This window comes from Spermophilus citellus (assembly GCF_964194105.1).
Source record: "Spermophilus citellus genome assembly, chromosome: 4".
Lineage (NCBI taxonomy): Eukaryota > Metazoa > Chordata > Mammalia > Rodentia > Sciuridae > Spermophilus > Spermophilus citellus.
The window spans coordinates 104,756,621-105,910,053 of record NC_138185.1 but is presented as its reverse complement, the minus strand read 5'-3'; the positions used below and the strand labels follow the sequence as shown (position 1 = coordinate 105,910,053).

The window sequence follows — 1,153,433 nt, the reverse complement described above, 5'->3', positions numbered from 1 at the left end:
TGGCAGAGGGTAGAGAGGGCCTGGGAGCCCGCTGTGCCAAGACCTGTTGTGGTACCCCTGGCAGACCTGCAGACAGCACCCCCCGCCCAGGAGAGAGCAGAAACCTGCTGCAGAGCCATGACCTGCAGGGACAGAGGGACCAGAGACAGGGGCCCCTGGGAGGGACACCACCGGCTCCACCCGGTAGCCACCCCTAGGAAGGATGTCTCTAATTCACAGGGGACCAGCAGGGGCTGCCCCAGGTCCCTGCCGGGAGGAGCTCCTCATGCAGTGGTGTGCAGACCAGAGCCAGGGGGTGGGGGTGGCAGGAAGGGGTGATATTTGTCAGTAAAGAGAAAGGGGATGCTCGGTGTTGGGTTTGGGGGTGGTGACAGATGTCGGGCCAGGAATGCCAAGAGCTTGCCCAGCCCCAAGATCCAAGAAGTTACAGGAAAGGCTAGGCCAATGTGGGGAAGGTGGGGCGGATGGGGAAGGGAGAGAGTGGTGACACCCAGGGAACGACCTGACAAGGCTCCGGAGACCTGGGGAGTGTGGATTAGAAATGCCCCGAGCAACAGGATTGGTAGGGGACGGGGAGAGGGGCCTGGGGAGCTGAGCGGGCCATGGTCCCTGCTTGCAGGGGTTCCGGGAGCCTGCAGGAACTTACAGGGGATCCCATTTCCATTTCAGAGTGGGTTCTGTGGTTCCAACGTGGAGGTTGGATTGGAGACACCATGAGACCCACTGAAGCATCTAGACAGAGATGGGGTTCAAGAGTGGAGCAAAACATGGGTGCAGAGCAAGGCCACTGGAACTACTTCCTGAGCCGGGAGGCAGGAGCCAGGTTCTAGCTGGGGTGGCTCAGGGGGGTGCTGTCAGCTGGGAACTGAGACAGAGGGCAGAACCTGGGGTCAGGCAGATCCGAAGGGAGGGGAGACGATGGGCCGGGCTTGGGCATGCGCATCTGAGCACTTGGGGCTCCACTCAGACACATCTGCCAGAGGTAGTAGAGCAGGTGAAATCTGGGCCTTCTTGTCCTGAAGCCCTGGCTTCCTCTTGTCACTGGTCTGTGCTGCCTTCTCACCCTACCCTCTGCCCTCAGCTCTGCCAGCCCCTCTCTGCCTCCTCCATGTTCCCAAATAGAAAGCCCTGGACAAGAGGCCAGTAGGAAGGATTCTGCCAAGGGGAGTTATTTTTATGAAGTGCCCAGATATTTTTTAAAAATAGGCAAAGCCCATGAGGTTGCATGCCTTCTAGGGTCTCACTAATTCAAGGAATGGGGGCACAGACCAGTCTGGCTGGCCCAAATATTTGCCGCGTTGCTGGGTAACCGTCAATGGGCCCTGCGAGCTGACATGTGCAGAACGGAGGACTTGGAAGGAAATCCACACTCCAGCCCAGGGCCTGAGACCAGAACCATGGGGTGGAGCACCCCAAATATCTCTTGAGAGGGCGGCTCAGATCCTCAGGAAGCTGCCCCCTAGGAGACCAATGTGCGATGGGATTAGTGGCTTCCTGGGGAGACCCAAGTGGCTGCTTGAGCCAGATCAAAAATGAGCCTCCTTGTGGCCCCAGCTGTGATACAGATTCCGGGAGGCCAGCTCCCTGTTCCAAACTGGGGCCTATGCTCCCTCTCCCCACCTCTTGCCCTGGGCATCTGCCCTGGTCACCCACAAGGGAATATCAGCTGTCTCTGTGAGGGTTAGACCCTATGTCTGACCTATATCCAGGGAGAACCTGAGGCAGGAAGAGGCACAGAGAGGGACACCACACACAGTAAAGTGGACAGCCACACACACAGGCACACCTCTGGTCAGTGGCCTACCAGAAAAGCCACCGTTAAAGCAGCTTTTCATTTTGAAGACAGCCATCATGGGTAGAAAGTTCCAGAATCTGGGCTTGGCTCTTCCCTTCCAAGAAGGCTGTGGGAGAGAACACTAGTCTGTGCCAGGCTGGGGTGACCCTGTATGGACTTCTTTTCTTCCCTGGGAGCCTGGGAGGCCCCCAAAGGAGGGATCGATGCCCAAAGTCTGGGATAAAGTGCAAAATCGGGGCCTCTGTGTATCCGCAGGCACAGGGGGAATGGGCAGAGGGCAGGAGCAGAGCCCAGCTCCACCCTGTGTGAACTCCTCCAGCTGGTGGGACCAGCATGCTTTGCTTCTCTGAACCTATTTCCCCCTCTGTAAAACCAGCCCTGCAGGGGACCATGGAGAGTGGTCATGGAGCTACTGGTGGGCACAGCAGGTGAGGTAGTTGTCCCCTTTCCCTGTCCAGATGGTCCCTGCTCTGAAAGATGCATGCCCTGTTTCTTCTGACCTCCCTGCCTCTGCTCCACCTCCCTCCTTCCTTTCTCCTCTTCCTGCTAACCACCCCCACCAGTAATGATGATGATGTCCAGCCTGAGCAGCTGCCCTCCACCCACCTCCCCCACTCAGCAAAGGGCCCTGTCTCTCCCTCCTCCTCCATCTTCCTTGACACATTCTGTGCACCCAGGTCTTTGGGGGCTGCAGACTCCTGGTTTCCCCTGCTCCTTTCTGGTAGTGAGAAAGGACTTAGAGGACATTTGCTCAAGGCCTGTCTTTTACAATCTTGTTTGTTCCTCCCATACTTCTGGCAGCAGGGAGCACAGTTGCTCCTCTACCCATTGTACAGATGGTGGGACTGAGGCACAGAGAGGAAGGGGCACAGTATAATGTAAAGATTCAAGGGTGTGGGGTTCAAATTCCTCTGCTGTCTGCTAGTTGCACCGCCTTGAGCGACTTGCTTAGGCTGTCTGGTTCTCAGGCTTCTGGTTTGTAAACCACCAGGGAGGCAGCAGACAATGATCACCCTACCTCTCCTGTGGAGTGGTTGGGAACTGATGATAAAGCACTGAGGCCCACGCCTGGTGGTCAGAGCACTTGGTACGTGTTGGCCTTTCCCTGGGACAGAGTCCACAGGAGAGGGAGAGCCCACGGTGCCAGCCCCCAGACAGAATCGGCAGGCTCTGTGCCAGGCGGGCAGCACCAGAGTGGGCAGGAGCAGGAGCTGCGGGCGGCCACAGCCTCCATGCCGGCTGGACAGGCAAGGACCTGAGAGAGCAGGGAAAGTGCTGAGCTGTCCTGGGCAGAGGCGGAGGGCAGACTCAGCAGTTCCAGCCTGGGTGGGTGGGCTGGGGGCTGGAGGGATTGGGTTAAAATGGGGGCTTTTTTTTAAATCTGCAATTCCCTAGCTTTAAAGGGCCAGGCCTTGCTCCGCATTCATGGGAAGGAAATTCAGGGCCTTTCCTGCCTCCCTCCTTTCAGAGTTCAGTGACAGTCTCCCAGGTGGACCCCGCGGTCCTTTCTGCTCATCGTCTTTGTTTCTCAGAGGTCAGGTGATTCAGGGCCCTGCAGTGAAGGGGGTTTACGGTATCACACCCCACTTAGTGCCCAGGTTCCTATGGGCTGGCTTCCAGTCCTGCCCCAGCCTTCCCCCCAGGATCGGAAGGAAGCCCCCATTGCCAGAGGCCTCCTCCCCGTTCCCTGTCCTCTGAGAAGGTTTCTCAATTTCTCCCAAGAAATCTCCACCTTCTCAATTCTGGTAGGGGGGCTAACTCTGTCTTTGTCTCAGGGTGGACATGTGACCTGGGCCTGGTCAACATGACCCAAAATGAACCCACAAGACTACATTCTGGTCTTTAAGCTGGGGCTGCCGGAAGGAGCTCTGGTTCTTCTGGACTTGTACAAGTAGGATATAATGCTGGAGCTTCCAGGCACCACGACAGAGGGTGAACCAGTTTAAGCTATCCCCCCCACCCCGAGGAGAGCAGAACAAAGAGACAGTGACCTCATGATAGCCCTTGAGCCTCTAGATCCAGTTGTACCTGAAGTTCATAGATCTCAGTTGCATTAGACAGTACCCTCTCTTTTGTTCTCCTTTTTTCTTTGGATGTTACAGGGGATCAAACCCAGGGTTTTGCACATGCTAAGCAATGCTCTACTAAACTCTACCCCCAGCCTCTTTTTCTCTTTTGCTGAAGCCATTTGAAGTTGAGTCAGTGTCACTCAGACCTGGAAGAGTCTTAACTAACCCAAGAATAATAAAAATGTTGAGAGGGCAGGGACAGAGTCCTGCATGGACAGAGTATTCCAGGAGCCAGCTCCCTTGGGGACAGCTGCAGTCAATCATAGTCTGTGCCCTGTCTTCTCAAGCCTCAGGGGCACCATCCCAACCATCAAGGGCAAAGCCTCCTTGCAACCCAGACACACCTCACCTCCTTGTGCTCTGTCAGGAAGGAGGATTTGGTCACCTGGGCCTGACCCACTCTTGAACTTAGCGTGGAGCCTGCTCAGGGCCCCCGCCCCTCCTTTGTGAAGGCCTTTCAGAGGGTTGGGCTGGGACCAGTGTCAGGCTCACCGGCAACTCCACTCGACAGCTGCAGCGAGGCTTTCTCCAGGGACCCAAGAACCGTCGAGACCCATCCTCCAGCCCCAGGAAGGTGGGCAGCAGCCACAGGATCTGACAGGCCGGACACGCAGAAAAGGGAAGCAGGAGGGGGAGTGGGCAGGAGAAGAAAGGGCTACTTCAAAGCTCATAAAATCAGAGAGAATTGGACTGCCCAAGAGGAGCTCTGACTGCTTCCTAAATTATGCAGATTTGTGCAAATATTATGCAAATTAGCCACACAAAGGTGGCAGGGGCACTTGCTGACAGCCTGGCTCTGGAGCCTTCTCATCAGTCAGCCTCAGTCTCATCTGGGGAGTGGAGGAGCTGTTGCTTCTTGGGTAGCCAGAAGGGAGGGACAAGGTCTGCCCTATTTCCACCTCCTGCTCACTTGACCTCTGGGAGGCTCCCCACCATGTCAGGCCCTCTGGCTTCTGTCCTGGGTGGCCAGCTCAGAGATGGCCACTGACAGCTGGGCCTTTCTGGCCGTCTGGCCAACTATCCCTTCCCACTGTACAGATGAGGAAGTAGAGGCACAGACCTCTTGAGGATCTGTTGGTTGACTCGTTCTGAGACAACCACCCATCACCTCCCAGGGCAGCTGGCCTTCCATAGGGTCCAAATAGCCATCCACATACTTCCTACCCCAACCCAGGCCCTGGGGATTGCTGTTAAACCCATCCCTGTATCTAGAATTCTACCATTTGTGCCCTGGGTCTTCAGGGTGGGGTCAGTCGTGATACAGCTTGGGACTAAAAGCAAGCAAATTCTGCCCCTAAGTGTGTGCACGGGAGCCTGGGTCACCACGAAGTGTAACGTCCAAGCTGGACCCCTTTGTGCTCAGAAAGGTGGCACCTCCTCTGAGCTAATTCTAGCCCTGGTGCTCTAAGCCCCATGCCTGGGCAGCCCCCTGGACCACCCAGCCTTCCTTTGCATATTATCCCCATCCTTCAGTCACAATGATGGACATAGAACCAAAATGGCCCATCTTCTCTGAGCATTTGCTTTGTGCCAGCCACCATTAGAAACACTGGCATCCTCAGCACTGCCCTCTGGGTTGGAATTTCTTATTACTTCCATATAGACAAGAGGACCACAGAGCAGAGCTGTGCTGTCCATGTTGGGAGCCTCCCCTCATCAAGGATGTTTCCAAGGCCTGTTCGTAATAGCGAAACCCCGGAAACAATCCTTGGAAAGGACCAAGGACTCACCTTTTGTAAGAAATATGTTAAAGCAATATTTAAAAAAACATGAAGATTTGTTTTTAAAGAATACATATCTAGGGCTGGAGTTGTAGCCCAGCAGTAGAGTGCTTTCCTAGCACGTGCGAGACCCTGGGTTGGATCCTCAGCACCACATAAAAATAAGTAGATAAAATAAAGGCATTGTGTGCAACTACAACTAAAAAATACATATTAAAAAAAAGAATACATGTCTACATACAACACAGAAAGATCCCCTCAACTTATGAGAAACACAAATTCCAGAACAAGATATATCAAGTAGGATCCTGAGCCTCAGGATGTAGCTCGCCTAGCACAATCAAGGGCCCGGGTTCAAGCTACAACACTGAAAAAAAAAGTCTAAAAGGATCCTATTTATGTTATTAAATGGTGCATATCTGTGATCCCAGTGGCTCAGGAGGCTGAGGCAGGAGGATCACAAGTTCAAAGCCAATGTCAGCAATTTATTGAGGTCCTAAGCAATTTAGTGAGACCTTGTCTCTAAATAAAATATTAAGAAAAAAAAAGGCTGGGATGTGGCTCAGTGGTTTAGTGCCCCTGGGTTCAATTCCTGATACCAAAAGAGGAAAAAAAAAAACCACCAGTTGTGCCCGTGAGGCTATTTTGTATGTTAGCATAATATGTGGGAGATTGTGCAAAATATATATCAAACTGTTGGTGATGGGAGAGAAGGAGGTGTATTGTTGGGGTTTGGGAGGTGAAAATGTACTCATGGATTACTTGAATCCATGTGAGAATGTTTTTAAGATCATGAGATCTCGATCTCTCTCTCTCTCTCTCTCTCTCTCTCTCTCTCTCACACACACACACACACACACACACACACACACACCACAGACACTTCCAAAGACTGGGCAGAGCAAGAAGGGCCCAGAGCACAGCTCCCCTGGTGCTGGGGCCCCCCTGCCTGGCTTCTCCCGGCGGCTCCCTGGCTCACCCCATCATAGCCAAGCTTATTAGTGCTCCCCGCCGCCCTGGTGCTGACCTCGGGGTTGTGGAACCGTCAGCTTGGTTTTCACAACCGTCCATCAGTTGTCCTCTGTGGCCATCCCTCACCCCTGGTCAGATTCGAATCTCATCAACTGCGTAACAGCTGCTCCCTTGGGCCGCAGTAACAACCATGTGCCAGGGACAAGTTGGGAGGAGGCCCAGGCACCCAGGCTCTCAGGCCACAACCCCCCTAGATGTCAGGGAAACAGCATCTTCTCCGAGTAACAGCCATGAATTTGCAATATTCTGAGGAAGGAGTCTGAGTCCAAGCCCTGCCCTGGATCTGGGCATATGGCCGGCAGAGAGGGGAGGAAGGGCAGAACTAGCCCAGCACTTTGGAGCCCCAGATAGAAAGCCTTGGAGGTTCCCCTGGGGCAACAAGCAGTAATGGAGCTCTGTGATTGGCTGCAGATCTGAGGTTCAGGGAGGGTGACCAAGATTCAGATTGGCCCAAGGCCCCAGAGTGGGTCTGTGTGGAATTTCTGCCTGGCCCCAAGATCTCAACCTCGCCCTGAGGTTTGACTTCTCTGTCCTTCCAGCCAGCTTTTTTTTTTTATATTTATTTTTTAGTTGTAGGTGGACAAAATATCTTTATTTCATTTTATGTGGTGCTGAGGATGGAACCCAGTGCCTCACATGTGCAAGGAGAGCACCCTACCTCTGAGCCACAACCCCAGCCCCTTCTTGGCCAGCTTGAACAGCAGAAAAGTTGAGAGCCACCAGCAAGAAACTGACAGGACAGCAGCAGCCAGGCCCAGGGCCAGGGGCACGTTGGGAGTATGTGCATCTCAATGGTGGCCTAGGGTAAATACAGACCTTCTGGCTAGTAAGACCAAATCCCATGAGGATACAACTCCAGACTGAGAAAGTTCACCTGTGTTTCATAAATACTGGAAAGTATCTGATTCATTATCGTCCTATGATGGCTGCAGCCTTGGGAAAGGCGGGGCACTCACCGCCACACCACGAGAGCCCCAGCCCCAGGTCATTCAGTAATCCATTCAGAAGCTGTCTGTGTTTGTCTTTGCTTCTGACAGCAAAAGCAAGCCTGCAAGAACTCACAAGGGCTTGCAGTATCCGGGGCTGGGGCAGGATGCGGAGACCAGAGAGACTTCTCCTTCTACACTGGGTTATCTTTTTAGACTTTTGACACATGTAAATATATGCCCTTTTCAAAATAATAAATAAAATTTATAACTGCTCCTAAGGCCACCACCTTCCTAGTCTGGTTTTAAACACAGTAGGAAAATTAGTACACTTGGGCCCTGTCTGGGGGCAATCAGCTGAGAGCAGAGGCGACCCAGTTGTCCACACCAAGTTTTGTACCAGCTTTTGGCTTGTGATTATTGATGTGTGTCTCCCTGCAGACCTGTGAGTGCTGGGAGGCCAAGTTCAGATGAGTGAAGGTGTGGGGGAGAGCCTGACCCACTAAAGATGTGGAGCAATGATAGGTCATCAGCGTGCACCAGGGACAACAGCATTCTAGGGTGGCTTCCTGCCACGGTGCCCCTGCATTTCTTGCCATGCCCTCACCATGCCCCTCGGGTAGTCTTGGGTGGCAAGGGTTGCTTGCCTCCGTCTCTGTGGCAGATTGTAGAAGTGACAGGTCCTCAGGGGCCACTAGTCCAAAGCCCCTCCATTTTATGGGTGAATAAACTGAAAGGAGGGACTTGTCCTGCCTCAAAGGGCATGTCAGTGGCAGGGCTGGGCTGGGCCCCAGATGCATTTGGGGGGTCTAAGCCAAACTTCATTCTACAGTGGACCCAAGCCCTCCCTCTCCTGGGTATCTTTGGCGATGAGGAGGTTAGTGGCCTGCAGCACCCCGGCCAGAGCTCTGCCAAGAGGCCAGGAGGCTGGAACCAGACTCTGTCCAGGGTCCTTAGCCCTAGCAAGGTGCTGGTGAAGAACACGGCGCTCTCAGTAGTCTCGGGCCAGCCTGGGCGCCTGCTCCAAAGCACCAGCAGCTTCTGCTCCGCAGGTCCTGGGACCCTTGGGCCTCTGCCCCACCATAGCCCAGCTTCTCATCACTGCCATGTGTGGCAACTCCCAGGGACCTGCTGATGACAACAAGCAGAGCCTCTGCCTCTTCCAGGGCAGCTGGGCTTCCATCTGAGGTCTCCAGTCTGAGGGTCAGCTGGTGACTGCAGTCCAGCAGCAGGAGCATGAGGACAGAGGTGTGCTGCACCCAGGCCCTGGTGCCTGTACCTTATATGCATGTGCCCACTTGTGTGCAAACCTGTGTAGCACACAATGAATATGCATGTTTGCTATGTCTTAAATGTGCCCAGATATGCACAGGAATGGAAAAAAACATGTCCTCCAACATCCACAGAGGGACAAGCAGGCGCAGAGGAACTTGAGGCTAGAGGGGGCTCAGCCCTCCCAGGGTCCCTGAGTCTTCAGACAGGGAGCCCAGCCCAGGCAGAGTGGGCTCTGGCAAGCCCAGGCCTCCAGCTTCCCAGCTCAGCCCTGGCCCAGGTTTTTCAAGAGGGGAGCAAAAGGCAGAGAAGATCTGGCATCCCTAACTCTAGCAAAGGATCCAGTCCACGCTCCCCTGCTTTGTGGTGTGACCAGCGGCCCAGCATCAGGACCCATCAGGACACTATACTGTGCTAATTAGTTCCTGCGGCCCAGTCCTGCCTGGCAGATATACGAGGGCCCCTTTGTGCCCTGGCCCAACTCCATGGCCCCCTTCCCTGTGCTCCCAGCCCACCACCCTCTTTCTCTGCCCCTCTCCTGCTTCTGCCATGTCGACCTTCAGCTCTCCATCTCTGCGGTGGGCTCCATGAGTCCCCCTGGGCTCCAGCTGAAGGGGGGGTGCCCCCACCCACACAAAAACCTCCCAGGCCACACAGAGTCTTGATGTTGAGCAGACCCCAGGATCGCAAGTTCAACGCCAACCTCAGCAACCCAACAAGGCCCTAAGCAACTCAAAGAGACCCTGCTTCTAAATAAAATATTTTTAAAGGGGCTGGGGGTGTGGTTCAGTGGTTAAGTGCCCCTGGATTCAATCCCTGGTACCAAAAAAAAAAAAATTAAAAATCAAGAGACAACAGCAGCAGCTGCAGCAGCATATCTACCCAGGGATGGAAAGGGACTGACACTTGACATTCCTTGTTCAGCCTCTCAACCAGCTGTGCTTGGAACTTATATTCTTATTTTTTTAGCAATGGTGCAGAGGGGCATTTGGCACAGAAGGTCTGAGCTGGGAGTCCCACATGTCCACACACTTTCTCTCTAGACAACTGTGTCTATTCTCGTGACCTCAAAAGCCCCGTGTGCCTCAGACACACCTCCCAAACCTGCCCCTCCTGTACTCACTCCCACCTTAGAGATACATCTGTCCATCGCTTCTTTGACTACTTCTAGCTCATCCCAAGATCTAAGTCCTGTCTTCCTTTCAGAGCTTTCTCAATCCTCCCGTTCCCCCTGTCCACATTGCTACTCTCCTCTCTGAAGCCGCTGTCTCCCTCCAGGATGCTGCAGCCTCCCCTACTGCTCCCACCCGCTCCTACTCCTCTAAGCTCCTCCCAGCCAAGCAGGGAGATCTCTCAAAAGCATAAGTGAGATCTAACTCCACCCCTGCCCCTTCCTTTGGATCTCATCATCCTTTCCCACTTCCAAGGTGGTCTACAGCACTTGGGAGTCTCTCCAGGCCAGTTCATACTATACCACCAAGCTCCCCTGCCTGCCTGCCTCAGGACCTTTGCTGTGTTATTCCCTCCATTGGAATACCCCCTGCTCTGCACCAGCCAACTCACACCTTGAACCTGAACTCAGAAAGGCCTTCCTCTCCCCCAAGAGATCTTTCTTAAACCCCCAATCTGATGTCCCCTCTTTTCTTTTCCATTCTATGTTGCTCTTTTCCTTCTAGAGCCCTTCTCCTAACTTATATTTATTTTTATATTTTAATATATATATATTTAATATATATTTTATATTTATATATATTTATTCTTATATTTATTTTTCTAATATCTGTCTCTTGTACCAGATATTAGTCCTGATAAAGAACCAATGTCTTCATTTTGACCATTGGAACACAGTGCCTGGCACAAAGTAGTCGCTCAAGGAATGAATGAATGAGTTGGATATGGTGACACATGGCTGTAGTCCCAGCCACTTAGGAGGCTAAGAGAGGAGGAACATAAGCTGGAGCCCAGCCTGGGCAACACAGTGAGATCCTGTCCAAAATAAAAGATTCAAAGGGCTGGGGATATAGCTCAGTGGTACAGTGCTTGCCTAGCATGCCCAAAGCCCTGGGTTCCGTCCCCAGTACAACCACCACCACAAAGAGAAAAAGAAGAAAGAAAAAGAAATGAATGAATGAATGACGCTGAGCTGGCAGGTAGAGGGCCCTCAGCTGGAGAGAGGAGGACGTGGACGTTCCACAGAGAAAGGGAATCAGCACAGGGAGGTCTCCCAAGACAAGGACGCTGGCCCAGCCTCTCCTGGCTCCAGGTTGGAGGGGCTGGGCGGGGGGGGGGGGGGGGGGGGCCCTCTGGCAGCCCTGGGGCAGCGGGGTCACCCCGAGGGCGGGGAGGCCTGCTCTGGGCTCATCTGCGTGGCCCGTGCACCTGGGTGGAGAGTGGACGGGGGCGCGGGACGGGAGTCCTCCTTGGTGCTGTGGATTTGTATTCCTGCCGACTTTTATTTCAGGCCTTGTTTATTTCTCTTTAAAACGTGGCTGCTATGCCAAGAGTCGTCCCCGAATTAGCTGCGACTGTGTAATTTTACAGCCATTACCGGGCATTTCTGTGACTTGGGTAATAACGAGGGGACGCAAACAAACAGCGGCAAAGGCAGTTAGCAGAGGCCTAGCTCGGGGTCCTGGGGTCCAAGGGGACGAGTCCCAGCCCTTCCCCGTGTCCCGCCCCAGTCACCTCAGGCCCAGCGCCAGGCCCCAGGGTCTCAGAGCCCAGCCCTGAGGTCCCCTCTCATCCCCTCCTCTGTCCCAGTAAGCAGGCCCAATCCCAGAGGCCCAGTCCCGCCCCGCAACTAGCCCTTCATCCCCCTCCACAAAGGCAAACAAAGGCCCGGCCTAATTATATGATATTTCCCTTCTCTGGTGGCTAATGGCACCGGAGCGTGTGTGACATTTTGCTCTCTTTCCTCTATTATTCTTGCTTATTATCTGCGGCTGCCGGAGGCTCTGGGCTGAGGCTAACACTGATGCCCACTCTACCCTCTCCCTCCTCCTCTTGGGTTCTGGCTCTCCACTCTCCCTGGCGTCCCCTCCTTCATTTCTCAAGAAGGACAAAGTTTGACCCTGAAGGGAAACAGGGCCAGTGGAGGGCTGGGCGGGGTGGGGCCTGCCTTGGGCTTCTGAGGTGGATGGGCCTCCCTCCGGTCAGCTGCAGCCTCACAGATCCTCTGATATGTCCCTCCCTGTTCCCTCTGGGCCTCAGTTTCCCTATATCTGTACCATGAGGAGGCGGGACTTGATTCCCTAAGGTTCTTTCTGCTTTCATTTTGAAGGTCAATACCTAAAGCGCTGTGCAGTGGTGACAGAGCCAATGCAGGGATATGTGGGGGGACAGTTCAGGGTGCTGGCCTTTCGAGCACGAGGGGGTAGCCTTGGGCCAGGAGGAGAGGCAGAGCCAGGGAGCCAGGGCTGAGGAGAAAAGCTCAAGAATCCACGTGGGGGCAGTTGTCTCAGTTTCAGCAAGTACAGTCACAGAAAACACCAATTTTTTTTCCAAGTAATCTTCATTTTTCCAAAAAATTATAAGAGTAAAACCCATCAAACAGCCTCTTTTCTCCCCTAGAGGCAGCCCCTGAGAATAGTTTGCTGTGTACTGCTGCCAATTTTTGCCAAGGGGTATCTTCTATATATTCTTACACACAGACTTTTTTAAAAAACAAAATGGGGTCGTGGCATACAAATCGATCAGCCACTTTCTTTTTCCCTCACCAATGTATTGTGGACATCTTCCAGGTCAGTACGTACAGATCGATCTCGTTTTTTAATGGCCGTGGGGTGTTCCCCGTCACTGCCGTCCCGCCACTGAAACCTCCGAGGCTGAATCGACGTACATCTGGGCTACCTCCAGTTTGGGGCTGTAGCAGTTTTTTGGAACTATAAATAATGGTCCCTGACAAGCCCCAAAGCTTCGAATCTTTAAACAGGTATTTATTCTGCTCACAGTCTGCAATTTGGCTGGGTGGATTTCCAGGTGGGCTCTCGCAGGTCTGTGGTCAGCTGGAGGCCTGGCGGGGGGCTGATGGTCTCTGATGGCCTTGCCTGGGATGACTCAATGCTTGTCCACGTGGTGGTAGCAGGTTTCCCAGAGAGCAAGTGGAAGCATAAAAAGACTCAGTCTACACTTGAAGCTGGTACTTGATTACTTGTTCCACCTCTCACTGGCCACTCACTGGCCAGAGCAACTAGGACACCATGAGTCCAGAGTTGAGGGGTGGAGAAACTCATTCCTTTCTTTTAAATTTTGATTTTTTGGTACAGAGACGCTTAACCACTGAGCCACATCCCCAGTTCTTTTTATTTTGAGACTGGGTCTCCTTAAGTTGCTTAGGGCTTCGATAAGTTGCTGAGTCTGGCCTTGAACTTGCCTTCCTCCTGCCTCAGCCTCCCAAATTGCTGGGATTACAGGTGTGCACCACCATGCCCAGCCTGATGCCGCCTCTTGATGGACTAAGCTGCAAAATGCCTTAGGAGATGTGGTGAATTGGGGCCACTCATCTGCCAATGAGGCTGTGACCTACAATCCTGAGATGAACACTTTTGTACCTACTTCTCTCCCTGCTATCAGGCTGGCATTTCTACAAGTGTCAAGGGGGCACTACCTGGGATGCCACAGCTCTTGCATTTTTGAAGAAGGGTGCTATTGACCACAAAATCATCCCTCAAAAGTTTGCATCAGTGTTCACATCTATTGACTTTCAAAACAAAAATTGAAGGAGGGATGGAAGAATCTTTGCAGAGCCTTCCTATCTCACAGAGCGTCCTTCCAGGATCTGTTCCAGACACTTGCCAACCAACCTCAGAAGTTCAGGAAAGAAAAAACGGTGATGATCAGTGAAGAAGACCCAGAGAGCCTGACTCCCAGTTCAACTCTCTCCTGCCTTGGCCCCCAATAGCCTGGTCTTTCCCAGCCTCAAGCCTTTTGTTCAGGTCTTTGTTCCTGTTGAGGTCATTTCTCTGTAGTCCTGAGGAAAGGGTCCAGCATCATTCTTTTGTATGTGGCTGTCCAGATGTCCCAGTCTCATGTATCAAAAAGACTTTTCTTTCCCCCATTGAGTTGTCTTGGCTCTCCTTTTGAAAATTAATTGACCATAAATGAGAAGGTTTATTTTTGAATTCTCATTTCTATTCCATTGATCCATGTCTGTCTTCATGCCAGTACTACACTGTCTTGATTACTGTAGCTTTGTAGTAGGTTTTGAAATCCAGAAGTCGGAGCCTGCCAACTTTGTTGTTTTTCAAGATTATTTTGACCACTCTGGGTCCCTTAAATGGACTTTAAGTTTTAAGTTCATAGTAAAATTGGGCAGAAGCCCAGAGTTCCCATAGGATCCCTACCCACACACACAACCTCCCCTACCATCAACATCCCAGCCCGACTGGTACATTGGTTACAATCCGTGAACCTACATCGACACATCATTATCATCCAAAGTCCATAGTTCACATTAAGGTCTCACTCTTGGTATTTATTGTTCCTTCTGTGAGTTTTGACAAATGACCATCATAGTATCATATGGAATATTTTCAATGTCCTAAAAATCCTCTGTGTTCCATCTCTTCTTCCCCATAACCCCTGTCAAGCTCTGACTGTGTAGTTTGCCTTTGTCAGAATAATGTTATGTAGTTGGAATCATTTTACACAGCCTTTTCAGACTGGCATTTTCTACTTAGTAAAATGCATTTAATGTTCCTGCATATCTTCTCATGACTTCATCGCTCTCTCTCTCTCTCTCTCTCTCTCTCTCTCTCTCTCTCTCTCTTTTTTTTTTTTTTTTTTGGTGCTGGGGATTGAATCCAGCCTTGTGAATGTGAGACAAGCACTCTACCAACTGAACAATATCCCTAGCCCCTCACTTCTTTTTAGTACTGAGAAATATGCCATTGTCTGGGTGTGCTACAGTTTATATCCATTCCCCTATTGAAAGGTATCTTAGTGGGGCTGGGATGTGGCTCAAGCAGTAGCGCACTCACCTGGCATGCGCCAGGCGCTGGGTTCGATCCTCAACACCACATAAAAATAAAATAAAGATGTTGTGTCCACCGAAAACTAAAAAATAAATATTAAAAAATTCTCTCTCTCTCTCTCTCTCTCTCTCTCTCTCTCTCTCTCTCTCTCTCTCTCTCTCTCTTTCTCTCTCTCAAAAAAAAAAAAGAAAAAAGAAAGGTATCATAGTTATCTACAAGTTTGGGCATTTATGGAAAAAGCTACTATAAACATCCACACATAGGTTTTTGTATGAACACAAATTTCCAATTCATTTGGATAAGTGGCCAGGAGCCCTAGGGCTAGATAGTACGGTAAGAGTATATTTACTTTTGAAGAAAATCAAACCATCTTCCAAAGTGGCTGTACCATTTTGCATTTCTTCCAGCAGTCCCTGACATTTTCATAAAAATTTTAGGCTCCTCTTATCAGTTTCTTCAAAAGGCCATCTGAGATTTTGCTAGAGATTGTATTGAATCTGTAAATCAATTGAAGGAGTATCGAATGCTTAAATTATTAAGCGTTGTCTCCCAATCCATGAATATGGGATGTCTTTCTGTTTATTTCAATCTTCTTTAATTTCTTTTAGAATGTTTTGTAGTTTCCAGGGAAAGCTTACATTTATTCTTAAGGATTGTGTTCTTTTTGAGCCATTATAAATGGAATCATTTTCTTAATTTTATTGTTCAATGCCAGTGTAGAGAAATACAATTCATCTTTTGCATGTTGATCTTATTCCTCATGCTCTTGATTATTTAGTCCAAAGTTTCCCAAGCATATCTGACCAGAGGAACTCTTGCTTTAAGTAACATTGATTAATATCCCTCAGAACTAATATTCTAACCATCCAGCCTTACACAACTCCCTATACTACTTCCAGTGATCCACGTGGTCACATGCATTCAAGCTCTCTCTGTTCCTGCTGCACCCCTACAGGAAATGTCCTCCCCACCTAGACTGCTTGGAAACTGTCTGTGCCCACTCGAGTCTCCCTGCTCTGTGCCTCTTTCTCTGATGCCCACCTCTTCTCTCCACCCTTGGACCACCACTTCATCTGCTGGTTTTTCCTCTCTCTTTATTCATCTGTGTCCCTCTTAGGGCAGGCTGTGAAGACCTTAAGTGCCAGGCTCAGAGCAGGCAGCTCGGATATTTGTGACATGAAGCATTGACTGAAGGACTGACAAGAGGGGAGGGTGGGTACTGAACCCCTGTCTGCTCCTGACCCTCCTATCTCTCTGCCTCTCTCTGCCTCCTGTGTCCCTTGCTTTCCTGGCTTGTTCTTGGTCCACAGACTCCATGCAGGGCCTAACATAGTCCTGGATCAGGCTCTGCCCAGGACCAAGCCTCTAGTCACCCTTTGGCCTGGTAACTCCTGTCCTTCCAGTCACCCTTGGCTCTAGCCAGAAGAGGGAGCTTATTGGAAGGGCTCAGGGCTTGCTCTCCCATTGCCAGCAAAGTGGCTGACCTGGGAGTTTGGATCTATCCTTCTTTGTCTCTCTAGCCTGCTTTTGCTCATTGTCTGCCAATGTCTAGAGGACAGATAGGGCATGGCAAAGTGCCCCACATGTCTATCAGACTGAGATAACATTCAGTGAGCACCAGAGATAGAAGCCCCAAGACACAGGGGACAGGTGATGTGCTGATCATATGCCTAGTATGCAACTGTCGTGAGGTTGACATGCTTCTTGAGCTGGTTTGGGAACCAAGCTGGGGAGGTCACCAGGCCATCTCCGTCCAGGCCAGCCTCCTCCCACCCCTTCCACATCTTCCTTCTCCTTCGGGGGCCCTTCCCTTAGAGCCTGCGCCCATGAGCTACACCTGCTCCACACACATCCCCTCAGTCCTGCCTTTCCATGAGTTCTCAGAAGACAGAGCTGGGTTTCTAGTAGCCTCTCCTGGATCCTGGTCTCCTTGCAGGACACACTCGAACATTCAGTTCCATTGGGGTATACAGCAAATGACAAGAGACACTTTTAGTATAACACTGTGCACCAGATAGCAGTGTCTTTATGCTCATCCATCTCATTTTATCCTCACAATCATATGGACTTAGTGTGGTTATTATCCTCATTTTGCAGAAGAATAAATGGAATCTCAGCCCTTGGGAGAATCTTGCTAAGATCTCACAGGCATGATTTGCCTCTGTATGCACTGCACTGCCTTAGGACAGCCCATTTCAGCCCCAGAATGCAATGGAAGGATTGATCTTGGGAAGCACTGGAGGAGAGATTGAAGGATTAGTTGAGTGAGATGACCTAAGTTCCCTTATCTTGAACCCTTAAGATCCTGGCCCATAGTAAATTCTCAATAAATATTGACCAGTGAGTCAGGTGCAGTGGTGCATGCCAGTAATCCCAGTGGTTTGGGAGACTGAGGCTGGAGGGTCACGAGTTCAAAGTCAGCCTCAGGAATGGCCAGGTGCTAAGCAACTCAGTGAAACCCTGTCTCTAAATAAAATACAAAACAGGGCTGGGGATGTGGCTCAGCGGTCAAGTGCCCCTGAGTTCAATTCCCGGTACCCCCCACCCAAAAAAATACTGACCAGTGAACAGCAACAGGAACAAAACCAGAGGGGGCCTGAGGCTATGGTCCCAAGCCCACAATTGAGACATGGTGCCAGTGGTATGGAGATGGTGCACTGGCCCATGGTGGTGGTGCCCTTGCTGGCCTTATGGGGCACCTAGGCTGCTTCCCCAGTCCTGCACATCAGAGGAGCCCCCGGCCAGCCAGCCAGGGAGTTCCGTAGCCTGGAGCTGGGCTCCTATCTCCCTGCGCTCCTTGGGAGAGAGGCGCTATCAGAAAACGCTGCTTTGAAAGCCCTGATTGTCAAATGTGTTCCCATCAAAAGGGCGGAAAGGCAGGCTGCCCCCAGCCTGCTTCACCCTGGCAGGCTCGGCTGGCTCCCCACGATGACTGGCGGGTGTGTATTTTAAAATATCTAAATGCAGCTGAAAATAAAAATTATTTACGCTCCCCAGCCAAGCTGGCAGCGTTTTAAAGCGCGCGCTGACTGTGCCTCTCCCTCCGCCTCTCCCTCGCTGATAAAGGGCCGTAAACAAGGCTGACACGTTCCTAATAACCTTTTTCTTCCTCTCCTTCCTCCCTCTCCTGGGCTCCCGGCTTAGCCTCTCACTCACATGCTATGAGGGATAATTTTTTTATTATTCTGCCATTAGCAGAGAACGGAGAGTTTGATGGTGGGAATAAAAGGTCCAATCGTTCAGAAAGAGAGGGCCAAGAAACAAGCAGGCAACTTTTATTTTTTTCACGTCAGCAGGGACTGCTGGGGTGTCACCCTACAGGGCCCCAAATTTATCTTCCCATATCTCTAATATTCCACCTCCTGCGCCTCCATTTCATTTCCCAAAGGGGTCAGGGTCAAGTCCCATGGGGAAGGGGGACTGAGTTTTCCCACCAGATTCCTGATGGAAGGTGGCGTGGATATTCTCTGGACATGGAGTAGGGGCCCCACGTGGCCTGGCCCCCGCTCGTGAGCAGGTATGGGTGCTGCCCTCGGCAAGCTTCTGTTGCTATGAAGAGGAGGCCAGCAGGGGTCTTTGGAACAGCTTTGATTGAGGACGCATGGGGGAGAGGCCGAGCAGAGCCTTGGAGGAGCTGAAGGTGACAAGATGGGAGTCCCAGGAGCATGCCCCAAAGCACTGCAGAGGTGAGCGGCCCGGGATCCACAGACCTCCACAGCAGAACCGTGGCACTAGGGCAGGGGAGTGGGGGGCTGCGGGGGCCACAGGAGACCAGGCCTTCCAGGGGGTGTGGGAGAAGGGAATGAGGCACCTGCTCCATACAAAGGTCCTTTCCAGGGAGCCTGGATGAAGAAACCTGTGGCTTTTGGGGCCCGTGGAGCTACAACTAGACCTAGAGCCACACCTCCTGGTCCTAGAACTGGGGCCACAGGCCACACCCTTTTCTCTAGCTAAGTGACTGGCCAGGACATTTCTCTTCCCGTGGGGACAAAATCCTCCTCTGCAGCCACCCTAACTCACTGCCTCCGGCACTCCAGAGCACCGCAGGTACTGCTGGAGACTTGGCTGGGTCCCCCAAGTGCGCCCTCTCCAGGGAATGGCAGCAGAGTGGAGGGGGCTGACCTCCCCACTGGAGGAAGCCAGGCCTCACCTCAAACAGGGGTGTCCTTAGGCAGGACACCCAGGCCACACTGCCCTCACAGTGCCGAAGAACATGGGCCCCAGAGAGGAGGGGCAAGGAGAGGGTCCTGGCCCTCACCACGCGGCTCCAGAGGCACTGCCCGCTCTGTGTTCATCAGCACAGTCTCCAGCAAATGACAGGAACAGGACTGGGGAAGGGGCACTTTTGCCAATTCTTACAGAGTCACCTGAACACCTAGAGGTGGAACGTGGGCAAGCCGGGCGGGGAAGCTGGGGAGCGAGGAGAAGTGGGTCCCGAGAAGCCAGGGGCCACAAGAGGAGCATGCCCTCTCTTCTGGGGTTGGGGACAGGCCCCGCACATAGCACTCGTGCTCCCAAGACACAGTGAGGCTCCCAGCCCAGGTGACGCGGGGCGTGGTGAGAGGTGGCCAGCGGGCATGGGGCCTGCTCTGCTCTATCTCCTTCAGAACACAGCTGTCGCACCTTGGCCAGACCTGTCACCCCCAGTACACAGTAGCCCTGCTGGCTTCTGGGTACTGGGAAGTGGCCAGCCGTTGACCCCTGTCTGGACCCGATCCCAGTGCAGCTGCCCATTCCCCTTTGCAGATGAAGACCCCAGAGGTGAGTCTGGTTTCACAGCCCATGGGAGGTACAGGACGTGACATCGGTGATGGGCTTTCTCCTTCTGAGGGTGGCCACAGAACGGGAGCAGACTCCATCCCCCTTGCCCCTCCTACCCTCGCTGTACAACATCCTTTCTTCTCACCATCAAAGGGACATCTGTCTCTCTGTGGGAGGGAGACCAGCATCCTGGGAACACACTCTGGGCTTTGATGTCCAGCTCAGCCAACTTGGCCAGGCCAGCAGCAGCCCCTCCACCCCTTGCCGCTGCCGAGGGCTGCTGCTCTGCTGTCCTCTGAGCATCCTCCCTGCGTCTCCTCTGTGCCTCTGCCCAGCTCTGCTCTCTCTGTGGCCCTGGTCCCTTGAACCAGCTTGGCCAGGAAGCTCACCCCCTGCCCTTGATCTGGATGGGGGTCCAGGGGTTCTGTCCTTGGGCTCCCACTCCCCGGGGACTGACTCTGCCCCTGCCTGAGACCCCTCAAGACCCACTGTCCCATCGTCTGCCTGTGTCCCATCCCATGTGGGTGCATGTATGTGTCTCTCTGTTCCCCAACCTGCAGGAGGAAGACCCCAGGTCAGGGCCTGAAGTCCCCCCCCCCGCCCCTCCACTTGGACTCCTTTGCTTCCTTGTTGTGTCCCTGGCAGAGCAGGCCAGGGCCAGCTTCAGTGAGTGAGCAATGGCTGCTGGGCACTGAGGAAGTCACAGAAGCAGGTGGGGAGAGGAACTCTGGAGCCCAGAGGAGCCCTGGGAGCTGGGAGCACAATGGGGCAGAACCCAAGAGAGCTGTGGTCACCCTGCTCCTCAGTCCAGGCCCATGCTCATCCCCAGAGGGGGTGGCTGGCCTGCCAGGGCAGCAGGACAAGATGGGGAGGGTGAGCTGGCCTTCTGCCTCGCTCCCATCATCCTCTCTCCCCCAGCAGGCCGTGTGCATTGCTAGCAGAGGGGCGGGAGGAGACAGGCGGTTCCTTGAAGGGCAGGAGGCCCCGGGAGGATGGGCCTGACCTCCCCAAGATGTGCCTGGGGCCTGCTCCACTCTGAGTTAGCGGATGGGAGACCTCCCCGGTGGGTGTCAGTCACTCCCTGAGCCTCTCTCCCCAGGCTCTCTGTTGCCCTCTCTGAGCAGTGGGACCAGGGTTCTGAGGGGTCTGGGATGGGGACAGATGTGAAGGGATGGAGGCCGCCCCAGTGGCCTACGCTCTGGAGATTTCAGGCTTCATTGAGAGACGTGGGCATCCAGAGGGAGGGAGGTGGTGCACCCAGATTCTCAGCAGGACCCGTCTAGGCAGGATGATGCTCTCCTGCTCTCCCAAGAGAGACTGGCCCAGGTCGGGGACAGTGTGAAGTCTCTTTCTGAACATGTCTACACTGACTGTAGGCTGTAGGGACCCAGGGGACAAGTCCAGGATCAAGAATGTCAGGCAGCTGGGTAAGGTGGCTCACACCTGTAATCCCAGCAGCTCGGAAATCTGAGGCAGGAGAAGGAAGAGTTCAAAGCCAGCCTCAGCAACTTAGCCAGACCCTAAGCAGCTCAGGGAAACCCTGTCTCTAAATCAAATACAAAAAATGGCTGGAGATGTGGCTCCGTGGTTAAACTCCCCTGGGTTCAATCCCTGGTACGAAAAAAAAAGTGCCAGACAAAGAGCATTGGTGTTTATAGGCACACGGATACAGAAGCCTCTCGCACACCCCTGCACACCCCTGCACATGCCTGCACAGGATTGGACAATTCACAGAAGCTTGTTGGTACGTACACACCTCATATGTATGTGCACACTTGTTAGACACACATGATCATAGACACAAGCACACCTGGGCACATATTGAACACTCATATTTGCATACCACACACTTACCACTCACACAACCTTGGCCTGCCCACCCCAGGCACAGCTCACACCTCCTTCCTTTTGTCCACAAACCCCTCACCATCGTGGTCCTAATGCAGAGAGAACCCTCCACTCCTCCTCCACTGTGCTCATAACTTTCCTGACTCAGCCACGTCCCTCCGCTCAGAGCCCAGCCACATGCATCAAGAAAGCACAGCCCGGGCTGGGGATGTGGCTCAAGTGGTAGCGCGCTCGCCTGGCATGCGTGCGGCCCGGGTTCGATCCTCAGCACCACATACAAACAAAGATGTTGTGTCCGCCGAGAACTAAAATAAATAAATATTAAAAAAAAATCCTCTCTCTCTCTCTCTCCCCCTCTATCACTCTCTCTTAAAAAAAAAAAAAAGAAAAAGAAAGCACAGCCCCAGCCTCCCATGCTGACTCCTCCCTTTTAAGTCTGAGGACCGCAGTGCACAGGGACGGTAAGAAGCAGGGAGATGAGCAGACTGCTCTCCCATTTTACAGATGGGGCCCTCGAGGATCCAACAGAGCAGGACGGGCCTTTTGTGTCTGCTCTTCCTAGGCCAGCCTCTTTCTGCTGAAGGGGACACCCAGAAGCTCCACTTCTAGCTGGGTGAGGGCCAGGCCCCTTCCAGAGTGAAGCAGCAGGACACAACCCCGTCTGCTACTGGTCTTGGTGGATGAAGAGGATCAGGGAAAGTGGTGATGGTGGCCAGTTCCTTCTGGAGGAGACACTGACCAGAGCAAAGGCGAGGACTGGGAATGTGCAGGTGCCAGTGACAATAGCGAGCCCTCGACCAGGCACACCGAGGAACGGAGGGAGACGGGCCTGGCAGGGGGGCCCGGGCTTGAGCCTGAAGGGACCTGGAGCCAGCCCGAGGCCTTGTGCTGTGGCAGGAGCCCCTCCTGGCCTGCCGACAGCCTTGACCTCCACAAGACCATCTGTGAGAGAACTTGCCGCCTCAAACTGAGAGCCAAGATGGGGAGGAGTCTGTCCAGCGCAGGGCGCGGCCCAGAGGGCACTGCTCCTGAAGGGCACAGGCCAGGCCCTGTCTGGGCCCCGAGGCTGCCCTGCAGGGGAGGCCCTCCTAGCCCACCCTCAGATGGGTGGTACTCTGGAGCCACGATGCTCCTGCTCAAGGACATCTTTATATCATAGGACTTTATTATTTGAGGAGTGGTCACTACACCCCCACAATTCACTTTTCCCATTGGTTAACGTGACTTAGGAGGGTCCCAGCTGTGAGTCCCAGGGAGGCAGCAGCTCCTGTTTTCTGGGTTGGGCTTAGATCTATTGAGGACCAAGGTTCAGGGGCAGGCTGAGGGCATTGCCCTCCTGGACCCTCCTTAGTTGAAATCTCTGGGGGGATCTAGAGGTCGAAGGTTAAACCATTTTAAAGAGCAGGTTGGTCAAGGATGCCTGGGGGACTCCAGGTTTTATGCGTTTTATAGCTTGTGTATCAATCTTTTGTTATTATTGCCGATGTTCTATTTGTTCCAAGTAAATATCTGACATCGTCCAGGGCAGAGGATTTGGCTGATGAAATGCTCCACACAGTGTCTTCCCCTGAATAGGCCTGAGATGCTGGCACTGTCACAGAGCACACAGCACACGTTGTGCGTAGATATGCATGCATGAGCTCGAGGTGAGGCAGGACGGTTCCTTGCTGCCTGCTCTGGGCCCCAGGAGAGAAAGAAGGCCCAAGAGACAGACCAAAAGGACCTCACCTGTCCCAAGCGGCTTGGGAGCAGGTAAGGGAAGATGGTAGGGGATGGGGACAATGCGCAGGGCTGTGCCCAGGCCAGTCAGAGCCTTAGAGGCTACAGGCCTCTGCAGAATCCTGAACAGAGGAATGTGGGTGCATCTTTGGGGGACCAGAATAGACCCCGGATGATCTCATGCCCTCCATGGGCCTTGGGCTCTTCTGAGAACCAAGGCAGGCATCAGTGAGCCTCGGGGGTTCCACCCTGGAGGCCCCCAGTCCCTGCAACCCAGGCTTGGCAGCCTCAGTGGGTCTCCCTCAAGACTAGGCGCTCCTGGGGCTGAGAAGGGGCCTCTCTCGCAGACAGGTGCTGGGGAGGCCCCGCCTGGCTGGACAGTGAATGGGCCAGGAGGCCATAAATCCCGGTTCAGGAGACCAGCCCCGCCTGGCTCCGCAAGGGCACTTAATTTAAACCACTGCTGTCACAACAGCTTTGTGGCCTACTCGCCTGGGCCTGTGGGATTTATGGCCCCAGAGAGACCATCTCGTTCCTCAGGCCCTGGCTGAAGGCCCAGCCCCACCCAGCCATTGCCAGGCCGGGTCCCAGCAGAAGCCCTGCCCCTGAGGGTGTCCCACTGAGAGCAGCCCCTCCACCCTTCCCAGGGCCCCCGGGCCTCCACACCACTGGTAAACATGTCCTCGCTGCTGACAGGGCATGGGGAGGGTCTCTGAGATGGGACACTAATGTGCCTCTGCCAGGCTTCTACGTGGGATGTGCTGGGGCTTCCTCTCTCTCTCCTTCTGAGCGAGTGGGCCAGCCTCCTGCCCTGTCCTGCCTCTCATTCCTAAAGGACCTCCTCCTCGGGAGGCCGCGGCAGACCCTGCTCACACCAGGTCAGGGTGCACCGCGGGCCTGGGTCCCAGAGCTGCCTCCTTCCACAACCAGTTCTGCCAGGGCTGGTAATCAGGCTGGATTACCTGAGTAATCCTCCCTGCCCCAGGGCTCCATGCCTGCTTCTAAATGAGGAATGATGATGTCTCCTGACCTTGGGGCCAAAGCAGAGTGAGGGGGAGTACTGACACTTTACTCAGGTCTCCTAAAAATCACAGGAACTCTCCAAGGCCTCCCCTGCCCATAGAGTGAATGACTTCCTACCACCTGCTGTGCCCCTTACAACCACCAGGAGTCATAGGACAAGTCCACCGCAGGGCTTCTATTCAGAACCAGGCAAGATTGAATTTGAATCCACATCCCTTGTTGTATGTCCTTGGGCAAGATGCTCAGCCTCTCTGAGCCCATTTTTCCATTTTTGAAGTGGTGACATATAGGACGGATGGAAGGATTCTTTGAGGTGAGAACCTAAAGCATCTGACCCAGAGGCTGACTCATCATAGGTGCTCAGGAACACTGAAGTTTGGTGGAATCACTGGGGCTCCTTCCCAGGGGAGGGCCGCCGAGAGCAGGTGAAAGCAGCTGAGCCTCATCCCCTTCCCTCCTGTGACATGTCTGGCAGGATGGGCATTGCACTGCTTTCTAGGGGCAGAAACTGGGTAGGCTGGGGCTGCTCCACGTTCTGGCCCAGGTCCTGGAGGCCTCCGGAAAGGCCATCCCCCCCCCCCTTATTGTCTCTCCTCTCCCAAGTCCAGCAGCTGGGTCAGGCCCGCTGGCCTGAATGCCTGGGCTGACTCAAAAGAGGCCTGCTGACGCCGCCAAGCCCCCCCCCCCCCCAGGTCCTCCAGGCCACAGTCCCAGTTGACCCAAGACTAAGACCTGAGTCAGCGAAGTGGGCGGAGTCAAGGCCCAGAGCCTTCTCCTCAGGCCCGAGACCCAGGCCAGCTGGTCTTGCCTGCTGCACGGACACCTGCCTCTCCCGACAGAGGGGGGTCCTCTGGGGTAGGACCTAGGATCTCTCAGAGCCAGCTAGCCACCTGCCAGTTGGATCACGCCTTGAACCCCTGACCCTGCAGGCCCAGCCCTGGGCAGTCTGCTAAGGAGCCAGGGAAGGAGCCCATGGTCTCTCTCCTGGACCTGGGAACAGCAGGGGGATCTGGGCCAGAGTCGGGGCTGGAGGACCCAGAGGGTAAGCACCAGAGATGGCTTCCTGGTAAAGGAAGAAAAATCTGTGGGTGTAGAGGAGCAAGGACCTGGGGGTTGGAGGGAAGTCAGGCATTCTTCATGAGGAGCCGCCCACTGAGGGAGCAAAATGTATTGGCCCATTTCACAGATGAGGCCAGTAGAGTCTAGAAGGGGCAAGAAGTATACTTAAGGGGCCAGTCATGGTAGCTCATGCCTGTAATCCCAGCAGCTGGGGAGGCTGAGGCTGGAGGATCACAGGTTCAAGGCCAGCCTCAGCAACTTAGTGAGACTGTAAGCAACCTAGAGAGACCCTGTTTCTAAAAAAAAAAAAAAAAAAAAAAAAAGGGCTGGGATGTCGCTCAGTAGTCAGGCGCCCCTGGGTACAACCCCTGCAACCCCTGGCACCAAAAGAAGAAGAAAATGACAATGACTTAAGGGGCTGGTGATCTGAAGCATAGCTGGAGCCACATCTTTGGGACCAGCAGTGTTCAGGCTAAGGAGGGGGTGATGGGAGCCAGGGGTGGGGGGGAGCAGAAAGGAGGCCTCAAAGCCCCAGGCGGGAGGAGTTTGTCTTTGCCCTTCCCTGGCCCTTCACATAGCGGGGGACCGGGAAGCCTTGGGGAAGACTTTGGGGTCACAGAAGGGCCCCCGTAGGTGGTGATGTCTCCTCAAGGCCCGGCCTCCACCCCCCGCAGCTCTGGGAGGCTGGGGAGGAGGGGCCGCCCCAGACCCTCTAATAGATTCCTCTTTGATCATGTTTTTGTGACCTTTGTAAAAGGCAATTTAAATTCTAATTGTCCTGTGAGTACCAAAGGAATCAATTAGAGACAAGAGCCGCTAATTGTGCGGGGGAGGGGGGGGGCAGGAGGTGCAGTGAGGAACAGGCGCCCCACGCCCCAGCGCCCGCCTGGAGCCTCCAATCCGTCTCTCCTCCCTAATCTGGGATGGAGGTTGCCAGGGTCCTCCCCGCCCAGGCAGGCTCCCGAGGCCAGGGCACAGGGCTAAGGGGACCACGGTCCCTGGCCCCACAGGCCACACCTGCCCGAGGCCCACCTGGAGCCCGAGGAAGCCATGGCCACCCCTGCAGCAGCATCTCCTGCACCCCCTCTGCTGCCCCTGCCCTCCCTCTTGGGGCTGTGGCTGTCCCTCCCCGCCAGTGGCCCCTGAGGAGGCAGGCAGCCTCACCTCACACAGGACAGGCACACACTGGGCACATCCTCACGGCAGGGCCGGCTGCACGGTGGACTCGCTCTTTATTCCTGGTGTTTAGAGCTGGGCTGGGGACGGCAGATGGTGCTCCTTGCTCTGCTCTTCCTTGCAGGGGTCCTGCGTGGCTCAGAGGGACAGTGGTCATGAGCAGGGTGCCTCAGTCTGGCCTTCAAGGCCACTGTCAAGGCCCTCGCCCATTCCCGGGCCTGGGCCCCCTTAGCCAGGCAGCACCCCTGGTCCCTAGGTCCCTGGGGCTCAGTCATAGCTCTGCTCACAGAAAAGATCAGGCCTCAAAAAAGCCTCAGGCCTCTCCACTTGAACTGTTCCTGAGCCTCAGAAGTCTCTCTTTGGTGTGGATGATAATAGGTTATAACATGTCATTCTCTCTAATTTTTTGTTACCAGGGATTAAACTCAGGGGCACTCGACCATTGAGCCTCATCCCCAGCCCTATTTTGTACTTTATTTAGAGACAGGGTCTCACTGAGTTGCTTAGCACCTTTCCCTTGCTGAGGCTGCCTTTGAATTTGCAGTCCTCCTGCCTTAGCCTCCTGAGCCGCTGGGATTACAGGCATGTGCCACCGTGTCCGGCAACATGTCATTCTCTTGTGAGGATGAAATGACATAATATATGTAAAGTCCCCGGAGTAGGGTTTGGTACACAGTCAGCACTCAATAAATGCTATTCATCACAAACATCCATCATCCCCTCCATGAGTCCATCTCACCTACTTTCCCCCAACACTACATACGAAGCATGCGTTAGGATCGTCCCTCCACAGTCTCTCCACAGACAAGCGCCCCCCAAGAGCAGGAATGTAAAGCTTGCCCCATGACCCAGGACAAAATAGACACCAATTAATTGTCGTTATTCTGTACTGATTCCCTACAGCCTGAATGCAGGCCTCCCTGGGCTCTTCACACAGGGTCAGCCACGTATGCATCCCTGAGCAAAGCAATAGCAACACCTCACCTGGCTCAGTCACTCACTCAGGACACTCCAGGGAGGAGAAAGGGGAATGGGAACAAGAAGGCCTTACCTCAGAACCTCTAGCTGCAGAGCCAAGGAAAACCTGCTCCCATGGCCTGTGGCCAGGACCAGGGCTCAGTATGTAGCCAGGAACAGGGCTCAATATGTAGCCAGGAACAGGGCTCAGAGTATGACCAGGGTCAGGGCTCAGTATGTAACCAGAACTAGGCTTAGTGTGTAAACCAGCTCAAAACTCAATCTGTTACCAAGGTTGGGATTTAGCTCCGAGTCTGATCCTCAATCTCCTTCTTTTCCTATTTGACAAGCAGGCATGTGGCCTGACTCTCAGATTTTTCCAGGCAGACAAGTACGTATTGTTGAGTTTGAATGCCATAACTTCCTCTCTCCCATATCCTCCTGGTTATCTGAAAGGTGTTTTTGTTTTGGTTTGGTTTGTTCTTTTTGTACCAGGGATTGAACCCAGGGGTGTTTAACCACTGAGCCACATCCCCAGCCTGAGTTGCTGAGGCTGACTTTGAACCTGCAGACCTCCTGCCTCAGCCTCCCAGGCCTCCAGGATTACACACGTGTGTGCCACTGCACCCAGCTCGATGTGTGTTTGACCAGAAGAACATCTTGGCTGCTGGTGTGAAGGTGCTGCCGGGATCCTTGCAGCACTTATGACCCATGTCCTGAGAGCAGGGCCACCAGCTGGCTGTGGCAATGTGGACCAATCATCTGCCTTCCTCAGGCCCCCCTTTCTCCTGAAAGCCCCTGGAGACACCTCACCGTCAACCTTACATGATGCACACTCCCTGAAAGCCTGGTCCTCCCTGATGTCATCAGGATCAGCCAAAGGTCCTTGGTGGGCACTGGCCTGGACCTCCTTGGGAAATCAACCTGAATGTTTTCTCTCTGAGATTTAAGCTGCCACCTCGCAGCCCCCGTCTCCACCATAGCCCTGTCCATCATGCTCCCAACTGCAACCAGAGTGGCTGTTCTAGTGTGAATCTGGCCATGTCACTTCCCAACTGGACCTACATGGAGCTCAGGGAAGAAGACTGAGCAGCCCTCTGGGCTCCTGTGCTTTGCAACCGTGAGGGAGGGGGCTCTCCAGCAGAGTGGAGGCCCTGTGAAGACAGAGGGGTCGAAGCCCAACCCTTAGACTCTTTTTGGGTTTTTTGGTACCAAGGATTGAACCCAGGGGTGCTTAACCACTGAGCCACTGCCCCAGCCCTTTTTTAATATCTTACTTAGAGACAGGGTCTTGCTGAGTTGGTAGGACCTTGGTAGATTGCTGAGGCTGGCTTTGAACTTGCGATCCTCCTACTTCAGCCTCCTGTTCCTGTCGCTGGGATCACAGGCATGTGCCACCAGGCAGGCTCCAACACTTAGATTCTTAAGGGAGTGAGGGGAGACACCTGCAAAGGAAAGTGAGGCATGAAGGGAAAACCAGCAGCCAGTGCATATCATTGAAGCTGCAGGAAAACAAGAGAAGAGGCCAGTTCGCTCCCTCACTGGGTTTGGCAACTTGGAAGTTGCTGGTGACCTCAGTGAGGCTAGTGATCTCAGGAACAAAGGAGAGGGTAGGAAATCAGAGACGGGCAGTGAAGGCAAACAGCTCTTTCAAGAAGCAGAACTGGGACAAGACTAGCCATGGCAGAGCAGCGGGGGAGCAGAGGTCAAGGCCCAAGCACCCTCAGCCTGGGTGCTGTCCCACACCTGGACCACTGTCCCCACCCTACCTCTCCACACCTGGTTCCCAACACTTGCCCTTTAAGACTAGTGCTGGGGGAGGTGGGAGGGCCGGATATAAAATAGATGGTCAGAGGAGAGAGGTCCAGAGGCAGTCCAGACTAGTTCAAGGTCAACCAAACCAGCTCAAGGTCATCCATAGCCAGCCAGTTCCAGGGCAGGGATGCAGGTCTCCCAGCTCCTGCTCCCCTGTTCCCCATCTTTGGGTTGGTAGCCTTTGCTTCCCGGGCCTCAGGAGGAAGGGGGAGGCAGGAGGGAGCGGGAGGGGTGGAGGACGGAGGCTCCTTAGGCTGTGAGGAGCCGAGCAGGCTCTAACAGGGAGGCACTGTTCATTCAGCCAGGGTGCCATCAAGGTCCAGAGCTGGGAATCCGTGACAGTTCCAGGTCCCAGACCTGCCCCCACCTTGCCAAGCAATGCGGGGCACTTCCCTGTCATATTGAAGCTTCTGAGCCCCCATTTGTGACCAGAGGAAGGTAAACCAGCTGCCCCGAGGGCCTTCCTGCCACTTCTCTGAGAGGTGAGAGGCAGGGTCCTCCGCTGCTTCTCGGGAGCCAGGGCAGGGCCGGAGCCCGGGAGCGGGAGCGAGGCTGCGCCACGTCCTGGCCCTACTGTCTTGTGTGGAGGACACGAGGACACGGCTGTGAAATGTAAGTAAAACCCAGGGCTAATTTCCTCGGTCAGAAGGAAGAGGCACCTCGGCGTTTTCAAACCCTAATTAAAGCCGCTCGGGCAGCGTAACACCAAAATCAGCTCCAAGATCAATATTGCTATTCATTTAGAAGTGTAACGAGGTTAGAGAGGTGAGCAAAGGAAATAATTAACTCATTTGCAGCCTTTTTAAACAGAAACAGTCATTTTAATCTCCAGGGTAATTAGCTATGCTCTGTCCATCAATCATGACGGTGGCCATTATTTTAAATATTTGATTCATCAAGGAAGGAGGGGTCACAGCACCCCGCCTAGCCCCCAACACTGGCCCCAGTTCTTGAATGGCACCTGGGCGGGCATGGGGAGCACCTCTCTCAGGGGCATTCTAGGCCAGCACCCACCCAGAGGGACTGATGGGAGGGGCTGGCCACATAGGCGTCCCCAGGTGGGCAGGTCTGCAGGTACAGGAACAATTCTCTCTTCAAGCTTGGATCCTGCGAGATGACAGGCCCTGCCTTAGACTTGGAAGCCTTAGGGACCTGGAACAGAATGTGCCAGGCGCTACTGATAACTTGCTAAGACCCGGCCACCTTCTCTGTCAGTCCTAGGTCGTGTTGGATGCCGGCGGAATTAGACAGTTCACTGGTTCCAAGTGCCCAGGGGCCTCCGGCCACTGGAGGGCAGCAGAACCCCAGGGACCCCTGAGCCCAAGGGCTGGGCTGTCCAGAAGAGGGCGGCGGCTGAGCCGGAGCTGTGCCCTTTGGAAAAGGCTCAGCTGCTCCTGATGGGAAGTCTCCTCCGGCACCACCTCTGAGGCTGACTCCAGCCCATAGGCAGATAGCAATTGCTGTCCCCATTTAGCAGATGAAAATTGAGGCCTCTGAGAGGGTCAGGACCTCCCCAGTCCTCATGACCCGTGCTCAGCCCTTATTCCAGGTTGCCATGGCTCAGTCCTGAGACTTAAAGAGGGGACATTGTGGCAGGAGGAGGACAAAGGTGACCCAACTGTCCTCTGCCATGTCCAACTGCCCAAACTTTGTCATCCTCACCAGACAAAAGGATCCCCCAAACCAATGGCCCATCCCCTCACATTCCAGATGGGAAAACTGAGGCTCATGGAGAGACAGACTATTGCTCTACGGATCTTCTCATTATTTTGTAAGCACAGAATTTCTGACCTAAGGACCTTCTGATACATTAGGAGGAAACCTTGTAAACAGATGGTGAACACTGAGTGGGCTGGGAGAGCTGCAAGACAGGTCAGGGCAGGGGCCAGGGAGCCCAGCAGAGGAACACACACTGGGCAATTAGGGCAGGCTTCCTGGAGGAGGGGGCCTCAGCTGAATCACAACAAAAGGCAGAGAAGAGCATTTCCGACAGGAGGAGGCACAGAGAAGAGGGCAAGGAGGCCAAGGGGGTAGGAATTGGGCATGGGGGACCACAGGCCATGGCAGGAGACTGGAACGGGAAAAGGGACAGGCTTGGAGGGTGGTCATGAGCTTGAGCTGAGGGGTCCAGAAGTTGAACCTAAGAGTGTTGCAGCATGGGGCGTCACTGCCCTGCTGAGCCCCCATCTGTCTGCTCTGAAGCAGCTGCCCCCAGCACCAGTAGACACGCCCTCTGAGGTCAGTGATGTCACTGTACCATCCTTAGTGCTGTCCTCCTTTCTCGGGCCAGGTGAGGAACGTCTGGGCTGGCAGAGGTTGGGAGAAGGTCCGGGGAGTTCTGGGCACAGGGAAAGGAGAGAGGATGAGAGGGACCGCCAGGTCAGCCATCAGCTGACCCTCACAGCCCTCCTTTTCAAGACTGGCTGGGTCAGGGCAGCCGGTCCTCTCTGCCCTGTGCCAGAACAGCACCGAAGACTCTTCTTGTATGCCTCCAGCTCTGGGGAGCTCACCCCTCAAACAGCTGTCATGGGGAGAAGTTCCCGTGGCTGTTGAGTGCCCTCTGTTCTCTGTAGTCACTGGGTCTGTCCCTGGGATCCCCCGAGAGCCTGCTTCAGAGTCTTCCTGGGCCATCCCTTGGGCCTGCGGGACTGGATCTGCTGGGCAGGAAAGAGAACAAGACGGTCAGTCACTGAGGAGCAACCCAGAAAGGCCAGGGAGCTTGGGTGGGTGGCCCAGCTGGCACAGAGTTTGTGGGGAGCCTTCTGATCCTCCAGATTGAGGGAGGGAAGGAAGGATGGCAAAAGGGAAGCAGAAGGAGGAAGAAGAGGAGGAGGGAGGAGGATCCTGCTCAGGCCAGGAGCTCGGTTGCTAGGGGCAACGGCATTGCATTCCAAGGAGGAACCAGATGCTGAGGAGGGCGTCGGGAGGACCGATGGGAGCTGGGACCAGACTACAGATCTACAGACCAGGGCTCCGAGGGCTTGGGGTGGGGGTGCCAGGCAGTCAGGACCTCAGGAGGCCAGCGTGTTTGTGGAGCCTGGCAGGCGTTCTGCGGTGGCGGTGCTGACCCCAGGGCCCAGAGGCAGGCATTAAGAGTGGGAGAAGGGGCGGAGGGCTGGCCAGCCACATTTGTAAGCTTCCCACAGCCGCTCTCAGGGCTACAATTTGTCTGGGACTCCAGAGTTCAAGCAGATGGGAGGCTGGGGCTGGGGCAGGGCTGAGGAGGAATGCTTAATCCAGCACCGGTGGTCACACCCAGGCCTCCTGGAGCCCTGCTGGATCACCAGCCTGCACTCCCCACCTTCCTGCCTGGATCCTGGGGAAGAACAGGCAGTTGCAGAAAAAATACAAGCTGAAAAGACTGGGGTCCTCTGGGGCTTTGGATCACTCCCAGCCCCTTTGAGATCATTTTCTGTGTCTATAAAGTGGTAAAATAACCTTGTCCTTGGATATACTTATCAACAGTTAAGTCTATACACATGTGAGGGTCCCTGGTCAAGATAATAAAAATAAAGGAGAAAAAAAATGATAAAAGGAAGGGCAGTTCCATTCACTTTGCATTTACTCTGCACCAGGAGGGATCTGTGCTCCCATTTTCCAGATCAGCAAAACTGAGGCTTAGAGAGTTCTGGGAACTAAACAGAAAACTCCAAAGTCCTCCTCACCTCTTGAAGTTGCTCCCACCAAGACCTCCCTGAGGTTGCCCTGGGGTGGGGGGTAACCCCCCCAGACCCAAACTCCAAGGTTGAAGCCTCCTCCCCAAACTCCCCAAATCCCCAACTCCATCCCCCCTTTCAAAGCATCCCCCACTACTCAACAGACTCAGCCTCCTCAGCCTAACCAGTCAGCCAGGTAGTCATCCCTCCCCATCCCAGCATTTAAGTCCCCACCCCGTATCCTGTCGTCCTTGTCCCTGACACATGCCCACAGCTGGCCTGCTTGCTTCCTGCCCGTTCCAGCTACTATTATTATACTGTCAGAAGTGCAGCCCCACCCCAAATGTACTGGCCTAAATCAGTGACCATTCCACTATACTCATGGATTCTAGAGGCCAGACAATTGGACAGGACACAAGGAGCCTGCTGCACAGTGTGGGTGGTGGGGCTCGATGTCTGGAGTCAAGAACCATCCAGAAAGCCCAGCGCAGTGGTGCATGCCCGTAATCCCAACTGCTCCGGAGGCTGAGGCAGGAGGCTCCAGCCTCAACTGGATTTCCAGTTGAAATCAGCCTCAGCAACTTAGTGAGGCCCCAAGCAATCTAGCAAGACCAAGTCTCTAAATACAATATTAAAAGGTCTGGGCAGGTGGCTCAGTGGTTAAGCACCCCTGGGTTCAATCCAAGTAACAACAAAAAGTATCCAGAGGCTGGCTCATTCAGACCTGGCAGTTGATGCTGCTGTGGGTGGGAGCCAGGCCAGGGCACACATGCACACCACCCATGCCTGAGGTGGCCCCCTCAGGGCATGGTGGTCAGTTTGATAGGACACCTTACATGTTGGCTTAAGGCTGCAAGGGTGTCTAGATGGGGTAGAAACTGCATTCCATCTTATGACCCAGAAGTCCTAGTTGTCATCTCTGCCAAAGTCTATTGGCCAACGCAGTCACGGCCCATCCAGACCCACCTCTAGGAGCAGGGCCCAGGTCACACTGCAGGAGAGCCTGTGGGGCAAGAGAGACTGCTGTGTCCCTTTTTGGAAAACACAAGCCTCCCTGTTGCCTTCATTGCTATGATGAAAGCCCTGCCCACCCCCTTCCCTGAGCCCTGTGCCCTCCTGCCCGACACTGCCCTGTCTCCTGCAGAATCCTTGCCAGATGCAGAGCTACAGCTTCCACACCCAGGGACCAAGGAACGAACCTCAACCCCATGTGTGATGCCTCCCAAGGAACCCCTGGCTCCCTCCCCCTTCCTTGGGACACTGCCTTCCCCAGCTTCTTCTCTCTGGGTCACTACCTCATCTGGGCTTCCCAGGGCCCCAGCAACCTCTGGATTACTCTCTGGAGACTTGTACCCCACCTACTTGCTGGTGACCACGCAGTCAGTAGTTCCAGCCCAACACTCCCATAGGACTCACTCACTCGAGGGCTCTCCATCTCCTCTTCCACGGGCCTGTCCCACCCCCCTTCACTCTCCTCCTCCTCTGGGGCAGCTCTGGTCACCCTGGCACTCAAGCCAGAGGCCCTCTCTCCAGCGCCCAGCCAACCCACTCCAGGTCCTCTGGGCTCACCCGAGGCCAGCCCTCCCCCTGCCTCTGCTCTCCCTGGGGCTGCCGCCTCCCGGCGGCTCTCCTCCCAGCCATCCCCGAGCTCTGCCTCACCTGGAAGCCTGACCTTGCCTCTCCCCTGAAACCCTTCCAAGACTCCCTCGTTCAGCACAAAACCCCAGCTCCTGCCAACACATGCAGAGGCTCTGGCTGCCATTTGAGCTCTTCCCTCCTGTCTGGCTTCATTTATCACTGTCCCCCTCCTCACACCTGTGCTCAGGGAGCAGGATGCCTCTCTCTTTCAGAGCCTTCCTAAGCTGCTCCCTGGAAAGGACCACTTATCAGGGCCCTTGCCCACAGAAAGTCTGTTCACCTTCTTAGCACTGTCCCTAGACTTTTCTGTGACAATGGAGATGTCCATGTCCTGTCTCTCATAAAGGACATGGTAGCCACAGCCCGCTTGAAATGTGGCCAGTGTGGCTGAAGAACTGACTTGCAATTTTTTTTCAATTAATTTAAATGTAAATGGCCACATGTGGCTAGTGGTCACTGTTTCTGGTAGTGCAGCTCCAACGTCCATCTCTTCCTGGAAGCCCTGCCTGACCCTCCACACCTGGCCAGATGTCTCTTTTCTATGTTCCCAGGGTGCTGTGGTCTGTAAGGTGTTTATTTATGGTTTCTCATAACTGGCCTGAATTCTTTTGGGGCCATCTCTCTTTCTTTTTGCTTTCTTTTTTCTTGTTGGGCCCTGGGCATAAACCCAGGGGCACTTAACCACTGAGCAATATCCCCAGCCCATTTTATTTTTTATTTTGAGACGAGGTCTCATCAAGTAGCTTAGAGCCTTGCTAAATTGCTGAGGCTGATCTTGAACTTGCAAACCTCCCGCCTCTGTCTCCCAAATCACTGGGATTCCAGGCATGTGCCACTGCGCCTGGCCTAGGGGCCACCTCCTATTCCTCCCGGTGTCACCAATTCCAGGCCTTAGTGAGTGCTCAATAGCTACACAAGGTGAGTGAATATTCTGAACCTAGATCTAGGCATGAACTGGACTTCCCATGAGGACCAAATCCCAAACGGTTCTGCTGAAGATCTGAGTAACCGTGTGTTCATACACACATGTCCGCGAGCTCACCCGTGCAGGCCCCTACCCCGCTGGGGCCGGTTGTCTCACACACATGCTGGCGCCCCGGACTGGACAGGAAGCGCGCCTCTGAATTGGCCTTTATGAACATCAAACCCTGTTTCATTCTTGTTTCTAAGATGCTTCATCTGCATTGCAGATGAATCTCCAGGGAATTTACAAAGAGATGCTTCCAATCCTCTGCCGTGGACCACCTGCCCACTCCGCTCCATGGTCCACAAAGTAGCCCTTGCAAGTACGAGGGAAATCTGCCCTTTTATTATTATTTTTTTTAATTTTTTTGGTACGGGGGTTGAAGCCAGGCCACTTTGCCATGGGGTCACATCCCCAACCTTTTTTTTTTTTTCCATTTTGAGACTGGGTCTTGCTAAATCGCTGAGGCTGGCTTTGAACTTGTGATTCTCCTGCCTCAGCCTCCCAAACCACTGAGATTACAGGCGTGCACCTCGGCGTCCAGATCATTTCTTGTTTTTTGATGTTCTTGCTCAGGTTTTGATAGCGAGTGTCCTTCAGATGAGGTCTCAGGCTTGTTTTTCCCCACACATCTCCTCCCCCCTCTTCTCCTGCCCTGGCTCCCCCATTTCTGCTGGAACATGGTTATCCACCACCCCCAATCTGGGACAGTCCTGCCAGAAGGGTGAGCTTCTGGGGCTGGAAAGAGGAAGAAGGCATGGATCTTGCCCTCAAGGAGTTTCGGCAGGAGAGAGCTAGTTGTCATTCTGTCCTCTCCTTAATCCCCTACAATGTCCTTACCAAGCAGAACCCTGGAGTTCCCCGCTCTGGACAAGTTCTCAGAGGCCTGATGTCATTCCCACTGCACAGTCAGGGAGACCGAGGTCTGGGGAATGGACTGGACTCGCCACAACAGAACAGGGCAGAGGGCCCTCAAGCCCCCATCCTCAGTCTGGGGTTCTGGATATCATGTCCCCCCACCCCCTGCACCCCACCTGCCTTTCCTCCACCAGGCTGCCGTACCAGGGGCTCCTTGATTCCCCCTGGTATGGACTGGTGACTGGCTGCCCTCGGCTATGGTCCTCTTATTTAAGAAGTAATGGGATCACCCCTTGGCAAGGCAGTCCACGGCTCCCCCACAGGATCACAGTCATTGCGCAGCCAGTCAGCAGTCACCTCGATGACTGCCATTGTGTTGAGTCCTTAAAATGGCATCATCCAATGAACGCGTCAAGACCTTGCAGCTTGCAGTGGGACCCCACAGCGGACTGAGAGCAGGCCCCTGCGCAGAGGCAGAACCAGGGTGCCAGGTGTATGACTGAGCCTGAAGCTTCCAGAAAACTGAGGGGATAGGCTGGGGAGAGGGCAGAGAGCGGAGACCCTCTTTCCCCAAACAGCTCCCCTGACTTGGTCCCCACATTAGCCCTCCCCTTCCTGGCCCAGCCTCCCTTTGATCATGCATGCCAGCTGACGCTCACAAGCACCCAAAGAAAGGAGCCAGTGTCTTCATTTCTTTTTTTTTTTTTTATATTTCTTTTAGTTGTCGATGGTCACACTACCTTCATTTTATTTTTATGTAGTGCTGAGGCTCGAATCCAGTGCCTTCCACATACGAGGTGAGCGCTTCACCACTGAGCTGCAATCCCAGTCCCTCTTCATTTGTTTTAATAATGAGGATGTTGGAAACGCGCTTTCCAGCCCCTGCCAGACATCAGGAAGTGGTCTCCCAGCACCCAGACCCAAGTCATACACACGCTCTCTCACGTATACACAGTGGGCCTTGGGAAAAGTTTCCATGCCAATCAAACTTGGGAAGTGTGCTCTAGTATGTCCCCTACGTGGTAGTTTCCAAAACTGGTTAGCATTTAAAGGCTAAAGCATTTGGGGAGTCCTGCAAGAAGAACTCTGCTTAACCTGGCATTTCCCAAGCTTATGTGACCGTATTCTTTTTTAGGATGACCTTTGGCTCTCTCAGAAATTACTTCTTGCCTGCTGGTAGGAGGGATCCAACCACTGCAACCTAAGCATATCTGGAGATCATCAGCCCAGGGTGGCTCCACCATGTCACCAATATCCCAAACTCTTCCTTTCTTTAGAACTCATCTCAGCGTTGCTGTCTAGCTCAGGTCACCTCACGGTCCAAAATGGCTCCATCCTGTCTGCATTCCGGGCAAGAAGCAAGAAGTGGGTGAGTGGGAAGATCCCGTGCTCTCTGCCTCTCTATTACGGAACTTTCCCAGAAATCCTCTCCAGTTCCTTTGTCCACATGTCCTTGGCCACCTGGCTGTATGGGAAACTGGGAAACAAAAATCTAGTCTTTTAGGTGGAATAGGAAAAAGCAGAGAGTGAGGACTAGGTAGATAAGGGCAGCCTGGGTCACTGCTTCTTTATATTGTTCTATATAGAACTGTTGGAATCAGGAAGGGCTGGACTCAACCCCTATTTACAGACTGTGTGGCCTTGGATAAGCTGCTCTCCCCCACCCCTAGTACTAAGTGGGGACTGAAACCAGATGTGCAGTCGTGCCACTGAGCTACATCCCTGGCCCTTTGTATTTTGAGACAGGGCCTCACTAAGTAGCTTAGAACCTCACTAAGTTGCTGAGGCTGGCTTAGAACTTGTGATCCTCTTGAGTGGCTGGGATTACAGGTGTGGGCCACTGTACCTGGTTTAGATATGCATCTTAGCCTCTCTGAGTCACTGTTCTTGCCTTTAAATAGTGATATGGCGAGGACCAAATTAGATAAAATATGTGCTAGCAGTTTAGAAATTGTAAAATGATATAAAATGAAAGGTCTTCTTACTTTAATTTATTCCTCTAAATAGCCCTTTGAAACAGGCAGGGCAATACCTATTACTAGTACTTTTAACTAAAAAAGAAACCGAGGCTTAGAATTGACTTGTCTGATGATGAAATCTGTGTCCTTTTTTTTTTTTTTTTTTTTTTTTTTGTGTGTGTGTGTGTGTGTGGTGCTGGGGACTGAACCCAGGGCCCTGTGGAGGCCAGCACTCTACCAACCCAGCTACACCCCCAGCCCTGGGTCCTGTTTTTGTGCACAGAATGAAACTTGACCCAGCCTGAGCCTGAGCCCTGAGTCTTGATCCGGGCCTGAGTTTAAGTTCTGACCTGAGTTTAGACTGAACCCTGATGCTGTTTAGAGAGGGAACTTTTATTTTCCCCTCCTGCCAATCTAAGCCCTGATCTTGGGCTCTGACCTCTAATAAACACAGAGGCCCTCTTGAACCATCCAGCAGCCCCAAAAGGTGTGCGCTGGGCTCCATGAGGGTGTGGGAGGTGATGCTGATCCCCAGGCCTGAAGCACTGTCCTCCCAGGGGAGGGAGCTTCCTCCCATATCTCCACCATTCATCCAGACCTTGCAAAATAGGGGAGACAACAAGCCCAGTCTGTAGACCCCGGGAGAAAGAGGCAAGTGGGCGCCGGAGAAGCAGGAGGTGCACCTGGCCTGCTTCCCCCTAGTAATTTTCCCAGCCCAGACAGCTGTAATGGGGAAGGTATTGAAATTTAAATCAGAGCCCGGCCTAACCTCTCTGCCTTCTCCGTGGCTCGCCTGCCACCGCTGCTGCCTGTAATCTCAGGCTGGCTATCTCCTCCTGGGGAGAACGACAAACCGACTCGGGAAAGTGATAAATTTTCAATTTTATTTTAAAATATACCAGATGGGAGATTTTATTGGAGCCATAAATATGTCAAGAGCAATGTTGGTGTGCGATGGGCGATGCCCCCTCCTCGGGGCCTCTCTCCCTGTTTAGAAATTCCATCAGATTCTTAATAAGAGGCTCCCGTTCGTCGGCAGCAAAATAGTCTCTATATTAAAGCAATTGAATTTCCATTTGCCAGACATCTTGTGCTTTAAGCTTCCAGGTTCCAGGGGTGTGGGGTTGCTAAGCCGATTCTAAATGAACCTAAACTAATAACCGACAGCACGCTGGGGGCCGTGAGGGAGTGGGAGGGGGAGGCGGAACCAGAGGGGAACGGGAAGGGAACGAAAAGGGAAGGCGCCACCAATCGAGGACATCGGGGCGGGGAAAGGAGGGGCCACCCTCTCTCCTCCTCCGGCTGCCAGCCTGGGGTGACAATTCTGCAAATGACTGAAGAGCCAACCCTCTCCATGCACAACAGGGAAACTGAGGCTGGGCCACGTGGGCCATCTCCTTTTGTTCCCACCTTCATGGATTTGACATGGGCTGTGCCCCAGCCCTGGTATTTGCCTCATTTCACACCGGCCAACCTCCCCTTGCCCCCAGCATCCTTCTATCAAGTCTTTCTTTGCTCCCCTAAAGATCTCTTTGACTCCACGTTGGCATCCCGAACAGGAGAATGAGTGAGATCACAGGTTCAAGGACATCAGAGATGAGATGATTAGAGGTTAGGGAAAGTGAGGCCCAGAGAGAGAGAGAGAGAGAGCAGGGAACATAATTCTAGAACAATCCAGGGGGGATGCCTGTCTACAACCTGCCTACTCAGCCTGCCTGGGAAACTTCAGCAGGGTCTCTGTGGCGCTTGCCTGGGTTTGGCACAATGTCCAGGGTGTGGCAGGTAGCACCTCAGCCAGAACAGCACCCGAGAGTGATCCTGCCCTCACTGAGCCGCTCTCTAAAATGGCCTGATCTTGGGCTCTGACCACTAAAAAACATAGAGGCTCTCTTGAACCATTCAGCAGCCCCATAAAGTGTCCACTGGGTTCCACAAGGGTGTGTGGGGGTGATGCTGATCCCCAGGTATACACTTCTAAATACCAAGAAGCAGCAAAAATAATGCTTATACCCCCAAATATGAGAGCTTAATGGAGATAATTCACAAATATTGTTTGGCAATATGCTGGCTTCCCTTAAGTGTTCCAAAAATGTTACCAATTACTCCTTTGTTATCATGATTGATTTGACCTCCCTGGATGCCTCCAGTGGATGCCATATCATCTCCCCACGGGTCTGTGTCTCCAGGTCATCTGACCTAGGATTGGGTAGACAGCCACTGATTGGTTCAAAGAGTTGAGGGTTTTCCATCCATTAGATCAACATAGGGGAACTATGTTGATGCAAGCAGAGTAGATAAACCCTAGTTTTCACTTCCTTGCTTTGTGGGTTCCATGACCTCTCTGAGCCTCAGTTTCCTCATGTGTGAAATAGGTGAATAATCCTTTCCCTGCCTTTCTTTTGGGACTATCCCATGAACCAGATCTGGAGAATCCATCCATTGTTTTTTGTTTTCTTTTAATGCTGAGGAGTAAACCCAGGGCCCCACACATGCTAGGTAAGTGCTCTGTCACCGAGCTACATCCCCAGATCTTTTTTTTTTTTTTAATTTTTGGCCATACTGAAAAATGAACCCAGGGGTGCTTTACCATTGAGATACATCACTAGCCATTTTTTAGAGTCTCACTACGTTGTTGAGAGTCTCCCTAAGTTTCTGAGACTGGCCTTAAACTTGAAATCCTCTGGCCTCAGCCACCCAAGAAGCTGGGATTACAGGTGTGTTACCATGTGCTGCAGAGTACACCTTTCACTCTCTCTGTCTCTTTGGCAATGGGGATCTAACCCTGGGGGTGGGGCACTTTACCTTTGAGGCACTTTCCCAGCCTTTTTTTTTTTTTTCTAATTTTTGAGACAGAGTCTCACTACGTTGCTGAGGACTCCTCTGAGTTGCTGAGTTTTGGCTCAAACTTTACATCCTCCTGTCTCAACCTCCCAAGTCCTGGGGATTATGGTGGGTGAGCCACTGTGCCGAGCTGTGGACATTCTTAAACTGTCCTCCCAATCTTGCTAACCTGGGTCTTTCCCAGTGACTCGGTGGAAGACAGCGTTCACCATCTGTCCCTGCCCCAACCTCCTCCAACCCAATTGTGAAAGTCCGAGGAGCTGAATCGAGTGTCCCACGGACAAGGTCAGGGCAGCGAGCACCTGGTTTCACCTGGGATCTGGCGGTGAGATCTGATCGCGCAGCGGGATGGTTCAAGCAACAGGGCTCAAGGCCAGCCCCAGCCTGTGGCACCACCAGACCACGACCACCACATCACCGGTTCCTGGGGGGTGGTACTTCCAGCCTCCCGACGTGGACAGGTGCTTTTCTTCCATTGATTTCATCCTCTTCTTCCAGGGTTTCCAGGCCCTAAAGTCGGGGAGAACCAGGAGCACAGGCCTCTACCCACTGTCTGCCCCCCTTACCTGCTGGGGAGAAGGTGCGGGAGGGGGTGTGGCCTCTGTTGGACCTTCAGGGAGACCAAGGGCAGGATGGGAAGCTTCCTGGGGCACAGGGAATTGTGTCCCCAATGCCAGATGCACTGCTGGTACTCGGTGAAGGGCGACTGGGGACTGTCACCCTTGGACCAGCTCTCATCTCTCTCTGGAGCCAGCGTCCACCCTGCTGGCCTCCAAGATCTCTGCCAGCTCTGCTGTCCTCCGCTTCTGGGTGAACTCTGTCCTGCTTCCTCCGGGAGGAGGGGTGAAGGTTGTTCCTTCCTGTTGACCCAGCAACGTCGGAACCTGGCAAACCTTTCTAGAAAGGCTCACCAGGCCCCAGGTGCCACCTGCTTGAGGGGCTGAGTCTGCTTTGTTGCCCATTTCAGAGATGGAGAAAGAGGCTCAGGGAGGTCCCATGAGCATGGACGTCACAGCCAGCAGGTGTGGGCCAGATGGGGCAGAGAGCAGCAGGTGGGCCCTGTGGGCGGCACCTGCCCAGCCCTTTCCCAGAAACCACCTTCTGCAGTCCTTGGGGGGGTGGCGCTGGCAAGTCAAGGCTTCGAGAGCTGGGGACTTCCCATAAGCCACACTGAAGGACAGAACAGACACAAGGCTCTAATCTCTATCTTCCAACACTCCCTTCCTTGGTCCCTAAACAAAGTTTCTATTCTGTGCTTTGGGAAGTGGTGGCCTCCACCCATCTATCTTATAGGTACTTACTGAGCACTGTGTAGTGCTGGGGAAAGATTCAGTGGAGCCAAGCAAACAAAAGTCCCTGCTCTTCTAGTGGATGAGGAAGAGAAAACAACACAAATAAATTTGTCACAAAGTGTCAGAGGGGGATAAATCTGTGGACACAACAAAGCAGGCTCCTGAGGATGGGGGGTGGGCCAAAGGAGGCAGTTTAAAGTGGAGTGTTCAGGGCAGGCCTCTGGGAGTCGTGAAAGCTGAGCAGAGACTTGAAGGAACCTGGACCTAGGGAGAGCACAGGGTCACCAGTGCAAAGGCCCTGGGGTGATGGTGGGCCCTGTGCTTCTTGTGCTTGAGGACAGTGTGGGGGTCTGAGTGACTATAGTAGAGTGAGCCGGGGTTGTGGGAGGCCGTGAGGTGGGAAGGGCCACGGGAATCATGTATGAAGGCTATGGCGTAACAATTGCCATTGGAAAGTGGGCCTCCTTGGGTTAATCTGAAGGTCTCTCAGATGATGGCATTTTTGGGTCCTCACAGCTCCACAGCTGGGACCCGGTGAGATTGGGGTGGGGGTGGGGCACCTAGCCCTCTTCCCTTCTCCACATCTGCCCACCCCAGGCTGCCCTTTCCCCCAGCTCACCAGGCAGTGGAATGGAGGAGGAAGGTCAGGGAGGCCAGAGCCTTCCCCGACTGGGAGCTCTCTGGCTGCAAGTCACTGCGGGTTTTGAAGCTGCCAGGCCGCAGGGGAGCTAAAACCCATTAGCAGGCAGACAACGGCCTGGGGAGACCTCCAAAGCCACCTCCACGAAGCCTGCAGCTAGGTTTGTGTGGGATTTAGTAAAGGCCAGGAGCCGGGCCCTAACCAGCCCCCAGGCCTGGCCCTGCCCTGCCCCAGGCCCCTCTCTGGAGGAAACTCAGGCCCAGGGAGGACTTGTCTCTGGCCACACAGAAGTTCAAGGCCCAAGCCCTGGCAATCCCCAGACGGGAGACGCTTTCTGTGCCCAGCCCCAGGGCGGCTGCCTCTTGCAGCCCAGAGGCAACACTGATTTGGGTGGAGTGGGCCGGTGATAGGACAGCCCCTGCCACTGAGTTCTAGGACCGAGGTCTTAACTTTCCTGTGTTCTAGTTCTTATGTATGTCACATCAGAATGATTGCATTTTTTCTGTGAAGATGTCACCAAAAGACCACAGCTTTTGTAAAGGTAAAATTTCTAAGCTGATTCTAAGCTGCAAAAGTCTGAGTTAAAGTGTAAAAGACCGGGCATTGTAAAGTCTCTGAATGGCGAGGCCTGGGCTAAAAAGTAAAAGACAAGGCATTGTTACAACTCCTCTGCTACCCCCGGAACCTGTAATCTCTGTAGCTGTTAGGACAATACCTGAACTGCCCAGTAAATATTTCTTCTGGTCCCCTGGTTGTTCAATAGCTAAGGGCTCCAAGTAGCACGGCACGTAAGCATCTAGGCTCCAAAACCAATCAGTTTAAATGTGTACCCCGCTTAGGAATGACCAATCACCCCTGCCCAGACTGTTCCCGCCAAAGAATGGACTAATCATGTCTCAGAGTTGTTGTTCAATTTTCCCGCACCTCATGATGATTTGTTCTGATGCATGCAAAGCCCCCCCACCCCCCGCCCTCTCCAAAAAGTGTACTTAAGCTCTGCTTGACCTCTGCTCTGGGCTCTGGGCTGCTCTATCTTCCTGAGTGAGCCTGGAACCTCAGCATGCTGAATTAATAAATCCCCTTTTGCCAATTGCATGGAGCCAGTCTCTTGTGTGGTCTCTTTCTCCGACGCTCCGCTGGACCCTTACACTTTGTCCCTTCACAGGGAGGAGCCCAGCCAGGCTCGGACACTGCAGGGAGTTCTGGAGCCAGAATTCCAGGGTTCCCATCACGGCTCTGCTGCTTACCAGCTGTGTTGCCTTGGGTAAGTAACTTAACTTCTCTGTATCTCATTTCCCCATCCGCAACATGGGTTGATAATAACCCTCTTTCTCAGGGTTGCTGTGAAGATGCAGTGAGTTCACCTACCTAAAGTACTTAGTGCCTGGCCAGGGTAGGTGTGACCTCTGCTGCGCGGGTTGATCACGCACAACTGAAGAGGGAGTCATTCAGAAACCTAAGGTGCAGATGACACCGTCCCTGTCCTCTTTGGCCTTCCTTCCGCTGCCAGCCCAGGGGTGGGAAGCTGCCAGGCAGCCCCTCAGGCCTGGACCCCCAGGGCAGACCCCTACCCCTCTCTTGCCGTGCAGGGCCTTGTTCCTGAACTGAGTCTGCCTGCCCTCCCACCCATTGATCGGAGGAGGCAGCCGACCAGACGGGGTGCTTTTAACAGCTTTTAAATGTGATGGAGCTCAGCAAGCTCAAGAGTGGAGGCCTGTGGGGGGAGGGAGGACTTCAAGGTCAGCCAGCAGCAGCTTGACCTTGAAGCTGTCCCCTTCCCGGAAACTGCCTGGGGGCTGCTGAGACTGGGACCAAGAGAAGCCTTTCTCTCTCCTGTCAAGGAAGCCCTGGGGGCCTGAGCTGAGGAGACGGATTGAAAAAAAATTAAAAATCACGAAGAGGCGTTAAATGGATTAAAGAGGCAGGTGGCCAGAGGGGACGAGGGGCAGAGCCGTGCCAGACAGCAGCAGCAGAGACCTTCTCCTCCAAGAAGCTGCAAATTGGCTTCTCCTTCCTCGTCACTCGCCAAAACAGTCCCCGGAGCAGACAAGCTGGGAAGATAAACGACTTCGCTCCATCCTGGCTCCCTCTCCCAGGATCCTCAGCAGGACAGCTCTGCTTCCTTTGTCCTGCAGATTAATAAGAAGCAAGGGCGGCTCCAAGAGAGGGCCCCAACACCAGCTCCCCAACCCAGAGCAGGGCAGCCAAGTGGCGGGGAACAGCGCGGACCTTACACATGGGCCACCGGTCAGGCAGCCCCACCCAACACTCCTTAGACGGGACAAGAATGACCCGGGGTAGCCTGGTGTGGTGGCACATGCCTGCAATCACAGCGGCTCATGAGGCTGAGGCAGAAGGATTACAGGTTCAAAGCCAGCCTCAGCAATTTAGTGAGGCTGTAAGCAACCTAGTGAGACCCTGTCAACAAAAAAAAAAAAAAAAAAAAAAGGCTGGGAATGTGGCTCAGTGGTAAGTCCAAGGAGAGCTCAGCACCTTCACTGCTCCCCTGGGCCCTACCACAGCCCTGAGTGGCAGCTGGCTCCTGTGGGCAAGATGGCTCTTCTGTCTCTTTCCAGTGGCTGCTGGGGTGGGTGGATGGCCACCGTGTGCTGAGGCCTGGCAGCTCACACAGTGGTTCTACTCCCATGATCCTCTGCAACTAGGAAACCGAAGCCCAGGGAGCAGCATGGCCTTCCTAGCCTGCTCAGCTGGTAGGTGGGGAACTGGAGTTCACGTCTGAATTCTGGCTCCAGACTTGGGCACAGCAGAGCCTACGCTGGGAGAAGTGTTATGGGGCAGCCCAGCCACCAAGGGGACCCTAGGGAGAGCAAGAGCAGTGGGCGGCCCCTTCCCAACTTCTCTTCTGCCCAGAACCTGGGCTGTGGCCAGGGTGCAGTGGAGAAGGCCAGGCCCCTTCCAGCACACATTCCCTGCCCCAGCTCCGAGAAGTCATGGGAAACACTGGGCTCAGGGTGTCCCCGGAGTCCACCCACCCCAGCAAGGCCCATGGGGATGAGGGGATTCCAGACCCATTGACAGAGCCCTGAGCTGGGAACCAGGCCTACCCTGCCATGAGCCAGGCGAGGGCCCTGGACAAGTCCCTGTCCCTCTCTTAGTTTCCACATCTGTGAGGTAGGAGGTTAGGCATCAGAACTAAACGGTTCCTCTAGCTCACGCCCTGGAGGACCTGGCCACCCACTCACTCCAGGTAGCTGGGGAAGCCAGAGCTGAGCTGTGGCCCTCAGCGTGGGAATCCCAGGACCTGGGCTGCTGAATTCCAAACTTCCTGCCGCACAGCCCAGACTTTCCCACAGGACGGCCCAGCCCCCAGAACAGCCCCTGCTGTTCCCACTGCAGCCCTCCAAGGGGAAACCGCAATGCGTGTAGAAGCCAGGCAGAAAGTAAACATGTCCCCAGGACCTCGAGGCCCTGGGCCCAGCCTGGGGCAGCCCTGGGGAAGGCAGCTCTGACCAGAGCAGATTCCTGCCGAGCCTGTCTGGACGGGCCGGAGGCCCAAGGGACCAGCCAGCGCTCCCTGCACTGCTGCTCAGATCTGAGAAAATGCTCTGCTTCCTGCTAAGAAGAGCCAGGAGACGGGGGATGGCTGCCTGGGCACCAGGAGATGGGGCCATCTTGTTCTGGTCTTGTCCTCCCGCAGGTTTGCCCTATCTCCTGGGCCTCAGGGTTCCCACCTTGACATGCCCACAGGGCGTCAGCTGCTTTCTAAGGTCCTTTCCAAGTGCTGAGAGTCTGACCCTAGAACATGCCCAAGGCAGCAAGCAGGCTCAGGAACAAGAGCTGGGAAGGGAGACCAGGTCTAACAGGAAGGACTGCGGGGGGTGGGGGGGGGTGGGGGGGTGGGGGGGGTGTTGCTGCTTTAGTCCTGGCCTCCCCTCCCCCTCCACATACTGTCTTACAGCTGAAGAGAGGGAGGCTTCTCCAAGCCAGAGCTGGACAGCAAGGCCAAATGGCTTCGGATTCTGAGCCCAGGGCCTTGATAAGGCCCAGGCAGCCGCAGCAAGTGCAGGCCAGGCTGGAGTGGGACACCATGGCGTGGGGCACCATGGCATGGGCCACTCCTTCCTGGCCCTCTTCTCCCTCCCCACCCCATGCTTTCCCCAGGACCCAAGCAGCAGCCTTCTGGCAGGTGGAGAGGAAGCAAGTGTGGTGGGGGACCAGGGACACGCAGACCTGCAGGACAGGTTCCTCTCTTCCTCTGCCCTCTTTATGATGTCCTCTGCCCAAAGATGCAGGTTTCTTTTTCTTTTTGAGGGGTGGGAGGGTACCAGGGATTTGACTCAGGGGCACTTCAACCACTGAGCCACATCCCCAGCCCTATTTTGTGTTTTATTTAGAGACAGGGTCTCACTGAGTTTCTTAGGGCCTCACTTTTGCTGAGGCTGGCTTTGAACTCGCAATCCTCCTGCCTCTGCCTCCCAAGCCACCGGGATAACAGGGGTGTGCCACCGCGCCTGGCAGGTCCTTATTTCTACTCTCCTTGAAGTGGGTTCCTTGTCATCTGCACCCACATGCTGTACTCTGAGAAGAGGAGTGAAGGCCTCTCTCCCATGGTACCATGTTCCCCCCACAACTCAAATCCCCACGGCTGGGCTCCATGGCACCCATGCCTTCTACCCCTGCTCTCTCTGGGTACAGGGCTTGGACACATGTCCCCAAGAATGGTCAAGGGTCAATCATACCTCAGACAGATCCAGGCCACCCCATCCCTCAATCCAGGCCGCTCCCCCGAAGGACTGTAAAATCATCCCGCTTCTCCTGTAGCAAAATATCCTCTGTGGACATCAATGACACATGTTCCCCTCTAAAAAGGCTCCTGGGAAGGGTTTCACCTCAGGCTCCCCCTCAGCAGGACCCTTTGGGGTTCAGAGACAGAAGAAAAAGACACCGCAGCATGTGGACAGGATGGACCCCTGCCACTTGCCAGGTTCCCTTGGAAAACTCCAGGACCTAGCCTCCTCTTTGCTGTTGACTTCTGTGTGGTTGCAAGATGCGCCTTCTCTGAGATCACACACCTGTCTGAGCCTAGGCGTGGACTGATCTTCCGTGGGCTGTGGGATCTCCCCCCACCCACCACCACTGCAGCTGGGGCTGATGACTCCCTGGCATCTCCTCCTGCCCACCACCCCTCCCCACAGCCTGTAGCACCCCTTGGCTCCAAGGGCAAAGGCCCAGGAATCAAGGCCTACAGCAGCCCACACGGACACACGGACACAAGACCACACTGCCACAGGACTCTAGTGGAGAGCTCTTCTCTCCGCTGGGCAGGCTAAAGCCTTAATTCCTTTACACAAAGCCCACAGAATCCCTCCTCCGGGCAAGGAGGTTGGGGCGACAATTGGCTTATTCCACTCATCCAGGGAGGCCCGCTCCCTCAAGGACCCATACCCCCCTCACTGCACAGAGTGAGCCACCAGCTCACTCAGCCCGCACACATGTCCCCAGCTACCCCACCCCGAAGCTTCAGGAACCCCTGAGATCCAGAGGTAGGGAGACTTCGTGGTCCTCCCTGCCCCCTCCCAGATAAACTGCTGGCTGGGACAGGCAGGTCTGGGCTGCCAGGTTCCCATGTTGATTTGATGTCACTGATCCCAGGGAGGACACTATGACTGCTAAGGAGGACACCGAGGGAACGAGAGAGAGAGGACACCACTCAGGATATGATAGAACAGGGGTGGAGGGCATTTCTCTGCATTCCCTTCACTTGATTTCCAGAGGCCTACCAGGGCCCCTCCTGGCCAGAAGAAAGATGGGGGGAAATTTCCCTCCAAAAAAATGTCAGAGCAGTGGGAGCCAGGGTCCCCTCAGAAGAAGAGGCAGTTAGTGGTGGAACCAGAGTCAGGACGCTTTGCTGGCACCCACAAAAGCTCATGGCTCTGTGCCCACCCATGTGTGTGTGCACGGAGGCCAAGGACAGAGCTGGTGTCTCTAGGGGAGGCAGGTAGGGGCACGAGAACAGGACCACTCGGACTTGTCAACCACAAGCCACCTCATTCTGAATAACCTCAAATTGAAAGCAACCCTGGTGTCACCGACAGGTGCCTGGATACTCTGCAGTGAGGGACTGCAGAGTGGATGTCCTCGGGATGACCCAGGTGCCCATCCCCCATGTGGAAGGTAAGATACAGGCAAAAGTGAGTATGAAGTGTGTTCTGGAAGAGGAACAAGTGGGCCTAATGAGAAGGGCTGGGGGGTGATGTAGGACAGTGGAGAGTAGGGAAGACGCCCCCCTGCCCCAGGTAGCAGCCCGGGTGTAGACAGGGAGATGGGCAGCCCTGCCATGCTCCTGGAATGAATGGATGAGGGTGGATGGGACTAGGTCACCAAGGGTCTGGAAGTGACTGATGGGGGTTTCATCCTGGGTGTTGGCCCCTGGGGCTCATGAGAGGGTGGGTACAAGAGCACGATCATCCAGACTGATTCCAGATGCTCACCTGGGAAGGCCGAGTCTCCCCACCTGGCTTCCACCATTTGAACTCCCTTCCTTAGGGATCCAAAGACTATTCCCCTCCAAGAGACCTTCCCAAAGTGAGAACTCTGTGTGCAGCTCAAACCTTGATGGTTCTAGATCCTCACAGAGACCTGAAACTCCAAGGCGAGGGGCTAGATGGGTATTGGGGCAGGCGCAGGGATGGGCCATAAGCGGGTAGTGTTTAGCATCTGCTGTGTCCGACACCACACTAAGTGTTCTATGTGCACTGATTTGTTTTCTGTTTGTGACGACTCTGTGAGGGAGGTATCATTTTCATTTTGTAGGGGAAGAGACTAAGGTTTGTGCAGACTGATTTGTTCAAACGGCAAGTGAGTCTGAACAGCAAGCCTGCACCTTTCCTGTTGCCCCAGGCCGTGTGTGTGAAGTGTCTCCAGGACAGGACGGCCTAGTGGGGGCCCAGCACTCTTCTTGGCCCTTCTCCTGTGACCCTAAGGCTCCCAATGCCTCCCCCATGGAACTGCCCCTGTGGGTCCCTTCTGGAGTTTCCAGACAGAAGCTGCAGGATTGCAGGTACTTTTCAAAGTACCCCAGAAGCCAGGCATGGTGGTGCACACCTGCAATCCCATCAGCTTGGGAGAGACTGAGGCAGGAGGATCTCAAGTTCAAGGCCAGTCTGGGAAAATCAGTGAGAACTCACCTCAAAGTAAAACAAAAATGGCTGGGGATGTAGCTGAGTGGTAGGGCACTTGTCTAGCATGTGCAAGGCCCTGGGTTTGATCCCCAGCGTTGAAAAAACAAACAAACAAAAACACTCTAGGACTTCACGAAGGCTGCTAACAAATTCTCGCAGGACCTCTGTAAGCACCTCTGCTCCCTGACACCTGTTACCCAGAGCTGGTGTTCCTCAGAGCTCCACCACTGCCCTCTCCTCACCAGCTCTTTCTGCCTCACCCACAACCCTGACCCCAAAGCTAGCCAAGTTTCTTCTCCAAACTCTGCCTCAGGTTTCTCAAACGGTGGCCCTAGGAAATGCAAACCCATTCTGCCTGGCCTGCGGCAGTTACAGAGTTCTGGAAATCAGCAGATTTCCAGAGTAAGTCAGGAGGGAGTTCACTTCCTGACCATTTTGGAAGCTTAGAATGTTCACTTAGAATGTGTGCCCTTTTTTTTTTTTTTAAACAAGGGATTGAATCCAGGGGCACTTAACCACTGAGCCACACCCCAGCCTTTGTTTGTATTTTATTTAGAGACAGGGTCTCCCTCAGTTACTAAGTGCTCACTAAGTTACTGAGGCTGGCTTTGAACTCTTGGTCCTCTTGCTTCATCCTCCCAAGCAGCTGAGATTACAGGCGTGCACCACCATGCCTGGCACATGCCCTCTTTTGTATATATACTTCAATTTAACAATTTTTTTTTTTTTTTAAATTAACAGATTCCAGGTCAAAATCTCCATTTCCACCTTCTGTTGAGCACTTTGGAGGCCTGTACTGCTGGTCCTTCTTTCTAACCCAGCTTTGGTGAGCAGCTGCCTGGTTGCATTTGGACACAGTCTCCCTGACTCTCATACTCACTGGTCACCCCCCTCTTTGGGGTGCCTTCCTGGCCCCTAGTTACAGGCATTCCAGCCAGTTCTCTTTGCTTTCTCCAAGCGTTTTCTTCCTACTACCTCCTCTGCTGTCCTCCAAACTCCTCCCCGCCCAGGATCCCAGTCCCAGAGAATTCATCACAGTGCCCGGATCATCCAAGGCAAGACCTGGGGTCTCTGGGACTCCTGCCTCCCAGACCTACAGTTCACCACCAGCCTATGGATTCTGCACATCTGCCCACTGCACTCCACCACCACCACCACCATGCTGGGCCGAGCCACGTAATCGCAGGCTAGCACACCGCAGCCTCATTCCTGGTCTGTCTGCCTCCATCCCTGCCCCTCCGACTTGTGGAACCCTCTGTAAAATGCAATGTGATTATGTCACTTCCTGCTTTGACCCCTTCGATGACTTTCCATTTTTAGCGGAGGAAAAATCCAAATTCCTTACAAGGAAAAAAATAAAAACTCCTTACAAGGCCCTGGGACCAGGTCAGCCTCCCTCCCCAGACTCCTCACCTCCCCTGATCCTCTCTCCAGCCCCTGTACTCTGACCTTTTATCAGTTCATTCAGCTCTGCCTTCCACGCCTCTTGGCTTTTGTAAACAGGTGCTGTGACTTTTACACAGCAGGCTGGCCCATCTCCCGTGCGGCTTGATTGATTTCACAAACGTAAACCTCCCTGTCACCACTACTCAGACTGAGACGGAGAACCCACCAGACCTTTGGGTCTGCTTTATTTTTCCTTCTGGCCATGCCCAGCCTTTATTCCTTAAATCCACTGCACCATAAGTTTTACTACACGTTTGTCCTTTTCCTGACCCACCTATAAATGAAACCACACAGTGTATGTTCTTTTGTGTTCAATTTTTTTTTCACTTGAGATTACGTCTTTAAAATTAATCCACAGGGTTGAATATATTAATGATTTGTTCAGTCTCATTGCTGCCTACTGTTGGTGGGCATTTGAGTAGTATTATGGACTGAATTGTGTCCCCTCACAATTTGTAGAATTTAGTTAGTTTTTTTTTTTTTTTTTTTTTTTTGTACTGAGGATTGAACCCAGGAGCACTTAACCACTGAGCCACATCCCCAGCCCTTTTTTTGTATTTTATTTTTAGAGACAGGGACTGAGTTACTTAGGGCCTCAGTAAGTTGCTGGGGCTGGCTTTGAACTGCGGTCCTCTTGCCTCAGCCTCCCGAGCACTGGGATTCCAGGTGTGCACCACTGCGCCCGGCTAGAAAGAAGCTTTAACCCCCATCTGACTGTGTTTGAAGACAGGGCATTCAAGGGGGCAGTGAAGGTGAAATAGGTCCTGGGAGTGGGGCCCTATCCCAATAGCTCTGGTGCCCTTATAAGAAGAGGAAAAGGCACAAGAGTGTGAGCAGAGTAGGGACCTGTGAGGACACGTGAGAAGCTAGCCATGTCCCAGAAGGAAAAGAGGCCTCATTAGAAACCAATCTGGCCACCACCTTGACCTTGGACTTCTGGCCTCCAGAGCTGTGAGAACGTGAAGTCTGCTGTCTAAGCCACCGTCTGTGGCATTCTGTGGAGGTCCCTGAGCAGACTGATACAGGAGACCACGACAAGTAAAGTTGCTATAAGTATTCTTCTCCATGACTTTTGGTGGACATTAGCACTTATTCCTGTTGGATATGTCCCCAGGAGTGGGTCACAGGAGAGAGGTATTGATAGAAGGAGACAGAGTTATTTTTATTATTTTTTTTATGGCACCAAAGATTGAGCCCAGGATTTCACACCTTCTAGGTAAGTGCTCTACCACTAAGCTACCTCCCCAACCCTTTTTATTTTTTGTTTTGAGACAGGGTCTCACTGAGTTGCCCAGGCTGGCCTCTAACTTGTGATCCTCCTGCCTTAGCCTCCTGAGTGACTGGGCTTCAGGTGTGTGCCACCATGCCAGAGAGAGGGAGTTGTTTTTATCTGAACCACTTGAGGGTAAAAAAAGCAGCGACACTATCCCACAAAACCACACATTACAACCAATGAAATCAGGACACTATGTTCCGAACATCTAATCCACACACACCATTCCAGTTTCACCATAATGTCCTTTATATCGGAAGGGTCAGAAAGTCAGGCATGGTGCTGCATGCCTGTAATCCCAGTGACTCTGGAGGCTGAGGCAGGAGGATGTCAAATTCAAGGTCAGCCTCAGCAATTTAGCAAGACCCTGTCTCAGAATGAAAAATCAAGGGCTGGAGATGTAGCTCAGTGTTAGAACACTCCTGGGTTCAATCCCCAGTACCACAAGCAAGAGAGAGAGAGAGAGAGAGAGAGAGAGAGAGAGAGAGAGAGAGAGAGAGAAGGAAAAGAGGAAGAGGGGAGAAAAAGAGAAAGAGAAGAAAAGATCCAGTTCCTGATCACCTGTTCAGTTAGCCGTCGAGTCTTTTCAGCTGCCTGTAGTCCAGGAGGATCCATGGATCTTTACTTTCAAGCCTTGACCCTTGTAAAGCTTACAGGCTGATTATTCTGTAGAATTCCCCTCCATGTGGGTTTATCTGATCCTACACGCTGGGGGAGGAGCGTAAGGGAGTGACTCTGGGTCCTCATTGCATCCTATCAGGTTATATGTGTGAATTTTCCCCACCACCATGATACTCACTCTTATCCTTCGGTTTAGATGGGGTATACCAGGTTTCACTACTGCTGATAATTGAGCATATTGTACTCTTTAATTTATAAGTAATTAATAAATACCTTGTAAGGAGAGAGTTTGAGGCTGTGTCTCAGTATCCTGTGCCTCATCCAGCTCTCACCTAACAAGCCTGAGCAGCCATTAATGATTTTTGCCTGAATCAGATATTTCTATGACAATTGCAAAAATCTGATTTTTCTAATTCCATTATTCTGTTCACATTTATTAGTTCACGTTGTTCTCTAAGTAAGAGCTTTTACTTCTGTTTATTCACTTACTTGGAAGGATATTGACTCATAAATCATTATTTATTTTGATGCTCAAATGGTCCCAGATTTGATCACTGGGAGCCCCATTCAGATTGGCTCTTGTGTCTTTTTCTTAGTTTTAAATTTTTAGTTTTTAAAGTCATAAAATACACATAACATAAAATTTACCATCTTAATCATGTTAGCGTCTAGTTCAGTGGCGTTAAGGACATTGACATTGTAGTGTAGACACCACCACCATTCATCTCCAGAACGCTTCATCTTGAAAACTTGACATCTCTGTGTCCGTTCAACAATGATTCTCTCTCCCCTCTCCCCAGGTCCTGGTCTGTGAATCTGACTACTCTAGGTTTGTCGTATAAGTGGGATCACACAGTGCTTGTCCCCTTTCGACCATCTTCTTTCACTTTGCATAAGTTCATCCATGTTGTAGCATGTGTTAGAATTTCTTTCCTTTTCAGGGCACCTGGCATTGTATTGTATGTCTATACCATATTTTGCTTATCCGTTCATCCATCCTTGATGGGGACACTTGAGTTGCTTCCACAATTTGTCTATTGCCCAGGGACGCCCACCAGGCCACCAGGAGCTGGCCCACGCAGGGTCTGCACCTCCAAGGAGGAGCTACTGCTGGAGCTACTGGAAGTGGCGGGAAGTGGCCATGCTGCCCTGGATCCATCCAGCATTTGAACCCTGTCCAGCGACTGTGGACCTGGTAGGATCTTGCAAGATGCTGGGGCCTCAGTCTCTCTCAACTTGCTAGTGGGACCCAGATGGGTCTACCCTAGGAAGTCAGGCTGCAAATTGGAGGAGATTCATAATTGCAGATGCTCTTAGCTAAGTACAGCCTCCTGGCTCCCAGTGCATTTAAGCTACACTTTATAAGTCCAAATAGTTTTTGAGGTTTCCCTTTTATCCCGGCCACTGGATTATGAAAGGGTTTTCTGGCTACTGTGATGTCCAGCCCCCTCTCTACTACCAAGAACACCTGGGAGGGAGAGGAGCCTCTCTGTACCCAAGAGGCCCTGGCTTAGGTTTTGATCATTTCTGGGTAGCCAGGCCGACTCAGCCAAGCCTCCCTCACGGCCCAGGAGTTCTTGGGCATGAGCGTCACCGAGGCCTGCCATGAGCAGGGTCTTTGGTGGGGAGGGCATTTGGAAGGACCTTGACCATCAGTGAACTCATAGGTCATCTATGGTTACACAGCTGTGCCCACAGCAGAAGGCAGGTGCCCAGGACACTGAGAGATGCCTTGGCTTGTCTGAGGCTGACCACTGTGATGGACAGGGAAGGTGAGGATGATGGAGAATCCTTGGAGAAATCTTCCTGACAGGCAGGCAGGGTTTCCAGCAGGCTTCTGGGGTGCTTTTGGGTTTGAGAGGCCCAAAGCTCAGGAACTTTGTGTAGTTTTTACTATGGTTTGAATCTGAAATGTCCTCTGAATACTCATGTGCTAAAGGCTTGGTCCCCAAGGCAGCTGTGTCCAGAGGGCACTTTGAGGGGTGATGGGCTCAGGAGGGCCCTGGCAATGGAGTAATCCATCAATGGAGTTAGAGCTTCACAGGCTCTTTGGGAGATGGCGAAACTTGCAGAAGTGGGGGCTAGTTGGGGAAATAGGTTACTGGGAGTGTGCCCTCGAAGGGTATATTTTGTCTCTGGCTCCTTTATCTCTTTCCTTGCTTCCAGCCATCATGAGATGAGCAGTTTTCCTCCACCATATGCTTCCGCCATTATGGACTGTCTCCCCAGAAAGTAAAACACCACTGGTCTAGGTGGTCGCGGACTGAACCCCCAAAACCATGAGCCACAATAAAAATTTTCTCCTCTAAGTTGATTTATCACAACGGCAGGAAATTGACTGACACATTCTTTAAAACAAAATTATGAGTACAAAATTAGGCAACAGGACTTTGGAAGAGCTCCTAAAACTCAGCTTTCCTAGCTAACTCCGACAGCTCCTCATTCCATCCACCATCCTCACCCAGAGACTCAGGCTTCCACTCCTCAGGGAGACTTCAGAGCTGGGCTGAGGACTGTCCTCTCTCCTTGGAGCAAGTAATTCTGCTTACTTTTTTCTTTCCCCTTCTAGAACTTTTTTTTGTTGTTGTTGTTACTGGGGATTGAACCTAGGGATACTCTACCGCTAAGCCACATCCCAACCCTTTTTATTTTTTATTTTGAGACAGGATCTCACTAAGTTACTCAGACTGGCCTCCAACTTATAATCCTCCTGCCTCAGTCTCCAGGGTTGCTGGGTTATAGGCATGCGCCAAAGTGCCCAACCTTTCTAGAGCTCTGAAGGGCAATCTTTCTACCTGTCTCTGAAATAAATCAAGCCTATTCAGCATTAGTAGGACAAATAGAAGAAAAGAAGGGAGGGATGAGATTGTTTAAGGCAAAGAGATAATAAACTTTATTTATGAGGCTGCTAGTGTGAATTATGTTCTAATAATTCCAACAATCCATCCTCCTAGTTTATAGAAAGGGAAACTGAGGCTAACGGAGGGGAATTGTTTACTTGAGTTCCCCAGTTGGGAGGTGAAGGAGCCACAATGTTCTTTTCCCTGTGTGGACCATGGAGAGGTGGTGGGTGTCAGACAGGAAGGGGAGCCGGTGAAATTGCATCCTACCAGAGAGAACCCTGGGGAGAACCCATGTGCCTCTGTGAGAAGAGAGTTCCTGGGGCTTCAGGCCAGAAGGGGGAGAGGCAGGTGTGAGACGTGTACTCAACAAAGAAACAAGATGAGAAGAAGCCAATGGAAGCCAGTCAGGGACCCCACATCAACACCTCTCTTAGAAAAAACATGAGGTCAACTGGGTGTGGTGGCCCATGCCTGTAATCCCCAGTGACTTGGGAGTCTGAGGCAGGAGGATCTTAAATTTGAGGTCAGCCTCAGCAACAGAGTAAAACCCTGTCTTGGGGAAAGCTAAATGAAGACCTCAGCTATAAAATGGGGAGACAACCGAGCTTCCACGGATTCCATCTCTTGGGACTCCTTCTTCCTCCGGGAGAAGTCTTTTCTGCTATCCTTTAATAAACTTCTATTTTCCACTCTGAAAAAAAAAAACCTGTCTCAAAAATAAAAAATAAAAAAGGCTTTGGATGTCATCAGTGGTAAAGTGCTAGGTTCAATTCCTAGTGACCAAAAAAAAAAAAAAAAAAAAAAAAAGAAGCCCAAGCCACAGACCCTGTAGCTCTGTGGTGACTGAGGTCAATCCAGTTCTGAGTGGCTGCCATGTGTGCCTGGGTTGGGTGCTGGGGACCCTCAGGGTGATTCCTACCCTGGGAAGCTGGAACTAACTACGGTCACGCTCAGAAGTGAAGGTGACCACTGAGCACCATTGCCGTTCCTCAGCTCCCGGTTGTCCTGACAAGGATCTCAACTTCATCAAGCCAACAAGCACAGCCTTGTGCACTTTACCAAGTGCATCTGTACTCGTGATCATGTCCAGGGAGGAAGGTGAAAGGGCAGCACCCTCTCATCTTGCACAGGGCCCTGCAGATCCTGCAGATAGAAGGTTTGAAGTGTGTCTTCACTGACAAGAGCCAGGAAGCCAGAGGCAGCAGCTACTCCCTGAGGTCCCCCTGTGAGCCAGGGCTGGTCAGGGACAAAGAGACCTTACTTTAGTGGTCCTCAGCCTGGACGAGAAGAAGGTACCCTTCATGTACCACGTGCAAATCCAAATATAGAGTCAGTCCTGAACCCAGTCGAAGGGGAGGAAGTCCCGCAAGGTTCTGTGTTTTTCCATTATGACTCTGATCGTAGAAGTTTCTCCCGAGCTTCTCCTGCGGGTGTGCCCTGCATGGCTGGTGCCAGAACACTTACTCAGCCTGACCAGTTGAAGGAAGATCCAGGCGTGGACCTAGCCAACGCCATCTCATTCCTCTCTGACTCCGTTTGCATTTTAAGTTTTTTCCTTCTGAGCCACTTTGTTTTGCGGTTACCTTGGATTCCAGGAACAGGCTTGGTTGATAGCATCTTTATGACAAGGAACCAAGACTACCCCCAAGCAATGGGCAAGCCTCACAGAAGGGACCACCCATGATGAGATGTCCCCCCCATCACTAGGACAGAACCGAGGCTGCCCTGCTATAGCAATCTGCTCACGTTGGGAGCCGAATTGGCCCTCAAGCGATGATGACTCTCCTGGAGCTTCACAGTCCTGAGATAATGACCAACCAGACCAGGATTCCACACTGCTAGCATGCAAAGCCCCGCCACAAAAGCCCCAACCCTTGCCTTTGTTTTTTTTTTTTTTTAAACCTCAAAGTTTCCATCAGTCACTTGGAAGACAGCTCTTTAACACTGTACCCCAACATCTGCTCCTCCTGCTGTGACCGAGCTGATTCAAGCTCCTCTCCCACCCTTCCCCTGCTCTTCTCTTTGATTTGCATATGGGACAAATGGCTGAGCCTGGTCTCTTGGGCCCCCAGGGCGGGGGGGGGGGGGGGGGTTCTTCCTGGCTCATCCAGTCCTGTCTCAGTGTCACCACCTCTTATGGAATCCAGTGGGGACTCCTGGGTACAAGGTCTCAGAGGTGCAGAAAGACCCCCAGTGGTGGGGTTTGGCAGGCCTCGCTTGAAATAGGACACCACCAGCCACCCACACTGGATCAGCCACTTAGACTTCTGGGCCTGAGGTTTCTGAATACATGGGCTCACAGTAGCCGTTTCGTGGGGACACAGGGCACAGGGCTGGGCATGAGGGGAAATGAAGTCAGGCAGGCAAGGGCCTCACGGGAGATCTGGTGCGCAGCGGGTGACAGGGATACCTGCTGCCTGCAGAGAGCAAACAGCCTAGCTTTTTGCTGTGTGACAGAACCCCACTGGCCTCTCAGTCCTAGGAGCTGCCCCTCCCCTCCTGGCCTCACTGGGGGGATTAGTCAGGAAGTGTTTACAATGGCTTATTGTTACTAGAGTAAGACAAAAATAGCTTGGGACTGGGGACTGGCAGGGTGGGGCAGGAGCTCGGTGCATTACTCACTTTCCTAGGGAACCTTTTTTTTGGTACCAGAGATTGAACCCAAGGGTGCTGAGCCACATCCCCAGGCCTTTATATATTTTTAATATTTTATTTACAGGCAGGGTCTCCCTGAGTTGCTTAGGGCCTCACTAAGTTGCTGAGGCTGGCTTTGAACTCCTGCCTCAGCTTCTAGAGCTGCTGGGATTACAGACGTGTGCGCCACCCTTTCTGGGGAGGGAAACAGACTCAGAGGTGCGCTTGGGGTGGGCCACCCAAAGGCAAAGCCTCCTGACCTACACCCAGCATGCCCCCCTGTGTCCCTTCTTTATTTCCCCAGGCCTTTCCCCCACCCTCACCCCTTCACTCCGGGTAGCCCTTCCCTGGTACCTGCCCCTCTCTGTTGGTCGGTCCGGCTGCCAGATCCACTGTCTGCACCCCCAGAACAGGAAGTGCCTGGACATTTATCCCCTATGGTAGGGAGTAAGGAGGTGTAAGTACCCCAGTCCTCTTGCCCCTGACTGGGACAACTGTTAATTGTCCCTGGGCTCTTGGTGTATTAGGCCAAAGCCACCCCATGTGTGAGTTTGTTGGATGCCACAGCCTTGCTTGGCTTCTTTATTTTTGCTTCCTTGTCCTACCTCCCCCGCCCCTTTTTGTTTTCTTTTTTGGTACCGGGGATTGAACTCAGGGGCACTCAACCACTGAGCCACGTCCCCAGCCCCATTTTGTATTTTATTTAGAGAAGGGTCTCTCTGAGTTGCTTAGGGCCACACCATTGCTAAGGCTGGCTTTGAACTTGCAATCCTCCTGTCTCAGCCTCCTGAGCCAAGCCACTGGGATCACAGGCGTGTGCCACCAAGCCCGGCCTCCACTTTCCTTTGCTTTTGCTGACTTGTCCCTTTAGCTTCCTCATAAGTGACTCAGTCTGCTACAGGGGAAGCCAGCCCTGGGACCAGGCACAGTGAGAGGAGGCATGTGAGAGAGCTCTGGCTTCTGGAAGGTGCTGGGGGGTGTGTGCCCATGTGGGTCTCTTACAGTGGAAAGCGGGTGGGGAGGAGAATGGAAGGGGCTTGTATTAGCCAGGGTTCTCCAGGAAACAGGACCGGTAGGAGATCATAAATGCACAGAGATATTTATTATAAAGAATTGGCTCACAGATTTAAAAGGTCAAAAAGTCCAGAGCAAGAGAGCTGATGGTATAAGTGCCAGCCTGAGTCTGAGGAAAAGAGACCATTATCCCAGGTGGAGGACAGTCAGCTGGAGAGACAGTGTTCTCCAGCTTGACCCTGGAGCCTGTTCAGGCCCTCAACTGGTTGGACCGGGCCCACCCACCCTGAGCAGGGCCACCTGGTTTACTGAGTTCATGACGCAAGCGTTAACCTCATCCAGAAACCCTCCCAGGTACACCCAGAGATAAAGTTGAACAAAACAGCTGGGCAGCCTGCATCCCCTCCAGGGAATACTTACAATTAGCCATCACCGGCCTTGGTGGCCTTGCTCTCCTCTGCAGCGCTGGGGGCAGAAGTGGGATTGCCCCCACCCCACAAGTGTGAAAATCTGACGGGCCGGTGGGAGCCCTTTCTTCTGGAATCTGTGGCTTCCTTTCCTGCACCACCACTTGGAGCTAGGGAAGAATAAACTATGCTTTAGGTGCTTGCCAACAAAGGCAAAGTGGCTGAGTATCAGTAATGAATAGCACAGACCTGGAGAGCAGCGAATGCTCCCAGCACCGGGCCCTGCAGAGATCAGAAAGCTGCGATGCTGCGGCCACTGAACACAGAATGGGCTGCTGCGGGGGGAGTCAGGGGAGGCCACGGCTCAGCCTCCACCACCAGCCAGCATCAGCTGCAAGGAGGCCAGAGTGGAGGCAGAGTCATCAGGGGCTGCTCATTAAAGACTCCACCACCCAAAGGTGGGACCATGGCCCTCTCTGTTCTTCTCCAGCTCTTCCCAAAGAGGAGTTAGGTTGGAGCCGGTGGGGAGTGGGGAAGGTTGCCAGATAAAAAACAGTGAAGCCACAGCTCAGGTGAGCAACAAGTAACTATTTATATATTTGTTTACATGGTGACAGGGATTGAATCCGGGGTGCTTTTCCACTGAGCTTCACCCTCAGCCCTTTTACTTTATTTTGAGACAGGATCTTGCTAAATTGTTTAGGGCCTCACTAAGTTACTGAAACTGGCTTCAAACTTTTGATCCTCCTGCCTCAGCCTCGAATAGCCGGGATTCCAGGCATGCACCACTGTGCTGGGCCTACAAATGACTTCAGCATAGCATGTGTAAAAATTGTATAGTATGTACTTATACTAAAATATTATTTGCTTGTTTATTGGAAATTCAAATTTAACTTGGTGTCTTGTATTAATATATTATTAATTTTTTTCTAACTCTATCAATGCTAGGTTGGGGACAGGACCCCACATGGGAGAAACTAAGGAGGTTTACCTGATCCTGCAGACTTTAATGACAAGATCCTGCTCCTAGCTCCTGAGAGGCTGCCCTGGAATATTGTATTTGGAAATAACAACTATATGATCTGCTCAAAAAGAGAGTGGTGGGCTGGGGATTTAGCTCAGTGGTAGAGAGCTTGCCTGGCACGCATGGGAGACCCTGGGTGTGATTCTCCAGCACCGCACTGGGTGGGGGGTGGGGAGAAAGAAAGGAAAAGGAAAAGAGAGGGAGATGTGGGACGTGGGAACAGAAGGGGTGAAGCACAGCCCTGGGATGGAGCCCCCTGGGTTTACCATACTGCCCAGACATGACCTTGGGCGTCCGTTGCTCCATCTAACTGGGCATCTGGTGACTGAGCCACCCTGACAGCCTGTGGACCGCAGAAGATGTCCAGGGGAAGGTACTTCTGGGCAGTCACTGGCTCCAGGAACCTTCTCCCCAGCAGCACTTCACCTTGGCCCTGGAAGGTTCTTCCTGCTTCAGCCTTGTCAATGAGGGTGGACTCTCGGAGTGGACATCCTACTTGGGCTTTGCTGGCCAGAACCTGCAGCCATCTGGAGCACAGCCAGGATGGGGAGGGCACCCCTCTTCACTGTTCACCTGAGAAACCAGGCCCCGGGAGAGGAAGGCAGCTGGTGAGGGCCAGTCCCAGCCTCCAGGACCAGGCAGGGCTCAGCTGTCTGCAAGCCTCAGAGAGTCAACTCACATACACGGTGTCGGGCGCCCCAGTACACTTCAAGCCCACAGCACCCAGCAGAGATGTCCTGGCCCCTGTTGCTTCATTGCCTCTCACAGGAGACACAGGAGACTTGGGGGACTACAGAAATTTGCCTGCAGCTGACAAGTGACAGGGCCCGGTGTGTAAGTCCAGGTCCCCCCCTGCAAGTTTGCCACTTTCCCTTCCCCTTCCCTTGTTTGTAATGCCCAGTTCCCTGCTGCCCCAAGACCTTCCAGACTCTCCCACAAAAGCCTTTCTTGCCCCTCTAGTGCCCTTCCAGAGCTGCACCTCACTGCCCACCCACCTTCCGCCCCACGACCCTGGCATTTGGACAACACTCTACAGTGTACAAAGCGTCCACAGTACACTATGTCATGCTGATTTCCCCAACTGGCCCCAGCAAGGAGCACCTGTGCCTCTTGGGCAATTACCCTGGAGAGGCCAGAAGGCGCACCCGTGTGCAAGGAGTTCCTTGCAAAATGTCAGACTGTTCCAAGCAAACAGAAACGGGCCCAGAGCCAGCTCAGCTGTGGCAGGAGGATCCGGGAATTAAGGCCTCCCAGGCTGCAGCTTCAACTCTCTCTCTCTTTGCCAGCCTCATCCCCCTTCCCAGCACCTGCAGGGAAGAACGCCCTGTTCATTAGCCACCCCTGGAGCTGCAGACCAGGAGCCCAGCTGCCTTGCCTCATTTCTCCAGCCCTAGGTTGCCACTAGGCTAGGTGTGCGGGCCCCCTGGCTCCCTCTGGTTCCCTCAGGGCCTCAAACCTATGCAGACGTCTACTTATGTGTGCTCCAAAGAACCTCTGCTGAGGCCAGCAGGACAGACCTCAGTTTCTCCTTTTCAAGCTTCTTCTAGATTCCCAGACACCCACATTCCCAGAGAGGAAGTGGTTTTCGTGAAGTCTTGGTTCAGAGGGCACTGGACTTTGAGTTCAAAGACCTGACATCAGACCTCACTTCTGCTACATTTGAGCTGTGTGCTTGGCAGGGCTGCTGTATACAGCTGCACAGGTTGTACACTCCCTGACAAGCAAAGTGGGGTCCAGAGATCATCAGCATCCACATCATATAGGAGCTTGTTAGAAATACAGAATCCTGGGCCCTACCCCAGGGCGACTAAATCAAAATCTGCTTTTAACAAGATCTCCAGTGAGTCAAACATCAAAATCTGAGAATCATGGCTATATTATGGTCCTAGGGAGCATCTCACACACACTGATATGACACCTCTGGAGTCCCGTGACACGCTGTCCCTGCTTGGGCAAGTCGCTTCTCCTCTTTGAGTCTCATTTTCCTATCTGCCAAATGGAGATAATAATGCCTGTCCTCCAGGGTTGCTGGGCTGCTTAAGTAAGGAACAGGCATAAGAGGGCCTCTTGAGAGGCTGCTATTGAAGGGGGGCCGGTTGGGGTTCACAAGGCTGCTTCTCCTGGGAGGTGAGCTTGGAGATTTTCATTGCCCTGAGGAAAACACAATCCTTAGATTTTGGAGCTGAGGAGGATTTCAGGGGCTCCTCTGCTCAAGCAGTATCCAGTTTTCACTTGACAATTTTACAGATGATGAAATGGAGGAAGGACAGGTGCAATAGCCAAACCGATGCCAGTGTCTGAGCTGGCACCAGAGCCTGGGGCTTGCTCCACCTCATTGCCCCCCAGGAGCCCGGGCATTCTCCTAAAGCTGCCCTCGAAACTCCATGCCTTGTCTTCGTAGCACCTCATGGTGCTCAGCTGGGGGAAACTTGGGTGAAATATGCCTTTTCCTTAAAAGAGAGTACCTAAGTGAATACAGTAGGGAGACAGCTCTCAGACTTAAATAGGGGAAATGGCAGAAAAGAGGAGCCCATTCAGAAAGAGTTTATTGACATCTACTTTCTAAGTATTCATGATGTAGGCCTTCCCTGGGCCCGGGATACAAGCCACCATCCTTCTCCTCATGTTGCTCCCAATCGGGACAAGACACATGACATATGCCTCAGAAAAGGCCCTGGGTGGTTAAGTCACCACCATTAGTTATTACTAAGGAGGAGAAACCATTGGATGGAGCAGGGATGGAAGATTCTAGAAGAGGCTGGGTTGGTAAGGCCTGAAGTGAGTAGAATTCAGACAGACAGAGGAACAGAGATCAATTTGTATAAAACTGGAAGTTTGTAAGGTATGTTTAGGGGACAGGGAGCTGGCTTAGAGCAGGGGTTAGTAAAGTTTTTTTTTTTTTTTTAATAGAAAGCCAAAGAGTCAATATTTTTGGCTCTGAAGGTTGTAAGTTCTGGGCTCAACTACTCAGCTCTGCCCTTGCAATATGAAAGCACAGGTGGGTTATTAGTAAACAAACAAGTGTGGTTTTGTTCCATACAACTTTATTTTATAGAAACGGAAATGTGAATTTCATCGTAGTTTTTTTTTTTTTTTTTTTGATGTGTGGACTGGGGATTGAACCTGGGGCACTTTCCCACTGAGTTTACCCGCCCCAATCTGGCCTGGAACTTGCAATCCTTCTGGCTCAGCCTCCCGGGTAGCTGGGGTTACACGCGTTTGCCACTGTGCCCAGCATGTATCATTTTCATATGTCACAACATATTATTCTTCTTTTGGTATGTTTTCAATTATTAAAACATATAAGAAACAGTCTTTGCTCATGGGCTGTATAAAAATATACCATGAGCCAGATTTGGACCAGTCTGTCCATTTCTGATCTAGGGCTGAGATGAAAGCTGGGACTGATGAGATGGGCTTGGGCCAAACCTCCAAACCTGCTGAGCATCAAATATTAGCTTAAAGAATCTGTTCTTTTTCCAAGCCCAAGTCAGACGCTGGAATCCACGATATTTGGACATTCCTGGATTGCGCCTCTCTGCCAGGACACTTTCTTCTTCTTCCAAGAGAGTGGCTGCCAAGTTCCCAGGAAGAGGACCCATGATCACGATTGTGTCTTTTGCTAAAGGGAAGGACCAAGAGAGGAAAGGCTTTCGGGGCAAAGCAGAGACAGTCAATTGTTAGGCTTTTAAGCCTGAAACCTAAGTAGCATCTAAGTCAAGCAGGTCATTAAATATTTGAATCTAGAGCTGAGAGCTGAAGGTGGAGGCAGTGTTTTAAACTGTAGGGAACAGGCTGGTCATTGAGGAGAAAGGAGCCCAGGACAAGCCTGAGGCATTTCATTTCCGAAAGTCACATGCGGGATGGAAAGAGGTCAAGAGGCAGAGAATACAACAGGCTGTGGAGCCAGGAGAGGCTCACAGAAGAAGGGGGGCAGCTGTGCTCCATGTTGCTGAGAGTAGGAGGGTTAGGGCAAGAGAGGGCTGGGGGGCCTAGTAACATAAGAGGCCTCTGGTGACTTTGCCAAGAGCAGCTTCAATGGGGATGTGGGTATAGAAGTCAGAGAGAACAGACGTCGTCAGCAGCAATTCAGAGACATCTAACCCTTGCAAGATGGTTGAAGTAAGCATTCATCATAGGGAGGGATGAAGGATTGAACTAAACAAACTTCTACTGCATGCCTGCTGGATCCCAGGCATGTTGCCAGGCTCCCAGGATACAGGGACAGCACAGAGAAAGGCCCGGATAGCCATGCTTCAATACAATCAGCACAAAATAGGCACGAATAAAATAACAAGGGGCGTTGGCAAAGGGAGGTTGGAGTCATGGGTTCTGGTTTGGGGGATCAGGAGAAGTATCACAGGGTAGATGCTGTCTGACCTGGTGCTTGCAGACAAAGGACGGAAAAGGGACAAAAAAAAGTCTTGTGACCCATGGAAAGAGGATTGCAAAGACAAAGATATGAAAGAAAAGGGAAAGATTGGGAAATAGTGAGTGGCCAGATGTGGCCTGATTGGTGGTGTTGGAGATGGGCCACGGGGGAGTGAAAGGAGATGCATTTGGGGAGATAAGCCACCCATGTTGGAATAGGCCTCTGTACCTTGTTAAAGAGGGTAAAGTTTAAGATTGGGCGGGGGGGGGGGGTGGTATAAAGAAAATAACCTTGGTCTACCTGGTATGTGTCCGGTACTGAACTTACTACTTTAAAGACTTTGAACATGGGTTTTGCAATATAAGACAGAGCTGAGTTCAAATCTCAATTCTGAAAGGTATGTTTGCCACATAACCTTTGGTCTTTAAACCTAGCTAAGTCTCAGTTTCATCCACAAAATGGGACAATTCTTATCCTATAGAAATTTCCCAGGGCTTAAATGAGATAATAGAAGTAAAGGCAGGACTGAGGATTGAACCCAGGGGCATTTTACCACTGAGCTACATCCCCAGCTCTTTTTACTTTGAGACAGGTTCTCACTAAGTTGCCGAGGTTGAGCTTGGACTTCTGATCCTCCTGCCTCAGTCTCCTGAGTAGCTGGGATTGCAGGTGTGCGCCACCATACCCAATTGCAGTGAAGTTCTTACTAAGCTGGTGGATACTGGAGAAGATACGGGCTTGGGGAGAATATGTATTTAATTTTAAATGAATTAAGTTGAGGATTCTGCAGGACACCAGATGGTGAAGACCTGAGGGAGCTGGAAATAGAGATCAGGAACTCCAGAGAAGGAGGGGCTGGGCGGGGTTTAGATCTGGGCCATCTACATGCAGGAAGCAAAGCTAGCTCCAGAAGATCACGTGGGTCCAGTTGATGTTTGAGCAGTAGGGATGCAGGAAGGTCCTCAAGGTCCCAAAGAATCAGGTGTTTAGATCAGATGGGAATAATGGAAGACATTGTTCACACAGACGGTATAATTTACTACATGTATTTTTTTTTTTTTTTTTTGGTACCAGGGACTGAACAGCATGTATTTTCCTTCTTTTGGTTGAGTTTCGAAGATTTAGAGTTCAAAGAGACCATCTAGTTGTTTATGTATTCAGCACCTTGTAGGGTCAGGCCCTTAGGGTAGAACACCAACTAAGAAAGGTGAATCTGGGTGCAGTGGCACATGTCTGTAATCTCAGGGACTCAGGAGTCCGAGGCAGTAGGATCACAAGTTCCAGATCAGCCTCCGCAATTTAGCAAGGCCCTAAGCAACTTAGTGAAACCCTGTCTCAAAATAAAAAGAACCGGGGATATAGTTTAGTAGCAAAGTGTTCCTGGGTTCAATCCCCAGTAGTACCCCACCCCCCTCTAAAAAATTAGCTGAAATAATGGAGATAGAAGATCACAAAAGTGCCATGAAGACCCAGTCTCATTAGTGGCCTTTACAGTGCAGCTCAAATCTGTGAGTCTCTGGTGGACAGACAGGTTGTAGGAGGTTTAATGGCTTCTGAGGTGATGCAGAAGTGGCCCAGCTGGGAATCAGAGGATGAGTGTCTTTATAGACTCCAGTGGGGTGTTTCTCCATCACAAGATTGTCATGTGTCAGCAGCATTTCTAGGTAGTGAGGCGGATTAGAAATCTCCATTTAATAATGAGAATGAGCTTCTAAAAGATCTGCCCCAGGCCACACCAATGCTAACAGGCCCAGAAAGCTGGGTGCACCCCAGAATTCCCAGTTGCCACCCCACATAGGCCTCCTTTGGCTGCCTGAGCTAGAGGAACGCTGCTGGCAGAGCCAGAGGGGTCTGGGGATTTCGGACCACGGGGGTGGGCAGGGGGAGAGGGGAACAGCACTTGAGTTTCAAGTTGCTAGTTTTGCAGAGTGTAAAATTACGGCACCAGTCCCCTAGAATAAACAGAGTTAACACCCCATTAAATACAATGGACTTTCACCGTTCACCCCAGACGTGCCTAGATTGAAACGAGCTGAGCGGGAGCTGGTCCGTGAGTAAAATGTATCACACCCGCGCTGCCTCGCGCTTCCAAAAAAGAAAAACCCAGCGCAGGGAGGAGAAAGCGCCAGCAGCGGCTCTGCAGGCTGGGGCTGGAGGATCCGGTAATGAAGTCTTTCTGGAAGGTAAGAAGGGGCCGCGTGCCGCGTGTGCTATTTTTAAACATGCTGGAGCAGCACAAGTATTCCTGCCCCTGCACTTTCTCCCGCAGAGGAGGGGCTCCGGGGATCACAGCCAGGAATTTAGATGCTATTTATTGTATTTCCTTTTATCAGTCAAATGATTTTCCTATTTCCCACCTAGATAAAGATCTTCCGCTCACAGCTCCAGCCTGTTGACCTTGTCAGGACTGCTCTGCAGTCTGGAAATTGGTCCCAGAGAGAGAAGGGCATTGTTGTTAAAGGGCTGTTGGGTGGATTGGGCTTTCTCATCTCCCAGCAGAGAGGAGATCGGTTTACCAAAAAGAAATAAATAAATAGAACGGAAACCTTCCCCAAACACAAAAATGGATTGTTTTAGGCTTCGTTTTCTTGCAAAACTGAAAGGTTGTGGAAGAATGGGTTCGCTGCCCCCCCCCCTCACCCCCCAACCTGGCCTTTCACCAGCATGCACCCGCTTCTGGTGAAGACACACACACACACACACACACACACACACACACACACACTCCTGCAGCAGCAAGCCCAGCCCGACTGCTGTGGAGCTGCTGTCTTGGCAGTCAGCAGGGCAGAGGGGGTGGCAGCTGGGTCTTAGCTTGTAAACTGAGCCAATATCTGGGTTGTGCCAGCTCTTGAGGCCCCTGGGAGATGCCAGCATGCCTGAATGGGAGCAGCTGCAGCTTCCACTCAGCTGGAAGCCTCCGAGCAGCCAGGCCTCTAGAAACTGCCTTCCAGGCCAGGGCGTGGCGCGGGGCTGCCTGTCAACCCTGAGTATAGGGTTGCTCTTCTTGGGCAAGCTGCCCCCATTGTCTCACCTTGCTGGGGCCCACTGGCCGGGTTCCTGAGGAGGAGACAGCGCCACTGCTCCCCACCTTCTTGGACCCCGGCCCAGCAGATTGTACGGAAGTTTGGGGTTTTAATGTAAACCCTCATCATTTCTGGCTCGTTCACAGCCACAAAACATCAAGAGCCAGCTAGATGGAGGGGAACCAGTCCTGTGCAAGCTCAGGGTGTGAACAGCAAGGAGCTCCAGGCCTCCTCCACGGAGCTGGGTTGGCTGTGGATTTTAACAGAGCTCCTGGCTTTCCAGAACCCCTGGGGTTCTTTCCTACTGCTGAGGAGCTTCCTGGCCAGGACAGCAGAGGGCGCTGGCTCTCCTGACAGCACTGTCCCAGGCTTCTCTGCCACATCTGGAAAGGAGCTCTACCACTCCCTTAGAGAAATACAGAAATACCGGCCGGGGATCTGTCTGTGCGATGCATTGGCATGCGAGAGAGCATGCATACCCATCAAGAGCTCCACTTTCTCCTGAGTTAGATTTCCCCCTCAAGAGCACTTGTGGAATGTGGGGAACTTGCCTTGCCAAGGCAGTCAGCACATCTGAGTCTTGGACTTGGTTGGGCCTGGGTGGAATGCTTGGAGGGACCACCTCTGCTCTGAAGCCTTTGCCCTCCCCTCCCACGTGGAGAGGGGAGAAAAACAGGAGAAGGAGACCTCCCAGATTTTTTTCCCCAGGGGAAGAAAACTAAAATGTTTGGTTCTGACCTTCTGGGGCCTCCTGAAGAAAGCAAATGCCCCACATTTCCTTAACAAACAAAGATATAATTCCAAGAAAGCATCTTCCTAAATTACAAGTGATTAGAAATGCCAAAGCAACACGCACATGGAGATGGGGGAAGGGAGAAACTGGACGGAGGAGCACCGAGCTGGAGCCAGCCAAAGGCCCTGGTTGCTATTCTGAGACTGCTCCCCAGACTTCCAAAAGCTGCATGCATTTAAATGTCCACATTTCCCTGCAGAAGCCAGCAATCTGTACTTCCCTTGGCCAAACAACACATCAGTCTAATATGGTGTGGGAGAAATATGTTACATTCTTTTATGAACAGAATGTTAACATCACCCAGAATCAATATTTATATCCAAGAACACAATGAACTGGCTTGTTTTGTACTGCATGGGTTTAAGACAGGGACATTTGGAGGGAGACGGGAGGTCCCCTCCTCCTAACCAGAAAGGCAGACCCATGGCCAACAAGCTGAGGCTCAGGCATTCTGAAAGATTTCTGCCTGGGAGACCATGCTCTATTCCTGTCCTGCCCCTCCAATCCTCTGACCTTGGGATTGCAAGAGGAAGCTGGTGCAGCAATCAAGGCAGGAGTTGGTGGTAAGATTCAGGACATGAGGCAGCATCCTGTTGGCAGGTCAGCCGCCCCAAGCCTTTCCACATATCAAAGTAAGAGCTGAGAGGACATCACACAAATTCTTGAATGAGGGAGAGACATCCGAAGGCTAAAAGAAAGTAGGTTGATCAACATGACACTTTTTTCATGCTGGTGATATTTCCTCGCCAGGCGATTACCCTCACCTGAAGCCACCATTCTGAGAGGTGGAAGCTGAGAGCTCCTTGCCTCTGAACGCCTCAGGTTCCTCCAGAAGCTTTGGGGGCACACCATCAAGCTCTCTTGTTTGTTTGTTACTTGATGCTGTATTTTACTTTTCTGTCTTTGGAAGCTATTGGTCCTGCAGTGTGGGGCTGGCTGCTTGCTCCTTACATGTAAAATCCTTACCTAATCACAAAACAAAAACCTCTCCCAGAAGGTTTGATGTTTGACTGCAACAGAGCATCTAAAAACATGAGCCTCCTTGTCAACTGGCGGACACAACTGGGGCCTGGTTTTGCAGAGCAAGCATGCCCACTTCAGTTTCAGATCAGATCAGATCAGAAGGTTACGCTTTCAACAGTAGCACTTGTCTCTCATTAAATGCCTGGAGCTCATTATGGCATATCCTGCAAAAAATGTCTTTACTGCCTTAATGGACATGATCTTTAGAAAAGATCTTTCAGCTTATGTATAAGATCAAGTCATGATTAATCTTGGCCCTGTTTAGCTGCAGGTCAAGTTTTCAGGCTGCAGTGAAACCCCTCCTTGTGCATGATCACAATTTATAATTTTCTGTAATCTCTACCCTTTCCTCTATGTTGTTAGCATGTTTTAGTTGCTGCAATGCACTTGGTCTGTCCTGTATTTTCATCCAGTTCTCAGTCACATTTATTATGAAATCAGCCAAGATAAGCAGGGATTGCTTCACTGGAAGGAATGTCTAGCATCTTTACAGATGTAAAGCTTCCCCCTGCAGAATTCTGTGCAGGAAACCTATGTTAGTAAATGCTCTGAACAACTGTAGAGATGCCATCTGATTTAAACCGAGAGAAAAGTTGCACCTGGTCCAGATGTGGTTCTGGTATCAAGGGCAGGACGAATTGTCGAGGTTGGCAGTAAAGCAAAGGATAAGACAGTGAACTGTTGGTACAAGTTGATGGGGTCTGACTGCCTGCAAAGCCATGCTAGGAAACAACAACAAAAAAACCTTCTTTGGAATTTTTGGTAAATGTCATCCTACGTCTAGACCTAGCTTTTAAGTTCTCAATTGTCAGATTGTCAATAAAAAATACTTACTCATACTTATACCCCTGCATCTCAAATGAGCCTGCCTGCCACAGTGATCTCTGATTTGGGTCACTCCTACCCTGTCTGCCCCTTCCAGGCCTCACAGTTCCTCCACAGTTGCTCTCTCCCTCCCTCCCACCTGCAGCCTCCCCACCTCCCTCTTCTTTATCTTGTTCATTCTTCCAAGGGGGCTTTACCCCCACCCCACCCCCCTTTCTCCTTTACCACTGCAGCCTCAGTCCAGGCCAATGCCACCTCTAGCGGGACACAGCCACAGCACCACTACCTCCCTATTTCCGTGTCTGCTCCCTACCATCTGCTCTTTGCAGAGTAGCTAGAAGAATTTTCTTATTTTTTATTTTTTTTGTGGCGTTGGGCCTGGAACTCAGGGCCTCACACATGCTGGGCAAATGCTCTACCACTTGAGCTACATCCCTGGCCCGCAATAATTTTTTTTTTTTTTTTTTTAAAGAGAGTGAGAGAGAGAAAGAGAGAGAATTTTTAATATTTATTTTTAGTTCTCGGCGGACACAACATCTTTGTTGGTATGTGGTGCTGAGGATTGAACCCGGGCCGCACGCATGCCAGGCGAGCGCGCTACCGCTTGAGCCACATCCCCAGCCCCCCCGCAAGAATTTTTTAAAGCTATAAATTGGATTATATCACTTCCCTTCTTGAAAGCGTCAACAGTTTCCACCTGTACTCAAAACATCCCAAATCCTGAGGATGGGATGACCTTGCAGTCTTAGGCCTACCCACCTCTTCCCACTTTTCGCCCACCTCTCTGTTCTAGCTCCCCTGTTTTCCTTTCCTTTCAGCTCCTCTAAAGCACCGAGGAAAGCTGACCTTCACCTTCTTTCCCTGATCCCCCCTGAGCGTGGCTTCCTCAGAGGGCTCCCTATCTCCGGCCAACATGCTCCTTGAACAGCACCACTGCTTTCCTGCCTGCAGCCCAGGTGGGGATATGATGTCCGCTTCCGTTTGTTAGACCCTTTTCTTCCACTAGAGAGTAAGCGCCATGACAGCATGGCCATGTCCGCTTTGTTGTGTTCCCCATGCCTGCCAAAGAGGGGGGTCAATAGCAGCTGTACAAATTCGGGACACCAGGCTGTGTCTGAGGAGAGTTGCCTGAAGGTTTAATGATGGCTTACTGCTTCGGCTGGATGTTACCACAGGTCCCTGTAGAGGGATTTCCATCCGGGGGGCCAGGAGGGACCAAGACAAACTCTGCTCTGTTCCCGCCACAGGTCTTCTTCTTAGTTTTTTTTTTTTTTTTTCCTGGCACAGGGGATTGAACTCAGGGGTATTTGACCACTGAGCCACACCCCCAGCACTTTTAGAGACAGGGTCTCACTGAGTTGCTTAGCACCTTGCCCTTGCTGAGGCTGGCTTTGAACTCATGATCCTCCTGCCTCAGCCTCCCAGGCCTCTGGGATTACAGACATGCACAACCATGCCTGGCTATTGTCCTATTTTATCAATCTCCTATCCAGTGTCTCCTCCCTGCCTTGAATTCAAGAGCACTGACCCTGGGGACCACAAGCATGGATAGGAAAGTTACATCTTGATTTTCATAAACCTGGACCTGAAAAGTTGCATTTCCTTTGATGATAAATGTTGCCAACAAATCCCAATAGTATCAGTGGGAATTTTGGGCTTTGCCATTAATAGAATAACAGGTATTTTCATACCACATTACAGCGATGTTGAAATATCACTTATGATCATTAGTACGTTAAAATTATGATCACTATTGTTGTCTAGATTATGTTATTTAATGTTTTTTTTAAAGAAGCACAAATATGTCTATATAACACTTTTTTTTTTGGTGCTGGAGATTGAACCCAGGGGTACTTTACTACTGAGCCACATTCCCCATCCCTTTTTATGTTTTATCTTGAGATGAGGTCTCATGAAGTTGCCTAGGGTCTTGCTAAATTGCTGAGTCTGGCCTTGAACTTGCAATCATCTTGCCTCAAATCACTGAGATTACAGGTGTGCGTCACTGTACCTGGCTGTACTGCATTTTTATTACTTTTGGTAACTATATTTCAACATAGTGGACTTGCTTTGTAACTTTATTTGTGTTTTAAGTACTTAAAAACATTGGGGGGGGGGCGTTGGGGTTGTGGCTCAGTAGTAGAGCAATTGCCTAGCACTGGTGAGGCACCGGATTCTATCCCCAGCACCACATAAAAATAAATAAGTAAAGGTATTGTGTCCATCTACAACTAAAAAATGTTAAAACAACAACAACAACAACAAAACAAAACAAAAAACACTATTGTGGGCTGGGGATGTGACCCAGTGATAGAGCACTTGCCTAGCATATGTGAGACCCTGGGTTCAATCCTTACTACTGCAAAAAACCCAAATCAAACCAAAACAAAAAAACTTCTTAGAAGGACCCACAGGCCTCACTAGATTACCAAAGGTATTCATGGCAGAAAAAAATATTAATAACCTCTAGTGTAGTTTTTTTTTTTTTTTTAAATCTCATGTTACTGTCTTGCAAAACCAGCCTTGGTGACTACAAAATAAAAGCTAAATCCTTCAGCATGGCATTCAAGGCCCCTTTACAATCCTTTTTCAAAACACCTCACTAATGGGCTGGGGCTATATCTTAGCAGCAGGGTGCTTGCTTAGCATGTGTGAGGCACTGGGCTCTATCCTCAGCACCACATAAAAGTAAACATATAGGGGCTGGGGATGTGGCTCAAGCCTGGCATGCGTGCGGCCCGGGTTCGATCCTCAGCACCACATACAAACAAAGATGTTGTGTTTGCCGATAACTAAAAAATAAATATTAAAAAAAAATTTCTCTCTCTCTCTCTCTCTAAAAACAAAAAGTAAACATATAAAATAAAGGCATTCTGTCCAACAACAACTACTAAATAAATAAAAATAAAACACACATACACACACACACACAAAAGAAAGAAAGAAAGAAAAGAAAAAAGAAAAACACCTCACTGCCTTTATTTTTAATCCATCCCTTGGATATAACCTGTGTCCCAGTCACAATTATTGAGAATACACCAACAAGGCATTCATATTTCCAGGTCTATTTCTAGCTTCTTTTAAAGAACTATTCTTGTTCTAGGGCCCAGCTCAAAATGTTATCCTGCTAAAGCCTTCTTTTGACCTCTGCCAAACACAACCACTGAATTTTTCCCTCTGTTCTCCAGAACATTTTGCTTACAGCTGTTTGACTGCTTATCAGACTCAATTATAGTTAGATTTTGTATCTATTTTTTGTTATATTGTGAGCTCACTGAGGAGAGGGACTTCCTCAAATTTATACCTCAAAGGTAGCAAATACATGGAAATGCCTGAATGAATGAATATATCTAAAATATTCTCCTGAGGGATGAGTAAAATCCAAAATGACCCATCAGTCTGTCCTTAGGAATAGGAACTTCTTTTGATAAATATAAGTTCACTTAAAGAATTCACCAGCCCCCAAGAAAAATGGAATGTTTTCATCTCGCATTCTGCTGTCTGGCCTCAGCTGCCTTGAAGAAGGCAAAAGCCCCTTAGCAGCAGCCCGTTTGCTGAGATGAGAAACCTCTTGGCTGTATCACTGATGTCTTCTCACATTACCCTTCTTTGAATGATGCCAAATATATTTGCAGCCAGTCTCCTCTAAGCAGACACTTTCCATTACTTATCCCAGGATTTTTGAGCCATCAGGTTATGGTATGATTTTTATATCCTACAACATTCAGCTGCTTTTTGCCACTCTTAAACAAATGCAGATGCAAGGCTTCAAAACTTCTTTTCCTAAGGAGCTTGCAAAATTAAAAAGGAGACTGTTCTTTAATTTCATAGTTCAATGAGCAGCTTGAGTAACTGGGTCTATGCGTGTGCGCAGGCGCTGATCATGGAAGGAATGTTAGCAAATACTGACCTCAAGTTAGAATCTCGTGGAACCACGGGACTTAAGAGCTGAAAGGAATTTTTTTGAACTGATAGCAGAGAGATTGAAGTGTGTTCCCCAGGGGCTAATCCTCTGGTGGAATCTCAAATTTAGCCAGTCCAAAATGGAATTCTTGATCTGTTCTGCATATTTTGTCCTTAAGTATCTGCTCTCTCAAGCAGTGGCACCTCTAGCCACTGCCCAGCTGCTCAAGCCAAAAAGTAGGAGCCATTTTTTTTCTCCCCCCAGTTTCTTGTGGTGTTGGGGATTGAACCCAGGGCCTTACACATGCCAGGCAAGTGCTCTACCACTGAGCTACAGCCCCAGCAGGAATCATTTAAAAAAAAAATTTTTCATTGGGCGAGGCACAGTGGTGCACGCCTGTAATCCTAGTGGCTTGGGAGGCTGAGACAGGAGGATCATGAGTTCAAAGCTAGCCTCAACAATGGTGAGGGGCTAAGCAACTCAGTGAGACTCTGTCTCTAAATACAATACAAAATAGGGCTGGGGATGTGTCTCAGTGGTTGAGTGCCCCTGAGTTCAATCCCCAGTACCCAAAACAAAACATTTTTGTTAGTGCATTATAATTATACATAACAGTGGAATTCATTATCAGCTAGAATCATTCAAAATTCCTTTTCTTTTGTTCTCTACATCCAGTGCTTTAGCAACTTCTGTCCATTGTATTTCCAAAACCTACCCTGAATCCAGCTCCTCTTCTCTACCCCCACTGCCACTGCTCTAGGCTAAGCTGCTGCCACTTCCTACTGGGTTTCTGCACCAACCTTCTGACCAGTCTCCCAATTCTTCTCTTGCCTCTCTGCAGCAAGGGATCCTTTAAAACTACAAATCCGATCTTGTCACTGGTGTAGAGCCCTCTGCACGACACACTTACAGGAAACTTCAAGCTCTTTGTCATCTTAATGGGCTCCACGCAATTTGCGCATCTTGCAGCTCCAAGTTGCGTTTCCTCCCATGCACTAGGCTCTAGCCTCTCCAACTCTTTCCTTTTCCTTGGAATTCCAGAGCTATTTCCTGTCTTGGGACTGTGGGCTTCCTGTTCCTTTGGCCTCTCACGGGACTGGCTTTGTCCAATCGACCTGGTCCTTCTTTGAAAGATACTTTTTCTTTCTTGGTACTGGGGATTGAACAACTGAGGGGCACTTGCCCACTGAGCCCCATCCCCAGCCCTGTTTTGTATTTTAGAGACACAGCCTCACTGAGTTGCTTAGCACCTCGCTTTTGCTGACACCAGCTTTGAACTCAACGGTCCTCCTGTCTCAGCCTTGAAAGATACTTTTTCAAAAATGCCTTTCCTGGACCCTAGCTTGTACCATTCCATCTTGGTAAGTGGCTGAAGTGAGTATGTTAGGTCATTTTTTAACCCTCTCTTTTCCCCCAGCAGGATACAAACTCCCTGGACCTAGAACAGTTCCTGATACAGAGAGAAGTTCAACACATATTGTTGGACGAATACATCTAATTCCAGCTCTCAAAGCCACCACACTAGGCTGTTGCTGTCAACTCCTACCAAAGTCACCAGACACCTCCAAGACAGCGCAGTTACAGTGGCGTGGAATAGAATAATCTGGGGCTGAATCCTTCTCTACCTGTTTCTAATTGTATAACTGTGTAAGTTACTTATCATCTCTGACTCTTTATTCAAAGTGGGTATAGTAATCCTACTCTGTAAAGTTATAGGAATTAAATGACATAATTTGTATAAAAAGCAGAACAGAGTGCTTCACCTACAGGGTGTGTCTAATTGTTTCTTTCATTCCTGAGTCTTGCATAAACTGTAAATTTATATTTATGTGTTTTCTACTCTTATGCATTTTCCATGGATTCACTGATTTAACCACCTAAGAACTCTGCAGTTGGGGTAGGTGCTAGAATATTTGCCTAGCATGTGCCAGGTCCTGGGTTGAGCAGGAAGTATCTATGAACTTTACTGACAAACAATCTCTCAATATCCCCATCTCCACAATATAAATTTTGCTTATATTGCAAAAAAAGTATTTATTAGTTAAGTTACTAATCCCCCAAGACTCTGATCTACTCCCTTTTGAACTTATAGATAAACCCTCTAGTGTCAGGCAAGATACAAGCAATTCTTTCACTCCTTAAAATTTTTTTTTTTTTTTTAGAGAGTGAGAGGAGAGAGAGGAGAGAGAGAGAGAGAGAGAGAGAGAAATTTTTTTTTTTTAATATTTATTTTTTAGTTCTCGGCGGACACAACATCTTTGTTGGTATGTGGTGCTGAGGATCGAACCCGGGCCGCACGCATGCCAGGCGAGCGCGCTACCGCTTGAGCCACATCCCCAGCCCCTTAAAATTTTTTTACCTGAGGATGGGAACATAGCTCAGGGTTAGTACACTTGTCTAGCATAGTCATGGCCCTGGGTTTGATCCCTGGTATGCAACACACACAATTCAAAAAAACTAACCACACAAAAAACCCTTTATTAAAACTCTTAATACAAGCAAGAATAGCTGGGCACCCAGGTGTGGTGGTGTGCACCTATGATCTTAGCCACTCAAGAGGCTGAGGCAGGAGGATCCTGAGCTCAGAGCCAGCCTTAGTAATTTAGCGACAAGGCAACTTGGTAAGACCCTGTCTCTGTCTCAAAAAAACAAACAAACAAACAAACAAACAAAAAAAAAAACATATATGTAATCCCACTGATTTGGGAGGTTGAGGCAGGAGGAGCTCAAGTTCCAGGCTGAGGCCAGCCTGGGCAACTTAGTGAGACTCTGCCTCAAAATAAAATTAAAAAAAAAATCAAAAACAAAACAAAAAAACACTAGGGGTATAGCTCAGTGGTAAAGTACCTCTGCGTTCAATCCCCAGTAAATGGGAGGGGTGTGGATGTGGGAGGACTCAGTTTAAGAACTATTTATGTACTTCCTATTTTTCCTATTGGACTATCAGAAACCATGTTTTACAAACACTTTTTTATAGTCCAAATAGTGCAACTGTTTAGTTCTGGCTCTTCAGTGTTGGTGGGATTGTTGCAGATACAAATAAGGGAACCCCTAGCCTTGTAACCATTGGACCTTCCCACTGACCTAGTGTTGCTGGTGATTACAAAAGTCCTGTCTAGAAAATTGGCATTGCCTGATCTTAATTTTTCAGTGCTATGCCTACACTCTAGTAGCTCCTTCTTTCTGTTTTTGCTGGGCTTAGAGACTGTACGTTTCTATATCTGCTGAAAGTTTCTCTCTGAAGGCACATATTCCCATTCCAGTTGAATGAATAGACATTAACATTTTCGCTGGATCTTTCCTGACTGAGTCCCCACCCCTTTTATGAGCTAGTGTATGAGCCGGTGTTTATATCTACAGATATTGTAAAGTATGTATTTGAGCGCAGGCTACGTGTCAAAGGTAAATAAATAAAACAAAGAAAAAGCCCATCTTGGAACTCTCAATTGCAAGGCAGGAAATTCTTTCAGAGAGCAGGAAGTAGCTATGAACTTTACTGCCAAACAATCTCTCAATATCCCCACCTTAGGGAAAGATTATCCTGGTGTTGTTTTAATCCAGCAGATGCAGAACAGTTAGAGAAAGGGCACAAACAACTGGAGGAAGTATTACCACCTGTTTGTGTTGACTTTTACCAAACAAGCCTGGCTGCCAGCTGTTGACCGATAGGGGAGGAGCTAAGGTAGGAACAGGAAATGCCAACTCAGGCCCCCAAGCTAGTTTTTTTGGGTTTCTTTTTCAACATCCAGAAAACAAGGAAGTGGTCATTTTCAGATGGCCAAGAGGCAAAGGAAAGGTAATACATTCTGTTAACTAATATGGTGGGGCTGGGCTTAATGGAGTCAAATGAGTTGTAAAAGTATATTCATTTCCACCTGCTCCCTTACTAAAACTTGTGTATTACTATATATTATCAGTAATGTCCACACAAGGATGACATTTTTCAGTCTCCCCTACAGCTAGCTACAGTCATGTGACTGAGTTTTGGCCAAATTAAGTGAAAGTGTTGATTATGATTTCTAGGAAGAGTCCTGGAACTAATCTAGGCCTGCCCGTTTTGTCCTTGCCTTGTCTTCATGCTGCCAGGAATTTCAAAGTGATGGCTACTGGCCAAGGGGCTATTTTGGACCATGAGGTGACCTTGAGAAAAACCATGTTATAGTGCCAACGGGAGCCTCCACACTAGTCTTGGACTGGTGTGGACATTTCTCTGAGAGAGATCTGCTTCTTATTTAAGCTAATGCTTATTTGGGGTTTTGTTAAATGTGGTCGAACCGAAATCATAACTCTGATATGCTGATCATTCTTGGCATCACATAAAAAACACTTCCAATCTTCTGAAGCGCGGTGACTTCTGCTGCCTAATTCTATCCCTCCAACAATACTGGAGGAGAGCTGGGGCAAGTGTTCTGGGGCAAGATGGAGTTGAAACAAAAGAGAGACTTGTTCAATGCCAGATGACAGGCTACCTGGAGAACAGTAGGCCCTGGAAACCAGGTTGCCTTCCCTTGAAGATTGTAAAAGCGTGGTAGAAATAGGTAACAAACATCTTTTAAAAATATTTTGAATGGCTAAGTAGCGGTTATTTAAAAAAAAAAACAAAAAACAAAACAAGCATTTAAGCACAACTTACCCCTTCTGTCAAAAGATCTCCTCAAGGGGACTTCAGAGTCACTGACTTAAAAGGCTCCTTCAAGTCGCCTCCAGAATGCTACTGCCACATTAAAATGAATTAGAACTCATTGTATTGTTATAACATACATTCAAAGAACTGAAATCTCAAACAGGTGAAGACACATTTTGAATAAGCAATTAGTAAAATAAATGTGTTACTGTTTTCAAAGCCTAATAGTTGTGATGAATGTAGGGTTGACAAAGGCTTTAAGAGGAAAAAGCAGAGGCAGGTCTTCTTTTTTCATTACAATGCAAGTAAAACTGGATCAGGTGGATTCGACATAGAAAAGTTTTAATGAGACAAATGTCAAGCAAGCATATCAACTTCTTAAAAAACAAAATCTAAAAGTTTAATTACAAAAACACTTGTACAGAAAACTTGGCATTTCAACAGTTCCAAACACATATACACAATATTTTTTTCTAAAATTTGTCAGAAAGAAAACAATCTTTTCTCCCTTTCCCCAGCTGCTGCTTGTGTTTTAATAAAAGGAAGGAAGTTAATTGGAAACACTGATAGGCAACAGCTTATTTCTTGAGAACATGAAGTGCAGTAACCTCTTCAGATTTATTAGGGAACATGACTTAGGTCTTGCGCCAGGGTATAACTTCCCCTCCACCTGCTTGGTGAGTGCAGAGGAGAGGTTCTGTGGCAGCTGAGTCCCAGTCACACCTATTGGGTGTGGGGCTCCTGGGAGAGCCCTCATTTGGGAAGCAAGCTGCAGCGTCTGCACCGATGACTGGGTACTGCGGGCTCTGGTGAGCTCATGTACATGTCTGGTCACTGTGAGGTGTCCAGCTAGGGTCAGGGATGACCTCTGGACCAAGTTACAGCCTTTCATGGTCATAAAAACAGTACTACTGAAGCTGCACAAAACTTCACAGGAAGGAGAAACAGCAACACTAGGAGGAAGGAAAAAAGGACAGAAAGCATTTGGCAGGCGGCAGACACAAACTTCCTGAACCAGTTTGGACAACCTTCTGCCACGGACAATGAGTTCTGGCTTAGATGTAGCAGGCAAGAAATCTAAGAGAAGTGGCAAAAACAGCAGATGAGAGCAGGGACGGTGGAAAATACAGAGAGGCAGGAGACTTGGCTGGCTTTATAGCAATAGATAAGAAAGGGGTCTTATTCTAAAAAATTGCCACATGGCGGTGTGTGGGCTTCAGTGCATGGAAATTTGATGTGTGTCCACATAAGAAATTTTAAAAAGAAGATTTTTGTTATTGTTTTTGCTGTTGTTTTCCTTTGGACTAAGAAAGAACAAAGAGGGAGAACGCAGGGCTGAGAGGACAGGATGGTGCAGCTACGAGACACGACGGGGTTTCTGGCTTGCACCCTGGCTTGTCAGCATGTTATGAGAGGGGCCACGCGTCCATCCACCTGCCTTTGGTGGTGGGGTGCCTAGACAATGGGCTCAGCATGCTCTGCTTTGGTTCCAAAGATCTCAGCTGCCACCTTAGCCTTGTGCTCTAGAGCATAAAGAAAAGAAAGAAACAAAGAAAAAAAAGACCCTGAGGAGAGAATCAGAACCCTCTTCACTTCTGCCGTTAAAAAACAAAAATCCCTTACTAAGTAGAGGGAGGAAGGGAAGGCTGACTTTTCCACCTAGATTTGGCAGTTAATGGCTACTGAAGGAAGACAAAGGGCATGAGAATTCCTCCGTGTCCATTCAGTCAGCACAAGAGACCATTCCCAAAGCCTCTCCTACCTATCTACATCCAAGGATCTGATTACCTAAAAAAGCAGGGATTCCCACAATTTTCACTGAGGATCAACTTTGGACATTCTTTCAATACCAAATGAGAACTACTCCTTTCCTTTGTGTTTACCAATGACCTTTTCCTTGGCAAAAAAGCTCCGAAAGACACTGCCAACAGACGAGACAGAAGAGCCTTGCTGAGGCTGGGACTCGGCTTCTGTGCAGGAGCAATGCTCAGAGAGCAGCGGGCGGCAGGAGGAGAGCCATTCTCCTTCAGGGCTGCAGTCGCAGAGCCTGCTGAGGGCGGGCACCCACGGAGCACCGTGTGGGGGCAGGAAACACAGCCTGGCTCCACAGGGCACTGTCAACAAGAAGCTCCTTTCTTTGGAGTCACAGCAGGGCAACGATGGGAGAAGACTGGGCCCATCCAATGAGAGAAAGTCTCCTTCAGAGCCCCACTGAGTAGTGAGGCCCAGAGGTCAGAAAATGGAGATGTACAGCTTGGTGGGGGTGAAGGGAAGCAAAAATCACCCCCAAAGGCATTAAAAAAAAGTGACAGCTAGGTAAGAAAAGTGGAGCTCCACTGATAAAAGGGTCCAATCAGAATGGCAGCAATAGGCAGTCTTCCTTCTGCTGCAGAAGATGTCAGCTTCAGGGTCACCTAGTCAGCAGAATATATGCAGAGTTGCTTTAGCAGAAATGGAAATGATAGGGAGCTGAAGACTTGGGAGAGTGGCTGCACACTTTCAAAGCATCACTGGAGGGTGATTCCACAGGAAGTTCACACACATGTGCCTTTTGCTGCTCCCTCATGCAGCTTCTTGGGGTGAAGGTATTTCACTCACTGACAGTTCTTTCCCAAGTAAAGGGATCTGCAGTCCTTTCTGCTCCAACTCAGTTCAAAAATCCATGGATGGCTTCTCATTCCGCACAAGTAAAAATGCTTACAAGAACAAGTTGGGAGCTCTAAAACCTATATACTGTGGGGGAATACCAAAAAGGAAAGACAGATTAGAAGGGGTTAGGGTTAATGGATTTAAAAAACGCTCTATTTTATTTTCATAAGGGTTAAGGAGTATGTAAATTAAAGAGCTAGGGACTGGAGATATAGCTCAGTTGGTAGAGTACTTTCCTTGCAAGCATAAGGCCCTGGGTTCAATCCCCAGCACCAAAGGGGGGAAAAAAAAAAAAAGAAAAGAAAGAGCTAGTAAAGCTGCAAGCAGACATCCTCATTGAGATGTTTCTGTCAACATTTCAATGAGAAGCATGGTCCTGCTCCAGTTCAGCAACAATGGGAGGTAGCAAATAAGCAGCTGAACACAGAAAAGTAACTATCAGGACTGATAAGGGGAATTAGGACCCCACTTTAGTCCAATCAAAACCAAGTTTCCTCAGTATAAACCTGAGGATATCTGCTTGTGTAGGAATGTGTTGTGCACAAATAATGAATAAATATTTTTATATTGATAAAAATGTAATCATATATGAAAGATTGTTTTTTTTTGGGGTCAATCCTCAGTCAAATATATATCAATTGAGCAACACATAATTTTTTGATTTTTTGTTTTGTACTAGGGATTGAACTCAGGGGCACTCAACCACTGAGGCTCATCCCTAGCCCTATTTTGTATTTTTATTTAGAGACAGTGTCTCACTGTGTTGCTTAGCATCTTGCTTTTGCTGAGGCTGGTTTTGAACTCTTGATCCTCCTGCCTCAACCTCCCCAGCCACTGGTATTACAGGCGTGTGCTACTGCACTTGGCTTGCAAAACAGATTTAGAGCTTATGTAAAGTGGTCACCTCTCAACTTAAAATCACCCATGACTTCCTCCTGTTTCCACTGGTGACTGGGTACCAGTGAGCCCTAAGAAAGGTGAAAGCTGAGGAAATTCTTTCATTATATACCTACAAAAATATTTTTTTAAATGGGCTGGTCAGAATTTTATTAAATCATAATTGATGGAGTATAATACTTTTCCTTAATGCTCTACTGTAAGAATTTTTAGTACTTTTGCCCTACTCCAACAGTGCCTCCTTATTATAGCAATATTTTAGAAGCCCCACTGAATGAGAAGACTTGAGCTGTGTTCTTGTCCTGGTTTTTGTGCTCTTCTACCCAGTAGTTTCAGGCATGTCATCTCATCTCTTTGGGATTCAGTTTCTTTATAAAGTGCTGGATTTCTAAAGGTCCTTCCAGCTCTGATAGGCTCCTCTAAAACTTGCAGACCATTAGCTTTGCTTCACTCAATGGTTCCCGACAGTGGAATGAAACCTTTGCCAAGCTCATGTCAGAGTAATTAATTGCACCATGAGTGCTGGGGACATCAGGCCTAGCTGTCTGTACATATTTGTATAATGAAGCCAAGCTAGTATTAATCACACTCTTTATAATTGTTTCATTTGACAGTTTGGGGGGTGTGGGGAAATATCTATTAGTTATGTTTGCATTGTTAGATTTTAAGAATCTGTAGTAAATATAACAGTTTACATTTTCAGGTAATTTTTCAAGACAAAATATTTGTATGTCACCAGGCATGGTGGCACATCTGCCTGTAATCCTAGCTACCTCAGAGTCTGAGTTAGGAGGATTGCAACTTGGAGGCTAGCCTCAGCAACCTAAGCGTGACCTTGTCTCAAAATTGAGTGCTTGCCTAGCATACGTGAAGTGCTGGATTCAATCCCCAATACTGCAAAATAATGTCTTTAAAAAAAATTGTACATTAAAATCAAGGACGATGGTAATAATCTACAGTTTTCAAAGACACTTCAGAGAACTTGTACTCCAGCTATATTCTTAAGATGGATAGAGTGTTAGGAGAATCTGAATGGTAAAATGGTAAAATGGTCAAAATAGAAAACCACTCTTGGCTTCATTCTTGCATTCATTGCCCTCTACCTAGGTGAGGCGACACCATGTTATCAATTACTATTTTCTTTCACAATCTCTCATGCTGTTTCTCTCAGCTCTCTCTTTTCAAGCTTACAAGAGTGCTAATTGAAAACACTGTGTGAAAATGAGAAGGATGATGAGCTCCTGAAAATCCCAGGCCTAGATTTACAAGCTGTTTCTTTCATAAGCAGCAGCAGTAATGCCACTTCTTTATTCTGCAGGGAGTCCAACTGTCTCTTAGAAGTACAGTCCGTTCCATCTGGCTACTCACTAGAAGGATGGTAATCCTTTCCCCATATGAGCCTGGTACAAGCTAAAATAATAATGAATTGTCTTGCACAGTTGCCATCCAAGGGCATGACCAAGAAGGATAAAGACTTCTACCTTTGTCTCTGCTGGCAGACGTTGCCTCATTAGATAAAGAATCATGGGTTTTATTTGTTCTTATGCATGTTGCTCAAAATCCAAACAAAGCCAGAATGTAAATTATGTATATGAGGGTGCCCCCATTCCTGCAGGACAAATAAAGATTCAAACCCATGATGCTTCTAAGGAGCATCCTGGCACTGACTTGTTTTCATTTTTGGCCATCTTGCTGTACGGTCCAATCCTTAAGATTTCCACATTTTTTATATGTCCACAGGCATGGAACAATTTTGTCAATAGACCTTAGGGCTGATAATTTTAGGGATGGCACACTAAAAGGGAAACTCTCTCTAGGAATTTGAATGAATAAGTACTAATTTCATTTAACACAAGTTATGACGACTTACCATTATTACCAAAAAGTTTGCTTGGGTGAGTTCGTTCTGAGAACGCAGTTATTTTCTCCTTTAAAAAATGCAACACTACTAGTCATTTGTTGAATATATTTTTTAAAAGCTTATTTTCTCTCTTGTCTCTTTTTGCTTATTAAGTATAATTTTTTCAATCTTTTAAAATCAAGGCATTCACATTCACTGTACAGTTAGTTCACATCAGCATTTAACATAATGAGTGGTGAATGAGAATGCTTTTTACGTATGTAGGCTCATATAATACAGTTTCTCACTGACTACTTACAAATTATCATTAATATTTTTCAGTGAGAAGAAAGATTAACAATTAAGTGATATTTATTTTGTTCTGAGAGCTACTTTGGGAATGATTTCTTCTAAGTTTCTCACCAGTCTTCAAGATCCTTTAGAAACTAATACCTAAGAATAAATGGCAGGAGGATCCCAAGTTCAAAGCAGCCTCAGCAATTTAGCAAGACACTGTTTCAAAATAAAGAATTTAAAGGGCTAGGGATGGCTCAGTGGTAAAGTGCCGTGCCCCTGGGTTCAGATTCTAGTACTGTTAAAAAAACAAGCAAAAAAAGCCAAAACGAAACAAAACCATCCAAGAAAGAATAAGTTGTATACCCAGAACTGAAGTCCAATCACAAAGTCATGTTTTTTCCTTGAATTATTCCGAGGCATGCATGAGAAAAAACTGTTTTGATTTAATTTTCTAATATAATTTAGAAAGACTTTTAGCAACCATGCAACAGGAACCTAAATCAAGTTTGTATCTCATTCATTCAATATAATACACTTTTAGTAGCACCAATAAAGTCTGATGACATCTTATTTTTGATGATGTGCTGGCATATGAGTCTTATCAGCAAGCACTCACCAGTCCCTAACGATCGAGCCTGTTCACAACTTCTCGAACTGTGGCTATGAAGTTTTCATTGTCCTGGGGATTAGCTAAGATAATACTGTGCAGTCTGTTCATGTATGAGTCAATGGTGTCCACTGTTGGTGTCTCTCCACTTCCTGAAGTGAGACAAGAAGAGAAAGAATAAGAAAATCTTTCCAATTCAGTTCAGCTACAAAACATTTAAGGGACTCCACAGAAAAACAAACTGTGACTCTAATGTGGCCTGCTCCACAGGCAGATTTTAATTCTATAGGTGAGACTTGTAGACTTCAAAGAAATGAAGTAAATCCACATACTCTAAATGAACAGACAGGCTATATACTACAGTATGTATGAGTACTCAGCTGTATATAACAAAAAGAGACTCCATTAACTTTCTGTTGTGACTTTCCTCAAAATGAAAGAGTATATAAAAAATACCAGTGCTTGTTTCTTTTTCCTTCCCATTTTATACACACACACACACACACACACACACACACACACACCCCTACAAGGCAAGCAAATATACCTAAGAGAAAGTGCTCTCTTCAACATTTACTACTGCTTCCATGTTTTGAATATCAATTTAAGTTTAACAGAAAGGAAAATAGTTTATATTAAAACAAAACAAAACAAAAAAGGACAAAAATTTAAATGATCAGAGAACCTGAAATTTTGGATGATTTTAGCCAATGTTGACATTCTATTACATAACTCACAGAAAATCCTGAGGAGGGAAAATATCTTATTTTATTCATTTTCGCTTTGGGGGAGATTTCAATCTCCCCATACAAATACAAACATAAAGAGCAACCTCCCAACCCGGCTCTAGGTAGGGTGCAATTACCAGGTAAGGGCATGCTGGCAAAGCTGCTGGTCAACACCTGCCGCAGGGTCTCCAGGTGCTGCTGCAGGACTGTGTTGCGGCTCCTCTCCTGGATCACATCCACCTCCAGCTTCTCCACCGCTGTGCGCATGCTCTCCACGTGTTTTTGCAGGGCTGCATTCCTCTCCTCAAACTCCATGTTGGATTTACGAAGCTGGCGGAGCTCTGCCTCCCGAGCTGAGGACACCCCCCACACCAGAACACATGCAGCACAAGAAGGAGTCTCCGAGGAGTCCCAATGACTCTTTATAAAGAAGTTCTGCTTAGCTGTCTCTCATTAGCTACCCCCATCTCATCTCCCTATTCTCATTACAGCGCTCCAGATAGCAATTCAGCACTGAAACGCCTGGTTCCCCAGAGCTATTTTAATTCTTAAAGCTGTACATTCTGTACATAAGACTGCAACAAACAGTGGCAATTCCTTGAATTTTTTGTTTGTTTGTTTGTTTGTAGATTTGGCTTTTTAAAATTGTGCAATGAGAAACCGGAGGGGCTTTGCAGGGGGATCCTGGGAGATTGGCCAAGCACAGCTGTGGGTACCCATCTGTACTGCAATGGGATCAGCTTTGTAATCACTTACTTTATATTTTGGACTCCCAACTAAGCTTTCACTGGTGCAGGCTACACATCTAAAAGCAACTGCATTAGTGATTTACATTAATTTCTTTGGATCCAGAGACCAAAGAAGCTTTGACAACACTGACCCAGCTCTCTTTCACTGGTCTTTGAGTAACTACCTCTACTATGGGGAGAAAGAAGAACAGTTATTCTTCCAGACTAGTCCTAAGGAGAGCTACCACCATCACTGATTTTGAGCAATGAACTCCTCCTGAGAACTAAAACCCCTGTCAAACCCGAGGGACACAAAAAACACTGCAGTAATCACCTTTGCTGTGGTTCAGGAATTCCTCTGTAAATATAGGAATGTCAAAAACAGACCGTTCCTTTACCTCTGTTTCTTTCTGTGAATCAAGAATAAAAGTTAATTCTTAAACAGAAGCTAAATTAAATAATAGTGCCTGAGGCACAATGATCATGTCTTCCTTAAAGAAATAGGGTGAAAGGGAATCAGTCCAGATGAGCCTGTAAGGGAAATGCATTCACCTTTTCATTAGAATCAAACTTACAGAGCTCAAGCTGGTTAAGTACTCAGTTCTCTCAGGTGCTATGCAATGAGAAACCCTAAAACGAACTACATGTATTTCTCTAATAAGAGAATTTAGAAGCCATTTGTGTTTTGAATAGTCAACTGTATATAGTTGTGAGAGTGGCTGAGGCAGGGATTGAGAAAAGGTGTTTTTCAGTCCTGTCTCTTGGTTATGCATCTAAAATGCTGAGACAGGACTGTGCAATCCAAATTTGCAGAGTGGACAGCAAGAATTCTGAACAGAGATCTTCCAAGCCACAAGCAATAATAATGGTACTCCACTGGTACTTCTATGTACTTCCAGTGGGGTAGTCTATCTTTGAGGCTCTTGTAGCCTTTCTTCAGACACAGGAAAAACAAATGAAGAAAACCAAGAAGAAAACCAAGAAATAATCAGGCTCTACAAATGAGAGTTAAGAATTGTGTGGGATACAAAAGAATAACAAAGTCTAACATTAATTCACCAATAAACCATTAAAAGTCTCACAAAACCACACAAAATATATTCAACAATGACAAGATGGTTTGGCTGATATTTCTGCAAAGAATTTAAAGTTCAAAGTATAATGAATATAAGTCTTAAGTGTCTTGGCATAGTGTTCAAAATCTTGTACAACGTAAGAATGATAAAGGGAACAGCAGGGAACAAGTACTGATGAAATTATTAGTGAAACTGAAGACTCCAAAACTTTATAACATGAAAACCAGTAAACAATACTTAGAAATGGTCCTATATAAACATGTTTAAAGCTAGAGACTGAATGTATCTTTTCTCTTATTGTTACCACTAGCTTTTGTGTTTGAACTCCAAGACACTTTGTGCCCAAGCAATTAGGAGCCTCTGAGGGAATCCCAACAGCCAGGCTCTGGTTTCACAGTGGTGTCTGCTTAGGAAGCGGGGCAAGAGGCATGGCCTGCCTGGCAGTGGCAGGACGTCAAGGTAGATATTTAAGATGGAAATATGCTAAACTATGTATTTACTTGAGAAACATTTCAGGGAACTTAATTTTACCCTTTTTTCTTTCTAATGAAAGAAAGCAAAGTTTCCTAGAGTAATTTAAAAATAACAAATTATCCTTGAAAGCCCCAAGTTTCAACTTGTAAAGCTCTACCTCAAGCCAGTTCCTAGTGGATTTCAAAAAGAACTAATGTATGGACAAGAAAGGCTGGTTCCAGAAGTGATCTTAGACACATTTCCCAGTGGCTTTCTCTCCATTCTGCTGGATTACTTAACACTTTAACTCTTACTGGGTTGCTGCAGGAAAGCAGGAAATTTTGGACACACAATCCCAACATGCACAAGGTATAACATCAAGCACAAGTCCACAAGTGACTCAGGATAAGTGTTATGACTTTAATCATCCTACCTTTTTCAGTCTCCTATTTAACTGCACATCCATATATGAGATCAGTTTTTTCAGTGATTGCCAGTCAGAGGGGTAAGTGTGGGTGCCTGGCTCCCATTTTCACAGTACAAAGATCCCTCTCCAAGGTCTCAACTCCCTCAGACTGGTAGTTTTGTTCTTTTCTTTGCTAGAGCAATCCAAGCGAAGCTAATGATGTAAGGGCAAAGGACAGCACCACATAGGTGCATTAACACACTGCCCCTTGGTACAGATTCTTAGAGTGCAAAATCAGAAACATTAAAGCAATTAAATGAAACTGTTCAGTGTCTGAATGCAACAGAGAAATTCTACTTAATGGAAGAGTGGTAATAAAAACCATCAGCACTCTTCCATTACAGAGTGCATTACTCGGCATGGAGAGGATCCTCCTGGGGGCTTGGATATACTTAAGCAGCTCCAAGGATCGCTCGAGGGATTAAAATCATAAGGATTTGATTACCTCCTCATTGAAAGGGTCTAATTTGTTCAGGCTGAGTGTCATTTTGTCATTTCTCATAAATTAAAGGAGAAACAAAATTATTGTTTCTATCTTAGTCTTCACATGAGATGCAGACACATTCTTGAGGATAATGCTAGTTGACTCGTGGGTCTAGTGGGTTGACTTTTGATTTGACAGAAGCATGAATATCTTCAATTCAGTTTTCATTCTATATATTGAGTGGAGGGTAAGAGAACAGAGGCCCTTTTGAACTGAACCTATTTTGCTGTAATCTAGGCTCAGGGCCAGAATTTCAGAGTCTGATATGCTTCTCTTAAGTGTCCTTTACTTTGGGAACACTTTTAATATTGTGTACCAGGCTGAAGTGCCCCACTGCTATGCAGAATGGCTTTCAGATCATTCTGACTTTAGTTCTTATATGCATTCTCTAGTACCTGGCTAGGTAACAACATCTGAAGATCCAAGTTCTGTTTAGAAATACAAAAGGTTGGCCAGGTGCAGTGGTACATGTTTGCTCAGTGGTGCCTCTGCTCAGGAGGCAGAGGCAGGAGGAGCACAAGTTCAAGGCTAGCCTGGTGAGTGAGCCCTGTCTCAAAATAAAATAAAAAGGGCTGGGGATGTGGCTCAGTGGTAAAGCACTTGCCTAGCATGTGCTAGCCCTGGGTTCAATCCTTAGTAATGAAAAGAAAAAAAGACAGACAATAAGTTTCTTTATTATACATAAACCAAATAATTTGTCTTCACTAGCAACAAATTTTGCCAACACCTCAGGCAACCAGGCCCATTTTTACTTTCAACACCGTATTTTTTCTGTGTAGCATGGCATGTGCTGCCAAGAGTGATAGACTGTTACATAGAAGGCCTGGGTTTCAGCCATACCTCTGCCTCTAATTTAGTTCAGTAAGTCATTCTTCGTAAGTTCTTTCCTATCTTAGGCAAGCCACTTCTCTCACAGCTAAAATACACTGGTCAGTTGAGAAGATCTCTGAGGTCTTACCATTCCAAGATGAGCCTGAAGACTATTCTATTTCTCATTTTGCTCCTCATAAGATAAGGTAAATGTGTATGAATTCAGAATCTATGTTGTAGGCACTTTACAAGACATTTTCTCTTTTATGAACTTATAGCTCTGCTCAAAACATCTCCCATCCCCCAAACTGTGGTTACCTTTAAGACTAATTCCATTTTTCTTTTCAATGGGACCTTTGTGGCTGCTTTTTATCCATAGTGCTTTCTCATTTTTCTAAACTTCTGCCACACTAAGAAGTAATATGGAAGAAGCTGGGTGTGGTGGCATACATCTCTAATCCCAGTTACTTGGGAGACTGAGGTAGGAGGACTGCAAGTTCAAGGCTAGCCTAGGCAACTTAGCCAAATTCTGTCCTAAAATAAAATGAGAAAGGAGCTAGGGGTGGAGTGCAGTGGTAGAACACTTGCCTTGCATGTATAAGGCTCTGAGTTCAATACACACACACACACACACACAGACACACACAGACACACACAAATACACACACACACACACACACACACACACAAGTGACTTGTAAGTAGCATCCTACAAGTAATTTTTAAAAATTGTTTTTAAAAACTTTTAAACACAAAGGACATTTATGTTTAAAACAGTTTTAAAAATTTCAAACCAGTTCTTTTACATTCAAATCAATCAAAAATTACCCGATTTAAGAAATATATTATTCAATTGAAAAATTAAACTGATAAAGTGGGGAACATTAATTGGGTCAAAAACCTATGAGATGCTTATCACTTTTTCTGGTAATGAGAATTAAATTCATGGCCTTGCAGACACTAGGCAACTGTTCTAATACTGATCTATATCCCTACAGCTTTTATTTTTAGTTTATTTTGAGACAGGATCTCTTTTAAGTTGCCCAGGCTGGCCTTGAACTGTGATACTCCTGCCTCAGCCTCTCTAGCAGCTGGGATTATGAGCATGCGCCACCTTGCCTGGCTGAGACCATTATCCTGATATGGGCACAGCAATAGACAGGCATATATAACCTATTGCTGGTTCTCCCCCTACCTACCTTTTCTTTCTTTTTAAACTTTACTTTAATAAGTATCTGATCCTCAAATAGGAAAAAAAAAATCACATAAATCATAGAAATCAGAAACATTCGTATCATACAATGTATTTTAATAAAAAACTTTACTTCTCAAATCATCAGCAGCAGCTTCTCCAATGGATTGAATTTACTACATCTTTTTGACTGTGCCTAAATGGCACATACAATTTGGCCAGGAAAACCCCAGGCTGATGGAATGAGTTAGTGACTGATTAGAAAATGTGAGACCTATTGTTTCAAATTACTGTCCAAATTCTTTTTTGTAATCATTAAGGACAGAGATGCAACATAGTAAGGGAAAAAAGGAGAAAGGATATTCATGACATTGGTGAGTGGACATACAAATGAAGGAAAAGAGAAATAAATACTAATTATACAAGTGCTGATAATTGAATAATGTTGCAAAATTTTTCTTATCATCAGTTAAAATACAAAGTATACAAACTTTTTCAAGCAAAAATATTCATAACACTTCACGTAAATGAGAGCACAGAGATCTTATATATAACTATTCAAGTAGGATTTATGTGAAGAGTAAAATGCTAATATTTATTATGTTTCCTACTTTATAATTCATGAATAGTAATACTTCTATTTGTTTTGTGAATCTGAATCTTTTCTGCATGTTTTGAAGGTTACCAAGATCAAATTAGGTACAAGAACTACAACCTCAAGATAAATAATTTTTTTTAATATGTATTTTTTAGTTTTTGATGGACCCTTATTTTATTTATTTACTTATATGTGGTGCTGAGAATTGAACTGAGTGCCTCACACATGCTAGGCAAATGCTCTACCACTGAGCCACAACCCCAGTCCCAAGATAAATAAGTTTTTAATTTGAAGAAATAATTTTCTTAATTTAGTAAACATCAAAATATCTGTAAAAGAGTATATAAGCAGGATGTAGAGACACACAGCTGTAATCCCAGTAACTAAGGAGGCTGATGCAGTAGGATTACAAGTTCAAGGCCAGGCTCAGCAATTTAGTGAAGCCCTAAAAGACTTAGTGAGACCATGACTCAAAAATAAAAATAAAAAAGGCTGAGGATGTGGCTCAGTGATAAAGTGCCTTTGGGTTCAATTCCCAGTACTCAAAAAACAAAACAAAACAAAACAAACAAATAAACAAACAAAAACCTATAAAAGAGTACAAGAAAACTCTTTTTCAAATTCCCATTGTTATTTCAAGTAAACTTTGAGTTCTTATGTAAAAATCAGTAAGTATTTTTGGACAGGCTCCATGCCAGGGCTTCATGTTATGTGGTACAGAGCTGGATACAAAGACGGAAACTAGACCTCAGAGAATTCTACCCTCAGAGAGATCCTGATCCTGAGTGAATAAGAGAAGTAAGAGCCTCAACAGAGGGTCAGAGCAGCCAGAGCATAAGAGACATACTGAGAGCAGTGGGGGTTAAAGGAAGTGGGAGGAAATGGAAGCAAACTAGGGGTTTGAAAGATGACTAGAAGCCTGTCTCATAGAAAAAGAGGGGGCGAGTGGGGAGGTGAAGAACTGTGTGAGGGAGGGAAAGTATTCTCATCAATGAAATAAGAAGAGTAGGGGCTGGGGATGTGGCTCAAGCGGTAGCGCGCTCGCCTGGCATGCGTGTGGCCCGGGTTCGATCCTCAGCACCACATACCAACAAAGATGTTGTGTCCGCCGAGAACTAAAAAAAAATAAATATTTAAAAATTCTCTCTCTCTCCTCTCTCACTCTCTCTTAAAAAAAAAAAAAAAAAAAAAAAAAAAAAAAAAAAAAAAAGAAGAGTACAGGCCTGAGGCAGAGCAGGGCAGGGCACCTAGAGGGCAGTGAGTAGGAAATGGAGATTAGGTATCTAGAAGTTGGAACTTAATTACAGAAAACCCTGAATGTGGAGTACGAATGTGATCTGGAAGCAACAAGGAGTCACTGAACATTTTAAAGCATGAAATTACCATGGATTTTATTTTCTTATAGCCATATATATTTAAAGCATATACACAGCATGGTCATCACACACAGGCTTAAATCTTGTACATTCAGAGGAACATAGGCCTGAATTCTATGGATGAGGTTGAACTGAATGAAAATTAAGAGACCTTTCATAAAAACAGTATGAATGAGATGAGGGAACAGGAAAGAAAGTATAGGAATTGAGCTACTGTCAGTTGTGTTCCATCGACATTGTAGTTAAATAGTTCATCTCAGCTGGGCATGGTGGCACATGCCTGTAATTCCAGTGTCTCAGGAGGCTGAGGCAGGAGGATTGTGAATTCAAAGCCATCCTCAGCAATTTCGTGTGGCCCTAAGCAACTCAGAGACCCTATCTCGAAATAAAATATAAAAAAGGGCTGGGGATATGGCTCAGTGGTTGAGTACCCCAGGTTCAATCATTTGTACCAAAAAAAAAAAAAAAAAGTTCATCTTAACCAAATGCTGGATTACCTAAACAACATCCTGAGAGTGAGATTATGATATTTTGTGATGATAAACTATGATCAGTTCAGACCCTTCATCTGGTACTCATTTCTATATCTCACTCTGAATTCCAGCCATCTTTGGCATTTAAAGTCAATAAAATTCTCAGACCACAGGAATGAATTGGGACTAGTGGGTGTAGTTCAAAGGCAGACTGAAAACCTAAGTGTCTGCCATATGCTAAGAACCTCTGCGCTAAAGCAACTAACCCAATGTGAATCCTGGGAGAGGAAACACCCTGCTATTGATTAAAAAAAAAAAAATCCCAAAAGCATTTCAAAGAACAACATTATTATAAATATATGCATGATATATAGACAGAAGGCTATTTACCTCATGATCATGAGTGGCCTGTCGGGCTGCATCTAAAAATATGAAAGAAAAGGAAAACATTAAGTCAAAAAACGAAAATAGTAACAAAACCCAGGCATATAACTGTGCCAAACTACAAAAACCTACCTGTATATGTAACTCTCACAACATACAATATTTTCCCTCGTGGCTTTATTAATAAGTTAGTCAACAAAGATTAAAGAGAACCCAATACTTACAGAGCACACAGACATAAGAGAACAACAGATACAGTTCTTATGCTTGAAGAGAATAAGGTGGGAGGGTAGGCAGGAAACACATACCAAAGGCTGTTTGTATAACACTATGGTTTTGGCAAGCAAAATGCCTGAACGTGGAGAAGATGCAATGACTGAGGCATGACAGACTAGTTGTGGGTGGTGCTTCTTTGGCAGCATTTCCTGAAGAAGGGGAACTTGAAGCAATACTTACAAGGGTGTGATGAACAATTTTAACAGAGAATAAATAACCATGAAATCGGGGATTTTGTCCATTTTATTAACTACTTCATTATTAACAGCTAGAAGAGAGCCTAGTGTTTAATAGAAGGTGCTTAACAATTTTTTTTTTTTCCAATGCTAGGGATTGAACCCAGAGGTGCTCTACCACTGAGCTATATCCACAGCACTTTTTCCATTTCATCTTGAGACAGAGTCTCACTAAGTTGCTGAGGCTGGACTCAAACTTGAGATCCTACTGTCTCAGCCTCCCAAGTTACTGGGATTACAGGAGTACACCACCACACATGGCTTCAATAAATATTTTCTGAATGCATGCATGCAGACATGAAAAAAATGAATGAATGAATAAATGAATAGGATCACTGAAGGCTGGAAGAGATGGCACATGAAAGGTTTAGAAGTGTCAGAGCAAGTCAGCTATATAGTTTAGTAGACAGACTTATTTAGAGACAGAAAAATACCTATAATGAGAATTAGGAAAAGAAGGGCAGGCATTAATATTGGTCTTGGTGCACAAGCCAAATTGTTGATGCCAGATATGGAAATTTGATAGAAATTTCTAAATGAGAGCAAAGTGATTTTAATAAAATTCAAAGATAATACTTGTTAGTTAATATAGGATAAAAAAGAAATAATGGAAATATCCTTTATATTTGTCACTTCTAAAAAATATTTATTTTTTAGAAGTAGTTGGACACAATACCTTTATTTATTTATTTATATTTATGTGGTGCTGAGGATTGAACCCAAGGCCTTGCACGTGTTAGATGAGCGCTCTACCGCTGAGCCACAACCCCAGCCCTATTTGTCACTCTTAACATTTGGTTTTATGACATTATGCCATGCATGACCAACTGCAAATGAACTTGGTTCTGGTACCGATACCTTGCCTGTGAGATTTGCCTTTCTGACGGTCCTGAGTTTTTCTACTGAAGACCTTGTAGGCTTCTGTCTTCTGATATTGCTCCAGTTCCTTCATGTAACGCTCCTTATCTCTGTCTGCTTCATCAAGGTAGCGCTAGGAAAGAAATGTGGAGTTAAATTTAAGAAACTGAGAGATTATTTAGGTAAAATATCAACAATAACTTTGAAGAAAACAGGACAATTATAATATAGAAAAGAGTATTCAGAAAAGATGGTTTAAGGGAAAATCAAGAAATAGAATACAATCTCAATTATAAAAAGAAATGAGTGATTCTCACTTTCTAGAACATTTATTACCTTTTCTAGTTTAACGAAGATAAGTTCTATTGAGATCACACTCATAAAAAATTCACAAATGATTACAGTTATTCCTCTAACCTCACAGAAAGAACTCCACATGGCCTCTAGAATCCACATAGGCACACTTAGCCTTCCCAGGGGAGGGAAAGGAATATTACTTTGTTTCTCTATCCCCAACTCAATTTGAGGGAATGATCTCATACATCAATTGGTTTTTTAAGAGCTACAAGAGTAGAGCACTAAAGCCAGAAACAAAGAACATAAAAAGAATGACCTCATCCTATGTGCCTAAAAATGGACTACTTTGAAAGAGCCTGCATCTACATGCTTTGATTGTTTTATGCTATTAATTATTTAAACAAAGTTCATTGACTTACTAGGACTATTTTTAATGCCTTTGTCCTCTTCATTCATCAAAATAGGTATAAGAAAGTATAAAGATATTGCTTCTAAGTGAACTCAAACCAGAATGAGAGAAATTATGTTAAAAACCTTGTTACACAGGCTGGGCACAGTGACACAAGTCTGTCATCCCAGCAACTATGGAGGCTGAGGCAGGAGGATCATGAGTGAGAAGCCAACCTCAGCAACTTAGTGAGACCTTGTCTTAAAATAAAAAATAAAAAGGGCTGGGGATGTGACTCAGCAGTCAAGCACTCCTGAGCCCAAACCCACTATCAAACTACCCCCAAACTTCCCCCACTAAAAACCCAAACAAGCTAGGCGCAGTGGCGCATACCTGTAATCCAAATAGCTTGGGAGGCTGAGGTAGGAGGATCATGAGTTCAAAGCCAACCTTGGCAATTTAGTGAGGCCCTAGCAATTCAGCAAGACCCTGTCTCTAAATAAAATATAAAAAAGGTCTGGGGATGAGGCTCAGTGGTTGAGCACCAAAACAAAAACAAAAACAAAACCCCAAACTTTATTCCACCTAAGCGTTAGATGAAGAAGATATTCAACTGGCCAAATCTAGGACAATTTAAACACAAAAATAATTAAGTACAGTAAAAAGTTATAAACCATTAGAAGAAAAGAAATTATAGCATTAATAAAAGATATAACACGTGGGCTGGAGTTGTGTCTCAGTGGTAGAGCACTTGCCTAGCATGTGTGAGGCCCTGGGTTCGAACCTCATCACCACATATAAATAAATAAAATAAAGGTATTGTGTCCAATTACAACTAAAAATAAATATTTTAAAAAAGATATAATACAACTTAAGTATTACCATACCAATAGTAACCAGATAACAAAAAAAAAAAAAAAAAAAAAAAAAAAAAGGAAGGGGGGAGGAGGAGGGCTCTTGCTTAGATTAGAAAACTGAAATCCAACTCCTAAATATGGGGGAGTGTTAGAGCTAAAAAATTATCATTTTGCAACTATAATGATAAAGAATAGATTAGGCAAAAACCATCAATGGATGCTAGATCCAGGGGAAATTATGATGTGGTAGAGGCAGTTTACATGTTCTTCTTCTTTTTTTTTTTTTTTAGTTTACATATTCTTAAATGTCTCCTGGTTGTGGCTCAGTGGTAGAGCGCTTGCCCAGCATGTACAAGGTGCTGGGTTTGATCCTCAGCACCACATAACATAGATAAATCAAATAAAGTTATTGTGTCCGACTACAAATAAAAAATATTTAAAGAAAAAAATGTCTCTTGTAGACTACTTATTTAATCATAAGAGAGAATTTTAAAATTTCCCAGGTAAACAAAATTAATATTACTAATGAGGAACAAAAGGATACTGTGTGCTTCTATCTTCTATCCAATGGTACAACACTACCTATGCAGTATGCTGACCAAGAAGGCACAGCTGCAATCTAACCACAAAGAAACATCAGACAAACACAAAATGAGGAATGTTCTGTTAAAAGTAAAAACAACAAAACAGAAGGAGCTGGTGGTGTGGGAAGACAGAAGGATTATATTCTTAAAAAATATCAAATTTATAAAAGACAAAGCAAGTTTGTGGAAATAACTCCTTTTAAAGGAAGCTAAAGCGAGCTGGTTAAAGACAAAACTGAACCTTAGACCAGAACCTGTACTGGAGAGGAAACTTATAAAGGAACAATGTTACCTCAACACATGGATATAGATTAAGTGCTGTATTACTATAAAATTATGAAGTTGGTAACTATACTATAGTTATATAAGAGACTGTCTCTATCCTTAGGAAATACACACTGAGCTAATCAGGAATAGAGGGACACAATGTATGTAGCTTACCTTCAAATGATTCAGAAAAAAATTGTGTATATATGTGGGTGTGCACATGTGCAAGAGAAAGAGAGACTGGATATGTGCAAGCATGAGTCTGTATGCAAATGAAGAAGTAGGACAAACTGTGTTACTAATAGGTGAAGCTCCATGAAGGGTATTTGGATGTGATCTGTACTGTTTTTATGCTTATAACTTTCTGTGCACTTGAAATTATTTTCAAATGAAAAAGTTAATAAAACGAAACTAAACAAACACAAAACCCTTGTCCTACACAAGTAGGTTATCCCCAGAGATAACTCTTATGTTTGCTTTTTGTTTAAATGCTTCTGTATTATCTGAAAAAAATTTTAAACAATGAGCATGCATTAATTTTGAAATAAAGAAAAAGAAAAAAGAAGAAAACAACCAAGCATATTCAGCCCATGGTCCCATTGTTTTGTAAAGCCAAATCAATGGCTGATATAAACTGCTTTCTATCATAAATACAGAGCTTCAAGTTGCAACTTAATCTGATTTCAGAAAATTTCTAAATTCAATTAATTTTTTAATTTGGTTTTAATCTATATGAAATTCATTTTAAAGAGTGCAAGTCATAAAAGAGTTTAAGACATAAAAGAAATATAGATCTTTCAGATTCTGGGAAGGGTGGGAACTTTTAACCCAAAGTCAATTCTACAATCACTATCATTACTCTGCTTTAGTGACACTTCACCCAGCTCATGGCTATCTTATCCTTAATTCCCCTCCAATCTCTTTAACAAATGGATTTGTTTCATTTTGGCAATGATTAGTTTCTGTCTTAGAGAAGAGAGAATTCAAGTAGCTCTTGCTTTATTTTCCATAGTAGGTTACATTTGCTGGAATACTGGTTAAATTTACTTAAGCAGTAAAATCTTTTTCCTAAACAAAATTCTTATGTGAATTGCATAATTTTATAAAATGATTTTTTTTTCTCATTTAATTCATAACTTTTCATTTAACTCAGTCGAATAAATTACATTGATAGATTTCTTAATTTCTCAATATTGAACCTCTTTTCAAAATAATCTTATATGAACTCTCAGCAAATAAATCAAATATAAGTGGAACTACTTTGGTTAATGGGAGTCCTAGAGTTCTTTCTGCTCATACCCCTGTAACAATCCTTGTTGTAGTTTAAAAATCACTGTGCTAGAGAAAAGAGTTATAAAGGACCCTGTTATTGTGGTCTCCTAGGTGCTGTGACAACACTGAAAAATCAACTGTCTAATCCTCTTTGTTCTTCTGACAGAAGTTATTTTTGAGATATAATCAAGTGCAAGCAAAGGATCAGGAGTAAGAACAATTACCTGTTTTTCCTCAGGAGGGAGTTTACTCCATTCATTCCCTAACATCCTTGTGATTTCTGGAAATGGGACCTCTGGTCTCTTTGCTCGAAGCTGTTCTCGACGCTCATTCATGAACCGAACATATCCTGTAAGGGGGGATTTGGGTGCATTGCTGTCTCGAAGAGGTTTCTTCCTCTTTCTCCCTTTGGACCAACCTCCTCGTTTACTTCTTTGCTATAAAACAAAGAAAAAAAAACCAAAAAAAAAAAACAAAAAAAACAAAAAAACCAAAGACCAAACAACAACGATCACCCCAAAGAACCCAACAATAATAACAATAACAATAACAACAAAACAAACAAAGAAAATAGGACAAGAGTTGCAGTTTTCTGTGAATAGGCCCTGGGTATTTAAAGCTTTCCAGATGTGTCTCAGGACAAATGACTGTAATGTTGATTAAATAAGAAGGGATTCCAGATGGGTCACTTGCAGACCTTTTGAGGCACCACAATACAAACATCACAATAAAGGCCTATTTTTGTTCTAATTCTAAAAGATGAGAATAATGGGTGCCATGATCTTGCTAGTTTTGGCCTTCATATATACTTAACAAGTTCCGAGTCTGACAAGAGAATATTCCTGTTCCCCTTCAGTACTGGGGACTGAATCCAAGGTGCTTTATCAATGAACTACATTCCTAGCCTTTTTAAAAATTCTTTAATTTTAAGACAAGGTCTCACTAAATTTCCCAGGCTGGCCTAGAATTTGCATTCTCCTGCCTTAGTTCTTCCAAGTTACTGGGATTATAGCCATGTACCGCGGTACCCAGCTACAGGGGAATATTCTAAATACATATGCACAGTAGCATATACAGCACTGTGCCAGAGAGACAAACAATGTCACAGATCAGAAAAAAATGCTGTCATATGCAAAGGGCAAAAGGAGAGAGAAGCTGTACACAGGGATTAATAATAATTCATGCAGTTGTTTTCCACTGATACTAATCAAAAAGTTTCTTTTCCACCGCAAAGAGCATTAGATTTTTTAATTAATATCTAGGTCTTGAAAAATTTCAATATGTATAATATACCCTAAAATGAAGACTGTTCTTTAACTTGATGATTTGATCCTTAAGATGTATATTTTATGAAGCCAGAGGTCTTTATATATTGAATTTTTAGTTAACTTGGAGACTAAATCACCTTTGAAAAAGAAAAAAAAAAGGGATTGCAGTATTACTGATGTTTTACCATGGGCATTTTTACTTGGCCTTTTAAAGGAGAATTAAGGTACATCCAGTTTTTTGCTTCATAATTTAACATACACAGGACCTATCAGTTAATAATGTTTTATGGATAAAAGATTTTATATATAATTTAGCTGCAATACTTTTATTTATTTATTTATTTTTATTTTTTAAGTTGTAAATGGACATAATATCTTTATTTATTTATTTTTATGTGCTGCTGAGGATCGAACCCAGTGCCTCACGTGTGCAAGGCAAGTGCTCTACCACTGAGCCACAACCCCAACCCACTGCTATACTTTTATTTTATTTGTTTTTATGTGGTGCTGGGGATTAAACCCAGTGCCTCACACTTGCTAGGCAAGCGATCTACCAATGAGCCACAACCCTGGCAGATATAAGAATTTTTTTATTTCAAGAAGAGAAAGATAAACAAAAAGGGACAAAAAAATCTAAGTATTAATTAATTATAATTTGTACTCCTCCAAATATATAAATGTGGTTCAATAATTCCCAATTTGAAAAATGTCTTTTGGTATTATTTATTTTATTTAAAATAAACCTGGTAGTATTAAAGCTAAGAGGGCTGGACATGTAGTTCATTTGTAAAGCATGTGCTCAACATGACCAAGGCTTTGGGCTCAATCCCCAACACTACACACACATACATATGCACATGCATAAATAGATAACTGAAGCTGCTACGATTTTAAAGTTGTTTAAAAACTCATTATAACCTTTAAGAATGCCAAAAGTCAGAGCTGGGGTTATGGCTCAGTGGTAGAACATTTGCCTAGCATGTATGAGGCACTGGGTTTGATTCTCGGCATGGCATATAAATAAATGAATAAAATAAAGGTCTATTAACAATTAAAAAATATTAAAAAAAAGAATGCCAAAGTTAGTTGGGTATGATAGCGTATGCCTGTAATTTCAGCTACTCCAGAGGTTGAGGCAGGAGGATCACAAGTTCAAGGCAAGTATGGGCAACTAAGTCAGACCCTGTCTTAAAATAAAAAAATGAAAAGGGCTGGGGATGTAGCTCAGAGGTAGAATACCCCTGGGCTCAATCCCAGAAATGCAAGGAAAAAAAATGCCAACAGAATAGATGAAAAAAATCAGCTCTTTTAAAGTAATAATATAGCAAAAATCAATGATGGTACCCTTTCCCAGCTAAAAAAAAGAAGAGTACTTTAAAACAATGTAGCTTGGTTCAGTGACATGCATCTGTAATCTCAGAACTCAAGAGGCTGAAGCAGGAGGATCCTTGAGCTTAGGAATTTGAGATCAGCCTGGGCAATACAGCAATAAAAACACAACAAAAAAACCTCCTACACAATGTCATTTGTAAGGCACACGGAAAGTCCAAGCCCATATGGAACCTTCATGTGAAAACAGAAAAAGGCGGTTCATATGGGATGGTAAAGTTGGTGATGATATAAAAATATCTAGGCACATAAGGCTCCATGATGCAGCACTTGGTGAGCAGAAGGGTTCTGGACAAGGGCATGTGGTCTTCTCATTAATTACTTATTTAATTAAGTAATTCACTCATCTAAGAAGTATTTGTTGATTTTGTTTGTGGTAATGGGGACTGACCCCAAAGCCTTGCACACGCTAGGCAAGCACTCTACTACTTAGCTACATCCCCAGCCCCAATAAGCATTTGTTGAGTAGTCTAATATGAAGTAGCTTTAATTTCTTACTTTCTTTTTTTCTTTTTTTGGTATCGGAGATCGAATCCAGGGGTACTCAATCACTGAGCCACATCCCCAGCCTTTTTAAAAATATTTAATTTTAAGAAAAGGTCTTGCTAAGTTGCTTAGGGCCTTGCTAAGTTGCTGAGGCTGGTTTTGAACTCACGATCCTCCTGCCTTAACCTCCCAAGCTGCTGAGCATACACAGCTACACCCAGCTATAATTTCTTAAGTTAGGGGAAAAAAACAGTCTGTCATTAAAGTCTTTAACCTGGTTCTGAAACAAGAAATATACAATCGAAAATTCTGCAGGTATCATCTCAAGAAGGTAAGAAGCCAGATGATGAACACCTCAATCAACACCTTCTTTGCTGACTGCTTCTTTGGAAGTTTCAGAGGACAGTGACAGGAGACCTCGGCTTACCTCATCTTCATGCCTCTGTTCATTGCCATCTGCAGCGTTTGAAGACTCATTCTGAAGCAACTGACCTTGGGACAGATCCTCTACAAATTCTGGATTGTTGGTGGATGATGTAGCTCCACTGCCATAAGGAACCTCTGGGTGTGTTAATCTGAATAACAGGCAGAAGTGCAAAAGTTCAGGCTCAACAGCATCAAAAACTTTTATTTACCAAGGCTCAAGATAAATTTTCCTGCCAGCAAAGCACATGCCAGTACTTGAATTCATTCCTCCACTACAATCTGGTAAATGTAAACAATGTCTCCATAGAAGTTACAGAACATTTGAAAAAATGTTTTATTTAGTGTTTGACTGAATCGTGACTGCTCCACAAAGACTTCTACCAAAACCAGATACAATCTATCACCTCCAAAAAATAACCACTCCTCTCTATATATACTTGTTTTAGCTCTGAGGCTGCAACAGAGTCTGAGTTTTATATACTACCTTTCATGTATCTCTGATATGAAGGGGAAACATTATTCATGGGTAAGCTGAATAGACTTGGGAGTTGTGGAGGCAGTTTGCCCCCATCGCAAAAGAGAGATTTCTGAAAGGGCATAAGAAATAACTCTATGGTACATAACATAGGCTATTTCTTCTTGGATTATAGTATTTGTTAATAACCAGAACATCCAAGAAAAATATTAAGTTCACTAAAATCAAGTATAAATGTTTTGTTTTGAGGTAATGAAGACTGAATTCTTCAGGGTCTTATATATACCAGGCAAGTGCTCTACCACTGAACTACATCCCTAGTTCAAGTATAAATATAAATGAATCAGGTAGACATACATTTTTGTTCCTACTTATCTATTCCAGATGAGTTACCAAACCAAGTTTCATCCTTATGAGAAGTGGACAAAGAAGGTATAAATGATGGTGAAGACTGATTTATTCTATCACATGTGGTAAAGGAATGAAAGAAAAAGTGGGCAACATGTGCTAGGGAGTCCTCTGTGTCTCCACCCAGAGGCCCTTTACCACTGAGCTACATCCCCAACCCTCCCACCCTGCTTTTTTCAAGACAGGATCTTGCTAAGTTGTCCAGGCTAGCCTTAAACTTGGAACCCTCCTGCCTCAGCCTCCTGCTTATTAATTTATAAGACTTGGGAAGGTTCAGAGGGGCAGGAAGAAGGGCAACAGACAGAATAGCTAAAGCAATCCTTAACAAGAAAAGTGATGCAGGAAGTAACACAACACCAGACCTTAAACTATACTACAGAGGTACAGTAACAAAAACAGCATGGTATTGGCACAAAAAGACATGAAGACCAATGGTTCTGAAGAGAAGACAAAGACACATACCCACAAAAATACAATTATCTTATACTAGACAAAGGCACCATAAACATACATTGAAGAAAATATAGTGTCTTCAACAAATGGTGCTATAGTAGAATGAAATTGATTTCCTATCTCTCATCCATTATCAGAGTGGGCATGGGAAGAATGGAGGAACTTTGGATAGGGCAAAGGAGAGGGAGGGGAAGGGAAAAGGTATGGGAGCTGGAAAGATGGTGGAATGAGATGGACATCATTACCCTAGGTACGTGTATGAAGACACAAATGGTATGACTCTATTTTGTGTTCACCAGAGAAATGAAAAATTGTGCTCCCTTTGTGTATTATGAATAGAAATGCATTCTTCTGTCATGTATAACAAGTTAGAACAAATAAATAAAAAAAAATTACAAAAATTAAAATAGCCAAGCTATGGAACCAAACTACGTGCCCTTCAATGGATAAAGAAATTGTGGTATATATACACAAGGGAGTATTCCATAAAGAAGAATGAAATTATGGAATTTGCTGGTAAATGGATGGAACTTGAGAATATCATGCTAAGCGAAATAAGCCAATCCCAAAAAAACAAAGGCCAAATGTTCTCTCTGATATGTGGATGGTAACCCACAACAAGGAAAGGTGGGAAGGGAAGAATAGAAGTCCATTGGTTAGACAAAGGGGAATGAAGAGAAGGGAATGGGAAAAGGAATAGGAAGGATAGTAGAATTAATCAAACATGACTTTCCTAAACTTGTATTTGAATATAAGACCAGGGTAACTCTATAGCATGTACAACCACAAGAATAGGATCCTAATTAGAATAAGTTATACTCCATGTATGTATGTTATGCCAAAACACATTATACTGTCATGTATACCTAAAAAGAACAAATAAAATTAAAAAAGAAGGGCAATAGAGTGATATTCAGTTATTATTCTGAAAGAATGCATACTCCATAGGGTTGTTATAAGCAAAAACTATAAGTACCAAAACAGAGGTTTGTAAAAAATGTCACAGAAGCACAGTAGTGGGTACGATAAATTTTAGGAGGAGGTATTAAGAAGGATTTCACCAAAGAGATCTTAAAAGATGAATAGGTATTCATTAGGTAAAGAACATCATCCCAGGCCGAAAGAACAGGGTGCATCAAAAGAAAGGAAGACGTAGCAGGACGATGTGTAACAGACAAAGTAAGAGATGGAGGCAGGAGAGAAAGCTAAGGGGTGGAATGGAGAGAAATTAATGATTGATTGAATTTAAATATCGAGGAAAAATAAGAGTCACAGGAAATTTGTTTATAATTTTCTTTTACTTGTTCTAATTAGTTGTAGAGTCGAAGGTAATTTTGAGGTTTCTAAATTGGTGATTATGTACTTACCATGAACCAAGGAAAGAACAGTATGTGTGTGTGTGTGTGTGTGTGTGTGTTTGTGAGAGAGAGCGAGAGAGAGAGAGAGAGAGAGAGAGAGAGAGAGAGAAAGAGAGAGAGAGAGAGTGCACCAGCCCAGAAAATGGCAAGTTTGAAGTGCCTGTAACATAATTTAAGTGGAAATGTCCCACAGACACATGGAAAGAAGTCCTGAGAGACAGAATTGAAGAAAAGGCATGAGAGAGAGGCCTTTGCCCACAGAAATAACAGGCAGTGCTAGATGTTAGAGGGGTTAGAAAAGCTGGGAAAGATATGATATTTACCAAAAATATTGTTACTTGTGTGCATATGAATAGGTAACAGTGAATCTCACTATTATGTATAATTATAACGCATCAATAAAAATATGGAAAAAAAGACTAAAAAAAGCTGAGAAAGGAGACTGCAGAGGGTATTAAAAGAGAATGAGAACATGATTGCAGGGGACAAGGCAGGAAGACTTTTAAGAAGAAAAGATGTTAACCAAGTAAAAAGCTGCAGATGTCAAATAGGATAAGCTAAAAAGATTCTGCTACATTTGAAGATTTAAAGGTCTCTGGCAATTTTAGGGAGTAAGTTTTAGTGGAATTGGAATAAATACCAGATTAGAGTGGACACAGAAATTAATGAAAGCAGATGCAGTCTTTTTTTTTTTTTAAGAGAGAGTGAGAGAGGAGAGAGAGAGAGAGAGAATTTTTAATATTTATTTTTTCGTTCTCGGCGGACACAACATCTTTGTTTGTATGTGGTGCTGAGGACCGAACCCGGGCCGCACGCATGCCAGGCGAGCGCGCTACCGCTGAGCCACATCCCCAGCCCCCAGATGCAGTCTTAATTGAAAATGAAAGAAGTCACTTTCCTGACCCTTCTAGGAAACACAGTAGATGATTTAAGGCAGGAGGTTCCTGGATTTTTGAGGTCCTTTAAAAAGAGAATATGTAAAAGAATCTGTGAAACCAATGCCAATCATGTTCTCTGAAATGAAGTGCCACCAGAGATCCAGTTTGATCTCGGTGGCATTATTTTCCAAACATTTCAATCATTTTGGATGTCTCAGGCAACTTGTTCTTTCACTGTCATTTTCATTTGAACTATGACATCAATTTTCAAGCTATTATATTTTGTACATTCTTCTTTTAGTAAAATATGACAATAAGGTTTGGGAAGGAGTTACCCTGACTGAAGTGGACAGGAATCAGAAGAAAGTGTTCAAAGATGTCCAAAGCCTTTTTTACCATGAATGAAATACCTGTGTTCTTAGTGACAGCCAACATACAACCTTCTGTTTAGGCCCTTGATCTCATATTCTCCTGTCTAACCAGGGACAGCATTTTTGGCAATTCTGTACTCTCTGGCATCATCAATTCTTTCTTCTCTATAGGAACAGCCTAATCAGTAGACAAGTGTGATATTATTACTTTTATCTTAAAATAAAGCAAAATGAAACAAAACAGAAATACTTTCTCTGCATCACCTCTAAAGGCCTTCCTTTTCTCCTTTTCTGTGCGGCAGAACTCCTGGAAAGACCTGTTTCTACCTCCTCCACTGTCTTCCATTCTCTTAAACCCATTCCAAGGGAGATAAGAACTTGTAACTCTTGTGTAGGCCACCAATGACCACGCTAAATCTAAAGTCATTTTTCAGACCTCACCTTATCCAACCTACCAGAAGCATCTGACACACTAGATCTCTTCCTCTCCCTTTTTACTCATTTTACTTGTTTTTCAGGCCCCCACTTGCCTCTGGTTTTATTGCTACCTCTACAACTACTCACTTTGGCCTTCACTAACTCTTACTTTTCTGCCTGTCTTCTAAATGCTGGAGTCTCGCAGGGCTCAGGTTTTCAAGATTTTTTTCTCTTTTCTAACTGCTGAGTGCTCATTTTTTGGGTGATCTCATCTAGTCTCAAGGCTTTAAATATTAGCTATATGCTGATGATCCTAAGTTTGTCTTTCTGGCTTAAACCTCTCCTAACTTCAGAACCTGGTATTAATCAAACTTCCTGTTTGAAAACAAAAACAAAAAACTTCCTATTTGACATCTCTGTGGTTTGTTTTGTTCTTTCTTTTCTTTCTTTTGTACTGGGGACTGAACCAAGGGTACTTAAGCACAAAACCATATCTCCAGCTTGTTTTTATATTTTTATTTTGGGAAAGGACCTCATTAAGTTGCCTAGGGCCTTGCTAAATTGCTAAGGTTGGCTTTGAACTTGTGATCCTCCTGCCTCAGCCTCCTGAACTCACAGGGATTTTTATTTTGAGGCAGGGTCTCATGAAGATGCCCACGTTGGCCTCAAACTTGTGATTTTTTGCCTCAGTCTTCCGAGTTGCTGGGATCACAGGCATGCATCACTGTGCCCAGCTAGTTATCTAATAAGCACCTCAAATTTAAAATTCCCAAAACTGAGCTTCTATACTTCTTCACTACCTGTTCAGTTTACTCATCTAAATTAATGGCAACTCCATCCCTCCTGTTGGTTAGGCCAAAACACTGAAATTGCTTTTGCTTTTTCTCCCTCCTCACATCGCTCATCTGGTTTTTCAGGTAAATCCTGTTTGGCTGGTCTTCAAAAATACATTGAGATGGGCTGAGGTTGTGGTTCAGTGGTACAGTGCTCACCTAGCACATGTGAGGCACTGGGTTCAATCCTCAGCATAAAATAAATAAATAAAATAAAGGTATACATATATGGAGTATAACTTATAAAAAAATACGTCTAGAATTTTCTACTTCTCGTCACCCCCATTCCCAATGTTTTAAAAACACACTCTAATGAGTATGCCCCCAATCTCCCACCAAAAATAATCTTGTCAAAATCACAAGTGATCTTCACCTGAATTGATTTCAAGAGCCTCCTAACTAGTCTCCTTGGTCCAGCCCCACTGCTCCTTTCACTATTCTCAATACAACAGTCAGAGGGATCCTACTGGAAATTAGCCAGATCACATTACTCTGCTCAAAACCCTTCATGTTTTGCCATCTCACTCAGAGTAAAAATTAAAGTGTTTATTCTGCCCATCTGAAATCCTACTTAATCTAGACTCTCGTTCCTTAAAGCATGGGCCTCATATTAGCAGCTCTGGCATTACCTTGGAGCTTATAAGAAGTGTACTCTGGGGCTGGGGTTGTGGCTCAGTGGTAGAGCGCTTACCTCATGTGTGTGAGGCACTGAGTTCCATCCTCAGCACCACATAAAAATAAAAAAATGAAAAGATAAAAATATTGTGTTCATCTACAGCTAAAAATATTAAAACAACAACAACAACAACAACAACAACAACAGCTATTTTTTGGCCTAACTCAGGCTTTCTAAATCAGAATCTGCACTTTGATAAGATCTCTAGGCAATTCATGTGTACATTAAAGAAGCACCTATGTAGTCCCTTACAGCACCTCTCCCTGGTACACTCCACTCTAGCCACACTGGCCTCCTGGCGATCTACAAGGCAGAAATATCCTTATCTCAGGGCTTTTGCACCAACTGCTCCCTCTAGAAAAATCTTCCTTAGCCAACTGCATGCTAGTTACATTATTTTCTGTCATTACGTTATTTCACATCATTATTCAAGTCACTTTCTCATAAAAATTTTTTTTTTAGTTGTAGATGAACACAATACCTTTATTTTATTTTTATGTGGTGCTGAGGATCGAACCCAGTGCCTCACGCATGCCAGACAAGTGGTCTACCACTGAGCCACAGTCTCAGACCTCATTATGTTTTTTGACCAGTATGTCTAAAACTATACCCCCAAACCCTTCTGATCTCTCTTCACCACTTTACTTCTTAATCCAAAGTTCTTATCAATGTAGCATGTATTTACTTATTTATCCTGTTTAGTGTTTGACATCCCCAGTAGAATTTAAGCTCTAAGAGGTTAGCTAGGATTTTTTTTGTCTGTTTTGATCACTGCTTTAGATATAATACCTGGAATATTGCCACATGGATACTATGAAAATCTTTTTTTTTTTTTTTCCTTTTGGTAATGGGGATTGAACCCAGGGTGTTTTACCACTGAGCTCCATCCCCAGTCTTTTTTATTTTTTCTTTTGAGACAGGGTCTCAGTAGGTTGCTGAACTTGTAATCCTCCATTTGCAGGTGTGCGACTGGCATTCTGAAAAACATTTATCGAAGGCTTTAGTAACTATGCTGCCTTCAGAAAAGTTTTGGAGAACAGTTTCATTTGAGAATCGAGGTCAGAAGGCAGATATTAATGAGGTGAGAAATGAACATGAGGGAAAGAAACAATTACAGAGTGTAGTCTATTTTTAAAAGTGTTCTAAAGAATATTAAAATAATTTATCTTAGGAATTAACCAGCACTTCAATCTATTAGTTATATTTTCTCCTTGGCAAATAACTTCTAAATATCTAGAAAAGATCAAATTCAAGTGAAACAGAGACTTTTTAAGGGAAGAGATGAACTGCTCCTAATAATTCTTTTCTATATTCTTTTATTTATTTGTCCAAAGATCCCACAGATGGGGTGGCAGGTAGGGACAAAAAGGGCACAAGTCAGCTAAAGCTCCTAAGATCTTGAATAAAGAACCACAGTAAGGGCTGGGGCTGTAGCTCAGTGATACAGAGCTGTCCAGCATGCATGAGGCCCCACGTTCAATGCCCAGCACGACAACAAACAAACAAGAAAACCAAAACATTTAAAAAGCTGACCTCTGAGAAAAAATCATTTTAATAACTGCAGCAATTTGGACACAAAATGAATTTGTTTTTCAGAGCTAGCTCTGTGGCAGGTGTTTCCTTAATGGTGACCATGTAATTTTCTTAACAGTAGTCATAGTCGGTCTATATATTGCTGTTATCAGTTCATAGGAACCAGAGTTCTGAGAAAGACACATGAAAGCAAGTTTACAATGGGTCTCGCTCTATTTGAAAAACACAACAAATGCACCTTCTATTCTTATTATACAAAACTGCCTCTTTAGCATCTCATACTTTGTCAGAAGCTTTGTATTGAAGTCTACACAGAGGCCCAATGTCCCAAAGCAGCTGCTCACCCAGTTGTAGCCAGATCATTACTCTCCTTTGAGCCATCTTCATCTGCAAAAAGGGGCGGCAGGGTGGAACTAGTCATCAAGCTTTCCATCTTCCTGAAAGAAAGAATCAAAAAATAATTAATGGCTTAATTACTTCCAGTTCAAGTTTTTTAAAAAATATATATTTTTAACTGTAGTTGGACACAATTCATTTATTTTATTTTTATGTGGTGCTGAGGATCGAACCTAGTGCCTCACGTGTGCTAGGCAAGCACTCTGCCACTGAGCTACAGCCCTGGTCCCCCAGTTCAAGTTCTACTAATTTAGGAGCCAGGCTTAACTTAACACATCAGCTGCAGAACAGACATGGACCTAGATATTCATTTTCCTGACTTGGACACATCAATTTAAAGTCCATGGTTAGGAACTTATTTTAACTCTGGTCTTATCAACTGACCAGACTAAAAATAAGTTTGATTTTAACTGGGACTTGGTTTGGAAAATTCCTTTTTATTCATCCAGGGTATCTTCAAAAATACTCTTCATTTCCTGCCGAAACTGTTAAGCAGAGTAACTCAAAAGCACTGTAACACTGAGCAAGGTATTTAACCTCTTTTGAGCTCCAATTTCACCATCTTAGACACAGATAAAATTGCTGACTTAACCTACAGGGTTGTTGAGAGGGATTAAACTGAAAGTGCTTCATAAGAGAAAGGCTAAGATAGTAAGTGCTTTGAGTATTATCATATAAAGAAAAGTATTGTCATTACAGTATTACCAGTTATCAGTCCCACATGAATCATGCTTAGATTAAATGGTGACAAATGGAGCCCTCCAAAAGGAAATAATGCAAAGGAAGTGGAGGATGGAAGGCATACTGATGTGGTTCTGAGTCAAAGAAACCACACTTCCAGGTCAAAAATATGTTCCACTTCACTATCATAACCATCAGCAGAAATAGCATGCACCTGGGTATAGGAAACAGCTAAGCTTAATTGAAGAAAACAAATAAATCACAAGAACCTGAGGTTATCAGACAGAAAGGATAAAAGGACAAAGTGACAAAGAGAGTAATTTCATTTAGCATATCACTACAAAGAATTTTTTTTTTCCTTTCAAGGCTCACCACCAAGGACTTCACCCAACAAAGCTAAAAGCAGCAGCTTCCCATTCATCATGAAAGTGATATTCAAACAAAACATTCAATAGTGACCCCAAATACCAACCCCTTAAGTGGAACTGCAAACCACTCAAGAAAGAAAGGGCCTCCATCAACTGGTAGAATTGAGAAGCAAATTATAAGAATTCATTTAGGAGCTCCCTCAGCAGTTCTTTCAGGTGCTGCTGCTCGGGAGACCTAGTGAAACAGCAATTAAAGGAAAGCACAGCAACCACAGCTGAGCTAGGCTTCCTCTGGCTCTGGGAAATACTAAGAAAATGCAGACAACAACAATACCATGTTCTCAACAATTTCCAGTTGAGTGGTTTATCTCTCAAATGCTAATACTGATGCTTTACTTCTTTTTCTTATTCATTTTCACTTCTAAATTTATTTTTTAACAGACCGCTCCATAAATAGCTTACCAGCTTAATGTGACAAAAAAGCATCTCAGTATATATCATACCCATTACAGTGGGTAAAACCTGGAAGACAGAGAGGAACTTCCCATTCAGTCACAGAACAGGGCATTGAAGCCATGTGCAGGCAGTGTTTATAAGCAGAATAGCTCCAACACCACCACAGAATTCTGTTCTATTGTGTTATTTAGAATGATTCCCACTCTAATGTACTCGAATTTTAATTCATAATTTACAAGACAGATGAGAGCTCAGGCTTTCAGAGCTGCTAACGTTATCTTATCCAAGTGCCAATGTTCATTTTACCAAAGAAAACTATCAATTCCTGCACTCTTCTTGAATATCCATCTAAGTTCCTAAATAAATCTCTGTCTATACCTTAAAAACAAACAAACAAACAAAAAACTAGTAATTTGATATCACAGAGCCTAATTGTAGTGGGCAATCATTTGAAGAGCCAGGTACAGAACCCCAAATCTTAAAAGGGCTCCGTTCACTGGTTTCTTTCTAAAAGTGTCCCTGGAAGTCCCTGGCTTTTCAAGAACCTCAAGATTCTGCATTTGAAGCTCTTGGCATTGCTCCCACATCTCCAAACTAGACATATTATCTGGTGGGAGACAAATAAAGTGTCTTTTCATTCACTATGCCAACATGACCCTTTTAAGAATGTTCCCCAGATATCTTCAGTCATTTTTGAAATGTGGAGAGGCAGCTGGACAACACAACCTTAACCTTAACAACATATAAACAGATCATATAAACAAAGGAAGTTCAGAGAACACATATTTCTTTCTCCCGCCCCTCTCTCTTAAGTTTGTTTTACTCAACCCATATGGCTTCAGATATTTTCTCAGTGTTTCTGAGTAGTCAGACCCTTAAGAAATGAGTAATAAAGTGGGTGGAAGGTGAGGGGGCCAAGAACAACAAAAGAAGGAAATGAAGAAAAGTCCAGTGAAACCCAAAGGCCTCTGAACTTAGTCTAATAAGTTGGAAAATAAAATGATTCCCAAGAATATGGCACAGATCCTGCAAGAATGTGCTTTCATTTGGTCCGTGAGGGGGTGATTCAAACTGAATCATGACTATCAAGCCATTGAATGCCAAAAGCCATTCAAGTGCAGCATCTGGGCCTGATAATGTCCCAGTACAGAGGTCAAACTGAACTTTGAAATCCTAAGCAAAGCATTTAAGAAATGCAATGAATGCCGCTCCAAAAGAGGAAAGAAGAGAAATCTGTACAAAGGCAAAACAATATGCAACTCTGCTTCTCCACTGCGGTTTACATAGTAGGTCTATCATGCAGATGTTTCCTTGCAGAGCGAACTTACCAGTGAAGCTTCAAAAACAGTATAACTCAGGGGCTTATACTCTGAATCAACTTGGAAAACCAAAGATTCCCTATAGCACTGATTACTCAAAAAAAGAGAGATGTATAACAAAAATGTTTTAATAATGATTACAAAAATTACAGTGAGAATTCTACCAAGCTTAATTATTGACGATGAACACATTCTATCTCTGGGGAGCCAAATCATAATTAGAATATTACTTTGATATTTGGGGCCAGAACAAAGAAAATTATGTGGAGTTTGAGGAATTTTCCTCAACTAAAATTGTTTCAGAAGCTCTTCCTGTCAGTCTGATCTCACCAACGAGACCATGTCACTCCAAATGTGCTGGACAGTGCTGGAAGCATGATTTGTACTTCTGTTTTCTGGAGCTGGCTCTTCTCACGCCCTCTCCTCCCTTTCCTCTCCACTTCAATAGATCCTCTCATGAGATGCCTTATGATTCTTCCCTAAAAATCCCCTCCCCAATCAGACAAGAGTTGAGAGGAAGAATTTTGCCCTTCTCATTTTCCATACTTCACTCCTTATGGGCAAAAGCCCTAAATCCTTTAAAAATCAGGTCATTTGGCTCAACCTCAAATTAAAAAATCCTGGACCATTTCTATCATTTCAGCTCTCTTAATTTCTCCTATTACAAATGACCTTCTCCTCACTGACCCTTGATTTTCTCTTCTCTGTTCAGCTGGGATTTCATGGCTACATTTCAAACGTTCTTTTGCCAACACTTTTTTTTGGTGGTACTGGGGACAAGTTGCCTAATGTGGCCTTGAGTTTAAAATCCTCCTGCCTCAACCAACTGAGCAGTGGGGATTAGAGGTATGTTCCACTGGGCCTAGCTTGCCAACCTCTTTAATTCCCTTGCCTTGATCTTTTTCTGTACACCAGATGTAAAACAACATGAAATTTTGGCTTAAGATGGAGAAGGAAAATGACCAAATAAAAGGTGCTACTATAAATTTATAGTATCTAACTACAACTAGGTCTTCAATCTTCTCAGCAATCTTTCTATATATTCTTAGGATATTTCCTAACTTCCACTTCATCGCTGTCAATGTTACAACCCAGTTCAAACATAATTCACCTAAAAGTCCCCAACCTAGCCCCTTCCTCCCTTCCTCCCTTCCTTCCTTCCTTGTACTGGGGATTGAACTCAGGGGTACTTGACCACTGAGACACATCCCCAGCCCCATTATGAATTTTATTTAGAGACAGGGTCTCATTGAGTTGCTTAGCGCCTCCCTTTTGCTGAGGCTGGCTTTCAACTCTTGATCCTCTTGCCTCAGCCTCTTGAGCCACTGGGATTACAGGCATGCACCACCACACCCGGTCCAGCCTCATCTTTTAATATTCCCTATTCCAAATAACACCAAATGGCACAGTCCATCCTCCACATCTATAGGTGGCTCCACAAGTGCAGATTCAATCAACTGCAGATTGAAAATATTTGTAAAAAAACTGCCTCTGTACTTAACATGTACAATCTTCTTTCAGTGTCATTAGACCCTAAACAATACAGTGTAACTATCTACATAAGATTTATACTGTACTAAGTATTATAAGTAATATAGAGATGATTTAGAGTGTATGGGAGGAGGTGTGTAGGTTACAGGCAATACCATACCATTTTATAAAAGGCACTTGAGCATTTCCAGATTTTGGTATGGGAGTGGGGTCCTGTACTTAATTCCCTAGGGATATCAATGAATGACTATCATAAAATTTACAATTGTCAAGTATCTGGTTTACTTATTTTTATTATATTTATAAGATTGTATAATCACAACTATAGTTTTCGAATATCTCTATCACCCCAAAAAAGAAACCCAATACTCACCAGCAGTTTCCAGTCTCTCTCTTTCTAACCCTGCACAACTACTAATCTATTCTCTGCCTTTATGTTTTTACCTGTTATAGACATTTCATGTGCAGTAAGTGAAATCATACAATATGTGGCCTTTTTTTTTGTCCAGTTACTTTCATTTAGCATACAGATTTCAAGGTTAGCAATGTGTCAGTATTTCATTCCTTTTTATAGCTGAATAATATCCATTGTATGGCTATAATACATTTTGTTTACTCATTCATCAGTTGATAGACTTGGGTTGTTTCTACTTTTTGGGCTACTGTGAACACTGCTGCTTGTGAACATCCACGTGTAAGTTTTTATATGGATATGTTTTCATTTCTCTTGGGTATATACCAAGGAGTAGAGTTGCTGGAACATATAGTAAATTCATTTTAATATTCTGAGGAACAGTTGAACTGTTTTCCAGAACATCTGCACCATTTTACATTCCTACTAGCAATGTATTGTGATTCCAATTTCTTCATATCCTCACCACACTTGATTACAGCCATCCTACTACATGTAAAGTGGGATCTCATTGTGATTTGGGTTTGTATTTCTCTAATGGGCAATGTTGTTGAGCATCTTTTTATAAGCATATTGGCCATTTGTATAGTGTATCTTCTTTGGAGAACTGTCCACTCAAACACTTTACTCAGTTTTATATTGAGTTAATTGTATATTTGTTGACTAACACTAGACCATTTGGGCTGACATTAGACCATTATCAGATATATTATTTGCAAATACTTTCTTTCCTTTTCTGGGCTATCTTTTCACTTTCTTGATAGTGTCTTATGAAGCATAAAGGCTTTTCATTTTAAATCCCCGTTTCAAAATAAAAATAAAAAAGGACCAGGGTTGTAGCTCAGTACTACAGTGACCCTGGGTTCAATGCCCAGTCCCTCAAAAACAAAAACAGGGGCCAGGGTTGTGGCTCAGTGGTAGAGCACTTTCTTAGCACGTGTGAGGCATTGGGTTTGATCTTCAGCACCACACAGAAATGGATAAAAAAAATGAAGGTATTCTGTTCATCTACAACTAAAATAATACTAAAAAAACAAAAACAAAACCACTGCTTAATGCATGGCTATGAAGATTTAATCCTATGTATTCCTCTAAGAGTTTTATAATTTTTTAAAACATTTATTTTGGTTATTTATTTTTATATGGTGCTGAGGATCGAACCCAGGACCTCACACATGCTAGGCGGAGCGCTCTACTGCTGAGCCACAACCCCAGCCTCAAGAGTTTTATAATTTTAGCTCTAATTTTTATGTCTTTGATCTACTTTGAATCAATTTTCATATATGATGTACAATAGGAGTCCATTTTCATTCTTTTGCATATAAATTATTAGGTTGTTCCATCATCATTTGTTGAAAGATGATTTTTCCCTCATTAAATTGTCTTGACAAACCTAAATTGCTTTCTACTTAAAAAGATACTTCATTCTCTCACTTCCACACCTCACAGCTGCTATTTGGTGTCTGCCATTTGAAATACTTTAGTATCCCAATTCCTTCTGTCCTGGTTAATTACTGACTCTTCTTCCATGTCTCACCTTAGATGAGCTTTCTTTCAGTATGTTTTCTTGGATCAATCAAGAATGAATTAGATAAGCCTTTTATGCACTCCCAGAGAATCCTGTTCTGAATCCCCATCATAACATCTGACTCACTGTCAGAGGCAGAGCCTTGTTTACCTTTAAATTCCCCTTAGCCTAGTTTTGAACATATCATCGTTATATGTTAAATATATATTTGACGCACAATACGGAAAGACTTTGCTTAAAAGTTCTTTATCCCTCAACTGAAGGAAGCTCCTCAGTTACTCAATTATTGATCCTGCTGTTTCATTTTCCAAAGTTGTTGGGATTACAAGAAGGTGTCGCAATGCCCAGCAGCCCCTTAGTGTATTTTCTAAGTGTGTTCTCTACAGGTTTTCTTCTTTATTACTTGTAAGGACTGGGACTGTCTTAAAAATGAAGTTAATCCTTATGTCAACTATAATGAACATGGTTGATTAGTATAAATTCTGTACTGGAAATTTCAAGTTTCCATTTATGCTAGATACCCATGACTAAGCATTTCTCCACCTCCCTGTTTTTTTCTTTTTGGTACCAGGGATTGAACCCAGGAATAGTGTTTAACTACTGAGCCACAACCCCAACCCTTTTTATTTTTTATTTTGAGACAGGGTCTTGCTAAATTGCTGAGGCTGGTTTTGAACTTGTGATCCTTTTGCCTCAGCCTCCTGAGTTGTTGGAATTACAGGCATGCACCACCATGCCCAGCTATATCTAAGCATTTCTTTTTATCATTTTTGATCAAAATTTACTTAAGTGACTTCAAGCTCTCAACTATTAAACAAAGGAAAACCTTGTCTGCTTATTCATTCACTCAAATAATTATTGAACATCAACCAAATGCCAAGTACTGTTGTAGAACTTGGGAATTAAATACAAGTAATATATTGTCCATATGAAACTGGACAATATATATATATATATATATATGAATATATATATATATATATATATATATATATATATATATGAAACTGGAAGTACAATGTACTTCCAGTAGTTGAAACTCTTCTCCTTCCCAAAACACAAAGAAACAATCAGGGTGTAGCTCTGTAGCAGAGCACTTAGCTGTGTAAGGTCCTAGGTTGATTGCCAGCATTGCAAAACAAAAAAACAATGGAGTCACTTGAACAACTCTTATTCTAGGGATTTAGTGAAAAAAGTAAACAATATGCAAGAATATATGGACAACGTAAGCAAGAATAAAAGAAGTGCTAGAGGAAAAAAAACACTGTAATAGAAATGAAGAATGATTCTGAAGGGCATTTTGATAGGCAAATGAAGATGCAGTCATTGGTAGGTGAGATGGCAAGTCAAAACATGGCTGTGGAAGACTGAGGACTCCTCTTTAGGCAAATCAGTAGCACCTCATATCCCAGAAGATTCAGATTTTCTTGTAGCGAAGGCGGGATTCTTCTATCCAATTTGTTCCTCCTTCCACCCAGGTGAAAAAGCAATGACAAATCACTGCAAGCGTACACGTCATAAGCAAAACACAGAATTCATGGCCAAGCAAAAAAGGAAAAGAAGCAGAAAGAGGCTGGAGAAAGAAGCTCTAGGTGATTGGGGGAAAGGGGAAAGAATTCATTAGAAATTTGTTTAGGGTCCAGTTGATTTGTATATTCTTGTTATCACTTAATTTGTAATTTTGTTTCAGAAGCAAATATTCATGTTGTACAAATTTCTGATTGCCCTTGATGTAGAAAGACTGATGGGGAAAGTATGGGTTTGCTTTTATAGTAAATCATCAGGCATGGAGAAATGTCTTTTAGAAGTGTTAAAATATTTATTTTAGGTTTTCTTCTTTATTACTTGTAAGGACTGGGACTGTCTTAAAAATGAAGTCAATCCTTATAATGAACATTATAGTTTCTACTGTATATTTAAAATACAAAACAAACAAACAAAAAACACACAACAAAAAACAAACAAACAACAATAACAAAACAAAAAAACAGGACTGTGCAATATTTCAAATGTGAGGGAAAAATAAAAACTGAAATTCTGCACCCTGCAAAATTACCTTTCAAAAATGAAGAAGAAACACTTTTATCAGACAAAAAAAAAAAAAAAAAAAAAAATCAGGCAATTTATTATCAATAGCTTTGACTTACAAGCAGGGTCAAAGTTCTTCAAAGAAAAGCAAAATGATATAATTCAGAATCTCTAGGCTTATGTAAGAAAATAACATCAGAGAATGAACAAAAAGGTAAAATTAATAATTCTTATTCTTTATTAATCTAGTAGATAAGTTTGTTCAAAACAATAATAATAGAAAAATGTATTTGAATGTGTGTATATGTACCACTCATAAGTGAAATGAATGTCAGTTACAACACAAGGAAGGAGTATTTTGTTATGAATATTTTGTTATTATGAGGTATCTGCATTTCCTGTGATGTGGTATACTGTTATGGGAAAGAGGATTTGGATTAGGTATAAGTGTATATTGCAAACTCAAGCAAAACCACTAAAACAGTATAAAAGGAAGTATAACTGATATAGTAAGAAGGGAGAGTAAATGGAATATAAATTGCACAAAAGGAAAGCCAGGTGCAATGGCATATGCCTGTAATTCTAGCTACTGGGGAGGCCAAGGCAGGAGGGTCCCAAGCCTGAGGCCAGCTTCAGCAACTCAGCAAGACCTGGTTTCAAAATAAGAAATAAAAAAGGGCTGAGAGTGGCTGGGGTTGTGGCTTAGTGGTAGAGCGCTTGCCTGCATGTGTGAGGCAGTGGGTTTGATCCTCAGCAGCACATAAAAAATAAACAAATAAAATAAAGGTCTTTTTACAACTAAAAGGGGGGGAAAAAAACAGGACTGAGGATATAGGTAAGTTATGGTAGTGAGCTCCTGGATTCAATCTCTAGTACCACAAAAAAGGAAAAGAAAGTAAGGAAAAAAAAACCCCACAAAAGGCAGAAAAAGTATGAAAGATAAAAATATGAACAAAAAATAAGAGAAATAATACAAAATTGCAGCAAATAGGGCAGATATTAATCCAACTATACCAATCATCACCTTAAGTATCAATGGTCTAAATACATCAATTAAAATAAAGAGATTGTCAAAGTGCATAAAAAACCAAGTCCCAACTCCATGTCATCTAAAAAGAAAACCACTTTAAGTATAAAGACATACACAAAAGTAAAAGGGTATACAAAGATATACCACACTAATACCAATGAAAAGAAAGTGGAAGTAACTATACTAATTTCAGACAAAAACCTGTATTCTCAAGAGGACGAGAAAATAAGTCACATTATTGGGAGAAAATATTTGCAAAAGACACATCTGATAAAGGGCCAATTTAAAAAATGGATCAAAGACCTGAATAAACAGACCATCAAAGATATTAAGATAGAAAATAAGCATATAAAATGATGTTCAATAGACGTTAATAAGTACTTGCTAATTAAAACAAAATTAGCTACCACTACAAACCTATTAGAAATGCCCAAATCCCAAACACTTCATTCCCAAATGCTGGCAAAGATACACAGTGTGTTAGCTAGCTTTGTATTATTGTGACCAAGATACCTGACAAGAACAACTTAGCGGAGGGAGTTTATCTTGGGTTCATGGTTTCAGAGGTTTCAGTCCATGACTGGCCAACTCCATTGCTCTGGGCCCTAGTGAGGCCAAACACAATGGTAGAGGGCAAGGTGGAAGAAGGCTACTCAGCTCACTAAAGAAGCAAGAAGAGCCAAGGGCAAGCGACACACATAACCCTTAAAGGCATGCCCCAGCTGACCTCTTCTTCCAGCCACGCCCCACCTGCCTGTGTTACCACCCAGTTGCTCCATTTAAATTATTAACCCATCAATGAATAAATCCATGATTAGGTCACAGCTCTCATAATCTAATCTTCCATCTCTGAACATTCCTGCATTAAAAGAGGAGCTTTTGAGGGATATCTCATATTCAAATTGTAACATGGAGCAACAACTCACTCACCTTCTTTGCTAATGGGAACAGTCACTATAAAATATGCAGTTTGGTATTTCTTAGAAAACTAACCATAGCCTTATCATATGATTCAGTAATTGTACTCTTTGGTGTTTATCGAAACAAACTGAGAACTTATGTCACATAAAAACCTGTACATGGATGTTTACAGTGATTTTATTCATAATTGCCAAGATTTGTATACAACCAAGATGTCCTTCAATAGGGAGTGAATAAACCATGGAACAGCCACACAATAGAATTATTCAGTGATAATAAAATACATGAACATTCAAGTCATGAAAAGACATGGATGAAACTTAAAATGCATATTATTAAATGAAGGAAGCCAATCTGAAAAGGCTATATATATTATATGAATCTACCTATCTGACATCCTGATATACAGAGAGCAAAATGATTAGCGATTGTCAGGGTTTACTGTGGAGAGCACAGAAGATTTTTAGGGCAGAAGAACTATCTGGAAGGATAATACAATGGAGGACATATGTCATCATGTTTGTTAAAACTAATAAAATGTAAAATACCAAAGGGAACCCTAAAATATTGTATGGTGATACTGTGTCCATGTGGGCTCACTGATTTGAACAAATGTACCATTCTGGTACATTTTGTTGATAGCTGGGGAGGCTGTGCTTTGTGTGGAGAGAGGGAATATATGGGACTTCTGTATCTGCCCCTCCTTCCCTGTGAGCCTAAAGATGCTTTAAAAAAATACACACTGTGTTATGTATTTAATAGACTATGATTATTTAATCTATTTTAACATTAAACTGGTATAAACAGGTTTGGGCATAAATACAACTGACTTCAATATGCATACAAATTTAAGTGGAGGAAGTGAAAGCACAAAGCTTGCTAGAGCGTGTCTACCAGCTGTGAACATTTAGCTAAGAACATTCAGCAGGCTGTGGGCCCTCGTCAATATGTTTTACAGTGGGAATGAGAACACTGGCTAATCCCACCAGGCAGTTAATTGGAGTTCAGTTAAGTGAAATTCAGTTAATAACTTTTTCACTACAGGGTTTTATATAGGAGATAAGAGGGAAAAAGATGAGAGGTATTCTGGAAGTAAGTATTTACTTTTTGGGGGAGAGTTGGGAGAAGGGGAGACGGTTAATATAATAAAGCTCTTGAACTGAGGATTTAAGAGATGGGCATAAGGAGGTCTGTTTGGCTGGAGGCTAGGTGGAGTGGGCAGAAAATATAGCTCTTTATTCTTAGAGTTTAGAGCTCAGGCTCCTAGAACTATGACTATTACTGATTTTTTAAAAATATTGGTAGGATAGCCTAGGAACTATAGGGAAACTGATTAATTCATTCAACAAATATTTATTGTGTCTCTATCATTCTAGGCATTTTCTAGGCACTGAGGATACATCAGTGATTAAAACAGGAAAAATCCCTGCCCTTACAGGGGTCACAAGTACACAGGGACAGACATATAAAAACAACAAATAAAATGAATAATAATACATAGCGACAAGTACTAAGAAAAAAACTATAGCAGGGAAAAGAGGACAGAAAGAGTTCAAGGGAAGGAAGTGTCTGTAATTTTATATACAGAGGTCAAGAAAAGCTTCAACGAAGTCATCTTTTGGGGAAAGAGTTAAAGGAGATTCAAGAGGGAACCATGCATAGATGTGGGGAGACAGCAAGCAGTCTAGCAAGTGGGATGCAGACAACTAATACCAAGGACTGTGGTTGGTGTGATTCAATGAGCTGGCAAATGTGGTTGGATTGAGCTAGTCTAAGAGTTAACTGGGGTACAGACTATGGAAGGCTCTGTAGGTTTTGGAAAGGATTTTGGCATTTACCCTGAGATGAGAAGCTACTAGGAAGTTTTGAGTAGATGAAGCATGAGATCTAACATTTAAAAAAAATATTTATTTTTTAGTTGCAGTTGGACACAAGACCTTTATTTTGTTTGTTTATATGTGGTGCTGAGGATTGAACCCAGGGCCTCGCACATGCTAGGTGAGCGCTTGACCGCTGAGTCACAACCCCAACCTGGGATCTAACATTTTTATAGGATTACTGCAGTTGTTCTTTTGAGAACAGACTGAGAGGTGGAGAGGGAAAAAGGTAAAAGTGTGGAGATCATGTGGGAAGTTTCAGCAATGATCCAGCTGAAAGTGAATAATAGCTCAGACCAGGGTGGTCATAGTGGAGGTGGTGAGAAGTGGTCAGATTCTTGACATTCTGAAGGGAGAGTCAATTTCTAAGTTTAAAGTAACTGAACAAAATTAAGGAATAAAATCTGTTAAATGAGCTGGGTGCGGTGGCGTATGCCTGTAATCACAGCAGCTCGGAAAGCTGAGGCAGGAGAATTGTGAGTTCAAAGCCAGACTCAGCAAAAGGAAGACGCTAAGCAACTCAGAGACCCTGTTTCTAAATAAAATACAAAATGGGGGCTGGGGATGTGGCCCAGTGGTTGCGTGCCCCTGAGTTCAATCCTTGGTACCATTAAAAAAAAAAAAAAAAAAGTTAAATGAGGCCTTCAAATGCATTTAGCTGCTTTCTTATTACCTGATTAGTGATAATAAAGGTTGGGTTCTACCGAAAACATACTACTTGTAATCTTTTTGAAGCTAAATATAGTGAATTTTTTTTTGCCCATAAAAGACATAATTAAAAATTCAGCCTCCACCTAATGCAAATGCCTAAAGACTTTACATTTCAGTAACATTTAAAAAAAAATCACCTTTACAATGTAATCAAGATTGTGCTTTGTGTCAAGTTGTAGCTTGCTGCTTTTCTTTACAATCTCTTTGGTTGGGAGACATTATTATTCTCAAAAAACAAGCAGGAAGAGGAAGAGGACAGAGTTAGAAACAAACATAAATCTTCTATCTTTGTATGATGTTTTTGAAGTTTTAAAAACTTTTGAATCACATTTCCTTAAAAATCATAGGATTACTAGATCATCAAAAGAAACTGCAATGGGCTAGGGATATAGCTCAGTTGGTAGGGGGCTTGTCTTGTATGCACAAGGCCCTGGGTTCAATCTCCAGCATCACAACAAACAAACAAACCTGCAAGCTGCATGTGGTGGCACACACCAATAATCGTACTATTTGGGAGGTTGAAGCAAGAGGATTATAAGCCTGGGCAATTTTGGAAGACCTTGTCTCAAATAAATAAATAAATAAATAAAGGCAAGAATGTAAGCTCAGTGGTAAGGTGTCCTGGGTTCCATCTCCTCTACTGCGACCAGGGCTAGGGAGAAGCAGAGTTAGATTTCATTCCAGACAGCTGGATCACTGTATATGCCTTTCTCCCGCCTCAATGACCCGATAGAGACGTGTTATTATTAGAACACAAAATGTGCTGTGAAGAATAAAACTCCACAAACCAAAGTATCTAGAAACAAACAGTATTTTGTATCAGCTTTTTGTATGTCACTGTGATAACATAGGGAAAATAAAAAACACTTTCTTTTGCCAAAGTAAAATTTGTTGTTATAAGTAGGGTGTGTCTTTTGGGGTCATAGTCCATTTATCTGGCTGTTTCATGGTGCCTGTTGGTCCCTGCACAGACTATCTAAGCACTGCTTTTATTATTAGTAAACAAGGAGATTAATACCCAAGTAAGACAACTGAACCAGCACCAGAACTAAGAGTTAAAATAATCCAATAAAACTTGGCATTATTTCCTAGCATAGAGTACTTTCCCAATTTCCTGGGACATTGGAGTAGTATAAAGCAGTATAAAGATGGGTGTGTATAAGAGGAAACCAGTATAAACATATTCCCTCTAGGAGGTCATATGATATATGAAAAGGCATTTTCAATGACATTTAATTTTATATTTGGAAAAAGGAACCAAGCTTATATTAACATACAAAGTATAAAAAGCTCATGTTCTTTTTTCTATTTTTTAGTTTTAGATGGACACAATACCTTAATCTTATTTCTTTATGTGGTGCTGAGGATCGAACTTGGTGCCTCATATGTGTGCTAGGCGAGTGTTCCACCACTGAATCACAACCACAGCTCCAAAAGTTCATATTCTTGCTGGGCACGATGGCACGTGCCTGTAATCCCAGCTACTCAGGAGGTTGAGGCAGGGCTGCAGGTTCTAGGCTAGCCTCGCCAATTTGGTGAGATGATGTTTCAAAATAAAAAAGGAAAATGGTTGGGGATGTAGCTCAGTGGTAAATTCCCAGTACCAAAAAAAAGTTAATGTTCTTGTTTGGTGAAGATATATGTTTTCCGCTCTCTTCTTGGTGAATCTCATAGAGGGTTTATCAGAATAATTCAAGAATAATTTGTTTATCAAGAGGGGACACGAGTTTAAAAAATCTGAAAAACAATGACTTTCAGAGTTTATTAAATGCCACTGTGTTAGGTATCAAAGATAGAGATTTAAAAACAGCTACAACAAGAAACCCTTGTCCTTTTATAGTTCATAATCTAGTCAGAAACAGATGGACAAACAGCTAAAAACAACATGGAAAGGTGATAATGGCTGATGTATAGTTAGGTATATGTTTACTTATTTAAGTACATGAGAAAAATAGGGATGAGAGATAGATGAATGAGTGAGGTAAACAGCTAAGATAATTTCTAATTATCATAATAAATTCAGAGATGCACTACAGAACTGAGGGAAGCAGAAAACAACAGCTGAGTAAACACCTGAGAAGGAACACTTAGTTCAGAGTACTTAAATGTTTGGAAATCCAGCCTCATGCCAAGGCATGTAGCTCCCAGGTAGGCATGATTCAAGGATGGAGTCCGAAGAAGGCAATATATCAGAAAGAAGCAACAAAAGCCGGGCGTGGTGGCGCATGCCTGTAATCCCAACGGCTCAGGAGGCTGAGACAGAAGGATGGTGAGTTCAAAGCCAGCCTCAGCAATGGTGAAGTGCTAAGCAGCTCAATAAGACTCTGTCTCTAAATAAAATACAAAATAGGTCTGGGGGTGTGGCTCAGTTGTTGAATGTTCCTGAGCTCAATCTCCAGTACCAAAAAAAAAAAAAAAGAAGCAACAGAGGTCCTAATATCCAGAGGCAAAATATAAAAAATTAACAATTTTTAGAATTAGTTAACAATTCTAAGGCCAGGTCCTTATTGGCACAAGGCATATTGCCCCTCTTTCTTCTTACATTTTTTTACACTGCTTTCTCTAGCTCAAATCTGCAGCTGTGAAACAACACTGAAAAGGAGGAAATAATATTCTTTTCTTTTATAGGCCAATAAATCCTAAATCTTTACCTTCTCAAGAGCCAATGAAGTAAAGAATGACATGTTTGGGCTGGGGTTGTGGCTCAGCTTGCCTAGCATGAATGAGGCACTGGGTTCGATCCTCAGCACCACAAAAAAAAAAACAAAATAATGTGTCCATCTAAAACCAAAGATACATAAATAAATATTTAAAAAAAATGACATGTTTGAAAAGGAAAAGCAAAAAGCAAAGAACATTTATAAAAACTATACTGTAATAAGATGGGCCCAGTGGTATACGCCTATAATCCCAGTGACTTGAGAGGTTGAGGCAGGAGGATCACAAGTTTGAGTCCAGCCTGTGTATCTTAGCAAAAACCTGTCTCAAAATAAAAAGTAAAAAGAAAAGGCAGCAGAATACAACAGACATGAGTATGTCAATATGTAAATCAGTGGAAGTGTAACTGATGTGACTCTGCAATCTGTATACGGGGTAAAAATGGGAGTTCATAACCCACTTGAATCAAAGTGTGAAATATGATATATCAAGAACTATGTAATGTTTTGAACAACCAATAAAAAAATTAAAAAAAAAAAAAGAGCTGGGGGATGAAGCTCAGAGGTAGAACACTCCACAGTATCACAAATAAGTAAATAAATAACTACTAAACTATAATAAAAGAAAATGAGTCATATCAAAGTGTTCTTAATTTCCATCAGCTGATTTACAAATTAAATTCTCTTTAAAAGAAAAAAGAATACTGGATGTTAGAGAAATTTCCTCAGCTAGAAGTTGAAGACAAAAAGAAAACTTTCATTACAGGGTGGCAAAGCAGTTAGTTGTCATCACTACTGTGAACAATAAAATGAAATTTAGGGTTTTCCCAACAAAAAAATAGGCACAACTGGAATGTGCTTAACAACTTAAACTTAAAAAAATTTAAAAACTAAGAACTCTATTTTGCTTCTGAATTCTTTTTTTTTTAAGAGAGAGAGAGAGAGAGAGGGAGAGAGAGAGCGAGAGAGAACTTTTTAAATATTTATTGTTTAGTTTTCGGCGGACACAGCATCTTTATTTTTTTTATTTGTATGTGGTGCTGAGGATCGAACCCAGAGCCCCGAGCATGCCAGGTGAGCGCGCTACCGCTTGAGCCACATCCCCAGACCTTGCTTCTGAATTCTAAAGTTGATAATCCTTGGGACTTCAGAAAGCTACCAAATAATCATAAAATTCGAACTTGACATATTTAAAACTCTTGAAGACCAGTTTCCTAGGAACATGTCTCGTCTAATAACAGATTCAACATAAGGCTTCAACTATCACACAGAGCTCACTACCTTAATGAGAACAAGTGGTTGGATGTAGTAACCTCTCTAATGTATAAACTTCTGATTTTGTTTCTCTCATTTCTAGGTCAAACAACAAAAAGTTTAAAACCATTTTAATTGTAACTCACAGGAGAGTAATCAGACTAATTAAATCATTTCAAGATTCTTGGGGCTGGGGTTGTGGCTCAATGGTAGAGCGCTTGCCTAGCATGTGTGAGGCACTGGGTTCAATTCTCAGCACCATGTAAACAAATTAAATAAACAAAATGAAATTATTAAAAAAAAGATTATTGATGTTTTGTGTATTTACCGAAATCTGAATTTTCAGAGTTGCCTACTGCTGTTCAAAGGTTCCTCTTGGTCCAATAGGCAGGACTAGGTCTCAGGGAATAAGAATTTGCAGAAAGAACCAGGTGCAATGGCAGACACCTATAATTCTAGCCACTCAGGAAGCTGAGGCAAGAGGATCGCCAGTCTTAGCAAATTGTCAATAAGACTCTGACTCAAAATAAAGGTTTGGGGATATAGTTCAGAGGTCAAGTGCCCTTGGGTTCAATACCCAGTAACTGAGGGGGAAAAATTGCAGAGGACTTGTTCTGCACTTATTTCCAAACTAAATGTACCCACTTGCCTGTGTTAGCAAGTACGTTCGTCATGAAAAGAAATCTACTACAGACCAACTAGAGACTTTCTAGGATTTTCTGCTTTCCCAACCCTCATATGCAAAATGTGACTAATATCTACTCTATTTACCTCAAAATGGCATTTGAGGATCAAATGTTAATTCCTTACATGCTCTGCAAACAAAACCAAAAGTGACTTTGTTAACTGGCACAAAATTTCCAGTGAAGTATTTATGAAAGAACATATTACACAGATTATAAGTATATTAAAAGAATGAATACATAAGGAAAAAAATTGGAAGGAAAAACACCAAAATGTTCAGAGTAGGCATGTTAGGATGGAAGAATTATGACTATTTATCTTCCAATATTTCATTTAGCTTCCCAACTTTCAGTAATACAGTTATGTTACTTTAAACAAAGTGGAAAGTACCATCAAGAACCGTAGACTTTTATTCTTTTATTTTTATCATTTATTTATTTGTAGTACTGGGGGTTGAACCCAGGAGGACTCAACCACTGAGTTATATCTCCAGCCCTTTAAAAAAATAATTTACTAAGTTGCTGAGGTTGGCCTTGAACTTTTCAATCTTCCTGCTTCTGTGTCCCAAGGAGCTGGCATGCACCACTTGGCCAGGCTAGAGAATCAGACTTTTTGAAATTAAATCTTAATTTCATATACAATAAAGAAATATATTTCTTTTTAAAAAATATGATTACACATGGAGATCAGTTTTTGTTATCTAGATCTCCCTCTCTAGGAAAAAAAACACCTATGTAATAGTTTTTAGCTTATTCTTGAAAGCTTTAGTGATGAATTTCTAGTTTGTGTCTTTTCTCCTCTCTACAGAATTAGCTCTACAAGGCAGAGAAGTAAACACATCTAGCAGGAAAAGTATGAAGGTACAGTCATATTTTCTATTAAAAACTCACTTAAATTTGCATTCAATTTCATAAAGCAGTATTTATTTTACAACAAAAATTAATGTGTTAAATTATAGGAGGTTAGGAAATGACAGGTTAAGTTCACCTTCTGACAGGCAACTGATAAAAAAAATTTTGATACTGAGGGTTTGAAAAAGTGCTACTTCATATTTCTTTCTCACTAACAACAGAACAAGAAATTCCTATTCTTGGCTAGAAATATATGGCTAAGTCAATTTATATCCTGTTAATTTACATTACATAAAAATACACAAAAATTATCATAGAAAAATCCCATTTAATTATGGGAAAACAGACTATGACAATGAGTTTGGCATTTCTTTACAAGGTTTAATTTTGAAAATTACAATATACCTGAGGTTGACAAATGTAAATTTTTATGTAACTGTTAGGAAAAGTAATACTTTTTTAAATAAACAAATAATTGTTTTAGTTTTTGCTAGAATAACTTCAGATAAATCTCTAGTGCAATATAATTAATTCATCACTAGTTCCACTGTCATCTCTTTGCCTTCAGAAATTTGACTCCAAGTTGCTTTACATGAAAAAGAAAAGTTATGTTACTGTTAAGTCCATCATTACAATGCTTTTTACACAAGCACCTTCTCTGGAGTCATTTATTCTTTTTTTTTTTTAAATTAATATATATATTTTACTTGTAGATGGACACACCACCTTTATTTTACTTATAATTTTTTTTAGTTGTAGATGAACACAATATCTTTATTTATTTACATGTGGTGCTGAGAATTGAACCCAGTGCCTCACATATGCAAGGCAAGTGCTCCACCATGAGCCACACCCCTTATTTATTTTTATGCTGAGCATTGAACTCAGTGTCTCACATGTGCTAGGCAAGTGTTCTACCTTGGAGCTACAACCCTAGCCTGGAAGTCATTTTTTCTTGCTACAAAGTTTCTCCAAATATCTAACTTGGCTCTGGGTGTTTAGTAACATTAGGATATTTAAAAGACAAAATTGATTAATTCAATCAAGATTAAGCAATGTGAACTCTGAGGAAAAAAGTGTCACTGCAGTTTTCTACAACAAATTCACTCAAAATTTAGTAAAGAGGGAAAAAAAAGCACTTCAACTCTACGAGTTGTTTCAAGAGGTAATCCCTGTAAATGAAGTGGATAGTGTACAACACAGTAAAAACTTATTAACAATAATGATAGCTGGAGTAGGAGTACACATTTATCCTTTTCTAAGTACCAAGCTTATATAAGAGTTTTACATATATTATTCTATTTAATGCTCACAACCACCATATTAGGTACTAACCACTACTACTATAGTGGCTATTTTATGATGAACAAACTGATCCACAGAATGGTTAAGTAACTTACTTGCCCATGTTTACTGTGATAGTCATTATGGCTGTTGATGAATATTTTTAGTTCTCCTTTCAGGTAGATAGTAGAACTCTACTTCCTTACTGCCTCTGAGCTTAGGAAAGAACTATGTAACTCACATGATCAATGAATGTAAATGATATATGATTCTTCTGGTTAGAAAAATCTGAGCCTTAAGCAACTGCCATTTCCCTAGTACAATGATCGTGCAAGTATGTATTACGATGGAGTTTATGTCAGCCAGGTTGCCTAAGTGAACAAAATACCAAAGCTCCTATATCCACATAAGCAGTATGTTAATAATGATGATGATGATGATGATGGAGGAGGAGGAGCAAGAGGAGGAGGAAAAAGAAAAGTTACTGAAACTTTGTGGTTTATTATCAGTTTATTACCAGAGCAAAACCCCATCCCATCCTCACTGGTACCTTCACAGTTAATAAATTTCATATTTAACATCATGGCTATCTATATACCTATGACAGCTGAGATCCCTTTTCAGCTCCTAAAATCCCAGAATTCTATATTTTTATTAAGTACATGTTTATTTCATTTGCCTTGTTCTCTACACCTCTGAACTTGACTATTTTTTTTTTTTTTTGTACCAATGATTTACTCATGGGCACTTAACCACTGAGCCACATCCCAGCCCCTGTTTGTATTTTATTTAGACAAGGTCATGTTGAGTTGCTTAGAGCCTTGCTAGGTTGCTGAGGCTGGCTTTGAACTTGAAGTCTTCCTGCCTCAGTCTTCTGAGCCTCTGGGATTAGAGGTGTGTACCACCATACCCAGCCTGAATTTTACTCTTTCAACCAAAGCAGTCTAAAGTTATGCTTCAACTCGAGTAGGTTACTAGCTTGTAGAATTATACTCAAAATCGGAATTTTAAAGATGTATCAATATTTACAGTATACAGCTGGTCACATGTGTATGCTTATTAGAGCAAGAAGAGAGATCTCTCAGGGCTTAACATGCTGGAATATGAGAGTTTTCCAAAAAGGAGAACTAGCTCATTTGGATTTGGAGAATGCTTATTTCCATTAAGTGCGTAGACTGGGAAGATAGGAAGTGTATCTCTTAGATTAAAAAGTAAATTAAGTCAGCGGTAATTATTTTGACTGCAACATAGGGAATTAGGATGAACACATGGAAGCACTGGTTATGCCTAAAGAATGAATCATAATGGACTTCATGAGCAAACAGAAAAGCACTTCCCTAACCTCAAGCTGCCAAATAAAGAATTCATGGAATTGTGTATTGTAAGGCATTCAAAAGTCTCTATGGAGTCAAAGTTTAGTAGTTAAATATAAAAGCAGAATTAGAGTTTCACACTAAAGATGTGTGTTCTAGTAGCACTTGGGCCTTCAGTTTAGAAAGCCAAATCCTAACAGTTTGCCCATACTATCATTTCATGAGAGCCCAAAGCTGCTACAACCTCATAATCTTACTGCTTTTTTCTTTATTAGACTAAAACGATAAATGTGTCTAAATTAACTCAAGATTATTGGCAACATGAATTATATGACGTAAATCTTGACTCCAAATGTAAAATATATTCATTTTATAACTGTGACAAAGTTTTGAGGAGGAATATACACTAAGAATGAGAAGAAACATTTGCTTTTGGTAGTGCTTTATTGTAAGCTAAGAGAGACATTTTTGTATGCCTACGTTCTCCAAGAGAAAAGGTGCCATGAAACTGATGGTTCCAAGGAGCTGGCATACAAATATGGACCAAAAAATTACCTGAGGGCAATGAAGACTGAACCAGGGAATTCAACTTAAGAGCTGAATCATCACCAGACTCAGAAAATCAAGGGTTGATCATATGTGAAGGCTAGAGTAAAATATGTGAAAAAAGGAGTTTGGGGCAGGGGTCAGATATCATAAAGATACAGGGGAAGACTAGTGGAGTAGAAGAATGAGAGGAAGGGAGGAAGGATGGGAAAGGGGAGGAAATATGGAATAAATTTAACAAAATCATACTATATGCATCTATAAATACACCAAAGGGAATTTCTTTATATGTAGAAAGTATCAATAAAAAATAAATAGGCTGGGGGCTGAAGTCGTGGCTCAGTGGTAGAGTGCTTGCCTGGCATGTGTGAGGCCCTGGGTTCAATCCTCAGCATTGCATATAAATAAAGAAAGAAAGTGAGAAAGAATGATTTATTGAAAACTAAAAAAAATATAAAAAAAAAATAGAATGGGGTTGGGGCTCAGAGGTAGAGCACTTGCCTAGCATGTGTGAGGCGCTGGGTTCGATTATAAACACTGCATATAAATAAATGAATAAAATAAAGGTTCACTGACAACTAAAAAAATATTAAAAAAATAAATAGAAAAATGAATGAAAGAAAAATCAGTAGAGGAAGAATAGGAAGGGGGAGGTAAAGAGGGGCAATGGGGACTGAAATGAAATTCGTTGCATGTATGATTTTGTCAAAACGTACCCTACTACTATGTAGAACTATAATGCTCTAATAAAAAAAAAAGAAAAGAAAAAGAGTTGAATTATTAGCAATACTGAACTGAAAGATTATACTGCTCAATGATCTACTGATTTACAAACCTAAAATTGAAATGTGGGAGGATATCCTACTAAATTTATTAAGCACCTGACATCAAACCTTAATACTTTTCTCAATTCCCTCAGAGCTACTGGTCCTTTCATTCATTTACTACTCCACACTTCAACTCTAGTATCAGAAATCTTGTCACTTTGTGCTGTGATTTCTTATGTACACAGCTGTCTTCTCCACAGAAGCCACCATGCTCTAACTGACCTTCTAGCTTCTTCAAGAACTTTGGTTCTCTTGCTATCATTTTAATGTCTTGCAACAACGATTGTTCCTTTTTCTTTCAGATGTAAATAAGCTCTGGTTCTAAAATGGAACAAAAACAAACAGTAAAAATAAAACCCTCCAGTAATTTCTATCTTCCAGAATTCTAGTAATTGCCCATTCACTTACTTATTCCTTATACTGGCAACCAAGCTACTTGAAAAGTTACTCCAGTCACCACTGCTACTCAATCTGAGACCTACGTACTCTGGCTTCTATCTCTAATTCACTCTTGGGGTTGTTCATAGATACCAGTAATCTCTAAAATGCTAATTTTAATCAATACTTTAAAAAAAATTTAATTTTTAAAAAAATTTTGGTGCTGGGAATTGAACCTAGGGGCTTTACCACTGAGCTCACCCCTAGCCCTTTTAATTTTTACTTTGAGACAGGGATCACCAAGTGGCTTAGGGCATTGCTAAATTGCTGAGGCTGTCCTTGAACCTGCAATCCTTCTGCTTCAGCTTTCCAAATCACTGGGATTATAGGCATGCACAACCACATCTGGCCTCAATAGACATTTTTTAAATCTTTACTGTCTGGTTTCTAATTGACATCTGAAGCTGTAAAGGACTCTTCTTCAAGTGCTTCACCTGCTGTTTCCTGTACACCATGCTCTTCTTTTCCCTCTATTCCTTTAGCCATTCCTTCAGGCTTTGCCCTCCTCTCTCTCTGATCTCCTAGTGAGCTCTCTCAGTCCCAATGTTTGATAACCATTTATACTGATGACATCTAAACCCATCTCTTTTGAATTCTTGGCCTATATTTCAAAGGACTAAAATAATTATCCCTCTTGGAGTGTCACAGGCAATCCACACTTCACACATAAAAACACCGAATTCATATTCTTTTCTTCAAAATCTGTTCCGTTTCCCATGTTCTCCAGGTCAGCTGAGGTTACTCTACCCTATCCACTCAGGCTAAACCCCCGAGAGAGTCCTGATTTCCAACACTTCCCCTATCCTTCCCATCATACTCAATCCCTTACCACGCCCATTTGGTTCTCTTTCTCTTCTGTTGTCATTATTACTGTCACAGTTAAAGTATTTTTTTTTAACCCTGATTAACAGCCTCCTACTGTCCTTCCTGCCTCAAGTGTTTCCACCCAGTTGCACAGTAATCATTCTAAACTACAATGATAACTATGGATAATATTCCTTGTTTAAAATCATTCCAGAGGTTATCCACTACCTTCATGTAAATTTTACTTTTTTCTTTTTAAAGTTCTCTGTTTAAAAGAAAAAAAATTATTCTTATTTTGAATGTTTTACAAGAAGGATAGCATTTTATCATTCAAATAAATGATCAAACATGGTCTCATAATAGTGAATGACTACTTTAAACTAGTTTTGGGATCAGGTCAAAAGGAATCTTGACATGTTTAAATGAAACAACATGAAAAGTTTAAAGCAATATAGTAAAAATAATTAAATATTCTCATGCTACATTCACATCTTCCATACCCTTTATTTGTTCTCAAATGAAACATTATACAAACTTACCCCTTTGGGAAGTAAGATTCAGCTGACATGCTAATAAGACTGATATGAATATAATAATAAAATGCAGCCCTGACCTCCACTTCTCTTTAACAAAAGAACAATAAAATAAATCAACTAGCTTATGTCCAGGAAATAACCCAGATATTAAGAACAGAGATGGAATAAATGACTATCATTAGATTTATGGCTCAATTTACATAAATACTTATAATGGAGTTTTACTCTAAAATTTCAAAATAGGAACATTACCTTCCACAGAATCATATTAAATACATGTTTCAGGTCTTCAAATTAGCAGGTTATCAGATAGAGTTATTTTTGGTCTTTCTCATAACCTCTTAATTACAGTATCTATCTTCTTTCCTGCAATACATTTGTTACAATCAATTCTAAGACCTCTTGAAAGTGAATGCCACTCAGTACTATTATACATGCATTACCAAGAAAGGTATGAAAGCTGTAAAACCAACTGAGATCCCATGATGCTAGTTATGCTTCAATCTTCCTTCCACTGACTCTCAAAACATGTCAGTGCTACTGTAGTAAAGTGGGTTATAAGTTTTAGGTGATGTGATTCACTTGAAAGACAAAGAGAACAGAGTATACAGAAAGACTATTATAGGTTATAGCACAGTACCTTTGGAGCAGCAGCTACATTTTATCTTTATTATGAATAATTTTAAACTATTCAGGCAGCAAACATGAAGCCCAGCTAAGAGCTGCATACAGCAGGTTAAACACAGACATTCTCTGTCTATAAGAGACAATAGTTTGAAAAAAATTTTTTTAAAATTAACAATCTAAGTGTGTGGAAAGACGAAAAGCTCTCAAAAATCATTACACTATACTCACTGATTTCTAAAATAGTTCATAAAGTAATATTCTATTTAATTACAAATCCACTTACTCTATTTGAAAAATAATATTGTGAATTTCACATCTTTGAACTCAAGCATCCTAGTGGATCATGATCAACTCTTAATTAACAGTATATTATCCTCGATATAAAGTGACTGTTATTTTACCATTCGTTAGACATTTGCTGTTTTTAAATAACAAGGATGGAATTATACCAATTCCCCCCTAGTCTTCCACCTAGCTCTCTGGCAGTAGCAATATTCACCTACAGGGCTGCACTCTAGGGTGGGACGTAAACAGAGTTCAGTTCCAATCCTATGCATCAGAATCATTTCCTTACATGACAGACAATTATGTTACAATCAAAAACTGAGTTGCAATTTATATTGTGATAAGGTTTTACTTATTTTGGTAAACATTAAACTCTTTTTTTTTTTTTTTTGGTACCAGGGATTGAACCAACGGTTGTTTGATCACTGAGCCACATTACCAGCCATTTTATTTTTTATTTTCAGACAGGTTCTCACTAAGTCCTTAGGGCCCCAATAAGCAGCTAACATTGGCTTTGAACTTGGCAATCCTTCTGCATCAGCCTTCTGAGCTGCTGGGATTATAGGCATTGCACCTGGCAAAACATTGAACTCTTTACATACAGAAGGAAATACAAATTTACTGATGTGGACATAGGTATAGATAGGCTATAAAATATATTTTTATATAAAATCTTGGCTAGTGATGGTGCTGCTAGACAAAATGGTTAAAATAAATAGGACACATAATAAATAAAGGCTGAAAGCTAGAAAGATGAAGTTGACCCAAGTCTTTCTCTGCACATTATCCTCAGTATCATGTATTGTTAGTGAAAGATTTTAATTAAACACTAGGAAGAAGAAATCCAGCAATTAGATGGCTAGCTGCTGACACTATTACTGGCAAAATAAAGCTGCTCTTTCCCCTTCTTAGAAATAAACACAAAAACTGTTGTACTACATTTATTTAATATAGTTCCTAAATTGGCAATTAGCTTGAAAAGACTATTTTTTTTAATACTGGGAATTGAACCCAGGGGTGTTCTAACACTCACCTACATCCCCAGCCCTTGTAATATTTTGAGACAGGGTCTTGTTAAGTTGCTGAAGCTGGCCCCAAACTTGCAATCCTCCTGTCTCAGCCTCCTGAGTTGCTGGGATTATGGGCGTGTACCACTGTGCCTGGCGAGACTGTTTTTAAATATGGCAGAGTTTTCTGTATTTACATTTCCCTTAGTCTCTCTACAACCCAAATGTACCATATTTATATAATACTATTATGGAAATAACTTCAATATTCCTCATATTCTTTCACAAACTCTAGAGTTGGTAATCTATATTTTAAAATTCAAAAGAGCCCTTGGCAGCTACCAGAAGATTATGAAATTCCAAAACTTATTTAGTCATACCCTGCAGCAGACATTTATAAAATCTTATGAGCTTCAGGTTTTATTGACCCAAGAATAGTTATAAATCTCTGGTAAAATTGCAAATATCAACAAATAGATGAAGTTTTAAAAATCATTTCACTCAGAATAACAATCTTGCTAAAGGTAGAGGAGATAATATTAAAGTTAGAAAGTTGGCCTTTTCTAAGTTTTCAAAATTTTCATTTTTCTTATTCTACCCCCTTCCCCACCATGACCTTGAATCTGATAATATGCATATAAATGTTCATCATGTTTTTTCAACTTACAATAAGTTTTTGAGTATCCAGACGTTAGGAATAAACAATAACACCTCATTTGCTGTACATTAATTGTTTTAAGAAATACAATAAATTTCTAAAACATCTCCTCTTGAAATGAAACTTACCTGGTCTAAAACTGGTACTGAACTGGCATTTTTTTCATGAGGTTTGCAAAATGCTAGTAGCCTAAAAGCTGTTTCAAACTACTGGACTTATAATTTTCTACTGCAATACAATTAATCATCTCATTTTCCTGATATCAGCTTTAAAAATTTTAAATTAAAAACTCTGAGCCACAGCCCCAGTTCCTTTTTTCAATTTTATTTATTTATTTATTGGTACTGGGGATTGAACCCATTGAACTTTATCCCCAATGCTTTTTAAATTTTGCACTTTGAGTCAAATTTGTAATTCTTCTGCCTCAGCTTCCCAAGTTGCTAGGATTATAGATATATGCCACCATGCTTGACTCCCAGTCTTCTTTATTTCTTAAAATTTTTTTGAAGCTGGGGATTGAACCCAGAGTCCCATCCCTTTTAATTTCTTATTTTGAGACAGAGTCACACTATGTTGCTTATGGCCTTGCTAAATTGCTGAGGCTGACCTTGAATTTTCTTTTTTTTTTTCATCTATTTTTTTAAATTTTTTTTTATTGGTTGTTCATAACATTACAAAGCTCTTGACATATCATATTTCATACATTAGATTGAAGTGGGTTATGAACCCCCAATTTTACCCCAAATGCAGATTGCAGAATCACGTCGGTTACACATCCACAATTTTACATAATGCCCTATTAGTAATTGTTGTATTCTGCTACCTTTCCTATCCCCTACTATCCCCCCTCCCCTCCCCTCCCATCTTCTCTCTCTACCCCATCTACTGTAATTCATTTCTCTCCTTGTTTATTTTCCCATTCCCCTCACAACCTCTTATATGTAATTTTGTATAGCAATGAGGGTCTCCCTTCATTTCCATGCAATTTCCCTTTTCTCTCCCTTTCCCTCCCATCTCATGTCTCTGTTTAATGTTAATCTTTTCTTCCTACTCTTCCTCCCTGCTCTGTTCATAGTTGCTCTCATTATATCAAAGAAGACATTTGGTATTTACTGAATGATCAGTGGGTTACACATGACCTTGAACTTTCAATCCTCCTGCCTCAGTCTCCTGAGTATCTGGGATTACAGGTGGTGCCACTATGCCCAGCTCTTGTTTTTATTTTGAGACAGGATCTCACTAAGGGTCTCCCTAAATTGCTAAGGTTGGCCTTCAAACTTGTGATCCGCCTGCCTCAGCCTCCCAAGTTGCTAGGATTATAGGTGTACTACTGGGTCCAGCTGAAAAGGCAAAATATCTTGTAATATCAAATCATAATTGTATCTTATAAAACATAGACAAAAGACATTAGCATATGAAATATGTGTGTTTTTTTGCCTTATTCTCATTAAAAGACATGTTATATACTAATTATGACAACATGGCTTTTTATTTTAAAATAGCTAATAATATTTACACAAATAATACTGTCATTCTCAATAGTGAGCCAATTCAATTAGACTGCCTTTATTTTGAAGGGCCCTAATTTTTTTTTTTTAAACTGGATTTAGAAAAAAAAAATCACTTAGCCAACATACCACTGAGAACTCTCTGCTTGTAGTTTTCAAGAGTTTCAATCTAAGAAATGTGGGCAAGTGTATTCCTCTGTGGGGGCTTAAAATCTGCCCACACCACAGTTTAGCTGAGCACTGAAAAGTTGGCTAATCATCAAAAACTGTCTCCAGGAATTACAATGATTACTTAGGGCCTTTTTCAGAGAGCAATTTTGAAAAGGAACAAATCAAAGGAAATAAGCAATCCCTCCATGCTCAGGGTACAGGACACACTTATGAAACAGTTCCCAATCTATAGTTTACTAAAGGTGGTATATATATTTTCTCATTCACGTATTTTCTCTATACCAGATACACCACTGAGACACCAGCAATACAACAGTGAACAGTCTCTGCCCTCATGAAAATTACAATATGAGGGGAGAGACATTAAGTCAATATACTAATACGCAAACTTTAAAACTGTGAAAAACTCTATGAAGGAAAAGAAAGCTATCCTTACAGTGGGAAATGTCATTTAGACTGGGGCCTCCCTGAAGTGTCATGTAAACTGAGCTGAATGTTCAGTAGATGTATTCCATGCAGAGAAACAAGCTTATCAGGCCCTGAAGAGGGAGGAATTAGGTGCTCTGGAGGGAGCAGGCTGGACAAAAACCAGAGGAGAGGAGAGCAGCAACCAGAGTCAGGAACCAAGTCCTGCAGATGTGGACCTAGGTTACAGTCTGGATTTCCCCCAAATATAAATCTTTGAGGAATTTCAAGGAAGGGCAGTATGTAACACTTATGCTTTTTAAAGAATTATTCTGACTTCTCTGTAACAAATGGATGTGTAAGAATGGGTAAGACTTCAGTAGAAAAACCAGCTGGGAAGCTATAGCAGTAGCTCACCATAGCATGAAGGTGGCTTAGGGCAGAATAAAGATATAGCAAAGAGAATGGATTTAATATATTTAGGAGATAGAATCAATAAATCTTCCTGTGGTTGGGATCAATAAATCAATGAATCTTTCTGTGTTTAAAAGATATTAGTAAGAGGTCTCAAAAATGATCCAGAGACATTTTAATTCCTTATCTGAGATGGCATCTTATTATGTTGCCCAGGCTAGAGAGGAACTCCCAAGCTCAAGTGATCCTCCCACCTCAATCTCCCAAGTGTTTGGGACTACAGGTGCACACCCCAGGAAATTGGGAAATTAGGAGATTGAGATGGTAGAATTAGGAGGGACAAAACCCCTAAGGGTTTAGTATATGTTTTAAGTCATTTTAAAATGACTTTTTGAAGATAAAGTAACAAGTTGGAAGCTAAATACAGGTGCTCAGAAGAGAAGCCTCGGATAGAGACAAGAGTTTAGGAGTTTTCAGCAAAGTATGGCAGGTTGTACTTGAAATAAATGTAAGGCACACATCAAAGCCTACCAACTAAGAAAAGTCCAGGACCAGACTGATTCTCAGCTGAGTTCCACAAGACCCTCAAAGAAGAATTAACACCAATACTCCTCAAATTATTCCATAAAATAGAAAAGGAAGAAACCCTTCCAAACTCATTCTATGAAGTTTGTATCACCCTGATACCAAAACCAGACAAAGACACATCAAGGAAAGAAAACTTCAGACCAATATCCTTGATGAACAGAGATGCAAAAACTTTCAATAAACTTCTGGCAAACATATGAAAAATATTAAAAAGATAGTGCACTATAATCAAGTGGGGTACATCCCAGGAATGCAAGTTTGGCTCAACATACATAAATCAATAAATGTAATTTATCACATCAACAGATTTAAAGACAAGAAATTATAGGATCATCTCATAGATGCAGAAAGAGCATTTGACACAATACAGCATCGCTTCATTTCATAACACTAGAAAAACAGGATAGTAGGAACATACCTTAACATTGTAAAAGCTGTCTATGCTAAACCCAAGGCCAACATCATTCTAAATGGAGAAAAACTGAAAGCATTTCCTCTAAAAACTGGAACAAGACTTTTATTCAACATCATCCTTGAAACTCTAGCAAGAAAAATTAAAGGGATACAAATAGGAAAAGAAGAACTTAAATTATCCCTATTTGCTGATGACATGATTCTATATTTAGAAGACCCCCCCAAAAAAAAAATTCCAGCAGAAAACTTCTAGAACTTATAAATGTATTCAGCAAAGTAGCAGGATATAAAATTAACATCCATAAATCAATCGTGTTCCTATACACCAGTGATATAAAGGAGAAATTAGGAAAACTACCCCATTCACAATAGCCTCAAAAATAAAATATTTGAGAATCAATATAACAAAAGAGGTGAAAGAACTCTACAATGAAAACTACAGAACACTAAAGAAAGAAATTGAAGGGCTAGGGCTGTGGCTCAGTGGTAGAGTGTTTGCCTGGCATGCCTGAGGCACTGGGTTCGATCCTAGGCACCACATAAAAATTAAAAAGAATAAAGGTACTGTGTTCAACTGCAACTAAAAAAATATATATTTTTTTAAAAAGAAAGAAATTAAAAAGACCTTAGAAGATGGAACGATCTCCCATGTTCTTGGATAGGCAGAATTAACACTGTCAAAACGGTGATACTACCAAAAGCACTATACGGATTTAATGCAATTCCTATTAAAATCCCAATGACATTCTTCATAGAAATAAGAAAAGCGATCATGAAATTCATTTGGAAAAATAAGAAACCCAGAATAGCCAAAGCAATTCTCAGCAAGAAAAGTGAAGCAGGAGGCATCACAATACCAGATCTTAAATTATACTACAGAGCTATAATAACAAAAATGGCATGGTATTGGCACCAAACAGACATGTAAACCAATGGTACAGAATGGAAGACACAGAGACAAACACACATAAATATAGTTATCTCATACGAGAAAGGGTGCCAAAAACATATATTGGAGAAAAAATACCCTCTTCAACAAATGGTACTGGGAAAACTGGAAGTCCATATGTAGCAAAATGAAATTAAACTCTTTATCTCTCACCCTGCACAAAACTCAATTCAAAGTGGATCAAGGACCTAGGAATTAGAACAGAGACCCTGTGCTTGCTAGAAAAAAAGTAGGTCCAAATCTACATCATGTTGGCTTAGGAACCAACTTCCTCAAAAAGACTCATAAAGCATAAAGCGCAAAAAGTAAAATCACTAATCAACACTGGGTGGAATCAAACTAAAAAGCTTCTTCACTGCAAAAAATAAACAAACAAACAAAAAACAAGAATGTCTACAGAATGGGAGAAAATCTTTGCCACCTGCACCTCAGAGTGTTAAATCTCCAGGATATACAAAGAACTCAAAACACTTAAAAAAAAAAAAAACCACAAATAACCCCATCAGTAAAAGGTCTAAGGAACTGAACATGCAGTTCACAGAAGAAACATGATCGATAGATGAAAAAATGTTCACCATCTCTAGCAATTGGAGAAATGCAAATTAAAACTACACTGAGATTTCATTTCAATCCAGTCAGAATGGTAATAATCAAGAATACAAGCAACAATAAATGTTGGTGAGGATGTGGGGAAAAAGGCACACTCATACACTGCTGGTGGGACTGCAAACTGGTGCAACTAGTCTGAATAGCCAAAGTAATCCTCAGCAAGAAAAGTGAAGCAGGAGGCATCACAATACCAGACCTTAAACTATACTATAGAGCTAAAATAACAAAAATGGCATGGTATTGGCACCAAACAGACATGTAAACCAATGGAGATTCCTCAGAAAACTTGAAATGGAGCCACCATTTGACCCAGTTATCCAACTTTTCGGCATATACTCAAAGGACTTAAAATCGGCATAGAATAGTGACTCAGCCACATCAATGTTTATAGCTAAACACAATAGCTAAACTATGGAATCAACCTAGTGCCCTTCAACAGATGAATGCATAAAGAAAATGTGGCATATACACCAAGTGGAATATTACTCAGCCATAAAGAAGAATGAAATTATGGTGTTTGCTGGTAAATAGATGGAACTGGAGAATATCATGCTAAGTGAACTAAGCCAATCCCAAAGAACCAAAGACTGAATGTTTTCAGATTGTGAATGCTAATTCACAATAAGGAGGGGGGGGTGCAGTTAGGGAAGAAGAGAGGTACTTTGGATTAGACAAAGAGGAATGAAGGGAAGGGATGGGAAATGGGAATAGGAAAGACAGTAAAATGAATCTGACATTATCCTATGTGCATATATGATTACATGACCAATGTAATTCTACATGTACAACTAGAAGAATGAGAAGTCATACTCCATATGTGTATAATGTCAAAATATGTTCTATTATCATGTATAACTAATAAGAACAAAAAATGTAAGGAATAACCTAGGGGGAGAATTAAGAAATTAAATTAAGAAAAGAGGGTTGTGTCCCAAGGGACTTGACCATGAGAAGATGAATAGAGATGAGTGCAAAGGTGACCCAGAAGACATGAACAGAGGTAGGCAGAAAACCAGGAGTGAGGGGTGTCAAAAGAGTATGATTGGAGGCGGGGGACAGGGCAGGAGAAGAAAAGATACACTTAAATGTTGCTGAAAGATTAAATAAGAATGTGAAAGGTGCTCATGTTTGTTGACACCATGGAAGTTTAGTGATCTAGCAAGAGCCCTTTTGTTGAAGTGGTGGAGGGAGCACCCTACCAACTACCTGGTTTATGTGTAGGGGATATACAGAGAAATAAGAGTCTTAAAAGTTTTCTGTAGAACATGAAGTTTAAGTAAACTTAAATATAAAACAAAATTATTAATATAGTTGGAGGACTTTTCGCAAAACATACATATTTGTATCATCTATAGCTGCACAAGAATAAACAGAATATTACCATAAACTACAAGTCGCTTACCTTTTGTCCCCTTCCATTCATTATCTTCGTAAAAGTAATCACTATGATATCTAACACTATAGATTTGTTTTGCTTATTTTGAACTTTATTTGAATAGTATGTACTTTATTCATACCTAGCTTTTTTTGTTCAATATTATACTTCATGGTCCTCCGTGATGTTAAAGGAAGTATTTGTTAACTCATTCTACTTTGGTGGACAAGTGGGTTAAGAGTAATGCTCCCAGGTGTGGTAGCCCAAGACTGTGATCCCAGTTATTTGGGAGGCTGAGGCAAGAGGACCAAAAATTCAAGGCCAGCCTGCGTAACTTAGTGAGATCCTGTCTCAAAATAAAACAAAGACTGCTGGAGATATAGCTTGGTGGTAGAGTGCTTGCCTAGCATGCCCAAGGCCCCATGTTTAATCTCATTACCACCACCAAAAAAAATTTTTTTTTTAAATAAAAACGTTTTAGTTTTTGGTGGACACAACATCTTTATTTTTTTATTTTTATGTGGTGCTGAGGACAAAACCCAGTGCCCCTTGCATGCTAGGCAAGCGCGATACAGCTTGAGCCACATCCCCAGCCCCCCCCCCCCAAATTTACAATAATGCCATTGTGAACTTTTGTTTATTCTGTAGAGATTCCATTTGGTGGTCTACCCAGGAATAGTAGGTTAGCAGATATCTGTAACCTAAAACTAATAGCCAAACAAATGTCTACAATGGCTGAAACAGTTTTACATACCTGCCAGGAGCATGACTTTCAGCTGTGCCACATCATCAATACTTGGTATTACCCATCTTTTTAATTTTAGCTACTTTAGTGGGTATGTAATGGTATCTCATTATGGTTTTAATTTACCTTTATCTGATACAAATATGATCACTGTAAGCCTTTGGATAGTTTCTCTTGTGAAATGCCTATTCAAGTATTTTGTTATTTTTGAGTTTGATTATGTAAGACCATGAAGATGTTTCCCAGTTTCTCCCTAAATATTTATTTTATCTTTCACATTTAGATCTATAATCCAACTGGAACTAATTTTTATATATGTTGTAAGGCAGAGGTCAAGATTCATACCAACCCAGTGACCCAGCACCATTTATTGAAAATACTATTGTTTCAAATCAAATAATTACACACACAACACACACACACACACACACACACACACACACACAATTTCTGTACTCTCTATTGTGTTTCAAGACCTGTGTCTCCTTCTGCCAATATCACCGTATAACTATGATATCTTTATAATGAATCCTATTATTTGATAATGAAAGTACTTCAACTTTGTTCTTTTTCCAAGACTGTCTTGATCTTTCTCAGTCCTTTACATGTTCATGTGAATTATAGAATCAGTCTGTTAGTTCTTCTTGGCAAGTGAGCCCAGGACTTCATGCAAGCTTGGGAGGCATTCTACCACTGAGTATATTCTCAGTCTTTAAGTTTGACTTCAAAGAATTCTATTATAGGGCTGGGATGTAGAACTTGGCTTATAATTTTATTTTCTACTGTTTTTGTTGCTTATATGTAGGTTTATAATTTACTTTATATAATGACACTATAACAAGTGATTTTGTTAAATTCACCAATTAATTTTAATAATTTGTCTGCAGATTATTTTATATTTTTACATTCCCAGGCAATATACTTAGGTTCAAAAAGAGATGGCCTCTAAATATCTTCTCTCAAAACATCAACATCAGGTTTCAGCATTAATGCTTTGCTGATTGCATAAAACAAGTTATATCCTACAGAAAACTTTGAGTTCACTCACCTGTGAAGTCATACATGCCTGGTTTTCTTTATAGATAAAAATTTAAATAATGGATTCACTTTATAGAACATGTAAAAACAGTATCCTAGCCAGGTGCAAGGGTGCAGGCCCATAATCCCAGTGACTTGGGGGGCTGAGGCAGGAGGATTTTAAGTCTGATGCCAGCCTCAGTGACTTAGTGAGACTCCTTCTCAAAATAAAATTAAAAAAAGGACTGGGGGTATAACTCAGTGGTAGAGTTGCAACCAAACTGGTGCAACAACTATGAAAAGCAATATGGAGATTCCTCAGAAAACTTGGAATGGAATCACCACTTGACCCAGTTATCCCATTCCTCGGTTTATACCTAAAGGATTTAAAATCAGTATACTACAGTGATGCAGCCACATCAGTGTTTATAGCAGATCAATTCACGATAGCTAACCTATGGAATCAACGTAAGTACGCTTCAACAGAAGGGTACGCTAGGAAGGCATTCTACCACTGAGTATATCCTATGTATACCACTATTTCTTTATTCATTTATATTCTACCACTGAGTATGAATGAATAAAGAAATTGTGATATATTTACACAATGGAATATTACTCAGCCATAAAGAAGAAATTATAATGGTGTATTAAGAACTGTAATGCAAAAATAAACAAATAAATAAATAAATAAAAGAAATTAAGGTATGTGCCAATAAATGGATGGAACTTGAGAATATCATGCTAAGTGAAATAAGCCAATTCCCCAAATCCAAAGGCCAAATGTTTTCTCTGATATGGGGATGCTAACATACAATAAGGGGGGTGGAGAGGGAAGAAAAGAAGTTCACTGGGGAATGAAGGGAAGGGGGAAATGGGCATAGGAAGGACAGTAGAATGAATCAAACATAACTTTCCTATGTTCATATATGAGTATAGGACCAGTGAAACTCCACAGCATGTACAACCACAAGAATGGGAAGATATACTCCATGTATGTATGTCAAAATACATCCTACTGTCACAGATATCTAAAGAAAGAACAAATAAAAAAGTATACACATTTTATAAATGTTTTCAAATAGCTAATTTTTGGTTTTTAAAAATATTTCATACATTTGTTTTCTATGTCACCGATTTCTACTTTTTATTACTTCCTTACTTACTTTGGGTTTAATTTGCTAGTTCTTTTCCAAATCTGAGAAATATATTAGATCACTAATTTTTTACTTTTTTCTTTTCTAACATACTCATTTAAGGCTGTAAATTTCCTAGAAAGAATAGCTTTAACTGATTCATACATTATTTGAGATGCTGTATTTTCATTATCAACTATAAATGTATGCATTTCCTAACTTCTGCTCTCCTCCAATTACATGTATGCTAGATTTTTTTCATCATTTCTCTCTGGATCTCTCTAACAAATTTTATATTGCTGCTATAGCCAATTATTTAAGATTACTGGTTTATAGCATGCAAATTAATTTTATTATGTTATAGACTCTGTGAAGAAAATAACTTGAAAGGAAAAAAGTTTAGAAAAAGAAATCATATGTTACAAAACAACATTTCTTTTCTTTCTTTCTTTCTTTTTTTTCTTTTTTTTTTTTTTTTTGGTGGTACTGGGTACTGAACCCAGTAGCAGAATGTTTTTAAAATTTTTATTTATTTTTTATATTTTAGTTGTTGATAGACTTTTATTTTACTCATTTACTTATATGCAGTGCTGAGAACCAAACTAAGGGCCACACACATGCTAGGCAAGTTCTCTACCACTGAGCCCCAGACCCAGCCCTTATTTTATTTTTAGAAAGGGTCTCACTAAATTGTCTGGGCAGGCTTCAAATTTATAATTCCATCTCAGCTTCCAGACAGTTGGGATTACAGGTGTGTCACTGTACCCACCTAAGAAAAATGGATTCTTTCTTTCTTTCTTTCTTTTTTTTAAAGAGAGAGAGAGAGAGAGAATTTTAATATTTATTTTTTAGTTCTCGGCGGACACAACATCTTTGTTGGTATGTGGTGCTGAGGATCGAACCCGGGCCGCACGCATGCCAGGCGAGTGCGCTACCGCCTGAGTCACATCCCCAGCCCAGAAAAATGGTTTCTTAGTGCTGTCTTTTTCCAGGATCTTGGCCTATAAGTCCCTGCTACCTGGGGAAACACTAAATTTCAATTTTTCTCTACCCATGTCCATGAGACTAATGGCTTTTCTGCTTCTAGCAGAAACCCTCTAAATTTGACAAGTTATTTAACACAGGTATTTAAGTATTCTGAGTTTCAGTTTTTTTCTATGTAAAGTGAAAAATAACATTATCTAGAAACGTTCTTGTGAGAATGTGAAGATTAACAGAGATGACTATAAGATGCCTGATAACAAAAAGCAATTAATGAGGGCTTACCATGTGCCAGACCCTTTACACAGATCTAAAATTTTAATGTAGATATAGTTATTATTCCCTATTTCATTTTCAAAATCATACTAGTAAGTAATGAAGTTAGAATGTATCTGTAGAACATTATAATAATAATTATCATTATTATTTATTTGTTCTGGGGATAGAACCCAAGGCTTTTTTTTTTAACCACTGAGTTCATTTTTTATAAAATATTAGAAATATTTTAAAATACCTTTATTTTGTTTATTTTTATGTGGTGCTGAGGATCAAACCCAGTGACTCACACATGGTAGGCAAGTGCTCTACCACTGAGCCATGACCCCAGCCCCCATAAGGTCCATTTTTTATTTAAAAAATAAATAATTTTTTTTGAGACAGGTTTTCACTATGTTGCTGAGGGTCTTGCTAAATTGCTAAGGCTGGCCTCATGAGAATTTAGGATCCCCCTGTCTCAGCTTCCTGAGTCACTGAGATTACAGCTGTGTGCTACTGTGCCTGACTACAGCATTCTTTCTCTTTTTTTTGGCTAGGGATTGAACCCAGGGGTGCTTAACCATTGAGCCACATCCCAGCCATTTTTAATATCTTATTTAGAGACAGGATCTTGCTGAATTGCTTAGGGACTAAACTGCTGAAGCTCATGATCCTCCTGACTCAGCCTATAATTTGGATTATAGGCATGCACCACCCTGCCCAGAGATTATTTCTTAATAACTATTCAATACTATTTCTATAACACTTTTAGTATACAATCAATCAACAAATATATGAAAAAATGCTCATCATCTCTAGCAATCAGAGAAATGCAAATCAAAACTACTCTAAGATATCATCTTACTCCAGTCAGAATGGCGACTATTATGAAGACAAACAAAAACAATTGTTGGTGAGGATGTGGGGAAAAAGGCACACTCATATATTGCTGGTGGGACTGCAAATTGGTGCAGTCAATTTAGAAAGCAGTATGGAGATTCCTTGGAAATCTGGGAATGGAATCATCATTTGACCCAGCTATTCCTCTTCTCGGACTAAACCCAAAGGACTTAAAAAAAGCATAGTATACTACAGGGACACAGCCACAAATGTTTGTACAGCACAATTCACAATAGCTAAACTGTGGAAACAACCTAGATGTCCTTCAGTGGATGAATGGATTAAAAAATGTGGCATATATACACAATGGAATATTACTCAGCATTAAAAAAGAACAAAATCATGGCATATGCAGGTAAATGGATGGCATTGGAGAAGATAATGCTAAATAAAGTTAGCCAATCCCCCCAAAACAAATGCCGAATGTTTTCTCTGATATGAGGAGGTTGACTCATAGTGGGGTAGGGAGGGAGAGCATGGAAGGATTAGATTAATTCTAGATAGGGAAGAGGGGTGGGAAGGAAAGAGAGGGGGCAGGGGATTAGCAAGGATGGTGGAATGTGATGGACACCATTATACAAAGTACATGTATGAAGACACAAATTGGTATCAACATACTTTGTGCACAGAGATATGAAAAATTGTGGTATATATGTGAATTAAGATTGTAATGCAAAAAAACCCAAAGTACATGTATAAAGGCATAAATTGGTGTGAACATACTTATACACAGAGATATGAAAAATTGTGCTGTTGTGTTTTTATAAAACAAATAAAATCAGTAAAAGATAAAAAAACTATTCAATACTGTTTCTATAATACTTTTAGTATTGTTCCTGACAGCAATAAGTGCTCAGTGAATGCCATGTTATACAGCAAATACAAATGATCCATATTTTCTATTTTGTGTTCCTCTATATCATCCTCTTTTTTTAACTTATTTCTTCATTTTTGCAAAAACATTCTTATAACATCTTTGATGCATTTTAAAGGAATCAATGGTGAAAATGAATGTCTAATAGCCCACTGAATAGACTGGTAATAATGTACTTAAACATTGTCCCATCATTGGTTATTTAGAAGGTTTCAAGTTTTTAGACAGTGTAGATGTCAGTGATATTAACATTGTCTTTAGCCATCTTCCATACTTGAAGTATTTCCCCAGAATAAAGTCCTGTAAGTGGAATTAATGGCTCAAGAATATGAACATTTTATTACTGTTGACTCATCAGTTGTATTGTTTCCCAAATTAGTTGCAGTAATTGGGATACTACCAGCAACAAAAATGAAAGGTATGTATCAAGATCATAGAAAGTAAAGCTACAGAGTAAAGGAATGAAGGCTGTGTGGAGATGGGAAAGAAAAATATGGAGTAGGATACTATTTTTTAGTGAAGGAGTACTAGTTCCATTTAAAGGGGAAGGGATGGAAGAAGAGAACTGGGTTTACTGAACATTTAGATGCTCAAATACACACAAGTCTACATCATTATCTTTCAAGCAAAGTGTTTCTATGATAGTTATTGTTTTCATTTAGTTCAATCAATTTAGTAAAATGTATTAGGAGGATGAGGCCTATGTTCTAGTGCTCATTCAGTCACATATTTGGGCTCTGATTGCTTTATCTATAAATTGGGATTATATTTTAATCTAAAGTCATAATTAGAACATGATATCTTTTGTTTCATATTTCTGATATTAAATTTGTGTTTGAAGAAGGTAATACTTGAATTAAGGAATCTCTTGCTATCACATTCCATATGCTTTCAATATCTAGCTTGTGATATAGACGTGCATTGCTGAATGACAGGATCCATTCTGAGAAATGTGTCATCGGGTGTTTTGTCGCTGTACAAACATCATACTGGGTACTTTCGTGAACATAGATGTAAGACCAACTATACTCATATGCTATATGGTATGTACCATTGTAAATGCAGTCCTTAGCGACTGAAATGTTATGTGGCATGATACTCTACCATATTGTTATCATATTAGATCTGAAGTTACTATTTTATTACTTTGTGACACTTAGTACCAAGCCATTTATCTGCCCATTCTACAGTCAGAAATATCACTCTTAGCCAGGTGCAGGGGTGCACACCTGTAATCCCACGGTTCAGGAGGTTGAGGTAAGAGGATTGCAAGTTCAAAGCCAGCCCCAGCAATGGCGAGGTGCTAAGCAACTCAGTGAGACCCTGTCTCTAATAAAATACAAAATAGAGGGCTGGGGTTGTAGCTCAGTGGTAGAGCGCTTGTCTAGCAACTGTGAGGCACTGGGTTTGATCTACACATAAAAATAAAATAAAGATATTGTGTCCACCTTCAACTAAAAAAAAAAAATCAAAAAAATACAAAATAGGGCTGAGGATGTGGCTCAGTGGTTGAGTGACCCTGAGTTCAATCCCTGGTAACCAAAAACAAAAACAAAAACAAAACAAAAGAGAAATATCACTCTTTATACTCAACAAAAGTTGCTTTTACACCACTTCTTTCCTTCCTCTTTCCCCTTTGCTCTCATTATAGACCTTGGGGCAGTATACCTGATTATCAGGGAAAAATAGAGAAAGCCTCAAAAACGTGGGCTTAACTCTACCAAGATCTTCCTCTCCATGCACTAGAGCCTCCCAGTGAAAATAAAATCAATCAATAAAAACCAAGAACCAGGCTGGGTTTGTGACTCAATGGTAGAGCACTTGTTTAGCATGTGTGTGGCACTGGGTCTGATTCTCAGCACCACATATAAACAAATAAATAAAATAAAGATCAACAACTTAAAAAATATTAAAAACCAACCAAACAAACGAAAAACCAAGAACCATCTCTGTTAAATACTCCATTATATAAGTAGATAAGTCTAGAGTTTATTTGTTCAAGTTATATTCTAGATATTGTTTTCCCAATTTCCATTATCCCTCAGTAAATTTAGTTGTGATACTGAAGGATCATAAATTAAGAGAGTCATCAATGGCCTCAAAGGATCTGCATATCAAATATTTCACTTGCAACTTTGGGCAAGTGACTTAATTTCTCTAAGCTTCAATTTTCTTATATGCAAAATGCCAAATTATTAGATTTAAGATAACATGTGGGGGGCTGTGGGTGTAGCTCAGAGGTAGAGGGCTTGCCTGGCATGCACGAAGCTCTGGGTTCAATCCCCAGCACTGGAAGGAAAAAAAAAAAAGATAACACATGGAAGCCCCTAGCATATTACTAACCAAAAGGGAATTGGAATTACAGTTAAATGTGATTCAAATGTGAATGTCATTTAGAAAATAAGGAAAGTACCACTGAGAAGATTAAAATTAGGGGATGGTTTGATTTCTAAGGTTTTCATAAATCTATACATTTTGAAAAGTCATTCTAGTTGGGGGAAGCAAATATAAAGGCTTTGCATTCATTCATGTTCCCACAGATGCAGGTTATTGTATGGAAACACATGTTAAAAACAGGTACCAAAGTTAAAAATGATTTTATGCCTATTCAGTTACTCAAGAAATGTTGCTGTAAAGTTGTGGTGAAAACAACATATTGTTGTTGGTGTCATAAAAAATCCGAACAACCTTTTAGGAAAAAATAGGTATTTTTATTATTACATAGGTATACTTATTATACTTATTATATTTATTTATATTTCATAGGTATATTTATATTATATAGGTATATTTAGTATTGAGAACTATAACATGCCCAGACCTTTGAACCAAAAGTCCTACTCATGACTATCCTAAGAACATAATTCAAATAAGGAAAAGAGTTATAGTTTTATTTAATAGTGCCTGGCACATAAAAGGCACTTAAGTATTTCTTCAAATGAATATTTTATTTATGCTAACTTTTCCAAATCACTGCTCTTGGTTCTTTTCCATTAAGATTTATCTATTTCAATCATCTGGGTATGGTTTTAGAATCAGAATATCTTTGTCTAGTATCTCTGTTCTCCTATCTTCTCTAGTATATTTTATGATAATTTCACCCTCTGAAGTCACTTGACCTTTATACAGAAATTCAACAGCCTTTATACCACATCCTTGACCTAATGAAGAAGAAATCGAGCCAGTTAATTCCACTTACACAAGAGCCTGAGGTAGGAGGATTGGGAGTTCAGAGTGGGGCAATATCCTGAGATCTCACGGAAGGAAGAAAGGAAGGGAGGAGAGGGAGGAAGGATAGGTAGATGTCCTTGTTCAGAAGATGTCCTTGTTCAGTGGTGTTAACACCCTCATAGTCTAACCATTCACCTTACTGCCTGCTTCCTTAAGACAAAGGATAGTTGTAAGCTATCTTCATATCCATCTTTAATATGCCTCTAGCCCTATACTTAACCATTTCTACTTCCCTCTAGAAGATGAGAAAGAATTATCACTCCCTTGCTTTCACATCTCTGCTTCCTTCCAGTCCCATCCAAAATTCTTCACTATTAAAGTCTCTGTTTTTTAGAAAAATTTAATATCTGTGTATAGTACATGGGTTTTTAGAATACCAGTATTCAAGTTTGTGCAACCATCACTGCTATGTAATTCTAGAATAATTTTAACCTCCGGAAGGAACCTCCTATCCACTTAGCAGTCACTCCCTGTGCCTGTATGGATCTGCTTATTCTAGACATATCATATAAATGGGATGATACATAAAGCAATTCATTGTGTCTATTTTCTTTCACTGTAAAGTTTTTGAGCTTCATCCATGTTAATATAGCATCATCACTATTTTATTCCTTTTTATCACTGAATAATATTCCAGTGACTAGCCATATTATTTTTGTTTATTCATTCATCAACTGATGGATATGTGAGTTTGAATTTTCTTTGCCTATTCTGAAAAATGCTGCTACAAACATATGCATACAGGTTTTTGTTGTGAACATGTTCAATTCTCTTAGATATATAACTAGGAATGAAAATACAGATATCCAATTACTTGATATCAAAATCTATTTGGGGGGCTGGGGATGTGGCTCAAGCGGTAGCGCGCTCGCCTGGCGTGCGTGTGGCCCGGGTTCGATCCTCAGCACCACATACCAACTACCAACCGAGAACTAAAAAATAAATATTAAAAATTCTCTCTCTCTCTCACTTCTCTCTCACTCTCTCTTTAAAAAAAAATCTATTTGGGGGGGCTAGGGTTGTGGCTCAGTGTTATAATGCTCGTCTGGCATGTGTGAGGCACTAGGTTTGATCCTCAGCACCACATAAATAAATAAAATAAAGGTATTGTGTCCATCTACAACAACAACAACAACAAAATAAATAAATAAGAAAAAATTTATTTGATTTCTGAGGTAGATAGTTGGGGATGTCTCTCAGAATACAAACAACTCCGTACCGATCTCCCCATCCCACCCTTAGTCAAACATCTGACTCTTCAAAGTTTACATGTTAGTTAAAACTCTTATTTCAAATAAACTGAAGACAAGGATCAGCTGTCATAGTTCTGATCACAGAGCAGGTGTTGAATAGATGAATACCAACATTAACACCTTAGAATGTTCACAAAGGAGAAAAGGAGGACTTGGTCACTCTTCCATTCTCCAGGTATTTGAGTGTCTATTTTAGGCTGGCCATTGTGCTTGATCCTGAACATAAATGTGGTGGACGTAAGTTCTTTATTAGCTTCATCATCCCAAGTGCGAGTTCAACTCCACAAATATTTGCTGAATGCCTATGTTGTGAATGGAATTGTGCCAGGAGTGACAGTAGATCCAGAGAATAATAAGATAGTCTGCAACTTATATGGGAAGAAATAATATCTACATATAATAATAACAACAACAAAAATAAACAACAGGAGCACTGGATATTAAATACAGTAAGAAAGGTACAAAATGCTCTAGAGGATTGAAGGATGGAATATGAGATTTGTCAGAGTGGAAAGAGGCCCAATATCGGAAAATATTTCTTGAAGGTGGTACTTGAGAAAGAGCTTCAAATGTGGCATTTTGATAGATGGGGATTTCCAGAAAAAGAAGTATTTCAGGCAGAGGATAATACGAGCAAAGATAGACAGACAGACTGGGTATAGTACAGCATTGTTTTTTTTTTTTTTTTTCAGAGATCATCCAATTTGCAATGTTTAGAGGGTAAATAAAGATATGGTCATAGTATAAAAGGGCTTGTATTTAAGAAAATGAGTTGAAAGTCTTCCTGTAACAATTCAAATTATTTTAGTGATGGCTTTTTTCTTGAAACTTTTCTATTATGTATATTTTCTAAACTAATCATTGGAAATTAATGCTTTCTTCTTCCCACAGGAAACAAACAAAATCTTGACAACTAGGTGAACATGCTGATAGAAGGAGAACCCAGAGCTGATAGAAGGAGAATCCAGACTCTCAATGAGCCTAACAATGTATTTCATGTTTTTGGAATAAATAAGGCTTCAATGACATGGGGGAAGGGCCTGGGGAGGTAGCTCAGTGGTAAAAGTGCTTACCTAGCATGCTCAAGGCCCCAGATTTAATCCCCAATACTGCAAAAGGAGGAGGAAAACAAACAAACAAAAACACCCCCCAAAAAACCATCAGAAAAGTGGGCAAATCCCAATAGCCAGAATAGCCAAAGTAAGAGTAAGGGTAAAATAATAGCATTTATTAACTTCCTAGCATTTGAATTGAACCAGGTGATTTACATATTTTTGTTTTACCACCCTCCCCCCATTTAAATTTAGGTAAACTGAGGCCCAGGGAGATTAAGTAAATTGCTTAAAGTTACCACGCTAGTAAAATGTAAAAACCAGTTTTGAATCTAGGCCTGCCCGATTCCCTATTTTCCCCACTGTTCACTCTTACTTGTTTATATAGTACAAGGGAAACTAGAATCATGATGCATGTGTCAATGAAAGGGCTGAATCCTTAACCCAGGAGTTTATATGGTCTGGAGAAAAATTGGGCTGAAATATTCCAAGCTAGGTTTAAAATGACTTAGAGACTGAGATCAAAAATCAAATTCATAGATGCACTTTTTTCTTTTGGGTACCAGGGATTGAATTCAGGGGCACTCGACCACTGAGCCACATCCCCAGCCCTATTTTGTATTTTATTTAGAGACAGGGTCTCACTGAGTTGCTTAGTGCCTTGCTTTTCCTGAGGCTGGCTTTGAACTTATGATCCTCCTGCCTCAAGCTCCTGAGCTGCTGGGATTACAGGTGTGCACCACCATGCTAGACCACGGCTGCAGTTTTTTAAAATTCTTTTTTCCTTTTATTATTTTTCCAGTTGTCAATGGGCCTTTATTTTATTTATTTATATGCGATGCTGAGAAACAAACCCAGGGCCTCAAACGCGCTACGCAAGCGTTCTACCACTGAGCTGTAACAGTGGCATCTTGATCCAAGATGAACAATGATTTCAAAATAGATCTCATTTAGGAATAGTGAGGGAACAAAATTCTAGTTTTGACTTGTAAACTACCAGGAAACAAACTCCAAAAGAATATGGATATTTGTCTGTAAAATTGTATTTGAGTCCCAGTAACAGTGACTGGCACACAGTAGGCACTCAATTTTTGTTGAAATAATGAAAAGTCATGGATGGGAATTCTCATTTGCATACCCTTGAAATCCTTGAAATAAAGGGGGCAGAGCAATAAGTTTAAAAACCATTTAATGCTGAGTGAGGTGGTGCACACCCGAGGGAGGAGGAATATAAGTTTGAGGGCAAACTTAGCAAGACCCTGGCTGAAATAAAAAATAAAAAGAGCTGGGGTTGTAGCAGAGTGGTAAAATGCCTCTGGGTTCAATTCCTAGTGTGGCACAGGGGTGGGGGTAGGGAGAAACATTAAGATTGTTAAGATACTCCCTTTAACTCTCTCAACTCCATGGCCCAAACAAAAAACTAATTGTTACCAAAACATCAAGTGAGAAAGCAGTAAGATGTAAAATACTAGTGTGATTTTACAGAGTAGGCAGACAGAACAATGAGAAGACACTTTTGTATTATGTATAAGTTCTCTGCAGATAATCAAATTTCAGTGAGATGGAATCTAGAGTTTAAGACTTCTAACTGCTCTCAACAGTGTATCCAATGACTGCTTTTGGAAAAGACAATGGTTATCTAATCTAAGTGCCCTAAAAAATATCAATAATTTCTTTATTATAGATGAGAAGTCACAGAATGAAAATCTCTAATTCATTAACTCAAAGAAATAACAGAGTATACTTACAAAAATCTTTATTTCTCTGATTTGACACTATGTTTCTAAGGGAAGGTGCAATGAAAATGCTGCAAAGGACAGTAAGAAACAACAACACACCTTTGGAAGACAGCAAGCCTCTTCACAGAAACACCTTTGTAAAAAGAATACATGTGGGTTCCATAGACTTTCCCTATTTTTCACAAGCTTTTCTAATATTTCTTCTTTGAAGAACCCATGAGTAACTGTCACTTATCACAAAACATCTTCTTCCAGATATGTACTTTATATATTGCTTTCTTCTTAACATTTAGTACTTCAAGCCACTCAAGTCTTTCAGCTGCAGCAATTTTTCTTTTTTCTATTCTACTGCATTTCTTCCATGGAAAATCATGAGAACCAATTTAATAAACTCCTTTGCTTTCTAAAGACATTTCCAAAAGGCAGTACTAGAGCATCTCAATCAATATTTTAACATCATTTTCTCTTTTTCATTTAGTTCTACAATCTTTCCACACTTCAACAATTCTGATTATTATAGTTTAATTTGTCAGGGTGACTATGTTTTCTTCTATATTACACTAATATAGAAGACAGTGAATAATTTCTAATGAATCAATACATACTAGGGGCAGTCTACACACCTCTAACCATCTTTTAGTAATAACAGACTTTATTTTGCCTTGCCTTTTCAATCACTGCAGCAATTGTGTGGTCTTTCAAAAGATACTTGATTTTAGGGCCTCAGATGTATTTTTTTTTAAAAATTTTAAATTATATGGACACATTGCCTTTATTTATTTATCTTTATGTGGTGCTGAGGATTGAACCCAGTGCCTCACACATGCAGGACTAGCGCTCTATCATTGAGCCACACCCCAGCCCTTCAGACCTATTTTTTAAAAATATTTATTTTTTAGTGGTAGGTGGACACACAATATCTTTATTTCATTTTTACATGATGCTGAGGATCGAACCCAGTGCCTCACGCGTGCTAGGTGAGTGCTCTACCACTAAGCCACAACACCACAATAGTCCTTTCAGATCTATTTTTAAAAAACAAAGCCATATATATAGGAATTGAACTCAGGGCCTCCTGTGCTAAGCAAGTGCTCAATCAATGAGCTAAAACCCTATCCTTTACTATTTTTTGTTTAATTAATTTTTTTGTGGTACCGGGGATTAAACCCAAGGGTGTTCTAACACTAAGCTATTACATCTCCAGCACTCCACTTCCCTTTGAGATGGCATCTGCCTAAACTGATCAGGCTGGTCTCAAACTTGTAATCTTCCTTTCAGAGCATCCCAAGTAGCTGGGATTAAAGGTGTGTGCTACTTACTATACCTGGTATTCTGAGCCTATCAAACTGACTTTAAAAAAAGTCTGTGGGTTAAAATATTTTAATTTTCACATTTAATTTAAAACATTTCCTAACCAACTCCAAACCAAATAACTTTTTAAAAGAACTAGAATTCAAATAATTGCAATATTTGTGGTTACTGTGTAACAATCCCAAAGGAAAAAAAAAAACACATTGGCCTTATTATTTTTAAAAATCTTGAAAGGCATTACAGTTCTAGGTTTTCTTCACAGATGTCCTAAAATACCAAAGAAGTGCTGTAATTTCACAAAGCAAGCTCCAAAAAGACTGGTACCTTCCAGTACATACATCAAGTATTGGTACTTGACAAGAGAAGTCAAGGAATCAAAATTGTTGAGTGTTCATTACCACCTCCTATATAGTTTATTATACACAATAGAGAATATAGGCAAATAGTTTTTTATTATTCATCTTTTATCTTTTGTGAGCCATTCTCTCCTTAAAATGTAAGCTGAGGTCATGACCATTTCAACATGCTTTAAAATTGCAAAGAATAGGTATCATTTCTTAAATCAGTGCCAACTTTTTTTAAATTACAAAGGGAAAACTGTATTAAAATACAACTTTCACAGCAGCTACATTAAAACTACATTTTTTTTTTTTTTTGTACTGGGGATTGAACCCAGGGACACTTAGACACTGAGCCACATCCCCAGTCCTTTTAATATTTTATTTGGAGACAGGGTCTCACCAAGTTGTTCAGGGCCTCACTAAGTTGTTGAGGCTGGCTTTGAACTTGTGATCCTTTTGCCTCAGTTTCCTGAGTCCTTGGGATTTCAGGAGAGTCATCACACTGGCTCAAAGAATTTTTAAGGCTGAGGAAGTTGTTCCCAGGCACAGGGCAAAACCTGTAGCCCCAAATCAACAGGTCTAAGAACGAAAGATACCAATTATGTCAATTTAAGTAACATCAAATTTGAGTACTTCAGTATACTTCCCCCCTGCTAAAATGAAAATGTCCCATACTGTGAGATATTCAGTTCTTTGGTAAACCTCCTTCAAGGAATATATACGGAGTTTCTGTTGCATGGTTATGGCAGAGAACACTGTATCTCACTCAGTCAAGGTTGAACTTGAGTAGGGAAGCAGGGGTGGGCAATGCATGAGTCACACAAAAGCGTATGTCCATCGGGTAACAGAATTTTAACAAGGGGTTTCGAATTCTTTGAAGAAACTTGTTAGGAAGGTAATTTTCCATCTTACAAGTGGAAACCAAACATAAAAATTCTGCCTGGAGGCTGATGATCAGCACAACTTGGTGTCATAATCTAACTTTGACATAACACACAATCCCAAAGCTCTAAAATAACATCTCTGCAAATAATACCAAGCACCACCTTTCCAGGCCCTCACCAGCACGGGAAGTGGGTTGGACACCCCTAAACCACCATCCTACTCTCACAGGAAGTGTTATGTTCCCCCTCCCCCATGACAGCATTCCTCCCCTCCCCCAACCGGAAGTAAGGCGCCCCCATTCTGTTAACCTCAAAACAAGACAAACCAATAACAGCAGCAAAAGCGGGATGATCGTCAAGGGGCGAAGGACATCTCGACTGTGGCCACCCCCAAGCTCGCCTTGCTTACTGACCTGCTGATGATAGGGGCAGGCAGGGGCCTGGGGCCTAATGAAAGTCCCTTGCACAGAGGACAATTCCCTCAGCCCCTCTCAATCGCCTTCACTCTTCGCACTCCGTCGTTTCACAGCTTGACAGAAATTCCTCCGCAGCACTTTATTTTGTCATCCTTTATTTCTCTTTACCTAATCGCTTAAAAACCGCCTTATAGGTAACGTCTCCTAACGTGGTAACACTTAAAATTGCTCCGGTAAGGAGAAAAGTGAAATATTATTCCTGATACCTTCAGAAAAATGAAGGGATTATTTTGTCCCAGTGCGGCGAAAGCCTACGTAATTACGTAAGGTGAGACTCGCGGAGCTTCATGGGAAATGAAGTTTTTTTATTAATAGGTAGTGGGCATTAAACTGGTAATTACTGTGTACTGGAGTCCTTGAAATCACATAGTCTCTATTAGACGACTTGGTGAGCTAGGGGGATCCGACACCCCAATGGGTTAAAACTTCGTTGCCCTTTTTCTTTACCATTTAATTGAACCCAAATTTCCTGTCACGCGTCTCAAGGTCCCAGTCGTCCTGCCTCCTTTCTTTGGCCACACCTTCCTCAGCCAATCAGGCGCCCGGTTCGTCTCGTCCTGGGAGGTTGGAACGCAGAGGGGCAGGGCCTCGAGGCGACTCCTCCCACGAGACTGAGGAGAGAATTGGGAGCGAGTTGGACCCGCGTGCGCGTGCGCGTGCGCGTGCTCGCTCCTTGAGGAGCGCCGCGGCAAGGGTGCGCGCGGCGGGGTGGCGCGCGGGGCTGGGAGGAGCGGGCAGGCTGGTGGGCTGGTCGGGCGGCAAGCGGCCGGGAGCGCGCGGTGGACTCGGCGGCGGCGAGTAGTTAGTTAGTTGTTGTTAGTCAGTGTCAGTTGCTCGGAGGCGACGGTCGCGATCACCAGGAAGGGGACGGGACAGGCGGCAATGGTGGTCACCGCAGCGGCGTGTGCGACCCTCAGGTAACGGGGGCAGGGCTGCCCGCGTCCCCTTGGTTTCCTTCTCCTCACGCTCGGGTTGGTGGGGTCGGGGTCGCTGCGGGGTGAGGGTGCTGATCTGGGGGAATTCAGGGAGGGCGGCGCCGTGGGGGCTCCGGAGGCCGGTGCGTCCTGCCGGGCGCGGGCTCTCAAGACCCGGCCACCCCCGCGCCCCGCCGGCGCCGCGCGTCCCCTCGCGCCCCCCGCCGTCCCAGCCCCCTCCCTTAGCTGTGGCGGCTGCGGCCCCGGTAGCGCGGCGCCCCCCAGAGGAGGGAAAGTTGGGACCTGGTGACGGACGCCCCCGGGCGCGGCTGGGAAGCTGCCGGGAAAGTGAAGCCTGGAGGAGCTGGATTCGGTGAGGCTGGAGCAGGAAGAGCTTCTCTAGCTCCTGCGAAGTCTACACCATCATCCCGCTCCCAAACCCGGGAGGATCCGGCTTAGCCTCGCCAGCAGCGTCAGGACCTGGTGGCTTTCTGTCTGCTCACTTCACGCTGTAGCTGGTGAGCCCCTTTCATGAAGGCTTGCTGAGAGAGGGTTCAGTGGTTCGGTTGGTCAGTTTGTTTCTTCTTTGCCCTTCGACTCATTGGTTCATGCAACTTTTCTCCTTCAAAGAGGACTTGCTGTCTGAACCGCGTCCATCCCGTTTCCCTTTCCCTATTCTGTGCACCATCGGTCCGAGTGCTTGATTTTGTTTTTTCCTTCTTTGCCTCCTTTGACTAAAGACTGCTGACAGCAACAGGAGAGAGAGGCTCCCTCCCTTTAAATGTTACTTCTGCAATCCTTGTTTTGGGAGAACCAAGTTTAGGAAGCAGAGCTGTGGAATGGAGTTATTGGAAGACTGGCGTTGAAAGGATAGTGATGAGTTAGAGGAAAACTATGATTTCATCTTTATTGGCCTTACTATAGAAAACTGAATAGATTTTTCTTCTGCCTTTATTGAATGTGGCAAGATTATATGTTGAATTAAATACTCGGAGGCTTACATAAAAGTCTATTTTTAGGTCGTTGGGTTATGTACGTGAACAGCTTTTCACCTGAATTGGTATTGCTTTGAGGATTCTGTTTTGGGGCCTACCTACAGATTTTTGTTCAGCCACAGCATTCTTCCCCCCCCCCCCCATAAACGAAGTGATGTAGTAATAGGTATAGCTCTCTGCAGTGCGAAAGTGAAAAAAATGTCAATTATCCACAAGGGTAAAACTTTCCAAGAGCAATCTTGGATACTCATTTCATGATGGCTTCTACTTTAATCTCAGTGCATTTCTAGATTGCTCACTTCACTGACTACCCTAATTACTTACCAGAGTGCTTGGCAATTCTTCTCTTTGGTGGCTCATTTAGTAAACTATAACGGCAGGTATGGTACATTTTCTTTTGGCTTCAAAGATGGAAGTTAATAGCTTCAGCACAGAGATTAACAGTTAATAATGGAAAGAGAACTCATACCATTGCTAGTTAGTTTTGGCTATGACCAATTCACAAACTATGTGAAAAAACAAACATCCCCTTCCCATGGATGTCAAAGGGGAAGAGGAGAAAATATTTTATCATGTCTTTGTTTTGGAGATTAACATGACTATAAAATGGTGGGGGAGAAATGTCAGATTATTTTCTTTAAAGCTTTTTGATGCATGGTCTTCCTCCTCCCAACTCCCCATTTAGGGGCTGACATTTATGTTTGGCTGGTTTCCAGGGTTGGAAGAGAAGTGTTTTGGTGAAAGGAAAAGATAAGATTGCTTTGAACTATTATGATACTATTACTATTTTGCCCAGTGATAGTGCAGAGAAATTTCCAGGATGATGTTTGTACCCCATTAACATTCTGTCAGAATTCATTTTTAAGAGCCTAGCCTGAGGCCCATAAAGAAATAATACCACTTCATAACTGTTTCCTAACAATCACATTAAAAAGTGTGTTCCTGAAATGCATTATATGTGTAGTCATATAAACATTTATCTTTGTACATTTATGGTAATGTAAATATTTAAGTCTAAGAGCTTAAAAACTTTTATTTGCTTATTTGCATACATGCTTTTCAACATCTAGCAGTGCCAACCATATTTGCCAAATAAGCATCAGCCATAAATTCATGCTTTGGCACATTTCATATAATATAACTCTTCTAAATTGCTCCATGGTGAAGCATCATGAGATTAGCATTTGCTTCATGAGAGAGATTTGTTGTTTTTAACTGTAATGATGTGCTGTTTAAATGGAACAGGTGTTGGGCTCTAGCTGTTTGTGTTGAAACCTGCCAAATCATAGTTTTTTGTTGGATGGGTTGCTAAACAATTTAGGAATCAAACTGTGGCTCCTGGCATGCTGACTGTGGGTTCAAGGCTCTATATCACTGTTGCAAATTCTTAGTTTCACTGTTAAGAGGCAGGTGTGTGTGATGAGCTTTGTCATTTGCTGATTTCTTTAGTAGGATTCCTACTTCTTACACCCCATGCCCCAGTCCTTTTATTACTAGATCTCCTGGTAGGTTTTAGATTCCTTCCCTGCTGGTTGGTTTTCCTTGGAGAACTAGAAATTCTGTTAACTCCCAGGTTAGGAATATGTAGTTCTCATTTTCTGACAAATGTTTGAGTGCCTTTTAAGTTCAAGGCATGGTGATAGAAACCGAATATCCATACAGTGTTATTTATTTATTTATTTATTTATTTCATTTGCAAGGAGCTTAGAGTTTGGGAGGAAAAGATAGCTGATAACCAATAATTACATTTTGGTGTGTTTTATATAGGTTCTCACGATTAGAAGCATGGAGGAGAGTAGCTGACAGACTTGGATTCTTGGTGGCCAGGGGATGTCCTGAAATTTAGAGAGTTATCTGAGCTGATCTTGAATAATGTATAAATTAATTAGCTTCAGAAAGAGGGAAAGTACATTGTACACCAGTGTTGTCATTTTTGAAATACAAGCCACAAATATGTCACATGTATAATCTTAAAATTTCTAGTAATCATATTTTATTATTATTATTATTTTAGTTTTAGATGGACACAATACCTTTATTTTATTTGTTTTTATTTTTATGTGGTGCCGGGGATCGAACCCAGTGCCTCATGCATGCTAGGCAAGTGCTGTACCACTGAGCCACAACCCCGCCCCTAGTAACCATATTTTAAAAGATAAAATTAAAATGAATTTTTACAATATAATTTAACTTGATATATCAAAACATTGTAATTTCAACATATAATCAAAATGGAACAGTGATAAAGACATATTTGGCATTCCCTTTTTCATACTACATCTTCAGAATCTGGTTTGTATTTTATACTTACAACACATTTCAGTTTGTATTAGCTATATTCATGTATTCATGTGAAAAGTACACCTTTAGAATGAGGCAAATGAAGTAATATGCCAAATCACTGTTTGGGAATCAGGTTTGAGTATTTTAACTTTACCTTGAAGGCTCTGAGGATTTAGTTAAAAAAAAAAAAAAAAGAAAGAAAGAAAGAAAAGGAAGAAGAAAAAGAAAAGTCATGCTGGGGCTGGGGATGTGGCTCAAGCGGTAGCACGCTCGCCTGGCATGTGTGCGGCCTGGGTTCGATCCTCAGCACCACATACAAACAAAGATGTTGTGTCCTCTGAGAACTAAAAAATAAATATTTTAAAAAAATTCTCTCTCTCGCGCTCTCTCCCTCTCTCACTCTCTCTTAAAAAAAAAAAAAGAAGTCATGCTGTGAAACAATGAGATTTGTGTTTTACACTTGTCATTTTGGCATAGAAGTGAAAGCTAGATTAGAGAGGGGCAAAACTAGAAGACCAGTTAGAAAGCTGAGAGATGATGAGGGATGTGTGTCGGGGGTGGGGGTATAGATGAGAGATTCAGGAAGTATTATCAATGAGATAGGATGATTAATCAGATTATAGAATTGAGAAAGAGAAGATTTCAGAAGATTCCCACAATTATGTTGTGAACTGCTAGGTAGATGGGACCAGCAACTGAAAAGAAGCCAACCATCTATACCAGACAGACCAAAGATGAAAAAAGGAAACAGGGATTTGTCAGAAGCTGAGGGAGGAGAATATTTCAAGGACTAAGACTGGTCAACACTCTATCCTCCTCTGAAAAGGACAAGTAAGATAAAGACTGAATAAAGTCTCTAAGACTTGGAGATTAAGATGTCTTAATGTAACTTCAGCTGGAGCAGTTAGCTACATTGTAATGGCATTGAGGAGGTTGAAGAGTGAATGACAGCTAAAAGTGTAGCTAATTGAGAGGGATACAGTGTTTTCAACAAAGGACTCCAAAGGGAAGTGTAAGGAGAGAGGGAGATGCGGGGGCTTTAGGGAAGTTTGATTTATTCATTTTATTTCTTTTTAAATTTAAAGTAAGAGCATCTTGGGCATGCTTGCACATGGCTGCAAGGAACCAAAGGAGAGGAGAAATTGAAGAAAGGAGGGAGGAAGAGAGCAAGAGAGAGACAATGCACACCTGGGAGAAAATGAATGAGAATGATATATGTATATATATGTGTGTGTGTGAGTGAGTGATGAGGGGTGGGTAGTGATTGATGGCAGTGATTTGGAAGCAGTAGGAGGGGATGAGATCTAGGGCATGGGTAGAGAAATTGACCTTGAGTGGGAGGTAGTCTTACTTTTCAGGAAGCAGTGAGTTTGGGGTGGGGAGTGGAGAGGCAGATAGACACATGACTAGAAAACTGAAGAAGCTTTGAAGAACTATTTGAGGTTTTAGACCTTGTATTTGTAGTGATAGCAATTTGCATGGTGGTTTGACTTTCTCTAGCAGTGGTTAGTTACCTAAGTATATCTAAAGAAGCTATTTAATACTAACAAGAATTCTATATTGTTACCGTCCTTGTTTGTGAATTGAATCTCTGGGTTTCAAACCTTGGTGGTCAATTCCAGACCCCAGGCTGGTATACAGTGCTTTGCAGATGTCTGTTTGGTAGAGATACCTGAGGGAGAATTAATAATATTTAGGATTCTGACTCTAATGAAAGAACTGGAATCCAATTGGGTCATGAGCAGAATAGCTAGAAAAGGTGATCTGATTGGAAGAAAATGAAGGATATGAAAGACTGGAGGTAAACTGAAGAGCTAGTGAGGAGGGATAATAATAATAGCTCCTACTTATGGAGTACCTGTTATATATTATACCCTTGAATACCTTATTTCTAATCCTAATGCTAACTTTGCAGTGTACTGTTATCCTTAAATTCTCCCCTTTGTCATTCCCTTTTAGATGGAGAAACTGTGGATTAGAGAGGTTAAATAACATCATACACACACACACACACACACACACACACACACACACACACAATCAAGTGATGAAACCAGGATCCAAAGCCTATCTTTTTTCTCCAAATCATAGCCTTCTCAAGTAAGATAAAATAGAAATATAGTAATAATGACAAGTAGTAGAATGATACATATAATTTATAATTTCCGAGGTATAGCAATTTAACAAATGTTTGTTGAATATCAACTATGTGCCAGGTGTTGTTCTACTTTCAGAGGTTACAATAGTGAACCAAAGAGACAAACATATGCTACTCTTATAGGATATGAGAAGGTGATAGTGCTGTAGAGTAAAATGAAGCAAGCAAAGGGGGACAGGAATGCCAAGGAGTATGTGTATTTATAAGGATGATGTCTGGGAAGGACTTGAAGAGAGCAAAAACTTGAAGGAGGTAAGGGATCACACTACATAGAAGCAACCTTTTGCATAGGCCCTGAAGCAAAAGCATGCTCACTGCATCCCCAGTTTTAGGAGGTCAGTGTGCCTGGACTGGTATGAATAGGAGAAGAGTAGAACAAGATAAGGTCTGAAAAATAACGGGATCCAAATTGCATAGTGCCTATTGGCCATTGCAAGGACTCGAGTTTTTACTTTGTGAGATGGGAACCATTACAGGGTTTTGAGCAGAGGAACAAGATGATTAGATTTATGCTTTTAAAAACTTTGTTTTTGAGCTGGGCACAGTGGCATATGTGTACAATTCTGGTTACTTGGGAGGCTGAGGCATAAGGATTACAAGTTTGAGACTAGTCTGTGTTGCTTAGTGAGAACCCTGTTTCAAAAAAAAGCAGTGGTGTGGCAGCGCCTAAGTGGAAGAGCACTTGTCTGGCACACGAAATCCTAGGTTCAATCCATAATACCTATATCAGTGTTTCTCAGCCTCAGCACTATTGAAATTTTGGATCAGATAATCCTTTGTTTTGGGGCTTGTCCGTGTATTATAGGAGTTAAGCAGCATTCCTGGATTCTTTTCTAGATGCCAGTGTCATCTCCCCAGTTGTGACAGTTAGAACTATATCCAGACATTGGGGAGGCAAAATTGCTCTCAGGAACTACAGCCATATACCTTTCACCCTCCCCCTCCTCCATTTTGTTTTTTTAATAGAGATTGAATCCCTGTTTCCTTTAATGTTGACATCTGTAATCACAGCAAATTTATTATGCTAAGAACAATTCTTCAAGCAAATTTTGGACTTTTTAATTGTATTTCACTAGTTTTTTTTTTTACTCCTGTCCCTTTCCCATTCCATTACCTAAACCAGGATATCTTTTCTCTTTCAGTGTGATGCCACCACTGTTGCCCTCCTCCTACTTCTCCTCCTCTTCCTCTTCTCCCTCTTTTTTCATTCTTTCTTATCCTCCTCCTCTTTCTTTCTCTTCTTCCTTTTTCTTCCTCTTCCTCCCCTTCCTTCTCTTCCTCTCTCCCTCCTTCTCCCCCTCCTCCATTTTTTTTTTTTTTTGTAATAGAGATCGAATCCAGAGGTATTCTATGACGAGCCACATTACTGGCCTTTTTCTTTTCTTTTCTTTTTTTTTAATTTTGAAAGAGGATCTTGCTAAATTGTCATGTCTGTCCTGGAATTTGCAGTCCTCCTGCTTCGTCCTCCCAAAGTCTCTGGGATTCGAGGCATGTGCTATTATGTTTGGCGGGTCTGGTTTTTTTTTTTTTAGAGTATGATTAGGTATTTTGCAGATATTCTTCAATTTAGGTTTGTCTGATGCTTTCTCATTACACCAGGGTTATAGATTTTGGGGAAGACGACGACAGAGGTGCAATGCACTTCTTATCACATCATATGAGAGGCACATGCTATCAAATAACATCAGCACTTTGTTAAAGTAGTTTCTCCTCTGTAAAAATTACTATTTTTCCTTTACATACTCTGGTCATGAGAAGCAATTTACCAAGTCCAGCCTACATTCAAGGGGAGGGGCATTAAACTTTATTTCCTAGAGGGAGGAGTATCAAAGAATTTGTGGACATATATTAAAACTTCCACAGTAGCTGGTAGATGTTTGGGGAGAGATACTTGAGACTTTTGCCAGTGTCCTATTTCTGCCCACTAATTGTAGCATTCATCAGTATATCTTGCTTGCAGTAGTTATTGCTATGGTATTTTAAACTTATTTTTAAAATTTCTCTTATTCATTCTAAATTTATTAATTGGAATTCTTCTGTAAGGAAGGTTTGTTCTTTATGTGTCTAGTCATTTCTGTCAGTTCAAATTCATGGGTACTTGTTTTGTTCTTAGGGTTATAAATTTATACATTATTTATTATTTGGTACCAGGGATTTAACCCAAGGGCACTTAACCACTAAGTCACATTCCCAGTCTTTTTTATGTTTTTTGGGATAGGGTCTCACCACGTTGCTTAAGGTCTCACTAAATTTGAGGCTAGCTTTGAACTTGTGAAGCTCCTGCTTCAGTCTGCTGAGTTATTGGGATTATAAGTGTGCGCCACTCCACCTAGCTATCATTATTTATTTGTTGCCAAATTTACTTTGACTTTGGCCAATGGAAGCTCTTAGGTTGACTTCTGTGTTCTTTTGATATGCTCTTATTCTTTATTTAGGTAGGTACATACTTCTTTACTCTCTGGCACTGCTAGATTCTTCAGCTCATCTGTTGTTCTTTCCCCAGTCCTAGAATTATTTATTTCTTCAAGGAGCCCTGATTCTTTTTATTGGGAGAATGATATTTTGAAGCTACTTTATGATGCTAAGTATGGTCATTGCTACTGCAGTATCACTGCTTCTAGGCTTTCTCAGTGAACAGAGCTACAGAGAAAAACAACAACAAATTATACACACACATACATGCATGTACACACAGAATACATCTATTTATTTCTGTATATGAAAATAAACATGAATTCATGGTGATATCTCTGACTCTAACTAGGTATGTTTTGATCCAGGTAGGTTTGCTGATAGATTGATATGAATATTAAAAGATAGGAGTTCAGGATTACCTCATGACTTCTTCTTCTTCTTTTTTTTTTTTTTTTTTTTTGTTGGTTTAAGCAACTGGAAAGATGGAGTTGACATTGGTTCAGGATAGAGCAGTTTTCTGAGAGAATTCAAGAGTTCTGTTCCAGAGTGATTAAGTTTTGAGATACCTAATAGACAAGCTATAGAGATGTCAAATCAGCAGTTGAATAAATGCACATAGAGAGAATGGTCTAGGCTGGATACTTTTGGGAGTTGTCAGTGTACATGTTACCTGAGGGTGAGTGTAGCTAAGAGAAAAGATTTAAGAACTGACCATGGGCACGCTTATAATCCCAGCAACTCAGGAGGTTGAGGCAGGAGGATCCCAAAGGCCAGCCTCAGTAACTGAGTGAGGGCCTAAGCAACTTAGGGAGACCCTGTCTTAAAATAAAATAAAAAGGGCTGGGGATATGACTCGGTGGTAAAGCACTCTTAGTTTCAATCCCCGGTCCGAGGGTGGCGGGCGGGGTGGGAGAGAACTGACCCATGGGTCATTCTAGTCAGAGAGATGAAGAGCAGTTGTGCATAGTGATAAAAACTGGAGAGTTGTAGGGTGGGTTTCATATTCATCATTAATCAATACTTATTCAATGCTTATTATTTGCAAGATATTAAGCTATATTTGCTCCTTTCCTCTACAAATTTAAAATCTAGCATGGGCAAATTATAGAGTTAAAAAGAATAGTGGTAGAAGAGAAAATACCAGATAATGATACAACTATAAAGTACTAGTGAAGCTTGCTAGAAGACACAGACATAAGAAATGATGAGCTCAGGGGCTGGGCTTGTTGCTCAGTAGTACAGCACTTGCTTAGCATGTGTGAGGCACTGGGTTTGATTCTCAGCAGCACATATAAATGAATGAATAAAATAAAGGTCTGTTGACAACTAAAGAATTTAGAAAAAAAGATGAGCTCAGCCATGTGCCAGCAAAATTTAAACACTGACAAATGCATATGTCAGCCAAGAAACATGTGGGAGTTTCATGTACACACTGGTAATTACCAACCAGGAAAGTTCCTCCATACTTTGGCTTTGCTTCTCTTCTTACCCCTTCTATTTTAAGGTCTTGGGTTGATAATTATGCCTGTTTATTAATTAGGCTACTTGGTGAACTAAATAGTATGTTTCTGTTGTACTTGACATTTTACCTTTTGGTTTTCTGCCACCTTTTCACAACCAATAGGATTTGATTTAAGACAGGATACAATCAGATGTTGCCAGGTAATATCTAGTAGTAGTGACCTTACCACCCATTGTCTATGAATTTTTGTACTTATTTTTTTTAATTAAAAATTTACTTCTTTTACAGTATACCTTTCAGACATTACATTTATCATTTAGTTATTAACGTTCAACCCCAAATATAATTTTAAAAATTTTAAAGTAATTTAAACATGTAACCTAGTAAACCTAGGTTTTAGTAAAACATTTAGATTTCAATTCCTTTGTACTAAAAATGGGTAGGCTTTCTTTGCCAGCTTCTAAGAGGTACTATAGCATGAGGCAGGCAAATAACATCTATCTAGTAATTACTTAGGTGTCAGATACTCTTCAGAAACTGTAAGAAAAATAAGGGGTTTATCTACTTTGTAGGATAGGGGTCAGATAATCACAGTATTCAATTTTTCAGTTCTACCACTGAATGGTTGGCAAAGCTGTTATCCATGCTTATGTCCCAGTGTGTTGAATTTATTAGTTGTGAGAAACCTGTGCATTTATATGCTGAATGAGACAAGTCTTTGTGTTGAGTGCAAAGATTATGTCTTGTTAGCAAGGTCTCTGTCACACAGTAGATACTCAAATGTTTGCTGAGTGAAGGAATCACTTAAGATACTTGACCCTTATAAAATAGGACATGAAGATTTATTTTGCTTGTTCAAGAAAGCATAAGATACTAAAAACTTTAGTTGTCTAAGTTAGTTAAGACAAAATAAAATACATCTGTATGGTAACATCTCTGTCTTAGGCTAAGCTAAATAATACTACTTTTGAGTAGCTCATAAACTTACCCTCTAGGAGTAGTCAATAATTCTAATTTCAGGGTTTGGGGTTGTGGCTTAGTGGTAGATCATTTGCTTTGCATGTGTGAGGCACTGGGTTCAATTCTCAGCACTGCTAAATGAATAAAATAAATGAATAAAATAAAGGTCCATTAACAACTTAAAAAAAAATCTAATTTCAAGGGTCAAACTGCCTGGATTTGAATCCCCGCTCAACTATTTACTACCTGTGTGACCTTAAGTTAGTTTTAAAACTATGCTTCAGTTTCCTCATTTGTAAAATGGGTGTAATACTTACATCTACTATATAGTTTGTAAGATAAAATTAGAATACCAGGCACATAAACATATACTACTGTTAAATTAATTTAAAAGTCCTGAGAGACTCGTACCTTTGCAGTTTCTGATTTCCTAGGAACTATATATGTTGAATATTAATTAAAGGAAAAGAAATCCCTTGTGAACAAGAAAAAAAAAACACTGATAGGAAGTATTCCAGTATACTTAAAAATACTTAAAAATCATGTATTGGGACTATCTTATCTTCATTTTTTTCCTTTTATTTCTTTAGCAGATTTCTCTCTTCTCTCTTCTCTGTTTCTTTCTTTCTTAAAGTGCTAAAGATTGGACTCATGGCCTTGTTTATGCTAGGCAAGCACTATACCACTGAACTACACCCCCAGCCAGTTTTTAGAAGATTTTTATTAAATGTTTCACTAAGAGCTCTCATGAGCATATTACTTTCTGAGAGTAAGTATAGCATTGTGGTTAAGAGCATGGCTTTTGGACCCAGATTTTCTGGGGTTGAATCTCATATCTGTCACTTACAAGCTGTATAATGTTGGGAAAATTATTGCCTTTCTTTTAACCTCAGTTTTCTTATCTGTAAAATGGGGATAATGCAAGTACTTATCTCAGCATTTTTAATGAGATAATATTTGAGAAGTGCTTAGAATGACTCCTGAAGCATTGTGGGGTTTTCTTTTCACATTTTTAAAATTGATGCATTATACTTGTACATAATGGGATTTGTTTTTGCATATTTGTACATGTGCACAATATAACAATGTAATTTGGCCAGTATCACTCCCCAGTGTGATATATAAAGTATTGTAGAAATATTACATTTAAAAATAAGTGAAAATTTATGGTTTTCTAGTATTATTTACATTTTCGACAGGAGTACTTTATTTACATTGTTCAGTTAGGACTCCCCTCTTAATTTTCAAAGTAGAGTTGGTTACTTTTCATATTATAAGGGAAGAGGTCATGATATAATTCTTAAATAGCTTGAAATAGTGAATTGAATATTTCAGATGGTGAAAACTGCCTTGTTCACAGGTGTGTAACAGTATTTTTGGACTTCATTTGGATATGCAGTAGGTGTAATTGTGGGAATTTGTGTGAAGATTTAAAGTATTGAAGAAGCAGTAGAAAGTATTTTCCTAATTTCACTTTTTTCCTTGACTCGAAAAATTATTTTTTCTTCAGTATCCCTAGACTGTATTTTATCATTTGCCTTTTGGGGACTTACCACATATGTAGTGCTAAATCTCACAATTAAATATTCCAAGTAAATTACCAGATATTAATTCAACCGTTGATTCCTTTTTTATTTTTTATTTTTTTTTGTAAGTGTAGATGGACAGAATGGCTTTATTTTGTTTATTTTTATGTGATGCTGAGGATCATACCCAGTGCCTCAGGCATGCTAGGCAAGCGCTTTGCTGCTGAGCTACAGCCCCAGCCCAATTCAACCATTGATTCTGAAATTGAAAGATCCATTGGTTTCCAGATTCAGTGAGGAAGTTCGAATACTCTAACACTGAGGAAAGGGAAAGAGGAGAAACCTGTAGTTTGATCACATTTTTTTTTTTTTCTCTGCAGTGTAAGAGCAAATTTAAATTGTTTCTCTAAACTCCTTTCCATATAAATGCAGCTTGTGGAATGAGCATTTAGGACTATGTAATCCCACCACCAGCAGCATAGAAATAAACCATACATACAATAATTTCTAATTTGGGGAATCTTTAATTTTATTTCACATTTTTATTGAATATATACAAATAAAACATGAAGACTATTTTATTTTATTTTTTATTGGTTGTTCACAACATTACAAAGCTCTTGACATATATTTCATACATAACATTGAAGTGGGTTATGAACCCCCAATTTTACCCCAAATGCAGATTGCAGAATCACGTCGGTTACACATCCACAATTTTACATAATGCCCTATTAGTAATTGTTGTATTCTGCTACCTTTCCTATCCCCTACTATCCCCCCTCCCCTCCCCTCCCATCTTCTCTCTCTACCCCATCTACTGTAATTCATTTCTCTCCTTGTTTATTTTCCCATTCCCCTCACAACCTCTTATATGTAATTTTGTATAGCAATGAGGGTCTTCCTTCATTTCCATGCAATTTCCCTTTTCTCTCCCTTTCCCTCCCATCTCATGTCTCTGTTTAATGTTACTCTTTTCTTCCTGCTCTTCCTCCCTGCTCTGTTCATAGTTGCTCTCATTATATCAAAGAAGACATTTGGTATTTGTTTTTAAGGGATTGGCTAGCTTCACTAAGCATAATCTGCTCTAGTGCCATCCATTTCCCTGCAAATTCTATGATTTTGTCATTTTTTATTGCTGCATAGTACTCCATTGTGTATAGATGCCTCATTTTTTTTATCCATTCATCTATTGAAGGGCATCTGGGTTAGTTCCACAGTCTAGCTATTGTGAATTGTGCTGCTATGAACATCGATGTGGCAGTATCCCTGTAGCATGCTCTTTTAAGGTCTTCAGGGAATAGTCTGAGAAGGGCAATAGCAGGGTCAAATGGTGGTTCCATTCCCATCTTTCCCAGGAATCTCCAAACTGCTTTCCAAATTGGCCGCACCAATTTGCAGTCCCACCAGCAATGTACAAGTGTACCATTTTCTCCACATCCTCGCCAGCACTTGTTGTTGTTTGACTTCATAGTGGCTGCCAATCTTACTGGAGTGAGATGGTATCTTAGGGTGGTTTTGATTTGCATTTCTCTGACTGCTAGAGATGGTGAGCATTTTTTCATGTACTTGTTGATTGATTGTATATCCTCCTCTGAGAAGTGTCTGTTCAGGTCCTTGGCCCATTTGTTGATTGGGTTACTTGTTATCTTATTGTCTAATTTTTTGAGTTCTTTGTATACTCTGGATATTAGGGCTCTATCTGAAGTGTGAGGAGTAAAAATTTGTTCCCAGGATGTAGGCTCCCTATTTACGTCTCTTATTGTTTCTCTTGCTGAGAAAAAACTTTTTAGTTTAAGTAAGTCCCATTTGTTGATTCTTGTTATTAACTCTTGTGCTATGGGTGTCCTATTAAGGAATTTGGAGCCCGACCCCACAGTATGTAGATCGGAGCCAACTTTTTCTTCTATCAGGCGCAGAGTCTCTGATTTGATATCAAGCTCCTTGATCCATTTTGCGTTAACTTTTGTGCATGGCGAGAGAAAGGGATTCAGTTTCATTTTGTTGCATATGGATTTCCAGTTTTCCCAACACCATTTGTTGAAGATGCTATCCTTCCTCCATTGCATGCTTTTAGCCCCTTTATCAAATATAAGATAGTTGTAACTTTGTGGATTAGTCTCTGTGTCCTCTGTTCTATACCATTGGTCCACCCGCCTGTTTTGGTACCAGTACCATGCTGTTTTTGTCACTATTGCTCTGTAATATAGTTTGAAATCTGGTATCGCTATACCGCCTGATTCACACTTCCTGTTTAGAATTGCTTTTGCTATTCTGGGTCTTTTATTTTTCCATATGAATTTCATGATTGCTTTATCTATTTCTACAAGAAATGCCGTTGGGATTTTGATTGGCATTGCATTAAACCTATAGAGAACTTTTGGTAATATCACCATTTTGATAATGTTAGTTCTGCCTATCCATGAACAGGGTATATTTTTCCATCTTCTAAGATCTTCTTCTACTTCTCTCTTTAGGGTTCTGTAGTTTTCATTGTATAAATCTTTCACATCTTTTGTTAGGTTGATTCCCAAGTATTTTATTTTATTTTTTTGAGGATATTGTGAATGGAGTGTTTTTCATCATTTCCGTTTCAGAAGTTTTGTCGCTGATATACAGAAATGCCTTTGATTTATGCGTGTTGATTTTATATCCTGCCACTTTGCTGAATTCATTTATTAGTTCTAGTAGTTTCTTTGTAGACCCTTTTGGGTCTGCTAGGTATAGAATCATGTCATCTGCAAATAGTGATAATTTACGTTCTTCTTTTCCAATTTTAAGCCTTTAATTTCTTTTGTCTGTCTAATTGCTCTGGCCAGTGTTTCGAGAACTATATTGAATAGAAGTGGTGATAGAGGGCATCCCTATCTTGTTCCAGATTTTAGAGGGAATGCCTTCAACTTTTGTCCATTCAGAATGATGCTAGCCTGAAGCTTAGCATAGATAGCTTTTACAATGTCAAGGTAAGTTCCTGTTATCCCTAGTTTTTCTAATGTTTTGAACATAAAGGGATGCTGTACTTTGTCGAAGGCTTTCTCTGCATCTATCGAGATGATCATATGGTTCTTATCTTTAAGTCTATTGATGTGGTGAATAACATTTATTGATTTCCGTATATTGAACCATCCTTGCATCCCAGGGATGAATCGTACTTGATCATGGTGCACAATTTTTTTGATGTGTTTTTGTATTCGATTCGCCAGAATTTTATTGAGGATTTTTGCATCTAGGTTCATTAGAGATATTGGTCTGTAGTTTTCTTTCTTTGAGGTGTCTTTGTCTGGTTTCGGAATCAGGGTGATGTTGGCCTCATAGAATGAATTTGGAAGAGCTCCCTCTTTTTCTATTTCCTGAAATAACTTGAAAAGTATTGGTATTAATTCTTCCTTAAAGGTTTTGTAAAACTCCGCTGTATACCCATCCGGTCCTTGGCTTTTCTTGGTTGGTAGTCTTTTGATGGCTTCTTCAATTTCATCCATTGATATTGGTCTGTTCAAATTGTGTGTATCCTCCTGAGTCAGTCTGGGCAAATCATATGACTTAAGAAATTTATCGATGTCTTCACTATCTTCTATTTTATTGGAATATAGGTTTTCAAAGTAATTTCTAATTGTCTTCTGTATTTCTGTAGCACTCTTGTGATATTGCCTTTTTCATCCCGTATGTTAGTAATTTGAGTTCTCTCTCTTCTTCTCTTCGTTAGCATGGCTAAAGGTCTGTCGATCTTATTTATTTTTTCGAAGAACCAACATTTAGTTTTGTTAATTTTTTCAATAGTTTCTTTTGTTTCAATTTCATTGATTTCCGCTCTGATTTTTATTATTTCTTGCCTTCTGCTACATTTGCTGTTGTTTTGCTCTTCCTTTTCTAGGGCTTTGAGATGAAGTGTGAGCTCATTTATTTGTTGTTTTTTTCTTTTTTTTGAGGAATGACCACCAGGCAATGAATTTTCCTCTTAAAACTGCTTTCATTGTGTCCCATAGATTCCGATATGTTGTGTCTGTATTTTCATTTATCTCTAAGAATTTTTTGATTTCCTCCTTTATGTCTTCTGTAACCCATTGATCATTCAGTAACATATTGTTCATTTTCTATGTGATGTAGGATTTTTCCTTCCTTCTCTTATCATTGATTTTCAGTTTCATTCCATTATGATCAGATAAAATGCAAGGTATTATCTCCACCCCTTTATATTTACTGAGGGTTGCCCTATGGCATAATATATGGTCTATTTTTAAGAAGGATCCATGTGCTGCTGAGAAAAAAGTATATCCATTTGATGATGGTTGATATATTCTATATATGTCAGTTAAGTCTAGGTTATTGATTGTGAGATTGAGTTCTGTAGTTTCTTTATTCAACTTTTGTTTGGAGGAGCTGTCCAATGGTGAGAGAGGTGTGTTGAAGTCACCCATAATTATTGTGTTGTGGTCTGTTTGACTCTTGAAGTTGAGGAGAATTTGTTTTATGAATGTCGCAGCACCATTATTTGGTGCATAAATATTGATAATTGTTATGTCTTGTTGTTGAATGGTTCCTTTTAACAGTATATAATGTCCTTCTTTATCCCTTTTGATTAACTTAGTCTTGAAGTCGATTTTATTCGATATGAGGATGGCCACCCCTGCTTGCTTACGAGGACCGTGTGCGTGGTATATTTTTTTCCCATCCTTTCACCTTCAGCCTGTGTATGTCTTTTCCAATCAGATGTGTCTCCTGGAGGCAGCATATTGTTGGATTTGTTTTTTTAATCCATGATACCAGCCTATGTCGCTTTATTGGAGAGTTTAAGCCATTAACATTCAGAGTTACTATTGATATATGGTTTGAACTTCCATCCATGTTTGATTGTTTATCCCTTTTTTAAAAAAATTTTAGTTTGTTTCTCCATAATTGTCTTTCTCCTTGCCCTCTGTCTTTACTGAGGCACTTCCCACTGATGGTTTTGGTTATTGTTTTTCATTTCTTCTTCGTGTAGTGTTTTGCTCAAAATGCTTTGCAATGCTGGTTTTCTGGCTGCAAACTCTTTTAACTTTTGTTTATCATGAAAGATTTTTATTTCGTTGTCATACCTGAAGCTTAATTTTGCTGGATACAGAATTCTTGGTTGGCATCCATTGTCTTTCAGTGGTTGAAATACATTGTTCCATGACTTTCTTGCTTTCAGTGTCTGTGATGAAAAATCCGTTGTTAACCGTATTGGTTTACCCCTGAATGTAATCTGTCTCCTTTCTCTTGTAGCTTTTAATATTTTCTCTTTGTTCTGTATATTGGATATCTTCATAACAATGTGTCTTGGCGTTGGTCTACTGTGATTTTGTGTGCTCGGTGTCCTGTATGCATCTTCAATTTGTATGTCTGTTTCCTTTTTTATTTCTGGAAAGTTTTCTGTAATTATTTCATTCATCACGTTACTCATTCCCTTGGTTTGAATCTCTGTACCTTCTTCTATCCCGATGACTCGTAAGTTTGGTTTTTTTATGTTATCCCATAATTCTTGGGTGTTTTTCTCATGATTTTTTACCAGCCTTTCTGAGTTGGCTAGACTGTTTTCTTTTTTTTTTTTTTTTTAATTTTTAATATTTATTTTTTAGTTCTCGGCGGACACAACATCTTTGTTGGTATGTGGTGCTGAGGATCGAACCCGGGCCGCACGCATGCCAGGCGAGCGCGCTACCGCTTGAGCCACATCCCCAGCCCTAGACTGTTTTCAAGATGATATATTTTGTCTTCATTATCTGACGTTCTGGCTTCTACTTGCTCCACTCTGTTAGTGATACTCTCAATTGAATTTTTAATTTGGTTTATCGTTTCCTTCATTTCTAGAATTATTGTTTGATTATTTTTTATAATCTCTATCTCCTGATAAAGATGCTTAACTTCTTCTTTTATCTGTTTATGTAATTCATTCTCAATGTGTTCTTTCACTGCTTGAATTTGCTGTCTCGTATCCTCTTTAAGGTTCCATTCCATCTGTCTAAGGTGTTCCTTGAGTTCTTTATATGACCATTTTTCTGATGACTCTAGGTCCTCCTGAATATTTAGGCTGTCCTGCATTGTTTGTACTCCTTTTCTTCCTCACTTTTTGAAGCTGCTCACGTTACTTCTTGTTCTGTTTGACTGATGAGTTACTGTTTACTCCTGTAAATTTATTAGATGCTTAGGAGGAAAGGTATTAGAAGGGAATGGAAGAAGTCACTAAAGAGAATGAGAGTAAGCAGGTAGAATTCAAGGAAGGCGGGATAAGATAATTGAAAAGAAATGAAAAGACAAAAGAAGAAAAAAATAGGAAATAAAAAAAGAAAAAAAATTTTTTTTAAAAATAATAAAAAAAATTAAAATTAAAATTAGAAGAAAAAAATTTAAAAAAAATTGTAAAAAAAATTTTAAAAAAACAACAAGAAAGAAAAATGAAAATGAAAGAAAAACCCAAATCAAAAAAAAAAAAAGAGAAAAGAAAAAAAAGAAAAAAAACCTAATAAATGCCGTCTTAGAGTTTGATTAACTTCTCTTCCAGTAAGTGGCGCTGTGCCCACCAGACCAAGTTTCTCCTGTCAATACGCGGGAACCAATCACTGTGCAGCAGCTCCTCCCATACTGGGCGAGTCTCCAATGCTGAGTGCCTAGGGCCTCCTCTTGTTTCTAGTCACTTCCCACTTTTCTTCTAGCCAGGCCCCTCTCACGGGTGCCGCTCACTACAATACTGGCTACACGCCAGGTCTGCTGCTCCCGGGAGCCCTGTTTTCATGAACGACTGGGCACAGTGTCTCCCTGTTTGCCATTCCCTCAGCCCCTAAGTTTGTAGAGCTTGGGGCTGAGAATCCTCAGCGAATTTTACTTGCCCTCCGGTAGCCACGCCCCCGGTAGCTGGTGCAAGAGACCTCAGCTGTCAGCACTGGTGGGAGCGGTAGTTCCGCGCCGCGGGTCCCGTGCCACCTCTGATTCCCTCGGTCTGGCTATCGTGCTCATGGGAGAGCTGGGAGGGGCCCTTACGGGAGAGCTGGGAGGGGCCCTTACGGGAGAGCTGGGAGGGGCCCTTAAGGTTTCCCCGATGTGTGGAGAGGGAAGGCTAGGGAATTACACACCTGTAGCCGCAGGGTTCAATGAAGTTATCTCCTCCGCCGCAGTCTGATGACGTCAGATCTCTGCCATGGTGGTATCTCTTGCAAATGGCGACATTTCGTTTCCCTTTGCCGGGCACCAATGCAACGGGTGGGTCCTTACTGTCTCTCCCAAGCCCCGTTTCAAACCTGTGGCCACTACCTATGAAGGCTCGGTAGGCATTTACCTCCGTAGGATGAGAAGGGCTGACCAGTTGTTTCAGCCGGATGGATTAGTGCTGAGTCACAGCTGTTTGTCTGCGGGAAGCAGGCGAACAGGAGCTTGAATTCAGCCGATCCCGGCTCAGTGTGTGTTCTGAGAGGCCCAGACTGTTTGCCCCAGATCCACGTCTGCTCAGCATTGCCTAGTGATCCACAGTAAAAATATTTAATTATTTTTCTGTCTTACATTCTTTCATAGTATCTTTATTAAGATCCTCAAGTACTTGGTGCATGCTGGTGCAGAATGACTTGCTACTGCAGGTCAAGGGCATAGGCGCCACTGGCTCCTTCAAGCTCCATCGCCAAAAGCAGGTGGCCAGCTAGTGGTGAGCCCCTTTTCCGCGCCTGTGGTGCAGAAACCCAAGAAGCCGGTAGCAGGCCGTGAGCGGACCCCTGGCCCACCAAGAGCGCCGCAACAGACAAGCACGTGCCCCCGAAGGCCGCTGCCACCAAGGACAAGGGCAGCAGCAGCAGCAGCAGCAGCAAGGCCAAGAAGGCAGAGGCTCGTAGCAAGAAGTTGAAGAAGGCAGCCAACCCCAGTGTCCCCAAGGTGCCCAAGGGCTGAAAGTGAGCACCCCGGCCCCACCCGCAACAACGTCTATTTTATTTTTTTTAATGAAGACTATTTTAAATGCAACTTCCAGTTCTCTTGTCAGTTTTGCATTCCAGATGTCTAGCCAAAAATCTTGTCATCTGGGAAAAGATGTGTTTTTTCGTTTATAAATGGCAACTACAGGGCTTTACAAATGAGCGAATGCTAATCTTCTCTTATCTCCTATAGGTCTGCCTGGTCTGGGTTTTTATGGACTTGCTGTCTGACTAGGATACTGAGTCCTGTTGTATACAATGACTTACCTCCAATTTCTCTATTCTTTTTAGCTAAAAGATCTGAAGTGTAATTTGACATTATATATTATACTACACATCTTTAAAAATATTTTATGATAGGAATAAGTTAACTTTTATGGTAGAAGTATATATAAGTTAAAATGAACATATATGTCCTTCTAACATTCAGAGGTAACTAGTGCTAATACTTGTTTTTTTTTTTTTTTTTTTTTTTTTGGTTTTCTTTATTCTTTTTCTATGTGTGTACATACATTTCAAAATATATAATTGATATTATTCTAAATATAGTAGGGATGTAGTTTATCTGCCAGTTATAATCAGTGCAGTAAGCTGGTCACATTGTGAGAGACATGCAGAAGTTTGAGTGGCTGAAGAGATAGCAGATTCATGCTCATTGTAGGAGATGCTCTTCATTTAGAGTTGGTATTCCTCTTTTTTCATATTACTAAACTACATTTGATAAGCATGTTTGAAATATCTTCTACTTTTCAATTCTCTGATAAAAGCTGCCTTTTCTAACATTATAGCATGTGGTTTCCCTGTACCATTAAAAGAAATCCTCCTTCCATGCTCCATGATCACTCTCAGATGCATTGATAGTTTCAAAGAATCTTTAATCTCTAGGGCTATTTCATAGAATAATTCAAGCCACATATATAGCTTAATTTTCTAGTAGCTACCTTTTAATAAGAAAAAATAGGCCTAGGGCTGGGGATGTGGCTCAAGCGGTAGCGCGCTCGCCTGGCATGCGTGTGGCCCAGGTTGGATCCTCAGCACCACATACAAACAAAGATGTTGTGCCCGCCGAGAACTAAAATAAATAAATAAATATTAAAAATTCTCTCTCTCTCTCTCTCTCTCTCTCTCTCTCTCTCTCTCTCCCTCCCTCCCTCCCTCCCTCCCTCCCTCCCTGCCTCCCCTCTCACTCTTTCTTTAAAAAAAAAAAAAAAGAAAAAATAGGCCAAGGTAAGTTTCATTATATATTTTATTTAATCCATCAAACACAAAATGTTATTGTAAAGTGATCAATATGAACAATTATCAAAATGTTTTGCATTCTTTATTTTTTGTTAAGTCTTCAAAATCTCATGTATATTTTCTAATTATAGCACATCTTAGTTCACACTAGCTGCATTTTAAGTGCTAAGTAGCCACAGGTAGTTACTATTAGCACAGTTCTAGAACATATGCTTTCTACTGTAAGATGCAATAAAATATTTTGCAGGTACTATGAAGGTTTATGTGAAAAGAAAACAGCAAAGCCAAGTTGCCCTATGGATACTGAGCACTCTTTTTTGTCTCCTGAGATTATAGACCTTCATCTTAATAATATTGCATATTACTGTGTTTATAGACCTTCATGTCACACACAATAGTGTTAAATTTGTAATTGTCTAAAGGCCTACTGGATATACTTCTTGTAATCAATTCTCAGAATAGTCAGTAAGATCAATTCTATTTTAGAAATCTAAGAGTTCACAAGTATGCCTTGTGGTTTAAGACCTGAGGACAAATAAATGTTATCTTTCCTTGGAGAGAATATCTTTATGGAGTAATACACCCACCCCCAACACACAAGATATACTAAGAGATTTGTGGCATTATCATAAAAATCTCTAAGGTTAGTGATGTAAACTGAATATATTATAATAGAAGATTATTGAACAAGGTTGGCTTTTAATTTAGTTTGTGGTCATGTGAAATAATTTCCTTAACATCTCTGATTTTTTTTGTTGTTCTGTAAGATGGAGATAATCATACTTTTTTCTTAATATGGTTTTGATTATGAAATGAGATGAATCGAAACTAAAAGGATGTGTTTTACTCATCTTTATGTCCCCAGGACTTAATATAAGGCCTGGCATATGGAAACCACATAAATACTGAATTAAAAAAGCTGACTATGTGTAAAAGAATTTTCTAAACTAGGGCTGGGGTCGTGGCTCAGTGGCAGAGTGCTTGCCTCGCACATGTGAGGCACTGGGTTCGATCCTCAGCACCACTTAAAATGAATAAATAAAATAAAGGTATGTGCCATCTACAACTAAAAAAAAATAAAAAAAACAAGAATTTTCTAAACTAAAAGAGTAATCAGTGAAAGCTATTATTATGTATTTTACTTAGTTTGTACTATTTCTTGTTTAAATTCTTTACTGAAATATAAGAACTGTTTGATAATTATTTATCCATGTAATCAATAAATAGGATTGTCTATCATAGTTGTATTTTTACTTACCATTAGTATTTTGTTCATCAGATCTTGGCTGTAAATAAATATATCTAGGAACATTATATTTATCTTATTTTAAAATGTTTAGCACTTAAAGTGTTAAATTTTTTTGTTTGTTTATTTATTTATGGTACTAGGAGTTAAACCCTGGGGCATATAAGCACTGAGTCACACCCCCAGCCCTTTTTATTTTTATTTTAAGACAATGTCTTACTAAATTGCTTAGGGCTTTTGCCAAGTTTCTAAGGCTGGCCTCAAACTTGTGATCCTCCTTCTCAGCCTCCTGAGTTACTGGGATTACAGGCATTTGCCACTGAACCCAGTGTAACACTTAAATATTTCTACCTCTGTTTAGAGTAAACAGTTAAAATCCTTTTGGTGAATAGCTCTGCTCCTGTTTATAAACGGTTAAAATCTTTTTTGTTGGTTTTGGGAGATAGACTTGATTGCTTTTATTGTACTCAATCTTTTATCACTTTAAAAAACAGCAGTATTTGAGAGACAAAATGGTGTAGGCAAAGTAGCAATATTTTAATTACCAGAATATCATTCTAATAATCAGAAAAGAACCCAAATAAAAGAATGGCTTTCTTATTTCTATAATGATTAGAGAAGTTCCATCTTTTTCTCTGCAAGGTATGCAGCACTTCATAAGTGCTTACAGTGAAAGTAAAACAAAATCATAATGCAAGAGCAAATAATGTTCACCCAGAAGAGCATTTCAAAGTGATCTTCATGAAAACATTAGCTTTTTCTAGCATCAGCTATGAATTTCTGTAACTGCCCACTCACTGAATCATCTGTAGCAATTGAAAATTCAGATATTTTCTATTTGCTAGGTTTTCTTTTTTTCTTTTAATATAAAGTGGTTTGCTTTTATAAAATAACCTGAGTAAAATAAGTAAGCCTCATATAAAATAGACTGTGCTGTGTGCAACTATGCTTTATTGTTTCCTGGGAATAAGTGAGGAACTTAAGGGAAGAGTCAAATGTTTTCAGTGTACCAAGACTACATAAAATAAACCATATACTCTGGGAGTGGTTGGCACAATTTTCTGTTTTTATGACATTTCCCCTTCTACCTTCATCCCAGACCTTTTAATATTTTTCAGTATTTGTGACAGAAAAATAACCAGACTAATCTTGATATTTTTTGTCTTTTTCTATTTTTCCCAACATCTTTTTTATTGGTACATTATGGTTGTACATACTGATGGGATTGTTGTTATATATTCATACAGGTACACTTTGTCTTTTTCTCAATAGTAAATACTAAAAGTGTCAGTATGAGGAAAGATAGCATATGTTACTAAAAAAGCTATATGCAGTGACAATGTAGACCGCTTGACCAAATGAAAAACCAATAAATTGTTGATGGAATGGAATGACTGGCTTCATTTGAAGGAATAGAAGAGATAACTTATACTTGTTGATTTCTACCTTCTTTGGTCTTCTTTGCTTCCTGGTGGTTAGTATTACTGAAAATATTTTGCTTGTGTTGATCCCATTGCGAATTTCACTGTTTGTCATTGGGCTCAAGCACAAGGGGAAGAGGATTGAGATCTCGTCCTTTTTCTTTAATTCTCCTGCTTTTGTATCCTGTGTCTACTCATCCTTAGCAAAGAAAATACTAATAATAGTTGGTTAAAGCAAGTTGCTCCTAATCTAGTTCTAAATAGTGTATGTTAGTAAGCTTTTAAAATTCTAATACAAATCAGCAAAACCTCCCTAAGAAAATAAAACTGGCATCTTTAGTATATACCAAATCATAACTAATTATATTTCATGCATAGGACATATTCTTAAATTTGGGAATTTATTTGAGCCATGAGCTACAACTTTTGCACTGAATTTTTGAAGAAAAAGGCAGAAAGGGAATGTGACTTTAGTTACATTAGTACTTCTCATACCCTTAACAGTCATATTATGTACATATTCCTATCAAAGATTGACTGTCATGGTGTCTGGTCCCTGGACATCATTTCCAGGGAAATGTTGAGAGAAAAGAATATTTTCTTAAGTTTTAGTGCTAATGTTGAGCCACTGGTTGAATTGCTAGTCAATTGAATTTTTAGGAAGAGTGGAAATGTTGTGTATAGTCAAACTTCTGTCCAAGGAAGGAAAAAAGAGTTGTTCATAAATATGATAATTATTTTGGAGACAGTAGTTTGAGAATATTTTTGTGAACTGTTTATCTTTTAAACACATTTATTGTAAATGAGTTATAAAATGTATATGAAAGCTAGTGTCCAACCTAGTTCCAGAGGCTTATGAGTTTTGACAATATAAGACTTTTCTTCTGACCTACTCCTTTTAGAATTAAAAATTTCTGGAAGTTGGGCATGGTGGTACATGCCTCTTATTTCATTAACAGGGAGGCTGAGACAGGATGATCCCAAGTTTGAGGCCAGCCTCAGCAGCTTTGCAAGACCCTCAGCAATTTAGTGAGACCCTATCTCAATATAAAAAGGATTGGGAATGTGGCTCAGTGGTAAAGCACGCCTGCGCTCAATCCCTAGTTTTAAAAAAAATCTAAAATCATTCCAGCTCTTAGAATAGTGCCTTATATATAGCAGAGTTGTAAAGATTATTGAACGAATGATATGGGAACAACCCTGCCCTGAAGATTTTGTAAATCTTTAATGCACAAATCTCGTTTTAGAGCAAGGGATTATATTCTTATTTTGATATAAAACTATGCTGATTCTGTGTCTGCCTCATTACCAGTATCACTTGCAAGGGTTATTAAGATGATTAGTACTGCTAAGCTTACCCAGAGTTAAGGAGAGACACTGTAAATGAAGTCTTCTGAGCCAGCAGGAGATTAGGGGATCCAAGATCCCTGTGACATTAAACTGAAATCCTGTTGGGTAGAGTAGACACAGTCCCAGGAAGCCTTTTGAGCTTATCCTACAGAGGCAAAAGTTCTTGTCTTTGTGGTTGTGGCATCTTGCAAGAAGTTGTTGGAAATCCCAGCGTACCACTCTACTAGGTCACATCCCAGAGAAGATCTAGAGATTTTCCTTATGTGTAGTCTTCAGCAAACTACTTGTTTTTAAGTTTTCTCATCTGTAAAATGGAAATAAAATAGTATATTATTAATAGTATTATTTTTGGATTAATGTAGGCAAAGGGTTTAGAACATGCCTAGTGCCCAGTAATATTGTTCAGTAATATTTACTTAATTGGTAAAGAATTCATACCTCATTTTTTCATTTCCATTTTAATACGCTTTCCTGAGAAAGAAAAGGAGATACAGAAGAGGAGCCAGTACTCTGGGAATTCCATATAGGCTTACCTGTGACCATGGATATATATTGAGCATAATATGGCACATAGCATCAGCTTCTGATTCTCCCATCCATCACCATGTGTCAGGTGGAAAACAGGTGGTGAACTTTTGCTCTGGAGAGCTCTAATTATTTCCTAAACAGGCCATACTCAATTTGGGAGTATTATGATTTTTAATTGAAAATTCAAAATTGCAACTATGAGATGTAACCCTTTCTTCTACCTCTTTTCTGCTTTTGCTTATATAGTTGAGTGAATATGATGCTGCACTTCCCACACAGATACCCAAATAGCTCTGCCTGCTGAAATATTAGGTATCTTACTGTCAGCACATAACTTGTTGCTGTGTTATTGGATATTTGAAATCTTCACTATTATGAGGGTTTGAATCCTAGATCTGACAAGCTTCAGTTTTTTCATTTGTCAAATTGGATAAGGAATCCACTTCCTTGGTAGTTGTTAGGATTAATAATGAATACAAAACAGCATGGTGTCTGGCATAAAATAAGTCTCAAGTATTATAAAATAATATATACCTTTCATCATCATCATCATCATCAAAATTGTTATCCTGTTTCATGTCAGTGGTGAAATACAAACTACACTAGCCCTCATTGGAACTGTGAGTCATGCTGCAGTTTCCTGCTTGAAATATATTGTAGTCAAAATTGCCTTCTTATTGCAGTCAAGATTCCACTAACCTTCTAGGGTATACAGGAATTCTAGAACATAGTAAACATTGAGATTTGGCTTTCCTGGCCTTGTATTCCAGCTCCTCTCTGCCCAAATATTGTTTGCCAGGTTTCCATTACACACTCTTCTTAAGGACTCCTCCAGTAAGGTTGGAATGTAATTTATACTCTATATAGATTGAGGACAAAATTAGGAAGTACCTTTAGTGCTCTTGCTAGCATAATAGCATATAAATTTTCATGTATAACCATTAGTTATCAAATACTATTTACAAGTTATCATAGATTTGTTATATTTCCTTTCCTTTAATTTGAAAAACAAACCTGCATGATTGAGTGGTATTATCTTCCATTTTTAAATAAGGAAGCTGAGCCTCAGAAAGGTTAAATAACATGCCTAATGTTGCACAGCCATTTAGCAATTTACTTCATGGCTTTTGCCTTAAAATTTAAAAGTTTAATCATGAGCTATAAGTGTAGCTCAGTGATACAGTGCTTGTCTAGCATGTATGAAAACCTGGGTTTGGACTTAGCACCACAAAAAAAATTAGGCCCCAATTTTTTTTCTAAAAAACTTATATAATAAGTTTTTTAGACTTATTATATAAGTTTCTAAAAAACTTATATTACTAAATAAAAGGAATAGGCAAAAGAAAGTGTGAAGAAGGTTAAATTGACAAGAGTGGACCAATTATAAAAGGATGGAAACAGCAAAAAACACCATTCAACACCTTTGATATTGAAAACATCCACAGAAGACCTGTCTGTTGGCTCACCCCCACCCCTGTAGTGTGAACTGTGTTAATTTGGAGACTCAGAAATTTATACTGAAACTATATCTAGAAAAGAGGATTAAGAGGATATTAGCAGTGGAAAGAGAAATGTAAAAATAGAAATCTTATGTATATTTAACAGAAAACAATAATCAAGATGAGGTGTTAAGGATATATGTGCTAAGTGGTGGTTTAATGTAGATATAGTTCAAAGAAGGCTAATTGCAAGCATCTGTGATGCAGAGAGAATATTCAGATAAGCATCCTGGAGTTTGTTGCCATAGTATTAAATTATATCTTTCTAGAAATGTGATCCCAGTGTGAAGCTTCCATGTTTATTTGGAATGTTCAAACAAGGGGCAAGGAGGTAAACACTGAGTAATTATTTCAACTTTCTAAGGAAGTGTTAAGATATGATTTTCATGAGTTGCATGTTAGCATGTCTTATCTGTTACTCTGAAGCTTTAGTTTTTATTTTAGAAGCCCACGTTGGTAATTTAACATTTCATATGTTTAAATCCCAAAAAGAGGCACAAATCCTGCACTTTGAATTTACCTATGATTCAGCTGTATATACTTAAGGTACTATTAAAATATACCTACTTGCTAACACTCACTTCAACAGGATAAAACTGGCCTTATGTCCCTTCTCCACCAGCTCTCCTCTAATTTCTGGGCTTTTCAGGAAGGCCATTATCCCTGTGGTTGCCCAGGAACCAAAATGTTGAGATCTTTTTTTTCCCTTGACAGTACTGGGGATCTAATTCAGGGCCTCTCACATGGGAGGTAAGCAGTCTATCAGTGAGCTATATCTCTAACCCTGAAATAATTTTTGATTTGTTGACTCTTTCATAATCTAGCCAAGTCTGATAGTTCTTCCTTTGGAATATATTATTTGCTTCTTTTTCTTCACTACTACTATTGTATTTTACTTTTTTCTGTAGAGGAAAAGAAAATTATTACTGCTTGTTTTGGGGGAATTCTTGTAAGCCTTCCTAAGAAATTTTTTGTAAGACATTTTTCTGTGTAAGACATGTTTCATTTCTGTTTAATTTACCTTTTTAATCTTAGCTTTGCTGCTAGATGTTTCAATGGGGAATTTAGTCCCTACGAGAACCATAGTGCAGATCTTCTAAATGAAGAGATCATACACATTAGTCAGGGTTGGCATAAGAGGATTTGAAAACATCAGCTGTTAATAGGTAATAAAATCACTTTCCGTATGTGATTGTTTTGAATTTGAACAACAAATCCATCTGTTTTGCCTTAAACAAAAGGTAAGATATGTTTGAAGATACATATCGTAACCTACTTTCAGAGGATTCCTACCCTACAAAATTATTTTAGGTGCAAGCTAATTTATACCTGGGTATTGAAAACCCATCTTCTGAGAAGGTGGTAAAGCCTTTGATAACTCACTATTTTATAAACGTGTGTGTGTGTGTGTGTGTGTGTGTGTGTGTGTGTGTTTCAGGAAGAGGGAAGAGGAAGTTTTATAAATCATGTGTGTGTGTGTGTGTGTGTTTCAGGAAGAGGGAAGAGGAAGTTTTATAAATCATTAATATAACCTAAGGGGGCAGGTTTCTTATAGTGTCAAATATCTTGTAAAGTGTAGCACCATGGAGTAATTTCTGATAGAGGTTTACCTGGGTTGAGAACACAGAAACACTTCAAAAAAGCATTAGGAATGTTTCTAAACTTGTGTCTGCATTTTGTTCAGATTTAACAAGTTTACTATACATTGTTCAAATACATTCTTTAAAGAGGAGCTTTGATAAGAAGCTGTCTCCATCTGCTGATGGCCCATATATTTCTGTTGTACATCAACCTGTGCGTACATGTCTTCTCATTTGAAGTGGTCAGTAAATGAGGTGTTGAGTTTGCAGTTCAGTAGAAATCTAGACTGAGTGGTATGTGGTGGAAAGGTCCTCTTGCACCTGGTTTGACATGATAGATGACTAGCCCTGGGACATGGAGAAAGCTACATTTCTCTCTTGGCTTCATTTTTCACTTTGTAAAATAAGAGAGGAAGACCAAGGACCCTTCTAGCTTGGAAACTGATTCTGTGATGCCACCCAAATCCCTTCTCAGGTATTTTGTTTCATAACTGTTTTTCTTCTCTTGCCTTGTCTCTTTTTTGATCGGTGTAGGCAGAAGAAACCTGCTAAAATGTTTTGTGATCTAGGGAAATCTTTTCCTTCTGTTTGAAGCTAGGTGACCTAAACAGGTATTGAACTTACAACCATAGTATTATCAGCTTCATGCTTCCAATAGCACTTTAACAATAGAGCAGAGTCATTTCTAAACTAAAAACCTACTAAAATGCAAATGTTGAAGGCTGAACATTTTGTTTTACACAAAGCCATTCTTAAGACTATCTCTGATGCTCATTCTAATAATAAGCAAATACAACCGTTGAGAGCATACACACTGGAGCTGTACTACCTGGGTCTACATCTGGCTCTGCCACTGCTAGTTTTGTGACCTTGGGCAAGTTATAATAGTAATAGCAACCAACTAGGTTTCCTGAGGAATATATGTCTGGCCTATCGTTTTGTTTGTGTTTAGCTGCTATTGTTAGTTATTTTTACAATCCAGGGGTCAGACCCTCCTAAAATATATTCTTTAATTGTCATAATAATCCTATGAAAGTAGTTCCATCATAATCCTCATGAAGAGAACGAGTGTCTGGGCTGTATTTGAAGGAAAAGACTCCTTTGCTAGATCTATGTTCTTAACTTTGGAGAGAGAAAATTGTAACACATAATAATTGCACTGATGGTAACAACTTGAACATCCATATTACTCCCTTTATATCCTGAGTATTTATTCAGTATCTAAGTATATAATATTTTAATCTGAAATCTAGTCCTTGGCTGATGGCTTTGCAGTGAAAAAATGTGATTGAAGATATAGTATCAGTTTTTTTTTTATTTATAAAACTTTAAAGTGATGTTTTAACCACCTCTAGCCATTTTTTTTCCCACTTGAAAGTCTTTTGGCAGAAACAATGGTACACAAATAGGTTTCTGTAATTACTCAGTCTCTTTATGACAATACCATACTTATTGCTGAGTAACAGTAGGGTGGTGCTGGGTTTAGACATACTACATTTTGAGTCCCAGAAGATTTTTGCTTCGCCTGAATGGCTGAGTCAACTCTACTTTGTTTAGTAATTCAGGAAGCTATTTTATTCATGAGATCCAAGTAATATAAATATTAAAAAGGTAATTACATACAAGAATCTTTGAGAACTTCAGTAGCACTTTCACTATTCTAGATGAACAGTGAAGACAGTGGTTAAAGGAATAATTATTATATGAAAATAAAAGCAGTGGTTTGAGATATCACAACCACTAAGGGCCACTCTCATAGGAGTTGTTTCTAAAATGGCAAAATTTTGTACTTGGTGTATGTTTAAAAGATTTTGCATAATGTATTGTTCATTTGGAAGCTGCATGTGCGGATTTTTAGCTTATTTCATATATTTAAAAATCATAAATGGAAAAACACAGTACCATTCAAGGGAGGAACTGCTTAATACTTAAATAGCTACTTGCCAAATCACATTTTGGGTTGCATTTCTATTTTTAACTGACATACTGCTTTAAGTTTGCCAAAACCTGGTTGCATTTGGAAGGAAAATGGCATTGTTGCTATTTCTTCAGCATGAGAACATGTAAAACAGGTGTCTAGCAGCAGGGAAAGAGTGAAGGTAAAGGATAAAAATATAATATGTTGTGAGTTGTTTTTTTGCATTGAATTTCAAATCTTCTTAGGTATTGTTTTTGTTTATTCTGATATTTAGAATACCTTATTTATCTTCTACATTTCATACCCTCCCTCAAAAAGGGGAATTTCATTGAATTACAATGAGTATTGAGTTTACTAACATTTTTATTATTGATGTCATCATTTTGTTAGAATTTTACCTTTTGATTCAAGTTGATTTGTGTTTTTATTTGCTATCTGTATTTTATAACGTTTAATTCTAAGTATGTTCCCATGAATAAATAGTTTAATTTTAGAGCTGAAGTGACTGAGTTAAGGTGTACTAAGTGACTTAGAAAATGTTTTAAAGTAGTTAATTTTCACTTAATAAAATTTTGAGCTTAATAAAGAGAAAAGATTAGGCTGAATGTGGTGGTGTATGCCTCTAATCCCAGCAACTCGGGAAGCTGAGGCAGGAGGATTCCAAGTTCAAGGCCAGCCTCAGCAACTTAGTGAGGCTCTAAGCAATTTAGGCAGACCTTGTCTCAAAATAAACTATTAAAAAAAGGGTTGAGAATGTGACTAAGCACTTCTGGGTTCAGTCCATAGTATAAAAGAGAGAGAGAGAGAGAGAGAGAGAATAGATTCCCCCAAATCATTTTAAAAAGCAAAAGAAGTTAAAAACAAACAAAAGACAAAAGAAGTATTTTATCTTAGATTGCATTTATATGCTTAGATTGCATTTATATGCTGATAGTTTTCCCTAACCTATTAATTATTATAAAAACTGTTGTATATGGGATTGTAACTATTTTGGGGCTGTAGCTGACTGTGGATATTGTTTTGCTCAAAGCTGCCTTTTGTTTTTCACACTATTGATATGAGGACATCATCCAACTCCCAATGTGACCTCTTGTAGAAGAGTTTTGAACAGGGTTCTGAAAAGTATGATTATCAGATTTTTATATATTCTTTAACAATTATCTTACCTAAAAAGATTCATGGAAAATGGAATTGAGCATTCTGTGACTGTTTTTTCTCAAGGCAGATGTTCCCTATTATAATGTGAATATCATTCTCTATTTAGAATAATATAAACTGATTTCACATTTCAACTTTTTGATCATTCAGAAGTTGACATATGGATATATTTTTCAAATAGATAAAATGAACATTTTAAGTTTTTTAAAAATTTGTTTTAGCAGAATTATGAATATTCATAAATGTTCATTTTAGGGGTCAGATGAACTCATGGAGTTCTATATGGAAAAAACTTCCTGTTTATTTAATATCAGTTAGATTCACTTTTAAGAAGCTAATAGCCACATTCCAAATGTGCTTTAAACTGTCAAGCTAATAGGAAGAATACTTGGAGGTCTTAGGTAAAATAAAAGAGAAAAACAAATGTGCTATATAGGAAGAATATAGAACTGTGAACCAATGATAATTTTGATGCCTCTAAAGTGGCTGATACTCATTAGTTTTGGAATGACAACACCCTCTGAGAAGTTTGATAAGAGTTTTGTATAAAGGAGGGAGCCTTAGTTAAACTTGGTATGGGTTAGGAAAGGATATGTTTCAGGATCTCAGAGGAAGGATATTAGATATTTCCAAGAGAAGAACTTGAGCTTAATCTACCAGGCAGGTAAAAAAGAGTAGTCTGTGAAGAAAAATGTAATGAACTGGAAGGCTGAGGGTATGAGATGGTGTTGGATATTGGGGATATGTAGACATTCAGTAGGAATAGCTGTTGAAGGAGGAAGTGAAAAGTGGTGTGGTAAAGGATGAAGTTGGAAAGGATTGTTGGGTTTCAGATATTGAGGACCTTATATTCCAAGGCTATAGAGTTAGAACTTTGCCCTAATAGTGGCAGGGAGATCTTGAAGGAAGCTTGGGTTGTATCTTCTTTGATTTACTAGTGTGTCTGTTAGCCATTTTTGATCACTAAGTAAACAAACTTCTCTGTGTTTTTTTTAAAATTATATAAGAATTTTGAAAATATATACAAGGCAAAGAATATATAAAGATTATCTTAAAGCTCTGACATTAGGAGTATAAAACTTTCAACTGATTTTGGTTTCTTTAACTACTTTTAGCATCTAATCTCATTTAGTCTGTCTTCCAGATCAGATAAAATTAGGTTCTTAGACCTTTGTTTTTCCCCTGGCCCTTTTTATCAAGGTGGGGGACAGGATGCAGGGGTGCCCAGAGAAGACAAGCAAGCAAGCCAGTTGCCATCAAAGCAGCAATAATAGCTAAATGAGTACTTCTAAAATTGCTCCTCCTAGGGCATGTTGGGAGAAAATGCCAGGAGAGTGTTCTAATTGAAAAGGATGATTTTCCTGGTGGTTGAATTTCAGGCATTCTGTAACCTGGGTGGAGAAAAGATGAACCTATACCTCACAGGTGGACATTTAAGCCCTCTTTTCTACCATCAGGCAAATTAGAAAAATAATTACTATACTTGTGTCCATCTATTTCCAGGATAAGCTCAATTTGTAATAGAAAAGGTAAAGTTTGTTGGTTATGTCAGATTCAGCTCATCTTTACTATTCTTAAAGCCACTGCCTTATTCTTATGGACTAATCATCACATCAGGTTGACTTGGTCACCTTGCTTCCATTGTCTCCAACTGTAGTACTAGATTGTTTTGTGATATTATCAATATTCTTAAAAATATATATATATGTGTGTGTGTATATATATATATATATATATACATATATATATATATATGTATATATATATATATATATAGAGAGAGAGAGAGAGAGAGAGAGAGATAGTCATGTGGCTCCCTTATTTAAAAATCCACAGTAGCATTCTGCTTTCTGAGTTCTAAAAAACATCAGAGATATTCTCTGTGAATAGGGGGAGACAGGAGGCTTGGGATGCACTTGGTAATTTAATCTGACCAGTAAGGCAAATCATATTATTAACTTGTATTGTTAAAAAACTTCCTTTTTAATTTGGCAAATATTTACTTTGAGATTATCTAAGGAAGTCCTTTGTGAAAGATTGCATAATTAGGTAGTTAGAGCTTGGTGAAAGTAGTGTACCAAGATTTCTGGCAACACATTATCTGTCAGCCACTTGGACTAGTATGGGGATTCCTGTCTTTGAGAAAAAAAAAAGTTACTTAATAATTTATTTTATCTATATGACGGAGGACTATATGTGTGATAAACCAGGAGAGAATAAAAAGGGATCTTGCTTTCAAAATCAGTTGTGTCTTAATAAACATATGAAAAGATGCACAAGCTTGTTTGTAATTAAAGGAATACAAAATGGAAAAAAAAAATCAGTTGTGTCTTATCTCCCAACATTGCACCAGTCAGCATCACCATTCAGTGTTCAGAGAGTTGCTGTTTTTGCTGAGGTGGTGATTCTAATTGTCTGGCAGATTTTCAGGTCCACAAGTGGCATGACCTAACTATCAATCAGACCTATGAGCTTTCCCAGCCTGTGGCAGAGGCTACTATGCTATTGACTAATACTAGTTCCCAAGCTATTATGTACTTGTCTGTGTGTGTGTGTAAAAGGGGATGAAATTTTTATTGAAAAGTTAATATTGTTAAAGAATATAACAAAGTGGAACTAGAAAACAAGACCAAAAAAAAAAAAAAAAGCTGAGTTTTTTTTGTTTTCTGTTTTTAAACCAAGACAGGAAATGCAGTAAAGGTAACTAAGTAATTGTAAGGAAGAAAGGCCTGGTTTTTGGAACTAGGAAAGAGCAGGGCTGGGGGTAAAGGGTGTAAATAGTGGTTATACTAATTAAGGATTACAAAATAGTATTTTGGATAGGATAAAATTAATTCATGGATCTATATAGGATTGGTTGAAATAGATACCATTGAAATGAAATAGCATTTAGTTTTGTTATCTCTTAGTTTCTGTGCTAAGTGTAAAAGTTCCTTTTATAAGATCTTCTGCCCCCTTTCAAAGCTGATTAAACCTGGTTAAGAAGGTTCTAGATCCAATCAACCCTCTCAAGGGTTTCTTGGTGTGGTCTAATGTTGATGAGTCGATGCTTTGGCAGTGAACAGTTCAGTCATGACTCTGGACACTCTTACAACATGCCCAGTAAACCTGCCTATGGTGGATATAGGGAATCTTAACCTAGTATGTCCAATTTGAATATGGCTTCCCTTCACACGAGTCATTTTCCCCAGAGGGTGCAGAACTGTAAGTAGGAGCATGTTTGATAAGTGTTATTTTTGTTAAGTTATAAACAACTATTTCTAGATAGTTTCTTTAATTTCTCCTTAATATTTGAAGTTTTTGCATTTTAATTTTCATGGAGGGCTTCTGAAGTGACTTACATTCTTTTACAACTTTTAGTTTTGTGGAGAATGTTAATTCAGGGACCTCTCCAAAGGACTGCTAGAAAATTGTACTTCTTATGGGAACATTTGTGGACACCCCCAAATTCTTGAGCTTCCATTTTTTTTTTAATTTATTTTTTAGTTGTAGTTGGAACCAATACCTTTATTTATTTATTTTATTTGTTTATATGTGGTGCTAAGGATCAAACCCAGGTCCTTGTATGTGCTAGGCAGGCACTCTACCGCTGAGCCACAACCTTATCCCCAAGTTCCCATTTTTAAATACATGATACTCACTACTTTTATTTCATTGGAGAAATGTTTGTATCTCTTCAGGTTTTCAGCATTATTTTAGGTTGCCTTTTTTCTCCTTTCTTGTAACCTAACTCAACAGAATTAATTCATTACCAATATAACTGTAATCCCACTGGAGAGGACTGCAGTGCTTTTAGGCAAGTTCCATTTAAGCTGACAGAACTCTTTAAAAACAAACCAATTAAAGACAGTCTTAGATGAGCTACAATCATTTCTTGCAGATCAAGGAAAAGATGAGGTGGGGAAAGCAAAATCCTTTGACTTTAACAGTCCATCTCAGCAAACATGTTTCTGCTTGACTAAAGACACACTGATTACCTCTTTTCTAAGAATAGTATGCGAATGAATCATCAGAATTCTTCTTGGTAGCAGAGATTGAAGATCTTTTTGTAGTTTGACCCAGACTTGGTTTTCAGAATCATTTAAATAAATTTCATATGTATCTTAATTTATTTGCTTTCCACCTGAGTTTTTGGCATATTTATTTTCTGGGGCCAGGCAGAATTGGCAATGAAATTATTAAAAGGATTTATTTATTTCACAAGTAAGTATGCAATAGTATTGGCATCCCACATTCTACTAAGACATAAAATGTTATTATAAGCTTTTAGTGCCCAGTAAAGTTAGAAGTGCATTAGTGTCAGCAAAGGGAAAGATGGTGCTATTTTCCAATAACTTTAACAAATAACAAACTAATTAAATGTGATTTGATAGTGTAAAGAATAGCTTGAAATTGCAAGATTCCTGGCAGCTGGACTACTGAATTCCTTATTCTGTAAGAAAAGAATTTCTGTGGACCATTTCACTTAACCTTTGCTTATGCCTTACATTGTCCATATCTGCCAAAGAAAGGTAACTAACTATTATTAATAATTTTTTAATAGTTTGTTAAAGAAATGAGATACTTTATAAAATTGTTATGTGGCTGGCCTTTTCACAAATTAAATGATAATTACAAATTATTTGCTTGCTTAATTTTTATGGGTTATACATAGTGTTGCTATGGAATCAGTGCTTTCCTCATAAGTTTATAGTTTTAGGAAAAATGGCAGGCAGGCAGGTTTTTCTTTTTAAACTCATACCTAAAATAATAGCATATTCAAATTATAGGCTAGGTGTTTGGTATAAAGGAAGGAAGAGGTCACTTTGCCTCATCTTGCCCAGTCTGAAAGGCATTGTTGTGTGGGGAGGGGTGGGGGTGGGGTTGGGGGGAGATACTATGTATAGTGCCCAAGTTGAACCCAGGTACTTGTACATGCTAGGCACTCTATCACTGAGCTACATCCCTAGCCCCTATGTGTAGTCTAAACGTCCAAACTCACCAAGTTTTATGAGTTCAAGTAAAAAGAGTTGGGTTGAAAGGTTATTTTTTGGAATCAGGTGAATATGTGGAAGGTTATTCCAGGTATTCACAAAGTGAGAGTGAAATAATGGTTTTGGGAGGCATTTTTTTTTTTAATAAAAAGGGAGAAAATAACTCATGTAACAAGACCTTTAAAAAAAATTCTTGGGGCTGGCATGTAGCTTAGTTGTAAAGCACTTGTTTAGCATGAACGAGGACCTGGGTTCAATTTCCAGCACTCCAAAACAAAGCAAAATTCTTTGCAAATGCTTAGATGTAGAAGGATTGAAAATATTTCTAGAAAGAGGCTTTTCAGGATAACAGAAGATGTCAGTTTTTTTAAATGTAGATTTTTTTTAAGTGTAGATGGACATAGTATCTTTATTTATTTTTATGTGGTGCTGAGGATCGAACACAGTGCCTCACAAGTGTGAGGCAGGTGCTCTACCACTGAGCTACAGCCCCAGCCCAGAGGATGTCATTTTTTTAAATGTATTTTTGTTGTTGTTGTTGGACACAATACCTTTATTTTAATTTTATTTATTTATTTTTATGTGGCGCTAAGGATCAAACCCAGCGCCTTGCACATGCTAGGCAAGTGCTCTACTGCTGAGCCACAACCCCAGCCCAGGATGTCATTTTTGATTAAGACTCTCACTTAGGAAAGAAGTGGTTTCTTTGGAAGCAATGAGAAGGAGATTTCGCCCAGGGGAGGTGTATTCAGAAGGGCTGTTTGTTTTTGGCAAAGAATGTCAAGAACAAGTACTACAGGTGGGGTATCTCTTATATGAGAAGTTTGGGTTCAGAATTATTTTGGGTTTGGGATTTTTTTTTTCAGGTTTTGAAATATTTGCATACACTTAATGAGATATCTTGGAGATGGGACCCACGTCTAAACACAAATTCTTTTACATACCCCTTATATACAAAGCCTGATGGTAATTTTATGCACTTTTATTTTGACTAATTTATCACGAGAGATCAGGTGTAGAATTTTCCATTTGGGGGTATCATCACAATGACTCTTAAAAAGCTTGGATTTTAGAGCATTTCAGATTTTGGCTTTTTCAGGTCAGGGATACTCAACCAGTGTATATTTATGTGAGAAAGATCTTGGAGAGAAGATAACTCTTCCATTAGTTTTTCCTTTCTTCCCTATTTCACTTTTCATCTTAATTTAGCTAGGCTGTTAATTTTTTCATCAAACATTTATTAGGTATGTTGTGATTTTTTTACATACCAATTTATTGTGCTCATTTATTTGGAAGACATTGAAGATGCCAGTAAATTTTCTTTTTTGCTTAGTTTGTTAAATGGGTGCACAAAAGTTGGAGGATGGTTATTTTTCAATTCTTATAGTCAAACTCTTTTATTTTTATAATTTGTCCTGAGTTCTACTTTTTAGGAATTTTGTCATTTAGATCAAAGTGAGTTTAATGAAGATAGAGTTTTGTGACAGCCTTTAATCTAACTAACAGCATCTTTGATATTCCACATCAGGGTCAAAAATATAATTACTAAGTTACATTGTTTTCCTTAGATATTCAGATGGTCACATCCATAGCCTTAACTTCACCCATGGAGAACAGCTAATACACCATGGAACTTCAGTGCTAAATTGGCTTGCTTTACTTCTGTTGAGATCATCTTATCCGTCATTGGGACATAGAGGCCAGCACAGGGGCTGTGAATAGTTAATAGTAAGTTTGAATCTTTACTCTGCTACTTACTAGTTGACCTTGGCAAGGTTATTTTTAGCATCATTTCATTAAGATAAGGATGATACTTAATATCTGTCTCTAAGGTGGTTGTGAATATTAACAATCAGGGTAAAGTATCTTATATTTTGTCTGTCAGAGTATTTAGGCAGTGAGTAAATGAGAACTTCAGTTATTCTTACCTATTCTTTGTATACTTTTTTTGTTTAAATTCTTATACTTATAGTCAAATATTTTGTACATGATTATGTCAAATTAAGATTAAACTTTAAAAGTTTTATTCCAATCAAGATGGTTCTCCTTAATTTGTTGTAAACAAATACATAATGCTTCTTGTTTGGTATTTTTGTCACTGTCTATAATTTTTTATTAGCATAGTATGTCAGTACAGCATTATTTTAGTGAAGATTACCGTTGGATTAAAGGGACAGTGTTGAAATTGAATAAGCTTCTGTTGCTGCTATTTTCCTCTTCCGTTATTATTTTAAGTTAAGTGTTAGTTTTATGGCTGTATGAAACTTTCTACAGTATGACTGAAAGACAGTTTTTCCTGGAAAGTAAATAGCCTAAACATTATTATATCACCTTTTATAAGTTCAAAATTCTTGTTTTTAAGACTACATATTTATCCTTCTTTCAGCTACACACTTTTGTTCCCTTATATCTTTTTAAATGATTCTGTTATTCCCTTCATTGATGTTTTAAACAACTTGATTTTAATATGATATATATTTTATTGATGACTTTCAAAATAATTATCATCTATTATTGAATATTTAATTTTTAAATTATAAAGATAACTTAAATTCTGATTTTATATACTCAGTATATTCCTGTGATTAGAAAACTTTATAATGGAGTTCTATTTATAATTAATATACCAAGTGAAACTAATTAGAAGTAACTGAAGCCCCTAGCAAAATCTGTAATTAGACATGCCATTTATAATTAACTGACTTTTCTTATTATTGCCTTTTCCTCTCCATTCGAATTAATCCCTTGTGTTCATCCTCAGTGATACCTGTCTTCCTTACCAAGGCACTGATCACTGTGGTATTGTTATGGAGACTATGATTTCATAGGAGCTTTATATTTTTAAATTAATTAATTAAATTTCTGTTGGGGATTGAACCCAGGGGTGTTTTACCACTGAGCTACATCCCCAGCCCTTTTTATTTTTTATCTTGGGACAGGGTCTCCTTAAGTTGTTTTGGATTACCTTGAATAAGACAAAAGAAACAAAAAAATACTTGGATCATATACTCTATGTTGAAGAATTTTGTCCACATTACTAGATTAAGTACTTAGTGTATCGGAGGCTGAAGGCAAACAGAAAATAGGTAGAATTGACTATTTTTCTTCTTTAGTACTTGAAGACCTGAATTTTTCTCATCAATCTGATTGTTGGTATAATTTGACATTGACTTTGGGCCATTGATAAGGGTATGTCTTCAGTTATCTTGACAAAGAGCTCAAAGTCTACTCTAAATTAAGTATTGTCCTGTACTTTGGATACAAAGAAGCTAGAGTAATAATTTACCAGTCAATACAACACAGGTACCAACTAGTAAAGATGGCTATACCAATGGATTTATGTCTTAAAGGATCCTCTATTCTTTACTATGGGTCATGCTTTCCTGTTGCTGGGTTATGGTGTTGGTTGGAGATTGGGCTATCAGCAGCTACCTTAGGGATGGTGGCATTTGAGGCATTTACAGTTAACCAGACTACATTACAAAAGTATTTCAGTATTTCAGTACAGCTTTTTTTTTTTTTTAACATTTTTTTAGTTGTAGATGGACACAATATCTTTATTTATTTTTATGTGATGCTGAGGATTGAACCCAGGCCTCATACGTGCACAGCGGGTGTCCTTCCACTGAGCCCCAGCCCCAGCCAGCACCTTCAGTACAGCTTTCAGTATGTGCCGATATATAGACACTCTGAATGTTAGCTCTGCCAAGAGGTGTTAAGTCACTTACTGAAGAGAGCTTACAGGTCTCTCTAAAAGGCAGTTATAGTGCATTGGTGCAGCCAATATGGAAAGCAGTATGGAGATTCCTTGGAAAACTGGGAATGGAACCACCTTTTGACCCAGCTATCCCACTCCTCTGTCAATACTCAAGGGACTTAAAAATAGCATACTACAGAGACACAGTCACATCAATGTTTATAGCAGCACAATTCACAATAGCTAAACTGTGGAACCAACCTAGATGCCCTTCAGTTGATGAATAGATAATGAAAATGTGGTATATATACACAATGGAATACTATTTAGCATTAAAAGAGAATAAAATTATGGCACTTGGAGGTAAATGGATGGAGTTGGAGAATATAATGCTAAGTGAAGTTAGCCAATCCCCTAAAACCGAATGCTGAATGTTTTCTCTGATATAAGGAGGCTGATTCATAATGGGGTTGCCGGGGAGCATGGGAGGATTAAATGAACTCTAGATAGAGCAAAGGGGAGGGAGGGAAAGGGAGGGGGCATTGGGATAAGAAAGATGGTAGAATGAGATAGACATCATCATGTATGAAGGAAGACACGAATGGTGTGATTACACTTTGTGTACAGAGATATGAAAAATTGTGCTCTATATGCGTAATATGAATTGTAATGCATTCTGCTGTCATACATAACCAAGTAGAATAAAAACAAATAAAAGCCAAGACTTCCAGGGAAAAAAAAGGACTTAATGTAAGTATGTATGTAAAAAAACACATAGGTCAAGAATTGCTTGAGTCTTTTTTTGTTCACTAGGTAAGACTTACATAATGAGTGGAAATTTGCCAGGCAGATTTGAGGAGCTGCTAAATAAGCAGAGGAGAAAACAGCATTTGCAAAGACATAGGAACATGAGAGTGCATAGTGGATTCAGAGATTAATAAGTAGGAGCAGTACAAGATGAAGATGTCTTTTTTTGACACTTGCTTTTTAGGTTGAATGGATATATATTAAGATCATATTTATCCTCTTAAAATTGTTCCATTTTGGATAGGAAATTGCTGGACTGTCTGATACTTAGTTTCTTCACCTCTATCTAAATTATTTTAGACATGAGAAAAGAAGGAGAGAGGATAGGAATTTGTTATAGTTTAGGGCTATACTAAACATTGATAGAGCAAGAATGCAATTAAAATCTCTTTTCTGATTCACTGAGAGTCTTCTAATGAGCAAACACAGATTCAAACAGATTGAAGATGGTAGTTTTTTTAATGACATAAAACTATTGCCATGGGGTGTTTTGGCTGACATCATGAAACTAATTTTGCTTAATGGCTATGGAGGCCTACAAATTCAAATGTGCAGAAAATGCAGTAAATTACTGGCCTGTCAGTTTCTGGTTGCCTGTCATGTTTTATCTGAATAGCAGCTTTTGTTTCCAGACTGTCAGGAGCAAGTATGTGGACCCCTTCAAGGTTGTATTTGTACATGCTTGAATAATTCAATTCAAAGCCATCTAAATATAGCAAACCGACAACAGTGAAACAATGTATCTTCTTATACTGTTAGTACTTATAGAATCAGGGAACACATCTATGGATATCTCTTTTCATTTTGGAGAGTTCTTGAAACATGTCAAGCATTTATAGTGGTATAAATTCTGATTTTATTGCCAGAATTGATGACTCACACCTTTGAAATACATGAGAGTCATATGGAGAGCAGAGAAAACATTTCCTTTATGACTTTTCAATTCAATGAATGATTTGAAGGCACCCACTTTGGGCTAGGAATTGTTGGAATAGAAAGGTGAACAAGTAGCATTTTTCTTGGTATCAAACTGTGTGGGTTTTTTTCCCCTTTAAGTTATATTTAGTAAACTTGACTAGGTCTGTGTGTGTTTTGGTGGGAGGGTGTTAAAAGCTACAGTAAAGTTTTGAGATACTTGTTAACAGGTTGTTTCAAATGGTTTTGAAATAGTAATGGTTCACGTTTTTTGATGACCTCATTTTATAATTTTCAATTAATGTTACTTCTTCTTATTGCTCTGGAAAATTAAAAAGATATATTTTAGATAAAATGTGAATCATTCCAATATTATTAACTCTTCAGTTTTTTATTTTTATTTTTTAATATTCATTTTTTAGTTGTACACAATACCTTTATTTTGTTTATTTTTATGTGGTGCTGAGGATCGAACTCAGGGCCTCGCACATGTTAGGCGAGCACTCTACCCTGAGCCACAACCCCAGCCTGTTAGACCCTAGATTTGAAGGAACAAAATATCAACCATTGTTCTCTGTGGAATAAAAGAACTCAGCAAAAAGGAAACCAAAATAATCAGCATGTGAAAACTTTTAGACCGTTTGGTGTGCTTAATGTTATCAAAATAACAAAATTCAACCCGAAGTGCACAAAATTTATATTTGTTTTTTGCGGGTATATTGTTTTTATATTCAAGGCTATCTGAATATTTAAGCAGGAATAGACCATTTGATTTGAATATTGATTACCTAATTAGCATATTAAATCTTTGGGTTTTATATTATGAGTGGTCAAGGGAGCTTAGGAATTAAGGTATTCTGGGGCTGGGGATGTAACTCAGTGGTAGAATGCAGGGAAGCCCTAGGTTCAATCCCCAGCATCCCCGCCCCCCCCCAAAAAAAAAAAAAAAAAGAAAGAAAGAAAAAAAAATAAATTAAAGGCATTTTGTATGTCATTATATCACATGACTAGAACCATTCTAGGGAAACAAAAAGGCACTGAGAATCCATGTCATAACAAATTCTTCTTTTAGTACCCTTGATCATTTCATTTTAACTGCCTGAATGCCTGTTTTCTTCTCTTTAACTTCTTTTTTGGGAGGCAGTGGGAGGGGGAAGGCCAGGGATTGAACTCAGGGGCACTCAACCACTGAGCCACATCCCCAGCCCTATTTTATATTTTATTTAGAGATAGAGTCTCACTGAGTTGCTTAGAGCCTTGCCATTGCTGAGGCTGAGGCTGGCTTTAAACTCGCAATCCTCCTGCCTCAGCCTCCTGAGCCCACTCTGTCCTTTAACTTCTTACTCAAAGACTTCCCAAAGCCATTCCTAAACATTTTCTCCAGAGGAGACTCCTGGAATTTAATTTTGTTTGTTACAACTTCGAGGATTTTTTTTAACTTTTTTTTTTGTGTGTGTACTTAAAATTATATTTTCTATTGTATTATAATTTTCTCTCCCTGCCCCCTTCTTTTCTCTTTTTCTCCCTTGGTACTAGGAATTGAACCCAGGGGCTTTACTCTACTGAGAGACATCCTTTAGTTCTTTTATTTTTTATTTTTTAAGTATTTATTTTTTAGTTGTAGTTGGACACAGTACCTTTATTTTATTTATTTTTACGTGGTGCTGAGGATTGAACCCAGGGCCTTGCACCTGCTAGGCAAGCCCTCTACTGCTGAGTCATAACTCCAGCTCCAGTCCTTTTATTTTGAGACAGGGTTTTGTTAAATTGCTGAGGGTCTTGTTCAGTTGCTGAGGTGGGCTTTGAACTTGCGATCCTCCTGCCTCAGGTCCCCTGAGTTGCAGAGATTATAGGCATGCCCCTGGATTATAAATTTCTTGAAGTTATCATGGATGTTGAGTTGAACCATGAAGGATGGTAAGAATTTGGATAGGTGGAGAAGGGAATTCTTGTCCTAAGGAGGGAAACTGTATAAACCACAGTTCTTATGATAAAAAGAACAAGATGCTAAATAGATCCTTAAAGAATATGAGTGAAATAGTGACAAAGTTGTGAAAGTAGAAAATGACTTTTTTATTTGTTTTTTTTGATACTGGGGATTGAGGCCAGGGGTGCTTTACCGCTGAGCTACATCTCTAACCCTTTTAAATTTTTTTTTTATTGAGACAGCGTCTTGCTAAGTTGCTTAGGGCCTTACTAAATTGCTGCAACTTCCCTTAACTGATCTGATTCACTGGGATTATAGGCCTGCACTACTGTGCCTGGCCAGCTCACTTTAATTGGGTGTAGGAAGGGATTAATGGAGAATTGAAGGAGAGAATGCTTGTCCTACTATACCTCCCTTTTATTGTTATATTACTCCACTAAGGGAGAACAGAGCCAATATCATGATGGGATGTAAAGTGCCAGTTCTAATGTACTATGATGCCATGGTACGCTTTTAAATCTGCAGATTTGAGCCATCACTAAAACCCGTTTCATCTATTTATGAATTATTTAATTAGAGTTCAGCAAACTTTTTGTAAAGGACCAGATAGATAGTAAGTATTTGAAGTTTTGGGGCCACAGAATTCCTCTGTTGCATATTCTTATTTATTTGTTTATAGCCTTTTATAAATGTAAAAAGCATTCTTAGCTCTAGAGCCAGACAAAACTATCCATGGACTGGATTTGGTCTCCAGAATGTAGTTCAACTTCTTATTTAGTTGACTGGGATGCTTATTTCTGAACTTAAAATTTCTAGAATTTAGACACCAAGACTGGCTTGGTGATGGTATTTTTCCATCTGTCTGTATTTTCATTGTCTGCTCACAGGTTATATTTTCTAAGGGTCAAGAAGCTAATAGTTTGATATGCGGATGCTGACTCACAATGTTGTGGGGAGTGGAGGTTCACTGGATTGGAGTGGGGGTAGTAAGTGGAAGGGAGGGAGGGGGAATAGGAATGGGAAAGACAGTAGAATGAATTGGACATAATTTCCTATGTTCAAATATCAATACATGATCATGTAACCCCATATCATATGCAACCACAAAAATGGGAAGTTGTTCTCCATGTATGTATATAGGTCAAAATACATTCTACTGTCTTATATAACTAAAAAGGACAAATAAAAAATAAAAGAAGAAGCTCATAGTTACCGAGAATTCTTCATTCTCTTTCCTACAATCTTGATAGTTTTGCGTTTCAGGTTGTCTTTCATTTCTAAATGCTTTGGAAACTTTCTGATGTCTGAGACTATTTTACTCCTCTTTACTAGCTGTGTACTCATTAACACATGAGGATTTTAATGGTTTTTATAAATAACATACTTTATTTGTATTCTGTTATAAATTATGAACAATTTATTACTTTTTTAATATAGTAAAGTTCAAATATCAGACTTGAGAAAACAGCATATTATATAAACAGAGTGATTTAATCTCAGTGCTCATTGGTTTAATTGCGTTTCTGAGTTAGATTCTCCTATATGTTGTCTTGTTTTTGCTTTACATATATTCTCTGTAATCAAGTAGGTATGCCAGATTTTTCTATCAGGAGAAGTTACTCCTGTATACAGGAGTCCCCGATACACACTAACTTCAAAACTAACCCCAAATATTCACAATCGTAAATGCACATTCACACTTTTACACACATACACTTTTACATACAGGAAAACATATACACTCTTATATATACACGCAATACATATACAAATAAATATCACAAACATAGATATACACATGTTCCCAATCTTGAATTGCCATGCTCAACTGCTGAAACTAGTCTTCCCATATTGTGTCCTTCCTCATTGATTATATGTATCTATATATTATATGTATCTATATTTCTATTTGATTAATCTAATACTTCTTGCTTCTCTCTTTGTTTAATGCTCTTATTGTCCTACTTATTGCATTCTGCATTTCATTTATTTTTCTATAATTTCTTGGAGTTTTACAGTTGTAAAAACTTTAATCCTTTAAGTAAGCAAATACTCCAAACTCACAAAATTTTTAAGTGAATGATCAATGCATATCATTATTATAAACACATTCTCACATTTGTAGTACATTCAAAATATGTGATATGTATTCACTATTAACACTGTGAAAATTTTAAGCTTATTTTCAGGAAGATTAGGTAAACAAATAATCACCAATGCAAACAGGTCTTATAAATAGTCACAACTTACCTGTCAGTTGTTGGTATAAAGAGTATAAATAAATAGATGTGGTTTGCAGGTGATTATACATTCACTGGTTACAGACACAAGCTGAACCTTGGGGAAAACACATCCGAGTGCAGAGGCATCTTTCTCTCTCTACTACTTAGCTACATCCCCCCGCCCAAACCTTTTTATTTATTTTCAGACAGGGTCTTGCTAAATTGCCTAGGCTGGCCTTTAATTTGGGATCCTTCTGCCTTGGCCTTCTGAGTAGCTGGGATTAATGGCATGCACCATCAAGTCCCTGTAGAACTGGAATTTTTTAAGGTTCTTGTTGCATATTGCAAAATTGCTTTCCAGAAAAATTTTAACAGTTTGTGCTATCATGAGTAGTGTACAAAGATGCCTCTTTTATTGCATTGTTATAATAGTATATATTATAGTATCATATTACATTATCATTTGTAGCTGCCGGTATAGACTAGATTATGTTGTAGTAACAAACAATCTTGAGAAGCTCTGTGGCTTAATACAATAAAGCTTCTTTCTTGTTTATGCTGTATGTCTAACGTGTATCATCAGGAGTCTCACTTCTTCAGAGCCGTTTGTTTAACCAGCCTCATCGGAAATTCCAATTCATCACTTGCATACATAATCCCTGTAGCAGTGGGTAGGTCTTCCAGCTGTGTATTGGTTCTTGAAGTTTATATCTAGAAATCTCTCATATCCACACACATTTCAGTAATTAAAGCAAGTATTTAGCTATACCTAACTTGAAAGAAGGCAGTGAAGTACAATCCTGTCATGAGTCCGGTGAAGAGAAAAATTGAAATGTATTAATGACATCTTATTTTTAAAATAACTTCATTTACATTGATGAAATTACAGATCATTTTAATTTGATTTTCTTTTTGCTAACATAGAGAAACATTTTTCATATTTATTAGACGTTTGTTTTATTTAACTTTCCCTTTTACTTAGGCTTTATAAACATGTGCTATTGGTTTACTTTTACATTTCCAGATTTTTAAATTTTATATTTTTTTGTGGGAATGGGCATTCAGGGTGGTAATATTATAGGGAGTGCAAACTTTTAGAAAATATTTTGTTGAAGGATTGAACTGGTAAAAGAAGTTAATTTTTTTTCTCCTTTAATATACTGTATTGCTGGGTTTCTATTCTTGGGACTAAAAGGCTCAGGGGTCAGTTAAAATGGGCTAACTGGGCTGCACGAAATAACCACACAAGAGACACAAATACCTTTTTCTTTGGGATCACTGTGATGGCTCCTCTGACCTTAAGGGTCCGCAGAAAGAGAGAGAGAGCGCGAGAGCACGCGCTGACCCCTTTTATTGAGGAGAAGCTATTTAAATGAGGCAAGGGGTCAGGTTTCAGGGGGCTGAGTCTATCTTCATGATGTCAGTGGACATCAGCAGGTTGACTGACACCTGGGTAGGCCACACCCAAGGGCACAGTAAGAGAAGGGGACACACACAAGGCACTTCCATGGAAGATTCTATCCTAAACAGGGTAAGGGGTTATATTACAAAGGAACTGGTGAGCATAGCTTTACCCATGGGGCTGTAGCAAGACACACCCATGCACCAACCCTCGCACCCAAGAAGGGTGCACCCATGCATCAACCCTCGCACCCAAGAAGGGTGCCACATTTCTGTGACTGAGAGCCTCAGCACATAGCCGGGGAGTGTAACTCAGTCACTTGTAAGGTTGGCCTCGCACACAGTATGTTTTGATAGATTTCAAGAATCATCATTGATATTAAATAATCAAAGTCTAGCAGAAGTTGTTAATTCTCAATATTCTAAAGATTTCTAAAGAAAACTTGAACACAAAAATTTGTGAGTAAACAATCAAGTTAGTATTCTCCTATTGAAAGAATTAAATTATCCACTCAGATTTAGTTGTATTGACCATGTCTGATTTTTCCCCCCCTCTTCAATTCAGGTATCTGCCTAAACTGGAGCTGATGCTGTAGACATTTCTTTGTGGTTTCTCTAAAATCCTAAGGTGAGATATTTTATGAATACATTTGCCTTTTAAAATATATTTTATAATAAGAAAGATGTGTTTCTGAAAAATTTAAGACAACACCAAATGTCTTTTCCTTATTTATAATAATACTACATATATAGCATGCTTTTACTTTTTGTTTGTATGACATTTGACTGAAATAAACAAAACTGGTTCTAGCAATAAAATACTTTTTAGTGTATTTTCCCATTACTTTTATACTAAAAAAATGGAGTTACACTGATGTTCTCTGACATACTTGAGAAAGATATTGGCATTATGATCTGATAGTCTTGAAGACAAATCCTTGATTAGTTAATCATAGATTAAAACTGGGAACTGCTTTAATAGGCCAGTTGGTAGGAGTTTTCTCTACCTTCTTGGACTTGATTATTTCTATAATTCCCTCTGTTTGTGGGGCCTATGTAATAAAGATATATCCATTAGTATGTTAATAGTTAATTTCTATAGAAAGTTTCCCTTCCACAGAAAGCTTCTATAAATAGCATTCTGCTATAAAGTTAAGGTTATTAGCCCTGTCCCTTTTCCTACCTGTCTTAACTCGAGTCCTCTTCAGTTTTTTTTTTTTTTATTTTTGAAATTCTTCATTTTAAAAAAGTTTAAATGGGCCATTTTAAGTTTCTCTTTTGGTCTTTCCACCTGAGTCCAGCTGTTCTCTAAACTATTCTTGTCATTGTCAGCAGGGTATTTTTTTCCTAAAAGATAAATGTCAGCATAGCAGTTTAGTATTCAGAATCATTCAGTATCTCTACCTGGCTTAAAGGTAATTTACAAACTCTTTTATGGAACATTATAATTTTTTTTTACAATTTTCCATCCCACTACTGCCCTAGGCATGATTGTTCAATTCCTGTGACACCTTTACTGAAAAATAATTTACATACCATAAAATCACCCATTTAAAGAGTACCATTCAGTGGTTTTTATTTTATTTCAGAGATGTGCAACCAATACCACAATCTAATTTTGGAATATTTTCATCATTCTTAAAAATACTATTAGTAGTCTCTACTCACCATCCCCTACCCCCAGCCTCTGTCAGCTACTAATCTACTTACTGTCTCTATAGGTCTACCTCTTCTGGACAGTTCATGTAAGTGAAATTGTACAATTTATGGGTCTTTTGTGACTTATATCTTTCACATAGCAAAACGTTTTCAAGGTTCACCCATGTTGTAGCATTTATCAGGACTCCATTACTTTTTCTTACTGAATAATATTCCATTTTCTGTGACTGGAGTTGAACTGGTAAAGAGCTGAGCTTCTAGGTGTCTGTCTGGGTAGTCAATTTTAAGAAAAGGGCCAAAATGAAAGTAACAGTTAAGTCTTTAATCATTTACTGCATTAGGATAAGAAAGAGATTAACTCTGAGAAAGTATAGGCTCCCTGAGGTTGAGGTGGTCTCACTGCTGAGGAAGCCTTCAACAAAAGGTTTTTGCAGTTTATGGATCCAGGGGAAAGGTGAAATGGTTATGAGTGGACAAGTCCAGAGTCAGCTTAGGGAAAAGTATCTTCTATATTTCCTAGCCTCTTCAAAGGGCCTGAGGAAAGGCCTCAGCCAAAGGCCATGAAGAGCTTTCTGGATGAAGTCACCTGGGCCAGGAATGCTGAAATGCTAAAATTAAGAGCATGGCGAGCTGGGGCCTGAGTCTTTATATGTTGCTACACGCTGGCTGTGTCAAGTCTGGTGGGGAGAACCCTGCTATCCTTGTGAAGCCTTTAAATTGTAATTGTTTATGGTTGGGCTGAAAAAACCATGCATAAGTATTTTTATGGCCAGGAGCCGGACTTAATACATACAGGCCATATTTCATTCATTAGTTAGTGGACATTGATTTGCTTTCATTTTTTGGCAATTTATGAAAGTATGCTATGAATGTATATTTGTATGTAGTTTTTTTGTGTGGACATATTGTGCTTAATTTTTTCCTGAGGTGATAACCCTGTTTTCAGGTGTTTCCTATTTTCAACAGTGCCACAAGAAACATTCCTCTATATGACTCTTGCAGTACATGTGAAAGAGATTCCATTGGGTATATGTACCTATGAATGTAATTCCTGGGTCATAGGGTAGTAATGTTAATCTTAAAGAGAGAAAACAAACTTATTTCCAGGAGTTGTACCATTTTACCCTCATAGCTTCAATGTATAAGAAATCCTGTCATTTTACAATCCCTCTAATATGTGATATTTTTCAGACTTTTTAATTTTGCTAATTGAATGATACAAAGTAGTGATCTTTAAAGATCTATAGTGATCTTTTAAGACAAACTTAAAAAATGATGTGTAATTTCCAATTTACAATAAAATGCAAATCTTAAATATATGGTTCAGTGACTTTTGACAAATGCTTATACTCATTTAATCCACTCCCCTATAAAGCTTTAGAACATTTTATTACCTCTTAAGTTCCCTTGGACTCCTTAACATTTTTTCTTCTTACCAAAGGAAACTACTGTTCTCCTTTTGTTACTTTTTCAATTGGGTTGTTTACTTACTTAGAAGCATGCTTTATAGATTCTGTGTGAGTCTTGTGCCAGTACAATATTGAGTAGAAGTGGTAAGGGCAGACATCTTGGCTTGTTCCTGATTTTAGGGGATAAGTTCTCAGTTTTTCACTATGAAGCCTGGTGATATCCTCAGATTAAAGATTCTTTTATTGCTGAAAGGTGTCTTTTTTCCCCTCACATATAAAGATAATGTTGAATTCTAAGTGTGGTGTTAAGGATAATTTTTAGAAGACGGTATGATCATGATTCTCCTATGGATAGGAAATGAACAGTTGTCAACTATTTTATTTAACTCATTAATTACTGAGGAAACATTTCAAAGGAAGTTCTAAAGAGCTACTCATTTACATGCAATAAATGAATGGTGAAATAAAATTTTCAAATAAGTACAAAATGAACTTCTCTACTGGACAATTACCAATTTTGTCCCATTGGACACAAGTAATTTGCTTTCCGTAGATAAGAAGAATTTGCATTATAACTAGTGTTCTTTAACTTATAGAATTGAAAGTTTGAAAGATGGAAATAGTGGATGCTTGAGCTAGGAAGGACATTCACTAGTCTTTTTTCTTTTTAAGTTTACTTCAAAGGTTTTTACTATTTTTTCCTGTAAAGTGTGGTCTTGCTTTAAACTTCCCTGATCCCTAGTAGTATTGACCCTTTTTCATGTATTTATTTTTTTAATTTTATATATGTATTTTTTAGTTATAGGTAGACACAGTATCTGTATTTTATATTTTATATTTTATATTTTATATGTCTTTTGTGCAACTTTCCATGGGTTTTTTTTTTGGTGTATGTTAATGCGTTATATGTTTTTAATAATAATTCAGTATAGATTGTATGTATTATGAACATTTTTCTTAGTTTATAACATCTTTTTTTTTCTTTTGAGGTGGTTTTTTTTTTTTTTGAAGGGGTAGTACTGGAGATTGAACCCAGGGGTGCTTTACCATTTAGGCTACATCCCCAGTCCTTTTTCTATTTTATTTTGAGACAGGGCCTCACTAAGTTGCTTAGGGCTTTGCTAAGTTGTGGAGGCTGACCTCGAGCTTGTGATCCTCCTGCCTCAGCCTCCCTAGTCACTGAGATTACAGGGATGTGCCACCACCACACCTGGCCAAGGTGTTTTTTAAATGAACAAATGGCTCTTAGTTTTAATATAGTCAAACTTATCTTAAGAAATGTTTCTTTTTTAAGCATTATTTATTATTTATTTATTTTTAGTTGTTAATGGACCTTTATTTATTTATATGTGGTGCTAAGAGACCCCAGTGCCTCACACATGCTAGGCAAGAGCTCTACCATTGAGCCACAACCCCAGATCCAAGAAATATTTCTTTACTCTTTTTTTTTTAATATTTATTTTTTAGTTTTTGGCGGACACAACATCTTTGTTTGTATGTGGTGCTGAGGATCGAACCCGGGCCGCACGCATGCCAGGCGAGCACGCTACCGCTTGAGCCACATCCCCAGCCCAAATCTTTATTTATTTTTATGTGGTACTGAGGATCGAACCCGTGCCTCTCACATACGAGGCGGGCCTTCTACCACTGAGCTACAGCCCCAGCCCCGTTTCTTTACTCTTTTGGCCTTTTTACTCCAAGGTCAAAAGATAACTCTTTTAACCATTAAGCTTTTAAAGTTGTTTTGACACTAAGAACCTTACTTTATCTGATATTGAATTTTTCATGTGGTATGATATTAGTATTTAGTTTAATTTTTGTTTTGAGATGGGGTCTCACTGTGAGGCTGTATTTGAACTCTTGAGCTTAAGTGATCAGTCACAGCCTCCTGAGTAATAGGAGCTATAGGTGTGTGCTGCTGTGCCTGGCCCAAATTTCACTTAAAAAAAGAAACAAACAAAAAATCTACATCTTTTACTCTGGAGATGGCCCAAATTCTGCCTTGAATTTGCCTGTGCTTTTGTAAGTAAACACACACACATACACACACAGGGTGTGTGTGTGTTATGGACGGAATGTTTGAGTCTCTGAAAGTTCACATGTTTAAGCCCTAACTCTCGGTAAGATAATATTTGGGGATGGGACATTCAGAAGACAACTGGTGTTAGAGGAGATCATGAGATGGGGTCTGGTCCAATGGGATTCACCCTCTTATATGAAGAAACACCAGGAAGTTTGCTTTCCTTCTTTCCCTGTCATGTGTGGCCACAGTGTGAAGGTGGCCATCTCCAAGCCAGAAAGAGAGACTTCACTAAAACCTGATCATGCCGTCACCTTATCTTGAACGTTTTGCCTCCAGAAATGCAGGAAAATATATTTCTGTTGTTTAAGCTGCATGGACTATGGTATTTTGTTATGATAGCCCAAGCAGACTAATATATATTGTTTTACATTTATTCTTTGGTATTTGAAGTTTTCTTTATTAGACACTGCTTGTGCAGAGAGTCAGGAATAAGAATTAGAGAGCCCAGGCTTCAGAAAGCCTACATCAAAATGCCGTACCCCACACAGCATTACCCTACGCCACTTTTAAAACTTTCTTTTCATGAAAAATCTGCTTTATGAGGAGGCACCTCAGATTATGGTTGCAAAAATCCTAGGGTTTGTGTTGGAGGAGAGAGGGATGCAAAGCAGCAGTCAGGAAAGATTAGCATATAGCCAGCTGTTTTACTCAGCTCCTAATTTTCTTGAAGATTCAAAGAGACCAGACATTTGAGTAGTATATATATGGGGCCAAGTTGTATGCACACGGGTGCTGAGTCACAAGAGAAGCAAAACAGAACTTCTGCAGTTCTTCTGGTTTGTTCCGCCATAGTGTTGCAGGGCTGCCTCTTGCCTCAGGCCAGAACCACCATCTCACACATAGCATATCAACATGGATCCTAGATGCCCCAGTAATATCTCATAGTTCTCTCTTTTTTTCTTATGTACTTTCTCCAGGGACAATAGTCTGGGAGGGCCTCAGTCTCCTGAGTAGTCTAGACTACAGGAGCACCACAACCAGCTGTCAATGGGTTTTTTATTTTGTTATTTTGATGATGCTTCAATTTGAACCCAACTCTACTACTGAGTTACATTTGCAGCCACTTTTTTCCCTCTTTCCACATTTTTCATTGGTGCATTATAGTTGTACATAATGATGGGGTTTGTTGTTAACATATCAGTACAAACACAATACATAACAATATATTTTGGCCATTATCACTCCCCAGTCCTTTTAGTTTTATTTGAGGCAGGCTATCACTAAGTTGCCGAGGCTGGCCTTGAACTTAATGATCCTCCTGCCTTAACCTCCTTAGTAGCTATCACACCCCTCTATTAAAGGGTTTTTATAGAGTTATTGAATGATTTTAACTAGGATTAAAGTGGCTATTAATTTATTTTAGGATGGTTTTTAGAGTAGAATTGAAGATATTTTGGAAGCTGGGTGTGGTGGTGTTTGCCTCTAAACTCAGCTACTTGGGAAGCTAAGACAGGAGGATCACAAGTTTGAGGTCAGCCTGGGCAACTTACTGAGACCCTGTCTCAAGAAAAGGGGAGTGGGCTGTGAATATAGCTTAGTGGTAGAGCATCCTTGGGTTAATTCTCAATGCCACACACACACACACACAAAGATATTTTCCAATGGAGAGATCATTCAGAAGACTATGTAGTCCAGACAGGATATAACTTGAAGAAGACTAGACTCTAGAGAGTACAGATTGTGGTAGAATCTATAGAAATTGACCATTGATAAGATCTTGCTGTGGCGAAGGGAGGAAAGAGGGGCAGGAATCAAGGATGATTCCCAGGTTGGGCATTTGAGTGGATAGTGGGGCTATTTATTTCCAGCTCATGTTTAGGAATAGAAGGAACTTGTAGGGAGGAAGACAGGATTTTGAAATGTTTAGTTTGAGTTTTCTCTGACATAGTCAAGTGGAGATGGATAGATCTGTCTGTAGTCTTGGAGGGAGGCGGGAGAGTTAGAGCGAGGAAGAGAGGGAGAGATATTGAGCTTAATAGAATTTCAGGAGTGGTTGAAGAAAGACTTGAATCAAGATTGAGGACAAAAATCTCTGGGGACATCTAGATTTAGTGGACATATGTAGAAAAGGGCACTGGGAAAAAGATCAGGAAGAAGAAATCACAAGAGAAACTGTCAGCAAGGATTTTACAGCAGCAGCCTTGGCTTCATCTCTACCTTCAGACCAGACTTTCCATTTTGCATCCTGTATTTGATCTTTGTCCTCAGACCTTTCCTTACTGAGCATTTTCTGCTGGGAGAGACTGTATATGAGAAATAGTTTATTTTTGAACCCAGCAGTTGCTGGCTCTTTTTTATTTCCTCTAAATTCTGCTTGAAAACAAGTACTTTATTCTTTAGCTCATCTCCATTTGCCCCTTTTGCTTTACATATAAAAGAAACCAGTTGACACTTTGGACATTCTGCTTAGAAATTACCTTAGTTAGAAGTAACAATTCATTTTCAACATTTTCTGTTTTCTGTCTTACCATAGGCAGTGGTTTTGCTAAGTTTTTTGCCATTTCATAACAAGGGTCTTTTTCCACCTTCTGAGATGACATTTTACTTGCTCTTAGGCCTTTCCAGTAGCCTCCTCAAGGCTTACTGGGTTTTTGCTGGTGAGATCCTTCAGGCCCTTCCAGCTTGTACCCACAATCCAGTCTTGAAACTAGGGTCATATGTTTTAGATTTTTGTTATGTCATACCCCAGTTTTAGGTATTATATTCTATTCTGGCAATTGTTGCAGTGTAACAAGCCACCCCAAACCTAGTACCAGAACCTGCATGGCTTCTCCTAGCTTAGTCTTGGAAGTCACTCAGTGTCACTTCCATCACCTTCTCTTGTCGTGAGCAAGTAAATGCCAACCTGGATGCAAGGAGAAGGGGACTTAGACTCCACATGTTTATGGAGGAGTGGTAAATTCACATTATAGAAGATTATGTGGGATGGAAGATATTTTTGCAGCATCTTTGAAAAATAGCCTGTGACAGATGAATAAAATAAAATGCACAGGATTACAAAGGAAACCCATTATATTAAAATATTGTTATTAAGCTAATTATGATCAAGTGTATATGCTTATTTAACATAATATACAAGTTATAGTGGCATATAATATAACTATAGTAAATTAGAGGTTGGAGAAAATAATTTATTTTCCCATCAAAGTTTTTCTCCTAAATTCTATCCACAAATCCAATGGTCTCAGGGCTGGGGCTGTAGCTCAGTTGGTAGAGCGTTTGCCTTGCATGTATGAGGCACTGGGTTAAATCCTCAGCACCACACACACAAAAAAACAAAAACAAAAAAAAAACAAGTAAAACAAGTAAATAAAATAAAGGTATTGTGTCCATTTACAACTAAAAAAAAAAAATTTAATGACCTGTAGATTAAAAACCTTTGTTAGTGTAATTGTGTTTGCAGAAGTCATATTGCTGTGGATTAGGAAGTATATTTGTGTGTGTGGGGGGGGGAAGGAGGGTGAGAAGGCAGAGCCTATCAGGGAGGCCACCATAGGGTAAGTTCAACATACAAGCATTTATTTTCCTTTTAAGATAAGGGTTTAATTTTTGTTTTTTAGATAGGGAAAGATACTAATGAGGAAATTTGAAGATATAGGAAAGGTAAAGGGTATTTGATGTTTCTGAGAAGGCAGGAGAGAGTCTAGTCTGGAGGTTAGGAGGAAGCATTAATCTTGGACAGGAGGCAAGGCTAGAGGAAAGGAATAATGGAAGGATGTTTGTGAGTGCTGTTCATTTATTACATCATGTGGCACTCTGAGAAAAATGTAGGCATAACACATTTCAACACAGGAGCAAGAGAGACCAGGACAAATCTCTGAGAATATTGAAGCAGAGTGCTGGACAATATGAAACTGTTGGGAAGGGAATTGGGGAGCGGGGAAAGGTAATGAAATAGGGACCAAAGAAAAATAATATAATGTAAGTGGTTGGGTGATTGGATGCAGAAGACAAGCTTTTCCTAGTTTGTAGTTTTTTGTTTTTAATACCTTTCTTAGACCAATCATTTTCTTTTCCATGAGTATTGATACAAAGAACAGTGGAATGAAAATAAAACGTATTTATATATTTTGACTTCTGCCTTTTTAGATTTAGCTTTTCTTAAGTGTCTTTTTAGTATACATGAGTAATACTTGGAATGCCATTGCCACACAAAAATGTAAAAGCATTGGAGTTTCTTTTTCCTGGTTATTTGGGTTGATTTTTTTTTAATTTTTTTTTTTTTTTAGTTGTATATGGACTCAATTCCTTTTTGTTTTTATGTGGTGCTAGGATTGAACCTAGGGCCTCACACTTAGGGGGCATGTGTTCTACCACTGAGCTACAACTCCAGCCCTATTTGGTTGATGTTGAAAAGCACTACCTGTTTTTGTTGCTTCCACACTTACAACTGGACGGAATTGGCCTTAAAGGGTTCATAGTTTTCTTTGTCATTAGCCAACAGATGCTTGCTACAGTGTTTTGCTCACTGTCTGTTTAATGTGAGGGCATCTGTGTATGCTAATGAGAAGAGCAGTACTATACAGTCACTTTTTTTTAAAAATAATAAATAACTGCCTTTAGTTTACACACAGATCCTGTACTAAGTGATCTAATTTGTGTTTAAGCAAGCTGTTATTAACATCTGGAAAATCTAACTTCAAATTGCTTTGACTATCTAATGCATCACTTTGCTAAGTCTCTCATATAATGTAACTACTTTGTATCTGTCGAAGAATTGCTTCATATCTTCTTGAAATGTTAAAAAATTTTAAACTTCAGGTCACTACTATATATCATAAATGACCTTAGGTTTCTAGATACAAATACTAATTAAGCACATATATGATATGAAATTTTTAATTTTTTTTTTAGGGGGTGTGTACCAGGGATTGACCTTAGAGGCACTAGGTCACTGAGCCACATCCCCATCCCTATTTTGTATTTTATTTAGAGACAGGGTCTCACTGAGTTGCTTAGCGCCTTGCTTTTGCTGAGGCTGGCTTTGATCTTGTGATCCTCCTGCCTCAGCCTCCTGAGCTGCTGGGATTACATGCCTGCAGCATTGCGCCTGGCATGAAATTGTTAATTCTTAAATTATGTCTATATTTAAAAATTTTTTAATAAAATATATTATTTTAAATTGTGGTTAAATGTCTACACTCTCTGCACGGCCCCCATCTCCTATTAGCAGCTATTTTTATCTTTTCTTTCAGCTTAACTGTATCATGCCTGCCTGAGAAGCTGTCCTGGGAGTGGGCTCAGGGTCTTTTGAGCAGGAAGTCCTGGGTTTCCAGGTAGGTGGAAAGCAGTTCCTAGAGGTGAGGTGCAGTGAGGCATTTCCTATTGGCCCTTTGCACTGTTTACCACTTGGGGAGAGGTGTGGCCACAGGAGGACTGAATCTTATCACCTGTTCTAAGAACAGTAGTGATTTTAATAATCTTTTAATGGGTCCTCTAGACTTAATTGTCCCCAACTTTATTCTTTAAAGTCTATTCTTTTGTTGTATGGCTGGAAAGATTTCTCTAAAACTCCTGCTCAAAACCTTTCTGTGCTTCACAATTTTCATAGAGATTTAATTTAAGTTCAAACTTCTTCACATGACCTTTTAAAGGTTCTTTGTGCCTTGTTCTGACCACTGCTTACTTTTTCATTCTTATCTGGTTTTTGAACTCTGTTGTTATTATCACAAATACTCTTTCTTACCTCTGCAATTTTGCACACAATTATTAATTAATGTATATTTTCTTGATGCATTCAAATGCATGTCATGTCTTATAAATGTGACTATTATTTAATGCTTTATTGTTCAGTTGGCTCATCTCCATCTGAATCCATTAAGTCAGTTTCCCAGCTTACCTGTCCCTTCAGCTGCATAATAATGCAATATTTGTAACATAGTTTTTATTTGAAAGTGAATCATCTTGACTTAAGTAGGAAGAACTGATTGACCTAATTGCAGAAGGGTTAGCATTAAAATAAAAAAAAAGAACAATTTAAAGAACTGATTGTTAAGTATGCGAATATGAGAATCATTAATGATAGAAATAATGGATTACTTGATTATGAAAAAACATCTAGCAACTCAGTAACTCAGCTGTCCTATCATAAAATAATCTGCATATAAACAGAATAAAAATAATTTTTGCTATCTTATTCTAAGCCAACATTAATTGAAATTTTAATTTGGGAACTATGCTAAAAAACTTGTTTTGGGGAACTGAATTTACTTTTACTATGAACATTTTTATGTTAAGCTGTTTGATTCTGTTAAATATGGCATGAAAATATATCTTTATATGTGACTGAAAAATTATTATTATTATTACTATATTTATTTTTTAGTTTCTGTGGACACAACATCTTTATTTTATTTTTGTGTGGTGCTGAGGATTGAACCCAGCGCCCCATGCATGCCAGGCGAGCGCGCTACCGCTTGAACCACATCCCTAGCCCGTGACTGAAAAATTATTAACTAAAGAAAAGAATGACTTGCTAAGGCATCCTTTTAAAAATATTAATCAAATTATGAGTAAGAAAGGCTTTCAGTCTCTATCTTAAGAGATATAGTATTGTCATAGGTTTTAGTCATTGTTCTAGTTAGGCTGGCTAGTGTTAGCGCCTTAGGTTTTCTTATGAGTCAAATGAAGTATTTTATTGTGAAGATCAATTGGATTTTATATATCAAAGTGCTTTATAGGTATTCTACATGTAGATATTAAGCAAGATTTTAGTCCTTTTTCTGCCAGCTTTTTAACTCTAGGCTGGTGACTTCATTTCCTGAGCTTTTATTTATAGGTAAGTACCATTTACATTGAGTTCAGCTCTTACAAATTATGAACATTATTATTTTTATTTTTTCTTTTATCTGCTTACCTTCATTCCCCTTGCTTTTGTTATTATTATCCATTAATCCTCAACTATTTTATTTAATTTGGTAATTACTATCAATTTTGTAAGGGCCAGTAATATTAGCCTCATTTTACTGATAAGGAAAACTGAGACTAAGGGAGTTGCACAGTTGATTACTGCTAGAGGTAGGATTCCAATTCAGGTTTCTGGTGCCAAGGTTCTTTTTATGAAAAGCATGTGGCTGAAGTAAAGACATATTACCATGTACCTCAGTTAAAGAAAACTTTTGTTCTCTGTTTTTTTCCCTTTGCTTTTTGAAAAATCTCTGGACTATCTGAAATATGTAGGTCAAGCAAGAATTAAGACAAACACATCCAGAAATATTCATTTTTATCTTGAGTTCACTTATGAGTGCTATGCTTTACTATTTACTATTGAAAACTTCAGACACCCCCTTGTCCAGGCATGCCAGCCCTAGATATTGACCTTACTTAGAACACCATTGCTTTTGGTGTGATTGACAGTGCTGATTTAGGCAGAACTCTGATGCTGATCCTTTCTGATTTAAAAACTTCTGTCTTGGTGCCATTTTTTAAAACCCATGTTTCTCTTTTTGTCTGTTGAAAGTTTCCTTTTAGACAAGTTTCATTACCTGTTCATTTCCTTTTAATCCCATGAATGATCATTGGTCATAATTTAATGTTTTTTCCCCCCAGTGATGACTTTGAAATAGCTGTGGCACTGTGAGATCTCATTTATTGCCCTTATTGAAAACACTGGAGTGCACAAAACTGCAGCTACATTGGCCTTTTCTGTGAATATATCAAGTTCATTGTGGCTATAGGGTCTTCTACTACTTGTCTCTTTGTGGGGAATAGTCTCTACCCAGCCTGCTGGTTTGCTAGATTCTTCTTTTTCCTCCTTCTCCCCTTTCTCCTCCTCCTCCTCTTCCTTTTTCTTTTCTTCTTTCTTCGTGGTACTGGCAATTGAACCCAGAGGCACTCTACCACTGAACTACCTCCTCATTCCCTATTTATTTATTTATTTATTTGAGACTGGGTCTTGCTGAGTTGCCCAGGCTGGCTTTGAACTTGTCATCCTCCTGCCTCAGCATCCTGAATCATGCTAGATAATATTTCTCTATAATATTAAAGTCTCAGCATAAATGCCCCCTCTCAAAGAGATTTCTTTGACAATTCATTATAGATTAGTGATTTCTCAACCCTCTTAATTACATGACTGTTTTGTCTTCTTCTTAGCACATAATCACTAATTGATATTTATTTCTCATTCATCTCCTCCAATGGGGAAAAGTGACAGTCTGTCTTGTTTACTGCTGAATCCCCAGAACTTGGAATAGTGTTTGCCATAGTAGGCATTCCATTAAATATTTGTCGAGTAACCAAACAAATGAAAAATTTTTCTATTAGCTACTCATAATTTTAAAAAATTATTTCTTTTGTTTCTTTTCCTTATTTCTCTTTCTATTCACCCCTGCCTTTTTTTTGTAAGTTAGGAAGATATAATTAATGTTTTTGCAACTAATATTTATGTATTTTAAAAAAATTTTTTTCCTGTCCTGTGCCCTAGTAGGATTCTTTTGGAGGAAGGGGAAAACCTTGTAATCTCAAAGGTGTGATTATTTCAGTCTATCTACTGCTTGCCAGGTAGGTGCCAGAGCTGGTACAGTCTAGTCATAGAAGCAATTAACAGGTAGGAAAGCTGGCTCCTAACAGCTGTTGCAGTCCTGCTTGAGTTGGCCTCTCCCCCAAGGGACCGTCAATGTCTATCTAGGAAAATGAAATTGCCTTCTCATAAGCATTTTTCTCTAGAACAAAAACAAATTCTAGGTTTATAAAATGAGTTAAGAGTGTGTCAACAGAATAGAGCAGGGTAATGACCTGCTGCTGCAATTTGAATTTTAGTCAAGGCAGCAATGTTTATTTTCAGAAGAGATAACATGGAAATGGTGGCACTTTTAGTTGTATTGAAATGACTTTATTATGCTGGAAGAGTAGATTTAATAACTTAATTATCATTATTGTTGAGGAAAGTGGCAATCGCATAAAATATAATTTTTGACCCTCAGAACTTTGGTTTATGTGATTGTCCTTAAGTCCTTGATTCTTCAATTCACTTTATGGAATGGGGGAAGCATTTTCGAATATATGCTACTTGATTTCTTTTCATTCTTCCAGTTGTTAATTCATTCAGTATGGATTCTTTTCAACCATGACCTTAACCATGGTTATGTGCCATAATCAGTGTATACACAAAGGCTTTTAAAAATGGATTTAAATGAGTTTTATATTAATACTCTGTCAGTTCTGTGTTGTATATTGATATGCCTTAATGATATTGGTCTTTCTTGATCCTTTTTGGAAGTCTTATTTGATGTGATTCCCAGTCTGAGCTAGTTGTGAAATATGTTTCCTTTGAAAGTTGCCTTCTAATTAGTATCCTCTTCTTTAGAACCCCTGGACTTTCATGAAACTCAAAGAATTTGTGTCACTACATTCTGCTTTAAGCATTTTGTTACAAAAATTAAGAGAAGCTCCATGCAAAATGAGGGTATTAACTTTTTGAAGGAATGAGATGTGCCTTAAAAAGCTATCAGGTTGTCTAATGAAGAATAAAAAATCACATAATCATCTAAGTTGATTAAAAATATTTTACAAGATATAACACCCTTTTATGATAAAAAGTCAACAAACTAGAAATAGAGGAGAACTACCTTAACATTATAAAGGCCATTTATGAAAAGCCCACAGCTGACCTTATACTCAATGTGAAAAACTGTAAGATTTTCCTCTAACCCCAAGAACAAAGCAAGAATTCCCATTCTTGCTACTTCCGTTTAACATAGTATTGGAAGTCCTAGCCAGAGCAATTAGAAAAAGAAAAAGAAAAAAAGTCATCCAAATTAGAAAGGAAAAAGTAAAAGTATCTGTTTGCAGATGAGATGATCTTATATGTAGAAAACTAAAGATCACACCAAAAAAATGGTTGGAACTAATAAATTCAGCAAAGTTCATGGATACAAAATCAACCCTCAAAAATTTCTATATAATAACAATGAGCAGTCCAAAAAATTAAATAAGATATAAATAAGTGGAAACACATATTTACGGATTGAAAAACATAACATTCTTAAGATACTACCCAAAGCAATTTTTAAATTTCATCCCTTTAAAATCCCAATGACTTTTTTGTAGAAGCAGAAAGATTTATCCTTATGAAATCTCAAGAGATCCCAAATAGCCAAAAAAATATTAAAAAAAGATAAAGTTGGAAGTCTCACACTTCCTTATTTCAAAACTTGAAAGAACCAACAAGGCTCATCCTCGGAGAAAATGCCCATTTATTGAGGAACAGCTCTGCATATTTATAGAGCTGGGGGTGATTTGACAGTTAATGACAGTTTAATGGTTGAACGGTTCTTGAGAGTTGGCATGGGGTGCTTTCTGATTGGTGGGTAAAGATCATGTGAGCCAGCAGGGCTAGTCTGATTGGTGGGTAAGGATCATGTAAGCCAGCAGGGCTAGTCTGATTGGTGGGTAAGGATCATGTGAGCCAGCAGGGCTAGTCTGATTGGTGGGTAAGGATCATGTGAGCCAGCAGGGCTCACCATTGGATGGCTCTTCTCGAGGGATGGGGAAGTTAGTCTTTGGAGCCAGGGTGACTCCCAATTTATGACAAAGCTATGGTAATCTATGTAGACAAACTTATAGACCAGTGGAATAGAAGAGCCCGGGAATAAGCCTTTTCATGCATAGTAATGTTTTTCAAAAAGGGTGGTAAAATCATTCAATGGGAAAAGGACAGTTTATTTTCAACAAATGACTCTGGGAAAACTGGATATCCTTAAGCAAAAAAGTAAAATTGGACCCTTACCTTATACCATATGTAAAAATTACTTCAACATGAATTGAAGACCTAAATGTAAAAGGTAAAATATAAAACTCTTAGAAGAAAATGTAGGTAAAAACCAATCTCATGACATAAGGTTTGGCGGTTATTTCTTGGATATGACACCCAAAGCACAGGCAGTAAGACAAAATGAATATGTGGGACTTAATCAAAATTTAAAACTTTCGTCAATCAAAGGTCATCATCAATGAAGTTAAAAGGCAAATTATAAAAAGGGAGAATATATTTGTAAATTATATATCTGATAAGGAATTGTTATCCAGAATATACAAATAATTAATCTTACCTTAACACGTTCAGAAGATTTACATTGGCCTATAGTTCGGCTTAACACAAAGCCTATTTTATAATAGTGTTGACTATTTCAGACACACAGATGGATCATGGATGTGAAAATACAATGTCTAAAAGATGCTTTCTACACAGTACATTGTAGAGTATTGGTTGTTTACCCTGGTAATCTTATTCTGACTGGGAGTTGTGGTTCACTGTCACTGCTCAGAGTCATCAGAGAGTAGTATCATACTATATATTGATAATCTGTGAAGTGATCAAAATTCTAAATTCAGTTTCTATTGAACATAAATCGCCTTTTCCCTACCATAGAATTGAAAAATTGTAAGTCAGACCATCATAAGTTGGGAATTGTATTATCTGTATTTTTGCAACTTGCTTATTTTAAAAGTCAGCATTATTATTATTATTATTATTATTATTATTATTTTCTTTTTTGAGTACCAGGGATTGAACTCAGGGGCACTCAACCATTGAGCCACACCCCCAGCCCTATTTTGTATTTTATTTAGAGACAGAGTCTCACTGAGTTGCCTAGTGCCTTGCTGTTGCTGAAGCTTGCTTTTAACTTGCGTCCTTCTGCCTCAGCCTCCTGAGCTGCTGGGATTACAGGTGTGTGCCAACATACCCAGGTCAGCATTACTTTTGAGATTTAGAGGATTTTTTTATTATAAGGAAAGAATATATATTTTAAAGCTGCCTAATCTTAATTAATTTACTATGTTAATTTTATATTTAGTTTTCTTAATTTAGCATAGATAGAAATTCTATTGTCTTCTGGAATCTACTATGATTTAGTTCTGACCTGATGATTTTATTGTGGGGTGATTTTTTTTAGAGGCTGACTAAATTGATTCTGAAGAGTTAGTTTTTGTTTTAGGAATTCCTTTTTGGTAGGAATTTTTTAGATGCACAACAATTGAGATTAGTTTATTTTTTGTAGCGTTTCATACCTACCCTTTTAAGGATACTCAACAGAAGCTAGAACCACTTAATTAAAGTATGCTACTAGTTGGAGAGCATACCTTTTCAGGTTACAGATTTTTTTCATTACAGGCATCAGTTTCTGAAGGAGCACATTTATAGGTTGAATTATCTGATGTGCATGATTTGGATGGGGTAAAGCTGTTGTTTCCTCAGTGTGATGAAAGTGACTTCATTTTGCTTTGGATAGAGAAGGTTGAACCTAATTATTTATGCTGATGAATGCATGAAGGTTCATCTGGGAAAAGCAGAAGCTGTCAGATCTTTGCAGAATTTTCTGTGGCCTAAATTAAATCTGTATCATACAGGATTGCAGTCTTTAGAGAGGACTCCTTCATTGTCTTCTGTGTTAATTGTGAATGCTGAGTTGTCCCTGCTGATTTGATTATCATTGCTCAGTTTATATCCTTTGGTGTATAGTTTGAGTCTAGTAGCAAAACAACAACAAAGCAAAAAACACTCAAAAACCTTGAATTTCTACTGTTTTAAACATTTGAAAAATAATGACCTCTCCCTTCTCCCAAGATAATTTATTATAGGTTCCAGAAAACTATGTAATGGTGTTTTCTATCCAGAATATTTTTCATTTAATACCTGGAAAAATTTATTATATTTTAAAGCATCATTGGCAGATTCAGTTGTAATTTAATGAAAACAGACTAATATACCAAGAGAATTGATTTTTAAGTTCTGGCCCTTCCTGCTCAGCTTTGTTGCATGAAATACTAGAGTGGTTTCTTCCCTGTCATGCTCAAGGATGAAATGATGTTCCAGATTTTCTCTCCCTACTCCTCCTAGTGAGACTGGGTTCGCAACTGTGCTATAATAAAAGGGGTACTGAGAAATGACATTTTTCCTACTGAGTTTTCTAGAATTCACTTTTTGCATGATATCATGGTTTTAAGATGTCATTTCTTTCACAAGAATCAGTCTATCTATGGTAAAGGTCTTGTAATATGGTATATAAGGCAAGAATATAAATTAAAAATTGAGCTGGTGTAGAAGAACCTCTGTGCAAAACTAAATTTAATCTGCATTTTATCTCCTGTTTGAGATTTTATATTCAGGATCTTTATCTACCAGGATGATGTTCTTATATTAATCTCAGGATGATGCTACAGACCTATTAATTTTAAACAAGTCATCACATTCTCACTTTGGTCAGGTAGTCACTTTATGATTATGATCTTAATGATTATTCTTCCTTATTTTTAAAATTAATATTCACTGAAGTTTTCCTGAAATAAATGACATATCATTCTTGGCTTCTTTAAAAATAAGCTACATTATTTTTTTCTTAGCATACCTAGAAGATTCTTTTAAAATGGAGCTCTTATGACTGTATTATCTTACCCAATTTAATTTATTTGGACTTCTTTTGCTCCCTTATCTGCTTCCCAAACTATAATGTAGAATATAATCATGCCTCTTACTACTGGCAACCTAAGGGCTGGAGTGACCTCTTCACTGGCTATTTTGTTGTTTTTTTCTCTCTTATGTTCCTATCTTCACTTATTGTGTACCTACAATGAAAGAAGTAATTGGGTGACATCCCTTGTGAGAACCTTTCTAAGAGTCCTTATTTGGGAGGGTGATTGTACAAGGCATAACACTTAAACTTCTCTCTTGCCTCTCTGATCAGAAGTATTGGTATTTTGTGAAAAGTGTTCATAATCCAGAGTTTGCTCATAGTAGCTCCTGTTCATACAAGTGGTTTAGTCACCAAGTTCCCACTTCACAACATCCTCACCTCAAACACTCCAGGTTGCTGGATCTAAGCTGGCAATCTGTTAAGGTTTTGTTGTCAAAAAGATTCCATCATTAGGGGCTTGGTTTGTGGCTCAGTGGTAGAGTGCTCACCCAGCATGTGTGGGGCACTGGGTTTGATCCTCATCACCACATAAAAAAACAAACAAACAAAAAAACCAATATAGGGGTATTGTGTCCATCTACAACTAAAAAAATTCCATCATTAAAGCTGTAAAGGCTGGATGTCAGTAATGAATAGGGAGCGATATGTTAGGATTGTGAATGCATGGAAAACATGGTTGCAAAACAAATCTATGTGTGCAGAAAACTAGAAAACTGCAGAAATATGAACTTAGGAAATCTTTTCCTAATTATAAAGGGAAAAGATGGGGGAAATGAAAGCAATGAGAAAGGAAGACAAAAGGAAGGTAGGTTAGGAGATATGATGTCAAATAGGAATATCAGAAAGAAGTAGAGCATATGCATTGGTCAAAGAAACAATAGAAGAAAACATTGCTGACCCAAAATTAATACAAAGAGAAACATGAAAACATTTCCTACTGGACTTTTCAAAATTGAAGGCATTTCTGCTAGAGACAGTATGAAAAGAAATGAATTGTCAGAGGCATAGACATAGAGCTAACCCATAAACTCTCCCATGAAAGAGCACACTACCTGGATCATGGGAAGAGATGCTGAATAAATCATTATGTATGGTCCACATACCTTTGTATGAGAAACAAGGGTAAGCAGGCACAACAAAGTAGAAAGCTGGCAAGGAGGGAGGATGCCTTCTTGGAATAAAGGATAGTCAGGATCAGAGAGACTGCATGGTGGGGGACAGCCCTGACAAGAGAGAAGACAGAATTATAATTATTCTCAGTGGTACATTTACTTAAAAATCTTATGGAAATTACCTTGAAACCTGTTTGAACTAATATGAAGTTATGTAGTTGGTTACAATCTAAGTATACTAAAATCAGTACTTTTTCAGTATTCAAGCAATTCATAATTAGATACTATAATGAAAAAAACCTAAGTATTTTGAAAGAAATGAAGTGCAGGAATTAATTTTTTAAAAACTTTTAATTTTGTAGCAGAACATAAAGATACTTGAGTAGAAATCTAAGTATACTAAAATCAGTACTTTTTCAATATTAAAGCAATACATAATTAGATACTATAATGGAAAATAAAACCCTAAGTATTTTGAAAGAAATGAACTGCAGGAATTAATTTTTTAAAAACTTAATTTTGTAGCAGAACATAAAAATACTTGATTAGAAAGATCAAACATGTTTCTGAAAAGGAAGATCCATTATTATATGGATTTTTCCTGACTGTGAATTTAATGCAATTTAAGTGAAAATTCTAATTAACTTTTTTTGATTCAGAGGTGTGATGGAATAGGGGAATTTAATAAAATTTGTCTGAAATAGATATAGAATAAGTTTAAAAGAATATCATAGAAAAATTATCAGAGCTGTGCAAGAAAGTCTTTTAGCTAATAGTTCCTGCCTGTAATCCCAGTGTTTTGGAAGGCTGAGGCAGGAAAATTGCAAGTTTGAGGCCATCCTCAGCAACTTAGGGAAATCCTGTCTCAAAATAAAAAATAAAAAGAGGTGGGAAATGTAACTTAGTGGAAGAATGACCCTGAACTTAATTCCCAGTACTATCAGAAAAAAAGACATTTAAATATATAGAAGTGTATATAAAGATACTTATGATAATTGTATATTTAGTCATATATTTAGAAACACCTAAATATTCAAAGTAGAAAATAGATTGACTATACTATAGTGTATATCTAAAATAGAATGCTAACAATTAGGAATGCTTTACCAAATAATAGTAAATGTTAAAAGCTGAGATTAAATTTTAAATACACTCTAATCTTAATTCCTCATGTAGTCATTCAGCTATTCACATAGGAATACTTAGCCTCCACATCAGGCATTGTTCTAGGATCTAGAGATAAAGTACTGAGTAGGGAAAAACAAAATAGACCATTTTCTTTCTCTGCAGAACTTACATTCTAGAGTTTATGTTGTCCTTGGTAGAGATATAACAATAAGCAAATAGTTTGTCAATTGTTGATAAGTGCTGTGGAGAAAAAGTATAACAGAGCAAGAGTGCTAAAGTGTACCAAGTGAGGGTAGATGGGAAGATTAGTACTTTATAAAAGGTTAATTAGAGAAGTCACTGAAAAAGGATATTTGATTAGAGACTTAAAAGAAGCTGGGGAGGAAGAAAGCAATGTTGATCTCTGGGGGAAGTGTATTCCTGGTGGAGGGAACTGTGTTCCAGCAGGAGCGTGGATGTCAGCTTAGCTCACACAGATTAAGCAGAGAGTGTGTGTGAGAAATAGGGGAAGCTAAGTAGAAGTTGGGGGCTTAACTTGGAGAGGCTTGCTGGCCATGATAAGCACTTTAGCCTTTACTTTCTGATGAAATGAGAAGCCATTGTAAGATGTTGAGGAAAAGAATGAAATATGAAATTTTAAAAGACTGTTTTGGCTCTTTGGGATACAATAGACTGGAGAGGAGCAGGAATGGAAGCAGCATAGAGATAGCCGGCTGTTATAATAACTCTGTCAAGAGATGATAGTAGCTTGGACCAATGAGCAGAAATGGTTTGATTTGCACCTCCTACAACAAATCTTTAATTGAGGAATAGTTACATTAACTTGTTAGTAGTTATCAACATTTTGGTAGTTATCTCTCTTTTGAATGATTGCTGGTGATTTGTCTTTTTTTTTTTTTTATACAGGCCAGTATTTTTCAAATGTTCTATAATTATTACTTTAAAACTAAAAAATTAAAAGTAACTTGTACTTTTACTATATTTTCCTTATTTCAAACTATTCGATACACTTAAAAATTTAAGAATTATTTCGTGTGTGTGTGTGTGTGTGTGTGAGAGAGAGAGAGAGAGAGAGAGAGAGAGAGAGATAACATTTCCACTTCTTGATTCACAGGGTTAATCAACCCAGCCCTTAGATTAGAACCACAATGTAGTTAACTGACAAGTGAAATTGAGGAAGGAAATTATACTTTTTTTTTTCAAACTAAGGAGGACTGTATTCAGCATTTTCTCTACCATCTTTGCTTAAAGTAAACTGTACAAATTTTTTTTTTATATCATTGACATATTTGGTACATTTGACATTGATATATTTGATTCACATCCAGGTCCTTCTTGCTAATGAATAAGAGTTATATTGTTGATTTCCTGAAAATCATTTGTATGTATCATTAGAATGTACTATTGTTTCTGATTTTCTTGGTAATATCAAATATTAAAACACTTGTAAACCAACTTACCCTAGCTTAGGTGAGAAGTACAGTGGTCCAAAATGTGCTAATTGGCAGAGTAGGGGGTGGGAGGAAAAGTCAGGCTGGAATTCAGACCTGGCAAAAGACAATCTGGAATTGATTGGTTCCTAAACAACAAAACCCTTATCTGGAACCCTTATCTGGAAACATAACTTGAATAGTCTTTTAGTCAAGAATAATAACCCTTGCTTTGTTTGGAAGTGTTTATATCTCTATCATTAGCTAGAAAGTGGAGAGTGGCTTTTTACTCTGAGGAGAACCTTTCAAGGTGATTTGTGGTGTGCATTGGACAAGATAAATTTTTATTTTGCTTTTCATTTGGGCTCCAAATCATGCTTTTCATGTAAATTACCAATTTGTAGTGGTACTTCTTCTATAAGCAGCAAAATTACTTCATGGCCTGTTGGATGTATTTTTAGTCCATTATTGAAAAATAAATGTGATTTTTTTCCATGAAAATAGAGAAATATCTAATCTTACATTTAGGACTCTAAAGAAATCTAATGCATGAACTGTTTTTGTAGACTCAAAGTTTATACACCTTCTGTATCTTTCTGTGCCTCCTAAGCAACTTGTGTGGTGAATGAATATTTTACAGTGTTTGATTTTTAAAAAAATATTTGTCTAATTGGCGTGTAAGATTTTCAGTTCAGTTTTCCAATCATTGATCCAGAGCTAGTGTTTTTATTGTTGCTCCTTGAACGTTTAAGTGAAAATAAGTCCTTTGTTTCAAAAACAAGCACTTGTCTAATATTTATGCTTTCCAAATTTCCTCCTTACTTTTCTATAAATTGTGTGTGATTCTGTGGAAAGAAAATCATCTTTGGTACTACACAGGCCAGAGTTGGATCCCAGCACTGCCACTGAAGAGCTGTCAGAGAGCTTCAGTTTCCTTAGCACTAAGATCACCTACATCATAGATTTCTTGTAATGTGCCTCTAGTATTATGCCTAATGTGTGGCAGGCAGCCAGTAAATATTACTTCATCTAGTTTCCCTTACTTTACATTTTAAATTTGTCTCACTGAATAGAACCTTTGGTGATTTTGTTACAGTTTTAAGGTAATTTTTGTAAAGGGAACTTTGATGTCACATTACCAGATTTAGTTTGCATGATGTAAGATCCTCAGTTGAGGTCTTGTTTCTTTCATTCTTTTTAAAGATGTTATTTTACAACTTTATAGTATATTCATAATTTGTAATTGTGCCAGAAATCCTGCAGGATCCCTGTGCATACTTTGTCTTTATTCCTTATAATTATATAAAGTAGATATACTTTTTTTTTCCATTGAAGAGGAAATTGAGCATTGTGTAGGAAAGTGTTTTAAAAATTGGTGTGTATTAATGGGCCAATCAGTGGATTAAAGTCCACATGGTATATTATAAAGTGATCTTTTGCCATGTTACTGGAAAGTTAAGGTTCCATTATAGAGTCATCTCCTTTGGGACTGCGGAGTAGTGGTTGTAAAGAACCTGTGAGGGAATTGTGCTGTTGTTTTTGATGTTGAAGCATCTTTGAAATCAGTGTGAACTATTGCTGTTTTAAGGGCACTGTGACTAAGGTGTGTGTTTCCCTTTCTTATTCCATAATGTGCTTAATTAATTTAATTTTAATTAATTTAATTTATTTAATTCTTAAATTGTCAAAGTGTTAGTACTTTACTTAATTTTTAATGATTTTATCTTTGGCTTTTGTTAATACTGTGTTTTTATCTTAAATAGGTTTTTGAGTTCTGATTATATCAAAAGAAAAATCTATCATTTGTATGGATTTTGATTTTTCTTTTGGTATAGTGTTTTAGTCATTCAGGGTTCACATAAAAGAATTCAAGAACAATCCAAACCTAGGTTTTCTTTTCTGTTAAATAGGAATATTTAGTTTTGGTCTTAGTGTACTTTATTATAAAAATAATTTGTTTAGTATTCCACTAATGCTTAATACTGGCCAGTGTCACATTCATGTTATAAAAATAAATGTTTCATAATTATGTGTTCTTTATTTATATAAAATATAGGTAATAAGGAAATATAGACAATGTTTAGAATACATTAGAACCAATTTGGGTTTTTATCTTATTGGCATAAGAATTTACAATGATTCATTGGATTATTTCTTTAACTGACTGTTTTCAGTTTAGATGTGTATACCTTTGCCCCAATGATGATTTACTTCATTTAGAATCAGACTGGTGAGTACAGAGACCAAGTTTACCTAACATCTAAATATTTGATTTTATAATTATTGATATATTACTGTATTGTAATACATACTGGTAATAGTTTAAGAATAGTTATTTTTTCATTTCTAAAATCTGCATTGATTTTTTTTTTTTTTTTTGTAATACAGTTTGTCCAGTGACATTGTTAGTTACATAGAAGAAATGCTTGGATTTTCTTTTTGTATTCCAAGACTCTATATTTAAATAATAGCCAAATTATTTTCTGATAAATATTCTTGGATATAGGTTATTGTTGAATGATTGCTTGAAGGAATAATAGTGATCCCAATTGGGATTAATTTACTTTCTAAACTTAATTTCTAAAGATTTTTGAAATTTAGTATATGAAATAGCTTTTCTTCTGTCTGCCTATATTATGAACTCATTTGCCATCAGCAATTTTTTTTATATATTTCACATGTCATGCTATTTCCTACATATAATAATATTAAAAATATAGATTCTCATTCTCTGTTGGGTGAAAATGAGAGACTGGCAGTTTCAGAATCATCTTAACATCTTAGGGAGTTGTCTTTTTAACATTGCTAGATCCAGGAGTCAAGAATGATTTTTTTTTTCCCTCTTAGAGATTACAAAGTAGAAATTTTCTGTGATAAGGAAATATTCCTCCTATTCAGTGAATTCTGTCATGAGATGGAAATGCAATTCAACCAAGGAAAAGGGACCCTACACTTCATTAATGATAGTTGAAAATGTAGATTTTCATTCTTAGGAAGAAGGCAAAAATTTGTTTTAAAATTATTCGAGCATTTTTGTTTCTATTGGAGATTTTTGTGCTTTTTAAAATTTCTCCTGATTTAATATTTCGATGTTTACTCTTCTGTTTAAAAGATTATCAAGACCCAAAATATTATGGTTTGTCATCATAGGAGAGTAATTTGAAAGTATTGGTTATGGATGTTTTTGAGGGTCTCCTTTATCAAAGATAATAAACTACAAATGTTGGAGTTCATTGTGTCATTCTTTAAAATCCAAAGATGAATCTGTGTGTGTGTGTGTGTGTGTGTGTGTGTAAGCAGGAGGCAGATGTTAAGTGTTCAAGTATATGGCTAACATGGCTTAACAAATGGGATATTGCCTAAGGTCTGTATAGAATATTTTGAAGGCAGATTTCTCTTACAATTTAGAATGTTTAGTAAACAAATTGAAATTATATAGTGTTAGATTTCTAAAGTGCAGAACTTAGTTGGGTGTAGTGACACATGCTTGTAATCCCAGCAGCTCAGGAGCCCCAGGCATAAGGATTGCAAATTGAAAGCCAGCCTCAACAATTTAAGAGTCCCTAAGCAATTTAGTGAGACCCTATCTCAAAATGAAACATAAAAAGGGTTGGGGATGTGGCTCAATGATTAAGTGCCATTACTGGATTCAATCCCTGGTAAATAAAACAAAACAAAATTAGATTAGTCTATGGTTATAATTTATTTTTAAATTACAAATTGTATCAGTTCTCTCATTACATTCACACTGTTACCTTATATTTGTGGCTGTTCTTTTTTTTTTTTCTTAGTTCATTCTTCCAAGCTAATCTAATGTCATATAACTTAACTAAAATTTATGTTGATTATATTTCAGGATAAACTAAGTTCATGTCCCAAGAATCTTAGTCACTGTGTGAGAGAGGCATTAAAAAACAGTGGGTAGGACACAGCTGGATTTTCAGATTCTAGTAAGATAAATCATCATTTAATTTATAAGCTGAGAAAATTTGATTTACATATATTATTGAGGGAAAATAAATCCAAAGACTTCACAAACACCTTTTAAAAATCAGTTTCAAAATAGAAATGTAGTAGTTCCTCTTGGGAACATTAATTTGCCAAGACAATGTGGACTTTACAAGGAGATTAACTACTTCTGACTTTTTAGTACCCCTGTCACTGTTCATTTATGCTCCCTAAATAAAAGTGCTTGGCAGCTCAGGTCCACCGTTTGCCATGGTCACCCTAAGGGAAGGGTTTTCAGAGAATATATACTAGCTAGTTTTTTTATTCTTTTTTTTTTTCAAATACTATTTTCAAATTTTGCTCTATGTGGGACTCAGGAACAGAATTCAATTTGATACCTTATGGCTCCATATCAAATTATCATAGAAACACTAGTGGGACAAATATTTCAGAATTTTTTTACATGGATTATGGATACAATACTGAAAATTATTTTTTGGCCACTAGGAAAAATAGTATGAAAATACACTGTGTATCAATTCAATAATGCATTTATTCAGCAAAAATTTATTGAGTTCATATATTATAACCAGGCATTCGAAGTACAGAGATAAATAAGGCATAATACCTATCCTTGAGGATCTCTTTGTTTGGCTCTAAAGTCCTAAACTTCATTATAAAAAATAAGAGCTTCAACTGCCTGGACTAGTAAGGTGGTATGAAACTCTGAGGTATGAAAACCAACGAACTGTAGAGGCAAAGCATAAATTGTTGATATCGATATTCTATTTTATATTTTCTAGAAAAAATTCTAATAATAAAAAAATTCTGTTCCTCTGTAGAAAGTTTTGCAGGGATTATTAAATGTTTTTGTAATATTTCCCTAGTGCTTACTATGTGCAAGCCTCATGATCAACATTAGTGATATAAAATGATTGAGATAGAGTGCTTTATTCCTGAAGAGGTCAGTGGGTAAAATGGCTGTATATATAAACAATTATACTGTAGTGGGGATAGACATTTTATTATTGAATTCTGTACCAATTGATTTCTCTTGATAGCATGCGGGAATAAGGACAGACTAAGATCAGGATTTCTCTTGTTGGCAGTGATACTAGGGAAACAAAAAAAGAAACTAGGATCATGAGGTGAAATTCATAAATGACTAAGGGTGGCCGCCAGTCCCACTTAGGAGAATATTTCACAAGCCCTTTTTTAAAAATTTTATATCATATATATATTAATAATTTCAGTGATGATTACCAAGAGAAAAATCAAATGTAAAGACATTTTTGTATTTATAATAAAAACGCATGTTGGCCCTGCTTTGTATTTGACCCTTTAACAATATTTTCTCCTGGGAACAGCTTCCCCTTTGCTAATGAAGACAGTGAATAAAGAAAGAGTAAAGGATTGTCCATAGTAATACTGCCAGACATGGCAACCAGTTTGCTCTGCTCTGATGGAGTGCATCTGTAAATTTGGAATAGGAAGGCTATAATAGACAGACAGCCTTCTGGGTTAGAAATAACTATTTGAGAGAAATTGATGATGCATAGCATTACAAACAAAGGTCCATGTCCAGTATTTTTATTTTATATGTTGGGAAATTGAAGTGGATGATAATATATTTTCTTATTCCCTAAAACATCTTAAAAAGTGAAGTACTGCAAGGTATCTTCCATTTCTATGCTCTAGGTCTGTCTATTAGCTAAAGTGCACTTTCCCATTAGTATCATGAGCTGCTCTTTGAGTCCTCTGTATATCCAACAAAAGTTTCCCGTGTGGCGATTACAACCAGATTTCTTTTCCTTTACTTTCTTTTATTTAGAAAACTTGAAAATCAGTGATTAACTCTTTGGTTACCTCAGAAACAATTATCCTAATTAGTTAATATACACATATTTTTCCTTATATAAATATTTTCTTCAACAGTTTTATTCTTTTTGAAACTCAAGGTGCTTGTAAATCACTCAAAAGATTCAAAGCCTTGAGTTTTATGAGGGGTGCTGGGGTATGCAAATTATTCTTTACTTCCATTTGCCAGAAATTTACCTGTCTACTTTTTCTGTAAGAATTGTAGAGGGGTTAGGGGTGCAGCTTATGGTTAAGCAGTTGCCTGGTATATGTGAGGCCTGGGTTTGGGTCCCCAGCATGGTCCTCCCTCACTCAGTGAACAAGTTTAGAAGGTACATCTGCCTTTATTAGGAGTGATGAAGTACGAGTAGTTCCTTAGATTGGAGTCGCTATTAGATTTCATGGTCTTATACCATATTATGATTGCTGTTATGATTATGATTGCTATTGCAGCTGGAGGCAGTCTTCTCTAGAACCTATTAGGTCATTAATCTTCTTTGTTCTAGATCAAAGCTTGGCAAAGCTTTTCTTTTGAATTTGGGTTGTTTATGCCATGTATTTGCTAAATTCATAAAGGGCTGTAAAACAAGTATTTAGTCCATTTTGTAAACTCATGAGTTTGATATCCTTTTTAAGAAAATCTTTTTTTTTTCCATTCAGAGATCTCTTTTGGGGGGTTCAATGCCTCTCTGAGACTCCACTCTGTGGTTGGACAGCTCCTCTAGGAATTCTCTCCTTTACTGTACACATTGTTTCCTATACTATATACTAACCCTAACCCTCCACATCCAGTAATTATTCTGATTGAAACCCCAATATAAGGAGGTTTTGGTTAGGGTAAATTATGAGATTTTAATGTTTTTTTAATCCTGTCTTTCTTGCTTATTTTAAAAATAAATTTTCACAGGAATGCCAAAATTCTAGTTTCCATCAGTACTACCATCATTTTCTATCAGTGGTAACATTGTACAACACTATTTTGTATTAATAATAATAAGATCATGAAATTGACATTGATATAATTCACAAAGCTTATTCAGATTTCACTATTTTTATACCTGCAATCCCAACTACCCCAAGTGTGTAGTTCTACATCTGTAGATTTTCTAATTCCAGCATAGAACTATCATAGATGCAGAACTATTCCATACCCACAAAGATCTCTCTCATGGTACTCTTTTATAATAATCCTTAATTTTTTCCCCATCACTATCCCTGGCAGCTACTAATCTGATCTCCATTTCTGAAATATTTGTCATTTTGAGAATGCACTATGAATGGAACCATATATTATATTACCTTTGAACTTCTTTTTTCACCCACTGTAGTTCCCTTGAGCTCCCTCAGAATTCTTCACCTTATCAATAGTTATGCTTTTTAAAAAATCATTACTGACATATTTCTTTCTTAAGACCACTGTGAATATTTGTTTAACTCTATGAAAACTTTAAATATTCTAAAGTGATTAAAGTTGTAGAATTATTTAACTTGAATTCACTTGTTACATGGTAAATATGACACCTTAGCTTTGATAACTTGTTACTGAACTGTTAGGGCTAATAAGAAGTTAGTGTAAAAGTCGGGAAATGCCATTTTTCTGCCTGCCTCTGACCAATTCTGTGACCATGCACTCATTATTCAGTCTCTTTGTACCACTTCTTCTGTGGCCAAGGGTTGTGTGTCTGAGGGTGATTGTAAGATTGAAATGAGATGTAAAAGTCAAAATATAAATTTCTATGCCATGTTGAAAATAAATAATAAGTTACAAATTAAAAGGAAAACATGCTGAATTGTTAATTGTGGTTGTATCTGGTGTAATGAAGTTGACAATAAGGGATTTTTAAAAAAGAAATTGTTTTTATTTTTCAATTTTTCTTTAATAAATACATATTTTATCCTTGTTTTTATTTGTAAAAATAATGCATACTTATTAAAAATTGAAACATGGCAAATCATTTACTAATAAAAGAAAGCCTATGAACCCCTTCACCCAGAATTAATTACTATGAACTGGTGTTTTGTATGTTTCATTTGTTTTTGTATGTACAATTATTGTTGCTAATTATTGAAACAAAAATTAGGAATCTGCTATATACATTGTTTTGCATTTGCTTCTTCACTGAGATATCATAAACATTTCCTATAGCTATGCATATTGTTTTAGTAGCAATATATTTACCTTACTGCATATGTGTTCATTTGCATTCATTGAAACCTGTGTTTAAGGCATCATGTGAGGAACCTTCAACGAATAGTACATGATGCTTATGTTTTAGTGGACAGACATTCATAATGATTAATTTTTGAATTGATTACAAATGTGATCAACACTAGGAAAGAGTGCTGTGGGGAGCTATGCAAGTGGCTTGTCAGAAGGACTTAACCTGGACTGGGAAGTAGGAAAGATTTCCCAGAAAAAGTTACCTTTGAGGTCAAATCTAAGCTTGTCTGTGTGAATGAGGAAACGGATGATTAAGGAGTTGTATACAGATGAATAGATATGTACATACATGGCTGGAAGGCTGCCGATCAAAATGATAATCATTATTTGTGGCTGGTAGTATTATACGAATTTTTGTATTTTTCTAGTCTATCTACAGTGAAAATTTGTATTTTCTAGTCTATCTAGAATGAGCAAGTACTTATCCTTTAACTAAAATAAATAGGAAAAAAAAATAAAACAACCTGTTGGATGTTGGACTGCACATGCTCATGGTGGAAAACAAAATAGATCAAATATACCTTACATTGCTAATACTGTGATAGTGTTACAAGTAGCTCTTGAATTTTTTCAAAACAGATTTTTTAAAAGCAGTTTTAAATTTACAAAAAACTAAGGTGGTACGGAGACTTATCGCCCCCTCCGCCCAACACACACACCAGTTTCCCCTGTTAGTAACATCTGACAAAGTATGGTACATTTATTGCAATTAATAAACCAATATTGATACATTATTATTAGTTCAGGTCCATAGTAGATTCAGATTGCCTTAGTTTTTACCTGTATCCTTTTCTATTTCAGTCTCCCATCCAGGATGCCTCATTAGATTTAGTTTTCAGGTTTCCTTATGTTCCTCTTGGACAATTTCTAGATTTTTTTTTTATGTCCTTGGTAATTTAAGGAGTGCTAGTAAAATATTTTTGTAGGATATCTCTTTTGGAATTTTGTGCTGGGGATTGAACCCAGGGTCTTGTGCATGCCAAGCACACACTCTACCACTGAACTACACTCAGCCCCTTCCTTGAGAAAGTAAATTGGTATGAGGAATTCTGCAGAGGATATTTATATGTTCTTCTCCATTTATTTACTTAATGAATCACTTATATGTGATGTCACATTTGGTATGAATTCATGGAGATTTATTTTATACTTTGAGTTTTAATCCAATATTACTTCATTTTATTGTTCAATTTGTTCTAGTTTTGGCCATTGAGTGGTCTTTTATTTGCTTCCTGTACCCCTTTGACATACCCCATCAACAAGGTTTTCTGATTTTGTGTGTGTGTGTTTGTGTTTGTGTGTGTACACGTACTTGCTTTTAAGCATTTCCTTATTTTCTGTCACTGCAAGATCCTCTAGGCATATTTATTTCCCACCATAACCCAATAATGAGCCATTTTACCAAGGAGTCCTGCTTCCTTTTATTCTAAAATGATGTTAGAAATCAAGATCTGGTGTTATTTTTTTCTTACAATTCTGGCATTGCTTCTTCATCATCATCATCTTTTAAAAGACTTCTGTTAAACCAAATATAAATTCTGCCACGTCAAATGTATGCTGAGTAATTTAATATCCATTTTTAACTACCTAGTTCCTGCTCATCTTTCTCCTTTAGACATCTTTCAGCCAGGGTTGTCCTTGTGATGCATGCTAGCCAGGAAAATCTAAGTACAAGTCTACTGAAGAGCTTTCTTTCCATAATCAAAAGTTGAGGAGGAGCTGGGCTCAGTGGCGCACACCTGTAATTCCAGTGGCTTGGGAGGCTGAGGCAGAAGGATCAAAAGTTCAAAGCCAGCCTCAACAACTTATCGAGGCCTTAAGTAACTCAGTGAGACCTTGTCTCTAAATAAAATACTAGAAGGGCTGAGGATATAGCTCAGTGATTGAGTGCCCCTAGGTTCAATCCCTGGTTACCCCCACAAAAAGGCTGGGGTGTAGCTGAGTGGTAAAGTCCCATCTCCTCCCCCTCCCCCATTTTGAACTCTAGTACTGAAAAGGAAAAAAAAAAAAAAAAGCCAAGGAGGATATCTTTGGGCCCTATAGGCTTCTTCCTGCCAGGATGATGCCTGGAGGTTTAGCTTGAGTTTTTCAGTAATGTCGTTTCTGACCTGCACTTGAACCATCCCTGGTCTGCCCAACTCCAGACTTCTTGTTGCCTGGATTAAAGTAAACTGTGTTTAAACTATTGTTACCAGACTTTTCTGTAATTGTAGTCCAGTGCTCTGCCTTAGCTAATTGAGATACCATCTTGGTTGGCAGAATTATTGTTCATTTGTTTACAAAATATTTGTTGAGAACCTGCTGTAAGGTTCTATAAAATGCAGCATGAAAAAATAAACCCTACTGATATAATTCTTATTCCCTCTGAACCCAGGTTTAATTGTGATGTATGGAACCAAATAATTATGTAACTATAATCTAAAATATAATGTAAAAATTGTCATTTATTTGGTCATAGTTATTTGATATGTCACTTCATTTCTCTTGTATCCTGTATCAACAAAAGATTTCACAATATGATTAGTTCCAGACAGATACTTGAAAATAGCCCTAAATTTTTCCTTTTCTCTGACTTCTTCACATCCACTTGGTTTTCACACCATTTTCCAGCCTTATAAATACTTTTTGCCCTATTTTCGTTCTTTCCATTGCTCCTCCACTCAATTTATGAGTTTTGACCCACCCTTATAATTTTCTCTCATATAGATTCTACACCTTTTCACACCTTGTCTCCTGACCCCCAATATTCAACCCTCTTCACACCACTGGCTGAAGATTCTTTCTAGAAATCAGATTTAAAGTCCTGTTTCTTTCCTGTAAATTTATGTATTAACTCTGTAGTGTAAATTCAATTTCTCTCTCTCTCTTGAAAGCCCTTCAGGATCTGACCCTGCCTCTTCACCCAGCTCCTTCTCATGGTAATGTTCTTACACAAAAGCCATTCCCACCACACACACCCTGACTTCATTCCAAACATTTAACAATTCTGTCTTTGGTTTTCTTTGTCCTCATTTATCTCAGAACATTCCTTTAAGCCTGAAATTCTTACTATTTTCAATACCCTTTAGTTCTTTAAGAGTCAGAGTTGGTCTTCAGAAAACTTTCCTGAATTCTCAGCCTATCTCTCTGAAGAGCCCTGTATTCATCCTCTTATCACATAGCTCTGGCAGTTATCCTACAGGGAATACCTCTTGAATTCTTGTACTTTTTAATCTCTGCTACCCCCACTTGGTGTTTTAGGTTACCATCATAACAACCTATTTCAATCTCTCTGCCCCTACTTTGATAACTTACAAAATATTTTAATATTTTAAATTTTAATTGACACATAATTGTACATATTTGTGGGATACAGTGTGATAACTATACATGTATACAGTGTGTATTGAGCAAATCAGTAATTATCATTTCCCAATTCTTCAATATTTGTAATTTCATAGCATGTGCCTGTCTTCTTAGGTACTTGGGAGTCTGAGTAGGATGATCTCAAATTTGAGGCCAGCCTGGGCAGTTTAGCAAACCCCTGCCTCAGAATAAAAGTTGGGGATGTAGTTCAATGGTCAAGCACTTACATAGAATGGGGGAGGTCCTGGGTTTGATTTCCTAGTTCCACCCTTACTCCAAATCATTTATTTGTGTTGGGACACTTCAAACTTTTCTAGTTCTTTATAAAATATATAAGTTGTTGTGAACTGTAATCAACCTGCTGTGCTGGAGAACATTAGAGCTTATTTCTCCTGTTTGTTTATTGGTACTCACTACCAGACAGCCCTCAATCCTTCCTTTCCACTACTTTTCCTAAGTTCTAGAGACTGTTATTCTACTCTCTGTTTCTATGAAATCAACTTTTTTAGGTTCCACATATGAATGAGATCACATGGTATTTTTCTATGTGTGGGTTATTTCACTTAACATAATGTCCTCTGATTCCATCCATGTTGCTGAAAATGATAGGATTTCATTCTTTTTATGACTAAATAATATTCCATTGTGTACATGTGTCACATGAAATTTATTCTTTATATAGTATCAAGCGGTTTTTTTAAACACTGGATCTGATCATTATAGCCTTATGTTTAAAAAATGGTCCTCTGGTTTCTTAAGGATATTGGGCTATAAACTGAAACCTAACATGGCCTATAATGTCCTGCATTAGGTCTGCTCTTGCTTACCTACTTCTTGAGCCTCATTTGCTTTCTTTTAGTTCTTCAAATGTATCACACTTCATCTCATCCCAGGGCCTTTTCACATGTTATTCCTGTCTGAAACATTCATCATTTAGATTTCATCCTTCAGCTTCCAACATTTCCTCAGGATATCCCCAACCCAGGTCTAGGTCAGATTCCTTTTTTATATTAAGTTTTTCTCACCTGTTTTGTTTTGATTTTGTGGGGGGGGGGGTACCAGGGATTGAGCTCAGGGGCACTCAACCACTGAGCCACACCCCCAGTCCTGTTTTGTATTTTTATTTAGAAACAGGGTCTAACTGAGTTGCTTAGCCCCTTGCTGTTGCTTAGGCTGGCTTTAACTTGCAGTCCTTCTGCCTCAGCCTCTGGAGCTGCTAGGATTACTGGCATGCGCCATTGTGCATGGCCCCTGTTTTATTTTTTTTTTTTTTTGTCATTGTTGTTGAGCTGTATACATGGTAATTTGTATACATAGTAATTTGGTTTGTCCTGACAGAACTCATAGATGCATAGAAATTGATTTCAGCTCATGACCCCCTCTTTCTATTTCCCTTTTCTCTCCTGTGGTCCCTCTCCCATTCTCCTTCTTTTACTCTACAAGACTTCCTTTCACTTATCTATTAATTTATGTTTGATCCTCACTCTGTTTTTTTGCATAAACTTGTGAGCTTGAGCAAATTGAAGAGCATATAGTTGCATCTACCTTTCTTTACTCATATACAACTGCTCGTTTCACTCATCCTATTGGATCACTGTCTCTTTGAGACTTCATGGTCAGCTCCTTAAATATACTCTTCTCAGTGTTCTAGATTCATTGGCTTAAAATCTCTTTACAATCCAACCCATTTCTCTCTCATTCTTTTTTTTTTTTTCCTGGAAAAATATTTATTTATTTATTTATTTTAATCTTTTTTTTTTATTGGTTGTTCAAAACATTACATAGTTCTTGATATATCATATTTCACACTTTGATTCAAGTGGGTTATGAACTCCCATTTTTACCCCGTATACAGATTGCAGAGTCACATCAGTTACACTTCCACTGATTTACATATTGACATACTCATGTCTGTTGTATTCAGCTGCCTTTCCTATCCTCTACTATCCCCCCCTCCCCTCCCCTCCCCTCCCCTCTTCTCTCTCTACCCCCTCTACTCTAATTCATTTCTCCCCCTTGTATTATTTTTCCCTTTCCCCTCACTTCCTCTTGTATGTAATTTTGTATAACCCTAAGGGTCTCCTTCCATTTCCAAGCAATTTCCCTTCTCTCTCCCTGTCCCTCCCACCTCTCATCCCTGTTTAATGTTATTCATCTTCTCATGCTCTTCTTCCCTACTCTGTTCTTAGTTACTCTCCTTATATCAAAGAAGACATTTGGCATTTGTTTTTTAGGGATTGGCTAGCTTCACGTAGCATAATCTGCTCTAATGCCATCCATTTCCCTCCAAATTCTATAATTTTGTCATTTCTTAATGCAGAGTAATACTCCATTGTGTATAAATGCCACATTTTTTTATCCATTTGTCTATTGAAGGGCATCTAGGTTGCTTCCACAGTCTTGCTATTGTGAATTGTACTGCTATGAACATCGATGTAGCAGTGTCCCTGTAGCATGCTGTTTTTAGGTCTTTAGGGAATAGACCCAGAAGGGGAATAGCTGGATCAAATGGTGGTTCCATTCCCAGCTTTCCAAGAAATCTCCATACTCCTTTCCAAATTGGTTGCACCAATTTGCAGTCCCACCAACAATGTACAAGTGTACCCTTTTCCCCACATCCTCGCCAGCACTTGTTGTTGTTGGACTTCATAATGGCTGCCAATCTTACTGGAGTGAGATGGTATCTTAGGGTGGTTTTGATTTGCATTTCTCTGACTGCTAGAGATGGTGAGCATTTTTTCATGTACTTGTTGATTGATTGTATGTCCTCCTCTGAGAAGTGTCTGTTTAGGTCCTTGGCCCATTTGTTGATTGGGTTATTTGTTATCTTATTGTCTAATTTTTTGAGTTCTTTGTATACTTTGGATATTAGGGCTCTATCTGAAGTGTGAGGAGTAAAGATTTGTTCCCATGATGTAGGCTCCCTATTTACCTCTCTTATTGTTTCTTTTGCTGAGAAAAAACTTTTTAGTTTGAGCAAGTCCCATTTGTTGATTCTAGATATTAATTCTTGTACTATGGGTGTCCTATTGAGGAATTTGGAGCCCGACCCCACAGTGTGTAGGTTGTAGCCAACTTTTTCTTCTTTCAGATGCCGTGTCTCTGGTTTGATATCAAGCTCCTTGATCCATTTTGAGTTAACTTTTGTGCATGGCGAGAGAAAGGGATTCAGTTTCATTTTGTTGCATATGGATTTCCAGTTTTACCAGCACCATTTGTTGAAGATGCTATCCTTCCTCCATTGCATGCTTTTAGCCCCTTTATCAAATATAAGAAAGTTGTAGTTTTGCGGGTTGGTTTCTGTGTCCTCTATTCTGTACCATTGGTCCACCCGCCTGTTTTGGTAACAATACCATGCTGTTTTTGTTACTAGTGCTCTGTAGTATAGTTTGAAGTCTGGTATCGCTATACCACCTGATTCACACTACCTGCTTAGCATTGTTTTTGCTATTCTGGGTCTTTTATTTTTCCATATGAATTTCATGATTGCTTTCTCGATTTCTACAAAAAATGCCATTGGGGTTTTGATTGGCATTGCATTAAACCTATAGAGAACTTTTGGTAATATGGCCATTTTGATGATGTTAGTTCTGCCTATCCATGAACAGGGTATATTTTTCCATCTTCTAAGATCTTCTTCAATTTCTCTCTTTAGGGTTCTGTAGTTTTCATTGTATAAGTCTTTTACCTCTTTTGTTAGGTTGATTCCCAAGTATTTTATTGTTTCTGAGGATATTGTGAATGGAGTGGTTGTCCTCATTTCCATTTCAGAGGTTTTGTCGCTGATATACAGGAATGCCTTTGATTTATGGGTGTTGATTTTATATCCTGCCACTTTGCTGAATTCATTTATTAGCTCTAATAGTTTCTTTGTAGACCCTTTTGGGTCTGCTAGGTATAGAATCATGTCATCTGCAAATAGTGATAATTTAAGTTCTTCTTTTCCTATTTTTATGCCTTTAATTTCTTTTGTCTGTCTAATTGCTCTGGCCAGTGTTTCGAGAACTATGTTGAACAGAAGTGGTGAGAGAGGGCATCCCTGTCTTGTTCCAGATTTTAGAGGGAATGCCTTCAACTTTTCTCCATTCAGAATGATGCTAGCCTGGGGCTTAGTGTAGATTGCTTTTACAATGTTGAGGTATGTTCCTGTTATCCCTATTTTTTCGAGAGTTTTGAACAAAAAGGGATGCTGTACTTTGTCGAATGCTTTTTCTGCATCTATCGAGATGATCATATGGTTCTTATTTTTAAGTCTATTGATGTGGTGGATAACATTTATTGATTTCCGTATACTGAACCAGCCTTGCATCCCAGGGATGAATCCTACTTGATCATGGTGTACAATTTTTTTGATATGATTTTGTATCTGATTCGCCAGAATTTTATTGAGGATTTTTGCGTCTAGGTTCATTAGAGATATAGGTCTGTAGTTTTCTTTCTTTGAAGTATCTTTGTCTGGTTTAGGAATCAGTGTGATGTTGGCCTCATAGAATGAATTTGGAAGTTCTCCCTCTTTTTCTATTTCCTGAAATAGCTTGAAAAGTATTGGTATTAGTTCCTCTTTAAAGGTTTTGTAAAACTCTGCTGTATACCCATCTGGTCCTGGGCTTTTCTTAGTTGGTAATCTTTTGATGGTTTCTTCTATTTCCTCAATTGATATTGGTCTGTTTAGGTTGTCTATATCCTCCTGTCTCAATCTGGGCAGATCATATGACTTAAGCAATTTATCGATGCCTTCACTATCTTCTATTTTATTGGAGTATAAGGATTCAAAATAATTTCTGATTATCTTCTGTATTTCTGAAGTGTCTGTTGTGATATTGCCTTTTTCATCCTGTATGCTAGTAATTTGAGTTCTCTCTCTTCTTCTCTTTGTTAGCATGGCTAAGGGTCTGTCGATCTTATTTATTTTTTCAAAGAACCAACTTTTAGTTTTGTCAATTTTTTCAATTGTTTCTTTTGTTTCAATTTCATTAATTTCAGCTCTGATTTTAATTATTTCTTGCCTTCTACTTCTTTTGCTGTTGTTTTGCTCTTCTTTTTCTAGGATTTTGAGATGAAGTATGAGATCATTTATTTGTTGGTTTTTTCTTTTTTTAAGGAATGAACTCCATGCAATGAATTTTCCTCTTAGAACTGCTTTCAATGTGTCCCATAGATTCCGATATGTTGTGTCTGTGTTTTCATTTATCTCTAAGAATTTTTTAATTTCCTCCTTGATGTCTTTTATAACCCATTGATCATTCAGTAACCTGTTGTTCATTCTCCAAGTGATGCATGATTTTTCCTTCCTTCTTTTATCGTTGATTTTCAGTTTCATTCCATTATGGTCAGATAAGATGCATGGTATTATCTCTACTCCTTTATATTGTCTAAGAGTTGCCCTGTGACATAATATATGATCTATTTTTGAGAAGGATCCATGTGCTGCTGAGAAAAAAGTGTAACTGCTTGATGTTGGGTGGTATATTCTATATATGTCAATTAAGTCTAGGTTGTTAATTGTGTTATTGAGTTCTATAGTTTCCTTATTCAACTTTTGTTTGGAAGATCTGTCCAGGGGTGAGAGAGGTGTGTTGAAGTCTCCCATGATTATTGTATGGTGGTCTATTAGACTCTTGAACTTGAGAAGAGTTTGCTTGATGAACATAGCTGCTGCATTGTTTGGGGCATATATATTTATGATTGTTATGTCTTGTTGGTGTATGGTTCCCTTGAGCAGTATGTAGTGTCCCTCTTTATCCCTTTTGATTAACTTTGGCTTGAAATCTATTTTATTTGATATGAGTATGGACACTCCTGCTTGTTTCCAAAGTCCATATGAATGATATGATTTTTCCCAACCTTTCACCTTCAGTCTATGTATGTCTTTTCCTATCAAATGCGTCTCCTGTAGGCAGCATATTGTTGGGTCATGTTTTGTGATCCATTCTACTAGCCTGTGTCTCTTAATTGGTGAGTTTAAGCCATTAACATTTAGGGTTATTATTGAGATATGGGTTATCCTTCCAGCCATATTTGTTTATTTATGTTACTGAATATGGTTTGTTTTCCTCTTTGATTATTTTCCTCCCTTTACTGTCCTACCTCCCACTGTTGGTTTTCATTGTTATTTTCCATTTCCTCTTCCTGTAATGTTTTGCTGAGGATTTTTTGGAGAGATGGTTTTCTAGCTGCAAATTCTTTTAACTTTTGTTTATCGTGGAAGGTTTTAATTTCATCTTCCATCTTGAAGCTCAATTTTGCTGGATACACAATTCTTGGTTGGAACCCATTTTCTTTCAGTGTTTGAAATATGTTATTCCAGGATCTTCTAGCTTTCAAAGTCTGTGTTGAGAGATCAGGTATTATCCTGATTGGTTTACCCCTAAATGTAATCTGTTTCCTTTCTCTTGTAGCTTTTAAAATTCTCTCCTTATTCTGTATGTTGGGCATCTTCATTATAATGTGTCTAGGTGTGGATCTCTTATGATTATGCACATTCGGCGTCCTGTAGGCTTCTAGGATTTGGGATTCTGTCTCATTCTTCAAGTCTGGGAAGTTTTCTCGTATTATTTCATTGAATAGATTGTTTATTCCTTTGGTATGGACCTCCATGCCTTCCTGTATCCCAATGACTCTTAAGTTTGGTCTCTTTATGTTATCCCATATCTCTTGGATGTTCTGCTCATGGTTTCTTAACTGTCTTGCTGAGCTGTCTATGTTCTTTTCAAGTTGAAATAGTTTGTCTGCATTGTCTGACGTTCTATCTTCTAAGTGTTCTACTCTGCTGGTAGTATTCTCAATTGAGTTTTTAAGTTGGTTTATTGCTTCCTGCCTTTCTAGGATTTCTGTTTGTTTGTTTTTTATAGCTTCTATCTCCCTGTATAGTTGATCTTTTGCTTCCTGGATTTGTTTATGTATTTCATTGTTGAAGAGATCTTTCATTGTCTGATTTTGCTGTTTAATGTCTTCCTTGAGATTCCAGATCATCTGAAGCATGTATCTCCTGAATTCTTTATCTGACATTCCATCTGCTGCAGATATTACCTCTTCTAATGTTGAGTTGACCTGCATTGCTTGTGGTCCTTTCTTTCCTTGTCTCTTCATAGTGTTCACGTTTCTTTCTGCTTACTGAGACTATTGTGTTGTTGAATTTTCCCCCTATATATTTGTATTACTCTTGTATAGTTGCAATGTCTCCTGCGCAGGCGCGGGCAGGGGCTCTGCTCCTCCTCCAATTGGGGCACTGTTTCTACCACATCGGCAGGCCGCTGGGCCAGTTCTGCTGGTTGGTAGTAGGTGCGCCTACCTTGCAGGCGCGTGGGGGCGGCTCTGCCACTCCCAGGTTGCTGGGCCTGACCTGCTGGTGGGTTGCAGGTCCGGCTACCTTGCAGGCACGGGGGAAGGGCGCACACCTATTTGTATTTAGACAGTTACGCGAAATGGAGGACGTAATGCTTGGGGATGAAAGTTGGGGGGGAAGGGGAAGGTAGGTGCTCTTGAAAAGAAAGAAGGAGAGGGAGATAGGTAGCATAGAGGAGAATGGAAAGAGCAGTAAAACTTGGAAGGGGAGAGAGAGAGGGAAAAGTGATAGAAAAAATTAAAATGAAATAGGAAATAAAATTAGGTCTTAGAGATCCATTTTCTTCTCTTCCCGTAGGCAAAGCTGTGCCCTCCGGGCTGAGTTTTGCCCTCAATGTGTCAACAGCAATCCCTGTACGGCGGTTCCTGGGAGTCTCTCAATCCTGTTGTTCCAGAGCCGTTTCACTTCTACGGCCCCTCCTCCCCTTCCTCCTGCCAGCCAGCCAGGTCCTGCTCACCGGAGGCAGTTCCCCAAGGATTTGGTTACACCTTCAGCCCCACCGAGTGCTCTATTTCCCTAACTACTGAGCACTCTCGCTGTCATTCATCTAAGCCCCAGTGCTGTGGAGCTGTAGTCTGGGAGTCAATTGTTTAATTTTTCCGGACCCCTTTGGTGGGCACACCTTCGGAGTCTGGCAGCTAAGACCATTGGTGTCGCTGCTGGTGGTAATAGGAGTTGGGGGTCGAGGATCCCCTCTACTTCCCTCAGCCCCTACAGTCACAACCACACTGCTGGCGGTAGGAGGAGTTGGGGGTCTGGAGTGTCCTCTGTTTCCCTCCGCCCCTGCTGTCCCACCCTCTCAGTTCGCGGTTGGGGGATTTGGGGGTGGGGAGTCTTCTCTGCTTCCCTCTGCCCCTACAGTCACGCCCTCGTCACTGGCAGTAGGGGGAGTTGGGGGTCGAGAGTCCTTTGGCCCTTACGGTCACGCCCACGGAGAGATTTTGAAGTTTCCCGGTTGTTTGTATCTGGTGTGGGTGGGAGTCACACACCTGCTAAAGTAGATTCCGCTGGGAAGGAATCTCTTTGGCCGAACTTTGGTGACTTCTCCTCTCTGCTATGGCGGGCCCCTGGCTCCTTGCCGGAGTGTCCGAAGGGAGGGGTGGAACTGGCTTGTCTCTGGTCTGACACAATCTCTGGTTTTAGTTCCCAGTTCGCTATTTCGTAAAGGGTTGGTTAGATTCCCTTTACGCTGTCTCAGGGGGGGAGCCGTTCGCCGGGTGGGCGTGGCTGTTAGTAGAGCCTGGAGGGCACGGGCTGTCTGCTGGGCCCGGCGGGGACACTTCTCGCTGCGCCAGGCCGCCGCCGCGTGGATAAGATCCGGGCGGGTGGAGTGGCCGTTCGCTGAGCGAGAACGGGGCCTTCCGGGACAGCGAGAATGGCGGGTGCCGTCTGCGGGTTCGGGCGGACCGCGCCGCTTGGGGCCTCCGGCCACTTTCTGAAGCGGCTGGTGGCTGCGGGACTAGACCTCCGCGCCCGCGTGACCGGCCAAAGTCCACTTGTTTGAGACAAACTGACACTTCTAATAAACCTACCAATTCCTGGCAGGTCCCCTCTTCACAGAATTTTTCTAGAAGTTCCTCAGTAGGTAGACTGCCGCTGTTCCAATGGTTCTTTCTGATCCCGTTAATGTGGAGACATTGGAATCGCTGCTTCCTCGCCGGTGGCCATGTTGGATCCCCTCTCTCTCATTCTTGTAATTCTTGTTTCTTCATTCTGTTTTTACTGTTTTGGTAAAAACCCCCAAGGGAAAGCAGTTATTGCTTTGTTCAGAAAAGTTCTGAATAATGTAAGCTCTGCTTAAATGTGTGCTATGACCAAACAAGGAACATAAGGAATTTGTAAAAGGAGTAACTCAGGGACCCTTAGACCCAAATCTTCCCTTTAGTGCTTTATGTAATTTCATGAACTCTTGAAAAACACCAAATTTTGTTACAAGTTGAAACATGTATTACAAAATCATAGACTCAGTGGTTTTAAAGAGACTTTAGATTCATTTAGTTTTAGTCCAGTTATATCTATCTATTCAATGTCACTTGATTTCCGAGTGTTCTCTACTGCCCATATATATGAGATTGTTTTCTATACAGTGAACTGAAACCTACAGTTTTCACGCACTGGCTGCTGTTCTCAGCACTGTTTGTGGAATGACAGCTGACATGTGTGAAGAAAAGAACAGCCATCCTAAGCCCTCCTAAGTAGTTTTTCTCCAGGAAGAATAGACCTTGTTCCTCTGCATCATGGCCTGAAGTTCTTTTGTCATCCTATGAATATATAAAATGTTGAGTTTTTTTGAATGTTTTGGATTATTTACCACTATGTCCCCTTCCCTATTAGTATAAGTAATAACAATGAGGTTATGCAAAGCATGTTAGTAGATTTTTATGGCAAATGAAAAATATACAAGATAAATTAGTTGAAGGAACCTACGAGATGCTATTTCGGATTTACCTCATAGATCAGAAAAAGCTATTTATTTATTTTGTTGCATATGGATTTCCAGTTTTCCCAACACCATTTGTTGAAGATGCTATCCTTCCTCCATTGCATGCTTTTAGCCCCTTTATCAAATATAAGATAGTTGTAACTTTGTGGATTAGTCTCTGTGTCCTCTATTCCATACCATTGGTCCACCCGCCTTTTTGGTACCAGTACCATGCTGTTTTTGTCACTATTGCTCTGTAATATAGTTTGAAATCTGGTATCGCTATACCGCCTGATTTACACTTCCTGCTTAGAATTGCTTTTGCTATTCTGGGTCTTTTATTTTTCCATATGAATTTCATGATTGTGGGAGACTGTCTTTACTGGAAAAATTACAAACCTAAGACTCTCCAGTGGTTCAGGATTTTAAAAAATTCTTCATACTTTTGTATGAAATCTTCATACTCTTAAAACTTTTTTGTAAGTTTAAAATTATTTTGAAAGTTTTTAATTAAAGCCATTGTTATTAGGATAAAAAGAGGAAGATCCCTAGAACTTGAGGAAAATTTGAGACTTTAAAGGGAAACAGTAAGACAATAAAAAATAATCAATTCTAGAAGAAAGAGATTGTGGGATGAATTTTTGTAAGAAAAAAATTTCATAATTTTGGAAATTTTGTATTGTGTAAGTTTTGGTAGTTACTGTTTTTGTGGGCCTGCTACATTGCCAAGGGTGGGGAAATAGAAGTTTAGACTCTCTCAGGTCACACTGGCATGGTGAGGGGCAGGGTGGAGGAGAAAGGGAAGTGAGATACCACCTACCACCACCTTGTACTCTCTTGTTGTGCTGAGGTGCTGCTCAGTAGGGTAGAAGTTTAACTTCCAGTAGACCCTGCTAACACCAGGGAAAGATGTGGAAGGGGCAATTTTTTTGAGCCATGGAAGGCATTTGATTTTGTTTACTGAAGAGAAGTTGCCAGTAATGAAGAAAATTATGAGCCGAGTGTAGTGTTGTACACCTGTAATCCCAGTGACTTGGGAGGCTGAGGCAGGAGAATTGCCAGTTCAAAGGTCAGCATCCCCAATTTAGCAAGGCCTTAAGCAATTTAGCGAGACCTATTTCAGAATAAAAAATTAAAAGGGCTGGGGATATGTCTCAGTGTTTAGGTGCCTCTGCTGAAAATGGCTCTGGATTAAATCCCTGGTCCCCCCCCCCCAATATGACATAATATTTATAGGAAATTTTATATATACATATAATTTATAAGAAAAAGTTCAATTATAAAAATTTCCTACCCTAAGCTATGATCCTTCATGTATCAAGGCAAGTAGACTCTTTACACAGTTTGAATTTGGTATTTCAGGATAATTTGTAAAGGACCATTTAATCTGTTATATTCCATCTGGCAATCAAAAATCTAGGTAAGTAATGTGATTAAGAACAGTCATGGGTCTTCTCAAAGTTGGAATTAAGGATGCTGAACAGAAGACATAGGACATTTTTCACTAATAATAAATACAATTTTTAAAAGTATAATCAGAAGGCAGATTGTTTACTGTGACTTCACATAAAGTACTGTGATATTATTGTTTTTTTCCTAGAAAAACTGCTGAAAATGACTCTCTTAATCACTATTAAACCATGAATATATCCTGCTACATATTAGTTTTGTTCAGATAAAATTAAAGATGGATAGCATCTCTGACAAATACGAACAGTATTGTCATACTGTTCATTCATATATTCAGCCATTTTTAAATGGCTGAATTTTCATTAAAAGTGGAAATCCTAAAACATAACAATAAAAATAAAACTATCTCTTTAAAATCATGTGATGAACAATGCCTTAAGATTAAAAAAAAATATGGTCCTTTTGTTCTTTGGATGATTGAAGAATCAAAGTACCTAGAACAGGGCTGGAGATGTGGTTCAAGCGGTAACTTGGTCGCCTGGCATGCGTGGGCACTACATAAAATAAAATAAAGATGTTGTGTCCACCGAAAACTGAAAAATAAATATTAAAAAATATTCTCTCTCTCTCTGCCCCCTCTCTCCAAAAAATAATAAATAAATAAAGTACCTAGAACACAGATTCAATAAATATTTGTCATGAAATAAATATCAAATAATTAAAAAATGGACATTAATTTCTCATTGAGAGAAAACTGTCTTGCCTACGTTATTCAATTCACATTTGCTACTCAGTAGAGAGTTTGGGATTTGATAGAAAAGGAGTATACTCACATTAATCCTATACTGAAATTACATAGGGGGGAGGGAACCTAACCCAATCTTTAAATAGCATGATTGATTTCCTTTTTCTTTGTCACAATTAAAAAAAAGTAGCATTGGGCTGGGGATGTGGCTTAAGCGATTACATGCTTGCCTGGCATTCGATCCTCAGCACCACATAAAAATAAAAAAATAAAAATAAAGATGTTGTGTCCACCGAAAACTGAAAAATAAATATTAAAAAATTATCTCTCTCTCTCTCTCCTCTCTTAAAAAAATAGCATACAATGTAGTTGCAGTGATCTCTGTCATTTTAAAAGGGACTCTTAAAATATGGTGCCATTTGAAAAACTCTTACTATAGCCACTATGCTGCAAGTGACTGATTGCAGAGTGAGAATGATTGACATGATATATTGCCTAATTTACATTTTTGGTTCATAGGAGAATACCTTTTCCAGCTCAGAGATTTTTTTTATATTGTTAAATTTCCAAGGCTGCTAAAAAAAATGCAAAATTCTGCCTATTTATAGCAGAATTCCTCCCCTGCAATCAATTTTCTTTTAACTCAAACTAACCTCCCCAACCCCACCCCAGCAAACATTGTGAGAAGACTGGTACATCTGAGCTTGTAAGACATAGAATCTTTCTGCAGTCTCCCAAACCAGGTGCACGAGTATCTTGGTTACAGTAAATGACAGTTGCTTCAAGTCGCGTAATACTTTCTTGTAGGAACTGAAATATAGCAAAATAATTCAGTGTAAAATGTGAGAAAAAAAAAACATGGCAAAGAAGTTTTTCATTTTCCAGGGGAAAAACTCTTTTTATCTTCAGAGTTTGATCATTCAAGTGCCCAAACAAGAAGAAGCAGCAAGTACTCCTCTGCTTCATTTTCTGCTAGGGATTCTTTGTGATTTTTAGCTCTATTGCCTGATTAATTATTTTGTAACATTCAGGCTTGTGATTAAAAATAATTTGTGTTCAACACTTCAAAAAATCTGTAATTTGTCATAAATATTGTTTTTATTTTAAAGGTGTAGATGAGAAATCATGGGCTGTTTCTTAGTAAATCAACAACTATAAGATTTTTTTAAAATATCTGAACCAAAAATCATTATCAGGTTACAACTTAAAAAGCTTGAATTTTTAGAACCCAGTGCATTTTGTAGTTAGTAAAGCAGTATCATTGGTCCTTTTGAGGTAAAAACCTAGTAGATTTTTTTCCCCATTTCTCTGCTAAGATTTCATGTGGCTACAGAATTTAAAGAGTCATATAACATCTTGCTGTGCTAAGAAAATCCCCTGTGAGAAATATTTTCACCTGCTTGACCAGCACTATTGACAAGGCATAGCTGTTATGTCAGCTCAAGTGTCACATGCTTGAGGGAAGAAGCAGTCACAGGTGTAGTAACACATGCTTGGCTGTATTGCTAATACAAGTTTATAAGAAAATACACTTTTTTTCAGCTTTAGAGTAAATTTGAAATTGAAATATTTTACTTCTCTTAACTACTAGAAGCAGTGAAAATATTGGTTTTAAGTAGCTGCTGTGAAGCATATGCACTTTTCTGTGAAAAGCAGTGGTACTTTCCTATAGTATCCATCAAGTAAGCTGCTCCAGGGAGCATTTCACATTCTGTGTGTATCTTGAGACTTAATTTTAGCAAATACAAATCATCTTCCAAATTTAATTTGCTATCCTAACAGGGAATGACAGTGGAATAGTATGGACCTTTCAGATCTTCATTTTTTACAGCTGATTACTTCTGATTAAGTTCAATTTTGGTCATTTTAGACTAAGCTGGAATTTTGATCTTTGATGTTATAATATGACAGTGATTGATCTCCTGGGATATTCTCTATGCTGCAGTATTTGGGTTCAAAGTCTGTGTACGTGTGTGTGTATGAGAGTGTTTCCCTTCCTTCTTTATAATGTTTTTCTAATATTTTCAATTTTTTTTAAAGAGAGAGAGAGGAGAGAGAGAGAGAGAGAGAGAGAGAGAGAGAGAGAGAGAATTTTTTTTTATATTTATTTTTTAGTTTTCGGCAGACACAACAACATCTTTGTTTGTATGTGGTGCTGAGGATCGAACCCGGGCCGCACAGCATGCCAGGCAAGTGCACTACCGCTTGAGCCACATCCCCAGCCCAATATTTTCAGTTTTAAGAAGAAAAAATTCAACCCTTTGAACACGAGGTCCTCCAACAGCTATCAAAATTAATAATAATCTGTTGCAGGTTAAACTCGCTCTCTACCATTTTAAATCTTTACATAAGAAGGATAACTCATGTACTTAGAAAGCATGTCATTCTTAACTCATTCTCGAGTGGCTCACTGGTTTTAGCTTGCTCTCTTGTTCCCCCTCCTTGTATGTACGTGTGTGTGTGTGTGTGTGTGTGTGTGTGTGTGTGTGTGTTAGTCAGCATTTCGCTGCTGTGACTAAAGGACCTGATCAGCACAATTGTAGAGGAGGAAAAGTTTATTTGAGGGCTGTTGGTTTCAGAGGTCTTAGTCCATAGAAGGCCGGCACCATTCTTTAAGGCTTGAGGTGAGACTGCACATCATGGTGGAAGAGTGTGGCAGAGGGAAGCCTCTCACATCATAAGAAAGCAGAGAGAAAAAGACTCCACTTACCTGATACAAATATATACCCAAAATCACTCCCCAATTCCCACCTCCTCCAGCCATACCCCTCCACTTCAGTCAACACTCAGTTAATCCTATCAGGGGATTAATTCAGTGATTGGGTTAAGACTGTTACAACCCAATCATTTCTCCTGAACCTTCTTGCATTGTCTCTCACACATGAGCTTTTGGGGGATACCACATCCAAACTGTAACAGTGTGTATGTAGTACTAGGGATTGAACCCGGGGTGATTTACCATTGAGCTGTATCCCCAGCCCTTTTACATTTTTATTTTGTGTCAGAGTTGCTGACTTTGAGGCTAGTCTGGAACTTGCCATCCTCCTGCCTCAGCTTCTGAAGTTGCTTCCTTCTCTCAGATTTTGTATGTGTATATAGTGCTAGGAAACATCCCAGGGCCTCATGTCTGATAGACAAGCACTCTACTACTGAGCTATATTCCTAGCCCCTCTTCTTAGTTTTTAATGAGAGAAAATAAAAATGTTTGAAAAGTTATGGCTTTAAGTTAATATACTTTTTCCATAAGTAAAATTAAATATGAAAAATGTGTCACGACTTTTAATTTATATAAATTTCGACCATTGACAAGTAATTTACTGCTTATTTCAGGTACCTCAAATTGTCTTTGTAGGAGAAATTTTCATTATGTTAGTTTTAGCTGATGAAGCTTTGAATACAGATAGAACAGGAAGAGAAACATTCTCTTACTCCTGCTTAAAAACAAAAATCTCTGTGATTGAAACTGAATAGCTATTGCTGCAAAACATAAACTCATTCTTACCATGCTGACACTTTTTACCTCTTGTTGGAATTGATGTCCTTCTTGTAGCTACAACTGTAAGATAAGTCTGATCCTCTTTCAGTTGTGTTTATGGCCTCATGATGCCTTTATGTGCTGAAATTTACCAGCTTACAGTCTTGAGGCAGTGTTTTGCATGTGGAATGGTTTCTGCTTAAATGAATCAGAATATGGTGAGTCTTTAATAATAAGGTTAAGGTTGTTGAATGTCTGAGAAATGACAGTTAATTAAATGGAGTTGACACAAGATCATTCTTCTTAAAAGCATCTGTTGTCTCCAGGAAAAGTAAAGGTGCATCAGTTCTCATTGTAATATTCCATAGAGATTTTATTGATTTAGTACTGACATTTTTTTCTTCCTTAGTATTAGTTACTGTTTCATGTCATACATACCGTGCTTATTTTAATATAATGCTCTTTTAGATCAAGAAATATACAGCTTAGTTAGCATTTGTTGAACAGACCATTGAGGTTTCATTTCTAGAAGTAGTTCTGACTACCAGTGTGGTCTGTGCATATGAGCCATAAGATCACCCTAAGGGTTATTCTGTAGGTTCAATCAAGTGTTGTAAAGCCAGAGGAAAACTAATGTTGAATGCTCTTATTGTTTGATTTATCATTTGATTTCACTTAGAAATACTTTAGGATCTTGGCTTACTTTAGTACTGTTAATTCATTTGTAGTAATTATTTTTAATATTTTTTATTTGTTGATGGACCTTTATTTATATGTGGTTCTGAGAATCAAACTCAGGGCCTCACACATGCTAGGCAAGTGCTCTACCACTGAGCTACAACACCAGCCCAGTAGTAATTATTAATTAATAAATTGGGACTTGATTGACATCACTGCTCAGTATTAACCGATTTAGTTTTTCATATCCTGCTTTCAAATTGTGTATATCCAGGCTGTGGCTCAGTGGTAGCGTGCTTGCCTAACATGTGTGAGGCACTGGGTTTGATTTTCAGCAGCACATATAAATAAATGAATAAAATAAAGGTCCGTAAACGACTAAAAATATTTTTAAAAATTGTGTGTATCCTATAAATGCCACAAGACAGCTGCTTTATTTATAAGGCATTTTTTAAGTGAAGTGTAAGTATAAGGTATAATTAGTTTCTGATAGCAATGTAAGAATAAAGGTCAAGACCAAAACCTCATTTAACCATGAATTAATGTCCAGCATTGTAGGAGGTATTGACAGTGTTTTGTGGGGGTTTTTTTGATAATTTTTTTTAGCTGTAGATGGACACAATATCTTTATTTACTTTTATGTGGCACTGAGAATTGAACCCAGTGTCTCACACGTGTGAGGCAACTGCTCTACCACTGAGCTACAGCCCCAGTCCAATAATGGTTAATTATTAATTCATATTATTTTGTGTGCCAGATTCTCTGTACATACATAAGATTGTAGACTTTGTTGTAGGACTTACTAGGGCCATCATGTTTATAATATTTTGTACATTTCAATAAGTATTCATATTGTTCGTGTTTCCTTTATTCTCAGAACAACCTTGGAAAAAACAACCATTGTCTTTTAGGTAAACAGATTCAGCAAGATATTGAGTGTTTTGCTTAGACAAAAAAATCAGACCTTCTGATTCCTTGGTAGTGTCCTGTCTGGTACTGTACAGAGAAAGCAATAATCATGTTATCATATTTCATGATAATGTAAGGAAAAAATAAAATTAGGAAAATAGGGTTTTTATATTATTACTACAGTTTCCGTTATGAGACTCATACATTCAGTAGACACAAAGTACCTCTATATGTAGGTACTATATTGGTTGCTAAAGAACAAAAACCATCTTAGCCTCAAGGCCATGAGGTCATCAAGATAATATTGGCTTGCTCAAGAGATGTGAACATTGTGATATAAGCCAAGTTTGCAGAAGGCATTGTTAAAAGGCTATCTTTATTCTTTTAAGAGGGTAACTGTGTGACTGCTACTATCCTTTGTTCTGCTGTGAAGATAGAGGTGATGCCTGCATCTATGGCAAGCAGCCCCTACCAAATCAACACACTTGGATAAGCAAAAAGAAAGAGCCTTGGACTTGGTGACCCTCTTGAGCCTTTGTACCAAATTTTAGACTACCTCTTGTTATCTTGTATGGGGAAAAATGTAATGCCCTATTTATTTTTGCCACCTATAAATCTGATTTTCAGTTCATTGTAGTCTGACTTGCTTTATTTTCTTTTTGTACTTTTTATAATGGAAACTTAGTATACCCTAGAGTATACAATGATATAATGAATCCATATCACCCAGCTATAATAATAATCATCATCACTTAGCCAATCTAAAATGAAAGAAGTACATTGTTGTACTTTATCTCTTAGTAATCATAATTAAATTTAAGTAACTCTGTAACAGAATCGTGTGAAAGTACTGAGGAAGCACAGGAAAGAGAGGGACTAAGTTGGTCTGTGATGGAGGCTATGAGGAAAGGCTACACAGAGGAGGTAACACCTGCAGAAGTTTTAAGGGCAAGTAAAAATAGGAGAAAAAAAAAAAGAGCTTTCCTAGTAGAAGGACTAACATGGTAAAAGGCCCTTTAAAAGCATGGAATATCCCAGAAATGGAAAATAGATTACTATGTCTAGAATACAGTTTATCAGGGACAAGTGTTTGTAGATGAGCATACACAGATTGCTTGATGCCAAATCATGAATGCACATGTATACCATACCAAGACATTTGAAGCTGAAATATGGATACCAGGAAGTGAGGAGTGTGGTTAGTTTTGGGTTTTAGAAAGAAAAAACTAATGGTAATGTAGCCTGTGATTTTGGAATATTGGGTGGAGAGGGAAAGATGATAAACTGTGCCAGTGGTACAAGTGGTAGAAGGACACTTGGTTATAACTTGGGAAAGGGAAATAAATTGTGGTTATTCACAGACATACACAAAAGAGTTGGAAAATTTGAGTCACCAACATGGCAGATCTTCATTTGAGTTTGAACTTAGCCTCTGCTTGAGATCTCATACTCTAAACAAGTGTCTTTTTTATAGTCTTCTTAATCTTCATGTTTTGTTTTCTTGATGTCATGTCATTATTTTGTGCTTTGTATTAGTGACTTTGCTATATAAGATTGCCTCCAAGTATTGTGCTGAAGTGCTGTGTAATGTTCCTAAGTGCAAGAAGACTATGAAATATTTTATTGAAGAAATATGTATATTATATAAGTTTTGCTCAGTCCTGACATAGACTCTTGGCTGTGAGTTCAATGTTAATGCATCAGCAATATATTAAATATAATGCCTTTAACCAGAAATACTCATACAATAAGGTTACATGATCAGTTGATGATGATGTTGTGATCAGAGACTTAAAGGAATCTAGTCCTCTATTTCCCCTTTCCCAAAGGCAGTGGCTCCACCACTAATTCCATGTTTGTGGCAATTTTTAAAATATCTTTATTTATTTACTTATTTGTTTTTATGTGGTGCTGAGGATCGAATCCAGGCTCTCACACCTGCAAAGCAAGTGCTCTACCACTTAGCTACAGTCCCAGCCTGTTTGTGGCAATTTAATAGAACTTAACTACCACAAATAAAAGAGAATTGACTGTATATAAAACCTACTACTTTTTAAAATCAATAATCCTTATATTTGTAGATTGTAAGCATTAGTTCTAATTATATTGAGATCATGATCACAAGAAATATATAACTCAGTAGAAAATCAATGCATACAAGATGAAAACAATTGCTATTTTAGATCAGACAGATGATTCCATATTCCCCAAGTTGGAGGGTTTTTCATAAATAGAGTACTGAAGAAATATAGGTGACATTGACTGATGGCATCTAAATGATCATCTACAGCACACTCGAGCATAACATGGTTGTCAGCTTATACTGGTGGACTGCCAGTTTCTTTATGCTTGATGGCTATTCTCTTTAGCAAGCTTGCAATATTATCAGGCCCTCTTCTCTTAGAGAAAATTTTTATAATGGTATTATTTATGTGTGAGGAGATTTCATAATTGAAGACTAACATGTATGCATTCATATCTGTCAATTTGCTTGAATGCAGCAGCTTAAAAGCATTTTTAAATCTCTTATTCACAAATATTGGTTCATATCATTTGAAGTGCTTTAAAATGACAAGTATTGTGTGAGAATGAGAATTACCCATACCTTCTGACATATCATCTATGTTATGATGAAAATTAATATTCAACTTACTCACGTTTTACTTTCTTCAAACCTGAAAGATTTGCCATTTACAGAGTAGAGGACAAGAAGACACAAAACCTAATGCAATGACTTTTCTACTCCAAAGTGATTCTGTGCTTGTTGGGATTGTTTGTTTTCCAATACCTTTTTTCTTGGTATAGAAGATGTACTGTGGGTATCATATAGCTATACAGTTAATGTTTAAAATAAAAATGATACAAGTCTATATTTAGAGGTGCTTCAATTTCAAGTGGCTGATTTATTTATCTGGCATATCCTTCTGACTTGGTCCTCTTTGATTCTGTGACCTTCTAATTAAGGTATTATTTATGGTGTATGCTTTCTGCTTTTATAGCAAGCTTCAGATTTTATGCCATTAAAAGTGGTTATAACAGCATTTGTTTCCTCTCCTTCTTTTAGGTAAAAAAATAGCCTCAATTTTCACTCTTCATATGGAAGTAAACCATAGATCTATTATTATTCTGTACAGTGGCTAGTTTATTTAAGTTTAAGGACTGATACTCTTTAATTATACTGCATTCAGAAAGCAAAATATTTGCAGTTGAAGTTCTTTGTAAATTGAACATTAAGTGCTCTCTCTCTTCATATATATATATTCTCTCTCTCTCTCTCTCTCTCTCTCTCTCCCCCCCCACCCCCGCACTGAGCTACATACCCAGTCTTTGCTTACTATATTTTTATTTTTCCCTGCTGATTTGGAGCACCCTAATTTTGTAATGTTAATGATTGTTTTGTAAAATTGACCAACCCTTAACCTACCTGAATCTGTTTCCAATGTAAAGTTCTCTAGTAAGTGCAAATTAAGTAGAACACCTTCTTGAGCCTATAAGAATGCAGAAGATTGACTAAAAGATGAAAATATGTCTCTAAATTAATATATTTCAAATGGAGGTGTATGCAGGGTATTCTCTAATTGGTAATTGTACTATATAGTTTCAGAGAAAATTCTTTGAAGGTCTATGGTGAATTATTGGTTGTGGTTCTAAGTCTCTTTATAAGGATAGCAACATATTTGAGTTTGTATTTGCTGTTTGCTATCCCTCCAAGCCTTGCCATATATGTCTCCTTAGCTTCTCTGAATGTGTTCATTTCCATTTCTGTTTAATTCTATTTCCTCTCTTCAACAATCTGTGAATAATTACCCCTTGGGTACCCCAGACCAAGACTTTTTCTCCAGTGAAACGTACTGAACACCCTCTAGTTTCCCTTCTCACTGGCTTTATATGTATAAATCATATGCTGATTTGTCACTAGTTATTTAGTTTCATATTTATTCAGATTAACAAATGTCTCCTGAGTGTTTGTTGCAATGATGTGTGAACTTAGTGAGGTAGAGAATATACTTTGGTCAGGATTTCCAGAGAAAGTGATCTTGGACCTGAAGCTTAAAGAGCAACTAAGAGTTTCCCACGTGTGGAAGGAGTATAAGGATATATTAGCAAAGGGAATAGCTTGACAGTTCAAATGACTGTGGTATGATGAGGTGGGAGATAGAAAATGAAACTGAAGAGAGAGTTACAAACTCATTCTTGGACATTTATTCTATAAATGGACTTTATTCTGTAAGTGATAGGTTGCCTTTGAAGGTTTTGACATATGAGGGTTTGACACTTGATACAGCAGAATTTTCATACTTAAGCCACTCATTCTGGAAACAGTATAGTAAATAAATTTGAGGTAGGATAAGAGTAGTGAAGGTGTGTTAGCCAGCTTAGTCAGCTTTCATCACTGTGATAAATTACCTGAGAAAATAAACTTAAAGGAATAAAGATTTATTTTGGCTCACAATTTTAGAGGTTCACTTGTAGGTTGGCTGGCTCCATTGCTATGGATCTGGGTGAGGCAGAGCAGCATGGTAAGAGAGGGCATGTTATAGCAGAACTGCTTACCTCATGGCCACTGGGAAGCAAAAAGAGAGGAAGAGACTGGAGAGAAAATATTCCTTTCAAAGGGGAATCCCTAAATCCTTCAAGTGGGCCCTGCCTCCTACACTTTCCACCACCTCCCAATAATTATGAATCCTTCAATGAAGTAATCCACTGATGAGGTTAGAGCCCTGATGATCTACTCACCTTCCATAGGCCCCACCTCTGAACGCTAGTGTATTGGGGAACATGCCTTCAATACAGAGCCTCTGGTGGACATTCTAGATCCAAACTATAACAGATGAGAAAATGAGTTAAATTGCTGGTTTGGTTGTATTGAGAGATAATAACCAAGTAAGGATACTCTTAATAGAGATGGAGTTGAGGAATTAGACTGGCAAAGTGTTAAAATAGAAGGCAATACATATTGAAGATGATTGGCAAAATGTGAGATGATTGTCAAAGTTTGGACTTGCGTGGGCAAGTGGCTGCAGTGCTGCTAGTTAAAAGTAATAAATGTGAGCCGCTCAGTTTTTGCCTATGGTTTCTTCAAATAGAAACATCTGCCAAACAAGTGGATATAGGGTCTAAGGCTCATGTGAAGGGTCAGGATTGGGGTTATGCATTTGAGAGTTCTTCCAGTCCTGATGGGAGCACAGACTATGTGGGTTGAATATGAAGTAGGCAAAACACTGAACCCTAAAAAGAAAAGGAAAAAGAGGAACCTAAAAAGGAACTGAGAAGAAAAAGCTCCATGTCTTTAACTAATTACTTGTCAAAGGAGAACCAACTTTATCCTTTTTATATGATTAATAATATCTTGATAATATGATTGAATAATTTTAAAAAATAGATATGCAATAAGTGCCTAAGTTTGGCATTTTTTTTGTTTAGCCAGAAAACATTTCATCTAGAGATTTTATTTCAATTTTCTTAATTCCATAACTCGATTAGAATTATTTTTTATTCATATAATTTCTTGAGCACTTACTATGCACTAGGCAGTGTGTTAAATACTTTATTAATGCTATCTCATTTTATTCTTAAAATAATCTTGCATGTATAGGTTTTATTGTTTTCATTTGTATTTGAAGAACTTGAGGATAAAAAAGATTAAGTGACTTGATCAACTTTTCCCCACATCTGTGTAACCCCAAAATTCATTCTCTTAACCACTGATGACCCATTTGTTTAGACAGTGCAAAAATTAAAAAATCCAAACCAAAATGAAACATTTTAAAGTCTAATATTCTGGTTCTATTGTGAAAATTACTCTGACTCCAAAGCACTGAATTATACTGAATTCTATATGGTCAGTCTCTTGTGGATTAAAGGGTATTTGGATACCTCTCTGTTCTTGAATACAGTGAGGCCTTACTAATTGTTTCCATCTTTCTGGATCACTCTTTCTTTATTTTTCTATCAGCAGTTTGTAATACATGATTCCTAAATTGCTCATCTCTAAAATCCTTTTAAGTTCATACATTTAAAAAAACTAAACAACACAGGTTACTAACAGATTTTAGAGATCCATAGGGTACATGACTAGGTTTCATGACTTCATTAATATTAAATGAAAACCATGATGCATGTACTGCATTTTTCTGGGGATGCAATTCAGATTTTTTTTTGATTCCTGTAGTTTGATATAATTCACCACTCACTCTCCATCCAAAATGTTGAGAAATATGGGTCCATAAATTAGTAAATACTAATTTGCTATAGCACATGCAATCCCTGGATAGTTAAGTCATCTTTAACAGAGGTATTGTTGTATTGTTATTCTTTTTTTAAAAAATTTTTTTAGTGGTAGATGGATACAATGCCATTATTATTATTATTATTATTATTATTATTATTATTATTATTATTATTATTTGCTGAGGTTTGAACCTAGTGCCTCATGCATGCTAGGCAAGTGCTGTACCACTGAGCTACAACCCCAGCTCAATTTTGTTATTCTTTAAAAGTATATGTTTGTGGCACTAGAGATTAACCCAGGATCTGGCACATGGTGGGCAAGCACAGTACCACTGAACTGCATTTATAGCCCTGAAAGTAATTTTTTGAAGTAAAGAACAAATTTATTTGTTATTAAAGGAAATGGTTACTTTTTGGCTGCTTAAACCTATAGTGTTTTCGGTTAACCAACGAATACACGTATTGGTTATTTTATTGATTAAAAACAAAATCTATTAAATAGAATAAAAGTCTGATTCTATCTTATGATGAATTAAAAATGCTCAGCTTTAAGAGTGATTCAGTGTCCTTCACTGTATATATTCCCCACTTTGCATCTTTCTATAGGAAAAGAATATTTGAGGTTCATTCATAAAGAAAGAAAAGAAAGCAAGGACATAATGCCTAGAATTGGAGCCAGTTAAACTAGGTTTGTATATTTTCTTTCCATAATAACATTGTTTATTTTACACTTGAATCCCTTTCTATCAATTGCCTGAATTATACTTGTAGCAAATCTTCTCATTTTGAACCTTGCCATAGTAGTATGGAAGAGAAAGAATACATGCCGTTTCAAAGTATTTGCACTGCAACTGTGAATTTGAAAGACAGAATGATGAAAAATCTAAATAATATTCTCATTTTAAGATGAGAAGCTTTAAGTTCAAAAGCTTGAAGACAAGAGACTGGAGTTGTGGTTCAGTGGTAGAATGCTTCCCTAGCACATGTGAGGCACTGGGTTTGATCCTTAGCACTATATAAAAAGATAATTATATAAAATGAAGGTTTTGTGTCCATCTACAACTACATAAAATAAAATAAAAAGCTTGTAAACAGTCCAACTGGGATTCAGTCTCAGATACGTTGAGTCAAAACCACATTTATTTTCTAGTTATATATCAAAGTCCTTTGTTTTATTTAGGTTTAATTTGTTTTACAACTACTGATTACTTATATGTATTTCCCTTAAGGAAACTTTCTAAGAAACTAAAAAGAGGGAAAAGCATTCACTATTCTCCTAAAGTTTAGAAGAAGAGAAAGGAACTAACATTTATAAGCACTTATTATGTGCCAGACACTATCGTTAAAGTCTTAACTGAGGTAACTCCATTTAATTCACAATAGCCAGGTGATGTACTTGTTGCTATCCTTCATCTTTAAAATAGAGAAGTGAGTGAATTGCCCAAGATCACATAGCTTGTTAGTAATAAAAGGAGAATTAAAAGTCCTTTTTGAGAAAGATTTTATAGGGTTTCCATCATGCCTATTAACTTAAAATCTCATATCACACAAACCAAACAAAGAGTGGAACTGTTCAGTCTGAGCATGCTTGGCTGTTAGTGTCATTTGTAAACATTCTAGCTTTTTGTGTATGTGTGTGTGTGTGTGGTGCTGGGGATTGATCATTTGTAAACATTCTTAATTTGACAATTAGTAGCTGAATCACCTCACCAAAATAGTTACATACTTTTTCTTAATAAGCTTTCCAGTGTAACCAGTCTTTAAAGCTACATGATCCTATGAAGAGAGATTTAAAATTCACAAAATAGTGTGACAGACATAGCAACAAATGAGAGAAAGGACTTTGAGGTGTGGGAATCAGGTCTAAGTCCTTTTGTCTCCCTGCTTCCTCATTGATCTGTGTGCCCTACAGGTCTCTTACCTTGCATTCGTACACATTTTGTAACTGAGAAGGTTAATTGTTCCTTTAATCTCTTAACAATTATTAATCTATCGTATTTTATTTTTTTTCTTTTTTCCATTTTTTGTTGGTGTACTATGATTGTACATATTAGTGGGATTCATTGTTACATACTCAAAAAGTACACACCTATTATCTTATATACTTCAAATATAAATCTCAAATAATTTTTAGAGATATATCTATAGAGATGTCTTAATTGAACGCTTCTGTATGAGGGAAGTGAGATCATCATGTTTGTATAGTACTTTAAACATTTCAAAGGCTTCTCACATTTATTAATCTTTTACAAAGCCTCACCACTCTCTGGTGGGTTAAATATTATCACTTTCATTGTCTAAATGACCAAATTGAATAGGCTCAGGGTCCCATTACAGGACCTAATAGAGTGAATCTGTAACCCTCAAACTAAAGTTTACCAAGTTTTCTTGTTTTAAAGGACTAATCACACCTTTGTGATATAGTTCTATTGTGTGAGAAAATTAGAGTACAATGCTTCATAAAAGAAATCTAAGTAGGAGAAATAAACGTTTTCTTCTGTGAAAGTTGTAATGACTACACCAGAAGAAATAGCAGAAACAAACATGTAAGGAAAGGGCAGAAACTAGGGTCTATGTGTTAATTTAATGTTTGTTTTCATTTATTCCTGGATTACGAATAAGCATAATTGACTTCTTTTTAATAACTTTATTTTATTTATTTATTTTTGTATGGTGTTGAGGATCAAACCAGTCCCTCATAAGTGCTAGGCAAGTGAGCCCACCACCCCAGCCCATAATTGACTTTTTTTTTTTTTTTTTTTTTTTGCCGGGCAGGGTACAGGGTTTGAACTTAGGGGCATTTGACCACCAAACCATAATCCCAGCCCTGTTTTGTATTTTATTTAGAGACAGGGTCTCAATGAGTTGCTTAGTGCCTCACTTTTGCAGAGGCTGGCTTTGAATTCACAATCCTCCTGCCTCAGCCTCCTGAGCCACTGGAATTACAGGCATATACCATGGCTCCTGGCCCATAATTGACTTTTAATATGCTTGAATTAATCAGTAGTGTACTATTTGGGTTGCTTTAGCCTTAGCAAAATATTCAAGGAGATCATACTTTATAATGAGATATTTATAAATTCTAGTTGAGCTAAGGAGAACTTAAAACAGTTAATTCAAAAGGAAGCCAAAAAAAAAAAAACAAATGAATAAATAAGTATGAGAAATTAAACTTCACACAAAATTATATGTTTCATTGCCTTTATTGATGTGAATTTTCCTTATATTTCTACTCCAATTGTGGAGATATTACTTAGAAAAAGTATTTGTCTCCATGCCCTTGATCTTACTGGGCAGAACAAGTTACTTAACCTTGCTAACTTTCTGTAAATAATATTTTTTTTCAATTAGAAAGAAAATTATCTTAAAATTGGTATGTGGACATAAGCAGTTTTTATTTTACAGATTTGATACCCAGGTTTTATTTCCTTTATTTTTTTTAATTGCTTTTATTTTTTAAATACACAACAGCAGAATGCATCACAATTCTTATTACACATATAGAACACAATTTTTCATATCTCTGTATATAAAATATGCTCACACCAATTCATGTCTTCATACATGTAAAGCTGCTTTTTCCTTTTTTTTTTGATAGAATGCTAGAATTCAATCTATATTAAGAAAAATCTGGGTTACAGAGGTAACTTTCATCCTCTTAAATCAATAACTTATCATTATTTTTTTTGTTGTTGGTCATTCAAAACATTACATAGTTCTTGATATATCATATTTCACAGTTTGATTCAAGTGGGTTATGAACTCCCATTTTTACCCCGTATACAGATTGCTGAATCACATCATTTACACTTCCATTGATCTACACATTGCCATTCTAGTGTCTGTTGTATTCTGCTGCCTTTCCTATCCTCTACTATCCCCCCTCCCCTCCCCTCCCCTCCCCTCTTCCCTCTCTACCCCCTCTACTGTAAATCATTTCTTCCACTTGTATTATTCTTCCCTTACCCCTCACTTCCTCTTGTATGTAATTTTGTATAACCCTGAGGATCACCTTCCATTTCCATACAATTTCCCTTCTCTCTCCCTTTCCCTCCCACCTCTCATCCCTGTTTAATGTTAATCTTCTTCTCATGCTCTTCGTCCCTACTCTGTCCTTAGTTACTCCCCTTATATCAAAGCAGACATTTGGCATTTATTTTTTAGGGATTGGCTAGCTTCACTTAGCGTAATCTGCTCTAATGCCATCCATTTCCCTCCAAATTCTATGATTTTGTCATTTTTTAATGCAGAGTAATACTCCATTGTGTATAAATGCCACATTTTTTTTATCCATTCGTCTATTGAAGGGCATGTAGGTTGGTTCCACAATCTTGCTATCGTGAATTGTGCTGCTATGAACATCGATGTAGCAGTGTCCCTGTAGCATGCTCTTATTAGGTCTTTAGGGAATAGACCGAGAAGGGGAATAGCTGGGTCAAATGGTGGTTCCATTCCCAGCTTTCCAAGAAATCTCCATACTGCTTTCCAAATTGGCTGCACCAATTTGCAGTCCCACCAACAATGTACAAGTGTACCCTTTTCCCCACATCCTCGCCAGCACTTGTTGTTGTTTGATTTCATAATGGCTGCCAATCTTACTGGAGTGAGATGGTATCTTAGGGTGGTTTTGATTTGCATTTCTCTGACTGCTAGAGATGGTGAGCATTTTTTCATGTACTTGTTGATTGATTGTATATCCTCCTCTGAGAAGTGTCTGTTTAGGTCCTTGGCCCATTTGCTGATTAGGTTATTTGTTATCTTATTGTCTAATTTTATGAGTTCTTTGTATATTCTGGATATTAGGGCTCTATCTGAAGTGTGAGGAGTAAAGATTTGTTCCCAGGATGTAGGCTCCCTATTTACCTCTCTTATTGTTTCTTTTGCTGAGAAAAAACTTTTTAGTTTGAGTAAGTCCCATTTGTTGATTCTAGTTATTAACTCTTGCGCTATGGGTGTCCTATTGAGGAATTTGGAGCCCGACCCCACAGTATGTAGATCATAGCGTACTTTTTCTTCTATCAGACACCGTGTCTCTGATTTGATATCAAGCTCCTTGATCCATTTTGAGTTAACTTTTGTGCATGGCGAGAGAAAGGGATTCAGTTTCATTTTGATGCAAATGGATTTCCAGTTTTCCCAGCACCATTTGTTGAAGATGCTATCCTTCCTCCATTGCATGCTTTTAGCCCCTTTATCAAATATAAGATAGTTGTAGTTTTGTGGATTGATTTCTGTGTCCTGTATTCTATACCATTGGTCCACCCGCCTTTTTGGTACCAGTACCATGCTGTTTTTGTTACTATTGCTCTGTAGTATAGTTTGAAGTCTGGTATCGCTATACCGCCTGATTCACACTTCCTGCTTAGCATTGTTTTTGCTATTCTGGGTCTTTTATTTTTCCATATGAATTTCATGATTGCTTTATCTATTTTTACAAGAAATGCCCTTGGGATTTTGATTGGCATTGCATTGAACTTATAGAGAACTTTTGGTAATATCGCCATTTTGATGATGTTAGTTCTGCCTATCCATGAACAGGGTATATTTTTCCATCTTCTAAGATCTTCTTCTATATCTCTCTTTAGGGTTCTGTAGTTTTCATTGTATAAGCCTTTCACCTCTTTTGTTAGGTTGATTCCCAAGTATTTTATATTTTTTTGAGGATATTGTGAATGGAGTAGTTGTCCTCATTTCCATTTCAGAGGGTTTGTCGCTGATATACAGGAATGCCTTTGATTTATGGGTGTTGATTTTATATCCTGCCACTTTGCTGAATTCATTTATTAGCTCTAATAGTTTCTTTGTAGACCCTTTTGGGTCTGCTAGGTATAGAATCATGTCATCTGCAAATAGTGATAATTTAAGTTCTTCTTTTCCTATTTTTATGCCTTTAATTTCTTTCGTCTGTCTAATTGCTCTGGCCAGTGTTTCGAGAACTATGTTGAACAGAAGTGGTGAGAGAGGGCATCCCTGTCTTGTTCCAGATTTTAGAGGGAATGCCTTCAACTTTTCTCCATTCAGAATGATGCTAGCCTGTGGCTTAGCATAGATTGCTTTTACTATGTTGAGGTATGATCCTGTTATCCCTAATTTTTCTAGAGTTTTGAACATAAAGGGATGCTGTACTTTGTCGAATGCTTTTTCTGCATCTATCGAGATGATCATATGGTTCTTATTTTTAAGTCTATTGATGTGGTGGATAACATTTATTGATTTCCGTATACTGAACCAGCCTTGCATCCCAGGGATGAATCCTACTTGATCATGGTGTACAATTTTTTTGATATGTTTTTGAATCCGATTCGCCAGAATTTTATTGAGGATTTTTGATTCTAGGTTCATTAGAGATATTGGTCTGTAGTTTTCTCTCTTTGAAGTGTCTTTGTCTGGTTTCGGAATCAGGGTGATGTTGGCCTCATAGAATGAATTTGGAAGTTCTCCCTCTTTTTCTATTTCCTGAAATAGCTTGAAAAGTATTGGTATTAGTTCCTCGTTAAAGGTTTTGTAAAACTCTGCTGTATACCCATCCGGTCCTGGGCTTTTCTTAGTTGGTAGTCTATTGATGGTTTCTTCTAGTTCCTGAATTGTTATTGGTCTGTTTAGGTTGTCTATATCCTCCTGACTCAATCTGGGCAGATCATATGACTTAAGCAATTTATCGATGCCTTCACTATCTTCTATTTTATTGGAGTATAAGGATTCAAAATAATTTCTGATTATCTTCTGTATTTCTGAAGTGTCTGTTGTGATATTGCCTTTTTCATCCCATATGCTAGTAATTTGAGTTATCTCTCTTCTTCTCTTTGTTAGCATGGCTAAGGGTCTGTCTATCTTATTTATTTTTTCAAAGAACCAACTTGGTTTTGTCAATTTTTTCAATTGTTTCTTTTGTTTCAATTTCATTAATTTCAGCTCTGATTTTAATTATTTCTTGCCTTCTACTTCTTTTGCTGTTGTTTTGCTCTTCTTTTTCTAGGATTTTGAGATAAAGTATGAGATCATTTATTTGTTGGTTTTTTCTTTTTTTAAGGAATGAACTCCAAGCAATGAATTTTCCTCTTAGAACTGCTTTCAATGTGTCCCATAGATTCCGATATGTTGTGTCTGAGTTTTCATTTAACTCTAAGAATTTTTTAATTTCCTCCTTGATGTCTTCTAAAACCCATTGATCATTCAGTAACCTATTTTTCATTCTCCAAGTGATGCATGATATTTCCTTCCTTCTTTTATCGTTGATTTTCAGTTTCATTCCTTTATGGTCAGATAAGATGCATGGTATTATCTCTACTCCTTTATATTGTCTAAGAGTTGCCCTATGACATAATATATGATCTATTTTTGAGAAGGATCCATGTGCTGCTGAGAAAAAAGTGTAACTGCTTGATGTTGGGTGGTATATTCTATATATGTCAATTAAGTCTAGGTTGTTAATTGTGTTATTGAGTTCTATAGTTTCCTTATTCAACTTTTGTTTGGAAGATCTGTCCAGGGGTGAGAGAGGTGTGTTGAAGTCTCCCATGATTATTGTATGGTGGTCTATTAGACTCTTGAACTTGAGAAGAGTTTGCTTGATGAACATAGCTGCTGCATTGTTTGGGGCATATATATTTATGATTGTTATGTCTTGTTGGTGTATGGTTCCCTTGAGCAGTATGTAGTGTCCCTCTTTATCCCTTTTGATTAACTTTGGCTTGAAATCTATTTTATTTGATATGAGTATGGACACTCCTGCTTGTTTCCGAAGTCCATATGAGTGATATGATTTTTCCCAACCTTTCACCTTCAGTCTATGTATGTCTTTTCCTATCAAATGCGTCTCCTGTAGGCAGCATATTGTTGGGTCATGTTTTGTGATCCATTCTACTAGCCTGTGTCTCTTAATTGGTGAGTTTAAGCCATTAACATTTAGGGTTATTATTGAGATATGGGTTATCCTTCCAGCCATATTTGTTTATTTATGTTACTGAATATGGTTTGTTTTCCTCTTTGATTATTTCCCCCCTTTACTGTCCTACCTCCCACTGTTGGTTTTCATTGTTATTTTCCATTTCCTCTTCCTGTAATGTTTTGCCAAGGATTTTTTGAAGAGATGGTTTTCTAGCTGCAAATTCTTTTAACTTTTGTTTATTGTGGAAGGTTTTAATTTCATCTTCTATCATGAAGCTTAGTTTCGCCGGATACACGATTCTTGGCTGGAACCCATTTTCTTTCAGTGTTTGAAATATGTTATTCCAGGATCTTCTAGCTTTCAGAGTCTAAGTTGAGAGATCAGCTGTTATCCTGATTGGTTTGCCCCTAAATGTAATCTGCTTCCTTTCTCTTGTAGCTTTTAAAATTCTCTCCTTATTCTGTATGTTGGGCATCTTCATTATAATGTGTCTAGGTGTGGATCTCTTATGATTTTGCACATTCGGCATCCTGTAGGCTTCTAGGATTTGGGATTCTGTCTCATTCTTCAAGTCTGGGAAGTTTTCTCGTATTATTTCATTGAATAGATTGTTTATTCCTTTGGTATGGACCTCCATGCCTTCCTGTATCCCAATGACTCTTAAGTTTGGTCTCTTTATGTTATCCCATATCTCTTGGATGTTCTGCTCATGGTTTCTTAACTGTCTTGCTGAGCTGTCTATGTTCTTTTCAAGTAGAAATACTTTTTCTTCATTGTCTGATGTTCTATCTTCAAAGTGTTCTACTCTGCTGGTAGTATTCTCAATTGAGTTTTTAAGTTGGTTTATTGCTTCCTGCATTTCTAGGATTTCTATTTGTTTGTTTTCTATTACCTCTATCTCCCTGTATAATTGATCCTTTGCTTCTTGGATTTGTTTATGTAATTCCTTGTCAAAGTGATCTTTCATTGTCTGATTTTGCTGTTTCATGTCTTCCTTGAGACTCCAGATCATCTGAAGCATGTATATCCTGAATTCTTTATCTGACATTCCATCTGTTGCAGCTATTACGTCTTCTAAAGTTGAGTTGACCTGCATTGCTTGTGGTCCTTTCTTGCCTTGTCTTTTCATACTGCTCGCGTTTCTTTTTGCTTGGTTATACTATTGTGTTTTTGAAATTTTCCCCCTATTTATTTATATTGGTCTTGTATAGTTGAAAAATCTCCCTTGCTGAGCGGGTAGTGGCTGTGCTCCTCCTCCAATTGGGTGATCTATCTACTATGCTGGCGGGCCGCTAGGCCTGCTCTGCCAGTCGGTCGCAGGTCTGCCCACCCTGTGGGCGCGGGTGGCAGCTCTGCTCTGGCCCCACACCAATTGTGGTGACGTGACTACCACGCCCACGGGTCGTTGGGCCTGATCCGGATGCGGGCGGCAGCTCTGCTTGGCCCCCACTCCAAATGGGGCTACCTGACTGCCACTCCGGGGGGTCGCTGGGCCTTTTCCAGACACGGGCGGCGGCTCTGCTCTGCCTCCACTCCGACCAGTGTGACGTGTGTGTCTCGCCGGCCGGCCGCTGGGCCCATTTCGCCTGTGGGCCGCCGGTCTGCCTACCTTGCGAGCTCGGGTGGCGGCTCTGCTCGGCCCCCACTCCAAATGGGGTGACTTGACTGCCATGCCAGTGGGTTGCTGGGCCTTTTCCGGGCACAGGCAGTGGCCCCGCTCAGCCCCCACTCCAATCGGTGCGATGTGTCCACCACGCTGGCAGGCCACCGGGCCTGTCCCGCCGGTGGGTCGCAGGTCTGCCTACTTTGCCTGCTCGGGCGGCGGCTCTGCTCATCCCCTACTCCAAATGGGGTGACTTGACTACCACGCCATCGGGTCGCTGGACCTGATCCAGGCGTGGGCGGCTGCTCTCTTCGGCCCCAGCTGCAGTTGGGGTGATGTGATACCACGCTGGCCTTTTTTTTTTTCCTTTAAAAAGAATTGATTTTCTAGATTATGTGGTATTATGGTGCTTTCTCTGCAAATACAAAAAATTGATCATTGAAAGAATCTCTACTTTTATTCTGTATTAAATTTTTTTAAGATGATAAGCTAAAAATATTCTATAGAACTAAAAAATGAAAGGAGGCTTTCCAAAATTGTTCTAATCAAATAAGGGAAACAGGGTAGAGTTGTAGAAAAAAAATTTGAAAGCAACATTATAAGATTTGACTTAAAATAGAGAAGAAAAATGTATTATGTCCTTCCCGAAGTACGTTTTTCTTTTTTTCTTTTTTAAAAATTTTTATTATTGGTTGTTCAAAACGTTACATAGTTCTTGACATATCATATTTCATACGTCTGATTCAAGTGAGTTATGAACTCCCATTTTTACCCCGTATACAGATTGCAGAATCAAGTACATTTTTCTTAAGAATCATTTTTGAGATTCTTTTGCCCAACTTTCCACATGCTCTGTCCTACAGAGCCTAGTCTCCCTTCCTACTCCCATTCTCATGCCATTGCAGATCCTTAGAATTCAGGAAAATTATGTTTGATGCAGACTTGTATAGAGCTGTTATAAGTTCTCAGATTTTCATTTGACCTCAAAACATGTACAAGGGTTTTACTTTTCAGCCATTGCTTTATGGTGTTTTAAAGTAAAAAACGAAAAGGCCACTACACAGCAGTTAGTTTTTGTTTTGTAACAGTTTAAACAGTTCATTATATGAAATCTGTTGTAAATATGATTATGTTTTGCTTCCCCAGATTCTGTAGCCAGTTTTAAGAACTACTGTTAGCTTCTAAGTGGCCAGCTGTGATTTAGTGATATTAATAAAGTTGTAACTTTTAGCAGAGGGCTTAGAGCTTTTAAAAATGACTGGACTTTTTTCTGGTAATTTGTGGTTTTGTTGTTTGGCTTGGATATTAAAGAATTCTTCATTAGAGTCAGCTGCAAGCTTGCCAGGTTTGTAGGCTGATGTCTCATTAATATTAAAACATTCCCTTGGTACATGTGTGCCATGTGTGAACCCTGTGATTCAGAAGGCATGATTTTAACACATAAAGTCTTTTAATTTCTTTAACTACTCATTTCTATAAAGAAATTGCTGAAATATTTAATTTTTGTTTTCATCTCATTGGCAAACCTGCTAGCATTAAACAGGGCTTTACCTAGAGATTGACTGATTTAGTATTGTTATGGGTTTATTTCTCTGTATGTAATATGGTTTCTGTGCTAGCATACCTTCCAAAAGTGATTTCAATGCCTATTAAGATGTTTGAGGAGCTATGAGATCCTTTTTGATGTTAGGTTCAATAAATCTCAGGTTGGGAATAAAGGAAATAAGGAATGTTGACTTCTGTGTATAACGGTGTGTGCATGTTTTTGTATGATCTAAACACTCAGGAAATGAAATAAATTTATTTGATTTACAGCTTCCTTCCTGAAAAGGTTAAAGTTTAACATGGAGATGGAGTTATAGGGAAATCTTGATTAGTTTTCCTCTTTCAAATGTACCACTGCTTAACAATGAAATGATTTAGTGTTGCTTAGGACTGCATTCTGTATCTTGGTATTATATTTGAAAGAATAAAATAAGTTGATTCATATTTTCAAAAATAGAAATGTGACATTAAAGGGAAATTATAGGATCTGTGGCTTACATTTTTAAGATAAGTACATTAGTATTTGACCCATTTATTAAATCTGTCAAAGAAAATAGTGTCAAACAAGTATAAATTTTCAAAATATTAATTAAATATTTTGTTAGCACATGTTTACATATATGTGTGTGTATGTCACCTTTATTTTTCTGATTTTTTGAAGTGAGAAGTGTTATCCTGCTGGATGACATTGAGTATATTATTGAAATAATTATTTGCTTCAATCCTTAAATCTATCTCCAAAAAAATAAAAATAAACAACAACAAAATACAAAGGCAATTAATTTCTTTTTTTTTTTGAAAATGTAATGAATTTGTCCTTAAAATTGTGTGAACAGTCTTACTAGAATTGCTTGTTTTTACATATAACCAGAACATTTTCATGTAAGATTTGATAGTTCAAAATGTTGTTAATCTGCAAATCTTCTATAGGAATAGTGAAAGATTGCAAAAGAATTACGGACTTTAAATTGTCCTATTTGATTGTATTGAGTGAATTTAGTAAAAATGACTTACTTTCTCATCTCCAGTAATGTAAATATATCATGTCTTATAAAATTAATAATCACCTGCATCATTTTGCTAGCAGGAATGCTGTTTCACAGACTTTTTTTTTTTTTAAATAGCAAACTATAGAGAAAATCTGATATTATAAAGGGAGTAGAAAAAACCATATACTCTCTACAGTGTGAGCTTTGATTATTTCAAAGAGGAGAGACTGCTTTCCAAATATCATCTATTCAAAGTTAGTAAGGTCAGCTGTTCAGGGCCCTTAAAGAAATGATATAAAACCAGTGAGAGAGAATATTGGAAGCCAGTCTTACTGCCTGCAGCCAAGTTTATAAAACCCACCTGAGTGCATAGAAATGTATTGTTTATTTTTGAGATAAAAATTCAACAGACATGTGGAAGATAAATAGATTTTAGAATAAGAAGAGCCTTTAGAAATCATTTGATAATCCCCTTTCATTTCACAAAGAGAAATCAAGGGTGAAAAGTTAATTTACTGGAATTGGAATTTCATTGGAATTTTGGGGGCTGGGGATGTGGCTCAAGCGCGCTCGCCTGGCATGCGTGCGGCCCAGGTTGGATCCTCAGCACCACATACAAACAAAGATGTTGTGTCTGCCAAAAACTAAAAAATAAATATTAAAATTATCTCTCTCTAAAAAAATTTTAAAAAGTTAATTTACTTATTTGGCATCATATAGACAGTGACAAAAGTAAGACTAAAATTCTTCACTTTTATTTTAAATAATTAATTGAAGTTAAAACTTAAAGAATTGTGATAAATGATTTTTATTATTGCAATTAATATTTTAAATTTACATATAGTAAATTTGACTCTTTAAAAATAAGTTTGTTAGCCAAGTTTGGTGACCATGCCTGTAATCCCAGTGACTCCAAAGGCTGAGGGAGGAAGATTGCAAGTTGAAGGGCAGACTCAGCAACTTACTAAAGACCCTGTCTCAGATAAAAAATAAAAAGGGCTGGGGGATATGGCTTACCTCTGGGTTCAATCCCCAGTACCAAAGTAATACAGTACCAAAGTAGTAGTAGTAGTAGTAGTAGTAGTAGTAGTAGTAGTAAGAAGAAGAAGAAGAAGAAGAACTAGTAGTAGTAGTAGTAATAATAATAATAATAAGTAGTAGTAGTAGTAGTAGTAGTAGTAGTAATAGTAGTAGTAGTAGTAGTAGTAGTAGTAGTAGTAGTAGTAGTTCTGCGAACTAATGCATGCACAGATTCATATAACTACCACCTCAAACAAGAGACAAATAGTCCCATTGCCCCAGAAAACTCCTTCAGGCTTTTCCTTTTTTGGTTAAAAACCTCTTCCTAAACCTCACCACTAGATAACTACTGATCTGTATGCCATCACTAAGATTTTACCTACTCCAGAATATTGCATAAGTGGAAGTATTTAGTATGTACTCTTTTGAGTATAGAGTGTAACTTCTCTCAAGTGAACATTTTTGAGATTCATCCAGGTTTTGTGTAGCATTGATCCATTATTTTAATTGGTGAGTAGCATTTCATTGTATCACAATTTTATTATTTACTGGTTAATGAAGATTTGGTTGTTGCTAGTTTGTTTTAAAGATTTTTTTAAAGAGCACAACAAAATTAAGAGAAAGGTACAGAGATATCCCTGTCCTTACAAGTATATAGCTTCCCCCATTATTAACATCCCCCACCAGAGTGGTATATTTGTTACAATTGATAAAGCTACATCGAGACATTACAATCTCCCAAAGTTCATAGTTTACATTAGGATTTAGTCCTGGTGGGTTTGGACAAATGCATAATGGTATATGTATGTATCATTAGAGTATCATATAGAATATGTTCACTGTCCTAAAAATCCTGGTTCTGCCTATTCTTTCCTTCTCTCTTCAATTTCTGGTAATCCGTTGGTCTTTTTTACTGTTTCCATATTTTTGCCTTCTCCAGAATGTCATACAGTTGGAATCATAATATGTAGTCTATTAAGTTTGACTTCTTGTTTACAGATTTTAGCTATTATGGATAAAAACATTAAAATTCTTTTTAGAGAAAATGAAAAAACTTACAGATAGCATAGAGACCTGATAGAATGTTCCTAAAGAATTCACAAAGTTCACTTACTTCTTAAACTTTTTATTTTAAGATAATTATAAATTCACGGGAAGTAGCAAGCATACTTCAAGGAAATCCATTCACTCAATTTCTTTTATTGTTTACGGTTTATGTAGCTTTAGAACAATATCAAAACCAGGAAACTGATATTGATGTAAAGAGAGTATACAGTTCTTTGGTATTTTATTATATTAGATCCATGTAACCAGTCCTGTAATTATGTTACAGAATTATTCTGCACTTAATATTATCTCATATGCTGCTGGGAATTAAAACCAGGGATGCTCTACTACTGAGTTATATCCCTAGACCTTTTTGTCTTTTATTTTGAGACAGGGTCTCACAAAGTTCCTGAGGCTAGCTTCAAACTTATGATCCTCTTGCCTTAGCCTCCCAAGTAACTGGTATTACAGGCCTGTTGCATCTCACTGGCAAGCTACCTCTCTCTTTATAGTAATGCCCCCTCTCCAACCCTATCCACAGAGATACTTTCCAGGACCCCTAGTGGATGCCTAAAACTGAGGAAAGTACTAAACTTGAGTATATATCATATTTTATTCTTATTGTAGATTGTAGCAACCTCAGTAAATGACTTTTTTCCCCTTTTCTTTATGAAATTGAGACTTATTCCCTTTTCATTTGAGGAAAGCAGTTTGCAGCTACTCTGTGGTATATATCTGGATTGCTAGCATCACTACTATTTCCTGTCTCTCCTTTATCCCGTGTGTTGGTGATTTCTATCTTCCCTTATTCAGTCTAGCTGGAAATTTATCAGTTTTATTAATGTTTTTTCAAAACCCAGTTCTTGCTTTCATTGATTTTTCTCTATTTTTCAGTGTCTATTTTATTGATTTCTCTTTTTTTGTTATTTTGTTACTTTCTCTTGTTTTGGCTTAATTTACTCCCCTCTCCCAGCTTTGTATGCTAGAAGCTTAGATAATTGCTTTTAGGCCCTTTATTCCCTAATAAAAATAGAAAACTCTAAATGTTCTCAAAGCACCTTTTAAACATCATCTTACAAATTTGGTATGTTGCTTTTTAAAATATTCTTTATCTGTACATTATTTTAGAAGTATATTGCTTGATTTCTTAATCGGGAACTTTTCAATATCTAATTCCATTGTGAAAGAAGAATCACTGTATATAGTTCCAATTCTATTAATTTGTAAAGACTCATTCCTGATTCAGTAGATTGTTTGTCTTGAACAATGTTTCATGGGCATTGAAAAAATTTATATTTTGCCACTGTGGATCGGAGTGCTCTATAAATCTCAATTCAACAGCTCAGATCTTATTTATCTGCACTTTTGGTATATCTGTTCTTTCAATTACTGAGAGAAGAATGTCAGTATCTCCAACTGTAGTTGTGTCTGTTTCTCCCATCATTTCTATCAGTTTTTGCTTCATGTTTTTTGTACATATGATGCTGTATCCATACATATTTAGAATTGTTCCATCTTCAGAATGAATTAATCTCCTGGTCATTACCACATGTCTTTTATTCTGTCTGATAATATTCTTTGCTTTGTCTTCTACCTTACCTAATATAAATGCAGCTTTTCCAACTTTCTTAATATTTCAGTTTGATATCCTCTATTAACCTATTTCCTTATTTTTAGTGTACAATTCTTATATTTGGGTGCAGCATGTATTTGAGTCTTGCTTACTTATATGTCTTATATATATATATATATATATATATATATATATATATGTATATATATATGTGTGTGTGTGTGTGTGTGTGTATGTGTGTATATAAATAAAACTTTTTTTCTCTTGCAGTAAGAATATAAGTTAAGTAATGAGAGGCAAGAAAGAAAGGACAATCATCTTGGAACGATCACAAGCACTTTGAAATTTTGAAGGAATGTAATACTAGCTGCTAAAATCACCAGAATGGATGAAGTTCTTCAAATTTAAATGGTAACCATAATTCTTCTATCATGTTATGTTTCTACTAAGAACTTTAGATGGCTTGAAAGGATTTCTTTTTAAGTTTAAATATTTGTCTTACAAATGCCAAACAGTGGATAAAGCTGACTGTTTTATAAGTTAATATTATCAGGCTTTATTTTGGTCCTTAATGTTTGTTCAAAAGATTTGTTTTTCTCCCAGTTTCACTTAAACTTACCTGGGAATTAATATAGCATATATTAGTACATTTGTAAGTTCATTTTTCACCAAATGTTTTTCCTTTTGTAGAAATAAACCAAACAATATAAGTAGTAGTTATTTTTACATATTTAAAAAAGTTATTTGATCTTTTCTGAGTTTATTTCATGTTGTTTTTAGTTTCCCTATGTTGGCACATGGTTTGAAACTTAAAACTTTTGTTTTGCAAAAACAAACAAACAAAAAATCTGTTAAGGGTGGTCCTGGGAAGATGGCAAAGTAGAAAGAACCAGGAATCTAACTCAAGTGTAGACAATAATTGTACTAGCAAAATCTAAGTAACTATTTTGGAACTCTCAAGCATATTAAAGGCTTACAACTTTCAGGGGGAACCTTGGAAGGTAAATTATGGGTGATTTTGGCCAATTTCAGCTCTTGTAACAGTAGCAGCTATCCACCCTCCACCAACCCCCCAGCCCAGCGGCAGGTAACCAGGCATGTGTTCCCCGAGCAGCTTACACACAGCTTCCAGAGTGGGCCAAAGTAACCCTCTGCTCTACATATCAAGAATCTAATCACCTAACGATGGTCTCATAACAGAGATCTAGAAAAAGAAGCGCAGGTACTTCTTCCCATTGTTTCAAGTCCTCTATCTTTACCTCTGGCTGAAGGACTTTGAGGTAAAGGACCCATAGACTTTTTTCTCCCTTTTATTTATCTCTCTTTCCCCTTTGTGATCCAAACATTAAATACTAAGACATGTAAATCAAGTGCATTAAGTGCAGAAAGTTAGAAAGTAACCATGTATGTCCACGGGAAAGGTTCAGGCTTAGCACAATCTGACATTTACACTTCAGACTGTTATTTGCCATAAAGATGGTCTACAATTAAAAAGCAAACCTTGGAAAAGGGGGTTTCCAGGGAGAACAATTGTATTAGTCAGTTTTCCAAATTGACTAATTTCAAATACTTGACAAAGGGTACTCATTAACTCAAGAGAAGTTTATTTTTGCTCATTGTTTTGGAGATTCAAGTCCAAGATCAGGAAGCACATCAGTGGTGGGAGTGTCAGGGTGAGCAGTCACATCTTTTTTTTTTTTCCTTAATTTTTTTACATATTTTTAATTGGTATAAATTTACATAACAGTGTGATTCATTGTTAAATGGTTATACATGCATATAACAATTGCAGTCACATTTTGAGACAGCAAGCAGAGAGAGACCCAGATCTACAGTCCTCTTTGAGGACATTCTCATAGTAACTTAAACACCTCCCACTAGGTTCTGCCACTTAAAAGGTTCACAGGACTTTCCAGTACTGCCACTGTGGGATCAAACTTTTACATATAGACCTTTGGGGGACACTCATTCAAACCATAGCATTCTGCCCATGACCTCCATTCTCATAGTGAAAAGTTTATTCACTCTATTCCCAGGAGTCCCAGAGTTAACTGTTGCAGCATTGCACTAAAGTCCAAGTACAAAGTCTCTTTCAAACTGGGTGTGGTGACACACTCATATTCCAGTGACTCAGTAGGCTGAGGCAGAGGATCATAAGTTTAAGGCCAGCCTGAGCAATGTAGTGAGACCTTGTCTCAAAATAAAAAGGACTTGTGGATGTAGCTCAGTGGTAAAGCACCCCTGGATTCAATCCCCAGTACAAAAAAAAAAAAAAAAGAAAGAAAGAAAGAAAAGAAAGAAAAGGTGTGGGGCATATGAAGAAATAAAGAGCTCAACAAATGTATTGAGATTTTTAAATGCTGGTGTTATAACAGTGGTCTGTAACTGTACTTTCTGTTTTCTGTATGATTTAATAGATCAGTACATTTTAAAACATTAATCTGAAGGCTAATATTACAACTTTTGTTCTCCACATTTTGCATTCTACATAATTTAAGAGACTAATTTATTTAAAAGAAGTATTAGTTTATGGGTTGGGGTATATTGTTTATAAAGATATGATTTTATAGTGTTGACAATCAAGGAAGGTGGGACCTAAGCTGTCAAGGAGCAGAAGTTTCATGTGTTATTGAAGTTAAGATGGTATAAATTCAAATTAGAGTGCCATAATTTTAGGATATTAAATGTAATCCTATGATAACCATAAAAAATAGCTTTAGAATATACACAAATGGAATTTAACAGTAAGGCAAGAAATAGAAATAAAGGCATCTAAATTAGAACTGAAAAAGTAAAATTTCTCTACAGATAATATAATCGTACATGTAGAAAACACTAAAGTTATATTTCAGGATATAAAGTTAACACACATATGAGTTGCATTTCTATATACTAATAACTGCAATGGAAAAGTAATTTCATTTATAATAGCATAAAAAGAATAAGATACGTAATAATTGAAAACTTAAAATACTGCTGAGAGAAATTAAAGACATATATAAGTAGAGGTATATTCCGTGTTCATGGGTTTAAAGACTTATTTTTAAGATGTCAGTGCTACCTTAAAGTGATTTATAGATTCGATGCAATGTCTCTCAAAATCCTACTGATTTTTTTTTATTTAGGAAAAGTTATTCTAATATTTGTATGAAATCTCAAGAGACCCTAATAGCCAAAACAATCTTGGTAAAGAATAGTAACATTGGAAGAGTTATACTGATTTTAAAATGTACTACAAAGATACAGTAATCAGGGGCTGGGGTTGTAGCCAGTGGTTGAGTGCTTGGCTCACATGTATGAGGCACTGGGTTTGGTTCCTTAGCACTACATACAAAAATAAATAAAGATAAAGATTTTTTTTTTAAAAAAAGATACAATAATCAAGACAGTGTGTTACTGGTGTAAAGCCAGACCAATGAAATATAATAGTGGGCACAAAATAAACCCTCACACATATGGTGAAATTATTTTTGAAAGGGTACTAATATCATTCAAAGGGGAAAGAATATTCTTTTCAACAAATTGTAGAGGGAAAACTGGATTTCTAATGCAAAGAACAAAGTTGGACCCTTAACCTAATACCATAAACAGAGATTAACTGAAAATGGATCAAAGACCTAAACGTAAAACTTACAACTAGAAACTCTTACATGAATACTTAGGACAAAAGCTTCATGACATTGGATTTGGCAATGATTTCTTGGCTATGACAGCAAAGATATAAGCACCATAAGAAATAGAAAAATTGGATTTCATAAAAAATTTTGAAATTTGTATATAAAAAGACACTATCAACAAAGTAAAAAGGAAACCCACAGGATGTGACTCAGTGGTAAAGTACACCGTGGGTTCAATCTCCAGTGTCAATCAATCAATAAATAAATAATAAACCCATAAAATGAGAGAAAAATATTTGTAAATCATATATATAATAAGCAATTAATATATCAAATATACCAAATATATAAGGAACTTGTAAAACTCAACAGAAAAGCAGACACCTATTTCAAAAATGGGAAGATTAGTTGAATAAATGTTTCTCCAAAGATATACAGATATAAGACCCCAAATAGATGATCACATCATTAGGAAAACGCAGATCAAAACTACACTGGGATACCACCTGACACCCATTAGGATGACTACTATCAATAAAACAGAAAATTAAACTAGTGTTGATGAGGATATGAGGAAATTGGAACCCTTGTGCACTATTGGTGGGAATGTAAAATGAAAGCACTGCTGTGGAAAACAATAAGGAAGTTCTTCAGAAAATGAATAGAATTACTATGTGGCTGGCCTAGCAGTTTCACCTCTGGGTAGGCTCTCAAAGAAATATTTGTACATTTATATTCATAGCAGCATTATTCACAATAGCTAACTTGTAGAAACAACCTAAGTGTCCATTGATAGATGTATGAATAAGCAAAATGTGGTATATAAATATGATGAAATACTGTTCAGCCTGAGAAAGGAAGGAAACTCTGACATATCCTATAATATGGATGAACTTCAAGGACATTTTTCTCATTGAAATAAATGAGACACAAAAAGACAAATACTGTATGATTCCAATAATGTGGCATACTTAAAATAGTGAAAATCATAGGACTCATAAAGTAGAATGGTGGTTGCCAGGGGCTGGAGGAAAGGGGAAATGGGAGTTATTAAAGGATTAGCAAGTCAGTTTTACAAGATGAGAGTTCTAGTGATGGATGATGGTAATGATTGTCCAGCATAATAAATACATGTATTCCCACTGAACTGTACACCTAAAAATAGTTAAGATGGTAAATATAGAGTGAGTTTTACTTCAGTCTTTCAAAACTTGGGGGAAATGTGTGTGTGTGTGTGTGTGTGTGTGTGTGTGTGTGTGTGTATGTGTGTGTGTGTGTTTTTAATTGAGGATAATTGGGGAGAGGATATTTTAAAGATGTTAATAGTAGTTTTAACTGAGTAGTGAGTCTTTGGTCAATTTTACATTCTGTATACTGTTAAGGAATTTTTAAAGGTATTGCAGTCAGCTTGTATTAAAATCAGAAAATAAATGTTATTTTTATTTCAAAAGCAGTGTATGTACTTATAGATATTGATATATCATAGAGGAGTAGGTGATGTTGTCTAGTCAGTAGTGGAGATATACTCTTGTGCTGGGATTTTGTTCTTACTAATTATTGTGACACTGTTGTTAAATTTACATTGTATTTTGGAAGAATGTGATTCCATTATTCTTTAGTTTTCAAATACATTTTTAAGACTTGCTGGAAAACAATTATTTCTATGGGGTTTATATCTATTCTAACATTAGATTTTAGAAATTCTTTACCATTGAGATAATTGCAGCAGAAACATTCTCTGGTAGTGTAAATGACCAAAAATGAATGTATTGTGGCAGAAATTCTGTTTCCACACTTTGTGTTGCCAGCAAGAAGATACTGTCTGCATAGTAAGATTCTAGTCATTTTATGTTTCTAAGTTCACTTCTGAAAACACTATGAGGAGATGATCCAGAAAAAGAATGTTTATCTGGACTATTTTGTTTTGTTTTGTTTTAAAGAAGTAGTTTCACCTAGGACCTGTCCATGGGCATGGGCTGAGTGATGATGGAAGAAGAAATAGGGACCTATAAGCAATTGGGAAAGAGAAAAAGAATATGGCACTGAGAAGAATGATTCCATTATTCTTTAGAACTTTTGATTCAACTCTAACTAGTAGTAAATGTTTTAGGTTAGGCATAATCACCAAAGGTGTGAGTGATTGCAGAACATAGTATATGCAGATATCCTCCTTGTTTCTGTTTCTAGAAGGAAAGTTCACTCACTATCTTCTTAAAACAATGAAAAACTGTGAATCTGCAAAAGTGCTGAAGTAACTGTCCTCAAGTGTTAGCAACAGAATAGTGGAAGAAAAATATAGTTTTATCATTCTGGCATGCACCTTTGGAAGATTAACAATTCTGGTACATGGTCACAGGAAATTTTGACCTAAAAATGCCAAATTATAAAAATGAAAGCAAACTTTATCACTAAAGAAATTCATTCTTTTTGGAGTCAGGCCCAGCTTTTGTTTCCTTCCATTAGTTTGGCATGTAAAAAAGGAAGGAAAACAAAACTATTCTGGTGCGATATACACTCTGATGATATATTGTGGCCATTGTATATAACTTGTACTAAAGCACAGGTGTGTTTGGTGTGGGGGCTATTAAAAGGAAACAAGACACATATTCTTTATTTAGATGCAAAAGGGGGAAATGTACAGCCACTATCTCTATTTCCAGATATGTTTCTTGACTAGTATTTCTTCTCTACTCCATTGTACATCTGCCAAAAATGGAAAAATACCAGGACTCATAGACACTTATACATTCTCCCCAAATCATCAGGCAAGTGTTCAACAAACAAAAAAAGCTACCAACCACAGTGAGATGCTTCACACTCATGAGGATTGCTATAATGGTGGTGGAGGTTGGTTGGGGCGGGGGGGACAAGTGTTAGTAAGTATATAGAAAAATTGGAGCCTTGTGTACTGCTGTTGAGTGTGTGAATTATTTCAGTCATTGTGAAAAAGTGTATTGATTCCTCAAAAAGTTAAAACATAGAATTATCATACAACAGTTCCCATTCTAGGTATTCACCCCAAAATGGTGAAAACAGGATCTCAGACAAATATTTGTACACAAATATTTATAGCAACAGTGTTCATAATGGTGAAAAGGTGGGAACAGTCATCAGCAGATGAATGGATAAATCAGTTGTGGCAAATCAGCAGCAGAACAATATCTGAAACCCCCCAGATTTTTGGAAATAAAATAAGCAACCCACTTCTAAATGGCATGGGGGTGAAAGTGTAACTCTGAAGGGAAATTATAAAATACTTTTAATTTAATGAAAATGAAATCACAACATATCAAAAGTTGTGGAATGCTGCTGAAGCAGTTGACAAACTTCTACCATTAAATGATTAATTAGAAAAGAAAAAGGGTTTCAAATTAAGAACTTAAGCTTTCACTTTGTGAAAGTAGAAAAAGTTGAACAAATTAAACCCAAAATAAACATAAGGAAGGAATTAAAAACAGAAATCATTGGAATGGAGAGCAAAATCAGTGGAGAAATTAAATGTAACCAAGAGTTTTTTCTTTGACAAGATGAATAAGTTAATAATCCTTTAACTGGACAGATAAAAAAACAAAGAATTTTTAAATTACTAATGTTAGTAATTCATCAGTTAATAATGTTAGGAATAAGAGAGGGACATTACCATAGATCTTACAGATATGAAAAGAACATGAGAGAAATAATATTAACAAAATATTATCTCCATAAATTTAAAACCTTAACTGTAAAAATTTCTTGATAGAGTCCAGGTGTAGAAGCTCACTTAAGAAAATAATAGATAACCTGGATAGTCCTGTATGTGTTAAAGAAATTGAAATTGGGATTTAAAACTTTCCACTAAAGAAAACTCCAGGCTCAGAAGCCTTTTACTGGCAAGTATAATCAATGAATATTTAATGAAGAAATAATATCAATTCTATGCAAATTCTGATAGAATGCTCTTAATTCATTTATTGAAGTCAGTGTTATAATATCAAAACAGGTTAAATAGATTACAAAAAAAAACTAAAGACATTGACAAAAAAGTCCTCAAGAAAATATTAGCCAATCAAAACTAGTAACCCATAAAAATGGTAATACATTTTGTCTAAGTTTAATTTATTCTGAGAATATAAGGTTGTTTTAATGTTCAGAGTGAATTGGTGCAATTCTCCTTATTAACAAAGTAAAAGGACAAAACCCTGTATGATTATCTCAATAATTAGATACTGCATCAATTTATAATAAAGATATCTCAGCAAACTGGGAATAGAAGGAATTTCCTCAACCTAGTTAAGGGCAAATATAAATATTCTATGGCTGGCATCATACTTGAGGATGAAAATCTGAATTCAGGCAAGAATGTCAAAAGACCAGAAAAAGTAAATAAGAGGAATGCAGATTGAACAGGAAGAAATAAAATTCTCTGTATTTACAAATTAAATTATTTTTTATGCAGAAAATCTCAGAATCTACCGAAAAGGGGGGGGGGCCCTCTTAGAACTTATAACTAGCTAGCAAAGTCACAGGATTCAAAATCACTATAAAAATTAATATTTCTGTATTCCATTGATAATTATAAATTATAGAAAGCACTGTTTACAATAGCACTATGAAACATACTTGGGTACAAATCAAACAATATGTGCAACATCTATGCTGAAAACCTACAAAACACTGATGAAAGGAATAAAAGAAGATCCTAATAAATAAAAGACACTGTGTTCTGTGGTGAAAATCCTGTCAAAATCCTAGCAGGATTTTTTTTTTTAATAGCAAGCTGATCCTAAAGTCTATTTGGATTGCTAAAGGAAATAGAAAAGGGAAAAAATTAAATACAAATGAAGTGAGGACTCTCTTACCTGATTAAGAACTATTAAAAAACTATAATTATCAAACAGTATATTACTGTTTTTAAAAAATAGCTGCATATATCTGTGGGAAAGAATAAACCATCCAAAAAATAAACACACAATCAGTTGAATTTTCACAAAAGAGCTAAGGTAATCCAATGAAAAACAAAATGAACAGTTAGACATTCTTTTAAAAGCAAAAGAAACAAAAGATTCTTGGCCCATATCTTGGCACAGGTCTTAGAGATAAATGAAAAAAGAAAAAAAAAAGATGGGAAGAGATTTACTTTGTAAAAGTAGGAAAATAATAACTCCTCAGTGAATTGAAGCATGGAAATTGAAGCAGAGGAAATAGTAAAATCAATTAAATCTTTTGACTGAAGAACATCATATATTTTATAATATTAATTTTTCCTACCTTATTAAGCATCCTATTATTCAGAGTACTTTGTAGATGTGGGGGGGTCATTATAAAGTCCTATTCAGGGAATCACATATAAATAGTAACAAAATAAGTGTTAAGTGCTACCTTATTAGTACCAAGAGAAACCAGAGAAGGGAGCAACAAACACCACACTCATCCTGAAGAGACTTCCTACCTAGCGCCCTGAGCTCTGAGTGCAGAAGAGGACCACGAGCTGGAGTATTCTGAGCAGTAAATAATGTGAATTGATACACTGCCCTTTTGAAAACTGAAAAATTGTTGTTAATTTGGTAGCTAAAATGCAATATGAGATCTCTTCCATCTGCTGCAGCTTGAATCTCTGTTGTTTATCTCAAAGAATAGACAAAGCAAAGGAACCTGATGTGGTTTCTTTTTACCCTTCCTTTTTGCTGTTATTTGATCTATCCTAAAATGAGTAATGTCTTTCTCTTGCCCTTGTTTTAGCCATTCTGTACAATCTCTATCACACAAATCAGCCAAAGATTTTTTTTCAAAAAGTTCCAAAACTGTAGGAATGAAAGATTCCCCCCCCCCCATAAAGAAAACTCCATCATACCCCGTGCACCCACCTCTAGTGGGTTTCTAATTGCACATTCTCATCTCTCTTTGAAGGATTGTCCATTGCAATGTGTTATACTTTTCTTAAAGCAAGTACTCTTATTCTCCCCCAGTCTTCTATCATATAGCAAGAGCACTGGTGGAAATTGCTTTTCCATAAAAAGAACTATGCCACCTACTCTTCAGATGCCAGTGATTAAGAAAATCATTGATCGATTTTTTTCCTCCTAGGGAATAAATGAGGCTTTCCCCTGAGAGTGGAAAGAATGAAATAATGGGATGTAAAGAATGAAGATAACTGTGTGTTATGAGGAAAATGTTTATGCAGTTGCCATGGAAACAACATGTAGTCATTCAAAACAGAAGCTTATATCTCAGTATTTGTCAAATATAAATAAGATATGGTTTGCACTTATTCTCTTTCTTGGCCTAAATTTATTCTGACACATATGGTTATGTAAAATATGTTCCTGCTTTAGTATATTTGCTTAATGCTTGCAGGAATCTAGCAATACATGAGCTGCTATGATTTAAAATCAGATACTTGAGTCATAGAAATAAAATTAGGAAAGCAACTCTCAGCAAATAATTCCTAAAAATAAATGGCAATATATTCACAGTGCCCAATGCTGGGCTCTCCTGTGACTTTCACCATTAACAAAACTTATTAATTTTTCTTAATTGAAATATACTCACAGTGTTATACATAATTAGTACTAATTCTTTGTAAGTGATATCAAATGCAGAAAATTCATAGTTTGATAGTTTTTTCTTATTTAACATGTGTTTCATCTCTCAAATGGAATAAGGCACAATAGAACATGTTTCTGAATTGTTACTAGATTTCTGTTAGAAAACTTCAGTTGCCTTCAGTTTCTTACTTTATAAGTGAGGCATGATAGAAATGCATACACGAGTTTTGAGGATTTGGATAATTTGACAAAAATATTCAGAGCTTGTACTTTTATCAGTAACTAATTCCAAAAATAGTATAGAAAATGCAAGCCATGCACACTGCTACTGCCTTTTAATGGAGACACTAAGTAGAACAATAGAAGACTCTAAAAACAATTAGAATAGGCTTCTTTTGTGGAAAACTGGCTGTTATCTACTTAACTCCAATACCTTATCCATTCATGCCCACATTGTTAGCCATTTCCTAGCTCATCAGTTTATCACCTTATGTATTTTCTCTTCTCTTAGATTTCCATAAAGAGGAGCACTTAGTGAAGAGATAGCCTACAGGCATAATGTTTTATTAAAGCAGTAATTGCTTATAGTCCAATAAATGTAACAGTAATTTAATGAGACCAAATAGCTGTACACATTGAACAGTAGGAAAAGGCTAAGACTTTTTAGAGGAGATCAATTTTAAGTCAGAACTGAAAGGTAAGGATTTTTCTAATTTTTGACAATATTAAAAAAATTTTAAAATGTGTACACCTTTTAATCCTAAATTAAACTTCCAAGAATTTATCTTAAGGAAATAAAGATATATGCAAAGATTGTGGAAAATGTTCACTAAACCCTGTTTATAATAGAGTGGAAATAGCTTAGAGGAATGGATAAACAGTCTTAGGGTAAATACAGAAAATGAAAGAGTATATAACCATTTAAAACAGTGTTATAGAAGAATATTTACTGATATAGGAAAATATTTGTGATGTTGTCCAGTAGAAAAAAGCAGAGATTTGATTGGAATTATATTAAATCTGTAGACCAGTTTGAGAACAATTGACATCATTGCTGTGTTGGGTCTTCTAAACAAAGAACACTATGTTTCTCCATTTACTTAGGCCTGACTTTTTTTTAAAATTAGTGTTTCATATTTCTCAGCATATAGCTCCTGTACCTGTTTTCTTAGATTTCTTAGAATATTCTATAGGTTTGGACAAGTGTATAAGAAGTATCCAGCCGGGCCTGCAATTTCAGCAGCTCAAGAGTATGAGGCAGGAGGATTGCTAGCCTAAGCAACTTAGTGAGACCCTATTTCAAAAGGAGTTTTCTTTTGGTTTTTTTTTTGAGATAATCTGCAAGATATTTTTAAATTTTCAGTTTCCATTAACATATTGCTTGTATATAGAGATGCAGTTGATTTTTGTGTGTTGACCTTGTATCCTACAATCTTCAAACACTCAAATTTTCCAAAAGTTTTTTAAAAATTATTTTGTAGATTCTTTGGGATTTCCTGTGTGCATAAGCACACCAGATGCAAACGGCAGTTTCATTTCTTCCTTTCTAATCTGTATGTCTTTTATTTCTTTTTCTTGCTTTTGTACATTTTCTAAAACATTTGGGATATGCAGAATAGGAAACATGAGTATAGGCCTCCCTACCTTGCTGCCTCCTTTGGAGAAAGGCAGTCAGTCTTTCACAATTAAATATGATGCTTCCTATAGATCTTCTCTTGTAGAGGTCCTTGAATCATGTGGAAGTATTTCCCTTCTACTCTTAGTTTACTCAGCATTTTTATTACGATAAGTGTTGGCTTGTGAAATAAATTTTCTGTATCAATTGATGTAATCATGTGGCTTTTCTTCTTTTAATGTTAATAGATTGTTTAATATTGAACTTATATTCCTGAGGTGAACTCCACTTGGTTGTATACATTATTCTTTTTACATATTACTAGAAAATCTCAGAGGATTTTTGTGTTTATGATCAAGGGATATTGGTCTATAGTTTTGGTTAATTTATATTTTATGTTCACCTACCTGGTTTGGGCATCAGGGTAAAGCAGATCTCATAAAATACTTTGAAAATATTGCTTGTTTGAGGTCTTGGATAGATTATCCAGAATTAGTGTAATTACTTTTTAAATGTTTGATAGAATTTACCAATGAAACCATCTAGTCTTAGAGATTGCATGTCGTGGGGGTTGAAAGGGAGAGAGATTATTTGGTTTGGCTGTTTTTAAAATTATTTTAGTGCAAATATTTATTTATTTTTAGAGTAGTTTTAAGTTCATTGCAAAGTTAAAAGTAAAGTATAGAGATTTCCCATATACTCCCTGTCCCCACCCATGCATAGCCTCCATCATTATCAACATCTCTGCTAGATTAGTATACTTTTTATAATTGATGAGCCTACTGACACATTATAATTATTCAAAGTTTATACTTTACATGAGAGATTTTCTCTTGATGAAGAATATTCTGTAGGTTTGGACAAGTGTATAAGAAGTATCCAGCCAGGCCTGTAGTTTCAGCAGCTCAAGAGTATGAGGCAGGAGGATTGCTAGCCTAAGCAAATTAGTGAGACCCTATTTCAAAAGAGGGAAGTGCTGGGGATGTGGCTCAGTGATGAAGCACCCCTGGGTTCAATTCCTGGTACCCCCCCCAAAAAAGTATTCACCAATATAATATCGTTTAGAGTATTTTCTGCCCTCTGTTCTCTACCCTTCAATCTCCCCTTCCCTTCAATCCCTGGAAATCATTGATATTTTTACTATTTCCATAGTTTAAACTTCTCCAGAATGTCTTATATTTGGAATCATGTAATATGTGGCCTTTGCAGGTTGGCTTCCTTCACTTGCATAATCTGCATTTAAGTATTCTACACATCTTTTCATGGTTTGATAGCTATTGTTGGTTTTTTTAAAGTGCTAAATAATATTCCATTACTTGGATGTACTATAGTTGATCCATTAACCTATTAAGGGACATCTATAGATGCTTCCATGTTTTGGCAGTTATAAATAAAATTACTATAAATATTCATGGCAGATTTTTTGTGTGTACATCAGTTTTTTTGGTTTTTGTTTTTGTTTTATGCAGTACTGGGGGATTTTTTATTAGTTTTAATTAGTTATACACAATAGTAGAATGCATTTTGACACATTGTAACAAATGGGCACAGTAGAATTAATTTTGACACATTGGACACAAATGGAGCACAACTTCTCCTTCCTCTGACTGAACATGGTGTAGAGTCATACCAGTAGTGTAATCATACGTGTATAGGGTAGTAATGTCTATCTCATTCCACTCTCCTTCCTATCCCCCCCATCCCCTCTGCACAATCCAAAGTTCCTTCATTTTTCCCCATCCACCCCACCACCCAAAATGGATTAGCATCTGCTTACTAGAGAAAACATCCAGCCTTTGGTTTTTTGGGTTTGGCTTATTTTGCTTAGCATGATGTTCTCCAGCTCCATTCATTTACCTGCAAATGCCATAATTTCATTCTTATTTAAGGCTGAGTAATATTCCATTGTGCACATGTACCACATTTTCTTTATCTATTCATCTATTGAAGGGCATTTAGGTTGGTACCATAGTTTAGCTCTTGTGAATTGAGCTGCTATAAACATTGGTGTGAATGTATCACTGTAGTATCCTGATTTTAAGTCCTTTGGGTATAGACCAAGGAGTGGGATAACTGGGTCACGTTGATGCACCAATTTGCAGTCCTACCAGCAATGGACGAATGAACCTTTTCCCCCACATCCTTGCCAACCCTGATAGCCACTTATATTATTTTTTTTTTAGTATCAGGGATTAAACTCAGGGGCACTCAACCACTGAGTCACAACCCCAGACCGATTTGTATTTTCTTATCAGTGAGATAGGGTCTCACTGAATTGCTTAGTGCCTCACTTTTGCTGAGGCTGGCTTTGAACTCTGGCTTTGAACTCCTCATGCCTCAGCCTCCGGAGCCACTGGGATTACAGGTGTATACCACTGTGCCCAGCTGTTGTTTGCATTCTTCTTCTTTTTTTAATTGTTTATTTTTTAGTTGTAGATAGACACAATATTTTTATTTTATTTTTATGTGGTGCTAAGGATTGAACCCAGGGTCTCGCATTTGGTAGGTGAGTGCTCTACCGCTGAGCCACAACTCCAGCCCATGCTTGCATTCTTGATAATTGCCATTCTGACTGGAGTGAGATGAAATCTTAGAGTAGTTTTGATTTGCTTTTCTCTAATTGCTAGAAATGATGAGCATTTTTTCATGTTTGTTGATTGATTGTATTTCTTCTTCTGTGAAATGTCTTTAAGCCATTTATTGATTGGGTTATTTGTTTTTTTGATGTTAAGTTTTTTGAGTTCTTTATATATCCTGGAGATTAGTGCTCTATCTGAGGCACATGTGGTAAAGATTTTCTCCCACTCTGTATGTTCCCTCTTCACATTATTGATTGTTTCCTTTGCTGAGAAGAAGCTTTTTAGTTTGAGTCCATCCCATTTATTGATTCTTGATTTTACTTCTTGTGCTTTAGGAGTCTGGCTAAGGAAGTCAGTTCCTAAGCCAACGTGGTAGAAATTTGGTCCCACTTTTTCTTCTATTAGGTGCAGGTTCTCTGTTCTAGTGCCTAAGTCTGATTCACTTTTAATTGATTTTTGTGCAGGGTGAGAGGTAGAGGTTTAATTTCATTTCGCTACATATATATTTCCAGTATTCTCAGCACCATTTGCACCTCTTTATGTTCAAAACACCAGCAAAACTAGGGATGGTAGGAATACACCTCAATATTGTAAAAGCTAGCTATGCTAAGCTCAAGGCCAACATCATTCTTTCTTTTTTTTTTTAGTTGTTTATAAACCTTTATTATTTTTTAAAAATTTATTCATATGTGTGCTGAGAATCGAACCCACTGCCTCACACATGCCAGGCAAGTGCACTACCGCTGAGCCATAGTCCCAGCCCTCCAACATCATTCTAAATGGAGAACAATTGAAAGTATTCCCTCTAAAAACTGGAACAAGACAGGGGTTCCCCCTTTTACCACTTCTACTTAACATAATCCTGAAAACTCTAGCTAGAGCAATTAGACAAAAGAGATTAAAGGGATACAAATAGAAAAAGAAGAACTCAAACGTTTATCACTATTTGCTATCCACATGATTCTATATTTAGGAGATCCAAAAGTTCCACCAGAAAACTCTTAGAACTAATAAATGAATTCAGCAAAGTAGCAGAATATAAAGTCAACAACTATAAATCAAATGCATTTCTAAACATCAGTGATGAATCCTCTGAAAGTGAAATCAGGAAAACTACCCCATTCACAATAGCCTCAAGAAAATGGGAATAAATCTAACAAAAGAAATGAAAGACCACTATAATTAAAACTACAGAACACTAAAGGAAGAAACTGAAGAAGACCTTAGAAGATTGAAAATCTCTCATGCTTTTGGATAGGAAGAATTAATATTGTCAAAATGGTCATACTACCAAAACTGTTATACAGATTTAATGCAATTTCTATTAAAATTCCAGTGGTATTCTTAATAGAATTAGAAAAAGCAATCATGAAATTCATTTGGAAAAATAAAGAGACCCAGAATAGCCAAAGCAATCCTTAGCAAGAAGAGTGAAGCAGGAGACATCACAATACCAGACCCTAAACTATAGTACAGAACAAAAATAACAAAAACAACGAGGTATTGGCACCAAAATAGACATCTAAACCAATGGTACAGAATAGAAAACGCAGAGTCAAACACACACAAATACATTCATCTCATACAAGACAAAGGAGCCAAAAACATATGTTGGAAAATACTACTAGGGGTTTTTATGCAGTACCAAGGCTCTAATGCAGGGGCTGGGTTGTGGCTCAGTGGTAGAGCACTTGCCTAGCACATGCAAGGCCCTGGGTTGTATCCTCAGCATCAAATTAAAATAAAGGCATTGTGTTGTGTCCATCTACAAAAAAGATTAATATTCATATTCTCTCTCTCTCTCCCTCCCTCCCTCCCTCCCTAAAATAAATAAATAAAGGTATCGCGTCCAAGGCTCTCATGCATGCTAGGCAAGTGCTTTACCACTGAGCTACCCCTCCAGTCCCTGGACATAAGTTTTCAGCTTTTTTGGGTAAATACCAAGGAGCATGATTGCTGGGTCATATGATAAGAATATATTTCTGTTTTCAAGAATCTACCAAACTGCCTTTCAACATGACTATACCGTTTTGCATTCCCACCAGTAATGAATGAAAGTTTTTGTTGCTGTACATCCTTGCCAGTGTTTGGTCTTTTTAGTGTTAAGAACTTTGGCCATTCTAATAAATGTGTAGTGGTATCTTACTGTTTTATTTTGCACTTCTCTGATGACATCTGATACAGAGCATCTTTCAAATAATGCTTACTTTTGTATTATGTTTGGTGAGCTATATATTAGGGTCTTTGACCCACTTTTTAATCAGGATGTTTTATTGTTAAGAGTTCTTTGTATATTTTGGATATGTCTTTTGCAGATATTTTCTACCATTCTGTGTCTTAAGTTCTCATTCTCTTAACAGTATGTTTTGCTAAACCGAAGTTTTTCATTTTTAATGAAAACCAGTTTATTAGTACTTTCTTTAATGAATCATTTTTGGTGTCATAATCTAATAAATTATCATTCAAATCCAAAGTTAACTAGACTTTCTGCAATGTTACCTTTTATGTGTTTTATAGTTTTGCATTTTGCATTTAGATCTGACTCATTTTGACTTAATTTTTGTGAAGTATCTAAGGTCTCTCTCTAGATTCAGTCTTCTGCATGTGGATATACAATTATTCCAGCATCATTTGTTGAAAATAATATATTTTCTCTATTATACTCCTCTTGCTCCTTTCCTAAAGATCAGTTTACTATATTTGTGGGTCTTTTTCTGGGTTTCCAATTCTGTTCTGTTGGTTTTTGTTTTTGTTTTTTGACTAGTACCATGCAGTCTTGATCACTGTAGTTTTAAAAGTCTCACAGACTGATACTGTCAGTGCTACAACTTTATTCTTCTCCTTCAATATTATATTAGTTGTTCTGGATCTTTTGCTTCCTCATATAAACTTATAATTATTTAGATCTTTTTTTTTTTTTTTTGTCTAACCAAAGTTCTGTTTATTAGGAAAATAAAGTCAGACCCTGGCTAATGAGAATGGCTTTTCCTAGATGCTCTTTTTTGTTTGTTTGTTTTAATTAGTTACACATGACAGTACAATGATCTTGACATATCATACATTTGAATCAGGTGGGGTATAATTTCTCATTTTTCTAAGTGTACAGGTTGCAGAATCACATTTGTCATATAGTCACGTACATACATACAGCAATAATAATGTCTATTTTATTCTGCTGTCCTTCCTATCCCCCTACCGCTCCCCTCCCCTCCCATCACTTGTCTCTACCAAATCTAATGTGACACACTTCTTTTTTTTTCCCCTCACATAGTCATACATGTATTCTGTATAACGATGAGGGTCTCCTTCCATCTTCCATGCAATTCCCCTTCTCCCTCCCTTTCCCTCCCACCTCTCTTCCCTTTTTAGTGGTAATCTCATGCTCTTCCTCCCTACCCCATTTTGAGTCATCCCCCTTATATCAGAGAAGACATTTGGCCTTTGTTTTTTAGGGATTGGCTAACTTCACTTAGCATAATCTGCTCTAATGCCATCCATTTCCCTGCAAATGCCATGATTTTATTCTCTTTTATTGCCGAGTAGTATTCCATTGTGTATATACACCACATTTTTTTTATCCATTCCTCCATTGAAGGGCATCTGGGTTGGTTCCACAGTCTAGCTGTTGTGAATTGTGCTGCTATAAACATTGATGTGGCTGTGTCCCTGTAGTATGCTGTTTTTAGGTCTTTGGGGTATAATCCGAGAAGGGGAATAGCTGGGTCAAATGGTGGTTCCATTCCTAGCTTTCCAAGGAATCTCCATACTGCTTTCCAAATTGGCTGCACCAATTTGCAGTCCCACCAGCAATGTATGAGTGTACCTTTTTCCCTGCATCCTCGTCAGCACTTATTGTTGTTTGACGTCATAATGGCTGCCATTCTTACTAGAGTGAGATGGTATCTTAGAGTAGTTTTAATTTGCATTTCTCTGATTGCTAGAGATGGTGAGCATTTTTTCGTATATTTGTTGATTGATTGTATATCCTCTTCTGAGAAGTGTCTGTTCAGGTCCTTGGCCCATTTGTTGATTTTGTTGTTGTTGTTTAACTTTTTGAGTTCTTTATATACTCTAGAGATTAGAACTCTATCCGATGTGTGAGGAGTAAAAATTTGTTCCCAGGATGTAGGCTCCCTATTCACCTCACATATTATTTCTCTTGTTGAGAAAAAACTTTTTAGTTTGAATTCATCCCATTTGTTGATTCTTGGTTTTAACTCTTGTGCTACAGGTGTCTTATTAAGGAATTTGGGGCCTGACCCCATGTAATGGAGATTAGGGCCAACTTTTTCTTCTGTTAGATGAAGAGTCTCTGGTTTAATTCCTACATCCTTGATCCATTTTGAGTTAACTTTTGTGCGTGGTGAGAGAAAGGGATTCAATTTCATTTTGTTGCATGTGGATTTCCAGTTCTCCCAGCATCATTTGTTGAAGATGGTATCCTTTCTCCTTTGCATTATTTAGATCTTAAATGTCCCACAAAGGTGCTATAGGCTTGGTCCCCAGAGTTGGTGGCACTTTTGGGAGATGGTCAAACTTGAGGAGATGGGGCCTTTTTGGAGAAAGTAGGTCACTAGGGGCATGCCCCTGAAAGGTGTTTCTTGTGCTGGGGCCTCTCCCCATCTGCTTCTCAGCCATGAAGTAAACAGCTGTGATCTACCAGTGTACTCCCAACATGATGTTCTGTCTTGGCAAAGGAGCAAAGAAAGCAATGGGACCAAGTCACCACAAACTGAAATTTCTGAAATTATGAGCAAAAATAAATCCTTTCTCCTTTAAATTGATTCCCACAGGTATTTTGTCACAGTGATGAAAAGCTGACTGAAACAGAGCCATAGAATTCATTGGACAAAATCCACAGTTTAACCTGGGATTTTGATTAGGATTGCATGAAATTCATAGATACAGTCGGGAAGACCTCACAGCTTAACAATATTGAGTCTTTCTATTCCTAAACATGAAATATCCATTTAGTTCTTCTTTGATTTCTTTCATCAGTGTTTTTGTGATTTTTTTCGTATAGGTTTTGTACGTACTTTGTAAGACTTATACCTAACTATTTCATTTTTAGAGGTACCAATAAACGGTGGTGATTTTCTGTATCTGCCTTTCTCTCCACTTTTGCAGGCAGCATTTTGCCCTGTGGCCTCACTTCTCTTACAGAAGTTATTGATTTTCCAGTTAGTTCAACTTTTTACCTGTCAGGGCAGCTCTTTACCAGTTTATCTGGAAACTGGAACCTCTTGTGGAAGGTCTTTAACTACAAAACCCTATTTCTGGGATAGGGTTGTGGCTCAGTGGTAGAGCACTCGCCTAGCATGCTTGAGGCACTGAGTTTGATCCTCAGCACCACATAAATGTAAAATAAAGATATTGTGTCCACTTAAAACTAAAAAATAAATATTAAAAAACTCTATTTCTTTCATAGCTATAGTGCTATTTAGGCTATCTAGTCTACCTTGGGTGAATTTTGGTAATTAGCAGTTTTAATGAATTGAGCTTTTATCCAGTTTGTCAAATTTAAGTTTGTACAGTTGTTCCTAGTGTTCTCTTTTTATTTTTTTCCAAGTGTCTTTGAGGTCTGTAGCTGTGTCTCGCTTTTGTTTCTACACTGGTAATTTATGTCTTTTTCTTATCAGTCTCAGTGTATATTATCAATATTTTTTAAACTTTATTTATTTTTTTATGTGGTGCTGAGGATTGAACCCAGTGCCTCATATGTGCTAGGCAAGCGCTCTACCACAGAGCTACAACCCCAGCCCTAATCAATCTTTTTAAAGAATTGTCTTTAGGTTTTTTGTTTGTTTTTCTGTTTTGTACTTTGTTGTTGTTTCTGCCTGTGGTCTTATTATGTTCTTTCTTATGTTTGTCATTTTGTCATCAAATTGAATATATATTCTAGATATTAATTGGGTACATAATTTGCAAATACTTTCTATTCTGTTATCTTTTCACTTTCTTGATAGTGTCTTTTGAGCATCAAAATTTTAATTTAGTGGTCTCCAGCATATAGATTTTGTTGTGCTGCTCTCCTTTTTTATTTATTTATTTATTTATTTTTAGTTGTAGATGGACACAATGTCTTTACTTTTATGTGGTGCTGAGGATGGAACTCAGTGCCTCACACATGTGAGGCAGGCGCTCTACCACTGAGCTACAGCCGCAGCCCATGGTGCTCTCTTTTGATATCATATCTAAACATGTCATTGCCAGACTCAAGGTCATGAAGCTTTCCCCTATGTTTTCTTCTAAAAGTTTATTGTGTTAGTTACATTTGGGACTTTGATCCACGTTTAGTTAATCTTCCTATATGGTGTGAAGGTGAGCTCCAGCTCTTTCATGTATGCATCTACCCTCCCTGGCCTCCCTATTCTAAACATCTACAAAATCAACTTTTTAGATTCCACATGCAAGTGAGATCATGTAGGATTTGTCTTTCTACCTGACTTATTTCATTTAATATAATGATTTTCAGTTTCTTTGATCCTCTGGCAAATGGCAGAATTTTATTTTTTAAGGCCAAATAGTATTTCACTGTATATATTTATACCACAATTTCCTTTTCCATTCATCACATGGACACTTGGCTGTTGTGAATAGTGCTGCAGTAAATGTTGGAGTCCAAATGTCTTCAACATGCTGATTTCTTATCCTTTGGATATATACCTGGGGAGGAATGGCTGGATCATGTGGTGGTTCTGTTTTTAATTTTTGAGGAACCTTTTCATACTCTTTTCAGTAATGGCTATACCAGTTTACATTCTCACCACCAGTGTGCCAGGGTTCCCTTTTCTTCAGCACTTGTTATCTTTTGTCTTTTCAATAATATCCATTTTACTGGAGTGAGATGATATCTCCTTGTGGTTTTAATTTATATTTCCCTCATTCTTAGTAATGTCAAGCATTTTTTCATACTAGCCCCTGTATGTCTTCTTTTAAGAAATGTCTATTTAGATTCATTGCTGATATTTTAGCTGGGGTATTTGGTTTCATGCTATTAAGTTTTTGGAGTTTCTTACATTTTCTGGATGTTAACCCTCTCTCAGCTGTATAGGTTACAATTTTTTTTCCCATTCTGTGAGTTGTCTCTGATTTTTTCTTTGGCTGTACATAAGTTTTTTTGTTTTTTTTTTTGTAGTTTTTAGTGTACAATCTTGCATCTCCTTCGTTAAATTTATTCCAAAGTATTTTATTCTTTTTGGTGCTAGTGTAAATGGAATTGTTTTCTTTATTTTCTTTTCAGGTTGCTTATTGATAGTATATAGACAGTTAACTGATTTTTATATGTTGATCTTATATCTTGAAACTTTGTTCAATTCTTCATTGACTCTAATATTTCTTTTAAAAAAATTTTTTTTGAGAGAGAGAGAGAATTTTTTTAATATTTATTTTTTAGTTTTAGGTGGACACAACATCTCTATTTTATTTGTATGTGGTGCTGAGGATCGAACCCAGCGCCCCTCGCATGCCAGGCGAGCCCGTTACCGCTTGAGCCACATCCCCAGCATAGGGCTAGCATAGGGCATAGAAGTGAGAGTCCTTATCTCATTCCTGATCTTATAGAGGAAGTTTTAGTCTTTCATTATGGGTATGTAGCTGGGAATTATGCATTTCATAGACACCCTTAAGCTATAAGAGTTCCACTTACTCCATATCCTTTCTATTGTTTGATATTGTTATATTTTATCATTTTATCCCATCATAGTTGATTTGAATCGATATCTAATTGGGATTTTCACTTGCATGTCACTAATGACTAATGACATCAGACACTTTTCTGTGTGCTTATTGGCCACAGAATTTGTTTTTGAGGGGTTCTTTTACATTGAAAGTCAGTGTTAGATCATTTTTTATAAAAGTGTATATTGAATTCAGATGGAGTCAAGGCCCTCAGTGATTGTTTTGTTTAAGCCTGTAAGTTGTTCTTGTCAGTTTTATTATTATTATTGCTATGGATTTACTTTTATAATAAAGGTTTGAAAAAATGAAGTCCTTTTATGTAATGTATATGATTAGTAGTAATTTATAAGCATTTAAATGGCGTTTTTGTTTATTCATTTTTTTGGTACTAGATTAGATCCAGGGGCGTTTTACCACTGAATTACAGCCCCCATCCCTTTTATTTTTTATTTGGAGACAGGGTCTTGCTGAGTTGCTGAGGCTAGCCTCGAAGTTGCCATCCTCCTGCCTCAGCCTCCCTAGTCACTGGGATTATGGGCATATGCCATTACACCTGGCTCACTTAAGTGTTGGAGAACATTTTTTTCGTAGTGTTGAAACGCTAAAGTAATAGGGCTGTACTTGGAAATGAGTTAAAACTTTTAAAAGAATTTGGTTGGTAACTACTTTCAAGAAGATGTATTTTGCCAAGTAGCCTACTAATTATTCTGAATGATATAAACAATAAAGATCTGGACATTTACCTGTCAGCAAATGGGTATCACTGTGTTTTGCTAATAATCTAAAGCATCCCTGGAAATGAAGCTGTATCCAGCTGGTTGTAATTAGGATTGGATTATTTCATGCATGGGAGACACTGAAATTTCTTTAGTTCCTGAGATCCTCAGCTTTCTAGTTATTCTACTCATCTCCTGCAACTTAAAAAGTGCTGGTCTGTTTCTCACGAAATATTCAAATGAATACAAACAAACATGTAATCAGGTTGCTGTTGTTTTCACTTTCTGATTTTGAAATGATGTATTAAAGAATGATTCAGAATTCTTATGATAGCCTATAGATTGGTCTTTGTCAAATGTATCGAAATAAGAATGGAAAAAAAATCCCAGGAGGTATAGTAAAATGTGACAGAAAAACTCCATAAATCTTAGTCACAGTCAGTTTGGAATAGCTGGTAATAACAGTTCCCATAATTTGGAATTAAATTTTAGTCATTATATGATTTTAGCATATGAAGGGATGTTCTGTTTTACTTGATGTCCTTTTTTAATACCATATTATTTTTCTGCTTACTTACATGTGATTTTAGAAAAACTAACTTTATATTAAGTATTTGCTATTTGCCTTACCAGATGCTAGTCTCCCTCTTCTTACATTCTCTCTAGTCTTCATAACAATCTTATAAATCTAATTCCAACTGAAGAAATTAAGGCTCAAAAAACTGAGAAACTAAGATTCTTCTCTAAGGTAACAGAGCTTAGTGAGTGATGATTTTAACTCAAATTTATCTGATCCCCAAACTTGCAGGTTTTCTACTGTGCTAGTGTTTCTTACCTTACTCCAATTAGAATAAAATTTCTGGGGTTAGACTTTTATGTTTAAGCAGTTGCTCAAATCAGTAATATGCATCTACTGTTAGAACTGAATAAATATCCCATGCTTACTATTATGAGATCACACTTCATTAGTAAGAATAGTATAGTAAAAGCTCACATTTTCCTTTACAAGTATAAACAATATTATCCATTTCTCTTTGCCAAAGCATATCTGTTTGAAACTCTGATATGCAACTCCCTTTACTACACATTCCCCCAAATAATCTTCCTTTCCTCCTCCAAAGACTATGTAGTATGAAACATAACTGTGATAGGAAACAAAAAGCAAAGTGGGCCAAAACCCATGAATAACCCCAGAAAAAGGAATTGGAATGTAGATGAGAACTATAAAATATGCCTAGAAGTGGAATGTTATAAAGGCTATGAGTGACTAAAGAGATATTTCATGTTTAGCCTGCTGGACAAGCAGATGTGTGAATCTACCTCTCCCTCCCATTATTTTTTCTTTGCTTTCTAAGGTGCAAAAAGGACAGGAACTACCCAGTGGCACAATTTGCTCCCCACCATCTAATGCTGCTCTGCTTACATATATCACTCATAGACTAATAAGATATTTCTGAGGTCTAAACAAAAATAAACCCAAAACCATTAATCACAAACTATTTGAAGAAAACTGATATGAAGGAGGACATCAAACTATACAAATGGAAAAACTAACACCCAGGATCAGACTTAATAAAGAAAGTAGATCAGGATTTTAGAATAAATATAGTTACTATCCTCAAAGACATGCAAAATGATATTGTATTCCTTGCAAAAGAATTTAGGGGTCTTGGAAGTGAACAGTTCAAAAAGACAGAATAACTAGGAAGCAAAAAGGGTTAAGTTGAGACATGGAAAATAGAAAAGAAAGAGTGGTAGTCCTATAATTATATTGATAATTATATTTTTCACAATAGTACTGGGAGCAAAAAGACAGTGGAATAATATCTTCAAAATTATTAGGAAAAATAATTTTGAACCTAGAATTTAGTACCTGCTCAAATTATATGTATAAATATATACGTTTGAATAGAGCAATTAACATGCTTGATTTAATAGATGTACAGAGACAAACATTTATTTCAAACATATAGGAGATAGTCACAAATTTTATCAGATGTTAATAACATCTAAACACATTTAAAAAGAAAATTATACAATCATGTTCACAAACCACAAAAGGTAAAACTGGAAATTTAAAAAATTAAAAGCCCTTCTAATTTCTAGAAATAAGATAAAAATGGGAATTAATCAACATTTTAGAAATAAGTGATATCAAGGGCTCCACATATCAAAAGCTGTGGGAATGTCGTGGAAATTTACTAAAGGAAAATTGTCATTTTTAATTCATTTCTTAGAATTAGAGAAAATTTAAACTTTTAATAATTTTTATAACCCTTTCAATTTACCTTACAGAAATATTTTAGGATTAGTAATCTCTTCTGATGGCACTCTCTTAAAAGGTTTTTACTCTTTCAAAACTGTTAACGTTTTCATTCTATTCAATTCTGCAAAATTAATTCTACTTATTTTTAAGTTATATTTATAGTATTGTACTTATTATATGAATATTAGGTCTATATATTAAATCAAGCTTATTAATTGCTATATTGAAATGTATATACATATACATATGTATGTATGTTTTTCCTACTTTGTTACTTTGTTCTGTAACTTTCACAAGAAAAGGTATAAAAATCTCCCACTATGGTAGTGGCTATTATCAATTTTTGTTTGTTTTCTTTTTTGCAGGTCTTGGGATTAAACCCAGGGCCTTGGTCATGCCAAGCAAGTGCTCTACCACTGAGCTACATCCCCAATCCCAAGTTTGTGTGTGTGTGTGTGTATGTGTGTGTGTGTGTGTGTGTGTGTGTATTAGCTTTTATTCTTTATGTCAAAATTTCATTTCATTTCATTATCTCTGCAATTCTATCTATATTCATCCATTTATCTCCACATATACCTAGATGTGTAGAAAGATGCTGGATCCTCCTATCAAAGCCTCCCAGGTGCATGGGGACCATAGGCATGAGCCACTGTAACCAGTTATTTTGTTGTTAGGTATTATATTTTCATTTTATAAAAATTAGGTTATTTGCTTCAATAAAATAAGTGAATTAAATAGTTGTGTGAAAGATTTGAGAATGATAAAAACAGTTTCATGAAAATAAAGGACCAGGAGGGCTGCATTTCTAGCTCAGGGGTAGAGCACTTGCCTAGTCTATGTGAAGCACTGGATTCGATCCTCAGCACCACATAAAAATAAATAAAGATATTGTGTCCATCTGTGACTAAAATAAGTAAAAGATATTTAAAAGAAAATAAAGGACCAAAAAAGGATAAAAGTAGAAATATAATAGCAATTTGATTAAAAATGTTAAGAAAAGATAAATAAAATTGATAAATACTTGCAAATCTGAAAATAAAATATACCAGTCAATTATTAGAAATTAAAAAGGAAGCAAAACTAAAAATACAAAGATTTATAAAACAATAACAACTCTGTGGACAAGTGCATACTAATAAGTGTGAAATCCTAGACACATAAATGCGTAATTTTCAGGAAAATATGATTTATTCAGATTGCCACAAGGAAGCCTAACAACCCTGAATTAGCTAGTAATTATGAGAAAGGACAGAAGAGAACTTTAAAATTGTGTTTCTACAATGTCGCAGGTTTTTATAAACTTGCATCATGTTTAAGAAAAATATGACCCTATCCAACTGACTTATGATGCTAATGTAACAATAATACCAAAATCAGAGAAAGGCATATGAAAAAAAAAGGAGATGAGATGAAGGAGAAGAAAGGAAGGAAGGAAAACTATTATCCTTTTACATTTATGGTGATAAGACTCAAAAATTATAAGTAAATATTAGCAAATTGAGTCTGCCAACATATTGTATATGGAGAATTTATCCTAGGAATGAAAGTATGGTTTTGAGCATTATAAAATCTATTTGCGAGGGCTGGAGTTGTGACTTAGTGGTAGAGCTCTTGCTGAGGCACAGGGTTCAATTCTTAGCACCGCATATAAATAAATGAATAAAATAAAGGTCCATCAACACCTTAAAAAATTATAAAAAACAAACTCTATTTGTGTAATTTACTCTGTTAGTTATTAAAGGAGAAAACTAAGCAATCATCTCAATAATACCCCTAAAACACATTCAATAAAATGCAATAGTATGGTTTTGGCGTAGAAAAAAGCCAACTAGATCAATAGAACAGAATAAACATTCTGAGATTGGACTGAGTAAATCTAACAAATAAAGTAAATGTGGTATTTAGAATCAAAAAATATTTAAAGAATGGACTCCTAATAAATGGTGTGCATTTAGAAAAACCTCTCGCACCATTCATAAAAACATGTCCTAAAGGTAATAAAAATCCAAATATAAAAAACACTTGTAAATGTTAGAAAAAAGTGTTATTTATGATCATGAGGTAAGAAAGACCTTCTTAAGTGAGATATCAAGCTCAAAATCATGAAAAATGAAAGATTGATAAATTTAGATATAACAAAATAAAAACTTTCTTATGACAAGATAAGTAAAAAATTTAAGTGGCAGACTTTAAAAACTATTTTCATTGGGTCAAAAAAGTATTTATATCTATCTATAATGAGACAAACAAAGTAAGGAAGGAAAATGGGGACAGAATATGAGCAAGGAATTAATAGAAAAGAAAGTAATAAATTGGGAAAGATGTTTAATATCACTATAGTCAGGGATAGGCAAGTTTTTTGTTTATTGGTTGTTCACAACATTACAAAGCTCTTGACATATCATATTTCATACATTAGATTGAAGTGGGTTATGAACCCCCAATTTTACCCCAAATGCAGATTGCAGAATCACGTCGGTTACACATCCACAATTTTACATAATGCCCTATTAGTAATTGTTGTATTCTGCTACCTTTCCTATCCCCTACTATCCCCCCTCCCCTCCCCTCCCAACTTCTCTCTCTACCCCATCTACTGTAATTCATTTCTCTCCTTGTTTATTTTCCCATTCCCCTCACAACCTCTTATATGTAATTTTGTATAGCAATGAGGGTCTCCCTTCATTTCCATGCAATTTCCCTTTTCTCTCCCTTTCCCTCCCATCTCATGTCTCTGTTTAATGTTAATCTTTTCTTCCTACTCTTCCTCCCTGCTCTGTTCATAGTTGCTCTCATTATATCAAAGAAGTCATTTGGTATTTGTTTTTTAGGGATTGGCTAGCTTCACTAAGCATAATTTGCTCTAGTGCCATCCATTTCCCTGAAAATTCTATGATTTTGTCATTTTTTATTGCTGCATAGTACTCCATTGTGTATAGGTGCCACATTTTTTTTATCCATTCATCTATTGAAGGGCATCTGGGTTGGTTCCACAGTCTAGCTATTGTGAATTGTGCTGCTATGAACATCGATGTGGCAGTATCCCTGTAGCATGCTCTTTTAAGGTCTTCAGGGAATAGTCCGAGAAGGGCAATAGCTGGGTCAAATGGTGGTTCCATTCCCAGCTTTCCCAGGAATCTCCAAACTGCTTTCCAAATTGGCCGCACCAATTTGCAGTCCCACCAGCAATGTACAAGTGTACCATTTTCTCCACATCCTTGCCAGCACTTGTTGTTGTTTGACTTCATAGTGGCTGCCAATCTTACTGGAGTGAGATGGTATCTTAGGGTGGTTTTGATTTGCATTTCTCTGACTGCTAGACATGGAGAGCATTTTTTCATGTACTTGTTGATTGATTGTATATCCTCCTCTGAGAAGTGTCTGTTCAGATCCTTGGCCCATTTGTTGATTGGGTTATTTGTTATCTTATTGTCTAATTTTTTGAGTTCTTTGTATACTCTGGATATTAGGGCTCTATCTGAAGTGTGAGGAGTAAAAATTTGTTCCCAGGATGTAGGCTCCCTATTTACCTCTCTTATTGTGTCTTTTGCTGAGAAAAAACTTTTAAGTTTAATTAAGTCCCATTTGTTGATTCTTGTTGTTAACTCTTGTGCTATGGGTGTCCTATTAAGGAATTTGGAGCCCGACCCCACAATCTGTAGATCGGAGCCAACTTTTTTTTCTATCAGACGCAGAGTTTCTGATTTGATATCAAGCTCCTTGATCCATTTTGAGTTAACTTTTGTGCATGGCGAGAGAAAGGGATTCAGTTTCATTTTGTTGCATATGGATTTCCAGTTTTCCCAACACCATTTGTTGAAGATGCTATCCTTCCTCCATTGCATGCTTATAGCCCCTTTATCAAATATAAGATAGTTGTAACTTTGTGGATTAGTCTCTGTGTCCTCTATTTTATACCATTGGTCCACCCGCCTGTTTTGGTACCAGAACCATGCTGTTTTTGTCACTATTGCTCTGTAATATAGTTTGAAATCTGGTATCGCTATACCGCCTGATTCACACTTTCTGCTTAGAATTGCTTTTGCTATTCTGGGTCTTTTATTTTTCCATATGAATTTCATGATTGCTTTATCTATTTCTACAAGAAATGCCGTTGGGATTTTGATTGGCATTGCATTAAATCTATAGAGAACTTTTGGTAATATCGCCATTTTGATGATGTTAGTTCTGCCTATCCATGAACAGGGTATATTTTTCCATCTTCTAAGATCTTCCTCTACTTCTCTCTTTAGGGTTCTGTAGTTTTCATTGTATAAATCTTTCACCTCTTTTGTTAGGTTGATTCCCAAGTATTTTATTTTTTTTGAGGATATTGTGAATGGAGTGTTTTTCCTCATTTCCATTTCAGAAGTTTTGTCGCTGATATACAGAAATGCCTTTGATTTATGCATGTTGATTTTATATCCTGCCACTTTGCTGAATTCATTTATTAGTTCTAGTAGTTTCTTTGTAGACCCTTTTGGGTCTGCTAGGTATAGAATCATGTCATCTGCAAATAGTGATAATTTAAGTTCTTCTTTTCCAATTTTTATGCCTTTAATTTCTTTCGTCTGTCTAATTGCTCTGGCCAGTGTTTCGAGAACTATATTGAATAGCAGTGGAGATAGAGGGCATCCCTGTCTTGTTCCGGATTTTAGAGGGAATGCCTTCAACTTTTGTCCATTCAGAATGATGCTAGCCTGAGGCTTAGCATAGATAGCTTTTACAATGTCAAGGTAAGTTCCTGTTATCCCTAGTTTTTCTAATGTTTTGAACATAAAGGGATGCTGTACTTTGTCGAATGCTTTCTTATCTTTAAGTCTATTGATGTGGTGAATAACATTTATTGATTTCCGTATGTTGAACCATCCTTGCATCCCAGGGATGAATCCTACTTGATCATGGTGCACTATTTATTTGATGTGTTTTTGTATTCGATTCGCCAGAATTTTATTGAGGATTTTTGATTCTAGGTTCATTAGAGATATTGGTCTGTAGTTTTCTTTCTTTGAGGTGTCTTTGTCTGGTTTCGGAATCAGGGTGATGTTGGCCTCATAGAATGAATTTGGAAGAGCTCCCTCTTTTTCTATTTCCTGAAATAACTTGAAAAGTATTGGTATTAATTCTTCTTTAAAGGTTTTGTAAAACTCCGCTGTATACCCATCCGGTCCTGGGCTTTTCTTGGTTGGTAGTCTTTTGATTGCTTCTTCTGTTTCATCCATTGATATTGGTCTGTTCAGATTGTGTGTATCCTCCTGACTCAGTCTGGGCAAATCATATGACTTAAGGAATTTATCGATGTCTTCACTATCCTCTATTTTATTGGAATATAGGTTTTCAAAATAATTTCTAATTGTCTTCTGTATTTCTGTAGCATCTGTTGTGATATTGCCTTTTTCATCCCGTATGTTAATAATTTGAGTTTTCTCTCTTCTTCTCTTCATTAGCATGGCTAAAGGTCTGTCGATCTTATTTATTTTTTCGAAGAACCAACTTTTAGTTTTGTTAATTTTTTCAATAGTTTCTTTTGTTTCAATTTCATTGATTTCCGCTCTGATTTTAATTATTTCTTGCCTTCTGCTACATTTGCTGTTGTTTTGCTCTTCCTTTTCTAGGGCTTTGAGTTGGAGTGTGAGCTCATTTATTTGTTGGTTTTTTCTTTTTTTGAGGAATGACCACCAGGTGATGAATTTTCCTCTTAAAACTGCTTTCATTGTGTCCCATAGATTCCGATATGTTGTGTCTGTATTTTCGTTTATCTCTAAGAATTTTTTGATTTCCTCCTTTATGTCTTCTGTAACCCATTGATCATTCAGTAATATATTGTTCATTTTCCATGTGATGTAGGATTTTTCCTTCCTTCTTTTATCATTGATTTCCACTTTCATTCCATTATGATCAGATAAAATGCATGGTATTATCTCCACCCCTTTATATTTACTGAGGGTTGCCCTATGGCATAATATATGGTCTATTTTTGAGAAGGATCCATGTGCTGCTGAGAAAAAAGTATAGCCATTTGATGATGGTTGATATATTCTATATAAGTCAGTTAAGTCTAGGTTATTGATTGTGGTATTGAGTTCTATAGTTTCTTTATTCAACTTTTGTTTGGAGGATCTGTCCAATGGTGAGAGAGGTGTGTTGAAGTCTCCCATAATTATTGTCTTGTGGTCTATTTGATTCTTGAATTTGAGGAGAATTTGTTTTATGAATGTCGCAGCACCATTATTTGGTGCATAAATATTGATAATTGTTATGTCTTGTTGTTGAATGGTTCCTTTTAACAGTATATAATGACCTTCTTTATCCCTTTTGATTAGCTTAGTCTTGAAGTCGATTTTATTCGATATGAGGATGGCCACCCCTGCTTGCTTGCGAGGACCGTGTGCGTGGTATATTTTTTCCCATCCTTTCACCTTCAGCCTGTGTATGTCTTTTCCAATCAGATGTGTCTCCTGGAGACAGCATATTGTTGGATTTGTTTTTTTAATCCATGATACCAGCCTATGTCACTTTATTGGAGAGTTTAAGCCATTAACATTCAGAGTTACTATTGATATATGGTTTGAACTTCCATCCATGTTTGATTGTTTATCCCTTTTTTAAAAAAATTTTAGTTTGTTTCTCCATAATTGTCTTTCTCCTTGCCCTCTGTCTTTACTGAGGCACTTCCCACTGATGGTTTTGGTTATTGTTTTTCATTTCTTCTTCGTGTAGTGTTTTGCTCAAAATGCTTTGCAATGCTGGTTTTCTGGCTGCAAATTCTTTTAACTTTTGTTTATCATGAAAGATTTTTATTTCGTTGTCATACCTGAAGCTTAATTTTGCTGGATACAGAATTCTTGGTTGGCATCCATTGTCTTTCAGTGTTTGAAATACATTGTTCCATGACCTTCTTGCTTTCAGTGTCTGTGATGAAAAATCCGTTGTTAACCGTATTGGTTTACCCCTGAATGTAATCTGTCTCCTTTCTCTTGTAGCTTTTAATATTTTCTCTTTGTTCTGTATATTGGATATCTTCATAACAATGTGTCTTGGCGTTGGTCTACTGTGATTTTGTGTGCTCGGTGTCCTGTATGCATCTTCAATTTGTATATCTGTTTCCTTTTTTATTTCTGGAAAGTTTTCTGTAATTATTTCATTCATCACGTTACTCATTCCCTTGGTTTGAATCTCTGTACCTTCTTCTATCCCGATGACTCGTAAGTTTGGTTTCTTCATGTTATCCCATAACTCTTGGATGTTTTTCTCGTGATTTTTTACCAGCCTTTCTGAGTTGGCTAGACTCTTTTCAAGATGGTATATTTTGTCTTCATTATCTGACGTTCTGGTTTCTCCTTGCTCCACTCTGTTAGTGATACTCTCAATTGAGTTTTTAATTTGGTTTATCGTTTCCTTCATTTCTAGAATTATTGTTTGATTATTTTTTATAATCTCTATCTCCTGATAAAGATGCTTAACTTCTTCTTTTATCTGTTTATGGAATTCATTCTCAATGTGTTCTTTCGCTGCTTGAATTTGCTGTCTTGTATCCTCTTTAAGGTTCCATTCCATCTGTCTAAGGTGTTCCTTGAGTTCTTTATATGACCATTTTTCTGATGACTCTAGGTCCTCCTGAATATTTAGGCTGTCCTGCATTGTTTGTACTCCTTTTCTTCCTTGTTTTTTGAAGCTGCTCATGTTACTTCTTGTTCTGTTTGACTGCTGAGTTACTGTTTACTCCTATAAATTAATTTGATGCTTGGGAGGAAAGGTATTTGAAGGGAAGGGAAGAAGTCACTAAAGAGAATGAGAGTGGGCAGGTAGAATTCAAGGAAAGGGGGGATAAGAAAAATGAAAAGACTAAAGAAGAAAAAAATAGGAACTATAAAAGAAAAAAATTTAAAAAAATAATAATAATAATTAAAAAAAATTAAATTAAAATTAGTAGAAAAAAAAATTTAAAAAAATATTTTGTAAAAAAAAATTAATAAAACAACAAGAAAGAAAAATGAAAATGAAAGAAAAACCCAAATAAAAAAAAAGGGAGAAAAGAAAAGGAAAAAAAAAAGAAAAGAAAAAAAAAACCTAATAAATGCCGTCTTAGAGTTTGATTAACTTCTCTTCCAGTAGATGGCGCTGTGCCCACCAGGTCAAGTTTCTCCTGTCAATACGCGGGAACCAATCAGTGTGCAGCAGCTCCTCCCAGTCTGGGCGAGTCTCCAGTCCTGAGTGTCTAGGGCCTCCTCTTGTGTCTAGTCACTTCCCACTTTTTCTCTAGCCAGGCCCCTCTCACCACAATACTGGCTACACGCCAGGTCTGCTGCTCCCGGGAGCCCTGTTTTCATGAACGACTGGGCACACTCTTCCAGTTTGCCATTCACTCAGACCCTAAGTTTGTAGAGCTTGGGGCTGAGAATCCTCAGCGGATTTTACTTGCCCTCCGGTATCCACTTCCCCGTAGCTGGTGCAAGAGACCTCAGCAGTCAGCCCTGGTGGGAGCGGTAGTTCTGCGCCGCGGGTCCCGCACCACCTCTGATTCCCTCAGGCTGGCTGTAGCACTCACGGGAGAGCTGGGAGGGGCCCTTACAGGAGAGCTGGGAGGGGCCCTTAAGGTTTCCCCGATGTGTGGAGAGGGAAGGCTAGGGGCTCACACACCTGTAGCTGCCGGTTTCAACAAAGTTATCTCCTCCGCAGCAGTCTGATGACGTCGTTTCCCTTTGCCGGGGGACCAATGCAACGGGTGGGTCCTTCTCTCCCAAGCCCCGTTTCAAACCTGTGGCCACTACTTATGAAGGCTCGGTAGGCATTTACCTTCGTATGATGGGAAGGGCTGACCAGTTGTTTCAGCCAGATGGATTAATGCCGATTCATATCTGTTTGTCTGCGGGAAGCAGGTGATCGGGAGTTTGAATTCAGCCGATCAGGGCTCAGTGCGTGTTCTCGGATCACTTGGATTTTAAATTGTCACTCATCTTATCGGCTGTTTCATTTAATTCGGCAGCTCATTCGCGCGGTGAAGAGTCTGCTCTATGGTACTCCGCGGGAGGCGGCGGCGGCAGCGGCGGCGGCAGCGGCCTTCGGGACCCCCGGGGAGGGGGTGCGGGTTGGGGGAGGGGAGGCGGCGCCTTGGGGGCGCGCGGGCTGGGTACCGGACACGCGGGAGAGCGGGCGGGGTGGGGGAAAGAAATTGAGATCTAGATTTAGAGACTGAGCTTGGGAGGAGAGACAGCTGGGGAGAAGCAAGGCGGAGAGGCGGAGAGGAGAAGGAGATGGGGCCGATAGAGCCGTGCAGCTGGGGCTGCAGCCTTACTCGATAGGCAAGTTTTAAAAATAATAAAATTGTTTTAATTACCAGATTAGAAGAAATATTTTAAGTTGATCTATCTAGTGCTAGCAAGAGTTTGTTGCAGATAACTTTTACCTATCTCCTAATGCCGCTGCAGTGTTCTTTGCCCTTCACGATTGTTGTTCAGGTAAAGGAAATACATGAACCAAAACTTAAAGGCAAGTCAATACATATCATATTTAGGGAATGGTTATATAGTTCTTCATGATTAGAGGGTGGTGGTTGAAGGGACTGAGAGAGAGAGAGCTGAAAAGGTAAATTGAGTTAAAATTGTGGAAAATTTTAAATACTCGGAACAATTAGGTTTATTTCCCATGAATATTGAGGATTCATCAAAGGCTTCTGATCTGTGTGATGATGAATGGTTTAGAAGGGGAGACATTTGGAGTAGGAAGATCAGTTAGATGTCAGAGGCAGTTGTTTAAATATGAACTAAGCTAGTGAACATAAGTTTGTCAAAGAGAAGGCAGAGTCAAGAAGCTTGGAACAGGGCTGACCATCACAAAATCTGGCATCAGGTACTTAAAGGGAGTATTTCCAGCTTGCCCTGTTTATATTTGAGAGCAGTAAAATTTACCTGATGCACTGGATTAGAGGAGAGAGGGCTGAGAGAAAGAAGAAAGGGGAGGAGAGAAGGGTGGGGCATGGGGGCAGGAAAGATGGTGGAATGGGATGGACATCATTACCCTAGGTACATGTATGACTGCACATATGGTTAACACTACATCATGTACAACCAGAGAAATGAAAAGTTGTGCTGCAGTTGTGTACAATGAATCTAAATACATTCGCTGTCATAGATACCTAATTAAAATAAATAAAAAATAAATTTTAAATAAATAAATAAATATTTTTAAAAGATTACTCCTAGTTTTAGTCTGGGCAGGTAGGTGAATGGTGGTATCTTTCACTGGGACAGGAAGACTTTGCATACCTGGATGCCAATAATTCTTTTGAGACCTTGTTTCATATGAGATGTCCCTTAGACAAGAAGGCAGCTGTGTAGAGGAGGCTAGAATTCAAAAGAAAGATATGGTCTAGAGATAAAATTTGAGAGGAAGAAGCATATAAATTTGATTGTGTCCAAAGCCATGGGACTGGACAAAATCACTTAGGAGAGAGAAGGGAAAAGGAAGAAGGGAAAAGGCTAAGGAATGTTCATGGTCGCTTCAACATTGAGAAATCTAGTATTCAAGAAGCCCGTGAAACATAATGAGAAGGAGGTAGCCAGTGATGGAGAAAGACTTCTGTCCCAGAAGTCAGAGAAGAAATTATTCCAGGAAGGACAGACTGGCTTTGGGGAAAATGTAGTCCTTAGTGACCTTAAATCGCAGAGTTTCAGCAAAATGATAGAAAAAAATTCCAGAATGGAGTGGGTTGAGAAGAAAATGGATGGAGAGAAATGAAAGGGAATCTTTTAAAGTAATTTTTTCTGGAAGGTAACGGCACAAATGCAGTGGTACCTAGAGGGGAACATGAGTACAAGGAGATTATGGTACTTTCATATGCCAGTGAGAATTATCCAAAACCCAGAAATCGGTGATGCTGAACAGAAAAGAGGTATTGCAGGAACAGTCCTTGAGAAGTCACAAGTAAATAGAATCCTGGCCAGAAATTGTGTTAGTCAACTTTCTGTTGCTGTGACAAAATAACCATATATAAACAATTTAAAGGTTATTTTGGCTCATAGTTTTAGAAGTTTCAGTCAATGATCAGCTGGCTTTGGGCCTGTGGCAAAGAAGTACATCACAGTGGGGAGTTCATGGTAAAGTAAAGCTGCTAATCTTATGGTGTCTGGAAAGCAAACAGAAAGAGAATGGAGCCTGGATCTTAATTTACCCTTCAAGGGCATGCTCCTAAGTGACCAAACTTCCTCCAGTTGGGCCCACTTCTTAAAGGTTCCACTATCATCCAATAGCACCACAGGCTGGTGACCAAGCCTTAAGCACATGGCTTTTGGGAGACATTTAAGGTTCAAATTATAACAGAAGAATTTAGGAACAGTGAACATTTCTTCCATTGTAAAGCTAGAGAAGATAAAAGTGTGTGAGAGTAGATTGTTAGGTTGGTAAAATTTCTGGGAAGATTAGATAAAATTCATCTGAATGGATTTATTTTCCCACTGAAGTATGAGGAAAGGTTATCAGTAGTTAAGTTACCTGGGGAAGGGATGTTGAATGGAAAAGACAAGTAAATTCATGAAATTGTTATCTTAAAATGGCAAAGTAAATATATAGAAAGAAATGATTTGACTCTGACATTAAGTCCCTATTTGAGATTTGTGGCAATAGATTTTAAATGAGCACAGTTAGCACAGTTGTGTGGTTTCTCTGTGGCACGATTCATTTGCTCAGAAGCAGACTTGGGGTAAGCTGATGGTTAAGTTGTTGTTTTACAAGCAGAGGAAAGAAGGAGCAAGAGAGTGTCTGAAAAAAGAAAAATAATTATTTGTGGAATTTAGTCTAGGTAAAGAGGAAGGGTAAGAATAATGATTAGGGGCTGGAGTTATAGCTCAGTGGCAGATCGCTTGCCTAGCATGTGTGAGGCACTAAGTTCAATTCTCAGCACCACATATAAATAAATCTTATGGTGTCTGGAAAGCAAGTAAATAGCACCACAGGCTGGTGACCAAGCCTTAAGCACATGGCCATTGACAACTAAATACAGGTCCATTGACAACTAAAAAAAAATTCTTTTTAAAAGAATAATGATTTAAAAGATAAGGGTAATGATTTTATATCTTGCTGGGATCCAAGAATTGTTGAAGAAGGAATCATATTCTAAGCAAGCATACCAGGTGAAACTGACACATGTGGGCTAATATCCGTTTTCATTCAAAGTTCACATGTCTGTTTAAACACAGTGAGAAGTGCATATAAGAAAATAAATTTATATGAGTATATGGCAAACTATTGATCATCAAGACTTTAGTAGTGAATAGGATTAATAAACAAAGGAAATGGATATACCAATTGTTCTATTATAAGGTTAGCTTTTGAAACATGAAATGTACAACTCTTGTATTACACTTGCATGCATTACAATTTTTCGCAATTATATTACTCAAATATCTAACAATCCATTTATTCCTGACATTTTAAAATCTATATTATATATTTCAATTTGACTATTTTTTTATTTTTTTTTTGTTGTAGACAGACACAATATCTTTATATTATTTATTTATTTATTTTTGTGTGGTGCTGAGGATCGAACCTAGTACCTCACTCGTTGCTAGGCAAGCACTCTACCACTGAGCCACAACCCCAGCCCTAATTTGACTATTTATGTAAGTGTGAAAGTTGTACTGTAAAAAGTGTTTCTAGTGAAAGAAAATTTTTTATTTTTTTTCCAGCTAAATTTGGGCAGTTTATCAAACTAAAGATGTCATCTTCAACTTCCCCTGTTATACCTAATTTTATACTTGAAGCTTGTTCTCAGTTGAACTTTGTCTTTAATTTTAGCTGCCTCCTTTGCTTTGGGAAGCCATTGTAGTTTCCTGCATTGAATTAGTTCTGTACTTTTCTTGGAAAACTTGATGAAAAGTGGACTGAGTAGACTAAACCACTTGAGATTCTTTTTCATTGGAACTTACTTATATGTAGATTTTCACACAGTTCATTTCTAAGCTTCATTGAAAAAAAATGTCATGAAATTAGTGGGGCCTATTACAGTTTTTCAATTTATATTATAAGAAGGGGTAGAATGTTTTCCCCCAAAATCTGTTCTCAATTAATCATAGCTGGGGCTGGGGATGTGGCTCAAGCGGTAGCGCGCTCGCCTGGCATGCGTGCGGCCCGGGTTCGATCCTCAGCACCACATACCAACAAAGATGTTGTGTCCGCCGAGAACTAAAAAATAAATATTAAAAATTCTCTCTCACTCTCTCTCCTCTCTCACTCTCTAAAAAAAAAAAAAATTAATCATAGCTGTTTTATAATGACTTTGGTGGGGATTTTTTTCAAGTAGCTTATATCATTGTAGATTTACAGTAACGATTAGATGCTTTTGAATAAGTACCTTGGGATTATTGTGTATATTTTTGATGCTTTTTCTGAGGAGTTTAAAACTATTTCTAAATGTTATATATGAGCAATCCTGGGCTGGACTTAGAATACAAACAAAGCACATAATGAAGTACCTTAGTCTTTTTAGGTGTTTATATTGTGCTCCTAAATTTGCTTTTCATTTTATACTAGTATTGCATGCCATAAACAAAATTATGCTGCTGGCTGTTTTATAACTATATTATACGCTTTGTTTCTATCTTTTCTGTGCTGTTTCTCTTCCAGCTTCTTTCCAGTTTTCCCTTCCAGCTTCTTTCCAGTTCTGAATAATCTTTCCTCAGTAAAGAGTCCTCTCAAATGCTGCCGCCTACATGGCATTTTTGCAGACACCTTCTTCGCATGATAAGTACCCCATAATGGTACTTACAATGTGTCCTTTAAATGTTGATATATTTTATATTATCCTCTCCCTTAGTTGAAATTACTCAAGAGCAATATATTATTTTAATAATCTTTGTGTATACTAGGTTATTCCTGGCACAAAATAGTGTGTTGCACTTAAAGATCAGAAACAGCTATAGTAAAAGGATGTGTGACAAAAATGGTCAGAAGTAAGAAAACAGGTAATGACAGAGTGATAATGATGAATTATTGGAGAGAATAGAATTTTGCATTGAGCTTCATGCATGGGGATCCTAAAGTAAAACCAATCAAAATGGGGGCTGTGAGAATGATAAATTCCATTTTTAAATGGCAGTTTTCTTTAAATAGGTAGATATACGAGGGGATTTGACATTCTTTTATGCCCTGTCTCCACTCATTTAACAGAGTTACATTTCCTTTTGTTTTATGAATGAGATAGTCTTTTCACACCACAAACATACCAGAAAATTCTTAAATGTATTCTTAGAGTAAGGATGTCTCTGTAGATAAGAACTAGTCACATTATGAAAGATGGTAAACACCAATGAAGTATTCTGTCCAATAGTCTTTTTAAGTGTAGTAGAAAGGACTTAAGAAAGGTATATCTTATTTGGGACCTTGGAGATTGTTTTCTTTTTCAGCTGCTTGGCAACTGAGCTTTGTTAAATACTCTAGACTCTCGTGGAATGATTTTCTAAGATTCTTCCTGTTTCAGAATGAGGAAGTAGATTCTGAAGGGCTGCTAGAATGAGAATCTTTGGAGTAACTTGATAATAAAAGGCTGTGCTTTCCAAGACCTAATTCGTATCCTAAATCATAGAGAAGTCCCGAGGCAGACCCAGGTTGCCAAGAGGGGGAGGGCAGACCCAGGTTGCCAAGACGGGGAGAACAACTGTTCAGACTATCAAACAAAGGACCTGGAACCAGGACTAACCTTTCCTTTGGGGCCTAGGTTCTTCATTGGCTTTCAGGGGCACATAAAAATGTTTTAATGTCTTTTTAAAGATTTCCTTAAACCCTTTAGAATTTTACAGAAAAAAATATCATTTAGTGTTGACCAAAACGCTTTAATATGTGACATTTAACATAGTGTGTCTTCATACCAAAGCAATCAAAATGCAATTTTTAAATTTTTTCTGGGGGAAGACAAAATGTCAAGAGCACACAAATGCCATTAATGGAGTCTTCCCAAGACCTGTTCATCCTCTTAGGGTTGGTGTTAGATTGTGAAAAAGCACAAGTTCTAGGGGCAGATGTGAGGTATTTTAATCCAGTTGTTCTCTCTCTCTGCACTTCAGTGTCTTCATCTGTATGATGAGGAGTTTGGATCAGGCCACCTGTTAGGACCTATGCCAGTTAGACTTTCTTAAAATAGATGATATATCACATGCTCTGGACAAATTCCAGGCTAAAATAGATTATCGAACATTGTGAACTCAAGTCTGTAATAACTTCTATAAAATAGCCTGATAGCCACTCTACATTTTTGTGAATCCTGTAAGAAACACAAGATCAGAAATGCTACAACATGAGGAATGTGATAGTGTAATGTAACTGGTAAAAGATTTGCGGTAGTACAATGCCTTGTATGTTGTAAGTGCCCAACATATATTGATGGAATGGGCAAAATAATAATGTATATAGAATATTAGCTTATTTTCTTCATCAAAAGAAAAATATATTTACTAGAAAAACCATTAAACTAAGAGATTTTTTTCATTATTTATTCTTTACAGAAAAATACCATAAAATATTTTGGAAATGATTATATCTCAAAGGGTTTAAGTCTCATTTCTACAAATAGTAAGATTCTGAATATTAAGCCTAGAACTCATTAAATTATGTTTTGTACTTATTTCTATAATTTTACTTTTCTCTAATACAAAATATGTGCTATATTAGAGCAATATTTCTCTTCTTCTACCTATAATTTGTCTATTTTTGATGTTTCTTCCACAGTCTGTGTGGTTTTTTTAATCACTTTTACTACCTCAACTCTCTTATGTGCTTAGGGATTTCATACTGATGGAAAATGGGAAGATTTAATGGATGCCTGCAAAATCTGTAGTTAGAAAGAAATTTGTTGAAAAATAAGCACAGTTTTTTAGAACATAATGATGTTCTGACAGTGACAGACTGCATATATGGCAATGGTCCCATAAGATTATATTGCCTAGTGATATCCCGACCTTCTCAGTTTGTGGAAGTACACTCTGTGCACCTAACAAACATTTCTTACAGTACAGCCCTGTCATTAAGCCACGCATGGCTATATTACAAAATGACAAAGAAATTCCTTCTAGATTGTCCTGTTTTTCTTTATCCAGTCTAGTAATAATTACATGTTCTCAGGCTGAGGATGTAGTTCAGAGGTAGAGAATCTGCCTAGCATGAGCCAGACCCTGGGTTCAATTCCCAGTACTGCAAAAAACAAAAACACATTCTCCCCTTTTGGTGTACATTAGAAACACCTGAACTACTTCTTAAAAATGAAGATGTTTCAGCTTTATCTCAGACCTGCTGCTTTATTTATGATTTATGAGGATGTAGTCCATGTGTCTGTATTTTGAAAAAGATCCCAGATGACTGTGAGAAGCACTAAAGGTTGAGAACTACTGCAGTGTAGTAAAATTGAAATATAGACTCTGAGGTGAAATATATCTGGGCCCAGAGTTCAGATCTGCCACAGTCTAGGTGTATGATCCAGACCTAAGGCAAGGGTGCACGTCAAATTACTTAATCTCTCTGAGCTTCATTTTCCTTGATATAAATAGGGTTGGCAATATTTTATAAACTAGTGGAGGGATTAAAGGAGATAGTAAATGAAAAGTGCTTCTCATATCCTAAGTGGCAACTATTGTTATTCCAGTAGAATGAAGGCTTCTTCAGTTTTCATCTTGACTTATGAAAAATGAAGTGTTTCTCAGGGATCCTTTTTCTACATCCAAAAGAATGTTTATGTAGAACTTCCTCAAGATACCTTTATGTATTTTAACACACACACACACACACACACACACACACACACTCTCTCTCTCTCTCTCTCTCTCTCTCTCTATATATATATATATATATATATATATATATATATATGCATATATATATAAATTTTAGTTGTAGTTGGGTACAATACATTTATTTTATTTATTTATTTTTATGTGGTGCTGAGGATCAAACCCATTGCCTTGCATGTGCTAGGTGAGCGCTCTACTGCTGAGCCACAATCCCAGCTCCTTCTTTGTCTTATTTTAAAAACAAAATATTGATGTGCCACGAACTTGGGACAAAACCTGCTAGTTGCTAAACCATAGAACAATGGGTTTTTGTCAATGAAAGAAGATATGAATGCCTAATTATCCATCATCATATGCTTATGTGGTCAGTGTCTGGATTTCTAAATGATAATGTTTCAGATTTCTTTTTAAACATCTCAGATCAAAGAAAGGTTTCGTTTTGTTTTTCTTGAAATGTCTTCAGACTGTTTAACTAGCAATGTAATGAAAAAAAAAAAAAGCCACGAGAGAAAAGGAGAAGAAAAGAGCTACTGTTCTATTTTCTAGTAATGGTCTTTCCTGACTGTATAACATTACCCACATATCCTTTTATTTTCAGTTGCTACAAACTTGACAGAATTGAAATGAAAGTATTAGTTTCTTTTTTCTTAAAGATTGATTGAGCTGGGCACGGTGGCTCATGCCTGCAATCCCAGCACCTTGGGAGGCTGAGGAGGAATATCACAAGTTCAAAGCCAGCCTCAGCAATGGCGAAGTGCTAAGCAACTCAGTGAGACCCTGTCTCTAATAAAATACAAAATAGGGCTGGCCCAGTGGTTGAGTGCCCCTGAGTTCAATCCCCGGTACCCCCTACCCCTTAAAAAAATATACCTTGGTCATTAGCAGTCATTCAATTGGGCACATTTGCACCCATTCAAAAGAAGGAAAAACTAAGACCCATGAAGGAAGGAATAGTAGTATTCCCAAAGCCTTGAAATAGATACCCAGTGCTCCCCTAGTAACTCTCTGCCCCTATAATCACTTGTGAATAAGTCCCAAAATCCAAGCTATGCAACCAAGGTGGCAATGTCATGTCCTGATAAAGAATCAACCAGTGGACAGCCAGACTCAGACATACTGGAGTTCATAAATGCCTGAATCCAAGGCCTCATTCTGTTTAAAGCCAGAGGACCCTCCTCTACCCCAGGGCTCTCTAAGCTGACAGGAGTCTTGCTCAGAAGGTCACAGCTGGGCTCTGGAGACCTAGGAGAGAAGTAGTGAGAGGCAGATCCCATGGTCTCCATGCTCCCTCCAAAACAAGCAGCACACCCAGTGCCCATCTTCTCCTGCTCCCACCAAGCGGATAGCTCTAGTCAGACACCCCACCAGACCTGCATTCCCACCTGCCTGCAAAATTTGTCCTCCTGGAGGGTGGAGCAGTCTGCATTTCAATCACCTGGGCTCCAAATCTCAAGTCACCCCCCCCCAGAGCCTTCTCTTACCTTCCACCCATCCCCACAAGTCCCCCCCAAAGCTACCAAGTCTTACCTGACTTCTTCCATCGTGATCTGGCCTAGATCTGCTCTTCACCTGGACCCTTGCACCCATTTCCTGCCTGGTCTACAGCCCCAACCTCTTTCTCTCCAACTCACACACTGTCTGCATTTTATTTCCAAATTATGAGGAAGTCGCCCCTATCTTGAACTCTTGTGGTGAATCACCATTATTGAAGAAAGCTTGGGCTCCTGGGTCTGGAACCCTGACGTTCCTTCCCTCTTCTCCCTCTTATCTCCTGCTCTCGTGCCCCACTCACCCCCCCTTGCTGGCCCATCTACATCACATCCTCGTTCCCTTTCTGAAAACCATCATCTTTTGAAATCTCTTCTCTCATTCAAGGCCAAGTGTCCTCCTCCTCTTTGGGATTTGCCTAACCATGGTCCCTACTCTGGGCTTGTATGTCTATATTAGCAAATGTCATACCCTTCATCAGATACACATGACCTTCATTCCAACCCCTGCAGAAACCATGGAACCTAATAACCCAGGAATCTTCAAGTCTGAGAAAAAGATGGAAGCTGGGATATTCCCCTCCATTTGTGATCTAGCCCCCTGTTTTCCAGGACCAGAAAAGATACTACCCCTAAGTGATAATAAAGACAATGAAAATGGAGGAGGGCAGCAGTCAACATTTGTTGGGCACTTACTATTTGTCAGGCACTAATCTTAGCACCTTGTATGTATTTACACCTCATAAAAGCCCTATGAAGTAGTTACTGGGATTATGCCCGTTTTACAGATGAGGAGACCGAGGCACACAAAGTTGAGAACTTTGTTATACATGGTAGAGCAAGAATTTGAATGCAAGCTGGGTGTGGTGATTCACGCCTGTAATTCTAGTGGCTCTGGAGGCTGAGGGAGGAGGATCGCTAGTTCAAAGCCAGCCCCAGCAAAAGTGAGGCTCTAAGCAACTCAGTGAGACCCTGTCTCTAAATAAAATACAGAATAGAGCTGGGGATGTGGCTCAGTGGTCAAGTGCCTCTGAGTTCAATCCCCCCACTCCACCCTACACAAAAAAAAAAAAAAGATTGATTTTGAATACTTAAACCATAATGGTAGACACAAGTATTTAATTTACATGAATCTTGCCTAGCATTTATCAAGGCCATGGATAGCTGCATTCTCTTATGAAATGGTCATTTACATTATCTTCTTATTGAAGAAGCTTTGTTTATTTACTTTGTTGTGTTTCATCACGGAGTATAGTGCATGTATTAAATGTAAACATTGCAAGTACTAGAGATTATATATAACATCATGCTTGATGTAGACCTCCTATTTCTGTTATTTCTAGGATTGCCATTTATGTAAATTATACACACACACAAACACACACACACACACACACATACACACAGTTTGAGCATCCCAGATCCAAAATCTGCAATGCTCCAAAATTTAAAACATTTTGAACACTAACAAGATACCACAAAAGGAAAATTCTATACCTTGAAACTTTGTTTCCTGTATAAAATTATTTAAAATATGGTATATAATAAATTATCTTCATGCTATACGATATAAATATATGAAGCATAAGTGAATTTGTGTTTAAATTTGGGTTGCATCCCCAAGTTACCTCATCATGTATATATAGATATTTTAAAATCCAAAACAATCTGAAATTCAAATTCTTCTGGTCTCAAGTATTTTAGATAAGAGATGCTTAACCTGCTTTTACATATATTTTTGTCTCCACTCAGATTGCAGCATTGCATATTCGTGGGTCAGAATACTTTCTAGGAAAATTTGATGCCACAACTGTTTTTTAGCAGCAACTACAATAGACAAGTATACAACTAGATGAAAACAGTTTTAGTGGCCTATAACTTAAGAGATCTTTTGGCCATAAGAAGTTGGAATTTTGGGGGCTGGGGATGTGGCTCAAGCGGTAGCGCGCTCACCTGGCATGCGTGCTGCCGGTTCGATCCTCAGCACCTCAAACAAACAAAGATGTTGTATCCGCCGAAAACTAAAAAATAAATATTAAAAAAAATTCTCTCTCTCTCTCTCTCTCTCTCTCTCTCTCTCTCTAGAAGAAGAAGAAGAAGAAGTTGGAATTTTGGCATTGTGATTTATCTGCATAACCATTCTAGTATAATATCAGTAAGTGACTTAAAGTGTCTATTATATCAGGCTCCATGTTAACATACAAACAAAAAGTGTCTTAGAATAATGTAGGTGGGAAATAATCTGGAGATAATACAATGCAATTGCAAGGTAATAGCCACACACTAACAGGAGCAGTGTTGTGTGATGCTGGAGAGCTCTAACTCTGTGATCCTGGGAAACTTAATTCAAGTGTTTCTGTTTTCTCATCTATAAAATAAAAATAATCATTGACTTGAAGCATAGAAAATTTTGCAACCCAAAAGGTAAGAAATTTGGGTTCAATATACTGAATAATAGGGTACTGATACCATCAGTTATTGGTGACTAGTTCTGCTTCTCCACATGTTGAAGTTTGAACATTAGAGAAGCACGCCGAGGCCAGCATATAAAGCAGGGCTTATTGAAAAAGGGGTAACATAGACTTCTCCTGGGAGGGAGAAGGGGACCATAGCTGGTTTCCAGGTATCCCCAATAGCGAAGTATTCTGCCCCTTTTATATGTCCTAGGCTTCCTTTGTTCTCCTGCCCTTTTCCCCTTATCTTTCTCCTTCCTGTGTATGTGACTAGGCCTAGGAAATGCTCAGTGGAATGGCTAGAAGGTGGGAAAGAGGGCTGGGGTTGTGGCTCAGCGGTAGAACGCTTGCCTAATATATGTGTGAGGCCCTGGGTTCCATCCTCAGCACCACATAAAAATAAATAAATAAAATAGAGATATTGTGTCCAACTACAACCAAAAAAAGAAAAAAAAAAAGAGGTAGGATACAGGTGGGCTGAAGGAGGAAGGGCAGGATGGACCAGCCCTGGACACACTAATTTAAACAACCTATAGCTGCTGTAGGGAGGGACAATTCCTGGGACTGGTTACCTTGGCAACAAGTTGGAGCAGGGGCAGGTTCTTGATAAGAGTGGTGGAAGGGCTCTAGGAATTAACATTTCAATCCTTCAGGGTCAGTCTCCAAAGGATTCACTCAAAATTGGCCTCCTTGATCTGACCTGACTTGATTTACCTATCTATGCTGACTGCCTGTCTAATTCTGGTTTGAAAATTACATGAGGAACATTATTTTAATGACTGCATATGGATGGAGTGTGAGAGTCTAGTCACAAAGATACCAGCTGGGAGTCTGCCAGAGCAATCTAGATGTGAAAGGTGAAACTATGGAAATGGAAAGAGATAATCAAGACCAAAGGAAAAAAATCACTGTGAAAAACAAAATCATCCAAATTTCATGATGGATTGGATGTTTTAAAACACCCCTCTCCCTACAAATGGCATCATTCAGCAAAAATCTTAGAAAATGCTGGTGTAGCAGCTCAGTGAAAGTCTTCTATAAGTGCTGTCAGAAGTTATAAACTCTAGGGACTCCAGCTGATAATGTGTGCACTCACTCACAGCTTCCTTTACCCCTTTGTACACTAGAGCACATCAGGAAATATTGGCTTATCCCTGTAGGAAGTATCTTCATAGGAGTTGCTTACTGAATGAATGCCTTTGTTTACAACTAATTGACCCTTCTCAAAACAGCAATTTTTTAGAGCTTACCCAATTAGGCAGACTTTACCCATCTGATAAGTCAGAGACAAATCAAGCTCAACAGTCATATTGGAGAAAGAAAAGAAAGCACAGAAGGAAGGCACCATTATACAAAAGAACAATAAACCAGTAAAAAATAGGCAATTAAGAAAATGTTATTATAATTTGAACATTGAATTATACCACTGATCCTTTTCCTGCATTATATTAACAGGCTGAACCAATCTTTTTTCAGTCCTTTTTGTAGTGGAGTGTAAGGATTTTCATCAATTGGAGAAGAGTCTGAAATTAGAAACCAGAAAGTATCACAATCTCTTGATCTATTTTAACTTAATATCAATGATAAAATAAGAAAATGACTTAAAATTGGTTCGTGAGAATTCCCTTAAGAAATACCCAAAGGAGTGAACTTTGACTCAGAAATAGTCTTCATTGTTATTCCATGAGTATTTGATAAATCTAACCAATGTAAACAAATAAGTAAAACCAAGTAATCTCTGAAATGAGACTATAATTTTCCCTTTAAAATTAATACATTGATGGGCTGAAGTTGTAGCTCACCTGCCTCTTACGTGTGAGGCATTGCGTTCAATTCCCAGCACCACATATAAATAAGCAAATAAAATAAAGGTCCATCAACAACTAAACACATATTTTTTAAAAAATTAATACAGTCTATAGCCAGGTGGGAGTCTAAAGCAGGAGGAACACAAGTTCAAATCCAGTCTCACAATTTAGTGAGTCACTGTTTCAAAATAAAAAAATAGGGCTGGGGAAAAACTTAGTGGTAGATTGCCCTACTGCAGTACCCTAAAAATAAATAAACATACACATTGTCAGATCTTTTTTGTTGCTGTTGTTTTTAATTTGTTCTCATTAGTTATACATGACAATAGGATGCATTTTAACACATCATAAATAGATGGAGTATAACTTCTCATTCTTCTGGTTGTACATGATATAGCGTTCCACTGGTTGTGTAATCATATATGCACATAGGGTAATAATGTCCAATTCATTCTATCATCTCTACCCTACCCCTGTACCCCTCCCTTTACTCTCCCTCTGTCTAATCCAAAGTACCTCTGTTTTTCCCTGCAGCCCATCCCCCCCACCCTCGATTGCTTATTAGCACCCGCATATCAGAGAAAACATTCAGCCTATGGTTCTTTGGAATTGGCTTATTTCACTTACCATGACTGCTCCAGTTCCATCCATTTACCAGCAAATACCATAATTTCATTCTTCTTAAAGGCTGAGTAATATTCCATTGTGTATATATACCACATTTTGTTTATCCATTCATTTGTTGAAGGGCACCTAGGTTGGTACCATAGCTTAGCAATTGTGAATTGAGCTGCTATGAACATTGATGTGGCTGTGTCACTGTAATATGGTGATTTTTTAAGTCCTTTGGGTATAATCCAAGGAATGGGATAGCTGGGTCAAATGGTGGTTCCATTCCAAGTTTTCTGAGGAATTTCCATACTGCTTGCACCAATATGTAGTCCCACCAGCAATGTATGAGTGCACTTTGTTCCCCACATTATCACCAACATTTATGGACAACAGATTATTTTTTAAGTATCTAGCAGAGCTACTATTTTCAGTGAAGAGAGGAATATGTCAATAGTTTTATTTTAGTTTATATAACTGGATGGTGGTAATATTATTTACTTAACATATTTAAATAAGCATTGTCTCTATGAGCAAATACATACTACTCTTCTTACTATTCTTATTTGAGTATTGATTCCCAATATAAAAGAAGTTACTTTCACAAGATCTTTTGTCTTGACACAAGAATTTATAATTCCCTTCTGTTAGCCAAGTATTAAAGACCACTGCTCAAAAACAAAACAAACAAACAAAATGTGTTTTGTGAAGTAGTATCCAGGTTGCTTGCTTTGAAAGTTAAATCATAAGGAAAACCTTGCTTATAAATGCACTTCATCCCCGTGAGACATATCTTGGCTCTAATTTCTAAAGCAAATTTCTGTCAAGGCATGTGCTGCTGTTTTTCTGTTGATACTCATATAGAAGCTAAAAATGAGGTAGTGAAAGGCAGAAGGTCAAACCAGGTCCCTTTCCAGGTTGGATTGAAAGAATGGAGTAACTATTTCAAAGTTTGCTACAAAAGTAAAAGTTATTATAACAACTTACAGTGTTAATCAAATGATGAAAATGCATAAAAGTATTTTGTTTCTGGAAGCTTTGTTGTCTGTAGGCTAATTTCTACTTCTTTATAACAGTTTTGGCAATCATTTAGTCATTATTAGCTTCATTATTATTGGACTTGGGTATGTAACTCAGTGGTAGAGTGTTTAGCATATGCAAGGCCCTGGGCTTAATCTTCAACACCAAAAAAAGAAAAAATGAGAGAGAGAGAGAGAGAGGGAGGGAGGGAGGGAGGGAGATATTTTCAAACTTCCATGTACTTCCATGTACTTATTAAACCAGACTGATTTGTGGTTCAAAAGTGGGGCCTGAGACCCTGCATTCCTTTTTCTTTTTTTGCAGTAGTAGGGATTAAACTTGGGGGTACTCTACCATTGAGCTACACCCTCAGCCCCCTCCCCCACTTTTTTTAGATACCTGGTCTCTATAAATTGCTGAGGCAAGCCTTGAACTTGTGATCCTCCGACCTCAGCCTCACAAGATGCTGGGATTACAAGCAAGTGCCATCATGACCAGCAAGACACTATAGTTCTAACAAGCTCACAGTGTTACTGCTGCTTCTGGTTAATTGGGTTATAATAATTATTCATTTACTTATTTTTAGTTGTAGAAGGACACGACACCTTTATTTGATTTATTTATTTTCGTGTGGTGCTGAGGATTGAACCCAGTGCCTCACTCATGCTAGGCAAGCACTCTACTACTGAGCTACCATGGACTTGTAGTGTGTCATATTTTGAGTAGCAAATCTAAATGGTTGTTCTTGTTACTTGTAGTAGCTGTTTCCTTACTCTATTTGGCTTCTTTGCCTATAAGATTATCTTTGTGTACTGTTTATTTTGCCACTTTAAGCTGTTTCATAATGTTTATTCTTTCTTTGGCAAAGAAAATTCTCCCTGGAAGACATAGTGGGAACTCCATTATTTGTTTCAGGGCTATAGTGGTATGCCTCAGAGGAGCCTGTTGTTGCTTCTCTTTGCAACAAAGACCTGTTGATTAACAGAGATTTTCCCATTTAACTAGGGTTAACTCTGAAACATGGGTTTTACAGTAAGACCTGGATTGTGTGACATTGGGAAAGTTACTTAATTTCTTTGATCTTCAATTTCTTAGTCTAAAATAAAAATAAAATGAAAATTTTCTTAGTAAAATGCTAAGATTGTTGGAATAATTAGTGATTAGCAACCATTTATATTAAACACCTGGTGTAGTATACTAGATCCCTATAGTATGATAGGAATTTAACAGTAGTTAAGTATTGTTGCCAGTGAATGGAATGAAGAAGCATTAAAAACTATTTAATTTTTGCTATGTGAGGCATTTCATTAGCAATGTAGTTAACAGAGAAAAAAATTGTGAATTGTTTTCTGTGAAAGAAAATGAAAGATTATGTTTTGATTTTACTGTTTGTTATGTTTTTGATGGTGCTGAGGATTGATCCCAGGGCCTTGTGCATGCAAGGCAAGCACTCTTCCAACTGAGCTATATCCCCAGCCCTTTATGTTTTTGCCTTATTTTGTTTTTCAAATGTGTGTGTGTGTGTGTGTGTGTGTGTGTGTGTGTGTGTGTATACATATGTCCATGTGATTACTTTGGAAGACTAAGAGTCACATCATCTTTTTGAATGTCCATTAAAACCCTAGTGATTCAGAAGAGATTAAATTTTAGATTCTCAACTTTATTTTTTTAAAAAGGAAATTAATTCCATTTTATCCTAACTCACCTGAATTTTTTAGGCCAAATAGAGGCATTGTTGCTGTAGATTTTTCCTGAGTACTTTAGTATAGAGGAGAATCATCAGGAACAACACAGCTGGTACCTTGAGGAACATGACATAAAATTGGCATTACATGTAAGCCTATGAAAGACAACAGTTGTTCAGTTACTAATCTTTTCAGACAGAGCCTTTGATTTGGCCTCAAACTACTGCAAATTATCATAGAAGTATTTTTATTTGCTGCCAGAATCCTTCACAAAACTTCCTAGTACATTCTGAAATGCAAGCATAGAGGCTATTATGATTTTTTTTATTTCCTTTTTACCCTTGCATTAGATAGTTTTCTTATAGTGGGCTTAAAATGTTTGCTCAGTTAGACGCTACATAACAGAGAGTCTTTCCAATAGCACATGTGTTCCAGGATCACCTATTAGCTATATTATATCAATGAGAACTCTAGCTGATGGGGTATTCATCTGTAAGAAAATATTCTCTCAGTACCCCTGGGCTTAGCAGTGCAGATCCTCACTATCATTTGTCTCACTTCAGAGCTAATTGAAATCAGCCAGCCTATGTTTCAAAATATCCTACACATACTACCAACCATCTGGCTGCTCACAAATGATAAAGACATTTAATATAAAACCTGGTTAATGCACTACCCTCTCACCTCTAGAGAACAAATCTTGCCTAGGACACACATAGTCTTACTTTAATATCAGTCTATAACGGGACAGTCATTTGGGTCCCCAAACTCATAACAATTTGGTATAATCCTTCCCAAGTGACTAACCATGTGATCGATGTTCAGAATGATCTTTACCAAGCTCATTCAGAATGGCAATGACAGAGCAGAAGGTTTATGTATGACCACCAGGTCTAGAATATCTAGAGTACATTGCATGTGGGTAAATGACTTATGCAACTGTTTTTAGTAACTTGTTGTTATTTTCTCTGATATAACAATAAATATTGAATGAAATATATGCTTATGGTAGAAAATTTGGAAAATAGATATTTCTATTTTGTTGTTAGTCTTTAATTCTTTAAAAATTAGGTTTGTGTGTATTTTTAGTAAAATCAGATTATTCTATAGGTAGTTTTTATCTTCATTTTAAACCTAGTAATATTTTATGAATTTTTAAATACTAGAGATTGAATTTGGGGTGCTGAACCACCAAGCTACATCCTCAGCACTTTTATGTATTTTTAAATTTTTAAAGACTGAGGCTGGCCTGAATTTGTAATCCTCCTGCCTTGGCCTCCTGAGTCTCTGAGATTACAGGAGTATGCCACTGTGCCTAGTGAACATTTTTCATTTATGTAATCATTTTAGTAACTGTCATTGTATACTATCTTAAATTCCCTACTGTGAGATGTTTAGATCGTCTCTGTTTTACCTATCATAAGTTAATACTGTTGGAACATCAGTAGAAACTTACTTATGCATACAGATTAATCATTGAGCAGATCATTGCTTTTCATTAAGATAAATTCTTAGAAATTAATTGCAAGATCAAAAGACATGTAAATTTTTTACTTGCTTTGTTTGCTTTTATTTTGTTTCATTGTATGTTTTAGGAATAGTTTTACATATATTGCCTTATCATTCTTGAAAATAATCACACATTGTTTGTACTTTCCTTAGAAAGTACAATAGAATACTGTCTAACCAACAGTGAAGCATAGACTATTTTTTCCCATTTTAGAACAATTCGACAGATGATTAATTGGTTTCTCATTAATGTTTTAATTTTGAATTCTATGAATTTTTGTAAGGTAGAATATTGGTAAAATAAAAATTATTTTTGCTAAGATGTTTAGGAAAAAACACCTGTTCTAGCCATGCATTAATAAAAGTTTTATCTTCCTTAATCCATGTTCTAGATGATAATTTCTTTATTACAGGGGTTCAAGTTCTCTCTAGAGGCATAGAGACCTTCCACACCCTTGATACATCACAGAAAAGAATTTAAGGATACATCAGGTTTTAGCAAAAGGAAGAGCTTTATTAAAAAGTGAGTGGTGAAGATGTGCATTCTCAGAGCAGAATATAGGCTATCTCCAGAGTGAAATATACGTCCAGGGCTTACTGTCAAAATCCTTATTAGCTTACATGATTAAGTAGAATATGTATGATCCAAAAGGCTGGACTTCCCTCAGAATTAGGAAGTATTAAGCAAAATCATGTTTCCTCAGGAGGGAGTCTTGTCAGGCATGGAGCTTTCAGCTTACATCAGTGTCTCTGCTGGTCAGATGGTCAATTTGATGATCAAGCCAGAGGGTCTTGGTCCAATCAAATGTTGGCCCCTAGCTTCATGGGGATAATGGTCTCTTTCTACCTCTTAGGCTTCTTTGCCCAGCTCGTGGCTCAGGAGTCCAGGAGTTACCCATTCTGCATTCCAACAGCGACATTTCTCCTTTACAGATTGATTTTTGTTTTCCATTTTCCCAAATTTCTATCTCAGTAATAAGCAATAGGATTGTAGCTTTTTAATGGCATTAAGTTTGTTATGCTTCCTTGAAGCATCTGAGTAAAAGTTGTTATTTTAAACCAATTAAATGTTACCTCATAGTACTTTTTAAATAATTTTTTTCTTTATTTTTTAATTTTAATTTGTTAAATATGACAGTGGAGTGCATTATAATTCATATTACCCATATAGAGCACAATTTTTCACATCTCTGATTGTACACAAGTAGAGTCACACCATTCGTGTCTTTCATAGTACTTTTTTATTAATTGTATCTTTTAAAACCTAACAATTTTACCAAGATCTCCATAATCTTTTTACAAAATTTCTCATGAAGAATTTCTATTGCCAGTCTTTTCGCTGAAGAACCATTCTTTTACCCATTTATCTTACTAGTTAATCATGGTCATCTCTTCCTACCCATCACCAACCTTTATTTTTTTCTCTCTGGTCTTGCTGGTAGTTGAACTTAGGATCCCCACCCTCCTTTGAAAATCAAAAATCCAATTACATTTTGCTCTTGTCATGCTTAAATGCTAACCTCTGATTATATTATTAATATATTTTATATTATTTAACAGTTGGAAATATAAAAGAATTGCCTATTAATAAATGAATTTTAGTATGTAAAATTAGGGTAGTTTAAAATTATAGTAGAACCATTGAATTAAGAGTCTTAATTAGTTAATGAGGGTAAAGTACTTTGAAGATAGTGAGCACTTTTTAAGTATTATATATTGTTTTTCTATGTGGTAATGATAGCTTGAAAGTCATTTTCGCTTTTTTAGTATCTCAATCAAACAGAGTTTAGTCCTTTTCTGGTCTTCACAGTCCAGACCCTTTACTGTGTAAGAGTGCTGCTGAGAATGTAGCATGAAGAGCCCTATAATTAGGTCTGCATTAATGGCACCTTTACACCCAAGTAGGTTTGGTAAATAAGGTTGGTTTTAAATTCCTGCCTATATAGGTGTAGCATGATTAAAGAGCAGTTATTTTAAGGTGTTTGATATTAGAGCCCTTAAAGCCCCAATCTGTAATTGTCACCAAACAAACCAGTCTCAAAGAAGTAGTATTACATTGATTTATTTTTATAAGTTCTCACTATTAAATAGTGTGTATACTTCCTGCCTAATAATAGTAAAGTTTAATATTTTTGTGATAATTCAGATTATTGAAGAATTTCAAGATCATCAATCAGTCATTTGCTGAATTAGTTCCATTCCTTCCTTTCTATTCCCTCTGCCACTAACCTAGTTAAGACCCCATTACCTTCCCACCTGCACTTCTGGAACAGCCTCCTTATTAATCTCCCTACCTCCAGTTATTCTCTATATTGCAGTTCATTTTATATAGTGCTCACAGATTAATCTTAATCTAAAATATAGATATGATTATATTATCTTCTGCTTAAAATATATATTTAATTGACTATATTTCTAGAACCAGCTGGCATTTAACAATTTACATTATTTAACCCTACAGTGAAATGCCAATGAGAAATAATGCTAGAAATCATGAACAGTGAGATGCAGTGAGATGGGAAATAATACTAAAGCATTACAGCATTATTTCCCATCTCACTGTTCATGATTTCTTACCTTCAGAGCTTTCCTTAACTAGCCTAGGATGTCCTCAACTCCTCTCTTCTTACCACCCCACACTCAGAGCCATAGACTAAATGCAGTCTGTGCATTGTTAAATGGGTGGCAATAGGCCACACCTGGAAAAATATGTAGCCTTTCTGGTCTATTGAACCAGAAAAGAGAAACTGGAAAATTATGAATGTGGCTTACAAAAGAAAGAGCCAGCTGGAAGATCCTCAGATTTTTGTCTACCTATGTCACTGACTGATTCTTAAACATACATGCTCAGAATAGACTCAGACCAGCCTGAATAAAAACAAAACATCTGCTGCATCAGAAATATGTTTGTACTCAGATCTTAGTCAAGAAAATCATCTACTGAAACAAGAAAACACTACCCACTAGAGAAAAATAACAGAATCATGAATCTCCACAACTCAGGTTACAATCCAAAATTACTTGATACACAAAGAATCAAGAAAATGGAACACATTTTCAGTTGAAAGATGATCAATTGATTTCAACCCCAAGATGAACCAAATGTCGGGCTTAACAAACAAGCGTTTGAACATAACTAATATAGATGCTGTCAGTGAAGTAAAAAAAAGACATGTTTTCCATGCATGAAAATCCCAGTAGAAAAATGAATTCTTAGCAGGGAAGTAGAAACATTAAAAAACCAAATGAACATTCTAGAACTGAAAAATACTATTTCTGGAATGAAAAATTCACTGGATGAAATTAATAGTTGAATTGTGCAACAGAGGAAGGAATAAGTGATCTCAAAAGGATCAATATTAATTTCCAAATTAAAAACAAAGAGAAAGAAAGATTGGAGGTGTAGGGGAATGAGCACACCCCCAAGGATCTGTTAGAAGATATTTAATGGTCAAATTGACCTGTAATTGGAATGCCAAAAAGAGGAAGGAAAGAATGGAGCAAGAATATCTGAGGAACTAATGGTTGAAAATTCCCCAAATCTGATAAAAGACAACAGTTTGCAAACACAAAATGCTAAACTAAACCAAGCCAAATAAATACAAGAAAGCCCTTGCCAAGCCATCTCATGGTCAGAATAACAAAGAGAAAACTGACATGTTACATGCAAAGGATCTGCTGATGGTTGATTTCACCTCAGAAACCATGAAAGACTGAAAAGAGAAGAACAGCATCTTCAAAGTGCTGAAAGAAAAACTATCCACCTAGACCTCTTGGCCTGGAGAAAGTATTGTTCAAGAATGGAGGCAAAATAAAGACTTTTATTTTATTGATTGATTGATTGATTGATTGTGGTGCTGGGATTAAACCCAGGGCCTGTGCACACAAAGCAAGCACTCTACCAACTGAGCTATATCCCCAGCACAGTATATTTTTATATAAAATAAAGAAAATTTGCTACCATAGACCTTCTCCACAAGAAATGCTAAAGGAAGCTCCCCAGACTGAAGATAAATAATTCTAGATGGGAACATGAATCTTTAGTGAAGAATGCAGAACATCAGAAATGCTGTCTGAGTAGAAGTCAAGGGCTTTTTTTTATTTTCCTCTTTTAACCTTTTTTCTTTTAATTTCTTGATAGACTATAACCACTTAAAACCAAAATTACAACATTTTCTTGTAGGGTTTATGCTGTGTGTATGAAGAGGGAGGCATATGGGCCTAAGAAATTATAAGCCTTTATTTTATGTGAAATAGTCCATCATTAACTATATATGTAGTTAATATTTAGTGTATATATACATATATATGTGTGTGTATGTATTTATATCCATCAATCCCTGGGGTAATTATCATTTTAAAAATGCAAAATATTATAGAAATCTAACAGGAAAATTAAACAGAAATTCAACAGGAACATATAACAAACATAATGTGTGTCTAATATTTGTGCTTCAAATACACAAAGTAAAAATTGACAGAATTAAAGGGCAAAATAGTTTTTTAATCATAGTTTATTTTATTTTATTTTTTTAATTAATTTGTTATTTTAATTAGGTATCTATGACAGCAGAATGCATTTTTGATTCATTGTACATAACTGCAGCATAACTTTACATTTCTATGATTGTACATGATGTAGCATCACACCATATGTGCAGTCATACATGTACCTAGGGTAATGATGTCCATCTCATTCCTCCATCTTTCCTGCCCCCATGCACCCTCCCTACCCTTTGCCCAAAGTTCTTCTATTTTCTCCATCCCCATTATGAATCAGCATCCGCTTATCAGAGAGAACATTCAGCCTTTGGTTTGGGGGGATTGGCTTACTTCACTTAGCATGATATTCTCCAACTTCATCCATTTATCTACAAATGCCATGATTTTATTCTCTTTTAATGCTGAGTAATATTCCATTGTGTATATATACCACAGGTTTTTTTATTCATTCATCTATTGAAAGGCATCTAGGTTGCTTCCACAGCTTAGCTATTGTGAATTGAGCTGCTGAGAACATTGATGTGGCTGCATTACTATAGTATGCTGATTTTAAGTTCTTTGGATACAGACCAAGGAGTGGGATAGCTGGGTCAAATGGTAGTTCCATTCCAAGTTTTCTAAGGAATTTCTATACTGCTTTCAATATTGGTTGCACCAATTTGCAGTCCCACTAGCAATCTATGAGTGTGCCTTTTTCCCCATATCCTCATCAACATTTATTGTTGTCTGTATTCTATTGCCATTCTGACTGGCGTGAAATGAAATCTTAGAGTTGTTTTGATTTGCATTTCTCTAATTACTAGAGGTGAAAGATCTCTACCATGAAAACTACAGAACACTAAAGGAAGAAATTAAAGAAGACCCATGCTCTTGGATAGACAAAATTAATATTGTCAAAATGGCCATACTACCCAAAGAACTATACAGATTCAATGTGATTCCAATTAAAATCCCAACATCATTTCTTATAGAATAGAAAAAGCAATCATGAAATTCATTTGGAAAAATAAGAGACCCAGAATAGCCAAAGCAGTCCTTAGCAAGGAAAATGAAGCAGGAGGCATCACAATACCAGACCTTAATTATATTACAAAACCATAGTAACATAAACAGCATGGTGTTGGCACCAAAACAGACATGTAAACCAATGGTACAGAATAGAAGACACAAAGACAAACCCACATAAATACAGTTACATCATACTAGGCAAAGGCGCCAAAATCATAATGTGGAGAAGAGATAGCCTCTTCAACAAATGGTGCTGGGAGAACTGGAAATCCATATGCAGCAAAATGAAAATAAACCCCTGTCTCTCACCATGCACAAAACTCAGTGGATCAAGGACCTAGGAATTAGTCCAGAGACCCTTCACCTAATAGAGGAAAAAGTAGTCCCAAATCTTCATTATGTCAGATTAAGCCCCGACTTCCTTAAGAGGAGTCCTAAAGTGCAAGAAATAAAATCAAGAATTAATAAATAGGATGGACTCAAACTAAAAAGCTTCTTCTCAGCAAAGGAAACAATGAGGTGAACAGAGAGCCTACATTTTTGGAGCAAATTTTTGCCACACACATGTCAGATAGAACACTAATCTCCAGGATATGTAAAGAACTCAAAAAACTTAACACCAAAGAAACAAACAAACCAATCAATAAGTGGGCTAAGGAGCTGAACAGTCACTTCTCAGAAGAAGATATACATTTGATCAACAAATATATGAAAAAATGTTCATAGTTGATTTTAACACCATCCTTTTGTCAATCCAACAGATACATAGATAATCCTAATAACATTTCCAATGACCTAGCCTTGATATTCATAGAATATTACAACAAATAATGGCAGAACACACATTCAAGTACACATGGTACATTTAGCAGAATGTGCTATAGTTTGCCCGCGCCCCCCCACCCAATATAACCTTAGATTTTAAAAGGTTGGAACCATATAGCATTTATTTTCTGACCACAATGAAATTAAGTCAACAAGATAATCAAAAATATACCTGTAAATTATCATTGGGCCAGAAGAAATTATAAGAGAATTGTAAAATATCTTAAACTGATAATATTATTGAGATTTGTAGGATGCAGCAAAAGTTGTACCTAGAGCGAAATGAGTAGTTTTATATGTATGGTAATGTATTATAGAAGAAGAAAGTTCTCAAATCAATGTCTAATTGATAAGCAGATCCTAAAATTTGTATTGAAATACCAAAGGATTAGAAAATCCAAAACAACTTTGAAACGACAACATAGAGGACCTAAACCACTTGATTTGTAAGGCTATAGTAATCAAAAGTGCCCTACTAAGAGAGACAAATAGATCCAATAGAAAGAAAAGGGTGCCCAGAAATAGACACACTCCTGTATCATGTTTGTTTGTTTTAAACAAATGTGCCTTGTTAATTCTTTTTTTTTAATTGATGTGGAAACCTTTATTACATGGGCCATCTCACAAGATTAATGTTCCATAGAATTTCTTTTTTTTAATATTTATTTTTTAATTTTAGGTGGATACGATATCTTTATTTTTTTATGTGGTGCTGAGAATTGAACCCAGTGCCTCACGCATGCTAGGCGAGCATGCTACCACTTGAGCCACATCCCCAGCCCAAGAATTTCTTTTTTTTTAATTTCTTTTATTTTATTTTTAATTCTAATTTGTAATATATATGACAACAGAATGCATTACAATTCATATTACACATATGGAGCACAATTTTTCATATCTCTGGTTTTACACAAATTATAGTCACACCATTCGTGTCTTTATCCATGTACTTAGGATAATGATGCCTATCTCATTCCACCATCTTTTCTGCTCCCATGCCCCCTCCCTTCCCCTCCTACCCCTTTGCTCTATCTAGAGTTCATCTGATTCTCCCATGCCTCTCCACCCCATTATATATCAGCATCCTTATGTCAGAGAAGACATTCAGCATTTGGTTTTTTTGGATTGGCTAACTTCACTTAGCATTATATTCTCTAACTCCATCCATTTACCTACAAATGCCATGATTTTATTCTCTTTTAATGCAGCATAATATTCCATTGTGTATATATACCACATTTTCTTTATCCATTCATCTACTAAAGGGCATCTAGGTTAGTTCCATAGTTTAGCTATTGTGAATTGTGCTGCTATAATAATTGATGTGGCTGTGCCTCTGTAGTATGCTGTTTTTAAGTCCTTTGAGTATTGACCGAGGAGTGGGATAGCTGGGTCAAAAGGTGGTTCCATTTCCAGTTTTCCAAGGATTCTGCAAACTGCTTTCCATATTGACTGTACCAATTTTCATCCCACCAGCAATGCTAAGCCCCAGGCCAACATCATTCTAAATGGAGAAAAATTAAAAGTATTCCCTCTAAAAACTGGAACAAGACAGGGATGACCTCTTTCACCACTTCTATTTAACATAGTTGTTGAAACACTGGCCAAAGCAATTAGACAGATGAAAGAAATTAAAAGGATATGGATAGGAAAAGAAGAACTCAAATTAACACTATTTGCCAACGGTATGATTCTATACCTAGAAGACCAAAACAATTCCACCAGAAAACTTCTAGGACTAGTAAATGAATTCATCAAAGTCACAAGATATGAAATCAACACCCATAAATTAAAGGCATTTCTGTATATCAGTGATACATCCTCTGAAAGGGAAACGAGGAAAACCACCCCATTTACAAAATAAAATACTTGGGGATCAACTTAACAAAAGAGGTAAAAGACCTCTACAATGAAAGCTACAGAACGCTCAATAAAGAAATTAAATTAGACCTTAGAAGATGGAAAGATATACCTTGTCCTTGGATAGGCAAAATTATTTTATTTTTGGAGTCAGGGTTGGGTAAATTGTTCAGCCTGGCTTTGAACTTGTGCTCCTCCTGCCTCAGACTCCCAATGTAGCCATACACTACCATACCCTGCTTCACAGGATTTTTGAGATAGCCTTGCCCTGGTTTGTTGCTTACATTTGATCTACATACAAGTATATGGTTTACTGAAGACAGCAGGTATCTGTGCTAAATATACAAAGAGGTCATTGAATCTGAAGACATTATAAAATAGGAAAAATAATGAAAAGAATCTTGGAGCCTGAAAAACCAGAGCTGAAGTCTCAGCTCTGCCACCCAATAACTCTAATGATGTAATCTTGGAGAGAATATTTTGTCTTCTCAGACGTTTATTTCTTTATCTTAAAAATTGAAATGAGAAATCTTTTTTCATACATTTATTTTAAAAATTCAGGACTGGGATTATAATTCAGTGGTAGAGTACTTGCCTAGCATATTAAAGGCTCTGCAAAAATAAGCCAAAATTCAATGGTTATATATTTTAATTCCATACCTAATAATTATTAGTTTTTCCCATTCATTGGTCATAAGAAAAACATAAGTCTTATAAAAAATATAATCCTGCTTAGAATGAGGAACTAAATGAATAAATGTTTAGTGTAAACACTAGAGAAAGAAACATAGCTTTACATTATTTTTAAAAATCAGTTTTCAGTATGAATTATGGTCAAACATGTTTACAGTAGTTTTTATTGAATAATGATTATAGCAATAGTAAGTCATTATTTTGCTTGACATTTGCATGCTAAGTAATTTTGTTATTAAATCAACATTATTTAGCCAAAATTGAACTCACCTCCATGATATCTAGTGGAGCCCTAGAACCTACACTGCACAGAATTTCACCCATTTTTAATATTCTATGATACATTAAACCATAGTATTCCTTTTGTTCTGTTTTTTTATCATTTACTCAGTAGCACTCAATTATGCTATATGATCCCTGTAACAGAGATTGTTATTATTGTTAATTCCCATATGATAGGTGGAAACTGAAATTCAGAGAGATAAATAACTGGCTCAATGACACATTGTGGTACTGGGGATTAGGCAGGATATCAAAACTGAGATTGAATCCAGTGTATTAATTTCCTGCTGCTGCTAAAAAAATTGTCACAGATTAATAGTTTAAAACAACATAGATTATTATCTCACAGTTCTGAAGGTCAGAAATCTGAAATGTTGGGGTTTATTTCAAGCTAGAATCAAGATAATAATTTTACAGGTTTGGGGATTTAGGGTGTGGACATCTTTGGGGAATCATTATTCTGCCTACCATATCCAGTAAAAGAAAAAAATTGGGGATAGGGACATAGCTCAGTTAGTAGAGTGCTTGCCTCGAATGCACAAGGCCCTGGGTTCAATACCCAGCACCACACACACACACAAAAATTAACATTCCATTTTTGTCCTCTCAGCATCTTAAAGAAAGAACTAGTGGAGCTGGGGATGTGGCTCAAGCGGTAGCGTGCTCGCCTGGCATGCGTGCCGCCCGGGTTCGATCCTCAGCACCACATACAAACAAAGATGTTGTGTCCGCCGAGAACTAAAAAATAAATATTAAAAAAAAATTCTCTCTCTCTCTCTCTCTCTCCTCTCTAACTCTCTCTTTAAAAAAAAAAAAAAGAACCAAAGATTTAAAAAAAAAAAAAAAGAACTAGTTATTGTCATCCCATTGTGCAGATAAAGGATCCTAAGGCAGAAAGAATCTGTGACTTTGCCAGAGTTTTGTAACTGTTTAGCCTAAGGGGATCTTTTAAGTCCCAGAAAACTTTCTACCAGATCATACTTCCATAACATTTTTATTAGTATTAGGCATTTGATGCTAATATAGGTATATTGCCTTCATGTCTCCAGATAATCAAACTTGAATTCAACCCAAATTAGACTTGATTCAATGCCCTTGCCATCTGTTAGCTTGCTTGATAGATTCTGGTATAAAAGACATGTCTTATTGAAGGATAAAGAAATAAGCTCAAGATAAAATGGATGCACTGTCTTGACTTTAATCAAGTACTTTGAAAATCTCTTGTTGCTAGTGTTTTAACTCAATAGTGTAATGTTTGTGGAAATTTTGGGCTTATATAGATACATTCTATCTTATGCATCAAACAATTTTTAGGAGCTGGGGTTGTGGCTTAGTGATAGAGTGCTTGCCTCACATGTGCTAGACCCTGGGTTCAATCCTCAGCACCATATAAAAATAAATAAGTGAAATAAAGGTATTGTGTCCAACTACAACTAAAAAATAAATATTTTTTAAAAACCCAATTTTTAAATTTTCTATGAAAAATACATAAAAGGGTTATCTTAGACCAGATATTTTTTAAGATCTACTTTCAATTTCTTTTTCTTTTTATAGTTTCTCAACACTTACTTCCTGCCTTTCCATTATGCCAGTAAGTAGCTGAATCTATACTGTAAATTTACTTGTTGGTCTATAGACCTTTAACTCTTTTCTTATCGTCAGAAAGGGTAGCTATAGAAAGAAAATAGTCCTTCAAAATGAATAAATAGTTAAAACAAACCCTTTAGATAACATGTTTTAAAGCTGCTATACAAAGTCGTACTAAGAGCAATAAAAGACTTGTACCATTATTTATCAATTGCTTATGGCTTCTCGATTTTGCTAAGGCCATTTGTTTAGTTTTTCACCAATTAGTTCTTCATAGTCAAATGTTTCTATTTACCCAAAACCAGGTGTTTTCACATATTAGATTGTTTCAGAATTCATCATATTTTTTTTGTTTTATTTCAAATAGGAGGATTTTGTTGGTTTATTATTTTCCTAGCTTTGCCTGGTGGTGAAGGACAGTGTTTTTTCCTAAACTACATTGCCTAAAAATCACAGTTACTCAAGTTAATATAAGCATCTTAACTAAAAAGAACTAATGGTAGCTCTAGCCAAGTACAGAGTGGAATGGGATGTTCTGAGATCAGACCAAAAAAGGCATGTGATGGTTACCAAAGAGTTAGAAGCAGCACGATTTAACAGAGTTGGTGGAACTTTTTAGTGAGTCAAGCCTAAATTCAAATCCTGGTATTCTACGTTAAGATATTAGGCAAGAAATTCAATACCTTCAATCACTCATTTCATTTGTTAAAAGGCAACATATTTCAATATAATATATTAAAATGAGCATATTGAAACACAATATATGAAAGCAGTAGAACAGAAGGAGAGCAGAGTTTGACATTGGATTTTTTTCCCCAACTCTGATTAAAGTCTCAGGGAGAAAAGGCACATTTAGAGCCTTCTACCTTATATCAGAAGAGCATAGATCCATTTTTAGCTCAACCTAGTCCCAGGCCTACACTAAGCCTGGAGCTGAGGAGGAACAATGTGAGAGTCCTAAAAGGAGAATTGAAAATGCAAGCGGAAATGGAAAACACAGTCCTCTTTGTTAGGAACCCTCCATCAACCCTGCATGTTCCCTTCTAACAGCCACACCACTACCCAGGGAATCCCTGTTATGTATCCCTATTGTTGAAGAAAGGACTCCCCTTTGCCTAGTCAATCACTCATTCAGTAACCATTTAGAAATAAAATCTCTAAATTCAAAAGATGTAAGTGCTTTCTTGTATAGACCCAAATTATTTTACTAATTTAGCCATGAGAATTTTTCATGCTAACCAGTAAGCCTTTTCTATAAGCATCAGATAAATGGGTGCTCTTGATTTGTGTAATCACAGACTTTATTTCTTAGAGCAATTTTCGATTCACTGTAAAATTGAAGGTACAAATTTTCCTATATACCTCCTAACCCCATCCCCAAACAAGCAACCTCCCCCACTATCAAACACTCCACACTAGTGTAGAAGATTTGTTTTGGTCAGTGAACCAACATTGACATGTTATCACCTGAAATCTACAGTTTACATTAGAGCTCAGTCTTTCTATTATACATTCTATGGGTTTTGACAAATGTACAATGACATGTATTCACAATGATAGTATCATACTGAATATTTTTGGTGCTCTAAAATTGCCCTATGCTCTGCCTTTTTAGTCCCCTCACTGATCTTTCTACTATCTCCATCATTTTACATTTTCAGAATGTCATGTAGTTTCAATCTCACAAGCTATAGTCCTTTCAGATAGACTTCTTCCACTTAATAAGGTACATCTAATGTTATTCCATGTCTTTTCTTTGCTTAATTACTTGATTTTTTATCACTGAATAATATTCCCATTGTATGGATGCTATGGTTTGAATAGGGTTTGTCGCCACCCAAATTCATTTTGAAATTTGGTTGTCAATGTAGTGTTGAGAGGTTGGATCTATAAAAAGCAATAATGTCATCTTCCAGTGACGACCAATTCTCAAGAGAACAGATTGTTTTGTGTTTTTTGGTAATGGGAATTGAATCCAGGGTCTCTCTCCCACTGAGCTACATCCCCAGCCCTTATATATTTATCTATTTTTATTTCAGTAAGTTGCTTAAGGCCCCACTAAGTTACTGAGGCTTGCCTCAAATTTGCAATCCTCCTGCCTCAGTATCCCAAGTTAGTACCACATCGTGCCTGGCTCAGATTAGTGTTTTGTGAGAGTACATTGTTATAAAGTGGGTTGGCTCCTTTGTGCCATCCCTCTCCTCTATATGTACCTGCTTATCACTTGCACACATTCCTGCCACACATTGTGTCTGTCATGTTATGACATAGCTTGAAGTTCTCACCAAACACAGCCACCCAGTCCTAACCTTCCCTGTCTCCAGAACTTCAAGCTGAGTAAACCTCTTTTCTTTTTAAATTATCCAGTCTTAGGTGTTCTGCTGTAACAATAGAAAATGGACTAAGCAATGACTGTAGCACAGTTTATTTATCCATTTACCTTTTGAAGGACATCTTAGTTGCTTTAAATTTTGGCAATTATAAATAAAGTTACTATTAACATTTGTGTGCAGCTTTTGCTTAGGCATAAGTTTTCAGTTCCTATGGGCAAAACCAAGTATTGATGGATTTTATGTTAAGAGATTGTTTCATTTTTTTTAATAAACTGCCTTTCAAAGTGACTGTACCATTTTGCATTTGCAACAGTGATGAATGAGAGTTTCTGTTACTTCACGTCCTTGCCTAGCATTTGGCTTTGTCAGTGTTTTGGATTTTAGCCATTCTAATAGGTGTATAATGCTAACTTACTGTTTTAATTTGTAATACCCTAATGATACATGATGTAGATCTTTTCATATGCTTATTTGCCATCAGTACATCTTCTTTATCCTTTGTTCCAGATCTTTTGCTTATTTTTAAATTGATTGCTTTCTGGTGTTAAGAGTTAAGAGTTCTTTGTAAATTTTGGATAATAGTCCTTTATCACATAAGTCTTTGAAAGTATTTTCTACCAATATGTGGCTTACATTCTGATTTTCCTCACAGTACCTTTCATTGAGCAGGAGTTTTTAACTTTAATGAAGTTCAGTCTATCAGTTCATTCTTTTATGGATTATTCTAGTGTCATATCTAATAAATCATCACCAAATCCAAGGTTAACTAGATTTTATCCTGTGTTAACTTCTAGATGTAACATTTTGCACTGTACATTTGGGGTTTTGACTCATTTTGTGTTGATTTTTGTGAAGATTTTAAGGTTTGTATTTAGAGGGTTTTTTGTTTCTGGTTTTTAATGTGAATATAGTTATTGAATAGAGTGCACTCTCTCCATTGTATAACCTTTGCCCCTTTGTCAAAGATCAATTGACTATATTTGTATAAATCTATTTCTGGACCCTGTTGTCTTCCATTGATCTGTTTGTCAGTTATTTTGCCAATACTGCACTGTCTTACCATCTTACAGTAACTTGATGTCTGATTAACGTCAGTTCTCCAGTTTTGTTCTTCAGAATTGCATTTGTTCTTCTGATTTTGTTCCTGTTAATTCCATAGATTATGCTGTATAATACAAGAATAAAACTTAACCCTTATATTCTGTGTTAGGTACATGTCTAAGGATTAATATAAGTGATTTTTTTTTCCAGTGCTAGAGATCAAACCCATCACCACATTCAAGCTGGGCAAGCAAGTGGTGCTCTATATCCCAAGCACCAATAAAAGAGGAGGGGAGGTTGGTGATTTCTTAATTTTCATAGCTACTGTTTCCCAGCTTTCTTTCATCCCCATGTGTTCTGTATATTTTATTTTTTTATTTGTTCTTTTTAGATATACATGAGAGTAGAGTGTATTTTGACATATTCTAATTAGGATCTGATTCTTGTGATTGTACATAATGCAAAGTTACAAGGATAGTGAAATTATGTCGGATTCATTCTACTGTCTTTCCTATGCCATCTCCTCTCCATTCCCTTCATTTGCCTTTATCTAATCCAGTGAACTTCTGTTCCTACTCCCCTTCCTTAGTGTGTGTTAGCATCTGCATATCAGAACATTCAGCCTTTGGCTTTTTGGATTGCTCCAATTCTATTCATTTATCTGCAAATGCCCTAACTTCATTCTTCTTTATGGCTGAGTAATAGTCCATTGTGTGTGTGTGTGTGTGTGTGTGTGTGTGTGTGTGTGTATGTGTCACATTTTCTTTATCCATTCATCTGTTGAAGGGCACCTAGGTTGGTACCATAGCTTAGCTATTGTATACTGAGTTGCTATAAACATTGATGTGGCTGTGTCACTGTAGTAGCTGATTTTAACTCCTTTGGGTATATACTAAGGAATGGGGTAACTGGGTCAACTAGTGGTTCCATTCCAGATTTTCTGAGGAATGTCCTCTGCTTTCCAAAGTGGTTGCTGTTGTGTATATTTTAAAAACTTCTACTCAAAGTACAGTCTGTGGCCTCAGACCTACTGAATCAGAATCTACATGTTTACAGTATGCACAGGTACTTTGTAAGCATATTAAAGTTTAAGAAGCCCTCCACTAAAAAAACAGCAAGTTTTATGTAACCGTGAATATGACATTGTAGCTTCATTTTTTTATAATTTGAAAGTCACCTCACAATTTGAAAACCACATTTAGCATCTGAAAGATTTTTCTTTATTCATTTATTTTAAGAATCTGCTCATTTCTGAACTTCTGGTCAGACACTTAGAGACAAATAGTAAAACTGAATTTATTTTCAATAGAAACTTAAATGTTAACAGGTGATTGTTTCATGCTTGAAAGAGCTTCAGTAGGGTCTAATATGTTTCATGTCCTTCTTTGTATTGAAATGGTTCAGTTTCTTTTCTTTTTGTACTTTTCCTTTTGACCAACTTTAGACAGTTATTACAAATAGAATCCTACAACTTACCTCTGAAGTAACATATTTGACAAATGCCATTATTGTGTGAAGCATAAGGTTTGGAGTCAGACAGGCCTGGGTTCTCATATTAACTCCACTGTAGGGTGGTTAGAAGGATGAGATGGGGTAACGTATTTAGTTTTCAGCACAGTGACACTGTGTCAATAAATGTTGGTGTTTTTTCTTGTCTCCAACCCTCAAAAATCAAATTAAATTTCCTCTCTATACCTATATTGTGACATGAGCTTTTGTTGTTAACAATTATGTTGATGCTAACAAACATTTAGTATTTCTTCTCAGATTTACCATATCTAACAGTAAATATAACAAGTTTAATTCAAGCAGCTCAAAATTATTGTTACTGATTTCAGGAAACAACTTCTTAAACAGAGATTTCATCACTGTCTTTCATAAGATCTATATATAAACCCCAAATTTTATTGTATAAATCGATAAACCTTTCATATTTTAGCACCACCACTTCTCCATTTCCATACATCATCTCTCTCTTTTTTTTTTTCCTGAAAGAAATGATCAGTTCTGCCTTCCTTTGATCAGTCAAGGCTCTTTGTAATGTTGAAAGTACTGCATGAAATGTAGCATATTCTAAATATTGTCTTTTCATCATTTTTTTAGTGTATCATCAGGGAAAAGCTAATTCGGAATCTGGTTTTATATTAATATATTCATGGCCCCCTTCCAAGGGATTTCAGGCACCTTAGAAGTAGCCTGACATTTAGCCAAAGGCATAAATGACTAATTCTGAATTGTATCTTAAATACAGAAGCAGAAGTAGAATCCCTAGCTCTAACTGCTAGACGTCATACTTAGACCACACTGGTTCCCTTTGTGCATCTAATTCATCTGCTTTTTGTCAAACTTGGTATTTATTTTTGACTCTGATATTATTCCAAATCAGGCTAGGCTATAATATTAATGCAGTCTTATGGTTAGAGCTGCCTATAATCTAAGAGTGGGTGTTATGCTCTTTTTCATATAGCTATTCACGTTAAGCTGTTCACTACCTCTGCGTTCAAGAAGCATCATGTTTTCTGGGTTTTTTGTCTAAATGTGTGGGGTATTGATCAATGGTGCTTTTCAAAAATAAGCAACAGATTATTTTTTCAGAGTAGTTTGAAAGTTGTCTTAGTCTACTTATGTTGTTATAAATCATCGTTTTCCCCTCAGCTAGTCAGGGTTCTAAGTTTCCCAGCTTGATTCTTTTTAAGTGTTTGGGCTAAGAATTATGTTAGTTTTTTTTTTCCTGTTGTTTTCTTTTGTGGTTCTGGGGCTGGGACCCAGGGTCTCATTATGGTTAGTTTTGATATCTTGTCTTTTGAGGTTTTATGCTATCTCAGAACATGTAACTCTTATGAAAACCTACTCGTATGCTGAATACTCCACCCCAAGATATATTTTTTTTTAATTTAAGGAGGGGGATAGAACCAAATTTTTAAAAATAATAGAAATCTACCCCAAAATATCAAACCCTAATATAAATTCATTGCACAGAAACCTCTCGATGAAATTGTTCAGTTATTTTGAACTTTTAATTATGTCCAGATTAACTAAGTTGTTTTTGAATAATACATAAATTCTACCTCTCATTTTTAGGCTAGAGCTCAGGGAAAGTAATTTTTAAAAATCTCCTTTGCCACTAGAGAGGGTTTTCTGGTCTGTAACTACAAATTTTGATGTTTCTGTTATTGGTTTACCTTCCCCTAAAGATTCTTTGGATAATACTCTCATTTTAAGCAATAACCATTGCCATACATCATACATGAGCACAGATTTCTCAGAATTCTGTCCTCTAGGCTTATTTTAGAGGGTAAAGTATATTGTCTGAAATTTTAAAGGTATGCTGCCAAATCAAATTTTCTATCATAATCTGAAAATTCTCCAAAGGTAATCATGTTCAGTCTTATCTTGTTAGGTTTCCCTTCGAGTTGGTTTTTGAAAAAGCAAATAGAAAATTTCACTACCATTTGTTATTATCTGGAGGAGAAAACCAACATGCGTCACTGCTTGTCATGTACCAGATAACATGGCTGTCTCATTACACTCCTTCCTTCCCTGCCCTCCATGTATTGTCTGTGCCTTAATGGCCTTCCTACTGAATCAACCACTCGATTTTCAGTGCTTTCAACAAATTAGAAATCATTGTTTCCTATTAATCTACCAAGACTTGGGTAGTTTTCTATTATTAGAATGTGTTCAAAATTGTGGTGATCCAAGATAATATAAAATAGAAGAGTATGAGAAGCTGAGGAAACAAATGACTTCTAGGATTTCTTTTTCTTTCAAAATGACTGACTAGTAATATTTTGAGAACTACCAATACGTTATACCTTTCTCTCCAATGCTAATAATATTTGAGGAAAATCAGAGCCTGGCAACCTGTCATGCAGGATCCCATTTGCACTATTTTATTCCTTCAGTTAGCAGTGCTCAGGCTTTCACTGCCTGACAGACAAATTGCCGAGGAAGGAAGTCAGATCAAGGGCCCCATTTGATCTGTTCCTCGCCTATTGTCCCTTTAACAAATAACCTTGATGAGTTTGTAAGATCTTCTCTTTAGAAGAGAAACTATAGACCCAATATTTAACTGACTCTTGCTTACGAAGGTTAAATAGATTATAGAGGATAGCAGAGCTTATGGCTGTTTAGCATGAAATATCGAGTGATCCAGAGGGAGACGTAAGAATGATGGTATTGCTGTTGCAAATAATTGCGGGAGACACTTGTGAGTACGGCACAGTAAATCTGCACTTTCCATGGACACATGTTTGAGGGGAGGTTTCCTCAGGATGGAGCAGCTGTAACACATATCTAATAGGTGCATTCATTTTAATATGCTCATTCATTGAATAGTCCTGATTAATTAGTACATGTCACCATCTGGTACTTAGTGAGACTATTCATTTTTAAAATGTTGAAATTGCAGGGAATAGTGCACACCAATTAAAGTCCTTTTAACTGGATTGTGTTGGTATAAAGTATACTTGTGGGAGGACGTCATTGGAATTCAGTATGCATCTAAGGGTACACACATCATCCTGAAGTCAATTATAACAAAGGAAGTCAAGAAAGGGAAAATGAAGGAAGAGCTGTCCTTTTTCTGATTGTGCCTGTTCACATACTAGGCTTTCTCTGTTTATCTATTTTCCCTCTTACTTTTCTTGATTGTCCTCTTGCCTTTTGATTGTGAGTCCCCATTTTTTTAATGTCTCACCCTCTATTTTTTATATTCTTTTTTGTTATTCCCCATTTCCTTATCTCCTCCCAACCCACTATTTTCCAGTCACAGATTAAGACCAGAGAGTTGGGTGAATAACATTATGTAATGATAAGAGTAAAATCTTAGTGCTCTCTGTTTTTCAAGAGAATGAGTTCTAGTTGGCCAAATTTCCTGGATAACTTGGGGCTTGAGATGTTTAAGCATTAAAATATTTTTAGGGGCTGGGGTTTTTGGCTCAGGGGTAGAGCGCTCGCTTAACATGCACGAGGCACTGGGTTTGATCCTTTGCACCATATAAGTGTAAAATAAAGATATTAAAAAAATATTTTAAATTAAATAACCATTTGGTGCTTATGTAACCTGATTTTTTTAAAATGCAGACTTGAATTTAGGATGTTTTTTCCTCCTTCTGTCTACTTTTTTCTAAATACCTAATGGATATTTATTTTATACGTAGATAAGTTTTTAAGTAATATAACCATTTTTATGGAAAGACTTCCGAAATACATTTCATACTTTTGTTGTTTTCATCCCTTGCTAAATACAGGACACAGAATGTAATTTAACATTTTGTTGATATCTTGCTATTATAATTAGTGTCAACATCAAACACGTTGCTATTCTTGAATACCATGATGCCCTTAAAGGATATAGGGCTGTTTTTCCCACATGAAATGCTTTTTGAGTTCTTTGATTTTGGTCGTCTTCTTACTCCCCCTTTGCTGTCAGGGAGTCACTTGTCTCTTGCCACTTCTTGTCTGAATGCTGCTGTCTCCTTCTAAGTTATTTTGGCCTATGAAACAAGATAGCAAAGCATCATTTATTCATCTGTTCAAGAAATATATAGTGCCAATACTGAATGAGAAATGTGTCCTGCCTTTGAGGAGCTAAGACTAGTAAGAGGAGGGAATGTACAAATAGCCATAAATGCCATGTGATAGGATTTTGAGGAAAGAGGCAGTTAATTCTAAGAGGTGGATGTGAGACTTCACAGAGACACTAACATTTGACTGGAGTAGCAAAAGATCTATAGATTTTATGTATGTATGTAGTCCTGGGAATTGAAACCAGGGTCTTGCACGTAATAGGCAAGCACACTATCACTGAGCTACACCACCGGCCCTGTAACTGTAGAATTTTGAACAATAATTATATGAGTGAACACGTAAGAGATGATGCTGTAAAAAAATGGAAAGGCAGTATCAAATCACAAAGAGCATTACATTTTATTCTAAGACGTTCAAATATATATATAGGCAACTGAGAACTACTAATGGATTTATAAAGAGCAAAGTAGTAATGAGCTCTGTTTTAGAGGAATAGGGAGATAACAATTCATTCACTCTATATTTTAAACAACAATGAAATCCAGAATTCAAATTATGGTTTGAAAGGTCAAAGAGGGAGGATAGACTAGGAAGATAGGACCTGGAAATTGAATGGACATAGTATGAGAAAGACCAAGAGGAGTCAAAGTTGACCAAGCCTGAATGCCTACCATTGTAATACCATTCATGTTACAGCACCCAGGAGAAAGTTGAATGTATTTTGAGGAAAAATAATTAGTTATGTTTGGAGAAGTCTAGCAGACAGCTAGAAGTCTGAAAGCTTCAGAAGAAAGGAGCGAGAAGTAACCCTGAAAGTTACTCCACCCTTGCATATTTGGGAATATGCAAGACCACAGAAGAGAATGGTTAGAAAGTCTTTTTAAAGGGTAATCATGGAAAGGACATTTGGGTACCTTTTTGAAAAAGCAGTGCAACACATGTAACTCCACTCAATATTATTTTCTCTGTGGGTTCATAGTAAAGTGGATAGGGGTGTACAAATAAGGCATGAGAGAGAACTATAACTTATCATATTTTAAGTAGAGCTTTCACCTTTGTTCTGTATTAACAACAGGAATAAAACTAACTTGAGTTGATTAAATTTATGCGTAAAACAAGAGTAAGAGTCTATAAGTGAAACTAGAGAGGTGCTTTCCTACTTGATGTAATTTTTAGCTGTGTCCTGAATAGGTGATCTTGCTGGATAACTGTTTCCATACAGAAGAATTATTTCTTAATATTAGAAATATTTTTAATTTTTTGATATTAAAGGACTCTCATTACAATTTCATCTATTCCATTGTTAAATTTATTTAATTCAAAATGGTATTTCAACCCAGATTTGCATTTATATAATGTTTAAAGTAGATTGCAAATTTTGGAAAGACTTTATAGATGCTCATGTTACCAGACAGCACATGCACTAAGCTAAACACATCTGTGTGTCTGTGTATGGAGCACTTGACCTGGATATCAGAAAAAGATCCAGAAAGGGTATATACTAAGATTTGGGGGGTTGTGTATTACAAATCTTTATTTAATGCTTGCTTTTATAATATGAAGAGTTAAGTTATTCATTTAAAAAGAAGATACGGACCATAAAGCCTAGACTGTTTGAGTAACTTATATATGCAGTGTACTTAAACTTACAAATGTGGTTAGTAATGGCCTTGAGTGTTATTCACTTGTGCCTCTGAGCGTTCCTAGTTAGTGGATTGTTGCAATAGAATGGAATTGCCACTTATACTCTGGCCACAAGGACCAGGAGCCCAGGGCAGTTTTTTTAGGAATGGCTGGCATCCCAGCTGTCACTTTCCATTCTGAGAATCCTTGGCTGTCCTTAGTGATATAAACCAGTGATATAGACACAGGAAGCTATTTTCACCAATGAAAATGAAGACCCAACATACTTTAATTGGGGATAATTAAACTTTTCTTCTATCAGATTGTGGTCTACTTTTATATTAATATCCACTAACTCCCCAGAGTCCAAGCATCTGCTGCTTTCTTGAGACCACCCTCAAGAAAGGGCTGGAACCTGTTGGCATGTTCATTTCCATCTCAAGTGTTTGAATCCTTTGACCACAGTTTCCATCCTTCATGCTCTATCACTAGTCCCATCACTTCCATTTCTTAACCCAAGATTTATTTTTCTGTCTTTATTCTGTAATAAAATAAAGCTATAGAAGATTGTCACTTTACCTGTTTCATTTTCTCCCCCAGCCACGTCAGCATCCTGTGTCTTTTATATGGATCTGACCAAACCATTTACACTCAAAGTTGAAAGTCAAGTTTATATGAAAGGATAGTGATTAAAGATACTGATATGTCTAAAGGGAAAGAATCTTTAATACATAGTAGGTTTTAGAATATATTTGCTATTTCCATTCAGACATCAGTTGTTATTGTTTTCCCATTATTCTCTATAGTTAACTTGGTGCAGCTGGTGCTACTTGATTGTGCACACTTCAGTGTGATTCTGGAAAAATCATCCTGGATTTTCACCTAGAGAAATGCCCAGGGTCATCTTCAGTCCTTCCCCAGTGTCCCTCTGATTGATAAACCTTATCCATTTGGCCTTTCAAATCAACCCCTGCCTGTTAATTAATTCCCATTACCACTGCTTTAGTTCTGGGCCTTGTCTGGTTTAGTATTGTAATTGTGGAACCAACCACATTCTCACCTTCCCTCCTCTCAGTGTATCCTTTCCATTTCCACCTGAATTCTTAAATTACAAGTTGGATTACATTACCCTGTTGCTCAGCAGCTCCCTCCTGATATCATCTATTACAAGTCCAAGATAGGATGCTAAAGTTTCTTTGCAAGGCAGTTGCTCAGAACTTGGAGTACAATTTTCCCTGTAGAAACATATAGTAAATAGGTTTGCAAGCTAGCTGACACTTTAAATCAAACCATCCATATCACTAAAGCATAACCAGCATGGTTAACTGTGTTTCCATAGAAATAGCTTCTCAAATTCCCAATTGGTGTGTCAAGATGGGGTAAGGAGGGACTGGGGTTGTGGCTCAATGGTAGAGTGCATGTGTGAGGAACTGGGTTTGATTCTCAGCACCACATATAACTAAATGAATAAAATAAAGGTCCATCAACAATACATATATATATATATATATATATATATATATATATATAGAGAGAGAGAGAGAGAGAGAGAGAGATGGAGAGAGAGAGAGAGAGATGAGGTATGGATATGTGTAGCATGGATTGGAAGAGATCACTCCCCTTCCTGTCCTCCACAGGTTATAGAAATTTAATAACAGTGTAGAGAACTGTTGTTTATTAACTTCTTTCTCTGAATCAGCCTCTGAGTTAAGCATTTCATACATTTTATCTGAATTTATTTTCATAACAGCTCTGTAAAATAATTATTTTACTCCTTCAACAGATGCTTAGTAAATTAATAATGTAAATAAGATCACAAGAGAAATGTTTCCCGGACATAAGAAAATATTGTTTTTAAACACTACTTTTCAAACTTCAGTAATTTATACCTTTCTTTTAATTAGAAAAAAATAACAACTGCGGTTTCTTAGTATTGACATACATTAATTTTATGTAAATTCAAATGTAAAATTAAGTATGAATTCCTTATATTTATATTTCTCATTTACTTCTAAATCTGAACAATTATAAAAGTTAAGTACCGGAAAAAAAACAAAACCCTGTAAAATGAATGAAATGCAAATTTACAGTAATATAACATGATAGATGATATTTTACCAAAGCTAAATTGCTGCTCACAATGTGCATATGGAGCTGCCTGCCACCCCACAGTTTACTTTGCAGCTTTCATTACTATTGACTTTCTTCTTAAGCCATATTTCTTTGTAGGACATTGACAATCCAAGATTGGTACAGTACACTGAGATTCCATCATGATGTCATATGGGTCTTCACTTGGAGGGACTGAATCATTTACATATAAAGTCAGCCTCTTTCTTTTCTCACTGTCCCTTATAGTTAAAGTAGTGCGCTTGATGCCAGCTTAGATTAGAAAGATAAATGTATATGTGGACCTGGAAATCATATTACTGTGCTTAGGTAATAAGTAACCTTTCCAGTGATCCAGCATATGCTTGTATTAATTTATTTTAGATATAGACTTTACTTTCAGCTTAATATTAAGCTCTTTTGGAGAACTCTTAAACCCGTGAAAATATATTCTCAATTCCAGTTTGAGAAATACTCTTTTAATGTATTTTAAAACCATTATGTATTTATAACCAATATAAAAATAATTTTACCTATTTATTAGAACAGGTCCTCCAAATACCTCTACCAGGAAAGTTGGTTATGGCATTTCCTTGAAGAAATAAATCTATATTTCTTCAAAGTATTGTATAATTCAGACATTCATTAATTTAGAAGTACTTTCTCCCTTTTAAAATCTAGATTATAAATGTTTTACAGTACTGTTGTTTACTCTTTTCTGTAGCTAATTGGAAAAAGAATACCTCCTACCAAAGGTACAAATCACACTGAAATACCTGAAAATACAGAGATTTACAGTGAAATTTTTTTCTTTGACTTTGTTGCTATAAACATTCAAGTGGAATTTTTTTCTCAGAACCATCAACTATTTTGTATTTCTCTTTCCTTCCCAGTGTCCTTCTCCCGCTTTTCTTCCATTTGAATCTTACACTGCCCTTATTTACATCTCAATCAGCTCTGACTCCTTAATGTAGCCTTCAGTCCAGTTTTCCTCACTTGACAACTTTCTTCTGAGGTTGGGGGCCATGGAGAGGAGGAATGCAAGATGACTTCCAGCAGCATCTCACTGTGCCCTCTCAACCACTTACTTCAGTGGCCCCTCCAAGTCATGGTGGCTTGATTCAGGTTGGATTGCATGAAAGTTGGTGCTTAATTTGCCCCATACTATTCACTTCCTCAATACTCTGAAGCACAAAAAGGACGACTAGTGTGAATATATTGGTTTGCCCTTGGCTTGTTCTGCAGTTAAGCATGTGGAACTGCCTGATTGAAAGCTGTGCCTCATTTTAACACTTTCTTCATTCATAGTAGAATTACACTCTGGTGAGCAGTGCCGGTGGTACTGAGTGAACCATCTTCTGGGGAAGGCTTCAAATGACAGGGAAAGCTAAGCTTTACTATTAATATCATCCTGACTGCCATTTACTAGTTGAGTGACCTTGGGCAAGTCCCAGTTTCTTCATCTGTAAAGTAAGACTTAAAATAATATATATCTATTATTTTAAATAACATATATATATATATATTATTCATAAAACTAAGAGTTTTCTGAATAAATTGTTTCAAATAGTGCCTAGTACTTACTAGAATTATTATTTTTCAGCAAGTACTTACTTAGTATCCAATATATTTCAAACAGCCCAAGAAATAAAGGGATTAAAAAAGACATCACTCTGCCTTCTAAAACTTACATAATTATAATGCAAGGTGATCTTATAATAAAGGTATTTAGGGTATCTGGAAAACTTTTATCACAGAGGTAAAATTTGAACTGGATTGTGAAGGATAAACAGTTTTGCTAACTGGAACAGCATTAGAAGAAACACATTCCCAAAAACGAAAAACATTGTAAACAAAATAAAACTGTGAATAACTATGGAGTTCTTGGTTATTAGAAAACATTTTAAACTTTTCTCTGATGTTTACCAACTTAAGTAGGGGTCTGAGGTGGGTTTAGGGAACATTTTGGAGTTTATAACCTTATAACTAGTTATTACCAACTGTATAATAATAATGAGTAGTATTTTTACTGTTTAACTGGTGCATCAAAGAGTTTAACTCAGAAAATTAGCTGGGAACTAAGCAGCACTGGTGTGCCATGGTGCCTTTGCTATTGCACAATTCTTACCCCGAGGTGACTACTATGTGACAGGAACAGTAAATTGTTACAGAAAACTCTTGTGGTTGGAGCAGTTGGAATTGGATGGGCTTCAGCCTTTTAAAAGAGCTTTAAAGTTTTCAAAATTAAGCAGGTCTTTCTTTTGTTTCTTCTTTAGACAAGAGAATGTCATGTCTTAAGATCTTGTCTGGTCTTTCGATAACAAGGAATTGTGATTTTTTTTTTCCTGGTCAGATCTCAAATTAAGACATTTCCTTCTACCCATGGAATTTGTGTACCAAATTAAAGCTGCATTTTATCTCCTGCAAAACCTCTTCCTGCAGCTCTGCTTTCACTTCCTCTCTCCACCCTTTTAGTCATATACTGAAGGGTTTGGCAACTGGTCGAGGTGTCAGGTCAGCATTTTTCACTGTGGCAGAAGGAAAGGTTGGGAACAATGACGTGAGGATTGTCACATTTTCCTTTGCTTTTTTTTTTTTTTTAACATAAATGACCCACACATTCCATTACAAAAGCCTAATCAGAACCTTGGCTTATAAATGTTACCCTAACATCCTGGAGATGAACTAATGTGTTGGATGACATATGGGGGATAGTTCCTCAATGAGTGTCCTTAAAAGCCCATGCACAACAGTGAGGATCCTTGACTCTGCTTCTGTAGTAATGTGACAGATTTTATGGAGAGATTGGCCTTTGGGAGTTACAGGATTGGAGAAGGAGCTTAGCAGTTCATTCCCTGTCCTCCTTTATTATTAACAGGTTCTCCTTGGGTGCCTGCAGGGAATGCTGTCTGTGTGGTGTTTAATAGACCACCCGCACACCCCCTTTTCACTGCCAGGAATTGTAATTCTGGCTTGAGGAGCTCCAGCTTTCTGCTGGCCAGTTTATTTCACAATCAAAATCCAGTGTTGATTTGGTTGTCTCATATCAAATCTGCCGGAAACTGTTGGACTAGAAGCAAACTAATTGTTATCATTGTATAGCAGCAGAGAGAGTAAAACACAGTAATAGGTTCTTAAAAGGTTGTCACAACTTGAAGTGAAATAGGCTACTCTTGAACAGCTTTATCTATAGCCTCAAGGGCTTTAGTCCTGAAAACTGTCAAATATGAAATAGGATTTTAGATCATGGGAGTTCTGGCTAGCTTCTAGGGGTGCTTTAGCCATTAAACTCTCCCTTAGACCATTTCATCTGGAGGATTTGCTTTAAGATTATAAAAAATATGGAAGCAAATGAGCTTTTCTTATCAAACATTCCATTTGGGTGCTCCACATCAGACCTGTTCTGGCAAATAAATGGAGGACACCAGCATAGACTGTTACATTTTCTTGTTTAAGTGCCTCAGGAGACATTTTTTTTATTTCACAAGCATTACTTTGGTAACTAGAGTTTTCCCTTTGGAGAGTGTCAGTTTTGAGCAGCAAAAGCTGCTAGTTATTATTGATAGCCACTGAAGTCATTCCACAGTGGCTGCAAGCCCAAGGATTGCTCTTTGGACTGACCTGTATTGGGTATAGTGTCTCTTGCTAAAAGCCTGTTATAAGTTAAAATAGTTTTGACAGTGTTTTCAAGTGCATATCTTTGTCTCCAAACATAATTAGCGTGCAAAATGAAACCCTTAAAGTTCAGGCTTTGTGGCTTAGACAGCAGCTCCATCTGGTGCTTGCTAAAGGTGTTTGTTTCATCTCTTGGTTTCATGGAGCATGAATGCAGATGTACACAGAACTTGTAAAGGGATGTCAACTCCAACATGGGTTTCTAATTCACACAGCTCTGACATAAGTTTATTGTGTTCCTGGCAAATCTCATTTAGCAATTCTATTGATAATGTGATCACTGCTAGTCAACTCAACAGTATTCTTTTGACTGAATTAACTTATACTCAAAGTGAGGAATTATTTTTAATATTTCATGTTTCTTGGGAAAACAAATATACTACTTCACAGAAAAAAACTTAGCCCTCTCTTATCAGGGGCAGGTTTAACTTGATTAACAAGATATTGTCTTCAGTGCCATATAGTGTTAAATCCATACAGGCAATATTTTTAAAAAATTATTAATGACTGTTAGGAATGATTCAAACTACTACTAGAAGTTATATCTGAGTAATAGAATTACATGTGGTTTGTTTATGTATTTTTGAATTTCCACAGTAAGCATACAACATAAGAAAAAAACTATCTAACAAAAGAAAAAATAATTTGAAAACAAAACGTAGTGTAAGTAGCTATAGCCTTATATCCCAGTTCTAGATCTCTGATTCACTGTGTGAACTTAGGAAAGTCACTTTCTCTTCGGGACTTTGGGTCTCTTTCCATAAAACAAAAGGATTGAGCTAGGGTGCTGAGGTTTGTGTTATCCCCTCTTTTTCCTGTCTTGTCAGCCTCAGCCATCTCCTGTGTCTTTCCCCAGTATTATTCAACAGTATCTGATTTTTCCCATCTTAAAATGAGAAAATCCTTTCTGGACCCCCATACTCCCAGCTCTTTCTTTCTTCAGCTTTCCACCTAAACGTTCCAAAAAGTTATCCACCATTGCTCTGTTACCTCACTCTTCAGCTCACTGCAGTCAGGTCTCCATCCCACCACTGCACCAGAAAGTACAGTTCATGCTCAGGTCACTGATGAGTTCATGTTGCCGTGTCCAATGGGATATGTAAGTCTTTGTTTTCCATTACCTCTCAGCAACAATTGAAATAATTGCCTTTTCCCCCTTTTAATGACATTTCCTCCTCTGGCTTCGTCTCTTCACACCTTGAATGTTACTTTTCTGTTTTGCAGGGAATTATCCTCTTCTTTCTGGTTCACACACCTTTCCAGATCCTTATCAGTCTTCTTTTTTGGCCTAGGTATTTCTCTACTAGTAATTCTCAAATAGACAAGAACCACAGAATTCTCTTCTATGTTCCAGGACTCCTGAATTCACCTGTTTTATTCTCTGCAGGCTCCAAAGTGTGGACCCTTTCCTCAAAATCATACATCCTCCATTGCTCTCTGTCTTAGCAAACAGTCCCATACATCACTGGAATAAACTCAAAACTTCAACACTTATGTGCTCCAAAATCCATTCACTCCTTCATCCACCTTTCTGTGGCTTCCCTGATGCCATACCCTAATCCAGATCCTCATCAAAACTTTATTTGCCCAAATCAGCCCTTTCAACAGTCTCCTGCCATCCATCCTGTTCTCCAAAGTCCATTTTCTATCCTGCAGTAAAAGTGTTTTTTTAAAATTAGCTTTGCTGAGGATTAATTTACATATAATAAAATTCACTTTTTTATTGTATAATTCTATAAGTTTTGTCAATGAGTGCAGTTATATGACTACCACCATATAATGTTTAAATTGTTTCCAGTTTTTGTCTACCAGTTTCAGTGTAAACAGAAGTTTCCATTTATCTTGGGTAAATACCTAGGAATAGGATTGTTAGGTTCCAAGACAAGTTTATGTTTAACCTTTTAAGAAACTGCCGAACTGTTTTCAAAGTCCTTGAACCATTTGAATCCCCATTGGAAATATAAAGTAGGAGAGTTCCAATTGTTGCACATTTTGACTAGCCTGAGTCAGTTTTTATTTTTTTTAATATTTATTTTTTAGTTGTAGTTGGACACAACACCCTTATTTTATTTTTTATTTACTTTTATGTGGTACTGAGGATCGAACCCAGGGCCTCGCACATGCTAGACAAACGCTCTACCACTGAGCCACAACCCCAGCCCCCAGTTTTTACTTTTGTTTTAATTTTATTTTAATCATTCCAATAAATGCATAGTGGCAGCTCATTGTAGTTTTGATTTGCATTTCCATGTGGCTAAGGATTCTTAGATCTTTCATGTATTTATTTATATGTACACCATTATCTTTGGTAAAGTGCTCAAATCTTTTAACAGGTTTTTATTGGGTAGGATTTTTTTGTTGAGTTTTTAAAATCCTTTGTATATTCTAGATACCAAGTCCTTTGTCAAATAAAATTTATTTTACAAAAAAATTCTCATCTGTGGCCTGTCTTCATTCTCCTGTTGATGTCTTTGGCAGAGCAAGCATTTATTTTGAAGTTCAAATTATTGGTTTGTTCTTTCATACTTATGTGTTGTATCTTCAAACTCTGCCTAACTTAAGATTGCAATGATTTTCTCCTTCATTTTCTTGTAAGCTTTATAGCTTTATATTTTATACTTAGGTCTGTTATTCTTTTGGAGTTAAATTTTGTGTGTGATGTGAGGTGTAGATCAAGGTTCACTTTGTTGTCTGTAAGTATCTAATTATTCAACTACATTTGTTAAAAAGACTGTCTTTTTCTCTTTTGTCAAAAATTTGTTGACTATACTTATGTGGGTCTATGTCTGAACTCTATTCTTTTCTGATCTATGTTAGGGGTCAACAGCAAACTTTTTCTGCAAAGGACCAGATAGTAAATATTTTAGATTTTGTAGGCCAGAAGGCACAGTGAAAGATATTATCTAGGTACTTGTGTAAACTATTTAAAAATACCGGGGCTGGGGATGTGGCTCAAGCGGTAGCGCGCTCGCCTGGCATGCGTGCGGCCCAGGTTCGATCCTCAGCACCACATACCAACAAAGATGTTGTGTCCACCGAAAACTAACTAAATAAATATTTTTAAAACATTCTCTCTCTCACTCTCTCTTTAAAAAAAAAAAAAATACCGAAGCATTCTTAGCATAGGGCACAAAAACCAGGGCAAACTAGTTTTGGCCTATGGGCTATAATTACCCCCTCATCCCTCCCTATTCCTCCCCCCCCCCCAAATTTCTATCCTTCCACTAATACCACACTGTCAGGATTACTATAATTTTATCCAAACACTTAAAATCAAATAGTGTGAGTTTACCAACTTGTTCTTTTTCTAAATTGTTTTAACTATTCTAGTTCTTTTACCTTTCTTTCCATAAAAATTTAGCTTATTGTCTTCTACCAGAAATGTTGCTCTGATTTTGATTGGAATTATGTTGCCTCTGAAAACCAATATGAGGAGAATTGACATCTTAACACTATCTAAAGAACTTAGTAAATCTCTCCATTTAGGTCCACTTTGATTCTTTTATCAGTGTTTCATAGTTTTTCCCATCTGGGTTTTAGATTTTACACATATTTGTTAGATTTATACCCAAGGATTTCATGGTTTTGGTCAGAGCTGTATTTTAGTTATTGATTTCTCACTGCTCTTAGGATAAATTCTTTGATCTTAAAAGGCTAAAAACTTTTAAAGATTAAAACCTCTTGGTCCCGTCTCTATTTTTTTAGCCAAATTTTTTGCTACTCCCCCTCATTCACAATGTTCAGGTCTCAGATTAGGAGGAAATGATTTTGTGTTTGTTTATTTAATTTACTAAGGGGTATAATTTTTAGAATATCTAAAAGAGTAAATAAATGTGTTCGAATAAAAAAATTGAAGAATGTATTTTCATCTTACTGGGTCATTGGGCTTTCTGTGTGGACTTCTTTTGCCCCTGAAGTCTGTAATTCTACTAAGACAGAGTGCTTTATAATTATTGATTATAAGGGACTTTGCTTTGTAATATTAGCTTTAAAAAACATATTTTCATTCCTTAGAAACATACTGAAACTTGGCACGCACACACACACACAAAAACTGGCTTTCTGACCAAACTAAGGATCCCGTCACTGTCATTATACACAGTTGAAGTTAAACTTTCTGTTTATTAAAATAGTTTTTATAAGCCTATTACCAACTTTATTATAATAGTCAAAGTAGAAACACAGAATAGTAGTGGTATTCTGTGAAAAGGTCTACAGCTATTTTAGTCAGTTTTTTCAGCGATCTGACAAGAATAATTTAGAGAAGGAAAAGTTTATTTGGGGCTCACAGTTTAGAGGTCTCAGTCCATACATGGCTGACTCCATTCCGTGGCGCCTAAGATGGAGGCAGAACAACATGGCAGAATTGTGTGGTGGAAAAAAGCAGCTCAGGACATGGCCACCAGGAAATAGAGTTTACTCACCAAGAACAAAATATATGTAAGAATTCCCCACGCAAAGACACTTTGCCGGGAGAATTCCAATTTTATTGCAAAAAGCTGTGTGCTTATATAGAACTAAAGGGGAGATGGTAGGGCTTAGATAAATGGCAGGCCACCCGTTTATTGGCAAGTTCTTCCAGATATCAGCTCCCGCGCCCAGGAATTAGTTCTCATTGGGGCTAAGGTTCCCCGCCAGCGAGATTTGAAATTGGCCCCGGCGGGAGAGTTCACAAGGGCGGGAACTTTTCGCGCCACTGCAGAGAAGAAGAAGGTAGGAAGAAGAAGTCCTTAGGCGCCATGTTAGGGTTTTTTCTCTGGGGTATGGCTGCCTTTATACTTTTTCCAACAATATATACCCCAAAGGCATGCCACCAGTGACACACCGCCTTCAGCCACAACCTACCTGCCTACAGTTACCATCCAGTTAATCCATTCAAGTGTATTAATGCACTGAATAGGTTAAAACTTTCATAACCCAAACATTTCACCTCTAAACTTTCTTGCATTGTCTCACACTTGAGTTTTTGGGACACACTTTATCTAATCTGTAACAGCAGCTGTGAGCCTAAAACAAAAGAGAGCCACAAGATTCATTGTTCTAAACCTAAAAAAAAAAGTACATTTAATCACCAGTGTTTATTCATTATGCTAGACCTACAGAGCTCAAAAACTAATGGGGGGAACAACTAAAAATGAAAGCACTTGTTCATAAAAGCATATCTAAAAGACTTTAATAATCCAAAGAGAAATGAGTAGCCCAGGTGAAATTGAGAATATAAGATGATAAGTTGATTTTCAAGACACAGGTAGAAGGGAGGCAGGGACCACATCTTGAAAGGTAAGGGGCTTGCATTGTATCCTGTAACTCAGAGGTTTTAACACTTCATTGCACTTAAAATTACCTGGAGAACATGTTAAAATTTCAGAATCCTGGATTTTTTCCCCAAAGATTGACTGAGTAGATCTACCATGATTACCTAAGTGAGCTAGCACCACCCAGGATGCACACTGACATTTAAGAGCCAATGCATTTGGTAAAATTGGCTCACAGAATAGTTTTTAAGCTGGTTAATATGATGATTGTAGTAGGATTTTAGAAAGTTAAATCTGATAGTAGTGTAAAATGGAATCATCTGAGATTAAAATGCAAATTCTGATTCATTAGGTCTGGAGTTGGGTCTAAGGTAACTGCATTTCTAACAAATTCTCAGGTGAGGCTGGTATTGCTTACCTGAAACCCACATTTTAAGTAGCAAAGGAAACAGAGGCTATATTAGAGTGGGTGAGACTACACATCATGGAGATTAGTTAATAGCCTATCACATTTATCCAGGCAAAAGAGAGTGAGTATCTGATAATGGCAAGAATGGGTTGCAATGAAATGTAATAAAATAAAAATTACAAGATAAAATTGATACAACTAACTTAGGGAGTTTAGTAAGGATTGGAGTTGGTAGGAGGAGGAGAGATGTCAAAGATGATCAGAAGGTTGACATTTAGCTGTCTAGGTAGATGGTGATGACTTTAGCTGTAATATAAGATAAAGAAAGGGTGAGAGGTGGCTTGGGATGTGGAGGAGGACTGGGTAGAGGAGAGAAGTTACTTGGAGTTGAGAAATGAGGTAGCCAGAGGAGGATTCGTTTTGAATGCTTTGAATTCAAAGAGTCTGTGAAATAACTAAAATTTCAAGGGGTGTTGGAAGAAGAGGAACTCATAAATAACTAATAAATATTAGAGAGATTGGTTGATAACAGGATGAGCAGTATCAAAGTCATTTCCAGGTGGTTGCAGATGTAGCTATTTGGTAGACCACTTGGCCTAGCAAATTCAAGGCCACGGGTTGGATCTCTAACAATGCAAATACACACACACAACACACACAAACACACACAATTTCCAAGAGAGGAAGGTCATATCATTGCCGCAGAGATAGCAAGCCAAAAAGAGTGCATAGTTCTAATTAAGAGGCTCACTTTCTAAGTTGCTGATTGGCTAAAGGGATATTATGAAGCCTCCAAATTAGCTCATCTCTTAATCTTTTAATTTAAGGAAAAGTTTAAGAAGGAGCCAGTTTTTTCAAGTCATTCATAATGTTAAGCCTTATAATGCCTTTTTCATTCAGATTATTTTTTCCTTTTCCCCCCACAGATTGATCATACTTAGAAGAGCTGCTGTAATAACATAGGGGAGGTGAAAACTAACAGATGAAAGTTTTGCCATGCACTGAAAGAAAAGCATTATCTGTGAAGTTCTATTTTTAAAAATGTCTGCTTGTAACACCTTCACTGAACACGTTTGGAAGCCTGGTGAATGCAAGAATTGCTTTAAACCTAAAAGCTTACACCAACTCCCTCCAGACTCTGAGAAGGCATCCACCACCCATGGCAATGTGAAAACTAATGCCAATCACAGTAATAATCACCGTGTCAGGAACACCGGAAATTTCCGGCCTCCTGTGGCTAAAAAACCCACTATAGCTGTGAAGCCCACTATGATGGTGGCAGATGGGCAAAGTGTATGTGCTGAGCTTAGCATCCAAGAACAATGTGAGAACAAACCTGTTATTGTAGGGTGGAACCGAAACAGGACTGCCTTGAGTCAGAAACCACTTAACAATAATAATGAAGATGATATTGAAGGATTTAGCCACGTTCCTAAGCCTTATGGCAACAATGATAGTGCAAAGAAGATATCAAATAACAATAATGGGCTAACTGAAGTGTTAAAAGAGATAGCAGGTTTGGACACCAACTCTCAGATAAGAGGAAATGAAACAAACTCCAGAGAAACATTCTTAGGAAGAATAAATGATTGCTACAAACGATCATTGGAAAGAAAGCTTCCTCCAAGTTGCATGATTGGTGGCATCAAGGATACTCAGGGCAAACATGTTAGTTTGAGTGGGAGCACAGAAGTAATCAGTAATGAAGGGGGACGGTTCTGCTACCCAGAGTTCTCTAGTGGTGAGGAGAGTGAGGAAGATGTACTTTTCAGTAACTTGGAAGAAGAACATGAGAGCTGGGATGAGAGCGATGAAGAGCTACTGGCCATGGAGATTCGCATGAGGGGTCAACCTCGCTTTGCTAACTTTAGAGCAAACACTTTGTCTCCTGTTCGATTCTTTGTGGACAAAAAATGGAATACCATCCCCCTACGAAATAAGTCACTCCAGAGAATCTGTGCTGTAGACTATGATGACAGCTATGATGAAATCCTGAACGGTTATGAAGACAATTCTGTGGTCTCCTATGGACAAGGAAGCATTCAGAGCATGGTGTCATCTGACTCCACATCACCAGATTCTTCTTTAACAGAAGAATCACATTCTGAGACAGCCAGTAGTTTATCCCAGAAGATTTGTAATGGGGGGATATCTCCTAATAACCCAGGAGAGTCTAAGGACATGAAGGAAATTGAACCCAATAATGAAAGCCTTCCTGGTAATAATCTGGAGAAGGAATCATTACAAGCTTCCAAAAGCCCAGTTAAAGTTCCAGAGACACACAAAGCAGTCCTTGCTCTCCGATTAGAAGAGAAGGATGGCAAGATTGCTGTGCAAACTGAGAAGCAAGAAAGTAAAGCCTCTACAGATATTGCTGGACAAGCAGTAACCATAAACCTCGTCCCTATAGAGGAGCAAGCAAAGCCCTACCGAGTTGTAAATCTGGAACAGCCATTGTGCAAGCCATATACTGTCGTGGATGTGTCAGCAGCCATGGCCAGTGAGCACCTTGAGGGCCCTGTTATTAGCCCCAAGACAAAAATCTCATCTTCTACTCCAAACTCCCCAGTATCTTCACCTGCATTGACACCAGGACAGATAAATGCCCATTTCCAAAAATCCAGTGCAATCCGATACCAGGAAGTGTGGACTTCCAGCACCAGTCCACGACAAAAGATCCCTAAAGTGGAATTAATTACTGGTGGAACTGGACCAAATATCCTGCCAAGGAAAAATTGTCACAAATCCGCACCTACTTCACCCACAGCTACAAACATTTCCTCTAAAACCATCCCTGTTAAGTCACCTAATTTGTCTGAAATAAAATTTAATAGTTACAACAATGCTGGTATGCCACCTTTTCCAATTATCATTCATGATGAGCCAACGTATGCTCGGAGTTCCAAAAATGCTATTAAAGTTCCCATTGTTATTAATCCAAATGCATATGACAATCTAGCCATCTACAAAAGTTTTTTGGGAACAAGTGGAGAACTCTCAGTGAAGGAAAAAACCACAAGTGTAATAAGCCATACTTATGAAGAAATAGAAAGTGAAAACAAAGTGTCTGATGCCACTAGCAAACCCACTGAATGTTCCCAAGCCAAAGGGTTTTCAAACAGCACAGAGCGTAAAAGGGGCTCCGTGGCTCAGAAGGTTCAGGAGTTTAACAACTGTCTCAACAGAGGTCAGTCTTCCCCACAGAGAAGTTATAGTTCCAGTCACAGCTCCCCAGCAAAAATCCAGAGAACCACTCAAGAGCCTGTGGCCAAAACAGAAGGCACACAGGAGCCTCAGCTGGTGGACAACAGTGGCAGCAGCAGGGAGAAAGCAAGCATAGTGCTTTCTCAGATTGTGGCTGCTATCCAGCCCCCCCAGTCTCCTCCAGAAACACCTCAGTCTGGCCCTAAGGCCTGCAGTGTGGAAGAGCTTTACGCCATTCCTCCAGATGCTGATGCTGTGAAGAGTCCACCTAAGGGTACACCAGTTCGACCCAAGTCACTCTTCACATCTCAACTTAGTGGTGAGGCTGAAGCACCTTCAATCACAGAAAGTCCTACCAATAAAGTACAGAAAGACCCATTCTCAAAGCCAGTTGCCTCCCCTCCTTCCAAATTAGTGAGCAACCCCCAAAGTGAGCCACCACCTCCCTTTCCCCCGCCTCGCTCTACTTCTTCCCCTTACCATGCAAGTAACCTTTTACAGAGGCATTTTACCAACTGGGCCAAACCAACCAGCCCTGCCAGATCAACGGAAGCTGAATCAGTTTTGCACTCTGAAGGCAGCAGGCGGGCAGCTGATGCAAAGCCTAAACGTTGGATCTCATTTAAAAGCTTCTTCCGCCGTAGGAAAACAGATGAGGAAGATGACAAAGAGAAAGAACGAGAGAAAGGGAAACTGGTGGGCCTGGATGGCACAGTCATCCACATGCTGCCTCCTCCTCCAGTTCAGCGCCATCACTGGTTCACAGAGGCAAAAGGAGAGTCCAGTGAGAAGCCAGCCATTGTCTTCATGTATAGATGTGACCCTGCCCAGGACCAGCTCAATGTGGATCAGAGTAAGGCCAGGGCTGACCAGGCAGCAGTCACCGAAAAGGGTAGAACAGAGGATGCATTACTGCGGGACTCAGAAAAGAAGAAGAGTAGTCATTCTTCTCCATCACAGATTCCTGAGAAAGTTCACAGGTATGTAAAATAGACTGGCAGAATATGGAAAATTTTTTAACACATTTTCAGGTGTTAAGTTTTTTATCTTTTAAGATTGCATAAGAGCCATTCCTGTTTGTAAGTAGCACTCTGAGGCCATCATGCATCTTTATAACTGCATTCCAAGATTAGAATATTATTGAAGTGATCTTATTGCACTGAATAAGGTTTATGGCCCTGGATCTCTAGCTAAAATAGCCTGCTGCATTCTAGTGAATACAGAGGGACTTTAACAGAAAAGAACAAACCCACAGCACCATAACAGAAATAAAGAATACATCGTTCTGAATTGCTGTGATGGTGTGAGGAAGAAACAGAGTCAAATGAATGCTCTTTCCCTCACTGTAAATGGAATAAAACTGCATATGCAGTTCAGTTTGGTTTTCACCAAGGCATTATCTCTATACATATTACTTTATTTTAAGGGAATCTTTGGGTTTTTTATTGCTGCCTCTTTCTGTCCTCCTTTCAAGTGTTTTGGAAAAATGGGGAGCAGGGACGAGCAGTTTATAGATATTTAACTTGGAGGAGAAATATGAGTAGGTTATCAAGGTTGAGATCCTTATGGTATGATCCTCAATTCAGCTAGGCAGATTGTATGCTCATGAGATCTCTAGGCACTAATTTATTTTATTACCTTAATAATTTGTCATTGATCTCCTACTCTGTGTGTGACATGTCTCAAATATTTTTCTCAAATCCTATAAAATTCCATAAGAATTCTATAAGAACCCTGTAACTGGTTCTTCATATAAGGAAACTAAAATTCAGAGAAGTTAAGAACTGGCCAGAGTTGCAAAGCTAGAACTTGTCAGAGCTGAAATTCAAACCCTGATCTATGTCACTCTCAAGATTATATCCTTTCTAAAGTGTTGCATTATTAATGAACACAAGATCAAATAAAGGGCTGAGGATATAGATCAGTGGTAGAGTGATCACCTAGCTTTCATGAAGTCCTGGGTTCCATTGTCGGCACACCACCACCACCACACACATGCACAAAACCAAACAAAATGTTCCTGTTTGGGCTTGTGATCATTCACATAAACATTTATATTCAGGAGGTTTTTCTTTCTCATTTGTATTAGAAACAAAATTAATTAACTGCCAATAAAAAAGGAGGTTTATTCCAGGTTTTTGACAAATAGGGATATGCCCTGAGTATTTCATTCTTCTGAAGTCCTTCTCCCTACTTACGTAGAGACAGATAGTAAACCTTCTCTACCTGACCAGACCTTCTCTCTGGCAAAGACATGAACCTCTGATTATTGGGGCAAATTCTCTTACCAGTTTTTCTTTAGAAAAGCACAAATAAAAATGAAGTGAACAGTTAATATCTTTACTTTTCCTAACAAAATGCTCGGGTGTTTATATGTATTCTTCATTAAAATTAGCCTTTTACATACCTTCAAATAGTTATCAAAATGGTAGCAAGTCTCTGTTTTCCTTAAATCCATGTAATAACAAAGTAACTAGAATAGTGGTAGTATATTCCTGAAAAGAATAATTTTGTCATCAGTAGTGGAAAATCATATTCAATTTTTACATACTTAGTGATAGAATGTTTTAAGCCAGTAGCAATAAAATTCATGTATTGCAGATTACCGTTTTGTTTAGAAAAGAAGAAATTTAAAAGCAGTTGGTTAGAGTTACCTAGGAGGGAATGGTAGATAGGTCTTGCAGATCAATAAACAGCTTTACTCCTAATTAAGTACTGCTGTGGTGGATGTGTTCACACCTTGGGAGGCAGAGCCAAGGAATGATAGAACATTGGCCTCTCTTGTGAGGATGTGATCTCTCCTTGGTCTGCATTCCACTATATGTGGGCTTGAAGGCAGCCGAGACTCTGGGCATGGCAGACCCCTTACTATACAGCTTATGTTTTCACTGATTGTGTTATATAATGACCAGTCATGTCTTCCAAAATTTATCAGCTCTTTATAGTTCACATAATGGATCCAAATGGCACAATTGAGTTGCCTCTTGATGCTCAAATTTGACCATGTTCCATAATTATCCGGAGGGCTGTTGAAACACAGATTGCTGAGCCCCACCCCCAGAGTTTCTGAGGCAGAGGTCTGGAGTGAGTCCTGATACTTTGTACTTCCACAGGTTCCTGGGTAAGGCTGATGCTGTTTTCCTTGGGCCACATTTTATTACCACTGGTCTCACCACCATTCTAAAGATAACATTGCTGTAGTCTTAAGTGAAGCCATGATTGAAATATTAAGCTGTTCTTAGGGGCACACTGAAAATTTCTCATTTCATAATGTCCAGAGTAAGAAGAAAAAGAAGTATTCAATAGGCTATTTTTAACATTATGAAAAGCTTAATACATGATATGCATATTGAAAAATATACATCATTTGCTTTTTAAATAATTACCTCATTTGCTTGGATATGCCATTGGTATTTACTTGAAGCAACTTTGAGAGGAAAAACATTACAATCAAATGTCAACATTTGTGTTTCTGGCTTGATGGCAGTGTGATCATTAAATTACCATCACACGGCTGGGAACACACTGCTGAAAGAAATGAAAATACGGTTTTTCTATAAGTAAATGAAGATTCCAAATCTAAACTGTCATAAGGAATGAAGAATGAAAAACTACTGTGCTGAAGGCCAGACCCCAGCCTCTGAAAGATGAAAAACTTTATAGAGCCTTTTATTATAGAATTAGATTATTTCTAATTTTATTTATTAGACTGTTCAGAAAATATAAATTGAGTATGTGCCTGGAACAAATAGGGGAAAGGACACTGCTGAAATAATGGATTTGGATTTGACTTTAGCCTCAACTATCTATCTGGTCCTTCACTAAACAGAGTTATAATGATATCTATCACATAGAATTAATTTGAAGATTTCATGAGAACACATACAATAGGCTTAACACAAGGTCTGGCACATATTGGATGCTTTAAGAGTAGCAGCTCCTCTGCCCTCTGTGCAAGAAATGTTAAATGTACAGGTGGTATAATACAAAGGGATTAAATCAGCTTAGAACAGACTTCTTAGAAATGAATTTGAAATAGGATTTTGCCAGCTGGTTGGGAAAGATATTACAGGCACAAGGAACAGTATATGCAAAGTCACAGCAATGAGAACGCAACTAGAAACAGAACATGTGACTAGAAAAGCATAATGGATAATCTAGAAGACCAAAAACAAGCTAAACTCATGGAAGGAGAGCCAGTGTGGGGTTGGGGAACGGTGGAAAAGGAGGAGGGTACAAGGTTTCAGTGATATATTGCACAACTTGGTAACCATAGTTAATGTAATATATACTTCAAAATTGCTGAAAGAATTTATTTTAAACCTTTTCACCACAAAAGAATAAGATGATGAGGTAATGGATATACTAATCAGTTTTGCTTAATCTTTCTATAATGCAAATATATATATAAAACATTGCAATCTATAAGTATATATAATCATTATTTATCAAAAAAACATTTAAAAAATAGTCCAGTGGTTCTTAAAGTATTGTCCGTGTAAGGTCAAACAATGACCATACAAAATTCTCTATTTCATAATAATTCTGCCAAAGTTGGGGTCTTGAATGTCACTGAAAGGCCCATTTTGTTAAAGGCTGAGTTATCAGCCTGTTGTCCTGTTGGGAGATGGTGGAAACTTCAGGAGGTGGGGCCTAGTAGAATGAAGTTAGGTCACTGAAGGTGTGTCCTTGGAGGGAATATTGGGACCCAGGACCCTCCTCTCTCTCTCTCTCTCTCTCTCTCTCTCTCTCTCTCTCTCTCTCTCCTTCCTGGCCACCATGGTAGAAGTTTCCTTTGCTACCTATTACCTGCCATAATGTACTCCCTCACTACAGGCCCAAAGGCAGTGGTGCCAAGTGACCATGGACTGAAAACTTGTGACCAAAAGAAACCTTTCCTCCTTTTAAGTTGATTATCTCAGGTATTTTGTCATAGTGACAAAAAGCTAATTAACCCAAATATTAAGACCTTTGCTTTTTTATTGTGTTGACCTTTGCACTGATAGTGCAAAAATAGTTGTAGGTAAAATGACTTATACCTTAACATAAATCAAAGCCATCACATGATACTGTATTAGGAGTTGAAGGGGAAAAAAGAGTTTCATTTAAGAATGCCCTTGATGAAGTAGTAAATTTTATTAAATCTCAACCTTTGAGTATCTTTTTAAAATTCTTCATGATTAAACAGGAAGTAGATATAGAGTACTTCAGCTGTATACACACAAAAATCACTTGTGAAATAGTTGGCATTGCAAAGGTTGAGTTAGGAAGCTTAACTAGCACTCTCTTTCATAGACCACATTGAAGGAACAACTAGCAGATCAACTCATTATTCAAATGAGTCCTGGCAGATATTTTCTTAAAAGTGAACATAGTGAGCCTATTACTTTCCAGGAAAACAACTGACTATATTTGTTGCCAATAATAAAATTCAAACTTTCAAACAAAAATGAAAACTTTTTAAAACTTATATTTGACACTGTGACCATGACAGCTTCCTAATACTTAAGTATTTTTCCCATGAAATTTTTGGTGGAATTAGCAAGAACTTTTTAAAATATTATTTAATGTCATGTGTCCACATTTGGAGGATATGCATAACTCAATAAACTATAATTTCCAAATGACCCTGTACATAATAATACAAAATTATACATGAGTAAGGATCCATTCAGACTGCAAAGCGAGGCCAGTGGATTTTAATGTAACTAAATACAAAAAGTTCATTGATATGGTTTCAGATCTACAAGGCAGCTAACCTTTAAGAAATTACCACTCATCAAGATCAGGTGCAGTAGCAAAGAATATCCACAGTTATCTAAAAGGCTATTAAAAATACTCCTCGTTTCCCACCTATAAATCTGGATGAGAACTGATTTTTTTTGCATATTCTTTAATTGAAGCAGTATATCATCGAAGATTAAATGCAGAAGCAAATATGAGAATTTGGCTTTCTTCTATTAAGTCACAGATGTTAAAGAGATCTGAAAATGTTTTAAAGGTTGTTTTTTTTTGTTTTAGTTTTTTGTTTTTGTGGTTCTGGGGATTGAACCCAGAGCCTTGTGCATGCAAGGTAAGCACTCTACCGACTGAGCTATATCCCCAGTCCCAGTAGTTTGTTTTTTTTTTAATGAATTAACTTTGTAAATTTCCTCAGTTTATATTTCTCATTAACATCAATAGGTACAACCCATACAAACTAGCACTTATGGTTCTTTATTTTTAAGAGCTTTGTACCCTGAAACCAAAAAGTTTAATAACTGCTAGGACAGGCTGTCTAGAGCCCTGTATGATATGTTAAAATGTTAGGCCTCTATCTTTTAGATTTTGTGGAGGAAACAGTTTTTAGGTAGGAAAGTACCTTTTTTTTTTTTTTAAATAAACTCTTTTTTAGCAGTAGTACTAAGTGGACTAGAGGGTGGGATCCCTTTGTTCAATTTTTGGTTCAGGAACATATCCTTATGCATCATTTCTTTGTTTCTGTTTTTTTCCCCTTTACACATCATTTCTATCAAGCTAGTTTGCATCAAAGGAAGTTAATCTGATGGTTACTCTGGTCTATGACCAACTGGGAATTTCTCAACTATCATTTTTAGAATGATACCTTCTTCCCATCTCTACAACTCTTTGGTGTCCATAACATGGGGAATAATATTGCACAGTAGGAAAAAATGCAAGCACTAGAGTCAGAGATTTAAATTCTGAGTTTACCACTGAGTAGCTGACTTTTAACTTGACTTCCATAAGGCATCTAGCACAATATCTAGCAATAGGGGTTGGCTTCTTTACAAAATTATGCTTTCGGAACCAGAACTTAAGATTATCCTTGTTCAATGTATTGCCCTCTATGATCAATTCTGAAAACCATCACGTGCTCTTTCTGAAGTATAAATCCAGTCATACCTCCACACCGTAGAAGACCCCTACAGATGTGACATCTGCCTGTTTAATCTTACCTTCTTGCTCATGAACCTCAAGTTATTCTGGCATCTTTTCCTTCTGAATGCCTTATATATGCCTTTTATATAATGTTGACCTTGGAATCAATGCTATAGGGTTACCTTTTAATACAGACCATCTTAAAATGGATCACTTTATGTTTATTGTAAACATTTTGTGATAGAAAATTTCAAACATTTACGAAAGTAAATAGATGAATATAAAGTACCATTTACAAAAGAATCATACTTTAATACTTACCAACTTATGGGCAATCTTGTTTTATCTGTACCCCAACCACTTTCCCCATTGTTTTAAGTGAATTCCAGACATTGTTTCATTTGCAAATATTTCAGTATGTAGCTCTAAAAGATAAGCTTTTTCAAAAAAATCATAACCATATACTAAAAAGGGTTCTTTAAATCTTAATGGCTAACCTCTAGCTAAGCACCATAGAGTATCAAAAGTTTAAATACTTATACATTTTGACTCCTAAATTTAAATCTCCATCCTCATTCTCTTCTTTGCAACTTAAATGTGAAACTTATCACTTGATATCTGTACTTAAAATGAGCATTTCAAATGAAACATGTCTAAGACAGAGCTTAATCCTTCTCTACATCTCTGTTCCATCCTGTCTTCCCTTCTTGGCAAATGACCCATGATGATCCATCCTTTTGCTCATGCTAGAAAATCAAGAGTTATCCTTGATTATTTTCTTCCCATCTTCCCGACATCCAAAATATCAAGCCCTGTTTATTGGATGTCCAAAATATATCCCACATCTGTCTACTTCTCTCCATCTCTGCTTCTATCACCCTGGTTCATGCTTCATCTTTCACCGGGTTTACTAAAGTATTTTCCTAATCCCTTTGCCTAATCTCTTGCCCCCTATCTCTTTAGAATATTCACCGAGCAAATCCCATTGTTTCACCACTGTGAAAGAAGTCTCTATATAATAGGATGTCTACCTACCAGTTTAACTTATCTACTCCTTCCTTGCTCATGAATTTCTCAAAATACTAGCTTGCTTTCTGTTCCTCAGACATGCCAAATATAACCATTCTTTAGGCCATTTTTATAAGCTGTTCTCTTTGTTTGGAATGTTTCCTTCAGATCTTTGCATGGTTGGTTCCTTGTCATTCAGTCTTCAATTTAAATGTCACCTCCTCAGAAAATTATTCACTGACCGTCCAATCTAAAAATAACTCCCTCATCCTGTCACTGTCACATAATCCTTTATATTATTTTAGATTTATCCACATCTTCATAATTTTCAAAACTACTTCTTCATTTCATTCTTTTCTTTCCTTCTTCCAGTAATTACAATTATTTATTTGCATATTAATTCAATTTTCAGACATAATTTCTGTATCCAAATTATGATGTTGAATGTTAGAATATTGTGAAACACAAGTTGCCCAGTTTAGGCACTTAGTTTCACCCTTATAGAAATAATGTTTTCACAATTAATAGGCAAAACAAACCAAACACATACATATACTTAAAATTTTAGTTCAAACAAAATTCTTTTCTGATGAGAAAAAAAAATCTAATCTAGTGATTAAGATAATAACATTCTAGCCAAAGTAGAGAATACCGTTTGTCACCTGAATGGCATCTTGGTCTTCAGATGACCTTTCTAACTCTACCTCCTCTGAACATCATGCTCATACTATTATGTACTCTGGGATTCCATGTAAATCAGATTCCTTTAAGATTCTCAGAACCATCTCAGGAATTCTGTCCAAATTCCAACCAGTTTCTGATTTGGACAGGTAGGTTGGATTTGGCATACCTTTGCTCCCTTTGGAATGCATAACTATAAACTTTCCTTTACACCTCCAAGGCCTTCTTGATCTTCTCAGAGACTTAAGGCTAAACTGAGTCTCAGTAATCCAGGAATCAGCCCTGGGAGCATTTTAATTTACTCCAGAGTTCAAGGGTACAGACCCAGAGTTGGCTAACTATAGTTGGTTGGCTAAATCCAAATTGATATCTGTTTTTATAAATGATAAAGTATTGGAAAATAACCACACTCATCTTTCACATGTTGTTTGTGACTGTTTTGCATTATAATGATAAAGGTAGAGTAGTTGCAATATAGGCCATACATCCCACAAAGCCTAAAATGTTTACCTTTACAAAAAAAGTTTGCTGACCCTTGGACTAAGCTCTAATGTCAGATTTGTCTGTGGTTGTCAGCTATGCTAGCAGTCTATAGACATTCCAGCCAAACTCTAGAAAGATTTGGAACTCACTGAAGTAACTGGAGCCTGGTCTCATAATACACATGTGCATATACATAATATACACAGAGTATGGAAAAAAATCTAAACACTCATTAGACCATGGTAAAATGTGCTTTCTTTCTCTCTAGAAAATTCAATTGGAAGTTTTGTTTTAATATTATGCTCCACTTGTTATTGTGTTATTTCTACTTCTTACTAAGAGAATGCTATCAAAGTCATCTCTTCAAATTTAGGACAAATGTGGCCCCCAAAGATCAAATTCCTCCTTCTCATAAAGGAAAAATAATGGGAGACAGATAATAGCCTCCAAGTGGCTACTTGTTCTCCTGAGCAGATGTTTTTTTGCTCTAAAGAAACTTCTGTTTGACTTCATCATGGCTGCCAATCTTACTGGGGTGAGGTGGTATCTTAGGGTGGTTTTGATTTGCATTTCCTTGACTGCTAGAGATGGTGAGCATTTTTTCATGTACTTGTTGATTGATTGTATGTCCTCCTCTGTGAAGTGTTTGTTCATATCCTTGGCCCATTTGTTGATTGGGTTATTTGTTTTCCTATTGTCTAATTTTTTGAGTTCTCTGTATACTCTGGATATTAGGGCTCTATCTGAAGTGTGAGGAGTAAAAATTTGTTCCCAGGATGTAGGCTCCCTATTTACCTCTCTTATTGTTTCTCTTGCTGAGAAAAAACTTTTCAGTTTAAGAAAGTCCCATTTGTTGATTCTTGTTATTAACTCTTGTGCTATGGGTGTCCTATTAAGGAATTTTGAGCCCGTCCCCACAATCTGTAGATCGGAGCCAACTTTTTCTTCTATCAGACGGAGAGTCTCTGATTTGATATCTAGCTCCTTTATCCACTTTGAGTTGACTTTTGTGCATGGCGAGAGGAGGGGATTCAGTTTCATTTTGTTGCATATGGATTTCCAGTTTTCCCAACACCATTTGTGATGAAGTCAAACAACAACAAGTGCTGGCGAGGATGTGGGGAAAAGGGTACTCTTGTTCACTGCTGGTGGGACTGCAAACGGGTGCGGCCAATTTGGAAAGCAGTATGGAGATTCCTGGGAAAGCTGGGAATGGAACCACCATTTGACCCAGCTATTGCCCTACTCGGACTATTTCCTGAAGACCTTAAAAGAGCACACTACAGGGATACTGCCACATCGATGTTCATAGCAGCACAATTCACAATTGCTAGACTGTGGAACCAACCCAGATGCCCTTCAATAGATGAATGGATAAAAAAAATGTGGCATTTATACACCATGGAATATTACGCAGCACTAAAAAATGACAAAATCACGGAATTTGCAGGGAAATGGATGGCACTAGAGCAGATTATGCTTAGTGAAGCTAGCCAATCCCTAAAAAACAAATACCAAATGTCTTCCTTGATATAATGAGAACAACTAAGAACGGAACAGGGAGGATGAGCAGGAAGAAAAGACTAGCATTAAACAGAGACATGAGGCGGGAGGGAAAGGGAGAAAAAAAGGGAAATCACATGTAAATGGAGGGAGACCCCCATTGTTATACAAAATTACATTTAAGAGTTTACTAGGGGAATGGGATAACAAACATGGAGGGAAATGAATTACAGTAGATGGGGTAGAGAGAGAAGATGGGAGGGGAGGGGAGGGGGGATAGTAGAGGATAGGAAAGGTAGCAGAATACAACAGTCACTAATATGGCAGTATGTAAAAATGAGATGTGTAACCGATGTGATTCTGCAATCTGTATTTGGGGAAAAAATGGGAGTTCATAACCCAATTGATTCTATTTTATGAAATATGATTGGTCATGAGCTTTGTAAAGTTGTGAACATCCAATAAAAAAAAAAATAAATAAATAAAAAAAATAAAAAAAAAAAAAAAGAAAAGAAACTTCTGGACTATCAGCAAGTATAAAGATTATACCTACATTTGTTGGACATATTTTTCCTAGAGTTAGATTATATCTTTGCTATTGAATTTTTAAATAATCTTGTTGTAGAGGAAACTGGTAATTATCTTACTTCATCCTAATTTACAGAGTGATACAGAATGGTTAAGAGTACTTGCGCCATGATGGGTATGGTCTTCAGACAGCTTTATGTTTCTTTTCCTCTGGGGGATGATACAGCTACAGAGAAGTAAACTGACTTGCTTAGAGTCTCCTAATGAATAATCAAACTGAAAATTCCCTACTTGGGTCAGTTTTATATGCGCACTCCCTAATGAATCCGAAGTTAAATAGCAGTACTTGGGTAATTCTTACACTTTCCCACCTAATATTTCAGAGCTGTCCTAACAGATCTGACAGTGCATCCTTCCTATTAGATAGGGAATTGAGAGAGACACAGGATCATTAATACTCCCAGGGCCACTCTGCAAGTAGGTACAAAGCCAAATTATGACTTCAGAGGCACTCAGGACCCCTAAGTGGGTTTTGTTGCACTATTGGTAGGGATTATTGAGTCTGTTAGTGTCTTCCAGGCCTTTGTTAAAGTCATCCTGAGCATAGGAAGGCACATCTGTGACAACTAAGAGCCATGGTGATGTGTACTGATTCATTGGCCTGTCAAGTAGTCTCCAAGTACCACTGGCACAATTATTCACTCTCTTGAAAACACTTTATGTGAATGTCCTAATTAATACCTACTCTTATAAATGTCTCTATACCCAGTTTACAGAAAAATAATGGGAGACATAGACAGAGTAACATTGGTGGCAGAGCTGAAATTAAATTTGAGTTTCTAATATCTAGGCATGTCTTCAGACCTCTAGGCCATGGTCTCAGTAAGTGATCATTTAATATAACTGCAATAGAGTATTGATTAGAGTCATCGGTTGGTATTTAAAGGCTTAATTTTAGGACAAATAGTTTATTCTCATGTAGTATCTCTAGAACAATGATCTCTTAATATCAGAAAAAGTTTCACCTAAAAAACAAAATAACATTACCTATGGCACACTGATCAGTTCTCTACCAACATCTCTAATTTTCACAGGGTGAAATAACCTTAGGAATCAACTAGCTGGCTTTTCTGTGCATCTGGTACATGATTAAAGCTCCATTCTGTATCTAGGAAGATGTCCTGTTCATCTCTCTTCCTTGTGGAAAGAGAATTCCCCAACCCCACTCACTTGTTCCACATTGGAACCTCTTCTGATTCCTTTTGCCAATGGTAGTACAGGCAAAAATTCTGCTGGATGGAATATGGATACAGATCTTGGTGACCTTCTCCAGTGCTTGCTTTCCCAAATGCCACCTAGTTTGATTTAGCCAACACCCCTTACTGGGTGCTTTCTATAGTCCTCAGTCTCCTACATGGGTGTTCTAAGAAGGAAGAGCCCTCAAATAGTAAAGTATCATGGATAATAGAGGATGGAATAGTCTTTGAAGACTGAGTTTGGAATAGATGGGCTTACTTGATGCTGAAAGATTGTGTCCTGGAAGGTTTGAAAAAAGGATGAAAACATTTATGTAGTCCCATTGAGAAGCCCCTGTAGACCTTTCTGGGTGGCCATGAAGATCTATGGATGCTGTGGAACAGAGGAAAAGCAGAGAAAAAGAGGCATTTCAGGAAGAGGTCCTTGGCAGAGTGGTTAGAAGGTATAGGCACTGTGGTTCCTCTTATAGCAGTTTTTAGTCACAGGGGTCTGTCCTTCATACTCACCTTTGTCCTCTGTTGATAGAATAACTGAGACATTACTGCATGCTAGGACACCTACTGCTGGTATCTTAGATGTTGTTTCTTACTTTTAGAATGGTCTTCAGTCAGCCAGGACTTACAACAAAAATCAGAAATGTCATGCTAGGCCAAATCCTCATTTCCTAACATTTTATGAGTGTGTATAATCTTATTCTAAGAATAAACATCAAAAGGTTATGAATGGTTCCAAAGTCTTAACTCCATTATTCCCTCTTTGTTGTTGTTGTTGTTGCCCATTATGAATTTCCCATCAGCCTATTTAAATTATTTTATTTCCCCATTTCTGCTTATATCACTTCTGAGGAATGATGTTCCATTACTTTAAATGTTCCTGCTCACTTTTCATACCTTGTTCCTTCCGTACTTATTGCCCTTTTCACTGTGGAAGAAAGAGGCAATGAAAAGTAGTTTTTTGGTGTGTAGTCCTGGGACCAGCTACATCAGAAGCTCCTGGGGCAGACAAATTCGTATTCCTTGGCCATGCTCCAGGGCTGTTAAATCTATTCCTAGAGGAGAGAGCTAAGAATCTCCATGTTAAATGAGCTTCCCAGGTAATTATCAGGATCCTTAAATTGTGATAACCATTGTCATAATAATTTAAAATATAAACTTTAAAGTTACCCAGACCTGAGTTTGAATCTTACTTATGCCACTTATTAGCTGCGTCATTTTGAACGAGTTAAATGAACTCCGCTTATCGGTTTCTTCATCTATAAACTAAGAAGCAGAATCTACAGCTCTTTAGAAGTCAGACTTCATTGTCTGTAGTATTTGCATCTTGGCTCCACTAACTATTTGCTGCTTTATCCAAGGCAAGTGACTAAACCAGTCTAGATAATAATTTCTTCATTTGTAAAACACAGATCATTACCTGCCTAGTAGGTTGTTATAAGACTTAACTGAATGTATGTAAAGAGTTTAGAAAAAGGAAAAGGATTGCCCCCAGGGCACCTTTGACAATGTCTGGTGCCATTTTTGATTGTCATGACTGAGGACGCAGCCAGTAGTTCCAGTGTCTAGTGAATAAAGGCAAGAAATGCTGGTAATGCCCCACTATGTGTACAGTCCTCTACAACAAAGAATAATCTGGCCCAAAATGTTTACAGTACCACTTTTGAAAAACATGACTTTGAACAGGCACATAATAAGCACTATGTAAGTTTTTATATATTACTCTCGCAATTATGGGAATAACAAGCCTCCCTTAGAGTGTTATTGTTAGAAGATACATGTGTAAGTATAACGCCTAGCACTCAGTAAATGTAGAGTAGTGGTGGAGGTGATTATTATTAGGAAGCCAAATATTTACAAACATTCTAAAACTGGAGCATTTTCTATTTTAAAAAAATTTGCCTTGCAATGTAAATAATGACTTTTAGTTTGTTGGTTTGGGATTTTACAAAGGAGAACACATCTATTATCATTATTACCTCATATTTCAATCTCAGATACACTCTTTTCAAAGACATTTACTTCTTTGACTTCATAATTAAGCATTTATTGAGTCTCTACAATGTACGAAGCTTGCTTTATGGCACCTATGTGGTAGAAAAAACACAGGCATTAGAACTGGATAGTATCAGGTCACATCTCTACACTATCATCTAAGTACCAGGTGATCTTAGGCTATTTATTTAACCTCTTTCAATCTCACTTTCTCGTCTGTAAAATGAGAATAATTGCATCTACTTCTTGAGGTGTTTTTGTTTTTGTTTTTATGTGAGTAAAATGGAAAAGTGCACAACTTGTTCAGAATTGAGTAGGAGTATGTTCTGAGTATTTTAGGTCCCATTCCCTTTCTACATCCATTCCTTCACTCAAAGGATAGAGGAAGGTAAAACTAGAGTGGGAAAAGGCGTGCTGACTTGCTTCTCCAGTGCTTTGGGGCATATAGGAAAAGTTCAGGACTCCTTTTTCTCCCCAGATTAGTCCCGTTGGTAAGGACTGTGGCTATTTTCTTCTAAGATTTTGCTTTTTCAAGAAATGTACATTGATATTTCACCACGTTCTTCAGACTGAGCCTAGGCTGAAATGGGATACTGAGGAGCTACTTCTACACCCCTCTGATTGAGAATGGCAACCTCTTTTTTAAAATTAATTTATCTTTTCTGTTAATTTGCACAGATGTTATCTGACTTTGTATTTCACGGGATTTTAAAACTGTAATTTTTCTTAGTATTATAAGTATGACAGTGATTTACAGTGGCCTATATTTTTATCTACTTTACTGTCATGAAGTCTGGTGCCATGAAGACATTTTTTTAATTTGCTATTCATGTCTGTTTTTTTAAAAAGTAGATCTGAGCAGTGTTAGAAAAATAGAGTCTATTCAAGACCTTGCACATGGCTGCCAGTCGTCCCCGTGCCAAGACCAAGCCACTTCATTCACATCAGGAAGGGCTACCTTTGTTTTTCTAGACTATGTTAGACATATTACCAGGAACACATCAGATCTCAGTTAAAGGTTAATCTCAGTTCAGGATGAAAAGTTTGACGTTTTCATTTAAAGACTACAGAAGGCTTAGTAGAAAATTGGAGATGCTTGATAGTGATCAGTGGACACAACACTTTTCTACCTGAGAATGCCAATGATTGGAAAGTTTAGGAAAACCAAGCTGATAACCTGGAAACTGAGATAGGATTAAGAAATGTCACATTGGTAGGGGGTCCCAGAGGTAGAGAGACAAAAAGAGATAGGTGGGTTTTATTTTTTTTTCCTCCCTTCCAATAGATTTCCGGCAGTATGGGATTTGATAACTTTGAGCTCTCCCCTTTGTGTGTTGATGTAGATCCCATTTCTACAAAGGTCCATCATTCCCAGCAACCCCAGAAATATGCAGCTCAGGAGACCAGTAACAAAATCATGAAATTTTGTTTCTGATGTACTTTGGTCTGATTTTTAGGGAGAATGGAAGGTTTTAAAAGTCACAATTGCTTATTGATGGTCTTGGGCATGTATAGATAGGTGTAGCTGCTGAAGAGAGCTGGCAAATGGTAATCCCCAGTGGCACGTGCCTATAATCGCAACCACTCTGAGACTGAGACAGGAAGATCACAAGATCAAAGTCAGTCTAAGCAATTTAGCAAGATCCTTTCTCAAAATAAAAAATAAAAAGACATGGGGATGTAGCTCAATGAACCCCTGGGTACCAGAAAAAAAAAAAACTGCCCCAAGAGGCAGATATTCTGTGTAGAAATCTGCTTTCATTTACTGTCCCTTCTGAAACTCAATCAAGGTGGTTGAATTTGAAGATAAAGTTGAACTGAAATTGTGGAAATATTTGGATGCATAAAAGTCTTTTTAATCTGTTCTAACGTGGAATTTTACTTGCCTTTTTAAAAAGTACATGCAGACATTTAACAGAATATTTATAAAAATCTGTCTTAAACAAATTTACCAGGAAAAAAAAAAGGATTATTTCATTTGATGGTGCAATGATTAATCCTACCACCTGGGTAAGCCAAGTGAGCTTCCCACAGGAGATTGCTTCTGTAGCTTTGAATTATGTATGAATATTGCAGACTGATGAGATATAACCTTCCAAGGGATTCATTTACATAACAGACAAATCTGTAAGAATGTTACTATTTCCTTTGAACACCTTACATTCTTTCCACATGTTCATAAAGGTGTTGTCTTTGTGGAGATTATTACATGGTTTTTAAGTGTCAGGTCAGACATACCAAATTGCAATTAAAAACTGGTCATTAAAGTTGGTTGAAGAATTTAAAGTACAGTCATCCCTCAGTATCTGCTGGGAATCAGTTCCAGAATCCCCCATGGATATCAAAATTCTTGGATTCTTGAGTCCCTTATGTAAAATAGTGTGGCATTTTACATATACCCTACCCCTTACCCTCTTGTAGACTTTAAATCATCTCTAGATTACTTATAATAATCTAATACAATGTAAATGCTGTATAAATAAAATTATGTTGTTTTGTTAATGTTTTCAATCTGAGGTTGGCTGAATTCGAAGATGTGGAACACAGGGATTTAGAGGGCTTCCTGTACAGTCAAATGTATTTTGTTTTTTATTATGAAAGCAAAATGATTGCTGAAGCCAGGCAAAGAGGAGGCTAAGTTAGGATTTAGGGTTTAAGTCAACCTGAAAATTAAGGACCTAGATATCAACACACTGTAGTGATTGCAGACCTTCCACTTTGCATTATAGGACTTCAACTTGAATTTAAATAGCAGAGCTATAAAAGCTTTAACTTCCTCTTCGTGGGCCACTTATCACTTAATAGATCTGTTTTATAGTAATGAGGATCAAATTGTACTTACCCTGGAAAATAAATATGGTTCTTTTGGTCATTATTTTAAGATGTGCTAAAATATAGTCTATAAGAAATTCTTATAATTTTCACTTAAAGAATTTTTTACAATCTGACCCTTGGATGAAATGTGTTCTCCATTTCTGCTTTCTGGTGGTGTCAAATTTGTTTAGAAGATCAAAGTAATAGGGAAACAGAACCCAATTCTGATTCCCATTTTGGTATTTTCTCCAGTACATTAAACATTTCCCAGTGAAATGGTGGTGTAACACTTTTTTAGAGATAAAGCCTGTGTCTGCTAAGTATCATTTTAGTATTTAGGTTTTTTGGGTTTATGTCTGAAGAGAAAACAAAGTCATTGGTCAAAAATTAAATTCCTTTATAAAATTAATATCCCTAATGATAACTTAATAGTAAGACTTTACTTTCTTTTCTCTATCTACAGTGTTTATACATGGGAACTAAGTCAACCTTCTGTGATGCTATTCTCAGTGCTTTTTCATTTCATAGTCTTAACGTGTTACCATACCTAAGAATGAATTCTCAGAACCTCTCTCTCCCTTTTCCTGTTATTATTCTAATTGTACATAGAGATGTTCTTCCTTCAAGCATTAGGACATGACATATCATTATGATGCATTTTAAAAAAATTTGTACTCCTGTTGGACATTGCTATAACTGTAAATGCAGATTAAACATTTTACCATCCATTTGCAAATCACATGATTTTATTTTTATCAACTTTTTGCGTAGTTCTTTGTAGTTGACAATTACTTTAATTGGTGACTTAATATCCCAGTACATTTATTTAAAATATTTGTGTAAACACTGATCTTCATCTAGAATGTAGGCTCTGTTACCCTGATCCTCAAAGAGTTAATAAAACTAGCTTTCACTTTGCTTAGCTCCCTAGAGTAATTTGGCACGTTTCCCAGACCAAACCCCTAATGTAAAGGTCAAGGTGCAGCCCAACTTGTAGCTCTGCAGAACACCTGGGACTCTTTGGTTCATCAAAGTTTCAGAACATGATTAACAGATTCAAGAAGACCCTGTGAAATTTTTCTTTAATGGGGAATTGTGTGAGTGAGTACAGTGGGTGAGTCTTTTATATTTCATGCTTTTTAGCATTTGTATTTTGCCAAGGCCTTCAGAGCACAGAGCTGTGTTACATACATGTGGAGCAGGCCCAGGGAATTCTTCATAGGCTAACAGCAGCTGCTCTTTCAGGAGTTTCACAATAACTGAACTTTCTTGCAAATAGCCTATTGCTTGGGAAGAAAACAGACATGTGAGAAAGGAGTCATGACATCTGAAGATTTCACCAACCTTTTTGACAAATCCAAAGGAGAGCTTTCTTTTAGTAATAATCAGGAGGTTGGGGAAAGAATAAAAATGGTAAGAGCAAGATTGCAAAAATTAGGAACCCCAAAACATCTTTTTAGGAAATCTCTAAAGCTGACACTAAAACTAGAAGAGAATCACTGGAGCTTTAACATTTTTCCTCTCAAAGGAGAGCTGGTATTTTTAAATCACTTACATTTATTGCTTTGAAATTAGAATGGGTTTAATATTGACTTGCCCAGCAAAGAACATTTACTCTCTCCTGAAGATCCTGATAACTACTCATGATATACAGTCTTGATGCTAAGTGATGCCTGAGAATGTCTTTTTTTTTATACTTTTATTTATTTATTTTTTTATGTGGTGCTGAGGATGGAACCCAGCGCCTCACACATGCTAGGCAAGAGCTCTACCACTGAGCCACAACCCCAGCCCCCTCTGAGAATATCTTGAAGTGTCGCTTTGCTTTGTCTTTGCTAATGCATGGAGAGTGGAGCCCCTTGTTAACCTTGATTTTATGGTGTTCCATATCATGAGATACCTGCTTTGTGTGGAGTCCTTTTAATATATATATATATATATATATATATATATATATATTGTAGTTGGACACAATACTATTATTTTATTTATTTACTTTTATGTGGTGCTGAGGATCGAACCCAGTGCCTCGCACGTGCTAGGCAAGCGCTCTACCACTGAGCCACAATCCCAACCCTTTTTTGTGTTCATGACCTAAGGCAGCCCATTGAGAAGAGGCAGCATGCTTTCCCATGTAAGGCCTCCTTTACACAGACTACCCTTGACTATGGTGGAGTGATTGCTTCTACCTCACCACTCTCCCTATGAGCTGGATTCCATAATGGAACTTCCAGTTCATTGCCTGCTGCTGATGTAGAGAGACCTCTGGTTCTGCCAGCTTTGAAAGAAGACTTTTGAAGTTATATATCCAGCAGACTTCAAGGCTTATTTTTCTGTTCAGGCATAATTATAATTTTCATAATGAAATATTGATAAGAAAGTACTCCTTGTCCTTCAGATCTGCTCCCTTAAATCTGTAGGTAATTTATGTTCTGATGATACATGGTCAACAAAGTACCTCTTTTAAAGAAACTTATAAATGTCAACATCACTCTTGCCAATGGAAAATCCAGAAGTAACATGTACTAATACATAAGATGTTTCTTTTCCTTCTTTCTCTTTGCTCACAAAGAAACAAGAATAAGAGCTAATGAGTGTGATAGTCTAGGAATATATTTTCAGAAACCCAGAAACCTTTGAAGATGCCTGATTTTTGAATTTATTTTATTGACCAGCCCATTGAGACTATTTTAACTGGACCAGTTTTCTGCACCAGCTTTTCATGACAGCTTAATCCTCTTGTATTCATAGCAATGGAACTGGCACAGTTCTGGCATTTGGAGAGTGGGAAGAATGGGAAGAGGTAGCTATATAAGTAAATGAGCAAGCAATGATAAGACAAGAGTGGTCATACTGATTTGTGGCCAGAGATGCTTCAGATTCATTTTAATAAATGAGCTTATCTAGAATGCAGAACTTTCTTTTCTGTCTGCCTTTCCTGCTGCATGCATATAAGCAAAGGGTAATGCTTCTATCCTCCTAACAAAAAGACCTTCCTGGCTTCAGTTTACCTACCAAAACAGTTGCTTCAACTCCTTATTTGCATAGTCTAATTTCAACTTTATCCCTGGTGCTTTATTAAGTACTTGAGTAAATAATTTAGTGTATACCATATCCTAAGTAAAGAAAATATTATGAAGTATTTGTTATTTACTATAGTATTAGCATACTATCATATAGATAATAAATATAGTATAGTAAATAGGCTAAGTGTTTTACTACATATGTCAGTATAATTTTCTTTAACCAAATAAGTTCTGCCTCACCATTGCTACCTCCTGCCTTTAAGAATTATTCTACTCCTTGGGGCTGGGATTTTGGCTCAGTGGTAGAGCGCTCAACTCGCACATGCAAGATCCTGGGTTTGATCCTCAGCACCACATAAAAATAAATGAATAAAATAAAAATAAAGGTATTGTGTTCAACTACAACTAAAAAATAGACATTTTTTAAAAGTTATTCTATTCCTTGACTGTTATTATGGAGTTTTCTCTGAGTTTACCATATCTTCTCTACCAAAATGGATTCTCAATATGTATGAATCATGATAAATAAAGTAATAGACAGGATGTAGCACTTTTCTGTGTATTCAAACAAGTATATTGGAGCTTATGACCCATTGTTGTGACTATAGGACTAGTTATTTACATTTATGGGAAGTATATGTAAATTTTAACAGAACTTTTTTTTAGAAGCAATACAATTCTTTTTAAAATTTTTATGTGGTGCTGAAGATCAAACCTGGTACCTCACACATGCAAGGCAAGTGCTCTACCACTGAGTCACAACCCCAGCTCTTTTTTTTTTATTATTTTTTGTGGTGGTGCTGGGGATTGAACCAAGGGCCTTGCGCATTCAGGGCAAGCACTCTACCAACTATGTCCCCAGCCCACCCCAGCTCTTAACAGAACTTTTGAGTACCAGTGTGACAGGTAGTCTGATTTGTTTCAGTCACGTGACCCATGAAGTGACAGAAGAATTTTCTCCACGGGATCCAAGAACTGTTGTTGTCAAACAAGATGTCGGGGGCCGCATCTCAGTCACACCAGCACTGCCCACCCCTGACCTGGAAAGGGAAGAGGAAAAAGAAGACACTTCAGATCCTGTGGACCTGAACCCCTGTAGTGCAACATACAGCAACTTAGGTAAGTACAAATCACATAATTTAAACTTTGCCTTTTTATGTACTAGACAAATGTTCTATTTTCATGGAGAGATGATTTTTATTGCTCCATGGAGCAAAAATTGGACCATTGGAGTTATAAATTTTGACTCACATCTGATAAAAAAAAAAAAAAACTTCTAGGATTTACCAGGCTTGTCTTATACACCCACTAACATGAATCCTGTGCCATAAGCTAAAGATACTAACATGGTCCTTGCCTTGAGGCATTTACATGGGACAAAGAAGTGAACTTATTAATGAATTTGGTATAATGTGGTAAATACAATTATAGAGATACATATAGGATATGTTTTATATTACATGGAGAAGTATGTAAAAAGATGCCTTCCTGGAGATAATTCTTGAACTGATTTAACTGATTTAAAGGAAGAAAATATTCCAACCCAGAGGCAATTATATAAGAAAAACCATAGAGATGCAAAATAGTTGGGTGCCTGTGGGTTCCACAACCATTTAGTGTTGTTGAAATGTGAGGTGAAGAGTTAGATAATATCATGCCTGTCCAAAATCTTTGATGTTTTGCTGTTTATGATAGTGAACCATCAAAGGGTTTTAAACAGAGTTCTAATATGACTAGATTTGTGTTTTAAAACATCTTCTCTGAAATCTGCTCTATGTGAATGTATTCTGTGATAGCAGGAAAGCTGGTAGTGAGATACTATTGCAGAACCACAGAAAGAGATGAAAAAAGGAGGCCTCAACTGAGATAGTTGCAAAAGGAATGTTGAATAGACCTGAGGGATACTTAAGCAGTCATATATATATATATACATATATATACATATATATACATATATATATATACACATACATCATACATACATACATACACATACATGCACACACATACATACATGCACGTACACACACACACATATATATATACATATATATGTGTGTACAGACACATTATATATATATGTATATGTACATATGTATATATAAAAGATTGAATGATATGAAGAGTGTATGATGTATCTAAGGTTTCTGGCTTAAATCAAGCTGACTGGAGGAAAGTAAGATCCCTGTCATTGAAGGTATTCAGGCAGAGGCTGATGGGCTATCTCAGAGTTGCTATGAAGGAGAATGCTGTACTACAAGAGAACTGAGCTCACTTATTCAGAGTTTCTGCCAATGCAAAGATTCTACAATTCTCTGATCCTCTTCACTCTTCTTCCTTGAATGCCCAGTGAGTTCTGATCTGTCTCCCTTGAGTGTCACACCATTCCCTTCCTTCTGAAAAACAAAGCCCAGGGCAGGATAAGGATTGCACTGTGCTCTTTCAGAAGAGAGGTGAGTAGCATGGATTATTATATACAGAGCACTAGCAAGATTCTTAAGAAGCACTGACCAATCATTAAACCCTGTTTGAAAACAGCTGGCATATGTCATTGAAGCATTCTTCTATCAAGTTTCTCATCTCCTTTCTTCTTTGTCTTTTTCCTCCATCAGGTTATTTTAAGGAAAAATCATTTGGAGATCAGCTAGTGTTCTTGGAAGTAAGGTAGTCCTTAAGAAGGCCAAAATATTGAACCAATATTATAGGATAAATATTCTATTTTTTTATTTTTTTTATTAGTTGTTCAAAACATTACAAAGCTCTTGACATATCATATTTCATACATTAGATTCAAGTGGGTGATAAACTCCCATTTTTACCCCAAATACAGATTGCATCGGTTACACATCCACATTTTTACATAATGCCAAATTAGTAACTGTTGTATTCTGCTGTCTTTCCTATCCCCTACTATCCCCCCTCCCCTCCCCTCCCATCTTCTCTCTCTACCCGATCTACTGTAATTCATTTCTCTCCTTGTTTATTTTCCCATTCCCCTCACAACCTCTTATATGTAATTTTGTATAACAATAAGGGTCTCCTTCCATTTCCATGCAATTTCCCTTTTCTCTCCCTTTCCCTCTCACCTCATGTCTCTGTTTAATGTTAATCATTTCCTCCTGCTCTTCCTCCCTGCTCTGTTCTTAGTTGCTCTCATTACATCAAAGAAGACATTTAGCATTTGTTTTTTAGGGATTGGCTAGCTTCACTTAGCATAATCTGCTCTAGTGCCATCCATTTCCCTGCAAATTCCATGATTTTGTCATTTTTTACTGCTGCATAATACTCCATGGTGTATAAATGCCACATTTTTTATCCATTCATCTATTGAAGGGTGTCTGGGTTGGTTCCACAGTCTAACTATTGTGAATTGTGCTGCTATGAACATCGATGTGGCAGTATCCCTGTAGTACGCTCTTTTAAGGTCTTCAGGGAATAGTCCGAGAAGGGCGATAGCTGGGTCAAATGGTGATTCCATTCCCAGCTTTCCCAGGAATCTCCATACTGCTTTCCAAATTGGCCACACCAATTTGCAGTCCCACCAGCAGTATACAAGAGTACCCTTTTCCCCACATCCTCTCCAGCACTTGTTGTTGTTTGACTTCATAGTGGCTGCCAATCTTACTGGAGAGAGATGGTATCTTAGGGTGGTTTTGATTTGCATTTCTCTCACTGCTAGAGATGGTGAGCATTTTTTCATGTACTTGTTGATTGATTGTATGTCCTCCTCTGAGAAGTGTCTGTTCAGGTCCTTGGCCCATTTGTTGATTGGGTTATTTGTTATCTTATTGTCTAATTTTTTGAGTTCTTTGTATACTCTGGATATTAGGGCTCTATCTGAAGTGTGAGGAGTAAAAATTTGTTCCCATGATGTAGGCTCCCTATTTACTTCTCTTATTGTTTCTCTTGCTGAGAAAAAAAAACTTTTTAGTTTAAGTAAGTCCCATTTGTTGATTCTTGTTATTAACTCTTGTGCTATGGGTGTCCTATTAAGGAATTTGGAGCCCGACCCCACAATATGTAGATCGGAGCCAACTTTTTCTTCTATCGGACGCAGAGTCTCTGATTTGATGTCAAGCTCCTTGATCCATTTTGAGTTAACTTTTGTGCATGGCGAGAGGAGGGGATTCAGTTTCATTTTGTTGCATATGGATTTCCAGTTTTCCCAACACCATTTGTTGAAGATGCTATCCTTCCTCCATTGCATGCTTTTAGCCTCTTTATCAAATTTAAGACAGTTGTAACTTTGTGGATTACTCACTGTGTCCTCTATTCTGTACCATTGGTCCACCCGCCTGTTTTGGTACCAGCACCATGCTGTTTTTGTTACTATTGTTCTGTAATATAGTTTGAAATCTGGTATGGCTATACCGCCTGATTCACACTTCCTGCTTAGAATTGCTTTTGCTCTTCCGGGTCTTTTATTTTTCCATATGGATTTCATGATTGCTTTATCTATTTCTACAAAAAATGCCATTGGGATTTTGATTGTCATTGCATTAAACCTGTAGAGAATTTTTGGTAATATCGCCATTTGGATGATGTTAGTTCTGCCTATCCATGAACAGGGTATATTTTTCCATTTTCTAAGATCTTCTTCTACTTCTCTCTTTAGGGTTCTGTAGTTTTCATTGTATAAATCTTTCACCTCTTTTGTTAGGTTGATTCCCAAGTATTTTATTTTTTTTTTTGAGGATATTGTGAATGGAGTGTTTTTCCTCATTTCCGTTTCAGAAGTTTTGTCGCTGATATACAGAAATGCCTTTGATTTATGCGTGTTGATTTTATATCCTACCACTTTGCTGAATTCATTTATTAGTTCTAGTAGTTTCTTTGTAGACCCTTTTGGGTCTTCTAGGTATAGAATCATGTCACTGCAAATAGTGATAATTTAAGTTCTTCTTTTCCTATTTTTATGCCTTTAATTTCTATCGTCTCTCTAATTGCTCTGGTCAGTGTTTAGAGAACTATATTGAATAGAAGTGGTGATAGAGGGCATCCCTGTCTTGTTCCAGATTTTAGAGGGAATGACTTCAATTTTTCTCCATTCAGAATGATGCTAGCCTGAGGCTTAGCATAGATAGCTTTTACAATGTTGAGGTAAGTTCCTGTTAGCCCTAGTTTTTCTAATGTTTTGAACATAAAGGGATGCTGTACTTTGTCGAATGCTTTTTCTACGTCTATTGAGATGATCATATGGTTCTTATCTTTAAGTCTATTGATGTGCTGAATAACATTTATTGATTTCCGTATATTGAACCAGCCTTGAATCCCAGGGATGAATCCTACTTGATCGTGGTGCACAATTTTTTTGATGTGCCTTTGTATCCGATTCGCCAGAATTTTATTGAGGATTTTTGCATCTAGGTTCATCAGAGATATTGGTCTGTAGTTTTCTTTCTTTGAGGTGTCTTTGTCTGGTTTCGGGATCAGGGTGATGTTGGCCTCATAGAATGAATTTGGAAGAGCTCCCTCTTTTTCTATTTCCTGAAATAACTTGAAAAGTATTGGTATTAATTCTTCTTTAAAGGTTTTGTAAAACTCCGCTGTATACCCATCCGGTCCTGGGCTTTTCTTGGTTGGTAGTCTTTTGATTGCTTCTTCTGTTTCATCCATTGATATTGGTCTGTTCAAATTGTGTGTATCCTCCTGACTCAATCTGGGCAAATCATATGACTTAAGAAATTTATCGATGTCTTCACTATCTTCTATTTTATTGGAATATAGGTTTTCAAAATAATTTCTAATTGTCTTCTATATTTCTGTAGCATCTGTTGTGATATTGCCTTTTTCATCCCGTATGTTAGTAATTTGAGTTCTCTCTCTTCTTCTCTTCGTTAGCATGGCTAAGGGTCTGTCGATCTTATTTATTTTTTCAAAGAACCAACTTTTAGTTTTGTTCATTTTTTCAATAGTTTCTTTTGTTTCAATTTCGTTGATTTCCACTCTGATTTTCATTATTTCTTGCCTTCTGCTACATTTGCTGTTGTTTTGCTCTTCCTTTTCTAGGGCTTTGAGATGAAGTGTGAGCTCATTTATTTGTTGTTTTTTTCTTTTTTTGAGGAATGACCTCCAGGGGATGAATTTACCTCTTAAAACTGCTTTCATTGTGTCCCATAGATTCCAATATGTTGTGTCTGTATTTTCATTTATCTCTAAGAATTTTTTGATTTCCTCCTTTATGTCTTCTATAACCCATTGATCATTCAGTAACATATTATTCATTTTCCATGTGATGTAGGATTTTTCCTTCCTTCTTTTATCATTGATTTCCAGTTTCATTCCATTATGATCAGATAAAATGCATGGTATTATCTCCACCCCTTTATATTTACTGAGGGTTGCCCTATGGCATAATATATGGTCTATTTTTGAGAAGGATCCATGTGCTGCTGAGAAAAAAGTATATCCACTTGATGATGGTTGATATATTCTATATATGTCAGTTAAGTCTAGGTTATTGATTGTGATATTGAGTTCTATAGTTTCTTTATTCAACTTTTGTTTGGAGGATCTGTCCAATGGTGAGAGAGGTGTGTTGAAGTCACCCATAATTATTGTGTTGTGGTCTATTTGATTCTTGAACTTGAGGAGAATTTGTTTTATGAACGTCGCAGCACCATTATTTGGTGCATAAATATTGATAATTGTTATGTCTTGTTGGTGAATGGTTCCTTTTAACAGTATATAATGTCCTTCCTTATCCCTTTTGATTAACTTAGTCTTGAAGTTGATTTTATTCGATATGAGGATGGCCACCCCTGCTTGCTTACGAGGACCGTGTGTGTGGTATATTTTTTCCCAACCTTTCACCTTCAGTTTGTGTATGTCTTTTCCAATAAGATGTGTCTCCTGGAGGCAGCATATTGTTGGATTTGTTTTTTTTAATCCATGTTACCAGCCTATGTCGCTTTATTGGAGAGTTTAAGCCATTAATGTTTAGAGTTACTATTGATATATGGTTTGTACTTCCAGCCATGTTTGATTATTTATCTTTTTTTTTAATTTAGTTTGTTTCTCCATGATTAGCTTTCCCCCCGCCCTCTGTCTTTACTGAGGCACTTCCTACTGATGGTTTTGGTTATTGTTTTTCATTTCTTCCTCGTGTAGTGTTTTGCTCAAGATGCTTTGCAATGCTGGTTTTCTGGCTGCAAATTCTTTTAACTTTTGTTTATCATGAAAGATTTTTATTTCGTTGTCGTACCTGAAGCTTAATTTTGCTGGATACAGAATTCTTGGTTGGTATCCATTGTCTTTCAGTGTTTGAAATACGTTGTTCCAGGATCTTCTCGCTTTCAGCATCTGTGATGAAAAATCCGTTGTTAACCTTATTGGTTTACCCCTGAATGTAATCTGCCTCCTTTCTCTTGTAGCTTTTAATATTTTCTCTTTGTTCTGTATATTGGATATCTTCATAACAATGTGTCTTGGCGTTGGTCTACTGTGATTTTGTATGCTTCGTGTCCTGTATGCATCTACAATTTGTATATCCGTTTCCTTTTTTATTTCTGGAAAATTTTATGTAATTATTTCATTCAGCAGGTTACTCATTCCCTTTGTTTGAATCTCTATACCTTCCTCTATCCTGATGACTCTTAAGTTTGGTTTTTTTTAATGTTATCCCATATCTATTGGATATTTTTCTTATGATTTTTTACCAGCCTTTCTGAGTTGGCTAGACTCTTTTCAAGATGATATATTTTGTCTTCATTATCTGACGTTCTGGCTTCTACTTGCTCCACTCTGTTAGTGATACTCTCATTTGAGTTTTTAATTTGGTTTATAGTTTCCTTCATTTCTATAATTATTGTTTTTTTTTTAAATCTATATCTCCTGATAGAGATGCTTAACTTCTTCTTTTATATGTTTATGTAATTCATTTTCAATGAGTTATTTCACTGTTTGAATTTGCTGTCTCATATCCTCTTTAAGGTTCCATTCCATCTATCTAAGGTATTCCTTGAGTTCTTTATTTGACCATTTTTCTGATGACTCTAGGTCCTCCTGAATATTTAGGCTGTCCTGCATTGTTTGTACTCCTTTTCTTCCTTGCTTTTTCATGCTGCTCATGTTAGTTCTTGTTCTGTTTGACTGCTGAGTTACTGTTTACTCCTATAAATTTATTTGATGCTTGGGAGGAGGAAAGGTATTAGCAGGGAAGGGAAGAACTCACTAAAGAGAAAGAGTAAGCAGGTAGAATTCAAGGAAGGGGGAATAAGAAAATTTAAAAGAAATGAAAAGACAAAAGAAAAACATAGAAAAGAAAAAAAGAAAAAAAATTTTTAAAAATAATAATAAATAAATGTTTAAATTTTTAAAAAAATTTAAAAACAACAAAAAAATGAAAATAAAAAAAACAAATTAAAAAAAATTAATAAATGCAGTCTTAGAATTTGATTAACTTCTCTTCCAGTAGATGGAGCTGTGCCCACCGGGCCAAGCTTCTCCTCTCACTACGCGGGAACCAATCACTGTGCAGCAGCTCCTCCTCCCAGACTGGGCGGGTCTCCAATCCTGAGTGCCTAGGGCCTTCTCTTGTGTCTAGTCACTTTCCCACTTTTCCTCAAGCCAGGCCCCGCTCACCGGTGACGCTCACCACAATACTGGCTACACGCCAGGTCTGCTGCTCCTGGGAGCCCTGTTTTCATGAACGACTGGGCACACTCTCCCTGTTTGCCAATCCCTCAGACCCTAAGTTTGTGGAGCTTGGGGCTGAGAACCCTCCGCGAATTTTGCTTGCCCTCCGGTAGCCAAGCCCCCCGGTAGCTGGTGCTAGAGACCTCGGTTGTCAGCACTGGTGGGAGCGGTAGACGGGAGTTCCGCGCCGCGGGTCCCGCGCAACTCCTGATTCCCTTGGTCTGGCTATCGTGCTCACGGGAGAGCTGGGAGGGGCCCTTAAGGTTTCCCCGCTGTGTGGAGAGGGAAGGCTAGGGGATTACACACCTGTCGCCACTGGTTTCAATGAAGTTATCTCCTCTGCCGCATTCTGGTGACGTCAGTTCTCTGCCATGGTTGTATCCCATGCAAATGGTGACAGTTCATTCCCTTTGCCGGGTGACCAATGCAACGGGTGGGTCCTGACTGTCTCTTCCAGGCCCCGTTTCAATCCTGTGGCCACTGCCTATGAAGGCTCGGTTGGCATTAACCTCCGTAGGATCAGAAGGGCCGACCAGTTGTTTCAGCGGGATCATTTAGTGCTGAGTCACAGCAGTTTGTCTGGGAGAAGCAGGTGAACGGGAGCTTGAATTCAGCCGATCCGGGCTCAGTGTGTGTTCTGAGAGGCCCAGACTGTTCGCCCCAGATCCACGTCAGCTCAGCATTGCCTAGTGATCCTGAGCAAACAGCATTTAGACAATTTACAACTCCCTATGCCCGCACAGCTGAAGAGGTCAGAGACTTGATCTCTCCACGCCCACCGCCATGTTGGATCTAGGATTAATATTCTAATATCTCCATTTGTGAAACTCAGTCATACCAACTTATATCCTGTAAGGAAAAGACTTCCATTATAAAGTTCCAGAAACCTTATATGATTTGAGAGTAGGGTAAAATATATTGCAGTTTTCCCAAGCAACTGTTCTGATTACCATTTTCCAGTTTGAATAGATTATTTTAGTCAAATAGCTTATTGAACTTTTCCCATTCTTTTATATTTTATGAAACATAAGATGAAAGTTTTATTATTTTCTTACTATATGTCCTCAGCATAATATATTAGGAATTATATTCTAGATATTCTTACTATACCAAAACTTCTTTTATGATGTTCTTAGGAAAATATAGACTTCTTATTAATTGTGAGATATTTTATGGCATCTTTATTTAAATTTTCATTAACCATAATTAGTTTAAAATGATTATTTTATCTCATTGTCTTTTCAATTACAAAGACAGGTTGAAAAAAATAGAGCATTATTTCCAAGAGTATTCTCAGTACCTTATATATATTATCTCATTCAATCCTCACAATTACCTAGAATTATTGTCCTCATCTTTCAGAAGTAGAAAATGAAGCATAGAACCTTCAAGTTACAAAACCAGTAAGGAGTGAACCAAGATTGGAACCTCGTTGGTTAGAACCACTATACTATAATACTCTTTTTTTTTTTAATTTTTTTTTCACAATACCTTTATTTATTTATTCAATTGTATGTGGTGCTGGGGACCAAACCCAAGGTCTCACACATGCTAGGCAAGCACTCTACTGCTGAGCTATAACCCCAGCCCTAAAATACTCTTAATAAGTAAATTCACATAAAGGACTGAAGGGGCTATGATGGGTTTATTTTTTTTTAAGTCGTCTTTCAGACACTAAATTTAAGATTTTAAGAAACAGCCAGGCACAGTGGCATACACCTGTAATCCTAGCAGCTCGGGAGGCTGAGGCAAGAGGATCACAAGTTCAGAGCCAGCCTCCACTACTTAGGAAAACCTTGTCTCAAAATAAAAAACAAAAAATGACTGGGGATGTAGTTCAATGGTTAAGCATCCCTGGGTTCAATCCCTTTTACCAAAAATAAAAAATACAAAAGATTTAAAAAAAAAACAATTATGGTTACTTAGGGTGCAAAATTATAAGGTTATAGATACCCTACCAAAAAGGTAGTTTTCTTTCTACCTGTTATTTTACTTTTTAAAGTATGTGATGTCCATAAAATGTTAAGTGCTTAAGTAGTTATATACTTAAACACATAGTTAGTTGCTTCTTTGAAAAGGCAATGGATGGGGTTCACTCCCTCAGTTCTACAATCTGAGGGTTTTTTGTTTTTTAATTTGTTGTTGTTTTTCCTAAGTACTTGCCATGGCATTTGGAACTTGCCTTTTGTAATACTTTCAACAAATCATTTGCATGCAGTTTTAAACCACCCCTTTAGAGTACATTTTTATAATTTTAAAGCTCTGGTAACTTTTTTAAAAATGTATGTGTTTGGAGGAAGGGGCCACGGAGATGCCTCTCTAGGATACACCCCCAATGACCCACCTTCTCCAGCCATACCCCACCTGCCTATAGTAACCACCCATTTCATTCAAACTAGGATGGACTGATTAGGTTACAGGTCTCATAATCCAGTCATTTTACCTCTGCTCTTTCTTCCATTAACACAGGACCTTTGGGGTGTACCACACATTTAAACTATAACACTGAGAAAATCCCCACCTACGTTCTGCATGTGGACCATCACAATGGCAGACCTTTTGCCACACCAATTGAGTCTGAAAGCCTGATTAACAGGCTTGAGATGAAGAGAAAAATAAACAACATTTCATGAAGCCAAAAAAAATTTTTTTTGATGTGTTTAAAAACTGAAAGGAATCAAAAACTTCTCATTGTAATGGCTGTAGATCCTTTCACATATTCCAGAATTGTGTCATAAAAACCACTTTCTTTCTTTCTTTTCTACTCCTTTTTTTAAATAAGGCAGAAGATGGCTAGAAAAAATATGGAAGAAACTAAGACTGTCTATTTCTGAAAAAAATACACTGTAAAATGGGCTTAAGAAGCAGTGTGACATAGTAAGAAAAAAAGGTGGGTTGGGAGGGGTCAGAGAGATTCAAGTTCATATCATAGTTGTGTCACTACCCACCTGCATGATTGTGGGCCAGCTTTTAAAATCCCTGAGCTTCAATTTCCTCATCTGAAATGAAGAATGGTATCATCTGCTTTGTAGGATTAATAGTAAAAGTACTTGGTATATAGATATTCTTAATAATTGTGAAGCTTCTTTATTTCTCCTCCCAAATATAATCTCCTTTCTTCTTTAAATATGTTGGATGTGCTGACCAGAAAATGTAAAATGAAGTGAAAGAGATTAAAAATGTTTACTAGATGGTGTCAAATTAATAGGACAATAAAAATGTAAAACCAGAATATTGTAGGCTGCCCACGCAACTGATGACTGAAGGTATGAAACACAGAACAAGCTACAGGTTGCCAGAGTGGCTAATGGTGACCAGAAAAGAGATGACAAATAGCAGCAACATACAAATAGCAGCCAGTCTCTCAATATCTACCTGTCATAGCAAAACAAAGGGACATGGTTTGGACTTGTTTTGTGCTTCCCACATTTCTTGTATAGTTCTGAAAACTAAGTTCAAATAAACAAAACAAAACAAAAAAAAAACTCAGTGGAATAGGATTTGAAGACCCTCCTTCAGAATCTCCCATTAGACCTTTAACAGTCTTTTTATGCCCCTGTAGTGCAACACAAGCTGTGATTGAACCATTCCCACTGAAAGCTACTGACTTAGGCAGCCATAATTTGTCTTGACCTTAGGAGTTGTACTCCAAAGCTAATTTGATACCACTTTTCCTTTCCTTGACATAAATAAAGCAGAGTTTATTTTATTCATAATTGGATTATTAGGTTTTAGAGCTGCACTTTCCAATACAATAGCTGCTAGCCACATCTGGCTATTTAAATATAAATTCATTAAAAAATAAATATAGGGGGGAGGGAAGATGGCAGCGAAGGGAGTGCAACACACCAGTACGCTGCGCCACTGTGTGGGAGAAACATGAGGTGAAACGGCTGAAGGCTACCTTGGTGGGAATCCCCAGTGAAATTGAGGTGCTCCAGATTCTAGAGGACAGAATTCCAGCGCGCGGGATTCGGCTGCAGGGGCTTGGTCGCGGGCGATTTCTCCGCACGGAGGGAAGCAGTACCTGGTCGGCGGACCGCCCCGTGGATGGAGTCTAGCCGCGAGGTACCAGACCGGGATTACAGCGAAGCGGATTCTGGAGGCTCCTGCCAGTGGCACACTGGCCGCGCTGAGTTCTGAGTTCCAGCTTTGAAACAGAGGAGAGAACCGGTCCAGTTCGATTCCCGACACTGGTCGGAACACGGAGGAGGACAGCAGCCGCCATCATGGAGAGCTGATGCAATCATCCCTGTTTTCTACTGATCTCAGCTCATTCAACTACAGAACAGTTGATTCCAGGCTGGTATTTGCCTGCGTCGCGCAGACAGATCGCTCAGGCTCGGGACTGGAAAATCTGAGGAGAATACTCTTCGGGCCTCACCCCTGGCAAGGCGGGCGCCGGGCTTTGAGCGGCCAGATTCTAGTTCCCCGGGTTGCTTTGGCCCAGGGCGGGAGATCCTTTGGGGACTCCGGGCGGAGGCCAGTTACAAGTGGATTGTGCGCTGAGGGGCGGCGTGGCTCTAACTCCCAGAACAGTTTTGGCCCGGGGCTAGGGAACCCGCGGCGACTGCGTCTTTGACCCTGCCCCTGTCTGAGCGTACACTGAGCTGGAAGAGGTTGGAGCTGCCAGGCTCGGGCTCCCGGGGCTGCTTGGGCCTGAGGCTGGGGTACCTCTGTGGAGCCTGCTCCTAGCAGAGTGTGGCAGGGATCGGAGAGGCTGGGTTCTGGCTCTCGTGGCTGCTTGAGCCCAGGGCCGCGGAGCCTGCGGGGACCGCGAGCTGAGGCCAGCCACAAGTGAAACTTGCGACGAGGGGCAGCGGGACTCTGTCTCCTGGAACAGTTTTGGCCCGGAGCTGGGGAGCCCGCGGGAAGTGCGTCTTAGACTCTGCTCCCAGCGGAGCGTGCACCGAGCAGGGAGAGTCTGGTGCGGCCAGGCTTGGGCACCAAGCAGGGAGAGTCTGGTGCGGCCAGGCTTGGGCTCCCAGGGCTGCTTTGGCCTGGGATTGGGGAACCCGCGGCGGTTGCCCTGAGGAGCCTGCTCCTAGCAGAACGTGGCGGGGATCGGAGAGACCGGCTCCTGGCTCCCGAAGCGGCTCTGGCTCAGGGTTCGGGATCCTACAGGGACTGCTTCTTGGTCCGGGTCCTACTGGGTGCTGCGGGGGCCTGGGGGGCAGAGTGGAGCTGCCTCCTGCGCCCAGAGCAGGCTAAGGGTCCCGCCGGTGTGGTATCGCGACACCCCAACTGCAGCTGGGGCCGAGGAGAGTAGCCGCCCACACCTGGAACAGGACCAGCGACCCGACAGCAGGGTAGCCAAGTCAACCCACTTGGAGTGGAGGCCGTGAAGAGCTGCCGTCTGACCCTGCAAGGTAGGCAGTCCTGCGTCCCACTGGCAGGACAGGCTCGGCAGCCTGCCAGTGTGGTGGACGAGTAGCATCGAGGAAGGCACGTCACACTGGTTGCAGTGGGGGTTGAACAGAGCCGCCGCCAGCGTCTGGAAGGAGCCCAGAGACCCGTTGGAGAGGCAGTTAGGTACCCCCACTTGGAGTGGGGGTTGAGCAGAACTGCCGCCCAGGCCCGCAGGGTGGGCAGATCTGAGACCCACCGGCGGAACAGGCTTGGAGGCCGACCAGCGTGGTAGACACGTCACATCATTTGGAGTAGGGGTGGAGAAGAGCTGCTGCCCACATCTGGATCAGGACCAACGATCCGAGGACGTGGTAGGAACGTCACCGCAATTGGAGTGGGGGCAGAGTAGAGCAGCCACCCGTGCCCGCAGGGCGGGCAGACCTACGACCAACCAGCGTAGTGGATAGATCACCCCGATTAGAGGAGGATCAGAGCCACTACCCGCCCTACAAGAGAGATATCCCAACTATACAAGAGCAACATAAATAAACAGGGGGAAAAATTTCAAAAACACAACAGTTTCACCAAGCAGAAAGAAACGCAAGCAACATGAAAAGACAAGGAAAGAAAGGACCACAAGCAATGCAGGTCAACTCAACTCTAGAAGAGGTAATAGCTGCAACAGATGGAATGTCAGATAAAGAGTTCAGGATATACATGCTTCAGATGATCTGGACTCTCAAGGAAGACATGAGACAGCAAAATCAGACAATGAAAGATCACATTGACAAGGAACTACAGAAACAAATCCAGGAAGTAAAAGATCAATTTCACAGGGAGTTAGAAGTAATAAAAAACAAACAAATAGAAATCCTAGAAATGCAGGAAGCAATAAACCAACTTAAAACCTCAATTGACAATACTACCAGCAGAATAGATCACTTAGAAGATAGAACATCAGACAATGAAGACAAAGTATTTCAACTTGAGAAGAACATAGACAGTTCAGCAAGACTGCTAAGAAACCATGAGCAGAACATTCAAAAAATATGGGATAACATTAAAAGACCAAACTTAAGAGTCATTGGGATACAGGAGGGCACAGAGCTCCAAACCAGGGGAATGAACAATCTATTCAATGAAATAATACGAGAAAACTTCCCAGACTTGAAGAATGAAACAGAATCCCATATCCTAGAAGCCTACAGGACGCCGAAAGTGCAAAATCATAAGAGATCCACACCTAGACACATTATAATGAAGATGCCCAACATACAGAATAAGGAGAGAATTTTAAAAGCTACAAGAGAAAGAAAGCAGATTGCATTTAGGGGCAAACCAATCAGGATAACAGCTGATCTCTCAACACAGACTCTGAAAGCTAGAAGATCCTGGAATAACATTTTTCAAACACTGAAAGAAAATGGGCTCCAACCAAGAATCGTGTATCCGGCGAAATTAAGCTTCAGGATGGAAGATGAAATTAAAACCTTTCATGATAAACAAAAGTTAAAAGAATTCGCAGCTAGAAAACCATCTCTTCAAAAAATCCTTGGCAAAACATTACAGGAAGAGGAAACTGAAAATAACATTGAAAACCATCATTTGGAGGTAGGACAGTAAAGGGGGGAAAGTAACCAAAGAGGAAAACTAATCAGGTTTAGTAACATAAATAAACAAATATGACTGGAGGAACAAACCAAATCTCAATAATAACCCTAAATGTTAATGGCTTAAACTCACCAATTAAGAGACACAGGCTAGTCGAATGGATCACAAAACAAGATCCAACAATATGTTGCCTACAGGAGACGCATTTGATAGGAAAAGATATACATAGACTGAAGGTGAAAGGCTGGGAAAAATCATTCCACTCATATGGACTGCGGAAACAAGCAGGAGTGTCCATACTCATATCAAACAAAATAGATTTCAAGCCAAAGTTAATCAAAAAGGATAAAGAGGGACACTGCATACTGCTCAAGGGAACCATACACCAACAAGACATAACAATCATAAATATATATGCCCCAAACAATGGTGCAGCTACGTTCATCAAGCAAACTCTTCTCAAGTACAAGAGTCTAATAGACCACCATACAATAATCATGGGAGACTTCAACACACCTCTCTCACCACTGGACGGATCTTCCAAACAAAAGTTAAATAAGGAAACTATAGAACTCAACAACACAATTAACAACCTAGACTTAATTGACATATATAGAATATACCACCCAACATCAAGTAGTTACACTTTTTTCTCAGCAGCACATGGATCCTTCACAAAAATAGATCATATATTATGTCACAGGACAACTCTTAGACAATATAAAGGAGTAGAAATAATACCATGCATCCTATCTGATCATAATGGAATGAAACTGAAAATCAACGATAAAAGAAGGAAAGAAAAATCATGCATCACGTGGAGAATGAACAATAGGTTACTGAATGATCAATGGGTCATAGAAGACATCAAGGAGGAAATTAAAAAATTCTTAGAGATAAATGAAAACACTGACACAACATATCGGAATCTATGGGACACATTGAAAGCAGTTTTAAGAGGAAAATTCATTGCTTGGAGCGCATTCCTTAAAAAAAGAAAAAACCAACAAATAAATGATCTCATATATCATCTCAAAATCCTAGAAAAAGAAGAGCAAAATAACAGCAAATGAAGTAGAAGGCAAGAAATAATTAAAATCAGAGCTGAAATTAATGAAATCGAAACAAAAGAAACAATTGAAAAAATTGACAAAACCAAAAGTTGGTTCTTTGAAAAAATAAATAAAATTGACAGACCTTTAGCCATGCTAACGAAGAGAAGAAGAGAGAGAACCCAAATTACTAGCATACGGGATGAAAAAGGCAATATCACAACAGACACTTCAGAAATACAGAAGATAATCAGAAATTACTTTGAATCCTTATACTCCAATAAAATAGAAGATAGTGAAGGCATCGATAAATTTCTTAAGTCATATGATCTGCCCAGATTGAGTCAGGAAGATATAGACAGCCTAAACAGACCAATAACAATAGAGGAAATAGAAGAAACCATCAAAAGACTACCAACTAAGAAAAGCCCAGGACCGGACGGGTATACAGCAGAGTTTTACAAAACCTTTAAAGAGGAACTAACACCAATACTTTTCAAGCTATTTCAGGAAACAGAAAAAGAGGGAGAACTTCCAAAGACATTCTACGAGGCCAACATCACCCTGATACCTAAACCAGACAGAGACACTTCAAAGAAAGAAAACTACAGACCAATATCTCTAATGAACCTAGATGCAAAAATCCTCAATAAAATCCTGGCAAATCGGATTCAAAATCGTATCAAAAAAATTATACACCATGATCAAGTAGGATTCATCCCTGGGATGCAAGGCTGGTTCAATATACGGAAATCAATAAATGTTATTCACCACATCAATAGACTTAAAAATAAGAACCATATGATCATCTCGATAGATGCAGAAAAGGCATTCGACAAAGTACAGCATCCCTTTATGTTCAAAACTCTAGAAAAATTAGGGATAACAGGATCATACCTCAACATTGTTAAAGCAATCTATGATAAGCCACAGGCCAGCATCATTCTGAATGGAGAAAAATTGAAGGCATTCCCTCTAAGATCTGGTACAAGACAGGGATGCCCTCTCTCACCACTTCTATTCAACATAGTCCTCGAAACACTGGCCAGAGCAATTAGACAGATGAAAGAAATTAAAGGCATAAAAATAGGAAAAGAAGAACTTAAATTATCACTATTTGCAGACGATATGATTCTATACCTAACAGACCCAAAAGGGTCTACAAAGAAACTATTAGAGTTAATAAATGAATTCAGCAAAGTGGCAGGATATAAAATCAACACACATAAATCAAATGCATTCCTGTATATCAGCGACAAATCCTCTGAAACGGAAATGAGGACAACTACTCCATTCACAATATCCCCCAAAAAAATAAAATACCTGGGAATCAACCTAACAAAAGAGGTGAAAGACCTATACAATGAAAACTACAGAACCCTAAAAAGAGACATAGAAGAAGACCTCAGAAGATGGAAAAATATACCCTGTTCATGGATAGGCAGAACTAACATCATCAAAATGGCGATATTACCAAAAGTTCTCTATAAGTTCAATGCTATCCCAATCAAAATCCCAACAGCATTTCTTGTAGAAATAGATAAAACTATCAGGAAATTCATATGGAATAATAAAAGACCCAGAATAGCAAAAACAATGCTAAGCAGGAAGTGTGAATCAGGCGGTATAGCGATACCAGACTTCAAACTATACTACAGAGCAATAGTAACAAAAACAGCATGGTACTGGTACCAAAACAGGCGAGTGGACCAATGGTACAGAATAGAAGACACACTAACCAATCCGCAAAACTACAACTATCTTATATTTGATAAAGGGGCTAAAAGCATGCAATGGAGGAAGGATAGCATCTTCAACAAATGGTGCTGGGAAAACTGGAAATCCATTTGCATCAAAATGAAACTGAATCCCTTTCTCTCGCCATGCACAAAAGTTAACTCAAAATGGATCAAGGAGCTCGATATTAAATCAGAGACACGGCGTCTGATAGAAGAAAAAGTCGGCTATGATCTACATACTGTGGGGTCAGGCTCCAAATCCCTCAATAGGACACCCTTAGCGCAAGAGTTAACAACCAGAATCAACAAATGGGACTTACTCAAACTAAAAAGTTTTCTCTCAACAAAAGAAACAATAAGAGAGATAAACAGGGAGCCTACATCCTGGGAACAAATCTTTACCCCACACACTTCAGATAGAGCCCTAATATCCAGAGTATACAAAGAACTCAAAAAATTAGATAATAAGATAACAAATAACCCAATCAACAAATGGGCCAAGGACCTGAACAGACACTTCTCAGAGGAGGACATACAATCAATCAACAAGTACATGAAAAAATGCTCAACATCGCTAGCAGTCAGAGAAATGCAAATCAAAACCACCCTAAGATACCATCTCACTCCAGTAAGATTGGCAGCCATTAAGAAGTCCAACAACAACAAGTGCTGGCGAGGATGCGGGGAAATGGGTACACTTGTTCATTGTTGGTGGGACTGCAAAATGGTGCAGCCAATTTGGAAAGCAGTATGGAGATTTCTTGGAAAGCTGGGAATGGAACCACCATTTGACCCAGCTATTCCCCTTCTCGGTCTATTCCCTAAAGACCTAACAAGAGCATGCTACAGGGACACTGCTATATCGATGTTCATAGCAGCACAATTCACGATAGCAAGATTGTGGAACCAACCTAGAAGCCCTTCAATAGATGAATGGATTTAATAATGTGGCATTTATACACAATGGAGTATTACTCTGCAATAAGAAATGACAAAATCATAGAATTTGGAGGGAAATGGATGGCATTAGAGCAGATTATGCTAAGTGAAGCTAGCCAATCCTTAAAAAACAAATGTCAAATGTCTTCTTTGATATAAGGGGAGTAACCAAGGACAGGGTAGAGACGAAGAGCTGGAGAAGAAGATTAACATTAAACAGGGATGATAGGCGGGAGGGAAAGGGAGAGTTAAGGGAAATTGCATGGAATTGGAAGGTGAGCCTCAGGGTTATACACAATTACATATAAGAGGAAAGGAGGAGTAGGAGAAAAATTATATAAGTGGAAGAAACGATTTATAGTAGAGGGGATGGAGAGAGAGAAGGGGAGGGGAGGGGAGGGGAGGGGAGGGGAGGGGGGACAGTGGAGAATGGGATAGACAGCAGAATACATCAGTCACTAGAAAGGCAATTTGTAAATGAATGGAAATGTAACTGATGTGACACAGCAATCTGTATACGGGGTAAAAATGGGAGTTCATAACCCACTTGAATCAATCTGTGAAATATGGTATATTAAGAACTATGTAATGTTTTGAACAACCAACAATAAAGTAATTTAAAAAAAAATATATAGACCAGGGCTGGCATTGTGCTTCAGTGGTAGAGTGCTTGCCTCACATGTATGAGGCACTGGGTTCAATCCTCAGCACCACATAAAAATAAATAAATAAAAGTATTGTGTCCTTCTACAACTATGAAAATATTTTAAAAATAAAAATCAGTTCCTCAGTCTCACAGACAAAATTTAAGTGCCCAATAGCCACATGTGACTAGTAGTTACTGTACTGGACTTGGACTGTGCAGCTATAAAATACATTTCATTTGCACTGTCCCAGAAAGTTCTATCAGACAGCACTGCTTTAAAAAAATCAGTGATTTGGAAGACTTAGATGGTCTTCCATGTTACATAAAAATCGTATTGATCCTTAGGCAACTTGACAACTTGTTTTGAAGGCTGCCTCTTAAAGAGGGATGACTATACTCTGGGTAGTCGTTATATGAGATCAACTCTGACCTGCAGTACCTTAGTCCTCCCCAAACTGGATTTTAGAGGGTGTCAGTCATCCAAAGTAAGTTTCCAAAGAAATGATAGAATATTTTGGTCTTTATCAAAGACAAAAGTTTCAACATTTCCTCATGTTTCTTCTATCTCAAAATGTCTAGGAGAAAGATCACTGATTGTTTTTATGTGGCATATCTGACTACCTTATCAGCATGCTAAAATCAGGAGCATGTAATGAGTTCTACTCTATTGGAAATAAGTTGGTGACTTTAGCTGTGCTTCATTCACTTCATCATTAAGTACTCTCTATACATTGTTTTTTAAAAATCTATCCAGTCTCCCTCTCCTTGACAGATTTTTGCTTTGCTCCTCTTTCTGTATCCCTACAACTTAGCACATTATCTAAAACACATAGGAGGTGCTAATAATATGTTTGAATGAATGAGCTAAAAATGACTGTTGTATTTAACTTTTTGAAGATTCCCAAATGAGGGAAATCTGACTCCCCAGGAAAATTCATGTAGGAAAATTTCAGGTCACAGTTTATATGCTCCATTAATCAGATGACTTTTTTCCTAATGAAGGACTTAATCTGTGAGTTTCCTACTTAGAGAATTATATGTCCCCACAAGAAACTACCCACATTTCTCATTTTACTTATTTGAGCATGTCTTTAACACCACACCCTTCTAACTCTGAAAGAAAACACCTAACAACATTCTGTCTCCCGAATATATATATATATATATATATATATATATATATATATATATACACACACACACACACACACACACACACACACATACACTTAAAAGAATGTCATTACACTACTGGCCTTGGTGTCATAATTATAGAATAATGTCATTATAAATGCCAGCTTTTTATAAACCATTCTGAATAGTATCTTACCATTCATTCACTCAACAAGTAATTATCGAACAGACATTATTCCACACACTACGGAGTTAATTATTTGAACCAAAGATTAACTAATTGTACAGTTCTAGATTATCTGTATGTTTAAAAAAAACCTGAGGTTGACATCTTTGAACATTTGTTTGAGCATTTGTTGTACTTCCTAAAATTGTAATTATTTCTATTTTAAAAGAAATCATAGACTATGTGTCTAAGTTATCTGCATTCACATTTAAAAATAGTTTCCCATATCCTGGAATTAGTTGGCAGAGGTGCAATATTAAAATTACATGAATAACTTACCCCCAAATAAATAATCTCTGGTTTTGGAGAGATTTTTACTAGTGGGACCATACAAACATGAGTCTTTCACCTGCTACACCACTGACATTCTTTAAAGTGGTCTTTCTATTCGTGTGAGGCTACATCCTAAGTGATCTTTGGAGGTCAGCTTTGTTTTATAGTTTGGTATGAAGTTGATGTCCCTCATGGCTTGCCAATTATTGATTATGTTTACTAGCACCCCAGTAATGCCTAGATAATCATTAAGACCATTCTTCCTAAGCTTCTGATGCTTGCAGCAAGTGCTGGGTTCAGCCAGTAGAGGCCCAATTCATTTGACAAGGCTGGTACACAATGGTAGTACATGACTTTTATATCTATAAACTGCAGTGCATATTTCCCTGTTCAAAGATGATCTTTCCTTTTCCATTCTTATCTATAGTACTTGTCTTTAAGTCCTGGGAAAAAAAGAAAGTGAAGATTAAAATTACAATTTAGGAAGATATAATCCATTTATTGGGATTTCAGTACTTCAATTTAGCAAACATTTGTTGAACACCATCTCCCTAGCACCAGTCAAAATCCTGGGAATATTGGTGCAGCCTTTGAGGATTCCTGATCTTTGGAAGGGACAGACATAGCCTGGACTCTTAGGAGTCCCTGTAATAGTTGCCATATATTTAAAAGTTGAATGAAAGCTTCTTCTGGAGGATTCTGGGAAAGGGTCACAAATAGTATATCTTTTACCTATAGGAAGCAGTCACTGAAGAATTTTTAATAAAGGCACAATTGGGATTTTTAAAAGATCCTGTCTGGGAGCTATTTGTGGAATGATTAGAGGTAAGAAGATTGACCAGAAAATCATGCTGTTCTTATTTTGCTAGAATAAGGAGCTAACTGTGGTCAGAGGCTATTCCTCTCCAAACAGGTCTTCATTAAGTGCCTTCCATCCCTAGGATTTTATGACCATCATGTTATTTGGTCATAAGCATTTGTTTTGATTTTTCTTGGTATATCATATTTGCCTTTCTGTAGATTGCTATAATGAGGTACTTATTGAGTTTTTCAGCATGCAGTCATCTTTAAAATTTATTTTATAGATTTTTAAAAATTCTTTTTGTATTTATTATACTAATCCTTACATAATAAGAACCCCATATCAATTATTCTCTTTCTGGAGGTGTTTTAAACACCATTTTGAATTAGTGTCATTAAATTATTCTTTCATCCATCTTTCATCATTTGTTTTTTGAAATCTCATATAAGGCTTTATCTGTCTGAAAACATTTTTAAGTGGAAAGTAAAGAGGCAGAATACAGAAACTCAAAAAAGAAGAATGTAGGGCTTGAGTGTGATCAAGTCAAACATATTTGTCCTAAAGGGCTATTTTAGCATATAGCAAGACAAGATTTAAAACATAATCTATTTTTTTCTATTTAGAGAGCTGGTATGCCACAAAAATGTGGAGTATGTAATGTTATATCAGGCCACTGAAAACTGAACTTGTGTCTGGTCCCAGAAGTTTGAGAGGAATGTACAGGATTAAAAGTTTAAAATAAAAACAGCTAAGATAGCAAACTTTTAAAACATTGACCCAGATGATTGGAATTTAGTCAGGAGAACTATCTTTCTTGGAGGAAAGAGAAAGAAAGATACAAAGCACTTTTAGACTTAGGAGAATGGCTTGGTCTACTCAAATGGGTGTGGAATGTTTGTGGTTTCATTTGGAACACATACGTTTCTGATTCTCATGTGGAAATCTCTTAGCTCCCAGGAGATCATGTACTGCAATTTGGGAAGAGAATCCATGTTACTTTTCTCTCTTTCCTTTCTACCTTGACTACCCATTTGCATTTTGAATTTTGACTAGTTCTGTTGACTCTCCATCCATCAGTACAGCATCCATTTCTAGCCTTACACTACACAAAGTTCTGAGAGGATGTAAAAAACAAATGCTATATTAGATCAAAAAGTCCTAAAAGAACATGGGAAGAAGTGATGGCTCCCAGTTGGAGGTCAGGAAGTATAGAGTATGGAAGGCTTCAGTGGAAAAGAGTCATTGAGGTGGGCCAAAGATAGATACCTTTGCTAAGGCAAAAATATTTTTTAAAAAAACATGGAGCATATTAAAATAACAGAAAATGAGTGATTCACATAGAAGTGTCAATAAAAAATAGTGGTGGATAGATAAGACAAAGAGCCTGACCAACTTCTTGAGGAGTTTGAACTTTATTCTCTAGGTGGTAGAAAATAGCACAGTCAGCTCTCTTCACCCCTACTGATAAGCACTAAAGAGCTGCTGATGTGACAGACCTTATCTCTCTTGCCAGTTCTGAGATAATAAAAGGAATAAAAAAAGCACATTTGGAATCTCCTGTTTTCCCATGTCTATAGTTATTTTTGTTTGCTCTAATTTAGAGAAATGGGTAGAAAATGACAACCCGTATAGCCTCTTCCAGGGCCCACATTGGAATGGGCAGAAATAGGTTTATGTTTCTAGTTTTTTATTTATTTACTCCATTCCATTATTTTTTAATATTTTTTAGTTATACATGGACATAATATCTTTATTTTGTTTACTTATTTTTATGTGGTGCTGAGGCAAGCGCTCTGCCACTGAGCCATAACCCCAGCCCTCCATTCCATTCTTAAATTGTTGGTCCTGATTGTATAAATGAGACACAGTTCATGCCCTTGTTGAACAGCCCAGTGGGGAATTCAGATAAGGACTCAAGGCAAGTGATATAAGTGCTTAGAAAGAACAAACACTTCATGGGACATGTCTGAAGTCCCCAGGAAGGAGAGTCCAATTTGGAGGAGTAGAGTTAAGAAACATTCCCCAGAGCAAAATGTTTGAAGATGAGAGGAGGGCTGGGGGTGCAACTCAGTGATAGAATGCCTACCTACCATGTGTGAGGCCCTGGGTTCAATTCCCCCAGCACCAGGGAGAAAATAAGAAGAATAGAAAACTGTTCCTGGAAGAGGATCAGCATGAGCAAAGACACAAAGCATAAAGGAAGCATAAAGTAGCGAAGAGTGCTGGAAAACTGCAAGCTGAGTTAGGATGCAAGAGGAAATGCTATAAGAGAAACAAGTACATCAGGGCCAGGTCATCAGGGCTTGCTTTCTGTGCTTAAAGATTTGGATTTGATCTTGAGGGCAGGATTTTTTAAGCAGAGGAGTGCCATGATCAGCTTTGCTATTTAAAAAAAAAGATCTCCTAGTAGCTAGAGAGGTGAGAGAAGCAAAACAGGAGAGTGACGATAGAAGACTGTCACAATATTCAGAGAAGGATGATCAGGGCCTGAGCTGATGTAATTTACTGCTTCTAACCTTCTTCATGGCACTTTATCCCTGGAAGTTCTAGATCAGCAACTTGTAACAAAGCATACTTCTATCACCTTGTAAATAAACCATGGTCTGACTTCTCACATTAGCAGAAGAAGGAGGCCTCTGCATCACAGAAAAAGAGTTCAGTGAATACCACACCCCCACCTCCTGGATGATATTAAGGGTACAGAAGAATAGGAAGATATGACTGAAAGTCAATTCATGGTGGTTTCTAAGAAGGAATTGTTGATTTGCCTTATTGAGATGTAATTTACATGCCATACAATTCACCGTTTTAGAGGATACAATTTAGTGAGTTGTAGTATATTCTTAGAATTTTACAACTATCACCAGTGTCTAATTTCAGAACATTTTCATTGCCCCACACAGAAACCTATTACCAGTCACTCCCCTATTTTCTCCTTCTCCCATTCTCTGGTAACCCTTGTCTCTGTCTCTATGGCTTTATAATGAAATCGTACAATATGTAGTCATTTCTGACTGATTTCTTTCAGTTACCATAATTATTTCAAGGTTCATCCTATCTTATATCAGTACTTCATTCCTCTTCATGGTGGAATATTACTCAGTGGTATGGTTATACCACATTTTGTTTATTCATTCAACAGAAAGTGGACATTAGGATTGTGTCTAGTTTGGGATTATTGTGAATAATGGTGCTATAAACATTCATATACAAATTTTGTGTGAACATATTTTCATTTATTTTATATATATCCATAGAAGTAGAAATGCTAGGTCATATGTTGATTCAGTTTATCTTTTTGAGACCCTACCAGACTGTTTTCCAAAGTAGCTATACAATTTTAGATTCCTACTAGCAATGTATGAGCTTTTGAATTTTTCCATATCCTCTCCAACGGTTGTCTGGATTTTTTATTATAGCAAGCCTAGTGGATGTAAAGAGGTATCACTGTGATCATGTTTTGCATTTACTTAATGAGTATGATACTGAACATCTTCCTATGCATTTATTGGCTATTTGCATATCTTCTTTGGAGCAATGTCTATGAATTTTTTAACCATTCTTAATTGGGCTATTTATCTTTTTATAAGAGTACTTTATATATTCTGGATCAAATCCTTATCAGATACACAGTCTGAACATAAGTTCTCCTGTTCCTTGAATTGTCTTTTCACTTTCTTGAAGGTATCCTTTTAAAAATACACATTTTGAATTTTTAATGACTTTCACTGTTACAATTTTTTTTCTTTTGTCACTTATGCTTTAGGCTTCATATTTAAAAAAACACTGCCTAACCCAGGGCCACAAAGATTTATTCCTATGTTTTGTCTAAAGAGTTTAATTGGGCTGGGTACATAGCTCTCTGGTCTAGTGTTCATCTAACATGCACAAGATCCTGGGTTCAATCCCCAGCACTGCAAATAATAATAATAAAAGAGTTTTATTGTTTAAACTTATATTTAAATCTTTGCTACATTTAGATTTAAATTTTGTGTATTCTATGAGAGAGGAGTCCAATTTCAATCTTTTGCATGTGGCCATCCAGGGATTCCAGGATCATTTATTGAAAAGACTGTTCTTTCCCCATGGAATTGTTTTGGCAACCTTGTGAAAAATCAATTGTCCATTAATAAAAGAATTTATTTCTGGCCTTTTAAATCTATTTCACTCGTCTATATTTCTGTGCTTATGTTAGCACCACATAGTCTTGATTACTATAGTTTTGTAATAAGTTTTGAAATTAGAAAGTATGAATTCTCCAACTTTGATCTTTCTCAAGGTATTTTTTGGTACTCTTAACTCCCTTGTATTTCCACACAAATTTTAGGACAAGCCTCTCAATTTATGCAAGAAACCCAGCTGAGATTCTAATAGTTATTACATTAAATCTGTAGATCAATTTGGGAAATATTCCCGCCTTAACAATATCAAGTTATCAAGTTTCTGGTTCATGAACATAAATCAACTGTATAAAATTAGTCATTTTAATAATGTGACTAATTTTTAATAACATGATTAATTTCATTTAGTTCTTTTTACATTTTTTTCAACAATGTTTTATAGTTTTCAGTGTATAGTCTTGTTTTGTTAACTTATTCTGAAAGTCTGGGTGTTTTTGTTTGGTTTGGTTTGGTACCAGGGATTGAACCCAGGGCACTTAACAACTGAGCCACATCACTGGCCCTTTTTATATTTTTATTTTGACAACAGGGTCTTGCTAAATTGCTTAGGGCCTCACTAAGTTGCTGGGGCTAGCTTTGAACTGGCAATTCTTCTGCCTCAGTCTCCCAAGTTGCTGGGATTATAGGCATGTGCCACTGTACCTGTATTCTTTTTGATGATACTGCAAATAGAATTGCTTTCTTAATTTCCTTTTTGGATTGTTCATTGCTAGTATATAGAAATGCAATTAATTTTTGTACATCAGTCTTGTATTTTGTAATATTGCTGAGCTGGTATATTAATTCTAATAGATTTTGTTTGTTTGTTTGTATTGTGTTTTGTGAATTCCTTAGGCTTTTCAGTATACAAGATCTGTGAGTAAATACAGTTTTACTTCCATTTTTCCAATCCAGTGTTTTTAATTCTTTCTTTCCTAATTTCCCAGTTAGAAGCTCAAGTACAATGTTAAATACAGATGGTAAGAGCAGAAGTCTTGCCTTATTCCTAATATTAGGGGGAAGTATCCAGTCTTTTGTCATTAAATATGATGTCAGCTCTTGATATCTGCATCTTTCAAGGTGATCACATGAGGCTTTCCTCCCATTATTCTGTTAGCATTGTGTAGAATGTTGGTGAATTTTTCAGATGTTAACCAACCTTGCATTCCTTGAATAAATCCTACCTTGTCATGGTATATGATCCTGCATGTATTGTGGTAGCTTATTTAAACTCTTAAGTATTCTTGAAAAATGCCAAATGTGTGAGAAATATATTATTATTATTATTACAATCACAGTTTACATTAGTGCTTACCCTTGATATTTCTTCAAGGACATGATTGTAACAAAACAATCCACTACCCCTATTCTTCATCATCTGTAGAACTATCCATTGCCTTCTCCTCTTGGGTGATCATCAATAGAAGCATATATTAGCTTCCTAGTGCTGCTATAATGAAGTATCATAAATGGGTTGCTTAAGACAACAGAAATTTATTCTCTGACGATTATGGAGGTTAATAATCTGAAGCCAAAGTGTTGTCAGCAGGGCTGTGCACCCTCTGAGACACTGGGTAGAACCCTGGCATCTGATGGTGGCCATCAATCCTAGGCATTCCTTTGCTGGCAGCTGCATCACTCCAGTCTCTGCCTCACTCGTCACATGGTATTCTCTGTTTTGTTTTGTTTTGTTTTCTCTGCATACACGTGGTGTTCTTATTATGTATACATCAGTCATATTGGATTAGACCCCATCCTAATGGCCTCATTTTAACATGATTACCTTAGCAAAGACTTTATTTCTTTTTCTTTTGAACTGAGGATTGAACCCAGGGTTTTTAACCACTGACTCACATCTCCAGCCCTTTTTATTTTTTATTTTGAAACAGGGTCTCATTAAGTTGCTTAGATCCTCCTGCCACAGCTTCTTGAGTCACTGGGATAACAGGTGTGTACCACTAGACCTGGTGGCAAAGATTCTCTTTCTAAATTAGGTCAGGTTCACATGTACCAGGCATTAGAATCTCCACATATCTTTTGGGGGAGACAGAATTCAATCCATTACAAGGTATTATGCTCTAACTCTGAGATCTTGAGTACAGGTCTCATTTTAATAACATGACTATACTTTTTAAGAGCTTTTATGGAAGTTTCATGGTGTATCTGTCTTTAAAAAACAATGTCCTCTTTACATTTTACAATAAGCCCTGAAGATGTCTTCAAACCCACACATGGGATTTATCCTTATGTTGGAAACGAAGCAGAGATGATATGAATTGGATTATGTGCCCCCCGCCCCAGGAAGAAAAAGGGTTATGTTTAGGTCCTAAATCCTGGTACCTGTAAACATGATCTCATTTGGAAATAGAGTGTTGGTGTAATCAAGTTAAGATGAGGTTATTAGGGTGGGCTCTGATCCAAGAGACAAAACAGAATAAACACCGTGTGATGATCTATAACTAGGGCTCATAAAAGATTTTCAAAAGCAGCATCTCTCAAATCACAATGTATATGCCCCCGAAATAAAAAGTCACATAAAAGTTTGTGAGTGACTATTTCAAATAGCAGGTAACTGCTCCTGTGCTGTTCCTGACCACAATCACAGGAATCTTTATATAGACCAGTTTAAACAATGTCAAAAGCCATCTCTGCAGTGAAATAAAATAATAAGGCTTATGCAATCATATTAATGTGTTAGAAAATACTATGCATATAACCTGTTGTATACATACATGTATACAATGTATAATGGTAAGTACTACGTACACTATAAATTGGAACAATGTTTAAAACAAAAAAACAGGATAGCATCTTTTGAGCCCCTGTCTGGTGGTCCCATTGCTAGTTTCATTTCTATTTTCAATAATGCTCCTAAGTATTTTCTTTTTTTTTTTCGCCACAATAATTTTTTTATTGGTTGTTCAAAACATTACAAAGCTCATGACATATCATCTTTCATACATTTGATTCAAGTGAGTTATGAACCCCAAATACAAATTGCAGAATCACATCAGTTACACATTCACATTTTTACATAATGCCATATTAGTGACTGTTGTATTCTGCTGTCTTTCCTATCCCCTACTATCCGCCCTCCCCTCCCCTCCCATCTTCCCTCTCTATCTCATCTGTTGTTGTTCAGTTCTCTCCCTTGTTTTTCCCCCCCTTTCCCCCTCACAACCTCTTATATGTGATTTCGTATAACATTGAAGGTTTCCTTCCGTTTCCATGCAATTTCCCTTCTCTCTCCCTTTCCCTCCCACCACTCGTCTCTGTTTAATGTTAATCTTTTCCTCATGCTCTTCCTCCCTGCTCAGTTCTTAGTTGCTCTCCTTAAATCAAAGAAGACATTTGGCATTTGTTTTTTAAGGATTGGCTAGCTTCACTTAGCATAATCTGCTCTAGTGCCATCCATTTCCCTGCAAATTCCATGGTTTTGTCATTTTTTACTGCTGCATAATACTCCATGGTGTATAAATGCCACATTTTTTATCCATTCATCTATTGAAGGGTGTCTGGGTTGGTTCCACAGTCTAACTATTGTGAATTGTGCTGCTATGAACATCGATGTGGCAGTATCCCTGTAGTACGCTCTTTTAAGGTCTTCAGGGAATAGTCCGAGAAGGGCGATAGCTGGGTCAAATGGTGGTTCCATTCCCAGCTTTCCCAGGAATCTCCATACTGCTTTCCAAATTGGCCGCACCAATTTGCAGTCCTACCAGCAATATACAAGAGTACCCTTTTCCCCACATCCTCTCCAGCACTTGTTGTTGTTTGACTTCATAGTGGCTGCCAATCTTACTGGAATGAGATGGTATCTTAGGGTAGTTTTGATTTGCATTTCTCTGACTGCTAGAGATGGTGAGCATTTTTTCATGTACTTGTTGATTGATTGTATGTCCTCCTCTGAGAAGTGTCTGTTCAGGTCCTTGGCCCATTTGTTGATTGGGTTATTTGTTATCTTATTGTCTAATTTTTTGAGTTCTTTGTATACTCTGGATATTAGGGCTCTATCTGAAGTGTGAGGAGTAAAGATTTGTTCCCAGGATGTAGGCTCCCTATTTACTTCTCTTATTGTTTCTCTTGCTGAGAAAAAAACTTTTTAGTTTAAGTAAGTCCCATTTGTTGATTCTTGTTATTAACTCTTGGGCTATGGGCATCCTATTAAGGAATTTGGAGCCCGACCCCACAATATGTAGATTGGAGCCAACTTTTTCTTCTATCAGGCACAGAGTCTCTGATTTGATATCAAGCTCTTTTATCCATTTTGAGTTAACTTTTTTGCATGGCAAGAGAAAGGGTTTCAGCTTCATTTTGTTGCATATGGATTTCCAGTTTTCCCAGCACCATTTGTTGAAGATGCTATCCTTCCTCCATTGCGTGCTTTTAGCCCCTTTATCAAATATAAGAAAGTTGTAATTTTGTGGATTGGTCTCTGTGTCCTCTATTCTGTACCATTGGTCCACCTGCCTGTTTTGGTACCAGTACCATGCTGTTTTTGTTACTATTGCTCCGTAGTACAGTTTGAAATCTGGCATCGCTATACCTCCAGATTCACACTTCCTGCTTAGAATTGCTTTTGCTATTCTGGGTCTTTTGTTTTTCCAAATGAATTTCATGATTGCTTTATCTATTTCTACAAGAAATGCTGTTGGGATTTTGATTGGCATCACATTAAACCTGTAGAGAACTTTGGGTAATATCGCCATTTTGATGATGTTAGTTCTGCCTATCCATGAACAGGGTATATTTTTCCATTTTCTAAGATCTTCTTCTCTCTTTAGGATTCTGTAGTTTTCATTGTATAAATCTTTCACCTCTTTTGTTAAGTTGATTCCCAAGTATTTTATTTTTTTTGAGGATATTGTGAATGGAGTGGTTTTCCTCATTTCCATTTCAGAAGTTTTGTTGCTGATATACAGGAATGCCTTTGATTTATGCGTGTTGATTTTATATCCTGCCACGTTGCTGAATTCATTTATTAACTCTAGCAGTTTCTTTGTAGACCCTTTTGGGTCTATTATATTATCATATCATCCGCAAATAGTGATAATTTAAGTTCTTCTTTTCCTATTTTTATGCCTTTAATTTCTTTTGTCTGTCTAATTGCTCTCACTAGTATTTCAAGAACTAAGTTGAATAGAAGTGGTGAGAGAGGGCATCCCTGTATTGTTCCAGATTTTAGAGGGAATGACTTCAATTTTTCTCCATTCAGAATGATGCTAGCCTGAGGCTTAGCATAGATAGCTTTTACAATGTTGAGGTAAGTTCCTGTTAGCCCTAGTTTTTCTAATGTTTTGAACATAAAGGGATGCTGTACTTTGTCGAATGCTTTAGATGATCATATGGTTCTTATCTTTAAGTCTGTTGATGTGGTGAATAACATTTATTGATTTCCATATATTGAACCAGCCTTGCATCCCAGGGATGAATCCTACTTGATCATGGTGCACAATTTTTTTGATATGCTTTTGTATTCGATTCGCCAGGATTTTATTGAGAATTTTTGCATCCAGTTCATTAGAGATATTGGTCTGTAGTTTTCATTCTTTGAAGTGTCTTTGTCTGGTTTCGGGATCAGGGTGATGTTGGCCTCATAGAATGAATTTGGAAGAGCTCCTTCTTTTTCTATTTCTTGAAATAGCTTGAAAAGTATTGGTATTAGTTTTTCTTTGAAGGTTTTGTAAAACTCCGCTGTATACCCATCTGGTCCAGGGCTTTTTTTGGTTGGTAGTCTTTTGATGGCTTCTTCTATTTCTTCCTTTGTTATTGGTCTGTTTAAATTGTGTGTGTCTTCCTGACTCAATCTGGGCAGATCGTATAACTTAAGAAATTTATCCATATCTTCACTATCTTCTATTTTATTGGAATATAGGTTTTCAAAATACTTTCTAATTATCTTCTGTATTTCTGTAGTGTCTGTTGTGATATTGCCTTTTTCATCCCATATGTTACCAATTTGAGTTCTCTCTCTTCTTCTCTTCGTTAGCATGGCTAAGGGTCTGTCGATCTTATTTATTTTTTCAAAGAATCAACTTTTAGTTTTATCAATTTTTTCAATGATTTTTTTGTTTCAATTTTGTTGATTTCTGCTCTGTTTTTAATTATTTCTTGTCTTCTACTACATTTGCTGTTGTTTTGCTCTTCCTTTTCTAGGGTTTTAAGATGTAGTGTGAATTCATTTATTTTTTGGTTTTTTCTTTTTTTGAGGAATGAATTTTCCTCTTAAAACTGCTTTCATTGTGTCCCATAAATTCCGGTGTGTTGTGTCTGTATTGTCGTTTATCTCTAAGAATTTCTTTATTTCCTCCTTTATGTCTTCTGTAACCCATTGATCATTCAGTAACATATTGTTCATTTTCCAGGTGATGCAGGATTTTTCCTTCCTTCTTTTGTCATTGATTTCCAGTTTCATTCCATTATGATCAGATATGGTGCATGGTATTATCTCCACACCTTTATATTTACTGAGAGTTGCCTTATGGCATAATATATGATCTATCTTTGAGTAGGATCCATGTGCTGCTGAGAAGAACGTGTATCCACTTGATGATGGTTGATATAGTCTATATATGTCGGTTAAGTCTAGGTTATTAATTGTGTTATTAAGTTCTATAGTTTCTTTATTCACCTTTTGTCTAGAGGATCTGTCTAATGGCGAGAGCAGTGTGTTGAAGTTACCCATAATTATTGTGTTGTGATCTATTTGACTCTTGAACTTGAGGAGAGTTTGTTTTATGAACGTTGCAGCACCATTGTTTCGTGCATACAAATTGATAATTGTTATGTCTTGTTGGTGGATGGTTCCTTTTAACAGTATATAGTGTCCTTTTTTATCCCTTTTGATTAACTTAGGTTTGAAGTTGATTTTATTCGATATGAGTATGGCCACTCCTGCTTGCTTCCGAGGGCCATGTGAGTGGTATGATTTTTCCCAACCTTTCCCCTTCAGCCTGTGTATGTCTTATCCTATCATATGAGTCTCCTGAAGGCAGCATATTGTTGGATTTGTTTTTTTAATCCAGGTTACTAGCCTATGTCTCTTTATTGGTGAATTTAAGCCATTAACATTTAAGGTTACAATTGAAATACAGTTTGCACTTCCAGTCATGTTTATTTATTTATTTATTTTAGTTTGGCTAGTTTTTCCTCTTTGGTTATTTTTCTCCCCCTTTACTGAGGTACCTCCCACTGTTAGTTTTGGGCGCTATTTTTCAATTCCTCTTCTTGTAGTATTTTGCTCAAAATGCTTTGCAGTGCTGGTTTTCTGGCTGCAAATTCTTTTAGCTTTTGTTTATCATGAAATATTTTAATTTCATTGTCAAATCTGAAGCTTAATTTTGCTGGATACAGTATTCTTGGTTGGAATACATTATTTTTCAGCATTTGAAATACGTTGTTCCAGGATCTTCTCGCTTTCAAAGTCTGTTGTGAAAAATCAGTATTTAACCTAATTGGTTTACCCCTGAATGTAATCTGCCTCCTTTCTCTCGTAGCTTTTAATATTCTCTCCTTGGTCTGTATGTTGGCTATCTTCATAATTATATGTCTTGGAGTTGGTCTATTACGGTTTTGAATGTTTGGGGTCCTGTAGGCTTCCAGGATTTGGCAATCCATTCCATCTTTCATCTCTGGGAAGTTTTTTAGGATTATTTCATTTAATAGGTTGTCCATTCCTTTGGTTTGAACCTCTATAACTTCTTCTATCCCAGTGACTCTCAAGTTTGGTTTTTTATGACATCCCATATCTCTTGGATAGATTGCTCATGAGATTTAAGCATCCTTTCTGTGTTGACTATATTCTTTTCAAGTTGATAAACTTTGTCTTCATTATCTGATGTTCTGACTTCTACTTGATCTATTCTATTTGTAATATTCTCGTTAGAGTTTTTAATTTGTTTTATGGTTTCCTGCATTTCTAGGATTACTATTTGTTTTTTTTTTTTAAATCTCTATCTCCTGGTAAACCTCGTTCTTTGCAGTTTGAATTTGTTTGTTTAATTCATTTTCAAAATATACGTTCATTGCTTGGACTTGCTGTCTCATGTCTTCTCTAATATTCCGTTCCATCTGAGTTAGGTATGCCTTGAGTTCTTTCCCTGTCCATGTTTCTGATGCTTCTAGGTCCTCCTGTAGATTTAAGTTGTCCTGCATTGTTTGTAATCCTTTTTTCCCTTGTTTTTTCATGTTGTTCACGTTACTTTCCAGCTCTGTTTGCTGTGTAACTGCTTTCTCCTATAAATTTGTTTTGGTTTTGTATATCTCTGTTGTCTCTCCTTTGTGGTGGGAGATTATGCCTAGAAATGTTGGGCTTTATTGTACTTTAAAGCTGATTCATTCAATTCATAAAAGGCTTCCGGGTTCTGTATGCATATAGTGATTTGTTGTTTGTTCTGAGGACTTTATGTTTAGGTTAGGTGCTATGATGGTATGAGGGTTAGTATGTCATGGCTACTTTAGAAGATTGCTCTACTGAAGGGGGATACTAACAGGCGATTGGATCAGGGTGTTGGTAGTAGCTAGGTATTTAGGAGCCCTATAGACAGCCTCGAAACATTCACCTATTTGCATTTAGACAATTACGCGTAATGGAAGACGTAATGCTTGGGATGAACGTTGGGGGGTAGGGGAAGGAAGGTGCTCTTAAAAAGAAAGAAGGAGGGAGAGATAGATAGAGGAGAATGAAAGGAACAATAAAACTTGAAACGGGAAAGAAAGAAGGAAAAGGGGAGAAAAGAACAGAGAGAGAAGAAAAAAAGAAAAAAAATCGAAGTCTTAGAGATCCATTTTCTTCTCTTCCAGTAGGCGGAGCTGTGCCCTCCGAGCCGAGCTTCTACCCTCTACGTGCCAATAGCCATCCCTGTAAGGCGGCTCCTGGGAGTCTCTCAATCTTGTCAGTCCAGAGCCGTTTCACTTCTCCGGCCCCTCCCCCCTTCCTCCTGTCAGCCGGCCAGCCAGGTCCTGTTCACCTGAAGCGGTTCCCCAACGATCTAGTTACACTTGCAGCCCCACCGCGCATCCCATTTAAGCCCCAGTGCTGTGGTAAACTGGCGGCTAAGACCTTGGGAGTCACCGCTGGTGATATGGGGGGTTGGGGGTCGGGAATCCCCTCTGCTTCCCTACAGACACGGCCCCGGAGAGATTCCTGAGGTTTCCTGGCTGCTTGTATCTGGATGGGGTGGGAGTCACACACCTGTTAAAATGGATTCCACTGGGAAGGAATTCCGTCGGCCGAACTCCGGTGACATCACCTCTCTGCTATGGCGGGCCCCAGGCTCCTTGCCGGAGTGTCCGAAGGGAGGGGTGGGACTGGTCCGTCCCCGGTTGGCCTCAGCTCCCGGCTTGCTATTTCATGAAGGCTTGGCTAAAGACCTCTTCCTGCCAAGCTGCATCTTGGAGGCTAGCCACCCAGTCACGGTGGCTACGGGCGGGCGGCCACGCCGCGGTGCGCGGACAGTGGCTGGCAGGTCTGCACCTCTGCGGGGATTCACTCGTCTGGGGCAAACTGTCACTTCCAAAAATCCTAGTAACTCCTGGCCGGTCTCTCTTCAGTGGAATTTTGCTAGGAGATTCTCCGCAGGTAGAATCTAAGCATATCTATGCGTCTCTCTGACCCCATCACTGAGGGGTTACTGAAAGCGCTGCCTCTCCACCTGCCACCATGTTGGATCTCCTCTCTAAGTATTTTCTTGATCCACAAATGCTATCATCTTTATTCTGTCACAATGCAAGTGTTTTTGAATGTCTGTGATTCTTTAGTATTGTGAAGTAGTGAATTATAGCACTCTTGGGGGCAGGACTAGAGAATCTGAATTATTTTTTTAAATATTTATTTTTTAGTTGTAGTTGGACACAATACCTTTATTTATTTATTTTATTTTTATGTGGTGCTGAGGATCGAACCCAGGGCCTCATACATGCAAGGTGAGCGCTCTACTGCTGAGCCACAACCCCAGACTCTGGATTATTTTTTGAAAAGAAAGCCCATCACACAAACTACTGCCCTGTTCCTGTAGCAGAGAAATGCTGAGACATTCATACTTGTTACTCCCACCAAGTCTTAGACTCATGCCTTCAATGTTTAGGTGTGTGTTCTTCAGTTGCTTTCCATTTTGAATGAAAGCATTGGATAATTCTTACATCCCCTGTGGCTACCTCACTCATTTCTACTCAAGTTTCAATTATGAAACAAATCTGGAAAATTTGCTTAATTATTCTCTTTTCTTTTTTCTTTTGAAATAACACAGGGCAATCTAGAGCAGCCATGATACCTCCCAAGCATCCTCGGCAGCCCAAGGGAGCTTTGGATGATGCCATTTCCTTTGGAGGGAAAACAGACCAAGAAGCACCAAATGCTTCCCAACCCACACCACCCCCACTGCCAAAGAAAATGATCATAAGAGCTAATACAGAGCCAATCTCTAAAGACATCCAGAAATCCATGGAAAGTAGTCTTTGTGTCATGGCCAATCCCACCTATGATATTGACCCCAACTGGGATGCTAGCAGTGCTGGTTCTTCCATCAGCTATGAACTCAAAGGACTGGACATTGAGTCTTATGACTCCTTGGAGAGGCCTCTGCACAAGGAGCGACCTGTCCCTTCCGCAGCAAACAGCATTTCCAGCTTAACCACTCTCAGTATTAAGGACAGATTTTCCAACAGCATGGAGTCCCTGTCCAGCCGACGTGGTCCCTCTTGCAGACAAAGTCGAGGCATGCAGAAGCCACAGAGACAAGCACTTTATCGAGGACTTGAAAATCGGGAGGAAGTAGTGGGTAAAATTCGAAGCCTTCATACAGATGCCTTGAAGAAACTGGCTATTAAATGTGAAGACCTCTTTATGGCTGGACAGAAAGACCAGCTCCGTTTTGGGGTGGACAGCTGGTCAGACTTTAGGCTAACCAGTGACAAGCCATGTTGTGAAGCCGGCGATGCAGTTTATTACACTGCCTCCTATGCAAAAGATCCACTTAGTAACTATGCAGTTAAGGTAAGAAAGTATTACAAATCTCATTTTAATCTTAGCCAAAACTATTATTGGGAGGGAACTATTCTTCTTCCCTTTCTTTCCTCTTATTTCTCTTTTCCACAAAAGTCACTGCACATCTGTCTTACAGAGGATGCTCTTTTTTTTTTAACTTTTTATTGGTGCTTTATAATTATACATAACAGTGGATTTGTTAAATATTTATATATGCACACAATATAACAGTATAATTTGGTCAGGTTCATCCCCAGTACCTCCTTTTTCCCTCCCACAGGGAGGCTTATTTAGTATTTAGAAGAGAAAATAGACAAGTAAAGAGATACTGCATGCCAAGTTAGAGGTAACCAAGAATTTTTAACCTTGGAAGGACTCAGACTCTCAAAGGCAGAGAAATCTTCTTAAAGGAAGGAGTCCTTGAGCTGTAACTGCTTGAGGTAGCTACCTATAAAAATGAAGTCTGCTATGTGCCTTCTATTCCATGTTTCTGTCTTTATTCCCTACCACGAGACCTTTGTCTACCTCAGCTCTATAATTCCTCAGCTTGCCAGAGAAACGTTTTTATTGAGGAAGATAACTGATATTTGTTACTGTTTCATTAACTTTGTTTTATATTATTTACATCAACTTTATGAGGTTAAGATCTTCTTTTCCATTTGATACACAAAGAAAATGGAGCTGAGAGAGGTAAACTAACTTGCTTAAGGTCACACAGCTAGCTAATAGAGCTGGAAATTTTTTTAATTTTTTTATTTGTTATAATTAGTTATACATGACAGTAGAATGCATTTATGCACTTTGATATATCATACTAGATGGGATATAATTTCTCATTTTTCTGAGTGTATATGTTGCAGAATCATATTGGTCATGCAGTCACATATATACATACAATCTATTTCATTCTACTATGTTTCCTATCCCCACATCCCCTCCCCTCCCCTCCTATCACTTCCTCTACCTAATCTAAGGTAATGCTATTCTTCCCTGGTGCTCCCACCCCCGTCCTGCCTTATTGTGAATTAGCATCCACATATTAGAGAAAACATTTATTAGTCTTTGGTTTTGTGGGGATTGGCTTATTTCGCTTAGCATATTCTCCAAATCCAACCATTTACTGGCAAATGCCATAATTTTACTCTTCTTTAAAGCTGAATAATATTCCATTGAGCATATATACCACATTTTCTTTATCCATTCATCTATTGAGGGACACCTAGGTTGGTTTCATAGTCTAGCTATTGTGAATTGAGCTGCTATAAACATTGATATGGCTGCATCACTATAGTATGCTGATTTTAAGTCCTTTTGTGTAAACCAAGGAGTGGTGGAATTTTTCTTTTCTCTTTCCCCCCGCCCTTTATCTTTATTTATTTATTTTTATGTGGTGCTGAGGATAGAACCCAGTGCCTCACACGTGCAAGGCAGGCGCTCTGCCACTGAGCTACAGCCCCACCCCGAATTTTTCTTTTTTAAAAGGCTCTATTTAAAAAAAGAAAAAATAAGGTATTGTATTTTTTATACCTTTAGTTTATTTTTTTTTAATTTTTATGTGGTGCTGAGGATCGAACCCAGGGCTTCACACATATAAGCAAATGCTCTACCACTGAGTTATAGCCACAGCCCCAGTACAGCTGGAATTTAAACATAGATAATCTTGCCTTTATAGACTGTACTTCTTCCATTTTGTCACTTATTACTTTCTTACATGTATACCACCCATTTCAGACAATCCACTGCTTCAAGATGTCCAGAATGCTTGACATCAAGAATTCTTGCCCAGTTACATTCACTGTAACACTAAGCCATGTTTTGTCACTATCACTATAATAAACATGACATGGCCTATGATCCTGGCTCTGCCATTTAGTATCTTTGTCAATAATAGTACCTATCATGTGGGGCTATTGTTTGGTTAGAAGAGAACAAAATGTCCCTGATGAGTAGTCATTTCTTTCATTACCATTAGCTTCTTTCCTACTTCAAGAGAGTAACAGTCTTTGGTCCTCAATTTCCTTTTTTTTTTTTTTTTTTAGATATTTATGATAATAGTCCCTATGGGGTTGAGGTAGGGATCAAGTGAGATAATGCAGGTGAAAGGTTTTGAAAAACACAAAGCTCTGTGTAAAATTAAGGTAATAGTCTCCATAGTTCCTTTTTATTGATTCTATTCACTGGTTCGAAGCCATCTAACTGGCTTTTACATGTTAATTTGGCTTAGAAAGTCCAGATGGTATCTTGGTAAATTAATGGATAAGGTAAACAATTGACCTTACCTATCTATCAAGACAGAACGTACATTTGGACCAGATCCTCAGTTGGCTGCTCTCCACACTTGCAGCATCTATACCTATTGACCAGCTTGTGGTGCTAGCAGTGACCCTGTGGGGTCCAGCCTATACTTTTAAATAAACCACAGGGAAAACTGCAGAGAAGGAATCTTGCTCCTGTTAATTTATTACTGTTGAGTCTAAAAGGCATTTCGAGATTCTGTGTAGCACTCAAGAGCGGTTATATCAATTGGGGTTATGGTGCCTTATCTACCTTGAGTCTTTATTGCTACAAGATCACCAGTGCAGAATGAGTACCTATTTCAGAAAGGGGCACTGAACTATCTGTTCTTTCAAAACAATTGAGAAGTAGGGCTTGACTAACTTTATGTATTATTGCCATGCAATCTTGTCTCTTTCCTAAATCAATGGTCTGGTATTGATTTCTTTGCTTGTAATGATGCAAAAGCAATCTCGAAAGAACAGGTGGCAAGTGATTATATACTGGGAGTTGTTGGCAGGTTCGAGAAAGGATGTTTTACACTAAATGCTGAATATAAATGTCTCTTTGAAGACCCTCTGTGTGTTTCTAGAGGTGCCCAATTTACTGTACAGTCTTAGAATAGTAAACTATGAGGATGCTGAGAACCCTCTTTTGCAGAGATAAGCAAAAGAGACCAGCAGTCAGCCCACATGAAACAACTGTTTCTCCTGATTGCCTTCTTTTTTTTAAGATATTTTTTTTAGTTATACATGGGCACATTATCTTTATTTTGTTTATTTATTTTTATGTGGTGCTGAGGATCGAACCCAGGGTCTCACGTGCGAGGCGAGTGCTCTACTGCTGAGCCACAACCCCAGCCCCTGGTTGCCTTCTTAAAATATCCCTTCCCATATTACTGGAAATTAGAATAGGCTAATAGGTGTAACTCTGTCTTAAAATGTTGGCAAAAGGAAGACAGTGTTGGAATTTAGCAATCTGAAACCCTACCCCTACCAATCCACTGCAGTCATAGAGTACAAAAATCTTTATTTTGTGTATTATCTTAGTTTGCTCAGGCTGCCATAACAATACCATAAACTGGATGGCTTAAGCTACAGAAATGAATTTTCTCATATTTCTGTAGGCTGAAAAGTCTGAGATCAAGGTTCCAACTTATTTCATTTCAGGTGAGGGTTCTTCCTGGCTTATAGATAGCTGCTTTCTCTCTGTCTTCACATGATTGGGAGAGAGCAAGAGGAAACGAATGTTCTTGCTCTTGTATCTCTTCTTTTAAGGACACCAGTTCTATTGTAGCTAGGCCTATGTTAGTCACCTTTTTCACTGTTGTGACTAAAAGACCTGACAAGAACAATTAGAGGAAGAAAAGTTTGTTTTGGGGTTCATGGTTTCAGAAGTCTCCATTCATAGATGGCTGACTCCATTCCTTAGGGCCTGAAGTAAGGCAATACATCATAGTGGAAGAGTGTGGCAGAGGAAAGCAGCTGGGGACATGCCATCAGGAAGCAGAGAGAGAGAGAGCCCTCCACTCTTCAGGGACAGAATATATACCCCAAAGGCACAACCCCAGTGACCCACCTCCTCCAGCTACACCCTACCTGCCTATAGTTACCACCCACATAATACCTATCAGGAGCTGGATGCACTGATTAGGCTATAGCTTTCATAACCCAATCATTTTACCTCTAAATTTTCTTGCATTTTCTCACACATGAGCTTTTGGAGGACGCTTCATATCTAAAATATAACAAGGCCCTAACCTTAGGACCTCATTTAACCTTAATTACCACTTTGTAGGCCCTATCTCTAGGTACAGTCACATTGAGTTTTAGAGCTTCAACATATGAATTGGAGTTGGGGGACACAATATAGTCCATCACATTCTGTCCTCCACCCTCTAAATTCATGCAAATACATATTTTCACATACAGAACACATTCCAACAACCTCAAAAGTCTTATTTCAGAATTAATTCTAAAATCCCAGTCATGGTGTTGACATTCCCATTCCAAAAGGGAAAAATTAGAGGATGGAAAGAAGGAGTGGTGGATCCCAAAAACTCAAAATCTAGCAAGTCAATTTCCATTCAACCTTAAGACTGGAGAATAATCCTCCTTGGTTTGTACTCTTGGTCCAGTGTGGTGGCTCTGCAAGGTGGCTCCAGCCCTGAGATGCTGCTCACAATCATCCTGGCCCTCTAAATCTAGAGAAGCAGCCTCACTTTTGAAGCCCAAGAGGGAATAGCCTTGCCCACTGGACCTGTGGTGGGAAGAGCAACCTGATGTCTCTATCACCTTTGGGTCATTCTTCCCTTTCCCTGAAGAATAGTACATGTTCACAGCCAAGCAGCCAGCTCCATGGTGCAATCCTACAGAATTCAAGGAGTCTGGCAGCCTTCTTTCATTCCATTCTACTTTCTCCTCTTGGCTTAAACTAGCAGTGTCTTTTCTAATATAATGCCATACCTATTCCTGGCTTCTGCTGAAATGGCTGGTTAAATCTGTGAGTCTCACTCATGATCTTTATATCAAATGGTTATTTGGCCACACTTTTAGTGTTCTGTAAAGAATGAGCTTTCAGAGCTGGAGTTGTGGCACAATGGTAGAGCGCTTGCCTAGCATATGTGAGGCATGGGGTTCGATTCTCAGCACCACATACAAATAAATTAATAATACATCTTCAAGTTCTGGTTCTTTTTTTCTTAATAATTCCTTCTCCCATTCATCTTTCTTCTTTCCCATTTTACTATAAGCTGTCAGGAGGAACCAGACTACTTCAACACTTGTCTTAGAAATCTCCTTAGCCAAAAATCCAGTTTTGTCTCTTGCAAGTTCTGTCTTTCACAAAACACTATTCCACAGTTGGGCCAAGTTGTTTCCCTCTTCATGAAAGCAATCACCTTTTTTCCAGTTCCTCATTTCCATCAGAGACCTCACCAGAATTGCTTTAACGTCCATATTTATAGCAACTATCTGCTCACAGTTATCTAGGCTTTATTTAACATGCATCTCAGAATTCTTCCAGGATCTTACCACTACCAAGGCTGCTTCTACATTTTTAAATTTTTCTCAGTATCAAAATCCCAGTCTTAGTCTGCTCAGGCTACCTTTTAAAAGTACCGTACACTGGATAACTTAAACCCCAAATGTATCCTCTCATGTTCTGGAGGCTGGAAAGCCCCAGATCATCAAAGATATGGCTAAATGAGTTACTGGTGAGGACTCCCTTCCTAGCTTACAGATGCCACATTTTCATTGCATCCTGACATTACAGAGACAGCAAGCAGCTCTTTGGTTCCTCTTCTTACGCCAACACTATTCCTGTCATATCAGGGTTCCACTCATTGACCTTATTTAGCCTTAATTACCTCCTTACTGATCCTGTCTCCAAATGCTGTCATATTGGAGATTAGAGCTTCAATATAGGAATGGGGGCACGGAGAAAAACAGTTCAATCCATATTAAGTGTTGTATTCATTATAAAGGAAGTGGTTTTAACTCAGGATTTTTCCTAGATTTGAAAGTTTTCCTGTTTATTCTAGTTTTTATTTGACAGGAATAGCTTTGTTATTTGTATTGGTCTTAAACTGAAAGGCATTAAAGAACAGAATAAAGAGCATTGGAGTCATCTGACTTAGGATCAAGTTCTAAATCCCTCTCTATATTCATAACACAGGTTATGTAACTTCTCTGAATTTTCACATCAATGGAAACTGACTGCCCTACCTACCTAATAAGACTGTTATAATGCACATGTTTATGTAGTAAACTGCTTTTATAAGCTAAAGTACATGTAAAATATAATAATGTATTCTTATTATTAACAATAATGGAAAATTACTGCTGCACATTCTATAGTTCACTATTATTCTTTAATATTGGGCATTAGCCTGAGCATACTTAGATAGGTTCTACACTTATTTTCTTTCTCATTACTTCAAAGATGTAAACATCTTTTCTTCTTAAAATTATGAGAAAAGACTACAAAATGTAACAGCCTCAAGGATTTCAGTACAGCCAAAACTTGGAAACAAATTAAGTATTTGATATTAAGGAAACAATTTAATAAATTGTAGCACATCAGCCCAATGGAATGTTTGTATCCATTAAAAGTGGTAATTATGAAGACTATTTAAAATGAAAAATGTTTGTTGTAAAATGTCATAGAGCGCCAAATAATATGATCATAACTTTTAAAAATTAACTCACAAAATGGTAATATGCAAATAATTTCTATATTACAGTGGTAGTAATTATAGGTGATTTTGATTTTGTTTGAAAATTATAACATTCACAAGGTCATGGGTTAAATCCCTAGCAACACACACACATACACACACAAAAAAAGAAAAAAAATTATGATATCTTTTCAGTGAAAGAAAACAAAAGCATTAGAGATTTTTGGGTCATTTGACATTGAATTTCTTGAAGGTGCAGGTTTCCTTAGTTACTCATCTCTATAGTCACCTCCTCTGGCATAAATTATAAATAGCTCCTATTTCATGCTCCTCGGCTTTTGCACACACTGGCTCCTCTGTCTGGACTGCCCTACTCCTGGGAGGCAGTCTGATACAATGAGGAACTTCTGCATTGTGAGCTGCAGATGACCTATTTCAGAACTACCTGAGGGATCCTCATTAAAAGTGTCATTTTCGTACCTATAGAGTTGGAATCACGGGCAGTGAAGTCTGGGAAACTGCATTTGGAGCAGCCCCCTCAGGTGGTTCCCACATAGAAAAATCTAAGGACTTTTGACAAAGTGGTTAAAAATTAGGCTTTGTGTTTTGTTTTAAATTGTTGATGGACCTTTATTTTATTTACATGTGGTGCTGAGAATTGAACCCAGTGCCTCATACATGCTAGGCAACTGCTATATCACTGAGCTACAGACCCAGCCCAAGAATTAGTCTTTTAAGTCAGACAGAACTGGGTTTAAATATGTTGCTTAGCTACATATTAGCTGTTACTCTGGCCTGCTTACTTGCCATTTGTAATTCTAGTGTCTTATCTATAAAATGGAAAATAATACTTCATTCTTCTCAGAGCCATTGTACAAAAAAAATTATAGGAGTTAATATAGTGGTGGATATGGTGTATATAGTGCTCAGAGCATCATTTGGCATAAAGTGAAGAATTCAGTAAATAATAGTTATTTTTTCCTCCATTCTCTTCTCATGTACCTAGAAAGTTTCTATCAGTTCTTAAACAATCCAGTTGTGGTTACCTGTGATAGCTGATAGCTGTTTCCTATATCCCCACAAGGTACCTGGTGGACTTCTCTATCATGTTCTGTCACAATAAGTTGTACAATTCAGCAGTACTACCATGATACAATCTCAGGAACATGCTTCTCCTCCCCACTATCACATTCGACCTTCTCCATGATAAGGATCATGGCTTGTTAATTCTTATGTCCTTAGCATATAATATCGTGTACATAATGGGCATTTGATAAATATGTCTTAACCTTTCAAAAAACATAAACTATATAAAATATTGTGGTATTTGTCTGGGTTTATAGAAATACCTGAATAAGTCAAAGACCTTGCCCTCAAGGAGCTTTGTCTCCTGGTGGGAAGATAAAAATGACTTTCAAACAAGATCATAATGAAGGGTCAGAGTGATGTAGAGAGATATAAAGATGGATGAAGATTAATGGATAAAATATTTTTAAAAAGGGCTAGGGGGGCTGGGGATGTGGCTCAAGCAGTAGCACGCTTGCTTGGCATGCGCGGGATGCTGGGTTCGATCCTTAGCACCACATAAAAATAAAATAAAGATGTTGTGTCCACCGAAAACTAAAAAATAAATAAAATAAAATAAAAAGGGCTAGGGATGTGGCTCAGCAGTCGAGCGCCCCTGGGTTCAAAACCCCGTACCATAAATAAAAAATAAAAGGGCTGGGGATGTAGCTCAGTATTAAAGTGCCCCTGGGTTCAATCCCCAATACCCTGCCCCCCCCAAAAAAAAAGATTGTACCAGAATTGGAGTCTTTGAAATTATGAGTTCAAGAGGTTAGACTAATGAGGCATGGTGTTATATGCCTGTAATCCCAGCTATTCCAGAAAATGAGGTAATAGAATTGAAGTTTGAGGACAGCCTGAACAACTTAGCAAGACACTGCCTCAAAAAATAAAAAAAGGCTGGGGGATAAAGCTCAGTGGTAGAACACTTCCGGGTTCAACCCTAGGATTGCAAAAATATATTTTATATATACATATATTATTAAAAATTAAAACTAAAGAGACTAGGCTTTATTTTGTAGGAAGCCATTAAGGATTTTTACTTTACTTTTTTTTTTTTTTTTTTTTTTTTTGCTTTGTTTTTGTGGTGCTGAGGTTCACCCAGGTCCTTAAACACAATAAGCAAGTGTTCTACCACTGAGCTACACCTCCAGCCCCATGCTATTTTTAAAGAAGATCTCATAAAATTAATGATTTTGAAAGAAAACTGTGGTGGAAGAAACTGGAAGACTGGAAATGGCGAAGTTATCCATTATGCTATTGCAATATCCAGATAACTAATAATGGTACTCTGTAATAAGAGAGAAGAAAGGAAGAGGCAGGGTGGCTCAGGGACAACAACTGCAAGAGAATGGTGATGCCACCAACTAAAATATGAATCAGGAAAAAAAAATACAGAAAGAAGAGCTCTCTATGGAGCATGAAATGGGTCAGCCAAGTAGAGAGAAGCCCAATAGCCAGATAAAACTTTGAAGATGGTATTCAGAAGAGAGGGCAAGCCTAGAAATATGGTTTCTTAGTCCTAACTAATTTTATTTAGTTCAAACTTTAGTATATATGAGATTGTAGTAGGAGAGTCTATATAAAGTGTGAAAAAAAAAGCCCTACCTATCTAAGTGATCCAAAGCAGAATCAGTTGGAAAGAACAGGGTCCCACAGGCCTCCATGTCCATGGTTATAGAGGGCTTGAACAGAAAGAGGACTCAGAAGAAGTCAAGAGTTCAATTTCTGGTAAGTCTCAAGAAAATACTGTCTCAATAATAGTGAGGATGGATATCCAAGCAGAGACAGGGAAAAGGGAATGGGGAGCCTGGGAGCATAAAGGAAAGGCCAAATTGATTCCCAAACACTATTTTACCTTCAACTCCTGTTTCTGTCTCATCCATGTCTTCTTTTATCCTCTCATCACTTTGGCAAACCACCACCCAGCAGATTAGACTGTTTGTCTCTGTGGGCTGCATGCTGGCTGACCCCCAGCCCTTAATTTCCCTGCTTTCTAAATAAAACTGAACATAAACTTAAGCATGAACTTAACTTTCCTGCTCTCTAAATAAAATCTACCTTGCTTGTTTCTCCCTTTCAAAAATCTGACTAGCCACTGACCAAACCCATAATCCTCACAGTAAACAAGTCAACTTTAGAGGGGCCTTCACTATTCTACACAGGAAGAAACTGAGGCCAGAGGCACTTTTGCACAGGATCAGCAGCTCCATGGCAGGCTGTCTCCTGACTGCTTGGTAGAACCTTTCGTATTAGTCACTGTAGTTAGTAAACTGACCCTGCTGTGCCTCAGTGTTGTTCCTGGATGGATAAATGACAGCAAGCAGGATGGATACTTTTTCCCCCCACTTCTCTCATGAGATCATTTTTTAACAAATGCTGCCTTGAGAGACCACATAATAAATTTAGATAAAATTACTTTGAAGAAGATGCTAAAAGTCTCATGTAAGTAAAAAGTATACCTTTCTGGTTTTTGGTTTTTTTAATCCCCAACAGTTCCAAATTGGAGTAGTAGCTATCTTGTCATTTTAAAGTAGTCCAGGTCTTTGTTTTCAAGGATAGGGCACACAAAGCTCAGTGAAGATACATACTTCCCTATTACAAGATTGGGGTTACTCGCTTTCTTCCAGCTACACCAGAATCTGTTAAAAGCTGTAATAAAGTAGAAGTGAACTGTGGAGACCAGCATCTTTTATTGCATTTTTGACTCCAGAGTCTCTGTTTATCTTATTTGGGTGGATGCTGAGAAAGCAAGACACTAAATGAAAAAGCATTAAAAGGAATAACTGTAACTGGTAAGAATTTACAACTAGTTCAGACTATCTACACAGGCAATTAATTACTGGCTTAGTGGTAAGGAAAAACTAGATGGGAAACCACTTCCACTTTCATAATTCAGCACAAACATGCCCAACATTGAAACTTTACAGAAAACAATTGATCAGCATCCAACTGCATATATGCGTAGCCATCCTAGGTTAGTGTCCACTCCATTTCATGGCTCAGTGCATACAGAGGTACCAAAGAGTCTCAGCTGGAAAATGGCTTATTACAAAGAGGTTTGGGGTGCTCAGTAAACTTGGAATCAAAATGAATTGTCTAATAGGAAAAGGAGCCATGCCTTTAAAGGACACTGGGAATTACAAATTTTGATTCAAATTAATTGAATTCCTATTATGGACCCTAAGCTGATTAGTGAGCTGCTCTGTGCCTCAGTTTCTTCTGTGTTAACATACTAAGGCATCATTCTGTCAGCCTAAATAACTGGCTCAGGAATACAAGTTTGATTTTCTTTTGATCATATTCTGAGGGAGTGAAAAGATTCGATGAATACAAGTCACAAATAAAATGATAAAATTTTATACAATTGCCTTCTTGAATTTCTTAGGCTCCAAAATGGGTTTCTTGGGTATGTGAACATTTTTGCAGCAATTCAAGCTGTAAAATACCTGACCTACCTGATAGGTCTTATGGCAGCTTCCCATGATATGGAATCCTGAATGATTTGGGCCCAGATCACATTTTATATAATCAACATTTAATCCTTTTTGAATGTAGTTGCAACAGCATTGACTGTAGGAGTCTTCCCGGTATAGTTGCAAGTAAAGCAGTACTCCTCCCAGGAAGATCAAGAAATGAATGCAACTCGGTAATCAGCCTATATTCCTAGAGTGAGGTAATATCAAATACTGGGTATCAGTTTAGAAGGTTTTCACTCTGCACACTCTCCTGTTTGCATTTGTGGTTTTGTGTAACGCAGCAGAATAGCACAGATGGTCTAATGTGGTGATCGTCAGTGTTTCTCATTTTTATCTCTCTACAATTCATTCCCTACAATATCCATCCCACTTAAGGTTCACTGAGGCACTGTAAAATGCCCAGTCTGAGATGAAAATGAGGTTCCCTGCTGATAAAGTGGAAGTAGGCTGAAGGCACACTGGGCCCATAATAGAAAAATAAAAGCTAATGTAGACCAATTTTGAAGAGTCCTGTATATTGTAATTATTGCTTTCTTTGGGGGAAAGGAGAGAAAATTGAATGGAATGATGAAGAGTCATGTCGTTTTGTTTAGTTTTTGTACAGTGCAAACTCAGTGAACCTCTAGGGCAGCCTGGACTCTGCAGACAGCCTTCATTGATTGAGTTTTACTCAGTTGTATAGTCAGGTCGTTTATGAATGAGTGTCTGTTATTCAGATTGTCTGCCATTGCCCCTGCCCTATTACCTTGCCAACTTCCATCTGTTTCATAAAAACTGTTCATGTAATCTAGCCGCTCTGAGTAAATAAACCACATGGCCACACTGGACTAGATGCATCCTTTTCTTAGTATTTTGTACAGGCATATCGAACATGCACCATGTGCCTTGTCCTGTGTTAGAACCTAAAGATACAAGTGTCTGCTCTTAAGATAACAGTGTGCTAACTGTAATAATAGAGATTAGAAGTAACACAGAAAGGGGCTCTACGGTTCAGCATTTTCTCTAACAGAAATAACACCTGAGAAGAGTGTAAATGAAAAACTAAGAATCCGATGAACCTCTCAGGTGAAGAGAAGGAGGAGGAGTGAGGGGCCGGCTGCAGACAGTTTAGTATGTTAAATGCAAGTGGAAAGGAGATGGGAGGTAAGGCTGAGACTGAATGTGAGGCCAGGAGCTTTATCCTGTGAAAATAATAGAAAGAAGTTTAAATAGGCAAGTGATAACACGTGGAAGGTATATTTGAGAAGAATCACATGAGAGGAAGGGAGACCCATTGAAAAGCTTTTGTGGTAGTTGAGGCAAGTGATGGGGTAAATTAGAGATGGAAGGTCAGCAGTATTAGACCATATCCTGTCTTTTCTTTCCCTGCTGCTTATAACACAGCTTTACAGAGTCTTTAAAAAAGTTAGCTAAGTTGAGGTTCTTATTACAAACATAAATGCTTGAAAATGGCAAATTTGCCTCAAAGGCATGCAGAACAGTTGCCATGAGCAACATAGAAAATAATCCCCTGGGCTGAAATGCATGTTTGAAATTAAACTTTTTAGGCTGGGTATAAGGAACCATCATCAAGCTCCATTTCCCTGCTAAGATCAGGCTTGTGTGTCATGTGCTTTGACCTGGATCTAAGAAGGTCGCAGAAGAGACTAATTTGGCTCTGATTTTGGAAACATGGTTTTTCATTCTGTTTTGTTTTTCCATTGCCCAACAAATGATCGTCGGTAGTTAAAGAGCCCCCTTCCCTGTATTTGGCAATCTTATCAGATTGCTTCAGGATGCTGTGCCTTACAGGTAGAAGTACTGAGGAGCAGTCAGAACTTGTGAACACTCACTTGGTAGGAACCAGTATTTCTCCTTTCTCTTCTGTGTCCTCACTGATCTTTATTAATGCAAACAAGTGCCCAGTTTCTCCTTGAGCCCCCATTTTTGCAACAGTACATTATTCACATGGGGGGAGAGATGTACCTACCAACTGCTAACTGTTCCTTTTGATGTTCCTCTGACTCCTCTGAAGAGTGGCTCCAGCAGTGAGGTCACCATGCCCAGGATGAGCTTCTTGTCCTGTTCATGCTCTTCTTGTGCAGTGTACCCTTTGCATGAATTAACCATCATCACCTTCTTAGAACCAACATTTTTCCAGAAGGAGGCCTGTGGTGTATTTTACAAGAAGGTTTGCCCTTCACCAGAGCCTAGTTTTGTTTCCATGCACCGTTTACAAGTAAATGAGGCCTGGATGTTGATACTGCAGCTCCCTCTAGTGTCTCTGTGGCTGAGGCTCTCATAGTGTTTTTCTTCCCTTTCAAAGAATGTAGACAGGGACAGAATCTGCCAAAACACGCAGCATTTTAAGTAGGTTTTTCCACACATAGTTAAATAGAAGGTGATTTTTCTTCCATTAGAAAAGGGAACCTTGAGCTGGGGGTAAAGCTTAGTGGCAGAACACTTGCCTAGCATGCATGAGATCCTGGATTCAAGCCCCAGCTCCCCAGCAACTCATACACACACACACACACACACACACACACACACGAAGAAAAAGACGAAGAGGAGGAGGAAGGAGAAGGAGAAGGAGAAGAAAAGAGATTCTTACACGAAGATATGAGACCATTTTATTCCTTTTTTAAAAGTGGAGCAAGCCAGGCACAGTGGCACATGCCTGTAATCCCAGCAGCTCAGGAGACTGAGATAGGAGGATCGCAGGTTCAAAGCCAGCTTCAGCAATGAATGAGGCACTAAGCAGCTCAGTGAGAACCTGTCTCTAAATTAAAATACAATATAGGGATGGGGATGTGGCTCAGTGGTTGAATGCCCCTGAGTTCAATCCCCAGTTACCCCCCACCCCCGGCAAAAAAAAAAAAAAACCCAACTGGGGAGACAGCCTAGGAGTCCTGTGGAAATCATTCTGTGTGGAAAGTGGTCTCTTTCTTGAGATTTCTCTGGTTCAATCCATCTACCCTTTCTAAGGAAAGAATGTGAATTCCTTTCAAGAAAGATAAATGAAAATGAGAAGCCAAGAGAAGTTACTTTGATCCCTGGTAGAGAAAATATAGGGTAAGAAAAGGAAAAAAAAAAAACTGGCAATAAGAACCCTGTCCATTTATTCTGGAAAGAGTGGCTTGTTTTCTGAAATAACTTTTGGACTAGAAATTTATCATCTGAAGTCAGGTCATTTTGAGTTTTGGGGGGGGGTTGTTTTTTTGTTTTTTGCTAAACTAAAGGAGTCAAATTATTAATATTTGAAAAATGGCTACTATGTGATGCATAGAATAATATAATTCTCCTACCTAAATTAACATCATTGCAGGCTCCATAATAAAGATTTATGAGATACTCATTGTGTGAAATGCTATTATGGAAATCTCCATAGTTCTGTGTTTGGGTTATAACTGGTTTCGTGGTTATGAACCAATTAAAAGCCCAAGTATTTTCCTCTCTTTTACACTCCAGTCTTGTCCCATTTTCTTTTGCCCTTAAACTAGAGCCACCCATTATTCTTCAACCTGTCTGTGTATTGTAAAAATGAAGAGATAAGAAAGTGCCGCCTACTCAGGTTGGCTATCTAGGCAGACCATTTTCCTTGAGAGCATTCAACATGGTGGAACAATTTATCATTTCTTCTTCGTAAATCACTTTGATCCTTTATCTCAAGTTGATCGGTGAAGCTGAACATAAATTCTGGTTGTAGTGTCCATGTTCTTATCTATACCCAGAGCGTTGGAGGACCTTATAAAAACATGTGTGTCTGTGTCCGTGTGTATCTAATAAAATTAGAATATCACAATCAGAATATCTTCTCTGCTTCTAATGTTAAATTACCAGGTCATGAGTTCTCTTCAGTGTGACTTAGCATAATAAAAACTATACACTTGATCAAACCATTCATTCTCTTAATCTGAGGTTGACCTATTTTAGACTAGAACATTTGCTGGTTTGAACTTGTTAGGGCTGACCCTGGCACAGATGTGTTGACCTTTAACAGTTGCTCATTGGCTGCCCTTTATCAAACCCCCTGCTATGGCAAGTGACTCTCAGGACTCTTGTTCTCTTTTAAAATTATATCATCACTTTTAACATTTGCCAGTTGTCATTATAAGTGTTAAATTTGTACAACTTATAGTAAGCAGATGTTTTCTACACACTTGATCCTATGTAATCTTCACAACTGCCCTGTGAGGTAAGTTTTAGTATTTTTTATATTGTTTCCCTTATTAAGAAGACTGAGACCCAGAGAAGCAAAGTGAATATGTCCAAGGTTACACAGCTAGTGGCAGGGCTACATCCCTGGCCACCTAAGTCCTTGATGAGTGTCCTTTCTACAACACAATAGCTGGAGTTTAACTTTCAGTGTCATTCAGCTTAACTCAGTGGTATTTGATAGACTTTTCAAAGACTGAGGAGTTGGAACCCTTGAACTTTCAGTCTAGCAGGCAATGTGATATTGAGTAAATTATTTAAACTGGCCAAGAGGTTAATGGCACCATGTGCCAGATCCAACTCCTATACAACTAAATTATGGCTAGTATAGAATTTTTAAATACCTGGTGACACATAAACATGAAATATTGCCAACAGTACATTATAGAAAGAATTCATGTGATTCATGAACATATAGGATTATATATTACACTGCATGTGCTAAGACTTTGAGAGCTTTCTAAAGATAGTATTTTCTGAAAGATATATGATTGAACTTGAACTCCCCTGGGGACATCCATTTCAAGATCAGAAGTTTGCTTTTTAAAAAAAAAGAAAAAAGAAAGAAAGAAATGCTTCATGTAAAGCATTTTTCAAACTCATCAGGTAGATAGATACGTACATACTTCTTATTTCCATAGCACTATTCAGTGATAGCAAGTCTTAAGTATAATGAGTCCAGTAAATGAGAAGGAGATGCCCTTGTCTCCTGAGACTCACTTCCCTTTCTTTTCTTTTTAACATCTATTTGAATGGAAATCAGAGCATGCTGCTTCTCAGAACTGGGGACCCATCGGCATCATCCTAAGAAAATGTACATTTTTCTTTTTAAGTAAAAATAAGTAGAAAATCCTTTTTTAAAAAATTTGCTCCTTTTCTGAATTACTCTTAGAAACAGGCAGTGTCCACACTATGGAGAGTGCTTATTGCTGGGAGGCTTTGGTATCTGAAATGTGGCGGTGTTCTGCTGAGGAGGAAGAACACAGCATACACTGTGAGCAGGGTCATAAGGGGATCCCTGACCAGGCTATGATAGCCTGTGCACTGGCATGAGAGACTGTCTTCCACAATCAGCCTCTTTATCTCATGAGGATAAACCCATTTGGCTGGTGATTTTACTTACTTTTTGCTTTTCTAGCCTTTGAGACTAAAAATACTTGTTACAGTATATGGGACTCTTGGCTGATGTTTTTGATCCCAAAACTGCCTTGATCCATAACCACTTGATAAAGTTCTTTTTCAAAGCTCTTCTGCCTGAATATTGGGCATTAAATGAGACCTGTTTAGAGAAAGTATAAAACTCAGAATCCTACTGTTGAAAGTTGGTTTTGTTCTGACAAGGTCAGACATATGACTCTTTACCCCTACCCTGCCAATGAACTGTGAGTGCCAGAGTTGTGACCATGACAGTGACTGAAAAGTTAAGAGAGCCTGGCTTACAGGGCCAACAGTATGTCACACTCTTAACCAATAAAAAATTAACATAAAGGATGATGGATTATGAAATAAGGTATCCTGGCCTACGTTAAGAGCCATGTTTGGCCTGCTTTGTAAATCTGGGCTGTAAACCACTATGGAAAGTAGGAAAACCACTGGGCTGTAGGTAAATCTGGGCTGTAAAGTAGGTAAACCTGGGCTGTAAACCACTATGGAAAGACCCTTTGACCACTTTTCTCCATGCCTCCCTCCTTCTACTCTACTCTCCCTAGCTTCTGGTAACCACTGTTCTCTCAACTTATGTGAGATCAGTCTTTTTAGATTCCACATATGAGTGAGATCATGCAGTTGTCTTTCTGTGCCTGGCTTGTTTCACTTAAATGATGATCTCAGCTCCATCCAAGTTGTCACAAATGACAGAGTTTTGTTCTTTTTTATGTATTTACACCACATTTTCTTTTCATTCATCAGTTGGTGGACACTTAAGTTTCCATTCCTTGGCTATTGTAATAGTGCTACAGTGGACATGGAAATACAGATGTTCCTTTAACATTGTTGATTTCATTTTTCTTCCATTCTGTAGGTTGTCTCTTCACTGTTGTTTTTCCTTTGCTGTGTGGAAGTGTTTTAATTTAAAATAATCTCATTTGTCTGTATACCTATTGGATGCATACCCTGGAATGGGATTGCTAAATTATGTGATGGTTCTACTTTTAATTATTTGATGACACTTCATACTGTTTTCCATAATGGTTGTACTCATTTACATTCCCAGCAACAGATGGGTTCTCTTTTTTCCATATTCTCACCAGCACTTATCTTTTGTCTTTTTTGTTTTGTTTTGTTTTGTTTTATTGGTTGTTCAAAACATTACAAAGCTCTTGACATATCATATTTCATACATTAGATTCAAGTGGGTTATGAACTCCCATTTTTACCCCAAATACAGACTGCAGAATCACATTGGTTACACATCCACATTTTTACATAATGCCATATTAGTAACTGTTGTATTCTGCTACCTTTCCTATCCTCTACTATCCCCTCTCCCCTCCCCTCCCATCTTCTCTCTCTATCTTTTGTCTTTTTGATAGTCATTCATTCTAACTGCAGTGAGGTGATATTATGGTTTGATTTGCCTTTCCCTAATGATTAGTGATGTTGAATATTTTTTCATATATCTATTGGCCATTTATATATCTTCTTTTGAGAAATGCCTATTTACGTTGATTGCCCATTATTAAATTTGATTACTTGGTGGAGGTTTTTGTTGTTGTTGTTTATTTTTAAGTTTTATTTTTATTTATTTTTGCTCTTAAGTTGTTGCATTCATTATACAGTCTGGATATTTGCCACTTGTCAGATACATCGTTTGCAAATATTATCTCCTATTCTGTAGGTTGTCTCTTCACTGTTGTTTTTCCTTTGCTGTATGAAAGTGTTTTAGTTTAAAATAATCCTATTTGTCTGTTGTTGCTTTAGTTGCCTATGCTTTGGGGATCTCTCCAAAATATTGTTGCCCCTTTCAAAATCCTGAAGAATTTTCCCTGTGTTTTCTTCTAGTAGTTTCAGGCCTTACATTTAAGTCTTTTATCCATCTTAAGTTGATTTTTATAACCGATGAGAAATAGGGGTCTAGTTTCATTCTTCTGCTTTTGATTATCCAATTTTCCCAGCATCAGGAAACAGACCCTCAGCCTACTTTGAGGGGTCAGTGTGAAGACTAGAAATAGTACATAGAGTGCAAAGCACAGTCTTGTGTGTAGATGGCCATGAGAAAGTGTTACTATCATTATTACTGTCACTCAGCATGGAACTTCTAAGACCTTTTCTGAAGACTTCACTGTTTGTTCCTAACCAAGTTAAACCTTCCAAGTTAATCCTTTTCAGTACATCGTAAGTCTGGTTGTGAAAGTGTGGGTCTCATATTATCTTGTTTGCTTTCTTTTTTCAGATCTGTAAGAGCAAAGCTAAAGAATCTCAGCAGTATTATCATAGCTTGGCTGTCCGGCAGAGTCTGGCTGTTCATTTTAACATCCAGCAGGACTGTGGTCATTTCCTTGCTGAAGTCCCCAATCGTCTACTTCCCTGGGAGGATCCTGATGCCCCTGAAAAGGCAGAGGATGAATTGGAAGACAGCGAAGAAGAAGCGAAGGGAGAAACTAATGGAAAAAACCCAGAGGCCTGCTCTGAAACAGAGTCATCTCAGAAAGACAGCCAGGGAGTCACAAACAGGAAGCAGAGAAGCCATGTTGTGGTCATCACCAGAGAGGTTCCCCATCTCACTGTGGCCGATTTTGTGAGAGATTCTCTGGCCCATCATGGGAAAAGCCCTGACTTGTATGAGAGGCAAGTGTGTCTGCTGCTCTTACAGCTGTGCTCTGGCCTTGAGCACCTCAAGCCCTACCATGTAACTCACTGCGACCTACGCCTAGAGAACCTACTGCTTGTCCACCACCAGCCTGGCGGAGCCACCCAGAGCCTTGGACCTGCAGAGCCCAGCCCCACCTCATCTTGTCCCATGAGGCTTATTGTGAGCAACTTCTCTCAGGCCAAGCAGAAGAGCCATCTGGTGGACCCTGAGATCCTCCGGGACCAGTCCCGCCTTGCCCCCGAGATTATAACAGCCACCCAGTATAAAAAGTGTGATGAGTTCCAGACAGGCATCCTCATCTATGAGATGCTGCACCTGCCCAACCCCTTTGATGAGAACCCAGAGCTGAAGGAGAGGGAGTACACCCATGCAGACCTGCCTCGCATCCCTCTCCGCTCCCCCTACTCCCGGGGCCTGCAGCAGCTGGCCAGCTGCCTCCTGAATCCCAACCCTTCTGAGCGCATCCTCATTTCCGACGCCAAAGGCATCCTCCAGTGTCTGCTCTGGGGCCCCCGCGAAGATCTCTTCCAGACATTCACTGCCTCTCCAAGCCTAGCACAGAGGAACACCCTGCTCCAAAACTGGCTGGACATCAAGCGAACGCTGCTGATGATCAAGTTTGCTGAGAAGGCCCTGGATAGGGAGGCAGGGATCAGCCTTGAGGACTGGCTTTGTGCTCAGTATCTGGCCTTTGCCACTACAGACTCCCTCAGTTGTATTGTGAAAATCCTGCAACACCGTTAATGTGGCCTGGATGCTGCTTTTACTACATTTCCGTGTTCTTCATGATTCCCCCTGTGCTGCCCCATTATACAGTTCAAAGAAAACAGAGAGACAAACCTTCCATCCCTGTCCATAAACAGATGGGTCTATCAGAAGGCTATCACAACTCCAGATCAAGTGACAAGCGGGGTCTGTTTTCACTTTGCAAAATTCAACTGCACAAACATGCAGTTTCCTTCCCTTGGAACATCTTTCATCCTAGTAGTCCCCCAAATGCAGGTAAAAAATGAAAATGCACCTCTTTGAAGGGACAACTCCTGTGGTGTGAACTCAATGAACTGTGGCCAGCTCCTCCATAATTCTGAAGATCACCTGTCTTTCTATAAACAAGTATTTATTCTTACTAGCAATAGTCAGATGTAACCAACCTCTGCCATCATCCCGTAAATCTCACAACAGACTCCTCCTTCCTTTAGGTTATCAATAACTGAGCCTTTGCCAGGCAGACTTGCATCCTTAGCATGAGTCCAGTTTTGGTTACCAGGGACTATATCTTTGTTCCAGCAGACAGTAGAAAGAAAAAGAGCAATCCCTACACTTTAGGTCACAGACCCATTTTCATTTCTATTATCAATAAGTGTGTGCACTGCACGGAGGACAGCTCTAATAGCCTCCCCTCTGCTGCCACTGCCTGGTTCTCCTTCACCTCTGCTCAGTCCCCACTTGTCGATGAAGTTGGTGTTTATCAGCCACTTGCAGCCCATTACAGGGCTGACCCAGGGTGGTGTCACCAGTGCCTCAGCAGGGTGGAGCACAGTTCAGAGCTTATAAATAGCTGGCAGGACATGAGGAGATGATTTTCTTGCATGTGCAATTCTCTAGGGGCCACCAGGGAACAGAGTTTAAAGTACTATTCTTTGATTACTGTCAGAGCTGTCAGCGTTGGCAGCCAGAGCTGGCAGTGTCTGATCAGAGTTTTCCCCCCGAGCAGTAATTGGCCAGCTTCCTTCTATCAGTAGCCAGTGTTAACTAGTCGACCAAATGCTATAGACAACAGCCCTGAATGAAACGGCTGTCAGCTTAGCTCTAAGATCTGTTTAGATGGCACTGTGAAGCTGGCTACTTGGATAGCAGGGGACAGGGAGAAGGCCACTGATGAGATGCTGACCCTACCAGAGAGACCTCCTTCTGGTGTAAGTGGCACATTGCTCCTAGGACTCTCAAATGGCTCTGGAGGACAGCTCACATGAAGGCTGACTGCTGAGGCTGTGGCTGATAGCAGCTGGGCTCGCTGCCGGCCTGCTCCTCTCCCGTGGATGTATGTGCAATCTTTGTATCTATTTTTTAGCTGTATATTACATTGTCTATGTTGCAACCTCACCTGAAGCGAGATCTACAGAAACCTTCCCCTTCTTCCCTCAGACATATTTGCGCTAAGACAAGTGTTCCTTTCACCTGAGTGTGTGTGCGTGTGTGCTTGTTGTATACAGAACTGTGAGTATTTGTTTACTTCAACCTTGAAATCCCAAGAGTCACTCGAATGGCATGAGTATGTGTACAAGTGTGTGCTTCTGTGTGTGTGCACACACATACTGGAAATAGAAGACAGGCCAGCCTGTGCGGCAGGGTTGATAGTAGTGTTCTCTGCACCTAGGTGGCAAGGAAGCCTGGGGCCCTTATCCACCAGCACAGAGTTTTCTTAAAGCCGAGACTGATTGTGCAGTATTACTTAGATGGCATATTAGTGGCCTTGGAAATTGCTAAACTTTAAACATTTGTAATAGCCTTTCAAGTGATTCACCTGTGTCAAAGAGGATCAAAAAAGGAGAAGAATGTATTTTATTGTGCTTTTTTTTTTTTTAAGAGAATGACATGTGAGGCTCCACATGAGGATGTCCTTGTCCTCCCAGCCAGTAGTACAGGACTCCCAGGAAAGAGGCTGGTGGGCCCACAGAAGAGCCTTGCCTAGGAATGTCCATGGAGTGGGCATGCCGCTGCAGGCCAGCAGTCCACTCCCTCAGTGTCCTGTGGCATGGCTGCACCTTGCCTGGCAGGCTGGTGTTTGGTTCCTCTTAGCATAGCCCATGTGCACATAACTCCTTGCCTAATTATGCACTGAACTGGCAGCACAGACCACTGCCCATGTCAGCCAGCACATTCCTGCAACCCGCCCCCCCCCCCCAACAGTTTGCAAATTGAGACATACTTTCTCAATGTCACTCTCCTGGTGCCTTGCCCATGTAAATTTGAATGTTGACTATTTAATGAGGTTACATATTTAATGCAGAATGTTCCCTGGTCCCTCTGTTTGTTCTGTCTCTGGGTATCTTCCCCCCACCACCACCACTCTGTTATGACTGTGTTCAGCCTTCTCTTTCATTCCACAGTAGAACAAGCATGGACACCTCACTACCACGGTCTTAGAGCACTGGTGACTGAGCACCTCTTCATACTGCACATAGTTAGTACTATTTCTACATCCATGTTTGTGAAGGGCAAAAGAGGAATGCCAGCTAGTCAGAGAAGGACCTCAGGCTTCCCAGAGATAGGTGGCTACATTAATTTTCTCTGGGTGATGGCCAAAGAATGTGAGGGGGAGGGAAAGAGGGTGTTACAGGTCAGAACAGAATAGAGAAAAGAACTGCATTTCTAGGTAAGCTGTACAGCAGATGGTCCTCAGAATATTTTTCTGAAATAATTAAATTCAGTCATTCTAACATTATCATAAATATTTTACATTTCCATTTTAATTGTGGTAGGAACTTTTAATTAATTCATCCACTGAAAAGAAATCCTACCCTCTGTAGAACCAACTACACACACACATTTAATATATATATAATATATTACATATTATATAACATATATATTATATATATATATATATATATGACTTTTGGATTGTGACTAGTATAGCACTTTAAGTTTTCTCAAGTAACATCAAGTTATTGTCTTCAAAATTGATTGGAAATCTTTTTCTTTTCTATTGAAGTCTTTAGTATAGATCCTTCTGTCTATGTTGAGAGTTTGAACAATTAAGCCCATATTGGAATTTTTTTCTTAAGCCACATGAGCATGAACAATCTCTGACACATTTGGGTGCTAGAGAGAGAGGCCAGTGGCTAGAGCAACCAAGAGCAAGAATGAATGTATCTCAGAGTGCCTTGCTGGAGTGGTAACCTTGTCTTGAAAGGAAGAGGGTACAGGGTGTTCCACAGAAAGAGTGAGGACTGTGCCCATGGGGGAGAGTCCTTTTGATATGTGCACACTAATGTGAAGCACAGAAGCTAATCAGGAAGAATGACAGCAGGATGAGAAAAAGAGCAATTATGACCTGTAGATCAACAATATGAGAATCACAAATGAGGTCCACCAACCTTAAGGCTGAGTTAGGACTGGAAGCCAGCAGCATAGCAGTGAGTTTCGGGATTTGCCCTCAGAAGGTGGACTGGGTGAATGGAGGGGCACAAACATCCCTCCTACCTAACTACTGATGTTGATGGACGGAAAAGAAACACACCAGGGTTTAGAGTCAGAGCATCTCCATTGCCAGATTAGGCCCGTCTAATTCCAAACGCAATAAATACATCTGTGAACACAGAAATCTCTAAGCCAAGGAGTCTCAACCTGAGGAATGTTAATGATATTTCTGGGAACTACCAAAAATTGTATTTTAAATTCTCTAATATTATAAAATTCATGAGAGACCTTTGGGGCCCACTAAATAGTAGGGCCCAACATTATCATAAATATTTTTGATAATATTTATCACCCTGCTCTCCAAAGTTGAGCTGTAACTACTTTAGAACTGGGAAGTAACCTGACATTTAATTTTGCCGGTAACATGCAATTAGGATTCTCCCCTGCCCTTTATCAGCAGTGATCTGGAAAAAAAAATACAGACTAGTCCTAGAAATTTGGATCGATTTAGGATTCCACACTGTATTTCCAGTGATTTAGATGTATAAGCATGAACATACTTGGAGAGGGGACAAGCGGAACTTGACTCCCTGGGCCAACACTGGCATTGCTTTTCATCCCCTCACTAGTGGATAAGGATTAAAGATTCTGCCCGGTCGAATCAGTGAACAGAATGGCTATCTGCAAAACTGGTTATTGGATTTACCTCATTGGAGCTCATATACTCAAAGGCCCAAAGCTCTGTGCTGAGACAAACCCAAGAGCTGCTCTTACTGGAGAGTGCACTGAAGTCCAGCTGTCCGTGCTCACAGCAACACCGCAGGTGGGGACTCCACAGACCAAAAGTGATGCCCTGGGGAAGTCAGAAGAAGCGCAATACAAGATCCTAGACAGATTATACCAAAGAAATCAAGCTTTTTTTTATCTCAATGCTTCTCCAGTGAGGAGGCTGAGGTGTGACAGATGCCAGGGGAGGGAAATTCACACACATTCCATGTTAGGGTATTCAGCTGATAAATCCATCCTTTAAAAAGCACCTATTTTTTTAAGCAGTCCATTTTGTATATTAGAAGAAGATGATGATGAAGATGGTAGAATCCTGGAGCAGACAGTGAAGTCCCTGGTATCTAGGGAGAAGTTCTTTCAGCCCTGTAGCACGGCTGTGGCTGTTGTCCAGACCTCAGTGTGGGAACTTCATATAATGCTGAGAGCTGAAGTTTAGGGGTTTGGGAGGGGGGTTGTTTGTTTATTTAAAGAGAGTATAGTTTCAATAGGTTTAAGAACTCTTGAGAAATTTCTTAACATATTGTACCATTTTTATAAACCTTCCTGCAGAGGTGTTTACCATTCAGCATCACCATCATTTAGTATTTATAAGTGCCCAGACTGTACAAGGTGCTATACAGCTGTTACACACTCCCTCTCTGCAGCTGTTTGAAATTAGAATAGATGTTGCATCAGCCACTACTGGAAGCTTTGCCCGTCTAGGTGGGCCGCAGGGGCCTGCATTCCAACAGCCCTCCCACCCTTCTGCGCTGAGAGCCTCCTAGTCCCTTCCTGCTCACCTCACCCATCCCACCCGCCCCCATGGATTTTTTTAATCAAGGAAGTTTCAGGGAATCAAAAGAAATCAGAAAATTTTTTAACCTAGCAGAACTACAGAGCTATATATTTTGCTATGAATATTATTGTAGTACAGAAAATCCCCTTTGCTGTTAGTGTGTGCTAGCGTGTGTGCGCACTCTGGATAACTTGAATGTTGGACCAGCCCTGTGGCTTCAGGGTTGTGTTGCTGAAAGGTGAAACCACACTGCACCAGGAAGCCTGCTCAGATACTACCTGGTTATCCCTTCCCCACCAGTTCTCTAGAGGATTGTGTGTGAATACACCGGGCTGGGATTTTCTGTTGATGTGCAGGGCATTTTGGCATGAGATGAAGGCAGAAGCAAGATATCATCCATCTCACTGATTTGAATCATGCCGGTCCTCATTCCGATCTCCCTTTAATTCTCCATGGCATTGCCCACACTCTATATTTGAAAATCTTGTTTCTTTTTGTAGAGCTTAATCTTCCTACTTTCATATTTTAGAGTTGTATTAATCATAACAGGTCCCCTTGGCCAGGCGCCGACCTTTGGTTTGCTGTGGTACTTTGCTGTGTACTCTGTGGCATCATGTTACTGTGTAAATAAATTCATTTTAATATACATTAAAAGCCAGTCTTTGAGCACTTGTCTTTTAACTCTGCCACACAGACATGCTAGTGACGGTTTGATTGCACACATTGTTGTCTTGCCCCCAGGATGGACACATGTCCTTAAAACAGGAAATGGTAGCTAGTAGTCATCATGCCCTCTGTCCTCTGGAGCCTCTTCCCCTCCTCTGACATGGACTGCATTTTCTCTTCAGTCCCTCTCCAATCTGAGAAAACTGGGCTTCAGAGAGGAAGTGGAGGCTTTCTGCTTCCCTCAGCCCTCAGAAGACTGAAGGTTTGCTGTGTGAGGTTGCCCCCTGCTGACCAGTCACCTGTAGGCCTCCTGGGTTTGTGCTGCCTGTGAGAGGCTTGGTTAACCACCAGATCTGGCTGACTCTCCCAGTGGAAATCACAGAGCTGTGCAGATCATATGAACAGGGGCAGGGCCTGTACGCATCATCTACAGAATTCACCCACGCCTTTGACCTGTTCTGTAAGGTGCGCAGTCACACGTCTGTTCACAAAGGCAGACAAGCTAATTGGTGGAAACTGCAGAGTAGAGAGAGGAGGCCACCTGGCTTAAGCAGGAAGAGCCAGCCATCAGCAGTGGTAGCAACAGCTGTCACATTATTAGCATGGATGAAAGTGCAAGTGTGCACACTTTAAATTTAGAACACTGTTCTAACCTACAGTGGACGCCGCCTCCAACCCACTGTTTCCTGCTATTCTTCACTGGCAAGTAAGCACTCTGAAATTTGCAGACATTGGGTTTTTTTTTTTTTTCAATATTTTTTTTAGTTGCAGTGGAATACATATTTATTTATTTTTTTAATGTGGTGCTGAGGATCGAACCCAGCATCTCAGACATTAGGCGAGCGCTCTACCATTGAGCCACAACCCCAGCCCCTCCAGACATTGTTTCTAAGACATATTCCAGAAGAGTAACTGCCAGGCTCAAGTTTTGTGTTATTGAAGAGCAAAACGCATACTGGTGTGGACCTAAAAATTGTGTTGCCCGGGGCCTAGGAGAAAGGGTCACCAACAAAACCAACCAGACAAGCCTGGGGACACGGGCCCTTCCTGCTGGTGGAGAAGAGCCTAGGGGATGGCCCGCACAACATGCAGGTTTCTGGGGATAAGGAGCTGAAGAGGTAGATTGGGTGGTCTTCACTAGGTTGGGTGGCTACCTCATGAGTGCCACCCCAGGGCCCTAAAAGGATGTGGGCCAGGGCATGGTGGGACCAGTTTGGGGTTGGCTTAGCCAGACTCCAGAGGAGATAAAACAGACCAGAGGAAATCTGAGCTCCTGTTCTTCAGTGAGACCACTTTGTCTTAAGGGAAGAGAGTCTGGAGAGAAGTCCTCTCCCCTCCAGCACCACCGCCCTCCTGACTCGTGATTGAGCACTGACACCTGCATGGCCTTTGGCATTACATGCCTGCAGTGACCACTTTCAACCCAACAAGCATTCTTTTTACTTTGTTGTTGTTGTTTTTCTTTTTTTAATTGTTTGTTAAGCTGTTTTTGGTACTTGATATGTAACCCAGGGGTACTTTACCACTGAGCCACATCCCCAGCCCTTTTTGTTTTTAATTTTGAGACAGGGTCTCACTAAGTTGCTTAGGGCATCACTAAGTTGCTGAGGCTGGCCTTGAACTTGAGATCGATCCTCCTGTCTTGGCTTCAGGAGCTGCTGGGATTACAAGCCTGCGCCACCCCACCCAGCCACACAGATTCTTGATTTCTTTCCTACTTCAAATAAACTGGCAGTGGGAGCTCCCCAAGTGCCTGGGGTTCTAAGTGTGCACCCTCTGCTCCAGGAGCTTTTTGCCTGCTCTCCAAAGCCCATCAAATTATGCTTCCTTTCAAGTGAGCCTGTGCTCCACTAGTAAAGGAGCTTCATTAGTGCCTTACGAGCCAAGAACTGCAGTTGGCAGATCACAAATTGTCGTTAAGAGCAGCTCAAGGCAATTACAGCTGAAACTTAAAAACTGATTTCATACTAGCGCGGGGGGGGGGGGGGGGGCAGCAGTGGGGAGTTGGCTCCAAGACCCAACTCTCTCAGATTCACAAACTCTTAAGAGGAAAAAGTCTGCTTGGGCACAACTCAACTTCCTGGCGGTCCCAGATAACAGACCCACATTCCAAGGACTGCTCCTCTGCCCTCTGGAAGTTGCATAGAAGCAGCCAGTGAGTGGCAGTGGTCCCCCGTCTAGGTTTAGGAATCCAAGCAGGGGTGCTGGGGTGTAGCTCAGGGGGAGAGTGCTTGCTTAGTGTGTGTGAAGCCCTGGGATCAATCCCCACTCCTGCAAAATTAATAATAATAATAATAATAGTAATACAGGTAGGGCTGGGAGGACTTCTATGGAATCCACCAGCAGGAGTGTCCGGGGCCTCTACAGAAGGAACTTGCCTGCCAAGAGGGGAGTGGAAGGACTCTACCCCGAGGGGCAGTGCTCTCTGAAGTACTGTCCCTAACCACCATCTGTTACTCACTAGTCCACGCTTCAGCTGGAATCAAGGAGAGAGTGAAAACCTTCATGCCTGCAGTTCATGTTTCCATCCCCTCTCACCCAAGTGCCTCTTACACTCTCCAACAGAGGTGGGGTACATGGGAAACCTGCCCAGCCCCAGCCTCTGCCTCTCTCCATCTTGATCTAGTCTGGCTCCATGGCCACTCCTTGTCAGCCCTCTTGGCAGTGCCCTGTTGATGCCACCTGATACTTAGGACAGAGCCCCACCCCAGGCATCAGACTCAGCTGGCCTCCCCTCTCATAGCCAGGGTCTGAGCCTCTCTGCTTCCTCCACTGCCTCCTCTTGCTCTCTGATCTCCTGAAGGGCAGGGCAGCTGGCCTTAACCAAGCACCTCTGTGCTCCTGGCCTGGGCGCTGCTCCAGAGCCCCAAAGCTACAGTGAAAGCTAACAGTAAGGAATCCCAAGCAAGTGCTTCCCACAATCTGACCTCATTCAGCCACCCATGTGATGGCCCCATTCTTCCTATTTTACATATAAGGAAAATGAGGCCCAACCAAAAGTCAGGATTCAAACCTACATGTGTGTGACTTCTAGTGCTGTGCTCTTTCTTTCACTCCATTTCTGCCATCTGTGTGCAACAGAGCAAGAGCAAGGCGGGCAGGAGGACAGTAGGAGGGAGGAGAACAAGAAGAGCACTCCGGGGAAGGTCATGGGGACCCGCAGGAGCTCAGGCCTTTTCTGCTGCTGTTCTTCCACATATTAAGTGCTACGTGCTAGGGGCCTGATGTTGGCAAGGAGTACAGGAGCTACACCCCAAGTCTGACAGGAGGGAGGACAGAGGGGAGTACCACTGGATGGGAGCCAGGGACAGAAGCTCCTGCCCACTTCTGTGTGCCTGGGGAAAGATTTGGAGGAATGAGACCAGGGTATGGAATAAGTTGTTGTTCCCAGAACCAGAGGCCTGTCTGATGGGCCAAACATCTACATGGGAGACAAAGGCAAGGCCCTCCGGAAGCCCCCTCTGAGCCCTGGGATGCTACCAAGCCTGATTTGTACTGGAGCCCTGAACATGGGCTCGTGGGGGGTGGCCCCAGCCCCCCTCTCAGGACTTTTCAGGACCCGCCTTCATGTTCTACACTGGGCTAGCCAAACCCTCCCTGCTTCCAAAACCAGAAACCTGGTGTGGAGAGATCTTGGGCAAAGGTCCTGACTTCTGTGAACTCCACTCACCTCCTCTGTGGAAGGAGCCCTGTCTGCCCCATCCTAGGCTGGTTCTGGGAGAGTGAATCGGCATGTTAATGGTTGTGCAGATGTGCCAGTCTCAAGTGGGAAGTGGAGCCCATCTGAGGCCTGCAGGAGACAAGGAAGGAGAGGGGTATTGTACCAGTCCAGACTGGTCAGGGAAGAGGGGCCTCTGCAGGAACAGCTGTGACCTGGAAAGGGTAGTCTTTAAGGGACTCCACCCCAGCAATGCCCGCTCTCTGGAGCTCCAGCCAACCACTGGCCAGTTCATCCTGCCTTGCTGAGCAGGCAAGGGTCCCTCCTTGGAACACCTGTGTGTCCAAAGGTCAGGCTCATCAGGTGCCTGTCTAAATGAGGAACCACAGGGAGGTCAAAATGGACCCCAAGTAGAGGGTGTAGAGGGGCCATGCTGAGCCTGGGGGTGTGGGGTGCCCCTCCCCTGGAAGGCGCTTGTCTGAGGAAGGTAGCTGCAGAGCGCTAACCACACTTGCTTAATTTTATCCTCACCATAACCCTCTGAGGTATTTTCTAGAATTATGCACATTTTACTGCTGAGAAAACAAGCCAGAGAGGTTTTGTCTGCCCAGGTCACTAGTAAGGGAAGTAGGGTTTGTCCTCCGTCAGTCTGACTCCCCCTCCCAGAGACCTAGCGCTCCAGCCATCCTCCCTCACTCTCCTGCTGTCACCCCCAAATCGCCAGTGGTTCAAGGTGCCCAGTGAAGAACACCCAGTTTCAGAGTCCTGCTGTCTGCCGACCAGTTGCCCATAGCAGCCTCCAGCCTCTAGGCCGGCCTCTGTGCCTCCCCCATCAGAGACACCTTGAGATTCTCCACATGGTCTCCGTCTTTCTTCTCCCTATTCTTTGGGCCTGTTCAGCTGAGAAGCTTTTGGGAGAAGGCTTTGGGCAACTTCCCATGGAAATGTTCCCTCACCCACCTGAAGTCACCAACTTGCTCCCCAGACCCAGCTCCTGGCCTGAGGTTTATGGGTGTGCACCCCCCTCTCTGTGAGCCGCAGGGAGCCCCTGGCTTCAGCTGCTTTCCTCCATGTCCAATTCACACGTTCAAGAACTGGCCACAGCTGCTCCTTTGTGCCTGGTTCTAGGCTGGGCTCTCCCACCCAAGAGAGATTATTTGATCTCCCACTTGATCATCTCTTGGTCTTCCCAGTGACCCCCATTTTACAGCTGAGAAAACTGAAACTCCGAGTGGGTGAGGAATTGACCCAAGGCTGCACAGCTGGGAAGTGAGAGGGTTGAGATTCCAACCTAGGCCTGGCTGCCTGGGGAGCCAGTTCTGCTCCCCACCATTTCACAAGACTTCAGCTTGTCTTTGTTCCAGTGGATGGGCTTGGGTCCTGTGGGCATTCACTCCTGCAGTGACAGACCAGGGAACCCAGGAAGGCTTCTCCACATGGGCAGAGAGCACAAATGGGAAGAGAGAGCTGGACTAGGCGGGGCAACCAGGCCCATCAGAGATCCATGGTCCCCTCTGTCCAACTTCACTGAGCTCCTGCAGGCCAGCCAGCCACTGGGCACCAGCACTGGCCAGCTTAGGGACATTCCCTCTGGAGAGGCCCCTGAACACTGACCTGCCATACCCAACCTTCAGAGAAGGGGTGGGGCTAACTCTGCCGGATTCCATCTTCCAGCAACAATTTCTGTACAAAAGGCAACCCAGTGGCCAGCAGCCCAAATTTTTTTTCCTTCCTTCCTTCCTTCCTCCTTCCTTTCTGGAGGGGAGGGTTAATCTGCCCTCCACCCACACGCACACCCTGTCAGGGTGATCAATCAAGGTTGTAAGACCCTCAACTTGTAGCTCTGTGCTTTCGCAGACACACCAAATAGACCCCCGTGACTGCAGGGTCCCACTGTCTCACGAATATGGTGACAGCGTGTGCTTCATACTCTGCAGGTCGCTTTTCTCCCTTAACAATACATCATGTACATCGTATTTTTTTCTTCCACTCAATCTCACTTTTTTTTAATGTAAGAACAATGTGTGTTTATTACAAAATATGTGAATATTTTAGACATTTTTATTGCACAAGTGCTCAAAGGCAAACATGTATATTCAATGTTGACAATCATAAAGAACTGATGAACAAAATAACTTGTTAATAGATAATTGGTTAAACAAACTATAGTATACCAAAGTAGGAATGTTATAAATCATTGAAACAGATACAGAGAGCATGTCATTTTACAAGGGAAATTGTCTAAAATATACAGTTAACTGAAAACTCAAATTAAAAAATGTTGAATTGATGCCATGTAATTTAAAAAATATTAGATATTTAGCCAAAAAAAATGGAGAAATATATACCAAACTACATGGTGATAGTCTCTCCATTATAAATATCTATAATGATTAAAAGTTTTGGGCCTGGGGTTGTGGCTCAGTGATAGAGAACTCACCTTGCATGTGCATGACCCTGGGTTTGATCCTCAGCACCACATAAATGTAAAATAAAGATAATGTGTCCACCTAAAACTAAAAAATAAATATTTTTTTAAAAGACATTTTAGTAGAATTATATTTTTCATAAAAAACTGATCTTCCTCCTCCAGTTCAACTAAGCATTAGATTTGTTCTGACATTGAAGCACCTAACAAGAGAATTTGAGTCCATTGACCTTTTTCATACACCTTGTCCTCTGTGGCTGTGAGTATTGATGAAAGTGGGAAAATTATTATCCTTAACTTAAAAATCCATATGGATTTATTTTATTAAAGACAGAAACCTAGATTCTATGATGAGCAGATATCATTAGATTTCTCTTGCTGTAAACATAGTAGCAATTGTTTATAGGTCGTATAATTATTTTTTTTACATTTTTATTCTAACTTGTTATATATGACAACAGAATGCATTACAATTCATATTGCATTTGTAAAGCACAATGTTTCATCTCTCTGCTTGTATACAAAGTATATTCACATCATTTGTGTCTTTTTCATACATGTACTTAGGGTAGTGATGTCCATCTCATTCCACCACCTTTTTTCTACCCCCTTGTCCCCTCCCTCTCTCTCCTTCCCCTTTGCCCTATCTACAGTTTGCCTAATCCTCCAATGCTCCCCCTCTCTACCCTACTATGAATCAGCCTCCTTCTATCAGAGAAAACATTTGGCATTTAGTTTTTTGGATTGGCTAACTTCACTTAGCATTATATTCTCCAACTTCATCCATTTACCTGCAAACGCCATGATTTGGTTCTCTTTTATTGCTGAGTAATATTCCATTGTGTACATTTTCTTTATCCATTCATCTACTGAAAGGCATCTAGTTTGGTTCCACAGTTTAGCTATTGTGAATTGTGCTGCAATAAACATTGATGTGGCTGAGTCCCTGTAGTAGGCTGTTTTAAGTCCTTTGGGTATAGACTGAGGAGTGGGATAGCTGGGTCAAAAGGTGGTTCCATTCCCAGTTTTCCAAGGAATCTTCATACTGCTTTCCATATGGGCTGCACCATTTTGCAGTCTCACCATCAGTGTATGAGTGTGCCTTTGCCCCCACATACTCAATCTTTTAATATTAAAAAATCACTGATGTACAAAAATGTGAAAGTGTGACAATGACAACATACAAAATTCTGTGATAGGAAGTCCCTTCGAGTGTACTCAGGTGCACACACACCGGCCCAACTGGTGTGGAAAAACAAACCGAAATGAACCAGAGCCACCAACGAGCAGCAACGCCTGTGTTCTCCATCCCACTGATCACGGACCAGCAGCTACTCCAGTAACAAAAACACCGTGTGCTCCCAGGAACAGCAAGGCAGCCTTCTTACTCAGGGTGGATCAGCACAAATAAACCAAGGGGGGAAAAAAAGTGCTGCATATGATATGGGCTGGGGCTGTAGCTCAGTGGCCGAGTACTTGCCTGGCATGTGTGAAGCACTGGGTTTGATCCTCAGCACCACATAAAAATAAATAAAGACATTGTGTGTCCATCTACAACTAAAAAAAATTTTAAAAAGAAAAAAAGTGCTGCATACTTAAATCTAGGACTGTCATTCAAGAGGATTGTCACAATTCCACTAGAAGGAACAAATCCTCTGGCTCTCCCCGCGACATCTTTCTTCTGTACCCAGTGTTGTCCTTGTTCGAAGAGGCCTCGGTCCTCAACAGATTATCTCCTTTGTTTAAAAACTTGACCTGCCCATTTTGCTTTTCATGAATCTTCAAGTCTCTCTTCCTTCTATCCTAAAAACATTGTATCCCACTTGCATGGGATCTGCAACTCGATTTGTTCGAAAGAGAAGGTCTCCTCTGTGGAGGGCAGGTTCCATGCGGTTGCTGAGGACCACTGCAGCTGACTTTCACCTCCAAATATTAGCATCAGCCCCTTCCAGATCATCAGGGCCAAGGACACAACCATTCCAAAACACGGTATGTGATAATCAGCTGCCTCTGGTTTGGGGTGGGTGGGAGTTACTGGGGATTGAACCAGGGCCACCTTACCACCCTGGGAGCTACATCCCCAGGCATGTGTCACCACTCCTGGCTACAGCTGCCTCTTGTTCATCCCACATACATCGCCCCCAAAAGCTGAAAGACAGCCTGAGGGCCTGGTGAGTGGGACACCGAGGCCCAATGTGACCACCGGGAGGAACGGCTCCACATTGCACTTCTTAAAAGACAGCTTGTCTCACTGAAAATAATACTATTATATAACACATATGTAAATTTTATTTCTACTTCTCTGAGCTTTCAGGCACACACTGACAGATGACTAAGAAATTAAATATCAAGAACTGCAAAACTCTCTCGAGAGCTATAAAAGGAGATGCGTGGATAGATGAACCCTCAAATGGTCTTCTCAAATATCTTAATGAAATTTGAACCAAAAATATCAATGGGATGTTTTAGAAAAACAAGATGAGAAACTACAAAGGGGTTCTGCAAGTCTCCTGGAAGAATGAACAGTTGAAACACAGAAATTGCTGAAATTGAGAGAATATTTAAGCATATGGAAAAACTATGATTAATAAAACAGTGTGATGAAGGTACAAGAATAAACAAGTCAGTATAACAGAATAGGTCCCCTAAAACTGAGACTCATACTAGCTAAATGGAATCGAGGATAAATAAGCACCATATACGGTTTATTAGATAAGACTTCCTTACAATAGGCCAGCTGTTTGGAAAATAATTATTCTGCCTACTGTAAGCCAATATTAATTCAAACAGATCGAAAAAGTGTTACATGCCACAAAGGAAAGGAAAAAAGGAAAGAAACGCTAAGAACTAGAGAGAATGCCAAGTCAAAATCTGTTTTATCTCTTGTCAAGAAAGGATTTTCTAAGCTAAAAAGCAACAGGAGCCATCTGAAAGGGAAAGATCAATAGGTTTGACTGAAGATAAACCTTTGTCCACTGAAAACATTAGGAACCAAATTGAAAAGTAAATAACCAGGAAAACTATTTCAGCAAATAAAACAGACACGGGTTAAAATCCTGAGTTATGAAGAGCTTATACAAATCATTAGGAGCCTAAGACGCCAATAGACAGAAAAGAGACAAGTCGTGGGAGGATTCGAAGGTTTAACCTTCTGAGAAATAAGAGAAATGAAAAACTGAGATGGCAAATATAGGAAACTATTTCATTTATTTTCCCTTTTTGGTACCGGGCATTGAACCCAGGGATGCTTAATCACCGAGCCACACATCACCCCCACCCGCTTTTTTTTTTTTTTTTTTTGGTTCTTTGATGTTATACATGACAGTAGAATTCATTTTGATAAAATTATTATTTTTTAAATTTTGAGACAGGGTCTCTCACTAAGTTGCTGAAGCTGCTTTGAACTTGTGATCATCCTTCCTCAGCCTCCCGAACCACTGGGATTATAGGCGTGCGCCACCGTGCCCGGCTAAGAAACCATTTTAATAGCTCTTTCTGGTTATAAAAGCAATGTCTATTTATGGAAGACAATCTGGACACAAAAACCGATGCACTGGGTCACCTCCAGAGGTGACTGCCGCTAGCGTGCCCTTTATATCCTGCATGTTGTGCATTCTGTTCCTTTTTAATAAAGAGCCTATTGCTGGCTTCTCATTTCCTGCATATCAAACAAAGCTCTTTGTGAAGCTTTTCCTCGGTGCTGGCGACAGTAAATATTCAATGTCAGAACAACTGAATGGGATGGAAAGGGACTTAATTCCCCCTTGTCTATGGCACCAGGCAAGGGCTGACCCCATGGACACATGGGTTGAAAGGATTTCAGATCTCCAAGGTCAAAGTGCCAGATCTGTGGGGAGCTTTTTAGCTTCTACAAAGGAGAATCTCTGGGGCATGACCCAAGCCCCCAAACTCAGAGTGCCCCTTCTCCACAGGTCCAGTTATCCTGAGCTTGAGGGGCCTCTCTGCCCCAGGAGGCTACACAGGTTTGGACCCAGGCCCACCTGTAGCTAACCGGGCGTCCTCAGGCATGCTGGTTTAATGGGAATTCCTTCCTCTGGGTCATTGTCAGGATGAAAGGACGTAGTCCAGCAAACGTTGACTGCCTGGAAACAGTAATGCTCAAATATTGTTAGTGCGAAAGGACAAACTCCGAGGGGGCATTTGCTTGGTGCGCTGATAACTAAATCCCCCTGGAGGGATTTTTATGGAACAAAGGCCCTGTGATTCCAAATCCCTACCTCAGGAGACTCGGAAAACGGCCTTCAGTTTTTGAATGGCAGTTTCTCCAGCTTTTCAAGTACCCCCGGCTGCATTTCAGAAAGCCCTATTAATAGCCCTTGCTCTAAACACCTCCTACCTTCCCAAGGTGACACAGTACATCAGAGGTAGAAATGGGACCAGGCCCCTGAACTCAAGCTGGCCCTTCTTCCCTGGTTGATCTCCATCCTCTCCATCCCCAGTTGAGGTGAGTGAAGGGAGGAAGAGAGTTTGCAATTGGAATCCTGTGTGTTCCAGCCCTGGGCCTGGGTGCTCATGAGTGGGTCCCTGGGGCCCAAAGCATCCTGTTCCTCCTCTGCAGGGGGCTTGGCCTGGACAGCACCCATCCTGCTCCGTGCTCTCAGCGTGGCTCCTCAGGACACTGCCTTGGCATAACAAACGCTCCGGTCCAATGTGCTTTATTTTGGGGAAAGTCATTAAACTACTTTTGTGGAAATATTTTAATTGAATTAGATTGTTTTCTGATTGTAATAAATGTTAATTAATTGAGTGGGTCGAGTGTCCTTGGATCTAGCTGGCTTCTCTGTTTAATTAGGAGGTGAGTGTGGATTTCTTTCTTTTAGTCATGGGTTCTAATAAATTCATCAGGTGAATGGGGAGAGATTATTTCTTATGTCTGAAATTTAATAGCTGTTTCACTCACAGAGCCACGTGGAGCCCCTGCTTGGCCTCCTCGGCCGTGACCTAGTTCTCCCACCCGAACTTAATGAGGCTTCTCCATTTCTCTTGAGAAAAGAAAGAAATTTTAAGTTTGCAAACATCTCTTTGTCTCCCAAGTGTGCTAGCTTTAGGGACAAAGCCACTGGTTCCCCCCTGCTCAGCTGACCTGAGACAGGCAGTCTGCAAGAAAGCAGAGGCTCTTAGGCATTCTGGCCATCCTGGGCCAGGCATCATTGTAGAGATGTGGGAAGTGCAGCCCAGAGAGGGAATGGGCACTCCCGAGACCACACAGCATGGCCCTAGAGCAGTAGCACCTACACCCAGCAGTGTCTTTGACTAGTAACAAATTCATGTTGGGTCAACCCACACTGACAGGATCGAGACCCTGGGCTAGGTGTGAGGGTAGAGGTCAGTCCTCAAGAAGGTGGCAGATGGTGACAGTGATGGTTGTGTAAACCAGGTCACAACAGAGGGACCCACACAATACAGAAGGCAGTATGAGGGGCCCAGGCACATTACCTTGGACCTGTGGGCCAACGTAGGGCAGTCTGGGAAGCCTTCTGAGGGGAGGTGTGTCTGCACCGGGTTTTGAAGGTTAAATAGGAGTTCCCCAGGTGAACAGAATGTTGAGAAGCGTTTTCTAGACTGAGGCAACAATTCATGCAAAGCCAAGGTCATCCTAGCGAACACGTATAGGCCGCAGGAGGCTCTTAGCAGATGGGGGCGTGTTGGGGCTTGCACAAAAGGAAGGACCCTTCTGGCTGCAGCAGCAGAGGAGGGTCCAGAGGGGTGATCAAGGGACAGAGAGAACCAGCAAGAAAGGCTGGCCGACCCTTCAGCGCAGCCTGTTGCCATCGAGAAATGGAGAAGCCTCCTTAAGCTCAGCAATGGAACTGGGCAGATTCTAGAAACATGTGGGAGGTAGAGTCAACACTTTCTGGTTTCCCAGAAGGTTAGACCCCTGAGAGCCCTCCGGAGGCAGCAGGTGAGGAGGACGGGAAGCGGGAGGCCTGCTCTTAGCTCCTCTGCAGCTGAATGGCTTGTCTTCCCTGCACAGAGCTGTGGGGCGCTCAGGCTTGCAGTGGCAGCGACAGTGAGTAGCTTCCATTCGACAGACACCTTCACTTGAGCTTGGCCTGTGCCATGATTGAACCTTCAGGACACGCCCGTGACGAAGGTCCTCTGCCCAGCTCACCAGCAAGGAAACCCAGGCCTGCAGGCCCCCAGGATTTCCCCAATTCGCTCAGCTTCAGAAGTGGGCAGCGGGAGCTCTCCTGGCTGAACCACAGCCCCCGGCCACCCCGAATAAATGTGAGCTCCTATCAAATGGGGCTTGACTGCACACAGTTATCCTTTGTAACCTGTAACAAGAGACCAGTTCTCCCTTGAGAAATCAGAAAACCTCCCCAGCACTGAACATAGAGTGGGGGCCTTGACCTGGGCGCTTGTCCCATCCTCACCCACACCAGGGCCCCTCCTGTCTGGAGGGAGGAGGTGAGGAGCCCAGCTGCCTTCTGTCCCAAAGGCCCCTCCGGACAGCAAAATCTGCCTGCTCTAACGCACTCGCTCCCTGCGATCATGGGCAAGCCTCTTTCCTCTCCAGGCCTCAGAAATCAATCATGTCTGCATCAGCCCCTCTCAGGCTGCTGTGGGGTCCCAGGAGCCGCATGTGGGGCTTCAGGCCCATCATGGTGGACGCCTGCTGTCATGATGGCTGCCCTACTCTTGTTCCTGGCTCTCTCCAGGCCAAGAAAATCTGAAGACACAGGGCCATCCTCAGAAAAGTGTCCTCACAGGGGACACAGCCACTAGTCCTGGAAATTGGCCTCAGGACCTGCCACCTAGGAATCAAGCTCACTGCTTGAAGAGCCCCTTTCTTCAGTGGGTCCTCTCCCCTCCACAAACCGCTGGTTTGTCAGGTACCCCAGAGGCACACACCTTCCTCATCAGCATGTCCACCCTGCCAAAGCCTGGCGTGTCCTGTCCATCCTTCCAGACCTCCTCCATCCCACACCTCCCCATCCCATTGGACTTCTCCCCAGCAGTTCTCTGGGTGCCGCCTGTGGGTGCCTACCCCCACTCTGCCCCAGGGTGCTTATCTGATGCTGGAGAGTGCCCAGGGCTGACCCGCCTCTGGCTTACCCCCAGCCTGCCAGAGCCCTTCTCTAGACAGCTACGCTGAGGATGGTGGGTAGTTAGAGATAGATGCTTGATACCCAGCTCCACTCCCCATTTTGAGGTTACAGTTGGCCTTCTTTCTGGCTGTGCCTGTCCAGCTCTGAGACTTCTCACTCTGCCCTGTCCCTCATTGTGCTGTCCCAGTAGCTCACCCAGCTCCTGGGCAATTCTGCTCTGCTCTACTCAGTGGGACATACCCTGACTTCGGGGCAAGAGCTGGCACTAGACAAGGTACCACCACACAGCACCATGACCCTGACCTTGGAAAACCAAAAGTTACATGGTCTGAGCACTGGTTATCAGCCTGCTTCAGAAAACCCCTACAAAATCCAGGGAAGAAGCAGTACTAGAACCTTCCAAAGAGGCCAGCAAAGCAGATCTTGAAAAGCAGGAGCAAACCACCCCCTCCATCACCCACTTCCTGGTGAGCACAGAGCAGGATCAACCAGTCCCCAATTGATAGGTTTCTTGCCACCCCCACCCGTTCTACTGCAGGATAGACCAGCTGTTGGTGCCAGATTAATGGCCACAATTAAAAGCAAAATGCCCTTGCTGTGGCCCACTGTCCTCCCACACCTGTGAGCCCGGAGGCTGAGCTCTAAGCCCTGGGAACAGGAGATTTGTAATGAACTCAGACAGGCCTCTTAACCGCTGATGCTATCAGGGCCCAGGGGAGATGCAGACTTATTTCCTAATCTCCCACGAAGCATCTGTCAGCCCCACCACACGGCAATGTCATTCCTGCATGCAGCAAGGACCTTTCATGGGGAGGATTGTCAACTGCCTGCCTAGCCGCCTACCTGCCCCCGGCCCCTCATCCAGCCCCTGCCCCTCTCCTGGGCTCAGGCTGCACACTCTCTCTCTCCTGGCTCTTTCTCCCTTTCTCTCTCACACACACTGGCTCACCCTGATTTATTCATAAATTGCCTGCTGTGCCCAATTACAATGACAGAAGAAAGAAAAATAAGACCAACACTTCAGCAGTGTTGGACAACAAAAGAGTATCCTTGAGACAGCAGTCATTTGAGGGCTTCCTAGGAGCCAAAAAGCAGATGAGAGCAAGCAAAACGAGAAGCCCATCCAGACGGCACGACCCATGACCCTCCCAGGCAACCCTCACCAACCGTTGCCCCACTAGTGCCCAGGGAGCTCCCCAGATCCGCAGCAGGGCCGAGCAAAGGGGCTGGAGAGGCTGAGCCAGCTAGGCTTTGTCCCCAGGCTTTACTGGGTTGAGGCTGCTTGCAATTCAGTGAGGGGTGAAGGCAGCCACACAGGACCCCTCAAGACCCAGGTAGGGGAGCAGAGGAGAGCCTTGGCCTCCAGGGGCAGCTCCTGCCCTCCCAGCTGCTTCTCCCAGCCCAACCTACACAGTCTGCTCAAGTCTATCCGCAGGGGCTGGAGGAGTAGGCATGGGAAAACAGGTGACAGGCCTGGACTCTGCTGGAGCAGTGCCCGCAGACAGGCTGCTCCCACCCCAGGTCTCTTGGAACAGACAGTACACCAAGTCACCTGGGTTTGAACAAGGAGTCCTGTGGCTGCTGCCCACACAGTCATTGCTCCCAGTTTACGCCCTTGGAAGGGGACACCTCCTGCCCACACCCACAAATCAGGCTCAAATCAGGTCAGGAAACCCTGGGTCCCACAGCCTCCTTTTTGACATTCAGGCTACATCTTAGCTTGTAAAGGCTCTCAGAAGTCTTGCAGTAATTTTTACTGTATAATTTACAATCACTGCAGTTACAGGTCTAAAGTGTTCAGTGGAACAAATTTTGGCAAAAGATGACAGCCTCAGAACTCACCTCTGCATCAAGATGCAGAACATTTTCATCACCTCAGGAAGTCCCCTCATAGCTCCTTCCACTCACCCCACCTAGAGACAACTACTTTATGACTTCTAAAGCAATGGGATAGTTTTGCCTGTTCTGAAGCTTCATATAAATGGCTTCCCATATGGTATGTGCTCTTGATGTCTGGCTTCTGCTCCCAGAATATCTGGAAAATTCATTTGTGTTGTGATATGTGTCAATAGTTTATTATTGTTATTTTTTGGAGGGTACTGGGGACTTAATCCAGGGCCGATTTATCACTGAACTATATCCCCAGCCCTTTGTCTTTTTTGTTTTGAGACAGGGTCTCACTAAGTTGCTTAGGGCCTCCCTAAGATGCTGAGGCTGCCCTTGAACTTGTGATCTTCCTGCCTCAGCCTCCCAATTTGCTGGGATTACAGACATGTGCCATCATTATAATTTTTTTTAATTGGAGAGTATTCCATTGTCATAGTACATTTATTACAGTTTATCTGTTTCCCAGCTGGTAAATATTTAAGTTTCCCCAATTTAGGCTATGAACAAGCTTGCTATGAACACTTGTGTTCATCTTTTGGGAACATGTTTCACGTTCTTCCTGAGCAGTTATACCTACAATTGGCATTTGTACGTGTGTACAAACTGCCAAACTGTTTTCCAAAGTCTGAGTATATACTTCCCCTAGCAATGTATAAGAGTTTCTGTTGTTCCATATACTGTTATTTCTGCTAGAACTTGGACATCTTTGATTTAACTCAAAACCTACTGAACCACTACACTTTTTTGGGGGGTACTCCATTTTAACATCCCATGGAATTAGTATGCTAGGGAACTTACTTTGGAGAATGAGGCTCTAGACTTTCATCTATTCATTCATTTATTTGTGGTAGAGAAGATTGAGCCAGGTGTGATTAGACTCTGCCAAGACTAAGAAAAACAAGAAAATATAAGTGCATATCAGTAGAAATTATAAAGGGATAAATAATGGCAGAGACAGAGTAAATGGAATATATGATAAGCAAATAATATACATAACACAATGTTGAGAACTTTGGAAACTTAGGTAAAATAGGTACCATGGATAAAATGAATACATTTCTAGAAATGTAAATTATTCATTCAACTCACTAGGAGGTAGAAAACCTGAGTGGTCCAATAACCACAGAAGAAATTGAAGACTGCTCAAATACAGAAATTCCTGAATGATTTAAAAGTGAAACCTGACAAACTCTCAAGGCACCAATGATCTTATTTTAAACTGTGCAGAACATAAAGATGGAAAGAGAATTTTGCCAGCGTTCTGCCCCTGAGCCACACCCTCGGCCCATGCTTCACTTTACATCAAATAACCCGCTTTCAAAAAAATGCACTTTTTGTTCCCACAGCTCTTCCTCTGCTGCTTTAGAGGTCTCATCTCCCAGGAAGCAGAGCTTTAAAAAGGCAGTGCACACCTGTAATCCCAGCAGCTCTGGAGGCGGAGGCAGGAGGATCACGAGTTCAAAGCCATCTTCATCGAAAGCAAGGCACTAAGCAACTCAGTGAGATGTCTCTAAATAAAATACAAAATAGGGCTGGGGATGTGGTTCAGTGGTTGAGTGCCCCTGAGTTCAATCCTTGGTACCAAAAAACAAATTAGGGTTGGGCATGGTGGCACATGCCTGTAATCCTAGCAATGCAGGAAGCTGAGGCAGGAGGATTGCAAGTTCAAAGCCAGCCTCAGCAATTTAGTGAGGCGCTAAGCAACTCAGTGAGACCCTGTCTCTGAATAAAATACGAAATAGGGCTGTGGATGTGGCTCAGTGGCTGAGTGCCCCCGAGTTCACAGTTCCCCAAAAAATAAATAAATAAGTAGATAAAATAAGAAGGGGTCGAGAGGTGACTCCACTGAATGGCACTTGCATAAGCCAACCTGCTGGCGAGCGCTGTCGTGCCAGGGGATGAGCAGGCTTGAAGGCCAGCATGGTGTTGGCTGAAATGGCTGACCTGGACCAGTGCTGCCACAGCTGCAGCCCCTGTGGCTGTTTAACTCATTCTGTCCCATCATCTCAGGTGTGGACACCTATAAAAACTTTAGTTGAGCAATAAATATTAACCTATATTCTATGCACCTGTGTTGTGGAAATAGTCACAGAATTGAAGATTTGGAACTTAAGGGGTTAATTTATTTTTGTTTTTTAAAAATAATTTTGTTGAAGATGGACATAATTACTTTATTTTATTATTTATGTGGTGCTAAGAATCGAACCCAGCGCCTCCCCCGTGCTAGGCAGGTGCTCTACCACTGAGCCACAACCCCAGCCATTAATGGCTTAATTTAAATTAAATGGAATTAGAAGTTCAGTTCCTCTGTCACACTAGCCACATTTCAGTGGCCAGTACCCACAGGAAGCTACTACTGGCTACTGTGTTAGGCCACACAGATATGGAACATTTCCCTCACTGCAGAGAGCTCCACTGGACAGTGCTGAGTTAGACCCTTAGAGGATAATGGAGAGGCTACTACTATAACAGGGCAGAAAGAAATGAGGGTGGCTTCCAAGAACCCTCTGCCTGGCCTGCTAGTCCAGCTATGTGCAACGGCCCACAGGAAGGAAGGCACTGCAAATACTCAGACAAGACCCCTAGGCTCAGATGCCTTGGGAATGGTAGCTTAGGCCAACCTATCAGTCAAGAACCCCTGCCAATATTCAAGAATACAAGTAACAATAAATATTGGTGAGGATGTGGGGAAAGGGCACACTCAGACATTGCTGGTGGGTCTGAAAATTGGTGCAACCACTCTAGAAGCCAGTATGGAGATGCCTTAGAAAACCTGGAATGAAACCATCATTTGACCTAACTATCCCACTCCTCAGCACATAACCAAAGTACTTACAATCAGCATACTATAGTGACGTGGCCACATCAATGTTCATAGCAGCTCAATTCACAATAAGCTATGGAATCAACCCAGGTGCCCTTCAATAGATGAATGGAAAAAGAAAATGTGATACATATCACAATGGAATATTACTCAACTAAAGAGCGAAATTATGGCATTTGCAAATAAATTGATGAAAGTGAAGATGATCATGCTAAGTGAAATAAGCCAATCCTAAAGAACCAGTGGCCGAATATTCTCTCTGATATGTGGATGTTGACTCACAATAGGCGGAAGGAAGGGAGGAGTGGAGGTTCACCAGATTGTGACAGGGGGTAATGGAGGGAAGAAGGGGGGATGGGAATGGGAAAGACAGTAGAATGAATCCGTCATAACTTTCCTATGTTCATATATGAGTACACGTCCAGTGTAACTCCGCATCATGTACAACCACAAGAATGGGAAGCTATATGCCATGTATGTATATTATGCCAAAATACAGTCTACTGTCATGTATAATTAAAAAGAACAAATAATTAAAAAAAAATCCCTGCCAGCCGAGGAGACTGCCAAAGGCAAAGGGAATGTGGAATGAATGGTGAGGAGGGTGGCCAGGACTCTTGTCCAAGCCAAGCCATGGAGCTCTATGTTCTCCTTACTGTGCATGAACATTGTTATATACTTTAATGAATTTCTCTTGTTTTCCATTTTAGCCAACAATGGCATATATTGTTTGCAAAATATGGAGACAGAAATAGAGAGGAATGGACCTTACCCAGAACCCCTGCAATCGGTATAGAGTAACCAAGGTGGGAAGAGTTCCGGTTATTAGGCTGCAACTATTTCATGGCACCGTGAGCACAGGGAGCAGGCTAAGCTGTCAGGACTTCTCACTGCTTTGGCCACATGGAGTGCAGCTCTCCCAACCATCTTCTAAGGCTACTTTAAGTGGAGTTGGTTTCTATTATTTGCAAAACAAAGCCTCTTGGCTTGGCTGGTATAAAAATGTAAATATTGAAAAGGACTAGACCAAACGGCTATTTGCTAATGACATGCTTTTCTTCTTAGAAATTCCCTTTTGTGTGTATGTTTGTGGGGGGATAGCCAACAGGAAGGAAGGCACTACATACTCAGTCAAGGTGGTGCTGGGGATCAAACCCAAGGTCTCATGAATGCTAGACAAGGGCTCTACCACTGCACTACATCCCCAGCCTTTTTTTTTTTTTTTTTTAAAGAACATCCACTGACCTCTATTTGACTTGAGAGCATCTGCATTATTAAAAGACAGGTAACAAAAGTTGAGCTCATATTGAATTTCACAAACTAAGTTCTATGTTTCTAGAATATAAGAAATATCAACTGAGCAGGGAACAAAATTGCCACATGCAGATGCTCCTGGCAGAAGGGGCGCTGTGTCTGCAGGTGCAGAGTGCACAGCGCTCAAAAGCAACCACAGAGAAAACGCAAAGAACTTCCTTGGGCAAAATGTCTTTCCTTTTAGGGGGAAGAAGTCTTCCTAGAAATTTCTAGAGAATCAACAAGAAAACATTAAAAGATTGACTGTAGTGACCAAATACAAAATTGCTTTCCTATTTATTGGCTTTACTCTGAAAAGAATTTTTTTAATTTTTATTTATTTATTTTTAAAATTTTATTTATTTATTTTGGTGGTGCTGGGGATTACATGGGCCTCACACATGCCAGGCAGGTGCTCTGCCACCAAGCTACATACATCCCTAGCCTCCTGAAAGGAAATTCTTTAAATCCCATATTTTAATGTAAAATAAAACCAGATCCAGACCAGCCTTTAGCTCCAGACTGTCTTGTTCCAGAAGTGCTGAGTAGCCAGGAGTGAGAGAGCAGTGGGGTGTGCTCTGGGAAACTTGATTGCAAGTCTGAGTGGAGGATGGTGACAGGGCCAGGCTCATTCCTTTCAGGAGATGCCTGCTGCCTCCCACCGTGCCCAAGTGTGCACAGCGCCAACTAGGCCCTCTGGCAAAGGATGCAGGGTCTCACCCTCAGGAGGTGAGCAGGCTAAGCTGTCAGGACTTCTCACTGCTTTGGCCACATGGAGTGCAGGAGGCCCAAGAGGCAGAACAGAGCCAGAGGGATCAGGCACCAGAGGAGTCACTCTGTTCTTATTTTTACTTTTAGGTGTAGGTGGACACAGTATCTTTATTTTACTTATTTTTATGTGTGCTGAGGATAGAACCCAGGGCCTCACACGTGCTGGTCAAGTGTTCTGCCACTGAGCCACAGCCACAGCCTCCAGAGGAGTCTCTGGGAGTTGTGAGTCAGAGCCACCCCACAGGCAGCAGCACACCCCAGTTTTGTGAGGCCCAAAGCTTGCACAATTCAGAGGCCTTCTGTAAGGAAAATCATAAAAATCATAAATACAAAATCAGGTAAAACACAAACACTTAGGATGAGAAAAGAAATCAAAACAACCTGCAAATAAGAATATCTGCAATACTACAAATATTGCAAAATCCTCCCAATATCCTTACATATATTTTTATTTGTTCTCTTTAGATAAACATGACAGTATAGTATATTTTGACATATTTTACTTGGGGTTAAGCATAATGTGGAGTTTTATTGGTCTTTTATTCATTTATGAACATAGGAAAGTTATGTCAAATTCATTCCACTGTCAGCATTGTATTTTTATCAAGTGCCTATCACAGCCTGTAATCCTTTTTTCCCCCCCTCTTAATTCTGGCTATATACCTTTTGGTCTCTCCTCCTCCTCCTCCTCCTCCTCCTCCTCCTCCTCCTCCTCCTTCTTCTTCTTCTTCTTCATAGTTTTTGAATTGTAGATGACACAATACATTTATTTTATTTATTCATTTTTATATGGTGCTGAGGATCAAACCCACTGCCTCACATGTGCTAGTCAAGTGCTCTACCACTGAGCTAAAATTCAAGCCTTTGCTCACCTCTTTCTATGACAGCACTTTTGTGCCACCATTTCCATAAAAAGATAATTCATTGCTTCCCATGTATGGTTAACTCATTTGTTATTTTATTAATGATGGTTTAGAAAACCTTCTTTAAGTGTTATGACTGTATGAGTTAGCTTTTAGTTGCTATGACCAAAATACCTGATAAGAACAACTTAGAGGAGGAAAAGTTTACTTGGGTCCAGTTTCAGAGACCAGTTTCAGAGTCCTCAGTCCATGATTGGCCAACTCCATTGAAGAAACATCATGGTGGAAGGGCATGGTGGAGGAAAACTACTCTGCTCATCGAAGCCAGGAAACAGAGAGAAAGAGGGGAGGTGACCAGGGATAGATATAGTCCCCAAGGTCATGCCACCAGTGATCTCCCTCCAACCATGTCCCACCTGTCTATAGTTACCACCGGGGGGTAGTCCATTCAAATATTAATCCATCAAGTGGATTAATCCACTGATGAGGTTCCAGCTCTCACGATCCCATCATTTTCTAAAAGCCTCACCTCTGGACCTTGCCACACCAGGAACAATGCTTTCAACACATGAGCTTTTGGGGATCATCCAGATCCAGACCATAACAGTGACTTATTGGTAAAGTCACACTTTTAGGATTGTTGTCAAATTTGGGGAAAACCTTTAACAAATTTCTTTTCTAAATGAGCTGTAAAGTTTCAGGGTGTTTCAAGTTTTCTTGTGTGAAGGACCAATCTTAAATACTCTGAATTGATGACGCTCGTTAACCAGAGCAATTCAGATGCATTCCTAAATTGCTCCTACATTGCTTTGAGCCACATAATTGTATAATAAAATTACTCTTATGTTACATCCACTGTACTTATTGATGAAAACACGTGGGAGTTTTGTCACTAGAACACTTGTTTCTCCAGGCTGTCTCGCTGGGGTGGTGGCAATTTCGTGTGCCATTTCATCTGGAACTGCCAGACCTCATCAGGGCAAAATGCATCAGTGATACCAAGATGTGGTTCCGTATATTGGGATGCATAAAGGGTCCAACTTCACACACACAGAGGTGTTCCCTGTCTGCAGGACTGTTCTAATACTCAAACCCTACAGTCACTGCGACTCTGACGAATTTCATTTCACCTGAATCCCATTTTTTAAAAAAATGTGCCTATAATGCATTGTTGCATACATTCTTTTTTTTTTCATTTTTTATTGGTTGTTCACAACATTACAAAGCTCTTGACATATCATATTTCATACATTAGATTCAAGTGGGTTATGAACTCCCAATTTTTACCCCAAATGCAGATTGCAGAATCACTTCGGTTACACATCCACAATTTTACATAATGCCCTATTAGTAACTGTTGTATTCTGCTACCTTTCCTATCCTCTACTATCCCCCCTCCCCTCCCCTCCCATCTTCTCTCTCTACCCCATCTACTGTAATTCATTTCTCTCCTTGTTTATTTTCCCATTCCCCTCATAACCTCTTATATGTAATTTTGTTGCATACATTCTTTTTTGTTGGAGGGTGGGGGGTAACCAGGGATTGAACTCAGTGTCACTCAACCACTGAGCCACATCCCCAGCCCTATTTTGTATTTTATTTAGAGACAGGGTCTCACTCAGTTGCTTAGCATCTCACTTTTTGCAGAGGCTGGCTTTGAACTCGCGATCCTCCTGCCTCAGCCTCCAGAGCTGCTGGGATTACTAGCATGCACCCCTCCCCCCCAGCATTGTGTCCATTCAGGAGAGATCTTCCATTTTGACAGGACATCCATGAGAGATGAGTCCTATGTTCTGACAGTGGGAGAATTTTCCACAGACTAGCTCTGGCTCTGCACATTTCAAACCTATTTTTTTCTCCACAAATTGCCAGTGTGGGACTCTGATACATTCATATTTTAATATGGCCTCTGGCCTGAGCCACCAGGTCATGGCAAGGGGTAGGTGAGCATGGTGGGTATTGGTGGATGGGAGCATTATTCCTGGAAGCCATTCCTAAATCAGAACAGCTAGCAATAATTTAACTCCACACAGAAGGGACAAAAACTCACATAAATATATCCCACCAAGCCAAATAAACATATCTTCAACTCAACTTGCCCCTAGCCAGATCCCCAAAATTCCCATGGCTATTAAACACAAGTGAAACCAGGACAGAGAAGTTGGAGTGGAAGAGAAAGTGGCCTCACTTTTGTGAGTTTTACAGAATCATCACGACTAGGTAAATACATGCTGGGAGCTCTCCCAGGGTGCTGGAGGGCCTTTGTCTGTGAGCTTCATTAACAGCTCAGTACTTCCTCCTCTGGCTTGGACAACCAGGAGGAGCGAGGAGCCAGGGGACAGTCCCATTAATTCTCACCAGGAAGCACACTGTGGTTTCACACGACCACCCGCTCACTTGCCCTCTCATTTTCTACTACAACCTTGTCAGGCAGATGTCATCCTTCCAGCCCACAGATGAAAAGTGGAGTCTAAAGAGGAAGGGCCCCTTGGCAGGTCACACAGTTGGCAAGCGACAGAGCCCGGCTCTCTAATGTCCCAGTCTGGGGCTTAGACCCACACCAAGGCCATCTTCAATAGTCATCGTGACATGGGGGCATTTTATAGAGCCATGGCCTGTGTGGTCCCCTCATGCCTACACCCACGGGTTCACAGGGCTCTTTTACACTCAGGAGTTTAGTTCACCTCCAGGGTGACCTGCAGGCAGTGTTACCCTCATTTTCTGGTGGAGGAAGTGAACTTGAAGCCAGGTCTCTGACATCACAGCTCAATGCTCTTTGCACTGCACTTTGCTTCTTCCCCCTTAGGGACAGAAGTGGCCTCGGAGTATCATCTGGCCCCATCCCCGTGCTCCACAAATGGGAGACTGAGATGGAAGGCACGTGCCACAACAAGTCAGGACAGACTCTTGACCCAACTGTCAAGTGTGTCTCTCCGCCTCCTCTACTTCTTCAGGCACCCAAGAGCCTTCAATCTGCTCCTCCATGGCTAGGGCTCCCCATTGTAGCCTGACCTCTGAGTGACCAGTCCAGCAACAGCCTGGCCAAGCAAGCCAAGTATTGTCTTCCTGCCCAAACGCTTTTTCTTTGTGGCTCTCCCGCCTCAGCCCCTGGTGAAGAGGGGAGAGAAGGGTCTTCAGTGAAGAGAAGCCCAGACAGAAGCGAGTGTAAACAAAGCTCCCTGGCAGAGGGGCGGATGGATAGATGAGAGCCCAGTCCTCCAGAGGGTCTCACATCCTGAAACCGTCCTGTAGTCTTCCAATCCCATGAGCCCTCGTGGTACCTGAGTCCTGGATATTTTTCTGTTTTCACATTAACATTGAGAACCATGGTGGGTCCTTGTGCCATGTGATTTAGAATAGAATTCTTTAAAACCATTCATATGGTTCACAAGTCAAAACAAGAAGATATATTAGAAACTCATGTGCTTGGGGAGAGCATGGGAGGGTCCATAAACCATTGTGTTTTTTTGTTTGTTTGTCTGTTTGTTTGTACCAGAGATTGAACCCAGGGGTGCTTTACCACTGACCCACATCCCAGCCCTTTAATATGCTTTATTTAGAGACAGGGTCTCACTGAGTTGCTTAGGGCCTCACTAAGTTTCTAAGGCTGACTTTGAACTCAGGATCCTCCTGCTTCAGCCTCCCGAGCCGCTAGGATTATAGGCATGCGTCACCATAACTGGCTTCCATACAACCTATTTCTTAGTCCCCAGTGGATAACCACTTCTGTTTATTCTTTGCATATCTTTTTCAGCATTTCTTGATGAAGATATATGAAAATATTCTTACTCCCCTACCCACCCAAAGGTGTCATATATTTGTGTTCTTTGCAAAGGAAGAGTTCATCATGACCTGCTCCTTTCACTTAGCAATCCTGGAGATCTTTCCATATCGTGGAGTGATGCACTTTTAATTCCACTTAAATCATGATTTTCTGGGCTCCTTGCAATCTAGTTTTTTATAGACTATGGCCAGGTTTTGTTGGGAAATTTCAGTGTTTCCAAATTTCTAAAAGTCTCCTCATTGTCTTGACAGCGTGCCCGGAGGTGTGAAGTCTAGTCTGCTCTGAGCCACAGAGTGCAGGGCCGAACTGGGGGCTCTTCTAGGACTGGAAGGTGAAGGAGAGAGGTGAGATTGGGCCTGTGCTCCAGTAAGGGCCAAATCCAAGGTGAGGGGCCTTACTCCCCCCAGAGTTAGAGTTGAAACTCCAGAGAAAGAGAAGGGCCTTCATTGTGTAAACCCCATGTAAGTTGCGGGGGGGGGGGAGGTAAGGCAGAAGACTGTCTTTTGGGGAACCCGAGGGGTCAAAGGTTCCCAGTCAATTCATCAGAAGCACATGGCTCCTGCCAAGGGGTGAGTTGAGCCCAGAGGCTGGGTCACTTCATGCAAGATGAAAGAAAGAACAGGTCAGGAGATGACTCTAGACTCTGTGCTTGGGGAGAACATGGAGGAGCGAGGTTTGCTCTGGTGTCAGAGTCAGGGCTTGGCCACGGCAGGGAAAGGAACTCCTCAACGTGATCCTTCCACTAGACCTGCGGCCTCTGCCCTGCAAAGCTCAGAAAGAGGTCTCCTGTCCGGCTCAGATCACACTGCCTTTTGTTCTCTGCCCAGAAACTGCTCCACTCACTGAGTTAGTGGCTGTGAAAACGCGAGAGCTGTCACAGCCTCCCTGCACCTCCCTGCTCCTGCCTGTCCTCAGCTCTGCTGGGCCCCCTGCCGCCCCTGCTCTGGGAGGTCCTCCCACACCACCATGGCCCCAGTCAGGACAGCACCGGGGGCTGTGGGCCTGGAACAGGCAGCTTCCCTTTCCCTGCCCACGTCCACTGGCCCCCCTCCGTGGACACACCATCTGTCAAGGAGCCTGCCTTCACCCCAGAACCTGCAGCAATCGTTAGCAAATGCAATGGGGGAAGATCTTTACCTTTACCCCTGCTTCTATCTCTGTGGCTTAAAACCCTCAGCTTCCCTGGCTCTGGGCCGTGTCCTCTCACACCCCCTCCCTCCCCAGGAACCAGGGGATTCATGCCCATGGGGGGGGGGTGGCTTTCTTGGGCTTGTCTCTGGAATGACACTTCCCACCCACTGCTCTTGTGGTTATATCCTCCTCCAGAACCCAGCTCGAGGCCTTTCTCGACCTACAGCCTGGCTCCTGCATCTCCCCAACACTTCACAACGGGTCCCCTCCTCTTTCAAGGAACTTCCAAGTGTCTCTCTTTTCTCCTGCTCCTCCTCTGCTTTCTCCTGTCTTAGATGGACTGTCCAGGTTATGGGACCGTCCATTAGGGCCAGGACATCTTTTCACAGAGAGATTTTTGCTTTAATTAGGCAGTTCTGCTGAGATGGTGGCCGATGGGTCCACATGCCTGAAGACAGGCACAGCTTTACATGAGGACATGTGCGCTGCCTTCCTCCTCAGCTCAGCAGGTGACAGCACCTCTCCTCTTCCTCCATTCAGTGAATTCTCCCTGCAGCCTTCTGTCTGTTACTCTGAGCTGGTACAGAGTCACACAAGAGCAGGCCATCATCACTGCCCTCTAGGATCCCTCAATGTGCTGTGGAGAACAAGTCATAAGCAAGAATAATTTGAGACCATCGGTCACCTTTCTTGTGACACTGAACCCCCTTTAGTACTGTTGAGCATTTTTTTGTACATCTATTAAGTGCAAGGCATTATGCCGAGTGCTTCACTTATGTTACCTCATTAAATTCTCACAACTACCTTGCAAGTTACTTATTATTCAGGTCACTTTACATATGAGAAGACTGAAGCCTAGAGAGGTTGAGTAACCTGCATAATATCATACAGCAGGCACAGAGCCAGGAGAACCTGCGGCCAAGACCAGGCTGCTGCCACTCATGGGAACAGGCCTGTGTCAGCTCTGACATGTGCAGGGGCAGCTTTCACAGTGGTTCCTCACCCTGACCCTCCTCTACCCTCAGGGCAATAGGCTGGAGGTTTGGGACTGAGGTGGGCCCAGAGGGTGGAAGGGAGCAATTTGCCTGTCCAGGGTGAGGGATGAAAAGCAAGCTTGTATATTCCTCGGCAAGTAGGACAAAGTCCACAGGGGCACAGCTAGCCAGGGACGCAGGTCTCCTGGGAGTGACGGGGTATCCTTGCGTGTTCACGGGCTTGGAGGCCTCGGTGTGGCTGGGTACTTACTGCACCTACAGCGGGAGCTCCCAGCGGAAAGGAGCCTCGTTGTCCCATTGCCCGACCTTCATGAGCACAGCACGAGGAGAGGCAGGAGAAACGATCCTCTCCACAGAGGTGTCCACAGGCAACACAGGCCAAGACGGAGAGTGAGGAGTGCACAGAGGGAACTGGAGAAGAGGACTAATGCCGCTTGAGGAGGAAATCAGGAGGGCTTCCTGGAGGGGATGCTTGAACTGAGTCTTGAAGGATGAGCAATCCTTCCAAATAAGGAAGACAAGAGAGGACCTTCCAGGCCAAAGGCTAGAGAGGAAAGACAGGGTGGCAGTTTTGAGGAACTGGAAATATCATGACCAGAGGCTCAGCCAGGAACTTGGTTACAAAGCATTATTTATGTGAAGAAAAGGGAACCCTTGTACTCTGAGGGTGGGAATGTAAATTGGCACAGCCACTATGAAAGACAATAAAGAGGTTCTTCCAAAGACTAAAAATAGAATCACGATATAACTCAGCAATCCTACTCCTGGGTATTTACCCAACAGATTTGAAATCCTTGTTCGCTGCAGCATCAGGTATGAGGCTAGGGAACGGAATCAACCCCAGTGTCCACAAGTGGAAGAATGGATAGAGAAAATGTGATGCATACACACAACGGAAGCCTTATAAAAAGAAGAAATTCTGTTATTTGTGACAACATGGATGGAATTGGAAACATTATGAAATAAGCAAAATAAGTCAAACACTGAAAGACAAACATGGCAAGTCCTCACTTACGTGTTGGATCTGGAACCACCTCAAAGGCTCACGAGTTCACGGCTTGGTTCCCAGTGCAGCAGTTCAGAGGTGGGACTCTTGGGGAGTGATAAGACCCCGAGGGTTCTCACCTCAGGACAGCAACACTGGGAGGTGGTAGGAACTTAGGAGGTGAGGCCTACTTGGAGGAAGTAGGTTGCCGGGGGTGTGCCCTGGGAGGGTTTATCTGTCTCCCCACCGTCCATCTCTGTCTCTACTTCCCGACTGCCATGGAGTGAACAGTTCTGTTCTGCCATGGCTTCTGCCATGAAGTCCTGCCTCGCAACAGGCCCAGAAACAGGAGACGGCCGGCTAGACTGCACTCTCTGAAACTATCAACCAAAATCAATCCTCCCTCCTCTAAGTTGATTTTCTCAGGGATTTTATCATGGTAACCCAACACGGAATCTAAACAGAAGCAGATGGTAGGATGGTAGTTGCCAGGGGATGAAGGTAGAAGAGGGGGGTGGGGTCAAAGGGGACATGTAGGAATAAGTTTTTTCTCTTTAGATCTATTTTACAGCCCGGAGAACATAGCCAGTACTTAAGTACTGTACATGTCAAAGTCATTAAGAGAATTAAAATCCAAATGCTCTTATCACAAAAAAGTTAAATATTTGAGAGGATGGAATGTTAACGTGATTTAATAATTCCATATTGTATTCAAAATCATAACGTCACTTTCTACCCCATAAATATATACAACTATAATTTTTCAATGGACAAATGATGTGTGGAGAGCAGCCCCTACTGTTACTTACTTCTCAGGAGAAAAACCACAAAAATACAAAACAATTCTGAAAATCAAAACTGACAATCAATTACCACAATCTGAAAGGCATAACCACCACCTGCCCGGGCTTCCACAGGGAAACAGAGCTGCCCACTGCTGGGGTGCGGGTTGGGGGGAGAGAAATACATTTTATTCTCCTGCCATCCAGAGACTCCACATATCTAGCAAATAGAAACGTGAACAGCTGTCCACTAGCTTCAGATGTGCTGCTTTTTGAGTTAACCAGAACAATGTTCTTAAATTTCTGCCCCTGCATCCACCTTTCCACAATCTCGAGAGGTTGCAATCTCAAAATGACCAAAGGAGGGAAAGTTGAGGAGATTGGGGCTAATACTTCATGTCCTGAAAGGTGGAGGATCTCAAGGTAATGCGCAGAGTTGAGAGCAGAGAAGGGAGCTGGGTCTGGGAACGATGGGCAAGTGGGTTCCAGGTTTTCACTAACTCCATTGATACAGAGTAGCAGAGACCTCAGGGATGGGAACAGGGGGAACAGAAGCTAGCAAAAGAACAGCAAATTAAGCCCAAGTAAATAGAAGGAAGGAAATTTTTTAAAAAAAGTGAAATTGGGAAACAAATAGAGAAAAATCAACAAAGCCAACATAGACTCTGAGACGATGAGTAAAATGATAAGCCTTTCCAAAACAGAGATAAAGCACAAAAGCTACATGAGGAATAAAGTAGAAATTTGTAAGTATCCTATAGCTAGTAATGAAAATAAAGAGATATTGTGGGAAAATTGATACCAATAAATTTGACAATTTAGATGAAATGGAAAAACTCATTATAAGCATAATTTATCAAAACTGACACCAGAGCCAGGCGCAGTGGCACACGCCTGTAATCCCAGCGACTTGGGAGGCTAGGGCAGGAGGACTGCAAGTTCAAAGGCAGCCTCAGCAATGGCAAGGCACAGAGCAACTTAGTGAGACCCTGTCTTTAAATAAAATACAAAATAGAGCTGGGGGCTGGGACCGTAGCTCAGTGGTAAAGTGCTTGTCTCACACGTGTGAAGCGCTGGGCTCAATCCTCAGCCCCACATAAAAAGTTATTGTGTCCATATACAACTTTAAAAAAATTTTATTTTATTTATTTATTTATTTTTAAAGAGAGAGTGAGAGAGGAGAGAGAGAGAGAGAGAGAGAGAGAGAGAGAGAGAGAATTTTTAATATTTATTTTTTAGTTCTCGGCGGACACAACATTTTTGTTGGTATGTGGTGCTGAGGATCGAACCCGGGTCGCACGCATGCCAGACGAGCGCGCTACCGCTTGAGCCACATCCCCAGCCCCTAAAAAAATTTTAAAAATAAGGCTGGGGAGGTGGATCAGTATCCCTGAGTTCAATCTCTGGTATCCCCCCAAAACATACACACACATTCAAAAAGCTGACACCAAAAGCACTAGAATATATGAATTATCCTATAATTGTTGAAGTTAATTTATCATTAAATTAAAATTTCTTTTCATTCAAAAAAATTTTGAGGTCATTTTGTAGTGTTACCAGTGAATTCTTCTTAACACCAAAGAAATAAATAATTTCAATCTTACAAAAATTCTTCCAGGTGATGGAAAAAAAGAAACACTTCCCATCTCATTTTATGTGGCCATCATATGCTTGATTCCAACCTACAAGAACTTCAAAAGAAGGAGAAGTGAAGGCTAATATTTCCCATGAACTTAGCTGTAAAACTATATAAGAAAATATTAGTGAATTAGATGCACTGATTTATTAAAAGAAAAATACATCACGGCCAAGTTGGATTTATTCTAGGAATAAAAGGCAGTTTAACATTAGAAAAATCAACATAAAGTCCTCAAACTAACATAATAAAGAAATCACACTGCCTCAATAAATGAAGAAAAATTGATAAAATTCAATATCCATTCATGATTTAAAAATAAAAAATTAGAAATACAAAGTTTTTTTTTCAGTCATGTGATTAAGGTATCTACAGAGCCCTAAGCAAACACCATACTTAGTGGTGAAATACTGAAAACTTTCCTCTGGGATTGGGACTAAGTTAAGAAGGCCTGCTATCATTACCTTTCATTCAATTTTCCCTTGTACTTGGATTTCCCCAGTGTGATAGGGCAGGAAAAAGAAACATTTTAGAAAGAAATAAAGTGATCACTGTGCATAGGCAACATGATTATGTGCATAGAAAAAAAAGCAGCTACACCTGTAGAACCGATAAAATTCAGCAAGGCTGTGGATATACTGACTATGTAAAAATATCAACAGTTTTCCTATAACCACTGTTATGGTTTAGATATGAGGTGTCCCCCAAAAGCTCATGTGTGAGACAATGCAAGGAAGTTCAGAGGTGATATGATTGGGTTATGACAGTCTTAACTTGGTAAGTGCATTAGTCCTCTTGTAGAGATTACCTTGGTGGTAACTGCAGGCAGAAAGGGTGTGGTTGTAGGTGAGTTGATGGGGGTATGCCCTTGGGTTTATATTTTGCTGGTGGTGAGAGGGGAGTGTGCTGTATTGCGTTCTCTCTCTCTCTTCCTGGTACAATGTCCTGAGTCTCTTTCCTCTGCTACACCCTTCTGCCATGATGTTCTGCCTCACCTTGGGCCCAGAGCAATAGAGTTAGCCATCTATGAACTGAGACCTCTGAAACCATGAGTGCCCAAATAAACTTTTCCTCCTCCAATTGTTCTTGACTAAAAGAACCACATACAAAGAAATAGAAAGTAAAATTCTAAAAACAAGACTATTACTACACATCCCAAAAGCAAACATATCTTGGAATAAATATAAGGAAAGATTTATAAAACGACATAGTGCGTTACTGAGATATGAAAGAAGACCTAAATAAAGGAAGAAAGAATATACCATGCTCGTAGATTGGGAGACTCAAGAATATTTAGAGCAGTGCCAATCTAGATAGCCTAAAAACTGGTAGCAGTCCAATGTCCTCCAACCATGGTGATATAATCATACAATTGAATGTGAATGTTCACAACAATGAACACATAGCTACATGCAGCAACATGGATGAATTCTGTAATGTGGGGGCAAAGAAGCTAAGCAAGAATATGAGTCAGTATGATTCATGTAAGATTTCACTTACACAAAAATTCAAAAGCAGGCAAAAACTTACCTATGGTGTCCAGAGTGCAGCTTCTTGCTCTTGCTGGGGGTTCATGACGGAGAGGGGCCAGAGGGAAGATTTCTGGGGTGCTGGCCATCCTTTTCTTGATCTGGGTGGTGGTTTCACCATGGTGTCACTTTGTGACTATCAAGCCACGCACTTATGGTTTGTGTACTTTTCTGAGTGTATGTTTGAATTTAGCAAAAGTTTTAATGAGAAAATAATTTCAGAAGTAGAAAAATGTGATGAAAGTCAGACTTGGTGGCCCCGGGGGGGCTCTGTGTCGTGTCTGGCTTCTGCTGCTCAGTGGTAGAGCTCAGCACTTTATTTACTCATTTTGCTGAAGAGGACACAGAAGCTCTGAGGGGTGAGAACCCTGAGTCAAGTTGAGCAGGGTAACACAGGACTCCCGTTCTTTGCCAGCACACTGAGTCAGCTTGTCAGCCTTTCCTCTCTGTCCCATCCCTTTCCCAGTTCTCGGAACAGTGTTTCCCAAGCTGCATAATTCATGATCACGTGGTCCCTTTGCCATGTTTGATGACACAAAAGACAATAACGATGCCTGTTGTTTTAGCACTTGCCAATAAGAGATGCCTTTTTTAAGAGCTTGGAACACTGTGCCAGGAAAATAGTTGAACAGAGTCTTCTGTATTTATGTCAGGAGAAGCAGAATTGTGATGGGCAGCACAGTACTCAGTCCACAGCCAAAAAACGTGTATAATGATTTTCTGCATCTTTTTTGGGGGGGTTCACAGTGGATTGAACTCAGGGCCACTCAACCACTGAGCCATTTCCCCAGCCTTATTTTATATTTTATTTAAAGACAGGGTCTCACAGAGTTGCTTAGTGCCTCACTTTTGCTGAGGACAGCTTTGAACTCGAGATCCTCCTGTCTCAGCCTCCTGAGCCACTGGGATCACAGGTGTGTGCATGGCTGACTTTTTGCATCTTTAAAGCCCTTGATCTATTAAGGCTTTTTAATTAGCAAAGAGTAATGTGCTAGGCAAATGCTAGATATAATCCAGCCCCTAGCCCCTCTTCATAGCATCTTCTTTTCTAGGAATTATTGAAGTTTCTCAGTTAACTATCCATAAAAATTTGGGATAGTCCGTTTAGTCTCAGTTATGTAAAACTGAAGAGTTTTAAGGAAATCCACCAAATTATTACAATCATTATCTCTGGGATGTAGGTCTTTTGCAGTCCCAAATTTTCTATAATGAATACATACCACTGTTTAAATTGGGCAGCTATTTTAAAATCAGTTTACAGGGGCTGGGACAATAGCTCAGTGGTAAAGCATTTGCCTTGCATGTGTGAGGCACTGGATTCAACCTCAGTGCCACATAAAAATAAAGATATTGTGTGTTCATCTGCAACAACAACAAAAAATAAAATCAGTTTATAGTATTTTTTGTAATCATATGATTATAATATCAAACTATATATAATAGCTATTATATATACATGTTATACATTATCTTACACGTTAAACTATACATAGTAAAAGACTGGAAGAATTTGTTAAGGTTTTTCTTTTTCCCCCTGGATATAAAGCAATGAATTTCTTTCTTCCCTCTATTTTTTGGAATTTTCTAATTTTCTATGTCAATTGGCATATTAGTCAAGATTTTTAACTATAAATAGCAGAAATGGACTGCAGCTACCTTGAGCTGGAAGCTGAGGAAGACGTGGCAAGACCCAGCCAAGGGGCACACAGAGACATTCTGTCACTAGTCTGGAGCCCACACTCCATTGTAAACATCCCCTACTGTTCCTGTGTCTTTGTGTCACCCTTTCAAGGTCCAGACTTCTGAGGAAGAACAATTGACTCTGATATCCCTCCTATTCTGGCTGCCTGAGTGCAGGGAGAAGGATGTTCGGCTCTTACACTGGGCTTCCCCCTAACTCCTACCAGGAGGACACAAGGACCCTCCCAAACAGAGTGTTCAAATGTGAGATAGCTCAAAAAAAGTAAATGTGCACTACATGCACATGTGTACACACACACTTTTTTCTCAGCATCCAAAATCAGGTCCCAGGCCTGGTCTAATAAAGACATTAATCGCCATGATGAGGCATTGCTTTAAAAATGGAGAAAGGGAATAAACTTCTTTTTTTTCGGGGGGGGGGAGGGGGGCGTACAGGGGATTAAACTCAGGGGCACTCAACCATTGAGCCACATCCCCAGCTAATATTTTATTAGTGACAGGGTCTCACTGAATTGCTTGGAGCCTTGTTAAATCGCTGAGGCTGGCTTTGAACTCGCAATCCTCCTGCTTCAGCCTCCCGAGCCACTGGGATTACAGGCCTGCACCATCGAGCCTGGCAAACCTCTGTATTTTTTGATACAAGACATTTTGTGTCACACACCGATCAGAGTGAATTTTACTTCACAAATATAGATTGAAAAAGATATTTTATTAGTTGGGCATAGTGGGACACACCTGTAATCCCAGTTACTTGAGAGGCTGAGGCAGGAGGATTGGAGGCCATCCTCAGCAATTTAGCAAGATCCTGACTCAAAACAAAATAGAAGCATTGGAGGGGTAGCTCAGTGGAATAGTGTTTGCCTAGCATGCATGAAGTCCTGGGTTCAAATCTCTGTACTACAACTGCTCCCAAACTAATATAGTTTATAGGGGCAAGTTTTAAGCCAAGAGTTGTAGAAGCAGGCACTCATGCCTTGCCATTCCCTCATCCCCCAAACAGGTGTGCCATGGTCAGATGCAGTGGGACACACAATGGGCCTGTGTTTGGGGAGATGGAGGAGCCACACCTCCTCAGTTGCTCTCTTTCCTTTCAGGATCAAGTTTGCTGGGGCGGGAGTGGGATATAAAATCAGATTGCTTGGGCACTGTGCACTAGGACTTTACAGTTCCAGGAGTTACCAGAGCAGGTGAATCTTCCAGGAGGAATCTCTCCGTGGGTAGAAGCAATCAGTGACAGGGAGGGAGGGTCACAATACTCAAAATGGCCTGGGTAAGGAGGGATAGGTTTCCTTTTTTTTTTTTTTTTTTTTTTTTGCTACTGGGCATTGAACCCAGGGGCACTTAACCACTGAGCCATATCCCTAGCCCCTCTGTACTTTATTTAGAGACAGGGTCTCACAAAGTTGCTTAGAGCCTCACTAAGGTGCTGAGGCTGGCTTTGAACTTACAATCTTCTGCCTCAGTCTCCAGAGCCACTGGGCAGAGCCACTGGGATTACAGGCGTGTGCCATCTCAGCCAGCTGGAGGGGTGGGTTTCACTGAGCTAAAGAACACAGGAGCACACCAAATCTGGAGCACATAAGTTATTCCCACACAAGGTCATGGTTCCTGCTCTAAACTCTCAAAGAAGCCTGAATGTCTCCTTTGTATTGCTTATCCCAATTGTAATTAAATCAATCATTGCATAATTAGTGTTGAATCTCTGCTGTGAATCACAGGCTCCTTGGGTCTGTGATCCAGGTCTAACCACTTCACTGCTATATCCCTAGTGCCTGGCATTTGGTCAAGTGGAATAGGTAACCCGTATAAGCATTGGATGAGCAAATGAACCCACCGGAAGCAATGCCTAAGGCAGTTGACTATGGGATAGGAAATTGAGGGGAAATTGTGAAGCAGCTCTGAGTTCAAAGAGTTCTGCCCAGACCAAGGGCGCTGGGTGAGATAGCCCAGGTGGGCTGAGAAAGCTAAAAGACCCCAGCATCCCAGGAGCACTAGGGAGGTAAGCAGAGAACTAACAGAGGATGGGGTTCTAGAGGCTGAGAGGAGTTTTGTGAATGGAGAAGTCAGTGGCGTCAAATGCTAATAGGTCTTGTAAGTTGATAAACACCACCGAGTATGCAGCATTGATTTTGGTGCAACGGGTCCTCTTCTGACAGCTCTGAGAATATCAACTTGCTTAATTCTTACAACAAACATGCCATGTAGGCATCCTCATCCTTTCCCTAAAATGAAAATACTGAGGCACAGAGAGCACAGCCAGCTATTAAATGCTAGGGCTGCATTTTGAATCTAGTCTTTCAGGTTAGGGTCTGTGCTCCCAACCAGGATATGTGTCTTAATTAGCAATTTCTGATGCTACAACAATATCTAACTCTGGGTAGTTTATAGAGGAAATGGGTTTATTTTGTCTCACAGTTTTGGAGACTGGGCAGTTCAACATCAGGTGACCCCATCTGGTGAGAGTCTCATGCTGTGCCAACTCATAGAAAGCAGAAGAACAAGTGCCTCTTGTCAACAACCCACTCCCTCAAGAGCAAGAACTCACTCCTGAAAGAAAAGCATTTCATATATCTTAATGACCTAATCCCCTCTAAAGACCCTCCTACTAACACCACCACAAATGGCAGTCTAATTTCAAGATGGGTTTTGGTGGGGACAAGTCATAGCAAATCTGCATCAGAGAAAGGGTGGCAGATAGGTCACTAATAACATGGGCAAGAGCAATTTCAGTGGCACTAAAATGCAGTGACCACAATGCAGTGAGAGAAAAAAAAATGAGCTGGAAGCACAAGGGTTAAGGCCAGAAGCCTAACCTCTTCATTGCAACCATGTCACCTGGGAATGGGTAGCCAGCAGAACCTCAGTCAGGCTGCATTTTAAAGATACCGATGGTCAGGTGATTTATGTGTACAGTGAAGTCAGAGAACCCATGGACAAGAGGATTCCTCCAGAAACTTTGGCTGAGGGAAGGCAAAATGACATGTTAATAGTTATTTACTTCAGGAGGGAGATGTGACCAGTTTTATCAGTTTATGATAGTGTTTTGCAAACTCAAAGCCATGTTAGAACCACCTGGGGTATTTCTGAAAAAAATGAACAATTCTCAGAATTTCACCCCTAGAGAACCTGATGGACTTTGTGTGGTCCAGGTGATTTCAATATGTGAGGGAGTGTCTGAAACCCACCAAAAAGAAGGCACAAGGAGGACAGGATGGAGGTGTAGGTATAGGAAAGACGAATGGATGGAGGCCTCCTAAGGGAAATGGGATGAGGCTGAAGAAATGCAAAGGAGCTGTTTGGGGGAAGGAGGAGAAGCAGTGAGTAAAGCAGAGAAAGTAAGAAAATAGATACTCAAAGGGAATCACACTTGAGACATCTGAAAGCCATAGTTGTTCTTTTATTTGAATTTTTAATTAGGATATGTTTGGTGTAGCAAGAATGGTACTTCAAAACAAATCATATGGCATTACTGGCTTCTCCTCCTTGGAGAATCTTCCCATCACACATGATTAGTAGCCTTCTGGTTATCTGGCCTTGTTGATTTCATTCTCTGCTCTCCATAACCTCCAGTATACCAAGCTCTTTGATGGTCCTTTTCCTACAATATAGTGGTTGTGTTCTTGCCTCAGGACCTTTGCACTGGTTGTTTCTGTCTCTGGACTGTTCTTTCTCCAAATGATCATTTGGATTGCTTCCTCAATTCATTCCAGCCACCTCCAATTCCCTCACCTCAGAGAGGACTTCTGTTACCCGGATACCATGGTGCATCCTTGTAATCCCAATGGCTTGGGAGGCTGAGGCAGAAGGATCATGAGTTCAAACCTAGCCTCAGCAAAAGTGAAGCACTAAGCAATTCAGTGAGACCCTGTCTCTAAAGAAAAAAAAATACCAAATAGGGTTGGGCATGTGACTCAGTGGCTGAATGCCTCTGAGTTCAATCCCTGCTTCCCCCCTCAAAAAAGAGAGCTTCCTTTATCACTTTCTCCCTAATTGTTTTCTGTCAAGACCCATCACGTCATATACCTATTGGCCTATTTGTTTATTGTCTGCCTCCTCTACTAGAATGGTAGCAAGGATTTGTCTTGCCCACTGTTTGATACTTCTACCCAGAACAGTGAGGCACAGGGATGGCACCTGTAGCAAGTTCCATGGGTGAATAAATAACTGCTGTTGCTGCTGCTGTTGCTATTTCTGTTTGGTGCAAGTGAATAGGACACCTAGGTGCATATGTATTGTTGAGTGCCTGCAGAAGGTCATGAGCCAGGGAGACTGCAGGAGAGTGAGATGATTAAGGACAAGTGAACAGGTGTCTAATTGAGGAAGGAGAGCAGGACTGTGATGGCAGAAAAGATGGAGAACAGGGGCAGTTCCAAGTGTGACTGAGAATGCAGTTTCTGCATTTTAGATCACCTATTCTCTGTATGGTTCTAGATAACCTTCTAAATCTTTCTAAACCACAATTACCCCATCAGTAAAAGGAGGCTGATAACGATAGTACCATCCGTGGAAGGTTGTGGTGACAGTTGAATGAACAGAGCCTGCATGCAGTAAGCACTCAGTCGGTGTTAACTGCTACGATTTATCCACCACTGGAGTAAGTGTGAAATGCTGCAATGTATTTAAAAACAAAACCAAAAACTTTGTAATTGTTGATCTTGGTCCAAAATATACCACCCTGGATAGGTTACCTTGCCTATCTCTTCCTTGCCAACCCCATCACCAGTCTTTTCTCCTTTCTGGTGACTCTCCTGAGAGCCAGCCAACCGCCTGGTACAATTTGTGTTGATGTTCTGTACTTGTCCCACACAGAAGCTGCCTAGATATTACCTGTCAGGAACTCTCTATGTGGAGTAGGAGAAGCTAGGCTCCGACCTTCCTAGAGGAGACTGGGTTAGGTAAAAAGACAGCGCACCGTGGGTTAGGAATCATTTATAAGGCTGGTGGAGTAAACGTGACTCAATAAGAGGAGAACGGCTTCCATCTACCAGAACCTCCTGAAAGAGCCATCTATATCCAAGGGCGGTCAGAGACCAAGAAAAGGCGCTGAAGCTTCGGCTCCTTTAAGAGGCGTGGCCTCGCTGCAGCTTCCGCGGAAATGATTGGCTGAGACGACTGTCCTTGGACTCGGGAGGTGGGCCTCGGTTGCCAGGGAATGGCCCTGGGGAACTGCGGCGGCTGCGCGGACTAGCGAGGTGCTTTCTGGGGCCGGGGCTGCGCGACGGCGCGGGGGTCTGCGGGGAGAGGCGCGCAGGCCGAGCAGTTCCCAGCGGGGAGGCGCCGCCGCCATTGCCCCCTCGCTCGGTGAGCGCTGCCCCGCTCGCCGAGCCGGGCCTCCGCGGGCCTCCGGCACCATGGGCCAGTGTGGCATCACCTCCTCCAAGACCGTGCTGGTCTTTCTCAACCTCATCTTCTGGGTGAGAGGGCCAGGCGGGCAGGGAAGGGCGCGGGGCTGGCGGCTCGGCCGGGGGAGGCTTCGGTGGAAGCGCCCGACGGAGGCCGGGGTGGGCCTGGACAGGAGCCATGGCGAGGCTGCGGCCGAGGCGCGGGCAGGGCCCGGCCTCCGGGGCCGTTTCGCTAGGTCGCTCCTCGGCCAGACCAAGGGCCGCGCGAGGAGAGCGGTGAAGGGAAGCCTTCGGGAGCTTCCCACGGCCTCCACCCGGCGGCCTCCGCCTGGGGCCTGAGGCCCCGGCCTGCTGGCTTGGTGCCAGGGCTCCGCGTTGGGAGACTGGGCCGAGCGCCCCCTCAAGCTTCTGGAGCAGCCTGCTGGACGGGGGGCTCTAGTTGCAGAGTGTTTCAAAACCTCAGGCCCGAAACAGGATACTCCTCAAAGGGTCAGGTTCCACTTCCTTTGTCAGGCCCCCAGCAGAGAGCGTGGCAGTCCCGGGGCAGGCCAGCAAAGGGTACCGATATGTGGGGACGCCACCGAGTCCCACGCCGTGAATTTTGATGTGGAGCTCTTTGTGTATGGAGAACTGGTTGGCTGGTCACCAGCCCAGAGTCTTGAATCGGGGGTTCAGATTGAGAAGCCAAATATTCCTTTGACCAAGAAAATCTTTGTATTTGTTTTGGTCATGGGGTCGAAAAACCTTAGGTTATAAGCCTTGGTTAAATATGATTCAGATGTCACAAGATTTTGAAAACAATGAGTTCACTTTCATAAAAAGTGCCCTTTGAATTTCCTTCGACCTGCCCTCAGAGAAAGGGGTATTTATAATTATCCCATCTTAGTTCTGGTCCTTATCTCACCGGGCACTTCTGTAATAATCTCCACCCACCAGTCCACTTGGACCTTGTACCCGGATAAATCCTTTTAAGCTTGCCTTCCATCACATTGCTTTATTTAAAAGCAACGCACAACAGCTTCAGCAGTAGAATAAGGGTTCAGCCTGTTTCTTGTCTGGTATTGAAATTCTCAGTGACGTCCAAAATCCCCTTTCCTCCCTTTCAGCTTTCTTATAAACACTTACTAGCCCTGGACAGTTTTCTCTGTCTGCAGTCCCCAGAAAAATACTTGAACATTCCCACTAATCATGCTTTATTTTATTTTTTATTTTTTTTCAGTGCTGGGGATCAAATCCTGGAAGTTTTTTTGCATGCTAGACAAGTGCTTTACCATTGAGCCACATCCCCAGTCCCATAACCATAGCTTTGGATGTCCTTTTCTTCATCTCCACTGGCCCCCAGTCAGCTCCTTCCTCCCACAAATATGCACACCTGTTCTGGAAAGAATCCTTACTCTTTATCCACAACAAAGAATGAAACCTTTCATATCCTAATTGTAGTAGCATAAAAAGTTACTGATAATAAATCACTTTCTTTTTGGGGTATTTGTGGAAGAAAAAAGTGAGGAAAAGAGTCCTGACTGGGAGATAGTACTTGTTCAGAATCACCCACATGGCATTGGGATTTCCATGATTTCTTCTTCTCTAATTAGAGCAGTGTTTGTTGAGTTAAAGGCCTTTTAAAAAAGAAATGTAATTTTCAGGGATTCCCCAAATGAGAAACACTTTGTTGGATAACAAGATACTTACTAAGAGGCAGAAACTTGGCTTGGTACCTTTTACAGTTGCTTGTGATTTTATGGGCATAAACTTGGTTTTTGAAGCATGTGTATTTAGGCAAATTCTAAACTATTCAAGCTCTCAGACTGGCAGTGTTAATGTGAAAAAATATTGGAAATACAGGAACCATTTCCTTTAAATCAAATTTTTAGTTGCAATATAATATCGGTTAATTCCAAGTGATTGTTTCATGAATCTTTGAAAATTATGTAAGTATTTGTACTATTATTTATTCCACTGAAGAAGTTTATAGTATTGAACTTCCTTTGTTTGAGTTAGTAGGATAGTAAAACTTTTTGTGAGCTGTGATAAAGAAGTTAAGCAGACATACAAAGAAAAAAATGTGGCATAGTGCAGCATAACCAGTGAGGGAATAGTACTAGTTGTGTCTCCTGACAAATTATCAGTTTATGGATAAACTGTTGGAATCTGATACTGGTCGAAATATTTAATATTTGAGTGCCTACCACATATTAATTACCCTTAACTTTACATGGAATATTATCTGGCAGGGAATATTAGCATGCTTATTTTACAGATGAGCACTTTCAGATTTACTCCAAGGTGTGTTAGAGCCTGTCGGTATTAAAACCCAGATTGTCCCATACTTTAGAACCTGCTGTGTTAGAGCAAGGTGTGATTTCAAAAGATTTAGAAAGGGGCCTGTGGTTGTAGCTAAGTGTTAGAGCATTTGCCTCACACATATATGACATTGGGTTCTAGCCTCAGCACCACCTACAAATAAAAGTATTGTGTTCGCCTACAACTGAAAAAATTAAAAAAAAATATTTAGAAAAGGGAAGACTCTTGTTAGACTATGTTATAGGCACTTTCTCTAAAATATACTGATTTTAACATTGTTTAGAAACTGTACCAGCATTTAAGCTACACAATTTAACTTGTTTATTTAAAAAATGTTATGAATGAAGAAATACATTCAAAACATGTTAACTGGGTCTTCCTGGAAATTTGTAATGCATTCTTCAATTCTTCAGTTCTAATAAGTATATTCTTGTTTAGTTCCCCCCCATTAAGTGGAAGAATAAATATTCCCCATAGAGGACATCAAAAGTTTAGGTTCCCTTGGTACCAGTAGTAGTGAAGTGTTAAGTTTAATGGCTTTGGAAAGATATTTATTTACTACCAGGGATTGAAGCCGGAAGTGCTTAATCACTGAGCCACATCCAACTCCCTCCCGCCCCCCCTCCCCCATTATTTTGAGACCTGGGTCTCACAGAGTTGCTTAGGGCTTCACTAAATTCCTGAGGCTGGCTTTGAATTTACCATCTTCCTGCTTCAGCCTCCTGAGCCACTGGGATTATCACCTCGCCCAGCTATTAAACCTTATAGTTTGGTATCTTGGTTCCCTTGGCAGTACAGTGAATGAACTGTGATATTAGATAAGTACAGTGAAGTAGATAAGTACAAAAATACTAAGGCTTGGGGCTGGAGATGTGGCTCAAGCGGTAGCGCGCTCGCCTGGCATGCGTGCGGTCCGGGTTTGATCCTCAGCACCATGTACAAACAAAAAGATGTTGTGTCCACCGAAAACCAAAAAATAAAAAAATATTAAAATTCTCTCTCTCTCTCTCTCTCTCTCTCTCTCTCTCTCTCTCTAAAAAAAAAATACTAAGGCTCTGACTGACAAAATTGTTCATGTAGATTTGTTTTGGACGGTACAGTTTTTAAGAAGGGTCTTGTGCAAAGGTGCAAACTAAAAGGGGAAACAGTCATTTCTAAAATTCTGAAAATTCTGTCTTAACAAAAAGTTCCTCACCAAATTCCAGAATATTAGAGTTTGTAGCTTGAAAGAAATTGAACAACTAAAAGAATATACCAACTTGAATCTCCCTTTCTCTTTTTTTTTTTTTTTTGAATACCATAAACTCAACCCAGTGCCTCTCATATCCTAGGCAAGCTATCACTGAGATACCCCCAACCCTTTTAATATTATTTTGAGACAGGGTCTTGCTAAATTGTTCAGACTGGCCTGAGATTTGAAACCCTCCTGCTTCAGCCTCCTGAGTTCCTAGGAATCTTTGCTTTTATGGAAGGATATAGCTTTAAATATAAGTGTATCAGTGCTGGTTGTGTAAACATTTATTAAAGGAGGTTAGGAGTGTTTGGAGTAAACAGCTAAATTTAGAAGACAGGTGTAAACAAATAGTCATTAGTCTATTCTATAATGTGCACTTTTGTACCAAGATCTTCCAGGATTTTTATTTTGGTAGGCCATGTGATATAATCCAAGAAACCTCAGCTAAAACAAGTTTATATCAATGCTTTCTAATATCATGTTTTTATTCTGGTAAATTAATTTTTTGAGTATTTAATCAAGTCCTGTATTATGCAAATTACCTTTACTTTTTCTACCCTAATAGAAAAAAAAAAAACAGTTGGATAATATTTATTTTGCACATATTTATCATAGGCATGACAGACTGTTAAAGAAAGCTTTTCCATGCTTGTAGCATTTATAATATTTAGGCTGATGTTTCCATCTATTATGAGAGATGATAGTAATACAAAACACCTATGTAGTGGGGAGCAGTACCATTAGAAAGAAACAACTTCAGAATGTGGACCTTCACTAATCAACCTTTATTCATGAGAAATGTTCACCCTATATGTGCAAATCATTTTTGAAAGTCCTGTATAACCTTTAAAATTTACTCTGCCTTAAATAACTCACCAAACTTCCCTCTGTGGCTACATATAATTGAGGAAGAATGCTTTGTTAAACAAATATAAAACATTTGAGCACTTCCTTTGTGCTTATGTTGTAGATGTAATGGTGAAAAAGACAATAGAGATTCCTGTTCCTATAGAACTTTAAAGTGGAGCAAGACAATTAAAAATGTAAAAGAAAAATAGCAAATAGTGATGTGGTATGCAAAGAGAGATAATGGGATAATGATTGATTGACTGCTCTAAATTGGCAGAGAAGGCTTCTCTTGGGAGATAAAATTTAATCTAGAGTGTAAGGAGGAGCCAGTTGGGGGGGGTAAATTGGAGGAGGTGGGGAGGTTTCAGGATTGAGTGAACAGGCTATAGGCCATAAGGCAAGGATATTCTTGGCATATTCAGATTACCAAGAGAAGTCTCCTACCCAAGAGAAGTTTCATGCCCTCGTCTTTTGTTTAAAATATTATAATAAAAGTTTTTCTTTCCCCAAGTATTGTCACCAGTCTTGTACGTACATTGTTTTCTAGCATCTCCTACACTTTTAAGTTGGTAGTCTGATACTCTTACATCCTAGAAGTTGTTTTTCTGTCTTCTGTATTTCTCCTATTTTGTATGACTGTTCTGACAAAGATTGTATCATTGGAACACACCTTCAACCAACAATTTTTTTTTTTTTAGTAATTGTTTTTCAGTTCAGTAGAAGAAAAGCTAACTTTGTCAGGAAGCAAGTCATGGTACATATAGGAAATGTGTTTTTTTTAATATTTATTTTTTAGTTTTAGGTGGACACAATATCTTTATTTTCCATTTATGTGGTTCTGAGGATTGAACCCAATTTTGTTATAATATTTTGATGACAAACCCTATTATAAACCTTGTGCATGCTAGGTGAGTACTCTACCACTGAGCCACAACCCCAGCCCAGAAATGTATTTCTTAATTTGTCTTTGACAGTAAAGAAAATTAATGTTTCCAGTCTTACTACACTCTTAGTCATCTGTCTACTGACCAATTGCCTTGTGAACCCTGAGTAATCATTTAGAACTTGGAATCAGTGGGAGAGCTCTCTTTGGTTGCAGTTTAAGGAACAGGATGTTTATTAGCCTTCTAGGAAATTTATCATTCTTTAAGGTAGTTTAATGAATTTTATCCCATAAAATCCAATCCAAGTTAGGATCTTGGTTGCAGAATATTTCATAAAGTATACCCTAATGATCATTCACTTCATAAATGGTTGCTGAAGATCTATTGTACCCATTAATGAGAAATACAGAGAGTAAAAAGACACAGTCCCTGATGTCTGACAGCTAATGGGAATAGGAGAAGACTCTTAAATTAATTTAATTTCTAGGTATACCTCCTCCCACCCCCAAATATTCATGGATAGTCTCAGATCTTCCTTTAAAAATATTATCATTTCTTCCTCCTCTTCACCCCTTTTCTTTTTGTGTCTTGGCAGAGTCAAGAGATGAGAAAAATTATTTGCATTTATATGTTTGTTTTTAATCTAAAAGGAGTCAGTAGTAAATGTTGACATGCAGTATTTTACATTGTTGCTGCTACTGATTAAACACATAACCCAGACATAGACAAAAATCTACTATTATAGAGCTTAGGCACTCTAGGCTCCTACAGTAACTGACTCTAATTTTTAGAATAGAATGGGGCAACAGAGAGTCTCAAAGAAAATTCATGTTTTAATTCCATGCTTTTCAGATGACCCTTGAAGCCCCGTGTGTCTGAAAATAGCCAGTTTCCTTGCTGTTAACAATAATTTGACTATGGCAATTGGTTGATCTCCAAATTCATTGCCATCTGAACTGGGATAGGTTTAAATTGGATTAAATAGAACAACTTGTTAATCTGGATGAACAATAATTTTAAAAAACTATATAAGGAAAAGGTGAAAATAGAGCAGAATTGAGGTTTATGGGCTTAGGAATATCATCAGAGTAATACCGTAAAGGATTAAAATATTTCTTATTAAATTGTAATGGTAATAATGACAGTTATGTTGATGGCAGAAGTGATTTATTAAAACTTTACACTCAAAGTAGGATTTTTAAAATGTGTGTGGTGATGTTTATGAAAAAAAGACTGTACTGAAAGAATCTGAATTGTTAGTTAATCAGAAAACATCTATGAAACAAATCAAAGTCAAACCTAAGAAAAGTGATAATTGGGAGAGATTGTTCCTAAAATATTTGGAATCAAAGAGATGTCTATTTTATGTTGGTAATTAAGGACAGATCTAGGAATTCATCTGTTTGAGGAAAAAATCAATTTTAAACGTAATTTAGGATAATTTTCTGATTATGTAAGTTAGATATATATTTAGGAAGATGCTAAAAAGTATTTTTTAAGAAACCAATATCCACCAACAAAGATGTTGTGTCCGCCGAGAACTAAAAAATAAATATTTAAAATTAAAAAAAAAAAAAAAGAAACCAATATCCACATAATTCTACCATTCAGGACAACCAAATTAACATTTTGGTTTTCTTATAAAATGTCTTTGTGATATATGTGTTTTTCCATTAAATTGCAATAAACGTTATGAAGTTATGCTTTAATAAAATACTTCAGAACTACAATGCAAGCATTCCTCTGACTAGGACTTTTTCTTTTGTTTTAACTATTACACAATTTTGTTGTAATATTTTGATGACAAACCTATGTACAAATATTTGCTTCCTTCTGACTTATTTACTTAAGGATGATTCCTAGAAGTGGAATTAGAAGGTATAAAAGTATAAATGCTCAGTATGAGGCTGATATGTGTTATTTCCCCCCAAAATACCTTCACAATGTCTTTGAATACTCCTAGGCTTTATTAATGACCAATTTGTTAAGTAGAAAATAAGATTTTAATAACTGCAGAAGCTCTTGGTAAGAGTAGCTTTAATTTCCAAAAGTCTTTGGAATGGTCTTTTTTTCCCCCTCTTAAAAGTCATTAAGAGAATAAATGAGATATGTAGGCAGTGGACTTAGTAAAGGAGTTATGGTGTTTAGTGACATGAGTTATTTTATCAGAGTTAAATCAGAGTTGAAACAAGATAAGACTGGATTAGACAATATTGAATTAATTTAATATTTTATAATATTAAAGTAGATTAAAAGATTTAAATGATGCTTTAAGAGTAACAATAACATGAGGGTAAATGCACTGCATAGAATTTCTGGTAATTCCTTGGAGAGGAGAAGAGAGGTATATAAAAAAACTAATGTGACTATACAGAAAACTCATTTCAGAAAGCTGAGAGCCACATGTGGTGGTGCATGCCTATAATCCAAGCCACTTGGGATATTGAAGCAGGAGGAGAGCAAGTTCAATACCAGACTCAGCAAATTTGCGAGACCCTGTGTGAAAATTTAAAGTTTTAAAATGACTGGGGATGTAGCTCAGTAGTGATGTGGATTCAATACTCATTTAAAAAAATATATTAAAAAAATTAAGGATGTGTATATATGATTGATTTTTGTTCAGTCCTCTCTTGAAAATCTGCTTTTTTAAAAGTCTAGAGTACACAGCAGTTTTTGCTTGATCTCAACTATTTTTTTCCCTCCCAAATTTGAATCACTTCTGCTTTACAATTGATTATTTTGAGGCAAAATCCCTGCAAAGGAGCAGATCACGAAGGCAGGCAAGAACTTGTCAGGCACTGTGCTTTCAGGTGAAGTCCAAATGGTTCCTGGTCTTTACCTTGTCCTGATCTTTGCTGGTTCTAAACGTGATCATCCTAGTCTCCTATAAACCATTGCAAAAAAATCACTTCTGTTTTTCTTTGCTTCATCTTTACCCAAATGTTCTGTATATGCTTCCACCTTCACATTTTAAATTTCCATATAGATAACACTTGACAACAGAACTATTTTATCTTTCAGCTTGTAACAAGTCTATTTCTTTTTAATATTGCCACATTCCAATGGCAAGTTTCACTGTGCTTGATGAAAATTAAGGAACTCAGAAATTTTGTGGATTGCAGCATTTCATCAGCTCATCTGTTTTTTTGTTTGTTTGCTTGTTTGTTTTTGTAGAAGATTTGAATTAATCCCCAGAAAACTAGTCTCTAAACATCAAAACAGTCTAATATAGAACGGAAGTTCTTACTTTAAGAGATTTTACATTTGTATATATGTAGAAAAAGGATAAAATGAAGTATGATACTTTTGAAATTCATAAAAATAGCCAAAGCGAGCACAATAGCTTTATTTTTAAGAGGAACAGCTTGGTGTCATGGAAAAGCACTGGCTCTCCTAAAGTTTTAAAATTCTGTGACTTAAAGCATAGGTATATTAAAAGTTTAAAAAGAAAAAGTGATTTTTTTTTTTACATCTGTAACTTCAGACCACAGCCTTTCCCTTAAATTTCTTTTCACTTCTTTGTAAAAAGCATGAATATTTTTAGTATACTGTCCTTGTACAAATCCTCCTTATAGGCTCAGATTCTCTCAGCAGTGACTAAAGCAGTTCAGCTGCTTCCAAGTTCTACATTTCATCTCCTATTGCACTGCCCTCCCCCCACCCCCTTCTTTGCAGCTGCCTTTGTTGGCAAAGCCCAGATCCTTTGATAGATTCCAATCCCATCACAGACCTTCAAAAGGAGGATTTAACCAAGCTCACCTGTTACTCGCTTTTCTAATGTCACAAGTCCTACATTGAAAATCTGACTGACTACAAAGTCCTTGTACACAGTAGTTAGGAATTATTTATAACATCCCTTGCACTGAGGATACAAATTGCTTTTCCCCTGTTCTTTTGGATGTTTTTCATACAAGTGTTGGATGTCTTTAAGGCAATTGCTTATAGCTGGTTTTAGTCTTCAGCTGTTGGGACACCTACCCTGCATTTTCAAAATAACTGGTGTTATAAAATAAGAAATATTTCATGAATATTATACAACTGAAGATACAAGATACCATACACAGATATCATTAAAAGAAAATTTTGAAGTTGTCTTCAGTTTAGGAAAACATATCCTCTATTTTCAACTTCTATTGCATTTATATATAGATTCTCATCAGCAATCAGTACAGTTTCCATTTTGGTATATGCACTTGGTACATTGCTTCCTGTTATATGTTGCCAAAATAGTCTGTTATGTTCTCATCTCTACTATGTAAATTGAATGTTGACTTGTTTGCAGTCTGGGAAAAGAAAGTGCTCTAGAGTCGGTTTCACAAGAATAGACAGCTTTACAAAATGGTACCTCCTACTAGCCTTCCATTGCATTTGTATAAATCTGATTTTATCAGTTGTTAATTTTTTTCCTACCTCTTTGTAGTCTCAGTTTCAAATGAGTGACCCATTCTGGGTAGAGGGAGCAGCACAGGAAACATTTCACTTGACCCATGGCTAAGCAGCACTTAAGTATAAGTCTTGCAGTTCTTCAGTGTCCTACGATTCAAATTAATCATTAACACTTGACAACAGAACTATTTTATCTTTCAGCTTGTAACAAGTCTTTTTCTTTTTAATATTGCCACATTCCAATGGCAAGTTTCACTGTGCTTGATGAAGATTAAGGAACTTAGTAATTTTGTGGATTGCCTTCAGTTTAGGAAAACATATCAATATATATGGAGGATAAAACTGGAGGATATATGTAATATTAATTACATATATCCTCCAGTTTTATCTTTTTTCATTCAGATTCATGTAAGTTAAAACTTCATGTACTATCTGGGTGCAGTGGCCCACACCTGTAGTCCCAGCTACTCAGAGGGCTGAGGCAGGAGACCCTTGTCTCAAAAAAAAAAAACTTCATTTACTAGGAGCCCAGAAATGGAATTCATTTTAATTTCAAGCCTTTTAAGAAATAAATATTTCCTTTGAATAAGAAAAGCTAAGAATCTAAAGGATAGATGATTAGTGAAAATAGAGTGGGTAGAGTTTGATAAATTCCTTTTTAGGAGGGCTGATTTATTCCAGCAAAATGTTATGTGTATATATGTGTATATATGAATGTATAGCATAAATATATAGTATTTTATTAAAAGGGCATTTGTTACAGAGTCCATATACTTCTGTAATAAAGGTACCCAAACTATTGACCTGTTGCTTCTCTTTTCCCTTTCTGGGCTCACCTTCATCCCAAAGTAACATGCTACAAGAGCAAATATGTCAATGAACTGAGTACCTTTGAACAGTCCATAAGTACCATTTATAAACGAATATATACCAGATGTAATGGCCATTAGTATTCAGTAAGCTGGATGAAGTTGCCAAATCATGTTTAAATAGTGAATTAAAACCAAACATTGGACTGAAGAGAAAGCACATACAAACCAAAGCTTACTATAGAGATAGGATGGTGATTTCAAGAGAAGAGATAAGATGCAGTGTACTCAGTGAATTTTGACTGATACCTATTATGTGCTAAGCACTGTTCTAGCTGATAAGTAATACAGGGCTGAAAGACAGGTAGACATAATTTGTGCCCAGAAGACTTGTTGCAACATGTATAACTATACGTAACAGTTGTAATAAATGCTTTGTTAGAGCTATGTACAGGCAATACTTAATTCAGCCTGAAACTGTCAAGAATGGCTTCCACAAGAAAGAGGTGAATTGAGGCTGTGTCCTAATGAGTAAGAGAGCATTCTAGAGACAACAGAAGAGGTAAAGAAGTGAAAGGATATATGCCCTGAGGGTTAAAAGAACAGACTACTTAGGTCATCTCACTTATTTGCCTCATCATTATTTTAATCACATTTATGCCTTGATCTGGTTTGTATTTTAACAAAAATAACCCTAGTAATACAAAGAACATATTATTTATGGGGAAGGAGAGTCATCAAGATTTAAGTAAACAGGGATAAGACCCACATTAAGACAAATACACAGTGGTTAAAGTTGAGGTATTCAAGTAATGTGTTAGGAGTAAACTTGAAGGAGTTTGGTGATTACTGGGATATAGAGGTGGGCCAAGAACAGAGTATAAGGTGACTCAGGTGTTCAAACAAAAAATGTGGCGTTTGATGCCTTTTGTTCTGTGAGGAATGTAGGGAGAAATTAATGGTACGGGCAAGAAGACAGGACTTGAGACAGGTTGAGGGTGAGTTGTCTATGGCACTTCCAAATGGAAATGTGTGGGTACAAGATGATAGGTTACAGTGTGAGCTAGAGAATGAGTGAAGAGCTGGACACCACAGTGCATGCCAGTAATCCCAGTCACTCTGGAGGCTAAAGCAGGAGGTAGCAAGTTTAAGGCCAGCTTGAGCAACTTAGTGAGACCCAGTCTCAAAAAAAAAAAAAAAAAAAAAGACTGGGGTGCAGCTGAGTGCCTCTGGGTTTGATCCCTAGTATCTTTCCCACCCCGCAATGTATGAAGAAGACAGCAGAAGATAATATCCAGGAGTTCCCTAAGATTTCAGAATCTGGAAAGAAAAGTCCATGAAAAGAATGAGAAAGTAAGCAGCTAGGGAAGTAGGAAGAAAATCCACAAAAGGGCCCCTTGGAAGCCAGAGGAGGACAAATAATTTTTCAAAAATTTCTTCCATTCTTCTCATTTAAAACACACACACACACACACACACACACACACATATATATGATTTTTAAAAATCAGATTACCTGCCCAACTTTACATAAATGGAATATTTTTCAGATGCAACAGTGATTCTAATGGCCTAGTATAAGAAAGTGTATTGATGATACCCAGGCTTACTGAATCCCACAGACTTAAGAAATGAACAGATTTTAGGTTCAGAGTAGTGAATGGTATCTCTACAACTGTGGGAGTCATTTTTAGTTTGAAGATGGTTTATATATTAAAATTTTAAAATTTAATTTTTAAAAAATAATAAAATAATTCTGTTCCTCTGAGAGTTAAACAAATGATCTCATTAGAACAAAGACTTGGCCTGACACTGCATTTGCTTTCATGTATAAGCAAGTGACATTAGTGTGTCAGCACAGAGTTGGTACTCAGTGATAGAAAAATGGATGGTGATAGAGGGGAATTTGTGTAAAACTCTGCAGTAACAGCTAAAACACATTGGGCACTCACTTTCCCCTTGGATCCTGTAACTTTGTTATTCCAAGTGTGTTAGACCCAGCAGCAGCACCTGGGAACTTGCTAGACCTGCAGGCCCACCCCCAGAACTCCTGAACTAGAATCTGCAGTTTAATAAGGTCCTCATGTGATTCCTATTCACATTAAAGTTTGAGAAGCACCATTCTAAGGCCTAAGTAGTGCTTTAGCGACTGTGTGCTCTGGCCTTTTACCATTTCAGTCTTTAGAACAGCAAGTTTTATTGGAAGTAGGTATTGTACTTAACTGGTTGGTATTCTCTTTTCCCAAGAGGGTGGATAGAGAGATCAGATGTGTAGATTTCTGGAGTCAGTTTGCCTGCTTTCAAATCCTACCTCTTGTCATTTATGCCTAATCTCTCCATTTGTGGAGTGCAATTATGGTGAGCAAAGGAGTATTACCTCCACCACCTCATCTGTCTCCACTGGACATATAGTTGAGGTACAGATAAGCCTTTGGGGTAGCTGGGTATACACATATGTGTGTACTTGTCATCAGTGCTATTTGCTTCATGCATTCTTGGTCCTAGCTGAACCATCAATTGTTAAAAATTTAGGTGATGTTTGGAAAATTTTGCATCTTTATCTAGTAAAGAAATGTTTTTTAAAAATGGATCATAAGAGATGTTTCAGCTTCATTGAAAAAAGTCTACAAGTAGATAAATTTAAGAGTGAAGGGAACTCTCATTAAATTATATCCTACTAAGAAATAGTAGAAAAATTTTACTGGGAGGGCTTACAGACCATTGCTGTGACCTTGTTTCCTACAGGGGGCAGCAGGCATTTTATGCTATGTGGGAGCCTATGTCTTCATCACTTACGACGACTATGACCACTTCTTTGAAGATGTGTACACTCTCATACCTGCTGTAGTGATCATAGCAGTAGGAGCCCTGCTTTTCATCATTGGGCTAATTGGCTGCTGTGCCACAATCCGGGAAAGTCGTTGCGGACTTGCCACAGTAAGTTAACACTTCACTAACTACACGTGTCATCAGAGCATGCAGGAGTATTTCATCTCCGTTAACTCTCTTGCATTGAGCTTGAAATTGAGCTTGATTCTTCTAATTGGAACAGAATTAGCACTTGTCTTAAACTTCTAGCTGTTGTTTCTGATAATTGCTTTCTGTCAAGAGATTATTTAGAACTACTTTGTACTTAATTTTTGACAATGTCTCCTTACAGTTTGTCATCATCCTGCTCTTGGTTTTCGTCACAGAAGTTGTTGTAGTGGTTTTGGGATACGTTTACAGAGCAAAGGTATGTTGTCTGCTGTGATTCATGCTTTAAAAGGTGACTTAAATTTTTTTTTTCCCAAGAAGTAGTCATTTTATTAGAGTTAACATCTTCTTCTGCCTTATTTCAGTTAAGGTAATGCTTTAAATATCTAAAATTAATTAGAAATTATTTTTATATCATGATATCTATATATAGAGTATAAATTTTTGATTACATTTAATTTTCTTTAAATTATCACCTAATGTGGCAAGATGCAGTGGTGGTGCACACCTGTAATGCCAACTGTGCAGGAGGCTGAGGCAGAAGGATCACAAGTTTGAGAGATCAAAGGCCATTTTGGGCAGTTTAGCAAGACCCTGTCTCAAAATATGAAAAGGAGTGGAATGTAGCTCAGTAGTACTGAGTTCCCCTGGGTTCAAGGCCCAACACACACACACACACAAAAGAATCTTACGGCAAGCTACAAATGAATAGTTGATCAGCTGACAAGTTTATTACTATTTCCTTAGCCCAGAGACATCCTGTGTTTTGAATGGCAAGGTTGTAATACATTTTCTGTTTTCTGAGTATCTCATTTTTCATTGCCTCTTTTTAAGAATCCCTTGGGTCTGGACATAGAAGATATTTTGAGTGTGGTCCTACCTTTTACGCTCTTCCTGAAGAACACAGGGTCTTGCCTTTTAGAACACTGACAGCTCTTGTCAGCACTCCTTCTTGCCCCTGTCTTCTCTTAGTTATTCCCTTTGTTTTCCCTGTTTTGCTGTTTTTGCTTTCTACTAACAGTACCACTTAAGACTACATAAGCTACTTTAGTTAATTTTGATATAATTTTAGAGCCATGGTGTAATAGAATCATTCTTACTGTCATTTACAGTTTTAAGTCAAAGACATGGTATGTCAAGTTGATATTTAAACCATTGATACCTAAGAAAGGTACTAAGCAACTGTAACAAGAAAAAAAAATCACAATGAATCATGTCCCTATGATCTAATTATTAGTCTTGTTACATCACAGTTATAATTACAAAATAGGTTTAAACAATTTAGAAAGGGGTAAAGAAATTCTGATACAAAAAACTATTAAATGACACTTACCTGCCACTGTTGTAATTGTCAGCAATAAGTTTTGAAGTTTGCTTCCCGTCTCTTCTTTGACATACATTGGACAGCAGCTTTTTCATAAAGTACCATTCCTGAGGACTGGATTTTTTATTTATTTATTTATTTATTTATTTATTTTTGCTTCTTGATTACTTATGTGCGTTTGGCTCAGCCAGGTCTGAACACTGAGTAAGTAAAATAGAAATAATGTTGGTATTTGTCCTAGAAATATGTTACAGAGGCTTCAAAGTTGGTTTTTGCCTCCTTTGCATTGATCTGGGGATATAACTTGGGTAGAATGCTTGCCTAGCAGGCATAAGGTCCTGAGTTCAATCCCTAGGACCACCAAAATTTAAAAAAAAAAAAAAAAAGGAAGGCATGTATTTATAGAAAATCAATCACTTTCTCCTTGAACGGATTGTTGGAGTTATTAGCTTGCCATCTTTCACAGTTTTTGAATGCTTTTAATCTATGTACTGTGATATTTTTGAACCTTTTCCTTCCAATTAAAATCTATGTGGAGGCAGCAAGGAGAAAACTCTTTCAAGAAATTTATGGAGAGCTGTGACAGTTTACAAACGTGCCATTTAGGTATTTTAGTGAAACCTTGACTAATGGTACCTTTAACATTATCTTTGAGGGACTGAATTCTTTGTTTTAATTCAGGTGGAAAATGAGGTTGACCGCCGCATTCAGAAAGTTTATAAAACCTACAATGGAACCAATCCTGATGCTGCTAGCAGGGCTATTGATTATGTACAGAGACAGGTGAGCTTTCTTGAGGCAAATTTGTTTTTGAGGACCACTCACTAATGGGTTAGCATTAAACTACTTCTGCAACTACTGTGTAAATTGGCCATGTGTCTTCACACCCATGATTAACCACCCAATGTATTCAATCTTTTTCTTTGACCTTCACCCTTGAAAAGTTTACTCCACTGCCATCTAGTCAAAGCCAGCAAGAAGCATCTTATACTCTTTAGTAATCTGACTTCCCCCACCCCCCCTGCCAAAATATACAGGTGATGATGGAAGAGAAGTATATATCACAGGGAGATGGAAAGACTAAGTATGTCTTCAGAAAACAAGATCAGAAAAGATAACAGGGCTGGGGTTATGGCTCAGTGGTAGAGTGCTTGCCTAGTATATGTGAGGCACTGGGTTCAATTCTCAGTATCATGCATAAATAAATAAAATTAAGGTCCATCTACAACTAAAAAAAAATTTAAAAAAAGATAACAGACAAAACTATAAAATAGTAAGATTTTAATACCTATAACCCTGCCTCAAAAATTATCAGCTTTTTAATCAGTCTTATCTACACATATTTTATGCTTTATTATCTTAAATCACAACATTTCAGAACAAAAATGACCAGTAATACAAATTATATCTCAATAATAACCCTAAATGTTAATGGCTAAAACTCACCAATCAAAAGACATAGGCTGGTAGACTGGATTTTTAAAAAAGACCCAACAATATGCTGCGTTCAAGAGATTCATCTCATAGAAAAAGATGCCCACAGACTGAAGATGAAAGGTTGGGATAAAATATACCACTCATATGATCTATGTAAGCAAGCAGGGGTTTCCATCCTTATATCAGATAAAGTAGACTTCAAGCCAAAGTTAATCAAAAGGGATAAATATGGACATTTCATACTGCTTAAGGGAACCATACATCAACAAGACAAAACAGTTATAAATATATATGCCCCAAACAGTGGAGCATCTATGTTCATCATCAAACTCTTCTCAAGTTCAAGAGTCAAATAGATCACAACACAGTAATTCTGGGTGACTTTAATACACCTCTTTCCCCACTAGATAGATCTTCCAAACAAAGCTAAACAAAGAAACTAAAGAACTCAATAGTACAATCAATAACTTATACTTAACTGATATATACGGTATATTATGCATCAATGAGCAAATACACTTTTTTCTGAGTAGCACATGGATCCTTCTCTAAAATAGACCATATGTTATGCCACAAAGCAAATTTTAGCAAATATGAAAAAGTAGAGATACTACCCTGCATTCTGTCAGACCACAATGGAATGAAATTAGAAATCAATGATAAAATAAATAAAAGCTACTCCAGCACCTGGAGACTAAATAATATACTATTGAATGAACAAGGGGTTGCAAAAGATATCAAGGAAGAAATTAAAACATTCTCAGAGGTAAATGAGAACACCGATACAATATATTGAAATCTCTGGGACACTATGAAGGCAATTCAGAGAGGAAAGTTCATTGCATGTTCATTCCTTTAAAGAAGAAAAAGTTAACAAATAAATTACCTAACATTACATCTCAAAGCCCTAGAAAGAAGAACAAATCAACCCCAAAAGCAGTACCGAGACAGAAAATAATTAAAATCAGAGCTGAAATCCATGAAATTGAAACAAAAGAAACAATTGAAAAAAATTGACAAAACAGAAAGTTGGCTCTTTGAAAAAATAAATAAAATTGGTAAATCATTAGCCATGCTAATGAAGAGAAGGAGAGAGAAAACACAAATTACTAACATCTGTGATGAAAAAGGAAATATTACGATGAAAACTACAGAAATACAGGATAATTAGAAATTATTTTGTAAATTTGTACTCCAATAAAATAGAAAATATTGAAGGCATCGACAAATTTCTAGAGGCATATGATATGCCCAAACTAAATCAGAATGATATACACAATTTAAAACAGTAATTTCAAGCAAGGAAATAGAGGATGCCGTCAGAAGCCTTACCAACCAAGAAAATGCCAGGACCAGATGGATACACAACTGAGTTCCAAGTCCTTTAAAGAAGAACTAACACCAATACTTCTCAAACTAGTTTATGAAATAGAAAAAGAGGGAACACTTCCAAACATATTTATGAGTCCAGTATCACTCTGATTCCCAAACCAGACAAAGACACATCAAAGAGAAAAACCTTCAGACCAACATCTCTAATGAATATAGATGCAAAAATTCTCAATTCTCAGAATTCTCAAAAATTCTGGCAAATCAAATACAAAAACATATCAAAAAGATAGTGCATCATAATCAAGTAGGGTTCATCCCAGGAATGCAAGGTTGGTCCAACATACAGAAATAAATAAATGTAATTCATCACATCAGTACACTCAAAGATAAAAATCATATGATCATCTCAATAGATGCTGAAAAAGCATTTGCTAAAACTACAACATCCCTTCATGTTCAAAACACTAGAAAATCTAGGGACAACACAAACATACCTCAACATTATAAAGGCTATGCTAAACCCCAGGCCAACATCATTCTAAATGGAGAAAAATTGAAGGCATTTCCTCTAAAAACTGGAACAAGACAGGGATGCCCTCTGTCACCACTTCTACTTAACATAGTGGTGAGCAATCAGAAGTAAGAAATTAAAGGGATATGGGTAGGAAAAGAAGAACTCAAATTATAATTTGCAGATGATGTGATTCTATACCTAGAAGACCCAAAACATTCCAACCGAAATCTGGAATAAATGAATTCAGCAAAGTAGCTGGATATAAAATCAACACCCATAAATCAAAGGCATTTCTATACAACAATAACAAATTCTCTAAAAGAGAAACTAGGAAAACCACCCCATTTACAATAGCCTCAAAAAATAAAATTCTTGGGGGGGCTGGGGTTGTGGCTCAGTGGCAGAGCGCTTGCGTCACACACGTGAGGCACTGGGTTCGATCCTCAGCACCACATAAAAATAAGTAAATATAATAAAGATATATTTTTTAAAATAAATAAAATACTTGGGAATAAACTTAACAAAAGAGGTGAAAGACCACTACAATGAAAACTACAACATGCTAAAGAAAGAAAAAACAGAAGATAGAAAGATCTACCTTGTTCTTAGACACTTTGTTTTTGAAAATAATATTTAGAACCAGAAATTTAATGTGTAAGAAGAAGATTTTTCCTTAGCTAGATACTATCTTTTATAGACAATGTGCTTTTCATGTGGAGGTTTTGGGGCTACTAGTCATGTGTGACTAGCATGCCAAATTAAACATTCAGTTCATGAGGCTGAGGACATAGCTCAGTGATAGAGCACTTGCCCAGCGTATTCAATGCCCAGGGTTTGGTCCCCAGCAGCATGCAAAAATAATTAAATAGTTTTTAGTTCTTCAGTCACTCTAGCCACATTTTAAGTGCTTTAAGCTTCGTGGCTAGTATAACCGTGTTGGACTATGCAGCCATAACATTTCTCATGTTGCAAAAATTCTCCTGGACATCAATGGCCTAGAATAGTTTATTTTAAAGCTCCATAGTGCATGGAAGTCTTAAAGCTCAAACCTGGTATATGTGTATTGTAAGGAGTACTATCTATTCTCTTTTCTTCTAGTTGCACTGTTGTGGAATTCATAACTACTCAGACTGGGAAAATACAGATTGGTTCAAAGAAACCAAAAACCAGAGTGTCCCTCTTAGCTGCTGCAGAGAGACTGCTAGTAGCTGCAATGGCAGCCTGGCCAATCCCTCTGACCTCTATGCTGAGGTGAGTCCAGGACTAGAGTCCAGCCTGATAACCTCTTTTCTACTGCCTTACACTACCTGAAACTTCTTTTCTATCCCCTTTTTGCTTTCTTTAATATCATTTTGTTTTATAGTAAATCATTTTTAATGTATTATCTTTTGTTTTAATTTTGTGTTTATAAGTTGCTCTATTCATGTAATGTTTTTTCCCTCTTTAGTTTCTTTCATTTCTGCCAGTGAGTAGCAGTAGTAATCTGTGACTCTGCAACTCTCCTTTTTAAAAAGATTCCTAATGAGAATGACTGTGTATATTACAGGGATGTGAGGCTCTAGTTGTGAAGAAGCTACAAGAAATCATGATGCATGTTATCTGGGCAGCACTGGCCTTTGCAGCAATTCAGGTAAGCAGAGGAGAACATGAGTTGTTACCAGGGTCGGCCCTGTGTGGTTATAATTCCTAAGTAGAGTGAATCTGTGTATATAGGTAACCTAGAAGTGATTGCAGTACCAGCTACAAGTTTCCAACCTTTTTTTATTTCTAGACATAAGACCAAAATGGTCTAAAGAAACCAGAGATCTGTTGGCAAAGGATTACATATAAAGGAACTTTGCCCTATTTTCTTGCCTTTATTAGTGAGTTATCTATTGAGGATAAAAACAGTTGTCATAGTGTATTCCTGGGAAATATTTAATAGAACTTCGTAGAATTTTTAAAAATCATTGCTTTATTTCAATTTGAAAATGGAAAGCTATATTTCAATCTTTTGTATTCTATTTTTCCTTCTAGTTTTTATTTTCCTGTTCTTGAGGTTTTAGTTTCAAGGGCTTAGTTTTTATAGACTAACAACCATCCAGAAATTTGTAGTATCACTTGGCACATATAGAAGTGTGCTATTCCATTGTTGATAGCTGAGGGGGCATAATTCCCAACTTCTGTGAAATAATAGTTTAGGCAAAGTAGCTGGTAATTGCTTGATCACCTCTCACTTTATCTGCTCCCACCCCCAATAAAACCCCACGTTTATCCCTTCCACATAAAAACAAAGAAAACATTCCTGTTTTCTTAAGAATATACAATATATCTTATAGTTTCCCTTAGAGGAATGTCTTAGAAGATTCTTACAACTGAAAATAGCCAACTATTTGAACAGGATTAAAAAAATTCTTTACATCAGATCTGGTTCTCAGAGTTCTATTTTTTATTTCTTGAAATAATTTTAGGGTCCAGAGAATATATTTTTAGAAAGTGTAGATATCTCTTTATTATTAATTGTAATTGCCATTTTAAATGTAAATAGCTTAGGTTTCCTACCTTTGTGTATTTGAACAGAAGCTAGCTAGTATATGTAATGGAAAGTACCTTTTAATTGGCAAAAGGGTGATTGTTTACTTGGCTATATTCAACAGCTCTGAAATGATTTATTAAAAACCCTAGCTCTATATATACTACGGTCTCTGCCTTTTGAGCATTCACTTTGTGGTTCAGCATAGGAGTAATATTGTAATCAGTAGAATATATATGATATTTTGATTATCTATGCAAAAACATTAATTTAGATAAAAATAATGACATAGGTGGGAGGTGCCTTTTCCCAAGTGGAATTCTGGTCTGTGCATTCTTAATGATTTTCTATTTGGTAAGGCTGTTAAAAAAAGCTTTGGAACTATATGGTGCTTATGTTTGTGCAGTATGCAATATATATGTAAAAAATGGATAAAAAGTGTCACTTTATCCATGCCCCTCATCTAGTTAAATTTATTAGCCAGGCAGATATTTCTTCATTAAGTGTTTTTCAGTGGAAACAAATATTTTAACTCATTTCTAAATTTAAGTATGTCTAGCATATATGTTTTATATTTAAATAACACTAACTTAAGTAATACCTGGTAATAGTTTGTTATTTTGAACTCAGGGATTCTAAATCAGGGATTCAGAGCTTTCACAGATAAAAACTTTGATTTTTTTTTTTAAGGGGGAAAAAAAATTCATTTGAAATATTAAAAGAATTTTCTCTAGTTTTTGGGGGGGCAGGCAGAGAGGCTGGTTGGTTGTTTTTGAGTATTTGTAAATATTCTAATATTTTGGTATTCAAAATTGGTGTAGATTGGTATCCTGGGTTTGGAAAACCAGAACAAACTCAAATATCAGCTCTTATGCTTGGGCACCAATTTTTTATATAGAATTGTACAGCAAGAAAAAGCACTTAGAGAGTCCACAGTCCTTGACCACTTTGTTTTGCCATAAAAATTAGAGGAAGCAAGGATAACATGATCTATTACCATCACACAGGTAATGACAAACTAAAGCTTGAATTGTGGTTCCATTTATACTCTGTCCAGTTACAAATCTAAGAATTAAAATTCTCAGAAGATCAAATTTCTAAATTGTTATGAATCCTGATAATTTATGGAATTGTCAGCCTTTGAAGTCTGACAGTTGATCAAAATGGAGTGATCAAGAGCATATTTTTACAGAGGACTATTTCTTGCAACCATGTAACTTTTTTCTGGTCTGTCTGCCAAGTGTGAAGGAGGTTGGGACTGTTCTTTCCTTCTCTTTTTTGATTACCAGTTAGTTATTCATTAAAATTAGTAAAATACATAAGTAAATGACACTTGGGGTCAGACCTCCCTGGATAGAAGTTAAGATTAAGTAGCTTAATTCTGACATTTTTTAAAAAATAATATTCTAGAGGCTGGGGCTGGGGTTCAGTGGAAGAGTGCCTGCCTCGCACATGTTAGGCACTGGGTTCAATCCTCAGCACCACATAAAAATAAATAAACAAAATAAAGATATTGTGTCCACCTATAACTAAAAAATATTTTAAAAAAGTAATATTCTATATCATTCTTCTTTAAAATTTTACAGCATGAGAAGCTAATTTGAATGTTCTGGTTATTTTATAAGTTGAGGAAAACCAATCTTTTTTTTTTTTTAACTTGACACATAAGGAATGTACATATATATGGAAAACAGTTTGATAATTTGGTATATACAGTGTATAAGATCCAATCAAAATAATTAATAACATTTCCCTCAAATGTTTATCGTTTCTTTGTGTTTGGAGCCTATGAACTCCTCTCTTCTAGTTCTTTATAAAACATAAGTTGTAAACTAGAATCACCCTCACTGTATTTTGGTATCTGGTATCCATCCTTTTACTCTCCCCCACTTTTCCTTGTTTCTGTCAATCACTTTTCTGCTTTCTTCCTCCATGAGATCAACTTTTGTAACTTCCACATACAAGTGAGAACATGTGGTACTTGTCTTTTTCTGTGCCTGGCTTATTTTACCTAACATTATGTCCTCCAGTTCCATCCATTTTTGCTACAGATGAAAGGATTTTGTTCTTTTTATGACTCAGTAATATTCTATTATGTATATATTACCACAGTTTTGAGGGAAATCAATCTTAAATTTTGATAGTTTTTTAAAATTAAAAATACCCATTTGATATGCTACAAACTTGGTCAAAGGTAAGCCTTCTTAGTTTTGACCTGACTTCTTGAGTTCATCTCTTTAGAGGTAACCACTGCTGTTTCCCACATAGATTTCTAGAAATAGTTTGAACTTATACAAGTTCACAATTATTTTTTAGGCAAATAGCTTATAGGATGCAGTCTTGTGCCTTGCTTTCTGTTTTGAGATTATTATAGATTCACATGCAGTTGTAAGAAATAATATAGAAGGATAACCTTGTGTGCTTTGCCCATTTTCCATCAGCAATAACATTTTACAAAACCCGTAGTATAATACTACAACCAGGATATTGGTTTTGATACAGTCTACCAGTCTTACTCAGATTCCTCATTTTTGTATGTGTGTATTCAGCTCTATACAATTTCATGACCTCTGTAGGTTCCTGTATCCTCCAGTACAGTCAAGTTACTGAGCAGGTCCAATACCATAGGGTTCCTTCCTGGTACCCTTTTATAACTGTACCACTTTTCTCCTCCCATAACCTGACATCCAGTAATGAGACCAACCACAATTTCTAAAATTTTATCATTTCAAAATGTTATATAAATGGAGTCATAGCTTGTACCTTGCTCCTTTAAAAAAAAAAAAAATTAGGGCTGGGATTGTGGCTCAGTGGTAGAACGCTTGCCTCACACATGCAAGGTGCTGAGTTCTATCCTCAGCACCACATAAAAATAAATAAAGGCATTGTGTTCAACTACAATTAAAAAATTTTTTTAAATAGTATCTTTTGGATTATAAATCTACTTTATTTCATGGTTGCATAGTATTTCATTTTATGGGTATATTTTATCTAATGGACTTTCATGGACTTATATAAAAGTCTTGCTATTATAAAAATGCCAGTAGTGAATATCCTTTGATGTGTGTTCATAGTTATATCTATAGCAAAAATTTATAGTTCTCAAACTCAGAGATTGGAATATATGCATGAAGTTTGATAGGTATTTCCATATTTTTCTCAGAAAATGATATTGCTGATGTGAAAGAATTCTTCTATAAGAATCCCTATTTCCCATACCACTAACTACATAGAATGTCACAGAACATTTTACTTTGGTAGTCAGGTTTTTTAATCACACTTTTGTTTATATTTAGTAATTATTTTCTTGCAGTTGCTGATGGTATATTTAAGTGAGGTGGATTAGTTCTGATCATTTGTATATCAGAGAAAAAGTTTCATTGTAGGATATGACACTGGAGCCAAAATATTCCCAAATCTACTGTTGGAAAATCTCAATAATCAATGAAATTTCGGTATAACAAAGCTTTGGAAATGGTTTTATAATATTTAATGGTGATTATAAGAAGTTACAGGGGCTGGGATTGTGGCCCAGTGGTAGAGTGCTTACCTGGCATGTATGAGGCACTGGGTTCGATTCTCAGCACTGCATGGGAATAAATTAAAAAATAAAATAAAGGTGGGACTGGAGTTGTAGCTCAGTGGTAGAGTGCTTGCCTAGCATGTGTGAGGTACTGGATTCGATTCTCAGCACTGTGTGTGTGTGTATGTATGTATGTATGTATGTATAAATAAATAGATAAATAAAAGATTCATCAATAACTTTAAAAAATTAAAAAAAATAAATGTATCCATCTACAATTTAAAAATATATTTTTAAAAAAGTTATGGTATAGAGCTTGATGTTCTTAAACAAATTATTCCTCAAGTTTGGGGTTTTATCATGCTTTTTAGTTTGTTTTTACATCAATACAAGTTGACTTCATTAAAATAAAAGGAAAGAAATGAAACTTATTTCATACTTCATTTCAAGAATGCTGACTCCTCTAGAAATTAACCAACTAAAAGGAACTTGAGGAAGTGGGGATGGGAAGAGAGATTCCCTTACCCCACCCCCAGCATATCAGTAATTTCTGAGTTTAACATTTTTATTGTTGAATTTAACATTGCCTGGGAACATAATTGTGTTTGATTTTATAGCTGTTCTAAGAATGTTTTTATATACAATGAATCGCAATATATTTTTCTAGGAATTAGACACTAAACATTGTCTAGAATTGGCTTAAGATACTTAGTAAACTTTCAACAATATCCACTTATAAAATGTCTTTAAGGTGTTTTGAACTAGAAACACTCAGCAGATACTGATGTAACGGAACTGATGGATTTGAACAGCAAGTACACATCCTGAATGGGCAGAATAGTGGCTAATGTGAGGATATAATCAGAGTGTGTGGCTTTAAACTATCAAGAATTTAGAATGAGGACATCCTTATTCTCTGTATATGTGTGTCTCATTAGTAGCTAATCTTCCACTTCAGACTTTTATAGTCTGTTTATGGACCTTGTGCATTTTGTTGAAATTAGATTGACCCCCATATGTACAGAGAGTGCTGTCTTTCAAAATCAAATAACTTAGGCCTTTTGTTGACAATGAACAGTTAGAACAGCAAATTAACTTTTATTTAGCCCTTATGTTACTCTTTATATTTTGTGAGAAGCTGGGTCAAAAATTTTAGAAGTCTTTTTCTCTCTAATCTGGTTTAATCCTCTCGTTTAGCCAAAATAACATGGCATAACTTTATTACTATTTCAATATGCTACCACATAAGGATTAAGACTTATTAAAATAAAATGTGAAGGAAGAATGACCTTTAAAAAGTAATATGTATTGGGCTGGGGATGTGGCTCAAGCGGTAGCGCGCTTGCCCGGCATGCGTGCGGCCCGGGTTCGATCCTCAGCACCACATACCAACAAAGATGTTGTGTCCGCCAATAAATAAAAAATAAAAATAGTGAACAACAAAAAAAAAAAAGTAATATGTATGTAATACCACAGACACAAACCTGGATTTTAAAAATAGTACATGTGAAAGGAATGAAAACCTCCAAACTAGTTTTTTGGCATCAGAATTGGTTTTCTACCACAGGGCTATTCATGTACTGAATTCTGTGTATTATTTTAAAGCCTGTTCCCCAAAAGATGCCTGAAAAGGTACCATTAAACATGTGTGGTCTTTTTTTTTTTTAATACCTTTATTTATTTATTTTTATGTGGTGCTGAGAATTGAACCCAGGGCCTCCCACATTAGGCAAGCGCTCTACCGCTGAGCCACAACCCCAGCCCCAAACACGTGTGGTCTTGATCATTCCACTCTGATATTTTGTTGTCTAATATAGAAGCCACTTTATATAAAGATCTAAACTAATTGAAATAAAAATTTAAAATACAACTCTTCAATTGTACCAACTACATTTTAAGTGTTCAGTAGGCACATGTGGCTAGTGGCTGCCATATTTAACAGAACATACAAAAGGTTTCCATCACTTGGGCTGGGGTTGTGGCGCAAGTGGTAGAGTGCTCACCTAGTATGTGTGGGGCACTGGGTTCAATCCTTAGCACCACATAAAATTAAAATAAAGATATTGTGTCCACCTAAAAAAATAAAAAATATTTAAAAAGTTTCCATCACTGTACAAAGTTCTTTGGACAGTGCTACTGTAGAATGTGATAATGAGGATGCAGTAAAAGAGTTTTGACTCTCGGCCAGCTCGAAGTTCCTGGGTATAAGGCAGAAGCTTAGTTCTTAGACAATTAAAAATAATGTATTTATAACAAATTTTTTCTTTCACTATTTATTGCTTTTTTGGTGATTGATCATTGAAATTTGAAAGAGCTCCATTGCCAATAAAGAACATACTTGTCATACAGGGATTTTCAGCCTTTTCCCCCATTGTTTTCTTCCCACAGCTGCTGGGCATGCTGTGTGCATGCATTGTGTTGTGCAGAAGGAGTAGAGATCCTGCTTATGAGCTCCTCATCACTGGCGGAACCTATGCATAATAGACAACTCAAGCCTGAGCTTTTTTAGTCTTGTTCTGATTTGGAAGGTGAATTGAGCAAGTCTGCTGCAGTTGGCCTCCTGAGTTCATCTAGTTAAAGCACATACATACACTGGTGTTGGACAGAGCAGCTTGGCTTTTCATGTACCTACCTGTTTACCAACCCACCTATGACTTTCCCCTTGTTCCAGCTGACTCTCCATGCCCCTAAGTGTTTAAGTTCAGTGGTAAATGTTCTAATTTCAGAACCATTTACAAGTTGCATAGTGTGGTAGAATTAAAGGAGGATGTGGGCCTGCTTCTGTTGCCTCCAGGCAGTAATGGGACTGATGGTTGTCGTGTCACCAGGTCCTTTCAATCTTTATAGTGGAGAACTCTTGGCCAAAGGTTTTTGGGGGAGGGGGAGGAAGCCAACTGTCTGGTTAAAGTTAACACCAGATGGTGCCCCTCATCAGTGTCCTTTTAAAAAACATATACTGTAGTCTGATAAGCTAGCATCTGTACAAAATGGCTAAAATAGATTTTAGAATCATACAGTGTGTATCTTTGTTCATCTTCAAAATCAGAGACAGATCTTTGAAACTAGTGGTTTTTAATCAAAGCTGGCTTTATAGGAGGAGTTTAATGTATGCACTACTGTTTTAAAACAATTAGTATGAGTGTGTGAGTGTGTTTTTGTATGATTGAGCCCATTCATCATAAGTCTTAAACTTGTTAGAGATAATGTACCCATGTAGACTAGCAGAATAGTATGTAGATGTGATCTCAGTTGTAAATAGAAAAATCTAATTCAATAAACTCTGTATCAGCCCTCAACATGTAGTTTTTAATTATTTTGGGGATATTTCAGTTCCAGAGCAGCAGTATAATAATATGGTGTTCTACAGTTCGTCGTGATTTGCATGTGTTTTCATTATATCTGTTGCCAAATCCTTGGTATTCAAAAAACCACGGATGCTTTTCAGTCTGATGTATTCTACAAATAGTGGAGCATCTGGTATGTGCAAGGCACAGGGAGTACAACAGCGATGTTTTTCTTGTCCTTAATGAGTTGGAGCCCTAGTATGGGAGACATATACAGGAGCAGGTAATTTTCACATAATATAATGCTGCTTGTAATAAAAGAATGGGAACCCAAGGGAGGTCCCTGGAGATCAGAGGCCACTTCCTGAGGAGATGCACAAGCCTGGAGACTGGATAGGATTTGTGGGAGGATACATAAGGATGTAAAATGTGATTGAGTATAGAGAGCTGGAAGTAACTCATTGTTCCTAGAGCTTAAAATATAAAGCTTGGAAAAGATTTGAAGATGGGACAAAGCCCAGACCTCTAGGGGTTTACAAGACAGCCTGTGCAGGTCAGACTTGACGTATAGGCAGTGGTGGCTCACATGGTGGTAATGCAAGCAGACCTGTCCTAGATAGTCCCCATGGCTGCAGTTTAAAGGGTACATTGAAGGGAATGTGATCAGGCTATGGTTAGGTAGATGTAATAGTTCAGAAGGTAGTTTAAGAGTGTGAAGTAAGGTACTTTGGGTGAAGGTGGTGGGGGATGGACTCAGGCAGTAGAGGGGGGAAAAGAAATGGCAAAATATGCATTGATTGGATGTGGGACAGAGAGAAGGGAAAGGAAGAGAGGAATCTAGCATGAGTCCCAGGTAACTTTGGATTCCCTCATTTTGTACTACAGAACTGAACTCTACGAAATTGCTTTGGGACAAAGTCAGGTAGTCCCTTCCTTGATTGCCTGAGAAACAGATCTCACCTATTCTCCCTTTGCTCACTGCCTGCTGCTTACCTGCTGAGAGAGCAGCTTCCTCCTGTGTGTTCTGCCAGTTGGACCCAGATCAGCCACATTGGTAGTAAAGCCAAAAAGATGGTAGTGGGGTGGGTGCTTCTGGGGCCAGTTATACCATTGTAGCTCCTGCCAGCTTTAAATGGTGTTTAATTCCTGGCACAGTTGTCCTGGAAGTAAGCCTTTTTACCTTGTTTGGGAACCACTAGAGGGGAAATCTGTCCACGTTGGCCAGTGCCTTACAGATTCATCTGTCTGCTTGATGTCTGGAGAGTATTCTGCCATCAAGACCTTGAGACCCTGTTCCATGGTGCTTACTCTTCAGAGGGCAAAAGAACTACTCATGTCTGAAGTTTAAAGAATAGGGTCTCCTGTAGTGCCAGTGTTCTCACCTGTTCTGTATATCTGTGTTTTTCCTTCTGTTGACCTACAGACACAGATGAAAACTGCAGGCAACTATAAGTGAGAACCTGGGGAACTTTTGAAAATTAGGACTTGGGTTCCAAGCTGCTGACCAACTGGTCATTCCAGGTTGCAGCTGTGATTAAGAACCACTGTTGTATTCTATTTCCTAAAGTTTTATTTGGAACTCAAGGAAAAGTTGCAAGAGTAAGGATTGTTTATATAAGGCCTAAATACCCTTTACCCAAATATACTTGAGACATTTTGTCCCATTTGTCATTTGTGTTCTTAAATGTGCTCACTCGCTCTCTCTTTGCATAAATGGTGGCCTATTACCCTGGTAGTTCAGTGGGAATTTCCTAAGAATAAAGATAATCTCCGAAAATCACAATACAGTTACTAAATTCAGGACATTTAACACTGATAAATAATCTCCCGTTCATATTTAGTTGACCTCATGATGTCCCTGAGAGAATTTCCCCTCCTGCAGTTTTGAACCTAGTCTAGGATTGGGTACTGTGTTTAGTTATATGTCTCTTTGTTTTCCTTGAATCTGAAGCATTTCCATAGGTTTTTCTCTTGTGACAATGACATTCTGGAAGAATACAGTCCCTTCTTTTAAACAGATTAGGTTTTGTGTTCCAGGTGGCTGAAACACTGCCTGTGTCTTCCTCTTGGGAGGCCCACAGTGTCGGTCTGCCTCTCTCCCCTTCCTCCTCAGTGATGTTAATTTTGATCACCTGCTCTAAATATGAACAGGAATTTTTAATATAAATGTTTATGTAAAAGGTGATTTACTAAAAGGAATTTCAAAAAGAGCTTGAAAACAGCCTAGCAGAAAATATCTAGGCTATTATAACCACCCCTAGGACTGAGGGAAAGGAAGATGATGAGGGAAACTAGAAACTCAGAAGTTCTCCCAAGGCTGAGACCTCTGAGGAGCAGCTGCCACAGACACACTGCCCTCCTCACTGGAGGTGCCACCACTGATCCATGGGAGCAGAGAACCATCACTATGGAAAATGCTGCTGGGACCCATGCCAAACCAGAGATAACAAAGAAAAAGTCTTCCATCTCCCTCCAGCCTCGCCATCCCTTCAGTGCTTCCTGTTGACCAGGTGGCAAAGGAGAAGTGTAGATTACAAAGTCCCAGCGTCTGTGTGACAACAAAAGGTAAGTGAGCTAAGACACAATAAGGTAATGCCTGGTATACTGGGTCAAGGCACTGTTCACCTTCTCCATGTTATAGTTTATATTTCCCCCCTTCCAACTAATAGACAATCTCTGGAGACGTGGTTACAAGGTGATATAAAAAATATCCTGCTCCTCACCAGACTTCTCCCCATATTTGGCAAACAGTGCTGGCAATCTATTTCTTTTGTGTGTGTGTGCCTTGCTGGGGATTCTCAGTTTCATGCATGGTAATCAAGCACTCACTTGACTGCTGAGCCTTATCCCAGCCCCTGCTTCAGCCTTTACCATGATGATTGCCAAAGGATATTTTTCCAGTCCAGCACTCATGCTTCCTCAAATCCTCCCAGATCTGGACAGTGGGAGCCCCTTCAGTTCCTTCCTGTGTTTTCACGTTTTTTTGCAGTCCTTTTGTCATTTCTGACGTTTAAGATGTTCCAGGCTCATCCTGTACCCACTTATTACTCAGCCCTGGAATATATGTTTCTCTAAGGAGGCCTGGTCCCTGGCTCTGGGTGTACTCATTACTACTCAGTTGACAGAGAACTATCCTTTTAAAAAAGAATTGTTGTCAACAAAAGTGGTGTTTTAAAAAATAAATGATACAGACATCTCTAAAGAACAAAGTCCCTGGGCTGGGGTTGTGGCTCAAGTGGTAGAGTGTTTGCCTAGCACATGTGAGGCACTGGGTTCAATCCTCAGCACCACATAAAAATAAAATAAAGATATTATGTCCTCCTAAAACTAAAAAATAAACATTAAAAAAAACAAAAAGAGGGCTGGGATGTGGCTCAAGCGGTAGCGTGCTTGCCTGGCATGCGTGAGGCCCGGGTTCAATCCTCAGCACCACATACAAACAAAGATGTTGTGTCGGCCGAAAACTGAAAAATAAATATTAAAAAAAAATTAAAATTAAAAAAAATAAAAAGGGCTGGGGATGTGGCTCAAGCGGTAGCGCGCTTGCCTGGCATGCGTGCGACCCGGGTTCGATCCTCAGCACCACATACCAACAAAGATGTTGTGTCCGCCGAGAACTAAAAAATAGATATTAAAAATTCTCTCTCTCTCACTCTCTCTTTAAAAAAAAAAAAAAAAAAGAACAAAGTCTCCACAGATAAGTAAGTTTATAAGTGGTGTGTATCTTTCCAGACTCTTCACTGCATATCCAGAAATAGGCTTGGTGTTGGGTTTTGGTTTTGGTTTTAGTTGTTTGGATTTTATTCTATGGGCTCCTTTTTTTCCTCTTCACAAAATAGCGTGCTACTCTTTCTAGGTTGGACTTTTGGATTTCTCATTCATTTTTAGTAGCTCCATGGATTTGTTTTTTTAAAAAATATTCATTTATTTTTAGTTGGACACAATACCTTTATTTTGTTTATTTTTATGGGGTGCTGAGGATTGAACCCAGGGCCTCACCCGTGCTGGCGACTGCTCTACCACTGAGCCACAACCCCAGCCCCAGCTGCATGGGTATATTAATGCTATGATCAAACAATGTGCAATGGATGGATTGTAAGGCTGCTTCCAGCTTCACTGTGGTGAACACCTCTGTATAGTCACATGTCATTTCACTACAGAAATACATTCTGAGAAATCCATTGTGAGAAACATGTTAGTAGTTGATTTTGTCATGTAAACATCATAGAATGTTCTTGTGCAAGGCTAGATAGCATGTGGCCCATCACCTGACATGACCTTTTGATACAGAAACTGTTAAAAAGATATAGGAGGCTGCTGCTACTGTTGAGTGAAATGATTTTCCTGATGAATTTCTTAGTGATCTGTAGGTGGTGTGTAGGAGCATCTACTTTCTAAGTGTGTTGGTCTTGTCTCCAGCATCCTTGGAATTCTTAAAAATTATTTTTGTTCTCTGTGGCTTTTTATCTGAGGTCTCCTGAGAGTGTTATATAATGACCCGGAAGAAACCTAAGTTTTGGACAGGGTTGAGAGCCTTGCTAGTTGTGAAGTTGACTCATACAGATCCTGCTCTCCTGAATTTACCTAGCAAAGTAAAACAGATGTGATCATTACAATGGGGGGTAAAAAAAAAGACTTGTTTATGTTTACATGCTCAGCGTCTGGCACATAGTAAACACTCATGGTCTGAAGTGAGTCACTGTGGTGTCATAAGAATATGGTTTTCAGACTTCCATAAAATTGTAGCAGAAGAACTCATTAACCAGGAAGTTCCCAACCCTGGCTGCATATTGGAAATCACCAGGAGAATGTTAGAAATGTTTATATACAGGCTGCAAAGATTTGGTTCCCATTTGTCTAAGGTGGGACCAAAACATCAGCATTTGTAAAAACTTCTGAGTTGATTCCACTGAGCAGCCAGGGTTGAGATCCACTGTACTGAACATAGTTTGAAATCTATATCCCCGTGGTCCTGATAATCCTGTGAAGATGCTGAGTGTGGCAGACCTGCTTGCCTGTGGAGAACCTGTTCTGGGATTGTGCAGCTCTTCATGTGGCAAAATGGGGAAATAGGCAGACATCCATGTTCAACCAGATCAAGCCAAACTGATAACCCTTATGCTCAGGTAGCTCAGCTGAAGGGAGTCAAAATTAGCTGCCGGATACCAGTGGCACACCTGTTGTTTGGCCATGTGAGGCTTTGTTTCTCATCACCCTTGGGAAGGACTCACTGACTTCACCACAGCCATTCCAGAGGGCATACTGAGTGATGTGGAGTCTGCTACTCCCAAAGCTGCTGTTGATTATAGCCAATATTCAGAGGTTGTGGGCCTTGTTAAAAGGCTCAGCAGTAGAGTGCTCACCTAGCATGTGCAAGACCCTGGGTTCGATCCTCAGCACCACATAAAAAAATAAAACAAAATAAAGGTATTGTGTCCAACTACAACTGAAAAAATAAATATTTTTTAAAAAGTGGCAACCTCTTTTTTTTTTTTTAATAAGCATTTGACCATTATCTAATTTGGACTGTATGAAGAGATCGACTTGGATAGGGGCACATTGCACCCATCTTATCAATGACAAAACTGAGACCCAGAGAAATTGTGTTTTGCTTCATACCACCCAAGGAGGGGTGAGCTGGCTTCAGACCTTCTGTTCTGCCTTAAGAGTCCACTTTCCCTCCTCCATGCTCTCTGAGGGGCCCTCTGTCAGGAAAAGGATGCAGTTATTTATACACCCAATTACTCTCACACCAATCCCCTCTTTATCAAGCACTATCTCTTCTGGGAAGGCCATCCCTTGACCTGTTCATTCCCAGCAGCTGAAGTTGTGACTTGGTGCACAGAAGAATGCAGAAAGCTTGCAGGGCTGATGAATCTTAGAATCATTTGTGGGTCATTCCCTGACTTGTGACCCAGAGTTGCTTTTGTCTTTTTCCTCTGGCTGCCTAAATGACTGGAAAACAGGCTCTGTTATCTAACACTCTTTACCCATCACCCACTGGGGCCCACAGATACTGCAGCACCTGTCAGAGATGATGATAAATATCTAGGCCAAAGGTTTTTAAAAAAATCTTTGTGGAGGAATGGGATGCTCAATCAAGGTATTTTCAGGGAATAAATAAAGCACTTATACCCAACTTTCTATTCTCTTTTTTTCCTTTTCACTGCCCACACATGACCTGCGCCCTGGGGTCCATCAGTGAGCTTGGCTGTCTCACCTCTCCTGGGCCTTCACTCTGTCCCTGCTCCAAGTCCTACTCCAGCTCCACCTGGGAGAGGCTTCTGCCCATCTTTAAGCTCAGCTTGGAATTCATGTCCTCTCTTTCTAATCCTCCTGCCCCTATCTCACATCCCATAAGTTACCAGGACATCCTATCTCCTACATTCTTTCAGAATTGTTCTCCAGCCCAGTTGCCACTTTGCAAACAATCTACCATCTTCTGTGTTGGGACAGCCTGCTCCTGGCCTCCTCTTTCCATATTCAGTGGCTACCTTGGATATAAGAGCTCAGAAGCATCTGCCTTCCCCTTTTGGGAGAGTGAGCTCTTTGAGGGCAATCCTTCATCTTAGCAAGCACCACCCCACCCCATTATCATATAAAAGTCACAAGAATATCTTGGTTAGATTACTCTAGAGCTGCTTGATAGGCCTGGGACCTGGCTGAGTCTGACAAGACTTGAGGGGTATGTCCTGGGCAGTATTTCTAAGCCAGGCAGGCCTGCCTTTCTTTATTTTGGTCCGGGGATTGAACCCAGAGAAACTTATTAACTACTGAGCCACTTCCCCTTTTTATTTTTTGAGACAGGGTCTTGCTAAGTTGCTGAGGCTGGCTTTGAACTTACAATCCTCCTGTCTCAGCCTCCTGAGCTGCAGGGGTTACTGGTGCACCACCATGCCTGGTCAGGTAAGTCTTTAATCACAGACTCTGCTCTCTTCAGGGGAGGAGGAGATCAAGCGCCAGATTTTGATTCTCTTCAAACACCCCTATCTACAGAGCTTGTGTGCGCTGGGGATAGGTGTGGTGTTTGCTTGGCACTCTAGCACAATGTGCTTGATGAAGGAAAATGATTTCAGGATGGACATACGACGCATCAAGTCTGACTTCTCAGAAGCCCAAGGTCCTTTCCCCTCTTGTCTCCCGCACCCTCTGGTAGAAAGCAGCAGTGGGTGGCACCCAGCAGACCCAGAGCCTGCTTCCAGGGTCCTGCACCTGCACCCTGGGGCTGCCTGGAACCCTCGCACCTCTGCCTGGCCCAGCACCACAGCCTTCTCACTGCATCGAGGCTTGCGAGGTAGCCACACCTGAGTCAGATGAGAGGCCACGACCTAAAGGCACTTTCATGCTCCAAAGAAGAAAGCCCATCCCCTCCTTCACCTCCTTTAGACATCATAACTATGCCTTTTTAACCTGGCAATGAAGACGAGGGCATGATGACGGGCGTCTTGTGTTAAACACCAGAGTAGCCCCCTTTTACTGGCACTCTCCTTACCCTTTTCCTGGGGCACAGCTTGGTAAAGGTCTAATTTTTGCCTCTGGCACCTGACGTTTGCCTTGGCACATGAGCTAAACCTCTGTATGCTGGTTGACAGGTGGATGCCAGGAGCCAGCTGGGAAGCCACAGGTCCGGGTGAGCTCCCAGGGGGTGTGCTCTGCTGTTGTCCGGTTCTCTACCCTCAGGAACCTAATCTGCCCTTCCCAGCCCTCCTGAGGCTCCTCGCTACCCTGCCCCATCATCCCATTTGTGCAAGGTGTGACTATCTGACACATTCCAGCGATGGGACCAGCAGAACCTGGGACTGGCTGGGGCCCTCAGTGACTTCTGCTGAAGATCTGTCCAGGTGTGGCGGAGCTCTGTTCTCCAGACTCTTCTCCTCACTCCTTTTCCTCTGAATTGAGCATTTGGACACAGGAGTAAAAGGGACCCAGCAGACCCCCCCCCAAAAAAAAAAAAAAAAAAAAGAATGCATTTCTTTATTCCCTGTAGGGGAGACTTTTTTTTTTTAATTTATTTTTTAGTTTTTTTTAGGTGGACATAATATCTTTATTTTTTTAATTTTTATGTGGTGTTGAGGATCGAACCCAGCGCCTCGCACGTGCCAGGCGAGTGTGCTACCACTTGAGCCACATCCCCAGCCCGGAGAGACTTCTTGAATGTGACACTATTTCCGTCACATCCCCAGCAGGGGCAGGCCCATTCAGACCCCACAAGACCAGGGCAGTTTTAGAGGACACTCCTGGCAGGGCAGGTCCTGACGAGGAGCTGCTGGTTCTTCCTCAGAGCTTCTCCAGGTAGGACCCAGGGACAAAACCACGCTGCCCATTCCGTTCCACTGTCCACCAGCCATCCTCCCCTTCCAGGATGACTGCCAGGATGTCCCCTGCAGACATGTCCAGCTCATCGGAGTTCTGGGCAAGAGATGGAACGAGCATGAGACTGGAGGGGCAGCTGGGAGGGCTCTGGTCTGGCATCCCCTGCCCCAGCAGGAAATGTGAGCCAGGCTTCCAGGGTGGACCGCACCTGAGACATGCCCATACCTCTTGGGACAGTCCCTTTGGGGACTGTCCTCTTCAAATTGTCACCAGAGGCACCCCAGCCTGGTCTTCTCCCACTCTGCTCCAACCACTGGAGCACATCAGGAGTCAGCTGCTTGCCTTACCCCAAACCTAAGGGGACACTCACTCCAAAGCTCACCACTGCTGAGCCCAGAGAATCCCCACTGCCCCCTCATACAAGCACCTATCATTCTCTTGGCTGCCCTTGTCAAAGCCTGCCAAAGTCTGCGTCTTTGAGTGGCCTCAGTGGGTGCGACCCACACTTTGCCTGCCTCGCTGTAAGGGATGGCTCTGGTTTCCAATTCTGCACCCTTGCCTTGATACACGGAACAGATTGGGCTCTGGCGATCTCAGCAGAGCTGCCCCTACCCATCCTCTCCCCACAGACATCAGAAGACCAGCCACAGCACAGTAGAAGGACTCATTCTGGCCTTGGTGTTCTCTGTACCCATGGATGCAGAGAACAAGGCCCTGACTCAAGAGTGCACACCCTGACCCTAAAACCATTACCTACCCCAGCTCTGTCGGCCTGCATGGATGACTCGTATACATGTGTGCAGATTTGAGCAGACATGAGCCCTTGTACCTATTTGCCATATTCAGCAGATGTATGCTGAGGCCCTCTTAAGTAGAGAGTTCTGTTCTAAGGGTTCATACCCCAGCACATTCCAAGGTATATACATGTGCCCTCCTGAGCAGGGGAGGAAGGCAAAGACCTCACCTGTGCCGTGTAGTCATAGAGCGCCCTGTAGTCCTGGGCTGGTGGGGCAGCGTTTCCCAGGGTCTCCTGCACTGCAATGTCTGCATAGACGACTTCACTCCGCTCAGGGGCAGGTGTCAGGGTCTCTGTGGAGGCCAAGATCAGAGTGAGGCCTGGACCCTGCCCCTTTAGAAGAATTGTGGTCCCTGGAGGCCCTGTTGGCATGGAGTTTAGGCTTGGCCCTGCCTTTCCACTCTCCCTTTTGCTGTTGGAGGGTATACCTTTTCCCTTTGGGGGCCTCATGGCCCCAGCTATGCCATTTAGGAGTCCTTTCCCCTGGGGTCACCGTGTCTGGGGACCTCCCACATCACCCTCAGTTACCAGCAGGAGCTTGCAGGGATGTGGTCTTGGGACTTCCATGCAGCAGCCCAGAGAATCTTGGAGGAGGGAAGAAAGAGGATCAGTCTGGTCTGTTTGTCTGATTCTTAAGGCCCCACTGCTAAAGGAAGAACTCGCAAAGCTCTGAGAGTTCTCTGCCTCCAGGGATCCCCAAAGGGTGTTCACCGTGGCCCTTCCTTCCCGGCAACATGCTCCCACAACCCCATGCTAGATCATCTCAGCACCTGTTCCATGCAGGGCCCTGTGAGGGTTCTAAGGAAATGCTCAGGTCTCCATACCCGTCAAGCCCTGGACTACACTCTGGCCTTCCTGCTGTGGCAGGATCTGCCCTTCAAAGTTCAACCCAAACATGCCACGCTGGCATCTTCTCCAGCCTGGGCTAAGCCAGCCCACTTCCTCTTGGCCCCATAGTGACTGGATCCAGATGGTATATTGGGATATAGCACTAGGACCTGGCACCTGACAGCCAGGCCAGGGAAAGGACACTACCCCGGAGAATTCTCCAGGTGCACAGGTTTTGGGCTCCTGCTGAAGAGAGTCACCTAGGGCACCAACCCAGGCTCACAGTATGGCCAACGGGACAAGGAAGCCAGTATGAGGCCTACCTAGGGCTTTGCATGCAGTCACTAGTGAGTAATTGGGGTGTAACTAATTGTTTAATACTTGGGTTCTCTTGGGCCAAGGGTTCCATAAAACTGGATTGAGGTTGTGTCTCCACAGGGCACCCAGCACCTGAGCAGCCCCAGACACAAAGTGGGTGCTCTGCTGCCACCGGCAGAGGCCCAGCCCACTCCTGGCCCACTGCTCTTACCCCTGCTCTGCATCCCAGCCACTGACACCCATTTGGTGCCTCACCTCTTTATCATGCCACAGGATGGTGGTATGCCAGGGCTGCCAGATGATGGGGTGACCTCCCGGTCATAGTAGTTCTGGTAGGGCACCGGAGCTACAGACAAGCAAGCCTGTGAGGCCCACGGTGGCAAAGGCAGGCAGAACCTGTGTTGCTCGACACCCCAACCTGTCCCCAGAGACCCAGAGTAGGGCCCTACTTTTCCACTCTTGCCCTGGCCCATCCTGTTGCTCTCATGAGAGTCCCCCACAGTTGGTGCCACTGAGATTGCCATGGATATTTTGAACTATGATTTAGGGACCAAAAGGGCTGGGCTGAAGACTCAACAGAGCTTCACCATCCTAACCTCCCTTATAAGATCTCTGGTCCCTCCTTAATTCTGGTCTTCTTTCGTCTCAGAGGAGTCAGCAGGCCAGAGACCCAGCCTAGAGATTACCATCCCCTCCTTTAACTCCTCCTCCCACAAAGGAGCCGTGAGCCATCACCGCACTGTCCTGGCTCAAGGGATCCTTGGCTAAACCCTTGCTGTCCTAGGAGTGGGCCTTACCTGGGGGCTCAGTGCCTGTGCTCTTGGCCTGGATGAAGCCATTGATATCGGTGTCCACGCTGCAGCTTTCAAGTGTCAGCCGCACTTCCTCATAGAGCTAGGGACAGGAAAGAGCAGAGACCGTGCGGCCAGGCTTCACCACAGTGCCCACACTTTGTGGGTCTGAACTCTGGCCAGGGACCCTGTCAGCGCCTGAAATGAGGGACCTTGGGATATAACCCAGAGAGGATAAATCCCTGGTAACAGCTTCCTGTGTCCTCCTTTCTCAAGGACCTATGCAAAGGACTTAATTCACCCTGCCCTCTGAGGCAGACACTATTTCCCCTATTTTATAGATGAGGAAACTGAGAAGGGATATGTCACAAGAATGCAATGCAGCTAGGCTTTGGATCTTGATGAGGGAGTCGAGCTCACACTTCTTCCACTGCCATGAAGAGTCCATCAGGTAGGTACATATCATTTAGAAAACAAATACCCAAAGGTCTGTGTGGAGGCTGAGATCAGAGTGATCTGGACCCTGCCTCACTCTGATCTCAGCAGGAGGGAGAAGGAGGGGGCAGGCAAGGAACAGCAGCTGGCCTCCAGGCTGCCCCAAGAGAGCATGAGGCTCAGGCCCCTTTCACAGAGTGGCAGCACTCTGCTGGGGTATAGTCAGGTCTTCCTGGAGACAGGGACAGGGGTGGGGCAGAGGAGCGACTGGACCTGGTCTTCTGCAAGCACCAGGCCTGCAGTGGAGCCATGGGGTCCTCTAGACCCTTTGCAAAGAACTGTGTCTACCTGCTCTCCCCACCCCCAGCTGCCTCCACACTCCCCACCCTGAGCAGGGGGGTGCTCTAGCTGCAAGAGCAGAGCCAGGCACTCTGGAGGGCATGGGGACAGGGAGCAGATGGCAGAAGCCAGCATAACCACAAAAGCAGGGGCTTGCAGCCCTGTCTGGGCTGTGCAGGAAGCAGAGGCTGAAGTCCGAGACTCCCAGGCCAGAGCTTGGCTCACAGAGGACCAAGTGTCTGCTCACTGGCTTAGATGGACCTGGGCATGCAGGTAAGTGGCCTGGGCCCACAGCCTGTGTCCCCCATTGCAAACGGAAGGGCACCCATCCCTGCTGTTTGAGGCCACAGGTTGGGGATGGTATTCATTCATTCACCCACTCCTTGCACCCTACCCCTGTGTCCTGAAACCCCACCTCATCGTCCTTGACACACTGCATAGAGAGCTGGTTGCAGTGCACCCACAGGGCGTTGCGGAGAATGGTCAGCCGGTCAAATTCCTGCAGCTGGAAGGCCTGGGGAGAAGGAGGAAGTGAGGAGGAGCTGCAGGGCCAGGCAGGCCCCACTCAGCTCAGCTGAGGCTGACCAGTGGGCAAGCTCTGCTGGCTGCCAAGTCTAAAGGGAAGGCCTCCTGTGGGTCCCCACCCCTGTGGCAGTCCTGAGCTGTTGGGAGGAAGGCTGAGCTGCCTCGGGGATTCCTGCCCACAGCTTCCCTCCAGACCCCACCACACACTGGATGAAGTCCTGGGAAGGGCAGCAAGAGGTGCACAGGATGTGGTCCATCAGCGGGGCTCTGGGCACAAAGCCAGGCGGTGAACACCCCGGGATAAGACCCAGCTCTGGGCCCAGTGAGTGAGCAGATGAGGGGGTGAATGAATGAATACTATCCCCAACCTGCAGCCTCAAACATCAGGGATGGGTGCCCTTCCGTTTGCAACGGGGGACACAGGCTGCGGGCCCAGGCCACTCACCTCACAGGTGGTCCGGTGCTCCTGCTCCCACTCGACCCGCACCTTCTCCAGCTGCTCGATGTTTTGCCTGTACACTCGCTCTGGAAGCACAGGCAACCCTCAGGGAGACTGAGTGACCTGGACTCCCCATGTCCCCAGGACAGGAGCTCCTCTACACCTTTACACCCACAGAGCCCCCTCCCCCACATCCTTCAGTCCCGCGGGCCTGCCTGGCTGCTGCTGGGCTCATCTGAACACCTGTCAGGGACACCCCTACATATAGCCCTTTTCAGGGTGACTCAGCTCCCCTACTGTGCTATCTATGGGTGCTGGAGTGGACCCCCAGGGACACAAGTTCAGAGTCCCAGCTGCTTGCCCTCCCCAAATCCCACCCCCTCACTTTTCAGGAAACAGTTTTGAAGAGGGCAGGCGGGTGCTGGAGGGGTGGGGACCCCGCAGGCTTGGGTCATGACCCCCACCCCCATATCCCTCGGGTCACCTGGTCCCCCAACCAAGGGCCCACCAGGTGTTAGAGAGGCCATGCAGAAGGGAGAGCACCTTCCTGAGGCAGGGAGGAGGTGGCTCTGTCCTAGGAGGTTTTTTAGCAGGGACAAGGGGCAGTAAGGGGATAGAGAGGCCAGGGCCAGGGCGGGCTGGGTGTGTGCATGTGTGCAGGAGAGAGAAATGAAGGACCTGTCTCCTAGGGACATGACCCTGCAAGTCCCAGGCTCTGGAGCCGGACGGTCTCTGTTCCCTTGCAGTCACCACCATTTACTGGCTGATGACCTTGGACAAGTTACTTAAATTCTTTGTGCCTCAGTTTCCTTGTCTGCTAAAAATGGGGACAAACCACAGCCACCTCATAGGTGGAGTGAGGACTAAATGTGCAAAGCGGCAGGAACAGCCTCTGCACAAGTGCAGGGTGGCACCCATGTGACTCATGGAGCACACTCAAGTGGAGCACACGTCCCCAGATGAGGAACAAGTTTGGTGAGGAGGACTGGCCAGGCCACCACGCCAGGCTGAGGATGGGGCCAGGGTGCACATACCTGCCTCGGTGGCTGAGTCCTTGCATTGTTTGGCCTTGTTCTGGCTCTGAGGAGACAGGGAGAGCAGCACTGAGCCCAGCCCTTGGGCTCCAACACTACCCTGGCTACTCAGAAGTGACTGTCACACCTTCTCTGGCCATCTAGGGACAGGAGTGAACTGAGGACAAATTCCATCATTCACCGGCAGCCTCACCCCGTCAAAGGGTTCCCATGACTAAAAACAGAAACCTGCAGCCCACAAAGATACTCCTGAAAAGCAGAAGTCAAGACCATGGGGAGGGCAGGTCAGGCCAGGCCGAGCCCTATGTGGCCTCTGCTGGACCCACAGGCTGGGCCCTTGACTTGCTGTCCTCACACCCCTACAAGACCCTGCCCTCCCGGGCCTCAGCTCTCCCGTCTGCACATCTGGGTGATGTGATTTTGGTCCTGGTGTCTCTGACACGACCCAGAGCCTAGACTAGTCAAGAGCTTGAACTCTGGACAACTTGGGTTTGGATCCCTTCTCCGCAGCTCTGGCTCTGAGATCTGGACAAATCACTCACCATCCTGGAACTCAGTTTTCTCTGTGTGACCAGGGACTACGGAGTCCCTCTCCAAGGATTGTCTGAGGGGTAGCTCTTCCCCATCTGTGAACTTGGGGCCTGAGCTGCAGAGAGCATGCTCTGAGGAATGGGTCCTTGGGTGCAGCCGGGAGATGGCAAAGGGGATCAAGATGACCTGTCCATGACCTGAGATTCTGGGAAGCCCATTACATAGATGCCAAGACTAAGGGTCAGAGAAGGGTGGGCAGCTGGTGTGTCCTGGATGCAGACTTTGCCTAGGGATGTCTGTAGCCCCAGTCCGGTGACACCACACAGCCCCAGTGGCCCCACGCACCTTCTCTACTTGCTTCTGGTGGCCAGTGGCACTGATGCGCTCGAAGGCCTGCTCAGCATCGTCTGCGTCCCGACACTTCTGCTCGTATGTCCTCTTGGACTAGGATAATGAAGGGGTGGGACTTGCAGGGCCCCACAGTCCTTCTCTGTGTCCCCCAGATTGAGGCTCCCTGACCCCAGCCCACCTTTTCCCTGGTGGGGGTGAGGGGCTGGGGCTAGAGCAGGACGTCCCCATCAGGGACTGGGATCTTGGGGTTGGCAATGGAGACAGAGGAGGGGACTTCTGGCAGTATTGCTGCAGGCTCTGTTTACTGGGGACAGTGGCCCTGCCTGCCCATGGCCCAGCCTTTTTGTCCCCGAAGGGACCTGTGCCACTACACTATACCTTTTCACCTGATGCCCTCTTGGGTACCCTTCTCCCCCCTTCCTGTCCACTGTCCTCTGGACACTGCTCAGGGATCCCTCCACCCTGCTCTCCTGGGGTCCTCAGCTGACCGTGGATTACCCTGTGAGCAACTGCAGGACCGTCCCTCTGGCCTTCAGCCTGAACCCCCCGAGGGGCAAGGCCCCAGCCTCACACGCACCTCCATGGCCTTCTTGTAGAGTGACAGCTTGCTCTTCTGAACACGGTCCATGACGGCCTCGTACTGCAGGGGACACGAGGCTCTGAGCAGGGGGCCACAGCCTCAGCACGCTCCCCTAGGCCAAGAGGAGGGGTTGTCCCTAGGATGAGGCGGAGCATCCTCTCCGGGCTCTAGGGCGTTGACGGGATGCCCTCCATCTCCCAGAGCTGCCCCTTCACAGTCACCCTCAGAATGGAATGCCAAGGCCACCGTGGCCTGGCTGCAGAATCCAGCGGGGACTTCAACTCTAGCCAGAGAACTTGCACCCACCCACATTCTTCATTCGCAGGCCCCCGAGCACATCCCAGTAGCTCACACAGTGAGCACATACTGGCACACACGTGCATACGGAGCCCCACAAGAACACTAGGAAGTACTGACTAGCAGCCCCACTCCCCCAACTGCTCACACTTGCACACACAGGCCTCCCTGTGCACATCCACAGACCACTCAGCACACATCACAGAGTCCCACGTTCACCTATGCACAACCAAAGGCCAGTCTACACATGCTCAGGGCTACGCACACCATGGCCACCGTACCCCATGCTCGCCTCCTGGGCTTCCTGTTCAGACAGAGCTAGCGAAGCAGCCAGGACCAAGGCCAGGAGGAGGTAGGAGATTAGAGATGAAAGGCCCCGCATCAGACTGGAGCCAGTTTGTGCCTGGGGAGGGCCGGGTCAGCTGGGAGACCTTGGCAAGTTGCCTAGTCACAAAGATCAGGCACAAACGCACCGGCACACACATGTGCCCACACATGCCCAGACAGGCTCCCAGGCTAGGTCACAGCTTCCTGCTCACGGTGGCCATGGCTGCTCTGGGGAGATCAGTGCTCTGTCCTAAATACTTTTGGGAGATGTCACAGCCCCTCTGGCCACAGAGAGCTCAGAAGAGCTGGGCTAGGGCCTCCCTGTGGCACCAGGTGCTCTGCAGGCCTGCAGCAAGTCCCAGCTCAGAGAGGTCACCTGCTCCAGCACCTCAAGGCCAGGCCGCTTCTGAGGATGGCTTTGGGAACTCCCTGTCTGCTCAGAAAGCCAAATTTAGACTCCTAAGGGCTGAGACCCAACTGGCCCAGGAGCAGGTAGGGTGGGTAGCTGTGCTGAATGTGCCGGGAGAACCACCCAGCAGAGCCGCAGCCCTTCTGTGGAGACTCAGCCCCCTCTGGGCTGCACTCCCAAGCTTGGGGGTGGATGAGAGCACCCCTCCTACGGGGGGGGGGGCGGGGGACGAGGCCTGGGTGGGGAGCAGCTTCGTCAGACGCCCAGGCCCAGCCTGGAGGGCACGCTTTCCTCCCCTACACAGCTCAGGGTGTCTTTCTTCCATTTTCAGTTCCTCAGACCCTTGACAATGACCCTTCCTGTGCTGCCTCGCCCTCTGCAGGGAGCCCTGGGTGCCTGAGCCCCCTTCCCAGCACCAGCCTGCATCGTGCCTGCCATCCCAGGGTGCTCAGTCTGTGGGAGTTGAGCCGTGGCGGGGAGCCACCACCCAGCCAGGTCTGCCAGCCTCTACCTGCACATCTCCCATGGGGGCCTCACCTTCCTGCCATGGGTAACTCTGTCTAGGTGCAGCCATGCCCCCCCCCCCGGGGAGGAGTCCCTCTGGATGCTGCTGAGCCTGAAGCCCCCTACCCCACCCTTGCTGTCTATTGGCCCCTTTGGCCTTGGGCAACCCCCCTCTCCCACTGGCACCAACTTTTTCTTGGATAAACAACCCTGATCCTTGGACTCAATCAGGACCAGTGTCCAGGGGTCACTCAACTCAGACTGGCTGTTCTGAGTGCCCCCAAGTTGCCCCGACCCTCTGCGGTGTAGTGAGGTGGTCACAGAGACCATTAGCACGGGCAGCTCAGGCAGGACCCTCAGGGGACCTCACAGGCCTTACCTGGCCTCCCTCCCTCCTTCAAGGCATTGATCCCAGGGCCCAAGCACTGCCCCTGCTCCTCACTGGCTGCACCAGGAGGGCACGTGTCCCCACGTGGTGACCCCCTCACCTTCTTCCTCTGCTCCTTCTGCCTTTCGCGGAACTCCTCCAGGCTGTGCAGCTCCTCACGAAGGGTCAGCGCCAGCTGGATGTGTGCGCTGCCCACATTCTCCATTTCTAGGGTCAGAGGATGGCCTCAGCCACCACAGCTCGCCCTGCCTGGGCCAGCCCGTACCTCCCTCACCTTCACCCACCCCCAGATCCTCCACCAGCCCCGCAGCCCCGGTGCAAACAAAGCTGGGCCCCAGCCTCCTCTGAGGGACCTGGGTTTCCCGGAGATCCCGCCACCCTGCAGCCTGGAACAGGGACAGGTGGGACTTACGCTGCTTCAGGGAATCAAAGGAGGCCCTCAGGGAGCTGCAAAACAGGAGGGCCAGGTCAGCAGGAAGATGGCCCTGTGTGAACCCCAAGTCCCGGCGGGCCTGAGGGCCTGTGTTATTTTGGGGGGAGACGGGGACCAACTCCATGGACCCCAAACTGGGATTTGTGGAAGACAAAGCTCTCGGAAATTCAACCTTCCCACTGCGGCAGAACAGGGAGGACCCGGCCCCCTCTGCTCTTGTCTGCGTTCCTAGAGAAGAAGGGGCTGTCTTCAGGATGGTCCTTCCCTCCCTGAAACCCCTGTCCTCTCCAGGTAGCCAGTGCTCCAGGATGACAGAAGCAGGAGAGGGAGCGTCCACAACTGGCTCCTAGTGCCGTGGGAAGGCTGGAGGAAGATGGATGAGGCTGGAGGTACTAGGCTGGAGGCAGCGGGAGGGGAGAGTTGCAGGTGCTGTCTGCTCTAGGGAGGGGACCGGTGGGCACCAGAGCCAGAGGGAGGGGAGAGGCTGGCACTGGGTATGCGAGGCAGGGACGAAGCCCGAGCAGTAGGGGTGCCAGATTGAGCAGATGCCCAGCTCGCTTGACTCTCAGTTCAACAACAAGCATAAGTCTGCCCTGGGTGACGAGTGGACACACTCCCATCTAAAGAGCACCCGTGGGAGCTGAAAGTCGGTAGAATCCGGTGTCCTGTATTGTATCTGGCAGTCCAACTGGGGGCTCACACCAGAGCCATTGACAGCTGAGTCTGAGCCAAGGTACTTGTGCCCCCACCCCAGGACCCCATCCTGTCTACTGCAGGTGATGGAGCACCACAAGGCAGAGGGTCCCTGGCAGAAACAGGAACGTTGTGGGAGAACACCTCTCTCTAGACCACAAGCTCTCAGGAGCAGGGGTTTCTTGGAGGGGTGAATTCTCCATCCCAAGGAGGAGGGAGGCCATGTAGGAAGCCCACCCAGGAAACCAGCAGGACCTTCATTCAGTAGCTTCTCCCTGCCCTGGACTCCCAGGTGCTTTAGAAGCAGATCCTGAAGCCAGATGACCTGGATTCAATCCAGATACTACAATTTATTTGTTGTGTAACCTTAGACAAGTTACTTCACCTCTCTGTCTCAGTTTGTCCCCTCTGTAAAATGAGGATAACAAAACAAAAGGAAGGCTGTGAGGGTTACGTGAGTTGACATGTACAAAGTGCCTCTCCTAGGACCTGGAGCAATGGAGGAGTTTTACAAAGGTTGTCACTGTTGTGCAACCCTCCTGGACATAGCTGCAGATCCCAGCCAGCCCTGAGGACCCCTAGGCCTGTCTGATCTGACCCCCAACCTGCTCTACCTAAGAGCTTACCAGCACCTGCTCTTACCAAAACCCCCCACTGGACTTCGTCTTCAGGTAGGGGGCTCCCTTCCCACCCTCAGCAGGGAGGGTGAGGAGCAGCCCATGCTGGGCAGCATGTGAGGGATGCCTCTGTCTGCGGTTCCCCGGCCTGGCCAGTGGTGCCAAGTCACCAAGGGCACTGGTTGCAGCTGGGCCTGGGAACGAGGCGCCCTTAACTAAGACACTGAAACACACAGTGGCGCCCTCCTCCCCAGGACACCAAGGAGCCAATCGAGGCACGCAGGGGAACTGAAGCCAGAGTGTGGCCAGGCTGGCTGGGGCCACACAGAGGCAGTGGCAGTGGCCCTGTCCCAAGCTGCTGCCACCAAGCCTCTTCCTGCCTTTCTGTGGAGCAGCTCGCCTGCCCCCTGGTGGCCATGTGGCCACATGACACCCACCCTGTGACACCCTGGGCTGGGCAGGTAGGGCAGAGGCACTGTCAGAGGAGGCAAGATTGGCAGGTCATTTGTGCCTCCCAGCTGACAAGAGCAGGCCCCCTCTCCTCCCTGCGCTGGAAGACCACTGTGGCCACAGTGCACCCCAGAGGATCAGGGAGAATGGAGCCCACCGGCAGCCCCAGTGAGCCCAGAGGAACAAAGAGAATGAAACAAGCCAACTCCTCGGGCAGGAAACCCATGGCGCTTCAGGTTTATAACAAGGGCAGGGGGGGCAGGACACGAGGGTTCAAGCTCGTGCCCCTTTTGGGGGTTCTGTCCATGCTCACGGGTAACCACTGGGGTTCACAGGAAGCGGGCCCGGCCTTGCTGCCCCTTGCAGCTCCGGGGAGCACACAGCACCCTCCCTGGGGAAGAAAGCGAGGAGGCCGCAGAGGCAACAGTTTTCAGGTGCAGGTGGCGTTTCAGGCAGACCTTTAAGGCAGGGAGAACCGAGCAGAGGAAAGGGAGGGCCGGGCTGGAGAGTCGAGGCCAACCTTCTGCAGGGCTGGACGTGGGATGTCAGGGGTCTTGATAAGCCCCCTGCAAAAGCCTAACGCTGTCTTGAACATGCATTGGAAGGCTTGTGGGGACCCCCGGGGGCTGGCGGCCCAGTCCTCTTTGTGTGTCCTCCCTTGCTGCCGCCCTACAGATGTTTGCTGAGTTAACAACATGCAAAAGAGGTCCCCGCCAAAAATCATCCTAAGATGTGGCCTGACTGCAGGCCTGGGTGAGGCTCCTGCTTGCTCAAGGTCAAGGAATGATGCCGCCAAGTCTCCTGGCAGCAGAGGTGAGGCAAGCCAACCCCCTGCCCTCTTGGTGTGCTGTGAGCTACTGAAGGGGTCACTAACCCCTTGTCCTTTGTCCTTACTGCTCACCTCCCTGCAGCAGGCTGGCTGGTACAGCTCTGGCCACATCACCCACTGGCTCCCAAGTGTCCTGCCCATTTCCACCTCTGAGCCTTTGTCCATAGGTCCCTGGCAGGAATGCCCTCCCCTCCAGGAGGCACCCCCCGACTGGCGCACACCTCCGCCCTGCTCCCAGGGCCTGGCCTGCGGTGAGCTTGTGCAGTGCTGGCTTCTCCCACAGCCACTGACTCACTCTGCGAACCTTTTTTTCTGGCCCTTGTGGGTTTGTTTCTACCTTTTTTGCAGCTACTTTGGCCCAGTTCCCCCTCCAGGCTCAGCTGGGGCTCCCTGTCTGGTTTTTCCAAGGGACCTTGGCATTGGGCCAGGGCAGGGCCTGGGTCCCAAAGGAAAAGGCCTCAGCTCACAGCCAGGCCGCTCGGTCCCAAGTGAAGCAGGTGGCTCCAATTTGTCACTGAAGGTCTGCAGGGCAAGACTTGGGCACCTCTCAGGGTGACCATCCCCTTTCATAGGGAGGGCCTGAGTCTCAGAAAGGGGCAGTGGCCCTCCTGGAGTCACCAGGAAATAAGCCAGGGCAGGTCCTGTCCCATACTCAGCCTTCCACGACCATGCAGGGAACCAGGGCCACCTGAATGGGGCAAGAATCTGTGTACTTCCCTCTTCCCGTGGCCCACTCAGCTCACCACTGCATTTCATTGTCTGCCAGGGGCATCCCTGCACTCAGTCCCCTGTGACTCACGGCCCCCTGAGCATGCCTCACCCATCCGCCACCTCGGCTCCCTTGGGTGCCCGCCTGGACTCCTTTCCTGTCTCACGGCTGCAGTGGCCCTGCTACTTCCAGGAAATTCTCATTTTCCGTTGGTGTGGGAGGCCAGCAGCAGGCAGGGTCCCTGGGTTGTGCTCCCCAGCTCTGGGGCTGCACCGTCCTCCTGGCTGTCTCCCCCAGCGCCACCACCTGAGCCCCCTTCCCAGAGATACAAAGAGGTTCCAACAGACACCTGTTCATTTCTTACCCTGTCCAGAGCCTTCCTCTCTGCCCATCCTGCAGCCAGCAGCCAGCCCTGCCCTAGAGAGGCCCTCTGACCAGGCTCCTGTTTATCTGTACTATAGCCCATTAGAGGGGGACAGATGAGAAACAAACTCAGAGAAGCTAAGTGACTTGTCCATAGTCACACAGCTCACAAAGGCCAAGCAGCCACTAGAGCGTATATGTTCTCACTCTCAGGACCGCATGCACATCCTCTAGTCTAACATGTTGATCTGTGGGCTCTGGACATTAACCTCCCCTGGTTCACTTGACTTTTAAATCTTTCTCTAACCTTTCCCACATTTTTGTTTGTTTGTTTGTTTTGTTTTTGTTGTTGTTTGTTTGGGTTCCTGGTTGGAAGCGGGAACTTCCAGGGTGCCCTGCGTGTTTGTAAGACCTAGAGAGTGTCATATTCAGGTGCTCCCTCCGGGTAGAGCCAGGCACATTGCAGGCCAGGGAAAGGGATTAGAGTGGTAGCCCCTGCTGCCTCAGGGCCCTGAGGGGGTAGAGGCTTTCAGACCCTGGAGTCCAGGGCTGTCTGACCCTGGGCCTGCCCCCCTAGCCTTCTTAGCAGACTCCAGAGGGGTCAGCAGCAGCCCCCACACTCCATGATGACCTCCCCTGACTCAGGCCTGCGCTAAGCCCCTGAACCCACTTCATCCTCGGAAGAAGGCTGCACATCTGTCCCTTCACTGCCAATGGGACAGAGACGCAGGGCCCACCATGTGAGGAGCTGGTGCCAGAACCAGGTATGGACCCACTTGCATCTAGGTCCTTGAAGCCCAGACAACGCTACAGGGGGCTCGGACAGGCAGCAGAGGGGCCTGTCCCCTGCCCCTTGGGACTCTGATGGAGGCTACTGGGCTGAAAGCACCTATGGGCAGGTGGCTCCCGCCTCCCCAGCCTGCCCTTCCCCGCTCTCAGTCACCCAGAACATGCCCCCACCACCAGGCCCCAGGCAAGGGCCAACCGCCGCCTGCTCTGTGCAGTGCAGACCCTCCCTGGCCACCAGCTTCCCCCCACAGGAGGCTTCCCCTGTGTGAGGCCCAGCGGAGGCCGCAGGGGTCACAGGCCCAGCGCAGCTCTTACTTGATCTCCGTCTGCCCGCCCGCCTTCCGCGCGATCTGCACCAGCTCCTTCCCGTAGCGCTCCTCCGCCTGGGCCCTGCAAGGACACGGCGGGCTGCGTCCCCGGGGCTGCCAGGAGCCGCCCGGGAAGTGCCCACTGCAGAGCAGGAGGCCCACCCAACCGCCTCAGGGGCAGCAGGACCGTGTGGCAGAGTCAAGGCGCAGCCCCTCCTGGGAGTACGTGCTGGCCCACCAGGCCACCTGAGGGGACAGCGAGCAGCGCCCATGGGGCAGGTCGGGGTTGAGGGGAAACGTTGTCGCCTGGCTTCCTGCGGAGGGCAGCCCCCTCCCCCTGGCCATCCGCTCACCTCTGCCTCAGCAGCTCCTCCACGTCCTTGCACATCTTCCTGCCATCCAGCAGCCGCTGCAGCAGCACCTCGTAGCCCGTGTGGGCCGTGAAGTCCCTGCACTGGAACGCAGGGCAGGCGGGTCCCTGAGCACAGCCCAGCAGGGGCCTCTGGACACCCCAGGAGGAGACCCTCCCTTGTCTCCATCTCCCCATTCACAGTCCAGCCCTTGGGTTCAGGCCCTGTCCTCACACAGGAGGTGCCCACACAGCTGTGGGGGTGACAGGTGCCCAAGTGGTCAGGGGCTGCCTGCCTGACATCAGAGTTCTCAGTCTGGGACCCCTCAGTGCAACCCAGGGACAGTTGATGGGAGGGGCCACCACTGAAGCACCTCCGATGACAGCCCCCAAATTTAGTTCCTCAGGGGTGCCTGGCACTACTCATGCTGCCCACCCCCATCACCCTGTCACTCAGCTAATCAAGAAAGCAGGCACGGAGGGGTGACAGCTACCAAGTGATGGCCTGGCACTGAACGCAGGTTGGAGTTAAATTCTGCACCCCTGCGCTACCCAGCCTCTGCCGCTGCCGTGACCCAGGCGAGTCTTTGAGACTCAGCTCTGTACCCAGGGCCAGGCTGGGCCCTCAGTGGGCTCAGCTCATCTTCTTGCACCAGTCTGGGAAGGTGGGTTTTGAGGGAGGCTTCAGGGCGACCAGAGCACACCTAGAACACCCTGTGTCACCTCTGTTTTATTTTTTGTGATGCTGGGGATCAAACTCAGTGGGTACTAGGCAAGTGCTCTGCCACTGAGCTACACCCTCAGCCCTGGGTCACCTCTCAGCTAGGCTACGTGAGGGTCACCCTAGAGAATCCCCAAGGAGGGGCTGCTCCTGCACGTGGCACTTGCCCAGCCAGTCCTGGTGGTCCTGACCAACCTGCCCCACCCCTGCCCTTGGGTGCAGACTCTAGGTCCATCAGAGCTGCTGGCATGGGAAGCTGGGGTGGGGAGGTAGCATGCGAGGACATGAGAGGACAGAAGTTCCTACAGCATCCCCAAGCCTGGGGAACGGGTCCCAGCACCGGGCTGCCGACCCCAGTGCTCCTGGCTCACACATGTGGCTGACCCTAGAAGAAGAGGATAAATCCTGGTGGGAGGCAGGGGGTCTGCCCCTCACTAATCCCTGCCAACCCTTAGGTACTTGGCCAGGCAACTGCAAACCAGGGCAGCCTGAGATTCGGCACCTCCTCTGTCTGCTTTTCTGCCCCCTCAGACCCTCCCAAATCCTGAGACTGGGAAAAGGAGCCCCAGTTTCCCTGACAATAAATGTCACGTCCTCATACATCGGAGCTCAGAGGTCTATGGGGCTCTCCCAAGTCACACACCCCTAACCTGTTTTCCAGACAAAGCCTGGCACTCCTTCCCCTTGCCCAATGCCTCTCCTCGAATTATGGGTCTGTGGGGGAAGACTGGGTGGAGTCAAATCAAGGAGAGCTTCCTGCAGGAAGAGGCATATGAGCCAGGGAAGAAGATGTTGCATTCTTCAAGGTCTAAAAAAAATCAGACGTGGGGCTCAGGACAGAGATGGCACCAACGGCCTCACCTAGGCCTAGCCCACCCTCAACCAACTCAGAGTAGTCAATCTGTAGGCCTGTGGGATACAGATACTTAGAACCCCAAACTCACCCTCCTCCATAAGCAACCCTAGAAATTCCTGTGGAGGGCCTGACCCAGGCTCAGTGGCCCACAGGGCGCAAGCTGAGTGTATGGGCCTTGGCTGGCCACCAGAACCCCAACAAGACGAAGTTGTCCCCCAGCGTGCTGCAGCCTGTCCTGGGCACGGCGTTTGCCCTCAGGTCCAGCCTGGCATCGCTTAACCACACGGGCCAGGCTTCCATTCCCACGGCCTTGGTGGGCATAAACCTGACCATTAAAAGCCGGCAGATCATGCTTCCCGCCCCTCAGCTTCTGCCCTCCCTCTGGACCCCCAAGTCAGAAACCTGTGGCAGCAGGGAGAGAAAACAAATCGGGAGCTTCGGCCTCCTGCCCTCCTTATGAGGGGTCATTCCGAGCTGGACACAGTGTTCAGGTCACAAGATCACAGACACCCAGAACTTAGAAGCATCTTTCTAGCGCCCCTCTGTCCTTGGGAAACTGAGCCTGGAGAAGGGAAAGGCTTGCCTGAGGCCAGAGTTAGGACAAGAATCTTCTGGACTCTCGGGGGCCTGCTCTTGCCCCTGGGGAAGATGTGGGGACTGAGGACTCAGGCAAGCTGGAGTCCGGCTTAGAGGGGGCTGTGCTGCTGCTCCCGCCCGACCGCGCCTGGCCCTTCTCTGTCCTTACTGAGGCTCCCAGAGTGGAAAGAGAAGCCGAAGCAGACCTACTTTGGCCATTCTGGAGTGGTGGAAGGCGGCAAGGGCCCTGAAGTCTGGCCTTCAGGAGCTCAGGTCCCCACAGTGTCCAGGCTGGAGAATTCTATCCAGCCCCTGTGCACTGGGGGGAGTGTCGCTGAGTGAGCCATGGTCACAAGTGGTGAGGCTGTTCTGAGGAAGTGCTTGTCCCCCCCCACACTGGGGCTACTCACAATGCCACAATGCGTCCCAGCCCTGCCCCCTTCCACCAGCCCGCACCCTCCCCCTCCACCCCCACCCCAGCCACCTCCTCAAGGGGATGAGCTCTGACTCATTGCTCAGAGCTGGGAGAGAAGGCTCAGGATGCTGTTGAGGGAAAAAGGATCTAAACTGGGTTGGCAGGTCCACCGTGCAAGGCCCAGACGAAGTCAGAGGCTGCCCCGGCCTCCTCGCCCTCCTCTCACCTCCCCTCACTTCCTCCTGCTCGCCCTCAGCATCTGTCACCTGAGCCCTGCCCATGGCCTTGCCCTTCATGAAATCAAAATTGTGGCTGGATGGGCCACAGTCATCTGCTGGGCGTTTCCCCAAAGAGAGGCTTCCAGCGCTAGTGTGCACTTGTGCAGCTCAGCAGATCCTCAAGGACCGTTCTCAGGAATGAAACCTTCAAAAGAATAAGACCCCAGTCTCTGGGACCCATGAGAGGCAGCAATCTTACGTTGATACCTACCCCAGCAGAAACAGCCAGCCCACAGCCACCTCCCCACACCAATTAGCACTTTGCATTTGTACCTCTCCAAGGGGTCCCCCTGCTCCCCCTTAGTTATCTGCTTTTTTTTGTTTTTGTTTTTTTTTGATTATGAATTCTGGAGGTCTCGCAGCTGAGCTCTGTCATTAGCGTCCTGCAAGCTTTGCTTAGAGAACACCTCTGACATGTGGTTACAGGTGACTGGGCTACTTGTCAAAAACTTGAAAGCCATTTCTGTCCAAACCACCAATTCTTCACTTGGGTCTGTGCAGATGTCCGATGAGGTGACCTTTAAACATCAAGAGGCCCCAAACTCCACCCTCATACCAGGCTGATGCTGCTATTTTCTGAACCCAGGTCCCCATGAAAAACCATAAAGTTTGGTGACATACCACAACTTCTCTTCCGGTCACCTTCCCCATGCCTTAAAATCACTCTACTTCTTTACCCCATGAATATCCCCAAGCCCTATCCTTGAGGAGGAGAATTCGAGACCTGTGTCTCCATCATCATGCTCAGTCACTGAGAATAAAGTTTTCTTTTGCAAAACTTGTCAGCTTGGTGATCATCATACTACGCGGCGGGTAAAAGTGGCCTGGTTCAGTAACACAGTGTCCACTGATTGAGTCCATCTGCCACATACTGAGACCATCCCAGCCACCACCTTACTGAAAAGTCAAAGACCCGGGACATAAAGATGGTAACAGGGATGTGACCCCCACCCTCAAGGCCATTCCACGGGTGAAGGGCAGAATATGGGATTTGAACCCAGGTCCGCCTGTCCCAAAGTCCCATCCCTATGTCAGTCATTCAGTAGACAGCTCAGGAACAGTTTCTCATTTTGAAACTTGAAACAAGTTATTTTCAAAAGATAACTTTTGACAACGATTACTCAATTACCTCAGAGTAAGTTTGTATTTCAGACTATAATTCAGTCACCATGGGCTGTGGGCCAGCTCTGTGCCAGGCTGGGGCAGAGAAGCGCTGCCTGGAGTAGGGGGACAGTGGGCAGCCAGAAGCCATGCCCAGCCATGTGGCATGGGGTAGGGTGGGGACGTGCCCCAGGCTAGGGGTGCCAGGTGATGAGCAGCCACAGTCCGCTCCTCAGGGAGGCCCACTAGAGCCAGATGTGACACTGGCCTTGTCATCCCGGCGTGTGTCCACCCTGGGCTCCAGGAAACCTCCCAAGGCTCTGTCCTGAGGATGTGCTTAGGGTGGGAGGAGCATGCTCCCACACAGCCTGGAGGGGCAGCGGCTAAGGCCCTGTCCTGCCTGAACAGCCCCCAGCCCCCTTCTCAGGGTGGGCCTGGGGGTGTGCCATGTTAGGCCTGTGAGCCGGCCTGGGCCTAGCATTCCCCAATGGCTGGGTAGAGAAGCAGCCTCCATATCCACCACCACTTCCTCCTTTTCCTGCCCCTATGGCTGCACACACACACATAGATTTTTAGATGTTGATAGACCTTTATTTTATTCATGTACTTATATGTGGGGCTGAGAAACAAACCCAGAACCTCACACATGCTAGGCAAGTGCTTGACCACTGAGCCACAACCCCAGCCCCTCAATCACTCTGGTGGCTGCAGGGGCTGGCCACAGAGATCAAGGCCCCAAGGAAGCCACTTCCTTCCTTGGGACCTGGTTTCTTCATCGGAAAAGTGGTGGGGGCAGGAGGCTGACCTCTCCTGGCCTTGTCAGCCCACCTCTCTAGGGCCCAGCCCCCTTTGAGCATGTTATAGGTCAGAGGGGGCATCTAGCCTTGTTTGAGAGACTGGCAGGAGTTGGACAGACGAGGTTCGAACCCTGCTCTGTGACCCTGGCCATACTCAGCTTCAATTCCCTTCCCTGTGAAAATGGGCCTAATGGTTCTTACCACGAAGAGTTGACCTGAGAAGCACATGAAATAGTTTGGCCCTGTGAGAACAGCAAACTCGGATCAGAGCTTACCCCGAAGCAGGTACCAGGCTCAGCACCATGACTCCTGTTTACAGATGAGGAAAATGGAACACAGAGAGGTTCCCTAACCTGCCCAGGGGCCTGCAGGTCACAGTCAGGACTTGAACCTAGATTGCCCAGGTACTTAGCCTCCATTACTTCACCTCTCTGCAAAACCCCAACCTCAAGGCTGGTCACACAGGACCAGTGCTAGTCTCCCATGCCCTGCCTCCTGTTTCCTGGCCTGCTACCCACTCACGCCACCAGGCAGAATCTTCTCCCAGCTGTGGCCCCTGCAGGGAAAAATGAACCATTCGACAACTTCCCCCATTCCCAGTCCATTTAAAGGGAAGCAGAGCTTTTTTTCAAAGGTCCCTTGTGTGGAATTCTAGAACATAAAGCATATTAGAGGACAACTCAGCCTCTGACCCTGGAGGGAAAGGCCTGGGATTTGGTCACAGTTTTCATCTGCCAGGAATAAGGTGGGCAGCCTTGGTCAGTCACTTGTCCATTGTGAGTCTTTCTGACTATTGAAAGGGCACAGACAGAAGAGGACACTCTCCAGCAGGGGACAGATGTACGTCCTTGGGGAGACCTGGGGAGCCATGGGGACTGGTGGCTGCCTCTCACCTGGGAGTCTGGACTCAGCAGGGAGTCTGGCAGCAGCTGCTTCTGGGGTGGAGGGAAGCGGGAGGCCTGGGGTAAGAGTGCACAGCACATCCAAGAACTAGCCCTGAAATTATACCTGGGAACAAGGTGGGGGCTGTGGAAGGTAAAGAGCTGCCTGCTAACTCTCAGTCCAGGAGAGCTTCCTGACAGGGAGAAAGGAGCCTCAAAAAGCAGCACATCTGTAACCCAGAAACTGGGGAGGCCAAGGCAGGAGGACTGAAAGCTCCAGGCCAGCCTCAGCAACTTAGTGAGACCCTGTCTCAAAATAAAAAGGGATGGGATGGGCTGGGGATGTGGCTCAAGCAGTAGCGCGCTCGTCTGGCATGCGTGCGGCCCGGGTTCGATCCTCAGCACCACATACAAACAAAGATGTTGTGTCCGCCGAGATCTAAAAAATAAATATTAAAAATTCTCTCTCTCTCTCTCTCTCTCTCCTCTCTCACTCTCTCTTTAAAAAAAAAAAAAAGGGATGGGATGCAGCTCAGGGGTAAAGCACCTCTGAGTTCAACCCCCAGTACTGCAGAGAGAGAGAGAGAGAGAGAGAGAGAGAGAGAGAAACGGCTGCATGGAGTGGACCATTGGGTGGGCATCCAGGAAGGTGGACAGACACAGGTAAGGGCAGTGGCTCCTGGGATGGGGGTGAGGGGAAGACCTGCTGTGGATCCAGGAGGAAAGAGGTGGTTCAGGGAACCTGCCACTTGGGGGCACCATCACCAGCCACAATAGCATCAGGAAGCTGAGTCCTGTCCCTGGCGCTGGCCTACAGGACTCCAGTCCATGGGACATCAGAAGTGGCTGTCGGTGCAGCGTGGGGACAACCCAGCAAGAGAAGAAACAGCCCCTTTCCTCCTTCAGCATCAAAGGCTTCCTGTTCCAAGTTGGGAGACTTAAATTGAACGAGATTGCAGTATTAGGTTGGACTGGCCTGGAATATGTCTGGAAATGACTGGAAAAACCTAACATGTGCCCAAGGGGTGAAGGAGCAAGATCTGGAATGTGGAAGAAAAATCAAGTTTCCTGCTTACACCCTATCAATTCCAGATCCTATTTTGTAAAAGGCTAAGAATTCTTGTTGAAAACGTGTCCAGTGTCTAACATGCTCTTGGGTCCTTCGTGAATTAAAACCCCTTTTAAAAATCACCTTTTATAAACTTAGCACTAAAAATACCCCCAAGTAACCCAACCAATAAATGGGCAAATGAACTGAGCAGAAACTTCTTAAAATAAGTACAAATGGCCAAAGATCGTGTGAAAAAATGTTCAACATCTATAGCCATCAAGGAAATGCAAATCAAAACCACCTTGAGGGCTGGGGCTGGGGCTGGGGCTCAGTGGTAGAGCGCTCGCCTGGCATATGCAAGGTATCCATCATCAGCACCACAGGTAAATAAATAAATAAAAGATCCATTGACGACTAAAATTTAAAAAAAAAAAAAACACATTGAGAATCCATCTCACCCTGGTCAGTATGGCTATCAAAAGTACAAAATAGGGTTGGGTTGTGGTTCTGTGGTAGAGCACTTGCCTAGCACACGTGAGGCACTGGGTTTGATCCCCAGAATCACCAGAAAAAAAAAAAAACCTAAACAAAGTCCATCTATAACTAAAAATATTTTTAAAAAAGAGTACAGGGGGGCTGGGGATGTGGCTCAAGTGGTAGCGCACTCGCCTGGCATGTGTGCGGCCCAGGTTCGATCCTCAGCACCACATACAAACAAAGATGTTGTGTCCGCCGAAAACTAAAAAAAATAAATATTAAAAATTCTTTTAAAAAAAGAGTACAAAATGGGGTTGGGGATATAGCTCAGTTGGTAGAGTGCTTGCCTTTCATGTACCAAGGCTCTGGGTTCAATTCCCAGCACCAAAAAAAAAAAAAAAAAAAAAGAGTACAAAATGCAACAAATATTTGTGAGGATGTGGGAAGAGGGAACTCGGAGACACTAATGGTTGGAATGTAAATCAGTGTGGCCACTATGGAAATCAATATGCAGGTTCCTCAAAAAACTAAAAATAGAATTATCATAAGATCCAGCTTTATGACTCCTGAGTATAAACCCAAAGGAATTAAAGACAGCATACTACAGAGATACCTACACATCCTGATACAACTATTTTTAAAATATATTTTTAGTTGTAGATGGACACAATACCTTTATTTTATTTGTTTGTTTTTATGTGGTGCCGAGGATTGAACCCAGGGCCTCCCGCATTCTAGGCTCTACCACTGATCCACATCCACGGCCCCTGACACAACTCTCAGTAGCCAAGTTATGGAATAAGTCTATGTGCCAATGGATAAGTAGATAAGGAAAATGTGATATATACACACGATGGAAAATCATTCAGCCATAAAGAGGAATGAAATCCTGTCATTTGCAGGAAAATGGATGGGACTGGAGATCATCACGTTAAGCAAACTAAGCCAGATCCAGGAACGACAAGTATCACATGTGAAATCTAGAGGCGGGTAATGACATGAAAGGAGAAGGGAGACATTAAAGATGAAGGGGGTGGGGAAAGGCGGAGGGGTGAACGTGACCATTCGTGTGTGCCACAAGGAAACCCACTGTTCCCAGGTTCATGTGCACTAATCTAAGAGACTATCTTTTTCTGGTGGGGGCAGAGACAGGACAGGGCAGGAGGACGGCCCCTCTCTCCTCCAGAAGCGGCCACCTGCATTTCTGCACCCCTGCCAAGAAGCAGCGTGGCGCTGGCTGCTTTTGCCCCTCTTGGCTCACAGGGCTTTCCAGCAGGGACAGCCCACGCCTACCATTGCCCCTTCACCACTGAGCCTTCCCTGATGCTTTTCTCTCGCAGACTGAGGTCTGTTGGAGCAGTGGGGCAGTGAGCAGCGGCTGCTGGGGAGAAGGCAAGCTCCAAGAAGTGCAGGGCGCTTCTGTCTGGTTCCCGCAGGACCTGGTGGCCAGCGCCTGCACAGGCAATGCTCAGAAGCCTGCCAAATGAAGGGCTGGATAAGCACCAAGGGAGGCCCTCAACAGGATGTGGCTTTGTGACTGCTGGTTCCTGAGGTGCCCCCAAGGGAACCAGAACACTTGCTTATGGATTCAATGAGTCATTTCCCAGTCCCTTTAAATAAGCCAGACAGACTTGTCCCCTCTACTTTTCACCACGTCCTCTGAAGTCGGTCTCATTATTCCCATTGTAGAGGTGAGGAGACTGAGGCTGAGGGAGGCTCTTTCCCCTGCCCCAGGTACTGCCCTAGAATGGTGCTCACCTCCATATTGGTTGGCAAATCGAGGAGGGCAGAGTACCCGACATGCAGGTATGATTAGGAGGGATGAGTGGGTGGCCACAGCAGGCCAGTTGCTGGCTGGCAGGATCTGGGAGGAGGGGTGAGTAAGAAGAGGGTGCCAAGCCGAAGCCCTGGAGGAAAGCTGTCTCACCTACAGGTCTCTGTGGAGCCACCAGGAGCAAAGGGAGCACTGGTGGATGGTGTCCCCAGAGGCCAACTCTCCTGGTGGTGGAGACTGGGAAGCCACCCCCAGATCAGTACAAGGAAGGGCCTTCCAAGAGCCAAGTGGCCCCAGATTCAGAACACAGGGCAAGCTGTGTCACTAGTGTCAACCACTCATGGTTCATAAGCAGGTCAGGGGGTTCTGGGAGGGGGTTCCAGCCTCAGACGATGTGTCAAACTAGGGGGTTTGTGTCTAGGTGTCTCCTGACCAAGCATTGGAGGGCCCCTGGATAAGCACGAGGATGGGGATGCTACAGCTTTCCTGAGATGGTCCAGGCCAGGGGTTAGGGAGAGGGCCAAGAGGGCCAAGGCAGACCTTTACCGTTTAGAGAGCCCAGCACATGAATGGGTCAGTGAGCTACTCTGGAGCCAGCTGGGCCAACAGGAGCCTGAGGTCAGACGTGGGTTTCCAGAATTTCCCGGCGCTCCACCAAGTCTTAGTCTGATGGCCGCTGCCCAGGCCTTGCAGGGCCTCCCCTCTACGCAGCTGGGCAGCCAGCAGGACAGGCCCTGAGGTGTCTGGACCTACACCAGGCTCCAGAGTGCTGGGGAGCCACAGACCTGTAGCTGACCCGTCAGCCCCCTGCCTCCGTGGGCCTGCCTCAGAGACAGTCTGGGAGCCTTCGGGAAACCCCCTGCAGGACCACTGTGCACCAGCTTGACATCTCATCCCAGTCATGCTGGGCAGCTACTGCAGGTGACAAGGACGAGGAAGGCCTGGAGGACAGGTTCCTCTGGCCCTGTGGGCACACCTGGCTGGTGACCAAGGCCTGGCTTGACAGCTTTGTTCTTTGACACCGGCTCCTTCCCCTGGGAGGACGGAAGGGCTTCCGGCTCCTCTGTGGGGTCCTGGCTGCCCAAGGCTCAATCCTCCATCGCGCCCAGCCTCAGTCCCTGCCCTTCTTCCTGCTTTACGAATCCCAAACGTGCAGAAAAGCCAGAGACAAGGGGCAGGACAGGGAGAGGACACAGGGCAGTGCCAGTGCAAAAGCCCAGAGGTGGGACAAGGAGCTGGAGGTGTGGTGCCACCCAGGCAGCGGGAGGCCCTGAGGGGAGAGGACCTGCCCAGGGGGCACGAGGGACCAGAGGCAGGACAAAATTCAGGGGAAGGGAGCCGTGGGGCCTGCTCAGCTGGGCACGGAGCCATCCTCTTGGTCCAACATCCCCTCTAGCCCTCCGAGAGCCCCGGGGCTGTTCGCACTATCACGCTCCGCATGACACAAGGCACTGAGGCCCTACAAGCTCAGTGGCCTGCCCTTGCAGCCCCTCTAGTGCCCCTGCCAGGCTGACGTGGCAGTCCAGGACTCCCTAGGTCCAGCAGAGGCCGAGGGTGGGACAGGCATGGGAGGGAGGCGGTGGGACGGGGTGGTTGATGCATGGAAGGAGGAAACTGAACTGCCCAGACCCTGAGCCCCCTGGAGGGGACAATGACCCTTAGAGCAAGTCAGGAGGGTCCCAGGCTGTCTTCACAGGAAGGATAACCACCCCCAGGGCCTGCCTATGATGACCCACATAGGGCTCCTTGCTGCAGAGGCTGCAGCCTGTGAGTGACCACAGAGGGACTGGATCCAGGCACCAGTGGTCCAGGCATTGTCCCTGCACATTCCCATTTGCAGGCATCACCTCTCCCATGTGAGTGCTGGCCCAACTTCGGGGAGTGGGGCATAGGAAGAACTCAGGCATTGAGCCCTGGTTCTGATCAGTTCTATGTGCAAAAATGCGAGACCTTGGGCAAGTCACTTGACCTCCTGAGCACAGGTTCCCTGCTCTGAAAAACAGAGCAGGGACTAAATGAAATAATGCACAGAAGAGTCCAGCAAAGGCCACCCAACACCTAATGAGCTCCTGGAAAACAGTGGCCATGGATATTAGTACATAGCAACTAAAGTAAAAAAAAAAAAAGGAAATAAAAATGAGAAGTAGAACTGGGGTCATATCTTTGCCATGACACTTCTCTGGATTAGTTGTTCCCAGTCTCTGGGCTTTTCCATCTGTAAACTGGCATGAACATGCGTACCTTGTGCCCTTATGGGGCTGTTGTGGGGCACCCTGCTCTGTTGCTAAGAAATGCTGTGGGTGCTGGACGTTGTGGTACAGCCTGTAATTCCAGCCTCTCAGGAGGCTGAGGCAGGAGGGTCGCAAGCTCAAAGCCAGCCTCAGCAATTTAGCAAGGCCCTAAGCAACTTAGGAAACTTAGTGAGACCCTGTCTCGAAATAAAAACTGGAAAGGGCTGGGGATGAGCCAGGCGCAATGGTACACACCTGTCAAACCAGCGACTCAGGAGGCTGAGACAGGAGGATTCTGAGTTCAAAGCCAGCCTCAGCAACCACGAGGTACTAAGCAACTCAGTGAGATCCTGTATCTAAAGAAAAAATATAGGGGCTGGGGATGTGGCTCAAGCAGTAGCGCGCTCGCCTGGCATGCATGCGGCCCAGGTTCGATCCTCAGCACCACATACAAACAAAGATGTTGTGTCCGCCGAGAACTAAAAAACAAAATATTAAAGGTTCGTTCTCTCTCTCTCTCTCTCTCTCTCTCTCTCTCTCTCTCTCTCTCTTTCTTAAAAAAATATAAAATAGGATGGAGATGTGGCTCAGGGGTTAAGTGCCCCTGGGTTCAATCCCCAGTACCAAAAGAAAATGAATAAATAAATGCTGTTGGTGTAAGTAAGGACTGGCAACCTCCCCTGGAGTTGGAGCTTTCTCAAGAAACAGAGATGGGCCCTTGGAGCTGCAGGAAGCCCCACACCTATCCTCATCTCCTGCCCTGAAAGTAGGGACAGACCTATGAACCTTCCAGAGAAGGCCCCTCAGAGTTCTCTGCCAGTCTCAGTAGGTCCTGTGCCTCAGAACGACCCTGGACTCTTACTGAGATGCCTCTGATCCTGGGGTTAGATGGGTTCTCACACCTGTGGGGCTGGGGGTTGTCCATGGGGCTCCTTGCTCTTGCTTGGCCATTAACATGCACATTTCTGAGTCTCAATCTTCATAGAATGGAAGCCAATTCATACTACAGTGTTTACTGACAAGGACCAGAGGGTCAGAAAGTGGAGGGCCACCAGTGAGTGTAGCAGAATCAAAGCAGGGCATTCACTGGGCTCTAAAGTCAAAGTAGGAAGCAAAGATGGCGCCCTCCAAGGAAGGCGCATTAGAGTCTGGGAGATTGCTTTGCTCCAGCATGTTGTGTGGAGCCACACTGTGGGAAAGTACATCTCTAAACAGAACGACATGCTGCCCCTTTGCCCAAAGGAGCCCTGTGCCCCCTGGAACCATTTGCCATTTAACATTTCATTCTCAGCCTCCACGTGGGTAGGACAGACTGTTGTACCCTGTGTACAAGATCCTTTTCTCTAGGGTTAGGAATTATCTGAGAACTTGGATAAAGTTCCAGCAGCCTCACGGTCACTCTTGCCCTGACCTGAAGCCTAGTCTCCGTCCCTGGTCTTTCCCTGGCCCCACCATCAGTCATGCATATTTGTTTCTAGGGTCAACTTCCACCCTATTCTGCCTAAGTGAAAATCCTCATACCACCAACACAGCAGCTGCTCCCTGTGCTGCCCTGTGCTATGCAGAGCCCCATGGCCTATGCCAGGCGTTTAGTATTCAGGACAGCTCTGGGGATACCAGTCCACACCTCCACGCTGATTCTCCTACCCAACTTCCCACCTCTGCTGGCCTGAACCATTCTCCCCTGACTTTCTGGGCATTCCTACCACCCACAGTCCAGTGTCTCTGTGCCTGGGAGCATGGGCTCAGAGCTGGTCCACAGCAAAGGACACATGTTCAGAAGACACCAAGAAGGGAGCCTCTTTTTGCTTCAGAGGCTGTGGTCCTCAAAGTAAAGGAGCGGAAGTCCCGATTTTCACAATCCTCTCAAGTCCAGGTGGGACATCAGTTTCATGCAGGGCCCACCATGATCAGTGACCTGGGCTGCCAGTCTTCCCTCCAGATCCTCTTTGAAGAAGAGTGAGAGCTGGTGGGGCCTCAGGGAAGTCATGAGCCTACTCAGGAAGCCAGAAGGTACAGCAATCACAGGAAGGAGTCAACCACTCCATAACACTGCGTTTGGCCATGATTTTTTGAATATGACATTAAAACATAGGCAACAAAATAAAAATCAGATAAATTGGACTTCAATAAAATGAGACTTTTGTGCAGGAAAAGACAATATCAGAGACCTCTCTAAGGTAGGTGACTCCTAAGTGTGCCCAGGGTCAGGGAGTAAAGAAGGTTTGTCAGAAAGTCCCAAGCTTCAGTTTCTTCACCTATAAAATGGGGACAACAAAAGCACTGCTACTCAGGACCCCAAATAACCAAAACAATCTTAGAGAAGAAAAAAGTTTGAGGATCGTGTTAGTCAGTTTTGTGTTGCTGTGACAAAATACCTAAGAAAAACAACTTAAAGAAGAAAATATTTATTTTGGTTTCAGAGGGTTCAGTCCACGGTAAGCTGGCTCCATTTCTTTAGGCCTATGGCAAAAGCAGAACATCATGGCAGAGGCTGTGGTAAAGAAAAGCTCCTTACCTTATGGTAGCCTGGAAAGAGAAAGAAGAAGGGGCCAGAGACAAGATATAGCCCCCCAAAGGATGCCCCCAATCAGGACACACTTCCTCCAGCTAGGCCTACTGTATAAAGTTTTCACCACCAGCCCAAAAATTCATTCAGCTGTGACTAATTCACAGATGAGGCCAAAGCCCTTGTAATCCAGTCACTTCTTCAGATTCCCATGCCTGAACATTGTCGCACTGAGGAATATGCCTTTAACACTCGAGCCTTTGGGGGATATTCCAGATCCAAACCGTGACAAAGACACACTTCTGATTCCTAAGCTTAGTACAAAGCTACAGTAATCAAAATAGTATGGTACCAGCATAAAGACAGGCTTGCAGACCAAAGGAATAGAATAAAAAGTCAGAAATAAACCCTCAGACATATGGTCAATTCATGTTTGACAAGGGTGACAAGACCATTCAATGAAGACTCCTTGGAAATCTGGGAATGGAACCACTATTTGACCCAGCTATCCCTCTCCTTGAACTATACCCAAAGGACTTAAAAACAGCATACTACAGGGACACAGCCACATCGATGTTTATAGCAGCACAAATCACAATAGCTAAACTGTGGAGCCAACCTAGATGCCCTTCAGTGGATGAATGGATAAAAAAATGTGGCATTTATACACAATGGAATTTTGCTCAGCAATAAAAGAACAAAATCATGGCATATGAGGTAAATGGATGATGTTAGAGAAGATAATGCTAAATGAAGTTAGCCAATCCCAAAAAACCAAATGCCGAATGTTTTCTCTGATATAAAGGGGGTGACTCATAGTGGGGTAGGAAGGGGGAGCATGGGAGGATTAGATTAATTCTAGATAGGGCAGAGGGGTGGGAGGGAAAGGGAGGGGGCAGGGGATTAGCAAGGATGGTGGAATGTGATAGACATCATTATCCAAAGTACATGCATGAAGATATGAATTGGTGTCAAAATACTTTATATACAAACAGAGATGTGAATAATTGTGGTATATATATGTAATAAGAATTGTAATGCAAAAATAATCAAAGTACATGTATAAAAACATGAACTGACATGAACATACTTTATATACAAGGATATAAAAAAATTGTGCTCTATATGTGTAATAAGATTTGTAATGCATTCTGCTGTCATGTATTTTAAAAAAATAAAATCAATTAAAAAGAAAGAAAAAAAAGACCATTCAATGAGCAAAAGACAGTCTTTTCAACAAACAGTGCTGGCAAAAGTGAATATGCACTTGCAAAAGAATAAAGTTGGAAGCTTACCTCACACCACACACAAAAATTAACTCAAAGTGGATCAATCACCTACACATAACACCTAAAGCGATAAAACTCTAAAATGAAAACATAAAGGAATAGTTTCACAACATTGCGTTCAGCCATGATTTCTTGAATATGATATTAAAACACAGGCCACAAAATTAAAAATCAGATAAATTGGACTTCAATAAAATGAGGCTTTTGTGCATGAAAAGGAGGAGAGTGAAGACAATTCACAGAATGGAAGCAAATGTTTGCAAATCATATAGCTGGTAAAAGATGAGTATCCAAAATATATAAAGAACTCCTACAATTCAACAACAAATGACAAGTGATTCAGTCAAAAAATAGGCAAAGGCCTTGAATAGCCATTATCCAAAGAAGTTAAACAAATGGCCAATAAGCACATGAAAATATGCCCAACATCCTTAGTAGGGAAATGCAAATCAAAACCGCAATGAGATATCACTTCCTGCATTCTAGGTTGGCTATATGATTTTTTAAAAAGAAAGAAATTAACAAGTGTTAGCAAAGATATGGAAAAAGTGAAACTCTTTTGTATTGCTGACGGGAATGTAAAATGGCACATTTACTCTAAAATAGTTTGGCATTTACTCAAAAAATTAAATGTGTGGGGCTGGGTGTCAGGCCCAGCGTTATAACACTTGCCTAGCATGCATGAGGCTCTGGGTTCCATCCCTAGTACTGCAAAAATGAATACATGAACACTTCTGTAAATGAACAGTTAAGCATGTTATCACCATCTGATCCAGCAATTCCACTCCTAGATACATTCCGAAAACCAGAAATTCAGAGCCTTGTACACCAATGTTCATAGCTGCATTCTTCACAATAGCCACAAAGAAGACCCAGCCCAGACATCCATCAATGGATGAATGCATAGACAAAGAAAAAGATATATATATGAATATTATTTTGCCATAAAAGGGGGGAATTCTGACAGATGCCGCAGCATGGATGAGCCTTGAAGACACTGCAACAAATCGTATAAGCCATACACAAAAGGACAATATGATTATACTCTTATGAAGTACCTAGTATAGGCAGGTTCACAGAGACAGAAAGTAGAGACGGAATGGGGAATGAGGAATGTTATGTTTGGGATCTTCAATGTCCCCAAAGGCCATGCGTTGAAAGCTTAGTTTCCTGTCTGTAATTCCATTGGGAAGGGGTAGGATCTTTAGGAGAGGGGCTGGTCACGCGGAAGGAAGCTAGGTTCACTGGGTGTGTCCTTGAAGTACATTCTGAGCAGTGGCCTCTCCTTTCTCTCTTTGCTTTCCAGCTGCCCCAAGCTCCTCACCACATGCCACAGTGGCAGAGCCAAGCAACCATGGACTGAAATCTCTGAAACCAAAAGCCAAAATAATAAGCCTTTCTTCCTTATCGTCTTTTTGTGTGTGTGTGTGTATGTCACAGTGAAGGAAAACTGACTAACACAGACTGTGTGGGGAATTTACTGTTGAGAATGAAGAGCAGTTCTGAAAATAGTAAATGTTCTTAACACCACTGGACTGTACACTGGATTGCATACTTAAAAATGTTTAAAATATATTTACCAGACTAGGTGCAGTGGAACATTCCTGTAATCCCAGGAGGGAGGCTGAAGCAGGAGGATTGCAAGTTCAAAGCTAGCCTCAGCAACTTATCGAGGCCCTAACCAACTTAATAAGACCCTGTCTCAAAATAAAAAGGGCTGGAGATGTGGCTCAGTAGTTAAGACTCCCAGGTTCAATCCCCAGTACCAAAAAATAAAAAAAAAAGATGATAGATAGATAGATAGATAGTAGATAGATAGATAGATAATCTCCCCCAAAAACAAAACCTCCAAACTCTATTCATTCTCTGGTGAGTCAAATGAAGTCACACAAATAGGAAGAGCCAGACATATGCTCATGGTCAGCAACAGTGATTAATCACCATAATCACCTACACCAGCGGTCCTCAAGCCTGGTTACATGTCTGAGGCACTGGAGAACTTTGAAATACCCAGATATCCAGGCCCCCTACCAGAAATGTAGATGTAGTTGATCCGGAGCCTGCTCTGAGCCTTGGGCTTTTTGAGAGCTACAATCGAGAAGACCTGGCTTTCCCCTCTGACCTATCTCCACCTGCTCTCTGCCTCCGCTTGCTTCTCCAGCCACGCAGGCCTCCCTGATGTCCCTCGAACACCTCAAGCATGCCTTGTTGCCACCTCTTCTCTTCCTCTGCAGCAGTGGCTCAGTTTCCTGTTCCTGTGGTCACCACTGGGAGGCCCACCCATCTCCATACTGGCAGCAAGTCTCTGTGGCTACTTCCTGTTGCCCAATATAGGATGGAAGGAGCTATCACCCGCCTACTTTCTGTCACGCACTGCTCAAGGTGCCAGGCCTGAGTAAACCACTGTCCCAGTTACTCAAAAGGCTCTGACCCAGGTCTGAGAAGGCAGCAGCTGGCCCCAGCCAGCCCCAAAGCCTATGTATGGGGCAGCCCCTGGCCCCTGGCCCTTGCCCAAGCCAGTTTCCTCTGTAAAGCGGGACTAAGAAAATGAGCCTCATAAAGATAACAATGTGCAAGGTTCCAAAAAGCTAGAAGAAAGAATTTTGAAAGTTTCACTATAAAAAAAATGGCAGAGGTTTGAGGAGATGAATATGTTTGGCGTAATTTGAACAGCAATGTACACTTGAATTGGTACCCCATTAATATGTCCAAGTCTATGTTATTGTCTATCAATCAAGAATAAACTTTTTAAAAGAACACTCTCATTAAAAAACAAAACAAAACAAAACAACACCAATCTCCCAGGACTACTACTGGAATTAGATGAGATGCATAGAGCATGGTTATTTGAAACCAAAGGAATGTCTGTCTCAAGGTAGAATGGAATAGGCAATGGTGGGTGGTTAAGGAGGCATTCTGGAAAGATTCACATCCAAGGCTCAACATGCAGGCACATATCCAATTATTAATCTGGGACCCTCAAGACTGGTTCCTGGTCCAGCTCACTGTGGTGAGCAGGAGGTGACCCCTTAGCACGGCCCTGAGCCACCTCGCCCTCAAAGCCCTTATCGTAGGTAAGCACAGTTCTTATTGCCCCAACGTCCCATGGATAAGGAAACTGAGGTTCAGAAAGGGAAATGACTCTCTCCCAAGTCACCCAGTAAGTGAGGGGCGGGGCAGGTGAAGTTTCAAAAAAGCTCATTTCCTTCAGAACCTGGGGGATGGGGAGCTGCTTGGCCTCTGAGGGAGGGACCCTTCGGAGCCGACAGAGGGGATCCCCAGTGTGGGCAGCGCAGGGCAAGGGGTGCCACTGCCTCCAGCACCAAGGCAAGGCAGTTTCAGTTTCCACCCCAAGTTCCTGTCATCCTGTGGTTTGCAGCATCAGCGGGCTCCAGCAAGGAGGGGGGACATTCTGGTCATAACCTGCAGCTATAGGGCCTTTTTGCACAAGAGGAAATAAGCGCCACCAGAAAGGTACAAAAAGGCAGAAGAAAGTGTCTCTGCCACCATTTAGGGCAGAGGTGCCTTTCACAATCCAGCTGGGGCTGTCCCTTCCTGCCAGTCACTTTGCACAATGCCCATGGCGCCCTCCGTGCCTCCCACAACTCTGTCCCTGCTGGACTTTCCACCTGGAGTGCCGTCAACTCTCCAGCCATCTCCCCAACTCTCACCCGCCTTCTAAAGCCCAAGCAAGGCCCTCCTGCTCCATCCCAGGGGCTGCCCTATCCCAGGGGCTGCCCCAGCTGAGCTCAAGCTCCTGGGGCCTGGAACACCAAGTAAGTCATCAAAGATGCACATTTTATTTTCCACAAGCAATAAGATTAAAGGTGGAGTTGAGCATGATGGCGCATGCCTGTCATCCCAGCAGCTCAGGAGGCTGAGGCAGGAGGATCACAAGTTCAAAGCCAGCCTCAGCAAAAGTGAGGCACTAAGCAACTCAGTGAGACCCTGTCTCTAAGTACAAAATAAGGCTGGGATGTGGCTCAGTGGTACGGTGCCTGAGTTCAATCCTAGGGACCAAAAAAAGAAAAGAAAAAAATGAAGGTGGAGCCGAGTTCTTAACATAGAACACTGCAGCCAGTGAACCCCGAAGGTGGCCATATGCGGGCAGAAGCAGAGCGGATATGACCACAAACCTCTGCCAACTTACAGCACCTGCACATGGCTGGCTACATCCTGTGAAATGGACACAGTAGAACCAAGTACTTGGTCCCCAGGGATCCATGTACCACAAGGTGTGCACAGAGCACGTGGAAGAGGCAAAAATACCAAACCATGAACTTGGCCTAAAAATACCTTCTTGACCTTGAAAGCAGAAATTGCTTTGTTTTTAAATACTTTCTTTCTAATGACACACTTAATTCGTATTTACTTGCAGAAAATTGGGGGCAGGAATCAGCCACTTCCAAATCCATAGGAGCCAATGCAGGAGGCCTCCCTTTCATCCTACTCGAATCATAACTGAACCAAGAACAACTAGTCGATCTCTAGAACCAAGGAGAAAAGGGTCAAGGACAGATCTAGGTTGGAGTCACTGCTCTACCCTGTACATGTGACCTTGATGTGGCTCTTGACCCGCCATTGAGACAGGAAGACACTGACACTTCATCCTTGCTGGCTGGACTTGTGGAGTGGCTGTTGCTGTACCTGGCATGTCACAGACACCAGACACACAGGTACCACTGCTGCTCCCCTGGGGATGATTTAAGAACCTGGAACTCAGAAGATAACATCTTCAATGGAACTTAAAATACAAGTCCTCTTTTCCATTTTTATTCAATTTTTTGAACAAGTAGTACATTTACATGGCTCAAAAATCAGTCAGTGTATAAATACATACCATGCAAATTCTCACAGCTGCCCAGCCCTGTCCCTCATCTCTCTCTTTTCTCTCATTCTCCCAGCAGCGAAGCACTTTATTTAGTCCCCTGTGTAGCCTTGAGAGATTCTGCCTGTGAGGAGGAGGCTGCGCCAGGATCAGTGCTGATTCCTCCCACTTTTCTCAACAGGTTCCCTGTCAGACCCACGATTTGGCTCTGAGGGTTGATTTTGTTTTACATATACCAACACATCTTACCCACATTTGGAGAGCGTCCATCCTCATTCCTACTGAGCCATGGCCAGAGAGAGACGGGGAAGGCAGCTGGTAGCAGCAAAGGCAGGACAGCCAGAGGCTACTGCTCCCACTGCCTGCACCACCTACAAGCCCCTGTTGCTCCTCAGCCACTGACCACAAAGAGCCACTGGCCTCCTCAGCCTTTGAGGCCGCGGGGCCTACCCTGCAGCATGTTCTCCCTCAAAACCTGAGCAAGCTCCGTTCCTGGCCAGGCCCAGCCTCTTCCAGGTCATTCTGGTCCTTCCTTCCCACAAAGAAAGGCTCCTGCCCAGCCAGAGGGCTAGGAGAGGTTCCAAAGCAGCTGTTCCCACCCAGAACTAGAGAACTCCTGTTCCTTTACTCTGAACGCCTCCCCTCCTAGGAGTCTACCCCAGGAAGTAATCCTCAAGTGAAAACCGTTTATATTTTAAAAATCTACCCCTTATGACACTGCCCAGAATAAAAATAATAATTGGCAGTAACCTCAATGATCAACTATAGGGAACCAGACACATAAATCATAACATGTCTATCAAATCCAAAAGCTGGAGAATTGTGCAGCCATTAACCACGGTGTAGTTGAAGATGAAGAACCTGTGTTCACACCCACAAGCATTCACTAAATATAGGAGTGTCACACAACAGTGTGAAAATACTTAACACTCCTGAACTGGACCCTTAAAAATGGTTAAGATGGTAAATCTTGTGGATTAGTTTAGCTCTTCCCTGCCAGTCAAATTCCTAGAGGCAAATATGGGCTTTGGTATCATAGATACTACCTGTCAATCAGCTGTTGGTTATTTGGACATGGTTGGTAGCCCTTCTGTCCAAACTTTGGCACTACTTATTTTGCAATGCACGGATCAGCCTGGCTCTGCCCTTCACTTGGATGCATGAGCTGCGGTGGTGATACTCAGCCCCTCTTTGGTTTCCAACAGGCTCAGGTTACCCATCGTGACGCCAGCCTCAGCTTCATGTCCCCTCTGGTTTGTTTTTTTTGAGATGGGATCTCACTCTGTTGCCCAATCTGGCCTTGAACTCATGAGCCTCATCCTCCCAAGTAGGTGGGATTACAGGTGTGCCACCACACATGTCACCTCTTGACACCCACAACGCAAATGCCAAGTCCTTCTGAAGCAAATGTAAAGTTCGAGCCCATCGAGGAGCTTGTCGCAATGCGCTGGCTTCGTGTTCGGCTGCATGATGAGGTGCAGTGGGTTTGGAAATAATGCTTTCAATTCCTTGTTACTGTATATACCAGGACAATTTCCTGTTGACTAATATGAAAGTGTAACTTTTGGATGCAGTATATTTTAGAACAAATACTCAGAGCTAAATTCTTCAGTTGAGTAAGTCTGAGAGACAACTTATTCAGTTGATCCATTTTATGTTATGTGTATTTTACCACAATTTAAAATGAAAATTTAAATACTAGGAATAAAAGGAGGGAGAATACAAAATTATGTACACAGTGCACTTCTGCTTGTGTAAAATAATCTATGGAAACACAAACAAAAAATCATATATATGTAAAACACACACACACACACACACACACACACACACACTACCCCCTGTCTCTGTGTGGTGACACTAAGGATGAGTTTATTTTTTAACCTATTTTTTTTTCATTTTTTCACTTTCCTTTTAGGGTCTTTTGCAGGGGTAGGTACCAGGGATTGAACTCAGCGGTACTCGAACACTGAGCCACATCTCCAGCCCTGTTTTGTATTTTATTTAAAGACCAGGTGCCACTGCATTGCTTAGTGCCTCACTTTTGCTGAGGCTGGCTTTGAACTCGCAATCCTCCTGCCTCAGCCTCTGGGGCCACTGGGATTATAGGCATGCACCACCATATCCAGCTTCCTTTTAGGGTCTTATATTTGGTATACACATAGCTTTAACAGCCCAGGACAGAACAGGTGCCCAGGAAATGTCAGCCTCTCCCAATGCCTTGAGGCTATGGTATGTCCACCATGGTGTCCTGGGGCAGGGAAGGCAGCTGTAGAACAGACCAAAGTGAGGCCCCCCAGTCCTCTTCTCTGTAGATTCTGAAATAGGGAACCTCAGAGTCCCAGGACTGGGAAGGGGAAGGGGAAGAAGTTGTAGCAGCTGAGGGGACCCACAGGAAAGGGGTGGGCCCGGCGCAGCTGCAGTCTCACTGTGCATCCCTGGTGAGTCACTCCCCACTCAGCAGTGGTGTCCTCCCTGCTCAGTGGGCTTGGGAGGCTTGGGTCCCCTCAGCGTGGCACAGAGGTTTCCAGATGATGCTAGAGCCCAGCCCCTAAGGCAGAGATATGATCACATGCCAAAGGAAAATGTCCGGACCTGCTCCCCACTTACCTACTGGGTAACTCTTCAACTCCTTAGAAAGCACTTTTGCTTCCCTCCTTATTATATGAGCTAATGCCGGGTACCTCCAACTCCAGCACTGAGCTGGGACATCCTTGAAGTTAAGAAAATCTTATTCATTTGATCAGATGAGGGGGTGAAGCTTCTCAGGGGTCCAACTCTGACCATCTAGCAGAGAACCCTACTCAAAAAATATTTGTAGACTATAACTAAAATGAAAGAGAGGAGAAAATGGGTTCAGGCAGGCAGGTGGACCATGGGGTTAGTCACTGTCTCTTCAATGACTCTGTAAATATTTACTTTGCATGCACCCCATTCACCGGTGATACTGATGAGGATGCAAACAGATGTTCATGCAGTACAGTTCAGCTGCCCACTGGGAGCAGAGCCATCGGCTAGCTGGGGTTGGGATGAGGCTAGACTTAGCCTTCTCTAGGCTTTCTTGTCCTTTTGACTCGGTACTAGGGCAACCTATATGAGATCTAAAGGCCTCTCAGCTGGGATGCCTGGTATTCTCAGCCTTGGTCTTGTCTCACTGACAGCCACAAACTTCCTGCAGAGCAATGATGCTCTTTATCCTGTGTGTGTGTGTCTGTAGCAGAAATCAAATTATCCCTTCCCTCCTACTGGGTTGGCTCACTCCCACAGAAGCCTGCATCTGAATGCTCTGCCATAGCTAAAATCAGGCTATATAAAAATGCAATGTGCCCACACTACAGAATTGCAAATATAGGCCTAATGAAGGACAGGACTGGGTCTATACCCACACTAAATGTTCCTACCACTTTTGAACCACCATATCTGCTTTTTATCATTTTTCTGACTCCTTCTTTGCTACCAGATACTAGTGATGTGTGAGACTGCCCCCAACAGCTCAGGGCCACCAATATTTATCCATCACCAAGTATATATCAGGTTTTGACCTCTACTAATTTATTGTTCAAAGACCCCCCCATGTTCAAACTCTGAGTAAAATTATAGATCACAGGCCCTGACTGCAAGCCATGGGCATCTCTTATGAGTAAACTGTATGAGCTTTAATGAATGTTCTTAGTGACATCATCTTCAGCTCCTTAGAAAGCACTTTTGCTTCCCTCCTTATTATATGAGCTAATGCCAGAAACAGGGCTGGCTCTCGCCTGTGATCTGGATCGATGACGTTTCGGGACAACTGAACTACTGTAGGATCAAAAGTGATCCGTCTCCTTCAGGGGTTTCTTTCACTATTTCTTTTTTTCTTTTTCCTCTTTTTCCCTTTTGCAGAACAAGGGGTTGAATCTGGGGCCTCATGCATGCTAGGCAAGCATTCTATCACTGAGCTACATCCCCAGTCTTTTTTTATTTTGTGTTTTGAGACAGGGTCTCACTAAGTTGTGGAGACTGGTCTTGAACTGGAGCTCCTCCTCCCTCAGCCTCCTGAATCACTGAGATTATAGGTGGGCACCATTGCACCTGGCTCTCCTTCCACTATTTAAAGACTAGTCATTTTCACTGTGCTGCCAGGCTGCAGGGTTTAGTGGCAGAACATTGGGCTTGGGTGAGGGAAAGCTAGGAAGAGAGTCCAAGGGGGTCAGGCTCTGTCCCTCACATGTCCATTGTAAGAAAAGACTCTTATCTTTTCTGTAAGTTGAGCTTCAAAAAACTGTTGTATTCATGCTCAGCTGAAATGTGACCCCTGTGGGAGGTAAGAGAAATTTTCTTGATGTGGACCCTGAGACCCAGAGATCCAGTGATATGCCAGGTGGACAGAGGAATAGCCAAACACCCCGGAAGATGCAGGCATTGCAACCCGCCTGCTGGGGTTTGATCCCCGCTGTGTGGTGTGAGGCAAGTCCTGAAGTCCCTAGGCCTCAATTTCTTCATCTGAATAACAGGGAAAACAACAGCCTCTACTTTATTGGTTGTCGTAGGGATTGAGTGGATAGACACACAACTCTGAGATAGCATCTGGCACATTTTTAGTGCTAGTGAGCGTTAGTCGTTTTTGTGCTGGGTGAGGCGAGCCCTGGAGCGAAGCATGAGAATCTACCTTGGAGCAGGTGATGCTGACAGTGACATGAGGCCTCAGCTCTGGCTTAGTGTGAAGGTTCCACTGGACACTTCTCTCCCTCTCCCTGCTCTGACCTTCCTCATCCCAGGCCCAGAGAGCAGCCACAGAGGAGGGGAGGCACCTGGAGACCAGGACACCTGCAGCAGCCCAGAAGTGGGACAGTGCAGGGAATGGGGTGGGGGGTGCCACTCAAGGAAGCCACCAAACCCTGCTCCTTACATACCATCCCCTCTGCCCAGACCCTGCCACAGGAGCTGCTCCTTGCCCCAGCTCTCTAGGGAAGGTGGGCCCGGGGCTTGGGATGGGGATAGAGGTCCTTGGTGGTAAACGATCAGGGTCTCCTGACCTGCCTGGGTTACAAAGCAGCCTAGATTTCCAGGTCCTACCTCTTTCCCAACTTTGCACTCCAAATCAGAGCAGTGATGTGGTGACTCACCCCCAGACCACCTCCTGGGGCTGTGGTTGCCAGCCTGGGCCACAAGCACCCTGGTGATCTGCCTGGGTCAAGCCACATCGGCCTCCATCAGCTCTGGGCTGGTCCTAGACCCTATTTTGTGAAAGGGAAGAACAGAGGCCCAGCAAGACACAGGATGCCCTCCCCAGGCAAGGCCCTCTGCTCTCTGTGCAGGGAAGCAGGCCACTCACATGCTGGCCCAGAAGGGAGGGAAGGCCTGGCTCATTAGCTCTCATCCTCCTGGCTGCAGCCCCAGGAAAGGGCCCAGGGAGGGCCAGACTGTAGCTGGGGCTGAGCGAAGGGCCAGAGAGTCCACTGTGGGGCTGGAGGGAGTGTCCTCAGGACAGCCACATTCACCAGCTCTAACCAGAGAGGTCTCAACTTGTTCCCAAAAGCCACTGGGGACAGCCAGAACTTAAGGACCAAAGGAAGGACTGAAGGACAAGTGGAAAAACCGGGGCGGGGGGGGGGGGTCAGAGTTTGAGCTGGGCTTGAGGCCACGTGGCCTGGGCCAAGGCACTTGACCTCCACCACTGGCCAGGTGCCCTCATTTCATGGGCAAAAGGATTAGATTTATGGCTGTGCTGAATTTAAGCAAGCAAGCAAGGAACTGCCCAGCCCGGCTGCCTCCTCAAGACCCCTGAGGTCTTCAGGGGGTGAGGCGCTGAGCGAGGGAAGGTGTCCCCGCAAGGTGCTGGGAGCTTCAGGGCATTCGACCACCTTCAGCTGGTGTGTTTATTTGTATTTATCTCCATTATACGGACGGAGAAACAGAGGCGCAGAGAAAGAAAATGACTCACCAGCCTGTAAGTAACAAAGCTAAGACGGGGACCCGAGTTTGTCTGGTTCTCAAACCTCTGACCTCTTCTTTGCCCCACCAGGATGGCCTCCTCAAGTCCCCCCCCCCCATGTTACTCTCCTGGGAAGCTCCTGCTGTGGGGTGAGGGCTCTCCCAGGAAGGAATCAGCCCTATGGGGCCAGAGGAGATGCCCTGTCCACAGGGGTGACATTTGCAGCGAAATCAATAACCCACCCCTAAAGACCCCCTTGGCCTTCCAACTCAGAAGGAATATCAGTGGCCCAGGCCATCTCCACAACAATTAAGACCAAAACCACCCCCTGTTTTCAAGAGAAAGCTTCCCGGTAGGAACCACCATGGCATCAACTACCTGGGGACAATTCAGACCGGCTGAACCCATTCCACTTGCTTGAGGTCTGTTCCCTCACTCACCCAAAAGGCATCTCGAAACTGCAGCTGGGGCATCATCCTCCAGGCGTCTGCTGCTGTGAAGCCTGTGCTCCTGCCTCAGGCAGGGTTGACTGTGGGCCAGGAGCCAGGAGCACCGTCCCAGTCCCCGCAGAGCTGGCCCAGGCCCTCCCTCCCTGACCGGCGCCGTCTGCAGCACTGAGAAGGCAGCCACAAGCCAGAGACAACTGCAGAAGGCAGAAACGGGGCTCAACCTGTTTTGTTTGGGGTTAGAATCAGCAGCAAAATGAGGAAGAAGCCGTGCCCAGTGATGGATTGGCGGGCTGCGGTGTCCAGCCCAGCCCCTAGCCAGCCCCAGTAGTGGAGGACACAGGCTGGGACCCAGGGCAGGGAGCCGGGATGCCGGCCCTGGTGAGCGGTGGGTGGCAGGGATGAGGGGGAGAGGCGGGCTGTGCACAGGCCAAGCGGGGAGGCAGTCTGAGGCCTGTGCAGGAAGGTTTGTGCAACCTTCCCCCAGGGCAGGCACCAGGGCCCTAGCCCACAGGAAGTGGAGCTGCTCTGCTCCCTGTGCAGCCCCGCCTGCCACCTGCCATCCTGCTACCTGCCTCTGCTTGCCCCTTCTCAGCCCTGGACCAGTTTATTCTCTGAGCCATAAACTTAGGGAGTCTGCGACCCAAGACTGTGTGGGCAAAGGAGAGGTTCAGGAACTCCTGGGGCTGTCAACAGCTCAGATGCTCTCCAAGCCAGGGTCAAAGAAGCTAGATTCTCTGGGCATCCCAGGACACAGCAACCATTCACCCAGCCCTGCATGCCTGACTTCCAAGAGCTCAGTCTAGGGCAGACACCGCTGTGCTCTGGGGGGCTGTGGAAGCACAGAGGTAGGATGGGGAGGAAGCCCAGGGAGAACAGCCTGAGGCCCCATGGGCACTGCCCCTTCCCACCGCACATCTCCAGATTAGATACTCTCCAGGCAGGGAAGGCCCCTTGAAAATGGAGTCTTTAGGCTCAATAAATGTGACTGGATGGAGAGAGAGACAGGATTATAAGTGCACCGAGATGGGAGTTTGGAAACCCAGGTAGGGGCCCAGTTTTTTTTTTTTTTTTTTTGAGGGCGTCCCTACTCTTCAATGACTGAGGGCTCCAATTGACCCTCTAATGCTCTGAGACTCAGTCTCCCCCACCTGTTACCTCTAGTCATTGCAAAAGAGACAGTGGCAAGAACACTTCTGGAAGTTCCAGTTTGGTGGGACAGGTGCTGGGGGCCCTGCTCTGAGGAGCCAGGCCTGCCCACTCAGCACAAGATGCTGGCAGGGCATCCTGAGCCTAGAGTGGGCTGGTGAAAAGGATGAGTCAGGGACTGTCCACAAATCACCACCCTCACCAGTGTCTGCCTTGCAATTGACTGGGGTGGTAAGATAGATGAGAGCTGCTGCAGGAGAAATAGCTAGGTTCTCAAGTGCCAGTTACATAGGCCAGGGTTTAGATGGGGGCACACCCACGCTTCTAGAATAGCCACCCAAGAGGGAACACATCAGGGAGAATTACAGAACAGTGGGACTGCCCCTGGAAGGCCCTAACCTCCAGCCTCCTTGAACTTGAGCTAATAATAAACCTCTTTAGCACTATGGCAACCTGTCTGGTTTTCTGTTACTTGCAGCTGCTAATCCAGTGGCGTAGTCACCTTGAATCCCGAAAGCCATATGCTGCACCTCTCCTCTATCAGATGGCATGATGCCCCTAGTTCTGGAGACAGACTAGAAACCCTGGGTTACTAGAAGGCTCCCTTTCATTGGCAGAAATCTTCACAGCTGGTTCCCTTCCCTGCCTCCCCAGGTGTTCTTTCCATTACCTCCCACAAACATCTGCTGCAAACAGGCCTCTTCCCTTTCCCCAGAGGCGCCCTTCACACTCCTACCTCCACACTTTTGCTTTTCTGTGACCAGCATCCTCTCTGGCATGCCTTCCTAGATCTTCCTCCCCTGGACAAATCTCTCCATCCCTCAAGGTCACTCTCAAGGCTCCCAACCACAAGGCCTTCGTTTCTCAATTGCATTGGTCCAGTCAAGGCACTGGTCTGGGTGGCCATGCTGATTGTAGGCTGGAGCAATTGGGGAGGGAAATAATGGAAGGAACATTTGAAGTTCTCTGCTAGAAAAAGGGCTTCTCTCCCCCCAACCCCACCCCCAATTTTTCAGCTCCTAGGACTGGGTAAACCCAATAGCCAATTTGGTTTGGGAGCGTTAACTAAGTGCCAGGTGCACCGGTAAGCTTCTTTCATGCCCATCTTACTTAATCCTCATCCAGCCTGTGCTCATCCTTTACAGATGAAAAAAACTAGTGATTAGCTCATGCAACTCACGTGAGGTCTCACAGCCAGTAAGCGGAGGGCTGGTGTGGTTCCAGATCTGTGTGATGCCAAAGCACATGCTCTTAGTCTCCACAGCTGTCTTCTACCAACAGTCCTCTATTAAAAAGGGGTTCCTCCTTATTCAAAGATAATGCCACTGAGAATTTCCATCTCAGAGCACTAAGTTCTGAGTGCAGCCCCCTGCTTTCTACGGTTCTCCCTTCAGAACCCTAGTAATGGGTGGAAAACAGCCCACGGAGGCTGTTGGAGCTGACAGTTCTGCTGGGTTGAGAATCCAGCATTGGCATGTGCTCTGCTATGTTCACTAGGAAGGTGCCTCAGCTGGGGATGCTCTGGGTTGCAAGGAACAAGCCTCAGAGGGTCTAAGAGGAAGGAAGTGTATTTCACCCACAGGAGGGGTCAAGAGCAGGGTGTTTTCCAGGTGTGGCAATGAGGGCCTCAGTTCGGTTTCTCTGGAGTTTCTCTTCCACTGGTGATCTTCCTTCTTGGGAGCCAAGGAGCGGCAGCGGCTCTAGTTTATGACTCAAAGAAAGAAAAGGAACACCAGTCCTGGTGTGTCATTTTCTCCTAAGTCCTGCCCCAATCCCCAGCCCTCTGGGAAACCTCCTCTGGTGTCTCATTGGCCAGAAGTGGTCACATGCTCACACTTCACCAAAAGGCCATGGGAACGGGATCCCTTGGCAGGGCTGTTAAGGATGATGGGAGCCAATCAGAGAGACCTCCACAACCTTCTCCTCAGCCCACCGGCAAATGCTGCTGGGACTGGGGCCCAGGGGAGGAAGACTTGGTTTCTGCCTTGAGGGGCTGACATATAGGAAGAGAGGTTCTAAGAAGATCCCTCTCCATGGGGTGTGGCTTGGAGGGTGAAACCAGAAGAGGGTGTTGCAATAATTCTGAGGGGGGCGAGGCCTGGATGGGTCAATGGGGGCAAATAGGTGGGACATCAGAGAGGTGCAGAAATGAAGGAAGGGGGCTAAGACATCTGAGAACCCCAAAAGAAAAGGAGCTGTATGGTTTGAGGCCCCTCCCTCACCAGCCACCCCACCCCAGGCCCAGCCCTCAGGGAGGAGAATGAGTCCTGAAAAATCACAACTTTTTAGCAACCAAGCCTACTGCTTCAAAACACAATTTGCCTTGAGGTCCCGGCCGCTGCGCCCCAGGCCAAGCTGTGGGGGAGAACCCCACCCAGGCTGAGCCCCATCCTGTTTTGCATAATATTTGAACACATCTGTTTGAAGAATTCAAGAAGTAGCAGGTCCAAGGATTGAGAATAAATTGCAAAATCAGTCGTTTGAGGATTGATTGCCACAGCCAGGCACCTGGATCCACTCTAGCCATCGTTTGGAGCCATCATAAGTGACAAAAACAAAGGTACTAGCCACGAATGAGGGAATGTTCATATCTGGGGTGTTTCTTTAATTAGCTCTTTCATGCTGCACTCTCTTGAGCATGGGAATATTTGTGGAACAACACCACCAACAACCCCCACCCTCCCACCCCACCCCACCCCACCCCCGTCTCTGCCTCTTGACTTGATGGCACATTAAACCCACCACTGCTGGGTTTCTCTGCCAGCCACAAGATTGATGAGGAAGTTGAGCCAGGCATCTCCATGTTCCAAGGATCTTCCTCCCCAACTCACAGGGGATGGCAACCCTCAAGAGTGTTGCCGCTGCCAGGTCAGGATGCACCAAGTACCCAGGTCAGAGTAGAGCCGTGGGACTGCCATGCCCTATCCTGAGATGCTCTGGACTCTGAATCTCCCGACACCTGCCCTCAGGTCCCTGCTGCAGGCAGAAGATAGTGGTGGTTGCTAGGCAGGAGTGGAGAGGAAAGGCTGAGGACCCATCCAGGGGAGGTGAGACCACACTTTAACCAAGCCCTTGAAGCACACTTCATGGTCTGGCCAGACTGCATTTAAAAAACACAAATTCAAAGATAATGCCATTGAGAATTTCCATCTCAGAGCATTAAGGTCTGAGTGCAGCACCCTGCTGAGCAACAGGACCCTGTGTGACTGCACTTGATGCACATCTATGAAGCCAGCCCGGCTCACTGTCTGCTTTCCACATTGCAGAGTGATGTTTTCAGACCCAAATATGGTCATGTCACCTTCTTCCTGGCACCTTGCTTTGATTTCCCATTGTTCTCATTAGTCACTGTCTTGGTATAGCCTAAAGACCCTGCCTGACCTAGCCTCAGCCTATTCTTCAAAATTTCAACTCATAATACTCCTCCCTCAGCTTCTGGTACTGCTCCCTGGGCCTTCTTTCAGTTCTCTCTCTTACCTTATTCTCTTCTATTCCAGGTCCTTGGCACATGCTCTCTCCTCTGCCTAAAAGATTCTTCCTGTCCCATCCCAGGCCCTGCCTTGGCCCAGCTAATTACTCCTCATCCCTCCACTCTCTTATCAAGTGTCACCTCTTCAGGAAAACTTTCCCTGACCATCAGATGGATGCACTGATGGATAAACTTCAAACAAGATTGAAAGCAAATAGACACCACTGTGGGGGAAGTTTGCCAAGTTCTCAAAGGCTGGAAGAGAAAATGGTTTCAGAGGAACAGCCCTCAGAGGTAGGCCAGGCTGGAGGACAGGGCTGGGGGCCTGGAATCCTCACTTAAAATCCAGGAAGAATCAGAAGCAAGAGCATGAGACTTCTGAAGAGAGGGGACTGGAGAGAAAGGGTCTGAAAGCTCCTAGGTGACATCCAAGGAGCCAGGAGACCCTTTCCATGAATTTCACTTTATAATGGCACTGCCACTTGTCCAAGGGACATTTGTTTTTGTCCCTTTTGTTGTTTACGTGCTGTCTTACTAATATCTGCCTCTCTCTGGGAATGCCAGGTGACACAGGCATCTCCTTCTGGAAGGAAACCTCTCTCTGGAGGAGTAACATCTGCTGTGCCAACAGACTGTAGCCAGAAGGGCATTGCTCAGTTGGCACTCAGATTTCGGCTGAGTACACTGCCATGATGCTACCCAGGGCTCTCGGGTTGCCCACCCACCCCAGGGCTGATCTGGGATGTTTTAGTGCCTGGCCTTGGTGGCCCACTGTTCCTGGGAGAAAGGCCTGTGTGTTCCCACATGGTGACCAGAGGCACACCCTCTGTGCTGGGGCACCCGCTGTGAACCCCAGTTGCTCTGATGCAGAGTGGAACAAGCCCACTGCAGGGCCCCCACCAGTGTTAACCCAGCCTTCCTGTCTGGGGACGGGAGTAGTGGCAGCTGTGCTGAGTCACAGCAGCGTGCACAAGGACACAGAAGGAGCCAGGCCAGGTCAGTCTCCCCCAGGAGGGGAGCTCGTGAGACCAGGTGAGAAGGGAGCTGCACAGCAGCAGTACGAGCCCCCCGGTTCTGACTGCATCAGGCCTGAGCTGAGCACTACCTGTGCCATGGGTCTCATTTAATCCTCCCAACAGGCTGTGAGGCATCATGGCTGATTCAACAGATAGAGAAACGGAGGTCCAGAGAGGTCCGTGGATACATTGGGAGTCCCATCACTAAGTAGGGTCTCTTCTCCCCAGAGTGTGGGACTAGAGGTGTGGAGCAGAAGCAGAATGAAGAGGAAGGGGAAAGAAAGAAGTCCCCACTGAGGAGGAAGTGTGGAGGCCAGGGACCATGCTGGGGGTGGGGTGGGGCTCTTAGGTGAGGGCTCTGCTCCTCCCCTGATGCTAGGAAATGTCCTTGTCCCCAGTGGGGGGTAGAGGGTGTGGCCTGGGTCCTCAGGATGTGATACAGATTCTGTTTTTTGATTTGCCTCCCCACCTGAGCAGCTGCCAAAATAAAGGCCTCTTCCTGCTCACCCGCCGGGCCAAGTGGACCAGCAGCTTTCAGGTTTACTCATCTGCAGCCGCAAGAGTGTGACTCTGAGTTTCCAAGCACTGTCAGGCTTCAGAAGCCAGACGCAAGTCGGGATTCTTGAAAGACATCGAAGAGGTTCAAAGAGGCCAATTGGTGATTGGAACCAAAGCCCAGCAGATGTGGAGGATGGATACCTCCAGGGAGTCCCAAGCCTCCTCGGCCTCACCCAGCCCTAGCCACCAGCTCTGGTTGGAGAGCAGAGACCACAGGGAGGCTCTCAAGCGGCAGAAGAACTTTGGACAAACAGTCTTTTGGTGGACATTATAAACAAAACAACAAACAAACTAATCAGAGGGCCAGGTCCCAATCAGACCTACTGATGAGGTGGGGTCGGGAGTCTGCACGGTTTTTAGGGTTCAGGCCTGCACCCTTGGACCTGAACTCCTGCTATTGCCTTACCGCCTCATTTCACAGATGGAGAAACCGGCCCCAGATGGAGACAGAAGGACCGCCTAGACACAGGGAGGACAGCACGCACCACCCCAGCACCCAGCCTGCTTTGTCACCTTTCCAGGCCCCCTGCCTGCTTTGTCACCACCCCCAGCCACCCTGTTTGCTTTGTCCTTTCCTCTACTCTCTAGAAAACTCTCTTTCAAAAGAACCTCTAAACAGTTTCTCAGCATCCTTTCTTCAGATTGATTTTAATTTAGGTGGAAAATGTTCCAGCCCAGTTGGTGTTTAATTGTCACTGAGAGGACCAGGGATTCAGAGCAAGAGACCTTGATTTCCATCTTGGTTCCAGAAAATCGATAGGCGGAGACAGGAGGAGCGCCCCCAGGGCAGGCAGCAGAACAGCCTGTGCTCAGACCCTAAACAGGGAAGCCCTGGGCTTGTCCAGGGAACTGGAGGTCAGGAGGGGGAAAGGGAATGAGAAGACGGGGTCAAAGAGCTCCAGTCTCATCTTGCTGAGGTTGAATTTCTTCAGGTGGAAAACAGGGATGATGAGTTCACTCATTTTATTTTATTATCCAAAATTTGTCTAATGAGATGTTTCCCCACTCATTTTGATTCAGGTTGCTCTTAGTGTTGCTCCTTCCCAACGGAACACCCTTCTGTAAGCCCTGCTTTTCCTCCCACAGGCTGGCAGAGGACAGTGAGCAGACAAAACTACCGTTCGTGCCTGGCTAAAGACTGTGGTGACCTTAGAGCGTCCCAGGCATTTCACATCCATGAAATGGGAATTGGGGCTCTGCACCAGGCGCTTCTTCTTGTGTTTCCTCTTCTCCTTTTCTGGAGAGGGATGAAGAAGATCTTTTGCAAGAGGCATATTCATGTGGAGAGGTCATCACTGCTAGAAAGTCCACATATTTTAAAAGTGATGCTTCGAAGCTTATATTAGAAGTATATAAACCAGATGCAGGCCTGTAATCCCAACGGCTGGGGAGGCTGAGGCAGGAGGATCTCAAGTTCAAAGCCAGCCTCAGCAACTTAGCAAGGCCCTAAGCAACTCAGTGAGACCCCGTCTCTAAACAAAATATAAAAAAGGGCTGGGAATGTGGCTCAGTGGGTAAGCATCCCTGGGTTAAATCCCTAGTTCAAAAAAATAAATAAATAAAAAAGAAGTACATAACACATCAAGCCTCAGTGTTTGACAACATGAAAAGGCACCTAGCCCACGTCCCGCCCCAGTAGGTTGGAACCCACAGTGATAGGGGCACCTTAGACCTGGCAATACTGCCACTGCTGGCCCATCCACCCAGACTCCCAGGACTTCCAATAGCAGAACCAAGCTGAGGAGGGGCAATAGCCCTCATCAGACCCACGAGACCCACCTTCTTAGGGTGGAGGTGCCCATCTCCCCAGCTTCCTCCTAAGTCCAGCTTTTGAAACGCCCTCCTTAGCTCACTTATAAGAGCTACATTTTCTCATGTTCTTTGGTTTGTTTGTAAATTTTTATTTTTATATAATTTTCAACTTAGAGAAGGGTACAAAGAACTCCTGTTCCCACTACCCAAATTCCTTAGATTGATTTACCCCATTGCTTTATTATTATTTCTTTATGCATATTCATTTGTTATATTACTGAAGTTGAAGGCATGGTAACTTTTCACCCCTGGATTCTTCAAGTATGTATTTCTTACATAACCACAGTATAATTTTCAAAATTAAGAAATTTAATATTAGGCTGGGATGAAGCTCAGTGCTAAAGCACCTACCTAGCATGTGCAAGGCATGGGTGGGTTCAATCCCCAGCACCGAAACACCCCACCCAAAAAGAAAACAAACAAAAAAAGAAATACAACATTAACACAATGCTGTTGTATAATCTGCACCCATGTTCAAATTTATTTGCATCAACTGTAATATCCTTCGAAGCTATTTTCTTTTCTTCTGGTCTCCTTCAATCTGTGACAATTCCCCAGTGCTTCTTTGAATTTCATGACCTCAACCCTTGGGGAGACTGCAGGCCAGTTAATTTGGAGAATGTCTCTGAATTTGAATTCATGTCTAGTCCTTTCCTCATGATTGGATTCAGAGGATGGGTTTGGGTGGGAAGACTGCATCTGCTATGCTCCTGTGTCCTCAGGGTGTCCCATTAGATGGCACATGGTGTTGCTTCCCATGAGGGGATGTTGACTTTCATTACCTGGCCAAGCTGGCATCCTCCAGCATTCCTCACTGTAACGTTTCTGTCTCCCCTTTGTGATTAGTAAGTGTCTGGTAGACAAACCCTCTGAGGCTGCGTGAATATGCAGATCCTGTTCCTCGCACTAGTTTTAGCACACATTGGTGATTCTCTAATTCCTTCCTTCCATCTATATTTATTACATTATAAGGAAGAGTGTTCTCTTCTTCCCACTTAAGTGTTAATTTACTGATATATTAGTGTGGACTCCAACATCTGTGTTATTCAATGGCTTATAATTTATTGCTATTATCGCTGGTTATCAAGCACAAACTGTCCCAGAGTTGGCCAGGGTGAGCCCCTCAGGGTCTTCTGTTTCTTCCTGCTCTGGCCCCGTTACTTACTGAGCACATCCTAACTTTCTGATTCAAGATGTTTACTGTTCATCTTATAAGTCACCTGCCTCCAGCGCAGGGATCAGCATTTCTCCAAGGATCCCTGGTTACTTTCAGTGGTGAGTCCAGAAATTCTGCTCTTAATCCATTCTTCTTTACCTCTTGTGTCCCTGAAATCATCTGGAGTGGACTCTGAGGAGACAGGCAATGTTTTGTATGAACAGATAAGCCAGGAAATTTTAGGTTATTGCTGATGCTGAGCCCTTTTGAGCACCCATGGTTTGCAGTAATTTAAGGAAACATGATTCCTTTTATTGCTATTATCATTATGATAATAATAAACATTTCCATTCATTCACTGACAGGCACTGAGTCCCCGCTCTGTGCCAGGCTGGGAGAAGCAGAGCCAGCTCACGCAGGCATCATGCCCGGCTGAATTTAGACTTCAAGCTCAGGGCATGAGCAGGGCATTGGAGACCCTGGAGCCAGAGGGTCCCTTCCCTTGACAACTCAGGTTGTGTCTCTTTTTAAGGCTGCCTCCCCTCTCCCTGACTTCAAGGCCAGCTTACACAGAAATAGAGAAAGAAGAGAAAGGATTCTCTTTGCTTTAAATAGAACTAAAGAATGATGTGACCCTTTCATCCAGAAAAAAAAAAAAAAGCCTATTAACAGACCCAGGAACTAGCACAGGCGGAGGGGGGAGTGTGAGATATGACGACCGGGACATTTCAAAACTGCCATGCTGGAAAATCAGGAACCAGCAGGCTCACAGGATCTGCCTCTCCTGAGCGGAACTCCTTTGGTTATAAACACAATGACCCAGTATTTGATTTTCTTTTCCCTATTCACATTTTTCAAAGCATCTGGCAAGTCACAGGTTTGAAGACTCTAGTTTCTCTTCCACAGCCTGCTCTGTGCAGGTGGAGCACCAGGTATGATGGACATTGAGTGCATGGTCCAGATCTCCCTCAAGGAAGGACTGGCTGCAGGGAGGGTGTCAGCAGTCTCAGCGGTCCATCCTTCAAAGCTTGCCTCAGCTATAGACAGCTGCCTCCTCCTCATGCCCTCCTGTCCTTCCTGAACAGCCCACATCTGGTGACCAAATAAGGCAGGGGTATAAAGGTGCAGGCATTAACTTGGTGCTGGACCACCCCAATGAGCTCTTCTCCTTCTGCTGATTTGCTGAGGCCTGGTGGAGCTGAAGAGCAGGTGGACTTTCCTCTGCCCCAGCCTGCTTTCTCCTACTTCCTTTCACAGGTGGGGATCCCTAATAAACACCATGTGCTCCAAACTCTATTTCAGGGTCTCCTGCAGAACCTTATTCCTCCAGCTCAGTGGTGTGAACATGGGCCTTCACTGGCCAAAGCAGGCCCATTCTGTAATCTTTCCTAAGGCACAGTGTGAGCTGCCACCCCATGCTCTCCCTGCCTGTCTTGGGGCTCCCCACTGGACACTCCCCACCTATGCCCTTCTAGGTCCAGCTGTGGTCACTCTCTTTAATTAAGCTCCTTCCCCCTGAATACTTTGTTCCAGTCCCCAGAAAAGTCTGTCCCCAGAAAAGTCTTCCCATTGTTCCAAGAAACCCAGGGCAGATTTGTCTCCTTGTCCAGCAGAGAACTATCTGGGTGGATATTTAAACTTAAGGCAGATTGGGAGGGATCATTCATTTCTCCAGGGCATTACCAGGCCCTCGAATGTCCGCGATGGAGGGACAGCCAGGCACTTCTGCAGATGGGTAGATCCATGCTCTAAAAGGGCAAGGCCCTTGCCTGGGGTTGCACAATGAGCTAGCCATAGAACCAAGTGTTAGGCATCCTGTCAGAGCCTCCTAGTGCCTGCTTGTGCCCTCCAGCCAGCCTTCAGACACTTGGTATCTGGATTCACCTTGTAGTATTAGGGATTGAACCCAGGGTCTTGCATACGCTGAGCAAGTAAGTTCTCTGTCACCGAGCTACATCCCAGACCCTTTTAAAATTATTCTGTGACAGAGTCTCACTAAGTTGCCAAGCCTCAGCTTGAGTTTGCAATCTTCCTGCCTCAGCCTCCCAAGTTGCTGAGACTACAGGGGTGTGCCACTGTGCCTGGCCTAGCTCCTGGTCTTGACCTTCCTTTTGGATCCCTCAGCTTTCTCTTCCCTCTCCTTCCCATTTTTCTTTCTTTTTCTCCCATGCAACCTGACAATCACTTCTCCCACTCTGGTCTGCCTCCAGAGACTTTTGTTTACCTTCTCATTGACCTTGGCCTTCTGCTCCAGTCTTTAGGGCTCCGTGGGGACCAAGGCTGAGTCATTGTAGAGTCATTTATGACTGGATTGGTGGGGACCACTGAGGCCTCACCCTGCAGCATCACCAGAGTGCATGGATTTGCACAATCCCAACCTGGGAGTCCTCATACTAAACTGATCTCAGAGAAGGAGTTGTAAACAGTTCTGCTCCTACTGTGTGCCAGGCACTGAGTTGTGTACTTTACATTCACTCTCTTTGCTCCTCACAAAGTTGAATGGGGACAGTATTATCACTGTGTCACACAGCAGGGGTGGGGAGGTGTGGCCACTGCTGTATGATCAGTAAGTGAAGGCTCGACAATGCCACAGCTAGTACAGGGCACACACGAAAACCATCTCAGAAAGCTCTGGGGGCAATAATTGCTGGATTATTGAGGGATTTTAATTTTATTTATTTATTTATTTTTATTTTTTGGAGTGCTGGGGATCAAACCTAGGGCCTTGTACACACAGGACACACACACTCTGCCACTGAACCATATCTCCAGCCCTATTAAGAGATTTTTAAATGTTGATAAAATGTATGGAATCCCATGACTAGAAGTCTATCTCAAGGAAACAACAAGAAAAAATGGGAAACAATTTTAAATACAAAGATGTTCATAACAGTATTAGTATGTATCATAGAAAAAAAACTTGAAAAGAACCCAAATATCCAAGCCCCATTAAATTATGACATTACTCTACTGAAAACACATTACAGCCAGTGAAAAGGTTTACAAAGTTTTATAATAACATGGGGCAAATGTTTATGACATACTGTCAAATAAAAATAGTAGGTTATGAATGATGCAGTGGGTCTCAGCCGTAAAAACATACTCTGCAATTAAAAAAATAAAAAAGCATGAGTCTTCAGCGGCCCACTTCCTCAGGGTCTTACCCGTTTCATGCACACAGCTCCCACCGCAATTTTTACTCTGATGGTAACCTTTGCTTTGCAGATCTGCTCACTGAATTGTGAGCATGGAGGCAGGGGCAATTGGGTTGTATTTATGTATTCACTTACTTATTTTGGTACTGGGGATTGAACCCAGGGGCTCTTAACCACCAAGCCATATCCCAACCTGTCTTTTATATTTTATTTAGAGACAGGCCTCCTTAAGTTGCTGAGGCTGGCTTTGAATTTGTGATCCTCCTGCCTCAGCTTCCTGAGCTGCCAGGATTGCAGGCCTGTGCCACCACACCCGCTGACTATTGGGTTTTAGTCCTCTCTGAACCTCACCCAGGACAGAATGTGCCCTGAATGGTTGCTCAATCCAGCTCTGTGGACTGAATGAGCAAGTTAATTAAAAGAAGAGACAGGAAAGGGTGGAACAGAGCCTCCTGACTTAGATCCTAGAGCTTGCCTCCTCCCACCTCCCACCCCAGTCCCTTCTCCCCACCTCCCATTATCTCCCAAAGCCTTTAGCAGCTTTGTCACCTGAGCAACAGGAAGGAATTTCTTCTGAGGAGTCGGGCTGCCTTGGAGAACCATCTCCAGCCACTCAGGAACAGACGCTTTATGCGCATCATTTCCTGTAATCCTCATGGCAATAAAATATTTGACCTGAATCCTCCATTAACATTTTCAGAAAATAAGGGATTCGGGGTTGTAATTTGCTCCTATGGACAGAGCTGGGATTCAAAATTCTCTGTCTCCAAACCATATTTTTGTCTTAAAGACTGCAGAGAGATGGCGGGGCTGGGGTGATGGCCCAGTGGTAGGGTACTTTCCTAGTATGTGTGAGATACTGGATTCGATTCTCAGCACCGCATAAAAATAAATAAAATAAAGGTCCAATGACAACTAAAAGATATTTAAAAAAAAAAAAAGATTGATTGCAGAGATGACCTTAGATAAGTCCTTCTCCTGATAAGCCTTCCTTTTCCTTCTGGGAAATGAGTCTGCTGGTTCTCAGAGGGCTCAGCTATCTCCTTCCACTCAGATAGTCCATAATGATGAGGACATCCCAACTCTTACCTCCCAACATCTCCCTGACTCACTAGAGGAAATGTGGAACCTTGGGGATTGTAGGACTGAAAGCCAGCCAAGTGAGGCCATGTCCACCCGACCCCCTGCAGGTAGCCACCAGCTGGAGAACTCCTGTCCTTTCTTGATACTGGCAAGAAGCCCAGGGACATGAGTATCTCACCCACACCTCACACATGGGCACATATGCACCAGGTCACTAGCCATCACACATCACTTCTGCTGTCGGCTTAACCCCCTAGGCTGGCCTCTGGGGGTTGTGCAGGGGGCCACATATTGGCTTTGCTCAACTTTTACACCCAAGAGGCACCAAGAAACTCAGCAGTCTCACCTCTGTGGGAAACCAACACAGTAACAACCCACCCTGCATAGTCTTCCACTGCCTTAGCCCAGTAAGGTAGCCAGGACAAGATCAAGAAGGACAGTCCATTTTACAGGTGGGAATCCTGAGGCCCAGAGAAAGACAAGCAACTCTCCAGAAACCACTCAGCAATGAAGTGTCAGAGATGGGACTAAGTCCTAGCCTCCCAAGCCAGGAGCTAGCGTTTTCCTTCCGGTGCCTGCATTTGTCCTGCTTGTGTGACACATTCACTGACTCTTGCCATAGGGGCTATGGAAAGAGCAACACAGCAGCCTTTTCCCTTGAAGAGTTTACGGTTCGGTGGAGCAGAGGAAGGACAGGGTATCAGGCAAGAGTTGGTACTGGGGTTAAAGAGACCTGCGGGAGAGTGGTATGGTGCCAGCCCTGCCCAGGGAGCTGCCCAGGAATCTGCTGAATGAAAGGCTGACTGGATGAAGGCGCTGTTCATCAGTCGGATTGAGAGGGCTATGTACAGGAGTGGGCCATCAGAGCCGCCCCGTGGGACAAAGGTGCAGGGGAAAGAAAACCCCCCGCCCACGCATCCTCCACTTGTTTTACATACACAGAAGTCGTGGTTGTGTCTACTTGTTGTAAGTCCATCTTGGTCCCCTGTTAGGGAGGAGAGGAAGCAGAAGATGGAGTCTCAGGGCCCGTCACTGTCATAGAGTCAGGAGAGCTCAGTAACTCTTGACTTGCATGTGCACCAATAACAGGGGCTCCTGCGCCAGGGGAGGAGGCAGGCGCTACCGGAGCAAGGCAGGAGGCGGACAAGCTATGCTCCCAAGGAGTTGTCCAGTTGGGGTTCTGCCTGAGCTAATTTTCCTTTGTTCTCCCCAAGCCTTTATTTGAGAGGTCTTCTTCATTTCTGGCACCCAACATCGAGCAGCACCCTTCACCTGGGAGCTGCATGCACTGGGCTCAGGCTCAGGCCCTCAGATGTTGGAGGAACAGCGCCCCCTGGAGACCAGTGGGGTGCGGTTGGGAAATCAGCAAGAACCCGAGACCCAGTCTCAGGATGTGAAGAGCCTGGTGCCAGAGCCAATCTGGACACTTCCGAGCTTTATATAGTGCAAGAAGCCAGAGCTCCTGTGGTGGCTTCAGTCCAACAGGTAGTGAAGCCTCTCCTCACAGACATGCCCTAGGCCCGGGCAGTTGCAGAAATCAGGAGGCACAACCTGATCCCAAGATGTCCCTGCTCTTGTCTTCCGCCTGCCACACTCAAACCATCCTCAGTCTTGGGGAAAGATGTAGTTGCCCCCCAACCCTGAGATGTGCAGATGTGCAGAAGGGGCAAACTCCTTTCAGTCCCAGGGAAGGAGTTTTGGCCTCTTCCTTGTTTGCAAGTTTCCAAACTAAAACCTCCATATCAGTCTTATGACCCAGAAATTCTGTTCCTGTGTCTGATTGGCAGAAGATGGAGTCTCAGGGCCCATGTGAGAGTCAGCCCGAGCCCCTCAGCTGGGAGTGAATGAATAAACTGATAGGGCCAAGGTGCTACACCACATGCAGTGACATGCATGCATCTGAAAATCAAAGTACTTAGTGAAAAAAGTGGGCAACCCGAAGAGATTCTGTAACGATACCATTTCCACATGTTAAACACCCATCCATAGATGCATGCTTACTTTTAGCATCGTGTTATTGCCTCTGGTGTTAATAAAATGAACATGTGACTCCCTGGCACTTGCATGTAAGACTTAAAATGCTTTGCTCATTTTTAGGATACTTAGGAAACATTTTAATCTAAAATCTGGACTTTATAGACCAATGTGATTGTATAACATCACACTTAGGTTAAGCATTTTTAAATTTGCACCATTTGAATATTTCCATGGATGGAAGGTATTTCTGTGGTGTTTTCAATAATTCAGTACTTTTTTTTTTTAGTTGTAGATGAACACAATATCTTAATTTTATTTATTTATCTTTATGTGGTGCTGAGGCTCGAATCCAGTGCCGCACACATGCGAGGCAAGTGCTCTACCATGGAGCTACAGGACCATCCCCAATTCAGTACTCTTTTTAACTGTACTTGAAAATTCTAGAATTTGACTGAGAAATGGTAGACCTCAGTGAGAATGTAAGGATGTGCTGTTCACAATATATTTTGCCCCTCCAAATCATTTTTCAGCTTCACGTTCCCTTGGCTCTGGGTTTGGAATAACAGGTTTATTCTAACCAGAGAGGAGATTGAAAAAGGAGGATGATTTTGAAGAGTATTTGGAGAAGTGCTGCTGTTTCTCCTCCTCCCCAAACTCCTGGAATGTCTAAAAACAATAACTTTAATTCACCAAATATCAAGTGAATTTTAGAATTTCCAATGGTCTTATGTTGCAAAAATTTTAATTTTTTTTTTTACTTGTTTCGATCGTTCAAATATCCATCTTAAGCTCACACATTGTAATTGGTGGTAATTTCTCTTCGTTGTCTTCTTATTTCTGGTGGTGCTGGGGATTGAACCCAGGGCCTTGCACATGTGAGACAAGCACTCTACCAACTGAGCTATATCCCCAGTCCTCTCTTAATTTTTATTTAACTATCAGTTCCCTGTTTTTTGCAATTGATTTATTTAAGAAACTAGGTAATTTATCCTATAGAGGTCCCCATACTGTAGATTTGACTGACATCCCCGTGATATCTTTTAATATGTTCTTTTGTCCCTTATATTTCCTGTAAACAGCCATTCAAATCTTGATTCTGGTTGAATTTTTTTGGCAAGGATACTTTCATAAGAGAGCTGTGATGTCTGGTTTTCTCTATTTGTGATATCAGCAGACATTTCTCAGCAATGCCACTCCCAGTTGCCAACTGGTGCCATTCCAATTCTATCATTCCTTCTTGATTTAGGAGCTGAATGACTTCTGTAAAGTGAAACTTCTGGTTTGCTGTTTGGTTGCTCTTAAAGGAAAGGTGGGATAAATATCAGCTATTTCTTTTTATCTGTTTTTTAAAACACTGAATATTGCAGAGGCGACCCATTAGATTTGAATTCATGGAGTTTAAAGATATTCAATTCATTGTAGTATCACTTTTATTGATGCCAAAATATTGTCCCATCTTTGGCCAAAGGGAGCCTCTTCAAGTTAACCCTTGAGTCTTTTGGATGCTCTCCTAGTTGTCTTGGAGAACTTCCTTGCTTTCTGATATGACCAATGTCCCAGGCCCGTCTTGTCCATTTCCTGTCCCAGACCTGGAATGAACCGTTTTTTCAAGGAATACTAGTTTTGGGGGGGAGGGGAGAATGGTATTTCAACAATAATATGGACCCTGCTCATTGCTGCTAGATTAGTAATTGTTCTTAGGTCTTTTCAGAGGTCAGAGCAGGGAAAATGCTTTTTTTTTTGGCATTAAAGATGAAATTCATCATAAGTTCATACTGATACTTTTAATTCAAATTCATGGCTACAAGGATTTTGTATAATCTTTTATTCTTCCACCTGCATTTCCTTTCTCCCATGTCACAAATCTTACTTCTCAGAGATCCTAGGGATTCTGGAATTAGAATTTCGTATAATGTTCCATTTACTGCGTCCACATTATACACACAACGGTCTCAGAACACCAATGCCTATTCTCCTACCAGCCAAGTGATTGCTGGAAACGGTTTCAGGGTTTTGTTTGCTCATTTTGTGTTTGCAGTTCTTTTTGTCTGAAGTTCTATCCCAACAGGGCTGGACCGTCAAATGACCATGACTAGAACAATTCCTCTGTATGCTTCCTCCACCAGCCAGATACACATTTGTGTTCATTTATTTCTTTTTTCATTTTAGGAATTGGTTTTTAATTTAATTTTGTTTGTTACTTACATGAAATATTTTCTTGGTTCCAAAGTCAAATATACAAAACTAGGTATATTCTAATAAACCCTGATTCCTTTTCTATCTCTTCCACTCTAATCCCTCTCCTTCCTACTTAACCACTTCTATTGCAGATGCATTTGTAGATTTGTATCCTTCCATTCCTTAGATCAATATTATACACACATTTTTTTTTTTACCCAATAACACTCCATATATGGAGATGGTTGTTTTTTTGTTTGTTTGTTTTAGCGCTGCCTAGTACTTTTTTTGCATGGCTGTATCATGGTTTATTGACACACATTTGAGCTGTTTTCTCTTACAACTAGCCCTGAAATTAATTACCTTTTGTATAATGTTTCAATATGTTCTTTTGTCCCTTATTTGGTTGCAAATCCTAGGCCTTGCATCATTTCATAGTCTTCCTCAACTGCAAGGTAGCCGTGACTCTTCCCTGCTTAAAGTCCATCAGGGGCTCCTGATTACTTGCAGTAAGTAAGTCCTAGGCTCAGCAGATCGTGCCCTCCTAAGTCCTGCCCCATCCCACCCATCAGGCCACCTTCTGGGGCCCTCTCCCTGGCACCTCCCATGCTCCTCGCCTTCCAGGAGACAGCACCACACTTCCCTGACTCTGCTATCAACACATGCTCCACTCTGCTTGGAAGGTTTTTTGTCCTTCTTGTCTTCACCAGACAGACGACGTAGCAGCCTGTGTGAACCAATGAAGGATGCCTGGACTGGGATTTTTCATATGTCCATCTTCCCCTCGATGGAAGGTGCCTTCAGAGTTGTGGCCAACTGAAGATCTCCCATGTTGTTTGTGCCCAGGAAATATGTGTTGAATGAATGAATTCTTGTCTTATCTTTTCAGTAAATAAAAACAGCTTGGGGTCATTGCCACGCTCTTGCCAAGCACAGAAGCCACTGCACCGTAATGTGGTCCTATTCTTGTTACCCTTCTGACGGGAACACATTTTCTGCCTGTTAGATACTTAGAGCTATCATCACTATGGGAGGAAAAAAAAAAAAGAAGAAGAAGAAGACTTTATAATCCAGAAACTCAAATCCAAGAATCTTATGACAAAATTCTGGTTCTGTTGGGGAAAAAAACAGACTCAGAGCGAGCAAATGTTGGCAGAGAAGGGGGGGCCCTGGCCGGATGCCCCCCGCCACAGGTCCAAGGGCCATCTCACCTTTGGCCCCTTTGGAATTGGGGCCATTTACTTCTGCAGCCCCACAAGGACGGGCTCAGGCAGCCTTTGGGCTACCTGCCGGATGGGTTTCCCATGGCATGGCCAAACCCTCTACCCAGGCCCAGGCTTCAGGCCTGCTTGCTTTTGCCCTGACTACACCAAAGCTGGCTGTCATATCCTTCCAGCAAAGCTAAAAGCCTTGGCTCTCTGCAGCCCCTCTTCAGCATGGAAAGCCCTCCCTGGAAAGGAGCCTGGTGGGCATGAGGCAGCTGTCCAGCACAGAATCAAAGGTCTTTCACTCCCCTGAAACAGTGTCATCTTGGTGACATCACAACCAAGGAGGATGGCCGGCATCTCCAAAGCCTGGGAAGAGAAAAGTAGAGTCTGGTTTGAAAAGCCATCAAAGAACCATAGAATTAGAAGCTGTCCTTGTAAGGGACCATGGTACTCACCTCAGAGAGTCCCAAGAGGTATCCTAAGGATAAGGGAGAGACCACATGGATGAGCTCCAGGAACCCTATCCCAGGGATCACCAAAGAGCCCCTTCTTTGATCTGTTGTCTAAATTGAGGGACTGTAGTGTATTATCTCACTTGAAGAAAGAGTTCTGCTTAAATTTTTGCACACCTGTAATCCCAGCAGCGCTGGAGGCTGAGGCAGGAGGTTCACAAGTTCAAAGCCAGCCTCAGCAAAAGTGAGGTGCTAAGCAACTCAGTGAGACCCTGTCTCTAAATAAAATGCAAAATAGGGCTGGGGATGTAGCTCAGTGGTCAAGTGCCCCTGAATTCAATCCCTGGTACCAAAAAAACAAAACAAACCAAACAAACAAACAAAAAAACTGGAATTGCCTCCACTGTGGCATTTCTGTCATAGGCAGAAATGGACTTCCATACTCCCAGTGCCCGGAGGCTCCCCTTTACCTCTCAGTTGCCACCCATTGTTGGGCAGCTCTGATTATACAAATGCCTCTTCCTGGTTCCCTGCCTTGGTTCCACTCCTGATCATCCTCCCCATGACATCCTTTCCCTCTCCCCACCTCAACTCTTCTTCATATTAAATGTCCCTGGGGCCCTGGTCTGCTCCTTTGATATTTAACACACCATTACCTGCTCTAAAGGATTCTCTTTGTCAGAGGTGAAAATGGTTTATGACTGTCACCTCAATTTGCTGTGCTGTTCCTTCAAAATAGCAGGGTTTTGTTCTTTAAATGGTGTTGGGTTTGTTTGCTCCCCCCACCCCCAGTTTCAAGTTCTCACACTTTTTAAAGGTGTGAGGATTCAGGCAGGCCCCATCAGGTTTGAGATTTCCTCCCCAGACTTCTGCAGCACTCTCTCCTCCATCCTCCCTGCCTGTCACAGAGCTGTCCGCAGACAGGGTCACAGCAGCCTGACAGTGAGGCGACTTCACATGGCAGAATTGGGAAGCAAAGACAAAAGACTGAACTCCAGGTGAGGCTGAGCTGATGGACCACACCAGGTGAAGCAGATGTTTACATCGGTGTTCCTGCCTGTGTATGAGAATTACCTGAGCGACTTGTTTAAACAGATTTCTGGGCTCCCCCACCCCCACCAGGTTGTGATTCAGGAGATCTGGGGTGGGGGCTGAGAATCTGCATGTTTGTCCTGTGCCAGTGATGCTGGTGCTGATGTCACTTGTCTCAGTACTACACTTTGAGAACTACTGAATTAGTGACTATAGGCAAACACCCCCAAGGAAAGCAAGGTGTCAAAGAATACAAATGTTTCCAAGGAACACTCCCACCCACAGCATCTCCCGCCATGGCTTCTCTGGGATAGAAGTGAAATATCAGATACATCTAGAGTGGCCCTGCTGACATTTCACCTCAGAGAGCAAAGGCAACTTCTCAGGATCTGACAATGATAATAAGAAAGAATTGACAGAAAAATAGCCATTGCATCTCAGAGGTGGAAGTAATCAGAGTGTGCTTCTGTGGATTGCAGAACCTTCTGTGAACTTCTGTGAACCTTTCCTAGGGACCCTAAAAAGAGAAATTGCAAAAATGATTTTATTATTATCATTATTATTTGTGGTGCTGGGGATCAAACCCAGAGCCTCACATGTGCTAGGCCATGCTCCACCACTGAGCTACATCTCCAGCCCTGCAAAATTCCAAGAAATATGATTTCCTGGAGATGTGACCTCTAAGAGATGAAAACTACTTTAAAATAACAAGAACAACCACCTGACTGGTGCTCTTGGAGCAGGCTAGTAAGGAAGAGAAGCCAGCAGGGAACCAGGGGAGGGAGCTAGGCCATCATTAGGGGCAAAGAGGTGTTAGAATTTGGGGGATTTTGTTGGTTTTAAAATATTTGACACCACCTAAGCATCAAAGACTGACAACCAATTGTGAAATTTCCTGGATCAAGAGGGAAGGCAATTTAGTTTAAGGGGTGGGAGCCGTCAATTGGTGGCCAATATAGGTAGGAAAGGAGCCTTCATCTTTGGTGTCTTAACTCCAGCTGCCGAATTCATCTGGCCTTGCAGCCTTATCAAAGGCTTGCCCTTTTTTTTTGCTTAGAAAGTTGCTTTATTGCCATCTGGAAATGCCAAAGTTTTCAAACCACCATCATCTCCTATCAGAACTTAGATGGGCTTTAATGAGAACGTGTGTATTTCCACTATAACCTTTAAGAGAAACTGCTGCCGTGCCTGCTGAGGTTTGACGGGAACCCTTGTATGACAGAATGTTCCAGAATTTCCCTCACCTTGTATTTTGGCCATGCTTGCTTCATCTCTCTTTTATTACCTAGTAAGGAAAGAATTTCCTCTTATTTTTTTTTTCTAGTCTAAACATTCTCCCAGGAGAAAAACAGTCTACTTTTCGATTGAATCAGAAGTTGAAGAGCCTGTTAATAAAATTTAAAGTCCACTTAGAAGTTAAGAGTATAGAAGAATTAATATAATTCATGTTTTTGTTATCTGATGGAGCATTAAAAGGAGGTAGATCATCTTCCTGAGCTTGCTTTGAAGGAGTTGATACAAAGTTTGCTTTTTAATGATAAAAGTCAGATTAATCCTGTTGATGATTCTGCTGCCAAAATGTTCTCACCATCTGTTCCCACTGAAGTTACCCTACCCTAGGCTCATTATGCCTTCCCAAATGAGTCTACATCCTCCCAACTGATCCCCAGCCTCCTCTTTCCCTTCTGATCCTCGTAATAATTCATTCTCCACACACCTTCCCCAAACAGACCCAGTCCCCAGTTCTGCTCCTCTATCCCACAGATTCAGCTTCAGACTCTTTCTTATGGGGGCACCGCAGAGCCTCTGTCCCAAATTGATGGCCCCTCCCGCTCCAGCCTCACCTGGTCCAGTCTCCCAGTTGAGGGTCTGACCTGCTATCTCTCCCTGTGTCCTCAGGCCTCCCAGGCTTGGCTGGATAGTCAAACAGCCAGGAGCTATTCCATCAAGTGTTCATTCCACACACAGTAAGCTCCCTGATTCTGAGAGATGGTCTTAATCACAATAGCAGCTAACATGGATTGAGGACTCTGTGGGCCACGCACTGTTCTCAAGGTAAGAATTCACTTAATCCCCACAGCTAAATACAGTAATCCAGCAGCCACATTTAGCAGTAGTAAAACAGAGACTCTGAAGCCCAGCTGCTTGCCCAGGGTCAGGCCTCACAGTTTACGGGAAGACAAGTGATTAAGTGCCCTGGTGGGTGAGAAAGTGGAGGAGGAGGCCAGGAGGCTTCCACCATTCCTTCATTCACTCATTCAACAAGAGTTTTTAGAGCACCTATTATGTTCCAGCCACTGTTCTAGATGCTTAAAAACCACGAAAGAAGAAAATGGAGAAGGCTGCCCTTCTAGTGGAGGGAAATGGATGAAGGAAAACAGATATTGCAAATCAATTTGGTAGTATATTTGAAAGTGATAAGTAATTTAGAAAAAAAATGCACAGGGTTAAGAATTGGGAGTCAGTATGCAGGTGACAGGTTACAGTATTAGTGGGGCAAGGGTGTCTGCATTACACAAGTGACTTTTTATCACAGAAGAATGTGAAGGAATTTCCCTGCGGCTCCCTAGGGAGTAAGCACAGCTGGGAAAGGGAGCAGCTAGTGTGAAACTCCTGAGGTGGGGACATGCCTGGGGTGTTTGAAGAACTATAATGGTGTCCAGTGTGGAAGGAGAAGAGTGAGTTAGGGGGATGTAGTTGTTGCAAGGACTTTGGCTTCTACCCTGAGTGACACAGTGAAGAGAGGAAAGTGTTATATTCTCTGGAATCCTGCAAAGAAGAGTTAATAGAGAAGGGGGTGGGAGGTCAGAAGAGGCAATTACATTAGTGCAGGCAATGACCCAGGGAGTAGCTTTGTAGGAGGTGAGACATGGCTTGGGAAATGGAGGGAAAGAGAGGAGTCAAAGCATGTTAGCCAGATTTCCATTACTGTTCCAAATACCTGAGATATATCCAATTAAAAGAGGAAAGTTCAGTGGGTGAGGCGGTACATGCCTGTAATCCCAGCTACTCAGGAGGCTAACCAAGAAAATCACAAGTTTGAGGCCAGCCTCAGCAACTTAGCCAGACCCTGTCTCAAAATAAAAAATAAAAATGCACTGGGGCTGTAGCTCAGTGGTAGAATGCCCCTGGGTTAAATCCCAGTACTGAAAAATGGCAGGTGGGTTGGGATATTGACTCGTGGTTTTGAAGGTTTCAATCCATGACCAGTTGGTCCCCTGGCTTTAGGCCTGTGGTGTCACAATACTTAATGGCAGGAACACATGAAAGAGCAAGCTACTCACCTCACGGCAGCTGGAAAGCGAAAGAGAGAGAGCAGGGGCAGAGTGACCACGTCCCTTCAAAGGTGTGCCCTCATATGACTAGAAGATTACCAACTAGGCCCCACCTCTTAAGGATCATACCACCTCCCAATGTGCTGCAGGCTGGAGACCTTTAATATTCAGGCCTTTGGGGGACTCTACCACGCGGCCTGCGCAGTGGTTTCATTAATGAGGTTCTAGGCATAAAGTTAGTTAGAAGAGATCGAAATAAAACACACAGACCAGTTACCTTATTTATATTGCTAGGTCCGAGACGGCTCACCTCTCAGGTTCCCACCTCTAGCCGCCCAGCAGGGCAGCGAGGATTACTCTGGGCTAGCAGGAGAGAGAGAGAGCTAACACGCCTGGGAGTAGCCCTTTATTGGGGAACAAGAGATTCAGGGGAGAATTCCATCCAATGAAGGTTGAGGGGGGGCTGCACTCCAAGGTCAGGGTCAGTGATTGGGTCCCCGGGGTCAGTGGTCAGGCACACCCCCACATGGATGGGCTCTCTCATCAGGAAAGGGTCGGGAAAGCTTCGACACAGCCAGAGCGCCTCAGGCCCTTAACGGGAGTCACCCAATCACGTGTTAGAATGGCTTCCCACAGGGGACACTAACCCAACCATAGCATAAGTACTGCAGGTTTTTTTGTTGGGAAAAATAAAGCTCACTGAGGCCGTCTTAAGAGTTCAAAGTGTTTTTTTTTTAATTTTTAAAATCTGTTCTAATTAGTTATACATGACAGTAGAATAACTTCTATTCTTCTGATTGTACATGATGTAGAGTTACACAGGTCATGTACTCATACATGCACAAAGGATAATGATATCCGATTCATTCTACTATCATTCCTTCTCCCATACCCTCTCCCCTCCATTCACTCCCTCTATCTAATCCAAAGTACTTCTATTCTTCCCACCGTTTTATTGTGATTTTGTATCTGCATATCAGAGAAAACATATGGCCTTTGGTTTTGGGAATTGACTTATTTTGCTTAGTAGTGTATTTTCTAATTCCATCCATTTACCAGCAAAACCCATCATTCATTCTTCTTTAAGGCTGAGTAATATCCCATTGTGTATATAATACCACAATTTCTTTATCCATTTATCTGTTGAAAGGCACCTAGGTTGGTTGCATAGTTTAGCTATTGTGAATTGAGCTGCTATAAACATTGATGTGGCTGCATCACTGTACTATGCTGATTTTAAGTTCTTTGGGTATAAACCTAGGAGTGGGATGACTGGGTCGAATAATGGTTCCATTCCAAGTTTTCTGAGGAATCTCCATACCACTTTCCATAGTTGCACCAATTTGCAGTCCCACTCGAAATGTATGAGTGTATCTTATCCTTTTCCCACATCCTCACCAACATTTATTGTTGCTTGTATTTTTGATCATTGCCATTCTGACTGAAGTGAAATGGAATCTCAGTGTAGTTTCGATTTGCATTTCTCTGCTAGAGATGTTGAACATTTTTTCCTATATTTGTTGATTGATTGTATTTCTTTTTCTGTGAAGTGTCTGTTCAGTTCCTTAGCCCATTTATTAATTGGATTATTTGGGATTTTTGTTTTTGTTCTTTTGTTTTGTTTTTTTGGTGTTAATGTTTTTGAGTTCTTTATATATCCTTTATATGCCCTAAGTTGTGTGTGGTAAAGATTTTCTCCCATTCTGTAGGCTCTCTCTTCACATGCTCGATTGTTTCTTTTGCTGTAAAGAAGCTTTTTAGTTTGAATCCATCCCACTTATTGATTCTTGATTTTATTTCTTGAACTTCAGGAGTCCTGTTAATGAAGTCAGGTCCTAAGCCGACATGGTGGAGATTTGGGCCTGCTTTTCCTCTGTTAGACAAAGGGTCTGTGTCCTAGTGCCCAAGTCCTTGATCCACTTTCAAAGTGTTCTTTGCAGGTAGTTTTATGCAGGGTTTTCTCTCTGATTTGACTGTTAACTCTTAAAGGGCAAGTGTGTCTCAGTCCTCTTCGAATCCCAGTGTAGGGCTGTCATTTGCCCAACTCCTGTGTGCTCCATTCACATTGAAGCCCGTGGGTGATGTGGCTGCCCTGTCATGTTTCACCCATGAAGAGCTCAGTAAATGAGGAAGGAAGGAAGGAGAGAAGGGTGAAAGGAGAGAAGGAAGGAAGGCAGGCGGAAAGGGTAGGAATTTCTTTGGTTTATCACAAATCCATATGAAATCACCTACCCCCAAATGGAAATGGTTCATTTAAGTTCATTTAAGAGTAACATTATAATTTTTAAAAATAACAGCCACATTTAAAAATTCCTACAGACTGGGACTGGGGCTGTAGCTCAGTGGTAGAGCACCAGCCTCACACGTGTGAGGCCCTGGGTTCGATCCTCAGCACCACATAAAAATAAAGATATTGTGTCCATCTACAACCAAAAGATTATTTTAAAAAATTCCTACAGATATTTTTTTGCCTTTCAAAGCTAAATTGTTAAATCCATCATCTCCACTTTAAGTTCCTCTCATAAAAAGGCAGTGTTTCTTCCTGTCTGTTTAAATCATATTCCACACTGAAATTGGTTATGTAACTCAGGAATGAAAACAATGTCTTGCCTTCCTTGTAGTTTGTCCCCTGGGACGTTGGGGCGTGGGGGAGCATGCACAGGAAACTTACTGAGGTAGAGGTGAAGAATCAATAAAGTTACAACCATAAAGCAATCTAATTGACTTTTAAAAAATTGAGAAGTATAAAATTCTTTTCAATAAATGTACCAAGTATAAAATGCACTCCAGTTTCAACCAGTTGCTAGGGACAACAGAAAAAGACAAAATTTCAGAGCTGGAAGGAAATTTAAAGATCCACTAGTGTGATTCTCTGCTAAGGAATCAGACCTAGGAGAGAGTTGACAGACCGCTGACACAGCCTGTGCTTTCCCAGACACAGTTCTGCAGCTTCCTGTGAGAGCAGACACCGAGAACAAAATCGTTGGCTCTCAAAACCAGGTTCTTAGAGCAACATGAAGCAACTCAGAGCAACTATTACCAGTGATTTTCATATATTTTAATAGATTTAAGTAGAGCATAGCTCTATTTATTTTAATAGATTTTAATAGATTTAAATAGAGCATAGCTCAGTGGTAGCCCGTGTGCTTAGCGTGAGTTAGGTCCTGGGTTCAATCCCCAGCACAAAAAAATAAATAATCAAGGTGTGATTGACATTTCTGTCTGTTACAAAGTGGGGTGGGGTCTGGCATCCTCTAAGTACAGGCCAGGGATGCAGGGAAACCTCCTACTCTCCTGCTCCCAACAAAGAATTAGCTCAAAATGTCAACAGTGTGAAGGGTGAGAAACCCTGAACTAGACCAAGCCTTTCCACCCTCATTGCAGATTAGGACCACCTAGGACCACTTAGGCCACCTCCTGACCAACTGAATCAAAATCTCTAGGGATGGGGGTGGAGGCACCGGTGTTTTTGAAAAGCCCTCCAAATGATCTCATCGTGACACAAGTTTCAGAATCACTGCTTAGACCCCCAGAAATTGGAAAAGGAAGCAATCAAGCAAGCAAGCAACCAAAGAAGACATGTAGCCCCTACTCTGTCTGACAGAAACCTAACGAAATATAACGAAGTTAACAACACAGTTCCCAACTCTGGGAGTTTGTGGTAAGAAGAAGAAACAAAAACAAAAAAAATCCCTGCAGATTTATTGAAAGGTTAGGCAACAAATGAAGAGCCAGGGTAGGAAGTTCTATACGAAGATGCAAAGAGGGGGCAGCAGAGAACAAGAGGACCAAAACAAGAGACCCCTGTGGCCTTGACCAAAGTTAAGTTTGTTGGTGGACACTACTTTCTCTCTGTTTTTCAGTACTGGAGATTGAATCTGGGACACTTTGCCATTGAGCTACATGCCCAGATCTTTTACATTTTTTTTTTTTGTTTTATTTTTAAAATCCCAAACAGATCTGGCTAAGTTGCTGAGGATGGCCTTGAACTTGTGATCCACCTGCTTCAGGTTCCCAAGAAGCCAGGTTTACAGGCATGTGCCACTGTGCCTGGTTCATTTTCTACTTTTTAAAAAACATTTACTTTTATGATGAGAAAAATAATTTTTTTTCTCTGCTAGAGCTGGTTTCATCTCTTATGATATATTATTATTCTTCCAAACTAAAATTGTACATGATTTAATAATATTAAACATAATGTGTTTGTATTGCTAAGTCCAGAGACACTGTTTTATTGTTTTTAAACATTATAAAACTTATTTTGGGTAACTGAGTCATTTAAATAATTTTCCGCCAACAGTGAGAGTGCTAAACCTATCTTTCCCCTGGAAAGTAGGTTCCTTTAGTCTATCTTAGTCCAATTATTTAAAATATCTGTCATTTTTTTATGGTGAAAATTCCATCACTTCATTTAGGACACAGTATTTAAGATGCTGTCTTGTTTCATTATTAAATTAGTCTGTATTCAATACCTATTTCCTTCTTGCCTGGGCAGTGATTTCCAGTCCTCAATAGACCCAGTACTTCCTTGTTAGGATCGTTCTGTTGTAACCTCTATTTTACTATCTTGAAATGAAATTCATTAGTAGTATAACCTATCTATGTATTCAATATGTATTGATCACCTGCCTTTCCCCATCTGTCCTCTGTCCTCTGACATGCTTCTGGCTCAGTGGCTTACACAGGGCAGCACCCAGGCTCCCGGGCCCTGGGCTTCCTTTTGCTTTAGGCCAGTGTGCAGACAGGAAGTGAGGTAGCAGGAGGAAAGAGATGAGGCTGTGTATTCCCTCACTCTTGGAGATACATACACAACTGGCATATCTCTATGGTCACAGCGACTATGCAGGGGGAAAGGGACTGGGTCTCACCAGCACCATCCGGGCTCCAGACCCCTCCAGGCCAAAGGTGTTAAAGCCTTTCTGCTGTTGATTGCCCCTGACTGCATCACCAACCCTTGTTGCTTCCCTTAAACCTGCCCTTGTCTCTGTAATGTGCCACCTGTTACTTGGAGGGCCCTGACTGATGCACACTCTAATGCTCTCACTCTAATAGGAGAAACTCCTCTTGGGAAAGACTATATCACAAGACTTATTGAAGTACTGCTCTCCAACAGTGGCACTGGGAATGGGCTAGATACATATGCAGAAGGCAGCGGCAGTGTCATTGGGAGCTGGTTTTCTCAATGGTGAACAACTCCTGGGAAAGTTTGAATTGAGCAAAGCATTACTTACCTTTGGTGTATACACTAGCTGAATTTATGAAAATGCAGTGTACATTAAAAATGTGTAAAACATATTTTGTTTAAATTAGAATTTGATTTTAGGCTCAGGTGATCACAAACAGGTCTTTCACCTACATCAGTGTCCACCGGGGCATTCTAACACCATGCAGGACAAAGGACAGTCATTTCTTGTGCAAGAGTGTCCCATAAATTGCAACATGCCTAGATGCCATACCCTGCTCTTTAAATGCTCTTAAATTGCCCTCAAGGGCTCTCCCACTTGAACACTAAATTTTAGGGATTGTCGTCGGGGTGGTGTAGCTGAGTCTGCTGGTCACAGGTTGAGGGTAGGTGTGACACTCACTATTCTTGCCATGGAGCAGCTCTTTGGTGAGGAAACCATTTTTTTTTTCATTCTTAAGTGGCCTATTAGGACATAATTCACATATTATAAAATTCACCCATTTGGGCTGGGGATGTGGCTCAAGCCGTAGCGCGCTTGCTTGGCATGCGTGCGGCCTAGGTTCGATCCTCAGCACCACATACCAACAAAGATGTTGTGTCCGCCGAGAACTAAAATAAATAAATAAATTCTCTCTCTCTCTCTCTCTCTCTCTCTCTCTCTCTCTCCCTTTCCTCTCTCTTTAAAAAATAAAAAAAAAATTAAAAAAAAAATAAAATTCACCCATTTAAAAAGCACAATTCAATGGACTTTAGTATATTGGGAGTAAGTATTGGGCCACTATCACCACAATCCGATTTTAGAAGATTTTTATCACCCCAAGAGGGAATCAGGTACTCATTAGTCAACCCTCTTCAGACCCCCATCCCCAAACACCAATCTACGTTTCTGTACAGTTCACATAAATGTAATTATACATTACATGACATAATTCACATCAGTGACATAATTCTTTAGAGACAAGAAGACAAGAACAGACTAAGAGACATACAAAAAGAAATACAACAAAATAAACTGGTATGATGTCAGCTCTCTCTTCCCCTGTAACATTTTATTAATAAATTCAGTCAGTAACTACCTGCCGCACCCTGTTCACACACTGGGCCCTGGAGGAGGAGCCTCGGTGAAGAAGTCACACTGCAGCCCTCCAGGAACTGAATTTTTTTTTTTTTTTAACTTCAATGTAGGATGATACATTGATTTCTGATTTTTATACTTTTCCTTTATGCCACATGAAATTTTACAATTACACATTTCTGTGTTTTTTAAAGTTAATGGAGGGAGAGTGGCACCAGCCCAGATATTCCCATCTCTTTCCTTCTCTAAGCTCCCAGTGATTGTTGTTTTGCTTAGGTGGGTTGTTTGGGATTATAAAGTGGAAGGGTTGAAGGAGCAGAGACTGAAGACTAATTGCTATGTGACAATAGGTAAAATAATTGTTAATAGCTTAGACTGGCTTCCATTCCTTACCACCATGAAGGCAGTCTATAATTAACTTTAATTAGGGTTTTCATTACAGGGCACTCTTACAAAGCATATCACTTGCATAACACCATTTGTCATAGATGAAACAACAAACCATTAATTCAGAAGGGCCAACGGTTGGCACTCACATTAAAAAAAAAAGAGCTTAGTTAATGCTTTTAGTGTATCATTGTAGTGGAATCATCTCTTTACCCATGTCCCCAACACTATTAATGGTTTAATAAAGGAGCAAAATAGCGATGCTATCTGCTCATTAGAAACTTGTCTCAGAAGAGAAGGAAACTACCTCTGTAGAACACAGAACAAAAGTAGGTGGTGTTTTTCCCCCCAAAGGTACAAAAAGCCAAGATTAAAAATTATATTTTAAGCACTTTAAACTAGTTCTATAAATTTGAATGGTTTCCTTTCTTTCTTTCTTCATATATATATGTATATATAATTCTAATATATACATTAGTTATAGTTGTACACAATACCTTTATTTTACTTTGTTCTTTATTTATTTTTATGTGGTGCTGAGAATCAAACCCAGCACCTTGCACATGCTAGGCAAGGGCTCTACCACTGAGCCACAACCCCAGCCTCCTGAATGGTTTTCTTTCTATAGCTCATGAACCATCTAGTTAATCTGAAATAAAGTCATGGCAGGCTTTAGGTATTTTACAGTACTTGTTTTTCTTTGGAGTTCGATTGAGTCCTTTTTATATCCAAATAAAAGACACATTTTGGTAGCTGCTCAGAGGCCCTTAACTGAGCTATTCACTGATACCAGTTTAAAAACAAAAATTTACACTGCCAGGAAATCTGGCCAAATATTTATTTAACAAAACAATGTTGAAATGAAGCAGATCAGTTGTTATACTTGTTTAAAAATGTTGACTTTAAGTGGTTTTCCTAAACCATTTTCCAAAGTTGAAAACATAATATTAAGTAGACATTTCTCACTTAAAAGCAGATATTACAAAACAAAAACTTTAGAGAACAATAGCATAAATTTATTTTCTCATTTAAAATTGCAAAGGAATATTTTGGAAAGGGTAAACTACATCCTTAGGTCTCTTTAATTTTTGAAACAAGGCCTTGCTAAATTGCTGAGGCTGGACTTGAACTTGGAATCCTTCTGCCTTAGCCTCCTGTATTGCTGGGATTACAGGCATGTGCCACCATATTCGGCTTACTTTTTGATCATATTAAGTCCACTATGAATCCAGATAGAATCACTAGGGAAACACAAGTCAAGCCACAAGACACCACCTCACACCCATTAGGATGGATACTATCAAAACTAAAAAACAAAGAAAACCAGAAAATAACAAGTTAGGATGTGGGAAAATTGGAAATCCTGTGCACTTTCGGCAGGGATGTGAAATGGTACATCTGCTGTTGAAAACACTACGGTGGTGCCTAAAAGATTAAAAACAGAATGATCCTGGGGCTGGGGTTGTGGCTCAGCGGTACAGCTCTTGCCTACCATGTGTGAGGCAGTGGGTTCAACTTTAAGCACCACATATAAATAAATAAAATAAAGGTCCATTGACAACTAGAAAAAAATAAGAATGATCCAGCCTTTCACTTTTTTGTATACATCCAAAAGAATTGAAAGTGGGTACTCAAAAGAGATATTTATAAATCCACGTCCTTTTATTCACAATAGTGAAAAAGTGGAAGCAGCCGGACAGGGTGGCGCATGCCTATAATCTCAGTAACTTGGAAGGCTGAGGCAGGATTACAAGTTCAAAGCCAGCCTCAGCAATTTAGCATGGGCCTAAGCAACTCAGCAAGACCCCTGTTTCTAAATAAAATATTAAAAAGGGCTGGGGATGTGGCTCAGTGGTTAAACACTCCTGGATTCAATCTCTGGTACAATAAGTGGAAGCAACCCAAATGTAAATCAAAGGATGAATGGGTAAAAGAAATGCATACACATGCCATGGAATGTTATTCAGTTTTAAAAAGAAAGGAAATTCTGCAAAATGCTATAGCCTGGATGAAACTTGAGGATATGAGAGTACATATCCTCCTGCCTCAGTCTCCTGAGTAGCTGGGATTACAGGTGTATGCCATCTTACTTGGCAAACTCTAGGTATCTTAAGAGACAGAGTAGTCAAATTATAGAGATAAAAAGCAGAATAGTGGTTGCCAGGTGCAGCAGGGAGATGGGATGGGAGTTAATGGGTAGTTTTATAAAATGAAGAGTTACAGAGCTGCATGCTGATGATGGCCACATAGTACTATGAAGGTATTTAATACCAAGGAACTGTATACCTAAAAATGGGTAAGAGGATAAATTTTGATATGTGTATTTTATCACAACTTATTAAACTTCAAGTAAAAAACTATGAGGACAATAAAAAGATCAATGGTTGCCAGGGATTAAAGGAAAAGGGGATAAATAAACAGAACAGATTCTTAGGGTACTAAACTATTCTGTATAATGTACCTAATGGTGGACAGATGACTTCAAACATTTATTTAAACCCACAGAATGTAAACCAGGAGGGAACTCTAGGGTAAACCTTAATTGTGGGTGATAAAACGTTAATGTAGATGTGTTACAAATGTACCACTCCAGTGCAGAATGTCGATAATGTGGAAGGCTGTGCACGTGTTGGGAAGGGGTGTTATGGGAATTCCCTGTACTTGCTGTTCAATTTTGCTGTGAACATAAAACTGCTCTAAATAAGTATTTAAAGAAAGAAAGAAAAAAACTTTCAAAAGAAAGAATTAAGGCAAATATGGCATGCTGGTTTTTATTCTGAATGTTCTGGCTAGATACTCAATTTCTGTCCTATAAATTTTCTTAGAACCACATGGGAACTCATTTGTGCAAATCCCACCTTTTTTCCAGTTTTAAAGTAGTACCTGACATCGAATAATGGAAGCGATTAAGTCCTTCATCAAGAATCAGACAATAATTCAGAAAGTCTCATGCGATTTTTATTCTCATAAAGATAAATCCAAATTATTCTAATTCTAGCAAGTCAAAATAAAAGCTTCATTTTTGAAATCTGAAAGTCAAAGTCCAAATAAGAGTTAAAAATAAAGATTTCCAGGGCTGGGGATGTGACTCAAGCGGGAACACGCTTGCCTGGCATGCGTGGGGTGTGGGTTCAATCCTTAGCACCACATACAAAGAAAGATGTCGTGTCTGCCGAAAACTAAAAAATAAATATTAAAAAAATTCTCTCTCTCTTAAAAAAAAAAAGAATTTGTGGATGTACTTTCACACCACTCCTAATCTTATGGGCTGACTTGTCTTTAAAAAAAAAATTCTCTCTCTCCTCTCTAAAAAAAAATAAAGATTTCCATTTTGACTTAGTTGAAGACATAGAAACTCTGCTCAAGCAGATGATTTTTTTTCTCTGTAAAATTATGAAAGTCAGTTGCTAATGCTATGACTCAGAATAGGATAGGATCTACTGTGGTTAAAAACAAAGGCACCCAAATCTCTGGCTTAACATATTGAAAAGTTTATTATTTTATTTTTGGTACTGAGGATTGATACCAGGTGTGCTTTACTACTGAGCTACATCCTCAGGTCTCCTTAGTTGTTTTATTTTTTAGTTGTGGTTGGACACAATCTTTTATTTATTTATTTTATTTTATTTTAATGTGGTGCTAAGGATTGAACCCAGGGCCCTGCACTTGCTAGGTGAGCACTCTACCACTGAGCCACAACCCCAGCCCAGGTCTCTTTAGTTTTTTGAAACAAGGTCTTGCTAAGTTGCTGAGGCTGGACTTGAACTTGGATCTTTCTGCCTTAATCTCCTGAGTCGCTGGGATTACAGGCATGTGCCACCATACTCAGCTTACTTTTTGATCAAGTTTTAAAAAAATATTTACGGGGCTGGGGATGTGGCTCAAGCGGTAGCGCTCTCGCCTGGCATGCGTGCGGCCCGGGTTCGAGCCTCAGCACCACATACCAACAAAGATGTTGTGTCCGCCGAGAACTAAAAAATAAATATTAAAAATTCTCTCTCTCTAAAAAAAAAAATTACGTTGTAGTTTTAGGTGGACACAATATCTTTGTTTTTATGTGGTGCTGAGAATCAAACCCAGTGCCTCACACATGCTAGGCGACTGCGCTACCACTTGAGCCACATCCCCAGCCCACTTTTGATCATATTAAGTGCACTGTGGATCCAGTTGACTGACCTTCATGTGGCACTGAGCAATCAAGGCCACTTTGATCTTGTGGCTCCACTATGGCAAATCTATGATGCCATGGTAGAGAAAACAGGCTGTGACTGGTCTGGGAGTGACATACACTACTTACTACTCCCACTTAACTGGTCAAAACCAAGAAGCAGGCTGGGAAGTATAGTTTCCTCTATGCTACAAAGGATTAGAACAGATATTGGTAAATACAGTATCACCATAATTCTTGTATCTGTTTGAAATCCAGGCTGAATGCACAATGCTAACTCTTAACTATTTTCCTTAAGAACTGAAATAAAACCATATCAGATGCTCTAGAAATTTTGGAACGGGTTTTAGAGAATACAGTAAGAAAAGTTAACATGCTATTCATAGTAGTTATTCTAAAAATCCCATTTTCAGTGAGGCTGACAAGTGACAGATGAGTAATACTGGTAGCACTAATTCTTAAGCTGCAGGTAGGTTAAAATGAAAATAAAACTTCTGATTAACAGGGTGGTATGTAGGTGCAATCAATTCTGTCAAAAAATTGAGATTCAGGCCTTCTCAATGTTCTTAGAACTTACTGAGCCCCTAGAACGCTGTGTGTGTCGAGACAACTTCATCCTGGAAAAGGGTTAACAAAATGAATAGCTGATTTTTTCACCCACTAATAAAAATAATTTAAGAAAGAAAAACTATCTGTGGGCCAGAACTAGAAAAATTTTCTCACATTCTCACTTTTTCCACTCCCACCCCACCAAAGCTGAATGAATCGATCTCCTGAATAAGGTTAAAACCAATTATTTAGGTGTAAACAAATGCTTAGGTATTATGATTTTCAGTGTAATTTAAAATGAGTTCAAATGATAACTAACCACATCTACTAGGAACCCTCTATAATTTTTTCTTTTTTGAGATGGGTGGGGGTGGTCCTCACTTACTACATTGCCCAAGTTAGTCTCAAACTCAAGATCCTCCTCCTGCCTTAGCCTCCCAGGTAGCTGGGATTACAGACAAGAGCCAGTGTGTTCAGCTTTAGCCTATTTTGGGGGAGGAGGGTACTGGGGAGTGAACCCATGGGGTACTCTACCACTGAGCTACATTGCTAGTCCTTTTTATTTGGAGACAGGATCTTGCTAAATTGTTCATATTGGCCTTGAAATTTATGATTCTCCTGCTTCAGCCTCCTAAGGAGCTGGGTGTCACTGCACTAGGCTAATCTGTATCATTTGCAACATTATCCCTAGGGCTGGGGTGTAGCTCAGTGGTATAGCACTAAAGCCCTGGGCTCAATCCTCAGCTCACACACAGAAAAAATAAAAAAATAATCTAGCCCCAAACAGCAAAACCAGTTCCTATAAGAGCAATTAAAATGTGTCAGGTGTACACTCAGGTACATCATGATTCTTTTATTTTTTAAAAAAGCAATATAATAATATGCAGCAAGAATAATTTAACAGTTTTGAGAACATTCACTACCCAAATAAAGAAAATAAATGAGACAAGAAAATGTATAATACAACAAAACCTGTGCTAAAGTTAAGGTTTATCTGCAAAATTAACAAACAAACAAACATAAAAAGATAAGGACAATTCATTTTTAATCAGTCAAAAATGAAAAGGTTTCTGGACAATGTTAAATTCCACTCACCATAATGCTATAGTTTTACATTAAATATAATTACTATCTATACATATGCAAAAATATAAAGTTCTATTTCATACAACAAAACCCTTTATAGAAACCATTTTAAAATTCAGCAGAACTTCTCAACATTAACATGTGAGGTTTAAGTCCTTCTAAAGGTTCCTTTAAAGGTTGTAAAACAAAACACTAAACCTAAAAACATTGTCCTTTCTCTTAGTTCCCAAATTAAGTCTAATTAGAACAAAACAAAAATTGATACCTTAGTCACATACTACTTAAATATTAACATTGTTCAGTCATGTCTAAAATCCTCCATTTTTTTCAAGTATGGAAACAGAACTCAAATATCCACAATACAGTACTAAACAGATGGAATATTTAGAAAAAGACTTTGTGGTCATATGGCACGGTATTAATGTTTAATTTCAATATGTTTTGAAATCAATATCAAGTTTTTGTTTTGTTTTTCTTCTAAATGACCAAAATTATAAACTACATTAGATAATTCTGACTGTGGTAAGACTTAAAAGTGTAAAATACAACATCGATATTTTATCACAAAAGTAAAGCTGGTAACAGATTAGAAAAGGACCCAATAGTCTACTCGGACACACTCAGGATTAAAGCTCGTCATGATAGAAATAGTCATCATGGAGCTGTCTGCCATAATCTGTGGCTTCACTGGTAAGAAACAAGTCCTGGTTTTCCAGAATTTCTTCTTTAGAGAGTTTTTTGTCACCATTCAAATCCATTTCATCAATTAAATGAAGAGCCTTTAAAATAAAGCAAAACAAAAAGGTATCAAATGTTATTTTATCAAGATGTTCACATTTTAGTGTAATGTACTGTCAAATCCATTTAGTTGTTTGACTCATTAATGTATGTAAAATATTTCATACTGTGTCTATCGGCTGTGTCTCTTATTATCTCCTTTTAAATTTCTGCTGGGTTCTTCCTCCTCTCTACCAAAATCCAACCCAGGGTCCAAACCAGGATATCACAATGTAAGCAAAATTACTATAGTAAGCAAAATTACTATAATCCACTTTTTGAGCCTCTACAGTTAAATATGAACTATTATTCTATTTACTATATGCTCAGAATAATACATGATACCACCTTCCTTTTCTCCTTGACCATCTAAAACAGTTTGATAATTTAATTCAAAGAACAGCAATGAGCAGGGCATGGTGGCACATGCCTGTAGTACCAGCTGCTCAATCAGGTAGATGAGTAAAGCAGAGGGAGTGCAAGTCAAGGTTAGCTTTGGCAATCTAACAAGATACTGTCTTAAAAAGAAGAAAAACAACAAAACACAGCAATGAATTGATCCTAAATAATCCCATTACTACTTCTTTTTTTTTTTGGCTTTGATTTTTAACTACCTATCAATAGAACCAACTTTTTTTTTTTTTTGGGGGGGGGTGTCATTCTATGATACTTACCTCCTCCTGCGCAATGCCCTGATTATTGGGTACTACCCAAGATAACAGCTCTTGGGGATCAAGCCTGCCATCATTATCCTTGTCATAATCATTCACGAATCTGTCTTTCTCAACAAGTATCCATTCTGGATCTTCATTTGCAGCTTAATATAAAAAAACAGAAATATACATACACAAGAATATCACATGTATCCAATAAGAAGTTTGGTATATCCCTAGAATAAAGGAAGTGAATTTAAAGTTTACTACATAAAGGAAGCCAAATGAAACAGAAGTACTTAGCTGAAAAGTCCTAAAATAAGTACAAATACATGGTAATTTTCAAAAGTGACACATAAACCTAAAACATGTTAAAATGTTGCGTATTAATACTAGTTTACTATTGCTACTTGTTCTGATGTCTTGTTTTCTCAAATATGAGTTGGGTAATAATTTGATGTACACTGTGTGACTATATAGTTTCCTCTGTTCTTACAAAGTACTCCCCCCTGTATTTTTAAAGTGACATTGAAAATAAGTGCACTGTTGACCAATTTTAAAACTGCACTGTTTGATTTTTTTTTTTTTTTTAGTTATAGTTGGGCACAATATCTTTATTTTATTTGTTTATTTTTATGTGGTGCTGAGGATTGAACCCAGAGCCTTGCTAGTGCTAGGTGAGCACTCTACTGCTGAGCCACAATCCCAGCACACTATTTGATATTTTCAAGTAACAATTCTGAAGACAGTAACTCAGAGAAAGGAAAATTCCTCTAATTTCATATGCTGAGTAAATCACTTTTTACAGTCTCAGAATTTAGACTATTTTATGTTTCTAAGATCTATATGTAATCATACACAATTTTCTTTAAAAAACAAAACTATGTCAACCTTTACTTCCTTCCTTTTTGGATTGACAATGGTATTCTACTTATTGGAAAAGGAAGAAAAATGTTTCAAACTAGACATAAAGGTAAAAATGAGCAAGACAGCATTTCAGTTAAGCTATAAAATCCCTTTGTTGAACTTGTATTATAGTTAAATTAGCAAGAAGTAGAAATCAAGCATAGTTCCTCTTCTTACATTTTCGCTGTCAAAGAAAGCTCTCAGTGATAAAAGATCTTCCAATTTCTTGTTTAATTCCATTTTCTCCCCTCTCTTTTCACACTCCCCAGGTGACTTACTTGGATCCCGCCTGTAATCACCAAGAAATTCTTCTAAACTAACATATCCATCACCATTTTTGTCATGTTCTTCTAAAGCTTCTTGAATGACGAATTCCTATTGCATGTTCATTAAAAGAAAAAAAAAAGGCTTAAGTCAATAATTTTCAATCCCACAACCATCTCAGTCAATCTTAATATAGAATTTTAGGAATCATCATTTTGATTATCTATACTTTCACTAAACATTTCTAAACACTAGAATCTAGGAGAATAAAACCTCAAGTACTAAGTAATTCTAAATTCAACATGTGTAAGCTTGTGAAACTATGAAGAACTTCACTTTTTATTCTCCTAAACCACTTCAGCACTAAATATAGGTTCCCATTTTCTGCATGTTCCCCTCCCTCTCAAGCATGCCATCTCTCACTGTCGTTTTCCTTAACCATCAGCCCTCCAATCCATTCATAGCCCTGAAAGAACCCTACCTTAAATCTCGTATATAACTGTTCTTCCTCCAGATCTGAAAGGTGCCAGCCCCTCACAAAATCTCAACACTTGGCTTGCTCTTCTCTCAAACCCATTCCAAACTGCCCACAAATCTGCCCCCCCCCCCCGTTCTTATCAAAGCTTCATACTTAACAATCAATCCTCCCTGACCCAAATGGCAGATCCTTTCTAGTTTAATGACCTGATCAATGGCCAGCTGATTCAGTACCTCCCTCATTACCTTCCTATCCCTTTATGTCCTTTTCTTATGGTGCCAATCCCTACCCTGAACATTACGGCCACATCACTTCTCCTTTTTTCCGCAGCCATAAAATCTAAAAAGACATAGAACTATAAACTTAGTCCTTTTAAGCTGATTTCTGCCATTTCAGTGAGTTCTTCCTGCAGCTTAGAAATCGACTTCTAAGTTTTCTTAATATTCCCTACTGCAGGGGCTGGGGTTGTATGTAGCTCAGTGGTAAAGTGCTTGCCTGGCACAAGTGAGGAACTGGGTTTGATCCTCAGCACCACATATTGTGTCCACCTAACTAAAACAAACAAACAAACAAACAAAAAATTCCCTATAGCAGTGTTTTCAAATCTCTACCTCCACTTTCTCTGAGCTTTGCTATAATCCTTCCAAAAATTCTGTTGGCAAAGATCCTAGTTTTCCAACCATGATACAAGTCTTCTGAAAATGATTCATATAAACCAGCATGTATCCTCACCTTTAACTCCCTCCATTCTTATGCCTTATCCTCTCATTTTTTTTCTTTCATCTCAGGAGTTGAAGCTCTTGCTAGGGCAAAGCCCTCAGCTGTTTCTTAGATGCCATATATTCCCATTTCCTAAGGGCTTTCTTTCAATCTCAATTCCTTCTTCTATGTCTTTTGTGACATTCAAATCCCCAGGACTTTGCTGCACTCTTTCATTACCATCCTGGTTCTTTTTTCCCTGCCTAGACTCTCATGGGTTATATCTACTATTCTCATTTCCTCCCTACCTGCTTCCTCCCTAATATCTCTCATCTGGATTCTAGCATCATTACTGTAATGAAATATATTCTCAAAAGTCTCCAGGGGCTTAAACTACAAGCTGTCTTCCCCACTCCCTTTGGTACTGGAGATCAAACCCAGGGCTTTCCATGTGCTAAGCAAGTGTTCTACCACTGAGATACATCCCTAGCCCCAAGCTGTCTTTTTTAAAATCAAATTTTACAGATTTTATGTAGAGAAATCAGGGATTTTAACCTTTATCATCAAAGATTACCTTTGTCACTATTATACAAGCTCAATACTTCAGGGTCATCTGACTCTGAATATCTATTAAAGCAACATTCCTGTTTGTGCTTTCTTCAAAAAATGATATAATCTATTTCATCCCATTGCCATTTGACATTCCAGGGCCATATCACTTAATATCCATTGTTTCACTGCTTTCACTGGTCATTCCCCTCTTCAGTCAACTGTTCCTTATTCTCCAGAGAATCAAGAATCAGCATCCTCTGCCTACCATTCTAGGATTCAATTAGCTTGCCTAGATTTAATTTTGGCACTGAAATTATACCCAGCACTGTTCTTAAACTAGGTCATCTATTTTGTGCCAAGTAAGAAACCAGAAGCTTCACAATGTCTAGAAGTGGTACTAATAGCAGTATCTTGCCATAGAGTTTTTGGAAAAAAGTATATCTGCTGTATTGTTATTCAAGGCCATGATCAATTAAACAAAAGGCTACCATCTTCCTTCCCTCAAATATCCAGGGAATCAAGTTACAGAGCTGGAGGCTGATGTCATGCAACAGAACTCAATATAAATGTTCTCTTTTTAAAAGTTATTTGGCACATTACTCTTAACTCCCCAATATGATGATCCCTACTCTCACAGCTTGTTAACACAACTCAATCAACAACTGTTGGGTTAAAAGCTAAAACTTGACAGTTTTGAAGACCTGGTGGTGGCCACCCCCCTTTTCTTTTTTTATCTCCACAGTGCTAGGGATTGAACCCTCAGACTTGTGCATGGCAGGCAAGTGTTCTACCACTGAACTACACCCTCAGCCCAGTACTTTTTTTTTTTTTTTTTTTAAGGTACTAAAGGAATGAGAGGACTCATTACACCTGAAGTTGCAAAAATGTTAATAGTTACTAGGAGCTGCATCCCCTGCCTGCTATGAAAAGGGATCTAAATGTGGATAAGTTGTTACAGACCAAAAGCTTCCACAAATGAGGCTGTAAACTATATAAAAGTTCTGGTGTTACTAACATTGAAAAACCAGAGAAGTCTGAAGCTATAGAAGGATAAGGAAAGGCTTGATAGCCAGAGGAAGATGCTGCTCATAATACAGTGTGAAGATTCAAAAAAGCAAAAAAATAAAAACTCAATCCTTAGCCTGCTCCTGCCCCATAAGCAACCTGACACCACCAGGAATCCTCCTGACCTGTAAGATTAGAATAATCTTATATGGGGAGAATTTTGGTTCATTTTGGATCTTCTGTCTCTTAAAATTCTAGTTATTATACAAATAATTTTAATGACAATATAGATAGATTTTAAAATTTTAGTCACTCAATAATTCTCTTAAAATGTTTCTTCCTTAGGCTAAATTATATTGTTATATCGTATATGGGTACAAATATGTAACAAAAAATCCCACCATATGTACAACTATAATGCATCAATAAAATATAAAAATATATGGAAAAAATTTTTTTTCTTCCTTACCGTCATATAATCAACTTCCTCAGGATGTTCAAAAGCAATAAATTCTTCAAGACTCAAACCAGGACCTGAATCCTGGTTAGCTCTTTCAAATCGCTTCTTGTCCTTTAAATGAAGCTTTGAGAATTAAAAAATTTTGAACATATTTAAACATCTCATTATTATCATAACATCATTAAAAATACTTTGAAAAATACAAACTGTGAAATCAAAGCACATTCTCAAACATCATCTCTTTCATCTTTACATCATTCCACTGAACGTATGTTGGCAAATAATACCAAACATTAGAGGCAACATAGAAACAAGCTCCATAGTCAGACCTAGACTGAAATTCCAGCAATGTCACTTACTAGTTGTGGTACTAGTATAAATTGCTTAACCCCTCAAGCTTTCTCATCTATAAAACTGGGGTAAAAATCTCTACTAAGCAATTAGCATGAGCATCCCTTTCATGCAATCAATATACCTGAAGTATTAAGAATTTCATAATTGTTATTATGTTTCTATTATTGATAGAAAAACTGAGATTAAATGATTTGATGAAAGTCAAGAAACACACCTAAAATGTACTGACCTTGAATCTTCCTTGCTCTTTCCATACTACTATCACCTTTAATAATTAGTGTTAATATTTTTTTGAATATTCCCAAAGCAACAAACTTACATCATGTGTTAAATATTGGTAGGACTGGGATTGTGACTCAGTGGTAGAGTGTTCGCCTAGCACTTGCAAGGCACTGGGTTCAATCCTCAGCACTACATATAAATAAAAAAAATAAAGGTCCATCGACAATTAGAAAAGTATTTTAAAAAATATATTGGTAGGGCTTTTAAAAAATTGTTTTAGGTTTGCTAAATGATTTTTCAAAAATATGTAAATATTTTAGAAAAGTATTCCTCTTTTGTTGAGACTCTCATATGATTAGTATTGGTAACTAATATTTCAAATATTTCAAAGGCTCTTTATAATGATAACTCTGTATATTCAGAAACAAGTACACTAAAAGCTTAAATGGGTCTTATCTTGAGTTTAAATAAACACATCTCCTTTTCTATTTTCTCTCTCATCTTTTTTTCCCTCCTTTTAAAGTATACTCGAGTAGTAAAAATGATTAGGGATAAGGCTGATTTTGATAAATGTTTCAAAGGTAATTCTGTAACCAAGAGTCTTGGAAGTCAAAGGTGCTAGCTATATTGTTAATCCTGCCTGATTTCTACTTTGAGAATTTCTGGGAATAGCTTTCCTTTCTAATAATAATAATAAAATAATATTAATAATAGTAAAAGGTGTGTATCAAATTGTGTATTTAAAAAAAGTTTCACAATTTTTTAATACTTATTTTTTTGTAGTTGTAGTTGGACACAATAACTTTATTTTATTTATTTATATGTGGTGCTGAGGATCGAAACCAGAGCCTTGCACGTGCGAGGTGAGCTATCTACCACTGAGCCATAACCCTAGCCCCAAGTTTCACAATTTTAGAAGCATTTATGTATTTTACTGTTGAAAAAAAATGTTCTGTTTAGTTTTATAGAATAATAGGTTAGGAAAGGTAGCATTTACCTAAATACTAGTTCTTTTACAGTTACTAATCATCCAGTGGAGAGGTTCAACTTTTCCCCTAAAGAATCTGCCTTTTAAACATCTAGACTTCACAAGTCAGTTACACTCACCCAACTATCACAGAAAAGAAAAAATAATGTTTCCAAATAGCTGCTTTTAAGCAAATGTTTCATAATTTTAAATAACTACATCAAACAATTTGTATTTTGTGTTCAGGTTTAATATGGGGAAAAGTAGACAAACAAGAACTTGAGGTCTTTGTGGAGTCAATCAAATTCTTTTTTGAATAAGTCACTATTCAAAATACCAACTGCTTAGATTTCCTTATGAAAGGATCCTTCAATTTGGAGCAAAAAAGGTCCATGTTTCAGCAGAGTGAGCTAAATTTGGCCAAATTTGCCTATGGAAAGAAAGGATCTCTTTAAACAAGTTGAGATTTCTTAAAAAAAAAAAAAAAGAAAAGAAAAAGAACGATTTTTCTGGTTCACATTTTATGGCCATTTGAAAGCACCTCATATCAAATTAAAAAAAGTCAATATACAAAAAGAATGTTTTTTTTCAAAGGGCAAAATTTTAAAAAAATAGCCAGAAAGATGGTCAGTTTCAGAAAACCTCAACACTTTTCCCCTTCTGTATTAAAAAGCTTATAGTAAAGGATAAAAATGCTATCTATTGTAGTATAAAGAAACTACCATAATAATTTATTTTTACAGTGCAATGAAAATTTGTGAGGACAAACTGCCACCTTTTGGTAGACTAATGGTTTACATGAGGAAATATATAATCTGGAATCTTAGAACAAAACTTTAGGTCTTAAAAATTCTGATCAGCCATATGAAGGCTATCTCTTACATAGTAAAATATTACTTACACAATGCATATTCAGCAACTGACTTTAGAAGCTGGAATAACTGAACTTTTGCCAGGAGTTCTCCAAACTTTACTTCTCCTGCCTAAAAATGCATTATTTGTAATTGTTCATCATATAAATATATACGTTTTCAGGTATTTGACAGCCTGAAAGGGTCACTACTCCAAGTTGCCTATTCTCTCTATATGAAAATTTAATAAAAATAAAATTCAGGTACCAAGTTGATTTTGAATTGAATCCTTAGGCATTCTATCACTGAGAGCAGCCCTTTTTATTTTTTCAGACGGGGTCTCACTAAGTTGCCCAGGGCTGGCCTTGAACCTATGATCCTCTTGCCTCAGACTCCTGAGTCATTGAGATTACAGGCATGTGCCACCATGCCCAGAGATAATGTTTAGTTTTTCAATAGAATACCATATAGAAAATTTTATTTCATTCAGATATCCAGTTACTTTTTATGATTATTTTATTTATGGCATAATATTTGGTTTATAACTTTGGACGAGACTGATTCCTCTTTTATCCTTTATTTTTTATTTTGAATAATGCCCATTATGTCTGGGTTTATTTTCACATCCCAAATGAATTTTTATGAGGTTAGGTATTATCTATCAAATTCTTTAAAAAGTATGATTAGAACTTCATGAAGATAGAGATATATTCCAGGGCAGCCAAATAGGATTCTCCCAGAAAAGTATTCATTTTAGGAATGCAGTATTTCCCTTAGGCTATTAAGATCCTTCTAATTTTCTAACTCCTTCTTAAAAGGTAGACTTAAATCAATGTGTACTGGGTACGCATTGTGGAATATAGTTTCAGAGCTAGACATCTTTTTAAAAATTGGTTCTTAACAGTAGAGCTCATTTTGATAAAATTATACATGCATGAATATATCTTATTCTAATTAGGGCCCCAGTCTTGTGGATGTACACAATGGTGAGATTCACTGTTATGTATTCATATATGTGCATAGGAAAGTTATGTCAGATTCTTTCCACTGTCTTTCCTATTCCTACCCCCCCCACACACACTTCATTCTCCTTTGTCTAATCCTCTGAACTTCTATTCTCCCCACACTACTCATAGCTCTCACTTATGAGAGAAAACATTTGCCCTTTGGTTTTTTGGGGATTGGCTTATTTCACTTAAGCCAACAACAGTCTTCAGATTCATCCATTTATTGACAAATGTCATAAAGTCATTATTTTGTATGGCTGATAATATTTCATTGTATATATGTACCACAAATTCTTTATCCATTCATCTGTTGATGGGCATCTAGGTTGATTCCATAGCTTAGTTACTGTGAACTGTGTAGCTATTGATGTGGTTGTATCACTGTAGTATGCTAATTTTAAATTCTTTGGATATATACCAAGGAGTAGATAACTTGGTCAAATGGTGGTTCCATTCCTAGTTTTTTTTAGGACTCTCCATACTGCTTTCCAGAGGGGCTGCACTAATTTGCAGTCCCACAAACAATGTGTGAATGTACCCTTTTCTCACATCCTCACCAATATTGTTACTTGTATTTTTGATAACTGCCATTCAGAATCAAACAACTTTTTAAAAATATTTATTTTTTTAGTTGTAGTTGGAAATAATATACTTATTTATTTATTTATATGTGGTGCTGAGAGTCAAACCTAGTGCCTCGAACGTGTGAGGCAAGCACTCTACCGCTGAGCCACAATCCTAATCCCCCAAACAATGGGGGATTGTTTGGGGATTAAACTATTTATAACTATTCCTAAATAGTTTATATTAATCAGTAATGTATCTCTTCAAAGTGAAGACTTTATGTCAACACCATCATATTGCATTTAACTTCTCTATTGTTCCCTGGCAGGGAAGTCAAAATGTCGCGCTTTGATTTTAGAAAAGTTCCAGAACTCTAATGATCTTTTTTGATAATTCCTAGAGTAAAAGAGAACACCTAGTAGATGAATCCCAAATCTCATTATCACCATTTGATTTCTCTTTAGCACCACTAGGAGGAAGAAGACTGATTTACACTCCCTTTAGTCTGCTGGAAAATCAAGAACCAACTAACAGGGGGAAAAATAAAAACAAGATACGTTTTTCTCCTAAAAATGAAAGCCTAGCTAATATAAAGATATTAACAAATGCCTAAATAATTTAAAAAGTTGAATGATTAACTATAAACTTACATGAATTGTACATGTTTTCTTTAGCAATATTCTTTTAAATCAAAATAGAAATATATACCAGTCCAACTGCTACTATTTATTACTATTTCTCCATACTGTTATTATCCTCAACTGAAATGGTGATCATCCCCACTTTTAGAGATGGGAAACTGAAGCATAAGGAGGTTTAGTAAATTACCCAAAGCTGTACAATGGTTAAGTGGTAGAGCTAGATACAAAGCCAGGCAGACTAGCTCTGAGTCTGGAGCTCTTACCCAGCACACTGGTGGCACATCCATAGCATGAGTAGTCATTAGCAAAGAAACAACCAACTTGGAGTTAGTGGTGGCCTAGTTCAAATGGCCAACAGAATTCTAAAATAAATAGCAAGTACAATGATAAATGATGGCAACAATAAAAATTTAAAAATACATAGTAAAATGAGATGAGAAACAAGCTAAAATGTTTCCAAGCATGGGGGCATACAGTTAAAACAAGGTATTTAGCTTATTTATTCTTTCCCATACATAAAAAAGACTATCTTAAAATTTTTATAAAGTTGGGCTGGAGTCGTAGCTCAGTTGTAGAGCACTTGCCTCACACATGTGAGGCACTGGGTTCAATCCTCAGCACCACAGAAAAATAAATAAATAAAATAAAGATATTGTGTCCATCTACAACTAAAATTTTTTTTTAATTATATTTTTAAAAATTCTATAAAATTACACTTGAAATAGAAATTTCTCAAACTTATAGCTATTCGTGTTGATACACTTTTTAGTTTAATAGACTTCCAAAAGTCTTAGGAAGTTTTTATTAATTCCTAAATAAAAATTGTCTTACTTCTGCTTAATTGAGCTTATATTTTAACAAATTAAACCACAGACACAACAATAGTATTCAGAGTAAGACTGAATCTTCAAAAATGAGTTATTTTAAATAGCATAGTTCTATGTAAAACAGTATTGAGCCAGGTATGGTAAGGTAAGCCTGTAATCCCAGCAGCTCTGGAAGCTGAGGCAGGAGGACTGCAAGTTCAAAGCCAGCCTCAGCAATTTAGTGAGGTCCTAAGCAACTCAGCAAGACTGTCTTAAAATTTAAAAAAAAAAAAAAAAAAGGCTGGGGATGTGACTAAGTGGTTAAGGACCCCTGGGTTCAATCCCTGGTACCAAGCAACAATAACAACAAAAAATCAGTTGAGGTTCCTCAGAAAACTAAAACCAATTAATCCAACAATTCCATTTCTGGGTATGTACCCAAAAGAATCAAAAGCAGGATCTAAAAGAGAGATCTGCACATCCCATTCACTGCAGCATTAATCAATAGTCAAAAGATTGAAGCAATTTGAGTGTCCACCCATAGACAAAAGGATAAACAAAATTTAGTATATATGTATAGACACACACAAACACAAAAAAATAAAAATATTATTTGCCCCTTTTAGGAAGGAAATCCTGACACACGCTACAACATAGATGATCTTTGAGGACATTAAGTGAAATTAACTAGTCACAAGAAGACAAATATTGTAATCAAATTCATAGTAGAGGGCTGGGGATGTGGCTCAAGCGGTAGCGCGCTCGCCTCGCATGCGTGCGGCCCGGGTTCGATCCTCAGCACCACATACCAACAAAGATGTTGTGTCTGCCGAGAACTAAAAAATAAATATTAAAAAAAAACTCTCTCTCTCTCTCTTTCTCTCTCTCCCCCCCCCCACTCTCTCTTTAAAAAAAAAAAAAAATTCATAGTAGAAAGTAGATGGTGATTGCCAGGCATAGGGAGGGGGTGGGGATAGGAATGAGGGTTATTGTTTAATAGATATAATGGGTTCAGAGTTGTTTTGCAAGATGCAAAGAATCTGAGACTGGTTGTACAATAAATAAGGTTAACCCACTTAACAATATCAAATTACATACTTAAAAATGGTTAAAACGATAAATTTGTTATGTGTACTTTACCACAAATATTTTTGTGAGTTATTTCATATAAAACTGTTTTAAAATAGAAATGGGCCAGTGTAGCTTGCTTAGTAAATATGATATAAAATTTACTGTTCAATGTTTAAAATAAAATATTTAGCTAAATATTCAAAATACATTAAAAAAGCAACTTTGGAAATGAGAACAAATAAATGATGCAGCTGAGTAAAACAGATGCAGGGATAATTTAGGCAGTACAGAGTAAGAGTCCTAAATCTGGCTAAAAAGGAAATGATCAAAATGACCACTGAAGTGGAACTGGTGATTGCCCAGAGAACACAGCAATCAGGTCTACGACCTCAGGTCCTCTTGTGCTCATTCATGTAGGAAGATAAAGTAAACCGATGTGATCAAAAGGAACAGCTTGTGCATATGTACTCACCTGCCTAAATGACTCCTCTTCTGCATCATCCAGAGCAGTGATCTCATCAAAGTCAATCACACGATCATACATCTGAATATTATATTCATCCCATGTCACAGTACCATCATTGTTTTTATCATATTCAACAAACTGTTGTTTTGCTTCTTGCATAGCATAATGTTTAAAAGACATCTGAATCCACTGACTGAGTTCACCTATGAGAATTTTCCAGAACACAAGGAATGTTGACAATAATTCTGATAGTTAGGGTGTAGATTTCTAAACCTTCTCAAAGAAGAAAATTTTCAATGTTTGCAAATACTGAGTGAGAGTAAGTATTGAGAGAAGAAAGTGGGGAGAGCTGCGTGAAATCTAAGAATGTTGTAATGTAATCTACATAGAATGCAAGCTCCATGAATAGAGTTTGGGTTTGTCCCCCCCCCCCCACCAACACACACACACACACCCACAGCTGTACACTAAATGCCTAGAAAGTACCTAGCTTAGGGACTGGGATTGTGGCCCAGAGGTAGAGCACTCACCCAGCATATGTGAGGCTCTGGGTTTGATCCTCAGCATCACATAAAAATAAAACAAAGATATTGTATCCACCTATAACTAAAAAATAAAAAAGTACCTAGCTTACTAAATATTTGCTGAATAAGTTAACAACCATCCAAAATAGCATTTTACTCTTTTTAAAAAATATATTATCCAAAAAATTGCAGACCACCTTTGCTAATTATCACAAATCTCTTAGGAAGCACAAATACTTGAATAACTACCTATTTATTTTAATATGCATAATAAAAAGTTTTCCATTTGTGAAAGGAATATAGAGTTTTCCTTTAAGACAAGTTTTGTGTGTATTAAATAAAAATGTTAAGAAAATAATACATGGTAAACAAACATGGCCTAAATTGTGAAAAGGCATTCAAATGACTTAAGTTTGAGAAACACTGTTACAATTTATTCCCCTTAAACATGTCATAGAACAGCTGGAGAAAATTTACACATTTTATTGGTAGAAGTTATGATTTATGCCTTCTCTGCAACAGCTGTTTTAACTTGGTAACTGAAGACCTAGTGGAAAAGTTTCTATATCTCAAACATCCACTTTCAGATCAACTATTAAAAAATCTATTCAGAGAGATATTTATTATACTGCATTATAGAAAAGAGGAGGAGATGATAAATATTTGTGAGGAGAGCATGAGAATAACACCTGCTTTAAAGTTATCATTTGTTTTAATGACTGGTACTCCTCTACTGGTTTGAGAAAGGTCAGGTGAATAGAAAAGCAAAGACAATCTCTCTCTTGAAACTAAGTGAGAGCAGAATTACAACTTATGCAACCAAGTGTTGAACAATTGAGAGCATTAGGCTCTCTATGTTGTTGTTATTTTTCAAAACAGTGCAATTATAATCATCACTATTTCATAGCTGAAGAAACTGAGGTTCAGAAAAGTCAAAGGCTTCAAGCTAATAAGTGGCAGAGTGGAAATTTAAATTTGTTTGGTTTCAAAGCCTAAACTACTTTTACTGAGTTTTACTACCTTTTAAGAACCTCTGATTTTTTTTTTTCCAATTTGTTTTGATATGGGGGTCTCCCAATGTCTGGGTTAGTCCCAAATCCCTGGGCTCAGCCTTCCAAGTGGTTGGGAGTATAGGCACAAGTCACCATGTGCAGCTAAGATACTCTACCACTAATAAACCTTAGAGTCCAGTCCTGGTCCTCAAAGTGCAAATTAATAAGATTCTCTTAAGGGTCCGCAAGTAGAACACAGGCTTCCTCAAGCATCACAAGTGTTTTGTTTAAAGAGACTATCTGGCATAATAGAAAAGCAAATGAAAGAGGAATCATAAACATGGGCTCACTCTTCCATTTTCCCATGAGGATGGTTTACCTTCTCAAATTTTTGTTTTTCTTCAATAAAATGAAGATTTGGACTATGTTCTTTGTTACTTTAATTTTTTGAGTTTACTATTAACTATTTGAACATATCTAGGCCCTGCGGGTTACCACAGTACTCCAAACCAACTTGTTCTGAGTGTATTCTAGCATAACAAAGATGGACCTATTCTTATGTTGGATGAGAGTTCAGAGGTTTTGTTGTTAAGCAGAAGAAACAAAACCTTAATATTACTGAGGGCACCAATGTGGGCTCTTCTGCAATTCTCTCTCCTGCAACTTCACTTCTTGGATGCTGAGCAACATTTAAATGAATAGTATAGTCAAATAACTAGCTTAAAGTTACAGTAATAACCTAAATTTTTTTGAGAATCAACTTAGAATGTTGATAGGGTTCATCACTTGAATTAAACAATGGGGAGAGACAGCTGCACAGCAATTTATTTAGGACATTCTTTTAAGTCTGTGCATTTCATTTCTGACTAGAGAATGTACCTAAGAACACTCAGATTTAAAAAAAATTTTTTTTTAACTGAGGATATTGAAAACTAAATTAAAAGGGCTGGGGTTGTGGCTCAGCAGTAGACCACTCTCCTAGCACATGTGTTTGATCCTGAGCACACATGGAAATGAATAAGTAAAATAAAGGTACTGTATCCACCTACAACTAAAAAATAAATATATTTTTTTTTAAATCTAATTAAGAGAATGATACCTGGATTCTACTCCTGGCTTTGCTATTTATGTTTAAAAGGCCTTTACTTTTCTGGAGGTCAGTGTCTACAGAGAGGTGAACAAGTTGATTCTAAGCCCCCTACAAGCTACACCATTTTGTTATAATGTCATAATAAACATAATCCACATGCAACAGGTCTTTTCTTCCTAAAATTTTAAAAGTGCACATATCAAAAGAGCAATAAATCATTTAATGTCTTAAAATTTGGGGGCCTATTTCTCTATAATGAGTCATATTTCTGACTGTGACAAAAATGATGTGTGGAAAGGATATCTAAAGGTACGACTTGCATACAATATAGCACGAATGATGTTTATATTTACTGGGGAAAGCACTGAGTTTTACTTGGTACCCAACCTTTCAGGCATAAAATCTATTTTTCATTTCACAGTATCTCTCTAACTTGCTGGAATAATAACAATCTATAAACAGATACCCCTGCTTAAAATGTTCATCTCCTACAAAGAAATTTCTCCATTGTTGGTCGTGTAGGACAGTCCTTACTTTCAGTGAGAAAGCCATCTGAATCCGAGTCAATTTTCTTTATGATCGACTGCAGTCTTTTCTGCTGCTCTTCGTGGCCAAGTTTAACATACTCATCGACGTCTTCCTTTGAGGGGAATCGATACACAGGAGGACCAAACATTACCATCAGTGGGGCATAATGGTGGAGAATAGGGCTATTAGATGCCTCCCTTGGCTTAGGGTTTTGGGGGACCCACACCACCTCTCCAAGGCCCCAGCCCCCTCTACCATCTTCAGTGATTCTGCCCCATGTCTGGAGGTTAGAGGGGATCTGGCCTTTGGGCCGGACTAGTTCCTCAGTCTTTACAGGCCTAGGGGTCCCCCAGAGGGCAAGCGAGGCCCGCCCGGCCCCCATTGTCAGGCTGGCCTTCCCAGGCCTTGCCTGGCCGCCCCGCTTTGTCCCGGGACAAAGCCCGCGACGGCGGCGGTGCGAGGGCCCGGCCTCCCAACCCCCAGCCTGGACGCCTCACCTGGACGCCCAGCAGCGCCTCGCGGTCGTAGTCCGCGCGGTGCTCGCCCTGCGGGTAGTGCAGCTCCTCTGCCTTGCCGGCGCCGGCCACCGCGGCGCACAGCAGCAGCAGCACCAGCGTCACGGGCCTCGGGCCCAGCCGCATCGCGCCGGCCCGCCGAGCACACCTAGAGACCCAAGGAGGAAGGCAGGCGGCGCCCAGGCCGGCGGCTGCGCCCCGCTGGCGGCCACGGGAGGGTGGCGCCGTGTATGTGCGGGGCAGGAGGCCCTGGACGCGGAGAGGGCGGTGGTGGCCCGCTGCTTTAGCAGCAAACCCGTCTATGGGTGGTTCAGACGACAACTGTGTTGCGGAGGCGCGCCAGGCCCAAACCTATATGGCTGCGGCGGGGGGCGGGGCTCCATTCCGCTCTGCTGATTGGCCACGCGGCGTTGGGGCGGACCCACGCGATGTGGCGGTCCACAGTCGCCCACAGGCTCCAGGGGGCCGGCGGGGGCCGCGGAGCCGGTAGAATCCTGCGGGGGCTGTCTTCTCCTTAACACGCTCGGAAAAACACCCCTGCGATTCACCCCCGCGGTGTCGTTTCCTGTCAGGCTGGTTCCTGCCAGAAACTGTTCTGGCACTGTTCGCTCCGTGTGTCCCTCCCGGTTTCCCTCAATGAAAGAGGCTGGAGAGCCGGGTGAAAACAAAACAATACTGTATCTCGGAAAGTCTTTGCCTGAGGAACCGACCAACAGTATCTATTTCTAGACTTCAGTGTATTTCAACTTACTTATTTTACCAGAGCAGGAGTACAAACCCAGGAACTGCAGCCAGATGTTTGTATCTGATGCTCAGTTTTGCGATTTACAAGTTAAAAGATCTTGGCCAAATTACTTGGCCCCCGAAAATCTGTTTGTTCACTTATAAAATAGAAATAGTAAGAAGACTACCTTAAAGAGTTGTGAAGATTAAAGTAATTTGTTTAGAATAATAGCATACATGGTGAAGCTGATCTATAAATGTAAGCTCTCATTCACATAGGTATAAAAAGCAAAAGATAATTGCACAGAATAGCTTTGCAAGCAGCTCGAAAAACCTTTATGGATAGAATGCACATACATGGGGCTTCTATTCCATGTTCTACTTACAAATCTGTGTAGTTTTTCCACTTCATCCTGTGCACAGTAAGGCCAGAGAAATTTGTAGGCACAGCTTCAACCCTTTTGTTTACTGATTGCCCCATTTAGAATCAGGTCTTTTCACACAGAAAAAAAGGCTTTCTGGATCCTCTTTTCACATCTCCTGGTCTCTCTTTGGATTGGGAGCAAGAATTCTATTCCAAACTAAAAAACTGAGTTGCACAAATTTCCTAGATCAAGTTAGAATTTTACTGTGTTTAGTCAGAAGCCATTGAAATATTAATAGAGCAAAGAGTTAAGTTCAATTCTTTAAATTCAATATTTTAACAATCAGTATAGAACAAAGTTTTGAATTTGAATGAAAATATGGGCAATATTTCTGAGTTGATTAAAACAAACAAACTTAAAAAAGGAAAGAAAATTTTTTATCACTGGGTCATTTTAATTTTAACTTTAGTTCTGGGTTTTAATGTAGTCTGAAGGGGAAAAATAAGAGGTAAAAATACCCATTTAATAAGGAAATCAACCTTGTATCTATTATTCTTTGATTAGTTTATTAGTTTTGGGTTTTGTTTTGTTTTTTAAGACAAGCTTTCACATATTGTCCAGGCTGGTTTTCAACTTAGGAGCTCAAGTGTCATCATGCCTCAGCCTCCTGGGTAGCTGTGACTAGAGGGTGCCCTATTCTTCATTAAGTAAGAGGTAAACTTTGACCAACTTCTGTGGCTTCAATTATAAAGGGTATGATACAGGGTATTACAGAAGTTCTAAACCCAAGGGATTTCACAGATGAAGGTTTGGGGAAAAGGGGAATCTAAGGGTACCTAAAGAAGCAATGAGGTAAATAGTATAGATATCTGACCAACAGAAGGCCTGTGCTGTCTTCCTTCAGCCCTAAGTAGGCTGTTTTTCTTCCCTATTTTTGCACCTGTAGGAAAAGGATTGTATTAACTCAGAAGATTTTAATTGAAATCTTTGGGCTATGAAATGGGTCCTGCATGGGGTTTGGTGAGGTGTCAACACCAAAATCTTATGCAAAAATTTATGCCTAGGGGCTGGGGTTGTGGCTCAATGGTAGAGTGCTTGCCTAGCATGTGTGAGACACTGGGTTCAATTCTCCGCACCACGTATAAATAAGAAAAATAAAGGTCATTAACAACTAAAAAAAAATTTTTTTAAATTTATGCCTAGGGGCTGGGGATGTGGCTCAAGCGGTAGCGCGCTCGCCTGGCATGCATGCGGTCCGGGTTCGATTCTCAGCACCACATACAAACAAAGATGTTGTGTCTGCCGAAAACTAAAAAATAAATATTTAAAAAGAAATTCTCTCTCTCTCTCTCTCACTATATCTTAGTGAGAGATTTTAGTTATGATTGTTTAGAAATAGAGTTAGTAAAAGTCCTGTGATCAAGAGAAGCAAGATTGATGCATTATTGGTACTTGTAATTAATCTATGGCAAAAAATAAGTATCCCAAATAAGTCGACTGGGGGAAAAAAGCATTATGAGAACCCAGAGAACAATTTTCTTTACCTATAAAAGGCCATAGCCTACAGCCAATTTGGAAGGTTTTGTTTGTTTGGATACTGGGAATTAAACCAAGGGTATGCTACCACTGAGATACATCCCTAAACCTTTTTATTTTTATTTTGAGACAGGATCTCAATAAATCGTTGAGGCTGGCCTCAAACTTGAAATTCTGTTGCCTCAACCTTCCAAATAACTAAGATTACAGGCATGCCTGACCACACCTGGGTGCAAATTTGTTTTGAAACATTTTTATTACAACATAATTGACATACTTTAAAGTGTATAAATCTTATGTGAAAGAATTCAATGAATTTGTAGATATGTGTGTATGTATATCTATCTCTATCTCTATCTATCTATCTATCTATCTATCTATCTATATCTGTGAAACCTGCCCAGCATGCAAAGTCTCCCTCCTATTCTCTAAACATCAGTTCTATCAAAAGAAGCTATAATTCCATTTTATCATAGATAAGTTTTGCCTGTTTTGAACTTTATATAGATGACATTGCACAACATTAAAGCTACTGGTAATATGTCCTTCTGCCTTGCTGTGAAGCAAGACAACTTTGGAATAAGACACATGAGGCTTGAACTTTTGGTCTCTTTAGATCACACCTATATAACCTTGAACAAATGACTTAAACTTGTTTTTTAACTCTAATAATAGAATAATAAAAACCTGTCTGATAAACCTGGTTTGATGGATTTATTAAATATTCCTTGTAAGGTCTCTGATCCATAGAAGAGGGCTAAAGTTTTTTCTTTCTTTTTCCCTAGAATATTTATATTCTATCTTCCAGAACCAGTGTTTCTTGTCCCAGAAACAAGTGTTTCCTGAAGGAGGCTATCTCTAAATCCCTGGCAGCCCCAAATTATTGATTTCTTAGGTCTCTGTTTTATCCCTGAATTTCACGTGTTCCTCTGCTCTGGCATTTAGCACAGTTTACTGTGACTATTTTTTGGCATTACTACAAGGCTGTGAGAACCATGAAGTCAGGAACTGGGCAATTTCTCCTAGTGCCCTTACTATTAAGAGTGGTTCAATAAACTTTTGTGGAATGATTAAATTCAGCTGTATTAGAATTCCACTAGAAGTATCTACTATAGGTGTTAGCATTAGCTTTGAAACTATTCAAAGAAGGAATTTGTGGATTTATTATTATTATTTTGAGCTTGGTTAGATGTGTGTTACAAGAAACAGTGGTTTAAAATCAAAGCAAAGATGTAGTTTGGATGCTTGTGTTTACAGGCCTTTTCCACCATAACGAAAGAGATTTGGTATAATAAACAACTTAAGAGGAAAAGTCAACAAACTCAATGAGTTTGCAGCTTTGCACAGACAGAAAACACAAGACAAAGGAACAGAGGTAAGGCAGTGAATGGGTGAACAATTTAGACTGAATGACCAAGCAATTAGGATTTTGTTGGTTGATTAATCTTTTGTCAGTCTTTTGAAGGAAGAAGGAGATGTGAGAATTCCAGAGTTATGGTGGAGTCTTAAGAGGATGATAGAAAATACGTGGATGGTTGGATACATTATAAAAATATTTTCATTTCTAAGGAGTCTCCATAATTTTGAGTAGTCATAAAATCTCAATAACCTGCAAAATTTATTTCCAAGAAACTCAATGTAACTATTTTTTCACCAGATGAGATTTCTTCCCTAAATTAAACATAGACCTGGGCTTGGGGGGGTGTAGCTAAGTGGCACAGCACTTGCCTAGCTCCAACCTCAAATAGAAGCTATCCACTGTTTCCAGAAATTCACATTTATTGCCCTTCACGAGAGTATCTCTTGTCCCAAAGATAGCACGAGTGAACAGATACTAGTCAGATATCTGACTTGCTCCAGGGACATGGAGTGTCCATACATCCTGGCTGACCTGACAAGATTATTAATAATGCTCCTTACACATCTCCCTGAATGGGTCTATAAATTGTATAGTCATCTTCCCATTGGGCTGCACACTCAAGCTGTCTAGTTCCCTCCTTTGACTCTTCCCCAAGCTCCATGCTCTATTAAATCTCAGAATCCTTTCCCACAGGTTTTCCCCAGGTTTTCAACAATAGATCCTTGAAGTCTTAGTCAAACACATTAGCAGTATAAATAAAGAACAAAAAGAGGGAATGAAACTTAGCTAAAGATGACAATGAGAGGAGCAACAAGAGGAGCAAAACTGTGGCTTATTAGGAGTTTCTTAGGAATTATAATGAAATTTACCTATAATGAAATTTGTAATTTGGCATTACAAATTCGGCTCTGAAGACAATTTAACATTTAAACCATAGCAGGCAGTTATAACTTTTGCAAAAGCATAGAATATAAAGTAAGATACTAGTATCCATCCACAGAATAGCCCCAGAAAACAGAGCCATGTAGTCTAGAATGTCAGAGGGCCGAGGAAACCCCTGAAAAAATCCTCAGTAAATATCCACATTTCGTCTCAGGAGTTTGTGGCAATTCACTTTTGCCTGATGTGTTTTCTTTATCATCTACCTTTCTAGTTGTATAGATTCTCTACTTTCTGCTACAAATACTAGAACCTTGAAGGTCTACCAACAAGGTGGACCTTCCTAGCTGAATCTGAGCAGATTCCTAGTCTCCACTCAGAGTTTACTCATCATAGCCAAAGTGAGAATTCTCTCACATAACCTGGCCAAACGAACTCCTACCTGGCTGCCACCTATAGGAAAGTGGAATTAGAACATAAATGTGTGGGGGTCATAGAAACAGACATTTTGTATCTGTTATACATTTTGCTACAGAGGCCAACCCTCAGACTCCTTCCACCCAAGCCTCTGGAAGAGTTTCCACTCATGTACACCCCGGGGTGGGGGTGGGGTCCTGTATTTTGACATTGTCAATTGCAATTTGCTGCATAAGTCAATTAGTAGTATTTGTTAATCTCCTAATGTGGATTTTTTTTGGTAACTATACTGATATTTTGACTGCTCATTATGAGTTTCTGAGAGAGATGTTTCATAATCTCCCACTATGATTGACTCTCTCGCTACTCTAAGTTTTATTAATTTTTGTCATACATTTTGAGGCCATATTATTAAGGACTTACAAATTTGTGATTGTTGTAACTTCTTAGTGGAGTGATGTTTTATCATTATGAAGTATTTTCTCTTATTTTTTTTAACCAATACACATGTAATTTCAGTACGTATATACATTTTGTAATGTTCAAATCAGTTTCAGCATATTTATCTCCTCAAACATTTATCATTTCTTTGTGGTGAAAACTTTCAAAATCATTCCTTCCAGCTTTTAAAAATGTATATTATTGTTATCTATTGTCACCATATTGTACAGTAGTACCTCAGAGCTTCTTGTTGTAACTGTAACTTAGTATCCCCTGGTCAACCTTCTCCCCCCTCCATTTCGTCTATCTTTAGTAGTTTTTTTTTTTTCTTTCATAAAGACTACCTTGTCTGCTGTTAGTATAATTACATCAAGATTCTTATGGTTATTGTCAGAAAGTAGCTTTATTTCTATTCACTTCCTTTAAATATCACTGTATTTTTGTAGGGGAGTACTGGGAATTGAACTCAGGGGCACTCTACCACTGAGCCACATCCCCAGCCCTATTTTGTATTTTATTTAGAGACAGGGTCTCACTGAGTTGCTTAGTACCTTGCTAAATTGCTGAGGCTGGCTTTGAACTCGAGATCCTCCTGCCTCAGCCTCCCAAGATGCTGAGATTACAGGCATGCAACATAGTGTCCAGCAAGTTTATTTCTTGTTTTTTGTTTGTTTGTTGGTGCAAGGAATTGAACCCAGGGCTGTGCATGTGCCAGGCAAGTGCCTCTAATTTAGCCTCTAAATTTCTTTCTTTCTTTCTTTCTTTCTTTCTTTCTTTCTTTCTTTCTTTCTTTCTTTCTCTTTCTTTCTTTCTTTCTTGAGAGAGAGAGAGAGAGACAGAGAGAGAGAGAGAATGTTTTAAATATTTATTTTTCAGTTTTCGGTGGACACAACATCTTTATTTTATTTTTATGTGGTGCTGAGAATCAAACCCAGTGCCCCGCGCATGCCAGACGAGCGCGTTACCGCTCGAGCCACATCCCCAGCCCTAAATTTATTTCTTGAAAGCAATATATAGTTACTTCAGTCTTAAAGTTGTTTCCTTTTATCAGAATTTTTTTTTGCAATTAATATTCAACATTGTCAGAGACAGATTTTTTGAGTTAAGTCCACCATCCTGCTATTTATTTTCTACTTGTTCAACCTGTCTGCATTCCATTTTCCTTCTTTCTCTCTCTCTCTCTCTGTCTTTTTTTTTTTTTTTTTGGTACTGGGAGTTGAACCCAGGGGCATTTTATCACTGAGCTATATTCCCAGTCCCTTTTTTTTTTTCTTTGTTTTTTGAGACAAGGTATAAGCTGCCAAGGCTGGCCTCAAATTTGCAATTCTCCTGCCTCAGCCTCCCAGGTCTCTGGGATTATAGGTGTGCACCATCACATTCCACTCTCTTTTCTTGATTTATTTTAATCAATTACATTTTAAAATTATTTTGTTTTCCATTCATTGTTAGCCATACATTCTTTTGCCATTCTTTTAGTGTTACTCAAGAGATTGTAGTATTAACTTCTAAATCTATGAACATTTATTTAATATAAACTAGGACTTTAGTTACTTCTTGAACAATGCAAGAATCCTAAACCCTTTAATAACATTTACTACCTACTACATGTCTTTTTGCCATTATTTAATGTATTTTAATTATTTCTATAAGCAGTATTAATCTCCAAAAGCTATTGTCATTATTATTATTTCATATGCTCAGCATGCATTTAGAATTTCCCACATAGTACCCTTGTCATTGCTTTTCACTTTTTACCTGCATCCATGTGCTTCTACCAGGGATCTTTTTTCTCCTTAAAGAACTCCCTGGATACTACTGTAGTATTTGCTTTAGAGTAGATTTGCTGCATATTAATTTTCTTCATTTTTGCTTGTCTGAAATGTCTTTATATCAACTTCATTTTGAAGCATATTTTCATTGAATATCAAATTATAGATTGGTAGTTATTTTCTTTCAGTGCTTTCTTAACCTGAGGAAAAATATTTACAAATTCATTTTACCTAAAAGTAAAATATAAAATGTTGGGCTGGGGTTGTGGCTCAGTGGTAGAGCGCTCACCTAGCGTGCTCGAGGCCCTGGGTTTGATCCTCAACACCACATAAAAATAAATAATAAAAAAGGTGTTGTGTCTAACCAAAAAATAAATATTAAAAAAATGTTTCCCTACTGGGATTAGTAAAGAAACAAAGATGCCCACTATTTTCACTTCTATTCAATATTGTACTAAAGGTCCTAGCTAATACAAAAAAAAAAATCAATAAAAGGAGAGAAAGAAATACAACTAACTGTCAGTATTTTCAAATAACATGCAGAAAATTGAAAGGACTCTATAGGTAATCTGCTATAATAAAATAAGTTAGTAATATTACTATAAACAAGGTCAGTTTAATTTTTGTATTTCAGCAAATAAAGTTAGAAAGTGAAATTTTTAAAAATGGTCTTTGTAATGGTTTTTAAAATAAATCAAATATTTAGCATGAAGTATAATGAAAGATGTGCAAGTTCTCTACACAGATTTTTTTTTTTTTTTTTTTTTGGTACCAAAGAGGCACTTGGGCACTGAGACATATCTCCAGCCCTGTTTTGTATTTTGAGACAAGGTCTCACTGAGTTGCTTAACGCCTTGCTTTTGCTGAGGCTGGTTTTGAACTCACAATCCTCCTGTCTCAGCCTCCTGAGCCTCTGGGATTAAAGGTGTGTGCTACTGTTTCTGGGTCTATACAGAAAATTCTAAACCATTTTGAGAGTTTGTAAAATACTTTGCCTACTGTACCATGAAGATGTTCTCTCAAGTTATCTTCTTTTTTAAAAAATATTTTTAGTTGTAGATGGACACAATACCTTTATTTATTTATTTATTTATTTATTTATTTATTTATTTATTTATGTGATGCTATGAATGGAACCGACCCAGTGCCTCACGTGTGCTAGGCAAATGCTCTACCACTGAGCCACAACCCCAGCCCTCCAAAGTTAGCCTCTAAGAAAAGATGAAAGAAGAGTATATATCTAGAACAGGAATTTCTGAGCCATTATTATAAGTCTTTGTTTAACTTTTTGAGAAACAATCAAACTATTTCCATAGTGGCTGCAGCATTTTATATTCCCACTAGCAATGAAAAAATTTTCAATTTCTTTACATCCTTACCAGCAATTGTTATTTTAAAAAGCCAAATGTTATGCAATGTTCAAGGATTACAAGATTCAATGTTGTAAGGATGTGAATTTTTCCCAGCTTGGTCTGTATATTCAATCCCTCCCAAAGTTCCAACTGTTTTTAAAACTCATATGAAATAATAAAGGCAAAAAGTAGTAAACTTTAAGAAAAACAATGTGGGATGATTTATATAACTCAATATTAGAGTTGTTATGAAGCTGTGGTAATTAAGACAGCATGGTATCAGCATAGAGCAGTGTCCAGAAACAAACCCACACATACATGCCCACTTGATTGATGACAAAGTTGTCATTCCTGAGAAGTGTGGTAAAGATAGTCTTTCAAATAAACAGATAACCATAAGAAAAAAAATGACTTTCATTCCTATTGCACACAGATAAATTTCAAGTGGTTTATAGATCTAGATGTTATAATTAGAATAGTAAAACGTCTAGAATCCTCCTATCTCAGCCTCCTGAGCTGCTGGGATTAAAGGTATGTGCCATTGCTCCTGGGTCTACACAGAAAATTCTAAACCATTTTGAGAGTTTGTATTGTAATTGGATTTCATCAAGAAGGTAACAAAATATCTTTCAGGCATTGAGTAGAAAAAAACAGTGTAAAAATCACCAGACAGTAGAAGATTCACAAATTTGACAGTATTATAAATTATTATCAGGAATGTCCATATAAAAACATAACACTAAGAATGTGAGAAGGGCTGGGTGTGGTGGTGCATCAAAACTGAGGCAGGAAAATGCAAGTTCAAGGTCAGCCTCAGCAATTTAGCTAGACCCTTTGCACTTCAGTGAGACCCTGTTTCAAAATAAAAAATAAAAAAAGGGCTGGGGACATGACTCAGTGGTTGAGGGCCTGTAATGGTTAATTTGAATTGTCAACTTGATTGGATTAAGAGATGCCCAGGATTAAGAGGCTTATGAGTGTGTCGATGAGGGTGTGTCTAGGAATGATTGGCATGTGGGATAGCCAACTGAAATGGAGACCCTCCCTAAGTGTGGGTAGCAACATCTAATAGGATGATGGCTTGGATGGAATAAAAGTTGGAAGAACAAAGAAAAAACAGTCCATGTAAGCTCCATTCTTCTTGAATGGGTTCTTGATTGCTGCTGTGATCATCTGAGGATATAGGACTCTCACTTCTTCAGTCTTCCAAAGTGGACTCTTCCAGTGAGTCTCCAGAAGCCTTTGATCTCAGACTAAAATAGCACCATCGATCTCTCTTGTTCTTGGGCTTCAGCCTCTTGGACTGCCCACCTACTGGTTGTCCCAACTCTCCAGCCTGCAGATGGCCATTGTGGACTATCCAGCTTCTGGTCGCATAAGCCAATATAATAAGTCCCCTTTTTATAATCATACTTCCTGATGCTTCTGTTCCTCTAGAGAACCCTGACTAATATAGCACCCCTGGGTTCAATCCCCAGTACAAAAAAAAAAAAGTGAAAAGGTGGTCAAGGAGTAGAAGAAGGTATTAGCAATACATAGAATTGACAAAAGAGCTGGTTAGAATATATATTTAACTCCCACAAATCATTGAGAAAAGATAGACAATACCCTTCCAAAAATGACTCAAATGTTCAATAAGCATCAGAAAAAGTTCCCAGGCTCATTGGTTAAAAGGAAAATGCAAATTAAATGTACAAAGATAGCACTACCCACTAAGAAGACCAAAATAATTTTGAAGTGAATTAAAGCAACTAGAACTCTTATACATGCTTATGAAAGGAGTGGCAAAAAATAGCGTCACCCTCAAAGAATTAAATGATGCAGGGGTGGTTGTCTCTTATTATATGCATTTGTAATTTACTATTCTTGCTCCTCCTAAAGTCCACTGGATTTAGAGTAGTTAAGACAATGTGATACTGACATAAGATTAGACATAGAGATCAGCAGACTAGAATTGAGAGTCCAGAAATGAATCCACATAGCTATAGTTAATTGATTTTTTGACAAGGGTGCTGAGGGCTTTCAGTGAGGAAGTCTTTCACCAAATAGTGCTGGGACAACTAGATATCCTCATGAAGGAATCTGCCCAAAATAATGAACTTGGATCTCTAGCACACACCATATGCAAAAATTCACTCAAAATATTTCAAAGACTTTTTTTTTTTTTCAGTATTGGGGAATGAACGCAGATGTGATCTACTACTGAGCTACATCCCTGGCCCTTTTTATTTTTCAAATGGAGACATGACCTGGCTATTTAAGTTGCCCAGATTAGCCTTGAATTTGTGATCCTGCTACTTTAGCCCCCGAATAGCTGGGATAACAGGCCTGTGCCACCACACCTGGATTCCAAGACCTAACTTTAAGAGCTAAGCCAAAATAACTGAAAAGAAAACATAGGAGAAAATATCATTGACCTTGGATTGAGCAACATTTTCTTAGGTCTGACACCAAAAACACAGACAATTAAAGAAAAAAATAAGTAAATAGGATTTCATCAAAACATAAAATTTTTATGTATCAAAGAACACCATCTAGAAAGTAAAAAAGAAAACTACCAATTGGAGTAGCAATTTGCAAATCATGTATCTAATAAAGGGTTAACACCCAAAATATTGAAAGAATCCTACAAGTCAACAACAAAGAAGTAAAAACAAATAAAAAATTGACTCAATAGGTATTTCTCCAAAGAAAACACACAGATAACCAATTCAGATATGAAAAGATGCTTAACATCACTACATCCATGCTACAACATGAATGACCTATGAAGTCATGATATTAAGGGAAATAAGCCAGACACACAAAGACAAACATTATGGGGTCCCACTATATGAGTCATCTAGGAGAGTCAATTTCTTAAAGACGGAGAGTGGAATAAAAGTAGAATAGGACAGGGGAAGTTATTATTTAATAGGCACAGAGATTCTGCTTGGAATGATAGAAAAGTTTTGGGAACTGATAGTAATAATGTAATACAACAATGTGAATATGCTTAATGCCTCTGAATTACATACTTAAGGGTAAATTTTATGTATATTTTACTACAATAAAAAATAAATTTAAAAATTTTAATTAAAAATGGTGAATCTTGTGTGAACTGTATTTCACAAACAAAATTTTAAACGAATGGATCATTATGAATGACAGCAGATACTGTATCCTTAACCAAGTAGCTCCTGATGTTCTTGATGTGCCATCTTTAGTAGAACAAATAAATATGGCTGCTGGCATGATATAATATGATATAAATTTGCTAATCTAGGAAATGCATTCTTTTAACTATGATCAGGAATTAGGACTAGAAGCAGTTCACTTTCACATAGGATGGAAGACAGTATGTGCACAGTTTTGCGCCAGTTCAAAGAAACCCAAATCATATGTGTATTCCATGGAACATCATATCAGATCACTCTACTGTTACTATTCTGTTAACCAAAACTGATGATAAGAAATTTTATCCACTTTGTATACCTTGGTAGTACATATGCAGTCCAGAGGGTGAAAGATAAATCCTATACAAATGTAAAAGCCTGACCTATACTTGCAGTTTTTAGAAGCCTAGTGCTCAACATTGATACAATATGACTATCTAATCTATACATTCAAACTCCTTTGACATCTAAACAAATTTCTTTATTGTTTAAATGAATCAGAGTTGGCTTCTGTAAACTCTAATTCAAAGCCTTAGATGGATATCATTTCCTCTAGGACATTTTTTCAGACTCCAACTTTCTGGGTTAGGCAACTCTCTACTCTTATGACACAAAGTACTCTACCTATTAGTGTATTTATAACTTTCTATTCCGGATTGTTTGTGTGTCTGCCTCTTCTACATGAATTAAGGTACTTAAGAGCAGTAATGTCTCTTTTGCACAGGTCTTTACTGATAAGTACAGTCCCTGACACATAGTACATCCTCACTAAATATTTGTTGAATGGATCTGCCACAACTAGATCTGCCACATTTTATGGCAATTTAAGTGAAATATGTCCTAAGTTTAATTTGTCATATTCACTATTACAAGTTGAAGGCAGTATCAGGCAAGGTTCAATTTAGAAAGTAAAAACCACTCTGGGTCTTTTTTTTTAAAGGTAGAAATTTATTACAGGAAATTGATGCTCATCAAGGGATAGAAGAGCAAGATTGAGGCTGGACAAATAGAAACAAGTCTCAGAAACATGCAGAATTGGACTATCAAAAACATTCCTACTTCCTAAGTCATCATTTTAACTATTCAAGACACATCCCTATAGCTTTGATCAGGTCAGTAAACTAACCAAGAGGTAGTTGCCACTATAGCTGTGGATGATTGCACTTACATGCAGAAATCTAGAAAATGGCCACTGGAATTGCACTGCAGAAAAAAAAATTCACATTTTCCACAAGATTTCTTGGGAACTTAAAAGGCAGAAAGATGAGTTTTGCCTTCATCTCATTCCTATTTTTCATATTTCATGAGTTCATCTCCAGTACCAGAGATTATTTCACATTCAGAGACTTTGTTGCAAAGGAGTCTGGAAAGGTATAGTTTTCAACCCTTCAGTCTTTGCAGTGCAGGAGGACACTTTGTGGACTGGAGGCTGAGTGCATCTCCATTCACGAAGCTGCTGAATTGCTCTGTGTGCAATCCTCACCTCTTCCCTGACACCAAGATGCTGCCCTCAGATGGAAATAATTCTTATGGATTCTCCATGAGATTAAATTTAGAGGATGTTTAACATTTATTAACGTTTTCATGGAATGAGAAGAAATGTATCTTGATGGGCTGCACCTTGGTCAGAATCACTAATTCTTTGAGCAAATTTCTGCCTGAGGAAATGGCAGTTACATAGTCAACTTGGACCTTTCCACCTCTGAAAAAAAATGGTCATTTAACATCCTGACTCATCTGTTAGATGTGACTTCAAGGGTCAGAGCAATGGAAGAAAAGTGAAGAAACCAAAGCCCAGAGAAATGAAGAGTCTTCTACAAAATAATAGAAAGGCATGTGATTTGAGGTCACATGGTCCTTGACTCAAATTTAGGTTCTGCCTTTTACTAAATGTAAGTCCTGGAACAAGTTCCTTAGATGCTCTACATCTTGGTTTGCTCATTTCCAAAATACCTATCTTACAGAGTTATGAAGATTAAATTAGATAATACATGTAAAATATAGGTATATAAAGTGCCAAAGAAATATCGGTTCCTTTATTAATTTCCTATGGGTACTGTAAGAAATTATGACAAATTTAGTGATTTAAACACTTTTTTTGGGTGGGGAACCAGGGAGATAAACCCAGGGCCATCTGCAAGTTTGTATTCCCCTAACTCCTACCATCTTTTATTTTCTTTGGGGTGCTGGGGATTGAACCCAGGGTCTTGTACATGGGAGGCAAGCACTCTACCAACTGAACTACATCCCCAGCCCCTAACTTCTACATTTTATATGTAGCTCTGGATGTCAGAAGTCTGAGCCGGTTTCACTGGGCCAGAATCAAGGTGTTGGCAGGGCCACATTCCCTCTAGGGAAGAATCTGTTTCCTTGCCTTTTCCCGCTTCTAAAGTTGCATTTCTTGCGTATCTTGGCTAGGCCCTCTTCTTCCATATTTGAAGCCTGCAGTATGGCATCTTGCTTTAGTCCTCACATTGACTGTTTCAAATCTTGTTTTCTGTGTCAAATCTCCCTCTGCCTTCTGCTTGAGATTTACAGTTAAGATCTACCTGGATAATCCATGATAATCTCCCTAATCTCAAAATCCTTAATATGATTACACTGTGAATTCCCAGTTACCATATAAGGTAACATTCACAAATTCCAATGACCTGGATATCTTTGGGGACCATTATTCAGCTAGCTCCTTTTATCACCAGTCTTTGCTACTTTTTAAAAAGCCATTTGGCATCTAAAGCAGTTGCTGTCCAATAGAAATGTAATGTGGGCCATGTGTGTAATTTTAATTTTTCTAGTAGCTACATTAAAAAAGCAAAAAGGAACAGGTGGAGTTAATTTTATTGATACAGTTTACTTAGGTTATTCCCAAAATAGCATCAACATGTAATTATTATACAAATTATTTGCCAATGTCTTGGCTGGGCACAAGATCACGAGCCACCACACACCTTGTAGATTCAAACAGCAATTCTTTATTCCCGAACTCACACCGGCCTCTACACACGTTCTGGGGAAATCCCAGTTCTGCTGCCGCCCAATTCACCTACTCCACGAGGCTTTCTTCCCAAAATACTTTCTGAATCTCACAAGAACTCAACGGGAGCTCAGGTAGCAGGAACGCCCTATTTCCAGCAGCAATAATCTTCAACCTCCAACTTCCCTAAAACCCCTATTGTCTTAAACCCGGAATGCCCTAAACCCAAGGACCGGAATACTTCCTCAAACCTGATCAGCTCTAAACCCGGATCCGCCCTGGTCCTTGAGCAAGGTCACCTTACATGCAATGTCAACAGCGAAATTCCAAGGCAAGTCCATTTAACATGGGGTACGCTGGCAAGGAAATTTCGATGCGTCATTCCTACTTGGCAATGGCCCTCAGCAATTATTGTGATATTTTACTTATTTTTCAACTTAGTCTTTGAAATCTGGTGTGCAATTTACACTTAGTGCAAATATTAATTCAGACTAACCACACTTCAGTTGCTCTCTGGTCACTTGTGCTAGTGGTATTGGATAGTGCAGGTCTATAGGGTTGTGAAATTAAAAGGGCTAATGGGTTGGACCATACACTCCTCTCACCCACCCCATGTTTTAGTGGCTGTAACACTCATGTCTGGTACATCATTCTGCAAATACCCACCACTGAGGTGATGACTACTGACTCAGATCCTGCTTGGTGTGCCAAGGATGCCACCTGTAGGCAATAAACATCCCACAGAACCAAACCAAGCACATAATTAACATTAGTTAGCAGTTCATTGAGAAAACAAAGTCTACCTTAGATCTGAAAAGCAGAGTGATTTTAATTCAGGTTATTACTTATGCTAGTTGATGAAGCAGCTGGGAAACAAATCATAGACAATGAGATAAACTACAGATTAGCAACAAAACACAGCTGCTACTACTTTAGTAATGGAAGGACAATAGAGGTACAACTACCAGAACCTAAAATCATCACTGCCCACGTGCTAGGACCATGGCAGGAAACTTGAATTCTGAAGGAAGAGAGTGTTTAGTGAGAGCTGGAGACTCGGAGGAAGCATAGCCACTACTGGAAATGCTGCCTGAGGACGAAGTGAGAAATTCCCTGAGGCCTCCTTCCTGCTATAGTTCCATACCAGTGTTCAGCTAGGGCATTCTAATGGGCGAATTTACCTGGGAGCCACTTGTCAAGGGATCCTGGGAAATGTAGTTCCTTGACAGTTGGAACAGGGCAGGGGCAAATCAGAGGTGGACTTAAGAACAAATAGGCAAATAAGTGTTATGGTTCATGCTTTTGCTATTCAACATATTTACCTCCTAAATATAACAACAACTTTATGCTTTTAACAGGACACAGCTATACTTCACACAAATGAAGATTCCCTTTATGACCTCCTCAACATGGGTGAGATTCGTTATCTTTGCTGTCTTAAAGTCCTATATGTCAGGGGAACTCACAGTCTTTCCCATTATGCCATGATTTCTCAAGGTTTAGTGACATATGAACTAATTGATTAATTTAAATATTTTGTATTTTGACCTTATAAAAATACTACAGAAAGGGGAAAATAATTGGTTAATATTAATATCAAAATAGAAATGCTTTTATTTAACTGGCATAAGAACATAATGGATACTTATCACTCCCTTCTGTTACTGTTCATTCCTTTTTCTCATTGTCCTTAGTCAACACTGTGGCTGTAGTTCTTTACCTAACTGGTGACACAATCCATAATGTTCTGGGTTCTTTTTTTTTTTGACAATATGAAATGAACTTTATTCTTTTTTTATCTTTCACAATTTTTTATTTATTATATATGACAGCAGAATGCATTACAATTCTTATTACACGTATAGAGCACAGTTTTTCATATCTCTGGTTGTATACAAAGTATAGTCACACCGATTTTTGTCTTCATATCTGTACTTTGGATAATAATGTCCATCACATTTCCACCATCATTGCTAACTCTCTGCCCCCTCTCTTTCCCTCCCACCCCTCTGCCCTATCTAGAATTCATCTATTCCTCCCATGCTCCCCCTCCCATCCCACTATGAATCAGCCTCCTTATATCAGAGAAAACATTCGGCATTTGTTTTGGGGGGATTGGCTAACTTCACTTAGCATTATTTTAATACCATCCACTTACCTGCAAATGCCACTATTTTATTCTCTTTTATTGCTGAGTAATATCGTGTATATATGCCACATTTTTTAATCCATTCATCTGTTGAAGGGCATTTAGGTTGGTTCCACAGTTTAGTTATTGTGAATTGTGCTGCTATAAACATTGATGTGGCTGTGTCTCTGTAATATGCTATTTTTAAGTCCTTTGGGTATAGACCAAAGAGAGGGATAGCTGGTCAAATGGTGGTTCCATTACCAATTTTCCAAGAAATCTCCATACTACTTTCCATATTGTCTGCACCAATTTGCAGTCCCACCAGCAATGTATGAGTGTGCCTTTTCTCCCACATCCTCATTAACACTTATTGTTGTTTGTATTCATAATAGCTGCCATTCTGACTGGAATGAGATGATATCTTAGAGTAGTTTTGACTTGCATTTCTCTCATTGCTAGTGATGATGAACATTTTTTCATATATTTTCTGATTGATTGTATATTATCTTTTGAGAAGTGTCTGTTCAGGTCCTTGGCCTATATATTGATTGGGTTATTTGTTTATTTTGGTGTTTAGCTTTTTGAGTTCTTTATATACCCTAAATATTAGTGTTCTATCTGATGTGTGAGGAGTAAAGATTTGCTCCCAAGATGTAGACTCTCTATTCACATCACAGATTGTTTTGCTGGGAAGAAACTTTTTAGTTTGAGTTCATCCCATTTATTGATTCTTGATTTTAATTCTTGTGCCAAAGGAGTATTATTAAGGAAGTTGGGGCCTAATCCCACATGATGGAGATTAGGGCTTACTTTTTCTTCTATTAGATACAGGGTCTCTGGTTTTATTCCTAGGTCCTTGATCCACTTTGAGTGGAGTTTTGTGCATGGTGAGAGAAAGGGGTTTAATTTCATTTTGTTGCATATACATTTCTAGTTTTCCCAGCACCATTTGTTAAAGAAGATATCTTTTTTCTAATGCATGTTTTTGGTGCCTTTGTCTAATATAAGGTAATTGTAATTTTGTGGGTTAGTCTCTGTGTCCTCTATTTTGTGTCATTGGTTCACCAGTCTGTTTTGGTGCCAATACCATGCTGTTTTTGTTACTATTGCTCTGTAGTATAGTTTAAGGTCTGGTATAGTGATGCCACCTGCTTTACTCTTCCTGCTAAGGATTGCTTTAGCTATTCTGGACCTCTTATTTTTCCAGATGAATTTCATGATTGCTTTTTCTATTTCTATGAGAAATGTCATTGGGATTTTGATCGGAATTGCATTAACTCTGTATAGTGCTTTTGGTAGTATGGTCATTTTGATAATACTAATTTTGCCTATTCAAGAGCAAGGTAGATCTTTCCATCTTCTAAGGTCGTCTTTGATTTTTTTCTTTAGGGTTCTGTGATTTTCATTATATAGATCTTTCACCTCTTCTGTTGATTCCCAAGTATTTTTTTTGAGACAATTGTAAATGGGGTAGTTTTCCTCGTTTCCCTTTCTGAAGATTTGTCACTGATATACAGAAATGAATTTGATTTATGGGTGTTGATTTTATATCCTGCTACTTTGCTGAATTCATTTACTAGTTCTAGAAGTTTTCTGGTGGAACTTTTCAGGTCTTCTAAATATAGGATCATATTATCAGCAAATAGTACCACTTTGAGTTCTTCTTTTCCTATGGGTATCCCTTTAACTTCTTTCTTCTGTCTAATGGCTCTGGCCAGTGTTTCAAGAAGTATGTTAAATAGAAGTGGTGAAACAGGGCATCTGTGTCTTTTTCCAGTTTTTAGAGGGAATGCCTTCAATTTTTCTCCATTTATAATGATGTTGGCCTGGGGCTTAGCATAGGTAACCTTTACAATATTGAGGTATCTTCCTGTTATGCCTAGTTTTTCTAGTGTTTTGAACACGAAGGGATGCTGTAGTTTATCAAATGCTTTCTCAGCATCTATTGAGATGATTGTATGATTTTTATCTTTGAGTCTACTGATGTGATGAATTACATTTATTGATTTCTGTATGTTGGACCAACCTTGCATTCCTGGGAACCCTACTTGATTATGGTGCACTATCTTTTTGATACATTTTGTATTCAATTTGCCAGAATTTTATTGAGAATTTTTTTTTATTTCTTACATACATGACAATAGTGGAATGCATTACATTCATAATTATCCATTCACAGCACATTTTTTGTATCTCTGTATATAGAGTATGTTCATTTCAAATTATGCCATTATACATGAGCTCTCTTATTATTATTATTTTTTGCATCTATATTCATTAGAGATATTGGTCTGAAGTTTTTTTCTTTGATGTGTCTTTGTCTGGTTTTGGAACCCGGGTGATATTGGCCTCACAAAATGTGTTTGGAAGTGTTCCCTTTTTCTATTTCATGAACTAGTTTGAGACATACTGGTGTTAGTTCTTCTTTAAAGGCCTTATAGAACTCAGTTGTGTATCCATCTGGTCCTGGGCTTTTCTTGGTTGGTAGGCTTCTGATGGCATCTACTATTTTGTCACTTGAAATTGATCTGTTTAAATTGTGCAAATTATCCTGATTCAATTTGGGCAAATTATATGACTGTAGAAATTTGTCAATGCCTTTGATATTTTCTATTTTATTGGAGTACAAGTTTTCAAAATAACTTCTAATTATCTTCTGTATTTCTGTAGTGTCTTTCGTGATATTTCCTTTTTATCACATATGTTAGTAATTTGAGTTTTCTCTCCTCTTTGTTAGCATGGCTAAGGGTCTATCAATTTTATTTATTTTTTCAAAGAACCAACTTTTTGTTCCGTCATTTTCCCCATTATTTCTTTTGTTTCAATTTCATTGATTTCAGCTCTGATTTTAATTATTTCCTGTCTTCTACTGATTTTTGTGTTGAATTTTTCTTCTTTTTCTAGGGCTTTGGGATGTTGTGTTAAGTCATTTATTTGTTGACTTTTTTTTTTTAAGGAATGAACTCCATGCAATGAATTTTCCTCTTAGAACTGCTTTCATAGTGTCCCAGAGATTTTGATATTTTGTATCTGTGTTCTCATTCACCTCTAAAATTTTTTAAATCTCGTCCTTGATGTCTTCTGCAACCCATTGTTCATTCAATAGTATATTATTTAGTCTCCAGGTGTTGGAGTAGATTATATTTCTTATTTTATCTTTGATTTCTAATTTCATTCCATTATGATCTGATAGAATGCAGGGTAGTATCTCTACTCTTTTATATTTGCTAAGAGTTGCTTTGTGGCATAATATATGGTCTATTTTAGAGAAGGATCCATGTGCTGCTGAGAAGAAAGTGTATTCTCTCATTGAAGGATGAAATATTCTATATATGTCAGTTAAGTCTAAGTTATTGATTGTATTATTGAGTTGTATAGTTTCTTTGTTCAGCTTTTGTTTGGAAGATCTAGTGATGAAAGAGGTGTGTAAAAGTCACCCAAAATTATTGTGTTGTGGTCTAGTTGACTCTTGAACTTGGGAAGGATTTGTTTGATGAATGTAGATGCTCCATTGTTTGAGGCATATATATTTATAATTATTAAGTCTTTTTTTTAATTATTTTTATTTATTTATTTATTTATTTATTTTATTGGTTGTTCACAACATTACAAAGCTCTTGACATATCATATTTCATACATAAAATTGAACCCCCAATTTTACCCCAAATGCAGATTGCAGAATCACGTCGGTTACACATCCACAATTTTAAATAATGCCCTATTAGTAATTGTTGTATTCTGCTACCTTTCCTATCCCCTACTATCCCCCCTCCCCTCCCCTCCCTTCTTCTCTCTCTACCCCATCTACTGTAATTCATTTCTCTCCTTGTTTATTTTCCCATTCCCCTCACAACCTCTTATATGTAATTTTGTATAGCAATGAGGGTCTCCCTTCATTTCCATGCAATTTCCCTTTTCTCTCCCTTTCCCTCCCATCTCATGTCTCTGTTTAATGTTACTCTTTTCTTCCTACTCTTCCTCCCTGCTCTGTTCACAGTTGCTCTCATTATATCAAAGAAGACATTTGGTATTTGTTTTTTAGGGATTGGCTAGCTTCACTAAGCATAGTCTGCTCTAGTGCCATCCATTTCCCTGCAAATTCTATGATTTTGTCATTTTTTTATTGCTGCATAGTACTCCATTGTGTATAGATGCCACATTTTTTTTATCCATTCATCTATGGAAGGGCATCCGGGTTGGTTCCACAGTCTAGCTATTGTGAATTGTGCTGCTATGAACATCGATGTGGCAGTATCCCTGTAGCATGCTCTTTTAAGGTCTTCAGGGAATAGTCCGAGAAGGGCAATAGCAGGGTCAAATGGTGGTTCCATTCCCAGCTTTCCCAGGAATCTCCAAACTTCTTTCCAAATTGGCCGCACCAATTTGCAGTCCCACCAGCAATGTACAAGTGTACCCTTTTCTCCACATCCTCGCCAGCACTTGTTGTTGTTTGACTTCATAGTGGCTGCCAATCTTACTGGAGTGAGATGGAATCTTAGGGTGGTTTTGATTTGCATTTCTCTGACTGCTAGAGATGGTGAGCATTTTTTCATGTACTTGTTGATTGATTGTATGTCCTCCTCTGAGAAGTGTCTGTTCAGGTCCTTGGCCCATTTGTTGATTGGGTTATTTGTTATCTTATTGTCTAATTTTTTGAGTTCTTTGTATACTCTGGATATTAGGGCTCTATCTGAAGGGTGAGGAGTAAAATTTGTTCCCAGGATGTAGGCTCCCTATTTACGTCTCTTATTGTTTCTCTTGCTGAGAAAAAACTTTTAAGTTTAATTAAGTCCCATTTGTTGATTCTTGTTATTAACTCTTGTGCTATGGGTGTCCTATTAAGGAATTTGGAGCCCGACCCCACAATATGTAGATCGGAGCCAACTTTTTCTTCTATCAGACGCAGAGTCTCTGATTTGATATCAAGCTCCTTGATCCATTTTGAGTTAACTTTTGTGCATGGCGAGAGAAAGGGATTCAGTTTCATTTTGTTGCATATGGATTTCCAGTTTTCCCAACACCATTTGTTGAAGATGCTATCCTTCCTCCATTGCATGCTTTTAGCCCCTTTATCAAATATAAGATAGTTGTAACTTTGTGGATTAGTCTCTGTGTCCTCTATTCTATACCATTGGTCCACCCGCCTGTTTTGGTACCAGTACCATGCTGTTTTTGTCACTATTGCTCTGTAATATAGTTTGAAATCTGGTATCGCTATACTGCCTGATTCACACTTCCTGCTTAGAATTGCTTTTGCTATTCTGGGTCTTTTATTTTTCCATATGAATTTCATGATTGCTTTATCTATTTCTACAAGAAATGCCTTTGGGATTTTGATTGGCATTGCATTAAACCTATAGAGAACTTTTGGTAATATCGCCATTTTGATGATGTTAGTTCTGCCTATCCATGAACAGGGTATATTTTTCCATCTTCTAAGATCTTCTTCTACTTCTCTCTTTAGGGTTCTGTAGTTTTCATTGTATAAATCTTTCACCTCTTTTGTTAGGTTGATTCCCAAGTATTTTATTTTTTTTGAGGATATTGTGAATGGAGTGTTTTTCCTCATTTCCGTTTCAGAAGTTTTGTCGCTGATATACAGAAATGCCTTTGATTTATGTGTGTTGATTTTATATCCTGCCACTTTGCTGAATTCATTTATTAGTTCTAGTAGTTTCTTTGTAGACCCTTTTGGGTCTTCTAGGTATAGAATCATGTCATCTGCAAATAGTGATAATTTAAGTTCTTCTTTTCCAATTTTTATGCCTTTAATTTCTTTTGTATGTCTAATTGCTCTGGCCAGTGTTTCGAGAACTATATTGAATAGAAGTGGTGATAGAGGGCATCCCTGTCTTGTTCCGGATTTTAGAGGGAATGCCTTCAACTTTTGTCCATTCAGAATGATGCTAGCCTGAGGCTTAGCATAGATAGCTTTTACAATGTCAAGGTAAGTTCCTGTTATCCCTAGTTTTTCTAATGTTTTGAACATAAAGGGATGCTGTACTTTGTCGAATGCTTTCTCTGCATCAATCGAGATGATCATATGGTTCTTATCTTTAAGTCTATTGATGTGGTGAATAACATTTATTGATTTCCGTATGTTGAACCATCCTTGCATCCCAGGGATGAATCCTACTTGATCATGGTGCACAATTTTTTTGATGTGTTTTTGTATTCGATTCGCCAGAATTTTATTGAGGATTTTTGCATCTAGGTTCATTAGAGATAGTGGTCTGTAGTTTTCTTTCTTTGAGGTGTCTTTGTCTGGTTTCGGAATCAGGGTGATGTTGGCCTCATAGAATGAATTTGGAAGAGCTCCCTCTTTTTCGATTTCCTGAAATAACTTGAAAAGTATTGGTATTAATTCTTCTTTAAAGGTTTTGTAAAACTCCGCTGTATACCCATCCGGTCCTGGGCTTTTCTTGGTTGGTAGTCTTTTGATGGCTTCTTCAATTTCATCCATTGATATTGGTCTGTTCAAATTGTGTGTATCCTCCTGACTCAGTCTGGGCAAATCATATGACTTAAGAAATTTATTGATGTCTTCACTATCTTCTATTTTATTGGAATATAGGTTTTCAAAATAATTTCTAATTGTCTTCTGTATTTCTGTAGCATCTGTTGTGATATTGCCTTTTTCATCCTGTATGTTAGTAATTTGAGTTCTCTCTCTTCTTCTCTTCGTTAGCATGGCTAAAGGTCTGTCGATCTTATTTATTTTTTCGAAGAACCAACTTTTAGTTTTGTTAATTTTTTCAATAGTTTCTTTTGTTTCATTTTCATTGATTTCCGCTCTGATTTTAATTATTTCTTGCCTTCTGCTACATTTGCTGTTGTTTTGCTCTTCCTTTTCTAGGGCTTTGAGATGAAGTGTGAGCTCATTTATTTGTTGTTTTTTTCTTTTTTTTGAGGAATGACCTCCAGGCGATGAATTTTCCTCTTAAAACTGCTTTCATTGTGTCCCATAGATTCCGATATGTTGTGTCTGTATTTTCATTTATCTCTAAGAATTTTTTGATTTCCTCCTTTATGTCTTCTGTAACCCATTGATCATTCAGTAACATATTGTTCATTTTCCATGTGATGTAGGATTTTTCCTTCCTTCTTTTATCATTGATTTCCAGTTTCATTCCATTATGATCAGATAAAATGCATGGTATTATCTCCACCCCTTTATATTTACTGAGGGTTGCCCTATGGCATAATATATGGTCTATTTTTGAGAAGGATCCATGTGCTGCTGAGAAAAAAGTATATCCATTTGATGATGGTTGATATATTCTATATATGTCAGTTAAGTCTAGGTTATTGATTATGATATTGAGTTCTATAGTTTCTTTATTCAACTTTTGTTTGGAGGATCTGTCCAATGGTGAGAGAGGTGTGTTGAAGTCACCCATAATTATTGTGTTGTGGTCTATTTGATTCTTGAACTTGAGGAGAATTTGTTTTATGAATGTCGCAGCACCATTATTTGGTGCATAAATATTGATAATTGTTATGTCTTGTTGGTGAATGGTTCCTTTTAACAGTATATAATTACCTTCTTTATCCCTTTTGATTAACTTAGTCTTGAAGTCGATTTTATTCGATATGAGAATGGCCACCCCTGCTTGCTTACGAGGACCGTGTGCGTGGTATATTTTTTCCCATCCTTTCACCTTCAGCCTGTGTATGTCTTTTCCAATCAGATGTGTCTCCTGGAGGCAGCATATTGTTGGATTTGTTTTTTTAATCCATGATACCAGCCTATGTTGCTTTATTGGAGAGTTTAAGCCATTAACATTCAGAGTTACTATTGATATATGGTTTGTACTTCCTGCCATGTTTGATTGTTTATCCTTTTTTTAAAAAATTTAGTTTGTTTCTCCATGATTATCTTTCCCCTCGCCCTCTGTCTTTACTGAGGCACTTCCCACTGATGGTTTTGGTTATTGTTTTTCATTTCTTCCTCGTGTAGTGTTTTGCTCAAAATGCTTTGCAATGCTGGTTTTCTGGCTGCAAATTCTTTTAACTTTTGTTTATCATGAAAGATTTTTATTTCGTTGTCATACCTGAAGCTTAATTTTGCTGGATACAGAATTCTTGGTTGGCATCCATTGTCTTTCAGTGTTTGAAATACATTGTTCCATGACCCTCTTGCTTTCAGTGTCTGTGATGAAAAATCCGTTGTTGACCTTATTGGTTTACCCCTGAATGTATTCTGTCTCCTTTCTCTTGTAGCTTTTAATATTTTCTCTTTGTTCTGTATATTGGATATCTTCATAACAATGTGTCTTGGCGTTGGTCTACTGTGATTTTGTGTGCTCGGTGTTCTGTATGCATCTTCAATTTGTATATCTGTTTCCTTTTTTATTTCTGGAAAGTTTTCTGTAATTATTTCATTCAGTAGGTTACTCATTCCCTTGGTTTGAATCTCTGTACCTTCTTCTATCCCGATGACTCATAAGTTTGGTTTTTTTTATGTTATCCCATAACTCTTGGATGTTTTTCTCATGATTTTTTACCAGCCTTTCTGAGTTGGCTAGACTCTTTTCAAGATGATATATTTTGTCTTCATTATCTGACGTTCTGGCTTCTACTTGCTCCACTCTGTTAGTGATACTCTCAATTGAGTTTTTAATTTGGTTTATCGTTTCCTTCATTTCTAGAATTATTGTTTGATTATTTTTTATAATCTCTATCTCCTGATAAAGATGCTTAACTTCTTCTTTTATCTGTTTATGCAATTCATTCTCAATGTGTTCTTTCGCTGCTTGAATTTGCTGTCTCGTATCCTCTTTAAGTTTCCATTCCATCTGTCTAAGGTGTTCCTTGAGTTCTTTTTTTTTTTTTTTTTTAGAGAGAGTGAGAGAGGGGAGAGAGAGAGAGACAGAGAGAGAGAGAGAGAGAGAGAGAGAGAGAATTTTTAATATTTATTTTTTAGTTCTCGGCGGACACAACATCTTTGTTGGTATGTGGTGCTGAGGATCGAACCCGGGCCGCACGCATGCAAGGCGAGCGCACTACCGCTTGAGCCACATCCCCAGCCCCTTGAGTTCTTTATATGACCATTTTTCTGATGACTCTAGGTCCTCCTGAATATTTAGGCTGTCCTGCATTGTTTGTACTCCTTTTTTCCTTGTTTTTTGAAGCTGCTCATGTTACTTTTTGTTCTGTTTGACTGCTGAGTTACTGTTTACTCCTATAAATTATTTGATGCTTGGGAGGAAAGGTATTAGAAGGGAAGGGAAGAAGTCACTAAAGAGAATGAGAGTAAGCAGGTAGAATTCAAGGAAGGGGGGATAAGAAAAATGAAAAGACAAAAGAAGAAAAAATAGGAAATAAAAAAAGAAAAAAAATTAAAAAAAATAATTAAAAAAAATTAAAATTAAAATTAGAAGAAAAAAAATTTAAAAAATTGTAAAAAAATTAAAAAAACAACAAGAAAGTAATATGAAAATGAAAGAAGAACCCAAATCAAAAAAAAAAAGAGAAAAGAAAAAAAAAGGAAAAAAAAAACCTAATAAATGAGTCTTAGAGTTTGATTAACTTCTCTTCCAGTAGGTGGCGCTGTGCCCTCCAGGTCAAGTTTCTCCTGTCAATACGCGGGAACCAATCACTGTGCAGCAGCTCCTCCCAGACTGGGCGAGTCTCCAATCCTGAGTGTCTAGGGCCTCCTCTTGTGTCTAGTCACTTCCCACTTTTCCTCTAGCCAGGCCCCTCTCATGGTGCCACTCATCACAATACTGGCTACACGCCAGGTCTGCTGCTCCCGGGAGCCCTGTTTTCATGAACGCGTGGGCACACTCTCCCTGTTTGCCATTCCCTCAGACCCTAAGTTTGTAGAGCTTGGGGCTGAGAATCCTCAGCGAATTTTACTTGCCCTCTGGTAGCCACTCTCCCGGTAGCTGGTGCAAGAGACCTCAGCAGTCAGCCCCGGTGGGAGCGGTAGTTCCACACCACGGGTCCCGCGCCACCTCTGATTCCCTCGGGCTGGCTGTCGCACTCACGGGAGAGCTGGGAGGGGCCCTTACGGGAGAGCTGGGAGGGGCCCTTAAGGTTTCCCCGATGTGTGGAGAGGGAAGGCTAGGGGATTACACACCTGTAGCCGCAGGTTTCAATGAAGTTATCTCCTCCGCTGCAGTCTGATGACGTCAGTTCTCTGCCATAGTGGTGTCTCTTGCAAATGGCGACAGTTCGATTCCCTTTGCTGGGCGACCAATGCAATGGGTGGGTCCTTACTGTCTCTCCCAAGCCCCGTTTCAAACCTGTGGCCATTACTTATGAAGGCTCGGTAGGCATTTACCTCCATAGGATGAGAAGGGCTGACCAGTTGTTTCAGCCGGATGGATTAGTGCTGAGTCATAGCTGTTTGTCTGTGGGAAGCAGGCGAATGGGAGCTTGAATTCAGCCGATCCGGGCTCAGTGTGTGTTCTGAGAGGCCCAGACTGTTCGCCCCAGATCCACGTCAGCTCAGCATTGCCTAGTGATCCTGAGCAAACAGATTTAGGTTGTTTACGACTCCCTATGCCCGCACAGCTGAAGAGGTCAGAGACTTGATCTCTCCACGCCCGCCGCCATGTTGGAATCCTCTAGGATAGATTCTTTAGTTCTTAAGACTGAATTACTTCAACTGAGCAGCGTCGGGTGGCAAGCAGACTGGGAGCCCTGAGAAGGAAAAGGAGGCGGCAGGTAAACGGTGGCCCAGGCCTGCGGTGCCGCAGCTCCAGCCTCTCGGCGAGGAAGTGTTGGTGTGCTTCAATAAGTTTTCAAGAGGAATGAGAAAGATAACCAGTTCTGGAGACTGGGAAGTCCAAGGTCAGGGAGCCTGCATCTGATTAGGACTTCTTGCATAAATAGGGATGAGCTTCAAGTTGTTTCTCCTTAGTGAAGACAGACTGGCTCATCTAGCCAATTTTGCCAAAGTTCCCTGGTGAACAATAGCTTATATAGGCTCTAGAAGACACACTGTCTTATCAATGTATGAGGAGCTTCCAGGCTGACGTGGCTTCACTGTTTTTCCCTGCTCACACTTGCAGCGACTCTGGTGCAACATCTGGAGCCCCAATTCCCCTGCAATCGGTCCTCACAACAGTTTGGCTGGAAGGTGATGGTATTTCCGTTTCTCAATCCCTGCCTCTGTCAACACAGCATGGTCATTTACTTCCACCTTTACCTGAGGGCCTGTTGGAACTTGGAACGCTCGAGCTGAGTCAAACTTTTACGCTCTCCCCAGTCCAATTATTAAGTCTTGTTGGTGTATGGTTCCCTTGAGCAGTATGTAGTGTCCTTCTTTTTCCTTTTTGATTGACTTTAGCTTGAAGTCTACTTTATGTGATATGAGGATGGAAACCCCTGCTTGCTTCCACAGTTCATGTGAGTGGTATGATTTTTCCCAACCCTTTACCTTCAGTCTGTGGATGTCTTTTCCTATGAGAAGAGTCTCTTGGAGGCAGCATATTGTTGGGTCTTTTTTTTTTTTTTTTTTGATCCAATCTGTTAGTCTATGTCTTTTGATTTGTGAGTTTAGGCTATTAACATTCAGGGTTATTATTGAGACATGATTTGTATTCCCAGCCATTTTTGTTTGTTTTTGGTATTTCAAGTGACTTGGTTTCTCCTCTGATTAGATTTTCCTTTAGTGTAATCCCTCCCTCTGCTGATTTTCTTCATTGTTTTTCGTTTCCTCTTTGTGGAATATTTTGCTGAAGATGTTCTGTAGTGCAGGCTTTATAGTTGTAAGTTTTTTTAACTTTTGTTTATTATGGAAGATTTCAATTTCATTATCAAATCTAAAGCTTAGTTTTGCTGGATATAGATTCTTGGTTGGCATACATTTTCTTTCAGAGTTTGGTATATGTTGTTCCACAATCTCCTGGCTTTGAGGGTCTGGGTTGAAAAATCTGCTGATATACGAATTGGTCTCCCCCATATGTGATCCGATTCCTCTCTCTTGCAGCTTTTAAGATTCTATTCTTGTTCTGTATGCTAGGCATTTTCATTATAATGTGCCTTGGTGTAGATCTGTTGTAATTTTGTACATTTGGTGTCCTGTAAGCCTCTTGCATTTGGTTTTCCAATTTGTTCTTCATGCTTGGGAAATTTTCTGATATTATCTCATTGAAGAGATTGTGCATTCCTTTGATTTGAAACTCTGTGCCTTCCTCTATACCAATAGCTCTTATATTTGGTCTTTTGATGCTGTCCCATAATTCTTGAATGTTCTGTTCATGATTTCTTACTATCTTCACTGTGTGATCATCTTTATTTTCCAGATTGTATACTTTGTCTTCATTATCTGATATTCTTTCTTCCAAGTGATCTAATCTGTTGGTTATGCTTTCTAGTGAGTTTTTTATTTGGTTTATTGTATCCTTCATTTCAAGGATTTCTATTTTTCTTTTTAAAGAGTCTCTATCTCTCTTTTGAAGTAATCTTTTGCTCCCTGTATTTGCTCTCTTATCTCATTGTTGGAATTATCAATTTTTGCCTGTATTTGGTCATTTAGGTCATTCTTTAATTCACAGATCATTTTAATTATGAACCTTCTGAACTCCTTCTCTGACATTTCATCAACTGTGCTGTCCATGGGTTCTGTTATTACAGTATCCTGGTTTGTTTGGGGGCACTTTCTTCCCTTGTTTTTTCATGTTGTCTATGTGTCTTTCTTTCTTTCTTTTTTTTTTTTTTTGAGAGAGAGAATTTTTAAAATATTTATTTATTTATTTATTTTAGTTTTCAGTGGACACAACATCTTTATTTTATTTTTATGTGGTGCTGAGGATCGAACCCAGTGCCCCGCGCATGCTAGGTGTGCACGCTACCACTTGAGCCACATCCCCAGCCCGTGTCTTCCTTTCTTGCAGTGTGGATCTGAGATATTAAAGTTTCTTCCCTATATTCTTGTAATACCCGTGCAGATTGTCAGTACCTCACCTTGATGTCAGGCTTCCAGACCCTGCTGGTGTCCCTCAATGTATGCTTACTGCATCTAAAGGTGGTGGTGGCAATAGCCAAGGTAACACAAGATAATAGTTGAGGTGCCCCAAGATGGAAGCAATATCTTACAGAGATGGGGCTGAAAGGGTGGGCCTCGCACTCTCTTTAGGATGCCTACTCTGAGATGCAGCTGCCTCTAGGCCCTATCTCTTGTCAAAAAGTTAGGGGCTACTACATGGGGAAGTCTATGGCGATGACTACAGTGTCCCAAGATGGAAGTAGGTTAGGTTTAGGCTCCCAGGTGTGGGGGGGTGAACTCGGACCTACACTAGACCTGGGTCCTGCGCAGCAAGTCAGTGTGGGCGGATCTGGGCCAGGCCTGGGCTCCTGAGGTAGTCTGCTGGTCAGAAGGGGCAGTCCTGAGGCGGTCCTGTGCCAGAGGCTGGGCTCCTGACCTGGAGGGTATCTGCTGGTGGAGGGATGGACCCGGGCCTACTGTGAGCCTGGTCCCTGCACAGGTTGGTGTGGGTGGATCTGGGCTGCTGGGGTTGACCTCCCGGAGTAGTCTGCTGGTTGGAAGGGGCTTTTCCACATTCTTGATAAGGCCTTCCATTCCCTCATTTTATAGTTGCAACTCATATTTTCCTTCTTAATTGGAACCAGTCACTCCATTCAGTGTTGTAAACTTCCTCTATATATTGGTTCAATGGCATGGGAACCCCAAAGTAGTCAGGTGTCCGTTTCAACTTCTCAGTCAATGATATTATTACTATATACTTGGGTGACTAAAGGATACTATCCATACAGCTTGGAACTGTAGCAGCTAAGGTAGATGCCTCTCTGTGTCCCCTCAGTCCATCCAAGTTTGCCCACAGTTGCAATAGAGCTTTCTATATAATAACAGTTCTCCCTCTTCTCCCTTTTCCTGTGGGTTTTCTGTGGCATGCTACCAAAAGAAAGTGTAACCCAGAAATGTCAGAGCTACTCTCCTGGGGATTGGAGTTAGAAGGCATATGCCTTGCTTTCCTATCCTCCAAAAGGACACTTTTTTCTTTTCTTCTTCTTATTTTTTTTCTTTTAATTGTTGATGGACTTTTTAATTTTATTTATTTGTAAGTGATGCTGAGAATCAAAGCCAGTGCCCCTTCTGACCAGCAGACTACCTCAGGAGCCCAGGCCTGGCCCAGATCCGCCCACACATGCTAGGCAAGTGCTCTACCACTGAGCCACAACTCCAGCCCCCCAAAGCACAATTCTAAAACTGTTCCACACTGTTTCTTGAGGGTTCTTCTTGAGACTGAGCTTCAGTTGCCACAAGGGTCACCTGCTCATCTTTATCCACCTTGTCTCTGACTCACTTTCCTCCTTTCCTACTTATGCTCACTGGGATCACCTCTAGATAAATTACCTGCACTCAAGACCCTTTCATCAGAGAAGAACCAAAAGTAACACAGGGACAAATAACTTTAAACCAGAAGAATCTAAGGTGTGGAGAAAGTAAACTAAATTTTGTACATGGGTCATTAGGTCTAACAGTTCCCAGAATCTGGGTATTTTGGCCGTAAGAGAAATAGCACCATCTGTTGGTCATTGGTTCAAAGTATACACTCCATCCTATAGGAAAGCACATTTGATCTTGAAGGGCATTTTTTTCACTGATGGCTAATTATGGCTTCAGTCAGTTATTCCACCAATTTATCAGTTCCCTTTTTCTTAGATGGTGGGGTATGTGATAGTATTAGTCAACAGCATGAGCTTGCTTCTTTTGCTTCCAAATGAGATCCTTGGTGAGAGGCAACTTCCTATGGCATAAGATGATCATGAATCATAGGATTATGATATGCCATAGGCCCACAGGTGACACTCCTGCAGAGCCATATTTAGGTGTTGAAAGAAAACAGTGTTTATTCTAGTGAGGACAAATTTCTGTCTTTCCATGATGGAAGACGTCCAGTGTAATCAACATGTCCCCCCACCCCCGTGTCCTGAGCAATGGTGTCATCTTAAGGGGCTCAGTGTTCACCTCTGTTGTTGGCAGGCTGGGCCTTCTGCTTTGGAGAATAAGGTACGTATTGTTGATCCCATGGATAGCCTCACCCCTGCTGCCATGGCTAGTAATACCTGGGCCCACTGAACAGGGACTGGTGTGGCTGAATAAAGAAGCTGACCAACATTCACAGAATGGGTCTTCTTGACCACCTGATTATTGAGGCTTACTGTTTGGTGGATTCCCTTTGATAAGCATTCACATGGGACACGAATATTCTCATATTATTCATCAACGTTGAGATGTCCACTCATCTACTTTCCCCTTACATTTATTTGTTACCAATATTCTAATATTATTCTTTCCCAGGCTCTGAGCAATAGGTAAAACCATTAGTCACTATCCAGGAATCATAGTAGGATCTCTACCTCAGCTAACGATTCCTTCCAGGTAAAGTGGGCATCCAGATGTACTGCCCAAAATTTTTCCCACTGAAGGGATTGCTTTTCACCATTTTCTTTCGGAGTCACTTCTGAGTGGAATGGGAGGAATTCAGCAATCTATTTCCAAATGTTGCCAACCTATTGTGCAGACCCATCTTTAAAGCAAGCCTAAGTTTCTTTTTCTCTAAAAAGTGGTTACAAGAAAATCCTCCTGAGGGGCTGGGGATGTGGCTCAAGCAGTAGCGCGCTCGCCTGGCATGCGTGCGGCCCGGGTTCGATCCTCAGCACCACATACAAACAAAGATGTTGTGTCTGCTGAAAACTAAAAAATAAATATTAAAAAATTCTCTCTTTCTCTCTCTCTCTCTCTCTCTCTCTCTCTCTCTCTCTCTCTCTCTGTCTTTCACTCTCTCTTTAAAAAAAAAAAAGAGAAAGAAAATCCTCCTGAGCCTTTAGGGTCCTAGACACTTGCTCATGCAACTTCCTTGTGTCTTCTTGACCTACTTAAGCCTGACCTTTCACATACCACTTTTAATTGAAGATGGCTTATTGGTATGCATACCTGTTCTTACGGAAGTTCATGATGGCCAATTCATCAATCTTGATGTTATCAAGACTATATTTACTAGAATATTGTGCTCTTTCTAAAGAGGAAAACATGGCATTCATTGTGCCCAAATCCTGGGATTTTGAACTTTGGATCCCTATTTGGATCCCATATAGGGTTTACCAGAGAGACCATAAAGCATCCTTACTTGCCACACACACATATTGGATCTTTTGGATTATTAGGCTTGAATAGTTGCTGAAACTGTTTATTTTCTAGGAAATGGCTTCTCAATAAATGGGTCAGCAAAATACATTCCACTACAGTACACATATCTTTTTGTTAGTGTTGGGATGTGCAAAATGTAACTTGTCTTTCATTATCGTTTATAGCAGGAATCCTCTTCTTCAATCTTGATATTTTGGGTTTGGTACTTTTTTGGCTGTAAGGAGCTGTCAGTGCTATGTGGGGGATACATCAATATTCCTTTCGCTGAATTTTGGTGAGTCTGGCATGCATGTGCCATAAAAAGGCGTCTGAAATATCTGTGACTTCCTGTTCACCAAATCAATTAGCACCAAACCAATTAGCACAGTGATAACTGTGGTAGATCAGAGTAACTGTTCTAAGGAATGTCTGGATGATCAAGGTCCTTACATTGTGACAGAGTCTGAGCAATTACATGGCCTTGAGGTAACACTGTAAAGATGTGTTGTAGTAGTTCCTGATAGGTTAAAAAAATGCTGCTTCTTGTTTACCTTGCTAACTGATATAAAGGAAAATGATTTGCTAGATGAAAGGTTGCATACTAGATGGCAGGACTATATTGATTTGATCCAGCAAAAGATACCATATCTGGATCAGATGCTTCAGATGTCCCATCTAGTTGTGCCACTAGTCGAACGTAAGAATTAAGTAGAGGTGTGATGAGAATTGTTAATCCTGCATCTATCCAATCTTTGATGGTGACATTAATCTTTGAAATTCCTATACGGAGGTAGTATTCCTTTGGGATACTATTTTATTAGAGAGGGGCAGTTCCAGGGGCTTCTAATTGGCTCTACCTATCATACTAGTCCTCTCTTCATGGGTCAGGAGTTAGTGCAGGAATTCTTCTGGTTGACAAGTATGTTCAAATATGCATGCAGAAGAAATAACCTCAGAATGAGACTACAAAACCCATTGAGTGTGTAGACTTGGGTATAAAATTCACTTATCACCTCACCTCCCCAGAGCCCTCAATATATTCAGGGTCCCCAAGGATTAGCATAAACTCAGAGAAATATGTAATAATCTCCTCAAAATTCTAAGTAATGTCCCTTTCTTCAGCACACACTCACTCTGCTAATAGCTGTAGTCCTTTTGAGAAAGTCATGGAGAAATAATAGTGGTATGTAGTTGTGACAATTTTGCAGTGTTCTTCAAAAGGACTCAACTTCTGCTCCAATCCCTGGGTACTGAGTATGTGAAGTAATTTAGATCCGGAACCAAATAAGAGGATTTAACTTCCTTTTGTGGCAACTCAACTCAGGTTTCTGCTCATTAGACCTATATTTTTTCTCAGTTGAATATATCATGTCATATTTCAGTAGGTTGCCTATCTATTTCATTCCTAGGGACTCACTCTGTCATTGGTTAGTACCTCCACAGATCCCTGATGATCAAAACATTTTGATTGCCACCTGGCCTCTGCTGCCAATTATGGTAATTGTGCCCCCTATTTCATTGTAGAGCCATCAGATTATCAGATTTTCTACCTTTTTTTTTTTTTGGTGTGAAAAGGTGTCCATTATGTGAAGCTTCTTAAACAGATTGTGCTGGATTACTTTAAAATCAGTTATTACTAATCTGTCTTTGGTGTGAGATTATAATGCATGGAATACTCATGAATATATGTAGAAGTGATGATTATTGTCATGGAATATGAAGGTTTTCTCAATGCCTTCATGTCTCCTGGAAACAGGAAGGGAATGAGCAAGTTATACCTAATAAATCCACTCGTTCTCATAACCTTGACCCTTTCGTATATGATCCTGTGGTTTAACCCTTTTATATGAAATTGTTTGCATTTCTTTCTCCACATTATGTGAGGGATGCTCTGACATTTTAGCTTCATTCAATGCAGGTCACTCTTGCATCTACTTTCAACCAATGAACCAGAAAAACCAAGAGTAAAGCTTCTAGTTGCTCAGTTTAGCATATTAAAATAAGACTCTCAAGCAACCACATCCATATTGTAAATTTATGTGGTCCATTTTTACATATTTTCTGATACAACACACTCAGAATCTATTCTCACATATGTCTTCCAGGTGACTGCTGATGTAAATACAAATATTGTCATGGTTTTGGTATATTAGGTGTTGTTGTTTGCCCATGGAATAGGCCTTCCATTTTTCTCGTGGGTTGACAGATTTGTCTTTAGAAGTGGGTCTGGAGAAAATGAGGGGTGGTGGGTAGGTTTGGGGTCATCTCTTTGCAAGGCAACTGCTTCATACAGGATCAGTAGAGTCTTTCAATGAGGGACAGTCAGTTTCCTTTGGTAGGAGAGGAAGTATTGGCAAGGGAGACTTAGGAATAGTTAGAGGGCTGGTCTGAGATCAGCTCATGTGTTGCCATTGTAAGTCTCAGAGTTCCACTATTTTGCAATTGATGTCTTAGGAAAGCTGTGAGTTCAATATCATTTTACTTCAGCAATTTTCTCAAATAAATTTGATTCTGATCGTTTGTCATGGTCTGCTCTTAAGAAATAAGAGATACTTTGGGTCATTGTAGAAGTTTTCTGGTTCTTTGACAATACCTTGAGCTGAGAGTTTAAAGCCTGGGGGGTTACTCTTTCTATTTTTCCTAACCGTCTTAAGTGTATAGACTTCTGAAGTTGTCAGCCTATTCCACAGTCCTTGTAATTAACATTGCTAGCACTTGGTAGAGTAGAGCAGCTCTGAATTTTCCAACTGTCTTACCTTTAACTGCCTCTTCATTCTCTTCAACTACAGGTGCTAATTTAAATTATTGCCTGGCATAGATTACTAGAATTCTATTTTCAGCCTGTTTCCACTTGACACAGGTGAGCAAATTCAACCTCTAATGAACAAGAGGTGTTGTTACCAGAACCTCAAAGCTGAAGTTGTTAGTCAGAAGCTTCCCATTGGGGGGTGGAGCCATGGCGAAAATGCATTACCCACTGGAGATGATGTCTGTGGGAGAAAAAGAGAGGAGAAATCTCTTGACTTTTCCTGGTGCTTCTGTCTTCCCCTAGTATCTTTCATTGGCTGAGTCTCCCCAAGTGGCACAAGATTCAGGAATGTAGTTCCCTGGAATTCAGAGCAGAAATTCAAGAGAAGAAAGGGATCAAATGGAACAGCTGAATGACCAGCTCAGTATAATCTTCTAACACTTTATTTTCTATTTCCAATTGTATCCTTTATTTTCCTCCTTCCAAGCCTTTATTCAATTACTGCCTCTTCTAGATAGCCTTTCACTTTGCTGTTTGCATATCTAAAGCTAGTCTTTATTTCAAAATCCAAGTCAAATCCCACATGTGCTATTATTTAAAAAAAAAAATCTACTTAGACTGATGTCTTCTCTCATCCCCAAACTCCTACAATTTAAATTCACCCTATAAACCCTTAGTAAGTTCCCATAAGTGCTAGGTGCTATGCTAAATGGAGACTAGGTGCTAGATATTCTTTGGCTTTAGGTATTCAATGATGGGAAAAGGTGGTGATGCAGGACTTGTGTTCATCAACAGATATAAGACAGCATGTTTCTATTGAGCAGACCAGGCTCAGAATTCTACCTTATGACCTGCCATGGGATATGTTTCCATGCTGAGGCAGTCTTATTTTACTATCATGTGAGCATTTCCAGGCATTCTCCCCAACCCTACACATTCCTGCCATAGCTGTTTGGGCTAAGAGTGGGCACTTGATCCAGGGACAGCCAAATAATGAGTGGGCCCATGACCTATGGTAGAGCTTAGGTGAAAAAACAACTATGGAGAATTAGGCTCCCATTTTGGGTGACATGACAATAAATAAGTATCTACTATACATTCCCCCCAAATTCATATGTTGAAATCCCAACTCTCCATGAGATGGTATTAGGAGGTGGTTTTTGGGGGAAGTGATTAGGACCAGAAGGTGAAACCCTCATAAGTAGGATTATAATTCTTATTAAAAAAGACCAAGGAGGGCTGGGGTTATGGCTCAGTGGTAGAACACTTGCCTATCATATGTGAGGCACTGGTTTCAATTCTCAGCACCACATAAAAATAAACAAAATAAAGGTCCATCAACAAGTATAAAAAAAAAAAAAGAAGACCAAGGAGAGGGCTGGGTTTGTGGTTCAGTGGCAGAGTGCTTACCTTGCACATATGAGGCGCTGGGTTTGATCCTCAGCACCACATAAAAATAAATAAGCAAAATAAAGATAGTGTCCATGTATAACTGAAAGAAAAAAAAAAGGACCAAGGAGAGCTAGCTGTCTTGTCCCTTCACTGTGAAGACATAGCAAAAGAATGACTACCTATGGCCTGGGAAGTAGATCAGATACCTATTCTGCTGGCACCTTGATTGTAGACTTCTCAGCCTCCAGAAATGTGAGAGATAAATATCTGTTGTTTATAAACTATCCAGTTCATGGTATTTTGTCATAGCAACCTGAATAAAACGCTAAAACATTATCTCAAGAAAAATTTTATAATTTTTATTTATTTATTGTAATAATGGAATAATTTAAGTTAATTAACTAATTAATTAATCTGGTACTGGGGATTGAACCCAGGGTGCTTTACCACTGAGCTACATCCCCAGAACATTTTATTTTTTGAGTCATGGTCTTGTTACATTGCTGAGGCTGGCTTTGATCTTGTGATCCTCCTGCTTCAGCCTCCTGAACCCTCTGTACCACCCAGTACAGTAGAAACAGCCACATGTATACATATGCTACTGAGTACTTAAAACTTGGCTGAGGATTTTAAGTAATTCATTTAAATTTAAATGGTCACATGTGTTCAGTGGCTGTTTAATTGTACAGTGTAGTTCAATCAGAACTGATGGAAAAAGGAACCCCTGATGGCCATGACAGCAAATCTAGAGAGAAGATTCTGTGAGTGGACAGAGGGAGCAGGTGGCTGGGATAGAACAGAATGAAAGCAGAAGGAACCAGAGAAGTCCGGGAATCCTCCTGAGACAGGTAGAGTGGCTGGTTCTGCAGGAATCTGTATTTTAGTTCCTGGATCACTTAAGTGAGTTCTTTACTTTCAAAGGGGTTTAACTATAGGAGTTGGTATACAGTCCAGGAAAGAGAATAAACAGGTCTTCTGAGAGAGAGTAGGAAGGACTGAGGCAAGTTCTAGAGGTAGGAGGGAATTTGTCCAGTGGCAAAAAGGAGCAGGGGCATTCTGAAAGGATTAACGTATTAGAAGTCAAGAGGTGAGAAAGGACAGGACAGTTGAAACAAAGGGCCAATGTACATAGTAGTACCTAATTCATGTGTGTTGTAAGGTTAGATGAGAACATAAACATAGTGGCTGGTAGAATCTGAGAACTTTCTATATACTAAACTGTTCAAAGTGCTTTCTAAAAATTGATTCAGGTAATACTCAAAAAACCCTTTGAAGCTGGGTGTAGTGGAGCATGCCTAATCCCTGTTGCTCAGGAGGCTGAGGCAGGAGGATTGGGAGTTCAAAGCCAGCTTCAGCAATTCAGCAAAGCCCTAAACAATTTAGTGAGAACCTGCTACAAAAGAAAAAACAAAACAAGCTGGGGATGTGGCTCAGGGGTTGAGTGCTCCTGGGTTCAATCCCCAGTACACACACACACACATAAAACAAAACAAACCAAAACACCTTTGAAATATATCTCTTTTTTTTGTACTGGGTATTGAATCCAAGGGTGCTAAACCACTTAGCCACATCCCCAGTTCTTTTTATCTTTTCAAATTTTGAGACGGGGTCTTGAGATGGGGTCTTACTAAATTGCTGAGTGCTGTCTTTGAACTTGCAAGCCTCCTGCCTCAGCCTCCTGAGTCATTGGAGTCACTGGGATTACAGTCATGTACCACCACACCTGGTCTTGAAGTACATCTTATTGCTAGATTTTACAGATGAGGACAATAGTGTTTGGAGGGGTTTAGTAATTAGCTTAGGATAACACAATTACATTATCTGACTCCAAATTCAGAATCTTAAACTGCTGTGGGATATCTCTAGTTTACATTTGGAGTGCATGCAATTTATTTACATGCATTAAATATAATCCTTGAAAAATATTTTAACATGATGCTGACCACATAGTAAGTGATATTTAACTATTTCAGTGGTATTTAACTATTTCTAGCTATTACTATAGCTTAATGAGTCAAAGAAGGGTGTTGATTTATGACCTTTGTTGATTTGTAAAATAGGATACATTACTGAATTCTCAGGGTGGTTGTCAGACAAAATTAATTTTTTGGTGTGTATTGTGTTGCACATAGAAAATGATTAGGCAAAGGTGTCTGTTATATTTCAGTAATAGGAAAAAATTTAGGCAAAGGTCCAGGATGGGAAGAGAGAGAGAGAGAGAGAGAGAGAGAGAGAGAGAGAGAGAGAGAGAGAAGAAAAAGTAAATTCCAAGGTTCAAATATATTTTATTTTGTCCAGAATATGGGGTGATTAAAGGAATGACCAAGAAATGAGGATGTAGAGGTCAACAAGCCTGATCTTTGGGGCCTTGTAGATCATGTCCAGGACCCTGGGGGAGGTGGAGCCAGTCAGACAGCATATAGAACAGGCTAGGTGATGCTGCAGTTATAAATGTTCCCAAGCATCTGAATGGCTTATAAAAGCAAATGCTACAAATCCATTGGGGATTAACTGTGGTTCTGCTTCATGTTATCTTTTACTCTAGAACCTATGCTAATAGAAGAGCTTTTCTCTGAAACAAATTGCTTATAGCAGACAGAAAAGAGAAACAGTGAACCCAAAAGCTAGCTTTTAAAGCTGCAGTTGGAATTGACATTCCTTCTTTCATTTTATTGGTGAAAGCAAGTCACATGGTCAAGTGTGCCATCAGTGGGGCCAAGGAAGGGGTGCTGAACTAGAACATTCAACAGAGTACTAATGGGAACAGATTTTGTAGGAAAAGAAAATGAGTGGCAACCAAATTAAAAAAATATAGGCAAAGGATTTGAACAGACATGTCTTCAAAGGTGTCACATAAGCACATGAAAATATGTTCTTTAGGAAATAGAAATTAAAACTACAATGTAATACCATTTCACACTTAGTAGGATGGCTGTAATAAAAAATATAGAAAATAACAAATGTAGGAGAGGATGTGGAGAAATTGGAATCCTGATACACTGTTGGTGGGAATATACATGGTGCAGTTGGTTTGGTAAACTGTCCAGCAATTGCTCAAAAAGTTAAACCCATGGTTATGATATAGCCCAGCAATTTTACTCTTAGGTATATACCCCAAAGATATGAAAACATATATACTCATGAAAATTTGTACATGAATGTCCATTGCAGCATTATTTATAATAGCCAAAATGTGGAAATGTCCTTTAACTGATAAAGGTAGAAATATCATAAATGTCCTATAAATGGGTAAATAAAAGGTGGCATATTTACCATATTATATTTAGCCATAAACAGGGATAAAATGTATGTGCCTTGAACATACTTTCACCTAGAATAAGAAGCTAACCCCAAACTATAACTCCTTTTGTAAAATATCCAGAATAGGCAAATGTATGTATACTGAAAAATAATAGTTACCTGTGGTTGAGAGGGTTGAGAAGAAATTAAGGGGTAACTGTTAAGGAGTAGATGGTTTTTTAGGGTGTTGAAAATTTCTAAAATTGATTTTAGTGGAATTTGCTTAACTTTGTGAATATAATAATATTCATTGATGTGTATACTTTAGGAGGGTGAATTGTGTGGCATGTAAATTATATCCCAATAAGGCTGTTTTATATGTACATAAGAAAGGTGGTTTTAAAATTTCTGTTATGTTGATTCAAGTGGAGATGACCAATAGGTAGTTACTTATGTGGGCCTGGATCTTAGAAATAGGAATCAGAACTGGAGAGAGATATATTGGGGAATCAGGAGCACAAAGATGCTAACAGACTTGTGTAAAAGACAGTGATCATGTATAAAGAGAGTGTCCAGGGCGAGAGATTTTACATCTATCCCTGAGGGATGCTAACATTTAAAGGATGGGAGAAATATAGGGAGATTTCAACAGAGATGGAGAGGGAATGGATAAGTGAGATTGAGAGAGTAAAAATGAAAGATAAGGAAAGAGTTTCCTGCAGAGAGGACTATCATGCAGAGAAAGTGTTAGGTTCTGCATTAGTTTTCTGTCGCTGTGCCAGAATACCTGAGATAACCAATTTATAAGGTGGAAAAGTTTATTTTGGCTCATAGTTGCAGTTCATAGCTGCTTGGTGCTGTTGCCTATGGTGAAGCAATACATCATGCTGAGCGTGTACAGTTGAGGAAGAAAGCTGTTGCCTCATGGAGACTGGGAAGCAACAAGTAAGAGAAACTGAGGGGCTGGGGTTCCCCAAATCCTCTTCAGGAGCACGTTTTCAATGACCTGACTTCCTTCCAACTAGGTCTTACCTCCTAAAGGTTCCACCACCTCTCAATAGGCCACTGGTTGAGGACCAAAGCTTCAACATAGGAGTCTTAGGGAGGATATTGAAAATCCAAACTATGACTGGTTGTGATGATAACATCCACAGAATCTACAGTGGGGAAATACTAGTGACTTTGGGGGAAAAAATTATTTCCAGGAGGTGGTGGGGGCATTAATGAAAGTGCAGTAAGTCCAGACTTGAGTAGTAATTGAGGAATTGGAGATATTGGCAAAAGGCAGGTCACAAAGGAGAAGGAAGGAAGGAGAGGTCGAAGTCTGGCTTGGGTGGGAGATTTTAGCATGACAGCCTTGAGGTTGTTTAAATGCTTATGGGAATGAGAGGGGAAAGGAATATTGATGAGTAAGCCCCTGACCACCTTTTTTGAAGTTGTAGTATGTTCTCTACTCCACCACCCTTAATCTACTCATTTTGTTTACCTTAGTGCTTACCACTTTATCGTATAATTTATTATGTTTACATTTATTGTTTTTACCCTGCTCCAAAAAGCCAGATTCCCCCCGCCCCCGGGGTCTTTAAAAAAATTAATTCTAAGCACCTAGAGTAACATCTGATTTATAGTAGTGCCCTATAAACATTTGTTGAATAACTGAATGAGTTTTTAAGAAGACAAGAGGAGGGACACACATTGCCACCAACATGTCCTTTGCCTCCACAACGCTTCTACACTAACTGCCAGACACCAGGGCATCCCGCTGCTGCGGGAAAACAGGGCGTGCGAAGGATAGAGCTTGTGGGTCAACTGGATGAAAGTGGTGGGAAACACTCGATTGGTAATTTGCGCAATCTCTTTTCTATGAACTCCAGAACTGTGGTTTAAATATGGTTAAATATGTTATTCATTCGCGTTATGCACTCTCCGAAGCAGATTAGACATATCTTGTTAGATTTTCGGTACTTGCAGCCTTCCACGACTGGCACTCGGAGGGTCCGAATAGAGCTTTGAGCTGGGGGCTAAACCGTGCTCGCGTAGTCCCGTGTGCTTTTGTGAAGCACTTTCACTTGTACTGATTTTTGTGAGGCGGATTTCTAGGTCCTTAATCTGTGAACTGCGGTGATAAAGCAGGCGGAGGGAGGGGACTGAATCCGAGAAAGGAGGTTGTGTGGCCAAAAGCAGAGGTGGAAGCGGAATCTAGAAAAGGGAGCTGCTTTGGGGAAGCAACCGGGCGGGGGCCGCCAGCCACATCCACACCCCTCACTACCGCCACGGAGCCCCAAACGCGCGGAAAGGGCTGCGCCTGCGCGCCGGCCGGGCACAGAGCAGGGAGAGGCGAGGCCGCGGCTGGAGTCACGTGCTGCGACGGCCAGCCGCCCCGCCCCTTCAAGGCCTCCCCGTCCCGCCCCACCCCGCCCCTTTCTCGGCGGGACGCTCGGATCCGCCCCGATCTGCGCAGGGCGGCCTGGGGTGAGTGTCCGCGAGGGGCGCGCGTCTCGCAGACCCGGGCGGGCCCCGGCGGGGGCTCGGGCCAGCTGGACGCGTTGCGGGGACCAAGGGGACAAAATGGCGGCGGGGTACACCCTTTCACCGCCTCCGCTCACCTGGGCGTGCTGGCGGAGCGGGCCGGGAGCGTTGCGGGGGGAGGGGAGCCGTGGCCTCTTGGGAGCGCCCTGGGGTCGGCTGAGGAGGCCTGGGAGCGGGTGGGCCGGGTCTGAGCCCGCTGGGCGGCTCCGCCCGGGGGCCGGGGACCTGGGACTGAGCACCACGCGGGTGGAGGGCTGCGTGGGAGGCTGCCTCACGGGGGTCGCTGTGGCAGCGCGTGTCGAGCCTTCTGGAATGCCCGAATTGCGAGGGGCCTGTGGAGGAGCATCCTTTCTCTGCCCTCCTTTGACAGATGATCGCTAACATCATCTCTCATTGTCAGCCGGGTTTACCTTGCTTTCCCTGCTCCGCTGGTCTTAGCTCTGCAGGGGTGCAGGCGGGAATGGTCTCTCCATCTTACAAATGCTTACATTAGGCCTGAAGAGTTTAACCAAGGCCTCGCACCTGGGAGTGGTAGGACCCAGCCTCCTGCCTCTGCCCTTTCCCCAAATCTTCATTTGCGCCTTCCTCCCCACGTCGATTTCCAGTCGCGCTTAGGAACCTGGGTAGAGTAGGAACAGGCTCCTGCGAGCGAAGGAATTGTTAGAAAGCAGGCAGAAAATCACTCCTCCAAGCAGCACCTGCTGCTGTCAAGCGGCACCCGCTGAGGCTGGGCTCCGCCTGCCTGAAAGCAGTTTCCTGTTGCTAGTGGATTATCTTTCTCCTTTGTGCCAAATTATTGTTGATGAAAATAGCTATTCATTATAGTCATCTTACTGGATAGATCTAATTCCTTATTTGTATTGTAATTTAGTTTACAAGTCGATTTCGTTCACATAAACTTTACATAAACAATTTGAGGTCTCAGGATGGGATAGGTGCTGTGCACATTTTATGAATGGGGAAACTGGGGCTCAAAGAGATTATTACTTGCTCTAGATCACCTGGTAGTGAGATCTGGCGTTAAGCTTTGTAAACTAAGGTTGATAATCTAACCAGTATCTCATTCTAGTGCTTTGTCTCTGAATTTTCTGTTCACAATGACTATTCCTCAAACTGTTGGGTGCAGATTGATTTATAACAAATATTGAAATAATTTGAAAACTATTATCTAAAGAATTAATATTTTTAAATAATTCAAGAGTTAAAAAATTTTTATTTTGGATCAAACCCTGGAACTCAGACATGCTAGGCAAGGGTGATTCGGAAAGTTACCTTTGTGGGAGGAACTATGATATGGTGGCTTTGAAGGCAGACCGATCTTAGTTTCAATGCCAGTTGTACCACTCGACTTTTGGCAGATTAATTTTTCAGAGCCTTGGTTTTCTCATCTGTAAAATGGATAATGCCCACCTCATAAATTTGTTAATAGCATTAAACGAGTTCTCTGTAAAGTATTTAGAACTGCTTCTTGGTAAGCCCTTAGTAAATGCTTGCTCTTTGCCTTTTTCCCTATTCCCTTGAGCTGCATTTTTAAAAATTGGAAAGTCCAAGATCAGGATGCCTGCAAATTTACATGTTTGATGATAGCCTGCTTTTTGGTTCATAGATGACACCGTCTACCTGTCTCCCTTCTGCCTCTATAGGGGCATTTATTCCATTCTTGAGGGGACTACCCTCTTGACTTAATTACTTCCCAAACTTCTCACTTCCAGATACCATCACTGTGGGCTGTTGGGACATCGCAGGAGGATCACAAGTTCCAGGCTGGCCTCAGCAGCTTAATATGACTGTCTCAAAAAGTACTGGGAATATAGCTCAGTGATAAAGTGCCCCTAGGTTCATTCCCCAGTGCTGAAAAACAAACAGACCGATGACAACAAAATAAACTCATACCTTGGGAGCTAGAATTTCAACATATATGTTTTGAGGGGACATAAAGATTGAGACCATAGTAGTATTGTTAAACACTTGCCCGTTTGTTCAACAACCATGGGATCATAATCAGGGTTTCCCTACAAATGTGCTTATAAATAAGTAATTTTGATGATTGAGATCCCAGTGATAGTGTTTTAGACAGATTTTAAAAATGTATTTCCTTTGTGTTTCATAGATATTTAAGAAATACCAAAAGATTGATTAGATAGTAAGATTTTGTTCATGCCCCATTCAACTCAGCAATGTTTTAAAGATCAGTAAGATGAAGGGACTTAAAATTCTTTTTTCACTTTCATACCTGACAACAAGCCAACCTGGCTTTAAAGGCAAAGCAAAAATCCTTTGGGAATTACATGTGAACATTCTTTAAACACTTAACCTGGCGTTATTGGGAAGTTTAACAGACTTCTCTCCAGTGGTGCAATCTGATATCCATTGTGGAATTGCCATTTTTGAAATTTTAGATGTGAAAACTAAAGATGGTTTGTACAACAATAATTAAAATAAATAACAAAATTCTGTTTGCTGTTTTCTGCTGGATGGTAATATTGTTCATAGTCATTTTTGGTTTTCATTGGTTGATAATAGGTCTTGTGGAATATAAACAGTGAAAAGACTTATAGTCCAGTAGTGGTGCCAGTCTTAAGAACGTATTAGAAGGAAATGTTCTCTATGACAAACACTAAAGTTATCTTGAAGTTTTGCTAAATACTTGCTACATTTTAATGATTTCTTCCTAAGGCACAGTTTATTATATGTATTTTGAAAACATGCAAAAACAGTAGAATAATGAGCTGCTTTGGCTAATCTGTTTGAGCAGTTACTTGCCTGTGGACAATCTTGTCTTCTAAAATCTGCTTGCTGCCAAATTGTTTTAAAGTAGATCTCAGACTTCATATTTCACTTGTAAAGACTGCAATATGTTAGATCTGCTTTTGATTCAGAATAGGAAAAAGAGAGTTTTTGTATTTTCAATGGGGCATGCCACTTTAAAAAAAATTTTTTTTAGTTGTAAATGTTAGATGGACAGAATTTATTTTTATATGGTGCTGAGGATCAAACCCAGTGCCTCACCCACGTCAGGCAAGTGTTCTACCACCAAGCTCTATCCCCAGCCCTGGAGCATGTTACTATTATGGGAGAAATTAAATACCTCTTGGTTGATATCAATGGCAGTATATATAGAAGTAATTGCAAACCTCATTAATAACAAGGAGTTACGAAATGTCCATATTACTCTTCAAAATATTCATTTTTACCCTAATAAGCAAAACATGGAAAAGCAAAACTTATTCATAGTTTTTGAGTATAATTGTTGAAGTACCAGACTTGGAAAGGCAAATAGATTTTCTTAAGGGTCAGAAAAGTAAGTGATAGATTTTGTGAACATTGAAGGAGAACTCTGATTAAAGACCTTTTTTTTTTTTTAACTTTTTGTCAGGTATTATTGGAACAATTCATAGATATGCTTTTCTAGTTTCAGCTGGTGATGGGCCTCTATTTTTTAAAAGTAATGCTGCTGGTGATTTTCTTACTACTTTGGGTTTGCCATTTATGCCTTGTCCTTTTACAACCTGTATACCCAAACTCAGATGAAGAGAGGTGTGCTTTTCCTGGCACTCAAGCCCATTTTCACATTTTTATCTCTAGGACTTTCAGTTATCTCCACAGACATTCTTTGTACTAAAAAGGGCAAGATAAGAACAGTGAGATTTTAGTTCATCCCTGGCAGAAACCTTTTGCCCAGTGAATCTTAGTAATCATGTCTGCTCACTGATTTGTTTTAATTTTTTTTTCTGCTCCATTTCTCTGCTTGGCAATTGTTTTGCTTCAACCATGTTTCTTAAATTTCATTTATTTGAGTACCACTGTCAGTGTTTTGCCATATTTATATATATTTTTTATTAACTGATAGTATTACAAACTTAAGTACAAGTGGTCAATTTAAAGGAAAAAGCTATGTAAATAATAACATGAGTGATACTTAATTATGGTAAATATGAAGAAAGTAACTGAAATTTTGAATTAGGACATAGGTTTCTTTTCCTTCTTATTTTGAAAACAACTGTGTTGAGATATATTTCATGTACCATAAAGTCCACCTATGTACCCAAACTCAAATGAAGAGAGGTGTCCCTTTTATGTGTGTGTGTGTGTGTGTGTGTATAAATTTTTTTTAGTTGTATGTGGACGCAATACCTTTATTTTATCTTTATATGGTGCTGAGGATCAAACCCAGTGCCTCACATGTGCTAGGCGAGTGCTCCACCGCTGAGCCACAACCCCAGCCCTGACTTTAGTGTTTTTTTAATGTACTCACAGATTTGTGTATCTGTTACCACAATACATATTATTTTTAATTTAAAAAATATTTATTTTTTAGTTGTAGTTGGTTGGACACATACCTTTATTTTTATGTGGTGCTGAGGATCGAACCCAGGGCCTTGCACGTGCTAGGCAGGCCCTCTACTGCTGAGCCACAACCCCAGCCCCTAATTTTATTTATTTACAGATATATAATATTTGTAGTTGGACACAATAACTTTATTTAAATGTGGTGCTGAGGATCAAACCTAGCGTGTCACACAGGCTAGGTGAGCATTCTACCGCTGAGCCACAACCCCAGTCCCCCCACAGTAAATCTTAGAATATTTTCAACACTCCAATATGAAATCCCATAACCATTAGCATTTCTTCCCCCTTTCTGGTCCCTGTCCTCCCCCATCTTATTTTCTGACCCAGCCCTAATCTGTTTTTTGACTCTATATTTTCTATTTAGGACATACCACTTAATGGAATCTCATAATATGTGGTCTTTTATGTCTGGCCTTTTGTGTTTGGCATATTGTTTTTCAAGGTTCATCCATACGGTAGTATATATCAGGAGTTCATTCCTTTTTATCACTGAATAGTATTCCATTGTGTGGGTATACCACATTTTATTTATCCATTCATCAGTTGATGGATACCTGATTGTTTCTGTTTTGGGGTATTATGAACAATGCTGGCATGAACATTCTTGTCCAAGTGTTTTTTTTAATTCTCTTTAGTTATACATGATAGTAGAATCTATTTTGACATAGACACATGGAGTATAACTTCCCATTCTCGTGGTTATCTCATACAAGTAATTGTCTGGACTTACGTTTTTCATTTCTCATGAGTGTACACTTAGGAGTGGAATTGTTGGATTTCATTGTAGCTTTGTGCATAATTTTGTGAGGAACTGTCAGAAGGTTTATTAAGTCAACTGTAGCATTTTATGTTCTCACAGCAGTGTGTGAAGAGGATTCTAGTTTTTCTACATTCTCTCCAGCACTCGTTTTGTCTTTTTGACCATTGACTTATTGGTGAGTGTGTAGTTTCTTTTTCCAAGCATGGTATCTGTGGTATTTGTTTTTTTGTGTGTATCAACAGTTGATTCCTATTGGTGAATAGCATTATATGGATATACTACAATTTGAAAATGTATTTTTCTGTTGATGGGTATTTTGAGTTTCTAGTTTTTTTTTTTTTTTTTTCCCTTTTTTGTGGTACTGGAAATTGAACCCATGGCCTCATGCAGGCTAGGCAAACACTCTGCCACTGAGCTCTGTCCCCATTTCTCTATTTTTTTTTGTTTTTGTTTTTGTTGTTAATTTTGATACAGGCTTTTGTTAAATTTCCTAGGTGGCCTTGAACTTGCAATCCTCCTACCTTAGCCTTCAAATAGCCAGGATTATAGGTGTGTACCACCACATGCAGCTTTGTTTTGTACTATTTTGAATGAAACTGCTGTGAATATTTATATATAGGTCTTTGTGTGAAAAATATGTTTTATTTCTCTGGACAAATACCTAAATTTCATTCATTTTTATAGATGAGAATACTGTTACTTAGAAGTTAGATGAAAATTTCAAGATTATGTAGCAAGTGATTTGGTTGATTCCAATGATGATTTATACTCTTTCCGCTATAAATTTTTCCCCAACTTTTTTCTTTTTTTCTGGTACTGGGGATTGAACTCAGAGGCACTCAATCACTGAATATTTCCCCAACTTTTAGAGGGAAAGAATACACATAGAGTTGATTGGGAGTCCAGGTGAAGATCTTTGTCAGCTGGGATGTAAGAGTAGGCTTCATGGCTTCCGGTGGAGTGCTTGCCTTGCACTTTCAGGCTTGGCTTCAATTCCTTGTGCTACTTAAAAAAAAAAAAAAAAAAGGCAGGTTTCATGAAGATTACTTTCGAGCTAGCTTTCAAGAGTTGGTAGACTTTGAATATATAGCGAGTGGAAAGAAAGTAATAAGGAGGGCAAAAATTCTATAGCAAGGGCTGTGTATGATCATTAGTAAGTATTTAATTAATACCTGCTCAGTGCTAGGCATTGTTCTATGTTCTGGGGCTATAGTGGTAACAAAATCAGTAAGCATCATTGAGCTTACATTCTTGTAGGAGGAGACAGTACCATCAGTAAATATATAATGTAAGGGAAGATGGAAAATAGATGAGGTGTCAGTCCCCCCAGTTTTATTAAGGTATAAATGACAAAAGTTATATGTATCTATAGTACATTTTAAAGGAATGTATATGGCTGTGAAATGATTAAATCAAACTAATTAGCTTCAGTTACCACACAGACCTTTTTTTTTTTTGTGGTGAGAACATTTAAGATCTAATCTCTTAGCAATTTAAAATTATACAATATATTATTAATAATGTTACAATCTCCATGCTGTACTATAGATTTCTAGAATTCATTGATCCTTTCTTAACTGAAACATGCCATTTAATCATTTAAATTTAACCATTTAACCAGCATCTCCCTATTTCTCCATCTCCTCCCCCAGTACCTAGTCACTACCATTCTACTTTCTGTGTCTATGAGTTTATTTATTTTTTTTAAAGATCTATATGTAAGTGAGATCATATACAGTGTTTATTTTTCTGTGTCTGGCTTATTTCACGAGTAATATCTTCCATATTCATCTGCATTGTTGGAAATAGTGATTTCCTTCATTTTATGGTTAAATAGTATTCCATGCATGTATTCATCCATTGATGATCTTGTATCTTGGATTTGTGAATGATGCTGACACGAACATGGGATTTTTAGATTATCTCTTTGACATATGGATTTCATTTCCTTTGGATATTGTTCTAGTCAGTTTTCTCACTGCTGTGACTAAAAAAAACCTGACCAGAACAACTATAGGAGTTAATTGAGGGCTCATGGTTACAGAGGTGTCAGTCCACAGACAGCTGGCTCCATTCCTCAGGGCTCAAATGAGGTTGAATATCATGGTGGAAGAGTGTGGTAGAGGGAAGTGGCTCATATGACGATGAGGAAGCAGAGAGAGACTTTACTTGCCAGATATAAAATATATATCATATCCCAAAGGCATGGTCCCAGAGACCCACCTCTCCCAGCTGCACTCTACCTGCCTTCAGTTACCATTCAGCTAATCCCATCAGGAGATTAATTCACCAATTAGGTTAAGACTTTCATAACCCAATCACTTCTCTTCCAGACCTTCTTGCATTGTCTCACATGTGAGCTTTTGGGGACATCTCACATCCAACCCATAACAGATATATACCCAGAAGTGGGATTGCTGGATGATATGGTCATTTTATTTTTAATGTTTTGAGGAACTTTGTACTGTTTTTCATAAAGGCTGTGCTAAATTACATTCCTACCAGTGGTGTACAAATTTGTTTTCTCCACATCCTTGCCATTATTTTTTATCTTTTTGATAATAGCCATTCTAACAGGTGTGGAGTGAGATGTCATTATGGTTTTAATTTGCATTTCCCTGATTATTAATGATATTGAGCATTTTTCATATACCTGTTGGCTACTTGAGTGTCTTCCTTTTGGCACCATCTATTCAGGTCCTTTGCCATCTTTTAATTTTTTTTTTTTGTAGTTTGTAGATGGACAGAATGCCTTTATTTGTTTATTTTTATGTGGTGCTAAAGATTGAACCCAGTGCCTCACACATGCTAGGCAAGTGCTCTGCCACTGAGCTATAGCACCAACCCTCCTTTGCCCATCTTTTAATTTGGTTATTTGCTTTCTTAGTGTTGAGTTTTTGAGTTTCTTGTCTATTTTGGATATTTACCCTTATCAGAAGTATGGTTTGTAGATATTTTGTCATGCTCTGTAGGTCAGTTTTTGCTCTCTTTTCTTTGCATGAGCTTTTTAGTTTTATTCAATCCTATTTGTCAACTTTTTTTATCTATGCTTTTGGGGTCATACCCCCCAAAATTATTGTCAGGAAGCTTTTCTGTTATGCTTTTTTCCATAAATTTCATAGCTGTGGGCCTCACATTTCAGTGTTTTGATCTATTTTGAGTAGATGTTTGTGTATAGTGACAAATAGATACTTGCATATTCCAGCACTATACATTAAAGAGACTCTTTTCTCCAGTGTTGATTCCTTTGTTGAAAATCTAGATATGTGAATTTATTCTGGGTTCTACTTTCTGTTTCATTGGGTTATGTCTGTTTTTATGCCAGTACCATGCTTTTTTGGTTACTTTACGTATTTATAGTATGTTTTGAAGTCATGCATTGTGTGTGATGACTCTAGCTTTGTTTATTTTGCTGAGGATAGCTTTGGATGTTTGAAAATTTTTGTGGTTCCATACAACTCTTAGGAGTGCTTTTTCTAATTCTGTAAATAATGTCCTTGATATTTTGATGGGAATTGCACCAAATCTATAAATCACTTTTGTTAGTCATAGGCATTTCAACAATTTTAATTCCTCCCATCCATGAATCTAGGATGTTTTTCCAGTTTTTTTGTGTCCTGTTCAATTTCTTTCAAAAATGTTTTGTAATGTTCACTGAAGAGATTAGTTACTTCCTTAGATAAATTCATTCCTAGGTACTTTTTTTTTTGGGTAGCTACTCTGATTGGGATTGCTTTTTTCATTTTTTTTTCTCAGAAATTTTGTTATGATATATAAAATGCTGTTGATTTTTTTTGGGGGGGGCGAGTACTGGGGATTGAACTTAGGGGCACCCGACCACTGAGCCACATCCCCAGCCAGCCCTGTTTTCTATTTTATTTAGAGGCAGGGTCTCACTGAGTGCTTAGTGCTTCCCCATTGCTGAGGCTGGTTTTGAACTGTGATTCTTCTGTCTCAGCCTCCTAGCTGCTGAAATTATAGGTGTGTGCCACTGTGCCTGGCTTGATTTTTGTATTATGCAATTTTACTGAATTTAGTATTTCTAACATTGCTTTTTGGTTGAGTCTTTAGGGTTTTTTTTTATATGTAGGTTTTTCCTAATATGTCTTCTACAAGCAGATAATTTGACTTATTCTTTTCTGTTTGGATATCCTTTATTTAAACCTTTCCTTATTTCTCTGACAGAGTTCCAATACTATGTTGAATAAGAGTGAAAGTAGATATCTTTGTCTTGTTCCTGATATTTGAAGAAATGATTTCAGTCTTTCCCCCATTCAGTCTGATGTTGGCTACGGATTTTTCATATGTAGCCTTTATTGAGTGGTCTATATCTAATTTGTTGAGGATTTTTACATGGAACAATGTTGGATTTTATTGCATGTTTTTCTATATTTATTGAGACTTTCATATGATTTTTGCCCCTCATTCTGTGGATATGAAACTATGTTTATTGCGTTCAATCTTGCATCTCTGGGATAAATCCTACTTGATCTTGTGGTGTAATCTTTTTGATGTGCTATTGGATTCAGTTTGCTGGTGTTTTGTTGAGAATTTTTGCATTTATGTTTGTCAGGGAATTGGTCTGTAGTTTTCTATTTTTGTTTTGTCCATGTTTGGTTTTGGTATCAGAAATTCTTATCTCATAGAATGATTGGAAGAATTCTCTTTCTGAAATTTTTGGAGTAGTTTGAGAAGAATTGGTGGTAGTCCTCCTCAAAAGTTGGATAAAATTCAGCAGTGAAGCCCTCCAGTCGTGGGCTTTTCTTTGTTGGGATACTTTCAATTATCAATATAATTTTTGTTATTCATTATTGGTTCATTAGGTTTTCTGTGTCCTCATGGTTCAATTTTGGCGTGTTATATATATTCAGACGTTGATTTCACCACTTCTAGTTTTTCCAAGTTGTTAATAATAGTCTCTAATGATCCTTTGTATTTTCTGAGGTATAGGTTGTAATACCATTCTGATTTTATTTATTTGAGCCTTTTTTCTTGGTTAGTCTGGCTGAAGGTTTGCCTATTTTTTTCATCTTTACAAAATATCAACACTATTTCATTGGTCTTTTACATTTTTTAAAAGTCTCTATTTTTTGCTCTGATGTTTGATATTTCCTGACTTTGACTAATTTTGGGTTTGGTTTGTTCTTCTAGTTCCTTGAGTTGCATTATTAGGTAGGAATTATTTGGAATCTTTCTTTTTTAATGAAGGTGTTGATTGCTATAATTTCTCTCTTAGTATTGCTTTTGCTGTATCCCATGGATTTGGTATGTTATGTTTTCATTTTTATTCATTTCAAGAAAAATTTTAAATTTTTCTTTTGATTCTTCATTGACCCATTGGTTGTTCAAGAGCATAGTGTTTAATTTCCAAATATTTATATAATTTCTAGAATACCTCTTGTTGATGTCTAGCTTTATTCCATTGTGGTTAGAGAACATGTGTGATGTGATTTGGATTTTAAACAATTTGTGAGGCTTGTTTTTTTTTTTTTAATTATTTTATTGTTGGTTGTTCAAAACATTACATAGTTCTTAATATACCATATTTCACAGATTGATTCAAGTGGGTTATGAACTCCCATTTTTACCCCGTATACAGATTGCTGTGTCACATCAGTTACATTTCCATTGATTTACAAATTGCCTTTCTAGTGACTGATGTATTCTGCTGTCTATCCCATTCTCCACTGTTAAGCCACAAAACAAGCCTCACCTTCCAATTGCATGGAATTGGAAGGTGAGGCTTGTTTTGTGGCTTAACATGTGGTGTGTACTATGTAGCTATAATCCAGGTGGACAGAGTCCCAAGATGGAACTGTGCAGCAGGATCCTGGATGGGTGAGAGCACAACATGGTTTGGACTTGTCCTCTGGGGCAGTACAGTAATATAGGTAATCCAGAAGCTACCAGACAAGATTCAGGGTCTGTGAGGGCCATAGGCTTTTCCAGCAGTAGATGCTTTAGGGAATCCACTGAGGCCTCCTGCTTACCCATTCCCCACTCATTGTTGATTTCCATTTGTTGTATGTTTTAGAATCGGTAGTTTGATGCCTCCAATTTTATTCTTTTTTGTTTAAGATTCTTTCACTGTTTAGGGTCTTTTGTGGCTCCATACAGATTTTAGAATTTTTTTCCCCTTTTTTGTGACATTGAAATTTTGATAGGGATTACATTGAATCTGTAGACCATTTTGGGTAGTATGGATATTTTAACAATGTTAGTTTTTCTATTCCATAAAAATGGGATATCTTTCCATTTATTTGTTGTCTTCAATTTATCTCATCAGTATTTTATAGTTTTTAGCATAGGGATCTTTTACTTCTTTGGTTAGATTTATTTGTATTTTCATTGTTTTTTGATGCTATTGAAATGGAATTGTGGTTTTGATTTCTTTTTTGGATAGTTCATTGTTAATATATAGTAATAGTGTTAGTAAACACTTGATTTTTTTGTATATTGATTTTGCGTCTTGCAACTTTTCTGAATGTATTTGTTCTAACAGTTTTTTTGGTAGAGTCTTTAGTGTTTTCTATATATAACTACATGTACACTCACACACTCTTCATCATCAGATATGGTTTTACTTTTTTCCAGTGTGAATGCTGCTGTTTTTTTTCCCCCATTGACTAATTGCTCTGGCTAGGATTTCTATATTGAATAGATTTGGTGAGAGTGGGCATCTTTGTCTTGCTCTTGATCTTTGAGGAAATCCGTTTAGTTTTTCACTTAAGATGTTTAACTGTGGGCTTATCCTAATATGACCTTTATTATATTGAGATTCATTCCTTTGATACTTAAATTTTTGAGAGTTTTTATCATGAAAGTATGTTGAATTTTGTTAAATGCTTTTTTCTGCATTTACTCATATGATCATAAGATTTTGTCCTTTATTTTGTTAATATGGCATATCATATTTATTGTCTTAAGTGTGTTGAAATATTCTTGAATCCCAGGGATAAATCCCACTCCATGACTTCTGTTTCTTTTTTTTTTTTTCAACTAGTTTTACTAGAGGTTTGTTGAGTGTTTTTTTTTTTCTTAATATATGTAGGTGGACACAACACCTTTATTTTATTTTTTTTTTAAGAGAGAGAATTTTTTTTTTTGAGAGAGAGAGAGAGAGAGAGAGAGAATTTTTAAAATATTTATTTATTTTTTTTTAGTTTTTGGCCGACACAACATCCCTGTTTGTATGTGGTGCTGAGGATCGAACGCATGCCAGGCGAGCGAGCTACCGCTTGAGCCACATCCCCAGCCCCAAGAGAGATAATTTTTTAAAAATTTTTTAATATTTATTTTTTAGTTTTTGGTGGACACAACATCTTTATTTTTTTTTTTATTTTTATGTGGTGCTGAGGATCAAACCCAGAGCCCCACGCATGCCAGGCGAGTGCGCTACCGCTTGAGCCACATCACCAGCCCCCCTTTATTTTATTTTTATGTGGTGCTGAGGACCGAACCCAGTGCTTTGTGCAAGCTAGCTGAGTGCTCTACCATTGAGCCACAGCCCTAGCCCTCTTGTTGAGCGTTTTTGAATCTGCATTCATTAAGGATATTGGCCTGTAATTTTATATTTTGTAATCCCCAATCTGACTTTGTTATTACACTAATGCTGGCCTCATAAAATAAGTTTGGAAGTTCCCTCCTCTTTATTGGAAGGAGTTTGAAAACATTCTTTAAATGTTTGGTAGAATTTAGCATTGAAGCCAGTGTGATCCTGAGTTCTTCTTTGTTGAGGTTTTTCTTTCTTTTTTCTTTTTCTGTGATGCTTGGGATTGAAACCAGGGTCTTGTACATGCTGGGCAAGTTCTCTATGACTGAGCTATGCCCCAGCTTGAGATTTTTTTTTTCCTGACCCCCACCCCCCTAATACTGGGAATTGAACACAGTGGTGCTCCACCACAGAACAGTATCCCCTGTGAGGGCCCCCTCCCACACTTTTTTTCCCCTAAAACTTGTGATCCTTCTGCTTCAGCCTCCCCAGTCAGTAGTATTATAGGCATGTGCCATTGTACTCAGCTGCAGCCTGAGTTTTTAAACTACTGATTTAGTCTCTCTTGTTATGGTAAATTTTTCTTCTTTTTTTTTTTTTTTTTAAGAGAGAGGATTTTTTCATATTTATTTTATTTTATTTTTTTTAGTTTTGGTGGACATAACATCTTTATTTTTATGTGGTGCTGAGGATCGAACCCAACGCCCTGCGCATGCCAGGCAAGTGCGATACCGCTTGAGCCACATCCCCAGCTCTTTTTATTTTTTAAAAAATATTTTTTAGTTGACAATGGGTTTTTATTTTATTTATTTATATTTGGTGCTGAGAATCGAACCCAGTGCCTCACACATGCTAGGCAAGCGCTCTACCGCTAAGCCACAACTTCAGCTCCTAAATTTTTCTTCATGATATATACTTGGCATGTTGTGTTCATCTCAGAATTTATCCGTTTCTAAGTTATTCATTTTATTGGTATATCATTGTTCATAGTAGTCTCTTCTAATCCTTTGTATTTCTGTGGTATCAGTTGTAGTGTCTCTCATTTATAATTTTGCTTATTTGATTCTTTTTTTCTTTTTTTTTTTTTGGTACTGGGGATTGAATTCAGAGGCATTTGACTCCTGAGCTGTATCCCCAGCCCTGTTTTGTATTTTATTTAGAGACAGGGTCTTGCTGAGTTACTTAGCACCTTGCCATTGCTGAGGCTGGCTTTGAACCCGCTATTCTCCTGTCTCAGCCTTCCTAGCCGCTGGGATTACAGGTGTGCGCTCCTGCTTGTGGCTGATTATTTTGTTTTCTTAGTCTAGCTAAAGGGTTTTCAATTTTGTTTATCTTAAAACAAAAACAAAAACAAAAAACAACTTTCAAAATCATTGATCTTTCTCTTGTTTTTCTATGATCTGTTTAATTGATTTCTACTCTGATGTTTATTATTTCCTTCTTTCTGCTCACTGTGGGTTTATTTTATTCTTGTTCTAGTTCCTTGAGTTGTAAAATTAGATGCTTGGTATTTCTTATATATGTGTGCGTGTGTGTGTTTGTATATGCATATATTCACAAGTTGTAGATGGACATAGTATCTTTTTTAAAAATATTTTTTATTTTTTAGTTGTAGTTGGACACAATACCTTTATTTCATTTATTTATTTTTATGTGGTGCTGAGGATCGAACCCAGGGCTTCACATGTGGTGGGCAAGCAATTCATAACTGAGCTACAACCCCAGCCCCTCTTTTTCTTTCTTTTTTTTTTAATATTTGTTTTTTTAATTTTATTTTTATGTGGTGCTGAGGAACTAGCCCATTGCCTTACAGGTACTAGACAAGTGCTCTACTGCTGAGCCACAACTCCAGACCCCTGTTATTTCTTAATATAAGCATTTTGCTATAAAATCCCTTTTAAAGCTGTATTTGTTGTATCCCTTATGTTTTGGTCTATTTTCATTTCATTTGCCTCAAAATATTTAAGCATTTCTTCTTTTGAATTCTTCTTTGTCCCATTGATTGTTGAGGAGTATTATTTTCACATATTTGTGAATTTTCAATTTTCTTCCTGTTATTGATTTCTAGTTTCATACCAGTGTGGCCATAAAAAAATTTAATATCTTGCAAATCTTCTTGAATTTGTTAAGATTTATTTTGTGGCCTAACATGGTCTATCCTAGGGAATGTGCCATTTTTGCTTGACAATAATGTGTATTCTATTTCAAGTGGAATATTTTGCATTTGTTTGTTAGGTTCATTTGATTTACAGTATTGTTCAAGTTCATTGTTACCTTTTTGATTTTTATACCTGATCTAACCTTATTTAAAATAGGATATTGAAACCCCCTACTGTTATTGTCGTAATGTTCTCTTCAATTATGTTAATTTTTTCCTGTATCTTCAGGTGCTCTGATTTTGGACTTATATTTATAATTGTTATGTACTCTTGATTAATTGACTTCTTTTTTTCGTTTTTTAGTTGTAGATGGACACCATATCTTTATTTATTTATTTATTTTTATGTGGTGCTGAGGATCAAATCCAGGATCAAACATTCGAGGTGAGCGCTCTACTGCTCAGCCATAACCACAGCCCTGATTAATTGACTTCTTTATCATTATATGTTGACCTTTTTGTGGCAATTTTTGGCTTAAAGTCTTTTTTGTCTGATGAAAGTATAGCTACCGTTGCTTTCTTTTGGTTACCATTGGCATGGATAACTTTTTCTATCCCTTTGCTTTCAGCCTTATGTGTGTTCTGAAAGCTAGTCTCTTATAGCAAGCATGTCATTGGATCTTTTTTTTTTTTTCTTTTTTTTTTTTTTAATAATATTTTATTGTTGGTTGTTCAAAACATTACATAGTTCTTAATATACCATATTTCACAGATTGATTCAAGTGGGTTATGAACTCCCATTTTTACCCCGTATACAGATTGCTGTGTCACATCAGTTACATTTCCATTGATTTATAAATTGCCTTTCTAGTGACTGATGTATTCTGCTGATGTCATTGGATCTTTAAAAAAAATATCCGTTTAGTTATTCTATGTCTTTTGTTTAAGGAATTTAATCCACTTACACTTAAAAGTAATTACAATCAGGAAAGGACTTACTACCATTTGGTAATTGTTTTCTGACAGTTTTGTAGTTTCTGTTAAATTCTTCTTCTCTTGATGTCTTCTTTTGTGATTTGATTATTTTTGCTGTGTATGCTTTGATATTTTTGTCTATCTACTACATTTTTTTCTTGTGGTTGCCATGAGGTTACATGAAACATCTTATAGTTATTAGTGTATTTTAAGAGTGATAACAGCTTAACTTAAATTACACATGAAAACTATATTGTAACTTCTCTCTTCACATTTTATGTTAGTGATATCACAAGTTATATTTCTTATACATTGTGTATTCATTACTAATTACTGGAGTTACACTTTATTTTTTGTTCATTTATTTAGAGACAGGGTCTTGATATGTTGTCCAGGCTGGCCTTGAACTTCTGGGCTGAAGTGATTTTCTATCTCAGCTGCCCAAGAAGCTGGAACCAAGGGTATATGTCACTCTACCTGGCTTATTGTTTTTATTTTTTATTACTATTTTTGTGATACAGGGGTTAAACTCAGGGCTTTCAAATTCTAGGCAAGCAGTGAGCTACATCTGCAACCTTTTTTTAATCAATACAAGGTCTCCTTAAGTAGCCCAATCTGGCTTCAAGTTTGGGATCCTCCTGCCTCAACCTTCCTAGTTGTTCGTATTACAGGCATGAACCACCATGCCAGGCTTAACTTACAGTTATTTTTAGTCCTTCCGTCCTTCCTTCCTTCCTTCCTTCCTTCCTTCCTTCCTTCTTTCTTTCTTTTTAATATTTACTTTTTAGCTGTAGGTGGATGCAATTTTTTTATTTCATTTTTACGTGGTGGTGAAGTTTGAATCCAGCGCCTCATGTGTGCTAGAGGAGCAATCTACCACTGAGCCACAACTCACTCCTCTTTAGTACATTTTTCTAGTAGTGATGTGCTCCTGTAGCTTTTGTTGGTCTGGAAGCATTGCAATTTTGAAGTTACTTGTAAAGGCCTCACTGAAAAATGACTTTTGTGCGAAGACAGTAAATGTTGAGTGTTCCAGATAGGGGTCCAACAGATATAAATATCCCTGAGGTTACAGTGTGTCTTGCATGTTAGGGAGCATAAAGAGGACAGTGTGGGACTGGGGTTGTGGCTCAGTGGTAGAGCACTTGCCTAGCATGTGAAGCACTGGGTTCCATCCTCAGCACCATATAGAAAGATAAATAAAATAAAATTACTGTGTCCATCCACAACTAAAAATATTTTTAAAAAAGAGGGCAGTATAATTAGAATGGAATGAATATGAGGAAGGGGAGGTAAGGGAAGAGAGAAAATTTAACATGTGGTAGGCTACTCTGAAGACTTATTTTTTACTTTGAGATGGAGAGTATGTATGATTCTATGTATCAGATTACATCTCACACAATAGAAATAAATATTACTTCATGAAGCCTTTCTTTCACTGAAATATATGTGAGTTGGATTAAAATGTAAATGTGTGTGTGTGTGTTTTGTGTGTTTATTAGTTGAAAAAAACTTGGTGCAGGAGAGTGATATTGGCCAAATTATGTTGTTATATTGTTTGCATGTATGAATATGTAACAACAAACCCCACCATTATGTATAACTATTAAGCACCAGTAAAAAAAATGTGGGGAAAAAATTTGATGCCTTTGTATTAGGATATCTATGCTACTCATGTAATTAACCCTGTTTCTTTACCATTTTATATTTTAGAGAGCATAGGTACTGTTCAGTGTGGAGTATTTAAAGCCTGCTATATTATATCCTAACAGGCATTGAAAAGGAACAGTTTTATTGTGTTTAAGTAATAAAACCTGTGGAGATAAGATTTGTATCTTTTTATGAATACATATGATTTTCTGGTAATGTTATGACTAAAGGCATACATATATTTTATTATAGGAGTCATACCCCATGGGTTTATGTATTAAATGATCTTCTTGGCACAGAAGAGAATTAAAGAATGATGGTAAGTGATCAAATTCTCTTAAGCATTTACCTTAATGTTGTTTCCTTTCTTTTTTCCCGCTTCCTGCCATCTATTTTTCATTTATTAATAAATCTTCTTAGGATTGGGGTTGTAGCCCAGTCATAGAGAGCACTTGCCTAGCATGTATGAGGCACTGGATTTGATTCTCAGCACCACATATAAAAAAAAAAGTCCATCAATAACAAAAAAACTTTAAATTTAATATTTGTTTTTAAATTTAATATCTGTTTAAATTTAATATTTTTAAATTTAATAGCAATGGAACCAATGCTATTCCCTAGGCTTTCCCCTAACACTTGGTAGGAGTATAGACAGCTTCTTCCATGTTTTAATATTGAAGTTACAAATCAGCTCATTCCTACTGCCTGGCCTGCTTTCTTACCCAGCTACATCTTTTGGACAGTTAGGCCAGTATAGTTCCTGAATCTGGGTTGAGGAGCAATTCGGTTGAACTCCCCAGAGAAATGAGGCAAACAGGTTCCCATCATGCACACTTTACTTTTCCGATTCAAGATTTTCAGGCAGTTCTAAGTATCCACTTCCTCCTGAAGAGGGAATGTTATATGTGGAATACATAGCCTTGGGGAGACACAGGGTGGCCAAACTTAAACAAAACTAGATATTCTTACTCTGGTTTACCCAACTAGAGGCTGTGATTTGCCCTTCTTTTCCTCCATTGTCTGACCTGGAGGACCCAGTTCATTTTGCAATTTCTCTTTATGTAATTAATTACTGATTATGTTTGGATTTTAATGTGTTTTGATAGGTGGAAACTTTTTAAGTGTGGGGCTCAGAGCAGAGCTCTCTCTTCTGGATATAAGGGCAGTAGTACATTTATCTATGTCTTTCTATCTCATCCTTCCTGGCTCCCCACCAGTTCTAAGGGTTTGATCTTTTGTGTCTGTAGTTTAGGGTTATTTTCCTGCTATATCCTGAGAATTTCCTACAATGAGGATAATTTGGTCATAAACTCTGTTTTTATTTGTCTTTGAATTGTTTGAAAGTATTTGAAGTCAACATATTCCTTAAGCCTTAAATACTTAAGTGTGTATTTCCTAAGAACAAGCACATTCTCTTTTATGACCACAATTTGGTTATTGAAATCAGGAAATTTAATATTCATACAATATTATTATATAGTCCACAGCACATATTGCAAGCTTGTCATTATCTCAATGTCTGTTATAGTTATTTTTATCTTGATGGTGAAAAGTCTTTGATCTCCTTTAATCTGGAAAAATTTTCAGCCATTTTTGTCTTTATTGACTATACTGTTTTTAAGAGTACCAGACCATTATTTTGAAGAATTTCCCTCAATTTAGATGATGTTTCATCATGATTAGATTTAGCTTTTGCATTCTTGGCAGACTATCCCATGAATAATGATGTGTTCTTGTGTATGATATTAGGAGGTTTATGATGCAAATGCATCCTACTTTGATCACTTGGTTAATATATTGATAGTGTTTTCTACCTTGAAGTTTCTGTTTTCTCTTTTGAAATTGGTAATTGGGAGAAATACTTTCTAGCTGTATAAATATCCTATATCTTATCACATTGTCACTAGTTTTAGAATTCATTGATGATAACATTTATTAAACTTTTGTATTGTTTTCAATTATTTATCTTTGTGAATATCTGTCTGGACTCAGGTTTTTAAAATTTTACTTAATGTTGAACATTAAAGAAAGAAATTGAAGAAAACCTCAGAAGATGGAAAGATCTCCCATGCTCCTGGATAGGCAGAATTAATATTGTCAAAATGGCCATACTACCAAAAGCATTACACAGATTTAATGCAATTCCAATTAAAATCCCAATGACAGTCTTCATAGAAATAGAATTTGTAAATTCTATTTACAATATAAATAAATATCATGAAATTTATTTGGAAAAATAAGAGACCCAGAATAGCTAAAGCAATCAATCCTTAGCAAGAAAAGTGAAGCAGGAGGCATCACAATACCAGAACTTAAACTATACTACAGAGCTATAGTAATAAAACGGCATGGTATTGGCACCAAAACAGACTTGTAGACCAGTGGTACAGAATACAGGACACAGAGACAAACCCATATAAAAATGGTTATGTCATACATGCAAAAAACATTCACTGGAGAAAAGATAGCCATTCAACAAATGGTGCTGGCAGAACTGGAAATCTATATGTAGCAAAATGAAATTAAACCTCTCTTTCTCACCCTGCACAAAAATCAACTCAGAGTGGATCAAAGACTTAATTAGGCACTAGAGCAGAGACCCTGCACCTAATAGAAGAAAAAAATAGGTCCAAATCTTCACCATGTTGGCCTAGGATCTGACTTCCTTAACAAGACTCCTAAAGTGCAAAAAGTAAAATCAAGAATTAATAAATGGGATGGATTCAAATTAAAAAGCTTCTCAGCAAAGGAAACAATAAAGTGAGGAGAGAGCCTACAGGTTGGGAGAAAATCTTTACCACATGCACCTCCGATAAAGCATTAATCTCTAGGATATATAAAGAACTCAAAAAACTTAATACCAACCCCCCCAAATAACCCAATCAATAAATGGGCTAAGGAACTGAACAGACACTTCACAGAAGAAGAAATACAATTGATCAACAAATATATGAAAAAGTGTTCAACATCTCTAGCAGTTAGAGAAATGCAAATCAAAACTACTCTTAAGATTTCATCTCCTGTCAGAATGGCAATCACCAAGAATACAGGCAACAATATATATTAGCAAGGATGTGGTGAAAAAGGTACATTCATCCATTGCTGGTGGGACTGCAAATTGGTGCAACCATTATGGAAAGCAGTATGGAGATTCCTCAGAAAATTGGGAATGGAACCACCCTTTGACTCGGCTATCTCACTCCTTGGTTTATACCCAAAGGACTTAAAAAAGCATACTATAGTGACACAGCTATATCAGTGTTTATAGTGGCTCAATTCACAATAGCTAGACTATGGAACCAACCTAGGTGTCCCTCAATAGATGAATGGTGAAAGAAAATGTGGTATATATACTCAATGGAATATTACTCATCTATAAAGAAAAGTAAAATTATGGCATTTGCCAGTAAATGGTTGGAGTTGGAGAATATTATGCTAAGGGAAATAAGCCAATCCCACAAAACCAAAGGCCAAATATTTTCTCTAATATGTGGATGCTGATTTACAGTAAGGCGGGGAGGAGTACCAGGGAAGAATATCATTACCTTAGATTAGGTAGAGAGAAGTGATGGGAGGGGAGAGGATAGTAGAATGATGGTAGAATGAAACAGACACTATTACTGTATGTATATGTGTGACTGCATGACCAATATGATTTTGTAACACGTACACTCAGAAAAATGAGAAATTATATCCCATTTATGTATGGTATATCAAAGTGCATAAATGCACTTTACTGTCATGTATAACTAATTAAAACAAATAAAAAATTAAAAAATTTATTTAATGTAATCTATTATAACATTTTGATCCCCAAAATATTCCTCATTTAGGCAGTGGGTGCTCTTTGAAGCTGACTCTGGTGTCTTTTTTAGCATTTATGTATCTATTTATTTATTTATAGTTGTAGATGGACACAATACTTTTATTTTGTTTGTTTATTTTTATGTGGTGCTTTACGTGTGTGAGGCAAGTGCTGTCCCGTTGATCCACAACCCCAGCCCCTCTAGTATCTTTTTGATATGACCCTATTATTATTTGAGTATTTCTGTGCTTTCTAAAAGTGTAACAAGGTGCTCCAGTTTTATCTTGTACTTTTCCTACTATTACTCTTTTTTTTTTTTTTTTTTTTTTAAAAAAAGAAGAAAATGTACAGGCTGGGACCTGCAGTACATTGTTGAAAGGAAGTGGTGATGGTACGTATCCTTGCCCCTTTTAAAATATTATACCGTAAATGCAATGTTTGCTAAGAATTTTTATTATGAATGGGTGTTGAATTTTATTTCATGCTTTTTTTTCATTTGTTGAGAAGAATACAAGGCTTTTCTCTTTTGTTATGATGAATTTCATTAATTGATTTGGAAATGTTAAACCATCCTTAACATTTCTAAAGTTAACTTGGTTGTGATATGTTATCTGGATTCTGTTTGCAAATATATATTTATGTGTGAATGTTATGTGTGTGTGTGTGTTTGTGTGTGTGTGTATAATTTTCACATAGTATTTTTGAAAGACCTTAAACTAAAATTTACCTTTAGTGTATTGTCTTATTAGGTTCTGATAATTCTGCAGGCCTTACAAAATGAATTGGGATTTGTTTCTCTAAAAGAATTTAATTTAATTTGTTCTTAAATTATTAGGAGAATTTACTAGTGAAACCCATTGGGACTTGGATTTTCTTTTGTGGGATTCAATTTCTTCAATAACAATTTAGATTATCAATTTGTCAGTTTCATAGAAATTTACAAATTAATTAATAATATCATTTAAAAATATTTATTTTTTGGTTGTAGTTGGGCACAGTATCTTTATTTTATTTATTTATTTATTTTTATGTGGTGCTGAGGATCGAACCTAGGGCCATGCACGTGCTAGGTGAGTGCTCTGCCCTTGAGCCCCAGTCCCAGTCCCATAATGTCATTTTTTCAAAAAACATTTTTTAGTTGTTGTGGACCTTTATTTTATTTATTTTTATGTGGTGCTGAGGATTGAACCTAGTGCCTCACATATGCTAGTCAACTGCTCCACCACTGAGCTACAATCCCAGCCCTGATAATGTAATTTTTAATATCTTTTATCTTTTTAATTTTTGGAGATGCTGTAACTTATTGTGATGATCTTTTTTTTATTCCTCATACTGGGTATTTTTGCCTTCTTTTGTTTTTGCTGAAACGTTCTTGCCAAGGGGTGTATAAATTTCTTTAGTGTTTTCAAATAAGCCACTTCTGGTTTTATTGATTTTTTTTTTTCACTATCATGTGTTTTGATATTGTATTTTCTTGATTTTTGCTTTTTATTATTTGCTTTCTTCTTTCTTTGGATTTAAGATACTTTCTTCTAGATTCTTGAAATAGAGGCTTATTATTATTGATTTTTAGCCTCTAGCTAATATGTTATTTAAGGCTACACAGTTTTTTATTAGTCAACTTTGCATTAACTACAACAAAATACCTAAGGCAACTAGCTAATTAGAAAAGGTTTATTTAGCTCATAGTTTTGAGGTTCAGAGGCATAGTGCCTGCATTGTTTCAGTTCTGGTGGGAGCACAGATGGTGGCATATCATGGTGGCAGCATTTTTGGAGCAAAGAGAGGAGGAAAGAGGGGGAGGGAGAGAGGGACAGATACCTAAGTCCCACAGTCCCCTTTGAGAGCACTCTCTCGGTGACCTGAAGACCACCAATAAAGTTCCTCCTCCTAAAAAGTTCTACCACATTCCAGTAGCACTACCCTGCAAACCAAGCCTTTAGTACATTAGCATTTAGGGGACATTAAACATCCAAACAGCAGTTAATTCCCTTCCAGCATGGCTTTAGCTGCATCCTACAAATATTGACCTGCTATAATTTTATTATCATTTAATTGAAAATATTTTCAGTTTTTGTTGTGTTTCTTTTTTTTCCTGTTTTTTTTTTTAATAAGCAGACATTTATTGAACAACAATTATATATAGAGCCTTAAAATGGGACTCAAGTTATGGTAGGTATTTGAAAAGGAGAAAAAATTTTAAAAAGTAAAATGTAGATAAAGAGCCCAGATATATGTATGTATTTATATACAAATAATTCCAGACACTCATGAATCAATATACTTAGTCATTGGCATGAACAAACATACCATATTCCACAAAAAGCAATGACACACAGAGAGTATTCCAGTACCATTAGCATATCTACCCTCGTTACTGGACAAATCCCTCAAAGTATAAAATAACATTTCAATTACTCTTGCTCAAATTACAAAACAAAACTTAAAATGATAATTTAGCTTTCCATTTGACACAATGAATAGAATATAATGTTAGAATATATGGACTTTGTTCTACTTCTAGTGAGTAGAATATTCTACTTCTGGTGATAGTCATTTTTTATGACTTTCTTATTTGATTCATGAGTTATTAGATATATATTAATAAATATTCAAACTTATGGGAATTATTTTGGTTTTATCTCTTTATACGTTCTATACTTTCAAATGCAGTGACACCTGCTTTATGACTTAGGAGATTGGCAGTCTGGAAAATTTCTTAAACTAAAAAAAAATGTGTATTCTCCATTGTTGAGTGGTGGGTTTTCAATATGTCAAATATGTCAGGCTTGTTAATATGTTCTATACTTTTATTAAAAAATATTTTTAGTTGTAGATGTACACAGTACCTTTATTTATTTTTATGTGGTGATGAGGATCAAACCCATTGCCTCACAAGTGCTAGGCAAGTGCTCTACCACTAAGCTACAACCCCAGCTCAATATACTTGTTGTTTTCCTCCTTGGCCAACATCTGAAAGAGATGTTAAAATCTGGGATAACTGTGTTTTCATTTTTGTTTTTGTATTTCAGATTTAGGTTGGATACTGCACTTTTAAAAAGTGTCACTCTTTATCTCTAGTAGCATTTTTTAATTTAAAATCTACTTTGCTTGATACTGGCAGAGTTTCCATTCTTTTGGTTAGTGTTTGCATGGTATATCCTTTTCACCCATTCTTTTAAGTTGTGTTTCTTCTTTTCTTTTTTTTCCTTTTAATTACTTTATTTTATCCTTTCTATTTAATGTTACTATTGGTTTAGGTTTAAATTTATGTTTAAAACTACCTTGTTAATATTTGTTTCCTATTTGACTCAGTTTGTTTCCTTCCTTTATTTTCCTCCCTGCTTTCTTACTTTCTTTTACATTACTCAAATTTTCTTATTTAATTTTCCATGCCTATTAGCTACTTATATATTATTTTATTATTGTTTTGGTGAGTTAAATACCCTAGAGATCACATCATTCCCTATTGATTTAGTAAGTCTTTTTTGTTACTGCTTTGGTCACTCTGTGGATAATTGTGAAGGCCTTACCACACTTTAATTCTGTTTACTACTTTTCTGCCTTTTGTGATATTGTTATATACTTTTTTATATTTTATAAATTTTAAGTTAGTATTTCTGTTGTATAATAATCATGCTCTTACTTTTACCCTTATTTTTATCCTTTGTATTGTTCTTCATTCATTCCTTATTTGATCTGGGATTCTTCCTTCCTAGGGCAATTTCCCTGGTTTTTCTTCTCTTTTTTTCTCTCTCTTTTTTTTTTTTTTTTTTTTTGGAACCAGGATTGAACTCACTTGTGCTTAACCACTGAGCCACATCCCTTGCCCTTTTAAAAATGTTTTATTTTGAGGGCTGGAGATGTGGCTCAAGCGGTAGTGCGCTCGCCTGGCATGCGTGTGGCCCGGGTTCGATCCTCAGCACCACATACCAACAAAGATGTTGTGTCCGCCGAGAACTAAAAAATAAATATTAAAAAATTTTCTCTCTCTCTCTCTCTCTCCTCTCTCACTCTTTCTTTAAAAAAAATGTTTTATTTTGAGACAGGGTCTTGCTAAATTGCTTAGGCTGGTCTCAAACTTGTGATCCTTCTGCTTAAACCTTCCTAGTTACTGGGATTATAGGCATGTGCCACCACTTCTGACTCTTTTTTTCTTTTACTGATAGTTAAATCAATTTGGTAACAAATTTTCTTCAAGTTTGTTTGTTTGAAGGTATTTTTGTTTTGACTTCATTTTGACTATTTTTACCAGGCTAGATTTGCAGGAATTTTCTTTTAATACTTTAAAGATATTCCATTGTTTACTGATACTTATTTTTTTCTGTTGGAAAAATCAGCTGAGAGTTGATCACTCCTTTAGAAGTAATAAATTTTTAACCCCCTCTGTGTGCTCTTAAGATTTTCCCATTGTTTCAGGTTTTAACCAGTTTTTCTGTAATGTGCTTAGGTGTGGCTGTCTGTATTTATGCTGCTTTGTGTTTATCCTGCTTTAGGAAGACTTGGGCTATCTTTTATTAGTGTGAAAGTCATTTCCTTTCAAATATAAATATTTCTTTCTGCCTCATTTTCTTTGTTCTCTCTTTTAGAATCTTCAGTTATACCATATTAGACCTTTTCTGTATCTCATAGCTCCTGTTTTTTCTTTCTTTCTTTTTTTTTGCTTTATGCTTTCATGTAGATTTTTTTCTACTGTCATATTTTCCAGTTTACCAATCCTTTCTTCTGCTTTATCTAAATTTGTGGCCAAACCAATTTTGTTTATTTTTTTATTTTAATTTTAATTAATTTATTCTAATTAGGTATACATCACAGCAGAATTCATTTTGATTCATTGTACACAATTGCAGCACAGCTTTTTATTTCTCTGGTTGTACAGGTTGTAATGACACCCCATATGTGCAGTCATACATGTACCTAGGGTAATAATAATGTCCATTTCATTCGAACCATCTTTCCTGCCCCCATACTCCCTCCCCTTCCCTCCCTCCCCTTTGTCCAATAACAGTTCCTCCATTTTTCCCATGCCCTTCCCCAACCCATTTTATTGAGTTCTTAACCTCAGTAATATTTTATTTCCTTCCTAGAATACCAGTTTGAGACTTTTTTTCTTATTTTTAATTTTCAAAAAATACATCTTATAGCAAATGGAAAATGGGGAAATATTGGTAACTCACATACTTTTATAGCATTAAAAAGGAAGAAAAGTAAGAATTCATATTTGTATGTGCTAATTTACACTTAAGGGAACTCTATACAGATCCTCAGAAAACTAAAAACAGTATTTAGCTATGGCACAAGTAGAATACTGGATGGAGGATCAGAATGGAAGAAAAAATTTCCACTTTTTATGTTTTGTTTTTTGAACCAGAAGAAATTTCACCTATCTGGAAAGTTAAACTTTTAGGTAGTCTCAATTGTCCTATAGCCTACTTTCCAGTGCAGGGAGACAAATAGATAAATAAATGTATGCTTGAAGTCCTAGCGAGACAATTAAATCTCTGAATTCAGAGAACATCTTAAGGACCTAATTAGTCTTCATAGTGGTTCAAAAAAATTGAAACATATAATAACTTAGTAAATACTCTTTGAATAGCAATAAAATCACTTCTTTTAAGTTCTGTTTGTGTTTATATCATTGTTCCATAAGATTTTCAGTGAAAGGAAATAGATAATAAATTGAAAACAGTACAAATTGTACCCATTGCAGATAGTGTCAGGAATATGTGTTTTCAAGTTTTCTGTGACATCTCTCATCACCCTCTGTTAACTAGATATTTCTGGGTCTTTGATATAATAAAAATTGTTTCTTTTTTTAAAAAAAATATTTTATTTTTTTAGTTGTTGTTGGACACAATACCTTCATTTTATTTATTTTTATGTAGTGCTGAGGATTGAACCCAGGGCCTCGCATGTGCTAGGCGAGCACTCTACCGCTGAACCACAACCCTAGCCCAAAGATTGTTTCTTATTAAATATTCTCCCAAATAATCAGTTGGGTCAGATTTGGTTGGAATATTAGCTTTTGTCAAAACTTTCTTTTCTAATTGCATTAATATTTTTTCCACTTTAAGAACTAAGGTGGGTAGAAGTTTGTCAAGCAAATATGCACGAGTATTCAATGTCAGGTTTTCGTTATTAAACTACTCTTTGGTCAAAAAAATGCACTTTAATGAAAAATATGCAATTTATAGTTTTATTAGCTTTAATTCCATTTTTGCTTTTCCTTTTTCACACTTCATTTTTTGATCCTGTGTGTGACCTTCTATTTTATTTTCTGGATGTTTTAGTCCAGTTTAATAATTTCTTGTTAAGTCCATCTGTTGACTATTGAGTTCTTAATTTTGCTTTTTAAAAATTTTTCAGTTTTATAATTTCTTTTTGATAGTTATCTATGGAAAATTTCAATCTTTAAATATTTTAGAATCAGAGTTAACTTGAAATATTCTTCTAACTCCCTAATTTTGGACATGTGTCAGTATATTTCTATTTTCTATATTTTTTCTAGGTTTTCAGTCATTTGATTTGTTTTCTAGTATACTTGATAATTTTTTTTTCCTCCCTGAGGTGGGGTCTTGCTGTCTTTCCAAGACTGTCCATGTACTTCTGGGCTGAATTTATTTTCCTTCCTCAGCCTCCTGAGTAGTTGGGACTAAAGGCACATTCCATTGTGTTTGGGATATCTGGTAGATTTTGATCATGTGGGACATTATAGATGATCCTTGAGTTACAGTGGAGTATGCCCCAATAAACTCACTGTAAGTTGAAATATTAATTAAACAAAGCATTTAATACACCTAACCTACCAAATATTGTAGCTTAGCAGCATTGAAATTGTAGAGTATTAGTTGTTTAACCTTGTGATTATGTGGCAAACCAGGAGCTGTAGCCCACTACTGCTACCCAGCATCATGAGAGAGTATCATATTGTATGTCACTAGCTCAGGAAAAAGATCAGAATTCACAGCGTAATTTCTATCAAATGTGTATCTGTTCATACCATCATATAGTAAAACAAACAAACAAACAAAAAACAAACCACATTGAACCATTATAAGTCAGAGATCATCTATCTATATGAATATTTTAGATAATTTGGTGTCTGAGATAATATCTTCTTCCCTGGAAGATTTATTTACTTATTTTTTTTAATATATATATTTTTTGGGTTGTAGATGGACACAATACCTTTATTTTATTTAGTTTGTTTATGTGGTGCTGGGGATCAAACTCAGTACCTCACATGTGCTAGGCAAGTGCTCTACCACTGAGCTACAACCCCAGCCTTTACCTTTGTTTTTTACAAATGGCTAGGGGCACAGGTGGTTGCAGTTTATTCTAATCCATTTAGAGATGGAGATGATTCAAAACTAGCTCCTAGTGAGGGCTAGTGTATTTCTGGTTTACCCTTATTCGTGGGGTGAAACACTTCTGAGCCTGACATAAAACCTGAGATGGCTTTGGACAAATTCTGTCTCCCTGTTTTAAAGTGTCTGTCAAATTTGGTTCAGCTTCTCTTCCACTGCTGCCTCTCTTGGAATTGGCAGAACCCTTTGTGGGAAAAGCAGCCCTGATTGCTGGTTTCACCTCTTTCAATTCTTCTTTTCCCCAATTTTGGCTCTGTAATTTCTCACTGCTTCTATTTTTTTTTCTGGTGCTTCTAAACAGAGGCTTTAAAAAAATTATTTTCCAGTTTTTTCTCAGCTAGATAGTTGGTTTCAATTATCTAGCCCTTTATAATCAGAAGAGGAAGAAACAGATTAGTTTATTTCTTATTACTTAATAGTTCAGAGCAGGTATTCAGCATGTGAGTTCCATATTATGATTCAGGGACCAATCTTCTTCCATCTTTTGACTCCAGCATCCTTTAGAGAGTTCTGGGCTGAAGGAAGCCTCTGTATCTGACCAGGAAATGGAGGAAACTGAGGGAGAGAGTGCTGATGGTGTAGATGGTGATACAGGAAGTGTTTTTCATAAGCCAGACCTAGAAATGGCCTGATTTCTTTCTATATTCTAGTGTACAGAACTTAGTCACATAGAAATCTATTGGCAAGAAAGTCTGGAAACTGTTGTCTAGCTTTGGACAAGAGAAAAACTAAGTTTTTTTTTTAAAATTAAAGCATTATTGTTAAATATAGAATTTGTGTTCATTTGACAAAATCATACATGCACAGAGAATTTGATTTACTCCATTTCAGTCCCCATTCTTCCATTCTTTCCTTCTCCTCTTCTTTCCTCCTGTTTTCTTTCCTCTACTCCACTGATCTTCTTTTTGCTTATTTATTTTTGATTGGTAAAGCAAGTGATTTTGGTTAGCATATAGTCTGTCAAAGGGACTGTTGTAATTTTGTCCCGTGATGATGATGGCTTGGACTAGGATGGTAGTACTAGATTTAAGTTTTCAAAGCACGTTTGAGAAATAGAATTGGTAAGACGTGTATTATTTAGAATGTAGGCTAATCTGTTAGCACAGAGACCCCTCCCCCCCCCAAAAAAAAAACCTAAATAGTTCACACAAGATGGAAGTTAATTTTTTTCTTCTCATAGTAGTCTAGATTGCCTCAGTTCATCTATGGTTTTATCTTTAGAAATGCAGGAAATTATCAATAAGAACTGACATAGTTGTAAATTACTAAACAGGATTCTAGCTCATTATTCTGTAATGGTAGGAAATTGCACCAGTTGTATGGTTTCTCATGGTTTGTAAAAATCTATGCAAACACTGCCATTTTTAGAATTTTAATGTACTCTAGGTGTCCACTGACTGGTAATCTTGTCTTCATGTTACTCAAAAATAGGAAGGACTTTGGTAGTGAGAATTGAAGAGAAGATTCTTTACTGAATTATTTGGAAAGCCAGAAAACCATTTTAAAAAAGGTCTTGGAATTTCATTTTATGGGTAAGCATGGATGGATTTTGAAGCAAGTATGTCAAGTTTTCTGGAGGCACGAACATAAAAATTTAGTAAACAAAGTTTGTTATCATTTTAAGGTTATGGGAAAGGTTGTTAAAATAGAAATTATTTAGTTTTATTGTTAACTAAGAAAGTGGGAAGTTTCTTTTTTCAGCCTGGGAGCAAGTCTCAGAAAAATAGACTGTTTGATAAACATTCTGAATACTTGCTTTCTTTGTATATTGCAAGATTTGAACATAAAAATTTTTATTCAGCACTGAAGTTTGTTGCTTTTAATTGAAACATTTAGTATTTGAACAAACATCTGTAAAATCTTCATGTAGCACTAGGTGGCACACTATGACTTTGGATGAAAATATATACATTTTGTTTAAGTCTCCTGTAAGAAAAGAACCTATGTAAAATTCTGTTTGAAATAGGTATCTTTAAATTTATGAAGTGTTTTGGACTCATTATTGAATTTCAAACCCTGACACTTAGAATAAAATACTTAAAACTATTATGTTTAAGTTACTATTGACATTTCACAGGAATTGGATTAGTAAAAATGATTAGACTTTGAGTTTTTACTGAAAGGAATAATTTAGCATTTATTATAGAAAACATCTGTTTCAGATGTAGTAAGATGAATAGTAATGTTTTTACATATAAGGTGGTAACTTTTTTTGAATATATTTCTGTGTGTACTAAGTACAAAAGATCTAACTTTGCAAAATTTATGGTAAAGTGGAAGAAAGAATTTTTTTTAATATTTATTTTTTAGGTGTAGATGGACACAACACAATGCCTTTATTTTTATGTGGTGCTGAGGATCAAACCCGGGTCCTGCCCGTGCTAGGCGAGCACTCTACCACTGAGCCACAATCCCACCCCCAAGAATTTTTTTTAATAGAAAAAAGAATATTAGATTTGAATTTCTTGTTTAGTATTACTGCAACATTGGTATCTTGTGGCCATCCATTTTAGTTTTCGGAAACACGTTAATTAACGAAAACTCTTGAACTAGAATCTAATGTCTGAAATAGTGAATTTTATGACGTGATATATATCTATAAAAGATTTTCTGTTTGCATAAGGGAGTTATCTGAAATAGAGCTGGAAGTAGTACATCTATTTAAACTAGTTCATTTGGCCAGGAACAAGTAGAGATGCTTTTGGTTACAATGGTGCTTCGGTAACCTAAACAATAGATGGCAATGTAAGTTAGAACTTACAGTCACTGGAAGATGTGTTTAAGCTAATGGAAGAGGTTTTATGGTGTTTCTTCACTGGAAAATATGGCAATAAAGTAGAGAAGAGATGATTGGAGAATTTTGCAAATATACATGGAACAGAGGAGCTGGACGGCAGTCAGAATAATGAATTCCGTTGAAAGCTTAATTAGGTAAGTAGATGCTATGTGGATATCCAGGGCAAGATTAGAAGAATGAAGGAATTGTCGATACCAGTGTTTGTGTTAAAGATGTAAACAATTTAAGTTTTGGCAAGGGAAATATGGGTTAGACTCTCATTGAAGAGTATGAAAGTAGAGGGGGTCACTCTTTGTTTTTCTAGTAGTTTGGATTGGTTAGTTCATTAATTTGTGCACTAAATTCAGTTCTTGCAACTCACAGATTTAGCACCCAAGAGATTATTCCCTCTTTACTAACAACACAATTTTTCTCCCGCCTGGATCACTCTCATCAACATAAAAATATGATCTATATCACCTGTCTTAAAACTCCTTTAAAAATATATTGTAGTTGTAGATGGACACAATATCTTTATTTTATTTATTTATTTTGATGTGGTGCTTAGGATCAAATCCAGTGTTTCACATGTGCTAGGCAAGCACTCTACCTCTGAGCTACAGCCCCAGACCTTAAAACTATTTTATGTTAGGAAAAAACCCTTTGTGTTCTTTATGACAGAACTCAAAAGTATTTTTTAGATTCATTGTTTGATCTCCATTTTCTCACTATACCTCTTTTTTTAAAAATCATTTTTTGTAGTTGTAGTTGGAAAGGATCCCTTTATTCTAAGTTTTTTTTTTAATGTAGTGCTAAGGATTGAATCTAGCGCCTCACACATGCTAGACAAGTGCTCCTGCCATTGAGCTACAGCCTCAGTCCTCATTATTCTCCTTGAACCTCCTTCAGTCAGGATTTTGACTCTACTGTTCCATTGAATAGGCAATAAGTTATTGATATTTTAAGAAATAATTTTGCAATAAGTTATTACTTTTATTACTTCCTATACAATGCAAAGTTGTTAACCTTATTGCTGTTTCTCTAAAGGCAATGAGTTGTTATTTTCCTATCCTCTGTGTACTCTTAAGATTTTTCTCTTTATTTTAGGTTATCAGTTTTTCTGTGATGTGATTAGGTATTTTTTTCCCTCAATAAATATCAGCCATTATTTTTATCATTGCCTCTGGTAAATATTAAAGGTATGCCACACAGCAGTTATACATTTGTATGTACACACATATATTTAAACATATATATTTTGTTATATATATTTGCAATAAAAAGACTGTTATTTAAAGCTCTCAGTAGACTTGCTTATGTCAGAATAAAATTAAAATTCAGGTTTTCTGGTGTACCTTTTTTTTTGAGTGTGGGATGTTAGGGAATGAACCCAGGAGCGTTGTGCCATTGAGATACATCTCCAGTCCTTTTTGAAAAAATTTTAATTTTGAGACAGGGTCTTGCTAAGTTGCTGAGGCTATCCTTGAACTTGTGATCCTCCTGCTTCAGTTTCCTGAGTAGCCACGATTAGAGGTGTGGGCCACTGCACCCCACCTGGTTTACATTTTTTTTAGAATTTTAAAAATTCATTTGAGTTATACATAATATTGGGATTCACTTTGTCATAATTATAAAAGCATGAAATATAATTTACTCCAATTCAATCCCCAGTACTTACCCTTTCCTTTTTTCCTCCCTTCCCCTATTTCCTTTCATCTACTCTGATTTTTCTTCTATTTATTTTTCTAAATTAGTGCATCATGGATACACATGAAGGTGAAATTCACTGTGTTATATTCATGTATGTATATACGAAAGTTTGGTCAGATTCATTCCACTATTCCTCCTTTTTTATGTCCCTCTTCCTTCCTCCTTATTCTCCTTTACTACACTGATCTCCTATTTTCATGGAATTTACTCTCCCTTTTCTTCTTTTTTTCTTATTTTGTTCTAGCTTCTACGTATATTTGAATGTTGATTTTTTTTTTTTCTGAGTCTGGCTTATTTCACTTAGCATGGTGTTTTCCAGTTCCATCTGTTTACCAGAAAATGCCATAATTTCATTATTCTTTCTGGCTAAATACCACTCACTTGTGTATTTATACCACATTTTCTTTATCCATTCATCTATTGACGGGTACCTAGGCTGGATCCACAGTTATTCTATTGTGAATTGTGCTTCTATAAAAATTGATGTAGCTGTATTACTATAATATGCTGATTTTAGATCTTTTAAGATAAATGTCAAGGATTGGGATAGTTGGGTATATGGTGGTTTTGTTCCTAGTTTTTTAACAATCTCCATCCAGTTTTCCAGAATGGTTGCACTAATTTCCAGTCCCAGAAACAATGTATGAGTGTACCTTTTCCCCCAACATTTACTGTTATTTGTTTTCTTGATAACTGCTATTCTGATTAGAGTGAAATGAAATCTCAATATAGTTTTTTTTTTGGGGGGGTGGGTGGGATTGAACCCAGGAGCACTTAATTACTGAGCCACACCCCAGCCCTTTTTTATATTCTATTTGATCTGGCTGAATTGCTCAGGGCCTCCCTAAGTTGCTAAGCCTGGCTTTGAACTTATGATCCTCCTGCCTTAGCCCTCCAAGCCACTGGGATTACAAGTGTGCACTACTATGTCTAGCCTCAGTGTAGTTGCTTTGAATTTCCTTGACTGCTAGAGATGTTGAACATTTTTTTAATGTATTTATTGACCATTTGTATTTTTTTTTGAGAAAGTTCTGTTTAATTATTTTATCCATTTATTGATTTTCTTTTTTTGCTGTTAACTTTTTGAGTTCTTTATATATTCTAGATATTAATCCCCTGTTGGGGAGCAGGTGGCAAAGATTTTATCTCATTCTGTAGGCTCTCTCTTTCATGTTCTTTCTTTGCTCTGCCAAAGCTTTAAATTTGATGCTGCCCCACTTTTTGATTCTTGGTTTTATTTCTTGTGCTTTAGGAGTCTTGCTAAGGAAGTCAGTGTGTGCCAGTATGTTAGGAGTGGGCCTACATTTTCTTCTAGTAGTTGCAGACTTTCTGGTCTAATTCCTAGGTCTTTGATTCACTTTAACCTGATTTTTGTGTAGGGTGATAAAATCGAGGTTTAGTTTCATTCTTCTACATGTGGATATATAGTTTTTTTCAGCACTGTTTGTTAAAAAAGGCCTTCTTTTCTTCAATGTATGTATTTGGCACCTTTATGGAGTATCGATTACTTTCTCTATGTGAGTTTGTCTCTGTCTTCTAGTCCATGTCTTTATGTCTGTTTTGATGCTAGTACCATGCAGTTTTTGTTACTAGAGCTCTGTAGTATAATTTGAGGTTTGGTTTTGTGATGACAGCCTCCAGCATTGTTCTTCTTTCTTAGGACTGTTTGGCTTTTCTGGGTGTCTTCCTCTGCCAAATTATTTTTACAACTTTTTTTTTTCAGTTTTGTGAAGAACATCATTGATATTTTGATGTGGATTGCATTTAATACATATGATGCTTTTAGTAGTATACCCACTTTTAAAAAATATTTATTTTTTAGTTTTAGGTGGGCACAATATCTTTATTTTTTATTTTTATGTGGTACTAGGGATGGAACCCAGTGCCTCATGCATGGTCATAGTCTTTTAACATCTGTTCTTTATTATTGACTTTATTTTCAAAACTTTGTCTTCAGGGCCTCAAAGTGGTCTAATCTATTGCTAGCACTTTGCATTGGATTTTTAATTTGATTTATTGAGTCTTTCATTTTCAGAACTTCCATTTGGTTTCTCTCTTTTTATTGAAATGATCTTTCACAGCCTATACTTTTTAAGTGTATTCCTCATATCTTCTTTAAGCTGGTTGAACATTTTAACTATAAAGTTTCTAAATACTTTCTCCAGTATTTTCTCCACTATGGTGTCATTGGCGTTAGTGTTGAAGTGTTGTGGGGTGTTTGTTTGTTTGTTTGTTTTTATACTGCTTGTGTGGTCATACCAAAATACCATTGATTGGTATGATTATTGCTTCTTTTATGCAAGGGATTAGAGCTTCTTTCTCTTAAGAACCTTGGGCTGAGTGAATATCTGGGGATTAATGTTCAATGTGTGTCCTAAGCTGTTGCCAGCAGCAGCACCACTTTGAGAGAGGCCACTGAACCCTATTTACTGTAATTATTTCAGAGCAAAGCCATGTACTGTTGAACTTAATAAAAAAAACTTGATACTATTCTCCATATTTCCTTAATCCAGGTATAAACCTATAGTTCTCTCCAATCAGTCTTCACTGCCTCCTTTGTATGCTGTGGAAAGGTCAGGGATTGCCACCTAGCTCCATTCTGCCATCTTCAAATTTCTCTCTGATTGGGTATTTAAATTTATCTTGTTTGGAGTTTATAGAGCTTCTGGATGAATTAGGCTAGTGTATTTTATCAAGTTCTTTTTATATTATGAAAGTATTGTCTTTGGGCAATTTAAATAATTACTGTATTTTAGGTAATAATTTTGATAATATCCTGAATTTGATAGTTGTAAAAACTGGGAAATACAGGAGAGTTTCCTTGCATATCAGAAATACATATTGATGTGTCACTGGCAAGGACTATCATAACTGTATTTCAAATGTCTCACAAAAATATGAGGATATTTTGGATATTCTTTTGGCTAATTTGTAACTTGTCTGTAATTTGAATTTATTTCAAAATAAAAAGTAATATCTGTTTATCTCATAATTGGCTTCTCATCACACAGTCTCACCAGTTGTCTGACTGTTTCCCATAAAATGACAAACTTGAGTACATGTTACTGAGACCTTATGGACTGTGTTAGTCATCTTTCTGTCTGTATAATAAAATACCCGAAACATTTAATTTATAAAGCTAAAAAGTCTATTTTAGCTCACAGTTTTGGAAGTTCCAGAGATTGAGTGAACTTACAGCTTTGAGCCTTCTTTGGTGGATGTGCCAGATCTCATCAGCCAGGAAGCAAGGAGAAAGTGACTGATGAGCTCGGGGTTCCAAAATCCTTTGTAGGGACACACCCTCAATAATTTAAGAACCTCTCATTAGGCCTACCTCCTAAATAATACTCTACCTCCTGATAGTGCCCCTCTGGGGACTAGTTCTCTAACACATGAACCTTTGAGACATTCAGCATCTAAACTCAACAGGCTGTAAAGCCTTAAAAAAATTATGTGGCCCTTTGTAGAAGAAGTTTGTTAACCCTTGCTCTAGAGTTCAGAGAGTTTATTCTTCCTCTGAAGTTATACTAGTCATTACTAAGTTCCTTTGAGAGAAATATGTTGCTTTTTCTTAACATATTCCCCAAATAATCAAGAATTAAAAATCAACCACTAGATGAGGAGAACCCAAAATGGAATGTAAATAGTATCATATTACAAGTAAATAATATAACCATATTGAACAGAGTAAGAACTAATTTGATGATTTTGGAAAACAGTACTTTGATAGAATACAGGAAAAAGCTAAGGACAAGATCTATACAGAAATGCCATAATCTAGTTAGTAAATATGTTTCTCATAGGGATATAGGTTAACAATTCTGAAACTATATTTTGAATTGAATAGATAAGTAAAATATTGTAGATATTTAGAGCTGAGATTTTTGCCTCACTTAATTTTATACAGTTCTGATTTAATACTGCATCTTTGCATTTGTTTACATTTTCAACTGTGAATACTATAGTCTGTATGTGTGTATAAGTTTTGATACATTTTAACTTCTTATAACAGATATTTGTATATTTATGATAGTAAATGATACACTATTGTCTACATATATGTTATGCATTCATGACGTATCTAATTTTTAAATTTAATATTTATAGGATGTATGGTTTGTCTTTAAGTTTCTTCAAATTGTTGGAAATTAAAAAAAAAAATCTGCTCATGAGTGAATCTGCTGTGTTCAAACCTGTGTTGTTTAAGGGTCAACTTACATTTTCTCACTGTCTTAAATGCTTCTTTGCAAAGGAAATGCTTCTTTTCCAATGAATGTATTGTTGCCTAAGGATTCCAGACATGCTGACTAGGCTGAGAAGGATTAGAAGAGGGCATGAAAACACACATTAATTGGACTGGAATTTTTATGCTGGGCCCAGTGGTGAACTTGTTTGATACAGAGGCCAATTGCCCGCATGAGATTCTCTGCTCATGTGGATTCTTTAGGATCCCTGTCTTCCCATACATACTTGGCTTATAAAAACAGGTTATTTTCTGTAGTGTATGTATGCGTGTAAATATTTATCAATTAACAAATAGGTACATTTATTTATAAATAGATAAATACATACATGCATATGTAATTTTTTTGGGATTGAACCCAGGGACACTCTTTCCACAGAGTTAGACCTCCAGTCCTTTCTATTTTTCATTTTGAGACAGGGACTTGCTAAGTTGCTGAGGTTGGCCTCAAACTTGTGATCCTTTTGCTTCAGCCTCCCAAGTGACAGTACTACTGCATCTGGCTCATATTTGCATTTATTAGTGGGGAACCAATGTTTGTTTTATTGGGCCTGGGTCCCAGCTGGCTCAGGGTCTTGGTGGAGCTAAACTTGTCAGTTAGTGCTGCTTGTAGGTTGGGTGGGTCTACAGTAGGAAATAAATCACATACATTTTGTAAAGTAGTTTGAGTTTTACAATTTGCATTTTAAATATGTCAGTTTTAGTAATTACTATTTAGATCCCAGTAGCTTAGAATTAATCATGCAGTTAACAGCTGAGTGGAAATTCACTTTATTTATTTATATTTATGTGGTCCTGAGGATCGAACCCTGTGCCTCATATATGCTAGGCGAGCACTCTACCATTGAGCCACAACCCCAACCCTGGAAATTCACTTTAAAAAAAGGAGTTTTAAAAAACATTTTATTCTGCAGAGAATTTTCAGAGGAAATTTATAGCATGTTTGTAAAATGTGGTCTCTTTCCCATGAACCTGTTAATATGTAAGTGGTGGTGCTGATATGGACACACAGCAGTGCTTATGTTTCTTTGGACACTTTTTCAAACCTTAGATTACATTTATTCTTGAAATAATTTTTTAAAGCTTTTAAGGTTAAAAGCTTTAAAAAAATTACGATTGACTTTCTTTTCTGTTTAACCACCTTCTAAATTCCAAATTAGTTTTAAATGTCTCCTTTTTGAGAAAATGTGGGAAATAATGTTCTCAAATATGGTCTGTATATTGACTTATCTAATGCATAATAATTTTCTCTTTTTTATACATAGGCTTCGTTCCAGCGTTCCAATAGTCATGATAAAGTAAGGAGAATAGTTGCAGAGGAGGGTCGCACAGCAAGAAACCTAATAGCTTGGAGTGTTCCATTGGAAAGCAAAGATGATGATGGTATGTATTATAAAATAATTGGTTTCATCTTTGTTGTAAACTATGATAGACAGGCACCATACCTGTAGTTCTAACTACTCTGGAGGCTGAGGCAGAAGGATCCCTTGAGCCCAGGAATTCAAGGCCAGCCTAGGCAACATAGCTAGACCCCATCTCAAACAAAACAAAACAAAACAGAACAGAAAAAATTAGAAGGATATATTTTGTTCTAAATGATAAATAGATTGAAAGCTGGATGTTCACAGTTAGAACTCTTGAGAAAATTAGTATGTGTCATAATTTTTAATTGCTTTTATATACAAATGGCTTAATAAAAGTGATATTGTTAGCTTTGCTGTTTCAGATAACAATGAAATTGGGCTTGTTATATTATTATGATTGGCAGATGAGAAGTTACAAGAGATTTAAATTTTTTTCTTTTCCTGAATTCTTATAGTTTACAACAAGTTACCATTTGTTTTAATAAAAACAATTGGGAAGTAGCCTAGAGTGCTTCCCTAGCATGTGTGAGGTACCATGTTCAGTCCCCAGCTCCACAAAAATAAAATACCAACACTGCCACCACCACTGCCACCAACAAAACCAGGAGAGAGGATTTTGAAGGATCCCAGTGCAAATAAAGGATACATGTTTTAAGAAGATGGAAATATTAATTACCCCAATTTATTTGTTGTATACACGTATCAAATTATCACACTATCTCATTATCAGTGATGTTAACTTTAATTAGTTCATATGTCTACCAAGTCTCTTCACTATAAATTTTTCCTTTTTAGTTATTAATGAGTAATTTTTTCAAAAAATATTTTTAGACTTATAAATATTAATTCAAAAATCAATAGTTTACTCTTGCTCCTATACTTCTTCCTTCCCTTCCAAAATTCTTTTCTTATATTTATTGAACACAACATCTGTCTTTTTAAACTGACAATCTGTAGATGTTTGTTAGGTTCATTTGATTAATGTTTTTTAGGTCGGAAGAGTCTCTGTTGGTGAGAAAAGTGTGTTTAATCACCGAAAATTATTATATTGAGGCCTATCTGAATCTTTAAGTTTAATGATGTTTATTTCACATATTTAGATGCATTGACATTTGGGGCATACATGTTGACTGTTGTTTTATCTTCTTGTTTTACTGTTTTCTTTACCAATTTGAAGTGACCTTTGTCTCCTGATTAATTTTGTCTTTGGAATCTGCTTTGTCATATGTGAGAGTAGCTACTCCTGCTTGTTTTCAGGCTCCATTTGCATGATGTATCATTTTCTGTCCTTTCTGTTTCAGTTGTGGATGTCTTTGCCTGTGCGGTGAGTCTCTTGCAAACAACATATAGTTGAGTCTTGTTTTTTAATCCATTCTGCTAGTCTATGTCTTTTCGTTGGAGAATTGAGAGTATTTACATTCAGTGCTTTTATAGAGAGATGTTTATTAATTCTTGCCATTTTTACTTATTTCTAATGTTTAATTTAGTCCTGTTTTTCATATGCTTAGCTGTGCTTCCAATGAGGTTTATCCATCCTGAGCCCTGGAGTTAGTTTTTAATTTGTTCTGTATGTAGTATTTCCTTTAAGTGTCGTCTATACTACCAGTTTAATAGTCATTAATTCTTTTGGTATCTGCTTATTTTGGAGTTAGTTTTTTATTTCTCTTTGATTTTGAAGATAGCTTTGTTGGATGTAGTAATCTTGGTTGACAGTTATTTTCTCTCGAAAAATGTTAATTTCTATAATAGCAGCTTGTTATTATAGTATGGCTACTATATATATATATATATATATATATATATATATACACATATATACTCAAATATTTCTGAGGATGATAGTTCCATTTTAAACAAGGGCTCTCTTCTTTTTTTTTAAATTTTTTTTATTGGTTGTTCACAACATTACAAAGCTCTTGACATATCATATTTCATACATTAGATTGAAGTGGGTTATGAACCCCCAATTTTACCCCAAATGCAGATTGCAGAATCACGTCGGTTACACATCCACAATTTTACATAATGCCCTATTAGTAATTGTTGTATTCTGCTACCTTTCCTATCCCCCACTATCCCCCCTCCCCTCCCCTCCCATCTTCTCTCTCTACCCCATCTACTGTAATTCATTTCTCTCCTTGTTTATTTTCCCATTCCCCTCACAACCTCTTATATGTAATTTTGTATAGCAATGAGGGTCTCCCTTCATTTCCATGCAATTTCCCTTTTCTCTCCCTTTCCCTCCCATCTCATGTCTCTGTTTAATGTTAATCTTTTCTTCCTGCTCTTCCTCCCTGCTCTGTTCATAGTTGCTCTCATTATATCAAAGAAGACATTTGGTATTTGTTTTTTAGGGATTGGCTAGCTTCACTAAGCATAATCTGCTCTAGTGCCATCCATTTCCCTGCAAATTCTATGATTTTGTCATTTTTTATTGCTGCATAGTACTCCATTGTGTATAGATGCCACATTTTTTTTTATCCATTCATCTATTGAAGGGCATCTGGGTTGGTTCCACAGTCTAGCTATTGTGAATTGTGCTGCTATGAACATCGATGTGGCAGTATCCCTGTAGCATGCTCTTTTAAGGTCTTCAGGGAATAGTCCGAGAAGGGCAATAGCAGGGTCAAATGGTGGTTCCATTCCCATCTTTCCCAGGAATCTCCAAACTGCTTTCCGAATTGGCCGCACCAATTTGCAGTCCCACCAGCAGTGTACAAGTGTACCCTTTTCTCCACATCCTCGCCAGCACTTGTTGTTGTTTGACTTCATAGTGGCTGCCAATCTTACTGGAGTGAGATGGTATCTTAGGGTGGTTTTGATTTGCATTTCTCTGACTGCTAGAGATGGTGAGCATTGGCTCCAAATTCCTTAATAGGACACCCATAGCACAAGAGTTAATAACAAGAATCAACAAATGGGACTTACTTAAACTAAAAAGTTTTTTCTCAGCAAGAAAAACGATAAGAGAGGTAAATAGGGAGCCTACATCCTGGGAACTTCAGATAGAGCCCTAATATCCAGAGTATACAAAGAACTCAAAAAATTAGACAATAAGATAACAAATAACCCAATCAACACATGGGCCAAGGACCTGAACAGACACTTCTCAGAGGAGGATATACAATCAAGGGCTCTCTTCTTTGGGTTCTTTCTTTTCCTCTGATGTTTGTTCCAAGCTGTTTTTTTCTGCTGGCTTTTCTAAAAATTCTGGCTGGTATATTCTGTAAACAGAATGAATGAAGAGCTATGTAGTGTAATTTTTCTGCCTTTATGTCTGGTAGACCAGTGAGGGAGTTGGATAAATACCTGTGTGTTATGGCTTATATCACTTATTCTTCATCAGGGTCCTGCTTCAAAATTATCTTGTAGAAAAAAGAAGTTTTTCTCATGTACATGTTAGAGAATGAGACATCTGACTATAAAAAACCCTCTGTTTTTTAAAGCACTATGTATTGAATTTAGGGCCTTCTGTATGCTAGGCATGTGATCTACCACTGAGCTAAATCTGCAATCCTTAACCTTTGCAAAATTGAACTGTGCATTTCATAAAGCAGAGAAATTAATAAAAATAAAATATTGGGCTTATATGGTAAAAATATTCTTAAAAAAATTAAAATTTGGGCTGGGGATGTGGCTCAAGCTGTAGTGCGCTCGCTTGGCATGCGTGCGGCCCGGGTTCGATCCTCAGCACCACATACCAACAAAGATGTTGTGTCCGCCGAGAACTAAAAAATGGGTATTGAAGATTCTCTCTCTCTCTCCTCTCTAACTCTCTCCTCTCTCACTCTCTCTTTAAAAAAAAAAATAAAATTTTTTATTATGGTAAAAATATTCTTAATTTTATTGTTGAAATAAATTTAAAGGAAGTATTTTTCAGTAACTTGATGTTGTTTTTTTTTAAATTGTCAGATTATCTGACTTCTGTAATTCATTTGTGTGTGTGTGTGTGTGTGTGTGTTCATTTTTATTATGGTACTAGGGATTGAACACAAGGGCATTTAACCACTGAGTCATATCCACAGACTGATTTGTTTTGTTTTTGAGACAGGATCTCACTAAGTTGCTGAGTCTGGCTTTGAACTTTTAGTCCTCTTGCCTCAGCTTCCTGAGCTGCTGGGATTACAGGCATGTGCCACCACATCTGGTTATCTGACTTCTTTAGAAGTTGATTTATTCTTATTCTGAGAAAGCCATTCAAAAAAAGCAGCCTCTGGGAATTTGGAAATTTACCTTTATTAAAAAAACAAAAAACAACTGTATCATCAGTAGTTTCCATTGATCATGCATAGATTGTACTGTTTTGTGTTCGCTGGATGGAAGTTTTGTGTTATTATACTTGGATAATTTTTATAGTTTAGTTTTATATTATCTAACTACCTACAGTTTAATTTTGTGTTTTCTATTTTTTAAAATAGTAATACTTTTTTATTTTATTTTTAAAAATTTGTTCTAATTAGTTATACATGACAGTAGAATATATTTTGGCATTATACATATATGGAGTATAACTTTTCATTCTTCTGATTGTACATAATGTAGAGTTACATTGGTTGTATAATCATATATGCACATAGATAGTAATGTCCAATCATTCTGTCTTTCCTGTTCCCATTCTCCCTCCCTTCCCTTCATTCCCCTTTGTCTAAATATTTTCTTATTTATTTGTTTCTTGCCTTGAAGGGAAACCTAAGTGTCAAACTGGTGGAAAATCTAAGAGGACAATTCAAGGCACTCATAAAACTACTAAGCAGGTACGGCGTATATTACTTTTTATTTAGTTACTTTTAATTTAAATTCCTGAATATATTGAAAGTTATAAAATATAATATTTTAGTACTTATTATATACTTCATGTGAAAATTTAATGTAGCATTTTAAATTTAACAAATGTGTATATTATACTCATGTGTACCTAGTTTGTGCTAAGTATTTATAAATATTAATGCTTATTAACATATATTTGGTACTTATAACAACCCTTTGGTGTAGACATTATTATTGTCCTCACTTACAAAAGTGAAGTTATATTACAAAAAGAAACTGAGGCAAGGAGGCTATGTAACATGCTAGTAAGTGACACAGCCAGTATTTGAAGTCAGGTTGTCAGTTTCCATAGTTTTAATTTTAACCCTTCTACTACAGTTCCTTTTTCTTCATTCTTGGTGTTAATCTGAAGCCTTTAGGTTTGTAGGGTAGTATATATATTGTCTCTAAAAGTTTTCAAATTCCTTTACTAAAATTTGTGGAAAACACAAACTACCTAAATTTTGGGAAAGTATTCATAAGAATAGTTATCTTTTAAATTCATTGTTGTTTTATTTTTATATACATTATGTATGTTATGTGTTATTTTAGTTTGGTATTTTTTAATATACTAGATGTATTATATAAAACAAAAATGTTATAAGAGGAAAACATGGACTTCTAATTAAGATATCACTGTGAGTTTACAAATAATTTTCACTCCCCACACACAGAGGCATCAGTGATAAAATTTTTAAAAGGAAATAGGATATTTTAAAAAGTAAGATAAAAATCTTGGTGGATGAGAAGAAAACAAATATGTATATTGACAGGTAAGTGGAGTTGGGGGCAAAACCAAAATGGATAGATTTCTAGAAGATCAATTCCAATGGGAATGCCACACCCTACCTGTGCACAGTTACTAATCAGTTAATCCACATCAATAATTAATCTAGGGGATAGAGTTGTAGCTCAGTTAGAGCACTTGCCTAGCATGTGTGAGTCACTGGGTTTGATCCTCAGTATCACATTGTGTATATATATAACTAAAATTAAAAAAAATGTTTACTATTGTTTTAGTCCATGTTTTCTATTGTTTAGTCCACTGCTTAGGTCACACATCTCATAATCGATTCATTTTATCTCTGAAAAATTTTGAATTGTCTTATATATGAGCTTTTATGGGACACTTTATATCTAAACCATAACAGTCATATTCTTAAAGGTAAAGACTTACAAGGCCCCAATAAAAGACCCACGGAAGTGGAACAATAGTGGGCTAGATTGTTGGTAACCATAAAGGCGAAGAAAATAAAAAGGTAAAAACTCGATCTCAAAATAAGTTTGCAAAGTAAAATATCAAATCATATGTGGAAAGTAGCATCATAAAATAGAGTATTCCACAAATGAGATGGTAATGAAATGACATTTTTTCTAAAGAGAACTTTTAAACTTTTAAAGCAATGAGTGTTAGAATAACTATAATGCAAGATGGAGAAATTAGAAATGTAATAGGTGAATATTAATTTTGAAAATTTATAATTAAACAGAAACCCAGATAAAAATCTTAGAAATGAATGTGTTATCAGTGAAATTTTGAAAATCTTCAATTAATGGAATAAACAATATATGGGACAAAGAATTTACCGAGAGAAAATTTGTGAATTGGAGGACAACTTAAAATATAACTTGGAGAATTACAGAAATGGAAATTGTGAAAGAGAACTTAAGATTGAGAAATTCTAATAACATGTCTACTAAGTCTTCTGAAAGTAGAGAATAAATAATGGGTGTATTGAAAATATCCCTCACTTTCTGAATTCTCAAGAGCTTCAGGGCTTCAACTGGAGCTGAGTAGGGTGGATAAAATAGGTTTATACTCAAATTCATTCTAGAGAATCTTCAAAACATCATAGTTAAGGAAAAATGTCCTTAAAATTGTCAGGAAGTAAACCTGCTAGGGAATGACAGGTTAATAGAATTGTTATCAATGAAAGGCCAATGGAGCAATGATTCAAAGTTATGAAGCAAAATAACTTTTGACCCAGAATTCTGTGCTTAGTCAAATGATCATTTAAGTGTAAGAGTGAAATACAGCCAGTTTATATGGTAAGACTAAATTTTTACTATTGTTTTAGTCCATGTTTTTTATTGTTTAGTACATTTTTTTTTTTTTGGGGAGAGAGAGAGAATTTTTAATATTTTTTTTTTAGTTCTCGGCGGACACAACATCTCCGTTGGTATGTGGTGCTGAGGATCGAACCCGGGCCACATGCATGCCAGGCGAGCGCAGCACCGCTTGAGCCACATCCCCAGCCCCGTCCATTTTTTTTTTTTGCTTGCATTATGTCATAGCAATAGTAGTTTATTTGGCTCAAGGTTCTAGAGGCTGAGAAGTCCAAGGTCATTGGGCCATATCTGGTGCAAACCTTCTTGCTGAATCCTGTTGTGGAAGAAGGTATCATATGTCAAGAAAGTGTGCTTTTTCATGTGCACAAGAAGAAGGAAGAGAACACCAGTTCCATGATAACAAATTGACTCCTACAATAATGACATTTATTTATACATATGGGGAGAGCCCTTGTGACCTAATCATACCTTAAAGATCCCCACCTTTTAAAACTGTTGCATTGGGGATTATATTTCCAACACACTGATTTTGGGAAATCATTGAAACTATAGCAGCCATTTACAAATTCTTAATGAAGAACTGTTAAAGATGTACTTCAGTAAGAAGAAAAGTGATTCTTTGGGAAAAGTTGCTTGTAAAAAGATGTGAAATATATTGGTAAGTCTCATGAACTAGATAGGTTTTTAAAAATCCACACAACAAATGTAGAAAGATGACATTACACCCAAGTATAACTAGTACGTGGAATATGTAAATGAATATATACAAGCAATTTCAAAATGTTGACATTGCTATTTATTATTTGTTAATATATGTGAATGTGCCATACATGTGTTCCAGTAAATCAGGAATAACTTTAGCACTCCTATTGCTAAATGTTGAGTCACCTAAGTCATCATAATCTTCAGTAAGACTTGTCTAAAATAAAAATTGACCTTATAAACCTGTCCATTTTACAGTGAGAAACTTTAAGGTGAGAAACTTTGTTTTGAGGAACTCAAGCACGATGTTAGATAAAAGTATTTATGTTGAAAATGTGCTTTATACAAAACAACAGTCCCTGAAAGCCTTATATTTTTTTCATGTATTTTATTTGACTAGAATACTGCAATAGACTGTAAGATAACATCTGCAGTTGGAGATAAACACTTTGATAAAAGTCCCACTAAAACAAGGCATCCTCGGAAAATTGATCTTAGAGCTCGGTACTGGGCATTTCTTTTTGACAATCTTCGACGTGCAGTAGATGAAATCTACGTAACTTGTGAATCAGATCAGAGTGTGGTGGAATGTAAGGTAAGTTATGCAAAGTTATGCTTTGCGGTTTGTGTTTCATTTCATCTTATGCTCCAATTTTTGCTACATCTTCCTTGATCGTTTACCTCACTTATTTTAGTTTTAATAAATTCTATATGCATTTTATTTCATTACCTCTTAGGAAAAATTTTTCTTTTGATTTTACACTAAAATGAACATTGTGCTTGAACTTTTCTTGATTTTAAAGTCTTTGTTTTTGGCATGATCTGATTTTTATGGTGCTTTTATATTCTGTGAAAGATTTGGTAGAAAGCTGATACATAATCCTGAGGAGGGAATCAAATATTGGGGGATGTACACACAGAAGCACACACAAAAATTTTAAAAATCTTTCTTATTTGCATTCTCTGTTGGTACAGTAGGTGGCACTAGTGAGATTTTCACATTCTTTGGTTTCATGTTTAATGTCTTTAATTGAACACTGCTCCCTTTCCGTTGAGATACTTATCATTCTCCTAATTCACTCTGGTCAGGGAAAAGTGAGATTGATGGCTAACCATAAACAATCCTGGGTGGGATTGGGATGTCATCGTAAGGTGTGTTTTCTAATTTTAGATAACCTTGTGATTGTAATAGGATATTAAACAGACATATAACATAGTCTATCTGTAAAAATTCACCAGAAAGCCTGGCATTTTAGTAAATACTAATTATATATTATATTACTTTTTATTGAAAAAATTATTTTGAGAAAAACCAAAGCAATATGTCTTCATATAATTATTAAAGAGATAACTTCTGTTTTAAGTGTGAATATGGTTGAAACCCTTGGAATTCATTATTTAGCTTTAGAATTATATGAAGGGTCAAAGAGACAGCAGTTGTGTTTCCTCTTAAATTGGAAAGAACAAAAATGAATTTTAGACTAGTTTGAAAATATTCATCAAAACCAAGTTTCAGAATGAGCAGTAGTTGAAATTGTCCAAATACATGATATGGTAGTCACAATTAATATTATTATTGTCATTATGTAAAAACTTTTTATGTTTTAAGAGAAACACTTCTAAATAAAATCATATCCTTAAAGAATAATGAGTTAGCAGATTATAATGGAAAACACTACTGACTTAGTTTTGGGTTTTAGCTTCTGAAAAAGAGCATGTGGGTCTAGATCATCTCCAGGTCAGTCATAGAGATCAATCAATTCACCAGATTCTTTGATTTTTGTGGTTAAAAATGACATATGTCTGGGCTGGGGCTGTAGCTCAGTGGCAGAGCACTTCATGTGTGAGGCACTGGGTTCGATCCTCAACACCACATAAAAATAAATAAGGGCTCAGCAGTAGCTTACTTGCCTAGCACGTGTGAGACCTTGAGTTCGATTCTCGGCACCATGTATAAATAAATAAAATAAAGGTCCATCAAAAACTTAAAAAAATTAAAGAAATAAAATAAGGCATGCTGTCCCTTTACAACTACAAAAAAAAAAAAAAAAAAAATTAAAACCAAACCAAACCAAACCAAAAAAATTTGTTTGGGAAATATGTACTACTTGTAAAAAAAATTTTTTTTAGTTGTTGATAGACATTGATTATTTATTTATTTATATGTGGTGCTAAGAATGAAATCCAGTGTCTCACAAGTGCCAGGCAAATGTGCTACCACTGAGCCCCAGCCCAAATATGTACTTCTTTAGAGAAGTGAGATTGACTAATTATAATCGTGTCTCATTTAGCAAGCAGAAACTCTGGCATCTGCCTCTGATACTTCTGTGTTTGAGGAAGTTAGAAATGTAACTTATTTCTGGCTCTGTCACTCATTTATCTAAAGCTTTGTGAAAGTTTAATAGTAATAGAATTTTTTTATGTAAGATGTAGATTAAAAGATGGAGAAGGTTTTGAGAAAATGAGAGGAATGCTTGTACTATGCCAAGATTCTCAAAGACTTATGCTGAGAAGTAAAATCTGGGAGAAAGCTATTCTCATTTTCTATTTTGGCCTTCTCTAGGACTTACAGCTGGTAATGTAAATTGATACAGTTTAACATTTGGTCTAAGCATATGCTGGGTAATAACTAGTGTTCCTTTTTTGTTTACATATTTCTCTATTTTAGTTATCAAAGCATTGCCATCTATATCCTCATTTGGTTAGTACTTTGTAGATATGTAACTCAGGGATTTCCCTTCATTTTGCATGTAGATTCAATTCTTGTTTTTGTTGATGCTCTAAAGGATTTATCCTCATTTGTGATTTTTGTGTTTTCGCCTTAATTAAATAACCACAGTTCAGTTTTGTGTCCCATATGTAAAGTGTAGTTCGTACCATCTTTGTTATGCAATTCACATGATAAGTGTAGCATGTTCGTGAAAAATATTTTTACTTTTTACCCAGGAATATAGACCACACTTCCCTCTGTAATTAAAAGAGGCTAAATTCTTCACTTTTTTGAGTTTGAGGATGTGTCTGTTATGACATCAACTGTTTCATTGCTTGACTTGCTAGGAACTGACATCCCAGCAAAGCCATACTCTAATCACCACCCCTATGTTTCCCTTGCCCCCTTATAAAATGGGCTAGAGGGTAGGCTGGGAGGAGATTGCCTTTTGGGCTGTGTACAGTTAATGAAGTGGTGGTTATCTCATCAACTTATTCTCACAAAAAAATGAGATGAAACTTTAACGAAGTGTTGTTGAAGTTTGTGGGTGTGGCTGCAGGGAGGAGGGGCTGGCATCTTTTCTCTGCCAGGATATTTGATGTGCTGAATGATTTTGGTGTGTCTGGAATGTGTTAAAAGAGTTGGGGGGGAGGGAAAGAATGTTGGGAACACATTTTACTTTCCTTTCCCTGTTTTCATTTTAACTTGGGGAGAGTTAGAAGCATATTCCCAGAAGTTTGGGGGCACCCTCAGATACAGAGACTGATGCTTATGTGTGTCTAAAAGATTTTGTAGCACAATAGAGTATTCTAGGTAAGCTGGGTCTGAAGGATCTCTAGGGTAGTAGTATGCTTCTGAAGGAGTTCTCTGTGATCAAATAAAGAGGAAACTGGTGAGATTTATGTTTTATGTGAGAGGAGCATAAACATACCTGAAGATGTTAAAGGCTGAGGGGCTTCCTAAGGTAATCCTTGGCTATGTGAATGTATGCAAAATTCTGATGGAATTGGGCAGCAGGAACAAGGGTGAACCTGCATGCTGCCTAGAGATCATGTGTGCTACCTGTGCAGAAATCACCATCAGCGCATAGATTAGTTAGAAGCCACTGACTTCAGACTGAATCAGAAAAACCATGGATGCGATGCTTCCTGGTAGCACTTGATTCTGTTGGCAGTTGGCATAATTTGAGCCCTGTAGAAAAAGTCAGCTGATGACTGTGGCAGACCCATCACTAATGTTTGGCAAGCTTTGTAAGTAGAATATTGCTCTTTTCTTACAGCTGCTACTTATGGAAGAAGACATAAGTTTGTAAAAGAAGGAGAGTGGGAGCAGAAGCATGGGGGAGGAACGGAGGAGAGAGCCAGTAAGAACAAGCCTTGCCCTTTCCCACCACAGGCATCTGGTAGAGGCTGTGGAATTCTCACTTGTGCTTATGAGGCATGTTGTCCATAGATAGAATTTAAAAACTATGCTTTGATCATTGAATATGACTGAAAAATTTTGGAATTTTACTGATCATACTTAGTAGATTTAGGATTCAACAGAGTAGTTATGGGGAAAAACCCTTATTTTATGTTTATATGTCAGTTGAGATTTGCAGTTCAACAAGTTAGGGATCAAATGGAGACACGAGAAAATGTTTTGAAAGGTATAACATACAATATAAAAGAAAATAAGGGGCTGGAGTTGCTAGAGCACTTGCCTGGCATGTGTGAGGCCATGGGTTTGATCCTCAGCACTACATATAAATAAATAAATAAAAATGAAAGATCCATTAAAAAAAAACTTTATAATTAGGAAAAAGAAGAGTCACAGATGGACAAATGAGAATGAGTCCAGGGACAGAGAAGGAATAATCTTAGAAGTAATAAGACTAAGAGAATAGTAATGTTCCTAAAGTCATAAGAGTATTGTGGTCAAGGTTGACTGAAGTTAAGAGAAAGCCGTTTCTGTTTGACATTCAATAGGAACAAGAACAGATGGGATCAAGGTGGAAATTTGTGGGTAAGAGTTTGAAATTCTCTGCTCTTATTATTTTTAAAAAGTAGGAAGTATATGGGGTTGGAGGTTTGAGGAAATAGGGTCTAAAATAACTGATAGAGAAGGCTGACTTTTAGAACCACAGGATTACTTGGCAACCTGGAAGGTGACAACTAAGAAAATTCTCTTTTCTGTATAGTTTCTTGTTTTCCTCATTAGTATCTTCTCTCATCAGCGTTGAACATGTTTCTCTTCCATCCTAAAAACAAAACAACAACAACAAAGCAACCCCAAACCCCAGATCCTCTCTATTTATTCTTTAGTTTATTCCCAAACCCCATGCCATTTTCCTCCTTCCTTTCTTAGCCAAGTTTTATGAAAGTGTTTTCTGTATTTGCTGCCTCCATTTTCTTTTTTTCCTATACTCATTAGTCTACTTGAATCTGGTGTCATGTCCTATAGAGCTTCTGTTAACTCCTGTGAAGGTTGCTCGTCAATTTATTGCTAAACCTAGTAGATGTTTTTTAGTTTCTTCCATGGTCTCTGAGCAGCATTCCATACTGTTGACTGATTCCTTCATTTTAGAGAACTTTCTCCTGTGGCTTTTGTGGAGTGCCCTCTACTAATTTTCTTGTTCCTTTGTTTGACTGTTATTTTTGCGTCCTCTGTATTGACGTTTTCTTTGCCACCTGACTTTTAATTGTTAGGATCATTAAGATTCACTTCAGGCTTCCTCCTTGTCTCACTAATTTATACTTATTCTCTGAAATTTTATTCAGGCCATGGCTTAGTTTACCATTCCTTTGCTGGTGATTCTGAAATTTATAACCTTAGCCTATATCTGCCTCTCTTATGATACTCAGAACTTTATGTCCACCTTCCCTAGTTGGCTTCTTGACTTGGATATCTTCTAACACTTTAAACTGGCATATATAAAACTAAGTTTAACTCTCTTTTTCTCATCATAAACCTGGAGATGTGTTTCTCTTTCCTGAATGGCAAATTCTGCCTCCACTCAGATGTTTATTCTTGAAACCTGGGAGACATCTTTGATTTCTCTCTTAACCTCAGGAAACTATTGTCCAATGAACTAATTTATTTCACAGTTGCTTTCTAAATCTTTGCAATCCATTCCATTCTCTAATTCTCCCCTGCTGATGTCCTAGCTCTTCTTCTAGTTCAAGATGCCATGATAAAATGCTTAGATTACAACTGCATAGGACACTCTGCCTTCTTCCTATCCATTTTCCACACTATATGTTGAATGATACATAAAGATGAACATGACTCTTTCTCCTTTGATTATAGATTTTCAAAGTTTCTTTTTAGCATGAAAAGTCCTTGACGTGACCTTCAGATCTTTAGTGTCTTAATGCATGAGTAACTAATTTCACACTGCTTTTCTCTTCTCCTTTCTGCCTAATTTAAATCAGTCTTTCAGTTACTCAAACATACTGTATGCTTGCATTCTTCTAGGCCTTTCCATGTTTTAATTTTTCTGTCCAGTACACTCTTCCTTTCTTATACTGGCCCAGTTCTTCCTCACCTCCTCCATCCTTCTTACTTAACTTTCATTCATAGTTTATATTGTGGTTTAAGTGTCACTTCCTCAGGAGAGCCTATACTAATGTTTCAGACTATAGTATGCTCTCACAATATATACTTTTCTTTAGAAGCACTCACCACAATTGAAACTAAATAATTACATATTTAGTCTAGTATCTGACTCTATAAGTACAGAAACCACACTGTCTTGTTTCTCCTTCTGTCTTTAGTACTTAGTACTAGCATGGAACCTAGTAGATGCTCTATAAATATGTGTACTGTACAGAGAAAGTACACACATAAGACTACATATACATTTGCAATGGCTCCAGTCTTCACAGTTATGTGATTCCCCTCTCCTGCTAGTGATACTTAGGAAAAAAGGCACAAAGGTGGTGGGTAGGTAGATTACTCTTGGGTTGGAATTCTTCAGGCATTCCAATTCTTCAGATTCTTCTTCCAGTTATTCAGAGAAATTGGAATTTTAGTGGAGTAATATAGTTGAGAGTGAATAAGAGAGTAGTTAGAGTTAGTTAGAATAAGAATAAGAATAAGAGAGTAGTTAGACTGTGTAACCTAGGCTAATAGGGAAGAAAATGACTGTAGGAGAAGCCTGTTAGATAGGAAGAAAGTAGAAAAGTACTGTTTACAAATATTCTTTGTATGTGTAAGGATGTATACTGTAGCTTGCCTGTAGACAGAAAATGATAGATTTATATTTATATTTTAAAGTTATTTAGGTTCTCCCAATATTAACAAGTTTTTTACCTACTTGATCTGTCAGATACTGAGATGTTTTAAAATCTCTCAAACTACTGCAGTTTCACTCTTTTTGAATTTTAAAGAACTTTTTATCTATACATTTTGTTTCCTTGTCATTAGCTTTATAAAGAATCATAGGAGTTATATTGTCATTGTGAGTTTAACATTTTCTCAGTATTAAAAATGGCCCTTTTATTCTTCAGTGTTTTTCATTATGAATTTCTTTTTTTAAATGTTATTGTATTGTTCATGTCTTTATTTTATTTATTTATTTTTATGTGCTGCTGAGGATTGAACCCTGTGCCTCACACATGCTAGGCAAGCATTACTACTGCTGAGCCACAACTGTAGCTCCTCCATTTTTTTCTGATTTTTTTTTCATTTGATTTGCCTCTTATACTTTAGGTATTAAAAATATACTCAGGTATTGAAATTTGTGGCAGAAACCTTGAGATTCACCACAGCAGTAGCAGATTAAGAGTTTACTTGTGTATTTATAGGAGTTGTCTTTGATTACCTTATATTGTCTTACATTAATAGGTATCTTTTCTTCTATCTATATCTGTAGGTGGTCTTTCTAGCCTTATTCTAGCTTCTTATTCTTCACTCTGTTTTGTGCATGGTAGGTCTATGATAAAATTTTGCTGTTTGCTTGGTTAAAGAATTAATTTCCTCTATGTATATAACATTTCCCAAAACATTGTTTTATGAGTGTTTAAGTTGTAGAGATGAATGAGCTGCTATGTTTTAGTCTATTATAACTAATTGATGATCTCTGGTGGACAACACTTTGTTCCTTATACCTGGTTCTCATATACATTGTTGTCAGTAGAACCAATAGTGTTTTCTTTTTATTTCTTCTTTTTCTTCACTTGAGAGTGCAATTGTCAGGTCACAGTACTACTAAAGTTGGTCAAACAATTATCTGGACTAAGTTCCAAATTATGGTAACATAATTATTTCTTAAGAATAGGCATCATACCATACTTTCACTACTACTACTTCTATTTTTTTTTTTTTTTTGGTACTGGGGGTTCATCCTAGGAGAACTTAACCGCTCAGTCACATCCTCATCCCCTTTTTATATTTTATTTAGAAATAGGATCTTGCTAGGTCCCTTAGGGCCTCATTAACATGCTGAGGCTGGCTTTTGAACTTGGTGATCCTCCTGCCTCAGCCTGCTGAGGGGTATGGCACTGTGTCTTGCTTCCATACTTTCACTTTAAAAGATTTCTTCTCATTTCTTTATATCTCTTGATGAAACTACCATTCTTCTATTCTTCTATTGTTTTCTTTGTCATTATCAAAGTTCCTATGCACTCATTTTTTTTTTTGCTTTCTTCCCCCCTGCCTTCATAAGCATCTTCCCTCCTCCTAGTGTCAATGAATTGCCCTTTTAAGACCCTTATTACTCTGGTAAACTATTTTATTTTTCTTCTTGGTATGTCCCCCTCTAGTTTTTTCCCCTTTTATGGTTCTTCTTACCAATGACAATCATTCTGAAATGCAGTTCTGATCATATTACTACTCTGCTGCAAGGTATTTATTCTGTATTTAGAGTGTTTTGAATCTAGAATAGACTCATCCTTTTGGATTTTAAAACTTTCTCCTACATGGTCTTAATTGATTTTTCCAGGCTTGTTATAATCATTGCTAATCTTCCTATGTGTTCATTTCAGATGAAGATCAAGACCTCAGGATCTAAACCCAAATTCTAGCACTTCCTATAATTTAGGAGACTTTGGAATTCCCCTTGGGGACTGTTTATTAAAAAAGGACTTAGTGTCTCATTTGGGAACTGCAATTATCCAACAATATGAAATTAACTTTGCCCTGAGACTTTGTAGGATGTAATGTTAGTTGTAGACACTTAGAAGCTTTTAGTTGAAGAGAGGAAATAGAATGTTGAGAAGTGAGTATTTATTTCAGTCAGTTTGGTGCAAGAATAGTAACTAGAGGGTAAAATTTAGTGCTACCTATTTCTTTTTGTTGATCTCATTTGATACATATTTTGAGTACCTCTACAGATATACTTCTCTAGTCATTTCATTCATAGATATGAGTTTTGGATACTCTAGAGAGAAGTAGTTTGGACATTATCATCTTGAATATTGGGGTATCTTTACAGTGGCCTTAGGTAACTGTGAGTCTGATGAAACTGCCACTTCAGTTTCGTAAAAACTCTTTTGATTTGAATTTCCTGCTTTATGGAAACAACTGTTGTTTGGGATTTCCAAGAGATGCACTTTATAGGCATGTGATGACAACTGTTTCTGGAGTGTAAGTATTTTGTTCTATTATTGAGGGAATATGTGCTTGCGGGACTGAGAGAGAACCTTCTGAAATGCAACTATAGGAAAAAAAAATAGTCTGAAGGAAAAATTTAAATAGGATATTTTTTCTTATCCACTAGAGTAGGGATTCTTTCTTGGGATTCCTGGACCCATGTGTGTGAATCACCCAAAAGTATTGCAGAATTATCTTGATCATATATATATATTATTCTTATTTGTGAATCATCCAGAAGTTTCACAAAATTATTTTGATCATAAATATTATTTTGAGTAAAGTTTCCAGAACTTTCCTTGAATTCTTAAAGATGTGACTGGAAAAAGATAAATTGCAGATCCTGGTTCAACAAGTTTTCCACTTAAACTCTGCTATCTTAACATAGATGAGAAAGGATCATGATGGTTTCTTCATCATCCCTTCATGATCATCATGGAGAGTTGGAAATTTAACTTCCTCCCTGAAATGTTAGCGAGTGCTATTTTACATCACCATCCCAGGAAGGACTTAGTTAATTTGTCTCCAAAGGTTTTACCCAACCCCCATTTGCCTGGTCTTGTGTGTCTTCCAGTAACAGGTCACAATTTTGCTCAGTTGCAGCACAAACTCAAGCCTGCTTAAGATAATTGAATAAAAGCAAGGCAAAACATTAAAAAGGTAAATGTGGGATCTATAGTATTTACTAAGTGACAATTAAATTATGATGTTTGGGTGAAGACCATTTCATAGGAATTTATTGGTGACCTGAAGTTTGAACTGATATCCTTGGGTAGCAAAGAGAGGGCTTGAAACCTTTAGGAAATATATTTTCAAAAAGGGTTGACCACCAGGAACATCTTACCCAGTGTTCTTGGGCAAGAGATTTATTTTCTGCTTCAAGAAGAGGACGAAACAATTCAGGTGAGACCTAGCTGCTGCATTATGCAATTGTACCACATTCTTCCCTCTTTTGCTTATTATTTTCTTTAGTATTTAATAGAGTGATTTAAGTGATGCTTTGCAAAGGTAATCCATGAAGACATACTATCGCTGAGCTTGCATTACTGAGTGCATTGGTAATAATAGTAATAATATCAGAAACCATAATTAACTCCACACTACTCACCTGTGCTATGCTTTGAGTTGTTGTAGAAACTAATATCTCAGATGAATATTCTCTGAAGCTTGCTTAGGTTTAGTTGAAGTGCTGCAAATGGTGATATGGGATTGAGTTCTTTATATTGTCATTAATTACATTAAAATGAACTAAGAAGTATAATTTACTTATACCAGCTATCCCTTCCCCCCCAAATAGACGAAATTGAACAATTTGCAAGATTACACATACATAGTTCCTAGTCATATACAAATAAAAGTTTCTTTAGTAATATATGTATTTGAAGATTCTTATTAACTTCTGTGGTTTTCTTTCTTAATGGGTAGTAAACTTATAATTTAATCATTTTGGGGGCTATAGAACTATTTGGTGGTTTCTCTTTCTTTTTTCTCTCTCTCTCTCTCTTTTTTCTTTTGGATGTATTTAGTTCATTGCTCATTGTTGGTTTGTGTTTTCAATAAAATTGAAATTTTCAATAAAATCTTTAGTGAAGACTGTGTCATCTGCTATTTTGGTTTCTGCCATACTTCTGGATATATGTCATAAAAACATAATACTTGGGTCTTAAACTTAGTTTGTGGTATTCTAGTAAAAATTTAAGAGAACATCAAAATATTTGGGAGTATTTCTAGAATCTCTCATTGGTAGTTAATTTTTAAGGTATCGTTTATCATTGGTAAGCTCTAGGCACAATGATTTTTTTTTATTAGTGGTGTTTTTGTTTTAAAATTATTTGTTTTAAAATTATTATGGGTACTTTTTGATATAGGATAATAAAACTTAAGCTTAAATAACCTAATGGCTACACTAATGCTAATTCCATAGATGAGCTCTGTTCACAGTAGAGTGGCATTCTGTACAAGATTTATCGTGAAATTATTTAATAGGGTTGAGTCTTTGAAGTATCAAAAGAATGAAAGAATCCTGGGAGATAGAGAAGTTCCTATAAAAGGAACAGCTCTTGATTCTTTATTATAATTAAAAAATATTTCTTTTAAAACTTCACATTTAGAAAATAGAGAAATAGAAAGACATGTTATTTAACTTTGTCAGAAAAAAATGAAAAATATATGTAATTGGTAATAGAAATCAAATGGGGCCATAAATTATGAGATGTGAGTATCCTCTTAGAAATAATATAATCCAACTCTCTTGTTTTACTGATGAGAAACTAAAAGTAAATGGCAAGTCTGAAATTATATGGTAAGATAGTAGAGCTAAGGACTTTAGTGCAAATGGACTTACTTTTAGTCAACAACTACTTACTGAATATTTATTACAACGTACAATGTTCTGGGTGTTACTTATGAATCTAAGCACGTTATAGCTATAATAAAAATGCTTTAGGTCAAACATCAACATATTTAAATGCCAGTTTTTCTTTTTTATTTACATATCAACAGAATATTCATGGTGCTCTTTCTGTGGACATTATATTGCATTATTTACACTTTTATTGAGAATTTTTTAATTTTTAAAATTATTTTTATTAATTTTAAATTATAATTATTTTATCAGATAATGACTATAACATAGAAGACAGTTCTTCTTGCTGATTAGACTACAAGGCATACCTGGTAGCAAAGGATATAATTTTGTTGTATTACTCTTCTGGGTTATTGAAGTGATTTGAGGTTTTTAATTTTCTGAGAAGAAAGTATAATCAGTATTTGTCTTTCTGAATAAGTTTTGCTTCTCTGTGCGTGGTACTTCAATGAAGCTATTTAAAAAAACACATTGACAACAGTAACTTAGAAAGTGAGCTGTACTAATACAAATACATATGGTTAGAAGGAGAAGACTTTTATTTGTATGGCACTTTTGAGTTTTTAATATGTATTAATTTTAGTTATTATACTTGATAATGCTTGTTAGAGAGGTGACTTCTGGCTTATAGCATCATAAGTGTGCGTGTGCGTGCGTGTGTGTGTGTGTGTGTGCGCGCGCGCTAGCCTATGAAGGGAGAATAGGAGATTTCATGGAATAAAAGTCCTTCCCGTGTTGCTTCTAATCTAGTCATGTGACTTTGGAAAAAACTACCAAACCTTATCTAACCTTTTTTTCTATAAATGGGCAAATTGGATTAGATGAAATCTGAGGCCCCTTCAACCCTACATTTAATTTCATATTGGGGGAATATTCTAGGCAAAAGAAATACCTTAAGCAGTTGTTTGGGGGTAACTATGTAGACATCTGTGGGGTATTTGAATTGTATTATGCTTTTTTTTTTAAATTAAGCACCAAATTATTTATTTTTATTGTGTTTCATAGTCTCTCAAATCTATTAAAGAATAATCAGTTTACTTTTAACTTGTGTTATAAACAAATTCAGGTGCTAATCATCATAATCTTTCTTGGTTGTAGAAAATGTTGGCTTACTTGCAGTCTTTTTCAATTTTGTGGATAATACCTTTTTTGATTACTTATATTTGGAAAATTTTATATATTTGTACAAGTAGGTATACTAGTGTGATAGCTCCCATATCCAAAAATCATTAGCCCATAACCAATGATGTTTGATGTCTAACAAACCTTACCCTCTTTGCACCTATTTATTTTGAAGAAAATCCCAGGTATCATCTTTTCATTTGTATACATTTCAGTGTGTATCTCTAAAAGATAAGGACTTTAACATAATCAGTCATGGGGGCATTATGTTGATTTTGAGCTTTATAACTAATCATCTCTGTCCATTCATTCTTAGTTGCATTAAGTCTGATTTTTCTTAGTGGATGTTTTTGTGTTTTATTATCAAAACAAAATATCAGGCAGGCAAAGTATAATTTATAAAGAAAAGGGGGCTATTGAACTCATAGTTTTGGAGGTGGAAGGGCATGGCACTGGCATCAAATTAGTTTGGTTGTGAGTCCTCTTTGCTTTGTCATATCATGGTGGGAGTGTGGGTCTGGAAGGAATCACATTTGAAACTAGAGAGGGATTAGGATCTCCTGGTCCCTTCTGAGGGCATGCCATAATTGACCTAAAGATCTTCATTGGACCCTGTCTCTTAACCTTTTACCACCTCCAAATACCTCCAACCTAGGGATCCAACCTTTAACACATAAGCCTTTGGGAGGACACATTGATGTGATATCCAGATCATAGCAGTGGGAAATTACATAAGAGAAAAACATGTAGGGAAGGCAACTTGCAAATGAGATGAGATAAAAATTAGTTGGTAATTATAATAAAATATCTGTATTTCTACCTTCTGCAAATTTCATTGGCCTTTGGAACTGCTGCTTAGGATTAGATTATGGGAAAATGATTTCAGTTAGCAAATTTTCATTTACAAATTTTTGAGTAGTGAATATGTTATGTATTCTTTCCCCATGTATATTAAAAATTCCGCAGGTGTATTGAAAATTAAGGACAAATATTTGAAAGAAATGAGTGAGGATTTAAGATAACATGGTTTTGAAATTGGTTTCTTTGACACTTTGCTTTCAGATGATTTCCTGAAATCATCAGTAGCATCTTTTTTTAAAAAATTTATTTCAGTAGTGTCTTTTAAAAAACTAAATTCTTTAAAAATATACTTTTAAAAACTTGTGTCTATTTTGATAAAGTGCTTTTTTCATAAACATTGCCTTATGCCATTGACTTCTTGTATGATTCATATTTCCATTCCTTTATTACCACAAGAGTCTACCACTGTGTGCATTCCTATAGCTGAGTTTGAGGGCTGTATTGATATGCTGGGCACAAGAACCTCTACACTAGTATTGGGTGTCAGGAGGACAAAGGGATGGCGCCAGCCATCCTGCTCTGTGCGCCAGTAACTAGAATTAATTACAAACCAATCGAATCTGTTGCAGCCAATTGGTAAACTAATTGGTAATGTTAGCTGTACATCTATTTGTAGTTATCTGAATGCCTATACCATTACTTTCAGAGCCACTTTTGTTCTGTTTCATTATGCTTGACAAAATGGCCTTCATAGCTTTGGGGAGAAAGATGTGCATCAGTGACCATGAGGTTGCCCCAGCTGCTTGTCTTGTTTGTATTCCCTTGTTCATAAAACACGTTTCAGGTTACAGCTGCATGGTATCACTCTGATCATTTTTGATAATGTGGAGCTAAACATTCCTTAAAATAGGCTGTTTAAGCCACCAAATGTACTTTGTGCCAACTAGTAACAGAAATACAGCAGCCCAGTAAAGTTTTTTTTTTTTTTTTTCCTTTTAAGCAATGAGGGAAATCAGTAGAAAAACCTTCAAAATAAGCCATTCCAAATTAAGTTTTTCTGTGCCTTAATGTAGGTGGTTTAAGTTGAACAAATTTAATTAAACAATTTGAATTATATTACTAAAATTGAGAGAAGGAAGCCAACTAAATTTTTAAAATTTGTCCTTTTCCTGATTATGGAATATTTTTATTACCAGCGATTTGGCATCAAGGATTAAGTTTGAAAGGAAATAAACAATACTTCTTTGTTAAGAAGTCTTTTTAAAGTAGAATGTAACTTTTATGACTAGTAAGAGCAGTACTATATTTTATTTGTGAATAAATTAGCATACATTTATTAATAGTCATACCTGATTTCTATAGAGTATTTAAAGTTTTGAAGTCTTTGCTATTGATTCTATAGTGTTAACCTAAGACTTAGCTATGGAAACATAATGTATTTGTTATAAAAATTATAACATTTATAGGTGGTTGGCATTTTCTGATGGTCATTTTCTGAGACTATTGGAAAGTTGTCTTAAGTAAATGAAATGGATATGTCTTTATGCTAAGTTAAGAATGGCATGAGATGGTAAAGTGAACACAGTTTAAATTTCTTTGTCTTATGCATCTAAATGACAACTTTGATTGATGCACCAATATTTACACATACAGTCTCACTCAATATTAGTTTTTTTTCGTGAGCAAAAAAAAAAGAAGTGGTCTGTGCTTTTATACTCTTTTCTTTAAAATTTAAACAAACATTTAGATACATAACTAATTAGTGCTAAATTTTTTTTTCTCCTGGGTGTACAGAATATATTGTCATAGTAATATCATTTAAAAAAATATCTTTATTTATTTTTATGTGGTGTTGAGGATCGAACCCAGTACCTCACACGTGAAAGGCAAGCGCTTTTCCATTGGGCTATAACCCCAGCCCAACCCAGTAATTTTAGACTATCTAAAGAAGAAAATTAGAGCACAGTATTGGTAGTTATCATGAATGTGTACAGTGGGCACAGGTCTTCTATTTACTTAAGCTGATTTCAAAATGATTCACTGTCAGATTTAGCCAATTTAAAATTTCTCTGGAAGCTTAGTGTCTGTATAAATGTTGCACTTGATAACAGAAGGCAAATAGCCTATCATATTATAAAGAAAACTAGCTTTAAACCATACGGAGTTGCCTTTGACATATTTAGCTTTTTATCAGCTGCATAAGAAATGTTGGTAAATTTTTTTTATATTTTTTATTGGTTGTTCAAAATATTACAAAGCTCATGATATATCATCTTTCATACATTTGACTCAATTGGGTTATGAACTCCCATTTTTACCCCAAATACAAATTGCAGAATCACATCAGTTACACACTCACAATTTTTACCTAATGGCATATTAGTGACTGTTGTATTCTACCTTTCCTATCCCCTACTATCCCCCCTCCCCTCCCCACCCATCATCCCTCTCTACCTCATCTGCTGTTGTTCAATTCTCTCCCTTGTTTCCCCCCCTTTGCCCTCACATCCTCTTCTATGTAATTTTGTGTAACGTTGAGGGTCTCCTACCATTTCCATATGTTTTCCTTTCTCTCTCCCTTTCTCTCCCCCCTCTCATCTTTGTTTAATGTTAACTTTTTCCTCATGCTCTTCCTCCCTGTTCTGTTCTTAGTTGCTATCTTTATATCAAAGAAGACATTTGGCATTTGTTTTTTAAGGATTGGCTAGCTTCGCTTAGCATAATCTGCTCTAATGCCATCCATTTCCCTGCACATTCTATAATTTTGTCATTTTTTATTGCTGCGTAGTACTCCATTGTGTATAGATGCCACATTTTTTTTAATCCATTCATCTACTGAAGGGCATCTAGGTTGGTTCCACAGTCTAGCTATTGTGAATTGTGCTGCTATGATCATTGATGTGGCAGTACCCCTATAGTACGCTCTTTTAAGATCCTCAGGGAATAGTCGGAGGAGGGCGGTAGCTGGGTCAAATGGTGGATCCATTCCCAGCGTTCCCAGGAATCTCCATACTGCTTTCCAAATTGGCCTTACCAATTTGCAGTCCCACCAGCAGTGTACAAGTGTACCCTTTTCCCCACATCCTCGCCAACACTTATTGTTGTTTGACTTCATAATGGCTGCCAATCCTACTGAAGTGAGATGGTATCTTAGGTTGGTTTTGATTTGCATTTCTCTGACTGCTAGAGATGGTGAGCATTTTTTCATGTACTTGTTGATTGATTGTATGTCCTCCTCTGAGAAGTGTCGGTTCAGGTCCTTGGCCCATTTGTTGATTGGGTTATTTGTTATCTTATTGTTTAATTTTTTGAGTTCTTTGTATATTCTGGATATTAGGGCTCTATCTGAAGTGTGAGGAGTAAAAATTTGTTCCCAGGATGTAGGCTATTCACCTCTCTTATTGTTTCTCTTGCTGAGAAAAAACTTTTCAGTTTAAGTAAGTCCCATTTATTTATTCTTGTTATTAACTCTTGGGCTATGGGCGTCCTATTAAGGAATTTGGGGCCCGACCCACAATATGTAGATCGGAGCCAACTTTTTCTTCTATCAGACGCAGTGTCTCTGATTTGATATCAAGCTCCTGATCCATTTTGATTTAACTTTTGTGCATGGCAAGAGAAAGGGATTCAGTTTCATTTTGTTGCATATGGATTTCCAATTTTCCCAGCACCTTTTGTTGAAGATGCTATCCTTCCTCCATTGCATGCTTTAGCCCCTTTATCAAATATAAGAAAGTTGTAATTTTGTGGATGGTCTCTGTGTCCTCTATTCTGTACCATTGGTCCACCTGCCTGTTCTGGTACCAGTACCACGCTATTTTTGTTACTATTGCTTTGTAGTACAGTTTGAACTCTGGTATTGCTATACCTCCAGATTCACACTTCCTGCTTAGAATTGCTTTTGCTATTCTGGGTCTTTTGTTTTTCCATATGAATTTCATGATTGCTTTATCTATTTCTACAAGAAATGCGGTTGGGATTTTAATTGGCATCCCATTAAACCTGTAGAGAACTTTGGGTAGTATCACCATTTTGATGATGTTAGTTCTGATCTTCTTCTATCTCTCTCTTTAGGGTTCTGTAGTTTTCATTGTATAAATCTTTCACCTCTTTTGTTAGGTTGATTCCCAAGTATTTTATTTTCTTTGAGGATATTGTGAATGGAGTGGTTTTCCTCATTTCCATTTCAGAAGTTTTGTTGCTGATATACAGGAATGCCTTTGATTTATGCGTGTTGATTTTATATCCTGCCACTTTGCTGAATTCATTTATTAACTCTAGCAGTTTCTTTGTAGACCCTTTTGGGTCTGTTAAATATATTATCATGTCATCCGCAAATAGAGATAATTTAAGTTCTTCTTTTCCTATTTTTATGCCTTTAATTTCTTTTGTCTGTCTAATTGCTCTGGCTAGTGTTTCAAGAACTAAATTGAATAGAAGTGGTGAGAGAGGGCATCCCTGTCTTGTTCCAGATTTTAGAGGGAATGCCTTCAGTGTTTCTCCATTTAGGATGATGCTAGCCTGAGGTTTAGCATATATAGCTTTTACAATGTTGAGGTAAGTTCCTGTTATCCCTAGTTTTTCTAGTGTTTTGCACATAAAGGGATGCTGTACTTTGTCAAATGCTTTTTCTGCATCTATCGTGATGATCATATGGTTCTTGTCTTTGAGTCTATTGATGTGGTGAATAGTATTCATTGATTTCCGTATGTTGAACCAACCTTGCATCCCAGGGATGAATCCTACTTGATCATGGTGTACAATTTTTTTGATATGCTTTTGTATTCGATTCGCCAGGATTTTATTGAGAATTTTTGCATCCAAATTCATTAGAGATATTGGTCGGTAGTTTTCTTTCTTTGAAGTGTCTTTGTCTGGTTTCGGGATCAGGGTGATGTTGGCCTCATAGAATGAATTTGGAAGAGCTCCTTCTTTTTCTATTTCTTGAAATAGCTTGAAAAGTATTGGTATTAATTCTTCCTTGAAGGTTTTGTAAAACTCTGCTGTATACCCATCCGGTCCAGGGCTTTTTTGGTTGGTAGTCTTTTGATGGCTCCTTCAATTTCTTCCTTTGTTATTGGTCTGTTTAAATTGTGTGTGTCTTCCTGACTCAATCTGGGCAGATCGTATGACTTAAGAAATTTATCGATATCTTCACTATCTTCTATTTTATTGGAATGTAGGGTTTCAAAATACTTTCTAATTATCTTCTGTATTTCTGTAGTGTCTGTTGTGATTTCCCTCTTAAAACTGCTTTCATTGTGTCCCATAGATTCCGGTATGTTGTGTCTGTATTGTCATTTGTCTCTATGAATTTTTTTTATCTCCTCCTTTATGTCTTCTGTAACCCATTGATCATTCAGTAACATATTGTTCATTTTCCATGTGATGTAGGATTTTTCCTTCCTTCTTTTATCATTGATTTCCAGTTTCATTCCATTATGATCAGATATGATGCATGGTATTATCTCCACGCCTTTATATTTACTAAGAGTTGCCCTATGGCATAATATATGGTCTATCTTTGAGTAGGATCCATGTGCTGCTGAGAAGAACGTGTATCCACTTGATGATGGTTGAAATATTCTATATATGTCAGTTAAGTCTAGGTTATTGATTGTGCTATTGAGTTCAATAGTTTCTTTATTCAGCTTTTGTCTAGAGGATCTGTCTAATGGTCAGATCGGTGTGTTGAAGTCACCCATAATTATTGTGTTGTAGTCTATTTGACTCTTGAACTTGAGGAGAGTTTGTTTTATGAACATTGTAGCTCCATTGTTAGGTGCATACAAATTGATAATTGTTATGTCTTGTTGGTGGATGGTTCCTTTTAACAGTATATAGTGTCCTTCTTCATCCCTTTTGATTAACTTAGGTTTGAAGTTGATTTTTTTCAATGTGAGTATGGCCACTCCTGCTTGCTTCCGAGGGCCATGTGAGTGATACGATTTTTTCCAACCTTTTACCTTCAGCCTATGTATGTCTTTTCCTATCATATGAGTCTCCTGAAGGCAGCATATTGTTGGATTTGTTTTTTTGATCCAGGTTACTAGCCTATGTTTCTTGATTGGTGAGTTTAGGCCATTAACATTTAAGGTTACAATTGAAATATGGTTTGTACTTCCAGTCATGTTTGTTTATTTATTTATTTTAGTTTGGCTAGTTTGTACTCTTTGACTATTTTCCTCCCCCTTTACTGATATACCTCCTGCTGTTAGTTTTGGGCACTATTTTTCCATTCCTCTTCTTGTAGAATTTTGCTCAAAATGCTTTGCAGTGCTGGTTTTCTGGCTGCGAATTCTTTTAGCTTTTGTTTATAGTGAAAGATTTTAATTTCATTGTCAAATCTGAAGCTTAATTTTGCTGGATACAGTTTTCTTGGTTGGAAACCATTATTTTTCAGTGTTTGAAATACATTGTTCCAGGATCTTCTCGCTTTTAAAGTCTGTAATGAAAAATCAGTCGTTAACCTAATTGGTTTACCCCTGAATGTAATCTGCCTCCTTTCTCTCGTAGCTTTTAATATTCTCTCCTTGTTCTGTACGTTGGCCATCTTCATAATTATATGTCTTGGAGTTGGTCTATTACGGTTTTGGATGTTTGGGGTCCTGTAGGGTTCCAGGATTTGGCAATCCATTCCATCTTTCATCTCTGGGAAGTTTTCTAGAATTATTTCATTTAATAGGTTTTCCATTCCTCTGGTTTGATTCTCTGTGCCTTCTTCTATCCTGATGACTCTCAAATTTGGTTTTTTTATGACATCCCATATCTCTTGAATAGATTGCTTGTGGGATTTAAGCATCTTTTCTGTGTTGACTATATTCTTTTCAAGTTGATAAACTTTGTCTTCATTATCTAATGTTCTGACTTCTACTTGATGTAGTCTATTTGTAATATTCTCGTTTGAGATCTTAATTTGATTTATGGTTTCCTGCATTTCTAGGATTACTGCTTGACTTTTTTTAAAGATCTCTATCTCCTGGTAAAGCTCGTTCTTTGCCATTTGAATTTGTTTGTTTAATTCATTTTCAAAATATACGTTCATTGCTTGGACTTGCTGTCTCATGTCTTCTCTAATATTCCGTTCCATCTGAGTTAGGTATGCCTTGAGTTCTTTCCCTATCCCTGTTTCTGATGTTTCTAGGTCCTCCTGTAGAATTAAGTTGTTCTGCATTGTTTGCACTCCTTTTTTCCCTAGTTGTTTCATGATGTTCACGCTACTTTCCAGCTCTGTTTGATTGCTGTGTTTCTGCTCTCTTCTATAAATTTGTTTTGGTTTTTTATATCTCTGTTGTCTCTCCTTTGTGTTGGTAGACTATGCTTGCTAAAGTGGATTCCGCTGGGAAGCAATTCCGACGGCCGAGCTCCAGTGATGTCACCTCTCTTCTATGGCGGGCCCAAGGCTCCTTACTGGGGTGTCCGAATGGAGGGGTGGGACTGGACTGTCTCTGGTTGGTTTCAAATCCCGGACGCCGGCGGCCGGGAGGTCTCCAGCCGCCCAGTCACGCTGGCAGCCGGCGGGCAATTGGTCGCAGGCGAGCGTGCGGTTTCCAGCTGCTCAGTTGCAGGGGCAATGGGCCAGGTGTCGCTGGCGGGCGTGCGGCCTCCAGCTGCCCAGTCATAGCGGCAACGGGCTGGCTGTCGCTGGTGGGTGGGAGATCTCTAGCCGCCTAGTCGTGCGTTCGGTTGCCGGCGGGGGGCGGACTCCAGCTGCCCAGTCGCGCCGGCGGCGGGTGGTGTTGCGCCGGCGGTCGTGCGTTCTCCGGCTGCCCAGTCGCGAGGGCCTGGCCTCGAGTCCCCTGGTTTCTCCTGCTAGACCAGATTTCCCCTGAGTGATGCCTCTTGGCAGTTCAAACTGTACTCTGGGTCTGCCGTTTCTTGGGCGTGGAGGATGGCTATTGAGAACCACCCCCACACTCTATTGTTTTGATTTTTTCCACTTGCCCCTCCAGGTTTTGTTTTCTGCGCTGATGGGAGGGGGAGCTGAAGGTCTGGTGTCTCTAGTTTTCCCCATGTCTTTATGCAGGCTTGCTCTGATAATCCCTCCCCCGGAGAGCCTAGGAGAGATTTTATGCAAATTCCCCACTGTATGGGAGATGAGCTGAGTAACACGCACCTGTTTCATTGTTGCAATCTGTCAGAGAGTGGCGGTGGTTACTTCAGCTCTCCAAGACGGTGGCCACTGGTTTCCTTGGTGGAGTTTCTGTTGTGGGGGATAAAACTGTCCCGTTTCCTTTCCCATCTGAAATCTCGAACTCAGTCCTGGGCTCCGTGAGTGCTCAGGCGGCAGGATTCCACAGAATCTGCAGCAATCTCCCTGCTTGCTGGTCGCTTCTCGGTGGTTCCGTGCCGTCTGTAGCCGCGGGGCGGGCTGCACGGATCAGTCAGCCTGGGGCTCCGTTGTTGGTAAAATTTTAAGTATTAATTTTCTAACATGTTTCTTTTTCTTCCTTCTTTACCTTTTTAAAATAATTTTTGTAAGAGCAGTTTTAAGTTCACGGCAAAATTGAGAGAAAGGTACGGAGATTTCTCATTTGCTTCCTACCCACCATAGATCTTATACATATTTTGTGAGATTTATACCTAATTATTTCATATTTTTGAATATTAATGTAGATGGTATTGTGTTTATTTACTGTGTAAATGCTTGTTGTATGTAAGGTGTAGAACGTGTTTTGATATGAATGTACACAATGAAATGATTACTCCAGCTATGCAAATTAATACATTCATAGCCTTACATTGTTTATCTCTGTGATAATAGCACTGATCTGGAACTTGAAATTCTCCTGCCTCAGCCTCCGAAGTAGCTGAGATTACAGGTGTTTGCCACCATACCCAGGTGTATTCTACATTTTGTTGAATATTTCCTTTGCTATGCAGAAGAGTTTTAGTTTGATGAACTACATTTGTTCATTTTTGTTTTTCTTTTAATTTTTATTGTTGGTTGTTAAAATCATTACATAGTTCTTGATATATCATATTTCACACTTTGATTCAAGTGGGTTATGAACTCCCATTTTTACCCCATATACAGATTGCAGAATCACATTGGTTGCACATCCACTGATTTACATATTGCCATACTAGTGTCTGTTGTATTCTGTTGCCTTTCCTATCCTCTACTATCCCACCTCCCCTCCCTTCCCCTCCCCTCCCCTACCTTCTTCTTTCTCTACCCCATCTACTGTAATTCATTTCTCTCCCTTGTTTTTTTCCCTTTCCCTCACTTCCTCTTGTATGTAATTTTGTATAACCCTGAGGGTCTCCTTCCATTTCCATGCAATTTCCCTTCTCTCTCCCTTTCCCTCCCACCTCTCATCCCTGTTTAATGTTAATCTTCTTCTCATGCTATTCCTCCCTACTCTGTTCTTAGTTACTCTCCTTATATCAAAGAAGACATTTGGCATTTGTTTTTTAGGGATTGGCATAATCTGCTCTAATGCCATCCATTTCCCTGCAAATTCTATGATTTTGTCATTTGTAATGCAGAGTAATACTCCATTGTGTATAAATGCCACTTTTTTTTTTAATCCATTCGTTTATTGAAGGGCATCTAGGTTGGTTCCACAGTCTTGGTATTGGGAATTGTGCTGCTATGAACATCGATGTAGCAGTGTCCCTGTAGTATGCTCTTTTTAGGTCTTTAGGGAATAGACCGAGAAGGGGAATAGCTGGGTCAAATGGTGGTTCCATTCTCAGCTTTCCAAGAAATCTCCATACTGCTTTCCAAATTGGCCTCACCAATTTGCAGTCCCACCAGCAATGTACAAGTGTACCCTTTTCCCCATATCCTTGCCAGCACTTGTTGTTGTTTGACTTCATAATGGCTGCCAATCTTACTGGAGTGAGATGATATCTTAGGGTGGTTTTGATTTGCATTTCTCTGACTGCTAGAGATGGTGAGCATTTTTTCATGTACTTGTTGATTGATTGTATGTCCTCCTCTGAGAAGTGTCTGTTCAGGTCCTTGGCCCATTTGTTGATTGGGTTATTTGTTTTCTTATTGTTTAATTTTTAGAGTTCTTTGTATACTCTGAATATTAGGGCTCTATCTGAAGTGTGAGGAGTAAAGATTTGTTCCTTAGGATGTAGGCTCCCTGTTTACCTCTCTTATTGTTTCTTTTGCTGAGAAAAAACTTTTTAGTTTAAGTAAGTCCCATTTGTTGATTCTTGTTATTAACTCTTGTGCTATGGGTGTCCTATTGAGGAATTTGGAGCCCGACCCCACAATATGTAGATCGTAGCCAACTTTTTCTTCTGTCAGATGCCGTATCTCTGATTTGATATCAAGCTCCTTGATCCATTTTGATTTAACTTTTGTGCATGGCAAGAGAAAGGGATTCAGTTTCATTTTGTTGCATATGGATTTCCAGTTTTCCCAGCACCATTTGTTGAAGATACTATCCTTCCTCCATTGCATGCTTTTAGCCCCTGTATCAAATATAAGATAGTTGTAATATTGTGGATTGGTTTCTGTGTCGTCTATTCTGTACCATTGGTCCACTCGCCTGTTTTGGTACCAGTACCATGCTGTTCTTGTTACTATTGCTCTGTAGTATAGTTTGAAGTCTGGTATCACTATACCGCCTGATTCACACTTCCTGCTTAGAGTTGTTTTTGCTATTCTGGGTCTTTTATTTTTCCATATGAATTTCATGATTGCTTTCTCTATTTCTACAAGAAATGCCCTTGGGATTTTGATTAGCATTGCATTAAATCTATAGAGAACTTTTGGTAATATCGCCATTTTGATGATGTTAGTTCTGCCTGTCCATGAACAGGGTATACTTTTCCATCTTCTAAGATCTTCTACTATTTCTCTCTTTAGGGTTCTGTAGTTTTCATTGTATAAGTCTTTCACCTCTTTGGTTAGTTTGATTCCCAAGTATTTTATTTTTTTTGAGGATATTGTGAATGGAGTGGTTTTCCTCATTTCCATTTCAGAAGTTTTGTCGCTGATATATGGAAATGCCTTTGATTTATGCGTGTTGATTTTATATCTTGCCACTTTGCTGAATTCATTTATTAACTCTAATAGTTTCTTTGTAGACCCTTTTGGGTCTGCTAGGTATAGAATCATGTCACTGCAAATAGAGATAATTTAAGTTCTTCTTTTCCTATTTTTATGCCTTTAATTTCTTTTGTCTGTCTAATTGCTCTGGCCAGTGTTTCAAGAACTATGTTGAACAGAAGTGGTGAGAGAGGGCATCCCTGTCTTGTTCCAGATTTTAGAGGGAATGCCTTCAATTTTTCTCCATTCAGAATGATGCTAGCCTGAGGCTTAGCATAGATAGCTTTTACAATATAGAGGTATGTTCCTGATATCCCTAGTTTTTCTAGAGTTTTGTACATAAAGGGATGCTGTACTTTGTCGAATGCTTTTTCTGCATCAGTCGAGATGATCATATGGTTCTTATCTTTAAGTCTATCGATGTGGTGAATAACATTCATTGATTTCCGTATATTGAACCAGCCTTGCATCCCAGGGATGAGTCGTACTTGATCATGGTGCACAATTTTTTTGATATGTTTTTGTATCCGATTTGCCAGAGTTTTATTGAGGATTTCTGTATCTAGGTTCATTAGAGATATTGGTCTGTAGTTTTCTTTCTTTGAATTGTTTTTGTGTGTTTTAGGAATCAGGGTGATATTCGCCTCGTAGAGTGAATTTGGACGTTCTCCCTCTTTTTCTATTTCCTGGAATAGCCTGAAAAGTATTGGTATTAGTTTTTCTTTAAAGGGTTTGTAAAACTCTGTTGTATACCCATCCGATCCTAGGCTTTTCTTAGTTGGTAGTCTTTTGATGGCGTTTTCTATTTCCTCAATTGATATTGGTCTGTTTATGTTGTCTGTATCCTCCTGACTCAATCTAGGTAGATCATATTACTTAAGAAATTTATCGATGCCTTCACTCTCTTCTATTTTATTGGAGTATAAGGATTCAAAATAATTTTTAATTATCTTCTGTATTTCTGAAGTGTCTGTTGTGATTTTGCCTTTTTCATCCCGTATGCTAGTAATTTGAGTTCTCTCTTTTCTTCTCTTCATTAGCATGGCTAAGGGGCTGTCGATCTTATTTATCTTTTCAAAGAATCAACTTTTAGTTTTGTCAATTTTTTCAATTGTTTCTTTTTTTTCGATTTCATTAATTTCAGCTCCGATTTTAATTACTTCTTGCCTTCTACTTTTTTGCTGTTGTTTTGCTCTACGTTTTCTAGGATTTTGAGATGAAGTGTGAGCTCATTTATTTGTTGGTTTTTTTCTTTTTTTAAGGAATGAACTCCAGGCAATGAATTTTCCTCTTAGAACTGCTTTCATTGTGTCCCATAGATTCCGATATGTTGTGTCTGTATTTTCATTTATCTCTAAGAATTTTTTAATTTCCTCCTTGATGTCTTCTATAACCCATTGATCATTCAGTAACCTATTGTTCATATTCCAAGTGATGCATGATTTTTCCTTCCTTCTTTTATCGTTGATTTCCAGTTTCATTCCAGTATGATCAGATAAGATGCATGGTATTATCTCTACTCCTTTGTAATGTCTAAGAGTTGCCCTGTGACATAATATATGATCTGTTTTTCAGAAGGATCCATGTGCTGCTGAGAAAAAAGTGTAAGTGCTTGATGTTGGGTGATATATTCTATATATGTTAATTAAGTCTAGGTTATTAATTGTATTATTGAGTTCTATAGTTTCTTTATTACAACTTTTGTTTGGAAGGTCTGTCCAGTGGTGAGAGAGGTGTGTTTCAGTCTGCCATAATTATTGTATGGTGGTCTATTAGACTCTTGACCTTGAGAAGAGTTTGTTTGATGAACATAGCTGCACCATTGTTTGGAGCATATATATTTATTATTGTTATGTCTTGTTGGTGTATGGTTCCCTTGAGCAGTATGTAGTGTCCCTCTTTATACCTTTTGGTTAACTTTGGCTTGAAATCTATTTTATTTGATATGAGAATGGGCACTCCTGCTTGTTTCCGAAGTCCATATGAGTGAGATGATTTTTCCCAACCTTTCACCTTCAGTCTATGTTTGTCTTTTCCTTTCAGATGTGTCTCCTGTAGGCAGCATATTGTTTGATCTTTTTTTTTCTTGATCCATTCTACTAGCCTGTGTCTCTTAATTGGTGAGTTTAAGCCATTAACATTAGGGTTATTATTGAGATATGGATTGTTCTTCCAGCCATATTTGTTTATTTATGTTACTTAACATGGTTTGTTTTTCCTCTTTGATTATTTTTTCCCTTTACTGTACTACCTCCCACTGTTGGTTTTCATTGTTATTTTCCATTTCCTCTTCCTATAATGTTTTGCCGAGGATGTTTTGAAGAGATGGTTTTCTAGCTGCAAATTCTTTTAGCTTTTTTTTTTTATCGTGGAAGGTTTTAATTTTATCTTCCATCCTGAAGCTTAATTTCGCTGGATACACAATTCTTCTTTCGAACCCATTTTCTTTCAGCCTTTGAAATGTGTTGTTCCAGGATCTTCTAGCTTTCAGAGTCTGTGTTGAAAGATCAGCTGTTATCCTGATTGGTTTATCCCTAAATGTAATCTGCTTCTTTTCTCTTGAAGGTTTTAAAATTCTCTCCTTTTTCTGTATGTTGCTCCTCTTCATTATAATGTGTTTAGGTGTGGATCTCTTATGATTTTGCACATTCGGCGTCCTGTAGGCTTGTAGGATTTGGGATTCTGTCTCATTCTTCGAGTCTGGGAAGTTTTCTAGTATTATTTCGTTGAACAGATTGCTCATTCCTTTGGTTTGGACCTCTATACCTTCCTGTATCCCAATGTCTCTTAAGTTTGGTCTCTTTATGTTATCCTATATTTCTTGGATGTTTTGCTCATGGTTTCTTAAGAGTCTCGCAGAGCTGTCTATGTTCTTTTCAAGTTGAAATAGTTTGTCTTCATTGTCTGATGTTCTATCTTCTAAGTGTTCTACTCTGCTGGTACTATTCTCATTTGAGTTTTTAAGTTGGTTTATTGCTTCCTGCATTTCTAAGATTTCTATTTGTTTGTTTTTCATAACCTCTATCTCCCTGTATAGTTAATCTTTTGCTTCTTGGATTTGTTTAAGTAATTCATCGTCGAAGTGATCTTTCATTGTCTGATTTTGCTGTCTAATGTGTTTCTTGAGCCTCCAGATCATCTGAAGCATGTAAATCCTGAATTCTTTATCTGACATTCCATCTGCTGCAGCTATTTCCTCTTCTAAACTTGAGTTGACCTGCATTGCTGCTGGTCCTTTCTTTCCTTGTCTTTTCATACTGCTCGCGTTTCTTTCTGATTGGTGAAACTGTTGTGTTATTGAATTTTCCCCCTATATATTTATATTGCTCTTGTATAGTTGCAAAGTCTCCCTTGCAGGGGCTGGCGGTGGCTGTGCTCCTCCTCCAATTGGGGTGGTCTATCACGCCGGCAGACCACTGGGCCCCTTCTCCAGGTTGCGTGGTCTGCCTTCCTTGCGGGCAACGGCTGGGCCCCTCCTCCAATAGGGGTGATCTGTCTACCACGACCGCGGGCCGCTCGGCCTGTTCTCCAGGTTGCAGGTCTGCCTACCTTGCAGGCACGGGCGGCAGCTGTGCCCCTCCTCCAATTGGGGTGATCTTTCTACTAGGCCAGGGGGCCGCTGGGCCCCTTCTCCTGGACGCGTGGTCTGCCTACCGTGCGGGCGGCAGCTGGGTCTTCCTCCAATTGGGGTGATGTGTCTACCACGCCGCCGGACCGCTGGGTCTGTACTGCCGGTCGTTCACAGGTCTGCCTACCTTGCAGACGCGGGCAGCGTCACTGCTCTGCCCCTCCTCCAATTGGGGTGACGTGTCTACCACGCTGGCGGGCTGCTGGGCCTGTTCTGCCGGTTGGTTGCAGGTCTGCCTACCTTGTAGGCGTGGGCGACGGCTCTGCTCTGCCCATCCTCCAATTGGGTTGACGTGTCTACCATGCCGGCGGGCACTGGGCCTGTTCTCCATTTTTGGTTGTTTTTGCTTGAGAATTTGGTGTCGTATTCAAAAAAGAATCATTGCCAAGGTCAGTATCAAGGAACTTGCCATTTTTGTTTTATTCTAGGAGTTTTACAGTTTCAAATCTTGCATTGAGGTTTATAATCTATCTTAAGTTAATCTTTGTAGTATAAGACAAGGCTTTAGTTTTAATTTTCTGCATGTGGACTATTCATTTTTTTAAAATACCATTTATTGAAGATGCTATCCATTCCCCAATGTGTCGTCTTGGTGGTCTTGTCAAAAATTATTTGTATAATAATTTATATGTGTAATTTATTTGTATATGCTTGGGTTTATTTCTGGACTTTATGTTCTATTTCTTTGGTCTGTGTGTCTGTTTTATGCCAATACCTCTTTTAAATACTATAGCTTTGTAATATATTTGGAAATCAGGATGTATGATGCCTGTACTTTGTGTTTCTTTTTTAGATTGCTTTGGACATTTGGTCTTTTGTGGTTCCATACTTACCTTAGCATTGTTTTTTTCTATTTCTGGGAAAATTGCCAATGGAATTTTGATAAAGAATTGTTTTGAATGTGGATATTGCCTAAGATATTAAGAACATTTTAGCAATATTAATACTTCTCGTCCATGAACATGGAGTTTATTTCCATTTATTTGCATCTTCAGTTTTTTTCATTAATGTAGTTTTCAGCGTACAGGTCATTTAATTCTTTGTATTTAGTTCTTAAGTATTTGACTCTTAAGATGTTATCCAGTTGTCAGTTCAAGGTTAAATGGTAGGCCTGGGTGGGTCTCTTTGGAAACTTCTCTGGGATACCCAACAAAAGTTGATTGCGTGAAAGGCACACTCTTTCCCCTCTTAGAAGACCCACTATCTTCTATGAGAAGGTGCTCTTTCCTTGTTTATCTCTTCAATAAACTCATGCCTGTTATTCAGAAAAAAAGATGTTATTGTAATTGCAGTTTTAAATATTTTTCAGATAGATTATTATTGGTATAAAGAGACGTAATTGATATTGATTTTATATGGTTCATTTTGTACTTCTAGCAATTTGTGTGTGTGTATGTGTGTGTGTATTTTAGTTTTCTACATGTTTACATTTCTCCTTTTTTTCTAATTTAGATGGTTTTGTTTCTTTTTTCTCAAATTGCTCTTAGGAGTACGTTTAGTATTATGTCTAATAGAAGTGGCCAGAGTGGTAGATATCTTTGCCTTCCATTAATCTATCAGGAAAAGCTTTCAATTTTTTCTTCATTGATGATTATGTTAGCTGTGGGTTTTTCATATATGGTCTTTGTTGGGGTAAGGAAATTTCTTTTAATGCTTTAAAATTTTTTTGTAATTGATTTTTTAAAAATAATTGATAGCGGAATGCGTTACAATTCTTATTACACATATACAGCATGATTTTTTATATATCTGGTTGTATATAAAGTATGTTTACACCAACTCGTGTCTTCATACAAGTACTTTGGATGATGATGCCCACCACATTCCACCATCCTTGCTAACGCCCTGCCCCTTCCCTTTCCCTCCCACCACTCTGCCCTATCTGGAGTTTGTGTATTCCTCCCATGCCCCTCCACCCAACTGTGAATCAGCCTCCTTATATCAGAGAAGACATTCAGCATTTGTTTTTTAGGGATTGGCTAACTTCACTTAGCATAATCTGCTCTAATGCCATCCATTTCCTGCAAATGCCATGATCTTGTTATTTTTTAGTGCTGAGTAATATTCCGTTGTGTATAAATGCCACATTTTTTTTATCCATTCATCTATTGAAGGGCATCTAGGTAGGTTCCACAGTTTAGCTATTGTGAACTGTGCTGCTATAAACATTGATGTGGCTGTGTCCCTGTAGTATGCTGTATTTAAGTCTTTTGGGTATAGACCAAGGAGAGGCATAGCTGGGTCAAATGGTGGTTCCATTCTCAATTTTCCAAGGAATCTCTATACTGCTTTCCTTATTGGCTGCACCAATTTGCAGTCCCACCAGCAATGTATGAGTGTACCTTTTCCCCCACATCCTCGTTGACGCTTATTGTTGTTTGTCTTCATAATAGCTTCCATTCTGACTGGAGTGAGATGATATCTTAGAGTAGTTTTGATTTGTATTTCTCTAATTGCTAGAGATTCTGAACATTTTTCATATATTTATTGATTGATTGTATATCCTTGGCCCATTTATTGATTGGGTTGTTTGGTTTTTTGGTGCTTGGCTTTTTGAGTTCTTTGTATATCCTAGAGATTAGTGTTCTATCTGATGTGCTTTACTCCTATTCTGTAGGCTCACTGATTCACCTCACTGATTGTTTCTTTTGCTGAGAAGAAGCTTTTCAGTTTGAATTCATCCCAGTCATTGATTCTCTATTTTATTTTTTGCACTATAGGTGTCTTATTAAGGAAGTTGGGGCCTAATACGGAGTGATAAAGATTTGGCCCTACTTTTTTTTTTTTCTACTAAACGCAGGCTTTATGGCTTAATTCCGAGGTCCTTGATCCACTTTTGAGTTGAGTTTTGTGCATGATGAGAGATAGGAGCTTAATATCATTTTGCTGCATATGGATTTCCAGTTTTCCCAGCACCATTTGGTGAAGAGGCTATCTTTTGTCCAATATATGTTTTTGGTGCCTTTGCCTAATAGGAGATAACGGTATTTATCTGGGTTTGTCTCTGTGTTCTCTATTTTCTACAACAGTCTACAAGTCTATTTTGGTGCTAATGCCATGCCATTTTTGTTACTATTGTTCTGTAGTATAGTTTAAGGTCTGGTTTAGTGGTGCCACCTGTTTTACTCTTATTGCTAAGGATTGCTTTAGCTATTCTGGTTCTGTTGTTTTTCCAGATGAATTTCATGATTGCTTTTTCAATTTCTATGAGGAATGTTATTGGTATTTTGATTGGAATTACATTCAGTCTGTATAGTGCTTTTGGAAGTATGGTCATTTTGACAATATTAATTCTGCCTATCCAAGAACAAGGGAGATCTTTCCATCTTCTAAGGTCTTTAATTTTTTTCTTTTGTGTTCTGTAGTTTTCATTATAGAGGTCTTTTACCTCTTTTGTTAGATTGATTCCCAAGTATTTTATTTTTTTTCCTAGTTTCTCTTTTAGAGGGTTTGTCTCTGATGTACAGAAATGCCTTTGATTTGTGATGTTGAGTTTATATCCTACTTCTTTGCTGATTTCATTTATTAGTTTTAGAAGTTTTCTGGTGGAATTTTTTTTGGACCCTTTAGGTATAAAATCATGTTGTCAGCAAATACTGATAGTTTGAGTTCTTCTTTTCCTGTCTGTATCCCTTTAATTTCTTTTGTGTGTCTAATTGTTCTGGCTAGATTTTCAAGAACTATGTTAAATAAAGTGGGGAAGGAGGGCATCCCTGTCTTGTTCCAGTTCTTGGAGAGAATGCTTTCAGTTTTTCTCCGTTTGGAATGATGTTGGCCTTGGGGTTAGCATAGATAGATTTAACAATGTTGAGGTATGTTCCTGTTATTTCTAGCTTTTCTAAAGTGTTTGACTATGAAGCAGTGCCTTATTTTGTTGAATGCTTTTTATGCATCTATTGAGACGACCATATGATTTTTATCTTTAAGTCTGCTGATGAAATGAATTACATTTTTTATTTTCCATAGGTTGAACCAACCTTGCATTCATGGGATGCACCCACTTGATCGTGGCGCACTATCTTTTTGATATGTTTTTGTAATCGATTTGCCAGAATTTTGTTGAGAATTTTGCATCTATGTTCATTAGAGATATTGGTCTTAAATTTTCTTTCTTTGATGAACCTTTGTCTGGCTTTGCAATCAGGGTGATATTGGTCTCATAGATTGAGTTTGGGAGTGTTCCCTCTTTTTCTATATTATGAAGTAATTTGAGGAGTATTGGTATTAGTTCTTCTTTGAAGGTCTTGTAGAACTCAGCTGTGTATCCATCCAGTCCTGGGCTTTTCTTGGTTTGTAGGCTTCTGGTGGCGTCTTCCATCCCATTGCTTGAAATTGATCCATTTAACTTGTGTATATCATCCTGATTTAGTTTTGGCAAATCATATAACTCTAGAAAGTTTTCAGTCCCTTTGGTATTTTCTATTTTATTGAAGTACAAATTTTAAAAATAATTTCTAATTTTCTTCTGTATTTCTGTAGTGTGTTTCATGATATTTCATTTTTCTTCATGGATGTTAGTAATTTGAGTTTTCTCTCTCTTTGTTAGCATGGCTAGGGATTTGTCAATTTTATTTATTTTTTCAAAGAACCAACTTTGTGTTTTATCATTTTTTTCCATTTTTTTTTTGTTTCAATTTCATTGATTTCAGCCCTGATTTTAATTATTTCCTGTCTTCTATTGATTTCGGTGTTGGTTGTTCTTCTTTTTCTAGGTCTTTGAGATGTAATGTTAGGTCATCTATTTATTGACTTTTTCTTCCTTTTTGGAATGAACTCCATGCAATAAACTTTCTTCTTAGTATTGCCTTCATAGTGTCCCAGAAATTATGATATGTTGTATCAGTGTTCTCATTTACCTCTAAGAATTTTTTAATCTCCTCCTTAATATCTTCTGCAACCCATTGTTCATTCAGTGGCATGTTATTTAGTCTCCAGATATTGGAGTAGCTTTTATTTTTTTATTTTATCATTGATTTCTAATTTCATTCCATTATGATCTGATAGAAATCAGGGTAATAGCTCTACCACGCGGCCTGCGCAGTGGTTTCATTAATGAGGTTCTGGCATTCAGTTAGTTAGAAGAGATCAAAATAAAACACACAGACAGTACCTTATTTTAATGCTAGGTCCAAGACGGCTCGCCTCTCTGTTTCCCTCCTCAAGCCGCTCAGCAGGGCAGCGAGGATTACTCTGGGCTAGCAGGAGAGAGAGAGAGCGAACACGCCGGGGAGTAGCCTTTTATTTGGGGGGACAAGAGATTCAGGGGAGAATTCCATCCAATGAAGGTTGAGGGGGGGCTGCACTCCAAGGTCAGGGTCAGTGATTGGGTCTCCAGGGTCAGTGGTTACGCACACCCCCACACGGATGGGCTCTCTCATCAGGAAAGGGTCGGGATAACTCCGACACAGCCAGAGTGCCTCAGGCCCTTAACGGGAGTCACCCAATCACGTGTCAGAATGGCTCCCCACATATTCCCCCTTTCTATTCTTAACAATGAGGCGGCGGTTCACTCTCTGGAGTCCCCGGATTCTTGATTGGAGGACTCGCCATCCTATAGTTACAATACAAAAGAGAATTAACAGCAAAGAGAATAATCCAATAATGTACCAAGCGGAGTGTTTAAGAATATTTCCAGGGTTGAATCCATTTAACTCCTTCAATATTTGGTTAGCCAAAGAAGAAGGATCTGAAAAATCAGCTCTATTATTCTGAATGTCTTGGATATGGTGATGAAGTTCCAGAATATCCAAGCTATTATTACTATTTTGCCAAATACCTAATAAATGGTTTTTAACTTTCTCCCAATCCCAGAGAGAAGCATTGTACTTGGCAGCTGTAACACATACATACTTATAATTAGCATGGCATTTAAGCCTTTCCTTAAATTTTAAGGCTGAAAGTTCATTACCAATGTTAATAACAGTCGCCTCTAAGGCGTTTAATTTAGTTTCAATCCTTTCATCAATATTTACTTGATTACGCAGAGCCTTGGAAGTATTTTGAGCTAAATTATTAAGAAATTTTGCATGCTGAATATTCTGAGACAATGTCAGAGATGCAGAGACGGTTGAGGCAATAAATGAGACCAGTGCTAAGACACCAACAATTATGACTCCAATAGCACGTTTAGGTCTTGTTAGCTGGGCATGAATTTGCTGCAAAACTTGTAAACCAGCATCAGCATACCATGGCTCTGAAATATTAGCAGGTAATAAAACAAAAGAGGGCTGATGAAGTATCAGCACTCCTTTTCCTCCATTATACCTAGAAATACAATTGGTTAGGTTGCACTTATTACAAGTAACAAAATATCTATCATCTATCCATCTAACTTTTACGTTTCCAATAATTAAAACATAAGGAGATTGGACACAGGCTCTTAGGCCATAGCAAGATCCCTCTTTACAGTTCTTGCCGACAAATTTTGGTAAAGGTTTATCTGTAAAATGTAAATATTCTGAGGCAGCAATTAAACGCCAAATATCTCTTTGAATGCCTCCTTCACTATAAGTCAAAATATTACTAACAAATCCTGCAGGTGTCATAGCAGAATTTCTTCGTAATTGTCTCTTATCAATTTTTGGAGACCAGTCTAAAATATACCCACTAGCTTTAGACACCTTATGTTGTACAGGAAAGGTATTTACACAATCCATCCATTTAGGAAAGGTGCCAATTTCAATTATAGAACTATTTGGACAGTGGGGTACCGGTGGAGGTTTTGCAGAAATGACTGGCTTGTTATGGGAAAGTCCCATCTTAATTACTGATCTAGTATTAGGTTTTAAGTCTCCATAAATAGAATTATTTGTCAGTCTAGGTTTACCAATCGCTGTCTTTTCTTCAAATGATACTTTTAGACAGCCAGCATGTTTATCATGTGACCAACATAAAGGCAATTGGGCACTGTAGCCAGAATAATTAAATCTAGTCACATGACTGGGAGTAATATGAGTATCTGTAAATCCTCCCATCATGAATGAGTCATTAGTAAATACTGGAATAGATTCTCCAGTCCACACAGCTGGGTGTACCAGGGGTGGATCTGGGAAATATGTCCAATAAGTGTCTACTTGATTCCCTTTTACCTGACAGCCCAGTAGGGCAATTACTGTCGCTACCATCAAGACTGGGGTCCTGTTCTTTCCTAGGCGTCGAAGTATTTGGGAAGCCTGGGTTGTCAGTTTCTTCACATCTTTCCATGAAATCAGCTTCTCGGCTGGTTCAATCTGGTCTTTCTTCATCTTTTTCCGATATCTCCTCCTTCTGGGTTGTGGCTCCTCCGGGTCAATCCTCAGTCGCTTGAGTCTGGGTTCTATCTCCTCCATGTCTGATAGCACGTTCAGGCACCCAGATAGGACGAAAAGCACCTTCTGGAAAAATACAAGCATGCCCTCGGCCCCATGATATTACCGGATCTGGGCCCTTCCACTGACCAGTCTGTAAATCTTTCCACAGAACTCTGCCTAAAGGGCCTGTCACCGAGGGAGACATTTGCCTCTCAGCAGCAGTGTGACCTTCTGTGTCACAGTTTAAAAAATTTAAAACAAATAAGGCATGATTAAGGCTATTTTGGGGAGTCATTATCTTATTCCCCCTTTTTAATTTTTGTAATTGAAGTTTAATAGATAAATGAGCTCGTTCTACAATGGCTTGACCTTGGGGGTTATAAGGAATTCCTGTTTTATGATTAATTTGAAACTCTTGGCAAAATTGTTGAAAAGCAGAGCTTACATAAGCTGGAGCATTATCTGTTTTAATCTGCATAGGACACCCTAAAACGGAAAAAGCTGCTAAGCAATGAGAAATTACATGTTGAGTATTTTCCTTAGTACGTGCTGTGGCAAAAATAAATCTAGAATAAGTGTCCACTATGACATGCACATAACATTGCTTACCAAATTGAGGAATATGAGTTACATCCATTTGCCATATTTGATTTGGTTTTAAACCACGGGGATTTACCCCTGATGGCAGAGATGGAGTGTAAATAACACACTTAGGGCATTGGCTTACAATCTGACGAGCCTTTTCTCTGGTAATACTGAATTTTTTACGTAAGCTAGAAGCATTTTGATGATGCAAGGAATGGGAAGCTAGGGCACAGTCATATGAAGACATCTGTTGACAAAAAGCTGCTAATTTATCAATATTATCATTACCTGCAACCAAAGGTCCAGGGAGGTCAGCATGTGCACGGATGTGTGTAATAAAACATGGGTACTTCCTCATTAGCACTGTCTTTTGTAAATTATGAAATAATTCAAATAACTCCTGTGATGAAGTAAACCCAATAACTGAGGTTTCAATATTTTTGGTAACTCTGACTGCATATAAGCTGTCAGAATAGATATTAATAGGCTCATTTGAAAAATAATCTAAGGCCAAAATCAGGGCTTGAAGTTCTGCCCTTTGAGCTGAAGTATGAGAAGTTTGTATTACCTCTGTGTGAACACGGCTGAAGAAACCTGCCTTACCAGAGCTGGAACCATCTGTGAACACCGATAAAGCTCCCTCTATTGGATGAGAACGTACAATCTTTGGAAAAATAAGTGATGTTAATGATGCAAATTGTACAATCTTATCACGAGGATAATGGCTATCTATCTGGCCAGGGAAATCTGCAAAAGCTATCTGCCATGAAGTAGAAGTTTGAAAAAGCCAATTAGTCTGTTGAACAGAAAATGGAATAATTATGATATCAGGCTCAGATCCAATTAATTGTAAAATCCTAGTTCTACCCTTAATTACTAATTGAGCTATAGAATCATGAAAAGGAGTTAATGTTTTTTGAGGGGAGTGAGATAAGTAAATCCATTCAATAACTCCTAATTTTTGCCATATGGCTCCTGTTGGGGTATGCTCAGTTGGAAATATTAATAAATACATTATTTCTTTAGGATCTATTCTAGTAAGCTGTGCATTTTTAATTGCAATTTCCACTTTCCTTAAGGCTGCTTTGGCCTCCAAAGTTAGTTGACGTGGAGAGGTTGGAGAAGGATTTCCTTGTAATATCTGAAATAAAGGACTTAACTCAGAAGTAGTTAACTTTAAGGATGGTCTTAGCCAGTTAATATCTCCTAATAATTTTTGAAAATCATTAAGGGTATGTAACTCCTTAACTCTTATCTGAAGATTTTGAGGACGGATTGTACTCCCTTGAATTATCTGACCTAGATATTGAAAAGGAGATACCTTTTGAATTTTTTGAGGAGCTATACATAAACCCATAGTTGTAAGTGAAGTCTCTAACTGAGTAAAAATTTCTGAAAGTACTTCTGGATTAATATGAGCCAATAGTATGTCATCCATAAAATGAATAATATAGGCATCAGGGAAGCTATTTCTAATGGGATCTATTGCCTGATCAACATATTTTTGACACAGTGTAGGGCTATTACGCATTCCCTGAGGAAGAACCTTCCAACAATATCTTTTAACAGGTTCTTTAAAATTAATTGTGGGGACAGTGAAAGCAAATTTTTCACAATCTTCAGGATGTAACCTTATAGAGAAAAAACAGTCCTTTAAATCTATTACCATCAAGCTATAATCTAAAGGAATGGCTGTGGGGGAGGGAAGTCCTGGCTATAATGATCCCATAGGCTGAATTATCTCTCTTAAAAGCCTTGAAAATCATTAGGGGTTTGTACGGAAACTGTGGTTCCGCTCAGGTAAAATTAAAGATGGCGGCCCCCATGGTCGGCATGGAAACTGTTTGTTTTGCTCCGGTAAATCTAAAGATGGCGGCCCCCATGGCCGGCGCGATGACGTCACACTGTGCGACCGTTTTTGGAATTCCCGGGCTCCCGCCAGGAGGAAATGCCGGCGGCGGCGGTGGCGAGAAAGCGGGCTGATCCGTGCCATCTGAATTCTCCGCATGGGGCTGCGACTTTAAGTTCACATTTCTAACTTTGGTCCCTAAAAATATCGTTACTGGCGTCTTTATGCCCTGTCTCCTGTTCCTTTCTGCTTGTTCATTACAAAAATCAGTCCAGTAAGTTTTCCAGAGCAAGTAATCTCCCCCGCTCAGACAAGATCTGGCTAAAAAAATCCAATCACTAGGAGGAAGGGGTTGTGAGCAAATATTTTCTATTAGACTCTGAACAAAAGGCGAATTTGGGCCATACGTTTCACATGCATTTTTTAATTCCTTGATAGTTTTAAATGGAATTACAGCATGAACTCTAACTCTTTGATCTTGTTCATTAGTTTGCTCAAAAACTGGAAAGAGGTGAAAACCAGTAGTATCCTCTCCCATTTCTTGAGCCTTCCTTATACCTTGCTGAACTGGGGTAAGAAAAGTCATCTTTAATTCAGCACACCTGTTAAATTTGGTCCTTCTAGCAGGTATCGGCCGAATTTTAAAAGCTTGGGCAGGTGGTGCTAAATGCAATCTATTAAAATTTCTCTCTAAGTCCTGAGTTTCTATGTCTAATTCTTCTTCCTCAGACTGTGAGCTGCTATCAGACTCTGTACTATCGCCATTTGGAATTTGGGTTTCTAACTCACGTGGTTGAGAAGAAACCTGAGCCCCACTAGGAGTTTCCTTTGTATTTTCCTCTCCAGGAAGATTGTTTACCACTTCTGGAGGGCTCTCCAAGATTAGAGATGTTTCTTCTTTATCATGCTGTTCTGTACAATCTGTCTGCGGGCTAGCTTGCACAATTCTAACCTTTGTTTTAGCTCCTAGCGCTTTTGTTTTAAAACGGCTCAAAGGAAAGGAAATTAATTTAGCTTCAGGCTGATTTTCCATTTGAATAGACCTAATGGCTCTTTGAATACCTCTCAGAAGCTCTTCTGGCGGCCACGGACTCTGGTCCATGTATTCAAAGAGACAAACTTCTAGGGCTGTCCAAGTTTTCTGTATATTCTCTATGCCTCCAGGTATTTCAGTAGAAAGACAAACTCTCTGTAACTTTCTTCCTAATTTCTCCCAAGTAAGTAAATTTGGAGACTCTTGGTCACAAAACCAAGGACAATATTCACCTACAATCTTTAAGAATTGCAATAACTGAGTTTTCTTTATCTGTTTTCCTTTCTGATTAATTATACTGTCTAAAATAGTCAGATACATTTCCTTATCCGAAGAAGTAGAATTTCCCATTTTAAGTAAATTAACGTCTCTTTCCTTCAATATCTCCTGGTACTTTTGTGACCCAAATGTCACTTCTTCCTTTCTCTTATCTTATTTCCTATTTTCCTTATCCTCTTTATTACTTTTGTGACCCAAATGTCACCTCTTCCTTTTCTTTATTCTTTATTCCTTACTTTCCTTTATTTTCTCTTTCCCTTAATCTTTTTAGCGCGCGCTCCCACTCAATCTAACTAATTCAGAATGCCCCCCTCTTGGGCGCCAATTCTACCACGCGGCCTGCGCAGTGGTTTCATTAATGAGGTTCTGGCATTCAGTTAGTTAGAAGAGATCAAAATAAAACACCCAGACAGTACCTTATTTTAATGCTAGGTCCAAGACGGCTCGCCTCTCTGTTTCCCTCCTCAAGCTGCTCAGCAGGGCAGCGAGGATTACTCTGGGCTAGCAGGAGAGAGAGAGAGCGAACACGCCGGGGAGTAGCCTTTTATTTGGGGGGACAAGAGATTCAGGGGAGAATTCCATCCAATGAAGGTTGAGGGGGGGCTGCACTCCAAGGTCAGGGTCAGTGATTGGGTCTCCAGGGTCAGTGGTTACGCACACCCCCACACGGATGGGCTCTCTCATCAGGAAAGGGTCGGGATAACTCCGACACAGCCAGAGTGCCTCAGGCCCTTAACGGGAGTCACCCAATCACGTGTCAGAATGGCTCCCTACAATAGCTCTATTTTTTTGTGTTTGCTTGGAGTTGTTGTGTGGCTTAGTATATGGTCTATTTTAGAGAAAGATCCATGTGCTGCTGCTGAGAAGAAAGTGTATTCACTCATTGATGGATGAATATTATATATATGTATGTTAAGTCTAAGTTAGTGATTGTATTATTGAATTCTATGGTTTCTTTGTTCAGCTTTTGTTTGGAAGATCTGTCCAGTGGTGAAAGAGGTATGTTAAAATCACCCAGAATTATTGTGATGTGGTCTGACTGTTGAGCTTGAGAAGAGTTAGTTTGATGAATGTAGACACTCATTGTTTTGGGCATATATAATTATTAGTGTTATATCTTGTTGTGAATTGTGCTGCTATAAACAGTGATGTGGCTGCATGCTGTTTTTAAGTCCTTTGGGTATAAACCGGAGTGAGATAGTTGGGTCAATTGGTGGTTCCATTCCCTTTAGCAGTATGAAATGTCCTTCTTTTCTCTTTTGATTAACTTTGGCTTGAAGTCTACTTTATTTGATATGAGGATAGAAACCCCTGCTTGTTTATGCGGTTCATGTGAGTGGTATTTTTTTTCCCCTACCTTTCACCTTCAGTCTGTGGATGTCTTTTCCTATGAGATGAGTGTGTTGAAGGCAGCATATTGTTGGGTCTTTTTTTTTTTTTAATCCAATCTGCCAGTCTTTTGTCTTTTCATTGGTGAGTTTAGATCATTAACATTCAGGGTTATTATTGAGACATGATTTGTATTCCTGGTCATATTTCTTTATTTCTTGTATTTAACTTAACTTGGTTTCTCTTTTGATTGTTTTTTCTTCTTGAGTGCAATACCTTCCTTTGCTGATTTTCGTTTTTTTCCATTTCTTCCTCATGGAATATTTTTCTGAGGATTTTCTATAGTGCAAGCTCTCTAGTTGTAAATTCTTTTAATTTTTAGTTGTCATGGACGGTTTTTATTTTGTTATTAAGTCTAAAATTTAATTTTGCTGGATATAAGATTCTTGGTTGGCATCCATTTTCTTTCAGAGTTTGGTATATGTTGTTTCAGGTACTTCTAGCTTTCAGTGTCTGTGTTGAAAAAAATCTGAGACATCTTAATTTGTTTCCCCCATATGTAATTTGATTTCTTTCTCTTGTGGCTTTTAAAATTCTATCCTTATTCTGTATGGCAGACATTTTCATGATAATGTGTTTTGAGTAGATCTGTTGTTATTTTGTACATTTGGTGTCCTGTAAGCCTGTTGTGCTTGATTTTCCAATTTCATTCTTCTTGTTTGGGACATTTTTTGTTATTATTTCATTGAAGACATTGTGCTTTTTTTTTTTTTTAATTTGCATCTCTGTGCCTTTCTCTATCCCAATAAATCTTAGATTTGGTCTTTTCATGTATCCCATAATTCTTGAATGTTCTGTTCATGGTTTCTTACCATCTTCACTGTGTGTTCAACTTTATTTTCTAGATTGTATATTTTGTCTTCATTATCTGACTATGTATCTGTCAAGTGATCTAGTCTGTTGGTTATGCTTTTTATTGAGTTTTTAAATTTCATTTTCATTTTTAATTTTGTTTTTGTTTACATAGTTACCTTTTAATTTAAGGATTTCTGTTTTTTTTTTTTTTATTGTCAGAATCTCTTTTTCTTCAAGTAATATTTTGCTACCTGTATTTGCTCCCTTATCTCTTTCTCGGTGTGATCAGTGGATGCCTGTATTTGCTCTCTTATCTCTGTATCGGAGTGATCAATTTTTGCTTTTATTTGCTAACTTAGTTCATTCTTTAATTTGTAGATCATTTTATTTATGTACATTCTGAACTCCTTGTCTGACATTTTGTCAATTGCACTGTCCATGGATTTGATTATTATTATTTTGGGGGGAGTATTTTATTTTTTTTTTGGTGATTTTTTTTTATTGGTTGTTCAAAACAGTACAAAGCTCTTGACATATCATATTTTTACATTAGATTCACGTGGGTTATGAACTCCCATTTATACCCCAATTACAGATTGCTGAATCACATCGGTTACACATCCACCTTTTACATGATGCCATATTAGTGAGTGTTGTATTCTGCTACCTTTCCTATCCTCTATTATCCCCCCTCCCCTTCCCTCCCATCTTTTCTCTCTACCCCATCTACTACAATTCATTTCTCTCCTTTTTTCCCTCCATTTCCCTCACAACCTCTTATATGTAATTTTGTGTAACAATGCAGGTCTCCTTCCATTTCCATGCAATTTCCCTTTTCTCTCCCTTTTCCTCCCACCTCATGTCTCTGTTTAATGTTAGTCTTTTCCTCCTGCTCTTCCTCCCTGCTCTGTTCTTAGTTGCTCTCATTATATTAAAGAAGCCATTTGGCATTTGTTTTTTAGGGATTGGCTAACTTCACTTAGCATAATCTGCTCTAATGCCATCCATTTCCCTGCAAATTACATGAGTTTGTCATTTTTTAGTGCAGAGTAATACTCCATTGTGTATAAATGCCACATTTTTTTTTATCCATTCATCTATTGAAAGGCATCTGGGTTGGTTCCACAGTCTAGCTATTGTGAATTGTGCTGCTATGAACATCAATGTGGCAGTATCCGTGTAGTAAGCTCTTTTAAGGTCTTTAGGGAATAGACCGAGAAGGGCAATAGCTGGGTCAAATGGTGGTTCCATTCCCAGCTTTCCCAGGAATCTCCATACTGATTTCCAAATTGGCCTCACCCATTTGCAGTCCCACCAGCAATGTATAAGAGTACCCTTTTCTCCACATCCTCGCCAGCACTTGTTTTTGTTTGACTTCATAGTGGCTGCCAATCTTTCTGGAGTGAGATGGTATCTTAGGGTGGTTTTGATTTGCATTTCTCTGACTGCTAGAAATGGTGAGCATTTTTTCATGTACTTGTTGATTGATTGTATGTCCTCCTCTAAGAAGTGTCTGTTCAGGTCCTTGGCCCATTTGTTGATTGGGTTATTTGTTTTCTTATTGTTTAATTTTTAGAGTTCTTTGTATACTCTGGATATTAGGGCTCTATCTGAAGTGTGAGGAGTAAAGATTTGTTCCCAGGATGTAGGCTCCCTACTTATCTCTCTTATTGTTTCTCTTGCTGAGAAAAAAGTTTTTAGTTTGAGTAAGTCCCATTTGTTGATTCTTGTTATTAACTCTTGTGCTATGGGTGTCCTATTGTGGAATTTGGAGCCCGACCCACAATATGTAGATCGGAGCCAACTTTTTCTTTTGTCAGGCACAGAGTCTCTTATTTGATATCAAGCTCTTTGATCCATTTTGAGTTAACTTTTGTGCATGGCGAGAGAAAGGGATTCAGTTTCATTTTGTTGCATATGGATTTCCAGTTTTCCCAGCACCATTTGTTGAAGATACTATCCTTCCTCCATTGCATGCTTTTAGCCCCTTTATCAAATATAAGATTCTTGTAATTTTGTGGATTGGTCTCTGTGTCCTCTATTCTGTACCATTGGTCCACCCGCCTGTTTTGGTACCAGTACCATGCTGTTTTTGTTACTATTGCTCTGTATTGTAGTTTGAAATCTGGTATCGGTATACCGCCTGACTCACACTTCCTGCTTAGAATTGCTTTTGCTATTCTGGGTCTTTTGTTTTTCCATATGAATTTCATAATTGTTTATCTATTTCTACAAGAAATGCCGTTGGGATTTTGATTGGCTTTGCATTAAACCTATAGAGAACTTTGGGTAATATCGCCATTTTGATGATGATAGTTCTTCCTATCCATGAACAGGGTATATTTTTGCATCTTCTAAGGTCTTCTTCTGTTTCTCTCTTTAGGGTTCTGTAGTTTTCATTGTATAAGTCTTTCACCTCTTTTGTTAGGTTGATTCCAAAGTATTTTTTTTTTTTTGAGGATATTGTGAATGGGGTGGTCGTTCTCATTTCCATTTCAGAGGATTTGTCGCTGATATACAGGAATGCCTTTGATTTATGTGTTGATTTTATATTCTGCCACTTTGCTGAATTCATTTATTAGTTCTAGTAGTTTCTTTGTAGACCCTTTTTGGGTCTGGTAGGTATAGAATCATGTTACTGTAAATAGTGATAATTTAAGTTCTTCTTTTCCTATTTTTATGCCTTTAATTTCTTTTGTCTGTCTAATTGCTCTGGCTAGTGTTTCAAGAACTAAATTGAATAGAAGTGGTGAGAGAGGGCATCCCTGTCTTGTTCCAGATTTTAGAGGGAATGCCTTCAGTTTTTCTCCATTCAGAATAATGCTAGCCTGAGGCTTAGCATATATAGCTTTTACGATGTTAAGTTAAGATCCTGTTATCCCTAGTTTTTCTAGTATTTTGAACAGAAAGGGATGTTGTACTTTGTCGAATGCTTTTTCTGCATCTATCGAGATGATCATATGGTTCTTATCTTTAAGTCTATTGATGTTGTGAATAACATTTATTGATTTCCGTATATTGAACCAGCCTTGCATCCCAGGGATGAATCCTACTTGATCATGGTGCACAATTTTTTTGATATGCTTTTGTATTCGATTCCCCAGGATTTTATTGAGGATTTTTTGCAGCTATGTTCATTAGAGATATTGGTCTGTAGTTTTCTTTCTTTGAAGTGTCTTTGTCTGGTTTCGGGATCCGGGTGATTTTGGCCTCATAGAATGAATTTGGAAGATCTCCTTCTTTTTCTTTTTCTTGAAATAATTTGAAAAGTATTGGTGTTAATTTTTCTTTGAAGGTTTTTTAAAACTCTGCTGTATATCCATCTGGTCCAGGGCTTTTCTTGGTTGGTAGTATAGCTCGTTCTTTGCCGTTTGAATTTGCCTGTTTAATTCGTTTTCAAAGTATACTTTCATCATTTGGACTTGCTGTCTAATGTCTTCTCTAAGATTCCGTTCCATCTGAGTTAGGTATGCCTTGAGTTCTTTCTCTGTCCTTTTTTCTGAAGCCTCTAGGTTCTCCTGTAAATTTAAGTTGTCCTGCATTGTTTGTAATCCTTTTATCCTTTATTTTTTCATGGTGCTCGCGTTGCTTTCCAACTCTGTTTCACTGCTGTGTTTCTGTTTTCTTCTTTAAATTTGTTTTGGCTTTTATAGTTCCAATATCTCTCCTTTGTGTTGGGAGACGACGTTTAGAGATGTTGGATTTAATTGTGATTTAAGGTAAATTCATTAGTTTCATTAGAGGCCTACAGAATTTTATGGCATGTATAAATGTGAGGTTTGAACTTAGGATTTTATATTGAGGTCGGGCGCTTTGATGGTATGGAGGTTAGTATATGTTAGCTTCTTTGGGGGGTTGCTCAAATGCAGGCAGATATTAACAAGAGAATAGACAGGAGTACTTGGGGGTAGTTAAGGGCTTAGGCGGACTATGGACCGATTCGTAGTATTCATCTATTTGCATTTAGTAAGTTGTACGTAATCTGGGTGGTCATGCTTAAGAGGAAAGGTGGGGAAAAGGTTAGGAAGCAAACCAAGAAAGAGGGAGGGAGAGAGGAAAGAACGAGAAAAGAATAGAGAAGAAAAGGAAATGATAATAAGTAATAATAAAATGCAGTAAAATAAAAATTACATTAAAAAATAATAGTATAATTGTAGAAACGAAAAAAAATTAAAAGTAAAAAATTAAAAAAAAATTAAAAGAAAAAAGGGACATTGTTAGGCTTCTATTTTCTTCGCTTCCAGTAGGTGGTGCTGTGCCTTCTGGGCCAAGATTTTGCCCTCTGCCTGTAGGAAACAATCCTTGTGAGGCCACTCCCTCCTCCCCCCACTGGTGTCTCTCAAAACCTGTTAGCTTAGGTTTATTCCTGGTTTCTAGTCCCCTGTCTTCTCCTGTCATCCAGGCGTTTTCCAGTGTGATGCCTCTTGGCAGTTCAAACTACACTCTGTGCCTGCAGTTACCTGGACGTTTAGTGTGGCTTTTAGGAACCCGCACCTTATTGTTTTGATTCCCTCCGTAGCCCCTCCTTCTAGCGCTGGCGAAACAGGTTTCATTTTCGCCGCTCCTGGGAGGGAGTAGTTGGAGGTCAGGTGCCTTTACCTTTCCCCCACGCCTCTACTCACGCTCACTCTGTTAATCTCGCCCCCGGAAAGCTGGGAGAGAGATTTTATGTGATTTCCCCGCTGTATGGGGGATGGTCTATTTTTCACAGACCTGTTCTTTCACTGAATGAGCTGCGATCAGTCGAATACTGGCGATGGTGATGTCAGCTCTCCAAGATGGTGGCTGCTGGCTTCCTCGGTGGTCTGACTGGTGTGGAGGACAGAACTGGACCGCTTCCTTCCCGTCTCAAACCCAGAACTCAGCACTGAGCACAGTGAGGGCACAGCCGGCAGGAGCCCGCAGAATTAGCAGCGCACTTTCTCTGCATTGCTAGCTCGCTGTTTCTATGGACACCGTTTCCTGGCGCCGCCGCAGTCTCTAGCCGCGGGGCCAGCTGCTGAATAAGCAGTTTGAATCTCTGGGCGGAGAACTCACTCGCGGTTGAACCCCAGTAACCGATCCTCGGGCGATGGAAATCCTTCCACTAGGTTTTTGTGCACCCCAATTTTGCTGGAAATTCCTAACAAGATAGCTTTTGGCCATTCTAATTCGTCATTCACCCGCACAGTGACGCGGTACACAGGGGTGATGCACTCCATTCGCCGCCATCTTCCCGCTTCCCTGGATTTGATTATTGTAGTATCTTTGTTTTGGGTCACTTCCTACCTTGTTTTTCCATGTTGTCTATGGGTCTTCCTTTCTTGTAAGTGCCAATCTGAGGTAGGCAGTTTCTACCCTATAATCTTATAGTGTCCCTGCAGATTACCTGTATTTCTCCTTGGTGTGGAATTCTAGACCCTGGCCAGTAACCCATGATAAATGCTCTTGCATCTAAAAGTGGTGGTGGCAATGGAGGTGGTAACTCAAGATAGCAGTGGGGTGTCCCAGTATGGATACAACCACTTTCAGAGAGAGGGCTGAAAGGATGGGTTGTCTGTTTGGAGATTCAGTTGCCTCCAGGCCCTATCTGTTGTCCCAAGGTGGAGGCTACTTTGTGGGGAAAGGTATGGGGATGGCTGCAGTGTCCCAAGATGGAGGTGAGGTAGGCCTGGGTTCCAGTGTGGGTCTGCCTGTCTGCTGGGTGGTCTGGAGACCTACCTTGGCCTTGGTCCTTCTCTGGTTGGAAGGGTTGTCCTAGGCCTGGGGCTGGGCCTTGGATCCCGTGCGGGTAGGTGGGGTTGTCCTAGCTTGTCCTTTATTTTTATGGTAGGATCTTAATTGACTTATCCACCACTATATTATAGTCATAAAATATTATTATTTTTTGAGTTTTTTTCTTTTAATTGTTACATTATAATTATACATAATAGTGGTTCTTTTAAAACATTTTTTGTTTACATTTTTACCTTTTCCAGGAAATTTCAATCTTAACGTCTCATGTTGCTGTTTAGTATCCTTTTGTTTCAACTCGAAGAACTCTCTTTAGCATTTCCTGTAAGGCAGGTCTAGTGGTAATGAACTCCCTTAACCATTGTCTGTGAAAGTCTTCATTTCAGGTTTACTGGACCTTATGTTCTTTCATGAAACTTTTTATTTAGTACTTTGAATCTGTTATACCACTCCTTTGAGAGTTATAAGGTTTCTAGTAAACAGTCTGTTGATAGTGGGTAGGGGGACTATAATAAGTCACTTTTGTCTTGCTCCTTTCAAAATCCTAACTTTTTGACAATTTGAGCATAAACGTGTCTTGGTGTAATTCTGACTGGATTTGTGTCATTTAATATCACTTGGGCTTTCTGGATCTGGATTTCTGTTTTCTTCCTCAGGTTTTTGAAGTTTTCAGCTGTGTTTTTTTTTTTTAAAGTAAGTTTTTTGTTTGCTTTTGGTACTAGAGATTGAACCTAGGGGTGCTTTACCACTGAGCTACATCCCCATCCCCTGCCCCCTCCTCTTTTCATCATCATCATCATTATTATTATTTTTAAGTTTTGAGACAAGTTCTAAGTTACTTAGGGTTTCACTGTATTTTAGAGGGTGACCTTGATCTTGTGAACCTCCTGCCTTAGCCTCCTGAAGTGCCTGGGATATAGGTGTGTGCCACCATGCTTAGCTGATATTTATTCTTTAAAAATAAACTTTTTGTTTCTTTCTCTTTTTTTCTCTCCTTCTTTAACTTCAGTAGTGTAGTTACATTTCCCAATTGATGCTGCCCCATAAGTTCCTTCAGCTGTCTTCACTCTTCTTCACCTTTTTGCTTTTTTATTTCTTAGGTTGGATGGTTTCCAGTAACCTGTCTTTGAATTTGCCATCTTTTCTTCCACTTCATTTGATCTGCTTTCTAACTACTAGATTGCATTTTTAAATTCTGTTATTATACTGTCTTTATTGAAATACTCAGTTTGTTCATGTGGTATTTTCCTTACCTTGGTGAGCATCTTTATGAGTATTCATTTGAATTCTGTTGGCTAAATTATGTATCTCCATTGCTTTAGGACCAGTGTCTGGAGGTTTATCTTATTCTTTTATTTGGACCATATTTCCTTGTATGTTTGTTTGTCTTTCTTTTTTACTGTTTGTAAATATCCTTATTTATTGCACTAAATAAGGAATCTGCCTCTTCCAGTCTTGTCATATTGGCCTTGTGTAGGAGATGGATCTTAACAGCTCAGCCAGATTCTAGATGCCTCTTAAGGCTTTGGGCTTATCTAAACTTATCTTTGTTCTTAGTGGTCACCAACTTACCTTGGGCTAAATCCTTTTAATGCCTTCAGACAAATGAGATAAAAGGTACTTTCTGAAGATACAGCTGGAGGGCTAGGAATGTGGGCTCAGTGATAGAATGCTTGCCTTGAGGCCTTGAGGCCTTGAGTTTGATCCCTAGTTCCAACCTCACCATCCCTCCCCCCGACCCCCCCCCCCAAAAAAAAAAAAAAACAACTGAAAATGTTGATGTGTTAAATGTGGTGCTTCAGTATTTTCTTGTTCAGACTGTAAAATCTTTTAGCCTGTTGGTTTGTTTTTTTGGTGGCCTGAGGAGCCTAACAGATGTCTGCCTTGTCCTCAAAGATAGGTGGGGTAGCTGACTCTTTGGCTATATTTTTGCAGCAATTCCATAGGATGTGTGAAGTACCCACATGCCCATTCATGTCTGAGACGACTAATGATTGATTTTTTTTTTTTGCCCCCAAATGCAAGCTAATTAATGACTGGACATACAGGTAGCAGCTGGAAAAGTCAAGCAAGACGTGTGTGTGGTTAGCCCCCTTCAGGGAGAAACTGGAAGCCTGGAGTTTTTGCCTATTTTCTGAGTGCTAAGCTTGGGAGTATACCTACTGGAATGGTACCCAATTACAAATTATCTTCTTGATCACAGTGATTTAGGAAAATTCACAAATGTAAAACCCCATCAATTCCCAGAGCTAGGTGATTTAGGAGCCAGTTCATCTGGTGGGAGGTGTAAAAGCTGGAGCACTCAGTACAGGCACAAACTCCTTCTAAGGAGAATCTTTAGTTTTAGTTTTATTGTTGTTTAAGTCTGTGGGAGAAAGGGTCAGGAATTGCCCACATACCCTTTCAGGCTCCAAGAAGTTTGTTGTTTACCTGACTTAGTAGCTCTCAGATGAAGGCTAGTTTTAAATCCAGTCCTTAGGCAGCAGCTGGAAAAATGTGCATACAAACCATGAGGAAACAGGAACTGGGAGGTTTTACCTTTCTCTCTTCCTTGATCCTAGGGTGTTAGCTGCTGGAAGTGAGCTCATACTCATTTAAAATCAACTCTTTGTTCTCTGTGATCTTGGAGACTCAGGAATACTGAGGCAATTTCGCTCCCAGAGCTGGGTGATTTTCTTGTGGTAATCATAAAATTGGGGCTGTGTAGGTGTGGTTTAACCCCTTTTCCCTCTTTCTTAAGGGAGAAGCTGGGAGTTGAGGATTCCTTCCCAGTTATAAGGTACCTTGCCCAGGGTGGTGTTTGTGTGGTGCTTTTTCTATTCACTTTGATGTGGACATTTTCTCAGTTACCTGGCCTGTGGAAATCTTTTAACTGGTTCCTGGCTATCCCTCAGTGGCATTTGATCCATGGGTAGATGTTTATTCGTTGCATCGTGAGAGTAAGAAAAACCAGAAGCCTCCAATCCTGCCATCTTTCTAACATCTAGTATTGTGTTTTAAATTTCCAATTCCGTTTGTTTGTTACTAGTATCTAGGAAAGCGATTGGCTTTTGTACATTACCCTTGTATCTTGCAATCTTGTTATACTTGCTTATTAGTTCCAGGTTTGACTTTTCAACATAGACAATCATTTCATCTGCAAACATAGACAGTTTTATTTCTTCACTCATAGTCTGTATTTTTTATTTCCTCTCCCCTCCATATTGCATTAGGTAGGATTTGGTGATACAGAACATCTTTAGCTTATTACTGATCTTAGTGGAACAGCTTCTAGTTTCTTACTATAAGTATATGTCAGCTGTAAGTTTCTTATAGGTATTCTTTATCAAATTGAGGAAGTTTCTCTTCATACACATTGAGAGTTTTTTCCCCCCAACATGAATGGGTATTGGGTTTTAATCAAATGCTTTTTCTGCATCTATTAATGATCATATGATTTTTCTTGTGGTGCATTATTTTATTTGATTTTCAAAGAATCAGCCTTGCATAACTGAGATAAATCTCACTTGGTCATGGTGGTTAATTCTTTGTATACATTGTTGGATTTGATTTGCTAATATTTTGATTTTCTGTGTTTATGAGAGGTAATGACTTTTAGTTTTCTTTGTCTGGTTAATGTTAGCTTTATAAAATGAGTTAGAAGGTATTTCCTCTGCTTCTGTCTTCTGAAAGATAGTGTAAGGAATTGGTATCATATCTTCCTTGAATGTTTGATACAATTCATCACTTAATGCATTTGGGCCAGTGCTTTCTGCTTTGGAACGTTATTAATTATTAATTAATTTCATAGGTCTATAAGATTTTTTTGTGTGTGAAGTTTTGCAGTTTGTTTCTGTTTTTGAAAATATTTTTTAGTTGTACATGGACACAATACCTTTATTTATTTGTTTTTATTATTTTTTATGTGGTGCTGGGGATAGAACCCAGTGCCTCACACATGTTAGGCAAGTGAGTCACAACCCCGGCTCCTGCAGTTTGCTTCTTTTGAGATTATCAAATTTATGGGCATAAAGTTGTTCATATTATTCTTTTGTTATACTTTTGATGACTGGAGTCTATAGTGATGTCACTGCTTTCATTTAATTCATATACTCCCTTAGCTTGGCTAGATGCTGATCTTTTCAAAGCACCAGCTTTTGCTTTTGTTAATTTGATTGATTTTCTGTTTCAATTTCATTTGATTTCTATTCCAGTTTTATTATTTCTTATTATCTTGGATTAAATTTGCTTTTTTTTTCTAGTTTCCTTAGGACCAAACTTAACTGATTGATTTTAGATATTTTTTATTTTCTAGTATATGCGTTTGGTCTAAGAATTTCCCCATGAGTACTGTTTTTGCTGCATCACATAAGATATGATAAATTGTTTTCATTTTAATTTTGTTTAAAATATTCTGAAATTCCTTTTGAGATTGCTTTCTTAGACTCGAGTTATTTAGAAAAGTATTATTTAATTTTGACATTGATTTATGGCTTAAGTCCATTGTGGTTTTCGAGCAGACATTATATGATTTCTATTCTTTTTCATTTTTTAACATGTGTTTTCTGGCCCAGAATGAATGTGTATTCAGCTGTTGATAGATGAAGTAGTCAGTGGATATTTATTTTGTCCAATCGACTGATGATCTTGTTAATTACTGATTTTCTACTTGCTGATTTTGTGCATTACTAATAGTTGTTGAACTCTCCAAGTATAGTACTGGATGCATCCACTTTTCTTTGCAGTTCTTTCAGTTTTTGCCTTGTGTATTCTGACAAAGTATTATTAGGTGCATATATATATATATTAAGAATTATTCTATTTCCTGAAGAGTTTACCCCTTTATGAATGTGTGGTGCCCTTATTTATCCCCGATAACTTTTCTAGCTTTTAACTGTTCTGAAATTAATAGTCACTCTTACTTTCTTTTCATTAGTGTTAACATGGTGTATTTTTCTTCATCTATTTACTTTTAATATATTTGTGTCTTTATACTGAATTTCTATTTTTTGTAGACCTATAATTGGGTCTTGTTTTTTAATTAGTTAATTAAAATAGGCAAAAATTATATTTAATTATCGCATAGAAGTTATTTTTGAAATATGTGTAAGTTATGAATAGCTAAATAAAGGCAATTAAATGTGAACCGTCTCATATTGCTTATCCTCTGTTTGTGGAGAGAACACCTAAAATCTACTCATAACACTTCTAGAATATAAAACATTATTATTAACAGTGGTCAGTAGATCTCCTGCTGTCTGTTTTCCTTTGACCAGAATCTCCCCAGCCATTCCTGCTCATCACAGCTCCTGTTAACCACCATTCTATTCTTTATTTCTATGAGTTCAACTTCTTTCAGAATTCACATACAAATGAGATTTCCTATTTGTGTTTCTGTGCCTAACTTATTTCATTTAATGTAATGCCCTCCAGGTTTATCTGTATTGTTACAACTGACAGGATTCCTTCTTTTTTTTTAAAGGCTGAGTAGTAGTTCATTTCTGTTGTGCCTGTGTGTGTGTGTGTGTGTGTGTATGTGTGTCCAGACACGCACCACATTTTTTTCATTCATTCATCCGTTGATAGACACTTACATAGATTCAGTATTTTGATTATTGTGCAGAATGATATGATGAACATGAAAGTGCAGATATCTCTTTGATATATTTAGATCCTTTGGGTATGTATCCAATGGTTGCATTGTGGGAACATATGGTCATTCTATTTTTAATTTTGAGGCATTTCTATACTGTTTTGTATAATGGCTGTACTAATTCACATTCCTACGAACAGTGTACAAACATTTGCTTTCTCCACATTGTTGTCAACACTAATCTTTCTTTTCTTTCTCCTTCTTCTTTCTTCCTTCCTTCCCTTTCTACCCCAGCCCCCCACCCCCTCAGTTCTTGGGATAGAACCCTGGAGTACTCTTACACTGAACTACATTCCTACCCTCTTTTATTTTTTATTCTGAGTTAGGATCTTGCTAAATTGTTCACGCTGGCCTCAAATGTGTGATCCTCCTGCCTCAGCCTCCTGAGTTACTGGGATTAAAGGTGTACACAATATGCCAGTTTATCTTAAATTTTTTTTTTAATAAAAGCTATCCTAAAATGTGAGGTGGTATTTCACTGTATTTTTAAAAAATTGTTTTTAGTTGTACAAGGACAACAGTACCTTTACTTTATGTATTTATTTTCATGTGGTGCTGAGGATCAAACCCAGGGTCTCACACATGCAAGGCAAGTGCTCTACCTCTGAGCTACAGCCCCAGCCCCTCACTGTGGTTTTAATTTGCATTTCTTTCATGATTAGTGATGTTTGTTACTCTTTCATTACATGTTTGCCATTTGTAAATCTTCATTTGATAACTTCATTTGATAACTGTCCTTTAACAATTTTTAAAGTGAGTACTCTTGTTAATGAGTTGAATTCCTTATATTTTTCTGGATATTAACCCTATGTCAGATGTATGGTTTGTAGATATTTTTCTCCTATTCCATAGGTTGTTTATTCACTCTGTTATTTCTTTTTTTCTTTAAATTTTTATTCTAATTTATTACAATTAATATTACACATATAGAGCCCAATTTTTCATATCTCTGGCTGTACACAAGGTATATTCACACCATTCATGTCTTTATACATGTGCTTAAGGCAATGATGTCCATCTCATTCCCCATCTTTTTTTGTTGTTTCTTTTGATTTGCAGAAACTTTTTAGTTTGCTGTAATCTCATTTGTCTATTTTTACCTTTGTTGTCTGTGTTTTTGGGGATTTATCTAAAAAGATCATTTCTGGAACCAATATCATAGAACTTCCCCCTGTTTTTTTTTTTCCTGGTAATTTTACAGTTTCAGGTCTTTTGTTTTTATAAGTGCCCTGTGTTATTAAGATCAACTTTCTCTCAGTACTGTATTGGAGTTAGTTTTAGTATTAAAGAGTAAACCTGAGTTTTTTTCATCATAAAATCCCATCTTTTTAGATTTTCTTAAAATTACTTTAGTGTCTAAATATAATGTGAACCATTATGTACTCTTAAACTTTCTATTAACCATGTTAAAAAATTACAAGTAACAGGTAAAATTTTAAGAATATATTTTATTTAGCCTAATGTATCAAAATATTCTTTAAAGATGCAATCAATAGGAACATTATTAAGATATATAGCATGGTGGTGCACACCTGTTATCCTGCTACTTGGGAGGCTGAGACAGGAGGGTTGCAAATCTAAGATCAATTTGGGTAACTTAGTGAGACCCTCTCTCAAAATTAAAAAAAAAAATAAATGGGAATGGGGCATGGGGGCACTGGGGATGTGAATTAGTGGTAGAGTACTCACCTAGCTTTCACCAGGTCCTAAGCTCAATCCCTAATACTTGGGATACACCCACACACTCATGCACATACATACTTGTCCATACACATACACATACACAAACATGTATATATTTACACACACACATACATATACGTGTGTGTATGTGTGTATTCTTTCTAGATGTAATCAATATGAACATTATTAAGATAGTATATATATACAGGACAGTGGTATATGTCTGTTATCCCAGCTACTTGGGGGGCTGGCTGAGGCAAGAGATTTACAAGTTTGAGGCCAGCTTGGGTAACATATGGTCTGAGCCTAATTCAGTTCACACTAGTTACATTTTGAGAACTCAGTAGCTCTAGTAGGAAGTGATTATCATATTGAATAGTGCAGATTTATTTTTCCTATTTTCTGATTCTCTTGTCTACCATAGTTTTGTTTCATCTGTATATTGGATGAACATGCCATGTATTTCTTTACCCAAATCACTGGTAAAAATCTTCCTTTTACTTCCAGTAGTGATGATGAGGTAGTTTAGGCAAATTCTCCCATTGAAGGTAACTAGAAAGTCTAGCTGATTTATAACAAATCTTCTGAAAGCTTAAGATAGTGAGGGATTCTTAAGTGATAAAGAATTATAGGGGCTTAATCCATGATAAGATAGAACTCCTAAAGAAGAAACTCCAGAAAATACTTCTGAATAATTAATTTATTAAGGAGAAAATTATAGCAGGAATTAGAAAAAATTTGAATTGAATGATAATAAGAACAGTAAGTAATATGTCATGCTTAAGAGAAACTTTATAGCATTAAAATGCATATATTTGAAGTAAACAACGACAACAAAAACCTACAAACCAGTGTTCTAAGTACCCAGTTCAAAAATAGAAATCATCCTCAACCTGCTAAATGGTATATATGAGAAACCCACAGCTAACATCAAACTCGATTTTGAAAGACTGAAATCTTTCCCCTATAGGATCAGTAGTAAGATAATGTTGTCCCCTCTTAACCCCTTTATTCAGTATCAGCCAGGGCAATTAGATAAGATAACATGGTAGAAGCCAAGGCTGTGGTACCCTGGAAGACAAATGACATAGGGATTGGGAGGAGATGCCAAGGAACTTTAGATTGGTACTATTATATTTGTCATAGGTGATGTTTACATGCATCTTTGCTTTGTAGTAATTTGTTTGTTTGTGCCCTTTGTGGTGTTTTACATGGATTCTTTTCTTTGTAATTTTCTGCACATGTATGTTTTGTACACTTTTTTTTTAAAGAGAGAGAGAGAGAATTTTTTTTTAACATTTATTTTCTAGTTTTCAGTGGACACAACATCTCTATTTTATTTGTATGTGGTGCTGAGGATCGAACCCAATGACCGCTTTAGCCACATCCCCAGCCTTTGTGCACTTTTTTAAAAATATAGTTTTGGTTGTAGATGGGACACAGTACCTTTATTATTTTTATCTGGTGCTGAGGGTCAAACCCAGTGCCTTACACATGCAAGGCTTGTGCTCTACCACTGAGTCACAATTCCAGCCCCTTTTGTGCACTTTTCTGTATATTAATTTTACAATAAACAGGTTAAGAGAATTACTACTTGAGAGGTCTTGAGAAGGCATAGCAATGCCATTTCTTGGTGTTTAGACTCTTGACTTCATATTCTTTTTTTTTTTTTTTTTTTTTTAACCAAAGTGAAAATGGAGGCGGGGGAAAATACCCAAAGAGAACAAAAACTAGATCAGTGGGCAATTCAGATGTTCAGCTTCTTGAATGAATGTAGTGTAAACATCATTAATTTGTAAGTCCTTCACTCTAATAGTTTTTTTTAAAAATGTTTTTCTCTTAAAATGGAAGTTAATTTTTTTTTGTTTAAATTAGGAGGTGTTAATGATGCTGGATAATTATGTGAGAGATTTCAAAGCACTGATTGATTGGATTCAACTTCAGGAAAAGCTAGAGAAGACTGATGCTCAAAGCAGGTAATTTGCTCTGATATTTGTATTTATAGTACTAAGCAGTTTTAATAGCAATCATTGAAATTGTTGATGGCCTTAACCTCAGATTTACTTGAAACTTGTAAAAACATAAAAGTTGGGTGCTGAATTTCTCATTTGGTTTAACAACAAACATTTATTGGGTACCTGCAGGTGCAAGGTACATTATTTGGTATAGACCTTTAATTGCTGTATATGACACATTTATACTTTCATGAAATTTCTAGTCTAATGATATGATAAAATAGAATCTATTAGTTCAGAAAATAACTATGGGTGTTCAATGAAGGTCAGATTTCTTTTGGAGGATAGATCAGGAGAGATTTCATAGAGGATGTAGAAATATTTAAAGTATATGATGGGTTTTTCCAAGTGATTGGTCTTTCAGATGAGGGAAGAAAATTAAAACAGCCATATCTTGTCATGGTGAAAGACTATGAATAAAATTGATGATTTTTGATTAAGTGAGTAGTGAATTATCAAATTTTCTTTAGAAAACTTTAGATTAACTTGGAATCAGCACACCATATCTAAATGTTCTATAACAGGCTCAGGGACTGTTGTAATGTAAAGTACAGAAACAGTTCCTGCCTTCCTGAAGGGTATCATTTGTGCTGTGGCCTGAATATGTCCCCCAAATCCATATGTTGAAATTTAATTGCTGATGTGATAGTATAAAGAATCCGGACCTTTAGGAGGTGATTAAATCATGAAAGTGATGCTCTCATGAATAGGATTCCTTTTTACCCGGAGAAAACAGGACTTTGTTGCCACCTTATTTTGAATTTAACCTTGGTTTAGTTTCAGTGGATGGAACCTTTTACTAGAGAAGGCATCTTTTGGTTCACCCTAATTTGTTAACCTCCTGGGAATCAAGTGGCTAAAGGAATCCCAAGATAAAAATCCAGAGAACTGAATTCACAGGAAACCAAATCCAGGAAAATTGTGATAGGTGGATCTTTTAAAATATTTTTGCATCTCATGATGAAAAAAATTTAGTTTTCAGTGCTAGGGATTGAACCCAGGGACACTTTACTACTGAGTTGCATCCCCAGCCCTTTTTATTTTTTGAGAAAGGATCCTGCTCAATTATGAAGGCTGGCATTGAAATTCATGATCCTCTTGTCTCAACCTCCCCAGTAGCTCTGGGATATAGGTATGTGTCATTGTTCCAAGTCATGATGCAAATTTTGGTTGCTTGCTTCATCCACAGTCCCTGGATGGGTCAGATGTAGGTGTCTTTTTCTTATACAAATAGTTTTACCCCTGTCCTTAGTAATAGGTTTGGAGGTGAGTTCCTCCCTGGGTTAAACCAAGCTAAGAGATCATTATTCTGATACAGGTCTGTAGCTTTATTGCCCTTAAGATGATAAGTAGAGGAGTGCAGGTTGAAAGAAAATGGATAAATTTACAGAGAGAAGCAGAGATGAGACAAATCATGTGGTCAACAAGAGCTCAATGTTGTTGCTTTAAAGCCTAGATCTATTCTAGGACTAATTCTCATGAGTCCTGATTCTGGTTTTTCTCTCCCTTAGATGTCCTTGATCTTTCATAGTTTGTATCCTTACAGTAAACTTTATTTCCTTTTTCTTTTCATTTTTTGTTTAACTTGTTGAGTTTTTTTAATATTCAAAATGGCCTAAATGTAACCACTACTGCATTAAAAATAGTTTTTTTTTTTTAAAGAAAATCATATTGAAAAAGATTCAGAGACCAAATCCAGGCCTAAACTATGTAGTTACCATCCCTGTCCTGACCCCATGATTCAAAAATGTACCTGACCATCTTTATTTTAGTCAGCTATCGGCATTTCTTCTGTTTTACTTAAAAGGCAGCTCCCAGATATGGGTAGCAACTTTAAATTTCCTGAAGACAGATTAGATAACAAACTACCTCTGAGAGATAAGTCCAAGGGCTCTGACCCGTCTTCCTTTGTCAGAGGTACAGGTAAGATTTAACAGATGAGGGAAGACGTGTGAGATTTTTGAAAACAAGTTTGGTATTGATATTTAAAGTATTAGGAGAGCCGCGGGCGCTTTGTGCCCATCTGCTTCCTCTTTCACTTCCCTCCCGGCAGAGAAGCTGAATGTGTAATCAACAGTGGATTGTAAGTACCTGAGGCAAAGAAAGCTCAGTGCGCCCCACCTTTTTTTTTTTTTTTTGAATATTTTCTATACTGGGAGAGTTTGTGGATTGGGATTGTTGGCTGGGCTGTGGTCTCGGGGCCGAAAATCCACTCTGCGGGAGCCGCCATTTGCTTTCTGCTTGCTGTCTTGATGGCTCTGTCTACATTGTCCAGCAGGCACATCTAGAGGTTGGAATTGGGCTGCGTGCCGAGCCCTGTCCTCCGAAGGCTGGACCATGGCCTTAGGCGCCTCGGTCGCCTGTTCGCCGCTGCACCTTCGGGCAGAGCCTGCTCTGGGGTCGTTCTGCATCCCCCTGTGAGGGGACCCGTGCTCTGGAGGAGGGGGATGGAGAGCCGTGGCGGCAGCCGCTTGGGCCCCAGGAGCCGGGCACCGGCCGAGGAGTGGCAGAGGCCACGGTGGCGCCGCTAAGGTTGCGGACGAGTGCGGCACCCGTGAGCGCGCCCCAGAGTTGGAGGCAATGGCGGCAGGGTTTCATTTCTAGAAATCTGGACTGGAAACAGAAGCAGCAGTTTGTATAATCCCAAGATCTTGCTTATGCCAGGAAGCTGTAAGGGTAACATGAATATCATTGAGGAGATGTAACATGGCAGCAGGCGCGGAGAGATCAAGTCTCTGACCTCTTCAACTGCGCGGGTATAGGGAGCTGTAAATTATCTAAAGCCTGTTTGCTCAGGATCACTAGGCAATGCTGAGCTGACGTGGATCTGGGGTGTACAGTCTGGGCCCCTCAGAAAACACACACTGAGCATGGATTGGCTACATTCAAGCTCCGGTTCGCCTGCTTCTCTTGACTCAGTACTAACGATCCCGCTGAAATAACTGGTCGGCCCTTCTGTACTTAGAGGTAAAAGCCAACCGAACCTTCATAGGCAGTGGCCACAGGACTGAAACGGGGATTGGGAGAGATAGTCAGGACCCACCCGTTGCATTGGTCACCCGGCATAAGGAACGAACGGTCACCATTTGCATGGGATACCACCTTGGCAGAGAACTGACGTCACGGGCGGAAGAGATAACTGCATTGAAACCAGCGAGACAGGTGTGTAATACCCTAGTCATCTCTCTCCACACAGCGGGGGAAACCTTAAGGGCCCCTCCCAGCTCTCCTGTGAGCGTGATAGCCAGACCGAGGGAATCAGGAGTGATGCGGGACTCGCGGCGCGGAACTTCTGGCTACCACTCCCACCAGTGCTGACAGCTGAGGTCTCTTGCACCAGCTACCGGGGGCGTGGCTACCGGAGGGCAAGCAAATTCGCTGGGGGTTCTCAGCCCCAAGCTCTACAAACGTAGGGTGTGAGGGAGGCAAATAGGGAGAGTGAGCCCAGGCGTCCATGAAAACAGGGCTCCCAGGAACAGCAGACCTGGCGTGTAGCCAGTAATGTGGAGAGTGACATAGGTGAGCATGGCCTGGCTTGAGGAACCACAAGAGAAGGCCCTAGGCACTCAGGATTGGAGACCCGCCCAGTCTGGGAGGAAGAGCTGCTGCACAGTGATTGGTTTCCACCTATTGAGAGGAGAACCTTGACCCAGTGGGCACAGCTCCACCTACTGGAAGAGAAGTTAATCGAACTCTAGGACTACATTTATTATTATTATTATCATTTTTTTCTCTTTTTCTTTTTTTTTCATTTTTCTTTCATTTTCAATTTTTGTTGTTGTTGTTGTTCTTTAATTTGTTTTAATGTTTTTAATTTTTTTGTTTTAAATTTTTTATTTTATTATTATTATTTTTTTAATTTTAATTTGCTTTTTTTATTATTATTTTTGTAAAAAAATTTTTTCTTTTCTTTCTTTATTTTCTAATTTTTTGTTTGTTTTTCTTTCTTTTGTCTTTTCATTTCTTCTCAATTTTCTTATTCCCCCTTCCTTGAATTCTACCTGCCTACTCTCATTCTCTTTAGTGACTTCTTCCCTGCCCTTCTAATATCTTTCCTCCCAAGCATCAAATAAATTTATAAGAGTAAACAGTAACTCAGCACTCAAACAGAACAAGAAGTAACATGAGCAGTATAAAAAAGCAAGGAAGAAAAGGACTGCAAAAAATGAAGAACAGCCTAAATATTCAGGAGGACCTTGAGTCAGCAGAAAAATGGTCACATAAAGAACTCAAGGAATACCTTAGACAGATGGAATGGAACCTTTAAGAGGATATGAGACAGCAAATCCAAACAGTGAAAGAACACATTGAAAATGAATTACATAAACAGATAAAAGAAGAAGTTAAACATCTTTATCAGGAGATAGAGATTATAAAAAAAAATCAAACTATAATTCTAGAAATGAAGGAAACGATAAACCAAATTAAAAACTCAATTGAGAGTATCACTAACAGAGTGGAGCAAGTAGAAGCCAGAACGTCAGATAATGAAGACAAAATATATCATCTTGAAAAGAGCCTAGCCAACTCAGAAAGGCTGGTTAAAAATCACGAGAAAAACATGCAAGAGATATGGGAGAACATAAAAAAACCAAATTTAAGAGTCATCGGGATAGAGGAAGGTACAGAGATTCAAACCAGGGGTATGAGTAACCTGCTGAATGAAATAATTATAGAAAACTTTCCAGAAATAAAAAAGGAAACGGATATACAAATTGTAGATGCATACAGGACACCGAGCACACAAAATCACAGTAGACCAACGCCAAGACACATTGTTATGAAGATATCCAATATACAGAACAAAGAGAAAATATTAAAAGCTACAAGAGAAAGGAGGCAGATCACATTCAGGGGTAAACCAATAAGGTTAACAATGGATTTTTTATCACAGATGCTGAAAGCGAGAAGATCCTGGAACAACGTATTTCAAACACTGAAAGACAATGGATGCCGACCAAGAATTCTGTATCCAGCAAAATTAAGCTTCAGGTATGACAACGAAATAAAAATCTTTCATGATATACAAAAGCTAAAAGAATTTGCAGCCAGAAAACCAGCATTGCAAATATCTTGAGCAAAACACTACACGAGGAAGAAATGAAAAACAATAACCAAAACCATCAGTGGGAAGTGCCTCTATAAAGTCAGAGGGCGGGGGGAAAGCTAACCTTGGAGAAACAAACTAAAAGAGGATAAATAATCAAACATGGCTGGAAGTACAAACCATACATCAATAGTAACTCTAAACGTTAATGGCTTAAACTCTCCAATAAAGCGACATAGGCTGGTAACATGGATTAAAAAAACAAATCCAACAATATGCTGCCTCCAGGAGTCACATCTGATTGGAAAAGACATACACAGGCTGAAGGTGAAAGGTTGGAAAAAAATATACCACGCACACGGTCCTCGTAAACAAGCAGGGGTGGCCATCCTCATATCGAATAAAATCGACTTCAAGACTAAATTAATCAAAAGGGATAAGGAAGGACATTATATACTGTTAAAAGGAACCATTCACCAACAAGACATAACAATTATCAATATTTATGCACCAAATATTGGTGCTGCGACATTCATAAAACAAATTCTCCTCAAGTTCAAGAATCAAATAGACCACAACACAATAATTATGGGTGACTTCAGCACACCTCTCTCACCATTGGACAGATCTTCCAAACAATAGTTGAATAAAGAAACTATAGAACTCAATATCACAATCAACAACCTAGACTTAACTGACATATATAGAATATATCAACCAACATCAAGTGGATATACTTTTTTCTCAGCAGCACATGGATCCTTCTCACAAATAGACCATATATTATGCCATAGGGCAACCCTCAGTAAATATAAAAGGGTGGAGATAATACCTTGCATTTTATCTGATCATAATGGAATGAAACTGGAAATCAATGATAAAAGAAGGAAGGAAAAATCGTACATCACATGGAAAATGAACAATACGTTACTGAATGATCAATGGGTTACAGATGACATAAAGGAGGAAATCAAAAAATTCTTAGAGATAAATGAAAATAAAGACACAACATATCGGAATCTATGGGACACAATGAAAGCAGTTTTAAGAGGAAAATTCATCGCCTGGAGGTCATTCCTCAAAAAAAGGAAAAACCAACAAATAAATGAGCTCACACTCCATCTCAAAGCCCTAGAAAAGGAAGAGCAAAACAACAGCAAATGTAGCAGAAGGCAAGAAATAATTAAAATCAGAGCGGAAATCAACAATTGAAAGAAAAGAAACTATTGAAAAAATTAACAAAACTAAAAGTTGGTTCTTTGAAAAAATAAATAAGATCGACAGACCCCTAGCCATGCTAACGAAGAGAAGAAGAGAGAGAACTCAAATTACTAACACACGGGATGAAAAAGGCAGTATCACAACAGACGCTACAGAAATACAGAAGACAATTAGAAATTATTTTGAAAACCTATATTCCAATAAAATAGAAGATAGTGAAGACATCAATAAATTCCTTAAGTCATATGATTTGCCCAGACTGAGTCAGGAGGATACAAACAACTTAAACAGACCAATATCAATAGATGAAATAGAAGAAGCAATCAAAAGACTTCCAACCAAGAAAAGCCCAGGACCGGATGGGTATACAGCGGAGTTTTACAAAACCTTTAAAGAAGAATTAATACCAATACTTTTCAAGTTATTTCAGGAAATAGGAAAAGAGGGAGCTCTGCCAAATTCATTCTATGAGGCCAACATCACCCTGATTCTGAAACCAGACAAAGACGCCTCAAAGAAAGTAAACTACAGACCAGTATCTCTGATGAACCTAGATGCAAAAATCCTCAATAAAATTCTGGCGAATCGGATACAAAGGCACATCAAAAAAATTGTGCACCATGATCAAGTAGGATTCATCCCTGGGATGCAAGGATGGTTCAATATACGGAAATCAATAAATGTTATTCACCACATCAATAGACTTAAAGATAAGAACCATATGATCATCTCGATAGACGCAGAAAAAGCATTCGACAAAGTACAGCATCCCTTTATGTTGAAAACACTAGAAAAACTAGGGATAACAGGAACTTACCTTGACATTGTAAAAGCTATGTATGCCAAGCCTCAGGCTAGCATCATTCTCAATGGAGAAAAATTGAAGGCATTCCTCCTAAAATCTGGAACAAGACAGGGATGCCCTCTATCACCACTTCTATTCAATATAGTTCTCGAAACACTGGCCAGAGCAATTAGACAGACGAAAGAAATTAAAGGCATAAAAATAGGGAAAGAAGAACTTAACTTATCAGTATTTGCGGATGACAGGATTTTATACCTAGAAGACCCAAAAGGGTCTACAAAAAAACTACTAGAACTAATAAATGAATTCAGCAAAGTGGCAGGATATAAAATCAACACGCATAAATCAAAGGCATTTCTGTATATCAGCAACAAACCTTCTGAAATGGAAATGAGAAAAAACACTCCATTCACAATATCCTCAAAAAAAAAAAAAATACTTGGGAATCAACCTAACAAAAGAGGTGAAAGATTTATACAATGAAAACTACAAAACCCTAAAAAGAGAAGTAGAAGAAGATCTTAGAAGATGGAAAAATATAAACTGTTCATGGATAGGCAGAACTAACATCATCAAAATGGTGATATTACCAAAAGTTCTCTATAGGTTTAATGCAATCCCAATCAAAATCCCAACGGCATTTCTTGTAGAAATAGAGAAAGCAATCATGAAATTCATATGGAAAAATAAAAGACCCAGAATAGCAAAAGCAATTCTAAGCAGGAAGCGTGAATCAGGCGGTATAGCGATACCAGATTTCAAACTATATTACAGAGCAATAGTAACAAAAACAGCATGGTACTGGTACCAAAACAGGCGGGTGGACCAATGGTACAGAATAGAGGACACAGAGACTAATCCACAAAGCTACAACTATCTTATTGATAAAGGAGCTAAAAGGATGCAATGGGGGAAGGATAGCATCTTCAACAAATGATGTTGGAAAAACTGGAAATCCATATGCAACAAACTGTAACTGAATCCCCTCCTCTCGCCATGCACAAGAGTTAACTCAAAGTGGATCAAGGAGCTAGATATCAAATCAGAGACTCTGTGTCTGATAGAAGAAAAAGTTGGCTCCAACCTACATATTGTGGGGTCGGGCTCCAAATTCCTTAATAGGACACCCATAGCACAAGAGTTAATAACAAGAATCAACAAATGGGACTTACTTAAACTGAAAAGTTTTTTTCTCAGCAAGAGAAACAATAAGAGAGGTAAATAGGGAGCCTACATCCTGGGAACAAATTTTTACTCCTCACACTTCAGATAGAGCCCTAATATCCAGAGTATACAAAGAACTCAAAAAATTAGACAATAAGATAACAAATAACCCAATCAACAAATGGGCCAAGGACCTAAACCGACACTTCTCAGAGGAGGACATATAATCAATAAGTACATGAAAAAATGCTCACCATCTCTAGCAGTCAGAGAAATGCAAATCAAAACCACCCTATGATACCATCTCACTCCAGTAAGAATGGCAGCCATTATGAAGTCAACAACAAGTGCTGGCGAGGATATGGGGAAAAGGGTACTCTTGCACATTGCTGGTGGGGCAGCAAACTGGTGCGGCCAACTTGGAAAGCAGTTTGGAGTTTCCTGGGAAAGCTGGGAATGGAACCACCATTCCACCCAGCCTTTGCCCTTCTTGGACTATTCCCTGAAGACCTTAAAAGAGCGTACTACAGGGATACTGCCACATCGATGTTCATAGCAGCACAATTCACAATTGCTAGTCTGTTGAACCAACCCAGATGCCCTTCAATAGATGAATGGATAAAAAAATTGTGGCATTTATACACCATGGAATATTACGCAGCACTAATAAATGACCAAATCATGGAATTTGTAGGGAAATGGATGGCACTAGAGCAGATTATGCTTAGTGAAGCTAGCCAATCCCTAAAAAACAAATACCAAATATCTTCTTTGATATAATGAGAACAACTAAGAACAGAGCAGGGAGGAAGAGCAGGAAGAAAAGATCAACATGAAACAGATACATTAGGTGGGAGGGAAAGGGAGAGAAAAGGGAAATTGCATGGTAATGGAGGGAGACCCTCATTGTTATACAAAATTACACATAAGAAGTTGTGAGGGGAACGGGAAAATAAACAAGGAGAGAAATGAATTACAGTAGATGGGGTAGAGAGTGAAGATGGTAGGGGAGGCTAGGGGGGATAGTAGAAGATAGGAAAGGTAGCAGAATACAACAGTTACTAATAGGGCATTATGTAAAAATGTGGATGTGTAACCGATGTGAATCTGCAATCTGTATATGGGGTAAAATTGGGAGTTCATAACCAACTTGAATCTAATGTATGAAATATGATAAGTCAAGAGCTTTGTAATGTTTTGAACAACCAATAAAAAAAAGAAAAAAAATAAAGTAAAAAAAAATTCCTGAAGACATAATGATTTGTCTCATATTCTTCAAATTATGCATCAAAACTCATTTTAGTATACTTGAGATTTAAAGGTTAAAAAATAAAATTATAAATAAAGAAGAGAGGGTTGCAGCTCGCTGATAGAGTTCTTGCCTAGCAGGGGTAAGGCACTGGGTTCAATCCTCAGGACCACATAAAAAACCAAATAAACAAAAAATAAAGGTTTAATTCTTAAATAAAGAAGAGAATATTGATAAATATATGTTTGTATCATAGGTAAGAACTTGATAAAAGTATAAACTATAAATGAAAACATTGATTCATCTGATTTCACAAGAAAATAATGACTTTCTGTGTAAAAGATAAAAAAAAAGGTGAAATAGTTGCAGTACTAATGCCAATGGATTTACAGCCATAATAGTAATAATAGCAGTATCGGTAAACTATTTCTATCCAATTGGAAAATGATACAAATTCCAGTGGGGAAAATGGGCTAAAGATGCCAATATGGGAATCCCAAAAGAAAAATCCAAATGGCTGGTAATAACATTCAGCCTTGCTATGTATTGTAATGAACATATAAAACTTGAAAAGACAGTGAAATACTATTTTCTCAATTAAAAATTTAAAAGAGAATGCTACCTATTGGCAATGTTGAAGAGAAATGTCATTTGATAGGAGTATACTTTGTTAATAGGTTTTCTGAAAGGTCACTTGATAATACATTGTTAAAATACTTAGACTTTTCAATAATGTTTTATCTGGAATTTCTTATTTCTAATAGTATCACTTTTTTAATGATATAGGAAAAATCCTGATCATTAGATTGAATGGAACATAAGCAGCGGGAGACCAAGGGAAGTGATAGAATCTGAGAAATAGAGAAGATATACTTAGGGAGAACTTTTCATTAGAGATTTGCACCTTGCTGTCTGAGATAGGTTCTGCTGCCAGTGGAAAAGGAGGAATAGAAGTTAAGGTACATTTCTCTTAGATGCAGAATCTCTGGTTTGATTCCTAGCTCCTTGATCCATTTTGACTTTTCTGCATGATGAGAGAAAGGGATTCAGTTTCATTTTGTTGCATATGGATTTCCAGTTCTCCCAGTACCATTTGTTGAATATGCTATCCTTTCTCCATTGCATGCTTTTAGCACCTTTGTCTAAAATAAGGTAGTTGTAATTTTGTGGATTGGTCTCTGTGTCCTCTCTTCTGTACCATTGGTCTACTAGCCTGTTTTGGTGCCAGTACCATGCTGTTTTTGTTACTATTGTTTAAAATCTGGTATCGTGATACCACCTGTTTCGCTTTTCCTGCTTAGAATTGCTTTAGCTATTCTGGGTCTCTTATTTTTCCAGATGAATTTCATGATTGCTTTTTCTATTTCTGCAAGGAGCGTTGGCCCTAATCTTCATCACATGGGAACAGGCCCCAAATTCCTTAATAAGATACTTATAGCACAAAAGTTAAAACCAAGAATCAACAGATGGGATAAATTCAAACTAAAAAGTTTTTTCTCAGCAAGAGAAATAATATGTGAGGTAAATAGGGAGCCTACATCCTGGGAACAAATTTTTATCCCTCACACATCAGATAGAGCTCTAATCTCTACTAGTGTACAAAGAACTCAAAAAGTTAAAGAACAAAAAAATAAATAACCCAATCAACAAATGGGCCAAGGACCTGAACAGACACTTCTCAGAAGAGGATATACAATCAATCAACAAATACATGAAAAAATGCTCACCATCTCTAGCAAACAGAGAAATGCAAATTAAAACTACTCTAAGATACCATCTCATTCCAGTAAGAATGGCAGCCATTATGAAGTCAAACAACAGCAAGTACTGGTGAGGATGCAGGGAAAAAGGTACACTCATACATTGCTGGTGGGACTGCAAATTGATGCAGCCAATTTGGTAAGCAGTATGGAGATTCCTTGGAAAGCTGGGAATGGAGCCATCATTTGACCCAGCTATTCCCCTTCTCAGACTATACCCAAAAGACCTAAGAAGAGCATACTACAGGGACACAGCCACATTAATGTTTATAGCAGCACAATTCACAATAGCTAGACTGTGGAACCTACCTAGATGCCCTTCAATAGATGAATGGATAAAAAAAATGTGGCATTTATACACAACGGAATATTACTCAGCACTAAAAAATAACAAGATCATGGCATTTGCAGTAAATGGATGGCATTAGAGCAGATTATGCTAAGTGAAGTTAGCCAATCCCTAAAAAACAAATGCTGAATGTCTTCTCTGATACAAGGGTGTGGGGTGACTCAAAATTGGATAGGGAAGAAGAGCATGAGAAGAAGATTGCCACTAAATAGGGAAGAGTAGTGGGAGGGAAAAGGAGGGAGAAGGGGAATTGCATGGAAGATGGAAGGAGACCCTCATTGTTTTACAGAATACATGTATGATGTTGTGAGGGGAAAAAAAAAAGAAGTGTGTCACGTTAGATTGGGTAGAGAGAAGTGATGGGAGGGGAAGGGAAGGGGGGGATAGGAAGGACAGCAGAATAAAATAGACATTATTATTGCTGTATGTATATACGTGACTGTATAACCAATGTGATTCTGCAACCTGTACAATCAGAAAAATGAGAAATTATACCCCATTTGATTCAAATGTATGATATGTGAAGATCATTGTACTGTCATGTGTAAGTATAAAAAAAAGAAGTTAAGGTACATTTCTTAGTTTTTTCCAATAGAGAGCAATGGTAATGAAATATAAAACTAGAAAAAGACAGGTTTAATTCTTAAATAAAGAAGAGAATATCCTCGCTCTTGTTCTCATGGGTGATTAAGAGGTAGAGAAAAGAGACTTCATATTTTCACATGTGTTCTCAATTTATTCCTTACCATTTTCTTTCTGTCTTGATCCTTGTTCCATAAACTTATTTCTTCAGGATATTGGACAAAGTAACCTGAATTGATACCATTGCCTTTGAATGTTTCTAACTAGGTACTAGGTACATGTAAGCTTGTAAATTATGAGAAATATATTTCAGGTCTCTGTAACTGTATAACTCTTTTGAGGCAAGTAGAGTTCTTTTGCTCTGCTGAACTGTCGGGAAAATCCTGGGCCATGCGTCACTGGTGATTTCTCATTGGTAATATGCTAACTTTCTGATAAGCAATGCTATATGGAAAAACTTTGACCTGATTATGGTCTCATTACCCATATGAGACTATATATGGACTCATTGATAACCAAGAGAAAAAGATTAGTTTGTGTCCCCCTTTTCTGTTAATCTAATCTGTTGTATTTCTTGAATTGGCAGACCAACATCACTGGCATGGGAAGTAAAGAAGATGTCTCCAGGACGTCATGTGATTCCAAGTCCATCAACAGACAGAATAAGTGTAACATCAAATGCTAGAAGAAGCTTAAATTTTGGGTAAGATAAACTCAAAAAAAGCCTACTAAAGACTGTATTACATTACATTATTGTCTATAGGTAATGTAGGTATAGTATTCCAAAAAGTATATTTCACTATAAAAATATTCATGTCTATGTTTGTGTGTTAAAGTAGAATATCAGCCCATGGAAGGGAACAGTTTCTGCTAAGGTTTCTATTCTGGTAGGAGATTTTGCACAAACTCATTACTTGATGAGACTGGAAGGACAGAATACTTGCATAATGAGTCAGTCAAAGCAACTTATTTACTCACAAATAGGCAAGAAGAGCTGGGCGAGGTGGCGCACGCCTGTAATCCCAGTGTCTCTGGAGGCTTAGTTAGGAGGATTGTTAGTTCAATGGCAGCCTCAGCAATGGCAAGGTGCTTAGCAAATCAGTGAGACCTTGTCTCTAAATTAAACACAAAGTAGGGTTGGGGATGTGGCCCAGTGGTTGAGTGCTCCTGAGGCAATCCTCAGTACCACCTGCCCACCAAAAGAAAAAAAAAAGAAAAAATAAAAAAGAAAAAGAAAAAAAACCCAGGAGTAATAAATAGAAGCCTAGCATGGCAAGCTGATCCTTTGAAGTTTAGGATTGCCCAGGTCAGATCAGTCTCATTTGTATGTGCTTCACTTCTCATTAAACTGTGAAGGACCCTTCAAAGTACTTGAATTTTTGAGTTCAGGTCTTGCAGGACATGTTGTTCTAGGTGGACAAGGATGAATTTTGATTGTTCTGGATAGTTCCTCCTTATCTCAGGATGTGTATTTTTGGTACATTCTTCCTGATAATTTCAAGCCAGAGGGGGATGAAGTTGGTTTACCACACTGTGTTTTCCTACATTGTGTATATGTTTGAAATTGTCTGAATAAAAATTTTTAAAAATTCAGGAGAATTACTATTTAACTTTTAGGAAATGTGATATATTCAAAGATAATTAGTGTTCCAAAGATTAAAACCTGTTAGCCTATTTCATGCAAAATTATTCATGTGATAAACTAGCAATTTCTTTTTTTTACAAATCAAAATTATTAATAAAGAGATAATACTCAAACCAACTAATACCACAGTTTTATAATTTATGCTGTTGTCTTTTGAATGAGTTAGAAGAAAAGAGTTATAAACAAAAACTACATTTTTACTGTCTTTTATATTTACCTATGAAGTTACCTTTTCTAGTTTTTTACTGGTGCTCTTTTATTTCTTCTTATGGATTCAAATTAATGTCCATTGTCCTCTTATTCTCAGCCTAAAAAAGGACTCCCTTTAGCATTTCTTTTTAGGCAGGTCCTCTGGTGAGAGATTTTTCTCAGTTTTTGTTTATCTAGGAATATCTTATCTTTCAGTTTTGGAAGAATAGTTTTATACTACATAGAATCCTTTGTTGATAGACTTTTTCTTCTAGTAGTTTGAATATGTTATTTCACTGCCTTCTAGCTTTCATGGTTTCTAATGAGAAATCAGGTGTTATTCTTATCAAAGAGCTTTTAATGTAATGGGTCACTTCTCAATGCTTTCAAGATTCTCTTCCCATCTTTGGCTTTCAATAGTTTGATGATGATGTATCTGTGTGTGGACCTCTGAGTTCTTGGAGTTTACTGTTTCTGTTGGATGTGTAGATTAGTTGTTTTACATAAACTTTGGAAAGTTTCAGCCCATTATTTCTTTTATATATCTAGTCTGTGAAACCATGTATCAGTGTAGTATGATGACTTTAATTCTTTAGGATAAATACCAAGGAGTGTAATAATGTGGTCATATGGTGGGTCCATGCCTAGTCTTTTGAGGAAACATCCTACAGATTTTTATTTTTGTTGTGCTAATTTACAATTGTATTAACAGTGTAACAGTGTTTCTTTTTTCCACATCTTCTCTAGCATTTTTTATTATTTGTATTCTAGACGACTGACTTTCTGATTGGTATCAGATGAAATCTCAGTGTAGTTTTGATTTTTGGCCCCTTATTTCTTAAAATATTCTTTCTTCTCCCTTTTCTCTGAGAATCCACCATACATATGAGAATACTTTTTTATGGGGGTAGGGGATACTGGTGGTTAAATTCAGGGCTGTTATACCACAGAGCCCCATTCCTAGCCCTTTTTATTTTTTATTTTGAGACAGGGTCTCAAAAAGTTCCTACAGCCTTGCTAAATTACTCAGGCTGGCTTCAAACTTGCAGTCTTCCTTCCTCAGCCTCCCAAGTTGCTGGGATTACAGGCGTCCACCACTGTACATGACCATATGATGATACTCTTATTGGTGTCTCACAGGTCTTTAGGCTCTGTTCATTTTTCGCTAGGATTGTTATTATGCATGTTTATTTGTTACTATCAGTTTAGTGAGTTTGTTAAAGTAATTCTGTGAAGATTTTTCTTTGTTTTATGGCCTCCAAAACCTCTGCTAGTTAGCTTACTCATCAGCTAATGATTTGGCAGAAGTTTCCTTAAATGCCTGGAGCCAGTAAATCTCTTAGTCCTTGAATAATTCTGTGTGTCTGTTGGAACATACTGTCAGTATGCTCTGGCAGTATCCAGTGGTGCCTTTGATGTCTCTTCCCATTTTCCCAAAGCTTCAAGGTTACTCAGAGATGAGACATTATGGGCATCTCAGATTTTGGGGGGAACATGCATATAACATGTCTATTTGTAGAATATGTCCATTTCTAAGAATATGTTGGAGCTTTCAAAGCCCTATGCAGAGATTTCACTCTCCAGCTTTTCCTTTAAAGGTTTTTTGGTCAATCTTTGTTTGCCTCAAATGTTATTGCAACCTCTAGTAGCTGTGATGTTAAAAATTTTCTCATTTGTTTTCTTCCAATGTCCCTGGGGAGATTTATTTTTAAGAAAAATTTGTTTGGACTCTAAATTTGTTAGAGTAAGTTTTAACATGTAATATTTCATGAAAGGATAGTAAGTAGTTTACTCGGAAAGTTCTCTTTTGTCTTTTTTTTTTTTTTTGTACTGGCGGATTGCGCTCAGAGGTGCTTAAGCACTGAGCTATATCCCCAACCCTTTTTATATTTTATGTTGATACAGGATCTTGCTACTTTGTTTGGGGCGTTGAAGAATTGCTGAGGCTGGCTTTGAATTTGTGATCCTCTGCCCTCAGCCTCCTGAGCTGCTGGAATTATAGTTGTGTGCCACTGCTCTTAGCTTTTGCATCTTTTAAACCTAACCTTTTTTGAGAACCTTTCTTCCCCAACTCCCACCTTTTCACAGTTAATAACTTTCACCTTTTTTTTTTTTGTGGTCTGAAAGAGCTATGTTTTTTATGATTTTGTAATTCTTTTTTTTATTGGTTGTTCAAAACATTACATAGTTCTTGATATATCATATTTCACACTTTGATTCAAGTGGGTTATGAACTCCCATTTTTACCCCGTATACAGATTGCAGAGTCACATCAGTTACACTTCCACTGATTTACATATTGACATACTCATGTCTGTTGTATTCTGCTGCCTTTCCTATCCTCTACTATCCCCCCTCCCTTCCCCTCCCCTCTTCTCTCTCTACCCCCTCTACTGTAATTCATTTCTCCCCCTTGTATTATTTTTCCCTTTCCCCTCACTTCCTCTTGTATGTAATTTTGTATAACCCTAAGGGTCTCCTTCCATTTCCAAGCAATTTCCCTTCTCTCTCCCTGTCCCTTCCACCTCTCATCCCTGTTTAATGTTAGTCATCTTCTCATGCTCTTCTTCCCTACTCTGTTCTTAGTTACTCTCCTTATATCAAAGAAAACATTTGGCATTTGTTTTTTAGGGATTGGCTAGCTTCACTTAGCATAATCTGCTCTAATGCCATCCATTTCCCTCCAAATTCTATAATTTTGTCATTTTTTAATGCAGAGTAATACTCCATTGTGTATAAATGCCACATTTTTTTTTTATCCATTCGTCTATTGAAGGGCATCTAGGTTGCTTCCACAGTCTTGCTATTGTGAATTGTGCTGCTATGAACATCGATGTAGCAGTGTCCCTGTAGCATGCTGTTTTTAGGTCTTTAGGGAATAGACCCAGAAGGGGAATAGCTGGATCAAATGGTGGTTCCATTCCCAGCTTTCCAAGAAATCTCCATACTGCTTTCCAAATTGGTTGCACCAATTTGCAGTCCCACCAACAATGTACAAGTGTACCCTTTTCCCCACATCCTCGCCAGCACTTGTTGTTGTTTGACTTCATAATGGCTGCCAATCTTACTGGAGTGAGATGATATCTTAGGGTGGTTTTGATTTGCATTTCTCTGACTGCTAGCGATGGTGAGCATTTTTTCATGTACTTGTTGATTGATTGTATGTTCTCCTCTGAGAAGTGTCTGTTTAGGTCCTTGGCCCATTTGTTGATTGGGTTATTTGTTATCTTATTGTCTAATTTTTTGAGTTCTTTGTATACTCTGGATATTAGGGCTCTATCTGAAGTGTGAGGAGTAAAAATTTGTTCCCATGATGTAGGCTCCCTATTTACCTCTCTTATTGTTTCTTTTGCTGAGAAAAAACTTTTTAGTTGGAGCAAGTCCCATTTGTTGATTCTAGACATTAATTCTTGTGCTATGGGTGTCCTATTGAGGAATTTGGAGCCCGACCCCACAGTATGTAGGTCGTAGCCAACTTTTTCTTCTATCAGATGCCTTGTCTCTGGTTTGATATCAAGCTCCTTGATCCATTTTGAGTTAACTTTTGTGCATGGCGAGAGAAAGGGATTCAGTTTCATTTTGTTGCATATGGATTTCCAGTTTTCCCAGCACCATTTGTTGAAGATGCTATCCTTCCTCCATTGCATGCTTTTAGCCCCTTTATCAAATATAAGAAAGTTGTAGTTTTGTGGGTTGGTTTCTGTGTCCTCTATTCTGTACCATTGGTCCACCCGCCTGTTTTGGTACCAGTACCATGCTGTTTTTGTTACTATTGCTCTGTAGTATAGTTTGAAGTCTGGTATCGCTATACCACCTGATTCACATTTCCTGCTTAGCATTGTTTTTGCTATTCTGGGTCTTTTATTTTTCCATATGAATTTCATGATTGCTTTCTCTATTTCTACAAGAAATGCCATTGGGATTTTGAATGGCATTGCATTAAACCTATAGAGAACTTTTGGTAATATCGCCATTTTGATGATGTTAGTTCTGCCTATCCATGAACAGGGTATATTTTTCCATCTTCTAAGATCTTCTTCAATTTCTCTTTTTAGGGTTCTGTAGTTTTCATTGTATAAGTTTTTTTTTTTTTTTACATTTTTTTTATTGGTTGTTCACAACATTACAAAGCTCTTGACATATTATATTTCATACCATTGTATAAGTCTTTTACCTCTTTTGTTAGGTTGATTCCCAAGTATTTTATTATTTTTGAGGATATTGTGAATGGAGTGGTTGTCCTCATTTCCATTTCAGAGGGTTTGTCGCTGATATACAGGAATGCCTTTGATTTATGCATGTTGATTTTATATCCTGCCACTTTGCTGAATTCATTTATTAGCTCTAATAGTTTCTTTGTAGACCCTTTTGGGTCTGCTAGGTATAGAATCATGTCATCTGCAAATAGTGATAATTTAAGTTCTTCTCTTCCTCTTTTCATGCCTTTAATTTCTTTTTTCTGTCTAATTGCTCTGGCCAGTGTTTCAAGAACTATGTTGAACAGAAGTGGCGAGAGAGGGCATCCCTGTCTTGTTCCAGATTTTAGAGGGAATGCCTTCAATTTTTCTCCATTCAGAATGATGCTAGCCTGAGGCTTAGCGTAGATTGCTTTTACAATGTTGAGGTATGTTCCTGTTATCCCTATTTTTTCGAGAGTTTTGAACAAAAAGGGATGCTGTACTTTGTCGAATGCTTTTTCCGCATCTCTCGAGATGATCATATGGTTCTTATTTTTAAGTCTATTGATGTGGTGGATAACATTTATTGATTTCCGTATATTGAACCAGCCTTGCATCCCAGGGATGAATCCTACTTGATCATGGTGTACAATTTTTTTGATATGATTTTGTATCCGATTCGCCAGAATTTTATTGAGGATTTTTGCGTCTAGGTTCATTAGAGATATAGGTCTGTAGTTTTCTTTCTTTGAAGTGTCTTTGTCTGGTTTAGGAATCAGGGTGATGTTGGCCTCGTAGAATGAATTTGGAAGTTCTCCCTCTTTTTCTATTTCCTGAAATAGCTTGAAAAGTATTGGTATTAGTTCCTCTTTAAAGGTTTTGTAAAACTCTGCTGTATTCCCATCCGGTCCTGGGCTTTTCTTTGTTGGTAATCTTTTGATGGTTTCTTCTATTTCCTCAATTGATATTGGTCTGTTTAGGTTGTCTATATCCTCCTGTCTCAATCTGGGCAGATCATATGACTTAAGAAATTTATCGATGCTTTCACTATCTTCTATTTTATTGGAGTATAAGGATTCAAAATAATTTCTGATTATCTTCTGTATTTCTGAAATGTGTGTTGTGATATTGCCTTTTTCATCCTGTATGCTAGTAATTTGAGTTCTCTCTCTTCTTCTCTTCGTTAGCATGGCTAAGGGTCTGTCGATCTTATTTATTTTTTCAAAGAACCAACTTTTAGTTTTATCAATTTTTTCAATTGTTTCTTTTGTTTCGATTTCATTAATTTCAGCTCCGATTTTAATTATTTCTTGCCTTCTACTTCTTTTGCTGTTATTTTGTTCTTCTTTTTCTAGGATTTTGAGATGAAGTATGAGATCATTTATTTGTTGGTTTTTTCTTTTTTTAAGGAATGAACTCCATGCAATGAATTTTCCTCTTAGAACTGCTTTCAATGTGTCCCATAGATTCCGATATGTTTTGGCTGTGTTTTCATTTATCTCTACGAATTTTTTAATTTCCTCCTTAATGTCTTCTATAACCCATTGATCATTCAGTAACCTATTGTTCATTCTCCAAGTGATGCATGATTTTTCCTTCCTTCTTTTATCGTTGATTTTCAGTTTCATTCCATTATGGTCAGATAAGATGCATGGTAGTATCTCTACTCCTTTATATTGTGTAAGAGTTGCCCTGTGACATAATATATGATCTATTTTTGAGAAGGATCCATGTGCTGCTGAGAAAAAAGTTTAACTGCTTGATGTTGGGTGGTATATTCTGTATATGTCAATTAAGTCTAGGTAGTTAATTGTGTTATTGAGTTCTATAGTTTCCTTATTCAACTTTTGTTTGGAAGATCTGTCCAGTGGTGAGAGAGGTGTGTTGAAGTCTCCCATGATTATTGTATGGTGGTCTATTATACTCTTGAACTTGAGAAGAGTTTGTTTGATGAACATCGCTGCACCATTGTTTGGGGCATGTATATTTATGATTGTTATGTCTTGTTGGTGTATGGTTCCCTTGAGCAGTATGTAGTGTCCCTCTTTATCCCTTTTGATTAACTTTGGCTTGAAATCTATTTTATTTGATATGAGTATGGACACTCCTGCTTGTTTCCGAAGTCCATATGAGTGGGAAGTTTTCTCGAATTATTTCATTGAATAGATTGCTCATTCCTTTGGTTTGGAGCTCTGTGCCTTCCTGTATCCCAATGACTCTTAAGTTTGGTCTTTTAATGTTATCCCATATTTCTTGGATGTTGTGCTCATGGTTTCTTAACAGTCTTGCTGAGCTGTCTATGTTCTTTTCAAGTTGAAATACTTTGTCTTCATTGTCTGATGTTCTATCTTCTAAGTGTTCTACTCTGCTGGTAGTATTCTCAATTGAGTTTTTAAGGTGGTTTATTGCTTCCTGCCTTTCTAGGATTTCTGTTTGTTTGTTTTTTATAACCTCTATCTCCCTGTATAGTTGATCTTTTGCTTCCTGGATTTTTTTATGTATTTCATTGTTGAAGAGATCTTTCATTGTCTGATTTTGCTGTCTAATGTCTTCCTTGAGACTCCAGATCATCTGAAGCATGTATATCCTGAATTCTTTATCTGACATTCCATCTCATGCAGATATTACCTCTTCTAACGTTGAGTTGACCTGCATTGGTTGTGGTCCTTTCTTTCCTTGTCTCTTCATACTGTTAGCGTTTCGTTCTGCTTACTGAGACTGTTGTGTTGTTGAATTTTCCCCCTATATATTTGTATTACTCTTGTATAGTTGCAAAGTCTCCCGCGCAGGTCCGGGCAGGGGCTCTGCTCCTCCTCCAATTGGGGCACTGTGTCTACCACATCGGCAGGCCGCTGGGCCTGTTCTGCTGGTTGGTAGCAGGTGCGCCTACCTTGCAGGCGCGTGGGGCGGCTCTGCCACTCCCAGGTTGCTGGGCCTGACCTGCTGTTGGGTTGCAGGTCCGGGTACCTTGCAGGCGCGGGGGGAGGGCGCACACCTATTTGTATTTAGACAGTTACGCGAAATGGAGGACGTAATGCTTGGGATGAAAGTTGGGGGGAAGGGGAAGGTAGGTGCTCTTGAAAAGAAAGAAGGAGAGAGAGATAGATAGCATAGAGGAGAATGGAAAGAGCAGTAAAACTTTGAAGGGGAGAGAGAGAGGGAAAAGGGAGAGAAAAAATTAAAATGAAATAGGAAATAAAATTAGGTCTTAGAGATCCATTTTCTTCTCTTCCTGTAGGCAAAGCTGTGCCCTCCGGGCCAAGTTTTGCCCTCAATGTGTCAACAGCAATCCCTGTACGGCGGTTCCTGGGAGTCTCTCAATCCTGTTGGTCCCCAGCCGTTTCACTTCTATGGCCCCTCCTCCCCTTCCTCCTGTCAGCCAGCCAGGCTTTGAATCCCAAATACTTTCTCAATCCCAGGAGAACTCAACAGGAGCTCAAGGATCGGGCGTGCCTGAGGCAGCAGGATACGCCCTATTCCCAGCAGGGCACACCTTAAACCTGGAACCGCCCTAAACCCAAGGAGCGGGATACTCCCTAAAACCTGATCCGCCCTAAACCTGGATGCACCCTGGTCCTTGAGCAAGGTCACCTCACTCAAGCATACATGCAATGTCACTGCGAATGTCCAAGGAAGTCCATTTCCACGAGTCCTTCCTCTCAGCAACATGGGTACGCTGGCAAGGAAATTTCGATGCGTCATTCCTACTTGGCAATGGGTCTCAGCAGTTCTCCATATTGTTGGGTTAATTGACAGTATTTCTCATCACTGGAAATCAGTTTCTTTTAGCTTGCTGAACAATTGTGGCTCATAGATTACCTACCCTTAGTTTTTCTACTTCCTTCTGTTCATGTTGGTTGAGTTTTGTTTATTCTGAATATGTTAGTAATTATGAAACTTGATGTATGCAAGCTATGTTCATTATTTTAACTCATAATTTAAGTATTAAGCAAACCAGTAATATATGAGGGCAAAAAGAGTCATTGTTTTTGTGAAAAATAAGAGAATTTTTGGGAAACTTTGATAAAGATATACTGTTAAAGTTGCTACAAAATGGGGGCTGGGGATGTGGCTCAAGCGGTTAGCGCGCTCGCCTGGCATGCGTGCGGCCCGGGTTCGATCCTCAGCACCACATACCAACAAAGATGTTGTGTCCGCTGAGAACTAAAAATAAATATTAAAAAAAAAAGTTGCTAGAAAATGAGTGACTAGGACAGCTATGAAAGTTTGTTGAAAATAGGAGAATAGTATCACTTCACTTTAAGGAATCAGAATTGAACATTGTTAGTGAGGCATCATGTTGTGTATCATGTGAAAAATGTACACAAAGAAAAACCCAGTTTTAATACTCTCTATGTCAAGATTACCAAATTTATATTATTAAAATACATGAGCAAAAATAAAAGTTTAAGGTACTATGAAAATTTATTATTTTCTTTTATAATATTATTGAACTTTTAAATTATGTGCCAATTCATTTATTTTTAATTAAAAACATTTTTTTAAATTGTCAGTGGACCCTTATTTATTTGTATGCAGTGCTGAGAATCAAGCCCAGTGCCTCATGTATGCTAGGCAAGTGCTCTACCACTGAGCTACAGCCCCATCCCTGCCAGTTTATTTTTAACAGATATATAAAAACATTAAAAGGGTACGTCTTAATGGGGTACCATGTGATCTTTCAGTAGATGTATACATTGTTGATATATAAATCAGGTTAAATATCTATTTCCTCAATTTTTTTTCATTTCTTTATTATGAAAACAATCAAAATAAAAACATTATTAGAGCTTTATGGTTATGTACAATAGTTGGGTTCATCTCAACAACTTATACATGCATGGAAATCAATTTCAGTTCATGATTCCTCCCCTTTTCTTCCCCCTTTGCTTTTCTGTATTACCCCCTCTTCTTCTTCTTTGAGACTTCGTTTTGCTCAAGTATTAATTTGCATTTGATTGATTCCTTATGTAATCTTATTCTTCCCTCTCCCTTTCCTTTATTTTATTCTAAATTCAGCATTGAGAGCCAACATTCACTCTTTGAGTTTCTGAGTTTGGCTAATTTCACTACACATGATATTCTCCATTTCGATCCATTTATAGGCAAATGCCATAATTTCATTCTTTTTAATGGCTGACTAGAACTCCATTGTGTATGTCACAATTTCTTAATTCTTTTATCGATGGCCACCTAGGTTATTGCCATAATTTTGCTGTTGTGAATTGTTCTGCTGAATATATAGATGTGGCTGTGTTGCTGTAGTTTGCTGATTTTAGACCTTTTGGGAAAATACCCAGAATTGGGATAGCTGGGTGTTATGGTAGTTTCATCCATAGTTATTTGAGGAATCTTCAAACTGCTTTCCAGATTAGTTGTACTAGTTTGCAGTTCCACCAACAACATACAGGTATTCCATTCTCCCCACAACCTTGCTATCATTTATTGTTATTTTTATTCTTGATCGTTGACGCTGATTGGAGTGAAATGAAATTTTAGTTTTGGGTTGCATTTCCCTTGTTGCTAGAGGTGTTGATCATTTTTTCATGTATTTATTGGCCTTTTGTGTTTTTTCTGTTGTGAAGTTTCTGTTAAATTTTGCCCTTTTATTGATTGGGTTATTTGATGTTATTGGGGTTTTTTTGGTGTTAATTTTTTTTTGATTTTTTCTGTATATTCTGGATATAAATCTCCTTCAGAAGAGTAACTGGCCAAGATTTTCTCCCATTTTGTAGGCTCTCTCTTCATGCTTTTAATCATTTCTGTAGCTGTGCAGAAGCTTTTTAGTTTAATGGCATGCCACTTACTGATTGTTGGTTTTATTTGTTGTGTTTTGAGTGTCTTCTCAAGGAAGTCTGTGTTGCACCTGTATGATGGAGTGTTGACCCTGTGTTTTCTTCTACCAGTTGTAAAGTTTCTGGTCTAATTCCTAAGTCTTTGATCCATTCTGATTTAATTTTTGTGTAGGGTGAAAGATAGGAATCTAATTTTATTATATATATATATGGATATATACATAGATATATTTTTGGCACCCTTGTCAAATATCAGATAGGTTTTTCTCTGCATATTTTATTCTATTCTGTTGGTCTTCATGTCTATTTTGGTGCCAATACCATGTTTTTTTTTTTTTTTTGTTTTTTTTTTGTTAGTACAGCTCTGTAGTATAATTTCAGATCAGGTATTGTGATGTCTCCTGCTTCATTTTTCTTGCTTAGTATTGCTTTGGCTATTATGGGTCTTTTTTTTTCTTTTTTCTTTTTGTTCTAATTAGTTATACATGACAGTAGAATGCATTTTGTGACACATCATACATAAATGGAATATAACTTCTCATTCTTCTGGTTGTACATGATGTAGAGTTACACCACTTGTGTAAGCATATATGCACATAGGGTAATAATTTCCAATTCATTCTATTATCATTCCTAACCCTATACCTGCTCCACTCCCTTACTCCCCTCTATCTAATCCAAAGTACCTATATTTTTCCCTAGCTCCTCCACCCGTTGGTTATTGTGAATTAGCATCTGCATATCAGAAAACATTCTGACTTTGGTTTTTGGACATTGGTTATTTTTCTTAGCATAATAACCAATTTTGCTTAGTTCCATCAATTTACCAGCAAATGCCATCATTTCATTCTTCTTTAAGGCTGAGTAATATTCCATTGTGTACATATACATCTTCTTTATCCATTCATCTGTTGAAGGGCACCTAGGTTGATTCCATAGTTTAACTATTGTGAATTGAGCTGCTATAAACATTGATGTGGCTGCGTCACTGTAGTATCCTGATTTTAAGTCCTTTGGGTATAAATCTAGGAGTGGGATGACAAGGTCAAATGGTGGTTTCATTCCAAGTTTTCTGAGGAATCTCCATACTGCTTTCCATAGTGATTGTACCAATTTTCAGTCCTACCAGCAATGTATTAGTGTACCTTTTTCCTACATCCTGGCCAACATTTATTGTTGATTGTATTCTTGATAATTGCTATTCTGACTGGAGAATGAGATGGAAACTCAGTGTAGTTTTGATTTGCATTTCTCTAATTGCTAGAGATGTTGAACATTTTTTCATATATTTGTTGATTTGATTGTATTTCTTCTGTGAAGTATCTGTTCAGTTCCTTAGTCCATTTATTCATTGGTTATTGTTTTTTGGTTTAAGTTCTTTGAGTTCTTTATATATGCTGAAGGTTAATGCTGTATCTGAGGTGCAGGTGGCAGAGTTTTTGTACCATTCCGTAGGCTCTCTCTTCATGTTATTGTTTCCTTTGCTGTGAAGAAGCTTTTTAGTTTGATTCCATCTCATTTATTGATTCTTGATTTTCATTCTTACCTTTAGGATTCTTATTGAGGAAGTCAGTTCCTATACCAACATGATGAAAAGTTGGGCCTACATTTTCTTCTAGTAGGCGCAAGGACTGTGGTTTAATGTTAGGCACTGTTTTTGATCTCATTTCTCTGCACCAAGACATACCTTGGAATCACCTGAAATATGGCTTTCTTTAGTCCCCTTCCCTTTTGGCCATGGTGAGTTGGCTCCAGCAGCTGTTGCTTATGGCTTTCTTCTTTATTTTGTTGTGTCCAGACTTGTGAGTTCACATTGTGCTCTAAGTGTCCAGTATTAAATCCCAGTGAAATCCCTCTTTCACCTACCTCACTGAGAACCTGTATTTCCACTATCATGGTCTCATGCTATGGAGCAGCCTGGAATACGGCCTCCTCTACTCTCCCATGTTCCTTATAACTCTGAATATTTTTTTATATTTCCTGGTTCAATGAATTATTTATTTTAAGTGATCAAGTAAGTCTTGTTTATTATCCTTAGTTCCATTTCTTTGTAGCTAGATAAAAATTAATGACTTACCAGTTTAGATCAAGATAAATCTGTGAATTTAGTCACCTTAAATATCTGTGATAGTATAATAGATACATGCATACAATTAATTTAAAATGTAATATATTAAGTATGTATTTAAAATTGCTACTCTAATATTTAATTTATTACCTGTATTTATTTATCACCATAGGGGTTCTCCTGGCACAGTGGCTGCTCCACGTGTCACTCCAACAGGTGTCAGTTGGGCTGACAAAGTAAAGGCTCATCATGCAGGCTCTACCAATTCTTCAGATACAGCACCTGCTCAGCCCTGTCCACCAATGGCAGTGCAGAAGACTTCCCGCAAAAATGGCAAGTGACCTTGAATTAACTTTTTTATGTAGTATATAAATGTATATTCAAAAATATTTACACAGTTTAAAATTGGTCTCATTAGAATTATGTATTTATCCTTTTGCATCTTCTGTGTGATTATACACTGAAGAATAGGGACTGTGGTGTGTGTTAGTTTAGAGCTTGCCTAGTGTGCACAAGGCCTTGGATTTCATCCCCAGCACTGGGGGGGGGTGGGCGGGGGGGAGTTGCCAGCTCCACAAAAAGTTCTTAAAAGCTAAGCAGAACCATTTTTTAGCACAGTGTGTTAGCCAATAGAGATCATTCTAGTTTTAGGTTTACACTGTATACCCTTTAAGAAGAATATCTTTGTTAGTTTATTTATATAATATTTTACAATTGTTTTGACCCAGAGAAGAAAATGACAGTCTGCTCCATTCTTTAGGCAGAATATACTCTTTAAAAGTAGCATATTAAAATTGTAGCTCTTTAATATTTGATTATTTTGGTACTTCAGAATAATCTGTTTATGGTTGTTCAAACATTTATTCTCTAAGCTATCAGAATAATCAAGGAACACAAATAAATAGATAGTGTGTCATTATGAGGGTATGATTTATCCCACAAGAATTTCCTTCATAAAATATTTTTCTGTAGAAATCTGTGGATTTTAAAAATATATTCAGAGTCTGGGATGTGAGAATGATAATAAGTAATAATGAGTTTGTTATGAGTAAAGGGGAACTTCAGAAAATGCTATCTTTTTTCTTCAGTGGAAGAGCCCTTTGAAACTTCTTGGTTCAGAAAGACATATTTTGGTGCACATAACAAAGGCCTTGCTATCTTTGTATTATGGATATACTTTGATTTGTTTTGGATTTTGGTATTAGCAAGTTGTATTGGCTTATTTCAAATAATATTCTTTATTTTCACCCAACATTTTGTACTTGGTTTCTTCATATAGGCTGAGAAGTAGCACCTTGCTAGTAGGTAAAAATTCTGTATTTGTCTGTTTTCTGTTGCTGTAACAAAGTACTGGGTAGATTACAAAGAGATTTATTTAGCTTACAAGAGACTGAAAGTCCAAGATTGGGTGACCCCATCAGTTAGGCCTTTAAAGTGGGCCTTATGGTAGATAGTATCATCATGATGGTAGTAAAAGTAATCATATAGTGAGACAGGAAGCCAGAGAGCAATGTATGCATCAGGTTCGTGCCCCCCCCCCCCAGCGCCTTTAAACAATCCACATTTATGGGAACCACTAGGATCCCACTAGAATTACCTTATCCTTTTCAAGGGCAGTAACCCCTAGTGACCTAATCACCTCCATTAAGGCCCTACTTCTTAAGCTTCCACCATCTTAATGCTGCCACAGAGGACCAGACCTCAATTACATGAACCTTTGAGGAACAAACCACATTCAAATCATAGCAAGTTCCTTCTCTGAGAAAGAGATAGGAAAATATGAAATCAATACTCTCTAATTTCTGTATCTATAAACAATCTGAGAGAAATGTGTTATAAAAATCAAAGTTGCAAAAACCTTAGAGTAATTATATAAAATTAGCACTTACGGCTTTGTTTAAAGGAATACTTTGAGATTATTTATGAGAAATCCATTTGGTTGAGATGAAATGAGAGGTGATGATAGATCATGAACTGTGCTTAAGGAAACGGTATTATGGTATTGGAAAATTTTGTTTTAGAACACCTTCACTTTTAATTTTGGGGTTTTAGTGCATTGTTGTGCTCAGTGAGTTATGGCATATACCTCAAGTAATTGGTAATAATGGTAGCTATTGTAATGAAGTTTATAACTATATGCTATAAAATAATTCTAATTGAAAATGATTGACCACATGCCTTTAATTTGCTTACTCCCAAGCCCAGCTAAAATGATATAAAAGGATTTAAAAATTCAGCTTAAGAAAAAGGAGAAAAGATGATATGAACAGATTCTTTGGAAGTCAGAAAGAAGAAAGGTTGCTTGTAACAGAATTTCAGTGAGTTAGGTGAATCCCAAGATGCAAAAAAGAGACAAAACTGAAAAGCAATCACAGAATGCCCAAAAGTTGGAAAATTGGTGTTATATTTATTTTTGGAAGCAAGGGTACGTGGAAGGGTGGTACTTTAAGGAGTTTAGTTTCCTGAACCCTCCTCCACTTAATCTGAATTGTAGCAGGACTATTCCACTGTCATTCCAGAAGAATATTGGAGGTTTATTTTTTAGAGGTGGTAGGAAAGATAGTATTTGATCCAAAGGACAACGCACATTAGAAGGTAAGAGTAGTGTATTTACAACAGGGGTATAAGTGAAAGACTCTCTAAAAATTAGTGTTGGGGACCCTCATCTTCACTTCCCCCTCCAGCCCTCTTCTCCCACCTAACACCCAGGTTTTTCAGATCAAGAAAAACCATACCTGAGGAACACATCCAGATTTGATATAGATCGTAAGCTACTGGTCTTCAAAACTGATACTATGAAATAAATGTCTGCTGATAGTCTCCATCTTTCCATAGTTTTTGGACTTATTTATCATATATAGCTTAATTTTTTTAAATTTTTTTTAGTTGTAGATGAACACAGTACCTTTATTTTGTTTATTTATTTATTTAATTATATTGGTGCTGAGGATCGAACCCAGTGCCTCACATGTGCGAGGCAAATGCTCTACCACTGAGCCACAACCCCAGCCCCTTTCATGTATAGCTTTTTAAAAACATCTATGACTGGGCTGGGGATGTGGCTCAAGTGGTAGCGCGCTCGCCTGGCATGTGTGCGGCCCGGGTTCGATCCTCAGCACCACATACAAACAAAGATGTTGTGCCCGCCGAAAACTAAAAAATAAAGATTAAAAAAATTCTCTCTCTCTGTCTCTCACTCTCTCTTTAAAACAAAAACAAAAACAAAAACAAAAACATCTATGACTGAAAATTAAAACGACTCAACAACTTGTGGGTTTACTTTATAAACATTTCTGGTAGGTTTTCAGTTATTTCACCTTGTTTTTCTTTAACATATCTCACAATTTTTAACAGTATATATTTAAAATTATAGAGCCTTCTTTTAAAAGTTTTTTTTTTGTGTGTGTGTGTGTCTCTGTGTGTGTGTGTATGGGAGTGGGAGTGTGTGTTTGGCAAGATTATAGAGTATAATCAGACCATCCTAATCCTGTCAAGGTTTGGTTTGTGATGTTATTAAGGTTGATGTATTTTAGTTTTGTTCCTGTTCCTTTAGGGGTCTCAGCTGAAAATCTAGGATATTTGTAAAGCCCATTACATCCCTGGATTCCAACTTTTGTTTCCTTAGCACTATATAATTGTTGTAAAATCTGTTCTGCTCATTAGCTTTCCAGCTGTTGCTTTCTGCTAGGTTTCTAGTTTTTTTTGGAGTTTTGCCCTGAATATGCAAAGTCCAGCACTTGTCAGGCATGTTAAGGGAGATTGAATGCAGATTTTTTGGCTCACTTCCTTATAGTACCCATGCATCCCCGCTTTCTGAGATTTTTGCCCCTGACGTCCCAGTTGCTTTAGACTTCCTGAACTCCTAATTCTGTTTCAGTCAGTTGGGAATGCTGGTTTTTGCAAGGAATCATTTCTCCTGCTTTCTGAATTTGAAACGTCTTCAAGCAAAATGCTAGGGTGAATGTGGGTCTAATGTTGTTATTCCCGTTTCAGGAATTGTAGTTTCTTAAAACTTGCTTATATTGGTTGCTTTCCACAGCCTTTAAACAGTCCATTTATATATTTTGTGTAGCCTTTATGGTTTTTATTGGCAGGAAGAGGGCCAGTTTTCATACAATTTACTCTGTCATTGTTGGAACTGTAAATCTAAATACATACTCAAGCACACGTGGAACTTTTACGGAAGCTAAAACGTGCTAAGCCATTAGACCAGCCTTAGCAGGTTTCAGGTGATGGAAAGTACTTTGTCATGGATCACAAAAGAATTAAATTAGAAATAAATTACAGTTACAATAGCTATACAATTCTGAAATTTTTGAATTTTGGAAAATAATTTTATGTGGAATCAGAAAGGGCAATGAAAATTTGATAAAATCAATTGAACATGGAAGAAGTTGTGAGATAAAGCTATGCTTTGAGGAAAATTTTTAACTTTAATTGTATATATTATAAAAGAAATAAAGCTAAAATCCAGTTTATGTCTTTTACATTCAGTTCTCGTTACAAAAGAACTAGTTAAACCAAGGAACATTAAAAGAAGGAAAATATATTAGGTGATAATAAGACATTTAACAAAGCCAAATAGACTAATACAATAAACAAATCTTTAGTTATACCATCAAGAAAAAAGAGATAATATATAATACCAGCAATGAAATAGAGGATGTGACTAGAGATTATCTATAGATATTAAAATGATAGTAAAAGGAAATTATAAGCATCAGCATACAAAAATTTGGAAAATTAAAAGAAACTGACAAATTTCTTGAAAAAAAGCAACTTTAAATTTGCATTTCAATAATTAGAAAAACTTGAAGGGACTTGCAGATAATCTTTTAAAAATGTGAGTCTGAAATTAAAATCTCTTCCCAAGAAAATTCTAGCTCAAGATGGAATTCATCTGCAAATTCTTCCAAACATTTAAGATAAAAATAATATAAATCTTATAGAAATTCTTCTTAAGAATAAAAGAGATTGTTTTATGGCTAACATAATCTTACTATAAAAACCTAACTAGGAAATTACAATAAAAGATTATCTTTTGAACATTGATATAAATAGTCTAAATAAAGTATTAATGAAATACTGTGATAAATAAAAATGATAATATGTTATAGTCAGGCTGGGTTTATTTCAAGTGCTCTTCAATTATTTGATTGTATTGATGTGAATTTACTGTAACTTTATTAATGGCATTTGTAATATTAAAAAAATGTACAAGTAAAAAGCTTGAAATGAAATATAATTTTTAGCTTTGTGCACCTCTATCCTAACATTATTCTAAGTTTTTAGGAGTTCTCTGACAGTTTAATTACATGATTTGCTGTTCTTAAACATTCTTTATTAGGGGAATAATTTTTCAATATAGTTTTCACTGAAGGTTCATTAAAATTGTAATTTTTCTGTAACTATTTTCTCAATTTCTAAGAGACCTGTTATAGTTTTTATTTTGATATACTTCTCTTTTTACTTGTTTCAATTATTATTTCAATTTTTTTTTATTATACAATAGTGTTTGTGTTGGCTGTCTTATTGGTTAATGGAATAGCTCCAAGGTTTAAGCAGTATTTCTTTCTATAAGGAAACTTTTAAAGAGATCTGTTTTTCTTTCCTTTAAAAGATAAAGTGATTAATCATAGTACTTCTATGAGTGAGTCAGTTAAATTAACTGGAAACTAAAATCTTCTGTTAAACTTCTTTAATTAAAAAAAATTTTTAAAGATGTAGATGGACACAATATTTTTATTTTTAATTTTTTTAGTTGTAGATGGACAGAATGCCTTTATTTTATTTGTTTCTTTTTACGTGGTGCTGAGAATTGAACCCAGAGCCTCATGCATGTGAGACAAGCAGTCTGCCACAGAGCTACAGACCCAGCTCCCACAATATATTTATTTATTTATTTATTTTTATGTGGTGCTGAGGATTGAAGCCAGTGCTTTATACATACAGGATAGGCAAGTGCTCCACCACTGAGCTACAACCCTAGTCCAAACTTCTTTAATTTTATAATTTAATTTTTTCTTCTTGATTTGTATTTTTATCATTCTTCATGCAGTTCTTTTGTAATTTGCATGAAATATATTTAAGTGTAAAACAGAAATCTTTATGTACCAAGTATTGATAAAGTTAAACATCAGTGAAAATTGAATATAGATTGGATATTATATGATTTAAGTCATTGTTAGTTTTGTTGAATATTATAATTGTATTTTAAAGAAATTTGTATCTGTGAAGATGTGTTGAATATTTACAGGGTGTGTGAAGCCACCTGTGAATTACTTAAGGGTCTCCTCTTGGTATGACAGAAAAGGAGATTTTAGGTTTTACCTTGGAAACTATCTGTGGCTCTCTCATGCAATGGATTGCTCAAGGCACGTGAGCTTTATCTCTGCTCTACTAGGAATATCCCTCACAGTAGCTCCAGAGATGGGTGTAACTGCTTGGAAACTGGGCAGCCCACCTACCTTTTTTGGTGAAGAACATTCTGTGGAAGGCCTTGGATGTTCCCCGATATAAATAAAGCAAGCGTGGGCTCCATTTGGCCCTTTAAAAATTTGTATATATATTTATATAAATATATATATATATATATACACACACACATACATACATACATACATACACATATATGTGTGGATATATATATGTATATGTATGTTGCAGATGAACACAGTATCTTTATTTTATCTATTTTTATGTTATGCTGAGGATTGAACACAGTGCCTCACCCATGCAAGGCAAGTACTCTACCACTGAGCTACAACCCCAGCCTCCATTTGGCCTTTTTAAATGTGGAAGCTCCATCTGAATGATTGGGCTAGCACTGTCCTGGCTCCGCTTTTTAAAGATGTTTTCTGTGTCCTGTGTTTTTTTTCAGTCATTCTACTTCTCTTAGCTTTTATTTTGCAGCCAGCCCATTCCACTGAGGGGAACCCCATTTCTACTGCTTGTGTAGAACGTGGTTGGGAACAGGGAAAATTATATGATGTTTAAGATTTGCATTAAAATATTTTCAGAAAAAATAATGGGGAAGGACAAACTATGCTTTTGATAAGAGATTGGTATCCAGATTGGTATTAAGAGTCTCATAAAACTCAGTAGCAAAATCCATATAATCTGATTTTAAAATTTGTGAATGATCTGAACAGACAGTCTTAAAAGAAGATATGCAGAGAGTCAAAAAGTAAATGAAAAAGAGCTTTACATCACTCATCATCAGGGAAATGGAAGTGAATACCACAGTAAGATATCATCTCATCTGAGTTGGAATGGTTACTGTCAAAAAGACAAAAAATAACAAATGCTGATATGAACATGGAGAAAGATGTTGGTAGGAATGTAAATTAGTACAGACATTATGGAAAATACTATAGAGATTCTTCAGGAAACTAGAAGTAAAATCAGCACATGAGCCAGCTGTGCCATTGCTGGATATATAAGCAAAGAAATTGAAATCAGTCAGAGACTTACATACTCACATGTTTATTGCAGCATTATTCATAATAGCCAAGATATGGAACCAACCTAGGTATTCACTGACTGATGAATGAATAAGAAAATGTGAAATATATACAGGGTAAAATATTATTCAAGTGAAAAAGAATGAAATCCTGCTGTTTGCAGTAACATTAGAGGAATTGGTGACCATTATATTAAGTGACTATGTCGGGCACAGGAAGACAAATACTGCATATTCTCACTTCTATGCAGAAGCCGAAAGGTCGATTTCATAGAAGGAGGGAGTAGAATAGTGGTTACCACAGCTCAGGAAGGGAAGGGGAGGGGAAATGAAGAAAGGCTGGTTGATGAGTACAGGGGTGCAGTTGGTTAGGAGGAAAACCTTCTAAGGTTCTGTAGCACAGTAGAGTAAATGATGGTTGACGAAAACTCATTGAACATTTCAAAATAACTAGAAGAGAGGATTTTGTCCCCAGCACAGGGAACTGATAAATTTCTGAGACAGTGGATATGACAGTTACCAAGATATGATCATTACACCGTATATACATGTACTGAAATGTCACAATATATCCAGTAAATACATATAGTTACTATGTGCCAATTAAAAAGCATTTAAAAAGGAAACAAATGTGGCAAAATATAGTCATTGAAGCTTCAATAATTGAAACATAGGGTTCTTTCTGCTGTTTTCTCTCTACTGTGGATTCCAGAAATTTCATAGACTAAACATAAAAAAAATCACAAATATAAACACACTTTCTCCTTAAAGATTTCAAACTCAGACCTTTATCTCACCCTTGCTCTCCCACCCTTGTGGTACTGAGGGTTGAACCTAGGAGTGCTCTACCACTGAACTACATCCCCAGACCGTTTTTATCTTTTGAGACAGGGTCTCATACATTTGTACAGCTGGCCTCAAATTTTCAATCCTCTTGCCTCAGCTTCCCTAAAATTGGGATTACAGATGTGTGCCTCGGTGCCCATCCAGAGCCAGATCTTTAAAATAAAAGATCATAGCTTTTGTCTGATATCTTTAACTTAAATCACTGTATATTTGTTTATACAATGAATACACTATTTTTTTTAAATAGGATAATGAGTTAATTTGCCAATTAAAAGAATAAACATTTTGTAAATATTTTTTTCCTGGAACTTAATTTACTTACCTTTAGTGATTCATATGATAATATGAATGTAGATTTTCAGTTTTGCTGACAGAGCTTCAGAAATTGACCTACTCCTGTTGTTCTTATTTGTTCTAATTACTTATGCGTGACAATGCATTTTGACACATCATACATAAATGGAATATAACTTCTCATTCTTCTGGTTGTACATGATGTAGAATCACACAGGTTGTATAGTCACATATGCATATTGGGTAATAATGTCCAATTCATTCTACTATCATTCCTACCCCCATATTCCCTCCCCTCCTTTCACTCCCCTCTGTCTAATCCAAAGTACCTCTATTCTTCCTTAGCATCCCCTTCCCCACCATTGTGAATTAGCATCTGCATATCAGAGAAAACATTCTGAATGGTTTTTGGGCGTTGGCTTATTTTACTTAAGGTGATGTTCTCCAGTTCCATTCATTTATCAATAAATGCCATCATTTCATTCTTCTTTAAGGCTGAGTAATATTTCATTGTGTACATATACAACTTCTTTATCCATTCATCCGTTGAAGGGCACCTAGGTTGATTCCATAGTTAGCTATTGTGAATTGAGCTGCTATAGATGTTGCCGTGGCTGCATCATTGTAGTGTGTTGATTTTAAGTCTTTTGGGTATAAACTGAGGAGTGGGATAGCTAGGTCAGATGGTGGTTTCATTCTAAGTTTTCTGAGGAATCTCCATACTTTCCATAGTGGTTGCACCAATTTGCAGTTGCACCACCGGCAATGTATGAGTGTACCTTTTCCCCACATCCTTGCCAACATTTATTGTTGCTTGTATTCTTGATAATTGCCATTCTGACTGGAGTAAGATGGAATCTTAATGTAGTTTTGATTTGCATTTCTCTAATTGCTGGAGATGTTGAATACTTTTTGTATATATTTGTGGATCGATTGTATTTCTTTTTCTGTGAAGTGTCTGTTCAGTTCCTTAGTTCATTTATTGAATTTTTTTTTGTGGTATGAAGTTTTGTATCTAAGGTGCATATGGTAAAGATTTTCTCCCATTCTGTAGGCTCTCTTTTCACGTTATTGATTATTACCTTTGCTGAGAAGAAGTTTTTTTTTTTTTAGTTTGAATCCATCCATATATTTATTCTTGATTTTACTTCTTACACTTTTAGAGTCTTATTAAGAAAGTCAGATCCCAAGCGAACATGATGGAGATTTGGCCCTACTTTTTCTTCTGTTAGGTGCAGGGTCTCTGTTATAGTGTCTTAAGTTATTGATCCACTATGAGTAGAGTTTTGTGCATAGTGAGAGATAGGTGTTTAATTTCATATTATTACATATGGATTTCCAATATTCCCAGTACCATTTGTTGAATAGATTATCTTTTCTCCCAGTGAATTTTTTTTGTGCCTTTGCCTAGTATGAGATAACTGTATTTATGTGGATTTGTTTTTGTGTCTTCTGTTCTGTACCATTGGTCTACATATTTGTGTGTGTGTGTGTGTGTGTGTTTTGCGGGGATTTAACCCAGGGCCTTGTGCACGTGAGGCAAGTACTCTACCAACCAAGCTACATTTTTGTTTTGGTGCCAGTGCCATGCTGTTTTTGTTACTCTGGCTCTGTAGTATAGCTTAAGGTCTGTTATTGTGATGCCTCCTGCTTCACTCTTCTTCCTAAGGATTGCTTTGGCTATTCTGGGTCTCTTATTTTTCCAAATGAATTTCATGGTTGCTTTTTCTAGTTCTATGTAGAATTTCAATAAGAATTGCATTAAATCTGTAAAACACTTTTGGTTGTATAGCCATTTTGACAGTATTAATTTTGCCTATCCAGGAGCATGGGAGGTCTTTCCATCTTCTAAGGTGTTCTTTGCTTTCTTTCTTTTGTGTTGTGTAGAAGTCTCTTACCTCTTTTGTTAGATTGATTCCCAAGTATTTTATTTTAGATTATTGTGAATGGGGTAGTTTTTCAATTTCTCTTTCAGTAGATTTATCACTGATGTATAGGAATGTGTTTGATTTGTGGGTGTTGACTTTATATCTTGCTACTTTGCTGAATTCATTTATTAGTTCTAGAAGTTTTCTGGTGGAATATTTTTGGATCTTCTAAATATAGAATCATACCATTGGCAATTAGTATTTCATATTCATATCCTTTTTTTTGTGCTGCTTTGTTTTTATTCTTCAACGTGAAGAGTGAAATTTAAATGATAAATTAAACTGTTCCTTGTTTTTTTTTTATTGGTTCACAACATTACAAAGCTCTTGACAAATCATATTTCACACATTAGAATCAAGTGGGTTATGAACTCCCATTTTTACCCCAAATACAGATTGCAGAATCACATCGGTTACACATCACATTTTTACATACTGCCATATTAGTGACTGTTGTATTCTGCTACCTTTCCTATCCTCTACTATCCCCCCTCCCCTCCCCTCCCCTCCCATCTTCTCTCTCTACCCCATCTACTGTAATTCATTTCCCTCCATGTTTGTTATCCCATTCCCCTCATAACCTCTTAAAAAGGAAAAAGAAGGACACTACATACTGCGCAAGGGAACCATACACCAACAAGACTTAATAATTATGAATATATATGCCTCAAACAATGGAGCATCTACATTCATCAAACAAATCCTTCCTAAGTTCAAGAGTCAACTAGACCACAACACAATAATTTTGGGTGACTTTTACACACCTATTTCATCACTAGATCTTCCAAACAAAAGCTGAACAAAGAAACTATACAACTCAATAATACAATCAATAACTTAGACTTAACTGACATATATAGAATATTTCATCCTTCAATGAGAGAATACACTTTCTTCTCAGCAGCACATGGATCCTTCTCTAAAATAGACCATATATTATGCCACAAAGCAACTCTTAGCAAATATAAAAGAGTAGAGATACTACCCTGCATTCTATCAGATCATAATGGAATGAAATTAGAAATCAAAGATAAAATAAGAAATATAATCTACTCCAACACCTGGAGACTAAATAATATACTATTGAATGAACAATGGGTTGCAGAAGACATCAAGGACGAGATTTAAAAAATTTTAGAGGTGAATGAGAACACAGATACAAAATATCAAAATCTCTGGGACACTATGAAAGCAGTTCTAAGAGGAAAATTCATTGCATGGAGTTCATTCCTTAAAAAAAAAAAGTCAACAAATAAATGACTTAACACAACATCCCAAAGCCCTAGAAAAAGAAGAAAAATTCAACACAAAAATCAGTAGAAGACAGGAAATAATTAAAATCAGAGCTGAAATCAATGAAATTGAAACAAAAGAAATAATGGGGAAAATGACGGAACAAAAAGTTGGTTCTTTGAAAAAATAAATAAAATTGACAGACCCTTAGCCATGCTAACAAAGAGGAGAGAAAACTCAAATTACTAACATATGTGATAAAAAGGAAATATCACGACAGACACTACAGAAATACAGAAGATAATTAGAAGTTATTTTGAAAACTTGTACTCCAATAAAATAGAAAATATCAAAGGCATTGACAAATTTCTACAGTCATATAATTTGCCCAAATTGAATCAGGATAATTTGCACAATTTAAACAGATCAATTTCAAGTGACAAAATAGTAGATGCCATCAGAAGCCTACCAACCAAGAAAAGCCCAGGACCAGATGGATACACAACTGAGTTCTATAAGGCCTTTAAAGAAGAACTAACACCAGTATGTCTCAAACTAGTTCATGAAATAGAAAAAGGGAACACTTCCAAACACATTTTGTGAGGCCAATATCACCCGGGTTCCAAAACCAGACAAAGACACATCAAAGAAAAAAACTTCAGACCAATATCTCTAATGAATATAGATGCAAAAAATAATAATAATAAGAGAGCTCATGTATAATGGCATAATTTGAAATGAACATACTCTATATACAGTGATACAAAAAATGTGCTGTGAATGGATAATTATGAATGTAATGCATTCCACTATTGTCATGTATGTAAGAAATAAAAAAAAATTCTCAATAAAATTCTGGCAAATTGAATACAAAATGTATCAAAAAGATAGTGCACCATAATCAAGTAGGGTTCCCAGGAATGCAAGGTTGGTCCAACATACAGAAATCAATAAATGTAATTCATCACATCAGTAGACTCAAAGATAAAAATCATACAATCATCTCAATAGATGCTGAGAAAGCATTTGATAAACTACAGCATCCCTTCGTGTTCAAAACACTAGAAAAACTAGGCATAACAGGAAGATACCTCAATATTGTAAAGGTTACCTATGCTAAGTCCCAGGCCAACATCATTATAAATGGAGAAAAATTGAAGGCATTCCCTCTAAAAACTGGAAAAAGACACAGATGCCCTGTTTCACCACTTCTATTTAACATACTTCTTGAAACACTGGCCAGAGCCATTAGACAGAAGAAAGAAGTTAAAGGGATACCCATAGGAAAAGAAGAACTCAAATTGGTACTATTTGCTGATAATATGATCCTATATTTATTTATTTATTTTTTATTGGTTGTTCACAACATTACAAAGCTCTTGACATATCATATTTCATACATTAGATTGAAGTGGGTTATGAACCCCCAATTTTACCCCAAATGCAGATTGCAGAATCACGTCGGTTACACATCCACAATTTTACTTAATGCCCTATTAGTAATTGTTGTATTCTGCTACCTTTCCTATCCCCTACTATCCCCCCTCCCCTCCCCTCCCATCTTCTCTCTCTACCCCATCTACTGTAATTCATTTCTCTCCTTGTTTATTTTCCCATTCCCCTCACAACCTCTTATATGTAATTTTGTATAGCAATGAGAGTCTCCCTTCATTTCCATGCAATTTCCCTTTTCTCTCCCTTTCCCTCCCATCTCATGTCTCTGTTTAATGTTACTCTTTTCTTCCTACTCTTCCTCCCTGCTCTGTTCATAGTTGCTCTCATTATATCAAAGAAGACATTTGGTATTTGTTTTTTAGGGATTGGCTAGCTTCACTAAGCATAATCTGCTCTAGTGCCATCCATTTCCCTGCAAATTCCGTGATTTTGTCATTTTTTAGTGCTGCGTAATATTCCATGGTGTATAAATGCCACATTTTTTTTTATCCATTCATCTATTGAAGGGCATCTGGGTTGATTCCACAGTCTAGCAATTGTGAATTGTGCTGCTATGAACATCGATGTGGCAGTATCCCTATAGTACGCTCTTTTAAGGTCTTCAGGGAATAGTCCGAGAAGGGCAATAGCTGGGTCAAATGGTGGTTCCATTCCCAACTTTCCCAGGAATCTCCATACTGCTTTCCAAATTGGCCGCACCCGTTTGCAGTCCCACCAGCAGTGTACAAGAGTACCCTTTTCCCTCCCAGCACTCGTTGTTGTTTGACTTCGTCATGGCTGCCAATCTTACTGGGGTGAGGTGGTATCTTAGGGTGGTTTTGATTTGCATTTCCTTGACTGCTAGAGATGGTGAGCATTTTTTCATGTACTTGTTGATTGATTGTATGTCCTCCTCTTTGAAGTGTTTGTTCATGTCTTTGGCCCTTTTGTTTATTGGGTTGTTTGTTTTCTTATTGTCTAATTTTTTGAGTTCTTTGTATACTCTGGATATTAGGGCTCTATCTGAAGTGTGAGGAGTAAAAATTTGTTCCCATGATGTGGGCTCCCTATTTACCTCTCTTATTGTTTCTCTTGCTGAGAAAAAACTTTTCAGTTTAAGAAAGTCCCATTTGTTGATTCTTGTTATTAACTCTTGTGCTATGGGTGTCCTGTTAAGGAATTTTGAGCCCGTCCCCACAATCTGTAGATCGGAGCCAACTTTTTCTTCTATCAGACGGAGAGTCTCTGATTTGATATCTAGCTCCTTTATCCACTTTGAGTTGACTTTTGTGCATGGCGAGAGTAGGGGATTCAGTTTCATTTTGTTGCTTATGGATTTCCAGTTTTCCCAACACCGTTTGTTGAAGATGCTATCCTTTCTCCATTGCATATTTTTAGCCCCTTTATCAAATATAAGATAGTTGTAGCTTTGTGGATTAGTCTCTGTGTCCTCTATTCTGTACCATTGGTCCACCCGCCTGTTTTGGTACCAGTACCATGCCGTTTTTATTACTATTGCTCTGTAGTATAGTTTGAAATCTGATATCGCTATACCACCTGATTCACACTTCCTGCTTAGAATTGTTTTTGCTATTCTGGGTCTTTTATTTTTCCATATGAATTTCATGATTGCTTTATCTATTTCTACGAGAAATGCCATTGGAATTTTGATTGGCATTGCATTGAACCTATAGAGAACTTTTGGTAATATCGCCATTTTGATGATGTTAGTTCTGCCTATCCATGAACAAGGTATATTTTTCCATCTTCTAAGATCCTCTTCTATTTCTTTCTTTAGGGTTCTGTAGTTTTCATTGTATAGGTCTTTCACCTCTTTTGTTAGGTTGATTCCCAAGTATTTTATTTTTTTTGAGGATATTTTGAATGGAGTGTTTTTCCTCATTTCCGTTTCAGAAGTTTTGTCGCTGATATACAGAAATGCCTTTGATTTATGTGTGTTGATTTTATATCCTGCCACTTTGCTGAATTCATTTATTAGTTCTAATAGTTTTTTTGTAGACCCTTTTGGGTCTTCTAGGTATAGAATCATGTCATCTGCAAATAGTGATAATTTAAGTTCTTCTTTTCCAATTTTTATGCCTTTAATTTCTTTCATCTGTCTAATTGCTCTGGCCAGTGTTTCGAGAACTATATTGAATAGAAGTGGTGATAGCGGGCATCCCTGTCTTGTTCCAGATTTTAGAGGGAATGCCTTCAATTTTTCTCCATTCAGAATGATGCTAGCCTGAGGCTTAGCATAGATAGCTTTTACAATGTCGAGGTAAGTTCCTGTTATCCCTAGTCTTTCTAATGTTTTGAACATAAAGGGATGCTGTACTTTGTCAAATGCTTTTTCTGCGTCTATCGAGATGATCGTATGGTTCTTATCTTTAAGTCTATTGATGTGGTGAATAACATTTATTGATTTCCGTATATTGAACCATCCTTGCATCCCAGGGATGAATCCTACTTGATCATGGTGCACAATTTTTTTGATGTGCCTTTGTATCCGATTCGCCAGAATTTTATTGAGGATTTTTGCATCTAGGTTCATTAGAGATATTGGTCTGTAGTTTTCTTTCTTTGAGGTGTCTTTGGTTTCTGAATCAGGGTGATGTTGGCCTCATAGAATGAATTTGGAAGAGCTCCCTCTTTTTCGATTTCCTGAAATAACTTGAAAAGTATTGGTATTAATTCTTCTTTAAAGGTTTTGTAAAACTCCGCTGTATACCCATCCGGTCCTGGGCTTTTCTTGGTTGGAAGTCTTTTGATTGCTTCTTCTATTTCATCTATTGATATTGGTCTGTTTAAGTTGTGAGTTTCCTCCTGACTCAGTCTGGGCAAATCATATGACTTAAGGAATTTATCTATGTCTTCACTATCTTCTATTTTATTGGAATATAGGTTTTCAAAATAATTTCTAATTGTTTTCTGTATTTCTGAAGCGTGTGTTGTAATATTGCCTTTTTCATCCCGTATGTTAGTAATTTGAGTTCTCTCTCTTCTTCTCTTCGTTAGTATGGCTAGGGGTCTGTCGATCTTATTTATTTTTTCAAAAAACCAACTTTTTGTTTTGTTAATTTTTTCAATAGTTTCTTTTGTTTCAGTTTCATTGATTTCTGCTCTGATTTTAATTAATTCTTGCCTTCTGCTACATTTGCTATTGTTTTGCTCTTCCTTTTCTAGGGCTTTGGGATGAAGTGTGAGCTCATTTATTTGTTGGTTTTTGCTTTTTTTGAGGAATGACCTCCAGGCGATGAATTTCCCTCTCAAAACTGATTTCATTGTGTCCCATAGATTCCGATATGTTGTGTCTGTATTTTCATTTATCTCTAAGAATTTTTTGATTTCCTCCTTTATGTCATCTGTAACCCATTGATCATTCAGTAACGTATTGTTCATTGTACATGTGATGTAGGATTTTTCCTTCCTTCTTTTATCATTGATTTCCAGTTTCATTCCATTATGATCTGATAAAGTGCATGGTATTATCTCAACCCCTTTATATTTAGTGAGGGTTGCCCTATGGCATAATATATGATCTATTTTTGAGAAGGTTCCATGTGCTGCTGAGAAAAAAGTATATCCACTTGATGATGGTTGATATATGTCAGTTAAGTCTAGGTTATTGATTGTGATATTGAGGTCAATAGTTTCTTTATTCAACTTTTGTTTGGAGGATCTGTCCAATGGTGAGAGAGGTGTGTTGAAGTCACCCATGATTATTGTGTTGTGGTCTATTTGATTCTTGAACTTGAGGAGAGTTTGTTTTATGAACGTCGCAGCGCCATTATTTGGTGCATAAATATTGATAGTTGTTATGTCTTGTTGGTGAATGGTTCCTTTCAACAGTATATAATGTCCTTCCTTATCCCTTTTGATTAACTTAGTCTTGAAGTCGATTTTATTCGATATGAGAATGGCCACCCCTGCTTGCTTACGAGGACCGTGTGCTTGGTAAATTTTTTCCCAACCTTTTACCTTGAGCCTGTGTATGTCTTTTCCAATCAGATGTGTCTCCTGGAGGCAGCGTATTGTTGGATTTGTTTTTTTAATCCATGTTACCAGCCTATGTCGCTTTATTGGAGAGTTTAAGCCATTAACGTTTAAAGTTACTATTGATATATGGTTTGTACTTCCTGCCATGTTTGATTATTTATCTCTTTTTTTTCCCCTAATTTAGTTTGTTTCTCCATGATTAGCTTTCCCCCCGTCCTCTGTCTTTACCGAGGCACTTACCGCTGATGGTTTTGGTCATCGTTTTCCATTTCTTCCTCGTGTAGAGTTTTGCTCAAGACGCTTTGCAATGCTGGTTTTCTGGCTACAAATTCTTTTAGCTTTTGTTTGTCATGAAAGATTTTTATTTCGTTGTCGTATCTGAAGCTTAATTTTGCTGGATACAGAATTCTTGGTTGGCACCCATTGTCTTTCAGTGTTTGAAATACGTTGTTCCAGGATCTTCTCACTTTCAGCGTCTGTGATGAAAAATCCGTTGTCAACCTTATTGGTTTACCCCTAAATGTAATCTGCCTCTTTTGTCTTGTAGCTTTTAATATTTTCTCTTTGTTCTGTGTATTGGATAGCTTCATAACAGTGTGTCTTGGCGTTGGTTTACTGTGATTTTGTGTGCTCGGTGTCCTGTATGCATCTACAATTTGTATATCTGTTTCCTTTTTTATTTCTGGAAAGTTTTCTGTAATTATTTCCTTCAGCAAGTTACTCATTCCCTTGGCATGAATCTCTGTGCCTTCCTCTGTCCCGATGACTCGTAAGTTTGATTTTTTTAAATTATCCCAAATCTCTTAGATGTTTTTCTCGTGATTTTTTACCAGTCTATCTGAGTTGGCTAGACTCTTTTCAAGATGATATATTTTGTCTTCATTATCTGACGTTCTGTCTTCTACTTGGTCCACTCTGTTAGTGATACTCTCGATTGAGTTTTTAATTTGGTTTATCGTTTCCTTCATTTCTAGAATTATTGTTTGGTTTTTTTTATAATCTCTATCTCCTGATAAAGATGCTTAACTTCTTCTTTTATCTGTTTATGTAATTCATTTTCAATGTGCTCTTTAAGGTTCCTTTCCATCTGTTTAAGGTGTTCCTTGAGTTCTTTATATGGCCATTTTTCTGATGACTCCAGGTCCTCCTGAATATTTAGGCTGTCTTTCATTGTTTGTACTCCTTTTCTTCCTTGCTTTTTTATGCTCATGATACTTCTTGTTCTGTTTGACTGCTGAGTTACTGTTTACTCTTATAAATTTATTTGATGCTTGGGAGGAGAGGTATTAGAAGGGAAGGGAAGAAGTGACTAAATAGAGTGAGTGTAGGCAGGTGGAATTCAAGAGAGGGGGAATAAGAAAATTGAAAAGAAATGAAAAGACAAAAGAAAAGAACGTGAAAAGAAAGAAAGAAAAAATGAAATAATAAAAATTTAAAGCAAACAAAAAAAATTATAATGATAATAGAAAAATGGAAATTGAAGTTTAAAAAATGATAATAATAATAGAATAAAAAGAATTAAAAAAATTGAAACCATTAATAAGAAAGTTAAAGAACAACAACAACATCAACTACAAAAAGTGAGAATAAAAAAAATACTAATAATAATCATTAAAAAAAATAGTAATAATAATAAATGCAGTTATAGAGCTCGATTCACTTCTCTTCCAGTAGGTGGAGCTATGCCCACTGGGCCAGGCTTCTCCTTGTGATAGGTGGGAACCAATCACTGTGCGTCAGCTCTTCTTCCCAGACTGTGCGAGTCTCCAGTCCTGAGTGCCTAGGTCCTTCTCTTTTGGTTCCTGAATCCAGGCCCCACTCACCTCTCACGCTTACCACATTACTGGCTACACGCCGGGTCTGCTGCTCCTGGGAGCCCTGTTTTCACGGATGCCTGGGCACACCCTTTCTGTTTGCCTCCCTCGGACCCTAAGTTTGTAGGGCTTGGGGCTGAGGACCCCCAGCGAATTTGTTTGCCCTTAGGTAGCAACTCCCCTGGTAGCTGGTGCAAGGGACCTCTGTTGTCAGCCCTGGTGGGAGCGATAACCGGGGGTTCTGCTCCGCTAGTCCCACGTCACTCCTGATTCCCTGGGTCTGGCTATGGTGCTCAGTTGGCTTTTACCTCTGTGAGATCAGGTGGGCCGACTAGTTGTTTTAGCAGGATCATTAGTGCTGAGTCACGAGAAGCAGGCGATCCGGGGCTTAAATTCAGCAAATTCGTGCTCAGTGTGTGTTTTCTGAGGGGCCCAAAGTGTACGCCCTAGCTCCACGTCAGCTCAGCATTGCCTAGTAATCCTGAGCAAATAGGCTTCAGATAATTTACAGCTCCCTATGCCCGCGCAGTTGAAGAGGTCAGAGACTTGATCTCTCCGCGCCTGCCGTCATGTTAGACCTCCTCAATGTTATTCATGTTACCCTTACAGTTTCCTGGCATAAGCAAGATCTTGGGGTTATACAAACTGCTGCTTCTGTTTCCAGTCCAGATTTCTAGAACTGAAACTCTGCTGCCGTCGCCTCTACCTCTGGGCCGCGCTCTTGGGCGCCGCGCTTGTCTGCGACCTTAGCAGTGCCGCCGCAGAGGGCCCAAGCGGCTGCCGCCGCGCCTGTCCCCTCGCAGAGGGATGCCGAATGACCCCAGAGCAGGCTCTGCCCCAAGGTGCAGCAGGGAACAGGCAACCGAGGCACTTGAGGCCGTGGTCCAGCCTTCGGAGGACAGGGCTCGGCACGCAGCCCAGTTCCAGTCTCTAGATGCGGCAGCTGGACCGTGTAGACAGGGCCATCAAGACAGCATGCAGAAAGCAAATGGCGGCTCCCGCAGAGTGGATTTTCGGCCCCGAAACTATAGCCCCGCCAACAATTCCAATCCACTAACTCTCCCTGTATAGACAATATTCAAAAAAGAAAAAAAGGGCGGGGTGTACTGAGCTTTCTTTGTCTCAGGTACTTACAATCCACTGCTGATTACCCATTCAGCTTCTCATAATTTAAATTCTGGTTGCTAGTGCTCCCAGCTGGAAGACCTCAGGTGCAGCCAAATCCTGAGGCACCCTGATAACAGACCTCCAGGCCCTGGCCCGTGTCTCCAGACAGAGTCAGCTTTGCCCCAAGATGGCAAGCTGCAGGTACCCTGGCCCCTCAGTCCCTGGCGATGTCCCAAGATGGAGGTGGCCATGTGTAACCAAACCTGCAGGCACTCTGGCAATGAACCTCTGGGTACATTTTCTTCCTTCATTTTACCTACAACCCTTTTAAGCACACGTTCCCTGCAGGCTTTACTAACATATAGTGTTGTTGTAATATTTTATTGTAGCTAATCTACATTGGAGTTTTAGTATGCATTTTCCTGAGATGATTAATGAGGTTGAACATTACATTTTTATTTGCCATCCTCTTCAGTGAAAGGTGGTTTTTGGGGTTTGCACGTTTTCTACTTGGTTTGTTTGTGATATTACTTATGAGTTTTAAGGGAGCTCTATATATTATAGACACTAGTCCTTTGACAGATTTTTTTTTTTTAAATCAGCCTGTTATTTTCTTCAGAGCATGGGTTTCCAATTTTAATGAGTTATAATTGCTTAACCTTCTTTTTTGGATCATTCTTTTGTTGTTAAATCTGAGGAATCACTGTGTGACCATAGACTCTGAAGATTTTTCTTATTTCCTAAAAGTTTAATAGCTTTACATTTTACATTTAAATCTGTGATCCATTTTAAGTTTTGTATAAAATATTTGCATGGTTTGTGTGTACCAAACTCATGTTGAAATTTGATTCCTTATCTAATGTTATTGAGAGTTGGTGGGATCTTCAAGAGATGATTAAGTTGTTAAAAGAGATTAATGCCTTTCTTGCTGGATTGGGTTCATTTTTGCAAGATAGGCTTTTTATGAAGTGAGGTTGTCTCCTGTATTTTCTCTCTAATACATAATTTTTTTTTATATAAATGCATGATCTGTAATGATGATCCTATTCCATTCCTGATGTGATTTGTGTTTTTCATCATTCTCAGTGTTGCTAGAGGTCAATTTTGATTTTTTTAAAGAATAAGATTTTTATTTCATTGATTTTTTCATACTGTTGTTCTGTTTTCAGTTTCATTTGCATTGTTTTTTAATTACTAACCCCCCCCCCCCATTTGGCTTCAGGTTTTTTTGTTCATTTTCTGTGTTTTTTTTTTTTTTGGTGTGTGTGTGTGTGTGTGTGTGTGTGTGTGTATTTTTAGGGGCTTGCTGCTTTGAGACCTTCTGTAAACATTTAGCATGATAAATTTCCCTCTCAGACTTGCTTTTAAGCTATATCTAATATTTTGGTATGTCATCTTTTTATTTGAATTTATTTTTATGTATTAATTTTTTTTTCATTCTTCCTTGATGCTCTTTGACTATGTAGAAGGCGTTTAATTTTAAGAGGTCAGATATTTTCCTGTTGTAAATGTTACTAATTGATAGTTTGACCTCATTATGGTCAGAGAATATTTTTTTGTATGATTTAAGTTGTATTTGCAGAAGTTTATTCTGTGGCTCAGAATATGAGTTAGTATGGTAAATATTCTGAGGGTCTTTCAAAACATTTTTTTTAACTGTTGAATAAATTGTTCTGTGTATGTCATTACCTCTTGTTGGTTGATTGCATTGTTCAATTCTTTCATATAGTTGTTGATTTTTTTGTCTGATAATTATATTAGTTGCTGAGTGAGTGGTTTAGAAATCCTCAACTATAATTTTGGATGCTTTTTTTTCCTTTCAAATCAGTTTTTTCTTCATTTATCTTGAGTGTCTGTTGTTGGGTATGTACATATTTAGAATGTTTTTAGAATGTTTTATTTAGAATGTATTTAGAATGTTTTATGTTAGTTTGGAATGATAGTTTTATCATTATCTGATTTTTCACCTCTACTAGTTTTCTTTGCTCTGGATTTTACTGTTCTAAAAGTATATTACCACTATAGTAATATCAATCTGTTATATTAATGTTTACATGGTATATCTTTTTTTTCTTTTATTGTCAGCCTACCTATATCCTCATGTAGAATGAGATTCTTGCACATAGCAAATAGTAGTCCCTCTCGCTTGTGTGGTTTTGCTTTCTACTGTTTCAGTTACTTGCAGTAAACCATATTTACTGAAAATATTACATGGAAAATTCCAGGTATAAGTAATCATGAGTTTAAATTGCATGTTACTATGAGTAGTGTGAAGTAAATTTCCCCCATCCTATTTCATCTTACCCATTAATCCAGTAATCTTTTTGTCCAGCATATCTTATGTTGTGTATGCTACATCTCCATAGGTCAATTAGTAGCTGTCTTTTATCAGATTAACTGTGGCAGTATTGTAGTTCCTGTATTCAGTCTTTAAGTTACTTAATAATGGCCCCAAAGCACAAAAGTATTGATGCTGGCAATTCAGGTATGTCAAAGAGAAGCAATGAAGCAGTTCCTTGAACTTAATAAGAAAGTGGGTGGGTGGGTGGGAAAAATGCAGTACACATACACAATGGAATATTACTCAGACTTAAAAAAGAATGAAATAATTTGCATTTGCAGATAAATGGATGGAAGTAGAGAATATGATGCTAAGTGAAATAAGCCAATCCCCCCAAAACAGAGTCAAATATTTCTCTGATAAGCAGATGCTGATCCATACTGGGGGTTAGGGTAGGGAAGAATGAAGGAACTTTGGATTATGGAGAGGGGAGTGAGGGGAAGGGTGGGGTAGTGGGAATGGGAAAGACTGTAGAATGAGACAGACATTATTATCCTATATATAATACTAGTGTGACTCGGCACTGTGGACAGCCAGAGGAATGAGATGTTATGCTGCATTTGTGTGCAGTGTGTTAAAATGCATTCTACTGTCATGTATAACTAATTAGAACAAATAAAAAAAGAATATTTTATCCATGAAATGATTGGGAAAGAAAAAGTAATTCATGTTAGTTTTATTGTCACATATTAAATTGTAATCTTTACAGCCACAGTGCATGATAAGCCTTTATTTAAGACGGAAAAGGCATTAAACTTTATCATAGTTACGTTTATGAAAAAATAGTATATTTACATGGTTTGGTGCTATCAATAATTTTGGCATCCAGTGAGGACCTTAGAATGTATTTCCTGTTGATAAGGGGACTGCTCTTTAGCTCAGTTCTGTTTTTTCCATAAATACTTGGTCATTTAACTTGGTCATTTAATACCCCAGCCTTGGTCATTTAATTTCTGTATTTTGACACTTATATAATAAGAAATCTTTTCATTTTTAAAATTTTTATTGTTTCTTTTTTTATGCTTTTCTTGTCTTCATATGAATTACTTGAACATTTTTTTATGATTTTTCTTTTGATTTATTTAAAGTGTTTTGGAACACATTTTCTCATAGTTTTCTTAATAGTTGCTTTAGGTATTATATTATACATGAATTATCACACAGTCTGTTTATCTTGACATACCACTGAGTGAAATATAAAAGCCATACTTCTAATTTGTTTCCTTTATTTTTTCTTTTGTACTGGGGATCGAACCCAGGGGTGCTTTATAAGTGAGCCACATCATTACCCCTTTCCCCCATTTAAAATTTTTTTTGAGGCAGGATTGTGTTAAATTGTTGAGGCTGGCCTTGAACTTGAAATTCTTCTTCCTCAACCTGTTGACCATGCCCATCTATGTTCACTCACACATGCTAGGCAAGTGCTTTGCCACTGAACTACAGCCCCAACCCCCCAGCCCTTTTTATTTTAAGACATATTCTTTCTGAGTTTCTTAGGGCCATGCTAAGTTGCTGATGCTGGCTTTGACTTATGATCCTTTTGCCTCAGCCTCCTAAGTTACTGGAATTATAGTTGTGCACCATCACAGCTGGCTCTTGAATTTTAAAATTCTAATTAGTTATACATGAAAGTAGAATGCATTTTTACACATCATACATAAATGGAATATAACTTCTCATTCTTCTTGTTGTACATGTTGTAGAATCACACTTGTTGTGTAATCATATATTATATAGGTTAATAATGTGTGATGCATGCTACTATCCTTCCTCCCTTCACTCCCCTCTGCCTAATCCAAAGTCCCTCTGTTTTTCCTTAGCCCTATCCCCTCCTAATTGTGTATTAGTATCTGCATATCAGAGAAAACATTTGGCCTTTGGTTTTTTGGGAATGGTTTATTTCACTTAGCATGATAGTCTCCAGTTTCAGCCATTTACCAGCAAATGTTATCATTTCATTCTTTTTTAAGGCTGAGTAATATTCCATTGTGTATATATACAACATTTTCTTTATTCATTTATCTGTTGAAGGGCATCTAGGTTGGTTCCATAGTTTAGCTATTGTGAATTGAGCTGCTATAAACATTGATGTAGCTGTGTTACTGTAGTATGTTGATTTTAAGTTCTTTGGGTATATGCCGAAAAGTGAGATAACTGGGTCAAATGGTGGTTCCATTCCAAATTTTCTGAGGAATCTCCATACTGCTTTCCATAGTGGTTGCACCAGTTTGCAATCCCGCCAGCAATATATGAGTGTACCTTTTCCCCACATCCTTGCCAACATTTATTGTTGCTTGTATTCTTGATAATTGTCATTGTGAGTAGAGTGAGATGAAATCTTAGAGTAGTGTTGATTTGCATTTCTCTAATTGCCGGAGATGTTGAACATTTTTTCATATATTTGTTGATCAATTGTATTTCTTCTTCTGTGAAGTGTCTGTTCAGTTCCTTAGCTCATTTATTGAATGGGTTAGTTTTTTTTTGTTAAGTTTTTTTTTGGGGGGGGTAGTGAAAATTGAATTCAGGGATATTCAACCACTGAGCCACATCCCCAGCCCTATTTTTATTTTATTTAGAGACAGGGTCTCACTGAGTTGCTTAGTGCCTTGCTATTGCTAAGGCTGCCTTGGAATTTGCAGTCATTCTGCCTCAGCCTCCTTAGCTGCTGGGTTTATAGGCATGTATCTCTGCACCCAGCTGGTGTTAGTTTTTTGAGTTCTTTATATATCCTGGAGATTAATCTATCTGAGGTGCATGTGGTAAAGATTTTCTCTCATTCTGTAGGCTGTCTCTTCATGTTACTAATTATTTGCTGAGAAGCAGTTTTTTAGTTTCAATTCATCCCATTTATTGATTCTTGATTTTATTTCTTGCACTCTAGGTTTCTTGTTAAGGAAGTCAGGATCCTAAGCCAACATGGTGAAGTTTTGGGCCTACTTTTTCTTCTGTTAGGCATAGGGTTTCTGTTCTAGTGTTTAAATCTTTGATCCACTTTGAATTGAGTTTTGTGCAGGGTCATTCTTTTTTTTAAAATTTTTATTTTTAAAAAAATTTAAAAATTGTTTTAATAGTTGTACATGACAGTAGAATGCATTTTGACACATTGTACAGAAATGGAGCACAAGTTTCTATGGCTATACATAGTACAGAGTCACGCCGCTAGTGTAATTATACATGTATATAGAGTAATAATGTTTGTCTCATTCCACTGTCCTTCCTCTCCCACAGCGCCGCTCCTGCCCTCAGTCCCTTCTGCACAATCCAAAGTTCCTTTTTTCTTCCCCAACTCCCTACCCCCCCATTGTGGATCTTCATCTGCTTATCCCAGAAAACATTCGGTCTTTGTTTTTTTAGGATTGGCTTATTTCACTTAGCAAGATATTCTTCACTACCATCCATTTACCTACAAATGTCATAATTTCATTCTTCTTTAAGCTGCGTAATATTCCATTGGGTATATGTACCATATTTTCCTCATCCATTCATCTGTTGAAGGGCATCTGTTGAATAGTTTAGCTATTGTGAATTGAGCTGCTATAATATTGATATGGCTGTGTCACTGTACATTGATTTTAAGTCCTTTGGGAATAAACTGAGAAGTGGAATAGCTGGGTCAAATGGTAGTTCCATTCTAAGTTTTCTGAGGAATCTCCATACTACTTTCCATAGTGGAAATCTTTAGCACACACACCTCAGATAGAGAACTATTCTTCATGATACATGAAGAAGTCAAAAAACTTAACACCCCCCCAAAAAAAAACCCCCAAATAACTCAATCAATAAATGGGCTAAGGATCTGAACAAGAACTTCACAGAAGAATAAATACAATCGACCAATAAACACATGAAAAGATGTTTATCATCTCTAGCAGTTAGAGAAATGCAATTCAAAACTACTCTAAAATTTCATCTCCAGCCAGAATGGCAATTATCAAAAATACAAGCAAAATAAGTGTTGGCAAGGATGTGGGGGGAAAAGATACACTCACACAGTGCAGGGTCATTCTTTAAGGATAGTTTTCCCTGTGATATATTCTCTTATTTTCCTCTATTTGAAAATGCTTTTATTTCCCTTTTCTGAAGGATATTTTCATCAGATAAAATTCATGATTGGTAATCCTTTCAGTCCTTTAGAAATGTGCCGCTTCCTTCTGTCCTCCATTGTTTAAGATGAGAAATATGCTGTCATTCGAACTGATTTTTTTTGAGAGAGAGAGAGAGAGAGGGGGCGGGGGAATTTTTTTTTTAAAATTTACTTTTTAGTTTTCGGTGGACACAACATCTTTATTTTATTTTTATGTGGTGCTGAGGATCGAATCCAGCATGCCAGGCGAGCGCGCTACCGCTTGAGCCACATCCCCAGCCCAAGAACTGATTTTTTAAGAAATAGGTAATAGTCTTTTCTCCCTGATAGCTATCAATATTTTTTCTTCATCTTTAGTTTCCAAAGGTTTATGATGCTCAGTTTTTATACATTTAATTATTATATGTGTTAGCATGGGCTTCTTTTAGTTTGGGCTGTTTGGAATTTATTTAATTCCTTGAGTTTGTAGTTGTGTTTAGCCATTATTTCTTTAAATACCCTTTCAAACCTTTGCTCTCTTTCTGGGACTTTGTTGACTCAAATATTAACTCTTTGTTATTGTCTCAGATTCTTGAATATGTTCTTGCACTGTGTGACACCTTTCCAACAAAAGAGGGGCCCGGGCTTGCACCACAGTCTTGGCTCTTACTTAGGTCCCTGACTGCCCCATTGACAATACAGAAGGGAGAAGTGGAGGGAGGTCTAACTCATGTCCTTTTGTTGCTGTAAATTGGTTTGGAATCTTAGCTTTCTGCTGGGATCAGGATACTGGAAGTGGAAATATAAGTGCCAATCAAACCTGGCTTCCTCCTCCTTTTCTGCCTCATTAATGGTAATTGCAGCAGAAAGTTAGATTTCTTGGGGGCCCTGCTGATTTGTATGAGAGCCTGAGCAGAATATTGGCTTATTTACTTCACATTTTTTTGTTGATGGTGAATTATATATAATATTGTAAAACTGACATAGTTTTATGATCCCTTATGGTATTTTATTATTGCTGAGATAGAGAAAAGAACTTGGGCCTTAGAGTTATGTCTGGATTCTGAAAGGGGAGGAAGGGTTTTCTTTTCTTTTTTTAAGAACCAGGAGCTTAACCACTGAGCCACATCCTTAGCCCTTTGTATTTTTTATTTTAAGATGGGGACTTTTTATTTTGAGACAGGTAACTAAGTTGCTTAGGACTTCACTAAGTTGCTGAGGGTGGCTTTGAATTTGCAGTCCCCCTGCCTCAGCCTCCTGAGCTGCTGGGATTATAGGCGTGTGCCACCATGCCCAGCTGGAGAGGCAATTTTTGCATAGTTGACAGGAGCATGAAAATCAGAACCAGTGTGCCTAGACTTGTATCTTGGCTTTACCTTTTCTAGGTATATGATCTTAGACCAATTATTTTGGCTTTACCTTTACTAGGTATATGATCTTAGACCAATTATTTTGTTTGTCTTGGTTTCCTTATAGCTAAAATGGGATGATAGTATTGACGTTATGACTTGTGAAGATTAAAAGATTATTATATATAAAGTACTTGGAATTTACATCATTTAAATGCTTATTATTACTTAACAGTTGTATGGCCTTACTTTAGTCTTAATCTGAATCTTAGTTTTGCTGTTCGTAAAAGAGAGTAATTATGTTTATACATATATTAAGATATATATCTTGTGTAATACTTAATGTCTTTTTGCATATTAGTTATACTTAATAGAAATAAAATTGGAAAATATTTCTATTTTTGTAGATTTTGAAATATTTTATCATCTAAAGAAATTTTGAAAAGTCACAAGCCATTCATTAACTTTTGTGAATGAGTATGTAGCAAGGGTATGTAAATATGTAGTGTAAAATATATTTGAATCTTTATAATATGTACAGTACGACATGGAATTATGAAAGTTTTAAATATATGTAATGATTTAAAAATTTTTATGTTGATCTTGTTAAGTAGAAAAACAAAATTATGATTTATTTTCTTCTCTTAATTGCATAGAACGGAAAGATGCTGAAGGGTGGGAAACTGTTCAGAGAGGAAGGCCTGTTCGTTCCCGATCAACAGCAGTGATGCCAAAGGTTTCATTAATAACAGAACTGATAAGGTCAAAGGATGACAGTGATAAGGAAAATGTATGTCTTTTACCTGAGGAAAGTGTACAGAAAGGTGAATTTATTGGAGATGGACCTTGTAATACTATAGAATCTCGGCCTAAAGACTCATTGCACTCTTCTGATCATCCCCTTGCTGAAAGAACCCAGGTAATATATTCTGAAGACTTTTTCTTTTTTACATTATCTTTTTGAAAATGATCTTTATGTCCTGGAATATCTCAAGTTTGTATTTCATCTTTAAAATTTTACGTTGAAAATTTTGAGAACTATAGAAAAGTTTCAAGTGTAGAATAGTGAACTCTCCTCCAGGAAATTGTTTGCTTAGATTTCCAAATTAACATTTAATACATTTTTTTCTTTGCTCTCATTACATGCCACATATATGTTATATACTAAACATTTGAGATTAAAATACAGACATTCATGTTTGAATGTATAGCATGTATTGCATACATATTGTATATATTGAATGTGTACATGCTTTGCATATAGAATATATTTCCAAAGAATAAAGAAATTCTTTATATAACCATATTATAACACTCAGGGAATTTTGATGTTTTTATATAATGTTATCTAATTTATAATTAATGTAAAAATTTTCTTGTGCCAATAACTCCTTTTTAATATATATTTTTTCTCATTCAGGACCAGTCTAAAATAACATAGTATATTTGGTTTTGTTTCTTCAATATTTTTCATTGGGAATAGTTCCTCAGCCCTTGTTTGTTTGTTTGTTTCTTCTTTTTTTTTTTTTAATTGCTACTGGGGATTAAACTAGGGGTGCTTAACCACTGAACCACATCCCCAGCCCTTGTTTCTGATCACATTAAGAGTTAGGAAGAGTAAAGTGCAGGGTTTCTTATACTTTTATTTATTGTTTTTCCTAAATTAGTTTGGCTTATTCCTTTCTGACAGTAACAAAGAGAATGTAATTAGTATCACATTGAGAGACACATGATGGCAATTTGCCCAGGTTTGTTGTTAACTTTCACTAGTTGGTTAAGGTAATGTTTCCCTGCTTCTGGAATATTATTAAAAACCGGTAATGAGATTTTGAGCTTGTTCTACCCCCCCCCCCCCCACCTTTTTTGGCACTTGAGATTGAACCCGGGGTGCTTAAACACTGAGCTACATCCCCAGCCCTTTTAAAATATTTTATTTAGAGACAGGGTCTCACTGAGTTGCTTAGTGCCTTGCTAAATTGCTGGGTCTGGCTTTGAATTTGCTATATACTCCTGCCTCAGCCTCTGGAGCTGCTGGGATTACGGGTTTTCACCACCACTTGAGCTTGTTCTACTTTAACTTCCTACAAATGTTAATATTTGATATAATTTAAAAATTAATAGATTCAATATGTGTTCTATTAGTCTAGTGTTTATTTTACTTATATGAATTCTCATATCTTCTTATGAAGATACATATAAATATATAAGAATATATAAAGAATATATAAATATATAAGAATACATAAAGAATATATAAATATATAAGAATATATAAAGAATATATAAATATATAAGAATATATAAATATATCTATATATTTCCTATATATTTATATATAATATGAATATGTAATATATATAAAAATATATGCATATATATATATATATATGAAGTGGTTTAAATTAATCAGGTGCAAAATAGTTGTAATATTTTCAGTTTAGAATAATATCTACCATCTAAAGTTCTCTTAGGAACAGAAATTTTTTTTTTTTTGTCACTGGAAATGCTCTTCATCTTCCTGGTCTTCTTATCAAATGATGATAATGGCTCTTAATCTTACATTATATTTGATGTGCTATAATTCTAATCTGTGTATGTTTTATGCTCATGTGAGATTGTAGGCTCCTTGGGGACAGTATCTTATGTAGTTTCTTAATTTTTGACTACATGGAACAGAATTCTGGATACATGGTTAAGTAATCAGTTCATATTTGTTGGATGTATCTTTAAGAAACTCTTTAATGGGGAGACACTTCTTGAAGAAATCACTGGTTAATTTTACCTAAGAAATATCTAGCATTTTTGATACAGTACTTTATTTAAGAAATATAATTTGTTACAAAAGTTACTCTTTTTTATATAGTGAATAAGCTTACATGATATTGGGATTTCAGGAATAACATATGTAGAACTTTAGAATTATTCTGCTAAAATGTTTCAGTATAAAAGTTCACTGTTAATGGTGGCCAAATGATGATAATATTTGTTTTTTTCACTGTCATTCTAAAAATAGAATTAGTATATCTATATCTTTTTCAACATTACTTTATAATAATTTAGCTTGGATTTTGTTACATAAATGTATTGAGTTTTTAATAAACAGTTGACTATATTGTAAACATCAGTAATGCTAATATAAATATTGCCAAGAAGATCATAAACCATGGTGACCGACATAAAAATAATGTTGATAACAATATAAACAATGTGATATAATTTAAATAATGTTGATGCTAAAATCAACACTTTGGAACACTAAGTTCTGACCAATAGTAGAATATCCAAAGTAGTTTATAAGACTTGGGTAAGTTTAATATTTGTATAAATAATTAATCAAAACTGGAGGTTTTATGGCCACTGCAGTGTTTATCTAGTGTTTATTTAAGAAGTGATGTGAGTTTTAAATTCACAATTTTAAATTTTAGTTCTTTGACTTGGAGTATAATCAGAAAACAAAATAGTATTCTTTGTTAGGAAATGAAAATAAATGCTTGGTTATGTTTACTGAATTAGAAAGATTTTAAAAAATGCCTTTGTGTTTGACTTAATTCAGAGTTACTATTTTTAATATTATTTTCATATTACTGTTTGTTATGTATTAACTATTCAAGGAAAGGGAAATTGGGAGGATGTCTAAATCTGAAGTATACAAATCACATGATAAGATACTTCATGTTTTTGTTCATGCTTTTTTCTTTTCAATCTGAGAATTCTTAACCATGTACCCTATGGGTCTTCAAAAAAGGTACTTTGAGGTCATGTTAGTATTATCTGAACGGGTCAAGTTTTATAATTTTTTAGTTAAATGCCTCAAAATATATTTTGATAAGAAATGGTTTCAGGATATTTTAAAAATACTGAATACCCTGGAGGTGGTATCAAACCACCTCCAGGAAAGTTCTTGTAAATGCCTTTAGTTGGATGAGTTACATATTCAAAGTGTTATACTTGTAACTAGATTTCTTTGTGAGGGATTTGAAATACTTATCAAGAATTGCCTACTTTTAGAGAATATAATTGCAAATTTTATTGCTTACTTTCTGCACAATACTCAATGTATAGTAGGCATGTAAATAAAATTTGTGCTGCTTAATGGTTTTTCCTTTTGTTGCCCTTGAAGTGTACCAAAAAAAAGATAAATGAGTTGTCTGTCATCTAGGTAAGTTATTTTATACTTGATTAAGTAGAACCAGCTCTTCTAGACTCACACAGTTGGTGAATGTTTTTATTGTCTCTAATTTATTCTGTTAATATGTTTTGTTAGTTCACAGTGAGTACATTGGATGTCAAGAATTCTGGCAGTACTCAGGACAGTTCTGTGCAAACTTCTGAAATACCTGCTGTACACATTGATACAGAGAATGTTTTAGAATCTCAGCAAGTTGTCACACCTCCTTTGCAAACAAATGAAGATAAATTTCCAGCAGAGGAAGCAAGGATAGAAAGTGAAATGGATCCTTCAGATATTTCAAATGTGAGTGCTGCTCACTTGGTAAGAACAACTTATCAGAATTCTGAGTAAATATACTTTAAAGGCCTAAACCCCAATAATAATAACTTGTATTGTTTATTACTTTGTATTTTACAAAGCATTTTATATATATTATTTATTTTTAACATTTTTTATATTACTCTTTTGATGTAGTTAGGATTCTTGATTTATACAGGAAGAAAAGGAGACTAAGAGAGTAAAAAAACTTGTTCAAAATAATTTATTTTATATGTTAGTTAACCAATGCATTGTAGCCCAAGGTTGAGAAACTAAACCTAGCATTCATGTCCCTTGCTTGTTCTGCGTTTGATCCTTAGCATTGCTGCAGCAGTAACAACAACAACCAAAAAAAAAAAAAAAAAAAAAAAAAAGGTGGGGGGAGGGATAGAGAAACTATCCTTAATCCTGTAATCTTATAAGGACAAAGTCTTCTGTGTAATATCTGGCATTCTGATAGATGAAATATTTTGCCTGTGGGACTTATTTAAAATTTTTTTCTTTACAGAATAATTTAAACAGCTGGTCTTTAAGATAAAAATTTATTTACCATCTCTATTGCAGAATCTTTAAAAATGAATTGGTTATATTTAGGTTTATGTTGAAAGATTTCCTATTTCTGCCCATCTCTTCCTATTGCTCATTTTAGTATTAAGATAGTTGACTCTGTGGATGATCCAGAATACATCAAAGAAGTTTCATAATTTTGTATAAATGAAATCTCATAATCTTGATTGGCTTATTTTACTCAGCATAATCATTTTGAGGTTCATCCATGTATTGTTCATTAATAGTTCATGCTTTTCATCACCTTTAGTAGTATTGTGTTGTATACATGTAACAGAATATGCTTGTTCATTCATTTAATTCCCCCAACCAAGAGCCATTTGAGTTGCTTGTAGCTTTTTTTTACTACAACTTTAAAATGATATGAATATTTGTGAATACATCCTTGTTTTAAATGTTTGCATTTCTCTTGGGAATATACCTAGGTCACTTTTCATTGATAGTATTATTCAGGTCTCTCATAAAACTGTTAATTTTCTGTTTACTTGTTCTGTCAGTTTAGAGAAGGATTTTGAAAACTCTGTAATTCTAGATCTGTATTTTTTTAAAATATTTTTTTAGTTGTAGTTGGACATGCCACCTTTATTTTATTTATTCATTATTTTTTATGTGGTACTGAGGATTGAACCCAGGGCTTTGCATATGCTAGGCGAGCACTCTACCGCTGAGCCCCAGCCCCAACCCCCGGCTCCGTATTTTTAAAGCAAATTTATTGAGTTACAGTTGACCCAACATAATGGTTCAACAAATTGACCTAACATATAGTTCATCAATTTAAAGCTTATAATTACATGTTTTTTAGTATCTTCGTAGAGTTGTGCACCCATCCCTATAATTAGTTGTAGAGAATTTGTATCACTTCAAAAAGAAATTGTTTACTACCTGTCATTCCCACCCCCACCCTCCCAACCCTACACTACTGCTAATCTGTTTTCTATATATCTTGTCTGTTTTGAATATTTTGTAGAAATGAAATTCAGTTTATGGGTCTTTGTGAAAGATCATTTACCATGTTTTAAAGGTTCAACCATGTTCTAGCCTTAGTAATTTATTCTTTTTTATAATTAAATAGTATCGTTTTTTAAACAATATTTTTTTAGTGGTCAATGGACCTTTATTTTATCATGGTGCTGAGAATGGAATCCAGGGCCTCACACATGTTAGGCAAGCACCCTGCCACTGAGCCACAACCCCAGCCCTTAAATAGTATCTTATTGTATGGATAACACCAAATTCTGTTTATCTGTTGGTGGACATTTAGGTGTTTCTTTTATTTGGCTATTAGCTATAATGACTAATGCATTTTAAATATTTGCAAACAAGTTTTTAAGTGCACATACATTTTTATTTCTCTTGGATATGTATCTAGGAGAATTGCTGGGTCATATAAACTTTATGCTTAAATTTTTGAGGACTTATCAGACTATTTTCCAAAGTGGTTACATGATTTTACAGTGTCATTTGGTTTATTTACTTTAGCAGTTCTGTCATTTTTGTCCCATATATTTTTAAGTTGGTAATTTCTTAGGACTATTTTGTTTTTAGCTCTGTTAAGTTTTTAGGGCTATTTTTTCTTTCTCATGAAGTTGACCCATTTATTACTATGAAATAATCTTTTATACCTGGTTATACTTTTTGCTATGAAATCTGTGATATTAATTCATAAGTATTCTTTTTTTTCCCAATAATACTTTGGTGTTCTTTTAATTAATTAGATTTTTTACTTGCATGTGTATTTAAAAAAATTTTTTTTGGTTGTTAACAGATGTTTATTTAATTTATTTATATATGGTGCTGAGAATGGAACCCAGTGCCTCATATATGCTAGGCAAGTACACTACCACTGAGCTACAACCCAGACCTGTAATCTGTATCTTAATGTTTAAATTAGGCTTCTTATAGGAAACATTTTTGGGTCTTGCTCTTTATCCATTTTGACAATCTGTACCCATTAATTGGGGTATTTAGACTATTTACATGTAATAGAATTATTGATATGGTTTGTTCAAATCTATAGTCTTATGAATTGTTTTTCATTTGACCTATAGTCTTTGTTCTCTGTTTTCTAGAATGTCATTTTAATATTCTTTACTGGCTTATTAACATAACTCTTGGCTTTGTTATTTCAGTATTTGCTGTAGGGTCTACAATATATATCTTAAGCTTCTCATTGTTATTACTTGATCATTGAATCATATTATTTGTAATTATTCTAATGCATTTTTTTAAAGTAAGAGTACAATTCTTTTAAAAGCATGAATAAAAACAGAATTCCTTCTGGGTGAAAGAGGACCTTATAGGGACTACCGTCTTCTAATGTATTTTCACATTAGGTATATATGTGTTCATAGTATATCATCAATAGTATAGCATTTATTCATTCAATGTTTCCATTTAGAAGACTATTTGATATTTAATCTGTAACTGTTTTGAATTTTGACATTGAAATGAAATTCATACTTTGTCATTAATAATGCCTGTTATTTATATAACTTTACAGTTTCTCATACACAGCTGTCTGATAAAGAAGGTAAGTCATGGATTATTGTTCCATTTTATGGAATAATAAATGTGCTCTTCATTTTAAGAAACTTCTGAATTACACAGCTAGCAAGTGGTTGAGCCTGTATTGGATCAAGATTTATGATTGTAGATCCATTTTTATTATTCAGTGTGTACTATTGATTTCATGATTATAAGATTAAGAAAGATGTGATTATTTAACTTTTCAGTCCAGTGATTCTCACGTTTATTTTTAACTTTATAGTCCATGGCAGAAGTCCTTGCAAAAAAAGAAGAGCTAGCAGATCGTCTAGAAAAGGCCAATGAAGAAGCCATTGCTAGTGCTATTGCTGAAGAAGAACAGTTAACTAGAGAAATTGAAGCTGAAGAAAACAATGATATTAACATTGAAACAGACAATGACAGTGATTTTTCTGTGAGCTTTTATAATTTTTAACATAATTTTTGAATTATATACAGAAGTAAAATTCTTAGGACCAGAAAGGCTTTGAGTTAATACAGCCCTACTTGACCGTTGCTAAATATTTTCTTATGGGGATACAACTTCCACGTTAAAAGTTGTTATTCTCATTTTACAAATCAAGACTTTGAGTCTTAAAGAAAGTAAAATCTCAACCTTACCCAAATAGTCATTTATACTGACGAAGAATCTAAGGTTTTTACATGTTGTATTCTTCAAACAAGTAGCAAATGATGCACTGCAGTGCTGTTACTCAGTGCTCAGGTTAAAGAAGTGAATTTGTTAAAGAATAAAAGTAACCATCAGTTTTATATTTCACATATTTTTGTGCTGTTTAATGCCCAACAAAGACTCTTATGCTCTGCTAATGTGTGCTTTGTATGTTATGTCAGTGTTGATTTTGTAATAGTATAATGTCAGTATGTTCCTTTTGTCTTTATTAATGATTAGTAACTTGTTAAAATGTATAGTCTATGATATTTTAATTTGGTAATTATTGTGACTATACAAAGTATGTACCATTTTCGTGATTTCAAAGTCTTACTTCAGTGAAATATATTAAGAAACGGTAGAAAAATTTCACGTATATGTTTATATAAATTGTGTTTGAAAATTTGTTTTTCTTTCCTTGCATTTTAGGCCAGCATGGGCAGTGGGAGTGTATCTTTCTGTGGTATGTCTATGGATTGGAATGATGTTCTTGCAGATTATGAAGGTATTATCTGTGTGTGCGTTTGTCTCTGTGTATATTTGATGTGTAGGTACAATGGGATATAATAAGTTATTTTATTATGTGCGGTTTCTGTGTAAAATAAATAATTTGAGGTAGGAATGCTATAGACTTTTAAAACTTTGTTTTAAAATATTGGTTTTAGAGAACCATGTGGTTAAAGGGTAACAGTGGTTTGCTTTTTTCTGAACAGCTCGTGAGTCTTGGCGCCAAAATACATCCTGGGGGGATATTGTAGAAGAGGAACCTGCTAGACCTCCAGGGCATGGAATTCACATGCATGAAAAACTTTCCTCACCATCTCGTAAAAGGTCTGGCCTTTGAAAATTAATTTGAAATGTTTCACAGAAGGGAAACCAGCTGCTCTTAACTATTAAATAGAGTTGCTTATGACCTTTTTGGGCACATTACTTTAGGACAGTTCCAGATCCATTGAAAAGTGATAATAGTTTCCTGAAATGCTAGTCCAAATTGAGTTTTGTATACTTTAAGACCTTTGAAGTCTAAAGAACACTATTTTTGGCCTCATCATGTAAACATTTGTGTCTCTTGTTCTTTTGTTTACATTAATAGAACAATTGCAGAATCTAAGAAGAAACATGAAGAGAAACAAATGAAAGCACAGCAGCTAAGGGAGAAGTTGCGTGAAGAAAAAACATTAAAGCTTCAGAAATTATTAGAAAGGGTAAGTTTTTATTTTTAGGAAAGTGTGATAGTCTTAAGTTGGTGGGCATATTTTCAAATAGACTATTTTTTGATCTCAGAGGAGCTAAACAAACCATAAAAATAATTATATTCTCTAGGATATAAAGGCATTTCTCTCTGAATTCCATAAGGTTATCTTTTTTTTTTTTAAAGAATGTATTTTTCCTACACTGAATTTTTCTTTTCTAAACTATCTCATAAATTGATATTTTGAAGGGTTGGCATGGATTTGTGAAGCTAAACTTTGTCTCTTGCCATTTTCATTGCAAGGTATCCTTGTGTAGTCTGGTCCAAAGTGTATAATCATGTTGTAGGACAGTTTTGAGGTTAAGGTTATTAGTTTTTTTTTTTTTTTAATGTATGGCTGTTTGTGGCCAGCTCTGTACTTGCTGTTGGCTTTAATTTTTAATATTATGAATGTGCCCATGACCAGCCTCTGTCACAGGGGAGCAAGCTGCCACCCTTGCCCCTAGTTATTGTAACTATGTATACATGTGCTGCTGGTGGTATAGGTGGCATGCAAATGGTCCATCCTGCTGTATGTGTGCATGCAGGCAAACACTGGAGCTGTGCATGTTGGTAGCTCTGCCCAGGCCCCTACCACCACCTGCCCCAACCTTCAACTACTCAGATGTGTTCACGGCTTAACAGAAAACTGTTACCGAGAATCTCAGTAGCCTTTGAGGTACTGCAAGTACCTGGCAGTTTTTGCAACTGGGGAACACAACAGTTACTGACGTCTTTAATACCAGCATTTGAACTGCCATACCAGCACACAGTTCTGGACTCAAGAGGTGCTGTACACCTCTGTGCATGGTGTTCCATGCACCACTAGGCCTGGTGCAGCAAACACTCCCCTGTTTGCCTTCTTACTGTTGTCAGTGGCCCCATAACCCCCTACCCCAGCTTATGGTCTTTTCTTACCAAAGCTGGTCCATAAAGTCTACACAAGACTGCTGCTTCAGATGCACAGGAAGCAAGGCAGGGATATAAAGGACATGAAATCAAAATTAGGAAAACTATCAAAAGAACACAATAAATTTCCCGTAACTGACTTTAAATACATGCAGATCCACAAATTTCCTGATAAAGAATTCCAAATAATCATTCTGTGGTAATTTGGCAAACTACAAGAGAACACAGATAATTATAAAAATTAGGGAAACAATACAAGAACAGAAGAAGTTCAAGAAAGAAGGCATAAAAAAAGAAATTCTATATCTCAAAAATTCAGTGACTGGATTAAGAAATGCAATAGAGAGCTTCAATAGCAGACTTGATGAAGCACAAGAAAAAAATCAGAATCCAAAGAGATCATTTGAAACATAAGTAAGAGGAGGGAACAAAAAAATGAAGAAAAGTTATTGAAATTATGTGAAACCATTATCAAACCATATATGCATCATAAAATTACGAAGGAGAGAAAGGGACAAAAAGCTTTTTAAAAGAAATAACTAAAAATTTCTAGATGTCCATAGAACACCAGACAGGTTAAAGATAAGTCTACACCAGCTGGGTGCAGTGACATATGCCTGTAATCTCAGTTATGCAGGAAAGTAAAGCAGAAGCATCGCAAGTTTGAGGCTATCCTTGGCAACTTTTCTATTACCCCCCCTCCAATCTACACCCAGACTCATTAATTATAACTAAACTATGAAAACTCAAAGAATTTTGAAACAAGTAAGAGAAGCACCTTGTCACACACAAGAGAACCCCCTCACCAAAACAGTAACTGAATTTTTCAACAGAAACCTTACAGACCTGGAGGCCATGAGACAACATATTCAAAATGCTGAAAGAAGCTGCCAACTATAATTACTATGCCCTGTAAAGCTAACCTTTAAAATTTGGGGAAGATTAAGTCTTCCAGACATTAAACTCTGAAGGAGTTTATCACCACTAGATATGCCTTAGGAGAAATGCTTAACAGAATTCTTAAAATGAAATTGAAAACATGATAAACAGCAATGTGAAAACATGTAAAAGGGGCTGTGGCTGTGTATCAGTGGTAGTGCACTTGCCTGGCATATGTGAGGCACTGGGTTCATTTTTCAGCACCACATATAAGTAAATAACAACTAAAAAAATATTTTAAAAAAAGAATAAATTTTAATATTTGGGGTAAATATATTGTGAAATACAGAACTTAACACTAAAATGGTGCACGAATAGTAACTCCAGTTTGAAAATTAAAGGACAAAAGTATCAAGAATAACCTAAATGACAAAAATTTGGTAGTGGATTTACAAGTAAAAAGTGGTTAACTCCGACTGTAAGACACAAAGTGTGTTTTTAGGTAAAAGTATAGTTTTTGTTTGCAGTTGAACTTAGGTTTTGCTTTGATAGTCATAGCCCATCAAAGACATTAAAGGTAAAGAAAAACGAACCATTACGAGAGCAAAAACAGTAAAATAAGACTGCAGTGGAGAAAGACAATAGAACTGCCAAACAGAAAAAGTGTCACACAATGGCAATATGAGTTTGTACCAATTAATACATAACTTCAAATGTAAATGTATTAAATTATCCTATCAGAACGCCCGGCACAGTGATATGTGCCTATAGTGCCAGCAGCACAGGAGGCAAAAGCTTGTTTGCAGGTTGGAGACCAGCCTGTGCAACTTAGGAGATCTTGTCTTCAAACAAAAAATAAACAAGATTTGGCACATGACTCAGTAGTTTCTCTGGGTTTAATTCCCAGTAACAATCAGCACAACAAAGAAGCATAGTAGTGGCTGGGTGTGGTGGTACATGCCTGTAATCTTAGTGGCTCTGGAGACTGAGACTGAGGTGGATTGCAAGTTCAAGGCCAGCCTCAGCAATTTAGTGTGGCCCTAAGCAATTTAATGAGACCCTGGCTCCAAATAAAAAATAAAAAGGACTGGGGATGTAGCTCAGTGGTAAATTGTCCCTAGGTAAATTCCCAGTATCCTTTTTGCCCCCACCCACATCCCCTAAAAAGCATAGAGTGCCTGAATAAAAAAAAAATAAGACCCAGTCATATGCTGTCTATATGAGACTCATTCTAGATTTAAAAACACACATACACTGGATGTGAAGGGACAGAACAAAGATATTACATTCAAATTTTAACCAAAAATTAGTGGCCAAACTTTTGTTAGACAACATAGACTTTAAGTCAAAAAGTGTCACTAGAGAGAAAAGTCATTGAATAAATGATAAAAGAGTTAATTCAAGACATAAAACTATATTTGCACCCAACATCAAAGTATATAAATATATAAAATAAATATTAACAGATCTGAAATGAGGAATTAATAGCAGTACAGTAACAGTAAATGACTTCAAGCCCCAATTTCAACAATGGAATATTCAGTTGAAAAATCAATACGGAAATAGCCAGTTTAGTTACACTTACACTGAATAGACATATACAGAGTTTTCCACCCAAAAGTAGCAGAGTACTTATTCTTTTCAAGTGCACATGGAACATTCTCCAGGATCGATCACACGTTTTGTCACAAAACAAGTCTTGAGCGGTTTAAGAAGATCATACCAAGTATGTTCACAGACCACATGGAATCAGCCTAGAAATCATTGACAAAAAGAAAACATGAAAATTAACAAAAACATGGAAGCTAAACACTACACTGTTGAACAACTAGTAAAAGAGAAAATCAATAGAGAACTTAAGTAATACTTTGGAGCATATGAAAAAACCAATACTGAAATTTGTGAGATGTTGTAAAAGTAAGTATTAAGAGGAACATTTATGAAGATGAATGTCTACATTTAAAAAATAGCTAAGTCTCAAAAAAGCAACCTCATTTTCCAACTAGAGAATCTAGAAAAAGAAGAGGAAACTATACACAAAATTAGTAAATGGTTGGAAAAATAAAGTGGAGGAAATGAAATGTACAAAAAATAAACGAAACTGAGTCGTTTATTTAAAGATAATATAGCAAGTTTGAAAAGAGTAAAGGGTTCATTTGTAATGCTCATTGGAGCATTATATTTATACATAGTAGTTAGGTTCATTTTGAGAAAATCATACATGCATGGATTTGATTCAGTCCCTGTTTTCCCCCTTTCCCCTCTTCTCCTCTCTTCTCCTGTTCTCTTTCCTCTACTCTATTGATCTTCCTTTCACTTATTTATTTTAATTTCTACTTATATATAAAGGTGATAAACCCCATGTTATATTTATATATGCACATAATGTGTTTTTGCTCATTCACTCCCTTTCTTATTCCCCTCTCTCCTTTCAATCTCCTTCTTCTACTCTGCTGATATTATGTATATCTTTATGATATTTGATCAGCTCCTCCTTCTTTCCCTTATTTTGCTCTAGCTTCCACATATGAGAGAAAGCATTCACCCATGATTTTCTGAGACCGACTTATTTTACTTAGTATGATGTTTTCCATTTTCATCCATTTACCAGCAAATGCCATTATTTCATTCTTCTTTATGGCGGAATTAAGCTCCATGTGTATATATACCACATTTTCTTTTTCTTTTTTTTTTTGAGAGAGAGAGAATTTTTTTTTAATATTTATTTTTTAGTTTTCGGTGGGCACAACATCTTTTTTTTTTTTTTTTGTATGTGATGCTGAGGATCAAACCCGGCACCTCACGCATGCCAGGCGAGCGCACTACCTCTTGAGCCACATTCCTCAGCCCTATATGACATTTTCTTAATCCATTCATCTATTGATGGGCATCTGGGCTGATTTCATAATTTGGTATTGTGAATTGTGCTGCTTTAAACATTGAGGTGGCTGTATTGCTGTAGTATGGTGATTTGAGTTCTTTTTGATAAACATTGAGGAGTGTTGACAGCAGGGTCATATGATGGCTCCATTCCAAGGTTTTTGCTACTGCTTTCCAGAGTGGTTATACCAGTCTTCATTGACACCTTATGAGAAAAAAGTGGCTTGATTTTACTGTGGTGGTCAAAACTGTTGGCAGGGATGGATTTTCATTCTTTAATATTTAGTTTTGGCTCTATAACATTTGGATCAAAGTCTAGGGGTTGTTAAGTTCAGTGTTTTTGTGTTTCTCACTTAGCTGCCCACTGGGTGTAGTAGCTCTCAGCTTCCAGTTTCCCAGTATGGAATGGGATAGACTGGGGAGTGATGTCAAATTGTGTAGTCCTTTAGTGGAGGTGATATAGAGTTCTAAATTGAAAGTTCCAGTAGTTGAAATTTTGTCTTGGTTGACCTTTGGAACTTGTCTCTTGGATATTTGGGATTTAATCCATCCCCTGTATTGCTGGGAATATTCAGGTCTCAGCTGGATGTCTGGATGTCTGCATCTCTGGGGCCTCCAGTAAAATTCACTTTTAGGATGTAAGGAACAACCCTTCATAATTTTCACCTTCACCACTATGGTTATGAACTACCAGGTATCCACAATGTAGTATGGATGCTCCTGTGTGGCCACTTTAGGTGTCTTCCTAATAACTCTTGTGGGGTGCCAGCAACAAAGGGAGCTTTCCCGCCCTTGGTATCTGGTGTCTCTGTGAGCCAGGTATAATTTCCTTTCTGCCTATTTCAGTCACTCTGGTTGAAGTTTACTCAAGACGTCATAAAATGTGACTGCTGGCTTCTTCTTTTGTGAATTCCTGGTCTTATGTCTCTGCTTGCTGCTGTGCAGCATTTATAGATAGTTCCTGGGCCATAGTAATTTTCCGGGTCAGCAGTCTTGGTTTCCTCAGAACTATTGCCCCAGGTGCCTGAAAAATTTTTTCGTTGGTTTTTGCTGAACCCCACTCCTCACTGACTCTGTATTTATTAAAATCAGCTTCCCTCTGTAATCCATAGTTTCTCCCAAGCCAAATTTTTGTGTTTTTTTTTTTGGTTAACCACCAAGCTATCTCTGCCTATGCCCCTCAGTGGCTGCTGCTGCTGCCACTAGCTAAGTTGGCGCATCTCTAATGTATTATTTATTACATTCTGTTTGAAGTTTCTAACTTTGTGTGTCTCTGTGGTTTCTTTTACTGTCTAGTTTTAAGTTTAACTGAATCCTCTTAGCTACGCACTTGACGAGAAAGAGTCTGTTGGGTTTGTAAGTCTGGTACTAAGAAACTGCTAGGAAGTGTATCCTTCCTCTAATCTGTCATCTTACTTCCTTGAGTGGCTTTTTTTTGGAGAAAAAATCAAGAAGATCTTCACTATATTTATGAAGAAATAAGATATTCGAAATTGGAATGGATGTAACCATGTATGACAAAAATTTTTAAAAAATGATAAGGACTATTATGAACATTTATGTGTCACTGTGAAAAATAAGTTCATTTTCTTTATAAATCATCTTGTTTCTGGTGTTCTGTTATGGAGGCACAAAACAGACGAAGACATTCATACATGAAAAATCCATAGCTAATATCATGATTGAATGGGAAAAAATGAAAAATTTCGATGAAATACTTGGTAAAAGGCAAGAATATAGTTTTGGTAAAGTTTTAAGTTATAGAAGCAACATGCAAAAATCAGTGGGGTGTTTATACATTTACAATCAGCTATCTATAAGGAAAATTATTGAAAGAATCCAGTATTTTCATTAGCAACAGAACAAACAGAATACTTGGTAATGAAATAAGATGAAAGATTGGTAAATCAAAATTGTAAAACATTGATGAAAGAAAATATAGAAGACACAAGTAAATGGAAAGACATCTGATGTTTGTGAACTGGAAGAACTACAGTGTCCCTACTACCCTAAGTACAATCACTGTTAGAATCACAGTGGCTTTTTTACTTTTTTACAAATAGAGAAAACAATTCTAAAATTCAAATAGAACCACAAAAGACCACACAGAATCCAAGTAATTTTGAGCAACACAAACAAAGGCTGGAGGCATTACTTTTAATGACTTTATATTACAAAGGTATAATAATATGAATATTACTGAACTTTAGTATAAAATTCTGCTATTTGTTTTACTATGTGTAGAGCTAGAGGGCATTAAGCTACGTGAAACAAGACACAGAAAAAGAAATACTGACTGATCTTGCTTATATGTTGAATCTAAATTAGTTGAATTCATAGGAAAAAAATTTAGGATTATGCTTGCCAGGGGCTAGTGGGAGAGAAAATGGGGTAATGTTGGCCAAGGGTACAAAGTTTGTTATACAAGAATGAGTAATTTCTGAAGGTGTAATATATAGCTTCATGACTATAGTTAACAAAATGAAAAACAAAACACCAAAGGAAAAGTTTGGTTTATTCTTGGAATGTGAAGATCTTTTTCATTAGAAAATATATTCATGCAGTGTGATATAAATCTAAAAGAGTTTTTAAAAAGCCATCATTTTCAACTATAACTAAAAAAGGTGATCAGGTTTGAATAAGTGGGGTACTAATTATTTATAGAAGACAGTCTGAGTATTTAGAGCAGGGTAGAAACTGATCAATGTGATATAGTGGGTGTAAAGAACCTGGGCTTTGGAGAAGGCTGACCCAATTCTGATCGTGATATTACCTTGTAATCCCGATGTTTTAGGTAAGATACTGAAAATAGCATTTCTAGCTTCTTTTCTTACCTTTTCAAAAAAATATATTTTTAATAGATGGACACAATACCTTTATTTTAGTCATTTATTTTTATGTGTGCTAGGCAAGTGCTCTACTACTGAGCTACAACCCCAGCCCTACATTTCTAGTTTCTATATCTATAAAATGAATTTTATAGTGATTAACTTGTTATGATTCTTAAATGAGGCAAGTATGTGAAATAGTAGCATAGAACAGGTATAGATGATCACTATTATTGTTACTGCCAATTGGCAGATGTAGATGAGTACTATGTTAGTTATCTATGCTGTATTACAAATGAGCCCAAAATTTAGTGTCTTTATTTTATTTTATTTTTTTTTATGTGGTGCTGAGGATTGAACCCAGTACCTCACACATGCTAGGCAAGTGTTGTACCTCTGAGCCACAATCGCAGCCCCCAAATTTAGTGTCTCAAAACAGGAAATGTTTATTAGCTCACAGTTTGTGCTAGGAGCGGACTGCTTAGTGATTCTTGCTTGGGGTCTCTTGGGTAGTTGCATTCAGGCTTTCATTCAGGGCAGTAGTGATCTGGGGTGGAATGATCCACTTCCAAACTCACTCATGCACTTATTTGCAGGCCTCACTTTCTCTTTTGCTATTGACTAGAACTCTCATTTTCTTGTCAGGTGGCCTTTATATAGTTTAGAAATCTTTGTGACATGGCTGGTAGTTTCCCTATAGAAAGAGTCAGAGATGGGGAGAGGGGGGGAAGGGTGATAGCACAAAAGAGTTGATAAAATGGAAGCTATACTTCACTGTTACTATTTTTTTTTGCACGGGGGGGGGGTCATCATCCTGATACATTGAGGGCAGAGATTATGCAAGAATCTTTTTAAAAAAGTTTTTTAATTGGTGCATCATAATTTGACATCATAGTGGGATTTGTTGTTACATATTTGTACACAAACAGAATGTAATATGGTCAGTTACTTCCCAGCACTTCCCCTTTCCCACTCTTCTTACCTCCCCTTGTTCTTCTTCATTTACTTTACTTATCTCCTTTCTATTTTTATTAGATCTTCCCTCGCCTACCCTTTTTTTCCTTTTTTCTTTCTAACTTCCACACATGACCCTTAGCTTTCTGAGTCTGGCTTAGTTCACTTACAAAAAGCTCTCAAGTTTTATCCATTTCCCAGTAAATGACATAGTTCTTCTTTATGGCTTAATGAAACATTATTGTGTACATATACTACACTTTTTTGTTTGTTTGTTTTGGAGGCACCAAGGATTGAACTCAAGGCCTCATGCCTGCTAGACAAGTACTCTGCTACTGAGGTACATCCTGGCCCAATATACCACATTACCTTTAATCCATTCATTTGTTGATGGACAGCTATGCTGGTTCTATAATTTGGCTGTTGTGAATTGTGCTGTTGTAAATATGGGCATGCATGTATTATTATAGTATGCTGATTTAAATTCTTTTGATAAATACCAGGATATGGTATACTTGGGTCATATGATAGTTTCTTTCTACTCTTGAGGAATGTTTATACTGATTTCTATTTTGGTCATACTAATTTATAGTCCCACTAATAGTGTTCCTTTCTCCCACATCCTCTATGCAAGGATCTTAATACCAAGTGGCTTTGATCATTGGGAACTATCTTGGAGATTGTATGCTATAAATATCTAACAATGTGACAAAGGTTGTGTGATCACTATATTGCAGTTATAAGTGAACTCCTTTGTTATGGAGTACTACCATGCATACTAATCATAAGATTTGCATTATTGAGATATAATTCGGCCAAATGATATGAATATTTATAAAAATGAACTAGGTAACATTATATTCTACTTAGTAGTCAAATTTTGTTGTAAGTTGAAGAAAATTTTATGATTTTCCTTTTTACCTGAATCTTAATAATTATTCGTTCAGAATGAATAGATCAGATATAAAAATCAGTCTCCATATTTTGGGGTTCTATAAGAGTTACTATGTTACTTCATTTTTAGCTTAAGTTTACACTGTAAAACAACCATATTTCTTCTCACTATGTTATTTATTATAAGCAAAAGTATGTAATATATTTTCTGATAAAATATGATCTTCAGTTATTCATGTATACAAATTATAGATTACTGGAATGAATTGTACATGATTTTAGAGGTTTTCTGGTTTAATTCTCTTATCTATGTAGGTGTTCCTTAATTAATTACAATGGTAAGTTCCACCTTCCATTTGTATGATGGGTTATTGTTTTTAGCACTGTTCTACATATATGGATTCATCTAATCTCTACCGTAACAGGACAGATATTGACCTCCAATTTATAGGGTGTAAAAACTCAATCTTGGAGAGGGTGAGTGTTGTTTTTAGTGGCACATGACCAATAATTTGCAGAACTAAGGTTTTGAGGACCGTCTTTTGTCTTCTAGTGATGTTACTGCATTTTTATGTGATTGAACACATAATTATTTAGATAAAATTCAACTGGAATGTTAGTTTTTTCCAACTCAAGATTTTTTCCAGCTGATGATTTTCTATAATTTATCCTCATTGGTACTGAATCTTATTTCCTGGATCACAGAACAAGTCTTTTATTTCTGTATATGGCTTTAAGGAATTAAAGGCAGACTTCCCCCCGCCCCCCGTGTTTTGTTTTGTTTTGTCTTTTGTTGTGCTGGGTATTGAACCCAGGGCCTCCTATATACTAGGCAAGGATTTATCACTGAACCACACCCCCAGTCCTAAAGGTACTTACTCTGTCTATGTTGACTCCATGGGCAAAACCCTCTCTGTTCCTTCAGAGAATAATTTGAATGCAAATATTGTGATTTTTTTTTCAGATTTCTTTTCGTTTTCTAATCTCTGAAGTTACGTATTTCTTTTGATTCTTTATATTATAGAAATATTAAGGCTTATGAACATAATATGCACTTTGTTCATTTTAGTCTTGGTGAATTACAATAATAACCAAAAATATTTCTGGAGAGTCATGTCTGATGCACTGTTCTGAGACTTTTATATATACTAACTTAATCTTCAAAATAACCATATGAGATAGGTACTATTTTTATTATTTCATTCTTATAGACACGATAATTGAGACCCAGGTTAAAAATGTTGCCTAGGTTTCAGAGCTAAGTGGCCAAGGTAGATTATGGACACTGGGAGTCTGGCTTTATATTTTGTGTCCTTAATCCTTATTCATGCTCCTGCATATCCTTCCAGGTTTAGACTGTGTATTTTATAGACTATTTAACTATTTGCACTTCTGTTGAGCTACTGTGGATTTTGAAATTAAAGATGTGATAATTTTCCACACATAGGAGAAGGATGTTCGAAAGTGGAAGGAAGAATTACTAGATCAACGACGTAGGATGATGGAAGAAAAATTACTTCATGCTGAATTTAAACGAGAGGTGCAGTTACAAGCAATTGTGAAAAAAGCACAAGAAGAAGAAGCTAAGGTATAGGATAGTTGCTTTATACAGTTAATTAGCTAAGTACCCTTTTCAGTTGTTTATAGTAATAGAAGTTAATATTTATCAAGTGTTTATTCTGTACCAGAATAATAGGACATTTTACTGGCTCACTTAAAATTTACTAGGTACAATGTCTTGCTTTATCCTTACTATAATTCTACAAGCCATATATTTTTATAGCTCTATTGAGATACAATTGACAGAGAAAAAGCAGCACATATGTAAAGTATTCATTTTGATGACATTTTGACATGTTTATGTCCCTGAAACTATCAGTACAATGGACATAATAAATAATTCCTCTTTGTAATTCATTCCTTTGTCCGACTCTGTTAGCAAGCAATTTCTGATCTGCTTTCTATCACCGTAGATGTTTGTATTTCCTAGAATTTTATATGAATGGAATCATACAGCATACACTTTCCTCTGGCTTTTTTCACTCAGCATAACTATTTGAATTTCATCTGCTTTTTGTGTATCTCTGGTTCTTTCCTTTTCATTGCCAAGAAACATACCATTGTATGGAAATGTCATAATTTGTTAATCCAGTTACCTATTGATGAAAGTCTTCTCAGTTTTTATCTTTACAAGTATAACTGCTATGAGCATTCATTTGCAACTCTTTTTGCAGATGTATTTTTCTTTTTCTTTTGTAGATACCTAGGAGTGCATTGGAAGAGTTATGATAGGTCATGTTTAATTTTTTAAAAACAATTTTCCAAATTGGTTAAACTATTTTATATTGGTGCCAGCAATGAATGCAAGTTCTAGTTATATCACTTGCTGATCAGCCCTTGACATAATTACATATTTTAATTTTAGCCATTCCATTTTAGTAGATGCAATGTCTCATATTTTCTTTCCATTTTATTGTATAAAAATGAACACAACATAAAACTTTTTATTTTAATAATTATGAATATGCAGTTCAGTGGTATTAATACCATCATTACCATCCATTACCATCATTACCATCATTACCATCCATGTTTGGAATTCGTTTTATCTTGTAAAACTGAAACTCTACACTTACTAAACAATAATGCCTCATTCTTCCTTTCTACCTTTGTACTTTCTAGTTATGATTTTGATCACTCACCATATCTCATATAAGTGGAATCATATAATATTTGTCTTTTTGTAACTTGTGGCTTATCCTACATTATGTCTTTAAGGTTCTCAATATTGTAGCATGCATCAGAATTTCTTTCCTTTTAGGTTGAATAATATTCCATTTTAAGTATAACTATATTTTGCTTATCCATTCATCCATTTAAGTTGAGTTTCAACCACATTTTAGCTCTTATTTATAACCATGGGTTATAAATCTTTGAATCCCTGCACTGAGTTTTTTTGTGTTTACACCCAGAAGTGGAATTGTTGGATAATATGGCAATTCTGCTTTTAATTTTTTTGAGGAACAGTGCCGTTTTGCACAGCAATTGCACCATTGTACATTTCTACCAACAATACACAGAGGCTTCTATTCCACATCCTTGTTACCTCTCATTATTTTCTGTTTTTGGGTAGTCATCTTAATGTATGAAAGGTTTGATTTGCATTTCTCTAATGATAAGTTATGTTGAGCATCCCCTTTTTTTTAATAAACTTTTTTTTAGTTGTAGTTGAACACAAAAGCTTTATTTTTATTTATTTTTATGTGGTGTTGAGGATTGAACCCAGTGCCTCATATGTGCTAGGTGAGCACACCACTGCTGAGCTACAACCTCAGCCCCATGTTGAGCAATTTCTTATGTGCTTATTGACCACTTGTATGTCATATTGAGCCTGCCTATTCAAGACATTTGTCCATTTTTATTTTATTTTTGGTTATTGAGTTTTAGGAATTCTCTTATGTATTCTAAATACTGGTACCTTCTCAGATATATGATTTACAATATTTTTTCCCATCCTGTGAGTTGCCTTTTTATTCTGTATTAATGTCTTTTTTTTTTCGGTACCAGGGTTTGAACTCAGGGGCACTTGACCACTGAGCCACATCCCCAACCCTATTTTGAATTTTTTTAGATATAGTGTTTCACTGAGTTGCTTAGTGCTTTGGCTGAGGCTGACTTTGAACTCATGATCCTCCTGCTTCAGCCTCTGAGCTGCTGGGATTATAGGTGTGCGCCACTGCGCCAGGCTACTAGTGTCTTTTGATGCACAGAATGTTTTGATTTTTATGAAGTCCAGATTGCCTATTATTAAAATATTTTGTCTTCAGGGTTACAAAGTTTCCATAGGGTATTTTCTGCTTTTTTTTTTTGAGTTATGTTTTCTTCCAGATAGAGTTTTTTTAAGTTAGTATTTGCATACTGTATTTCCTGTGAATTTTATTTATTTTGCTTAGTGCCTTAAGACTAAAATATTATGTACACATTTTTTCTTGAATATACTTGTTTGTCTTGTACTTTCAGTGCAGTTCAAAAGATGGTTATCTGATTAATCTACTTATAAAAGTGGCCTTGTGGCATGGAGATTGGAAAATTTCATGAGAACTATATTCAAACTTTTATGTCTGAGATTTTTAAAAAATTTTGAGTGGTTTCATTCTGTCCTACATAGATTTCTGAAGTCTCTTCTGCGGAAGAGTTGGCTTTCGTGTTCACTTCCCCATTTCCTTCTTCTGTTTTCACTGTAGCGTACTCTCCCTCTGGTTTCAAGAATGAAAGATTTAATAACAAATGATTTTTTTTGAGTTTTATAGTTAGCTGTACTTATAAAATCTGTATGATCTACTAGTCTGTATGACTGTTAAGAATCAATACATGTGAAGTTGAGGATATAGTGTATATAGTGTATATAGTTCAGTATCATATGCACTTTGCCACTTATTCAGTATATGTCAAAAAAAAAAAAGAATTTACTTTAACTTTTATCCTCTCAAATTCATTAGAATAACACAAACATACCTAATTAACTGAACTTACTATGTGTAACTTCAAACTATAATTGTATTAGAGCCTTCATAAGATGGTCTCTGTAAGAATCTTAAATTGTTTCTTTTTTTTTCCTGCATCTTATCACTGGTTTATATACTATATATAAAATTATGGTTAAATTTCTTGTAATGTATCTTAGAATTAAATTGATTCGAACCCTCCTTGTTCTTATCAAAGGTAAATGAAATTGCCTTTATAAATACCCTGGAAGCCCAGAATAAGCGCCATGATGTTTTATCGAAATTAAAAGAATATGAGCAGAGGCTTAATGAATTACAGGAAGAGCGTCAGAGAAGACAGGAAGAAAAACAAGCACGTGATGAAGCCGTGCAGGTAGGATTTCATTCAGCAAGCATTAATTGAGTTGCTGTCATATCCTAGGCTCTGAAAGAGGTATTGAGGGATCCCCAAAGGAGGAAAACCTTGTTTTATTCCCAATGGTGCATTAATTACACTATTTGGAAACATAAAGCCTGATTACCAAAAGACTGTTTACTCTTTAAGATAAGATAATCAGTGCTTTTTGTCAGTAGATGGCAGTCATAGAATCTCTAGCCTTAACCAGGTAAAGCATTAAACTGCTCTGACAGATTATCATCTGTTTTTTCTAATTGGGTTGGGCAAGAATATGCTCTTCTCTTACTTAAGATAATGGAAAAAAAAAAAAAGGAAAGAAAGAAAAAGACTGATTTGGGATCAGTATATAGCCTTAATGAATTTGGTAGTCTCTTTGCTTATGAGAAGGAATACCTGTCACTTATTGGGTAGGATCATCAGATAATTAGCTTAAGATTTTCTTATTGGTACAATATCATTTTTTAATAATAGTTGGACTTACTGTTACATATTTATACATGTAAATAACATTTTTGGTCAATTAACTTTTTTTTTAGCAGCAATTTTTTTATTTGTTTTACATGACAGTACAATGATCTTAAATTTAATTAACTTTTAACCTGTGCAGCAAACTGCAAGTTGCTACTATTTTCAGGATGGGAAGAAAGGTTAAGGCATTAAATAATACTTGCTTGGTAAAATGGCTTGTCCATAGACTTTTATGACTTGTTAAGTATAGGGAACAAATTTGTAACCTTCAAATACAAATGCAGATTTCTTGTGTTTAATATTTTATCTTATCTAACTTTTATTTGTTCTGATATTTTTCATTTTTAATTACTACAAGTCATATGTTGTGATGGTCTTGAGGACATGAAAAATATATATCCTTGTTTACAATGGGGAGACATACATAAAAAAAAACATCAACTCATTCGGATAAATGCTGCAGTAAAGAGGAGAGAATACCTTATTTGTGTACAGTGAAAAGGACATGAGAAAGTCAGCAAAAGTTTCATGGAGAGATGATTATTCAATCACGTTTTAAAAACTGAAAACAGGTGCAAATGATGTAGTATGGGATGGCATTTCATTCAGGAGGTATGAGGGACACTGCATATAGTTAGGGTGCAGATCATGAAAAGCTTTGTCACATTAAAAATTGGGAATATTAATGTTTCCTGCTTCTTCATTCATTGATGACTTAGGAAATTAAAATATTAATACATTTTTCAGTTTATTAGTTACTCTTTGCCATTTGTGGGCATTAGTTGGTATTCCCATGTTCATTTCTGATCTATATTTAGTTTGAGTTCAGTATCTTATTTTAATGAGTGCCAAGCTAATCTGTGTTTAAAAATATAAGGTGCACCTATTAAAGAAACTTAGCAAGCGCTCTACTGCTGAGCCACAACCCCAATGCTTAATCCCAAACAACTTAAGTATTTTTGTGATCATGTATAACTAAACAACTTTACACATATTCTTGATTAATGATGAAAAGTGACTACAACCAGTTCGTGAATAGTATACAAGACACTAAAAAATGTATTTAAGCTCTATTTGCATGCCTTTACCAGTCTGCATTGTGCCAGATATATCCTTCTGATTCAACATATTCCCTTCAATTCTTAGTAACCCTTTGCCCTCCCATACATATACCCACCTACCCACCCACCCTTTCGTTTACTATTTTACAATCCCCCCCTCCCCGGAGTAGGTAGAGGTTGTTGTGGAGATGAAGTTATCATTGTGAGCTCAGTTAACTATTAGAAATATTTGAAACTTTCCTCAGTGTTTTCTGGACTGAGACTGCTATTGTTGTTATTATTGCTATTCTTTTGTGTGTTCGTGTGTGTGGTGCTGGGGATTGAACCCAAGGCTTTGTGCATGTGAGCCAAACACTCTTTAACAGCTGAGCTACATCCCCAGCCCCCTGATTATTGCTGTTCTTTATTGAGTCCTTACTATGGCTAAGTACCATGCTAGGTACTTAACCTATATTAGTAATTTAGGATCTTTAAGGGAAAGCAACTTGCATAAAGCTGTATAAATAGCAATACTAGAGTATTGATCAGTATATCCCCTGAATCAAAAAGGTTTTGTGAGCTGGGAAACAAGGATAAATTGAAATAAATGTATCAGTTTGTCTGTTAATGGTGAAAATTAGGAAAGCCCTATGGTAAATGCTTTGTGTGTATTATCTCATATATTCTTTGCAATATTCCAAGAAGTATATTTTATTGTTATTTAGCTTACAGGAAATTAAGGTACAAAGAATGTAACTAAGAAGACCAGAATTACCTAGCTAGTGAGTAATAGGGTCAGGAAACAAAACCAGGGAATCTGACCCAGTGCCCGTCATCACTCCTATGCTTTATTTTCTTGCCTCTTTCTTCTACCTACCAACTTTCTTCACTTAATACCATTATGAAAGCTTAGGTCAGAAATAAAATCTGTTAACTCTTATTTTTCCCTATTATATTTAGATTTTTCTTCAATTATTTATTAACAAAAGCCTTTAGAAGTGATTAATCAAAAAATATCTGTTAGATTCCCAAAGAGCATATGGGGATATAGTATTTGCTTAAAATAGCACTTATTCTTTGTGTGTAGCATTGCAAATGACATATGAAAACCAGATATCATTTGTAATGATTTATTTGATTTTTGTTTAAATTCTGAGAAGCAGTGTGCCTAGTGATAAGTCAGGGCTTGAATATATAAGTTTGTGTCAAAGGTATATGCCTTTAATCACTTTGGTTTTACACATAGTTTTAATACCTTTAAAATATTTTGAACATTAGGAACGCAAGAGAGCTCTAGAGGCAGAACGGCAGGCTCGTGTAGAAGAACTGTTGATGAAGAGGAAAGAACAAGAAGCCCGAATTGAACAACAGAGGCAAGAAAAGGAAAAAGCCCGTGAAGATGCAGCCAGGGAAAGAGCTAGGTATCTCATTTGCTTTCTTGGTATCTGTTTTTTGTCTTGGTGGATTTGGGTACTAAGTAAATATTTGATGCTGTGTATATTTTTCAGAAATAATCATAAATACAAAAATATACTCAATTTTGATTTCCAAATATTAGGATGTTACTGTCAAAATGGAAACTTTTTGAAATTTTTTATTGGATGAGAAAATTTTTGGTTTAAAAAAAGAATTTGATTCTGGCTAGCTTAAAGAAAAGGGAAGTATTCAAAGACATTGGTGTAAATAATAGCTTAATTCAAGATATTTTGTAATGTTTCTTATGATTTCTTCTTCATAAGGTTTTAGAAGTATATTTGCAAATATTCGGGCATTTCAATTTTTTTCTTTTGTTGATTTCTAATGAAATATTTTGTAGTTGAGGAATAGGTATAATTTGAGTGCTTTTCATTTATTGAGACTTACTTTACAGCCTTGGATACTGAGTATCTTAGAGAATATTCTTTGTGTCCTTGGAAAGTATTTCTATACTATTATTGTTGGATGGAGTATTCTCTACATATCAGTTAAAGTTAGTTGATGTTGTTGTTTCCTGTGTACCCACTGATTTCCTGTTTAACAGCTCTGCAGAGAGGATTATTGAAATCTGTGAATTTAATAGTTAAATCATTTATTTTATGTTTTAGTTTTCACGGTTTTGTTTTGTATATTTTGGTGCTTCATTAAGTGCATATAATTTATAGTTGTTATGTTTGACTGAGACATTGACAATTTTATTTTGAAATGTTCCTCTGCTTTCTAAAAAATATTTCTTAGGTTTAAAAATTTCTTTGTTATGTATATAAATATAATTACTGTTTACATGGTATGCCTTCTGTCATTTTACTTTCATTCTACTTATATGTTTGTATCTCAAACATGTCTCACAGACTACATAGAGTTGGGTTTTGCTTTTCTATCTGGCCTGCTACTTTCTGCCATTTGATTTTGTGATATGTAATCCATTCCTACTTGATGTAATTAACTGTCAATGTGATTGGATTTATATTTGCCTTTTTTAAAAAAATTGTACTGGGAATTTAATCCAGGGGTACTTTAACACTGACTCACATCCCCACCCCTTCATTTATTTTGAGACAGGGTCTCACTAAGTTGCTTAGGGCTCTGCTAAGTTGCTGAGTCTGTCCTTGAACTTGTGGTCCTCCTGCCTTAGCTTCTTGAGTTCCTGGGATCACAGACATGTGCAATGGTGCCTGGCTGTATTTGCCGTTTTGGTATTTGTTGTCTTTTTTCTCAAAGGTTTTTGGGTTCATCCTTATTGCCTTGTTTTTTAATTAAACCAGTACTTTTTGGTGAATCATTTAAATTTCTTTATTTTTTTAAGATGTGCTATTTTAATTATTTGCTTAATGGTTGTTCTCTGGCTTCAAATATTCATCTTGACTTACTACATATCACTTAAGTTTAAAACAAAAAATTTTGGTTAAACAGCAATTTTATTTTAATATAGCTTAATGTATTCTTTCCCTTGTGTTATTGTCAAATGTCTTACATCTGTATATGTTGTCAGCTGAAAATATAGCATTACAATGATTTCTTATGCAGTCTTGTATTTTTAAAAGAAACTAGGTAGAATAAAAGAAGAAAATTACACATTTCTTTATATTTACCCACATATTCATCATTTCTGATGTACTTTAATTTCTGTGTCTTTTGAGTTTCCCTCTTATTCTTGTTAGCCAAATGGACTTCCTTTAGTTTTTCTTGTCAGGGAGTTTTCCTTTCTGTGGATTATCTTAATATTCATTTATCTGGGAATATTTTAATTTTGCCTTCATTTTGAATGAATTTTGCTGAATATAGAGTTCCTGGTTTTTCTTTGAGTGTTTTGAATATTCTGATTTCTATTGTTTCTGACAAAAACTCCTCCATTAATCATATTGTTTATTTGCATTTGCTGAGTTGTCTTTTTCTTTGTACTTTCAAAATATTTTTTTCTCTTTGTCTTTTATAGGTGTGAATATCATTTTTCTAGGGCTCCCTTCGTGTTTACCCTACTCTGTATATTAATATATTTTATTAAATTTTTGAAGTGTTTAGGAGTTATTTCTGTTTAATTGTAATTCTCTTTAGGCTCCTGAGGTGTGATAGTTTTTCATAATTTTATGTTTTTAATGACAGTTTTGAGAAATAATTGCCAGATAGTTTTTATAGAATGTCTCTCAGTTAGAAGTTGTCTCATTTTTTTCTTTTGGTTAGATTGGGGTTATGGCTTTTTGCAAGGAAGAATACAGTGATGCAGTATTATTCTTAACATATCAAAAGTTCATGTTAACTTTAATTATCTAACTGAAGTAGTGTTTGCCAGGTTTCTCCCTTATATAGTTACTTTTAAGATTTCTCTTTACTATTTACTTTGGAATCAGGCTATTGAGAACATAGCCCAAACTTAAAGAATGGGAAGTTATTGTCACTCTCCTTAAGAGAAGAATACCAACATTGTTATTTGGAATTCTTCTATATAGGATATTTATTTTTTCTCTGCTGGTCAGTTTTTCATTACTATAACAAAATACTTGGGACAGAGAATTGTATAAGTTTATGTATCACACAGTTTTACAGGTGGAAAGTCCAAAAGCATGGATCCAGTCGTGACCAGAACCCCCTTTGGCTGTAACATGTCATGGTAGATAGCATCATGGTGGGAATATGTGTGAGAGGGACAAGAAACCAGAATGCAAGGAGGAGCCAGTTTTGTTTTTTGTTACAACTCTCTCTTAAAAACTAACCAGCATCCTTGAGAATTACATTAATTCCTTCCAGGGGCACCCTCCACCCCCACCCCATCCCCGCCCCAATTTGCTTTGCACTAAGCCCCACCTCTTAAAGGTTTTATCACCTCCCCCATTTGGGGACCAGCACATGAACCCATGGGGAAGAAACCACATCCTAATCATAGCAGTTCGTTGTATATTTAGTTATTAAATTCTTTTTACAAACACCAGTATGGATTCATTTATATTTATTTTACACTTTGAGTTATATTCTCATTCAAGTTATTTATTGTTGCCCAAATTATCTTGCCTTTGAATATTGGGAGTTCTTTTTAGTTGCTTCCTGTGTTCTTTTGACTGACTACTACTACTTCTTTTTCTTCTTTTTTTTTTTTTAAAAGAACTTTCTGACAGTCTCAGAAACTCCACACTCATTTGATCTTTTCCCTGTTTTTTTGTTGTTTTGTGTTTCTGTTCATTGTAATGGTGGTACCTTTTAGTTTAGAAACCCAGACCATTTAGTTCTGTGAAGTACTTTTGATTTAAAAATATTTTATTCACCCACTTTTCTCTAATATATATTAGAGAGAAAAATGTGTGTGTGTGTATGGAATTCTTTTAAGCAGATGTTAGGCCTTTTAATTTTCTTATTTTTTCACGTCTGTTTTGCATTTTCATGAATTTTTATTCTGCTTCTCAGAAGACTTTCTCAGGTTTTTCAGCTTTTTTTTTTTTAGTGAGTTTTAAAAATTTTCTCCTTATATTTTAATTTTATAAATGTTTGTATTCCTGATTATTCCATTCTTATAAATAGCATTCTGTTCTTTTTTCATGGGTAAAACATTATTTTATTATTCCTCATATTTTAATGACAATCTCAGAGCAAATATTTAAATCCATGCTTGGGTCCAGAAACCATTCTCATAGCTGCTAGTTTTTGCTGCCCAGTACCAAAAAAACAAAAACAAAACAAACAAAAACTTTATTGCTTTAATGAGCAGTATACTTAGTGATATCTAGTAAACAGTATACCTGAGAATCAGTAGGCACTCAGAAAAAAATAATTTTCAAATAGTTCTTTAGAATCTATAAATCATTGTGTCCTAATTATATTTTTTAACCTCATGAGATTTGTTATTCTAAGCAGTTGAGTTTATAACTTCAATTCTCTTCTTATAGAGACAGGGAAGAACGATTGGCGGCACTCACAGCTGCTCAACAAGAAGCTATGGAAGAGCTACAGAAAAAAATTCAGCTCAAGGTAGGGATATTATTTTTTATTTGAAATTTTAGAGTTTTTAATGGAACATGATATTAAAATTTTATCTATAGAACAAAAATTAAGTTATTTGTATTCAGTCTTTTTTAAAAAAATATTTTTTTGTGATGCTGAGGATTGAACCCAGTGCCTCACATGTACAAGGCAAGTTCTCTACCACTGAGCAATAGCCTCAGCCACTTTAATCAGTTTTTAGACAAGTGTTATATGATTGCACTGTGATTGTTTCAAACTCAACTATCTGGAAACTAAATTTATTTGGGGGAAGATAGAAAGAAAAAATGTGGAAAAAGTGTTAATGAAGTTTAACATTTCCTGTTTTTACTAAACAATTTATTGATGATTTGAAGACATTACTGCTAGGCTTCTGATAGTCATAGATTCTAATCATTTAGAAATAAACTAAAATGATGTTTCTTATGGCTTATTTCAGTGCTTAGGAATTATATAATTGTAGCTTGGGAGCTTATGATAAACTGATATTTTCTAGAAAATTTATGCAGTTACAACAACAGGTAGGCAGTCTTTAGTGTATGACTATTTTATATTGTTATCCTAGTTATTTACACATTGGCTCCCTTAGAGGGATAATAACCCCTTAAAATAGAATAATGTATTTTACTATTTATATTGTCCAAGGAATTTATTATTATTAATTTTAATTTAGTGTAGCAAGTATTTATGAATTAGTAAGATATAATTTCATTATCAGGAAATTCATAATCTAGTGTGAGATTCAGATGTAACCAAATAATTTCCATATAGATCGAGACGTAAGTCTAAAGTAGCTCTTTATAAGACTTTCCTGTGATAGTCACTGGAGGCAAAAGGCACCTAGAAATGAAACAAGGGTAGTAGGTAGAGATCTGTGTTATGAAGAGCCTTGCTTGATATGTGAGTAAGCATGAATTTTACCTGTGGGAACACATTTCCCACAGTGTGTTCCAGGAGAAGTTCTCAAAAGTGTGTTGCAGGCATATAATTTGTAAAATGTTGCCTCCTATAAACCAAGTTTACTGAGTCATAGAGCATAGTGACATGCTAGGGACTTTGTAACTTTCTATGTTAAAAACCTGTTCAGCTTTAACTTGCTGTTTTCCAAATTTATTTGACTTTGGAACCTCTCTTACCTACTAATATTTTATGGAACACACTATGAGAAATGTGCATGTGGAAGATGTTAAAGGGCTTCATGTAAAACCTTTGTCTTCATTGTACAAGTTGATTTTGAAATAAAATATTCTTGCATTATTTTGGAAGCTTTAATGGAAATGTTCTTTTCTAAGTTCTTAGTATAATTTTGAGTAGTTTTTGAAATTTTCACACTTCGACTTCACCTGCAGCATGATGAAAGCATTCGGAGGCACATGGAACAGATTGAACAAAGGAAAGAAAAAGCTGCTGAGTTAAGTAGTGGGCGACATGCAAATACTGATTATGCCCCCAAACTTACTCCTTATGAAAGAAAGAAACAGTGTTCTCTCTGCAATGTCCTGGTAGGTTGCCATTGTCAATATTATGGTGATATATTATAATTTATTATTAAAGTTTATGAAACCATGCAAATACATTCATTAATCTTTTAAAATTTATGCTTAGACTTCTCCTGAGTACCATGGGTTTCTTTCATGATTTTGAATGAAAAGTATGTACAAATAATAGTATTTAGGAATGGCAGTGCAAAATGTCAAAGCAGTTGGGTGCTCCCAAAATGGATGTATGCCTGCTTAATGCAAGCCTTAACCAATGTACTTGGGTATTGGAAGCAAAAAAGTAAAGCAACATTTTCAGTGCTGAGACTTGAACCTTCAGACGTAAATTATTTCCCATTAGGTTGGCTATTATGGATGACACGCCTTTTTTATATGTATATTTCTTTTAATTGTAGTTGGACACAATGTCTTTATTTTATTTTTATGTGGTGCTGAGGATTGAACCCAGGCCCTCCCTGCACATGCTAGGTGAGCGCTCTACTGCTGAGCCACAACCACAGTCCCATGCCTTTTTTTTTTTAAGAGAGAAAAGAAAGAGAATTTTTAAAAAATATTTATTTTTTTAGTTTTCGGTGAATATAACATCTTTATTTTATTTTTATGTGGTGCTGAGGATCGAACTCAGCGCCCCGCACATGCCAGGTGAGCGTGTTACCACTTGAGCCATGTCCCCAGCCCCATGCCTTTTTTGATCTTATGTCTTTTAGAGGATTCTCAGAATTGTGTTCTAAGGAAAGTATTTTTAAGCCTAATATGTAAATGTTAGAGTGATCTCAACTTACATATAGAGTAATAAATCAACTACATAATATTAAAAATTAGATAAAAAGTTTTATTGATTGCATTGCTTTGATTTTATGCTTTTAGATTTCTTCAGAGGTCTATCTTTTTAGCCACATTAAAGGCAAAAAACATCAACAAGCTGTGAGAGAGAATAGCAGCATCCAAGGGCGTGAACTTTCAGATGAAGAAGTGGTATGCTTTACTTTTGTTTATTTACACTTAATTATTGAGTATCTAGTACATGCTTTTTTATTATGAATAATTCCATGTTTGTATGTATTTCTTTGATTAGCTAAAACTATTTAGCACTTAATAACTATGTAATAAGTATGCAAATGTATCATTTTAATGTATATATTTATTTAACAATTAGAAACAAAAATTTAATACTCTCATAATTTTTGTGTAAGAAAGAGTTATGTTTTTTTATATTTTAGTAATGCAAGTCAAGAATTACTTAGTAATATACCAAATTTCTTAGAAAGCAGATAACAGTATATATTGTATATAAGCGGATAATTTTGTATTAATAAAGCACTTAGAAAGTTTTGGAAAATGTATTATTCATCTATAATTATTGTTTATGTAGAATTTAGATTTGTATAAATATGTTTATAAATATTTCATTCAGTTTTTATGACTTGGATTGTACAGCTAGATAATCTATGAATTTGTTTATTTATGAAAAAAATTTCTAAAGCTGCTCAAGAATGAGAAATTCATGTTTGTCAAGTATCTCTTAAGATGCCCAGAAAAGATTGTTGTGGGTTGAAAGCATTACCTGTGTGTAGGTGCATGTGTATGTTGAACTTAAAAAAAAAATTGAGGTGTGACATAAATTAGTAAAGTACACAGACATAAAGTACTATAGAATGAATTTTTCCATATGTGTACACTAATAATACTACAACCCAAGTTAAGATAAAGATAGATCATTTATTGTACCCCAGAAGTTCCCATTATGCCCCTTCCCAGTCACATTCCCAAATTTAACTATTCTGACTTTTAACACTATCAATTAATCCTGCCTGTTTTTGAATGTCATATAAATGTTATCACATACTGTCTACTATTTTGTATCTGACTTCATTCATCTTTAAGTGTGTAAGATTGATTCCTTTTGTTTTTGTTTGGCTATAGTTCATTATTTTTCTTAGATTTTTGTCAGCTCCCTCTAGGCAAAGACCATCAGGAACACATCTGTAGTTGAATAAAATTGGATTTGTTGACTTGTTAAAACATACACCATGGGGAGTTGTAGAGCTTTTCAGAAAGAGGGTATTTGAAAGGTCTTTTAGAATTTGGCTTATGCTAGGTCATTTTGGAGAATATTCAAGAAGAGAAGATTTGCTATGGTTGGGATGCTATCAGAAAGCAAGTAGTTCCATCATTGGTTCCTTAATAAATTTTATCTGTAGAAGGAATGAAACTGCTGTTTTCTCATTGTGTGGGGAGGGCAATGGTACATGTTATTTGGGCTCACTTTGCTGTAATTCCTTCCCTAGAAGAATTTCCCCCTCAAGTTTCAACCTAAATTCTGTCTCCTTAGCTCATTGATCTACCAGCTTGCACTGTTCTCCCATGCCAAAGAGAAGGGGGTTATTGACAATACCTTAAGGAAAAGTTTAGGGTGAATGTCGAGCTTGCTTCCTGTGCTTCTCTCCTTTTAGGGATTGTAGTCTCCGAGGTTCTGGTCATGTTAGCTATTCTTTAATGCCTTAATAGTTGCTTTGTATATTTTGTGCAACTTTTGGAGTTGGAAGATTATTCTACCACAAGCCAGTTCAGTGTGGCTGGAATGAAAAGTTTCTGGTGTTTAATTCCTATATATTTATGTTTTACACAAAGCTTGACACATAGTTAAGGTTTTTAATAATTATGCATTAAATTGAGTTGAATTGAACTGAAAGATTATATGCGAGGGTGGGAAGATGGCGGCCAAGGGAGTGCAGCACACCAGTACGCTGCGCCACTGTGTGGGAGAAACACGAGGTGAAATGGCTGAAGGCTACCTTGGTGGGAATCCCCAGTGAAATTGAAGTGCTCCAGAATCTAGAGGTCAAAATTCCAGCGCGCGGGATTCGGCTGCAGGGGCTTGGTAGCGGGCGATTTCTCCGCACGGAGCGAAGCAGTACTTGGTCGGCGGACCGCCCCGTGGATGGAGTCTGGGACGCGCCCGAGTTAATTAGCCGCGAGTTACCAGAGAGGGATTACAGCGAAGCGGATTCTGCAGGCTCCTGCCAGTGGCACACTAGCCGCGCTGAGTGCTGAATTCCAGCTTTGAAATACAGGAGAGAATCGGTCCAGTTCGTTTCCCGACACCGGTCGGAACACGCAGGAGAACTGCAGCCGCCATCATGGAGAGCTGACGCAATCATCCCTGTTTTCTACTGATCTCAGCTCATTCAACTACAGAACAGGTGATTCCAGGCTGGTATTTGCCTGCGTCGCGCAGACAGATCGCTCAGGCTCGGGATTGGAAACTCTGAGGAGAATACTCTTCAGGCCTCACCCCTGGCAAGGCGGGCGCCGGGCTTTGAGCGGCCAGATTTTAGTTCCCCGGGTTGCTTTGGCCCAGGGCGGGAGATCCTTCTTGGCCCGGGGCTACGGAACCCGCGGCGACTGTGTCTTTGACCCTGCCCCTGTCTGAGCGTACACTGAGCTAGGAGAGGTTGGAGCTGCCAGGCCCGAGCGGGGGCCGCCTGGGCCTGAGGCTGGGGTACCTCTGTGGACCCTGCTCCGAGCAGAGTGTGGCAGGGATCGGAGAGGCTGGGTTCTGGCCCTCGTGGCTGCTTGAGCCCAGGGCCGCGGAGCCTGCGGGGACCGTGAGCTGAGGCCAGCCACAAGTGAAACTTGCGACGAGGGGCAGCGGGACTCTATCTCCTGGAACAGTTTTGACCCGGAGCTGGAGAGCCCGCGGGAAGTGCGTCTTAGACTCTGCTCCAAGGGGAGCGTACACCGAGCAGGGAGAGTTTGGTGCGGCCAGGCTTGGGCACCTAGCAGGGAGAGTCTGGTGCGGCCAGGCTTGGGCTCCCGGGGCGGCTCTGGCCTGGGTTTGGGGAACCCGCAGCGGTTGCCCTGAGGAGCCTGCTCCTAGCAGAAAGTGGCGGGGATCGGAGAGACCGGCTCCTGGCTCCCGAAGCGGCTCTGGCTCAGGGTTGGGGATCCTACAGGGACTGCTTCTTGGTCCGGGTCCTGCTGGGTACTGCGGGGGCCTGGAGGGCAGAGTGGAGCTGCCTCCTGCGCCCAGAGCAGGCTAAGGGTCCCGCCGGTGTGGTATCGCGACACCCCAACTGCAGCTGGGGCCGAGGAGAGTAGCCGCCCACGCCTGGAACAGGACCAGCGACCCGACGGCAGGGTAGCCAAGTCAACCCACTTGGAGTAGAGGCCGTGAAGAGCTGCCGTCTGACCCTGCAAGGTAGGCAGTCCTGCGTCCCACTGGCAGGACAGGCTCGGCAGCCGGCCAGTGTAGTGGACGAGTAGCATCGAGGCAGTCACGTCACACTGGTTGGAGTGGGGGTTGAACAGAGCCGCCGCCAGCATCCGGAAGGAGCCCAGAGACCCGTTGGAGAGGCAGTTAGGTACCCCCACTGGGAGTGGGGGTTGAGCAGAACTGCAGCCCAGGCCCGCAGGGTGGGCAGATCTGAGACCCACCGGCGGAACAGGCTTGGAGGCCGACCAGCGTGGTAGACACGTCACATCAATTGGAGTAGGGGTGGAGAAGAGCTGCTGCCCACGTCCGGATCAGGACCAACGATCCGAGGACGTGGTAGGAACGTCACCGCAATTGGAGTGGGGGCAGAGTAGAGCAGCCACCCGTGCCCGCAGGGCGGGCAGACCTACGACCAACCAGCGTAGTATATAGATCACCCTGATTAGAGGAGGATCACAGCCACTACCCGCCCTACAAGAGAGATATCCCAAATATACAAGAGCAACAAAAATAAACAGGGGGAAAAATTTCAAAAACACAACAGTTTCACGAAGCAGAAAGAAACGCAAGCAACATGAAAAGACAAGGAAAGAAAGGACCACAAGCAATGCAGGTCAACTCAACCCTAGAAGAGGTAATAGCTGCAACAGATGGAATGTCAGATAAAGAGTTCAGGATATACATGCTTCAGATGATCTGGACTCTCAAGGAAGACATGAGACAGCAAAATCAGACAATGAAAGATCACATTGACAAGGAACTACAGAAACAAATCCAGGAAGTAAAAGATCAATTTCACAGGGAGCTAGAAGTAATAAAGAACAAACAAATAGAAATCCTAGAAATGCAGGAAGCAATAAACCAACTTAAAACCTCAATTGACAATACTACCAGCAGAATAGATCACTTAGAAGATAGAACATCAGACAATGAAGACAAAGTATTTCAACTTGAGAAGAACATAGACAGTTCAGCAAGACTGCTAAGAAACCATGAGCAGAACATCCAAGAGATATGGGATAACATTAAAAGGCCAAACTTAAGAGTCATTGGGATACAGGAGGGCACAGAGCTCCAAACCAGAGGAATGAACAATCTATTCAATGAAATAATACGAGAAAACTTCCCAGACTTGAAGAATGAAACAGAATCCCATATCCTAGAAGCCTACAGGACGCCAAAAGTGCAAAATCATAAGAGATCCACACCTAGACACATTATAATGAAGATGCCCAACATACAGAATAAGGAGAGAATTTTAAAAGCTACAAGAGAAAGAAAGCAGATTACATTTAGGGGCAAACCAATCAGGATAACAGCTGATCTCTCATCACAGACTCTGAAAGCTAGAAGATCCTGGAATAACATATTTCAAACACTGAAAGAAAATGGGCTCCAACCAAGAATCGTGTATCCGGCGAAATTAAGCTTCAGGATGGAAGATGAAATTAAAACCTTTCACGATAAACAAAAGTTAAAAGAATTCGCAGCTAGAAAACCATCTCTTCAAAAAATCCTTGGCAAAACATTACAGGAAGAGGAAACTGAAAATAACATTGAAAACCATCAGTGGGAGATAGGACAGTAAAGGGGGGAAAGTAACCAAAGAGGAAAACTAATCAGGTTTAGTAACATAAATAAACAAATATGACTGGAGGAACAAACCTAATCTCAATAATAACCCTAAATGTTAATGGCTTAAACTCACCAATTAAGAGACACAGGCTAGTCGAATGGATCACAAAACAAGATCCAACAATATGTTGCCTACAGGAGACGCATTTGATAGGAAAAGATATACATAGACTGAAGGTGAAAGGCTGGGAAAAATCATTCCACTCATATGGACTGCGGAAACAAGCAGGAGTGTCCATACTCATATCAAACAAAATAGATTTCAAGCCAAAATTAATCAAAAAGGATAAAGAGGGACACTGCATACTGCTCAAGGGAACCATACACCAACAAGACATATCAATCATAAATATATATGCCCCAAACAATGGTGCACCTACGTTCATCAAGCAAACTCTTCTCAAGTACAAGAGTCTAATAGACCACCATACAATAATCATGGGAGACTTCAACACACCTCTCTCACCACAGGACAGATCTTCCAAACAAAAGTTAAATAAGGAAACTATAGAACTCAACAACACAATTAACAACCTAGACTTAATTGACATATATAGAATATACCACCCAACATCAAGTAGTTACACATTTTTCTCAGCAGCACATGGATCCTTCACAAAAATAGATCATATATTATGTCACAGGGCAACTCTTAGACAATATAAAGGAGTAGAAATAATACCATGCATCCTAGCTGATCATAATGGAATGAAACTGAAAATCAACGATAAAAGAAGGAAGGAAAAATCATGCACCACGTGGAGAATGAACAATAGGTTACTGAATGACCAATGGGTCATAGAAGACATCAAGGAGGAAATTAAAAAATTCTTAGAGATAAATGAAAACACTGACACAACATATCAGAATCTATGGGACACATTGAAAGCAGTTTTAAGAGGAAAATTCATTGCTTGGAGTTCATTCCTTAAAAAAAGAAAAAACCAACAAATAAATGATCTCATACTTCATCTCAAAATCCTAGAAAAAGAAGAGCAAAATAACAGCAAAAGAAGTAGAAGGCAAGAAATAATTAAAATCAGAGCTGAAATTAATGAAATTGAAACAAAAGAAACAATTGAAAAAATTGACAAAACCAAAAGTTGGTTCTTTGAAAAAATAAATAAAATTGACAGACCCTTAGCCATGCTAACGAAGAGAAGAAGAGAGAGAACCCAAATTACTAGCATACGGGATGAAAAAGGCAATATCACAACAGACACTTCAGAAATACAGAAGATAATCAGAAATTACTTTGAATCCTTATACTCCAATAAAATAGAAGATAGTGAAGGCATCGATAAATTTCTTAAGTCATATGATCTGCCCAGATTGAGTCAGGAAGATATAGACAACCTAAACAGACCAATAACAATAGAGGAAATAGAAGAAACCATCAAAAGACTACCAACTAAGAAAAGCCCAGGACCGGATGGGTATACAGCAGAATTTTACAAAACCTTTAAAGAAGAACTAACACCAATACTTTTCAAGTTATTTCAGGAAATAGAAAAAGAGGGAGAACTTCCAAATACATTCTACAGGCCAACATCACCCTGATTCCTAAACCAGACAAAGACACTTCAAAGAAAGAAAACTACAGACCAATATCTCTAATGAACCTAGATGCAAAAATCCTCAATAAAATTCTGGCGAATCGGATTCAAAAACATATCAAAAAAATTATACACCATGATCAAGTAGGATTCATCCCTGGGATGCAAGGCTGGTTCAATATACGGAAATCAATAAATGTTATTCACCACATCAATAGACTTAAAAATAAGAACCATATGATCATCTCGATAGATGCAGAAAAGGCATTCAACAAAGTACAGCATCCCTTTATGTTCAAAACTCTAGAAAAATTAGGGATAACAGGATCATTCCTCAACATTGTTAAAGCAATCTATGATAAGCCACAGGCCAGCATCATCCTGAATGGAGAAAAATTGAAGGCATTCCCTCTAAGATCTGGTACAAGACAGGGATGCCCTCTCTCACCACTTCTGTTCAACATAGTCCTCGAAACACTGGCCAGAGCAATTAGACAGACGAAAGAAATTAAAGGCATAAAAATAGGAAAAGAAGAACTTAAATTATCACTATTTGCAGACGATATGATTCTATACCTAACAGACCCAAAAGGGTCTACAAAGAAACTATTAGAGTTAATAAATGAATTCAGCAAAGTGGCGGGATATAAAATCAACACGCATAAATCAAATGCATTCCTGTATATCAGCGACAAATCCTCTGAAACAGAAATGAGGACAACTACTCCATTCACAATATCCCCCCCAAAAATAAAATACCTGGGAATCAATCTAACAAAAGAGGTGAAAGACCTATACAATGAAAACTACAGAACCCTAAAAAGAGACATAGAAGAAGACCTCAGAAGATGGAAAAATATACCCTGCTCATGGATAGGCAGAACTAACATCATCAAAATGGCGATATTACCAAAAGTTCTCTATAAGTTCAATGCTATCTCAATCAAAATCCCAACAGCATTTCTTGTAGAAATAGATAAAACAATCAGGAAATTCATATGGAATAATAAAAGACCCAGAATAGCAAAAACAATGCTAAGCAGGAAGTGTGAATCAGGCGGTATAGCGATACCAGACTTCAAACTATACTACAGAGCAATAGTAACAAAAACAGCATGGTACTGGTACCAAAACAGGCGAGTGGACCAATGGTACAGAATAGAAGACACAGTAACCAATCCGCAAAACTACAACTATCTTATATTTGATAAAGGGGCTAAAAGCATGCAATGGAGGAAGGATAGCATCTTCAACAAATGGTGCTGGGAAAACTGGAAATCCATTTGCATCAAAATGAAACTGAATCCCTTTCTCTCGCCATGCACAAAAGTTAACTCAAAATGGATCAAGGAGCTCGATATTAAATCAGAGACACGGCGTCTGATAGAAGAAAAAGTCGGCTATGATCTACATACTGTGGGGTCAGGCCCCAAATTCCTCAATAGGACACCCATAGCGCAAGAGTTAACAACCAGAATCAACAAATGGGACTTACTCAAACTAAGAAGTTTTCTCTCAACAAAAGAAACAATAAGAGAGATAAACAGGGAGCCTACATCCTGGGAACAAATCTTTACCCCACACACTTCAGATAGAGCCCTAATATCCAGAGTATACAAAGAACTCAAAAAATTAGATAATAAGATAACAAATAACCCAATCAACAAATGGGCCAAGGACCTGAACAGACACTTCTCAGAGGAGGACATACAATCAATCAACAAGTACATGAAAAAATGCTCAACATCGCTAGCAGTCAGAGAAATGCAAATCAAAACCACCCTAAGATACCATCTCACTCCAGTAAGATTGGCAGCCATTAAGAAATCCAACAACAACAAGTGCTGGCGAGGATGCGGGGAAATGGGTACACTTGTTCATTGTTGGTGGGACTGCAAAATGGTGCAGCCAATTTGGAAAGCAGTATGGAGATTTCTTGGAAAGTTGGGAATGGAACCACCATTTGACCCAGCTATTCCCCTCCTCGGTCTATTCCCTAAAGACCTAACAAGAGCATGCTACAGGGACACTGCTATATCGATGTTCATAGCAGCACAATTCACGATAGCAAGATTGTGGAACCAACCTAGAAGCCCTTCAATAGATGAATGGATTAAAAAATGTGACATTTATACACAATGGAGTATTACTCTGCAATAAGAAATGACAAAATCATAGAATTTGGAGGGAAATGGATGGCATTAGAGCAGATTATGCTAAGTGAAGCTAGCCAATCCTTAAAAAACAAATGTCAAATGTCTTCTTTGATATAAGGGGAGTAACCAAGGACAGGGTAGAGACGAAGAGCTGGAGAAGAAGAATAACATTAAACAGGGATGATAGGCGGGAGGGAAAGTGAGAGTTAAGGGAAATTGCATGGAACTGGAAGGTGAGCCTCAGGGTTATACACAATTACATATAAGAGGAAAGGAGGAGTAGGAGAAAAATTATATAAGTGGAAGAAACGATTTATAGTAGAGGGGATGGAGAGAGAGTAGGGGAGGGGAGGGGAGGGGAGGGGTGAGGGGACAGTGGAGAATGGGATAGACAGCAGAATACATCAGTCACTAGAAAGGCAATTTGTAAATCAATGGAAATGTAACTGATGTGACACAGCAATGTGTATACGGGGTAAAAATGGGAGTTCATAACCCACTTGAATCAATCTGTGAATTATGGTATAATAAGAACTATGTAATGTTTTGAACAACCAACAATAAAATAATTTTAAAAAAAAAGAAAGCATTAGATTTAGAAATGACAGAAAATTTGGAATTATCAGATTTGGAATTGAAAATAACTATGATTAATATGCTAAGGGGTCTAATGGAAGAAATGGATAATATAAACAGAGAGATGGTAACTATAAAAGAATAAAAAAGAAAGGCTAGAAATAAAATACCATAACAGAAATAAATAATGCCTCTGACTGACTCAGCACTAGAATAGTGTAACAGTGTGAAGCTTAAAGTAAATTGCAGACTTTAGTTAATGCTGTATCAATAGTAACTAAATTCTAATAAATGTACCACATTAATGTAAGATATTATTAATAAACTATGTGTGTATGTATGAGGAGTGTATATGTTAACTCTCTTCCTATCTGATCAATAAAATATTTATTAAAAATTAAAAAAAAAAAAAGATTATATGCGTGACTTGACGATATCTTTGGAGTGGGCCTCTATATTTCTCCTTTGTAAATCTAAGTATTTTTAATACAAGTGAAGTGGAACATGGATGTAATTATCTATTTGGGCTCAAATAAATTTTTGCCTTTCATTCAAATTGTATTTTAAGACTGAGTAGTATAGAATTTTTTCTTAGTTAAATCTTTCATAAATGTTCATGTTTTCTCTTTGAGTTTGCTGTTTAGAACTAGAGTTCCCTGGGCTGGGGTTGTAGCTCAGTGGTAGAGTGCTTTCCTAGCATGTGTGAGGCACTGGATTCGATTCCCAACACTGAGAATAAATAAATAAATAAAATAAAGGTCCATCAACAACTAAAAACTCTATATTAAAAGAATAAAGAACTAGAGTTCCATATCTATGTGTTCTACTTTGAAAAATACCCTTTAAAAATCCATTTTTATAGGGCTGGGGTTGTGGCTCAGTGGTAGAGCTCTTGCCTACCATGTGCAAGGTGCTGGTTCAATCCTCAGCACCACATAAGAATAAATAAATAAAGGTATTGTCGAACTACAACTAAAAAAAATTTTTTAAAAATTGATTTTTATAAGTGGAATAATTTACTTTGTAATGAAGATACTGACTCAATTATAAGATAATTTCCATTATGATGAAAATTCTTCCATTTATATAAGTTATTTGAGGTTAGGGTCCCTTAATAAAAAGGTAAATATACTATTTACAAAAATTTTTGAAAAATTTTCTTGATTATGTTGTTATATAAATTGAAATGTAAATTTTATTTCAATGAGAAAGGGTAAGAGGGAAAGAATATTAGAAATTTTAGATTTTTGGAAAAAATAATGGTGTAATGATATCTAATTTTTTATCATTATCATCGTGATCTGATATTTAATCATTCTAATTTCAGATGTCATTGATGTGTTCATTTTGTGTACTGTTTGAGTTCAAAGGAATTACATTTTCTGAAATTTGTTGCTTAATTCATGTGGATATTCTTGGTGAGAGAACATTCTTCCTAAAAAGTAGTGTGCAATATAGCATATGAATTATTATATAGAATAATTATTTTATATTACATAGAAGTTTCATTTTTAATCAGTGAATATATCTATAGTAAACACTTGTTTTACTTAAAGTTATTACTTGTCATCTCTGACGTCTTTATATTATATACACCTTGTCTGTGACCCTTCTTCTCTGACATACAAGATTTTATTTATATCACCTCTGACCTAATAAAATTGTGCCTTTGACCCTATGCACTTGACATCTCAGATAACTTACTCTTGATCTTTGACACATTTTATTTTAAGCCTCTTCAACATAATAGGTGGCTGCTGAGTAAGAAAGCTTTATTGTTTGGTATTTTTATTATAATTTAACAGTGGAGTTTTTCTAGTATTCTTGAGATTCACAAAACTACTCTTAGAATGTTTGATTTTTTTCTTTCATTATCTTAGAATTCAAATGAGAAAAGTATATGATTTTTAAAGGTCAAAATAGGTGTTATATATAAATACTTTCTAAAATTTTTATATGCATTTCTAGGGAAACAATAACATTTGTTTTTAATGCTTAATTTCTTTGTTTTCCTATTTTCATATTAGGTGAAGAGACTGATAGTATTTTTTGGTGCAAGTTGCAAGTATATTTAATCATGTATGGAGAATGAAGTTACAAAGTTGTGGATTTTTTTTCAATTTTGAGTCTGTATATTTATGTGTTTGTGGTACTTCTTTGCTTTCAAGGCTTGTAAATTATGCAAATTCTGTTATGCTGTATACTTAAATATAGACACTAATAATTAATTTTCATTTTATTCTTAAAAGTATAAACAGGATCTTCATGAAAGATTTTAAATTAATATAATTTATTGGATGTTTAAAATCAAATGTGATTTTGGAATTATGAAATTGTATTTCTCCCCAGAAAAATTATGCTAATTAGGCAATTAATTAACTACATATGTGAACACTGTTGCTTTATAAAATATATAAATAACCCCTTAAGCTATTTTTATTTTTATTCTGGATCCTTTTAACTTAGCATGATTGGGAATTTGGGCTGCTTTTATATATCCATAGATTTCAAGTTAATAGTTTCTCATCTGTCTCTTCTGTGGCCGTTGTAAGGGCTTGCAGAATTGTGGCCATGGATGATATTAAAATCTGGAACAACCATATGATTATTTTGTAACTGCTTTCTTTCAGCTGGATGATGAGGATCTGAAACAAGGTTATGATGAGGCAAATTTGCACAAATCAAGCTGCTTCTCCTTGAACATACACTCAAAACTTTGTCATATGTATTTTTTAAAAAATTTGGTTTTAGTTGTTGATAGATCTTTATTTTATTTACTTATTTTACATGAGGTGCTGATGATTGAACCCAGTGCCTCAAACATGCTAGGCAAGTGCTATATCACTGAGCTACTCATATGTACTTTTTTTACAAAGAATTTTTACATGTGCCTAATTTTGAAATCCATACTATGACAATTTCATTGGGGGAGAATTGAAAGAATGAAAGAATTTTTCCATAGGAGTTTATGAATATGAACAGTACTGCCTTAACAATAAGGAAAGATGACAAGCTGGGCACTTAACCTGCCTAATTTAGATTGTCTTTATTTTTCTGAATAAATAATTGATTCTAAATGTTCTTACTTTCATTAAGGGTCTTTTCTTTATTTGAAATTCATCATTTAATATTTTTTCAAAATATATTTTTAGTTGTAGATGGACATAATACCTTTATTTTTTTTATTTGTTTATTTTTATGTGATACTGGGGGTTAAACCCAGTGCCTCATGCATGCTAGGCAAGCGCTCTACCACTGAGCCACAACCCCCCTTCATCTAATATTTTAATTCCAAACTGGACGTTTTTGATGAATAGGGAATGCCCATTTTCAATCAGAATTACTGAATTTTAGAAATATTTTCATAATAATTTTAATAACTTATTATATCTTCTTGCCATTGGCAGAGAAACTACATCTACCAGAAAAATCACAAAGTTATAAAATAGTTTTCACATTAACAGTTTAGTTTTCTTTCTCTGTGTTAGTTTTGTGTCTCTTTGACCGAAATACCTACAACTTGGAGAAGGGAAAGTTTATTATGTCTCATAATTTTAGAGGTCTTTTCTATGGTTTACTGAGTCCATTGCTTTGGGCCCAGAGCAAGGGAGAAGGTCATAGTGAAAGGAAGCTGCTCTGCTTTTGGTGGCCAGGAAGCAGAGCAAGGGAAAAGGACCACAGGGAAGATAAACCCCTCTAATGCATGTCCCCTTGTCCCACCTTCTTTAGCCATACCCGACCTGCCTAAAGTTACCTCCATTTAGTTCATTCAAAGTAGGATGGGCTGATTAGGTTGCATCTCTCATAATCTAATCATTCCTCACAGAATGTTCCTGCATTAACATGAGAGCTTTCAGGGAACACCTCATATCTAAACCATAACACTGTCAAATTATTTGTTTTAGATTACAAAGTATTTCAGCATCAGTTATTAATGTAGTTATCCCCATATTTCTACCACGTATATAACACTGTTTTTTTTTTTTTTTTGGTAGTTGGAAGGACAGAAAAATATAAATGTGGATTTTGAAACCATGTGTAGGGAATAGAACTAAATCTTTATGTTCCATAGTGTGAAGTCACAAGATAATGCTAAAAGTGAAAAGTGAAGAAGTAGCTGTATGAATATGTATTAAGGAACAGAAAGAAAAAAATTTCTCAGGTAAAATTGTTGCCTCTGGACTAGGGAAATAAGTGAAGAGATAAGTAAGAAACTTTTGTTGTTGTTGTTGTTGTTGTTTGATCTGGTGAAATTGTGTACCTAGGTATCTTTGATGGAAGTAAACACCGTTTTTTAAATTAAGGAAGGTAAGAGGATAATGGAGATTGTGTCTGTATTGCTCAGGATTCTTCTTTGTCTTGTTCATTTAAAAAAATACATTTACATTGAAATTAAAATGGATGCATCTGCATCAGAAAAAACATTATAGCAAATTTGGGTATTTGAACCAATTACACCCTTAATTACTTTTTATTCTTTTAAAATGTTACAGTGTCATTTGATCACCTTTATATGAGTTCAAACACTGGATTCTATTTAGGACCATTTTGATCAGATTGTTCAATAGGTGTGTGTAGTTTTAAACTCAAGCTTATTTTTTGGAGTTGTAGAAGTGACCCCCAAATAGAGAATTAAAGAATGGTTAATTGACTCTTATCAGATTTTCAGCTTTGTTGATTAGCTGTAAAATTTGACCCTAATTTGGCATATTGAACTGAATAAAATTAAGACTTGGTTTTACTGTTCTTTTCTTTTTTAATCAATTGTTCTAAAATTGCAAATTGATTAAACTAAAAGTAGAATTTTAGTTTAATCAATTTGCAATTTTCATTTAATCAATTTACAGGTTTTTATAAGTGTTTTATCAAGTTAAGGGAATTCCCTACTATCTCTAGTTTTGTAAGATTTGAAAAATAACAAATATTAATTTGTATTAGATATTTTCTCCATTTTATTCTTGCTTTTTAAAATTGCTTTAGTTAAAGAGAAATGCACTTTTCAGCAGAATTTAATTGGGAAGAGGTTTCTTTTAATTTTTTGTGTAATATAGTAATTTTTCTAATTAAAAAATGTTTAGTTGTATAAGGACATAATACGTTTATTTATATTGATGTAGTGCCACCAATTGAACCCAGTGCCTCACACATGCTAGGCAAACCCTCTACCACTGAGCTATAACCCAGCCCTAATTTTTCTAATTTTAAACTTGTTTTGTCATGATTCTTAAAAACACATAAATTTGTTTTTGTAATCATCTAGTATTTTCCTTTCTTAATGTTGTAGAACCTTCATATTAAAACCAGTTAGTTTTTCCTAGTTCTTTTCTTTTTAAAAATTTTCTGGAGAACATGGTGCATAAAATAGAAATTATCTCTTCCTTGAATGTTTTATTTAATGCGTCAGTAAAATTGTATGTTCCTTTTTAAAATTTTTTATTTATATATGACAGCGGAATGCATTACAATTCTTATTACACAAATAGAGAAATTGTATGTGCTTGTTATGTGTTTTCAAAAATTTTTTGGTCCTTTTCTTTTGTGGTGAAATACACAGAACTTAAAATTTACTATCAGCTATTTTTTCTAGTTTTGTTGAAATTTAGATGACAAAATCGTTTGTATACAAGATATAAAATGTGATGTTTTAATACACATATACATTGATTAGTGATTACCACAGTGAGTTTTGTTTCTGTACACTAACAAGGAACTGTTGAAAAAAGAATTTGAGTTTCATTTACAATACAATCAAAAGGAATACAATGCTCATGAGTAAATTTAACCAAGGATATGAAAGATCTTTACACTGAAAAACATTGATGAAAGAAAATGAAGAAGACATTAATAAGTTAGGAAAGATACCCTTTGTTCACGGAATGGAAAAATTGATATTGTTAAATAGTCAGTATTACCCAAAGAATCTACAGATTTAGTGCAATCCATGTTAAATTAAAATGATGTCTTCCAGAGCAATAGAAAAAGTAATTCAAACATTCATATGGAATCATAATGACCCAATGTAGCTAGAGCAATCCTGAGAAAGAAGAAAAAAGGTAGAGATCTTACACTTGCTGATTTCAAAGCCATAGGTTCCATCTTTTATCATCATTTTTAAGTGTATAATTTGGTTACCTTATGTTATTATCACACCATCTACAGAATATTTTGCATCTTGAAGAGCAGTAAAATGAAAAACAGTAACTCCCTATTCCTTTCTTCCCCCAGTATCTGACAACCCTTCTTCTAATTTTTGTCTCCAGGAATCTCAGATAAGTAGAACCATGTAGTATTTGTCCTTTTCTGATTTTCTTCTTTCCATCAATATAGTGTTTTTAAGATTCATTAATGGGACTGGGGTTGTGGCTCAGTGGTAGCGCGCTCACCTAGCATGCATGAGGCACTGGGTTCAATCCTCAGCACCACATAAAAAAATGTAAAATAAAGATACTGTGTCCACCTAAAACAAAAAATAAATATTAAAAAAAGATTCATTCATGTTAATAGCATGTGACAGAATTTCCTTGCTTAGGGTGGACATTCTATTGTATTTAGTTGTATTCCTTTTCAAATACCATATTTTCTTAAGACATTTGTCCATTGCTGGACAGTTGGGTTGCTTCCATCTTTTGATTATTGCACATAACGCTACTATGAACATAAGCATACAAATACTTGTTTGAATCTTTGCTCTTCATTCTTTTGGGTATGTACTCAGAAGTAAATTTCTGGATCATATAATAATTCTATTTTTGAAGTTTTGAGAAATGCTATTTGTCACGATGGTGATATCATTTTACATTCTCAATAGCAGTTTCTCCACATCCTTGCCAGTACTTTCTGTTTTTTAATAGTAGCCATCCTAATAGGCTGGGCAGATTTTACAATAGAAATTTATTTCTTAGATTACATTTGGACTTTCTGTGATTTACTACATGTATTTTGGTGAATTTTTCATTTTCTAGGAAGTTACATATTTTATTCTTAAAAGTTTTCCAAAGTATTTGCAAAGGAATTTTATAGTATTCTTTTATGATATTAAAAGAAATCTCTTATTTTCTCTTTCTTTTCTAACATTGTTTATTTGTCTTTATTTTCATCTTTATCATTCTTGCCAGATATATGAATTTTTATAAATTTGGTTGTTTGTTTTGTTGATCCTTTGTTGCACTTTGATTAATGTTTTGGCTTTACTATTTCCTGTTTTACTTCTTTCTGAGAATTTATTTTGATATACTTTAAAAAAATTTTCTCTGGTGAATTTCTTTTTTTTACAACACTATTTCGCATCTGTATTAACAATGTTGAACACATGTAGTGATAATAAGCATCCTGTCTCTTCTGATTTGAAAGACTCTGATTCTAATGTTTTCTTCTTAAAGTAATTTTTGCTCTATATGTTTAATAATCTTCTTCACTTAGAGAAATTTTTATTTCTAATTTTTTGAGTGTTTTTGTTATTTGTGTAATTTAATTCTTTCAATGTAGTGAATTATATCTAGTAATTTTTTTAATATTAAGCTATCATTGGAAAGCTTCTTTTGTTAGTGGCATATTATCTTTTTAATATACTGTTAGTATTTTACTCACTGTTGATGCATTCAAATTCATGGGTGATACAGTTTTATAATTTTCCTTTCTTGCATCACCTTTCCCTGGTTTTGGTGTCAGGATTATTCACATACAATATGTTAGTAACATTTTATGCTTTTTTAAATTTCTGAACTATTTGTATGACATTAGTATTGTCTTTTCTTTGATATCTTTGCAGAATTTGTCTGTAAAACTCATCTGGTCCTGGACTTTTCTCTGTGGGAAGATTTAAAAAACAGCTCTGTAGTTTTATTAATGAAACTATTAAAATATTTTATTTGTCCATGATTTTCTTCTAGTGTGAGAATTTTCCAAAAATTATTTTTGTACTGTTTTCAAGTCAGTTTCATATAACTATGAATAGTATTCTTTTAATTCCCTATGTTATTTGTATTTTGTCACCCTTTTAGTCTATAATTTCACTTATTATCCCTTTATTTTTATCCTCCGTTTGGTTTTAGCTTCTGGCTCGATTTTGTTCTTTTAAATTAGTCTTACAGGGGCCGGGGTTGTGGCTCAGCAGTAGAGCACCTAGCTCATTCGAGGCCCTGGGTTCGATCCTCAGCACCACATAAAAATAAATAAACAAAATAAAAGTATTGTGTACAACTAAGAAATAAATATTAAAAAAATAAATTAGTCTTATAGCATTTGTGTTTTTATATGTTGTTTGTTTTTTATGTAAATACAATGTTTTATAGTATTGGAATGTGTTAAAGTTATTTTCCTTAGAAAGTATTTATGAAGAAATTTGAAAATTGAATTACTTCTTTCACTTAAAGGATTAGGAACAGCCCTTTTTTAGGAATTTGTTTTTAAAGAAATTTGAGATACAACTGTTGTACATTATTTGTTCTTATTTTCAGTTGTATAATTTAATAAATATTGGCATATCCATGCATTCATAAAACTTTAATACTATGATTACAATAGTGAACATATCCATCACCTCAGAAGTTTGCTCATCTATGCATCCTTGATGATTTTCTGCTTACTTGTTCTCTAGATATTTGAAGGAGGATTCTTGAAGTCATCAATTTTGTGAATTTGTCTATTTCTGTTGGCAGTCTTATTAGCTGTTGTTTCATGTAGTTTTATCTGTGTTATTAGTAGTTTAAATGCCAAGGATTGTTATTTCCTTGTGATTGACCCCTTTATTATAAAATTACATTCTTTATCCCTGGTCATATTTTTTTCTGTAATATCTACCTAATATTAATATAGCCATCCCACTTTTTTTTCCCTCTAGTGTTAGGGTAGCATATATTTTTTTATCCTTTAGCTTGTAAACTATGTATTATATTTTTGTTTGTGTCTTTTTCTTAAACATTTTAAAGTTAATACATTTAAATGGAATGTTTACTCCAGTGCTGTTGAGTGTGATGTGAAGCTTCTGACTCATACTCTTACTGTGGAAGCCACTGAGATATTGAGTTCTGACTATGACCATTACCTGACTGATTTTGGATTGAAACAGTGATGTTAGTTATGATAAGTGGTATTATTGGTACTTTGATATTGAAATGATATCTGAGGATGAAGATGATAACAATCCAAATTGCTTTATTTGAAACCTGAACATTCTGTGAACATACTGTTCCATTATAAGTCTTGGTTCAATATAGCTGAACCATTTCTAGTGGCAGTATTGAGCTCAGAACTTTCTCAGTCTTCACAGCATGATAAATTAATAAGTATGTTGAACTCTGGTCCTTTCTTTGAGTCATCTGTTAAACCTTAGATTAGATCAGAAAGAAACATCAGAATCTGCAAAAGAAGGCTTTTCCTCATACATCATTTCCATCTACCAGAAAACTGATGGAGTATTTGTAATTGTCACTGAGTGGCAAGGGGACAGATGGTGTACTGTCATCTGATCAGAAGATGACCTTTTCTCTTTTGTATGGTGTCTGTTTCACAGTATTTCATTAGCTTCATTTTTCTTATCTGTCACTCCAAACAATATAATACATAGATTGTAATTGATAAAAAACATAAGTGTATCCTACATCCATAGAAAGGAATCTTAACACATTTGAATCTTTTATCATTTGAATCTTAATTTAAAAGGCTTATGTAGTTTAAAATGTTGTCATTGCCAAATGAGTAATTTTTCCAAACTAAGCCAACTCAGTGGGCATCATTTTGATAAAAGGCATTGTATTTCAGACTTTCTCAAATTTATTGTTTGAGAAATTTTTAAACTTTATTTAAATATAAAGAAACTTCCTAAACTTTTAATTTTATATTTTGAATCATTTCTTGACCACTTGCTTGAATTCTCTCATTAGGTCATCACCAGGGAAACATTGGTAAATGACGTCATGTGTGCCAACCTCTGATAATTTTACCAGTTTCTTGAATCTCTGAACACCCTCATTTTAATATTAATTAACAATTTTTTCTCTGTGGTGCTTTCATTTTTGAATAGTGTTTGGATAATATCAGTAGTTTGATATAGCTAATGCCATCCAAAAGAAGTGATTACAAATCAGCTTTAAAGAGTTCCTCTGAACTCATCTAGAGGATTATTTACTTCAGTAGTTTTATGGAGGAATGATCCAGATCAAAAGAATCGTTTACTACAGATTCTTTTGGTTTTATTCTGAATTAAAGTGACATCTAGAGATTCACATTTCTCTTGAACTATAGAGTTAACATAAACCCCTGACAAAGAGTAGGTGTTGAGTTACATTTTAGTAAGTTAAGCTAAATAAAATTATTTTAAATATGCTTTATCTATGAGGATGCTATTCAAAATATACGGTAAAGTACTGTCTGAAAATGTCATTTTTTTGTTGTTGTCGTTTTCAGTATTTTTTAGTTGTTGATGGACCTTCATTTATTTATTTGTTTATTTTTATACAGTGCTGAGGATCGAACCCAAGGTCTCACACATGCTCGCATGTGCTCTACCACTGAGCCACAACCCCAGCTCCTCATGTTGTTTTTGATTGACTATTCCTATATTTTCTCCTTCTCCCAACTTTCCATCTTCTTCCAGTTCTTTCGATCTCAAATACATTCATCTCCTTCCTACCCTCCTACATCTTCATCTTCCTTCACTTTTCTTATTCTCCTCCTCATCCAATGAAATAAGAACTACAGGTTCCAACCCCTCAGGTCTCTAACCCTTCCGGGTTTTCCTATGACAGTAAGTTTCTATTAAAGAACACTTTTGATTTTCAAATAAAAAATACATTTATATTATTGTTAATGATTTTTTTATTTTTTCAAAGTATTCATTTAAATCCCTTTTTAATATATATTTTTATTTGTAGATGGAACACAAATCCTTTATTTTACGTATTTATTTTTATGTGGTTCTGAGGTTTGAACACAGGCCTCAAATGTACTAGGCAAGTGGTCTACCACTGAGCTACAACTGCAGCCCCATATAAGTCCTTTTGATCTGTGAAGAATAACGTCCTTAAAAATTCTCAGTTGTAAACTTTAAATATTTAAAATATTGTTTTAAAAATGGGAAGTAGAATATTTACTTTGTGCTATATTTTATGAAACATGCTTATTTTGAGGCAACATTTTTGAGAGAGCTTTAAAAATGGAAGTTTACTAAAATTCTATATTTTTATATTTTTCTACTTATGCTATTTTTAGAACTTTTACATTGCTTCCCAAAGATTGTGAACCTATCCATACCTCATTTTTTATGTCTTTTTTATTAAAAATAAGGAAATATGGGAGGCTTAGGAAGAATTTGATAGAATATCAAGGTCATAAACCTTGGTATGAATTATTTCATTTAATATAGTAAATTATGTTGGAAAGGCCAGTGCTTTCGTCTAGTATGCCATAAAAGGTAATTAAAAGAATAAGAAGGATATAAACTTTGATGAGATCATGTCTGCATAGGTATTAGTTTTCTTATATCTATTTGTTATTTTAGAATTTAGTCTACATGTAATTAGCCATCTTTAATTAGCTTTTGTGCTTGTTGCAGTGATATTTAAAATCTTAGAAAAAGGGACTTTAGAATTATTTGAGCTCTTTATTCTATTTGTTAAGAACAATTAATTAACTCAATTACAATTTTTCTACTGTAGGCATTTAAGCAATCCCAGGGTTTCTATTTGTTTCTTCAGCTATTTAACAGTTAAGGGAAATTCCTTAAAATAACAAATTTATATATACTTTTAAAATTAAGGAAAGGATTATCTGTGAGGATACAGTGAGAATCGATGCTTTCCTGGGCACATAGGTGCCCAGGCATTGTGCAGGTATACTATATTCTGGACCTACTCTAGTGAGAGTAACTTTACAACCTCTTAGCTAGTGGATAGATCCTGCTGGTGCACTTCATGTCTTGAGAGATTTGATTGTGAAATTAGGTTAAGAGCATTTGAAGTTTCATATAAAACTAGCTCCAGAAAGCAGAACATGACTCTTTTGATAAGCACTGCCACTTAGGAGTTTCAGGTAGTTGGCAGTTAATTTTTGCCCTGTTGCGTAACCTCAGACATAAGAGAACCAGGATAGGAAGGCAATGAATCTTATGTCAGTAAAGCACCTCTTCATTATTTTTACATTCTAAACAAGATTGTTTTTTCCTTTTAAGTTTCAAACTTGTAATATATGCTTTCAGTATTTGAATGGTGAACCCAAATGTACCAATTTGATTTTAAGTTCAGCTGGAGAAATATGAATGTTGTAATTTCACTTACTGTTTTGTTAAGGCAAATTAGGAATTTTAAATTTTTTTGTGCATGTTATTAGTCCTCATGAAATGACTATCTTTTAAACTGGTTGTTGTGGTTAGTTTTTAACAGGTAACAAAAGACAGAATAGTATGTACTCACTACCCAACTTTACAATGACAAATTCAGGCGAATTGTGACTCATTGACATTTCATTCAATCTTCTGGAATCTTGTTTGAAGCCAATTCCAGATAGCATTTCAGAATGACTTCTTTTTATAGAGACTTTCTTTCTGCTTTTGAAAGTGATATTCTTTTTTAAGATTTTTTTTAAGATGGACACAATATCTTTATTTATTTTATTTATTTTTTATGTGGTGCTGAGGATCCAACCCAGTGCCTCACATGTGCAAGGCAAGTGCTCGACCACTGAGCTAAAAACCCAGCCCCTGAAAGTGATAGGTTTTAAACTTCCTCTTTTCCAATAAGAATTTATCAGTTATTTAGTGAAAATTTTAATACTCTGACCCTTTTTGCACACATTTATATATTAAGTATTAATATTTATACTTGACCCTTTTTGCACACACATTTATATAATTAAATACCCAAAGTAGATATTTTTATATATGGATTTTTTTGCATAATTGCACTATTTAGGCTGTTGTAAAAACATGCAAAATATAGTGGTATTAAGATGTTTATTTCTTACAGTACAGTTCTGTGGTAAGCAGAAAAATTGGTCAGGGTAACTTTTTGTGATATGTTTTTTCAAAAACCTATTTTTATTTCTGTGACCCCCTAAGATTGCTGTTTTCTTCATGATCAGAGCTATGTTATAGTTTTGTTTTCAACTTGCAGAAAAGGAAGAAGGTAAATTGATGATGATGATGATGATGATGATTGTTATTATTTTATACTGAGGATTGACCCAGTGCTTATGCTCAACAAGTTCTCTATCATTTATTGAGTATCACTAAGTTGCTAAGGCTGACTTTGAACTTGCTGTCCTCCCATCTCAACTTCTGGTCACTGGGATTACAGGTGTTCATCACTATGCCTGATTAAATAAATGGATCTTAAAAACACTGTGTGTTCATTTTCTATTTATGAGTACGCAGTCACCTGGCCACCTCTGACTAAAAAAGGGATTAGGAAATGCAGTCCCTAGTGAAGAAATTAAGTTAATTGATAACAGCTCTATTAGTGTGGAGTCTGGTATAGTACACTATTTTCTCCATCCTAATTTCTGCCTACCAGCAAGTGAATCTAGAGACTCGGTCAGAGTCAGGTTTGATCATTTGATAAAACTATAATTAGAGTTGTTTTTTCATTGGGCTAAATATTATATCTGATTGTCTTCCTTTTTGTGGATCCCTGTATCCACTGATGATAGTCAGTACCTAGATCCATTAATTCATGGATTTGGGAATACTTTAATTGTATATTTTTATTTTCACATATTTGTAGTACATTTAAAGATGTTTTTAAGTGAGTGGTACACTTTGTATGGGGAGTACAGTGTTAATTTTCAAAATAACAAATTGGTTCCCTGTTGGATAACAACAAGGATGTCTGGTGTGTGTGTGTGTGTGTGTGTGTGTGCGCGCGTGCACATGCACATAATTATGAATGCATGAATTTAAATACTTTTGATTTAAAGCTGAAATTACATTTTAGTTGTGGGAGCCTCTTAAAGTTTGTTTTTAAGCCCTTTGATGTTGTCATAACCAAATTTGATAGTTTCCTTTCTTTAGACTTGTCATCAGCCATTTTGATAGGAGCTCTAGTTAATTTTACTGAGAAATGATATTCAGATGCATCATCGGGGTTTTTATTACTGTTGGGTTGGTATTTGTGACTAAAATCAGGAAATTAATAAAATATACATGACATGTATGTGTATGTCATATAATATGTACACACTTGCATATACACACATATATACATACTCACACTGTGTATACATTTGTGTATGTATATGTATGTCCCTTGCTTTGGTTTTCTTCTTTTCAAGGATTCTTATTGTATCTTGCATCTTTGCCTATCTTTAGCATTTCCGTTTAGTCTCTAATAATTTTTCTTTAGTCTTGTTTTTTTCCTTCTCACATTTTGAGACTTAAAAAAAACCTATTTTATTTTAGTTGTATTTGGACACAATTCCTTTATTGTATTTTTATGTGGGGCTGAAGATCAAACCTAGCACCCCACACATGCTAGGCAAGTGCTCTACTGCTGAGCCACAACCCCAGCCTTTATTTTAGGCTTTATTTATTGTATTTATTCATTCCTGTGTGTTCAGTTTTTCATTTCTTAAGTGGTTTCTTTTATTTTTGCAATCTTTGAATTTATGATCTAATTTCTGAATGTTTTGAATTTTAAAATTGTGATTTATATTTCTCTAATACCTTATACAATTTTTATATATTTCATTTTGAAAAAGAAGGTTACATTTTTTAACATATTTTCTTTTAGATGTTGATGGACCTTTATTTTATTCATTTATGTATATGCAGTGCTGAGAGTCAAACCCAGTGCCTCACACATGCTAGGCAAGTGCTTTACCACTGAGCCACAACTCCAGCCCCAAAGGTTATATTTTGATTGCAGTTTTTTTTTTCGTTTGTTTTCTTGGTAAAGTTACTGTTCTTCTTTTTAAAATTTTTAAAATTGATTTTTAAAAAATAAATATCAGCATAATGCATTTCAATTCTTATTACACATACACAACACAGTTTTGCCTATCTCTGATTATATATAAAGTATGTTCACACCAATTTATATCTTTATACATGTACTTTGGATAATGATGTCCATCACATTCCACCATCCTTGCTAATCCCCTGCCCCCTCCTTTTTCCTCCCACCTCTGCCCTATCTAGAGTTCATCTATTCCTCCCATACTCCCCCTCCCTACCCCACTATGAATTGGCTTCCTTATATCAGAGAAAAGATTTGGCATTTGTTTTTTGGGATTGAGTAACTTCACTTAGCATTATCTTCTCCAGTGCCATCCATTTACGTGCAAATGCCATGATTTTATTCTCTTTTATTCCTGAGTAAAATTCCATTGTGTATATATGCCACATATTTTTTTTAACCATTCATCTACTGAAGGGCATCTAGGTTGGTTCCACAGGTTAGTTATTGTGAACTGTGCTGCTGTAAACATTGATGTGGCTGTGTCCCTGTAGTATGCTGTTTTTAAGTCTTTTGAGTGTAGACCGATGAGAGGGATAGCTGGGTCAAATGGTGGTTCCATTCCCAGTTTTCCCAGAAATCTTCATACTGCTTTCCTTATTGGCTGCACCAATTTGCAGTCCCACCAGCAATGTATGAGTGTACCCTTTTCCCCACATCCTCATTAACACTTGTTGTTTGTCTTTGTAATAGCTGCCATTCTGACTGGAGTGAGATGATATCTTAGAGTAGTTTTGACTTGCATTTCTCTAATTGCTAGAGATGATGATTGTATATCCTCTTCTGAGAAGTTTCTGTTCAGATCCTTGGCCCATTTATTGATTGGGTTATTTGGGGTTTTTTGGTGCTTGGCTTTTTGAGTTTTTTATATACCCTAGAGATTAGTGCTCAATCTAATATGTGAAGGGTAAAAATTTGCTCCCAGAATGTAGGTTCTGTATTCACCTCACAGATTATTTAACTCTTAGTTTGATTCCATCCCATTTCTTGATTCTTGGTTTTAATTCTTGTGCTACACGAGTCTTATTAAGAAAGTTGGGGCCTAATCTCACATGATGAAGATTAGGGCCTACTTTTTCTTCTGTTAGACACAGAGTCTCTGGTTTGATTCCTAGCTCCTTGATCTACTTTGAATTAAGTTTTGTGCATGGTGAGAGGTAGGGGTTTAATTTCATTTTGTTGCATATGGATTTCCAGTTTTCCCAGCACCATTTATTGAGGAGGCCATCTTTTCTCCAATGCATGTTTTTGGTGCCTTTGTCTAATATAAGATAATTGTAATTTTGTGGGTAGTCTCTGAGTCCTCTATTCTGTACCATTGGTCTACTGGTCTGTTTGGTGCCAATTCCATGCTGTTTTTGTTACTATTGCTCTGTATTGTAGTTTAAGTTTTGGTATAGCATTACCACCTGCTTCACTCTTTTTGCTAAGGATTGCTTTAGCTATTCTGGGTCTTTTATTTTTCCAAATAAATGTCATGACTGCTTTTTCTATTTTCATGAGGAATATCATTGGGATTTTGATCGGGATTGCATTAAACCTGTATAATGCTTTTGGTAGTATGTTCATTTTGATAATATTAACTCTGCCTATCCAAGAGCAAGGTAAATCTTTCCATCTTCTAAGGTCTTCTTTGATTTCTTTCTTTAGGGTCCTGAAATTTTCATTATATAGATCTTTCACCTCTTTTGTTAATACCCAAGTTTTTTTTTTTTTTTGAGGCTATTGGGGTAATTTTTCTCATTTCCCTCTCAGAGGATTTGTCACTGATACATAGAAATACTTTGATTTATGAGTGTTGATTTTATATCCAGCTACTTTGCTGAATTCATTTACTAGTTCTAGAAGTTTTCTAGTGGAACTTTTTGGGTCTTCTAGGTATAGAATCATATCATCATCAAATAGTGCTAATTTAAGTTCTTCTTTTCCTATGTGTATCCCTTTAATTTCTTTTGTCTAATTGCTCTGGCCAGTGTTTCAAGAACTATTTTAAATAGAAGTGGTGAAATAGGGCATCCCTGTCTTATTCTAGTTTTTAGAGGGAATGCCTTCAGTTTTTCTCCATTTAGAATGATGTTGGCCTGAGGCTTAGTGTAGATAACCTTTACAATGTTGAGATATATTCCTGTTATCCCTTTTTTCCCCTAGTGTTAATATGAAGAGGTGCTGTATTTTGTCAAATGATTATATTTGAGATGATTATATGATTCTTATCTTTGAGTCTATTTTGTGATGAATTACATTTATTGATTTCTGTATGTTGAACCAACCTTGCATCCCTGGGATGAATCCCACTTTATCATGGTGCATGATCTTTTTGGTACTTTTTTGTATTCTATTTGCCAGAATTTTATTGAGAATTTTTGCATCTATAGTCATTATAGATATTGGTCCAAAATTTTATTTCTTTGATGTGTCTTTGCTTGATAGATATTCCAAACAAAGTTGAATAAAGAAACTATAGAACTCAATAATATAATCAATAACTTAGACTTATCTGACATACATAGCATGTATCAACCAGCATCAAACGGATACACTTTCTTCTCAGCAGCACATCGATCCTTTTCTAAAATAGACCCTATAATATGCCACAAAGCAACTCTTAGCAAGTATTTGCTATCATGCATTTTATCAGATCATAATGGAATGAAATTGGAAATCAATGACAAAATAAAAAATAAAAATTCCTCCAACACCTGGATACTAAACAATATGTTACTGAATGAACAATGGGTTGCAGAAGACATCGAGGAGATTAAAAAATTCTTAGAGGTAAATGAGAACATAGAAACAACATATTGAAATCTCTGGGACACTATGAAAGCAGTACCAAGAGGAAAGTTCATTGCATGGAGTTCTTTCCTTAAAAGAAGAAAAAGTCAACAAATAAATGACTTCACATTACATCTCAAAGCCCTAGAAAAAGAAGAACAAATGAACAACAAAAACAGAAGGCAAGAAATAATTAAAGTTAGAGCTGCAATCAATGAAATCGAAACAAAAGAAACAGTTGAAAAAATTGACAAAACAAAAAGTTGGTTCTTTGAAAAAATAAATTGACAGACCCTTACCTAAGCTAAAAAAGAGGAGTAGAGAGGAACTCAAATTTCCAGCATACCTGATGAAAAAGGTCACATCACAACAGACACTATAGAAATACAGAAGATAATTAGAAATTATTTTGAAAACTTATACTCCAATAAAATAGAAGACATTGAAGGCATCAACAAATTTCTTAAGTCATATGATTTGCCCAGATTGAGCCAGGAAGATATACACAATTTAAAAACAGACCAATATCAAGTGATGAAATAGAAGATGCCATCAGAAGCCTACCAACTGAGAAAAGCCTAGGACCGGATAGATACACGAAACCTTTAAAGAACTCTTTTGTTAATTTTTTAAAAAATAACTTTGGTGCTTGGTGTGGTGGCCCACACCTATAATTCCAGTGTTTCTGGAGGCTGAGGCAGGAGATTGAGAGTTCAAAGCCAGCTTTAGCAAAAGCGAGGCGCTAAACAACTTAGACCCTGTCTCTAAATAAAATACCAAATAGGGCTGGGGATGTGGCTCCATGGTCAAGTGCCCCTGAGTTCAATCCCTGGTACCAAAAAATTTTAAAAATAAATAACTTTGGCATTGACCTTGTTACTTTTCTTCTGCTTATTTTAACATGAAATTAGTTGAATCAAGCTTTTAGGAGGAGATTGATTAAGGGTAGCTATTCTAACTTCATAGAACTCCTGTTACATTGTTTTTGTGGAGTATAGAGTAGTGTGCTTTCTGAAATTTCCTGGTTCTGTTTCCCTGTTCTGCTTTTATCTAGTCATTTTTTCGTTTGTTATTCCTGTTTTGCTCAATTTAAATTCCTTTTCCAGCATTTTCTCCTGTGAGGACCCTCTTCTGGAAGGAAACCTAAACTGTTCAGTTTTGAAAGTTCAGAGGGACTGCCCTCCATGCAGACATTCTTAATGGCAGGCATTGTTCACTCAACTGTAATTGGTCAAAATTCCTCTCACTTTTAGATGCTGTTCTTACATTGGCCTGTTGAAATCTTCACTGAATAACTGTTCCTTTTTTAGGATTTGTTTGTTCCGATATCCATTGTTCACCTGTTGTTTGCCTCTTGTTGCTGCTACAGTGACACTGAACCCCTACTGATGTAATGGTAGTTTGTCTGCACCAACTTCTTTTGGGGGGTTATGGGAATTTCTTGTCACTTATTTTTGTTGTAAATATTTTTATAGGTTTTGCATTCCTATCTGATTGCTCTTTTTGTTTTTACATAGGGATCAGAGAGAATCTAAAACTAAATTAAAATTGGGGTTTGGGAATATATATTTTTATGTATGTATTTGTGTGTGTTTGTGTGTGTGTGTGTGTGTGTGTGTGTGTATGCAGAGAGAGAGAAGGAGAGGGGGACGGGAGGAGAGAAAAATTGGGTCTCAAGGAGTGCCCTTGAACTTTGAGAATGAAGGAAATTCCCACGAACCATTGGAATACAGAAAACACTCATGAATTTTTGCAACTTGTAAGCAACCCAGCCTATGCCCTTAACTTTTGTCCTAGACTCATGACCTTGCCTACGAAAATTTTGTAACTTGTGGGCATTGCACAAGTGCTGGGAAAACTGGCAAAAATTGCATTACTCTATTCAGCTCCACTTCCAGTCCAGCCCCTAACTACTGCCCTTGTATAAGTATTGGAACCCAAAATTGAGGACCTTTTTCCTCTCAAGATAGTCTACATTCTCCCTTGAAAGTCTTTCTGCTTTCTTGTATAAATTTCTCTCTCTGATTAGCACATGATGAAATTCTTTTCCATCATGTACTGCAAGGACCTCACTTGACCCGAATCTAGTTTCCTTTTCCTGCAACTCCTCAGACTTCCAGTGATACTACCTCTACAAATGCTACCATCTTCTCAGATTCCTGCTTTATGAGAATTTTACTAATAACTTCCTTATGAAGATACACCATAATTTACTCAACCATTGCCTCAAAGTTGGAAAACCTTTTTATATGCTTGACATGGTCTTAAGGAACCATGTCAAAACTTCCTGTTTAATCCAGTCACAGATTTAATAGAGAGATACAACTGTTAATTATTCTGTGTTGCACCCAACAATGCATCCTTTTTTTTTATAAGAGCAAAATACAAAAAACAAATACATCAAAAAAGGAAATATAGTGTACAACTAGAAAATTGAAAAATTGTGCTCTAAATGTGTAGCATGAATTAAATTGCATTCTGCCATCATATATAACAAATTAGAATAAACAAATGATTAAAAAAGGAAATATATAAAAACTTTAAATGTGTTTACAGAAAGTTGGACAAATGATTCATTCTGTCACAGAAGACAAAGTACAAACATGATCGAGTGTGCTGATTCCAGTTTTTCAGCTACCAAACGGATTTAGAATAGGAACAGTAGGTAAACCACTAGAAAATCACTTAGGGGTACATAATTCTCATTTTGTCATTTGGGAATAATTTTCAGAAGCCTTAAAAATATGTGCAGTCTATAACCCAGGAATTTCATTTCTCTGCTTTGATCATAATGGAATAGTTGACTTTTTGTTAAAATATTAACTATAGGACTATTTATTATATTGAAAATTTTAAATTATTCATGTGTGAAACAGTAAGGTATTAAGGAAATTATATATATTGATGAAATGGAATACTTTATAGCCACTAGCTTATGTTACAGAATATTATTTAATGATAAGAATATGTATTTAGCCAGGCAAGATGGTGCACATCTGTAATCCCAGCAGCTTAGGAGGCTGAGACAGAAGGATCACAAGGTCAAAGCCAGTTTCAGCAAAAGCGAGGTGCTAAGCAACTCGGTGAGATCCTGTTCTCAGTAAAATACAAAATAGGGCTGGGGATGTGGCTCAGTGGTTGAGGGCTCCTCAGGTCAATTCCTGCTACCAAATATACATACACACACACATTTAGAACATCAGGGGAAAAGAAGGTCCCAAAATGTTCTAAGTGGTTATTCCAATTTCTGTAAGAATATTTATTCAAAATATGTCTCCAGAAGGGTACCCTATAAAATATTAGGTTTGTTTTGGGTATTAGAATTATAGGTTTTCTTCTTTAACTTTATTTTCTATAATTACATGAGTTATTTTTGAATTAAAGTTATTAAGACAATATATTCTCAGTTATTTTTAGTTTTGAGATTTAAAACAAGTTAATGTAATTTTAATACATGGTATGTGTATATATTTGTACATATGAATCCATGTGTAAACGTGTAATAAAAAAGTGTGATTCTTGATAGTTCTAGATAGAATTCAAATTTCCTGGGTAAAGCCTGGCATTGTGTATGAGGATACTTTATGGGTTCTCTTAGATGTGTAAGTGACATTTTTATGTACACCTAGATATAGTATAATTGATCTTTCACAAAGCTGAATAAGTCATTTAGAATATTCCTTTTCCTTGTGTGGGGGATAAATTATATGTTAGAGACTAGCCTGCATGAGTAGTGCTGAGGAAGGGAATGTGTAATAGTGAAAAAACATGGTCTTGTAAAAGCCAGGGTGTGGTGGTTTTTACTTTCAGGTTTGTAACCATGGGCACAATAACACGCCCTTTGAGACTTGCATCTATAAGCAACTGTATTTGTTAAGCATCTGTAAAATGTAAACATATTGTCACCTGTTCTATGATGTTATGAAAATTACAGGAAATAATGTGTATAATTTATCCAGCCCTTTGCTAATCCCATAGTAAGTGTTCAATAAATGATAATGTGGGTGGTAACTTCACAAATGATTTGCATTATACCATGTATCCTTGGTAGTTAAAGGAAGAGGTCCCTCCCCTCCACTCTTTCTTTATCTCCTCTATTTTCTGTTTGAAAAGAAAGAACTGGATTATTTTTTTCAAGTTGTGTGTGCACTCGGGTGGGCGCAAGAACACTTAAAACTTTTAGTGCTAAATACAAAAGTATATTATATAATAGGTCAGGTTTATTAAAGAAAATAATTCTCCTTGTGAGAAAATATTTTCCTTTGGTTATGAGATTTTTATTTTGGTTTGGTTTTTGATAGATTGATGATTTGAAAAGTGGACATGGTTCTATTGCTCAAACACATTTCCAGCTGTTTCTTTAAGGTAGTAGTCAAGAGTATAGGTTGCATAATCATCCTGTCAAGGTTTTAATTTGGATTCTGTCACTTTACTATCTGCAATTAGTCATGATTTTGACCTTCTACCTTTGGACAAGATTTAAGTCTGTTTGTATCTCAGTTTTCTCATAGTTAAAATGGAGGTAATAAAAATATGTGCCTTCTAAGTGTAGGTCTTTGAGCTCAATAAGTGATTTTTTTTTTTTGAGGGAGGGTTACGGGGAGGTGGGGATTGAACTCAGGGGTGCTTGACCACAGAGCCTCATCCCCAGCCCTATTTTGTGTTTTATTTAGAGACAGGGTCTCAACCTACTTGCTTAGCGCCTTGCTTTTGTTGAGGCTGTCTTTGAACTCAGGTTCTTCTGCCTCAGCTTTCTGAGCCACTGGATTATAGGTGTGCACTGCTGCACCCGGTGTTAAATAAATGATTTTATATAAAGCACTTAGCTCAATGTATATTGCATAATAAACTCTTATAAATATTATTATTACATTACTCTCTTTTTATTCCTTCATTTAGTTTATGCATATTGGGGCCTGCCATATGCCGGGCACATTCCTAGACACAAAAACATATGTGAATAAAACAAAGACAATGCCCTTGTGAAAGTTATATTCTCATATAGGAGACTGCAAATGAATATGTGAGGGGTTGGCAAGTTCTCTAAAGAAAAAATAAATAGAATAAGAATATATTAAATAATATAGGGTATTAATTAAGATTGAGTTTTCATTTTTGCTCAGACCAGGCATATTTCTGCAAGAATAATATTCTTGGCCAAAGGCAAAAAAGTCATGGATAGTAATATGTCTAATGAATGTGAGGAACTACAAGAGGACCATTGTGAATGTAGTTTTAGTAAAGAAGGGAGAGGGTGGTATAAGATAATGCTCGAGAGGTCAATGTTGTAGTGTAAGGGTCTGGCGAATGTCGGAGGAAGAGACCACCAAGAGACCGACTCATGCAACAGCAAAAGGGAGTTTATTGAGGATCCAATCCAGTGCGCTGGGGCTCCAGGCTCACTCAAGAAGGGAGAGCGGCCAAGAGCCCCGAGCAGGGATTGAGCAGTGCTTAAGTACACTTTTTTAGGGAGGGCAGGGGCTTTACATACATCACAGTCTCCTTTAACAAATCACCATACACCGCGGGAAAATCAAACAACAATTCCCAAACATGATTAGTACATTCATTGGCGGGAACAGGTCGGGCGGGGGTGATAGGTCATTCTGAAGGAGGGGATACATTCAAACTGATTGGTTTGGGCCCTGAATGCCTATGTGCCAAACTGCACAGGGTCCAGGTTATTTAACAACTAAATGGTCAGTACCGGGCATTGTCTTAACTGCCTCAGGAATTTCAGGTTCTGTGTGCAGTTCAGAAACTTTACAATACCTAGTCCTTTACATTTTAACTCGGGCTTTGCAGCTTAGAAACTTTACCCTTTCAGTAGGTCTTTGGAAATCATGGAAGGAATTTGTATTTTACCCTAAGTGTAATGAGAAAGCAAGTTTTGTTAAAAGGAATGATGTGATTTGATGTATACCTTAAAAAATGAATGGTTCCTTTTATAGAGAAAAAATTTGTAAGTCAAATTAGAAACTAAGAGACCAATTAAGAGACTATACAGATGGTTACTTAAAACTAGTGATGGTGGTAGAGAAGTGGAGGGATTTGGGGATGAGTTTTGGGTTGTATTTCATAAAAGAATTGCGTTGATGGAAAAATTACTTTGGAGATTTTGATGATGGACATTCTTTACCTAAGTGGAAAGTTTGAGGACATTTTTTATTTTTTAAAGAGAGAGAATTTTTTAATGTTTATTTTTTAGTTTTCGGTGGACACAACATCTTTGTTTGTATGTTGTGCTGAGGATTGAACCCGGGCCGCACGCATGCCAGGCGAGCGCACTACTGCTTGAGCCACATCCCCAGCCCAATGAGGACATATTTTTCTGTACATGAATGGAATTTAGGAGAGAGGTCAGGACTAGGGATAAAAATTGGAGTAGTGTCCTTGTATACACAATATTTTATTTTATTTTATTTTATTTTTTTTTTTAAAGAGAGAGTGAGAGAGGGAGAGAAAGAAAGAGAGAGAATTTTTAATATTTATTTTTTAGTTCTCGGCGGACACAACATCTTTGTTGGTATGTGGTGCTGAGGATCGAACCCGGGCCGCACGCATGCCAGGCGAGCGCGCTACCGCTTGAGCCACATCCCCAACCCTATACACAATATTTTAAATCACTGCCCTTGATGAATGAATTAGATTGAGAAGAGCACATCTGTGGTGATTGCTTTGGTATGTTGCAATATTTGGAGATCAAGAAGAGGAAAAGGATCCAGCAAAGAGACTTAGAAGAAATAGCCAGTGAATTAGGAGGACATTGATGTAAGAAGCATAGAGAAGAAAACGTCAGGGAGGCCGAAGTGATCTGTAAGAGACAGATGAGAGCTGAGAGTTAGCCATTGGTGACAGAGACAGTTTACAGAGTAAGTATGGTAAGCCAAAGTTAGACTGAAAAGAGTTCAGGAGAGAATAAGATTTAAGTGAAGACAGAGAGGATATACATTCAACACATTTTGGTACAAAAGGGTAGCTGAAGTGGCATATACAAGGATTCTTTTGAGGTGATTTCAGTAAAAAGAATTTTAGCAGAAAGTTAATAATCAATGATGCTGAAAATAAGAAGCATATCCATATATATGGGGAAAAAGGAATAGGATCCAGTCTACTATAAAGGACTTGGCCCTAGATAAGAACTTGAGTGTAGAAGGAGAAAAAGCATAAAGGCACAGGTCCATATTGGTTGTTAAATTTGACCATGAGAGAATATGGAAGTTCTCTTCTGAATAATGCTGTTGTTGTCAGCAAAATAAGCATGCTATTGAACTGAGAGTTGGAACTGAGAGTTGGAAGTAGGGAATAAGAGGTATTGAAAATTTGAAGAGAAGTCTAAAATAATTTCTAGGAAGGTGAGTGTGTGTGAATTGACCAGACTAAGTCTGCTTTGTTACCTCGCAATTCTAGAGCTCACTTGAGGTATAATGTCATAAACTTAAAGTAAGAACAGTCAGTGTGATTTGCAATTATAGCCATGTTAATTTGCTCTAGATATAGACACAGAATAGGTAGAGATATGGATTTAGGATTGGAATTTTGCCATGCAGGTACAAAAGAAGAGAGGGGCAAAGGAATTGAGTATCTGCAGTTTTGCAGTTAACATGATAAACCAGAAAATCTGTAAGATGGATGAGGAGGGAAATGGGTCACATTCTATCTACTCCCGCCAAACTGTTGTCAATACCACATTTTACTTTCTTATCTCTGAGATATATTTCCTGAGATTACCCTTTTGCCTTCTGCCTTTGTACCCTATTTACATCCCCAATAGATGCATACACACTGGACATCTGTGTGTTCAAATTCTATTCATATTCAAAGGATAGTGGTCACAATGCTTCCTTCTTAAAGTCTTCCCTCCTTACCCCTGGTGAACAGTCATCTTATTTTGAATTTCTATAGCAATTTAAATCTCTAATTGGATAACTGCTTTGTATTATAATTTTGTGTGATGTCTTACCTCTTACACATAGTGATATTATAAACAGGGACTATCCTTGAATTCTTAGCATTTAGCTGGTGTTCAGTGAATGTTTGATGAGTTAGTGAAAATCTTAAATAAAAAAAAACAATGTCATGGACATTTTCCAAAGTAATTCTAGAAACTAGTATTTCATAGAGACTACTTTTAGTTTCATCTGCATAATCTTGTATATTCACTAGTTTGTAGAAATCCTGTTTTATTTTAAAATAATCACCATTTTATTAATTTATCTTGCAGGAGCATCTTTCCTTGAAGAAGTATATTGTTGACATTGTAGTTGAAAGTACAGTTCCACCAGAGCCTTTGAAAGATGGAGAAGAGCGGCAAAAAAATAAAAAGAAAGCCAAAAAGATAAAAGCACGGATGAACTCCAGGTATCTTGAGTATTCTTAAAAACAATACAAAACAAAAACTCTGTGTGATGTATCCTTTAATGTAAATCTGAGGAAGATAAAAAAAATTAAGTTGTTTGTTTTAAGAAAGCTTTGGAAATAACACTGATGAGCCTAATTTATAGCCACTTTCTTTGATTGAGAAAGAAAACTGCATATCGATCTAAAGCCCTTGCTTTCACCTGATAAGAGCTCTTCTTATAATTGGATGCCAAAGCCCTGCCAAACTTGTGCCTCCTCCAGCATACAATAGTACATTTAAGTATGTGTAAACCAAGCCTATTTTTCTTTCCAACTATTGATTTTTAAATGATGTATCAAAGAAAATCAATAGCAATCAACAAATAGAAGTCTGCTGGCTGTAGTGTCAACCCCCGATGACTGAGTGTAATCAATTTGGTTGCCTGTCACAACAAAAAAAAAGATCAAGAAATATCTTAGAATGGAAAGTGAGTTGTCAGACCTGTAGTTTATCATCGGCCTCCAAAGCGACATCTGAATATCAGACAGCCATGTAGTCGATCATTACTTCACAAGCTTTGAGTGTCATCTGATGACTTATGTGTGTTGTTTGAAACCTTAGCTATTTGAGGAAGAGTATTCTGAATATGCCCTTAGATTTTTATTTCAAAACATCTCAAAGATAGAAAAGCTTGACTCATGGGATTATAAAAATATAGAACTAGAAGGATGGTGAATGATGCAGTTACCTCTTTGTAGTTTCATGTCCAGATTTGAATCTTTCAAGGTATCCACTTCATCTTACAGTATCAAGGATGCCTTGAGAGTGTTCTTTTATATGAAGAATAGAAAAGGCTTTCTTGGTTATTTCTGAACTCATGTTTTTCCTAAGAATAGTTTTAACAGTTTACTTCAGGGTATTACTGACTTTGATTTCTAGTTTATGCTAAGAACTTGCTGACCTCCTGACACATGAATACTTTAGACCCTTTCTTTGGTTCCCATTTCTTCTTCATGTACACATTCTCTTGGTGAGCTCACTTAATCCTGTGACTTTACATACTTTGTAGTTGCTGATGACTACCCATTTAATATCTTCACTCAAATTTATTATGTCCAAAAAACCTGTACTGTCTTCCTCCCCCAAAACCCTACTTCATCTCCTAGTTTTCTCTATATTAGTAAATGATACTGTAGTTTAATTGACTAGGTCCCAACTAGTTAAAGTCATCCTTTACCTCTCTCTTTCTAGTACACTTTGCATTAGATCCATCTGCAAGAGATGTTAGGTTTGCCTTAAAGTATATTCAGAATTTAACTATTTTAACTTCACTGCTTTCCCCAAATCCAAGCTTCCACCATCTCTCACCTGAGTGTTGTAGTAGTTCTCTGACTACTCCTTTTTTCAGCCCTGTCTATTCTGAGCACTGTAGCCAGAGTAAACCTGTTAAGGTGCTAAGTCAGAGCATGTCACTTCTAGACATCTCAGGACTTGTACGTTTTCTTGATCCTAGAAGGCTTTTCTAAAATATGTCCATATAGCTGACTCTCTCATCTTTAGGTCTTTGTTCAGATGTCACCTTTTTAGTGAGGAATTGCTTGAGGACCTGATTTTTAAAAATTTTTTTCACATAAGTAGTGCTTATTTATTAAAGAAAATCTTAAAAATACAAATAATCATGGGAAAATTCCTATAATTCAGTAGCTGCTAGTATTTTGGCATTTGTAACTGTTTTAGTGCATAAATACCTGTATTTATTGATTTTTTTTTCATGAAGATATAACATTATGTGAAATGTAGAGATCTAAGATATGTAGTTTGTTGAGTTTTAATAAATCTAAATATCTTTGGAATCCATAGACCTTTCAAATTTTAGAATTTTCCATTGTTCCACAGAGTTTCTTTGTAGTCAATTCTTGCTACCTCTACCCTTTGGCGATCACTTACCTGCTTTCTGTTATTATCATTAGGACTTTTTCCTTTTCTAAAAATTCATACATTTGAAATCATACTCCTTTGCAATTGGCTTTTTCTGAGTATACTGTTTTTGAGATTTACCTGTGTTTTCATTGCTGAACATATCCATATATGAATAATATCACAATTTTTTTGCTCATCTCTTGATAAACATTTGAATTTCTAGTTTGGGGCATTTATAAATAAATCTTCTATCAAGTTTTGGGTGAATTTTGTTTCCATTTCTCTTGGGTAATTACCTAGAGAAGTATAATTGACAAAATGTTTTCCATAGTGGTTGTACCATTTTATTCACCCATCTGCTGTCTATGGAAGTTCTTTCTAGTTGCTCCACAGTCTTGCCAGTATTTGCCACCATTAATTTTAAATTTTTAGCCTAATTCTCGTGGAAATGTTGTAATAGCTCATTTTTGTTCTAATTGTGATTCCCTAGTGATTCATGGGCATCTTTTCATGTGCTTCATAATCATTCATTATCTTCACTTGTGAAATGTCTGTTAAAGGATTTTCGCCCATTTACAAAATTAATCTATGATTTCACTATTGAGTTGTTTATATTTTCTAACTACAGTTTTTTTTAGTCAGATATGTATAAAAATTTTTTTCTTAATCTGGAACTTGCCTATATATTTTCTTTTATCTTTTTTGGTATTGGGGATGGCATGGGAGGGGTGGTTAACCACTGAGCTATACCTCCAGCCCCCTTCCCCATTTTTTTGAGATAGAGTCTTGCTAAGTTGCTTAGGGTTGCTGAGGCTGGCCTCAAACTTGTGATCTTCCTGTCCCGGCCTTCTGAGTCACTGGGTTGCAGGCATATGCCACCGTACATGGCTGCTTATACATTTTCTTGATGATAGCTTGCAGTTAGCAAAAGTTTAATTTTGATATTGTTTATTTTATCAGCTTTTCTCCTTTTATGCCTAGTGCTCTCTGGGTTATCTAAAAGATCCAAAGGTTAAAAGAAAGCCTTCTTAGAATTTTCTCTAGAAGCTTTGTAATTTCAGTTTTTGCATTAAGGCTTATGATTTATCTCACATCAGTTAATGGCAATGATATAAAATATAGTTAGGGGTTTATTTCTCCACATAAATAGTCTATTGTCCCAGCACTATTTGTTGAAAAGATTTTCCTTTTCCATTACACCAATTTAGCACCTTGTTTAAAAAAAATTTTTTCCCCATTAATCTGTTTTCTCTTTTGAACACTTGATAAAAAAAAATATGAGTCAGCCATATTGTTGTGGGTCTCTTTCTGGATTCTGAGTTCATTTCTGTTTCACTGATATATTTGTCTATCCCTTTTTTAAAAAATATACCTTTATTTTGTTTATTTATTTTTATGTGGTGCTGAGGATCAAACCCAGTATCTCACACATGCGAGGCAAGCACTCTACCACTAAGCCACAACCCCAGTTCTGATTTGTCTATCCTTAAACATACTTGATTACCATACCATAGTTTTCCAGAAAGTCTTCAAGTTGTAGAAATCCTTTATCTTTTTTGAGATTGTTTTGGTTAATCCAAGGAAATTTGCATTTTCATGTAAATATCAGGGTCAGCTTTTTATTTTCTAAAAAGGTCTATTGGGATTTTGTAAGGATTGCATGGAATTTTTAGATTAGTTTGGAAAAAAACTGACATCCCAATAATATTGAGTCTTCCAATCTATGATTATGGTGTTTCTCTGCATTTGTTTACAGTTTTTTAAATCTCTCTCAGTTTTGTGATTTTCAGTATATAAGTCTTATCAGTATTTCATGAAGTTCACCCCTAGTATTTTCTGGTTTTGAAGCCATTGAAAGTGATATTTTTATTTCATTTTTTATTTTTTTTCTTGCTAGTGTAGAGGAGGACAATTGCTTTTTGCATAACCTGTGTCCAGGGATATGATCAAATTGACTATGAATTATTATTTGTTGTTTTTTAAATACAAAGTCATTTTTTGTGTATACATAAATATCTGTGTATAAAAACTGTTATTTCTTTCTTTTCAATGTGTATACTGTTTATTTCTTTTTATTATCTAATTGTGCTGCTCCATATCTTCAATACAATTTGAAATAGAAGCCTTGGTCCTGATTGTAACTGGAAAGCATTCAGTTTTCTATCATTATGGTATGGTATTAGCTATAGGGTTTTTGTATATGCCCTCTATCAGATTATGGACGATTTCTTTTATTAGTTCCTTTAGAATATTTGTCATAAATTGATGTTCCATGTTCTCAAATACTTTTTCTATATATTTCAAGATTTATTTTTTTAAAATAAGTGGTGCCTTATTTTTTCAAATTAGTTTTATTGAGATATAATTCACATTATATACAAGTCATCTGTTTAAAGTGTACAATTCAGTTAGAGTTTTGATGTTAAATCAACATTGTATTCCTAGTAATCACTTGTTCATAATGTATTTTCTATATATTGTTGTATTTAGTTTGCTTACATTTTGTAGAGGATTTTTTACACTTATGCTCATGATGTATATGGGTGTTTCATTTCCCTGTTGAGTATTTGGTTGTTTTTTGTTTTGGGGTTTTTTTGTCTTTTGTGGTACTGGGGATTGAACTCAGGGGCACTCAACCACTAAGCCACATCCTTAGCCCTGTTTTGTATTTTATTTAGAGGCAAGATCTCACTGAGTTGCTTAGTGCCTTGCTTTTGTTGTGGCTGGCTTTGAACTCAGGATCCTCTGTCTTTATCCTCCTGAGCCCCTGGGATTACAGGCATGCCCCACCATGCCTGCCTGAGTCTTTGGTTTTGGTAAAAAAAAGAATGCTGTCTCATTAAATGAGTTGGGATTGTTTCCGCCTTTATTTTCTGTACTTCTGTAAGACTGAGCTTCTCTCTTATTTAAATGATACATATATAATTCACCAATGAAGTAATAGTCCGTATTTCTTTAGTTTTTGGTAACTTATATCTTTCATTTTGGTTATCCATTTTATCTAAACTGTTGAATTTATTAGCATAAAATTGCATAAATTATTCCTATTCTTCCTGTTTCTCGTTCAGTGTGTTAGGAATTGGAAGTTGTTACTCAAAGCAATTTGTTGTTCTAACAAGTCAAAAGCTGAACAAAACCAATATCTTTTTTTATATCCATAACCATAGTGACATCATAGAATCATCCACTGTCCCCTAATTGGGCATACAAGCAAATATAGAGAATCACAATTTGCTAGAACAGAAATCCATGAGCTGAAACTTCTGTAGAAGTATAAATTATGAATCACTGAAAAATCAGTGTGAATAAGTCTGAGATTCAGTAATTACTCTCTGGGGCCACCCAGTCATGGGGGCTCTTCTAAAACTTATAGAGTTTTACCTCTAGGAGTTTTTCACAGTGAATATTGGAAAAAATTTTCACAGTGAATATTGGAAAAAAGTTTTCCTCCAGCTTTCGGCAGGAAGATCTGATTGAGTATCCATTTAAAAATATACTATATCATTCTGTTGTTATAATAAAGTTCTGCTGTAAGGAGAAACTGTTTAACTAGAGCCTAACTTGCTGGCGTTTGTTTTATCAGACACTAACTGACCGTGAAGGAAGGGAAATGTGCAACTCTAGCTAGCTCTAGGTATCTATGTAGAGAAAGGAAAGATGCTAACTCAGACTTCCTGTAACTTTCCACAGAGCAGATGATGAAGTACCTCTCCCCTGCCCAGTCTAGACACCCTGTCGTACCTGGGGAAGGAGGGGGTAGTGAGGCAGCAACTAGGAAACACATGACTTTCCATTTTAGAGGCAAAGACTCACTAAATGACAGAGACTAATCATAGGACTGTAGAATGCATCCTGGGTGCCCTATTACCACATTACCACATTACTAAAACACTACATACAGTAGTTCTTTTAACAGAATTCATCATGTCTGGCTATGAAGAAAAAAAAATTAAAAGACATACTAAAAGGCAAGTGCACAGTTTGAAGAGACAGAGCAAGCATTAGTACCAGACTCAAATATGGCAGGGATATTGGAATTATCAGATTTGGACTTTAAAACAATGATAACTAATACACCCAGAGGTCTGATAGATAAAATGAACATATGCAAGAACAGAGGGGCAATAGAAACAGAAAGATGGAAATTCTAAGAAAGAATCTAAATCCTAGAGGTAAGGGGATGGGAATCTGTCTCCCCACCTTGACACTATTTGCATTGGCAGAATCTCTCTGATGTAAATATTTTGGAAATTGGAAGTCTTTTTAAGGTTTGTAACTTTAAGGCAAAGGCTTAGAGGACGAAGTGGGTTAATTTCAATCAATTTCAGTTTTTAATGCTATAGCAACTACATGTACATAGCAGTTTTAAGGCAGCCAAGGTGAGCAAAAAGGACTTTGTCCTCTAAATATTAGGTTCTGAAGACTGATTGCTACTAATGCCCAGACATGTGGAGACAGAGAGGCTTGCATTCATTGTTGCATACTGCCCCTCATTTGTTTATAGAATCCCTACACCTCTGGTTGAAGTGACTTAACAGTGGACTTAAAAGGTGGCTTTTTTTTTTCTTCTTTTCTGTTTCCCATTTTCCCTTTTTGAGATCTGGATATGAAGAATAGAACCTTCAAAATCAGTTTTGTTTTTATTTTTTAAAAAAATAAGTGACAGCAGAATGCATTTCAATGCGGAATGCGTTACAATTCTTATTACACGTATACAGCATGTTTTTTATATCTCTGGTTGTATATAAAGTATGTTTACACCAACTCGTGTCTTCATACAAGTACTTTGGATGATGATGCCCACCACATTCCACCATCCTTGCTAACGCCCTGCCCCTTCCCTTTCCCTCCCACCACTCTGCCCTATCTGGAGTTTGTGTATTCCTCCCATGCCCCTCCACCCAACTGTGAATCAGCCTCCTTATATCAGAGAAAACTTTCGGCGTTTGTTTTTTTGGGATTAGCTAATTTCACTTAGCATTATCTTCTCTAACTCCATCCACTTACCTGCAAATGCCATGATTTTATTCTCTTTTATTACTGAGTAATATTGTGTATATATGCCACGTTTTTTAATCCATTCATCTGTTGAAGGGCGTATAGGTTGGTTCCACAGTTTAGCTATTGTGAACTGTGCTGCTATAAACATTGATGTGGCTGTGTCCCTGTAGTATGCTGTATTTAAGTCTTTTGGGTATAGACCAAGGAGAGGCATAGCTGGGTCAAATGGTGGTTCCATTCTCAATTTTCCAAGGAATCTCTATACTGCTTTCCTTATTGGCTGCACCAATTTGCAGTCCCACCAGCAATGTATGAGTGTACCTTTTCCCCCACATCCTCGTTGACGCTTATTGTTGTTTGTCTTCATAATAGCTTCCATTCTGACTGGAGTGAGATGATATCTTAGAGTAGTTTTGATTTGTATTTCTCTAATTGCTAGAGATTCTGAACATTTTTTCATATATTTATTGATTGATTGTATATCCTCTTCTGAGAAGTGTCTGTTTAGGTCCTTGGCCCATTTATTGATTGGGTTGTTTGGTTTTTTGGTGCTTGGCTTTTTGAGTTCTTTGTATATCCTAGAGATTAGTGTTCTATCTGATGTGCTTTACTCCTATTCTGTAGGCTCACTGATTCACCTCACTGATTGTTTCTTTTGCTGAGAAGAAGCTTTTCAGTTTGAATTCATCCCAGTCATTGATTCTCTATTTTATTTTTTGCACTATAGGTGTCTTATTAAGGAAGTTGGGGCCTAATACGGAGTGATGAAGATTTGGCCCTACTTTTTTTTTTCTACTAAACGTAGGCTTTATGGCTTAATTCCTAGGTCCTTGATCCACTTTTGAGTTGAATTTTGTGCATGATGAGAGATAGGAGCTTAATATCATTTTGCTGCATATGGATTTCCAGTTTTCCCAGCACCATTTGGTGAAGAGGCTATCTTTTGTCCAATATATGTTTTTGGTGCCTTTGCCTAATAGGAGATAACGGTATTTATCTGGGTTTGTCTCTGTGTTCTCTATTTTCTACAACAGTCTACAAGTCTATTTTGGTGCTAATGCCATGCCATTTTTGTTACTATTGTTCTGTAGTATAGTTTAAGGTCTGGTTTAGTGATGCCACCTGTTTCACTCTTATTGCTAAGGATTGCTTTAGCTATTCTGGTTCTGTTGTTTTTCCAGATGAATTTCATGATTGCTTTTTCAATTTCTATGAGCAATGTTATTGGTATTTTGATTGGAATTACATTCAGTCTGTATAGTGCTTTTGGAGGTATGCTCATTTTGACAATATTAATTCTGCCTATCCAAGAACAAGGGAGATCTTTCCATCTTCTAAGGTCTTTAATTTTTTTCTTTTGTGTTCTGTAGTTTTCATTATAGAGGTCTTTTACCTCTTTTGTTAGATTGATTCCCAAGTATTTTATTTTTTTTCCTAGTTTCTCTTTTAGAGGATTTGTCTCTGATGTACAGAAATGCCTTTGATTTGAGATGTTGAGTTTATATCCTACTTCTTTGCTGATTTCATTTATTAGTTTTAGAAGTTTTCTGGTGGAATTTTTTTTGGACCCTTTAGGTATAAAATCATGTTGTCAGCAAATAGTGATAGTTTGAGTTCTTCTTTTCCTGTCTGTATCCCTTTAATTTCTTTTGTGTGTCTAATTGTTCTGGCTAGATTTTCAAGAACTATGTTAAATAAAGTGGGGAAGGAGGGCATCCCTGTCTTGTTCCAGTTCTTGGAGAGAATGCTTTCAATTTTTCTCCATTTGGAATGATGTTGGCCTTGGGGTTAGCATAGATAGATTTAACAATGTTGAGATATGTTCCTGTTATTTCTAGCTTTTCTAAAGTGTTTGACTATGAAGCAGTGCCTTATTTTGTTGAATGTTTTTTATGCATCTATTGAGACGACCATATGATTTTTATCTTTAAGTCTGCTGATGAAATGAATTACATTTTTTATTTTCCATAGGTTGAACCAACCTTGCATTCATGGGATGCACCCACTTGATCGTGGCGCACTATCTTTTTGATATGTTTTTGTAATCGATTTGCCAGAATTTTGTTGAGAATTTTGCATCTATGTTCATTAGAGATATTGGTCTTAAATTTTCTTTCTTTGATGAACCTTTGTCTGGCTTTGCAATCAGGGTGATATTGGCCTCATAGAATGAGTTTGGGAGTGTTCCCTCTTTTTCTATATTATGAAGTAATTTGAGGAGTATTGGTATTAGTTCTTCTTTGAAGGTCTTGTAGAACTCAGCTGTGTATCCATCCAGTCCTGGGCTTTTCTTGGTTTGTAGGCCTCTGGTGGCGTCTTCCATCCCATTGCTTGAAATTGATCCATTTAACTTGTGTATATCATCCTGATTTAGTTTTGGCAAATCGTATAACTCTAGAAAGTTTTCAGTACCTTTGGTATTTTCTATTTTATTGAAGTACAAATTTTAAAAATAATTTCTAATTTTCTTCTGTATTTCTGTAGTGTGTTTCATGATATTTCATTTTTCTTCATGGATGTTAGTAATTTGAGTTTTCTCTCTCTTTGTTAGCATGGCTAGGGATTTGTCAATTTTATTTATTTTTTCAAAGAACCAACTTTGTGTTTTATCATTTTTTTCCATTTTTTTGGTTTCAATTTCATTGATTTCAGCCCTGATTTTAATTATTTCCTGTCTTCTATTGATTTGGGTGTTGGTTGTTCTTCTTTTTCTAGGTCTTTGAGGTGTAATGTTAGGTCATCTATTTATTGACTTTTTCTTCCTTTTTGGAATGAACTCCATGCAATAAACTTTCTTCTTAGTACTGCCTTCATAGTGTCCCAGAAATTATGATATGTTGTATCAGTGTTCTCATTTACCTCTAAGAATTTTTTAATCTCCTCCTTAATATCTTCTGCAACCCATTGTTCATTCAGTGGCATATTGTTTAGTCTCCAGATATTGGAGTAGCTTTTATTTTTTTATTTTATCATTGATGTCTAATTTCATTCCATTATGATCTGATAGAAGGCAGGGTAATAGCTCTATTTTTTTGTGTTTGCTTGGAGTTGTTGTGTGGCTTAATATATGGTCTATTTTAGAGAAAGATCCATGTGCTGCTGCTGAGAAGAAAGTGTATTCACTCATTGATGGATGAATATTATATATATGTATGTTAAGTCTAAGTTAGTGATTGTATTATTGAATTCTATGGTTTCTTTGTTCAGCTTTTGTTTGGAAGATCTGTCCAGTGGTGAAAGAGGTATGTTAAAATCACCCAGAATTATTGTGTTGTGGTCTGACTCTTGAGCTTGAGAAGAGTTAGTTTGATGAATGTAGACACTCATTGTTTTGGGCATATATAATTATTAGTGTTATATCTTGTTGTGAATTGTGCTGCTATAAACAGTGATGTGGCTGCATGCTGTTTTTAAGTCCTTTGGGTATAAACCGGAGTGAGATAGCTGGGTCAAATGGTGGTTCCATTCCCTTTAGCAGTATGAAATGTCCTTCTTTTCTCTTTTGATTAACTTTGGCTTGAAGTCTACTTTATTTGATATGAGGATAGAAACCCCTGCTTGTTTATGCGGTTCATGTGAGTGGTATTTTTTTTCCCCTACCTTTCACCTTCAGTCTGTGGATGTCTTTTCCTATGAGATGAGTGTGTTGAAGGCAGCATATTGTTGGGTCTTTTTTTTTTTAATCCAATCTGCCAGTCTTTTGTCTTTTCATTGGTGAGTTTAGATCATTAACATTCAGGGTTATTATTGAGACATGATTTGTATACCTGGTCATATTTCTTCATTTCTTGTATTTAACTTAACTTGGTTTCTCTTTTGATTGTTTTTTCTTCTTGAGTGTAATACCTTCCTTTGCTGATTTTCGTTGTTTTCCATTTCTTCCTCATGGAATATTTTTCTGAGGATTTTCTATAGTGCAAGCTCTCTAGTTGTATATTCTTTTAACTTTTAGTTGTCATGGAAGGTTTTTATTTTGTTATTAAGTCTAAAATTTAATTTTGCTGGATATAAGATTCTTGTTTGGCATCCATTTTCTTTCAGAGTTTGGTATATGTTGTTTCAGGTACTTCTAGCTTTCAGTGTCTGTGTTGAAAAAGTCTGAGAGATCTTAATTTGTTTTCCCCATATGTAATTTGATTTCTTTCTCCTGTGGCTTTTAAATTTCTATCCTTATTCTGTATGGCAGACATTTTCATGATAATGTGTTTTGAGTAGGTCTGTTGTTATTTTGTACATTTGGTGTCCTGTAAGCCTGTTGTGCTTGATTTTCCAATTTCATTCTTCTTGTTTGGGACATTTTTTGTTATTATTTCATTGAAGACATTGTGCTTTTTTTTTTAATTTGAATCTCTGTGCCTTTCTCTATCCCAATAAATCTTAGATTTGGTCTTTTCATGTATCCCATAATTCTTGAATGTTCTGTTCATGGTTTCTTACCATCTTCACTGTGTGTTCAACTTTATTTTCTAGATTGTATATTTTGTCTTCATTATCTGACTATGTATCTGTCAAGTGATCTAGTCTGTTGGTTATGCTTTTTATTGAGTTTTTAAATTTCATTTTCATTTTTAATTTTGTTTTTGTTTACATAGTTACCTTTTAATTTAAGGATTTCTGTTTTTTTTTTTTTTTTATTGTCAGAATCTCTTTTTCTTCAAGTAATATTTTGCTACCTGTATTTGCTCCCTTATCTCTTTCTCGGTGTGATCAGTGGATGCCTGTATTTGCCCTCTTATCTCTGTATCGGAGTGATCAATTTTTGCTTTTATTTGCTAACTTAGTTCATTCTTTAATTTGTAGATCATTTTATTTATGTACATTCTGAACTCCTTGTCTGACATTTTGTCAATTGCACTGTCCATGGATTTGATTATTATTATTTTGGGGGGAGTATTTTATTTTTTTTTGGTGATTTTTTTTATTGGTTGTTCAAAACATTACAAAGCTCATGACATATCATCTTCCATATATTTGATTCAAGTGGGTTATGAACTCCCATTTTTTACCCCAAATACAAGTTGCAGAATCACATCGGTTACACATCCACATTTTTGCATAATACCATATTAATGACTGTTGTATTTTGCTACCTTTCCTATCCCCTACTATCCCCCCTCCCCTTCCCTCTCATTTTCCCTCTCTATCCCATCTGCTGTTGTTTAATTCTCTCCCTTGTTTCTTTTTTCCCCCTTTCCCCTCACAAACTCTTATATGTAATTTTGTTTAACAATGAGGGTCTCCTTCCATTTCCATACAGTTTCCCTTCTCTCTCCCTTTCTCCCACCCCACTCGTCTCTGTTTAATGTTAGTCTTTTCCTCATGCTCTTCTTCCGTATTCTGATCTTAGTTGCTCCCTTTATATCAAAGAAGACATTTGGCATTTGATTTTTAAGGATTGGCTACCTTCACTTAGCATTATCTGCTCTAATGCCATCCATTTCCCTGCAAAATCCATGATTTTGTCATTTTTTAGTGCTGCGTAATACTCCATTGTGTATAAATGCCACAGTTTTTTAATCCATTCATCTATTGAGGGGCATCTAGGTTGATTCCAAAGTCTATCTATTGTGAATTGTGCTGCTATGATCATTGATGTGGCAGTATCCCTATAGTATGCTCTTTTAAGGTCCTCATGAAATAGACCGAGAAGGGCGATAGCTGGGTCAAATGGTGGTTCCATTCCCAGCTTTCCTAGGAATCTCCATACTGCTTTCCATATTGGCCGCACCAATTTGCAGTCCCACCAGCAGTGTACAAGTGTACCTTTTTCCCCACATCCTTGCCAGCTCTTATTGTTACTTGACTTCGTAATGGCTGCCAATCTTACTGGAGTGAGATGGTATCTTAGGGTGGTTTTGATTTGCATTTCTCTGACTGCTAGAGATGGTGAGAATTTTTTCATATACTTTTTGATTGATTGTGTGTCCTCCTCTGAGAAGTGTCTGTTCAGGTCCTTGGCCCATTTGTTGATAGGGTTGTTTGTTATCTTATTGTCTAATTTTTGAGTCCTTTGTATACTCTGGATATTAGGGCTCTATCTGAAGTGTGAGGAGTAAAAGTTTGTTCCCAGGATGTAGGTTCCCTGTTTACCTCTCTTATTTTTTCTCTTGCTGAGAAAAAACTTTTTAGTTTAAGTAAGTCCCATTTGTTTATTCTTGTATATAACTCTTGGGCTATGGGCGTCCTATTAAGGAATTTGGAGCCTGACCCCACAATATGTAGATCGGAGCCAACTTTTTCTTCTATCAGGCGCAGAATCTCTAATTTGATATCTAGCTCCTTGATCCATTTTGAATTAACTTTTGTGCATGGTGAGAGAAAGGGGTTCAGCTTCATCTTGTTGCATATGGATTTCCAGTTTTTCCAGCACCATTTGTTGAAGATGCTATCCTTTCTCCATTGCATGCTTTTAGCGCCTTTATCAAATATAAGAAAGTTGTAATTTTGTGGATTGGTCTCTGTGTCCTCTATTCTGTACCATTGGTCCATCTGCCTGTTTTGCTACCAGTACCATGCTGTTTTTGTTACTATTGCTCTGTAATATAGATTGAAATCTGGTATCGCTATACCGCCTGATTCATGCTTCCTGCTTAGAAATGCTTTTGGTATTCTGGGTCTTTTGTTTTTCCATATGCATTTCATGATAGCTTTGTCTATTTCTACAAGAAATGCCATTGGGATTTTGATTGGCATTGCATTGAACCTGTTGAGAACTTTGGGTAATATTGCCATTTTGATGATGTTGGTTCTGCCTATCCATGAACAGGGTACATTTTTCCATCTTCTAAGATCTTCTTCCATCTCTCTCTTTACGGTTCTGTAGTTTTCATTGTATAAATCTTTTACCTCTTTTGTTAGGTTGATTTCCAAGTATTTTATTTTTTTTGAGGATATTGTGAATGGGGTGGTTTTCCTCATTTCCATTTCAGAAGTTTTGTTGCTGATATATAGGAATGCCTTTGATTTATGCGTGTTGATTTTATATCCTGCCACTTTGCTGTATTCATTTATTTGTTCTAGTAGTTTTTTTATAGACCCTTTTGGGTCTTCTAGGTATAGAATCATATTGTCCGCAAATAGTGATATTTTAAGTTCTTTTTTTCCTATTTTTATGCCTTTAATTTCTTTCGTCTGTCTAATTGCTCTGGCTAGTATTTCAAGGACTAAATTAAATCGAAGTGGTGAGAGAGGGCATCCCTGTCTTGTTCCAGATTTTAGCGGGAATGCCTTCATTTTTTCTCCATTTAGAATGATGCTATCCTGAGGCTTAGCATATATAGCTTTTACAATATTGAGGTAAGTTCCTGTTATCCCCAGTTTTTCTAGTGTTTTGAACATAAAATGATGCTGTACTTTGTCGAATGCTTTTTCTGCATCTATCCAGACGATCATATGGTTCTTATCTTTAAGTCTATTGATGTGGTGAATAATATTTATTGATTTCCGTATATTGAACCAACCTTACATCCCAGGGATGAATCCTACTTGATCATGGTGCACTATTTTTTGATATGCTTTTGTATTCGATTCGCCAGGATTTTATTGAGAATTTTTGCATCCAAGTTCATTAGAGATATTGGTGTGTAGTTTTCTTTCTTTGAAGTGTCGTTGTCTGGTTTTGGGATCAAGGTGATGTTGGCCTCATAGAATGAATTTGGAAGAGCTCCTTTTTTTTCTATTTCTTGAAATAGCTTGAAAAGTATTGGTATTAATTCTCCTTTTAAGGTTTTGTAAAAGTCCGCTCTATACCCATCTGGTCCAGGGCTTTTCTTGGTTGGTAGTGTTTTAATGGCTTCTTATATTTCTTCCTTTGTTATTGGTCTGTTTAAATTGTGTGTGTCTTCCTGACTCAATCTGGGCAGCTCATATGACTTAAGAAATTTATCGATGTCTTCACTGTCTTCTATTTTATTAGAATATAGTGTTTTGAAATACTTTCTCATTATCTTCTGTATTTCTGTAGTGTCTGTTGTGATATTGCCTTTTTCATCCCGTATGTTAGTAATTTGAGTTTTCTCTCTTCTTCTCTTCGTTAGCATGGCTAAGGGTCTGTCGATCTTATTTATTCTTTCAAAGAACCAACTTTTAGTTTTATCAATTTTTTCAATGTTTTTTTTTTGTTTCAATTTCGTTGATTTCCGCTCTGGTTTTAATTATTTCTTGTCTTCTGCTATATTTGCTGTTGTTTTGCTCTTCCTTTTCTAGGGTTTTGAGATGTATTGTGAGTTCGTTTATTTGTTGGTTTTTTCTTTTTTTGAGGAATGAACTCCAGGAAATGAATTTCCCTCTTAGAACTGCTTTCATTGTGTCCCATTGATTCCGGTATGTTGTGTCCGAATTGTCGTTTATCTCTAAGAATTTTTTGATTTCCTCCTTTATGTCTTCTGTAACCCATTGATCATTCAGTAACATATTGTTTATTTTCCATGTGATGCTGGATTTTTCCTTTCTTCTTTTATCATTGATTTCCAGTTTCATTCCATTATGATCAGATATGGTGCATGGTATTATCTCCACACCTTTATATTTACTAAGAGTTGCCCTATGGCATAATATATGATCTATCTTTGAGTAAGATCCATGTGCTGCTGAGAAGAACGTGTATTCACTTGATGATGGTTTATATATTCTATATATTTCGGTTAAGTCTAGGTTCTTGATTGTGTCATTGAGTTCTATAGTTTCTTTATTCAGCTTTTGTCTGGAGGATCTGTCTAATGGTGAGAGTGGTGTGTTGAAGTCACCCGTAATTATTGTGTTGTGGTCAATTTGACTCTTGAACTTGAGGAGAGTTTGTTTTACGAACGTTGCTGCACCATTATTTGGTGCATATAAATTGATAATTGTTATGTCTTGTTGGTGGATAGTTCCTTTTAACAGGATATAGTGTCCTTCTTTGTCCCTTTTGATTAACTTAGGTGTGAAGTTGATTTTATTCGATATGAGTATGGCTACTCCTGCTTGCTTCCGAGGGCCATGTGGGTGGTATGATTTTTCCCAACCTTTCACCTTCAGCCTGTGTATGTCTTTTCCTATCATATGAGTCTCCTGAAGGCAGCATATTGTTGGGTTTGTTTTTTTCATCCAGGTTACCAGCCTGTGTCTCTTGATTGGTGAGTTTAGTCCAATAACATTTAAGGTTACAATTGAAATATGATTTGTACTTCCAGTCATGTTTATTTATTTATTTATTTTAGTTTGGCTAGTTTTTACTTTTTGATTTTTTTCCTCCCTCTTTACTGAGAAACGTCTCACTGTTGGTTTTGGGCACTATTTTTCCATTCCTCTTCTTGTAGAATTTTGCCCAAAATGCTTTGCAGTGCTGGTTTTCTGGCTGCAAATTCTTTTAGCTTTTGTTTATAGTGAAAGATTTTAATTTCATTGTCAAATATGAAGCTTAATTTTGCTGGATACAGTATTCTTGGTTGGAGGCCTTTATTTTTCAGCGTTTGGAATACATTGTTCCAGGATGTTCTCGCTTTCAAAGTCTGTGATGAAAAATCAGCCATTAACCTAATTGGTTTACCCCTGAATGTAATCTGCCTCCTTTCCCTTGTAGCCTTTAATATTCTCTCCTTGTTCTGTATGTTGGCTATCTTCATAATTATATGTCTTGGAGTTGGTCTATTACAGTTTTGGATGTTTGGGGTCCTGTAGGGTTCCAGGATTTGGCAATCCATTCCATCTTTCATCTCTAGGAAGTTTTCTAGGATTATTTCATTTAATAGGTTGCACATTCCTTTGGTTTGAACCTGTGTGCCTTCTTCTATCCCAATGACTCTCAAATTTGTTTTTTTGATGAGATCCCATAACTCTTGGATAGATTGCTCATGAGATTTAAGCATCTTTTCAGTGTTGACTATACTCTTTTCAAGTTGATAAACTTTGTCTTCATTATCTGATGTTCTGACTTCTACTTGGTCTAGCCTATTTGTAATACTCTCGTTAGCGTTTTTAATCTGGTTTATGGTTTCTTGCATTTCTAAAATTACTGTTTGGTTTTTTTTTAAGATCTCTATCTCCTGGTAAAGCTCGTTCTTTGCAGTTTGAATTGGTTTGTTTAGTTCATTTTCAAAATATACTTTCAATTCTTGGACTTGCTGTCTCATGTCTTCTGTAAAATTCCGTTCCATCTGAGTTAGGTATGCCTTGATTTCTTTCCCTGTCCATGTTTCTGATGCTTCTAGGTCCTCCTGTAGATTTAAGTTGTCCTGCATTATGTGTAATCCTTTTTTCCCTTGTTTTTTCATGTTGTTCACTTTACTTTCCAGCTCTGTTTCACTGCTTTGAAACTGCTTTCTCCTATACATTTGTTTTGGCTTTGTTTATCTCTGTTGTCTCTCCTTTGTGGTGGGAGATTATGCCTATAGATGTTGGGCTTTATTGTACTTTAGAGCTGATTCATTCAATTTATAAAGGGCTTCTGGATTTTGTATGCATATAGTTGTTTGTTTTTTATTCTTAGGACTTTAGGTTAGGTGCTATGCAGGTATAAGGGTTAGTATGTCTTGGCTACTTTAGAAGATTGCTCTACTGAAGGGGGATACTAACCGTCGATTGGATCAGGGTGTTGGTAGGAGCTAGGTATTTAGGAGCCCTATAGACAGCCTCGAAACATTCACCTATTTGCATTTAGATAGTTACACGAAATGGAGGACGTAATGCTTGGGATGAAAGTTGGGGGGAAGGGGAAGGTAGGTGCTCTTGAAAAGAAAGAAGGAGAGGGCGATAGATACCATAGAGGAGAATGGAAAGAGCAATAAAACTTGGAAGGTGAGAGAGAGAGAGGGAAAAGGGAGAGAAAAAAAATACCAACAAAGATGTTGTGTCCACCGAGAACTAAAAAATAAATATTAAAAAAATTCTCTCTCTCTGTCTCTCTCTCCTCTCTCACTCTCTCTTTAAAAAAAATAAAATAAAATGAAATAGGAAATAAAATTAGGTCTTAGAGATCCATTTTCTTCTCTTCCCGTAGGCAATGCTGTGCCCTCCGGGCTGAGTTTTGCCCTCAATGTGTCAACAGCAATCCCTGTACGGCGGTTCCTGGGAGTCTCTCAATCTTGTTGGTCCCGAGCCGTTTCACTTCTACGGCCCCTACTCCCCTTCCTCCTGCCAGCCAGCCAGGTCTTGCTCATCGGAGGCAGTTCCCCAAGGATTTGGTTACACTTTCAGCCCCACCGAGTGCTCTATTTCCCTAACGACTGAGCACTCTCTCTGTCATTCATCTAAGCCCCAGTGCTGTGGAGCTGTGGTCTGGGCATCAATTGTTTAATTTTTCCAGACCCCTTTGGTGGGCACACCTTCGGAATCTGGCGGCTAAGACCATTGTTGTCGCTGCTGGTGGTAATAGGAGTTGGGGGTCAAGGATCCCCTCTGATTCCCTCAGCCCCTACAATCACAACCACTCTGCTGGCGGTAGGAGGAGTTGGGGGTCTGGAGTGTCGTCTGTTTCCCTCCGCCCCTACCGTCACACCCTCTCAGTTCACGGTTGGGGGAGTTGGAGGTGGGGAGTCTCCTCTGCTTTCCTCTGCCCCTACAGTCACGCCCACGTCACTGGCAGTAGGGGGAGTTGGGGGTCAAGAGTCCTTTGGCCCTTATGGTCATGCCCATGGAGAGATTTTGAAGTTTCCCGGTTGTTTGTATCTGGTGTGGGTGGGAGTCACACACCTGCTAAAGTAGATTCCACTGGGAAGGAATCTCTTTGGCCGAACTTTGGTGACTTCCGCTCTCTGGTATGGCAGGCCCTTGGCTCCTTGCGGGAGTGTCCAAAGGGAGGGGTGGAACTGGCTTGTCTCTGGTTTTAGTTCCCAGTTCGCTATTTCATAAAGGCTTGGTTAGATTCCCTTCATGTGGTCTCAGGGTGGGGAGCCATTTGCTGGGTAGGCGGGGCTGTTAGCAGAGCTGAGAGGGCACGGGCTATCTGCTGGGCCAGGCGGGGACACTTCTCGCTGCGCCGGGCCACCGGGGCCGCCTGTAGAGCCGGGCAGCTGCGGCCTTGTGGCCAAGAGCCGGGTGGGCAGGGTGGCCATTCGCAGAGTGGGCGGGGCCACCAGGAGAGCCGGGATTGCGGGGGTCGTCTGCCAGTTCGAGCGGGCAGCGCTGCTCCGGGCCGCCAGTCGCCTGCAGAAGCGGCTGGTGGCTGCGGGACTGGAGTTCTGTGCCCCCTTGGCCGGCCAAGATCCACTTGTCTGGGATAAACTGTCACTTCTAATAAACCTACCAATTCCGGGCAGGTCTCCTCTTAACGGAATTTTGTAGAAGTTCCTCAGTAGGTAGACTGCCGCTGTTCCAATGGGTCTTTCTGATCCCGTTAATGTGGAGACATTGGAATCGCTGCTTCCTCGCCGGCCGCCATGTTGGATCTCCCCATGTTTTTTCTCTCTATCAAGAATTCTGCAATAGGTCAAATGATGGTTACATTCTTAGTGTTTTGAGGAACCTCGATACTGCTTTCCAGAGTAGGTGTACCAACTTGCAGTACTGTCAGCATTGTATGAGTGTTCCATTTTCCCCACATGCTCGCCAACATTTATTTTTACTTGTATTCTTCATAATTGCCCTTCTGACTGGAGTGAGTTGAAATATCAGTGTAGTTTTAATTTGCATTTCTCTGATTGTTATAATAGTCAAATGTTGTTCTCATGTATTTGCTGACCATTCATATTTCTTCTTTTGAAAAGTGTCTGTTTAGTTCTTTGCCCTTTTATTGATTGGGTTATTTGGTTTTATGGTGTTAAGTATTTTGAGTTTTTTGTTTCTATATCCTGGAGGTCAATGCTCTATCTGAGGTGAAGGTGGCAAGACTTTATCCCATTCTGTAGGCTCCTGTTCACATTCTTTACTATATCCTTTGCTGTGAAAAGACCTTTTAGTTTGATATCATCCCATTTATTGATTCTTGATTTTACTTCTTGTGCTTTAGGAATCTTATAGAAGTCAGTTTCTAAGCCAATATGATGGAGACATGGGTGTACATTTTCTTCTATTCCATGCAGATTCTATGGTTTAATGCCTAGGTCCTTTGTGCAGTGTGTGATAGGGGATTGATTTCATTCTTCTACATGTGTATTTCCAGTTTTCCCAGAACTATTTGTTGAAGAGGCTATTTTTTCTCCAATATATCTTTATGATGCCTTTGTCTAGTATGAGTTAATTGTATTTATACTGTTTTACTTTTCCTATTTAACATTGCCTCTGTGTCTTTTATGTTGTTCCATTGGTCATCATGCCTATTTTGGCACCATTACAAAGCTGCATTTGTCACTAGAGCTATGTAGTATAATTTAAGGTTGGGTTTGGTGATGCCTCCTGTTTCACTTTCCTTGCTAAAAATTGCTTTGGCTATTTGGGGCCTTTTTTAAAATTTTTTGGTTGTAGATGGACACAGTACCTAAATTATTTTATAATGTTATGCTGAGAATCGATCCTAGGGCCTCACATGTGCTAGTCAAGCACTCTACTACCACTGAGCTACAATCCCAGCCCTAGGCCTCTTATTTTTACAAATGAATTTTATCACTGCTTTTTCTATTTCTATGAAGAATGTCATTGGAATTTTAATAGGAATTGCATTAAATCTGTATAGTATTTTTGATAGTATGGCCATTTTGACAATAATAATTCTGCCTTTGTAAGAACAGCTTGAAAAAAATCTCTGGCATAGTGTGAAGACTGTTCTAAGGGTAAAGTTTATAGCACTGAGTGCCTATGGTAAAGAAAGAAAGATCCCAAATAATCTACTATGATCCTGTAAGTCCCTAGGAAAGGTACAAGAAACTAGTTCCAAATGAAGAAAAGGCAGGATGTAATTAATTTTAGAGCCAAAATTAAATTTAGAATTAAAAAAATACAAAGGATCAGTTCAAGAAAAAGTTGATTCTTGGAAAAGATAAACAAGACTGATAAATACTTAGCTAAATTAACCAAAAGCAAGAATATCCAAATCAGCAAAAACTGAAGATAAAAAAGGAGAATATCACCAGACTCCTCTGAATTCCAGATGATCATTAAAACCCATTTTGAAAATTTATACTCCAATAAATTGCAAAATCTAGAAAACATTTGGCAGTTTTCTAGACACATGTTAATCTTCCCAAATGGAATTAGGAAGATGTAGAAAACCTAAACAGACCAATAGCAAGTAATGAAATTGAAACAGTTATTAAAAGCCTTCCATCAAAGAAAAACCCATCACCAGATAGAGTCTCAGCTGAGTTCTACCAGACCTTTAAAGAAGAACTAATTCCAGTCTTTCTTAAATTATTCTATGTAATAGGGAATTAATTCTGTGAATTTAGTATCACCCTGTTACCAAAACCAAAGACACATGAAAGAAAAAATTTCAGATCAATATCCCTAATAAACATAGATGAAAAAAATCCTTAATAAAATACTGGCAAACTATATTCAAAAGCACATTAAGAAGATAGAATACTGTGATCAAGTGGATATCATCCCAGGGGTGCAAGTTCGGTTCAACATATACAAATTATTTAATGTAATTTACCACATAAATAGTCAAAAGCAAGAATTATATGATTATCTCAATGGATGCGGAAAAATAATTTAGCACCTATTCATGTTTAAAACACTATAGAAATAAGGGATGCAAGGAACTTACCTCAACACTATAAAGGGTCTATACAACAAAACCAAGGCTAATATAATAATGGAGAAAAAGCTAAAGCATTTTTTCTTAAAAACAGGAACAAGACAAGGGTGTCCACTCTTACTTTTCCTATTTAACATAGTCCTTAAACTTCTAAGTAAGAGAAATAAATGAAAGGTATACACATAGGAAAATAAGTCAAATTATCTCTGTTGAAGACATGATCCTATATCTAGAAGACTAAAAAAACATTATCAGAGGACTTCTAGAATTGATGAACAAATTTAGCAAAGTAGCAGGATACAGAATCAACATGCTTAAATCAATAGCTTTCTTATATTTACTTTGATAAATCTGTTGAGAAAGAAATTAGGAAAACTATTCTACTCTTGATAACCTTATAACAATACTTAGAGGAAAACCTAACTAAGCAGGTTTTTAAAAAAACAACCCTACAATGAGTATTACAGAATACTGAAGGAAGAAATTGAATAAGACCTTAGAAGATAGAAAGCCCTCCCATGTTCTTGAATAGGCAGAATTCATATTGTCAAAATATCCATATTACCAAAAATGTTATTCAGATTCAATGAAATCCTCATTGGAATACAAATGATATTCTTAACAGAATTAGAAAGAGAAGTCCTAAAATTCATTTGGAAGAATAAAAGACCAGAATAGACTGAGCATGAAATTACCCAAGAGACATCACAATACCTGATCTCCAATCATACTGCAGAGTTATAGTAACAAAATTGCATGGTATTGGCATCAAAATAGACAATACTGACCAATGGAACAGATTGGGAGACTCTAGAGACAGATTCACATGGTTATCTCATACTTGACAAAGTGCCAGAAATGTGTGTTGGAGAAAAAAATAAACAAATTTTATTTTATTAATACCATTTTAAACAAATGGTATTGGGGAAACTGGATATCCATGTGTAGCAGAATGAAGCTAGATCCCTATGTGTCAACCTGCATAAAAGTCAGATCAAAGTAGATCAAAGACCGAGGAATTAGCCAGAGACTTTGCAACTGTTAGATGAAATCCAACATAATGGTATTGCCTGTTTGGGCTCTTAACAAGAGCCCCAAAGCTTGAGAAATAAAAGTAATAAGTGGGGGTGATGTCAACTTAAAAAGCATCTTCACCGAAAAGAAAATGATTGATTGCAAAGAAGAGGAGAAAATCTTTGCCAGCTAGTCCTCCCACCATGGGATTAATGTCTAGAATATATATAAAGAACCAAAATCAAAACAATGCTTAACATTGCCCCCTTCTGAAAAAAAAAAAAAAAAACTAACCTAATCAATAAGGGATAAAGAACTAAGTAGACATCTCTCAAAAGTAGAATACTAATGGTCAGCAAACATATGGAAAATCGTTCAGCATCCATAGCAATCAGGGAAATGCAAATTAAAACCACAGTGAGATTTTATTTTACTCCATTGTTACAAGAATACAAATAATAAATGCTGGCAAGGATGTGGGGGGAAAGGTACACATCTACATTGTTGGTGGGACTGCAGATTAGTGTAACCACTTTGGAAAGCCTAGAGGACTACAAATAGAACCACCAAATGATGAAGCTATCCCATTCATTGGTATTTACCTAGAAGCATGAAAATCAGCATACTGTACTGAGAGAGGTACATCTATATTTATAAGCAGCACAGTTCATAATAGCCAAGTTATGAAACCACCGCAGGTGCCTGTCAACAGATGATGAAGATATATATACGATGGAGTATTACTCAGCCATAAAGAAGAATGAAATTATGATATTTACTGGTAATTGGATGAAGCTGGAGAACATCATGCTAAGTGAAATAAGCCAGACTCAGAAAGTCAAGGATTGAATGTTTTCTCTCATAAGCAGAAGTTAGGGCAAAGTAAGGGGGGAAATGTGGAGTAGATCAGAGGAAAATAGAGGTAAGATCAGTGAAACTACTGAGTGAAGGGAGGAGGGATGGAGAAAGTGAGGAACTGTGGAATGAAATCAACAAAATTGTTCTTCATATATATATGAATATACCACAGTGAATTCCATTTTTATGTGTATCTATAAAACACTAATTTAAAAACAATAACTGGAAGGTAGACCAGTAGAGGGAGAATAGTGGGACAAAGGAGGGGAGAGAATGGAGACTGACATGGAGAAAATTGTATTCCATGCTTATGTGATTTTGTCAGAATGAACCCTACTATTATGATTAACTATAATGCATTAATAAAAATATTTTTAAAGCACCAAATATAGAAATTTAAGAAGATACTAGAAGTTGGACAGACCCACCATGTTCATTGATAAGATCAATATTGTCAAAATGGTCATACTACTAAAAGCAGTCTACAGATTTAATTCATTCCTATCAACACATCAATTTTATTATTCAGAGAAGTAGGAAAAACAATCCTTAAATTTATATAGGTGCAAAAATAACCTGAATAGCCAACAATCTTGAGCAAAACAAGTAATGGTGGAGATAACATTATTCCTGATTTCCATATACCACAGCGCCATATTAACAAACAACATGATATTGGCAATGTGTCTGGTTTTTATAATAAATGGAATAGATTACCTGGAAATAAACTCATGCATCTACAGCCATTTAATTCTTTACAGATATGCCAAAAAACTGTTGGACAAAAGTCAGGCTCTTTAATAAACAGAGCTTGGAAAACTGGATTGCCACATGTAAAATATTGAAAATATAGCCCTGTGTCTTGCCCTTTGTAAAAATCAACTCAAAATGAATGAAACACCTAATGTAACACCACAAACTTTGAAAGTACTAGATGTTAAAATAGGGGAAACACTGAAGGATATTAAAGAGGTAATATTTTCCTGACTAGGACTCCAGTAGCTCAAGAAAAAAAAGTAAGAATTGACAGATGGGATTACATCAAATTAAAAATCTCTGCATACCAAAGAATATCACCAGAGTAAAGGAACAACTTTATAATTGGAGAATTTCTAATCTGGCCATTCATCTGAGAGAATATTAATATCTGAAGAATATGAAGAAAACAAAAAATTGAACACCAAAAAGAACAAGTAATCCAATCAGTAAATGGTCAAGTGATCTGAACAGACACTTTTTGGAAGTACAAATCGTCAGTAATTAGATGAAAAAATGCTCAACATCTTTGTCCATCAGAGGAAAAATGCATTTCAAAACTATATTTAAATTATCTCTCTCTCCAGTCAGATGATTGTTATCAAAACCAGAACAAATGCTGCAAAGATGGTGGGGGGAGGGGGGAAGTAACTCTTATACATTATAGATGAGAATTGGTCTAGAAACTGAGGAAAATAGTATGGAGAATCCTCCAAAAAAATATGAGTACAGAATTACCATGTGATCCAACTTTGCTGTTCCTGGGTACATATTTGTAGGAAATGAAGTGAACATACATAAGAGATGCTTGCCATACCTATGTTTACTGTGTTGCTACTTACAATAGCCTAGGTGTGGAATCAAACCAAGTAACCATTAGTAGATGAATGGATACAAAAGCAATTGAGGTATAAAGAAAAATGAACTATGTCATTTACAGAAAAATTTATGAAATTGGAGAATATCATATTCTGAAAAATAAACAAGACACAGAAAAAGTATTGTATTTTAGAGAAAGGAAAACATGAAAAGATAAGACGGAGGTGGTAACGATCAAAGCATATGTGTAGAGGCTGGAGTTGTAGCTCTCCAGAGAGTGCTTGCCTTGCACTGGATTCAATTCTCAGCACCATAAATAAATAAATAAATAAATAAATAAATAAATAAATGTATGTATGTATGTATGTATGTATGTATGTTCATCAACAACTAAATATAAGTAAATATATATAAAAGAATATACAAGGGGCTGGGAATGTGGCTCAAGCGGTAGCGCGCTCGCCTGGCATGCATGCAGCCCGGGTTGGATCCTCAGCACCACATACAAACAAAGATGTTGTGTCCACCGAAAACTAAAAAATAAATATTAAAATTCTCTCTCTCTCTCTCTCTCTCAAAAAAAAAAAAAAAAAGAATGAAATAACCAAGAAATGTAACCGAGGTGTTGTTTTACTTGTACAATAAAAATTACAAATATTGATTAAGGAAATAAAAGCAGATCTAAAATAAAATGGAAAGAAGTCCTGTGTTCACACATTAGGCTTTATATGGTAAAAATTCCATAGCTTAGCAGTTGTGAATTGAGCTGTTCTGAACATTGATGTGGTTGTGTCTCTGTAGTGTACTGATTTTAAGACCTTTGGGTGTAGACCAAGGATGGGATAACTGGGTCAAATGGTGATTCCATTCCAAGTTCTCTAAGGAATCTCTGTCCTGCTTTCCAGAGTGGTTGCACCAATTTACAGTCCACTAGCAAGGTATGAATGTACCTTTCCCCCAACATCCTCACCAACATTTATTGTTACTTGTATTCTTGATAATTGCCATTCTGACTGGAGTGAGATGGAACCAGGGGGCGTGTTGAATAGAAGTTCATTGGATTAGACAAAGGAAGGGAAGGAAAGGTAAGGATTTGGGAATAGGAAAGACAATAGAATGAATAGGATATAACTTTCTTTGTTCAGATATGAATATATAATCTGTGAAACTCCATGTATGTATGTCAATGCACTCTACTCTCTAAAAAGAACAAATTTTTTAAAATTTCATAGAACATTTATAAATATTGACCACACACCAAGACACAAAAGACCAAAATTTGACCCTTCAATTCTGAAATGGAAATGAGATATTTTTCAAGCATAAATCAGTAAACTCTAAATTTAAAGCAAAAGATGAGTCAGAACCCTGCTTCACCAACCCTGCCTGAAAATAAGGGCTAATTTATTTGATAATGGGCAAAAGACTGGAACAAAATTCACTGTTGAAGATGAACTTCAAATATGCAGTTCATAAATAACATAGTAAGTTGTTTAACTCATTGTTCATTAGGAAAATGATAAGTCACAATGCGAAACCAAAACCCATGTACAGGAATTGCTAAAATTAAGAAGACTTAATATAGCAAGTATTGGCAAAGGCTAAAACAATTATAACTCATATTTTGTTGGTACAAATACAAATTGAAATGAACACTCTGGAAAATATTTCAGTAAGTTAATTGTGTGCTTATTATACAACCCTATAATCCCACTTCCAGGTGTATATCCAAAAGAAATGAAGATATTTTCCTTCACAGGGACTTGTCTGCAAATGTTCATAGTACCTTTATTTGTAATAGCTCAAATCTGGAAAGAAGTGTTATGTTCAGTTGGCAAATGACAAATTGTGATGTATACCAATAGCAGAACACTATTAAGCAAGTGAAGGAAATAAGAGATACGTTTAACCATATAAAATAATCTCAAGAACTTTATGCTAAATTATCCAGACATGATACAGTATATATAATACAGCCTTGATTATACTAGTTTTGGGTATTCTAGATGGAAGATGAAGGGTTACTACAAACAAGAGGGTTGGGGAAGATGTTGACTACAAAGAGACAAAGGAAAACTTTGTAGGGTGTTGGAAATATATTATGATTGTAGTTTCAATTATATTGGAGTACACAACTGTGAAAACTAATTGAATTATATACTTAAAATAGAAAATTTGTTGTATAAAAATTATACCACAAAAAATTGTCCCAAAATATGAAAAAATCATAAAGAAAAAAAATTAATTCTTTGGAACCAAGGGTGGGAAAAAAAGACATTATTTGCCCTAAGAGGTTTTAAGGAGTAAATAAAAACAGAAACTACAAATTATTGGAAATTTGTGACGGTGGTAGCACAAAGCTTATGGGCTGGATCCTCAGCTTTGCATAGAGTGAAATTTTAAGAGATTTTGTCATCAGATGAAGTAGACATGATGGAGGAGCAATTCAATTTGAAGAGCTAGAATAATATTCCCCCCCCCTGGAAGATGAGGTTGATACACTTATTTTAATTTATCATATACACATACAGCAAATAAGCAAATTGATAAGATCAATTCTTTGAGATTGGTAAAATAGCATGTAAAAAATGCCAATAAAAAAAATAAACTGAGCCAGGTATGGTAGTGCACACCTGTAATCTCAGCAACTCGGGAGGCTGAGGCAGGAGGATCACGAGTTCAAAGCCAGCATCAGCAAAAACAAGGCTCTAAGCAACTCAGTGTGACTGTCTAAATAAAATACAAAATATAATTGGGAATGTGAGCTGGTAGTCAAGTGCCTCTGAGTTCAATCCCTGGCACCCCCACCAAGAAGGAATTTAGTTTATAGCAATTCACTAATAAAATTTAAAATTTCAATCAAGTAGATCATTATCTTTAAAAATCATAAGTTAATTAGGATAGACTATCTGAAAGGATTTTTTAGTGTTACTCACATTATCCCCATATTTTAGTCGTCTTCTCTAGCCAAATGAGTCTGTACAATGTCTCCTAAGCGTGACTTATAATTTTCCCTCATATTCAGCCTTGTTTGTGTAGTCTTCTTTGAAAATAATGCCTTTTCTTCTCCTTTCACTGTACTCAAAGGCTACCTTTTTTTTTTTTTTTTTTTTGGTTAATCGAGTATACGTTTAATTTTCTTTAGGAAACCTGCTGTGTTGTCTTAATTGGAGATGAAAACATTGCAGTATTCAGCAGTTACTCTGCTCTGTGGAATTGTGTATCTTTTAGTGTTCTTTTTTTTAATAAATTTCATTTGTTTCCTTTTTTAATATTTATTTTTTAGTTGTAGTTGGACACAATACCTTTATTTATTTATATATGGTGCCGAGAATTGAACCCAGAGCCTTGCACATGATAGGCAAGCACTCCACCACTGAGCCACAATTCCAGCCCCTCTCTTTTAGTGTTCTTAATGTCCTGTTTTTCTTTCTGAAGAAGAACTTCCTTGAATATTCCCATTGTATACATACATTCCTATCACCTAGTTTAATTTTATACAGAGTTGGATCAATGAAAATAAGTGTTTACAAATAATTAACTTTTTTGATTCCTAAAAAGTTAATCAAGAAAAGATTCAAGTTATAACATAGTGGTAAAATACCAATTCAGGATCAATTAGGATTTTTGAAATGATGACATTGTAGTTGTGTGGATATGAATGAAAGAATGAATTCAGTCTCTTCCACCTTAAACCCTCGATAAATGTAGGCTTTCATATAATAGGCATTTTCCTAAGATGTCTTCTTTGCAAAATGGGGGTAATACTGTATCACATTTTTAGGTACATATGAGAGAATGAACATATAGCATCTGACTCAATGCTTAGAACATATTCAACCCTGCATAATGATTACTCTTTCTACTTTTCAGATGAGGTCAAAATTACTTGCAACTACCAAGTGGTTATTTCCCAATTATGATATACCTTAATATTTTATTCAATAATAATAGCATCATTAAGTTACAATAATATAATTTCATCTTTTATTCCAATTTAGATATTTATACCCAAATATAATCTGTGCTAGTTTACTTTTTCCTTGTAAGCACTGATATAATTTGCATTTTCTGAACTTGTGTTTTTGTCTGCCAAGCAGTACTGGGGGTTTAAGACAGGGCTTGGGGCTTGTTAGGGAAGTGCTCTAATACACAATTACATTTTCAGCCCCCTTCCCCCTTTTCTGATTTTTATTTTGTTGCAAGATCTTCCTAAATTGCCCAGGGTCTCCTTGAATTTGCACTTCTCCTACTCCAAATTCTCAAGTAGTTGGGATTGTAGACATGTGCCACCATGAGCAGAGCTTGGGTTTCTTATCTGGCACTGCTGTGTGTTTTGGCTAATAGTTTCATAAGTCACTAAACTAATTCTTTGAGGCTAGGAGTCTTTGGATGAATAGTTAATATTTAAATTAACATTTTCCTCTTTGTTTTTCTCCAGAAAAAGAAATAGACATATCAAAATTAATGGATACTATAGTGAGACCTGTCTTTCATGACCTGTTGATGACTGTTAGGTCTGGCTTAGTTAAACAATGGCAAGGAAGTGTTATTTTAGATTTTTATCGACCTTTGCTTTAGTCAGTGTAAATAAGAAAAACAAAACAAATCTTTGAAGGTCTGGTCAGTTTTTTCCATAGTCTTTTAAATTATTTCTAAAATTATATGACTATTAACCTGTATTTATTTTTGCAGTAAATGCTACTTCAGGCACATAGGCAACCGCCTCAGCTACTTTGTAGAAATTTAATAGACCTTTGAATTTAATTATCATTATTCTTACATTTCTGAAAAATGACTACCTGAATCAAGTGTATAAACTCAGAAGTGTTTTTTCAGTCTCTTCTATATCTTATGAGGAAAGATATGTTTTTCACCTTTCATGATAAAATTTACAGTAATTTAAATAGGCAATTTCAGAAATCCATGTGTTAATTTATCACTTTAACAACATAATTTCATATTGGAAAGGAAAACCAAAGTTAAGGTTTTGGATTGCTATAAAAACAACAACAATTTTTTTTTTCTTTTCAGGGCCAAGGAATATGAGAGTTTAATGGAAACAAAAAATTCTGGGTCTGAGTCACCCTATAAAGCAAAGTGAGTATTTTATCCCACATTTTACTTCTACTGTTTTTTTGGTCTCTGCCTATGGCAAAGTGTATCTGAACCACCATATTATGTTTATGACCTGGGGCTTCGTTTCTGATTGATACATCATTCTTTTAACACAATGGTATCCAACTGGAGTTGAATTTGCCAGAGTATATTTGGCCATGACTGGGTAGTTCTCATTAGGGCAATTTAGGGAAAGGATGCTTTGGCATTAAGTGGGTAGAGATGGGGGATTCTGCTAAATATTCTCCAGTATACAAGACAGATCTCTATAGCAAAGAATTATATCATCTGAAATGTCAATAGTGCCAAGGTTTAGATACCTTGTACTAACAAATCAGGTCCGGCAAGGTGTGGTTGTAATCATGCTTACTCTGAGGAGATGTCTGTTAGGATAGTTCTAATTATGATGGTTCTAATTATGATTCTCTAATTCTGATGAGATTTTCAATGAAGTTAGAGATTTTGGATTAAGATTAAAGATTTTAGAGTACATCATTGGGTATAAATGTGAAAATAAGCAAAGAAAAAAATCATCATTTTGCTTCTTTTGAAAATACTTCCAGTAAAGGTGCTATTAGAAATGTGCTCACATAATTTGTTGGAGTATAAGTGTTTTTGTTGAAAAGCAAAGTGTATTATTACTAGTCACTTAGAAAGTCTACTTCAGTACTTCGGATTTCAGGCTGCTCAGTGAAATAATGCAAAATGTACTCAAATATTTTTATATGAAAATGACTTGCACTGTTATTTTTACTAGTGAAAAAATGAAGAAACAACTTAAATGCCCCAATTTGACAAGTATCTGTAACTACTTGTTGGCATAGATACTCTACAGACTGCTAATGTAGCCATTATTTACATTACAATAGATATACTCTGCCTGTCAGAAGTAAGGTAACACATCAGATATCTACTTCTATGATTATTATGTTGGAACTGAGGGCCACTGCAATGCTAAAAGAAAATGGAAATAACAGATAAAACTATTAAAGGAAGGAACAGAATTACCAAGATTATGATTACTGTGTTTCTCAAATCCCAGAGTCCCAAGTGAAAAATCGGTAGGAACAAGAGAAATCAATTCAGTAAGATGGCTGATTACACAATGAATATGATAATAATAATAAGTAAAATTTATTGAGCCCTTGCCATGTATCAGACTTTATATGAACTGCATCGTTTCTCACAACTCTGTGAAGTTAATTAAGAAAACTAAGTTCTGCAGAGGAATTTGCCCGAGATTATGTAACATCATATTCAGGATATGAAAATTCACAGCTTTTCTTTGTGATAACCATTTAGAATACTTAAGTATCATTGATAATTGTAATAATAAAGTATATGAGAATAAACTCGAAGAAATGTGAAGAAATGTATAAAAGGAAAATCTTCAAATGCTTATAAGAGATGTAAAAGAAAACTTGCATGAATGAAAAGAAAAATCATTCTCTTGGATAGAAGACCCAAGACACTAAATAATATTTCTACAAGTATAATATAATCTCTATAAAATAATAACCCTTTTTTCCATTTACCTACAATCATTTGAAAGAGCATAAAGAAAAATGTGAGAATTTCTAGGAAAGTTTTTCAAAAAGAATGGAGGTACTGACTGAGCTAACAGATACTTAATAATATATATTTAGAGTTATTTGACACATGAATAAAAATATAAATTTTGGAATAGATTTTAAAACAATCTACAAGTAGATCCAAATGCTTAAGGAAATTTTGTGTATGACTTTATATGTTTGAAAAGATAACCAGAAATTGTTGAACCATTCCTGGAGGTGTGCCTCTTTGTAGTATAACTTGTCACTTCTTCTACCAACGAGTGTACTCTGTTTCCCTTCTTTTTGAAACTGTTCTCATCCTGTGACTTGTTTTGACTCATAGAAAGCTGTAGAAGTGATATGTCCCTTCCTAGCATTGGTTTCACAGTGCTTATGGCTTTTGTTCTTCCCTTCACTTACTCACTCTTCTGTGAATTTCATGTAAGGAAGCCTGGATCAGGCTCAGTTATCCTTGCTATCCCTGATCAGACCACTCCATACAAGGTAGTAAGGCCATCCAGGTCCAGTAAGTGCCTAGCCAACTACCAGATGACTATATCTGCCAAAAAAATTACCTTAGGCTAGAGCAGAATTACTTTGCTAAATAAAGCCAGACTAAACTGCAGGGAATAAATAAATAGTGGTTATTTTAACCCACTAACTCAGTAGTTTGTTTCACAACAGTAGATTACTGATACAGAGAGAAAGGTAGAATTTCAATCATTAAGGAAAGGATTGACTAGCCAATAAATGTTGGTAACTACTTCATCCAACTACAGCAGATTATGCATATTATTCTCAAGCTTACATGAAACATTCTCTAAGGTAGATCACATTCAAGGCCACAAAACATATCTTAACAAATATATATGATTAGAAATTATACAATATCTGTTCTGCTTAGACTGTGCTGGAATTACACCAGAAATAAGTGACAGAAAGATACTTGGAATATTACTAAATAATTGGAGATTAAATGACCCACTTCTAAATAACACATGGCTCAAAGATTAAAGAAAAAATTTTTAACATAATTTTGTCTGAAAATTAAAATATTACCTCTCAAAATCTGTGGGATGTAGGCTGGCATGGTGGTGCATGTCTGTAATTGCAGTGGCTCGGGAGGCTAAGGCAGGAGGATCGAGAGTTCAAAGCCAGCCTCAGCAAAAATGAGGCACCAAGCAGCTCAGTGAGACCCTGTCTCTAAATAAAATACAGAAAAATAGGTCTGGGGATGGGGCTCAGTGTTTGAGTGCCCCTGAATTTAATCCCTGGTACCAAAAAAAAAAAAAGAAAAAAAAATCTGTGTGGTGTCATGTAAAAAATGCTTAGAGGGAAATTGATAGCCTTAAATTTAAGTATTAGAAAAAGAATAGGGGGGTGGGCCTGGGCTGGGGTTGTGGCTCAGCGGTAGAGCGCTCACCTAGCATATGCAAGGCCCTGTGTCTGATACTCATCACCACATAAAAATAAATAAACAAAATAAAGGTATTGTGTACAACTAAAAAATAAATATTAAAGTGAAAAGAAAAGAATATGGTCTTGGGAGCTGAGGTTGTGACTCAGTAGTAGATTGTTCGCCTAGCATGCTTGAGGCACTGAGTTCAATTCTCAGCACCACATAAATGTAAAATAAAGATGTTGTGTCCACTTAAAACTAAAACAAAATATAAATATAAAAATAAATATTAAAAAAAGAATACGGTCTAAAATGGATAATCTAAGTTTCCACCTTAGGAAACTAGAAAAAGAAAACAGGTAAATCCAAATAAGTAGGAAAAAAAAAACAAGTAGTAAAATTAGAGTAAACATCTTATTTTCAGTAGAAATTGAAAACAGGAAATCTATAGAAAAAAATCAACAAATCCCAAAACTGTGTTGCTTTGGAAAAATAGAGTTGATATGTTTTTAGCTATGTTAACTCATAAAAAATGAAAAAAAATACAGAGTAATATCAGAAAGAGGAGATAACAGTAGAGATCCTATGGACATTAAAACAATAATAAAGCCATGTTATGAACAACTTTGTGCCCCAAAATTTGATAACCTAGACAAAATGAATCAATTCCTTTGAAAGACACATTCTTCTAGAACTTTCACAAGAAAAAACAGGCAATCTGAACAAGCCTATATCTGTATTAAAGAAATTTCATCAATAGTTACTAACATTAGAAAACACAGTATTAGCAGGCCCAGATCTGTTCACTGTTGATTTTTACCAAACATCTAAGAATAAATACCAATTGTTTATATTCTCTTTTAGAAATTATGAGTAGAGGGAATAATGTCTAATTCATTCTATGAGGCCAGCATTATTACCCTATTACTCAAACCAGAGACTAGAGACAAAACTACTGACCACAATGTCCCTTGTCCCTTGTCAGTGTCTCTTGCAAAAGTCCTTAACAAAATATTAAAAAGTGAATCCAGTAATGTATAAAAGAAGTAAACATCATGACCACATGGGAATTATGCCAGGTTATCAAGGCTGATTTAACATTCTTAAATTGGCTAATGTAGTCAACACATAACCAGGTTACAAAAGAAAGATCACATGATTTTATCATGAGATGGAGAAAAGGCATTTGACAACATCCAGCACCTATTTGTGATTCAGTGCCATTATTTTTGTTTTAGAATGTTTTCTGTTGCTGTTTCTTTTTTAAGAAGTTTAATTTTTGGTCTGTTGTATGTCTCTTTGTGCACATATCATTTTTTTCTTAATTTGTAGTACATATTTTTCTTCAGTTTTTTTACTATTGGCTTTTATTTCTTGAATAAAATTTTCAGAGACTTTTTTATTGATCTTCTCCAAAAATTGCTTCAAAGCATATTAAATTAATTTCTTGCTTTCTATTTTATTGTTACTTTGATTTCATCAACTCCTTTACTTACTCTTCTTAATTTTTAGGTAGTATTCTTATTTTCATGTAACTGATTTGGTTTTAGTTTATATCTAAGAGTGATTTAGAAATAATTTTTAAAATACTTTGACAGTATAGTACTTTCCCTATTAGTTTTGGTTAATTTTAAATTTCATTATATATTATATAGTGATTTCTAACTTTACAATTTGTAATTTTCTTTTTCACTTACTGCAAATTAAAAGCTTCTGCAGAAAAAATGGAAACAATTAGGAATGTGAAATGAGAAATCACAGAATGGGAGAAAATCTATACCAGCTACTCTTCTGATAGAGGATTAATATCTAGAATATATAAAGAACTCAAAAAACCGTTAAACCAGAAAACCAAATAACCCAATTAATAAATGGGCAAATTAACTACTTAGACACTTCTCAAAAGAAGAAATACAGATGACTAACATGGAAAAATATTCAACATCATTAGAAATTAGGGAAATGCAAATCAAAACTGCACTGAGATTTCATCTCACTCCAGTCAGAATGGCAGTTATTAAGAATACAAATGATAATAAATGCTGGAGAGGATGTGGAAAAAGGAACAATTTTACACTGTTGGTAGGACTGTAAATTAGTACAGCCACCAAGGAAATCATTATGGTGGCTCTTACAAAGACTAGGCATGGAAACAGTGTATGACCCAGGCCATACCACTTCTTGGTAATTATCCTGAAGAATTAAAATCATCTTACTACTGTGATAACTTGCACACTCATGTTTATAGCAGCACAATTCACAATAGCCAAGTTGTGCAAACATCCAGCCTAGATATCTGTTAATGGATGAGTGGATAAAGAATATATGGTGTATATACACAGTGGAGTTCTATTTATAAAAAATGAAATTATGGCATTTGCAGGAAAATGGATGGAACTAGAGACAATCATATTAAGCCAAATAAGTCAAACTCAGAAGGTTAAGGGTCGTATGTTTTCTCTCATTTACAGAAGGTAGAGAGGAAAAAGGAAAAAGATAAGTGGGGGCAGATATCCTAATAATCAAAGGAAGATCAGCAGAGGAAATGGACCAAGGTGGGGTGGGTTAGGGAGAGAGGAAGTGCTGGGGAGTGATATCTGCCAAATTATATTGTTATATTGTGTACATGTACAAATACGAAACAACAAATCCCATCCATACGTATAACTGTAATGCACCAATAAAAAATATAGACAGAAAATAATCACATTCCTATATGTAACTATAATGCACAAGTAGAAAAACATTTTAAAAATAGGCAGTGGACTGGTTTTCTCTATGTATGGACTATAATTTGCCTAACCTGCTTTAAACAATTATGTAAAGTAATAATTAAAATGCCTATTTTTTTTCTAAAATATCTTCCCCATCCTTCAAGGAGATATTTTTTAATTTTGAACAACTTTATTCCTAAATACTACACACACACACACACACACACACACACACACACAGTCATGCTTATATTTAACTCCTTTATCTTTCTTACTAGAATTGTTCTATACCTTTTCATTGACAACCTGGTTTTTTCTTTTAAAAATTTGTGTATATTTTTGGTTTGGTACTGATATATAGTTTTCCACTATTTTGCTGTTCCATAATGTATTAAAGAATTCTGTTGTCATCCATATGTTTTTTCCCTTCCTATTATTTTTGTTACTGCTGTTACAAACAGTGCTGCAGTATACATCCTTATGTATATGACATTGTATATATGCGTGTGTGATTTTTCAGGTTAAGTAGTAGAGCCTGCTTCCTTGGTATGTAATAATGTACTTGGAAGGGTCCTAACACTGAGTTTATTTCTCTGCTTTTGCTGTCTTGAAATTGTTAATAGTTCTGAACAAAAGACCCTGTATTTTCACTTTTCAGTGGGCCCTGCAAATTATATAACCAGGCTAGAAATGAAATTTCTGGACCCAGATATTCCTGCATTCTGATTTGAGTAACACTTCGTAAATTTTTTTCTAGTATACTTGCACTTTCACCAGTAATTATGACGACTCTTTCCTCCTAAATACAATAATTTTAGAAAAATTACATTTCCCTTATTATTTTTAATATTTTTTTCTAGTTGTACAAAAGAACTTTATTTAATTTGCTTATTTTTTTATTTATTTGTTTATTTTTTATTGGTTGTTCAAAGCATTACATATCTCATGACATATCATCTTTCATACATTTGATTCAAGTGGGTTATGAACTCCCATTTTTACCCCAAATACAAGTTGCAGAATCACATAGTTGCAGAATACACATCCACATTTTTCCATAATGCCATATTAGTGACTGTTGTATTCTGCTACCTTTCCTATCCCCTACTATCCCCCCTCCCCTTCCCTCCCATCTTCCCTCTCTACCCCATCAGCTGTTGTTCAATTCTCTCCCTGGTTTTTTTTTTTTTTCCCCTTTCCCCTCACCATTGATTCTTTATAGTGTTTTGATTTTATCATAATCTAACCATTCCCTATTTATGAATGTTAAAATGTTTTCATTTTTCACTATTAAAAACAATAGCATATACCTTACATATGTGTGGGTGTATTAAATAAACAATGTAATTTAATCAATGAGAAATGTATAGTAACATTAAAAATGGTATTTCTGAGTAATGAACTATGACTTTTCTGAATCTTCCAAAATTTCATACTGCAAGTAATATTGAAATTTCTCTTTTAAATTGATATCTCTTAGAAGAAGATCTTAGAAGATGGAAAAATGTACCCTGTTCATGGATAGGCAGAACCAACATCATCAAAATGGCGATATTACCCAAAGTTTTCTACAGGTTCAACGCAATGCCAATCAAAATCCCAACGGCATTTCTTGTAGAAATAGATAAAGCTACCATGAAATTCATATGGAAAAACAAAAGACCCAGAATAGCAAAAGCAATTCTAAGCAGGAAGTGTGAATCTGGAGGTATAGTGATACCAGAGTTCAAACTGTACTACAAAGCAATAATAACAAAAACAGCGTGGTACTGGTACCAAAACAGGCAGGTGGACCAATGGTATAGAATAGAGGACACAGAGACCAATCCACAAAATTACAACTTTCTTATATTTGATAAAGGGGCTAAAAGCATGCAGTGGAGGAAGGATAGCATCTTCAACAAATGGTGCTGGGAAAACTGGAAATTCATTTGCAACAAAATGAAGCTGAACCCCTTTCTCTTGCCATGCACAAAAGTTAACTCAAAATGGATCAAAGAGCTTGATATCAAATCAGAGACTCTGCGCCTGATAGAAGAAAAAGTTGGCTCCGATCTACAGATTGTGGGGTCGGGCTCCAAATTCCTTAATAGGACACCCATAGCACAAGATTTAATAACAAGAATCAACAAATGGGACTTACTTAAACTAAAAAGTTTTTTCTCAGCAAGAGAAACAATAAGAGAGGTAAATAGGGAGCCTACATCCTGGGAACAAATTTTTACTCCTCACACTTCAGATAGAGCCCTAATATCCAGAGTATACAAAGAACTCAAAAAATTAGATAATAAGATAACAAATAACCCAATCAACAAATGGGCCAAGGACCTGAACAGACACTTCTCAGAGGAGGACATACAATCAATCAACAAGTACATGAAAAAATGCTCACCATCTCTAGCAGTCAGAGAAATGCAAATCAAAACCACCCTAAGATACCATCTCACTCCAGTAAGATTGGCAGCCACTATGAAGTCAAACAACAACAAGTGCTGGCGAGGATGTGGAGAAAAGGGTACACTTGTACATTGCTGGTGGGACTGCAAATTGGTGCGGCCAATTTGGAAAGCAGTTTGGAGATTCCTGGGAAAGCTGGGAATGGAACCACCATTTGACCCTGCTATTGCCCTTCTCGGACTATTCCCTGAAGTCCTTAAAAGAGCATGCACTAGAGCAGATTATGCTCAGTGAAGCTAGCCAATCCCTAAAAAAAATCCCTAAAAAACAAATACCAAATGTCTTCTTTGATATAATGAGAGCAACTATGAACAGAGCAGGGAGGAAGAGTAGGAAGAAAAGAGTAACATTAAACAGAGATATGAGATGGGAGGGAAAGGGAGAGAAAAGGGAAATTGCATGGAAATGAAGGGAGACCCTCATTGCTATACAAAATTACATATAAGAGGTTGTGAGGGGAATGGGAAAATAAACAAGGAGAGAAATGAATTACAGTAGATGGGGTAGAGAGAGAAGATGGGAGGGGAGGGGAGGGGGGATAGTAGGGGATAGGAAAGGTAGCAGAATACAACAATTACTAATAGGGCATTAAGTAAAATTGTGGATGTGTAACCGACATGATTCTGCAATCTGCATTTGGGGTAAAATTGGGGGTTCATAACCCACTTCAATCTAACGTATGAAATATGATATGTCAAGAGCTTTGTAATGTTGTGAACAACCAATAAAAAAAAGAATAAACAAATGGGACTTACTTAAACTAAAAAGTTTTTTCTCAGCAAGAGAAACAATAAGAGAGGTAAATAGGGAACCTACATCCTGGGAACAAATTTTTACTCCTCACACTTCAGATAGAGCCCTAATATCCAGAATATACAAAGAACTCAAAAAATTAAACAATAAGATAACAAATAACCCAATCAACAAATGGGCCAAGGACCTGAACAGACACTTCTCAGAGGAGAACATACAATCAATCAATAAGTACATGAAAAAATGCTCACCATCTCTAGCAGTAAGAGAAATGCAAATCAAAACCACCCTAAGATACCATCTCACTCCAGTAAGATTGGCAGCCATTATGAAGTCAAACAACAATAAGTGCTGGCGAGGATGTGGGGAAAAGGGTACACTTGCACATTGCTAGTGGGACTGCAAATTGGTGCGGCCAATATGGAAAGCAGTATGGAGATTCATGGGAAAGCTGGGAATGGAACCACCATTTGATCCAGCTATTGCCCTTCTGGGACTATTCCCTGAGGACCTTAAAAGAGCACATTATAGGGATACTGCCACATCGATGTTCACAGCAGCACAATTCACAATAGCTAGACTCTGGAATCAACCTAGATGCCCTTCAATAGATGAATGGATAAAAAAAATGTGGCATGTATACACAATGGAGTATTATGCAGCACTAAAAAATGACAAAATCATGGAATTAGCAGGGAAATGGATGGCATTAGAGCAGATTATGTTAGTGAAGCTAGCCAATCCTTAAAAAACAAATGCCAAATGTCTTCTCTGATATAAGGAGAGCAACTAAGAACAGAGCAGGGAGGAAGAGCATGAGGAAAAGACTAACATTAAACAGAGACGAGTGATAGGAGGGAAAGGGAGAGAGAAGGGAAACTGTATGGAAATGGAAGGAGACCCTCATTGTTACACATAATTACATATAAGAGATGGTGAGGGGAAAGGGGAAAAAAAAAACAAGGGAGATAATTTGCTAATTTATTTATTTTTATGTGGTGCTGAAGATCGAACCTAGGGCCTTGCACTTGGGAGGTGAGCACTCTACCGCTGGGCCATAACCCCAGCTCCTCCCTTATTTTTAGAAACTTTTCATTCAAATGTATAAACAGTTTTTCTTCATTAATGAAAAACCAGACATAATTTTCACTTCAAACTTCCAGTTTCAAAATTTGGTCCAATTTAATAATTTCTTCATCATTTCAGGTTTAAAACTTAGTTCTAGAATCTCTCAGTATTTCACCCACTATCGTTTTCATTTAAGCTCTGGGGCTTATGCTGTAGTACAGTTTTTTGTTTTTTTTTTTTAATTGCAGAAGCAATTTTATTTTATTTTTATTTTTTATTGATTATTTAAAGCATTACATAGCTCATGATATATCATCTTTCATACATTTGACTCAAATTGTGTTTTGAACTCCCATTTTCACCCCAAATACAGATTGCAGAATCACATCTGTTACATATTCACATTTTTACATAATGCCATATTAGTGACTGTTGTATTCTGCTACCTTTCCTATCCCCTACTATCCCCCCTCCCCTCCCCTCCCCTCCCATCTTCCCTCTCTACCTCCCCTGCTGTTGTTCAATTCTCTCCCTTTTTTTTTCCCTCCCCCTTGCCCCTCATGACCTCTTATAATTTTATGTATCATTGAAGGTCTCCTACCATTTCCGTATGCTTTCCCTTCTCTCTCCGTTTCTCTCCCCCCATTCATCTTTGTTTACTGTAGTCTTTTCCTCATGCTCTTCCTTCCTGTTCTGTTCTTAGTTGCTCTCTTTATATCAAAGCAGACATTTGGCATTTGTTTTTTAGGGCTTGGCTAGCTTCGCTTAGCATAATCTGCTCTAATACCATCCATTTCCCTGCAAATTCTATGATTTTGTCATTTCTTAGTGCTGCATAATACTCCATTGTGTATAGATGCCACATTTTTTTTATCCATTAATCTATTGAGGGGCATCTAGGTTGGTTCTACAGTCTAGCTATTGTGAATTGTGCCACTATAATCATTGATGCAGCCGTATCCCTATAGTGCGCTCTTTTAAGGTCCTCAGGGAATAGTCCCAGAAGTGCGATAGCTGGGTCAAATGGTGGATCCATTCCCAGCTTTCCCAGGAATCTCCATACTGCTTTCCAGATTGGCCTCACCATTTTGCAGCCCCACCAGCAGTGTACAAGTGTACCCTTTTCCCCACATCCCCGCCAACACTTATTGTTGTTTGACTTCATAATGGCTGCCAATCTTACTGGAGTGAGATGGTATCTTAGGGTGGTTTTGATTTGCATTTCTCTGATTGCTAGAGATGGTGAGCATTTTTTCATGTACTTGTTGATTGATTGTATCTGTTTTGATTACATTGGTGCTGTAACTTGCTGGGGTGACCAGATTGCACACTCTGGTTCCTCTGGTCTAGCTTATATAATGTGGGTGCTGTCCTCGGGTAGTTCTCTTTATCACAACCAGTAGGTAGTGTGACTGGTCTGTGGTTATTGTGGGTCATTGATTAATAGTGGCTGCTTCTCTGTTTCATTAGAGCTCACAGCAGCTTTCCGTTTTATCTTTGTATACTTTCTTAACAGATTTGCTTTTATAAAATTAGAATGTGATTTGTATGTGCATAAATATTCTGATTATTGTATCTGTTACTGTGTTATTTCATTCAACAATTCCAATAGCTCTAGAATTCTAATGCTTAGGAATTCTGATTGTGTTTTGTATTAATACTTCCATATTCACTATGTTTTATTAGCATTTTCTAGCATTTTTATAAAAAGACATAAACCTTATTTGGTATATAGAGGTAAAGTTTTAGCCTTTGTGTATAATTTTTATTCAGTTCTCTTTCTTGTAGTTAGTATATAGGTAGATTTTGCTTCTTATCCAATTCTAGTGTCTCTGTAATTTAATAAGTGAATTATAAGTTTGACCAGTTCACAGTTATTGTATTCACTAATTCACGTGGACACATTCTAACCATCCTATTTTGTGCTTTATATTTGCCATACTTTCTTTCCTGCCCCCCACCAGGGATTGAACTCAAGGGCACTCAAACACTGAGCCATGTCCCCAGCCCCATTTTGTATTTTATTAAGAGGGTGTCATGAGTTGCTTAGTGCCTTACCCTTGCTGAGGCTAGCTTTGAACTTGTGATCTTCCTGCCTAGCCTCCTGAACTGTGGGGATTCCAGGTGTGTGTCACTGCACCTAGCTGCCATACTTTATTTTCTTTTCTAAGATTAATAAGATCTTTGTTTTTCATCTTTAAAGATTCAGAAATTATAATTCTTTTTCTATTGTACTTATGTTTACCTTTCATTTTTTATTTTATTGTACTTTTAAAAGTTTTTAAACATTTTATTTGTTCTTTTTAAGTATTCATGATAGTAGATTGTGTTTTGACATATCATACATACACGTAGTATAACTTATTCTAATTAGAATCCCATTCTTGCAGTTGGACAAGATGTGGAATTTTACTGGTTGTGTATTATATATGAACATAAGAAAATTATATCCAGTTCATTCTACTGTTATTTCTATTCCTATTTCTCTCCCTTCCCTTCATTCCCCTTTGTCTAATCCTATGGACTTGTTTTCCTTCCTCCCCCTCTTATTATTATCATCTAATATCAGAGAGAACATAAGGCCTTCAGTTTTTTGGAATTGGAATATTGTACTTAACATGGTAGTCACCACTTCCATCCCTTTACCAACAAATGCCATCATTTCATGCTTGTTTTTTAAAATATTTTTTATTTATATATGACAGTGGAATGCATTACAATTCTTATTACACATATAGAGCATAATTTTTATATCTCTGGTTGTATACAAAGTATATTCACACTAATTTGTGTCTTCATACATGTACTTTGGATGATAATGTCCATCACATTGTACCATGATTTCTAACCCCATTTCCCCTCCCACCCCTCTGCCCTATCTAGAGATCATTTATTCCTCCCACGCTCCCCCTCCCTACCCCACTAGGAATCACCCTCCTTATATCAGAGAAAACATTTGGCATTTGTTTTTTTGGGATTGGCTAACTTCAGTTAGCATTATCTTCTCTAACTCCATCCACTACCTTCAAATGCCATGATTTTATTCTCTTTTATTGCTGAATAATATTCCATTGTGTATATGTACCACATTTTTTTTATCCATTCATCTATTGAAGGGCATCTAGGTTGGTTCCACAGGTTAGCTGTTGTGAATTGTGCTGCTATAAACATTGATGTGGCTGTGTCCCTGTAGTATGCTGTTTTTATATCCTTTCGGTATAGACCAAGGAGAGGGATAGCTGGGTCAAATGGTGGTTCCATTCCCAAATTTCCAAGAAATCTCCATACTGCTTTCCCTATTGGCTGTACCAATTTGCAGTCCCACCAACAGTGTATGAGTGGACTATTTCCCCCACATCTTCACCAACACTTATTGTTGTCTGTATTCATAATAGCTGCTATCTGACTGGAGTGAGATGAAATCTTAGTTTTGATTTGCATTTCTCTAATTGCTAGCGATGATGAACACTTTTTCATATATTTGTTGATTGACTTTATATCATCTTCTGAGAAGTGTCTGTTCAGGTCCTTGGCCCGTTTATTGATTAGGTTATTTGTTTTTTTTTGGTTCTTAGCATTTTGAGTTCTTTATATACCCTGGAGATAAGTGCTGATCTGATGTATCAGGTGTAAAGACGTGCTCCCAAGATGTAGGCTCTCTGTTCATCTCACAGATTGTTTTGCTGGGAAGTAACTTTTTAGTTTGATTCCATCCCATTTATTGATTCTTGGTTTTAATTCTTGTGCCAAAGGAGTCTTATTAAGGAAATTGGGGCCTAATCCCACATGATAGTGATTAGGGCCTTCTTTTTCTTCTATTAGACACAGGTCTCTGGTTTTATTCCTAGGTCCTTGATCCACTTTGACTTCAGTTTTGTGCATGGTAAAAGATAGGGGTTTAATTTCATTGTTGCATGTGGATTTCCAGTTTTCCTAGCTCCATTTGTTGAAGAGGCTGTCTTTTTTTCCAATGCATGTTTTTGGCACCTTTGTCTAATAAAAGGTAATTGTAATTTTGTGGGTTAGTCTATTTTGTGTCATTGATCTACCAGTCTGTCTTGGTGCCAATGCCATGCTATTTTTGTTACTATTGCTCTGTAATATAGTTTAAGGTCTGGTGTAGTGACACCACCTGCTTTAGTCTTCCTGCTAAGGATTGCTTTAGCTATTCTGGACCTCTTATTTTTCCAGATGAATTTCATGACTGCTTTTTCTATTTCTTTTTTTTTTCTTTTTCTTTTTTTTTTTTTTTGAGAGAGAGAGAGAATGAATGAGTATTTTAATATTTATTTTTTAGTTCTCGGCAGACACAACATCTTTGTTTGTATGTGGTGCTGAGGATCGGACCTGGGCCGCACGCATGCCAGGCGAGCATGCTACTGCTTGAGCCACATCTCCAGCCCTGCTTTTTCTATTTCTATGAGAAATGTCATTGGGATTTTTGATCGGAATTGCATTAACTCTGTATAGTGCTTTTGGTAGTATGGTCATTTTGATAATACAATTTTGCCTATTCAAGAGCAGAGTAGATCTTTCCATCTTCTAAGGTCTTTGATTTCTTTCTTTAGGGTTCTGTAATTTTCATTACATAGATCTTAAACCCTTTTGTTAAGTTGATTCCCAAGTTTTTGTTTGTTTGTTTGTTTTGTTTTGCTTTTGAGGCTATTGTAAATGGGGTAGTTTCCCTTTCTGAAGATTTGTCACTGATATACAGAAGTTCATTTGATTTATGGATGTTGATTTTATATCCTGCTACTTTGCTGAATTCATTTACTAGAAGTTTTCTGATGGAACTTTTCGGGTCTTCTAGGTATAGAATCATATCATATCAGCCAATAGTGCCAATCTGAGTTCTTCTTTTCCTATATGGATCTCTTTTATTTCTTTCTTCTAAATACTGTGGCCAGTGTTTCAAGAACTATGTTAAATAGAAGTGGTGAAAGAGGGCATCCCTGTCCCAGTTTTTAGAGGGAATGCCTTCAGTTTTTCTCCATTTAGAATGATGTTGATCTGGGGCTTAGCATAGATATCCTTTATGATGTTGAGATATGTTTCTTTATCCCTAATATTTCTCGTGTTTTGGACATGAAGGGGTGCTGTATTTTGTCAAATGCTTTTTCTGCATTTATTGAAATGATAATATGATTCTTGTCTTTAAGTGTATTGATGACTTACATTTATGGATTTCCTTATGTTGAACCAACCTTACATCCCTGGGATAAACCCCACTTGATCATGGTGCACAATCTTTTTGATACGTTTTTGTATTTGATTTGCCAGAATTCTATTGAGAATTTTTGCATCTATGTTCATTAGAGATATTGGTCTGAAGTTTTCTTTTTTGATGTGTCTTTGTGTGGTTTGGGAATCAGGGTGATATTGGCCTCATAGAATGAGTTTGGAAGTGCTCCCTCTTTTTCTATTTCCTGAAATAAACTAGAGAGTATTGGTATTAGTTCTTCTTTAAAGGTCTTGTAGAACTCGGCTGTGTATGCATCCAGTCCTGGGCTTTTCTTTATTGGTAGACTTCTGATTGTATCCTCTACTTTATCACTTGAAATTGTTCTGTTTAAATTGTGTATATCTTCCTGATTTAACTTGGGCAAATTTTATGACTGTAGAAATTTGTCAATGCCTTCAATATTTTCTATTTTATTGAAGTAAAAGTTTTCAAAATAATTGCTAATTATCTTCTGTATTTCTGTAGTGTCTATCATGATATTTCCTTTTTCATCACATATGTTAGTAATTTGGGTTTTATCTGCCCTTCTCTTCATTAGCATGGCTAAGGATCTGTCAATTTTATTTATTTTTTCAAAGAACCAACTTTTTTTCTGTCATTTTTCCCATTGTTTCTTTTGTTTCAATTTCATTGATTTTAGCTCTGATTTTAATTATTTCCTGTCTTCTAATGATTTTGGTGTTGATTTGTTCTTCTTTTTCTAGGGCTTAGAGATGTAATGTGAGGTCATTTATTTGTTGACTTTTTCTTCTTTTAAGGAATGAACTCCATTCAGTGAACTTTTCTCTTAGTACTGCCTTCATAGTCTCTCAGAGATTATGATATGTTGTATCAGTGTTCTCATTTACCTGTAAGAATTTTTAAATCTCCTCTTTGATATCTTCAGCAACCCATTGTCCATTCAATGGCATATTATTTAGTCTCCAGATATTGGAGTAGATTTTATTTTTTATTTTATCATTGATTTCTAATTTCATTCCATTTTGATCTGATAGAAGGTAGGGTATTATCTCTACTTTTTTATGTTTTCTAAGAGTTGCTTTGTGGCATAACATATAGTCTATTTTAGAGAAGGATCTATGTGCTGCTGATAAGAAAGTATTTTCTCTCGTTGAATGATGAAATATTCTATATGTGTCAGTTAAGTCTAAATTATTGATTTTATTGTTGATTTGTATAGTTTCTTTGTTCAGCTTTTGTTTGGAAGATCTATCTGGTGATGAAAGAAGTGTGTTAAAGTCACCCAAAATTATTGTGTTGTGGTCTATTTGACTCTCGAACTTGAAAACAGTTCGTTTGATGAGTGTAGGTGCTTTATTGTTTGGGGCATATATATTTATAATTAAGTCTGTTGGTGTGTGGTTCCCTTGAGCAGTATGTAGTGTCCTTCTTTATCCTTTTTGTTTGACTTTAGCTTGAAGTCTACTTTATCTGATATAAGGATGGAAACTCCTTTTTGCTTCCGTAGTCTTTGTGAGTGGTATGATTTTTCCCAGCGTTTCACCTTTAGTCTGTGGATGTCTTTTTCTGTGAGATGAGCGTCTTGAAGGCAGTGTATTGTTGGGTCTTTTTTAAAAATTCAATCTGCTAGTCTAGGTCTTTTAATTGGTGAGTTTAGGCCATTAACATTCAGTGTTATTATTGAGACATGATATATAATCCCAGCCATTTTCATTTGTTTTATTATTTAACATGACTTGGTTTCACCTCTCATTATATTTTCCTTTTTTATTGATTTAAAAAAGATAATGACAGCGGAATGCATTACAATTCTTACTACACATATATACCACAGTTTTTCATATCTCTATATATAAAGTATGAAGACACCAATTTGTGTCTTTATACATGTACTTTGGATAATGATGTCTATCACATTCCACTTTCCTTGCTAATCTTCTGCCCCCTTCATTTCCCTCCCATACCTCTGCCCTATCTAGAATTCATCTATTCCTCCCATGCTGTCCCTTCCTACCCCACTGTGAGTCAGCCTCCTTATATCAAGAAAACATTCAGCATTTGGTTTTTTGGGGATTGGCTAGCTTCACTTAGCATTATCTTCTCTAATGCCATCTATTTACCTGCAAATGCCATGATTTTATTCTCTTTTATTGCTGAGTAAAATTCCATTGTTTATATATGCCACATTTTGTTTTATCCATTCATCCACTGAAGGGCATCTAGGTTGGTTCCACAGTTTAGCTGTTGTGAATTGTGCTGCTATATGTGGCTGTATCCCTGTAGTATGCTGTTTTTAAGTCCTTTGGGGTATAGTCCGAGGAGAGGGATAGCTGGGTCAAATGGTGGTTCCATTCCCAGATTTCCAAGGATTGTCCATATTGCTTTCCCTATTGGCTGCACCAGTTTGCAGTTCCACCAGCAATGTTTGAGTGTACCCTTTCCCCCACATCCTCATTAACACTTATTGTCGTTTGTCTTTGTAATAGCTGCCATTCTGACTGGGGTGAGATGATATCTTAGAGTAGTTTTGACTTGCATTTCTCTAATTGCTAGAGATGATGATTGTATATCCTCTTCTGAGAAGTTTCTGTTCAGATCCTTGGCCCATTTATTGATTGGGTTATTTGGGGGTTTTTTTTGGTGCTTGGCTTTTTGAGTTTTTTATATACCCTAGAGATTAGTGCTCAATCTAATATGTGAAAGGTAAAAATTTGCTCCCAGAATGTAGGTTCTATATTCACCTCACAGATTATTTATTTATTTTTTGCTGAGAAGAAACTAACTCTTAGTTTGATTCTATCTTATTTCTTGATTCTTGGTTTTAATTCTTGTGCTACAAGAGTCTTATTAAGAAAGTTGGGGCCTAATCTCACATGACTTTACAACAAAAGTACATTACCAAGTGTCTATTAAATGCAAAGGCAAGGGAATGGGAGCAAATGGCCACAAGATCTACATGGTATTGTTACCAGTGTGGCAGAAAGCAGTAAGTAGGGATTGGAGAACTCCCAAATAACTAACATGTTTTCATTGAAAAGTGCAATGATCCAGATTAAGAAAAGCAGCTGAACCTTATTCTCAATTAGGTCCCTCAGGAAAGGCTCATATAAACAATATTCCCTTAGTTCTTTGTTTTTTATAATTTTATGTCCTCAAACACCATTTTTTTCAGTTACAAATCTTGACACATGATTTTTTCTTAGATCTTAGATATTCCTAAAGTATCTTCTGCTGAATTTTGCTATGAAGTTAAAACTTCTCTAAAAAATAGAGATCATTTAGAAAAAAAATTGAGAGAGAATGAACTACAGACCACAAAATAACTTTAATATGAAAATAAGGTTTGAGGATGAACATTGAAGTTGTAGATTCATGTAGAATTATAAGGTTAACTGATTGCCTGAAGGAAAAGAATATGTATAAAATGGTTGTATTTTAAATAATTTAATAGTATCACTATTAAAAAAAAGGTTGAGGAGAATGGAGAAAACATATGACCAAATATAATCATTCTCTATGAGCCAGTGATGATATTATTAATAACGTTCTTCTTAAACTGTTGTGCATGTAATATGGAATAAAGTAAAGGAGATTATGGAGACTTGAATTCTTTCATCCCCTGTGACTCTAAGAACCTGAGTTCTTAGTCCAGAAAAAAATAGAGGTAGATGTAACATTAGCGATCAGGTAAAATCCCTCTAGGGCTGATTTTGGATTATATATATGAACTTACAACGTATTTTATCTTTTTTTTAAATTATCTTTGGAAAAGTCATATGAAACCAGCTTCTTATTTTGTGAAGTAGTGAAACAAGGGGGAAAATAAAACATTTTCCTTGGGTTTTTTTTTTTTTTTTATGTGAACTTGATAACCAAACAGTAGATGAAATTTCTTCTTATAAAATAATTCTACCTGATCAATGTAAATAGCACTTTCTGTTCCTCCAGTTATCTGTCCTCCTTTCAGAAAAATTCAGTCCAGGCAGCAGTGGCTTAGTGGAAGAGACGCCTGGTTAGGGTGAGAAGGGCATGGTGGCATGGTGTGGAGCCTCAGAGTCCCAGGAAGGAGGAACGGGCTTCCCTGAGGGTAGGGTACTGTAGTCTGGTATGAGAAGTCAAAGCAGAGTAAGTAAGGCCTTTCTATGTAAGGCTTTCCTGACAGGGTCTGTGAGAGGATAGCTTGGCAAAGGCTACCAAAACCCAAGTGCAGTGAGAAGCATTAAAGAGCTCAAAATGAGCAGTCAGAATCAAAGCAGGGAAAACAGCTTTCTTATAGAAACAAAGATGAAGGGGAGCTGGCCAAATCAGTAAAGATGTTAAGAAGGGTAAAGGGGGAGTTGCTTACTGCTTGAGGGGTGTTAAAAAGATCTCCAAGGAGAATAGAAAAGTTCTACTGTAGTGAATTGTAATCAGGGGTGTCAGTGTTAACTTGTATTTTCTAATATAGAGAGATAAAGACAGGTGTGTGTGTGTGTGTGTGTGTGTGTGTGTGTGTGTGTGTATTGCATACATTCTCTAGCTGTTTCCATTGAGAGTGAGGGCCTAGTTTCAGGATATATGATAACATCAAGCACATCTAGCATACCCATCTAAGTTTGGGGATTGAAGGTTCATAAAAAAGGAAAGATGATATCTTTCACCAACAAGAAGGAATGTTGGCAAGCAAAAACAGAATATGGCCTCTGTAGGAGGCAATATATATGTGCACTGGTTTTTTTTCCCATCATACGCAGAAAACTTTAAAGCTATCTTATTTCTTAAGCTTTTATATTTAGAAATATAAGCATTGCTTAAAAATAGGGAGCTAATAGCCATAAATTCATATACTGTATTTTTTAAACAGAAGGGATTAAAAAAGGATAACAAATTTACATCTTCCTATCATACTAAAGAACTATGCTCCTAGAGTAGACTCAGTCTCCTTTCGTACACTTTTACAAATCTTCCAAATGATTCTAGTGGAATCCCCCATAGAGTTGTTAGAATTTGTGCAAGTTTTGAGAAGAAAACATCTGATCTTCCAACTTTCTCAACAATGCCACTTACCTGACAGATTTCTTCTGTTATAGGTAAGGAGTTAGGAAGCTTCCACTTATTCTTTTCATGCTAGAAAAATGATCTTCTAGAAGTAACCCAAGTAACAATTTCTGTATTAAAAATTACACTCTATAAACAACTCCCTTTCTTGCACTACGGGGAAAATTTAAGTTTCAGTTAAATTTTTTTTTTACTTGTATAATACTCGATACTTACAGTGTGCACCAAAATCTAATGTTTTGTTTGTCTTGAGAGAAGCTATATTATTTATGGGACTTTGTGGAGGCAGGGAATGAGACAGGGGTTTTGTTCATGTTTCCAAAGCATCCCCTTGATTTGGCATTCTTCCTTGAAGGTAGTAGGTTCATGTGAAGCCCAGATTTTATTTACCTCAGAGTGAAATATAAGCTTCTTTCATTCTGTGAATTAAAATGGTTCTTGTGCTTCCCTAAGTACTTCTGGATCTCAGTGGAATGTGAGCATTCTTCGTCAGAATACCGCTAGATTGTGTTGCTATGGGTAGATATTTAGTTACATAGTGTGCAGACTTTATTCAACCAAAACCTGAAGTGGCTACTTTTCTATCCCACAATGAAGTTTGATGCCAGTATTGTTCTAAATAGTAAGATCAGTCACATTAATCAGGATGGGACTCTTGCCCACATTTGATTAGAAGGAAAAAGAAGTTAGTTACTATTATTTTTTGTATTCCTTTTTCCCTTTTGTTAGAATGAGACCTCCTGTTAAGGAATAGTAATAATAGTTGACCATTTATTGGATGTCTACTTTAATGCATGCTATTAGGTATTATCTCTGATCTTTAAAAGCTCTGAAAGCTTGTGCGTGTGTACACACACACACACACACACACACACACACACAATTTTCCTCCAATCCCAACTTTTGCAGTGAAGAAACTAAGATGCAGAGACATTGAATACCTCCCAGGGTTTATACACATTTCATGTGCTGAAGCCAAAATTCAAATGTAGGTTCTTCTAGTTTTAGAGCTTGTATTCTTTCTTTAACTTATCAAAGTAAACTTCATATAGATGCTTAAGCTTATACTGGGGCTCACTGGTGCCATTTTGAGCTGTGGTTGCTCTTGTATTCTTTGATAACTTTTTAAACTTTACGTAAACTTTTAGATGTATTTGTATCCTAAAGTTATTCATTTGTGAATGAAACTTCTTCATTTGAGTTAACCAATAAAGTATAGAGACAAAAGCATGAGATTTAAACATGAAAGACAGGTTTTGAATCCCAGTAGTATGTTTTGCCAACTGTGTGACCTTGGTAAAGTCACCTAACTTCCTTGAGCTTCAGTTTCTTTATTATTCAAATTGGGATAATACTAATTGCCAGTATTATTCAGTGGATAAAACAAAATCATGTATATGAAAGTATTTTGTAACTTTTGAGGTTAAGGGATATTTTTAAGATTAAAGAATAAAGGAGGATAGGAAGGGCAGCAGAATAGAATTGACAATATGATTGATGTATACATTCCATGTATGTATTATATGTCAAAATTCATTCTGTTGTCATGTATGACTAAAAATAAAGAAAGAAAGAATTAAAGACCTGAAAAAAAAAGAAGCTGGAGAGGTTTAAACCCTGCTGAGATGCAGCAGGTATTTTTATCCCCCTTGATTAAACATTTATGTGATTGCTATAAACTTTCGATCTCCAGAGTTACAATAAAGTTGATTCTGACAGTTAAAAAAAAAGAATAAATACGAAACTCAAATTTTGAAAAAAAAAAGATTAAAGAATACCATTCATTCATTAAATATTTATTGAGCACACTTCTGTTCAAGTAGCATGTTAGGTAGTAAGGCTAAAGTAGTAAATATGTACACAAGGACCCTCCCTAATGAAGTTTAAAATCCTGCTCTACACTATCCAATGCAATGAATAGTCTCTAGCCACATATTACTATTTAAATTCTTAAAATTGGCCTGTGAATGTAGCTCAGTGGTAGAATTCTTTCCTAACATGGGCAAGGCCCTAGGTTTGATCCCTAGCACTGCCAAAAACACTAAAATAAAATAAAATGCAGTTTTAAATTCAGTTATTCAGTCATACTAACCATATTGCAGCACTCAATAGCCACATAATGGCTAACAGCTATCATGTTGGATAATGCAAATAAAGAACATTTTTATTATTATAGAAAGCTTTGCATGGAAGAAGTACACATTAAACAACTAGTTAGATAAGTATTCAGTTGACTTGTAATGAGTGTTTGGAAGGAATATTCAAATCAAAGAGAGTAGATATTTGGCCTAGAACTGAAATTTAAAAGGTAATTTGAGGATGGAGAAAGCATTTCAAGAAGAGGAAATCAAGAGGAGGAAATGAAAAGCAGTTGTCCAAAGACACAAAAGCAGGGAGAAAAGGAATTGAGATACAGAAAGACCAGATTCATTGCAGAGCTTCACTGGAGGTATTAGCCCTACTGAGGATGATGGGCCCTCCCTGAATTATATTTGGAGAAAATGCAGATAGGCTTTTAGATTTTATGGAAGAAAACAAGGGTTTTCTTGTTCCCGTAGCTTCCATTTTCTGAGTGAAGTGTAAGATTTTAAAGCAAGAGAAAGAAAGGGAGGAATTTTGAAGAAAGTGGGTAGAGTTTTGAAGAGAGCAAGTTTGTGGAAACTGAGAAGACTAGAGATATTTAATGAGATCATGAATCAGTCAGTAGTCATATTGGCCTTCTGCATGCTGTACATTTTTTTCAGATTCAGAAATTGAAAAAGCTGTTATTAATCCAGCTAAATAAATTAACGCAAGGCACTGAGAATGGTACCTGGACCATAAGAAGAGCTAAATACATTTGGTACCATTGCTTGGGGGTTTTATAATAGGAATAACAAATAGAACAACAGAGAGGGAATGTAAGATACTTGTAAGAAAATAATTATAGTGATGTCCTATGAAATCTATCATAATCAAGAATTGAAGACAGACGTTAGGGGAAAAGTTGAACTGTTATCTTAGGGATCACTAGATAATTGTCAGAGGATGCTCAAGCAAATAACCAGAAAATAGGAAAACATTACTCAATGAGGTGTGTGAAAACCAAAGTATGGGCTACCAAGAAGTATTACTAGAGTCACATCTCTGAGGAATCTTACAATGTAGGTAACGTAGTATTTCTCAGTGAAAAGCAAGTGAGGTGTTTTATTAGCTTAAGTAACACCAAGCTACCTATAAATGGGAACATGGAAAGTTCAACCTTTTGAGAGTTTGTAGTGCTTATAATATCCAAACCTTCCTTGAGTATTTAAATCAAAATATGAAGATCTGGCCGGGCATGGTGATGGCTAGGGAGGCTAAGGCATGAGTATTGTGAGTTCAAAGCCATCCTCAGCAACTTAGTGCGGCCCTAAGCAAATCAGCAAGATCCTGTCTCTAAATGCGTATATATTTATATCTACATATAAATATAGATATAATTAATAATGGATGGAACTAGATAACATTATACTAAATGAAATAAGCCAGATGTAATTATAGGACTGTTGCTCAGTGGTTAAGTACTCCTGGGTTCAATCCCCAGCACTCAGTTGTTGTCTGAGCCTGTATATTGGATTGTTGACCCTATGTTTTCTTCTAGCAGTTGTAAAATTTCTGTTTGAATTCCTAGATCTTTGATTCACTTTGAAGTTGACTTTCATCAACCAGTTTCATTGTATATGTGGATATCCAGTTTTCCCAGCACCATTTCTTAAAAAGGCTATCTTTTTTTTTTTTTTTTTAGAGAGAGGGGGAGAGAGAGAGAATTTTTTTAATATTTATTTTTTAGTTATCGGCGGACACAACATCTTTGTTTGTATGTGGTGCTGAGAATCGAACCCGGGCCGCACGCATGCCAGGCGAGCGCGCTACCGCTTGAGCCACATCCCCAGCCCCGAAAGGCTATCTTTTTTTCAGCATATGATTTTGACACCTTTGTCAAGGATGAGATGACTGTATGTGTGTATTTTTCTCTGTGTCTTCTCTTCTGTTTTATTGGTCTTCACTGTTTTTATGCCAAAACCATGCTGTTTTTGTTACTTTAGCTCTATAGTATTTGAAATGTGGTATTGTGGTGCCTCCAGCCTTGTTCATATTGCTGATAATTACTTTGGTTATTCTGGGTATTTTTTATGAATTTTAGAACTTTTTATGATTTTGTGAAGAATGTCATTGACATTTGAAGGGAATTGCATTGGATGTATAGATTTCATTTGGTAGTATGGTCATTTTGACAATATTCTGCCTATCCAAGAACATTGTAGGTCTTTCCATCTTCTAATACCCTCTTCATTATTAAGAAGAGTTCTTTTTTAAATTTAGTTCATCATTTTTTCCTTTTTTAATATTTAATTTTTAGTTGGACACAATACCTTTTTTTCACTTATTTATTTTTATGTGGTGCTGAGGAGCGAACCCAGGGTCTCAAACGTGCAAGGCAAGAGTTCTGTTGCTGAGCCCCAACCCCAGCCCATATTTTAATATTTGATTAATTAGTTAAATTTTAGAATTTTGTCGTTTTAAAACAAAATTTTTTATATAGCAAAAAAAAACACCTTTTTTTCTTATACTCTTTCTGTTTCATCATTATCTTTACCTTCTTCTATGCCCAAATCTTCTTTGAGGATCACACAGAAATTGAAGGCAACATGTGCTCTAGCTAATCCTATGGATGAATAATACTGTCTTCTAAATGTGTTTTGAGCCATAAGAAGTAGATTGGGGGTCTTGTATGTAAAGTAAAACCAGCCTCTGAGTTGTCTGTTTTTTCTTTCCCTCAGGTGTTTTATGCAGTATTTTTAAATCAATACCCAAAAGTAACTTGAACTTCAAATATTTAGGAAAATGAAATGTATATGGTCTAAAAATGAAGTATGTATTCTTTCTAATTCATTTATGTCATTATTTCATTTTGTATTGAAGACTTCAGCGATTAGCCAAAGATCTTCTAAAACAACTGCAAGTACAAGACAGTGGATCATGGGCAAACAGTAAGGTTTCTGCTCTGGATCGGACACTAGGGGAGATCACTAGAATATTGGAAAAAGAGGTATGTAACTAACCTTTAGCTTTTGAATCTTAATCTTTGTGGTCCTGTCTCACTATGAGAGAACATAAAGCAGATCCTCAATAAATGCCTTCTGTGTTTTCAGAAGCTTCTCAACAATTGGTAGATGTTTTTTACTGTTTGTGCTTTTTAGAAGTTTTCAGTTGTTTTAATTAAATTCCTCTTAAGCTGGTGGTTTTCTCAGTCATGTTTTTTTGTTTGTTTGTTGGTTGGTTGGTTTCTTTATTTTACCACACAAATAAGTGAAATTATTTAATCATGAATAACAATTTAAAGATAGGTAACTTCACAACCAGATTTATACAAACCACCAGTTTCCTCGGTTTACAACAGAGTGTTTGACAGTTTTCTTGAATACTTGGAATCATTAAATGTTTCAATGACAGTTAAAAAAATCCTTAATATTTTTTAAAACCATATATTACTCACAGTAGGAAAGTATTAAATATATAAAGAAGATATAAAACTTCCTATAATAATATCAACCATTAACTTTTTATTATATTTTCTTCTAATTTTGTACATTTTTTAATATAGGTTTTTTAGTTGTACTTGGACACAATACTTTTTATTTTATTTATTTTTATGTGTTACTGAGGATCAAACCAAGGACCTCTCATATGCTGAGTGAGCGTTCTACTGCTGAGCCACAACCCTAGCCACTGTACATTTTTTATATTGGTCACTTTTATAAAAAACATTTTCCCATGTCTTTATAAATTCTTTGTAACTGAATGTATCACAACTGAAGTAATTTATAACACCTAGGTGGTTTCTCATTTTCTTTTAAAGTAATGGCTATCTTTGGGTATTACCTGCATAGTTTTTTGTTTGTTTGTTTGTTTTTGTTTTCTGGTTTAAAATTTATTATGTAGTAGTTGATATATACAGAGTGTATAGTAATAAATTAGCATATATACAGGTACAGCTATGTACTTATTACCCAAAATAAGAGTTACATTTTTGCCAGTATAGTTAATAGATCCTGTGTGATCCTTACTTACCCTATCCCCCTACCTCCTGTGTGGTAAAATGTACAGAATTAAAGGTGTATCATTTCTTTGTTTTTTATAACTAGTTTAACTGCTTTATCATATAAATTTATTCTTTTATTTTTTTAATTTTATTTTTTAGTTGTAGTTGACACAATACCTGTATTTTAGTTTTATGTGGTGCTGAGGATTGAACCCAGGGTCTCACACATGCTAGGCGAGCACTCTACTGCTGAGCCACAACCTCAGCCCTAAATTTATTCTTAAAAAACATAATATTTAGGTTTTTGAGATATTTTTAGTTGTAGATGGACAGAATACCTTTATTTTATCTATTTTTATGTGGTGCTGAAGATCAAACCCAGTGTCTCACACATGCTAGACAAGCACTCTACCCCTGAGGTATAGTCCCAGGCCTTGGTTTGTTTTTGATGCTTATAAAATTTCAAACCATAGACTTCGGTGATTCCTTTTTTTTTTTTCCCAGTCAAAGGTATGGTTCTAAGTTTGGGGTTTGGTTTTGTTTTTGTTTTTTGTGGTGCTGTGGATCAAACCCAGTGCCCCATACATGCTAGGCAAGAACTCTTATTACTGAGGCACTATCCCAGCAGTTCTAAATGTTGTTTTTGTTTTTGTTTAACTTATAAATATAGCGGTTTTTCATGCATTTTCTATATTGTGTAGTGAATACTTAATTGTTAGTACAGTACAATTTTAATCTGACATCGAAATCACCTAGAAGACTTGGACTTTTATGTTTCTTATCATTTTATTGGTGCATTAAAATTTTACATCATAAGGGGATTTGTTTTTACATATTCATACATGTACATAACATAATTGGGTCAATTTTATTGCCCAGTATCCTTCCTCTACTCCAGTAGTCTCCCTTCTGTTTTCATGAGAGCCCCACTCTCCCTCCCCCTTTTTTTTCTCCCTAGCTTCCACATTTGAGAGAAGGTATGACCACTGATTTTCTGAGTTTGGCTGAGTTCATTTAACATAGAAGAATTTGTATTTCTAACCAGTTCTCAATTAATGTTAATGATGCTAGTCCAGGGAACATACTTAGAGAATCACTGCTGTAGGCTAGGGCATAAGCCTTAGGGTGAAATTGCTGGGTTGTTAGATATGACCAACTTTAAAAAGTGTGTTCACCTGCAGTTTGGCATCAGACAATACAATCCCCCGTAGGAATTCAAAGCAGCATATTTATTTCAGGCATTGTGGCATCATGGGAGAATAATATAAAGTCAGTTCTCCTGTAAAACACATCCCTTTAAGGATGTCAGAGAATTCGTAAACTGGTAGTTGGCAGACATGGGAGTATTTTGAAATAGGATGTGCCAGGAAAAACTCTAATCCTTCTCAAAATTAGTGTATAGAAATTATTTTTATAAAGAATAAAGGGTACTTATCATTTCCAGGCAATTTCTTGAAGATATAATTATAAATTCCTAATCTCAAGGATATTGTTTTAGATTGAATTATTTACAGAATATTCAAGGAAAAAGTAAAATGATCTGTATAAGAAGTTATACAGTATGAAAATCTAAGTAAGGTTATTTCATTCACAAAGGGGCAATTTACTGGAATACAACTGATTTTCCATATAATTTTAGGGAGAAAAATGTAGCCTGGCTCCCAGTCTAAATGGTCTGTGTCAGGAGCCTTGCTATAAAGCTGTCCTCAGAGTATACACTGTTAAGACCACCTAAGAGTTTTAGCTTACCCACAATAAGGTCCTTTAGCTACTTTTATAACTAACGTCCTTTTCACCTGGCCAAGACACAGTCACTTTATAAAGACTTCTATTCTGTAGAGTTTTAATGACATTTCAGTGTAATTCACTGATGATATTTATGATTTTGGTCTAGAAATTATAAATAACCATTCCTTTTTGTTTGGAAAACTGCCTGGAGTAACAAAATCAATAAAACCTATGCCATGTACCCAGTGAAAGATTTGAATACAGCCTAGAAGTGACAAGGGTAGGACTGGAGGAGCTTGGGCAAGCACTCAAAGAAGAATGGTGAGAAATGAGTCTTTAGGTCTTTCTCCACTTAGACCTCAAAATGCTGATGCTTTCTATTATTGCTTTGAACAATTTTTCCTTAGATAATTTTTCTGAAGTTCTGAGAGCTACTTTAGAGCTAACAGATTGAACTCATGATGCATAAAATCTTTCTTATAATGGAAGGTATCAAGAAAAGGAAAATACCTGGGTTTGTAGTACTTTAGGTATCTGAAGACTCTATTGACTTTTTGTGTTCTCTGCTTCCATTTAGAAATTAAAAGTCTGTAAGCTTTGTTGCATGTGTTATACTTTTTAAAATCTTCAACCTCTCCTATTTATAGATATTTGGTTGGCCTAGGGTATTTGCTTGCCTCATGAAAATCATCAAAAACTGCTGGTGGGGAATATATTCTTAAAAAGCATCAAAGAAGTGGCTATTTAGTTATTTTGCCCATTTATTAATTGGGTTATGTGTTTTATTTGGTGCTGAGTTTCAAAAGAAGAAATACAGATCATCAACAAATATATGAAATACTGTTGAATATCTGTAGCAATTAGGGAAGTGCACATTAAAACTACATTGAGACTTCATTTCACTCAGAATGGGAGTTATAAAAAATACAACTAACAATAAATTTATTGGGATTATAAGGAAACGGTACCTTCATACATTATTGTTGGAGCTACAAATTAGTGCAGCCACTCTGGAAGCAGTATGGAGATTCCTTAAAAAACTAGGAATGGAACCACCATGTGACCCAGCTCTCCTGCTCCTTAGGGTATATCCAAAAGATTTAAAATCAGAATACTACAGTGACACAACCACATCAATGTTTATAACAACACAATTCACAATAGACAAGCTATGGAACAAACCCTTCAAGAGATGATTGGATAAATAAAATATGAAATACACAGACATATACACAATTGAGTATTACTGAGCCATTAAGAAAAAAAACATTATGGCATTTGCCCAAAAATGGGTGGAACTGAAGACTATCATGCTAAGTGAAATAAGCCAGTCCCCAAAAGTCAAAGGTAGAATATTTTCTGATATGTAGAAGCTAATCCAGAATAAGGGGGACAAGAGAGCATTAAGAAAATAGAAGAAAGAGGAGTAGAGTAAATGAAAGGGATCAAAGGGAAGGGAGGACAGATGGGGTAAGGAAAGAACAATGAATGAAACTGACCTAGTTTTCCTAAGTCTATATATGAATATACCACAGTGAATTTCACTGTTATATATATCCACAAGACAGTAATATAAATCAATCGCAGAAAGATCAGTATAGTAGAAGTGAGGGAACAGGGAGAGGTAGAGGAGGAGGAAAAGGGGCAGTTCTAGGGATTGCATGAGAACAAATTAAATTTCATGGTTTTATAATTTTTCAAAATATATCCTAATGTTATATATAATTGAAAAGAATCAATAAATAGAAAACAAAGCATCAAAGAGCTAAGAAAAAATTAAACAATTACTACATCAAACAAAAGGTAAAAATTTAGAAAGTTGTATTTATAACTGAATGCCCTATGAGCATTTGCCAGACTGGCAACTATGGCTTATGGTTTGCAAGCCTTATGGGGCAAAGAGAAAAGTAAAAGCTGCTAGGGTATGAGTTCTAATAGGTTTTACCAGTTTTTCATCCTTAAAGATTAGACCGCTGTAGGCTACTCCCTCATGTAATCTTAAACTTTCTCATGCAACCTCAGTGAATATGAAGAAAGAATATTGGTACAGTGTCTAATTATAACCATAATTTAGCTCTGAACCCAATTTTATATAACCTTCTTTGTTTCAAATGGTGAATTGAGTTTGAAGTAATACCAGATTGATTAGTGAGATCCTTAGGAACGTGAAAAAAAGAAATATATATCCTTCATTTTTACTCAGATAATTTACATTAGGTAATTTTAGAAGGACAAGTAGCTTCAGTTAAACACACACACACACACACACACACACACACACACAAATTGAATGAATCACGAGTAAGAACAAATAGAAAACAGAACCGTAGACTTTACAATTACTAGTAATAGATTATAAAACGGTGTTTGCTATCTTTTAAGAAAGTAAAAGACAAGTTTAAAAATATCTACAAAAACAGATTTAGTAGTAATGAAAAAGTAGGTAATTCAGAGCTGTCTTCTCACTAGTGTCAATTAATGAAGCTAGACCAAAATGTAATTTGGAACTGAATTGCTAAAAAGCAGTGAAGTGTTGGGTCAGGATCCAGGAATTTGTCATTTGGGGACCCAGTACAATTGGTGAACCAAAAGAAATCGATGAGAGGTCAAAGTTTTTGTTTACATTGTTGTAGAACTGGTGTGGGAAAAAAATGTTGGAGACTAGGACTGTCGCTGGAAAGATCTGTGGGGGGAAACCTCATGTTTTGGCTTAGGATATTAAAGGGCTGCTCAAGGAAAGAGGGTAGACAGGAAGTACAGCACTCATTGCACAAACAGCAGCTCAGCTTTAAATTATCAGGGTGTCTGGGAAAATCTCAACTGTTGAAAAAAGATTTTAATAATCTGGAACCATTTGTATACCAGGCACCTAACAGAAACAACTGGAAATTTTACTCTGGAGAAAGCTGACATAAACCTAAGTCTCAAATTATTTCATGATAAACAAAAGTTAAAAGAATTTGCAGTCAGAAAACCAGCATTGCAAACCATTTTGAGCAAAACACTACACGAGGAAGAAATGAAAAACAATATCCAAAACCATCAGTGGGAAGTGCCTCAGTAAAGACAGAGAGCGAGGGGAAAGATAATCATGGAGAAACAAACTAAATTTTTTAAAAAAAGGATAAATAATCAAACATGGCTGGAAGTACAAACCATATATCAATAGTAACTCTGAATGTTAATGGCTTAAACTCTCCAATAAAGCGACATAGGCTGGTATCTTGGATTAAAAAAACAAATCCAACAATATGCTGCCTCCAGGAGACACATCTGATTGGAAAAGACATACACAGGCTGAAGGTGAAAGGATGGGAAAAAATATACCACGCACATGGTCCTCGTAAGCAAGCAGGGGTGGCCATCCTCATACCGAATAAAATCGACTTCAAGACTAAGTTAATCAAAAGGGATAAGGAAGGACATTATATACTGTTAAAAGGAACCATTCACCAACAAGACATAACAATTATCAATATTTATGCACCAAATAATGGTGCTGCGACATTCATAAAACAAATTCTCCTCAAGTTCAAGAATCAAATAGACCACAACACAATAATTATGGGTGACTTCAACACACCTCTCTCACCATTGGACAGATCCTCCAAACAAAAGTTGAATAAAGAAACTATAGAACTCAATATCACAATCAATAACCTAGACTTAACTGACATATATAGAATATATCAACCATCATCAAATGGATATACTTTTTTCTCAGCAGCACATGGATCCTTCTCAAAAATAGACCATATATTATGCCATAGGGCAACCCTCAGTAAATATAAAGGGGTGGAGATAATACCATGCATTTTATCTGATCAAATTATTTTAAAAAAATTTTTTTCAAACACAGTATTTGGCACAGTAAGGTAATTAGGTCTGTACAACAGCAAAACAACATGAATAAAAATCAAAAGAAACAGATGTACAGAGGATCCATAATTATGCTTACCATGTTCCAGAATGTATTGATTTCTTTTTAAAAGGTATGTAGCTCATTTGAGAGAAAATGGATTTTTGGGAACTGGACATTTGCATAATCAAAATTAAGAAAACAGTAGATGATGTAAGAGCAGAATAAACCAGGTGAAGAGAGAATCAGTGTAGTAGAAAATAGATTGTAAGAAAGAATTCAGACTGAGCTTGGAGGGAAAAAAAATGGAAAATACAGAACAGATTGTGAAAGTGCATAATTTATATATAATCATAACTCCATTAGAATACATTATGGTAGAAACAACCCTTTTTATTTTTATTATTGTGTACGTGTGTGTGGACGTGTCACATGTGTGCTTCTTTCTTTCTCTCTCTCTCTCTCTCTCTCTCTCTCTCTTTCTTCTTTCTTTTTTCTTTCTTTCCTTGCTTCCTTTTTTCTTCCCTCCCTCCCTCCTTCCATCCTTCCTTTCTTCCTTCCTCCAGGGATTGAATCCAGGGACACTTAACCACCAAGGCACATCTCCACCTCTCTTTATTTCTTATTTTGAGACAGGGTCTTGCTAAGTTGTTTTGAGCCTCACTAAGTTGCTGAGGCTGGTTTTGAACTTAACCATCTTCCAGCGTCAGCTTTCCGAATCAGTTCACAGATTTAAGAAGCACTGCAAAGCCTGTTTAAGATCATATTAAAAATAATGAAAATCACATTACAAGGTAGCTCCATTCATGAACTCAGATTCATAATTCCTAATAGAATTTTAGCAAAGTGAATCATAATATATGGTAAGAATAATACATCACTACAAAGCTAGATTTATTCAGTATATTCAAGTTGATTTAACATTAGTTTATCTTATTAACAGAAGAAAGGAAAAAATATTATCTCAGAAGATGCAGTAGAAGCATTTAGTAAGTTCAGTAGCAAGTCATAATAAAGATTCAAACTAAGCCAGGAATATAATGGAATCTCCCTAATCTGACAAGCTGAATCTAATATATACATATATGTCAAAATCATGTTTACTGGTGATAGGTTGAAAACTTTCCCTTTGAAAATGGAAACAGAAGAAGAATGTCTGCTATTAATACTTCTCAAAATTGTTATTCTAATTAATGGGAAAAAATAAAAGCCATAAGGTCTTATGAAAAAAATAAGTGAAATCTTTATTAGCAAGTAACATAAATTGTACATAGAATTTCAAAATAATTTACAGATAAATCATTAGAACTAATAAATGTAACGATGTTGTTAGATATAAGGACACTATGTAAAAGTCAATTATATATATGACCTCAGAATATTAAACATCTAGGCATACATCTATTATGTTCATGGATTGAAAAACTTAGTATATATATTTCTCTTTTCTCTCAACTGATTTTTTTAATTCATTGAAGTCTCAATTAAAATTTGAGCACTTTATATTTTACACATTGAAATGCAGATTCTAAAATTACAGAATTTCACAGAATCAGTAATGGTAAAATCTGTTAGAAAAATGTAGGAGGATTTGCTTATCAGGTATCATAACATTATAAACTTATAGTAGAGGCAGGATGGTTAATGGATATAGGGATGATAAGAGACTTGTAATGTTCTGTAGTACAACAGAATGACTATTCCTGACTACAGTTCATTGAACATTTTAAAAAGGATTTTGAATGTTCCTAACCAAGGAAATGATATACGGCTGGGGTGATAGATATGCTAGTTACCCAGATCTGATTACTACACATTATATACTGTATTGAATTTCACACTGTACCCCATGTACAATACTATGTGCCAGTTAGATTTTAAAAAATATAATTCAGTAATTAAGGTTTGTGCTCTTGGAGTACAGATAGAGAAAAAAGAAGTAAAAATTCACAAACAGTCTCTTTCATATGCGTTTGCTTGACCCATGACATGTAAGGTAATTTCCTGTTAATATGAAAAAAGGAGGCACTACAAAGAATAAAAAAGTATTCTGTGTTCAGTGAATGATACTATAATGATCAAATATCCTTGTTGTAAAAAATGAAACTTGACCTCTACCTCTCATCATAAACAGAAATTAATTCCAAATGTTAAAAAAAATTAGGAGATAATACAAACAAATATTTTTTTGGCCTTGAGGTTTTGCCCAGACCACAAAAAGATATAGAGATGTTAACAATAAAGAAAATGTTGATAAATTTAGCTATATCAAAAATAGAAAATTTTGTTAAAAAAAAGACATCAGAAAGAGAATAAAAAGACAACAGAATGAGAAATTTTTACATGTATAATCAACCAAGTTGCACTTAGAAAATGTAAAGAATTCCTACAAATTGAGGGGGGACCCAAAAAGAATCCAGTAGGAAAAGGGCTGACAGAAAAATGTTTTCCCTAAGGAAAAATTCCAAACAGCCAATAAAGAAATGAAAAAGTAGTCACACTCTTTAATAATCAGGAAAATCCAAATTAAAAGTTTAATGTAATTCACATATCTGAATGACAAAAATTTAAAGATCAAAAATACTAACTTGGCAAAAATCTAAAGTGAAGGGAGCATTTATATACTAATAATCTGAAATTGGTACTACCACTTTAGAAAACAGTTTGTTGTTTTCAACTAAATTTTAATCATTCATAACATACTAATATACCTGAGGGAAAACTAATAAACTAGAAATGATTTATAATAAACTATAAAGTTATACTGCTCAAAAATGAAGTATACAATTACTGGCAAAAGGAAAAAGAACAGTACAAATGGGAAAAATTAGAAACTAGCAAAGAATCGGACTATTTACAAACTTTTGATTTATGATAGAGGAGGCACTGGAACAGTGTGGAAAACTGGTCTTTTACAATGGTGTTCAAAAAATTAAGTATCCAGTTGTGGAGGGGTGTGAAATTAAATCTCACAATGAGAAGTTCCTATCCTTCTAATTTCCACAGGTATCTGTTAGTAGAATTTTACAAGATGAGTTATGAAAACTCCAAGGCATGGCAGAGTTTGTTATTGATATTACAAAGTAAACTGTGATTTAACTTCTCTCAGTTCCATTAAAATGGTAAATGCTGCTATTGATGTGTTTTACTTATTCAGGTTCAAGAGATTCACAGCTGAATCTCTATTTAAATTTGGCAGGATTCTAAAAAGTCAGGAAATGAAATTGGACAAACTCCATGTCCAGTCCATCTGCTTAAAGTGTTTACTTATAGTAACAGCATACAAATGTCTCATGTTACTGATAAACCACAGAAAGTTTCTAGGGTACTGTTACTATCCAAACTTAAATGTAATTTTTTTTGAGAGAGAGAGAGAGAGAGAATTTTTTTTTAAAGAGAGAGAGAGAATTTTTTAATATTTATTTTTTAGTTTTCAGCGGACACAACATTTTTGTTTATATGTGGTGCTAAGGATCAAACCCAGGCCGCACGCATGCCAGGAGAGCGCACTACCGCTTGAGCCACATACCCAGCCCGAGAATTTTTAATATTTATTTTTTAGTTTTCGGTGGACACAACATCTTTGTTGGTATGTGGTGCTGAGGATCGAACCCAGGCCACACGCATGCCAGGCGAGCGCACTACCGCTTGAGCCACATCCCCAGCCCTTAAATGTAATGTTTTAATATACTTTTAAAACACTCCATTAGATGCTTAATTGTAATCACAGTATTTTGTTTTTATATGTTTTCTCTTACACTTTCATGTTTCCATGTTTTTTTAAGTTCATGATAATTATTTTGTCTTAAATTTTTGTGTCTGTATATTTATAAGGGACATTGGTCATAGTTTTCTTCTCTGGTTTTGATATCAGGATAATACAGGCTTTATAGGAACAGGAAGTATTCCTTCTTCTGTTTTTTGCAAAGGTTCGAGAAGTTTGAGATGTTAATTCTTCCTTGAGTGTTTTGTAGAATTTACCAATTAAGTCATATGGTCCTTGGAGTTTTTAAGTTACATCTTCAATCTCTTGTTACAGGTTAATTCAGATTTTTGTATTTCTTAATAACAACATGTAGTTGGGGCTTGTTTTTTAATCCATTCTACCAGCCTGTATCTTTTAATTGGATCATTAACACCATTTACATTCAGTATTATTACAGAGAGATGTTTAACAATTCCTGCCATATTGACTTACTTATAATGTTTAATTTGGTCCTCTTTCTCATTTGCTTAGCTACTTTTCAAATAATATTTGTCTATTTGTGAACTGTGGAGTTTGTTTTCTTATTCTGTGTGTAGTATTTCTTTACGTATTTTCTGTAATGCCACCTTAGTAGGCATTAATTCTTTAGTTTCTGCTTATAATAGAAGGTTTTTATATCTTCTTCAGTTGTGAATGGATATTTTTGCTAGATGTAACAATCTTGTGTGACATTTTTTTCCTTTAGGACTCAGAAGTTTATGCTAAGAAATCAGAAGTGATTTGGAATGGATTGCCTCTAAACATGACCTGATGTTTTTCTCTTGAGGTTTTAAAAATTCTGTCCTTGTTCTCTGTGTTAGGCTTTTTAATTATAATGTGTACTGGAGAGTTCTTTTTTTGATCTTGTCTACCTGGGGTTCTGAATGTCTCCTATATCTGGATGTCCATCTCATTCTCAAGGTTTGCAAATTTTTCTGTTATTATTGCCCAGAAGAGGTTATTCCTGCCATTATTCTACATTTTACAACCCTTTTCAGTTCCAGTGATTCTTAAATTTGGTCTTGTAATGTTTTCCCAGAGTTCCTGTAAATTCTTACCATGGTTACTTATTTTCTTTTCTTTCATACTGTCAGAAAGTTCAATGCCTGACTCTTTGTCTTCCAACTCTTAGATTTTGTCTTCAGGATGGTCTACTGTATTAGAGATATTTTCAAATGAACATTTTATTTGAATTATTGTGTCTTTCATTGACAAGATTTCTGTTTGATTCTTTTTTCTCCATCTCTAACTCCTTACTAAATTTCTCATTCCTATTCTATACTGACTTCCTTGATTCTTACATTTGCTTTTTATGTTCTCTTAGAATTCTTTTTTAATTTTTATAATCTTTCTTTTGAATTCTTTATCTGATATTTTATCCACTTAAGTATCTTTGGAGTTGCTTGCTGGTGAATTATAAACTTTAGGAGGCATCATGTTACTTGTTTTTTTTCATATTTCTTATATTGCTGTTTGGATTTTATGCATCTCCTGGGTTAGATTTCTCTTTGCTTATGCATGGTCCTTTTGAGAGCACAGCCTTCTCTTGCCAAGTGTTCTAGGATATCAGGTCTTTCTAAGTTTTTCTGTATATTCCCAGATTTATTTTGTAGTATAGTTTCCCTACTAGTTCTTTGGTGATGATTATACACTATATTTTGATATAGTGTTTATTATGAACAGAGTGTGAAGATTCTAGTTTACTGTAGGATCCTCTTTGTTGATCTGGAAGGTGGGTTGTGCACAGCAGAATATAGAGTACATCCTCTGTGATTATTATTCTTTACCCGGCAACTCTGTCTAAAGGGTATCTTTTTTTTTTTAATTGTTGGTCGTTCAAAACATTACATTGTTCTTAATATATCATATTTCACAGTTTGATTCAAGTGGGTTATGAACTCCAATTTTTACCCCATATACAGATTGCTGTATCACATCAGTTACACTTCCATTGATTTACATATTGCCATTCTAGTGTCTGATGTATTCTGCTGTCTATCCTATTCTCTACTATCCCCCTTCCCCTCCCCTCCCCTCCCCTTTTCTCTCTCTACCCCCTCTACTGTAAATCATTTCTTCCACTTGTATTATTTTTCTCTTACCCCTCCTTTCCTCTTATATGTAATTTTGTATAACCCTGAGGATCACCTTCCATTTCCATGCGATTTCCCTTCTCACTCCCTTTCCCTCCCACCTCTCATCCCTGTTTAATGTTAATCTTCTTCTGAAGCTCTTCGTCCCTACCCTGTCCTTGGTTACTCCCCTTATATCAAAGCAGTCATTTGGCATTTGTTTTTTAAGGATTGGCTAGCTTCACTTAGCATAATCTGCTCTAATGCCATCCATTTCCCTCCAAATTCTATGATTTTTGTCATTTTTTAAAGCAGAGTAATACTCCATTGTGTATAAATGCCACATTTTTTTTATCCATTCATCTCTTGAAGGGCATCTAGGTTGGTTCCACAATCTTGCTATCGTGAATTGTGCTGCTATGAACATCGATGTAGCAGTGTCCCTGTAGCATGCTCTTATTAGGTCTTTAGGGAATAGACCCAGAAGGGGAATAGCTGGGTAAAATGGTGGTTCCATTCCCAGCTTTCCAAGAAATCTCCATACTGCTTTCCAAATTGGCTGCACAAATTTGCAGTCCCACCAACAATGAACAAGTGTACCCTTTTCCCCGCATCCTCTCCAGCACTTGTTGTTGGACTTTATAATGGCTGCCAATCTTACTGGAGTGAGATGGTTTCTTAGGGTGATTTTGATTTGCATTTCTCTGACTGCTAGCGATGGTGAGTATTTTTTCATGTACTTATTGATTGATTGTATGTCCTCCTCTGAGAAGTGTCTGTTCAGGTCCTTGGCCCATTTGTTGGTTGGGTTATTTGTTATCTTAGTGTCTAATTTTTTGAGTTCTTTGTATATTCTGGATATTAGGGCTCTGTCTGAAGTGTGTGGAGTAAAGATTTGTTCCCAGGATGTAGGCTCCCTAAAGGGTATCTTGATTAAGACCCCTTGTAGATGTGCCCACAGCTTCATGTTAATTCTCTGTTTTTGCTATAGAAATGAATGTCATGAATGAAACCTGTGGGCCTTCCCCACCATTCCTACTTGGAGCCTGGCTGTTAGATTGGGATTTTTGTCTTTTCTCTTTTTCATAACAAAGTATTGTTGTAGTTTGAACATGGTTATTTTGTATGTGGAGCAAGGTACACTGTCTTTTGGCTGGATTTAGGACATCAGAAGAGCTACCCAGTGAACCTCTAGTGTCCTGACAGATTCCAAGCTTAGTTCTCTCAGTTAAAGGGAGAAGCAAATAATAATAACAATAGCATCAGACAAGATACAATATCAAAATAAATACCCATGGTCTTCTATGACATCTACAACACTAATGGCTACAAAAACAGGAATTGTGGGGTCAGCAGTTGCCAACAGCAAAAATAATAAAGAGCTGTGAACTAGATCTGGCATTAAAGTTGACAACAGGTGTCAACTACACCATCCATAGTACTAATCACTGCAACAACATGAATGGTGAGGCAAGAGTTATGTAAACCAAACAGTTCTAAAAGATGGTAAAAATGTAGTTTAATAAGAGAAAAAATGTGACAAAAAGGTAAAAGAAAGCTTAGAATTCTGAAAATGTGAAAAGAGAGAAAGTAGAAGAGATGTATTGAGTGATGGCTATAAAGAAGGAGGAGAAATAATAAGTAAAGGAAGAGAGAACAAATGAATTTGGCTATTAGAGGGACAAGAAATCAGGAAAGAGAAAGAAGAGAAACAATCCAAAACAAAACCAAAATAAATAAAAACCCTAACACTCAAAGGACAACTTCAAAGAAAAGTAACAGTATCTTAAAAAAAAAACACGTTAAAATAAGTAAAAAAGAAATGTGTGTATGTGTATGAAACAATACAGCAATACACAATGAAGGAAGAAAGAAAGATGGTTCTTCATGAAAAAGGAAAGAATTTTCTCCACTGGTGTGGTCAAAATTGTCAAGGATGGAAGATCACTGCCTATGACCAACTGTGCTTTTTTCATTCCCTTTTGGTTGTGCACTGGTTAGAGCAGGGACTGGAGATTGTTAAACTTGTCCTCTTTTTGTATTCCTTACCGAGCTACCAGATGGAATGGTCTACAACTGAAAGTGTGTGAAATACCTTTAACCTTCCCTTCTCACCAATAAAAGGTAGCATGAAATGAAAATTACTGTTGATTGGAGTTTTGATCAAACAGACTAGATCACTGAATTCCCATACTGCAGCTGCTGTGGAGTTCTAAGTAGAAATTTCCTTCAGAGGAATTTTAGCCCTAATCAGGCCTTAGGGACTTTGTTGAATGGTATCTCCTTATGTTTTTCTAGGTGCACCCTAGGCCACTTAGCAGGTGCTTGCCAGAATATTATGGCAGTACTTGTTATGATCTCCCAGGCTCCCACAGCAGCAAACTGCAGTGTGGTCTTCAGTATGGCTCCTGTGTGAGCTCTCTGGTTGCCAATTGAGAAACAAAAAGCACTTTTTAAACACATTAGCTGTGCAGCCTTTGGAACAACTAAGTTCAGGCTGCTTTCCAGTTCTGCAGGTTTTTCTATGCCAGATTTGTCTGATGGGTTTTTCTCTCTGTGTTTGTTATCCACCACCTCTGCTATGTACTGGCACCCAGACACAACCAGCTTGGCTCTGATATAGTCTTTATAGTTCTTTCTTTAGTGCACCAGAATTCCTGATTAGGGCTAAATGTCTCCTCGCCAAGAGACTTTGTCCCATACTGAATTTTAGTGAATTCCCTCTTTCAACCACCTCCCTGAGAAGCTGTATTCCCTCTGCTTGAATCTTGAGCCATGGAGCCAACTGGAAATTCAGCCTTCCTCTAACCTACCATCTTGAATCCAACTCTAATATTATTTTTAAACCATATTTCTAAAATAAAATGTATAACAATAGAAGAATATGAAATGATATAAAATATGAATTTTAGAAAATGGCTATTCCAGTTAACAAGTTGTATAACTGAACATCAACCTGTTTCATATTAAGCCATGTTGCAAATCTTAAAAATTATGTACTGTCTTCTGTTTAGAGAGTTATAACACATTAGAATTTAGTTGAAAAGAATAAGATTTGTATTGGCTGACTGAGCATTGTACAAGTCCCCATTCAAAAAAGTATCCTCATTGACTAGAAATATAGATCATTAGACTACTGTTGACTTTTGAATTAGTCCCACACATTTTTCCCCCACACTTTGTGTATGTGTATATATATATGTGTGTGTGTCATGGTGGTGGTGGTGGTTTGTTGTTTCTTCTTGGGAACAGAGATTATTACATGCCTAGAGAGATCTAGGCATGACAAACCAAACTGAGATTCAATGCACTGTGGTAAACCATGTTTCCTTAAAACAGTTCTAAAGGAGGTTACTCATAGTTATTAGATAAAATAGGACACTTTCCTCAAGTGCCAGTTTTATTCAAACATCTCAAGTTAAAAAGTTGAAACCATTTTTACATTATGTTTTTGTTTATACTTCTCCAAAAGACCATTTTCATAATATTCTCCTAGTGTAGTTCCTCCCTTTGCTGTTTTTCCCTTTTATTTTTTATTTCTTCTTCATGAAATATTTTATAGAGTATATTTTCTAGTGCAGTATTTCTCGTGAATTCTTTTCACATGTGTGTATCATGAAAGATTTTTCTTTCATCATCAAATCTGAAATTTAATTTTAACTGGTATAGTATTCTTGGTTGTCACCCTTTGTCTTGCAGAGCTTGGTATATATATATATATTTCAAGACTTCCTAGCTTTTAGGGTGTCCATTGAGGAATCAGCTGAGATCAGGATTAATTTTCCTCTAAATATGACCTGCCAATTTTCTGTAGCAGACTTTAAAATTCTTACTAAAATATTGGCAAATCAAATATAAAAACATATTAAAAAGATAGTACACCATGTTAAAGTGGATTTCATTTCAGGGATGAAAGGATGATTTAGCATATGAATATAAATAAATATAATTTACCACATTATAGACTTAAAGACAAGAATAACATAAAATTATATCAATAGATACAGAAGAAGAATTTGACAAAATACAGCATCTATTCATGTTCAAAACACTTCAAAAACTAGAGATAATAGGACCATACCTCAACATTATAAAAGCTATATATGTCAAACCCAAAGCCAGCTTCATCCTCAATGGAGAAAAACTGAAATAATTCCTTGTAATAATTGCAAGAAGATAGAGATGCCCTCTTTTACCACTTCTGTTCAACATAGTTCTGGAAACACTAGCTAGAGCAATTAGTAAAAAATAAATAAATAGATATATAGATAAATAAATGGATACAAATAGAAAAAGACCTCCACCTATCCCTATAGGCTGATGACATGATACTATATTTAGAAGACCCAACAAAACTCTACCAGAAAACTTCTAGAACTCATAAGCAAATTCAGCAAAGTAGCAGGATACAAAATTAACACTCATAAATCATTTACATTCCTACACACCAATGATGAATCAGCTGCAAGAGAATTTAGAAAAACTATTCCATTCACATTAGCCTCAAAAAGAACTAAAATACTTGAGAATCATTCTAACATAAGAGGTAAAACACCTCTACAAACAAAATTACAGAACACTAAAAGTTAAGAAATTAAAGAAGACCTTAGAAGATGGAAAGATCTCCCCTGTTCTTGGATAGGAAGAGTTAATATTGTCAAAATGGTCATAGTTCCAAAAGTGCTATACAGATTTAATGGAATTCCTACTAATATTGAAATGATATTCTTCATAGAAATAGAAAAGGCCATCATGAAATTCATTTCGAAAAATATGAGGCCTGAATAGTCAAAGCAATCCTTGATGAGAAAAGTGAAGCAGGAAACATCACATTACCAAACCTTAAATTATACTACAGAGCTATAGTAAAAAAATGGTGTGGTATTGGTACCAATATGGAAATAAAAAACAATGGAGCAGAATAGAAGACACAGAGACAAATCCACACAAATACTACTGTGTCGTACTTGACAAAAGTACCATAAATATGTTGGAGAAAAGGTAGCTTCTTCAAAAAATTGGGCTGGAAAATTGGAAATCCATATGTACCAGAATACAGTTGAACCCCTATCTCTCATCCTGCACAAAATTCAAAGTGGTTCAAGGACCTGGGCATTATACCAGAAACCCTGTATCTAGTACAAGAAAATGTAGGTCAAATACTCCGTTATGTCAGCTTAGGAACTGAGTTCCTCAACAAGACTCCTAAAGCACAAGAAGTCATATTAATAAATGCAATACTATCAAACTTAAAAGCTTCTTCACAGCAAAGGAAACAAATAAGAATGTGAAAAGGGAGTCTACAGAATGGGAGAAAATCATTACTATCTTTATCTTAGAGCATTAATCTCCAGGATATAGAAAGAACTAAAAAAAAAAAAAAAACTTGGAATGGAACCACCATTTGAAAATTATTCCATTCCTTGGTATATACTCAAAGAACTTAAAAATCAGCATATTACAATGACACAGCCACATCAATATGTATAGTAGCTCAAGTCATAATAGCTAAGCTATGGAATTAACCTAGATGACCTTTAACAGATGAAAGGATTAAGAAAATGTGGTGTATATGTACACAATAGAAATTACTCAGCCATAAAGAAAAATGAAATTATGGCATTTGCCAGTAAATGAATGGAAGTGGAGACTGTCATTCTAAGTGAAATAAGTCAAACCCAAAAAAACAAAGACCAAATATTCTCCGTGATATGTGGATGCGGACACATAAAAAGGAGTTGAGGGGGGTGGAATAGAAGTTCACTGGGTTAGACAAAGGGAAAGGAAAGTAAGGTAGAGGGATGGGAATAGGAAAGACCAAAGAATGAATCTGACAGAACTTTGCATATTTGAATACGCAACCAGTGAACTCCTCATCACATACAACTGCAAGAATAGGATCCTAGTTAGAATAAGTTATATCCCATATATGTATTATATGTCAAAGTACACTCCACTGTCAAGTATATCTAAAAAGAGCAAATAATTTTGTAAAAAATTGCAATGACATGTAACACATAAAAAAAGTTGGATATAAGTACAAGAGGATGTTATGAGTTGAATAGTGTAAATCTCTCAACACCAAATAAATATGTTGAATTCCTAATACCCAATGTGACCTTATTGGAAATAAAGTCATTGCAGATATAATTAGATAAGGTGATGTTATACTAGAGTTGAGTGGGCCCCGAATCAAATGTAATTGATCTCCTTATAAATAAGATGGTATGTGATGGTCTACACACAGACAAGGCCACATGTCAGCAAAAGCGTTGATGGGACTTACATAGCTGCAAGCCACAGAATGCCAAAGATGGACAGAAAACCACCAGCAGCTAGAAAGGGGAAGAATTCCCTAGAGGGTGAATGACTCTGCCCACACCTTGATTTTGGACCCCCCAGTTTCTGAAACTGTGAGACAGTAAACTACTTTTGTTTTAGAAAAAAAATTAGAACATTTTGATCACTTCAAAAAGAAACCTGTACGTATTAGTAATAATTCCTTATTTCTCCTTATGCTTCCCATCCTGGGCAACCACTAAGCTATTTTTTGTTAACATAAATGTGCTTGTTATGAGCATTTTTTATAAGTGGAATCATACAAATGTAGTCTTTTGTGATTGGCTTTTTTCACTTAACATACATTTCAAGACTCATCCATATTGTAGCATGTATTAGTATTCTGTTGATTTTCTTGCTGAAAATAATCCATTGTATGTATACAGCAATAGACCTTGTAGTCAACAATTTATTTTGTTGATAGTTATTTGAGTTGTTTCTACTTTGGGCTATTAATAATGCTGCTATAATCATTTTTGTACAAATATTTTGTGAACATATTTTGTGGTCTTCAAGCTACGTTTCTAAAAGTAGAATTGCCAGGTTGTACAATATTGAACTTTTCAGGAAACTGGCAAAATTTCCACAATGGCTGCATCATTCTGCATTTCCACAAGCTGTATTTGATGTTTACCATTTCTTCATATTCTTCTTACTGTCTTTGTAAGTGGGTATAAAGTAGTCGTATAGCTTTTATTATTTTTTATTCGTTGTTCAAAACATTACATAGCTCTTGACATATGATATTTCATACATTTGATTCAAGTGGGTTATGAACTCCCATTTTTCCCCCCTATACAGATTGCAGAATCACATCGGTTACACATCCACGTTTTTACATACTGCCATACTAGTGTCTGTTGTATTCTGATGTCTTTCCTCTACTATCCCTCCTCCCCTCACCTCCCCTCCCATCTTCTCTCTCTACCCCATCTACTATACTTCATTTCTCTCACTTGTTTTCCCCCCCACTTTCCCTTCACCTCTTCTTATATGTAATCTTGTATAACTATGAGGGTCTCCTTCCATTTCCATGCAATTTCCCTTCTCTCTCCCTTTCCCTCCCACCTCTTGTCCCTGTTTAATGTTAATCTTCTTCTCATGCTCTTCCTTCCTGCTCTGTTCTTAGTTTCTCTCCTTATATCAAAGATGACATTTGGCATTTATTTTTTAGGGATTGGCTAGCTTCACTTAGGATAATCTGCTCTAGTGCCATCCATTTCCCTGCAAATGCCATGATGTGGTCATTTTTTAGTACTAAGTAGTACTCCATTGTGTATAAATGCCACATTTGTTTTATCCATTCATCTATTGAAGGGCATCTAGGTTGGTTCCACAGTCTAGTTATTGTGAATTGTGCTGCTATGAACATCGATGTAGCAGTATCCCTATACTATGCTCTTTTAAGGTCTTTAGGGAATAGTCCAAGAAGGGGAATAGCTGGGTCAAATGGTGGTTCCATTCCCAGCTTTCCAAGGATTCTCCATACTCCTTTCCACATTGGCCGCACCAATTTGCAGTCCCACCAGCAATGTAAGTGTACCCTTTTCCCCACATCCTCGCCAGGACTTGTTGTTGTTTGAATTCATAATGGCTGCCAATCTTACTGGAGTGAGTTGGTATCTTAGTGTAGTTTTGATTTGCATTTCTCTGACTGCTAGAGATTGTGAGCATTTTTTCATGTACTTGTTGATTGATTGTATGTCCTCCCCTGAGAAGTGTCTGTTCAGTTCCTTGGCCCATTTGTTGATTGGGTTATTTGTTATCTTATTCCTTAATTTTTTGAGTTCTTTGTATATTCTGGATATTAGGGCTCTATCTGAAGTGTGAGGAGTAAAAATTTGTTCCCAGGATGTAGGCTCCCTATTTACCTCTCTTATTGTTTCTCTTGCTGAGAAAACACGTTTTAGTTTAAGTAAGTCCCATTTGTTGATTCTTGCTATTAACTCTTGGGCTATGGGTGTCCTATTAAGGAATTTGGAGCCTGACCCCACAATATATAGATCGGAGCCAACTTTTTCTTCTATCAGACGCAGAGTCTCTGATTTGATATCAAGGTCATTGATCCATTTTGATTTAACTTTTGTGCATGGCGAGAGAAAGGGATTCAGTTTCATTTTGTTGCATATGGATTTCCAGTTTTCCCAACACCATTTGTTGAAGATGCTATCCTTCCTCCATTGCATGCTTTTAGCCCCTTTATCAAATATAAGATAGTTGTAATATTGTGGATTGGTTTCTGTTTCTTCTATTGTGTACCATTGGTCCACCCGCCTGTTTTGATACCAGTACCATGCTGTTTTTGTTACTATTGCTCTGTAGTATAGTTTGAAATCTGGTATTGCTATACCGCCTGATTCACACTTCCTGCTTAGAGTTGCTTTTGCTATTCTGGGTCTTTTATTTTTCCATATGAATTTCATGATTGCTTTATCTATTTCTACAAGAAATGCCATTGGGATTTTGATTGGTATTGCATTAAACCTATAGAGAACTTTTGGTAATATCACCATTTTGATGATGATACTTCTGCCTATCCATGAACAGGGTATATTTTTCCATCTTCTAAGATCTTCCTCTATTTCTCTCTTTAGGGTTCTGTAGTTTTCATTGTATAAATCTTTCACCTCTTTTGTTAGGTTGATTCCCAAGTATTTTTTTTTTTGAGGATATTGTGAATGGGGTGGGTGTCCTCATTTCCATTTCATAAGATTTGTCGCTAATATACAGAAATGCCTTTGATTTATGCGTGTTGATTTTATATCCTGCCACTTTGCTGAATTCATTTATTTGCTCTAATTGTTTCTTTGTAGACCTTTTTGGGTCTGTTAGGCATAGAATCATGTCACTCACAAATAGTGATATTTTAAGTTCATCTTTTCCTATTTTTATGCCTTTAATTTCTTTCGTCTAATTACTCTGGCCAGTATTTCTAGAACTAAATTGAATAGAAGTGGTGAGAGAGGGCATCCCTGTCTTGTTCCAGATTTTAGAGGGAATGCCTTCAATTTTTCTCCATTCAGAATGATGCTAGCCTGAGGCTTAGCATAGATAGTTTTTACAATGTTGAGGTAACTTCCTGTTATCCCTAGTTTTTCTAGTGTTTTGAACATAAAGGGATGCTGTACTTTGTCGAATGCTTTCTCTGCATCTATCGAGATGATCATGTGGTTCTTATCTTTAAGTCTATTGATGTCGTGAATAACATCTATTGATTTCCGTATATTGAACCATCTTTGCATCCCAGGGATGAATCCTACTTGATCATGGTGCACAGTTTTTTTTGATATGCTTTTGTATTCGATTCGCCAGAATTTTATTGAGGTTTTCTGCATCTAGGTTCATTAGAGATATTGGTCTGTAGTTTTCTTTTTTGAAGTGTCTTTGTCTGGTTTCTGGATCAGGGTGATGTTGGCCTCATAGAATGAATTTGGAAGAGCTTCGTCTTTTTCTATTTCCTGAAATAATTTGAAAAGTATTGGTATTAATTCTTCTTTAAAGAATTTTGTAAAACTTTTTGTAAAACTCCCCTGTATACCCATCCGGTCTAGGGCTTTTCTTGGTTGGTAGTCTTTTCATGGCTTCTTCCATTTCCTCCTTTGTTATTGGTCTATTTAAATTGTGTGTGTCTTCCTGACTCAATCTGGGCAAATCATATGACTTGAGAAATTTATCGATATCTTCACTATCTTCTATTTTATTGGAATATAGAGTTTCAAAATAATTTCTAATTATCTTCTGTATTTCTGTAGTGTCTGTTGTGATATTGCCTTTTTCATCCCGTATGTTAGTAATTTGAGTTCTCCCTCTTCTTCTCTTCGTTAGCATGGCTAAGGGTCTGTTGATCTTATTTATTTTTTCAAAGAACCAACTTTTAGTTTTATCAATTTTTTCAATGGTTTTTTTGTTTCAATTTTGTTGATTTCCACTCTGATTTTAATTATTTCTTGCCTTCTACTATATTTTCTGTTGTTTTGCTCTCCCTTTTCTAGGGTTTTGAGATGAAGTGTGAGCTCATTTATTTGTTGGTTTTTTTTTTCTTTTTTTGAGAAATGAACTCCAGGAAATGAATTTCCCTCTTAAAACTGCTTTCATTGTGTGCCATAGATTCTGATATGTTGTGTGTGTATTTTCATTTATCTCTAAGAATTTTTTGATTTCCTCCTTTATGTCTTCTGTAACCCATTGATCATTCAGTAATGAAAGAATTCCCCACGCAAAGACACTTCGCCGGGAGAATTCCAATTTTATTGCAAAAGCTGTGTGCCTATATAGAACTAAAGGGGAGATGGTAGGGCTTAGATAAATGGCAGGCCACACGTTTATTGGCAAGTTCTTCCAGATATCAGTTCCCGTGCCCAGGAATTAGTTCTCATTGGGGCTAAGGTTCCCTGCTAGCGAGATTTGAAATTGGCGCCTGTGGGAGAATTCACAAGGGCGGGAACTTTTCGCGCCACTGCAGAGAAGAAGAAGGTAGGAAGAACAAGTCCTTAGGCGCCATGTTGGGGTTTTTTCTCTGGGATACGGCTGCCGTTTATACTTTTCCCAGCAAGTAACATATTGTTCATTTTCCAGGTGATGCAGGATTTTTCCTTCCTTCCTTTATCATTGATTTCCAGTTTCATTCCATTATGATCAGATAAGATACATGGTATTATCTGCACACCTTTATATTTACTAAGGGTTGCCCTATGGCATAATATATGGTCTATCTTTGAGAAGGATCCTTGTGCTGCTAAGAAGAACATGTATGTACTTGATGATGGTTGATATATTCTATATATGTCTGTTAAGTCTAGGTTATTGATTGTATTATTGAGTTCTATGGTTTCTTTATTCAACTTTTGTTTGGAGAATCTGTCCAATGGTGAGAGCGGTGTGTTGAAGTCACCCATAATTATTGTGTTGTGGTCTATTTGACTCTTTTTTTTTAAGCTTTAATATTAAAGCACTTTTGATTTTATTTTAAAATATATATGTCTTTTCAAAAGTAGTTTTCATATGCATTAGATCCAAGGATCTCTTTGTATGTGTCCTTTTCTATACTGAAATAAGATAACATCTCCTGTCTACATACAGAATTTATGCAAATTAGTTTGATGACCTAATCATGACTTAAAAGAAAAAGAATAAAAAACAAACTATGTATTTGTTTCACATTGGAAAAGTTGAGGCATGACGATGTTATATAATGAAGGAGCCATACATTTGTACCCATATATTGCATCTTTACAAATTCACAAGTCTAAATATACAAAGTTATAATTGTGTTGCATGAGCAACTCACATTTTATAAGGCGGCTTTGTAGATATGTTAGAATTTTCCAAAATGATAATTAACTCTTAGTAACCTACCAAACCAAACATTAATAACATCTTCATGGACCTGAGAGTTAAATTCCTGGAAATTTCAATACATATCAAGACCGTATTAAAAAAAAATACTTGATCTATAAAACAGAGTTTGGATAGAGGTCTAAGAAATATAAATAGGTTTAATCACTTAACATAAATGCTGATGAATTTACTGAAAATGGGACTCAGGAAAACTTTTCCTTTCTCATGCTGAAAACTTTTCCTCTCTCATTGCCCATTTTACCTATCTGGTGGACCTGATGTCCTCCCAATAAATGCCTTTAGAAATAGCCTGTCACAGACTGTATCAACAGTCCCTCCACAAATTTCCAAAACTTCCTTGGGGCAATAGTTTCTCTGTTAAAACCTAGGAAATCAATTCAAGCCTCCTACTGAGAGCCAGACAAACTTTCAACTCCCCATGCTCCTTTCTGATTCAAGAAATCCTTACTTGGATTAGGGGATTAAAGTCCTCCATTACAAAGTTTCACAGTGTCATGCACATCTCTTTCATAGCACATGTCATAATTTTAGTCAAATAATTGATTTTAAGTTTTCATCTCTCAAATTAGAAGCTCCATGAAGTCAAATAGGTATCTGCCTCTTTGACACTGTATTCTTAGTGCCAACCCTGAGCACATGGCACATGCTCCATAAATAAAGGAATATTAATTAAGAGATGAAAAAAATGAATTTGTATCCACTCAAAAGGCATAATTCATGTGCCATAGCATGGCCCTAAACAACATGCTGAGATGAGTGTATATCTACTTATTATGCTGAATGTTAGGTGCATCTTTAGACATTAGAAAAAGAAAGTTGATCAAAACCAATAAAAAACAATCAAAATGAAAAAGCACTTAGTTCTTCCTTATCTAATGAGCTCAATATGTATTCTGGAATACCGCTCAAGACACATTATATGATCTTTAGATTTTTATTAGAGTACTAGGTGATTGCTTGAATTACCAAAAGAATATTTTATTTTTTCACAGCAAGAGAAACAATAAGAGAGATAAATAGGGAGCCTACATCTTGGGAACAAATTTTTACTCCTCACACTTCAGATAGAGCCCTAATATCCAGAGTATACAAAGAACTCTAAAAATTAAACAATAAGAAAACAAATAACCCAATCAACAAATGGGCCAAGGACCTGAACAGACACTTCTCAGGGGAGGACATACAATCAATCAACAAGTACATGAAAAAATGCTCAACATCGCTAGCAGTCAGAGAAATGCTAATCAAAACCACCCTAAGATACCATCTCACTCCAGTAAGATTAGCAGCGATTAGGAAGTCAAACAACAACAAGTGCTGGCGAGGATGTGGGGAAAAGGGTACACTTGTTCATTGTTGGTGGGACTGCAAATTGGTGCAACCAATGTGGAAAGGAGTATGGAGATTCCTTGGAAAGCTGGGAATGGAACCACCATTTGACCCAGCTATTCCCCTTCTCGATCTATTCCCTAAAGACCTAAAAAGAGCATGCTACAGGGACACTGCTACATCGATGTTCATAGCAGCACAATTCACAATAGCAAGACTGTGGAACCAACCTAGATGCCCTTCAATAGATGAATGGATAAAAAAAATGTGGCATTTGATTTCCAGTTTTATTCCATTATGATCAGATAAGATGCATGGTATTATCTCTACTCCTTTATAATGTCTAAGAGTTGCCCTGTGACATAATATATGATCTATTTTTGGAAGGATCCGTGTGCTGCTGAGAAAAAAGTGTAACTGCTTGATGTTGAGTGGTATATTCTATACATGTCAATTAAGTCTAGATTATTAATTGTATTATTGAGTTCTATAGTTTCTTTATTCAACTTTTGTTTGGAAGATCTGTCCTGTGGTGAGAGAGGTGTGTTTAAGTCTCCCATAATTATTGTATGGTGGTCTATTAGACTCTTGAACTTGAGAAGAGATTGTTTGATGAACATACCTGCACCATTGTTTGGAGCATATATATTTATGATTGTTATGTCTTGTTGGTGTGTGGTTCCCTTGAGCAGTATGTAGTGTCCCTCTTTATCCCTTTTGATTAACTTTGGCTTGAAATCTATTTTATTTGATGTGAGTTTGGACACTCCTGCTTGTTTCCAAAGTCCATATGAGTGATATGATTTTTCCCAACCTTTCACCTTCAGTCTACGTATGTCTTTTCCTATCAAATGTGTCTCCTTTATGCAGCATATTGTTGGATCTTTTTTTTTTTTTTTGATCCATTCTACTAGCCTGTGTCTCTTAATTGGTGAGTTTAAGCCATTAACATTAGGGTTATTATTGAGATATGGATTGTTCTTCCAGACATATTTGTTTATTTATGTTGCTTAACATGGTTTGTTTTTCCTCTTTGATTATTTTTTTCCTTTACTGTACTACCTCCCACTGTTGGTATTCATTGTTATTTTCCATTTCCTCTTCCTGTAATGTTTTGCCAAGGATGATTTGAAGAGATGGTTTTCTAGCTGCAAATTTTTTTAGCTTTTGTTTATCGTGGACGTTTTTAATTTCATCTTCCATCCTGAAGCTTAATTTTGCTGAATACACAATTCTTGGTTGGTTCCCATTTTCTTTCAGCATTTGAAATATGTTGTTCCAGGATCTTCTAGCTTTCAGAGTCTGTGTTGAAAGATCAGCTGTTATCCTGATTGGTTTACCCCTAAATGTAATCTGCTTCCATTCTCTTGAAGCTTTTAAAATTCTCTCCTTATTTTGTATGTTGCTCATCTTCATTATAATGTGTCTAGGTGTGGATCTGTTATGATTTTGCACATTCGGCGTCCTGTAGCCTTCTAGGATTTGGGATTCTGTCTCATTCTTCAAGTCTGGGAAGTTTTCTCATATTATTTCATTGAACAGATTGCTCATTCCTTTGGTTTGGATCTCTATACCTTCCTGTATTCCAATGACTCTTAAGTTTGGTCTCTTTATGTTATCCCATATTTCTTGGATGTTCTGCTCATGGTTTCTTAAGAGTCTCGCTGAGCTGTCTATGTTCTTTTCAAGTTGGGCCTGTTCTGCCGGTCGGTAGCAGGTCTGCCTACCTTGGAGGCACGGGCAGCGGCTCTGCTCTGCCCCTTTTCCAATTGGGGTGACGTGTCTACCACACCGGCGGGCCATTGGGCCTGTGCAGCCGGTTGGTCGCAAGTCTGCCTACCTTGCAGGCACGGGCGGCGGCTCTGCTCTGCCCCTTTTCCAATTGGGGTGACGTGTCTACCATGCTGGCGGGCCGTTAGGCCTGTTCTGCCGGTCGGTCGCAGGTCTGCCTACCTTGCAGGCACGTGCAGCGGTTCTGCTCTGCCCCTCCTCCAATTGGGGTGATGTGTCTACCACACCTGCCGGCCACTGGGCCTGTTCTGTCGGTCGGTCGCAGGTCTGCCTACTTTGCAGACACAGATGGCGGCTCTGCTCTGCCTCTCCTCCAATTGGGGTGACGTGTCTACCACACCGGCAGGCCGCTGGGCCTGCTCTGCTGGTCGGTCACAAGTCTGCCTACCTTGCAGGCGTGGGCCCCGGCTCTCTCTTGGATGCCTTGCTCGTAATTTCTTACCAGCCTTTCTGTGTTGAGTATATTCTTTTGGAGTTGATAATCTTTGTCTTCATTATCTGATGTTCTGACTTCTATTTGATCTAGTCTATGTGTAATATTCTTGTTTGAGATTTTAATTTGGTTTATGGTTTCCTGCATTTCTAGGATTACTCTTTGATTTTTAAAAAAATCTCTATCTCCTGGTAGAGTTCATTTTTTGCTATTTGAATCTGCTTATGCAATTCATTTTCAAAGTATTCTTTCATTGTTTGGACTTGTCTAATGACTTCTTTAAGATTCCATTCCATCTGAGTCAGGTATGCCTTGAGTTCTTTCTCTGTTCATTTTTCTGATGCCTCTAGGTTCTCCTGTAAATTTAAGTTGTCCTGCATTGTTTGTAATCCTTTTTTCCCTTGTTTTTTCATGGTGTTCACGTTACTTTCCAACCCTGTTTGACTGCTGTGTTTCTGTTTTCTCCTATAAATTTGTTTTGGTTTTTTATATCTCTGTGGTCTCTCCTTTGTGGTGGGAGATTATGCCTAGAAATGTTGGGCTTTATTGTAATTTAAAGCTAATTCTTTCAATTCATAAAAGGTTTACTGATTCTGTATGCATATAGTAATTTGTTGTTTGGTCTTAGGACTTTATGTTTAGGTTAGGTGCTATTATGGTATGAGGGTTAATATGTCTTGGCTACTTTGGAAGATTGCTCTACTGAAGGGGGATATTAATAGGCGATTGGGTCACAGTATTTGGTAATAGCTAGGTATTTAGGAGCCCTATAGACAGCCTCGAAGCAATCACCTATTTGCATTTAGAAAATTACACGTAATGAAAGACGTAATGCATGGGATGAAAGTTAGGGGGAAGGGGAAGGAAAGAGTTCTTAAAGATTAAGAGGGAGAGAAAGATAGGTAGAATAGGAGAATGGAAAGAACAATAAAAATTGAAAAGGGAAAAGAAAGAAGGAAGAAATGAAAAAAAAAATGAAGTCTTAGAGTTCTATTTTCTTCTCTTCTAGTAGGTGGAGCTGTGCCCTCTGAGCCGAGCTTCTGCCCTCTATGTGCCGGTAGCCATCCTTGTAAGGCGGCTCCTGGGCGTTTCTCCAATCCTGTTAGTCCAGAGCTGTTTCTCTTCTCCGGCCCCTACCCCCCTTCCTCCTGCCCGCCAGCCAGACCCCCGCTCACTGGAGGCGATCTCCAAGGATCTGGTTACACTTGCAGCCCCCCGCGTGCCCTATTTCCCGAATGACTGAGCACTCTCTCTGTCATTCATCCAAACCCCAGGGCTGTGGAGCGGTGATCTGGGATCCGACAGTTTAATTTGTCCGGACCCCTTCCGTGTGCTCGCCCCCGGGAACTGGCGCCTAAGACCTTGGGTGTCACCGCTGGTGGTAGGGGGATTTGGGGATTGGGAATCCCCTCTGCTGCCCTCGGCCCCTACAGTCACGCCCACATCGCTGGCAGTAGTGGGAGTTGGGGGTCGGGAGTCCCCTCTGCTTCCCTTGGCCCCTACAGTCACTCCCACGGAGCTCTGGGGCGAGATTTTTGAGGTTTCCCAGCTGTATGTATCTGGTGGGGGTGGGAGTCACACACCTGCTAAAGCCGATTCATCTGGGAAGGGATCCCCTTTGCCGAACTCTGGTGACTTCAGCTCTCTGCTATGGCAGGCCCCAGACTCCTTGCCGAAGTGTCCGATGGGAGGGGTGGGTCTGGCCTGTCTCTGGTCTGACTCAGTCTCAGTTGGTTTCAGTTCTGGTTCCCTGTTTCATGAAGGCTTGGTTAGCAACCTCTTCATAGGGTCTCTAAGCTGCGCCTTGCTGAACCGCCTCCTACTGTGCTGGTTGCCAGGCAGCAGCAGCGGGCCTGGACCTCCGTGCCTCGTGGCAGAGATTCACCCGTCTGGGGCAAACTGTCACCTCCAATAATCCCAGAATTCCCCAGCAGGTCTTACTTCAGCAGAATTTTGCTAGGAGTTTCTCAGCAGGTAGAATCTGAACGTTATAATGCATCTCTCTGTCCCCATGGTTGAGGAGGTACTGAAAGCGCTGCCTCCCCGCCCGCCACCATGTTGAGTCTCTCTCTCGTATAGCTTTTAATTTTCATTTTCCTGTTGGCTAATGATATTAAGCATCTTCTCATGTATTTACCATGTGTGTATCATATTTAAAGAAATATCTATTCAAATCTTTTACCCATCTTTAAATTAGTTTTTAAAATTTATTTATCATATCTCTGATTGTATATAAGGTATGTTGACACCAAATTCACATCTTCATACATATATTTTGTATAATGATGAAGGTCTCCTTTCACCATCCATGCTATTCCCCTTCTCCTTCTCCTTCCCACCGCTATTCCCTATCTAGAGGTAATCTTCCTCCCTTGCTCTTCCTCCCAACTCCATTTGGAGTCACCCCCCTTATATCAGAAAAGACACTCAGCATTTGTTTTTTTGGGATTGGCTAACTTCCCAATTTCTTAAACTTTACTAAAACACAATAAAATGTGTATATAAGTAATAAACATGCATATCATGATGTAAAATGTATAAAATATCAAAGTAATTATATTGTTAATATTTTTCTCTATGTGCAGTAGTATATTATAAATCATCTTTGTAAAATATCTACAAATTTTTATAGTCTAAAATTATGTTCAAAATGTAACAACATACATAATGTGTTTAAAATATACTGAGTTTAGAGTGTTTTTCATGTACATATCAACTGAAAATCTTTGCATTTTGTGATAAGTATGTTTTGTGAAGTTTAGATATTAAAAACCAAGAGGCATTATACCTGAAAAATGTTAACTATAGGAATATCCCAGAGGCATGCCTGTATTAATTAAGCTCTTGTGGCATGCTTAGTGCTATACATAGGCACACATCTCTGCCATCCCATATTTTAAATAAAACATGATTGTATTCCCTAACCTTATTTTAGATATCCTAAGGTTCACATAAATATTAAAAGAAAGGGCCAGGCACCGTGATACATACCTACCTATAATCGCAGTGATCTGGGAGATTTAGGCAGGAGAATCTTAGACTCAAGGCCAGCCTCAGCAAATTAACAAGTCTCTGCCTCAAAATAAGAAAAGATTTAAAAGGGTTGGTAATGTAACTCAGTGGGAAAGTGCCCCTGGTTTCAATCCCCAGTGTTGGAGTTGGGAGAGGCAGTAAAAGAAATGAAATTCTTTTTCCTTTTTCTATAGCCAGGTAAGTTCTCATTTTAAAGGACATTGTGAAACTGTCTTATCCCAGAACTCGTATGGAAATTCTGGATTCTAATTCTAACCCTATTCAGGTCTAACCTGAGACAAGTCTCTTGCCTTCTCTGGGCTACAATTATTTTTATCTGCAATATATGAGAAATGCATTGAATTAGAAGAACTCTAGTGTTACCTCCAATTCTAAAATTATTTTGTATTTTGCTTTCAAGTATGATCATGTAAGCTAAGCAGAAAGCACTCAGACAAGTGAAACAGTTTTTAAAGGTTTTCCTTTCGAGATGTCCAGATTTTTCCTAAGTAGCTTTTATCCTATAGTTAGACTCAGAAAATTTCAGGTTCTTTTGGAATTCATACTCTGATCTCACAGGTTAGGAAGACAGCGATCCAAAGTTGTTTTCAAATCAATTTAATTTCTTAATTTAAAAAGATGTTATCAGCATGTATTAAGAGGAAATACATGAACCACAAAATTGATTATTAACTTTTTATCTTATGTATTTCTAGGTGAATGTCTGTAATAGGAAAAGAGCAATGGGAAGATAAATTTTGGCAGTGTTAATAGGCAAGCCCCCATTGGAGTATTTTTTTTTCCTTTTTCTAAGCATTACTCTGCCACCAGTGAAGTGTCATTATTTCTAAGTGTCCTAATCAATAAGGTCATGAAAGATTGATTTCAGGAGCTGTCACCATGTTTATGACAAGAAGCATATAGAGTCATTTATAGAAGAGGCAGTAATTCTCCTGTTAACTGGAAAGTCAAGGAATGAGCAAGCCTATCTTACATGTCTTTGGGTGGTGAGGAAGATTTCTGTGATGTCTATCACTGACACAGAAGAAGACTAATATTGTTAATTGAATTTCCCTAAGGAGAACAAAAATATGCCATCATGTGGGGGGAAGGGTAGAAAGAGCAAATCCATACAAGTCTACAATATGTATAAGTTGGTAGCATTGATTTTCCCCTGCTAATGGCCTGGGATATATACTGAATTGTGCTTACAAAATGTAAGGTTGGTGATAGCAGCTCTTTTTCATTTAAGTTTGCAATTAGAAATATTTCAAATAAAAGATACATGTGTGTATTTAAACTTAAATATAAAATATTCTGGTTTTTTCTATTAAAATAATGTGTAATAGAATGTGTAACATATAAACATTTCCTCACTATTCCCCACAAACATAATTATAAGAATCACAGGATATATCAGCTACTATAATTTATTTGGCTAGTGCTCTGTTTGGAGTATATTTAGGCTTTCTTTTTCTTTTTTTGTAATATTTTTTTTAGTTGTAGAGGGATACAATACTTTTATTTTATTTACTTTTATGTGGTGCTAAGGGTTGAACGCAGTGCCTCACACATTCTAGGTAGGTGCTCTACCACTGAGCTACAACCCTAGCCCTAGTTTTCTTTTTAAAAACAAAATAATCTTTATTACTATAACACATTTTTGTTTTAAAATTACACAATACAGAAACATATAAATGGAATAAATGAGTTCCCTCTCAGTTTCTTTTAGTCCCTCTCCTTAGACATTATAAATGTTAATATTTGGGATATATCATTCCACATTTTTTTCTGTGCATATTCCTATGCATATACATACAGCCCCAATAGTGTTTCTTCTTATTTAAACAAAACAAAATATATGTGTTTTATACATATATAGTTATATCATTTTGTAAAACAATATATTAAAGTACATGACTCCATGTCAATATAGGAAGATCGACCTAATTTTTTTAATTAGCTGGATGGTTTTATTTATTTATTTATTTTTATTGGTTCCAGCTGTTTATTTTTTTATTTTTTTCTTTACACAACAGAAATATTGATTATAAAACTGATTATGTTAATAAAAATATATTGGAATATTTCTGAGTCAACATTTTTTTAGGTACCTGAGATTTTAATCAATAGCACTTTTCTAAGAAGTCATTTTTGTGGCATTAAAAAACATGATCTGTATATACACACAAACAAAACACACACACACACACACACACATATATATATATGAAAACATATACATGTACACATACACATATATATTGAAAACATTTCTTTATTTATACTTAAAATTCTCCAAATCAAAAATAAACAAACACATATTCCATATTGTTTAACACAGATTAGGCAAGAATACTAATCCAAGGATGAAGAAATTTAGGGTTTAATTAAATTTATGACCAGAGTAAAATCTCCTCAATCTCAGATTTCTTTCTTGTTTTTGTTTGTTTTTATTTATATATGACAATAGAGTGCATTACAATTCTTATTACACATATAGAGCATAATTTTTCATATCTCTGGTTGTATAAAAAGTGTATTCACACCAATTTATGTCTTCATACATGTACTTTGAATAATAATGATCATCTCATTCTACCATCATTTATAATCCCATGCTCCCTCTCTTCCCCTCCAACCTCTCTGCCCTATCTATAGAGTTTGTCTATTCCTCCCATGCTCCCTCTCCCTTTTTCACTATGAATCAGCCTCCTTATATCAAAGAAAGCATTTGACATTTGATTGTTTGGGATTGTCTAACTTCACTTAGCATTATCTTTTCTAACTCCATCCATTTACCTGCAACTGCCATAATTTTATTCTCTTTTATTGCTGAGTAATATTCCATTGTGTATATATGCCACATTTTTTTTATCCATTTATCTATTGAAGGGCATCTAGGTTGGTTCCACAGTTTAGATATTGTGAATTGTGCTGCTATAAACATTGATGTGGCTGTGTCCCTATAGTATGCTGTTTTTAAATCCTTTGGGTATAGGCCAATGAGACGGATAGCTGGGTCAAATGGTGGTTCCGTTCACAATTTTTAGTTCGATTTATTTTTTAATTTTAAAAAGATGGTTGGTGGTTCAAATGAGTAAATCATCCAAAAGAGAATACTTTACCCTGAGAATTATTTTTAAGCAGTGTATACTCTACTGTATTTTATCCGATGGAATTACTTATATCTACAACTTACTTAATAGTTTCCCTATTGGTGGATATTTGCTTTTATTCTTTTGATATTTTGCTGTCTCATTGTCTCATACATCTTATATGTAGACCACCATGAGTTGAACTTATTTTTCAGGATAGATTTACTACACATGAAATTGAAATTTCCTTTTAACAAAAAAAGCCAAGCTATCCTTCAGAAATCTTAAAAAAGAAGCAAATTTTAGCCAATATAATTGGAAATGATAGTTGGTTGGGTGATTCCAAATGTCAAACCAAGGAAGTCATGATAAATGACAACTAAATGCCTTAAATGTTTTTTTATTAAAATATTTTTACTTGTCAAATCGATCTTTATTTATTTACATGTGGTGCTGAGAATCAAACCTAGTGCCTCACACATGTTAGGCAAGCACTCTACCACTGAGCCACAATGCCAGTCCCCCTTAAATGTTTTTTTTTTTTAAATGCCTATCAGACAAAATCAGGTGGGACTGGTTTTACCAATGGCAATTTTTTTTTTTTTTTTTAGTTGTAGATGGACAGCATGCCTTTATTTATTTATTTATTTGGGTTTTTATGTGCTGCTAAGGATTGAACCCAGTGCCTCACGCATGCTAGCCAATTGCTCTGCCACTGAGCTACAGCCCCAGTCCCCCCCCATTAAATGTTTTAATGTTAAACATTTAAGTATATATTTCTCCACTGATTTTCTGATGTCAAAACAAGTCATTTCTTTGTGGATGATTCTTTTTTTAGAGTTCCATTTCACTTTTCTTACACTAAATCATACCTACACTAGGTTGTCTGCAAATTCCACTTTCTAGGTTTTTATTTAAGCAAGTACTTATAGAACAATCTGAGTTCATGATCAATCCTCTTGATTTTTACATTTTCCTCTCAGTCTTTTCTTGTCTCGTCTACACCTAATTTGCTGATAGTTTTATAACCATTGCTGTCATTGAATCTTTTTTCAAAATATTAAATTTAGTTTCATAGGAATATTGTTTTCACTCACTGTATGAGTTTATTTGACATTTAGTTAAACTATATAATTACAGTCAAGACTCAATTGATAAAACTTGTTTGATAACTGATAAAATCTACCCTTTTTTAGCCTGATACTCAGAGCCAAGACCATTAACTGGGTATCTGTGATACCTACATGTTTTACAGAGGAAATGGAGAGTGTTACAATGTTTTGAATAAGTGGAGACCAGCTAAAAGAACTTCCTACCATATTACTTTATATGCATACATTTACTCTCATTTTTGCCAGAAAAGACATTATTAATCTATAAGGCATTTTTCAAAATATTTATTTTTTTGTTGTAGTTGGGCACAGTATCTTTATTTTATTTATTTATTTTTGTGTGGTGCTGAGGATCGAACCCAGGGCCTTGCATGTGCTAGCCAAGGGTTTTACTGCTGAGTCACAACCCCAGCATTTTAAAGTTGGAAAATGTTTGTTAGAGAACAATAACAACAAACAAGCAAAGAAAACCTACACTTTGGTTGAGTGTCTACTCTTGTAGCATTTGTTAATATTGTCCTATTAACTCACCACAGTTAACTCTATAATATTATCCCCATCAAAATGTATGGACAATGGCTTCCATGTAGGAAGTGGTATCCCAATGTGATTTTTTTTAATCTACATTCCTCTAATGAGCATTTCTCTGTGTTTATTGATCATTGCTGTTATCTTTGAATTTTAAGTGTTACACATTTTAAAAATATGGTTGACTGTGTTTGTTACTCAGTAATAGACATTCTTTATTTTGGATATAAGTTACTTGTCAGTTATTCTACAAATGTTTTTCCATTGTGTCTTGACTTGGTTCCTTATAGTGTCTTGATGAGAAGTTATTTTTAATAGTCTTAATTTATAAATTTTGTTTTTTTAATATTTTTTCGTTGTTGATGAATCTTTATTTTATTCATTTATTTATATGTGGTGCTGAGAATTGAATCCAGTGCCTCACCCATGCGAGGCAAGCATTCTACCACTGAGCCACAACCCCAGCCCATTAATTTATCAATTTTGTAAATGGGCTTTTTCTTTGTAAGTACACGTGCCTGTCCCCCAAAACAAACAAACAAAAATGTATGGAATTGACACATGGAAGATTAGCTAACACAGTAAGTGGAGAACTGGGATTAAAATACATATTTTTAAACATTTTTTATTTAATCTAAGAAGTCTAATGCATGAGTGGGATGTTCAATGTTTCAATGTCATATGTTCACAAGCAGAGTTAAAACATTCTTGTGAAATATAGCAGTAGTCTTTGTAATGTAGTAAATATATTTTCCTTTCATGACATACTTTCAGAATGGTTTTATTTTTTGTTTCTTTTTTCTTTTTTTGTACCAGGGATTGAACTCGGGGGCACTGGACCCCAGAGCCACATCCCCAGCCCTTTTATTTTATTTAGAAACAGTGTTTCACTGAGTTGCTTAGTGCCTCACTTTTGCTGAGGCTGGCTTTGAACTCGCTGTCCTCTTGTCTCAGCCTCCCAATCTGCTGGGATTACAGGTGTTTGTTTCTGGCCTTGAACTCATGATTCTCTCACCTCAGCTTCCTGGGAATCTGGGATTACAGGCATGTGTACTGTGCCCGCTCAAGAATGGTTTTATTTGTATGTATGTATGTATTTGAGATAGGTTTTCACCATGTTGTCCAGGCTGATCTCAAAGTCATTTGTTCAGGTGATCCTCCTGCCTCAGCCTCTTGAGTAGGTAGAATTACAGGTGCTTAACAGCCATCACACCTGGCTTAAAATTTTATTCCGTAAGTGTATGTTAAGCCAACAAGTACTTTATAGTTTTTATCAAGTGCTGGAAGAGAACCACATAATGTTAAAAGTGAAGCAACCTTAATGTTATTTAGCCAACTCTGTCATTTACATAGGGTACTTAAGGTCCATAGAGTGGAAGTGACCCTTACTCCTGAGACCTATTTTGTATTTTATTTAGAGACAGGGTCTCACTGAGTTTCTTAGCATCTCGACATTGCTGAGGCTGGCTTTGAACTCATGATCCTCCTGCCTCAGCCTCCCAAGCCACTGGGGATTACAGGCATGTGCCACTGTGCCTGGCTAACTGATCTACTCTTAAGGAAACAGGGCTTCTGTAACTCATGCAGAGCCTGAATGCAAAGTAGATCCAGTTAGTGAAATCTTGGTGCATTCCTGCAGTTCAGCAATGTTTGCAGGTTAAAGAATAGTCCAAGCAAAATAATATTTCCAAAAATGTTTGTGAAACACGTGAATGTACTGTATTGATGCGTCAAACGTGTAAAGGCCTTAATGGCATAGATTAAAATTGTAATGTCCTATATTCTTATCAGAGGATGATGGTCTGATCATGTCATGGGCATGATAAACCAACCAATCTCTAATCATAAATGTTAAATTCATTTCTACAGATCCACAAAGTGTGTTTGACTTGAACATATTTTCATGGCCCAAGTTAAGATTATGTTTTACATTGAGCTATGCATTTTATTATAGGTAGTATATGAATATAAATGAAGGGTACCGACACATAACAACTTTCAAGGCCACAGTTTCTGAAAAATGTTCTGATAACATTCTGAATTATCACACCATCCCCAACATGATGTTTTAGACACTGAAGTTTTGAAGAAAGAAAAACTGTTCAGAATTTTACCTTATACTCCTAAATTTTTCTCAAAAGAAAAGTAGTATTTAATGGCAGAATTAGTTGAATGAAATTATGTTCTACAGATCTTTCTGGGTACTTGTGTATTTTTGTAGTACATACATTTCTAGGAGTGGAATTATACTATGCATATTGCAGTACTCCCACTTTTTATGAGAGGCTTGTGTTCTTTCTTGTCTCTTAAGATCCCCAGGTTAGGGTAAATCATGAAGCATGTAAAATACTGTTCAGCTGAAGAAAGAAAGGAGTGCAGTCCCTTCTTTGAGAATTCTAACCTAACCAAGAAAGAAAGACTATAGTGAAAACTGTCACCATCCTAACAGTGAGCTTGGAATGTCCATGGTAGATCCTCATTTTCTGATTTGAAGCCTCTGTATCAAATAAAAAATTGGAAATTCCATCATTAAAAGACCAATTTGTGTGTCATATTCTTTGGGAGCCTTCCTAATGGGCCATCCTTCTGTGTCCACACAGTCACACACCTTGTCTATTTGTCATCATTCCAGAAGAGCTATCCTTCCTTTTTCCTATCTTTTCCTGTTTAATTTTCTCATAGCTCTTACTGCTCATATCTGTTGGGGCTGAGTCACATCCCTAGCCTCAACTTTGGAAGTTTTAAGTAAGAGTAATTACAGGCCAGGTGTGGTGGCACATGCCTATAATCCTGGAGACTGGAGAGTCTGAAGTATGAGGATTGGAAATTCAAGACCATGTAGACAACTTAGCAAGGACTCTGTCTCAAAAATAAAAATTTAAAAAGAGGCTGGGGGAATATAGTTCAGTAGTAGAGCACCACTGGGATCAATCTCCAGTACCACCCCCCCAAAAAAAATACACACACACACACACACACACACACACACACACAGAGAGAGAGAGGACTGGGAGAGTCTCTCTTGCTTTGTTGTACTAGTTTTTTAAAATATTTTATTTTTAATTGTAGTTGGACACAATACCTTTATTTTATTTTTATGTGGTGCTTGAGGGTTGAACCCAGGGCCTCACAAGTGCTAGAAGAACACTTTACTGCTGAGCTACAACTCCAGCCCCTGTATTGGATTTTTTTGATCATAAAAATATAAAGAGAGGCTTTGCATCAGCACAGACCAACTAAATAAAAATCTTCACCAATAATTCCAAGATGTAGCTGGGGTTGAGCACCATTACTATATTGCAGTAGTTCATTTACTTGTTTGTCATATTATAAAATTTTTGAGTCATTGAAGATCCTTTTGTCTCTGGATCCCCAGAACTTAGGCCTGACATTTTATTAAAGTAAAGACCATAAAGACCTACTGAAAAAAAACAAAATGAATGAGTGGATGAGATTATTCAGTTAACTGAAAAAAGTTTACAAGTAATCTAATGTAATTTATGTTTATAAAGGCTTTTATAGAAATTTTTAACATATGCTTTTCTAATTTCTTTTGAGGATGGAATAGAAAAGGCCAAATGTACAACTTTATAGTACTTTTTTAAGAAGACTTTCTTGCCTATAAAGATTATTAAGCTTTAAAATAAATAGTTTTATGAACTTGCTTTCATATTATGATTAGTATAGGAATTTTGCCCTGTACCTCAGGAATTTAAATCAAAGCCATCCATGATATACATTCTGTACTTTAGGCAAAGACAGATTTTGTGAAGGAAGCTAGAAAAATATGGCCCCTAATGACCAAACTGGACAACTAAGTATATTTACCTGATGTTATTCTAGTGTTACCAATGTCATAGATGGAAAACAGGGCTTAGCATCTTGGCTAGTGTAAAGAACAAAGAATAAGGTAGAAACAGAAGAATAAGCTGCAAGGCTTCACCAGGGAGGAAAAGAAACAGACAAAAACTGGCATGCAGATTTATTCAAGAATTAGAACTGTGCTGTAACTAGAGAATAGTCTTCTACTTCTTTTTTAGCTAGTATTGTATGGGTTTGGGGATGGCTGTAACAGTTTAAAAGAAACCATAGAAGACTTGACATAAAACCAATATCTATGAAAAATAAGACCCAACTAACTAGTAGGAAGAACTAGACGAGGTTAAAAATATTTGCCCTTTTGTCTCCAATTTTATAATTGCATGTTTTATAAAAGGAATGTAGGGATTTTGATTGAAAATACAATGGTACAATATCAATAAAGTTAGATCAGTTTTCATTTTAGCTGATATTTATAAATAAGATAATAGTACAGATTATTTGTATCTACATAATAAGGATTTCTGCCTCCTGCAGTCTTTTAAAAAGCAATGCATTTTGCATATTCAAAATATTTTCAGAATGACTAAACATTAATCAAAGTAAATCCATTAGAAGAAATGAATAGTTTAATATATTGTAATATGAATTGTTTTATATAAAATGTATAAAGTAATTTAATTGGCTCTTATTGTAGATGATCAAAACATAAATGTTGGGTTTTGGGGTCTGACATTGCATATATTTGTTACAATGTGTTGAAGTGATCTCTATTTCATTTCTAAATGTTTGTTTACATGCTTAGAAATTTAAAAATTTAACATATTTTGTCCCAGTGTTTGAAGTCACCATTAAGTTCAAAGTGTATGTTTCCTGAGAATAAAGATGTAAGAATTATAAACATTTATAGACTAATAAAATATTAAGTCAGATATATTCCAACCTTATAATTTATAATTTAAAAATAAGACTGATTTATATTGCCATATTAATTTCAAGATAAAGTCTTCAAAAAAATTGTTCATCCAGTTGGACTTCCATACGTTTCAGAAGAGCCATACATAGGAGTAAGGACAATTATCTCATAAAATTGAGGCAATAAAAGATGGGATTCATTAAATTTTATAAAAATTAGTTGCAAATTTTATTCTTTGCTTTTCCACTTAAAATCATTGCAACACCGGAAATTAAAAGTTAACAGACTTTTTAATTCTTTTTCAATTGAAAGCTGTAAAGAGAAATATTTACTCCTTTTCTATTGGCTTCTGATCCTTTTGTTTCTGATATTATTCTTGCCTCAAATAAGTTGCGGCAATATCTTTGGTGCATATTTTTTGAAGACTGATGACAACACTTATGACCTCCCAAAGTTGCTCCCTTGGTGACCACTAATGGTTTATCTAGTGTCAAACAAGATCTTTGTTTTCTTGATTTTAGATAAATTTGCAGCCCACTGCTTCACCAGTCATGATGTCAGTTGTTTACATTTCAGCAAAATGTTTGTCGTAACTTTCAAATACAGGGGAACTGTAGACAGACGGTGTTTATCACGTTGCAGAGACTGTCAGAAATGGTTGGCCTCGACATAACTGAGTCAAGCCCAGTGTTTACATTTTAATCTGCAAACTGTCAGGCCTGCTCACTATAGTGACCAATTACAGCAAGAGAAGATGGATAGCCCAGAATTTTTATACTAGTTACTATGTATTGCTCTAAATTAGTCTTCTGAAAAATCTATTTTGCAGTGATGATGGTTGAAGGGTGAGGAGAAGCCATTCTAGCAATAGAAGTGGTAATATTACTCTTTTGGTTAATAACTTTCTTCCAAAAATGAAATGTGGAAATTCACATATAGAATGTGTTTTCTGTGGTAATATTCTTTCCTGGCATGTCCACATTAGACCAGAAAAAGTAGGTCAACAGAAATTCTTAAATAGAAGGAATGCCTTTATTGTAAGTGGTCATTTCAACTATTAAAAGCTAGAGACTCTTCCTCAATTTCAGGTATTTACTCTATAATCATTTATTGAGCAAGGATGAGGGAAATACAAAAATAAATTTAATATTTCTTGAGATATGTCTACAGATCATATATTTGTATGTAAATATTGAATTTTAAACAGTACATGTTCTTCCTGACTGCTTACATGCCATTTCCCAAAACCAGTCCTTATTTATTCTTCAAAATAATCCTAGTAATCTCTTCCTTTAGGAAGCCTTCCCTGAGTCTCCTTTTTGACTTACCATCTTAGTTCAGCTTTGTCATCACAGCACAATACATCATTTCTGCTGCATCATATTAGTTACTAATTTGTCATGTTTGTTTCCCTGCTAGACTCTAATTTCCTAAAAGGTAAGAAATGTTTTATTTAATCGTGTTACCATTAGTGCAAAGCACAGTGTTTTGCCTGTAATAGGATTTAAGAAATTTTGAATTAGTTAGTTTAGAACATCATTCTCTTGTTTTAGAACCATGGCATTCATGGCCTTTCTTTGCTTATTTTTTCATTCCCTGCTTCTATAAGGGTGTCTTTACTTGTAAATCAGAGAAGCATCTACTGTATCATATCTGCCTCATCCATCCTTTCTCCATCTCCTTGTGGTGTTCCTTCTGTAATAGGCTATCATTTCTTATGCTTACCTGTGTCTGCTATTTTCAAGGCCAGATTCCTTCAGAAAATCTATGATTAATTCCATCCTTAATCTTACCATAAAGGATGGTGAGAAGTATAGGTCTTCAGAATACTTATTAAAAAAATGAATGAATAATGCAGAAATTGATGAATGAAAAGTCAGCATTAGCCTGCAGGCTTGAAAGAGGAAAAAATGTGCTAAAAAGGAAAGTAAATTATGGGGAAAATAATCTTAACAGAGCTTGAATATTATTCATATATTCTTCATTCCTGTCATCTCTGTGATAAGAGAGAAGGGCCTCAGAAATAACTCTTGCCTTCTTACTCCAGATTTGCTATTGCATGGATGTGTGTCCTGGGGAATGGCAAACCTTTTATCTTCACTCTTCTTAGTGTGCATCTGTGGTAGTCTCTGGAACCACACTGTGGAAGCTTCCTTCCTGCTGAAGCAGTTGTATAGTCATAACAAATGGGGAGTTTTAAATGATTATTCAACTAAAATACAGAAGCAGGCTGGGTTTGTGGCTCAGTGGTAGAGTGCTTGTCTTCCATGCATGAGGCACTGGGTTCAATCCTCAGCACCACACAAATAAATAAAACAGAAAGTATTGTGCCCATCTACAACTAAAAAAAAAAAAAAGTCCTTAAAAAAATAGAGAAACACTGTAGGATTTCAAGGCAATGGTTGCATCATTCAAGCAGAATTTAGCAGTATTTTTTCCTCCTCCTGATTATCTCAATGCACAATTATAGAAAAATAGTATATGGGCTAGATGGTTTCCATCAAGCGGAATCAGAAGTTGGTGCAGTGTAAGAGTAGATGAATCATTCATCCAGCCCTATAATATTAGTGATAATGTTTATATTTGCAGAATACTTCATGGTTTCCAGAGATTCATCTTCACCCCATTTCTCATATGAGCAGATCCTTTTACAGAAATTAAATCAAAGCTCATGGGCTGATCAGAGTTAGAAGAGGACAAAGAAACCTGAGGTACCTATAGCAGGTATAAGAAAGAACTTCTGATCTAGTCTACTCCATTGCAGAGAAAACATGTATTGTTGCTGAGGGAAGATTTTAATGTTCTGTGCTTCTCTATCATGCTCTGATGCTAGTGTGATAAAGAATCTGCTGAGTGAAAGAGCATGAACACACTTAATAATCCAGTTCATTGACTGTCTCTCTGTGGGATGTTGAAAGCCAGCTTTCCTCAGGGCCAGAAGACATTGGGATATAAAAGAAAACATACGAGATCAACTTTATTAGATAGCCACAAACTATTAATCATTAATACTTGTGTGCTAGGTAGCATTCTGAGTTTTTAGTATACTAACACTTAATCCTTACAACTCTGTTGCTTTTATTATCTGTATTTTACAAATGAGGAAACTGAGACACTTGTCCAAGGTCACACAGCAAATAAGCAGTGAACTACAATATGAAAAGAGTTTGCCACCATGCTATGATATCCTGACTAAAACAAGTTGGGAGTTTATTTTGTTACCTCTTGCTTGAGCATGTATCTGTATGTGATTCCTCAGTTCCCTCATCAGAGAGCTTTCAGATTGCCTTTACACATTCTCATCAAGCGGAATCAGAAGTTGGCACAGTGTCAGAGTAAATGAATCAACTACAACCTTAGTTTTCACAACCTAGTAAGGAAATCAGACATTTCTCCCCAAGTTCTTTGATTTTTTGATATCCTCTACCAACTTTAGTATAGATTCTTCTAGCAGGTTTTACCTCAGAATCTACATGCCCTCAACTCTGGTAATTATTTATGAGGAATGCCATATTTTTTAAAGTTAACTTATTTTTTTAACAACGAAGACTAAGTTTTTAATATACTTTTATTTATTTTTTTAGTATAGTGCTGAGGATCAAATACAGTGTCTCACATGTGCTAGGCAAGCACTCTACCCCTGAGCTACCACCCCAGCGCTAAAGTTAATTTACTTATAATCAACTTTTTTATTCTGAGATTCACAAACTTCTCTAAATTTTTGTTATAGTCAATTAAGTAATTGTTTTTATCTGTATAGTTCAAAACTTAATCATTCTATTTGTGGTTTATATGAAATATACATCTTTAAAGCTCTTCAATTATAAGAAATGTGTCTCTTGAAGGCTTTCTTCCATCTCTACATACCTCCCTCCAGCTCTGCTTTTTTCCTTTTCTTTTTTCCTTCCTTAGCACTATAGATTGTTCTGTGAACCATGAAACTGGTTGAGCATTCCTAATCCAAAAATTCAAAATCTGAAATGCTACAAAATTCAAATTTTTTGAAAGTATGAACATAGTGCCACAAGTGGAAAATTTTACATGATATACTGCAGTCAAAATGCATAAAACTATTTTAAAATATTCTGTAATATTACTTTCAAGTTATTTGTATAAAATTCATTTGTGAAACAAATGAATTTCATGTTTAGACTTGAGACCCATCTCTAAGATATCTCATTATGAATGCAAATATTCCAAAAACTGAAAAAAATATGAATTTTGAAACACTTCTGGCATCAAGCATTTAAAATAAGAGATACTTAACCTGTACATAATTCATATATGATGATGATGGTTTCCAGAGACATAGCCATTCACAGCAAACACTCTCCAGTTCCCCTGGTGCAGACTCTGAACCCATGTGCAGGTTCTAAATATTCATCAAATTCATTTGTGTGGAAAAAAAAAACCTTAAGAAGTACAAGATCCTCCTTAATACGACCACCAAGAGGTTAATAAACTTGCCATATTGCCTTTGAAAAGGTATTTGGGGACAGTAGAAGTCAGTACTTGATACTTCAATTTTTTTTCTCTTAAGACCACATTTAAATAGTTATGGCTTGGGGTTGGGGATATAGCTCAGTTGGTAGAGTGCTTGCCTTGAATGCACAAGGCCCTGGGTTCAATCCCTAGCACCACAAAAAAGGAATAGAAAGTTAAATAGTTCTGGCTTGAAAGGTTGGGAAACATGGGTTGCAAAGTGACAGTCTTCTGCCAGAAATCTTTTCCTCCAGATAGCTACATGACTTTCCTCAGGTGTTTACTCAAGTGTTGTCTTCACAGGAGATCTTCTTTAACCGCTGCTTAAAATTGATTTGTTAATGACTTTGTATCTCAACTAGAATATAACTTCTGCAAAAATAGGGATTGTATTCTATGTTTAATAAAAATTTCTTATGTCAATCAATGGATCAAAGGTAAATACAAGTCCTATGACAGCATATATTCAGTGATGGATACCAGAGAAGACATTCATGAAGCTAAGATTTGACAGATACAAATAGGAAGTTTTTAACCATTTCAAGCAGAGAGAATAGCACTTGATCAGACCTAGAGAAACAGAGAAGAGAATGAAGTACTTTGTTCATTTATACTGGCTGAAGCATAGCAAGGAGAGGGAGTGGTTAAGTAGTAATGCTGGAAAGATAATCAGGGAACTGATATGAAGGCCAGTAAAAACAATGGGAGCCACTGAAAGATTTCAAAAAAGGAGTTATGGAAAGATCCTTTAGACTGCAGAGTAATGAGTAGATTGGAGAAAAAAAACAAGCATATAGCTTTTGGAAGTCTGGATGAAGTAAGCTTACAGTAATAGGAAGGAGAAATACTTTCTTTGAAAAGTATTCAAAGACAGAGTCAATGTCGGCTGTGAGGAGTAAGAGAATAAAAGAAGCTAAAAATGAGATATGGATGGTGGTTCCATTCATAATCACTTGTATATGAGAGAAAAATAATAAATTCCATTTTGCACATGTTGATATGCTTTTGAAATATTCAAATAGTGGAAAGCTATCTAGTAAAAAGTTATTTGTAAAGTGTGAGGCTTACTAAGACGACTTGATTAAAAATGTAGATTTAGGATGGAGCAGTTTGGATACAGTAAGCAATAGAAAAGTAGAAATGGGTGATAATCAATAGAGTGAAGAAAGGATAGGAGAAAGGAGGGAAACCTGGGGAATATTATTATTTAATACCAAGATTGGCAAACTTAGAGCCCATGTGGCAAATCTGACCCCTGTTTCTTAATGTCCCACAATCTAAGAGTGGATTTTGCATTTATTAATGGCAATTTTACATAATATTCTTGATTTTGTCTCTTGGCCTGAAAAACCTTGAATATTTCTTTTTTGGTATTTTAAGAAAAAGTTTACTGCCCCTGGATTTACAGAAAGTAAAGCCTCCAAAGACAAAGGTACACGTTAGAGTAATGGAGAATTTGAAAGAGCAAAGTGTGATGTAGGCCAGTGTTAAGACAGCATTTTCAGATAATTGGGGAAAGTTTTGGGTTGTGTTGCCACAATAAATTTATATACAAGTTTGGGAGGCTGAGGCAGAAGGATGGCAAGTTCAAAACCGGCATCAGCAATTTAGTGAGGCCCTAAGTAAGACCCTGTCACAAGCATATCCACATGTGCAAAATGGAATTTGTTATTTTTCTCTTGTGTACAACTGATTATGAATGGAACCACCATCCATATTTAATTTTTAGCTTCCTTTATTCTCTTGCTCCTCCAGCCAACATTGACTCTGTCTTTCAGTACATTTCAAACACAAGTATTTCTCATTCCTATTACCGTAAGCTTACTTCATCCATGGTTCCAAACTTTAAAAGGCTGGGGATGTGGGTCAGTTGTTAAGCACCTCTGGGTTCAATTTCTGGTACAACCCCCCAAAAAAAACCCACAATAATATTCCTTCTACTCCAAGTACATAAAAATAAGAAAAATATTATATTTAAAGAAAATATTATATTATATTTAAAGAAAATATAAAAGTATTATATTTAAAGAAAACATAGGTCAAAAATAAAAGTGGCATTTCGGTGGGCCAGAAAAGGAATAAATAAAACCATGAAGTGGTAAAAATGGCAAGAGCCATAATTCTGCTGCACTTCCTATCCTTAGGCGGACTACAGTGACTGGAATAGGGCTCCTGTTGAATAAAAAGGAGCTAAATGCCCCATACAGAACCACATTCACAGCCTAAGGTTAGAGGTTGCATCTTTTCCACTCATGAATGGAGGTGAATAAAAACTGCTGTTAAACACTGCTTAGTGCAACAGCTTATAGGAAGCTTCAGACCTAGGGAAAAAGAGAACACACTGCTTCACAACCAAGAAATGAACAAAGCCACCTGCCAGCTCAATAACTCATTATGCAGTATCCAGTATCACTGTGAGAGCTCCAGCCTCTGAATATACATTTATGTGACCTGGAGTCCTGGGTGCATAGGGAATGCAACTCTGAAGCTGCTAGATAAGGAAGGGTGAATATGGAGACAGAATGAAACATGTAAAAGGTGGGGGGGAAACAACCTCTCACTCAAATGTGCCTGTTAGGAAAGAAAATCATGCAACTATGAAAAAAAAAGTTAATGGAATGAGAATTTATAACAGATGAAAATAATTTTGCAGAACTATTTGCAAAAAGTTTTTTTAAAAATATATTTACTGTAGTCAATGAAAGCACCCATTTAATTTTTTAACCTTTTTATTGGTTCTTTTTAGTTATACATGACGGGAGAATCCATTTGACATAGTTATACAATCAGGGAAAAGCACCCATTTTAAAACAATAGGAAAGTATGAAAACATTAGGCAGAAACAAAGTCATACATAATCTGAAAAATAATTAAAATCTAGAAATAAAAATAGAGTCAATGTGAAACGATAGTTAAGAATGATAGACTATAGGGCTCCAAAGACATGTATTGAGAATTCCAAAAGAAAAGAATGGAGACAGAAGTCGAGTTAGCAGTATTTGATGTGTAACACCTGAGTATGTTCAAGAATTTTAAAAACATGAGTTCATAGCATAGTGAAACTGCAGATGATCAGAGAAGAAAGTGTTTAAAAATAGCAGAGTAGAGATAGATTGTTTAAAAAGTAGACCAATAACAAAGTTCTTGTCAGCAATAACAAGTGCTAAGAAAGCAAGAGAGCAGTAGATTCAAAATGCATAGTTATCACCTAGAATTTTATGTCTTGTGAAACATGATTCAAAAGTGAAGGCAAACTAAGACATTTTTAGACATTCAAAGACAAATCTAAGTACACTAAAAGAGCAAATGAAAGCAACGTAAAAAAATGAGTTAAGAGGAAAGGCATGGGATATGAATAATGAGCCTAGAAATTATTTTTTTAAATCAGTGTATTTATTAATCACTAACAATGTTTAAATAAAGTATGTTTTTATTTGGAAAAATTAATATTGTAGTGCCCAATAAGATGGAGGGTACGTGATTTGACATTAAGATATTCTAAATACTTTCTGATACAAGTAGTATAATCAGAGTTTAGGAGAGTGAATGACTTAACCTACCTTTGAAAATCTTTAACTGTCTAAAATTCTAATACTGGTTAATTAAAATAGATATTTCAACAGGGAATTCTTCTACTTTAGGTACACATATAGAAAATCTAAATTTACTCCCCCCCCATTTAATCTGTCATATTAGCTTAGTCAAAATTAGTATGGCCAGTAATTGTGATTAATTTTTCACAATTTATGGGGCCTTTGTGGCCTTATTTGAGTGGTTCAGGTCACCTGGAAGATCTTTCTTCCATGTAAACCTATAGATGGAATTCATATTTATTCTCAAGAAATTTTAGAATTAGGTTGCAATTCTTTTTTCATTTCATAAATCCACTATTATGTACTGGTAAGCCTTTACATGAACAGCAAAAAAAGAAAAAAAAAAAACCTCCAGAAGCTGTCTTAAATATCCTGAAAGAACAGAATGAACTTTTGTAAGTAGAAGGTGGAATCGACTTATTTTCTAAGTATCATGAAAGTACAGAGGAAAAATAACTATATAAAAGTTATAAGTGAATGTATTTTTAAATATATGTTGAACTTGCTTATAGTGGAATCAATAAATGCTTAGTAATTCAAATGAAAATATCTTCCTAGGCGCAATGATTGCACCCTTCTTTTTGAACTGTAAAATAACTCTCTGCACCTCTTTCTGGGAAAGTATCAGATTTTACCTAAGCTTATAGCTACTTATTTTTATTCTCTCTTACACTCGTCTCCTCAAAATAGAGTGTCTTTTCATCTTCCACAGGGTAGACTAGTATCATCTATACACTGCATATAAATGTCACATGGATGGCTGGTTCACATATCTGAGTCTTTGTTTTCGTTTTATATCATGGTACTGCATGTAGTCTAACAAAATGGTTAAAATTTTACGTTTGCTGGTAAAGTAAGTTAACTATTTGAGTAATCAGGCCACTAAGATAAGGAAAATTGTGTAAAGCTGATTATGTTAATATTTTAAAGAAATTTCACATGATAGTTTTATGAAAAAGTGTCTATTTCAACAGTGACAGTTATTTCAGTCTTATGAGAGTCAGAAATTGATGGCATATGTGAGGAAAGTAAGGTAGAAGAGGTTAAGTGAATTCATCAAGGTCAATGACAACAACTGGGATTTTTGATAATTGATTTATGCACCTCTTTTTTTTCCCCCCTAAGATACAGAAGTTAAAAGTATATCATCCTGTCCAGGGATATGACAACATGATGCTATAGCTATTTCCATGCATTAAGCATATAGTTTCATTTTTTAAAGGCAGATAGTAATGACTGCTCTTTTATGCTTTCAGAGCACTCTGTACTTCCATTGTAGCATCTGTATAATACCTGAAGTTAGTTGTAACTGTCTTCCTAACACAGATCCACGTCAGTATATGTCATTCCATGTATGCCCCTAAAATGTTTGTTGAATGAATGAATGATTCCCTGGTGTAATTTAGGTGCCTTTGGAATTTGGGTCTTTTTATTATCACATATTCTGAAACACATAAATTCTGAAAGTCTTTTTTGATTGTTAGCTGTTCTATCAAATTCCCCTAAAGGAAATCAGTGACTGGCCTGAGAACCAGTAGCTCAGAACTTCTGCAGCCAATATTGGAAACATAATCAAACATAGAATCAGAGACTCTGATTCTCAGTTTTCCTCATTTGGGAAAAATATATAACTCTGATTTATTAATTTATAAAACTTTTAATTCTAGTTAGGTTATCTGTTTGAAGGCTTTGTAAACTTAAAAATATTTTTTTGTAAAATAATATTCTCCTAATTTGAATTTAATGTATCATGTTTACTTAAAGCAGTTTGTCACTTTTATTAAAGGCATTAACTCTTATGGTAGAAATGTGTAGAAAATCAGTATTTCAGTAAGTTTTTTTAATTGAACTATTGTGTTAACATTTTTGAGAGCTTTGTTTAGATACAATTTTTAAACCATATAGTGCACACAGTTAAAGTACACACTTCACTGGACTGTGGTGCACACCTGTAGTCCCAGCTACTCAGAAGGCTAAGGCAGTAAGAGGATTTGACCCTGGGAGTTTGAGGTCAGACTGGAGAACATAGCCAGACCCCCTCTCCTAAATAAATGAGTGAATGAATGAATAATTCAGTGGATTTTAGTAAATTCACAGAGTTGTGCATCACTTTCATCCCCACTTAAAGAAACTACACACTTTTTTGTCATCATTCCCCTAATTCTCCCATTCCCTACTTTCCCCCAGCATTTCATTAACATTTACACTTAAGGTTGAAATACTTATTTCCTACCCTTAGTCTATAAATCTTAGGTTCAAGTCTTGTATGTGAGTTTCAACAATCTATTTCTCTGTCCAAATATTCACATCTGGTATATATGCTGTATGTAAAGGAGCTCCAGATTTAATAATTAGAATATTATCATCTTACTCTTCTTTCTTCAAAACATAAAACTTAAAAACTAATAAATTGTTTGAAGAGAAACAATGGCTTTATTGACAAAATTGAAGTCAGCAATCCTTGAATTAGTCTTTGTTCAGTGTTTAGAGAAAGATCTCTACCAAATTCAAATTGAAATAAACCATATGGAATGAATCTTTCTTGTAATTTAGATTAGGTATATTTAACTTATATTTCTTGACCTAAGTTATTTTTAATATTTAGACAATAATAATAAAAGTAAAGTGACAATGTATTTGAATCTTTTAGAATAGAAAACCCCATGTAAATGACAAGTAATGGTATATACTGGTAATCTGTTTTGATAAATAGAAATGTTATGTGAACCACTTGTCAAAAACGAATGATTTTTTTTTTGTTTCTGTAATTTACATTAAATTCTTGCTGGTACAAAGCAGTCTCTATACATAAGCAGAAGGTGTATAATGTTCTTATGAATAATACATTAATAGCCTTATAATCAAGATTACTGATAAACTGCCTCATATCTGGGGACACACTGTGATTAGACTGCTGAGTACATTTGATAGAGGACTTTGAGACTAGTATACACTCTATTTATCATCAATTGCCACAAACACAAATTTAGTAGATTTCTTATCTAATTAAAATTGGGACTTGGATGAATCTATGGCCAGACTATACTTCTTCTCTCTGATCATCTTTGTGTATTCCTCTTAGTATATACGTGGCATGAGGTATATCATTTATGTGTTTTGTGATACCTAATTATAACATAGGCATACAAATAGATTACTGAAGTTCAGCTATGAAAAATTGGCTCTTCCTATCACTTAGACTTATTAACTAATGAAAATTACTTCTTATAGGTTGGTTAACTTAAAGCAATAAATGTGCTTGATAAATGTTTGTTGAATAAAACTAATGAAAATGTTAAGCAACAGTAGATAGTAAGACATAAAATACTAATGTAAGAACACAAGGGGTAGTCAGTGTCTTGAATAGTAACCAATCAGGAAAGTAATAACTAGGAATTTCAGTCAAGACAAATCAGACTTTGCAGATGAAACATCAAATTAAGTTTTTTTAAAAAGTGGAGCAAGGGCAACATAACTACATAACTGCTGCAGTCTACTGGCTTTGAGGCAATGCCACATACAAGCCATCTGAAATATGATGACTATATTTCTGGTCAGAAATACACCTTCTGAGAAGGACATAATGATGTCTAATCAGCTGGTAGCTTACAGAGCTTAGATTCACATTGTGTCTGCATTTATGGCTGCTGCTAAGTCTTGGAAGACAAAGCACACAGTCATACAATTATTATTAAAGTCTACCTTCCCCCTTAAACTGTTCCAGGTATTCTATGTTTGGGTACAGTTGATGGTGGCCTTTGATGTTGCCCTTACTGCTCTGTTCATGGTAGAAATACCAAACCCATACTGCTATATAAGTGTCTTTGTTCTTTAAGGACACAAAATCCTTAAAGAACAATGGGACCTATACAGTAATGCCACAGGAATCCTTATACGTGCAAATTAAAGAGAAATTTAAGTCTGTTTTATTGTTTGGGATACATGGCAACTCATGTATGACATTCATTGAAAGAAAAATTGCCTTTCCTAGAAATAGCAGTATATTTTCTGTTTCTTTCTCTCTCCCTTTTAGATTTTATACTCCTTTATCTTTTCCATGGAATTATAGTACTGCACTCTGATCACTAATTTATGACATATGCAGTATAGTTTGTCCAAATTTCAGTCCTGTGTACAAATACCCTGTAGCTAGTGTTTTACTTACCAAAATTACATATGAAAATTAAAATGGTTTTTAGAAGTGTTTTTTTAATCTTTGTTTATGTGGTGCTGAGGATCGAACCCAGTGCCTCACAAATGTGAGGCAAGCACTCAACCACTGAACTACAACATCAGCCCTAGAAATGTTTTTAACTTGGCATTGTGAAAAGGAAGCATTAGGGTATGCTTCTCACCACCACCCTCCAGCCCCGGTTGGAGTTCTGCATCCTGTGACTACTACCTAACTCATTTAGCATTGAGATACTACCTCAAAATTATTAGATTCTTTTTATGCTTGATTTACCCAAATGAATTTTAATCTATTTCAAGAAGGATATTCTGATCATGTATCAGAACAGTTTGTCTTATATGTAAAAGATTCTTGATTTAAAAACCAAATTTTGTTTGAAAATTTACTTTTCTTTCTCTGTACCTCCTATATATAGTCAGCAGCCAAGTTGGGTTCTTTTTTTTTTTTTTTTTTTTTTTTTTGGTAATGGGGATTGAACTCGGAGGCACTCAACCACTGAGCCACATCTCCAGCCTATTTTGTGTTTTATTTAGAGACAGGGTCTCACTGAGTTGCATAGCACCTGGCCATTGCTGAGGGTGATTTTGAACTCGTGATCCTCCTGCCTCAGCCTCCCAAGTCACTGGGATTACAGGTGTGCGCCACTGTGCCCAACCATCAAGTCTGATTCTTATAAATATAATTTATAGTCAGTCACCTTCTTCTTCATTTGAATTATTACTACTGCTGATATTGGGATCCTAGTAATTTTTCAGTTGAAATGCAATAACCTATTTGGATTCTTTGGTTTTTGTTTTTGTTTTCCCCTAATTCTCTCCAGACTGTCCTCTCTGTAGTTTCCAGAACTACTTTCAAAAGTGAAAAGCTAGGCTTGTCAATCCCTGTTTTAAAACTTTTTGCTGGCTCTATGTTGCTTCGAATTAGATTGAAACTATCTTTGCATACAAGGGCCGCTACAAAATATATTTTCTTCCTGTTTCTGTGGCATCAATATTCCCCACTGTTTTGGTCAGTTTTGCATCACTGGGACCAAAATGTCTGACAAGAACAATTTAGAGGAGGGAATGTTTATTTTAGCTCATAGTTTCAGACATTCAGTCCATGGTTGGTGATTCCATAGCTCTGGGTCCCAAGTGAGGCAAAACATCATGGTTGAGGGGCATGGTGGAGGAACACAGCTCAGAATGTAACAACCAGAAAGCAGAGAGGGAGCTCTGCTTACCAGGGACAAAACATAAACCCCAAAGACACATTCCCTACTTCCTCCAGCCAAACCCTACTGTCTACTGGCCTATTGTTACCACCCAGTTAATCCATATCAGTGGATTGATCCACTGATTAGGTTGCCTCTGAAAGTTCTTGCATTGTCTCACACATGAACTTTTGGGGAATTCCATATCCAAACCATAATACCCACTCTTATGCCGTACTAACCATTTCCAATGGCTATAGTCTCTTGATTGGGTCCCATACTCTGTTATAACTTATCCCCTAAAAACCCAGCTGTCTCCCACCCTACTCCTTTGCCTCCTCTTAACCCCAAAACACACCCACTTTCACCACATCAACATATTCTTTTGTTTTCCTTTGGTACTGGGGATTAAACCCAGGGACACTGAACCATATCCCCAGCCCTTTTTTATTTCTTATTTTGAGACAGTGTACTTCAGCATTTCTGCTGCTTAAGAAACACATAATTGGCAGTCTGAAAATATTTGTTAAAATAAAATGGTGGGGTTTTGTTTTTGTTTTCTTCTAGTCCATTTCTTGCCTTAAGGCAAGCAAATCCCCAAACATGCAAAACAGATGCCTGTTTGGGCCAAATAGATTTCTTTACAAAAATGACCAACTTGGCAAATTTAATGATGCTGAGAATTACATCACAAAGTCAGTCTATTCAGAGGGAGAAATTGATGTTAATTTGAAGGCTTATAATACTAACATTTACTTACTGTTTCTATTCGCTTTCACTTATATATTCCAGGTTTTATTGTACTCATTTCAAAGACCAATTAGATGTGTTTTTAAATCTAAAAAAGCCTATGATTTATATCATTTATTTATTGAATACATAATAAAAAGAGCAGATTTTACTTATGTGAGATTTTTTCTTTTTTAGATTTGGTCTTCTAAAATACCAACTTGATATTCCTTACATATTCTAGGTATTAGAGAGATCATTTGCTGAATTGACGTAATAAGAAGCCTGTTATAGAATCCAAGACAGTGAGTTATAAAATATATCAGAAAAATAGTAGGACTGCAGATCACATACATTTACAAACTACCAAAAATAATTTACTTTAATATATTCTGTGGAATATCATTCTCTCATCTATTGAAGAAATATGTAGAACCATCTCTAATCTAGAAGTTAGTAGTTTATCATGTGTTTAGTGCTAGCATTGGTATAGGGAACCTTTTCAACACTAACTTTTTTTTTAGTTGTAGATAGACACAACATCTTTATTGATTGATTGATTGATTGATTGATTTTTATGTGGTGCTGAGGATAGAAACCAGTGCCTCACCCTTGTGAGGCAAGTGCTTTACCATTGAGCCCCAGCTTCAGCCCCTGCCCCCGCCCTCCAACACTATCTTTTTATTAACTATTTCATTTTACATACGTTTTAATTCTAAAAAGTTTTTAATATAGGGCTGGGATTGTGGCTTAGCGATAGAGCACTTGCCTAGCAGTTGCAAGGCGTGGGTTCGATCCTCAGCACCACATATAAATAAATAATAAAGCATATTGTATCCAACTATTTTTTAAAAAGTTTTAAGTCTAAAAAGTGCATGCTATGAGAGAAGAAATACAGTATGTGGGATAAAAACTCTGATTCTAGAGTCAGACACATCTGGGTTTGGCTTGTAAATTAGCACTGCTTATATAATCATAAGCAAGTTACTTATCTTCTCTGAGCTTTAGTAACCCCATGTAAGTGGAACTAACGGGAATAATAATTGTATCAACTGTTGTGATACTATATGAGACAGTCTTTGCAAGGCAGTACTTAAAAAGAGTGCCTGGTTTATGTGTGTGTGGTGTATATGAGCTCAACAATTGTTAATGATTTCATGTGCCAAACACATGGGAAATAGCAGTTAATAAGACAGCTATAGACTCTACACTTGAACAATTAAATAATTAGAATTTAAATGGTTATTATGATTAAGGAAGTATAGAGTTGTTCATGGATGTAGTAGGTCAGAAGAAAAGACCCCTTTCATAGGAGCTGAGACGAATAGACTAATTGAATAGGTAGATCCTTAGTTAAAATAAACATTTATAAGAAGATTCATACTATAGTACAACTTTATTATATCACAAAGATCCCAGGATTTTCCCCAAGAACATTAAAAGTCTCCTGAAATGAGTGTCTGTCACTTAGCATCAAATGAAGTGGAAGTGAAATGTGAGGGCTGAAAAAACCTCTGGAGTAAGAGTTAATATTGGGGAAAATATTTAAAATACTTAGCTGGAGAAATAAGGGGCTATGAAGAAGAGGAGACTAATATATTTATATATATATATATGTATATATATATGCGCAGATTAACTTACTTAATACTTACAGCAACCACTTGAATTGGCAATTTGATTCCTGTTTTATGAATAATAAGACTGAGGCATCAAGAGGATGAGTAATTGAGCTAATGTTTTGTGGTAATAAGTGGAAGAATTGGAGCTCAAACTCTAGTAGAATTATTATAGGCTACACTCGTATCCCCTTTGCTTTCAGACTCTAAACGATGTCTAAGACAGTACTTGCTCACAAGGTGCTTGCAATCTAGAAGATAGTTATTGGTCTGGGCTACAGCTGGTAGTGAATCATTTTGCAATCCTTTATGTTATTAAGTTAGCAACCCTAAATGGTCTTTTTGTCTGATTTCCCCCATGCAGTATATCTTTTCTGCTTACCTTTCTCAGATCCTTGCCGCTTCTGTCCTTGCCAAAAAGGCCTCCTAGTATTGTGTACCATTTAATATTTTTAGAGGTATAGGTTCTTTTTAGGAATTTCACATTTATTTTTCATATGATTACTTTCTCATATTATGGGGATATGAACTTGCATGCTGTTTCAGACTGTATATTAAAAACTTTGAAAAAATATAAATTAATCATCAAATTTCTCTTTAAATGAACTTCAAGAGTGTTCCTTATAATGAGAAAGGGCTTTATATTTGAATTTGCATAAAAAATAAGATTCTCTAATGGTCCCATGTTCTGCAGACTTAATGACTTCTCTGAGTTTTGTTTGCCTTAAATAAGATCACCTTTGCCTTAAATAGTTCACCTTTAGTAAAGATCTTATTTTCACCAGCTACAAGTTACTAGTGCACATTAATTCTAATGGTAGAATTCGTTGGGGCTATATTAACTCTTCAGTAAACATATGCTCATTTTTTTTTAGCAAAATCGAGAAGAAAGAACATATATTCTGAAAAAGTTCATAAAACTGTTCTCAACTTTATAACCATCATGTGCCACATTTTAATGGAGAAGAGACGTTCAGCAATGTTAATCAGTTTTCCTCCATGCCCAAAGTATAGATTAACCTGGGTACCTTGAAGTACGAGTCTGAAAGGCTGCTATTTGCCATCTTCCTTTGCACTGTTTTTACCTCCAGTTTTTCTCCTGTAGGCCTGTTTTCATGCTGGAGAATAAAAAGGTCTAAACAAGAAAACAGGCTCCAGATAATCCATTTGAGAAACCTATCACTAGCCATTTCCTTCCTTTCATTTCCTCTAGACTAAATTAAGCAGACCCAGTGATTTCTAGCCAGACCATTTCTAAAATCAGCTGTGTTTGACCTTCTTTGTTCCCTCTCACCAGGCTCTCATAACCCAAGTGCTTCTTGAAAAAAACAAAACTGTTTTGCAGTAAATATCTTATCATGGGCACATGCAGAAAGGCTTACCTGAAAGAGTATCTATGCTGAAGTTGGTGGCTGAGCCTACAGGGATGAGCTCCCATTCACTTATATACAGGGGAAAAAAGAGTTTTTGAAAGAATGCTCTAGTTAAGAAAAAATGTTGAAAGCCAGTCAGAACTGGAGCTGTAGGAAGCCCATCTTGAGCCATGCCATCTGGGATGTCTTCTAACCTTGGTCCCACATTCCCTCTGCCTTACCCAAGCCATGCTTCCCTCCTGCAGTGTACACATTTCTTCACATTTCCTGACAGTCTCAAGAACCACACCACTAGTTAAAAGAACTACTCATGTTTCAGTCTTTTAGAATCTAGTTAGCTCTTTCATTTCCTTTTTATTTACTTGTGATGATCAAACTTGCATTCCTTTACGTTCTCTGAGTCTGGATTATCTCAAGATTTTTTTTTTAAGCTGCTAGGAATGCTGTAAGAGAGCTCAGGATCCCTCCTGTAATGCTACCTTGTCTTCTAAATAGGATGAACTAAATGGAGATTCAGTCCTGTAACCAAAAAAAGGAATCAGTGGGAAAATCCAAATAAAGGCTGTAGTATATATTTAGGAGTGTGGTACCAATGTCCTTTCTCAATTTTGATAAGTATACCATGGTTGATTAACATAAAAGAAAGCTGGATTAGGACATACAGAAACTCTCTACTATATTTTGCAACTCAAGTAAATTTTTTAAAATTCTAGTAATATTGAGATCAAGATTTTGCAAATTTGGAATATTTAGTTGTACGCCAAAAGTCAAACATATATAATATATGTAGCCATACACTAGATTTTCCAACAACATTCTTGTTGTAAACCCATCACACTATCAGAAGTCAGATAAAGCTAGACTCACATTCCCAGCTCTGCCTCTGCTGGCTGTGTTAATTTGAGCAATTAACTGATTCCTCTAAGATTAGTTTTCTTCATTGTGTGAAAGGAATATCAATTCCTGCCTCCTGTCTCGAAGAATAAGAATTATCATGAGAATGTGTGAGAGAACAGCCTGGGGCCTGCCACATGATAGACCCTGAAATGTTGCTCTCAGTAGCCCTCAAGGCTGGAACTCTGAGAAAGTAAAATTTGGGTTCTTTTTCTCACCATAAATTTGTTTCTACTTCTTAAAACTGTGCTTTCCCTCCTTCCTTAAGTATATAGGAGGACCTGGCTTTCTACTTTTCCTGAGAATAGGACAAAAGAACTAGTGCCAAGATGAATAAGGCAGGATGTAAGCAAAGATGGTTGGCAAAGGCCCTGCAGTTGACCTTCCTGTCTCTGGCCTCCCTTTCTGGGCTTATCCCCTTCAAGCAGGCCTAATACTAGGGTCAGCCTTCACTTGTCAGCCCAGACAAGTAGGCCAGTAGCCTCTTCCACAGTTTCTAACTTACCTGTACTCCTACATTGACTTTCTCAAGCACATGGTGTTTCTAGACACCACCCCCATCGTGAGTTGATGGGCTTTCCTCTTATGGAATTTCTGATGTCAGAGTGTCAGAAATTAGACTGTACCTTAATTCTTCAATTCATTGAACACTGAATACTTGCTTTTTTTTTTTTTTTTTTTTTTTTTTTTGCTAAATCTAGTATAGCACCAGATGTTAGAATACTCATTCTCTAGTTTGCAATTAAGTAAATAGATAATTAGCATGATCTAGTTTATAATTAAATAATAGAAAAATCAGTAAAGAAGCCCAAGTGTTATAATGGAGAGAAATCAGGGTACTATAGGAATACTTTTTTCCTTTCCCCTGTCATCTCCGAGGAAAAGTTTCTGAGCTCTAAGGTCCAGCCCCCTGAAAGCTGTTAGACCTGGAAGAGTTTTTCCATATTACTGGTTCATCTGTCCTTGCCCAAAGCAAATTCTCTTCAGTTTCATAATCTCTAACTTGCTTTACCTCCAAGCTTTGAGACAGTCAGGACACTTGAGATGCTAGGACAAGGAAAGAAGGAAACTGCTGTGCTAAGACTTCTCAGGTCCTGCTGTAAACTAGTGGGTGGTGAACCTGGAATTTGGGAAAGATGGAAAGATAAAGAAATTGTACAGGAAACCTCATATATAGATCCTTAACTTGGGTCCTTCGTCTTCTAATTTTTCATATCATCATAGCTCTGAAAATAAATCATGTTGATACCAGTTATGTCCTAAAAAGCTACTCAGAGGAACTATTTCTTCCACATGCGTGCAGCTTCTTTGTTCCTTTATTATAGTATTAATCAATCTGTATTGCATTTATTTTTAATTCTGTCAGTCACTAGCTTGTGGGCATGACACAGCTTTGGAGAGCTTCAGGATAGGGAAAATAAAAGTACTTTATGTGAGTTTTGTTCAATTGTAGCAGTAAACTCCTTACAAATCTTTGATTCTCTATCTCAAAACTACTTCAAAAGAGTATTCAAGACTTATGTCCTGCTTCTATCCTTCAATTTTTATATCACCCTCTTTCACCCTACTCTCTCTTCCCTTACTCCAAATGGGTCAAAAATGACACAGTCCCACTCCTTGTGGGAGAGTTTTCCAAAGGGTCCAACCTCTAATTAGCATCACAAAGGAATTGGTCCTTTGATCTTTTGAGAAGTCTTTTCCAGCACTCTCAGGTCCTCTTACCATATTACCTAAACTGTAGCTTATAATTTCACTCTTTTGGCACCATGTTCCCACAAGTTTATAATTTCATTCTTGTGATAGCCTTGCCCCAGAACCTGAGTCCTTTAAGTGTTATTGCCTGTAGCTGAATAACTGAACATAGACATTTATTTAGGTTATGGAAATATGAAGAAGCCAATAAAGCTGGCATCCAGATCTTATAAAGGAAAAATAGAAAGAGGACCACCGGTTCATTCTGCCTTTTTTTTTTGGGGGGGGGGGGGTTTGTTTTGTTTTACCTATTAAGCCTCTTAACTCACCATCCTCCTGCCTCAGCCTCCAGAGTAGCTAGAATTACAAGTGCTTATTTCTTTTAAAACTAATGTTACAGGTGAAAAATAATAGAGGAATAGGATGATGTCCTTTAACGGAAAGAAAGTTTTCCATATGGGGAACAGAACCATAAAAAATTTTACTCCAGGATCCCCATCTATAAATTGGACGACTGGGTAGCAAATTTATGGACTTGCCAAAACCACTTGTATTATCTCTAAACAGTTCTTAAGGTGCCACAGATGCTCAGAACAAATCTAGCCTATCCTGCTAATGAACATGCAAACAGTTTTTCCCATCTGCCACCTCTGTCTAAAAGGTTAGGGAGGCCTTCCTCCATAATCACAAAGAACATAATTACTGTCTACAGAAAAGTCACATACAAAGGCCACCAGCCCTTGCAAGCCACCAAAGATTAACAGCTGTCTCTCCTTTGATTGGGAGAGGTAATAACAGTTACTCTAGTTAATAATTGGATGGATTCCCAGGCCATGTACTTCAGATTGAGGCTGTCATTTTTTTTGCCCGGCCTTTAGCTAAGCTGGGTTATTAGAATGGAACTGCTAATCCTATTAGTTGTCAGTCTCACAGTGGGAGAGAGCAAGGGAAGGCAGATCCATTAAGGTGTTATGCCACATTCATAAGGAAAGCCGAATATTTCATCTTTGGAGGTATTTTTTCTCAATCAAATCAGAATCATAAAGCTCTTTATGAAAGTGTTTTCCAGTTTCACATGTCTGAATGCAGAGTGTTTGGAAAAGAAATAAAAGAGAGAAGGAAAGCTACTTAGTTCACCTTTCTAGAAAGAGATATTTTTAATGATTGAACAAACTTAGCTTGTTACCTACAGTGCATACATCCTGATTGGATAGGTTGAGGTAGAAGAGTTTAGGCTTTATAATTTAATACATAGATACAAATAACTTTGGGAAAAGTAGAAAATAATAAGGGCTACAAAAGAAAATACAGTTAAATATCCAGAGAGCTTTGACTTTAGTTGAGGGGATCAGGAAGGCTTACTGGAAGAGGCAACATTTGATCTGGGTCTTAAAGGATTGAAAGATAGCATTTGAACAGTACAGGTTGAGAAGGTGACAGTTCGGATGGAGAGAATAATTATGGTAAAGCATTTTTTTTTCTGGATACTGAGAAAAATGGGACAAGTATAAGACAGTGTATTTGAGGAGCATCCACTCCTACTGTGGCATTAAGTAAGGCATCCAGAAATGTAAAGAGAACCATATACAGGAAATACCAACTGATTGGCACAAAAAGTTTGTGTGGTGGGACTAGGAAGGAACAGAAGATAGGAAGCTTTGTGCATCCTTTAGGTCTGCCTGGATTGTTGTCTGAACTTCTTTTGTGTTCAATGTCACATGCTTGAGAAGCCCTTCCTCCTTCCTTCTTTGCTTCTTCCTTTCCTTTCAGCATTGGGGTGACTCATTACTGAAGTAGCTTGATTTCCCCCTTTTTTTTACCCATAAGTTAAAGAAGTCATCTCAGATATCATAGGATTGTTTCATTTATCTCTGATATATAGAGAGGGGGATGAACTGTTCTTCTGAGCTATTAAGAAATGGGATTCAGTGGGCAGTGTTCCTACTTGTTATATGTATACACCTCTATATTGTGTTAATCTATAATATCTCATGGGACCTTTTGCTATCTGAGAGATATCCTTTCATTTGTTCATTCTTTTGTTGAATCACTCCTCCATCAGATATTTACCATTGCTGTTCTATGCTAGGACTAGGGCAGGGAAAGAAGTCAGACTACACTTAAGGAACAGACAAGAAAATGGGACTGTAAAGTAGGACAGAGCAAATGAGATGGGTAGAAGTTGATGTGGGACATGAGGGAGAAGTTAGGAGGATAGTGAGCAATACCTCAATCTGGCCATGCTCTATGAAAAAAGAATGCAGGGGTGACTTGTTGCATCTCTAGCCCCAAAGTGTTCATAACCAGAACTTTGCTTCACTCCTAGGGAAAATTTGTAAGATTTTTTTATTTCACAGTTAGTTTTGCCTTTTTGCATTATTTCCTTGAAAAGCTGCAAATGAAAAATTTAAACTTCATTCTCCAATAGTACATTAGGGTTTTTTTTAATTGGCTTTATTTGAATGGGTTTTATCCTCCTGAAACTAGCTGATTTTTGGCCTGCTCAATGTCTATTAGAGTCTATGACTTAAGTTTTTCATGAGGTCACATCTATGTTGTTGGAACAGCATAAAAGACTTTAAGTTTTGGGCTTTTTTTTTTAGGCATAGATGTATACATTAAAATGGTCTGCTTTTACTCAGTCCTTTTCCCCCTCCACTTCCGCATGTTGATTCAGTTCCTTTCCATTGTGGAAGGTCTATAGGAACAGCAGTGCTGTTGCTGTTTCCCTGTGGACACATAGACCAATCAATGGATGCATTTGCTTGGCTTGAGGTATGATATACTTTGTTTTTGAACTGAGAAATACCAATACATAAAGGCATTACACTACAATAAAACACAGGAGGAGAGTTTCATTCCTTTCTTGATGGTTTTTATGGAGGTTCAAAATGAACATGTCCTTCAGCTTGCAAAACTGAATCTCATTCTTCAGTCATGAAGCTAAGTCACAGAGGAAAAATATTCTATGAAGTGAAGAATGGAGGATTTATCCTAGGATCATACTAGATAAATTATTGACTGTGTTTTCTTAGTTACAATCATGTAAAAGTATCTTTGTCCATCTTCCCTCTCAAACTATCATTGAAAACCCTTGATTGAGCACTGAGTGCAGACTGAGTGCAGTCCCCTTTGATAAGTGTTGGGGGTATGGTGATGAAGCAGACATCATCTCTGGCTTCAGCAAGCTCAGAATTTAGTGTAAAGACAAAGATGAAATGGTAGAAGATCATGAAGGAACAGTATACACAAAACACAAAAGCATATGAAGAATTTGGTGAGATGCTGGAACATGCAGGGAAGATGGGTGTTAAAGAAGGGTCAGATTCTAAAGAATCATCAAAGGTATTTGGGCCTTTTATAGACAGGGAAAAAGAAGTCATTGGGGTATTTTAAGCAAATAGATGTGATCCCATTTACTCTTGAAAATATTTCCTTATAACATACACAAGCATCCAAAGCAGGACTACTCATATACAGTCTGCAGGCCAGTGCCAGGCCATTGTTACCAAAACATGATGAGATAAATACACAAATCGAAAGTTTTAGCAAATTGACAAAGTGATTTTCTGTTTCTTATACCAAATGTTATATAAAAGCTGGGCTCCAAAATCTTTCAAATATTTTTGGAAGAATCACAAGGTTATTTGGCCATAGCTACTAAAACTGAACCTATTCTCACTCTGCAAACCACTTCAATACTTCTATACTATAAAATACTTTATTACTTCTATCAGTATTTCATTTGTATTATATTACACAAAAGAATCAGTCTGTAATGGAATAAAAAATTTTAAGAACAGAAAACTAGCTTTTATCCTAGAAACAGTGCTGTAGAGAATGGACTGGTTGGGATAAGCCTGGACCCAGTCATACTAATTGGCATGTTGCTGTAATACCTCAAGCAAAAGGGTATGAGAGTGCAAACTGACATGGCATTGATAGAATGGGAAGAAGTCAAGAGCTATAACAGAAGTAGGATTATCAGAATTTGGAGACTGAATCAGTGTGAAAACTGAGGAAGAAGGAAGAGTCTAGAAGAGGAAAATATATTTTTGAGGATCTGCTGAGAGTTGAACCCTTATCCCTGTGCATTACTGTGATAGCATGCTATAAAACTTTATTTTTAATTTTGGAGTTTTTTGGAATATGTAAATTAGCTGTAACTCATCCAGCTATAGGATTATGACTATTACAGTTTTCTCTGTACATACGTGACAATACAAAAGCTGTATTATTATTTTCTATGTATATTGCTGTCACATCACAAGGAAGAAAGAATGGTAGCAACATTTACAATTTAAATAAATGACTAAGCTTTTTAAAATTTCTGATTGTAAATTTTATTGCAAAAAATATTTTTCATTTAATAACAATCTTTGCATGTTTCTGGCATGGGGAAGAGAAGAGCAGTTCTTCTCTTTAGTTTTTAATTGTTAGTTTTTAATCTTAGAAGTATGTGTTCTTACTGGGCATGTTGGTGAATGCCTATAATCCCAGCAACTCCAGAGGCTGAGGCAGGAGGATCACAAGTTCAAGGCCAGCCTCAGCAACTTAGCAAGCCCCTGTCTCAAAATCAAAAAGGACTGAGGATGTAGCTTAGTGGTTAAGAGCTGCTGGGTTCAAACCTTAGTACTGCTCTCTACCACCCCACCAAAAGTGTGGGTTCCTATCTAGTTTCCATATTGATTTATATAATCATAAAATGTATTTTACTGTGCACAGAGAAGGAGCAATGCAATGATTAATATACATACTTGATTATACTGCCAAACTCCAGACATGCTGGAACCATTAATTGATAGATTAATGCCCAGAACATCAGAAGAATCAGGCACACATATTTGACAGAGTCTACATATACATATCTCTCTCCTATCCGTCTCAATCACCAACCAACAAACACACACTTTAGGGTTTCAAAGAAGCATCAAGGCTTGTTGAACTGTAGAATGCTATTAGAAGAGCTAAAAGGTAGTATTATAATGGTGGAGTTATATTAGTTTGCTAGAGCTGCTATAACAAAGAATCACAGACTGGGTGGCTTTAGCAACAGAAATTTATCTTCTCTCAATCCTAGAGGCTTGAAGTCCTAGATAAGATGCCAAAGGTTTGGTTTCGCCTGAGGCCTCTCTTCTTGGCTCATAGATGACTGTTTCTCGCTGTGTCTCACTTGGCTTTTCCCTATGTAAGGCGTGCCCCTAATGTTTTTTCTTCCTCTTATAAGAAATATTAGACATGTTGGATTAGTATTCCATCCTAACAGTCTCTTCAAAGAACTTATCTCCAAATATAGTTATATTCTGAAGTACTAGGGTTTTTGAAGTTTGGGGGACACAATTCAGGTGGGAATAGGTTGCATCCTATTTTTTTTTACATAGATGATGCAATGATTCTGCCTATGCTGAAAACCAAAATGGTGTAGCAGAGAATTGCTCTTCTCTTCCCCATGCCAAGACATGCAAAGAAAGTGGAGAAGTTCCTTCACACAAAAATTGTACAAAATACAGGCATAGTATAAAAATAATCTAACCATTTTAGCTATATATTTTCTTCCCATTTCAGCTACAGTTGAGTTCTGAAATGTTTGCTGAGTGCTCTCCCTAAGGTAGCTGAAATGAGGAGAAAATATATAGCTAAAATGGTTACATATTAGATTTCTTATACTACTGAAGAAAAACATTCTAGTCCAGAAAAATCTGTGAAGTCAATTTATCTTCTTAGGTAGTAATTAAGATTACAAAATGATGTGATTTTGTAAGTAATTGCTAAAAATTCTGTATAAGATGGCTTTTTATCCTGCCTTGAAGTTCTTCTCCCCCTTCCCTCTTTCTTTTGCCTGACTTAAAACCTTAACTTGCATATAGAAACCTTTCCTGACCCTTTCCCCAAAATATAATTGCTTCCTCCATTAATCTCATTTAAAAATCTTTTATCATCAAGTACTTAAAGTAATGTTATCTATAATTATGTAACTAATGTTGATTCCATTCACCAAATTTTAAGCTTCATGAGGGACAGCAACCATGCCTCTTATTTTCACCACAGTTAACTTGTATTTCCTTGCTCTAAGAAAACATTCAACATATATTTGTAGGGTAATTAAACTAACAGAATATTCCCTACTACAAATAAATATTTCATTTGGTTATAATTTCATCCCTGGGAAATTGGACTGACTTCATTTGTATTTCTGTCTAGAATGTGGCAGATCAGATTGCATTTCAAGTTGCTGGTGGATTAACAGCCCTTGAACACATCCTTCAAGTAGTGGCCCCAGCCACAAATGTGAACACAGTTTCACGAATTCCTCCTAAGTAAGTACAGTTTTTAAATCTGTCTTTCACATTCCATTTGTGAGTCATTTCTGCCCTATGATTTCCATATGGGGGACCACAGGAAAATTATGTGTATATTTGGTTTTGAATAGTAAAAGCTTACACTCTCTATTAGGGAGAAAACAGAGGTGCTTGATTTCACTTACAAAATTCAAATTGAGCCGGAAAAGCCTTTATAAGGAAACCTCTTTGTCTACAAATTACTCTAATCATTGGTCAAGAAGAATTGGTGAACTACTGAGCAGTTTTGCTTCCAGAAGTTGAACAGAAATAAATAGAAATGAATATTAATAACAGAAAATTTAATTTTTTATTAATTTTAAAAAAATTATATATGACAGCAGAATGCATTACAATTCTTATTACACAAATAGAGCACAATTTTTTATAGCTCTGGTTGTATACAAAGTATATTCACACCAATTCGTGTCTTTATATATACTTTGGATAATGTCCATCACATTCCACCATCATTTCCAACCTCCTGCCCCATCCCTTCCCCTACCCTTCAATAGATGAATAGATTTTTTTAAAATGTGGCATATATATATATATATATATATATATATATATATACACACACACAATGGAATGTTACTCGGCAATAAAAGAGAATAAAATTATGGCATTTGCAAGTAAATGGATGGAGTTGGAGAAGATAATGCTAAGTGAAGTTAGCCAATCCCCAAAAACCAAATGCCGAATGTTTTCTCTGATATAAGGAGGCTGATTCATAGTGGGGTAGGGAGGGGGAGCATGGGAGGAATAGACAAACCTCAGAAAATTTAATTTTTGTGTTGTGTGTAAAAAAGGAGGTAAGTACATTAACAAACTGAAATTTGAAGAAATTCCATGTACAGAAAAGCACTCTAAGGCTAAGACTTCCATAATCTAAATTCCCAACCAACCAGTTGCTGGAACTGAACAGCACTTTTGTCATTAACTATAAATTGTTCTTTGTCATAAGGATCCTGTACAGCATTTGGATTTCATCTCTGCTTTCCTAATTCTTTTACTCCTTGGCCACTGAGATATAATAGTATAGAGGGTTATTTTAGAAGTATTGTATTCCTGTTTTGTTAACAAGTACAATTTCTGGGCTTTATTGGAGACTCTTATTTAGAGGATTTAAATGAGATGTTTTGATAAAAGTTCATTTATACCACTGAGAAAATTTTTTACTATTTAGTTGATATAGTGAAGGCAATATGTCAGTTGTCCATTGGAATACAACAGAAGAGAAAAAGTCCAAAAATTTATCTTTTTCCCTGAGAGACATTTTAGTAAAATAGAAACAGCATTGGTTTTGGATTCAGACAAACTGGGGTTCTAGTTTGACCTCTACCAGTTACTAGCTGAAAGAATTTGGGCAAGTGGTTTAATCTCATTGCATGTGTTTTGACATCTGGTAAAACAGGGATGATCGTATTCAATTCATAGTGCTAATAAGGGGGATCAGTTCAAATGATGTATGTAGGAGCTCTTTGTAAACTGTTAAGTGTTAGGAGAAAGTTTTTTAGGTTATTGCCTTGCCTGATTTAAGACAAGTGTAGTCTGCTTGACTGGAGATATTTCCAAGTACAAACTTTTGGTCATTGTACTTATCACAGTTTTAAAATCAGAGCATACCCATCAGGGTAAGATTGTCCCATTTTAATTTGAGGAAAAAATAGGTCTGCTCCTGCTGCTGTGGCTTTTATAAAATGTACCTGTGTATTCATATCACACAAATTAATAAAGGTGCTTTTTACTTCTTTACAGTATATTATTTTTTCTGCCCATAGCAAATGAGCCCTATTCAAGTAAAGCAATATTAATTGAATATAATAAAAAATAAATTTAGAATGATTTAAAGCAGAGCTTTACTTACTAGAATTATCATTAGCAAGATATCACAAATTGATTCTCCCAAGTAAAATAAAATGAAACTTGTGACTTTATGCAGTTTACCCACTTGACAGTATTGCATCTACTTGATCTTTGAGTTGATGAGACAGAAGTTAATTTTTATTGAGTGTCTTCAGTGCCTAGAATGTGCTAGATGCTCTGCGTGTATTGCTTTGTTTACTCTCAGTCACCAGCAAGCACATATATGGTTCACTGCCAGATGAGGGTTGGGAACACTCACTTGGAGTACGACTGCCACCTGAGAGAAAGGTCATGTTCCTTTAGAAACAGTGCTTGTTCCTTCCAAAGGCAGCAGAAATGTTCAGAATTGCTCTCCTATGACTATTATGATTTTGTCCCCCAAACCTTTTTTTTTTCTCCTTTCTCTTGGGCTAGTGTAGAGGCTGGTGTGGTTCATCTTAGAGTGGAAAAGAGACATGTCATTGTGTTCCAGAAGCAGATACATACTCTTGGGCTCTCAGTCCCAATGCCTAAGGCAACCATTTTCTATGGATTACCTTCACAGGATCAGTAGTACGCATGTGTGCTCATGAGAATGAGATTGAAATAGATCCTGTCCTTAGGGAACTTAATCATGAAAAAGTGAGATATATTAAGTTCTAAAAATTCATAATGCCCTTCCTATGTTACCTTTATGAAATAATCGCCCATGTACTACACACAAGACTCTTCAAAAAAGGAATGTTTTGCTATATATCTGGTGTCTCTGAACTTAGCATCTTGAGATGCCTGGCTCATGTACTTGCTTATTATTATGGTTTCTTGAGTCATTTGGCTGTTCTCTGTGGGGCTCAGCTACTATAAAATCTTTATCTTCAGTTTACAGCACAGTCCAGACATTCCGAGTTTTCACTATGAGCTTCCTTCCCTATTACTCTTTCACCTCTCTTTTTGACTTGACATTATTGCGTTAGCTCTTTTTCTTTTCTTGTGTCCTTTTTGTTTTGTTTTTGTTTTTTTTCCAGAGGATTTTGAATACCAGTTGTTCTAGGGATTGTACCCATGCCTAAGCAGCTGTATTTTACACCAGGTGATGCTTCCTTTACTGGTCATAGCTGATTAAACTCAAAAGAGTGGACATTTGATTCAAGAAGAACCAATCTATAGAGCAACCAATAATATAGGATTTATAATCCAGTATGAAAAGTTAAACTGGGCCAATCAAGTTTCTCTCTCAGGAATTGGCAGTTAGGAAATTGCATAACTTCAAGTCAGTTTTTCCTTGGGTATTTGAACTTGAAAAAGTATGTATAAAAACTTCTGGGATGGCCATTACTGGGCTGTGTGTACTCCCAACTTTAGCAGGACTAAGGAAGGCCTTTTGGGGCCAAAAAGAAAAAAGAGGAGGCCGGACCTGGAAATGAAAGCAGGTCCAGTCCACAGAGCTGGCATTGTTCCTGTCCTCCTGAGGTCTGGTGGTTCATGTTCTCCTCTATTCACCTGAAAGTCCCCAGTAGGCTTACAATAAATAGCTCTTTTTACTTGAAATATTTTGAGTAGATTTTCATCCCTTCCAACCAAAAGAGCCTGAGACTTTTAAATACAAATATTACACGTTCTTTTAACTTTACATTGTATTGAAAATATTTGACTATGCTATGAGCCTTTCTTGGAACCTTGTAATTGTTTTTCTAAGTCCTTTTATATTAAGGAAGTATGAATGCCTACCTTTGAAAGTAGGAGTGAATAGAGAAAGTTAACTGTGAGTTCCCTAGGATATAGTTCTTTATGAACATTAAATGGCATTCTGATAAGCTGGAGCTCACTTAACTTTCCTTTTTTTCTACTAACCACAATTTGAAGAATCTATATAGAAATGACGTATATTAAACTTGCTCTTTCTAAATCCCAAAGTAAACACACTTAAAATAATGCATCTACAGTGAAGAGCTTATCTTAAAAATCAAAGAAAATATATTATGCATGGTTCTTTAAGAATATTATATAAGTTCTATAAGAATAGATAACATTATTCCTCAGATTCTTTGTAGCTCAAGTATTACCTTCCTACAAGCCATTGGATCCCAGATTAAATATCTCATTATTAACTTTAGAATTAGCACTTTATAAACAAGAAAAAATGTATTTCCTCAGATCCTGCTGTCTCAGACGTGATCATAATGGCCACATTCCAACTTCTTAATTAAAAAAAATTGTTCATGAGAAACTTAATCATTTCACCAGTGCTATATCTGAAATTTAGAAGATTGCTGCCTAATATGAAGAAGATAAGGTTCAGATGTTCAGAAGGTGAAAAGATCATAAGAGTAACCATCTACAGATGCCTCTTTTCCTCACTTTTTCCCTTTTCCCCTCAAATTCTAGCAGGATTTTAATTCTGTAGCTACAAGATAAAGGTTTTTATATTTTTAAGTTAATAATGTGCCTTTATTGATAGATTTATCAGTGTAGTTTACTGCTAGGGAAAAAATACAGTGTTTGTAGAAGACAAATGTTAAATCATCTTACAGTGCTTAACACAAAGAATAAAATCATTGGTTTGTATCATTCTGAGGCAGGCATTTTTCAAATTGCAGTTTCATTCTTTTCAAGGAAACCAAAAATTACTCCATATTACCTATCTACCCACAAACACGACATACTTCAGTACGCTATGCTGGTTTTTCGGAGCATTGCATGTCTCTTATTCCTCCCCCACCCCCTCTCTTTCACTGAAAAGAAATGCAAAACTTTATTCCAGAAGGTGTTGTTGTTTTACCTGAAGTGCCAGTTCTGCTACTAAAGATTGAACTCATACTTGATATGGAAAAATTGTACTAGTAGCCATTAGATTCATGTTTTCTGATAAAAGCAGCAAAATTGAGACTTTTCTAACATAACCCAATCTACATTGTGGCACTTGTTTTCCATGTGGAGCTATCAAGTATATTACATTTATTCAACAGCCGGAGTCTTTGGCATGTTTTTACGAAATTGTGATTTTATATGAATGAAGAGATTAAAGCTAAACTAATTTTCTGAACTAGACAGAGCATCCTAATCTGGTGTTCTCCTTTCACTATCTTTATTGGCTGCTTGGTATCACCCAAGAGGTACTACCAATCTTTAATATTTTGTGACTTTCTTCGTGTTCAGGTATTTTTGTCTTCAAAGAGCTTACATCATGGTTGGGAAGATAGAACTAAATTAGTAAGGTATTCTATACTACACAATACAATAAAACAAAATTATTTAAAGTATAAGCAGAAAAGTACTATATTTAGTTCAGGGTTGGAATCTGTGAAGGTCCGGTTTGTACTTTTTTTTCCTAATTTGTGAACATAAGCTTTCACTGTTTAATAAAAGTAAAATACAATTTAATTGATATTATTAAAAATACTGTTTTCATTTCTGTGAATTGCTGAGTGTTTAGTGTTATTCTGTTTGTTTAGTTTTTACCTTTTGTTGGGGAAGAGTAGTGTTTGGTTGATTGGTTTTGGATTTGGGACTTACATTTTGTTGGGAGTTTTTTGTTTGTTTGTTTGTTTTGTAATACTGTGGGTGCAAGAAGTGATCTGTGAAATTAGTCCTTTTTTTCACCTGGCAGGTTAAAGACAAAAGAAAAAGCTAACAGAAACTGGGAAAAGTGAACCAGAATCCACTTGTAGCTGTTTGTACTTATGAGTCTTAGAAAAGAAATAACATGTCTGTGTACCTGAAACACCTTTTTCAGAACTCAAATCAGGTGGAAAATTTGACTTATATTTCATCAAAGGATTTACTTCCCATAAGTTATAGATGTAGATATTATAGAACTAGAACTCATATACCCACCTCAGGGTGTCTACTAAATTATGGGCTCTCATAACATGAATAAAACAATATTTGCAAGTGTAGGTGAAATGTAGAATACAATCTACTGTTAAACAATTGCTTATTCCTTGCAGGATTATTTTAATGTAATTTTAAATATTTTTATTTATTTATTTATTTATTTATTTTTTATTGATTGTTCAAAACATTACAGAGCTCATGATATATCATCTTTCATACATTTGACTCAATTGGGTTTTGAACTCCCATTTTTACCCCAAATACAGATTGCAGAATCACATCAGTTACACACTCACATTTTTACATAATGGCATATTAGTGACTGTTGTATTCTGCTACCATTCCTATCCCCTACTATCCCCCCTCCCTTAAATATTTTTAAATAAAGGTTTACTAAAATTGAATAACTTTCCTCAGTAGACAATAAAAATTTTAAAAAAATGTTTTTCAAGCTAATTAGCCATAATGATTGATAAATACTCCTCTTCATTTGACATATTGAGGTATTTTGTTTATGTCTCAAAAGGCTTTACAGAGATAGTTACAGTTGACAGCTGTTGTACCACTAATAAGATTAAAGTAAAGAAATTAGTTGTGTCAACTTTAATCTGCTGTTTAAAACTGCAGACCACCTGGGGTCTTCTCCAGAGCCAGCATGTTCATCTGTGAATTTTAAATTACATAACCAGATCCTACTTAAACACATATCTAAAGACTTGCTAATCATAGCTGTCTTGTATTAACAAATTTATGTTAGCAGTAAAAATTATATTAATTTGATGCTCACCCTACATTTTTAAATGTATTATTGTAATCTTTGAAACAACACTTTCTCAGGCAGAGATTAATTTGAGGAAATGCAGAAAGTCTAATTACGTTGGTGCTTAAAATAAATATGATTTCCCATCTAAAATCAGAATATATCTCTATGGAATAATTAAATTATTTATTCTATTTGTGTTGAATTGACCAATTAAACAGAAATTCTTGAAATAACACATCTAGTTGAAATTTATTACTCTTTTCTCTGAGGTATTGTTATAGTTAGTTTGATTTTAAAATTAATTTTTGTATTGTTGAAATATTATGTTTTATATGATATGCAAAATAATAATTATCTGTGATTATTATATTAAGTTGGGATCTAAACTCAAGTGTAGGATGCAAATAATTTATATCCCCACAGTAGTTGGTTAGTAAGCATTATTAACATCTCATTTAAAAAAAAAACATTTTGAACTGATTTGCTGTTGCAGCATCTTTGCCTCCCCCATTCATTGTCCCCTCCTGCTGGTAAGTGTTCCAGCATGGAAAAGAATAGGGCAGCAAGGCTGGGAAGGCAGTGTATATACATTACTTACTAGTTAACACAGTGCCATAGATTTTTTTAAAAATCCCTTCATCCACAAAATATCCAAATATCACAATTATTCATTGCAATAAAAACTCCAAGATTGTGTCCCAAGTTCAGCTTCTCTGTGGTCACAAAAATCAAAATTGAATAATTTCCTCCTCTTTAAATGTTTTACAAAATTCGTTCCCCAAGTTTTTTCCTGAGAAGACTTTTTTTATTAATCAAGACTTCTTTATCTAATTGTACTGATTTAATATATTTAATTTGGTAAATAAAATAAGATCATTAAAATATTTCTTTATGCGTGAGACCACATATATTACTTTTTATAAGTACATTTTTCATTTCAAATACTATTTTTATTTAGTTCTATTTAACACATTTATTCCAGTCAGTACCATACATTTAAAATCTATTTGATACAACAGACCCAAAATAGACACCAACAAAAATTTTCTCCCTTGCCACAGTAAATAACTTTATAAACATAAATCAGCAGTCTTTTTTCTGTTAGCCAACTATAATTCTCCATGTTTCTCTGTAAATCAAAAGTCACTATTTTAGCAACATGTACTACATAAAGTCATTCTTTCTATGAAGATGTACCAGAAGATGGATTTGATATTATTTTTTAGTATACTCTTTTTTAATATACTGTCTTTATGTTTGTAGATGAGAACTGTTTTTGCTTGTTTTTAAATTTTAAAGATCATAAACATTCCATGTGTTTTCTGTCCTGAGAAGTTTGATAGGTTTTTTTTTAACCTGTTTTGGGAGAATAAAATACTCTAGTCATTGATTTTTGTCATCAAGATATATTTTCAGTTCTTGCTGTGGATCAGAAAGTGTCTTAGATGTTGTAGACACAAAAATCAAATAAAAGAGGCAGTTAATGAACTTGCAAAAGACTTGAATAGATTTTTCACCAAAGAACATATACATATAACATATAAGCACATGAATATATGTTCAAGGAATTTAAGAAATGCAAATTAAAACCATATTGAACTACTTCAGCAATCAACTATAATCACTTAAAAAATAAAACTGATAATATCAAGTATTTTTTTTCTTTTTTCTTTTTTTTTTTTTTTTTCATGGTACCAGGGATTAAATTCAGGAGCACTCAACCACTGAGCTCCATCCCCTGACCTATTTTTCTCTATTTTATTTAGAGACAGGGCCTCAATGAGTTGTTTAGCGGCCTTGCTTTTTGCTGAGGCTGGCTCGTGCCTCAGCCTCCCAAGCTGCTAGGATTATAGGCGTGCGCCACTATGCCTGGCAATACCGGCAGTACTTATGAGCAGAGAGATAAGTTAAAATTCTTGTATATCACTGATGAGAAACAAAATGATACAGCTACTTTGGAAAGAGTGTATAGTAAGTTTCTCATAAAGTTATACATATACTTAATGTATGGCCCAGCCATTCCATGCCTAGATAGTTACCCCAAAGAAATAAAAATACATGTTCTCACAAAAACTTGCAAATGAATATTTATAGAAGCTTAACTCATAATCACCCAAAACTGGAAATAATCCAAATATTTTCACCTGGTGAATGAGTAAACAAACTGTAAAACATTCAGTGACATAGTACTCAGCAATATAAAGGACCAACAGGCCCAAAAACAAAGAACAGAGATGCGTCTGCCGTGCTGGGTGGTCCCTTCTCTGGGCACTACCTTGGTTACCTCTGCCAAGAGAATTTCCATGCTCCCTCCGCGGTAGCTGCCGCTGAACTGAAAGTCTCCTGTCAATCAACCGCTGCTTGCACCTCTACTGCCATTGCTGCTGCGTCTGATTCCGCTGCTGCCAACCTGAGATCACCTGGAGGTCTTCTTTCCGGGTACTGCTGCCACAGAAGAAACCACTGCCTCGGATGCAACTGAAGCCAACACTGCTGCTGATTGTGTGGTGATGCTGCCCCCACAGCTGCAATTGCAGCTGCTCCTGCTGCAGCCACCACTACTGCTACCCACTGCCTGCTGCCAACAACCACCACCATTACCGCTACTGCCATGGCCTAGAGGACTGTTTCGGGGGAGACTCCAGGTTTGGTTACATGTGGCTGCACCCATTTTGGGACAGCAGCCAGGGCCTGGGGCCTGGGTGCCTTCAGGTTTACCACTACAAGAGCCTGTCTCTGGGGACTCCAGCTAGGACCTGCAGGTCCAGTGTGGGGGTGCCTGCAGATTTGGAAGAGCCTGGGGTCTTCCTGCTCATAATGCTGGTGGCCCTTTTCTTGATGCTACTTCTCAGAGTTGCCCCTTTGCATAAGTGTATCCCTGGTGGTCTCTACAAGTAGGAGCAGCATTGAGATCTTGGAACTTCAACGTGGCTGTGCCTGAGGTATCTAAAGCCCAGATGGGTGGAACATAGACTAGGTGTGCCACAGCTGATCTGGGTTTGGTGATCCCAAGAGACATAGAAGCAGGGCTGAGAAATTGTTGAACACTGACAGAGACAGTTCGACTTTCCAGCAAGATTTATTTTATTTTATTTCATTTTTTGATTCACTAACCTCTTTACCATATGTGGAACAGGATGTTTTTTATGCATCAGTGTGTAGAGCACAATAATATATGAAGGTTGTTTTGCCTTTTTGTTGTATTCTTATGTCTTTAATTTTTTTCTCTACATTTGTATTCTTCCTCTCTCTTGAATCTATTTTCTTAGATTTTCATTCCACATTTTCTCCAACAGCCAATCTCTGTCAGCTCCTCTTCTACTCTTCCTGTGAATTTTTACTTCTAGCTTCTCTCTCCCTTGTGAATAGTCCATACTACACTACCTTTGTTCTCTCATCTACCATTTGAAATTGTAAATCATTTTAACAAATATTTTGTCTGTACTATAGATAGTTATTGAACTCATCATTTTGGTTTAATGCAAGGAAGCAAAGATGCCTTAGTGGGAAATATCCAAGAAGGAGTTCAGATTGTATATAGTTAAAATGATATTTGAAGTAAAGGATAGTATAAGAAGTGAAAGACCCTTCAATAAAGAGTTAGAAATCGTGAAAAAAAAAAACAGAAATCCTCGAAATGAAGGAATCAGTGAACCAAATTATAAATTCAATAGAAAGCATCACCAATAAACTAGACCATATGGAAGACAGAATTCAGACAATTAAGACAAAATATATAATCTGAAAAGTAGAGTTGAACATGCAGAAAAGATGGTAAGAAACCATGAACAGAACATCCAAGAATTATGGGATAACATGAAAAGACCAAATTTAACAGTTATTGGGATAGATTAAGGAGCAAAGATACAAACCAAAGGAATGCACAATCTTTTCAATGATACAAAAGCAGAAAATTTCCCAAACCTAAAGTATGGAATGGAAAATCAAATACAAGAGGCTTACAGGACCCCAAATATACAAAATTACAGCAGACCCACACCAAGACACATTATAATGAGAATGACTAACACAGAGAATAAAGATAAAATCTTAAAAGCTGTGAAAGAAAAAAACAAATTATGTATAGGGGGCAACCAATTCAGATCTCAAGTGATTTCTCAACTCACACTCTCAAAGCTAGGAGGTCCTAGAATGATATATTTCAAGCTCTGAAGGAAAACACATGCCAACCAAGGATTTTATATCCATCAAAATTAAGTTTTGGATTTGAAGATGAAGTTAAAATATTTCATGATAAATAAAAATTAAAAAGAATTCACAACTAGAAAGCCTACACTACAAAGCATTCTCAACAAAATATTCCATTAGGATGAAGTGAAAAAAAAATGAAAACCAGCAAAGGGAGGATCTATACTAAAGGGACATTCAACCAAATGAGAAACTAAGACAAATCAAAAATCAGAAATAAATCAAAATGACAGGGAATTCAAATCATATCTCAATAATCACCTTGAATGTTAATGGCCTAAACTTATCAATCAAAAGACATAGACTGGCAGATTGAATTAAAAAGCAAAATCCAACAATATGCTATCTTCAAGAAACTCGCCTCGTGGGCAAAGACATCCACAGGCTGAAGGTGAAAGGCTGGGGGAAAAAAACTATCACTCATATGGATTCAGTAAACAAGTAGGGGTTTCCATTCTCATTTCAAACAAAGTAGACTTCAAACCAAAACTAATCAGAAGAGACAAAGAAGGATATAACATACTTCTTAAGGGAAATATATAATCAGGACATAACAATTATAAATATTTGTGCCCCAAACAATGGAGCATCTGTGTATATCAAACAAATCTTTCTCAATTTCAAGAGTCAAATAGACCACAGTACAATAGTACTGGGTGACTTTAACAGACCTCTCTCACTACTAGACAGATCTTCTAAACAAAAACTAAATAAGGAAACTATAGAACTAAAAAATACCATCAATAATTTAAACTTAACAGACATATATAGAATATTTCATCCGTCAACAAACAAATACACTTTCTTCTCAGCAGCACATGGCTCCTTCTCTAAAATAGACCATATCTTATGCCACAAAGCAACTCAGTAAATTAAAAAAAAAAAGCAGAGCTAATACACTGCATTCTATCACACCACAATGAAAGGAAATTAGAACAATGATAAAATGAAAAATATTGTAACAATTGGAGAATAAATAATACACTGTTGAATGAGAAATGGATAGTAAAAGAAAACAAGGATGAACTTTAAAAAATTCTTAGAGGGAAATGAGAACACTAATACAACATATCAAAATCTCTGAGACACTATGAAGGCAGTACTAAGAGGAAAGTTTATTGCATTGAGTGCATTCATTAAAAGAATAAAAAGTCAACAAATAAATGACCTAACACTACATCTCAGAGCCCTAGTAAAAGAAGAGTAAATCAACACCAAAAGCAGTAGAAAACAGGAAATAATTAAAATCAGAGCTGAAATTAATGAAATCAAAACAAAAGAAACAATTGAAAGTATTGACAAAATAAAAATTTGGCTCTTTGAAAAAAATAAATAAAACTAGATAAACCCCTAGCGATGCTAACGAAGAGAAAACTCAAATTACTAAAATACAGATGAAATATCACAATGGACACATCTGAAATACAGAAGATAATTAGAAACTTTTTTGAAAATTTATACTCTAATAAAAATAGAAAAGACATCAACAAATTTCTAGAGATATATAACCTATCCAAACTGAATGAGGAGGTCATACATGATTTAAACAGATCAATATCAAGTAATAAAATAGAAAACACCATCAAAAGCCTACCAACCAAGAAAAGCCCAAGCCGAGTTCTACAAGACTTTCAAAGAAGAGTTAACACCAACACTCCTCAAAGTATTTCATGAAATAGAAAGGGAGGGAACCCTTCCAAACTCAAGTCTTTGAGGCTAATATCACCCTGATTCCAAAACCAGACAAAGACACATCAAGGAAAGAAAACTTCAAGCCAATGTCTCTGATATTTGGAAAAATGCTCAATAAAATTCTGGAAAATCACATACAAAAACATATTAAAAAGATAGTGCACCACAATCAAGTGGGATTCATCCCAGGGATGCAGGGCTGGTTCAACATATGGAAATCAATAAATGTAATTCATCATATTAATATACTTAAAAGCAAGAATCATATTATCATCTCAATAGATGCAGAAAAGCATTTGACAGAATACAGCATAGCTTCATGTTCAAAACACCAGAAAAACTAAGGATAGTAGGAACAAACCTCAACATTGTAAAACCTATATTTGCTAAGCCCAAGGCCAGCATCATTCTAAATGAGAAAAATTGAAAGCATTCCCGCTAAAACTGGAACAAGACAAGGATGTCCTCTTTCACCACTTCTATTCAACGTCATCCTTGAAACACTAGCCAGAGCAATTAAACAAAAGAAAGAAATTAAAGGGATACAAATAGGTAAAGAAGAAATCAAAACTATCACTATTTGCTGATGACATGATTCTACATATAGAGGATCCAAAAAATTCCACCAGAAAACTTCTAGAACTAATAAATGAATTCAAAGTAGCAATATATAAAATCCACACCCATAAATCAAATACATTCTTATACATCAGGGATAAATCCACTAAAAGAGACATTAGGAAAACTACTCTATCCACAATAGCCTCAAAAAACAATAAAGTACTGGGAATCAATCTAACAAAAGAAATGAAAGACCTCTATCATGAAAACTACAGAAGACTAAAGAAAGAAATTGAAGAACACCTCAGAAGATGGAAAAATCTCCCATGCTCCTGAATAGACAGAATTAAGATTATCAAAATGTCCATACTACCAAAAGTGTTATACAGATTTAATGCAATTCCTATTAAAATTCCAATGACATTCTTCATAGAAATAGAAAAAGCAATCATGAAATTTATTTGGAAAAATAAGAGACCCAGAATAGTTAAAGCAATATTTATCAAGAAAAGTGAAGCAGGAGGCATCACAATATCAGATTTAAACTATATTACAGAGCTATAGTAACAAAAATGGCATGGTATTGGCACCAAAATAAACTTGTAGACCAGTGGTACAGAATAGAGAACACAGAGACAAACCCACATAAATACAGTTATCTTATGCTAGACAAAAGTGCAAAATACATTCTCTGGAGAAAATATGGCCTATTCAGCAAATGGTGCTGGCAAAACTGGAAATCCATGTATAGCAAAATGCAGTTAAACCTCTATTTTTCACCCTGCACAAAAATCAACTCAAAATGGATCAAAGACTTAGGCACTAGAACAGAGACCCTGCGCCTAATAGAAGGAAAAAAATAGGCCCAAATCCTCACCACTTCAGCCTAAGATCTGACTTCCTTAACAAGACTCCTAAAGCACAAGAAGTAAAATCATGAATCAATAAATGGGATGGATTAAAATTAGAAAGCTTCTCAGTAAAGGAAACAATTAATGTGAAGTGAAAGCCTACAGATTGGGAGAAAATCTTTGCCACATGTACCTCTGATAAAGCATTTATCTCAAGGATATATCAAGGACTTAATAAACACTAAAAAAAAACACAACCAATAAATGGAAATAAATAATAAAAGGAACTGAACGGACACTTAAGAAGAAATACAACTGATCAACACATTTATGAAAAAGTATTCAACATCTCTAGCAATTAGAGAAATGCAAATCAAAACTACTCTTAAGATTTCATCTCACTCCTCTCAGAATGGCAATCATCAAGAATACAGTCACCAATAAATGTTGGCGAGGGTATGGTGAAAAAGATACACTCATACATTGCTGGTGGGACTGCAAATTGGTGCAACCACTAAGGAAAGCAGTATGGAGATTCCTCAGAAAACTGGGAATGGAACTACCATATGACCCAGCTATCCCACTCCTTCGTTTATACCCAAAGGACTTAAAATTAGCATACTATAGTGACGCAGCCACATTAATGTTTATAGCAGCTCAGTTCACAATAGCTAGACTATGGAACGAACCTAGCTGTCCCTCAATAGATGAATGGATAAAGAAAATGTGGTATATATACTCAGTGAAATATTACTCAGCTTTAAAGAAGAATGAAATTATGGCATTCACCAGTAAATAGTTGGATTTAGAGAATATCATGCTAAGCGAAATAAGCCAGTCCCACAAAACCAAAGGCCAAATTTTTCTCTAATATGCAGATGATTATTCACAATATAGTGGGGGGCACTATGGAAGAACAACATTACCTTAGATTAGGTGGAAGGAAGTGATGGGAGGGAAGGGGAGGGGATGTGGGGATAGGAAAGATAGTAGAATGAAACAGACATTATTACTAAATGTATATATTTGACTACATGACCATTAGGATTCTGCAACAGGTACGCTCAGAAAAATGAAATTATATCCCATCTATGTATGATATATCAAAGTGCATAAATGCATTCTTTTGTTATATATAACTAATTAAAACAAATTTAAAAACAAAACAAAGAACAAAACTGGAGATATCATACTTCCTGATTTCAAAATATATACAAAGGTTTAGTGATTTAAAAAGTATGATATTGGCATAAAGAGAGTTATATTGACCTCTGAACAGAATATAAATTCCAGAAATAAATTTATCCAAGTACAGTTAGCTGATCTTTGTCAAGATTGTCAGGAATACAAAACAGGGAAAGGATAATCCATCTCCAAAGAAATGGTAAAATTGGATATACACATGCAAAAGAATAAAGTTGGACTCTTATCTTTACACCAAACACAAAAATCAACTCAAAATAGATTAAAGAGCTGGGCATAGTGGCGCCCACCTGTAATCCCAGCAGCTTTGCACCCTGAAGGACGAGGATTGTGAGTTCAAAGCCAGCCTCAGTAAATTAGGTAGGTCCTAAGCAACTCAGTGAGACCCTGTCTCTAAATAAAATATAGAATAGGCTGGAGATGTAGCTCAGTGGTTAAGTGCCCCTAGGTTCAATCCCCAGTACCAAAAAAGAAATTAAAGATTTAAACACAAGATTGGAAACTATAAAACTCCTAGGAGGAAGTACAAAGGAATACATTTATAACATGAATCTTGGCAATGAATTAATAAACATATCAAAAGCACAGGCAACAAAAATAAAAAGATAAATGGGACTGTATTAAAGTAAAAAGTTTTTGCACATCAAATGAAACAGAGTGAAAAGACAACCTGCATAACAGGAAAATATTTGCAAACCACTTGTCAAGTAAGTTATCAATTCCCAAACTACATAAGGATCTCTACAACTCAACAGCAAAAATACTAAAAGTTTATTTAAAATGGACAAAGAACTTGAATAGACATTTTTCGGAAGAAGATATACAAATGGCCAATAGGTGTGTGAAAAAAATACTTAGTATCACTGTTGACAACAGCCCTTCAACAGATGAATGGATAAAGAAAATGTAGTATGTATGTATGTTTATGTATACATGCGCGCGCACACACACACAGTGGAATATTACTGAGCCATAAAGAAGAATGAAATAATGTCATTTGTCAGTAAATGGATAGCCTTTGCCAGTAAATGGTTGAATAGATGGATAGAACTAGAGACTATCATGCTAAGTGAGATAGTTAATTCCAAAAACCAAAGGCTGAATGTTCTCTCTGATATGTGGATTCTACCCCACAACAAGGGAGGGCAGGGAGGGGATGGACAGAAGTCCATTGGATTAGACAAAGGGAAACGAAGGGGGGGGGGCATAGGAAAGACAGTAGAATTAATCGGAAACAACTTTCCTAGTCTTGTATTTGAATACACTACCAGGGCAACTCCGCATCATGTACAACTACAAGAATAGGATCATAATTAGAATAAGTTATACTCTATTTATATATAACTTGCCAAAGAACGTTCTACTGTTATGTATAAAAAGAAGAAATTTTAAAAATCCAAAAATTCTAAAAATATTTATTAAATTTGGTTTCTTTTCATCAGAGTTGTAAGAGTTCTTTATATACATTCTAGACAGCAAACTCTTATCAGCTATGGTTTGTAAACACTTTCTTCCAATTTGTGAACTGTATTTTTGTTTTTTGATGTTTAAATGGGTGTATGTACAGTTGTGTCTCAGAGTTTTAATTTGAATTTCTCTAGTGGCATATGAAATGAGCCCTCTTTTCACATGCTGCCAACTATATCTCTTTTTTTGGTTCAGAGCTTTGGCTTATTTTAAATTGGGTTGTTGGTTTTCTTATTGATTAGTTTTAAGAGATCTTTAATATTTGGTTAACAGTCCCTTATCACATGTACCTCTTACAAATACTTTCTCCATCAGTGACTTGTAAGATTGTTATTTTTTTCATGAAAAAATAAAGATACCACCTCATAACTATTAGAAATGGCATAAAAAACCAAAAAGGTAAGAATGTAGAGAAATTGAAGCCCATATACACTATTGTTGAGGATGAAAAATAGTGCAGCTTCTATTTAAAAAAAAAAGTATCAAGGGCTCCTCAAGGTTAAGTAGAACTACAGTATTGCATGATCCAACAATCCCACTTCTGGGTATTTATCCAAAAGAATTGAAGTCAGGATCTCAAAGAGGTTCTATAATTTCTATGTATATTACATCACTATTCATAAGTCAAAAAATGGAAACAGCCTAAATATGGGTTGTACACATTTAATAGAATGTTATTTAACCTTAAAAAAATAAGGAACTCTTACCATTTGTGACAAAATGGGTAAACAAAGTAAAATAAGCAAGTCACTAAAGGTCAAATATTAACATGATTCCACTTATAGGAGGTATCTAAGACTCATAGAATCAGAGAGCAGAACCATGGCTTCCAGGATTAAGGGTAAGTAAAAAATGGAAAGATGCTAATCAATAGGTATGAAATTTCAGTAATGTCAGAAGTTCTTGAGATATGCTGTACAACTCTATGCCTAAGTTAACAATATTGAACTGTACACTTAAAAATCTTTTGAGAGAGAGGATTCAAGATGGCAGATTTAAGAAATACTGCATTTCCAGTTACTCCATGTCTCAGGAATCAAGCAGTGGGAGCACTGCTGCTCAGTGAGTTAGTTCAGTGAAAGAGGGATTTCAATGAAATTCAATATCAGTCTGATTCTCTTAGAGACTCAAAAATTCAGGTGCATTGAACTAAAAAAAAAAAAAAAAAAAAACACTGGAGCCAAACCAGTTGAGATCCTGATTTCAGTTCTTTTGTATAAATACCCAGAAGTGGGATTGATGGATCATGTAATATTGCAGTTCTGTTAACTTTTTGAAAAGCCCTTGATACTGTGCTGAGGGGAGGGATGACACAGAGAAACACCCCCAAAAAAAATTGGCATAGAAAAACCTGTAAATCAGAAATGCAACCTGAATTTAACTGATGCAGCAACTGCACAGCAAGCCAATATTTGAAAATACTCAGTATTTCTTAACTGAAGCAGAGAGCTAAGGTGGGAGCCATCTTGAAGAGTCCAGGCTGCAGCTTGCTACTGTGGGAGCCCAGGAAATCATCACAAACATTGCCCATATTGACCCGGCAAACACATGCTCTTTGCACCTAGTAGAACATGAGTGAAATAGGCATGGAGAAGATTGTACCCAGGGGAATTCAGGTCAGAAAAAAATGGAGGGGAGTGCAACTTGTTTTCCCTTTGAATCTGGTGGCTCATGTGACCAGCTGAAGAGAATTAGGAAACTGAACAGGTGGGTGTGAATACACTCAGGGACTGAACCTGGAGTATATTCATGGACAACAGAATGTGTGTAGAATTGGTTCCCCTGTCTTTTGAGTAGAATTCTAGGGAGTTCTGAGACCCAGACTCCCAGCAGAGATTAGCATCTGCCTGGCCCTAAGGATATATTGATCTTATCTCTCCTTTACAGATAGCACCCAACAAAGCCTAAAGGCCTAATTAGACCTAGGCCCCAGCTGCAGGAACTCCTCTCAGAACTCTATAGCAGTCCTACCTTGGGAGTACAACAATCTGGTTTGTCCAGACAAAACTTCAACCAACAGTATCTCCTGTTACATCCTACCTTATACTGGTGAGAAGGGAAGCTCAGAGCTATTGGAACCAGCTTCAATTCTAGGCCACTTCAGGTAGTAGCTTGGTGAGCAACACAAGAAGATAAAAGGGTTAAAAACTCCCAGCTCCCTGCTCTCTACATAGCCCAGGAACAAACAGGAAGAAAGACAGTTAAGCATAGGCAGGGACCATTCATCTTCTATATTGTTTTGACCACCTCATTGGAGACAAATATTCCATTTTTCATTAAGAATTCTTGATATGCTGATTGGTGTATGTACACACACGTGTACATATATGTATACACATGTATACACACACATATATACTTATTTTTCTCATTTGTAGCATTTTTTAATAATAATTATTTTTCCTTGTCTTCTAAGGGTTAGGGTTTTTTGGTTTGTTTATTTTGGTTTTGTTTTTATTTCTCCTTTTTCTCTTCTTATTCTACTAACAGCAAACTTCTCTTGTTCTCTCTTGCTTACTTTATTTTTTATCCACCTTTATTTTATTTTTTTTTTAAAGAGAGAATGAGAAAGGGGAGAGAGAGAGAGAGAGAGAGAGAGAGAGAGAATTTTTAATATTTATTTTTTAGTTCTCGGCGGACACAACATCTTTGTTGGTATGTGGTGCTGAGGATTGAACCCGGGCCGCACGCATGCCAGGCGAGCGCGCTACCGCTTGAGCCACATCCCCAGCCCTTTTCTCCACCTTTATAACCATCACTTGCTACAACTCTTCTGCATTCTCTCTGTTCACATTTTGGACATTCTAATCTTTCTTCTACCTTCCTATCACATTTTCTTTTCTCTTATTGAACTGTATTTTTACTGTATTTTTGGAACTATTAGACTTCTATAACTCCTGCTCCCACCATCCATGTTTTTGCATTTACTATACTGTGGATAACAGTGGATATCTGCTCTTTAATGCCAGATCTACTTACAAGTTACTTGTTTGGGCTATTGGCAATTGCTGACCCAGTCATTCTTTCTTTTGTGGTAGTGTTGTAGATGTCATACTAGGCACCAGTTATTTATTTTAATAAAGTATATTGTTTGCGTTGGTTGGTGCTATAGTTTTCCCTTTTCTGTGAGGTACTGGGAATCTACACAGTCATTATGGTTCTCGGTAGAGATTTTGCTGCTAAATTCAGCCAAAAGATAGCACACCTTGTTCCACAAACAAGTTAACCACACTCAAACTTCATCTATACTTAAAAACTAGAAGAGATAAAGACCTCAAATTAATGGCCAGGCCCCCAGTAAGAACAGAACCTGTGATGGGTATGTTTTAGGTCCCATTCATACACATCTACTCCTATAGCAAGAACAAAGAGTATTAACACAAAGTCTTTGGATATCAAAGCTTTGAGGAGTTTCAATCTCCACTACTCTATGACACTTCAGCAAGAGAAGTCTATGCCCTAAAACAGTTCACACATAAAGAGTGGAAGAGAAATTCATCCCAACATACACATAAAACCCAACACAGAAATGTAAGAATTATGAAAAAAATAAGGTAATATGATACCTCCTAGAGTTCATAATTCACCAGCAACTGACTCCAAAGATACTGAAGTGGATGAAATATCAGATAAAAGAATGACTGTAAAAATAATCAATGAATTTCAAGAAAACCCACAAAATAAACTGAATGAATTTAGGAAGTCAGTATAGGATATGAGTGAGAAATTTAGATAGGAGATAGAGATATTGAAAAAGAACCAAATCTTAGAAATGAAAAACACAATAAATCTAATAAAATTTTCATTTGGAAGTCTTTCTAATAGAGTAGATCATGCTGAAGACAGAATCTCACAGCTAGAAGACAAAGTAGCCAGCCTTGAACTTTCAGACAGTATTAAAGGAAAAAAAGTCATAAACAGAATGTACAAAAACTCTGGAATGACATTAAGAGACCAAATTTAAGAATCATTAGAATTTAAGAGAGTTTCAGGGTGATGGCAAGTATACCTTTTTCAGGGAAACAATAACAAAAATTTGCTAATGTTGAGAATGAGACTGATATCCAGATACAGGAGGCATTCTGAACCCCAAATAGATAAGATCAAAAAAGGGCCTCTCCATGACACTTAATTAAAATGCCTGGCATACAGAACAAGGATAGAATTTTAAAGCCTCGGGAAAATATCAGGTCACATTTAGAGACAAACCAATCAGAATTACTTCCTATTTCTCAGCATAATCTTTAAAATTCAGTACTTGGAATGATGTGTTTCAAATAGCTGTCAACAAAGATTGCTATATATAGCAAGGTTATCCTTTCAAATCAAAGAAGAAATAAAAACATGCCATGATAAGCAGAAGTTAAAAAGAATTAATGACTAGTATGCTGGCAATACAGAAAATTCTTAAAATAATATTTTATACAGAAAAAAAATCAAAACCCCAGAGCTCACAATTTAACAAATCTCTTGAAGAGTATCAAAGCAAATGAGAAGAAGGACCAAATTATTCATTAGAGATAAATCCAAATGGCAAGAATTAATAAACATCTCTCTATAATAACATTGAATATAAATGATCTCAACTCTACGATTAAAAAACATTGGTTGGTAGAATGGATAAAAGACAAAAACCAGAGCTGGGGTTGTGATTCAGTGGTAAACCATTTTCCTTGCACATGTGAGGCACTGGGTTGGATCCTCAGCACCCCATAAAAAAATAAAGTTATTGTTTCTACCTACAACTAAAAATATTTTTAAAAAATTTAAAAGGAGGAAAAAAGACAAGAACCAACTATATGTTGTTTGCAAAATACTCACAGGCTAAGACAGCTGCAGGCTGAAAGGAAATGCTGGAAATTGATGTACTATGCAAATGGAGTCTAAAACAAAAGAAATGGATACATTTCTAGCCACATATGACCTGCCAAAATTGAATGAAGAGGACACATAAAAACTAAACAGACCAATAATCAATGTGTTAGAAGCAGTAATAAAATTTTCCAACATAGAAATCCAAGACCATATGAATTCTACCAGACCTTTAAAGAAGAACCAGTGCCAATGTTTCTCACATTATTCCATGAAATAGAGGTAAAAACACTTTCAGATTAGTTCTATGAAGCCAGTGTCACATACCAAAACCAGATAAGAACACATCAAGGAAAGAAAACTATACCCTTATGATATTAGATATAAAAATCCTTAATAAAATATTAGCAAATCATGTCAACAATCTATTAAGATTATACATCGTGACCAACTTAGTTTTATCCCTGGGTTGCAAGAATGTTTTAACAATATGCAAATCAATAAATGTAATTCATCACATAAATAGAATTAAGGAGAAAAATCACTTAATCATCTCAAGAGATGCAGAGAAAGCCTTTGAAAAACTCAGTACTATTCATGATAAAAACACTGAAGAAACTGGGGATAGAAGGAATGTACTTCAGCATTGTAAAGGCTGTATACAACAAACCCAAAGCCAACATCAATGAATGGGGAAAAAAATGAAAACATTTCCTTTAAAATCTGGAACAAGTTAAAGATGTCCCTACTCACCACTCCTATTCAATATAGCACTAGAAATTCTAGACTGAGCAGTTAGGCAATGAAGGAAATCAAAGGAATAAAAACACAAAAAGAAGTCAGATTATTACGTTTTACTGATGATATGATCCTATACTGAAAAGATTCCAAAAGCTCCTCCAAAAGACTGCTAGAGCTGACAGACAAATTTAGCAAAGTATCAGGACAAAAGTCAACATACAAAAATTAGTGGCTTTCCTATTCACCTATAGTGAATCTGTTGAGAAAGAAGTTAACACAACTATTCACAATGACGTCAAAAAATAAAATACTTGGGGCTGGGGTTATAGCTCGGCAGTAGAGCACATGCCTCATACTTGGGAGAGCTCAATCCTCAGCACCACATATAAATAAATAAGTAAATAAATAAATAAAGATATTTTGTTCATCTTTAAAAAAAATTAAAATACTTGGGAATAAATCTAACCAAGGAAGTGAAGGTTACAATGGAGACTTTAGGACACTGAAGAAAAAAATTGAAAACATTAGAAGATGGAAAGATGTCCCATGTTTGTGGATAGGTAGAATTAATATGGTTAAAATGGCCGTGTTAATAAAAACAATAGGCAGATTCTGTGCCGTCCCATCAAAATAGCAATGACATTCTTTGTAGAACTAGGGGAAAAAAAGGTTCTCAAATTCATCTGGATGAATAAAAGACGCAGGATAGCCAAAGAATTTCTAAGCCCAAAATATGCTGGAGGCATCACAAAACCTGACTTTAGCCAGGTACTACCATGTCTGCCTGTAATCCCACCTGTAATCCCAGAGGCTTGGGGGGCTGAGGCAGGAGGATCATAAATTCATTGCCAGCCTCAGCAACTTAGGCCCTAAAGCAGCTTAGAGAGTGGGTCTCTAAATAAAATGGTTGGGAATGAGACTCTGTAATTAAACACCCTTGGGTTTAATTCCCATACCAAATAAAAAAAATCTGACTTCAAGCTATACTACAGAGATATAGTAACAAAAACTGTATGGTACTGGCATAAAATAAAACACACAATATAGAAGAGACAAAACCCACACAGATGTAGTCATCTTTGACATATGTGCCAGAAACATGCATTGGAGACAAAAACAAGCTTTTTTAACAATGATGCTGGGGAATCTGGCTATTCATATGTAGAGGAATGAAACTAGATCTCTCATCCAGCACAAAAGTCAACTCAAACTAGATCAACCATCTAGGAATTAGACCAGAAGTTGTGCAAATCCTAGAAGAAAACATGAGGTCAACACCCTAACATTTAGGCACAGGCAATGTCTTTCTCAATAGGACTCCCAAAAACTGAGGAAGTAATGCCAAGCATTAATAAATGGGATGGCATCAAAATGAAAATCTTCATAGCAAAGTTCAAGAATATGAAAAAAGAACCTACAGAACAGGAGAAAGTCTTTGCTAGTTACTCTCTGACAGTGGTTTAATATCCAGAATATATAAAGAACTCAAAAAACTGAACACTAAAAAAAAATCAGATAATCCAATTAATAAGTGGGTGAATGAACTGACAATCCTCAAAAGAAGAAATACAAATGACCAACAAAAACATGAAAAAATGTTCAACATCTTTAGTAACTAGGGAAATGCAACTCAAAACTATAATGATTCAGGAGGCTGAGACAGGAGAATTTAGAGTGCAAAGCCGGCCTCAGCAATGGCAAGGCACTAAGCAACTCAGTGAGACCCTGTCTCTAAATAAAATACAAAATATGGCTGGGGATGGGGCTCAGTGGTTGAGTGCCCCTGAGTTCAATCCTGGTACCAAAAAACAAACAAAAAAAAACTATACTGATTTCATCTCACTCCACTTAGAATGATAGGCTTTGAAAATACAAACAGAAATAAATGCTAGAAATGACATAAAGAAAAAGGAACACTTGAACACTGTTGGTTGGTAGGATTGTAAATTAGTACAAATACTGTGGAGATTAGTATGGACGTTTCTCAAAAGACTAATAATGGTAACCACCACAGGACCCAGCTGTACAACTCCTCAGTATTTATCCTAAAGAATTAAAGTCAGCATTCTGTGGTGATACATGCATGTCTATATTTTCAGCAACACAATTCATGATAGCCAAACTATGTAACCAACGATCCTATGTATCCGTTAATGGTGGAGTAGATAAAGAAAATGTGGTGTATATATACACAATGGAGTTTTATTCAGCCATAAAGAAGAATGCAGTTATGTCATTTGCAGGAAAATGGATGGAACTTGAGAACATTATGTTAAGCAAAATAAGCCACACTCTTAAAGTCAATGGTTGTATATTTTCTCTCATACGTGGAAGCTAGAGAAGAAAAAGGAAAAGTAAGGTGCAGGGTGGAAATCTCATGAAAATCAAAGGAAGATCAGTAAAGTAGAAGAAAAGGCAACAGGAAGGGAGGAAGAGAAGGAAAGGGAAGATACTAGGGAAGGATATTGGCCAAGATGTATTGTTATATCTTGGGCATGTATGAATATATAACAACAAATCTCACCATTATGCTCAACTGTAATGCACCAATAAAAATGGAAAAAATAAATCTGTTGATAATAGGCTTCATGTTTTTGTCACAATAAGATAAAAATTTTAAAGAAACACTAATACATGCAACAACACAGATGAATCTCATATACAGTGTGCTAAGTGAAAGAAGTAAGACTCAAATAGGACATGACTTCATTTATATGACATTCTGAAAAAGGGCATAAGATAACTATTGGAGTATAAAACAGACATGTGAGAGCCATGAGTTGAAAGGGTACACCCCCAGAGTAATTTGGGTAGGTTGCTATCTGTGTTGGATGGTTTCATAACCAAATGCACATTATGACTTATAAGTGGAAAACATGGCATTAATATAACGTTAAAGTATTTTATTTCAGAAGAAAATGGAGTAACATTTTAAATATACACTAGAAAAGAAGATATGAAGACTTTATATCTGACCAAATTGATCTTCCCTCAAAAAAAGCACAAACACGCTGTTAACTTGCAATAACTCAAGATTATTGGTCCCATGAGCCTTTCCTAAGGAATCTAGTGGAGAACAAGCGTTAGACAAGCAAAATGACTAGATACATTTACACAAGGACTGGTAGTGAACATTATATCACTAAAACTAATAAAGATTGAGAGAGTATAGTATGAAATGACTGTATGTTCTGACAATGTAGTTAGTATAATGATTAAAATAATTAGAAATGGGAAATAGATATGGCATATGCCAAAACATTTGAAACTTTTCAGTAATCATAATTGGTAGTGGTACTATAAATATTGATATTCTGAAACTGTTAACATGTTGTACTGTAGCATAAAGCAAATGAGTAATTATAGATAGAGACAAAGAGCTATTATAAAAAGATATTAAAGGAAAAAATTCCTTTGTCCAGAATTTGGTGAAATTCACAAATATTTTATCTTAGGAGTGGAAGAATGGGTATGGGAGGGAAATTCCCAGATTTATTCATCTGGAAGTCTAGAAACCATGGCCCACCCCAGTAGAACTGAAAATTACTAGGGGCAGATTTTGGATTTGAACTTTTATGACCAATGCTGTTTGAAGTGCAGGCTGATTCCAGGTATGGGGAAGGGAATGAGCATGAAACCTCTTGTCATCTCAGATAAAGTGAAATTTCAGAAAACTACTGGGGTTCAGCCAAAGGGTCAGGAAACCAAACGATGTGACAAACTGAGCTTTAACGCAAATAAGAATTGCAATAGATTAAAACCCATCAAATATATTTGAATGCATGAGTTTTTAATTGCTTACTTTTTCCAGTAGTTTTAGATATTCAGAAAAATTGAACTGAAAGTACAGAGTTCCCTTATGTTCTGCCTTTCTGTCTGCCCTAAATTTCTCCTATGATGATTTTCTGCTTAGATGTGGCCCATTTTTTTACAGATGATTAACCAATGACAATATATTGTTACTAACTAAAATCCGTATATTAGGGTTCACTCTTTATGTTGTATGATTTTATGGGTTTTTTTCAAATTTATTTGTTCTAATTTGTTATACATGGCAGCAGAATCCATTTTGACTCAGTACACAAATGGAGCACAATTTTACATTTGGTTGTACACAAAGCAGAGTCACACCATTTGTGTCTTCATACATGTAATGATGTCCATCTCATTCCACCATCTTTCCTATCCCAGTGTCCCCTCCCTTTCCTCCCTCCCCTTTGCCCTATCCAAAGTTCCTCTATTCCTCCCATGCTCCCCTGCCCACCCCCATTATGGATCAACTTCCACTTATCAGAGAAAACATTCGGCCTTTGATTTTTGGGGATTGGCTTACTTCGCTTAGTATGATATTCTCCAACTCTATTCATTTACCTGCAAAAGCCATGATTTTATTTTCTCTTAATGCTAAGTAATACTCCACTGTGTGTGTGTGTATGTGTGTGTGTGTGTGTGTATATATATATATATACACACACACACCAAACTTTTTCTTATCCATTCATCTATTGAAGGGCATCTAGGTTGGTTCCACAGTTTAGCTATTGTGAATTGTGCTGCTATAAACATTGATGTGGTTGTTTCCCTGTAGTGTGCTGTTTTTAAGTCCTTTGGGATCAAGGAGAGAGGTAGATGGGTCAAATGGTAGTTCCATTCCAAGCTTTCTAAGGAATCTCCATGCTGCTTTCCATATTGGCTGCACCAATTTGCAGTCCTACCAGCAGTGTAAGAGTGTGCCTTTTTCCCCACAACCTCGCCAACTTATTGTTACTTGCATTCTTAATAACTGCCATTCTGACTGGAGTGAGATGAAATCTTAGTTTTGATTTTTATTCTCCAATTGCTAGAGATATTGAAATTCTTTCATATATTTGTTGATCGAGTGTATATGTTCTTCTGAGAAGTGTCTGTTCATGTCCTTAGCCCATTTATTTATTGGGTTTTTTTGTTTGTATATGTGTTAAGTTTTCTGAGTTCTTTATGAATTCTGGAGATTAGTGCTCTATCTGATGTGCATGTGGTAAAAATTTGCTCCCATTCTGTAGGCTCTCTCTTCACCTCACTGATTGTTTATTTTGCTGAGAAGAAGCTTTTCAGTTTGAATCCGTCCCATTTATTGATTCTTGATTTTATTTCTTGAGCTTTAGGAGTCTTGTTAAGGAAGTAAAGGTCTAACCTGATGTGATAAAGATTTGGACCTACTTTTTCTTCTATTAGGCACAGGGTCTCTGGTCTAATTCCTAGGTCCTTGATCCTTTTTGAGTTGTGTGAATGGTGGGAGATTTTGCTACATATGGATATCCAGTTTTCCTAGCACCATTGGTAGAAGAGGCTATCTTTTCTCCAATATATGTTTTTGGCGCCTTTGTGTAGTATGAGGTAACTGTATTTATGTGGGTTGGTCTCTGTTTCCTCTATTTTGTACCATTGGTTTACATGTCTATTTTGGTGCTAATACTGTGCTGCTTTTTTTACTATTGTTCCGTAGTATAGTTCCGTAGTATAGTTTAAGGTCTGGTATTGTGATGCCACCTGCTTCACTCTTCTTGCTAAAGATTGCCTTGGCTATTCTGGGTCTCTTATTTTTCCAAATGAATTTCATGATTGCTTTTTATATTTCTATTGGTATTTTGATTGGTATGCATTAAATCTGTATAGTGCTTTTGGTAGTATGGTCATTTTGACAATATTAATTCTGCCTATCCAAGAACAGGGGAGATCTTTCCATTTTCTAAGGTCTTCTTTCTTTCTTTAGCATTCTGTAGTTTTCATTGTAGAGGCCTTTTAACTCTTTCATGAAGTTGATTCCCAAGTATTTTATTTTATTTTTTGAGGCTATTGTGAATGGGGTAGTTTTCCTAATTTTTCTTTGAGAGGATTTGTCACTGATGTACAGAAATGCCTTTGATTTATGGGCATTGATTTTATATCCTGTTACTGTGCTGAATTCATTTATTAGTTCTAGAAGTGTTCCGGTGGGATTTTTCGGATCCTCTAAGTATACAGTGATGTCATTGGCAAATAGTGATAGTTTGAATTCTTTTCCTGTTGGTATCCCTTTAATTTCTTTCATCTTTCTAATTGTTCTGGCTAGTGTTTCAAGGACTATGTTAAATACAAGTGGTGAAAGAGGGCATCCCTGTCTTGTTCCAGTTTTTAGAGGGAATGCCTTCAATTTTTCTCCATTTATAATGATGTTGGCCTTGGGCTTAGCATAGATAGATTTAACAATATTGAGATATGTTCCTGTTATTCCTAACTTTTCTAGTGTTTTGAACATGAAGGGAGGCTGTATTTTGTTGAATGTTTTTTATGCATCTATTGGGATGATTATATGCTTTTTGTCTTTTAAGTCTATTGATGTGATGAATTACATTTATTGATTTCTGTATGTTGAACCAACCTTATATCCCTGAGATGAACCCTATCTTTTTAGTATATTTTTGTATTCGATTTTCCAGAATTTTGTTGACAATTTTTGCGTCTATGTTCATTTTAGAGATATTGGTCTGAAATTATCTTTCCTTGATGCATCTTTGTCTGGTTTTGGAATCAATGATAAAATAAAAAATAGAAGCAACTCCAAACCCTGGCCCCATATGATGAGTTTGGAAGTGTTCTTTTTCTATTTCATAGACTAATTTGAGGAGTATTGGTATTAGTTCATCTTTGAAGGTCCTGTAGAACTCAGCTGTAAATCTATCTGCTCGTGGGCTTTTCTTGGTTGGTAGGCTTTTGATTGGGTTTTCTATATCATTGCTTCTGTTTAACTTGTGTATATCTTCCTGATTCAGTTTGGGTAAGTCATATGTCTCTAGAAATTTGTTGATACCTTCAACATTCTCTTTCAAAATAGTCTCTAATTATCTTCTGTATTTCTGTAGTGTTGTCATGATATTTCCTTTTTTATCATGGATTTTAGTAATTTGACTAATCTCTCCTTCTCTTCATTAGCATGACTAAGGCTTTTATCAATGTTATTTATTTTTTCAAAGAACCAACTTTTTGTTTTGTTAATTTTTTCATTTAATTCATTTGTTTCAATTTGACTGATTTTGGCTCTTATTTTAAGTATTTCCTGTCTTCTACTGCTTTTGGTATTCATCTGTTCTTTTTCTAGGGATTTGAGATATAATTTGAGGTCATTTATTTGTAGACTTTTTCTTCTTTTAAGGAATGAACTCCATGCAATGAATTTTCCTCTTAGTATTGCTTTCATAGTGTCCCAGAGATTCTGATATGTTGTATCAGTGTTCTCATTTACCTCTAAGCATTTTTTAATCTTCTCTTTGATATCTTTTGTAACCCATTGTTCATTCAATAGCATATTATTTAGTCTTCAGGGTTTGGAGTTGCTTCTATTTTTTATTTTATCATTGATTTCTAATTTCATTCTATTATGACCTGATAGAATGCAGAGTAGTATCTCTACCTTTTTTGTATTTGCTAAGAGTTGCTTTGTGGCTTAATATCTGGTCTATTTTAGAGAAGTATCCATGTGCTTCTGAGAAGAAAGTGTATTCACTCAGTGATAGATGAAATATTCTGTACATGTTTGTTAACTCTAAGTTATTGATTATATTATTGAGTTCTGTAATTTCTTTGTTTAGCTTTTATTTGGAAGATCTGTCCAGTGATGAAAGAGGTGTGTTAAAGTCACCCGGTATTATTGTATTATGGTCTATTTGACTCTTGAAGTTGAGAAGAGTTTGTTTGATGAGCATAAATGCTCCATTTTGGACGGCATATATATTTATAATTGTTATATCTTGTTGATGTATGGTTTCCTTAAGCAATATGAAATGGCCTTCTTTATCCCCTTTGGTTAACTTTGGCTTGAAGGCTACATTATTTGATACGAGAATGGAAACTCCTGCTTGTTTACGCAGTCCATGTGAATGGTATGTTTTTTTCCCAACCTTTTACCTTTGGTCTGTGGATGTCTTTTCCTTTGAGATAAATATCTTGAAGGCAGCATATTGTTGAGTCTTTTTTTTTTTAAGTCCAATCTGCCAGTCTATATCTTTTGATTAATGAGTTTAGGTCATTAACATTCAGGGTTATTATTGAGACATGGTTTGTAATCATAATCATTTTTGTTTGTTTTTGGTATTTACCTTGACTTGGTTTCTCCTTTTATTGTTTTTTCCTTTAGTGTAATACTTCCCGTTGCTGATTTTCATTATTGTTTTTCATTTCCTCCTCATGGAATATTCTGTCGAGGATGTTCTATAGTGCAGGCTTCCTAGTTGTAAATTCTTTTAACTTTTGTTTATTATCATGGAAGGTTTTTATTTCATCATCAAATCTAAAGCTTAATTTTGCTGGATGTAAGATTCTTTGTTGGCATCCATTTTCTTTCAGAGCTTGGTATATGTTATTCTATGATCTTCTAGCTTCAAGGGTCTGGATTGAGAAATCTGCAGATATGCTATAATTGGTTTCCCCCTATATGTAATCTGACTCCTTTCTCTTGTCACCTTTAAAATTCTCTCCTTATTCTCTGTGTTAGGCATTTTCATTATAATGTGCCTTGGTGTGGATTTGCTGTGATTTTGTACATTTGGTGTCCTGTAAGCCTCTTGTATTTTATTTTCCATTCCATTCTTTAGGTTTGGAAAAATTGCTATAATTATTACATTGAATAGATTGATCATTCCTTTGATTTGTAACTCTGTGCCTTCCTCTATCCCAATAATTCTTTTTTTTTAAGAGAGAGAGAGAGAGAAATTTTTTTTTAATATTTATTTTTTAGTTTTCGGCGGACACAACATCTTTGTTTGTATGTGGTGTTGAGGATCGAACCCGGGCCACAGGCACACCAGGCGAGCGCACTACCGCTTGAGCCACATCCCCAGCCATATCCCAATAGTTATTTAAATTTTGTTTTTTCATGTTATCCCATAATTCATGGATGTTCTGCTTATGGTTTCTTACCATCTTCACTGTGTGATCAACTTTATTTTCAAGATTATACATTTTGTTTTCATTGTGTGAGGTTCTGTCTTCCAAAGGATCTAATCTGTTGGTGATGCTTTCTATTGAATTTTTAATTTTTAATTTATTGTCCTTTTTTTAATTGCTTTTTTAAAATATATGACCCTAGAATGCATCACAATTCTTACAACACATATAGAACACAATTTTTCATATCTCTGTTTGTATATAAAGTATGTTTACACCAATTCATGTCTTCATACGTGTACTTTGGATAATGATGACCATCACATTCGACCATCATTGCTAACCTTCTTCCCCTCCCCTTCCACATTTCTGCCTTATCTAGAGTTCGTCTATTCCTCCCATGCTCCCTCTTCCTACCCCACTATGAGTCAGTCACCTTATATCAGAGAAAACATTCACCATTTGTTTTTGGGCGGGGGGGGGGGGGGATTGGCTAACTTCACTTAGCATTATCTTCTTCAACTCCTCCATTTACCTGCAAATACCATGATTTTATTCTCTTTTATTGCAGAGTAAAATTCCATTGTGTATATATGCCACATTTTTTAATCCATTCACCCACTGAAGGGCATCTAGTTTGGTTCCACAATTTAGCTATTGTGAATTGTGCTGCTATAAACATTGATGTGGCTGTGTCCCTGTGGTATGCTGTTTTTAAGTCCTCTGGGTATAGACCAAGGAGAGGGATAGCTGGGTCAAATGGTGGTTCCATTCCCAGTTTTCCAAGGAATCTCCATACTGCTTTCCATATTGGCTGCACCAATTTGCAGTCCCACCAGCAATGTATGAGTGTTCTTCCCAATCTGTGTACCTTTCATTTCCTTTTCTTACCTTATTATACTACATTGAACTTCCAGTATGATTTTGAGTAGAAGTGGTGAGAGAGGACATTCTTGCCTTATTCCTAATCTTAGGGAGAAAGCTTCTAGTTCGCAAAATTAAATATGATTTAGCTGTAATTTCTTGTAGATAATCTTTGACAATCCACGAGTCTATAATGATAGTTAAAATAAAATTAGATGATTATCTTCTGAGTTTGACAAGAGACCAGTTAAATATGTCAAAATCTAGATACATAAAAGTCTCAAATATTTAGATGGAACTGTACCACTGGAACAAAAAAAAAAAGAGAAGTGTTTCCTTTTAAATGTATTTCATTCCATAAATGAAGACAAAATAGTAGAATATCATAATCATAGTTTTATATTCTTCAATGAATTCATAGCCCTAGGCTTAATCATCAGTGACTGCTAAGATGAAAAAAAGAATGACACTTCGACATAATTTGGCTCCTGATCAAAGAATTCTACCACGTGTAGTCTTTCCAAAAGGGATAAATATAAGTAAGAGCATATCTCTGGATCCAACTTCCAATTTTCAGCAAATACTGAGGAAAAAGAATATGTTGAACTTTACCATGTGTATGCAGTCAGGAAAATTTTAAGGAAAAGAGAGGGATGGAGGAAAATCTACAGATAAAAAGACTTAAAAGATATACTAAAAAATTTTTACAGACAGTAAAAAGTAGTTAAGACTAAATTGTGGATATACACTTGGTGTTAGAGCTGTGCACTTAGATGATAAAAGAATAAAGTGTGAGGAAATGATCACTATAAATGTCAGGAGAGTGGGCAGTTTAGAGGGGAAAGAGAGGGTATAACTAGACCTTTTTAATAACAAAATTATAGACCTGGATTGTGGTTACAAGAGTGTTTTTTTTTATTAACTAAGCTATGTATTTATTTCATGTGGTTTTCTGTATGTGTGTTTTATTTCATAATACAAAAGATTTTAACTAGAAAGGGTCTGTGTGTGTATGTGTGTGTGTGTACATATATTGAAATCAGGACTAGTGTCTGATTTTTTTTTCTTTGTTACCTACTTCACTTACTTAGCATAGTACCCAGATATAAGTATATGCCCAAGAAGCAATAATTGAATGAATAACTATGTAATATTTTTATAATTAAGCTCTTGTACAAAATCAGTAAGTTAGATTATGTCTCCTCCCCAAACTGCTAATGAAACTCTTAATGTAATATCTTGTCTCCCAATATAATTTATAAATCAGATATAATTTAATTTTTTTATATTTTTTTCAGATGTAGGTGGGACACAATATCTTTATTTCATTTTATGAGGATCAACCCAGAGCCTCGAGCATGCCAGGAAAGCACTCCACCACTAAGCCACAACCCCAGCCCATATATGCTTTAATTTTTAAAGACCAAAAAGAATTTTCTTATTTTAATAAATTGACTTCAAGACTTTTTGATACTTCACAATTTTCTCAGTTGGGTCTTAAAAATATACCTGATGGCTACGAAAAATAAGACTTTTTTGGTACCAAGAATAAATAGATTGAGAATAAATAAATATTAATGATCAAATTCAGTTGAACATTTAAAAAGAATAGTAGTTTATGTGGTTAAGAATAGTAAAGAATGCAGTTAATCAGTGTTTTAAGATACACAGTAGCTGCATATTCTTGTATATAATGCTTAAAACAAGGAAGTCCTTTTGTTAGACATCACTGTGCTCAGCCAAACTGTTCTGCATTGAAGACATCCAAACAGGATGACTCAGACAAGAATCTTACCTGGTTATGTAACAGAACAGTTTACAGTGGTTTAACACGTCTCAGTTTCCGCCTCTAGAATGCAACTTCTAGCTAGGCCATTCTGGCAGGGCCAGACTGAGAGGGCAGGTCCCATTCTGTGAGGGAACCACTCACTCACTTAGTGATTTCACTTACTGCTTAGAATTCTACCTATTGTTTGGGCTTGGATGTTGTTCAGTGGCAAAGCGCCTGCCTTGCATTTGCAAAGCCCTGGGTTAGACCCCCAGTTCCAAATAAGACACCCCCCCCAAAAAAAAAGAACCCCACCAAAGAAAATAAGATTTTAAAAAAAGAATTCTACCTGTTGTTTTATCTGACTAGTTTCAAATGATTCTTTTTAATAATGTCTAAAGAAGTTATTTTAGTTTGGAACTTAATAAACACAAATACAGTTCATTCAGTATGTGCATACTAAATGCACGTACACTGTATGCCATTTATTAAATGCCTAATGATACCAAAGGTTCTCACCAAAATAGTATACAGTGGGGCTTTATTAAGGAATTGGTAAAAGTCCCAACTCTATGTTCTAGTTCAGTCTAGATATCTTTTCTCAACTTAATTCTATATCAGTTCCTAATCATCCTGTATGTTTTGTGAGGATCTGTACCTTTACTGTTAATCCAGTCAAACCAATCCCTTTCTGGCATGAGGGCTAAAGCAGTAATTGATGAAGATTCCAAGTTTCCCTTTGCAGATATATTTATGTGACTCTAAGCACTTGCTGTCCCTACTTGGTATAGATTTTTGCTGTGCAGAAACTTGAAGCCATCCATTCAACCCATGTATATTTTGTGAAATTGCTGATGGCAGTTGCTTTTACATGTTTACTCTCTTGACATTGGTATAAGGCAATAGATTTAGGTAAACCACAGTTTTTGAAAATTCTTAACCACTGCAACTGCATAAGGATGTACTTTTTAATCCATCTAGGCTGCAATACTCTGGAGCTTTTGTTTAATATTTCTTAATGTCTTAGATATGTACTAGTATTCTATATACTCCCCTATTTGTAAAAAATAAGTTCTTGCACTCATCTCCAAAAGATTTGGTTTTATGATCCTTTTTTATCCTCTTTTCGTCTTTTCAGAGGAACATTTTTAGTGAGAGATTTTCTGATACAAAAATTCACTCATGCATTCACAATTATTTGGGGCAGAAAAGCTGTATTTCAAACCCCCCAACCACCACATACTTCTGACAGAATGGACAGTGAGATTTTTATGTCGTCTCAAAAGATACTTTCAAATTCTGCGGCCTTCTGTTTGATGTTAAAATGTGCTTCTAGTCATTTGAGTTTAAAATTACAGAGAGAGCTGCCTGGACAGACCACCCAGGCTGGGTTCAAAGAAGTGCACTAAGACAGGTGCTCTTCAAATACAGGTTGTCTTTTCAAACAAGTTTACTGAGTGGACAGGTTTTTTTCTGACCCTGAAATGTTTGGCTCTCCCTCCCTTTTTTCCCCTTCTTTGTGGAAGTTTCTTGGGAGAGTTTTGCAAGCATTCAGATTATACAGATGGACATTCCATTTCCAAGTAAATGAGTTTCTTTAACATAGAGCACAGAGGGCATTAGGTAGGACATACTCCCAGATCATGTGTTGTTCACTTTTTTATGTATGTTTTTTTATAACTCATTAATTGTTTACCAGAGATTTGAGACAAGTAGTAGGAATTCTGCTAATAAAATGGAAAAATAGAAATTAAAAATCAAAGCCATAAAAATATAGATCAAAACAAAGGGAAAAATGATATTATTATAGGACTATGATGTTCTACACATCATTCTAAATATAATACCCCCATACATATTTTTTAAAAGCCTTTGGGGATTACAGTTTTGTATGTTAACTCTGCCATAAAGCTATGTTGCACAAAAGAATGTGTGATTGGCACACAAATAGAGTTATAAATTAGGAAACAGGAAACCAGGGAATATATTCTGCATATAGTCATGATAAAGGTGACATTTCAAACCAGTGGATAAAGAACAGATAACTCAGTCATATCATTACTGAGAAAATAAATTGAGGCTCTTAACTCATATTATATACCAGAATAAACTCAAAATGAATTAAGTGGCTTATAAAACCATAAAATTGTAACAGTAACAATTTGAAAAAATAAATGAGTATTTGTTACTCTATCTCATTATGAGAAAAAACTTTTAAAACATAAAAAGAAGGCAGAAAAAAGTAAACCACAAAGAAAAATCATTGGACTACATAAAATTATTCAGCTTCTATATATTAAAAATACCTTAAAATAACCTAAGCAAATTGAAAGACTAGAAGAAAGTACTAACATGTATTAACCCTTTGTGTATTTATAATGAGAAAATTTAATAAATCATTTTAAAAGACGAGAATCTTTAATAAAAGTATAAAAATTCAGAACTAGAACAAAATATAAGTATACATAACATCTGTATTTTGAAAAAAATAAAGTTAATCTCTCCTCTATACTTTATTTCTAAAACAAGTTTATATTATGGATTAGAATGCAAAATCCACAAAAGTACCAAAATTAAATATAAAAGAATATTTTTATAATCTGAACATAGAAAGGCCTTTCTATATCTGACAGGAAATCCAGATGTACTGAAGGAAATCTTGGCAGACTTCATATCAAGTAAAAATTTTTTTTAAACTAAAAAATTATAGCAACATACTGCAAAAGTTATTTGTACCATATGATGGAATAGTTAATGTGATTATCAATAAAGAAACTTCTAAATCAATAAGAAAAACACAAAAATCCCATTAGAAAAATGGGTAAAAGACACACAATTATAATTCAGGAAAATACAGATAGCTATAACAAATAAAGACTTTTTTTAAAGCCCTTTAATAATACTACTAGTAAAAGGAATAAAACCTTTAAAAATACCATTTGTATTTAGCTATCAAATTGGTAAGGATTTATTTTAATGAAGTTTTTCATTGTTAGTGAAAACATGGGAAAAATCTTTTTCTGGGAGTAAAAATGGATTTAAGTTTTCTTTTTATTCTGGAGGGCAGTTTGAATTTGACAATACCTACAGAAAGCCTTCAAAATGTTTAGTTCTGCCAGGCACAGTGACACACGCCTATAATCCCAGTAACTCAGGAGACTGGGACAGGAGGAAAGCCAGCCTTAGCATCTTAGCAAGGCCACCAGAAAAGTTCAATTCCTTTGATCCATACTTTCATTACTGGAAAATTATCCTAAACAGCAGGCAGAATGGTACAAAATGATTTATTCACCAGCCTTTGCAGATATGGGTTGTGCTGTTAAGCCTCTCAGCTCTCATCTACTATCCTATGTTTGCAGAGTTTCCAAGGTGCACAAGATGTCTCCCCAGCTCTACACCCTGAGAATTGTATCTAGGATGCAGGCATGACCAGGCTTTACAACCCAGCATATCCACTCCATGTTTTTACTATGAAACTAAAGAAGTAAAGAAGTAAGGACATCCCAAACTCTAGAAATTTAAGAGTTTGAGGCAGCTGTGTCTAGCATCCAAAGTCACAATGTCCATTCAGGCTATGGTGTATAGTGCCCAGTGATCTATTTTTATTTGCTTTAGGGGTTTTTGTTTGTTTTGTTTTGTTTTTGTTTTAATAGATCAGTTCAGTTAGACCTGAAAGTGTAGCACCTATGCCTGAGCTTTCCAAATTCTATGATATATTAAATAGCCTGTCACTTAGTGTTCTTTCTGTTTCCATCAGCTGGAACTTTTTTCTTCTTGTGGATTACAACTATTACCTGTGACTTAAAGCATGTTTTATAATACTGAAAATTGGACACAACAATATTTTATGTCCATAGGGTGAGGCACTCTACAGTCTTTTAAAAATATTTCTCAATTTAAATATTCTAATTAGAAGAGGAATTTAGAATAATACATTAGGTATTAGAAAATTGTTCCAAGACTTCTAGGTTGACTCCAAAAAACAATATCAATCTGATCCACTGGGGGTGCTGTTCCCTCTGAGACCAACAAAGGTTAGGTAGAAAAAATAATAATAAAATCAATTAAAAAAATAGATTGAAAAGAAAAAAAAAAGAAACAAAATACCACCCCTTAACTACCACCCCTTAACTATCTCAAACCCATGAAAACACATAATGGATACCTGAAGCTTCAGTCAGAGACTAGGAAATTAAATAAAGTAGCACAGGTTACCCCACTGGTTCTTTTCTCTTCCTCCTCTTCCTCCTGCTTCTCCTCCCCCCACTACCCCCTTCCACCCACACACACTGGGGACTGAACCCAGGGGTGCTTTTAAACTGAGCTACAGTCCCAACCCTTGTCATTTTTATTGATATTAATAAATATGGGCTGGAGATGTGACTCAGTGGTAAAACACCTGGGGGTTCAATTTCTGGTACCAAAAAAAAATGCAAATTGCTTGACATCACTCCCAGAGTTTCTGTTTACTAGATCTGAAGTGAAGCCTGAGAATTTGCATTTCTTACAAGTTCCCTGATAATATTGATGCTGATGATCCATGGATCACACTTTAAGAACTACCATCCTAGAGGATTGGTTGTAAAGAACTAAATCAAAACATTTATGGGACTTAAGCAAGAGATTTACTCAGATAGGCCAGAATAAACATTGATCACTCAGGCAATGTAGCTTTCAGTCACAGTATTCAAAATACCCAGGAAAGGGCCAGCCATGACCATTGAGAGTGTTGCTTTAAAAGTTTCTTTGGATGATGGCATATTTTTTTAATCCTATAGGCAAAAATATTTCTTTGATCATTTTGACCTTAAACTGTTTGGGCCCATGACCAAATTGTACTCCATGGGAATGATGTCCTCTTCTACCCAAACAGCCTCCAGGGAAGGTGTTGCCTCACATAGAAAGTCTCTAGTTTCTCCTCATGCCTGCTGTCTTCTTTTGTCTTCTGCCCTTATCCCAGACCATCAGATCTGATAACCGTCTCTTTTCTGGATATTTTTTATTATTGTTGTTGTTGTTGTTGTTGTTGTTATTATTATTATTATTATTATTATTTTAATGTGGTGCTGAGAATCAAACCCAGTGCTTCACATGTGCTAAGCAAGTGTTTTACCACTGAGCTCCAGCCCCAGCCCTCTTTTTCTGGATATTGTTTGAAGGATCAAAGATGATATTTAGTCTTAGGTTATTAAGAAATAGTCAAATAGACTAATAAATATGTTTTCACTGTTTACAGTTACAACCAGTAGAAATAAATAAGAGATGTTAGTTACTACTGAACCCTGGGCTTTGGAGGAAAATTAGGTGCTTTTATATCTAGTTGATAGGCCTTGTATCTTATAGTACTTGGCTTGTTATTTTTAGAGTTAATTTCCATCCCATGCCTGTTCCTTTGGCAGTTCATTTTATGTATTTTAAATTGTTTGGAGAAGAGCTTCTCATGTTTTACAAATGCTGTTTTTCTCTTTCTATTAGGTCTCTTTGCAATGCAATCAATGTTTACAACCTCACCTGTAATAACTGTTCAGAAAACTGCACCGATGTTCTGTTTAGTAACAAGATTACCTTCTTAATGGACCTCCTGATACACCAGTTGATGGTATGTAATATTATTGCTTTGAAAATTAAAAGCAGTTAAAGTTTGAGAAATATTCCCTGTGGAGAAAACTAAAAGAATTCTGTTTATTTACTCTCCATATTGGAGGGGGGGGGGAAGTGAAGATGATTAGGCGGGTAAAATAGGGATCAGCAGGAAAAACCCTTAATTTAAGAAAATGTGTATTGAATTCTCATACATTTAATATTTAATGGATGATAGATGTGTGATACTTGCTAAGAACACAAATTGGCATGGTTAGATTTGGATTTGGAACCTGGTGGACCCAGTGCCAAACCTCTGAAGCCACAGGAATGAGTTCTATGGAAGGGAAGAAAGCTCAGAAAACCTCAAAACCTCACCAGCTTAGTTTAAAAGGTCAGTTTGAAAAGGACTTTTTGATAGTCATTTACATTTTTTTTTTAGAAACTCCTCTGTAGGGACAAACCTGTTATACTTTTAAAATAGGAGCAAACAGCCAACTATAACCTAAAATTTTACTTCAGCTCACAGATGTTGAAAGAGGTAAGCTCAGTGGAATACCCAAACATTTAGGTCTGTCATCCACAATCTCCAGAACAGAACTCTGAGGCCAGAAGTTTCCTGGTGAGGTTTCTGAGTCCCTGAGGTACTGGCACAAAATCCCTCTGAAGCTGCAAGATTACAACATAGGACATTTATTTTTCAGAACTGATTTACTTTTACTCAGCACAGAGTTCTAATAGCTCTTCCTTACACTCTATAACTTTTGCTCCCTTCCTCCCTCCATCTGGTTAATTCTTACACGTTTTGCAGATTCTAATAGGCATAATGGTGCCTTCATGATTAAATCTTCTCTAACCTGATTCGTTCCCCAGTTCCAGGTTAAGAATATTTCTTATGTGATTCTAGATATTACATCTCTCCAGAATTGATTACATTGAATTGTCACTATTTACTTGTCCATTTCCCCATCATTAGCCATGAAAGTGTTTAGGACAGCAGGTACCTAATCACTATCTCTGAGATTCTAATACAGGACCTGGCACTTGGTAGGTTTAGCATACCATTGAATGAATGTATGAGTGAATAAATTATATATTGCAGGCTAGAAATCAGAAAGGTAATTATGAAGCCCTTACAGGCAGGCATACTGACAATGAGAGAGAAGAGCAGTACAGGAGAATAAAACAAGATAGATATAGAGCAGAACTATTACACAAACAGCAATAGCAATGTCAGTGAATCATCTGCCAGAGACTAAATAAATTATATATGGTTTTATCACAAAAGTCATTAAAATATGGATGAGACATTTTATCAAAAAAATCTTCAAAAATAGTTGAAAGACAACACAAAGAGAAAGTTTAGCATTTGTTGTTTAGCCTTATATCTCAGGTATTTTGATATATATTGCCTCACTTAATTTTCAAACCAGCCTTATAAAGTCATTATTAATCTGTTTCACAGATTAGGAAACTTGAATCACCAAGAGGTTGACTTTCCCAAGGCTACATAGACGTAAGCCAAGAGTCAATCATAGGTCTGTCAAATTGAGACCAGTAACTGACCAATATTTTTCAAAATGTCCACTTCCTGAAAGACAAGAAAAAAAGTGAGGAACTCAGGCTGGGGATGTGGCTCAGTGATAGGGTGCTTGCCTGGAATACCAAAAAAAAAAAAAAAAAAAAAAAAATAAGTGGAATTATCACTGTATGGAAGAGTCTAAGGAGACATAACAAATGTAATATGTGATCCTGGACCAGATAAAGAATATTAATGGGAAAACTGGCTAAATATTCATTTTTTCCTTTTCCTTAATTGTGCTATGATTTTATAAGAGGTTTGTAGGGGATTCTGGGTGAAGGGAACGTTCTACTCTGTTTATAACCTATTTGGTGGTTTAAAATGATTTCAAAATGAGATTGAAAACCAAAAATCTAGACCCTACATTCTCCCACTGTTCCATGCTATATCGTCTGGAATAAGCTTACTCTTTAAAACGTATTCTCTATTGGTAATATAAGGGACATTACTTTGAACAGAACAGATAACTGAAGAGAATGGCATTTGAAAGTGAGAGAATGAACAAGGCGACTTACCGAAAGAATCTTCCATCTTATCACACACAAGCTTCTGAGGGACATCTCATATCTAAACCATAACACCTAATTACATCCCAAAGACCTTACCTCCGCATATCACATAGGGAATGAAATTTCAACATTTGAATTTGGGGAGGGATACAAACATTCCATCCAGAACACATAGTAAAAGAATGGTATGATGATGACCCAAACAGAGCGGTGGGAGCACAAAAGAGGTGTTCATCACAAAGGAGGAACATTTGAACTAGTTCTGACTTCTTCATAGTAGCTACCATTTATTAAGTTCCAACCATATTCCAGGAGCTTCTAAGTACCTTGATTATGTCCTTCTTCATTAAATGCCCCAGTTTCTTTGAATAACATTCCCTTGTTTGTGACCTCAAGATTTCTTAATGCTCAAAAAGGCTTTTACTCTCTTCACCAATTGATTTCACCATATTCTGTGTTTCTTCTGCTCTGTGAATTTTGCTTAGTTCGTAATTGGGATCCAAGGACATTTGCTGCCAAATACATTTTATCCTTCCTTTCCTTATACATGGCATTTCCTGGTTTTTCTTTTATTCTCTATTCTATAGCTGTCAATTTTAATGTTGTTGTGACTGGGTTTGTGGCAGTAAGCAGCAAAGGATGTGTTTCCTGGTTTGGGGTAACTAGTGATGGTGGTTTTTATGTTTCTGGAAATCATTTGAGTGCATTTCCATTTTTCTTGCTAGCTGAATTTAATGTGCATGTAATTGAAATATGGACTACTAACTTATTCATGCCCTTTAATAAGAGGTAAGAAAATAGTCTTTGGCACATTTTTCAGAAGGAAAAGGAAAAATACAAAAGAGGCTAATTAATTGTGATCTGGTAGAATTTATAAAATACTTGATTATCGGGTACTTCAGCCTTTCTGGTTCTTTGGCAAATCCAGATGCTTTAGAAGACATCTTTTTTCCAATCTAGCTTCTTAGAGTTTTGTTTTAGCACTTTTATATTTCATTTCAATTATCCTTTTCAAAGCACTGTTCAGATGCCACAGTTACAGAGGTACATTAATACAATTCCTTCACTCTAGAAGCCCACAGTTAAGAAGAGAAGAAATTACATACCGAAATATCAGAGACAAACTATGAGTAGTGCTATAATGTTATCAGAACCACAGAGTAGCCCAGGAAACATAGTAGAGTATCTAGCACATAATAGGTGCCTGTTAAAGATTTCATGAAGGAATTCTACTTGAGAATTTAGCAAGCTTTGGGAAAGAAATGGATTTGGTTATGCCTCAAATATAAATAGAATTTCTGTAATTCTGAATTTATTATTTTCATAAAATATAAGTGAGCACTTGTAACACTATAAAAGTACATGCTTTTTCTGGCAGTATAAATGAAGATTTTGAATTTTTAGGATAAGCTCTCAGGGAATTTATTTGGATCCCTGCAAAACCAGGTTATTTAGACAAGTTTCCCCCAGGAATAGAAACTAACACCCACAAATTATCTTCCATGAAACTTGAAAGCTTTAAAATATGTTAAAATTGATTTCTATCTTCATTCATTAAGGAATTATTAAGCATCCTTTCTGAGCCTAGATCGCTTCAGTGGACCTGAGCCTTAAGATGTCCCCTTAAGGAGATCAGACATACACATTGGAAGGCAAAAAAAAAAAAGACCAATAAAACAAGCAAAATAGCAGAATGGGAAGCCCCAGCTTTCATTCCCCCACAAAGACATTGATTTAACAAGAATATACTCGCCAGTATATCTTTATGAGAACTCCAGAAACCAGTTAAGAGTTGCTGTATCCCAGACAAACTCAAAGCCAAGAATAGCCACATTGAAACAAGTAAGAAGAGCTGTTTTCACTTTACCTATGATCACCCACCCTTTCGCAAGCCAACATAACTTCATGGCAGCGGAGAAGCTCACGGCTTCTTGGAGGTGTAGGGGAAAGAACATTGGAACTTACACCAGTGTTTCAGCTTTTTGACAGGATGCCTGCAGAAGTGATTTCTGTCTTGCCTCACTCAGAGCTCTGAGAGACCCAGCATAGTTTGGATGCCGTGTGGCAACTGAATCCAAACAACAGCAGGGACAACTTACTGTAGCATCAGAGGGCCTGTACGACCATAGAGGCCAGTGCAGCTTGGCATGACCAGGAGAAGGCACTCAGCCTGCGGTTTCTCCCTTACAAAGGAAGAAGAGTGAGCATGTATTTATATTCCAACTTTTTAAAGATATATAAGAAGGACTGCTGTCTGTCTCATCTGTCTTAGGGAGGCTTGCCTCTGTAGAACCAAAGAACTTGTGAAGGTTAAGGCCAAGTCCAAAGGCATTAAGAGATTATGGACCTCTTGAAAAAGAAAGTAGCCATCCTCTCCCTGAGAAAGTGCATGTGTAACTCAGAGAAGCTGTATCCCCAAAAATGATTTTAGAGGCTCCCAAAACCTCTAGCCAGGATGATTGATGAGGATCTTCCCCTGTAAGAAGCTACTTCATGGGCTGGGGATGTGGCTCAAGCGGTAGCGCGCTCGCCTGGCATGCGTGCGGCCCGGGTTCGATCCTCAGCACCACATACCAACAAAGATGTTGTGTCCACCGAGAACTAAAAAATAAATATTAAAAATTCTCTCTCTCTCTCTCTCTGTCTCTCTCTCTCTCTCTGTCTCTCTCTCTCTCTCCTCTCTCACTCTCTCTTTAAAAAAAAAAAAAAAAAGAAGCTACTTCATAAAGACCAGGAGAGGTAGATATTTTCTGAAATGCACAGATCCCATTAAAAGTTATAAGATACATAAAGAAACAGGAAAACATGGACTTAAAGGAACAAACTAATCTGTCTTAAGCAGTCCTAAAAAAATAGATTTTGTATGAATTACTGGACAGAGAATATAAAACAGCTGTCATAAAGAGGCACTGTGATCTCATGGAAAACATTGGGAAAAATGAGAATATCAACAAGGATAGAAAACAGAATTAAGAGCCAAATAAATTTTGGAACAGCAAATAATTGCATTGAAAAACTGACCTTAGGGGTTCAACAGCAGACTTGATGAAGCAGAAGAAAGAATCAGCAATTCAAAGGTCATTTAAAATTATTCAGTCAGAAGGTCAAAAAGAAAAAATAATTTAAAAGAGTGATGAAAGCCTAAAGGACATGTAGTATAGAATGAAGCCAACCAATATATGCATTGTGAAAGTTATAAAGGAGAAAAGAAAAAGATGCAGAAAGTTTACTTTTAAAAATAATGGCCAAAAACCTTTCCAAATCTGGAGCGGGTAAATGCATATCCAGATTCAGAAGCTCAAAGTATCCCAAATAAAATAAACTCAAAGAAATGCATACCAAGGGCTAGGGATATAGATCAGTGATAGAGCACTGACCTAGAAATACACACTAAATCACATTATAATAAAGTTGTCCAAAGTAAAAACCAGCCAGACATGGTGGTGCATGCCTATAGTCCCAGTGGCTGGGGAGGCTGAAACAGGAGGATGGTGAATTCAAAGTCAGCCTCACTAAGCAACTCAGTGAGTCTCTGTCTCTAAATAAAATACAAAATAGGGGATGTCGCTCAGTGGTTTAGTGCCCCTGAATTCAATCTTTAGCATCCAAAATAAATAAATAAACAAAGTAAAAACCAAAATGTTAAGCAGTAAGAGAAGAATGAATTGCCAAATACAAGGGAACATGCATAGTACTACCAGCTAATTTATCAGCAGAAATCCAGCCAGAAAGAAATGGAATGATAATGTTCCAAAGTGAAAGCAAGAGAAAGCCTCCACAACATTGACCTTGGCAGTGAAATAAAAGCACAGGCAACAAAAGCAAAAATAGATACATGGGACTACATTGAACAGAAAAATCTTCTGCATAACAAAGAAAACAATCAACAAAGTGAAAAGATGACCTACAGAATAGGAGAAAATATTTGCAAACTATATTTCTGATAAGTAGTGTTATAGTCTTAATGTTTGTGAGTCACCAAAATTCATATGTTGAAACTTAATCACTAATGTTATACATTAGGAAGAGGGGTCTGTGGAAGGTAATTAGATCATGGTGGTAGAGCACTGCTGAGTAGGATTAGTGTCCTTATAAAAGAGACTCCCAAAAGCTGCCTTGCCCCTTTACCATATGAGGACACAACCAGAAGGTAGATCTCTGGTGGTGGGTACCCACTTTCTGGTGGGCCCTCACCAGATAATGAATATATCAGCACCTCAATCTTGGACTTCTCACCCCACTAAACTGCAAGCATTGAGTTTTTGTTGATGATAAGTTACCCAGTTTATGGTATTTTTCTATAGCAGCTCAAAGAGTCTAAGGAATTAATATCCAAAATATATAAGGAACTACTAATAGCAAAATATACCTAAATGATCTAGTTAAAAATAGGGCGTGAATAGACATATTTCTAAAGGTGATGAACAAATGGACAACTGGTATATAAAAAGATAATAAAAATCACTAATCATCAGTGAAATGCAAATCAAAATATAAAGTTTATCACTTCACACCCATTAGAATGGCCATTTTTTAAATAAAAAAATAAGCAATTAGTGGGGTGAGGATATGGCAAAATTATAACCTTCTACACCATTGGTAGGAATTCAAAATGGTACAGTTGCTATGAGAAAGACTATGGTGCTTCCTCAAAAAAATTACAAACTAGAGCTACCATATGATCCAGCAATCCCGCTTCTGGATATTTCTCCAAAAGCATTTAAATTAGGATCTTGAATAGACAGCTGCCCTACCATGTTCACTGCAACATTATTCTTGATAGCCAAGAGGTTGAAATAAACTAAATGTTCATCAGCAAATGGATAGATAAAGAAAATGTGGCATGTACAAACAATGGAATGTTACTAAGCCTTGAAAAGGAGTGAAATCCTGTCATATACTCCAACATAAATAAACTTTAACATTATGCTAGGTGAAATAAGCCAATCACAAAAGACATGGTTCCACTTACATAAAGTATCTAAATTAACGAAATTCAGAAACAAAATAGAATAATGGCTGCCAGGGACTGAGGGAAGTGGGGAAAAATGAAGTTTTGTTTGACAGGTATCAAATTTTAGTTATGAAAGGAAAAGTTACTAGATATATGTTTTACAACCAGGTGCATACAATTAACAGTGCTGTAATATATACTTAAACACTCGTAAGAGGGTTAATTTGTGTTACATGTTTTTTTTACCATTTTTAAAAAGTTGTGAACCTAGCATCAAGTGCTATGAAAATAGATTGATAGGCTTTTAATGTTGGACAAGATTTAAAAAGCCTGATATACTGATAAACAAATTGCAGTATGGAAAAGGGATCACACAGCTATCTATTGGCAGAACCATGAAATGAACCCTAGTCTCCTGAGCCCCGGTGCAGGATTTCCCTTCCTATAAGCTAAATTGATATGTCCTCACTTTCTTAAGTATGCAAGTGAAACAAAGCGAAATTTTCTGACTTTGATTTTATATAGGTTTAATGTTGTCATTTGGTGGGATGTACTAAAGAATAGTTTAATGAAAAAATTTATAATTCCTTGATGTCTCATTGTGTTTTAAAAGGCATTAAATATTTTATTAGTAGACTTATTTTTAATTTATAGTGACCTGTTCTTTATGAAATATTTAAAGAATATGCTGATAAATTGTGTGTGTGTGTTTTCTGGAGCCAAGGAGGTTGTTAATTGAAAAGTGATGTACAAACCTTAAATAATTGATATGATACTGTTGAATCAAAGAGGCTGTTGGTGAGCTCTTCAGAAAGTGACAAGAAAATCCTAGATACAAACAAAGGAAATCTAAGTGCAATCTTAATAGCAAGGGGATTGTTTTTCACTTAGTCATATGAAGAACCATCCAGGTGCCTGTTTGATTTTCATTATAGCAGCAAAGCCTGGAACTCTTCCACTTTTATACTGAGAAACCAGAACATGAACTCCATAGTTAATTACATGGGAGCAGAAATCCTTCAACACCACAGGTGACAGTACTCTTCCCTATGCCAATTGCATTTTGTTTCCTTCTTTTCTCACAGTGTGACGTTGGCTTGGTCTGTCCAGTACACCTTGCCTTCTCCATCATAAAAAATGTAAACTCTTGTTTATGCTCACCAAGCCATATGTCTTATTGGCACAGAGAATTGCAGAACTGGGGAGGAGGACTTAATAGTGTCTGGTCTAGTTCAGTCTATTTTGTTTTACAAAGAAGAACAGTGAGAAAAGAGATGGGCAATATGTGGGGTGAGGTGTTTGCCAAAGTTCCACAGCCTGTCACCTATGTAATTGGGTTTCAAATTCAGCTCCCTAAATCCCAACCTAGCATTCTTACTACTAAATTATTACTTGCTGCACTGCTAATTTAAATTTGATAAGAACATTTAAGTGATGTTGTGACTGGTATGGAGCTTTATTCTCAAAGCTATATTCAAACTTTAGCTAATAAAAGAATATGGGTCATATTAAACTCCACTTTGCCTTCCACTGCAGACATATGAAATAAAATCTTTACCATTATTATCTCTATCACCTAAAATCATTAATTAACTTACTTGGAGAAACTAAGACATCTACCATCATAGTAAATATTACATCAACACTACTTTCAAATATTTGACAGGCAAAACAAACAAAAAATATTTAAGATTTTAAACTTTAATATTAAAGGTTATTAAAGGTTTAAATAAAATAGACATGCTTTACTGTATATAGAATCCTATGTACAAGAGATTAGGGAATCATGCATTGTTTTACAAGCACACATGGAAAATTTCAGTTATCTATGCCATAGGCCATAAAGTAAGTCTTAACAAATTTATAGGAATCAGAAGATTTAAAAGAATAAAAAATGATCAAATTCTGCTTGAGATGTGGAGAATATTTAGAAAGGAGAGATCCACAAAGGGGTATCCCCTAATTATTTATAAATATGTTAATAATGCTAAATGAATCACATATGTGCAGGACAGACTCGACATATTTCAACTAAAGACAAAATAAACTGAGATTTGAGCTATTAACTATGAGTAGTCTTGCTGTTTGAGTCCAACAGGCATATACCCACTTTAAAAAAAAAAAAACACTTACCAGAGAACTATAACAGAATACATATTCCTTCAGCATAATATTCGTAATGTCTAGGATTGTTCAACATAAAAAAAAAGGAAAAAAGCCATGACCTGTTTTTAAGAATGAAGATAATTAATGGAGGCCAACACAAAGATGACACAGATGTTAGAATTAGCAGACAAGGATATTAAAAAAACTATTATGACTAAGCTTTATGACATAAAGGAAAAATGCTGATAATGAATAGGAAATATCAAAGAGGAAATACATAAAGAGCCAAATGGAAATTCTAGAACTGAAAAATACAATAACCGGGCTGGGATTGTGGCTCAGTGGTAGAGCGTTCACCTAGCACGTGAGAGGCCCTGGGTTCGATTCTCAGCATAAAAACAAATAAACAAAATAAAGGTATTATGTCCAACTACAACTAAAAAATAAATTTACAAAAGAAAACTACAATAACCAAAATTTAAAATTCACTGAATTAAAATGTGAGAAAGAATGATTAAAAAATTAGAAAAGTCACCATTAGACAAACCAGTATTACAGGAGAGAATCATCAGTGAATGCAAAAAATAGTGCACAGGAATGATAACAAAACAGGATATTTGCATAATCTCAAAGTAATCATCCCCCTTCATAAAAGGAGGATATTAACTTTACAATGAAGAAATTTTTTTTTACAGTGAAGAAGCTTGATTGATACCACTGTAACCAAATTATCAAAGCTGACATCACCAATAGCAGGATATATCAACATCCTGTACTCAATAATATAATACACATAAAACTCACAATATCACTTCTGGAATATTCTACCAAAATGCATAATCACCATCCAATTATGAGATAACATTAGACAAACTCCATAACTGACCAAGACTATTCAAATTATTAAGGCTGAAAAACTCATGAGACTAAAAGGTATTATAACTAAAGTCAATGTGGTATGTTGGATTGGGTCCTAGACAAAAAAAAAAAAAAATAGTGAAAAAACTGACAAAATTATTATAAGGTCTGTAGATTAGTTTATTGTTTTGTATTAGTGTTAATTTTCTGGTTCTGGAATTGTGCTATAGTTTTGTAGGATATTAACATTAAGGAAAGCTGGAAGAAGTCTAAAATTATTTCTCCCAAAGATTTAAACTTACAAAAAAAGTTACTAGATGAGTTTTAACAGCAGAATGAAGATGAAAGAAGAAAGAGTCATTGAACTTACATCATTAGAATTTCTCTAATCTGAAGAATAGAGAATTTTTCAAAGGAAGAGAGCCTCAGCAAGTTGTGAAGCATTATCTTACATTGTAACCTACATGTCGCTAAATATCCAGATGGAGGATAAAAAGAGAATGAGGCACACTTTAAAAAAACAATCACTAAGATATTTTCCATATTTGGCAAAACACAAATGTGCAAATTGAAAAAGCCCGACAAATCCAAAAAAAGGTTAACTACAAAGAAAATCATTCCTAGGCAAATCATATTCAAACTACTAAAAACTCCATATACAGAGGAAATCTTCAAGGTAAGCTACATTGTAAATAGGAAAATAATTATTCAGATAACATCTCACTTCTCATTAGAGTCCAGAAAACACTGAGCATCTTTAAAATGCTGAAAGAAAAAAAAAATCAGCCTGGAATTCTATAGCCAGAAAAGATATATTTTAAGAACAAATGTGAGCTGTATTTAAGAGTTTTCAGGGAGGACCCAACATGGCGGCCGGCGAGGAGGCAGCACTTTCAATGCCTCCGCAGTAACGGGATCAGAGAGACCCATTAATACAACTACATGCGACCTGCTGAGAAACTTGTAGCAAAATTCCGCTGAAAGGAGACCTGCTGGGAATTAGTAAGTCTATTGGAGGTGTCAGTTTGTCCCAGACGAGTGAATCTCGGCAACGCAGAGCAGGGGCACAGTCCCACTGGCTGCCGCCGAACGGCTGCTGCCCACACGTTGCAGCGAACGTACAAACGGCCGCTGCCTGCCTGGGCCCCCGCCGGCCCGGCTCTGTGAACCGCCTCTGGTGGTTGGGCGCTGCAAACGACGACCCCCGCCCCATGCGTGTGAACAGCTCCCGCCCACCCGGCTCTGCGAAAGGCCCCGACCACACAGCGAACGGCCCCGCCCACCCAGCTCTGCCAACAGACCTGCCCGCACCGGGGAATCAGGAGTGGCGCGGGACCCGCGGCGCGGAACCTCCAGCTACCGCTCCCACCAGTGCTGACAACTGAGGTCTCTTGCACCAGCTTCCGGGGGCGTGGCTACCAGAGGGCAAGCAAATTTGCCAGAGGTTCTCAGCCCCAAGCTCTACAAACGTAGGGTCCGAGGGAATGGCAAACAGGGAGAGTGTGCCCAGGCCTTCATGAAAACAGGGCTCACAGAAGCAGGAGACCTGGCGTGTAGCCAGTATTGTGGTGAGCGTCACCGGTGAGAGGGGCCTGGCTCGAGGAAAAGTGGGGGAAGTGACTAGACACAAGAGAAGGCCCTAGGGACTCAGGATTGGAGACCCGCCCAGTCCGGGAAGAAGAGCTGCTGCACAGTGATAGGCTCCCGCCTACTGAGAGGAGAAGCTTGGCCCGGTGGGCACAGCTCCACCTACTGGAAGAATAGTTAATCGAACTCTAAGACTGCATTTATTAAATTTTTTGTTTGTTTGTTTTTAAAAAAAAGAAATTTTAATTCATTTTATTTTATTTTTTTAATTTTAATTTTAATTTTTATTATTATTATTTTTAAATTCTTTTTAATTTTCTTTTTTTTTCTTCTTCTGTCTTTTCATTTCTTTTCTATTTTCTTATTCCCTCTTCCTTGAATTCTATCTGCTTAATCTCATTCTCTTTAGTGACCTCTTCCCTTCCCTTCTAATACCTTTCCACCCAAGCATCCAATAAATTTATAGGAGTAAACAGTAACTCAGCAGTCAAACAGAACAAGAAGCAACATGAGCAGCATGAAAAAGCAAGGAAGAAAAGGAGTACAAACAATGCAGGACAGCCTAAATATTCAGGAGGATATAGAGTCATCAGAAAAATGGTCATGTAAAGAACTCAAGGAATACCTTAGACAGATGGAATGGAACCTTAAAGAGGATACTAGACAGCATATTCAAGCAGCGAAAGAACACATTGAGAATGAATTACATACACAGATAAAAGAAGAAGTTAAGCATCTTTATCAGGAGATAGAGATTATAAAAAAGAATCAAACAATAATCTTAGAAATGAAGGGAATTATAAACCAAATTAAAAACTCAAATGAGAGTATCACTAATAGAGTGGAGCAAGTAGAAGCCAGAACGTCAGATAATGAAGACAAAATATATCATCTAGCCAAGAGTCTAGCCAACTCAGATAGGCTGGTTAAAAATCATGAGAGAAACATCCAAGAGATATGTGATAACATTAAAAAAACAAATTTCAGAGTCATAGGGATAGAGGAAGGAATTGAGATTCAAATCAAGGGAATGAGTAACCTGCTAAATGAAATAATTACAGAAAACTTTCCAGAAATAAAAAAGGAAACAGATATACAAATTGAAGATGCATACAGGACACCGAGCACACAAAATCACAGTAGACCAACGCCAAGACACATTGTTATGAAGATATCCAATATACAGAACAAAGAGAAAATATTAAAAGCTACAAGAGAAAGGAGGCAGATTATATTCAGGGGTAAACAATAAGGTTAACAACGGATTTTTCATCATAGACGCTGAAAGCGAGAACATCCTGGAACAACATATCTCAAACACTGAAAGACAATGGATGCCAACCAAGAATTCTGTATCCAGCAAAATTAAGCTTCAGGTACGACAACGAAATAAAAATCTTTCATGATAAACAAAAGTTAAAAGAATTTGCAGCCAGAAAACCAGCATTGCAAAGCATCTTGAGCAAAACACTACACGAGGAAGAAATGAAAAACAATAACCAAAGCCAACAGTGGAAAGTACCTCAGTAAAGACAGACGGTGGGGGGAAAGCTAATCATGGAGAAACAAACTAAATTTAAAAAAAAAGAGATAAATAATCAAACATGGCTGGAAGAACAAAACATATATCAATAGTAACTCTAAACGTTAATGGTTTAAACTCTCCAAAAAACCAACATAGGCTGGTAACATGGATTAAAAAAACAAATCCAACATATGCTGCCTTCAGGAGACACACCTGACTGGAAAAGACAGGCTGAAGGTGAAAGGATGGGAAAAAATATACCACGCACACGATCCTCGCAAGCAAGCAGGGGTGGCCATCCTCATATCGAATAAAATCGACATCAAGACTAAGTTAATCCAAAGGGATAAGGAAGGACATTACATACTGTTAAAAAGAACCATTCACCAACAAGATATAACAATTATCAATATTTATGCACCAAATAATGGTGCTGCAACGTTCATAAAACAAATTATCCTCAAGTTCAAGAATCAAATAGACCACAACACAATAATTATGGGTGACTTCAACACACCTCCCTCACCATTGGACAGATCCTCCAAACAAAAGTTGAATAAAGAAACTATAGAACTCAATATCACAATTAATAACCTAGACTTAACTGACATATATAGAATATATCAACCGTTATCAAGTGGATAAACTTTTTTCTCAGCAGCACATGGATCCTTCTCAAAAATAGACCATATATTATGCCATAGGCCAACCCTCAGTAAATATAAAGGGGTGGAGATAATACCATGCATTTTATCTGATCATAATGGAATGAAACTGGAAATCAATGATAAAAGAAGAAAGGGAAAATCCTATATCACATGGAAAATGAACAATATGTTACTGAATGATCAAGGGGTTACAAAAGACATAAAGGAGCAAATCAAAAAATTCTTAGAGATAAATGAAAATACAGACACAACCTATCGGAATCTATAGGACACAATGAAAGCAGTTTTAAGAGGGAAATTCATCGCCTGGAGGTCATTCCTCAAAAAAAGGAAAAACCAACAAATAAATGAGCTCACACTTCATCTTAAAGCCCTAGAAAAGGAAGAGCAAAACAACAGCAAATGAAGCAGAAGGCAAGAAATAATTAAAATCAGAGCGGAAATCAACAAAATTGAAACAAAAGAAACTTGAAAAAATTAACAAAACTAAAAGTTGGTTCTTCAAAAAAATAAATAAGATTGACAGTCCCTTAGCCATGCTAACGATAGAAGAAGAGAGAGAACTCAAATTACTGACATACGGGATGAAAAAGGCAAGATCACAACAGATGCTACAGAAATACAGAAGACAATTAGAAATTATTTTGAAAACCTATATTCCAATAAAATAGAAGATAGTGAAGACATCGATAAATTTCTTAAGTCATATGATTTGCCCAGACTGAGTCAGGAGGATACACACAATTTGAACAGACCAATATCAATGGATGAAATTGAAGAAGCCATCAAAAGACTACCAACCAAGAAAAGCCCAGGACCAGATGGGTGTACAGTGGAGTTTTACAAAACCTTTAAAGAAGAATTAATACCAATACTTTTCAAGTTATTTCAGGAAATCGAAAAAGAGGGAGCTCTTCCAAATTCATTCTATGAGGCCAACATCACCCTGATTCTGAAACCAGACAAAGACACCTCAAAGAAAGAAAACTACAGACCACTATCTCTAATGAACCTAGATGCAAAAATCCTCAATAAAATTCTGGCGAATCGAATACAAAAACACATCAAAAAAATTGTGTACCATGATCAAGTAGGATTCATCCCTGGGATGCAAGGATGGTTCAATATACGGAAATCAATAAATGTTATTCACCACATCAATAGACTTAAAGATAAGAACCATATGATCATCTCGATAGATGCAGAGAAAGCCTTCGACAAAGTACAGCATCCCTTTATGTTCAAAACATTAGAAAAACTAGGGATAACAGGAACTTACCTTGACATTGTAAAAGCTATCTATGCTAAGCCTCAGGCTACCATCATTCTGAATGGACAAAAGTTAAAGGCATTCCCTCTAAAATCTGGAACAAGACAGGGATGCCCTCAATCACCACTTCTTTTCAATATAGTTCTTGAAACACTGGCCAGAGCAATTAGACAAATGAAAGAAATTAAAGGCATAAAAATTGGAAAAGAAGAACTTAAATTATCACTATTTGCAGATGACATGATTCTATACCTAGAAGACCCAAAAGGGTCTACAAAAAAACTACTAGAACTAATAAATGAATTCAGCAAAGTGGCAGGATATAAAATCAACACACATAAATCAAAGGCATTTCTATATATCAGCGACAAAACTTCTGAAACGGAAATGAGGAAAAACACTCCATTCGCAATATCCTCAAAAAAAAAATTAAAACTTAGGAATCAACCTAACAAAAGAGGTGAAAGATTTATACAATGAAAACTACAGAACCCTAAAGACAGAAGTAGAAGAAGATCTTAGAAGATGGAAAAATATACCCTGTTCATGGATAGGCAGAACTAACATCATCAAAATGGCGATATTACCAAAAGTTCTCTATAGGTTTAATGCAATGTCAATCAAAATCCCAATGGCATTGCTTGTAGAAATAGATAAAGCAATCATGAAATTCATATGGTAAAGAGTTTATGAGGGGAATGGGATAACAAACATGGAGGGAAATGAATTACAGTAGATGGGGTAGAGAGAGAAGATGGGAGGCGAGGGGAGGGGAGGGGCAATAGTAGAGGATAGGAAAGGTAGCAGAATACAACAGTCACTAATATGGCAGTATGTAAAAATGTGATGTGTAACCGATGTGATTCTGCAATCTGTATTTGGGGTAAAAATGGGAGTTCATAACCCACTTGATTCTAATGTATGAAATATGATTTGTCAAGAGCTCTGTAATGTTGTGAACATCCAATAAAAAAAAAAAAAGAAATTCATATGGTAAAATAAAAGACCCAGAATAGCAAAAGCAATTCTAAGTAGGAAGTGTGAATCAGGCGGTATAGCAATACCAGATTTCAAACTATATTACAGAGCAATAGTGACAAAAACAGCATGGTACTGGTACCAAAACAGGCAGGTGGACCAATGGTACAGAATAGAGGACACAGAGACTAATCCACAAAGTTACAACTATCTTATATTTGATAAAGGGGCTAAAAGCATGCAATGGAGGAAGGATAGCATCTTCAACAAATGGTGTTGGGAAAACTGGAAATCCATATGCAACAAAATGAAACTGAATCCCTTTCTCTCACCATGCACAAAAGTTAACTCAAAATGGATCAAGGAGCTTGATATCAAATCAGAGACTCTGCGTCTGATAGAAGAAAAAGTTGGCTCCGATCTACATATTGTGGGGTCGGGCTCCAAATTCCTTAATAGGACACCCATAGCACAAGAGTTAATAACAAGAATCAACAAATGGGACTTACTTAAACTAAAAAGTTTTTTCTCAGCAAGAGAAACAATAAGAGAGGTAAATAGGGAGCCTACATCCTGGGAACAAATTTTTACTCCTCACACTTCAGATAGAGCCCTAATATCCAGAGTATACAAAGAACTCAAAAAATTAGACAATAAGATAACAAATAACCCAATCAACAAATGGGCCAAGGACCTGAACAGACACTTCTCAGAGGAGGACATACAATCAATCAACAAGTACATGAAAAAATGCTCACCATCTCTAGCAGTCAGAGAAATGCAAATCAAAACCACCCTAAGATACCATCTCACTCCAGTAAGATTGGCAGCCATTATGAAGTCAAACAACAACAAGTGCTGGAGAGGATGTGGGGAAAAGGGTACACTTGTACATTGCTGGTGGGACTGCAAATTGGTGCGGCCAATTTGGAAAGCAGTATGGAAATTCCTGGGAAAGCTGGGAATGGAACCACCATTTGACCCAGCTATTGCCCTTCTCGGACTATTCCCTGAAGACCTTAAAAGAGCGCACTACAGGGATACTGCCACATCGATGTTCACAGCAGCACAATTCACAATAGCTAGACTGTGGAACCAACCCAGATGCCCTTCAATGGATGAATGGATTAAAAAAATGTGGCATCTATACACCATGGAGTATTACGCAGCACTAAAAAATGACAAAATCATGGAATTCACAGGGAAATGGATGGCACTAGAGCAGATTATGCTTAGTGAAGCTAGCCAATCCCTAAAAAACAAATACCAAATGTCTTCTTTGATATAATGAGACCAACTAAGAATAGAGCAGGGAGGAAGAGCAGGAAGAAAAGATTAACATTAAACAGAGACATGAGGTGGGAGGGAAAGGGAGAGAAAAGGGGAATTGCATGGAAATGGAGGGAGACCCTCATTGTTATACAAAATTACATATAAGAGGTTGTGAGGGGAACGGGAAAATAAACAAGGAGAGAAATGAATTACAGTAGATGGGGTAGAGAGAGAAGATGGGAGGGGAGGGGAGGGGGGATAGCAGAGGATAGGAAAGGTATCAGAATACAACAGTTACTAATAGGGCATTATGTAAAAATGTGGATGTGTAACTGATGTGATTCTGCAATCTGCATTTGGGGTAAAAATTGGGAGTTCATAACCCACTTCAATCTAATGTATGAAATATGATATGTCAAGAGCTTTGTAATGTGAACAACCAATAAAAAAAATTTTAAAAAAATTTAAAAAAAGAACTTTGTAAGGTTTTGAACAACCAATAAAAAATAGAGAAATAAATAAATAATAAAAATAAAAAATAGGGCTGGGGAAGTGGAAAAAAAAAAAGAACAAATGTGAAATATATATTCATTTTTTTGTGTATATATATGTATACATATATATATTATACCATATATTTGTAAACATACTGTAGATCTAGAAGTAGACACACACATACATACCTACCTCAGGATTTGTTGACAACAGACCTGCACTACTATTAACACAAAAGGAAATTATTCAGACTCAAGGAAAATGATTCCCAGTAAAATTTCCTATCTTCAGGGAAGAATGAAAAGCAGTGAACATGGAAATCTTTTTCTTCTAAATTTCTTTAAATTTTCAGAAAATATATGTAGTGATTTAAAGCAAAAAGTTTAACATTATCTTGTAGACTTAATGACATGTAAGTTGCACTACATATGATACTGTATATTCTAAAGGATCAGGAGGACAAAAAGTGAGATCATAAGATTACAGACTTTCTACATTTTACATTAAATAATAGTCTCAATTTACGGTAGACTTAGAGAAGTTAAGATTGTATACTGTAATACCTTAGAGAAACCACTAGCAAAATATCTTAGAAGCCAATAGATAAATTAAAATAGGATTCTAAAATACACCCAAATATTCCAAAAGAAGGAAAGAGGTACTAGAGAATAAAACAGACAGGAAAAAAGTAATAAACAATAGACCTGAACCCAGTGTGTCAATAATTACATTAAATGAAATATGCAGAATCCTCATAACAAGGCAAAAAATTTTGAAATGAATTAAAAAGAAAGACCCAACAATTATGTTCCCTACATGAGATGCATTTAAAATAAAAATATACAGAACCTATATCAGTTGAAAGTAAATGAATGAAAAAAGACATATATAGTAAACATGAGAAAACTAAAATAGCTACATTATTATCAAATGGAGTTTATTACCACTATATTAGCGGACATAAAGAGACATTGTATATTAAAAGGTCAAATTGAGGGGCTGGGGACGTGGCTCAAGCGGTAGCGCGCTCGCCTGGCATGCATGTGGCCCGGGTTCGATCCTCAGCACCACATACAAACGAAGATGTTGTGTCCACCGAGAACTAAAAAAAAAAAATATTAAAAAATTCTCTCTCTCTTTAAAAAAATAAATTAAATAAATAAAAATAAAAGGTCAAATTGACAGAAAGATATAACAATCATAAATGCACCTAGTAATCGAGCTACAAATTACAGGAAGCAAAAATTGACAGAATCAAAGGAAGAAATAGCCAGGTACAATGGCGCATGCCAGGGGTGGGAAGCTGAGGCAGGATCAGGAATTCAAAGCCAGCCTCAGTAAAAGAGAGGCACTAAGCAATTCAGTGAGACCCTGTGTCTAAATAAAATACAAAGTAGGGCTGGGGATGTGCCTCAGTGATGGAGTGCCCCTGAGTTCAATCCCCAGATACCCCCCAACGAAAAGAAAGAAATAAACAACTCCATTCTCACAGGTGGATATCTTATACCCATCTCTCATCAACTGTTAAGAGCAGTTAAACTGAAAAAAAAAAAAATCAGTAGACATACATGATATGAAGAGAAATAGTGTCAATCATCTTGACCTACTTGATACTTACAGATCTCACTATTCCAACAAGGATAGAATACATTTCATTTTCTAGTGCATATAGTATGCTTAGGGTAGACTATATTCTGAGCCATAAAACATTCTTAATTTAAAGAGCTTGAAATCATGTGAAGTATGTCCTCTGAACACAGTGGAATAAAATTAGAACTCAGTAATATATCTATAAAATTAAAACAGAAATTAGAAAATATTTTGAACTGTATTAATTAAAATGCAGCATATTTTTAAAAGCCTGCTTAGAAATTTGTAGCTTTGCTTGCTCAAAATTTAATGTGGTGAAGGTTGAAATCAATACCAAAAGATATTTTAAAATCCACAGAAACATTTAGAATTTTAGAGACACATAAACTCAAAGAGTGATTGAATAAATCACAAATGTCTTTAACCTTAGAATTGAACAATAATAAAATTAAAACATCAAATGTTATGCTTTATATATGTGCAAATTTGTTGCTCAATTATACCTCAGCAATTATCAATTATACCTTTTTTCTCAGAGGAAAAAAGAACAGTAAGAATACTCTTGTATCGATAATGCTTGAGGGGCTAGGGTTGTAGCTCAGTGGTAGAGCATTTGCCTTTCATGTGTGAAGTACTGGGTTCAATTCTCAGCACAGCATATAAATAAATGAATAAAATAAAGGTCCATCAACAATTAAAAAAATAAATAAATGCTTGAGGGGCTTGGGTTGTGGCTCCGTGGTAGAGCGCTTGCCTAGTCTGTTTGAAGCACTGCGTTCAATCCTCAGTACCACATTAAAAAATGAATTAAAAATAAATATAAAAAAGTCTTAAAAATCCTTGGGGTGCATTTAAAACAAAACTGTAAAAGAAAAGAAAGTCTAGCCTTAAATGTTTATATGTATTAGACAAAAATAAAGTGTATATTATTATTTTTCAAATCTCATTTTGCCATTTTTACCAATGAAAAAATATTTATTTAATTAAATATTTATGTGGTACACAATTCCCAAGAAAAATGAACATTTCATGAGGGAAAAAGTTATTTAAATATTTTCCAAATATCTCTCTAAAATTGCTATCGATTACAATGTAAAATAATAATTTTCTAGAGGAAAATCCTGGTGTACTATCTTTTCAAGGGATCAAAAAAATTACCACTAATGCACAAATCATAATTGTCTGCCCCCTGATAATCTACAGCAAGCCCAAAACAGTATCACTTTGATGACATTCCAACCAAAAATACATAATCTAAATCTAATCATGAAGAAATGTCTGTCATACACAAGTAGTAGAGCATTCTTCAAAAGATCATGTCATGGGCTGGGGATGTGGCTCAAGCGGTAACGCACTCGCCTGGCATGCGTGGGGCGCTGGGTTCAATCCTCAGCACTACATAAAAGAGATGTTGCATCCACCGAAAACTGAAAAATAAATATTAAAAAATTCTCTGTCTCTCAAAAAAAAAAAAAAGAACATCTTTTGGGGTGCTATGGGTACTGGGAATTTAACCCAGGGGCACTCTACCACTGAGCTCTATATCCTCAAGCCCTTTTTATTTTTATTTGAGACTGTGTCTCACCTAGTTGTCTAGGCTGGCCTCAATCTTGCAATCCTTCTGCCTCAATCTCCCAGGTAGCTGGGATTACAGGCTTGTGACATCGTACCCAGCAACAATCTATTACCTTTAAAAGTATAAAACTAATGTGCAAGTTCCAGGAGTCACTAAGGAATTTTCTGTACTAGTAGAGACAAGAGACATGACAACTAGATGCAGCATGATTCTAAACTGAATGCTTTTGTTCTAAAAGACATTACTGCAACAATTGGAGAATTTTAAATGGGATCTGAGGTATAGAAAGTAGTAAAGATTCAATGTTGGAGGTATTCTAATGTAGGAACATGCCCATTTCTTGGAAGTACATAAAAGTATTTAGTGGTGAAGTGGCATCATGCAAGCAGCCAGTTCTCACAAGGTTCAGGAAAAGTTCTTTGAAACACATGCAGTCTACGGCCATACTGCCCTGAACATACATGCCCGGTCTTGTCTAAAATACATGTACAGTTTTCTCAAGTTTGAGATTATATACACACACAAACACAGAGATATTTTAAAGAAGTACATAAATAAATGTTCTAGAAACTTGAAATACAGTTCAAAATATTTTCTAATTTCTCTTGTAACTGTTGATGACAGTTTCATAGTTTTATTAACTGCATACATTGAACCCAAAGGCTTAATTAAACACTCAGAATAATTTAAATATTAGATCTTATTTTCTTAGAGCTTAAATATAGACCTCAACTTAAAAAGATTTCTTTAATAGAGCAATGGTTGTTTTTATCAAAGGGAAGTACTTTCATAGTAGATCATGCAGACCTGTAACTGAAATATGTTTAAAAATTATTGCAGAGGAATTTAACTCAAGTTATAGAAATTCCTTAAAGGAGATGGCAGCTGTTCGATGTATATTTTGTGCTAATTTGAACACAACCTGAACTATTGTCATTTAATAGAAAGATTCAGGAAAATGGCAATCCCAGTACCCAAGTAGGAATCTGTAGTATCGCAAGTGCCCCTGTGGGAGACACTGTGGTCTAGCTGCAGGAGAAGACTATTACAACTGAAGACACAAAGACTGTCCTCAACATGCAAGGGAATAGTTCAGTTCCTTTTTGTCTAACAAGTCTGGTGATACAAAGCTAAGTAGCTACTTTTGGGGAGGGGAAAGAGAAACTAAGACTAGAAGCCTGAGGTGAAGGGCTGGGTTGTAGCTCAGCGGTAGAGCGCTCTCCTAGCACGTGTGAGGTCCTGGGTTTGATCCTCAGCACCACATAAAAATAAAACAAAATAAAGGTATGTGTCCAACTACAACTAAAAAATAAATATTAAAAAAAAAGAAGCTTGAGGTGAAGACATCTGGCAAGAGTAAGAATCATACACATGCCCATCTGTACAAATACACTGAGAGCAGAGAGATGAGAGAATATGAGAGGATGAAACAAAAAGAAAGACCAAAGCAGGACCCAGGATAAGAAGAAGGGGGTTCAGGAAGGAAATAGAACAAAAAGGAAGAGAATACAGTGGGTTGAATGGGGGATGGGTAGAAACTGGAAGGATCAATACAGAGAAATTCCACTGAAGCCTTTTTCAGCACCCTGTAATGAGCAATCTCTGCCTGCCCTCCTAGGGTTTACATCCCAGCATGGAATGTAAACCCAGCATCCGTCATGTCTACAGGGCATAAAGCAGTAGGCCTTCTGGGTTTTCCAGTAAATGAAAAGAAAGTAGTAACACCAGACGTTAAAATGGTCACACACACAGCCAAGTCCCTGTTTCTATGCCCTTTCCTGCTCTTCTTGGGGTTTTATGAGATATGGGAAATGGACTAAAAGCATTCTTTATGGTTGGCCTCTGCTCTAGCTCAGTTCATTCTCACCTGTGAAAGCAGTCTGTTTAAAGAGGGAAAAGCAGCAATATTAGGTCTCATTAACGCCTCTGACTGTGGCAAATGAAAGTCTTAACATAGACCATACTTTAGTATGTAGGTGTGTTCCCTGAAAGATAACTTGCTTTCTCTTGACAATATAGTTTAACAAATTGTAGTGTTTTCAGAAATGTTCTTTAAGTTTGGCAGTTTCTTATAAATACACTTATCCTACATCCCAGCAGTCCCACATCTAGCTATGTACCCAAGAAAAATGAAAACATTTCTCCACAAAAAGCCTTGTACAGGAATATTCTTAGCAACCTTATTCAGAAGTAACTAAAAATTCCCAAACTACACACATGCCCTGTTAACAGGTGAATTGATAAACAAATTGGGGTATAACCATACAATGGAATGATACTTAGCAATAAAGGAAACAAACTATTGATATATTCAACGTGGATGAAATATTCTGAATTGATATAATTTACTATTCAGAGTTTTTTTAAAAAGCCAAATTAAAAAGTTTGGCTACTGTGTGATTTCAGTTGTTTAAGTTCATGAAAACTCAAAGTCATCTGTAATGACACAGAGAAGACCAAGGACTTCCTGGGACTCAGGGATGAAAGGGAACATTGACTTCACAGGGGTACAGGGAACTTTCAGAGGTGATGAAATTGTTCTTCATCTTGATTATGATGGTTCTGACATAGATGCATCCAGGTGTACACTTCTTTTTTTAATATTTTTTTAGTTGTAGATGTATACAATATCTTTATTTTTATGTGGTGCTGAGGATTGAACCCAGTGCCTCACTCGTGCTAGGTGAGCACTCTACCTCTGAGCTACGACCCCAACCCTCAAAGTATACATTTCTAAAAGATGTATTTTACAATAAAATTTAGTTTTTTTTAAAAAAAATCATTTTTTTGGTTCTAGTTGGACATAATATCTTTATTTTATTTATTTATTTTAAATTTTTTTTAGTTGTAGTTGGACACAATACTTTTATTTTTATATGGTGCTGAGGATAGAACCCAGGGCCTCGTATTTGCTAGGCAATCGCTCTACTGCTGAGTCACATCCCGGCCCAATAAAATTTAGTTTTTGTTTTTTGGGGGTTTTTTGTTGTTGTTTGTTTGGTTTTGGTTTTTTTTAGTGTTTATTTCTTAGTTGTAATTGAACACAATATCTCTATTTTATTTATTTATGTGGTGCTGAGGATCGAACCCAGGACCTCTCACATGCGAGGCGAGGGCTCTACTGCCAAGCCACAACCCCAGCCCTAAAATTTAGTTTTAAATTTGAAAAATGTGGTTTTGCAAATGTGGCAAAATGTTATCAATTACTAAATCTAGACAAACACTATTAACTTTATTGCCTTAGTTTTAGGATGGAAAAATGACTCCAAAAGACAGCAATGTGTAAAGACAATGGTCGAATTATTGAAGGGGGGAAGCAGCCAGGGAACTTAGGACTGCACTGTTTCATATATTTTTGTATCCATTCTTTCAAGTGACACTGCTAACTACCTTCTGAACTCTGTGCATTAATATGAATAACATAAAAGGAAGGACTATTCATTTCCTTTCCTCGTATTTTAAGTGAACATAATTTACTCTGTAATCAATTTTGAGGGCCTTTTTTAGGCAAGAATATGCTCTAATAGGCATAACAGAATGCAGAGACAATCTGATGTGGAGCTTGCTCTCAAGAAGCTTATAGTCTAGCAAAGGAGTTAACAATCTAGAACCCATAGACCAAACCACCACCTGTTTGTAAATAAATTTATAAATGAATAAATTTATAAAAGAATTCAGTATTTGTTAAGTATGGCTCTTTTCTATCACAGTAGAGTTGAGTAGTTGTACCAGAGACTAAATGGCCTTCAAAATATGAACTATATACTATTTGACCCTTTATACAAAAAGTTTCCTAATTTCTGGAATAATACAATAGTCATGATGACATGGATATTAGGCAGAATTTCATAAGGAAAATAAAGATCACTGGCATTGCCACTAGCTTCATCCATCCCCACCCCTATAACCAAGCATCTTGAAGTACTGTCTGCACCTGTTCTTTTTATTTGCATACTATCCCCTCACTTTCTGCCCACTATAGTTTGGTTTTTCTCTCCTAGTATTACACTCCAAGTGTTTTAATACAACCAGTAGCCTCGAAGTTGAAAGTCATCTTTGGATTTGGAAAATCTCCCTCTGAACTTTGCTCCCAGTGGACCATTTTGTAAATGTTGATGTTCTCTAAGATTCCTTTTTTTTTTTTTTTTTTTGAGTGACCACCCTTGCATAAGCTGTATAATTCTCATGAATATCTTATGGTTTTTGTTTCAGCTATTACCTGTACACTGATCCAATACCTGAAATTTGGCATGTCCGGAATTGGCTTATTTCTCCTTTATTCCCCATTCTGGTAAACAATACTACCAAAGAAGCCAGACACCTAGGATGTATTTTAAACCTATCCATACCATCATTCTTCTTCCTCTTCTTTGCCCAAATATATAATTAATTAGATTGTTCTTCATTCCTTACCATCTTTCATTTAAGGCAACATTTTAATGACCTCCTTCCCTGGTTTTAGTTTTAATCCCCCCTTCCTTAACAACCTACACATTGTAACAAAAGTCATCTTTCTAAAATGAAAAACTATTCATGTTACTTCCTTGCTTAAAATCCTTCATTAACTTAACTCTTACCTTCAGCATTTAGAGCCAGACTCCTGAGTGAAATATACCAGGCCATGTGAAGTCCTGTGGTCTCCCTTCCCAATGGTCTCACCATCCCCAGCAAATTGGAGCCCTCTGAATGTGCACAGATTCTCATGCCTTCTATATTGCTGATTCCTCTCGCTGTTTCCTTGCCCTTTTCACTACCCCTTATCAACACCACCCTACCCTCCCTTCCTGGGAGACTCAGCTCAGGGGCTGCTTCCTCCAAACTCTGTTCCTTGCCCCAATCCTCACAAAGCATGAGTTTATGTATCACCTGGAATCCAAATTCCAGTTTACTTACCTATAAACTCTGGAAGGCAAGACTGTCTTTCCTCTTCACCCATTAAGTTTATCACAGAGCCTAAGAGGAAATAGTATTCAAAAAAAAAAGTTTGATAAATTAACAAAAGATTGTTGTAAGCTAATGAGTTTTGTGAATCAGAGAATTTCAAGTATAGGTGAGATGACATACATTTTCTTTTTCACATGAATTCATCTACTTCATCATCTACAGGTAACTACTCCCTTAACCTGAAGGAGTTCCTCCAGAATGTTAATCTCCATTTGTAAAATAGATAGATAGCATAGCTCAGTGATTATCCATAGCACATCTCTTCTCTAGGTTTCTCCTGAAACTTGCCTGAAGAGATTTAAGCAAAAGTCAGTTTCCTATTTGTATAAAATATAAAACAAAACAAAAACCTATGAGAAAATAATATATGTGAGTGTTTCCTAAAGTCATACCTCCAAAACTTTCTTTTGGAGTTTTTACTGAATATGAAACATGCTTTTGGGTAGCTCTTGCCATGAGAAACAGTGTTTAGATGACTCATCAGCAGTGGATGAAGCCTTAATTTTTATTTACCTAATTGTGGTGACTAATTGAAGTGCTCTTAAAAGTAGTACTAAAAATCCCTCACATTTGTTTAGTGCTTTTTAGTTTTTGAGTACTTTCACTTGTCTTCTTTATTAATTTCATTACAGTGTTATATAATAAAGACACAGGTTCAGAAGTGACACTGCCCAGATCGAAATCCTGACTCTTATACTTAAACTTTTCTAGTTATTTGGTGATTTTTATTTGTTTATTTTGTTTTGTCTGAAAATGGAAATGACAATACTACTGTTCTGTGGGACTATCAGGTGGATTAAGTGAGATGATCCAGATGAAGCTGTTTGCATGGAATCTCACATTAAGTGTTCATTAAATGTTAGCTGCTATTATTATCACTACTACCTCTTTCAACACTACTGTTTTTACAGTAAAAATTCCTACTGGTCATGGTGGCTATACGCCTATAATCCCAGAAGTTTGGGATGCTGACACTGGAGCATAGCAAATTCAAGGCCAGCCTGGGCAACTTAGCAAGGCCTTGCCTCAAAATAAAGAATAAAAAAGAGCTATGGGTATAGCTCAGTGGTAGTGCTTCTCTGAGTTCAATCCCCAGTACTGTATAAAGGGGGGGGGGGATTCCCTTTGTAGTGACTGTGGGTATTATTCTCTGGGACAGTCAGAGGCCTTAAGAAGGGGTTAATCACTCACCTGGTACCTCTCCCCCAACACCATGGTGTGATGATTGGTAGATACACCAGTTATCTGATCTGATCATTCTACATTGTTTACATGTAGTGATATGTTACATTATAACCCATAAATACTGACAATTACTATGTATCAATTAGAATTAAGGTATATGAAAAAAAAGATTTTTTAAAAGAAGGGGTTAAGCACTCATACAGTGCCCATCCCCCTTATATCACTGTAGGGTAAGAGAAGGCTGAATGAGAAATTCAGATCTTAATCCCTACTCAACAGTAATGAACTCTGCCCCTACCCCAGAGTCAGTGGAAACCATGTTGGAAGCCCCAGTTTATATCCCCACCAGAGATAATGAGACTCCCCTCACCAGATGCTATCAGAGGAACCAAGTTAGATGCCAGGACTTTGCCACCTTTCTGTGGTAACACGCCCTATCCCTTTCTTTTTTTTTTTTTTTTAATCTTTTTTTTTTTTTTAAAGAGAGAGTGAGAGAGGAAGGAGAGAGAGAGAATTTTTAATATTTATTTTTTAGTTCTCGGCGGACACAACATCTTTGTTGGTATGTGGTGCTGAGGATCGAACCCGGGCCGCACACATGCCAGACGAGCGCGCTACCGCTGAGCCACATTCCCCAGCCCACGCCCTATCCCTTTCTATGGAGGCCATTTAGGGAGCAGTAACATGGCACCGCTATGCACTGGTCTCAAGAGAGAACAAAGTTTGGAGCCTGAATTCCTACTCTCCCCATACTGGGACTGTCAGTAAAGGCCAAATGGAAAGCATGGATTCCTGCCCCCACCTGACAGTAATGAGGTGCCACTCCCTATCCTCCCACCAGACTCCTATCAGGAGACCTTCTAAAACACAAGAGTTAAATAAGATTCAGAGAATCATAGCATAGTTCTCAACTTTTTCAATATAGTTTTAAAAATCTCTCATCATACCAAAAACCAGGAGAATCTCAACCTGAAACAAGACATTGCACTTATCTCAAGGATTTTAAAGTAACCGCCATGAAAATACCTCAACACACAGTTACAAATATACTTCAACAAATGAAAATATTGTCTCAGCAAAGAAACAGAATATATAAATAATAATGGAATGAAACTCATAAAAACAAAAATTTAAGTCAGTAGATAGACTGAACTATAGAATTGAGAGAAAGAATGAAAGAATTAATGAATTTGAAAGTAGAACAATAAAAATTACTTAATTTGAGGAGCAACAGAGAAAATAGACTTAAAAGGGACTGATGGGAATATAACAAAAGTTGTGACATTCATGTTGTCAGTCTCACAGGAGAGGAGAAAGTGGACAGGACAAGAAAAGTTCTTCAGGAAATAATGGCCAAGACTCTCCCAAATGTGCCAAAAGATAGATAGATAGATAGATAGATAGATAGATAGATAGATAGATTTGCAAGAAGCTGAGAAGACCACAAACAGAATGAACAGAAAATTAAAAAATGAATTTAAGACCCTAGTATATCAGTTATATACATTAAATAGAAATGGCCCACTTTATTTATCAAAACTGAAAATTAGAACAACCAAAATGTGTTTTAATGAGGAATGGTTAAGCTTTAGTACAGTTGTAGCATGGAATATTATTCAACAATAAAAAGTAATGAACTGTTTGATCACTACAACCACTTGACTACATCTCATGGGCATCTTAGTGAGTGAAAAATTTCAATCTCAAAAGGTCATATTGAATGAATTCATTTATATAACGTTACAACAACAAAATTTTATACAAGGGTGGAAAATAGATTAGTGGTTGCCAGGGATGAGGGAGAGAAGGAGCCATGTGTGCTGACTAAAAAGGGATATTTTTGTGGTGATGAAAGAAATAGTTCTGTATCTCTTGATTGTGGTAGTGGTTATACCAATTTACATATGTGACAAAATGACACAAAATTATATATATTTTAACCAGGGTCAATTCCCCAGGTTTGATATTTTACTATATAAAATGTAACCATGGGGGCAAATACTGGATGAAGTGTACTTATGACCTTTCTACTTTTATTTTTGGCATTTTCTGTTAAGCTGTAATTATTTTAAAATAAAGAATAAAAAGAGCCAGTCTCAGAAGACTGAGGCAGGAGGAACACAAGTTCAAAGCCAGCCTTAGCAATGGCAAGGTGCTAAGCAACTCAGTGAGACCCTGTCTCTAACTAAAATATAAAATAGAGATGGGGATATGGCTCTGTGGTTGAGTGCCTCTGAATTCAATCTGTGGTACAAAGAGAGAGAGAGAGAGAGAGAGAGCACAAAAACAACCCAGTTTTTACACTCCTCAGTATATCTACCCAAAGGGCTTAAAATTAGCATGCTAGTGACACAGCCACATCAAAGTTTATAGCATCTCAATTCCCAGTAGCTAAGCTATGAAAACCAACCTAGGTGCCCTTTAACAGATGGATGGGTTAAAAAAAATGTGGTATATATGCATAATGGAATATTAGCCATAAAGAAGAATGAAATTATGGCATTTGCTGGTAAATGAATGGAACTGAAGACTCTGATGCTAAAGTAAAATAAGCTATTATTTATTGAGTAAAATAAGCTAATTCCAAAAAAAAAAAAAAAAAACAAAGGCCAAATGATATGCAGATGCTAACATAGAACAAGGAGCCATGGAGGGAACAATAGAAGTTCACTGGATTAGACAAAGGGTAATGAAGGGAAGGAAAAAGGGATGGGAATAGGAAAGGCAGTAGAATGAATCAGACATAACTTTCTTGTGTTCATATATGAATCCATGACTAGCATAACTACACATCATGTAGAGCCACAAGAATGGGATCCTAATTAGAATAAGTTATATTCCATGTATTTATAATATGTCAAAATACATCTACTGTCATGTATATCTAATAAGCCAGTCCCCAAAACCAAAGACAGAATGTTCTCTCTGATATGTGGATGCTAACCCACAACAATGAGGGGAAGAGTAGAAGTAATTGGACTAGACAAAGGGGAATGAAGGGAAGGGAGAAAGGATGAGAACAGAGAAGACAGCAGAATGCATCAAACGTATCTTTCCTATCCTCATTATAAATACACAACCAATGTAACTCCATATCATACAACCACAATAATGGGATCTTAATCGGTACAAGTTATACTTATTCTATATATGTATAATATGTCAGGATACACTCTACTGTCATGTATGTCTAGAAAGAGCGAATAAATTTTTAAAAAAGAAAAAGAAAAAAAAATAAAGAGCAGGACTGGGGATGTGGCTCAAGTGATGGCCTGCTCACCTGGCGTGCGTGGGGTGCTGGGTTCGATCCTCAGCACCACGTAGAAGTGAAATAGAGATGTTGTGTCCACCAAAAACTAAAAAATAAATATTAAAAAAATTCTCTCTCTCTCTCTCTCTCTCTCTCTCTCTCTCTCTCGCTCTCTCGCTCTTGCTCTCTCTCTCGCTCTCTCTCTCGCTCTCTCTTTAAAAAAAAAAAAAGAGCAAAAAAGAAAAAAACTCTTAAGCTAACCCAGCTAGAACTCATATCTCCTTGCTTTATAATCCAACAGTCTTTCCACATCCCGCCTTGCCCCTCCAAACTGCCTAACGCTGTCTTGAGGCCTTACTAGATAGGCAGACCTGTAAGAGTCTTACCTTATTGTATACATCACCCCTTTCTCTTTTGACACTTAAAAAAACCTAGTGGTTTTATCTTTAATTTGGCCCTTAATGTTACAAGAATTTTTTGGGTGAAATTAAGTGAAAATCAACATCTAGATGCATTTAACAAATATTTATTGGACACCTATGCCCAGTGTTGTTCTAGACACTAGGAATACAGCAGTGAACAAAACAAAGTCTTGCCTTCATGGAGCTTACATTCTGATTAGCGGAGAAAGAAAATAAAAATATGGCAGCAAGTAACTATCAAAAGAAAAACAGCTGAGTAAACAGGAAAGAGAGGGTAGATTTAGGGGAAAGGACTGTTACTTTAAATAGAGTAGCCTGGCAAAGCTTATAGATAGGTGGCTTTTGAAAAAGACCTAGAAAGGATGAGAGAATGAGTCATAAGGATACCTAGGGGAAGAGTATTCCATGTAGAGGAAATAGCAGACAAGAGCACATGACAGACTAAGTAATAAAGAGAATTAATGAGGGCAGAGGTTTGGGGCTTTTAGTTTGTAGGAGATAAGAAACCAGGAATGTGTATAGCAAAGGAATGAGATGATTCAACATTTATAGCAAAGAGTTTTCAAGCATCATGACTAAGGCATACATTATAATTCACTGACATTTTATTGGAATTTTGGCTACTTAAAAAAACATGTAAATAAAGACTCAGAACGTACATATATTAGAAAAGATAATGATATTTCTGACATGGGTTTAACATCTTCTTGAATATCGTCATAATGTTCCTGAGATTAAAGGAAAGGGGAAAATTTTTTTAACATGTTGGAAAACTATTAACTAGTCCTATGTAATTTCCTTTTTATATTTTCAAGCCAAATAAATAGTGAAGATAAGTATCTCTCATCAGTTTCGTTTTTATGCATGAGATAACCATGGGCGTAGATTTTTTTGATTTTTTTATAGTTGTTGCAAATTTGGGGGGGGTTGTTTTCGTTTGTTTTGGCAGTACTAGAAATTAAATTCAGGAGTTCTGTACCACTGCACTACATACCACTGAGTGGGGCGCTTTATTTTTTTTGTTTTGAGTTAGAGTCTCACAGTTCCTGCTGGTCTCAAACTTGTGATCCTTCTTCTGTCTCAGCCTTCCAAGTTGCTGGGATTGTAGGTGTATGCCACCATGCCCTGCTGACATGGATGTTTTACAAAATATTAGTGGCAAAAAAAAGACTTGTGTGTCTAATAACTATAGAAAATAAAATGATACTGGCAATGCAGGAAACTGTGTCTGCTATAGGAGCACCTCCCTATTTTCAGCCTTCTTTTTCTCCACACTCTGACTTGATAGGAGGTTTTTTGGTTTGTTTTGTTTTTGGCAGTACTAGGGATTGACTCACATGCTAAGCAAGTGTTCTGCCACTGGGTTATATCCCTAGCTCTTGTCAATTTTCTATTGATTCTTATCGAACTTCATTCATATTCTGGCCATTGTGAAACACTGCACAACTTGAAAATATTAAACCTAGCCTCAGAATAGTAAAAATTAGTAGTACTGAATTACCACTAATTACCAATTTAATTTTCTCTCTTATGGAATGATGTTGCAGAACAATAGATTTATACTATTATTAAAAGTATCTTTCTGTATTGCAAACAAGAATGTAAAGAGTATTTGAAACCACTTTGGCAGTGGGAGGTAATGGGGGGGAATATGACCTTAGTTCCTAAAAGTGATAATGACTTCTAATTTAATTTCACTAAGAACACTTTGCCTCAGGGTTTACTCCTATATAATATTAGGTTTCTTTTTAGAGGAGGTTTAGAGAATTTGTACCAGCACATTTCCAGCCCTGATAATTTCTGTATCCTCAAGAAAGTCTCTCCTCTGGAGCTTGGTTTCTCCAAAGATAAAATGAAAAGATGTAATTCTAAGATTATTTTTATACCTAAAACTACGTGAAATAGCCACAGATTTTAAGAAGGTCAAATATCTATTGAGAGGAGAAAGAAAATATGCAGTAAGAATATATGCATGAAATTATCTTGTAATTTTCTGACTTTTAAGAATAAGACAATGATCACACCCATGTATTATAAAGAAATACACTAAAGGAGGGGCTGGGGGTTTAGCTTAATGTTAGAGTATGTGCTTAGCCTGTGCAAACTCTTCGTTCTGTCCCTAGCACCAAAAGGAAAAAAAAAGGAAAGGAATATACTAAAGGAAAAACCTTTCATCCATTTGAAAAGAAGTGTGGTTTTAGATTTCTGCCTCAGAGGTGATAGATTCAGAAGTGCCCAGAGTTACAAAGCTCTTTTTTCCCAGTCCAGGCCTGCTACACACTAGCAGGTGGTAGTTACAGGCACTACTGCATGCTGAGTAGCTAACCTTTTCCTGCCCTCCATAGACCACCCACCCCAGAAAGGAATGTGTTCCAGACACAGGTAAGCCAGGTGTTCTACAGAGCAGGGGGGAGGGGAGGATGTTGCTTGCACACCTTTCCTGAAGGACTGGCTCCTCAACTTGTAGTATGCCCTTGACCTGGCAGCTGTGCTGAAAGTACATTTAAATTCAAGTTTTGGTCTATAAGCAGATATCAGAACTGTGGTAAATATGCATTTCATTTATTGAAGGTATCCCAAAAAAGTAAACCGTTCCTGTGTTACTTCACTTCTGGCAAATAGCAGTGATGTCTGTGAAATAATTTAAAACCAGCAAAAGAAAAATCTACACAAAGAGGAGATTTTTTTTATGATCTTTTGAATAAAATGATGTCCTGTTTAGACACACACAAAAAGACTTCACCACCAAAGGTTATATGCAAAAGAATACTCTAGCCAGGTGCAATGTCACACATTTGTAATCGTAGCAGCTTGGGAGGCTGAGGCAGGAGTATCGCAAGTTCATAGCCAGCCTCAGCAACTGAGAAAGGCCGTGTCTCAAAAAAAAAAAAAAAAAAAAACTGGGGATTGGGGATGTGGCTCAGTGGTTAAGTGCCCTTGGGTTCAAACCTTGGTACAAAAAAAAAAAAAAACACTGTTCTCAGCAGTGAAAGGGCCAATACTATGTGAGAGCACAACAAAACTGAAAAAATTAGGTGACTGAAAAAAAAATTAGGCTAGGCTATTGAAATAGCTGTGAAACTCAATGAGACTGTTGGGAAAAAAGGAGATCACAGTGAGAAAGTAAAGACTGATTAGAATAATGAAGGCATATAGGCCTACACCTGGGTACCTGGGTTCATCCAGCAGGCTTGGCCTCTTGTATCAGTGAATGCTTTGTGTAACTGCTAGATTTTACGGAAGTTTTTCAGTTTGTGTGTACTTTTATGAGACACTGACAAAATGGTGTCTATGAAATTAAGTACGAAGTCCTGATGAAATTAAAAATCAGAAGTTGTCAGCTACAGAAAATATAAGAAGAGTATAAAAATATATTTGATTTATTTTACATTAAGATGCTTGAGCTGGGTGCGGTGGCACACACCTGTAATCCCAGCAGCTGAGATTTGAACTGGCAGTGGGGATCACAAGTTCAGAGCCAGCCTCAGCAAAAATGAGGTGCTAAGCAACTATGCAAGACCCTGTCTCTAAATAAAATACAAAATAGGGCTGGGGATGTGACTCAGTGGTTGAAGTGCCCCTGAGTTCAATCCCTGGTACATTTCCCACCCATCCCCAAAAAAAGACTGACAATGAATGTTAATGACAATGATACACAATTAGGAAACTCAACATACAAAAGATAAAAAGTTCTCAGTGAAGCCAAAAATTTGAATAATGTTTTAGTCTGTTTTTTCGCCACTGTGACCAAAAGAACAATTTTAGAGGAGGAGAAGTTTATTTGGTACTCACAGTTACAGAGATCTCAGTCCACAGACAGTTGACTCCGTTGCTGTGTGCTCCAGATGAGGCAAAACATCAGGGCAGAAGGGCATGGAGGAAAAAAGCAGCTCAGAACATGACAATCAGGAAGGAGGGAGAGGGCTCCCCTCATCACAGACAAAATATAAACCCCAAAGGCATGCTCCCCAGTGACTCCCCTTCTCTGACCATACTGTACCTGCCCTAGTTACCACCCTGTTAATCCCTATCCAGCTCTCTCCCAATCATTTCACCTCTAAACTTTCTTGCATTATCTCACACATGAGCTTTGGGGGGACACCTAATATAAGCCATAACAGATAAAAAAAAGTAACTATTGACATCATTTATTAAGTAGGTTGCTCTAAATATTTACATAGTCATAATGGAAAAAAACAATATTACTATGCAGTTGGTAGTGCTGTGTGCCAAATGCTTTTATTCTCTTCCTTTTTCCAAGTACAGAATGATATTTCCTGGCTCCTTTGTGATTGGGTTTGACTCTGTGACTAGTTATGACTAATAAGTTGCTAGTATTTATAAAGATCCTCTTTTGGAGTCAAGCGATTGATTATTCCTTTATCTTTGATAGAATTGGTAAAGAATATAACAAAGGTGACTAGGTATGACCAATAAGTTGCTTGTGTTTATAAAGATCCTCTTTTGGAGTCAAGCGATTGATTATTTCTTTATCTTTGATAGAACTGGTAGAGAATACAGCAAAGGGGCTGGGATTGTGGCTCAGTGGTAGAACGCTTGGCTAGCACATGCAAGGCCCTGGGTTCGATCCTCAGCATCACATAAAAATAAATAAATAAAAATAAAGGTATTGTGTCCAACTACAACTAAAAAATTTTAAAAAAATTTAAAAAGAATAAAGCAAAGGCCAGTTGCTGCTAAGTGTGTTGTGGTATATAATAGTTTACTAAATTTATTTCCATTCTTACTTGAACTTCATAGTAGTTCTGGGAAGTAGAGACATATAGAAAGCAAGAACTTAGATCCTATAGGTGCAGAGCCAAAATTCAAGCCTTCCTTCTGGCTCCAAGTCAACTTTTAATAACTGTGTTACTTCCCGTAAACTATTATACACAGCAGAGTGTGATCCCCATGTACTAGGGAAAACTAACTTTGCCATTTGGTAATAAATGCAAATTTTACTCTAATAGATTAATTTAGTTTAGATATCTTAAAAATTCACTCCAAAAAGAAACAATATTGTCAGTCTGTTAATTGCTTTGTTTTCTGAATTAATGTAAATTTTTAATGTAGTTCACAATTTACTTTGTGCCTATGCATATACTAAGCATTTTATGTTCATTAGCTCATTTAATCCTCACAAAAATCTATAACATAAGTACTGTCAATATCCCTGTTTTACAGATGAGAAAATTGGAGTTTAGAAATACTAACCTGCCCAAGGTCACCCAGCTAATGAGTGCAAAGCTGAGATTTGAACTGGCAATCTAACTTCAAAGCCAACACTCTTGAACATTTTAGATTGTCTCCTGTAGAATTTCAAAATTATGATTCTAGAAATGTTCTTAATCATCTCTGCCCATTTTTGGTGGTTTTATTGAAACCCATGTACTGTTCTTTTTTTTTCTTCTAGGTTTATGTTCCAGATGAAAATAATGCTATTTTGGGAAAAAATACAAATAAACAAGTTTTTGAAGGCTTGACAACTGGACTTCTCAAAGTCACTGCTGTGGTTTTTGGCTGCCTGATTGCCAATCGACCAGATGGAAACAGCCGTCCAACCACACCAAAAATATCAACACAGGAAATGAAAAACAAATCCTCACAAGTTGATGCTTTTAACAGTCGAGTTCAAGACCTTATCAGGTAAAATTCCTATATTTCTTAAAGCTTTATTCTGTTTTTTAAAAAATCATATTAAAATAACTTAAACCTTAGGGCCCACATGATGGCAGTGTATCTCACAACACTATACAGAAATATACCACATTTTATATAGAGAAGGAAAATCCTCTTAATAGTTAGAGCTTGCTGCCATTTTTGATATTTAGATATGCGATATTAGTGTATATAGTGTCAGAGCCTTTACAGTGGTGTATTTTTTTTTCGTGGTGCTGGGGATTGAACTAGGGCCTTGTGCGTGCAAGGCAAGCACTCTATCAACTGAGCTATATCCGCAGCCCTACAGTGTTCTTAATATCAACTTTTTCTGACTGAAAAAAAGTCTGAGAATTCCGCTCAGTTCATCTCTGGTTGTGAATTTGTTACCATTTTTGGAGCACCCATTACATGTAAGGTATTGTAATAGAGCCTGTGCAGCACTGTTAAATGTACGATTTCTAATTTAGACTTTGTAAATGAGGAAATTGCTCAAAAAGGTTTAAGTGCTTTGGCCAAGGTTATGCAATAAATAAGCTAAAAAGTAGTAGGAAAACTGAGACTGGCACTCACATCTAGCTGGACTCCCAGCATCTGTATGCTTTCCAGTAACAAATGTGACAATTTCTGACACCTGTTCAAGGTCAGCCTTGCTTCCTTCCAAGGTCTCATTTTCTCCAGGGAAATTTACTCCTACTTTGGCATTTGAACTCTTTTTTCCTTAGTGAATCTTGAACCAGGTAGGACATTTAATTTCCCAGTAGGGTTCCATCTGGTGTTAATCAGTTACCTGTTCCACGAGTCAGCGACTCTGCTGTGGTCTGCAATGATCTCTGGCTCTCCAAATCCCTGCAATTTGTTGCTCTCTGAAACTTATGGTAGGTTAATAGGAGAAAGAAAATGCCTTCCTCTGCATTTACTTCTTTCACAGTTCATAAATGTCCTCTGGCTTCTTGTAGTGCTTTCTTGGAAACAGTTGTTTCATTCAGTATCTTCCTTACCCTTGATTACTTTGTTCACTTATCCCTTCCATCTGCCTGCCCTCTTTCCCCAAGCATATTTATTGCTGGAAAGCACCAGGCCCTTTGGGTCCACAACCATTTATCTTATAGCACTTGACTTTTACCCTCTCTGCCCTTTCTCTCAGTTGTTTGATCCCATTCAATTTCCCCATGTCCTCTTGGTCATTGTAGAACTTAGCCCACTCTGTTGATGAATACCATTCTGTCCCAGCATTCTCCCTTGGGCTACCATGTGATGCAGCAGCCCTGCATTCTTGTCATCCAGACAACTTAGCCACATGCCTCAGCTGTGATGAGGCAGAAGGCACAAGCTAATGCATTAGTGCAATTCCAGTCGGCCCTCCAGGAGAAAATATATACATTTTCACATATCTAATAGTTAGCAAATCCTTCTTAAAGGAGGGAAGGCATTATGGAAAAAATCAGTAGTGGTATTCTGTCAGCCAAATAAATTGTGTGTCTTTTAAAGGTTGATTTTCAATCATAACCCTATGTTGGTCCTTCTCTGATTTGAACCACTTTGGATGAAAATTGTTTTCCTACAGTTAATGCATTGTTAGTTAACTTAATGATGCCTATGTGTAGAACCACAGCCATATCTCTGATTCTGCCTAGTGTAGCACAGAGAGCAGGTTTATTCAATTCCTTAATTGCTTTCTTACCTCCCCAAATATGAACTGACAAGAAACCTCAGTACACTCGCAGCTACATCCTGGACATTTTTGCCAGTTGTGAAGTTGAGTCATTAGGTTCCTGCCCCATCTTTGGAGCTGGCTATAGCATGTACCGCTGAGTAGAGCTAGAGCAAAGCTGGAGGAGACTTTGACATACATCTCTTCCTTCTCCTCATCTGGCATTTAAGGGGCAAGGATATATGTTTTTCAGTGTTTAAATATTCTATATTTTATTATGAAATATATCAATGTACATAAAAACAAAATAATAGATACATGTGTATCCACAATTAACTGATAACATTTTTCTTTATTTTAGACTTTGATTTTTATATTATTATTTAGAATCCAAATATAGATGCAGCTGCCTCTGCATCTCTATCCTTTTTCCCTTACTCTGTCCCAAGAGTTAAATCACTATGTTGGGGTTTATGTATATCATTTCCATGTGGGGGGGGTGCGTGGGTGGTTGGGTGTGTGCACTCATGTGTATCCATAAAGAGCATATTCTACTTTCTATTTTCATGATTTTTAAAAATTTACATATATGCTTTGATACTGTTTTGTCAATTACTGATTTAATGCTGTTAAACATAACATGTTGAAATATTTTTTCAGCTTTATGTTGATTCATATAAATCTGGTTAATGCATTTTAACTGCTCTACAATTCTATTCTGTTCTGTGAAAAAATTTCTAACTTGTTTATCCATTTCCAATAGTTTCTTACTTTTCACTATATCAAGTAATGATGTAGACATCTTTATAGAAATTTACTTTGTACTTATTTGAGAGTTTCTTAAAGATAAATACATAAAGGAGGAATTTATGGGTGACATGACAAGTGCATGTTTAACTTCACCTGGTAACACAGAATTGTTTTCCAAAGTACGAATATTAGCTCCCATCACCAAAAACTAAGAGTTCCTATCTCCCCATGTCTTTGCCAGTGCTTTGCAATGGTATTTGGTTGTTGTTTTCATTTAAATTGTGTTTATTACTACTAGTGAAACTGAATGTTGTTTATCAAATATTGGTCAACCAGAATTCAGTTACAGAAAACAGAAACTATTATAGCAATATTTATTTATTTATGATACTGGGGATTAAATGCAAGGGTACTCTACTTCTCAGCTACATCCCCAGCATTTTTTTTTTAAATTTTGAGACAGTGTCTTGCTAAGTTCCCAGGCTGGCTTTTAACTTGGAATCCTTCTGCCTCATCCTCCTGAGTTGCTGGGATTATAGATGTGTATCACTGTAAGTGACTATTATGGCAATTTTAAGCAGAAATGGATTTAACACAGAAAATTCAGTACTTATCAATTTATCTATGCTCATTTTCCAGGAATGACTCCCAGAACAATTGTGCAAAACTAAAGTGGTATTATATCTATCAAAATCAAGAGTTACTATGTATTTTATAATCAAGAACTATGCTGAACCAGTGGAACTATTCAGTTCAATACCTCATTGCCTTAACATAGCAAGAAGCTACCACTACCCATGCTACAATAGTGTGCCCATCTTGTCTCTCAGCCTCCAAGATATTTCCATAGACAAACAAAATGACTTTATGAACACACTTTGCAAATGAAAAAATACACAAAAGTAGTCACTAGTTCATTTTTACTTTCTAAATTTAGCTTTTAAAACCAGACATGGTGGCACACACCTGTAATCCCAGTGACTTGGCAGGCTGAGGCAGGAGGATCACAAGTTCGAGGTCAGCCTAGACAACTTAATGAGCCCTTGTCTCAAAATTTAAAAAAATAAAAAGGACTGGGGTTATAGCTTAGTGGTAGAGCATCCCTGGGTTCAATCCCTAGTACCAAAAAAAATAAATAAATTTAAAGTTTAAATGAGCATAATACAGCTAATGGCTACTGTACTAGAATATAGTTCTGTATTCTTTATTTTTCTAGTTCTAGCAGTTACTAAAAGAGGAGTGTTAAAATCTTCACCTATGATAAAAGATTAAATTTGTTTCATGCATCTTGAAGCTCTGTTATTAGATATGTTTTAGTACTATTAATGTCTTACAGATGGAATAGCATAGCCCTCTTATCATTATTCTTATCTATTTGTGTTAAATACTCCTTGTTTTGGAATCTAATTGTTTAATATTAATATGCCTCAGCCAACTTCTTATGCGTATTGTTTAGTCTGTTTTGTTACATCTTTGGTTTTTTTTTCTTTAAACACTTTTAAGATGCCATTTTATTGTCCTCTGACTTCCATCATTTCTTATGAAAAACCAGCTTTTATTAATATCATTTTTCCCCTGTAAGTTACATATCTTTTTTCTCTCCAACTTTCAGTCATTTTTTGTTTTTCCTTGAGTTTCAGGAGTTTGGCAGTGATTTGCTTAGATGTAGTTTCCTTTAGGCTTATTCTGATTGAGATTGGATAAGCATCCTGAATCTATAAGTTGTTACTTTTCCACCAAAATAGAAATCTGTTTTAAAATACCTTTTCACAAAGAAAAGTTAAGGTCCAGATGCTTTACTTGTAAATTCTCTGAAACATCTAAGAGAGAAGTAATACCAGTCATACATACAATCTTTCAGAGGAAACGAGGAAATACTTGCCACTTTATTTTTAATGCCAGTATAACTTAATCTGACCAAAATATTCCAAAAAAGAAAATTACACATTAATATTCCTTGTGACCATAAATGTAGAAATCCTTAACAAAACTTTATAACAATTAAATCCAGCAAGATATTAGAGGATAATCCATCATGACCGAGACTTATTCTATGACTGCAAGGTTAGTCTCACCACTCAGAAATTACCATATTAATAACCAAAAAACATATCCTTCTTGAAAACTAACATTGCAAGCTACATTTTCATGGATAATAGCAAAAGACAGAAAGCTTCTGGATCAAAGACAGAAAATAATTATTAACAAACAGCAAGCAGTTTGAGCTATTCTCACCCATAAATCTCACAGGAATAATAGAGGGTGGGCCCAGATGAATGTTGCACATACAGTGGGTTTGCATCATAGCTGAGAAATCTCACAAGCTTAAGAAGTCCCAGTCTTTTATAATAGACCTGCTGAACCTTCACCTGGAGAGGGACATTGTCTTTATTACACTGGACAACAAACAAACTTACCCTTTAAAAGCTATAAAGAAAGAATGTTTCACATCTCTGTCTTCTAAGGCTTTTACTTTTATAGATATTTATCAGAAAAGATTATATAGCACAAAAGCTGTCACTTCATCTTTTCATAAGGCATGCAGAAATCAGAAACCCATGAGGAATTATTTCCTGACACTGACCTGCCCTGCAAAAAAAAAAAAAAAGACATTATATAATCAGTAGATGCAGCAAAAGTATTTTACAGAATACAACACATTCATGTTATTTAAAACATATGCATACACACAGAAAATTGGGAAATGACAAGAAAATCTACAGTACTTTATGATTCACAAGAACTGTTCTTTTTCACCATTTTTATGTAGCATTGTTGCTGAAAATGCTAGCTAGTTCAGTAAGGGGAAATTTTAAAAAGGCATAAAGTTTGTAAAAAATAAAACTTGTTATTTGTAGTGTCATGATACATATTGTAGAAAAACCAATGTAATTTGCCAAGAAAAATAAAAATAATTGAAACTATAATGAGGTTTCAGCAAGGTTGGAAGATATAAATAAAACTCGTACAGAAGTCAGTTGTGTTGCTATGTATACCATCAAATAGTTAGAAATTAAAACTTGGACTGGGGATATAGCTTAGCGATAGAGTGCTTACCTGGCATGCATAAAGCCCTGGGTTTGATCAATACCACTGCCAAAGAATAAAATAAAATTGAAAAAATAATGCCATTAATAAAAACCATCCAAAAATATCAGATACCTCCAAATAAATCTCATGATAGAGTTGCAACACCTCTATGAAGCATGACTGATAAAAATAAAGAAGACCTAATAAATGGAGAATATATACCATATCCATGGGTCAGAAGACTCAATATTATTAAAACACTATGTCTGGGGCTGGGGATGTGGCTCAAGGGGTAGCGCGCTCGTCTGGTATGCGTGTGGCCCAGGTTCGATCCTCAGCACCACATACCAACGAAGATGTTGTGTCCGCCGAGAACTAAGAAAAAATAAATAAATGTTAAAATTCTCTCTCTCTGTCCCCCTCTCTCTCACTCTCTCTTTAAAAAAAAAAAAAAAAAAAAAAAAAAAAAAAAAAAAAAAACACTATGTCTTCCCAAGTTGATTTACAGATTTAATGCAGTACTAATCAAAATCCTTAGTAGGCTCTGATAGAAATTTATAAGTCAGTTCTAGAATTTATATGGAAATGCCAAAGATATAGAATACCCAGAACCATTGTGAAAAAGAATAAGGTCAGAGGATTTGCCAGATTTTAAGACTATAGTGTAAAGATAGCCTCCAAAATAGGTTTCAAAAAAAAAAAAAGCCCACAGACCTCACAAAGTCCAAAGTTTGTGAGGTTTTTGGTTTGGTTTGGTTCTGGTTCTAAGACTGGTATCGGAAACCCACTTAAGCCCTTTTCATCTTTTTTTTTCTTTTTTTTTTATTGGTTGTTCACAACATTACAAAGCTCTTGACATATCATATTTCATACATTAGATTGAAGTGGGTTATGAACCCCCAATTTTACCCCAAATGCAGATTGCAGAATCACGTCGGTTACACATCCACAATTTTACATAATGCCCTATTAGTAATTGTTGTATTCTGCTACCTTTCCTATCCCCTACTATCCCCCCTCCCCTCCCCTCCCATCTTCTCTCTCTACCCCATCTACTGTAATTCATTTCTCTCCTTGTTTATTTTCCCGTTCCCCTCACAACCTCTTATATGTCATTTTGTATAGCAATGAGGGTCTCCCTTCATTTCCATGCAATTTCCCTTTTTTCTCCCTTTCCCTCCCATCTCATATCTTTGTTTAATGTTAATCGTTTCTTCCTGCTCTTCCTCCCTGCTCTGTCCATAGTTGCTCATATTATATCAAAGAAGACATTTGGTATTTGTTTTTTAGGGATTGGCTAGCTTCACTAAGCATAATCTGCTCTAGTGCCATCCATTTCCCTGCAAATTCTATGATTTTGTCATTTTTTATTGCTGCATAGTACTCCATTGTGTATAGATGCCACTTTTTTTTATCCATTCATCTATTGAAGGGCATCTGGGTTGGTTCCACAGTCTAGCAATTGTGAATTGTGCTGCTATGAACATCGATGTGGCAGTATCCCTGTAGCATGCTCTTTTAAGGTCTTCAGGGAATAGTCCGAGAAGGGCAATAGCTGGGTCAAATGGTGGTTCCATTCCCAGCTTTCCCAGGAATCTCCAAACTGCTTTCCAAATTGGCCCCACCAATTTGCAGTCCCACCAGCAATGTACAAGTGTACCCTTTTCCCCACATCCTCGCCAGCACTTGTTGTTGTTTGACTTCATAGTGGCTGCCAATCTTACTGGAGTGAGATGGTATCTTAGGGTGGTTTTGATTTGCATTTCTCTGACTGCTAGAGATGGTGAGCATTTTTTCATGTACTTGTTGATTGATTGTATGTCCTCCTCTGAGAAGTGTCTGTTCAGGTCCTTGGCCCATTTGTTGATTGGGTTATTTGTTATCTTATTGTCTAATTTTTTGAGTTCTTTGTATACTCTGGATATTAGGGCTCTATCTGAAGTGTGAGGAGTAAAAATTTGTTCCCAGGATGTAGGCTCCCTATTTACCTCTCTTATTGTTTCTCTTGCTGAGAAAAAACTTTTTAGTTTAAGTAAGTCCCATTTGTTGATTCTTGTTATTAACTCTTGTGCTATGGGTGTCCTATTAAGGAATTTGGAGCCCGACCCCACAATATGTAGATTGGAGCCAACTTTTTCTTCTATCAGACGCAGAGTCTCTGATTTGATATCAAGCTCCTTGATCCATTTTGAGTTAACTTTTGTGCATGGCGAGAGAAAGGGATTCAGTTTCATTTTGTTGCATATGGATTTCCAGTTTTCCCAACACCATTTGTTGAAGATGCTATCCTTCCTCCATTGCATGCTTTTAGCCCCTTTATCAAATATAAGATAGTTGTAACTTTGTGGATTAGTCTCTGTGTCCTCTATTCTGTACCATTGGTCCACCCGCCTGTTTTGGTACCAGTACCATGCTGTTTTTGTCACTATTGCTCTGTAATATAGTTTGAAATCTGGTATTGCTATACCGCCTGATTCACACTTCCTGCTTAGAATTGCTTTTGCTATTCTGGGTCTTTTATTTTTCCATATGAATTTCATGATTGCTTTATCTATTTCTACAAGAAATGCCGTTGGGATTTTGATTGGCATTGCATTAAACCTATAGAGAACTTTTGGTAATATCGCCATTTTGATAATGTTCGTTCTGCCTATCCATGAACAAGGTATATTTTTCCATCTTCTAAGATCTTCTTCTACTTTTCTCTTTAGGGTTCTGTAGTTTTCATTGTATAAATCTTTCACCTCTTTTGTTAGGTTGACTCCCAAGTATTTTATTTTTTTTTTGAGGATATTGTGAATGGAGTGTTTTTCCTCATTTCCGTTTCAGAAGTTTTGTCGCTGATATACAGAAATGCCTTTGATTTATGCGTGTTGATTTTATATCCTGCCACTTTGCTGAATTCATTTATTAGTTCTAGTAGTTTCTTTGTAGACCCTTTTGGGTCTTCTAGGTATAGAATCATGTCATCTGCAAATAGTGATAATTTAAGTTCTTCTTTTCCAATTTTTATGCCTTTAATTTCTTTCATCTGTCTAATTGCTCTGGCCAGTGTTTCAAGGACTATGTTGAATAGAAGTGGTGATAGAGGGCATCCCTGTCTTGTTCCAGATTTTAGAGGGAATGCCTTTAACTTTTGTCCATTCAGAATGATGCTAGCCTGAGGCTTAGCATAGATAGCTTTTACAATGTCAAGGTAAGTTCCTGTTATCCCTAGTTTTTCTAATGTTTTGAACATAAAGGGATGCTGTACTTTGTCGAAGGCTTTCTCTGCATCTATCGAGATGATCATATGGTTCTTATCTTTAAGTCTATTGATGTGGTGAATAACATTTATTGATTTCTGTATATTGAACCATCCTTGCATCCCAGGGATGAATCCTACTTGATCATGGTGCACAATTTTTTTGATGTGTTTTTGTATTCGATTCGCCAGAATTTTATTGAGGATTTTTGCATCTAGGTTCATTAGAGATATTGGTCTGTAGTTTTCTTTCTTTGAGGTGTCTTTGTCTGGTTTCGGAATCAGGGTGATGTTGGCCTCATAGAATGAATTTGGAAGAGCTCCCTCTTTTTCGATTTCCTGAAATAACTTGAAAAGTATTGGTATTAATTCTTCTTTAAAGGTTTTATAAAACTCCGCTGTATACCCATCCGGTCCTGGGCTTTTCTTGGTTGGTAGTCTTTTGATGGCTTCTTCAATTTCATCCATTGATATTGGTCTGTTCAAATTGTGTGTATCCTCCTGACTCAGTCTGGGCAAATCATATGACTTAAGAAATTTATCGATGTCTTCACTATCTTCTATTTTATTGAAATATAGGTTTTCAAAATAATTTCTAATTGTCTTCTGTATTTCTGTAGCATCTGTTGTGATATTGCCTTTTTCATCCCGTATGTTAGTAATTTGAGTTCTCTCTCTTCTTCTCTTCGTTAGCATGGCTAAAGGTCTGTCGATCTTATTTATTTTTTCGAAGAACCAACTTTTAGTTTTGTTAATTTTTTCAATAGTTTCTTTTGTTTCAATTTCATTGATTTCCGCTCTGATTTTAATTATTTCTTGCCTTCTGCTACATTTGCTGTTGTTTTGCTCTTCCTTTTCTAGGGCTTTGAGATGAAGTGTGAGCTCATTTATTTGTTGGTTTTTTCTTTTTTTTAGGAATGACCACCACGCGATGAATTTTCCTCTTAAAACTGCTTTCATTGTGTCCCATAGATTCCGATATGTTGTGTCTGTATTTTCATTTATCTCTAAGAATTTTTTGATTTGCTCTTTTATGTCTTCTGTAACCCATTGATCATTCAGTAACATATTGTTCATTTTCCATGTGATGTAGGATTTTTCCTTCCTTCTTTTATCATTGATTTCCAGTTTCATTCCATTATGATCAGATAAAATGCATGGTATTATCTCCACCCCTTTATATTTACTGAGGGTTGCCCTATGGCATAATATATGGTCTATTTTTGAGAAGGATCCATGTGCTGCTGAGAAAAAAGTATATCCATTTGATGATGGTTGATATATTCTATATATGTCAGTTAAGTCTAGGTTATTGATTGTGATATTGAGTTCTATAGTTTCTTTGTTCAACTTTTGTTTGGAGGATCTGTCCAATGGTGAGAGAGGTGTGTTGAAGTCACCCATAATTATTGTGTTGTGGTCTATTTGATTCTTGAACTTGAGGAGAATTTGTTTTATGAATGTCGCAGCACCATTATTTGGTGCATAAATATTGATAATTGTTATGTCTTGTTGGTGAATGGTTCCTTTTAACAGTATATAATGACCTTCTTTATCCCTTTTGATTAACTTAGTCTTGAAGTCGATTTTATTCGATATGAGGATGGCCACCCCTGCTTGCTTACGAGGACCGTGTGCGTGGTATATTTTTTCCCCATCCTTTCACCTTCAGCCTGTGTATGTCTTTTCCAATCAGATGTGTCTCCTGGAGGCAGCATATTGTTGGATTTGTTTTTTTAATCCATGATACCAGCCTATGTCGCTTTTTTGGAGAGTTTAAGCCATTAACATTCAGAGTTACTATTGATATATGGTTTGTACTTCCAGCCATGTTTGATTATTTATCCTTTTTTTAAAAAATTTAGTTTGTTTCTCCATGATTATCTTTCCCCTCGCCCTCTGTCTTTACCGAGACCCTTCCCACTATTGGTTTTGGTTATTGTTTTTCATTTCTTCCTCGTGTAGTGTTTTGCTCAAAATGCTTTGCAATGCTGGCTTTCTGGCTGCAAATTCTTTTAACTTTTGTTTATCATGAAAGATTTTTATTTCGTTGTCATACCTGAAGCTTAATTTTGCTGGATACAGAATTCTTGGTTGGCATCCATTGTCTCTCAGTGTTTGAAATACATTGTTCCATGACCTTCTTGCTTTCAGTGTCTGTGATGAAAAATCCATTGTTAACCTTATTGGTTTACCCCTGAATGTAATCTGCCTCCTTTCTCTTGTAGCTTTTAATATTTTCTCTTTGTTCTGTATATTGGATATCTTCATAACAATGTGTCTTGGCATTGGTCTACTGTGATTTTGTGTGCTCGGTGTCCTGTATGCATCTTCAATTTGTATATCTGTTTCCTTTTTTATTTCTGGAAAGTTCTCTGTAATTATTTCATTTAGCAGGTTACTCATTCCCTTGGTTTGAATATCTGTACCTTCTTCTATCCCGATGACTCGTAAGTTTGGTTTTTTTATGTTATCCCATAACTCTTGGATGTTTTTCTCGTGATTTTTTAACCAGCCTATCTGAGTTGGCTAGACTCTTTTCAAATTGATATATTTTGTCTTCATTATCTGATGTTCTGGCTTCTACTTGCTCCACTCTGTTAGTGATACTCTCAATTGAGTTTTTAATTTGGTTTATCGTTTCCTTCATTTCTAGAATTATTGTTTGATTCTTTTTTATAATCTCTATCTCCTGATAAAGATGCTTAACTTCTTCTTTTATCTGTTTATGTAATTCATTCTCAATGTGTTCTTTCGCTGCTTGAATTTACTGTCTTGTATCCTCTTTAAGGTTCCATTCCATCTGTCTAAGGTGTTCCTTGAGTTCTTTATATGACCATTTTTCTGATGACTCTAGGTCCTCCTGAATATTTAGGCTGTCCTGCATTGTTTGTACTCCTTTTCTTCCTTGCTTTTTGAAGCTGCTCATGTTACTTCTTGTTCTGTTTGACTGCTGAGTTACTGTTTACTCCTATAAATTTATTTGATGCTGTAGCCGCAGGTTTCAATGAAGTTATCTCCTCCGCCGCAGTCTGATGACGTCAGTTCTCTGCCATTGTGGTGTCTCTTGCAAATGGCGACAGTTCATTTCCCTTTGCCGGGCGACCAATGCAACGGGTGGGTCCTTACTGTCTCTCCCAAGCCCTATTTCCAACCTGTGGCCACTACCTATGAATGCTCGGTAGGCATTTACCTCCGTAGGATCAGAAGGGCTGACCAGTTGTTTCAGCCAGATGGATTAGTGCTGAGTCACAGCTGTTTGTCTGCGGGAAACAGGCGAACGGGAGCTTGAATTCAGCCGATCCGGGCTCAGTATGTGTTCAGAGAGGCCCAGACTGTTCGCCCCAGATCCACGTCAGCTCAGCATTGCCTAGTGATCCTTTATCTAGTGTATCTAGTTATGGAGAGAAAACTTTACTTTTGATGGCATCTTATCCATCCATTTTTGCCTTGGAGATTTGTCCTTTCTGTGCTCCTGCTTGAATCATCCAGCTTTTGCTGCACGACACTCCACTTCAAGCCCTTTTCATCTTAAGACTAGATTGTTGTAGCTTAGTATGGTCATTATTAGTCTCAGAAATAATTTTACATCCTTATGTAAAAATTTAAACTTTAGTAAGGAACCCTCCCAAAAAAAATATCCCACAAAAAAAAAAAAAAAAAAAAAAAAAAAACATGTTTACTGGAAAGAAGACTCTTACCAGGGGTCAGTAGATCTTAGAATGTTTCAACTCTCCTGCTTGGGCTAGTGTTTTGCCCTTCTTTGAACCTCAGTTTCTTTCTCTATCAGAAGGAAATATTAATGTAATCCTCAGATAGTGAATTTGGTTTTCTTATGCCCTGCTTTATTCAAAGTTTTAAAAATATAATGTAGCTACCTATATCAAGAAGCCTAAAAATTTGTGTACCTTTTTAATTCAGTAACTCTAGTTTTGTAAAGTAATCTGAAATCTGGCAAAGATTTGTACACAAAATATTAATCACAACCTGGTTCATAATAGTGAATTTTAAAAACAACCAAAAAGTTCCAAAAAATTCCATTTCACTGTATTTAATCATTAAAATTATGTTTGTGACCTCTGGAATCTAGATCATTTAACAGGAAAGACTTAGTTGAAAAAAACATGTTATATGATACCATAAGCATATACTCAGCAAAATTCAATTTGTGCCAGAGTGTATAGAATATACAATCAGGTTTCATCAACAAATAAATTTGAAAAGAGGGTTAAAAAGAGAAAGAGATGGAGAGGTAACCAATAGATTAAAGAGACTTAAGACATATTAATTAGTAATAATGCATAATTCTCATTCTTTTTTAATTTAAAAAATAATAACGTCGGGCTGGGGATGTGGCTCAAGCAGTAACACGCTCTCACCTGGCATGCGCGCAGCGCTGAGTTCGATCCTCAGCACCACATAAAAATAAAATAAAGATGTTGTGACCACCGAAAACTGAAAAATAAATATTAAAAAATTCTCTCTCAAAAAAAAAAAAATAATAATAATAACGTGAATCAAGTTATACTATTTGCTCTTGAACAAGAATTACAGAAACTAGGGGCTGGGGCTGTAGGTCAGTGGTAGATCACTTGCCTAGCACAGGTGAGGCACTGGGTTTGATCCCCAGCACCATATAAAAATAAAATACAGATATTGTGTCCACCTACAACTAAAAAATAAATGCTTAAAAAAAGATATTGTGTTCATCTAAAACTAAAAAATATATTTAAAAAAGAATTACAGAAACTATGTTTTAAAAAAAACTATTTCTCTCACCTGTAAAAGGAAACAAAAAGTATATAACCTTAATTGTGAGAAAAAAACAAATGCAAGCTGGGAACATTCTACAAAACAACTTGCTGGTATTCTTCAAAAATAAAAATATCATGAGAGAAAAAGAATGAAAAACTGTTTCAAATTAAAGATCTCATAGTAAATTCAACACGTAATCCTGACAGAGTCATAGACAAGGAAAGTGAAATCTGTGAAGGACATAACTGCAATAATTATTGAAATGGCGGGGCTGGGGATGTGGCTCAAGCGGTAGCGTGCTCGCCTGGCATGCGTGCAGCCCGGGTTGGATCCTCAGCACCACATACAAACAAAGATGTTGTGTCCGCGGAAAACTGAGAAATAAATATTAAAAAATTCATATCTCTCTCTCTCTCTCTCTCTCTCTCTCTCTCTCTCTCTCTCTCTGTCTCTCTAAAAAGAAAAAAAAATTTTAAAAATTATTGAAATGGCAATATTAACTATAGATTAGATAATAGCATTTTTTTTTCATGGTACCTATACTGTGACTATGTAGGGGAAAAATTGGAGCTCGATGCCAACACTCCAAGTATGGTATTAGAGCTTTGTCTATTAACTCTACTGTGTCTACTTGGCTTCATTTTATAAGCAGATATTCTCTATGTAACAAATAAGTTGGCTACCAGCAACTCCCAGACTCATGTCTCTTGGTTTAGATAATCCCAGCAGAAAGAGATTCTTGATATGGTCATGTATTAATCCTCCTCAGGTCATGTGCCCATCCTGAAACTACTCATTAAGACACAGGTGTTAAGTAGTTTGGCTATCCTGGAGCACATGCTAGCTCCTGCTGTCAGAATACCATATTCAGCAACTCAGAATGTGCTAAGCAAACAGAAACCAAAGCTTTCATATTCTGCTCCCTCATGGAGTTCCTGGGAAAATTCACTGGAATGATAAATGTAAAATACTTTTTAAATTAAAAAGTTCTGTGCAGGGCTGGTGCTGTAGCTCAGTGGTAGAGTGCCTGCCTTGCACATGTGAGGCACTGGGTTCAATCCTCAGCACCAAATAAAAATAAAGATATTGTGTCCATCTACAATTAAACAAAAATTTTAAAAAAGTTTTGTGCAAAGATAAGAGCCATTTCTAAAAGCTCATTTCATTAATTTAAACTATAATAAGATTCTCAATGTGTGTGTGTGTGTGTGTGTGTGTGTGTGTGTATAAATCAGCTTCCTTCACTAGAATAGGACTTGTGATCATCGTTTTATACTTCCCAATTTTAAAACTTTAGAGGAAGTTCAGTAGCCCAGGTGGATATATTTGCTAATGTAAGAGGAGAAAGGGGACATTATTTTGCACCTTCTAAATAGTGAACTTGGAGGAGACCACCGACATTAATTATTCATCAAATTCTTCCTTTTACAAAAAGATGTGTTGGCAAATGAATAGTAATGGGAAGCATAATGTATTTATAAGCAGAGATATCGATTCCTTTGCACATAATGCCGAGGGTTAACATGCTGATTTTCGGAACTACTTTTATTTCAGTCCTATCCTTTTCATACATGTAAATGCAGTAGCACAGAGTCTTTATAAAATCTTTAAATGAAGATTGATTTTTTATACAAGGCCATTTTTAGTTTCAAAATATTCTTTTCAATGATTCCTGCTTCATAGACAAGTAGAAGAGCCACTATTATCAGTCCAGTTTAATAAACAGCTTTACAAAAATAGAGCTGTTTATTAAACTAAAAAAGTGAAAGTGGCTTTTTTCATGTTTTGTCAAACCTCAGGACTGGTACTTTTCAGAATATAAAACAATTAGGCTCTCAATGCTTGTTATGCTTTGAATGGTGATGAGATTTTATAAAATGGAGAACCAATAGTTGGAATTAGAATTTTAAGTTGTAACAAGAGTATCTTGGTCACATCATCATAGCTTCTAAATCCCCGCATTTGCTGAATTTGGCGTTTAAAAGTACTATGGAATAAATTGCTTTACCTATTTTGGACTGTTTAGATCAGGAAGAATGATTGGATAATCATCTTAATCATTTTTGTTTAAAGATAACAATTATAATAACCAAAAGAGAAAAAGATTATTGACATAGCTGACTATTTAGGATGAAATCTAAGAAAATTGATACTGGAAGTGCTTTACTCAAACCAAGACTGTGTGTGCTATTTTGAACAGTCCAAATCTGTATATGATAAGATTTATCATGGAAAGTCAAGATGTTTCTGGCCTATGCAAATTGATAACATCCATTTTCTCCCCTACATCTAGCTATGTGGTAAACATGGGTCTGATTGACAAATTGTGTGGCTGCTTCCTCTCCGTGCAAGGCCCAGTAGATGAAAATCCCAAGATGGCCACTTTTCTGCAGCATGCTGCGGGACTCTTACACGGAATATGTAAGCTGTGCTTTGCTGTCACTGGAAGGTAAGACTCAATTTTTGGACCATCTCTGGGTCATTTCATAGGTATATAGGTATCATTTGGCATCCTTTCTTTCTTGTCTTTTCTTTGTCATTTGTCTTCTTTTTTTATGTTTAAGAAGTTGACATTTATTAAAATTTTGAGGAGGGCTGGGGTTGTGGTTCAGTGGTAGAACACTTGCCTAGCACATGTGAGGCACTGGGTTTACCCGCTTCTCAGCACCATAGATAGATAGATAGATAGATAGATAGATAGATAGATAGATAGATAGATAGACAGACAACTAAAACATAAATTAAAAAACAAGGTAGGGGATGTGGCTCAGTGGTTAAGTGCCTCTGGATTCAATCCCCTTAAAGAGTCTTGATTTCATCCAGTCCTTCCACTGAGATCTAGAGGAATCAAGTGATTCTCCTTGAGTCCATGAGTCAGACCCTCAACACAGCATAACACAACCTCAGTGCTTGTGTTCACCATTCACCTACTTTTAATTATAGCCTCCTAGATTTATTTATTTTCCTTTTTGTTCCTTCTTCCAAAGTACTTCCATAAATAAAGGAAGGGAGCCATCTACAAACAGTAGCCCCCTGAAGTTATGAAGCCATAACCCTGGGCATGGTTAAAGTCATTGTGCCAGAGACTACTACTGGTCTGATTGGCTATATATATTTAGTGTACACTAAATGCCAGTGACTCAGAGTAGGGGGTGTGTGTGCACGCGTGTGCGTGCACCAATGTGTGTGCAGTGTGTGGTGCTGGGATTGAACTCAGGACCTCTTGCATGCTGGGCAAGCACCCTACCACTATGCTACATCCTCAGCCCTGTGCAGACTATTTTATGAGGATGTCTTTTTTTTTTCCTAGTTGTTGACTGACCTTTATTTTATTCATTTATTTATGCAGTACTAAGAATTGAACCCAGTGCCTCACACAGGTGAGGCAAGCGCTCTACCACTGAGCCATAACCCCAGCCCCGAGGATGTCTTTTAAAATGAATATCCTCAACACTTTTTACTCGTTTATGAACAGAGTCCCTAAATCCACCTATTTATCTTTTCTCTTACCCAGTCTCTCACCAACATTCTAGAAAGATTAAAACTGTCTGAGATGTCAGGGAAGCGCAGCATGGCCTGTATTCAGTATTCCAGTGGAAAAGCTGAGAACTCAGAAAGTGATTACTTGGGGTCTTTTACCTACATAGGGTTAAGTATTCCTGTGATATACAGAAGCTAGCTACAGTATTGGCTATTTATGGGGCATGGGCACTTGCCAGCATCATAAAAGCTACCATGCTGCCCAGCTAGTTCCTCCCTGATGGTGTCTTCTCACTCAAGAGACCCTTTTTGGCTTTGACTGTTTTACTGTACATATCCTTTTTGGCTTTGACTGTTTTACTGTACATATCATCAAACTTGACAGCATCTCAAATCTGTGTCACCTATACTTTTGAATCCGGATGAATATCACAAACATAAAGCATTTCCATATGTGGTTGTTGTTCATTAGTAGGCTTCAGTTTTCACATATTCAGTCACTTGAAGTCTTTGGGACTTGAGAGAAATCTAAAGGTCATCCAATTCTCTCATTTTCATAGTCAGAAACACCAAGCCAAACTACTTGAATTAAAACTCAAGACTCCTGACTTGGTGCTTCTGCCTTGTACACTTGACTTTTTTATATTATTCAGAATGCAGGAGTGTGTATTACATGTCTTTGAAGATTTTCTTCATTCCATGGATGAAAAACAGATCCTTTTCTTTGATGTGCAATCATGCCTTTCTGACAACAGTCACAGAGTATCTGCCCTATGCCAGATAAGGGATTGGTTAGTACTAAGCTAGGTACTTAGCAGTATTGCCTTCAGGGAGCCGAGACTCTGGTATGGAATCAGATTTATAAACTATAACTGTAGCAAAAGAGCTGTGGTATAAGAGTGTGTGCACAGAAGAGGAAGGAAAACACTTCCAGAAGAGATCAAAAAAGGTTTTAGTAGGCTTAATCTTAAAGGATCCAAGGCAAATGGAGGAATAGTGCAGTTGAGAATTTGTGACTCTCTGGTGTAGCAGACATTATTTGGCCCATCTGGCAATCACCTGGCAACATCTTCCTATATTTCTCTACCTGAGGATGTTTTCTGGATAAGGAGCTATTAGCAAGAGTGCAGGGAAGTTAACACCTTCCAGAGTAACTTTCAGGCAATGAATTAGAAGATAATACTCCAGCTTCCTTAGCCATCAGTGAGACAATTCTGAGGTGTGTTCTATACCTATCTCAGAGAGTCCCCAGCAGTAAGCCATTCATTAACATATCCTTGATTTCCTTCCCTACTTCCTCAAAATAATCTACTTGCACCCATCTCCTTGTTTTAGGATCTGCTTTGGGGGCAACCCAAACCAACAGTTACAGATATGTAAGACTTTATGTCATGTTCAGAGGGATCAAATTTCTATTATAGAAGGAGCATTCCTGAAAAGTGTAGGGATCACTGGAAATGGCCCAGAGGCAGAAGGATTAGCAAGAGACTCCTAAAAAATAGAAGAAACATAGTCCCTGTAGGGTCAGTGGAAAATGGGGAGGAGCAAATACATTTTGAAGAGGTGGAATAAATGTAGGAGAGATAGCACAGGGTTTGATGATGTGGGAGATGAAAAGAAGAAGAAATCTAGAATGATTTCCAAACTTCTGTTTGAAAATTTTAAGTGGTAGATGATACAGTCTCCAAATTAGGGAAAATTAACAGTTTTTCATAAGGGAAGCATGAGTTCAGTCCTAGAAATGCCTAAAGATTATCCAAGTAGACCAAAGTCCTTGTGTGCATGTGTGAGAATATATGATATAATTGTTTCTATGTAACTGAATTTTAAATAAATCAGTAATATATTCTTGGTTTTCCCCCAGTATAATTTTCCTTTTTCAACCTCAATTCCTTAGCAAATGTCTATTAGTAATACTTAACTACAGGGGCTGGGTAGGTGGCTCAAGCAGTAATACGCTCACCTGGCATGCGCGGGGCACTGGGTTCGATCCTCAGCACCACATAAAAATAAATAAAGATGTTGTGTCCACCGAAAACTAAAAAATAAATATTAAAAATTCTCTCTCTCTCTCTCTCTCTCTTTTAAAAAAAAAAAAAAGACTTACTACAGTCCCACCAGCAGTATATGAGTGAACCTTTTTCCTCACATCCTCGCCAACACTTATTGTTGTTTACATGCATAATAGCTGTCATTCTGACTAGAGTGAGATGAAATCTTAGAGTGGTTTTGATTTGCATTTCTCTAATTACTAGTGATGATGAACATTTTTTCATGTGTTTGTTGATTGATTATACATCATCTTCTGAGAAGTGTCTCTTCAGGTCCTTGGCCCATTTATTGGGTTGTTTTTTTGGTGTCTAGCTTTTTGAGTTCTTTATATACCCTAGCTCTATCTGATGTGTGAGGGTAAAGATTTGCTCCCAAGATGTAGGCTCTCTATTCACCTCATAGATTCTTTTGCTGGGAAGAAACTTTTTAGTTTGAGTTCATCCCATTTATTGATTCTTGATTTTAATTCTTGTGCCACAGCAGTATGGAGATTGAATGGAACCACCATTTGACCTACTATCACTCTCCTTAAAAACAGCATACTACAGGGACACAGCCACATCAATGTTTATAGCAGCACAATTCACAATAGCTAAATTGTGGAACCAACCTAGATGCCCTTCAATAGATGAATGGATAAAAAAATTGTGGCATATATACACAATGGAATATTACTCAGCAAAAAAAAAAAAAGAGAATAAAATCATGGCATTTGCAGGTAAATGGATGGAATTAGAGAAGATAATGCTAAGTGAAGTTAGCCAACCCCAAAAAACCAAATGCCGAATGTTTTCTTTGATATAAGGAGGCTGATTCATAGTGGGATAGAGAGAGGGAACTGGGAGGAATAGACAAACTCTAGATAAGGCAGAGGGGTGGAAGAGGAAGGAAGGGGGCATAGAGTAATTAATGATGGTGGAATGTGATGATCATTATTATCCAAACTACAGGTATGAAGACACGATTTGATGTGAATATACTATGTATACAATCAGAGATATGAAAAATTGTGCTCTATATGTGTAATAAGAATTGTAATGCATTCCGCTGTTATATATAATTTTTTAAAAAAATTTTAAAAAAGAAAGCTAAAAAAACAATAAATAAATAAAAAGGATAGACTTTATAGACATAACTTAAACTTCAACAAACCTGATTGAAACCATGTATAAAATTTTTTAAAAACCTCAAAAAAAAGACTTACTAAAAAAGCAAATATTCTAGAAAAAAGTCCAAGTGGTTTACTGATTTAATTTACCTAGGAAATCCTAATAGTAGTAGTGTAAGCTTTTACTCTGAATGACCCCTAATTGTTCTTCCTCTCATCCTTCAGCCTCCCAACATTTCCCAAACACCACCAAACCACAGGAGTTCCAGAAATTTTTCTACCTCTTCAGATATTTTTTACCTCTAATATCTGCATATTATTTTGTATTGCTTCCCATTTCTTCATGGAAATTGTTTTCCAAAACTATAAACTACAGTTACCTGTTCGAGTATCTTGTTACACTCATTAGAGTTTCTGCACGAGGCCACAGCCATTTCTAAGAAGAAAAGTTGTGTTTTTTGCTTTGTTGGAGTAATTCACATAATGCCTGTTTTGGCTACCAGAAACCAACCAGAGCCAAAGAGTCCAGGAAGGCTTGTCCTCAAAGCCCTTTTGTGACTAGCAGAAATAAAAGACAAAGGGGAGCCAGAGAAGCCTTCAAAAATTGCCTCTTGAGCTGGCAAGAGCCTGAGATAATTAAGCAGACTAATTGATAGCACTGGCTTTGAGTAAACATTCTGCTGTCTGCCGGTGGCCAGGCCTTTGTGATGGTGATTACAGCAGGTCTGCCTTTGCCCTACTCTCCTATTATGCCCTTAATCTTCTAATTTTTACCTAGGTGTTCTGACAGACAATTTGGGTGTCAGAATTTGTGCTGTTAATCTTTGCTTCAGTGTGGGGGAGAAAAGCACTAGCCATGACTTCTGTACCAGGCATGATTTTGAACAATGAACTTGCATTTATTTCAGTAAAAAGTGAAATTATTATCCTCTGGTGAATGAATTGATTTTATTTTAGGATTACTCCAGAATGTTAAAATGGGAATTGTTCACAAACTATGATTCTTAATCTTTTAACCCAAATTGAATAGTCTGTGTTTACTATTACCAGTTTTCTATTCTTGGTCCTAGAAGAAGTAAAAAGAAAAGCATAGTTTTTGAAACTCAGGGCAGTATCTCAACTTCTTAATTGGCTGAGGCTCACTGAGTGCCCCTTAAGGTGCTAACTCCTTAACAGAACTAATAGGATCAGAACAGTAATGAGTAATTATAAATTACAGCCAACACAGGCTTTTCACTTAATCAGCAGTCATTTACTGCACTCATAACTATGTTAGGCATGATGGTTGGGAGGTAGTAGACCATGGTAAAAGAATTTATAATCCCTATAACTACACTGATGAGAAAGAGAGTGTGTGAAACTTGGTAATTCTGATTGGTTAGAGGCTATTCTGAATTCTAGAATATTTTTAACACAAAAGGAAATTTTTTGATATATATATACTTGTATTCTTCATTTTCACATCCATAAACTACACTAACATAAAGTGCTAGCCAAAACTAGAAAACCTATGTCCTATAAAATAAGAATAGTTTAAAATTTAGTCCATTAATTATGTGGATATAAATGAGTGCTTCTCAAGTGTTTAAGGATGCTTCCAAAGCATTTGTTGAAGCAAAGGTAAACTTTAATTCTGTCTGCCTGCCTATCCATTCATTCATTGAACAAATATTTATGTAGTACTTTCTCTGTGCCAGGCCTTGTGCTAGTCTTGGGAGAAAGCAGAAATGACTCAGACACTGAAGGTGTCCTCAAGGATCTTGTAAGGTATTAGGAGAAAAGAGGTGCATATACAAATATCATGGTACAAGACAGAAAGTGATAAAGAAGACCAAATACAACACAGTAAAAGCACTTAACACTGGCAGGTTCAGTGGCTCACGCACTAGCTACTTAAGACGCCGAGGCAGGAGGATTACAAGTTGAGGCCTGGGCAACTTAGCAAGACCTGGTTTCAGAATAAAAAGTGCTGGAACTAGATTTGTGGCTCAGTGGTAGAGCACTTGCCTAGCATGTGTTAGGCCCTGAGTTCAATCCTCAGCACCCACATATGAATAAACAAAGTGAAAAATCCAATGGCAACTAAAAAATATTTTTTAAAAATAAAAAGGGCCGAGTACTTAGCTCAGTGGTAGCATGTTTCTGGGTTCAATCCCCAGTACCAGAAATAAAAAGAAAAGGACTTAGCATATTGCCTGGGACATGTAAATGTTTAGTAAATGTTGGCTACTATTGATAGAGTTCAGAGGAAGAAGAGATCACTCTTAATGAGGGAATACCTGTTTTCCAGAGAAGCAAAAATTTAACCAAGGCCTTGAATGATGGGAAGGATCGAAAGAGAATTGATGACCAGTGTGATTCTGCAATCTGTACAATCAGAAAAATGAGAAATTGTACCCCAATTGTTTCAAATGTATGCATTGCCAAGATCATTATAATGTCATGTGTAGCTAATAAAAAAAAGAGAATTGAGAAAAAAGTGGACAAAGAAAATATTATAAGGAAAGACATCAAAGTAGAAAAATATACAAAGAAAGAATAAAGTATTTTAACTGAATTTTGAGATGTTTAACTTGTGATTTTAATGCCTTCCAGAGGCTAATGAGGTTCAAATGAGATAATAAATGTAAAAATACTTCGTAAACTACATAAAATAATTTACTAAGATGTGGGTAGTGGCAGAAGTGTCATTAAAACCTTTGAGGGCTGAAGTTGTAGCTCAGTCGGACTGGGGTTATAGCTCAGTGGTAATGCAGGTGAGGTGCTAGGTTCGATTATCAGCACCACATAAAAGTAAATAAGGTTATTGTATTCATCTAAAAATATTTAAAAATAAAAAAAAAACCCTTTGAGCAGGGAAATGACCTGGTAGGAATTGTATTTTGGGAATATTAATCAGGCATCATGGAAAGAGTATTTTAGAAAGGAGGGGGAAGATAGGAGGGGCCATTGACAGTGGTCTGGGCAGGAGACAAAAGAAACAGAAGAATGTCTGGAAACCCTTCTCAGGTCTCTCTTTTTATGTGGTGTCACTGCTATCTCAGGCCTCAGGCTTCAGACCTCATCATCTCTGTTCATTCCCCCTCCTATCCCTGATCTAATCTGCTACCACATTCTTTTGACTGAAAGGAACCTTAAATTCATCTCTCCAGTCCTCCATTCACAGTTGAATCCTTTCAGTAACCCTTCCAGTCTCAATTTGAATATATCCAGTGACAGGGAACTCATTACTTACGAAGGAGTCTATTCTGTCACTGATGAATTTTTCATATTTAAAAATCCCTCCTTATGCCAAGCTGAAATCCTGTCTCCCTCTGGCTCCCTGATAGTACTATTCCTGCTTGCTCCTTGGTGACATACAGACTAAACTAACCCTCCTCTTCTCCCTGAAATCCCTTGGTCTCACCATGCCTCACATTTTCCTTTGCTTTTCTTCTTCTTGGTCCAGTTGGTAGACTGTGATACAGATTACTCCAAAACCTAGTGGTATGAAATACCCATGTATTAATTTCACAGACTATAGATCAGGAATTCTGTCAAGTTACAGAGAAGATGGATTACTTTTGATCTATCCTGTCTGGGGCCTTGAGGTCACAATTATCTTGAGTACTTATTCCTACATGTCTGTGGTTGGTGCTGGGTGTCAGCAGGGGAGTCCCTAAACATATTAATTTGTTGACTTACAGGGATGGAAAGATGATCACTTCATTGTTGCAGTTCTTCAAAGGGTTATGACTGGGTTCTAAGAGCAAGCCTCCTGGAGTGATAGATCAGTTGGAAACCATATCATCTTCAATGACTTAGTCTTGGGAGTCACACAGCATTGCTTGCACTCCATTTTGTTCACCCAGGCAGTCATGAAGTCCCACCCAGCTTCATTGGGAGGAAAATAGACTTGGTCCCTTAATAGGGAATACGAATATCCTAGCAGAGCTTGAGACCAGAAATTATTTTGTAAATATGTTTGAAGACTACAGCCAGGGTTCCCAGACAGCCTGGGTAACTTAGCAAGATCTGTCTCAAAATAAAAAGAGGACTGCGGAGATGGTTCAGTGGTAGAGCTCCCTTGGGTTCAATCCTTAATATTGCAAAAAAAAAAAAAAAAAAAAAAAAAAGTGTGTGTGTGTGTGTGTACACAGTCTGTACATTCCAATCTATCCCAAAGATAAATGAGTTCCCAATATCCTGTTCTCAGCTGTCTTCTCTTCTCTCTGGAATGTCTTATTTAGTTCTGTCACCCTATCTTTTAGTATCATCTGTCTTAACTCCTAAATCATTCGTTGTCAGAAGGCTTGGACAAAAGGTTTACTGGCATTGGAAGATGAGCAGTGAAGTGAATGCAATAGAACTAGGTCAGTGGAACTCAGGAAGGCAACATTTAGTGTACACCTTTAATATGCCCTGGGCTTGTGTGGGTTATCTCCCAAGAAGCATTCAGCATTCCTGCTCACACTGTCCAAGGGGCCATAACAGCCTCCAGACTAATAATAAGGAATGACTTCCCCTTTCCTTCAGATCCAGAAAGTGAAAGTAATACAGAAACAAGAACTCTGGGCTGCCTTGATACTCATGTCTGGGCAAGTGCTAGTGTAGAGACTTCTGAAAGGTCTATTCCAGCTGATATAAGCCCAAGTTGGCTTCAGGGATGGAAAGATGATCACTTCATTGGTGCAGTTCAAAATGAGTGTCCACTATTGTGCTAAACACTATGCCAGAGAAAGAGGGACTAGCTGGGCCCAGCCCACTTGCCAGAGCAGATAGGGAATGATGGAGACAGACCCTGGATACATGGAAATGCTCACTAGGCTGAGTACAGCAGCCTGTATCCAGGATATGCTTGCAGTTGGATTCCCATTTGCTGGGAATCCAACTGCAAGCAAAGTACTTAAGGACTTTGAAGAGGCAGAATCTAAAAAGGAAAACCTTTGTGTAGTATTGTGTTGTAAAGCACAGATTGGGGCATAAGAAAGATAGTGACAAATGACTAACACATTTGTCACTCTGACCTCTTGACTAAAGTGAGATAGATAATAATTGTACCCACTTTGTTCTAAAAAGATCTCAACAAAAGTCTATACATTGTGGGGAGGGTGCAAAATTGGAATAAAAGAATATAAGTAGGAAAAAAGTAAATCAAGCCACAGCAAGTAAGGTTAAGGCACAAACCATATTCATAACAAGGCACTGGCAGACATTTCCTCTTGGAATTCCTACTGGCACTTTCTACCAGGAACTTATATTTAATGTCAGATCTTGAACTCATTGGCTTTCACCTAAAGTAATCTATTCCTCCTGACTGCTTTATTCTGCTCATTATTCCAGTCATCTGACAAGATTTTTTTGAGGGGGCGGAGGCAGGTAATGGGGATTGAACCAAGGGGTACTTAACCACTGGGCCAAATCCTCAACCCTTTTTTAATATTTTATTTAGAGATAGGGTCTCACCTAGTTGCTTAGGGCCTTGCTTATTTGAGACTGGCTTTGAAGTTGCAATCCTCCTGCCCTAGCCTCCCAAGCCACTGGGATTACAGGCATGCACCCCTGATCCTGGCTCCAGCTAGATTTTAAGATCCAAAACCTTAGTCATCTTTGACTTTTCTTAGAATCCAGTCCAGACCTATCTGATTCAAAGAGATCCTTGTCCCAGAAATATGAGATAACATACTATTTATACCTCTCACCCGATAGTTCTGTAATTTCAAATTCATTAGTTTTCTTGCCTTGTTTATATGGTGTGTATGTTTTCAATCAAAATATTTCCCTAAACCAGGAGTGGTGAAACATGCCTGAAATTCCTGCAGCTGGGGAGGCCAGGGCAGGAGGATCTCAAGTTTAAGGCCAGCCTTGGCAACTTAGTGAGACTCTGTCTCAAAATAAAAAAAAGAAAAAGGCCAGGGAGGTAACTCAGTGGTAGAGTGCCCTTTTGTTCAATCCCTAGTATCAGAGGACAAAAAAAAATTTCCCTAGGGGAAAAAAAAAAACTAAATATAAATATCCTCACCCTTAGGCACTTCGCACCAGGCTAGAAATAAATAAAGTATCAGGACACAGTTTTTCAGAGCTAGTACCTACCAATGTGTACCACTGACCTATGCCAGGATCCCATTTCTTGGGTCTACTTTTAACACAGGAAGAAGGGCCATCCACTCCTCATGTAAAGTATGAAGGAGACATCCAAGGCCCTCATTCCTTTGGCATGCCTTGCTAAGATCAAGTCTACCTTACTTCCTTCTATTCTTTTAGCAAATATTTTCTCATTACTAATTTATTGAACATTTGCTATGCACTAGGCACTTGTCAAGATATTGGGGATCCATGGGCTGGAACTGTAGCTCAGTGGTACAGCATGTGTCTAGCATGTGTGAGGCACTGGGTTTGTTTCTTAGCACTGCATATAAATAAATTAAATAAAGGTGCATCAACAACTAAGAAAAAACAATAAAAAAAGATACTGGGGATCCATTGGTAAATAAGATACTAGTCATGTAGAGCTTTTATAGTCTTACAGGAAGTAGGGAACAATAAACCAATAAATAAATAAGATCATTTTAGCCATTGATAAGTGACATGAAAAAATAAAACAGGGTAATATAGCTGAGTGACTTGGTCAGAGTCTTCCATAGATGTAGTAGTTAGGGAAGCCCTCTCTTGGGAAATGACATAAAAAGTTAAGAAGGGAACAACTGTGTAAAAGTTCAATTGAGAAGTCTAACTAATAATGACAAGGCCCTAAGGTGGGTGTGTTCCAGAAACAGACGGTGGATGCTAGAACGTGATGAGTAAGTGGTAGGAGATGAAGTCAGAGAACTAATGGCCAGGGGATGAGGACAGACATTAGAAATTTGGGTTTTGCTCTTAAGTATAATGGAAGCCATTTGGAGGATTTTAAACAGGAGTATGGCTTAAAAAGGAAAAAGAGCATTTGCTTACTCTGCAAAGAATGGATTAGAGGGGCAAGAATGAAAGCCAGAAGGATCAGTTAGATCCTCCTAACTTATCAGCTGAGGTTTGAATGCCCTCAGCTGCTTCATTGGATATGATCTTCCTCCTCTTCTAGGATGGGAATAAAGTGGAATATTTGAAAAAACCATCAAGTTCACTTTCTAATTATTAATAAAAAAAAAAAAAAAACCTGTGTGATCATCACACAGCCTCTGATAGGACAGTCCTTGCCCAGTTACCAACAGAAGCAAGTTCCTGTTCCAGGCAAGAGACTTCCTAGCCTCTGGCAGAGCCCCTGCAGCCCAACTGCCAAATCCTAAAGATAAGAAAGAGAGGCCCAAAGTAGCAGTTAGACTAGCCAAAACCAGCTCATCAGCACAGTGCCCTTTGTTTTTTCCAGTATGAGAAAACTGAAGCTAGAGAATTCAGAAGTGTCCTACCTGAGAGACAACAATCCTAGACTACAATTCCCAGATCTAGGAGAATATCCTTTTGTGAGTTACCCAGAACTGCCTGCCTTCTCACCTTGTAGGCTCCGCTCTTCTCTTTCTTACTCACCTCTATAGTTTACCAAGACTGTCCTAAACCGGTTGCTTCTTAACTCTGCCACTTTCTAGGTCTCCCTTCAGACTTTTGCCAGAGCCCAGGAGTCTTTTGGCAGCCTCTCCCTTTACCTTCCATTCCCATTGGTGTTCTTTTGGTCTTGCCCTTCCTGATTGTGGATCCTAAGCAACTGTTTTCACCATCTATCCTGTTCTCCTCAGGAGGTTTCCTCCTGAGTTCCTTTGAGTTCAACTGAAACTCAAAGTCAAGCGCTTTGGAAATTCTTATATGTAGCTGAGCTTCTCCCTACCTAATATTCTCACTTTTTAATTGCCCCTATATTTTTCCTCTTTAACCAAATGCCCCATCTTAGAGTGCACACTCATACATGTGTGCGCGCGCGCACACACACACACACACACACACACACACCACCTTGACTTTTCTCTTGCCTTTACCTGTCTGCTTAATCATCTCAATTTCCTTCAATAGAGCCCAAATTAGATTTTCATTAAACAAACTATTTTCTACAGGTACCATATTACATAAGAAAGGGCTAAGGGGGAGATAGATAGGTATTGTGCACGTGTGTGTGTGTGTGTGTGTGTGTGTGTGTGTATGAGAGAGAGAGAGAGAGAATGATTATAATGTTCTAAGTAGATTCATATCTGTTTATAACATTCCAGCATTATTGTTATTTTTGTTTGTGGTGTTGGAGCTTGAACCCAGGACCTTGCACATGCTAGGCATGTGCTCTATCACTAAACTATCCCCAGCCCAACACTCCAGAATTGAACAAAATCTTAGATATCATCCAGTCTCATGCCCAGCTGAGGTTTGAATGCCCTCTGCTGCTTCATTGGACATGATCTTCCTCCTCTTCTAGGATGGGAACAAAATGCAATACTTGGCAAAACTGTCCAGTTCACTTTCTAATTATTAGGAAAAAAATATATAAGTGTATCTATTCCTTGCCTTTTGATAATTCCTCTTCTCTGGGGGTCATAAATACCAAGGGTACTACCTCTCCATCTCTAAGATAATCTTCATGTCCTCCAGTTCTGAGCCAAGTTCCTTCAAATCTTCGTAAGATGACACTGTTTTCAGATACTTTTACCACACAAATCGCTTTCCGTGGGAACATTCTGACGTGTCATTGTCCTGAATCAGTGCAGCACCCGGAGCCGGACACAGCACTGTCAGAGTAGTCGTAAAGTGCAGTGGAACAGAACTAAGCTTTCCTTGTCATGTGTGTTGTACTCCTGTGAGCCAAAGTTGCTTGTATTTAACGGTAATCAACACTAGAGTTCCTCTTTTGAACTGATAGGCAGCTAATTTTCCAAGTGTCCCCCAACCACCCACTCCAGCTCACTGTTCACAAACTGTATTTCAATCCCCGGTCACTCTCCCTCTTCACATCCTAAACACATACAGATAGTTTTTATAAAATATAAAAGTAGGACTCAAAAATCATTTTTATATATTTCATCCTGTTTTTAGCCCTTGTTTGGGGGTAAAATTTTTTACTGATTACTTCCTCCTTCTTGAAACTATCTTCACTTTGCTTCTAGGACACCACACTCTTGTAGTTTTCCTCCTAATCCACTAGTTACTATTTTTGGTTTCCTTTGGTGGTTCCTTCTTATCTCCTAACTTGTAAATATTGGGGTATCCTAAATACCACCTGTGTGTTGATGACTCCCAAATATCTCAGGCCCAGACCACTCTGAATGCAGGCTTATATATTTAGTCAGTCATTCAACAAATGTTTATTGAATTACTTCTCTGTACCAGACATTGTTCTTAGCACTAGGGGTATATCGGTGAAATAGAAGATACAAAAGTCTCTACCCTTGGGAAGCTTATTCTACACAGTTACCAATCTATCATCTCCACTTAGATGTGTCTAGTAGATATCTAATTCAAAAAATGGTTTTCCTCCCTGGGCTTGCTCTTTCCACTTCCCATTTATGTAAATAACAACCTTATTTTTCCAGTTGTGCCAAAAATCAGTGAGCCATTTTTTACTTCTTTTTCTCTCACATTCATATACAATCTATCAGTAAATCTTGTTGGTTTCCCCTCTGAATATTTTCAGAACCTACCCACTTCTTGCCACATCCGTGGCTACCATCCTTCTTGATCCACCTTCATCTCTCCCCTGGGAGGTTGAAACAACCTCCTAATTGGTCTCCCTGCTTCTGCCTTAGCTCTTCTAAAGACTTTTCAACCCATGAGCTACGGTGATCATTTTTAATCCTAAATCAGTTTATGTCACTTCGCTGATCAAAAACTTCCAGTAGCTCCCCATCTCCCTCAGTAAGATCCTTGCAGTATCCTTGCATGCATCCCTTCCACACTGCCCTGTTTGCTGTTTCTTGGAAGGATCATGCATACTCCTGCCTCCAAGTCTTGGGATTTTCTGCTCCCCAACATAAAATATCCTTATTCCAGATATCCACTGGCTTCCTTACTCCCTTTCTACAGAATTCTATTTAATGCCTTAGAAAGCTTTTCCCCAACCACCCTATATAAAGTAGCATCACACACAACACTGCTTTTACATTTCTAAGACATGTTCCCTGCTCTTTTCTAGCACTATGCTATCTAGCATACTGTACATTACATATTATAATTTACTAGTTTATTTGTAACTTCTTGCACAAAATTTAAGCTTTATAAGGAAAGGACTTAGTGAATTGTGATGTCACTAGAAATAGGTTGGCTTCTTGGGTTATCCCAGGAAATAAGAGCCAAAAACTGGAATACCTCTGCAAAAAAAGTTCACCTCTCCTTGAACGGTGAAATTCTCATCCATCGTTGGAAAAGTAAGTTAATTAATCTCACTCCAACACTATGCAGATCTTGAGTGCTGTTTCTAGTTTTAGAGGCTAAAAATGGGGCATTCTTTTAGGATGCCTCAGGGATTCCAGAACTAAAGGCATGAACAAAACCAAAATCCAAGAAGCTAGGAGAGTAGTCTAGAAGATCCCCAACACTGACAGAGATCAGAGAAGATGCTACCAAGCCAGACCAGGAACATAGAGGGGAGAGGGACTTTAAAACTGCCCCAGCTTCTTATTTTAGACCAACGAAGGCCTGGTATATGAGTGGTTTATAATACTAAAGATGGAGTGGATGGACCTTGATTCATGACCACACAAATCCCTGCTATTTTTGCCCAACTGTAGTCTCATTTAAGGCAAAGTAGGGATTTCAGAAAGTGTGTAGGCATATTAATGGCCCAGTTATGGTTTTTCCTGATTGAATATAGCTGTAATGAACAGAAGTGAATATCCCACTAAGATCTCTAGTCCTGGAGTCCAAACAAAAACACCTTAAAATTCAGTAAAATTTAGAAGATCTTTGTGTAGTATGAAAAATTTCATATCTGATTTTTTACATCTTTCATGTACTTTTAAAGAAATCTATATAACTGTGCTTGATGTGAATAAGGCCTTTTACTTTTTTATTATAAACATTTAGATTTAAAGTGATTATAACTGACAGTTAAGACCAACAGGAGCCAGTAGCCTGTTCGTGGACAAATTATCTGTATTTCAAGCTAAATCAAAAGTAAACATTCTCTAAAGTCCCGTCAGGTCTGCATTAGTCCTCATAGAAGCCAAAAGCAGCACATAAGCCTTCCCAGTCCCCCTGTATTCTGTTTATTCACTTTAAGATGAACATATTTTTTTTCCATGAAGCAGTATTCTATGCTTTTTTAACCATTCCCACATCTGAGCTCTTGAATGCTTAGTTGGTTTTCCTCAGTCAGCATTTTTATTTTATTAGGAGAATATTTGCAAAAGACTGAGACTGTGTTGTTTTATAATCTGTCAGATTAGTATTTTCCTAAATAACCATGCAAGAGAATAGCTGTCCTGATGACCTTTACTTTATGTATTTAGTTATTTTTGCATTTATTCTTTGGAAGAGGAAATAATGAATTTATGTCATTTAATAAATGATCAAAAAGATTAAGTATAAAAAGATAGAGCCATATTACTGAATGTCTGCAATAGAATATACTAATAATCTATTTTAAAGCAGTACAAGCAATAAGAGGGAAGTCAGCCTTCTGAATCACAGAGCAGTAAAATTCTTGCCACCAGCAATGGTGTCACTCATTCTTGAGGTTCTGAGAGCATATTAGAAATTAGCTTCAGGGAAAAATGTCTTCTGTCTTGTCACTGGTTCTAAAAGGCAGTCAGTTTTAAACAAACACAGGCCTCTTTTTGGAACCTATATAATAAACTCAGACACATTAATCTCTACTCATGTCTCTAGTTAGGGTCTGACCCCTAACTCTTTCAGCTTTAATGGAAGGAAGTAAGGGCCAACTGACATTAGCTAACAGAAGTTTGTATAAAGAATCAAATGTGCCTATAAGCAAATAAATATCCTTTCTTAAACTTGTGTTTTTATTGAGTTCCATAAGATAAAATGTCTCCTCATGATGATACACAATTGCATTATAATGTGTGTACTTTAACAATATTCACTTAATTGCAAATTTTGATGTAAGAGACAGCAAGGAGATAACAAGAGATCGCCTCTTGCTTGGACTGGATGCTTTGGTCCTTGTACAAAGCACTGCCCTTGGAGTCAGAAGTCCTGCATGGTACCCCTGCCTTTGCCACTTACAAATTTGTATGCCCTAAAGCATCTCAACTGATATGCGCATATTTTTGTTGCTTTGTGTGTAAATGGGAAGAATAATACTTTCCTACCAACCGTGAAAAACTGTTATAAGAATGAAATGGCTGGGGGGGGGGGGTTGTGGCTCAGCAGTAGAGCGCTTGCCTAGAACAGGCTGGGCACTGGGTTAATCCTCAGCACCAAATAAATAAATAAATAAGCTGTGTTCGACTAAAACAAAATATTAAAAAAAAAAAAAGGAATGAAGTGGCTGGGCACAGTGGTACACTCCTGTAATCCCAACAGCTCAGGAGGCTAAGGCAAGAGGATCACAAGTTCAAAGCCAGCCTCAGCAAAAGTGAGGCAGTAAGCAAAAGTAAAAAGAATGAAGTGAAATGAAAGATTTGAAAGTACTTAGCAAATCCTGCCATATAAATGAGATGACAGTATTTCATAAGAGAGCTTCTTTTTGAGAACCAGGGTATATCAGGATGTCTTATTACAGGATACATTCTTAGAGTATTAGAAATTGTATATACATTCAGGGAAATAAATGTTGGAAGTGGTTATGAATAAAACTCTACTTTGATGCAACTACCAAATTAAAATGAACAAAACTATCCCTTTGGTAAAAATAAATTAGGAATTGAGAAAAGTAGAGAGGATATTAGAAATTTGCCAAGCAACACCTCCTAATTCATATTTAATTTGTGGTGTGTTTTGAGTGCTTCTGGGCAAGATGATGAGGTGAGCATAGATCTTTCATGACTCTCTTCCATCCCAGGTTTCTGCTGAAAGGAATGATAAACTACAAAAGAAAACTTGTGTTAGTGTTCAAAACTAGGGCATAGTATCATCCCATGACAAAGACATATCATCACTTCTGCTCAGTACTATACATACCATACCATATTAAAGGAAGACATTAAGAGGGGCCTTATAACTTCCCTTTCAGAGAGAAAGCTGAGTCTCATGAAAGAAAGTGACTGGCCCACTTAGAGCATTGAGAGACCTGAGGGTTTGTGCAGTGGTTAGAGTGTGGATCACAGCTCCGGGTCTTGCATCTTCTCACATTCAGACCCAGTAGATGAAAGAGTGAGGACTTCTTTCTAAGCATCTTAGCAAAAGTAACCTTCTCTCTCCCATTAGCTCTGAGTAAGACATGTGCCATCTCTGAACCATGCTGAACAGCCAGAGAAATAATGTACAGCTTAACCTTAGGCCTTGGCACCCTTGAGCCAAAAAAAAAAAAAAAATAAGAAGGGGGGCCCTACCTAAAGCATATTGCCAATGAGTTAGGAAAAGGTGGTTGCTTATTAAAGAGGAATATTTCAGTTTCTAGGGGAGAGGGGAGGTGAATGAATGTTTGGCAGCCATGTTTGTTTGCTCTTGGTCCCTAGATGCTTCATGTATACCTGAATATAGGTGGATTTAGCAAATCCTTGCAGCTTTACTATTGATTTTAAGAATTCATTTGCCAATGCACTTGCCTCTTCTCTTGCTCATCCAAAACACTGCCTGCCTCAGTTGCTAACCTTATTTCACAGTGCACTTATATAGCTCTAATCCAACATTTATTCCTGGGGCTCTGGCACCCACACAACCTGTCCTCCCAGTACTCTGATGTTAGAAAGTGCTTCCAAAAGCAGGTAAAATGTCCCAACACATTGCCAGATTTTTGAGGATTCCTGCTTTCCTGGTAGCTGCCTCCCCTGAGAAGGTTCCCTTTATGTATCCAGAAAGGAAACTCACATGTTTTGGGTCTCTGATTCCCTAGAGTTCTCACAGACTTTGTGCAGTTTTCCCAGATCTAAGCAGTGAACAAAGTGAACTACTTCACCTTCAAAGTGTAGTTAGGGTGGTGGGAACCTCAGCACTGGTTGCAGAGTGCTCATATGCCACTGTTACAGCAGCCTGGTCTCCCAGGGGAAGAAAAGGGAAGCCACAATACACTTGGTGGCGAGGGCTGCATTTGTTCCTTGAGGTTTCTTATTACCTCATTACACAACTCAGATGGTTTGCTTTTAACGGTCTGCTTGTCTTGTTACATTTGACCTATAAAAATGCTAACATCCTTTAACTAAATTTCTCTAAAAGATTTGAATGTTTCTTTGTCAGGTCATACAGCATATTTGACAATAATCGCCAGGATCCCACGGGGCTGACAGCTGCTCTTCAGGCCACAGACCTGGCTGGAGTTCTACACATGCTCTACTGTGTTCTCTTCCATGGCACCATCTCAGACCCCAGCACTGCCAGTCCCAAGGAGAGTTATACCCAGAACACCATCCAAGTGGCCATTCAGAGTTTACGTTTCTTCAACAGCTTTGCGGCTCTTGATCTTCCCGCTTTTCAGGTACCAAGCTTTGGTTTGTGTTAGTATTCCAACCAAGAGTTAATATATTATAATAAATATATATAAAATATTTATATAATATTATTGATAACAATATTATACACACTTTTATTTTTCTTTTATTGGCCATTGTGCTAAAGGCCACCAGGAGCAGGACCAGTTGGAGTTTTATTTTATTTTAAAATAATATGCATACCTTTTTAAGCTGCTGTCTTCTGGGAACTGTTTTAGATGCTCTATGTGTGCTCTGTTATTTTAACTACCATGCAAAATATTATTATGCCAGTTTTACAGATGGAGAAACTGGCAGTTACATAATTTGTCCAGAGGTACACATGACTGAGCCAGAACTAGTTACCCATGATTGTCTACCTCAAAAGTTTATCCTATGCCACACTGCTACATGTAAGCCTTCTGTCTTAACTTCTTAAATAAAGGTATTATCATCCAATCAACTTTTAAACATTAAAGAAATGATATCCTATATAAACAGAACCAAAATCATTGATATGACTTTTTATGGATGATTTAACTGATTTGCTCCCATTGTAAAGTGCACGTGTGGTTAAACGTGCAGACCCCTATAAATTTTTTATAGCTAAAGAAAGAAAAATTGCTTTATACTATAACACCAGATTGTCAGCTTAGAAACATATTTTTCCCATATAGGAAATTTAATTTTCAAAAACACTGAACCTTTAGAACAGAGCAAGACCCAAGGAGTAGGCTTTCTCTTTCAGTTTATTAACTGTCAAGTGATTTCATTAAAAAGGAACAAACTTGGCAGATGATGAACTCATAATTTAGATAAATTACTTTTCTCAAAGGAAAAAAGGTTTTAGAGATATAAATATATAAAAATAGTGGTCTTCACCATTCTGAGATAGAAGAAACACTTCTGTAGTTTATGACAAATGTGCAATTCTTTAATTGATGTCTTCCTGTCATTCTGGTCAAAAAGGGAAATTAGTTATAACATTGAATCTAATGTCTTTCAACTGTAGAATTAGTTTATTTGTCATAAGAACAGAAATCCCTCCTTTAGGGTTAGTGTGCTTCTATTTCCAAAGCTGTTGAACTAGCCTTAGGTGTTAACTACATGATATGTAGAGTTCCAAGAGTTTATAGCCATACCTAAACTAAGAGATTTGTCAGAAAATGTCAGTGATACTTACCTCTGGTTTGAACATACATCCAGGTTTTATGAAGACCCAAGCTTCTTATATTCTGTCTGGAAACAGCTTGGAAATCAGAGGCCCTAATTTTGTCCTCAGGATATGCAGTCCAGCATCTATATTCCAGCTAGATTCTTTGCAACCAAAGATTATGAAAAAGGAAATTTCTAAAAACTGATTCTGAGCTTCTAGTTTCCTAGACCTTCTAACCAGGATTAACACTGCCACAGAGTGCTCTATAATGGTAAACAGCATCTTGATTAAGTTGGCCATTCCATCAGTCACTCTGAGTATCAGGGAGCCCTAGGTCCCTGTTCTGTTCTTCCTGTACTGTCTCACTTACAGAAGTGCACTACTGGCGTGGGGATGTAACTCAGTGGTAGAACACTAGCCCAGCATGCACAAGGCTCTAGGTTTAATCTCCAGCCCTGAAAAAAAAAAAAAAAAAAGATATCTCTGAACTCCAAACTGGCCCTGCTCCTGGTAACCTTTAGGCCTAATGGCCAGTAATAGAAAAATCAAAGGCTTACTTATGGAACCCTTTTGCCCAACTAAGATAAAATCCAAGATTTCTCCTCTGTAGTTCTTTTCAGTATTCAGCCCAAAATGTGTCCACTATTTGAGCCAATTTTGCCAGAAATATGAGGAAAAAACACCACGGAAACTCAAGATTGTTTGACCATTCTCAGAATCAAATGTCCTCCCTGTCATGTGGAATAGCCTTTCGTGGCTGGCTTTCACAGTTCTCCAATACCCTAGTTTCTTTCTTTTCTATTTCTCATGCAACTCCATATTTTTTTTAATTCTTTACTTACCATTTTTTCTTCTTCTTTGTCTCTATTCTGCCTCTCCTAACTTATTTTAGTCAATCTTGCATTCACTTTTTCTCATTCTGTTCTCAGCCATAACTCCCAGGTACCAGAGTATAGGCCAGGAAAGCCTACAGCGATTTTCCTCTTCCTTCTGTTCCTTTGATCTTACAAGGTTCTAACTGCCATCCTTTTGGTGCCCAAGATCAGTTTCTCTCTTGATTCCTCATTAGCATGTGATAGGACCCTGCCTGATGCCAAGAATTTCTAGCACCACTCCATTTAATACATTTACCAATGATTAGCATGTTATTCCCACTTTTATACATTTAAACACAAACACATAAATTTATCAACATAAGCTAACAATATTATTTATTATGATCACAAATTTCGTGAGTCCATTATTCGGACAGTATTCCTCCCAGACAACTTGTCTCTGCTTCATGATGACAGGACTTCAACTGAGAGGATCGTAAAGCTGGAGGAGGGGAAAGAAGGAAGAGCTGGGTTGCCTCACATAGTTGGGAGCTGAAATTATCTGGAGGCTCTTCACTCTTGTGTTTAACGCCTGGACTAGCTCAAAGACTAGACTCACCTAGGACTATTGGCTACAATATCTGTATACTCCTTATTTCTGTGTGACATGGGCTTCTCAAAATGTGGTATCTTCGTCCTGAGAGGAATGTCTAAAAGGAAGCTTCTGAAAAGAAGTGTTCCAAGAGAATCATATAGATAAAAGCTGCATAGTTTTTTATGACCTAGCCTCAGAAATCATATAGTTACATATCAACCATACTTTTTGGTTGAGTCAATCATACGCCTTCCAGATTTTTGAGGGGAAATGAGAAATATGCCCCACCTTTCAGTGGGAGAACTGTCAAAGATTTGTGGTTATTTATGAAGTGTCACACTCTATTTAGCAAGCTAAAGAACCACATCTGTTCTCATAGACACCAATGATGTAGATGGAAGTGATCAAGTACATAATGCTCAAACAGATACACAGTATTTGCATTGTATAGCCATGGGTGAGTTTGGAGGGAAAAAATACTATTTTTTATCATAGACATAGTCAATGAAACTCATTCTAGTTCATTAAAACAACTTACATGTCAAAAATAAGATTTTAGGAACTATGTTTGTGAAGGATAGGAAAAGAGATTTTATGTAGAAGGAAGGTATCCTTCTCAGCATTAGTCTGACCTGAGAAAAATCTGAGAAACAACCTGGGAGGCCCAAAGAAACTGAAATTAGATAAAATTTGCTTTTTCATAATCTTTGGTTGCAAAGAATCTAGCTGGAATGTAGACTGCTGGGCTTACCTGCTGAAGAAGAGTCAGACAAGATAAAATGAGTCATGATGATAGTTTGGGCCCCATAAATCACAAGAACTCAGAGCTATTAGGAAGGCATCCCCCACCAGACTCCTGGATTGTTTGGCCATTCTCAGAATCAAATGTCCTCCTTGTCATGACCAAACTTTGAGCCATCATACTGCCACCTCAAATTATGTGACTTTAGACAAGTAATTTGAACACTGAAGACAGCATCAGGGGCTGGGGTTGTGGCTGAGTGGTAGAGCACTCGCCTAGCATGTATGGGGCACTAGGTTCTATCCTCAGCACCACATAAATGTAAAATAAAGATATTGTGTCCATCTAAAACTAAAAAAATAAATAAATATTTAGGAAAAAAAGACTCAGCATCTTCATCTATAAAGCTGACTTGAAACACCTACCTTATCACAAGACTGAGAATTAGATAAGATCACAAAGATGTTATGGTTATATTAGCCAGCACACAGTAGACACTCAGGACATGTAAACTGACTCAGTTTCTGAAGATGAAGAGCTTACCTAGACCATCTAGTAGATATTAGTAAGCCTAAGAGCTGAATGCAGCATTCCCCAAAATTCTTCATTTTTCCTTGAAGTCACAAATCTATATCCTTATTTTGTGTGAGAGCCTATTATGTGATAATAACAAAAGGTAATCCATTAGAATATTTTCTTAGCTTCTTCCCTTTTATGGTATAAAATAAAGCTGTCAAAATATATTCCCCTTTAGCTAACAGTCTGATTTTGCTCTGAATTCATATTGGTACAGATGGCCTTAAGATCAGGGGTATTGTATATTGTATTCACTTTGACAGTTTTTACAGTTGAAGGTGGTCTCAAGAAACAAATCAATGTACTGACTTGACAATTAATTCTGGCTAAAAAGGAAATATAGTTTCCTTGAAAAATTGGTTTAATTTTTATATTCAAACTTACATGCCCCTTGACCTGCTCTTATCAGTGAAGGTTAAACAGAGGGCACTGGGTCACAGCATGCTGGACGTGACTAATTAAATAAGGGCTGAACCAAGAAGGTGTCACTGCTTGATTTACAGGAAGAAAGCCCTCCTGAAGTCTCTTTGGAAAACTTTTTTTTTCGGTCTTGGGGCAGTGAAACGGAGACAGAAGACACTCTTAAAATTTTGCAGTCATTTTGTTTAAGTAATAACACTTGAAGGGCTGTTTGACCCGCTGTTAGACAGAGTGAATTCATTGAAACTTCCACGCCACAATATAGCTGAACTGGTTCAAGCCCACCGAGACCTCAAATCAAAAGATGAGTTTAACCACTGCCTTTTCCCACAGGCAGACCATGGTGCTTCATTCCAGTGTGGGCTGCAAGTGTATTCTGTAGGCTTCGCCTCTCCCCTTTGCCCTCCTGTCGTTCTGTCTGTTTGACATGTTTATTAAATAGAAGCTCCAGGCTGCACAGGCAGACTCAGACTCTCCTCCTGAGTCTCCCACAGCCGACAGCCCTTTGCCTGTCTGGAGAAAGGATCCCAGAAGCCTCATAGCTGAGGGGCTTCCTGATTTGGGGCAGATTTTTTTTGTTTTGGTTTGATTTTTTTTTATGTTCTTTTGGGAGCCTTCAGTTTATACAGGTATTTATTTGAATTGTTCATATTTGTTTCCTGTTTGAATATAACTAATTAGGAATATGTTTATCTCTATCACAAGAAAATATTTCTTTAGAAAGTATTAGAAGTTAGGTAAGTGGTACAGTTACAGGTGAATTTTAGTATTGTAATTTTTTCTAAATTTTCTACCTTGAAAATATTTGTATAATGAGAAAAACTAAGTTTTTAAAAATGGAATAAATAACCATACTTTAGAGAGCTAACATCTTGCTCCACGTTGGGAAATCATTTGCTCTGCTATGCTTTATTTTCTGTTCCTTGTTAGGTTAAACATTGCATTTATTATTGTCATTTATTAGAGCAAAAACCCCTGAACTAAACTGTTAAGCATAGTACTAGAGAAATAATGACCACTTTTCCAGCCCCATGGCACAAAATGCACAGCGCCCAGTCTCTCTATGTGATTTGCAACCCTTTCTCTCCCTGGGCTGGGGATTCTAACTGCTCCTTGTCTTTGTCAGTCTATTGTAGGGGCAGAGGGCTTGTCCCTTGCATTCCGACACATGGCCAGCTCCCTGCTGGGCCACTGCAGCCAAGTCTCCTGTGAAAGCCTCCTCCATGAGGTCATCGTCTGTGTGGGCTACTTCACTGTCAACCACCCAGATAACCAGGTAAGAGGCCCTGGAAAGTTCCTTAGACTGCTTCCCTAACACGGAGAGTGTGAGGTATTGGAGTGAGAAAAGGCAGGCTAGCCTGCTGGAACCCATCCGCCCTGTAAGAACCCCTTTAACCAGGCTCTAGGCATAGGTCTGTAATTTCAACTCTTCAAAGAGTTTTGATCAGCATTAGGTTGCACCAGGCCTCCTCTTAGGGATTTTAAAAACAGAATCTTTTAAATAAAATATTCTTAATTCACACAGAAGCGTCTACTCCTTTACCATGACCACATAGATTATGATACTCTAGCCACCATTTTTTGTTGTTGTTGTTTTGATAAGGTAGTTTTTGCATCTTTCAGCTTGGATCATTTTATAAAACATATTAGTCTGTTGCCTTATGAAAACATTCTTGGCTCTTGGTTTCTTCCTAGATGTTTAGAAGCTTCCAAGTTGGTAGACAGCTGACTGAGAGGGCAGGATGTGGGCCTCGTTCCTTAAATTGCCAGAGTAATTCTGCTTTTAACTGATTTATTTGGTTTCTGAGCAAGATTTAACATGTAGATAGGGTTCTGCTGCTTTATGAAGCTGGAGAATCTTTTACACAGTTTGTAAAATAATAATAATAAAGTACCTTATTTAGTTTTGAAACAAGAGTTAAGGCATAATGTATCAGAGGGAAATTTCTGGCAACTTAATTTATCTAACCGCTCCCCACCCCACATACAACAAGCTTAATTGTATAGATTGTAACTAAGAGAAAGATTTCTGAACGACCCCTTAACTTTGCTCTAAGCTTAATAAAGTTTATTTTAGGCAAATCTCAAACAGTTGTTTACTAGGTTTATCAGCCTACAGTAAACTAGACCAGGGCAAGAGGAGAGGAGATGGTTGTACTGCCAGAGCCAAGTACAAGGAGAAGCCGCACATTGAGAACTGACATTGCCTGCCTGACACGGAGGAAGGGTAGAAAAAAACAAAACAAGCTCGAGAATTTGAAATCACAGCCTCCTGGGTACAAAGGGTCACCAAGTCCTATGTTTTATTTCACAGATGACTGTTGATGCTTCCAGTACTGACCCTGAGTAAGCACAGGGCAAATTGCATAGTCAGTGTACTCCCTTGAAGAAGGTTCAGGAATATTCAGTCCATTTTATTTTATTTTTTAATTTTGTGTTTTTGTTATGGCTTCTTGCTTTTGGTACCAAGAATTGAACTGACAGGTGCTTTACCACTGAGCTACTTTTTATTTTCTATTTTGAGAAGTTTTGCTAAGTTGCTGAGGTTCTCACTAAATTGCTGAGACTGGTCTTAAATTTATGATCTTCCAGCCTCAAGCCCCCCAAATTGCTGGGATTACAGGTACAGATTATAGCCACTGCACCCAGCTATTCAGTCCATTTTAGAAAGGTATTCCCATTGTTAGAATATGACAGATCTAGGCCCTTACTGGAAAAATTATCATACATAGAATGTTTCCTTTTCTCAGACCCTGTTATCAGGAGGACAGATGGAAACTCTTTTTCACCTCCCACCCTGGGAACACTCAGGCAGTGTCCTTCCTTGGGAGGTGTTTTGTCCATTCTGTGGATCAGGCCCAGCAGATTCAGTTTGTTATAAGCTGCTCTGGGAAGAAGAATTGTGGGAAATTTCCCCTGTGGACTTCTCTCTGTGTGATTCCATCCATTCAATCTACTAAATTGCAGTTTTATTTTCCTTTAAAGTTTGTATTTTATTTTTCTGATTACAAAAGTGTTCCGTATTTATTGTGAAAAATACAGGACAAATGTAAAGAATACAATGGGATCATAGTTATTCTTGACCTCACTATCTGAGATAGCCGCTATTTTTAGCTAAAGCAGGTTCCCTTCCAGTTATATAAAATGAATAATTTTGCATAATTGAAGTCATACTGTACATGTACTTATGTTCTTGGTTCTGTACTTTACATTATACCAGAATCACTCTTTGTGAACATCTTTCTTTGTGGTGCTGGGGAATCAAAACCAGGACTTCATACATACTAGGCAAACACTTCTACCACTGAGCCATATCCTCAGTCCATGAATATCAATTTTTGATGGCTTCATGGCTTTATCTTATATGGACATTTGTGGTTTACCTAAGAATTTCCTGTTTTATACTTAAATGGTTTACTATATATCGTGACATTCTACTGCACTTATAAAGAGCTAATTAATTTGCATGTGTGATAATATTTGACTCTACAGTTCTGCAGCAAAAAAAGTTCAGTTTTTGTTTTTGTTTTGTTGTTGTTTTGTTTTTTAGTACCAAGGATTGAACCCAGGGGCATTTATCCACTGAGCCACATCCCCAGCCCTTTTTTATTTTTTATTTTGAGACAGGGCTTCAGGAAATTGCCAAGTCTAGCTTTGAACTTGTGATCCTCCTGCACCACTGGGATTATAGGTGTGCATAACAAAAGTTCAGTTCTTTTAGTGCATTTCATGTTAGAGATAATTTAAAACTTCTTGCATGAACCAAATCTGTCGTGATAAGCTGATAGAACTCAGAATTCTGTGGGATTCTGAGAGTTTTTCTGCTAATCTTGGATCATAGATTATGATCCTGCTGGATCATAGACTTATCCTCTCCTTTAGATAAAATACATACTTTGAGTTCTTGCCAGAGTGAAAAGGGACCAGGATCAGGGGAGTCATATTTGAAGATGGCACATTAGACCTGAATTGACCAGGTGAGAAAGTGATGACTGTTCATGTTGGGAAAGGGGAAGAACATGAAATGTGCAGAGAGAGCATTAGGCAGTATGAGGACACGGAGGAGAGTGAAACCCTATTGCTTGTCCGTTGGGGAAGAAGATGCAGTGAGGTTTAGAGATCATTGTGAGAGGTGAGCTCACTTTGAGGAAGAAATTAGAAAGGTTAAAAAAAAAAAAAAAAACAGACTTTGTATTTCAACATCTTGCCTCCCAGAAGGACTGAACACTAATCTGGACATACACTTCTGGTTTGGGAGAAAATCAGAGAAGTCAGTGCAGTTCTGGGGCAAGTGCTAAAATGCAACAACCTATAAGAAGAATGAACATGATAGAAAGTTCTCTAGAGAAGCAATAAGAAACTGATAGAGAAGATAGTAACTTCAAAAAGCTGAAACACTGCACCTTTTAGAGATGCTTTTACTAGGTGTATTATAGTCATATGATACTTCCCATCTGTTGGCTCTTACACCTCATTAACACTTCAGTGAGGTTGTAAATAAAGAAATTATTTCTGTTTCAAGCAGGTGAGAAATTGAGTTTGGTTGGTTGGTAGGTTGGGTTTTATTTTGATTTTTTTTGTTTGATTTTTTGTGTTTTGTTTTGTTTTGTTTTTTGTTTTGGTGCTAGGGATTAAACTCAGGGTTGATATATTACTCAACTACATTCCCAGCCCTTCTTATTTGTTGAGTCAAGGTTTTGCTGAGTTGCTGAGGCTGACCTCAAACTTGTGATCCTCCTACATCAGCCTCCAGGATCACTGGGATCACCCAGCTAGGAATTAAGGTTCAAAGAGGTGAATTAAGCTCCCTGAAATGTCATGGAGAATTGAAAGATCGACTAGAATCCAGGTCTTGCTAAACACAAGTCATTGTACTTTTCATTTCATCTTACATTGCTTAAGAAACTCAGATGTGTCACCAATGATTGCTGAAGTATATCTTGATGTCAGGAGTGTCATGTGTAGAATATGATGTAGTATATGATGCCTATTCATATACTGAGAAACTGCAATCTGCCCTCTGGATGCTGATATGGAAGTTTCTGGGGCATATGTGTATGACTTGCTCAGGAGACTCACAGATTATAGGAAAGTGTAAATAAATGAGTGATTGAGTACAGAGAGCACAGTTTAGCGAATAGAAGGCCTGGGTTCTAGCCCCAGCTCTACCATTAGCTGTGTGATCTTAGATAAATCATTTCATCTCTTGAGACTTGAGCGTTGTTGACTGTGCATAGAAGTGGATTGGCTCTGGAAATGGACAGTGGTGAGGGTTGCACAACATTGTAAATATACTTAATTCCCCTGAATTTTAGGGCTAGAAATGTTTGAACTGGAAAATTATGTTATATATACTTTACACAGAAAAAGAAAGGAAGGAAGAAGGAGGAAAGTTATACTAGATGATCTCCCTATTGAGTCTATGACATTTGAAAGACTGAGACTGGAATCACAGACTAACATTCTGATCTCATGGGTATTCCACACCCTTTTGTGGCTTTTCAAATCCTCCTGACCCTATTCTAGATCCTGTCAGCACCAGACAGATTAATGGCAGCTTGTCATTAAAATTTGTGGCAGCTTATCATTAAAAGCTCTGTAGATCTTGGCTATCCCAATATGAATGGAAGGGAACCATTAACAGACAAGCAGAGGCTTCTTACAGGTGAGTTGACAGTTGCCATACTCTGAATCCATCTTCAACCACAGTTGGTTTCACCTGCACAGGAAGGCTGTGCTCATTAGCCCAGGACTGGACTCCAGGCCAATCAGGCTGTGTGATGAGGAAAATGTATAGCAGATCGCCTCAGCTTGTTGCAGTGGTAACTTCTCATATCCAGTAGAGTTGGGAAGTTTTCTGTAACTAAAAAGCTGGTTGTTTGCTTTCATTTAAAAAAATTGTTTTCTTAAATTCCCTTTCTACTCCCCAACCAAAACCCAGTTATTCATTAAGCAAGCATTTGCTGAGGGGACATGGTAAGTGTAGTTGTAAGCTCTCACCCTACCTTCGGCCACAGATTCATGGAATCTTCATCCTGGAAGGGTTCTGGCAAAGCCCAGCCTCACCACTAGCAGTCCAGTTTGTACCCCCTTTCCACTCCACTTATGTTCTTATGTTCATACACACACACACACACACACACACACACACACACACACACCTTTACTTTATTCACTTATTTATATGCAGTGCTGAGAATCAAATCCATTGCCTCACACATGCTGGGCAAGTGCTCTACCACTGAGCCATAACCCCAGCCCCTGGAAGTGAATTTATTTAGCCTGATGCCACTTTCTCTAAATCAGAGGAATTCCATTGGAGAAATTATGATGCTCAGTTCAATTAATGTTTCTGTGTCATTAGTCAGGAGTCATGTTAATTTCCAGGGTCTGTTTATTCACAGGGGAACTCTTAATTTCCTACTGGGGAAACAGCCTGTGTCTTAAAAGACAGGGGTTCCTGAAATCTTGCTGCAGCCTAAGTCTGCTTGATTAGGAAACTGCTTTACATAAAGGATTGGCATTTTTTATTTGCCCCACTTAGTCTATTAACTTGAAGGGCTGAGCCCCATAATATCAAGGATGACTTCAGAAGAGAAACCTAGATAATAAAAGGAATGCCATTGTTGATGGAACCAACCTTGTGTTTTCTATAGGGTTTTGCAGTTTCTAATTAAAATGTTGTTTTAATCAAAAGCTTCCTTGTATTTTATGGCACTTTCATGACTCTTTCTAAATTCCTTCCCATTTAATTATTAAAATGAACATAATTAGTATATGCTGTCAGCCCTTCACTTTATTTACATTTTGTATTGGATAATTAAATATGGGCTGATAATTAAATTAACTTGAATGACAAAGTATTCAACTGCCTGCATATTACTGTATTGGGAATAAGCACCTTTGCATATTCATTTGGTTAGTAACTGCTTTTTTCATTTGGAAAGGGCCCTTAGATTCTATTGGAGCTGTAGTCTTGTGGTAGTTGAAAGGAAAGGATCCTATTAGCCCACCAGCCTCATTCAGCTTGTCTTTAGTGAAGTCTGTGCTGATCATGTAATCATCTGCTCTGCACTGTGCCAAAGACTCTTAAATGCTTTAGTTTTCTGTCTGTAAAAAGAGTTAGGCTGGCCAGGCAGTGGTGTATGCATATGATCCCAGGCATCAGGGAAATTGAGACAGGAGGATCACAAGTTGAGGCTTAGACTCAGCAACTTAGAAGACCCTGTCTCAAAAATTTAAAAAGAGCTGGGTATGTTGCTTGGTGGTAGGACTCCCATGTCTACAACCCCCAATAGTTTTTTTTTTTTTTTTAAAGGCCAGGTGCTTGGAAGGAGGGCAGGAGGATGCCAAGTTCGAGGCCAGCCTTGGCAACTTAGTGAGACCCTGTCTCAAAACAAAAAGGACCAGGGATGTAGCTCAGTGGTACTACACCCTTGGGTTCAGTCCTCAGCACTGAAGAAAGAAAAAGGGGAAGGAAGGGATGGAAGGAATAAATCAGCATGGTTTGAGGGGCTTACCTCCAAAGGTTTTTTCCTCAAATGTTATGTCAGAGTACCTTACTGCAGTACCTAAAATAGTGTATGAGCCCTGTGGTCACTATTTTCCCTTTATCCTTTATTTTTCTTCACTCATTTATTACCCTATGATGTTTATTTATGTGTCTTCTACCCCACTAAATTAATTGTAAGTACCTTAAGGGCAGGTCTTTGTTGCCAATGCCTGGCAGTTCTGGGCTCTTAGAAGTTACCTAATAAATATGTGTTGAATATTAGGGGTGGAAATGACACAAGTCTCTCCTATGTATAATAATATAGAAAAGGTTAAAATGGCCCTAGATTTTGAAAGATGCCTTACTTCAGTTTTATTGACCAGATCTCCTGGAACTGACTTTTGGCTAAATGCTAACTTTAGCCATCTCTTTGGCACTATAATTTAATCTATTCTAAAATAAATATGTTGATTTAAGGTTTTTTCTGGAACCAGTAGATTTGAGATCCAAAGGAACAGTGGCCAGTCCTATGTGTGAGAAAATGGCAATGTGCAAGGGAAGCTTTGAAGGCAGAGTTGGGTGTACCTCCCAGCACCTCCTTCTACTCAGGGTATTTGGCCTTGGGCAGTTTATCCAGAGTATTGCTTTCCCCAGCTATAACAGAGACAAAAGTCCTACTCACAAGGTTGTTGAGAAGATGACATATCCTTCTTACAGGTCCCAAGTTCATTCTACTTGCACTGAGAGTAGATGCCTTTGAGGTCTTTGCTCCCCAGATTGGTAGCATTATCACAAAAAATCTACTCTGATGTTTTATGCATTGGTTTGAGAAAAAAATTTTTGGCAAGTATGTCCAACTCTAAGCAAGCACACAGTGGGAAAATCTACAATTAAAGTTATAAAATCACCATATCATTCATTTTAATAATAAGTTTTCTGAGGGCTTTTCAAAATATATTCCTTAAATCTCTAAACATATAGTTCCTTTGGGAATGTGCAGTCTACCATCAGATGCACACTCCTAGCTAGAGAACTAGTGTTTTGGGGTCCTGGACAGGTCTGTGCTCTTGTAGCCTGATGAGGGGAACCTAGGCTCTGGAGCCAGGCAGACCAAAGTGCTAGTCCAGCTGTACCTCTTACCAGCCCTGTGATCCTGAATAAACCACTTGCCTTCATGGTACCTATTTCTTCATCTATAAAATAGAGATCATATTAATGACACCTCATAGGATTGGTGTACAAAGTATATTAGATCACTCACCTAGTGATTAGCATATTCCCTTACCCAGAACAAATGGTAACTCATCATTGTTGAAATTATCATTGTCTGCCTCCAGATTCCCTGTACTTAATGAGGAAAGTCTTTGAGTATCCATTCCAATCAGCTCTGGCACTGACTGCCACCTTAAGTAAGCCACTCTGCTGTTAGAGCATGTTTTCCATCTATTGAGAAAATGGAAAAAGCTCCATGCGTCCCCTGCCTACAAGGTTCCTCTGAGGACCCAGAAGATGTAAAAGTACCAGGGGATCTTCCTCTTGCAGGGTCTCTGGGTTGTCACTCGACATTCTTCTCTGACAACAGCCACCAAGGGGCTTGGTAGAGTCAGTCTGGCTATGGCCAGCTGCCAGCTTCCTTACCAAGGAGCACGCCTGGTTCAGCTGAACATACCTGACAGGTGATAAACATATGCTTGTCTGGAAGACAGTGAAGGAGAATCTCCACTCACCACCTTGGGCTGCAGAAGTAGGAGGGAGGGAGACCTCACACCCAAATAATTCTCTTCTGTATGGGTGATGGCTAAACTAAAACCACACCACAGAGATAACTCAAAGGTGCACTGAGATTGCATTAGGAAGAGAAACTGGAAAATGGCTCACATGAATCAATGTGAACATTTAATGGGCCTTAATTGGAACCTTATCCTACTATATACTTAAAGCAGAGAGATGAAAGCAGAAGAAATCTGAGAGACCATTTATTTCACTTGAGAAAGCAGTAAACTGAAACTACAAAAAGATTTGACTACTATTATATTTTTATGATTAAATAAAATTGTCATAGACTAGTGCTGGCGAGCCCATAAATGCTCCATGGAATGCATCCATGGTCTCTGGCAGCTGTTAGGTTGTGACCAGAAAACCTTTCGGTCCATGCTCTGCATATGTTAACCCACTGTTTTCGCACCACCCGGGAGCTTCATAGTGAAGAAAGTTTGTCCCCAGTTCTCCTATAGGCGAGTCCAAAGCTCCTTGGAATGTTTGTATTTTAAAGCATTATTAAATATTGTCTATCCTCTTATATACATATCCTGCATACTCTTTCCAGTTTGGTGTGTGTGTGTGTGTGTGTAAGTGATCAGTTCTCTTTTCTTAAAGAAGCTGAATTAGAAAATCAGAATAGGTATTAATTGAGAATTTTAAGTTGTCATATGTAGTGACTTTTTTCATTCTTTCATAAGAAAAAAATGCCTTCTATGTTCTTCCTCTTTTACCATATTTAAATGTTGTACCTGGAGGTATGGGCTGCACAGAATACATCTGTGTGTGAATGCTCATAGCACAGGATTATGTGATTTCTGCAAACTCACAGGCCTTCAGAGATCATCTAGCCCAACTGCTCTCATGGCCAGAAAGGATAAGGACTTGGTGCAGCTCACTGGAATTGGGCCTCCCAGTGCATTATTCAGTGTTTTTTGTGACCCCCCCCCCTTCACCTTACCCACCCACTCCCCAGTGGCATAGATAATGCAAATACATAGAAAATCTAAAATAGAGTAATCCCTCAAATCTATGATGATACATTTAGTCTATACAAATTCCAAGGTCAGTGCTCTATAGACAGGGCTTTTTCTCAAGTGTAAATTAAAATGGAAACAGCACTTTTGAGTAGAGTCCCTGGCAAATTGTAGAACCTGTGGTTCTTAGGTTTGGCCAAGTGTTTAAGATAATCTCGCCTAGCTTTCTTGTGCTATAGGATGTGTTTGAAGGAAATTTAAAACATGGTTCTTTTAAGGGGTTACTCTTTTCCTTACGGAATAAACACATGAAAGAAGGAAAAATGCTCCAGCCTCAAATAGAAAACTGGAAGGTGACCTGTTCTTGGGGAAATGCCAGTATTATGAGCTTGGTGTCCTCATGAGCACCCTTTCTACTCTCATTTATGAACTTTAGCTAAATGCCCACCCTGTGTCAAACCATGTTCTGGAAGATGCAGAAATGGATACATCCCAGAGCTCGTCCTGTGGAGTCTGTAGCCCAGAAACAGTGCCATCAGTGCTGAGACTCTTTCCTTCCTTCAGCAAACATTTAATGAATGCTTGCAAATGCCAGACACTGTTCTAGACATCCAGGATACAGTGCAAAGCAAAATAGACAAAATCCCTGCTTCTGGTTGTTTGTTTCCTGGGGCAAAGCAGGGGACAGATGATAAACACACTTGGATCTATGCAAGAGGTCCCTCTTGGAAAATGTTGCACCTGAGTTGATTCCTGAAAGTGAAATAGAGACTTACTGTGTAGCGAGTTAGGAAAGACATTGGAGGCATAGGAAAGAAACTGAGCATAGTAACTGAATGTAAATAGCCTGACACTTACCAGGACTACAAGCTATTTTATTCTGACTGGAGCTCAGCATATAGGGGAAAAGCAAGAGCTAAGACTAAAGAGGCAGGCAGGGCCAGGGCCTGAGGGACCTGTGTGCAAAACTAGAACTTGGGGATGATCCTCTAGAAGATGAGGAGCCTCTAAATGTTACTGGGAAGAGGAGGATAGGAAGCCTGTGTCAGTGTCACCTCCACTATGTAGAGAATGGGTAGGCGAGCAGTGGGTCTCCCCACTGAAGGCCCAGTACTAGGAGCAGTATCCCTGGTTCTGAAGCATTTATTCTCCTTTGCAGGAGTAGAATGAAGGGACCTGGATAGAGCCCCTTTTCATGTCTCTCTGCTAGTAGCACCCTGACACGGCCTACTTCTCATAGGAAGCTGGCTAGAAGCCTTTACAGTTTCTCTGCAGGGGCCCAGCAGGACACAAGCAGAGCCCTGTTTCTCTCGGATCATTAGTTTCCAGAGCATGTGAGAGGCCAAGCCCCCAGCCACTGGCTTTAGCCTCCAATGACACTAGCTGCTGCCTTCCCTCCTTCCCTTCTCTGTCTCTCATCCTTCGTCCTCACTGCTCTGCTGCTACTAGATAGCAATGAATCCTGGGACCACCAGGAAGAAGGTTACTGCTCCAAGGCCTCCCTCCCACACAGTCTGCCAAGATCTGTGCATTTACTCTCAGCCTAAAAGTCATATTATGAGAGAAGCCAGTTTGGGAGGAGAAGAATTTGCTTGCAGTGCTGGACAAGAGAATATTTGTGTTTCTTTGCTCTAATTTTTATTCCATGATGAGGGGCATGCCGTTTTCTTTATATAATACGTAGAGGTCCCCGGCCTCAAGGACCCTTTTGTCATATTGCTTCTGTCCTAGGCCTCTGCTCCAGGTGTGACAAACTAAGCAATGTGGAAGAAGTGCTTGGCCAGAACACTACGAGCCTGGCCGCCACAGCTGCTGCCTCTTGAACATTGCAGCAGGGCTAGTTTTGTGGAGAAGAATGCAACGACGGACGACTTTGTTTCTACTCTACTAGAAAAATATTCTTTGTTCCAATGATTTACAAACTCTCTCAGCTGTCTCTTTTAATGAATTTAGATGTCTAGACACCTATTTTTGCCCCTCTGTTGAGGACATTTTGTCTCTGACAAGAAAAGGAAAAAAACAAATCAAGAATTCATCAGTTTAAAGAATTTGCCTTAGTGAGATTTAACTATTTGCATTCATTTCTGTCTGGCTCCACACCCCATTCACCCTGCCACACTGGCCCACCAAACTGGTTTAGTCTTAAGTTTGACAGACTATCTCTCAATGTGTGCTGAAAGAAACTGCTGTGGCCCCACCACCCTGCCCCCACTACCTATACCATTGTGCCAAGAGGCCAGTGGCTCAGACAGGGTGCTGCCCAAAGTACCCATCATCTGTCCTAACAAATTCAAAGATGGCACTATCTAAGGACCTTGAAAGACTTGGGATGAGCAGGCCAGGGCACTGGTGTGGTGGTTCAAGCTGCAGGAGTCAGGTGTGAGAACCAACATTCATTCATTCATTCATTCATTCTCCCAAATAGTTAATGAAGGGGCTGGGGATGTGGCTCAAGCGGTAGCGTGCTCGCCTGGCATGCGTGCGGCCCGGGTTCGATCCTCAGCACCACATACCAACAAAGATGTTGTGTCCGCCGAGAACTAAAAAATAAATATTAAAAAAAAAATTCTCTCTCTCTCTCTCTCTCTCTCTCTCTCTCTCTCTCTCTCTCCTCTTTCACTCTCTCTTTAAAAAAAAATAGTTAATGAACATCTATCATTCATCAGGAACTATGTTAGGTACTATGACACAGACTGGTGATGCAGCAGTGAATAAAAAGGACATATAGCCCCTATCCTCATACAGTGTATATCCTGCAGACTATTAAAGACTGAGGATTCACATCAGTCTGTCTTTACCTAAACTATTATGTTTCCGGAGCAAGGCTGGGTATGGTTGTTTTCTGGTCAATGATAGAAACAGGGCTAGGGTCCCAGTAACATAAGTCTTGAGAAACTTGGCAAGGGGCCTTATAGAGGAAAAAATACAGAGCTTTTTAAAACCATTGATGGAGTCCCCTTAAATAAGGAGAAAATTCAGATTTTTCTTCTGACTTTTAGATCTTAGTAAAATCGGCAGATTGAATGTAAATAGGTAAAATAGAACATGAGTGTTTTCTGTTGTGTTTGTTTTGCTTGTATGTGAGCTCTAGAGAGCTAGGGATTTTACTTATAGAACACTGTGGTTGAACTTTTATATAGGTAGGGGGTCAAGAAACTGCTACAGAGCCTTTTTCTAGTTTATTGTTTAGTGTCATGGTTTTGATATGGTTAGGGAATAAACTGTTCTCATAAGTGAATTTTGCAGGTAGTCAAAACATAAATATGTGTCTAAAACACAAATATGTGTCTAACATTAACTATTTTCCATCTTTTTTTTATAGTTTTAGATGACAAGCATGCCTTTATTTTATTTATTTTTTGTGTGTGGTACTGAGGATCAAACCCAGTGCCTCACACATGCTAGGCAAGTGCTCTGCCACTCAGCCCCAGCCCCAGCCTTATTTCCAATCATTTTTAAGAAATATTATATACTTCCTGCCATTATAAACAAATTATACTTAATATAATATATATTTTTGGTACCTTATGAAGTGCTTTCCTATTACAATGTTAGGTACACGAGGATTATCATGTATGTGGAAACAAATTTTAAAAGTGTAGAGTACTAAATAAAGGTAATTGGTTATAATAATAAGATATTTTATTACAATATAGTTTGTTCTCAAACCAACTGAAAAGGGTAGAGATGTTTACTCTTACATTATGGTTCCAGGCAACTTTCTGAATTCTCATTTCTGCTTGAAATAATTTTCATTCCCACCCTTTCACTTATTCATGTCAGTCCATTTTCTTCCTCTTGTCAGTTTACCAGTTTGTCTCCAGCAGTCTTCTTTTTAATTTGCTGCTTCCAAGATCCTGGAGACAAGAAGACCCTCTTGTACTAGACTTGGTTCTAAAATGTGAATTGGTAGACTGAGTTAGAGTTTGCAGAACTTCGCTGTGAATAACTGGTCTGGATTTTGTGGAAAAACAGTGCAGTCTCAGGATGTCTCTGACTTGCTCAGTGTCTCCCCCCAGGTTTGGCCAGAATGGACGCTTAGTAAATACTTGATGAATAGACTGATCTTCTGCTCAGAGGTCTGCCTCCTCCTTTCCTGGCTTTTGACTTCATTCCAGGTGTTCCCAGTTGGAAAAAGGGAGTCTTCAAAGGGGACAGGAGAATTATGCTATTTTCCATTTATGTAATATGATGGGCCATGCTAGCCACTCTCTATGGAGTAAATGGGACAGCTATCATTTTATAGATGGGAAGTCTTCAAACTCTCTCTAGGCTGCTTGCATTCTGGACCAGAATGCAAGACCTATCAGTACCCTACTTCCACTTTCCTTTTTTTTTCTGTTTTATATTTAGCTTTTTGGCAAAACTGTACCAAGACCACACTAAGTATTCATATTATTAATATATTTTATACAACAGCATTTGTTTCAAATTTTTAAGACCAGAGGCTAGACATTTAGTGGTAACTGCCTCTTACAATTGCTACACTTATGGCAAGGATTTTGCTCTTGTGGTTCATTCAGAGACCTCCAGAGTACTACAGATTGAGAGAAGGTGTGGAGTCTCTCATTTGTACATTTGGATTCATCACCAGATCAAGAATTCCAGACAAAGTATCTCAGACTTCACCTGTAGACCATGAAATATGGTGGGGATTCTCAACACCTTCATAAACTGCCTGTCATTACCAGAATAAAAACTACAAAAAGACATACATACACATTGGGAAAAAAACTAATAAAGAGGGGCTGGGGATGTGGCTCAAGCGGTAGCGTGCTCGCCTGGCATGCGTGCGGCCCGGGTTCGATCCTCAGCACCACATACCAACAAAGATGTTGTGTCCGCCGAGAACTAAAAAATAAATATTAAAAAAAATTCTCTCTCTCTCTCTCTCTCTCTCTCTCTCTCTCTATCTCTATCTCTATCTCTATCTCTCTCTCCTCTCTCATAAAAAAAAACTAATAAAGATAATTGTAATCAAAGAAGCACATTCCCTTCAGTGACTAAAAAACTGAAAGTGGTTAAACGTTTAATAAGAGTCAAGCCCCTGAAGTTGCCACAAGGACTTCCTACAGAGGAGAACATGAATAACACAGGCTTCAAGAGCACTAGGAAATTAGCGTGCAGTGGCATGGAAAACCTATGGGTCTGGAAACAATTAAGTCCTGATGCCATAGCAGCTTTAGATTTGAAAAGCAAATTGTTCTGGCTTGGTGGCACATACTAATCCCAGCTACTCGGAAGGCTGAGGCAGGAGGATCACAAGTTTAAAGATAGCCTTTACAACATAATAAGACTCTATCTTAAAATAAAAATATTTTTAAAAAGGGGTTGGGGGTATAGTTCAGTGAAAGAGTACTTTCCTGGCATATATGAAGTCCTGTGTTCAATCCCCAGTACCAGGGGGGGAAATTTTATTTAAAGATGACAAGAAAGTGTTTTCATTAAAATATACCTTAAAACCCCCAAATATGTATTTAAGACCAGATTTTCAGTTACTCAGAATCTATTGAGGCCAAAGGCAGATGACTGCACAACCATTGCAAGACAGTGTTCATTTTACATCACGTGTTCTAACAGTTCACTCCTGAGAATCTAGCCTTATCACCAACTGTTGTTCCTCTCTTTCAAGTTCTTATATCTGATAATTTGAGACAAACCCAGCACTGCATAGCACATAGCCAAGAACTCGTTATTTGATACTGAGCCAGGAAGAGTGATGTGTCTTTGAAGAAAGGCCTTTTGTGTTAGTTTAATCTGTATGTCAGTTGGTTTAGTCTGTTTAGAGTGGCAGTGTATCATCCTCATCTTCTTCTGACCTGGCAACATCATGCAAGAAGCAGACTGACAGCCAGTCATGGAAGTGAGCATAGGCCTGGTGATAGAGAGCTCTCTGCCCTGCATGGGCCTGGGAGGTAAGAAGATGCCCGCAGTCAGAGTCATGAGTGTTTTACATGCCTGACTTCACCAATGACTGGCTGAGGGACCTGGGACAAATGTCTTGAATTTTCTGAGTATAAGTTTCCTCCTTATAAGAGCATAATAATCCCTTTTTACCCATCTCAGAATTTAGCAACTCAGATGATGTAGGTAGAGGAGCCTCCTAAGTACTCTCTGGGATTTCTGCTGTGTTGTCTACTGCTGAGATTCTGGCAGTGAAATAGTCTAGAAGACTTTAAGTTCCTTCATACCACATGATATCAGTGTCACACACACCCACAAAAGAATGAAGGTCTTTTCTGGACCTCTCCTTTTAACCTACACAGGGATTTCTGAGTTGGTGCCCAGGACCCTGAGGATCCCAATCCCAAATTCCCTCTAGAGAAGGAGACAGCATCTCACAAAATCCATTCTTTATGAACTGGCTATACATACCTGAGGCAACAGAATGTAGATACCATGGAGGCCTCCAAGTCAGAAAATGACATCTGTGCCTCATGAGAAAAATAATGATATGATTCACCTACAAGGAGTGTTTTAACCAAGGGTTCTCTGTCACTTTACTTCATTCATTTACGTATGTCTGAGGATTTGCTCTGTGCCTAGCCCTCTAGCAGAGCAGCGGAGGACAGTTTCTGCCCTCTTGGAACTGGGGATTAAACTACATTCACTTAGATACATGGTGTCTGCCACCATATCCTTGAGTTGTAAACGAAAGGCTGTGCTTGGCTATGATGTCTAAGAAGACTTCTGGGCTTCAGGATTTCATTAAGTACTTCAAGGGAAATTTCATTCTGGGTATGAATCAGGAGCCCACAACACCAGCCTATTAGCTTTGACTCTACCTGCTGTTTTCAGATTGACAAATGTAGCACAACAGCCTCAAAACATGCACACACAGTAAGTTAAGCCTTTGTTTCTCTGTATCATTACCTGTATTTCTTGGATGGTGCTTATGTTGGGATTTTCTTTTCAGAGCTGTCAGAAGGCATTTCCTACTTTGCCACCACAAGATCCTGGCTGTCATCCCCAGCACTGTTTGCATAGCTCTTTCCTGTGCAGGCAGGGCCAGGGAGAGATCTTAGCAATGACATTTCAGGTGTCATGAAGCTTGCTGATAGGTCCCAACCAAAGAGGAGGGCCTGTCTCTGCCAGCCCCTCTACTCTAAAGAGGGATGGGGTAGGATGATAGAAAGTCTTCATTCATTAGGCCTTATACTGGGAGGAGACATGTAGTCCTAATACATGAGGATCAGACTCAGAATAGCAGAACTAGTGAGCCAACCAAATATTCATAACTAACATTGGTTTGTACTTTGTGGTCACAAACATTGTCTCATTAGATCCTCACCTAAACTTTAAAGGTTGCATCTACCTGTTTTTATAGAAGGATCTTGAGGCTCAAATGTTAAGTGACCATAGCGTGTCAGAACAGAGCCAGACTGAGAGCCCTCGCCAAAGGTCAGCACTCTTGAGCCTGTAGGTTCATGCTCTACAACCACTGAGAGCCAGTGACCCAGGAAAAGCCCCTGGACTCTGAAATGCATCTAGCTAGCCATGGCACCTTGCTAATAAAATCCCCTTCTGGGTGGTGATAAGAAATGAGTCAGAGCTGCACTATGAACTGAATGTGTTCTCCCAAAATTCATTTATTAAAGCCCTAGAATCCAGTGTGACTGTATTTGGATAGGGCTTTTAGGATTTAGTTAAGGATAAATGAGGTCATAAGGATAGACCAGTGGTACTGAGAAAAGGTCATTTGAGCACATGTTAAAAAGGCAACCATCCATAAGCCAGGAAGTGGGCCCTCCCCAGAACCTGATCATGCTAACACCCTCACTTCAGACTTCCAGCTCCAGAGCTGTGGGAAATTAATTTAAGCCCCCTAGTCTATGTTACTTTGTTATGGCAGGTCAAGCCAACTAACAGTCTAGTATTGAATGTTTGAGGGTTTTCCACTTAGGATTTCCAGGTGCCCAAATCTGATCCAACCTTTAATGTTCAGTGCAGCCCTCCTCATTCACCTAGGTAAGAGCAATCTCTTTGTCCCATGAGGCCCCCATGGGACTCCCTTAGCCTTCCCAGCCTCCTTTTATTATTGTCACTTGTGTACACAACTCATCTCCCTGAGAGTTAAAGCCTGATCCTTCCTATCATATCGCATCTTCATTCATGTGTTTAGGGAAGAAACTTTCTTTATTCTCTTTGTGTCTCTATAATATTAGTCTGTCACTTAGCACTGGAGACATTCAGTAAATGTCTGCTGAAGTTAGCCCTCCCTGGTTGGAGCCAGAGGCCTAGTGGGTGGCCAAGGTCAGCAGCAGATGAAAGAATCATCATGCCCACTTGTCTACTCAGATTCCTCTCCTTTTTCTTTCTTTCTTTCTCTCTCTTTTTTTTTCTTTAAACCAGATTCCTTTTCCTTCTTGGCAGTCAGTCCTCCTGGCCCTGTCTTTCCACCAGGTTATAGCACACATGGCCAGTATGCAGCTTTCTTTTTTCAAGTCACTGAGATTATAGGAGCATGACATGTGCCAGCTCCAGCTTTCCTTTTTCTAAAGCTACTACTTCCAGAATTATTACTAATTCTAAAAAAGAAGTATTAGTCATGGGTTTGTCTCTCCCTCCTCCACCCATTCCTACAGCCCCTCACCAGTGATACAAGAGAAAAAAATTGGTGGTCCACAGGGCATTTAGATAAAAGATGTCCTTCTTTGGAGACTATGAAATTATGACTTGTCTCTTCTTAGAAGACCAAAAGAAGAACCTGTATTATCTATGCTTTTTTCTTCAGTAAATGAACAAGAATGGCTCCAAGGAAGCCTTGAGGAATGCTCCTATGTACTCCACACAAAATGGAGACATTCTTCCCTCATCCTCCAGCCCAATCTTTCAAAAGCCCCTCAGGCAACTCTTTCTTGGGGCTTAAAGCCTAGAGCATCAAACTCAGGATGTTTGCATTCCTAGACTTGCTTCCCTGCCCCAAAAGGAAGTGCTTAGCCTAATTCAGTTGAATGTTCATGCCCATGACATCCACCTGCCACCCCTCTGCCACAAGCCCACATGAATTAGCCCACCACATCTCAGTGCTATAGCTTAGCCCATTCCTGGACCTCCTGATTCCATCCCTCCCACAATGTCTGAAATGTGATTCAAACGACATTACCAACTAGATGTTCCACTCTGGCTCACCGCCAAGCCCAGGAAAGGTAGAGGTCTTCCCAGCCCTATAGATTCCTTACATGTAACCTGGTTTTGTCATATGGTGGTCCTATGAGTAGAACTTCTTAGCTCCAAGGTAACGAAACTGCCTACATTCATTTGTGTCTTCTATAATCCGGAGGCTTAAAAATAGTGGCCTCTGGGAGGTCATCTCACTATACTGCTGTTGATATCTTTAAATTCACTCTGTATTCTGGCAACAGATAATTAGTCCTGCCCTCTGCTTCAGGAGGCCAAGTGAAGTAAGTTCTGGTGAATCTCTGACGTTCTCTGCTAATTTACCAAGAACCAGCAGTTGATGTCATGGAGTTATCATTGTGCCAGTGCCAGCCAGATTGGCCAGTTTAATATCTTTTCAGTTATCAAATCATCCAATGATAGCATTTAGCATTTCAAAGAAAAAAAAGCATTCTTAATTTTTGTCCAAAGAGGAATTAAGACTTCTAATAATGGTATCATTATAAATTCTAAAGTGGCAACCATTTGTCTGTGTTATAAAATATGTATCTAATAATTAAAATAAAACTTAAGTAAATGCATTATCAATAAACTAAATGATAGGGCATACTTTTCTCAGCCACGTCAGACATGGCAGCACACAGCCATGTGTGGAATTGTCACATAATGCAAGTCTTTAAAATTCCTTTCGGATTTGAAGGTATTAACAAGTCCCTATCAACATTCTCTAAAGGTTTTTGATGTCATTTTAGCTATTGAACAAAAATATGTGAACTATTACTTTGTTGATTTTGTTCTTAAACCAAACTGCATTATCATCTAAGAGTATGTTCTTAAAGTATTGTTAAAAGTACTTTGAAAACTTGTAAATCCCTATAATTTATGTTTCTCCTACCTCTGCTGTTTCATTCTGTCCTTCTGGTTTTAATTTGAATGCAGTCCTGTCTGGGTGTGTACCTGTAAAATTGTGTTTTTCCAAGTACAATTTACAGTCCTGACCTTACATCTTACAGTGTTCCTAACCTTCTCGGAGCTTCCTCCTGTACCATGAAGTGGGCTTTGGGTCACCCAGCTCTTTCATATTAGAACTGTCTAATCAGAGTTACTTGAAACAGATCTGATTTTGACATTTCTTAGTTTATCATGTAGGCTGAGGGAATGAATCAGGAGGGCTTCCTTGCAAGCCCATTAATTGCCTTGCCCTATTTCTTAAAATGTACACAGTTGTAAACCTAGACTGTTTCAAGACAACAGTCTCATTTATGTAAACAATTCTCCTTTTAGATTCAGTGGCACTGATGGGAACAAAGATAAGAAGTATGGGTTGGAGGATTTTTTGGAGCCTGAGCTTGCTGAAACAGTTCCTATTCCCCTTCTAGTTGATCCCCTTCTCTCTCTCTCTCTCTCTCTCTCTCTCTCTCTCTCTCTCTCTCTCTCTCTCTCTCTCTCTCTTCCTTCTTTCCTTCTTTCTTTCTTGCCTCTGTCTGCATTTGGTATATCCAGTGAGCTAGACTAAGGGAAGACGGAAGTGGGGAGGGCACAGGAGTAGTATCTTACTACTTGTGAGTGAGCTCTTTGCAGGTTTTTAAGGAACGGGGCTACTATGCTTTCAAGGGGCGGGGAGTGCTTTGTTAAAGCAGCGAGTATACTGGATGCATTTCATAGGCATCCTCTCTCCATGGAAACTGCACCCTTCATCATGGGTTACAGTAATTTTTATATAGCTACAAAGCTTTTGGAATCTTTTCCTCAAATTAGGAAATGAGATTTTAAATTTTCTGCTCTCTTCAAATATCACTTAAAATATCACTCAACTTAAGCTCTGTTAAGGAGTTAGGAGCCTTTTTCTTTACACTCTCTCAGTATGTTCTGACTGCATAGATGGAGGGGGAAGTGAGGGGTGTGTTACTGGGGCTCTTGGCAGTGGACCTGAGCTCCTCCTCTGTCGCAGGTAATCGTGCAGTCTGGCCGCCACCCCACAGTGCTGCAGAAGCTCTGCCAGTTGCCCTTCCAATATTTCAGTGACCCACGGCTGATCAAAGTGCTGTTCCCTTCGCTTATTGCTGCTTGTTACAACAACCTTCAGAACAAGATCATTCTGGAGCAAGAGATGAGCTGTGTTTTACTGGCCACATTCATTCAGGTACCTCCTACATTATGCCGAACTCTCTAGCTTTGTGTGTAAATTTACTGCAACTGAAAAGCAAAAGTGAATCAACTGTTCTTTCCTCCTTACTATCTTTGAAAAACTTCACCAGTTTCTGTACTTAAAAATTGATTTCTTAAATATCAGGATAGTTTCTAAAATCTCAGTAATAGAACTAGGGTTGTTAAAAATTATTTAATTTTTTTCATGGAGAACTGCAAGGAAAGGATGTTTTTGCCACTAGTGAAATGGAAACCCATATTTACAAAATGTATATAAAAGACCATAGACTTCTTCACAGCTTTGACTGTTGTATTCATCTTGCTCTAAGTCTAGATACAGGGAACAGGTAACAATTGCTAAAGGAAAAACGATTACAACTTCGGTTCGGTTTATTTGTAATTTTTAAAATGTGATTCTCACAAATGTGCATTCCAAGAGGGGCAGATAAAAGCCTATTATGTTGCATTTTTTAATATTTATTTTTTAGTGGTAGTTGTACACAACACCTTTATTTTATTTATTTATTTTTATGTGGTGCTGAGGATCTAATCCAGGACCTCGCACATGCTAGGTGAGCGCTCTAGCTCTACTGCTGAGCCCACACCCTCAGCCCCTGCATTTTTTTTTTAATCTAAAACTAAGTACAGCCTTATGGTGCTGTAGAATTAGTGCTGTAGCAAAATAATAACTGCCATATCTAAATTAACTCAAGTCAACTGACAACAGAGATATCAAGGTGACTGTTCTTTGTTTTTTTAATCTTTTTAAAAAATATTTATTTTTTAGAAGTAATTGGACACAATACCTTTATTTTGTTTATTTATTTTTTTGTGGTGCTGAGGAGCGAACCCAGGGCCTCGCACGTGCTAGTTGAGCGGTCTACCGCTGAGCCACAATCCCAGCCCGTGGCTGTTCTTTTAACATTTGCTAATAACTGATTTTTGTGTCATTGTACATCTTTATTTTCTGAAAATATCCCATTATCTTTCAGATGTTCCATTATAAAATCATTGTTTTTGCCCCTTGATACATATGATTAGAAGACATTGCTTTCCATTTTACATAATAGTGAAACAGAAAGCAGAATTCTGTTGTAGTATTGTTCTTTATTCTAGCTAATATACATTGACCACTTTGGAAAGAGCGTGATAGTGCCCAGCTGCTTGGGAACCATAAAGGATGACTAATGAGTTCCCCAACCCTTCTTTACCTTAGATAATGATTAGTAGTTTACATTTTCTAAACTACCCTCTATTAGATCACAATTAATAAAAACAACTAAATTACATTTATAAATGTCTTATTTTCAGCTTATTACATTTCACTCTGGGTTCCATTTTCTGAAAATGTTTTCAATTTAGACATTCAGATATACATGTTAGATTTTCAAACTGTCTTATGCATAAATTAAAATCTTATAGTACAGGCAGACACAGTGGTGCATGCCTACAATCCCAGAGACTCAGGAAACTGAAGTAGGAGGTTCACAAGTTCTAGATGAGCCTCAGCAACTTAGCAAAACTCTGTCTCAAAATGAAAAATAATAAGGGCTCATGAGGTAGCTCAGTGGTAGAACGCTCCTGGCATCAATTCCCAGTAACCAAAAAAAAAAAAAAAAAACTTATTTAACCATCATATCAACAGAGAATTCTTCATATAGTCTTAGTGCTTTAGGATTAAGTTAAATAAAGATACATTGTAGAGAATTATTTAAATGTCATCTTTCCATTCAGATTATTCATTCTTGTATTTAGCAGGTAACTTTTGCATGTATACTGTGGCTGGGCACTGCTTTAGGCACTGGGACTACAGCAACACCAAAAAAAAAAAAAAAAATTAAAGCTCCTCCCTTCAAAGATATTACTTTGAATATAAATAAATAAATGAACTAACAAACAAACACATAGTATGTCAATGATGGTAAGTGCTATAGAGAACAATAAGGTGGGAACAGGGCCAGGAACTGCAAGAAGGTGATATGCAGCTTCCAGTGGCATGAAAACAGAAGCCTCAACCAAAAAGTGATATTGAAGAAAGACAGTTGTGCATCTGTGCCACCTGTGCCACTCACACTTTTAAGTGCTTAAAAAACAACTTATAAAAGTACAAATGATATCAGAATCTAAAGTAAAGGTCATGTGTTTTTCCATTTTATATGATATTGATTACAAAGTACTTCTAAATATCCTTTTCTCTATTCCAAAAAATCCATATTTAACATAAAATTTTTGCAGATCTATAAAAATTTCACATATTGCTTATTTGTGTATCATATTAAACTAGTGAAGTTAAATCAAGTTTTTTTTCTATAAATATGTTCAGGAGAATGACAGTGCATTGGATTGTAGTTTATAAAATAGTTCTTCAGGGGCTGGGGTTGTGGCTCAATGGTAGAGCACTTGCCTACCATGTGTGAGGCACTGGGTTCGATTCTCAGCACCACATATAAATAAATAAAATAAAGGTCCATTGACAACTAAAAACAAAAAAAAAAATAGAAACTGATGCTTTATTGCAAATTTCAGATTTACATATTGCAATCTACATTATTCACTTTCTATCTAAAAGTAAAAATACCAGACTTTAATATTTAGCTGAAGCCATGCACAGTTGCACATACCTGTAATCCAGCTACTAGAAAGGCTGAGGCAGGAGGATCACATTTGAGGCCAGCCTAACCAACTTTGTGAGGCCCTGCCTCAAAACAAAAAGCTTAAGTTGGTAAGAGATTTAGCTCAGTGATAGACTACTTACCCAGCGTGCATTGATTGGATCCTAGGTTCAATCCCCATAACTTGAAAAACAAACAAAAAAAAAAGCTGCAGAACATCTATAAGTGTTGTTATATTTGTTTTTGTTGGTTGGTTGGTTTTTGGTTTTTTGTTTGTTTTTGTTTTTTGTATTACTGGGGATTGAACCTGCAGCGCTCAACCACTGAGCTACCTTACCAGTCCTTTTTATTTTTTTATTTTGAGATGGAGATTCACTAAGTTGCTGATATTGACCTCAAACTTTCAGTCCTCCAGCCTGAGCCTCCTGAGTCTCTGAGATTACAGGTTTGCACACCCACACCCAGCTATATTTGTACTTTTTAAAAAGAGTCTTTAAAAATCGGTCAGTAGCTTAAAATGGTAATTTTGGCTTAAATTTTAGGTTTACTAGGTATAAAGTTGTAGTTTCCAAAGTAAGCAACAACCTGGCTCCAGGTAGTATTTAACAAGATTTAAGTCATCACTATCTGGTTAAAATTTATGAGAACCTGGACTATGTAACATCACTTTCTTTAGCCTTTATGTTTGGGTTCCAGATTATGCATGTGAAAGTGGTTGCATGAATCAGAAGTATATTTAAACCTCCCTTAGTGAAACTCTCTACTCAAGGTTTTTGTATAAAAACACTTCTCTTTTCACACAGGATTTTGCACAGGCTCCAGGTCAGACAGATAACCAGTCTTACCAGCCCAAAGGTACGTTGAAACTAAATTTCATGTGTTAGCCAAAAGAACATGTTTGTACCCTCTTTTCTGAAATTGTTAAAAAAAAAATTAATTTAGTACCTCACCTTAAATACTTGAGGTTTACATACCAAATATTTCTCTGAGTAAAGAAATCAATTTTGTCATAAAACCCAAGGGCAGTATAATGTGCAGAGAAATCTATGGAAGTAAAAGAAAAGCACAAAACATCTTTGTGTTCTTACCTCAGGCAAATATACTAAATGGTGAATAATCACTAAAGAGCCATTTTTGAAATACAGAAGATAATCATATCATTAACATTGGCCTATATTGCTCACATGAATGCTGGAATTACATAGGTTTGGTTCTCTACCCATGTTAAGAATAAAGTTATTAATGATAGGAGCCCATATTTCCCCCCTAAATTCAAGTACTTGGACTTTTTAATGGACAACTATTGTTTTCCCTGGAGAAAAGCCATTAAATTAGCAGTATCCAAGGGCCAAAGATTTATGCACTTTTTTACCCCTGTGTTCTCACTGAGAGTTTCCTGTGACCAGAGTCAAAGATTTAGAATTTTAAACTGCATTTTTTATTTTTAAATATTCTGTCACCCAGACTGTAATTGATAAATACAATTTGGTCTTTGGCTGTCACAGTAGCATCTCCAGTCAATAAGAACCCTAGTCAAGATTTTCACCAATTCTTCCATTAGTTTGAAAATATTTAAAGTGTTCATTCAGATGTCTGCGTCCCAATAGCACCCTCTGAAGTGTCCACTCAGAATCCCTTGGAGAAACCTTGAGCTCTGTCACATGCACACACACACATGTAATCTACAGTGGGCAGGTATTGTAATGTACATAGGAGAAAATATAACTAAAGCTGTTACAATATTAGGAAAAAATGTCATATGTTGTTGACTCAGGTACTCAGTAAACAGAAAGCTATGCAGCTCTTCAGAAATGCAAGTCAACATTATAATCAGTACCATTTGCCTAAGCCAGAATTAGTGTGCAAGTTCAGTTCTGCCCTGACTCAGTCACAGCCTTTTTTTTTTTTTAAGCTATTGGGAAAAATCTGTATAACTTCTTACTATTTCTTACAAAACAATTTTTAAATTTTTGAATATATGAAAATACTTAGAAAAGTCCTCTAATAAAGTTATTTTTGATCGTACAGAATATTTATTTATTTATTTATTTATTTATTTATTTATTTATTTATTTGCCAGTAAGACATATAAATATTCTTTTCTTACTTTTTCGCCTGCCCCAAAAAGATCAATCACCATTTGTAGCATATCTGGAAAGTGCAGTCCCCAGGAGCTGCCTCCATCTGCTTAGTGGACTGAGACCTATGGAAGTCTCGACCTTCTTTCTTTTCCAAAGGACCATCTTCCGTGGTTATTCATGCTTTCCCCAGTTACAGCAGACTTGACTGACAGAACAGCAAATAAGCAGTTGGTCTATGCTTTCTTCTGAAAGAGTCAACACTACCTTAACGACAGCTCATATTATGTTTACTTGATTAAAAAAAAAATTCTTCCACCTATCTAGTTTGTATCATGGACAGAACATCTGTTCTCTTTTTGCTTACATTTTGAGTTCGTTGCACAGATAAAACTCTGAGTATAAAAGCAATTCCTGGGAGCTCCACATTCAAAATGCCGAGAAAGCCTTTAGCTTTTATGCCCACTGCCTGGCTGTGAGATTATTTGCTTTACCTGTATCGCTGGCCAGTGAGGCTCTTAACCATTCCCTCTTCTCTGTTAGGTAGGCAATTGAATTCCAAATTTGGACAATTTTAAACTTATATTAAACTAAGTTCATGTGTTTTTTTTTAAAACAAATATTATCATTTGGGCTGGGGGTGTGAGCTCTTGCCTAGCATGTATGAGACCCTGGGTTCTCTTCCCAGTACCCAAAAAAAAAAAAAATCAACCATTTATATGCAGATTTGCCCTTTCAAGACTAATTTAAAGACAGAATATATGAAATTTTATTTCATTCATGTACTTACTTTCCATAGTTATTTTCTTAATTCTGGAGTCCAAAACCAAATTTTTCCATAGTGTTTTACATATGGGTTAATGTCTCAATATTCTGGAAGCACAAACTGGACTGTAGTTAAAATATATTTTATACTGTAGACAGGTGGGTATAGAGATTGATCAGTCACTTTATTCACATAAAATGTATAATGGGGGCTGGGGATGTGGCTCAAGCGGTAGCGCGCTCACCTGGCATGCGTGTGGCCCGGTTCGATCCTCAGAACCACATACAAACAAAGATGTTGTGTCCGCCAAAAACCAAAATAAATAAATATTTTTTAAAAAAATGTATAATGGTTTATTTGAAGTGATGTCTGTGTTGTACTCATTAAAATAGGTCTAATTTCTTAAACTGCAAAGAAATCTTTATTAAATTTAATCTCTTTTAATTTTATCTTAATTTAATCTTTTTCTCTCCCTATCAGGAAAATGTCTTGGTTCCCAAGACTATCTTGAGCTGGCTAACAGATTTCCTCAGCAGGCCTGGGAAGAAGCTCGACAGTTTTTCTTGAAAAAAGAGAAAAAATAAATGTTTTGTTTGGTTCTGTGTTTGAGTACCTTGTTAATATTTTAAATTGTTCAAACAAACGTTCCTTAAAAAACTCCTTCTCATGTGTTTATACTCTCCCCCTACAGTGTAGATATGGTATATACTTTGCACTATTTATAATAACTGTAGATACTTTAATATTCTTCCTAATTTTGCAAGTTTATTTCATTTATACACAATATTTTGGAGTGTGTTTAACTTCCATCCTATGATAATACGTAATTTGCATTTGTAATATGGGCAAAATTAGATACAAAATTAGCAAGTCAGTTTTGTTCTTGTAATAAAATAACTTATTCTGTTTTCAGTGTTGACTTTTTGTGTTAAGAAAATACAAATTTGAAATAAAAGTGTTAATTCCAGCTCTTAAGTTATCTTAAAGATTTAATCAAAGTTTACCAGCTCCAAATTTTCCTTTTTAAGGTTCAGAGCAAAGATGTTTACAACTTTTACATTCTACTTGCATTGTTTGGGGTGTATTTGAAGTGAATTAATTGGTCTGCCCAAGCTTTTCTGGCAGAAAATACCGAGGATCTCGGTTAGTATTGCTTAACTGAAATTATTCTGAATAAAATTTAGTGCCCTGAAAGCATCAATCACCCTTGAGTATTTTCTCAAATAACTGTGAAGTGAAGCCACACCGAAGCAGAAGTAAAACAGAGGGTCACAATGGCACTGAATAAGTTTTAGACCACTATGCCCCGCTCAGGACTGGACCTGGGAGGTGCTGACCTTTTCCTATGCCTTCTCTTCGTTTCTCCACCTAAAGCCAATGGTCAGTGCTAAGCCTTCGTTGAGTGACGTGAGTAATAATTTCTGTCAGATAAGAATCAAACATTACCAAGAAAAAAAGATCTCGAAAAAAACTGATCCAAAAAAAAAAAAAAACGATTAAATGCAAGACTATTGGGGGGCGGGGGAGTCGGCCTTGAAAATACATAAATTTTACCTTTTTTAGAAGCAAGCTTACCTACTTAATATTCAAGACACTTCTTTTTGGACCCTCACAGATCTGCCAAGTTATGAATACGCTGTTTTTACTTTATAAATCCAGAGAAAATAAAGAGGTCCAATTTTTTAAAAGCGGGGGCGGGGGAGGCAAGTCCTGCCAGTGCTCTGGGCCGCCGCCGCAGGACCCTCACGTTTTCAGGGCCTTGACCTAGTCTGGGCCACCAGCCCGCAAGTTTCGACTCCAGGTCGGGGCGTCAGGGCCAAATCCCGGCCCTCGAGAGGCCCCTCCACTTGGGTGGCGCCACAGCCGCGGAGCGCCGGGCCCAGGACTGCCGCCGCCAGTCGGGGGGCGCTCAGAATCGCCTCTCGCCGCGCGGCAGGACCGAGCACCGGAGGCCGAGGCCAGACCCCGGCATTCTCCAGCTCTAGCGCGGCGGAGGGGGCGGAGGCAGGTGTCGCCCAAGGCTTCTCCCCAGACCCACAGCCGCCGCCGGCTTCCCTACCTGGAGAGGAGTTTCCGAATCCCGCCGGCCCAGCGCTCTCGGGCCTGGGTACGGGATCCTTGTAGCTGAAATGAATCATCAAGCATTTATAAGATTTCCTGCA

At 38.6% G+C, this 1,153,433-nt stretch overlaps 6 protein-coding genes, 2 long non-coding RNA genes and 2 pseudogenes across 27 annotated transcripts; 4 read left to right on the top strand and 6 right to left on the bottom strand.

The window, feature by feature from the left end:
* Positions 1-56,090: 56,090 nt before the first annotated feature.
* Positions 56,091-76,398, bottom strand: LOC308647150. Its single transcript, XR_014021597.1, has 3 exons — positions 76,137-76,398; positions 60,386-60,542; positions 56,091-57,008 (listed from the first exon to the last, which is right to left on the bottom strand). It is a non-coding gene; the product is annotated as an uncharacterized lncRNA (long non-coding RNA).
* LOC308647151 lies at positions 64,400-77,064 on the top strand. Its single transcript, XR_014021598.1, has 3 exons — positions 64,400-67,951; positions 72,251-72,388; positions 76,757-77,064. It is a non-coding gene; the product is annotated as an uncharacterized lncRNA (long non-coding RNA).
* Positions 77,065-80,285: 3,221 nt separating this feature from the next.
* HMG20A (high mobility group 20A) lies at positions 80,286-160,876 on the bottom strand. Its single transcript, XM_081290146.1, has 10 exons — positions 160,579-160,876; positions 111,369-111,461; positions 103,624-103,771; positions 100,278-100,490; positions 96,389-96,521; positions 95,025-95,056; positions 88,041-88,116; positions 87,116-87,331; positions 86,260-86,402; positions 80,286-82,693 (listed from the first exon to the last, which is right to left on the bottom strand). Exons 2-9 carry the CDS (start codon positions 111,455-111,457, stop codon positions 86,266-86,268), a joined length of 1,044 nt encoding a protein of 347 aa, XP_081146272.1. The 5' UTR covers positions 111,458-111,461; positions 160,579-160,876; the 3' UTR covers positions 80,286-82,693; positions 86,260-86,265.
* Positions 160,877-161,312: 436 nt separating this feature from the next.
* On the top strand, positions 161,313-451,490 carry PEAK1 (pseudopodium enriched atypical kinase 1). 2 transcript variants are annotated; one of them, XM_081292595.1, is made up of 9 exons: positions 161,313-161,558; positions 209,711-209,773; positions 219,492-219,572; positions 281,900-282,040; positions 326,974-327,043; positions 367,634-370,891; positions 391,004-391,197; positions 426,894-427,639; positions 446,211-451,490. In XM_081292595.1, the coding sequence occupies exons 6-9, from the start codon at positions 367,749-367,751 to the stop codon at positions 447,372-447,374; spliced, it is 5,247 nt and encodes a 1,748-aa protein (XP_081148721.1). In that variant the 5' UTR covers positions 161,313-161,558; positions 209,711-209,773; positions 219,492-219,572; positions 281,900-282,040; positions 326,974-327,043; positions 367,634-367,748; the 3' UTR covers positions 447,375-451,490. The 2 variants fall into 2 exon arrangements, with proteins under 2 accessions (XP_081148721.1, XP_081148722.1); XM_081292596.1 differs by lacking the exon at positions 326,974-327,043.
* A 9,091-nt stretch (positions 451,491-460,581) lies between these two features.
* Positions 460,582-461,064, bottom strand: LOC308648093 (signal peptidase complex catalytic subunit SEC11A-like; annotated as a pseudogene). The gene has a single exon. The product of its transcript is annotated as a signal peptidase complex catalytic subunit SEC11A-like (transcript).
* A 30,432-nt stretch (positions 461,065-491,496) lies between these two features.
* On the top strand, positions 491,497-519,059 carry TSPAN3 (tetraspanin 3). The gene is made up of 7 exons (XM_081289887.1): positions 491,497-491,754; positions 504,891-505,082; positions 505,306-505,380; positions 507,127-507,228; positions 510,827-510,979; positions 511,275-511,358; positions 518,152-519,059. Exons 1-7 carry the CDS (start codon positions 491,692-491,694, stop codon positions 518,242-518,244), a joined length of 762 nt encoding a protein of 253 aa, XP_081146013.1. The 5' UTR covers positions 491,497-491,691; the 3' UTR covers positions 518,245-519,059.
* A 7,990-nt stretch (positions 519,060-527,049) lies between these two features.
* Positions 527,050-568,735, bottom strand: PSTPIP1 (proline-serine-threonine phosphatase interacting protein 1). Of its 7 annotated transcripts, XM_081288734.1 has the most exons (16): positions 567,931-568,716; positions 543,772-543,931; positions 541,797-541,897; positions 541,451-541,525; positions 536,665-536,699; positions 536,353-536,459; positions 534,325-534,387; positions 533,742-533,840; positions 532,866-532,911; positions 531,838-531,917; positions 531,283-531,381; positions 530,100-530,196; positions 529,558-529,648; positions 528,685-528,740; positions 528,325-528,449; positions 527,050-527,456 (listed from the first exon to the last, which is right to left on the bottom strand). In XM_081288734.1, exons 2-16 carry the CDS (start codon positions 543,835-543,837, stop codon positions 527,325-527,327), a joined length of 1,272 nt encoding a protein of 423 aa, XP_081144860.1. In that variant the 5' UTR covers positions 543,838-543,931; positions 567,931-568,716; the 3' UTR covers positions 527,050-527,324. The 7 variants fall into 7 exon arrangements, with proteins under 7 accessions (XP_081144860.1, XP_081144862.1, XP_081144861.1 ...); XM_081288736.1 differs by lacking the exon at positions 541,451-541,525 and having other exon boundaries at positions 567,931-568,733; XM_081288735.1 differs by lacking the exon at positions 543,772-543,931.
* Positions 568,736-575,155: 6,420 nt separating this feature from the next.
* Positions 575,156-575,402, bottom strand: LOC308648171 (small ribosomal subunit protein eS27-like; annotated as a pseudogene). The gene has a single exon. The product of its transcript is annotated as a small ribosomal subunit protein eS27-like (transcript).
* Positions 575,403-603,848: 28,446 nt separating this feature from the next.
* On the bottom strand, positions 603,849-620,647 carry RCN2 (reticulocalbin 2). 2 transcript variants are annotated; one of them, XM_081290200.1, is made up of 7 exons: positions 620,281-620,647; positions 619,790-619,895; positions 616,656-616,852; positions 609,710-609,823; positions 606,521-606,617; positions 605,358-605,500; positions 603,849-604,685 (listed from the first exon to the last, which is right to left on the bottom strand). In XM_081290200.1, exons 1-7 carry the CDS (start codon positions 620,422-620,424, stop codon positions 604,533-604,535), a joined length of 954 nt encoding a protein of 317 aa, XP_081146326.1. In that variant the 5' UTR covers positions 620,425-620,647; the 3' UTR covers positions 603,849-604,532. The 2 variants fall into 2 exon arrangements, with proteins under 2 accessions (XP_081146326.1, XP_081146325.1); XM_081290199.1 differs by having other exon boundaries at positions 609,710-609,811; positions 620,281-620,587.
* A 42,653-nt stretch (positions 620,648-663,300) lies between these two features.
* On the top strand, positions 663,301-1,152,238 carry SCAPER (S-phase cyclin A associated protein in the ER). 10 transcript variants are annotated; one of them, XM_081291795.1, is made up of 35 exons: positions 663,345-663,359; positions 678,481-678,561; positions 679,461-679,558; positions 680,994-681,060; positions 684,884-684,937; positions 701,908-702,025; positions 706,690-706,760; positions 709,985-710,179; positions 765,919-766,019; positions 778,822-778,938; positions 792,283-792,443; positions 820,637-820,899; positions 824,245-824,472; positions 827,804-827,974; positions 828,659-828,734; positions 828,943-829,060; positions 829,323-829,434; positions 840,252-840,392; positions 843,527-843,682; positions 846,493-846,635; positions 850,566-850,647; positions 852,009-852,161; positions 853,026-853,133; positions 888,242-888,378; positions 918,372-918,437; positions 943,584-943,710; positions 1,009,810-1,009,925; positions 1,048,936-1,049,059; positions 1,085,225-1,085,457; positions 1,101,196-1,101,351; positions 1,119,787-1,120,024; positions 1,125,447-1,125,596; positions 1,145,619-1,145,810; positions 1,149,231-1,149,282; positions 1,151,752-1,152,238. In XM_081291795.1, exons 5-35 carry the CDS (start codon positions 684,935-684,937, stop codon positions 1,151,853-1,151,855), a joined length of 4,212 nt encoding a protein of 1,403 aa, XP_081147921.1. In that variant the 5' UTR covers positions 663,345-663,359; positions 678,481-678,561; positions 679,461-679,558; positions 680,994-681,060; positions 684,884-684,934; the 3' UTR covers positions 1,151,856-1,152,238. The 10 variants fall into 10 exon arrangements, with proteins under 10 accessions (XP_081147923.1, XP_081147915.1, XP_081147924.1 ...); XM_081291796.1 differs by lacking the exon at positions 679,461-679,558 and having other exon boundaries at positions 663,335-663,359; XM_081291794.1 differs by lacking the exon at positions 684,884-684,937 and having other exon boundaries at positions 679,461-679,554.
* Positions 1,152,239-1,153,433: the final 1,195 nt, after the last annotated feature.

Excerpts from the sequence above, each read along its gene's own strand:
- HMG20A (XM_081290146.1), bottom strand. The coding sequence starts at position 111,457 with ATGGAAAGCTTGATGACTAGTTCCACCCTGCCGCCCCTTTTTGCAGAT. Across the intron at positions 100,491-103,623 it reads AACAGAGGCATGAAGATGAG|CAAAGAAGTAAACGAGGAGG; the intron begins GTAAGCCGAGGT and ends TTTGTTTTATAG. Across the intron at positions 88,117-95,024 it reads AGGCCACTCATGATCATGAG|AAAGAAACAGAGGTAAAGGA; the intron begins GTAAATAGCCTT and ends CTTGATTCACAG.
- PEAK1 (XM_081292596.1), top strand. The coding sequence starts at position 367,749 with ATGTCTGCTTGTAACACCTTCACTGAACACGTTTGGAAGCCTGGTGAA. Across the intron at positions 391,198-426,893 it reads TGCAACATACAGCAACTTAG|GGCAATCTAGAGCAGCCATG; the intron begins GTAAGTACAAAT and ends GAAATAACACAG. Across the intron at positions 427,640-446,210 it reads TTAGTAACTATGCAGTTAAG|ATCTGTAAGAGCAAAGCTAA; the intron begins GTAAGAAAGTAT and ends TTCTTTTTTCAG.
- TSPAN3 (XM_081289887.1), top strand. The coding sequence starts at position 491,692 with ATGGGCCAGTGTGGCATCACCTCCTCCAAGACCGTGCTGGTCTTTCTC. Across the intron at positions 505,381-507,126 it reads GATACGTTTACAGAGCAAAG|GTGGAAAATGAGGTTGACCG; the intron begins GTATGTTGTCTG and ends GTTTTAATTCAG. Across the intron at positions 507,229-510,826 it reads TTGATTATGTACAGAGACAG|TTGCACTGTTGTGGAATTCA; the intron begins GTGAGCTTTCTT and ends CTTTTCTTCTAG.
- PSTPIP1 (XM_081288734.1), bottom strand. The coding sequence starts at position 543,837 with ATGACCCCTCATAAGGAGGGCAGGAGGCCGAAGCTCCCGATTTGTTTT. Across the intron at positions 532,912-533,741 it reads ACCAGAAGCAAGTAGAGAAG|AGCCAGAACAAGGCCAAACA; the intron begins GTGCGTGGGGCC and ends CTGTCTCCTCAG. Across the intron at positions 528,741-529,557 it reads TCCTGTGGCATGATAAAGAG|ATTCTCTGGGCTGCTGCATG; the intron begins GTGAGGCACCAA and ends CCCTCCTCCAAG.
- RCN2 (XM_081290200.1), bottom strand. The coding sequence starts at position 620,424 with ATGCGGCTGGGCCCGAGGCCCGTGACGCTGGTGCTGCTGCTGCTGTGC. Across the intron at positions 606,618-609,709 it reads AGGAAGTTGATTATATGACG|GAATTCGTCATTCAAGAAGC; the intron begins GTAAGGAAGAAA and ends AACATGCAATAG. Across the intron at positions 604,686-605,357 it reads AGGGCATTGCGCAGGAGGAG|GCTCTTCATTTAATTGATGA; the intron begins GTAAGTATCATA and ends TTTATTTTAAAG.
- SCAPER (XM_081291789.1), top strand. Across the intron at positions 853,134-888,241 it reads AACTTTCAGATGAAGAAGTG|GAGCATCTTTCCTTGAAGAA; the intron begins GTATGCTTTACT and ends TTTATCTTGCAG. Across the intron at positions 888,379-918,371 it reads AAAGCACGGATGAACTCCAG|GGCCAAGGAATATGAGAGTT; the intron begins GTATCTTGAGTA and ends TTTTCTTTTCAG.